Genomic DNA, 1,153,433 nt, shown 5'->3' on the forward strand with positions numbered 1-1,153,433 from the left:
TCTCAAGCCCTTATAGATTGTTCTTAAAGGGCCAGTAGCAGCATAATACAATACAACATGCCCAAATCAGTTATTTCAAGGGCCAAACCTCCCAGGGACCATAATCACAGGGCAAGAGGCTGGCAAGCAGTCCTCTCCAGGCACAAGTGGCGGGGCTGGTTCCGCCACATTGATGGTTGTTTTAATATTGTGAAGACCATAAAATGATAAAAGGAACAACAATAGTACTCAGTGTTTGAAAACTCCAGGAGTATAAGATAATATAAAATAGTACTCACATTTAATTGAGCAGGCAAACTGCTCAATGAATAGCGCTTGAGTGGTATAATTCCCACCTGGTATTCTTTAGAGTAGCCCCCACTGGAACAGAAAAAAAACAATGTCAGGCAGTAGAGACGTAACATTTAAAATAATAATAAAAGAGTAAAATGGCACACCCACGGAATAAAAGTAGCCAAAATACCTTTATCAACAATATTAAAAATATCCACAATGCTTTTCACCTTTTTATCAAGTGGAGATAAAAAGAAATGACCTTACAAACAACATTTTCTATACATACTCAATTGATTCAAATTTGGCGCCCAAATGACGTCACATCAAAATTGTTAACTTTCCTAGAATATAAATTTTAGCTTATTGAAAGAATCTTTATATTATTAGGAACTTTTTTTGAGAACAATGTAAAAGAAGGTTTAAAACGCTCAAAATTTCAGGGGCGGAGTCTGACTCTTGAGCTAACCAGACGTGCTTTGTAAGTGTCAGGACTTACGATTAGAATCCTCTCCGACTCCGTTCTGACACTTCCGGTATGCGGAACAAGTCTCCGCCCCCTTCTCTGACGCGGCTCTCTCAAGCCCTTATAGAGAAACCGCGCCAGTTTCAAATCGCTTGGTGAATGTATTAGGTTACTTCCGCATTCATATCGCCGGCTAAAGCTTCTTACTTCTGACTACTGTGTACCGAACACCTGGACTGTAAAACGGATTCCCTGCCTTCTCCAATCCTCTGATCATCGGACTGTTACTGGTTTCTCCTATTCTCTTCAAACCTCAAGACCCGAACTGTTAAAGGTTTACTCTCATCTGGCTACAAGCAAACAGCCTGAAGACAACTACTCTCATCAAACCGTAAGTATTCCTTTATACATATTTATCAGAGTTGCTTTCTTAAGGAAGTCTCACATGTTAACTAAACAATTCAAATTCAACTATTCAATTGCTCTCCTTCAATTATTATTTACTTACGATTACAACTTCACTATCAATCATTAAAGCTACAGTATTGTGATAACAGAAAGAACTTTGTTTTATGTACCACCTGGTTAAATATTAGGAAAACATAAACTCTGCAGTTGTGTTCCACATCTCATCTAATTGTAGCATAACAGTACGAGCTCCTGCCATCGGTGCTGATTCCCCAGGGGTATCTCAGGTTACCGAGCTGGGAGCGGCAAGGTGAGGTGCTACCTACTTGGAGGGCAACCCATTGAATCTTTTGAGACCTCTCTCAGGACCCCCAGCCACCGGGACCCGCGGCGGCAGTTTGTGGCCTACTAATGCTTGAGTTGGAAAAGTTCTTCCACTCACTCCACTCACCCTGTAGCACAGCACAACAAATCTCCTATCTGCCCCCTTCTGGACTGGTGGGGGTTATCCCGGTACCCACTGGACTGATCTGCCAAACTGCTCCGACTCCAAACGCCTACCGTCTGACCAGCAGCAGCCAGCCTTCACAAGATGGCAGATGTCAATGCCTCAGAGGTGCAGGGCCGAGAGTGGATCCATGGCAATTAGCCGAACCACATTGAACAATCCATCCTACGGCTGAGCAGGTTAGGGCATAGCCGCGAGAGCAGCAGCGGCTATGCCCTAACCTGCTCAGGGAAAAGAGCGGTGGTGTACAAGGGAGCCTCTGTCGGGCGCAAATCTTACCCTAAAGCCTGCATCTTGCAACATTGGATGGACCAGACGAAGGGCCACCCGGAACAAAACCTTACGATGCAAAACATACCAGCGGAAGAAGGCAAACGTCATCGGCTGAATTCGCATGCGCAGCAATAGCCGCACACGCATTCAGTCAGTCCATAGGAAAGCATTCTCAATGCTTTCCTATGGACGCTGGTGTCTTCTCACTGTGACAATCACAGTGAGAAGGGCCGAAGCGCCTCTAGCGGCTGTCAGTGAGACAGCCACTAGAGGCTGGATTAACCCATATGTAAACATAGCAGTTACAGCAGGCAGGGTTAACCTTAGATGAACCTGGCACCCAGACCACTTAATTAAGCTGAAGTGGTCTGGGTGCCTATAGTGGTCCTTTAACCCCTTAAGGACACATGACATGTGTGACATGTCATGATTCCCTTTTATTCCAGAAGTTTGGTCCTTAAGGGGTTAAGGTGCAATTTGCAATTTACAGCCCACTTGATGTTACTTCTATCTAAGGTAACAGTTTGTTTGGTCATACTGCTACATTGGCACCAGGGCCGTCTATAATATGAATAGGACCCTGGGCAAAGCATTTTCTTGGGCCCCCTAGGCCCTGCCCCTCCCCCCCCCAATTACGCCCAACCCCCAATCACACTGACAGACCTTCTGACACATACACACACAGACAGATATATTAAAACATTCGCAGATACATACTGACACACATACACTGACACACAAATATATACTTATATACATTCAGACATACTGACACACACACATACATACATACAAACACACACAGACACATACACTGACAGATATACTGAAACACACACAGACACACACAGACATTCTGACACACACACAGGGATACTGACACACACAGACATACTGACACACACAGGCATACCAACATACACACAGACAGGCATGTTGACACACACACACAAACACACACGGACATACACACAGACATACTGACATACACACACACACAAACATACTGACACACACACAGACATACTGACACACACACACACAAACATACTGACATACACACACACATACACACAAACATTCTGACACACACACACAGACATACTGACATACACACACACACTGACACACACACACACACACTGACACACACACACACAGACATAATGACACACACACACAGACATACTGACATACACACGCACTGACACACACACATACATACTGACACACACACACAGACACACACACTGACATACACACACACACAGACATAATGACACACACACACAGACATACTGACACACACACACACACAGACATACTGACATACACACACAGACATACTGACACACACAGACATACTGACACACACACACACAGACATACTGACATACACACACAGACATACTGACACACACACACAAACATACTGACATACACACAAACATACTGACACACACAGACATACTACTGACACACACACACATTTAGCCACCCTCCAGGTTCTTACCTTTTTCTGGAGGGTGGTTTCCCTGGGGTCCAGTGGCAGGCTGAGGCAGATGGAAGTTCTCCTCTGGAACTCCCCTCCTCCTGCCTTTCTCCTCCCGCGCGGCTATTAACTCCGGTGGGAGGAAGTGACGCGCGGCACTCACTTCCTCCCAGCCGGTACAGGAAGGGGCCCGGTTGCGCTGTTTAAGCGTCACAGCGCCCGACCGGGACCCTGCTCTCACATGCTTACCGGGTGGCCCTTAGTGCATGGGCCACCCGGGGGGCCTCCTTAGTTGGCGGGCCTGTTTAAATCGCGGGGCCCACGGGGCAGCTACTCTGTGCCCCCCAGGAGCAACTGGGCCCGGGGCAGCTGCCCCGTTTGCCCCGCGCTAAAGACGGCCCTGATTGGCACCATTTGTTTCCCATTGTTTCTAATTCGATCCGGTTTACCTATAGTAGTGGTACTAATTTATAGGATTTTTTTCCCTTTCTATTATAACCAAATTAGGTTCACTTTAATTATATATAGAACAACTTTATTAGGTTTCCCAACTCTAATTCCTATTATTCTCAGCTCATATCCTATTTAGTACACCACAGAGTCTCCCCCTACTGCTACTATGCAGAGTCTCTGATTGTCGCTCTTTTTAATGGGTTTATGTTATATGTTTTTTGTCTCAGAATATTAAATAAAATCTAATTGTAGATATCGTATTGAAGTATATTAGTTGTATATTCCTCAAGGGATCCTTTTTCTGTCCATTGGTCATTTATGTATTTCTCTGTTTATGAAATAAAACACAACACGTTTCAGCTATTCGGTGTCATGATCTTGTGCAGGTCAGGGATGAGACTGAAACTGGGGTTAACTTCGGGGTCTTTGTTATCTTAGACATTATAGTAAGAACAGGATATCCTATAATTGTAGTTATAGGAAAGAGAGATAGTAAACAGAACAGAATAATTTGAAATTACAGGGAAGTAAATAGGCTGTGAAAAGAAGGATTTAGACAACAAGCCCAAAGTGGAAAAAAGGTAAACCTATAAAAGAAGTTATAGGTACGATAATGGAAAATAAACCTATAAGAGAGAATATAGGTACAATATAGAGGGATAATAGGAAACAGAATTTAGACAATATGCCCCAGAACAGGATATAAAGCAACAACTAAACGGAACTAGACAGAAATATAAGGAATACTCAAATAGGGTTGTAGTTTTTCAGTCTCTTTGGATAAGAGGTTATATAGTAGTAGCAGGTCTTTTATGATGGATGCAAATATAGTTAGGAATATTAGTAAATTCGATGTAGGAGTAACATAGATAGCCACAAAGTAAATTAAAGTCCAGTATAGATTTAAGCAAGTTGGATGTCCAGCAGGAATTTAGGGTGTTCAGGTTGGTTTGCTGCAGGTTTGTAGATAAGGCAAGAATGTAGAGTTTTACAGGCAAGCTTGGAGCAGGTTGGTGACTAAAGCAGGTTATGAAGCCAATAAGGAAAGTCAGTGGCGCCTCTAGGTTTCATTTTTAGGGGGGGGCACATGGTGGGCCAGGGACAAAAGTAGGGGGGCACATTTAACCCCGCCCTCACCGCAGTTTGACCCCGCCCCTGCCACATGTTAAGCCCCGTCCCCGACACAATGTGTTGTTTTTTGTTTTATAATCCCTGGTGGATAATTCATTATTTTCCACCAAGGATTATTAAAAAACAAACACATTTCCCTTGATACAGTCCATACACACACACACAGACTGCTGAGTCCTTACACACACACAGAGACAGACTGCTGACCATACACACACACACACACAGACTGCTGAGTCCATACACACATACAGACTGCTGAGTCCATACACACACACACAGACTGCTGAGTCCATACACACACAGACTGCTGAGTCCATACACACACAGACTGCTGAGTCCATACACACATACAGACTGCTGAATTCATACACACACACTGCTGAGTCAATACACACAGACAGACTGCTGAGTACATACACACACAGACTGCTGAGTCCATACACACACACACAGACTGCTGAGTCCATACACACTGCTGAGTCCATACACACTGCTGAGTCCACACACACTGCTGAGTCCATACACACTGCTGAGTCCATACACACTGCTGAGTCCATACACACTGCTGAGTCCATACATACTGCTGAGTTCATACACACACACAGACTGCTGAGTTCACACACACATACAGACTGCTGAGTCCATACACACATACAGACTGCTGAGTCCATACACACATACAGACTGCTGAGTCCACACACACACAGACTGCTGAGTCCACACACACACAAACTGCTGAGTCCATACACAGACACAGACTGCTGAGTCCATAAACACACTGTAACGGACCGTTTCGCTCATCAGAGGATAAAAAACGTTTTTACGATATTCCCCTTCCAGCTAGACAAGCAGCTATTGTAAGCACCATCCTCCCGAACTGCAAACTACACAAATCTTCCAACCCCCGAACTGCACACACTTGAATTCCCCAATCTCCCGAACTGCAAACACACGAACACTGGAATAGCTGAACAGGAAAAGCATACAATCCGCTTACACTCCTGGCAATCAGCATACAATCCAATTCCCCCAAGAATGAGACGACACTTCAGCTTGAGGGTTAAAACAGGAACTACCTGTACTGGCACATACAGCCTCTTTTATTCACAATCCACAAAACATAGTACTGCCCACAGGGTTTTGCAGAACAACCAATAAACACATTACAACACATACAATGCAAGTACAGCAGCCAATCAGACACAATGGGACAATAGAAACACACCCAGCCTATTCCTCCCCTCTGCTTAGGAGATAATTGAGTCAATTACTGTATCTACTCAATTATCTCCAAGCTGAAAAGTTACACTTTTTATAAATTTTTATAACTTTCTGAGTTAACATTGTAATGTACATACATAAAACTTATATTATTTTAACCAGTATAACTTGGGGACAAACATATCCAAAATTCACTTGAATAGGTTAAGGGGTTTAACAGTTAGGTCGAAGTCCTTTGTTTTCACTTGCAAGCATGGCTTTTCCTGCTCAGACCAGTTCCCACTGGTCTGGCAGTGTCCCTGGGACAACACCCTGCTGGAGAACAATGGATCCGGGGGAGGGGAAGAGGAAGTGTCCAAAAAGTTTCAGTAAGTCCATTTACTGTGCTTAAAGGGCCAGTAGCCGCACAATAAAATACAATATGCCCAAATACTGTATTTGAAGGGCCAAATCTCCCAGGGGCCATAGTCAGCAGGCAGGAGGCGGGCAAGCAGCCCCCTCCAAGGACACGTGGCGAGGTCGGTTTCGCCACACACACACTGCTGAGTCCATACACACACACATACAGACTGCTGAGTCCATACACAGACACAGACGTCTTAGTCCATACATACACACACACACACACACACACACACCCAGACTGCTGAGTCCATACAAGCATACACAATGCTGAGTCCATACACACACACATACAGATTGCTGAGTCCATACACACACACACACACACACAGACTGCTGAGTCCATACACACACACAGACTGCTAAGTCCATACACACACACTGCTGAGTCCATATACACACACAGACTGCTGAGTCCATACACACATACAGACTGCTGAGTCCATACACACACACACAGACTGCTGAGTCCATACACACACACACAGACTGCTGAGTCCATAAACACACTGTAACGGACCGTTTCGCTCATCAGAGGATGAAAAAACCGTTTTTACGATATTCCCCTTCCAGTCCATACACACACACTGCTGAGTCCATACACACACACATACAGACTGCTGAGTCCATAAACACACACACATACATACACACACACACACACAGACTGCTGAGTCCATACACACACACATACAGACTGCGGAGTCCATACACACACACAGACTGCTGAGTCCGTACACACACACACGCTGCTGAGCCAATACACACACACACACACACACAGACTGCTGTGTCCATACACACATACAGACTGCTGAATCCATACACACACTGCTGAGTCCATACACACACACAAACACACATACAGACTGCTGAATCCATACACACACAAGCTTCCTCACTAGCAGACAGACAGACACAGACACACACACACAAGCACATTAAGCCTACCTGTCACTGGAGCCTGTTGCTGGTGGTCAGGCAGCCATCTTCCATCCTTTCCAGCAGCAGCATGGGCAGGGCTTATGTGCGGGGGCAGGGCCTGTGCCGGGGAAGCTGCTGGGTGCTGAAAACACCCAGCACTGTTCCAGCTGCTCTGCCCTGCATTCCCTCAGGCTGTAACACACTGTTACAGCCCGAGGGAATATAATTTAATAACATGGCCAGCAAGTTGCTGGCCTTTGGGGGGGAAGGGGGGGCACAGCATGATTTAGGGGGGGCCATGGCCCCCTCTGGCCCACCCTAGCGACGCCACTGAGGAAAGTCCACAGGTTATAACACAGGAGCCAGGATATGAAGTCTTTCAGGCAATCGTCAACTTCAATGTCAAGGCCATGAGTTGAGTTGGGCGTTACCTTTTGTAGGAACCCAATTAGTCCAGGCAGGTGAGAATGATCAGTGTGAGTGTTCAAACTAGAGGCAAGAGAGGCCACTAGTGGTCAAACAAAAGTCTTGCTTGTCAGCACAGGATCCTGACATTCGGCCTTTCTCAGGTGTAGATTCTTGCTATCCATATTCCCACTATTTAAACCCAATTTTTTGGCACCAAACAACTGACTGACTCCTCCTTCCTCCTTTCCCAGATGAATCGTCAGTTTTCTGTCGAACGCCTCGAGGACGCCGGACGCTATGTGCCCGCCCCTTTTTATGACATGGCGCACGCATGCCAAAACCAAGCTAGAGGCATTACGGAAGGTGGGGGTTTACAAACGTCCTCTTACGTTTTGGGGGCGTGACTACATTGATCACGCCCCCAATCATATAAAAGCTCAATTAACCAAAGGTTCAGTGCCCTGTTCTGGTTCCTAGGCTAGTGTCGCTAGAGTGCGTTATATTCAGGTTCGTTATATTCAGGTTCGTATTAGAGTGCGTTATATTCAGGTTCTGTGACTTGGCTTATTCTCTGACTTCTGGTTCCCTTGACTCGGCTCTGGTTTTTCATATTTGGTACTTCTGGTTCCCTCTGACTAGGCCTGTCTTTGACTATTCTTATCTTTTAGCCCGGCCATTCTCATGACCGGTATTATAGTTGATGGGTTTATTATTCTGTGTGTTGAATCACCTATTCCTGACAATTAGAGTTATCGGGATCATCCTCATGATTGAATCTTTCTTGAATATTTTCAGCCCGTTGATCTCTCCTTTCACAGATATCCAAAAGCCAGATGTTGAGAAACAATTTGGGGAAGTACAAGGGAGATCTAGAAAATAGTTACTAGCATATAAACAAAAAGCTAATAAACCCCCTGTGAACAAGTTACTTTTGTGTGTGATTTTAATTCTCAGAGTAAACTTTTGAAAAATATTTTAAACATACATTGGCACATACTGAAACAAATTGAGGAACTAAACCAATACATAGGCCCTAAACCAAAGGTAGTGTATAGGGGAGCGAAAAACCTCAAACAAACCCTAACTAAAAGTTGTATTGTATATAATGTGGAAAGTAGGAATACACTTGAAGACAAATTAAAGGGTTTTTATAATTGTGGCCAGTGTATGGCATGCAAGGTAACCACTGTTAAGAATAAATGTACCAATAATTTTATCTCTAATGTCACCAATAAAAGTTACAATGTTAATTATTTTATCACATGTAACACTCAGAATGTTATTTATATTTTAACATGCGACTGTGGGTTACATTATGTAGGCAGGACTATTGGACCCCTTAAAGTAAGGATTGGGGAACATGTTAGGAGCATCAAGAATAAAATGGTAAATCATTCAGTTCCAGCTCATTTTTCCAGTTCCATAACAGTGATCCCAAATCCCTCCACATTTTAGGAATACAGAGTGTAAAAATATCATGGAGGGATCACTTAAAAAAGATAAATAAATCAGAAATTAATTGGATTTTCGAACTTGAAACTTTGTCCCCTATGGGACTTAAAGGACCGCTATAGTGCCAGGAAAACTAACTTGTTTTCCTGGCACTGTAGTGTTAATAGGTCCCCCCTACCCTCATGGCCCCCCTCCCGCCAGGCTGAAGGGAGAGGAAGGGGTTAAATCACTTACCTTTCCCCAGCGCCGGGCTCCCTCGGCGCTGGGGACTCTCCTCCTCCTTCCGACGTCATCGGCTGAATGCGCATGTGTGGCAAGAGCCGCGCGCACATTCAGTCAGTCCATAGGAAAACATTCTCAATGTTTTCCTATAGACGCTGGCGTCTTCTCACTGTAAAAATCACAGTGAGAAGCGCGGAAGCGCCTCTAGCGGCTGTCAATGAGACAGCCACTAAAGGCTGAATTAACCTATATGTAAACATAGCAGTTTCTCTTACAGCAGGCAGGGTTAACCCTAGATGGACCTGGCACCCAGACCACTTCATTGAGCTGAAGTGGTCTGGGTGCCTATAGTGGTCCTTTAATATAGACTTTGAGCTATATAATTTTATATAATGTCCCATTTTTAAGGGACTTTTATAGGGTATTACAATGTATTATAAATATAATGTAACCCTGACATACTTTTAAGGATGTTTTTATATCTTGATTTGTACTTTTTTTTAATCTTATTTTAATCTATTGTATTACTGTTCTTTTGTTTCCCATGCTTTATTAGGTATTTTGGACTATTTGTCATATTTTAAAATGGCCGCCGGAGTACTTCTGGTTGCCGGACCAACTAATAAATGATGGAACTACTTTTACTGCATAATGGCACCTACCACTACAGAACGGAAATGACAAACACAAAATGGCCACCAAACTGTTTCCGGCGGAAGAGGAATACTGCAACATAGAGGACTTATGGGTATACCAAGATGGCGACAGGAAACTGCCGATCCTTCTGGGAAAGGAGGAAGGAGTAGTCAGTAAATCACCATCTTTTGGCACCAAAAATTTGGGTTTAAATAGTGGGAATATGGATATCAAGAATCTACACCTGAAGAAGGCCAAATAGCCGAAACGCGTTGTGTTCTATTTCATTCCACAGCATCTTGCCTACTTACATGTAAGGTTTTTTATGCTTCTTGTTTTAATAAGTGTATACTTGGTTCTAATCTGATTCCCTCTGTTTTTACTACAACCTGGGAGGACCAAGGAAGCCACTGCAAGGCATTGATACCACTCTACGCTGTTATACCTGAGCCAGTTATATACAGGCTCGGAAATTGTGAGTGGTACTTATGGAGATTTAGATATACTTTATTTATAGCTAGATTGTATTGCCCTATGTGATCTTTTATTTCTTGCAGCACTACTGGAAAGGAGTTTTACATGGTATTTATGAATTTTAGATATTACCAAATTACTCTCTTTATCCACTTGTGCATGCTTCACTAGTGCGCTGTCCACTTTTTTTTCTGTGTGTTCTTAGTGCCTGCAAGAGGTATACACTAGCCTCAGTCTTAAGTGGAAACTGCACATTGCCTACAGACCTCAAAGTTCAGGGAAAGTTAAGCGAATGAACCGAACACTGAAGCCACACCTGGCTAAAATGTGACAGGAAACAAACCTGAAGTAGGATGCTTTGCTCCCCATTGCCCTGTTCCGGAACAGGAGCACCTCCACAAAACTCACTGGCCTTTCCTCTTTTGAAACCACGTATGGCCGACCACCACCTTAAAAGGGACCTCTACCAAATAGGAGGAGAGATTACACGTCAACAAGTAATACAGTTGGGCAAAACGATGGTGAAAATAGTCCAATGGCCATGAAAATTGCTGAGATCAATCCATGGATCCACCACTCCAGTCTGCCTCTGCTCCATGGAAAGTAACTTCTGCTGATCCCGACAACCCTCTGAAACTCCGCTTTAAGAGAGTGAAAATATCTGCTGGAGAAAATTCCAACAAGTAGGTGTATTGATGGCCATAATAATCCCTGACCACCTGCCATCAATGGAAAGCCAAGGTCCCCAAAGCAGGCCTTCTGAAATCAGACCGAACCAGAAGTACTCCTTGCCCTGCAGCCCTCACATCCGGAAGCTGAGGCACCAACGCAAGATCGAAGCTTCTTCAGGATCATCTGCTCATCTTAAGTTTATGGTGATATTAACATTGATTGAATATATGACCTGAGCCCACCTGTACTGAGGTGGCATGGGAAAGAACTTATATGTTAATGTGCTGAAAGAATAGGAATTACATAGAAGGTGGTGTAACTATTGCTCCTACTGGAGTTGTGTGGGTTGGGCCACCTATAAATCAGATACCCTAACTGCGAGTCTGCAGACAATGCCGGCCACATCTAGTTGTGGTCCAAGGACCTGTAACCCCTTGAACCTTGCACTGTTTAATCCCCTGGTATTCATGCACAAGTGGGGCATCTTTCATGGTCTGCAGATATATGCTTCTGGTACAGACCCAGGAACCATACTTGTGGCGGCCAACCCGAGAGAGGAGGGGTATCCACTGCCAGAGATGTCCTTTTTCTCCTAGTGTGGGTAGTGCTGTAGTATTCCCAAGTTGATCCCCAGGCAGGCAATAGAGCCAGTATAGCTGTACAGCTCTTATAAGAGCTAGTGGTTATAGCAGGTCTAGCTGTTCCCTACAATCACAAGACGAGGCTGCGTGCAAGGGGTGCTCCCACCTGGACCTGATGGAAGACTGTAGTACAAAGTTACAGACAAATTACATCATTGTTAAAATACATGACACTCCCATACATATCATACAATCCCTCCCCTCTAACTCCATTATCTCCAGGCGAAAAAGAACACAATTTTACAGGCAACCCAAAAGTACCCCAAAAACTCACATAAACCCCACAAACAGAATATCCCCTGATAGCCCCAATATTGGTGAGCAACATCTCCAAAGATCACCCATATCGGTTTAGGGGTTCAGGATTTTCATGGAAGTCATATTTCTGACCGCACACGAGGCTCCTGCCCAAAATAGTTCCATAGATTCAGGCTTTGTGGTCGGTCTCTTTCAGGAACTTCAAACACAACAGTTCGTGGAAAAACTAGTCGTGTGCCCCTCGTTCGGGAGTTTGGTTTCACCGAACGTCGTTCCAGAGGCTTGAACCGAACATACTTGTGGCTGGAAGTCACAGCGGTGTTCGTGCCATCGAGTGGCCAATTTTAGTTCCACGCACGTGGAGTTAAGATGGCCCAGGCGACCCCTTAGAATGTTATTGATTTTGTGGTTTTCGCAAGTGTGGAAGGGGTCAGCCAGGTTAATGAGGGGCACACGACTGCACTGGGTGGTCGATCCATTCGGCGAATTGTTCAGTTCACAAATTAAGTTCTCAATTTTGTTCGGTTGAGTTCGGATCAATTAAATGAAACAGTGATTCAGGCACAGGGAATCTGTCACAATACTGTATTTGAATATTGAAACTGAAGTCGTAAATAGTGAGACACACTAGGTTTTTCAATCCTTTTAGACCTGCTGGTACTACAGCATGGTGAGGAGGGAGGTTTATTACCCCGTCCCAATAATTAATGGTTGCTAAAAACCTCCATAATCGGGAATGTGTGCATAGGCAGATCTGGTCCAGAATTTAAAACCTTTGTAGATACTCTCACGTGTATTAGGGCAGCAAGCATACAATTCCTCTAATGGGACCACCTCCTGGAGGTCCGCAGCCAATGTCCCTGAATCAATCCCCAGCCCCTTTGGAAACTACTCATATCTGAAGGATGTATGGACCAATCTGTCTGCAGGGTCCACCTGGAAAGCACCCAATAGTATATATTGGATCTGTGGCCTTAAAGCCCACTCTGAACTCCCCAGTGATTGGCCTGGAGTCTGTGTAGTGGGAACCCTGAAACTTTCCTTTTTCCTAATCCCCCTCAGGAAGGGCGACAAACAAGGACCCCCAATATATATAGTTCCTAAGGGAATGAATAGGTAAATGGAAAGATACTATATAGTCCATCTGTTCTAGCCTTGTATGAGCCCTACAGGACTCATTGTGTTAGGATGCTTGTCAGTCACCTGTATCCAGGTTCTGAAGCATCAAAAGGGGGAATGTGATAGAGGCTACAGTATGCCCCAGAAACATCTGGAACTTATGTGGTTAAATTGCTGTACAAACATTCAGGATCAGGGCGCATGTGTAGGAATGATAGGAATGCTTAAAGGGACACTATAGTCACCAGAACAACTACAGCTTATTAAATTTGTTCTGGTGAGTAGAATCATTACCTTCAGGCTTTTGGCTGTAAACACTGCTTGTTTCAGAGAAAAAGCAGTGTTTACATTACAGCCTAGTGATAACTTCACTGGCTAGAGATCCTTCCTGGGTCATGGCTGCCTAAAATGCATCCAGTGCCGCCTCTCTCTGCATGCAGACACTGAACTTTCCTCATAGAGATTCATTAATTCAATTCATCTCTATGAGGAGATGCTGATTGGCCAGGGCTTTGTTTGAATTGTGCTGGCTCTGCCCCTGATCTGCCTCTTTGTCAGTCTCAGACAATCCTATGGGGAAGAATTGATATTGGATCAGGCTACCACTTTTCCTGATGTCAGCAGGCAGCAGGCAGGTCTAAAGGAAACAGGGACTAAGTAAGTAGCTGCAGTCTTAAATACAAGTAAGATTTTTGGCTAGATGGTGGTTTTTACCCTATAGGGTCAGGAATACATGTTTGTGTTCCTGACCCTATAGTGCTCCTTTAATACGTAATATGTAGTTAATTAATTTTGAGATAAGTATAGGCTTGCTAATAGGTTATTAATTGCTGCAGTCTGGGTATAACCATTGTATTTCCTCTACGTATGAACTGCATCATCTGTGATATAAAAGCTTTGTTAACTCGTGACTCATGGCTCAGTTCTTTGAAGACGCTAGTCTGCCTGAGACTCTGCAGCTGCAGAATAAATGGTTTGTTTTTCCTATGACCTGTGTCCAGAGTGAGTCTGTGTTACCTGATACCAAGAACATCTGCTACAATCATATGCTTGTGATGTGCAACTTCAGTTGAGAGTGGAAGAGTAAGTTATACCATGCCTTCCAACCACCTTGATTCTGTGGAGTCAGTCCCGATTTTATGTCCTGCCTTACTGTCCATGCTCATGCCAATGTATGGCTCTAGGATCCTGCAGGGAGCACTGAAATAGAGCTCCCTGCAGGGCCTGTCCTCAATGGGTCAGCCAAAGTGATTGACGGGCAGCTTGGTGTGTATTCACTATTGGGCGAAGCCAGTTATAATTCTTTACTCCCCTTCCACAGGTGTCCTGATTCTGGGGCTACTTCTGTTGGAAAGTGAGTTATACTGTGAAAATAAAATTGGTAAGCTAGTGTGGGCAACCGATATGTGTGTGCAGTATGTGAGTGGAATTACAGAGCTCGCAGTAATGTGCAATGTGTACCTAGATTTTACAGAGCCGCTAGTAATGTGCAGTGTGTACTGGGATTTTACAGAGCCGCCAGTAATATGCAGTGTGTGAGTGAAATTACAGAGCCCCCAGTAATGTGCAGTGTGTAAGTGGAATTACAGAGCCCCCAGTAGTGTGCAGTTTGTGAGTGGAATTACAGAGCCCTCAGTAATGTGCAGTGTGTAAGTGCAGCGGCGTACCTAGAGCATTTGGCACCCGGGGCGGGTCCTATTTTTGGCACCTCCCCCCCCCCCCCACCTTTCCCCCCTCAACTTTAAATGTAAAAAACAACCAAACATGTTTTAATGTATTTAGCACTGAGCAGTGTTTGTGTGTGAATGTATGCATGTTTTTGTATGGAGTATGAGTGAGTGAATGTAGGGGTGTGTGTGTTTGTATGTAGTGTTGGTGTTTGAATGCAAGCATGCATTTTTGTGTTGTGTGGTATTTGAAAGCAGTGATGTGGTTATATATAATGGTATGGTTTGTATGTAGTGTTGACGTTGAAATGCATGAGTGTATTTGTGTGTAGTGTTGGCGAGATTTTGAGATGTCTGCACATATACACATACACGGACATACACACATGCAGATACATATACACACACGCAGAAACACTGTGCTCTGACAACACATTTGCATATAATTCACATTAGCCACCCAGATTTCTTGTTGTGGGCTGGCTGACACCTCTTAACTTTGATCATTGTTTAGCAGATAACTTCCCTATTTGCTATCCTTATGTGAGCTTGCCACAAATAAGGGAACTATCTGCTAAACAGCACCCTCATTTGGTATCTTTAAATATGGAAATCTCGCATACGGGCACCAATTCAGGGAATTATCTACTAAACAGCTAAAGGATCAAAATTAAAAACGCCCTTTTCTTATTTTCAGTTGTTTAGTAGATAAATCCCTTATTTGTTATCCTTATATTAGATTGCAATATTTAAGGACACCAAATAAGGGAGCTATCTACTAAACACATACACAGAGATACACAGATATACACAAACACAATCACAGACCCACACACATACAATCACAGACACACAATCATTACATACATACACACATTTAATAAATAAGAGGTCCACCCAGCCTCCCTACCTTGCTCTAGAAGGGCTGGAGTGGATCCTCAGTCCCTGGTGGTCAGTGGTTGCTGCTGGGATCTCTGTGCTCTTCCTGCACAGGCCCCTCGTATGCCCTGTAATGACGCTGAGGCCGCGATGACACCATATCCCGGCTGCCGTCTCCCTGCAGGGCGAAGACCGTCAGACACAGTCAGATGCACACAGTCCCACACACAGTCACTCACACACAGTTACAGGCAGACAGTCAAACACACAGTCACAGGCAGACAGTCACACACACGCGCATGCAATCACAGGCAGATAGTCACACATACACACACAGTCACAGACAGTCACACACACACACAATCCCAGGCAGACAGTCACACATACACACAGCCACAGACAGTCACACACAATCACAAGCAAACAGTCACACACACACACCATCACAGGTAGACAATCACACATACATACACACACAGTCACAGACAGTCACACACACACACACACCATCACAGGCAGACAGTCGCACACACAGTCACAGACAGTCACCAAATAAGGGAGCTATCTACTAAACACATACACAGAGATACACACAATCAAACACATAATCACAGATATACACAAACAATCATAGGCAGACAGTCACACATACACACAGTCACAGACAGTCACACACACACACACACACACACACACACACACACGCAGAGTCACTCAGACAATCACAGGCAGACAGTCACTCACACAGTCACAGACAGTCACATACAGCACACACACAGTCACACAATCACACACAGTCACACAGGCAATCACAGGCAGACATTCAGACACACACAGGCAATCACACACACACACAAAGACAGTCATAATCACAGTTACACACAGCACACACGCTATCACTTACAGTAAGCTTGGGCTGGAGGAGGAGTGGATTCAGTCCCTCTGGCTCCTGTGCTGTAGTTGGGGAAGCAGGGACTCCTTCCTGCTTCCCCTCTGTGTGCAGCAGTAAGAGGCTGCATTTAGCTCCGCCCCCACATCTGGCTTGGCTCTGCCCCCACGGCCGTTCTAGCTCCGCCCCAACTCGCCGTGCAGCCAGATCTCCAGCTCCTGCTCCCAGCCCCTGCGTGTGAGCTGTGTCGGCTGCCCGGCGCCCCTGCTGCTATGGCAACCGGTGCAGTCACACAGCTCACTGACCCCAAAGCCTGGCCAGCCCTGGTGGCACCCCCTGCCTGATGGCACCCGGGGCGGACCGCCCCCCCTCCACCCCCCCCTTAGTACGCCACTGCGTAAGTGGAATTACAGAGCCGCCAGTAATGTGCAGTGTGTACTGGGATTTTACAGAGCCGCCAGTAATATGTAGTGTGTGAGTCGAATTACAGAGCCCTCAGTAATGTGCAGTGTGTAAGTGGAATTACAGAGCCGCCAGTAATGTGCAGGGTGTACTGGGATTTTACAGAGCCACCAGTAATATGCAGTGTGTGAGTGGAATTACAGAGATGCCAGTAGTGTGCAGTGTGTGAGTGGAATTACAGAGCCGCCAGTAGTGTGCAGTGTGTGAGTGGAATTACAGAGCCCTCAGTAATGTGCAGTGTGTGAGTGGAATTACAGAGCCGCCAGTAACGTGCAGTGTGTAAGTGGAATTACAGAGCCGCCAGTAATGTGCAGGGTGTACTGGGATTTTACAGAGCCACCAGTAATATGCAGTGTGTGAGTGGAATTACAGAGATGCCAGTAGTGTGCAGTGTGTGAGTGGAATTACAGAGCCGCCAGTAGTGTGCAGTGTGTGAGTGGAATTACAGAGCCCTCAGTAATGTGCAGTGTGTGAGTGGAATTACAGAGCCGCCAGTAACGTGCAGTGTGTAAGTGGAATTACAGAGCCGCCAGTAACGCGCAGTGTGTAAGTGGAATTACAGAGCCACCAGTAACGCGCAGTGTGTGAGTGGAATTACAGAGCCGCCAGTAACGTGCAGTGTGTAAGTGGAATTACAGAGCCACCAGTAACGAGCAGTGTGTGAGTGGAATTGCAGAGCCGCCAGGAATGTGTACTGGGATTTTACAGAGCCCTACTAATGTACAGGTTTTCCTGATAGAATACAAAGCCCCCAGTGAAATGCAGGTTTTACTGAGAGATTACAGAACTCCTACTCATGTACAGTGCATATTGAGGGGGGAGGTATAAAACAGACTGGTGAAGAGTAAGAGAGTACAAATATAATGGTATGAAAGAGAACAGATGAAAAAAAAGGAAAATGAAACCGACATTCTTCAATTATTACATTACACATATATATTAATCACACATACATAGACCAAGCATATATTACACCTAAAACTAAATATGCATGTATATGTATCACACACAAATACATTCTCACTAGTAGAACTTTGCACATTACATACATATATCTCAGGGTGTGATATACAGGGTTATATACTAATATACACTAATCAGACAATTGTAGAAAATTGAAATCCAAATTGCAAAAAGGAGTCAAGCTAAATTTCTCCAAATCAGCTATTGTTGCTTTAATTTTTCCATTTAATTTTCAGTTCACTATTTTCTGTACTATATTGAATACAACCCATTTGTATATAGGAGGAAGGGTGAATAAACTTGGTTAGACTGAAGGTAGAAAAACAACAATAAAGACATTGTGTGCAGAGGCTTAGTATAGGACTTATCTATCCAGTGTGCAGATGCGAATGTAATTATGGAGTTATATATGCCCACAATTGGGCACTTAGGTATAGTTTTAGATATGTGTGCAACATCCTGTTATAGAAACATTCTAAGCACCATAACCACTACAGGAGTGTTCCTTCGATACTCGTGTAATTAGGCCAATCAAAACTTTCAGCCCCAGACCCATGAGGCCCTTAAACCGGCACCAGGCAGATGCTTCTAATAAAATGCCCTAAATAAGATGTTACTAGGTAAACAATTATATTTTGCTATATATGATTTTATGTACATTTGCTAGTCATTTATACGGGATGTGAAAAAGCAGTATCTCTTTAACTGTGTGACTTTCTCTCCATGCCAGGACTACGCTCTGAATAAAAATCCTTAGTCAGCCGATAGCTGCATTGCGCTTTAGGTATAATATGGCAGACGAAGAGTCAAACTTGCTGAGATATTCTTTAATGTTTCTTGCCAAGTATAAATCACTTAACAACAATGGAGTTGGCAAATATCGGATTTTGGATTATAGAATGCAGCCTATCAGGTAGAAAAATAGCTCCAGGTTACTGTGGGCATTGATAAATATACACTCATTCTACTTTGCGAGAAACAATAGCCTTTCAGATAAAAGGTAGAGCTAAAAAAACAGCCCACAATGACCTATAAAATGTTACCAGAGGCATTCAATTTCGTTGACCTTCTTTTGTCCAAAATATCAAACACCATAAGTGTTCTAACAACGAATTCTAAGAACTACAATGTATCAATGCAATTTATACAGTCCCAAAAGAATAAGGCATATTTTCATCCAATATAAATCAGTACAGCGATTTGGCATGTACTTTAAAAAAGCTTACTTAGCATATGCCAATACGGTTATAGAGACGATAATATAATTTTAACAATATGCAAAAGAAAATTTCTTCAATTGTGATCATTATCTGAAACTACTCACCTTCTCCTTATAAATAACCAAAAAGTCAACATCTCTTTTCTTCTCAATTCTCCTTCACCCTTTGTAACATCAAGTCCCCTACTTGAAGAATATAGGACAATAAGTACAATCAAGCCTAAAGATAAACATTTTCTTAATAAATGTAAAGTTTATATATCCCGTCACAAACTGTTTTAACATATAGAGCATTAAACATTAGCTATAGATTGTGCTAGCACTATTGCTAGGAAATGTATAGATTTTCAGTAAATCTTAAAGGGTGAACAATATAGGAGGTGGTTTTTCGATGGAGCATATCTATAATGGTGTGGCACATTAGTGTAATGTGGCGGACCGACTGGGTACCTCCACCAATTCACGCTTCCTAGTAATCACCGAGTACCATAAGCACTGCACATGGACACCATAAGCTGATAGGAGATTGAGGAGGGACAAAGCAGTTAGTTTAAACTGGTCTGGCAGTGTCCCTGGGACAATTCCCTGCTGGGGAAAAATTAGGACAGGAAAAAGGGGGAGGGGGATAGGCACATGCAAACAATACATTCAACATACTCCTCCTCTGTGCCTGAGAGATACTTGAGTTAGGAACTGTACAAACTCAATTATATCCAGGTACAGAAAAACACACTATTTCACAACACCTCAAAAGTACCGACAAAATCCATGGAAATCCTTCAAGAGCATCCTCAGATAGCAGCAGTGGCATAGCAAGGAAGAGGCGGCAGGGGGGAGGGGGGGGCGGTCTGCCCCAGATGTCTCTTTTTGGGGGGTGGCAAGATCCCTGCTGACTCCTATACTAACTCCCACCCTCTGAGTGAGACATGGCAGCAATTCTACTCAGCTTGCAAGGTCTCCTCCGTGCGGTGCAGTGAGTGAGGAGAAGAGGAGCGGCAGGAGGCATGGGAAGTGAGGTCCCTTCCTGTGCTTTCCTGTCCTGTGAGTGAGGAAGAAGAGCAGCCTGGCAGAGACATCAGGTAAGCTCTTCCCAGACCCCTCCTCAGTGCACAGATTCCCTCTCCCCCTGTCTCCCTGACAGCCCCTCTCTCCCCTGTCTCCCTGCACAGCTCCCCTCTCCCCCTGCCTCCCCTGCACAGATCCCCTCTTCCCTTCCCTCCCTGGCAGTCCCCATCCCTCCCTCACCTGTACAGATCCCCTCTACCCCTCCCTCCCTGACACCCCCCTTCTCCCCGTCTCCCTGCACAGCTCCCCTCTACCCTTTCTCCCTGACAGCTCCCTCTCCCTCTGTCTCATTGTCCTCTACCCCTCCCTCTCCTGAGAGCTCCCATCTCCCCCTGTCTCCCTGACAGTCCCCTCTACCCCTCCCCTGCCTCCCTAACAGCGCCCCTCTCCTCCTCTCTCCCGGCACCGCTCCCCTCTCCCCCTGTCTACTCCTCCCTCCCCTGCCTCCCTAACAGCGCCCCTCTCCTCCTCTCTCCCGGCACAGCTCCCCTCTCCCCCTGTCTACCCCTCCCTCCCCTGCCTCCCTAACAGCGCCCCTCTCCTCCTCTCTCCCGGCACATCTCCCCTCTCCCCCTGTCTACCCCTCCCTCCCCTGCCTCCCTGACAGCCCCCCTCTCCCCCTGCCTCCCCCCCACCAAAAAATAAAAGTATATTTTTTTAAAAGGTGCATATAAAATTAGAGTAATTAGATACAATAAGAGTGTTTCTTTTCACACCAATAAAAAGTTAAATTAGAGATGTTTACACTTTGTCTGATACCGGTGTTCTATCAAAAAACCCTACCCCGTGAAAATTCCCTACCCTCGTGACCATCATCCAATGGAGGAGGAGGGTGTGCGCCGCCGCGCAGGCGCACAACAACTAGGCTAGGTAGGGATTTTTCACGGGGTAGGGGAAATTAACGACACAGTGCGCACGTGCGGCAAAGTACTCCCGTTGGCGGTACAGCGCGCGTGCGCACTAGTGGCAAGGGAGCTTCACAAACCGCGCGTGCGCAGTATAGGGGTAGGGAATTTTGATGGCTATTAGCCCTGTGAGATCTCCTTACCCCTATACTGCGCATGCGCGAACTCTGATCGTCGGATTAAAGCCTCTCCCTGCTCCCAACACTCTCAGCCATCCAAGATTGAGGGTGAAGTATGGTGGGACGGTGGGTGTTTATGTGCATTATATTGGGGGGTCTGCGCAGAATTGGGGGGGTATGTGCAGAATTGGGGGGTCTGTACAGTATGGGGGGGTCTGTGCAGTATTGGGGGGGTCTGTACAGTATGGGGGAGCCTGCGCAGTATAATAGGGGGTCTGCGCAGTATTGGGGGGGTCTGTACAGTATGGGGGAGTCTGCGCAGTATAATAGGGGGGCTGCACAGTATGGGGGGGTCTGTACAGTATGGGGGAGTCTGCGCAGTACAGAGTGTTGGGAGTAGGGAGAGGCTTTAATCCGATGATCAGAGTTCGCGCATGCGCAGTATAGGGGTAGGGAGATCTCACAGGGCTAATAGCCATCAAAATTCCCTACCCCTATACTGCGCACGCGCGGTTTGTGAAGCTCCCTTGCCACTAGTGCACACGCGCGCTGTACCGCCGATGGGAGTACTTTGCCGCGCGTGCGCACTGTGGTGTTAATTTCCCCTACCCCGTGAAAAATCCCTACCTAGCCTAGTTGTTGTGCGCCTGCGCGGCGGCGCACACCCTCCTCCTCCATTGGATGAGGGTCACTTCCGGTGCGGCCGCGTCACCGGAAGTGACGAGGGTAGGGAATTTTCACGGGGTAGGGTTTTTTGATAGAACACCGGCAAAGTTTATATGTATGTGTAAAAGCCCTATACAGGGTTAAATGTGAAAGGGTTTATAAAATACTCCTTCCTGTCTCGCTGGAGATTCTTGGCTGATATCAGCATATCTAATGGCTAGTGTAGGAACTCACTATTGAGGCTTGCCTTGACGTTGCAGGTGAGCTTATATATTCAAATGGTCATTAGAATAAAACTAAAGAGCCTCCATTTTGTTTAAATGTACATGGGGATTTAGGCCAGAGCGCAGGTAACGTTCGCTTTGTTTTTACTATGTACCGTATTTATCGGCGTATAACACGCACCGGCGTATAACACGCACCTCATTTTTAGAAAGAAATTCCAGGAAATTTCCCTCCCTCCCATAGTATCCCCCCCCCCTCATCCCATAGTATTCCCCCCTCATCCCATAGTGTTCCCCCCTTTCCATAGTATTCCCCCCCTCCCATAGTATTCCCCCCCTCCCCTCCCATAGTATTCCCCCCCTCCCCTCCCATAGTATTCTCCCCCCCTCCCCTCCCATAGTATTCTCCCCCCTCCCCTCCCATAGTATTCTCCCCCCCTCCCCTCCCATAGTATTCTCCCCCCCTCCCCTCCCATAGTATTCTCCCCCCTCCCCTCCCATAGTATTCTCCCCCCTCCCCTCCCATAGTATTCTCCCCCCCACCCCTCCCATAGTATTCTCCCCCCTCCCCTCCCATAGTATTCTCCCCCCTCCTCTCCCATAGTATTCTCCCCCTCCCCTCCCATAGTACTCTCCCCCTCCCCTCCCATAGTATTCTCCCCCCTCCCCTCCCATAGTACTCTCCCCCTCCCCTCCCATAGTATTCTCCCCCCTCCCCTCCCATAGTATTCTCCCCCCCTCCCCTCCCATAGTATTCTCCCCCCCTCCCCTCCCATAGTATTCTCCCCCTCCCCTCCCATAGTATTCTCCCCCTCCCCTCCCATAGTATTCTCCCCCCTTCCCTCCCATAGTGTACTTCCCCCCCTCCCCTCTCCTCCCATAGTGTACTTCTCCCCTCCCCTCCCCTCCCATAGTGTACTTCCCCCTCCCCTCCCCTCCCATAGTGTACTTTCCCCCCCTCCCCTCCCATAGTGTACTTCCCCCCCCCTCCCCTCCCATAGTTTACTCCCCCCCCCCTCCCCTCCCATAGTGTACTTCCCCCCCCCCTCCCCTCCCATAGTGTACTTCCCCTCCCATAATTACTTACCTGTCCTGAAGCGTGGGCCGGCTTCACAGCTTGCACCGCGGTACAGGAACTTTAATTTCATGTTCCGGTTTCCGGCGGGACTGAAAGGAAGTGTGCACACTATTGTGCACACTTCCTTTCAGTCCCGCCGGAAACCGGAACATGAAATTAAAGTTCCTGTACCGCGGTGCAAGCTGTGAAGCCGGCCCACGCTTCAGGACAGGTAAGTAATTATGGGATATCGGCGTATAACACGCACCCACGATTTTTCCCCTATTTTCAGGGGAAAAAGGTGCGTGTTATACGCCGATAAATACGGTATTTTAAGCTGTTGGATACTAAGCTACTGCTGCTGTAAGTGCGGTGCTTTATCTTTGTGTTTGTATAAAAAGTTAAATATACTGAAGCGCTTCAGTAACAGTAAGTGGCAAACTCAGGGGCAGCCCTGGGCGGCAAAAGCTCTAGCTACAACACTGTAGGATAGCCATGATCTGAGTGACCATCATATCCAAAAATCACTCAGATCAGTTCAGTGATTCGGATTTTTCATGGAAGTCAACTTTTAACATGTTTTTTACATGGTCCATAGTCTTTGGGCAGAAGGCTAGCCAGCAGGCCCCTTCAAGAACACATGGCAGAGGCATCTTTGCCACATGTAACACCCACAAACTTGGGATGATGGTCACATCTATGTTACTAGAAAGAAAGTAAATGCTCAATTAACATTTCCTAATGTATTGAAATGTATTACATAGTTACATAGCTGAAAAGAGACTTGTGTCCATCAAGTTCAGCCTTCCTCGCATTTGTTTTTTGCTGTTGATCCAAAAGAAGGCCAAAAATAACACAGTTATAACTTCCAATTTTGCAACAAACTAGGAAAAAAAATCCATCTTGACCCCAGAATGGCAGTCAGATTTATCCTTGGATATGAATTATCTCTATAAAAAAATTATACCATCACTGCTTTAAAAATGGTTTCAGTACAAGAGACTGTCATGTCAGGTCCACTTTAAATAGATATTGGTAGCTCAAAAAGGCATGTTTCAGAAAATATAACTCTTCCAAAAAATTAACCCTTTCAATTAGAAGCTATATTATACTGTAACATATTACATTTGTGGAGGGGAAAAGCATGTTTACATAAATAGCACAGGTGAAAGTTATCAGGTGTGTGCAAATATGAAAGTTATCAGGTGTGTGCATAGATTGCTGTTCGAAAAAACAGACATGTGTGACATGTCATGATTCCCTTTTATTCCAGAAGTTTGGTCCTTAAGGGGTTAAAAGATTAACTGATTTTTTTTTTTTTTTATAATCCTATCATCTAGTTTAAAGGAACACTATAGTGATAGGAATACAAACATTTAAAGGACCACTCTAGGCACCCAGACCACTTCAGCTTAATGAAGTGGTCTGGGTGCCAGGTCCAGCTAGGGTTAACCCATTTTTTTTATAAACATAGCAGTTTCAGAGAAACTGCTATGTTTATAAATGGGTTAAGCCTTCCCCCAAAGCCTCTAGCGGCTGTCTCATTGACAGCTGCTAGAGGCGCTTGCGTGATTCTCACTGTGAAAATAACAGTGAGAGCACGCAAGCATCCATAGGAAAGCATTGATAATGCTTTCCTATGAGACCGGCTGAATGCACGCGCAGCTCTTGCCGCGTGTGCGCATTCAGCTGACGGGGCGGAACGGAGGAGGATCGGAGGCAGAGAGCTCCCGGCCCAGCGCTGGAAAAAGGTACGTTTTACCCCTTTTCCCCTTTCCAGAGCCGGGCAGGAGGGGGACCCTGAGGGTGCGGGCAAGTATGTTTTCCTGGCACTATAGTGGTCCTTTAATTCTGTTATTATAGCTGTGAAAACCTAGTTTAGGAGCCAAGTCCTCTTGTCAGCTAAGTTAAAGGTGATTTTGCTCACCTTTACTCCAGCGGTCTCCTCTAGACTGCCCCCGTTCCGCCTCCTTGACTGAATCTATCACTACATTATTTTTACTTATTACTGCTCTTTTTTACGAGTTTGTTAGAGAATTGAAAAGCCCTTCAAACTGTTTTTTTTTTTTGGGGGGGGGGGTTGCCTTTTGGGGGGGTTGGTTCTTTGGATAGCTAGAAAACCGATGTGAGAAAGTCTGACCTTGATGGGCACATGTCTCTTATCAGCCTATGTAACAGCGTAACTCCAGAAAAGTACTTAACAGGAATAGTTATTGATACTGTTGATTATCACCTTTCCTTATTTGCTAATGACATAGTACCCACTCCTAGCGATCCGGTTCATTTCATCCAGTTCTTTTAAACAATTCACACCGGCTGCCTGTCAATTCAGTGGAAAACACTTTTAAAACTGAAATCTTTATCAGCCTGCTATAAAGCTCTTGTTGAAGCCTTGCCAAATAAACCCTTTGCTTTCATGAAACAGTGGGAGTGGAAAGTTAAATTTAATGACAGAGACTGGAATAAATCTATAAATAAACTGCAAGTTTCAACTAGATGCTATAATCATGTGGTGGCTTATCATAAATTAGTTTATCAGTACCTAACTCCTAGTCGTTAACATAAAATCTACAAGTCTGTTCCTTACCCTTGCTTGAGAAGCAGAGTGCAGGATGGTACTTTATCAGGGTCGGCGCTTCCTATAAGGCAAACTAGGCAGTCGCCTAGGGCACCATATAGGAGGGGGCACCCTGCACCCCCATTGCCGGCCCTTTAAATGCTGCAGCCGCCTGAGCGCTCTATAGAGAGCGCTCAGACGGCTGCCGCACTGCCTCACCTCCCCTTCCTGTAGCGTGGCTGAGCTCCTCTCCGGTCCGCGGTCCCGGCCAGACTGACAGGAAGTGCACACTCAGTGTGCACTTCCTGTCAGTCCGGCCGGGTACAGGAAACAGAAACTCCTGTACCGCGGACCGGAGAGGAGCTCGGCCACGCTACAGGAAGGGGAGGGGAGAAAAAGAGATTACAGGGGGGGGGGGAGAAGAAGAGATTACAAGGAGGGGGGAGAAGAAGAGATTACAGGGAGGGAGGGGGGAGAAGAAGAGGAGATTACAGGAAGGGAGGGGGAGAAGAAGAGAAGATTACAGGGAGGGGGGAGAAGAAGAGAAGATTACAGGTGGGAGAAAAAGAGAACAAGGGGTTTAGAAGAGGAGAACAAGAGGAGAAGGGGAGGAGAACACGGGGGGAGAAGAAGAGGAGAACGGGGTGGGGCAGAGGAGAGCACTTAGGGGAGACGAGAGACCACTAATGGAAAGTCGGGGAGAAAAGAAGACCACTAAGGGAGGTGGGGGGGAGAGTAGAGACCACTAAGGGACAGGGAGGAGAGGAGAAACCACTAAGGGGCAGGGGAGATCGCTTTACAGATGTGAAGTAAGGTTCAGGGTACATTTATTGGGACACGTGGTTTTTGCATGTCTGAGAAGCCTGTAGTGCACCGAATGACCGGTAGGGGTCAGTGTCTAGGTGAAAATGCAGTGGTTCATTGGTTTGTACATAAAATGCAATAATTTTGAGATGCCTGTAGTACACCGAATGACCGGTAGGGGTCAGTGTCTAGGTGAAAATGCAGTGGTTCATTGGTTTGTACATAAAATGCAAAAATGTCTGAGAAGCCTGTAGTACACTGAATGACGGGTAGGGGTTAGTGTGTAGGTGAAAATGCAGTGGTTTATTGGTTAGTACATGAAATGCAAAAACGTCTAAGAAGCCGTACGTTTAAGAAGTAGTACACCGAATGACCGATAGGGGACAGTGTGTAGGTGAAAAATGCAGTGGTTCGTTGATTTGTACATGAAAATGTGATAATGTCTAAGAAGCCTGTAGTACACCAAAAGACTGGTAGGGGTCAGTGTGTAGGTGAAAAATTGTATTTCGTTTGTAGTTTTAACCGAACAGCTTTTAACCCAACAGCTTTTAACCAAAACAGCTTTAAACAACAGATTTTTACATGAACAGCTAGGTGAGTATAAGGTAACGAAATAGCCGTGCAAAACGATAGGAAAACCGTAAAGTGAGGACTCGTGCTGTGCTGAATGCCATGGAAACTAATCCTGGCGCGACAGGTGGGTCAACTTACGGTTTGAGAGTCCCTGAGACACCAAATGCGATGCTGACCGGAGAGAAAGCCACTGGATTAACGGAAAGCCCTGCTGCAGGATTCCTGGACACAGCTTGGAGTAGGAGACCTCATGGAGCAAAGGTGAAACCAAAATGGCGTCTTCTATGACCTGGAAGTGGATCTCATGCGAATGCTGACCTTAAACAGTCTATTCGTCTGACCAACAAAGATAAGTAGGGAAAGGGGGGGAGTCCCTTTTATAGGTCTATAGCCCCTCCCACAACTTCAGGCCATGCCTTCCATTATATATATATATATATATATATATATATATATATATATATATATATATGTGTGTGTGTGTATGTATATACACACACACAACCACAGATATACACACAGAGACATACATCTATTGTGTGTGTATATAAATGTGTATGTTTTTAGTAGATAGCTCACACCCCTTGGGTGACTAGAGGTACCCAGGCCCCTAGTCATTCCCTCCCACCAAAAAAAAAAAACGAATAAAGCCCTACCTACCCCCCCCCCCCCCCCCACTCTAAAAATAGTGAGAGGGGAACAAGAAAACTAAATACATGTAAATTAAAAATAACTTACCATTTGATGTCTTCTTTTTTCAGCCCTAAAAAAGACCAAATAAAAATTCATACCCATCGAAACAATTAAAAAAAAAAAAAACTGACACTAAAAAAGTAACCCATCTTCACCTAGCGAGGGCAAAGCCCAGACTGAGCTCCGCAGGGTGGTTAAAGGCTTACAAAGCCTTCCCACGCCCTGCAATTTGACTTGATTCCAAGCCAACCAATCAGAGTGCTCTGACAGGTAAATGAAGAGACTGACAGGTAAGTCTCTACATTCACCTGTCACAGCACTCTGATTGGTTGGCTAAATATTTAGATATGGAATACAATTTAATATGAATAAAATCTAAAAGAGTGTGAGAATGTAATAAATGTTATTTTTCAAATTCTGCATGACATTTTAACTGTGAATGTCATAATACTGTTTTTATATCTTTTACTGCAATTAAACACACATATTTAAATTCAGTGATGTCTCACAAGTACAACAATAACCACAATCTACATGTTTTATGGGGTTTTGGAAAGTTAAAGTGTCAATATAGGTCTTGCCCATTTCAGTTTTTACTAATTAAAAATAGCTAGATTGGTTTGCTGGGCCTATGTTGCCTTTGAGACAGTGTAGCAAGCCAGGAATAAAAATTAACCCCATCATGGCGTATCATTTGCAATAGTAGACAACTCAGGGTATTCAAAATGGGGTACGTTCGGTCTTTTTTAGTAGCTAATTAGTCACAAACCCTGGCCAAACTTAGTGATCATATTTGTTTTTTACATTTCTCACACAAAAACTGTACTTTGACTGATGATATAATTGTGATTACACTATTTACTGCTCTAAAATACTCATATTTATGTGCAGCATTGCCTAACAATAGGGTCTTGGAAAATTACATTGTCAAATATAGGGCTTGCAAATCAATTTATCTGGACTTTGTCAGGAAGGGGTTAATAAAGAGGTAAGCATTGTCTAACAAGTACAGCAGCACTCCCAATTTACAGGTTTTATGGGGTCTTGGGAAATTACATTGTCAAATATAGGGATTGCACATCGAATTCTCTGGAATTTGAGAAGGGGTTAATAAAGAGGTAAGAATGTGTTTACATTGTTCACTTTGTTAACATTTACACATTTGGTTGTTCTGAAAAAGCCTATTCCCAAGGTTCTTCCTTTAATTTGCAGATGTAGACTAATTCCTTTTGGATTTGGAATGCAATCCAGGAGACTACTACATATGAAATTACATTTCTGTTACTTGATTTGTATGTATTTGAATTGTTTAAATTATTTATTTATAAAATCTCTATCCCCTTATATTTTTTTACATGTTAAGGATTGATATGTAATTATTTGAAAAATCTAAATATTTAATGAAAAAAATATTGTATTATTGTTTACAAAGAAAATTGTGTTTCTCCCACAGCATTTTTTTGTTTGCATTTTGCACAATGACTACACGTACTGTCAATTTAGTAATAAAAGGAAAATGTTTATTGGAATACTCACCCATCATCGTTAATGCTAATTTTCTATTAATCATACAAACTGAAACATAACTAAGCAATTTAAAAAAAAAAATGTATAAACTGAACACTTATAAACTTTAAAATGAAACAAAAAACCATAGTTAATTGCAGCCAATTGGAGTTTGACATCAGGTTCGTGTAACTGACAAGACTTTGGACTTCCAAACCTCATTTTCTGGCATTAAAGTAGCCCTACCTATATTCTGTACTGAATAGGGTGCTCTGGATGTCGGGCGTGGTAGCGTCCATCTCAAGCTCTGCCCCCCCAAATTATACTAACGTGCGCGTGAATGTTCTGGGGTCAGAGGTCACCCTCTGACCAATCAGAGCCTAGAGAGGGATATTTAAATCCCTAATTCACCCCAGTACCTTGCCCTGTCATGGTTTCCTGTTCCTGGTTTCCTGAGAGTGCGTTTATCTGTGTGATTCTGATTTCCTGGTATACTGATCTTGGCTTTTTCCTGGTTATTCCGAATTCTGGTTCCCCTGACTTGGCTTGTTAAACGGTATTTGCGTATTTCTGGCTTCCTTGACCTCGGCTTTCCCTTTGACCATTCTCTGTCTCTAGCGTATTAGTCCGGCCATGTTAAGGTCCAGTTTACGCTCTGTCCTTTTATTTCCTTTCCTTTTATATGTATATGTTTACAAAGTTTCTGCGTGCTGGACCACACTAACAGTCATGACATGGGCGGGAGAAGTGGCCGATCTCCCTGTTTTGCATGGCCCTCATCCTTGCAGAGTAATATGTTTACTCATAGGCACTCCACATTTAATCGTTTTTAACCCAATCATCCAGTGCTTTTGACTCGCATTGTACTTTTATAAACGTGGCCCTGCACTGTTTCTTTTCTTTTCATATTTTAATATAAAATGAGGCATTCAAATTCCCTGTGTGATATGCTACACTGTACATTATGTGACCCTACCCTAATATCAATATGTTACACGTCCAGTGCAAAACTTCTATATGTTTATGATTTCATATCACGAATGTTCAAACGTGATTTTCCACTGTTCCTCAATAAAAAAATGTGATTTAAAAAATTGGAAAAATAGCTGAAAGTCGGGGGGGTGAAAGAAAACACTTTTACAAATGCACTTAAACACACACCCCCACACAGTAGAGGATATAATGTAAAGAGGGCACTGGTGCAAGAAATGTTTTTGGGCCAAATGGTAGATCCTCATCTGTTGTACAATTCCCACAATGCTATGCCAGATGGAGGTCTACCATTTGGCCATCTTTGCAGGGTTTTAATTGTGAACAATGTTTGTGCATTTGAATGTAAGCATGTTTGCAGAGGTGTGTTTGTATGTCAAGTTGGCTTTTAAATGCAGGTGTACATGTGTAGTAAATGAATGAGGGGGTGTTTGTATATAATTTGGGTATTTTAATACAGGGTTGTGTCTGCATGCAATGTTTGTGTTTGCAGGGGTGTGTTTGCATGTTGTGTTGGTGTTTGATTGCTTGAATGTATGCATATACACACACATACTAGGGATCAACCGATTATTATTGGCCGATATTCCTGTTTTTTGTAAATATCGATATATGCCTTTAATATTTCCGATAATGAGGTGGTCAAGTGCGCAACCAATATGTCCTCTCTCCTAGTCTCACGATTCACAAGGACCTGGCCATCAAAACGCTCCCGCCGGTTAATGCAGCAACGCTCCGTGCGTCAAATCCAGGCGTGCAAATCGCGAGACTAAGAGAGCTTTTTGAGAAGCCCCCTTAAGGTGCTCCCGTCACTGTATTGTGCCCAGCAATTGTGAGAGGTGGGGGATTACTCCCTTTCAACATCTGCCTGTCTGTAGTCTGTCTGTAAAGGAGTGCTCACTGGAGGATCGAGAAGACACAGCAGATGAAGCCATGATAGCTAGCTGCGAAAGGTAGTAATGACACAAGCTAGAAGTTGTTAAGCATGCTAATAATGTAATATGCCCTTAGGTTACAGGATTTTACCACTGTCAGGATCGGGACAGGGATCCAACACGCAGAGTACAAACAGGTACAGAGTACGTATACCGGACCTTAGAATGGCCGGACTAACGTAAGTAGTGGTAAAGAATGGTCTAGAGACAAGCCGAGGTCGAGGGAACGAGAGAGCAGGTAAACGAGAGACAAGCCGAGTCAAAGGGTAATAGAGGTAAACGAGGTAGAACAGACAAGCCGGGTCAAAACCAAAGAAACTAACAGAATACAAGAGCACTGAGTGACTAGACAAGCTTGAACCACGACAGGGCAATGAACAAACGTAGAAAGCCCTCTTTTATACCCTGATTCTAAACAGGTAATCACGCCCCCGACGAATCCTCATTCGTGCTTGGGGCTTGATTGACAGATCGGGTTGGGTTGTCGTCATGACGTCGGCTACTGAACGCCGCGTCATAAAAGGAAGTGGATCCCTCGCGGCCGGCGTGTAAACGACCGAGGGAACCGCGAGGAACGAGTGATTCAAACCTTTTGCGAGGAAGAACGTCCAAGTGTCTAACCTCCACAGAGGTAGAGACAGCAGGTACCCTGACAGTACCCCCCCCCCCCCCTCAGAAACGCCCACCGGGCGGAAGGAACCGGGACGAGATGGAAAACGGGAGTGAAAAGCCCTGCGGAGGCGAGGCGCATGCACATCCTCCTGAGGTATCCAGGACCTCTCCTCAGGACCATATCCCTTCCAATCAACCAGATATTGTAACTTCCCCCGGGAGATACGAGAATCGATGATGGAATTGATTTCATACTCCTCTTGTCCCTCAACCTGAACAGAGCGAGGAGAGGATGCCGTGGAGGAAAACTTGTTACATATTAGGGGTTTTAACAAGGAAACATGAAAGGAGTTAGGAATGCGTAAGGCAGATGGAAGAGCCAGACGATACGCAACAGGGTTAATTCGAGTCAGGACCCTGTAAGGTCCAATGTAACGAGGAGCGAATTTCATAGAAGGAACCTTCAAGCGAATGTTTTTGGTACTCAACCATACCCTGTCCCCTGGAACAAAGACTGGAGCCGCCCTTCTATGTTTATCAGCGTGTTTCTTGAACAACATGGAATTATGCAGAAGAATTTGTCGAGTCTGATCCCACAACTTCCTCAGATTGGCAACATGAACATCAACCGACGGTACTCCTTGGGAAGGAGAAACCGAGGGAAGAATGGAGGGATGAAAGCCATAATTCATGAAAAAGGGGCTAGAACGAGTAGAATCACAAACGAGATTGTTGTGTGCGAACTCTGCCCAAGGAATCAGACCAACCGCAACGCAAATATTGTTCGATCTTTTGATTAGTGCGTTCAGCAGCTCCGTTAGACTGAGGATGATAGGCAGAAGAGAAATTCAATTTGATACCCATTTGAGAGCAGAATGACTTCCAAAAACGGGAAACAAATTGGGAACCTCTATCAGAAACGATTTCGGAAGGTATCCCATGTAAACGAAATATCTCTTTAGCGAATATCTCAGCCAATTCAGGGGAAGATGGAAGTTTAGGTAAGGGCACGAAATGAACCATCTTAGTAAACCTGTCAACCACCGTGAGAATCACAGTCTGTTTTTTAGAAACAGGTAAATCGACAATGAAGTCCATAGCCAAACAGGTCCATGGTTTCTCGGGAATTTCCAAGGGATGCAAAAGCCCACAAGGAAGCGTCTGAGGTCGTTTTTTTTTGTTTTTTTTTTGTGAATTAAGTTTTATTCAGATTTTCAAGAATAAATTTGCAAACAACAATAAAAGTAAACGTCTCAAGTGTGGTTCGGTGAAACACGCAGGTTTCCAACAAATGGCAGATACAAGTTATGGAGCACAATGTTAGCGAATCTGAAGTGTCGGTATAATAAAGCAGGGAAACGCTCAGGTTTCCAGGTCGAAACATGTGTAGTTAAGCTTTCAATGGCATACCTGAAGTCTGCTGTATCCTGGTCCGGCTGCGTGGCCCGCAGGTCCACCCGGGAAGGGGGGTGGGGGGGGGGGGGGGAGGGATGGGAGAAAAAATTGGGGGGGGGGATTCCTCAGCGTTTGAGAGAGCGTCCTCCCTGCCCTATAGGTTTGTGTGGTCCTTCGTCTCTGTCAGGGCTAGAATTGTCGTGTTAACTTCTGTCAGTGGTAGCTTCATGTGTGACGTGCGCTGTCTTTTCGGTCATTCCTTGTCACCCCTACCCATTGTCTCGGGTCATGTTCCCATTGGTGTCTACTCAGTCTGTGATAAGTGTCTGGAAGTCGGGTTTCGTCGTGGTCAGTATCCAGTGTGTCCAGGTCGTCATATACGACTGTTCCCTCCCCTCTGCGTGTGAGGTGAGTTCCTCTAGCGCCCTGAGCTCTTCCATGCGCTTAAACCAGGCCGACACAGGTGGTGGGGTCTTTTGTTTCCAGTATAGGGGAATGAGGCTCTTGGCTGTGTTTAAAATCCTGATCGTTAGGGATTTTTTGTAAGCTGAGCTACGGGTGGAGGTGTGGTGTAGGAGGAAGGCTGCTGGGTCTAAGTGGGGGGGAGTATCAGAAAATTTGGTGATGATCGTGTGGATCGCTGCCCAGTAGGGTCTTATCAAGGGGCATGTCTACCAGATATGGAAGAGAGTGCCTAGGGCTTTCTCACATCTCCAACAGTTGTTGGTGGCGGTTGGATCGTAGGAGTGGGTGACCAATGGCGTGCGGTACCAGCGAGACAGTACTTTATAGGCCGTTTCTTGTGTGCTACTGGATGTTGAACAGTGAAGGGACAGGGTACAGATCTTTTCCCATTGGGCTGGCAAGAGTGTAATTCCCAGGTCGGTTTCCCATTTACTCATGAAGCTCGGTGGGGGAAGTCTCCTTGCGTCCATGAGGAGGTTGTAAAGAGTGGACAGTCCCCTGGCCAGTGGGCTTGGGTCATGGCAGAGCCTTTCAAAGTCCGTGAGCGTCCTGTGAGCATGGATGTCTTTGGTGATTGTTAGTAGGTAGGCGGATAGTTGTTTGTACCTGAACTGTACCATGAACGTCGGTCTCTCTACGGGCATCAGGGACTCAAGAGTCCGTATCGTGCCATTGGTGGTAGCGTGGCAGAGTCTAGGTAGCGAGTTTCCTAACATTTGTTGGAACGGGCCTGCGTCCAGTCCAGGTGGGAAGGCGTCATTATGTGTCAGGGGTAAGAGTGGTGAAATGGGCGTGGTGAGGGAGGAGGGTGTCCCCACTTTATGCCAAACCATTAAGGTCGCTCTAATTAGCGGGTGTGGGTTAGCCAGCTGTCTGCCCTGGTGGTGGTCTAGCCACGGTAGGAGCCCTATTGGTCTTGATAATTGGTCTGACTCTATTTCTTTCCATAACTTGTGGACCTCCGATTTGGACCATTCCATCACCCTCTGGAGATGGGTTGCTTTGTAATAGACCTGGAAGTCTGGGAGGGCCAGGCCGCCCTTCCGTTTTGGTAAAGTGAGAGTGTCGTGTTTGACCCGTGCCTGTAGGTTGTGCCATGTGAATCTGAGTGCCATGGAGCGCAGTGTTGAGAAGTATGCCTCAGGTATGTGGATTGGTAGTGTCTGGAACAAGTAGAGCAGCCTGGGTAGAATGTTCATTTTTAACACTCCAATGCGTCCAAACCAGGAGAGACGGACTTTGGTCCATTCCTCCAGGTCTCTGCGCATTGTGGTTAGGAGGGGTTGAAAATTAGCGGTGTATATTTGTGACAGGTCTCTTGGTATGGAGGTGCCTAAGTATCTTATAGTAGTGTCAGACCATTGGAATGGGAGCGTGTGTTTCAGGGCTTCAACTCTATTGGGAGGGATCGAGACATTCAGAACCGAAGATTTGGCGAGGTTAACCTTGAAATTCGATAATTGGCCGTAGAGCTGGAACTCTGCCATGATTGCTGGCATTGATGTTTCAGGCCGGGTGACATAAAACAGCAGGTCATCTACAAAGGCAGCCACTACGTGTCTCGTCCGTCCTATTTGTATCCCACTTATGGCTTGGTTGTCCCGGACAGAGTTAAGAAAGGGCTCCAGCGCCAGTACAAACAGCAATGGGGACAAGGGGCATCCCTGTCTTGTGCCGTTCCGGATGGGGAACGGGTTTGTGAACAACCCGTTCACGCATACCCTTGCTGTGGGTTTAGAGTACAGTGCTCGTATCCAGCTCATCATGTGCGGGCCCAGACCTATCGCTTCCAATACCGCCAGCATGTAGCCCCAATCTATGCGGTCGAAGGCCTTCTCCGCGTCCGTGGAGAGCAAGAGGAGGCCTTCCCGACCGTCTTGTGCCCTGTGGATGAGATCTAGTGTCCTGATAGTGTTGTCTCTTGCTTCTCTCTGGGGCGTGAACCCTGCCTGGTCCCTATGTATGAGATCAGGGAGGTAGTTTTGTAGTCTGCGGGCCAGTATTTTTGTGAAGAGTTTAAGGTCACAATTTAGTAGGGAGATAGGTCTGTAGCTTGCACAGAGTTCCGGGTTTTTACCTTCCTTTGGGATTAGGGAGATGTTGGCCTCTAGAGTCTGCGTAGGTAGGCTGGCTCCGTCACGTAAGGTGTTAAGGGCAGTCAGGAGATGTGGGGATAATACGTCGGCAAATTTTTTATAGTATCTAGAGGGGAGACCGTCAGGGCCCGGGCATTTGCCCAATTTCGACTCTTTTATGGCCCAGGCTAGCTCGCGAGGTGTGATCGGTTCGTCAAGTGCATTCGTAGCTTCCCTGGGAAGTCGGTTATGTATGCGTGTGTGTAGGTATTGTCTAGTCTCTGGTGAGGCGTCACCTTGGCGCGGTGGTTCCCTGTCGGGGTGTATGGCATAAAGCTCCGCATAGTATTCCCGTATAGCCTCCGCCATGTCTCCCGGGAGTTGTTTCAGTCGTCCGTCTTTGTCTCGAATTTTAGGTATGTAGGATTCTGCTCTCTTTTTGGCAATCATACGGGCCAGCAAGGTCCCGCATTTGTTGGCGTGTGTGTGAAAGAAGGCTTTGGTGCGCAGGTGTGCCCTTTGGTGGTAGGCATTCATGATGGATGCCAGTTCCCTGCGTAGTGTCAGTAGCTTGGCACCATCGCTCTGGAGCCGTGTAAGTTTGTGTCTGGCTTCCACCACCTGTATCTCCGTGATTATGGTCTCCAGTCTGGCAGCCTTTGCTTTTTTCATGGCTGCGCTTTTAGCTATGAAGTAGCCTCGTATAACGCATTTGTGGGCCTCCCACACGCAGAGGGGTGTCACATCTGGGGTAACATTGTCAGTGAAGTATTGAGTAAGTGTGGTTCGGGATTCCGTGGTTACTGTTAGGTCGTTAAGTAGGGCTTCGTTCAGTCGCCAGTTGCTGCACGTCGGCTTATAGAGGGGAGACGTCAGCGTCATGGTGAGTGGTGCGTGGTCTGACCATGTCGCGGTTCCGATCGTCACAGACTTAACATCTGTCAGGTAGTAGTGTTGTAGGAAAAAGTAGTCCAGTCTGGAGTACGTCTTGTTCGGATTAGAATAAAAGGTGAAGTCTCTGTCGTCAGGGTGTGTCGCTCTCCAACAGTCGGTCAGGCGTTGGTCTCTAAGGGTTTTGTTGATAGTAGTCAACACATGTCTGGGTATCGTCGAGGTGCCCGTAGAGGTGTCTAGGCTCGGTTGTAGGGCCACATTAAGGTCTCCTCCCATGATCAGACAACCCTCCGTAAAGGCCATGATGGCTTTCAGTGATTTAGTTATAAAGCGGTGTTGCGCGGTGTTAGGAGCATACAGGTTTGCTAGCGTGTACGTACGGTCAGCTATCGTTCCCTTAATGCATATATACCTTCCCCAGTCATCTTTCAGGGTAGCTGTGGGAGTGAAATGTAGGGATTTATGAAGGAGGATGGCCGTGCCTTTGGATTTCCCTAAGGGGTTGTTGCTGAGATAGCATTGGGCGAACCTTTTGTCAGTCATTCTAGGTGTCAGACCTTCCTTGAAATGCGTCTCCTGTATGAATACTATGTGGGCTCTTTGGCTGTGAAAGTGGCGGAGCGCTTGTGATCGTTTCTCGGGTTGGTTAAGGCCCTTGGCATTAATAGAGATAATGTTGATGTCTGCTCTGGCTAGCGGTTTCGGGGTCTGCATGCCGGAGTTCCTGTGGACCACTCCGGGAGGGGTGGTGTGGGCAGATAAGTGGTGGGCCTACGGGTTGCAGTACTACTCCGGTGTTGGGTGGGTTCAGGGGAGGAGCGTGTCGGAGGTACAGGGAAAGGGTGTTACCTGGACGGGTGGTCCTCGATGAGGCCCCTTCTCGAGTCCCCACGCGGGCACCGCAGCCGGACCTTGAGTGCCTAGGAGTAGGTACAGAGACAAAATAAAATAAACACTATGTAAACAATAAGTAAACAATAAACAATTGACAACAATATACAAAGTAATGGCTCGGGTGTAGGCCGAGGTGGAGTCGTCCCGTCCGTACTAGCGGTGCGGTCGAGTCCCCTTGCCTTTCTTCCAGACACCCCGACCAGGTGGGAACGTGGCCTACTGGTTACTAAATGCCTCTCGGATATACCCGGTCCCTCTCCGGGGTCCCGGTTCAGAGAGGTGAGAGGAAAGGATAAAAAAGAGAAAGGAAACGAGGTGTTTCCCCGTGGGGTCATCTATAGCGGTGACAACGAAAAAAGAAAAACTCCCACGTGGAAGGCCTCTCCGACTACCCCCTACCCGCCCCGCCCAAAAAATATACTCTAGCCCCTAGGTTATCCGTGATCTTGTGAGTGGGGTATCTTAAAGATTATGTGTGTCGTATGGACCAGGCTTCGAGCCTTGTGAGTCGTGAGTGTGTGTGTGTGTGCATCATGGCGTGTCAGGTTGTGTGGCGTGTCGTGATGTGGCCTTGAGCTCTAGCGGCAGGCGTGTGTGTGGTGGCTGTGACCCCTTCCTGCCTACCCTTCCTCATGGTATATACCCATCTACTTCAATAAAGGGGGAGGTTGGGCCCTCCGAAAAAGACCCTATATCTCCGTTACTGGTAGTCACAAAATGTCGGTGGCACCGAGTCTCCACGTCTCTGCGGCTCGTGGTTGGTGGTGTAGCAATGTCAATCCCTCCATGGCAGCGCAGCTGGTGAAAAGGATGTTCCCCATCCGAGTGGTAGTCGGGGCACAGCGTGAGCCGCAGAGTCGTCAAATCCCCCGTTTCAGCCCCCCACCCCAAAGTGAAACAAGAGAGGGAGTCCGGCAGTTCAGTGTGGTGTGTGGGATACCTTATGGGAAGCTCCCCAGCGGGTCATAGTTCATAGGCAGGTACTTCAAACTGTGGGACTCAGAGTCTCTCGGGGGCCGCGGAACTCAACGAGTGTTGCCGGCTGGTCGCGCCGTCTCCATTCTGGATCTGGTTCTTCTTTGTGGCAGCGGGTCGTCTCGTGCCGGCCTCGGCGGGCCAACGTAGAAGTCTAGCGGGTCCGGCCAAGGCATGTTTAAGGGTGGTAGCTGGAGCTCGGTAGTGAGATCTTGCAGGTCCTGTTGGTTGCGTACCGGCATGGGGCCGTTAGGAGTGTGAGCAATTAGGCCGGTCGGGAAAGTCCATCGGTATCTCACCTTCTGAGCCGTCAGGGCTCGAGTGAGGGGTTTCAGGGCCCTGCGGTAGCCCAATGTGGCCGGGCAAAGATCAGGAAATATCTGGATAGGGCGATCCTCATGGGTGATGGATCCCGCATTGCGAGCCGCCTGTAGTATGTCTTCTTTGAGGGAGAAGATAGTTAAGCAGCATATTACATCTCTTGGCGGCGCTCCTTCAGGGCCTCTGGGTCTTAGTGCCCTGTGTGCACGGACAAAGTCAATCGGCGTGTCCGTAGGACGGCCTAGAAGGTCGTTAAATAAGATGGTAAGTGTGTCAGTGAGCCGGGTTGAGGGTTCTTCGCCTTCAGGTAGGCCTCGGATCCGCAGGTTATTTCTGCGGCCCCTGTTGTCGAGATCTTCTACATGGCGCGCCATGGCTTGCAAGTGGGTAGTGTGGCTGTGAAGCGTGGACTCTGTGGTGGTGTGGGCCACAGTGAGGTTGTCCTGTTCCTCTTCCAGCCGCGCCATGCGGTCCGCCATACCCTGCATGTCTGCTCTCATTAGTTGAAGGTCGGCCCGGATCGAGGCATGGAGGGCTGATGTGGCTTGGGTCAGGTCAGCTCTGGTAGGCAGTGCTCTCAGCAGGGCCATCCAGTCTGTCGGCGGGTGTTCTGTGGGTTCTCCACTCGCGTCACCGGCCTGGGAGTTCGGGCTCATGGATGAGGCCTCCGAGTACAGGAAGGCCTCAGCGGAGGCCTGGGATGATGGGTCCGGCTGTGTGGTCATATATTGCCTGACCGATGCCTGGATTGCAGGTGGGCGGGTGGCCGCCGGTTTGGGGGTACCCCCAGCCTTAGTGTGTTTCCCCATATTTGCGTTTGGGGCAGCTTTCTAGCGATTTGCAGGGCGAGTACGGAGGAGCTCAGAGATTAGGCAGCCATTCCGCTCCGCTGCTAGGCCACGCCCCCCTCGTCTGAGGTCGTTTAGTCTTCATACAGACCTCACATGCTTCGACGAAATCCCTAATATCTTTACGTAAGGTGGGCCACCAGAAATCTTTGGCTATTAAGGAGCATGTCTTACGAATGCCAGGATGCCCAGCCACCTTATTATTGTGAAAGCATTGTAGCAGTTCTAGTTGGAGTTCAGCAGGAACAAAATACAGTGACTCAGGACTCTGTCTAGGAGCCAGATGTTGTAACTTCATAATCTCGGCAAGCAACGGAGAATGAATCCTGAGGCTAGTGTTGGCGATAATATTGCACTTGGGAACTATAGAAGAGAAAACCGTCTCAGATATAGTAGAAGGTTCATGTTGGCGAGACAAAGCATCGGCCTTAGAGTTCTTAGAACCAGGTCTATAAGTGAGCACGTAATTGAAATGGGTGAGGAACAAGGACCAACGAGCTTGTCTGGCGGATAAGCGCTTGGCCTCCCCAATATAAGACAAGTTCTTGTGATCCGTCAGAATAGTAACAGGATGCAAGGTCCCCTCCAATAAATGTCTCCACTCCTTTAAGGCCATAATAACAGCTAGTAGTTCCCTGTCACCAATATCATATCTGCTTTCAGTCCCAGATAGTTTCTTGGAAAAAAAAACACACGGATGTAATGGTTTATCCACGCCTAACCTTTGAGACAAGATGGCACCTATACCTGTCTCTGAGGCGTCTACCTCGAGTAGGAAAGGTAAAGTTGTATCGGGGTGAACTAAAATTGGTGCAGAAGCAAAAAGTTCCTTAAGTGTCTTGAAGGCAACGAGAGCTTCAGTAGACCAAGTCTTAGTGTCAGCCCCTTGTCTGGTCATATTGGTAATAGGAGCAATAATGGAAGAGTATCCTTTAATGAAGCGCCTATAATAATTGGAGAATCCAATAAACCTCTGAATGGCCTTGAGACCCCTAGGTAATGGCCAATCTAAAATAGACTGGAGTTTATCCGGGTCCATTTTAAAGCCTTCCCCAGAAATCACGTAACCAAGAAAGTTTATCTGAGATTGATCAAAACTACATTTCTCCAATTTGCAGTACAATCCATGTTGTAGAAGTTTGCGCAATACCCTTCTGACTTGTCTGTGGTGGGTCTCAATTTCTCTAGAGTGTATTAGTATATCATCTAAATATACAATAACACAATCCTGTTGAAATTCCCTAAGAACTTCATTGATCAGATCCTGAAATACTGCCGGTGCATTACTGTCATGCCTTAATTATAATATCCCCTTACTTCCTGGTTCCACGGAGCTTAGCCACACCTCTTTATGACCCGGTCTCCCTATTTAATCTGACCGCACCAGCTGATCGACGCTGGATTAATGAGCTACGTTCCGTACTCACGAACCGGCTGCAACATCGTTGTGAAAGCCTGCTGTTACCGGACCGGACTGGAAGACTTCAAGTTCCCTTCACCTTTCCTCATCCACGGCTAAAGCTGAACTCTATCCATGCAGGATAAACCGCCTCTGAGGAAATCTCGGGAACCAGTGTTCTATGTGCCGGAAGCTAAGTAAAACCTCTGTGATAAGCGTTGCATCTCAAAGCTGTTATTTCCTGTCTCCAAAGTCCTTCGTTAAAGCCAACCCGTTACAGCTAACTTCAACTCATACTTGTCTCAGTTAGCTGCATCTATCTTACTTCAGTTAAAGTCTATGGAACAGCTATTGTAACTTCTTATCACCTAATTAATTAATACTACTAAAGGACTCTTGCTGCTTCAGTTACCGTTTACTACTTAAAGCTACAGTGCATATAATTGTGGACTTCAGTTATCGTTTACTACTTAAAGCTACAGTGCATATAATTGTGGACTTCAGTTATCGTTTACTACTTAAAGCTACAGTGCATATAATTGTGGACTTCAGTTATCGTTTACTACTTAAAACTACAGTGCATATAATTGTGGACTTCAGTTATCGTTTACTACTTAAAGCTACAGTACCTGTAAATTGGAATTAAAGTCAATACCATTTACTTTCTTTAATAAATATTCAAACTATAAGAAATCTGCAGTTGTGTTCCTTCATAACAAATGTTTAGACGTGACAATTACAGAGCCCAAAAGGCATTACCGTGTACTCATAGTGCCCATATCGAGTATTGAACGCTGTTTTCCACTCGTCTCCCTGCTGAATTCTCATTCTCCCACAGAGGATTGGCCCATCTCAGAGCCTTATCAATGAGGAGTGTGATAATGAATCCAACCTTTGCCCTATCTGTAGGGTAAGAGCGAGGTTGTAATTCAAAATGAATACCAATTTGGTTTAAGAAACCACGGCACTTCTCCGGAGAACCACCATAACGTACAGGAAGTGTAATACGGGAAGAAGCACCTACAGTGGCTACTTCTAGACCTGAACTTACAGGAGAGATGGACGTAGCTCGCATCTCCTCCGGTGGATTACTAGATCGAGATAATAAAGCTTGCAGCGCTAGAGCCATCTGGTCCATTCTGTGATCCATGGCATCAAATCTAGAATCGGAAGGACCAACCTGAGTGTTTGTACCTGCAGGATCCATGGCCCTGTCGTAATGTCAGGATCGGGACAGGGATCCAACACGCAGAGTACAAACAGGTACAGAGTACGTATACCGGACCTTAGAATGGCCGGACTAACGTAAGTAGTGGTAAAGAATGGTCTAGAGACAAGCCGAGGTCGAGGGAACGAGAGAGCAGGTAAACGAGAGACAAGCCGAGTCAAAGGGTAATAGAGGTAAACGAGGTAGAACAGACAAGCCGGGTCAAAACCAAAGAAACTAACAGAATACAAGAGCACTGAGTGACTAGACAAGCTTGAACCACGACAGGGCAATGAACAAACGTAGAAAGCCCTCTTTTATACCCTGATTCTAAACAGGTAATCACGCCCCCGACGAATCCTCATTCGTGCTTGGGGCTTGATTGACAGATCGGGTTGGGTTGTCGTCATGACGTCGGCTACTGAACGCCGCGTCATAAAAGGAAGTGGATCCCTCGCGGCCGGCGTGTAAACGACCGAGGGAACCGCGAGGAACGAGTGATTCAACCCTTTTGCGAGGAAGAACGTCCAAGTGTCTCACCTCCACAGAGGTAGAGACAGCAGGTACCCTGACAACCACACAGTAGATGATAAAAGCTCACAAGATATAAAAAGGTTATGACTCACTTTAAAAGCCTTCAAGCTATTTGAGACAAAAAAAGCCCTCACAAAACAAACTAGACCACCAGACACAGATAGTATTAACTGTTTAATTTTTTTTAAATGGTAAATGTGCAGAATATCGGTATCGTTAAGTTATCGGCTATCGGCCTGAAAGTTCACAGATTATCAGTATCGGCTCTAAAAAATCGGTCGATCCCAAACACATACACTGCCACATACATACATACGTACACAGATAAATATACACATTTACACATACACAGATACACACACATATAAACACATTCAGGGGGGGCAGAGCAAGAAGCCATACTGAGAGGACGCACATGCCTCGAGCTCCGATAAATAAAAATGCTTAACTAAGACCAAAAACGGAGGATGCCTACCCTTGGAGGCATCCTGTTCCCCAGAGGGCATGGGGCGACGTAGCAAAAAGCCTAAGCCAAACAGACCCCCTACCACCGCAGATATCGGTGATCTCTTGCGAAAGCCTCAACACTCCCAAAGGCCCGCAATGGCGCCGCAGATGGAGAGCCGATACAACTCGTCCAGCGAGGTGTCTGTGTCTGAAGAGGGTGACTACGTTGAACAGGCTATGAGCAGACCGACCCACTCACCTGCAAAGCATCCGATCACGGAGGAGACACTGAGGGACATGCTTGGTGAGCTGCGCCGCAATATTGCAGCTGACATCGGCAAGTTCCGCGAAGAGATTAGCAGTGTATCAGCCTAACTGCAAAAAACAGAGCTTAACACTGCCGCACAGGAGACCCGACTTGGGGTAGTGGAGCAGCAACTCCTTGCCCTGCAAAAGGTCCAAAGACAACACCAAGACAGCATGGCAGCGCTGGAAGATAAAAGGCGCTGCAAGAACATTAAAGTTCGAGGCCTACCTGATGCAGTGGAGACCAATAAACTACCACACCTATTTCAGCACACTCTTTACAGCCAGACAGGCCAAAGGGATGTCCCTAGATAGCTGGTACCGGATCTCCAGGCAACCGACAGGTACCACATAAAGGGGGGGGGGAGGATGTAATCATCCGGTTACAGCAAGGCTGAGACCATTTAACCGCCGTGCGTAATAAGTCCCCTTTACACTTTGAGGGCTATTCCCTAACCTTCTACCCCGATCTATCAAAAGCCACCAGGGACTGGAGACGGTCCCTGAGACCCCTAACTAAGGAGTTCCTTGCACACAACATACCCTACAGATGGGCACACCCAGAAGCCTGATCATACCCAAAGATACTGGGAACATCAAAGTGCATGAAGCAGCAGAGATCCCCGCCGTAATGCAGATGCTCGAGCTGGACAAGCAAGTATCTGAGCAAACCGCGCATACCAACGCAACGAGCTCCACAGTCTGGAATCCCGCTACAGTGCGCCCATTCGTACCAGTGGCCCAGAGAGGAGAAGCAGCATCCACATCGGTGCCCTGAACTCTTTGCAACCAAGGCGGCCTGATGCTGTCAAGTTTTGTAAAGTTTTGTTTATTATTTCTGAAACCTCCATGAGTACCGTTATAAATTTATAGTTTTGTCTTTATTACATATGGCATAAGAAATGTACCTCTTAAGACAATTCACCACATACTGCTCCAGGTTTTCTTCCCCCCCCCCTCCATTTACCATCAGATCTACTGATATTACCACCCCATTAGCATACAAAGGGGGTGCAAGCCTATTTCACCTGCTATAAGTCCCCTGGACCCTATTCCACTCTTCTGTATTAGAGGCATCTCATGCACCCTGCCCTGCATGTATACAAAGAATACCCATCTGGCGACCCTTAGACAGGAGTTGCATGCTAGCCGCCCACCGGTAATAGCAACGTAATACACAAAAAAATGTATTGATGCCTACAACTGTTTACCTGTATTGAATGAACAACTTATACTAGCTGTTGTGGCTCTGCAAGCCTATCTGTAACGTTTTTTGCACTACAAAAATAAAGAATTATAAAAAAAAAAACACTACATTGGTCATAAAATGTGTTCCAATAGTTCCAGGCGTTCGACGACCAGGTACTGCTGCCTGCGTTCAGGAGACAAAATGGCCACCATGCACTTGACCACCCAGGGAAAGCACTCAAGCGAAGGTGTCAAGTTGTTAATTTGTGGTTAAGAGCCAGGGGAGGTTGGTGTTCGCTGTGGCATAACAAGGGGACCACACATCACTCATTCGGGAGATGAAACAGGGGCTAAGGACAACCGAACACAAGGGAATGGAGTCTGCTACAGCCACCTTTTAAAAATGGAAAAAATTGCCAGTGATTTTTTTTTTGCAAATATATGGCATAGTGTCTATGATTAACCACAAGACAATTTAAGGCAGTAGGCTAGGGTCCAGGTGTAGGGGCCATGAAGGTACTTGGCTGGTCTTGACCCAATTCACCATCCCTATACTAAGAGTGAAGGGGAGGGGGTAATTTATATATAGCCCTCTTGTATCTTAATCATTTTCTAGATACAAGGTACCTGCAATATCAAAAAAGCATAATATTATAATAAGGTATGGGATACATGTGCTATTAAAAGTCAATCCACTATTCATAAGAATCTGTAAATAAGGTATCTTGATTTAAAAAAAAAAATAAAATATTCTACTAAATCTTACGTTTAATTTCCTGAAGAACAAGACTTGAATGGTATACCATTCCTTTAGGGGATAATAGGCATGCACCACACGTTCAGAAATGCACAATCGAGTACAGGTTGGGGATTGCCTTTTGTGAAAAGAAATTTCGTCCGGGTACCTTCCACTGCGGTGTCCCAATAGCCACAATTTTTTTGAACGCCTCAGACTCCACCAGCTTGTATGGTAAAAGCTGGCGGGCTAATAGTTCAGACAAGCCAGCTGTCAGACGCTGGGCAAGGGGTGACTTTCTGACATTGGCTTCTTACGCTCAAACATGTCCTTGACAGACACCTGACTGTGGGCAGTTGAGCGGGAACTGCTCAAGACGAGAGACGGAGTGGCGGATGGTTGAGAGGGGGCAAGGAGGACAGCAGTGGTTGACGTGGCTGAAGATGCTGGACCAGGAGGAGGATGGCGGATTTGAGTTTGTGTGCTGCTTGTACTCATGTGTTGATCCCATAGGCGTTTGTGATGTGCGATCATGTGCCTACGCAAAGCAGTTGTTCCTAGGTGGGTGTTGGACTTCCCACGACTCAGTTTGTTTTGGTACAGGTTGCAAATGGCATCGCTGTTGTCAGAGGCAGACACACAAAAAAAATGCCACACTGCTGAGCTCTGCAATGACGGCATTCTGGTGGTGGACACAGCATGCGTTGATTGGCGTGCTGTCGGGCTGACCCCGGGTGCCGATGCATGCTGTCTGACTGTGCCACTAGCTCCTTGAGACAACCTCCCCCTGCTTCCAACTCGTCTCCTCTTCCTCTCTGTCTCCCCATCTGAACTTTCGCCCTGTTCTTCTTCTTGCCCAGCGGGCACCCACGTGACATCCATGGACGCATCGTCATCATCAACCGCTTCACTTGTATCTGACAACGCAGCAAGCAGCGGGTATAACATCATCATCATCAGAGCCGGTGCTAGGATTTTTAGTTACACAGGCGAAGATGCATTTTGGCGCCCTCAACCCTCATTTAAAAAAAAAATGCATCTTCACCTGTGTGTCTTTCCTCCCAAGCCACAGGCACACAGGCATAATTTTTCAGTCACACAGTCAAAGTCATACAGGTACACTGTCATACAAAGACAGCAATAATCATACAGAGACATACAGACACATACAGTCAGAGACATACAAGCAGAGACATACATGCATACAGAGACATGCAGGCATATAAAGAAATACATGCATACAGAGGCATACCGTCATACAGACACATACAGACAGACAGGCATACAGAAACATACATACAAAGACATTCAGGCACATACATACAGACATACAGGCATAAAGAAACATACATACAGAGACATACAGGCATGCAGACACATACATACATACATACAGGCATACAAAGACATACACACATACAGATACATGCATGCATACAGAGACATAACGTCATACAGACACATACATACATACAGAGGCATACCGTCATACAGACACATACATACATACAGAAACATGCATACAAAGACATACAGGCATACAGAGACACACAGACACACACATACGTACATACAGAGACATAAAGGCAGTTACATACATGCATACAGAGACATATATACAGACATTCAGAGACAAACATACATCCAGTTACATACATGCATACAGAGACATACAGAAACATACGTACAAGACATACAGGCATACGGACACATACATACATACATACAGAGGCATACCGTCATACAGATACATACATACAGACAGGCATACAGAAAAATACATACTCACACACACACAAACTCACAGACACATACTCGAACACACACACACTGACAGACACACATACTCACATGCGCACACACACACTGACACACTCACACACACCGACAGACACACTCACTCACACACAAACTCATAGACACACTTACACACACACTGACAGACACACATACTGACAGACACACACACACACTCACTCACACACACACACACTGACAGACACACACAAACTCACAGACACACATACACACTGACATACACACTCACACACACCGACAGACACACTCACTCACACACAAACTCATAGACACACTTACACACACTGACAGACACACACACTGACAGACACACACACACTCACTCACACACATACACACTGACATACACACTCACACTCACATGCACACACACAGTAATTAATAAAGTAATTAATAATAAATTACATTTAAATGTCCCACCCAGCCTCCCTACCTGGAGTGCTGGCGTGGGTCTCTCATTGGTGGTCCAGTGAGGCTGCTGGGAGGCGTGCGGCTGAAGTTGATTAGGAGGGAGCTCTCTGATCTCTCTGACCGGCTCCCTCGCAGGCTGTTTTCTGATGCCGTGGGAGCCGGAATATGACGTCATATTCCGGCTCCCGCGGCATCAGCAAAAGGCGCGCGAGGGAGCCGGTCAGAGAGATCAGAGAGCTCTCTCGCCGCCTCCTAATCAACTTCAGCCGTACGCCTCCCAGCAGCTCCGGGGATCTAGGAGGTGACCAGGCAGGAGCGAGCACTTCCCTCCTGCCGGTCACTGGAATTTTGCGCCCCCAGAGCCGGTGTGCCCTAAGGCGGCTGCCTGTGCCGCCTTATGGACGCGCCGGCCCTGATCATCATCACACCGTACGTCCATGTGTGTAATGCTGCCTGACTGAGACATATCCCTGTTATCTACATCCTCTGGCAATAATGGTTGCGCATCACTCATTTCTTCAAACGGATGTGTAAATAACTCCTCTGACAGATAAAGTGAAGCGGCTGTGGTGCTAGTGTTGGTGGTGGCGGCAGGCGGGTGAGTGGTATCTTGAGAGGTGCCCGAAGCTAAGCTGAAGGAGGATGGTGCGTCAAGGTTCCGAGCGGAAGCTGTAGAAGATTGGGTGTCCTGTGTTAGCCAGTCAACTATGTCCTCAGAACTTTTCAAGTTCAGGGTACGTGGCCTCTGAAAATTAGGCATTATTCTAGAGCAAAAGGGAATCACAGCACCACAACCACAACGATTAGTGGTACTATGCGTGCAAGCTACTGTGAGACCAGATATGAGTGGCAGAGTACACGCTGTAGGCCTGACACACCCGCTTGAAGACAAGTAACTGATATTCAATCTATAACAGTGAAAAAAGTTTTTTGGTTTTAAATGCCTGCTATTGTGACACCAGATATGAGTGGCAATGTGCACTTGCAGAGGTTGACAGAGTACACACTGTAGACCTGACACACCCGCTTGAAGACAACTAACTGCTATTCAATCTATAACAGTGAAAAAAGTTTTTTGGTTTTAAATGCACGCTATTGTGACACCAGATATGAGTGGCAATGTGCACTTGCAGAGGTTGGCAGAGTACACGCTGTAGGCCTGACACCCGCTTGCAGACAACTAACTGCTATTCAATCTATAACAGTGAAAAAAGTTTTTGGGTTTTAAATGCACGCTATTGTGACACCAGATATGAGTGGCATTGTGCACTTGCAGAGGTTGGCAGAGTACACGCTGTAGGCCTGACACCCGCTTGCAGACAACTAACTGCTATTCAATCTATAACAGTGAAAAAAGTTTTTTGGTTTTAAATGCACGTTATTGTGACACCAGATATGAGTGGCAATGTGCACTTGCAGAGGTTGGCAGAGTACACGCTGTAGGCATGACACCCGCTTGAAGACAACTAACCGCTATTCAATCTATAACAGTGAGAAAAGTTTTTGGGTTTTAAATGCACGCTATTGTGACACCAGATATGAGTGGCAATGTGCACTTGCAGAGGTTGGCAGAGAACACGCTGTAGGCCTGACACACCCGCTTGAAGACAATTAACTGCTATTCAATATATAACAGTGAAAAAAGTTTTTTGGTTTTAAATGCACGCTATTGTGACACCAGATATGAGTGGCAATGTGCACTTGCAGAGGTTGGCAAAGTACACGCTGTAGGCCTGACACCCGCTTGCAGACAAGTAACTGCTATTCAATCTATAACAGTGAAAAAAGTTTTTGGGTTTTAAATGCACGCTATTGTGACACCAGATTTGAGTGGCAATGTGCACTTGCAGAGGTTGGCAGAGTACACGCTGTAGGCCTTACACACCTGCTTGAAGACAACTAACTGCTATTCAATCTATAACAGTGAAAAAGGTTTTTTGGTTTTAAATGCACGCTATTGTGACACCAGATATGAGTGGCAATGTGCACTTGCAGAGGTTGGCAGAGTACACGCTGTAGGCCTGACACCCGCTTGCAGACAACTAACTGCTATTCAATCTATAACAGTGAAAAAAGTTTTTGGTTTTTAAATGCACGCTATTGTGACACCAGATATGAGTGGCATTGTGCACTTGCAGAGGTTGGCAGAGTACACGCTGTAGGCCTGACACCCGCTTGCAGACAATTAACTGCTATTCAATATATAACAGTGAAAAAAGTTTTTTGGTTTTAAATGCACGCTATTGTGACACCAGATATGAGTGGCAATGTGCACTTGCAGAGGTTGGCAAAGTACACGCTGTAGGCCTGACACCCGCTTGCAGACAAGTAACTGCTATTCAATCTATAACAGTGAAAAAAGTTTTTTGGTTTTAAATGCACGCTATTGTGACACCAGATTTGAGTGGCAATGTGCACTTGCAGAGGTTGGCAGAGTACACGCTGTAGGCCTTACACACCTGCTTGAAGACAACTAACTGCTATTCAATCTATAACAGTGAAAAAGGTTTTTTGGTTTTAAATGCACGCTATTGTGACACCAGATATGAGTGGCAATGTGCACTTGCAGAGGTTGGCAGAGTACACGCTGTAGGCCTGACACCCGCTTGCAGACAACTAACTGCTATTCAATCTATAACAGTGAAAAAAGTTTTTGGTTTTTAAATGCACGCTATTGTGACACCAGATATGAGTGGCATTGTGCACTTGCAGAGGTTGGCAGAGTACACGCTGTAGGCCTGACACCCGCTTGCAGACAACTAACTGCTATTCAATCTATAACAGTGAAAAAAGTTTTTGGTTTTTAAATGCACGCTATTGTGACACCAGATATGAGTGGCACTGTGCATTTGCAGAGGTTGGCAGAGTACACGCTGTAGGCCTGACACCCGCTTGTAGACAAGTAACTGCTATTCAATCTATAACAGTGAAAAAAGTTTTTTGGTTTTAAATGCACGCTATTGTGACACCAGATATGAGTGGCAATGTGCACTTGCAGAGGTTGGCAGAGTACACGCTGTAGGCCTGACACACCCGCTTGAAGACAAGTAACTGCTATTCAATCTATAACAGTGAAAAAAGTTTTTTGGTTTTAAATGCACGCTATTGTGACACCAGGTATGAGTGGCAATGTGCACTTGCAGAGGTTGGCAGAGTACACGCTGTAGGCCTGACACACCCGCTTGCAGACAAGTAACTGCTATTCAATCTATAACAGTGAAAAAAAAGTTTTGGGGTTTTTAAATGCACGCTATTGTGCCTCAAGATATGAGTGGCACTGTGCACTGGCAGAGTACACGCTGTTGGCCTGACACACAGACGCTTGCAGACAACTAACTGCTATTCAATCTATAACAGTGAAAAAAGTGTTTTTGTTTTTAAATGCACGCTATTGTGACACCAGATATGAGTGGCACTGTGCACTGGCAGAGGTTGGCAGAGTACACGCTGTAGGCCTGACACACATGCTTGCAGACAACTAACTGCTATTCAATCTATTACAGTGAAATGTTTTTTTAAATGCAAGCTATTGTGACACCAGATATGAGTGGTGGCACTGGGCAAGTGGGCACAGTATCCACTGTGAGCCTGACACAGAAGCTGGCAGGCAGGCAGGCAACTGCAATTAGATTACACACAAAAAAAAGCAGACTGATGTTCTAGCCCTAAAAAGGGTGCTTTTTGGGGTGCTGTCCTTACAGCAGAGATCAGATGAGCCCTTTAGGACTGTAGTGGACACTGAATACACTAGCCTAGCTATACATTTCCCTATCAAATGAGCAGCAGCTACACTTTCCCTCCTCTATCTAAGAATACAGCTTCAGAATAAATCTAAAATGGATGCTGTACAGGAGTTGGGAGGGTATGGCAGGGAGGGTCTGCTGCTGATTGGCTGAAATGTGTCTGCTGACTGTGAGGCACAGGGTCAAAGTTTAGTCAATGATGACGAATAGGGGCGGATCGAACCGCGCATGTGTTCGCCCGCCGTGGCAAACGCGAACACGCTATGTTCGCCAGGAACTATTCGCCAGCGAACAGTTCGGTACATCACTATTGATAACGTGCAAGCTACACCCTAAACATGACAGCCATCTTTCACAACAATGTACTGCTATATACTCATACCCTCAGTGCAACTAGCCATGATACACGCATGTTCAGCCTAGCATGCTCAAATATAGCACACTTCTGTCTAAAAAAAATAAGAATGCAGCTTCCGAATGAATCTAAAATGGATGCTGTCCAGGAGGTGGGAGGGTCTGGGAGGGAGGGTCTGCTGCTGATTGGCTGGAATGTGTCTGCTGACTGTGAGGTACAGGGTCAAAGTTTACTCAACGATGACGAATAGGGGGCGGACCGAACATCGCATATGTTCGCCCGCTGTGGCGAACGCGAACAAGCTATGTTCGCCAGGAACTATTCGCCAGCGAACTATTCGGGACATCTCTATCTATTGTACTTTCCCTTACGGTCATTTTTCACCAGGCTCATTACAGACCATTAGCACAATTTTAAAAAACCTCTGTTCCTTAAAAGTCCTTATATACTGGTTCCTTACACTTAGTCTGCATATGTTTTTAGGTTTGTTACTGTATCAAGTAAAAAGGTTTACCAGTTCTATTTTCCCTCGAGGCCTCATTCAGCCTCCACAGTCTCATTTCAGCCTCCCCACCTCCCAAAGTGAGTTCTAAACTTCAAACAGGCCAGATCTGTGTTTCCTCACTGCGATTATAACATCAATCACAAAAACCTACGCCACCTTGCTTCTACTTATAATTTTCTTCAAGCAAAGCTCCAAGAAGAGGTTCCTAGTATCCCGCATTTCGGTAATGGGTAAGAAGGTTTACCCTTTTACATTTTCCCTTGAGGCCTCATTCAGCCTCCATGATCTCATACAGCCCCCCACCTCCCAAAGTGGGTTCTAAACTTCAAAACAAACCTGGTCTAAGATTCCTCACAAATGTCAACAACAATCTCATTATTATAATCCACCGTATTACTACCATATTTAACGGTACATGTTTTTGTCATTCAGTTCTACATATCATTACTTAGACCTGCGTCATTACCGCAGCTCGCCAAGTCCTACGCCATCGGCAACATACAGGCTACCTGGTTCCCTGCATTACAGTATCAGGTATTGGTAATCTTACTCACTACGGTTACGTTTCTTCTTAAGGCCTCACTTTGCCTTAGTTTTATTCAAAAATATTCACATTTGTGGGAACACAGGGGCTTGTCTCTAATTTACGGACCTACGTTCAGGTCCCTCAGCTTACCCAAGTTCTTACGTTACAGTATCTCTGATACACACCTACCCATACGTTCAACATTTTTACACTCATTATACTTGTGGGCCCTAGGCCCACTAGAATCTTTTTCCCCTAAGGTTTCCCGGACTGGGCTCGTTCCCTGCAGAAGCAAGACTATATTGTAATCTTCCTGCGCATTGCCCAAAGAAAGAGGACAAACACTCAAGGTTAAGTATCTACGTAGGTTATATCACACCATTCTAAGAGACAAGCCCCATCAGGCTAGAGAACTGGCATTGAGGGTTAGGCGCTGGCCTTAGCTATCCTAAGTAATACTACGGTCCCGCGAGGTCTACACCCCCACCTCATACACGGAGGTTCAGCCCCACGACCAAATCATAGTTAGCTACCTCGCTCGCCCTTCTTTAGGGCTACAGTTAGGGCTTACCAAGTCATGGCCACACGTATTGAATCTCTTACAGTCACCAAGAGGCCGACACCCTGCCACCACGTTCATGTGGCCACAAAATTCCATTGGCCCAAATCATAGGTAGAGCCTCTCTCCACCACTTGTCACTGGGAGGGCCTCACCTGTCACTTGGTTCTAGAATTTTTTTTTTCGCTTCGGCACTAGCTAGCAGGCCAGTTCTCCAAAGGTCTCATCCACACCTCTAAGACACATTACTTATCCCAATAATCGGTCTGCTGTTGGACAAAATACCCAGCACACCAGTCAGGCCTGGGTCTCCAAAGAAATCCCTCACCCCTTCTACCCTCAGTTACCAGGGATACTGCTACATTCCAAAAATGTCAGCAGAGCTCAATAATAGGGGTATCCCATCTCCAGCCACTACCAGTAATGCAGGACTACACATGCTCACGACGGCTAAGGCCAACGTCCTCAGGCTCGGCTCTAGTTCACAAGGGCCATCAGCTTACTCCTCAGATTCCAATCAGGAGACCCCGGTCGCTATCCCGGCCAGCCTCCAAATGATCAACAGGCTGATAAGTGGAATCGGCTGTAGCCACACCAGATGTCTCATTAAGCCCGGCAGGCCCTCACCTGGCGATCTCGGTCATACAGTCTGACTTACCCCTCATTTCCCACCCCGTCCCCCACCATCCACTATCACTACTCCATACGTCTCACTGGCCCACTCTGTTCCAATCACACAGGCCTTATCACCATTCCCACAGGTACATTCATATGCCCCATCCTATTATGACCCCATTGACCCTCTTACGGTGGACCACCTTCTGTCCACAGCAATCACACGCTGGTTTCACGATCGCCTCTTTTCCGGTCCTCACACTTCTCATCTTGCTGTACCATTCCCATCGAGGTAGCCATTCACAATACTCTTTAATACGTCTGATCTCTACTTCCATTCCCAGCATCAAAACTCCTCATTCCCGTTAAGGAGTTCTCACTGCACTACGCAAATCGACCATGCCATACAAGCTATCACTTCAGCAAGTAGTAAGGCTTGGTTGAGCAAGTCAGACTTATCCAGCGCCTTTAACCCCTTAAGGACACATGTCATGTGTGACATGTCATGGTTCCCCTTTTATTACAGAAGTTTGGTCCTTAAGGTGTTAATCTACTACCTATTCACCACAATGGCACCTTGTCTACGTTTGGCTCTAGGAGCAGCCCTAAGTATTCAACATCTTCGCACAAAATCTCTGCTGGCCGCTCCTAAAAATATTCAGGTCATCCACTATCTGGATGAATTTTTTGTTGATTTAGCAGGTTCACAAACACCTAACAGTGTTCACACCACCACAGCCTCCTTTTCACAACACTCGGGGTCCCTCTCTCCCCAGGCAACCTCGGGTCAGGGATGCCTGGCCCACTGTGATGGATGCCTTGCCGGCCTTTAGAGAGACTTCTACTTTGTCAGAGATCTACCCCAACGTGGCGGCCACCCTCACATGGGGTCATCTTTGGACCGGCAAGGCAGTTAAATGCTGCTCTGACAACTCCGCAGCCTGCGATTTCATTAGCAAGGGCGGTCATACTCGCCGCCACTGTGGCTGATTCACAGGCTGATTTGGCAGATACCAACCCCTCAGTTCTTTCTAGTCTACGTTTTTATTCCTGGTGTTCACTTCACAACTGATCACACTTTGCACGCTCTCAATTTAAGGTTTTCTTTCAGGCACTCCCTATGATCCACTACATACCATCCAAGATAACACGCAGTTTCACGACTACTCTATCACTCACGCCAGGGCCTTGTATATTGTACATGTCACAATTAGAGTTCGCTTGAATCAAGACTTTTGCAGTTACAATATGTTTTTTCCTCTTTCTCCAAACCTACAAATCAAGCATCTTACTTAAACCTCCTATGCTGTCACACCGCTTTATGTCTCCAAGGTCAACGACACAGTCCTAATACACTACTCCACGTCTAAACCTTCCATTAAGGTGGAGATACATCATGGCTTCCTTCGCTCGTCTTTCTGTCACAAAGCGCTGCATCAGCAGCTTCAAGCTCTTACACTCCAGTCTACATCACTAAGTGATGGGGCCACAGATAATCCTCAGCGCAGTTACATATATACCTCAATCAGAGTAAAAGCTCCTTACAAGCTTTCAGTACCCACACTGTATTTATCTTGCATAAAGTGTGTTTTCTTTGAATCCTCTTTTTGCCCTCTTTCACAGGCCTACTCGTACGTTGGTTTCCGCACACCTCAACCAACTTTGCTTCTCCTTCTACATTCCATTACGTATTAGATAAATTCCGAGCACAAGTTGGAAGGCCATTGGCCTGAATTTGTGGGAGGAGTTATGATCCTATATAAACCTTACCCCCCCTACTTACCTTTGTCGTGCAAGCTGTTTGTCCCCACCCACCTACACCCATCTATATTAACAATTCACCTTTGTGGGCCCTCTTTTACAGGCCTACTCGTACGTTGGTTTCAGCACACCTCAACCAACTTTGCTTCTCCTTCTACATTCCATTACCTATTAGATAAATTCCGAGCACACACACATATACATACATACATATATATATATATATATATATATATATATACACATATATACATACACATACACATACACACACACACACACACACACACACATATATATATATATATATATATATATATATATACACACACATACACACAAAAATTTGTTTCAGTCCCTCTAGGGAACTTTCATCAAGAAATCACAGGACACACTTAAAAGGACACTACACACACCATAAAAGCACTTTAGCTTCATGAAATGCTGCAAAGAGTGTGAAGTTACAAGTATTTAGAATTAGAAACTTAAAAGGACATTGCAGTCACTTTAGCTTGCTAATGTGCTTTACATATTAACCCCTTAAGGACGGCGGGCATTCTGACCTTAAGGAGCCGAGCCTAAACGACGGTGGGCTGCATAGAATGTCCCCGCCGTCCACCCCACTTACACGATCGGCATTGCTCCCAGTCTGGGGGTACAGCCTGAGAGCCCAGACAGTCCCCCTTCAGCAAATTAGCTCTGAAAGGGCGGTCACAATAGGCGTCCATAGTGCTGCCTGCAAGGGGGACTTCCTGGGCTGTTAGGCAATCTCCCTGCTGCTGCAAATAAAATAAATATATATATATATATATATATATATATATATACATATACATATATATATATATATATATATATATATACACACAAAAATAAATAGAAGATTAGAAGACAAGTTTTTTCACAGGTTTGTGAATGACGCGGGGTTGGTGGACGTCTGGAGGGCACGTCACCCAAGCACCATCGATTATACTTTCTATTCGGCACCACATGACATGAATAGGATAGATCTATTCCTGGCAAATGAAAGATGCCTGACCTGCGTCCTGGGCTCAGAGATTACTCCTCTCCCCCCCGCCCCACCTCGGCCTCGTCCCCTTCCTTCTTACTTTTGCTCCTCATCCCTTTTTTGTATATCTCCACTCTCTCCCCATATCGCCTGGGGAAAACTGATAACACTCAGATGACTAAAACCAAACTCGATAACCCTGCTCTGGGGATAAGTCGATATCGCCACCAAACCCCTAGACTACATTGTAGGTTCATATGGTTGGGTCGTTACAAAGATATAGGCAACAAGCAGAGAACTTTGCTGGGTTTAAGGACAGATGGGAGGTCTGCCAACTTTAGCGTCAAACGACACTGAGGAATGGCAGGAGTAGGGGGAATCAAAGATTAAACTGGGCTCCTAAAGATTGTCTAGAGCCATAGGTGCGAGGTATACATACTCTTTTACTTCTGTTTCTCTTGTGTTATTAAAAACTAAAAACCAACATTGACTAGAGATTGATAGCTAGACATAAGTATAGGCAAGCCTGTGATAATATTAATATTGTTTAATGATAACCACCAATTGTTAACATTTACATTGTACCAAACTATATGGTTAAATACGTTGAGCATGTCAGTTCATTATGTCAATGCTAAATAAAGAATACAAAAAATAAAAAGTATAACACTAAAGTATAGCAGAGTAATGTGCCAGCAATTTAAACTTTTCAAAGCATGATCAGATCAGCAAAAACAAAACAAAAATTGTATAACGCAGGTTATTCAGTCATGTACATGAAATTTGCAAAACAATGGCCTGCAGGATCCAATTAACACCAGTTAACAGCTGATGAATGACATAATTGTCTCTCCTCATCATCCACTCAAATGCTAATGTTAATTGTTCTCAATTTGCTTCTAATCAGAAGTACACACCCCAAATGACACATACTAAGCAAATTGTGTGTGTTTTATTTATTTATAAACAAGTACTTCAAAGTTATTCAATAGAGGGAACTCATTTTATTTGTAGGGGCCTGCAATTCTCATTAATATGATGGAGATTTGTATGGAAAGTGTTGTTGATGATGAAACACTTTGAGTGGGTTATAATCATCGACAAACAACTATGAAATATTTAAGCATTTAGCTGTTAATTGAAGGGAAATGTGCTTTATAGTGTCGGGGACAGGTTTAGTCCTAATGGATGTTATAATTTGCTTGCCTGTCAGATCCACTAGTCATTTCATTATAAAAGCCAGGTATCCAGATGAACACTGCAAATCTAACATATAAATTGGATTAGCAGCCGTGACAGCAAAAAGCACAACTTTGCAATGTCTATATGCTGTCTGACTATGCATTGTATAACCCCAGCAAGTAATTATGTCTGACAACACTGGAAAATGTAGTAGCTACTGATCGATAGGTAGAAGATCTGTTTGTCAGTGGGGATGCGGCACTGATCTCCTTTAACCCCTTAGTGACCAGACCGTTTTTCAATTTTCTTACCGTTAAGGACCAGGGCTCTTTCTACATTTCTGCGGTGTTTGTGTTTATCTTCTTACTCATTTACTGTACCCACACATATTATATACTGTTTTTCACGCCATTAAATAGTCTTTCTAAAGATACCATTATTTTCATCATATTATATAATTTACTATTAAAAAAAAAAATATGACATTTTTTTTTTTTATAACACACTTTTTCTAACTTTGATCCCCAAAATCTGTTACTCATCTACAACTTCCAAAAAACACCCATGCTAAATAGTTTCTACATTTTGTCCTGAGTTTAGAAATACCCAATGTGACGAGACCAATCTCGCCACATTGCATTGGAGGAGCCTGGTTGCCCGCCTGCTGCCTTTGGAATATGGACCGGCAGTTAAAGGGTTAATTTTACTGTACAGAAAGATTTATTTCCTTTCTGCACAGCCATTCGGTAGATGCTATCTACCGAACAAACAGACGTTTTTCAGCCTCCCCAGAGCCATGGGGAGCCGGCAGGCGCCGTTAATTGGCCACCCAGAAGCTGGAGTGTGCCCTCCATTTACCTCCCTGAAGCTGCAGTTAACCGCAGCTTAATTGATTGTTACTGGGTGGCCGCGGTTACACTTAGCGGCCGCTAGATGGCGGTGTTCTGGAGCTCCCTGGGCAGCCATCGCTTTTCTGCCCGGCTTCCATGCACCAAAACCGGACACTTTTACGTACAGGCACCGCTGAACCTCCAGCCCCTGGTTCTAATTCGTACTGATTTAACGAATGCATGTAAATTCGGTATTTTATGTTGGAGGAATGTTTTAACCCTGATAGCTATGCCATGGAGCATATTAGTGTAATTAAAGACTTTGGCTCCATGGCAATTAAACTGTATTCGTGTGGTCTGAGTGCCATTCACCTAATAATGTGCACTCAGACCTGAGCTATCTGGGGATATGTTACATGTATATATTTACTGTACCATTTTTCCCATTATGTATTTTAAAGTAATAGTCTGTCTTTGTGTCGCCCTGTGTGTAATGGAGTTTTGCCTTTGTCCTGGGAGATAATTGAATTACTTCTCAATTATCTCCAGGGCAGAGGGGAGGAAGCCAAGATGCATTGTGGGGATGTTTTCCTGCTGTATGTCTGTAATTGGTACTTGTCTGTCCGTTGTTACAGTCTTCCATCTGGTCCCCTAGGGGAGTGTCCACCAGGTGGGAGACCTGCATAAATACAGGGGCAGGTAGCCCTCAATAAACAGACCACTGCTTGACCCTCAACACGGAGCCTTGTCTCGTTCTTGGGGGGATTCACTGTATGCTGATAGAGACTGATTGCCAGGAGTGTAAGCCGCTTGGGAGCTTTTCCTGTTCGTCTGCTAGCAGCTATTCGTGAGGTTCCAGTTCGGGAGTTTGGAGTGCTACCTTATTCCCTTGTATGCAGTTCGGGAGTTTGGTGCATTCACTTATATCCAGTTCGTGAGTTTTGGTGTTCTGCAGTAGCTGTGCCTGTCTCTCAGAAAGGGGCATATCGCCTAAACGGATTTTAACCCCTTGTCTGCTGAAACGGTCCGTAACACCCAATGTTAAAGGACCACTATAGTGCCAAGAAAACAAACTTGTTTTCCTGGCTCTATAGGGTCTTTGGGTCCCACTCCCACTGGGCTAAAGGGGAGGAAGGGGTTAAATTCTTACCTTTCTCCAGACCCGGGCTCCCTCTGCGCTGGGGACTCTCCACCCTCTTCCGACGTCATCCGCCGAATGCGCATGCGCGCATTCAATCAGTCCATAGGAAAGCATTACTCAATGCTTTTCTATAGACGTTGGCGTCTTCTCCCTGTGAAAATCACAGTGAGAAGCACGGAAGCGCCTCTAGCAGCTGTCAATGAGACAGCCACTAGAGGCTGGATTAACCCTAATGTAAACATAGCAGTTTCTCTGAAACTGCTATGTTTACAGCTGCAGGGTTAACCCTAAATGGACCTGGCACCCAGACCACTTCATTGAGCAGAAGTGGTCTGGGTGCCTATAGTGGTCCTTTAACGTGTTCTTAGCATTTTTTGGAAAGTTATAGGGCTCTAAGTACAAGTAGCACTTTGCTATTTCCAAACCGTTTTTTTCCAAAATTAACGAAAGGTACATTGTAACACTGATATCTGTCCGGAATCCATGAATAACCATTCACATTTATACAGATTTTAAAAGAAGACACCCTAAGTAAGATATTAAACCTGGGGTATTTGACTCTTTTCATGCAACCATTTTACCACCAATCTATGCCAAATTTAAAAAAGAATTATAATAATTGGTTATTTTTTTGACACACATAGCAATTTAAGAATACATGTACTGAGAACTTTAACCCCTTAAGGACACAGCTTCAGAAGCTTGTCTTACGCTTAATGACACAAGCAATTTTTGCATTTTCTTGCTGTTTGCGTTCAACTGCAATTTGCATCTCTCTTATTTATTGCACCGACACATATTATATACTGTTTTTTAAAGGACAGAAAGGGCTTTAATTTGATGTAACATATATATAAATGCTTGTTTATTATATAAAAATACAGAAAAAATTGTGTTTTTTTTTACAGTTTTTGCAATAATAATGTGTGCATAATTAGTGCAGGTTAAGGAAAGTAATTAAAATAAATTAATTTAGTTGTTCTGATTTACAGAATATATAATATGTCTGGGATTTTAAGTTTTTTTTGGTAGTTACAGGTCACAGTAAAATAAACTTTTTTTTTTTCAATTTATGTTTTTATTGGTGTTTTATGTACGACATCGAGAAACATATTATATAGTGTGAATATAGTAATATAAAATGAAAATGCAACAATATATATATAAAATGCAGTAGTACAGTCGACAACATTTGAACAAGCATTGAATAAAATGACTAAGTGCTGTTCCTGGGTATTGGGGTCAGTCTCTTAATAACGGCGCCTTGTGGCCTGTCTGGTTTGCGGTTGGGTCGCCTGGAGTTCTCCGTCTCTGCTGTTGGTTCTGTGGGTAGTGGGGTACCTGGATGTTGCGGCTTCCCCACATCAATGAGCTTCAAAAAGCCGTCTGGGTCTCCCTTTGATGTAAGTGTGTTGCTTTCTCCGTTAATATCTGTGATTAGGGATCCGTCCATACCCCAGCAGTACTTGATAGCGGCTTCTCTCAGTTTTCGGGCTATGGGTGCCAACTTTCTTTTTTCCGTTAAAGCCGAGAATGGTGTATCTGGGAATATCGCCACTCTGTGTCCTGCATGTAGCACCGTTCCCAGCTCCCTGGATCGGGTCAGTATGGCGGCTTTTGCGGAGATGTCACGTGTGACTATTATGATGTCTCTGGGTGCCTCTTTGGGTGCCGCCGCTGATTTGCGCACCCTAAATATTGCAGTGATCAGAGTGCCGGTCGGAGCAGAGTTAATGCCCATGGTTGCTATGAGGTCTTGGGTGTAGGTCAGGAGCTGCGCATCATTTACCGTCTCAGGTACACCTCTAAGGCGCAGGTTTTTTATCCTGTGCCTTGCCTCCAAGGTGGTCACTGTGCGTTTTAGGTCTTGTACCTGGGTTGTAAGATCCTTTTGAGCCTGTTCCATAGCGCAGATTTTGTTGTTACTGGATGCCTCTCTGTGTTCCAGGCCTTGGACCGCACGGCACACATCTACCACTTCCGTTTGGACCCTTTGGAGGTCATCTCTCCATATTTGCCGCATTTCTACCAGCAGCCTCCTGATATCCCCCTTTGTGGCTGGGGTCCCGTCGTCCCCGGAGTCTGGCGTTGTGGATCGCCCTTCCGATCGGGGTGAGGAGATTTCCTCCTCCTCAGCTGAGGATTCTGAGGTACAGCAGGCCGCAGGCGCCATCTTGGTTCTCTGGGGGGGAGTAAATGCTTGCCGTATATCAGGTTGTCTTGGTGTAGGCATGCCCTGAGACTTCTTGTGCTTCTTCCCCATATTCTCTCTGTGGGGGGGATATCTTTTCCAGCTGGATTTGTATTTAATTTCTCTCGTTTTTTGCCGTTTTGTCTATATTCCGAGCGGAGCCCTGCATGAAGACATCCGCTCGGTTTAGTCGCTGGCCACGCCCCCTAAAATAAACTTTTAATGTGGAGCAATTTTAGAATTTGGTATGTTTGTCTTGTAAGCTTAATAGCCATAAAAGAAAACAAAATAGCCACACAAAAGTATATATTTATATAAAGTAGACATCACAGGCTACTTACCTAAGGTTGTTTTGACACTTTCTACGAAGCCATTTCACTGACAATCTCTGCTAAATATTGGAGTAAAATTGTGTTTTTTGGCACACAAACTTATAACAAAGAAATTCTCATGTGTATTTTGTAAAGTTGGTGTGTGCTATTCCTGCACAAAACTTTATTTTGTGTTCAGCTACATCTGCTGAGTACAACAATACCCCCATTGTATGTCTTTGCCACTATTTCGTGAAGCTGCAGTGCCATATAGGAGACCTGTCCTTTTTAGTATTTACAGTAGAATTTTGAGAGACGGATTTAAATGGCCTGTGCTTCAATTTGGGGTATTAAAGCAGTTTGACTGTTCAAAAAACCCCACAAGGCCTACCATTTGTAAAAGTAGACACTCCAGGGTATCTCATATGGTGTATATTGTGCCTTAACATGCCCCCATTTTTTCACCAATATATGCCAAAGTATGTGGTAAAAAATAATTTTGGGCATTTTTTACATACGGATTACATTTTTGCTGGGCATTTTGTATATTTCATATGTCCCAAATTATGCTCAGATAAGTCTTCTGCAGGGTCGGACTGGCCCACCTGGATACCGGGAAATTTTCCAGTGGGCCGCGGCACCTGGGGGCTGCGCTGAGCATGTATGTGCCATCGGGAGGCCGGTCCGGTGGCACACACTCTGAGGGGGCCAGCCACATTCCACGCTGGAGCCGCCAGACCGGGTGGCAGCCTCACCGGTGTGGCGGCACTCCTGTCACTAATGCTGGGGGCTGAAGGAGGAGGGAGGAGCATGTCTCTCTACCATGCTCCCTCGCGGTTCCCACAATTCCCAGCACAGGAACCGCGAGGGAGCATTGTAGAGAGACATGCTCCTCCCTCCTCCTTCAGCCCCCAGCGAGTCAGCATTAGTGACAGCGACAGGAGTGCCGCCGGACTGGTGAGGCTGCCACCTGGTCCGGCGGCTCCAGCGTGGAATGCGGCCGGCCCCACTCACTACTCGCTGGTAAATGGGAGGGGAAGACGGTAATAAAGAGTCACAAGGGGAGGGGGGAATAAAACAGAGGTGCACAGGGAAAGGATGGGGGAAAGAGACAGGGGGGGAGAGTGAGACACAGAGGGAGAAAAAGGGGGAATAGAGAGATGGTGGAGGTAGGAAAAAGAGACAGAGGGGGAGAGAGAGGAAGGGGGAGAGAGAGACAGAGGTGAAGAGAAATGTGGGGGAGAGAGAGACAGAGGGGAAGAGAGATGTGGGGGGGAGAGAGAGACAGAGGGGAAGAGAGATGTGGGGGGGAGAGAGAGACAGAGGGGAAGAGAGATGTGGGGGAAAGAGAGACAGAGGGGAAGAGAGATGTGGGGGAGAGAGAGACACAGGGAAAGGGGGGGAAGAGACAGAGGGAAAGAGAGATGTGGGGGAGAGAGAGACACAGGGAAAGGGGGGAGAAAGAGACAGAGGGGAAGAGAGAGACAGAGGGAGAAAGGAGAGAGACACACAAGGGGAGTGGGAGAAAGAGGCAGAGGGGGAAGAGAGAGACTGGGAAGGAGAGGGGAGACACCCCCCTCCACCCACGAGGCTCTCCCCTGCCAGCAGATCTTCCTCCCCATTCCACATGCACCGTGCAGGCAGCCAGCAGGGGAGGGAGGAAGAGAGGACCCGGGAGCTCAGCCTGCAGCTCCTCTGCGTCCTTCTCGCACGAGCACAGAGCGTTGCCGCGGTTACCACGGCAATAGAGATGTCCCGAATAGTTCGCTGGCGAATAGTTCCTGGCGAACATAGCTTGTTCGCGTTCGCCACGGTGGGCGAACATATGCGATGTTCGGTCCGCCCCCTATTCGTCATCATTGAGTAAACTTTGACCCTGTACCTCACAGTCACCAGACACATTCCAGCCAATCAGCAGCAGACCCTCCCTCCCAAACCCTCCCACCTCCTGGACAGCATCCATTTTAGATTCATTCGGAAGCTGCATTCAGAAGTGTGTTATATTTGAGCATGCTAGGCTGAACATGCGTATATCATGGCTAGTTGCACTGAGGGTATGAGTATATAGCAGTACATTGTTGTGAAAGATGGCTGTCATGTTTAGGGTGTAGCTTGCACATTATCAACTGTGTATTTATATCAGCAGCTCCACCACTAGTTATAAATCAAGTGTGAGTCGCCCCATGAGATGAGACTAGTGAATAACATAATACATGAACGGTTAAGGTAAAGGCATGTAAGGAACTACAACAATAAACTCTTGAGGAGGTGAAATAATGACATGTTTAAACGCTTGCTACTTTACGATTAGTTAATGTGCAGAGAGCAGTTCATGTGATCAAAGGCATGGTGTGGAGGATCGGCTATAGTGGGACATGCTTGGCATGCTGCTGTTTACTGCTTGTGCTCATCCGATCCCTACTGGGCGCCAGGTGCAGACCCTGGGAGTCCCTGATACCTGGAACAACAAAGGCAAGTCTCTGGCTGAGTGCCGGGTTCGCGGCTTGAGGTGGTGGAAGCTTGTTTTGTCGGGTGGTCGAATCTGTCCCGGTGGTGCTTCACGTCCAGTGCGGGATTGTGGTGGCTTAAGATGGAGGCGAGTGCTTGACGTGGGGCAGGCTCTGCATTTCTGTTTGTGCCTCCGGTCCCGTCTTCGACGCCTTTTGCGTTGGTGGATTTTAATGGGGACTGCTTCGCTTAGCTGTGGTGGAGCTTGTTGGGGCTGTGGTGGAGCTTGTTGGGGCTTCCTGCTTGTTATTTGCTTCCAAAATTGATTAAAGAGTCTGTCCAGCTTAGACTCAATATCCTGCCATGCTTTGCTGGTACCAGGAGGACACGTGGCTGCCGCCATATTGAGAGAGTCACAGATGAGTATGTCGGCCTTGGCGGCTGTGCTCTGTGCGTCCATTAGCTCCAGACAGCCTCTCAGGGGTGGACTGGGATAACCCCCACCGGTCCGAGGGGGGGGTAACGGAGCTCCTGCCGGGAAGTAGCTGCTCCTGGGCATCCCAGGATTGGGAGATCGGCCACCTCTCCCGCCTGGTGAGCACCAGGCCACACTTGCCACGCGGAGGTACGTAAGACTCTGTCGAGTTGCTGACCACTATTAAGCATGTCGGTCAGGTAGGAGCAACATTGCTGGGTCATCCCCTTCTGGAGTGAAATTCGCTTGTTGATAGCTGCTTAAAGTGAGATATTAAGGGAGCTCACATGAAGTGCGTCTTTCCTCCATGACAGCTAGGCCCCTCCCCCCGGAAGCTGCATTCTTAGTGAGAGGAGGGACAGTGTAGCTGCTGCTGATTTAATAGGGAAATTGATAGCTAGGCTAGTGTATTCAGTGTCCACTACAGTCCTGAAGGACTCATCTGATCTCTGCTGTAAGGACAGCACCCCAAACAGCCCTTTTTAGGGCTAGAACATCAGTCTGCTTTTTTTTTTTGCTGTGTAATCTAATTGCAGTTGCCTGCCTGCCAGCGTGTGTGTCAGGCTCATAGCGTATACTGTGCCCACTTGCCCAGTGCCACCACTAATATCTGGTGTCACAATAGCTTGCACTTAAAAAACAAAAAACTTTTTTGACTGTAATATAATAGCAGTCAGTTTCCTTCACACGTGTGCGTTTCAGGGCCTGCCAGGGCACAGTGTCACACCAGTGCAACTCATATCTGGTGTAACAATAGTGTACATTTAAACAAAAAAACTAGAAATTTGACTGTGAAATAATAGCAGTCAGTTTCCTTCATACGTGTGCGTTTCAGGGCCTGCCAGGGCACAGTGTCACACCAGTTCAACTCATATCTGGTGTAACAATAGTGTACATTTAAACAAAAAAACTAGAAATTTGACTGTGAAATAATAGCAGTCAGTTTCCTTCATACGTGTGCGTTTCAAGGCCTGCCAGGGCACAGTGTCACACCAGTGCAACTCATATCTGGTGTAACAGTAGTGTACATTTAAAAAATAAAAAAAACTTTTTTTTTTTTTTTAATTCTTTATTTTATTTTGTGCAGGGAGTAACAAACCGTTTGTCAATGCCACAACAGCATATTCAAAAGCTATAGACACAGTAGTTGTACAGTTGTGACAAGAATTTCAGCACATTTTTTAAATGTTAAGTTTTAAACACGTTATTTGCAGTAGATTAAACATGCAGTAAGTAGTGAGGTCGTAACAGCGTTTTGAACAAAAGATAACAGTGCGATAAGTTGAGCTTTATACTTTAAGAGGCCTCAATACGAGAAACTATGTTAATTTGCCAGGCATCTAGCATTGTACATGTTGGGGTTCACGGTGGGTAGGGTGCCTGTCAAGCTATGCTGACTAGCTAGGTGAGCATATACAGTAAAGCTGTGTTGCTTTAATAGGTGGTTATTTGAGCGGGACCGCAGTGTCGAGATGGACAGGACCTCGGTGGCTAGCTCCCTGTAGCTGTGTCTATTCCATTCTCACATTACTTTTTATGCAAAAAATGCCAAATTATAAAATAATACAAGATAAAAATAACAATACAAATGTTGACTGTGAAATAATAGCAGTCAGTTTCCTTCACGTGTGTGCGTTTCAGGGCCTGCCAGGGCACAGTGTCACACCAGTGCAACTCATATCTGGTGTAACAGTAGTGTACATTAAAAAAAAAACTAGAAATTTGACTGTGAAATAATAGCAGACAGTTTCCTTCACACGTGTGCGTTTCAGGGCCTGTCAGGCCTACAGCGTCTACTCTGCCAACTTCTGCCAGTGCACAGTGCCACTCATATCTGTTGTCACAGTAGCTTGCACGCATAGTACCACTAATGGAAAAAAAAATGACAGACAGAGGCAGGCCACCCCGCAGGGGCCGTTGTGGTCGTGGTGCTGTGATTCCCTTTGGCCCTAGAATAATGCCAAGTGTTCAGAGGCCACGTACCCTGAACTCGAAAAGTTCTGAGGACATAGTTGACTGGCTAACACAGGACACCCAATCTTCTACAGCTTCCGCTCGGAACCTTGATGCACCATCCTCCTCCAGCTTAGCTTCAGGCACCTCTCAAGTTACCACTCGCCCGCCTGCCGCCACCACCAATACTAGCACCACAGCCGCTATACTTGGTATGTCAGAGGAGCTATTTACACATCAGTTGGAAGAAATTAGTGATGTGCAACCATTATTGCCAGAGGATGTAGATAACAGGGATATGTCTCAGTCAGGCAGCATTACACACATGGATGTACGGTGTGATGATGATGATGTTGTACCCGCTGCTGCTTCCTTTGCTGAGTTGTAAGATACAAGTGAAGCGGTTGATGATGACGATGCGTCCATGGATGTCACGTGGGTGCCCGCTCGGCAAGAAGAAGAACAGGGCGAAAGTTCAGATGGGGAGACAGAGAGGAGGAGGAGACGAGTTGGAAGCAGGGGGAGGTTGTCTCAAGGAGCTAGTGGCACAGTCAGACAGCATGCATCGGCACCCGGGATCAGCCAGACAGCACGCCAATCAACGCATGCTGTTGCCACCACCAGAATGCCGTCATTGCAGAGCTCAGCAGTGTGGAATTTTTTTTGTGTGTCTGCCTCTGACAACAGCGATGCCATTTGCAACCTGTGCCAAAAGAGTCGTGGGAAGTCCAACACCCACCTAGGTACAACTGCTTTGCGAAGGCACATGATCGCACATCACAAACACCTATGGGATCAACACATGAGTACAAGCAGCACACAAACTCAAATCCGCCATCCTCCTCCTGGTCCAGCATCTTCAGCCACGTCAACCACTGCTGTCCTCCTTGCCCCCTCTCAACCATCCGCCACTCCGTCTCTCGTCTTGAGCAGTTCCTGCTCATCTGCCCACAGTCAGGTGTCTATAAGGACATGTTTGAGCGTAAGAAGCCAATGTCACAAAGTTACCCCCTTGCCCGGCATCTGACAGCTGGCTTGTCTGAACTCTTAGCCCGCCAGCTTTTACCATACAAGCTGGTGGAGTCTGAGGCGTTCCAAAAATTTATAGCTATTGGGACACCGCAGTGGAAGGAACCCGGCCGAAATTTCTTTGCACAAAAGGCAATCCCCAACCTGTACTCGATTGGAAAAGGAAGTAATGGCATGTCTGGCACACAGTGTTGGGGCAAGGGTCCATCTGACCACTGATACCTGGTCTGCAAAGCATGGTCAGGGCAGGTATATCACCTACACTGCGCATTGGGTAAACCTGCTGATGGCTGCCAAGCATGGAATGCGTGGCTCTGCAGAGGAGTTGGTGACACCGCCACAAATTGCAGGCAGGCCTGCTACCACCTCCTCTACTCCTCCTACTCCATTCTCTTCCATAACCTCCTCGGTTGAGTCCTCTTCTGCTGCTGCCTCTTGCTCCACATCAACGGCATCCCCCCAGCTCCCCAGGTACTATTCCACATCCCGGATACGGCAGTGTCACGCCGTCTTGGGGTTGACTGAAAGCAGAGAGTCACACCGGACAAGCACTCCTGTCCGCCCTGAACGCACAGGTGGATCAGTGGCTGACTCCGCACCAACTGGAGATCGGCAAAGTGGTTTGTGACAATGGAAGAAATTTGTTGGCGGCATTGAATTTGGGCAAGTTGACACATGTGCCGTGCATGGCACATGTGTGTAGTCTGATCGTACAACGCTTTGTGCATAAGTACCCAGGCTTACAGGATGTCCTGAAGCAGGCCAGGAAGGTGTGTGGCCATTTCAGGCGTTCCTACGCGGCCATGGTGCACTTTTCAGATATCCAGCAGCGAAACAACATGCCAGTGAGGCGCTTGATTTACGACAGCCCGACACGTTGGAATTCAACACTCCTAATGTTCGACCGCCTGCTCCAGCAAGAAAAAGCCGTTAGCGACTATTTGTATGACCGGGGTGCTAGGACAGCCTCTGCGGAGCTGGGAATTTTTTTGCCACATTACTGGACGCTCCTGCGCAATGCCTGTAGGCTCATGCGTCCTTTTGAGGAGGTGACAAACCTAGTCAGTCGCACCGAAGGCACCATCAGCGACATCATACCATTTGTTTTCTTCCTGGAGCGTGCCCTGTGAAGAGTGCTGGATCAGGCCGTAGGAGAGGAAGAGGAAGAGGAAGAGGAAGAGTTGTGGTCACCATCACCACCAGAAACAGCCTTATCAGCATCGCTTGCTGGACCTGCGGCAACGCTGGAAGAGTATTGTGAGGAAGAGGAGTCAGAGGAGGAATGTGGCTTTGAGGAGGAGGAGGAAGACCAACCACAACAGGCATCCCAGGGTGCTCGTTGTCACCTATCTGGTACCCGTGGTGTTGTACGTGGCTGGGGGGAACAACATACCTTCAGTGAGATCAATGAGGACGAGGAACAGGACATGAGTAGCTTGGCATCCAACCTTGTGCAAATGGGGTCTTTCATGCTGTCGTGCCTGTTGAGGGACCCTTGTATAAAAAGGCTGAAGGAGAACGACCTGTACTGGGTGTCCACGCTACTAGACCCCCGGTATAAGCAGAAAGTGCCTGAAATGTTACCGAATTACCGCAAGTCGGAAAGGATGCAGCAGTTCCAAAATAAATTTAAAAGTATGCTTTACACAGCGTATAAGGGTGATGTCACAGCACAACGGGAATCTAACAGGGGAAGAAGTGAAAGTAATCCTCCTCCTCCCACGACCATGCCGGCAAGGACAGGACGCTTTACAGACGAGTTGTTGATGGAGGACATGCAGAGCTTTTTAAGTCCTACGCATCGCCACAGCCTTTCGGAGTCCACCCTCAGAGAACGACTCGACCGACAGGTAGCAGACTACCTCGCCTTAACTGCAGATATCGACACTCTGAGGTGCGATGAACCCCTTGACTACTGGGTGTGCAGGCTTGACCTGTGGCCTGAGCTATCCCAATTTGCGATAGAACTTCTGGCCTGCCCCGCTTCAAGTGTCCTGTCAGAAAGGACCTTCAGTGCAGCAGGAGGTATTGTCACTGAGAAGAGAAGTCGCCTAGGTCAAAAAAGTTTAGATTACCTCACCTTTATTAAGATAAATGAGGGATGGATCCCGAAGGGACTGACAGTGGGCGATGCATTCGACTAAAAAAGACGTGATGAGGGGGACGTAACAGGGATTAAACTGATAAGAATAGTACTACCTAATGCACCACTCCTATCTGGTGGCACATAAGATTGCACGCGCAGTGCCCCAAATTTGAAGTAGGAGGACCGATCAAGCATCTTTTTCCATCTCCCGGTTCCTAAAATCGATGTCATATACACGTTCCCTGATAGGGGACGTAACAGGGATTAAACTGATAAGAATAGTACTACTTAACACACCACTCCTATCTGGTGGCACATTAGATTACACGCGCAGTGCCCAAAATTTAAAGTAGGAGGACCAACCAAGCATCTTTTTCCATCTCCAGGTTCCTAAAATCGATACCATATACACGTCCCCTGATAGGGGACGTAAGGGGGATTAAACTAATAAGAATAGTACTACTTAACACACCACTCCTATCTGGTGGCACATTAGATTACACGCGCAGTGAGTGTCTTGAGAAAGTCCCGTGGGCGGGACGAAACGTGTAGACGTGTCTGCACTTTGCTACTGGACCCACTTGGCATCCTTTGACTGCCTTCGAGTGCCGTTTTTAATTTAATTTTTTATTTTTATTTCTATTTTTTTGTGTCTTTGATTTTTTGGTGAGTGAGGGAGTAGAGGACATTCGGATACCTCTCAGCTGTTCCACCTAACTGTACCGCGGTCTTTTGTGAAGATTCCGACCGCGGTATATGTTTCCAGCTCGTGTGCGATCTACCAGCCGTATCTGTGGGTGGTCTGCCTTAATTACACTGCGGTCTTTTTTGAAGATCCCGACCGCGGTGCATATCATCGGTTTTGACGGATCCCTTTTGGAGTAGGTCGGAGACTTGCTGCACAGAATTTCCACCCTCCTTTACATATTTTATATTTTTATTTTTTCTCTCTTCAAATATCGATCTCCATTTACATATACCTCGGTGGGGGGCCCACACCGAGGCAGGTACTATTATTATTGTTTTTTATAATTTTTTTGTGTTTTTTTGTGTTTTACATATATTTTTTGTGATTTCTTTTTTTCATTTATACTGTGTCACTTTTTAGGCAGCGGTGTTGATACTCTTTTTTACCATGTATTTGTTAATACATGGTTTATTGGTATACCCTTTATAATAGTAGGTTCCTATAGTTATACCTATAATATACAGTTCATTGGTACATCATTTACATTAGTGGGTTCATGTATTCACTGTGATTTTTATCTTTATTTATTTAGTGTTTTGTTTTGAATTATCTTAACTAGATTTATTGTATATGAGTTTTACCTCAATAAATACAGCTTATATATTTTCTTAATATCTATTTCTGAGCGCACATACTTTTTTATCTTTTGAGCTATCACTCAATTTTAGTCGCTTGTGAACGTATGTAGCTGCCAGTTTTTATTATTTGATATTCATTACACCTTGTATTTACTTTTCTACACGCGCAGTGCCCCAAATTTGAAGTAGGAGGACCAACCAAGCATCTTTTTCCATCTCCCGGCTCCTAAAATCAATGCCATATACAAGTCCCCTGATAGGGGACGTAACAGGGATTAAACTGATAAGAATAGTACTACTTAACACACCACTCCTATCTGGTGGCACATTAGATTGCACGCGCAGTGCCCCAAATTTGAAGTAGGAGGACCGACAAAGCATCTTTTTCCATCTCCCGGTTCCTAAAATCGATGCCATATACACGTCCTCTGATAGGGGACGTAACAGGGATTAAACTGATAGGAATAGTACTACTTAACACACCTTATAATAACGCAGAGAGAGGCAACGCAGAGAGAGGTGTCTGAAGAAGGGAAGTCAGAGGAGGAAGGTGGCTTTGAGAAGGTGGAAGACCAAACACAGCAGGCGTCCCAGTGGGCTTGTTGTCACCTTTCGGGGACCCTTGGTGTTGTACGTGGCTGGGTGGAGGAAGAGACCTTCAATGACATCAGTGAGGACAAGGAACGGGACATGCTATCTTGGTATCCAACCTTGTGCAAATGGGGAGTTTGCGGTTGTGCAAATGGACTGTTTGCGGTTGTTTGCGGTGCGTTAAACAGGGAGTTTGGTCTGTCACTGTGAAGCGGGCGTAACCCTTACACTACCTGATCGATACAACATCATACCTGATGTTTTAAAGCACGTTATGCCCTTTATGATTTATGCCCTTTATGGATTAAAACCAGACTCTGCATCAACTATGTAATTTTCCATGGGAGTTTTGCCATGGATCCCCCTCCGGCATGCCACAGTCCAGGTGTTAGTCCCCTTGAAACAACTTTTCCATCACTATTGTGGCCAGAAAGAGTCCCTGTGGGTTTTAAAATTCGCCTGCCTATTGAAGTCTATGGTGGTTCGCCCGGTTCGCCCGTTCGCGAACATTTGCGGAAATTCGCGTTCGCCGTTCGCTATTCGCGAACGAAAAATGTTATGTTCGCGACATCTCTAACAATAGACTAAGTCTCAGTAGGGTATGATAATGCCTGGAGGTGTACTTTATAACTTAACTTATAAGAGAAAGTGGACAAACTGTGCCTTTAAGAAGATTTACCCTGTAAAAGATAGGTGTCCCATAATTATATGTTCGCGACATCTCTACACGGCAATGCTCCGGCTCTCACGAGAGTGAACTCTAGCCCTGGAGCTATGGGCTAGAGTTCACTCTCACCAATGCGACCATCATGAATTCCTGGTGGTCGCAGTGTTGAGAGTGAACTCTAGCCCCATAGACACACTGCCCCCACACACACACCATACACATTCACACACTGCCCCCCATACACACACTGCCCCCACACACACACTGTCCCCACACACACCCCATACACATTCACACATTGCCCCATACACACACACACTGCCTCCACATACACACCATACACATTTACACACTGCCCCATGCACACATTGCCCCCCACACACATACACAGCCCCCCATACACACACACACACATTCATAGCCCCCCATACACACATTTCCCCACACACCCTACGCATTCACACACTACACCCCCCACACACACATACACTGAACCTTTCACACACACTGCACCCCTCACACATTGCACCACTGCTCCTGTACCCTACTACAGCCCCATATCCCAGTTGTCAAACTGTTCTTAAACGGTTTGACTACTTACTCTGTGAGGGGGTCCCGGCACTCCTTGCACCAGAACCACTACACAGAGCAGTGGTTGTTTCTTTAAATAATCTACAAGTGCCCCTCCCGGGATCAGGCTTTGGCTCCTCCACTGGTATATGACATGTATATTAATGTGTATTAGTTATATATATATATATATATATATATATATATATATATATACATATATATATATATATATTTATGCCTATTATATTTACACATATATTAATGTACATTTATATATGCATAATACACAGAGAAATGTCATTAATATGTACCATATGAGCAGATATTGGTGCCTACTCCAGCACAATAACATATTTAAAGTGAAGAGCACACCCACAGGACTTCAAAATAAACAAGATAACGTACATTTTTTACAGTTGTGCCCTACATACATTTACCATTTCAGTCCCATTACCAGGGGCGGACTGACAGGTCGGGCAGATCGGTCACTGACCGAGGGCCCGAGTCAGTCAGGGGGCCCGGCAGCACAGTCATGCTTCTGCTGTGGAGATCAGAGATCTTCACAGCAGAAGGAAGTTATGCAAAAACAAATCCAGTGAAAGGTTGTCTGCCCCCACTGCTCCTGGAGGAAGAAAACCATCGGATTGGTACAGGTAAGCAGGCCCATGCACACACTGCATACACTGCCCACCCACACACACACACACACACTGCCCCCCATATATACACACACTGCCCCCCATATATACACACACACTGCCCCCCCCATATATACACACACTGTGCACCCATGTTCTATATGAAGCCAGCCAATGTAATTTATCCCCATCAAACCAGGGCCGGCGTGTCCATAAGGCGGCACAGGCGGCCGCCTTAGGGCGCACCGGCTCCGGGGGCGCAAGATTTCAGTGACCGGCAGGAGGGAAGCTCTCCCTCCTGCCGGCCACCATCTCCGCCCCCGGTGCTGCGTGCGGCAGTGCTGCGATCTGGCGCTGCGAGGGAGCTCTAACCTTTCTGCTCTGCTCCCTCGCGCGCTGTCTAGTGATGCCGCGGGAGCCGGAATATGACGTCATATTCCGGCTCCCGCGGCATCAGCAGACAGCCCACGAGGGAGCAGAGCAGAGAGGTTAGAGCTCCCTCGCAGCGCCTGATCGCAGCACTGCTGCACGCCGCCCAGCAGCCCCACTGGACCCCAGGGAATGATCCACACCAGCTCTCCAGGTAGGGAGGCTGGGTGGATATTATTTATTTATTAAAATAATTTGTGAATGTATGTGATGTGTCTGTGTGTGAGAGTGTCTGTGTGTGAGAGTGTCTGTGTGTGTGAGTGTCTGTGTGTGTGAGTGTCTGTGTTAGAGTGTCTGTGTGTCTGTGAGTATGTGAGTGTCTGTGTGTGTGAGTGTCTGTGTTAGAGTGTCTGTGTTAGAGTGTCTGTGTGTCTGTGAGTGTGTGAGTGTCTGTGTGTGTGTCTGTGAGTATGTGTCTCTGTGTGAGAGTGTCTGTGTGTCTGTGAGTGTGTGTCTCTGTGTGTGTGCGTGAGTGAGTGTATGTGTTACTGTGAGTGACTGTGTGTCTGTGAGTGACTGTGTGTGAGTGTGTGCGTGAGTGAGTGTATGTATGTCTGTGAGTGTGTGCGTGAGTGTATGTGTGTCTGTGAGTGACTGTGAGCGAGTGTATGTGTCTGTGAGTGTGTGTGAGTGAGTGTATGTGTGTCTGTGAGTGACTGTGAGTGTGTGCGTGAGTGAGTGTATGTGTGTCTGAGTGATTGTATGAGTGTTGCATGTGAGTGTGTCAGTGTATGTGTGTCTGTCAGTGTGTGTTTGTGAGTGTCTGTCAAATCAGTGAGAGTATCTTTGTCATTGAGTCTGTGTGTGACTATCAGTGTGTCTGTCAATGAGTGTCAATCAGTGTGTGTGTGTCAGATCAGTGAGTCTCTGTGTTTGTCATTGAGTGTGTGTGACTGTCATTAGAACACTAAGGGACAGGGAAGGGAGGGGACCAATAATGGACGGGGAGAGGGGCTGGTTAAGAGGCACATAGGTGAAGATGTTATTTTTGAATGGGGGGGGGGGGGGCGGAAAAATACATCTTCGCCTAGGTACCCAAAAATCCTTGCACCGGCCCTGCATCAAACCATTTATTTTTGAAAAGTAGACAACCCAGGGTATTCAATATGGGGTATGTCAAGTCTTTTTTAGTAGCCACGTAGTCACAAACACTGGCCAAAGTTAGCATTTATATTTGTTTGTGTGTTTAAAATGCAAAAAACAATTATGAATGCTAACGTTGACCAGTGCTTGTGACCAAGTGGCTACTAAAAAAGACAGAAAATACCCAATTTGCAATACCTTGGGTTGTCTTCTTTTGCAAATGGTATGCCATCATTGGGGTAATTCTCAATCCTGGGATACCTACGCTCTCAAAGGCACCATAACAAATCTGGCAAATTTCTATGGAAAAAACGGTCTTTATTTTGACCCTGTAACGTTCAAAAACACTATAAAACCTGTACATGGGGTACTGTAATATTTGGGAGACTTCGCTAAACACAAATATTTGTTTTTTTAAAACAGTAAAACGTATCACAACAATGATATTATCAGTGAAAGTGCAGTTTGTGTGTGAAAAATGCAAGAAACATCACTTTCACTGGCAATGTCATCGCTGTGATGTGTCTTACTGTTTTAAAACACTAATATTTGTGTTCAGCAAATTCTACCAAGTAAAACAGTAACCCCCATGCACAGGTTTTAGGGTGTCTTGAAAAGTTACAGGGTTAAATATAGTGCTAGCAACTTAAATTCTCTGGACTTTCTCCAGACAGCCAGACGCGGTCGCCCCAGAAGTGCCCAACCTGGGTACTTTGTGGTCCGGGGCCAGCTTTTTCTCCTCTGAGCCACTATTCAGCTCATGTATCAGCTTAAAGTCAGATCTTGCCTTGTCTCCAGCACTAGGGGGTTGGACTTTTCCTGTGACTGCTTCAGTATCTCAGTCCACCTGAAGCAGATGCCTAATCAGCCAGGTATAAAAGACTGCCTCTCTCTGAGGGCAGTGTCTGTTCATTGACTCCGGTTTCTGTGTCTGTGAAACAGGGTTCTCCATTCGGCTCCTGACCTTGGCTTTTTCTTATCGTGTGTCCTGACCTCTGGCATCCTCTGACTTTGGCTTACCTTTGTTTATCCTGACTTCTGGCACCCTCTGACAATTCTCCTGCTTGTGTCCTTGTACTTGTCGCCTGTACTGCGACTTGGAGCAATATCCTGCACAGCCCCTGTGCACAGACTCCCAGGCCAGGTGAATTCTTACCTGGCCACCTTGTCCTGTGTTTATTTGCAAGGGTGAGCATATATCTCTGCATACCGGACTCCACATCAGGTAAGATCCTGACACTTTCGGCCTGGGTTGTCAGGCCGGTCCCCCAAATTGCACTCAATAAAATTACTTAATTATGTAAAAATATTACATAAATATGCACATAGAATTTAAATATATATATATATATATACATATTTATATATTTGAAGTGTATGTGTATATTTATGTAATTGTGTATATGGACATTGGTATATGGTATATTTCATATTTTTATTTATTTTTATATACATATTTCATTCTAAGTGTATTTTGATATAAATATATATTACTCTCAAAATACAGTTAGAATATATATATATATTTTTTTTTTATTTTTTTTTTTTAATAATATATGTATACAATATATATAGTTATTATATATATATATATATATATATATATATATATATACGATACCAGTAGAGAGCACTCAGGAGTCTTTCAAGGTAAATTTAATCTGTTGCTTTATTGAGCAATTATAAATTCACACAACGTTCCAGTCGACATTTAAGTCTGTAAAATACTTTTTTCAAGACAATTGTGTATGTGAGAGGGATACCTTTATATACAAAAAACGCAGTGATCCTATTTGGAGGTGAACAGGTGAAATGTAACCACGGATCAGAGTGATGTCATTAATGACGTAAACATGTTTGAATTACGTAATAAATTGAAGTTAACCCTAAGCCTTTTTACAGGTGAAATGCGTCAAGTGGATTTTTATAGACTTTATACATAGTACTTTTATCCTTTTAATTTATTTCTGTTAAATAAATTATCCTTATCCATTTATTATACTTGGATTTTGTTTTCTACTTCCTGGTTACCATCTTGTTCCTTGGTGGGGACCATACCACCTATGCTATACAGACTAGAGCAAGTTCTGCTCTAGCAAATGTGAGTACGGTATTTTACTATTTAATTTATATATATTACCAGTATATACTGCACCATTTGGATTTCTTTGTCTCTTCACATATTATCTACCTGAGGCTGTCAATATCTGCATATCCTTAGACGGGGATTGTTCCGTCCACGCGTACTAACAGCTGAGCTCTAAGTTAGCTCTGGGAAATGTGAGTGTGGATTATTCTTAGTATCCATTCACGTACCCACTATACTTGACTTACTGCACTATTATTTCTTCATGTTTTATTTTTTAAGGTCAATTGTATAGAGACCACCACTACTACCATTGTGTACGTATATATTTATATATTTTCTCAAATCTAGGGCGCGGTTTCCTTCCTTCCTTTTTTCGTTTACACTATTTTGTTACAAGGTTAGGGTTCCTTGTATCGGTTACTGCTGCCTAACTACTATAAACTATATAGTGAGCACCTAATCTATCCACGTTTACATATATATATATATATATATATATATATATATATATATATATATATATATATGTGTGTGTGTGTAATTTGACTCGAAGTGTATTTTTATATTATATATACGTGTGCAATTTGACTCGAAGTGTGTTTTTATATTAATATATGTATATATTAATAAAAAATACACTTAGTATGACATTATATTTTATTATTATTATTTTATTTATTTATTTTACTTTTTTTATTATTATTTTTTAGTTTATTAACTTTTATTAACTTTTTTACTTTTTTCACCAGCAGGGGACTGCCTGCCAGTTCAGGCAGCCCTCCTGCTGGCAGCACTGTGGACACCTATTGCGGCCATGGCTGAGCCCAGACAGTCTCCTCTAAGAAGAAGACTGATCGCCTGCGGGGGAACGGTGGTGATCGGTAAGTACATGGGGAGGGAGAGAGAGGGAGGGAGTGTAAGGGTTAAATGTTTTTTTTTTGGGGGGGGGGTTTAATTGTATTTACTTATTTATTTTACTGAGTGTCTCAACCCCTTGAGGCACTCAGTACAGGCAGAGCATTGGAAGCCTGCCTGAAGGCTTCCGATGTTCTGTCTCACTGCCGGACTCCACGTGGAGCAACCCGAAAGTGATAGCTCCTGGGGGAACGATCACCCGGTGTTCTCCGGCGGCCTGGCAGTGAGGGGGTATTGCAGCTTTCAGCAGCTCTAATGGTATTGCAGCTTCCAGCAGCACTAATGGTATGGATGTCGAGGCATTGCTGGAAGAGATCATGATCGCTTCCAGCGCTCTAATTCCATGTGGACGTATCAGGTATGTCCGCGGTCCTTACGGACCATTTTTTGTCGGACGTACCTGAAAAGTCCGTGGTCGCGATGGGGTTAAAGGAACTAGAGGTGGATTTAACGTTAGGATCACAACTGTGCATTACTTAGTTTAGAATCTTTTCTCACCCAGTTCGATTCAGGATCCCCACTTAACAAGTTAAAGGAACACCATGGTCTTGGGAATACAGACCTGAATTCCTATTGCTATAGTGTCCCTGTCCCTATCTAGTTTAGTGCAATATGCCCCCCCCCCCCCTCCCCCCTCCCACCATGAAAGTTATGAAAATTAAGGTTATAATAAACTTTTTCCAGAACCGAGACTTCCACAGCGCTGCACCCCTCTCCACCTTCAGCAAAGTCATTGCCGAGGCATGGCCTCCTCCAGCATTGGGGACCTGGTGTGCATGTGCAGTGAGCATCCAAGCTTCCACATATGAAAGTATTGAATGTAATCCTTTCCTATGAGCTTCTGCTTCACAGTGCAGTGGAAGTGCCTCTACTGACATACTAACCGCCACTAGAGGTGGATTAAAAAGAAAAAAAAATGCAATGTTTTACATTGCAGGGTTAAAATGGCAGGTCTACTAAACCACACAATTATTCAACCTCTATTGAAAATCAGGTTTACTGTTAAAATTGACAGACTTTCTCCAGTTTTAAAACTATTCAACCCCTTCATGGCAAGCACCTTTTGGTACTTAGTAGAGCATCATTTTGCTGTTATTACTTGCCGCAAATGAGATGCATAGCAACACACCAGCTTCTGGCAGCGTTCCTGAGGAATCTTAGCCTATTGCTCATAAGCAATGGCCTCCTTCTTCAAATTCCTCCAGAGATTTTCTATGGGGTTCAAGTCAGATGACTGTGATGGCCACCGTAGAATTTTCTAGGATTTCTGCAACCAAACTTCGGTGAAATTTGATGTTAGAAACATAAAATGTTATGGCAGATAAGAACCATTCAGCCCATCTAGTCTGCCCAATTTTCTAAATACTTTCATTAGTCCCTGGCCTTACCTTAAATCTAGGATAGCCTTATGCCTATCCCATGCATGCTTAAACCCTTCACTGTGTTAACCTCTACCACCTTAGCTGGAAGGTTATTCCATGCATCCACTACCCTCTCAGTAAAGTAATAGTTCATGATATTATTTTTAAACCTTTGCCCATCTAATTTAAGACTATGTCCTCTTGTTGTGGTAGTTTTTCTTATTTAAATATAGTCTTCTCCTTTACTGTGTTGATTCCTGTTGCGGGCCGGGGGTAACCCATCCAGGGCCGGCGCGTCCATAAGGCGGCACAGGCGGCCGCCTTAGGGCGCACCGGCTCTGGGGGCGCAAAATTCCAGTGACCGGCAGGAGGGAAGTGCTCCCTCCTGCCTGGTCACCTCCTGGATCCCCGGAGCGGCGCGGCGTGCGGCTGAAGTGAATTAGGAGGCGGCGAGGGAGCTCTGATCTCTCTGACCGGCTCCCTCGCAGGCTGTTTTCTGATGCCGCGGGAGCCGGAATATGACGTCATATTCCGGCTCCCGCGGCATCAGAAAACAGCCTGCGAGGGAGCCAGTCCGAGAGATCAGAGCTCCCTCGCCGCCTCCTAATTCACTTCAGCCGCACGCCTCCCAGCAGCCCCACTGGACCGCCAATGAGAGACCCACGCCAGCTCTCCAGGTAGGGAGGCTGGGTGGGAAATTTACATTTAATTTAGATGATTAATTACTGTGTGTGTATGTGTGTGTGCATGTGAGTGTGAGTGTGTATGTGTGTCTGTGAGTTTGTGTGTGTGTGTGTCTGTCAGTGTGTGTGAGTGTGTGTGTGTGTGTGTGTGTGTGTGTGTGTGTCTGTCAGTGTGTGTGTGTGTGTGTATGTGTGTGCCTGTCAGTGTGTGTGTGTGAGTGAGTGTGTGTGTGTCTGTCAGTGTGTGTGTGTGCATGTGAGTGTGTGTGTTCGAGTATGTGTCTGTGAGTTTGTGTGTGTGTGAGTATGTATTTTTCTGTATGCCTGTCTGTATATATGTATATGTATGACGGTATGCTTCTGTATGTATGTATGTGTCTGTATGTCTTGTACGTATGTTTCTGTATGTCTCTGTATGCATGTATGTAACTGGATGTATGTTTGTCTCTGAATGTCTGTATATATGTCTCTGTATGCATGTATGTAACTGTATGCCTTTATGTCTCTGTATGTACGTATGTGTGTCTGTGTGTCTCTGTATGCCTGTATGTCTTTGTATGCATGTTTCTGTATGTATGTATGTGTCTGTATGACGGTATGCCTCTGTACGTATGTGTGTGTCTGTATGACGGTATGCCTCTGTATGTATGTATGTGTCTGTCTGACGGTATGCCTCTGTATGTATGTATGTGTCTGTATGCCTGTCTATATGTATGTGTCTGTATGACGTTATGTCTCTGTATGCATGCATGTATCTGTATGTGTGTATGTCTTTGTATGCCTGTATGTATGTATGTGTCTGCATGCCTGTATGTCTCTGTATGTATGTTTCTTTATGCCTGTATGTCTGTATGTATGTTTCTTTATGCCTGTATGTCTGTATGTATGTGCCTGAATGTCTTTGTATGTATGTTTCTGTATGCCTGTCTGTATGTATGTGTCTGTATGACGGTATGCCTCTGTATGCATGTATGTCTTTATATGCCTGCATGTCTCTGTATGCATGTATATCTCTGCTTGTATGTCTCTGACTGTATGTGTCTATATGTCTCTGTATGATTATTTCTGTCTTTGTATGACAGTGTACCTGTATGACTTTGACTGTGTGACTGAAAAATGATGCCTGTGTGCCTGTGGCTTGGGAGGAAAGACACACAGGTGAAGATGCATTTTTTTTTTTTTTAATGAGGTTTGGGGGCGCCAAAATGCATCTTCGCCTGTGTAACTAAAAATCCTAGCACCGGCCCTGAACCCATCTGGTTACTTCAGCTAATGTAGAATGAAAAGAACCATCTTCCCCCGGTAACTGGATGACACACAGTTCCAGGGGTTCAACAAAAACTTTATAGACCACACTCGGCTTTATACTTTCCCCATGCAAGGAGTGGTAAACACACAATGACAATGTCCCTTCCCTGGGTCCTCCCCCTCCCGGGGATCACACAACAGAACCGGAACCTCAATCCCTTTGTCCCGAGTTCCCGCCACCCTTCCTCAGGTTTTCCCCCCTCCGGTGACCAGGGGTCTTCAACTCATGAGCCTCTGTACCTGGGAGTCAAAGCGCGGGAAAGCTTCCCTCCTCTGTGACTCCCAGCCACAGAAAGTCTGCCAAACCGGTATTGTACCTAAGGAATGTCCCCACCAATCTCACAGAACTTCTAGAATGGTACTTGGCATGAACAGCCTCCATTCGCAGGATCCCTGGGGTGAAACCTCGGGACACGAATGCTCCCTCTGGCCACCGCTCATCTATGCAAACAGCGATCACCCAAGGAAGCACTCATTAATTACTTACCTTGAGGTTCACACTTATGTTGCAAGTTGCCAACATTCTAATTGATTGGTGTGAACATTCCAATGGGTACTGGGGTTGGCCTCATTCGGGAACTGAACAAGACGAGAAGCAATCTGCGAATGCTCCCCCTGGATGGCGTTTGTCTAACGAACAGGTCACAACCCAGGGTAGGCACGTGCCGAGGCTTCCCTTGCAGTTTGCGGTTTTCACACCTCGTTAGCGAGGTGTGAACGTTTTAACTAAATATTCTAAATGTGATCTTGGGGTGGTCCCCGTTCGGGAGACGAAAGGAACCCGTTTGTATGAGCTCTCTCGAATTGGGAGCAGGTAAAACCTACAGATTCACAAATACATGGGGGAAACATAGGCAATCACATAAAGACAATTTACGGACAATTCAACGGTCCCGCCACAATTCCCTTTATGTATCATATCCGCCCTGTCTCGTCTTTCCTCCAAGCTATACATGTTAAGATCCTTTAACCTTTCCTTGTAAGTTTTATCCGGTAAATTCCATGAATCAGTTTAGTAGTCCTTCTCTGAACTTTCTCCAAAGCATCAATATCCTTCTGGAGATATGGTCTCCAGTACTGCATACAATACTGCATTGGATGGGCCTACAAATTGCAGGCACCAGTGCTGACATCTCATACTTAACTTAAACAACATCAAGGACGGAGTAGTTATGCCTTGGAAGGAGATCGAGGGAGCTTAAGCTGGCAGCTCCCTGAAAACATTGACATGGATGAACCCAACAACGAGACGAAGTATCTTGCAACACCACTGGTGAAAGCCAGCCTGGCAGTATGGCACAGAACAGCCTCACGGAATGGTCTCTCATCCTCTCCCGTCCCCTCTCTGCCTAATCGCGAAAAACCCAGACTTCACATCGGGTAAGGACCCTTGGGCATTCGCTTGCCTCACACCACTGACACACATTCACATTAGACACATGATAAAGGACAGCAAAATCAGACCCCTCAGTGACTTCCTTGACAGCCCACACACGACCTTCCTACATAGACTGAAATATGAACAGATCCGACAGTTCCTGATAAATTTACCACAGCACCCTGACCTTAACAGGATTTTGACCCCGTTTGAGAGCCTGGAACCTATACCTATACTCTTTACTCCTGCGCAATAGGAACCTCCCACCACCTTCTTACATGGGAAGACAAGTGACATTTTCACAGAACAACAATGGATCAAAATATACGACTTTACGCACCACTGCGCATTGGCAAGTAAAACACAAGAGACGGCATGTAAAGTTTTCACCCTATGGTATAGAACGCTGCAAATCCTGCAGAAAATGATCACAGCCCTAAGCAACAGGTGCTGGCGATGCCACACGGGGTGGGCACATTCCTACACATATGGTGGGAAAGCTCAAAGGTGGTCCCCTACTGGCAAATGATCAGTAGAGTGCTACAAAAGATCTCTGACAACCCACCCCCCTTCATACCTACCGCATACCTCCTATACCACACCACAACCCCGACAGCCAAATATAAGAAATCCCTGACTATACGGATACTGAATAAAGCTAAACATATTGGAAGACAGACACACCCCCTCCATTAACAACCTGGTTTGAGAGAATGGAGGAACTCAAAGACTTGACGTTCTCAGCACAGGGCCGCTCACAAACATACTTAGACATATGGACACATTGGCTAGTAGCAGCATACCGCTCAGATTTCCGAAGCATGCTGACATATAGCCGACAGGGGGATGACACAGGGAGTGGGGAGGAAGATACTCCAGGCATTGACCCAGACGTAGAAGGGAACCTCGGGTTGCTGGCTCATCCAAGATGATGGCCGATGCTCCTCCACTCTGGCCCACGCCTACACCATCACATACTTGGGATTGCGGGGGGGAGGTGAGAACGTGGGCACACAAAATAACTAACCAGGCAGCAATCCCGCGGCTACAGTGCCAGGGGGCACGCTTATGGTTGGGAGGCTGGACATAGGAGCCACATCACTAACTCAAGCCACATTGATTCCCGTAAACAGTATTCCTTTTACAAGATACCATAGGATATACCATGACACTAAACATAATACCTAAACATAGGTTGCTATGCTTTGATTCTACATATATGCTGGTTTGTAACCTTCATGACATTTATGATGTACAGTATACATTGTTCTTCCTGAACTGCTTGACTTGCCTCTCGAAGCCCTACGTCTCTAGCTGGTTGAAGTATGTTTGCATGCCATGGACTTGCGAGTCCTACCTCTTTACTGCAACTTAAAACATAACGATAAGTTCAAAGAAAATATTAATAAAAATGAAATGTACTAAATATATATATAAATAAAAGATCAAAAAGCGATGCACTCTGTGGTCTTTAGAAGAAATCACTGGTATTTAGTATCCAATACAATTACATAAATCCGATCGACGTTTCGACCTCTTCAGGTCTTCCTCAAGCTATTTATATATGTTTGCATGCATATGTTTGCATGCCATGGACTTGCGAGTCCTACCTCTTTACTGCAACTTAAAACATAACGATAAGTTCAAAGAAAATATTAATAAAAATGAAATTTACAAAATATATATATATAAATAAAAGATGAAAAAGAGATGCACTCTCTGGTCATTAGAAGAAATCACTGGTATTTAGTATCCAATACAATTACATAAATCCGATCGACGTTTCGACCTCTTCAGGTCTTCCTCAAGCTATTTATATATACATTTGCTCGCATCTCAACCCCACACACAATATAGACCCTATACATCCCTCACACACTGCATGCATGTACATACACAGCGCCCCTACTCACACACTGCCCTCCTACACACACTGCACCCCTACACACACTGAACTCCTCATACACTTCACCTCATACACTGCACTCCTCCCTAATGAACCTCTACACACACACTGCACCCCTGCTGACAATACACCCTCCATACACTGCAACCCCACACACTGCACCACTATGCATACTTTACCACTCACACACACCGCACACTCTACATCCCCTGTACACATACTGCACCACATACACACACACACTACACATCGCCTATACACAGTCTGGATCTTCTACACACACTAGATTGCCTTTAGACACACACTGCAACACATAGACAGAGTACATTCCTGACATACATATTACATGCCCTATACACACACACACACTAGATCCCCTGTATGCAAACACTCACACTACATTCCTTAAACACACTCTCTCTACAGCCCCTACAAACACTACATCACCTACACATACATTAGAGCACCTATGCGCACAAACACTTGCTGCATCCCCTATACGCACACTATGTCCCCAATACACACAAATGCACTACAGCACCTATACACACCCACACACTCTCTACAGCCTCTAGCCACACATATTATACCACAAACTAAACACAACTGAAACCGAAACCCAAAAAACCCACACGACAATCAGCTCACTCTAATGGAGAATCCAGAGACAAGTCACAAGCAAACACAATGCAAGCAGGTCATTAAATTTGCTTGCACTCTGCATAACAAATGCAGGGCTTTATCCCATGTGAGAGCTCTTTAGCAGGACTCTGCACATGGGCTGCCCTGGAAGAGCACTGAAGCAACATGCTCACTTGAGGGGGCCATCCTTGTCATTGGTGATAACACAAACCCCCCTCTGTGCCCGCCCCATTGCCACTGGGCAGCTGTGATTTAAAAAATGCCCAGGCCAAATTTTTTACCCAGTCTAGCTCCCAGTACATCCCTGGGTTATTGCTTGAGCTGTTTCTCTTAATGGTTTGCCAATTCTCATGCAGACTGCATGTCTGTAAGTTTAGCTCTATGTATAAAGAAATATACCCCAATCGTACAGAGTTGGCCACAATTCAGAGTATGAAATTAAGTACATGTTAGTAGTTCAATTTTTTGGTTGCAGGTACATATTCTAACTGAGTACTGGGTGATTCATCATGGCTAATTTCACAAAGGAAAAAGTAAAAATAGAGGAATTTTATTTTCGAAACCGAGACAACTGTTCCCAAATAATCTTGGAATCAATTCAAGAAATTCCCAGATTATTTGGCCATCACGTTCGTCCGACCTTTTGGCTCCAGATTACATGCTGTGGGGATATCAGAAGGATTAGGTTTACATGAACAAATCACAGCTGAGCAGCTCAAGTAGAATATCCGTGCAGAAATTTAAGCGCTAGAGCCTCAAACATTAATGTTGTGAACAATGCAACGGAAAGAGCCCGACTTTGTGAGGCAGGAAATTAAGTTTATCTAAAAGATGGCAATTTCTGTACCTAGGCAAACAAATCTCTATACATTAAGAAGTCATTATATGTAATATCATTTAAATTGGTTCATTAATAAATAAGTTATTGACTCCTCAAACCCTACTCTAGTTTTGGCCCACTGTGTAGTTGTGAGTAAATGAGTAATACATTAATTTTATGTACTGGGTTTTTTGCTGGAAACCCTGTGTGCTAAACCATATTTTCTGCAGTATTTTTTTTTTTTAATTACCATGTGATAAAGGGATTATTGTGATGCATCAGATGAATTCATTTATACCTTATGTGCATCCTTTAACATTTACTCCTCATTAAATATGCAGTTGAAAACATTTAATTGAATGTTAAAATAAATGACCAATTACAGGATGTCAATCAATAAAACAGAAAATGTGTTATTTTGCCAGTTGGAACACTGACATGATGTTTTCCAATAAAAATGTTCCAAGTTTCTGACCTAAGAAATTGTGAATAAGACTGTCTCGTCTCCCTCCATCCATCATAGATTATACCATCTCCGGTACCACTAAGCAGATCCTTGTTGGCTTATAAAAAACCTTGCTTATTTTCATTAAAAATACATTGAATTTCCAGTCTCAGGCTTAGCTTTGCCTGCAGTCCGTTATCTACAAATACAATATGACACATCTCCATATGAAAAGACCTGCTATCTCACTGTGCTAAATTTCACACCTCACACTAGCCTGACTCTGACAGCACATGAATAACCTGAGCAACCTCCACAGGCATCTCAGCAATGCTGGTTTGGTTATTTAAACACAATAAAATAATGTTCTTGGAATGAAGAGTATGGCTCCAAGTGATGAGAGTAACATTTTGAGCTTAGCAGGCTAGTGTGCAAATTAACACAAGACAGCTCAACTAATATTTACAAAAGTAAATGGAATTGGAGCAAGACCCAAACTGTAGAACCTTACATATATTTTGCAATGTCCAGCAGTAAAATGGGACTATCACGTAAAATTAAAAAAAAAAAACCTTTGGCCTTGCTCTTTGAATAAGAGCAGCTAAGTGGTGTCTGAGTATTGTATGTTTGTTGGGAAGTCTTGTGTATGTTACAGAGAGAATATGTGGTGACTGAGGGTTTGAATGGAGAAGGCTGAGTATACCTGTATATTGTTGTTGAGAGTTATGTGTGGTGACTGACTGTGGTGTGTGGAGAAGGCCGAGTGTAATGTGGGAGGAGAGTGTGGCTGAATGTTGCATAGTTTTTGTATGTGTGTGTGTGTTCTGCTTTCTATCCTTAGAGTAATCCACCTAATGTATATTCTAATTATCATACTAATTAGTTATATTTATGTTGCATGTTATGTTAGTCTAACATTACCTGCTGCCTGTCTGTAGACACACGTCAGAAGGAAGCAGAAGGGAAGGCTGTCCTGGTAGTTGCACTTATTTCCTTCTCCTCCCACTACTAAACACCAGGGAAAGACCCTCATTGTCTCTGACCATTCTCTATACTCTCCGTACGTTAGTCCGGCCATTCTAAGGTCCGGTATACGTATCCTGTACCTGTTTGTACTCTGCGTGTTGGATCCCTGTCCCGATCCTGACAATTTGTTCCTATTCAAATACATATTGAGGTGTGGATGTCTAATGGGTTAAAAAGAACAGATGGTGTTTGCTATTCTGTGCCATGAGGACTTCATGTATTTATATACTTTATGTCTCCAGGTATTAAGTGGAGGGTACTCATCTACTCATTGAGGTGGGTTCCCCATAAATAGATGTTTCACTGAGTGGAGGCACTGTGTCAAAACAAGATGTCCCGATCTCCCAACTATAAGGGAGGCTCAGGATCCCTGTCAGTGACAGAAGGTGTAACTGCTGCTAACTATGGCCTGTTTGCCCTGTTGCCAGGAGCAGGGCAAAAAAGGCTTACATAGTATTTCTGTATATCTGAAACTCCCTGTCCTCTCTCTATTTGGGGAGCCAGCTGGTACTAGGGACAACCTGCATTCCCTCCATTTATAACTCTTTATAAATGGAGGAAGTGACGGGTGTCCCAAATAGAGAGAGGACAGGGAGTTTCAGATATACACAAATGCAACATAGTTACAGCAATAGCTTATACAAATAGCTGTTATTCAATATTCAAAAAAGACTGGAACTCGACTGCAGGTTCAACTCTTTATTAAGTCACTAAAGATGATAATTCAAGAAACTAAAGCAGGTTGGTAGTAGAATTTGAATAATGAATATCTGTATCTTTAAGATTTCTTCTTAAAATACAATGTCACCTTAAAGGGACACTATAGTCACCCACACCACTTCAGCTCTATGAACATGAAACAAAATGGAAAATTGAGAAATGTTGAATGAATACAATTTCTTGCACAAGTAAATAGTCTGCTGCTAAAACTCATCTACTCATTGGGGTGGGTTCCCCATAAATAGAAGTTTCACTGAGTGGAGGCACTGTGTCAGAACAAGATGTCCCGATTCAAGACTAGATCCTCAAAATATGCTCATTCACAGTCCTGGCAGGAGATTAGTTCGCTACTAAAGACATGTTTTAAAATAAACAACCATACAAATCAGATTTTTTTCACTTGTAAATAACTCAACCAAGTCACACAAAACATTAATCCAAATAGTCAATTTTATGGTAAATTGAAAATATACATGAGTTCATCAGTAGGTATGCAGGAATCAACAACACAAACGTATCATTAACTGACAGTATGACACACAAAATTTGTTGACATGTTAATCTCTCCACAAAGTTAATTTGCATTTATAAAATGGAGTAAAATATTAATCTTAGGAATAATTCATAAGCTTTGTGACAGTAAAAAGGTTATATGAAGATAATATTTTGAACTTGTACTAATTATGGACTCTCTACTTTATTTCATAACACAAGCTGATGTTAGGTATCAAGTTTGACAAATATAGTATAAGCGTATGCAGAAACAATTTTAATAAACCAGTAAACCAGGGGTCTCAAACTCTTGTATTTACAAAAGTGAGTCTCATCGAGACAAACAACAGAGTCAGCAACTTTTTTGATGTCATGGGGGTCATGCTTCGTCATAAACATGTGGTAGATGTATGCTTCGCTTGTCGTGAACCAGGTGGATGGGAAGAAGTTGTGGCATGATCCTGTGAATCACAAGAGAGGAGGGAGAAAGAGGTGAAACAGAGCAGTAGTAGTAAGAGAAAGTGTACCAAAAAATGGTACAATCAATAAGTTGTCAAAGCGTTAGTGTAGCGAAATTTCAAACTGTAAGAACATGACACGTTAATGTTATGTGTGAACATAAGAGCAAAAATATTACTACTGACAATTAACAAATCAAAAATATGCAGTGTCTCACTCGTAACTAGGCAATTAGTGAAAATAAAAATAAAAAACACAATAAAGGGGTTTGGAATTAAGAGCTGTAAAAAATAGGTGACACCTACGTTGTATCATGTAGACCAAGCATGTCAAACTCGCAGCCCACAATGGACATCTTTGCGGCCCGGCGAGCCGCGAGTACATGCTTGGTGTTAAATCAGTGTAGGCACCTGCTTTTCTCCACATTGCAGGTGCCTACTCTGCTAAAATTTACCCGGGGAGGAGGGCCAGCGAGGGAGCTCAGTGTTCCTGCTCCTCACTATTCCCTCACGCACGCCAACGTCATATTCCGGCACCCGGCATCACTAAACTACGCGCGAGGGAGCAGAAAGAAGATCTCCTCTGGACTCCAGGGAGAGGCTCTACATCAGGTCCCAAAGGTAGGGAGAAATAAAGAAAATGATGTGTGTGCAAGAGTGTGTGAATGTGTGTGTGTGTGTGTCTGTCACTTTGTGTGTGTGTGTCAGTGAGTGTCTGTGTGTCTGTCAGTGAGTGTGTCTGTCTTTGTGTCGGTCTGTGAGTGTGTGTGGCTGTCTGTGTCTGTGAGTGAGTGAGTGAGTGAGTGAGTGTGAGTCTGTCAGTGAGTGAGTCTGTGTGTGTGTGTGTATGTGTGTGTCTGTCAGCAGGTGTGTCTGTCAGTGAGTGTGTGTGTGTGGGTGTGTCTGTCAGTGAGTGTGTGTGTTGGTCAGTGTTGCGATGGCCACGGCTGGACAGTGGAGTACCTGGAGGTGCATGGAGGCATGCAACGCCACGTCACATGCCTACGTGACAGACATGCTCCACCTTCACAGGAAGGTGCTGGGATTTAGTAGAGGGGGAGGACTGTGGTTTAGTATATGGGGGGACTCAATGTATCCATCCTGGTAAAATATTTTATAAATAAGTGCAGAACATATAGGCAAGAATGGGTCTTTCCATTTAACGTACAGAACACATCTAACTAAATGGCAAAACGTTCTATTCTAGTGTTTACACAAGCACCAAAGAAAAAAACTGTTATTTGCAATCAATTGCAATCACTTAAGTGGGAGTTCTCTGAAAAATAAAGTGTGTATAAATGTAAAATATAAGATTTGTCATATTCTTAAACCTTTAAAGCAATATCTACGATTTCAAAACTACTATTTCTTTCTGCTTTTAATGTATTAAACATGAGCTCACGCATGCTATTGTAGTGTTAAATAACACACAAAAGTAGTCAGCGGATCACAGTGGAATCTGTAAGTACTAAAGTATATAGCAGAAGTGTAGATATAACTACATGACTTGTCTACAAAGTCCTTAATATAGCCCTCTGATTAAGTCCCTTGCCAAATACATTATTTTTGCATCAGGATCCCCTAGTCACAGCCCCCGGCAATGTACCTCGACCTCTAGTTATTGTGTGAAGTCATCGTGTAAAGCTCATATATCAAACAAACTGCATGCATTTCTTGATTTAAACCCAGGGGTTTTAAGACATGCACTCTAATGATAGAAATTTTTCTTCACCATTGAAATATTCCCCATGATTTAGGCATGAAGATATCTAGGCTTACACCAGAATAGCACATACACAGGATTCCCAGCTGACATGTAGACACACAATTGATGGGAACATGCTTTGACATTTTTTTTCTTTTGGGGAATCGAATGCTTTTTTTTATGAACACGTAAAAAATATTTAATGAAGTTAACTGTACAGTTCTGCTACTGTGTTCTGCTTTTCCTATATTTGAAAACCAAAATGAATTGGTTCGATACGAATGGCGATGTTTAACAGTACCACAAATTAAAATCAACAAAACTGTAGACAAAAGTAATATAATAATCTGTGTTTATACTGTATATTATACTTTACATTATCTGATTTATTAAATATATATATATATATATATATATAGTTATCCTATCTTTATTTTAATCTGTGGTTTCCAACAGCAAGTAAGAACTTGACTCGTACACAGTGGAAAAAATTGGTTCGGCCTAATCACTTCATTAATCTCATTCGGATAGTTTCATAGTCTTCCATGTGGCTGCTTGAATCATCCAAATATTGTCCATACAAAATGTTCAGAAAAATTATTCGGCCAAACTAAGAGGGTACACGAATGGGCTAATCAGTGTACCGCAAATTCTGTACATACATTTTTCTGTACACTAAAAAGTGCATTTTTGCCTATTTGGTTTAAAGATCACTAAGAATAAGTAACCAAAAGAGGAGGAGCAGTAAAAACAAATATACATCTATATTTATGTATTATACCATTATTAAATATGAATGTGTAAATACAGATTTTTTATTTTATTTATTTTAATACTACTTTTCCCCCTCTATTTGTGACTTTTACTTGATTTCCCATAGGAAAACATTGGAAGACTAGTGTGCATGCAAGGCAAGATACCATGGCGAGCCAATCAGATGTTTTATTCTACTCTTTCGTAGAAGTTCCTTAAGGGGTTATCGGTATGAGAGGCAGGTTAACCCTGAAAAGAAAACATTACTTTTACTGCAGAATTGTAATGTTTTCAGCTGTAGGGTTAAAATAAGGTCACATTGAGATGAAGTGGTCTGGGTGCCTATAGTGTTTGTGTAATTAAAATTATGCCTTCACTGAAAAAATGGTAAGCAAGATGAGCAGTCCAGGTTCAGTCCAAATGCAGAGTGCAAAATGTGGTTTAAAGTAAATTAATTCCTTTTGTTTGGTTGCAATTACCATCAATATCAGAGGAAAATAATATACATATTACTGTTTCTATTACTCATATAAGTTTCATAGAAATATAAAGATCCCATAGGGCCTTACACAGGTTAGTAGTTTGGGATCCCACTTCATTCTTTAACCTGGCCCTGAACGGCCTTTTAAGTTCACATTATGGTTCATCCTGGTCTTGTAGTCTGTATCTGAAATTCTCTGAGCAGTTACTTGTATAAAGCTATACCTGTGCAATCTAATATACACTCATCAGATATGAACTGATAAACCAGGATGCTCAAAGGGTAGCAAGCTCAGCACATTTCAAATGCTGTGGACTACAACTTCCATCAGGTTCACCAAGCAGTTTTTGTATTGAGTGTATGAGTCCTTAATAATATACAATTCTTATTATTGTTGGCAAGCAAATTAAGCATATTAAGAATTATATGGATTTTTGTTAAATAGTTGCTTATATGTCCCATTAGTAAGTGAGGAGTTAAGGGATTCTCTGCTCTGGTGCACTTGTCTATGTTCCGGGAAATTTCCCTTAACATAGACGAACGCACCAGAGCAGGGAATCCCTCTACTCTATGTTCTGGCAAATTTTCCCGAACATAGATTTAAGGAATTCCCTGCTCTGGTGCGCATGTCTATGTTCAGGGAAATTTCCCTGAACATAGACGAACACACAAGAGCAGGGAATCCCTCTAATCTATGCTCGGGAAAATGTCCCTGAACATATATTAGAGGGATTCCCTGCTCTGTTGCGTTCATCTATGTTCAGGGGCGGACTGACTGGTCGGGCAGATCGGTCATGGACCGAGGGCCCGAGTCAGTCAGGGGCCCGGCAGCAAAGCCATGCTTTTGCTGTGGAGATCAGAGATCTCCACAGCAGAAGGAAGTTAAAGAAAGTGCTGTAAGAAGGTTGCAGGGGCCCATAATGAGTCGAAGGGCCCCTGCAACCCATCAACCCTCTGCAAATACCTCCCCCCCATCATTCAGTGTGAAACCTGGCAGAATTCCTTGTTCTCACTGCCAGGTCTCCTCTCTCTCTCTCTCTCCCTGCTCAGTGCTCCGTGTGAGGATGGGAGGGGGGGCAGGAAGTGACATCACACCCTGCTTCCCTCTCACACGGAGCACTCACAGCATGGATGGAGGGTGAGAAGAGGAGCCTGTCTGCCCCACTGCTGCTGGAGGAAGATGGAGGGAGAAAACATCAGATTGACAGGTAAGCAGGCCCATACACACACTGCCCCCACACACACACACACTGCCCCCCCACACGCACAGCCCCCCCCACACACACACACTGCCCCCCCACATGCACAGCCCCCCCACACACACACTGCCCCCCACACACACACTGCCCCCCACATGCACTGCCCCCCACACACACACTGCCCCCCCCACACACACTGCCCCACCCCGCACACACACTGCCCCCCATACACACACTGCCCCCCATACACACACTGCCCCCCCACACACACTGCCCCCCCACACACAGTGCCCCCATACACACACTGCCGCCCCCACACACACACTGCCCCATACACATACTGCCCCCATACACACACTGCCCCCCACACACTGCCCCACACACACACTGCCCCCCACACACACACTGCCCCCACACACACACTGCCCCCCACACACACACTGCCCCCCCACACACACACGCCCCCCCATACACACACTGCCCCCCCATACACACACTGCCCCCCCATACACACACTGCCCCCCCACACACACACTGCCCCCACACACACTGCCCCCCATACACACACTGCCCCCATATACATAGTTACATAGTTACATAGTTACATAGCTGAAAAGAGACTTGCGTCCATCAAGTTCAGCCTTCCTCACATATGTTTTTTGCTGTTGATCCAAAAGAAGGCAAAAAAAAACCCAGTTTGAAGCACTTCCAATTTTGCAACAAGCTAGGAAAAAAATTCCTTCTTGACTCCAGAATGGCAGTCAGATTTATCCTTGGATCAAGCAGTTATTACCCTACATTGAAAGATTATATCCTTGAATATTCTGTTTTTGCAAGTATGCATCTAGTAGCTGTTTGAACATCTGTATGGACTCTGCTAAAACCACTTCTTCAGGCAGAGAATTCCACATCCTGATTGTTCTTACAGTAAAAAAAAACCTTTCCTTTGCCTTAGATGAAATCTTCTTTCTTCTAGTCTAAACGCATGACCTCGTGTCCTATGTAAAGTCCGGTTTGTGAATAGATTTCCACACAATGGTTTGTATTGGCCTCGAATATATTTGTATAATGTTATCATATCCCCTCTCAGGCGACGTTTTTCTAAACTAAATAGGTTTAAATTTGTTAACCTTTCTTCATAGCTGATATGTTCCATTCCTTTTATTAATTTTGTAGCCCGCCTCTGCACTTTTTCTAGTGCCATAATATCCTTCTTTAGAACAGGTGCCCAAAATTGCACAGCATATTCAATGTGTGGTCTTACCAGTGATTTATAAAGAGGCAAAATGATATTCTCGTCCCGAGAATGAATGCCCTTTTTCATGCATGACAATACCCTACTGGCCTTGGCTACTGCTGATTGACATTGCACATTGTTGCATAGTTTGTTGTCTATAACAATTCCCAAGTCCTTTTCGTGGGTTGTTATCCCTAATTCGCTTCCATTAAGGGTATACGTTGCTTGTGTATTCTTTATGCCAAAGTGCATAACTTTGCATTTTTCAACATTAAATTTCATCTGCCATTTAAGTGCCCAGTCCTCCAGTCTATCTAAATCCCTCTGCAGCAAAGTAATATCTTGCTCACATTGTATTATTTTACAAAGTGTTGTGTCATCTGCAAACACTGAAACATGACTTTCAATGCTGTCTTCAAGATCATTTATAAACATGTTAAATAGAAGGGGTCCCAGAACAGACCCCTGAGGGACACCACTTGCCACCTCTGTCCAGCTTGAAAATTTACCATTAACGACAACTCTTTGTACTCTGTTTTTAAGCCAATGTTCTACCCAAGAACAAGCATTTTCATCTAGACCGATTTCCTTGAGTTTGAACACGAATTTTCTGTGTGGAACTGTATCAAATGCCTTGGCAAAGTCCAAATAGATCACATCCACTGCAACACCCTGATCTATACTTCTACTTACTTCTTCGTAGAATGCAATCAAGTTAGTTTGACACGACCTGTGCTTCATAAAACCGTGCTGATTTTTTGCTGATAACCATGTTCTTCTCAGTATACACACACTGCCCACCCATATACTGCCCAACCATAAACATACACTGCCCAACCATATATATACACTGCCCAACCATATACATACACTGCCCACCCATATATACACACTGCCCACCCATATACATACACTGCCCACCCATATACATACACACTGCCCACCTATATATACATACACTGCCCACACACACACACATATATATATATACACACACACTGCACACATTGCCCCCACACACATACACTGCACACCCATATATACACACCCTGCCCCACCCATATATATACACTGCCCACCCATATATACATTGCCCACCCATATACACACACACACTGCACACACTGCCCCCCACCCATATATACGCACACACTGCCCACCCATATATACGCATACACTGCCCACCCATATATACACGCGCACACACTGCCCACCCATATATATACACACACACTGCAGACACTGCCCACCCATAGATATACACACACACACTACATACACTGCCCACCAATACACACACACACACACACACACTACATACACTGCCCACCGATAGATACACACAGACTGCATACACTGCCCACCCATAGATACACACACACACACTACATACACTGCCCACCGATAGATACACACAGACTGCATACACTGCCCACCCATAGATACACACACACACTGCATACACTGCCCACACATATACACACACTGCACACACTGCCCACCCATATATACACATACACTGCCCAACCATATATACACACACACACTGCCCACCCATATACACACACACACTGCATACACTGCTAAACCCATAAATATACACACACAGACACTGCCCACCCATAGATACACACACTGCATACACTGCCCACCCATAGATACACACACACACACACTGCATACAATGCCCACCCATAGATACACACACACTGCATACACTGCCCACACACACACACACACTACATACACTGCCCACCCATAGATAGATACACACACACACACACACACTGCATACACTGCCCACCCATATACACACACTGCATACACTGCCCACCCATATATGCATACACACACACTGCACACACTGCCCACCTACATATACACACATGATGCACACACTGCCCACCCATAGATACACACACACACTGCATACACTGCCCACCCATAGATACACACACTGCACACATTGCCCACCCATATATGCACACACACTGCCCACCTATATATACACACACACACACTGCATACACTGCCCACCCATATATATATATATATATATATATATATATATACACACACTACACACACTGCCCCCCCACACACACACTGCCCACCCATATATAAACATACACTGCCCACCCATATACACACACACACTGCCCACCCATATATTCACACACTGCCCACCCATATATACACATGCACTGCCCCCCCCATACACACACTGCCCCCACACACACCATACACACACACGGCCCGCCCACAAATACACTGCCCCCACACACACCATACACATACATACATTGCCCCCACACACTGGCCTCCCCATACACACATTGCCCCACACACACATACACTGCCCCCACACCATACACATTCACACACTACCCCTCATACACACATTGCCCCACATACACATACACTGCCAAAACACACACACACCCTACACATTCACTCACTACACCCCCCCCCCACACACACACACTGAACCTTTCACACACACTGCACCACTCACACACACCACTGCTCCTATGCCCTACTACAGCCTCATGTCCCAGTAGACACAAGGTAAGTTGTCAAACTGTTCTCAAACGGTTTGACTACTTACTTTAAAATTATTTTTAACATTTACTTAGTCCTTAAAGGACCAGTATAGGCACCCAGACCACTTCAGCTCAATGAAGTGGTCTGGGTGCCAGGTCCCTCTAGTTTTAACCCTGCAGCTGAAAACATAGCAGTTTCAGAGAGGGTTTCACTAAGGGTTAATCCAGGTTCTAGTGGCGGTCTCACTGACAGCCGCTAGAGGCGCTTCCGCGATTCTCACTGTGAAAATCACAGCGAGAAGACAAGCTGGACGTCCATAGGAAAGCATTTAGTAATGCTTTCCTATGGGCGGTTTGAATGCGTGCGCGGCTCTTGCTGCGAATGCGCATTCGAATCTGACGTCGGCAGAGGAAGGAGAATTCCCCAGAGCCGAGGGAGCCCGGTGCAGGAGAAAGGTAAGTGGCTAAAGGGGTTTTAACCCCTTCAGCCCAGCGCTGGGGGGGACATAATGACCCTATAGTGCCAGAAAAACGAGTTTGTTTTCCTGGCACTATAGTGCTCCTTTAATATTTTGTCTTCGAAGGGCCCTGGATCTCATTTTGTCCGGGGGCCCAGAAGGCTGTCAGTCCACCCCTGTCTATGTTCGAGGAAATTTCCTCTAACAAGACGAACGCAGCAGAGCAGAGAATCCCTCTAATTCCCACGACGGCTTGCACTTACCACCTCAATGGATGCTTATACTCTTTTGGCCTGATCTTGACCACCCATATGATTCTGAGTAGTTATTTAGTAGTAGTTATTTTTATTGTTTTATATTATTTGATTCTTTTTTGTCACATTTTTGCTAACTATCTTATGATTCACTTTTGTTTATTTTATTTCCGTTTATGACATTGAATATTTGTTAGTAAGATAATGAAACATAATGTAGCTTGTAACAAGATTGTTCATATGGTTACAATTTGGCTTCATGCAGAGGAGATGTAATTATAAAAATTGATACAAGTGTTTTAGCTCAAAGTAACATGGCTAGATTTTTTTTTAAACTCGGTGTTATTTAATATCCTTGCTTCTCCACTTATAACGAGTTAGCATGGTGAGAAGTGCCCCAAGATTATATATGTATCTCCCATATCTATCTATATATATATATATATATATATATATATATATATATATATATATATGTGTGTGTGTGTGTGTGTGTGTGTGTCTTATCTGCACTCATGTCGCTTTAACCCCTGTATCACAACTCAACTCTGAATTCCTTGTTTAGTCTTGCTCAGAAATGCTTTAGACTTGAGAAAGGGAGGTTCTCCCGAGAGCTTGTCATTAAAACGTTCAGTTAGTCCAAAAAAAAAGATATCACAAGATACGAATTGTATCTGTTTTTTACACACATATATATATGACCTACTGTCCCCCCGGCCCCCACTCCTGAGCGGTGGGTGGGGGCCCTAAAAAAACAATAAGGGGGGACCTACTGTCCCCCCCCAACCTCCACCCCTGAGCGGTGGGTGGGGGCCCTAAATAAAGAGAGGGAGGACCTACTGTCCTCCCCCCGGCCCCCAGCCCTAAGCAGTGGGTGGGGGCCCTAGATAATAATAGTGGGGGGGACCTACCCCACCCCCCGGCCCCCACCCCTTAGCGGTGGGTGGGGGCCCTAAAAAAACAATAAGGGGGGACCTACTGTCCCCCCTGGCCCCCACCCCTGAGTGGTGGGTGGGGGCCCTAAAAAAACAATAAGGGGGTAACCTACTGTCCCCCCCAGCCCCCACCCCTGAGCGGTGGGTGGGGGCCCTAGATAATAATGGTGGGGGGGACCTACCGTCCTCCCCCCCGACCCCACCCCAGAGCGGTGGGTGGGGGCACTAAATGAAAATCCCCCCCAATCAAGGTGACTAGGGGTCCCAAGCCCCTAGTCACCCCCCCCACCCAAATACAACCTATCCCCTACCTACCCCCCTCACCCTAAAAATTGTGAGGGGGGAATAAAATAACTAACCTGTAAAACAAAATGAAACTTACCATTCAACGTCTTCTTTTTTCTAAAATCTTAATTTTTCAGCCCCAAAAAAGGCCAAATAAAAAGCCATCATACCCGACGAACTTAAAATAAAATAAAAAACCTGAGCACAAAAAAAAAACCAGACGAAAAAGAAAAAACCCGAGCGCAAAAAAATAATCCATCTTCACCCATAGAGGCAGGGGAGGGCTGGCAGCCTCAGGCCTGGGGGGCAAATCCAGTCAAGTGGCCCATTGCACCCCTGAATTAGCTCACCATCCATGGCCACCTTTTTCTGGTTTTATAATGGATATTGATATTATGCTAATTAGTAGCTCTTTGCCATACCCACTCCTTTGCGGCTCCGACTTTCAATGTTGTTAGAGCGCAGGCTGAGAATCTCTGAGCCTGTGCCCTGACTCACTAACTGAGCACCGGAACCACAAGGGATATGATCTGACTGCACCTACTGCTGGTGCGCACCAATGGACCACCAGGGAATCGTTTAAATTAAATATGCTGGTGTCCAAAACTTGTGAGCTGTGTTGACCGCCGGGCGCCTCTGTTGTTATTGCGCCCTACATGACCCCACAGCTTGCATACCTCAAAGGCTGGCCTTGCTGACAGACACACTGGCCCTCACTCTCAATAACATACACACACAAACCCTGACAAACACTCACTGACAGGCAGACACATACACACACACACTGACAGGCAGACACACACACACACACACATTCACTGACAGACACTTACTTGACAGACACACTTGCTGACACACACACACTGACAGACACCAGTGCCATCTTAACAACATTATGGGTCCCCGGGCAAAGCAGTGCACTGGGGCCCTGCCTACACAACTTACAGGAATAAAAATTTAAATTATAGATACAACGAAGATTATATTTAGAAGTACCTCCAACAAATGCAATGCATACATTCAATACATACACACAGACTGCCGAATGCAGTCACACACCGACTGCTGAATGCATACACACGACGACTGATGAATACACGCATACAGACTGACGAATAGACACACACACACACACACACACAGAGACTGCTGAGTACACATAGAGAGTGCTGAATACATACACAGTCCGCTGAATACAAACATACACAAACATACACACAGACGGCTGAATACATACACAGACGGCTGAATACACACACACAACAGTGAGGGGTGCAGTGTATGTGTTTGTGTGTATGGGTGCGGTGTGTGTGGGGTGCTGTGTGTGTGTGGAATGCTATGTGAGTGTGGGGTTCTGTGTGTGTGTGTGGAGTGCTATGTGAGTGGGGTGCTGTGTGTGTGTGTGTGTGTGTGTGTGGAGTGCTATGTGAGTGGGGTGCTGCGTGTGTGTGGAGTGCTATATGTGTGTTGGGTGCTGTGTGTGTGTTTGAGGGGTGCAGGTAGCAAATGTTTTTTGTTTTTTAATACTACTATACGTTAAATAAAATCTATATGTCCCCCCCACCCTTCTTCTTACCTTTGGTGAAAGAGGCTGGGACACAGCCAGCCCTGGTGGTCCAGTTGTGAATTCTGTACAGCCTGCAGCTTGTCCGGCTGCAGGCTATCTCCTGTCCTACTGCACGCAGAATGCTGTGTGGAGCATTGCAATGGTAATGCGCTGCAACGCTCCACACAGCCTGCTTGCGGGAGGAACGATCTGCCTTACAGGTCGGCCTCTCCTGCAGCCCTGGGTCCTAGGCAGCTACCTCTCTCCCCGATTGAATTGAGATCTCCCTCATCGGCACAAGGCCAGAAAACAAGGCCACCTCTCCGTTGGCTGGCAGGGGAGATCAAAGGATCTCCCCTGTCGGCCGGGCATGCTGGGCAGCGCGGTAGGGCCCCATGCGGAAAGACATCCCTGACAGTCACACACAAACACTTCCAGACACACACACACTTCCAGACACACACTTCCACACACACACACACTTCCAGACACACACACACACACTTCCAGACACACACACACACACTTCCAGACACACACACACACTTCCAGACACACACATACACACACACGCACACTTCCAGACACACACACACACTTCCAGACACACACGCACACACTTACACACACACACACTTCCAGACACACACGCACATACTTACACACACACACACTTCCAGACACACACGCACACACTTACACACACACACACACACACACTTCCAGACACACACGCACACACACTTCCAGACACACACACACACTTCCAGACACACACACACACACACACACACACACTTACACTTCCTGACACACACACTTCCAGACACACACACACACTTACACTTCCTGACACACACACTTCCAGACACACACACACACACACTTACACTTCCTGACACACACACACTTACACACACACACACACACACACACTTCCAGACACACACACACGCACACACACACGCACACACACTCAGACACACACACACACACACTTCCTGACACACACACACACTTACAGACACACACACACTTACAGACACACACACACACACCCTTACTTTCAGACACACACACACAAATTTATTTTATTTCTTGTTGCTCCTACCTTTAGGAGTGCTCTGGGTCCTTTCCCCGGGGTCCAGTGACTTCCTCCGTGATATTCCTGCTCCTCTCTGCTTCCTCGCGCAGTTTAGTGATGCGGGGCCGGAATGACGTCATATTCCGACTCCCGACATCAACAGAGAGGGCGCGCGAGGGAGCAGGAAGATCATCCACAGAGCTCCCTCGCCGCTGCATGCCTTCTTCCTCACCCGGCCGGTATATTGCTGCAGAGTAGGCACCTGCCATCTGAGACAAGCAGGTGCCTACTCTGCCTTGCTACTGGGGCACCGTAAGTGGCCAGCTGGCCACCTGCTGGGCTCCTTGTGACAGGCTATCAGCCTGCTCTGCGCGGCACCCCCTCCTCCTGGCGCCCAGGACCGGCCCTACAGTGGCCATTTTTCTAATTATTTAGGGCGGCCTGGGGGGCAATTGCCTCCCTGCCCCCCGGCCCAGCCCGCCCCTGCATAGAGGGCTCCGCCCAGACTGAGCTATGCAGGGCGGGGGAAGGCTTATAAAGCCTTGTCCCGCCCTGCAATTAGGCTAAGAACACTTTGATTGGTGGGTTTAAGCCAATCAGAGTGCTCTTTGTCATTTTACACAGCGTGGGAAAGTTCTTTGGAAATATCCCACGCTGTGTAAAATGACACAGAGCACTGTGATTGGATGACTTGAAAACCATCCAATCCCAGTGCTCTGTGTCATTTTACAACGCGTGGGAAAGTTCTTTGGAATTTTCCCACGCTGTTTAAAATGACATAGAGCACTGTGTTTGGATGGATTTCAAGCCACCCAATCAGAGTGCTTTGTGTCATTTTACACAGCGTGGGAAAGTTCTTTGGAATTTTCCCACACTGTGTAAAATGACAAAGAGCACTCTGATTGGCTTAAACCAGCCATTGTATAACAATTGTATAACAATGAAGCAAAGAAACAAAGTATATACACTAAAAAAATACACGTATACTGTGATAGCTCCAGGTGAACTTCACAACCACCTGTGGAAATATACAGCAAATAGACAAAAGTGGAAACCACCCAGAATACGTATAATAGATAGAATACAAAAAGACAACCTGATATAGGTCAAATTTCCTTGATTGGAATCTGTGTGAAAATTGAAATAACTTTCATAGCGTAAAAAAGTAAATATAAGTAGTGATTAAAGTGAGATTAGAAATGCACTCACAAACAAACGATCATTCAGGCCTTTCACCCTCTCAGGGGTAGTGTGATGAGTAAAGATATCCTCCGACACGATATATGTAAATGTAAAAAAATGCAATATAGTGAAGTATGTTTAGAAATATATAAATTCACATTTATTCATTGCACTTACAAAATAGCAGCATAAAAAGGCATCTCTCCATAAACATATGGAACTCCTGGTGATGACAATCGAGTATCCACAATCCAGAGTCAGGAAGAAGATACAGCATTCAAATAAATAAAAATAAATAAAAACAATATAAGTACATAAGAAGTTCTGTAATATAATTGTATAACAATGTTTGGTATTTGGTGAATATTCCCCTATATATTCCCCTGTATAACAATGTTTGGCATTTAGTGAATATTCCCCTATATAACAATGTTTGGAATTTAGTGAATATTCCCCTATGTAACAATGTTTGGCATTTAGTGAATATTCCGCTATATAACAATGTTTGGTATTTAGTGAATATTCCCCTATATAACAATGTTTGGTATTTAGTGAATATTCCTCTGTATAACAATGTTTGGTATTTAGTGAATATTCCCCTGTATAACAATGTGGTATTTAGTGAATATTCCCCTGTATAACAATGTTTGGCATTTAGTGAATATTCCCCTATATAACAATGTTTGGCATTTAGTGAATATTCCCCTGTATAACAATGTGGTATTTAGTGAATATCCCCCTGTATAACAATGTGGTATTTAGTGAATATTCCCCTGTATAACAATGCTTGGCATTTTGTGAATATTCCCCTGTATAACAATGTGGTATTTAGTGAATATCCCCCTGTATAACAATGTGGTATTTAGTGAATATTCCCCTGTATAACAATGTTTGGCATTTAGTGAATATTCCCCTATATAACAATGTTTGGCATTTAGTGAATATTCCCCTGTATAACAATGTTTGGCATTTAGTGAATATCCCCCTATATAACAATGTTTGGCATTTAGTGAATATTCCCCTATAGAACAATGTTTGGCATTTAGTGAATATTCCCCTGTATAACAATGTTTTGGCGGCTCTCTAATTAGGTGAGTTAGGCAGCCTTCTCAACCCTCTGGAGCCTCATGGCTGCCTAACTAGCCTTAGGGCAGACTGATCCCTCAGGTACCTCCCACACCAGTGGTGGAACTAACAAAGTACAAGAGATTTTTTTGGACCCTTTTCTAGCGCATTGGTGGCCAAAACGTAGATACCCATCTGTCCTTCAACTCCCACAATGCTATGTCAGCTGGGGATCTACCATTTGGCCATTCTTACAGAGTTTCATTTGTGAACAATGTTTGTGCATTTGAATGTAAGCATGTGTTTGTATGGACTATATGTGTGTGCATGTAGTGTTTAATTGTACGGTGAGGGAAAAAAGTATTTGATTGTTGATTTTGAACGTGTGTCCACTGAAAAAGAAATGACCAGTCTATAATTTTAGTGGTAGGAGTATTTTAACAGTGAGAGACAGAATAACAAAAAAAAAAATTCTGAGAAACGCATGTCAAAAAAGTTATAAATTGATTTGCATGTCAGTGAAATACGTTTTTGACCCCTTCGACTTAGTACTTGGTGGCAAACCATTGTTGGCAATCACAGAGGTCAAACGTTTCTTGTAGTTGGCCACCAGGTTTGCACACATCTCAGATGGGATTTTGTCCTATTTCTCTTTGCAGATCCTCTCCAAGTCATTAAGGTTTCGAGGCTGATGTTTGGCAATTTGAACCTTCAGCTCCCTCCACAGATCTTCTATGGGATTACGGTCTGGAAACTGGCTAGGCCACTCCGGGAGCTTAATATGCTTCTTCTTGAGCCACTCCTTTGTTGCCTTGGCTGTGTGTTTTGGGTCATTGTCATGGTAGAATACCAATCCACAACCCATTTTCAATGCCCTGGCTGAGGGATGGAGGTTCTCACCCAAGATTTAACGGTACATCGTCCCTTTGATGCGGTACAGTTGTCCTCTCCCCTTAGCAGAAAAACACCCCCAAAGCATAATGTTTCCACCTCCATGTTGGGGATGGTGTTCTTGGGGTCACAGGCAGCATTCCTCCTCGTCCAAACACGACGAGTTGAGTTGATGCCAAAGAGCTTGATTTTGGTCTCATCTGACTACAACACTTTCACCCAGTTCTCCTCTGAATCATTCAGATGTTGATTGGCAAACTTCAGATGGGCCTGTACATGTGCTTTCTTGAGCAGGGGTATCTTGCAGGCGTTGCAGGATTTCAGTCCTTCACGGCAAAGTGTGTTTCCAATTGTTTTCTTGGTGACTATGGTCCCAGCTGCCTTGAGATCATTAACAAGATCCTCCCGTGTAGTTCTGGGCTGATTCCTCACTGTTCTCATCATCACTGAAACTCCACGATGTAAGATATTGCATGGAGCACCAGACTGAGGGAGACTGACAGTTATTTTGTGTTTCTTTCATTGCAAATAATCGCACCAACTGTTGTCACCTTCTCACCATGCTGCATGGCAATGGTCTTGTAGCCCATTCCAGCCTTGTGTAGGTCTACAATTGTGTCCCTGACATCCTTGGAAAGCTCTTTGGTCTTGGCCGTGGTGGAATCTGATTGATTGATTGATTGCTTCTGTAGAAAGGTGTCTTTTATATAGGTAAGAAGCTGAGATCAGGAGCACTCCCATTAAGAGAGTACCAGTATAAAAGAGACCTGGGAGCCAGAAATCTTGCTGATTGATAGGGGATCAAATACTTATTTCACTCATTGACATACAAATCAATTTATAACTTTTTTTACATGCGTTTTTCTGGATTTATTTTTTTTTTGTTTGTTATTCTGTCTCACTGTTAAAATACACCTACCATTAAAATTATATACTGATCATTTCTTTGTCAGTGGACCAACATTCAAAATCAGCAGGGGACCAAATACTTTTTTCCCTCACTGTATTTGTTCATGCATTACTATGTGTGTCTATGGCTGCAATGTGAGGGTGGAATGGAACAGGCAATGCTAAGGTAAAGTGGGAATATATATCATACACACAGCAACAATACAGAAACACATATACAGAACATATAGGATAGTGTATATGTAAAAGGATTATAGAATATGTGGGGAATTGTCTATGCCACTGTCTTATTATTTGTACTTTATTATTTGGTAAATGATTTTTAAAAGCTTTTTTGCTCAAACAAAATTGTTTGGTTAATATGCCCTTCACAGCAGTACTTATGTATACACTCCTGCCAGGCTATGCAACCATACCCCATAATTTTGTATAAATGAATAGCATATTTACAAATTAAAATGTTTTATTGCAAATTAATTTAGTTTGCAAATTATGCCTCAACTACAGTCAGAGAGCCGCGACACTGCAAACCTCTGAATGATGAATAAAGAGACTAGCTCTCTGTATCCAGTGCTGCAAGCATGCACTTCAATATATGTACAGCTCCTTATACAAACACATTGCAACCCCTATTTTTTCCCCACTATAGGTGTTAGTTTGGGGCATCATGTTTGAGTTTCGTCTAAGGCCTCACAAAGCCTAGAAACGCCAGTGATTGTATAGTGGTATGGGGAAATGGCATCAGAACATCACAGCAGTAGTTTTAAAATAATGTCCAAAAAGGATGCAGTGATTAAATCTGAGATAATAATGGGAAACATGCTCGATGTTGAAATGTGGAAAGGAAGAAATAATGATAGTTCAGCTTGTTAAGGCTCCAGCTGCAGTTTTTGAAGAGCCAGTTCAAGCCTCAGTATCACAGGTTTTATTTCCATCAGGTTCTGTGTTGTCCTGTTAGGAAAAAATAATAGTAGGTATTCAACAGGACACACTAAAAACTTGATGTTATAATAATTAAATTGAGTATTGAACAGCGTTAATTTTGGCGGCAAATTTTTATTTTGTTTTAGTCATAGTCTTTTGACTTAAAAACAATTTTAGTTTTAGTCGTATTTTAGTCATCTGAATTGCTTTAGTTTCAATCTAGTTTTAGTTGACTAAATTTCCAGTAGATTTTAGTCGCTAAATGTCCAGTAGATTTTAGTCAAGACGACTAAAATCTAATGGGTTTAGTTAAAGCCTCTATCTGTCTCTTTACCCCTTCCCTAGCCCATTTGTGTCTTTTTGTGTTCTCCTAGCCCCTCTAGGTGTTTTTCTCCCAAGCCCTGGTCTGTCTCTGTTTCCCCTTCCACAGCCCCTCTGTGCAGTGTTAATTTTGGCGGCAAATTTCAATTTCATTTTAGTCATAATCTTTTGACTAAAATGCCATTTTAGTTTTAGTTGTATTTTAGTAATCTGAATTGTTTTAGTCTAGTTTTAGTTGATTAAATCTCAATTATTTTAGCTGACTAAATCTCCAGTAGATTTTAGCTGAATAAATCTCCAGCAGATTTTTGTTGACACAACTGAAATCTAATGGGTTTTGTTAAAGCCTCTAGCTGCCTCTTTACCCCTACCCCAACCCCTCTGTGTCTCTTTATTTCTTTGTGTCCTCCTAGCCCCTCTAGGTATCTCTCTTCCAAGCCCTGGTCTCTCTCTTTTGCCCCTTCCACAGCCCCCCTGTGCACTGTTAATTTTTGGTGGCAAATTTCAATTTAATTTTAGTCATAGTCTTTTGACTAAAATGCCATTTTAGTTTTAGTGGTATTGTAGTCATCTGAATTGTTTTAGTATTAGTTGTATTTTAGTCAACTAAATCTCAAAACTTTTAGTTAACTAAAATTGGTAGTCGACAAAATTAACAATGTATTGCAGAGTATGAAATGTGGAGATTGGGGCAATCTAGATTTAACAATGTTAATCTATTTTCTGGATATTGAATTCCTTTTTTTTAGTTTACCCTGTTATTCTTAAAGGGAAACTCCAGTGCCAGGAAAATGATCCGTTTTCCTGGCACTGGAGGGTCCCTCTCCCTCCCACCCACCAATCCCCGGTTACTGAAGGGGTGAAAACCCCTTCAGTCACTTACCTGAGGCAGCGGCGATGTCCCTCGCCGCTGTCTCCTCCTCCGCGCCGCTCCTCCTACTGGCTACGTCGGCCGGCGGGCGAGACTGATCCCGCCCACTGGCCGAGGAGACCTAATGTGCATGTGCGGCAATTCCGCGCATGCACATTAGGTCTCCCCATAGGAAAGCATTGAAAATGAATTTCAATGCTTTCCTATGGGGATTTGAGCGACGCTGGAGGTCCTCACACAGCGTGAGGATGTCCAGCGATGCTCTAGCACAGGTTTCCTGTGCTATGGACCTGGAAGAGACCTCTAGTGGCTGTCTGGTAGACAGCCACTAGAGGTGGAGTTAACCCTGCAAGGTAATTATTGCAGTTTATAAAAAACTGCAATAATTACACTTACAGGGTTAGGAGTAGTGGGAGTTGGCACCCAGACCACTCCAATGAGCAGAAGTGGTCTGGGTGCCTACAGTGTCCCTTTAACTACACTAGTATTCTAACTTCAGCTAAGTCTGAAAGCATCAAAATTCGTAATAACAGCTGACTAAAACATGGACCAAAGCACAAGCTGTCTCAGAACTGCACTTCATTAAATTCAAGAATATCAATTAAAGTCCTGAGCCCAAAGCTAAAGTAAAGTTGTACTAATATCATTAAAACATCTTTTCACATTCCACATGAAAACTATCAAATACCGTGATATAAATGGGAATAAAAATAAGGTGTGTTCATTAAAATCTGAGTTTATTTACTAAACTAAATTTGACAAGGGCATTTAAAGTTTCATGACTGAGTAATTTCATGCTGACTATTATGACATATAATTTGCAATTCTCCTTGTCAATTTTCCATAGTTCCTTGTTGTAAGGATAATCCCAAGGACATGGTGGTAAATATATACAATAATATACATATTAAAAAAGAAATCCGATACCGGTAATTCAAAGAGTTAGTTGTAGTAAGGCGAGAGTGTGCCAATAGGGATATGGAAAGAGTTAAACGATTTTTATTTTCTTCTTACATCTCAGCAACTATTTAATAACAATGTCGCCATTTGCAGTTATGTTTAGTAGTTTGTGTTAGTTTTAATTCATGTTTACTGAGGAAATTCTGAACAAGAGGTCCACAAAGAAAAACCTGCCTTACGGATAAATGCAATTTCAAAACTCTTATACATTAATTTAGTAGGTGGCATAACTAGCCACATTGCTGTTGAATTCAGTTGTGCTCGGAAGGCAGTTTAAAGATCTGTACTATTTAATAACTTCTGAGCTCAGTCGTTGGATTTGTTTCTGTAGTGTACTGCAAATGCAACACTTTGTCTCTGTGTGCAGTCACAATATGTACAAATAATAAACAAAAGACTTGCTGAAGTCTATGAGACCATATCATAAGAGAGTCCCGGTCAGGTCTCTCACACCGAGAAAGCTAATTTGGCCCTTCGATGCTAAATAAGTAAATAAATAATAGCAGTGTCTTGTATAAAGGACTTGTATGGGCCCTAACTTGTGAAATTATTATAAGAGGGCCCATTAGACTAGGCATCTCCTGGGTCCTTATTGGTTGTCATGTAAAAATGGCCACAGAAAACTTAACACTTACTGAGCCTATTATGGGGCCCAATGCCTTTGTAAACAGGGTACATGAGACTGACTCTCAACACCACAGACCATGTGGGAATGCAAGAGAAGAGGTCATTCGTACAAAATTACAGTGGAAAGCAATACACAAGTATATAAAAAGCGAGATTACATAAGGCACATGGTTCAAAAAGCCATTGGTAGTGTGCATCCATAGCTGCATGCAAAAGCATTTGCAAGCTATAATCTGTACTGTGGGCAAGACAGTTAGCATTAATTCACACAAGAATAGGATGCATATGATACATAATACATCAGAAACCATAGCGCGAGCAGTTGTTGTCCATCATCAAATGAGGCTGTATGCAATCCAGACATGGCCCACTCTCCAAGATGTTTTTGGTTCCCACATGGGGATTTTCAATAGAAGAAAAAAAAGCAAAGAAAAAAAATGGAGAAAAAAGCAAACATGAAAGAGAGGAAAAGAAAAAGGTTACTGCGGAACAAAAGTCGGAGTAACGTCCAGAATCCTGTCAAACCCAACCAGAAGCCCTCCCCCACAACGCTGTCCAACTTCCCTCTGTCAAAGGTCTGTCAGCTATTATCCATTCATCTGACCGTCGCTATTATCGCTAGAGAAGGCCTCCCATTTTTCCCACACTTTGGTGAAGTTCTTCATTGTTCCCCTCACTTGGGCAGTCAATTTGTCCATTAAATAAGTGTCTTTACATTTTACAAGCACCACGGCCAAGTTTTAAAAGCACTTCGGATTGTAGTCAAGTGCCCTTCCTGGCTGCCAGTGTCATTTTATTGAGTAATTTTTGTTCAGTATCTGTCCACCCCTCAAACAGTTTGGACAGTAAGAACACCCATGGGTCTGGAGTCACCTCTTTTTGAAATACGTTTGTCAGTAGCTCGGCAGCCGTTTCCCAAAATGTTTGTACCTGGTGGCACTCCAACCATATGCCCATAGGTGCTCTTCAGTCCACTGATCATTTGGGTATAGAACCAAACAACAATGGAATATGGGTGTCTATAATCACTCACAAGACACTCAAATAATATCACAAATGGTATAAAAATACAGGGTGTGCAATAAAATCACCAACACACAGTGAGATATACTTAGTACAGGAAAAAAACATAATGGTACATCTCTGGTTAATCTGTAAAACAGAAAAGCTCCCATGCAAAAAAATAACAGAGGTAATGGGTCACTCACATTTCCCAAAGCCACATATAACAGGCTCTGGCTGTGTTGGCTTGTTGATGATAAAACTGATTTTGGTGTCAAATCCCAATCCTGTAATTCCTTCATTCAAAAAGTACCCACTTGAGGTATAATAAATCTGATTTACTCAGAAATCATGTGCAAAATACAAGAAAAATTGCAGCAACAAACAGAAAATCAAAGTTCACATCAAAGATATATCACAACGCTTTTCAACCTTGCGGTCTTGACCATTCCTGAACAAATGGATGATCAGCAAATTGAATTTTTAACTAAAGCAATAGATTTTATATTAAAAAATATTTTTTTCTGGTTTGAAAACAAATATTATCTTCAGATTTTAGGTACAGCCATGAGGACCAGATTTGCCCCAAGTTATGCGAACCTCTTTATGTCTTTTTGGGAGGAAAAGTCTATCTTCTCTAGAGAAGACATTGGGGCAAGTCTGGTCCTTTATAAGCGTTATATAGACAACATTTTTATTATATGGAAAGGAAGTAGGGAGTCTTTAGAACAATTTATTATTTCTCTTAATCAGAACTTTTATAATATTAATTTATCTTATGAAATTAGTAGAGATCAGATTACTTTTTTAGACCTCCTAATTTCTATAGACAATAATGTTATTAAGAGTAAAACTTTTTTTAAACTGTTGATGTCAACAGCTTCATAGATTTAAAAAGTTGTCATTTTAGGCCGTGGCTAAGCAATATACCTAAGGGTCAGTTTTTAAGGATGAACAGAAATTGTACTGAAGAACATGAGTTTTTTTAAACAGGCAGATATTATAAAAAGAAAATGTATTGAAAAAGGGTACATAAAGGAAAATTTGGAAAAAAATTGAGAAGGAAATTGCAGAGAAGGAGAGACAAGTACGTCTAAAATATAAAACCAAGGATAATTTAGAAATTAGAAACGGAAAGGAAGGAGAAGAAAATATTCCTCTTATTTTCAATTTTAGTTCTAATAATTTTGCATTACAAAAGGTGATTACAAAACATTGGTACGTGCTTAAAGAAGACCCTTATGTACTTCAGGGTCTAAATTTATTTTTAGAGGAGCGAATAATTTTAAACAAATTTTAACTAGGAGTTTTTTAGATAATGAAAAAGTGGAAAAAGATGGTAACTTCCTAAAAGCAAGTAAAGGGTTCCACTATTGTGGTACATGCAGAGGATGCTCTTTTAGGTCTAACAAAAACAAGAAAATTGCACAATTTTTATCCCGTGTGACTAAAAGGGAATATCAGATAAAGTCCTTTATGACCTGCTCAAGTAAAGAGGTTATTTATATGATAGTTTGCCCATGTGGATTTCAATATATTGGCAAGACCACACGTACTCTAAAAACTAGAATTAGGGAGCATATATATAATATTCAACGCAAATTTGTTAATCACAGTGTATCTAATCATTTTTTAGGGGTCCATAATGGGGATCCAAAAGGTATAGAATTCATGGGCATAGACCAGATCAAAGTCCATTGGAGAGGAGGGAATAAGGATCATATTTTAGGTTTAGCAGAGATGAAGTGGATGTTTGAACTTGATACTATGACACCACGTGGACTTAATGTTGACTTTGAAATTTATAAATATGTATGAAGGACTTTTTAAAATAATTTTCTGCTTTTTTCCTCCCTTTTTAATTTTATTTTTAGATATATAATTTTATATACATTTTTTATATACTATGGAATGATTTTATAATACCATATTTGTATTATTTTCTAATTTTATGATTATAATCGTTTTAGTATTTATTGCCTAAATCCTAAATGCCTATACCTCTTTCATTATTAATTCAACGTTTCTTCTTAATATTTATACCAAAAAGTTTTAGGATGGTATCTATATTTATTATAATATTTTTTCTCTCTTCTAATATTTCTATTGATTTGTTTAAGAATTGCATTTTTAAATTAATTTTGCTCATTATTACAAACTGACAATTATTGTTAATTAATTTTGAAGTAGGAATGTATGCACCTTTTTTAACAGGATTTTAATTTTATTATGAACCTGTTGGTATTATTTTCGATTTAAGTAGCAAGTTTCTAGCCTTGGTAACTTTTATATGTGCAGACTTTTTCTCATGACGTTTCTGATAAGTCCTAACACAAACTTGAATCGGAAATGATGATAGACATCGGGACGTGATGACGCAGGACGCGTCCCGACGCCAAACCCGGAAGTGAAGAGCCGAGAATGTGGCGAAAAGGGCGCGAAGAACGGACTTAAAAGACAGCATGCCAGGATCACAAGCATCACCTCCGATGAGGGCATATTGCCGAAACGCGTCAGGTGCTTTTGGACTTTCTATTTAAAGGGACTTTCTTTTATATTTTGTATTTTAATTTATTTCCTGTTATTGGATCAATAAAGTTTGTTGTAACCCCCTGAACCTGCGTTCTCTGGCCGTACACTGGATACAATCTTGGAAAGGACCCAGCTGAAGTCCAAATAGTGATTGATTCAAGGCATGCAGTCTGAGACAGCTTTTTAAGTGGCTCTAGTTTGTGAGTGAGACCAGTATAGAGTCTTAAGTTTTAATATCAACGTTATTACCCTGTTTTTTCTATTTGTGTTTATTTTCAGACTCTGACTTTGTCTGGGTAATATAATTTTCATTTATTTGAGTGCTCTCACTATTTTTGTTTTATATTGACACTTGTATTTATTTAGTGGTTTCTGTGGCTCCTCTAAGGGGATTGTAGCACCATCACTTTCTTTTAGGAATTTCTCACCATTGTATTGTATTTTATTCCTGAACAAATGTTTGCAGTGTGGCAGGGTGCACCACCCTGTTGAAAGAGGCCAATGCCTTCAGGGAACCCCATTACTATGAAAAGGTGTATGTGGTCTGCAACAATTTGAAGGTAGGTTGTGCATATCAAAGTAGCATCCACATGAACGCCAGAATCCAAGGTTTCCCAGCAGAATGTTGCCCAGAGCATAATACTGTCTCTGCCAGCCTGCCTTCTTCCCACAGAGCATCCAGCTGCCATCTCTTCCCCAGGTAATCGAGGCACACGCCAAATCTAAAAAAATTTGATTCATTAGACCATTACTTCCATTACTTCATGGTCCAGGCATTCATACTTCCATTGAATTTGCTTTCGGCAATGGACAGGGGTCATCATGGCACTCTGACAGGTTTGCACCTATGCAGCCCCATACACAGCAAACTGCAATGCACTATGTTCTGAAACCTTTATATTTATTTATTTATATTTATTTATAAAATATATTTCCAGGAAGGATACATTGAGATTTCTTTCATTTTCAAGTATGTCCCGGGTCCACAAAACATTGAATTGATACAATATGGTACAATAAAATACAAAAACAATATTTATACACAATATATTATTGTACATAGAACAGGTAAGAAATATATAATCAACCATGACGGATGCCTTCTGTTTTGAGATATGTAGAAAGGGATCTCATAAAGTATTTTAGGCCTGGGGAAGGTTTGAAAGTGTGTGGGTGCTCTACAGGAGAAGGAGGCAGTGGCGGATCCAGGGGGGGGGCAACGGGGCAATTGCCCCCCCCGAGATTCTCCCCTGCCGGCTAATGCAGGGCTGACATTGCCCAAGTGCCAGCCCTGCATTGTGCCTGCAAACCGGGGAGGGAGATCAGTGATCTCCCTCCCCGGTCCGCAGGCACATTACTGACAGCCGACCGGAAGGGGAGGGAGAGAGGACCCGGGAGCTGTTACCAGCAGCTCCTCCGGGTCCTCCTCTCGCGAGATTTGGAGCGTTGCCGCGGTTACCACGGCAACATTCCAAATCTCGCGAGAGTGAACTCTAGCCCTGGAGCGCGGGCAAGAGTTCACTCCTACCACTGGGACCACCAATGAACCCCACTGGACCACCAGGGAACGAAAGATGTCCCCCCTCCTCCCAGTAAAGGTAAGAAGGGAGGGGGGACATAAAGTATATATTAATTTTTAATTAAATGTAAAAAAAAAAAAACACACACATTAAAAAAAAAGCCCCCCCCCATCCTTCTTCTACACACACATTGCCCCTGCCCCCCATACACACACACACATTGCCCCTGCCCCATACACACACACACACCCACATTGCCCCTGCCCCCCATACACACACACACACACATTGCCCCTGCCCCCCATACACACACACACACACACATTGCCCCTGCCCCATACACACACACACCCACATTGCCCCTGCCCCCCATACACACACACACACACACATTGCCCCTGCCCCCCATACACACACACACACACATTGCCCCTGCCCCCCATACACACACACACACACACACACATTGCCCCTGTCCCCCATACACACACACATTGCCCCTGTCCCCCATACACACACACATTGCCCCTGCCCCCCCATACACACACACACAGCCCCTGCCCCCCATACACACACACACACATTGCCCCTGCCCCCCATACACACACACACACACATTGCCCCTGCCCCCATACACACACACACATTTCCCCTGCCCCCCATACACACACACACATTGCCCCTGCCCCCCATACACACACACACATTGCCCCTGCCCCCCATACACACACACACATTGCCCCTGCCCCCCATACACACACACACATTGCCCCTGCCCCCCATACACACACACACACACATTGCCCCTGCCCCCCATACACACACACATTGCCCCTGTCCCCCATACACACACACACATTGCCCCTGCCCCCCATACACACACACACATTGCCCCTGCCCCCCATACACACACACACATTGCCCCTGCCCCCCATAAACACACTGCCCCCCATACACACACTGCCCCCCATAAACACACTGCCCCCACACACATACATTGTCACACACACACACACTGCACCCCTGACATATACTGCCGCCCTCACGTACACACTGCAACCTTCACACACACACACTGCTAATACACTGTCCCCCACACACACACACACTGCACCACTCACACATTGCACCACTCACACATACCACTGCTCCTCTGCCCTACTACAGCCCCATTTCCCAGAGGACCTCAGGTAAGTTGTCAAACAGTTCTTAAACAGTTTGACTACTTACTCTGGGAGGGGGTCTTGGCATTATTGGCACTATAACCACTACACTGAGCTGTAGTGGTTATTGTGTCTGCATTATTTATTTAAATAATCTACAAGTGCCCCTCCCGAGATCAGGCTCTGGATCCGCCACTGGAAGGAGGATCGAGCCGCGTGATGAAAATTGCATTATTTACATACTGCTACCCCTAGACCAGGGCAGGCGCAACCGTTAGGCAAACTAGACATTCGCCTAAGGCATCGGCCTGCTGGGGGCGCCCTCTGGGATATTTCCTGGTGGACTCCGTCTGTCTTAGGGCTGCAGCGCAGGCAGAGAGCTCAGGGGAAAGTGCTCCATCGCTGCCCGCCCGCCTGACTGCCTGCACGTCCGGACGCCTTCCTGCCCAGCAGCCCCACTGGACCCCAGGTGAGAAATCCACCCAGCTATCCCAAACGTAGGGAGGCTGGGTGGATTTAAATTTAAAAAATAATAATATTAATAATAATTGTGAGTGTGGGGAAGTGTGTGTGTCAGTGAATGTGAGTGTGTGCGTCAGTGAATTTGAGTGAGTGAGTGTGTGTGTCAGTGAGTGTGTGTCTGTCAGTGAATGTGTGTGTGTGTCGGTCAGTGAGTGCGTGCGTGCGTGTGTCAGTGAGAGTGTGCGTCTGTCAGTGAGTGTGTGTCCGAGTAAGTGTATGTCTGTCTATCAGTGTTTCAAATCAGTGAGTGTGTGTATGTCATTGTTTGTCAGTTTATATGAGAGTGTGTGTCTGTCAATGAGTGTATGCATCTATCAGTGAGTGTGTGCGTCTGTCAGTGAGTGAGCATCTGTCAGTCAAAGTGCGGCCTTGACAGGAAGGGGTGGGGAAAATTTAAATTGGGGGGGTGCCCGAGCACCGTCCTGCCAAGGGCAGCACAAATCCTAAATACACCAGTGTGTGTGTGTGTGTGTGTCTGTCTGTGTGTGTCTGTCAATGAGTGTCTGTCTGTGTGTGTGTGTGTGTGTGTGTGTGTGTTTATCTATGTCAGTGAGTGTCTGTGTGTCAGTGAGTGTGTGAGTGTTTGACCGTCAGTGTGTGTGTGCCTGTCAGTAAGTGTCTGAATGTGTGTGTGTCTGTCAGTGAGTGAGTGTATGTATGTCAGTGAATGTCTCTCTTTTTGTGTGTGTCTGTCAGTTAGTTTATGTATGTCAGTGAATTTCTGCCTGTGTGTGTGTCTGTCAGTGAGTGTATGTCTTTCAGTGAGTGTGTGTGTATGTCTGTCAGTCTGTCAGTGTATGTGTGTGTATCTGTCAGTGAGTGAGTGTATGTGTGTCAATGAGTGTATGTCCCTCAGTGACTGTATGTGTGTTAGTGAGTGTATGTCTGTCAGTGAGTGAGTGTGTGTGTGTGTCTGTCAGTGAGTGTGTGTGTCTGCCAGTGTGTGTCTGTCAGTGAGTAAGTGAAATGAGGGGGCGGCAAAATTGAACTAGGGCGGCAGAAATCCTTGTACCGGCCCTGCCCAGGACAAGCCCTAAATTATGGTTATATGCACCCTAATTTTGGGAAGTCTGCTAAGGTTTAATTTATGCTCCTTTAAGCTCAGATATAAAAATGCGACTATACAACTCACATACTGTATGGAATTTCTAAGTTCAAGAACCATCTGGGGCTTGGGTCCAAAGGTGTAGAGGTCATTAACTCCTACATTAACTCCTATGTCTAAGGACCGAGTGGTCCGAAATATATAAGGAAGATTTTTCTTTGGCTTTTGTTTTCCCCTATTTGTTTATGCACCTTGTGAAATAAGCCTTTTTTCTTTTGTATTCGGAGAGCTTGAGCTTCAATGTGATCCCGCCATGCTGTTTAACTAGGAGAGGGATGAGCAGCAAAGTTCTGTTCTCCAGCATCCCCTCCCAATAGTCATCTGGTGGCACAACCAACTGCTAAGTAGTCTGAGAGAGCACTATACTACTTTTCAGAACAGACAGCTGTGTTGAAAGCAGTTGCCTTAAGTAAAATTACTAATATTTTTTTTTTTTTTTTTTTTAACTGTCCTCTCCACCAACTATAGACATTCAGTGTTGAAGAGTCATACATCCTCCACACTGTCTATGTTGTATGATGCAGGGGAAATATAGAAAATAATTACACATTATGTTATTATTTATTTATCCATGTCCCATTATACATATATGATGTACATTATAGTGTCTTTCTAGTAAAGCTAATGCTTTTTTCAAGGCTAGACAATTAATTGTATTTTATTTTTGCAGGTTAAGAAAAAATTCATGGCATTTAAAAAAAAAATAGAAATACTATTCATTATAAAGCATCTTTTTTTTCTTGATTGTTATAGCTCTCCTAAAAGTAACTTTTGGTTTCTCTGGTAATAAGCAATGTAAGACTAAATCTCGATTCAATACCAACTAGTATCTATTTATATTTTATTTCAGAAAAACCTTTCTTTGGCTATTGAACTTCACAATAATAGCTAGTTCTCTATTATTCGACATTTGGCTTTTTTTCTATTCCATTAATGCTTTTATGTTAACATTATCAACCTACCTCATTGCTTTGTTCGAAATACATTGGTCATCATACCACTTAGGTATAGATACTATTTAAAAAAAAAAGGAAACAAAAGCTGTTTTGAACAATTACAATTGATGCTGCAAAAATGTGACAATTGACAGCAATAACAAAATACAATCAAAAGACTGAAATACAATGACATCTACTAACAAATCACTGTAGTAAGGAAATTAATACATACATGTCACATTAAGCTGCAAAGAAAAAAACTTTCCTTTAACTATGAAATAAAAAGAACTACTTTTATAAAGGAAACAATAATAATACTTTTTAGTAAGGAAACAAGGATAATTGGAAGCACTCACATGGTGCAGAGCTACGTCCAGGCTCTGCATAATTGGATTTGTGTGTATCTTCAAAGGGTCTTCTGCCCAATCCACAGGTGTTTCAGAGAAATAGCAGGTAACGAGGACTCACAGCGTATCACTATTGTAAAATGTATATTTAAAAGGAATAGGTTTACTTAAAAAAAGAGGTGAGATACATATGAGAAACCTATTGCATCCAATATGAATCATGAATACTATTCACGGCTTCCTTGAGATAATCTTCCTTTTATCTCTTGAATCCAAATCTAATTCCCCTGTAAAGTATATAAAAAGATTAATGCACTACAAAAATAAAGATTCAATTTTTTTCACATTAGAGAAACTTGGGTCGGGGGGAGGAGGTTTAAAATGTCCCTCTTTTGTCACTAAAATAGAAGTAAGGAAGGATGAGAATTAGAAGATGGTGAAAAATCCAACAAAATGAAAAGGAGAAAAAAGGATTTTCAAGAATTCACAATTTAACAGATACTGGCAGAAGCAATTGCATGCATACCAAATAAAGGATAACAATACGAATATTTAAATCTTTCAGTATCTCTTTTTCAGGCACCTATTCCTTCTCCACTACATCTTTGTTTGGGAAATGCAAAATACTGTTCTCGCGCTACATTCCAAATGTAAAAGGACACTTTCAGCACCAAACCAACTTTATCTAATGAGGCCTCAAGAGAATAAACCGTTCTTGAATGGTTTTACCCCAAAGTTGCCTCTAACAACTCCCCTCCTTGGTGGCATCCAGATTCAGGAGTGCCGCGGGGCAGGGGCGCAAATTAATTGGCTGGGAAGGGTTAGCTAGCACTCTCAGCTGATCAGTGACTCCACATTCACAAAGCTGGCTTGCAAAGAAACATGCCTCTGGGTCCTCCTGGCAGTATAACAACTTCATTTAGATTAAGTTGGTTTGGTGACTGGAATGTCCCTTTAACAATTGATTAATTTGGATTTCAATATTGCTGTTATACTGATGACACACTCATCTTTTCCTGACATGCCGCCCTTTTTGTATAACTCACTGAAATCTCTTTCTTGAAGGCGTCTTGTATTAAGGGGCACTCTGAAACCAATGCAACTGAAGTGTATGTGAAAAAGAAAGAGTTTGCAGCTTTCTGTAATGTAAGAAAGCTGCAAACTCTTTTCCCCTTAATCACAGCTCCTTTTTTTGCAAAATGTGTTCCAGATTGGCTTCCATTTCAGTGTATATAGGCCTGTCGTGATTGGGCCACCACAAACCATTTTCTTATCTTTTGCATTATATTATTATATTAAATTGTATTTGTCTATTAGGACATCTATTTTAAGAGGATGAGAAATGTCAGTACAGGATCTATTTTGTCTTGTGGCGCAACATCCCCTCTACATGTCTATTTTAATCTTCTCTCTTCACCAACTATCATATTCCTTACTCTTACTGACAAAAAGTACTTCCCTGGACTGAAAGGAAGAGAAGACATGACTGCTGCCCAGAAGTAAGGGGGTTGGCAAAAAGTAATAACATTGTTACAAAGTTGGAGGGAAATAAAAAGAAGGAGCAGGGGAGGGGACTCACCAGTCATCCAGAAGGAGTGTAATGGACCATGACTCATCCCTGTGTTTTTTGGTGAGATGGTTGTTTGTTTTTTTGGTGTCTGTTCGTGGTTCTGGTTTTGTTTTCTCGTTGTCACAGCTCTAGGTGTGCTACTGGCCAGCAAAATAAAAAGTGAGGTGAAATGATGAGTTGGCTTTGGGAGTCGCAGCCTGCCGAGGGCTGATGGCAGTAGACCGGCTGATACGAACTCTGGACAAGTAGGTGGGATCTGTCTGTTTGGGGGAAGTTACCTAACAGCTGACAGTTGGATGGAATGCTGGTCCGTCAAAAAGCTGGAAAAGCTTATAAAACTGTGGCCATTGCCCTTACCCATAATTCTGGTCCCATGTGTTTTTGTTGGGGGCAACTGAGTGTGGGGAATGGTCAGCAGTCATATGGGAACTAGTCATACAGAGAACATTGTAGGAGAGAGTTAAATCATTTTGCTTATGTTGTCCTAGCCACACCTTCTCTGTCTGAGATTCTCACAGCCTCCCTTCCAAAGAAAGATTAATTATTTTAACTTCCCTTATTACACAGTGTTTTTAATTAACAGAGCATGAGGTACAAACTTCTAAAGTAAACATGCTGTGTTGTAAAGATTAATTAATTCATTTATTTATTACATGGACGCTGTGTGAGATATGGAAGGTGTGGCAAATTAAGGGATTTCGTTTCTAAATGGCAAAAAACAGAGCAGTGAGAAGAATGCATGGGCATTATTTATACACCAAAACCAAATAATTAAAGGACCACTCTAGGCACCCAGACCACTTCAGCTTAATGAAGTGGTCTGGGTGCCAGGTCCTTCTAGGGTTAACCCATTTTTTCATAAACATAGCAGTCTCAGAGAAACTGCTATGTTTGTGAATGGCTTAAGCCTTCCCCTATTTCCTCTAGTGGCTGTCTCATTGACAGCCGCTAGAGGCGCTTGCGTGATTCTCACTGTGAAAATCACAGTGAGAGCACGCAAGCGTCCATAGGAAAGCATTGATAATGCTTTCCTATGTGACCGGCTGAATGCACGCGCAGCTCTTGCCGCACATGTGCATTCAGCCGACGGGGAGGAGAAGAGGAGGATCGGAGGAGGAGAGCTCTCCACCCACCGCTGGAAAAAGGTAAGTTTTAAACACTTTCCCCTTTCCAGAGCCGGGCGGGAGGGGGACCCTGAGGGTGGGGGCACCCTCAGGGCACTCTAGTGCCAGGAAAACGAGTATGTTTTCCTGGCACTAGAGTGGTCCTTTAAGCTAAAGTTGCTTTAGAGCAGGGGTTCCCAATTATGTTTTCCTGTGGAACCCTTTAACATAGTGTACCAACATCGTGGAACCCCACCCCCACCCCCAAAAAAAATGGCACCATTTTAATTAAGTGTAATGTTTTCTTTTTTTCCGCAAATTATTTTTTTTTGGTATACATACAACTATTTATACAGATAGTAAAAAGATTGTAGTACTTAGGAGCAGGTGTGCTTTTGTGTTTATATGTAATGTTTGCATTTGTGTGTAGGGGTGTGATTGGATGTAGTTTGGGCTTTTAAATGCATGTTTGTGGTATTGGTGTTTGAGTGAAGGGTGTGTTTGTATATCATTTTGGAGTTTGAATTCAGGGGTGTTTTTGTGTGTAATGTTGGTGTTTGCATGTTGTGTAGCTGTTTGATTGCTGGGTTGTATGCACATACACTGCCACATACATACTTACACAGATCACAGGCGTGCGCACGGGGAGTGCCGGGTGTGCCTGGGCACATCCTAATCCCCGCGGCACGCCTATGGATTAAGTCCTGCAGGAACGGAGTTCCTGCACTTTTTTTTTTTTAATTCTTTATTTTTGTTGTGCAGATATAGACATATAACATTTTCTTCCCATGCCACAACAGCATTAGAAAGGTGAGTGTAGACAATTGGTCAATATGGCATACGGATTAACAGCACATTATTTTTTGATAATATTAGGCTAAGTCCAGAGGAGTCGTGTCGCTAGGAGCATTTCTAGGAGGTTTAAACTAGATTAGAAAATTACCGCTGTAGTGTTAAGTATGGTGGGCACTTAGGGTACAGTCCTATTGGTATTGCGGCTTGGTCAGCTAAAAGATAAATTGTGCTGTCTAGGTGAGAGTGTGGATGGTTAGGCCTAGGTACAGGCTGTGCCCTGTGTGTTGTGTTATCTGAGGGGTCTAATGTTAAGTGTCCTCCGATATGGTTCCTGTCTATGTGTCTGAGTTTCAAGTCGGGAGTCAGGTCGTGCAGGTCGGTGTGAGTGGATGACTAAGTGCGCCTTCGCTGTGGGTGGGGGGCCTAGGTAGGCTATAGCTCCAGGGGAGGTTCTCGTTTAAGCAAGTTCGCTTTCGCGATTATGGGTGTCCCAGACTGTGGCAGCGTGAGTCGTCCCATTAGCGCGAAAACATAAAGTCATAACATATAACACTCGTGAGTTATAAAGCCATAAGTGGCAAAAGCATGTCAAATAACGTAGACTGCAAGGCAGCCCGGAACATAACGGGAGTGATGGAAACAGGAGAAAAAAAAAATAATCAGTAGCGGAAGATAAGCAGGAGAGTGTCCCGGTCATGGTGAGATCCTATCAGGGAGCCCCAGAGGGCCTCATGTGGGTGCCGCCGCCGACATCTCAGCCGTGGGTCTTCGTGGGATGAACGGTGTGACCCTACTCGGGTCCCAGGCGTGTGTGGGTCTGTTATTGGGTTGCGGTTGTGGCTGTGACAGGTAGTCCTGTGAGAGTCCCAGGTCTCGTAGGAGCGCGGTTGCATCGCTCAGGCTCTGGATAGAGTAAACAGTCTCCCCGTGTGTTGCTTGGAGCATGCGAGGTGAGCGCCAGCAGTATCCGATGTTGCGTTGGCGGAGCAATAGGGTAAGGGGTCTGAGTGACCGTCTCCAGGCCATGGTGCTGCCCGACAAGTCGCTGTAGAATTCTAGTGCCATGTTTTCGAACCTGTAGTTCGGCTTGCCCCTGAGTGCCTTTAGTATTGCCGTCTTATCCGCTCCATTGCGGAATTGAATGATCAGGTCTCTCGTGGCGGTTGAAGGGGCTTTGGCCGGCTTAGGGATTCGGAAGAGACCGTCCAGAGGGGTGGCTTTGGCTTGTTTTGGCGGCAGTAAGTCCCCCATCATCCTCCTGATTAAATACGGCACCTCCGTTTCGGGGACCGTATCGGGTACCCCCCTTATTTTCAAATTATTAAATAATAACAACAAAGTACTAAAGATGTGCCATTCATTTTTGACTACTCAGGCAATGAAAAGGCCTTAAAAAAGATTCTAAACAAGTATTGGTTCATCCTATCTGAAGACCCCCAAATGCAAGGTATCATTGGAACAAAACCACATATTATCTATAGAGGTGTTCCAAGTATTAAATCAAAATTAGGGAAAAGTAGCTTTAATATACTAAGCGGGAAAAGAGAGAATCATTTCTTAAACAATGATGAGGGCTTCTTTAAATGTGGCTATTGTTTGGCATGCAGGAGTAAAGGAACTCATAAAGAAACAAAAAATAATTTTATTGGTGGTAAAACAGGAAAAGAGTATGAAATAAAACACCGAATCACTTGCCATACAAAAAATTGTATTTCCTGGCTAATCATGGCAGCATTTAACATATGGGTTTAGCTCCTCCCTCTAACCCTCAGGACAGGAAACACAATCAATCAAACAATTAAGCCTACCTTCCCCTACTATATTAGGTACCCCAGTATCCTCCACACCTCAGTCTTTTCCTGTCCTCCTAGCCCTAGGACAGTTTGTGTATATTTTTTTTTTTTTTTTTTTCTCTCAGTTTATCTGAAATATTTTTTTTTTTGCTCACCTGACCATGTTTGATATGGTCTTGTCCCTGTGGAGGTCAGCCTCCCTCCTCAGGAAGCCCAGGCACATGTAGCCCAATCTCCATGGAGTTGGGAACCCCTGGGAGCCTGGGTGGTTAGTTCCACAGGCTGTGGGAATCCTCTGGCGTCCTGTGTGTGCTTCAGACCTCGATCAGACGATCAGCATAACGGTAAGACGCTCGCGCATGCGCAATGCGTCCGCCCGGACTCAGAGTGAAATTTGCCCATGTCCAAAATGGCGGTTCCGCGATCTCGCGACCAAGTGCGCATGTGCGATCCTTTAAAGGTGCAGAGCGGGAAATTTGAAATGGCGGTTTTCAGACTTAAAAACGCTCGTTTTCAGTTCCCTTTACAGATACAGTGCTCTAGTAGACTGTTCTTAAAACTCTGCAGGTAAGTGAATTACTTTTCTTTTAAAATCTTCATAATATTGGGCTGGGAATACATTACCTTTTTTTTAATGTTCTTAGCCCTACAGTCAGTATGGATCCATCATCCCCTTCTGCAAAATCAACGAGATCTGCTATAGGTCATAGGTGAGCAATGTTTTTTATGTTTTTCTTCAAGTTACAAAAAGAGTGCATAGAGGGTACAGTCTTATGACTTCTGTTTCTTACAGCCCTCGTGACCGGTCCTGTCCCAGATCCCCATCGAGGAGAAGGGAAAAACCGGCAGCCTGCCCGGGATGTGGAGCAAGGCCTATGGATAACTGCAGGCTCTGCAGAAGATGCTTAGCCATGGTCGCAGGTGAATCTGATCTCCAGAAGTCACCGCAAGCCTCTACCTCCTCAGCAAAGGATATTGCGTATTGGATCAAGCAAGCAGTGGTAGAGGGAATTGCTGAATCTCACAAGAATAAGAGATCAAGAGGTGAGACCTTCGGCATGGATTCAGATCAGTCTGAAGACGAATACAGACAACCTTCAGCGTACCAGGATTTAGAGCCAATCTCTTCCAGCGAAGAGGAGTATATGGAACAACCATGCTCCTTGGACTCCAAAGCTATGGAGCATTTGATTATGGCTGTTAGACGTACATTAGATTTGCCGGAAGAGGCCAAAGAATGTTCGGCTTCTGACAGACATTTTGGAGATTTGCATAAGAAAAAACCTTCCTTCCCAGTTCACAGCTCGATTAAAGACCTGATGAGGAACGAGTGGCAAATTCCTAGTAAAAGGATTACTAGTCAGGGAAGGCTTTCAAAGTTATACCCGATCAAAGAGGAGGATTCCAGATTGTGGACTACGGTACCTAAAGTGGATGCTCCTATCATTAAGGTTGCTAAAAGATCTACGCTTCCGATTGATAGCAATGCTTCCCTTAAGGAGCCCATGGATAAAAGGATAGATGCTGATTTATCTAAAGCCTTCATGACAGCAGGCTTGGGTTGCCACCCGGCCGTATCCATCTCTGCTTTGTCTAGAGCCATGCGTTCCTGGTTGCTTGACTTGGAGGATGACATCGATAAAGGTGTTAGTAGACGTCAGATGGCAGAATCCTTAAGGGATATCAAACTCGCCAGTGACTGGCTTTTGGAATCCTCCACTGACCTTATTAGAATTCTTTCGAAGGTTATGGCCCATGCAGTCACCGCTAGACGGGCGCTTTGGCTAAGGTCCTGGGGGGCAGACCTTTCTTCTAAGAATAATCTATGCTCACTTCCCTTTATGGGAGAAGTGCTTTTTGGGAAACCGCTGGATGAAGCTATTAAGAAAGCAGCGGAGGTTAAGCAGGTCATGCTGCCTCAAGATAGACGTCCTAAGAGACCTCATCTGGACCGCAGACCTTTTAGGGATCAAGGCTACTTTAGAGAAAGTAAGACCTACAGACCAGGCAGGGAATTCTCTAGGCATTCCAATTGGAAGAGCGGACAGAATGTAAAATCCTCTAGGGGCAAGACGCAGACTTCTTCCTTTCGCCCCAACAAGCAGTTCTGAAGGTGGCTTACTCCAGGTTCCTCGAGTGGGAGCACGTCTTTCATTCTTTCAGAGGGCCTGGGAAATCATTCCAGATGCTTGGGTCAGATCCATTATCAGCAGAGGTTATCATCTGGAATTCGAAGATTATCCGCCTCCACCAAGGTTTGTTCGCACAAGGCTTCCTGCCAACATCCAAAAAAGAGAGATTCTGAGTCTCTATGTCTACAATCTTCTTATGGAAAAGGCCATCGTACCTGTACCCATAGGAGAAAGATTCCAGGGTTATTATTCTCCCCTGTTTTTGGTCAAGAAACCGGAAGGAAAATGGAGACCTATTCTAGACCTCCACCAGCTCAACCTTTACCTCAGAGTCAGAAGATTTCGCATGGAATCCATTCGCTCCATCATCCCTGTTGTTCATCACCAAGATTGGATGATATCAGTAGATCTCAGGGATGCCTATTTTCATGTCCCTATCACGATCGCCCATCAAAAGTTTCTCAGGTTTTGTGTCCGGAACGAACATTTTCAATTTCAGGCCCTTCCTTTTGGTATAAGCACGGCCCCAAGGACCTTCTCGAAGGTTCTGGTCACCATCATTGCCTTGCTCAGAAAAGAAGGTGTAGCGGTGTTTCACTACCTGGACGACATCCTGGTAGTGGCCCCGGACCTGGGAATAATATTTCAACACAGACAACTAGTCCTCGACACTCTATCTCATTTCGGTTGGCTCATCAACTACGAGAAGAGTCACTTGCATCCTTCAAGAGAACTAATATTCCTGGGAGCGAATTTCAATACAGACACGGCAATCGTATCTCTCGCGCACGACAGAAAGATCGTACTTCAAGATCGGATAAGAGACTTCAGACTGAAGACTTCGGCCTCGGCAAGAGAGTTTATGAGACTCCTGGGGACTCTCTCCTCCACGATAGAGCTTGTCAGGTGGGCACAGTGGAACCTTCGCCCTCTTCAACAATTTTTTCTGAGAAATTTCAGGACCAGCTCGAGGGACTGGGAGTCGCTGATTCACATTCCTTCGGCTCTGAAACAGAAGCTCCTTTGGTGGATGTCGTGGGAACACATCTCCCGAGGATTCCCCTTACGAGAAATAGACTGGGTGGTCATTACGACGGATGCCAGTCTGACAGGTTGGGGGGCACATTTAGGCAATCGATTTTTTCAAGAAAAATGGCCACCGAAAACTCAATGCTTGCCTTCCAACATCAGAGAACTAAGAGCTACTTTCCTGGCTCTTCTTCATTTTCAACAGCTCATCAGGCATCGCTGGGTCAAGTTGAGAGTGGACAACAAAGCAGCTGCTGCCTACATAAACCATCAAGGCGGAACAAGGAGTGTAGCCCTGATGAGAGAGATCGTTCCCATTATGACCTGGGCTCAGAATCATGTGGAGGGCCTGTGTGCCACCTATCTTCCAGGGAAGGAGAATGTATTAGCGGATTTCCTCAGCAGACACCTGATAGAAGCTTCAGAATGGCAACTTTCCAAGAGGATCTTCACCCAGTTGGTCCAGAAGTGGGGTCTTCCCCAAGTAGACCTCATGGCAACCTATCGGAATGCGCAGGTTCCATGCTTTGTGTCAAGAAGATACCATCCAATGGCAGTTGCTCAGGATGCTCTATCCATCAGTTGGGTGTTCAATCTAGCTTATGTCTTCCCTCCGATTCCGCTCATACACGCTGTTCTGAGAAAGATCTCCAAAGAACATTGCAAGGTGATAGCTGTTCTTCCCTTCTGGCCTCGTCGTCCTTGGTTTCCCCTGTTGCAGAGACTATCGATGGACCTGCCTTGGGAACTTCCGATATCAGAAGACCTGCTGATTCAGGGTCCAGTGTTTCATCCGGAGCCTCACAAATTCAGGCTCCATGCATGGCTATTGAGAGGAAGTCTCTAGTTGAACATGGCCTTTCGGTCCAGGTTATCTCAACACTATTACGTTCCAGGAATTCTTCTACTTCTTCTACTTACCATAAGGTATGGGAAGCCTTTGCACGATGGTGTAATTCCACGGTTCAAGATTTAAGTTCCCCTTCCGTGTCTCAGGTTCTGGGTTTCCTTCAAGCAGGCCTGGAGAGAGGCCTTCAACTTAACACGCTTAAAGTGCACTGCTCGGCTCTTTCAGCTCTTTCTGGTGTTCGTTGGGCTTTAAATCCTATGGTGATTCGTTTCTTCAAAGCTGTCATTAGGATTAGACCTCCTATCAAGGGATTCTCGGCTCCTTGGAATCTGCCTCTGGTTCTGCAGGCCTTGACGGAACATCCCTTCGAACCTATCGATGAGGTCCCTATGCAGGTTCTTTCTCTAAAGACCCTGTTGTTACTGGCCTTGGTATCTGCTAGGAGAATGTCAGATATCAGAGCACTGTCTTCTGAACAACCGTTCACTACCTTCTTTGATGATAGAGTTGTGCTACGCCCTAGACCTGAGTTCCTTCCTAAGGTTGTTACTTCCTTCCACCTGAATCAAGAGATTGTCCTGCCGGGGTATTTTCAGGATCCATCATCTCCTGAAGAAGTAAGATGCCATACACTAGACCTGAGGAGGTGTCTTTCCACGTATATTGGACGTTCAGCTAATTGGAGAAAGTCTCCCCAATTGTTTGTGATTCCTTGGGGTTCTCGTAAAGGTGAAGCAGCCTCTGTCGCTACCCTTCGTTCCTGGACCGTTCAGGCTATTTCTAGAGCTTACAGGTCGAAACAGGTTCCGGTTCCCAAGGACATCAAAGCTCATTCCACAAGGTCCATTGCTACTTCATGGGCTGCAGAGTCAGGGGTTTCTGCAGAGAGCATTTGTAAAGCTGCCAATTGGTCGTCTTTGAAGACCTTTGTACGTCACTACAGAGTGGATGTCTCTTCTCATTCTGATTCGGAGTTTGGCCTTTCGGTCTTGAACTCTTATAAGCCTTAAGTGGATATTAAACAATTTTTGTAGCATGACTTACCCTCCCTGAGTGGTTATTGCTTTGGGAATCCCATATGTTAAATGCTGCCATGATTAGCCAGGAATAGAGAAAATTTATTTATACTTACCGTAATTTTCTTTTCCTGGCTATTATTCATGGCAGCATTTGGTCTCCCGCCCTCTCTTGGTTTATTTGTCTTGTTACTGGACTGAGGTGTGGAGGATACTGGGGTACCTAATATAGTAGGGGAAGGTAGGCTTAATTGTTTGATTGATTGTGTTTCCTGTCCTGAGGGTTAGAGGGAGGAGCTAAACCCATATGTTAAATGCTGCCATGAATAATAGCCAGGAAAAGAAAATTACGGTAAGTATAAATAAATTTTCTCTATTACTTACTAACATGCCTCTGTAATGTTCAGTATGTGGGTAAGACAACTAGACAAATAGATATGAGTGGAAGAGCATATACGGAATATCAGCCTCTATATCATAAGGGCTTTAACCCCTTAAGGACACATGACATGTGTGACATGTCATGATTCCATTTTATTCCCGAAGTTTGGTCCTTAAGGGGTTAAAGAGCATACCCTGTCCTCACATTTCCTTAAAGAACATCAAGGAGATCCTAAACTATTGACCTTTTTATGGATTAAAAAAATACAAAAAGATTGGAGAGGGGGGATTTTAATAAGCTGCTAGCACAACAAGAAATTAGGTGGATTTTCACACTTAAAACATTATACCCCACCGGATTAAATAGCGACTTTGAGCTATGCCACTTTTTATGATTTACCCCTTTAAGAAAAAGACTTTATATAGATCTGTCTTTCTGAATATATTTGCTTATTGGCTTATGGATTGAGTAAGCATAACATTCTATACTGAGATTTTTACCCTATTTTGTGGTTATATTATACTTACTAGATACACATATTAATACTCTAGCGCAACATCTTTTTCTGGATATTATAGTGCCTGTAGACCTACTGTTTTCAGCTTCCAGGAAGGAGTCTTTTAACCCATTCAGCCAACAGTGGAACTTCCGCCGGTGCTGCACAATCTGGGTCTGCAAGCTTGGGGGACATTGGATGGTCCTTACTCTGATCAGGAGCTTGATCAGGTACCACAGCCTTTTAATAGTGCACCAGACCAGGTGCCCTTGTTCAAGCTAGGAGGTAATTAGGTCACTTTCACGTGACTTTTAAATGTAAAGTAAATATAAAGTGTCAGGAATACAAACATATATTACTAGCACTATAGTCATAAAGTGGCAGTTTAGGTGACAGGCCCACTCCCTCAGTTAAAATGTGATTTGACTTGCCTTTTCTCCTCACCGTGCTGGTCTCGCCAAGCCTGGTCCCGCCGGACTCTGCCTTCATGACTGAGATCATCAATCTTGTTGGGCATTGGGTGGCTATTGAGCAAACACTGTGCTGCGCCAATCAGCATCTCCTCATAGAGATGAATCAATTCATCTCTATGAGGAAAGTTCAGTGTCCCCATGTAGAGGGTGGAGGCGCAGAATGTCTGCACCCCCACCCACACAGTTACAGGCAGACAGTCACACACACCATTACAGGCATTCAGTCACACACAGTCACAGGCATACAATCGCACACAGTTACAGACAGACAGTCACACACATAGTCAGAGACAGACAACCACACAGATAGTTACAGGCAGTCACACACAGTCACAGCCAGACAGTGACCATGAAGACAATCACATATACAGTCACACACACAGTTACAGGCAGACTGTCACACACACAGTTAGAGGCAGACAGTCACACACACACAGTTACAGGCAGACAGTTTCACACACACACACACACACACACAGTTACAGGCAGACAGTCACACACACACACATACACACAGTATCAGGCAGACAGTCGCACACACACACACAGACAGTTACAGGCAGACAGTAACACACAAACAACAGTTACAGGCAGACAGTCAGACACACACAAACAGTTACAGGCAGACAGTCGCACACACACACACACACACAGTTACAGGCAGACAGTCATGCACACACAGTTACAGGCAGACAGTCTCACACACTCTCTCTCTCTCTTACTTACACACAGAATGGGCTGGAGGAGGAGTACATTCACTGAAGTCTGTTAGTTGGGGAAGTAGGGACTCCTTGCTTCCCCTCCATGTACAGCAGTAACACCAGCTGGTAAGGGCCTCTTTAACTCTTCCCCTGCTGCTGGTTTTGCTCCGCCCCTGCCACCGAATTGGCTCTGCCCCCACATTCCTTCCATGTGGCCGGCTTTAAAGTGGCTGCATTGTTGGTCCCTGCATGTGTGAGTTGTGTCGGCAGCCCAGCTGCCATTGGGTCCAGTGCGGCCATACAGTTCACACATCCCTGGCCCTTTGGAGATGGGGGAGTGGTGGTCTGAGTGACTGCCACTAGGGATGTTACTAGGCATCAGTGTGAACACTGCCTTTTCTCTGAAAAGTCAAAGTTTACATTGAAAAGTCTCCAGGGACAGACTATACTCACCAGAACAGCTACAATATGCTGTAGTGGTTCTAGTTAATATACTGTCCCTTTAAGGTAAAAATAGCTGAACTGGAAAAATTTTATTTGTACCTTGAATTCACATTGAATTCTAAGTTTAGTGAATAACGCTTTGTGTAGGAGGTTTGGAAAAATCTATTCTTTATACCTTTACGTAGCTATAAATAGACAATTTTTAAGAATTGTATGCACATTTGTTTTTTAATCCAGTAATATTGTACATCCATGTGGAAAATACCAGCCCTCTATAAAAAATAATCTGTCTGAAAAATAGAGAAGCGGTGGAATTTCATCTTAGAAAAAAAAAAAACACATTTCACTTTTTAGTTAAATCGAGCAGTAAATGATGCCGATATTTTACTTAATGTCACGTGTATGTTTTTTGAAAGAATATGTGTGGAGGTTCATCACATAAGGGTAAAACACTTTGTTAGTGATGCTCTCTCAGTCTGCTCTATTCAGATTGTATCGGTATGGCTGCATGTGACATTATGGCTATCTGGCGCCATCTTGTGCTGTACAACAATGGCTTCATATTAACTGATACCACTGCATGCATAAATATATAACACGGGATCACAGAATGCTCGTACAGAGGCAACAAGCACGATCACAAACAAAAAAACACATCAAGATTTAAGGACATTGATTTAGACAGGACCCCCCTCTCTCGGTAGATAATGGCAAATCTTTATTGTCTTATTTTAAGTGAAAATCATGTTTCTTCTTGCATCCACAAGCTGTCAATATCCTGAATATTAGCTATTATATTTTAGCACCGGACATAGTACTATAAATATATTCTAAAACAAATTGACACATTAAACAGTGCTAATGGCACTCTTGGAACCAAAACCACTGTAACAGCTTGTAGCTGTGTGGTGCTTAGAGTGTTCCTTTTTGCACCAGTTACCTACTCCACTGACAGCCAGATGTGATCTCTACTGAGCTAGCCTGACAGTCCTGGGCTTAGCTCATTGACTGAGAGGGATCAGTTGATGCTCTCAGCCAATAAGCTTGCCCAGCATGGCTGCGCGTAGCTCAGGTGTTTCTAGCTCTCAATTTAGGAAGCTCGGTATACCCCATGTAAGTTGTCAAGCCATAAGTAAAATATTTAGCTGTGTGGCTAAAGAGGCAAGCTGTGTCCCTGTGAGGGCCCCCTACACCATTGCCTCCTGTCTCCTCCATACAGAAATGTTTGCCTTCTCCGTGGTTGATTGTCTGAGGGTTTTGGCTATTGGTCTCAGCCTGTCTCTGGCTAGTAATCGTACATATTTTTACTGGGTTAGCAGAGTGTAGTTAGGTAAAGGCTGCCATCCAAATTTGAATCATTTTGGTTCTAGGAGTGCACTTTTTAACTCTTAACGTTACACTTAATCACCTAGCAACCTGTACTGATTTTTAACCCAGTTTACGTGTTGTAAAGTCAAGTACTCTGCAGTGAGTGAGTTTATAACTGACTTGTGACTAGACAGTACAGATATTTGTTTAACTAGGTTGTTTACAAAAAGTCAGTTGCAAAGTTACTACCATTCAACTTTTAGTGAAAAGGTGCCACCATTTTGGAGAGGAGAACAGTGTCAATTATATAATAGTTGTAAGCAACACATTAAACTACAGCATATATATATATTTTTATTTATTTATTACAAAACTGGAAGTGACAAGGGTAATGAAGCATGAGGGGGGGTAAGGCATTTAAAATTCTCTGCCACAGTAGAGACTTTGAAGTTAACTTGAAAGTGAATATTGATTTTAATGTTGACTTCAAGGTTTAATACAAAGTTCAATGCTGGCATTAAAGTCCACTTGGCCAAAAACCAATGTACTCCCTCTAGTCTACTGCGGAATGTAAATTGTTGCTGGAGAAGGAGATATGCTCAAAGCAATGCACGTTCAACTTTTTAGCAAGACTAGACTTTTTTATTTATCAGGTTTTGCCCATTAACTCTCTTTACTCCATCACTTAAACAATACAAACACACAAATATTGGTCTTATTGTGTTAACCAAATGAAAGAGTTAATGATAAACAGTTAAGATAAACATTGGACTATGGGCTAACACAAGAAATACAGAATGACATGTATATTTATTTTAAATTTATATTTTATTTTTTTGAATGTTAGGTTCAGCAACAGTTAGCATTAAAATAATGTTCATACATATAGGGATTATTTGTTAATTTTAGTAAAGTAACAAACTATATACCTTCCCTAGTCTTTTAAATGGGCACTGGGATTGGGAATGTATAGATAGTGCATTAAAAATAAGCAAAACCAAGCTAAAGCCATTAAAGATATATATAAAAAAAAATACTTCTAATATCCCTTGTTCAAATCCCTACACATTACTCTAGACTTTTGTGTAGAGCAGAAGTATATGTTATGTGTGACCTCTCCTCCCCGTCCAATGTCAGCTCCCCCGTCCGACGTCACTGGAGCCGAATGCCCATGCCGCGCATTTGCCGCGCGCGCATTCAAAGTGTCCAAAGGAAAGCATTTCTCAATGCTTTCCTGTGGACGCTCTGCGCAATGGAGGCAAAATTCACCAACAGCGTCGCAGATGCGCCTCTTGTGGCTGTCCAGAAGACAGCCACTAGAGGCTGAATTAACCCCAAATGTAAACATAGCAGTTTCTCTGAAACTGTTATGTTTACTTGTAAAGGGTTAAAACCTGAGGGACCTGGCACCCAGACCACTTAATTGAGCTGAAGTGGTCTGGGTGACTATAGTGTCCCTTTAATAATCAAGTTATTGAATTTGTCTTCTCCTGGTTATTTTTATAGTGAGTATTAGAGATGGGAGCGGCACCCAGGTATGTAGTCAAACTGTTCTAGAATGATATGTCTCCTTACAAACAGGGCACTCCTTGCACCACAACCACTACAGCAATTTGAAGTGGCTATGGTACTTGGACTGTTCTTTTCACCCCTAAACACTAAACAGTAACCCTACACTACCCTCACACTAACCTCTATACTACCTGTGAAGAAAATGGACTTTTATTTTTTTTTGACATTTTGAAATTTTCTTCTGTATTCGTTTGTTTCCTCCATTCACTGTATGGATATTGGATATTAGTTTGGTAGTTTGAAACTACCGAATACCGACCACCCTCGTGGCTCATTAAGTTCAAAAGAACCGTCGAATAAGTGCTCCCTGGGCACGAGGGGAGTCAGCGGGACTTGGTCGTCGAGTGTCTAAAACTAAAATCGGACACTCGACCTCACGAACCACCACTGAAACTGCAGAACGCCGGCTTCTCTTACTTACCGAACAGCCAGAAGAGCGGCATTTGGTAGTTATATTCGTACAGACAAGGGGAACAATCGCTCCTATGAGCCAGGAGGATCTATTCGGTATTTTGTTCGTTTTTTGCCTTTTTCTTAATTGACCGACCGCACACGCTGAATTCGTGAAAACTGTTTTGGGCAGGAGCCTCGTGTGTGGTCGGTAAAACATTACTTCCACACTTGTTAAGAACCCCTGAACGGATCTGGGTGAAATTTGGATATGTTTGTCCCCCAGATCGGGGCTATCAGGGGATATGTAATTTGTGGGGATACCTTGTGGGGAAATGGGTGTTCTAACTTTTGGGGAAATTGTGTGCCCTCTGCCTGGAGATAATTGATTTATTCCTTAACTTATCTCAATATCTCCCAGGCAGAGGGAAGGCGTGTATTACTGCAAAACTGTATAATGATTGATCAATGTATTTGTTTGCTGTGGGAAGTCCTCTTGCAGGAGGATTTCTCATAAAAGCCAGTGTGTTTTCAATAAAGATCATTCCTGTTACACCCTTCATGAAATCTAGGCTCATGTTTGGGGAATATTCTATTTGCTGGGGAGAATCGTCTTGGAAGCTGCACTCATCTATACTATTCTTCTACTCCCTGCTGCAGCTATAATCACTTATGCTCAGCTGTTGGGAAAGGAATAGAAGACTGCAGTACCATAACCACTGCAGGTCTTAACACTACCCTAAAATTCAAACTAACCCTAACCTAAACATGATATAAAATATACATAATAGTAAAGTGTATTAGATGAAAATAATATCTCCGGGTCCTGAAGAGAATTAGAAAGTATTCGTCATTTGGTGTCTCAAGAAACACCTCGATGGCAATACACAATTCACAATTACAGACTGTATGCAGACATTGCATGCATATACTTGTAGTCATAATACATACATTCATTGACACATGGAGGCATTCACTTGATGTATGCCAGTCAGGAAAATAGGGGATATAAAAGTGAACCGCTAACAAAAGGTACAGTTGGAGCGATGTAAAAGGAGTATTATTGAATGTTAGAGGGACCGGGCTTAACACTTACAGTACAGAACATAAATAGGAAATAATAGAACTAACAAGAGAACCACTAAGCCAGATACATTAACCAAGGACAAAACTAAATCATGAGATACAAAAATCATAGACAGGACTAGCCAGGTCATCTGTACCAGTAGGACAAAAAACAGACCAGGAGCTAAGCCAATGTCAAATTTTTTTTCTTCCAAAAACAATTCCAAGGTGAATTGAGTTTAAATAGGATTAGGTTCCAATGTCATAATCCTGCATTAGTCAAGCATGTGCATTGTGTCGGAATTTAGAAAAACAAATTATAAAATACCCTAAAGTTATAGCAATATCATTTTAAGAGAGATTCTAAAAGGGACCGGTGCTAGAATAACACAGCTAAAGATACAAGGCACGTCCAGAACGACGCAAGCAGGACAACATTGTTGCTAGAGTGTGATTTATGGTAAGTGATTTAAGTGGAAGGGCCATTTCTTCTGTAATGGAAGCTTGACACTTTTGCATTCGCATCACAGACTAAATTTACCTGTGGTAATATAGGTGACAAAACTTTTTTTAAATGAATTATACACAATCTTTCATTCATTTAGTATATTTAAAAAAAATGTATCAAGTGTTTTAATGAAGGCATTGGGAGAGAGTCTGGATGAGTAGTAGGCACTAGAGAATTCTGGCTCTACATACTTTACTTCCCAAAGTATTTATCCTCTATGCTAACTGGTACTAATCCCAGTGAATCCAGAATCACTTGCTTCTCAAAGACTCCAGCAGTCCAAGCCTGGTGACTCTTACACTTGTTATTATGTGAGACTTATCCTTTGAAATTCCTAAATGTTTTCTGTCAGACTTGCACAGTGTACAGTAATATATAAAAATCCATCTGCTCACAGACACTTATCACTAAGCCCTAATAATCTCCCTTACAAATTCGGATATGTTGGTATATCTGTCCTCTGCCCTCCTTGGGAGCCATCCAATCTCAGCCAATCTCTTAAATGGATATTTCTTCAACTACTGAATTTATCATAGTATAGGATTTAGACCCCTCTTCCCACCATATTAAGATTGCATGAGCACTTGAGCAGGGACGTCAATCCCTCCAGCCAAGGCACTATTGGGGATGTGCAACCAGTTCCTCTTTAAAGGGAAAGGCCAAGAATTGGAGCGCACATGAGCCTCTTAATGTTATGTAGATCAGTAAGTAAGATGTAGATATTTCTCCAAATTAGATGATCCAGAGTTGGGTAAGGGATCTAGCGTGTATCTGGAGGGGTGATGCAGTGTGAGGAGTGCTGTGTGTGTGTAAGAGGGGTGCAGTGTGTGTGTAAGAGGGGTGCTGTGTGTGTGTGGGTGTTCTTATCTGCCATCATATTCTATGTTTCTAATATTCTTTGTCTGTTAACTCACTGAGGGTTATTTTATATATTACATATATATATGTGTGTGTGTGTGTTTGTGAGTGTGCTGTGTGTGTAATGGTGCTGTGTGTGTAATGGTGCTGTGTGTGTGCTGTGTGTGTCTGAGGATGCTGTGTGTGCCTAAGGGTGCTGTGTGTGTGTGTGAGGGTGTTGTGTGTATGTGTGCTGTGTGTATGTGTGCTGTGTGTGTGTGTGTGTGTGTGCGCATCTGAGGGTGCTATGTGTGTAATAGTGCTGTGTGTGTGAGGGTGCTGTGTGTATCTGAGGGTACTGTGTGTGTGTGTGAGGGTGCTGTGTGTGTTTGAGAGTACTGTGTGTGTTTGAGGGTGCTGTGTGTGTGAGGGTGCTGTTAGTGTGAGTGTGGTGTGTGTGTGTGTGTGTGTGTGTGTATATGTTTTTATGTCAATCTTTCTTTATTGAAGCAAGCATTGAAATGGGTACAGAATAAAGAAGAAGGGACATACAGTATGTTTACAGGCTGGGAACATGCTAACAAGTTGTCACAGCTCCTTTGAGCGATAGCTTCTTTTTTTTTTTTTTTTTTTTTTTTTGTGTCAATCATATTTTATCGGTAAGGTTTCACCGGTAACAAAAACAGCAATTTCACATAAGTCACACGGAAATGTAGATTGATCCTTTTACAACATAATAACAGTTAAACTTTTGAGGTGCCGAAATAGGATGCCGATTTCTGGGAAGCTTAGGTAACAGAATTGGCTTTGGCCAGAACACTCGTTTGCTTCCCCCTGGGTTTGCTTGGGTTTATTCGGGCGACTCTGTGGTCGGCAGTTCCCATTCCCAGATCCCCACTTATTAACAACAGATTTCTAGTGTTTCCATTTCGGGGTTAACTCCTTACTACCCCAGAACCTACGTCGTGTCAGGGTATGTGTACTCTTTGTGTGCACGGGTGGTCCAAACGGGACCAGATTCCGTTGCTGTGTGTAGTTATTGGAACAGTGTGTCCCCTGGGCGTCTTACTTATGGTTTGAGCAGCCCCATGTGTTACCCTGCTCGGTGGAGTGTCCTTTCAGGGGTATCGGTCATGTCTGGTGGGCCATGGCTGTCCATGGGTTTGTGTCTAGGTGGTGGCCTACTATCACGTCTATGTCCGTCTGGCTAGCTTCCCTTGACTTCTAGGTCCCCTCAAAGAGGTTTTGTTCCGTATCATGTCGTGTGGTCCGGATCTCGGTTTTGAACACCTAGGTGCGAATAAAGTTACCTGTCCGTCAGAGTGAAGTACAGTCAGTTAGGGGGCCAGATTCCTCTGGCGTCTAGTAGTATGAAAGGTCCGTCACGTTAAGGGTTGGTGGAGGGGAAGAGGGGGGAGGGGGCGAGCATAGTCGGTACAGGGGGGAGAAAAGAAGGGGGGGGGGAAGTCTAGAACCCGGGTGAGGTCTCCTCCGGCTATTTAGCTACTTTATTTCCTTAGCGCTGGGTATAGTCCGACCAAACTGCGCAGTTCGGGTAGCCATTCCGGCTCTCTGCCTATCCCGGGGATTTTACGCGATTCCCCTGGAGATGTAAAGTCGCCAGGGGTACCATTGCAATGCGCACTTATCTGAGCGTCCCTGCAGAGAGGCTGTCAGTATCTCCATATCATAGACGCTCTCCACCTTGTCCACCCATTGTCTAAACGAGGGTGTCGTTGTGCGTTTCCAATGTAGGGGAATCAATGCTTTCGCTGCATTCAACAGATGTATGGTGAGAGAGTGTTTATATTTCTGCGTGGGTATGGGAGTGTGATGTAGAAGCATTGTCATGGGTTGTAGAGGGATGGGATCGCCTGTGACTTCTCTAATTTTCGTGTTTATCATCTGCCAGTATGTTACTATGCGTGGACAAGACCACCAGATGTGCAGATTCGTTCCCAGGGCCGTGCCGCACCTCCAGCAGTCACCCGCACCAGCTCCACCGAAGTGCCTAAGGGTGTCCGGAGTCCGATACCAGTGCGATAATAGCTTATATCCAGTCTCTTGGATCTTTGAGCTGATCGAGCACTTGTGGGTTAAGCGGACTATTTTGTCCCATTCCTGGTCCGAGAGTTGTGTACCTGTCTCTCTTTCCCACTTGCTCTTGTATCCCAGTGGGTAGGAGTCTTGGGCCTCTCTCAGAGAGTCGCACATGCGCGACACCCCATGGTCTATGTGACCTCTTTTTGTGCATATTTTTTCAAAATCCGTCAGTTGCCTATGAAGGTGGTCCTTTCCAGCTAAGCTGGTGACATACGATTGCACCTGGTGGTACCGAAAGATGTCTAATTGTGTGGGCCGTGTGTCTCCGAGCAGGTCCTCAAGGGGACGGAGTCGCCCCCTCGAGCACCACTGATCTAGGTATATCCAGTTCGCCTGATGAAAGTTCCGCAGTGCCGTCGGGTGGAGTCCCCCTGCTAGATTTGGGTTGCATGCGATCGGGGTCAACGGGTTCGGTGATGTAGTGAGCCGATGGGTGTAACGAACCTTGCACCAGACATTGAGCGTCGCGTCTATCATGGGGTTGCCCGTCCGCAGTTCTGCGAACGTGGTGCCCCCCAACCACAGTCTCGAGGGGATTGTACCTCCTGTTTGCTGCAGTTCCATAGCCACCCAGCGCTTTGGGCTGTGTGTATATGTTTGGAGGGATTGTGTGTGGGGGGACAGATTTAAATATATTAAATATGTACTTTTAATAACAAAAAACTTTATATCCCCTCCTTTTTGCCTTTTGACTGGGGGGCTAGAGTTATGGACATATGGACTTTTAAGTCAGAGACTGGTAGTTATATTTATTCCTTTTTTATTGTTTCTATATTGTATTCAATAAAATATATATATACTTCTACCAAATGGATTCCTGTGGTAAAAAGAAGGGAGTGTAACCCTTAAACTACACTAAGCCGTTTTACTGAGCCAGTTTAAAGGCTCCACTCTTGTGAGTATAACAGCTCTATTTATTTGTTGCTATATATCCAAACGGAACATCACTATATTTTGTGTATCCATTTTCCCGAGATACCAAGGGAGCCTATATATCTATCCAATTGGAAAAGGGGAGGGGTCACCCTAAACAGACTCTCAAGTGCTTCATACCAGAGCTAGGTTTTCATAGCTCTGGAATCTGTGAGTGTTCCCTTGTTATTATTAATATCACATTCAAAAGTGTTTAATAGTTTGCACTATGTACACTTTATTTTTGTCTTAAAGGTACCACTACAACAGAATATACATCTCTGTATAGAAAAGAGTTAAGTGTTTATTTAAGTGTATCACTGGTATTGCATGTGGTGTACCACAATTATAAATAAGCGCTCCACTGTTCCATTGTATATTGGGTGGTTTGGAGATTTACACATTCAGTGTGGTAGCAGCTATAATTGTTAGATTTTATTCCATTTATGAAATAACTTTTCTCTAGAAGTTTATTTTGAGCTATACGTTTCTTACGCATCTATATCTATATACAATTGCTCAGTATGCCCGATGGCGAGTCCGGGCCTGCACACAGGCGAAAAATTCATTTTGTTTTGATTAGTTAATTTTAGGATTTAGAATTTGGAAATTATCGATTTGGACGAACTGAATTTCTTCTAAAAATGTTGTTACTTTCCATTTTTCCTATGGGAATGAATGAAGGTGGCAATCACAAAGTTAGACAGCTCCAATTTAGGGAGTTATCTGTTGTCTGTTGCATCGTTAAAAGATCAACATTCAGAATAGTCCTTTTCTTAATTTTGATTTTTTAGCTGTTTAGTAGATAACCTTATTCATTATGCTTAAAGATACCAATTACCAAATAAAGGAGTTATCTGCTAAACAACAGCCTAATTTAGTATCTTTAAATATCAATCCCACATAAGGATACAAGGTTAGGGAGTTATCTGTTAAACTGATGAAAGAGCAAAATTAAGAAAAGGCCTTTCATCAGTTTAACAGATAACTCCCTACTTTGGTATTTGTATCCTTAATTTTGACAATCCCAAGTAAGGATTACAAATTAGGGAGCTATCTACTAAACATCTCAAAGTCTTTTTTCTTAATTTTGCTCTTTCCTTTGTTTAGTAGATAACTGCCTAATTTGATACCCTTTATTATAGCAATTCCACGTAAGGATAACTAATTAGGTAGCTGTCTACTAAATAGATGAAAGAGCTAAAATTAAGAAAAGTAATGATCTTACTTTTGTTCTTTCAGTTTTTTAGCAGATAAGTCCTTAGTTTGTTAAATTTAGTTATGGCAATTCCATGTAGTTAATTGCACATATTTCAAAAATGCCACTAGAAATTCTAATTTAAGTAGAACCGCAAATTGTGTTTTATTTGATTTTTTTGGAAGAAGCTTGGGAACAACATAAGAGTCTAAGTACAAATTATATGATATATAATTGGCTGCTACAAATTTTTTTTATATTTCTTATTTAAACGTTCCACCCACCAGGAACAGTCACTGTACAGACAAACTCAGCTCGAGACAGTTACAGCCTAAAAGATTACAAAACAAACAAACTGTAGGAACATTTAAGCTGGTTCCCACGGTTATTGCTGCATTTTTAGAATTCCCTGGTAATTTTGTTTTAAACACCTTTTTAAAAATTGTTAAACAGTTACAAAGTTTAAGCAGTTCATTAAAAGATACAAAAGAGCATCGTGTCCTTATTTTCAACATCGATAATACACTGGTATAAAATATTGTGAAAACATCCTAATTAATCACAGAAAGCGATGCTCACGATGGACTGGTCATCTTCTGGAAAGGAGAAAAACAAAACCAGTTCACTGGTGTACCATGCTGCAATCTAAAATCATTTCAAAAGTCAATGTTGAAAATTTATAAAAAGAACGATAAAAAAATGGGGACCATACAGCAAAAGAGAAAAAAAAAACTGTCACTTCCCAGGGCTTTGAATATTCTGCTTTCTCAGCAGACATATTTAACAAATGTGTGCTTGTGAGATGTGAAAAATAAAATTAAATGTAGAAATCCATTCCTCTTTTTTTTTAAACTCTTTCTTTATGTATTTTATTTGGACTCAAGTAATAATAATGAAGAAGCAGATCATAAGAGTAGTGATGTACCGAACTGTCCGCCGGCGGACAGTTCCCGGCGAAATTAGCTTGTTCGCTTTCGCCGCGGCGGGCGGACACATGCGCAGTTCGATCCGCCCCCTATTCGTCATCATTGGGCAAACTTTGACCCTGTGCCTCTCGGTCAGCAGACACATTACAGCCAATCAGCAGCACTCCCTCCCTTCCACACCCTCCAACCTCCCTCCCAGCATCCATTTTCGATTCATTCGGAAGATGCATGCTTAGTGAGAGGAGGGAAAGTTTAGCTGCTGCTGATTACATAGGGAAATTGATAGCTAGGCTAGGGTATTCAGTGTCCACTACAATCCTGAAGGACTCATCTGATCTCTGCTGTAAGGACAGCACCCCAAAAAGCCCTTTTTAGGGCTAGAACATCAGGCTGCTTTTTTTTTTTTTTTTTCCTGTGTAATGTAATTGCAGGTGCCTGCCTGCCAGCCTGTGTGTCAGGCTCACAGCATATACTGTGCCCACTTGCCCAGTGCCACCACTCATATCTGTTTTAACAATCGGTTAAGCTTTAGATTTAAAATAAATATTTTTTTTTCACTGTAATAGAAGAGCAGTTAGTTGTCTGCAAGCATCTGGGTGTCAGGCCTACTTCAGCGTGTGCCCTGCACAACCCTGCCAGCATGCTTTGACAGTTGCCAATCATATCTGCTGTCTCTTTAGCGTGCTTTTACAAAGAAAAAAGGTTTCCAGTGTAAGCTAATAGCAGCCAGTCAGTGTCCTTCAAGCGGCTCTGTCAGGCCTTCCTTCAGCGTGTGCCCTGCACAACCCTGCCAGCGTACTTTGACAGTTGCCAATCATATCTGGTGTCTCTATAGCGTGCTTTTACAAAGAAAAAAGGTTTCCAGTGTAAGCTAATAGCAGCCAGTCAGTGTCCTTCAAGCGGCTCTGTCAGGCCTTCCTTCAGCGTGTGCCCTGCACAACCCTGCCAGCGTGCTTTGACAGTTGCCAATCATATCTGGTGTCTCTTTAGCGTGCTTTTACAAAGAAAAAAGGTTTCCAGTGTAAGCTAATAGCAGCCAGTCAGTGTCCTTCAAGCGGCTCTGTCAGGCCTTCCTTCAGCGTGTGCCCTGCACAACCCTGCCAGCGTACTTTGACAGTTGCCACTCATATCTGGTGTCTCTAAAGAGTACTGTATTGTTATTTGTCGTCACTACCTTCCCGCGTCGGGAAGATTTCTTGCACAGGGCGCCCAAAGGCCTAAGGCTGGCCCTGTGCATGGGTCAGTGGCTCTGCACCAGACTTCCCTCCAATTGATCAAAGTTAAAGGATTTCAAGTGGACTGATTACAATCACAGGGCCTCTAAAGAGTCCTGTATTGTTATTTGTCGTCACTACCTTCCCGCGTCGGGAGTGGGTCATTTGCGCCCCTGCTGCCTTCCTTGCATGTGGTAGCTGTTTGTCAGGGATTTTTTCGATCCATATCTGCCAAGTGACCCTATGTAGGGGGAACAGTCCCTATTCTGCTCTGTGTCAGTGTGTATCATGGTCTCTGTGGACAAGGAACAGTCTGTATTCTGCTCTGTGTCAGTGTGTATCAGGGGTTTTGAGGACAGGTGTCAATCCATATCTGCCAAGTGACCCTATGTAGGGGGAACAGTCTCTATTCTGCTCTGTGTCAGTGTGTATCAGGGATCATTAGGACAGGTGTCAATCCATATCTGCCAAGTGACCCTATGTAGGAGGAACAGTCTCTATTCTGCTCTGTGTCAGTGTGTATCAGGGATCATTAGGACAGGTGTCAATCCATATCTGCCAAGTGACCCTATGTAGGAGGAACAGTCTCTATTCTGCTCTGTGTCAGTGTGTATCAGGGATCATTAGGACAGGTGTCAATCCATATCTGCCAAGTGACCCTATGTAGGAGGAACAGTCCCTATTCTGCTCTGTGTCAGTGTGTATCAGGGATCATTAGGACAGGTGTCAATCCATATCTGCCAAGTGACCCTATGTAGGGGGAACAGTCCCTATTCTGCTATGTGTCAGTGTGTATCAGGGATCATTAGGATAGGTGTCAATCCATATCTGCCAAGTGACCCTATGTAGGGGGAACAGTCTCTATTCTGCTCTGTGTCAGTGTGTATCAGGGATCATTAGGATAGGTGTCAATCCATATCTGCCAAGTGACCCTATGTAGGGGGAACAGTCCCTATTCTGCTCTGTGTCAGTGTGTATCATGGTCTCTGTGGACAAGGAACAGTCTCTATTCTGCTCTGTGTCAGTGTGTATCAGGGGTTTTGAGGACAGGTGTCAATCCATATCTGCCAAGTGACCCTATGTAGGGGGAACAGTCTCTATTCTGCTCTGTGTCAGTGTGTATCAGGGATCATTAGGATAGGTGTCAATCCATATCTGCCAAGTGACCCTATGTAGGGGGAACAGTCTCTATTCTGCTCTGTGTCAGTGTGTATCAGGGCTGGGCTTTGAGGACAGGTGTCAATGTTAGGTGATGTCTGCCCTTTATGGATTAAAAGCAGACTCTGCATCAACTGTGCAATTTTCCATGGGAGTTTTGCCATGGATCCCCCTCTGGCATGCCACAGTCCAGGTGTTAGTCCCCTTGAAACAACTTTTCCATCACTATTGTGGCCAGAAAGAGTCCCTGTTGTTTTTAAAATTCGCCTGCCCATTGAAGTCAATGGCGGTTCGCGCGGTTCGCCAGATCGCGAACATTTGCGGAAGTTCGCGTTCGCCGTTCGCGAACCGAAAATTCCGGGTTCGCGACAACACTACATAAGAGCTACAAAATAGAAGTTCGGTTAGAGACATATGGTAAAAAGTAAATGAGTACAGTAAGTTGTAGAAAAGTATTCAAATAACCCAGTGTAGAATTTACATAGAGTTGCAGTATACTACGTGGAGTTATGTTCAAGAGAGGCCTCTACACGGTAGGTTAAATGAGTCATAAAATAATAATTAACGTCTGGAACAAGACATAAACTGAAAAGTAAAAAAAACTAACATTAATCAGAGTATCAGAGTGCCAACCATAACATTTCTTTCAATAGCCGTCAGAGCATATCAAAATTTATATGCAGTCCCGTTTAAGTCGGAGAGGAGCAAGAGAGGATTATGTACCTTGTGTCCTCTGCCAGATGGGTTCAGCTGTACGTCCCATGACCACAGCAGGTCCCGAGAGGCGTAAGGAAAAATTGTGGGTGGGGCCCATGTGAGCCATGGCTAAATGTACTAAAGAGGGTCATCTTGTGAGTGTAGGGTTTTTGTGCCTTACTTCATGAATTTCATTCCTCTTTATCCTGCATCTGGGCACCTCCATATTAGCTCATTGTTAATCATTGTTATATGCTCTGTCATTTGCACCTCACAATCAGGTAAGCCTACCGAGAAGATAAATAAAACAATGGTGGGGATGTATAAAAAAATGCATATTTCGAAAGGTAGTGCAAGGGAAGAAGTCACCAATGCAATGCACTTGCTGGTTCCACTGGTTTCCATGGCAGCCACCCTACTTTTAGTACTTTAGGCTGCTTTTTCTACAGCACTTACAATACATAACCCAGGATACATAAGCCAAAAAATAGACTTCTAATTTTTAGCATAAATAGACAATAGACTATAGCTTCAGAATCTAAGTCCCTGTCAGTCTATATTTATATATGTCCATGAGTGGTTATCTGGCTTTGCATATCTTCCTGAGTTGTGTTTCAAAGCTGTTGTATACAGCAAACACAGACTGAAAGGAATCCATGTTTAAAATGGAGTGAGGCAAAAATGTGATTTTTTTTGTTGTTGATCTAATTTGTATATATATATATATGTTAGTAGTAACCTCACTGCAAATTTTGAGATTTCTGTGGGAAAAGCAAGTCTTTTGGTTTGACTGGTGTGCAGATCTATGTTTACCAATGTATTGACTATATACATAGATAGATTATATTAATATGATATATTAATATCTAATAATATATTAGACATACAAGGACTTAAATTCTGAAACAATATATATATATAATCTTCACAAAGAGTGAATCATGAAAATTAGCACATATATATATATACCCTGTTAAAACGGAACAAATAAATCATATAAAAAGGCAAACAAACACAAATGCAGCACAAAAAATGGCATGCAGAATGTATAACATACGTAAGGGATTTATATACAAAATGTGGTGCAAAGGTGTTGCAGTGTTAATAGCTTCTGTTACAAAATGTGTGAAAAACTACATTACAGTTATGTAGAAAAGTGATGGAAATATCACTTTTTTTTGCCTTTCAGGCTTTTTGAAACCCAAGGAAATTACATAGTTACAAAATGAAAACAAGAAGTACTTACCATAAGAATAGTCACACAATAGTTGATTTAGTTTGCATTCTCCTTTGTTCAAACTCAAAGGAAAACTATATAAAAGACATACGATCCATTTTAGATATAGACAATTGGTAAAATATTCAACAGGTATCATTATTCTCCACACTCATAAGAGGAATTTTTTTTTTCAGATTTGAAAAAGGAACGGACATCTCTTTATCAGAAGAATTACACGGGGGGTTTATTCACTGAACTCTAAATTGTAGTGGATTGAAAACCAAATTCAAAAATGTAGTTACCAATAGACAATTTGTAAACATTCTAACTATGCCTTTAGCGATTTGGTTTTTAATTCATTAAAAATTAAGTATTGTGTGATTTATACATGACAGAAGATCGGACCTGTCCTTTGATTTTAGTAGCCCAACCATGAAACAAGTGCCCCTTTTAATAATCTAGACAAGATTAGGAAGAAATTATCTAGAGTGAAAGTTGTCAGTAAGGACTTTATTGAAATGTGAATTTTAAAAATTATATGTATCTTTCTTTCAATCCCCTTATGCATTAATAATTTTGTTTTAGATTATCATAGGACCCTCCAAGAATATGACTTGATGGGCTTATATTTACCTCGAGGATAACAATTCTAAAAAAAAAAATTATAAACTTTCAGGTCTCCTAACATTGGGAGTGCCCTAAAATGTCAGTAATAGTGGGGTAGAGAAGAAGGAAGATCATTGGCTTACTGATCGCTTCAACTTTCTTACTGTCACTTACCCTCATTCACACAATCTAGCCACAAATGCAGCCACATACCTATATTTGCAATGGGTCTTGACCGGCTTTTGGGCCCCTACTGGCTCCTAACCTCTTACTGGAGCATGGACAAGCAAAAGCTACACAGGGTTACAGTCTCTACTTGAGCCACAGACTCCCTAAGACGCCCAGTGAGTCTGAGCCTCTAACTCTAAGGAAGTTAATCTTTTTAATGAAAAAAGGAGATAGGGTCGCACTCAATCACATCAATTTAAACACAGGGTGCTACTGGGCAAGGGTCAGCAAAAAATAATAATTGGACAGAAAAAGCCCAGTCTCCTAAAATGCATATAAGTGGCTGGGAGGCTGGGAGACTTCCAGTCTCCTGACCTCTAAAACACTTTTGGGTATCTGGTTGATGCCCAATCTACTGGTCCCGGAGGGGCTTAACCCTTTAAAATGGGCTAGGAGATGTCCAATCTCCTGGCTTCAATGGGTTAACTTCTATTTGTGGGTTACGGGCTAGAGTACCCAAGCAGCTAGGAGATACACAGCTAGGAGGTAACGTCTTCTCCATTTACCCTTCTCACCCTGATATTTAATAGTAAGGGAGGCAGCTATCTGTCTGTAAATTTGGTCCAACCACTTTATTTCTGATAAAACCTATAGAAAATGCTGTCACTAGGACCATTTTGATAATTCACTCCATGGGTGAAAGAGTTAACACCATAAAGGGTCCCAAAATACCCCAATAATTAAAACAAAGGTATTTACCTTATTAACAGTATTTTTTTATATATTGCATTCATATTATTTGATTAAATTATTATTATATTAATTACCATTTGCCTTCTAGCTGCTTGCAGGTGACCAAATAGTGTGGATATCTGTAATTTGTATGCAAAAAGCAGGTGTATTAATTTAGCATATTCACCTTCTACCCAGGGCCGGATTAACATAGGGGCTGATTGAGCTGCAGCTCCAGGCCCAGGCCCATGGAATAGGCCCATTTAAAAAATATATATATATTTTTTTTAACTTTTTTTTTTTTTTTACACACTACTTTTAGGTTTGCCACCTGACTGGTATTTTATTTGAGGCTGCCTGGCCGTGACGGTATTACAGTAATACCGGCAATACAAATGCAAATATCTTTCTCAATATAAAAGGAGATTACTCTGCAATACCAGCACCAGCCAGTAGGGGTCACTGTGTATGGAGAGAGGCAGGGATTGGAAGTTACAGCATCTCCCTGCCTCTCTCTACTAACTGATCCACGGGTGAGCAGCTACACATCACAGAGAGTCCAGACAGCAGCTCCCAGCCTGCAGAGACAGACTACAGCTCAGGTATGTGAAGGATGGGGGAAGGCAGCAAGGAGACATGGACACGCTGAGACACTAGGGGACACTGGGAGACGTGTGGACACTGAGACACTTGGGGACACTGTGAAACATGGGGGCACTGAGATACTAGGGGACACTGTGAGACATGGGGACACTGTGAGACATAGGGAGACACATTGGGAGACTTGGAGACACTAGGGACACAGTGTCTCGATGTCTCCCAGTGTCCCCCATCCAGTGTCCCTAGTGTCTCAGTGTCCCTGTGTCCCCTAGTCTCCCAGTTTCCCCTAGTCTCCCCATGTCTCTATGCCTTTAGTGTCCCAATGTCTCTGTGCCCTTAGTGTCCCCATGTCTCCCAGTGTCCTCAAATGTCTCAGTGTCCCCATGTCTATGTCCATAAGTGCTCCCATGTCTCCCAGTGTCTGTGTCCCCATGCCTCCCAGCCAGTGTCCCTAGTGTCTGTGTCCTCATGTATCCCAGTGTCCCTTAGTCTTGCAGTGTCTGTGTTCCCATGTCTTTGTGTCCCTAGTGTCTTAGTTTCCCAAAATGTCTGCGTCCCCATGTCTCTGTGTCTGTGTGTCTGTGACCCCATTTCTCTGTGTCCCCAAATGTCTGTGTCCTCTTGTCTCCCAGTGTCTCCATGTCTCCCAGTGTCCCCATGTCTGTATCTACAAGTGCCCCATGTCTCTCAGTGTCTCAGTGTCCCCAAGTGTCTGTGTCCCCAAGTGTCTCAGTGTTCCCATGTCTCACTGTGTCCCCATGTCTCACTGTGTCCCTAGTGTCTTAGTTTCCCAAAATGTCTGTGTCCCCATGTCTCACAGTGTCTGTGTCCCCATGTCTCTGTGTCTGTGTGTCTGTGACCCCATTTCTCTGTGTCCCTAAATGTCTGTGTCCTCGTGTCTCCTAGTGTCCCCATGTCTGTATCTACAAGTGACCCATGTCTCTCAGTGTGTCAGTGTCCCCAAGTGTCTGTGTCCCCAAGTGTCTCAGTGTTGCCATGTCTCACTGTGTCCCCATGTCTCTGAGTGTCCCCTAGTATCCTAGTGACAGTGGACACAGTGAGACATGGGGACACTGGGAGAAATGGGGACACAGACACTGGGAGACTAGGGAACTAGGCGACATGGGGACACTGACACTGTGATACATAGGGAAAATGATGCAGGCTGGCCTTCCAATTCTTTGGACAGACATGCCTCCTTTATGGGCATGTTCGCCCCTTTTGGCAGTTCTGTTCACGTGATTCGCGTCAGTGGCCCACCCTTTTACCCCACCCCTTGACTTCCTACTGGACACTGCTGTTAGGTTGTATGGATTTACTTGAAAGATGAAAGCATACATTAGAGACGGATTAGAACAGAGTATGTGTTTTCTAACAGCTGCATCCTTTGAGTTTCCCTCCAACACCAACTCCATCAGATACATGACGCTTGAGAGGTATGACTGTTTGTGTTTTTGGTCGATAAGATTCTGTATTTAGGCCCACTAGGCCCTGCTTCTACCCAATTGGTTCAGAGTGAGCTGTCTGAAATTCAGTGTATGAAAAACATGCAAATCCTATATTTAATAGAAGTAGGAATTGCTGATTTTAAAGCAGACACCGGATGGTCAGGGCTGGTTTACATGTCTGGTGCCTGTAGGAACAAAATTCTAAGGCGTACTTGCGCCCTAACCCAGAAAAGGCAGATAAGGCTGATTAAAGCATACATTTATATTTGAGAAATGCATCAGTTTAAATGCATGTATGCATATATTTATGCTTGCAATATATTGTGTTTAAATCTGTGCAACTGTGTAAAAGCATGCAGGGTTAAAAATACTGTTAGAAGTGGTTAGGGAACAGGGGGTTTAAGGTTAGAGAGGGGTTTATGTCAGATTTAGATTACATATGGTCAGAGGTGGCTCTCTAAATAGGTGCTTTAGGCCGTCTAAGGCCTCGCGCTGGCTGGGGCATCGCGGGCGCCTAAACCACCTTAGGGCAGACTGTGCCAGTAACCCCCTCACTATCACCCCATCCTAGTATACCCCTTCCCTGCCAGTAAACCCCTCACTATCACCCCCTCCCAGTATACCCCCTAATTCACACCATTACCCACTCCTTCCCAGTAGCCCCTGCACTATCACCCCCTCCCAGTAACCCCCTCACTATCATCCCCTCCCAGAATACTCCCTACTTCACACCATTACCCCCTCCCTCCCAGTAACCCCTTCACTATCACCCTCCTCCCAGTAACCCCCTCACTACCACCCCCTCCCAGTATACCCCCTACTTCACACCATTACCCCTCCTTCCCATTAACCCCTTTACTATCACCCCCTCCCAGTAACCCCTCACTATAACCCCCTCCCAATATACCCCCTACTTCCCACCATTACCCCCTCCTTCCCAGTAACTCCTTCACTATCACCCCCCTCCCAGAATACCTCCTCCCTCACACCATTACCCACTCCCTCCCAGTATAGCCCCTTACTATCACCCCCCTTTCAGTATACCCCCTCCCTCCCAGTAACTCAATCACTATCACCCTCCTCCCAGTATACCACCTCCCTCCCAGTATCCCCCCACTATCACCCCCTCCTAGTATACCACCTGACCTCCCTCACACTATCATCCCCTTCCAGTACCCCTCACCCTCACACCAAGGTCCCCCCTCCCAGTACCCCCCCTCCCTCACACTATCACCCCACTCCCTCCCAGTGAACCCCCTCCCTCAGACTATCAACCCCTCCATCCCAATATTCCCCACTTAGTATTCCCCTTCTCCATCACAGTATTCCCCCTCACAGTATTCCTCCTCCAGCACAGTATCCCCCTTCACTCATAGTATCACCCCTCCCTCACAATATCACCCCTCCCTCACAATATCACCCCTCCCTCACAATATCACCCCTCCCTCACAATATCACCCCTCCCTCACAATATCACCCCTCCCTCACAATATCACCCCTCTATCACAGTATTACCCCCTCCATCATAGTATTATCCTCTCCTTCACAGCATTACCCCCTCCCTCACACTATCACCCCTTCTCTTCCAGTATCCCCCCTCCCTCACAGAATCCCCCTGCACCATGACCCTGCTTCCTCACAGTATTACCCCCTTCCCTCACAGTATTACCCGCCTTCCTCACAGTATCTCCCCTCCCTCACAGTATCACCCCCTCCCCCACACTATTGCCCCACTGTCCCTCATACTATCGCCCCACTGTCCCTCACACTATTGCCCCACTGTCCCTCACACTATTGCCCCACTGTCCCTCATACTTTCACCCCACTGTCCCACACACTATCACCCCACTGTCCTACATTAACACCCAGCACTCCCAAGCAACCAAGTCCTGCAAAATCTTCTGAGCAGAGACTGGGCCCCTTAAAACAGCATTAACACCCAGCACTCCCAAGCAACCAAGTCCTGCAAAATCTTCTGAGCAGGGACTGGGCCCCTTAAAACAGCATTAACACCCAGCACTCCCAAGCAACCAAGTCCTGCAAAATCTTCTGAGCAGAGACTGGGCCCCTTAAAACAGCATTAACACCCAGCACTCCCAAGCAACCAAGTCCTGCAAAATCTTCTGAGCAGAGACTGGGCCCCTTAAAACAGCATTAACACCCAGCACTCCCAAGCAACCAAGTCCTGCAAAATCTTCTGAGCAGAGACTGGGCCCCTTAAAACAGCATTAACACCCAGCACTCCCAAGCAACCAAGTCCTGCAAAATCTTCTGAGCAGAGACTGGGCCCCTTAAAACAGCATTAACACCCAGCACTCCCAAGCAACCAAGTCCTGCAAAATCTTCTGAGCAGAGACTGGGCCCATTAAAACAGCATTAACACCCAGCACTCCCAAGCAACCAAGTCCTGCAAAATCTTCTGAGCAGAGACTGGGCCCCTTAAAACAGCATTAACACCCAGCACTCCCAAGCAACCAAGTCCTGCAAAATCTTCTGAGCAGAGACTGGGCCCCTTAAAACAGCATTAACACCCAGCACTCCCAAGCAACCAAGTCCTGCAAAATCTTCTGAGCAGAGACTGGGCCCCTTAAAACAGCATTAACACCCAGCACTCCCAAGCAACCAAGTCCTGCAAAATCTTCTGAGCAGAGGTATCATCTCTGGAAGATCTACTCAAGAATACCTGTATTCCTGTTTCCTTTAAACTCTTATTTTAAAATTTGTGTTCTATTCCATCTCCCTCCCTATACTATCACTACTTAATTGATAACTATATCTCCCATCCTGATCTTCTGTTTTTGTTTTTCTTAAAGCTGGTATGATCATGTCATTTTATGTTCATTCCCTAAGACTCGTTGTTAATTGTTTGTTTAGCTAGTGTTACTACTCTCACTGATAATCTAGTAAATTTATGTTCATGGTTTATGACTTTCACCTATCTGATCCTTCCTATCTTTTTATCCCAAATGTTCTCTCCTTTTAGTTTTTCATCTCTAATTAATTACCTCAATAGCCCCATGTCTCCCCACCCATAATAGTGTGTTTTGTTTCTTTTTTTTTCTAACCTCAGACCTTATATTTCAGACTGGGCCCCTTAAAACAGCATTAACTCCCAAGCAACCAAGTCCTGCAAAATCTTCTGAGCAGAGGTATCATCTCTGGAAGATTGCCCACCCCACCCCATGGTCAACAACTTACTTATAGATAGTGCACATCAGCTGGTTTCCTTAACACACCAATCAAGTTACCAAACCTCTCCTCACCTTTATTCATTTAACACACTGCATACTTACACTGGTTTAAACACTCATTGATATGTGTGTGTGTTTGTATATATGATCTACATATCTATATAATACACATTTTCTTTAATGTTCTCCCTTCTATTTTTCACTTTAACACTAACGTCTCTGATCACTAAAATATCCCTATCCTTTCACTCACCTGTCCCTGGCAACACAATCCTCATTACTTCCACCTTACTCCCCTCCCCTCTCTATTCATCCCATGCACTCTACACATACCTTTCCAGCCTATCTCCACCAACTCCTCCCAAATCCTTTACATACATACCCTCCTACAAAACGTTCAAATCCTACTCCCACCTTCACTTCCTTTCTATCCTTCTGCTCCTAGCAGCTGGTGATGTATCTCCAAACCCCGGTCCCCTCTCAACAAACACAGCACATACTAACCCAAGGACCCACACTAATCTCATACCCATCTCATGTTACTCTAGATCCTCCTTCAATACTGCCCTCTGGAACGCACGCTCTGTTTGCAATATAACTAAATCCACTGCTGTCCATGACTTCTTTATCTCTCGTTCAATAGATTTACTAGCCTTAACAGAAACCTAGCTCTCCCCCTCTGACACTGCCACCCCTGCATCTTTGTCATTCGGTGGTCTCCAACTTACCCACAACCCAAGAAACTCTGAATGTAAAGGTGGTGGTGTTGGGTTTCTCCTCTCCCCTCACTGCTCTTTTAAACCTCTTCCCACCCCCCCTTCCCTCTCTTTCCCGTCATTTGAAATACACTCAATTCGCCTTTTCAAACCCTTCTCCGCTAACATTGCTGTTATTTACCGTCCCCCTGGTTCCCCTCTTCTCTTCCTTGACCACTTTGCTGCCTGGCTACCCTATTTCCTCTCTTCTAACATTCCATCCCTAATTCTCGGGGACTTCAATATTCCTATAAACCCACCTTTGACCTCTGCAGCCACTAAACTACTTTCAATGACTTCCTCCCTCGGGCTATCACAGTGGGCAAATTCTCCCACCCATGTAGCTGGCAATACCCTTGACCTAATCTTCACTTATGCATGTACAGTAACTAATATCTGCAACACTCCATATCCACTCTCTGATCACCACCTCTTATCATTTGCTCTTGCATACCCCCTCATCCAACAACCTCAGCCTAACCCCCCTCAACTCAGGAGGGACCTTAATTCTCTGGATCTCAAACAGTTGTCAGCTGACATTGATTCACAACTGCTGTCCATCTCTTCCCTCTCCTGTCCTTCACTGGCCATCTCCATATATAACTCTACTCTTACATCTGCCTTGAACACTGCAGCGCCACTCCAAACAAGCACCTCAAGGTGGACCCGCCCCCAACCATGGCATACTAAATCAACGCGCTACCTGCAAAGATGCTCCCGTTGTGCTGAACGCTCCTGGAGGAAGTCTCGTACCCAATCAGACTTTCTCCATTATAGATTCATATTGTGTTCATACAGTGCAGCCCTTGCCCTTACCAAACAGTCCTATTTTTCCTCTCTCATTAGTTCATGTTCCCGCAACCCCAGGCGTCTCTTTGACACCTTTAATTCTCTTCTTCGCCCTGCTGTGGCCACCCCCAAAACTAACCTTACTTCTGATAACTTTGCATGTTACTTCACTGACAAGATTGAACAGCTAAGGAAATAATTCTCCCCTCCTTGCCTTTCTCTTTCTCAATCACACATAGATCATGCCTTTCCTACCCTTCAGACATTCTCCCCAGCTACTGACCAAGAGGTGGCTGCTCTTCTTTGCTCCTCTCGCCCCACCACTTGCCCGCTCGATCCTGTCCCATCTCACCTTATCAGATCTCTCTCCACTTGTCTCGTGCCTTCTCTAACACACATCTTCAACTGCTCGCTCTCTTCTGGCATTGTCCCTGCTGACCTTAAACATGCCACTGTAGTACCTATACTAAAAAAACCATCCCTCGACTCATCCACCCTCTCTAACTACCGTCCCATATCCCTGCTCCCTTTTTCCTCAAAGCTTCTGGAAAGGCTTGTCTTTACCCGTGTGTCTCATTTCCTCAATTCCAACTCTCTCCTTGACCCCCTTCAATCTGGCTTCCGCCCTCTCCACTCTACAGAGACTGCCCTTATCAAAGTCACTAACGACCTAATCGCAGCTAAATCCAAAGGCCACTACTCCATACTAATTCTTCTTGACCTCTCAGCGGCCTTTGACACCGTTGATCATGCTCTCCTTCTTCAAACTCTTCAATCGCTTGGTCTCTGTGACTCTGTCCTCTCGTGGTTTTCCTCTTATCTCTCCCAACGCTCATTCAGTGTCTCCTTTTCTAATGATACCTCCTCCCCTCGCCCTGTCTCGGTTGGAGTCCCCCAAGGCTCTGTCCTTGGTCCCCTTCTATTTTCTCTTTATACTGCCTCTCTTGGCAAACTTATCACCTCTTTTGGATTCCACTACCACCTGTACGCTGATGACACCCAGCTATATCTCTCCTCCCCGGACCTCTCCCCTGCCATCCTGCAACATGTCACTGCTTGCCTTTCTTCCATCTCTGACTGGATGTCCTCCCGCTTTCTGAAACTCAATCTCTCAAAAACTGAGCTCCTTGTCTTTCCTCCTCCTAATACTGATCCTCCTCTTTCACTCTCCCTTCAAGTTTGTGGTACCAACATCAGTCCATCTTTGCAAGCACGCTGTCTTGGCGTCATACTTGTCTTTGGTCTCACCTTTGAGCCTCACATCCAGCATGTTGCCAAATCCTGTAGATTCCATCTTAAAAACATAGCCCGCATCCGCCCCTTTCTTGCACCAGATACTACCAAGGAGCTTGTCCATGCTCTGGTAATTTCCCGCATGGATTACTGTAACCCTCTCCTGATTGGTCTTCCTAAAAGCCGTACTACACCCCTACAGTCCGTAATGAACGCTGCTGCTAGACTGATTTTCCTCTCTAGTCGTTTCTCTCACACCTCACCCCTCTGCCAGTCCTTACATTGGCTTCCTGTATGCTATAGGAGTCAATTCAAGGTACTAACTCACACCTATAAAGCACTGAACAACTCTAGCCCCTCTTATATCTCCTCACAGATCCATAGGTATGTCCCTTCTCGGTCTCTCCGCTCTGCCCGTGACCACCTCCTGTCCGTTGTCCGCACTCGTACGGCCAACTCGCGCTTGCAGGACTTCTCGCGGGCGGCTCCCTTCCTATGGAATAGCCTGCCTACCGCCATCAGACTCTCCCCTAGTCTTGCATCTTTTAAGAAGTGCCTTAAAACCCATCTCTTTAGGAAAGCATATGGCCTCCAAGACTAACCCTTACCTCACATACCTCTCTCTTGCCCTCTCCTAAAGGGCAGTCCACCTTATTTGATTGCAAATTCCTGTCCTAATGTGTTTTACATCCCCCTCCTATAGAATGTAAGCTCGATCGAGCAGGGTCCTCTTCAACCTATTGTTCCTGTAAGTTTATTTGTAATTGTCCTATTTATAGTTAAATCCCTTCTCATAATATTGTAAAGCGCTACGGAATCTGTTGGCGCTATATAAATTGCAATAATAATAATAATACACAGTATCACCCCACTGTCCCTCACAGGATCGACCTCTCCACACAGGATCACCCACCCACACAGGATCACCCCATTATATCCCGTTAGGGGCCAGGTCGCCTCTGCTGCATATATATATATATATATATATATATATATATATGTATACACAAATATAGGGAACAAGAGGCAAGCACTCACGGTCTTTTTGGTTTCTTTAAAACGATATTCCTTTATTTCATTGTTTAAAACTTGATCGACGTTTCAGCCATCATGCATGGCTTTCATCAGGATCTCTTACAGCTCAAAAGTTATTTTGAGCTGTAAGAGATCCCGATGAAAGCCATGCATGATGGCTGAAACGTCGATCAAGTTTTAAACAATGAAATTGTTCCCTATATTTGTGTATATTATGGCATTGGCTTAACAGCACCAGGCAAAAATTCACATTGAAGTGTGTGTGCAAGGAGATAACAGGACTATGTATATGTGTGTATATGTGTATATATATATATGTTCTTGATAAAGACCCTGAGGGGTCGAAACGTCGAAACAGATGAGTTAATCCTTTTTGTATCAATAAATACATGATTGAAAAGTCCTTTTGGAGTGCTCCACTTTATCGCTTGATATATATATATATATATATATATATATATATATATATATATGTGTGTGTATATATATGTGTATATATATATGCAGCAGAGGCGACCTGGCCCCTAACGGGATATAATGGGGTGATCCTGTGTGGGTGGGTGATCCTGTGTGCAGAGGGTGATCCTGTGAGGGACAGTAGGGTGATACTGTGTGGGACAGTGGGGTGAAAGTATGAGGGACAGTGGGGCAATAGTGTGAGGGACAGTGGGGCAATAGTATGAGGGACAGTGGGGCAATAGTGTGGGGGAGGGGGTGATACTGTGAGGGAGGGGATATACTGTGAAGAAGGCGCGTAATACTGTTAGGGAAGGGGGTAATACTGTGAGGGAGCAGGGTCATGGTGTGTAGGGGAGATACTCTGAGGGAGGGAGATACTGGAAGAGAAGGGGTGATAGTGTGATAGTGTGCTGTGTATATATATATATATATATGTGTGTGTGTGTGAGGGAAGGGGGTAATACTGTGAGGGAGCAGGGTCATGGTGTGTAGGGGGGATACTGTGAGGGAGGGGGGATACTGGAAGCGCAGAGGTGATAGTGTGATAGTCTGCTGTATATATATATATATATATATATATATATATATATATATATACAGGTGTGAGCTGCAGACCATCTGACTGGAGCTCACGAGAACTATATCATGAACTATATCAGTCGAAGGAACTGCAGACCGGAGGATAAGCCCACTGGACCACCAAGGAATAAAGAAAAATAGGTATGTAAGCCTCCCCACAGCCTGCCACCACTGTGCCCCCTCCACCATGCCCCATACCACTGTGCCCCCACCAGTCTGCCCCCCATAAACCTGTGCCCCCATATCCCTGTGCCCCCCACATCCTTCCCCTGTGCCCCCCACACCCTGCCCCAAAACTGTGTGCCCCCACGCTCTGCCCATACTACTGTGCCCCCACACCCTGCTCCCCACAGCCTTCCTTCACACTGCCCCTTCCACCCACGTGGTCACCTTCCTACACAGAGGGTGTGTGTGCGTGGGGATGACAGAGTGTGGGTGGGGGGATGTGACAGGGTATGTCCGTGGGGATGACAGGGTGAGGGTGGGGGTGACAGGGTGGGGTGGAGGAGTGGCTGTGACTGAAGGTGCGGGGGTGGAGGGGCTGTGACAGAGGGTGTGGAGGAGCAGTGACGGGGGTAGATGGGCAGTTACAGGGGGGTGGAGGGGCAGTGACAGTGGGAAGGGGTTGGAGGGGCAGTGACATGGGGTAAGGGGTTGGAGGAGCAGTGACATGGGGTAGGGGGTGGAGGGGCAGTGACAGAAGGTAGGGGGTGGAGGGGCAGTGACAGAAGGTAGGGGGAGGAGGAGCAGTGACAGAAGGTAGGGGATGGAGGAGCAGTGACAGAAGGTGGAGGGGCAGTGACAGAAGGTAGGGGTGGAGGGGCAGTGACAGGGGGTAGGGGGGCAGTGACAGGGATTAGGGGGTAGAGGGACAGTGACATGGAGTAGGGGGTGGAGGGGCAGTGATGGGAGTAGAGATGCAGTGACAAGGGTTAGTAGGGGTTGAGGGGCAGTAACAGGGGTTAGGGGGTAGAGGGGCAATGCCAGGGGGTAGAGGGGTGGAGGGGCAGTGACAAGGGGTAGGGGGAATGGAGGGGCAGTGACAGGGGTTAGGGGTGGTAGAGGGGCAGTGACAGGGTTTAGGGATGGTAGAGGTGAAGTGACGGGGAAGGAGGTGGAGGGGTAGTGACGCTGGATAAAGCAGTGCAGCACGGAGGTGTGATTAGGGTGTGCCCAGGCACACGCCTATGCATACACTACACAAACTGCATACACTACACATACAATGCATTAACTAGACACACTGCATCCACCACACAAACACTGCATACACCACACAAACTGCATACACTACACAGACACTACATGTACTATACACACAAAGTATTCAATACACACACTGCATACAATAGACACTACATCCATGACACACATACACTCTGCATCCACTACACGCACACACACATTCACTACAGACACTGTATCCACTACTACACAAATAGACATTGCATTCACTACACACACTGCATAATATAATGGATGTTGGCGTGCTTTGGTTCGGCGCAGGGGGCAGAGGCAACATTTAATCCTTAGATCCAGGCAGCACAATGTCTTGAGCCGGCCCTGCCCGCTCCACACAGGGTCACCCCACACACACTCACAGGATCACCCCTCACACACAAACAGTCACCCCCTCACACACACAGTATCATCCCCCTCACACACACTGTCATCCTCCCTTATACACACTGTCATGCCCCCACACACTGTCATCCCCCACAATGTGGTGTCACTATACTCTCAAACACTGTCAACCTCCCCTCACACCATCACATACCCACACATTGTAACCCATCACCACACTGTCATCCAGTGCAGCTTAAAACCACCTTAGTGTAATGTCACTTTATACACTGTGCATAAAGACAAAAAAAGGTTATATTTTTACCTTTTTGCTAAGTATTCACAAATGGGTCCTATTTTCAGTAATAGCATTTAACTGTGGACCCTGTATACAGTGAATATAAAACATAGTATAGTGTGTACTGTTGTAACAAAATAGAATTTAGTGAGAAAATGACACACTCATTTTCAGAGCCAAATAAGTTATTTTTCAATAAAACTTTTTGTTAAGGTCTGCATAAAGTTCCTAGCGCCCCTGAAAATAAATCTAGGTTTCCATCCAATGTGCTTTAGAATATCGTGATCATGCGTTAAAATACGTGATAATTTTCTTCAAATATATTTTTTTCCTTATATTTCAGAAGTTGAGATCTATCTAATTCCAAAACTTGATTTATTCCTTGCTGTAAGTTGTCCTCAGAATACCCCATTTGTTTAAATTGTTCCTTCAAAACATTTGCCTGAATAATAAAATCTGACTGTTCAGAACAATTCCTACGTATTCTTAAAAACTGGCCTTTAGGGATATTTCTCAGCCAAGGTTGGTAATGGCAGCTATCTGTTTCAATGTAGCTGTTTACATCTACCTGTTTAAAATATGTATGTGTGTTCACTATATTGTTAAAAATATATATCTCCAAATCCAAAAAATTAATATTAGTTTTGCTAATATCTTTAATCTATTTTATTCCCAATGTATTAGAGTTTAAAAATCCAAAAAAATGTTCAAATTGTTGTATAGATCCCCTCCAGATTAAAAAAAAGATATATATCATCTATGTACCTATTATAGAGGACCAAGCTCGCGTTATATTAATAAATAAACTGCTTCTCCCAATATGCCATGAACAGGTTGGCATAACTTGGCGCGAACTTGGTCCCCATAGCGGTACCTCTGACTTGAAGATAAATATCTCACTTGAACCAAAAATAATTATTATTTAAAATCATCTTAATACCCTCCACAATAAAAGTAACCTGTGGATCTAAAAATAATAGAGATTCTACTAAAAAGTGGTTTAGAGCTTCAAATCCCTTAGCGTGATCTATTATAGTGTATAAGCTTGTAGCGTCACAGGTGACCAAATAAAAATCCTCCTCCAATTTAAAACCTTGTAACATATTTAGAAGACGCATAGAGTCCTGTAAAAACGATGGCCATGTCTTAACTGAAGGCTGAATCAATATACTGGGACAAGAGAGATAAAATGGAGTTGATCCCGGACACTATGGGTCATCACTGAGGATGAATTGGTTCTTTGGGAAGTTTTGGTAGAGTGTAAATCACTTGTTTAAAAACTTTCATATTATTTGATTTTTTTAAAAGTGGGGAAAAAACTAGATTTTTTTTTCTTCAGGTTAGTATGTTTAAAATCGTCTGCACCTTGTTCTGAAGTATTCAAGGATACTATTTCTATTTCTCTTTCACAATTTTCCTCTCTATTAAAAAATTATAATATCTCTGTATGCTTCAAATTTATTGACAGGGCAGCTAGCAGCAAACTTAAATCCTTTTGTTAAAACCTTTAATTGAGTGGGGGATAATTCCTTCTATGAAAGATTAAAACATTTTATATAATTATTTACTTTTTCCTTTTCTCTCAGAATGTTTGTTCCTCCTCTAGTTCCTCGTCTAATTTTCTTGGTCTTTTCCTTGGTGTTTCTTGTGCAGATGGGGTTTTTCCCCATCTTGAGCCTAAAAAAAAGTCTTCCCCTTTATCACTTTTAAGACATTTAAATCAATTTTTCAGTGGGATTGAAAGGGACGATGTTCTTGTTCTCCCTTCTTATCCCATTCCCAATTATTTTCTCTTTCTTTTTTTCTATATTTTTTTCGTGCATCGTATTTTCAATGGGGTTTAGCATTTCTATATTCCTTTTGCCTATTTTCTTGAATGGCTGGAATATATCTTGTCCTTTGTGATAGGGGTTCTATATTACTTCTTCTATTTTGATTCTTCTGAATTTCTGGTTTGTGGAGAGATCTATACTTTGGAACATCCTTCTGTTCCCGATATATATTTCCTTTGGGAATTCTTCTTTTTTTTTTTTTTTTTTTTTTTTTTGAGGTTTTCCTCTTTTTTATTATAAGCCTTGGACAATGAAATTAAGGAGAAAGTTTTAACAAACATCGAACCTTATGTAATTTTACCCAAAAGATTCTGAATAGTTTACAGCGGAACCAGATTAAATTTTTTTCTTGCAAACATCTAGCCCCTTCTAGTTGTATGTAGATAAACTACACAATACTGAAACTTTAAAGAAAGGCATAGAATTTGTCAAACTGCCATGAATTGCAAAGAACAAGGTCTCCATTGAAGTAATAGGAAAATGTGGGAAAATCATTAAAAGTTCTTCACTGACACAATTTTATCACAAAATAATTGTTGTGGGAAAGCTATGATAATTTGCATAAAAAGCCTTGTCTGTGCCATGTCAAGGTAGGAGGTAAGAGCATAGTTTTATGCTCGATTATATTGATAAATAGGCAATGTTTCATGTTAATGTTAATGTGATTTAAAAGTGCTTTTATTTTATTTTTTTTAACTCTTTTTATTATTAATTTTTGATTTATTTTTTTACAGAAAAAAAGTATATAAAAACATTTTATACAGACATGTAGACAAAACAACAACAACATTCACCCCCCCCCCCCTCTCGAGAGCTCAACATATTTCCAATTTCTTTTACTTTTTTTTTTCAAATGGTAATCATATTACCTTTACATTTGTAGTAATTTTTTTTCCCAAGTTACCCATAGTCTCAAATTATCATCCAGGGCCCTGCAGTGGTCCTTCTCCATTTTGATTTGATAAATCAACTGACTTACTATCAATTTGATACTGAAGACAGTGTTTCCCTTCCAGTTTCTTGCAATTATTATTTTACATGCTATTAAACATTGAATAATTAAAAATTGGTTTATTTTATTTAATTTTGGCCATTGATAGTGTAATAGCATTGTTTCTGGTTTTAGAGATATTTCAACACCGCAAAGCGTATGGATGACAAATTGAGCCCACTGCCATACCACAATCACTAGTCTACAAGACCACCACATATGAATGTAGTCGCCTTTTTCCTCTCTGCACCTCCAACAGTTTACGTCCTTATGTGTGTCAAATTTAGCTATTTTAGTTGGCGTCATATACCATTGATGTATTAACTTAAAGTGTGTTTCTGTCAGTATAAAGGAATGTACATTTTTATTAATTTTCTGTATAGTTGATAACCATTCATTTACTTCTACATTTATTTTTAGTTCCCTGTTCAGTTTTTTAATAGCATTGGGAAGGACTAAATCCTCCATTGAATCCAACGTTCTTACACATCTCGAGAACATCTGCTTTGTTCTGTTCTGATGTATAATTGGTTTTAAAATATCATACAGCTTGCCGTCTTTTACTATCTCTACTTTCTCCAAAAAATGTTTAACTCTAAGGTAGGTGTATACTTCTTTGGTGGAAAACTTAAACTCTTCTATCAGTATTTTATAGGGTTTGATTTTTCCATCCTTAATCAGTTCTTTTATTGTATTTATTCCCTTTTCCTTCCACGTTTTTAAGGAGATATTCTCTATATTTGCTTCTATTGTGTCTATTCTTTGGAAATCAAATATTTTGTTGGTTATGTCCATTTTTTTCCTTATTTTTTGCCAAACTGGCATAATTTGGCCTAGGATATATGATCTAAAAAAATCACATTTTTTATTTTTCCAGATTAAATTTTGGGAATCACTTAAGTGGCTAGATTCTAGTTCAGACCACCACCATATTTCCTCTTTATTTTGGGCTATCTGAGTAGTTAAGACGTGCATTATGATCCCTGCTTCATAATATTTTCTTATGTTTGGATATCCCATACCTCCCTTCTTTAGTCCTTTTGATAATACTCCATTTTTAATTCTGGGTTTTTTCCCTTGCCATACAAAATTGGAGAAGGAAGTATTAATCATTGTCAGCCATTCATTTGGGATGCTCAAAGGGAGCATTCTAAAGATATAAATCCATTTTGGCAAGACATATGATTTCAGAATATTTATTCTCCCACCCCAAGATACCTCTATTTTCCTCCATTCTTTTAAATTTTTATTTGTTTCTTTTAGAAGGTCCATAAAGTTAATTTGCATAATATTTTTGAGATTTTTGCATATTTTAATACCTAAATATGGAAACGTTTTGGCTCTGGTAAAATTATAAGTTTTTTGATAAAAATCTATTTCTTGGCTTGACATATTGTTATATATAGCTATTGATTTTGTTTTATTTAATTTATAGTTTGATACTGAACTGTACATTTCAATTTCAGTCATTACATTTACTATTGATGTTGCAGGCTTATTTAAAAAAAGAATAGTATCGTCTGCGTAAAGAGAAATTTTCAATTCTTTCTGTCTTGCTGTAAATCCCTTAATGTTTTCATTATTTCTAATTCTATTGGCTAGAACCTCTAAAGTTATTATGAACAATAAGGGAGACAATGGGCAACCTTGTCTGGTTCCGTTGTTTAGTTTGAACCAATCTGCACATATGCCGGGGCCTATTGTTCTAGCCATTGGGTCTTTATATAGCGCGAGAATTGCATTAAGCAGCCATCCCTGAATGCCTATTTCTTCTAAAGAAAGCTTCATAAAGTCCCAGCTGACCCTGTCAAAAGCTTTTTCAGCATCTAGAGACAGGATCAGCATGGGACTTTTTTTACACTTTGATATGTCTAATGCATCTATCAGACGTCTAATGTTGTTATTTGACATTCTGTCAGGGACAAACCCTGTTTGGTCGGGATGGATTATTTGGTTAATTACTTCTTTTAATCTTTTAGCTAGAATAGAAGAGAATATCTTAACGTCTACATTAATCAATGATATTGGTCGATAACTCTGAACTTTTGTTGGGTCCTTGCCTGGTTTCAGTATAGGTAAAATATTTGCTTTAAGCATTTCTTCTGGAAAACTACCCTTTTTAGCTGCAGTATTGAAAGTATTTTTTAAATGGCCTGTTAATTGAGTTTTCATTACTTTGTAGAATTTGTTTCCAAATCCATCTGGGCCTGGCGTTTTATAGGTTTCTAATCTATCTATTGTTGTATTAATTTCTTCTTCCGTAATTTCTTTATTTAAATTTTTTACTTGTGTTTCTGTTATTTTATTCAATTTTGCTGATTTAATGTATTTTTTTATTTTTTCTGAAGAGGTGAATGTTGATTGACTATATAAATTTGCATAGTACTGATTAAATGCTTTCCCTATCTGATCTGGTAGAAGGGAGATAGTGTCATTTGTTATTATTTTATCAACCTTATTAGATATATTTTTTTTTTTCAGCATATTCGACATAATTTTATCGGCTCTGTTGGCTTTATGATAGTATTTAATTTTAAGTTTATGCATATTTATTCTTATTTTTTCGTAAGTTTTTTCCTGAATCTCAGCTTTGATCTTATTTATTTTTAGCTGATTCTCCTTACTTGGGTTTACGTTGTTTATTTTATTTAAGTTATATAGATCAATATATAGATTTTGTGCACTTACTCCTTTTTTTTTTTGCTTTAGTTTATTAAGCATTATGCAATGTCCCCTTATTACTGCTTTAAATGTACACCATAGAGTGTCGTTCTCCACTTGTCCATTATTGTTTTCTTCAAAATAGCAGATGGTCATTTTGTTTATATGATCTTTATATTCCTTGTCATCTAGTATGGATTCGTCTAACCTCCAAGTTATGTTCTTACTACCTTTAAGTCTATTACTCTTTAGTTCTAGGCATACACTATTGTGGTCTGACCATATTACTGCTTTGTTTTCTATTTTATATGTTCTTTCTATCAGTTTTAAATCTCCGAAAACAAAATCTATTCGAGAATATGAATCATGTGGCCAGGAATAAAATGTAAACTCTTTCTCTGTGGGGTTATTGAGCCTCCATATGTCGAATAGACCTTCTTTTTTCATCAGGTTGTTAAAATTCCTTGCATTTTTCAGTACTTGTTTCTCCCAAATATTATTTTTTTTTTCAGAAAACTTGTCTAATAAAGGGTCTTGTATACTATTAAAGTCTCCTGCGTATATCTTTAGTCCCACTGCTACTTTCTCAGCCTTGTGTAATACTTTTCTCAATAAGCTTATGGGGTTTTTATTGGGCAAATATACATTAATTAAAGTAAAAAGTTCGTCCTCTATTGTCGCTACTAAAATAATAAATCTCCCCTCTAAGTCTGTTTCTACATACTTTATGTTTATTTTTAAATCTTTTGAAAAGAGTATTGCTACTCCTCCTTTTTTTCCCTCCTCTCTAGATGAACAGACTTTTAGGGGAAAAGATCTACCATTCCATCTTTTTTCATCCTGTTTACGCCAGTGTGTTTCTTGTATCATAGCAATGTGGACCTGTTCCTTTTTTAGGTATTCTTGAAAAGCTTGTCTTTTTTGGGGGATATTTAAGCCTTGAATATTTAACGTAATTATTTTAACCATTTTCTAAAAAAGTTTTTTCTTTAGTTATTCTAATGAGCTCTCGTAACCAATACAAAAATTTGACATTACAGTACATAACTGAAATACCTACAAGTATCTTCATAACTTGGAGTGTATTTCCATTCATTCCAAAGACTCTAAAAAGAGTCAAAAAACACTTTACTGAGTGGATCTTAGTATCCACTATTAACCTTATCCAGGTTTCAGCAGGGGAGGCTGTTTCCCGAGCTTGGAGGAACTGTAGAGCTTTCCTTTTTCTACCTTCCTCTATCTTCCCTTCTCACACTCATTTCCCTCTGCTCTGTGAAGTATTGTTTTTGCTCTGCTCTCCTCCCTCTCTTCAAAACGAGAGATAGAGGTAGGAGGCCGAGAGAGGGGAAGAGACAAGCGAGAGAGAGAGAGAGGAGAAGAAGAAAAAAAAAAAAAAAAAAAATTTCTGGTTTGTGGAGAGATCTATACTTTGGAACATCCTTCTGTTCCCGATATATATTTCCTTTGGGAATTCTTCTAATCCTATTATTTGCATAATTATCTACATCGCTTTCATATTTTCTCTTTTTACTTTGTATAATAGAATTTTGAATTAAAAAAAAAATTCTACTTTTCCTGATAATGTCTCAAAATCTTTTGTCCCAATAAATGGTTCTAACCAAGTCTGTATTTCTTTTATCATTGATAAAGTGAGTTTAATGTTTTTGAACCTATCTGTAGTGGGTGCCACCATAATCTTCTGGCGCTTTAGCTACTAGGAGCAATCTCATTGCTGAACCCTAGCGCATGCAAAATAGATCTAATTTCCCTGGGACAGGACACTGCTTGAAGGCAGTAACTCCACCCAGAGTCAAGCAGTGTCAGGCATAGGATAAATACTGAGACAAAGTAGTCTATCTTTTGAATTGGTTGCATTTCCATCTACACCCAACACAGTCAATATGAGTGTTTCATAAAGAATTTATTTTTATGAAATGCTCATTTTATAGGGGTGGGGGAGAGGTGACAGTGCTGCTTTAAGTGGCTGCATTAATATTTATTATTTTTCAAATAAATATTAGTAAATTTATTTAAATTCTAGTGACAAAAACTTATCAGTGTAATTTGACCCAACATGCAGGCAGTTGTGCTGTGTCTGTAATTATTATGAGTAAAGGAGTTCATTATTTCCGTGTAGTTGGGTTTCTTGAGAAATAAAATTGCTGAGAGCTTAACCTGGGAGCATGCACACATCTTGGAGGTATGGGAACCAAATGATGTGGATATATATAGATTTTTAATAAAATATTGTTAGATTCAAATTTATTGTATTAATTATCACAGCTATCAACAAAGACTGCTAGCCAACCAGCAATCAGATCACTCAACATGGACATATTCCCACTTCTTCATATTATCAAGGGATATGTTGATGGGATCTGCATTAAGTTGTTACCTAGGTTCTAGCAATATATATTATGCTCACAGTCTGGAAAGTATGGAGACACACTCAGCATTGGTGGTTTGTAGCTGTCAAAAGTTTAAGAATCCTAAGTAATATGTGCCAACATTAAAGGGACACTACAGTCACCATAACAACTTCATCTAAGTGAAGTTGTTATGGTGCCAAGATGGCTCCAGCTGCACTCAGACCTTAAGGGGTAAAAACAATCGTTTTACCCCAAAGTGTGTCTCCCTGGGGCATCTTAGCACCATAGCAACTTGATTTAGATGAAGTTGTTATAGTGATCAGAGTGTCCTTTTGACATTCACATAAAAAAGGACTTAATAATTTATAATCCTGACCTTTGGTCGTCAAGATATATGTATATACAAAGAGAGAGATAGAAAGAAAGTGATTATAAAGACAAGATAATGGAGTCATTTATTTAATAAAAAAAATTCATGAAAATAGCACGCAATAAGGAATCTTTATCAGATAACTGGTCTACAGCTTAATTTTATCACCATTATTACACCTGAAAAGCATGTATATGTGCATTTATAATAATTTCCACTAGATGGCAATCGTGTCTAGGACACTAGCAACATGATGTATGCTCTTGCTTATATATGTAGTTTTCTACTGTTGATCACTTTACAAGAGTTAATGTTTGCTAGACTTGTGCATTCAGAATCAGATAAACTGCTATTTGGATGAAATTTGATAGAGAGGATTGTCTGACTAATGAACCAAATCGCCAATGACCAAATCATACAAGTGGCGAATAGCATGATGGACACAATTCTTCCATGCAATTAGGTTATTCATTGAATCGGAACGCCAATTATTTCACAGTCAAATTTCTATTTTTTTTTATTTTTTAATGTACACTACTGTTACACCTGATATGAGTTGCACTGGTGTGACACTGTGCCCTGGGAGGTCCTGAAACGCACACGTGTGAAGGAAACTGACTGCTATTATATTACAGTCAAAAAAGTTTGTTTGTTTTTGAATGCAAGCTATTGTGCCCCCAAAACGTTTGTGTGTGGGGGTGCTGGAATGACGTGGGCCAATGGGAGCCTGAATCAACTTTTGGCTCCCACTGCCCCTTTAAGAGTGAGCTCGTGACTCGAGCCGTGCTCCTAGTGCCAGGCGGGCCACGTGACCGATCACTGCGGTCAGTGCACGTGGCTAAGTCAGAAGAGGAGATCAAGCCGCATGCGGCTCGTGTGGAGGCAGGAGTGATCCAGCCACGTGTGGCTCAAGCTTAGGAGCCAGGTCAGTCCCAGGATAAGGTAAATACAGCCACAACCACTTATCCCAATCACACACCTTTCCTAACATCCTATCCCATTAAAAGCATATTACCGCGTATTTAATAAAACAGATAGACCCCCTACTTCATCCAGGTTACCGATCGATGGTTCGATATTCTGAGCCCGCTCTGATTTACTGTACACGACTATTCGATATTCCCACACATTTTATAAAGAATTTTATGTTTGTTTGAGACCACCTTAAAAATATTGGATATCGCTAAAAATCATGATCACTATATACTTTCTCTACAAACCTCTAAAACGAACCAAACTACTCATCCATCCGCTATACCACTTTATCCCACCTAGAACTAGTGCCCAATTAAAATACTTGACTCTTACTTACCCACACTCAGTCATGCCACACACATTTCACCACTACTCTCACTGAATCCCTCTGACTACGGCTAAATTCATCTTCTACATCAGAACATTACTCCTAAGATTGGGTTGTATCCATGTCTCAGGTCTTTCATTTAGAATAGGGGCAGCTTCGGTCTCCTTCAACACTGACACTCCAGTGCATATTATTAAAAGATTGGGCAGATGGAAATCCTCAGTCTACAACCGATATATTCCTCATCCCGAGAAAGAAATGAGGAAAGCTTTTAAAAGTTTGGCTTTGTAAATTTGATGCAATAAGTGTGTTTTTCTTTAATACCTTTTCACCCTCTTTGCATGAACCCGATTTACATATATTACTAATATGTTTCTGAACATATATATTATATTATTCACTCACTCACTCACTTACTCTCTGGGCCGGCCTAAGACATCATGCTGCCTAGGTCCAACGATAAATTACTATGGGGGATAATGTATAATAAACACAGGTTACTGGCTATGGGGGGGATAATGTATAATAAACACAGGTTACTGGCTATGGGAGGGATAATGTATAATAAACACAGGTTACTGGCTATGGGGGGATAATATATAATAAACACAGGTTACTGGCTATGGGAGGGATAATGTATAATAAAAGCAGGTTACTGGCTATTGGGGGACAATGTATAATAAACACAGGTTACTGGCTATGGGAGGATAATGTATAATAAACACAGGTTACTGGCTATGGGGAGGATAATGTATAATAAACACAGGTTACTGGCTATGGGAGGATAATGTATAATAAACACAGGTTACTGGCTATGGGGGATAATGTATAATAAACACAGGTTAGTGGCTATGGGGGGATAATGTATAATAAACACAGGTTACTGGCTATGGGGAGGATAATGTATAATAAACACAGGTTACTGGCTATGGGGAGGATAATGTATAATAAACACAGGTTATTGGCTATGGGGGGATAATGTATAATAAACACAGGTTACTGGCTATGGGGGGGATAATGTATAATAAACACAGGTTATTGGCTATGGGGGGATAATGTATAATAAACACAGGTTACTGGCTATGGGGGGATAATGTATAATAAACACAGGTTACTGGTTGTGGGGGGATAATGTATAATAAACACAGGTTACTGGCTATGGGGGAGATAATGCATAATAAGCACAGGTTACTGGCTATGGGGGGATAATGTATAATAAACACAGGTTACTGGCTATGTGGGGATAATGTATAATAAACACAGGTTACTGGCTATGGGGAGGATAATGTATAATAAGCACAAACACAAACACAAAAAAAAAGAATACAAAAAAAAAGAATGCAGCTTCAGAATTAATCTAAATTGTATGCTGTCTAGGAGGTGGGAGGGTCTGGGAGGGAGGGTCTGCTGCTGATTGACTGGAATGTGTCTGCTGACTGTGAGGTACAGGGTCAAAGTTTACTCAATGATGGCGAATAGGGGGCGGACCGAACATCGCATATGTTCGCCATCCGTGGCTAACGCGAACACGCTATGTTCGCCAGGAACTATTCGCCGGCGAACTGTTCGGGACATCACTAATGCTAATATAACAGTTAAACAGAACAGTGTAATTATTCTTGTGATCAAAAAAAGTTAGGAATTACATTTAGTAAAGGTCAAAGGACAAAAGAACTTTTGAACAGCAAATGACAAAATAATGATGCTGATAAAAAGAGTACATTACAAACCATAATGACATCAAACAGAAAAGTAAAACCAAGTTTTGCCTTAACCCACACGACTACTGACATGTGAAATGATGGCTTGAGGTCTGCATGACACTTGTTCCTGCCTGATGGAAAATTATTAACATGGGTTGAAAAACGGTCTGTTAACACTTTCACCATCAACATAATTGATCCAAAAGTTCATGTTATAAAATTTTCTAGTTGTGGCCCAAAATAGAGAAAACAAATCTAAATATTCACTATATAATCAGTGTGCTAATAAGGTCTGTGTTAACTATTATAGTCCTGTTTATCCTGATATAAAAAAAATGTATACAGGAAACAAAATCGATTATTTTGATGAATCTAGAACTCTATGGAGAGAATCCAATATCTTTGTTATTGTTACTATGAAAAACTCAACTGCAATAGGTAAAATTAATTTTTACCAAGTCTTAAAGGACGAATTCTAGACCCAACTGTGGATCCACATACATTGATAATGCACAAATTCCAGTTCTGCAATACCATTGCAACTTTTGAGAGAGTGGTCCCTGGGTGCTGTCGAGAGCCTCTTCTTCTGTCAAACGACTCCCAAACTGTGATGTCTACTGAGTGCAGCGATCATATTGTTAGGAGTGCCAATTTAATGTTATATACCCTCTGAAACACATTTGTAAGCAAAGGCAGCTTCTTTAGCTACTCTTTAACTAGGAGACAAAACGTGGCTGAATGCCCTGACCACAAAATCAGTGTGGCAGATTAAGATTTAACCTTTATTTGTCAATGTTTAAAAGGGAGGGATGCATATTCTAAAACAGTGCTTCCCAAACTTTTTAGGTTCAAGGCGCCCTTAATATTTCAATATTTCCAAGTCAAAACAAATTTCTAGAATGTGTATATTTACAGCGCTGCAGCATATACTGGGCCCCTGTTGAGCAGAAATGTTTCCCGGCCAGGGGCGAATACAGAGCCTAATCTTGGGAGGAGCACTGGTAGGTTATTTAAAGAAACAATCCAGGCACAATAACCACTACAGCACTCTGTAGTGGTTATGGTGCCAAGAGTGCCGTGGTGCCCTCCCAGGGTAAGTAGTCAAACTTTTTTAAGAACAGTTTGACAACTTACCTGGGATCTGCCGGCATAGGTGCTGTAGTAGGGGATAGCGTCTGTAGTGTGTGTGAGGGGTGCAATGTGTGTGGGGTGAAGTGTGTGTTTGTGTGTAAGGGGTACAGTGTGTGTGTGAGGGGTGCAGTGTGTACGGGAGTTCATTGTGGTTGTGATGGGTGCAGCGTGTGTGTGTGATGGGTGCAGCGTGTGTGTGTGTGAGGGGTGCATAGTGTGTGCGTGAGGGGTGCAGTATTTGTGTGGGAGGCAGTGTGTGTGAAGGGTACACTGTGAATGGGGGGCAGTGTGGGTGAGGTGTACAGTGTATGTGTGTGGGGTAGCCAGTGTGTGAGGGGGTATAGTGTGTGTGTATGGTGGGGGCAATGTGTGTGTATGGGTGGAGTTATTGTTGGCAGTGGGGGTAGGTATGTTCATATATATGTTCATTTCCCCCCCCCCCTTCTTGCCTTTGCCCGGGAGGGGGTACAGTACTAAATCCTGGTGGTCCGGTGAGGAAGCCCTGGTGGTCCATGTGGCGAGAGTGAACTCTAGCCTGCAGCCCCTGAATAGAAATATTTACAGGCAGTGAGAAGGATGAAAATAAGATAACATTTGAACCATAGTATTTACATTTATGGATAAGGATGAAATGAAAATAAAACAAAATAAAGTATGTACACTGAAGTCAAGAATGTAATATTGTAGGTGAGACCGAATCCAAACTTTGTTCTGAAGCTGCAATGGTTCTGAATCTCCAGTAAATGATGACTTAGCACAGGATATTTGACAGTGTAACCAGAACAGTCAGGCAGTGCATATATATCAAAAGCACTCACAATTCTGAACGTTACTCATAACTTCTAAAGAGCATCACTATATCTGAACGCTGTCTGTACCCGAAAAAGGGGAAACCTTAACTAAATAGTGCTCTAAGATTGACCCAATATCCCTAAGTCGGTACTAAAGTGAATTTTGTATTGTGCCTTTGAGGGCACCAGTGCTTGGAATACAAGCAGAAACTAACTATCGCTAGGTTAGCATTATGATACGATCTAATGATACATGGACCGATATAGCTATTGAGAAGGAGGATCCTTCCTTCTACAGATAAAAATAACGCTAGTAAGAGCAGAATCAATGTGTCCATAAGCATGAGTTGAGCCCCGACGTGCGTTTCGTCGGTTGGGCAGCTCATCAGCTCTTTATATGGTGGTTCTATTACACAAGTTTATTTGCTACTCACTTTATCTTTGAATATACATCCTCCCTTTTTAAACATTGACAAATAAAGGTTAAGTCTTAATCTGACACACTGATTTCTGCATTCAGCCACATCTTGTCACCTAGATAAATGAGTTCACGGCCTTCTGCCCTTTGACCCTTGATGCATCTTCTCCTACTCTTCTTCCTATAATATTTTTTATAACTAATATCTTCCATTCCCTTTATTAATTTAGAACCCTCCTTTGCACTGCCTCCACATACATAATTTCATTTTTGAAAGGTGAAAGCAGATGTATTCTTTAGACTTTTACATAACACGATACATGTATAAATAAAATATCGTAAAAGTGTACAAAAAGTCCAACATCACAATTTGTGGCATGGTAGAACAGTTTGCTATTCTCACAATTGTCAAGGAAACTGCCTTATATACCTTGTTTTGTCTCTCACATAGTTAATATAACCTTAATACAAAGCAAACATAGTTTGAACATGACTCACGTATGAATCACAGTCATCTAACAGTTGAGGTTATGGGCACTGTTGAGGTCTATATTAGCTCACTGACCACATGGGTTCAATTGCACATTATTAAAAAACATTGCATTTACAAACTATATCTACAGAAAATAAATGTTAACCCAGAATGAAGACTGATTGAAAGGCTTATACATTTTATTCACTTAATGAATTTAAAGCGGATTTGTCAATTCCATGCTAGTTAAGTGAGAAATATTTACCAATTCTACAACATTTAGTGTTCTAGTTTACATTTTGTATAGAAGTGTTGATTTCAATTAATAATTTGCTTAATAAAAAAAAAAAAAAAAAAAAAACCTTTGTTGTAGCTAAAAATAATGATGCCCATTACAACACTCAAAGACAAGGTATATTTTCACACATATTGTCTCCTAAACATATCTCTTTACACCGCATTTATATAAAGACCATTTATTTATTATGTTTTCACTATATCTATTTGAACTGACACAAGATAAAAGCAACATAACATAACATAGGTATAAAATTATTTTTATAATTGCTATTATTCTAGGCATCGGATTTCATACATGAATTCATACATTTTCGTAACTGTGGGCATAAGAGTGCTTGCCGAATTAAGAAATTCTTGCAATTTGATTATTTTAGCCGTAAATCTCAGTTTCTTTGATATTTTTTTTTAATTCTTTATTTTTAAATAACATTTGCATGTAAAGACTCAGTATTATCAATAAAACATGGGTCAAAATTTAGTGAAGCAGAAAGGTGCCAGAACAAAACTGCACATTTTTATCTTATATATCTAGAACCATTCAAAATACTAGCTCAGTTTTTAAGTAATATGAATAAAAGAAATAAAAAGGAGAGGGCTTTAACTGCTTTACCTAGTTTTAACGACTAGTACATCCAAGTCACAATACGCATTTTGCTAACAAACATGATACCAGCTTGATTTTATTGTTGTATGTTATTGCTAAGCAGTTAAAACCTTACTTAGTTAATCCTGACAGTTCGTCACCTGTGATGTACAAACCACTAATGCTACTATATGAACCACCTACATTATCTTGACTAATTCATGTTTATTCTACAAAACGGTTCGGTTTACGCGTTTTTACTAATCTACCTAGCACGCAATGAAACCGTTCAGTCACAAAGACATCCTTCACCTAGCCAGCCAAGTGTTATGTACCCCAAATATAAAATTTTGTGCTGTATTCTCAAGATGCATAATATTATTTCTAACTGTTCTCAACGTCATCCTACATGTATCTCTGTATGTTCTACAGATCCTCGCGTCTGCTGTTGTGGCAACACAGGACGTATTGTATTCTTAAGCACGACCAAAAATAAAGAATTAAAAAAAAAAAAAAGGAGAGGGTTTGGTCTAAAAGTACTGCAATAATGGGGTATATTTAAAATGATAATCAGGTAGTGACTTTGTAAGGTCCCTGCTCACACAGCAAACCCCACAGCGAAAGTGTGCCAAAGTTTGTGGTCTCACATAAGTGACCAAGTGGAGGTAATAAAGTCATATAAGTGCTGGAGCTCAGTTAGTGTTTAGACTATGGGTAGTGTGCTCCATATTTCTGGAGCAGAAGGGGGGGGGCTACAGTATACCTAATCAGAGCGACTGGCAGATTGTAGCTTAATTTGTCTATTATTGAAGCAAAAAAGGAATAGCAACAATAAAAATATTTTTTTTTTAATGAAATTAAGTAAAATAAAGAGATATACAAAATCAACATTATAGCAAGGTATGTGGGATAAGCCTTTGATGGATCTGTCTCCTCATGAGGAGCTGCGGTATCATGCTTTCTTCAGCCGGTGACACATCCCAGGAGTGACTTAGCCCTGCCAGGGTAATGTTGAGTTGAGTGAGGCTCCGCGCTGGTTGAATGGCGGCGGACAGATTTAACATGGTGAGACTGTCCGTTTTTGTTAGACATCAACGTTAGGGACCCCCTCTGTAGGGGATACTGGCTGATCATGGGGCCTTTGTGATCTGTGCAAAAGATCTTCCCCAGCCTAAAGTGGATAGGCACTGGCTGAAGAGAGCATGATACTGTAAGAAGAGAAGTCACATTTCTTCAATAGGGCGTTTTGCCTCATGAGGCCTCCAAAACTGCTGTTTTATCCCATAACAGAGGATAGCGGACCAGGACATCTTGTGCGGTATCGGCTGTAGCCATAGCTGATTTAGGCAGCCCAAAGCAGTGGTCGATTTGTATGTCTTTGGTTTGGTGTTGGGGTAGGAGAGTGGCCTCTATGCGCCTTCCAAAGTGTGGCAGTTTTTGCCTGTCGATTGTGTCGGCTATGCCCCAGATTTTTATGTTGTTGCACCTCTGCGCATTATCGAGGGCGTACATTCTGGCCTGAATGGCCTGATGGAAGGCCTGTAGTTGGTTCATCTTCTCTGAGGCATCTGTTTGCCTGTGAGTTATAGAAGAGATGTATCCTCCATCACCTGGACTGGTAGTCACCGTCATAATTTCTTCTCTTATAACTAACAGATCTGCATTGAACAGTGCTCTGATGTTTTTCAATTGGACCTTAAAGTCACCCTTGTTAACTGGAGCTGTGCGGTCTTTCTCTGGTAGCGGAGTGCTAAGCCCTCCATGTTGGGGATGCGATCAGGAGCATTCAGAAGTTTGTCCTCTGAGGAGTAACGGCTTAAGCCATGATTGTAGAAGGTCCCTGATATCGTGGGAATCCTCCCCTGCTAATGCTTTAAGCTTCTTAGCCCTTTTCTCCATGTCGTCCCCTGGCTCCGGTATCAGATTCTGGGGGAAACCAGTGTCTGGGTAAGTGTAAGTTGCGGTTTATTCCAGCAGAGCCGCAGGAGCTCTGTCCCTCTTTCTTTGCTAATTTACTACTGAATAAACAGTGAGAATATTCTGCTCAGTCTGGTACCTTCAGCAAATGCAATACTGCACAGCCACAGACTGCTGAACACATTCACACACACCGACTGCTAAATACACACACTGATTGCTGAGTACACACGCACACAGACTGCTGAGTACACACACAAACTGCTGAGTAGACACACAAACAGACTGCTGAACACAAACACAGTGCACTGAATACATACACACAGACTGCTGAATACACACAGGCTTCTGGAACACACACAGACTGCTGAATACATACAGACTGCTGAATACACACACAGATACTGCTAAATGCACACACAGATACAGCTAAATACACACAGGCTGCTAAATACATACACACACACTGCTGAATACACTCACATAGACTGCTAAATACACATATACTGCCTAGTACTCACAGACAGACTGCTGAGTACACACATACTGACTGCTAAATACACACACAGACACTGCTAAATACACATGGGCTGCTGAATACACACAGGCTGCTGAATACACACACATGCTGCAGAATACAAACACAGACTGCTAAATACATACATATTGCTGAATACACCCAGACTGCTAAATAAACCCAGACTGCAGTGATGTTGCAGTGTATGTGTGTAGGGGTGCTGTGTGTGTGAGGGGTGGTGTGTGTGTGCTGTGTATAAGTGGTGCTGTGTGTGCAAGGGGTGCTGTGTGTCGGGGTGAGGGTGCTGTGTGCGAAGGGTGTTGTGTGTGGATGAGCGATGCTGTGTGTGACTGAGAGAAGAGTGCTGTGTGTGAGAGAGGGTGCTGCATGTGTGTGAGGGGTGCTGTGTGTTTGTGTTTGTGTGAAGGGTGCTGTGTGTGTGAGGGTACAGGGTGTTGTGTGGAGTTGGGGGTTGCTGTGTGCATGGGGTGCTGTGTGTAAGGGGTGCTGTGTGTGTGAGGGGTGTTCTGTGTGTGTAAGTGGTGTTGTGTGTGTGTGAGGAGTGCAGTGTGTGTGTGAGGGGTGCTGTTTGTGTGTATGAGGGCGCTGTGTGTGAGGGGTGTTGTGTGTGAGGAGTGCTGAGTGTATTGGGGTGCTGTGTGTGAGTGTTAGGGAAGCAGGGAGCAAATGTTATATTAATTTTTTTTAAGTAATAATAAATATCCATATAGAAAATCTTTGCCCCCCACCCTTCTTCTTACCTTTGGGGAAGGTGGGGGGTACACTGCCAACCCTGGTGGTCCGGTGGTGATCTATAGCCTGCTGTCACGTTCTGTTACAGTCTGCAAATTATCACTAGCCATGGCTTCTGGTATCCAGTACTCTTTTTATAATTCTTGTTTAGTTTTTCTTGGTTTTTTTGGTTATCTGTTCCATGTCTTGTTTTCTTAATGTTGGGTTCATTCCATTATTCCATTCCTAGAATTGCCAGTCTCCTGGATTCCTTTAAATGTTTGTTTTCTGTTGCCACACCCGTTCCTTTGCCATTTATCCTTTTTGTTTCAGTGTGTTTCTGCTACCAGTGGTCTCATTCTTCTGTTCATTTCCTTGCAAGTACATACTGTGTTTTTTTATTATTGTACTTTTAGTCATGCATAACTAGGCAGTTAGAACCCACCATACATACATCTGCATACATCTTGGCCATTAATGTATGTCTAAATCTCCAATGTTTATTACATATATAGTACTTGGTTATTTCTCTTCTTGTTTTGCCTTGTATATCTTGTCTTGTTTTATTTAGTCTTGAATTCCCAGTACATGTACAGTCCTGTCCTGTTCTTGTTTCCCTCATGTCTTGTGTACATGTTTTGGGTTCTGCTTTCTGTCCTGCTCTGGTTTTGGGTTCTTCTAGTCTTGTCTTGTTATCTTGTTTGGTGCCTATTCTAGTTTTGCCTTGATTCTAGTACTGGATACACATCTGTATAATATCAAGCTCCTGGGATCCGCAGTAGCTGCATCAGGGCCCTGGTGTGTGGCCGCACAAACCATGGTGCTCAACACTAGGGGGCATGTGGTAACCCTGCACCAGATCCTGATTGTTAATTTTTACACTGTAACTCCTACCATCATCAGGCATACAGGGGTCCCGGTCTCTGGACCACCACCCGTGACACCTGATGCTCCTCTGCCTGCAGGATGTCTTCACTTCCACGAGCAAAATGCAGCATGCTCGCGGGAGGAGCAATCCTCCTCCCAGATCGCTCCTCCCTGCCTCCCAGGTCCCTCCTGCCCTCTCTCTCCCACTAACTAAGGTCCTTTGGACCGGTGAGGGAGATCTTTGATCTCCCCACTGGCCCCAGAGAGCCCACGGGAAGAAAATGAGAAATGTTGTTTTGGCTCACCAGAATTTTGCCATCAAAAACTTATTCAGGAACTGGGAGCAAAAATGGGCCAATCAGAGTGCTGCAAAATATATACATAATATAATGTTATGTATATATGTTGCTGTCCATCAATAGGAGCATTTTATGCCATTTAGTTCACAGATCAAGTGAGAAAAAGCAATCAATAGAGGGAAAAACAGGAGAAGTATAATGAAAATATATATTTATACTATAATATAAATATATATAGATGGTTTTGAAACCACTCCTCCTTTTTCCAAGTGAGCCTACTGCTTACTTCTCAATTGATCTGTGAATAAAACCAACATTTAGCGACTGTCCTATAGATGTCAATCATCTTTTTTCCCAAAAATCCTCTTTTTTTTGGAACCATGCGCATAATCAGAATCATGAACTGAAACGGGCATGCTTGGCGATTTTCCATTTTAGCGATTCAGTTTTTTACTGAGATACATGCCGTTACGAACATTTTCTTTTAATGCATTTACACAGCAGCGTAGGACACGTTACACTGCTGTGAAAATGCTATGGATGCTAAAGGGTGGATGTAGCGGAGTAGAGGTCTGATCCAAGATAGCTCCGCTGGTAGGCAGGAACAGCAATCCAAGACAGGTATCAAACGGGTAGCGTAGTTACAATCCCTTCCCTCCAAGAACTAGACGACACATAGCTTGGAGGTCAACTGTCAGCTTTATTCACACAATTTCTTTTATGGCTTTTTCCCATGCAAGGGAGGTAACTCAAAACAACCAATCACCTCACAATCACCTCCCCTCCCTCTCCTCCCCTTAGATTAGCAGGTAAATTAATTAGTGGGAACCGAGTTTTCCCCAGTTTCTGAATGTCCCCTAAATACGGGGGGTACGATGATAAATGAGGGGTCCCCTGGTAGGTCTGCTCTGGGTGAGTAACATATTCAAATTTCACCCAGATCAGACCAGGGGTTCGGGAGTTACAGATATTTAAAGATTTGACCGACTGCAGGGACACAGTAGCCGAAAACAGCTCCATAGATTCTGGCCCTGTAGTCGGTCTACTTCACTGAATAGAAAGTGCCGAACAGCTCAGCCATCCGACCCCAATCTTTGGTTCGGATGAATCCCCTAGACTGGGGAATGCAAACTACCGAACGGCGGGCCGTTCGGCAGTTTGGATCATACGGTTTGGCGATCCTGGAGGTCTGAGCGGTGTCTGGGTAGTCGAGCGTCCGATTTTAGTTCCAGACGCTCGACGACCAAACACCGCTGTTCGGCAGTTAAGATGGCCGCCGCCACGTGGAGATTAGGCGAACGGCGGCCACCCACGGACCCAATAACGATATGTGCAACATTGTTTCTTTCTGAACAGGAGACACACGACCACAGCAGGGTGGTCTGGCATTCGGTATTTTTAATCGGTTCTCGAACCGGGTAAGTATATCGGGCTCGGGGACCGATTACATTAACATGCTGGTACAACATACATTATATGCATAGACATATAGAGCTAAGGACAACTACATTGTAAATAAGAGTCTCTGGTGGCTGCTTCTGCCACAATGCTCCCCCAGAACCAAGCCAGCATACACAGTCTGATCCCAACGGATCGGCTTGGGGATGTCTGGAGGAGTACCCACAGATCACTTGTCTAGTTCCGTTTGTCGGGATAACCCGTCAGCATTTCCATTGAGCTTCCCCGGGCGATATTGGATATTGAAATCAAAGGGCTGAAGCGCTAAGCTCCAGCGCAGCAGTCTGGCATTGTCTCCTGACACCCGGTTCAGCCAGACCAACGGGTTGTGATCTGTGAGCAGGGAGAATGTTTGTCCATACAAATAGGGCTGTAGTTTCTTGAGGGCCCACACCACGGCAAGGCATTCCTTTTCGATGGCGGCGTAGCTTACTTCTCTGGGTAAAAGTTTTCGGCTGAGGTAAGCTACTGGGTGTTCACCGCCATCGGCTCCGATCTGGCTCAGTACTGCTCCCAATCCGAACATTGAAGCGTCTGTATGGACGAGAAAGCGTTTAGTCGGATCGGGAGCAGCCAACACAGGGGCATTAACAAGGGCATTTTTTAGGAGTTGGAAGGCCTGTTCACACTCTGGGGCCCATACTACTAATTTGGGAAGGTTCTTGCGGGTTAAGTCGGTAAGGGGCTTGGCTAGGGCGCTGTAGTTAGGTACAAACTTTCGGTAATATCCTGCCGTCCCCAAAAAGGCTAGTACCTGGGTTTTAGTGCGGGGGGTTGGCCATTTAGCTACGGCCTCTATTTTGGCTGGTTCGGGTTTTTGGTGGCCGCTGCCTACTCGGTGTCCGAGGTATTGGACCTCGGCCATCCCTATATGGCATTTACTGGGCTTGAGGGTCAGTCCGGCTTCCCGGATGCGGTCTAGTACTGCTCCGATATGGTCTAGATGATCGGCCCAGGAGTAACTAAAGATGGCTATGTCGTCTAGATAGGCGCAAGCGTACTCCTGAAACCCGTCCAATAGTCGGTCCACCATCCTCTGGAAGGTGGCCGGGGCGTTCTTCATCCCAAATGGCATGACCCGGAATTGGTACAGGCCAAATGGGGTGACGAAGGCCGACTTGGGAATAGCGTCCTCGGCTAGAGGAATTTGCCAATATCCTTTACAAAGATCAATTGTGGTTAAGTATTTCCCCCTAGCCATTTTGTCTAATAGCTCGTCTATCCGGGGCATGGGATAGGCATCGGATATGGTTTTATCATTGAGCCTTCGGTAATCTACACAGAAGCGGGTAGTTCCATCCCGCTTCGGCACGAGTACTACGGGGGATGCCCAGGGGCTATCTGAATGCTCAATTACCCCTAACTGCAACATTTCCTTCAGTTCCTTGTACATGTTCCCCCTCACCGCTTCGGGAATGCGGTAGGGCGGTTGACGGAGTGGGATCGGATCTAGGGTTTCTACTCGATGGGTAGCTAACGGGGTATATCCCGGGAGGTTGGAAAAAGTGGCTCCTTTTTCCCTAATTAAACTTTGGGCCTGAGCTTTTTCCTGGGGATTCAAGCGGTCTCCTAGTTGTACGGCTGCGAGATCCTCTTGTAGCGTTCCTCGGGCCAGCATGTCAGGGAGGGGTAGGTTATCTGTGTCCTCTGCAGCCGAGGCGCAGATGGCGGATACTTCCTCTGTGCGCTCGTGGTAGGGCTTCAGCATGTTCACATGGAACATGCGTCTGTCCCCGGTCCCGGCGCAGGGGCCGATTATATAGGTGGTATCGCAGACCTGCTCTACCACCTTGAATGGGCCCCGCCAGGAAGCCTGCAGCTTGTCAGTAGGGACGGGGCGTAGGACTAGTACTTTCTGGCCGACCTGAAAGCTGCGGTCCCTGGCTCCCTTATCATACCATTGGCGCTGGCGTGTCTGGGCCGCCTGGAGGTTGTTGCGCACAGCCCGGGTCAATTCCTCCAGGCGGTTCCGAAACTCCAACACATAGGGTACGATAGGGGTGCCGTCAATGGTCGTTCCCCCCTCCCAGTGTTCCCTTATTAGGTCTAGGGGTCCCCTTACCCTCCTTCCGTACAACAGTTCGAAGGGAGAGAACCCAGTGGACTCTTGGGGCACCTCTCGGTAGGCGAACAGGAGATGGGGTAAGAACCGCTCCCAGTTCTTCTGGGTGGCTACGAACGTGCGGATCATTTGTTTTAAGGTCCCATTAAACCGTTCGCAGAGGCCATTGGACTGGGGGTGGTATGGGGAATTAAGGATAGCTCGGACCCCGCATACTTTCCAAAGCTGTTGCGTGACCTCGGCCGTGAATTGGGTACCCTGATCCGAAATGATCTCCCGGGGGATCCCCATACGGGTAAATATACGCATGAGGGCGTCTACGATGGTCTCTGCGTGTACATTCGTCAGGGCTACTGCTTCGGGGTATCTAGTGGCATAGTCTACCACGGTCAATATGTATTTCTTGCCAGACGGGCTTTTTTGTCTCAGCGGTCCGATAATGTCTACCGCTACCCGGCTAAAGGGTTCTTCAATGATGGGCAGGGTGTGTAGTTTGGCCTTGTATCGGTCCCCCCGTTTTCCCACTCTCTGACAGGTATCACAGGTATTACAGTACTGCTTAATATCCTGTGATATCCCTGGCCAGAAGAAGTTCTGTAGCAGCCGATGTTTGGTTCGGCTGATCCCTAGGTGTCCGGACATGGGAATGTCGTGGGCGATCCGCATTAACTCTTGTCGATACTTTCGAGGCACAATTAACTGTTTAATGGGTACAGGAATTGACCCGGCTACTACCTTTTCTGCATACCGGTATAATAACCCCTTATCCCAAGCATATCTCTCCCCCTCTCTGCCAGTCTGGTTTTTATCTATCCTGTCCTTGTAAACCTGTAGGGACGGGTCCAGGGCGACCTCGCTACCAAATTCTAATGGGGCAGCCCAGGGTAATCCAGTGTGATCAGGGGGGTTCGTGCTTACCTGAGCCTCAGAGTCAAGGTGGGGTGCCGTGGTGCGAGCCTGTTGACGGGTGATGACCGGGTAAGCTTCCTGTGGAGGAGGCCGGGTAACAAAAGCGGAAGTTAGCTCCCCCAAATCGTTCCCCAAAATCACATCGGCAGGTAGATCCTGCATCATCCCCACTTCAATTTGTCCTGCCCCCGCTCCCCAGTCCAAATGTAGTTTAGCAGTGGGTACCTTGTAGATAGCTCCCCCTGCCACTCGAACTGCAATACAGTCTCCAGTGAGATGGTTCGGGGCCACTAAATGGTTCCGTACCAGAGTGATGGTGGCCCCAGAATCTCTTAACCCCTCCAGCCGCTTGCCCTCCACATGGACCACTTGCCGGTGGCCCTGGCGTTGTCTGAGGCCGCCTGGACCGGGTTTACCTCATGGAGGGTGCCCAAGGGTTCTTCTATTTGGGTAGAGGTGAAAGGTTGAGCCCAGGTCCTGCCCTGATAGCAGTGTACTGCGGCTCGGGGGGTGGTTGGTGGTCGTTGAGGGGTCCAGGCCGGTCTGGCCCGGTTTTGGGGACAGTCTCGTTGCATGTGACCCAGCTGGTTACATGCATGGCACCGGATAGATGCCCGGTTGTTGTACCGGGGGGGTTGGGACTGGTAGGTCCCCCCTGGTCGGGGCGGATTTACTGGGGTAAGCTGGGGAACAGCTGGCGTAGATTGCGCTCTACTGGATAAATGCTGTTCCCGCCGGGAGTCCTGATGCTCATCTGCTAGTTGAGCGGCCTCGTGCAGAGTACGGGGCTTACGGTCTCTTACCCAGATCTGTAGCTGTGGAGACAAACGTTCGTAGAACTGTTCCAGCATCATCAACTGCTGGATCTCTTGGGCCGTGACGGCTTTGGCTGCCTCCAGCCACCCGTTAGCTGCCCGTTGTAGGCGGTGTGCAAATTCTGCATGTGAGTCTTTTCCTGATTTGGGTAAGTTCCGGAACTGTGTTCGGTATGCTTCAGGTGTAATGGCATACCGTGCGAGCAAGGTTTGTTTTACCTTCTGATAGTCTCGGATATCCTCTGCCGGCATAGCTCGGTAGGCATCTGCTGCGCGGCCGGATAAGTTACCCGCTAGCACTCGTACTCGTTCTTCAGTGCTAATGGCATGCAGCTGGCACAAAAGTTCAAAGTTCTGTAAATAGCCATCAATGTCCCCCTCGGTATCATTAAATGCTTTGAATACCTGGTACGGTATTTTAGCTTTCGCTGGCGGGGTGGGGGCAGACGTTGCGCTTCCCTGCGCTGATCGCTGCATAAAGAGGGCCTGTACATCGTTGTACACCTGGTCTGCTTTCTGCGCTGCCATGGCTGGTGAGAATAGAGCCATCCTGGCCCTATATTCCCTGGTAAACTCAGTTTCTTCCCCCTCCCTTGGAGGTGCTGCAGCAGCTGCGACTCTGTCTCCTTCCATGAGTTCTGCGATTAGGATAGCCTTTGTTTTGTTGCTTGCTATCCTCCCTCTCGCTTCCAGTAACTCTTTTAGCGTGTCCCGTTTCAAGAGGGTATAATCTGTTTCCATTCAGTCCTTTTTAATTCCTGCTGAATGCCTCTTGCTGTGTAGTACGATCCCGTCGCTTGCCACCAATTGTAGCGGAGTAGAGGTCTGATCCAAGATAGCTCCGCTGGTAGGCAGGAACAGCAATCCAAGACAGGTATCAAATGGGTAGCGTAGTTACAATCCCTTCCCTCCAAGAACTAGACGACACATAGCTTGGAGGTCAACTGTCAGCTTTATTCACACAATTTCTTTTATGGCTTTTTCCCATGCAAGGGAGGTAACTCAAAACAACCAATCACCTCACAATCACCTCCCCTCCCTCTCCTCCCCTTAGATTAGCAGGTAAATTAATTAGTGGGAACCGAGTTTTCCCCAGTTTCTGAATGTCCCCTAAATACGGGGGGTACGATGATAAATGAGGGGTCCCCTGGTAGGTCTGCTCTGGGTGAGTAACATATTCAAATTTCACCCAGATCAGACCAGGGGTTCGGGAGTTACAGATATTTAAAGATTTGACCGACTGCAGGGACACAGTAGCCGAAAACAGCTCCATAGATTCTGGCCCTGTAGTCGGTCTACTTCACTGAATAGAAAGTGCCGAACAGCTCAGCCATCCGACCCCAATCTTTGGTTCGGATGAATCCCCTAGACTGGGGAATGCAAACTACCGAACGGCGGGCCGTTCGGCAGTTTGGATCATACGGTTTGGCGATCCTGGAGGTCTGAGCGGTGTCTGGGTAGTCGAGCGTCCGATTTTAGTTCCAGACGCTCGACGACCAAACACCGCTGTTCGGCAGTTAAGATGGCCGCCGCCACGTGGAGATTAGGCGAACGGCGGCCACCCACGGACCCAATAACGATATGTGCAACATTGTTTCTTTCTGAACAGGAGACACACGACCACAGCAGGGTGGTCTGGCATTCGGTATTTTTAATCGGTTCTCGAACCGGGTAAGTATATCGGGCTCGGGGACCGATTACATTAACATGCTGGTACAACATACATTATATGCATAGACATATAGAGCTAAGGACAACTACATTGTAAATAAGAGTCTCTGGTGGCTGCTTCTGCCACAGTGGAAGAAGGTAAGTGGACTCTCCAGTAAATAAATAAACCAGATAAATTATAATATCATTTTTTTGTAATTCTTTATTTTTGCTGTGCAGGGTTGGTACAAGAAAGTATTTCCGACTGTTGAGAAACATAAATCATAAAAAAACATGTCATTAAAAAGCATAACAGTAGAGCTCAGATTGCACATTTTGTATAAAGTTTTCAAGCTAGAAAAACGCAGTGCTAGTGCTGGTTTTAACAGTGTAATAGACTGAGTTAGATTGAGTAGAGTAGTAGCATACTAATGCTAACAGGAGAGTAAGAAAAAAATAAAAAAAAATAAAACAAAATGCCACTGAGAGTGAAAACATAAGAGAAAATACAATTCTATATTGAGTTTGGTAAAACCTTTGCCCGGTGCCTTCACCCTCTGCCACATATGGGCAGAGGGCCAAGCAAGTAGTGGAGCCAATGCTTTGCATTGATTCCATCTCTCCCGACAGAAGGATCACAGACCCGCAATGGATACCCCCGCGAGCATGTGGTCGACGTGGTATTGCCTGCTTTACAAGGGCCCCCGTCTGGAGCAGGGACAGTGAGCTGGAACCAGCTCAGGTGTCGGGGGAAAGCGCCTGCATGATGGGCACGGCGGAGTCATTACTCAAACTGAGACAGAACTTCCAACAGATCTTGTCAAATATAGCTTCAAAGACAGTAGGTCCCCCTCATTGTTATGTAGGGCCCCCACCCACCGAGCAGGGGTGGGGGCTAGTGGGGAGGACAGTAGGTTCCCCTGTCATTCTTATTTAGGGCCCCAGCCACCGCGCAGGGGTGGGGGCCAGGGGGAAGACAGTAGGTCCCACCCCCCTCATTGTTATTTAGGGCCCCCACCCACCACGCAGGGGTGGGGGCCAGGAGGGAGGACAGTAGGTTCCCTCCCCTCATTGTTATTTAGGGCCCCCATCTGCCGCTCAGGGGTGAGGGCCGGGGGTGAGGACAGTTTGTCCCCCCCCCCTCATTGTTATTTAAGGCCCCCACCCGCTGCTCAGGGGAGGGGGCCGGGGGGAGGACAATAGGTGGGAACAGGGAGCAAAGCTATTTGCATTTTACTGCATTGACTATCAAAGGGGCGCTCACACAGTTTGTCGTTGCATTTTATTCTTAACCAGTCATTGTCTTGGGGCCCCAGGCCAGCTCGGGGCCCAAGCAATTGCTTGGTTTGCTTTCCTTGTCGCAACGGGCCTGCACACGAGTCAAACGCTTTTTGATTGGCTGCCCTGCAGCTTTTCAAAACGCGCCAATAAAACACCGAACTCGAAAGCGAACTGTTACTTAAATGTCCGGGTTCGGGGTCAAAAAATCATAATGTTCCGTACAAGCCCGAACTTTACAGTTCGGGTTCGCTCAACTCTAAACAGGACTTGTTGTCTGCTTGAAAGCCAATGGGGTGTAACCAGATTAATTTATAAAAGTGCCCTTTTTGCAAAATGAAATAAAGAGGACATGCTCTTCACACATAAAGCTTTTCAGCAAGCTAAAGTGCTTTAGGGGTTTGGTGTGTTCCTTTAACCTCTGTGGTTGGGAAAATATTTGAAAGGCTGTTAAGAGATAATATTAACAAATTAATTTTGAACAAACCTATCATTAGCAGGGATCAACATTGTTTTATGAAAGACAGGTCAAACCAAACTAACTTAATTGCGTTCCATGAAGACGGTAGCAGAAATATAGATCAGGGCAGGGGCGGGCTGGGCCAGGGGGCAGGGAGGCAATTGCCCCCCAGGCCGCCCGAAATTATTTTAGGACCGGCCGCGGCGGGCCGGCCCTTTAAATGCTGCAGCCGCCGAGCGCTCTGTAAAGAGCGCTCAGACGGCTGCAGCAGCTTCTCCCCTCCCTCCCCTCCCCTGTAGCGGGGCCGAGCCGGTCTCCGGTCCGCGGTCCCGGCCGGAGTGATGGGAAGGTGCACACTGAGCGCGGAACAGGAGTTTCTGTTTCCTGTACCCGGCCGGACTGACAGGAAGGTGCACACTGAGCACCTTCCTATCACTCCGGCCGGGACCGCGGACAGGAGTGCAGCTCGGCCACCTACAGGGGAGGGGGTAAGAAGAAGGGGGGGGGGAGGAGAGTAAAAAGAGGGGAGGGGGGGAGAGTAAGAAGAGGGGAGGGGGGAGAGTAAGAAGAGGGGAGGGGGGAGAGTAAGAAGAGGGGAGGGGGAGAGTAAGAAGAGGGGAGGGGGGGAGAGTAAAAAGAGGGGAGGGGGGAGAGTAAAAAGAGGGGAGGGGGGGAGAGTAAGAAGAGGGGAGGGGGAGAGTAAGAAGAGGGGAGGGGGGAGAGTAAAAAGAGGGGAAGGGGGAGAGTAAAAAGAGGGGAGGGGGGGAGAGTAAGAAGAGGGGGGGAGAGTAAGAAGAGGGGAGGGGGGGAGAGTAAGAAGAGGGGAGGGGGGAGAGTAAGAAAAGGGGAGGGGGAGAGTAAGAAGAGGGGATGGGGAGAGTAAAAAGAGGGGAGGGGGGAGAGTAAGAAGAGGGGAGGGGGGGAGAGTAAGAAGAGGGGAGGGGGGGAGTAAGAAGAGGGAAGGGGGGAGTAAGAAGAGGGGAGGGGGGGAGAGTAAGAAGAGGGGAGGGGGGAGAGTAAAAAGAGGGGAGGGGGAGAGTAAAAAGAGGGGGGAGAGTATGAAGAGGGGAGGGGGGAGAGTAAGAAGAGGGGAGGGGGGAGAGTAAGAAGAGGGGAGGGGGGAGTAAGAAGAGGGAAGGGGGGAGTAAGAAGAGGGGAGGGGGGGAGAGTAAGAAGAGGGGAGGGGGGAGAGTAAAAAGAGGGGAGGGGGAGAGTAAAAAGAGGGGGGAGAGTATGAAGAGGGGAGGGGGGAGAGTAAGAAGAGGGGAGGGGGGAGAGTAAAAAGAGGGGAGGGGGAGAGTAAAAAGAGGGGAGGGGGAGAGTAAGAGAAGGGGGAAGTAAGAAGGAGGGGAGATAAGAAAAAGAGGGGGGTAAGAAGAAGAAGGGGGAAAGAAGAAGAGGGGGAGTAAGAAGAAGAAGGGGGTAAGAAGAAGAAGGGGGGGTAAGAAGAAGGAAGGGGTAAGAAAAAGAAGGAGGGGGTAAGAAGAAGTAGGAGGGTTAAGAAGAAGAAGGGGGGTAAGAAGAAGGGGGGAGTAATAAGAAGAACAAGGGGGGGAGTAAGAAGAACACAGGGAGGAGGGGGGTAAGAAGAACACAGGGGGGGTGAGAACACACAGAGGGAGGAGTGAGAAGAACACAGGGAGGGTGGAGGGGGGATGAGAAGAGCACAGGGAGGGTGGGTGAGTGTGAGAAGAGGCCGCTAGGGGAGGTATGGGGGAGAGGAGAGACCACTAAGGGGCAGGGGAGAGCTCTAAGGGACAGAAGGGACAGCTCTATAGGACAGGGGGCAAGACAGGGAGCTCTTTAACACTACGCGCACACACACACACACACAATGCATCCCTATACATACACAGAAACACACAATGCACCCCTATACATACACAGAAACACACAATGCACCCCTATACATACACAGAAACACACAATGCATCCCTATACATACACAGAAACAGAACATGCTTCACTTACACACAGAGAAACACACAATGCATCCATTACACACACACACAATGCAACCCTTACACACAAAGACAATGCATCATTTGCACACATACACAGAAACATACAATGCAAACCCTTACACACACATGCAAACACACACACTGTTTTTCTTACATACACACAGAAACACAATGCATCTCTTACACTCAATGCACACACATACAGACACACACCTTGCATCCCTTATGCATACAAACACAGATTCACACAATGCATCCCTCACACACAACCAGAAACACATAATACATCCCTTATACACAAATACACACTGCTTCCACTACACACAAACACACTGCATCACCTGCACAAACTGGTATCCATATACACTACATACCATAAGCACACATATGAGATCACATAACACATCCCCTACACACTCCACTCCCTGTGAGCGAGCTCATGGGTGGGTGGAACATATAAGTGGACTTATGAGTGGGCCTTATGGGCATACTCACCGTCAGGCACTGGGGCCCAGACCTTGAGCTGTGTAAGAGGCCCCCAAAAAATGGAGCTGCTTCCAATTCTCCCAGAACGTTGAATGTTGTGACCATAGTTGCAAACAGCCTCCAGAGGTCCTGTTCTACACCAGACGAGTGGAGCCAAACTGCAGCCCATCATCATCCTCATCTAATTGTAAGTAGGCAATCTAGTATATTATTAGTGACACTAATCTATAATTTACCTCACATTAAAGGGACACTATAGCTTAATGAAGTGGTTCTGGTGTCTAAAGCTGGTCCCTGCAGGCTTTTTAATGTAAACACACACTGTGTGCAGCACTGGCGTTAGTTCATATGGCAGATCATATGGGTGGGGCATTGTGATGTCACATGGGGGGGCGGCAAATGTATATTTTGTCTAGGGCGGCAAAAATCCTTGCACCGGCTCTGATCCTGGGCAGGTGCACCAGTCTACTGGTGACCCACAGGAGGGGAGTGCACTGATTGCACTGCACTCTCCTCCTGCCCAGACCCGTCTTGACCGCAGTGCAAGTGCCCTCTGCCCCTAATTTACAGTGGCTCACACTCACAACAAGCAGTGCCTAGAGCCCTTTGCAGAGACGGAAACAAAGAGGTTCTGCGGCAGCTGGCCGTCCTGCAAGCATTACATTAAACAGCTGTTCCCCAGCAGCCACAGGTGGCGTTGTGCTGGGAGACTGTGATTACTCTTCACTTCCTCCCAGCCTACAGAGAGGAGGAGGCATGATTTAATCTTGAATAAATCCTCTAAGCAAACCTTTATAAATTTGGGGGGATCAGCTCTGTTTCCACAGTTTATTGGTGTTTACTCTGATGTCTGTATTAATATTGAGGGATGTCTAAGGAGTAACGTCAGTGTGTGTCAGCAGGGCCAGCCGTTAGGGTGGGCAAGCTGTGCGGTCACGCAGGGTGCCATGACAACAGAGGCGCCCGGCGGCCAACACAGCTCACAAGTTGGGTACACCAGCATATTTAATTTAAACGATTCGCTGGTGGTCCACTGGTGCGCACCAGCAGTAGGTGCAGTCAGATCAAATCCTCTCCCTCGTGGTTCCGGCGCTCAGTTAGTGAGTCAGAGCACAGGCTCAGAGATTCTCAGCCTGTGCTCTGACAACATTGAAAGTCAGAGCCGTGAAGGAGCGGGTATGGCAAAGAGCTACTGATTAGCATAACATCAATAACATCCGTTATAAAACCAGAAAAAGGTGGGCATGGATGGTGAACTGATTTGGTGGCGCAATGGGCCACTTGACTGGTTTTGCCCCCCAGGCCTAAGGCTGCCAGCCCTCCCCTGGATCAGGGTGATCCAGTAGATGTGACCCACCTGTATTTTGCTAAAGCATTTGATCCACACAAAACTAGTAAAACTGAAATCTTTTAGATTAGACAAAAAATCATGTTCTTGGATAGAACATTGACTTAAAGATTGTAGAGAGTAGTTGAAATGTATAATTTATAAAATGGAAAACAGTGGTAAATGGAGTGCCTCAGGGTCCATTTCTCCTTACTCCATTTATATATGATCTTGAAGTGGACATTAAAAGTCATTTGTCTGTGTTTGCAGAACTATATAAGAAAATACAGGCTATACATGTCAATTTCTCTACAGAGGGATTTGGATAAATTGGGGAATTGGGCAGGCAAGTTGCAGATGAGAGTCAGTACAGATAAATGTAAAGTCATGCATTTTGGAATAAGGAACCCACAAGTCACTTATACATTAAATGGAATAGAGTGAGAGATAACATTAAATGAAACGGACTTGTGAACAATGTTAGATCACAAATTAGGCAACAGCATGCAATGTCGGTCTGCAGTTGCAAACGTTAGTAAAGTTTTTTTGTGTATGAAAAAAGATTTTGATTCTCGTGACCCAAATATAATTTTACCTTTTTACAAATCAATAGTACGGCCCCACCTGGAATATGTGGTGCTATATTGGGCACCAGTTTTAAAGAACTATTGCAGAACAAGAAAAAATGCAGAGGCGAGTTACAAAACTAGTAGGGGGGAGGGAAAACAATTATAAGGAAATGCTAGAAAAAAAAAGGTGCATCTGAGGGGATATGATACACTATACAAATACATACAGGGTCAGTACAAACCACTATGTGCTAAACTGTTCATTAGCAAGAATATACAACAGACGAGACTGGAAGAAAGGCGTTTTCGCTTACAGCAGAGGAGAGGGTTCTTTACAGACAGAACAATAAAGATGTGGAATTATCTATCTAAAGAAGTTATGTTGTCAGATTCTATAGATCATTTTTTTGAAAAAGGCTTTGATGCATTTTTGCATAGACAGAATATTCAAGGATATAACTGATATGTAAACTGGTTGTTGATCCAACAAAAATCAAATTGCCATTATGGAGTCAAGAAGGTATTTTTTCTTGCTGTTTGTGGTATAATTGGAAATGGCTACAACCGGACGAGTGGGGTTGCCTTCTTTTGGATGAGCATAAAAGAATGGTCTGCACATTAAAAACTGGATGGACTTTGGTATTTGTTCAACCTAGACAACCATGTTACTAGATGGATTAAACAAACTGTGACTATGGCTGACATTTATATTACTAAATTTGGAGTACACTACCCCACAGGAGCCATATCTACTAAAACCTTTCTAGAATGTTTTTTTATTTTTATTTTTTTCATGTCATTTCTAAAGCTGCAGCCAGGTCATCAGACTACTTTTTAAATATATATCATAAAGCTGATAGTCTATGCTTGTATTATAATTTGTTCTTTTTAACATACATATATGAGCCTCCAGTCTGCCATAAAGTTCTAAATTTTTCAAACATCTAAATTTTATAAAAGGCAGTAGGCAAATATTATTCCACTCTAGTAATCCTGCCACTATGTAAAGTCCGGTTTGTGAATAGATTTCCACACAATGGTTTGTATTGGCCCCAAATATATTTGTATAATGTTATCATATCCCCTCTCAGGCGACGTTTTTCTAAACTAAAGAGGTTTAAATTTGTTAACCTTTCTTCATAGATGATATGTTCCATTCCTTTTAATAATTTTGTAGCTCGCCTCTGCACTTTTTCTAGTGCCATAATATCCTTCTTTAGAACAGGTGCCCAAAATTGCACAGCATATTCAATATGTGGTCTTACCAGTGATTTATAAAGAGAAAAAATTATATTCTCGTTCCGAGAATGAATGCCTTTTTTCATGCATGACAATACCCTACTGGCCTTGGCCACTGCTGATTGACATTGCACATTGTTGCATAGTTTGTTGTCTATAACAATTCCCAAGTCCTTTTCGTGTGTTGTTATCCCTAATTCGCTTCCATTAAGGGTATACGTTGCTTGTGTATTCTTTACGCCGAAGTGCATAACTTTGCATTTTTCAACATTAAATTTCATCTGCCATTTGAGTGCCCAGTCCCCCATTCTATCTAAATCCCTCTGCAGCAAAGTAATATCTTGCTCACATATATACCCCATGTGCTTTTGTTTTTTGGAGTTTATTTCAAAGGACAATATATTATGATCACTATTTCCCAAGTGCTCACCTACTTGAATGTTGGTCAAAAGAGCACATTAGCATCTTTGTAAGCACTACTCTTTTATCTTCTATCTATCCAGGGCCGCGCCACCTGTAAGGCGACCTAGGCAGCTGCCTAGGGTGCAACTTACCAGGGGGCGCCGGATCCCTGTCCCCGCTGCGCCTCCTCCTGCTGCGCCGCCTGAGCGCTTTAACAAGCCCCAGGCGGCGCAGCACTGCTGCATGGAGGGCGGCCGGGTTTATGACCGGCAGGAGGGAAGCACAGAGCGCTCCCTCCTGCCGGTCTCTCCATGTAGCGTGGCCGGGCGGCGCGGGACGCGGGACAGGAACCTTTGTTTCCTGTACCCGGCCACCGGCGGAATGACAGGAAGTGCTCACTCAGTGAGCATTTCCTGTCATTCCGCCGGCGGCCGGGTACAGGAAACAAAGGTTCCTGTCCCACGTTCCGCGCCGCCCGGCCACGCTACATGGGCAGGAGGGGAGGGTAAGGACCACTAAGGGGGGGGGGGGGGGGTTTAAGGACCACTGGGGGGGATTAAGGACCACTAAGGGGTGGGAGGGGGGGTTTAAGGACCACTAAGGGGGGGAGGGGGGTTTAAGGACCACTAAGGGGGAGGGGGGGTTTAAGGACCACTAAGGGGGGGAGGGGGGTATAAGGACCACTAAGGGAGGGGGGGTATAAGGACCACTAAGGGAGGGGGGGTATAAGGACCACTAGGGGAGGGGGGGTATAAGGACCACTAGGGGAGGGGGGAGGTATAAGGACCACTAGGGGAGGGGGGAGGTATAAGGACCACTAGGGGAGGGGGGTATAAGGACCACTAGGGGAGGGATGGGGGGTATAAGGACCACTAGGGGAGGGATGGGGGGTATAAGGACCACTAGGGGAGGCATGGGGGGATAAGGACCACTAGGGGAGGGATGGGGGGATAAGGACCACTATGGGAGGGGGGGATAAGGAGCACTATGGGACGGGGGGGGGGCTAAAAAATGGAGCTGCTTCCTGTTCGTTAATTGTTGTGAGCACTGTTAAAAACAGTCTCCAGAGAGCCTCTTCTACACCAGACCTGTGGAGCCAGACTGAGCCCATCATCAGCCTCTTGTCCTCATCTGGTGGTAAGTAGGCAATCCAATATATTATTAGTGGCACTAATCTCTAATTTACCTCACATTAAATGGATACTATAGTCACCAGAAGCACTACAGCATAATGTAGTGGTTCTGGTGTCTATAGCCTGTGCCTGTAGGCTTTTTAATGTAAACACACTGTCTTTTCAGATAAGACACTTTGTGAAGACTGGCGTTGGCCCATATGGCAGAGCATATGGGCGGGGCATTGTGATGTCACATGGTGGGCTGGACATATGGGGGGGGCGGCAAAAAATTTTTTGCCTAGGGCGTCAAAAATCCTTGCACCGGCCCTGTATCTATCTATATTTTTTGTTAACTTTTTTTGCTGTTGTGAGTAGTGAATAGAGTTGAGCGAACCCGAACTGAAAAGTTCAAGTTCGTAACGAACATTAGGATTTTTGGACCCCGGACCCGAACACGGACATATCACTGTATGTTCGGGTTGGAGTTCGGAGTTCGGCGATTTAATGACGCGTTTTGAAAGGCTGCAGGGCAGCCAATCAACAAGAGTTTGACTCGTGTGCCCTTAGAAGCCATCACAGCCATGCCTACTAATGGCCAGTGCAGCAAGTGACTCTATAGAAGCAGGTCACTTAGTATTAGTAAATTATGCCCCTACTCGCTAAACCGCGAGTAGGGACGTGTCTATTAAACAGTGAGCAGCCTGAGCGGCGGTTGGGGGCCCTAAATACCAATAAGGAAGGGGGGACCTATGGTCCCCCCCCGGCCCCCCAGTCCTGAGCGGTGGGTGGGGGCCCTAAATAACAATAAGGAGGGGGGACCTACTGTTTACTAGACACGTCCCTACTCGCGTTATAGTGTGGCTGAAAGACCAATTTAGCCTTTTGGTAGATACCGTGGGAATTAGGGAGTTATCTACTAAGCGGCTGCTTATTTTATGTTATTTTAAGTTATTTCCCTATCCACATTTGTTCACAGGGCACTTGTCCTACTCTTACTCCCATTTTACTTCCTTTTGCAGCCCTCTAGCCCTTTCCAGGAGTTTTTTAGAGCCATTTTTGTGGCCAAAAGTTCGGGTCCCCATTGACTTCAAAGTTCAAAGTTTGTCCGAACCCGCCGGAACCGAACATCCAGGTGTCCACTCAACTCTAGTAGTGAATAAAGACATATGCATAATGTTTACTTCCTATTTGTAATAAAATGTATATATTCCTGCACCAAGTAGGCTAGAAAAAATCTTAAAATATAGCTAAAATTACTAAACACAAATTTTGCGTTTCAGCAAATAAGTTATGCATCTTACATTCATAGCAATTTCTGCAAAACGTATAGTTCCATTAGTTCATTATTTACAGTTAATTTCCTGTTGACAAAAAAAAATCAAAAAAAAAATTACAGTGCTCGTACAATATACCGCATGATTTGGGAGATTTGTCAAAGTGACACCAACACATTTCTGTCTAAATTTCAGTTAATATTTATCACAATTTATAAATTTCTGTCGTGTTTTTCATCTGTTTTTTATTTTGTACCCATTCCACTATATTTGACACAATTTTTTTCAGCGGTGCAATATATGTATCAATCTAAAGAGTTAATTTCAGTATAGTATAATAAGCCTATATACTGTGCATAATTATTTTATTTTTGCTTGAAATCATTCCTGGTGTATATAAATGGTTGTATAAATGGTAAAAGGTAAATGTACTTTCCATAAAAATCAGCTTTTTTGATATTGCAAGTATATGCATTGGTAATACCCCAAATAATATGACTACAACCCAAGAAATAATAGATTTGGATTCATGGGGAAAAAAACAGTCACATTATATTCAAAACAGAATCAGAACCAAAATAATAGTATAAAGACATTCGATGTGATCAGGGCCGGATTAACATAGGGGCTGATGGAGCTGCAACTCCAGGCCCATCCTCATGGAATAGACCCATTGATTAAAAAAAATAAAAAAAATAAAAAATATATATATATATATATATTTATTTATTTATTTATTTGTGTATTTACACATTACTCTTAGGGTTGCCACCTGGCCGGTATTTCTTCAGTATATGAGGCTGCCTAGCCAGTGCCGGTATTACAGTATTACCGGCAATACAAATGTCAGTCTCAGTATAAATAGAGATTATTCTACAATACCAGCGCCAGCCAGTAGGGGTCGCTGTGTGTGTGGAGAGAGGCAGGGATAAGAAGTTATAGCATCTCCCTCCCTGCCTCTTTCTACTCACTAATCCGCAGGGGAGCAGCTCTGCACAGAGAGTCCAGACAGCAGCTTCCAGCCTACAGCTCGGGTAAGTGAGGGATGGGGGAAAGGCTGCAGGGAGACATGAGGACACAGACACTAGGGGAAATTGGGAGGCACTAGGGGACACTGGGAGGCACTAGGGGACACTGCAAGACCTGGGGACACTGAGACACTAGGAGTAACTGTGAGATATGGGGATACAGACACAGACACTAGACACTGAGACAATAGGGGACACTGAGACACTAGGGGGCACTGGGAGACCTGGGGACACTGAGACACTAGGGGAAACTGTGAGACATGGGGACAGTGAGAGACTTGGAGACACAGACATTGGGGCACTGGGGGACATGGGGACCCTGAGACACTAGGGAAACAGTGGTCCCATGTCTCCCAGTGGCTCTAGTCTCTCAGTGTCCTTATGTCTCCCAGCCAGTGTCCCTAGTGTCTCGGTTTCCCCATATCTCCCAGCCAGTGTCCCTAGTGTCTCAATGTCCCCATTTCTCCCAGTGTCCTTGGTGTCTCTCAGTGTTTCTAGTCTCAGAGTCCCCTTGTCTCATAGAGTCCCCTAGTCTCCCAGAGTCCCCAAGTGTCTGTGTCCCAATGTCTCCCAAAGTCCCCAAGTGTCTGTGTCCCCATGTCTCCCAGAGTCCTCAGGTGTCTTACTGTCCCCAGGTCTCCCATGTCCTCTAGTGGGACAGTGTCTCCATGTCTCTGTGTCCTAGTGACATGGTGACACAGACACTAAGGGACACTGGGAGACATGGGGACACAAACACTAGTGGACACTGGGAGACATGGGGACACAAACGCTAGAGGACACTGGGAGAAATGGGGACACATGGTGGCACTGGGTGGCTTTGAGACCTGGGAGACTCCCAGTGTCCCCATGTCTCCCAGCCAGTGTCCCGAGTGTCTCAGTGTACCCATGTCTCCCATTGTCCCTGGTGTCTCTCAGTGTCCATAGTGTGCCATTGCCCCTAGTGTCTCAGTGTTTCCTAGTCTCCCAGAGTCACCTAGTCTCCCAGTGTCCACATGTCTCCCAGTGTCTCAGTGTTCCCTAGTAGAAAAGAAAAAACCTCAGGCACTCACTGTGATAGATTTAAGCAGGCTTATTGGACACCGCAATGTTTCAAGCTGTACCCAGATCTTTATCAAGTCTCTGGTGTCCCGTATGTATCACAGTGTCTCAGTGTCTACCAGTGTCCCCCTGTGTCTCAAAGTCACCCAGTGTAACCATGTCTCCCCCAGTGACTGTGTCCCCAGGTCTCTCAGTGTCCCCATGTCTCACAGTGTCCTTATGTCTCTGTGTGTCCTAGTGACATGGGGACACAGACACTAAGGGACACTGGGAGACATGGGGACACTGAGACACTAGGGGACACTGGGAGACATGGGGCACTGAGACACCATGATACATAGGGGACACTAGAGCCCTGGGGACACAGACACTAGGGGACACTGAGAAACAGGGAGATTAGGGGACTGGGAGACTAGGGCATACTGGGTGACATGGACACACTGGGAGACTAGGGGACACTGGGAGACATGAGGACACTGAGACACTGGGTGACATGGGGACACTGTGATACATAGGGACACTAATACACTGGGAGACTGAGACAGGGAGACACTGGGAGCAATCCATATATACAGTACAATCAAACTGTACGTAGTTTTTTGGTGATTTTACAGAATTATCTCTTATGTCACTCTTTGTGGTTTACATAATGTGATGTCACGCATACTAAATGTATATGCAAATTAGTAAGGCCGATATTTTTTTTTTCAAGAAAGGTGGCAACCCTAACTACTTTTCGTATACTCTTGCTTAAGTATGGAAATTTAAGAGGGATGTAGAGGAACAAAACTTGTGTGGACTGGCTGACAGTGAAATTAGTTTAGGTAATGCGGACTTTGGTCTCTCTAACACTATGGCATGTTCCCTTTCTTCTACACTCACTACATATACATTTTCTCTGTCATGCATTCATGCCAGGCTGTCCTTCAAATTTTTTGGGCAGACATGCCCTCTTTTTGGGTATGTTTGTCCCTTTCGGCAGTTCTGGTTACGTGATTCGCGTCAGTGGCCCACCCCTTTACCCTGTCCATAGACTTCCTGCTTCACTGGACACTGCTGTTAGGGGGTATGGATTTACTTGAAAGGTGAAAGAGTGAGATTAGCATAGGGTATGTGTTTTCTCATAGCTGCATCCTATGAGTTTACCTCCAGCACCTTCTCCATCAGATACATGATGCTTGGGAGGTATGACTGTTTTAGTGTTTTTGGTCGATAAAATTCTGTAATTAGGTCCCATCATAATTGTCAACACCAGGCCCATTGGGTTCTTAATCTAGCCCTGGATGTGATCAGACATAAAGAAAGTAGTAAAGACACCAAGGAACCACAGGATTAGTACTAAGGTCTCAAGGGAAGCATGAGTCAAAGGAAGAATCAGCATACCGTGTTCCAGGGAATCAAACTAAGTAGACTTATAGAGGTATGCCATAAGACTTACCTAATGGTTTCCAACCCTGAACTCATGGTGCACCGGTGGTTAATGCTTGGTTAGGCTTGGTCAGTAACCATAGTATATTTGAAGAGGATTGAGAAAAGTCTAAATCCGGGTGGTTGGTGTTTTCAAGACTGGCTGGGAAACCAGTGCTCTAAATTCTTCGCTCTCTGTGAAATAAAAAAATCTAGGCAGATTGTTTAGTCCTTTCATTCCCATTCAGGTGGGTTCAATAATGAAATGCAAACAGAGGTTGAACTAAAAAAAAAAAGGTTTCTTTTGTGACATTGTTACATACCTAGGTATGTTTTTTATGTAGATGTTTTCTGTTTCTTTAACAAATGGTGACCCTAAGAAGCTTACAAGTTGTAAACGTTTGTAACAAAATGGAAGACAAATGCTTTCCAAAGCATTCCTAGGAACTTACTGAAATTCTTTTGTCTGTCTAACCCTGTCCAACCAGTTTGTCCAGAATACATTTAAAAATAACCAGTACTGTCAACAAAGATGTTTGCCTGTAATGTGTAGTATTAAGATTCAAAAAAATATTTTGTGCTCATCATAATTGCCAACGTATGTGCTCATTTATCGTTACATGTATTCAGTAAATATATAAATAACCACAGCAGAGGTATATCACTCTTAGAGAAATACAGTACATTTCTCTGCTATTGTTTATTGTGTAATTCTGCAGAAATACAGAAGTAACATAACCACAGCAGTGCGATACAAAACCGCGCTCATTGGCTGAGATCGCATAGCTGGAGCTCTTAGCCAATGAGAGCAGCCCTGCATGATACCGGGTAGTTTATTGGAAAAGATAACTGCATTCTCCAGAAGGTGCACAGCGGAACCCCGGTAACATGTAAAATCGTTATAAAATATGGCATCAGTTTCTGAGAACCAAGTCTCATAGTAATAAGTATGTCCTCTAAAAAAAGGTGTGTGTGACTGCAAGGATTTTATAAAATCCAACAGATTTTCATTCGTGATAATCATAAAGAAGAGGCAACTGGCAGCATTGAAAGGAATAAATAAATTACAAAGAAAATAAAAAAAAGTTAATTTCTTTCTTTATAACTTTACATGGTTTGTGAAGGCCTTATCATTGTCAGGAGAAAGTATAGAGTGGAAAAGTTACGTTTATTCTGTATGACAGGAATGTGTATGTTACAATTCTAAGAGTGCTTTGTTTGATTTGTCATAGTAACATTGCTGGATTCATTTCATGGCTTTATTTATGTCTTCAACTTATAATGCGTAATCTCTTGACTGGTATGTTGTAAAACCTGTATTGCAGTTTTGGGTGTGAGAAAACATATTTTCTATCTGAATAAGCCTTGGGCTTTAGCTTCATTACTCAAATTCTTTGTTAACTTGTAGATTACTCAAGTAGATGTTAATTTACAGGATTAGAGAATTGACGTTTTTTTTTTGTTTGTTTTTTTAAAAACAGAGGTTAAATTAATGTATTATACAAAATACAGATTAAGGAACAAAGCACAAACAAAATATATACTGTGGTAAACTCACCAGTAGGTCACAGTACCCTAAATACTAATTTTAACATGGGAGATAAATATGCTGATTACAATACTTACGGTTTAAACGGCTTCCAGGGGACTCTCCACAATGTTAAGCTTACCTGTGGTCACCTCAAAAGGGGACTCAATACTGAAGGGCGGGGTGCTAAACCCAAAAGGAATCTTGTCTGAATTCCAAGAATAAAAAGGGAATTAGAGGCACACCCGGAACATGTAAGTTTCAGCAATATATATATATATATATATATATATATACAAAGTAGATATATATATATATATATATATATATATACAAAGTAGATAAGCAAGGCACTCCTCCTGAATTTATAAACAAAAATCAAAAACTGCCTAGGTGCAATCCCGCGTCCCAAATATACAATAATAAATAAAGGGAGCACACTAGGACTTTTAAATAGTGGGAAAAAAAAGGTCTTTACTGTATCAAATCATAATACAAATCCTGTGTAAAAGAATCGACGTTTCGACCCTCCTGGGGTCTTTATCAAGATCATGATCGTGATAAAGACCCCAGGAGGGTCGAAACGTCGATTCTTTTACACAGGATTTGTATTATGATTTGATACAGTAAAGACCTTTTTTCCACTATTTAAAAGTCCTAGTGTGCTCCCTTTATTTATTATTGTATATACAGTTTTTTTTTTTGTTTGATTTGAAATTTTTGCTCCAGAATTCTCTTGGAACATCAACAGAAAAAATGGTTTATTGTGCAAGTAGTATCTTATTCGATTCCCAAGCATATATAATACATATTTTTTTAGTTAAGTTCTGTATGTAATATCTTGAATTGGATTGTCACTATACAAGTTGGGACATCAGTGTGGTGTTAGCTGCCAATGGCATTTTTAGACTCTTTTGGGAGTTGTTCTTTGTTAGAACACTTTTCACTTGTTCCACTTTTTCACTTTGCTTAAAGGGAAACTCCAGTGCCAGAAAAACGATCCGTTTTTCTGGCACTGGAGGGTCCCTCTCCCTCCCACCCACCAATCCCCGGTTACTGAAGGGGTAAAAACCCCTTCAGTCACTTACCTGGGACAACGGCGATGTCCCTCGCCGCTGTCTCCGCCTCCGCGACGCTCCTCCTAGTGCTTACGTCGGCCGGTGGGCGAGACTAATCTCGCTCACCGGCCGAGGAGACCTAATGCGCATGCGCGGAAATGCCGCGCATGCGCATTACGTCTCCCCATAGGAAAGCATTGAAAAATCATTTCAATGCTTTCCTATGGGGTTTTGAGCGACGCTGGAGGTCCTCACACAGCGTGAGGACGTCCAGCGACGCTCTAGCACAGGAAACCTGTGCTAGAAACAAGGAAGTGACCTCTAGTGGCTGTCTAATAGACAGCCACTAGAGGTGGAGTTAACCCTGCAATGTAAATATTGCAGTTTATGAAAAACTGCAATAATTACAGTTGCAGGGTTAAGGGTAGTGGGAGTTGGCACCCAGACCACTCCAATGAGCAGAAGTGGTCTGGGTGCCTGGAGTGTCCCTTTAAGTTTATTAGCTTTCCACTTTGTTGTTCACTCTTTGGGATGGCTTTGATAGGGTCTCATCTCTTTTGATGTAGCCACAGACCCATAGTTTTACACATTTACAGTACAGGTGCAGTCTGGTCACCAGCAACATCACATATCAGCTCACTCTGGTCAATACATTATTCACTCAGTCCACATTCACATACAGTTAGTCTCTCACACAGATTGAGATACAATTTCGCATCTTGTACACTTCATATGGCACACAGTATGCCACACTCTGCATTTATATCTTTTCACATTGTAGTACATCTTGGAGCTATTTCCTTGTTTCTCTAAAATTGCCATATATATGCCTCCATTATAGGTTTTAATATACATTAGAGTATCTAATTCAGCTATTAGAACAACATTTGTATCCTCCATGCATGTTTTTATATTACTCTTCGATCCACTGCACCACAGTTCACGATATTCAGCCGTTTCTAAGCAACTGATATTGGTTGCGATCACATGACTTTAGATCACATGGTGGGTCCGTAACTAGGCAACCGTTAGAGTTGCGATCACATGACATGACGTCATCACGCACGTTCAGACGCGATTTTTTGGCGCCGGTCACAGGGGCAGGTCGGAGTAATGGGTTTCACACGGTGATAGGGTAAGATGATCTTTACACATGCTATATATTGTTTATTTTTGCAATGATTTGGCATCTTGATAAAGACCGCTTGACGGTCGAAACGTTGATTTGTTTGCCTAGCATCTGAATACACAGCTTTTCAAAAAACCAGTGAGTGCTCTCATTTCTTTTGATTTTTTATATATATATATATATATATATATATATAATAGGATATTCCTTGTTTTGGTCTGTTTTTGTCTTGAAGTGCACAACCAGTTTTTATGTATTGGACAAAGTTAATTGGGGTCAGACAATAGTCAAAGTTGTTACTATACATTAATTTGCTGGAAAAAAAAAAGTGAATTTGAGTACATCCAGAATATACACTTGTCATCAGTAGTGCTCCTGTAAATATCTAGATATATACAAAATACAGAACAGCACACACACAAAAATACAGGTTTAAATTTTACAAGGATACTGGAGTTCAAGCAGTAAGTATTGCAGTTAGCATGTTTATCTCCCATAGTAAAATTAGTGTAGGAAGCACAGACACTGGGGTATTGTGACCAGTGATGTATTTACCGCGAGGCTGACAAGGCACGTTCCAGGGGGTGACAAAAAATGCCACCCCCAAATGTTCCGGCAAATACCTTGTTACACATATACAGAGAAGTGGAAACCACCCAAAATACGTTTGAATATATATATATAAAATAGAATGACCTGTGTTTAGGTAGACTCTCCAAGCATATGCTCTGTGTAAACAAATCAAATAGCTAACATAGCGTAAAATAGTATATTGTAAGGATGTGAATAAATGTAATATAAATGCACTCACAAACGGATGAGAGAATCAGGCCTTTCACCCACTCAGGGGTACTGTGATGAAAATGAGATGTAATATCTTCCAACCAAATATGTAAGATAAAAAAATCAAATATAGTGAAGCACGTAATAAAATAATATATAGCACATTTATTGGTCGCACTTACACTTAAGTAGTATAAAAACAGCGTGTCTCCAAATAATTATGGACTTCTCGGTGATGTTATTCCAAAGTATCCACAATAGGAGTCTAGGAGCAGCGATTAGGGTACAGCAGAACATAAAATAAACAATCATAAATAAAAAAAGTTCACAAGGAATAAATCCAACGCGTTTCGTCCGGTGAGATGCTGGACTTCTTCAGGGATGTCTCTGGGTTCGTCCTTGTGAGTTTATATAGCTTGTATAATCTCCAATTCATCCGGACAGCTGATGACTCCGCGTGCGTTCCAATTGTGGAACGCAAAAAGGCGCCGAATGTCCGGAATTCTTGATTAGTAGTTCCGGGTATAAGGACGCATGCGCGTAACACGCGCATGCGTAAACAAAGAGTACCGCAACCTGAGAGGGACACAAAACATATGGCGAAAACGCCTGAATGTCTGCTAATCGAAAAAGTTAAGTTAGTGTGATAACACCAGAACCACCAATGTATATTTAGGGGACATGTATATAAAAAATATTTTATGGATGGAAGAAATACGAAACGGGGCTACAAGGTAGCTAAATATAAAATAAATAAAGTAGAGATAGTATAAAGTAAACTACCTGATCCATTATACATATAGTGTTCTGATGTATCATACCAAAAAAATATGTATTGTATAGCCATATATAGCCATTTATTAAGAAGAAAATACCAAGAAATTTTATACAAGAAATACCTTGTTAGCCTTGTTTTATGGGGATGGCCACCTTTGGGCCCCCTGCCGCGGGCAGCTAGTTGTGTTCTGGAATATGACGTTAGTCAAAAGATCACAGCTCCTTCACCATGATACATAGTGCACATGCCTGCCTGCCTGCCCACCTGCTCCACTGGACCCCAGGTATATAATCCACCCAGCTATTCCAAAAGTGGATTTGAATTTTTTTTAAAAATAACAATAATTTGTGAGTGTTGGGGGAAAGTGTGTGTGTGTGTGTGTGTGTGTGTGTGTGTGTGTGTGTAAACTACAGTATACACAGTATACACAAAATACAGTATTCATTGCACCCAACACTACATCACAGTCAGTGGTGTGTTTTTGAATTGTGCTGCCCTAAGCATGACTGTACTCAAGCACCCCCTAATTTAAATTTGTCCCACCCCTTCCTGCCACGCCACACCACTTCCTGTTCAAGATTAACACACATTTTGAGTAACAGACACACACTGACACAACCACTCACTGACAGGCACATATTCTCAGATATTCCCAGCGTCCATAGGAAAGCATGCGACCGGCTGAATGCGCGCGCGGCTCCTGCAGCGCATGCGCATTCAGCCGATGACGTCGCGAGGAAGGAGGAGAGGAGAAGGAAAGCTCCCCGTCCGGTGCTGGAAAGGTAAGTGTTTAACCTCTTCCTCTCTCCAGAGCCTGGCGGGAGGGGGTCCCTGAGGGTGGGGGCACCCTCAGGGCACTTTAGTGCCAGGAAAACTAGTATGTTTTCCTGGCACTATAGTGGTCCTTTAAGTGTGTGTGTGAGAGTGTTTGTCAGTGATTGTGTGTGTCTGTCAGTGTGTGTGTGTGTCTGTCAGTGAATGTGTGTGTTTGTGTGTATATCTGTCAGTGTGTCTGTGAGTGTGTTTAAGACATACACACACATGCACACACACACACACACACTGACAGACACAAACTGACACACCCACTCACTGACAGGCACACACTCTCAGATACTCTCAGATACTCTGACATACACACACTCACTGATTTGACACAATCTTACAGACACACACTGACAAACACTCACTGATAGACACACATTGACATACACACACAATCACTCACAGACACACTGTGGCATACATACACACTAGCTCACTCACAGACACACACATTCACTGATACACACACACTCACTCAAACACTGACAGACATACACACACACTCACTGACAGACACACATACACACTCACTGACAGAGAAACACTTACACGGACCGACACACACACTCACTGACAGACATATACACACACATTCACTGACAGACATACACACACAAATGCACACACACACATGCACACACACACACTGTTAGTGTGTGTGTCTGTCAGTGATTGTGTATGTGTGTCTGTCAGTGAATGAATGTATCTGTCTGTCTGTCAATGAATGTGTGTGTATAACAGCCAGTGTGTCTGAGTGTGTGTGTGTGTGTGTGTGTGTGGGTCTGTCAGTGAATGTGTGTATGGGTATGTCAATAATTGTGTCTGTCTGTCAGTGAGTTTGTGTGTGTCTGTCAGTGAATATGTGTGTATGTCAGTGAGTGTGTGTGTCTGTCAGTGAATGTGTGAGTATATCTGTCAGTTTGTCTGTGAGTGAGTGTGTTGTCAGTGAATGTCTGAGTGTGTTTGTCAGTGTGTGTGTCTGTAAGTGAGTGTTTGTCAGTGAGTATATGTAGGTGTATGTGTGTGTCTGTCAGTGAGTGTGTGTGTCTGTCTTTTAGTGAATGTGTGTGTGTTTGTGTGTATATCTGTCAGTGTGTCTCTGAGTGAGTGTGTCTGTGTGTGTGTGTGTGTGTGTGTGTGTGTGTCTGTAAGTGTTTCTCTGTCAGCGAGTGTGTGTGTGTGTGTCTGTCAGTGAGTGTATGTGTCTGTCTGTCAGTGAATGTGTTCGTACATGTCTGTCAGTGTCTATGAGTGAGTGAGTGTGTGTGTCGGTCAGTGTCTCTGTGAGTAAGTGTTTTTCTGTCAGTGAGTGTGTGTCTGTCAGTGAATGTGTGTGTCTGTGAGTGAGTGTGTGTGTATTTCAATGTGTGTCTGTCAGTGAGTGTGTGTGTGTGTGCGTCTGTCAGTTTTTGTCTGAGATATTGTCGTGAGCGGCAGGTGGGGACCCTAAATACCAATAAGGGGGGGACCTATTGTCCTCACCCCGGCCCCCACCCCTGAGTGGCAGGTGGGGGCCCTAAATTAGAATAAGGGGGTAACCTATTGTCCTCCCCCCAGCCCCCACCCCTGAGTGGCGGATGGGGGCCCAAATTAAAGTGTCCCCCCACAAGGTGACTAGGGATCCACAAACCCCTAGTCACCCCCCTCCCAAAAAAAAACCCAGATGCTGAAAAAGTAATCCATCTTCACCCATTGAAGGCCCCCTGCAATTAGGCTCAGAGGGACCCCTAGTCACCTGTGGGGTTACATTTTTATTTAGGGCCCCCACCCACCGCACGGGGTGGGCTGGGAGGGAGGACAATAGGTTCCCCCCTATTTTACTTTAGGGCCCCAACCCGCCGCTCAGGGGTGGGGGCTGGGGGGAGGACAATAGGTACCCTCCTTATTCTACTTTAGGGCCCCCACCCTCTGCTCAGGAGTGGGGGCCGGGGGGAGGATAATATGTCTCCCTCCCCTTATTCTGATTTAGGGCCCCCACCCGCTGCTCAGGGCTGGGGGGACACGATAGGTTCCCCCATTGTCATCCAGGGCTCCCATGTTTTTTTTTATTTTAATGGTGGCGGAGGGTGTTGTAAATTAAATAAATATATGTGTCATTAAGGTTTAGAATAACTCTTTAAAGTGGCACTGTCGAACTTACCTTTCCCCACTCGCTTACTCTTCTCTTCCTCTCTCAGGATCTGTTCTTCTATTCTTCCTATCTGATATAGTTTTCTTTAAAACATGAGAAAGTAGGGAGTATTTTGTCTTATGTAATTTCCTAAGCTTGACCAGCTGTGACCCAAAGAGGAGCTTAAGTTCGCTCCATTTCCTGAGGTCAAATAAACTTTTCCACAATACTCATCTCTCCTCCATGCTCTAGTGTTGCTTCATTCGTCGTTCGAATGGCCGTTCGCCGGCGAAACTACCAAATTTTATTCTAACCTAATGAGTATATATTGTCCATTCGTGTTAGGACGAAATTCGGTACCTTTGTTTGGAATTTCATTTGAATTAAAGAAATTCTGATCCTAGCCGTGCTGCGGCTGCATCTTGCAGTTGCTTAGTAGATAGCTCCCTAATTCCCATGGTATTTCAGCCAAATTTACTAATACTTAGTAAAGATTACTTAGTATTAGTATATAAGGTAGTTTAAAATCTCCCTTCTGCCCCTCCTCGCTATACCGTGAATTGGGGAATGTCTACTAAACAGTGAGCAGCCAGTGGCAAAAAACAAAAAAAAGACCCCGCACTCTATGCATTATGTCCCCCTGACCCCTACTCGTGCACCGTGTGTGGGGGCCACTAAACTATACAGGGGACCTCCCTCGGCCCCCACCCATAAGCGGCAGGTTACAAGAGGGGGGGGACCTACCTCCTCCCCCCTGACCCACCCATGAGCGGCGGGTGGTAGCCCTAAATAACAATGTCACCTATTGTCATTTAGGGCCCCCACCCGCTGCTCATGGGTGGGGGTCACAGGGTGACAATAGGTCCTCCTCCCTACTGTCACTATGGCCCCCACGTCACTATGGAGAGGGCATCATATCTAGCAACAAGGGTGGCATTGTTTAGGTCCATAAATGCCACATGCGGACATGGGGTCCCATATGGAGAGAAAAAGCAGTGTTTTACATTACTGGCTAGTTACACCCCTAGGTGCAGTCACTCAGACAGCCATTAGAGGTGCTTACGGTGCAGTGCTCATGTGCATGGAGGCGCTGAATGTTCCCCATAGAGATGCATTGATTCAATGCGTCTCTATGAGGAGGTGATGATTGGCGCAGCATAGAATTTTATTGTCCTATGGGAAAGTATTTGATTAGCTGAGATCATCAAGACTGCCATGGAGGCGGGGTCAGTTGCCGTAAGACCAGCGCAGCATGGAAAAAAAGGAAAGTAAACTCATTTCCTGTGCGATTTAAGGGTGGATGGAAACCTAAAGAGCTATTTTAACATTATACTGTCAGGAATACATGTTTGAACTCCTGACACTATAGCGCTCCTTTAACTGGACTGAACTTCCACTAAGAATACTAAGCGCAAGCCAGAAACAGTGGTCATGGAATGTGTTAACAATCTGCTTAACTGGACTTTGCTGGATTAGTTTCTTGACCAACAATAATTGCTTCATCCAGACCTCTATTTTACTTGACAAAGAAAAAAAATAGACAGCAGCCAGAACTGGCAGGGACATTAAAGATCTATCTGCTTGTCCCTGTGCCTACTCACCTTCTTGGTTGAGCATTGTGGTTTACACCTCTTTCAGGTTCAAATCACTTTAAGAGCTTCCTCAAAGTCCCCTGGAGCTTCTCAGAGCACCACAGCAAGCTCTCTTCATTGAATGAGCACTGGATCATGAAGAAGCAACAATACTTGCTTCAATCAGAACTGCATTTCACTTGACAAATAATAAGAAACAATTGAATATAGGACCGGTTCATTGTTATCTTCAAATTGAGATCAGTCAACGTAGCACAACACAGTTATACTCATATAACCTTAAATTTGGATTGACAAAGGTTAGACATGAACATGGTCTTGATCACACCCAGGGCCGCCATCAGGGCATGACAACCATAACGGTTGTCATGGGCCCGGCGGTCCTGGTGGGCCCGGACTACTCTGGCAGTCCGAGCCCCACATTCATTATGTGCACACATATATAGCGATTGTCGCTATATATCTGTGCACTGAGGGCCCCCTGCTACCTGTAAATTGTGGAGGGGGGCCCAGCAGCACACTCTGTCTTCCTTTCCAGTGCCTCTCTGTAACTTTCCTGCGGCCGCCAGAGTGTTGCCACAGGTTACCATGGCAACGCTCCGCACAGCACGCAGGCCAGTCTCGCAAGACTTAGTCAGAGAGGAGCTGGAAAGGAAGACAGTGTGTGCTGCTGCCCCTCCCCCCCCCCCCCCTCTCTGCAATGTACCACAGCTGGCCCCCTCCACCATGCCACTGGGCCACCAGGGAATACAGTCTTCCCCTCCCTGGCACGGTAAGAAGCAGGGAGGGGGGAATAAAATGTAAATATACACAAATAAATGTAAATAAAAATACTCCCCTCCCCCCTATTTTACACACACTGCATCCTTACAAGCACACACTCTGCACTGCAAACACTCACAATACATTAACTAAACACACTCTGCACTACACACACTCACACTACATTCACTAAACACACTCTGCACTACACACACACACTACATGCACTAAACACTCTGCACTACACTCACACACACTATATTCACTAAACACTCTGCACTACACTCACACACACTATATTAACTAAACACTCTGCACTACACTCACACACACTATATTCACTAAACACTCTGCACTACACTCACACACACTACATTCACTAAACACACTTTGCCAGGGGCGTATTAGCCGCGAGGCAAACAAGGCATTTGCCTTGGGCGGCATTTTCCAGGGGGCGGCAAAAAAAGCTGCCCCCAAATGCCCAAGGCAAATGTCTTGTTAGCCTTGCGGCTAACAAGACATGCTGGGCTGCTGCTGGGCGGTCGGGCGGCGCTGCTAGGCTGTTTGCTGGGCGGGCGGCGAGGGAGCACTTCCTCTGAGCTGTCTGCTCAGCTCCCTCGCACGCCGCAGAGTGAGGCTGGGAGCCGGAATATGACGTCATATTACGGCTCCGCCTCCCAGCCTCATTGTGCGGCGCGCGAGGGAGCTGAGCAGACAGCTCAGAGGAAGTGCTCCCTCGCCGCCCGCCCAGCAGACAGCCTAGCAGCGCCGTCCGACCGCCCAGCAGCCACTGGACCACCAGGGAAAAAAGATGACCCCCCCCCCCCAGCATTCCCAAAGGTAAGGAGGCTGGGGGGGGTTAAAGTAAAAAAAAAAAAGTGTTAATGTGAGTGAGTGTGAGTGTCTGTTAGTGAGTGTGTGTGTGAGTGTCTGTTAGTGAGTGTGAGTGTGCGAGTGTCTGTTAGTGAGTGTGAGTGTGTGTGTGTCTGTTAGTGAGTGTGAGTGTGTGTGTGTCAGTGAGTGTGAGTGTGTGTGTGTCTGTTAGTGAGTGTGTGTGTGTCTATTAGTGAGTGTGTGTGTGTGTCTGTTAGTGTGTGTGTGTGTCTGTTAGTGTGTGCGTGTGTGCGTGTGTGTCTGTTAGTGAGTGTGTGTGTGTGTGTGTGTGTGTGTCTGTTAGTGTGGGTGTCTGTGTCTGTTAGTGTGTGTCTGTTAGTGTGTGTCTGTTAGTGTGTGTGTGTCTGTTAGTGTGTTTGCCTGTGAGTGTGTGTGTGTGTGTGTCTGACTGTGTGTGTCTGTTAGTGTGTGTGTTTGCCTGTGAGTGTGTGTGTATGTTAGTGAGTGTGTGTGTCTGCTAGTTTGTGTCTGCTAGTGAGTGAGTGTGTGTCTGTTAGTGTGTGTCTGTTAGTGTGTGTCTGTTAGTGTGTGTCTGTTAGTGAGTGTCTGTTAGTGAGTGTGTTTGTCTTTTACTGAGTGTGAGTTTGTCTGTTAGTGTGTGTGTTTCTGTTAGCGAGTGTGTGTTTCTGTTAGCTAGTGTATGCATATCTGTCAGTGAATGTGTGTGTGTGTATTTAGAATGCGGGGTAAAGGTTGGGTGGGGGTGGCGCGCGGGGGGGGGGGCACCTGAGTTTTGTTCTGCCTAGGGCAGCACAAAACCAGGATACACCACTGCACTCTGCACTACACACACTACAGTCACTATATACACGCATGCATACAAACATTGCATACATTACACAAAATGTACGATTTGAATCCACTATACACACTGCATCCATGACACACATACTGCATCCATGACACACATACCGCAGCCACTACACGCATTCTACATCCACTATACACACTACATCCACTATACACACACACACTTCATCCTTGTGGGCGGACTCGGGGCTGGCCCCGGGGGCCCAGATCTTGAGCTGTGTCAGAGGCCCTAAAATTTCTGATAGCAGCCCTGATCACACCTACAGATACATACATAAATTCATACTATATTTGAAGCAGGACCTGACTAAATCTAGGCAGCAGCCTTGAACATGCTGTGATCAATATACACAAGCCAATGCCTTGTAAGCTACAGAAACTACTCAACAAATGGAACAGAAAAAGGACACTTGTACAAGTGCAGAAGCACCTTTAATTTCTAGCAGAATTATATGTAGCCATGTGCTCTTGCATGACACTAAATACTATGGCTTGAAACATCCCACAAGCATCTAACAAAGCAAAAAACATTACAAGAAATACATCTCTAACAAAAGCAAGAAACATTACAATTGTCAAGTGAATACTAATGGGTTAAAATGGGTTAGGGATACGAATACCCAGGAGATCCAAACATGTGTAGCTGATGACACACCAACTGTGAGATCAAGGCACCATGAATGAAGGTAAAGGCAAGACTTCTGGAGACACATTGCAAAGTGGTAACAAGTCAACAGGAGTTTTTTTTAATAGTTAATGCATTTCAAATACAGGAGATTTATATATTTTACCATTCCTGTGCAGTTCCTCAAATTTAATATCTATATTATAAAAATGACAATTTTTATTCTGAGGCAATACGGAGGAATAAAAAGAAATATAAATCTATGTCCTGGTGCTGGAACCAAAATGCATTTTCAGTGAAGATACAAATAAAATGAAATAGAATTCTCTCTCAGCAGATTTCTTATACCAAATTGCTTTATTATATTATGTTGAGTATGTGTGTTTACCTCAAACAGATAATTATACATTTGCCATTTGCAGATCTAACATGGTTTAAATGATTTCCATTGCTATTTTCCGATCATCTAGAGCCAATATTCTCAAAAGCTCATAAAATATAGGTGTGACACAAAAATATAATAAGGAACAAGAAATATGATGGTGCAAATTAATTTGTCATTTGATTCTGATGTAACCTTAATGGTGTGACAAACAAGTGTGAAAAGTGACTCTTTTTCAATGGTTTGAGGGAAAAACAGAAACGTGTTAAGATTAGACTTAGAGATTCCTCTCATTTTGAACTGCAGTTTATCCAAATTTGGGCCAATAGGCTGATCAGTGGAATATATGCATACTCCGAGATGGAATGTAGGGTCGCCGAATAACAAGTTAAAAGAGATGCACAATGGCTTAGCATGTAGTTTTGATACAGGATTTAGGATTCCACCCACTGAACAAGAGTGAAGCAGTAAAATAAATCTATATTTATATATTATATAATATATAAATATAGATCTTTGTACTGCTCCTCCTGTTTTCCCTCTATTGCTTACTCTCTCTCATTAGATCTGTGATACAAATAACAGGAAACGCTCCTATTAATGTACTGCAAAATATATACAAAATATTTATATCATGCATATATTCTGCAGTACACTGGCCCATTTTCACACTCTTTTGGCTCATCTGATTAGTTTCCTAAATATGTTATCTGTTCCTAAAATTCTGCCAAGCCAACCGACATATGGCAAAAACCCAGCCATTCCGAAACATTTATTATTTTTGAAAAAATGGTACAGCCGAAATAAACTTTCTCACAGTGAACGAGTTTAATTAAAATACAAATACAATCAAACTTTATTACTACATGATATTACAAACATTGTTGCCTTATATATTTCTATAATCATCACGTATTCATTATAATGTAATCCAATCTGAATGGAAGACATATAGGACCAAATGAAGTTAAATATTTATATTATTTTATTCACTTTGATTTCATGTTTAATTTGTCTCATGTCATTGTGAAGTAGGAAGTCAGATCTGTGGCATGGTGTCATTCCTTGCTGAATGTGTATACATTTTGACCAGACTAACCAAATCAAAGTTGGCTAGTCACTAAAGATATATCATCTTAGTGACCACTTTCCCGTGAGCAGCCAACATGAAGGTTCCTTTCCTCCAGATTACATAGTTAAAATTAAGTGGTAAGAAAATAGCTAAAGTTTAATCAGTAGTCATGCTTTTTGGATTTAACAAGCAGCACTTTACTCATAGGTATGAGTAAAATACTTTTTTTCCCTGGTATGTGAGAGCAGGAATGACTGTTGAAAAGCCAAGGAGTCAATGCGTTTCATAGTGTTTTCTTTGCAGAAGATAAAACTGCTTGTATCTTCAAAAGTCACACTACATTACACCCCAAACTAGAACCATTTTTTTTTTTTTAAATCTTTGCCCATATCAAAGAAGCAAATACTATAAAAGAACTACATATTTGTAGTAGCTCTGACTACTTTATACTAATGTGAAGATCCAGATTAATCAGCATAGTCAGCATAAATGGACATCTAGTGCCCAGGCTAAGAAAGGGGCCTGTGGCCCAATGCCTGTGACCGAACTGCAGGTCTAACTTTGAGGGTGGGGGTGTGGCGGAACCAACTTTGCCACTGTGAACTGGAGAAGTCTTGTTGCTAGCCTCCTGCCCTGCAACTATGGCCCTGGGGTGAATTAACCCTGTAAGAAGTGTATTTGGGCACAATGGATTTTTGTATGCTGTTCCTGGCCCTTTAAATACTTGGGAGCAGTGTTACAACTTTTAAACTGGCACTTCGAATGCAGCCGAAGTCGTCGAAGTGCCGAAGTCCTCGAAGTGGCCGCCATTCGACAAACGAACAAGTGGCGGCGGCCATTTTAACTTATTCGAACGTGGTCAGCGGTGTGTGCAGCCAAATCTATGGAACTGTTTGCGGCTACCCAAATGCACAAACACCGCTGACCCGTACCTTCTTCGACACTGCGGCTGGAGACTAAGTCCCGTTCGAAGATTCGAACGCTCGTTCGAATGGGACTTAGTCGTTTTCTCGGTGTAAAATAGACCGACCGCACAGCCCAAATTCATGGAACTGTTTTGGGCATGAAAATCTGCGTGCGGTCGGTCAAAAGTGACTTATACTTATCTCCCGAACGGCTGGATGGATTCGTATGATTTTTGGGTATGTTTGTATTTGGAATGTGCTGATTAATAATATGTAACATTGGATTAATATTAAAATTGGATGTATGGTTTTAGAGTTATGAAAGTTGGGTAAAATGTATGTTTAAATTGTACGGATAATTGGGTTTCCTCTCAGGCTAAGGGGAGGGAATCTGTGGGATGTAACCATTGTGTGATTGGATAATGTATAATTGTTTGTGGGCAGGGGAGAATTGCATAAAAGCAGAGTGTGTGTAATTAAACCTGAGTTCTACTTTACCCTCAATTTGGAGTGCCGTCTCTTATTGGAGGAATCTGCTACAAGGGATTGCTATGCTTGTCATATTCCCTTGCTACATCCCTGTTAAGCTCTTGTAAGCGCTGGTTCCTGTTTTGCTCTCTGGAGGAGTCTACGGTGGTTATGGTGTCTGCTGCAGTGCTTGGAGGCCTCAGGAAGCGCTAGGAGCATCCTTCAACGGAGGTACCCAGTCGGGGTGCCAGGTGATCCGTTACAGGGGGGACTTCCTGATTAAGGAGGGAGATCAAAAGATCTCTCTGATAGGCCCTGTGCTTCCTCACCTGTTCAATGGAGCAATGTGGTTTGCACCTCTGTTGGGTTCAGATCACTTGAATAGCTACCTTGTAGTCGCCCAGTGTTTCTCAATGATTACAAGAATTTCAGTCAGAGCTCTCAGTCATTGACTGAGTGCCAAACAGTGAGGAAGCTCTTCAAATTATCTTTACCCAATATTGGTACAGAACCCAACACTCCCCTACCAGAGCCCCAGGAAACATGATCCCTAGCTCACCCTCCATCACACCACCCAGCCCAAAATGTCCTACACTGGACTACCAGGCATAACAGTCAAATGTTAAGCAGATATTAAACACAGACAACTCTCAGGCACATTCAAAACGTAGACACTCAACCAGCACACATAGGCTTTCCCCACCCAACACAGCTTTCAACATCCTCCACATGCGAAACCCCTAGCTACTGCACACACTCTCATACACACAAAACTCCCCCACAGGCATATAACAGAACACTCACAGAACAGAGCCCATGGCTCTAGCAATGGGCCCCAATCTGGTATCCTGCCTAGGGCCCTCTGCAAACTTAATTTACCTCTGCTACCAGAAGTCTGGTTTAGAACATCATATGATATTTAGGAAATGCCTCCAATAAAGACACCCCTATTGTTTAAAAATCTCTCTAAAGAAAAACTCTATAGTAATGTTTGCCCTAATCAATTCAAGTCATACAGTATAATGTTTTGATACGCTGGTAAGAAGACTTCTCCCATCAAATTATTACTCCCCCCTGAACTTAAAGGAACACTATAGTCATCAGAACAACTACAGCTTATTGAATTTGTTCTGGTGAGTAGAATCATTACCTTCAGACTTTTTGCTGTAAACACTGTCTTTTCAGAGAAAATGCAGTGTTTACATTACAGCCTAGTGATAACTTCACTGGCCACTCCTCAGATAGCTGTTAGAGATCCTTCCTGGGTCATGGCTGTCTAAAATGCATCCAAAATTTCAGTATCTCCTCCCACTGCATGCAGACACTGAACTTTCCTCATAGAGATTTATTGATTCAATTCATCTCTATGAGGAGATACTGATTGGCCAGGACTGTGTTTGAATTGTGCTGTCTCTGCCCCATATCTGCCTTTTTGTCAGTCTCAGACAATCCTATGGGGAAGCATTGTGATTGGATAAGGGTGCCACTTCTGCTGACAAAGGGAAAAAAACAGCAGCTTCAGGCTTGAATACAAGTAATATTTTACTATATTTAGGGAGGCAAGAGGGGACCAGGGTGGCTATATGGTGGTTTTAACCCTCCAGGGTCAGGAATACATGTTTGTGTTCCTGACCCTATACTGCTCCTTTAAATGATATGTACAAGGAAATTGTATTTAGTGGCCAGATTAGATTGAAATTCATTAAATATTCATTAATACGTTGTAGTTACTTGTTCATTACAGTTAAATTAAAATAAAATATTAATTTAGCATTATATGACTTTTCAGGCTAAGTTTATTTTTAGTGGTTTTGAGAGTTTTCATTGCTAGATTTATTAATAACTTTCCCAAGATGCAGCATTAGAGAGTGTTGAAAATAATTGATGATACATGCCTGATACATTTCAAAGTGCACCTGCATTATTATAGCTGCAGGAATACAAACCTTGACATATTTGTCACAGCAGCAATAACTGTATCTTTCCAACAGCTGCTTTACTGAAGAGCCTAAGATAAAATCGTTCTACATTCAATTTTTCTTTGTATTTCTTCATAAAAGCCCTGTAAGTCATGTGATTTCATTCTTTCTACCATTGCTCAGTTATGTAATGTAACAATTGATTTACACGGAGAGTGAGCGATGAGAGTATGAGGGTTGAAGGTGAATGTTCTTTCCCTATGGCCTGTGGTTGTTTGACATGCTCATGACTCAAACCTTTGCAATGCATCCCAGCTGCAACAAGATTACAGGTAGATTAACACATTTAAAGAGGAACTGTCACTAAGGAAGAGAAGACACATTTTAATAACTAAATAAAAGTTAGAAATTAGTCAAGATTTTATGTTAGTTTGATTTCCATTTATTTAAAAGCAACCAATCATAGTTTGGGGTCCATTATGAATGTCCCCATGTTTCACTGATTGTTAAAGGGACACTCCAGGAACCAAGACCACTTGTGGAGTGATCTCGGTGCCAACTCCCACCTTGCAGGGTTAAAGGACCACTATAGTGCCAGGAAAACATACTCGTTTTCCTGGCTCTATAGGGTCCTTGGGTCCCCCTCACCCTCTGGGCCCCCCTCCCGCCAGGCTCTAGGGTGAGGAAGGGTTTAATCCCTTACCTTTTTCCCAGCGCCGGGCTCCCTCGGCGCTGGGGACTCTCCTCCTCCTTTCCCGTCATCGGCTGAATGCGCATGCGCGGCATGAGTCACACGTGTATTCAGCCAGTCAATAGGAAAGAATTCTTAATGCTTTCCTATGGACGCTGGTGTCTTCTCACTGTGATTTTCACAGTGAGGAGCGCGGAAGCGGCTCTAGCGGCTGTCAATGAGACAGCCACTAGAGGCTGGATTAACCCATTTGTAAAAATAGCAGTTTCTCTGAAACTGCTATGTTTACAGCAGAAAGGGTTCATCCTAGATGGACCTGGCACCCAGACCACTTCATTAAGCTGAAGTGGTCTGGGTACCTATAGTGGTCCTTTAAGTCCTCCTCTAGTGGCTGTCTATCGGAATCCCCATAGGAAAGCATTGAATAATGTTTTCCTATGGTGAGGTCTAATGCGCGCATGGCCATTGTCACACATGTGTATTAGGTCTCCCCCGCCGGCTGACGTCGGCGGTGCAGGAGCATGGGTGGAGCCTGACATCGGCGCTGTATTCAGGTAAGTCACTAAAGGGGTTTTAACTAAGATGTTTGCACACAGCCCTCTTGTCTCTTGTGGCAGACAATATAATGATGGTATACTCTGTGAACTTGCTAACCTACTTACCACACCTAGCTGCACACCTTCCCCAGTAAATGTTTCAATGGTATTTACTGTTGTGAGCAAAAGAGGAATAATTTCCAACAAAAAATTATGACAAGAACTCCGTAAAGAAACAGGTTTCCCATTTTCAGTTATTTTTTGAGCTTTTGTATAGATCTTCCAACAATTGGTTAAAATAAATCAATTCACCTTTATTGTGGACTATCCCAGGGTGCAACTGGCCTGAGGTTTGCCAATCCTCACAATGTGATTTGCAAAAAAGTAATGATGGTCCAGGCACTCAAGTTCAATCCAGTGGGCAGATTTATTGGAGCAAAATCGAACGAACATTTCGGCCCATAACAGGGCCTTTGTCAAACTAACCACAATTGTTTTGATATCCTTTGTAAAGGATAATCAATTCAACAATTAACACTGTGTATATCAAGACATAGATAATCAATCACATTTATCACATGTTAATAATGCATACCAATAGAGCATACAAATTGTAAAAAAAAAAACATCAAGAGCACAAGTGTCACATACATTATCTTCCAGCAATTATAGCAATTAAAAATTTGTTGTAAAAAATGAAATACAGATCTAAAATAAAAATAGTGATGTAGAGAGGAGCCTAACAGCCGGCACAGACAGTCACATGATCCTGCAGCTCTGAGCTGCTAAAACCCAAAAAAACTGGACACTTACCTTTGCTGGCTTGCTCTGGGGAAGCCATCTGGATAGCCTGGTTACCATGGGGTGCAAATAAAAAAAACAAAAAAACAGGACAGACCAAGCCTGACTATTACCGATCTGTGGAGACAGGCACATAGCGCGAAGATGGCCGCCCTATCTGGAGGCTTCTCAGACTCCTGTGATGAGCTGTCCTACAAAGCAGATGATGAACCTTTACTTGCACCTGTAAAGCCACCACAGGCCTCGATGGCACCAGACTCCTCCTCGGTGACTACCTCGGTTCTGAAGGAGCTCCTGGAAAACCTGCAGAAAAACATACTTACGGATATGGCCATGATCCACAGAGGTTTGCAGGGACTGACAGGCCGCATTGATGTACTGGAGGGAGCTTCCAATAGAGGCACACAGCAAATAGGGTCACTCCAGCAACCTGTACATGACCTACGGCAATAGAATTAACTATATGAACGCCGCTTTGCAGCACAGGAGGATAGAGGATAACAGACGTAGGAACAACATGAAGGTTAGAAGGGTTCCTGGGGGTGTCCCAGAAGCGGAACTTCCACACTTAATGAGGAGACTGTTGCTGGCCTTGTTACTGCCACCACAGGCCAGGTCAGTGATCTTGGATGGACTCTTCTGTGTCCCAAAACCAGCTATGGCTCCAGCCACAGCCTCAAGGGACCTGGTGGTCCATTTCCAGAACATGAAAGATAAATCAGGGGACTTGGCTGCCCTTTGGGGATGTGCCCTTATCAATTCGAGAACATGACTTTGGCATTCTATGCGGACCTGTCGGGCCTTACCTAAGCCTGGTGGAGATCACTCAGGCCACTTACCTCCCTCTTACAGCAGCACAACGTTCAATACCGCTGGCGCCTGTCTCATACACTAGTTACCCATAGAGACACAACATACCCCCTCCAAGACCTTCACGGTGCCAAGGCACTTTCACAAGTCCTAGGAATTCCGCCGGACTCTTTGACACAAGGAGGCCCTACTAAAGTTTCTAAACCTCCACACACCTGGGACCCAGCAAGGATTACCCTGTTTGTTCCACAACAGTCTGCACCGGACTCATATGCTGCCACTACCACCTGAAACTCAGAAGGGGACTATGATATGCAAACCACTGGGCACCTCCCTTGGTGTTGTGTCTTGTTTTGCAAATTCTAATTCGCTGCAGTTTTATTTTTCTCTTATTCTTATTATTTTTGTTGTTGTTCATTATTAGTCCACTCTCTAAGATAGCTGTCACCTCTGTTCCGGGAACAGACCAACTGGTATTAGAACCTAAATTCCCCCTCCTGCCTCAGAGCTCTGCTAACGAGAAGCATGCGCACATGTAAGACTAGAGAGGCGGTAAACTCTTCTTTATAAATATAGCTTACACAGCTTACTAGCCACGATCCTAACCCAGACTTAGCGATCTTATCTCTCACATTTTGTTACGTTGCTTTGTTTATTTTTACTCATTGATAGTAAAGCTTAGTAGTTTCCACAACCCAACACAATCTAAGCATCGACCACACACGATGCTGACACAATGACCCCGCACGCTGCTAACACGCTGACCACACATGTCGCTGTCACACGATGCTGTCACTAAGCATAAGCTGCGTACGCCATACTACGCTTGAGCCTAATTCGGCATGATATACATTGGATTGGCTGAAATAAGCAAGGGGGCATGGCCCAATGCCATTTTGGCCAATCAGCACCTCCTAATAGAGATGCATTGAATCAATGCATCTCTATGAGGAAAACTCTGCATCCCCATGCAGAGCGTGGAGGTGCTGAAAGGCACTGCTGCCTACTGTGCAGCACTGAGCCAGGAAGCACCTCCAGTGGCCATCTGATGAGTGGCCACTTGGAGGTGTCCCTAGGGGAAATGTAAACACTAGCCGAAATGTCACATGGACAGAAATCATACCCCTAAAACTAGGTCGGCCAAACCAAATGTTTCCATTGTGCCCAAGTCAATTGAGCATGATCTATACATCAAAATCACTTCATTAAAGTTGTAATCACAGTTTAGCTATTTTAGCCTGAATCTTTCGTGAATCTTGTTTTCAATTTCTTCATTTTTGGTGAATAATCCTATTGTTATTTATATTTTCTGCTACAATATTGGTTCAAAATAGCCATGTGTAACAATCCCTCTGCTTCTCTGACTGGAGCACAGGAAACAAATATTCATATGCAAATTATTCAATAATATTACTCTTTTAAATACTTTAATTCAGGATATGTTTAAAACTAAACAAAATAATAGAGTGAGTTAATTTAATTGCTTTGTTTATTTTTTGTGTAGCAATTTGCAGCATTGTGTTACCGAAGTGAGACGGAAATGTATTTTTTCTATAAAATTACTTTACAAAATATGTATTTCCCTTTCTATATTTTTTTTTTAGTTCACATACTGTATGCACTTTGAAGAGAGTTCCTCAAAGAAGCAACAGTATATCAGAAAATTATTAATTTTCACTTTTATCTCACCTGTGCTTACACATAATTAAGAGACCTAGGCACAAGAGAGAACTAGACTTAGAAATTGTATAACTCAGCAAATATCCAATATGTGGATTATGGACTACAGGGCTTCTCACAGAGGTGGAGTGGTTAAAGGAACACTATAGTGTTAGGAATACAAAACTGTGTTATAATTTCCCTCTTCTTTGCACCCCCCATGGCAATTAAAGAGTTAAAACCCCTTTAAAGACTTACTCCGTCTCCGCCTCCTCTTAGGGGATCATAATGAGCTATGAGAACCGCATGCCAGCCTGTTACCCTGTGACTATGGCCCCTGTGATAAAACTTGGTTTAAATCACAGTTCGTGCCTTTTTGAATTTTTATGGCCACAGTTCGTAATTTCGAAGTGGAACTTAAAACTTCAAAACAGTGGAAGTGGCCGTCACTTGACATTAGAACACGTGGTGGCGGCCATCTTGTTTGCATGGACCAAAACCGCGAATAGACTTCAGGGAGACTTAGCCGCGAATGCCCTGGAACTATTTTCGGCATGAAAACCTTGTGCCGAATTGCCATGGTCCCAAAGTTCCGAAATTACCGAATTTCCAAAGTGTCGAAGTGCCGAAGTTCCGAAGTGTCAAAGTGCCGAATTGCCGAAGTCCCGAATTTCGGAATGCCGAACCGAAACGAAAGTTTTTCCCATGCACATGCCTACCGGACAGTCCTCCAGCGGCACTTAGCCGCGATTCTATGGAACTGTTTTGGGCATGGGATCATGCATGCGCCTGGGTAAAACTATGACTTCCATAAAATTTCTGAACCCCTGGTCTGATCTGGGTGATTTTTGGATATGTTGTTCACCCAGATCAGGGCTATCAGGGAATATGTTATATTTTGGGGTACTTATTGGACTTTGTAAAAATGTGTGTTTTTTTCTGCCTGGGGATAATTAGTTAATGCATTATCTGCCTTAATTATATCACAGGCAGAGGCGAGTGCAGTGGCGTACACATGACACATGGGGCCCCGGTGCAAAAATTGATCCGTGGGATCCTCCACCCCCCCCTCGCGCGGTATGTACGCCAGTGCATGCAGATGCACACACACTTAAAGGACCACTACAGACACCCAGATCACATCAGCTCAATGAAGTGGTCTGGGTGTCAGGTCCCTCTAGTTTTAACCCTGCAGCTGAAAGCATAGCAGTTTCAGAGAAACGGTTATGTTTCACTGAGGGTTAATTCAGCCTCTAGTGGCTGTCTCACTGACAGCCGCTAGAGGCGCTTCCGCCATTTTAAGACACTGAACGTCCATAGGAAAGCATTGAGTAATGCTTTCCTATGGGCGGTTTGAATGCGTGCGCGGCTCTTGCCGTGCATGCGCATTCGGAGCTGAGAGGTGGAGGGATCCCCAGCGCCATGGGAGTCCGGCGCTGGAGAAAGGTAAGTGCTGAAGACACACACACACACTCTCACGAACAAATGCATACACACTAGCTAACAGACACACACATTTACTGACAGAGACACACTCAGCGGCAGACATACATACACACTCACTGACAAACACACACTCACTAACAGACATCAAACAGACTCACTAACACACACACAAACACACTCAGTAACAGACACACACAGTAACACATTCACTGACACTCACTAGCAGACACACACTCACACTAACACTCACACTAACACACTCACACTCACACTAACACTCACACACACACACTAACACTCACACACACACACTAACACTCACACACACACACACTAACACTCACACACACACACTAACACACACACACACTAACACTCACACACACACTAACACTCACACACACACTAACACTCACACACACACTAACACTCACACACACACTCACACACACACTCACACACACACACACACACTCACTCACACTAACACTCACACTCACTCACACACACTAACACTCACACTCACTCACACACACTAACACTCACACTCACTCACACTAACACTCACACTCACACACACACACACACTAACACTCACACTCACACTCACTCACACTCACACACACTAACACACACTAACACTCACACTCACTCACACACACTAACACTCACACACACTAACACTCACACACACTTACACATGTTTTTTTTTTAAAATTTAATCCCCCCAGCCTCCCTAACTTTTGGAGTGCTGAGGGGATTCCCTGGGGTCCAGTGGTGCTGCTGGACTCCTGGGGGGCCGGTCACCCGGCGGGCAGTCAGGCTGGCCAGTGCGCGAGGGAGCACTCTCCCCTGAGTGCTTCCTCTTCAGCTCCCTCGCGCGCCGCGTACTGATACTGGCGCCGGAAGATGACATCATCTTCCGGCTCCAGTATCATTGCGGTGCGCGAGGGAGCTGAAGAGGAAGCACTCAGGGGAGAGTGCTCCCTCGCGCACCGGCCAGCGTGACTGCCCGCCGGGTGTAAGCAGGGCCAGCCTCGGGGGGGCCTGAGGTGGCCGGCTCCTGGGGCCCCCAGGAGAAGAGGCTGGCCCAATGCGTACATACCGGGTCGCAGGGGCGGCCGGGCCCCCTGGTGGGCCGGGCCCGGTCGCAGCCGCGACCCCTGCGACCCTGGTATGTACGCCACTGGGCGAGTGATTGTGTACTGTATGTGGGAGTGTCATTCATTGTCACATTGTTTTTATTGGCTTGTACACTTTGTGTCCCTGTGCCCAACAAGGTCCACCTGTGCGTCACCTTTGTTGGGAAACTTGCATAAAAGGCCAGTGTGCCTCCATTAAAATTGAGCTCCTGTTTAAACCTCAACACGTAGCCTCGTCTCATGATTGAAGAGGAACTGCTTTTTTCACACTGGGGATTGCTATACTCTTTATACTCCCCTGGGTTCTGATCACTAGCTCTTCTAAGAGCTGTTTCTGCTACGCTCTCTGGAGTAGGAGAGGTCTTTCCCACACGGTCCTGGATGTCAGAGGTTGGTCCAGGGTGGAAGGAAGACGGCGAGATTCCAGTTAAGCTACGGCGGTTGTGGAGTCTCCGGTGCTTGTGGTGTCTGGTGCGGTGCTTATGGTGCTCGGCGTCAGCTAGGAAGCATCTGTTGGCGGATGTACCCAGTCGGGGTGCTAGGTGATCCGTCACACCCTATATCAAACTGGAAGCCAATGTAGGGACTGACAGAGGGGGGAGGTGTGGGGGAACAGGAAAATGAGCCTCACCGCCGCATTCATTATAGATTGCAGCGGTGCAAGCTTGGAGCACGTCCTGAGGACGTCCAGAGTGAAACAGCAGGAAGCACCTCTAGAGGCTGTCTGGTAGACAGCCACTAGAGGCAGTCTTTACCCTGCAATTTAAACATTGCAGTTTATTTGATACTGCAATGTTTTACACTGCAGGATTTAGGGGATAGGGACAATGAGACGAATTGGTCTGAGTGCCTATAGGGTACCTTTAAAAATGGTTACCATATTGTTTGTAGTAAAATAAGTAAAGTAAACGTTTGTAAAGTAAAAAAAAATGACTTTACAAAATATGTATATCCCTTCCTTTATCTGTGTTTTATTTTTTCCCCAAACTGTATGCACTTTGAAGAGAGTTCAAAGCAGCAGTATGTCCAAAAATTATTAGTTTTCACTTTTCTCTCATCTGTGCTTACTCATAATTAAGAGACCTAGGTACAAAGAGAGAACTAGACTTAGCAATTTTATTACTCAGCAAATATCAAATATGTGTGAAAGGATTATGTACTAAAGGCCTTCTCACAGAGGTGGAGTGGTTAAAGGAACACTATACTGTTAGGAATACAAAACTGTGTTCCTAATATTATGATGTCCCTTTGTCCCTCTCCTTTGCACCCCCCATGGCAATTAAAGAGTTAAAACCCCTTTAAAGGCTTACTCCACCTTCTTCCAAGGGGGAACATAAGGCACGAATCGCGAATCGCAATGGGAAAGTATTAAATTAATGCTTTCCAATTGGGGGATTTGAATATGCTGGATGTTCTCATGCACAGCGTGGGGACGTCCAGCGTGAAACAGCAGGAAGCACCTCTAGTGACTAGAGGCAGTCTTAACCCGGCTATATAAACATTGCAGTTTATCTGATACGGCAATGTTTTAGACTGCAGAGTTTCGGGGACAGGGACAATGAAGTGATTTGTGTGCCTATATTGAACCTTTAAAAATGGTTATCATATCGTTTATAGTATAATGAATGTGTATGTATGTGTATGTATAATGAATGTGTTTGCTAGACTGTACAGTACGTGGGGCTGTAGCAATTTATTTATTATGTTTCTTGTTCTCTCTGTTTGTTGTTTGCTTTCATCTCATAGTTGCATTTACCAAGAAGGATTAATTTCCTGCATCCTTTTAAATTCTTCTGAAATTCGTTCAAGTAGCATAATAAATAATATATGCATTGCATTTTTCAAATCCCCAATAACGTTTTACTTACAGGGTTATTCACTAAATTGAGAATTGTTGAGAATCCAAGGTGAACTCTATGGGAATTAAAAATGTAAGGCCAATATGAGTGAATTGCTTCCAGTTTGGCTATTTTGGCTTTACATTTGAAATTTACTTTAAATTCATTTTGAATTCTTAAAAAAACTTTTTACACATACCCATTTCCATCTCCAATGCTCCCTGGCATTGGGTTGTGCTCTTTTTCCGCCTATCTTAGCCCATAGGGGGTTCTTAATGTGCATGGCCTGCATTAGGCCTTCCCCATAGGAAAGCATCGCCTCAGTGTTTTCTTATGGGGATTTTCAATATGCTGAATGTGGATGCTGTTTCACAGAGTCAAACTTTATGAGTTTTCTGAAAGCCAGTCGTAACCCTTTAATGTAACTGCAGTGCTTCACATTGCAGGGTTAAAAGAACAGGGACATTGCAGCCAAAACACTTCAATGAGATTAAGTGGTCAGGGTGCCTATAACATTCCTTAAATCCTCATTTCAGTGAATATCCCTGTAAGAGTTCCTAACTAAAGTGTGAATTATAGAGACATCAAAGTGAATTTAAAACTTTAGGCTAAAGTGGTCAAATTAGAAACATTCTCCAAATTAGTATGTTTTCAATTCGTCTCTTTTGGACAAAATGTTTAAATTGACTTTGAATTCCCGACAAGTCATTATAAGTGGATATCTCTGTAAATGTAAGCATTGCTGATACATAGTCAATGACCTCCTTAATACTGGAGGTGTCAGCTGTCACCAGGAGGGGACCTACAATGAAATGAATCATATACCACCATCTATTTGGGTTAATCATAAATTTGAACCACAGCAATCAGCGGGAACAGTGATGGTCATTTTTTTTTGATCACAAAATTGGCCTTTTTGGAGATCTCCCAAAATGTCTACATGCTGTCTATATTGAAATTATTCCTTGCTCCTCTGTTTTGCTATATATGGCAATTAATACAGCACTTAATATGGTACTTTATTTTATAGGACATATTTGAAAACCCAGGACATACTTGAAAATGAGAGAAATCTCAATGTATCTTTCCTAGTAAAATATTTTATAAATACATTTTTCTTTTCAAAAGTGCCAGAAAACACTAATAAAACACGGGACCATCTTTTAGGTGTTGTTAATTAAAGTAAACAAACATTAATTGACTTAACAACCTGACACACATTATACATGTATTGTATAAATCACCCACTGTACAGCGCTGCAAAACCTGTTGGCGCTTCATCAATAATAATATAGTACCATCAAAGTCTGAGTTTGTATGAATTTTAGTTACTCTGTAACTCGGGTGTAATGATTTGACATTGCTGCGGAATTCGTTGGCGATTTATGAATAATAATAATAATAATAATACTGAACCATCAAAGTTTGAGTTTATATAAATCTACAGACTCTGTAACTCAGGTGTAAGCATTGTGTTTTTACAAAGTACAGATAAAGTCCCTGCTTTATGGCACCTTATCTCCTATCCTATATGTTTACTCAGCAGCTGCTGCCCTGAATCTCCCAGTTACAAGTCTCACAATAACACAGTGATACTGGGCAGTGTGAATGCCGGCTTCTATGGTTGTACATCACGCTTCAGTCCTCCCGGAGAAAGAGCAGGAGAAGGAGGAGGAGGTGGGGATGAATAAGAAGTGGGAGGAGGGCTGAGACCATCTGTGTCATGTGCTCTACTATTCATGTGTTTACAGTAGGAGATTTCCCCTGCCGGTCTATTACCTGGATTACAGTAATCACCTGGATGACGTATCACTGTAGTTTCAGCAGCATCAGAGCCAACAAGCTGAAACAGACAGAGGGAGGAAGATCAAGGGGCAGACGGCCCGGAAGCCCCTGGAATATCACAGCTCGCGGGTTCGCATCCCCACAGCAGCTTCCACCTTGCAGCATTAGAATACTGGATCTGAAGTGGTGATGGTATTGAACAGTAAGGAAGATCCAATAGTTTATACTGATATAACCGGTCCGCCTGCAATTAAGTGTTTAATCTAAGGACAACGCAGGCAGGAGGATATTTATGGTGCTAATGACAAGGATTTCATTAATTAAGGTGGGGATTGGGACCCCACCAGGGACCCCCCACGTGTAATGTACAACCCCCGGCGCTGCTGTCAAGGTACCACTGAAACAGGGTCGTGTGACACAGGGGCAGCTCAGATGACAAGTCCTAAGAAACTCATCCCATCTCCTCCAGCAGATCTGCAGACTTGTTGAACGCCTATTGCAACTTCCAGTCTCCTTGGAATTCTGAATAATTATCCATGGAATGCTTTGTATTCACTTAGAGGATATTTTATGTCTTGCCCCTCAATGGCTGGTGGACCTTAAAACCTGTTTTGAATATTATTATTAATAGTATTATTTGTTCTGTTTCGTCCTCACTGCACATACAACATTATTATTTTTTTTATATCTATGTTACACCCTAAACAAAGCACTTTTTTCGGAAACTTTATGGGGGAGATCACCAATTTTGGAGATGCTAAGGAAGGAGTTACCTTTGCCACAGGGCTGGGAAGAAGCCAGGGATGTTGATGGGAAAATCTACTACATCGATCATGCAAGTAAAACCACCAGCTGGATAGACCCCAGGGACAGGTAGGAGAAAATACCACTGTGTTTTTTTTATTTTTTTATTTAGGACTATTCTATCCTTTATAGGTTATATTGATTCACTGAAAAATGTGTCAACCTGCTATTGATCTCTGTTACTTTATTTCATGGTAAGTTCAATTGCTGACAACACTGCTGTTCGTTGGCTTTTTACTTCATTTAGTACATTTAGTACTAGGCCCCTATCAACAATAACAGCTGTCACAGGTGCCTCATTTTATTTTTGTTCCTTTGATATTAGAAATGTTTTAAATAGTTTATTTTCTTATTTTTATTGGTGTTCTCGATATATATATATATATATATATATATATATATATATATATCTTTTTTTTCTTATTTATTATTTATTATTATTATTATTATTATTATTATTATTATTAATAATAATAATATTAAATAAAATGTAAATGTTTGTTTCCTTGCAAGATTAATAACATGGCTTTATTTTTATGTTTGATTTCTTCTCTTCATATTTATTTGTTATTACTCTTATTAGAAAACAATTATTAGTAATCATGACATTCCTAATTATCTGTCTGTCATACATTGGTCCACCTATTCAATGTGTGGGTGTTATGGTAACATTAACCTATTTCATGATAAAAGTACTACTCAGCCACTTGGCAAGAAGAGGTTAATTAATTTAATTAATAGTTTGGCACAAGACAACTCTATTTGATCTGTCAACAGTGTTATTTTGCTGTTGTAATACAGAAATAATTGGAAAATGTAGTAGTAGCATGCAACCATGTTGAGAGACATATATATGTATGTATATATATATATATATATATATATATATATATATATATATATATAAATTCTCCACGTATAGAATAAGGGCAACAGTAGAAGTTTGCATATGGTCTTCTGTGGCCTGTTCATTCAGTAAGTGTTAAGTTGTATTTTCTTTACCCTAGTATAAATAATGGTAGCCTTCTGATGGAGATATTAGCAGCTAGATATTTATTACTTTAATTTAGTGTACAATGAAATTATTTGTGTAGCCAAATTGCATATATTCATTTCTTTGGTTAAAAATTAAGCATCAGCAGATATTTTAAATATTATTCTCGTTATTAATTATGTTGTTTTTTGTTTTTTTTTCATACTGTTAATCGGTGCTAAAATTGTACTTAATTTATCTTTACTGAACATAAATGTATATGCAATTAATTTGAAGTTGTCGTGGTTTGTTGGCTAAACATTGAATTTTAATGAAGTGCAAATTATACTGCAAATTTAGCTCAAATATGGAAATATTCTTCAACTTAGCTATAGTTAAAGCTGGGCTATTTTAGCATTTTTTTTTTGTTTAACTACAGTTCAGTGTTTATTGAATAAATCCTTTTTTGACCAAATGTTTCTCAAACTGAAGTTTGGTTGTGGTTGTTATAGCCACAGAACAGGTGGATTTATACCACCTGCTGTGTTTTTTTTTTTTTTTTTTTCAAATATTGATCCTACAGCAAAACATGGTGGTTTAGTTTAGTGAAATCCACCTAGTTCTCTATCAAAGATTTGCCTAAGAAAACTCTCACCCCAATAGTTTTTAGTGTCATGTATGTTTTCTCAACATCATTTTCAGAGTTATTCACCTCAGTGAGAATTGAAAGTGAATTTCAAATTTAAATCCAAAATAGCCAATCTGGAAAAATTATCTAAGTCAGCTATGCTTTCAGTTCAACTACTCAGACCTTAAAATGTAAATTCAATAGCCTTGTATATTTATCTTTTCTAATAAATAATAAAACTAATAATAAAACAGTTTACCAGCAAAAATTGAGGGCTTACACGGTTTTTCTTTTCTTCTTGTAATGCACACATTTGTAGCGCCCCTGTCTTCCCAAATCTTCTGAAATTGACTATAATAACTATAATGATGGTTTCCAGCAACATCTGAGTGGTCTGATAAATCCCACAGAACCTGTTTTTATTTAATTACATTTGTTTGGTCACCGTCACATCAGCCATAAATACAGTGGCAGTATACAACTACATAATATGTAACGATAAACCCCATCAAGGTTATTTACTAAATTGAGAATTCAAAGTAAATTTCAAATTTAAGGTCTACTCCGAAGAGCACTATTACTCTTCTTCAACTCCACCCCTCCTCCTGGCCATCCTGGGCAGTTTCGGACAGCTAATCCCACCTGACACCAGTCCACGCTGCACACCCACGCAATCACAAATCTGCCTTGAGGTATTCACCCCTCATATTTAGAGTTCACCCACTGAACTTTGTTTCTGTCTAATAATGTTAAAAAACAATATCTTTCAATAAAAAAGGTTGTCAAAAAAAGTTTTTTTTTAATTTAAGGTCAAAATTGAAAAATTCTGTAGATTTTACTACTTTAGCCTTAGCCTTTAATTTAAATTCACGTTGAATTCTCACTTCTCACTTCAAATAGACAGCAAAGCAGATCAATGGACAGGCATACATTAGTTATATGAAGTAAACTATTTTTTCAGTTAAGGGTGAAGAAAAATGCACTATTTGGGGAGTACAAAGTTGTAGAAAACAGTATACTATAAGGCTACATTAAAGGCTTACCTGGCCGTCCACTCAGTCCCTCCCCCCTACCGCAGTCTAATTAAAGAGGTGGGTGTTACACTTCTGTAACACCCACTTCTTTTCTGCCCGCTCCCCTCTGTTCTTTTTTGAATTGCCCTGCTTGGGGACACTTTCTCATGCAGGGCTAAGCTCCTCCATATTTTCTCACATGCACTATAGTGAAACCTAGTAATAGCATTGCTACACACAGATTTGTATACACAAATACTAACAGCAATAATGCACAAGCACTATTATTATTATTATTTTATTATTTATATAGCGCCAGCAAATTCCGTAGCGCTGTACAATAGGTGGACTAAAAGACACGTCATTGTAACCAGACAAATGGACACGCAGGAACAGAGGTGTTGAGGGCCCTGCTCAATGAGCTTACACACTATCAACCCTTTCCCCTGGCAACAGTAGATTTCTTTATTTCATACTTTCTCATACTGGATACACGTAACATGAGAAGAATTTAAGTTTATAAACTGACACAATTACTGTAAAAACCCATATAAAATGTACTACATAAACTGCTTCATAATAAGATACAGAAGGAAACATTTGCATCTGAATTTTTTATTGAAAACAGAAGTACATTTTATGAGCTTCACTTAGTAATCCCATTTGATCACCTTACATGAACCTCAGTGTAATTTTTCGGTTTATACCAGTTGCTGAAAGGTTGGTAGTGACCTCTATTATTAATATAGTAATTTTTTATAATTATTATTTTGCACACAAAAAAAAAAATCACAATTTTCATTGAGATTTCATGGTGTTGTATATTGAATTGTATAAATCTTTTTTTAAACTCTCAGGGATTTTGTTTGTAAAAAGGGGAAAATTAGAAATGTGTGGAGTTTAATACTGTCCCAAAGTCCAGATGAAAAAGGTTTTTATGCCCAACAAACCACGGGACTTGGAGTCTTACACACAAATAATGTTGTGGCAGTAACATCCTCAAATTAATAAATCTATTATTAAAGTAGTATTGTAAGTTTGTTAGGGATGCTGCAAGAACTCACACATGCTAGGTTGTAGTTAGTTAAACTTGGTGTTTTTTTTTTTATTAATTGCTTTTATTTATTTTTTATGAATAGTTTTGCTCAAAAATATTACACATTTGACTCCTCCCTTGCACCTTGCAGTGTTTTCCTTTTTGGGCCAATAACATATGTCAACAAATGCTGATTTATTATCCTGCATAGAAGGGGTTTTGGGTAATTGTAGTTCACATAAAGCACGATATGAACATCTTACACACATTCACTGAAGGAGATACAATTCCTCAAGATTTTGCAAATATAGACATTTCAAATGTTAGTATCTTTTTATTCTTTAACACACTTGGATTTTTGCATTAAATACAGTATCTCTATAATGCATTAAAAAGGGTGTGTTAGCACAGCTTGTCCAATAACTGCAATGATTTACTAAAATGGCTGCAGCTATTACACTGCAACCCCCCTCCACTAACTCAAAGGAGGAATTTAACACCCATGCCCTACCCAAAGTCAACTTGTGCATGCTGAGTGACTGCTCGACATGCACTTCCCTCCTTTCTGCAGTGAACAGCTGAAATTGGCTGAGAGTGCAGAACCTATGTTTTTGTTAAACCACTCTCAAAATGGCTTAGCAAAGAACCTGGTGATGGAGGCCAAAGAGTTTTGAAAATATAACCCCCGTATTGAGATGTGTCACTTTAAGGGTCCTTTGAAGAAAATAACAGTGAAAACATTAATTATAAAGGAAAGAGTAATATGATTAGCTTGTTTTATTGCTTGTGCTGTATTTTTTTTTGTTTTTTTTATGTATATTTTTTTTTCAAGAAAGCTGGTAGTGAGAGCATAAAATGAATAAAGTGAAATAGTAATCAAGTATTTAGATTAAAACAAAATATATTGTAACGTAAAAATGTCTGATAGAATGTTTTTCCAATCAGCAAAGATTTACTAACGACTCCTGTACCAATGAAATTAGACAATTGACCCACAATCCAATATTTTAGAGTGCATAGATAACTCACAAAAGAAAATGTATCTGAAATCAATACATTTTTTGGTGTGTTTATTGGTTAGCAGATATACTTGCTCAATGCTGACAAACTGTTTTTATCGACAGCAAGTATGTATTTCAGTTTGCTTATTTTCTATGTTGTTTAACTAACATTAATCATCTTTTATCAAATCTGCATGTGGTAGCTTATTAGTCTCATTAGTAAATAGTTTCAAATAGAATGGTTATGTTATGTATTCACTAGTTATAAGAAATATTGTTTAACAAGCTTTGGGTGTGAATGGTCAAATACTTTTCCTGTAACACTACTGGAGGCCATTTCTTTGTAGGCAGTATAAAGACTACATACAGAGCAAACAAATACCACCATTGTGTGAATGCAGCAGGTAAACAATACAGTTTTGCCCTCTTCAGAGTAAACTACTGATTATGTGTGGACATGCAGGTTATATGATTCTGAGCTGACAGGGCCAATCTGGCAGGACAGACTTGATTTGGGACTAAGGCCCCACTATCAGTATGGCAAGGTGGGTACGTGGGCATTTGCCCACCAGGCCACTAGTAAAGAGATATGTGTGGGCTGTTGCAATACTGCACAATACAAAATATATTTTATATCTATATTATTTTATTATATTGTATCCTTCTTATTGCAGCATTCATATATATAAATGAGTTTTTCTATTATTATGTATTGTAAAAAATTTCACAGTTAATTAAACTTAAGCTGAATAAATCTCGATAGTGATGATGCTTATGTCATTTAACTCTTTGTTACATTTAAGCCAAATAGGAAACAAACCTTTTAGTATGAAAGTGCAATATGCCCACAAGCCAAATCTATCAGTGACATATTTAGTATACCGTTGCACCTAGAAGGATATCAGCCATACTTCACTAATGATTCATATTCAAAAGTGGAAGAATCTTCTAGAAGAGTTGTCCTTGAAAGCAGAGTCCTAGCCTCATAACCACTAGAGCTCACTGTAGTTCTTATGGTGCAGGACTGTCTTGGTTCCGTCCCATGGTAAGTAGTCAGAATGTTTAGGTACAGTTTGACAACTTACCTGAGTGCCAGTGGATGTGTGGCCACAAGCTTTGCGTCCAATTTTCTCCTTTAAGAAAGTCTGCTTAGCTCTGCAGAGCTAAGCAGTGCCATGCATGACCACAGTCATTGGCTGAGAGCTGGTGGCCAGGCTTTACTCTGCATTGACATTCGGCTTGTCATACAGTAGAAGACTTGTTGCAATTCAGTTACTCGGAGGACCCTGGTAAGTTGTCAGACTGTAGTAAAACAGTTTGGCAACTTAATGTGGGATGGCACCAGAGCACTCCTGACACTGTTATCACTACAACGGGCTGTAGAGGCAATGGTGGTTAGAGTGTTTCTTTAATGACTGTTCCTAAAGCAATGTCAATGTGTCCCCAGGGATTAGGACACGCATAATGTGTATTACAACATTTCTTTGTGCAATGGAGCTTATTTTTTCACAATTAAACAAGTTTTATGGATGTGTTTTTTGTAGAATTCATTAGGGTTACAATGGACGAATTGGTCACTGGTCTATTTTTTTTTTTATGTGAAGAATGGATCACCACACCAGGCTAATGCCATGTACATCATTTGGGAAAAAAAGTTAAGAATTACTGAAAGTATATTTGCTTGTCATTCTTATTCAAGAGTGCCCAAGTGCCCTTATGTAGTGTACTAGTATGATATGCTCATGAAAAAATTATGTAATGTCAAAAATTACCCAAAAACATGTTTGAGATTCTCGCAAGTGGGCATCATTAATTGTTTATTGTCATTATACAAGATATTGTATTATACTTAATTAAATATATAGAGAAATTACCGGTACTACCATTTAAACTCCAGATACCAGCATATACATACATGTTATCTTAAATGGTTCAAAGGCTCTTTTACTTTAGCTGCACTCCTTTGTTTCACAATTAAAAAAAAAATTATCCTCCTATAATTCCCTGCTTTACAAGTGTAAAACAGACAGTTGTCCCTTTAAAATCCATTAGAATTAGAATTGATATCTCAACCATTACCTGTTTTATCTGTATATCGCAGTAAAATTATTAGAACCTGGAGAAGTACTGCAAGAGAATTATGAGCAGAAATAATCTTTTAAATTAATTATTCTATCATGCTTCATAACGAATGTAAATTCATCATTGTGCGAGTCCTCTTTTAATGGGGCGATTTAGTAAAAAGCTGCAACTGAAAAAAATTGCTGTTAAAATGAACGGTGTGAACAAAACTTATACATACAAATATTCCTATTCGATTTTCTATTATTTGTTCTTTTGACCCAAAGATCAATAAAGTATACATCATAGCAATATATCACATGCTCGAAATAGAGTGTTATTGAGACACTTTAGCATTTATTTTAAAATGGTCAGTCAAAGTTTTCTAATTTGTAAATATATTTGCATAGTAAATTTCTTTATTTTTTTATTTATAAAATATTTTACCAGGAAAGATACAGTGAGATTTCTCTCGTTTTCAAGTATGTCCTGGGAAGTATGTCCTAGAGCAACTCAAAATTTGTTTTGGTAATTACACCAAAATGAATAAAAAAAGTAATTAGTTCTTATTGCCTAATTTTATGTTTGTAAATTCTACAGGCCTCCCAATATGTTCTGATGTTCTGTTTTGTAACATATTTGCTTTACAGAACAAAAGGCAGAATATTACTAAGGTTCAAAATATCGTCCAATTTAGTGAAACCTCAGCAATTTGTCCCTATAATGTGCAATATTTTGGACATTTTCAAATCAAATAGCTGCTTAGTGAATAAGCCTCATATTTTTCTGAAATTCATACAATTGCATTTAAAAAAATATACACCCTGTCTAATCGTGTAACTCATCTTTCCTGTTCAGCAACATAGAACAACACCTAGAGAAGCGACATTATTATATACAAAATTGTGCTATACCCACTAATGCCTAACTACTGTCATGCTATGTTGAAAAATGCTTACCTTAGTTGTTGTGGCATTGTAAGCCAGATGTGAATTTTCTATGCACAAATAAAATAAAGAATTAAAAAAAAAAAAAATATATACACCGACAAACTTAAAAAGCGTGAAAGGCTGAGAATTCGAAGGGATTTTTATATTTTAGGCCAGAGTAGCTGAATTGGAAAAAATCTCCAAGTTAACTATGTTTTGTGGTTCAGCTATTTTGGTCTCAAGTTTAAAATAGATTTTGAATCACTTTTGAATTCCAGACAACTCACACATTAGTGAATAACTCTGTCTGGGTTAGCTCCTGAATGGTCAAACTAATTAATTTTACTGAAAATGAACTGAGAAAAGCTGAATGTTGAAATAGTCAAGAACGCTATATGCTGCAAGCACAGTTGTCTGTAGTTTTTTATCTTTGTGGCCTGCTGCCCCAGGAATGCATGAGCCTGATAAATGGTTAACTAGGTTGTTTTCTTTTTATGACCCAGATGAATGATTAGTCCAGCCTTTACAGAAGGATTTGTGCATTCCAGGCATAGCCTGCTGTGGTATGTGTTCTGCTTTGACCACAGATTTCTGTCTGCTGGGGGTATAGAATAAAATGTATTGCTTCTCCCAAATGCAGCAAATGCAATAAGTCATTTTTTTTCCTGCTGATTCACAGGAATTGTAGAAATGGGTTAAACTTTCCTTTCATATAAACTTTCCTATATTTGAATGAAGTTACAATTTAGAGCATACGCAAGTCATTTGTGTTCATTTCCGTGTCTATCAGATTATCCATAAACTCTGGTATGTGCTCTGCGGTGGCATTGCAATAGGGACTAAAAAAGGTGCAGTTGTGAAGAATCCCCATAAGATTCCTACAAGCTCTTTGCTTGCCTATGTTCTACCGCTCAAGAATGTTTTGATTTGGGCCTACTCTTTCACTTTTCTCTTATTATCTAGTGAAGGTGAGACATCAAATAGTTACATAGGCTGAAAAGAGACGGGAGTCCATCAAGTTCAGCCTTTCGCACATCTGCCTTTGCTGTTGATCCAAACGAAGACAAAAAACAGTTTGAAGCACTTTCCAATTTTGCAACAAACTATGAACAAATTCCTTCTTGACCCCAGAATGGCAGTCAAGAAGCTGTTGCCCCACAAAATAAAAATGATATCCCTGATTATGTTTTTGTAAGTATGCATCCAGTTGCTTTTTAAACATGTGTGCAGACTCTGGTAAAACCAGGCAGAAAATTTCACATCCTTATTGTTCTTACTGTAAAAAAAACAAAAACCTTTATTTTGCCTTAAAGTAAATCTGCTTTTTTTCCCAAGTCTAAACGTGTGACCTCATGTCCTATGTAAAGACCTGTTAATTAATATATTTCCAGACAATGAGTTGCATTGGTCATGAATGTATTTGTTTGATTCAATCATATCCCCTCTTAGGCACCATTTTTCTTAACTAACATTTAAATTTGTTTACCTTTCTTCCATAACTAAAATGTTCCACTCCTTTAATAATTTTGTAGCCTGCAACTGCACTTTTTATAGCGCCTTAATCTCCTTTTTTAGAAGAGATGCCAAAACAGAACCCTGAGGGACACCACTTACCACTTTTGTCCATCTAGAATTTACCATTAATGACAAACCTCTGTACACTATCTTTAAGCCAGTGTTCTACCCAAGAATAAGAGTGATCATCTAGACCAGGGGTTCCCAACCCAGTCCTCAGGTAACCCCCACCAGTCCAGGATTTAGGGATTACCCTGTTGTGTCTAAAGGTTTTTTTTCTTCTTCTAAAAACACCTTAGACACAATTGGGTAATCCCTAAATCCTGGACTGTTAGGACTGGGTTGGGAACCACTGATTTAGGCCAACTTCTTTTAGTTTAAACACTAACCTATTGTGCGGAACCGTATCAAATGCCTTGGCAAAATACAAATAGATCACATCACTGCAACATCCTGAGCTATACTTCTACCTACTTCTTCATAGAATGCAACTAAGTTTGTTTGACATGACCTATATTTCATAAAACCTGCTGATTTTTAACAATGTTCTTCCCAATGAATTCCTGAATATTGTCCTTCAGTTACCCTTCAAATACTTTCTCAGCCACAAAAGTTTAAGTTCACATGAAATAATTTTGAGCCCATTTTGAATATAGAACCCACATCTGCATTCCTCTTATTTAGGATGAAATCATAAATAAGTTAACAAAAAGTAAAAAAAAATTCAAAGTCCTTGATCTCACCTGTGAGAAGATGGTAAAAAAAAAGACGTAATAAGGTCAGGAATTACCCTAGGTGAGTTCTTGTTTTCTCTTCCAATTCTCCTTATTTGAGTGGGAAAAAAAACCAGTGATATTAGTGGACACATGAAAGATGAAACAGTCTCTTCCTGCTGTTTGATCAGCTACCTGTCTTTAAATTTTCTCTATATGAAATAAACAAGTAAATAAATAGTCATGTTGAGCTAGAGGGTCTCTAAGCGTTATGGGAATTGCTGTAATTCGGAGTCAGGGTTCGACTGAGAAAAGGGAAGAAAGGAAAGTCAATTTAGAGAGAAAATAACTATATGAGATACTGTTTAGAGGAGCATTTATATAAAGCACTTTATGGAGGCCTTAGCATTATATAGTATTTGGTTTAGTAGTAAATTTTCCACATGATGAATAAAAAAAAAACTTTAAAAAGCCCAGTCCAAAGAGTTGTGGCATTTCAGTGCATCGGCATTGAAAAACAGCATGTTAGTCTTCTATCATATAATGATGCTGTGACCGTAACATGTGGAGAGGAACACAGCATGCACATAGGTAGATAATATAAAATATGTGGGGGTGGGGGTTTTCTTTTTATTCATTTTTTAATTTAGTTACGGGCCAGAAAAGTTTATTTTAAAATTATATAGGGCAGACATGTGAGTATACATGCAGAACTGTTGACTAATCTTTGTATTAAGAGGAAAATAGTGTGCTTCTCTTAGATTTTGTTTAATGTAACCCAGTATGCAATATTGATTCTAAAATAAACTTTGCTTGACTGGTATCAATGCTGAAGGTGACTTTGCACATTCATGCTGAGTTGTGTGGATGAATTGGTCCAGTCAGCAACAGCCAATAAGCAACAGCAGCAGCTTTCAGACTGCGGAGGAACACTGACGGCCTAGCCAATCAGCAACCACCAGAAGGCTGAATGAGTAATGTGGCAGTCTTAACAATTAGCAGTAGCAGCCATAAGGCATTCACTTGTGATCAATGTTACTGCAATGAAACAGCCCAAGCAGGGTCATTGCTAGGTTCCAGAAACACCTGAAAAATACATTTTAATAAACCCCACTAATATCCAGCTGCACCCTCCACCAACTATAGCGATCAGTGTTTAAAGAACCCCACACCCAGGGGTCAACCCCCAACGCCTATAATTCCAGGCCATTTATTTCCATATATAAAAAAATCTCTTTCTGCGGGTAGCTGTGAGCGACTGCAGAACACTAGAACACAAACATAAGTCCTGCGCTCAGACTCCCACTACTTCTGGGCGGCAGCAGTGACCATTGAACACATGAACCCCAACACACACAATAAAAACCAAAGAAACCAGTAACCTCGCAGTACCCCATTTCTCTATGCATATTTAGACAAATGGAGGTTTTACACGTACACAAGAACAGCCTGCATATTTCATACTGAAGCAAAGAGAATGTTTAAACTTCAAAACCTTATCTCATACATGCCTAGCCCCCCATATGAAGTGTATTTAAAAAAAATATATGTTTAGTAAAAGGACATTTAAATTTTATAAATCCCCAGCATATTCATCAGTGCCTTACAATGGGTAATGGAAATATATATGTAATTGTGAATAAACAAATATGTACTTCAGGATAAAGAAATAATGACGTCTATGAACATACAGGGAAGGGAAGTGTAATATAATTACACACAAATCTGACAGATAAGAGTTCGATTTATCCAGTAGGAAATATTGATTTCCAGCATTTATTTATATTACATCATGTTCTGAGTTTTCACAAATTGATTGAATGGTGATACTCCTTTAAAGCAAAAGGGTATGCAATGTTATAGTTATTATATTAACACATGGATTAGCAAGAGTGAAATGACTATTGTTCCTCTAACATTTCGTAATTCTCTCATCTATTGTTAAAGTTCCCCCATTTATAATTTTGTTAAGCACTTGCAGAATATGTTGGTGCTATATAAATAATTATGCAACACTTCAATTGCAGAATTTTATCTGTTTTATAATGTCAGTAAGAATAGTTGTGAATTCCATTGCAGGGAGTCAGACAATAAAATGATTTGTGAGCACATACCTTTAAAGGAAGGTCTTACAGTTCACAAAAGGCTGGTTTGACCCACTCACAACAGGACTTGCAAACCTGAAGTTTGAACAATAACTTAGTCGAAGATTTGATTGCCAGAAAGGTTATCACAGCCTTTCTTGTAGCGAAGGTCAGTAAAATATTTACCACTCAGTGTAAGTAAGACATGTGATAATGAGGGGATGTGGTGAGATGAATGGAGAATGATCCCTCGGTTATGACCATAGCTTACTGTTTTCAGCAAAATTGAGAAAAAAGAAAATAATTCATGACTTATTTTCGTCACAAAGCTTTTAGCATAATATTTCAACAAGGATGTGCAAAATAAATACATGAATATTGAAAAACCTCAAATATATAGTAAATATATTATTTGGTACAATAATAGTGCCTGTTGGATCAATAAAACATTGCTCTGGATTTTGTTTTGATGTTTTGAGAAAGTGAGAAAAGGTGTGTTTTTTTTGTGAGGAAGTCTGAGGTCAAGTTGCTAAACAGGCAATGAAAATCTATAACACATTCTTTATTTTCAAATCTTAAATATTTCTCTATAAAGGAGAAACATTTACCTTCATACTTTTTTATATTTATCAGAAAAAATTACGCTGGTTTTACCCCACGATTTGGGGGTAAAAAACTGCTTACATCCTATATGTTGAATGTATATATGTAGTGGATATCAAAGATCTCCCTCACACAGTCAGTACAGGCTTCTTATGCAGGAGAGAGAGCCCAGGAGATTTTCAGTCTGCAACTCTCCTTGGTGCAGACTGAGAGTATTCCTCCCCTGATCCCTGGCCCATAAGACTATTTCCACATAATAAAGCTCCAATACTACATGGTGTGGGGCTTGTAAGACGAGTCTGCACCGAGCAGAGGTGAAGGTTAAAGGATCACTATAGTGTCAGGAAAACAAACTCGTTTTCCTGACACTATATAACCATTAGGTCCCTCCCACCCTCAGGGCCCCCCTCCCTTGGTGCTAAAGGGGTTAAAATCCCTTCAGTTACTTACTTTAATCCAGCGCTGGGCTCCCTCGGCACTGGTGACCTCTCCTCCCACTCCGGCGTGAGCTCCCGAGTGGAGCGAAATCCGCATGCGCGGCCAGAGCCACGCGCACATTAAAAACGCCTATAGGACGATCTGCACGCTGAATGTGATTTTCGCATTCAGCGTCGCAAAAGCACCTCTAGCGCCTGTCAGGAAGACAGCCATTAGAGGCTGGAATAACCCTGCAATGTAAACATAGCAGTTTCTCTGAAAATGCTATGTTTACATCTGAACGGTTAGAACCTGTGGGACCTGGCACCCAGACCATTTCATTGAGTGGTCCTTTAAAGTCACAAGGTTTCCTTGGCGAAAGGTATGATGCAGGTAGGGGTAATAATAATAAAAAAATGTAAAAGTGCCCATTTTCCCAAAGAACACACCCCGTATCCCACCCCACAAATTCACACACACACACAGCATTCACTATACGCACACACAAATCCCTTACACACATATTGCATCCCCAACATTTTGTAAATTCAGAACTGAGTAGGAGAAATAACTTGTGACGATAGTCACCATCACCTGGACCTTCAGACAGACTATTTATATAGGTTGCAGGTCTTTTCTTATGTTTTAGTCACCCTGTACCCATTATAGGTGCAGGGTGTGTGTAATGTTATTGTTTAGTGTTAAATGTTAGTGTGCTCTCCCGTATTGCTAATGCTTGCAATCAACTAGGTCGATTGGGCTGTAGAGCACCACCTGTTCATTGCAAGGATCTAGCAACCACTGTATGCACTACCTGAATAGCAAGGATTGCTAATTTTCATATTTTGGTAGATTTGCATATTGCTATTTCTGCAAGCAGGAGAGATGTTTTGTGTTAATTATTGTCTTTCCCACCCCTTTATAAATATGTTATTATGTTATTATAAGTTCCTGTATGTTGTCTAATGTGATTTGAGTGTTTGTATTTTTATTGAGTTGTCCCAGTAAGCTTAATGTTATCATCATATGGGTTAGTCCCAAGAAAAACAATGCTTTGGATGTCAGTTCCTTTTGGAACCTTTGTCCTGGGTGGATTTCAGTGACAGAGTCTTCGGACCTGTTTGCTGGTTGCAGGATCCCTTCAGCTCTGGAATAAAGTAAGAGAGACAGGCCTGAGAGCTTTTTAAAGACAAGAGCTATAACATTGCAGGCAGATGTGGATACCTGCCAGGAAGAAGGGCTGCAGTGGAAGAGGCCGAGGGCACTAAAGCTGCCTGGAAGCAGGGTTGCAGTGTATGAGGCAGATGGGACGATACCTACCTGGAAGGAGAGCTGCAGTCTGGTTGGGTGTAAAAGCTCCAGAATGCCCCCAGTCAAACTTTTCGCGACTGGGGCTGAAGTGTTCCAGGGTCCCTGCAAGTGGCTAGGAAGCAGACTGGGCAGAGGTACTCGGTCGGGCTAGGAAGCAGACTGGGCGGAGGTACTCCCATACAAAGTACACACTCACCAGCATCTGCCAGGATCTCACTGGCTGGTGTTGTGACAGCTCTTACGATCCCTTGTTTCACCATTCTTATCCCTCCCATATTCTTATTTTATCTTTCCCCAGCATGTACCTTATACACCTTCTTAAGATTTACCCTGATGATATATTGCTGTGAGCAGGTGGGTGTCTGCCTTTATCGGCACTAGCCTATTTTTACAATTCTGCTTAAAGTATAAAGGGGGCTTCCGATAGCTCCAAACCTGGGGCCCTTCAAATACTAGTACTAAACCAACTGCACACTATATTAGGCTTGCCTACACAAAGCATCCACTATACAAGTATATAGTTATAGGGTTAGTCTCTGCATACGTAGGCCCACATTGAGTCAGTCACAGTACTGTGCCTGTTCTGCTTCCTCTCCCTCTATCCCTGTACACCAGGAGGAAGTAAGTTTAACAGCTTCCTCTCAGCACAATGGGGGTATAGCACAACCAAGTTGCCAGGTGTGCAGAACATGTCTCAGGGCCTGGTTTTGCCAGACAGTTTTCACACACTGCATTCACTACACACACACACACACACATGGGCGTAGGAACCGGGGGGGATAGGGGGGACGCATCCCCCCCAGCAAATCATGCGCGGGGGGGACAGGTAATGGGGAAATCCCCCCCAGCTCCGCCGGCCCCCCCTTTTGCTGCAGCCGCCCGAGCGCTCTGTAGAGAGCCTCAGGCGGCTGCAGCTCTGCCCGGGCTGGTGCGTCAATGAGGGCGCACCGCCCGGGCGCAGCCAGAGGAGAGGGCTGACAGGAGGGAAGCGCTCAGCCTCCCTCCTGTCACTCCCTCAATGTAGCGTGGCCGAGCCCTGTATAGTCCGCCGGTACAGGGAGAATCTGTCTCCTGTAACCCGGCCGGACTAACAGGAAGTGAACACTGAGTGTGCACTTCCTGTTAGTCCGCCGGATACAGGAAACAAAAGCTCCCTGTACCCGCGGACAGTACACAGCTCGGCCACGCTACAGCACAGGTAGGGAGGGGGGGAAGAAAGAAACAAGGAGGGGGGATAAAGAAACAGGGAGGGAGGGGGGGAAATAGAGAAACAGGGAGGGAGGGGGAGAAACAGGGAGGGGGGATAAAGAAACAGGGATGGGGGGATAAAGAAACAGGGAGGGAGGGGGGAGAAAGAAACAGGGAGGGAGGGGGGAGAAAGAAACAGGGAGGGAGGGGAGGGAGGGGGGGGAGAAAGAAACAGGGAGGGGGTGGAGAAAGAAACAGGGAGGGGGTGGAGAAAGAAACAGGGAGGGAGGGAGGGGGGAGAAAGAAACAGGGAGGGAGGGAGGGGGGGAGAAAGAAACAGGGAGGGAGGGGGGAGAAAGAAACAGGGAGGGAGGGAGGGGGGGAGAAAGAAACAGGGAGGGAGGGAGGGGGGGAGAAAGAAACAGGGAGGGAGGGAGGGGGGGAAAGAAACAGGGAGGGAGGGAGGGGGGGGAGAAAGAAACAGGGAGGGAGGGAGGGGGGGGAGAAAGAAACAGGGAGGGAGGGAGGGGGGGAGAAAGAAACAGGGAGGGAGGGAGGGGGGGAGAAAGAAACAGGGAGGGAGGGGGGGGGAGAAAGAAACAGGGAGGGAGGGGGGGGGGAGAAAGAAACAGGGAGGGAGGGGGGGAAAGAAACAGGGAGGGAGGGGGGAGAAAGAAACAGGGAGGGAGGGGGGGAGAAAGAAACAGGGAGGGGGGGGAGAAAGAAACGGGGAGGGAGGGGGGGAGAAAGAAACAGGGAGGGAGGGGGGGAGAAAGAAACAGGGAGGGGGGGGAGAAAGAAACAGGGAGGGAGGGGGGGAGAAAGAAACAGGGAGGGGGGGGAGAAAGAAACAGGGAGGGAGGGGGGGGAGAAAGAAACAGGGAGGGAGGGGGGGGAGAAAGAAACAGGGAGGGAGGGGGGAGAAAGAAACAGGGAGGGAGGGGGGAGAAAGAAACAGGGAGGGAGGGGGGGGAGAAAGAAACAGGGAGGGAGGGGGGGGAGAAAGAAACAGGGAGGGAGGGGGGGAGAAAGAAACAGGGAGGGAGGGGGGAGAAAGAAACAGGGAGGGAGGGGGGAGAAAGAAACAGGGAGGGAGGGGGGAGAAAGAAACAGGGAGGGAGGGGGGAGAAAGAAACAGGGAGGGAGGGGGGGGAGAAAGAAACAGGGAGGGAGGGGGGAGAAAGAAACAGGGAGGGAGGGGGGGAGAAAGAAACAGGGAGGGAGGGGGGGAGAAAGAAACAGGGAGGGAGGGGGGGAGAAAGAAACAGGGAGGGAGGGGGGGGGGAGAAAGAAACAGGGAGGGAGGGGGGAGAAAGAAACAGGGAGGGAGGGGGGAGAAAGAAGGAGGGAGGGGGGGAGAAAGAAACAGGGAGGGAGGGGGGGAGAAAGAAACAGGGAGGGAGGGGGGGAGAAAGAAACAGGGAGGGAGGGGGGAGAAAGAAACAGGGAGGGAGGGGGGGAGAAAGAAACAGGGAGGGAGGGGGGGAGAAAGAAACAGGGAGGGATGGGGGAGAAAGAAACAGGGAGGGAGGGGGGATAAAGAAACAGGGAGGGAGGGAGGGGGGGAAAGAAACAGGGAGGGGGGAGAAAGAAACAGGGAGGGAGAGGGGGAAAAAGAAACAGGGAGGGAGGGGGGAGAAAGAAACAGGGAGGGAGTAGGGGGGAGAAAGAAACAGGGAGGGGGAGAAAGAAACAGGGAGGGGGGAGAAAGAAACAGGGAGGGGGAGAAAGAAACAGGGAGGGAGGGGGGAGAAAGAAACAGGGAGGGAGGGGGGGAAGAAACAGGGAGGGGGAGAAAGAAACAGGGAGGGAGGGGGGAGAAAGAAACAGGGAGGGAGGGGGGGAAGAAACAGGGAGGGAGGGGGGAAGAAACAGGGAGGGGGGAAAGAAACAGGGAGGGAGGGGTGGGAGAAAGAAACAGGGAGGGAGGGGGGAGAAAGAAACAGGGAGGGAGGGGGGAGAAAGAAACAGGGAGGGAGGGGGGAGAAAGAAACAGGGAGCGAGGGGGGAGAAAGAAACAGGGAGGGAGAAAGAAACAGGGAGGGAGTAGGGGGGGAGAAAGAAACAGGGAGGGAGTAGGGGGGAGAAAGAAACAGGGAGGGAGGGGGGAGAAAGAAACAGGGAGGGAGGGGGGAGAAAAAAACAGGGAGGGAGGGGGGAGAAAGAAACAGGGAGGGGGGGAGAAAAAAACAGGGAGGGAGGGGGCAGAAACAGGGAGGGGGGAAACAGGGAGGGAGGGGGGGAAACAGGGAGGGAGGGGGGGAAACAGGGAGGGGGGAGAAAGTGAGTGACAAGGGGGGGACGGAGGTAGAGAGGGGGAGAAAGAGTGACAAGGGAGGGGGAGAGAGAGTGACAAGGGAGGGGGAGAGAGAGTGACAAGGGAGGGGGAGAAAGAGAGTGACAAGGGAGGGGGAGAAAGAGAGTGACAAGGGAGGGAGGGAGGGGAAGAAAGAGAGTGACGAGGGAGAGAGATTGACATCCATCACACACACACACACACACAATCACACAATCATGCAATCCTTACACACACAGAAACACACAATGCATTCCTTACACACACTCAATGCACCCCGTACACACACTCAATGCACCCCTTACAGACGCACACACTGCATCCCGTACATACACAGAATCACACCTTGCAGCCCTTACACATACAAACACAGATTCACACAATGCATTCCTTACACACATATCAGGACATCCCCTACACACTCCACCCCTTGTGAACAAACTCATTGGTGGAACGTGAAGGTGGACCCTGGGACCCAGACCTTGAGCTGTGTAAAGGGCCCCCAAAAAATGGAGCTGATTCCCGTTCTCACAGAACATTGATTTTTGGGACCACAGTTACAAACAGCCTCCAGAGAGCCTGTTCTACACCAGACCAGTGGAGCCAGACTGCAGCTAGAGCCCATCATCATCCTCATCTGGTTGTAAGTAGGAAATCTAGCATATTATTCGTGGCTCTAATCTCTAATTTACCTCACATTAAAGAAACACTATAGTCCCCAGAAGCACTGCAGCTTAATGTAGTGGTTCTGGTGTCTATAGCCTGTCCCTGCAGGCCGTTTAATGTAAACACAGCGGCACCCCAGCACTGGCGTTAGTTAACATGGCAGAAAAATAATTGGAAATGGTTAGGGGGGCTACTAATAAGGATAGGGGGAGAGGGGTAGGTAGAAAAATAATTGGAAGGGTTTAGGGGGGGCTACTAATATGGATGGGAGGAGGGGGGAGGTAGAAAAATTATTGGAAGGGGTTAGGGGAGTACTAATATGAATGGAAGAGGTAGGGTGGGTTATAATATGCATGGAAGGGGTTAGAGGGGGTACTAATATGCATGGAAGTGGTTAGGGGGGTACTAATATGCATGGAAGGGGTAGGGGGTTAATATGCGTGGAAGGGGTAGGTGGGGTTCTTTTGTGCATGGAAGGGGTATGGGTGGTTCTAATATTCATGGGAAGGGTAGGGGTGGTTCTAATCAGGAGGATCCCGGCGCTGTATCCGGGTAAGTAAAACCCCTTCCTTGTATACAAATAAGATAAATTGGCGCAAGATTCAACCTAATAGACAAAAAAAATATATTAAAATATTATATATGATATTATATACCAATACAATAAAATAAGCAGCACCAGCAATGTACCCTGGTAAAAAGGTACCACGTAATACAGAAAAGAGAAAAGTGCTAGTGCGCTGAGAAATTTATATAGAGACACCTATAAAATCATCCAGTGACTCTCCAAATGTAAAATAGTGTTTAAAACAGAGACCCAAAAGACAAATATGTGCACCCAAATCACTGACACACATATACTTATAGCCTTATAGCCTGTCAATGTTGGTGGCTGGGTCCTTGTAGTGACCCTTTAATGTTATTATTTAATCATTTATATAGCGACTGCAAATTCCGTAGCGCTGTACAATGGGATAAACAACTCCTAGTTTACGGAATAAGAATATACCCGGCGAGTAAAAATGCTATCCCCCCCAGATTTCTTTGGGTTCCTACGCCCATGACACACACACACACTGAATCCACTATACATACACTGCATCCCTTACACATAAACACACACACACACTGCATTCACTACACACACATACACTGCACCCACCATACACACACTGTATCCCTTACACACACATTACATACACTATATGCATATACACTGCATCCACTATACACGCATTGCATCCACTATATACACACACTGTACATCCACTCACAACACAGTCCACATTCACAGCTTACTGTAATTATGGTATTGGTTGTTTTGGTTTCTTTTTTTTTAACTATATAGGTGTGTCTTATATTCTAAAAAATACGGAAGAACCTTCCAAAAAACATCACACTACTCCACCTGCCACTTACAATCTTCCTAGCGATTGTATATCATTACTGTCTGTGCAAAATTATGGTTTTAATTATGATTTTTTGGGGTTGCTGGACTTTCTTCTCTACAACATTGTGGGGTTTCTATGTATTTAGGTTTCATTTTTGGAGGATAAATGAATTGGAGAGTTTGGCTTGGAGAGAGGGGGGTCAGGTTCATGACATAGAGTAAAGCAGAACTACAAAAAAAAAAAGACGCTTTTTTGACAGGTCTCAGGCATTTGAAGGAAATATATGGAGTTGGTTTAAACTGGTTAAATACTGCAAACAGCAATAGTTACTTTTTTCTATTTTGTTGTGTACAATGATGGCAAAAAACAAAGGAATAGTCTACCTCTTGCTCGTAATCTCGTAATACAGATTCTGACTGGGATAGAGCAGGGTTCGCGTCAACATGCCTCTCTAGTAGTAGTGATTATGGTGTCAAACCAGACAGTCAGTTGACAATAATTAGTGGATCTCTTGGCTTCCAAAACAGCACTCAAATTTGTGAAGCCAGGGCTGATGAAAAAGTATGGGATGGCAAACACAATAGCCACTAAAACATGCTGTAGTGATTATGGTGCTTAGAGTTTCCATTTACGAAAATATTTGAAGATGAAAACATCACCTTGAAATACATAGCATAGTGTATATTGTAAGCTGCTGCAGCTGAAACATTTAACATGAAATCTAGTAGATATATATCCTCATATTGACTAGAAGGCAGTTTATTAAAAGCAAGCTGGCGTAGTTTTACAGTCTGTTCACGGTTTCAGATTGTTGATGAAGCCTTCCCCCAGTCTCATTAAAATGATACCATGCTGTGCGATATACAGTGAACAAGAGTTTAACAGTATAACAGATTTTCTATCTATATACCAACAACACACAGAATATTTTAGGATAGCAAAGGCTCTTACTATGCTTGCGTGTGTGTGTGCATATATCTGTTGTATCGGTCTGTTCTTATTGTGTTTGTCTTTTTTTTGTGTGGAATTTGTTGGCGCTTTATAAATGCCAGTAATAATAATAATTATATATATATATATATATATATATATATATATATATATATATATATATATATATATATATATATATATATATATATATATATAGTAATAGAGTGTTTGTTGGTGTTTCCTTGACATTTGTTTTTTGTGAGTCTTAAAGGAAGGATTCAACATGCTTTTTTATGTAAATAATGCATTCAAATATATGTTTATATAAAATTTGAAGTTTCTGTATTTGCAGTAAAACTTCAGACTGTTCAGCTTCTACAGTGAGCTGGAACCAAGCCAGTGAGTTACTTACTATACTACTGCTCATGTTATGTCATGATATCACTTAGAGCAGGATTTTTCAAGCAAAAATTAAATACCGTAACCAAACTGAACCTACACATACAAGTCTAGGTGTCTGAAATGGTTTTAAGCTCATTTTCCAATATCCATTCATAGTTACTGCAACACATGCGGATCGGCAGGAAATCACTGTGTTTTAAATAAACCTAATTTTCGTTTCCAAAAGCCCTTATGATTGTGGCAGACATGCAAATTAGCTTTAAAGGGATACTCCAGACCCCGAAGCACTTTAGCTGGCTGAAGAGCTTTATGTGTGAAGAGTGTGTCCGCTTTTTGCATTTTACAAAAAAGGTGGAGATTGTAATAGAAATTGGATATAAATTACTATTGTTGCACCTCTCTTTCAATCAGATAATTGTTCTTGTTACTTCCTGGTTTGGTTAGTTCAGTAGAGCTAAACTCAAGAGGTAGCAATTGAGCTGCATTGGAAAGTCTGTGATTGGACAGCCAAAAAAGTCTGGGCAGTGTTAGCAGGGTAGGGATAGCAAAGACTGTAGACAAGAGGCCTCTGCAATCTATGTTAGATCTGAGGATACTCAGTATTTAATAAATGTATACATTAAGCAATTAAATCACCTTTAATTGGCCTCTTAAAGTGGTATCCTAAACACTATAATTTTACAATAGCATATGTATGGACCTTTTATTTGTTCCTAGTGCTCATGAAATAATGCTCTCTGCTTTGTTTGCCCTTAGTGTGCGGCCTGCTTGATTGACAGAGAGCTTGGCATGCATTCACATGAGGCTGACCTGCCAATTCTTGAGGTGAAATCATAGTAGGTCAGTGACTGGAATCGAGGCACTGGTCTGATCCTTCTATCCTGCTCATATGCCATTGGTGCATATGTGTAAATAACTTGTAGTGGAAGTAAAGTCATAGGAGCGAACCATAGATTGTAGGTTTAGCGTTAAAGCGAGCATGTTGCTTAAGTAGTGTGGAAGCTTTATGAACTAGACAGGACGGCAGTAGGGTCTGTCTGGATTTATATACAAGTGAGTTTTGATCACAATGACTGGCAATTAAAGGAACTGTTAAGTATACCTGTAAAAATACCTCAAATCTAGCTGTTACACCATTCTTTGCTGCAGCTCCACTCCACCAGAAGATGATCAAAACTGATGAGCTCCTGACTAACAGAATGCCTTTGCAGGGCACATTGCTTTCTGCTTTGCGCTAATGGCTTTCTGATTGACAGTTGGTAGGATGCAATTTAACTCCTTTATAAAGTGTGAAAGAGGGGACATTCTGCTGAAGGAGTTTAGGGTGTTCTGCAAGGTAAAATTGAATAATCTAAGAAAAGTTCCACTCTGGCTCTTTCCTCTGCAAAAGTAAATTACTTCAACACCCTCATAAGCACACTGTCCTGCCAACCCAAATGCCTATTTCACACTTTTAATGCTCTCCTTCGCTCTGTTGCTCCCCCTCCTCTTACCACCCTGTCTGCCTCAAACTTTCCAACTCACTTCACTGAGAAGATCTCTAACCTCTCTCCCTCCCCTTCCAATACATCACCCTACCCTACTCACTCCACTGTTCTATGCTCATTCGCACCTACTAAAACGTAAGAGGTTTCTGCTCTGCAAAGGTCCTCCTGCCCTACCACCTTTCCAGTCGATCCTATTCCCTCATATCTCATCCGCACTCTGTCTCCCTCTCTTGCTCTTCCTCTCACTAAAATTTTCAATCTCTTCCTGTCCTCTGGCACATTTCCTTCACTCTTCAAGTATGCAACCATAAAGGCAAAAGCCCAGCCTTGACCCCAACTCCCCATCCAACTACCGCCCTATATCGCTACTGCCGTTTGCCTCCAAGATTCTTGAGTATGCAAGATTGACAGACTTCCTCGAATCCAACTTTCCGCTTGAGTCGCTTCAGTCTGGATTGCGCGCTCGTCACTCTGGTGAAACAGCTGTGACCAAAGTATCCAACGATTTAAATGCTGCTAAATCTCACGGCCATTACTCTATCCTAATTCTCCTTGATCTTTCTGCTGCCTTTGACACTGTTGATCATCAACAGCTTCTTCTCATTCTTTGTAATCTCTGTCTACGAAATACTGCTCTCTCCTGGTGCTCCTCCTTCCTCTCCCAGTGCTTTTTCGGTGTTTCTCTCTCTGGCTGTGCCTCTTCTCCCCAACCCCTCTTTATTGGCATTCCGCAAGGTTCTGTCCTTAGTCCCCTACTGTTCTCCATCTATACTGTAAACTCATCAGCTCCTTTGGCTTCCATTATTATTTATATGCAGATGACACACAAATCTACCTGTCCTCTCCTGATCTCTCTCGGCCCATCTTGACTCGTGTCTCTTACTGTCTCTCCGCAATTTACAACTGGATGGCTGCTCACTTCCTTAAACTCAACCTGTCCAAAACAGAACTTCTGGTGTTTCCCCCACTCAAGTATTGCTACTTCCATGTCTGCCTCCAAGTCAATGGCGCCACCATCACCTCTACCTCACAGGCCTGCTGCCTAGGTGTTCTCTTTGACTCTGACCTCTCCTTCACTACTCATGTCCAGTCGATCTCCAAATCCTGCCGCTTCCATCTCAAAAACATAGCTCATCCGCCCCTATTTAACACCAAACACGGCTAAGGTGCTGGTCCATGCAGTTGTTCTTTCATGCCTTGACTACTGCAATTCCCTTCTCAGTGGCCTTACATGTTCCCAGATTGCACCGCTACAATCTATAATAAATGCAGCGGCAAAGCTCATTTTCCTGTCCGCCCGCACCTCCCACACCTCCCCCTCTGTCAGTCCCTACATTGGCTTCCAGTTAGATAATGGGCTCCATTTAAGATTCTGGTGCTTGTTTACAAGTCCCTACATAATGCTGCTCCAACCTACCTATCCTCCCTAATACACTAATGTCCCGTTGAGGTCCCTGCGCACTGCTGAAGACCTACGTCTATCCTCTGTCCATACTCCCACATCTTATGCTCGCCTCCAAGACTGCTCGAGGGTTGCACCTTTTCTGTGGAACTCCCTTCCCTTCTCTGTTAGACTTTCACCCAGTCTCCACTCCTTTGTAAAATCTTTGAAAACACACTTCTTCAGGAAAGAATATCATTTAAACTGTTAGCAGGTTTTTATTCATCCCTCCCCCCTCCATAACTCCTCTCGTGCAACTGTAAAAAATAACCTAATACTTTTCTAGCAACCTATTTCATTACCCCTAGATATACCTTTTGTGTCACTATACCCCACTCCCTCTAGCATGTAAGCTCATTAATAAGGGCCCCTCAACCCCTCTGTTCCTGTGCATCCATTTGTCTGGTTACAATTACATGTCTATTAGTCCTCCCATTGTACAGCGCTATGGAATTTGCTGGCGCTATATAAATAATAAAATAATAATAAAAAAAATATATATTCTATCCCATATTTCAAGTAATATTTAATTTTTAATTTAAAGGAATGCTATAGTGTCAGGAATACAAATGTATATTCTTGACACTATAGGTCTAAATAGCTGTTTAGGTAACCCTCCCCCCCCCCCCCCCCCCCCCGGTTAAAAATGAGATTTTCTCACCTGTTTCCTGAGCCATGCAAATCCTTGCGCTTCTGGCCCCGCCACCCGCTCCGCATGATCTGAGATCATCAAACTTGATGAAAGCATTAGGAGGCAATCGCGCATGTAAAACACCATGCTGCGTCAATCATCTCCTGTGAATGTCAGTGCTGCACTCAGGAAGCACCTCAAGTGGCCATCTGAGTGACTGCCACTGGGGGTGTCCCTAGGCAGTAATATAAACACTGCATTTTCTTTGACAAGACAGTTTTTACATTAAAAGCCTGCAGGTACATACTCACCAGAACAACTATATAAAGCTGTAGTTGTTCTGGTGATTATAGTGTCCCTTTAAAAAAATTAAACACTCAGTAGGAAAGGGGTTAACATAGCACAGGTTGTACACCAGCGATATCATTATGCAGCATCAGGTGATTTAATAAGAAATGGCGGGAGGAGAGGGGGAGAGTCCAGCCCCACAGTCCCTCCTACACATTCATTCCAGATCAATACAATTTTTTAAACAAATAAACCTGCCCTTTACATTGTCTGTTTGCCATGACTTCATAATGTTCACAATATCACATTCCTTTTAGACTAAAAACAACATAAGCTATTTTTTTCTTCCTCATAATTTTAGAGAACTGACTGAACCACATACCTTTAGAGAATATTTACTACCTAGAATTAGGGCATTAAAAATATCTTTGTAAATGTGTGATTAAAGAACCACCTAAAGTACCCAGAATATTTCTCAATAAAGTGGTGTAGTGGTCCTGTGCTTTTAACCCTCTTATGTAAAACATTTCCGGTTTGTAAAATGTTTACCTTAAAGGGTTAAACAAGCTTCTAGTGGCTACAGACACCATAGTTGCTTCCATCTCCATAACCAAGTCAAATTCGTTCACGCTGATAGCAGCATTTGATTGGAGGGGCACAGCGTTTTGCAGTGCGTGTTGTCTCCAATCCAATGCTTCTTTGTGGGTAGCATTGGATTGGACGACATCTCAAGTGAGATCAGCATGCTTGCTGACATCACCGGAGGCGGAGATGAAGTCCCAGCACTGGAAATAAGACTATTAATTATTTTTTTAGAATCAATTTTACAGGGCAAAGGGGGACAGAGGGATCAGTGCGATTAGGAAGTTTATAGTCCCAAAATAATAGTACCCTCAACCCACAGTTTATATTTATTTTATTTAAAAAAACACTTCAGCTATAAGACAGTCCCTTTAAAGTGTATCTTGTGTGAAGACTGTTCTCATTTTATTTCTGTTCATCTTGCACGTTTTTTCATCTTTCAGGTTTATTAAAGAGGAACTGTTGCTTCCCGGGGTTTTTAATACTTTGTTTACTTCTCCTCTATGTTTAACAAATATCAATTTGTAATGTGTTAGGAACAAAATGAAATGTAATTAACCCTGCACCTCCCTCTCCATTATTGTTATAAGCTCCGTCCTTGGCACCTGGCAGTCAGCATAGAGAAAGTATACAGACAGGGCCGGTGCAAGGATTTTTGCCGCCCTAGGCAAAAAATTTTTTGCCGCCCCCCCATATGTCCAGCCCACCATGTGACATCACAATGCCCCGCCCATATGCTCTGCCATATGGGCCAACGCCAGTCTTCACAAAGTGTCTTATCTGAAAAGACAGTGTGTTTACATTAGAAAGCCTACAGGCACAGGCTATAGACACCAGAATCACTACATTATGCTGTAGTGCTTCTGGTGACTATAGTATCCATTTAATGTGAGGTAAATTAGAGATTAGTGCCACTAATAATATATTGGATTTCCTACTTACCACCAGATGAGGACAAGAGGCTGATGATGGGCTCAGTCTGGCTCCACAGGTCTGGTGTAGAAGAGGCTCTCTGGAGACTGTTTTTAACAGTGCTCACAACAATTAACGAACAGGAAGCAGCTCCATTTTTAGGGCCCCTTACACAGCTCAAGGTCTGGGCCCCCAGGGGGCATACGCCTACAATGCCCACCCATAAATCCACCTACATGGCCCATCCATGAGTTGGGGATGTTTTATGTGTGCAATTTGTGTAAGGGATGTAGTGTGTTTATAGGGGATGTAGTGTGTGTTTGCGTGTAAGGAATGCATTGTATGTTTCTGTGTGTGTGTGTGTAAGGGGTGCAAGGTTTGTTTCTGTGTATGTAATTGAATGCAGTGTGTGTCTGTAAGGGGTGCATTAATTATGTAAGAGAACGTAAGGGATGAATTGTGTGTTTCGGGTGTGTCTGTGTGTGAGTAGGAATGCATTGTATGTTTCTGTGTGTGTGTGGGGGGATGCATTGTGTATGTGTGTAGTGTAAAAGAGAGGGTTTGTGGGGTAGGATAGGGACTGAGATGGGAACAGCTTTCTTTTAAAAAAAAAAAAAAAATTCATAGTGCTCTCCCCTCAATTATTGATTTCCCCTTCCCTTCTGTCCCTCCGTGTTCTCCCCTTCTGTCACTTAGTGCTCTCCCTTGGCCCCCTGTCCCTCTGCAGTCCCCCTTGGTGGTCTTCTCACTCCCCCCTCCCCCCTTAGTGGTCCTCCCTCTCCCAAACCCCTTAGTGGTCCTCCCTCTCCCAAACCCCTTAGTAGACATTCCCCTACTCCCCCCACCCCCTTAGTGGTAATCACCCTCCTCCCCTCTCCTTAGTAGTCCTCCCTCCTTACCCCCCTTTGGTGGTCCTTCCCCCCATTAGTGGTCCTTATCCCCCCTCCCCTAGTGGTCCTTATCCCCCCCCAACCTCCCATAGTGGTTCTTATCCCCCCTCCCTCCCTCCCCTAGTGGTCCTTATCCCCCCTCCCCTAGTGGTCCTTATCCCCCCTCCCCTAGTGGTCCTTATCCCCCCCTCCCCTAGTGGTCCTTATCCCCCCTCCCCTAGTGGTCCTTATCCCCCCCAACCTCCCTTAGTGGTCCTTATACCCCCCCTCCCTTAGTGGTCCTTATACCCCCCTCCCTTAGTGGTCCTTATACCCCCCCTTAGTGGTCCTTATACCCCCCCTCCCTTAGTGGTCCTTATACCCCCTCCCTCCCTTAGTGGTCCTTATACCCCCCCCTCCCTTAGTGGTCCTTATACCCCCCTCCCTTAGTGGTCCTTATACCCCCCCTTAGTGGTCCTTATACCCCCCCCTCCCTTAGTGGTCCTTATACCCCCTCCCTCCCTTAGTGGTCCTTATACCCCCTCCCTCCCTTAGTGGTCCTTATACCACCCCCCCCCCTTTAGTGGTCCTTATACCCCCCCCCTCTCCCTTAGTGGTCCTTATACCCCCCCTCCTCTCCCTTAGTGGTCCTTAAACCCCCTCCCCCTTAGTGGTCCTTAACCCCCCCTCCCTTAGTGGTCCTTATACCCCCCCCTCCTCTCCCTTAGTGGTCCTTAACCCCCCCCCCCTTAGTGGTCCTTAACCCCCCCCCTCTCCCTTAGTGGTCCTTAACCCCCCCCCTCCCTTAGTGGTCCTTAACCCCCCCCCTCCCTTAGTGGTCCTTAACCCCCCCTTCCCCCCCTTAGTGGTCCTTACCCTTCCCTCCTGCCCATGTAGCGTGGTCGGGCGGCGCGGAACGCGAGACAGGAACCTTTGTTTCCTGTACCCGGCCACCGGCGGAATGACAGGAAATGCTCACTGAGTGAGCACTTCCTGTCATTCCGCCGGCGGCCGGGTACAGGAAACAAAGGTTCCTGTCTCGCGTTCCGCGCCGCCCGGCCACGCTACATGGAGAGACCGGCAGGAGGGAGCGCTCTGCGCTTCCCTCCTGCCGGTCATAAACCCGGCCGCCCTCCAGGCAGCAGTGCTGCGCCGCCTGGGGCTTGCTAAAGCGCTCAGGCGGCGCAGCATGAGGAGCCACAGCGGGGACAGGGATCCGGCGCCCCCTGGTAAGTTGCGCCCTAGGCGGCTGCCTAGGTCGCCTTACAGGTGGCGCCGGCCCTGTATACAGAAAAGTGCAGAAATGAAATCCATAAAAATTAACGAAGCAGCTTTAATGCCAAAATGATATTGGGTTTTCTGCGCAAATATTTTCATTCATCTGCGCCTTAAATATCCTGTTAGTGCCATTCTTAACAGTTTGATCCCGAGCATATTTTAGATGTTTTAAATTGTGCTGTGGGTGTTTAATAATGAGACACAAGACTGTGCCTCTTTTTGTGTCATATTTTGTGACAATTAAGCAACTTTCACATTCTTACTTTTTGTTTACGGACTAAAATATCCTTTAGATTGAGAATGTGTCTGTTTATTCCTAGTAATACTAGTAATTTGTCTCATTTTGTGAATGTAGTCACTGGTAAAAAATCATCAGGCAAACTAGGAGCAAACAATTTCAAAGAGAAATAAAAAGTGGTGAAACTACAGATTGAAATTAAACATTCACACAAAACTAGTGAAAAGTTTTTCAAACATAACCTTTTGGCTTTTCATTTGTAATGGCTTTGCCTTGCATGAATTGGATTCTGATATCATTTTCTAAATCTTTAATATAAATGTAAAATACAGGTGGTCCTCACTTTATGACCTACCTGTTTTACGACGGCTCGCACTTACGACCAGCTCTCTAGCGTGGGGATTCAAGGGATTCCCCCCGTTAGAGAGCTGGTCTATGTTCGTGGAATTTTCCCCGAACATAGATTAGAGGGATTCCCTGCTCTGGTGCGTATGTCTAGGTTCGGGGAAACTTCCCCAAACATAGACAAGCACTGGTGCGCATGCTCTGTAGCGCATCCTCACTTACAGACCAATTCGTTTTACGACCGGGTCGTAAGAACGGAGCCCGTATAGTAAGTGAGGAGTAGCTGTAAGTTCCTGTAACACAAAGCATCTCATGACAGACGCTTAACAGGAGTAATAGGTGATATCTAATGGTGACAGAGAATTGATAGTTCTCCTTTAAAGGGACACTTCAGGCACCCTAAATGCTTTATCTCATTTAAGTAGTTATAGTGTCTAGAATCCGATGCCTGAGCAGCAATGATTGGCGATATTTTGATAATTAATAGACTTAATGTAAGCAGAATAGATGCACTTAATTTATATTAGTCAGCATCAATGCATCCAACTAGAGTTACCAGAGCCGCCGTGTTTTCTGGACAAACATAAATTATTCATGTTGATGCGATACTAGAGCATTGCTGTCCAGCAGTATGTAAAATTTCTAAGCAACAGGATTTCTCATTGATTGCTTAGAAATTTTCACATTCTTAAAGGAACACTCCACACACATTATTATTATGCTCAATATTATAAAGAGGGAAATTTAACTGTAAGTATAAGACAATTACAAAATTACAGGAACAATAGGCTGATGAGGACTCTGCTCAAACGAGCTTACAATCTAGCTGATGTGCTTCATGTGTGAGGATCCTGTCCTCTTAAATATAGGTTTTAAAAGTGTATATTTTTACTTTGATAAGTAACTTCAGAAATATTCAGACAGCCAATGAAGTTTCCTTCCTGTTTTCGACAGCGCACCTTTCTTCTCTAACGTAAAAGTTTGTCTGTCACCGCATGTAAGTGCACTGACGCACAATGCCCACTTTAGTCCTCTGTTCATGGACCCCCTAGCTTTGAGCCTCAAGAACTTGGCTTAAACCTACTCATGCGCGCTTGCAGCTCAAAATTGCAGGCTTCACAGACTGGGGAAAAAGGGGAGGGCTTGTATAGACCAGACAGAAGATGGGCAATGTGTACACTTTGTTTTAGATATAGACCCAGTGAAAAAAGTACACATGTGTTCATTGGGGCTTTAGCTACTAAATTGTAAAAAAAACACATTTTTTTCGACTGGAGTGTTCCTTTAAAACCCTAAGCCATAAAACATATTATCTATATTTGGATTTCTGCACAAAACAGTGAGATGTGTCATTGTGAAGTTAATAAACAAAATTAAATTATTGACAAGCATTATGCAAAGTTATGCTGATCGCACTTAGATCGCAGTAGAAACGTCAATTTGTCTAGCTAATGAGATTTTTCATTTCACATTCATTTCCCTTTAAGTTTTAGTTTAATAAAAGAACATTACAAGCTACATAGCAGTGCTCTGTCGTCGTTATGGTGCCTGGCGTACCCTAGCACCCATCAGGAGAAGGATACGAGCATGATTACTTATTTAAAAATTATTTATTGTAATTTAATACAGTGTCACAATTCAGACTCTTTCCATTATATATCAGTTCAGTGTGTAGTAATATTTACATGGGTCTTTACTTTAGTTGATGGATTGCGTTCCTGGTAATTCCCTATTAGGTTAAAGAGATTTGTTTAATTTGTTTAGTTTGTGTGCATTTAGCACTGGGAGATAACTTACAGAAATTATGCCAATAGTGCAATTTAAAGTTAGACGCATCTGGTGAGAACACAGCAGTTCTAAGAAATTAGAGAATTTAGATGACCTGACCGAGGCTAGGGGTTACTTAAAGGCTATTTTCTTTCACTTACAAATCCTTTAATAATTGATACTAGAGTGATATTCAGTTACTTGCATACTATCTTCTTCTTTTTGTTTAACTCATGCACTGCAACTAAGAGCTTTTTCCACTATTACAACTCTGCTGTTAAAGGATCACTATAGTGTCAGGAAAACAAACCCGTTTTCCTGACACTATGTCATCCTTGGGGGACCCTCACCCTCAGGGTACCTGTCCCGTGGCTCTGAAGGGGTTAAAACCCCTTAAGCAGTTTACCTTAATCCAGCGCCCGGCTCCCTAGGCACTGGTGACCTCTCCTCCCCCGCCGACGTCAGCTCCCCAGTGGAGCGGAATGCGCATTCTAACAGTCTAACATTTCTCAATGCTTTCCTATGGACGTTCTGCACGCTGGATGCGAATTTCACATCCAGCGTCGCAGAAACGCCTCTAGAGGCTGTCAGGAAGACAGCCACTAGAGGTTGCATTAACCCTGCAATGTAAACACAGAAGATTCTCTGAAACTGCTATGTTTACATGTGAGGGGTTAAAACCTGAGGGACCTGGCACCCAGACCACTTCATTGAGATGAAGTAGTCTGGGTGACTATAGTGTCCCTTTAGGAGAAACAATGTGTACTAGGAATTCACTGGAAAGATGTGTGTAAGCTTGCTACAGAGTGTTTAATGCATTAATGTCTAAATGCGCCCAGTCCGGATTAGCAAGAATAAACTGATACCATGCAGACATTGTTCTGAAGATTTATCAGTGTCTAGAGTTTTGGAATACAGCCTCCAAATGACAGAGATGCACAGAGATGGATGTTTGAAATCTGTATGGAGTATTTAAAATATGCATCCAAATAATACTAACAGAGTGTTTAACCAGGAAAGGTACATTCAGATTACTCTGGTTTCCAAGTTCGTCCTGGAGATGTTACTTTTGCTCAACAGCCAAGGGATGTTACTATGCTCAAATGCAGTGTTAATTAAACAGAAGTGACAGATTTCTGCTTGCCAGTTTCATTCAGCCAAATTTGATGAAATTGAATTAGCAAGCAGACAGCTGACAGTTCCAATACAAAGCAACATTACAAAAAGCTGTACTGGACTGCAGAACAAGGCACATTGTTAATCATAAGGAAGTGACTACCTTGAAACTGTGTGCAGGGTACTCACGTTTTGTAAGTATCTGTAAAGGTTACTTTGACAGGACATTTTACACAAATGACTCCAATCCTTAAAGCGGCACTCCGGTAACCATAACAACTTTATCTAAATTAAGTTATGGTGCGAGGAGGTCCCCAGGTGCACTTTTACCGTAAGGGAAGAACGGTTTAACTCCATAGTGAGTCTCAGTCGATCCTCAGGTCCCCCAGGCAGCATCTGTCTTCTGAATCTTAGTTTCAGGAGGCGCCACAGCGGTCAGTGGACGCTCTCAGGCAATCAGTGACTCCCCATTGATAAAACTGACTTGAAAAGAAACACATTTTCAGCCCACCGCTCTCAGCCAATCAGCAGCGCCCCTACCCAATGACACTCCGCACTTCCTAAAACCGAGATTCAGAAGCGGGATGCCACCTGGGGGACATGAGGATCAGCACTGTAAGCTCACTTTGGGGTTACCCCTTAAGGTAGGTGTGCACCCGGGGCCTCCTAGCACCATAACAACTTAAATTATATGAATCATTAAATAGTCAAATACAACACTGTCTTTTCTAACAAAGTTGCCAATTAACTAAAAACCTCCATTTGTTTAAAAATACATAGGGATGTGGAAAGAGCGCAGGTAACTTTTTTTCTTTGGTTTTTACTATATGTATTTTGGCTGATGTGTACTATGGTCATTGCTACCGCCCAGGAGTAATGGGAGTTGGAGCGCAGGACTAGTTTCTTTGTAATTAAATAAATATATATATATATATGATTACTCAATTTTTTTGACAAAAATACTCTTTTTAAAAATAGTTTTTAGTATTGCAGCAAGTTATCTGGAGAGGAGCTTGTTCAAGTGTAATCCTCAAATGATACACCAGTATAAAAAAACTGGGAAATTTACGGTCTAAATAGCTGAACCTGAAAAATTCTAGTCATCTAAGCTTCCAATTTGGCTAGTTTGGCTTTAGTGAATAAACATGGAAGGTTACAATGCATTCAATGCTTTATTTTAAATATAAATAAAAAAAAACTCATGGCAGTTCCCTGCAGAATCCAAATCAGAATTCATATTATTTTGTAATGTTTATTTCTGCTGCTAGTGACCAGGGGCGGACTGACCGGTCGGGCACTTCGGACATGGTCCGAGGGCCCGGCCGGGAGGGGGGCCTGCCATCAGGGGGCCCGGCCGCCCCTTTAAATGCTGCAGCCGCCTGAGCGCTCTCTTAAGAGCCTCAGGCGGCTGCAGCTTCTCGCCTCCCCTCCCCTGTAGCTGTGCGGTCCGCGGTGCCCGGCCGGAGTGATAGGAAGGTGCTCAGTGTGCACCTTCCTGTCAGTCCGGCCGGGTACAGGAAACAGAAACTTCTGTTCCGCGCGGAACAGGAGTTTCTGTTTCCTGTACCCGGCCGGACTGACAGGAAGGTGCACACTCAGTGTGCACCTTCCTATCACTCCGGCCGGGCACCGCGGACCGCACAGCAGCTCGGCCACGCTACAGGGGAGGGGGTCAAAAGAGAGTGGGGGAGGGGGGATGTTAAAAAGAGAGTGGGAGGGGGGGTTAAAAAGAGAGTGGGGGGGTTAAAAAGAGAGTGGGAGGGGGGGTTTAAAAAGAGAGTGGGAGGGGGTGTTAAAAAGAGAGTGGGAGGGGGGGTTAAAAAGAGAGTGGGGGGGGTTAAAAAGAGAGTGGGAGGGGGGGTTAAAAAGAGAGTGGGAGGGGGAGTTAAAAAGAGAGTGGGAGGGGGGGTTTAAAAAGAGAGTGGGAGGGGGGGTTAAAAAGAGAGTGGGAGGGGGGGTTAAAAAGAGAGTGGGAGGGGGGGTTAAAAAGAGAGTGGGAGGGGGGGTTAAAAAGAGAGTGGGAGGGGGGGTTAAAAAGAGAGTGGGGGGGTAAAAAGAGAGTGGGAGGGGGGTAAAAAGAGAGTGGGAGGGGGTAAAAAGAGAGAGGGGGGGTAAAAAGAGAGAGAGGGGGGTAAAAATAGAGAGGGAGGGGTAAGAAGAGAGGGTGGGTAAGAAGAGAGGGAGGGGGGTAAAAAGAGAGGGAGGGGGAGTAAGAAGAGAGGGAGGGGGAGTAAGAAGAGGGGGGAGTAAGAAGAGTAGGGAGGGGGGTAAGAAGAGAGGGGGGAGTAAGAAGGGGGTAAGAAGAGGGGGAGGGGGGGAGTAAGAAGAGGGGGAGGGGGGAGTAAAAAGAGGAAGGGGGGAGTAAGAAGAGTGGGGAGCGGGGTAAGAAGAGGGGGAGCGGGGTAAGAAGAGGGGGAGGGGGGGTAAGAAGAGAGGGGGTAAGAAGAGGGGGAGGGGGGGTAAGAAGAGGGAGGAGTTAGAAGAGGTGGGAGTAAGAAGAGGGGGAGGGGGAGAGTAAGAAGGGGGTAAGAAGAGAGTGAGTAAGAAGAGGGTGGGAGTAAGAGGGGGAGGGGGGTAAGAAGAGGGGGAGGGGGGAGTAAGAGGAGGGCAATTGCCCCCTCCCCTGTCCGCAGGCACCGTGCGGGCAGCCGGCAGGGGAGGGAGGAAGAGAGGACCCGGGAGCTCAGCCTGCAGCTCCTCTGGGTCCTTCTTGCGCGAGCACAGATCGTTGCCGCGGTTACCACGGCAACGTTACGGCTCTTGCGAGAGTAAACTCTAGCCCTGGAGCTACGGGCTAGAGTTCACTCTCAACACTGTGAGCGGTGGTGAGAGTGAACTCTAGCCCCATAAACACACTGCCCCCACACACCATACACATTCACACACTGCCCCCCATACACACACACACTGCCCCCACACACACCATACACATTTACACACATTGCCTCACACATACACATACACTGCCCACCCATACACACACAGCCCCCCATACTAACATTGCCACACACATACACAGCCCCCTCATACACACATTGCCCCACACACCCTACACATTCACACACTACACCCACTCACACACACTGAACCTTTCACACACACTGCACCCCTTACACATTGCACCACTGCTCCTATACCCTACTACAGCCTCATATCCCAGCAGACCCCAGGTAAGTTGTCAAACTGTTCTTAAACGGTTTGACTACTTACTCTAGGAGGGGGGCCCGGCCCTCCTGGCACCATAACGACTACACAGAGCAGTAGTGGTTATTGTGCATGGATTATTTCTTTAAATAATCTACAAGTGCCCCAGTAGCCAGCAAGCCAGCCAGCCCGCCGGCCAGCCAGCCAGCCAGCCCACAGGCTGGTCAGTAGCCAGCCAGCCCACAGGTCACCAGTTAGGCTTACAGCCAGCAAGCCCACAGCCTGCCAACCGCAGCCAGCAAGCCACAGCCTGTCAGCCAGCAAGCCACAGCCTGCCAGCCAGCAAGCCACAGCCAGCAAACCACAGCCTGGCAGCCGCAGCCAGCAAGCCCACAGCCTGCCAGCCGCAGCCAGCAAGCCCACAGCCTGCCGGCAGTAGCCAGCAAGCCCACAGCCTGCCAGCCGCAGCCAGTAAGCCCACAGCCTTCCAGCAAGCCCACAGACTGCCAGCCAGCAACAGTAATTAAGGTAAGAGGAGCCAACTTGGCCTAGGTATCAGCGAGCTATGTTGTGTTGCTATATTGTGAATAGGAACCAGAGTGTTGGAGACCCCCCTCCAGGCCCCATTAGACTCCATTGTAGTCTCTAATGGGACCTGGATGAAATTCTTTCTAACACACTTTCTAAAGGACACTGAGATAGCCTCTGCTAGAATGCCCCCCCCCCCCCCCTCCATGGCCCATTAGCCCTCAATTGTAGTCTCTACTGGGGCCTGGAGGCGACTGTTTCCAGCAGGGACACTGAGATGGCCTCTGTTAGAAAGACCCACTTCCAAGCCTATTAGACTCCATTGTAGTCTCTAATAGGGCCTGGAGGGGATTCTTTCTAACTCACTCTCTAAAGGACACTGAGATAGCCTCTGCTAGAAAGACCCCCCTCCATGGCCCATTAGCCCTCAATTGTAGTCTCTACTGGAGCCTTGAAGGGATTATTGCACTTTGTTCCTTGTGTCTAAAGATTGTGTAGGGTGTGGCTCGAGGCGGTGCATGGAGGCGGGACATGGGTGGCGCTTGCTGCGGAGTATAGGTGGGGCCTGTAAGGGGGACCTTGATTTATTTTGCCCGTGGGCCCTGAGGGTTCTCAGTCCGCCCCTGCTAGTGACATAACTTTTATCACGGACCACCGTGACCTCTTAATTCAAACTGTGCAAGGTGTTACAGGATAATAACCGAATAACAGAGCAATGAATGACAAAAGATTTCCGCAGCAAGGGTTTCAGTTCTGTATTGCTTCTCCTCCAGGGAAAATAGGCATGACATTTCAGATTTTTCCAGCTCATATTTAATAGCCGCATGTCTTGCAGGCCCATTGGCTTTTACTGATATATTGTAGGCTCTGCAGATTAAGATGTGTTCAGTGATTCTTAGTTAAATGAGTTGTTTAATATAATAATTGCTGGTAACAATAAATTAGTACTTAATGGAAATCTCTCTGGAGGGTTTAATATTTTTTATGATTATTACGTTATAGAGTTACCTTGATTTTCTAGACAGCTGCAAATTCTCTTTTAGCTGCCAGGTTGACAACGATTAGAGGAGCTTCCACAGGTATAACTGAGTTAAACTTGGGTTATAGCTCAAATGACTCTACTAGAGAGCTGTTGATTGGTGTGCCACGGATTGCCATTGCCAAGCACGTGCACTAGCCTTTAAATGCTTCCTTATGGAGAAGCATAGGATTATCTGAGATTATCAATCTCTCAATTTTGAAGCCACAGGATGTAAGGTAGGTAAATCTTACCATTTAAACCCCTGCAAGGATGGGGTAAACACCTATGTATGTAGAGGAACACTATATTGTTACAAATACATATGTTATAGTGTTCACTGAAATCACTGCTTAGATCCCTTAGAATCCACCTTAATTCATTAATTGATTTTCTATGACCTTTTACAAATTCCACATACTACTTACTGGCAGCTTCAAGTGGATTTTTTTTGGTGCGTATTTTTTCAGTTTTGCATTGTATATAGACAAACCAAATTTTTGGTGTAGAGCAATTGAGCCACGATTGTTGTAAAATATAACTTATTAAAATATAATTGCTGGAGATAAGATACACCTGAAAGAAGGAACAGGAAAAAAAGGGTGTGCATGGGAATGATAGATATGAAAATTGGGTGTGCATAAAGAGTATGGCCCCCAAATGTGAGTTTTCTGGCAGGAAGTTAGATCATGAATTAGAGTTACTCAAGTTTGGGGGTGGGGTTTGGCTATGGGAACTATCAATATAGTATAGCTATGACTTCACATATAAATTATAATATTATAGCCAAACCGGATGCTTTACTGGACAAGGGGCAGATTTATTCCTTTTCCTGTTTAAAAAAATAATGAAGATTTATCTTAATGATTATGTGGCATATGTCATGTATATGTGCATAGAGCTTTAAAATTACCTAGGCATCTTATCCCTGTTACACCACTAGGCCTCAATTTAATAAGCATTTCAAATGATTCAATACTATTAGAAAAACGTTCCATATTTTTTTTTTTTTTTAAAGAAGTCACAATTAAATTATCTGGGAATTTGTATAGATAAATCATTTGGAAAGTTTGTCTAACAGTATTATTGAATCATTTGGAAGCTTAATAAACCAAGGCCTACATCCTTAAACCCTTTAAATGATTAATTATTTCCTTGAGTCAAGAAGTGAGCATTTAACACCACTAGAACATAATAGACAGTAGGTAGGTCACATTCATAAAACTATACCTTCCATTCAATTTACTGTTGGGTTGAGCAAGCTTAACCCTGAGTCTATATCTCTTCTTTTGTTATTTCTATATATTTTTTGAAATATTTTTTACTTGACTTGGTAAGGACCCTGAAGATCTTCATGACCCACTTTTTAGTGTAACCAAAATGTGGCATATGGTGTTTTTATTGAAGGACCATCTGGATACTAGTTACAATCCGACTATGATGGGATCAGAGCTTGAATTGAAAGACACAAACCTTTTTGGATTTGAAAAACAGCCCAGTCAGCATTAGGCTTTAATTTGAATTAGAAACTTATTCAAACACATTGCTCCATATTTTATTCATGGTAATTACCATTTTTTTGGGAGGAATAAATATACATATATTTTTTTTTTTTTACAGAATATTTTATGCCAGATAACAATGAAACATATATTGTTTAAACCAGGGATCTCTAACTCTGGCTCCCAGTTGTTGGTGGCCTACCAAATTCTTTGAATGCAATACATGGCCAGAGAATCATGGGAGTGGTAGTTGAGAAACATCTAGGGAGTTGAGTTTTAGATTCCTGGTTTTAAATTGATCTGTTTGAATATCTTCTAATCTCATACCCCATTAGCGTGAAAGGAAAGTAAGCGGGCCTGTCCGAAGAATTGGCAAGTCAGTCTGGCGTATATGCACACCAGGCTGCCTGCCAATCGGACAGAGCTTCAGCACTCTATGCATGGCCCTACTGCCTTGTGCATGGCATTAGCACATCTAATGATGCACTTGAGCAACATTTTATTGGGACAGTTCCCTAGTGTCCCCAAAAGTGGTAATCAGGGAACAAAGTTAATGCAGGACAGCACCCTAGAATAGGGTCCTCCCAACCATCCGTTATCAGGTCTGTAACCAGGACAATTACAGACCTCACAACCATTTGAAATCAGGCCTGTAATCAGGGCGCTAACAGGCCTGATTTCAGATGGTTGAGAGGCCTGTAATTGTCCTAGTCCAGTCTATCTGTCTGTAGATGTATACCCACAACATAGAACAAGCCCTGCTCCCCTGTCTGCTAAAATATATCACCTTGGACATGTATTCATCTTAATTTGGACTTAGCTGAGATAGGCATACTTCCTGATGTTTTATGACAGTTGCATTCAGGTGAATTGATTTCTAAGGTTAAACTGAAACTGTCACTTCACACCGTATGACATATCTACTAACATGATGGCACTTAGGAGGAAGGCACGTATACGTGTCCTTCTTCTCTCAATGCTGCCGTCTACTTCTTCAACCTTTTCTTTAGCTCTTGGCAGCTTCATTTGCCAGAAGTTGCATTACTATTGTATTAATTTGTGCACATGCACAACAGTATAAAACAAGGGGTTATGGCCTAATATCTGCAAGGCGACTGAATCCACTCCACCAATAGTGGGACAAGACACCTCTTCCCACCAGCTGTTGCAAACACATAGAAAGATGTGGGAGATGAAAACAGTACAGTCCCATTTTATGATTTGTCGGATATAATTTCTATCACAGTTTTAGTTTTTTATGAAGATTTTATATTTACGAACATAATCAAAGTGATTGCAATGCTTTAAATTACCAATTGTCAAATTTCTTTATACACTTCACTCTATTTGATTCCACTTAAAGGGACACTATAAGCACCATCACAACTACAGCTGTCTACAGCATTTGATCAATATTATTAATGTAATTATAATGGATACACTTGAAAAAGCATAAATATCATCGTTATAGTATGCTAGCAAAATGCTAGCAAATCTAGAACTACTAAAATAGTAGTTATGGTTCCTGGAGTGTTCTTCCAAATAAATGTATAATCAATCCTAAAGCAAATGAATGTATTACAGGAATAGCAAAGGGGGGATGCAGAGTGGGACATTGTCACTATGGACTTCCCTTTTATCTCTGGCATCCAGGGCAGACTAAGAGCTGTGACTCTGTCCGATATTGGCAACGGATGAGGAGTAATATGTGATTCTGTTGCATTAAAAAATTGAACCTGTTGGTAAGGACTGATCTAGAGACATTCTCCAATTCAACTCTTTTCAAATTGGCTCTGTTGGTCGAGATATTGCAATTCCCTTCTTAATTTACCTCTTTTTAGTGAATAAACCCCTTAAAATTCTAGCCTACCCATATAGAGCATATATTTTGGTATTTAATTGAAAGGGTCCATCGACACCTTATTTTTTATTATTATTGGTATTGTTATTATAAACAAAATTCCAGGCAAGGAAACAACAATCTGTCGTTAGTAAGTAAGGAAGTATGGGTTATAACTGCAGTTCCCAAACTGTATGCCACAGCGCCCTGGTGTGCAGCGACGAGCACCCAGGGTTGCCGTGGAATGTTTCCCCGGTGCTATGATTATAGCACCGGGGAAACATTACTACTGAACAGGGGCAGGGTCAGGTGCCGCTGTCCTTTAAGACCGCGACTGGATCCCTGTAATGTTGGCCGGCTGGGAGGAAATGACAGCCTGTCACTTCCTCCCAGCATCCTGCAGGGAGGCAGCGTGGGAAAAGGCAGCTGCATTGTGAGGGGAGAGGAGCACAAAGAGCCCCAGACCCCTCACTCCCACCAGCAGCAGGACTCCAGGCCACTGTCCTGGCACATAAGGTAAGCTGACAGGAGGGTGGCACATTTGAATGTGTGTGAGTATGAGTTTGTGTGTGAATGTGTGTGAGTGTGTGTATGAGTTTGAGTGTGTGTGTGTTTGTGAGTATGAATGTGTGTATGTGTGAGTGAGTATAAGTGTGTGTGTGTGTCAGGGTGATTGTGAGTGTGTGTGTGTATATATATATATATATATATATATATACATGTCAGTGTGCTTCTGTGTCTGCACACACATCTGAGAATGTGTGCCTGTGTGTCAGGGTGTGTTTTTATGTCAGTGTTTGTATCTCTGACATGGTGTGGGCCATTATCAATGTTTGTGTGTGACAGGGTGCATGTGTATATGTCAGTGTGTATCTATGTGTGTGTATGTGTCTGTGTGTATGTATATGTGTGTATGTGTCGGTGTCTATATGAATTTGTGTGTATTTGTCGGTGTAATGCATCTGTGTGTTAATGTGCATGAATATCTGTGTAAGTATGTATGTACGTGGTAGTGTAAATGCATACATCCAAGCAGTCACACACCAGCACCACATACAAGCACACTCCGGCAATCTAACTCAAATATTACATACACACACCCCTGCATTGAAACTTAAAAAATAAATATATAAACACACCCCTTCACTCAAACACAAATACTTCATACAAATGTACATCCGCATTTAAAAGTGAACATTACATTCAGACACACCCCTGCAATCAGATGCAAACATTAAATACAAACACACCCCCTGTATTAAAACACAATAACTATATACAAGCACCCCTTCAAACACAAACACTGTACATTACACTATAGCGCCAGTAAATGCCGCAGCGCTGTACAGATATGCAACCTAGAAATTTTGACTTGTTGTGCCCTGAACCCAAAAAGTTTGGGAACCACTAGGTTATAAGGTACAAATAAAGGCTCGGCTATGGGCGCTTTCTTAATCTTGCTACACCTCTAAATTATATATGTACTGCTTTAAAGGGAAACTCCAGTGCCAGGAAAACGATCCGTTTTCCTGGCACTGGAGGTTCCCTCTCCCTCCCACCCCCCAATCCCCAGTTGCTGAAGGGGTGAAAACCCCTTCAGTGACTTACCAGAGGCAGCGACATGTCCCACGTAGCTGCTTCCTCCTCCCCCGCCGCTCCTCCTTCTCCTTACGACGGCCGGTGGGCGAGACTGATCCCGCCCACCGGCCGAGGAGACCTAATGCGCATGCACGGCCCATAGGAAAGCATTGAAAAGGAATTTCAATGCTTCCCTATGGGGAATAGAGCGACGCTATAGAGCAGGAAGTTCCCTCTAGTGGCTGCCTAATAGACAGCCACTAGGGGAGGACTTAACCCTGCAAGGTAATTATTGCAGTTTAAAAAAAACTGCAATAATTACACTTGCAGGGTTAAGGGTAGTGGGAGTTGGCACCCAGACCACTCCAATGGGCAGAAGTGGTCTGGGTGCCTGGAGTGTCCCTTTAAGAATTATTCTCACGTAATTTGAATTTCTGACATTAAATTATGGTTAATTTGAATTCTACAGGACCTGAAATGAGTCCAACATCACTGAATTTTCCATGTGCTTAATGCCCATTTCTAAATATAAGATTTTGTAAAAAGCACACTAGAAAGTTGAATACTATTGCATGTAATTTATACACAGCTTGTTCTGATGAGTTAGTCATACCTCCTAACACTGGGAAGTATGGAATCTTGACAGGTGGATGGACCTTCAGGAAATTGAGACTGTTAGTAGCCCAGCATTGTTCTGTGGCCTAATACACATATATGCGATCATCTACTTTTACATTTGATCAGATATAGCTTTTATGGTAAGATAAGATATATATTTCAACTAATAGCCGTATTAGTCCAGTGATGCAGATGAAAAACAAATTATCGTAGTATTTAGTAACACTGTACCTTTATTATTTGACTAACCGAATTTGAGAATGATAACCTAGATCTCCCAAATTTCATAATTGTGTTAGTCAAATAATATGTACATACATATCTTGTAAAAGGCCCAGGTTGGGCTGAAACATTATTCAAGGCCGTAAACTGCATATTTTTGTATTAAATTGGTACTATGTGTACATCAATCTTTTAAGCATTTTTTTTGTGTGCATATAGCACTGGTAAGCACCTAGACAGAATTCTGGTATTATTTCTGTCGCTATATATATATATTGGGAAATCCGACCAAACAACTGATGGGCCGCTATGGCCATGGGCAGATGCTGACATTTAGAGAGAGAAGGGGCTCAAAGATTTCCCTCACCGGTCAGCCCATACCAATGGCGTTGGAGGAAAGTAGTCAGATATTGAATCTCCGGCGAATGCAGAGTAGACCAATATCCCTGCCCTGACTTCTGTATAAGAACATTGCTTGGGTCACCACTGCAACGCTCTCATATTTATCATGGCACAGGCAGGAAGTAGCTGACTGCACCTGCTGGATGTCCAGACAAGGTCCAGACAACGTGCCCTTCCCATTAGACCACCAGTGTACAGCATACCCTCTCCTGGCCCAAGGTAAGACACAGGGACTAGAGAATGAATTTTTGGTCTTTTGAAATTAAATTAAATTTTACTATCCCATTTCTACTGAACCCCACTAAACATTGGCCCCTATAGCGCCCTAATAATGACCATTAACTGCTATAACACTTCAAAACTAAGACTGCTAAATCTAACCTAAAAGTGTCATGTCACATAAAGAGGTACATATAGAGTAAAGCATGTATTGGGGTTAATTAAGAGTTCATCTTTATGTATTTCAAGAGATTCTTCCTTTATCAAGTCACAGCATTTGATGGAGACAGATACAAAAATAGATATATAAATCTATATTTGTATTTTTGTTTCATCTAGGGAAATAATGCATTTTCCGTTCTGGTTACAGTGAACGCATTAAGGGAATTCATTCTCATTGCTGTGTGAAAGTTGCTGTAATCAGCACTTTGGGGAGTATTTGATTCAAAGGGAAGAATTACATATATGAATAATTTGTACAACAAACAATGAATGCCAAATAAAACCAGAAGTACCGTATTGATTCACATCAGCCACAGCCAATAACATTGTCATATAGGTTAGGAAGAAAACAATAGTGCTTCTAATTTTGTATAGAGTGCTTTTCCAAATATCTATGCATGCGTGTGGTTGTTCCCTCTGTTACAGACTCTTAGAATATATAATGTCGTAAAATTCATTATTAGGGCCTGTAGCAAGCAGAAGTTCATCCTGACAAAGGAAGGTTATTTGCTCATAAAATATGTTAAACAAGGTTCTTCTTTAGTTGATTCTGCATTGTGCACATTATATAGCATAGAACAAAAATAGGATAAAAATCTATATAAAAACAAAACTTAATAGTATTTAAATATAAAGTATATGTGACAGTTTAGGTGTTCTTGGACATTTTAATATTCTGAAGAAATCCACACTAGCACCCTCATATTTTCTATTCTAAAATCAAAATTTAAAAAGTTGATATTGGCATTTAGCAACTATTGCAAACGAAAGCAACAGTGCACTTCAGCCTTTTTTTTTAATTTTACTTGATGAAGGGAGTACTCCAAAAAGCTGATCATGGGGGGGCGGGGCCTGGCTACTAACCTAAACGGACGCATTCAGAGTGTGCTCCGTATGAAAATCTTCAAAAGTGCCTAAGTTTCGAATTTTATCTCATCAAAATCGGATACCTGAAGACTGGAAAAAAGCTGACTTCATCTCCGCAACACCAGGCAACTTTTTGGACGCAAACCAAGCAACATGGCCTCGATGCACAACTGCGGCCTACATAGGGGGGCTAGCGTAGAGGAAGCGGCCGATCTTCCTGCTGGCCACCCTGCTGTTAAACGTGAACGCAGCAGGGTTTCCCGTTTCCCCCCCTTGCCGGCGGGGGTTATCCCGGCTCCAGCACCCACACCATACTCCCAACCACCCACTGTCCCAAAGACCCAGCAAACGTTCATGAGGGACGAATCGGCGGGAGCCAAGATGGCAGGCGCAAGTCCTAACAACACGCCACAAGGCCCGAGGGAAGAGACCCCCACAAAGCTGGATGCAATATTCATGGAATTCTGGCGCAAGCTTGAAGAGAGGCAACGGAGGGCCAGCAGGCAAGACTACTCCTCTCCGACGGCTGATTCAAAGCGGCAAAACAAGCTTGCACCGTGAGCCCATAGACAGGTAATCTCCATACAGTGACCACACGCCACTGGGGTCTCCCGTCCCTCGACTGCCGCACAATCACTGACTCACACTAAGAAACGAAGAACAGCCTGTAATACAGCTGTAACGGTCCCACATCGAGGCAGCCGTGGGAGCAGAACCACTACAGCACAGCCGACTCACATAAAGTGCCACATCCAGCTGCAGCCCAATAGGCGAATCATCATAATAATGCTGAAAGCAAAGAGGTCGGCTGGATGCCGCCGACTCGTACTGGCTGCATCCCACCGCCATCAGCACAACACGCACCCCTTGAGAGTTCCTGTACAACACAAGGCAAAACACCAAAAAGGAGGGTCGCTGTCCCAGGCTATGATCAATGCCACACCACAAGCTTGCACTCACCTGAGCTCACCAGGGACAGACGAAGCCTTACACCTCCCCTGCCTGACTGGACATTTCACTAAACGGGACTGTGTAGACTCACTGAGGGGCATCGGTTAGCGGTAAATACAGGGCCTTGCTCTGCCACAGACCTCTCGCCACGCTAGACCACACACAGCAGCACCTAAATTAGCTAGCTTAGCTCGACATCAAACACACATGGCTGAGCAGTAACCCAGTGCCAATAGTACGCTCCATTGTTTTATAGTGTTTTTACCTTGTTTTTCTGTTAATCACACGGCGTAGCACCAATAGAATTCTCCCTCTAACACAGTTAGCCAAGGCTGTCTAATAGGTGACAGGGGCCAGTGGCATACTATCACATGCCCTCTCAGGTGTGGATCCATAGTTCAACATGTTTAATCAAACCCATAGAATCGTGCACTCTCCTCATAGGCTATGATACTATTTAGATATATGTTCCTAGAACGACGATTGCTGCCAACAAGGCATCTCAAACCTGTGAAAAACTAGCCTACAATACTCTCTACTATTATACTAACCTTTTTTATGTGAAGCCTGTTTCTCATTTTATTCATAATCAGTTTGGATATAACTCTGTGTCAAGCGTTAATAACCCCCAAAAAATGTTTTCCACTGCCTAATTAATGCAAATCTATGTTTGACTCTGCAGCTCTAGCTGTTGTGGCAGGGCGCGCTATATGTGTTTTTCCATGCACGAATAAAATAAAGAATTAAAAAAAAAAAAGCAAATCTGTCAGATACAATCTTTATGGCATATTTAATGGCCGCCAAGACCATGGCAGGGTTTCAAGTAACTATAACTCACCTTTCACCCAGTGGAGCAGTTACCCTCGTGGGTCTGCAAATTATGCAAAAACCCCAGACAGTGACAGAGCCACTTTAACGTCATTAAAGGACCACTATAGGCACCCAGACCACTTCAGCTCAATGAAGCGATCTGGGTGCCAGGTCCACCTAGTTTTAACCCTGCAGCTGAAAACATAGCAGTTTCACCTGAAAACACTGCAGGGTGTCTGTGTCTATATAAATTTGTGTGTATTTGTCGGTGTATTTATATGCATCTGTGTGTTAATCCAGCCTCTAGTGGCTGTCTCCCTGACAGCCACTAGAGGCGCTTCTGCGATTTACAATGAGTAAATCACACTTATTTGATGCTGGACATCCTCATAGTGTCCAGTGTCAAATAAGATCCCCATAGGAAAGTATTGACTAATGCTTTCCTATGGCCGGGTTTGAATGCGCGCATCTCTGGCAGCTCATGCACGTTCGGCTCCACTGGGGGGGCTGATGTCGATGGAGAAGGAGAGGTCAACAATGCAGAGAGAGTCTGGCACTAGATTAAGGTAAGCAAATAAATGGTTATTTAACCATTTATTCGCTGCGGAACCGGGCCCTAGTCACCGTTAAGGTGATTAGGGCTCTACAGCGTTAGGAATACATATTTGTATTCCTAACGCTTTAGTGTTCCTGTCAGTTATTTTAAAGCACCATCTGTGGGTGTTCCTGAATTAACCCCTTCTCTTTCCATACCACTTTGTCTGCTCTGAAAGGCTGGCAGAACATCATGAGATGGGACATTTGTAGTTCACAAAGATATATGTAGGCTCCGAAATCAGCAAACATCTGCTGACATTTCAATTAGTATTTGGATAGCGAAAAGGATTACGATATGCGCCCTAACCAACCACTACACCTTATTGGCTGCCCCCCCTTCTTCCTTGTTTATCAAACTGTTTTGGAGTGATTTATAAAATAAAAAAAAAGGATCTTACAGCACACTCAGATTCCTAACAGTCCCGGATTTGCTGTGACAGTCCCATATTTTGCGAAAAAACTGGTCACCGGACTTGCCGTATTTCACATTCCAACTAGGGCATTTAAAGGGATGCCCTATCTGCACCAACCCCTCCTAAATTGAATACGTGAGAACGCTTATGCATTGTGGGCAGTGGTTATGGTGCTTTAAGTGTTCCTTTAGGTGAGTGCAACACCCACAAAAGCTACCTTGTACTTGCTGTTTCATTTGCTGGTGCACATTGATTGCATTTATACCCAGCTAAAAGTGAGAAGTACAGTCTTTTGAATAACGCTTGTATACAGCTTTTATTTACTCACCTGTTCCAGGCTCGATTGTTCATCCTCTCTAATGACACATATCACAAATGTTTGTCTTTCTGCAATAGTAAATAATAATCTTTATATATGTGACAGCACTGCATGAAATAGGTATATAATTAACTATATTTTATATTACCTTGATATAAAGAAAGAAATGGTAGAGATTTAACCTGAGAGATATATCATTTTTTACAATTTCTTCTGTTCGTTACATAACAATGTAAAACATATAAATAGGAAAGTAACATATTAAATTGGTTTTACAAATTACATATACTGAAATATGAAGGCGTTAAACATGTCTAAACCAGAGGAATTCAAATTCACTTTGAATTCCCACCAATTCTCACTAAACACTCTTAATGTACCCTTGTGGCTAATGGTTTACTGATGTTTTGTTGATGTCTGGAGTGTCCTTTTAACAATAGCTGCCCTTGTGTAGAATTCCTGTTTCAGAACACCTTAAAGGGTAACTGTTACTTCCCAGAAATAAAATAAAGTATCTCTTGACTAAAGGTTAAACACCTAAAGCACTTTAGCTTGCTGAAGTGCTTTATGTGTGAAGACTATGTCCTAATTTTTCATTTTACCCAAAGTACAGATTTCAATGGAGTCAGACAGCCTGGTTTCAGTCAGGCAGTTCTGTTACTTCCTGGTTTGCTTAGCTCAGCGGAGTTAAACTCAGGAGGCAAGCAATTTTATGTCAAGACACGGAGGCTCATATTGCTGTCTTTACTGTCCACCAATAGCAGCAAAGAACACAAATAGAAAAAATAGAACATATACAGTGAGACACCAGCCAATCCCCATCCAAGTCCCAGTATAACAGCAAGCACCACCGCTTCCGCTTTCTTTGCTGCTCCACAGTCAAGATAAGTACCAAAATGTTTAATCTTAGCATTATCTGTCTTTAATTGCTTTGTATATGCTTTGGTTATTTCATAGTTGCTTCTATCTTGTTATTCTACGTTATTGTAGTACTTTATATGGTTAATGTTATTTACCTTTGAGCCCAGGGTTCCAAATCATCCTTTGGGGTTTTCTTGCATGTGTTTCTCCCCTCTCTTTTGACTTTGCCTAGTTGCTCCTGTCCCTTGGGTGGTCCCTTGGGGTTTGCCTCCTTTTTTCGTCTTTATTTTTTTTAATCCTCCCTTGTTTTCTCTATCTTTCTTGGGTCTCCCCCTTCTTCCAGGCTGCTTGGCGCCATTTTGCACCTGTTTTTCACGTCTTCTGTATGGCTGTTTCACGACAGACTTGGGCCTTTCGTCTGAATTTCCCGCAAATTCGTGCCGTTCGGGAGTTTGGCTGTGAATGGTATTGTTCAGCAATTTTGCCGCAAACGATCTCGTTCTACTACTTTTTCCACGAATGGTTTCTTTTTTTGGAAGTTTTTTGCCACAAATGACCGTTCACTAGTTTGTTCAATTAATTTGTCCTGTTCGCCGAGTTTCGGTTTGCAAATTGGACGTGTTCACGGGATTTTTTTTACGCGAGTCACGTGGGACTGGCGGCGGCCATTTTCTGATTTTAACCGTCCTACCGGCTCTGTCTTTGCCTTGTGTCTACCCTGTCTGCTGGTCTGGGCCCTGGTGAGCTCCTCTCTCTTCTTCTCTGGTGTGACTAGTTTGGGTGATTAACCCCTAGTTTGGGTGTTTAACTTTTTGTCATGAAATAGTAAAATCATGTAATTACCCAGAGCACCTGTCTTGCAAAGACTTTTTATTGAGCTTCATTGTGAAGTCTGTGATTGGACAGCCACAGAACTTCTGGGAGGGGTTAGAAGAGGAAGTCTTACAAAACTGCAGACAAGAGATCTTCACTTTTTGCAAACTGCTTTTAAATCTACCCCCAATTTAAAAAAAAATCATAAATAAATGCATGCATATATTTGTTTTGGGTATATCTACTAATTAACAAAAGTTATAGATGATTTTATTTAATGGTGACAATTCCCTTTTAATGTAGTTTAAAAGTGATGTCTCAGCACATCATAACAGTAGTAGTTAATAATCACAAGTTGCAGCTGCTGAACACCATCATATCTATATGAGGACACAGCAATTGTCATACTGCCACAGAGTCCTTTTTGATTTTAAAAGGGATCAACGTATAATTGTGTGTGATTCCACTCTAAGAAATGATCCTTCCATGTATTTTTTATTTTTTAATGTCTGCATTGAATAAAACTGAAGGGCGAGAGTCTGTCTACACCAGAGGGAAAGATTATTATTTCAGAATTTTATAAATCAATACAAGTGTAAGTCAATAACAATGTGTCAAAATGCATATTTTTCCTATACATCTTCTTTAGATTTCAGAGTGAAAATGGAAAGCCTTGCACTATTGTCATAATGTCAGGCTAAACAATGTTGCTGATTTGACAGTTTTATTTGCTGATCTGTGACCCTTCTTTAGTAAAGGGAATGGGAATCTAAGCCAGTGTAGTTTGTTTGCACAATGGTTATCTAACCATGCAACTGAGGTGTAAAAGAGAGAAATGTTTATATTACACGGTATTCACCAGTCTGATGGTTATTCCATTTTGTGGGGTTTAAGGGAAATAAGCGAACAGGAAAACAAAATCCTGGACAAAATGTATCATAATGTATAAAATTCAATATTAAACCTAAATCTGGTACAAATATGCTTTCAGTTTAACTCAATAGGAACTTGATGTGATCTTAGTTAAAGTCAATGGGTACTGTGACTTGGTGCTTTTTGAATAACCGATTAGTAATGATATCAAATGCACCATTTTAAAAGAAGCACTATAGTCACCAGAACAACTACAGCCTAATGTAGTTGTTCTGGTGAGTATAATAGCTCCCTTCAGGCATTTTCATGCAAACGCTGCCTTTTCATGCAAACACTGTCCCCTAGGGACACCTCCAAGTGGCCACTCCTCAGATGGTCACTGCATGTGCTTCCAGGGGCAGTGCTGCACAGTAGGCAGCACTGCCGTTCAGCATCTCGATGCTCTGCATGGAGACGCAGAATTTTCCTCATAGAGATGCATTGAATCAGGAGTTGCTAATTGGCTAAACCGGCATTTGCCCCCTCTCACCCCTCCCATCCCGCCTCTTTGCCGGTTTCAGACAATCCAATGCTATGAGAAAGCATTTGATTGGCTAAAAATCGGCCGTTCTGATGATGTCACCAAGAAGGCGGATCTGGGGTGGGGCCAGCATTGGCAGACCCGCGCAGAGCTGGAAATAAGGTGAGTTTTCACCTTTTCTACCGGGTTTAAGGGGGGGGGGGCAAGCCACCTAAATGGTGGCTTAAACAGTATAGGGTCAGGAATACCTGTTGGTGTTCCTGACCCTATAGTGATCCTTTAACCCCTTAAGGATACATGACATGTGTGACATGTCACGATTCCCTTTTATTCCAGTAGTTTGTTCCTTAAGGGGTTAAGCCAGCGGTTTTCAACCCAGTCCTCAAGTACCCCCTACCAGTCCAGGATTTAGGGACTATACAATTGTGTCTAAGTTGTTTTTAGAAAAAAAAAATTAAAATAAAAAACACTTCAGACACAACAGGGTGATCACTAAATCCTGGACTGGTAGGGGATACTTGAGGACTGGGTTGGGAACCCCTGCTTTAAGCTAATGCTGTGCTTGATCGGTACAGATGCATGAAAGGCGCTGCATGTACTATGACATCCAATAACATGCACAGAGAGTTTAGTTTGAGATCTAGTGATATGTTGTGTGACAACAGTGGGACATGGGCAAATCAAAGCACAAACACTATGTTTCTTATTCTCAAGCCAGCTATGATATTAGAATTATGATCTGCAGACATACACAGCATTGAATGACAGGAGGAGAAGTCACTGTGATATCACATGCTGCAGGCTTTTTCATTTTGAACACAAAGAATGATAAATTGGCATAGCAATGGATCAACACTGTGGGATTTTATTGGCACTCCAGGCATGGCAGCAGCCCTCGATATGGTAATAATGATTGTACCATATAAAGTTTCCAGGAAGAACCTTTACAGTAGCCTTCTGTGAGATATCCATTAAGAGATGGTGGCTTTGAAACTTTCCTGGACTCTTTGTTTGTGTAGGAGTTATTATTGTGTTCAGCACTATGTGTTTGATTTAGAATTTTTTTTTAGCACTTTGGCCTTTTTCATAGATCTAGCCACTATTTCAAATATATTTTGAGCCATTCAGGAATTCACACTTCAATGAAAATAGAACCCGTTGAAAGAAAGGACATTAGTGTGCATTCAATCTAATTATTATTTTCCTATTTATCATTCCAAATGTCAGAATTAAGCTTGAACAGCTGTGAATATCCCACTCTGATGCCTGCTGCTAGTGTTTTGTATGTATATAAATATATTCTTTTTTTTCTTCTTTTAATGGTTTGAGCAATAGCTACCTACTTTCTTTGTAAATATTTAACTGCTTCAGTGTTACTTAGTACTTTATGCAAAAGGCCAAACATGTCATCCGAATAAACATGTCATCCTATAACCATGACCACTTCTAAAAGCAGAAGTGGTCATGGTGGCTGGAGTTACCCTTTAAAGAGGTTGCAGAAACTAAAGTGAAAATTCTGCACTTGATGGCATTGAGTCTTTCAGCCTTGTATCTACATGTAACCAAGTAGCTATTAATGGCTTGTGTTGTCATAACAATCTGGTCCCTATATACCAAACTCAGACATGGAATGCCATGCTAATTTAGCATTCAGAGGGCTCAATGGGGTTGTTGGTGGCAAATTTAGAACAATCCATGCAGTCACAGGGGATTTAAGTGCCATATTGTGACAATAGACATAGACATGGATTGTTATTGTGATATAGGCTTAAAGAGGAACTTTCTCTTCTCTAAAAGTGTAAACAGTATTGACATGCTCACTGGAGTGTGTAATGCAGCAAAGCCAAGTAAAGAAAACTTCCCTGCAGCTGTAGGAGTGGCTCACCCTTATGGGTGCATACTATTTCTCTGCTTCCATAATGCTGTATGAGCACCATAGGGGTTAGATTCATGTTCATATTATTATTGGAAAAATTGTATTATTTCTGTGGCAAGTACATAAGAGGAGATAGAACTTAAACTTTCCATTTTGGATTGATGCTGGTCGGGAACACAAGGAGGTGGTCACTTATTGTTCCATAGGTGCACCTTATCTCCACCTCTAGGCCAGGCTTGGTAATCCACAGGGTATATATCTAATGAGTCTGAAATGTGCTTGTGCTTGTACTTGCTTGGGGGCCAGAATCTAATTCTGAGTGAGTCAACATTTTTCTTACCAGAGAGCCCCTGGGCAGAAGTTTTACTTTGAAAACCTCAGTAAGTGATTAGGACTTCTATTATTTTATCCCTTTTGTTTTTATCCATTGTTGGTTTAACTAATTTGATTGTCATCTATATTTTTGTATACACTGTGACCATTTTTTTGCTCATAATAAATATTCCTTTATTAAGTTCTACCTTTGTCTGGTAAAGAATCACGTTATCTGAAGAGACTAATTAGTGTTTTGCAATTGCTTAACTAAGTTGTATGCTAAGTTGTATTTGGTTGTATGCTAAGTTGTATTTGGTGGGTTTTTAATATTAATTTACCCGGGGGACCAAGGCACCCCATTTCTAAATTGTCTAATATTTATATTATTATGGTTAAGTGTGGGTGGTGTTAAGGGGGATTTTTCTCATTAATTCCGGTCTAGTGCAGACTAATAGTGAACTTTAACCCTTTTACCACCACAACTACGTCACACACATTCTTGAAGTAGGGTGCATCCATGACAATGTATATAGAGTTACATACTTTTCGTGAGATCAAGATAATCAATGGGTATAACATGCACTATTGTGCTGCAAGTGCGGAGGTTGAAAGAGTGTATAATATACAAGTCCATATGGGAAAATCACTATTTTTGAAGGCATTCCTTTCTGTTTCTGCTGCTGTGCTATACCACTTCCTTACATTTACTATCTGCCAGCAGGAACTCCCAGGGTGCCAGCCTCTAATAGAAGCACTAAATAATTGTTAACCACGTATCTCCCAAGGCATGTATACACGAGTTAACTAGACATGTGCAATTCGTTTCGGTCCGAATGTGAATTCAGACGAATTTTGGGCAATTCGGACATTCGGGTACTTCCGAATGTCCGCATAGATGAATTGCCGAATTGTCAAAGTTCCGAAATTACAGAATTTCCAAAGTGCCGAAGTTCCGAAGTGCTGAAGTGCCGAAGTTGCCGAAGTGTCGAAGTTCCGAAGCACAGTATTTCCTAAGAACTAATATACTTACCCAGTGGAAGAATGAAGAATGTTACACTGTATACAATTTTAAATAAAAAGTATACAAACATAGCTAGGATTCAGCTGTAAGCATTTGCAACACTTACAACAATCAAGTAACATACATTCATATCAAATGTAAGTTACTTAGCCAGTCAATTTAATGACAGGAATGAATAAGTAGATAACTCCCTAATTCCCACGGTATTAGGGAGCTAGCTACTTAAAGATTGCTCACTGTTTAATAGACATGCCCCTACTCGCGGTATAGCAAGTATGGGCAAAATTTACTAATACTAATAGTAATTTTTAGTGAGTATTAGTAAATTTGGCTGAAAGACCAATTTAGGTCTTTCAGCCTTTTGGTAGATAACTCCCTAATACCATGGGAATTAGGGAGTTATCTACTAAGCGGCTGCAAGAGAAGTCCCAAAATTCCAAAATGTCGAAGTGCCGAAGTTCCAAAGTGCCGAATTGCTGTAGTCCCGAATTGCAGAAGTCCCAAATTTCGGAATGCCGAACCGAACCGAAAATTTTCCCCATGCACATGTCTAGAGTTAACATTTGTTATCCACCATTAGGTTTAGCTTGTAACACTCCATATACCTTCCTTTTGTTCTAGTTCCAGAAATTGTGTACATTTAGCGCTTTGTGTTATTACAGATATTTATGTTATATACAAATTTCAATACATTTTAGAAAAATGTATACCTTTCTGTTCAATGTGCAGTCCAGGGACGTATCTTACACGAGGCAAACAAGGCATCTGCCTTGGGTGGCACTCTGCAGGCCGCCCCCAAATGCCCAGGCAGATCCCTTGCTTGCCTCATGTCCTGGGGGGGCTTAAGAGCTGGCCACTTTTGAGCCCCCCCCCCCAGGCGGGCAGCGGGGGTGCATACTCACCTGAGCTCTTCCTGCTCAGCTCCCTTTGCGCCGCTTAATGAAGCCGGGAGCCGGAATATGACTTGAGACCAGCTCCCTGCATCACTAAGCAGCACGCGAGGGAGCTGAGCAGGAAAATTAAAGCTCCCTCGCCGCCAATTCAGCCTGTCCACCCCCTGCCTGCCCGACCAGCAGCCACACGAGACCACAGGTAAGCAATCCACTCCAGCTCTCCCAGGGAGGCTGGGCGGATTTAAAATAAAATGAAATAATAATAATTAATAATAATTACAATAATAATTAGTAAATGTTGGGGGAAATGTATGTGTTTGTGTGTGTCTGTGAGTGAATGTGTGTGTGTCTGTGAGTGGATGTGTGTGTGTCTGTGAGTTAATGTGTGTGTGTGTCTGTAAGTGTGTGTGTCTGTAAGTGTCTGTGTGTCGGTCTGTCAGTGAGAGTGTGCGTCTGTCAGTGAGAGTGAGTCTATCAGTGTGTCCCCGAGTAATAGTGTGTGTCTGTCTATCAGCTTGACAAAGAACGTGTAGGTCGAAACGTTGCGATGGAGTGGGTTCAATAAAATTGCCTGATTTGTACCTTGGAGTGCCTCGACTTTTCTAGTTTGTCTATCAGTGTGTCAAATCAGTGAGTGTGTGTGTATGTCATTGTTTGTCAGTGTATATGAGAGTGTGTCTGTCAATGAGTGTATGCATCTGTCAGTGAGTGTGCGTCTGTCAGTCAAAGAGCGGCCTTGACAAATTTTAATTGGGGGTGGAGGGGTGCCTGAGCACTGTCCTGCCTAGGGCAGCACAAATCCTAAATACACCACTGGTGCAGTCTACGCTACCCTAATTCAAATGATTGTTTATTGGTATCACAACCCTTTAGTGGGACGTTATAAAACTTTGGGAAATGATCTAAAACTTCTTTGCCAGGTTGTGGGAATTGTAGTCCACCAGAAGCCGTGTTGCTGTAGATTTTGTGTTGGTGCTATATCTTATTAATTACGATAATGAATCCAGAATGCAAGCTTTAACATACAAAAAGGATATTGATATAATTTTGATGTGTATACTTTTAAGAACCAGCTATACAAAATCTGGATACATTTTCCCAGTTCTAGAAGGGACGCTCTAAACACCAAAACCACTTCATCTTAATGAAGTAGTTTTAGTGAAGACATGCTGTTCTGATGTGATGTGTGCCAATGTAAAACATTGTCCTTTTGGAGAAATAGCAATGTTTACATTGAACTATAACTACATCTCTAGTAGTTGTCTGAGTTACAACCTTTAAAAATATTTCCCATACCTGCAGCCTGATGCCAGAAACTGCAAATTCTTCTCATAGAGAAACATGGGATTCATTGAATAACTATGAAAAGCATCTGAGAAGCATTGGATTGGACTAGGAATAAAGTCACTGGTATTGTCTGGAGACTTTTTATTTGTGATCTTGAATCTTTACCTCTTTGTCTTGACTTTTAAGAAGTTACATTCCATATGTATAGTGGTCTCTGTGAAGGAGAACGTTTTAAATTTTTTTAGAGCAGTTTTTTTGTGTCTGATAGAAAAGATAAAGCTTGAGGCCTTTTTTTAAAATGCAATAAAAGAGAGTTAAGTAAACCTCTGGGGCAATATGTTTGACGATTGACACTTTCTATATGTAAATGGTTAAGGTGGTTTTAGCAAACCATAAGGTTTATGGCTGAACCTGACCTTTCTAAAAGCAATCTTTAACATTATAAACCATTTACAATGTGATTTGCTGTAATTTATAGGCTCCTGAACATATCTTCTGTCAGAACCTAATGACATGAACAGATAACTGAGTGTTGCTTTTTGAAGGCAGTATTTCTTCTTTGGCATACCTGTAGTGAATCACTTTGCATTGACCTACATTTTTTACCTAGTGCTTCAAAGAGTAGATTCCTTATCTTGCCTTTTATGCTTCTCCTTAGTCAAGACCCTGAATTATTTATGAGGTTTTGAATTTATGTCAAAACAAAAGAGAAAAGTATGAATATTAATTATCTTTTCCAGTCTCCAGTTTTGTTTTGTTTTGTTTTTTTCAAAAAAGAAATATATTGAAATACATTTTTGTTCAAGTACGATAGGCTCAGTCAAACAGTTGTAGCCTTTTCTTTGGTAGAAGAATATGATCCGCACTACCTCTAGAATGTAAACTCGTTTGAGCAGGGCCCTCAATAGCCTCTGTTCCTGTGTGTCCAACTTGTCTTGTTACAAACAGGGGTCAAGTCCTGGGGAAAAAAGTGTGGGAACCCCCCCCCCCCAAAAAAAACCCCCACTCGTATGCATATATAAACGCGTGCACACACATACACTCACAGACACACACATGCACTCAGACACTCACAGACACACATACTCAGACACTCACACAGTGGTGTATTTTAATTTTGTGCTGCCCTAAGCATGACTATACCTGAGCACCCCCTAATCTAAATTTACCACCCCTTCCTGTCAAGGGCGCACCGCTTCCTGATTAAGAACCCACCCCATCCTCTTTAGACTCCACCTTTTCCTGCTCCTTTTAAAGAAATACTATAGTGCCAGGAAAACAAAGCTGTTTTCCTGGCACTATAATCCCCTATAGTGCCCCCCCCCCCCCTCCCTCATGTCCTCCCCTCCCCCACTCGACACTGATGGGGTTAAAATCCTATGGGTATTTAGCAGATGCTGGATGTCCTCATGCACAGGTTGAGGACGTCCAGCATCAGTTAGGCGACTTTTGGTCACCTAACCACCCGAAAGTCCCTCAAGTGGCTGTCTGGTAGACAGCCACTAGAGGTGGAGTTACCCCTCAAGGTAATTATTGCAGTTTCTGAGAAACCGCAATAATTACACTTGCAGGTTTAAGGGGACTGGGACACTGCACCCAGACCACTTCAATGAGCTGAAGTTGCCTGGGTGCCTATAGTGTCCCTCTAAGCACACTCTCTGACAGACACCCACACTGGCAGATACACACTGACAGTAACACACACACTCAGTGACAAACACACAGACGTCACTGATTTGACACACACACACATTCACTGACACACACTCATTCATTGACACACACAAACACACTGACAGACACACACTAATAGTCACACACACACTAAATTACAAACAGACTCTCACCGATTTGACAGACACTTACAAACATACACTAACAGAAGCACATACACGCAAACATGTGCATACACTAACAGAAGCACATACACTCATACGCACACACACGTGCATACACTAACAGAAGCACATACACGCAAACATGCATACAGTAACAGAAGCACATACACTCATACACACACACGTACATATGCTAACACACGTAAATACACTCATACATACACACTCTGACACAAACACACACATACACTAACAGACATGAACTAACATACACACACATACATAGACTAACAGACATACACACATAAACTAACAGACATAAACTAACAGACATGCACACACACTAACAGACATACACACACACATACACTAGCAGACATACACACACATACATACACATACACTAACAGACATACACACATACACTAACAGACATACACACACACATACACTAGCAGACATACACACATACATGCACATACACTAACAGACATACACACACATACATAGACTAACAGACATACATATACAAATTATTAAAATTAACATTGCCCACCCACCCAGCCTCCCTACCTTTTAGGAAAGCTGGCATGGATGGGTCCCTGGGGTCCAGTGGGGCTGCAGTGAGGCGGGCTGCTCTCTCCCTGTCATGGGGGGGGGCACCTGATTGCCCCCCCGGCGGGCTGCTCTCTCCCTGTCACACGCGGCGAGGGAGCTGTGTCCTCTCTGCTCCCTCTCGCCGCGTGGGTTGTCTTCTGATGCAGGGAGCCGGAATATGACGTCATATTCCGTCTCCCTGCATCAGAAAACGGCGCGCGGCGAGAGGGAGCAGAGAGGACACAGCTCCCTCGCCGCGTGTGACAGGGAGAGAGCAGCCCGCCGGGGGGGCAATCAGGTGCCCCCCCCCCCCAATGACAGGGAGAGAGCAGCCCGCATTTTTTGCCGCCCCTGAGTGCCTGCAGGGGGAACGGCGTTCCTCCTGTGAAAAAAGTGCAGGAACGCCGTTCCCACGCGTTCCTGCAGGACTCGAGCCCTGGTTACAAATACTTGTCTGTTAGTCCACCCATTGTACAGCGCTGCAGAATTTGTTGGCTTTATAAATAATAATAGGTAATGCTGAGCTTTCATGTTCATACCTATAATAATAAGATTGCAAAAATAATAAAAGAGGTATGCAAGTACACCAAGGTGACTATGCCTCCTCTGCCTGGAGATAATGGTAGAACGACATGTTAAATCAAAAGTGAGTAAAAAAAATAAGGTGCCGGGGGAGGAGCCTAACCTCAAGCCGGAGCGGTCGCCATCTCCCAACGCTCCGTTCCCAACACGGAAAAACTGCCGATTCTCGGGGGATTCACCCCACATTGGAGCATAGAAACACCGGCTCTACCAGAGGAGCCCACCAAGAGGCGTCCTATGCCATTCCTACAAGCCGCCAAACCGAAACGCCAGAAGCGGAGACCTGGGGCCTACAGACCGCACACAGGCCTAGACCTGTCGACGCTGCTTCACGGCCTTGAACCCCTTGCCGACTCAGACTCTGAAGCTTTCCTGCCCACCACGCCACCTACCCAGACACCGACTATGGGGCGTCGGACGCAGAGGCAGAACCCAGAGGCACCCACGGGGTCCAGCTCCAACGGCAGCCACTGACAAAAATGGCGACAAGGGAGCCTGAAGTCGAGCAGGCCATAACGGATGGGATACAGCCTGACCCGGCCCCTTACCAGGTACTTCACCCTGCAGGGGACACAGAGGGATCAGCCGCGGTCACACAACGCGACTTCCGTAACCTGGTCGCAGAGATAAAAGGCCTATTAGCAGCCGATGTGGCAGGGATAAAGACCTACCTACAAGCGGTAAACAGGGTGGCAGTGTCAGAGGGCGACATCACCGACCTCCGTAGGGATCTGTCTGCCCTATCGGACACTGTTTCCAACATGTACGCGACTCAACAAGCCCTGGCACTCCACTTCACAGCACTGGATGATAGGTCAAGACGCAATCATCTTAAAATTCGGGGCATACCAGACCCAATCACGCCCGACGAACTCCCACATTATCTCCGGAGGCTGGTGGCCTCGGTGCTCCCACCAAGCCAGGCAAAGAAGTTTTCCCTAGACGGAACCTACCGCCTGCCGTTACCGAGCAACGCACGTTTGCCAGGGACAAGAGATGTCATAGTCCGCTGTTCAACCGCGCAAGATAAGCAAAGCCTGCTGACAGCACTACGAGGAAAGACACCGCTAGCATTTGAAGGCTCCACACTCTCCTTGAATCAAGACCTTACCAGGTCAACTCTGCAGTGGAGAAGATCTCTGAATCCTGTTACCAGCCAGCTGCGAACAGCCGGGATGGAATATCACTGGAGATCACCTAGGTTCCTTGTGGTATCTCACGAAGGGACGGTACATAAAATATCTACTCCGGCAGAAGCACCACAATTCCTGCGGAAACTGGGCTTAATGGCACCGAAGACAACCCCTGCTCAACGATCAAACATTCAGGCACGGGACCCACAGAGCACTGATCCCTCCACCTCAAGGAGGCCTCAGACCCCCTCATCGGGGACTTGAATATAGAGGACAATGACAATCACGAAGATGTAGTCTGAACTCTTTGTGATTAGTGCCACAGCGCACACAGTCTGTCTCCCATGTTTTTCTAGCAAGTTTTATTGGACTATAGTTTGACCAGAAATAGCTCCATTGGCCACCCCAGTCCAGAACGCTCAAAGGAGCCTAAACACCCCCCCACCCATAGTGAGAAGCTCCGGCTCCCCGAGGCTAGAGTGCCCACCCGTATGGTGGGGCGCACTCCCACACTAAAATATCCCCCGCTCTCCCCCCCGCTGCCCCCTAGGGGCACATTTAGAAGGCTGCTGAACCACTCATTGGATCCTTAGTCACAAAACCGTAGACACGGACTATGCCGCTGCTCTCCCTAAGCTATATTACTCTCATGTCAAAATGTCAATGTATGGTTGTTGTTTATTACTCTTTTCACCCAATTGTCTTTTCATGGCATATGTTGTCTCATGTAACGTATTATGCACCCTACCCCTCTTTTATTTTTGTATCCAACCAAACGCTGACATAACAAAAAGAAAACCTTCAATAAAAATTGATTGACAAAAAAAAAAAAAATAAGGTGCCCAGTGAAAAAGTGAACACCCAGAGCTTCAAACTCCCCTATCTGATTTTTCTTATATGGACATAGGAATTAACCCTATATGGTTATGACTACACAGACCTGGTGTGTTTCATAGCTTGCAATTCTCTAGTTACATATTGCTATATACCTTTTTTTTATTATTTTTGTTCTCTTTTTAGCTATATATGCTCTATATAATCTTCAACTGACTTTTTTGTGTACTTGCATACCTCTTTTCTTATTTTTGAAACGTTGGGGCTAGTGGGTTAAGCCCTTAGAGAGAACCCTGGAATCTCTAATTGATGCTCTGTTAGTTTGGACCACTGAGACATAACCTATTTATGGTCTGTCACAGTTGATCCACACTGATTATTTTCCCTACCTATAATAATACTAATAATAGGTAATGTTGAGCTCTCATTATATTTGATGGGATATCGTAAATTAGCAGGAATATTAAATATCCTGCTACTTTACGATATCCAATCAAATATAACGGTGCAAATTCCAGAAAATTACAGTTCACCTTAAAGGTGAACTGTAATTTTCTGGAATTTGCATAGTTGAATAAAACGTTGAAAATCACTGGTGTTAAAGTGGCATGGTCACCCCAGTGGTGCTGTACAACTCTCAGAAAGCGACATTAACTGCAATGTAACAGTTTCATGTACAGAGATTCTAAGGTTTCCTATGTCTGGAAGAATTTCTTGATATACCCTTAACAGACTTGTACTTGAGACATTTCTTCTCTCCGTTTATATAACTTATTCGTTGGGGAGGTAATCCATTCCTTGATAATCATGTGCAAAGGAGGAAGAGATCTCCAAAACAATATTCTTAAAATTACTGAACAAAGGAACAGGATTTCACCACTAGGAAAGATTGGTTGCAAAGGGTACATTGATACCTTTCCTGTTGTCTTTACCGGAGGAGCACCGTTTGTTCCTCCCACGTTTGAACACAATAATCTTGTTTCTGTGCTTTCAGTAGTTATTCAAGAAAAGGGAACATTTAAAACAGACATCTATTTGAGATACCTACAACAAAGCATTCTTGTTTTACTGTGCAGGGAATCCTCTGGACACTGTACATATAAATGTTTTACTTTTAAATGTCCGTTAATTAAATGAAATATTTACCAATAAGTGTTATTTTGTGGAATTTATAGGAGCAAAATTTTTATTTATTTTAATACAATGATAATATGTTTGGCGAGAAGGTTCCACACAATGTAAAAAAAAAACAGACTTGCGATATTAAATAAATAGATTAATGAATATGTCACCCATCTAAAAGTCCCAAAATATATAGAAACCTTCCATAAATAGTCACTTTCTATTTGTTTGAATGGCATAAAAGATAAATAAAAGTTAACTGTAGACCGAGCTTTTTTAATTCAGTACAGTTGTTATGTATTTGATTTTGTTCTTAACGTACATGCACAGCAACAGTATACATTCAAATCAATTTAATGAGCACAGGCACATGTACAGCAGTACTGAATGTATGTTCAAGTATGGTAGCTTAGTACACTGAAACTCTATGGTTGCAAATGTGCTTTATTTTTACCTCCTACACTTCACAACTACCTCCTACACTTCAATAGTGTTTACTGGGTTAAGGGAATAAGGGAATGCCAGTTCCACTTTAAATTGCATAAAAGTTAACAGTTCATGGTTATTGGGGTTTTTTTATTGTTGTTTTTTTTTTGTTCTTCAAAATACTGAAAACTCATCATTTTGATTTCTTTGAATGTTAAAAATTCCAATTTTTGGTCAACGCTCAAATCATTAACATGGTTTAATCTCGTATTTAATCACCCTATTTAATGTGGTTAATTAACATATGAAATAAAGAAAGCGACATATTTCCAGCTTATCTGCTGTTCTAGACGGCTTTCTGAATCAGAATGATTGAGTTAGTTGCAGTGGTGAATCCGTTTTGGAAGCTCCCATTTAATTCAGCTTCTATTCATGCTTGATTAAGGCTCAGGCATTTCATTACAGAGAGTGTGTCAGGACCTGTCAGGGAAGTTGCTGGGAGACCTCTTGAAGCCGTTACTATGAGATAATGCAAGCTTCCCAGCCAGTGTACGGCTACACAATGAGCTAGTGATGGTGACGATGGTGATACAGATAATATGTGTAAAGAAAGCGAATAGCATTTCCCACATTCTATCATTTCTCATTGCTCCTCTTAAAGGGGCAGTACTGACTTAAAATCTCTTGTATGTAATGTGCCATAAAACCAGCGCAATGATTTACCGTGTTTGTTTAAACTCGTTCATTGAAAAAATTAATAATTTTCATTCCTCACCAGTATGCTGTGAATGATGATTGTACAGCTCTGTGGAAGCATGTCTACAACAAAAACAAATATGAGAACTCTGAGAACAGACAAAAGCTATAGAAACTCAGTAGCTTGCCCTTCAGTAAATCCCTACTCAGGTCTCAAAATAGTTTTTGCTCACTTGTGCCGTTACAGAGTGAACATATTCTGAAGCTGAGCAGACTGATCTCATCTGTAAGCACAGTCCAAAACCTACATACTAGCAAGTATGCATGAGAGATACAACAACCCTAGACAATCGTTTTGGCCTTCTTTGGGCCTCGTCAATAAGGTGTAGCAGAAAACCCTCTAGGCACGGGGAGCACAGGGTCCACGTCTGGATTACCCTTTTAACTTGTGGAGAGCCAAGTTTATGCATTGCAACAAAAACAAAGAATTTGAGAACTCTGAGAACTGACAAAAACATCTCTACACCCTTATAATTACTGAACAGAAATATTAATCTCACATGCATGCATACCATGTTTTATACAGAATATATTAGGCAGCCATTCATTAATGCTTTGTGAAAGGCTCACTGGCCACATGGCATTTGAGTTGTATTTCAGTTGGGCATTACTACCAAAATATGCTGACTTCTAGATTAGTAAAAAATACACGTAAGCACAACTTTTCTGCCGCACAGAAGGACATGCAGGTATAAAAGTCGAATCCAGCCGCTTTTTATGACATTAGTCTCCAAATGATGTATATTTTAAACAGGATAACACATCTTAGTTTGGGTACTTTCTTGAGTCTTCTCAATACAAGGTTCCCCATTGATTGCATCAGACTGTGCATCAAACGCCTGTGAGTTGGTAGATAATTAGAAAGTTTGGAGAATTAAAGGACCACTATAGTGCCAGGAAAACAAACTCGTTTTCCTGGCACTATAGTGCCCTGAGGGTGCCCCCACCCTCAGGGTCCTACTCCCGTGGCGCTGAGGGGGGAGGAAGGGGTTAATCCCTTACTTTTTTTTCCAGCGCCGGGTTCCCTCGGCGCTGGGACTCTCCTCCCTCTTCAGATGTCCGTGGCTGAATGCGCATGCGCGGCAAGAGCCACATGCGCATTCTCAATGCTTTCCTATGGATGCTGGCGTCTTCTCACTGTGAAAATCACAGTGAGAAGCGCCTCTAGCGGCTGTCAATAAGACAGCCACTAGAGGCTGGATTAACCCATTTGTAAACATAGCAGTTTCTCTGAAACTGCTATGTTTACAGCAAAAATGGTTAAACCTAGCTGGACCTGGTACCCAGACCACTTCATTAAGCTGAAGTGGTCTGGGTGCCTATAGTGGTCCTTTAAAGTAATTATCAGGGTCAGACAGGTCTGTTTGGTTACAGGGAGCATTCCTGGTAGACTGGGGCAGCGTGGTAGGCAGTGGTTATCTAAATATGTAATAGAGGGCCCAGCCATCAAAGGGAAACATGTGGAGTTAGGGTGGAAAGAAGTAATTTTCCATCTTCCCAACTTACATTTTTGGTAGCCACAAAGGAGCAAGACGTTCTGTGCCATGAAACAGCTTCAGAGCTAGAGGCCTTGCAGAGATGAGCGATGAGAGTGATCTGCTAGAGTCCCTTGATGAGGATGACTGCCCCACAGAAGGCCACATAAATTTCTGTGAACTCTAAAGCAATCGAGATCAGGCTGGCTAGTATTCAAGATTTATTCTGTAACCATTCGCTTTATCATGTGTATAGCCTTGTACATTCTACAGTGAAGCCAAGCTGACCTTTCCCTCTAACAGTAGTCCAGGCCCTGTTTGATTGAGATCCTTTTGAAATGTGGAGCTAGTTCACTAAAGCTTGCTAGCCTTTACTTGCAAACCAGAAGTATCAGAAAAAAACTGTGTTGATACAAATGTTTCTTAATTAGTCATTGCATAATAGTTCTAGTTTACTGTTACTGTATCCTATCCTATATTATAATACTATAATATTTTAATAACACAGTTACATATAAAACAATGACAATTTACTAATTATAAAACTATAATATTTCTATTGTTTTGCTCTTAGTACTTGTATGTTCTTGGGATGTCTTTTTTATTGTATATTTGACTTACTGTTGTTTATTGGTTTGTATAATTGATACAGGAGGAGTGTGGATACTTCTGAATAAATAAAAGAAAAACAAGTGTAGTAGACCTATGTAGACACTGCTTTTTATGTTTAACATTCTTAATTTTATGCTTTACTTTTTGTCTCCGCCATGGACTATATGTATTGTATTTTTGAATACTTAATTTTTACAAAGCAATAATAAAACAGAAGTGTTTAATAGTATGTAACATGGTCTATTGATCATACTTGGCAAAATTATACATTTTGCAGGCCCTGGAATTAGCACTTCATTGTCATACCTCTGTGTCTTCCTGCAGCCCCATACATTTTAATAACAGGATAATCTATTTAAAAATCAATCCTGTCCCCTCTCGTCCACAATTGCCTACTCTATTTCTGCAGGTTACATAAAAGAGGGTTTCTCCAGCAGTGGTGTATTTTGGATTTGCGCTGCCCTAGGCAGGACGAAACTCGGCACCACCTCCACCCTAAATTTGCATTTGCCCCACCCCTTTCTGTCAAGGCCAAATGCACTTTGACTGACAGACACTTTCTCACTGATGCATGCACTGACATACACTCACTGAAAAATATAGTCATTGGCATACACACTGTTGAACCAACACATACTTTCACTGACACACCCACTCACTAACAGGAACACAGTCTCAGATACACTGACATACAATGACATACACTCTCACTGATTTGACAAATTGACAGACACACACTATTACTTAGACACACACTGGCAGACGCACACACTCATTGACTGACACATACACTCACTGATTTGACACACACTATTACTCACACTCACTGACAGATACACGCACTCACTGACAGACACACGCACTCACTGATGTGATGATGTGACACACTGTTACTCATACACACACTGACGACTCACACACACACTCATTGACCAACACACACTCACTGATTTGACACACACTATTACTCAGACACACTGACTGACTCACACACACTCATTGACACACATACACACACACAAACACACACTCACTCACAGACACACTCACATGCATTAACTGACAGACACACACAGTCATACACATTTCCCCCAATACTCATAAATTATTATTATTTTTCAATTTGAATTTAAATCCACCCAGCCTACCTGGGAGAGCTGGAGAGAGAGCATTACTTACCTGGGGTCCAGTGGGTCTGCTGGGCTGGCTCTTGGGGATGCAGGTGTGCGTGCAGGCAGGGGTGGACAGGCATAGTAGGCGGCAAGGGAGCTCTGATCTTCCTAATGACATCATATTCATGAGGCTAACAAGGCATTTGGGGGCTGGCTTTTTTTCCCCCGACCCCTTCAAAGTGCCCCCAAGACAAATGCCTTGTTAGCCTCGCGGTGCATACACCACTGATCTCCAGGTCATTAACCCAAATGTTTCTATGAACAACAGTGATGACCAGCACCTTCCTAGGTATCTATACCATTCGGGGTCAATCTGTAATTTCAAACTAATCCCAGAGTGCCAGACAGTTGGAGGCCCTTTTAAAGCCTTGCAGTACCTGAACATGATTTGAATTAAAGTGACTAGAGAGAAATTATACAAAAATTAGTAATATTCCCTCCTTCATGGGGACCACAAACCCTTTTTAAAGCATTGGTTTTCTTCACAAAGTTTCTGGTGCCTCAATAAAGATTGTGGCCAAGGCAGACATTGATTTTGAGTTAAAGTGGCACTGTCACTCCCTATGCAAATTGAGTATTTCATAAAGATAGAATCATTGAAATTCCAGCTTATTTAAAAGATATACTGAGACAAAGAAGTCTCAGTATTTTCCTACGCTTGGCACTTCTAGACACTGGGTGAAACTAATGCTATCAGGAAGTGGCAATCCCCCAGCTGTCACCAGTGACGACTGCAGGGAACTGGCTCTATCTATGGAGGATCCTGCGGCCTTGCACTAACAATATGAAAGGAAGCAAGATGAATTGTTAGTGTAGGACCCACGTAAAAGGTTTGCCTTGACATGGCAGGTGGGCTTACACCTTGAGTGAAACAATAAACCTCCATTTGTCTAAATATACATAGAGATTTGGGGTAGTGCGCAAGTAAAATTATGTATTTCCCAATCAAAAAGTAATCTAGTTCCATTCCTTCTGGTGTGTTTGCTACACAGTAATGCTGAGAGATGTACTTTGGATGTAATAAATTGACTTTTCCAGCTTACTAGCTAGATAATCAGGCAGTTTTCCAATGCTTAATGTGCTGCACTAACTGAGGCAATCAGTCCTTGCCTTATCTTTGCACAGGAAAGTGTTTGTATGTTAGACAGCCAATTAAGTGTAAATAACACTGATGGGGTTTATTGGCTCCAAGGAATGTAACAGGTTGCTCTGGTATCCTAGATACATCAAGGGTGAAAATGTAAATACGTGCATGGACATACATTCTTAGCAAGAGGAGACAGAAATGAACTGCATGTGGTTGATTTTCTTTAAAAAAAAACAACAGGTTTATCTTGATGGGATGCAGAGACACTTACAATATTACTGATCATATACTAGTGATCAAATACGTTAAATTGTATTGTACTGCTATTATTTGAATTATAATTGGTACATGTTTTCAGTTGTAAAGTGATGTACAAGAGTACCATGCCACTTTGTAATTTAGGTTTTAATCTAAATATTGATTCTTTTAATAAGAAGAGATTTTGAAAGAATGTGTTCTATACAATATAACTATATTATAAGCATATGTTTAACCATTAAAGGGACAAAATAGGCATCCAGACCACTTCAGCTCATTGACGTTTTCTGGGTGTAATATTCCTTTCCTACTTTGCACTGCATTCTAAATCTTTGCAGTTTTCGAGAAACTGCAATGATTGCATTTCAGGACTAAGACTGCCTCTAGTGGCAGTTCCTGACTTTTGGTCACCTAACTGACGCTGGATGTCTGAATGAGGACATCCAGCATCAGTTAAATCCCCATAGGAAAGCATTGAAGCAATGCTTTCTTATGGCGAGAACCTAATGCGCTTGCGGTGTTTGCCGTGCACATGCATTAGCACCTTCCTGTTAAGGCAGTGCTCAGACCCCCCGCCAAAGGAGATCGGCACTGACTTTGGGCGGGGGGGGGAGGACTTTTTTTATCCTTACACTTTAGTATCTTTTTAACTCAAGGAGAGTAATGTCTCTGTGCAATAGAGGGCAAAAGAGTAGTTATTGTATCAATACAAAAATGTGGGAATACATTTGTGGATCTCAAAAGGGGTTTATTCACTTAACAGTAAACAAGTAACAGTGAGCTTTGGAAATATGCCCAGTGTGGCCATACCTTGCAACAAATATTGGCAAGAGATGCAAGAAGAAAGAATTCCTCAATGTTTCACATGGGTCCTCAATAACAGTTATTGGCTTGCTAATGTAAGCATTAATAAATCTATGAAGCATGGATGAAAATGAGTGTTTTAAATTGATATGCAGAACTATGATGATATTAACAAGGGCTGGCTTGAGTGGCTTATATGTGTAGATAGCCTCCCTGTCCACCCATGTGCAACACAGTCACACTGCTCTTTTCTGGGATCTTTATTATTATTTTTGTTGGGTGTCTGACATTGTAGGACGAGGATTTTAAATCAGGACAGCAGGATCTATATAGATGACTTTAAATCATTAAACAGTGCTTGTTGCTAGTTAAAGTGAGCCTATCATGACAGGTATAAGTTTGCAGTGTTCTAATCATCTGGCTTGACTCACGTTATACAATTAAATGTTTCTTACCTTAATAATATTCAAAGCTCATATTTCAACTTATTTAAATTACCTGTGTTGAGAGCGTCAATCTTGAAGAACCTGAGCGCTTTACCGCGCATGTGCGCGGAATGCGCGTTCGCGAGCTGAGCTGTCTGACTGACAGCTCAGCTCGCTTTCTAAAATTATCAATAAGGGGGGGGACCTACTGTCCCCCCCCGGCCCCCACCCCTGTGCGGCGGGTGGGGGCCCTAAAATTATCAATGAGGGGGGGGACCTACTGCCCCCCCCGGCCCCCACCCCTGAGCGGCGGGTGGGGGCCCTAAAATTATCAATAAGGGGGGGGACCTACTGTCCCCCCCCCGGCCCCCACCCCTGTGCGGCGGGTGGGGGCCCTAAAATTATCAATGAGGGGGGGACCTACTGTCCCCCCCCGGCCCCCACCCCTGAGCGGCGGGTGGGGGCCCTACAATTATCAATAAGGGGGGGGACCTACTGTCCCCCCCCGGCCCCCACCCCTGTGCGGCGGGTGGGGGCCCTAAAATTATCAATGAGGGGGGGGACCTACTGTCCCCCCCCCCGGCCCCCACCCCTAAGCGGCGGGTGGGGGCCCTACAATTATCAATAAGGGGGGGACCTACTGTCCCCCCCCCGGCCCCCACCCCTGTGCGGCGGGTGGGGGCCCTAAAATTATCAATGAGGGGGGGGACCTACTGTCCCCCCCCCCGGCCCCCACCCCTGAGCGGCGGGTGGGGGCCCTAAAATGATCAATAAGGGGGGGGACCTATTGTCCCCCCCCGGCCCCCACCCCTGAGCGGTGGGTGGGGGCCCTAAATACAAAGGGGGGGGGACCCTAGTTAACCCCCCCCCCCCCCAAAAAAAAAATATCTCCCTACCTACCCCCCTCACCCTAAAAATAATGAGGGGGGACCATTAACTAAAAACCTGTAAAAAAGAAAAAATGAGATAAAATCAACTTACCATTCGATGTTTTCTTTCTTCTAAAATCTTCTTTCTTCAGCCCCAAAAAAGGCCAAATAAAAATCCATAATAACCGACGCAATTAAAAAAAAAAAAAAAAAAACCGAGCGCAAAAAAAAATAATCCATCTTCACCCATGGAGGGCTCCGCGCAGACTGAGCTCCGCAGGGTGGGGAAGGCTTATAAAGCCTTGCCCCGCCCTGCAATTAGGCTAAGAACACTCTGATTGGTGGGTTTGAGCCAATCAGAGTGCTCTTTGTCATTTTACAAGCGTGGGAAAGTTCTTTGGAATTTTCCCACGCTTGTAAAATGACACAGAGCACTGTGATTGGATGGATTTCAAGCCATCCAATCACAGTGCTCTGTGTCATTTTACAAGCGTGGGAAAGTTCTTTGGAATTTTCCCACGCTTGTAAAATGACACAGAGCACTGTGATTGGATGGATTTCAAGCCATCCAATCACAGTGCTCTTTGTCATTTTACAAGCGTGGGAAAGTTCTTTGGAATTTCCCCACGCTTGTAAAATGACACAGAGCACTGTGATTGGATGGGTTTCAAGCCATCCAATCACAGTGCTCTGTGTCATTTTACAAGCGTGGGAAAATTCCAAAGAACTTTCCCACGCTTGTAAAATGACACAGAGCACTGTGATTGGATGGCTTGAAATCCATCCAATCACAGTGCTCTGTGTCATTTTACAAGCGTGGGAAAATTCCAAAGAACTTTCCCACGCTTGTAAAATGACAAAGAGCACTCTGATTGGTTTAAACCCACCAATCAGAGTGTTCTTAGCCTAATTGCAGGGCGGGGCAAGGCTTTATAAGCCTTCCCCACCCTGCGGAGCTCAGTCTGCGCGGAGCCCTCCATGGGTGAAGATGGATTATTTTTTTTGCGCTCGGTTTTTTATTTTTTTTATTTATTTTTTTTTAATTGCGTCGGTTATTATGGATTTTTATTTGGCCTTTTTTGGGCTGAAGAAAGAAGATTTTAGAAGAAAGAAAACATCGAATGGTAAGTTTTTTTTTATCTCTTTTTATTTTTTATTTTTTTTACAGGTTTTTAGTTAATGTTCCCCCCCTCATTATTTTTAGGGTGAGGGGGGTAGGTAGGGAGATAATTTTTTTTGGGGGGGGGAGGGTTAACTAGGGTCCCCCCCCCTTTGTTATTAGGGCCCCCACCCACCGCTCAGGGGTGGGGGCCGGGGGGGACAGTAGGTCCCCCCCTTATTGATCATTTTAGGGCCCCCACCCGCCGCACAGGGGTGGGGGCCGGGGGGGGACAGTAGGTCCCCCCCTTATTGATAATTTTAGGGCCCCCACCCGCCGCTCAGGGGTGGGGGCCGGGGGGGACAGTAGGTCCCCCCCTTATTGATCATTTTAGGGCTCCCACCCGCCGCACAGGGGTGGGGGCCGGGGGGGGACAGTAGGTCCCCCCCCTTATTGATAATTTTAGGGCCCCCACCCGCCGCTCAGGGGTGGGGGCCGGGGGGGACAGTAGGTCCCCCCCTTATTGATCATTTTAGGGCCCCCACCCGCCGCACAGGGGTGGGGGCCGGGGGGGGGGACAGTAGGTCCCCCCCCTTATTGATAATTTTAGGGCCCCCAACCGCCGCACAGCGGTGGGGGCCGGGGGGGGGGAAGGAGAGTAGGTCCCCCCCCCCCCTTCAACCACTATTGTGGACAGTAATCGTCCCTGTGGGTTCGGGCTTCAGCTGTCAGCTGAAGCCACGCCCACAGCAGTGCTGACAGGCTGTCAGCACACAAAGCGCGTTCACAGTGCTTTGTGTGCTGATAGCCCGTCTGATGCATTCACCCAGAATGCATCGGACGGGAGGCCTTTTTAGGGCCTCTGAACTCGGAAGTCCCTCTGGTGGCCGTCTGATTGACTGCAACAAGAGGTGTTCCAAGCTTCCAATGTAAACACTGCATTTTCTCAGAAAATACAGTGCTTACAAGAAAAAGGCTCCGGGTAGCTGTAGCACTCACCTGAACAACCTCATTAAGCTGGAGTTGTTCAGGTGACTATAGTGTCCCTTTAAAGGGACTCTCCACTGCAGGTCCCATCTCCCTCCCATCCCCCATCCCAAGTTGCTGAAGGTGTTAAAACCCCTTCAGTGACTTACCTGTATCCAGAGCCGATGTCCCTCGGCGCTGGGTCAGGGTCCGCCTACGCTCCTCCCCCCTAAAGACCTAATGACCTAACGTGCATTAGACTTCCCCATAGGAAAGCATTAAATAATGCTTTCACTGCTTTCCTATGGGGATTTCAGCGACGCTGGAGGTCCTCACATAGCGTGAGGACGTCCAGCGACGTTATAGCACACGGAAGTGTCCTCTAGTGGCTCTCTAGTAGACAGCCACTAGAGGAGGACTTAACCATTCAAGGTAAATATTGCAGTTTAGGAAAAGGGTTAAGGGTAGTGGGAGTTGGCACCCAGACCACTCCAATGGGCAGAAGTGGTCTGGGTGCCTGGAGTGTCCCTTTAAGTCTTCCATTGATGTAGTCGTTCCAAGCACTAACCACTTCAGCTCATGTTCAGTATGGTTTGATGACTTACCTGTGCCCCACAGGGCCCCACGTCCTCTTTTCTATCTAATGTCCCCTCTTTTCAAGGAGTTCCATGTTGTTGGTGTGCCGATAGTGTATTACAGAGCTCCACAGCAATCATTATTGTGGTTTTGTAACTTAAAACTGCAAATAATGCTTCAAAATCTACCTTTGCAAATAAGATACATTGTATTTTTCTAAATTACACTTTAGTTGCATACATTGTCATCGGTAAGTCTCGTAAAATTTCAAAAGCCATGCCCCTGGCCACACCCCTACTCACACCCCTAAAATGAAAGTGTCCCTCTTTGTCTATTTGAAGTGTTGTGAAGGTATGTTTGTTAATTTTCCACAATTCCAAGTTTAGTAAATACATTTTCACACAGGACTGCTAGATTGTTAGGCATACACCATTAATAACGCTGCATAATTTATACTTTAATTAATATGGCTGATTCTTAGAATAGAAACAACAGTCTAATTAATCACGTTATGCATTTATTCATTGTGAATCCCCTCCTGCAAACTCTTTTATCACACAATATTTCAGCCACATTCATGGTATCACTGGAGCAAAACCACTTGGCCATGAGCCGTCCTGCTCTGTTAGTTCTAGTTGCTAAACAAACCTCGCTATGCTTCGCTCAGCTGTGTAAATCTGCTCAGATCTTCACATTCTTCTATATGAATAACAAGCACTCAGCACTGAATTCATTTTTCCCCTCAATGACCTCTGGACCCATAGTGCTCACAATCTAATTTTAGATCTTAAAGGGGAACTGTCACTTCTGGAAAATACACCACTGAATAAAACATTGAAAGTCACCTATAACTTGAGTTAACCATGCTGCATGCAGTGTTTCATTGTGTTTTAAAGATACAGTGGAACCTCGGAATTCGAACTTAATCCATTCCAGAAGGTTGTTCGAGTTCCGATTCGTTCGAGTACCGAATCAACATTTCCCATAGGAATTAATGGAAATGTGATTAATCCATTCCAGACCCCCAAAATTACAGCATTAATAGATATGTTTAGAAAATGTACTATGCATTATGTAACAGAACAGCCCTGAATTCTAGCTGTGTCTTCATAGAACTTTTTTTAAGTTTCAAAAATGTTATTTATCCTTAACCTTTTTAAAATGGGATCAGAACCCCAGCCCTGCCATCAGACCCCTAGCCCTGCCATCACCCGGGATCAGACCCTTAGCCCTGCCATCACCCAGGATCAGCCCTGCCAGCACCCAAATTCAGAGCCCCCAGCCCTGCCAGCACCCGGGATCAGAGCTTCCAGCCTTGCCAGTACCTGGGATCAGACCCGCATGTGGGGCTAAGCAATGCGGTATTGAAAAGGTTAATGGTTTACCAACGAGATTACCATAGAGGTGAATGCCGCATGATATGTTCGGGTACCGAGGATTGTTCGCGTACCGAGACTTTTTTTCGCAAAACTTTAGTTCGACTTCCGAATTGTTCGTGAACAGGAACGTTCGACTTCCGAGGTTCCACTGTATATATATATAATAGGATATGAAGATCTCTTATACCAGTGTATATAAGTATTGATTATTTCATTTATCCTAGTGAATAGACTTGATGCAATACATAAGAACGCTGGTTTTGATGCACTTAAACTGCATAAGTGTAACACTATTTGTGGGGGGGGGAGTTTGGGGTGTTTAAGCACATATGCTAATGTTGAGTCTTTGCTGCTGATTTATCTTTTTGCACTACTTACCTAGCACTTTAGAAAGAACCAACTTGCACTTTATTGGGATTTATTGTTTTAAATATATGTTGAAAATGTAGCCATTTATTTAACAACAAAGTATGGCAATTATCATGGAAATCCATGGTGGCAATCAAATTCAATTTGTGGCTTTTTATGACACACTTCAGAACATGACACTGATGCATTTCTCCATTATTTCTGTTTCTCCTCACATTATGCTTCTTGTATGCAAAGAGCAGCATTTATAATTATGTAGGCCTCTCAACAGTCACGATTTCAGCATCCTGTTCTGCTTTAGTTTCTTAACGTGTCCTGCATCTGGGGACACCATGGATCTGTCCCTGAGCAGCACGAACATTAGATGTTTTTTGCTATGCTGCTGGCACTAGGACCATGCAGAGAATGCTTCAGTAGGATGTGGACCAGTCACGCAGCCTGTCAGTGGGTGTCCCTGCCTCTTTTCCAATTATGCTCACAGATTAAGGGCAACACTGGTGATGCCCCCTGAGGCCCCACCCACCCCGATTATTGGGTGGTAGGACTTACAGCATACCAAGATATGGAGGTGTTCAGTCCCGGCAAAGATGTAAATATAGAATGTACCATTTTCTACATTTAATTTATTTTTTTACACCTTGCAAATGCAATTTTGTTAAATATACGGTAGGTTAAACTTAATTTTAAAAGTCCTGGGATGGAACAATTTAATTATGCCCTACACCCACAGGCTACTGCTAGTAAAAGTAGTAGGTATCCCGCACAATTTATTTTGTTTGTACATTAAATTTTACAGTTTAACCTCGCAAGGCAGAGGTTATAAAACCCAGATTTATAAAATGTTATAGATAAATACAGATATTTTTGGAAGTGTAATGTCAACCAATTTTAAAGCACAGTGGCACTTGTTGGTATTTGAGAAATATATCATATTTATACACCTTGTGAATGCATCGCGTGACATTCTATCTAATTAATACGTTACAGTTTAAGGTAGTAATTGAGAGGTGAACAACTTTCGGCACTGCTGATGTTGTGGACTACATGTCCCATGATGCTCTTACAGCCATAATACTGACAAAGCATTAGAGAAGATGTAGTCCAAAACATCTGGAGTGCCAAAGGTTACCTATACCTGTAGTAGATGAAAAATTCCTTTATACCAAGTGTTCTACATTCCCGGGAAACAGGAACCCTAATGTAAACCTGGATTTAAATAAAAGTAGTAGGGGATGCTATTGTCACTTTTCTAATAAATTAAACTGGAATACTGGCATATTTTTTTTAAAGCTGGCATGTTCTAGTTTTTCTTGTAGATGTCATAGTTATTCTGAGAGGTCATGTCTATTCTGAGAAATCATTTTTAAAAAGTATGTTTTGGTTGAAAATCATATCCCTGGTTGTTAAAAAAAAATCCCTTTCATGTAACAAGTAAGGGTTTATTTCTTTAATGTTCTCAGAGTTAGAATGCCTGTTGGTAAGGGGGAATCAGTGGCATCATTAGCTGTATTGGATAGAATTTATTTGTGCCCCAAGCAACGGAAAATCATTTTCTTTTCCACTTTCAAAGTGTTTCAGTTAAAAAGCAGTATACTTCTTTTGAAGATTTCAGTTCTAAAGATGACCAGAAGTTTTATTTTTCATGCTGTGAATTGAGTTCTATAATCGTTATGTCCTAGTTGTTAAAATGCCACAAGCTGATTAAACAAAAGGGTATGAGTACATCTCCTGAGGATTAAATTGGATGTTTATCCAAACTAAACTTATCAGGTGTGCAGAAAATGCTTTCCTTAGAAAATATCTATCTTTTGTGGTTCACTGGCTTTGCATCTTTTCCTACGTTTGCTGTTGTATACAGCAAACACAGACTCAAAGGAATCCATGTTTAAAATGGAATGAGGAAAAATGTGATTCTTTGTTAAACTAATTTGCATATGCCCACCCAGAATCCTTTGCGGTAGTAACATCACTGCAAATTTGTGATTTCTGTGGGAAAAGCAAGTTGAATGGCTTGACTGGTGTGTAAATTTTTGTTTAACATTGTATAACTATCCACAGACTTCAGGTGGAAGGTCTTTTCAATCACAATTTTTTCCCCACCATAACCTTTTTGGGTTTTGCTTCTTATATATACATATATAGATCCTAAAAGCACAGTGTGGGAACCAAAAAAACAATATGCATGTATGTTACTATGGTAAATGCATAGATTTAAATCCTTAGTACACAAAAAAAACATGCTTTTTTAAAGGAACATTTTAAACATATAATCACTACAGTATGGTGTAGGGGTTATGGTACCACAAGTGCCCTGCAGTCCCTCCATGTAAATAGTCAAACCATTCTAGAACTTCTAACCTTGGCTCCACTGGGCACCACTCTCTGCTACCTCTCAGGAAGAGCCATAAGCTCCTACTTAGGAAATTCTGCTAGCTTTCCTGTGTTAAGCCATTCAGTGCAAAGCTAACTCATTTATTGAGGATGTCAACTAATTGCTCTCAGTCAATGAACTAAGCCCTGCACAGCCGGTGGAGGTGGGGAGTGGCGCTTAAATGGCTTGACTACTTACGATGAGGGATGCATCAGGGCACTTGTGGAACCAAAACCACTTCAGCATGCACTAGAATTTGTAGGATGAAATGGGTAATAGTGAAATATATGAATTAAACAAAAGTACACCCCCGTCTATCTATGTGTGTATCAGTGTGTCTATCTATGTGCATTTGTGTCAGTGTGTATTTGTTTTAGTATGTACGTGTATATGTCAGTATGCTGTGTATATCTTTGGGTGTGTTAGTATATGTGTGTGATTGTCCGTATGAGTATCTGTGTCAATATATGTGTGCATGTGTGTCGATGTGTATATGTATTTGTGTGTGGCAATTTAGTGTATATGCCTATGCATTCCAGCATTCAAGCACCAACACTACACAGAAATATACCCCTGCATTCAAACACCAACAGTGCACACAAATGCATGCCTGCAATCAAACGCCAACACTATAAACAAACACAACACTGCATTCAAGACATGTTTTAGGTGACAGTTTTCATTTGAAAACACCATCTTAGAGGAGGAAGACAAATTTGCAAGTACTACAAATCTTTTAAGCTTCACAATTGCTGTATATTTGGCCAGCACACTGTATGGATTCAGGGAAGGTGATCTTAATACACACATTTTTAAAGTGACCTGTATAAGTATCTGTTGCTCTTTAAGTAACTACAGTGGCAACTTCTGAAAATTGCAAATAATTCTGGTGCATTTTAACTAACCAAAGCAAAGGTTATTAGCTATAGAAGATAGATAGAGTGACAGAGGTCATGAGGCATTGGGTTTAATTACACATGGAAAGTTGTGTTTTTTTTTTATCTCCAGTTTTTATCTTTTTAATCTGTGAGAGAAAATGCAAGATCAGTTCAAAACATATTTTTAGGTTATGAAAAAATATGTATTTGCAGATTTCCACAAAATGGTTTCCTTTGTGCTAATTCACAGTATCTCATATGTATTTCAATATGATAAACACCAACACTAAGAATAATGCTTTCATCGGTTCAAATAAACAAGAGAAATTGTCAAGTTTAGGTTTTTAAATCCAATACAAAAAGTAGCAATTACCTGTGTTTATTTATGAAACAATAGCCTTATGGAAATACGTTGCCAGGGTAATGTTGTTTTACTGGGTTAGTTATACTTGTTAGAAAAACTTTAGCAAGACTCATAGGATTACACTTTACTTGTTTAAGACAAAGTGGGAATTAGATCAATTAGCGTTCAATTTGTTTTTTTGCATTTTTCACACACACACACCAAATACTAAAAAAGACTGGACATACCCCATTTGTAATACCTTGTGTTGTCTACTTTTGCAAATGGTATGCCACCGTGGGGGTAATTCTCATTCCTGGGCTACCATATGCTCTTAAAAGCAACATAACCAGTTTGGCAAATTTCAATGTGAAAAAACTGAAAAATTTAATGTGCTATATTTGACCCTGTAACTTTCCAAAACACCATAAAACCTGTACATTGGGGGTACTGATTTACTTGTGAGACATCGCTGAATACAAATATGTGTATTTTATTGCAGTAACAGCTAACAGTATTGTGACATTCAGAGTTAAAATGCCATGCAGAACTAAACATATTTCTAATTTTTTTTATATTTTATTCATATTAAATTATGTTTAATATACAAATATTTGATGTGACATAAAAGCTCTGTTTCTCCTAAACAAAATGATATATAATAAGTGTGGGTGCACATAATGTGAAAGAGGCGAATTATGCCTGAACAGACACAGCGCAAATTCAAGTTTTTGTTTACGTTTTGTTTTGAACACAACTTGTACAACTGCCTCAGTCCTTAAGGGGTTAAAAAACACGGTTGTAAATTTAAATCAATCTGAATTCTTAACAAGCATTTTGAAAAATGTGTATTTTTAGGTTTGAAGCTCATTTAGGCAAGGCCCTTTATATCCGTTGTGCTTATATATCAAACATGTTTTGTTAGAATTAAATTATTGTATTGTTTACCTATTGTACAGCACTGCTGAATATGTTGGTGCTATAACAAGAATTGCAATTGTAAATTCCTGCCATATAGAGCTTGGTGGAGGAATGTCAAAGACACTTATTGGGATAGCCAATTGGGATAGCCTTGCTTGTCTGAGAGCAAAACATTTGAATGATTCATTTATGGGGAACTTTCTTGGGGAATTTCTGCATAGAAGTGAGACATGCGTGCCCTCAAATTAGTTCAGTGCATGAGTCCATTCACTCATACACTCTGTAAATAAAATTTTCCTCACCCAAGAATGGCCTCTATTTATCCACCACAGTCTTGTTTCACCTGCACTACAATGAGCTTTCTGGTTTCTGTAGTGACTTGGCATATGTATTCTTGACCCTGTCTTCTTCTGATTCCTAAGATTATTCGTATTTCTAGTTCCCTGATTTTAGTTAACTTCACTTTACAAAATTAGTTACCAGATGTCTGGCAATCATTTTTTGCATATTGGCAGGTGCTAAAGTCTTCAACATCTTCTTACTTATATGTGCACTTTGTGATTAAAGGGACACTATAGTCACCCAGACCACTTCAGCTCAATGAAGTGGTCTGGGTGCCAGGTCCCCTAGGTTTTAACCCTTCACATGTAAACATAGCAGTTTCAGAGAAACTACTATGTTTACATTGCAGGGTTAATCCACCCTCTAGTGGCTGTCTTGCTGACAGCCGCTAGAGGCGCTTCTGCGACTCTGGAAGCAAAATTCGCATCCAGCGTGCAGAACGTCCATAGGAAAGCATTGAGAAATGGGGGCCCTGAGAGTGGGGGGGGGGGGGGGGGGCTCCTAACGATGCTATAGTGTCCGGAAAATGAATTTGTTTTCCTGACACTATAGTGATCATTTAAGTAGTCCCTGTGCTAAATTTTCATGGCATTCTAGCAGTGGTGATGGAATGTGATAATTCAAACTACTATTACAGTGAATATTTTTGTAAAAACTAACATGTTAGTGACTTCACAAATGCATACCTCCCAACTCCAGCAGTCCAAGACCTGGGATCATTTGAAAATCTTTTTCTACAATTTTAAATATCCAGATAACGTATACATAGTTGTCGGGGATTGTCTAATTTATTGAGTCATCTCCATACACACAGAGGAAGATCTACAGTCTGATCTTGGGACACTGCAGGATTGTTTGGTGGTGGCATTTTTCTTTTTCTTCCATGGTTTAATCATGTTTACTCCCTCCTATTATTTTCTGATCTCCCAATGATGTTATCTCTTTTGTAAATTGAGCTATTTCCTCTTCTCTTTATGTACTTTTACCTCTTCCCCTGTCTACCCCAGATACTAGTCCAGGAATAGGCAACCTTCGGCACCCCAGATGTTTTGGAATACACCTCCCATGATGCTTTCCTAGCCATGGGCGTAGGAACCGGGGGGGATGGGGGGGACGCATCCCCCCCAGCAAATCATGCGGGGGGGACAGGTATGGGGAAATCCCCCCCAGCTCCGCCGGCCCCCCTGATGCTGCAGCCGCCCGAGCGCTCTGTAGAGAGCCTCAGGCGGCTGCAGCTTTGCCCGGGCTGGTGCGTCCATGAGGGCGCACCGCCCGGGCGCAGCATGAAGAGAGGAGCTGACAGGAGGGAAGCTCCCTCCTGTCACTCCCTCAATGTAGCGTGGCCGAGCGCTGTATAGTCCGCCGGTACAGGGAGCATCTGTCTCCTGTACCCGGCCGGACTAACAGGAAGTGCACACTGAGTGTGCACTTCCTGTTAGTCCGCCGGGTACAGGAAACAAAAGCTCCCTGTACCGCGGACCATACAGAGCTCGGCCATGCTACATCATAGGTAGGGGAGGGGGGAAGAAAGAAACAGGGAGGGAGGGGGGAAGAAAGAAACAGGGAGGGAGGGGGGAAGAAAGAAACAGGGAGGGAGGGGAAATAAAGAAACAGGGAGGGAGGGGAAATAAAGAAACAGGGAGGGAGGGAGGGGAAATAAAGAAACAGGGAGGGAGGGAGGGAGGGGAGAAAGAAACAGGGAGGGAGGGAGGGAGGGGAGAAAGAAACAGGGAGGGAGGGGAGAAAGAAACAGGGAGGGGGAAAGAAACAGGGAGGGGGGAAAGAAACAGGGAGGGGGGAGAAAGAAACAGGGGGGGAGAAAGAAACAGGGAGGGGGGGGAGAAAGAAACAGGAAGGGGGGGAGAAAGAAACAGGGAGGGAGGGGGGAGAAAGAAACAGGGAGGGAGGGGGGAGAAAGAAACAGGGAGGGAGGGGGGGAGAAAGAAACAGGGAGGGAGGGGGGGAGAAAGAAACAGGGAGGAGGGGGGAGAAAGAAACAGGGAGGGAGGGGGGGAGAAAGAAACAGGGAGGGAGGGGGGGAGAAAGAAACAGGGAGGGAGGGGGGGAGAAAGAAACAGGGAGGGGGGGAGAAAGAAACAGGGAGGGGGGAGAAAGAAACAGGGAGGGCGGGGGGAGAAAGAAACAGGGAGGGGGGGGGAGAAAGAAACAGGGAGGGAGGGGGGGAGAAAGAAACAGGGAGGGAGGGGGGGGGAGAAAGAAACAGGGAGGGAGGGGGGGAGAAAGAAACAGGGAGGGGGGAGAAAGAAACAGGGAGGGAGGGGGAGAAAGAAACAGGGAGGGAGGGGGAGAAAGAAACAGGGAGGGAGGGGGGAGAAAGAAACAGGGAGGGAGGGGGGAGAAAGAAACAGGGAGGGAGGGGGGAGAAAGAAACAGGGAGGGGGGGGGAGAAAGAAACAAGGAGGGAGGGGGAGAAAGAAACAGGGAGGGATGGGGGGAGAAAGAAACAGGGCGGGATGGGGGGAGAAAGAAACAGGGAGGGAGGGGGAGAAAGAAACAGAGAGGGAGGGGGAGAAAGAAACTGACAGAGGGGAGGGAGGGGAAGAAAGAAACTGACAGGGGGAGGGAGGGGAAGAAAGAAACTGACAGGGGGAGGGAGGGGAAGAAAGAAACTGACAGGGGGAGGGAGGGGACAAAATAAACTGACAGGGGGGAGGGGGGACAAAATAAACTGACAGGGGGAGGGGGGACAAAATAAACTGACAGGGGGAGGGGGGGACAAAATAAAATGACAGGGGGAGGGGGGACAAAATAAACTGACAGGGGGGAAGAATGGCAAGGGAGGGAGGGGGAGAAAAAAGAGTGAGGAGGGAGGAAGGGAGGGGGAGAAAGAGTGACAAGGGAGGGAGGGAGGGGGAGAAAGAGTGACGAGGGGGAGAAAGAGAGTGACAAGGGAGGGAGAAAGAGAGTGACAAAGGAGGGAGGGGGAGAAAGGGAGTGACAAGGGAGGGAGAAAGAGAGTGACAAAGGAGGGAGCGGGAGAAAGGGAGTGACAAAGGTGGGAGAAAGAGAGTGACCAGGGAGGGAGGGGGAGAAAGTGAGTGACAAGGGGGGGCGGAGGGGGGGAAAGAGAGTGACATGGGAGGGAGGGAGGGAGGAAGGGGGAGAAAAAGTTACAAGGGAGGGGGAGAAAGAGTGACAAGGGAGGGAGGGAGGGAGGGAGGGGGAGAAAGAGAGTGACGAGGGAGGGAGGGGGAGAAAGAGAGTGACAAGGGAGGGAGAGAGATTGACATCCACCACACACACACACAATCACACAATCATACCACCCTTACACACACAGAAACACACAATTCATTCTTACACACACTCAATGCACCCCGTGCACACACACACACACACAATCACACAATCATGCAACCTTACACACACAGAAACACACAATGCATTCCTTACACACACTCAATGCACCCCGTACACACACTCAATGCACCCCTTACAGACGCACACACTGCATCCCGTACATACACAGAATCACACCTTGCAGCCCTTACACATACAAACACAGATTCACACAATGCATTCCTTACACATATATCAGGACATCCCCTACACACTCCACCCCCTGTGAACAAACTCATTGATGGAACATGAAGGTGGACCCTGGGATCCAGACCTTGAGCTGTGTAAAGGGCCCCCAAAAAATGGAGCTGCTTCCCGTTCTCACAGAACATTGATTTTTGTGACCACAATTACAAACAGCCTCCAGAGAGCCTGTTCTACACCAGACCAGTGGAGCCAGACTGCAGCTAGAGCCCATCATCATCCTCATCTGGTTGTAAGTAAGCAATCTAGCATATTATTCGTTGCACTTATCTCTAATTAACCTCACATTAAAGAAACACTATAGTCCCCAGAAGCACTGCAGCTTAATGTAGTGGTTCTGGTGTCTATAGCCTGTCCCTGCAGGCCTTTTAATGTAAACACGTCGGCACTCCAGCACTGGCGTTAGTTAACATGGCAGAAAAATTATTGGAAAGGGTTAGGGGGGCTACTAATAAGGATAGGGGAGAGGGGTAGGTAGAAAAATAATTGGAAGGGTTTAGGGGGGCTACTAATATGGATGGGAGGAGGGGGGAGGTAGAAAAATTATTGGAAGGGGTTAGGGGAGTACTAATATGAATGGAAGAGGTAGGGTGGGTTCTAATATGCATGGAAGGGGTTAGGGGGGTACTAATATGCATGGAAGGGGTAGGGGGTTAATATGCGTGGAAGGGGTAGGTGGGGTTCTTTTGTGCATGGAAGGGTTAGGGGTGGTTCTAATATTCATGGGAAGGGTAGGGGTGGTTCTAATCAGGAGGATCCCGGCACTGTATCCGGGTAAGTAAAACCCCTTCCCTGTAGTGACCCTTTAATGTTATTATTTAATCATTTATATAGCGACTGCAAATTCCGTAGCGCTGTACAATGGGATAAACAACTCCTAGTTTACGGAATAAGAATATACCCGGCGAGTAAAAATGCTATCCCCCCCAGATTTTTTTGGGTTCCTACGCCCATGTTCCTAGCATTATTAGTGTAAGAGTACTATGGGGGATGTAGTCCACAACATCTGGAGTGCCGAAGGTTGCTTATCCCTGTTAACTAGTCATAAATAGGTGATCAGAGTGCTGGGCGTTGAGTGCCTCGGGACACACATTTTTTCCTCACCACACTTCTTGACCAAGAACTGGATGGCACCAACCTCAGCTTAATGGCACTATAAACATTACATTGGCATATAGTAGTTTTGGTACCCATATTGCTTCTTTAACCCCTTAAAGACACATGACGTGTGACATGTCACGATTCCCTTTTATTCCAGAAGTTTGGTCCTTAAGGGGTTAATGGTCATGAAGCAGATCAATCAGAAAATAAACCACAACTACCATGTTTATCTTGAATGTCTAAAATACACTAGAATGTCTATGGTGGTCCATTGATGTAAAGGTGGGCTTTCATGTAGAATGTAGAATTTGGTATGACCAATTCCAATTATTTTTACTTGAGATGAGAGATCTCAAAAAAGGTTGAAAGATTTCAATTGTTGCATATTTCAGTTCTGCAGGGTTACTATGGTTACATATTATACATCTGAGTCCATTCATGCTTAGTAATGAATAATTCCACATTATAGAGACGTGTAAAGTAAATGCAGTTATAGGTCTTTTTGTGTAGCATCTTCTATTTCAATGTGTTTACACTAGGCTTCTTTCTATCAGTGGCGCCCCCTAACCCGTGGTTTTTTAGACACACACACACTAACAGACACACATGCACACACACATACACTAACAGACACACACACACTAACAGACACACACACACTAACAGACACACACACACACACTAACAGACACACACACACACACTAACAGACACATACACACACTAACAGACACATACACACACTAACAGACACACACACACTAACAGACATACATACACACTCTAACAGACATGCACACTAACAGACACACACACTAAGAGACATACATACACACACACTAACAGACACACACACACACTAACAGACACACACACACACATACACTAACAGACACACACACACACACTAACAGACACACACACACACACTAACAGACAGATACACACACTAACACACACACACACACACACTAACAGACACACACACACTAACAGACACACACACACTAACAGACACACACACACACTAACAGACACATACACACACTAACAGACATACATACACACACTAACAGACACGCACACTAACAGACACACACACTAACATTTTAAAAAAATAATAAAATATGGTGAAAAATTAAAAAAAAAAACATGTTTTTGGACTTTTACTTGAAAAATCTTTTACTTATCTACAAAAGCTAATGAAAAAAACTGCTAAATAGATTAAAAATTTTGTCCCGAGTTTAAAAACACCCAGTGTTTACATGCTTTATTGCTTTTTTTGCAAGTTATAGGCCTATAAATACAAGTAGGAAATTGCTGTTTCAATATATATATATTTTAAATGTATCAATAGTGACCTTGTAACACCGTTATCTGTCATAAATCCCCGAAACACACCTAACATGTACATATTTTTTTAAAGTAGACAACCCAGGGTATTCAAAATTGGGTATGTCCAGTTTTTTTTAGTAGCCACTTAGTCACAAACACTGGCCAAAGTTAGCATTTATATTTGTTTGTGTGTTAAAAATGCAAGAAACGCTAACTTTGGCCGGTGTTTGTGACTAAGTGGCTACTAAAAAAGGCTGAACATACCCCATTTGCAATACCTTGGGTTGTCTTCTTTTGCAAATGGTATGCCATCATGGGGCTAATTCTCATTCCTTGGCTACCATACGCTCTCAAAGGCAACCTAACCAATCCGACAAATTTCAATAAAAAAAAAAGTAAAATCAAGCCTTATATTTGACCCTGTAACTTTCACAAACACTATAAAACCTCTACATGTGGGGTACTGTTATACTCAGGAGACTTCGCTGAACACAAATATTAGTGTATCAGAACAGTAAAATGTATCACAGCAATAATATCCTCAGTGAAAGTGCTGTTTGTGTGTGAAAAATGCAAAAAACTTCACTTTCACTGACAATATCATCGCTGTGATATGTTTTACTGTTTTGAAACACTAATATTTGTGTTCAGCGAAGTCTCCCGAGTAAAACAGTACCCCCATGTACAGGTTTTAGGGTGTCATAGAAAGTTACAGGGTTAAACATAGTGCTAGCAAATTAAATTATCTGGACTTTCGGCCTGGGTTGGCAGGCAGGTCCCTCAAATTGCAATCATTAAAATTACTTAATTAGGTAAAAATATTACATAAATACACATGTAGAATTTTAATATATATACATATTTATATATTTGACGTCTACGTGTATATTTATGAAATTATTTATGTAATTATGTATATGGACATATGTATATTTCGTATTGTTTTTATTTATTTATTTATACATAGATATATATATCATTACATTCTAAGTATATTTTGATATAAATATATATATATATCAAAATACTGTTAGAATAAAATTGCATATATAAATATTTTTTTATAATTATTAAAAATTATTTTTATTTTTGTTATTTCTTTTTATTAACATATTATTTGTATTTTATAATAATATATATATACCATATATATAGCAATTATATATATTGTATATATTCGTGTGTAATTTAAATATAAGTGTATTTTTATATTAATATACGTATATATAAATATAAAAATACACTTAATATGACATTATATATATGATACATATACATATATTATATATAGATATAATACATGTATATATATCATATATATATATATATACACATATTATCTATTTTTTTTACACTGATTTTACACTGGTTTTTTTTAACTTTATTTTTTTGATTTTTCACTTGCAGGGAGACTGCCTGTCAGCACAGACAGTCCCCCTGCAGGCAGATACACAGACACCTATTGCGGTCATGTGATCGAGTGATCACATGGCCGTGGGGTCCTGATCTGCCGAGGGGGGACTGCCCGGGCAGACAGGCAACCCCCCTGGACCGGGTGGAGCACTGATCGCCGCCATGGGACCGACGGCGATCAGGTAAGTAGCCCCAGACCGTTATGACGGTTCAGGACCGTCAGCGGTCCAAACGCACGTTTTACCGCTGACGGTCCTGAACCGTCAGCGGTCCTGAAAGGGTTAAAGGCAGTGGCGTACACACAATCCAGGGGGCCCCGGTGCAAAACTGATCCATGGGGCCTCCCATAGCCCCCCCAGACACACACAGACAGACACACATACACACACACACATACAGACACACACAGATACAGACACATACATAGACACACACACATACATACATACAGACACACACATACACTAACACACACACATGCAAAATATTTTAGTCATCCTCCTATTACCTACCTTTTAGGTGCTGGAGGGTGACTTCCCTGGGGTCCAGTGGTGGCTCAGGTTGATGGGAGTCAGAGTTGCCACTCTGACTCCTTGTCCTTGCTCCTGCGCGGCTCCTGGTGGTTGCTGGGAGGAGTGACCGGGGCAGTCATTTCCTCCCAGCGTCTGACATCATCGCTGTTACCGGGCCCACTCTGATGATGATATTAATTTGCATCGGGTGGCCCTAACAGCATGGGCCACCCGATGGACCCCTTCACCTGCGGCCCCGGCAATTATACTGCACGGCCGGATGACGGGCCCAGTCGTAGCTGCAACCGCAGTATGTACGCCGCTGTTTAAAGGAATGCTAGAGCATTAGGAATATAAACATGTCTTTATTACACTATAGTTTTAATCTGTCTATAGTAGTTTTTAATTCCCAACTCATTCCCACAACCCTATGAGATTACTTACCCTTCAGTCCTCGCTGCCCCGGTCTCCATTAATATTATTATTATTTATACAGTGCCAGCAAATTCTGAAGTGCTGTGCAATGGGTGGACTAACAGACACTTAACTGTAACCAGACAAATGGACACACAGGAACAGCGGGGTTGAGGGCCCTGCTCAATGAGCTTACATGCTAGAGGGAGTGGGGCATAGTGACACAAGAGGTACCATCCTGCTGGCACGCCCCACGCCTCATTGGCTGAGATCATCCAGATTGATGATCTCAGCCAATCCAATTCTTTCCCATAGGAAAGCATTGGGAGGCTATTGCACATGCACTGCAACATTCAGCTCTGTGACAGATGCCTCTATGAAGTGGTTGAGGTGCCTATAGTGTCCCTTTAAATGTATGCACAGGATTAAGCCCATGTAAATAGTGATGGAAAGACACCTGCTACTTTGCTTACAGTCAGTCAACCATAGCACTAGTCTTTTCAGATCGGGCACATACATAAATACTTAGGCAACACTCCAATAGCTTTATGTCCTCTCAATATATATTTTTAATTGTTTTGCAATGTAACATTTAAATGGGCTGAACTAGAAAGTTTGAAATGTATTTAAACATGTTGCCGAAGAAAATAAATGGCAGTCCAGATGATATTAATCTATATTTCTAACTCTAATTTGCCAGCATTGTGTAATAATTAGGTTGATTGTGGAATTTGAGTTATGTTAAAAATGCATGTGAATTATTTCTGACCACAGGGAACAGTACGTTTGTTCAGGGGCGAACGAATGAACAACACATTCTATTCCTTTGATGGTATTTGTTTGTCTACAAACCCAATGTAAACATGCAGATACTGCTTGATCCTTGTGAGAATTAAACTTTAAATTCATTGCTTGTAAGCTGCAGTAAAATCTCACGTGTACATAATAACATTAATCTTTTCATCACATGACCTCATAATGATACTATACAATTAGGGTTTGTTAGAGGACATTCAGTTCCCACTGACAGGACTGATACCACCTTCCAAGTGTTTGCCAGTAGCCCAAAAACAAAAATAAAAATAAACGGTGGTACAAACTGTGTTATTCACTATAGTAAGAATTGCCAGGAAGTCAAAGTGAATTTAAAGTGAACATAGATTCAAGGCGAAATTACTTGTAAACTTCCAGTTTGACTACTGTGGCTTGAAGGGACACTGTAGTCACCAGAACAACAGTTTATTGTATTTGTTCTGGTGAGTATATGCATTCCCTTCAGGCTTTTTTGCAGTAAGCACTGTCTTTTTAACAGAAAAAGCAGTGTTACATTGCAGCCTAGGGAAGGGATACACCCACTGGCCACACCTCAGATTGCTACTAGAAGTGCTTCCTGGGGCAGTGCTGCACTCCTTAACCCTTTTGAAACGCCAATGCTTTCCTATGTGAAAGCATTGTGATTGGCTCAGATCACCACTTCTAATGATGTCAGCCGAGCAGGCAGATCAGGGGCAGCAGCAGACTGAAATAAAGGTAAGATTTTACTATAAAGGGAAACCAGGGGGGCTAGATTGTGTTTTTTACACTATAGGGTCAGGATTACATGTTAGTATTCCTGGCGCTATAGTGTTCTTTTAACCCCTTAAGGACCAAACTTCTGGAATAAAAGGGAATCATGACATGTCACACATGTCATGTGTCCTTAAGGGGTTAAATATGAAATTCACTTTGACATCTTACTTTGGTGCATAATCCTGAAAGTGTTACTACTTAATGAATATGTACAATATTTCTAAAATATATGTAGTTTTTCTATTGCAAAGAAATAACACCAGTGCTCCCTGCATCAGCTACCCTCAGTGGCCTGCCCTTAGAAGATTCACACCAGGCTGATTTGCCAGAAATTGAGCCGGTTCCATGTTCCGTGTATTCGGACGCTGGAGTTGTGTGGTATAAAATAAGAGAGCGGGGCAAATTATCCTAATTCACGATTTTGGTCGAAACTATTTCACTTCCCTGTCAGTTTCTAGCAATTCCACATTTGGTGAATAACTCTGTCAGGGTTATTTACTAAAATGAGAGTACAAAGCGAATTCCAAATTTAAGGCCTACGTGGGTGAACTGAAATCATAGCCAACTTGAAAATATTTCCATCTTGGCTACTTTGACCTTAAATTTGAAATTCTCTTTGAATTTTCACGTTAGTAAATAATAGGTAACTTCAGCAGTTCTGTATTAACAGGCACCCTTACATTTACTTTTAGTTCAACTTCTCTATTAGCACAATTATTCATTAAACTAAGAATTCAAAATGACTACAAAGTGAAGTTCAAATTTGAGGCCAAAGTAAGCATAGCTGAATGTTTTCAAATTGGCTATTATAACCTTGAATTTGTAATTCATTTTGAATTATCACTTAGTAAAAAAACAAAACCCTGAAAATCTTTTTTATAAATAAACATGCGGCTCCATCTTGATTTGGTCCTCATCAGCTTGATGAAAGACAACAGATTAAAGGACCACTATAGGCACCCAGACCACTTTAGCTCAATGAAGTGGTCTGGGGGCCAGGTCCATCTAGGGTTATCTCTGCCTGCTGTAAACATAGCAGTTTCAGAGAAACTGTATGTTTACTTTAGGGTTAATCCAGCCTCTAGTGGCTGTCTCATTGAGGCGCTTCCGCGCTTTTTGAGAATGCTTTCCTATAGACTGGCTGAATGCACGCGCGGCTCGTGCCGCGCATGCGCATTCAGCTGATGACGGGAAAGGAGGAGGAGAGTCCCCAGTGCCAAGGGAGCCCAGCGCTGGAAAAAAAGGTAAGGGATTAACCCATTCCTCACCCTAGAGCCCGGCGGGAGGGGGGCCCTGAGGGTGAGGGGGACCCAAGGACCCTATAGAGCCAGGAAAACGAGTTTGTTTTCCTGGCACTATAGTGGTCCTTTAACATAGCATTACCAATTACTGACTAATATACAAGGTTATTTTCTAAAGTAAGATTTTGGGGGAAATTCAAAGTAAATATATTTAAGGCCAAGTTGACATTGAATATTATTCCTTTTTGGCTATACATTTCTTCAACTATGTGTATTTGCACTTTGTAACAATCTCAGCCTCAGAAGAACACATAGTATATAAATCACAAATGTACTCGCAAAGAATGATGTGTGGGTATTTTTTTTATCAACTATTCACTGAAGCTAAATAATAACTTGCAAAGTAATACTTTTAGAACAATCCTGTTCTCTCCATCATGATATGACATCACAAATAAATGGGGATCCTTCTGAAATTAGACCACATGATGCTTCTTCTGTCTGTATGTAACATAGTGCCCCAGAGGGACACATTTAAATAGCTTGATTAACAAAGAAATGGTAATGTGAGCCACGTCTAGAGAGACATGATTGGATTCTGTTATTTTCCCTCAGTTGCTGCTTAGTTTATATGTGTAGATAGATAGTACATAGTAATTTGTTTGTTGGGTAAATCTTTGTCTTGACATCTTTGGTATGATTCACTTAAGGTTTCTGCCCTAATGAAATGAAGAATTGTAGCGATGTGTCTTGCTTTAAGTAACATGTATCACTGAGAAAGCACATGTTTCTTGAATGAAATTCTATCTAACCTAATTAAACCTTTTGTTCTCTTGTCCAGGATGTTACAATTGGAAAGGTCATCTAGTGTTAAGCCAGTTCGATATGAAATAGTCTGGCTCCTGTCAGGGCAGACAGGAGAATGTGATCCGGTTTGAGTGCGGGTCATTTTTTTTTTTTTCATTGTATAACGAATGAATGAATTAATTCATGCTTTTTGTAACCCCTTCACTACCAATTCCTAAAATTGTTTTAAAAAAACTAAAAAAGTTTTAAACAAACACATAGCATAAAATGTATTTGAAACATAAAATGCATAGCTACCACGTAAACCTAGGCCCAGTGAGCAGGGACCAATACATTCTAATTATGTACATTTACACAATTTAAAGTTTGAAAATATTTATTCTACTTATTATTACTATTTACTTTAGTTATAAAGTGCCAACGCATTCTGTAGTGCGGTACATGGGAGAGAATGGATGCAAGTACAATACGTCGGAGGCAAAATTACAAAATGTACAAAATATAATAAAAAATACAAAATTTAGCAAAAAGTGGGAGCTTAAAATCTAGATGATAGGAGAGGTGAGGAACAGGAGTTGAGGCTTTTAATAAAATTGAGCCCTGGGTCTTATCTCCATGATCAATGGTCACACAAGACAATAGTTTCATGCACATCAATTCTATTCTGGCTTCTGAAGTAAAATCATGCTATATATTCATGCACACACTACTTCATTTTAGAGTATATACTAAAGAGGACTCTGATCCTGGTACCACTGTGATAATTGAAAGATTGGTGCGCGAAATCAAACTTGACAAGTTGCAGAGAGAGAGATGTCCACAACTTCGGGACAGTCTCTATAGAATATTGCAGAGCCCACATTTACCTCCTGCCAGCCAAGGTTATTGGCGAAGGGATTGTGTCTAGGTGCAAACCTTCTGTTTCTCAAGTCTCAAGTCAGAAAACTGAACAGTGAGACTGTGGGACATGGTCTCTAAAGCAGTTGATTTATTAGGATAAAGTTGTTTTAGTGCTTATAGTACCCCTTAAATCTGACCACATGACTTATTGATGTAAGGTTATGACCCAGAAACCTATTGACCCAAGGTCTCTGAATGCCCTTGATCAGATCTTTACATGCTTCTTAAGAAAGATCTGAGTTTATATTGTTGCTACACGTACAACACCAGCTCTTACCAAGCATACTTTCTCATCACTATGAAAAAAGGTAGAATTTGTGAGAAACCTCATTCACTATGGACACCCAGAATGGTCCTTCCAAGATTGACTGTAGGCATGAAGAGCTTCTCCTACAAATCAAAAGTGTCCATCGGTCAACAAACTCTAGCGGAGATTGCAAACGCCAACTACTTGCTGTAAGGAATACTGCCTTAACTGCATGCTGCCGAATCCTGCTTGCATCATGCTACCTAATGGAATTGGAATGACTTGGCAAGCCAGTCGAACTGTATGCTTCATCTATGCAGACCTCATGGGTGGTTGGCTGGAACCCAAACTCCCCAGTTAATTTTTGCACCGCTCCATGAGACTTAGCATAGTATATGAATCCCTATGGTATTTTTGCATCACTCCAAAAGACTTGACAAATAAATCTACTGTGCGTACTACTAGTTTCTCTACTATTGAAGATTGGTTAAAGAGAAACTATCACGTGGACTGTATGAGATGTGATCTTCTAGGCTTGGTTTCTAACTACAGAGCAATGTTACATAGACCTGTTTTTAGAAACAAACACTGTCCTATTTTGCGGTGGGAATATTTTGTCCTGATTCGTGTCTGACTTAATTTGTCCTCCTTGGATCAAACCGGCTTTTTCCCCATATGCCATTTTTTTTAAATATGTATTGAGCCTCTCAATACATATTTGAATATGGAAGCGTACATGCACATGACAAAGTTAATTGAGGATGATGACTTGTGATTACAATAACAGTGTGTTTTGGTTGCAAACTACCTGCCAGAAGTATAAACATATATTTGAATAGGTGTAATACACAACCCTTCATGTGAGTTTTGTACTGTTTTTATTTGATACAGTATATAGATGTTTAATAAACACCACGCTTAGCATGATTTCATCTTTTAGATGTAATATGACAAAATTAACTTATGCCTCCACACCAATATAAGAAGGTATCTTGTCAGAACATGCAGACACTCATAAATTTGACTGCAATTTTAGAGTCTTATGCAATTGATTGCAATGGATGATGATAACATGAAATAATTGAGGCATTATTCTAATTATTTTTTTTACTATTAGCGTTTATATAGTGTCAACATATTCCGCAGTGCTTTACAATTATACACTGGGGTCATTTAAAGGAAAACTAATACAAACTAATACAAACATGTATTCCTAACACTGTCATTTTGGACTAGCTATTTAGGTCTCAAGGCCTCTCAGAATGTAGAATTTTTTTATATAAGCAGGTAGGTAATCACAAGGTATTTTCTCCAGGTGGTCTCCCCACGGCTGGTCCCCCCTTCATGGCTGAAATCATCATTCTTGACTATCTCAGCCAATCCAATGTTTTCCCATCGAAAAGCATTTGGAGGATATTGAATCAATGCATCTCTATGGGGAGCTTGACTGCCACTAGAGGTGTTACTAGGCAGCAATGTAGACATTGCCTATTCTTTGAAAAGGCAGTGTTTTCATTTCTGAACCTGCATTGATATGCTAGAGACACCAAAACCACTACATTATAGTGTTTGTTTAACAACAAATAATTTACAGATAAAGCACTTTCTGGATTAGCGAGAACTAGCAAATGCTGCAAATCCTGGAAACTTGCAGCAAATATGTGATCTTAAAGTGACTGTCGCATGACAATATCACTTCTGAAATACACATTTTTATGAAATACACATTTTTATGAAATACACATATTTTATGTGTTTGTCTATGTATGATCTGTTAAGGTAAAGATTAAGATAAGTATATCTCCATCTTCAGCCCTGAGCAGACATACATTAAGTTGGGAAGGCATGTTTGGGGGTCTCTGCTAAATATGTCAAGGTAACAGATTGGATTTAAAATGTATTCTTTTTTTGCTGACTGTGATTGGCTTTTCAGGTTTTTGAGTGAATCTCTAATATTTTTGCGCACCGCCGTCCTCTTATAGTATTGTGCAAAGATTACACAAAATGAAATGCATTTGAGCTCATCTTGTGAAGAAATATGTTTTTTATTAGTAAAATATTTCTGGCACTTTTACAATACTGCATTTTGGAGGTTGCCTGTTGGTCAGCATTTGACAAATATTCTGCTATCATATGAAAAGAATCTGTTGTTTATGTATTTGTCTGTGTATACATATTAAACATTGGATTCACTTCACAGACTGGTATAGAATACAATGTGTTTTTATCTATATAATTATTGCTCGTTCTGAAGATTGATGCTTTTGTTTTTTTTCTTTCTTTCTTGTAATTTCACATTTGCAAGCGTGGCAAAAATTTGTATAAACATTTGGCTGATTAATCACCAACGTTGTTCCCATCATAGAGACATTTTGATTGCTTAACCATGTAGTTAGTGTTTACTTAAAGAAACACTATGGGCACCATAACAATTTCATCAGAATGAAGATGTACTGGTGCGAGGAGGTCCCTGCCACAGGCTTACCTCAGGGGTTAAACCATTAATGAATGGTTAACTACAAATGGATAACCCATTAATGAATGGTTTAACTCCAAATTCTTTAGTCAGGCACTCCTGTTTGAGTTTAAGGCTTCAATCAGGAAGCGATTGGACGCTGCAGGTAGGCTAAGAACATCAGTTCACAGGTCAGGTACATCTGGTTTTCACTACGTTTTGTGAATGGAGATCTACCACTGAGAGTGTCAGTTGGCGTTACTTTCAGTCCAATAAATACCTCTTTGGTACTGGTTAAAATCTAAAAAAATAAAATTAAAAAAAGTAAGAAACGACAAGTAGTTAAACTTGAGTTAGATGTCTGTTTGAGCTCAATCTACATTACATTTCATGAGGATATCGTTTTGGAACTGATGTGGCAGGGAGTGGCTACATAATGAGATTTAACATGTACTATTCCATTGGCAAAGCAATCATGCAATGTTCAGTGGGCAAGTCCAACACTTAGTAGTCTGCTGCAAATTCCTATCAACTAACTTGGTCCCATGCCTACCAACATTCTTAAACTGGAACTCTGCAGTCAAACCCTGTACTTTTAAGAGGTAGAGATCACAGCAATATCCCACTTTCCAAATAAAGAATGGGACACACCTTAGCCTATCTACCCTAGCAAGTTTATTGCGTATATTTTAATAAAATCCTTTTGTACCTGGGTCTAAAAGATGGTCCTCACCATGACTCTCTCAGTGGATTTTTTTGTGAAGCTATGTTGACAAATTACCATGGAAATAGCAAGTAGATCACACAAATTTCTGCCAGATTGTCAAGCTTGTAAGAATGCAAATAAATGTTTAATGCTGTGGGGGTGGAGACGTACATGAAAAGCACTCCTCTATAATGTTACATTTATCATTGCATTAGATAGCTTAGTTAATTAATCACAGCTGTTCCTTGGGATCATTGAAGCAATTAATTATTTCAACTTATTTCACTCCTTGTAATGCTGTAATTAAATGTGATTGCAGATACATTGAAGCCAGTTCAGGAGGGGGTGGCACCAGTGTCGGGATGTGACATTCTTTCCAAAGTACTTGTACACCAACATGAAGGGCAAAACATGCAGACAGCGGTCCATGGATACCCACAGAGCAAGATTACTCGTAAGGCGCCAGGTTCAGACAAGGCGCTGCCTGAGCTGGCAATAAGATCAAAGGAGCCAGCACTTGTAGTCATTGACTTACCACTGGGACTGTGAGAGAGAGCATTAAAAGAGATATGTACCCAATAGAGGTTCATACCACAATTTTTCCCCACCAGACTACCAGGGATCCTGCTACCCAGCATGATCTCCACTTAGCCACTGGGTATATAACCTTCCCTCCTGTTGTTAAGCTTCTTGTACTTATGGAAGGGTCCAGGGCATGTATTAATAAACTAGCACAGAGAAAGTGGAACACCAGTGGAAAAAATGGAGGGACAGGGGCTCATAATTGTGACTGCCCTGCTAGATTTAGGAGAGGTGGCAGGAATGCAGACATACAGAGCATGATATTTTATTACCACAGTATTTAAAGTGGCTCTGTCATGGCCTGACCCTTGTTTGCTCCCTGCTCCACCAACTCTGCTAGTGTCCCTCTAATGTGTCTATTATAATATTGACTCCCTTAATCACCATTAGTTTCACTATCTTCAATTTACTGGCAGTAATGTACTGTCTGTGCCATTGTCTGCCCATAGTATGCAACGAGATCGAAATCCCATGCATAGAAATTAAGAAAGCAGAGATTGCGAGAATAAGGGGGATAAACTGAATATACTCAAAGGTGAGTATTATGAGACAATAATTCTTGGCAAAGGAAGTGGAGCTTCCTTAAGCTTCATCCTTTGTCAAGTTTGTCAAGTGCAGGAAAAATGAACAAGACAAAGTAGTCGTCTTTTGGTTTTTTAAACAGAAATAAATCCGAATAGAACAGATTGGGATAGAGGTATAAAAAGGGGAAACAATTGAAAAAAGGTACGCTTGGGGTGACAGAGAGGTTTTAGGATCATTGTAGAAACTGAGCTAGCAGAGTTAACATACACACATGCATTCCTTCATCTGTGTGTTTATGTATGTATAAAGTGTCTATTTAAGAAGTTGTAACATGTTTTGTTTTAAAATTGCTTTAAATGTTAACTCCTGTACGTTTGCTTCGTAAGCAATTCTTAACATTCATTGATTTTGCTCCCATACTGTACATGTACATATTTTAACATTGTGATTAATTATATAGAGTGACAGTGTATCTGTCTGTGCGTTGGTGTATATGTGTATTTCATTTTTACAGAACCTAAAAAAATTTTAATTGATGGTCCATAAAATGGACCTAGTATATATTTATTTTCTCGACAAGATTTCGAAGTCCGTAATATTATCATGTCTAATTAAACAAAGTCAAAGCATAGGTTCAGCAAGCAAAATGTATACCAATTAATAAATGTGAATCTTTTTTTTGTGTGTCTCTGATTAAGACTTACAAAGTGTACTTCACAAACTAGACCAAGCTGTCTAACATATTAGACATTTATTTCCATTCCATCTGTTCTAATGAGTTGGAATACTCACGTTGAAACATTAAAGGAACAGCGATGCATATATTACAATGTTCCCTATTTATGAATGGGCAAGGCTGTTGCTGTGTTTTAAAAAATATCTCACCAAAAGTGAAATTTTTGATGTAGAATATTTATTTCCCGCACGCTTGATATTTTATGTTGCACTTGTGATTTCCTTGATATCAGCAAAGTTTATGTAAAGCCGCAATGAAATGGGTTTGTGTAAGACTTTCCTGATACCACTGTCAGAGCAGTGGTCTTCAGTATGGTTTTATCCTCCCTCTTCCTGTAGAAGTGGAAAGTAAAGTATCATTGGGTAGACTGATGTAATTCGAATGAAGAATAAAGAGGAATTGTGAAAACCTTAATGGGAATGTATAATGAAAGTGGAACTGGCCAAGAGAATTGAGAGGGAACAATAGAGCCCACTACCTACCAGGAGAATAAAGAAATGCTACTAAACCTAAAAGCTACTAGGCAAAACAAAAATCCAGAACGTATTGTTATCGCAGACATTTATAGAGCCCAAACAAACAACACAGCTTGGGGTGAAATGGGTGCTCAAATAAATCAAATAAATGAATAGTGACAAACACGTTTATTTGTTCAAACTGTTAAATACGTTTTTAAAAGCCCCCATTAACCCCCATCTTGAAAAAAACACGTTGCAATTTTGGATTAAGGAAATAGAAAAAATTTAAAAGTAGGCTACAAAACTTAACAAGGGAAATGGAAAATGTAAGTTGTGAAGATAGGATAGCTAGAAAAAAATAATATAGGCGTGTAAATGTACACTACAAATTGTAGTGTATAGAATTGCAAAATTTAGACCAAAATAGCTGATTTAGAAACATTTCTATCTCAGCTGTAGTCACAGATTGGCAGATTTGGCATTGCAATGGTTTAGCAATTTGAAATATAAATGTAAAATACAAATACAAAATGAGTTACAATGTTAATGAATAGAATACAATAAAGATTGTAGGAGAGAACATTAAAGATATTTTTAGAGGACTACACACTAGGTCTGTAAGGGTGAGGTAATATAGGCCAGAAATATAACTGAAGAGTTTGAGGTGTATTTGCAAACAGCTGGCAAGTGAAAACCATTTAAGTGAGTAATGAGGGGTGCCCTTGTAAATGGAGCTAATATGTTATTAGGGATGTGGTTGTTCAGATCTGAGGTAGTATGTGATTTTCATATACAGCAAAATATATGAACAAACAGGAGCTTTCCTAGGTGACCTGGGGCTACAGAGTTCAATTACATATTTTCAGGAGACTTGGGACTAAAAATAAAACTGTACTAGAATTGCACCCACAGCTTTTCTGGAGCCAAATTGAAGAAGTAGCTCTCATATATAATTTGAGAGATTGTTTTCTTTTATCCTTTATCATTATGTTTTATTATGTTTTGCTTTTTTTTTTTTTGTTATCTAAAATTTTGCTTTTTTTTCTTACTAGGTATACGAAGCCATTAACCTTTGCTGACTGTATTGGCGATGAGCTGCCACTGGGATGGGAAGAGGCTTATGACCCACAAGTTGGGGTTTACTACATTGACCACAACAGTCGTAAGTAATAAACCATAGTTTAAATCTCTGTAAGTGTATATAATGCTAAATATGGCTATGTAAACAAACTATTAAAACCACCAAAGACCATCGCCTAATAGGCACAGAGTGATCACACCATTAGATGCCATTGCTGGACTCGGGGCATGAAACTCATATGACCGCACAACAGAGCTCTGTACATAGGTATCCCTGACTAGGCTGCTTGGTATGCATGCATGCCAGAGTAATTATTTCAGATTGACCGACCCCACTCAGGGCCGGTGCTAGGATTTTTAGTTACACAGGCGAAGATGCATTTTGGCGCCCCCAACCCTCATTTAAAAAAAAAAAAATGCATCTTCACCAGTGTGTCTTTACCTCCCAAGCCACAGGCACACAGGCATCATTTTTCAGTCACACAGTCAAAGTCATACAGGTACACTGTCATACAAAGACAGCAATAATCATACAGAGACATACAGACATATACAGTCAGAGACATACAAACAGAGATATACATGCATACAGAGACATGCAGGCATATAAAGACATACATGCATACAGAGGCATACCGTCATACAGACACATACATACAGAAACATACATACAAAGACATTCAGGCACATACATACAGACATACAGGCATAAAGAAACATACATACAGAGACATACAGGCATGCAGACACATACATACATACATACATACAGGCATACAAAGACATACACACATACAGATACATAACGTCATACAGACACATACATATAGACAGGCATACAGACACATACATACATACAGAGGCATACCGTCATACAGACACATACATACAGAGGCATACCGTCATACAGACACATACATACATACAGAAACATGCATACAAAGACATACAGGCATACAGAGACACACAGACACACACATACGTACATACAGAGACATAAAGGCATACAGTTACATACATGCATACAGAGACATATATACAGACATTCAGAGACAAACATACATCCAGTTACATACATGTATACAGAGACATACAGAAACATACGTACAAGACATACAGGCATACGGACACATACATACATACAGAGGCATACCGTCATACAGATACATACATACAGACAGGCATACAGAAAAATACATACTCACACACACACAAACTCACAGACACATACTCGAACACACACACACTGACAGACACACATACTTACATGCGCACAAACACACTGACATACACACTCACACACACCGACAGACACACTCACTCACACACAAACTCATAGACACACTTACACACACACTGACAGACACACATACTCACATGCACACACACACTGACAGACACACACACACTCACTCACACACACACACTGACAGACACACACAAACTCACAGACACACATACACACTCACACTCACATGCACACACAGTAATTAATAATCTAAATTAAATTTAAATGTCCCACCCAGCCTCCCTACCTGGAGAGCTGGCATGGGTCTCTCATTGGTGGTCCAGTGGGGCTGCTGGGAGGCGTTAGGCTGAACTGAATTAGGAGGCGGCGAGGGAGCTCTGATCTCTCTGACCGGCTCCCTCGCAGGCTGTTTTCTGATGCCGAGGGAGCCGGAATATGACGTCATATTCCGGCTCCCGCGGCATCAGCAAAAGGCGCGCGAGGGAGCCGGTCAGAGAGATCAGAGCTCCCTCGCCGCCTCCTAATTCAGTTCAGCCGCACGCCGCGCCGCTCCGGGGATCCAGGAGGTGACCAGGCAGACAGGAGGGAGCACTTCCCTCCTGCCGGTCACTGGAATTTTGCGCCCCCAGAGCTGGTGCGCCCTAAGGCGGCCGCCTGTGCCGCCTAATGGACGCGCCGGCCCTGGGAGCACTATAGGGTCAGGAACACAAACATGTATTCCTGACTGACCCTATAGTGTTAAAACCACTATCTACCCCCTTGGCCCCCTTTGCCTCCCTAAAGATAGTAACATCTTGTATTCAAGTCTGAAGCTGCTGCCTCTCAGGGGCAGAGCCAGTACAATTCAAACACAGCCCTGGCCAATCAGCATCTCCTCATAGAGATGAATTGAATCAATGAATCTCTATGAGGAAAGTTCAGTGTCTGCATGCAGAGGGAGGATATACTGAATGTTTGCATGCATTTTAGGCAGCCATGACCCAGGAAGGATCTCTAACAGCTATCTGAGGAGTTGCCAGTGAAGTTATCACTAGGCTGTAATGTAAATACTGCATTTTCTCTGAAAAGACAGTGTTTACAGCAAAAAGCCTGAAGGTAATGATTCTACTCACCAGAACACATTCAATAAGCTGTAGTTGTTCTGGTGACTATAGTGTCCCTTTAAGTAGAGAGCTCTGTGACATTGTTGCAGTCTAAGTTGTTAAACAGAGAACACTTTTATGAAATGGCTTCTGGGGCCTAGTGTAAGAGCTCAGCTTTCAATTAACCAAATTTTTATCAGGATTACTGTATGATTCGAAGATGGCATCTGCTTTCCTCTGACAAACTAAACAACAGAATATCTATTCTATCATCTGAAAGATGAGGGCTTCTGTTGCTTTAGCAACAGGTTTCAGGAAGTGAATACTTCCTAGCAGATTAATTTTGAGCATCTAACTAAAGTGAGCATTCTAATCATGGCTGGCCTCCACTTAGTAATGGTTTGACAAAAGCACAATGGCACCCAAAGACTTACTGCACAATAAGCACTGCAGTAAGCTACAGTTGTTAAAGTGCTAGAAGTGTCAATGTAAACTTGTTAACCTAATATTTGGTATGTGTAAAAATTATCTCAACACTTCTATATGAGATTGGTTATTTTGAACTTTGCAAAGCTTGTTTGGGCAGCACCCTCTCCATTAAATTGTTGTTTTGTTTACCTATTGTAGTGTGCTGTAGAATGTGTTGGCACTATGTAAATATTTGTAATTAACTGTAAAATTTATAAGCAGCAGTGATAGGGTGACAACTAACACCTCACCTTTTCGTCCACTTCGAAATCCTAGATTCACTGGGTGAAGGCGTGTTCTTATTATTGTGCATAACTGCACAAATGTGCAGTTTTAGACCAAAGTTGTCATGACAATCTACTTGTCCTGACAGACAAAATTGTTTCAGATTGGATCTCCTGACTAGAGCCCTGGACAATGACAAGATTATTCAACAAACTTCAAATTTTCATGAATTAAATCCAAATGAAAAATGTAAACAAAAATAGATGATCAGGAAAAACCTTTTAAACACAGCTACTTACGGTCTTTTGCCTCAGTTTTTCCATTAAGATTTAATTTGTAAAAAATTTGGTTAGGTGAAAAACCAGGACTGTTTCACCCTCTGAAACTACCCCCATAATCTGTTTGTGTGTGTGGTGAATGTGTGTGATGTGTGCATACGTGTGTGCATGCAGGCTGTGTGTGCTGACTGTGTGTAATGTGTGTGTCACATGTGTGCGTGATGTTTGCTATCTGTGTGTAAAAGGTGTATGTGATTGCTGACTGTGTTTCATGTTTGTGTGCGTGATGTTTGCTATCTGTGTGCAGGGCCACCATCAGGGGGTGAGAACCATGACAGCTGCACCAGGGCCCACACACTGATGGTGCCCATCGGGTGGCCCAAGAATTTAGGGACACCCGATGGACCCTATATATTCTGGATTTTTCTTTTTAAAGGTCACGCTATTACACGGCCACATGACTGACCGGTATAGCAGTGGTGAATCTCCCTTGTGATCCAGTGGGGGTTGAATCACGGTGATTGTGTGGTTTGACCACGGTGATCACTCCTTCGCATACCCAGTGTTCAATCAGAGTACATGCTCTGAACACTGGCAGCTGCACTCTGATTTTTTAGTCAGCACTGGACTTTAAGGGAGCTATTACTTTGATATGCACCTGTGGTTGGACCTGAGTTGCAGACAATGTGCGCCTTGTCCCGGTGCAAACCCTTGTAGCAGCTCTGCCACTTACTTGAAAAAGGACTAAAGGCGCGAAAAATCCAGGGTGGCAGCAATGTTCATTTTGGCGGCAAATTTCAATTTAGTTTTAGTTATAGTCTTTTGATTAAAAAGCTGTTTTCGTTTTAGTCGTATTTTAGTCATCTGAATTGTTTTAGTTTTAGTCGACTATATCTAAAATTTTAGTCCGCTAAAATTTAAATACAATTGTTAGTCAACAAAATTAACACTGGGTGGCAGGTGATAAGAATTCCCCATCTCTAAAAGAGAATATAAATATTCTGGAGTCAGTGTTTAAGAATACCTTCATTTCTGCAGGTATTTCTGCATTTTCATACCCAACAAATAAAAAGATATGGAATGAAGACAAAGAAAAATGGATAATGTATGTAATGCTTTTACCATTTTGTTAAAATTAATTTACTACTTTTGTAATAATACATTATCAATATTTTTATATCTTTTTACAACTGTTAACTGTGGTTAAATAAGTCCGACAGTGCTTCTACATGTACACTAATAAATAGGACTAGTTTGCAAACAGATTTAGTTTGTTCTAAAATAAATATTGCAAAAGCCTGTTGCTGAGTTGCAGGGCAGTAGAGTGTAAAATGTTTTGATTTATTTACCGTGCCTTCTATAATCACGTTCTATGTTGGCTGAAGAACAAGGATTTTTTTCCTAGGACCTGTCACGAAAATTGATGTTGGTCTTCTTTGTAAAAAAATTTCAACAATGACAATCCACTGTACAGCCAACACTACAAGATAAATGCATATGGTGTTCTGCATAACTTGAAAAATGAAAATGGCAGAAATAGTTTTTTAAAGAAAATAGTTTTTACTTTAAAATTCAAGCCATAAAAAAGCATGCCAAAAAAGCAGGCCCCCAGATAATTCTACATAAATTTGTGCTGTCATCATTTTCACATTACAAATGTTTAAAATGCCTGGTGCCAAGTAGTTTTTCTTACAGGGTTCCTCCAAACACCATGACCACTTCAGTGATTTGAAGGGTCATGGTGGTAGGAGTCTCTTTCTGCTAGTTACACCCTGGGCACAAGTGGTTTAGGCAGCCCAGAGGCAATTCTGTGCATATTTCACATCTGTGGTCAGCATGCTGGCAAAAGACATAATAATCTTCTCCCTTGAACACAGAGCGCCTGCAAGAGGAAGATCGCTTTCCACTCAGTCCCACTGCGTGCTCTCTCTTGCCTCTCTTGCTTTAATCGCATTCGTTTTTCTTTCAGGAAATGTAAATTCCCTTACTCCCTCCAAAAATCTCTCCCCTCTCTCTTTCCCCTCCCCTTGCTGACTCAAAGCTTGCGCATGTGCTCTGAGCTGGCAAAACAGTCCAGTAATAAAAAGCAATGGGTGAAAAAGGGTTGGAGTAACTTTTAAATAAAAAATAAAAATATATAGGTAACCGCTGACTCCCAATCCCATTTTGCATAATCAAGGTGTTCGGAGTACCCTTTCCTTTAATGTTCACAGTTGGAATCTGCTAATTAGAGATTCAGATTGGTTACTGACATCAAATGCTCTCTGTACAATCTGTAACTGTCACTGAGAGTTTAAAAAAAATTAATTGACGTAATTCCAACATGACCACTTCTACATTTAATAACTGTCAGATTTTTATGTTGCACTTTCAACCAAACATCTGGTTGGATGAAAATATAATTTTCTTTAGAATATTACTTTAAAATGACACTTTCCCTGCTTTTATTTTTACATAAATCAATCTAAAGGGTTGGTGTTGGCAATATAATTACTACATCACCCTGAAGTCCCCTGGTGTGTTACCATGGTAAATGGTGAATCAATTTTTGGGGTCATGGGTCCATCATGCACCTCCAATCAGTTCTCCGTTTTGAATATGTCTAAAGCAGAAGTTCTCCTTCCACAACTGATATGTGATTCCCCCCTATTTGAATGAAATTCATAGTCTGATCTGATGTTCTCACCCAATGAATTCCATCTAACACTACAGGTGGAATTGATGTCACTAATGAGTGATTGAGAGGCTCTTCTGTTACCGTTTGTCCACGTATAAAGGAACTTTCGAGGTCTGGTGGTGGCTTAGGCTGATGGGAGTGAGCATGCAGCGGCAGCTCACTACAGAGGCCCTTTCCTCTGCCTCCATGTTGCTTTGTTCTTCTATGCTCCTGCCTTAATGCTGCTGCCTCCTCCCTCCACTTTTCCCAGGCAGGCAGCTCTCTGTGAAGCAAGGAGGAAGTGACTGTCACTTCCTCCGTGCGGGCTGATATCACAGGGGCCCAGTTGGCTGTTAAACAACCGGGCCCCTGTTTAATGAGTAGTATGGGCGCGTCAAATGACCGGGCCCCTGTTTAATGAGTAGTATGGGTGCGTCAAATGACCGGGCCCCTGTTTAATGAGTAGTATGGGCGCATTAGGGGGTGCAAATCATACACAACATAATGGAAATCACACACTGAGGCTATTGTGTATGATCTGCGGGTGTCAGGGAGCCGCATTCAACATGCGTGAGTCTCCCAGATGTCTGTATACTTGAAATGTGCAGTATATATATATATATATATATATATATATGGGACCGGACGATTATCGGTTTGGCCGATATTATCGTCCGATATTCGGTATTTTCGGCATCGGCCAATAGAAATACCAATATTGCCGATGATACATACCAGGACCGCCGGGCCTATTACAAGCCCGGCGGTCCATGAGCCCGGCGGTCCTGGGGGGGCCCGCAGCAAGCTCTTCCCAGCAGCTCCCTTCAGCTCCCCTTTGTAAATCGGAGCGATGCCACAGATTACCATGGCAATGCTCCGCACGGCACGCAGGCCGCGAGATTTACACAGGGAGCTGAAGGGAGCTGCTTGGAAGGTAAATAAGCGCTTGCTGCGGGCCCCCTCTGTACTTTCCCTGCTATATTCCCCCTCACCCCCACCCCGGCCAGGTAACAAGCAGGGAGGCGGGGGACTAAATAAAATTTTAATTAAATATTTTTTTTAATTAAATTTAAAAAATGCACCCTCCCCCCAAATTACATACCTACAGAAACAAACACACTGCATTATATACACAGCATTAGATAGATACACTACACAAACACACTGTGTATATAATGCATTATATTCACACACTACATTATAAGTTTATGAACCCCCAAGGCAGGCGGCTGTGAGCACATCAGAGCCAGTGAGGGATCTGTAATCCTCCTGCTCTGCTCCCTCGTGAGCCATCTACTATATGACATCATACTCTGGCTCCCTGCATTGGTAGACATCCTGCAAGGGGGCAGAGCAGGAGGATTACAGATCCCTCGCCGCCTCTGATGTGCTCACAGCCACCCGCCTTACAGCAGCTCCACTGGAACCCACGTACAGATCCACTCCAGCTCTCCCAAAGGTCGGGAAGTTGGGTAGACAAATGAAAATAATATTAGTAATTTGTGAGTGTGTGTATGTGCGACTGCCAGTGAACGTGGCAGTGTGTGTGTATGTCTGTCAGTGAATGTGTGTCTGTCATTTAATTTGTATGTGTCTTCACATCAGTGAGAGTCTGTGTGCCTGTCAGTGAGCTTATCTGTTTCTGTCAGTGAATGCGTTTGTTTGTTTGTTTGCTCTCCCAGAGGTTTTACCTTGTATGGTTAAAACTAAAAGGCAATTGCATTAAGACCACTTAATTGAGATGTACTGGCATTTAGATGTCATTTGAACACCTCCTTGGCTCAACATTCACCCTTAATTATGCAATATGTTGAGATCCTACAAACATACACTAATTATTGTTCTACGGTCACAGTAAATAACAAGGCACTTTGACACACATTCCCAAAGGGCTGTGTAACATCAAACACAAGAAAAAAGAATCTAAAAAAGAGAGGGAAAATGCATGCATCTCTTCTACGGTGTCCAGACTGGCATTAGGGCATCAGGCTCAAAATCAATGCCAGACATCCCTTCTAGGCGCAAGCTCATACCAGATATCCTTTCTAGGAGCAAACTGGGCACTCTTACAACACAGTATTTACCTTGTAAAGGTATTGTTAATAGAATTTATTTTCCTATTTCTTTTTCAATAATTGCCTGGTTGAATACTGACCCAATTTACGTTCACCCTTTTTCTTTATTAGCTACATTTTCCACACCTACTTAAAGCACTTTTCCATATCCACTTAATTTCATCTCCCACCATTACAAGTTGTCACACTCATATTCTCATCGTCTCCCTTTGCAATATCCCCTTCCATCCAACTTGGCTGCGTTCATGGACTCCTTAAGTTATTCATGTGATCAGTTCCACCTGCTAGAAAACATTGGGCATCAATCACCTTAGTGTGAAACATATACTGCATAATCAAGAATTTGTGATATCCTACAGGCAGACATGAAATACCATTCTAGAGGCTCCTTAGTACCGGTGGCAGCTCTCATGGCATAGATTTGCTGTCACTGCTGTATAGGACTGGGCAGACTGCCTGGTACCCCGACTGGGTACCTCAGCCAATCGCACTTCCTAGTAGTTGCTGAGTACCATAAGCACCGCACACCATAAGCTCTGTAGGCCCCCTTAGCTGCCGCAGCTTGGCTGGGATCTTGCCGTCACTTCTCACCCTGGATCAACACCTGGATCCAGCTCCCAGTGGGAAGACCTCTCATGGATCCAGGGCCGGCGCTTCATATAGGCGACTTGCATGCAGCAGCCGTCCATGAGGGCAAACAGGCCCGGGGGTGCAAGATAGGAGGGATTAGCAGGATGGAAGCGCACAGGAGCATCTGTTTCCTGTACCCGACCTCTCCTCCAACAGAGTATAGCAGTGATTATAGCAGTATAGCTAATGCAGGGAGTAGTCATCTGTTTTATTCAGGGCCACACACACACGACCTTTGATGCACAAGCCCATGCAAGGGGTTTCTCACACAAATCACAGGGTAATCCCCCTCATCCAGACAAACGATTCCATCAAACACTGCTCTTCTAGGATATACAGAATCGAATGCAGGAGATGATGGAAGTCCAGCGGTATTCAGGAGTTTCAGTTTCAGATTTTAGTTCCGTGAACTCAACGACCAAACACCGCTGCCTGTGTTCATGTGAACAAGATGGCCGCCACCTCGTGGTCGTTCATACGATTTGAAGCCACCCAGAGGAACAATTAGAGCACTGAGGTGTCAATAGGGTTTAATAAGGTCCCGAGTGGTCCATAGTTCGTGTGTCTGTTCGGTTCCCAAAGAGTATAGGGAAATGGCACGAACAAAGTCTTTTAAAACGGGTTTTTGCAGGGCCCATAGTCTTTGGGCAGGAGGCTAGCCAGCAGGCCCCTCCAGGAACATGTGGCAGAGGCATTGCCTCAAGGACTAATGTGACATTTGGTGAGTGCTTGCATATTTGAAAAAAGGTTGTCTTGCATTAATTGAGCTTATTTTGGTTGCAAATACCATTAAGGGCACTGTATTTCTGGAGTATTTTACTGGGTTTACAAACGTGGTTTAAAAGAATAATCCTGCCCCTTAAAACCAGTCAATTAAAAAAGAAATAAAAACAGTTGGAAAACAAAACATCCATGAGAAACATTTTAATTTCTGAGGATTATTAAAAGGAACATTGGCATTTTGTTAATAAAAACTGTATTTAGATTGTTAAAGTGGCTAATTTATCTGACATTCTGTGTAAACAAAAACAAAATATGGAAATGTATTATAATCTGATCTTACATTGTAGTAAAAAGCTTCATGCCTCGGCATTGCCTTTTCACAAAGATGCCTATCTCCATGTGAATTATTTAGAGCTGCCCTTTTCTCCCAACTGTGACAGCTCTTTTCTAAATATTTAAGGAAAGTGAAAAGAGATGCAGATTCGATTCCTGTGCATTGTTGTATGCAGCCGATGTTAAATAATTAGTAGATTTAAGCCGGGGATCAGGTTTGTTTTTGTGCAATCATGTGTGTGGACCTCTTAGTATTCTGTATTGGTAGCATGAATATTATATAATATTAGCATGATTAGTATATAACTATATTAGTTAATATTTAGTATGTAATATAATATATATAGACTTGGTACCATATAACCACATAGTCATAAGGATTGAAATTCCATACAAACTTGTATTTCTTTAGAATCACAGTCCTTTTTACTAATAGGTCTGGCAACCAAACAACTTAAATAAAGCAAACAAAACAAAACAAAACAAAAGCCCTGCTCGTCGGAGCACTAACTAACATTTGCAACTAACTATAGTTGGGCGGCTTGCCCGCTTACAACAAGACATAAAAATTGAAGCACAGACCTTTTAAAAAACTTGGCTTTTTCTCAGCAGGCTCTTTTTGGGAGTAATGCAGTGTCACTCAGTGCTTGTCCTTCTCACTCTGGATCTGTGACAGTGAAATTTTATAGCAGCCTTGTGCAGCTCATTGGTGACAGGTGAGGAACTACCTTGGTGATCTAGAACTCCTGGACTAAATTTCCCACCTGCTGTGCTGCTCGTCAACTGTGGAGTGGAGCATTGGCCCTATCTTCACTCCAAATGCTCCACCCCAGGAGTCCATGTTAAATTACAGAATCTTCATGGCTAAAACAGAACATTCTTCGTGGGGCTATTAGACCATATATGGCATTGCAGTACTTTTGTTAAAATATAGATTCCATCAACAACAATGCCCTGCACTCATTCATAAAAACATGATTATCTCACACCTCCTGGGTGGTATATATTTATTCCTCATTCTCATGTACTCTTCTAGAGGCCTGTGAGTCTGAGGGTTCTGCACAGTATACAGGGAGTGCAGAATTATTAGGCAAGTTGTATTTTTGAGGATTAATTTTATTATTGAACAACAACCATGTTCTCAATGAACCCAAAAAACTCATTAATATCAAAGCTGAATATTTTTGGAAGTAGTTTTTAGTTTGTTTTTAGTTTTAACTATTTTAGGGGGATATCTGTGTGTGCAGGTGACTATTACTGTGCATAATTATTAGGCAACTTAACAAAAAACAAATATATACCCATTTCAATTATTTATTTTTACCAGTGAAGCCAATATAACATCTCAACATTCACAAATATACATTTCTGACATTCAAAAACAAAACAAAAACAAATCAGTGACCAATATAGCCACCTTTCTTTGCAAGGACACTCAAAAGCCTGCCATCCATGGATTCTGTCAGTGTTTTGATCTGTTCACCATCAACATTGCGTGCAGAAGCAACCACAGCCTCCCAGACACTGTTCAGAGAGGTGTACTGTTTTCCCTCCTTGTAAATCTCACATTTGATGATGGACCACAGGTTCTCAATGGGGTTCAGATCAGGTGAACAAGGAGGCCATGTCATTAGATTTTCTTCTTTTATACCCTTTCTTGCCAGCCACGCTGTGGAGTACTTGGACGCGTGTGATGGAGCATTGTCCTGCATGAAAATCATGTTTTTCTTGAAGGATGCAGACTTCTTCCTGTACCACTGCTTGAAGAAGGTGTCTTCCAGAAACTGGCAGTAGGACTGGGAGTTGAGCTTGACTCCATCCTCAACCCGAAAAGGCCCCACAAGCTCATCTTTGATGATACCAGCCCAAACCAGTACTCCACCTCCACCTTGCTGGCGTCTGAGTCGGACTGGAGCTCTCTGCCCTTTACCAATCCAGCCACGGGCCCATCCATCTGGCCCATCAAGACTCACTCTCATTTCATCAGTCCATAAAACCTTAGAAAAATCAGTCTTGAGATATTTCTTGGCCCAGTCTTGACGTTTCAACTTGTGTGTCTTGTTCAGTGGTGGTCGTCTTTCAGCCTTTCTTACCTTGGCCATGTCTCTGAGTATTGCACACCTTGTGCTTTTGGGCACTCCAGTGATGTTGCAGCTCTGAAATATGGCCAAACTGGTGGCAAGTGGCATCTTGGCAGCTGCACGCTTGACTTTTCTCAGTTCATGGGCAGTTATTTTGCGCCTTGGTTTTTCCACACGCTTCTTGCGACCCTGTTGACTATTTTGAATGAAACGCTTGATTGTTCGATGATCACGCTTCAGAAGCTTTGCAATTTTAAGAGTGCTGCATCCCTCTGCAAGATATCTCACTATTTTTGACTTTTCTGAGCCTGTCAAGTCCTTCTTTTGACCCATTGTGCCAAAGGAAAGGAAGTTGCCTAATAATTATGCACACCTGATATAGGGTGTTGATGTCATTAGACCACACCCCTTCTTATTACAGAGATGCACATCACCTAATATGCTTAATTGGTAGTAGGCTTTCGAGCCTATACAGCTTGGAGTAAGACAACATGCATAAAGAGGATGATGTGGTCAAAATACTCATTTGCCTAATAATTCTGCACTCCCTGTATTACCTGTTCCTAGAACTGCAATCTTCTGGACATTGAATCTGTTGAAGCCATGCAGTGCCCCGAGTGTTCCTATGACAACTGGGACTACTACTGCCTTCACTCTTCATATTATTTCTTTATTTTCTTTCAGTCTTTGGTATTTGTCAACCTTCTCATGTTCCTGCTTCCTGATGTTATAGCCACTTCCAAATTAACTGCCACCGCAGTCTTCTGTTTCTTGTTTACCACCACAATGTCAGGTTGTTTTGCCAGTACCACAGGCAGATAGTGGATGTGGCTCAGAATATATATATATATGACAGCCTATATCTACTCTCCTCCAAGCTTTCTCCTGACATTCTGCCCACGTTACCACACTCAACTTTTGGATCTCAGGCTTCCCAGCATAGGATGGCGTTCCGGGATCGGTGGAAATGTATGGATTTGAGTTTGTGAGTAGGGAGCCTGACCCATGGTCAACCACCCATGGATCCAGGGCCTAGGGCGACCCCTTACATAGTTACATAGCTGAAAAGAGACTTGTGTCCATCAAGTTCAGTCTTTCTCACATATGTTTTTGCGGTTGATCCAAAAGAAGGCAAAAATCCTAGTCTGAAGCGCTTCCAATTTTGCAACAAACTAGAAAAAAAAATCCTTTTTGACCCCAAAATAGCACTCAGATGTCTCCTTGGATCAAGCAGCTATTACCCCACTAATTAGAAATTATATCCCTGTATGTTATGTTTTTGCAAGTATTTATCCAATTGCAGTTTAAACATCTGTATAGACTCTGTCAAAACCACCTCTTCAGGCAGAGAATCCCATATCCTTATTGCTCTTACTGTAAAAAAAACTTTTCTTTGCCTTAGATGAAATCTTCTTTCTTCCAGCCTAAATGTGTGACCTCGTGTCCTATGTATAGCCCTGTTTATGAATAGATTTCCAGATAAAGGTTTGTATTGGCCCCGAATATATTTGTATAATGTTATCATATCCCCTCTCAAGCGCCATTTTTCCAAACTAAAGAGATTTAAATTTTTAAACCTTTCTTTGTAACTAAAATGCTCCATTCCTTTTATCAATTTTGTAGCTCGTCTCTGCACTTTTTCTAGTGTCATGATATCTTTCTTCAGAACAGGTGCCCAAAATTGCACAGCATATTCAAGGTGTGGTCTTACCAGCGATTTATAATGAGGCAAAATTATATTTTCATCCCAAGAATGTATGCCCCTATTTATACCTGACAAAAAAATACTGGCCTTAGCAACTGCAGATTGACATGGCATATTGCTGTTTAATTTGTTGTCTACAACAATTCCCAAATCCTTTTCGTGTGTGGTTATCCCTAATTCACTACCATTCAGGGTGTAAATTGCTTGTGCATTCTTAACCCCGAAGTGCATAACTTTGCATTTCTCTATGTTAAATTTCATCTGCCATTTTAGTGCCCAGTCCCCCAATCTATCCAAATCCCTCTGCAGCAAAGCAATATCCTGCTCACATTTTATTACTTTACAAAGTTTTTTTGTGTGTCATCTGCAACACTGATACATGGCTTCCAATGCCTATTTCAAGATCATTTATAAATATGTTAAATAAAAGCGGTCCCAAAACAGAACCCTGAGGGACACCACTTACCACTTGTGTCCAGCCTAAACATGTACCATTAATGACAACTCGTTGTACTCTATCCTGAAGCCAATGTTCTACCCAACAACACGAATATTCATCTAGACCAATTTCTTTTAGTTTGAAGACTAACCTATTGTGAGGAACCGTATCAAATGCCTTGGCAAAATCCAAGTAGATCACATCCTCTGCAAGACCCTGATCTATACTTCTACTTACGTCTTCGTAGAATGCAATTCGGTTAGTTTGACATGACCTATGTTTCATAAAACCCTGAGCTGAAGCCGCCTGAGCGCTCTAGAGAGAGCGGCTGCAGCACTGGCCAGACCGGCGCGTCCATAAGGGCGCACTGGCCCTGGGGCGCAAGATAGGAGGGAACAGCAGGAGCCAGTCCCTCAGTGTAGCATGGCCGAGCTCCGGTCCAGTCCGCGGCACAGGAGCATCCGTTTCCTGTAACCGGCGGGACTGACAGTAAGTGCTCCGGTACAGGAAACAGAAACTCCTGAACCGCAGACTGGATCGGAGCTTGGCCACGCTACACAGGGTAGGAGAGGGGGTGTTAGACCACAGAGGGATTAGGAGTGGGGGAGAGACCACCATGGGAGGGGTGCCAGGGTGGGGGGTAGAGGAGAGGGGGGGTGGGTGAGGAGAGTCCACTAATGGAGGGAGTGGGGGGTGAGGAGAGATCACTAAGGGAGGGAGGAGGGGGGGTGAGGGTGGTTTTATGTATTCTATATTCCCCACTGGATACAATATAATTGATATAATTGTACCAAGCGACATTTAAGTCCTTGATGTTATATTTTAGGCGGTATGTACAGTTGCTGTATCAATCAAGGTACAAGTACGCTTATTCATCAGTGGGCTTTAGTAGTTTTCTATATTTCTGCCCTCTTTTTTCAAGCCTACCCTGTTTGTCATGTTTTTTCTGTGTATAGATCTTTTAGCGCCATTTTTCACTTGTTTTTTTCTGTGTATAGCTACCCTGTTCATCTGTTTTTACATACCACAGCCAACTACCTACTACTGGTATAGCTCAAACCGTATTGTATGCCATTGTCTTTTGACCCAGACCACAAATGGCATCGGATTTGTTGAGGTTGTCAATTCTGATGATCTCAGCCAAGTAGGCAGTTTGGGGCTGGGCCAGCACCGGTAGAAGCGCATGCCAGTTAAAGTTGAGTTTTTACACAATAATGGGGTGCACAGAGGGGAACATGGGGGCTAAATAGTATTTTTAACACTATAGGTTTAAGAATACATCTTTCTTTTCCTGACCATATAGTGTTTCTTTGGCCCTTCTCCTGACTCCTTTACATTATATTTTCCCTCTAGTCATCACCAAATGCTTCTAGGTCCCCGTTTCCCCTTTTTTTTACTGCTTTATTTCTTCTTCAGATTTATGCCCTAGGTGCTGCCATCTTAGTGTTCCTATATGACATTTACCACTTTCATCGGCCCACACTAGCTCACGTTGTGAAATTCCCACACATACCCACTTATAGACTTGGGCATTACTTTTGTCTGAATTTTGGACCACGATTTCAGCTAGTTGTCCATTTGTCCGAAAAACATTTTTATAAATTGAAACTATCTTGTCAGGCTCTAATTGATGTATTTATTTTAACAATGATATAACTCAGTTGTTCCCAAACTGTGTGCCGCTGTGCCCTGGGGCGCCGCAACGTGCACACAAGGGTGCCGCGGAATGTTTCCCCGGTGCTAGGATTATAGCAGACAGTGTATATATATATATATATATATATATATATATAGGAGACAGTGCGGGAGGAAGAGGAGGCAGCCGCAGCGTGAGGGAAAAGGAGCATGAAAAGCTCCAGACCCCTCACTCCCACAGCAGCAGGACTCCAAGCCACCCTCCTGGCACATAAGGTAAGCTAACAGGAGGGTGGCTGGATATATTTAAAAAATCACTTGTGTATGAGTATGTGTGTGAGTATGTGTGTGAGTATCCTATTCCCCTCCTATTATGTGTGATTAAAGTTCAATTGGCATACTGGCTTTAGATGCTTTAAGAAGGCATATCTCCCAACATTGTGATGTAGGACAAGGAGCAGGTGGAGAAATCGGGGAAATGCAAGTACACAATGCCTACTAAAAAAGAGGGGGCCTTCCAAACAAAGGGCTAATCAGCAGCAGTGCTTGCTAAAATACCTCCCAAGTGACAGGGACAGTCTCTATTATGGGCCCAAATCCCTCTCTCCTTCTTTTCTATCCTAATGCCCTCTTTTCTAGAAGTTCCATATGGTTGGTGTATCTGAGTGTGTAACAGATTTCCACAGCAATGCTCACAGTAGTCAATCTCTGTAAATAAATTACATTATTTTTTTCTAAATTACGTTTTGGTGCATAAATTGCCATTGGTAAGTCAACTACAACATCTCAGAATAGAACAAAATTAGGAAAATGGAAAAATAAAAAGGAACTAATTACTTACCAGTACATTAATTTGTCGCATTTGCATCCAACCATTCGGAATATTTCTTACTGAAGTTTAAAAAAGCTATGAATGGAACTCCAGCTCATCTGCACAGCATCTTGTTTTGGAATAGTTTATTTCAGAAAAAATATTTGCATTATAAAGTTTACATTTTCATGGTATCTGTATTACTGCATATGCATTAAATGTTCATGTTTGTTTTCAGAAACCACACAGATAGAGGACCCAAGGGTGCAATGGCGTGGAGAACAGGAGCGCATGTTGAAGGACTATCTGGTGCTTGCCCAGGATGCTCTGGTTGCACAGAAAGAGATATACCAAGTCAAGCAACAGCGGCTTGAATTAGCTCAGCAGGAATACAGGCAACTAAATGATGTTTGGAAACATAAATTAGGATCCCAGACCAGCCGTGAGTATTAATGTTCAAAATGCTGTGAATGATTTACATAGACATTAAGCTATTGTTGAATTACACGATTGTTTCTGTAGTTTGCTTACAAAATGACAACCCATTTTAGATATGATGAATAGATTTTACAAAAATAATTACTATTCATTAAATCACTCAGTCAGTGTAGGATCTAAATGGCCACATAGTACCTCTTTAAGTTATACGTTTCCTGTTACGTTATGTCTCAGTCGAGGACCTTTCTTTGCCTTGGTGTTTATAAGGAAATTTTAGGACCTGAGGCCATGGCCAAAATGGGTACCTCTAGGGCATGTAAAGCTCCACTTCTACGTGTAGTCTTTTTAGGAATTTTTCGGATTCGGATTTTCTTGAACTACTTTATAAAGATCACCAAAACTCTGCTGCTTCTTATTGAACCAGGATACACATAAACACAATGGATCACTTATCTGAAGCCCCACACTTAAACCAGTATGTGGCCACCACCAAGACTTTGAGAGAGGAAAGGTTTAGCTAGTCCTGATCTAGTGCAGCCTAACAGATTTGCCCATTTGCCCGTTTGAGTGAAGATGTTGGGAGCATCAGTTCAGGAGTAGCTGGACTGCAGAAAGCTGTTCCTTCTAACAGCCGTGGGAACAGCCCCTCTAGTACAGGTGGGGTTGAGAGGGTAAGGAAGTCTAGACAGGTCACAAAGAGTACAAATGACTCATGGTAATATTAAATGTATGCTTACTAATGCAAGGAGCCTATATAACAAAATGGGGGAACTAGAGGCAATAGCATACACTAAACAATACGATATAATAGGCATAACAGAAACATGGTGGGATGAGACACATGACTGGGCAGTTAACTTAAATGGGTACACGTTATTTAGGAAGGATAGGAAAAACAAGAAGGGTGGTGGGGTATGTTTGTATGTCAACCATGAGTTAAAGTCAAATCTTAGGCATGTGGAGTGTGACGAGGAAAATGTGGAAGCTTTATGGGTAGATATCTGCTTGGGGCAAACAAATGGAAATACTTTATTGGTTGGGATATGTTATAAACCACCAAATGTAAATATTAATGAGGAAGAACTGCTGTTAGAGCAAATTGGTAAAGCTGCAAATCGGGGTAACACGTTAATTATTGGAGATGTTAATTACCCGGACATAAATTGGGATAGAGGGACTAGTACTTCAGCAAAGGGAATCCGGTTTTTGAATGTGTTAAATGACACCTTTATGTCACAACTGGTACAAGCACCAACTAGAAAGGATGCTTGTCTGGATCTCGTTATAACAAACAATGTTAATCTTTTGACCAACATTCAAGTAAGGGAGCGTTTGAGAAATAGTGATCACAATATGGTCACTTTTGAAATAAACTCAAAAAAGCAAAAGCACGTGGGGTATATTAAAACGTATAATTTAAAAAAAGCCAATTTTAATAAGATTAGGGCAGCTCTACAACATATTGACTGGCATAAACTCCTTAGTGATAAAAAGGATAAATGGAAACTATTCAAACAAATATTAGAAAGGTACATTTCACAGTATGTACCATTGGGTAATAAATATAAAAGAAACAAATTAAAACCAATGTGGCTTAGTAAAGAAGTAAAACAAGAGATTAAAAATAAGAAAAGGTCTTTTAAAGCATTTAAATCGGACAAATCAGAGGCATCCAATATAAGATATAAGGAAGCCAATAATACTTGCAAAAAGGCAATTAAAGTGGCTAAACTAGAAAATGAGAAATGGATAGCCAAAGAATGCAAAAACAACCCCAAACTTTTTTTCAAGTACATTAATTCTAAAAAAACAAAAAATGAAAGTGTAGGTACACTGAAAACAGAGATGGGTCTGTTAGTCAATAAAGACCAGGAAAAGGCAGAAATTTTAAATAACTTTTTTTCTTCAGTATTTATTCATGAGGATCCTATGGCAAGAGATATGCAAATTATTGCTGCAGCAAACTTGCAGATAACTTGTGATTGGATAACTCGAGACAAGGTGCTACAGCTATTAAAGAAAATTAATGTAAATAAAGCTCCGGGCCCTGATGGTATCCACCCACGATTACTTAAGGAGCTAAGTGGGGAAATAAGTGAACCTCTGTATTTAATTTTTCAAGATTATTTTGTTTCAGGTATTGTACCGGAGGATTGGAGGAAGGCAGATGTTGTTCCTATATTTAAAAAGGGTTCAAAATCCTTGCCTGGAAATTATAGACCTGTGAGCTTAACTTCTGTGACTGGGAAATTATTTGAACGGCTATTAAGGGATAATATTCAGGAATTCATTGGGAAGAACTGTGTTATTAGCAATAATCAGCATGGTTTTATGAAACATAGGTCATGTCAAACTAACCTAATTGCATTCTATGAAGAAGTAAGTAGAAATATAGATCAGGGTGTTGCAGTGGATGTAATCTACTTGGATTTTGCCAAGGCAGTTGATACGGTTCCTCACAATAGGTTAGTCTTCAAACTAAAATAAATTGGTCTAGATGAATATTCTTGTTCTTGGGTAGAACATTGGCTTAAGGATAGAGTACAACGAGTTGTCATAAATGGTAAATTTTCAAGCTGGACAAAAGTGGTAAGTGGTGTCCCTCAGGGTTCTGTTTTGGGACCGCTTCTATTTAACATATTTATAAATGATCTTGAAATGGGCATTGAAAGCCATGTATCAGTGTTTGCAGATGACACAAAACTTTGTAAAGTAATAAAATGTGAGCAAGATATTGCCTTGCTGCAGAGGGATTTGGATAGATTGGGGGACTGGGCACTAAAATGGCAGATGAAATTTAACGTAGAAAAATGCAAAGTTATGCACTTCGGGGTTAAGAATGCGCAAGCAATTTATACCCTAAATGGTAGTGAACTAGGGATAACCACACACGAGAAGGATTTGGGAATTGTTAGAGACAATAAATTAGGTAGCAATATGCAATGTCAATCTGCCGTTGCTAAGGCCAGTAAGGTTTTGTTATATATAAATAGGGGCATAAATTCTCGAGATGAAAATATAATTTTGCCTCTTTATAAATCGCTGGTAAGACCACACCTTGAATATGCTGTGCAATTTTGGGCACCTGTTCTAAAGAAAGATATCATGGCACTAGAAAAAGTGCAGAGACGAGCTGCAAAATTGATAAAAGGAATGGAGCATTTTAGTTATGAAGAAAGGTTAAAAATTTTAAATCTCTTTAGTTTGGAAAAACGGCGCCTGAGAGGGGATATGATAACATTATACAAATATATTCGGGGCCAGTACAAACCATTATATGGAAATCTATTCATAAACAGGGCTATACATAGGACACGAGGTCACACATTTAGGCTTGAAGAAAGGAGATTTCATCTAAGACAAAGAAAAGTTTTTTTTACAGTAAGAGCAATAAGGATATGGAATTCTTTGCCTGAAGAGGTGGTTTTGTCAGAGTCTATACAGATGTTTAAACTGCAATTGGATAAATACTTGCAAAAACATAACATACAGGGATATAAATTCTAATTAGTGGGGTAATAGCTGCTTGATCCAAGGAGACATCTGACTGCTATTTTAGGGTTGTAACGGATCCACTGGCACCCCGACTGGGTACCTCCGTTGAAAGATGCTCCTAGCGCTTCCAGAGGACTCCAAGCACTCCACCAGACACCATAAGCACCGCAGGCTGCAGCTATCTCCCTTCAGAACGAAGCAGGAACAAGCTCTTACAAGAGCTCAGTGATTATAGCAAGGGAATATGCCTAGCATAGCAATCCCTTGTAGCAGATTCCCCCAATAAGAGACAGGACTCAAGTTGAGGGTAAAAATAGAACTCTCTGGCTGCTAGCTTGCAGCCCTTTTTATTAGGTGCTCCCATGAAGGGGAGGGACACACACAGTAAAGTACATTAACCAATCACACAATAGTTACATCCCACACATAGCCCTCCCCTCTACCTGTAAACTAATTATCTGTACACACAGGAAAATACAATTATCATAGGTAGGGAAAATACAGTTTTTACACAACATTCATAACTCCCAAAATATACATCACATTCGCATAAAAATACATATTCACAATCAATCCATTCGGGGGAACAACATACTCAAAAATCATACGAATTGGACCAGGGGTTCAAAAGTTAGTACAAATGTGCATTTGACCTTCTGGAAGCATGGTTTTTCCAGCTCAAACTAGTTCCACAGAATCCTCTATCCTGGAGACAATGGAGAAGCTGATTTAATTATATCCAGGGACAAACACAGCCTCCATTAAGCACATGTTACCAGCAACCACCAAAAGACATAAAAATACATAACTCCTGTTATACTAAACAGAACCCCCACATTCAACCCATCCCCAGATGGCTTGGATCTGAGCGCTCAACATATCCAAACAGCGCTCAGATGCCACCAACACAGTTCAAACGCCATGGGGTTTAAGTTTCGTATGGGCTGATGAGAGGGCCCATAATCCTGGGGCAGCCCAATAACCCACAGTATGCCCAAATACCGTGCATAAAGGGCCAAATCGCCCAGGGACTGTAGTCACAGGGTAAGAGGCGGGCAAGCAGCCCCCTCCAAAACACAGTGGCGAAGTGGCTTTCGCTACAAGGGTCAAGAAGGATTTTTTTCCTAGTTTGTTGCAAAATTGGAAGCGCTTCAGACTGGGTTTTTTGCCTTCTTTTGGATCAACAGCAAAAGCATATGTGAGGAAGGCTGAACTTGATGGACGCAAGTCTCTTTTCAGCTATGTAACTATGTAATTATATGTCTCTGGGTGTCTTAGGTTGCCCCACAATTGACACATTACAAGCAAACAAACTCAATTTTGACAGCATGTAAAACAAATTGTAAGATCTTCCACCCTCAACACTCTTCATTGATATAGCATATTACCAATAGCAATACAGCCAATTTGTGTGCAGTATCACTAACCATGTGACCTTACAATCAACCAATGGGAGCACAAAGTGTGTGCAAGGCAGGTGCTATGGGCAATTTCCTAACGCTTGAGTTTAGCTTTAGCTCTACTGGCTAAACAAATCAGGAAGTAACAGGATCTGTACTCTGATTGACAGTCACAGGGTGTAAGAAGGTTAATTTATAAAAGTGCTAATTACTTTTAAAATCTGCACTTTGTAAAATGAAGTGCTTTAGATGTCTGAAGTATTCCTTTAAACAAAAGACAGGAAAAAAGTTTAAAGACGGCTTGCCCAAAACCTCCTTGCTACTAACCTATGCCTCAAAACCCTGTTTGTTCATAGTGTTCATTCAATGCACTCATTCAAGTTAATTTCTACTAATACTCTGTTGCACGATGCAACACCTATCATCCTCAACCATTCTTGTCATTCTGACACATTCAGTTGATACCTTGATAAAATAAAATAAAAAATTAAGGTTAACCTTTACCAAAGAATACATTTTTTTTATGTACGTATATTAAGGTAAATCCCTAGAATGTATGCACCAGGTATGCATGTCTCCCAGCTTGTCAAGAGCTGCATTGTGACTTATAGGTATTTCCCACCCCTTACTTCCTGTTTCTATGACCCTTATCTGCACGTTGCGTTTTTTTGCTTCTTTTTTTTTTAAATTAGGTTTGATAAATACCTTTTATTTTATTGTACTCCTTCAATCTAACTGCTGAAATCTGTCATTTAGGAATTAAATCACTTTGTGAGATCTGATTGAAAATGAAATAATTTTTTTTTTCATGTTGACTGTGAGTCACAGCCATAGAGGCTAAAGCTACATAAACAGAAATAAAAGTGATTTGACTCCTACATGGCAGAACATTGATCTGTACAATAAAAGTGAGATTCATTAAGAAAGTTGTTTTGGTGCTTAGAGTATCCCTTTAATTGACGTGGTGCATATATTGTAATACAAGTATGTTATTATGCTTTTTTTTTTCTTTTAGTGGTCTCAGGTTCCTCATCAAGCAAGTATGATCCTGACATTCTTAAAGCTGAAATTGCAACAACAAAAGCCAGGGTATGTTTAAATTTCTTTGGGATTTTTTTTTTTGTACTTTTATCATTTAATGCTGGGAGAGGTAGACAGAATTGCACTGTTTGTGGAAAACATATTGCACTAAAATTGTAAGCATAAAATTATATCTATTTGGGGGTGGGGCCTAACTGCTGAGCTGTTCAGACCTGTTTTGAGAGAGCCCTGAGAAAATGGAATTGAAAGTTGCATTGACTTATTTACTGTACACATCAACTTTCCTTCGACTGCAAAGATCAAGCACCATTGTGAGCTCCAATTTAGACACTTTTGAAACAGTTCCAATCACACTTGGTGGACCTTGACCTTGAGTAGTCTACTCAGCTTGGACAAGAGGGAGGTGGCCGATCCCTCTTCTCGTAGATTCCTTGCCATTAATAGAGGCCATTAGAGCAGGGGTTCCCAACCCAGTCCCTAAGTACCCACTACCAGTCCAGGATTTAGGGATTACCCTGTTGTGTCTAAAGTTTTTTAAATCCTGGACTGTTAGGGGGTACTTGAGGACCGGTGTTGGGAACCACTGCATTAGAGTCTACATTCTCCTCCACCGTGAGCGTTTTGCTGACACACATTGCTACTGTTGTTGCCCTATTGCACAACTTAATAAGCGCACTGAAGAAGTGGCGTCTCCTCCAGTGTGGCGGAAACCAAATACTCACTTGACTCCAGTGGACAGCTGGCCCATATTCTGTCCAGATTGGTCGAAGTATTTGCTGATTTCTCGGATCGACCACCAAATGCACACCCATGCACCACAACAGCGAATCCTTACCTTTCCTGTGAATCTGGTACCAGGGGTTCCTCTCAAGAACTCAATGAAGCTGGCCTCTTCAACGCAGAAGACCTCGGAAACCGTCACCACTGTTCCATGTGTGAGCGGAATACTCATGTCGTTACCACCTGGGGCCCAGTGTGTTGAGTATTTTTTTTTATGCAGCAGCATCCACCACAGCTCATGAGTCTCACCCAACACACTTGTCTATATAGACAAATACTTTCACCTGGGCCTATGGTTATTATTGTGCGGGACAGTATTTTGACTTTGGAGGGACTTGGTTAACCATGGAACTGTGCCAGGGATTTCATATTGGGCACATCACCACTTGTTTCTATAGCTTTGGGCCAAGGTATGTTTAAATTTGCAGATATGCTTATGCTTCATGTTGTTATATATTATGTTCTGTGCTCTAATGAATCAATAACGACCTATTTTCTTTATTATAAAGAACTATTATTTATAAAATAATTAAAATGTGGAGTGTGTTACGCTGACATAATAACATATAACACATAACTGCAAGCAAATGTATAGATTTTCATTAAAAAAAAAACTATATAAATGCATGGCTGGTGGCATAACACACTATGACAAGAACTGAGTGACAGGAGAGACCAGGAGAACTCTACCATAGCTGCTGTGATTATTCTTATTGTAAACACATCCCATGCTTTGCTAGAGGAATATAATATTGGAAGAACAGACATCACTCTGGCATGACTGCCATGTGGGACATGCACCCTGCTTGAGGAAGTGTTCAAAAATAGGATAGTGAAGAATACAGGTAGGAGTGTAACGAGTGAGATTAATACCGATGAGCCCGGCAAGATGGCTGTGGTGACACTGGAGAAAAGGTAAGTAGTTAATTAATAACCCATAAAGGAATGAAATATAGAATTTATCACTAGAATAAGGATATATTTATTGCTTAAGGGGGTGTTGACAATGAAAGTTAATCTGTAATGACAGATTTATTTTTAATGTTAATGCTATTTTTATCACATAACCAACATATGAAATACATATTAAGCCTCTAAGCTTGTAACGCTTGTTGATTTAAGGATCAACAAAACTAAAACATAGTAGACAGCTTTAAATAAATTATATAAATTGTTGTAATGTCAACTGAAACCAGTTATGCTGAAACAGATAATTCAGTAACTATGTATCATAGAATTGGAATGTTGGTTAGATTTGCTGGATGTTGTTCACCTAATAAATCAGTATTTTATTTATATAATTCAGTTTTTAGATACACAGGGTATTTTCTGTCATGGTTCCCTGTTTCGAAAACGTACGATGCACGCATAGATTTACAGTTTACACTATGGCTTGCTGATCTCAGCTGTTAATTTAGTTGCATGTGGAGACTGCAAGTTTTATGATTCCTGTCATGACAGGTTAAACTTAGCAGGGAGCAACTCTTAAATGTATACATATTGTCAGGGACCAGGAACCAGACAGAGACGGAACTAGATGCAAACACACCTTTATTGATAAATAACAAATAAATAACAAAAGCAAAGTCCAGGAATCAAGCAGGGGTCAGTCACCAGAGCGGGTAGTCAGACAAGCCAGGGATCAGGAGCACGGAGAGCAGCGGAGTCAGGAACAAGGCCAGAGTCAGGAACCAGGAACAAACAGGAAACACAGGAACAAGGAGACTTCTGGGAAACAGGAAACCACGCAAGGGCAAGGAGGTTCTGGGCTTAGCTGCTTAAATAGGCAGAACTGATTAGCAGCAGGGTTGATTACTACTCATAGGTGAGTAACCGTGGCAACAAGCAGAAGGAGCTCATAGTAATTGCAGCTGAAAACTCAATCACTGAAACAGAAAGGGTTGCTATTTAAAACAGCAAAGAAACCCTGACAGTACCTCCCCCTCAACGACTCCCCCCATCTCTGCTGGTGGGTCCAGGCTTCATGGGGAAGCGGGCGTGATAGGAACGAAGGAGGGATGGTGCATGGACATCAGAGGCTGGAACCCAGGAGCGTTCCTCTAGACCGTATCCTTTCCAGTGCACCAAGTATTGGATCTGTCCTCTGAAGACCCGTGAGTCAATGATGCTGCGTATTTCATATTCCTCATGATTGTCAATCAGAACAGGACGTGGACGTGGCACTGAGGTGGTGTAGCGATTACAAACCAACGGTTTCAAGAGGGAAACATGGAAAACATTTGAGATGCGCATGTTAGCAGGAAGGACAAGTGCGTAAGCTACAGGGTTAACCCTTCGAAGTATACAAAATGGCCCAACGTATCGGGGTGCCAGTTTTTGTGAGGGAACACGGAGGCGTAGGTTACGGGAAGACAGCCAGACCCTCTCTCCGACCTGATAGGTAGGTGCAGGAAGGCGTCTGCGGTCGGCCTGGAGTTTGTAGTTCTGCATTGCGCGTTGCAAAGAATTCTGAACCTGCACCCAAGTGGAACGGAGTTCCCTGAGATGTTCCTCCAATGCCGGTATCCCCTGTGGCAAGAACGTATCAGGCAACATGGACGGTTGAAACCCATAGTTTGCCAAGAATGGGGATAGCCGGGAGGAGGCATTAATCACACTATTGTGGGCAAACTCCGCCCAGGGTAGCAGATCAGACCAGTTGTTCTGGTGGTCAGAAATGTAGCAACGCAGAAACTGTTCCAGTGTTTGGTTAGCTCGTTCCGCTGCACCATTGGATTGCGGGTGGTAGGCCGAGGAGAAGGAAAGCTGAATTCCCATTTGCGTACAAAAAGCTCTCCAAAATCTGGACACGAACTGGCTACCCCTATCTGAGACTATCACTTTGGGTAACCCATGCAAACGAAAGACCTCACGAGCAAAAATTGTTGCAAGTTCCTGGGAAGTTGGTAGTTTTTTCAAGGGAATGCAATGCGACATCTTCGCGAATCGGTCAACAACCATGAGAACGACTGTATTGCCATGGGAGACCGGAAGATCTACGATAAAATCCATGGACAAGTGGGTCCAGGGTCGTTCACCATTAGGTATGGTTTGCAGGAGACCGTCGTGGGGTTTTATTTTGAGCGCACACAGGACAGGCAGCTACAAAAGCGGTGACATCCGAACGGAGACTAGGCCACCAAAATTGCCGGGAGACGGACCATATTAACTGGTTTTTGCCTGGATGTCCAGCTGCTTTGGGGTCATGGTATGTACTCAATAGTTTCATACAGAGGTTAATAGGTACAAAACAACTGCCATTAGGTTTCTCTGGAGGAGCATTACTTTGTGCAGCCAGAATCTCCTCGCCTAGGGGTGAGGTGAGGTTAGTACGGATGGTTGCCAGTATATGGTCCGGAGGAATCACAGGAGTAGGGGTTATCTCCTCTCTAGATGGAGGGGAGAACTGTCGAGACAAGGCATCAGCCCGAATGTTTTTAGTACCGGGCAAGTAAGAAACCACATAATTGAATCTTGATAGGAAGAGAGCCCATCTAGCTTGCCGGGGGGAAAGCCGCTTAGCTTCGGAAAGATATGTAAGATTCTTGTGGTCTGTGAGGATGAGGATTGGCACTGAAGTACCCTCAAGAAGGTGCCTCCATTCTTTGAGAGCCAAAATTATGGCTAGAAGTTCTCAATCACCAATCTGGTAATTGCATTCCGCCGGGTTCAATTTCCTCGAGAAATACCCGCATGGATGCCTGGAGCTCTCAGGGTTAGGACGTTGAGACAGGAGGGTGCCTACTCCTGTCTCAGACGCATCGACTTCAAGAATGAATGGTAGGGTTAGGGTGTGCCAGTATAGGAGCAGCAGCAAAGGTGACTTTGAGAGACTCAAAGGCAGTAATGGCTTCTTGTGACCAATGCTGTGGATCAGCATCTCTCCTGGTCATGTCCGTGAGAGGTTTAACCAAGATAGAAAAGTTGCGTATGAACTTCCGATAATAATTGGCCAAGCCCAGAAAACGTTGTATAGAGCGAAGACCCGTAGGTCGAGGCCATTTTAGTACAGCCGAAAGTTTCTCAGGATCCATAGAGAATCCAGCATCTGAGATAACATATCCCAAGAATGTGACCTGTTTGCAGTTAAACTCACATTTTTCCAATTTGCAGAACAGATTATTTTCTCTAAGTCTCTGTAGAACACGAGAAACGTCTGCGTGATGGTTCTTGAGAGATGTGGAATGGATAAGAATATCATCAAGATAAACCACCACACATTGCTGCAGCATATCTCGCAGGACGTCATTTATAAATTCCTGGAAAACCGCTGGAGCGTTGCAAAGACCAAAGGGCATTACTAGGTATTCGTAATGGCCGCTCCTGGTGTTAAATGCGGTTTTCCATTCGTGGTCCTCTTTTATCCGGACGAGATTATATGCCCCTCTCAGATCAAGTTTGGTGAAGACCGTTGCTCCCTTGAGGCGGTCAAATAACTCCGTGATTAATGGAATGGGGTAGGCATTCTTAATAGCAAAAGGGTAATAAGCGCTCTCTTCTCAAGGGTGAGCAGCAGTTCACCAACAAGGTTTTCCCTCTACCTTGTGATAAATGGACAGATAAAATAGAAGGGTGAACAGCGCTAAAGATCAGAAATTGTACATACGTTTAGTAGAAATACTGGCCAGCGGAGTAACTTAAAAAAAAGGAGAAACAAAGATACAAATAATGGTACAGTATGTATGAACGATATAATTCCACAAGAACAAAGGTGTTATATTCACACTCACACTTTGAGGAGCTATATCAGTTCGGTGTTGAGAGCTTGGACGGAATAATCCCCGTCTATGGATTTCTTGAGGTTCCGGATCGTTGGTGAGTTTATAGGTGTAAGTATTCGTTATATGAAAAACAAGAGTAAAATACGCCACATGGTCTAGTACGTAAATATAAAATATTGTAGTAAGAGTAGATGATCCTACTTACATATACTAGAGCAACGACCTGCTCTAGTTTGGAGAATTTCAGGTGGAATAATCCCCACCTCGGGATATAGTGGACCCAGGTATAGCACCAAAGCAGTATTAAATAGGAAGGAGGACAAAAAAAATGACTGGATGGTTTAAAAATGATATATACTTTAATATAATAAGAAAAAAGTGAATAATACACTATAAAACCAGTCCTGTATAAAAGTCCAAAATTCTTCCTCACTTGACGCGTTTCGCCGAAGCTTTCTCAAAAGTGAATGCTTGCTGCTTGGGGTGCTTGAGATTATATACCTTCTCTGATGATGAAAATCGATTCTGCTGTGCATATTTCCTCATTTCCTGTTTTCAGCAAGATGGCATAGACAGGAAGTTCTCCGGACGCCATCTTGGATGTGGGCAATTTATGGGAAAGTTCAAAAATAGGAATCAAAGGTATACAATAACATAATAACACATTGGATCAGATAGCAACTTGAATAATTACAGATATGGGCACACATAGGGTATATGATAGTGGAAATCGATTCTATTATGTGTATTTCCTCATTTCCGGGTTCCAGCAAGATAGCATAGACAGGAAGTTCTCCGGACGCCATCTTGGATGTGGGCAATTTGTGGGAAAATTAAAAAATAGAGATCAGAGGTGTACCATAACATAATGACATATCGGATCAGCTAATAACTTAAACAATTACAGAAATGGATACACATAGAGCATATAAGTGATATAAAAGATATAATAATAAATTACTTAATAGTGTCATAAACGAAACTATTCAGGCATTCTTAATAGTAATGCGATTGAGACCCCTATAGTCGATACAGAGTCTCAACTCGCCATCTTTTTTTTTTTACAAAGAAAAAGCCGGCCCCGGCAGGAGAAGATGACTTCCGAATAAAACCTTTAGACAGTGCATCGGTAACATACTCCTCCATGGCTCGATTCTCTGCTACAGACAGTGGGTAAATCCGGCCACGGGGAGGATTGGCACCAGGTTGGAGTTCGATACCACAGTCATACGGACGGTGTGGTGGCAGAACGCTGGCTTGACCTGTGTCGAATACATCTTGGAATTCTTGGTACTCAGCGGGTAAGGAAGAGGCAGAACATGCGCCCAAAACTTTGACCGGTTTCTGGAGACAGGAAAATGTGCATTGCTGGGACCATGATAATATCTCAGCTTTGCGCCAATCAATTGTGGGGTTATGCTTCTGTAACCAAGGGTGTCCAAAAACAACCTGGTAATATGGAGAGGAAATGACCTGGAATTGGATCGTCTCATGATGAAGAGCCCCTACAGCCAGAGATATGGGCACGGTTTCTTGGGTCACGTGGGTTGGCTGTATTGGTCTGCCATCGATGGCTTCGAAGGCTAGTGGAAAGTTGCGAGACTGTAAGGGTATAGAGTGCTTTGATGCAAATGCACAATCTATAAACAAGCCTGCGGCCCCAGAATCAAGAAATGCCCGGGTTTTAATGGATGAATCAGGCCAGGAGAGGATAATAGGCACTAATGGTTTGCGCACACATATCTCTGGGTCTGCAGAAAGACCACCCAAGATCTGCCCCTGACAGTATCTTGGGTGCGGGCCCTTTGCCAGACGAATCGGGCAAAACTTTAACACGTGACCGTGGTGTCCGCAGTATAGGCACAGACCCTCCCTCCTCCTAAAGGCTCTCTCCTCGACCGAGAGGCGTGAGAAGCCTAACCGCCTTGGCTCCACACAGACAGAGGACTCAGGACCAGGAGGCATGAGAGGTGAGGGAGGTGAGGGTGGGCAAGAAAAGCTCGGTGCCAAATCTACAAGAGGCCTCCGCAGGCGCTCCCTGGATGAGGATCTCTCTCGGAGTCTGATGTCAATGAGGGTGACAAATGATATCAGTTCCTCGAGATCTTTAGGTAATTCTCTGGCTGCAATCTCATTTTTAAACACATCGGAGAGACCCTGTGCAAAGGCAGCCACGAGAGTCTCGTTGTTCCAGCCACCTTCTGCTGCCATGGTACGGAATTCACTGGCATACTCGACAATAGTTTTTGTGCCCTGAGCATTAGACATGAGTAGTTCGGCAGTAGGGGTGGAGCGAGCTGGAATATCAAAAACCCTTTTGAAGGATGCAACAAATTCAGGGTAATTGTAAATAATAGGCTTATCTGCCTCCCAGAGAGGTTTTGCCCAGGCTAGGGCCTTTTCAGACAGCAAAGAAATCATGAAGTGAACTTTGTCACTGTCTGTAGGAAATGCCTGGGGCAGGATTTCAAGGTATCCTTTAACCTGATTTATAAATTCTCTGCACTGAGCTGGGTTGCCCCCAAAATACTGAGGGAGCGGGACAGACCCAGTCATTTCTCTAGCCGCTACAGGTTTGGAGGCTACAACCGGTGCTAGAACAGGAAGTGAGGCAGAGGCGGCCGCAATCGCAGGCTGGCCGGGTACTGGATCCAGATGGGCATACTGGTCCAAATGGTGGTTCTGCTGGTCCCACCGGGTAAATAGGTTAGGTATAGGTGTCTTGCCTGTACCATCTGTATTCATGGCCCTTGCGTAATGTCAGGGACCAGGAACCAGACAGAGACGGAACTAGATGCAAACACACCTTTATTGATAAATAACAAATAAATAACAAAAGCAAAGTCCAGGAATCAAGCAGGGGTCAGTCACGAGAGCGGGTAGTCAGACAAGCCAGGGATCAGGAGCACGGAGAGCAGCGGAGTCAGGAACCAGGAACAAACAGGAAACACAGGAACAAGGAGACTTCTGGGAAACAGGAAACCATGCAAGGGCAAGGAGGTTCTGGGCTTAGCTGCTTAAATAGGCAGAACTGATTAGCAGCAGGGTTGATTACTACTCACAGGTGAGTAACCGTGGCAACAAGTAGAAGGAGCTCATAGTAATTGCAGCTGAAACCTCAATCACTGAAACAGAAAGGGTTGCTGTTTAAAACAGCAAAGAAACCCTGACACATATACATTTAATTATTAAAAAATATATATATTCTGTTGCATACATTGCTGTTGAGTTGATATTTAATTCCTCTCCTGTATGCCTGAATGAAGACCCATGTTGTTGTTGGTGTTGTTATTATTATTATTATTATGTTATTATTTATATAGCGCCAACAAATTCCGCAGCACTTTACAATGGGTGGAGGAACAAACATGTAGTTGTAACCAGACAAGTTGGACACACAGGAACAGAGGGGTTGAGATCCCTGCTCAATGAGCTTACATCCTAGAGGGGGTGGGGTAAAGTGACAAAAAAGGCAAGGATAGCATTAGACTAATGACAGTCTAGCAGAGAGTTGGACTCAAGGAAGTATGTCAATCTCGCATACACAACTCTTTCAAGGTTCTTAGACGCAAAAGGCAGTAGCGAGATAGGACTGTAGTTGGGTGGGGAGTTAGGGTCAAGGTTGGGCTTCTTTAGAATTGGGGTTACAGTTGCATGTTTGAAGGGTGATGGAAATATGCCAGAGGAGAGAGAGAGAGATTGAGAATTTTAGTGAGAGGTATAGAAAGAGAAAAAGAAAGAATACGGATGAAATGCGAGGGAATTGGATCTAGTGAGCAGGTGGTGGGGCAGGAGGACTGGAGCAGAGCAGAAACGTCTTCCGCTGTAGCAGGTGTGAATGAACATAGAACAGAAGAGGGAGTGAGGTTAGGGGAAGTATTGTAAGGGGAAGAAGAAAGATGAGAGATCTCTTCCCTGATAGTAGAGATCTTGTCAGTGAAGTGAGTTGCAAAGTCTGAGGCGGTCAAGTTAGTAGGTGGAGGAGGAACAATAGGGCAAAGAAGAGAGTTAAATGTGTGAAATAGTCGTTTGGGTTCACTGGAGAGTGTGCTTATGAGGGTATTGAAGTAATTTACTTTTGCAGAGGAAAGAGCCAAGCTGTATGAGTGCAGCATAAATTTATAGTGGATGAAGTCAGACGCACAGTGAGGCTTTCTCCAACAGCGTTCAGCAGTACTGGAGTATTTTTGGAGGTATCAAGTCAGCTTGGTGTGCCTAGGTTGTTGCTGCGTTTAAATGTAGGAGGTGCCATGATGTCTAGTTGAGAGGAGAGGGTGGAATTGTAGAAGGAGGTTGCAGAGCTAGGACAGATGAGGTTTGAGATAGGTAAAAGGAGAGTTTGGAGATTAGTGGAGAAATGCTCTAGGTCAAGACATTGGAGGTTTCTGTGAGATTGATGTTCAGACAGTGGTGTCAATTGGGTCTTGGGTGTGCCGATGTCAAAAGTGAGAAGATGGTGGTCAGATAGAGGAAAATAAATATTGGAGAGATCAGAGGCAGTACAGAGATTGGTGAAGGCGAGATCTCATCCTAGACCCCATGCATACAAAACCCATTCACATCTCCTGTCAGAAGGAGATCGATTGCGGCTAGGAGTGAGAGAGTCAAAAAATTAGTACAAGGCATGAGATGAGCAGACAGGGGTATATGTTAAAGTGGTTGGGGGGAGAGGAGATACTTTTATACTGAGGGAGAAGGAGGAAATAAAGAGGAGGTGAAGACAGATCATCGCTAAACTGGGAAAAACGTAAATTGGAAATAACTGGAATATCAAGAGCAGGTGAAGGTAGGGTAAATATTAGGTTTTATGGGTTAAAAAAGTGCAGGAGTGTACTAATATGGGGCAGTGTGTACACCTGTTATTTTTAAATTTTGAGTGTGACAGACAATCTATAAATGTAATAATGAGCATGGGGTGAGGTAGTGAAGGGACGGTGGGTATCAGACTTTCTTACAGCAGTATTGGGGTTTGATAGTTTTGAAATCAGACTGTTGAATGTGAGGGTCAGATTGGCTTGCAATAAAGCTGAGGGATGGGGATATGTATCTAAACACAGAGATTAAGGGATGGTTATTCAAATAAAAACAAACATCAATAAAAGAAGGGAGGGGTCAGAGGTCAGTCAGAAATCAGAGGGGAAATAGAGGAATGCATATAGGTGAATAAAACAATTACATACAGGGCTAGCAAAACTACACTTTAGCATGACAGACAAGATATAAAGGCAAGAAAACATACAATGCACACAGGATATATAAAATAAAATAAATGTACTGGGTGGTTAAATTAAATATAAATGATGCTGTGCACGATAGAGTCTTAGTGTGGTCTTCCAGAAGGCTACCTTTGCTTATTGCAGACGATCAGCTGATGGAGCACAGACTTTCTTACAGCAGTATTGGGGCTTGATAGCTTTGAAATCAAGCTGTATAACACCTACCCCCCGTTCCCACTTTTTTCCCCCTCTCTGATGTGATTAGCCCTACCTTGGAACACTTCCTTAAAGGGTTCCTTACTGCAGGCATCTCATTGAAGTTGTCTTGATGCAGTGTCCCAGTCCCCTTTAGTCCTGCAATGTAAAACATTGCAGATTTAAGAAACGCTCTGCATGAGAACATCCAGCGTCAGTAAAATCACCATAGGAAAGCACTGATTGCGCTCGCCGCGCATGCGCATTAGTGCCCCCCATTGAATTATCTTAGAGGAGGCCGAGCACTGGAATCGGGTGAGCAAATAAAGGTGTGTTTTTTTTAATCCTTTCTGAGCTGGGGAGTTGGGGGGGTGCACAAGGTAGGGGGTGACCAGAGGGCACTATAGTGTTAGGAATACAGCTTTGAATTCCTAACATTATAGAATCCCTTTAACCCCTTAAGGACACACGACATGTGTGACATGTCATTATTCCCTTTTATTCCAGAAGTTTGGTCCTTAACCCCTTAAGGACAGACGACGGATATATTCCGTCATGATTCCCTTTTATTCCAGAAGTTGTGTCATTAAGGGGTTAAGGGGTTAAACTAGGCAATCCACTCATATAATGCGGACCACTATCGTGCCAGGAAAACATACTCGTTTTCCTTGCACTATTGTGCCCTGAGGGTGTCCCCACCCTCAGGGTTCCCCTACCGCTGGGCTGGATGCCAAGTAAGGGGTTAAACACTCACCTTTCTCCAGCGCCGGGCTCCCTCGATGTTAGAGAATCTCCTCCCTCTTCTTCCGTCATCGGCTGAATGCGCATGCGCGGCAAGAGCCGCGTGCGCATTCAGCCAGTCTCATAGGAAAGCATTCTAAATGCTTTCCTATGCACGCTGGCGTCTTCTCACTGTGAAAATCAATGAGACCGCCACTAGAGGCTGGATTAACCTTAAAGTAAACATAGCAGTTTCAACCCTTTCTCAGAAAGGGTTGATCCTAAGCTGAAGTGGTCTGCGTGCCTATAGTGGTCCTTTAATTGCCAGTACATCAGCATCACAATGGACTAACATCATGATAGATTTTGATTGAAGCCAAACGCCTTAAGTGTTGCACTTTAGAGACATGTGCACCTTGTGACAAGTTACAATCATTTTGGAGTGTTAATAAACATCCCCTTTGCACTATGTGTCTTCTTATTTCTTTTGTGTCCCACCTCCTTTTAAGAAAGTTACAATCATTTTGGGGTTTTAATAAACATCCCCTTTGCACTATGTGTCTTCTTATTTCTTTTGTGTCCCACCTCCTTTTAAGAATAGATAGAGTGAAAAGTAAACAAAGGAACGTGACCAACTCTATTTGTCACTGCACTTTTACAAACGCAAACATCGATATATGTTTTTGTTCGCTCTATTCCATGTGAGTTTAACTTACTGTATATAGTTGTCCACATGTTAGATACATATATACTAGTTACACTATATCATTTTTGTCTTATTCTCTTTCTTTTTTCCTTCAATTTGAACCTCATTTAAGTGCATATTTTATTAATTTGTTAGTGAAGGTTATTTGATTATTTTACTTGATGGGGATTTTGTGTTACATATTAATGATTTTTAACACATACATCTATAAAAGCTTAGCAACAAAATTGTAGTGCTTTTTATAGGCAATTATCACTATCGATAAAATTAATGTTGTTTTGTTTGTTTATGTAAATATATATATATATTTTATCATTTTAAAGGAAATTCCTCACCATAACCTCTCCCCACCAAAATAGATAGCTTTATAAAATGTCAGGTCATTTATAAATGGGTTGTTTGTTCCCCTTTATAGAATGTTACATTGTGTTAAATATTGGCTATTTTATGATTTTTCAGGTTAACAAACTGAAGAGAGAAGTTGTTTATATGAGAGAAGAATTGCAATACAAAGAAAATGGCTACCAGACACTGAAACAGTAAGTTTAACGGAGTTTAATTGTCCAAGTTCTGAACAAAAAAAAAAAACCTAGAATTTTAGCTATATTTCTGTTCAACCATAATTTACCTCTTTTAAATTAAGTGCACTCACACTTATTATATATAATTTTGTTCAGGAGAAATAGTGCTTTCATGTCACATCAAATATTTATATATGAAACATAATTTAATATTAATAAAATCTAAAAAAAATGGAGAAATTAAGAAATGTTCTATTTTCCAAGTTCTCCGGGGTGGTTTAACTGTGAATGAGTCATAATACTGTTAGCTTTTATTGCAATAAAATACACATATTTGTATGCTGTGATGTCCCATGAGGACAACAATGTACAGGTATACCTGCATCTCTCTACTCACTGAACCGCCGGAGAGCAGCTACGCAGCACAGAAAGTCCAGACAGCAGCTCCCAGCCTAAAGCTCAGGGAAATGAGGGATGGGGTAAAGGATGCAGGGAGACATGGGGGGGACACTGAGACACTAGACACTAGACACACTGTGAGACATGGGACACAGGGAGACCTCTGGGGACGCTGAGACACTTGGGAACACTTGGAAAAACGGGGACACAGACACACATGGGGACACTGAGACAAGGGGACACAGCCACACATGGGGACACTGAGACACTAGGGGACACTGAGACCTGTGAACACTGAGACACTAGGGGACGCTGGGAGACATGGAGACACAGACACTTGGGGACACTGGGAGACATGGGGACACTGAGATATTAGGGACACAATGTCCCCAAGTGTCTCAGTGTCCCTAGTGTCTGTGTCCCCATGTCTCTCAGTGTCCCTAGTGTCTGTGTGCCCATGTCTCTGTGTCCCCATGTCTCTGTGTCCCCATGACTCTCAGTGTCCCCATGTCTCCCAGTGTCTGTGTCCCCATGTCTCCCAGTGTCCCCAAGTGTCTCAGCGTCCCCATGTCTCTCAGTGTCCCCTGTAAAAGATATCTGTAAAAGATTTGTTTTTTACAATATCGAAATTTGAAAAGCTGCATTCCTGGCACTATAGCTCACTCTGCCTTTGCCCCACCCCCCTACATCCACAGTGAGTTAATAGTTAAAAACCCTTTATTTACTTACCTGATCGAGGAGACTGCCACGCGCACATTAGGCCTACCCCATAGGAAAACATTAAATCAATGTTTTCCTATGGGGAAATAGCTGAGGCTGGATGTCTTCATGCAGAGCATGAGGCCATCCAACATCAGTTAGCAGACCAAAAGTCCGGTAAACTAGAGGCTGTCTTTGTGCTGCAATCTAAACATTTCTGTTTCTTTAAAACTGCAGTGTTTTACATTGCAGCAAGTAGTGCAATAAGGACACTTTACCCAGACCACTTTAATGAGCTAAAGTAGTCTGGGTGCCTATAGTGTTCCTTTAAGTGATACCCCCTACTTTTGTAACATGTGCATTTTTGATGTTATCTATATATATTTAATATCACATTAAGGGTTTATATGCTCCCTTTCTATAGATGCACTCATTTATATACTATTAATGATTTTTAATACATTCATTGTATGTATACATTTGGATGATAATCCATCTTTTTTGAAGTATCGATACTATTTAGATTAATATGGAGCATTTCCTATGTTATATCATATGTAACTGCTATTTTTAGCAAAAGCTTGATCATATGTGGGATCGAGTCCTGACACCTTCTTGCCTGTTTTAATCTGTACCTGCCAAAGGGGAGTGCCGCATCTTGGCATCAGCACCATGCTATTACCAACTTAGAGTCGGTTTTTGGATCGCTCTATACTAGGCTAGCAAGTTTATTTTGGATGGTATTTTACAAGATATTGTGAATACTACATTATTATTTATCTGTATCTCTCCTCCCCCTACTCTCATTAAAGAAATTACAAGAAGAGATGTGTGTCGTACCTTAAAGGATCCCTATAGTGTCAGGAAAACAAACCTGTTTTCCTGACACTATGTCATCCTTGGGTGACCCTCACCCTCAGGTTCCCCCTCCCTTGGCGCTGAAGGGGTTAAAACCCCTTCAGCAGCTTACCTTTATCCAGCACCGGGCTCCCTCGGTGCTGGTGACCTCTTTCCCCCCCCGCTGATGTCAGCTCTTTCTCAATGCTTTCCTATGGACGTTCTGCACGCTGGATGCGAATTTTGCATCCAGCGTCGAAGAAGCACCTCTAGCAGCTGTCAGGAAGACAGCCACTAGAGGTTGGATTAACCCTGCAATGTAAACATAGCAGTTTCTCTGAAATTGCTATGTTTACATGTGAAGGGTTGTGGGGATATTTATGGGATGATAATATTAAACAGTTGAGAATTGCCCACTATTTCAATTCTCTTAGATCTTAGAGATCGTTATTATGTAAGTGAAATGTATTCCATACAAATAAAATCACAATTTGTTATAAAAATAGATATAATTTATTGTGACAAATAAAATAATAATAATATTAGGCAGCATGCATTATAATAATCAGTGAATATTTAGTATAACATAAGTATGCAATGCAATGGCTAAACACATTCCAATGACTAACAGCATCAACTGTCAAGACTTACAATATTTATGAGGGTACTTCACAGACAGAAAGCTAAACTTCCAGCGAAAAGCCATAAAACCTTGGCTAACAGTTAGATCAACTGAGTAACCCTTTCAATGCTGGCTAGATCCTCCTAGGCATATAATATCCTATTCTCATGTAATTTTCAATTAAAATAACATTCAAACCAGCTCATTAATCATTTCCTGGAACCATCTAATAAGAATAATCTACCAGATTCTATAAACCGAATTTTAATTTGCCTAAAAATATATCTTATCTTAATTAGAGCAAATCAATACACCTGGATAAAAACAGCGGTATGCTAACACAAAATAATATCATAATAATATATAATTAATCTTAATTCCACGTGCAGAATGGAATGTTTATAACTATATATTCTTTAGTTAACTAAGATTTCTAAATATTAAAATCTGACCATGATTTATCCAGTCATATATCATGCTATTAGATTTTTAATTAATTTAGATTACTTAAATAAAACCAGCATAATTACCCGTTAAGTAGATATTCTCAGCAGATGAGTAGGTAGTCCCAGAGTGAATATCTGTCCTGGATCTCTCTGAATGTCCGAATCTGAAAGGCCAACTCTTCCCTCTCTTCCCTTTGTCCTAACTTTTTAAAGGGAAAGATTCTCTGTACGTCATCAGTTGGTATAACCAATAGGATACTGAAGGTGTGGTCAATCTGCAGATCGCAATTTAGGTATTTGGTCCATAGAGGGTGCAATTGCCTAATTAAACTTTCCTATCCAGGAAAGAGTTAACTTTTCCTGATGACGATTTTGATGTCATTTGGCTTATCTAAAATGACTACCATAACTTAAATTTGCTGTCAGTTCAAAGCGTTTGCCTCAGTCTTTGTGGCTACGACTTTGATCGTAATTTCTAAAATTGACATGTCTAAACTCAATTTCACCCCTTACTTACAATGGGGCCTTGTAAAATTTAGAAAGTAAAATTAATTACTTAGTCTTCTCTGTCACTAGTGTCTGTGTTTAGAATTATTTCTATTCTATTAACATTTAAACAGAGCATTCCATCCCCCTGCTTCATTGCTTATCACTTGGCTTGTTTTTATAATGCATTCCTTAGCTCAGGCTAGTGGCTAATGTTACAGAAAGCAAGAAAATTTTATGTATCTTTGTTAGCCTGAAATCCAGAATGGAGTCCGCTCTGTTCTGAGTGACTCTGGCAATATACACTTTTAATTTCTATTTTAACACAAAATGTCTGCCAATATAAATATCCTGACAGGGTTAAAACCTGAGGAACCTGGCACCCAGACCACTTCATTGAGCTGAAGTGGTCTGGGTGACTATAGTGTCCCTTTAATGCACAAAGGTGCTAGAGTTTAGAGCTGACCAAAAGGGGCTCGAACACATGCAAGAGTAACACCTCGCTTTCCTTAGCACTAATTGCTTCTATTTGTTTACACAAATATTGTGTTTTGTTTGTACAATATTGGACTATAATATAAAAATATTTGTATATTTGCAACTATATACAGTTATGGTGTCAAAGGGGTAAGTGCACTTACATTTTAATGCCACTCTTCATAATATGTTGTGGTTTTTTTTTTGCTTATGTTTTTGTTTTGTTTTTTCTTTTGTGACTGAACTGATACATCCAGAATACCAGAAGCAGCCTTATGTAGCATTGACTATTACATTAGGCCTTTAGAACAAAAGAAAATTAATCAGCAACAGGAATATTTTGTCAAGATGCAAGAATCTGACATTTCTGCAGAGATCAAGCTGTGAAGAGGGATTAACGAGGCTCTTTTTGATCTTGTCTTGATTAACATTTTATGCTCAAAACAACTTTGTTGCGCTAACAAGCCTTTCAGTTTTGCCTAATAGAAATTCTGGAGTTGTTCCTGTATAAATACTTTTTGAATAACTCGTCATATAATATTTCAGGGTTATTTCCCAGGTGGATCTAAGAAGAATGTTGTCTACTGTTCTCGTACTGTTGCTAAACCTGTTTTACAGCTATGCTAAGCTTTTCTCCCAGCCCAGCTTTTTTTGCTCTAAGAATACAAGATGAAATGGTGCAATTGCAGTATTAGGGGTTTAGACCTTAAAACAAAAAGGCTGTATAACAAAGTTTGACATTGCCAGTATTGAGTAAAATTATACATCTTCTCAAAAGAACATTTATGTTATGCACATCATCATTCATTCACCTAATTAAGGAGACACTCCACTGCTCAAATACAAAACAATGATTTAAATAAATCACAGTTTAGTATATATACTCTTAAAGAAAAAAATCTATGCATTTATGAATGCATCTACTTATGGTCGAGTATATCTAAAAATAAATTGCAAAAGCTGCATGTCTTGTCTGCAACCTTTGCATGATCTGGCTGTCCAATCAGAGGCTTCCGTATAAAGTTCCGCGAGAGGTCTTTGCAAGGCAGGTGCTCTGGGCAATTGCTGCCTCTTGAATTTAGCTCAACTGAGATAAACAAACAGGAAGTAACAAGACCTTTCGTCTGATTGGCAGCCAGAGGGGTGTAACAAGGTTAATTGCTAAAGTTGCCTGTTTCTGCACTTGTTGTAAAATGAAAAAAAGAGCAAGCAAAAGTGCATTTGGAGTGCCCCTTTATGTTATTATTTTGACATTTTTTTGTCCCATAAACCAATATTCATTATAACAATTGCATTGTATTTATTTTTCTGTTAAATGTCTGTAACTGCTACACTAGTGATGCATCAACACTGTGGCTTTCCATGGGTTAATACAGTTTCATGCCGACTTTATTGCTCTGCCCTTGGTTAGATAACCACAAATATGCATGTCTTTGTGAGGAATACATTTAACAGCAAGGTATGATATAGTGAAGGCTAGATTATCTCTACGTTATCTGAGAAGAATTTTCATTTTAAAAAAATACATAGATCTCGAATTACTTTAATTTTTTACACCATTACTTAATCTTTTGTCATATAGCTGTATTTAGATTTAAAGGAACGTTACCAAAACAGCTTTAGCTTAATTAAGCAGCTTTGGTGTAAAGATTATGCCCCTGCAGTCTCACTGCTCAATTCTCAGCAATTTAGGATTTAAATGACTTTGTTTATGCAGCCTTAGTCATACCTCCCTGCGTGTAGGTGGGCCAGAACTTCTGGTACCGAACTCAACCCCCTAATCTTATCCCTGTTACCACCAATGGTGTACTGATCCCTGGTGCAGCCTTGACTCACTGGTCTCCTTTTAAGCTAGGGACCAACTTGGAGTCGCCTCCAACCGACCATCCACATTATTGGGAAGCTCATTTGTGACTCTTTTGGGTCTATGATTCCTCTAGCTGGAGTGCCGATGACCAGTGGACATTGGGATACAGTTCCCTTTGCAGCCTGGTCTCGAAGCTACGGATTCCGCTTTCCTCGCCTACGCACCCATCTACAAATGCTGGAGCACTCTGAGGTTGGGATCGGCGCTACCATAAGCAGTGATGGCATGTACTCTCCACTTCGGCAAACTCGTTGGAATAGGCTGAATATCTAAAGTGGTTTACCCTCTCCATTACTTAGTGGGCAGCTGCTTTATGTGGTAGGCTTTCTTTTTTAAGCTTTATGTTTTATATTGAAACACTTACCACTTTGCAGTTAGTACCCAGTGACACTATTTTTATTTCTTTTTTCATATGTTTACACTCAGAAGCAGATAGCAGTTACCATACTCACTCGGTACCAGTACAATAGTCAAGTTCTAAGCTAATACGATCTTATTCATTCTTACTTAGACACACTATTTTTGGTTGTATCACTTACCATCATATGTTTATTAGCATGTTTTCAGTCAACAGTATAGGTATCCACTAAGCAATTACTCCATAGCCTAATACTCATGCCTATATGTTTCTCCTGACCATGTAATGATATGTCAATCGTTGATTACTATCTTGGTTTATTAGAAAAATTTGACAGTTTTATCGCTTTGGTTTATCACAAAATATGTCTATTGTTTTATGATGCACTTTGTGCATTCTGCTGTCTTGAAACGTCATTGCACAACAACAACAAAATTTGTAGTGCGCGAAAAAATATATTGTGGGGGTCATTAATTTGTGTATTCTAGAATGTAATTAGAATTTTAAAAATGTGCAAAAGAAACCAAATAGCGCATACTTATTATGTACTGTGCAGCTGCAAAAAAGAGACCATTAAATCTCTTTATGATGAATTTTACAGTGCATCATTTCTTACTAATGTTACACATATACAGATATATACTATTGCTACTGAAGAGTGGGATAGCAGATAAGGTGAATGATGATTGTGCAATTTCCTCAAAATAGCCACATTGGAAAACTTGTCCAGCTCAGCTATCACTGTCTTGGCCAAAACGATCATGCCATTTTAAACCAAATATAACTTTAACCCCTTAAGGACCAAACTTCTGGAATAAAAGGGAATCATGACATGTCACACACGTCATGTGTCCTTAAGGGGTTAATGGTTAAGCCTTATAGATTGTGATGAAACCCAGTCTGTTGTAAACCTCAAGTTTTATCTATAAACTAGAAATACTACTGATACCGGAGAAACTGACGGAAGCCAAGCACAGAGAGATGGACACAGGTTTCTTCAGGAAGGAAGAGATTCTTTATTGGATCACCGATCGGGACTCAGAGGGACTAGCGTCACCAAAATACAGCAAAGTCTGAGCCCCGGACAATAGTGCAGGCTCCTTATATAGGCATATAACTCCTCCCATATTAAGCTCCACCCGCACATTCCCTTGACCAATCAACACAAATAAGAATTAACTTCCTGTTTGACCGCATGGCTTGTCCAGCACAATGGAGGAGGGGGAATACTATATCCTGTATTCTTGCACATGCTCCGTACACTACTGATCGTATCTTGCCTCGTGCAACCAACTGATCGATACGTCAGCATATGCACGTACACATGCCACGTGGTAATCTCGGCCTACTAAATTTATTTTTACCGAGATTCCACCACATTCCCCCCTTTGATGCCTCTTGATATTTTACAATTACTTGAGGCATCACATAACCTTAGTTTTGCTTACACCGCAAGTTACCTTGAACCAGACCAGACTTATCTTATGATGTGAATCTTCAACATTCATCTTCTTGCATTGGTTCTCCCTGATCTAAAGCCTTATACTTATATATCGCCATTATCTGTGCAGCAGCCTTCCTCTCTGCTATACTTCCTATCAGGCTTTGCACAGACCTAACTACTAAGGGTATAAGACACGGCAGGAGTAGACACAACAGTAAAATCAGTAGGACTCCACCTACCACTGCCTTAAGCCCTCCAAACCATTCATACCAGCTACCAAACCAACTACTTGGATTGTACCCTTTCCATACCTGAGTAGGCACATGCGCTAGTTTAACCATATGGCTAGTAAGCTCAGCTATTGCTTGCCCTTCGTCGTCTATTTGAAGACAGCAATTGCTTAGGTTAAACTTCCCACATACACCTCCCTCTACTGCCAAAAGGTAATCCAAGGCTAATCTATTTTGGTAGACTGCTGTCCTCATCCTGGTGTTATGCTTCGCTAGAAGATTGAGCGCTTGTGATGTCTCATTAGTGATAATCTCAACCACCGCCTGTAATCTTATAATACGGTTGAGCATATAAATAGGGGTTCTATAACCAAAGGTACCATCCTCAGCCCACGTGGCTGGTCCATAATAGTCTATGATACGCTGGGGAGGCCATTCATTATCTTCCCAGGTGCCTATCTCTATGGGTCCCCTTTTCTTCCTATGATTCACATCATACACTTTAACACCTAAAGTCTCACCTGTTTCAATCGGTAACAAGAAGAAGGATGGTTTGAGCATACCCAACACACATGCCCCTTCCCAGTCCTGTGGCAGCTCCGAATAGGCTTTCTTACCACAGATCCAGTACAAATTTGCTGGGGCTCTCCAGGTAGATGTGATGGATAGATCAAACCACACATCCTTTAAATTGGCATATCTAGCAAACGGGTTAGATGGTTCTGAGACATTTGAAGCCGACCACCAAGTTGTATTCTTTGTATCATCATCATAAGCTTTTTGCCCTAGACAAGTTAATTCTCCTACAGAAGTATTATACATTATTCCTTTCCTTGCTATGCAAACATAACCTATGATGGAGGTCTTTAATCTCCACTCAGATTTACCTCTAACACTCATATGATAATCGGCTTGTGTAGATATTAGTTGGTCAACTGCCTCAGAACCGGACATTACCTCCTTTGCTTCCCAAGGCCATTGGTCTCCCATGTTAGTACCTCCACACACATAGCAGTTGGTAACATTAAGACTACCGGCAATACTTTCAGCTAGGTCGATGAACAGGTTCTTAGCGTTATGGGGGATCTTATTATCTATGCTCATCTCTTCATAAAAGGAATGATATACTTGATGAGTCTGGGAGGATACCGTATCAGTCTCTATCCCTATAAACAATAATGTCCCAGGATCTAAACCCGTCCCGTATATCTGAAACCCAAATAAATTGCCATACTTATCTAAGAACTTGTCGGGGTTATTAATAAGTATATGGACTGGGTTACATTCCATAGACTTACAATATGGGCTAGTCGGCAACTTAGTCACTATCATGTCTTTGTCTACTGTCTGTCCCCAAGTCGCCCACCCCACACAAGACCAATATGGGCAAAAGTTATAGTCTTTATTTGGGCATCTAGGACTCACATATTTATTTTTGCTACTGGGACAAATGTATTTATCGTTAGACCCATACGTCCTCTCCCATCTAAGATCCCCACATACATTCCACGGCTTTCTACCACTCGATATCGCTTTACACGCATCAAATAGCAGAACACCCGAAGAATGTACGGATTCTAACACCGTCTTATTAATTAGGGTCCCCTGAGGATCTCCATTCCTGAGAGTCAACCAAATTGTACGAGGTTGATACTCCGGACTGAAGCACTTAGGTTCTCCTACTCCTAAATGGCATACACTATATTCTATATTTAAGTATCTACATCTCGATACATCTCCTTTACACTCGTATTGTGAATGCCAGATTAGGGTTTGGGAAATATGGTTACCTGTTCTCGTAGTCTTAATGCATACCTCACAGCTAGGAGTGTCGGTACCTCTACCTTCCTGAATATAAAAACACATGTAAATAAACACAATCAAAAGCACATCTTTCGCCGTCATCCTCAGTCTTCGTCCGTGCGATGGAACCTCAGCTTCCAGGATGTGAGGGCTGCAGGGAATGGAGTTCTGCTCGTCTTCACAGGTGTCCCTTCGGGACTTTCCTGGCTTATACACTATGTGATGGTAAGAGGACAGGCTTTATTATGGCCTTCTCACTTACACCTGTAACAATAAAATTTGTAATCCACAATAATTCCTCGTTACTCCGACTGAGTAGTGCGTTTCAACCGGATCTTGCAGGGATTCTCTGGATCTGCTGTAACTTGCCAAGAATCGACTGCTGCTGGTTTAACCCTGGAGTGATGTATCCACGGAGTCACTTCTGCTACTTTTATTGCTGATGGGGTAGACAAAAGAACAACATAAGGACCTCTCCACTTGGGCCCTAACGGTACATTATTCCACTCTTTAATCCACACTTGGTCTCCTGGATGATAATTATGAACAGGGGGATAAATATTCACAGGTAATCTATCTTGTACCCATTTCTGTACCTCCTCCATAGTCTTACCCAACTCTACAACCTGCTGCCGGGTAATTCCTTCTCCCAACTGACTCAAGTCCCCCCTTAAGTTACCAAGTACGGGAGGTGGTCGCCCATACATAATTTCAAAAGGAGAGAGGCCCATCCTTCTGGTAGGGGTACTGCGGATTCGCAATAGAGCTATAGGTAAGAGAACGTTCCACTTAAGTTGGGTTTCCTGACACATTTTAGCCAACTGGTTCTTAATAGTTCTATTCATTCTCTCTACCTTACCAGAACTCTGGGGTCTATATGCAGTATGAAGCCTCCACTTTATACCAAGCATATGAGTCAGTTGTTGTAGGCACTGGTGAACAAAAGCTGGACCATTGTCCGATCCTATAGAACAGGGTAGTCCATATCGGGGTATTATTTCTCGTAGCAGAAATCTCACAACTTCTCCTGCTTTCTCTGTACGAGTAGGACATGCTTCTACCCAGCCTGAATAGGTGCACACAATTACCAGCAGGTAACGATGTCCACCCGATTTTGGCATCACTGTAAAGTCTATTTGTAGATCGGACATGGGGAGTCCCCCCATAAACTGGACTCCTGGTGGCTTTACTGGTCCTTGTCTTGCATTATTCTTAGCACACGTCACACATCTGCGTACAATGGCCTGAGTCAAGTTGGACAATCTTGGTATGTAGAAATGTTTCCTGAGAGATTCTTCAGTACTGTCTCTCCCAGAATGTGTCCCGTTGTGATAATTTTGGACAATTTCTACCGCTAGCGATGCTGGTATAACTATTCTTCCATCTTCTAGCTGATACCACTTGTTCTCCAGATACTTTCCCGGTTCAGTCTTTAACCACTCCTCTTCTTGAGTTGTATAAACTGGAGTCCATTGAGACAGTGGGGTTGGTATTAGAGCAGCTATATGCCCCACATACTCCTGTCTTCCTGATTCAGCAGCACGCTTAGCTGCACTATCTGCCATCCGATTTCCCTTGGTTACATCACCATCTCCTCTCAGATGCGCTCGACAATGTATAATACCGACTTCTTTCGGCTCCCACACTGCTTCCAATAGTTGTAGGATTTCAGCTGCGTATTTGATTTCTTTGCCTTCTGAATTCAGTAGTCCTCTTTCTTTATACAAAGCTCCGTGGGCATGAGTGGTTAAAAACGCATACTTAGAGTCCGTATAGATATTTACTCTTAAACCTTCAGCCAATTGTAACGCTCGTGTTAGTGCTACTAATTCTGCCTTTTGTGCTGATGTTCCTTTCGCCAGTGGCTGAGCTTCTATCACCTTGTCTATTGTTGTCACTGCATATCCTGCATAGCGGATCCCTTCTTTTACATAACTACTGCCGTCGGTATAATATTGAACATCGGGGTTCTGGATGGGAAAATCACGAAGATCTGGTCTACTTGAGAATACTTCATCCATTACTTCCAAACAATCATGTTGACTTTCAGTAGGTTGTGGCAAAAGGGTAGCTGGATTTAAGGTGTTTACAGTCTCTAAATGCACTCTTGGGTTTTCACACAACATTGCTTGATACTTGGTCATACGGCTGTTACTAAACCAATGATTTCCTTTGTAATCCAACAACGTCTGTACTGCATGTGGGACTCGTACATAAAGTTCTTGACCCAGAGTGAGTTTATCGGCTTCAGCTACTAGCAGGGCGGCTGCAGCTACGGCTCTTAGACAAGGTGGAAGTCCGCTGGCCACTGCATCCAGTTGCTTAGACATATAGGCAACAGGTCTTTGCCATGATCCCAAGTACTGTGTCAATACTCCCACAGCCATTCTTCTTTGCTCGTGTACATATAAGTAGAATGGTCGTGTGTGATCAGATAGACCTAATGCTGGGGCACTCATCAAAGCCTTCTTCACATCTTCAAATGCCGTTTGCTGTTCTTGGGTCCATAAGAAGGGGTCGTGCTCTGTACCTTTGATAGCTGCGTACAGAGGTTTTGCTAGTATCGCATAGCTGGGAATCCATATCCTACAGAAGCCTGCTGCCCCCAAGAATTCTCGCACTTGTCTTCTATTCTTGGGTATTGGTATTTGGCAGACAGCTTCTTTTCTCTCTGGCCCCATAATCCTTTGACCTTCAGAGATATGGAATCCCAGATACTTGACAGTTGGCAAACACAACTGAGCCTTCTTTCTAGACACCTTGTATCCTGCCTTCCAGAGAATGTGTAGTAGATCGTGCGTTGCTTGCTGACAGATTTCTTTTGTAACTGCTGCTATCAACAAGTCATCTACATATTGTAACAAGACACACTCTCCTGGGATGGACTCGAAATCCAGTAGATCTTGACTTAGGGCTGAGCCAAATAGGGTAGGTGAATTTTTAAACCCTTGGGGCAGTCTTGTCCAAGTCATTTGGCGTTTTGAGCCCGTTACAGCGTTCTCCCATTGGAAAGCGAAAATACATTGACTTTCTGCGGCAATTCGGAGGCAAAAGAAGGCATCTTTGAGATCTAAGACTGTGAAGTAAGTAGCCCCGCCCGGAATTAAAGCAAGCAGGTTATATGGATTGGGTACAACTGGATGTATACTAACAACCGCATCATTGACTGCTCTTAAGTCCTGTACAGGTCGATACTCATCTGTACCGGGCTTTTGAACAGGCAGCAATGGGGTGTTCCAGGGGGAAGTACAGAATTTTAGGATACCATACCGTATGAACTTATCCAGATAGGATTGGATGTTCTTCTTAGCCTTCTGTGGGATGTGGTATTGTCTTAGGCTCACTGGATAAACCCCAAGTTTCAGTTCAATTTTTATAGGTGGAATATTGCGGGCCAGTCCTGGTGGGTTGTTCTCTGCCCAAACTCCTGGTATGTTAAACAATGTCTCATCACTCCTAGGGTTTTGGCTAGTCAACACTGTATAAAGTCGCCACTCTTCTTCCTTTGGTACGGATAAAGTCATAATACCTGAAGGTCCATTAAACTTTAAAGATGTTGTTCCATTTGGTAGGAACGTAATCTGCGCTTGTAATTTGGATAGCATATCACGTCCCAGCAATTGGACTGGACATTCAGGCATATAAAGGAATTGGTGTTTTACTACGTGGCCTCCCAATGTACAGAGTCGACTTTTAAGAACCGGTCTTTCAGCACTTCTTCCAGTTGCTCCTATCACAGTAATAGTCCTTCCAGATGGAGGAGCAACTAGATTAGTCACCACTGAATGTTCAGCACCAGTGTCGATCATGAATGCACTCCTTTTCCCCCCTATTGATACATCGACCATAGGCTCCGCTCGACCAAGGGGGATGGAGCCCGGTCGGTATCAATAGTCCTCCATGACCGTGTCAGCCAATCCTACGAAGTCCCTACCTTCTCTATCGCGGGACCTTTGCGCTGCTGGAATATACCTGTCTTCCCTAACACTTCCTCTGTTCCCATTACTCCCTCTATAACCATTACTCCCTCCGGGGCCTCCTCTACCTCTCGCTCTGCCTCTAAAGTTTCCGTAACCTGACCTAGGTCTGTCTCTCTCAGACTGTTCTCTTCGCGGACACTCATTTCTCCAATGCCCTTCTTCCCTACAGTAAGCGCACTGATTTTTACCTAGAGGTTCCTCATTCCATCTACTATCGCCTCTATCTGGGCCCCGTCTATCTACGCCTGCGATCGCTACCGCTAGCATATCAGCCTTTTTACGCATCTTGCGCTCTTCCTCTTTCTTGCTTTCTGTATCCCTGTTCATGTAAACCTTATTTGCTACCTCCATTAGTTGGGTGATGGACATACCTGCAAACCCTTCTAACTTTTGTAGCTTGCGCTTAATATCTCCGTAAGCTTGGCTGACAAAGGCGGAGTTAACCATTCGGGAATTATCTGCGTCTTCCGGATTAAAGGGGGTGTACAAGCGGTACGCCTCCAATAATCGGTCATAAAAGACACTGGGCGCTTCATCGCTTTTCTGAATCACCTCAACTGTCTTCGACATGTTAATGGCTTTCTTTCCTCCTGCTTTCATGCCAGCAATTATAGCGTCTCTATAGGCTCTGAGTTGAACCATATCAGCACCATTTACGTTCCAATCGGGATCGGTATTGGGATAGTGTGTTGCGGCCCATGCTGCTGGATTAGCTTGGTTCAAAGCACGGGCTCTATCTTCTAATGCTTTAATGGCTGCTTGATTTATTCTTGTCCTTTCCTCATTGTTAAATAAAGTCATTAGTAACTGCTGGCAATCAGCCCATGTCGGATTATGCGTCTGTACTATTGAGGTGAACAGATCAGTCATGGCTTGTGGTTTCTCAGTATACGAGGAATTATGGGTCTTCCAGTTTAAAAGGTCGGTAGTGGTAAATGGGACATATACGAAGACAGGGTCAGCGTGTGCCATTTGACCTGCGGCATCGATATAAGCTGACCCGGGATTTAGGCGAAGAGGCATCTGATAGTGCTTTAATTGTTGGGCACCAGTCAACTGTCGGGTTTGGATGGGGCTACGTAGGGAAGCGTCAGTCATGGGTTCCGGTCGGGGAGAGATAGGGTATGGGGATGTGGGAGGTTGGTTTTGGGAAAAGGTGGTAAATAGAACACTTCGAGCCGAGCTAGATGAAGCTTGACCGGAAGTCTGAAGTGGCGCCAAATCAGGATATTCGTTTCTAATGGGGGTGGGTTCTGGTTCCGGAAGGGGAGATTTAGTACGAGGGGGGGTGGATCCTGTACTGGAGGAGGAAGCGGAAGTGGATGAGGGTAATGAGGGGAGGGGTGCAGGGCTTCCTGCGTTTGCGTCACTTCCTCTTAACGGAAAGTAAGGGGGCGGCAAAGGGATCTCGGACTCAGGGGGCGTGTCCAAAATGGGCCTAACACCAATCCTAGTGGACGAACAAGTCCTAGCTACCATGAGGCGACACTGCTCCTCGTGGCATGTCTGGAGCCATTTTGGCGAGTCATTTACGGCCTGTCTCCAACAGTCAATATAAGGAAACTGGCCGTAAAGTTCAGGCCTACCTGATACAGCCACGTGTAAGCGCTGTACCAGAGTTGGATCCAAACTGCCACGTGGCGGCCATGCCGCAACCAAAGTAGGCCACTCCCTAGTGCACAAAGTAACTAAACGCACAGAAGACATCTTAACCCCAAAATCACAGGTTTTGAATCCCTTTTTAAAATTCTTAACCATACATCCTAAGGGATCCGGAATCGTTGACTGCGACGCACCCATATTTAACAATGGAACGTCGTCGACAACGATTACTATACACGCGTACTATTCAACAGTCACACCCGTTTCCTTTGGCAACAGCACCACGTGGTACGGTTACCAAGTGAAACGTACACAATAACACAATAAACACTCAGGGAATTCCCGTACACACACAGCTGCTACACCAGTCACTATATAATCAATATTATGCCCTTTGGCGTAACTATACAGTCACCCACGCTATAATTCTCTATATACGAATTACCCGTCTATAACACACCCCAGTAACATCGTCTTTTACAAATAGCGGTTACAGTACGGTTAGCATAGGTCAAAGCACAAGTTAAGGTCACAATACAATTATTAGTGGTTATGGTGTTAAAACATGCAATTGACGACAATGATTAGTACTTATTATACAATGTCAGTAAATATACAGGGTTATGGTACCGTGCACTATAATACAGCAACACACTATTAACACTCTCGCTAGACGGCTGAGCTCGCGCTATCTAACAAGATATACACTTTACTAAAACAATCGTTAACACATTTACAATTCCCAACTAAACTATTGGCCAGTACCTTGAATGGACTACCTAAAACTATATACACCCGTTTTGGTTAGCCACACTGCCCAATCACCACATATATAGCGAGCTAGAGAACCGAATTTACACAGACGCCTCTTAGTCGCACTATACAACGAGCTAGAGGACCGAATTTACACAGACGCCTCTTAGTCGTACTATCAAAAGTCTAGTGGGTTCCAAATTTACACGCCTTCCCACTTAGCCCAGATAGGATGAGAACTAGCGAACCGGATTTACACAGACGCCGCTTAGTCTCCCGGTCCCTCCGACCTAGCGAACAAAATATACACCCTAGAACGCTAGTCTAGACAAGACACCGGTGTCCGGCTAGGGCTATTTTACACCAGAGCGCCCCGCCTGACTAACCAAATCAAACGGTCTGACTAAAGAGCGTTCGATCGAGCGGTGCGCCTTCGCTCCTTCCCTCCGACAGAGGGGGCAGATACAGATTCAAAAACCCCTTTGGGCCTACCGCACAATCGGTATACCCCTAGCGGGTCCTGCCGTCTAAAACAGCAGTTGTCTTACCTCCTCGTTCCTGAACCTGAGTTCACACTCATCGACGGGGACACCCCAGCACTTCTCACGTAGAGGCCGATGATCTCCTGGACAACAGACCAGTGGCGCCGAGACGAAGGGAGGTCCACGCAGAAGTTCAGGGGTGCAGCCGTAGAGAACGTGGGCAAAGATAGACCGTCTCACGCCTCTGCCTCTCAGCTACCGTTGAACGATGAGCTTCCCGGCCAATGCACCAAATGATACCGGAGAAACTGACGGAAGCCAAGCACAGAGAGATGGACACAGGTTTCTTCAGGAAGGAAGAGATTCTTTATTGGATCACCGATCGGGACTCAGAGGGACTAGCGTCACCAAAATACAGCAAAGTCTGAGCCCCGGACAATAGTGCAGGCTCCTTATATAGGCATATAACTCCTCCCATATTAAGCTCCACCCGCACATTCCCTTGAGCAATCAACACAAATAAGAATTAACTTCCTGTTTGACCGCATGGCTTGTCCAGCACAATGGAGGAGGGGGAATACTATATCCTGTATTCTTGCACATGCTCCGTACACTACTGATCGTATCTTGCCTCGTGCAACCAACTGATCGATACGTCAGCATATGCACGTACACATGCCACGTGGTAATCTCGGCCTACTAAATTTATTTTTACCGAGATTCCACCACACTACAGATATTTGACAGTTAAAGGACAAAATACTTATTTTCAGCTGTTGATAATGATACTAGAGCTATCAAAGCTGTTGTTTTCTTAAACACCAAAAAAGCTGTTACAAGAAACCTTATTTTTATGTATATATGAAATCAGCATTTACATGCATGAAAACATAATGGTAGAAGAAGGAAATGCTAATTTTATTGAGAGAAACAGATTAACCTATTTCTGACTGCATCGTTTAAACCTTTATTACATTACTCAAGAGGGTGATTACGTTGCTTGTTTAATAAATGTTGTCTATACAAATGCTAAATTCTTTAGGATGTTTGTAAATAAAATGTAGATGAGTCTTTGTTTAAACCTGTGCAGCCCACAAGTATGCTTTTAATAAAAAGCTATTTTATTTTAAAACAAATTGTTCAAGTCATACTTATATTATGGACAGTGGAAGCCATATTGGAAGAGTAGCCATATTGTTGAAAAAGGAAACTCATACTAAGGAAGTGCATTGTCAAATCATTGTTGTGGCTTAACATTATTTTGTAAATTGACCTATATTTTATTTTTACAGGATAGATATGAAAATGTCAGGAAACCATATTGGCTTCAAACTAGACGAAGCTCAAGCCATCTTAAATGAAATGAAAGCCATCAAAAAAGCCATCAGTTCTGGAGAGAGAGAAAAGCAGGATCTAATTCAGGTACGTTGCGTGGGTGTAATTCATGGAAAGCAATAATTTTACGTAAACACCATTTTATTTGTTTGTTAACAGGAAATGCATATTTGCAACTACATCTTTTAGTAGAACCTATTCTTAGAGTGGGGATACTTTCCCTACTCTCAGTTTTTGGGTTTAAGTTGCTGGGGTATATGGACTATTGCTGTGTGGACTCTGACAATATTGCACTAGTTATACATACCTCCCAACATGTCAAGTAAACTAAAAGGAACACTTTAGTTGTAGGCGTGTGAGTGGGGGATGGCCAAGGGTGGGGCTGTTCTGAGAAATTGTAGGAGGCTTACTAATAACAATTGATACAACTAAAATTAAATTTAAAACAAGATCAAAGTATGATTTATATACACACAGAGATTTTTAAATACATTTATTGTAGTTTTAAAACGCATTACTGTGAGTATTATTGATGTGGAGCTCTGTTATACAAGTAGAGACACACCAACAACATGGAGCTCCTAGAAAAGATGGACATCAGGATAGAGTAATTTAGGCCCCATATAGGGACTGTCCCTCTTACACAGTGACACTAGGGAGGTATGCTAGTGCTATGCAATCGGTTTCTCTGTAAGATCTGCTTGGCAAGATCTATGACATTCATGTTCATTATAATCAGGTGTCATTTTTAGTGACAGGTGAAGTACCGTTTAATTTAAATACATAACCCTGGATTCAATAATAGCTTTGGCATTCCTTTATATATTGTTTAAAATTATTGTGCAAATCTGGAAGTATGTACAGGTATTATTAAAAATAAGAAATTTTTTTTTAGTAAAAAATATACCTTTGCATCTTCCGAAATGAATAGCTACTAATGTTATTGTCCCCTTAAGGATGAAAAATAGAGTTAACTTTGCTGGGAATTGAATCTGTGACTTTTTTAGATTGGAAATCCTGATTTATATCACCAGACAATTGTTGTTGTAACTGTTAGTCTCAAGGCTGTCACTTATAATGTAAAAAATATTATATTGGTCTTAAATTCACCTTATATACATTTGCACCCTAACAAATTTTAATAAATACATTATACAATATTTGATGTTTTTTTACAGTTGTTTTATTTTATAAGGTTCTTGGTTCAGCTAATATTGTAAATCACAGTCACAACTTTATCTTGAGTTTCAAGTTTAATAAATACCTTATTATGGTTTGTTTGGTTGTTTTTTTTTTTTACAAAAAATGATATTATTTGTCTTTATCAGAATCTCATCTTTGAGAAGTTGGCAGACGAGAAACCAAAAGTAAACATCAAACACACTAGTAATTGTTCAAACATCCTCCGTCACATTTCATCATGGAACTAACATGATTTTCTTAGAATAACAGTAGACCAATGGTCGGTTCATGATTGACTGACAGTCAACTGACTGAGCAAGTTGTCGGTCAACAAGACTATTTGATGTCCCCCTTTAGCTTCATAAATACCTATACATTGAAATGAGTGTAATATTCCTTTAGCTTGCAGATCTTTATATGCAGGAAGTATTTTATTAAAAACATAAAACAGGAAACTGATGACCGAGCAATGTTATGTGTAAATTAATGTTCATTCAATCAATATAATGGAAATATAGGAATAGTTATCACTACAATGAAAAAAAAAATAGAAAAGTTACCCTTTATAGTTTCATGGTGTCTCTTTGAGATAAATAATTCCCCTTTTATAATATATTATTATATTGAAATGTTGACCTTCCACTAACAGGTAATAAATAATATGATGAATAATATGATTGAGGGAACTCAAATATATGCTAATTTCCTGGAAGATGTATTACAGGAAATGTACAGTTATCCTGTCATCAACTCAATGACGGATTGACTTCAGAATTGTAGCAATTGTCAGAATGCCGATATAGTACAAGGAATCCATGGACAAATTACTTTTATCCACCTTTTCTTTTTTTCTATATCATAATAAAGAGCACATATATTTATCTTTTTACAAACTATAGGAGAACGTTCATTAAAAGTATGTTCTTAGATAAACTTGTATGACATAATGTGTTTGGACTTCTCCAAGAGAACTGTACCAATCATCTGCAATCCACTAACTTTTTAAAAATAATAAAATATTTTATATTATGGCTTACCACAATCAGTGATGAATGTTTAGGACACCGAAAGAGGCATCAGTGAGTGATGCACTTGCTACCTGGCCCATCTGCTGTATACATGCAATGAACACGTTAACGGTGCTATACAATGCACAGAGTTCACTGCAAACTAACTTGCATGCAGATCTTATGATATGTGCACTTGCTCTTTAATGCTTTACCAATATTTGGTGATTTTACACTTCCGTTCCCAACAGGAACAATTATGCAGAATCTAGGACTATTTAGAAACTCTGTATATTATATCAAGTCATTATGTTTGCAAATGCCTTTCTTTAATATAAATGTAAAAACAAACATTTTTTTTAAAGACATATTAGTATATATATTTATGTTGAACAATAAAACAATTTACTTGTGTAATAATGTACCATGCTAAATTATTAAATTATATTATTCAGAATTTTCTGCAATCTACATTGTATGCCCCTTTCAACAATATGAATCATATCAAGTCTTGTTGAAACAAGGCACACTTCCAGTTGTTTACAGTAATTATACAACAAACATTGCACATGTAAACAAAAATGACAAATGAGTGCGATGCACTTTGTCAAATCAGTCAAATTGCTTCGAGAAATTGTAAGGCTGTATATTTGGAGAAGTGATTATATAGGGTATACACAAGTAAAATGAAAATGTGGGAATTATATTGTGGTCTTCCTTGTACATCAACTCACAAAGACTATTTTTACTTTATAAATATAAATAAATGCTTCATTCAGCCCTGCCATCTGTCATTTGCAGCAGGCGAGAGAACAAGAATAATGTCAATATTAAACAAATCCGTTAAACTACTAATGTCATTGAAATATCTGTCGGAAGATCAGTGGTCTGTAAAAATAAATCCTGGAGTGTTGCAGAAACGAATAATTTTTGGTTTTAAATATTTTACTATTTTCTAGTTTAGGGACCCAGAACGCCAGTTCAAACTTCGGCCGTTTGTTCTCTTATATTTTATATAAAAATAATGTTACTTATAAATACTTATATGCTTGCATAGATGTATTGTTAGGACAATTTAAACTTCCAGTAAACACCTTACATAAGTTTTTTTTTGTGTATCGTGTAATATGATGTCATACCGTTGTAATCAAAGTTGTTCAACCGCCATTGAAAATCAGGTTTATATTTAAAATGTACAGACTTTCAGCTGTTTGCAATGAACAAATCAAACAAAAGCAATTGAAAAAGCTCAACAAATGCTTCAAGTGGTTTCCCTAAAATAACTGAAAATGCAACTTATAAAGATTTCTCCCATCTTTAACCAGCCCTGTTTTTTTTAGATGGTTAGGTGCTTTCAAGTAAACTTTATCAAACAGCTATCAATGAGGGGGGTTGGCTGCAGAACTGAAACATATTACAGAATTGAAGAAACACAAATTTTATAACCATATTTTTTACTTACTACCATCCCCTCTAGAAAAAAAGAATGTTTCTAAAGAATTGCAAATATATTTTTTTCTACACATAAAAACTGGTCAGAGCCACTGGTCAAAAGTAATGATGCTATCTTGTTTCTTTTTCAGAGTCTTGCAAGATTAAAAAATGGCTTCTGTGTTGCAACGGGATCTCAGTCAGACCTTTGGGCTAGCAATACATCTTTGGAAAGTTCCAGTACGTCTCTGCCCAGGCAGTATCTCAATGTTAGCTCACAGACTGATGTTTCAGGAAATGTAAGTTTATCACTGTTTATGAAGAATCAGTTTGATACAGAATTAAATAATATGTGCTAAAAAAAATTTTTAATATGTACAAAACATGGTTAATACACTGCTCAAAAAAATAAAGGGAACACAAAAATAACACATCCTAGATCTGAATGAATTATATATTCTTCTGAAATGCTTTGTTCTTTACATAGTTGAATGTGCTGGCAACAAAATCACACAAAAATAAAAAAATGGAAATTAATTTTTTTAAACCCATGTAGGTCTGGATTTGGAGTCACACTCAAAATTAAAGTGGAAAAACACACTACAGGCTGATCCAACTTTGATGTAATGTCCTTAAAACAAGTCAAAATTAGGCTCAGTTGTGTGTGTGGCCTCCACGTGCCTGTATGACCTCCATACAACGCCTGTGCATGCTCCTGATGAGGTGGTGGATGGTCTCCTGAGGGATCTCCTCCCAGACCTGGACTAAAGCATCTGCCAACTCCTGGACAGTCTGTGGTGCAACGTGACGTTGGTGGATGGAGCGAGACATGATGTCCCAGATGTGCTCAATTGGGTTCAGGTCTGGGGAACGGGCGGGCCAGTCCATAGCATAAAATGCCAAACGTCCTGCACGGTGTTGGGCTGTAAGCACAACCCCCACCTGTGGACGTCGGGCCCTCATACCACCCTCATGGAGTCTGTTTCTGACTGTTTGAGAAGACACATGCACATTTGTGGCCTGCTGGAGGTCATTTTGCAGGGCTCTGGCAGTGCTCCTCCTGTTCCTCCTTGCACAAAGGCAGAGGTAGCGGTCCTGCTGCTGGGTTGTTGCCCTCCTACGGCCTCCTCCACGTCTCCTGATGTACTGGCTTGTCTCCTTGTAGCACCTCCATGCTCTGGACACTACGCTGACAGACACAGCAAACCTTCTTGCCACAGCTCGCATTGATGTGCCATCCTGGATGAGCTGCACTACCTGAGACACTTGTGTGGGTTGTAGACTCCGCCTCATGCTACCACAAGAGTGAAAGCACCACCAGCATTCAAAAGTGACCAAAACATCAGCCAGGAAGCATAGGAACTGAGAAGTGGTCTGTGGTCACCACCTGCAGAACCACTCCTTTATTGGGGGTGTCTTGCTAATTGCCTATAATTTCCACCTGTTGTCTATCCCATTTGCACAACAGCATGTGAAATTGATTGTCACTCAGTGTTGCTTCCTAAGTGGATAATTTGATTTCACAGAAGTGTGATTGGCTTGGAGTTACATTGTGTTGTTTAAGTGTTCCCTTTATTTTTTTGAGCAGTGTATATTCAGTACCTTTACTCAAGATTCACCCAGTATAGTCTGGACTATTCACTAAACTCAGTTGTAGCAAACTAAAAAATTTATGTTAGTAAAATGGTTTTGGTAATATGTATTTCCTTATTAAAATGAAAGGACTTTTCTCAAATTACATCAAGTTCTGCTTATGATACACAGTTCACCTTTCATACCTATTTCTTAATCCAAGGCACAGTCTGTTCAGGGTTAAGGGAAACCTGAAAAAATGGAGGAGATTTCTCAAAATGTTGGATGCTGAAAAGTGGTGCAAAGGTGTAACAGCAGAGGCGTCACCAATGGAATCTCTTTGCTGGTTCCACTGATACCCCATTTTTGAGAACATAACACTTTGAGAAATCTTCCTCAAAGTCTTGAAACCAGAGTTATTATTTTATTTTAGTAATAATTGTTGGATTTTTACTTGAAAATTGAAAGTTATGCTAGCTTTAGTGTACTAATAATCTTAATTGTAATAATGACAGGAGGCGAGTATTTTGCATATCTCTCTTTACTAACTCCATACAGCAGTAAAGAAACACATAGAAAAATAACCAATCACAGGAGAGCAGGATGTACACAAGGCAATGTGACCTTATCATTTCCTCTTTCATAAAGCGACAACAAGCAGAAGTAAATATATAGCAAACAATAAAACTAATAATAACTCAAAGTTCCCATGTGCGAAGGAGCAAACTTCCAAAGAATTCTATTCGAACAACGAAAAAGAGTTCAGGGTTGAGACAAATCCGAAGGATAAAATCTCCAATAGTTTTACATGAACTGCCAATTATCTTCAAAGACGAATCATACTGAAAAGAGAATGTGTGACAGGTTTAGACATAGTCACAAACATATAACTCCAATTAACGTACCACCTAACATCCCATTGGAGAATATAGTAACTGATCTGATAACTGAGTAATTGTAATGAGAACTCTAATGAGGATTCCATATTAATGGAAGTACGAACATATCATATAAGCACCAATCTGAGAGGCAAACCTACCGTAGCGCCTGATATCTGCAAAGCAAATGAATAGAAAGGGTGGGCAGCGAAGCAGGGGGGGAAAATACTCGCCTCCTGTCATTATTAAAATTAAGATTATTAGTACACTAAAGCTAGCATAATCTTCAATTTTACCACATGACAGGAGGCTTCGTATTTAACATTTTTAACGCTGAGAAAAGAGTATAGAACTAAATAAGAGTCCTGCAATGTGCAGAGAGACCCAGTATTCAGCGTTGTGTGGAGGTCTTCCCCGTTGAGCGCCCACATATACACCATCTAACGGGAAATTATACAAGACCAAGTCTGACCGTTTGTCAGCAGGATGTTTAGTCCCATAGAGTGAAAGGAGAACGACCTCCACAACTCATAAGCTGGAGATGTATGACATTGGGTAGTTGTAATCCTAGAGGATCCTAGTCCCTGCAGTTCCGTCTCCATCCTCACATAAGGAATCAAGGTGCAGGACCGAACCAGACAGGCTGGGAATGTCCAGATGTAGGGGTAGGGTCGTCGCATCCCTGGGTTCCCAGATTCCCAAGAGGTCCCCGGCAGCCTGCGATCGTCCGCTGACCTGCCAAGAAACCCCCAAAGCGGGTCCAGGTCCCCAGGTAGCCGACCCTCCTGGGATAGAAGATGTGAGTACCCTACGGCTCTGTGAGGAATTGTTTGCCATGAATGTAGCAGGAGAAGATCCTCGCCTGCTCGAGAATTACTGTAGACCTTGTAAGCATGAGAAGCATAAGTCCTTCGGGGAGGTCAGGTCGGACTGAGCGCGATCACCATCGTGCCTCGACTTATACTGTGACGAGTGGTAATATCCAAATCAGTCGGCCCCTATGAGATGTGTCTCCCCTGGGAGACGGGTTGATCTTTTGTGAAGAAGACGGGGATCGAAGGAGCCTACATGTTGTCTGATAAACGTGAGTTGGTCCATCCTGGTGGATGTGAAACCTGACCGCCTAATCTGTGGTTACCTGCAGTAGGGTGCAGCCGATCTAGTACTTCGTTATCAATCCATGTATTGTGAAGTATAGGACCAAGAAGTCTAGGTGTACAACGTACAGGGTCACAGTGGTGCCGCGGAGAGTCGTACGAATATTCCCAAGTTGTGGAATAGTCTACGAATCCTCTGAGCGAATAGTCTTCTACAAGAGGTTCCAGCTGGTTCTCGGATGAACGTGGGTGTTGACGAGTTTTCAGTTCCCTGGAGTGATCTGAATGAGGTTCTCCCGGAAGAGAGTGTCTCGTCTTCCCAGCCTGTATTCATTACTTCTTTCGGTAGTTTATCAGTGCCCACCAGGCTCCGAGCTACTGGATCTGGAAGGAGAGGATGTCCCCTGAAAACTGGGTACGGTGGTCGAGCGGGAAGCAAGAAGACCGTCCTGACGTGTGTTTAGGTCCTGAAGGCAAGTCGGTTGACTACGTGAAAGTGGTCTTCCCCAGGATTGAGTGCCTTTCACCTAGATGTGGTGAAATCCCCTGTGGATGTAATAGGAGGTATATTGATGGTATCTGTGTGTACCGTGTTCTCTGTCCGCTTATCTGGAGCACCATTGGTAAAAGAGCTAGCGGTAGCGGATCTCGGGTCAGATGTCCCGAAGTGGTCGACGACCGGCTCTGTTACCAACCGGTTCCAAAGAATCCCTTGTAAAGGTAATCGCATAACACCTCCTTCCTAGGGGTTTGGGCCCTTATGAAAGCCGTGGGACCCTTGCGTGTCTAATAAGTTCCCTTCGGAACTTTGTGCCTTGTGCCTGGGGTTCCGACTATCTTGGCGCCCAGTACCGCCAACCATCCGTCAGTGCGGAGGAGTGCTGCTATGGGCATCCTATGGGAGAGGCCAACACAGGGGTTTCCTGCGAGGAGCAGAAACAGTTTTTTGAGTCCATATACCCAAGTTGTATGCCTGTTCCTGGACGATGTTTGGCGGCGTCCAGCATCGCCCATGGTAAGGTCGTGAATCCTGAAAGACCTCCTCCGTCGGTCACTATAGTCGTCTGAGCCGTTCTGACCGGCATGGAAGGGCTTGGGTTTGTCCGACCGTCAGCGTATATGGACATTCTAAGCAAGAGGATGCAAAGCCATGAGTGCATATCGTTGTCAAGTAGGTTTATCGTAGTAAGGGATACCCCTGTGTAAGGAACAAACCAGTATTCAGGCACAGGATGCAGGGCAAACAGATCAGTCTACTATGACAGTAGGCAGTGTTCACGGAAACCCTTGCGGGTCTATTCCGAATCATGGCCAAATAAAACAGACTGGGGCTCACCCAGTACATAGAGGTTGCCATAGCATTGCCTCCGCTCAGCAGCACTGTGCAGCGCATGTATAGTGGGGGCTCACCCCGGGTGCACAGGGTATGAACCCTTAACAGGGTATGAACCCTTATGCTGGCCATCGCCCTGATAGAGAGTGTCAGTCACCTCTTCCATTATTAAATTCACCTCAAGGGGAATCTATATCGTTAAGTAGGCGGCTCGGAACTACTGTTCAGCGGTTGTAACCGCATGCCTCTGTTAGGCATTTTAGTGCAGTGCACGCCTAGCCGGGCCCGTGGGCCTTTAACTGCAGGCCACAGAATAGGTACAGGGCATAAACCCGTACCGTATCATGATTCATTATCAATGGAGGTATTCCTTCAGCTGTAGGTAGAGGCTGTTGCCGTAAGACTTCCTTCGGTCGGTTAGTGTGACTCGCCTATCGTAGGGGTTTCACCCCAGGAGCACTGGGTCTAAACCTGTAAGTGCTGGTCCCAGATCCGAAGTTTGGATTTTCAATCCTCGAGCTCGCTCTTGAGAGGGGTAGGAGTAGAAGCAGCAGTGCTGTAGGGGGCTCACCCTGGTTGCACAGGGTATGAACCCATCAGTGCTGGCCATCAGCCTGATAGTGTCCTACAGCTCTATCAATAATTAATGCACCGCCATGGGGGATATTCTTCGCTGAAGTTTGCGACTCTGTCCCCTTTTTTGCCGAATAGATTGGCTTATACCTAGTCAGAGATCACCTCAGGTGCGCGGGGTATGTACCCGTCCAGCGTGAGTCGCGGCCAAATAAAACAGACCGGATGAGAGCACAATCCGTTTCATTGTGTGCAATGCACCATGCAAACCTCAGCAGGGTGTAGTAGTGTGCAATTTATTGTGTGCAATTTATTGTCTCAAAGTATCAAAACAGCCCCAGCAGGGTGTGTAATATGCAGTAGTGTGCACGTATTGTGTGCAATTTATTGTCTCAAAGTACCAATACAACCCCAGCAGGTTGTGTGATATGGGGTACCCCAGCAGGGTATCTGTTGTAGTGTAAATAATGCCAGTGGACCCCAGCAGGGTCTGTATAAATGACAGTAAGGTGTAATAACCCTGGCAGGGTATTCTGTATCTGTCACTTAGTGTTGTCAAATTGTCCCAGCAGCGCAAACCACAATATTGGGATTTGTATAACTGGGCCTCACCCAGGATCACAGAGGTGGCCACAGGGCGACCTCCAAAAAGCAGCACGGTAATAGGGGCAGCACCCCAGGCAGGCAAAGGGTAATAAGCCCTTAAAGGACCACTCTAGTGCCAGGAAAGCATACTCGTTTTCCTGGCACTAGAGTGCCCTGAGGGTGCCCCCACCCTCAGGGTCCCCCTCCCGCCCGGCTCTGGAAAGGGGAAAAAGGTTAAAACTTACCTTTTTCTAGCGCTGGGCGGGGGCTCTCCTACTCCTCTCCGCCTCCGTTCCTCCCCGTCGGCTGAATGCGCACGTGCGGCAAGAGCTGAGCGCGCATTCAGCCGGTCGCATAGGAAAGCATTCATAATGCTTTCCTATGGACGCTTGCGTGCTCTCACTGTGATTTTCACAGTGAGAATCACGCAAGCGCCTCTAGCGGCTGTCAGTGAGACAGCCACTAGAGGAAAAAGGGGAAGGCTTAACTAATTGATAAACATAGCAGTTTCTCTGAAACTGCTATGTTTATAAAAAAATTAGTTAACCCTAGCTGGACCTGGCACCCATACCACTTCATTAAGCTGAAGTGGTCTGGGTGCCTAGAGTGGTCCTTTAAGTGCCTAATATGGCAGTAATGAGACAAAAGTGACTGACCTCTGAGGGATAATAGAATATAACAGTAGCTCTAAGCTCCGTCGTGTTCTGACAGGTAGTCTTAAGTGATAGGGGTCATCCCTTTGAGCATCCATTACCAGACATAGAGTCTTGCTGTATATTCCTGAACCCTGATCCAGGTGATATCCCTTCAAATCTCCCATCACTGATATGTATTTATACAGTACCATCTTGATACTCCGTGTCCAAGGGTGCTATCCCTTTAAGGAATTCATAGGTGATATCCCTTTAAGGATTTGGTATCCCTTTTAAGTAGTTTCAGAGTGGTATCCTTTTAAGGAGTTCCCTCTAAGGGTCCAAGAATTGTATCTTTAAGGAATTTGAGGGTGCTATCCCTTTAAGGGATTTTTTGGGGGTGATATCCCTTAAAGGTTCCAGTACCTCGAACCACTATACATGAGTACGACTCAAATCTGTAAATAATAGGCCAGTTAGAATACTTACCTTTGCCTGGATTCGAACTTGGGACCCTGGGGTCCAACGTCTGTGTTAGAGAATCATGAGCCACGAGAGCAGCAAGGCTAACTGACAGCCCAGGTATATGTTACTCTCGAGCACCGAAATCGTGGTGGGCGAGAGTAGCAAAACGGCCACCCATAATCTCGCGAGACGCAAGATTAAAGATGGCCGCCAAGGGTAAAAGAGGGGGAACATGGTCCCTGGACTCTCGGTAGACGTGGGATCATAGATGGTCGCCGCGTCATGCTTGGTCGCCCCACAGACTACCCTGCACCAAGGTAGTGGATGTTGGAAAGTATCCAGCACATTACCGGGTGCACGGTATGGGGCAGCCTGAGAGAGCGAGGGCAGTAAGTCCGGCCGTCCCCCTGAGGGTTGTAGGAGGAAGGGGTCAAACGGATAGGCCGGAAGAAGGGGTTAATGCCTGGGAGACAGTGGGAGACAACGGGAACCGCGGGAGGGAAGGGGTTAAGCCCCAGCCAGACCCAGAATCCCCATGAGACCCTGGGGGGAAGGAGGAAAGCAGGGAAAGATGGTCCCCAGATGCTCCAGGTATAGAAGGCCAGGAAAATCACCAGAAAAGTCATGATACATATGGTATAAAGTACATCTACCATAACTATACATAAAACCTATAAAGTCAATAATAAAATTTACAACTAACACCTATTAAATCCATGTTATAAAATACATATGACATCTATTAAATACATATAAAGTACATATAATACTTATCAAAACAAAGGATGAAATGCCTATAAAACTGATAAATTACAAGTGATATTAATCACAACTAAAGGTTATGAAATAAGGATAACATTAAATCTACATAATATCTATGAAATAACATAGAAAAAAACACAGCTGCACATAGTATAGAAGCACAGCAAGAACATACAACAAAGTATATAAAAATATATAATACAGAAACAACCTCAAAGAGGCACTGTAAACATAAAGTAATGGAGGAGAGTAATACTCTGACCTGTCTGCTTGATGGAGCAGTAAAGAAAGAGGAAATGATAAGGTCACATTGCCTTGTGTACATCCTGCTCTCATGTGATTGGTTCTTTTTTCTATGTGTTTCTTTACTGCTGTATGGAGTTAGTAAAGAGAGATATGCAAAATACGAAGCCTCCTGTCATGTGGTAAAATTATAACTTTGAGGGTATTAATATTAGGATACAACTGATATGATTGAAAGTTTAAATTCTCCGGCTCTCTTCTTGAGAGACAAGTACCATTTTATATCATTGTAGACTCAACTCATCTGAAATTGTCAGGCCTTTCATCAGCAGTTCTGTAAATGTATTACTTTAATCAGAATCTCAACTTTATTAGCTCTCCCTGAAATTCTCCACATTTCTGTCATTCTCTAAATCATTACCCACCTAGTCTTGGCACGCTGAAATGTTGTGTTTGACACATACTTCACAAATACAAATAATTTTGCTCATATTTGGACACAGAAAAAGTTTAAAATTATTTCTAAAATATTTCTGGAGATGCCACAGTTTTGTTGAAGTGAGGAGATCTTTGAATATCGGCTGTAAAAATGCCGCACTAGTGTGTGACACAAATTCCTTTTCAGGATTCCTATCATTACATTAATTTAACCTCCCATATTTCCCACTTGCTCTCAGAGTACAACACAGCTACCTACGTTATTTGATGTCATTAACATGCAGTCCTTTTTGGATTTAAAGGAACACTATAGTGTTAGAAATACAAAAATATATATACACTATACCAGTGGTTACCAAACTAGTCCTCAAGGCACCCCTGCCAGTCCAGGATTTGGAGATTAAACAGCTGTGTCTAATATGTTTTTTTTTCTTTTTCTAAAAACACCTTACATATAGCTGGCTAATCCCTAAATCCTGAACTGGTAGGGGTACCTTGAAGACTGGTTTGGGAAACACTGCACTATACTCTATAGTGTCCCGCTGTCCCTCTCCAGCGATTCAGCTGTATGAATAATAATAGAAATCCTATAATATAAGAAAAATAATAGAAACGCTGTAGAATCTCTAGATTAACTGAATCCATGCCTTTCTATGGGACATTTCAAGACACTGGACATCCTCATGCATGAGTTAAGCTTTGTGAGAGACCAGTAAGTGCCTCTTGTGGCTGTCTGGGAGACAGCGACTAGAGGCAACCATAACCTTTTACATTACAGAGTTAAGGGGACAGGGACAGTGCACCCAAATCACTTTAATGAGATGAAGTAGTCTGGGTTCCTATAGTGTCCCTTTAATTATTCCTCAATTCTTGATCAAAAACAAACAAATGGGGGCTGTCATATACTACATTACATATTTTATTAATGTAATTGTGTATAAAATATAGCTTGGGTACAAGTGAGTATGACTGAAACAAACAAAGGGTGAAATAAATCTAAAGTAAGTTATGTATTCTTTATCTTCAGTTATGGGAAGTAATCTCTCCTTATAGACTTGATTTTCTTTCCTCCGGTAGACGTATCATTGCAAGCATCATATAAGTAATAGAATGGGCTTTAATAAAAAAAATGCTGAAGTTAGCAGGGTGTCAATTTCTCATGAGTGAAGATATCTCTTGGTGTAAGAAAGTGCTACAGAAATAACATTAAATTATTGAACAAACTAATAGACATATTGTAAGAATTTGCCATTCTCATCCAATTCCATTGTGTTGACAGCTTGCTGTGATCGGTAGTAACCACTTGGCTGAGAAGGTCAGATTACGACTTCGTTATGAAGAAGCAAAGAGAAGGTAATTGCTATTTTTGCAGCTATTTGTGTTGTTAGATGACACACATAGAGTTTTCCATAAACAGCTCTTCAGGTTGCACTTTAAGGCACAAATGTGTTTCTGGAAATTGTTATCATGTTGTGATCAAAATAGTTCAAACAATTAGCTCAAACATGGTCTGGACAAGTCCTGCTTTCTGTACTTTTAGACAAATAGTCCAGTGAAACCACTGATATCATACATAAAATCATGAATTTGAGTTTCTGTGTTTTATAATTTTGAAAAGAAACAATAAAACACTGACCAAATACAAACGTTCACAAGTGCACCTTCCCAACCATGACATATGCCATATACCAATATATTAAAGCTCTAAAACATTCCTTTAAAACACTTTAAACAATTTGAAAACATTATTATTAAATACACAATATTTGTAATTATCACTTTTCAGAAGTTTCTCATGGCTACTTCCAGCATCTAAGATATTCTCCAATAAAAGAATAAGAGGCTAACTTGAATTGTAGGTCATTAGATGTTGTAGACCAGCTTGTGGGAAACCAAGCTGTAGAACATCTCAACATGTGCTCTTTTGAGAGGTTTAGTCACTGTCTATGTTTATAGCAGTGGTTCCCAAACCAATCCTCATGGTCCACCAACAGTCCAGATTATGTTAGTATCTCAAGTGGAATAAAAAAGGTAAATACATAAATCCTGGATTGTTGGTGGGCCATGAGGACTAATTTGGGAACCACAGTTCTTCAGTTTCTCAGGAAGAAGCCCAATGATGCTGAGACAGTTGGGCTGAGCATTATGTGAGCTGAAGTTCTAGAGTTCAAAACCAAGTAAAGAGGTACTGCCACTGGTTTTATACAGTTGATGCAGCTCTCCTTTCTACACAAAAAAGCAACATTTAATTTTCAGTATAATTTTGTGTATTCAGTAACAGTATGCTCTTGGTTAATGTTGTAAAGAGCGTGCCTAATTGTTTAGTGAGCGGCAATATGATACAGACATTAGCTAACTACCTCTTTGATTATTAAAAACCACAGAATGATTTATGGGTGATCCAATTCTGAAGAAAACATCCTGTGATCATTCAGAAAACACATAAATGATATCATAGATAAAGTCTCCTTAGATTGAACCTTGCTTCAGTCATCTCACTATCTAATGTGAGACTATGCGTAATGCAGCTATAGTGTCTAGTCTGCATGTTACAAAGCTCTAGATGTACTCCTACACATACACAGCCTTATCTGTCAAACTGTAAGAGAAAAGAGAATTCTCAATCTCTTATAGACATAAGTACTGTTATAAAGGTATGAATTTTCCGTTCCTCCTTCCACCAGATATTTTGTGGTGTAAAATTGCCGCAGTCTGGTGTACCATGTTTGAACACAATCAGCAATCTTGCAATATTGCTTTAATGCGGGTTTTGTTTTTGTAGTAGGATTGTTAGGTGTATAATTTTTGGTCACTTTGTCTCATTAAACGTACTTTCATAAACGGCCTGTGCGTCACTTTATGTAAAACTTCTGACGACATTAGTATTATTATAAAAATCAGTTTGCCTCTATATAACTTCACCGTGTGCCTTTTTTACATGAATATTCATTTGTTTATCCTGTACTTACCTTTCGGCTGCTCAGTCATCATTCTGAACCTGCTGGTACGTAAATTTCCATCAAAGTAGTGACCTAAAACGCAAACTGGACAAAAATGATATAAGGCAACCTGGGGCTTACAGAGTATTTACTAAAGTCAGAATCTGTCAGGACTTCATAGTGAATTTAAAATTTAAGGCCAAAATAACCAAACTGTAAAAATCCTCCAAATCAACTGTTCTTCTATATCAACTAATTTAATCTTAGATTTGAAATTCACTTGAATTCCGTCCGTCAGTTCTCACTTTAGTGAATAATCTTGTGAGTGTTCTGACTGTCTGATTGACAGTTCTGGTGTGCTGTCATTTAGTGTTGTAGTGTTTTACAAATCACTGCCGCTATAAGCCACTCTCAGAAATGAAAGCGGGCTAAGGGAACTCTAAGCACCAAGCTTTGCAATAATGTTAAGTGGTTATTGTGCTTTAACTGACCGTTTTAGTATCTATAGTTTTGTTTTGGTTTTCAGTTTCCGTGCGTTTTATTCAATGTAAAATGTATGGTTTATCTCCAACTGATTCATTACAATATTAGTTTAAACAATTACTGATCTTGTAATGGAAGAACCTAACAAAGATATGCGTGCATTAGCAATGAATGACGGGTAACTGCTTAGCACAAGCTTTCTTTCTTTCCATTGCCTTGAATGTAATTCCTTATGCATATCTTATTTATAGGATCGCCAATATTAAAATACAGCTGTCTAAATTAGACAGCGAAGCCTGGCCGGGGGTTCTTGATTCGGAACGGGATCGGCTTATCTTAATAAATGAGAAAGAAGAACTCTTGAAGGAAATGCGATTCATCAGTCCGAGAAAGTGGAGCCAGCCTGACGTTGAAAGACTTGAAACAGAGAAAAAACGACTGGAGGAAGATTTACAAACTGCGAGAGACTGCCAGAGTAAAGCACTTACAGAGAGGTAAAGAAAAACAGACAAAACAGCATATTCTGTTACTTGATAGTGTTAGGCATGTTTTATAATCTATATCGGTTTACTCATTCAAACATTCTTATAATATAAACATGTATAGCCATTGCAAGTCTGTGACCATAAACTAGCTAAAATCTGCATATTTTGTTTCTTCAAATTTGTGCAATCTGGCTGGTGTTTATAGCATCCAGTATTCTTTTTCAGTAAAAAAAAAAGAGAAATGTATTGCATTCATATTATAATGTGGTATAATATTATTATTGTCATAATATTGGAAATATTTCTATTCCATTCAGGTTATTATTATTATTATTATTATTGCCATTTATATAGCGCCAACAGATTCCGTAGCGCTTTACAATATTATGAGAGGGGATTTAACTATAAATAGGACAGTTACAAATAAACTTACAGGAACAATAGGTTGAAGATGACCCTGATCAAAAGAGCTTACATTCTATAGGAGGTGGGGTGTAAAACATATTAGGACAGGAATTTGCAATCAAATAAGGTGGGCTGCCCTTTAGGAGAGGGCAAGAGACAGGTATGTGAGGTAGGGGTTAGTCTTGGAGGCCATAAGCTTTCCTAAAGAGAAGTCCTGCAAGCGCGAGTTGGCTGTACGGGTGCGGACAACGGACAGGAGGTGGTCACGGGCAGAGCGGACAGACCGAGAAGGGACATACCTATGGATCTTTGAGGAGATATAAGAGGGGCTAGAGTTGTTCAGTGCTTTATAGGTGTGAGTTAGTACCTTGAATTGACTCCTATAGCATACAGGAAGCCAATGTAAGGACTGGCAGAGGGGTGAGGTGTGAGAGAAACGACTAGAGAGGAAAATCAGTCTAGCAGCAGCGTTCATTACAGACTGTAGGGGTGCAGTACGGCTTTTGGGAAGACCAATCAGGAGAGGGTTACAATAATCCATGCGGGAAATTACTAGAGCATGGACAAGCTCCTTGGTAGTATCTGGTGCAAGAAAGGGGTGGATGCTATGTTTTTAAGATGGAATCTACAGGATTTGGCAACATGCTGGATGTGAAGCTCAAAGGCGAGACCAGAGTCAAGTATGACGCCAAGACAGCGCGCTTGCAAGGATGGACTGATGTGGGTACCACAAACTTGAAGGGAGAGCGAAAGAGGAGGATCAGTATTAGGAGGAGGAAAGACAAAGAGCTCAGTTTTAGAGAGATTGAGTTTCAGAAAGTGGGAGGACATCCAGTCAGAGATGGAAGAAAGGCAAGCAGTGACACGTTGCAGGACGGCAGGGGAGAGGTCCGGGGAGGAGAGATATAGCTGGGTGTCATCAGCGTACAGGTGGTAGCGGAATCCAAAAGAGATAATAAGTTTGCCAAGAGAGGCAGTATAAAGAGAAAATAGAAGGGGACCAAGGACAGAGCCTTGGGGGACTCCAACTGAGACAGGATGAGGGGAGAAGGTATCATTAGAAAAAGAGACACTGAATGAGCGTTGGGAGAGATAAGAGGAAAACCACGAGAGGACAGAGTCACAGAGACCAAGCGATTGAAGAGTTTGAAGAAGGAGAGCATGATCAACGGTGTCAAAGGCCGCTGAGAGGTCAAGAAGATTTAGTATGGAGTAGTGGCCTTTGGATTTAGCTGCGATTAGGTCGTTAGTAACTTTGATAAGGGCAGTCTCTGTAGAGTGGAGAGGGCGGAAGCCAGATTGAAGGGGGTCAAGGATAGAGCTGGAATTGAGGAAATGAGACAAGTCTTTCCAGAAGCTTTGAGGAAAAAGGGAGCAGGGATATGGGACGGTAGTTAGAGGGGGTGGACGGGTCGAGGGATGTTTTTTTTAGTATAGGTACTACAGTGGCATGTTTAAGGTCAGCAGGGACGATGCCAGAAGAGAGAGAGCAGTTGAAGATGTGTGTTAAAGAAGGCACGAGACAAGTGGAGAGAGATCTGATAAGGTGAGATGGGACAGGATCGAGTGGGCAAGTGGTGGGGCGAGAGGAGCAAAGAAGTAACATGTTATCAGCAGTAAGGTTAGTTTGGGGGGTGGCCACAGCAGGGCGAAGAAGAGAATTAAAGGTGTCAAAGAGACGCCTGGGGTTGCGGGAACATGAACTAATGAGAGAGGAAAAGTAGGACTGTTTGGCAAGGGCAAGGGCTGCACTGTATGAACACAATATGAATGTATAATGGAGAAAGTCTGACTGGGTGTGAGACTTCCTCCAGGAGCGTTCAGCACAACGGGAGCATCTTTGCAGGTAGCGTGTTGATTTAGTATGCCACGGTTTGGGGCGGGTGCTCCTCGAGGTGCTTGTTTGGAATGGCGCTGCAGCGTTCAAGGCAGATGTAAGAGTAGAGTTATATGTGGAGATGGCCAGTGAAGGACAGGAGAGGGAAGAGATGGACAGCAGTTGTGAAACCTGAGTTGAGGGGGGTTAGGCTGAGGTTGTTGGGTGAGGGGGTACGTGAGAGAAAATGATAAGAGGTGGTGATCAGAGAGTGGAAATGGAGTGTTGCAGATATTAGATAATGTACATGCATAAGTGAAGATTAGGTCAAGGGTATTGCCAGCTACATGGGTGGGAGAATTTGCCCACTGCGATAGCCCGAGGGAGGAGGTAATTGAAAGTAGTTTAGTGGCTGCAGAGGTCAAAGGTGGGTTAATAGGAATATTGAAGTCCCCGAGAATTAGGGATGGAATGTTAGAAGAGAGGAAATAGGGTAGCCAGGCAGCAAAGTGGTCAAGGAAGAGAAGAGGGGAACCAGGGGGACGATAAATAACAGCAATGTTAACAGAGAAGGGTTTGAAAAGGCGAATTGGTTAAATAATGCTCATGAAGAAAACCACTGTCTCAAATTTGTTCCACACATACTTGGTGAAAACTTTTCTTTAGTTGTGGCACTCGTGTATTTATAGCAGCATCTCTTAGGGTAGCCAAATGTGCCAAATGTTTCTGGGCCCAAACTGTGCTAATTGTAATACTGTGTTTATGGTGAACTTTTCTCGCGTGTCCCCAGAAGTGGAACCCCAAAAGCAAGCACAAACAGCCTATCCTACCAAATTCAGAATTGTGACTATATGTGCTGCATGCCATACAAAATTTAAATCAGCCACAGCTATGTTACAAGGAGTAGGCATATACCTATGCCTATATAACTTTTTTTTGAAGATCACAAATGCATACATCCCAATATTAGGAGGTTTGAACTGGGGACATGGATTGGACAGCTCTACTTTCATCAAAAATGGGAAGTCTTGCCAGGGAGTTATCTGGAATGCCAAAAGATTTAACAGCACCTGTTAGGCCTTTTATCATGTTGATGCAGGTAGGTTCTTGGGTGTTCCGCATATGGGGACAGCAGGGAACGTTCCATAGCAAACATAGCATGATCGCATCAAAAGATGCACTCAGGCTGCTCTGAAGGCACTATGACCATGAAACACATCATTGTGGGAGAACTGGATAAGTGGTGACATAAACTGTAATTTCGTTTATGGTACACAGGTATCTGTCCTACTTGGAGTGTGCCTTTAAGAGATAATTTGATGTTCCAGGTCAAATGCTATGTTACAGTTCAGAAATAATTATTCTTTCTGATGAGTCTACTGTTTATTGTCTTCTCTAACAAAAGAACAAAATAACTTTCCCCAAGATACTTCTGCTTTGTAGAATTAAACATCAAAAGAGTCTGGAAAAGGTAAATTACAGGAAAGCAAACATATATCCCTGTTGTGGTTTCATAACTACTGGACCATATTATCAGTGATTAAAGGAAGTAGGTACTCATCCTATAGAATCTGAAGAATTTGACAGGTATATAAACTATACATAGATTACTTTTTTCCAATTTTCCAGAAGTCAGGAAATTATTATGTAAACACAAGGCCAAGTATTTTGCCTTGATGCACACCAGACCTTCAAAGATAGACATATAGATTAGAAATGGCATAGCACAAGGCAGTACCAGTCTCGTCTGGCAGACTGCTCTACTCTTGGAGGGTGTAGGTCATGAAAGGTGTTCAAAATAAGTGAATGTGATCTGTCTTAAGGGTATATTCACTAAGCAGAGACAGGGTTATACACTAGAGGACAAATTGTTGTGAAATCAACTTGGCCTGAAATTTTCATTATCACTATCAGAGTTATTTTCTAAAATGAGAATAGATATAAATGTCTTCCAATTTGTTTGTTTTTTACCTTAAATTTGAAATCCACTACGTTAGGTAAACTTTTAGTTTGGATACTCTGGCATTAAATTGAATTCACTTCGGATTATCTCTTTAGTGAATAACCCTGTATGAATTCTCTTTGAATCCCTGACAATTTACCCCTTAGTTAATAACCCCGCAAATTGTGACGAGTTAACAACCCAGTTGCAAAACCTAACTAGAATTGCTGACTCAACAGTTTTGTACTTTCGCTGAATTGAAGATCTTTTTCTGTATATCTCCATTTGAATGATGTTTCCCCTTCAACGGATTGTAAGCGCACTTGAACAGTGCTCTCATGTCTCATGATCATGTCAAATTGCCTTGTTGAATCTACGTTTGCATATCGTCCACTGGTAGAGTTCTGCAGAAAGCTTTGGTGCTTTACAATAATAATACTAACAGAGCACCATCAACTAATATCATTATTAAAGTAAGGCATACAAACTCCAATTTTGATACTTTTTTTTTTTTTATCAATGTCTTTTTTTTTTTTACATCTTCTATCATAAGTAAGACTAGATCACTGGCCAGATATAAGCAGGTATAATGATATTCAATAACAGTGGTTCATAGAGGCAAGAGAAACCCAGGAAACTGTCTTCAACAATCATAGCACAAGCGTATCAGTAGACAAGCTTGCACTATGTTTAGGGCACTAGCACTGAAACAGTGCTCCCTGCAGGGTCAGCCCTCAGTGGGATGGACCTGCTAGCAATTTGGTGGACGCATGGGCCATCGCATCACTGGTCCATTCCCTTCACTCCCATCAGGGTCCCGACTCTGGGATGGCTGATGTTGGGAGGTATGTTGAAAGGGTATTGTAAGCATAATCATAACCATTACAGTATGCAACAGTATTATTTATTGGCACCATCTTCTGGTAATTCCTCTAGAAAGTAAGATGGTTTGAGCAGGGCCCTCAACCCCATTTGTTCCTGTGCGTGCAAATATTTTATGTTAATCCATCCATTGTACAGCACTGAGGACTTTATAAGTTAAAATAATAGTAATAATAATCAAATGGTTTGACACAAACTGAGGAACCACCAGGTACCGGCAGCTTGTTCACTCACTATCCATATTGTTTATGTGTTAGATACACTGCTCCATCACACATTTTATTTCTGTCTGTATTTGGCTTGCATTCAGGGCTGGATTTACAGAACCACTTGTAAACCTGTTCTATTTTCACCCCCTACTTGCTCCTTTCTTCTCTTCCCCCTTCAATCAATGTTCTGCTCTTCTGTCCTCCTGCTTCACAGAGTCCTCACCGCACTCCCCATCTGTCACTTATTCTCCAATGCTCACTTGTACTCCAGTCACAACCTGCAGACGGAGGTACAGGAGGTTGCATGGAGTTATGATGCTGACGCCATCTTCATGCTGTCCTGCAATTTGTATGCCTGTAGGAAAGAGAGGACCTTCCGCTGCGGGTGTCAGATGAGAAGGTTAATGAGCTATTCTCCTTCACACACAAGCACTTCTGCTATACCACCAACGATACAGGGTTTCACTGGTGCCCTCCTCTCATTGGTGCAGCCCCAAGGCCTTGGCAGCCCTGCCTGCATTCATACTTACCTTTTAAGATCCTGAAGCTGGACTGTTTAGATTAGCTGACTGCAGCTTCAGACAGTCCACTCCCTCACCAGGAAAATTCTTTCCATTCGGCCCATCTAGTCTGCCCAATTTTTAAATACTCTCATTAGTCCCTGGCCTTATCTTATAGTTAGGATAGCCTTATGCCTATCCCACGCATGCTTAAACTCCTTTACTGTGTTAACCTCTTCAGCTGGAAGGCTATTCCATGCATCCACTACCCTCTCAGTAAAGTAATACTTCCTGGTTTTATTTTTAAACATTTGCCCCTCTAATTTAAGACTCTTGTTGTGGTAGTTTTTCTTCATTGTGGACTGAGGGTTCTGATGTTGTTTTATAAATCGCTGCAGATTAAGTACTTTATCCGCCAGCCACAGTCCCACTTATCAATCACAATACATGTAACTGCTGTATAAACTGATAGCTTCCATACTGCAGTTTCAGTGTTCAGCAGTTTACAGAGCGACTAACCATGAATGCGTCACTATTATTATATCTAAATTGTGCGCAACATATGAATAGCATTTTCAAAAGTCAATTTCACAGCTCCCAGGATTGTATTATGGCTGCAGCAATTTCTTTAAATGCTAAATAGTTATGGTGCTCATAGTTTCAATTTCCCTTCTAACGTTAACTCATCTGAGATCATAAACCCAAAGTTCTTTTATCTGTTGTTCTCATGGCTTCTGTAATACAGTTTACCTCCTAAGTGCTTTATGTAGTGCAGATGTGCCATAATCTGATCCATTTGCCTAAATTATTTGTCATTTAGCTAGTTTTCATGTTTGTCTAAACATCAGATCTCTGTGCTTTCAGCATAACGAAAGTCACTATATGAGGTCACTTAGTGTTCTAATTTTGGACCTTATTTCTCTAATCTCGTTGTTTACATTACATCCGTATTTTGAATTCATACTTCTCATTTCGTTTGTTTCCTACAGTGAGTGCATCTTCATAATTGTATTCTACAATTATTTACACATGAATGGTGTTAGCTTGCTATCCCTTTTATCTTTATTTTAGTTTCTTTCTCCAAATCAGCCTTATCATTTACCGTGTAATTATGAAATGTAAACCCCAGTCGGTGGTTCTTCTAGGCAGTAAAACAATACTTTTGTTTCAGAGTATAGATAGGTTATCTTTTGGAACACACATTGCATGCATCTGTCCAACACTGAACAGGATCTCATTTTGTTCTTCTGTGTAGCACTCTTTAAATCTGCTTTGGGTCCTTTGTTGTTTAAAGTGCTATATTTCATGTTGGACATTATCTCTATATCCCGTGTGTTCACATCAAGCACAATGCCAGACATAATGACTTTGGCTCCTTTCCATATCAATTCGAGATATTTTTCACCTTCTTGACAATAGGTGAAACCTGTGGATATGATGTAACAATTAAACAGGCTATTTAGCTACAAATTACAGAGAGTAACACAAAGATCCTGCCTGATTATAGAGGCACATTAAAAAAAGGCTTATTCTAGATTTTTGGAAACCCTACTTAAAATACATTTAAAAAGTAAAGTATCACATGGTCCTTTTACCTATTTAAATATTTATTTTCTGTGTTTTTTCTCATCAAGCTGTATAATGAGCTATTTAATGTCAGAGCTACCGGTATTTTTTTTTCCACGCTGGTGATATCAGACACCATGTATACCCAATAGGGCTTGAGACAAATTTAGCAAACAGTATTAAACAGTATTAAAAGAAAGGAGCATTTCAGCAAGGTGGGGAGTCTCAAACATGTAATTCAATTTAAAGTGATTTATTTAAAGGCACACTATGGTCACCAGAACAACTACAGCGTATTGTATTTGTTCTGGTAAGTATAATCATTTCCTTTAGGCCTTTTGCAGCAAATACTGTCTTTTCAGAGAAAATGCAGCGTTTACATTACAGCCTAGGGATACCTCCACTGGCCATTCCTCAGATGGCTACTAGAGGTTCTTCCTTGGGCAGTGCTGCACAGTGTGGAGACACTAAACTTTCATCATAGAGATGCATTGATTTAATGTGTCTCTATGAGAAGATGCTGATTGGCAAGGGCTGTGTTTGGCTTGTGCTGGTTCTGCCCATGATCTGCCTCCTTGACAGTCTCCGACAATCCTACAGGAAAGCATTGTGATTGGCTTTTGATCAACACTTCTGATGATGTCAGCCAAGCAGGCAGATCAGTGGCAGAGCCAGCAACAGACTGGAATAAAGTAATAATTTTACTATATTTTTATTGGGGCTCAGATGGTGCTTTTAACCCCTTAAGGACACAACTTCTGGAATAAAAGGGAATCATGACAGAATATTTCCGTCATGTGTCCTTAAGGGGTTAACATTATAGGGTCAGAAATACATGTTTGTTTTCCTGACCCTATAGTGTTCCTTTAAGCAATAGTATGTATTTTTACTGTCAGTATATCTTTTTAGTTATATTTAATTGCTTTAGGAGGCATTAGTTACATTTTGAAGGGCCAACAGTGCCACAATCTTGCTGTCTGTTGGGTTACACTATTGTAACCCACATCCTACCTACCTCCTGCCCATTCTTACACTAGTAGCCCATATGGTAACATTTCATCCACGAAGGGTGCACCAAACCTCAGGATTTGTACATTCTGATTTTAAAAGTAGAGAGTCCACAGGTACAACAGGGTAGGTATTTCAAACAGTATTTATGAGAAAAATGGAACACAGAAATAAAAATACAACGTTTCGGCTCAAAACCTTAGTCTTCAATAAAAATACAATGTCTCAGCTCAAAACCTGAGTCATCAATAAACGTTTCGGCTCAAAATATTAGTCATACGTGACTAGGGCTTTGCGACAAAACATTGTAACATTGTATTTTATTTTTGTGTCCCTGTTTTTAGTACATCCTGGTTAAAGGACCGCTCTAGTGCCAGGAAAACATACTCGTTTTCCTGGCACTAGAGTACCCTGAGGGTGCCCCCACCCTCAGGGACCCCCTCCCGCCGGGCTCTGGAGAGAGGAAGGGGTTAAACTTACCTCTTTTTCCAGCGCCGGGCGGGGAGCTTTCCTCCTCCTCTCCATCTTGATCGCGACGTCATCGGCTGAATGCGCATGTGCGGCAGGAGCCGCGCTCGCATTCAGCCGGTCGCATAGGAAAGCATTTACAATGCTTTCCTATGGACGCTTGCGTGCTCTCACTGTGATTTTCACAGTGAGAAGCACGCAAGCGCCTCTAGCGGCTGTCAATGAGACAGCCACTAGAGGATTTAGAGGCTGGATTAACCCTCATTATAAACATAGCAGTTTCTCTGAAACTGCTATGTTTATTAAAAAAAGGGTTAATCCTAGAGGTACCTGGCACCCAGACCACTTCATTAAGCTGAAGTCGTCTGGGTGCCTAGAGTGGTCCTTTAAAGTACCTACCCTGTTGAACCTGTAGACCAGGCTTCCCCAAACTCCGGCCCTCCAGATGTTGCTGAACTACAACTCCCATGATTCTCAGCCTATCTATTTCATTCTTAGAATCATGGGAGTTGTAGTTCAGCAACATCTGGAGGGCCGGAGTTTGAGGAAGCCTGCTGTAGACTCTCTAATCTTGACTACTAACTTGGAGATAGCAGTCCTTCAAACCACAGTGTAATGATGGACATTGGTTTGCTATTTCCCTAAAATGCCACACCACACTACTATTGTATATTTTAACTTTATTATCACCAAATGACACCTATCAATGCATTGAGTAAACTTTTGTCCAAGAGTACACAATTGTTTTGATTTCATGATTGATTGCTGATTGAAACAGAGATAAAGACCATGTAAGTTTATTTTTCTTTGACAAGAGTATCTAAATATATATATTCACCTTTTTAGGTTGAAGATGACCAGTAAAAGGAATCAGTTGGTCAGAGAACTGGAGGAGACAGCGAGGTTAATTGCAACTCTGCACACTCAACTAAAGAGGTATGTTTGTTATGGAAGTACAGTTTGCTGAATATTATTCTGGAACTGCACCGTGCATTGTATAATCTGTTGTGAATGTATCACAATATTCAACTACAATACTCTAACACAGCATTTCCCAATTGGTGTTCACAAATGGGGTTCCGCCAAAATTTCGGGAAACAAAATCTCCACTGCGATAATTGAGGCGGGCTGCGAGGGAGCTGAGCAGGGTAGAGTGCTCCTTCGCCGTCTGCCTCAATTATTGCGGTGCGCACATCAGTGATGCCAGAGACGGAATATGACGTCACTCCGGCTCCGGCATCACTAAGAGGCGCACGAGGGAGCTGAGCAGGAAGATAACTACTCCTTCGCCGCCCGCATGCCACCCACTCAGCCCAGCAGCCCCACTGGACTCCAGGGACTGCACGCCAGCCGCTCAGCCCAGCAGCCCCACTGTACCCCAGGGACTGCACGCCAGCCGCTCAGCCCAGCAGCCCCACTGGGCCCCAGGGGAATGGAGACTCCATGCCAGCACTACCAAAGGTAGGGAGGCTGGTTGGAGTGAAATAAAAAAAAAAATTGTGTGTGTGTCTGTTAAGGAGTTTGTATGTGCGTTTGTCAGTGAGAGCGTATGTGTGTGTATGTGTTTGTCAGTGACAATGTATGTGTGCTTGTCAGTGAGAGTGTATATGTGTTTGTATGTGTGTCTGTCAAAGAGTATGTGTGTTTGTCAGTGAGAGTGTATGTGTGTCTGTCAAAGAGTGTGTGTGTGTCAGTGTATGTGTATGTGTCACTGTGTATCTGAGTGTGTGTGTGTGTGTGTGTATGTCAGTATGTGTGTATTGGTGTGTGTGTGTGTGTGTGTGTGTATGCCAGTGTATATCAGTGTGTTTGTATGTGTCTATGTGTGTATCTGAGTGTGTCATTGTGTGTATGTGTCAATGTGTGTATGTGCCAGTGTGTGTATCTGTGGGTCAAGATGTGTGTATGTGTCACAGTGTGCATCTGAGTTTGTGTATCTGTGTGTCAGGGTGTGTGTTTCTGTATGTCAGTGTGTGTATCTGTGTGCCAGATACACACACACGCCCACAGATACACACACACACAGATACACATATTGGCACATACAAACACAGATACATACACCTTGACACACAACGGCACATACAAACACAGGTACACACAATTTGACACATAGATACACACACCTTTACACACAGATACATTCACACACAGATACACACTGTTTTTTAAGGTGTGTGTATATGTATGCTACTATGTGCCAGTGTGTGTGTATCTGTGTGTCTTATTCATACACACTGATACACAGATACACACACTGGGACATACAAACACAGATACACTCACCTCGATACACAGACACACATCGGAACATACAAACACAGATACACACACTTTGACACACAGATACATACACACACACTGACACATGACCCATGGGGCCCATGGGGCGTACACATGACCCATGACCCATGGACACATGACCCATGGGGCGTACACATGACCCATGGGGCTCCGGTGCGAAAATTGATCCGTGCCCTCCCCCCCCCCCCCCCCCCGCTTACTCTGGCGGGCCGGGTCCGCAACACATTGCGGCGGGCACCTAGTCGCAGGGCTGCGACCGCGGTATGTACGCCAGTGCATGCAGATGCACACACACTTAAAGGACCACTGAAGTGGTCTGGGTGTCAGGTCCCTCTAGTTTTAACCCTGCGGCTGAAAACATAGCAGTTTCAGAGAAACTGCTATGTTTCACTGAGGGTTAATCCAGCCTCTAGTGGCTGTCTCACTGACAACCGCTAGAGGCGCTTCCGCGATTCTAAGACACTGAACGTCCATAGAAAAGCATTGAGTAATGCTTTCCTGTGGGCGGTTTGAATGCGTGTGCGGCTCGGAGCTGAGAGGCGGAGGGATCCCCTGCGCCAAGGGAGTCCGGCGCTGGAGAAAGGTAAGTGCTGAAGACACACACACACACACTCTCATGAACAGACGCATACACACTAGCTGTGACACAGACACACACATTTACTGACAGAGACACACTCAGCGACAGACATACATACACACTCACTTACAAAACATACACTCTCACTGACAAACACACACTCACTAACAGACATCAAACAGACTCACTAACACACACACAAACACACTCAGTAACAGACACACACAGTAACACACTCACTGACACTCACTAGCAGACACACACTCAACAGACACACTCACTCACTGACACTAGCAGACACACACACTCTAACACACACACTAACACACACACAAACACACTCAGTAACAGACACACACAGTAACACACTCACTGACACTCACTAGCAGACACACACTCAACAGACACACTCACTCACTGACACTCACTAGCAGACACAAACACTCGAACACACACACTCACACGTCATCTTCCGGCTCCAGTATCAGTGCGGTGCGTGAGGGAGCTGAAGAGGAAGCACTTAGGGGAGAGTGCTCCCTTGCGCGCCCACAGGACCAGCCGTGGGGTGACAGCAGGGCCAGCCGAGGGGGGCCCTGAGGTGGCCGGCTCCAGGGCCCCCCAGGAGAAGAGGCTGGCCCAGTGGCTACATACCGGGTCGCAGGAGTGGCGACCCTGGTATGTACACCACTGACTGTGTGTCAAGGTGTGTGTATCTGTTTGTCAATGTGTGTATCTGTTTGCCACTATGTGCCAGTGGGTGTGTGTATCTGTGTGTCAGATTCATACACACACACAGATACACATTGACACACACCATGACACACAGACACACACCTGCACATACAAAAAACGGCGCAATTTTTTTACAATTTCTTTTTACCGGTGGGGTGAAGGGGGGGTTCCAAGATGTTGATATACTATGTCAAAGGGTTCCATGGGAAAAATTAATTGTCAACCCTTGCTCTAACACCATCCATGTTTCTTCCACAATAGATGAAAAGCCATTACATAATTGTAGCCAGATTAAATATATTCATATTTAATATGTTCATATTCAAATATATTATGGTTTTGCAGTTGACATTTTTCAAATGTTAACTTTATTAATGCAGAAATGATTTGCACCTGTACAAATGCATTGTGTGACCCTTTTTATGCATTGTAAATAGCCATTTACAATACATTTATACAATTAAATGCAAATCAGAGCAGCCATGCCAAATCCAACTGTTTGTTACCTTTTTGTTCGCTCTGTATGTAAAACTTTTGCTTTTTCATTGACATTAACATAGTTTTGTTTTTTTTTATTTAAAAGGACACTGTAGGCACGATAACTGCTTCATCTCATGGAAGTGGTTATAGTGTCTGTAGTCCCCTGTAGTCTTCAATTCAGCAATAAACTGTTAAAATGTTCACCATTAAACTGTTTAATGTTTTAATGCTAAACAAGAGTCTCCAGAAGCCGATCCCATCTGTTCTGCTTGTGCTAATGAGAAAGCAGTCCAGTAGTGGCGTGGCTATGGGAAGTCAGTGACCCTTAGTAAGTGTTAGACTGCAAAAATGATTTAACACTTCATCTCATGGAAGTGGTTAACTGCTTCATCTCATGGAAGTGGTTATAGTGTCTGTAGTCCCCTGTAGTCTTCAATTCAGCAATAAACTGTTAAAATGTTCACCATTAAACTGTTTAATGTTTTAATGCTAAACAAGAGTCTCCAGAAGCCGATCCCATCTGTTCTGCTTGTGCTAATGAGAAAGCAGTCCAGTAGTGGCGTGGCTATGGGAAGTCAGTGACCCTTAGTAAGTGTTAGACTGCAAAAATGATTTAACACTGAATAGAGGGACGGTGTCAGGGGCAGGTAGGTACTAATTTAATTAGATTAAATGTTTATAGTGCCTAACGTGTCCCTTTAATTTGACTACTAATATTTATTTTCCTTTACTATTGCTCCCTATTAGTTTTCAATACAAACGAACATCAAATTTGTAGGTAGTTTTTTTTTTTTATATAAATTAACAAAATAAGTATTTTTCGCAATAATGACAAAAAGAAACTAAAATCAATCACAATTTAAAATGTTCCATTTGATCTTCTCAGCCTATCCGCCAGCACGCAGTCTCTTTCATCAGGCAGCAGTCCAGGATCACTGGCATCCAGTCGAGGATCTCTAGTTACATCCAGCCAGGACTCCTCAACATCTACCAGCTACACTGATCTCTACCACGAACAACTGGAACAGTTAGACTCAGAATACCAGAACAAAGTAGACTTTTTGCTTCAGGAAGGAGCAGTTGGTTATAGGCCATCAGGGTGTATCACCACCATTCATGAAAACGAGGTGGTTAAATCTCAAAGAATTGACTCATCAAACCGCATCCAGGCTTTGAGATCCTTATCTGGTACACCTAAATCCATGACATCATTGTCCCCAAGGTCATCACTGTCGTCTCCCTCTCCTCCTTGCTCCCCTCTTGTAACAGACCCATTTTTAACTGGAGATGTGTTCCTCAGCAACACTGACTTTGATGATATTGACCTTAACATGCATTTTTCTGAACTTGGCTTAGCTGGTGGAAAGAGCTACCCATTCGAATCTGAAAACAAACCCGCAGGACAAGGTAAATTCATAGCATTACGCTGATACAATATTTGACTGCCCATATATGTTTCCTTTTAGTTATTAATTAAATCAATTGATATGATTTAAGTCAAAAATAACATACTAATTATTTTCTGTTTTGGTTTATCATAACTTTGTTCTAACTTATCAAAGTTAGAAATAACCCTCTATAGCAGGTGGATAAAAACATTTGCTATAATCTCAATTTACGGCATCATGTTTATGTACAGTCCTTCACTTCAGAGCTCACTCCACGTCAGAGCCTGTTGATAGATGGTGTTGGAAAATAAAGATATAGTAATAGCTTATCAGTTTTAACATTATAAATGTACATCAAATTTCTATATTTCTCATTTTTCTGTTGGATCTCTTTATGATGTAGAAAAAATAGTGAGGCAGTATGTGGGAATTGTGCAGGGCAATTTCTAGCTCAGCTCAGAGGCTGCATCTCTTAAAGGGACACTGTAGGCACTGTAACTGCTTCATCGCATTGAGTGTTTGGAGTCCCCTAGTACCATCCTACATTTAGTGTTAAACCATTTTAATGTTTTAATGCTATATGAGAGTTCTCAGCAGCTCATCCCCCTGTGCAATGGGTGGCTGTGATTGGATGAAAGTGTCAGCTGACTGTTTTCAGCCTATCACAGCACCCATTCAAGTAAAAATTGGTATGGCAAGAAGAAAGTGTATAATCTCTACCTTAGCCACACCTCAAATGGCGGCAAATCTATGGGAATCCAGGGACCCTGACTGACTGACTGCAGGGACAGTGACAGGGGACACCAGGCACTATAACCAAGTCAATGAGATTATTATAGTGCCTACAGTGTCCCTTTTAAGCATATACAGATCTGTACAGAGATATATGATGTCACACCTTGCAACACAGTATACATTGTGTGAGTCAGACCAATCACAGTGTGAGTTTCAGGCCATTTGTTTGCACCACTATGTCTTAAGTCACCAACCTACCTCTAGTTATGATGTTGCCCCTTGCTCACAAACTATGCTCATTTTCTTTTTATAGTAAAGATTATTCAGCATTTATCACATGAACCTCATTCATTGCTCAGCTAGATCAGCAATATTGACCTCATCGAGCTTATTCGCTGATAATTTCCAGAGATCGATACCTAAGCATTGATCCACGTAGAAAGATGATTTTTTTTGTGCTTATTTAGCAAATTAGCATGATATAAAAGTAATAAAGTGTGCAATGTTAAATATATTGTTTTAATTGTATTTTGCAATAGGATTAAACTGCCTTGGCGTGACCGGTCTGAAAGCAACGGGTGTATCAGCAGCCGTGTCAGATGAATCAGTAGCTGGAGACAGTGGAGTCTATGAGCCAACAACACAAAGGTATCATAAAATAGTAACTAGCATTAAATGCTCATGGCCTCTGTTTGTTAGTGCTTTACTGATCAATACAGGTATAAATACAGTTCACGCTCATACCTAAGCCATATTTCTTCCTCCATAACCATATGCTTTCCTTAAACCACTCTAGCCCATTAGAGTTACTTCCATCCTCTTCCCTCTGGGTTTAATCTTTGTTCCCTTATTATTATAGACCAGGGGTGCCCAAAAGGTAGATCCCCAGAAGTTTTAAAACTACAACTTCCGTGATGCTTTGTCACTCTAAAGGCATCATGGGAGTTGTAGTTCTACAACATCTGGGGATCTGTAGGATATGTAAGGATGTGGAATTCTCTGCCTGAAGATGTGGTTTTATTAGAGTCCATACATATGTTCAAACAGCAACTAGTTACATACTTGCAAAAACAGAATATTCAAGGATATCATTTTTCAATGTAGGGTAATAGCTTCTTGGTCCAAGGATAAATCTGACTGCCATTCTGGGGTCAAGACGGATTTTTTTTCCTAGTTTTTTTTCCTAGTTTGTTGCAAAATTAGATGTGTTTTCTTTTGGATCAACAGCAAAATACACATGTGAGGAACGCTGAACTTGATGGACCCAAGTCTCTTTTCAGCTATATAACCATGTAACCTTTTGGGCATCCCTGTTATAGACTGTCTACATGTTTCTAACCACCCTTTCACAAAGCACAATCCTTTCTAACCTTCCTGACGAGCCTTGAACAACATATGACAGTCTGTCTGCCCTATTTTTACAAATCTGCAGCCCCTTTTCAACTTCTTTAAGGCAAGCACAATTTTGGGTAATCTACACTCGCCCCACTTAATAGGAGAACAAGAATTGTGTAAATATTTCTTTACTTGCTTGTGTATTCTGTACACATTCTTTGTTAAAGTACATAGGGAAAACAACGTAGAGAGTATGCTCTGTTCAAAGAAGCAACAGTATGTGCAAGGAAGCCATGTTTGTGTAGTCTGTCTTTGCTGTGATGAATCTCTGCTAACCCACTCCTAACGCCATACAAAGTTGCATAGGCAAATGCAGACATTTGTGTCTGTTATAGACCAACTGCTGAAAAGGGTCCGGGCTTCAGGTGCCTGGAGAGCCCCATTTTGTTTTTCAAACTGCATGAAAACTGTTTGACAAAAAGCTGAAGATATGGAGGCCTATGGCATTTTCCTTGATACAATGAACTAAACTATAGTGGTTATTCTGCCCCTATAGCCTTTGAAAGCTAAAAATGCTGGAAACTCATTTAAAACTATTTTCATTCTTGTTTTATCTGTCAAACAAGGTTTTGGTTTCCTTTTTTCATATGTTGGTAGCACTGTGGAATTTCTTGCAATTTCTTTTTAAGAGTAATGTTTCCACTTTTGTTTATGATTTTAGACTATTGCTGGAAAATCCAGAAGATGATGTTGAAGATTCGGAGGCTGTTGGTACAGCTAAAGTTAAAATTGGGATGAAGTAAGGATAACATCAATGGCACTAGCAGTTTACATGTCTTTTTTATTTACTAATGCTTAATATTTAATGTATATTTTATTCTGATATCATAAGGACAGGCATTGATAAAATATTGCCTGATGGTGTGGCTGTGTGTCTTCAGAATAATGAAAAGTTTGCTAAGAGCTTTAGTCTGGGTTCTTTGCCTTGACAGTGTCCAATATATGAACATGAAATCCTTTTAGATTTAGACCTGTTGTTGTATAAGAGGGAAATAATGATTTGCATTATACTTTGCAGGTTAGGGAGTTTCACAGATATTGAAAATGTGTGTTTGCATTATATCTGTAGAACATGACAAGGCCACGTAGGTATTCAATACTGTAAGTTATGTTGGCTTGTTAAAAGCCAGCATTTCAAGGATAACACAGTAAAAAGGATAGCATGCTATTCAAATTAGTATCTACATGAACAGATATTAAACACAATATCACTGAAAGGAAAGTATGAATCCATTTGAGATCCCATTCCTTAAAGGGACACTCCAAGAACCATACGATTGTTAGTTCATTACAGTGGTTACTGAGTTGGCAACCTAGGAAGATGCCTTTTTTTTTCTATTCAGTGTCCAGAGCCTGGACATTTTCACTTAGAGGTTATTTGGAGAAACACTGCCTCCCCGTTTTGCTATTCAAGTAAGAGCGTACACTAGCTGCCTATGCCATGCAAGTCAGCCTCCTTAAATATATTGCTGCATGTCTTGCAGTCTCCCGCAAGGAATCTAGGCACCTGCACATTTAATAGAAAATAAAGAATGTAGCAACAAGTTCCATGACTTGTTTGTTGGGGTGATTTCCTAGCACCATAGCCACTTGAAAATCTATTGTGGGTATTAATTGGGATGCAAATGGAAGGACATGTTTATTCTAGGGGGCATGGCTAAAAGTGGGGGCCTGGAGTATTGCAATTCCAGGACTGTAACTGAAAAATAAATTTAGAAATAGGCCGTTATGTTTTAAATACAGATTATTGTGAGGTTCATTGTTGTAAATCTCTTTTATACACTCAAATAAAACAATATTACCGACGTTCCTTTAAAAACGGGACAGATGTATTTAGGTACAATATAGGGACTGCTATTCCAAAAGAGAGACACTTGGGAGGTGTGAGCGGGTATTCCTGTCTTTCCACAGTATTATGGATATAGCATGATTAAATAATTAAGTTAGGTGGAAGTAAAAACATGGCTCTTGCCTTCCCCTTTATCGAGTGTCCTCTTCTCCCTAATTCCATTACCACGAGTTTTCTTCCCCTCTCCTTTCTCTATCACCTCTTCTCAAAATGCATATAGTCTACAGAAACTGCAGCATTATAAGTTTTCTTTGCAATGAACTAACTGTCTCGTTATTTAATTGACCCATAAGCAAATAAATATAACTGAGAATTGTCTATGGGTTTGAGCTATTGTGACTGGACTCTATGGTCCTTTTGCATTTTGCCTGTCAATTCTCTGAAACAAAAATGAAAAAGTCAACATGAACATGACAAAAAATATTGACTTGGGATGTCACAAAATAAATAAATGAAATAAGTAAAGGGAGTGCTGTCCAACGGCCGTAAATCTTGAAGTTATCCTGCTTCCTGGGTGTGTGTATAATGTTTTTTTGCCACAACCAATAATCACGAGAAGCCACCACATAAAAATACAAAGCATGTGACTCAGTATGGTCTCGTGTAAACATAATTGAGGCTTAGAAACAAACACTGAATGCCATGCTAATTCTCCCACAGGTGAAACCTAGGCCCTAAAGGTCTTCTGAAGGAAACATTTAATGATACAGTGTAAAGAGCTACACGCACACCTCTTTACTGTACTTTGCACTTGGAAAAAATGTTTTGTTCACTACATTCTCCACACGTATTTAATGTATACAATTTCTATATTTGGTTGCTACAACACCATTGCTGTGAAATATATCTGCCGAGGTGTATAAATTTATTTTATAACCTGGAAAAATGAACGAATATGTAACGCACAGAAATTACAGTGGCAACTTTATTTATACATTAAAGGTAATAAAACAGCAAATACGTATGGGGAATATTTTATGGTATTCCTTTCATTTGGATGTTAATTCACTAACATGGTTATTATTTACTTAAGTGGGAATTTAAAGTGAATTTTAAATGTAAGGTTAAAATGTCCAAGTTGGAAAAAAATTTCTAAACCTGCTATGCTTTCTGTTTATCTTCTCTGGCCTTAAATTTGAATTTCAGTTTGAATGCTCAATTCAGTAAATAACTCTGTAAATAATTCACAAAAACTATGAAAAATGGATTTGAAGCTTTTGAGCTATTTTGGTTTTATTTTTCCTGAAACCTTTTTATTATTTTCCCACAATTCACTAGTTTGTGAATGCATTCCTTAGGCTTGTATACAGCATGATAAAAGTCCTCAATAGTCAATTAGTCAATATAAATACTGTGAACAACTGTTAACTATTTGCAGCTTCGGAAGGCTGATGCATGGCGATGCAGGTTGTTCTCTGTACCTGTTAATTGCAGATCTGTGGCTGATACTTTTATTTGAATGTTTAATGCGCTTTCTTCATTATTTCAGGTATGATGAGAAAAACAAGCAGTTTGCAGTATTCATTGTACAGCTGGATAACACGGCCGCTTTGTCGCTACAGCCCGACCAGAAAGTGTAAGTATAAGCAAATGTTTGACAAATGTCGATGATGTTAAGTGGCACTTTTGCTTGCTCAACATGGCTGCTTGTGGACACTTTGTCCATGTTCTTACTGGACAAACCAAATGTACTCATACTTATGCATCCCCCCCTATTAAACGTGGCCACAGAAAGTTAATACTATAACTGGGTAGAAAGACCTAAAGGGCTATGGACACCGCAACATTCTCATCTCTTAGTTTTCTAAGAAGAAGAGGATCTTGAGGCACAAATTGCTTAGTTCTTCGGTATGAACTAGTTGAGCCTAACTTAATTCTTTTGATTTTATAACACAGCGGTCTCAGTAATTCCAAATCTGAGGCCTACAAAGGAGCTGAAAGAGAAGGGAGGAAATTATGTCCTGCTGCTCCTGTAGACCACAGGATTGAAGTCTACCATCGTAAAGATGTTAGGGACACACCAGGCCCATTTTTAAAATAAATTATGTGTTTTGCATGACAAAAGTACATGCACAAATAATGGAGTTAGAGTAAAAAAAGATACTCATATTTGAAGTTCTTGCATTTGCAATATGTCCCAGACTTTGCAGCCTTTGCTGTGAAATTAGATTATAGTGCACCGTGTATCATCACATAGGGAAGAGAAATGAGAAGATTAAGTTATACTGATGAATGATCTTAAGCTCTAGGTATAAAGGTTGTTTGGGAATTTGATTATAAGTAAGTAGTGTTAATTACTCATACCATAGATGTTGCATGCTATATTTTATTAATATTTTGCTCCTTGTGGAAACCTTAAATTGACATGATTTAAACCCATCATAAAAAAGTAGGGATTTCTGGTAGGACGTATTAATTGGAAAAGCTTTAATAAGGAACTCAGGTTTTCTCAAATCAGTGTAAAGTCTAAATCAATGTGAAATATTAAAGAAGACCTCCGTACTGTGGGAACCTGAGAATCTCCCCAATCACCATAGTTAGGAATTAAAACCGGAGACATGGGATAAAACCCTGTGGGCTACCAAGTGTGAGCTTATAGCATCTATTCTGAATATAATGTTACACTTTATATTCCTCTGTAATCTGGCCTTCTGACATCTAATTAACAATAACAGATGAAAGATGTGACATTGATGTCTGTGTTTGCACAGTCTGTAAATTGGGTGTCATGTGGGTGCTGTTCTGTAGTATAGGTTCTGTAATACCTGCACTCATCATACAGTATGAGTGTGTGGTATATTGTAGGTGTTGTTATTGGTGTGGTTACTTAATGCCATGCAGGTACCATGTGGGCTGTTGATGTGTAATGGGTGTCATGTAGCTGGTATATATACTAAAGGTAGGGCTGGATCTGAATATCTAATTGAAGCAGTGCCATGTATTCATTATCTTTTATTGCAGAAATACTCTGTAGACACAGTCTCATCCTTATCATGTATACACATTTGTTAATTATACCCTGCTTTTAAAATAGTCTTATTCTTGGATAAATACATACCCTAAATGGCCACGACTACATTGATGTTGTGGCTCATTGACAAATAACCTGACTGCCTTTTAGAACAGCGAGAACCTGATAAGTGACAAAAGTTATACACTTTAAAATGCAAAAAGGGCTTTGTAGGAACTAGATTCTCTCTAGAATGGGAGACAGTACTAACATGAACAAATGCAGATATTTATATTATTGCAGTATGAATAGAAAACATATGCAGTGTTCTTATTCTGTGGTTTAAGTCTAAATGGTAATGCCAAGTTTATATTTGTTCACAGGTACGTTCGTGTTGCAATCCTTCCTTGTTCTGAAAGCACAAGCTGCTTGTTCCGGACAAGATCCATGGAGCAATCCGAAAGTCTAACCTATAACGAAATGTTCTTGGTGTCGGTAACTCATGCAGCGTTACATCAGAAGACCCTGAGAATAGACCTGTGCACAGTGCGATCTAATCATCGGGAGGAATGCTTGGTAATAGATATTCTTAGTTTATGTTACCTCAACTAATTTAATTGTATTCTGTTTTTTATGAAACATTTTTGCAAAATACAGAGAAAATAGGTTTGTATTAAAGAGACACACCAAGTGTGTGAAAATTTAGAGAGATTAATGAAATACAATACTCATGTTTCAGAGGAGCATGTAGACTGTGCTCCTATGATTATAATATGTATTCTTCGGGGCTCAAAATTTAAACTTTCCCTTTAGCCTTTGGCAAATAAAAATGCAGTCCTAGTGATTAGAAATTCAAACCTGGTGAGTGTGTAATGAACCATACAGGCTTGCAATGGTGACTAACTTTTAGGCCTGTTGAGTATTGTAGTTCCTGAAATTGTGAACCCTTTGTTCTTAGATTGTCTAGCACTGTGCTGAAATGCAATAATAAACTAGTTTATGGATTTATTTGTTCTGCTCGCCAAGTTACCAAATGGATCTCTGACAGCAATTATTCTACCTTCTTAATTACAATTACTTCAGAGGACATTCTCGGCTGCCAGGGTGCAAAATGGATCACATTAACAGTGATGCACACGATCACGCTCTTTGTTTTTTCCTTTGCATAATACCAAATATAATAAACAAACACACAAAAAAGGACAGAAAATATGTGTGCCTTAACATTTTCTTGTGCTTTAAGGGAACACTCTAAATATGCACCAAAACCACCACCACTTAATTTAGTGGTGTTGGAGCAAGCGACTGTCCCTGCAATCTCAGAAAACTAATACCTAATGCCACCTCCAGTGGCTGTCACACAGCCACTCGCAGGGCCCCCTGGTGGCCTTGGTCCTTCAAAGATTACAGAACCAACTTCAGCATCTTAACACTCAGCTCAGAGACGCTGAACATTCCGCTTAAAGATGCATTTAGTTAATGTATCTCTGTGAGGAGAAGCTGATTGGCTCAAAGTCGCGATTGCTGACCAATGTGCCAGGGGAAATAAGGTAAGCTCATCGTATTTGCTTTCTGCTGTGGGTTTGGGGTTTGAGGGTTAAATAGGTTACATAACACTTGTTCCTTTAATTTGTGCTTTGCCTCAGAGGTCCAGGGAAGAAGTAAGCTATAAGATTTCAATTTTCCAGATTTTCAGCAGTGAGCTCCAATGAAAACATGTAATCTCTCATAGGTTTTAAAAAGAGGATGAACAGAGACATATGCATGTTGGCCGTAGACTGCTTCTCATTCATGGAAAAAAATAGAATGAGAACTTCTTTATTAATGCTGTTGTGCATCTATCATTAACTCCTGTTGCAAATAATGCCAACAAAAGACAAATGGAGTTAAATCAAATGAACACAGTCATGATGGACTGACTCAGTAAAATGTAATCTTAGAGTAAGCGTATAATATGTCATAATAATTATAATGCACTGAATTACATTCCCCTTCCACTTAAAAGAAAAAATGTCTTTATCTTATAATAGTGTCGCTGAATTTGAAGAGTGCCAGCCTTGGACATACACTAAATGGAACTATTACACTTTATCAAGTATTAATTGTATATTTTAAAATAGTGGTCATTAATAGACAGATCTCTAGGTTTTTTAGGATTGAATGGACGTTTTTTTCTAAATGATCAGTTAAACATATGGTATCCATAGGCAGATGTATAATATGTTTTGTTTTAATTGTACTTTTTTTTTTTTATATAATTGGATTTTAAATATAAAGTTGGGTACCCTTGTTGCTATGGCTGCGGCTAGATGTCTGTTCTAGTTTGACAAATTTTGTTCAAAGCAGAAGGACTGCATTACTTAACTTGAAGATCTTTATTAATGATTAATGAATTTCTCTGGCAGGATTAGTTTGAACTTGGATTAAAAACTGACAGCAGATTTTTTTATATCTAAGTACTTTTATGTTTTAGTTTGTCATGTTACTTTTTTTGGTAATGTTAAGAATAATTAAATGTGATAAAAACAGTTTAAAGATGATTTATTTTTTTGTTTGTATTATTCTTTTTTTCCATTTTATAAAAGGGTTATATGTTCTAAAAGTTAGGTTATCATTAGTATTATTAAAAGCCAGTAAATAAGACTAACACTCTTATCCACCGGTAGCAAATACAGTCAGGTCCATAAATATTGGGACATTGACACAATTCCAATCTTTTTGGCTCTATACACCAACACAATGGGTTTGAAATGAAACAAACAAGATTAGCTTTAACTGCAGACTTTCAGCTTTAATTTGAGGGCATTTACATCCAAATCAGGTGAACGCTGTAGGAATTACAACAGTTTGTATATGTGCCTCCCACTTTTTAAGGGACCAAAAGTAATTGGACAGATTAACAGTCATAAATCAAACTTTCTGTTACGGTTACCCCCAGGCTAGCTGAAGGCTGGACCGCTTGGATATCCTGGATCCAGAGTGTGGAGAGAGAGAAGCGCTATTCCGGTCGGCAGACCACCAGAGTCATGTGAATACAAAGCAATCCCACTAGCTCTAGTATAGCTAGGTTACCCTGGTTCCCACAAAACAAGTCGAGGCTGCGATTTGAAGGTCAAACACAAACTGGCTTTAATGGCACAGGGTTAGCGGTATTTATGCAAAAGTCCAGGTCCAGGGACAGCCCCCTCTGGACCTGATGGGATACAGGGACAATACATACAGTTGACCAATGACAATACACTGCAACTTGGAGATAATGATTCCAACGGTTATGGCAATGTAATTATCTCCAAGTGCCCAGAATCCCACGTGCATTTACCACATGTAAAAACAGAATAAAATATATATTTATAACACTTTACAAACTACCCCTTGTATTCTACCATTCGTTAGATAGCTCGGGTCTGAGCGCATCAGATATACGAATAGCGCTCAGACCTTACGAACGGTATGGCTAGTCTCTGAGATATAAGTCTTTTCGTGTCTCGTTGTCCCGAACACGAAATGGCGGCCATCTTTTCTGCTTGTGAATAGGCGAGCGGGTATCGGTTCCAAAACTCCTGGAACTAAACACGGATAGCCAGCTGCACGAGTACCGCTGTCTTGCTGGTTGTCCTAGCCCTTCGGGAACCGAACGTTGACCGCCCTGAAGGGACCAATTAGCCTCCTCAGCAACCTCAGTGTTCTAATTACGGGCACACGCCGGGGAGTAGGTGGTCCTCGTTCGGGAGTTTGGATACGGGGAAAATGGTCGACGAACGAGGCCACCCTGAGATAGTCAATTAAGGTTTGTGGTTAACCGCAAACCGCAACCTCCCGGTGGTCGTCCGTTCGGTTGTTTCCAAGGTCAACAGGGTTAAGTGGCGGCACACGCCAGGAGCCGGGTGGTCCAAGTTCGTATGCACGAATTTATAATCCAAGGGGTTCGTGTAAATGGGTAAACGTAATAGAAATACCGAAGGAACCGTCCTCGGTATTTTAACATAGGGTAATCCAATATGCGTCTGTGGAGTGTCTGTAACACTTTCACTTTTTAATACATGGTTGCAAATCCTTTGCTGTCAATTACAGCCTGAAGTCTGGAACGCATAGACATCACCACACAACGGGTTTCATCCCTGGTGATGCTCTGCCAGGCCTCTACTGCAACTGTTTTCAGGTCCTGCTTGTTCTTGGGGCATTTTCCCTTCAGTTTTGTCTTCATCAAGTGAAATGCATGCTCAATCGGATTCAGGTCAGGTGATTGACTTGGCCATTGCATAACATCCACTTCTTTTGCAGTATGCTTCAGGTCATTGTCCATCTGCACTGTGAAGCGCTGTCCAATGAGTTCTGAAGCATTTGGCTGAATATGAGCAGATAATATTGCCCGAAACACTTCAGAATTCATCCTGCTGCTTTTGTCAGCAGTCACATCATCAATAAATACAAGAAAACCAGTTCCATTGGCAGCCATACATGCCCACGCCATGACACTACCACCACCATGCTTCACTGATGAGGTGGTATGCTTGGGATCATGAGCAGTTCCTTTCCTTCTCCATACTCTTCTCTTCCTATCACTCTGGTACAAGTTGATATTGGTCTCATCTGTCCATAGGATGTTGTTCCAGAACTGTGAAGGCTTTTTTAGATGTTGTTTGTCAAACTCTAATCTGGCCTTCCTGTTTTTGAGGCTCACCAATGGTTTACATCTTGTGGTGAACCCTCTGTATTCACTCTGGGGAAGTATTCTCTTGATTGTTGACTTTGACAACATACACCTACCTCCTGGAGAGTGTTCTTGATCTGGCCAACTGTTGTGAAGGGTGTTTTCTTCACCAGGGAAAGAATTCTTCGGTCATCCACCACAGTTGTTTTCCGTGGTCTTCCGGGTCTTTTGGTGTTGCTGAGCTCACCGGTGCATTCTTTCTTTTTAAGGATGTTCCAAACCGTTGATTTGGCCACACCTAATGTTTTTGCTATCTCTCTGATGGATTTGTTTTGTTTTTTTCAGCCTATTGATGGCTTGCTTCACTGATAGTGACAGCTCTTTGGATCTCATATTGAGAGTTGACAGCAACAGATTCCAAATGCAAATAGCACACTTGAAATGAACTCTGGACCATTTATCTGCTCCTTGTAATTCGGATAATGAGGGAATAACACACACCTGGGCATGGAACATCTGAGCAGCCTATTGTCCCATTAATTTTGGTCCCTTGAAAAGTGGGAGGCACATATACAAACTGTTGTAATTCCTACACCATTCACCTGATTTGGATGTAAATACCCTCAAATTAAAGCTGAAAGTCTGCAGTTAAAGCACATCAAACCCATTGTGTTGGTGTATAGAGCCAAAAAGATTAGAATTGTGTCGATGTCCCAATATTTATGGACCTGACTGTACCTACTGTGCCTTTTTAAAATATAAATAAGTCACCCTTTTTTATTATTATTTCTAACTTTGTAGTTTGGGGAATCTGGACAGCATTCCTAAAAACATTTGAGAAGGGCTTGGAAAAAATTATTGTACATTTAAAGATAATTAGTAAAAATAAGTATGGTTCTCTATATGTATTTATAGGTCTCTATATATTTATTTATATTCTGTATGTATACAGTGTGTGAAAGAAAACAGTGTGGGTTTCAGGCAACCTTAAAGGGACTCTGTCAAGATAAAAATAAAACAGACGTGTTTATTAGTGATTACTGTTCATGTTAGTCAAAATGTAGACATCTATTTTACTTCCTGCAAGTCATGACAAATGTATGTTCAGTTGCAAGTGTGCTTGTCCTGCAGCAGAAAAAAAAACAGCCAAATAGTGTAATTGAAAATGGCTAAGAATGGCTATTATATGCCATCATGGGCATCCTTAAATTAAATGCCATCATTGAATTAAAGGAAAACACAAGCACCATAAATACCATTACATCTCACTGTAGTTTTTATGTTGCCAGGTGTGCCCTGCCCGCTTGCACCACACACATTGTAGAGAGTCAAATCATTTTTGAATGGTTTGACTTCCTACATAGAAACATAGAATGTGACGGCAGATAAGAACCATTCGGCCCATCTAGTCTGCCCAATATTCTAAATACTTTCATTAGTCCCTGGCCTTATCTTATAGTTAGGATAGCCTTATGCCTATCCCACGCATGCTTAGACTCCTTAACTGTGTTAACCTCCACCACTTCAGCTGGAAGGCTATTCCATGCATCCACTACCCTTTCAGTAAAGTATTTTTAAACCTTTCCCCCTCTAATTTAAGACCTATGTCCTCTTGTTGTGGTAGTTTTTCTTCTTTTAAATATAGTCTCCTTCTTTACCGTGTTGATTCCCTTTCTGTATTTAAATGTTTCTATCATATCCCCCCTGTCTTGTCTTTCCTCCAAGCCATACATGTTAAGTTCCTTTAACATTTCCTTGTAGGTTTTATCCTGCAGTCCATGACCTTGGGGTCCAGTTAGTATCTCCTCATAGAAATGCACTGAATCAATGCATGTATACTGTGAGCATTCAGCCTCTCCATGCAGAACTTGAAGATGAATGTTGGTCTTGCAATCTATGCAGGACCGAACCCAGGAAGTTCCTCTAGTGGCAGTCTGTGTGACAGCCACTAGAGATGGCATTAGGCAGCAGTGTAAACACTGCCTTTTTTACGCTGCCTAATCTGCAGGGACAGGTTATTTGCCCTATAACCACTACATTAAGCTGTAGTGGTTCTGGTGCCTGTAGTGTCCCTTTAAAGTCCTGAGCAAAGAGCTGCAATGCAAGGCTTTATCTTTCGAGAGTGTCAGCGGATTATTCTCAGTCAATAAGCTTTGCATGTCATAGTTCAGGAGAGCTAACAGAAGCTTCTACTGGGGAACGTCTAGCTATTTTAAAATTGCAATTGAATCTTTACAAAGGGGGGTTCCAGGGCACATCTGGAATTATGACCACTACTAATATTCAGGCAACTGAAAATTATGTCTCGTACAAGTGCACAGAGTGCTTGCATGAGGCAACATTGAATTACACTCTGTGGCGGTGTAATATGGATCTGTATCTATAACTGTATTACCATTAACCTACTCCAATCACCCAAAGTGATTTTGGCTGGAAAAGGTCTGTGGAGTTTGTAGTCCAGAGTTGAAGGTCACAATTTGACTAACGCTAATACATTATTTTTCTTAATAGCTTTTTAATTTGAACCAATAATTCTACTTTTTTTTTTCTTGCAGGGGGGAGCGCAAGTCAGTTTAGCTGATATCTGTAGATCTGGAGAAAAGGAAGTCCACTGGTACAATCTCTTGAACTATCACAACCTGAAGAAGAAAAATAAAAAAGATAAGCAGAGTAACAGTGATCCAGAAGAAAAATACACTGGGAACACAGTAAGAAACCGAATATGTTACAAACTAGCTACTAGCTACCAAAAAGTATATCGCTTAATGTCATAGTTAGCAAGTGCTACCCTCTAGTGGCTATTTATTGCAAGTGCGTCTTTTAAAATAGTCAATGAGAGTTCTAAAGTATGAGTTCAACATCAGAAATCACCTATATATATATACTGCTGTAAGGAGTTTGGTATTCGGCAATGCATATTAGATGACAACTTAAAGGCTGGGTAACATATCTCATATCCATCAGCCTGTTACATAATGGTAATAATGAGATTAATCTAATATTTAGCGTCTTACTGATAACTGGGTGTATCTAGTCTTTTGACTCACCATTTATTTTTCAATGTATTGTATTTAACTGCAATTCAAGTTAGACAGTATGACAAAGCACTCGATGTCGATTTACCAAGAACATTTTGATACATTATATAATGTATAAAAAAAATTTGATCAATTTTAAAAGGACACTCTAATTAACAAAATCACTATATCTTAATGTATTAGTTTTGGTCCTTATATGCGTCCCCTTTTCGCTGGCACGGAAAACACAATTTTTCTAAAACAGAGAGACAGAGCCACTAGAAGCACTTCCTTCTTAAAGGTACACTCCCACTCTATAACAATTTAATCTCAATGAGGTTATAAGCAGCAGTAGCTCTGTGCAGTCTTGCATTTAGGGGTTAAACTGTGTTCCAAAGGTTTAACCTCTGAACTTTTTTCTCTCTGCTCAACTGGTGTGCCTACACATTTATTCTCTCTGGCCTCTGTAATGATTAGGAAGGATGCCAGCCAGTCAGTTATATGCTGAGAGTATCACTGGCAATCCATTTAAAGTAATAGTATGACTAGAGGTAGGAATAGAGGAGGCAGAGCTGTTGGATGCGGGGGTAACCAGTTTAAGGTAAGCCCAAAGATAAGACAATGTTATCACAGATATGCTATTGCAGCTTTTCTGCCTGGACAGTAGACTGACCATTTAACAGATACTTGTCCAATCTTTATGAGTTTGGCACTCTAAAAATCACCCAATACATGTATTTTTTTTTATCATAGTTTGTAGCTATAATAAACTCAGAAATGTTTATTTTAAACATTGACCTACTGATGGGCTCAGCATATCTCACTATTACCGGAGACCTGAAACTTATTTTTAACTTGTGCATTTTAATGTAAGCCTTTTGAAGCTAAGGCCAACCAGGTGTACTATTATGCCAAATGGAAATGTCAACAACCATTAACAAAATGGTGGGCTTTCAAAATGCTTTTCTTATTTTTTTCCCCACAAAAAAAGTATAAAATGAGCACAATTAAATCTAATTGGAACACTAATGGGTCCTTAGGGGTAGCCCAAACAAACAAGGCTTGAATCCATATCTATTTTTTCACTCTACGCCTTAAACAATACTCTGTTGGCACAGACTGAACACATCTTCCTCTACAACAACCTGTGGACTCCGTGTTATATTGAGGAATATAGAGGGCCTTAATTTCCCTGTGAAATTGATACCGGAGAAACTGACGGAAGCGAAGCACAGAGAGATGGACACAGGTTTCTTCGGGAAGGAAGAGATTCTTTATTGGATCACCGATCGGGACTCAGAGGGACTAACGTCACCAAAATACAACAAGTTCTGAGCCCCGGACAATAGTGCAGGCTCCTTATATAGGCACATAACTCCTCCCATATTAAGCTCCACCCACACATTCTCTTGACCAATCAATACAAATAAGAATTAACTTCCTGCTTGACCGCATGGCTTGTCCAGCACAATGGAGGAGGGGAATACTACATCCTGTATTCTTGCACATGCTCCGTACACTACTGATCGTATCTTGCCTCGTGCAACCAACTGATCGATACGTCAGCATATGCACGTACACATGCCACGTGGTAATCTCGGCCTACTAAATTTATTTTTACCGAGATTCCACCACATTTACTTGAGGCATCACTTAACCTTGGTTTGCATACACCGCAAGTTACCTTGAACTAGACCAGACTTATCTTATGATGTGAATCTTCAACACTCATCTTCCTGCATTGGTTCTCCCTGATCTAGAGCCTCATATTTATAAATTGCCATTATCTGTGCAGCAGCCTTCCTCTCTGCTATATTTTCTATCAGGCTTTGCACAGACCCAACTACTAAGGGTATAAGACACGGCAGGAGTAGACACAACATTAAAATCAGCAGGACTCCACCTACCACTGCCTTAAGCCCTCCAAACCACTCATACCAGCTACCAAACCAACTGCTTGGATTATACCCTTTCCATACCTGAGTAGGCACATGCGCTAGTTTAACCATATGGCTAGTAAGCTCAGCTATTGCTTGTCCTTCGTCATCTATTTGAAGACAGCAATTGCTCAGGTTAAACTTCCCACATACACCTCCCTCTACTGCCAAAAGGTAATCCAAGGCTAATCTATTTTGGTAGACTGCTGTCCTCATCCTGGTATTATGCTTCGCTAGAAGATTGAGCGCTTGTGAGGTCTCGTTAGTAATAATCTCAACCACCGCCTGTAATCTTATAATACGGTTGAGCATATAAATAGGGGTTCTATAACCAAAGGTACCATCTTCTGCCCACGTGGCTGGCCCATAATAATCTATAATACGCTGGGGAGGCCATTCATTATCTTCCCAGGCGCCTATCTCTATGGGTCCCCTTTTCTTCCTATGATTCACATCATACACTTTAACACCTAAAGTCTCACCTGTTTCAATAGGTAACAAGAAGAAGGATGGTTTGAGCATACCCAACACACATGCCCCTTCCCAGTCCTGTGGCAACTCCGAATAGGCTTTCTTACCACAGATCCAGTACAAATTTGCTGGGGCTCTCCAGGTAGATGTGATGGATAAATCAAACCACACATCCTTTAAATTGGCGTATCTAGCAAACGGGTTAGATGGTTCTGAGACATTTGAAGCCGACCACCAAGTTGTATTCTTTGTATCATCATCATAAGCTTTTTGCCCTAGACAAGTTAATTCTCCTACAGAAGTATTATACATCATTCCTTTCCTTGCTATGCAAACATAACCTATGATGGAGGTCTTTAATCTCCACTCAGATTTACCTCTAACACTCATATGATAATCGGCTTGTGTAGATATTAATTGGTCAACTGCCTCAGAACCGGACATTACCTCCTTTGCTTCCCAAGGCCATTGGTCTCCCATGTTAGTACCTCCACACACATAGCAGTTGGTAACATTAAGACTACCGGCAATACTTTCGGCTAAATCAATGAACAGGTTTTTAGCATTATGGGGGATCTTATTATCTATACTCATCTCTTCATAAAAGGAATGGTATACTTGATGAGTCTGGGAGGATACCGTATCAGTCTCTATCCCTATAAACAATACTGTCCCAGGATCTAAACCCGTCCCATATATTTGAAACCCAAATAAATTGCCATACTTGTCTAAGAACTTATCGGGGTTATTTATAAGTATATGGACTGGATTGCATTCCATAGACTTACAATATGGGCTGGTAGGCAACTTAGTCACTATCATGTCTTTGTCTACTGTCTGTCCCCAAGTTGCCCACCCCACACAAGACCAATATGGGCAAAAGTTATAATCTCTATTTGGGCATCTAGGACTCACATATTTATTTTTACTACTGGGACAAATATATTTATCATTAGACCCATACGTCCTCTCCCATCTAAGATCCCCACATACATTCCACGGCTTTCTACCACTTGATATCGCTTTACACGCATCAAATAGCAGAACACCCGAAGAATGTACGGATTCTAACACCGTCTTATTAATTAGGGTCCCCTGAGGATCTCCATTCCTGAGAGTCAACCAAATTGTACGAGGTTGATACTCCGGACTGAAGCACTTAGGTTCTCCTACTCCTAAATGGCACACACTATATTCTATATTAAGGTATCTACATCTTGATACATCTCCTTTACACTCGTATTGTGAATGCCAAATTAGGGTTTGGGAAATATGGTTACCTGTTCTTGTAGTCTTAATGCATACCTCACAGCTAGGAGTGTCGGTACCTCTACCTTCCTGAATATAAAAATACACATAAATAAACATTATCAAGAACACATCTTTCGCCGTCATCCTCAGTCTTCGTCCGTGCGAAGGCACCTCAGCTTCCAGGATGTAAGGGCTGCAGGGAATGGAGTTCTGCTCGTCTTCACAGGAGTCCCTTCGAGACTTTCCCTGGCTTATATACTATACGTCGGTGGGCGGACAGGCTTTATTATGGCCTTCTCACTCACGCACCAAATCCCTGAAACAATAAAATTTTGTAATCCACACAAATTCCTCGTTACTCCGACTGAGTCGTGCGTTTTAACCGGATCTTGCAGGGATTCTCTGGATCTGCTGTAACTTGCCAAGAATCGACTGCTGCTGGTTTAACCCTGGAGTGATGTATCCACGGAGTCACTTCGGCTACTTTTATCGCTGTAGGGGTAGACAAAAGAACAACATAAGGACCTCTCCATTTGGGCCCTAACGGTACATTATTCCACTCTTTAATCCACACTTGGTCTCCTGGATGGTAACTATGAACTGGGGGATAAATATTCACAGGTAATCTATCTTGTACCCATTTCTGTACCTCCTCCATAGTCTTACCCAACTCTACAACCTGCTGCCGGGTAATTCCTTCTCCCAACTGACTCAAGTCCCCCCTTAAGTTACCAAGTACAAGAGGTGGTCGCCCATACATGATTTAAAAAGGAGAGAGGCCCATCCTTCTGGTAGGGGTACTGCGGATTCGCAATAAAGCTATGGGTAAGAGAACGTTCCACTTAAGTTGGGTTTCCTGACACATTTTAGCCAACTGATTCTTAATAGTTCTATTCATTCTCTCTACCTTACCAGAACTCTGGGGTCTATATGCCGTATGAAGCCTCCACTTTATACCAAGCATATGAGTCAGTTGTTGTAGGCACTGATGAACAAAAGCTGGACCATTGTCCGATCCTATAGAGCAGGGTAGTCCATATCGGGGTATTATTTCTCGTAGCAGGAATCTCACAACTTCTCCTGCTTTCTCTGTACGAGTAGGACATGCTTCTACCCAGCCTGAATAGGTGCACACAATTACCAACAGGTAACGATGTCCACCCGATTTAGGCATCACTGTAAAGTCAATTTGTAAATCGGACATGGGGAGTCCTCCCATAAACTGGACTCCTGGTGGCTTTACTGGTCCTTGTCTTGCATTATTTTTAGCACACGTTACACATCTTCGTACAATGGCCTGAGTCAAGTTGGACAATCTTGGTATGTAGAAATGTTTTCTGAGAGATTCTTCTGTGCTGTCTCTCCCAGAATGTGTCCCGTTGTGATAATTTTGGACAATTTCTACCGCTAGTGATGCTGGAATGACTATTCTTCCATCTTCTAGCTGATACCATTTGTTCTCCAAATACTTTCCAGGTTCAGTCTTTAACCACTCCTCTTCTTGAGCTGTATAAACTGGAGTCCATTGAGACAGCGGAGTTGGTATAAGAGCAGCTATATGCCCCACATACTCCTGTCTTCCTGATTCAGCGGCACGCTTAGCTGCACTATCTGCCATCCGATTTCCTTTGGTTACATCACCATCTCCTCTCAGATGCGCTCGACAATGTATGATACCGACTTCTTTCGGCTCCCACACTGCTTCCAATAGTTGTAGGATTTCAGCTGCATACTTGATTTCTTTGACTTCTGAATTCAATAGTCCTCTTTCTTTATACAAAGCTCCGTGGGCATGAGTGGTTAAAAACGCATACTTGGAGTCCGTGTAGATGTTCACTCTTAAACCTTCAGCCAATTGTAACGCTTGTGTCAGTGCTATCAATTCTGCCTTTTGTGCTGATGTTCCTTTCGCCAGTGGCCGAGCTTCTATCACCTTGTCTATTGTTGTTACTGCATATCCTGCATAGCGGATCCCTTCTTTCACATAACTACTGCCGTCGGTATAATATTGAGCATCAGGGTTCTGGATGGGAAAATCACGAAGATCTGGTCTACTTGAGAATACTTCATCCATTACTTCCAAACAATCATGTTGACTTTCAGTAGGTTGTGGCAAAAGGGTAGCTGGATATAAGGTGTTTACAGTCTCTAAATGCACTCTTGGGTTTTCACACAACATTGCTTGATACTTGGTCATACGGCTGTTACTAAACCAATGATTTCCTTTGTAATCCAACAACGTCTGTACTGCATGTGGGACTCTACAGCTACGGCTCTTAGACAAGGTGGAAGTCCGCTGGCCACTGCATCCAGTTGCTTAGACATGTAGGCAACAGGTCTTTGCCATGATCCCAAGTACTGTGTCAATACTCCCACAGCCATTCTTCTTTGCTCATGTACATACAGGTAGAATGGTCGTGTGTGATCAGGTAGACCTAATGCTGGGGCACTCATCAAAGCCTTCTTCACATCTTCAAATGCCGTTTGCTGTTCTTGAGTCCATAAGAAGGGGTCGTGCTCTGTACCTTTGATAGCTGCGTACAGAGGTTTTGCCAGTATCGCGTAGCTGGGAATCCATATCCTACAGAAGCCTGCTGCCCCCAAGAATTCTCGCACTTGTCTTCTATTCTTGGGTATCGGTATTTGGCACACAGCTTCTTTTCTCTCTGGCCCCATAATTCTTTGACCTTCAGAGATATGGAATCCCAGATATTTGACAGTTGGCAAACACAACTGAGCCTTTTTCCTAGACACCTTGTATCCTGCCTTCCAGAGAATGTGTAGTAGATCGTGCGTTGCTTGCTGACATATTTCCTTTGTAACTGCTGCTATCAACAAGTCATCTACATACTGTAACAATACACACTCTCCTGGGATGGACTCGAAATCCAGTAGATCTTGACTTAGAGCTGAACCAAATAGGGTAGGTGAATTTTTAAACCCTTGGGGCAGTCTTGTCCAGGTCATTTGGCATTTTGAGCCCGTTACAGCGTTCTCCCATTGGAAAGCGAAAATACATTGACTTTCTGCGGCAATTCGGAGGCAAAAGAAGGCATCTTTGAGGTCTAAGACTGTAAAGTAAGTAGCCCCGCCCGGAATTAAAGCAAGCAGGTTATATGAATTGGGTACAACTGGATGTATACTAACAACCGCATCATTGACTGCTCTCAAGTCCTGCACAGGTCGATACTCATCTGTACCGGGCTTTTGAACAGGCAGCAATGGGGTGCTCCAGGGGGAAGTACAGAATTTTAGGATACCATACCGTATGAACTTATCCAGATAAGATTGTATGTTCTTCTTAGCCTTCTGCGGGATGTGATATTGTCTTAGGCTTACTGGATAAACCCCAAGTTTTAGTTCAATTTTAATAGGTGGAATATTGCGGGCCAGTCCTGGTGGGTTGTTCTCTGCCCAAACTCCTGGTATGTTGAATAAGGACTCATCACTCCTAGGGTTTTGGCTAGTCAACGCTGTATAAAGTCGCCACTCTTCTTCCTTTGGTACGGATAATGTCATAATACCTGAAGGTCCATTAAACTTTAAGGATGTTGTTCCATTTGGTAGGAACGTAATCTGCGCTTGTAACTTAGATAGCATATCACGTCCCAGCAATTGGACTGGACATTCAGGCATATAAAGGAATTGATGTTTTACTACGTGGCCTCCCAATGTACAGAGTCGACTTTTAAGAACCGGTTTTTCAGCACTTCTTCCAGTTGCTCCTATTACAGTAATAGTCCTTCCAGATGGAGGAGCAACTAGATTAGTCACCACTGAATGTTCAGCACCAGTGTCGATCATGAACGCACTCCTTTTTCCCCCTATTGATACATCGACCATAGGCTCCGCTCGACCAAGGGGGATGGAGCCCGGTCGGTATCAATAGTCCTCCATGACCGTGTCAGCCAATCCTACAAAGTCCCTACCTTCTCTATCGCGGGACCTTTGCGCTGCTGGGAAATACCTATCTTCCCTAACACTTCCTCTGTTCCCATTGCTCCCTCTATTACCATTGCTCCCTCCGGGGCCTCCTCTACCTCTCGCTCTGCCTCTAAAGTTTCCATAACCTGTCCTAGGTCTGTCTCTCTCACACTGTTCTCTTCGAGGACACTCATTTCTCCAATGCCCTTCTTCCCTACAGTATGCGCACTGATTTCTACTTAGAGGTTCCTCATTCCACTTACTATCGCCTCTATCTGGGCCCCGTCTATCTACGCCTGCGATCGCTACCGCTAACATATCTGCCTTTCTACGCATCTTGCGCTCTTCCTCTTTCTTACTTTCTGTTTCCCTGTTCATATACACCTTATTTGCTACCTCCATTAGTTGGGTGATAGACATACCTGCAAACCCTTCTAACTTCTGTAGCTTACGCTTAATATCTCCGTAAGCTTGGCTGACAAAGGCGGAGTTCACCATTCGGGAATTATCTGCGTCTTCCGGATTAAAGGGGGTATACAAGCGGTATGCCTCCAATAATCGGTCATAAAAGACACTGGGCGCTTCATCACTTTTCTGAATCACCCCAACTGTCTTCGACATATTAATGGCTTTCTTTCCTCCGGCTTTCATGCCAGCAATTATAGCGTCTCTATAGGCTCTGAGTTGAACCATATCAGCACCATTTACATTCCAGTCGGGATCGGTGTTAGGATAATGTGTTGCGGCCCATGCTGATGGATTGGCTTGATTCAAAGTACGGGCTTTATCCTCTAGCGCTTTAATGGCCGCTTGATTTATTCTTGTCCTTTCCTCATTGTTAAACAAAGTCATTAATAACTGCTGGCAATCAGCCCATGTCGGGTTATGTGTCTGTACTATTGAGGTGAACAGATCGGTCATAGCTTGTGGTTTCTCAGTATACGAGGAATTGTGGGTCTTCCAATTCAAGAGATCGGTTGTCGTGAACGGGACATATACGAAGACTGGGTCAGCATGTGCCATTTGACCTGCGGCATCGATATAGGCTGACCCGGGATTCAGACGAAGAGGCATCTGATAATGTTTTAATTGTTGGGTACCAGTCAGTTGTCGGGTTAGTATGGGGCTACGTGGAGGGGCATCAGTTAGAGGTTCCGGTCGGGGGTAATAAAACATGAGGATGTGGGAGCTTGGTTTTGGGAAAAGGTAGTAAATAAAACACTTCGAGCCGAGCTAGAAGAAGCTTGACCGGAAGTCTGAAGTGGCGCCAAATCAGGATATTCGGATCTAATGGGGGTTGGCTCTGGTTCCGGAAGGGGAGATTTAGTACGAGAGGGGGTGGATTCTGTACTGGAGGAGGAAGCGGAAGTGGATGAGGGCAATGAGGGAAGGGGTGCAGGACTTCCTGCATTTGCGTCACTTCCTCTTAACGGAAAGTAAGGGGGCGGCAAAGGGATCTCGGACTCAGGGGGCGTGTCCAAAATGGGCCTAACACCAGTCCTAGTGGACAAACAAGTCCTAGCCACCATGAGGCGACATTGCTCCTCGTGGCATGTCTGAATCCATTTTGGCGAGTCATTTACGGCCTGTCTCCAACAATCAATATAAGGAAACTGCCCGTAAAGTTCAGGCCTACCCGATACAGCCACGTGTAAGCGCTGTACCAGAGTTGGATCCAAACTGCCACGTGGCGGCCATGCCGCAACCAAAGTAGGCCACTCCCTAGTACACAAAGTGACCAAACGTACAGGAGACATTTTAACCCCAAAATCACAAGTTTTGAATCCCTTTTTAAAATTCTTCACCATACAACCTAAGGCAGTGCTCCCCAACCTTTTTATCGCCGCGGACCGGTAAACATTTGATAATTTTTCCGTGGCCCGCTTGTTTTGATTTAATAAGACAAAAAAAAAACCAGTCACATATATTAAAAAAACACACAGACACATACATAGTCAGAAAATCACAAACACAGTCACATAAAGACAGACTCAAAATTGTGTGTATGTGTGTGTGAGCGGTGCAGTGTGTATGTGAGGGTGGCAGTGTGTGTGAGAGTTGCAGTGTGTGTGTGTTTGGGGCGGTGTGTCTATGGGGGGCAGTGTTTGCGGGGCAGTGTGTGTAGTGTGTGTATGGGGCAGTGTGTGTAGTGTGTGTATGGGGCAGTGTTTGTGGGGCAGTGTGTGTAGTGTGTGTATGGGGCAGTGTTTGCAGTGTGTGTATGGGGCAGTGTTTGGGGGCAGTGTGTGTAGTGTGTGTATGGGGCAGTGTGTGTATGGGGGAGTGTTTGTGGGGCAGTGTGTGTATGGGGGCAGTGTGTGTAGTGTGTGTATGGGGGAGTGTTTGTGGGGCAGTGTGTGTAGTGTTTGTGGGGCAGTGTGTGTAGTGTGTGTGTGGGGCAGTGTGTGTATGGGGCAGTGTTTGTGGGGCAGTGTGTGTATGGGGGCGGTGTGTCTATGGGGGGCAGTGTTTGCGGGGCAGTGTGTGTAGTGTGTGTATGGGGCAGTGTGTGTAGTGTGTGTATGGGGCAGTGTTTGTGGGGCAGTGTGTGTAGCGTGTGTATGGGGGCAGTGTTTGCAGTGTGTGTATGGGGCAGTGTTTGGGGGCAGTGTGTGTAGTGTGTGTATGGGGCAGTGTGTGTATGGGGGAGTGTTTGTGGGGCAGTGTGTGTATGGGGGCAGTGTGTGTAGTGTGTGTAGTGTGTGTATGGGGGAGTGTTTGTGGGGCAGTGTGTGTAGTGTTTGTGGGGCAGTGTGTGTAGTGTGTGTGTGGGGCAGTGTGTGTATGGGGCAGTGTTTGTGGGGCAGTGTGTGTATAGGGCAGTGTTTGTGGGGCAGTGTGTGTATGGGGGCAGTGTGTGTATGGGGAGTAAGGAGGGTAGGGAGGCTTTTTTTTTATTTATTTAATTAAAAATAATATATTGATGTCCCCCCTCCCTTCTTACCTTTACTGGGAGGAGGGGGGACATTTCTTAGTCCCTGGTGGTCCGGTGGGGATTCCCTGGTGGTCCGGTGGTGGTGAGGTGAACTCTAGCCCAGTTACAGGGCTAGAGTTCACTCTCGCGAGATTTGGAGCGTTGCCGTGGTTACCGCGGCAACGCTCCAAATCTCGCGAGAGGAGGACCCGGAGGAGCTGCAGGTAAGAGCTCCCGGGTCCTCTCTCACTCCCTCCCCTGCCGGCTGTCAGCAATGTGCCTGCAGACCGGGGAGGGAGATCTCTGATCTCCCCTCCGGTCCGCAGGCACATTGCAGGGCTGGCACTTGGCAATGCCAGCCCTGCATTAGCCGGCAGGCTCGCACACCCCTGGGCGGCCCGGTACCGTTTGATCCACGGACCGGTACCGGTCCGCGGCCCGGGGGTTGGGGAACACTGACCTAAGGGATCCGGAATCGTTGACTGCGACGCGCCCATACTTATCAATGGAACGTCGTTGACAACGAATACTATGCACGCGTACTATTCAACAGTCACACCCGTTTCCTCTGGCAACAGCACCACGTGGTACAGTTACCAAGTGAAACGTACACAATAACACAATAAACACTCAGGGAATTCCCGTACACACACAGCTGTTACACCAGTCACTAGATAATCAATATTATGCCCTTTGGCGAAACTATACCGTCACCCACGCTATAATTCTCTATATACGAATTACCCGTCTATAACACACCCCAGTAACATCGTCTTTTACAAATAGCGGTTACAGTACGGTTAGCATAGGTCAAAGCACAATTTAAGGTCACAATACAATTATTAGTGGTTATGGTGTTAAACATGCAATAGACGACAATGATTAGTACTTATATACAGTGTCAGTAAATATACAGGGTTATGGTACCGTGCACTATAATACAGCAACACACTATTAACACTCTCGCTAGACGGCTGAGCTCGCGCCATCTAACAAGATATACACTTTACTAAACAATCTTTATCACATTTACAATTCCCAACTAAACTATTGGCCAGTACCTTGAATAGACTACCAAAAACTATCTACATACGTTTTGGTTAGCCACACTGCCCAAGCACACACATATAGCGAGCTAGAGGACCGAATTTACAAAGACGCCTCTTAGTCGATTACTATCAAAAATCTAGTGGGTTCCAAATTTACACGCCATCCCACTTAGCAAAGATAGGTTGAGAGCTAGCGAACCGAATTTACACAGACGCCGCTCAGTCTCCCGGTCCCTCCGACCTAGCGAACAAAATATACACCCTAGAACGCTAGTCTAGACAAGACACCGGTGTCCGGCTAGGGCTATTTACACCAGAGCCCCGCCTGACTAACAAAATCAAACGGTCTGACTAAAGAGCGTTCGATCGAGCGGTGCGCCTTCGCTCCTTCCCTCCGACAGAGGGGGCAGATTCCATACACAATTCAAACCCCTGATGGGCCTACCGCACAATCGGTATACCCCTAGTGGGTCTGCCGTCTAAAACAGCAGTTGTCTTACCTCCTCGTTCCTGAACCTGAGTTCACACTCATCGACGGGGACACCCCAGCACTTCTCACGTAGAGGCCGATGATCTCCTGGACAACAGACCAGTGGCGCCGAGACGAAGGGAGGTCCACGCAGAAGTTCAGGGGTGCAGCCGTAGAGAACGTGGGCAAAGATAGACCGTCTCACGCCTCTGCCTCTCAGCTACCGTTGAACGATGAGCTTCCCGGCCAATGCACCAAATGATACCGGAGAAACTGACGGAAGCGAAGCACAGAGAGATGGACACAGGTTTCTTCAGGAAGGAAGAGATTCTTTATTGGATCACCGATCGGGACTCAGAGGGACTAACGTCACCAAAATACAACAAGTTCTGAGCCCCGGACAATAGTGCAGGCTCCTTATATAGGCACATAACTCCTCCCATAATAAGCTCCACCCGCACATTCTCTTGACCAATCAATACAAATAAGAATTAACTTCCTGCTTGACCGCATGGCTTGTCCAGCACAATGGAGGAGGGGAATACTACATCCTGTATTCTTGCACATGCTCCGTACACTACTGATCGTATCTTGCCTCGTGCAACCAACTGATCGATACGTCAGCATATGCACGTACACATGCCACGTGGTAATCTCGGCCTACTAAATTTATTTTTACCGAGATTCCACCACAAAATCTAATATAATTTTTTAAAAAAGTACCTCGCAACATCATTAGCTCCTATTATGGTAAATATACTGGTTTGGTTGATTGGAAAGTACTCTTTCTTAATTTAACTTCTGAAATACCAGGATAAATTGTGGAACACAAACCAAGAAAGTTGTGATTGGTGGTGATTGAAAGCCTCTTCCACCTGAATTCAGTGGATCCTCAGTACATTGTTCAACACATATCTGCACACACGATAAATTGCAGTAATCTTCATTGCTGAGTTTAGAAGTAAAGGCTAAACAAATAAAAGGTTTTGGACCCATTTTCCGCAAGAGTGTTGTGTTTGACACACGCTGTAATGCATCGATGTCAAGAGGTTGTCTGAAAGCCAATCTTCAGACTAATTATATATGCTCTTTCTACAGGACTCTGTGAGTGCACTTTTAGAACAGACTGCTGTTGAACTAGAAGCTGTAGAAAAGCAGTTTGAAGAAATTGGATTGGTTGAAGTGGAAGAAGATACCTGGTGAGTGACTAAATTGTTGATGTTGTTAAAGTGAGTTATAATATTTCCTGACGGCTGACTAACATGTGAACACTGTTTGGAATTTTATCATTAATTTGAGCCAGATAGTGTTTCATTAAAAAGTGTGAATCTTATTGTTTTGTTTTTTTTCTTAATATTTTACCGTCTTCATCCTCTGATTTACTCTGTAACATCTCTCTTGTCTGTCTTGCTTTATTTCCCTTGCTTCTTTTTCTGTCTCTCTCCTTTTTTTTTTTTTCACAAATTAAGCTAATTAATTTGGTCATGGAATTTAGCCTGCTAATTAATATATTGCATGTTAAACAAAGCGTTTAATGATTGATAATTGATATAATCAGTGGCTATATGGTTGCTATCTAGGATTATAATGGAGGTATTTTAGAAACACTAAATTAGATGTCACTCGTTGACTTGCTGGTGCTAAATAAAAGATCAAATTAGGTCCCTCAGTGTTATTCAGGGTCTAAATAACGAGCATTTTCAGCTAAAGGTACACGACTTTGGGGAGAAAAGTTAAGATACAGTTGGGGGAATTAAATATTTTAAATAGAGGCTAAGGTTGACGGCCGGGCTCCCTTATAATTTAATTGTGGTTTAGACATTGAGCATTGCCAACTAGCAAGTAGGAAGTGAGACACACAATCTGCACTTGAAGAGTGATAGCAAAAGCATAATTTGCATTGGCAAAAGCACATTTTGAGAAAACACTGCAAACACGGTACAGTTCATGTGTAGGGCAAAGAAAGCACTGCAAGTGGAACATCTCTGATATAATACAGCCCGAACATCATTTATTGACTGTCATGCATAGCAAAGTGTGAAATCAGACATTATATACCTTACCTGAAGACCACAATTCAATTAGCTCACAGTGCTGTAACGTAACTGAAAGTACTGTAGCCATACTACAAAAGACGAATAATAAATTAAATCAAACAACTTTTAGAAGTATCCTAGCGGTGAATACACCTGTTTCTATAGACATTGACAATGTCTATGCATGCATTTACATACGTTTTTGAAATGTATGTATAAATCTTTATTAAAACATTTCGATAGTGAGGACTGAATCATATTTATTTATTTCCTGTAGCATCAATTTTATACTTTGTAAACATATGTCTAAGCAGTGTATATAATGTTTGCGTGCGTGTTTGTGTGCGCGCACACTAATAAATGCAACCTGAGTTTTGTTTCCTGGCATTTAAAAGGGAATTTTTTAAATTGTGTAACTGCACCATCTGCTGGTTAATAAAATAACTACAGCATTGGCCACATTTTCATTGAGCTGTTAAAATTTGTATTTGCTTCCCCTTTCCTCTATAAAAATAGGCCTGAGGAGCTAAACCCTGGCCATGATGAAGAAGGTGGCAGTGAAAATGAAGAAGACAATGAAAACCCACAATGTGAAGCAGAAGACACAGCACAGTCAGACCCAGAGTTAGCTCCAGTGAAGGTGAGCGTACAGTTAATATACTTAAATAGTAAAACCTTTCTAGAATGGGTTTGACTACGTTCATAAATCTCCAGTAATGTTCCCATAATAGATCATACGATGAGGCAGGCAGGGAGTAACCTAATCTACACAGATAGTCTGTATGTATTCAACTGCAGATGACAACATTCTGAGTCACACACAAGGCACTCGCTCGATGCAAAAAGTTGTTCTACCCTAAAATAAATCCTTTCACTTCCCTGAAATAACACTATAAAAGGTGACTTTTTCTCAAATTCTTTGCATCTCGACCCACTCTGATCCTCTAACTAATTATAACATGTATTTCCAGTGTTGACTGGTGACATTTCAAGTAGGTGGGGCACCAGACAGGACATGGGGATCTGACTCGCCCCCTATTTTTCTTGTAATCATTAATAGGAAAATGTCTATATGGCTGCTCTACCTCCATAATATGTGGACGATCCCATAAATAAGAAAAAAAAACATATAGCCATATTATTTAGCAAAAACAAAATGATATGTGTATTATATTTGTAGATATATATATATATATATATATATATATTTATATATATATATATATATATAAAATTGAAAATAGCCCTGTCGTCCCATATAACAGAGAAGGGAGCCAGCTGGCCTTGATCTGTTTTACCTTACACTCATGGCGGCAGGCAAGGCTGTGACTTGAGGTGCCTGCCGCCATTCTGCTGGCTCCCTTGCTGCCTGATTGTAGGGCTTATTAGGGCAGGCGGCACTTCATACATTGGGTGCCTGCCTCAATAAGATCGGTCAGGGATCACGCCAGGGGAGTGCACAGAGCGGCAAGAGGCTGTGTGTCACACAGCTCCCTCCATCACTGTGCTAGCAGCCCACTGTCCTGTGTAAGAGGCTGCCAGTGGCTGCTAGCTACATTTTCAGAAGGGAGAGTGCCAGCCGACCATGCTCACTTCTAATTTGCAATAATGGCAGCAGTCACTGCCGTCATATAAAGTGCCTGCCGCCATTATTGCAAATTAGAAGTGAGCATGGTCGGCTGGCACTCTCCCTTCTGAAAATGTAGCTAGCAGCCACTGCCAGCCTCTTACACAGGACAGTGGGCTGCTAGCACAGTGATGGAGGGAGCTGTGTGACACAGGGTAACACATAAAATGACATTTACAGTGATTATTATTCACACACACTGACATTGATAACCATTCACGCACATTGAAACCTGCACTGACCAACCAGTGGCTTGTTTCCATGCTTGTCACAGTCATTTAACGCAAAGTCTGAAATCTCCAAAATGGCTAACATAGACTTTCAGACAGTGCATGATAACAGACCCCCCAAAGAGAGTATAGTAACATAGGCCTGCATTTAGTAGAAAATACCAAACTCCAGCAGACAGTGAGTAATAACATATTGCACGTGGACGAAAATTGGAGAAATACTTTGATTTACCAGACACTTTATATTGATTCTAGAACTGTTATTTTTGTCACTTTTCACTGATGCTGATCTAACATTCTTTACAATGCCTTCTCTAGGTGGATAAGGAGACAAACACTGATGGTCTTGCACAGCCCTCTACTGTTGTACGTCCAAAAGACAAGCGTGCAGCCAACCCAATGCAGGCACCATTCCTACGAGGCAGTACTATAATACGCTCTAAAACTTTCTCACCAGGACCACAAAGCCAGTACATCTGCCGGGTAAGAAAACCATTCTTCTGTCTTATCTCAGTAACATTAAAAATAGAAAATGAATCCAGGCACTCCAAATGAATTCCAAGAGAAAGGCAATTTATTGGAACCAGCAGCTACAAAGCATTGGTTCCAATAAATATCCTTTCTCTTGGAATTCAATTGGAGTGCCTGGATTCATTTTCTATTTTTACTATTACATTTGGTCCATTTTGGTACTGGGACATATCCAGTGAAGCACCCTGGATTCCTGGCAAGGGGTGGAGTGCAGTTCCATCATTTTTTTTACATTTATCTCAGTAACATGACATAATCGTAATTGTCTTTCAAAACATGGCTTATCCTCTTGCAACCAAAACAGGTGCAAATGAATAAATGAATAAAACCAACAAAATAACATAAATAAAAATAACTTCAATAAGGAATGGATTGTCTGGAATTTCAAGTGAATTCAAACGAATTTCAAATTTTAGACCAAAATAACTCATCTGAAAACATAGCTGACTGGTCATGGTTTTAAGCCTTACAGGATATTGACTATCCTGGTATTTGCAGAGATTTGTACAGATAATTTCAAATTCCAGGACAAAATAGCTCACCCGAAAACATTAGCCGAGGTGGAAGTTTTTTTTCTGATTTCCATTTATTGGCCAAAATTTTTACAAATATTCATAGTTCTTTGAAGGCACACCTTGGCATCCAGATACTTCCTGTCCCATGATGCTCTGCCATTGTAGTGTTTGACAAACACCTGTGCATTGTGATACTACAAGGGAAAGACATGCAGAACAAGCTTGTACCATTTAATTTATAGCTACAAGTCAGAATTACAAAAATTACGAGAAAATAATGACTGCTCATTTTACATTCAATGGATTTCTGTGAGAATTACAAAAAAACACAAGACTGCTCATTTTACATTCAGTGGATGTCTGTGAAGTCCTCATGATAAGGTTGAAGGGTCACCATGAGCACCAAAACCCCTTCAGCTTACTGTCCCTACAGATGTACTTGAGTTTTGGGTAGGAAGATCATTTCAATCCAGGTTGTGCATGTAGCCTCATACACAACTTCAAATGAGCTAGGAGGAGAGAGATCCAACCTGAGCCATGGACTGCACCTCATTATTTCTAATCAGTGAACCGGGCTAAGTGTAAACTGACAGAATAACTATCCCCAAAAAGCAGGTCCACTCACTACTTGATGAATGGAACTGCTCTGTAAACAAATAATTTAGTCCCACAAACCTCTGCTGGAATATGAAACTCCTGATTGAAGGTCTTTCCTAGGTTAGGAAGGGGTCTGAATGCAGATGGACTTAACAGTGCATCCAAGGAAACTTTACCATTAAGGAGCTATTTTATTTGTTTAATTTCATTTTTTTGCATTGTTTTAAAGCATTATCTTTATAATACATTGCAAAAAGGAGGTTATTTCCCACCGATACCTTCCCATTAACATTAAAGCTGATAATATACATAGAGCGGGAGAGATGATCAAAATATGGATACAAGGTAGTAAATACAATAATTGCAGAATATAATGGCATCTATAAACCAGAGATCAGATAGTGAATGCACTAACCGTAATAAAATAATGCTCCCTCTGGGTTCTAAAGAAACTATAAACCATAAATCACAAGACTGAAAGCAGACTGGTCTATGGGAGTCCTTATTTTCACTTATTTAACATCCACTATTTTTTTTTTAATAATAGATGATTTAAATATGTAAGTAGATTAGTATAGAATACAAATAGTTCCAGTTTACGTAAAAATTACTTCAATATTTAAAAACATTTAAAAACATTTTTTGACTTTCACAATAGATGAATATAGTATATAGATAAATATTCACAGCTATTGTTTTTTTCTGACTGCCATACTATCCATTATATAGTATTATATAAATTGATTCATGTAGAATATAGAATAATGAGCTATCTGATTTATACACCAGATTTTTTCACTTTTCCCAAAAATTGCTTTTCTAGTTGAACCGCAGTGACAGCGACAGCTCAACACTATCTAAAAAGCTGCCTTTTGTCCGGAACTCTATGGAGAGGCGAAGTATGAGAGGGAAGCGGGTAAGATCATTTGTAACAAAACAAGCACCTAATCTGAATGATCTGGCAAACAGGCAGTCTATTGACACATCTTAATACATTCATATATGTATGACCTTAAACGTATATGATCAAGGGACACAATTTTGCTGTGAATATAAGATTTCTATTTTCAAGACTTTCGTGATTCTATACATTGATGCAAGGAGGTCACAAATTTACATGTGGAAACCTAACGTGCATAATGTATCTAAAAGCTGACTCCACTGCTTGTTGAGTAGACAGTCTGTTTTATCTTCCTTAGAGGGAACATTTATGAATGCAACGTGCAGCACCCAGTTCCAGAACAATTAACACAGAAGATATTATTTTGTTAGAAGTAGACCACTATGGGATTTTAGACAGAATCTGGATATCCATTAGTTTAGTGATTCTTCATGCATATCCACCCTCCAGGCAATGTCTAATAAATAATTCATCACGCTGAGTTTTAAAACTTTATTATAGAATAGAAAACAGTATCAGGCTCCGGTCTGCATATTTATTAATGTTCATGTAGTTAAGACAAGATTCTCCTCTCTTTTGCACGGCACAGGAAGAAAAGTATTAAAAAGGATATGAGGTGGGTATAGAACAAGGGCAGTATGTTGGCAGTGATTCAATGCTATTACAAGTAGTTATACTGTGTGTGATGCTGAAAGAATATAGTTTGGTTTTAGATCTTTCAGTCCCTGTGGTCTGTGAATGACAATAGGTTGGGCTTTACTTCCTCTATGATGTATTGTGATTGGAGGAAAGTCTCTGGTGAGACAGGAAGTATTTTATAATTGATTTATATTTCATTTGTTAAAGAACAAATTGCTACTAGAAATTGTTATCTACTTGGACTTAATTGGAGAAAGCCCCAGTCTGCCCTTGTTTAACGTAAACCAAATTACATTAGTGCATATTAGAAATAAATAGAGTAACAACATTAATACTCTAGTCTACAAGGTGTTGCTTATAGTGATCATTCCACTATGTTACTCTCTCCTTTGTCTGGTTTGCAGGCTGCAGGATGTCACAAGTTTAATGTATAATAGACTATGGGTGCTCAGTTCCATGGGGTAATCGGCATTAAAATTCTAGTCCGACATATGATGAGCAAATATACATATTTGAGGTTATGTGTAAAAAAACAATTCTATGAAAAAGTGCTAAAATTTTAATAATAATCAGGAACTTTCCATTTCTATGTTGTGTCAAATACTCCTTGCTTAAAATATTGGTCCTAAACAAAGCATCAGTAGCAAAATAAAGATCGTATTGGAGATTTACTCTGACAATGTAGTCAGAATAAAAGAAAAGGAACTTTTTTCACATTTTAACTTTAAAAAAATAATTGATCGTAAATATAAAAGCAGATTTTATTGAATATTTTCGACTAATTTGTGGTCAAATTGAGTTACTATTCCTTAGAATATTGTTCCAGAAAAGGCATCAGTAGAGATCTTATTGGGGATTCACTTTGACAATACAGTCAAAGTGACAGAAAATGAACTTTTTTCACAATCTGTCATCGTAAACCTAAAAACAATCCAATTTTATTGGCTATTTTGAAATAATTTGTAGCACAATGGAGTTACTATGGATGGCCTAGTAGAAAAATCAAGTGGGATGCTATCAACAGGCAGGTCTGTTTTAGTATCCCATATTGTACAGATAGTTACATTGCAGTTTTGAACTAAGTGTGTACAAGGACTACTATCTGATGCAGCATTTCCTGATCTTCCCAAGATTAGTGGGAGTTACACTCCTTGACGGCAGCTGCCACCAACTTAATTCAGCCATATACCAAACACTAAAACAGTGGGTGTTGTCGTCTCCAGGGCCCCTCAGTGGCGTTATTGTTGTAATACAAGGTTCACCATTATGTATTCACATAATTTCTGATATTGATCAATATTTCTGATTTGATCATTTTTCTAAGTATTCGATCTAGAACAAAGCTTTTACTTTGACTTTCTTGCCCCATATTTCTGATCCTTATCATATATTCCAAGTAAACGATAGCTTCACTGTGCTCTCAGATTAGCAAATCAAACCATTTAACTGCTTGCACTAAACAGTCATTCACAAGCAATTCTCGATTGTTTCAGCCGTCCATAAAGTACCCTGGCACAGAGCGTTTAATTCGCACATCACTAGACTTGGAATTAGATCTGCAGGCTTCAAGGACGTGGCATAATCAGCTAACTCAAGAGATTTCTGTACTAAGAGACCTCAAAGAACAGTTAGAGCAAGCAAAACGTCAAGGTGAAAATGAGCTGCCTCAGCGGTTGAAAGATGATGACAGATTTAAGCTTCTGCTCAGACAAGTGGAGAAACAGGTAAGCTATCGAACCTCTCTTAATTTCCTCCCTTTGCGTTTTTGACAGACAGGAACTTACAAGCAACATTCAGGGCAATATCAATTGCTGCTCGGTTTCACTTATCTCTTTATGGGTTGCTAAAGAGTATCACATTGATGTAACTTTTTGGAGTACTTCACTTTATTACATCGTAAACTTCATTGCTCTTGATAAAACATGACATTTTTCATGTGTTAAAGCTGCTGTATTCACTATTTTAAAGGATTTTAACAATTGTCTAAAACACGCAGCAGTGAGCGTTATAAAGGAGCAATGGAGAACGACTGACAACACATTAATCCATCAGTGGGAGACACAAATATGTTGCCACCATTTTAAAGACAGCATCTGAGTTTTGCCCATAAATGTAACTCCCACTAGCATACCTGTCAACAATAGAGACCAACATGCAGGTGCTGAGTCTAACCGTCAAAGAGGGCAGTCCACCCATCAGTGCCCAGTCTTTTGCCAGAAGACTTCAAAATGCCAGACAGATTCCCATCACCTATAAATGCTGGGACAGTAAAAATGCGAGACTGTCCAAACAAATTCGGGACTGTTTGTACCTATGCACTAATCTCAGGCAACAATATAGAAACATTAAATACATAAAGGGATTCAATAACGTAAAGAAGGAGATCGTATTTAAAAGAAGAAAAACTACCACAACAAGAGCACATAGTCTTAAATTAGAGGGGCAATGGTTTAAAAATAATACCAGGAAGTATTACTTTACTAAGAGGGTAGTGGACACATGGAATAGCCTTCCAACTAAAGTAGTAGATGTTAACACAATGAGGGAGTTTCAGCATCTGTGGGATAGGCATAAGGCATAGGGCTATCCTAGAATAAGGTAAGGCTAGGGACTAATGAAGGTTTAGAAAATTGGGCATACTAGATGGTCCGAATGGTTCATATCTGCCATCACATTCTGACAACTAATTACACTACCTAAGCATAATACACTACACATTTACTCCTACATTACCCATACACACTCCACAACACTACAAATAAGTGTGGTTGTGCCCAAGCTAGATGCCAAAATGTTTTAGAACTTCAACTTTGTTTGATGCTTTCCCATTGTTAATGTTTGCAAAGCATCACGGGAGCTGTAGTTCTACAACACCTGTGCATATAACTTTTGGGAACCCTTTTTATAGACACTCCTATCATAATACCAAAAAAGGATGTAGCTAGAATTCTAGAACGTGTACCCTGTTTTTATATATGTATTGAAAATATAGACAGCTTTGTCAATAAATGCACATGACGTTTCATAAAAGACTTAATTTGTTCCAATACAATCTGAAATAACCAAGGTTACTAACGCCTAAGAATTAAATTTTACATCCCAGGTGCAAAAAATTGAACAGAAATATGAGATGCAAGCAGATAAAATGATGAGAGCGGCAGCTAAGGATGTTCATAGGCTCCGGGGACAGAGCTGCAAAGAGCCATTGGAAGTGCAGTCGTTCAGGTGAGCCTAACTTGGATCTTTCTGAAACAAGTGTTCTACTTTCTCTTCTGTCTTATGTCTTATGGACCATGCATTATTATGTGATGTAAAATAATTTACACATTTAAATGTTGTATACATTGTGTTTTATTCAGTTAAGAGGTATATAATGGCTTATACAAGCATATATAGGGCTATCACGTTTCGGGTTTCTCACTACAGCTAGAATTGTGCACGGCCGAAATGATTCTGGTTTCACCTATGTGGTTTTTTTATCCATGCAAACATTTCAGGAAAAACAATTGGGATAAACCTAAATGGCGAGTAAATGCAACCAATCATTGTACTGTAAAATATATATATATGTAATATTTTAAATTTTTGCACCATTTGGTTTACAGCTTACATTTTATATCATTATTTATATTTATTCCATATATAATGAATAAATATAGATTTTTTTTTACTGCTCCTCTTTTTTTGTCTCTGATACAGTGCCACGAGGCATACTCCCCCCTTTGCACACGTGCACACTCACTCAGTGTCAGACACACACACACACACTGGGACACACATATACTCACTGACAGACATACATACACTAGCTGACAGACATACACTGACACACACTAACGCATTCACTAACAGACACACTTACACACTCACTAACAGACACACACTTACACACTCACTAACAGACACACACTAACACACTCACTAACAGACACACACTAACACTCAATAATACACTCACTAACAGACACACACTAACACTCACTAACAGACACACACACTCCTAATTTTTTTACTACCTTTGGGCATGCTGGAGTAAATTCTTCCCTGGGGTCCAGCTGGGCGCTTCAGCAGGCAGACTCATATTGGAGGCAGCGAGGGAGCTCTGATTCTACTGCTCAGCTCCTTCGGGCGCCTCTTAGTAATGCCGGGATTGGAGTGACGTCATATTCCAGCTCCGGCATCACTGCAGGGCGCGCAAGGGAGCTGAGCAGGAAGAGCTCAGGGGAGAGTGCTCCCTCGCTACCCGCCTTCTACATTAGCGAATGCCAGCCTCAGGGGGCCCTCAGGTTGCCAGCCAGTCAGCTCTTGGGCCCCCCAGGACAAGAGGCTGGCAAGGCAAATGCCTTGTCAGCCTCGTGCTAGATACAGCACTGGGCTGTTCCCTAGCCATCAATCATCTTTTTTCCATCAATCATCTTTTTATTACCTCCAACAGTACTCTGAATCACAAAACATGCAAAATGGCTCATCCATTTTGTTACTTCGTCTGTATGACTATTCGGAATTTGGGATTTCAAACAAATCGCCAATGATCCAAAATTCAAATGAAACACAATTAATTTGAAACCAAATGTATTTCCTCTTTCGTCTTTATTCCACCAAAATAATCAGTTGATATGTTAATTTATTTTTTCTTACAAAGTAACTCAGAAATAGTCAACACATTGGTGTTAACTGACTGGCAGCATTAGAAAAATAGATATAATGATAACCCAGGGCGTTTGATTTTATTGTTCTTCTACGATAACATACCTTTTATTAAAAACTGCTAAAACAGTTATCATAATTTTTTTAATAAAATGGTCTTTAAAACAGCTTCATTTAATAGTTAAAGCTAATTCAGTGCTTCTCAAAGTCGTGGCGCTGGTCCATGAACATTCACTTAATTTCCTTCAGCAAGTCCCAAACTATGTGCACGGCAAACACAGCAAACTGATCTCCTCCCTAAAGGAGGCTCCAAATTCCACTTTGAGTCCCAATGCCATTCCTATTGACCAACTGGTGAGAGCAAACAATTACTTATAGAAATATGGACACAAAACGGTGTGGTTATAGTTGGCGCTTATTATAATTAATATAGTGTAATTCTTAGCTGCTACAAGCACTCTGTGGGTACTCCCAATATCCCACTTTAAGACAAAAAACACCAGGAAAAACAGATAGCTTGAGGTCTGGTTGGTGTTTCCACCTTCCAAGCCTCTAGCCTGAGTGCAGGGCTATACAGATCTTAAAAGTAGGTGTATACAACTCACCCCTCTCAATTTTAAGGGGTTAAAGTTGTCTACCTTAAAGACACGGAAGCCTGGAAGTTTAGAGCCTAAAATCTAAAAAGGCTCTAAAAAATGTGAGTAATTTTAATCTCACAAAAATAATTAACCACTGATTATATACAATACTGCACAATTATTCTGCATATATTTTTTTGTTTTTTATGTATACCCCTTAAACAAGAAATTTGAGAGGGGTGAGTTGTATACACCTACTTTTAAGATCTGTATAGCGCTGCACTTAGGCTAGAGGCTTGGAAGGTGGAAACACCAACCAGACCTCAAGCTATCTGTTTTTCCAAACAATTACTTATGATCGTATGTTGATGCTACCTAATTATTTATCAAGTCACTACCTGTCACTTGCTCCCCTTATTATACCAAGTTCCCCTTATTATACCAAATAGTCTACCATGTTCCCTACTGGGGCTTCATGTCTCTATTTAATAATATTAAATGGTAAAATCAAACTATAAAAATAAATAAAAATAAAAATTAATCAAATAAAAAAAATCAGAAAGGAAGGAAAATAATTCTTCAAAATAAGTCTAAAGGGGGATTATCACATAAATAACACTCTGTAAAGGTAAATGGAGGTGTGACTAGAGTGCATAAACAAAACAATCTAGCTCCTAAATGGCAAAGAATTGAGCAATGAGACCGCAGGGGCTTGATATATACACCAAAACTGCTTCATTAAGCTAAAGTTGTTTTGATGACTATAGTGTCTCTTTAAGAGTGGCATGCATGGTGCTCACTGATCGAAAAACTTTACTTCAGGTATGATTAAAAATATTTACAGGATCTTGGAGTGTGAGATCGCAGCTGCCTCACACTACTTCTTACATTCCCCTTGGTGTTCCAGTCTTCCCCAAATAGCTCAGTACAGGAGCCAGTAAGTCCACTGGAGCTATCGGCATAGAGGAGTGCTTGGGATTCGGCATCCGTTTCACGGCTATAGGTACTTAAACTCCGGTACCACATTACGCGTTTCATTAAGAAAGTGCTTCACTTCATTAGGTCCTTTTACTGTCGTATATTGTGCACACTCTTATATACTCATGTAGCAACAATTGAAAATAATTGGCACACTTAGTATACATTACTCAAATTACTACAATGGCATGTTGGAACCTAATATTATAATTTGAGCTCTGTAATGACAATGTTTGCAGTGAGCTTATTTTAATTCCATAAACCAGTTCATACCAATAGTGGATCAAATGTGACCACATAATGGCAAAAGAAAACCTCTGTGCAAGACCAGACATGAAGAACAGAGAGAGTCGGGGACTAACCTTAGAATCCAAAGAACTTCCTCTTTCCACCACCATGAACTGGCTCCCACAATGGTTCGCAACACCACAATATGCTAAAGCTTGTTTTATTCTCCGTTACCGTTATGTTACCATTTATTTCCTATTTTGACATGTGCCTTTCTAACATAAGACACTGAGATATCCAAGATTATGTAGCTGCTGGGTAAATGCGATTGGTGGCTAGTCTTAACCTAACAAGCCTTACTAATTGATTTACTATTCCCCCCCTCCTCACCGGTATACATGTTGTAAGCTTCCGAGTACTAGCATGGCTACCAGGAGGGAAAAGTACCCCTTGATGACCATTGCTAAACCCGTAAATCCCCCACAAACTTGCATGAAAGCCCACAAGAGGTTAACAGTTTGAGCCCTAGCTAGTTGTCACCACCTTGGTGCTCTATTAATTTATCGCCTTTACCGTTCAATAATTTTATCATTCTCAAAAACACAAAACACCTCATTTAGCATGTCTTTATAAACCTGATGCCTTCCAAGATTGTACTTATATGTGTACTTATTGTTGTGCATAACCATGCTGAGTGAAGGAAAAAATTACAATAAAAAAAATACAAATCTTTCTTCATAAAACAACTACTTAAACAAATTACAAATCTCTGTTCCCTCAAACCGAGTGATTTAATGAATCAACAAGTTCATATTTTGTGATTTCCAAGTGCTTAAAGCAACATGTTTGTGCACTGAACCCCAAATTATATCTAACTAGAAATCATTTAAGCTAAAATCCCCAACTCAATTCGACATTCTGATTTTAATTTGCTTCAAATGTGGATTTAGTAAATAATCCTGTTTCCCTCTCATTCATGTTAGTTTAGACCTAACATAATTCTCTTTTCCTTCAAGTTTCTCCACTGAACGCTGCATGTGTATAATTTAATATAAGGATATTACACTTTACATTTTTCATGGACCAATCAAGATATGCTTCCCCTTTAACTAAATGGCCTACACGTCTCCATCTGACATGTTAACAATAATACAAAGTCGCTTTAATGCCTCACTAACTTTTCAGTTGGATTTTATTTATTCAATCATCTATAATTGGCCTGCATTTTCATGGTGCCAAATCAGTGCCTTGGACAGCACTGAAAGAGAAACAGCAGTGTATATTTAAATTTAAATGTAAGTCATTCTTTATGGGTCAATAAAGCTTTTTATCACTTGACTAAAAGTGTTGGAGCCAATGAGTCATGTCATCAACAAAAATTTTATTTGGATACTTATATGCCCTGAACAGTCGTATGTTTTCCTTTAAACATTGACGTTTAACCCCTTTATCACAAGGTGATGTGTCATGACTTCCTCATTTACCCATGGTCCTTCAGGGGTTGAGACATCTTTCTTATTATCTAGTTTGTAAATTGGCTTTCCCTTGCTGTACAGGCCTTGCCAAATGGCATAATGGCCTTTTGGCATGATCTGCATTAAGCAAATCAATTTTAATTCAGCAAGTATTATGTTAACCAACAGTGCATGAAGAGCTGCTTTAAATTCTCAACAGGTTAAGGTATCTTTAATAATATATTTCCAACTAGGGAGCTGATTGTGCAATAAAAAAAAAAAAAAAAAAAGGTAATGTCTTGTATTTTCTTTATTCAGCATAAATTGAGTAAGTTCTAAAGCATACAAAATGAGAAAGTAGCCAAGGGACTTTATTCATCATGTGCTGGTAAAGCTATGATTAACTGAATTTTTGATGATTCTCATCACCCTTGTTTACTGGTTAATTTCTGTACAGGGAGAGCCCAAATGCACAATACGATAAATGCAATCTACCTGTTAAAATGGTGCCAACGCAGCCTACCTGAAATAAATTACAAAAAGGTTTATATTTTATATTAGGGGATCTAATAAATGCCACGCTCTTGTCCTTCACTATGTGAAACCTAGATGGAGGATGGAAACATCAGACAGGGCCTGCAATGATTCCTGATAACGAGGGCTACATTGTGCATGTTCTCCCCACTACATGTAAAATGATGGAAGGTGGGATGGAATATGCTGAGTGAGTGTTTCTTTTTGCTATGCTTTGTTAATGAGAGTGTAGTACTAACAGGATAATTAAATATACAATGGGCTAAAAGTTACACTAGAACAGGGGAGACCAAAGGGTAGATCCCCAAATGATTTACAACTACACCTCCCATGATGCTTTGCGTGTCTTTAGAATGATAAAGCATTATGGAACCTGTAGTTTTAAATCATCTTGGGATCTACCTTTTGGTCACCCCTCCCCTAGACCATACATCCAATAAGTGCCCCTCTCCAAAAATCTAAATTAGCCAATGATTCTTCAAGCTTTCTAATGTCGTGTATACCCTCATCTACAAAAAACAGTGCCCCGTAAAATGCAAAACCACTATTACATTTTAAAGGACTATATTTTCCTGCTTAAGCATTTTGAATACAACATAAGAATCCACTTAAATACCACTAGCATTCTTTTTCATCGTGAGAATCTAACTCTAGTGTGCAAACACTATGCCAACACACAGAGCAGGATTAGCAATAAGGTGACCCTAGGTAGCTGCTTTGGGCCGAGCTGTTAGAAGAGCTGTGAAGTCATTGATCTGTTTGACCCTATTAACCACCGCCATGTAAAGAATGAAGGGCGAACTGGTAACCTGCCTGTTGCCCCGTGCGATTTTAATCATTCAAATGCCAACACAGAATGCTTTGTTAGCATCAGCTCTCTAGAATCCTGCTGCCAGGGGTTGAGCAGGGTATCTTGTCCTATATAAGCACACACTCTCATAGTTTTCAGCTGTTTAGTGACAAAAGTGGTTCAAAAGCTACAAAACTAATACAACAGTTAAAAAAAAAAAAATTTTTTTTTAAAAAGAGATAAAATACAATATCTGACAACCGTACTGTGCATAATTTTTTTTTATGTATTGTAGCAAAATTCTAAGCAAACCTTACAAATGAACTCATTTTTTTTATTTTCTAGGGAGAAGATGGCGTTTTTCACCCGACCGAGAATAAACATCCCGACTCTCACTGCAGATTATGTTTAATTATCACCATAAAGTATTTTGTTTCTGTTCTGAGCGCCACTGCAAAAAAAAAAAAAAAAACAACACAGTCGGAAGCAGTTGAAGTTAAAAGTTGTGGTGTTATGAAGGTACAGAGTTCATTATCAATGCTGGAAAGATCACCTGTGCGATTCTTTCAACATTGTCAGAGATCCATCCACTGTATTTTTCGTTTGTATTTTATTTTTATATTTTATTCTTGTCTTTCATTACTGCAAAACCAGCATTAACTTTTCAAGTTTGTATAGCTTGTACATTTAGGGTCAAATTTCAAGAAGAAAACAAATGTTTTGAGATCATGTGTTATTCTATTGGCAAATTCAAATTTTTGTACAGAAATGCATTAGAGAGGTTTTACTGCAATAAAAATTTTTTTAAAAAGAAAACCTCAGTTTTAAAAAATTATAAGACTAAATAAATTGTGCGTTATACAGAAATAAAATTACAGTTCATTTTCCTACTACAAGACCTATTCATTCTATATACTACACAAGAACAATAATACAGTTTCCACAAATAATAGTATAAGGCTCTAAGTATTTTGTAAAAAAAAGTTCAGAAGAATTGTTCTAGATAATAAAGTGGTGTATAACATTTTCATAACATGGTAAGCTATTGTGTATTTTTAGATGTACTTTAGTACATCGTGGGACTGATAACAAGCTACAATATGAATAAAATCTAATCAAGATTTATAACTTAAGTTGGTCAATACCAACACTATTGGTATATCAAAAACTCAAGGTCAAAATCAGCTTTTATAATAAAATCTTGCTTTACGTTCATTCTGTCCTGTCCTATCTGCAAGAGTAAAACAAATTATTATTAGACTTGTGCATACATTAGTTTAAACTACTATGTCCATCAAAATCTTTTTTTTATTCACCCTGCTTGTCTATTGCTTGTGAATGAATTGGATTCTTCTAATGACAAAGTGGACGTTCTGCATTAGGAAGAGAAGTGCAGAGAGAAGGGCAGCAGATAATTTGAGGACGCCGGTTTAAGTGAAACCCCTGAAACGGTTTGACCTTCCGCTTTGCAATAAATATAGCTCAGGTCATCATTATCATCTGCATGGTGCACAGACTGCCTTCAGCAAAACATTTTCCACCATGAAGTTGCACATTGCGTTTAGAATTATAATTCAATGAAAATCCGCCCACGCCCTTTCTGAAAACTATGAACCCTTTTACAATATATGGACAAAGATCAAATAATCTGAAATGTGTACACTTACACCTGTGGAGACACCACACAATACCCACCGCCACTTCAAAGAATGCCAGTTTGGGACTATATGACAGATATATTATTATTTGATATAGTTGCCAGTTGCCTCAAAGTTAAGTGACGCCCCTCCTTCTGTCATCTGAAATTTCTGTCTCCTGCTTGCTTAAGTGCTTTGGGTGTTAACTGCATGTCCCTGCAGGCTTATTTTATAAAAGTAAGATGAATTAGGTACATTGTTCTTACTCTAAATTGTATTTTAGTTATTATTATCACCTAAAATCTCCCAGAAGAGCCCTGCCTCTGGAGACACGCCTAAAATGAGTTTCCTTCTTTGTCCAGTTGAAATGTTGGGAGGTGAGTCATATGAGCATTCATACTGACAGAGATTTTTTGGAAAAAAACAGGCCACTGTGGATGGATATGTTCCAAAAATATCACCAACGGTGGTTCCATAATTGTTATATTCGGGATATATCATTTACATGATGCATGATTTACATGAAGGGAAAAACCAACAATATTTCCCACTGCTCTTACCTGACTCCTATCTACCATAGAATATAAAAATAAACATTACTAAGGTAGGTGTAGATTATTTTCACACAATCTGAAGAGGATTTTTTTTCAGTAACATGTTTATCAGATCATTTTCAAGAAATAAAAGGACACCTCTTCCAAATCTCACATGAAAACAGAAAAGGCAATTGGAATACATTCAGGAGAGCGTCAAGCATGCGTTTACCTAAGGGAACAACTGTGAATTATTTCTCACGGTTCCCAGGAATGTGTAGGAGGAGAGGCCCATAAAAACTACATGGCATCAAATCATTTTTAGATGCAAACACTTTGCAAGCAATTGTTGACTCTTAAAGGGACACACCCACCCCATAACAACTTAAAAGGGATACTATAGTCACCAGAACAACTACAGCTTATTGAATTTGTTCTGGTGAGTAGAATCATTACCTTTTTTTCTGTAAACATTTACTTTTCTGTCAATTTTCAGAGAAAATGCAGTGTTTACATTACAGCCTAGTGATAACTTCACTGGCCAGTCCTCAGATGGCTGTTAGAGATCCTTCCTGGGTCATGGCTGCCTAAAATGCATCCAAACATTCAGTGTCTCCTCCCTCTGCATGCAGACACTGAACTTTCCTCGTAGAGATTCATTGATTCAATTCATCTCTATGAGGAGATGCTGCTTGGCCAGGGCTGTGTTTGAATCATGCTGGCTCTGCCCCTGATCTGCCTCTTTGTCAGTCTCAGCCAATCCTATGATGATGTCAGCAGACTGCTAGTTTTTCTGAGGCAAACAGCATGCAGATCTACAGCTTCAGGCTTGAATACAGTAAGATTTTGCTATATTTATGGAGGCATGAGGGGCCGGGGGGGGGGGGGGGGGGGGCTAGATGGTGGTGTTTCGCTCAGGCTAGCTGCAGGCTAGAGGTCACTCTCACCGTCAGGGATTGGAAGCACTGTCCCCCCTCCCAGGCCACAGGTAAGAAGGGAGGGTGGATATAATCTATATTTATTTTCAATAAAAAAACATTAATATACATTATCTTTAATCTGCCCCCCCTACCCTCTCACGCAAATTCCTTACACTGTGACACACTGCACCACACACAAACACACTACCCCAATATATACACTGCCCCCCATACACACACTGACATCCCATACGTACACACTACACCCCATACACACTGCCCCCATACACACACACTACACCCCGATGCACCCCCATACATGCAACTCTCACACACACACTGCCCCATACACACACACACACACACACACACACACACTGCACCCGCATACACACACACTGCACCACACACAAACACACTACCCCCAATATATACACTGCCCCCCATACACACGCTGCCATCCCATACGCACACACTACACCCCATACACACTGCCCCCACACACTGCACCCCTCACACACACACTACACCCCTAACACACACACACACATTGCCCCCTCACACACAATGTACCCTTCGCACACACACGTCACCCCTCACACACACACACACACTATTGCCCCTATCCTGGCAGACCCCAGGTAAGTTGTCAAACTGTTTTTTAAACGGTTGACTTCCTAGTCTGTGAGAGGGCAATGGCACTCCTGGCACCATAACTACTACACAGAGCTAAAGTGGTTATTGTGCCTGGATTGTTTCTTTAAATATTGTGCCAGTGCCCCTCTCGAGATTAGGTTCTGGATCCATCCCTGGTTCTAGTGTGCTGTGTGTATCAGTGAGCTTGTGTGTGGTGAGCTTGTTGTGTGTGTGACAGTGAGCTTTCTGTAGTGAGTTATGAATATTGAACTTGTCCTTGTACATGTATGTTTGTGGACACACATTTTATGTGTGTCCACATTTTATGTATACTTAAAGGGATCCTATAGTGCCAGGAAAACAAGCCAGTTTTCCTGGCACTGTAGGCTTTTGGAGAGACCCCCTCCCTCGGTGCTGAAGGGGTTAAAACCCCTTCAGCCACTTACCTTAATCCAGCGCCGGGCTCCCTATGCGCTGGTGACCTCTCCTCCCCGCCGACGTCAGCACCAGATGGGGATTACTCAATGCTTTCCTATGGGGATCTTATTTGACGCTAGACTCCATGAGGACGTCCAGTATCAGATAAGTGCAATTTACTCTGTGTAAATCACAGAAGCGTCCTGTAGTGGCTGTCAGGGAGACCGCCACTAGAGGCGGGATTAACCCTGCAGTGTAACATAGCAATTTCTCTGAAATTGCACCTAAAAAAATGTTTGCTGCAGGAATATAATTACCCTTTGTATTATTCACTATTTGAGTGGCATTCTACACCCCCTGAGATTTATATATACATGTCTATTTACCTTTTTTTTTATCATACATGCTTTTCAGCTCTTTATTTAAGTTCTCTCTGTGGTTGTTGGCATGGTGTATACTACCATGCATATGTGAACATTGATTCAATTGAGTTGCTATTTCAGGGGCTAATGTTCACACAGTGGGTGTGTTAACTGGACCCGCTCACACTATATAACAAGTTTTGAGTTATTCCTTTTACTTGTATTCCTTTCACTTTTGGTCTCGCTATTTAAAGGTTTAAAAAAAAAAAAAAAAAGCAATGACTACACAAGTTATACTTTCATCAATTAGTCCCTCAGGCTTTCTGCTCACTCAGCACACAGGCTTGGTTAGGAATTCATGTAAAGTATGTCTGACTCTAGGATGTCCTTAGTTGGCCCTAGGTTGTGTTTTGGCTACTTGTGCCAACAGGTAGCCGTCCCCTGCTCTGATTTGGATGATTTTTGGATATGTTGTTCACCCCGATCAGGGCTATCAGGGGATGTGACTATGGGGATATTTTGTGTGTTTGGGGTACTTTTGGCACTTTTTTGAAATGTGTTTTTTTCTGCCTGGAGATAATTGAGTTGATACAGTAACTCAATTATCTCCCAAGCAGAGGGGAGGGATTGTTTGCCTTGTGTGGGACTGGCGTGCCTTACATTGCAAATGTGTTGTTATTGGTTTGGAAGTTTGTATCCCTGTGCCCAACAAGGTCCACCTGGGTGTCGCCCTTGTTGGGAAACTTGCATAAAAGGCCAGTGTGCCTCCATTAAAATGGTATTCCAGCTTACACTCCAAAACTGTGTCGTCCTGTTATTGGAGGGAAAGAAGATTTACTCCTGTGTCTGCTGTTCCAGCTTGCAGGGGATTCAACGAGGAAAGTCCTTGTAAGGACTAGAGCTAATTCCCCATTCGGCTTCAGGAAGGAGCGGTTCCAGGGCCCCAGTCAAGCCACGGCGACTGAGGGCAAGAGTGCTGAGGTTTTGTCCCCTGTTCCTGCTACGCTGTCTGGACTAGGAGAGATCTACCCACTGGAAGCTGGATCCTGGTCTTAGGTCCAGGGTGTGTGGAGGATGGCGAGACCCCAACCAAGCTGTGGCTGTTAGTGGGGTCTACTGTGGTAATGGTGTTCCAGTGTAGTGATTATGGAACTCGCAAGTACTAGGAAGTAGCGATAGGCGGAGGTACCCGGTCGAGATGCCAGGCGGTACACCAGGTCCTCTGTTTAAGAGTATCTGTATAAAGCATGAGTGCAATTAGTCCAATTCCTGAGATTGACCCAGGGCCGGCGCGTCCATAAGGCGGCACAGGCGGCCGCAAAAATCCGAATCCCCTGCCTCTAGCTGGAGACTCGGATTTTTAATCTCACCTCTCTCCCTGCGGCCAGCACACAGGAGCCTGGCAGTGAAGTCAGCCGTCCTCCTCTGATGATGTCAGAAGGGGGCGGGACTTCTACTGCTTCCAGACTCCCCAGCGGTCCTGACTATCTGCAGCAGCTCCAGCCTGTCCCAGCCGACCACCAGGGATAAGGTTCTCCCTCCTGGCCCAAGGTAAGCCCCTGGGAGGGGAAGGGGAATAACTTTTAGTATGTTTACTTTTATTTAATTTTTTTAAATCAAAACGTTTTTTTGTGTTTTTTTTGCAGCCCCTCTCTACTGCCCCCACTATACTATCCCTGCCCCCACTATACTACCCCTGCCCCCACTATACTACCCCTGCCCCCACTATACTGCCCCTGCCCCCACCATACTGCCCCTGCCCCACTATACTGCCCCTGCCCCACTATACTACCCCTGCCCCCACCATACTACCCCTGCCCCCACCATACTACCCCTGCCCCCCCTATGCTACCCCTGCCCCCACCATACTACCCCTGCCCCCACCATACTACCCCTGCCCCCACCATACTGCCCCTGCCCCCACCATACTGCCCCTGCCCCACCATACTGCCCCTGCCCCCACCATACTACCCCTGCCCTCACTATACACTATACTGCCCCCACCATACTGCACCCCCACCATACTGCCCCTGCCCCCTCTATAGCCCCTGCCCCACCATACTACCCCTGCCCCCTCTATAGCCCCTGCCCCACCATACTGCCCCTGCCCCCTCTATAGCCCCTGCCCCACCATACTACCTCTGCCCCCTCTACAGCCCCTGCCCCACCATACTACCCCTGCCCCTTAACAGCCCCTCTTTAGCCTCTGTCCCCACCATACTGCCCCATGTGCCCCTCTCCAGCACTTCTACTTCCCTCTATAGCCCCTGCCCCCACCATTCTGCCCATGCCCCCTCTACGTCCCTCTATAGCGCCTGCCCCCACCATACTGCCCCATGTGTCCCTCTACAGCACCTCTATAGCCCCTGCCCCACCATACTGACCCTGTCCTCCTCTACTAACCCATGTGCCACTCTACAGCACCTCTATTTCCCTCCATAACCCCTGCCCCACCATACTGCCCCTCTACAGTCCCTCTATTTCCATCTACAGCCCCTGCCCTGTCTACAGCCCCTCTATTTCCCTCTAAAGCCTCTACCCCACCATACTGCCCATGCGCCCCCTATACAGCCCATGCCCCCCCTCTACAGCCCCTGTCCCCACTATACTGCCCATGTCCCCCTCTATTGCTTCTGTGACCCCCTCTTTATCTCCTGTGCCTCCTCTATTTCCCTCTACAGACCCTGCCCCCTGCCTCTGCCCCCCTTTCACACGCCTCTACTGCCTCTGTCTCCCCCCTCTACTTCCCCTACCCCCTATACAGCCCCTGTTCCCCCCGTCCCCCTCTCTACTTCCCATTTACCCCCACCATACTGTTCCTGTGACACTGCTTTATTGCCGCAGTGTCCCTCATTACAGCCTGTGCCCACACCATTCTGCCCCTGTGTCCCCCTCTACTTCCCTTTTCCAACCACATTGCCCATTTGCTCCCACCACAGCCCCTATACTCCCTTCTACAGCCCCTAACTCCCTTACTTCACATCCCTTCCACTCCCTTGTACAGCCCCTATTCCCTTACTACAGTCCTTACCCCCACTACAGACCCTCTCCCCCAATTGCTGCCCATATCCCCCACACTACAGCCCCTGTTCCCACTTGCAGCCATCAACCTACTTCAGTCCCTAACCCCCTACTACAGCCCCAATTCCCCACTACATTTACTAAGCCCCCAATTACAGCCCCTAACTCTTAACTACAGCCCCTGTCCCCCTACTACAGCCCCTAACTACTCAATTACAGCCCCTAACTCTCAACTACAGCCCCTGTCCCCCTGTCCGTGGGGGGGGGGGGGGGCGCAAAATTCACCTTCGCCTGTGTAGCCAAAAATCTTTGCACCGGCCCTGGATTGGGTTAAAAATATTAGATAATTACGAGCAGAGTTAACGACCAGACGTGTCTGTGCAGAGCTCCTGCTGCATAGACCGAGAAAACAGCCAAAAAGCCACGAAAAAGAGCAGAAATAGTGCTAATACGCAACCCATACCTCCAACATAAAGATGGGACGCAAGCACCGCAAATTAGCCTACACAGAGGACCTCCATCAGACAGATATCCGCAGGTCTTTCGATGGGCCGCGGCCTCAGGCCAGACCAAGATGGCCCCCAGCAGATCACGAGGCTCAAGTACCTCAGACAACTCAGAGGGGGAGGAAGACGCGGTGGCCCCGCAGACAAACAGCAGCAAACACCAGAAGGTGGACTCAGACACTGACACATCCCCATCCACCAAAGGGGACATTAAATGTCTGCTTCTGGACCTGCGGACGGTGTGGAAAGCCAACCTTGCAGGGATACAAACAGAGATCGGCACCCTGACTCACCGCCTGGATGAGGTTGAATCCCAAGAGTGTGAACGAGATGGCCGACTAGCTGAGACCCAAACACAAGTGACCACCATGTCTCTACAGATTGAGAGACTCTCAAAAACGATTGCCTCCTTGGAAGCCAGGCACCGTAGAAGGAATATCAGACTCCGAGGAATACCGGAGTCCGTGAACCAAGATGCCCTGATGGACTTTGCCACTAAGGTGGCTGGAACACTAGGGGTATGGGCAGAAAAGGGAGAGCAGCCTTTGATATCAGTGTTTCGGGTCCGAAAGGCCCCCACTGCCCCTGCGGACGCTCCACGAGCCGCCATTGTGATTACACGGGACATCTCCATCAAGACAGCCCTCCTATCTCGCTCCAGAAACCAGGCTGCTGTGACCGTGGAGAATCACCAAATAAAACTATTTGACGACTTACCTTTTACGGTTCTGGCAGAAAGGCGCAGATTCCAACCGATCACCAGGGCCCTGAGAGATCACGGCATCCGATACAGATGGGGAGCGTCTGGAACACTGGTGCTGGCCCTTTCGGCGGGAGAAGACCCAACTAGGCTCCTCAACACGCTGGGGCTGCCTGCAATAACACTGCACCCTAGGAGTACAGCGGATCCCAGCCAGACCGGAGCACCCTCAAGCAGCACCCAGGACCCTCCATAGACGGACAGCAAAGGACTGTTCAGGCCACCCACTATGTGGTATTAAAACCATTGAACAAAAGTTAGAACTGCATTGACACTCAAGAATACATGTTCACAGTACATTAATGCAAAGACGACATAAATGTATATAGTCAGCTGGGTATTTATGGCAATGTTGTTGTGATATTAGTGGTAATGTTTATTCTTTCACCATTTGCTGGGTACCTCGTCAGAGACGTCGCGACCTACTATCGCCATCTGAATCAGTTGCTACAATCAATGTAATCAATGTTAAATCCATTCACCCCTTTGCCCCCACACGCCAAAATGTAACAGCCTAGCATTGGGAAGCCTTTTACATAGATTGAACTGCTAACGCTGAGTTATACTGCATGTTTGGGGGGGGCATAAAAGTAAATGTATCCTCGAGCCTAGCTAACTCAGCTTACCGCGCTCGACAAATACAACCCAGGGGTACCTAGATGAACGCTAAGTCTCAGTGGCACAGCCAAATACCACAATATGTGGCCCTAGCGCATGCAAACTGAACATACTTATTGGCGCTGATACTAAAAATTGTATATCATTAATCCCAACCGCACTCACTAAGAGTCAATAGAAATAAAGTGGCACTAGTGCTTAATATACAGAGCTACCCTGTTTAATTGACGTGGCAAGGGCAGAGTTATCTTATCATATGACTTTGTCTACTATATCTTAGATGTTAACTCTTACGTAATTCCTCGCTGAAATGTCTGTACAAGCAAAATTGTCTCACCTAGTACGCCTTACTCACACGCAGACTGTGCTAGTGAACCACATGCCATGCCACTATCCTAATGAGCCAAAGTCGATCTGCCTGGGAGTACTCACACGGCAATGTCAGCCAGCCTGGCACTTGTAACCAACAAAGACGAAATCAGATATCAGGACACCTGAGCTGAATAGCAAGATACCCAAAGTCTCTAAAATAGCCTACATATGAGCCCTTTGAGACTGTCTCTCCTGTTTATCTTATGTTATTTAGCACCTGCATAGTTCTAATGGCAAAGTTTATGTTTATTTTTATTTTTTTATTTAATCTACTATTACTGACCATTCGTATACATTCTGTTCACAAAAATGTGCAACTATATCTTGTCATAATGATGTTGGACTTAACGTGCCTGTACCTGCTATCGTGGCACTACAGGCTTGTTTGCACTACCTTATTGCACGAAAAATAAAGAATATATATAAAATGAAAAAAAAAAACCAAAAAAACTCTTTGGTTGCTTTTGCAGTATGCTTTGGGTCAAAAATATATATATTAGATAATTACATATTTGGATAAAAAAAAAATAATATTAGGACGTAGAGAATTTATAATGATTAATTGTTTTCCTTTTGCTATCTTGCATTAATGAAAAATGAGGAGAAGGAGTAATTTCAACTTCAAAATAGTGATTTATCCAAAAATAGAAATTCCGAGCAACTGATTACTCATTCACCCGTTACAACCTGACAAGACAGTCTGTAGTGTCAGTGACTGTCCTTCAGTGTGGGAAAAACAATGACCTATCAGCTTCTCCAAACTAAATCTGCGAAGCATGCAGGCATTGCAAGAGTTAGGCAGGCAGGGCAAAACCACCAATGAAAGCCATTTGGAAAAAAGGGGAGCTGCAGCTGTAGGAGAAATGTAATTTTATTTTTTATGATTCACTGACAGATTTTAGAATACTTTTACGACAACGTTGAAGGGCGAGATGAGTAGGTAATTGGATCTCAGTTGATGATTGCGGCCCAAGTATCAAAGTGAAGAGCAGGTTAACCCAACTTGGGGAGACTGACCTTGATAAAAACTTTTTGTTCCATCAGTTGTGGGGACCTTTGTGAGTGTTGGGGATTTAGAATGTTCCCTGTAAACAGAAAACACTCACTCACTTTGGGCAGTGGTCGGTGGACCTCACAAATAGCCATTGTGCAACCAAACAGAGAGCAAGATACACACTCTTCTTCTCATTCCATTAGCAAAGAGGGTCATGAGTAGGAGGAAACGCACAATCACACAGGTAAGCAAAATGTCTAAATTGAAGTCTAACCACGTGGTGACATCCTTTCAATTACTCTTTTCTATTGCTCCTGCTGAGTTGGCTAACCTTCACACTACAGTGGAAATGCGCAGCAATTGTTTTGTCAATGATCAAGTATGGTTTGCACCTTTGAATTAGCTTTGTGAATTGCACCCTTCTCTACACAAATGTGGGATGTGTGCAGAAAAGCGCATACCTACACAAGGATTTTTGCCACCCTAGGCCAAAAAAAAATGTGCAGCCCCATTCACTACACAGTGGTCCTGTAGGTTTAACTCAACAAGATAAAACATTGCCTTACCTTGAAGGGTTAAACATGCCTCTAGTAGCTGTCACACTGACAGCCACTAGAGGCACCTTCACTGTTGGAAGTGCATAGAGCTTGCCACTTATGTGCATCAGGTCCCCAATGCTCCTGTATGAGGAACATTGGATTGGACCAGTGTTGTCCCATCAGTGACATTAAGCGGGGTAAGGAGGCAAGTAGTGCAGAGGGAGTCTTGGTGCTTGAAAAACGTAAATAAAAGTAAATCCCCCCTTCCTTTTTCTTTTAAAAAAAAATAATAATTTTTTGGTGGGGGGGTGTTTCAATCTAAGTAGGGACAAATACACTACAGGTACACAGGTTTATATTCCTAACACTATAGTGTTTTTTAAAACTATAGATTTTTTAAAATAAAATGGTCCTTTCTGGTAACCACTGATACATACATACACACCCTCACGCAGTGGCGTACATATAGGGGTCGCAGGAGTTGCGCGGCGAACCGCCGGGGCCGCCGTTCAAGGGGTCCATTGGGTGGCCCATGCTGTTAGGGCCACCCAATGGGTATGGATTTTCAGGGGGCCCGGTCAGCGCTGCGGCACTTTAACATCGCGACCGGGCCACCTGTGATGACATCACACGCTGGGATGAAGTGACTGCCCCGGTCACTCCTCCCAGCATACACAGAGCCCGTGTGGGAGGAAGCAGAGGAGGGAGTCAGAGTGGGAACTCTGACCCCCATGAACCTGAGCCACAACTGGACACCAGGGAAACTCAGCCTCTTGCACCTAAAAGGTAGGCAAAGGTGACAAACATTTTGCATATGTGTGTGTGTTTGTTTGTGTATGTGTCTGTCTGTCTGTGTATGTGTGTGTCTGTATGTGTGTGTGCCTGTCTGTTTGTATGTATGTATGTGTCTTGTGTGTGTGTCGGTCTGTATGTATGTGTCTGTGTGTGTGTATGTATGTGTGTGTGTCTGTCTGTCTGTGTGTATGTATGTGTTTGTATGTATCTGTCTGTCTGTATGTGTCTATGTATCTGTGTGTATGTATGTGTTTCTGAATGTATGTGTTTGTGTCTGTCGGGGGGGAAGCTGAAGGGGGGGATTGAAGGGGGACCCCATGGATCAGTTTCGCACCAGGGCCCCATGGATTGTGTGTATCCCACTGCCCTCGCGCACGCACTCATTCACACTCAATAGTCCACACAATCACAATTAGTGACCAATGCACACACACACACACATTCACTGATTCATGCACAGGAACACACACTGGTTCAAGCAGACATAAAATTACTTGTGTTGATTGACACACACACATACACACACACACACACTGTCCCCAGCAGACACACACTGTCCCCAGAAGACGGACACACACTGTCCCCAGCAGACACACAGTGTGTCCCTAGCAGACATACACACTGTCCCCAGCACACACACACACACTCTCCCTAGCAGACACACTCTGTCCCCAGGAGACACACACACACACCATCCCTAGCAGACACACACACACTGTCCCTAGCAGACACACACACACACACACACTGTCCCCAACAGACACACACTGTCCCTAGCAGACACACACACACACTGTCCCTAGCAGATACGCACACACCCAAGCAGACACACACACTCATACACTGTCCCTAGCAGGCACAAACACACACTGTTCCTAGCAGACACACACCACCTGAAGCAGGCAGACACACATTCTTTAAAACACACACTATGAAATGGCCATCTTACCTTAATTTCATATTGGCTCTCCATGTGTCACAGGCTTCCGCCTTGCTGCCTCGCTCTCAGTGCTGCCTACAGTACAGGGTAAGGGGCGGGAGCGATCGGGCAATGCGCCCTTGCGCTGCCGTCTTTTTAACGGGTGGGGGTTGCGTGCGGAGGTTGATGCCACCGGGCGCTAGTCTGCATCTATGTAAGTGCTCACTACAGCCCGGTGGCATGACCTTTGGCACACTATACAGAATTTGTCCCTCATAGAGGGACTAGCATTAGAGCTACTGCCCACGCCCCCCTTGAGCAGCGCCCTACGTGGCTGCATAGTTAGCCTATAGGGAGCGCCAGCCCTGTACACAGGAACCTTCCTGCAGAACTTTGACCATGTTAACAGCTCCATGTCCACAAACCAATAATGCAGATTGGTACCTGCTTGCTCTCCCAAACAATTTGACATCATTTGTCTGATTGCCTGCAAGATGTTTTCTGACTTTTCGTGTTTTTCATCCAACATTTCAGTATGTTGCAGGAGAGATTGACAGCCCTACTGCCCTACAGATCCACTCCCAACCTGCCAATGGACCTCCTCTACTTCCATCACCATGTCCAGGCACTGTGGACAGCCACCAGTGTGCCGTCAAGGAGAGAAAGGCATGCAGGCCACTAGGAGCATTCTATAAATCTGTTGTGACGTGCACCAGCTGACCTACTTTTTTAGCCAGCTGCTAATTTAATACACAGGAATGGTACAACAATGGCACTACATTTTGCTGAAAGTGAATCGCAACAGAACTGGACCTATAACAGCTGCTTAAAGCTCTCTATATTGAGAATGTAAGCACAGTAATTAGACAGGTGATTTTGTTTGTCTACTGTTTTAACATGTCTCTGCGCATGAAATTCAACAAAATGTTTAAGAATGGGTTGGCAGATACGTCCCTGGGATGATGTGGACTGATGATCAGTCTGTCCCTTTAGCTTAAAGGACCACTATAGTCACCCAGACCACTTCAGCTCAATGAAGTGGACTGGGTGCCAGGTCCCCCAGGTTTTAACCCTACAGATGTAAACATAGCAGTTTAAGAGAAACTGCTATGTTTACATTGCAGGGTTAATCCAGCCTCTAGTGGCTGTCTTCCTGACAGTCGCTAGAGGCGCTTCCCCGACGCTCAATGCAAAAATAGCAGTGAGCATGCAGAACGTCCATAGGAAAGCATAGAGAAATGCTTTCCTATGGGCATTTTTAATGCGCGTGGCTCTGGCCGCGCATGCACATTTGGCTCCACTCGGGAGCCGACGGCGGAGGGGAAGGAGAAGGGAACCAGCACCGGGATAAAGTTAAGTGGCTGAAGGGGTTTTAACCCCTTCAGCCCAGCAGGTGGGGGGCCCTGAGGGTGGGGGGAACCTAAGGATTATATAGTGCCCGGAAAAGTTTGTTTTCCTGACACTATAGTGGTCCTTTAATGACATTAGGCTGAATATTCCCCCAGCTCTGCCTAACGGTGGTAGTAGTGATGCACAAATCATTCTGCCTGCAAGGGGAAATTAGCTCACCCCTCTCACCCTGTGGACGCTCCTTCCTGCCTCTCTGTTACACTTTTGTTTTTAAAAAAAACCCTCCCTCCACCTTCCTTCCCATCCCTCACTGGCCCAGAGTGTGCACATGTGCTCTGATCCGGCAAAATGTTCCAATCACAAGTTTCTCTATAAGAAGCCTGTGATTGGACCATACATGGCCCCAGTGACGTCAGGTGGGGGAGCGGAAGAGTAGCACTAGGAACTACGACTGGAACTGGATTTCAGGTAAGTAAAACTTATTTTTTGCAGGTTTTACTACAATATAAGAGCGGGGATCTTATCCACAGTGCCCAATAGGGCACATTACACCAGTCTCTCCTCTCAAAAGTGTTATAATAGCCCTTTAATTAAGAACACTTTATTATTTATTATTGCCATTTATATAGCGCCAACAGATTCCGTAGCGCTTTACAATATTATGAGAGGGGATTTAACTATAAATAGGACAATTACAAATAAACTTACAGGAACAATATGTTGAAGAGGACCCTGCTCAATCGAGCTTACATTCTATAGGAGGTGGGGTGTAAAACATATTAGGACAGGAATCTCTAGCTGGCTTTATGTTTATAGATTGTTGCATAAATATGAACTTCCAATATGGTAGTAATGATTTATTTTCCCTCTCCCAAGTTATATATAAATTATACACACAATATATTTATTTTGTCAAAAGCATGTTTTAATGAGGTTTCTAATAAAAGTTACGTTTTAATACAGCTTCCTTCGGCTCCTGTTTTGCTAGGTAGAGGGATGTGATAACAAGGAATCCAAGGTATCACAAACAAATATCACAAATGACAACACTTCAAAACATTAAGCCAAGGCTGTGTGAAGAATCCACCCCAATCAGTTTATGTCTTATTTCTTTATTTCCTTTATTATTCAGATCATATGTTTATCTTGGGGTAATTTGAAATATATAAGCTTGATTGCAGATAATGTTGCCAGATGGTAGAGGTTAACAGGAATCTTCTCAATGGCAAACCATCTGGAGTAAAGACAGAAGGCAAGTTGTCAGTGAGTTCTGAAATAGTAATAACTTGCTTCGAACATTAGCATACAAGGGTAAAGTAATTCCATCATATGTCGAAATCTGTCCCCTATTCATTTCTCTATTGTTAACAGGTGTGCATTACATCTGGGTTAATGTGATTTTATCTAGATGGGTTCCTAAACAATAACATCTTTGTATGCCAAAAGATAGCAAAAAAACAAACAAAATATAAAAATAGCAACATAAATATGTCTGAAGATGTTCATTCACTAGTACCGTGTTTTTTTTAACAAGGATGGCATGATCACTTTAAAATAACCATACCCAATCTGAATTCTGGTTTAAAGGGACACTATAGTCACCTGAACAACTTTAGCATAATGAAGCAGTTTTGGTGTATAGAACATGCCCCTGCAGCCTCACTGCTCAATCCTCTGCCATTTAGGAGTTAAATCCCTTTGTTTATGAACCCTAGTCACACCTCCCTGCATGTGACTTGCACAGCCTTCCATATACACTTCCTGTAAAGAGAGCCCTATTTAGGCTTTCTTTATTGCAAGTTCTGTTTAATTAAGATTTTCTTATCCCCTGCTATGTTAATAGATTGCTAGACCCTGCAAGAGCCTCCCGTATGTGATTAAAGTTCAATTTAGAGATTGAGATACAATTATTTAAGGTAAATTACATCTGTTTGAAAGTCAAACCAGTTTTTTTTTTCATGCAGGCTCTGTCAATCATAGCCAGGGGAGGTGTGGCTAGGGCTGCATAAAAATAAACAAAGTGATTTAACTCCTAAATGACAGTGAATTGAGCAGTGAAATTGCAGGGGAATGATCTATACCAGTGGTAGTCAACCTTTTTCTACCTACCGCCCACTAATGCATCTTTTTGGTTGAAAAAATTTCCTTACCGCCCACCAGTTTTCGCGCAAATGCGGAATATTTTTAAGAAAGGAGGGTGTTTAAAAAAAAATGTACGTACATTTATCTTTTTATTTCTACTTAATGCAGGTTTATAAGGTTTTTAACTTTATAAAGTTTAATGAGAAAACAATAAAGTAAATTGAAATTACCTTTACTAGTGATTAATGAGATCCTTGAGGTTGATGCTGCGAGACTAAATATTTGAAATCTGGTTCGATTTTCGTAAGGAACAAACCAAGGTCTCTTTCAGTGATATTCAGACGACTTCTCTGTTTGCGCATAATATGATTTCTCATTTGTGCGTCAGCTCATCTCCTCTCCCTCCTCAATTCCCCTCCCCACCTTTTTTTTCCCCCTTTTTTCTATTTTTTAACCGTCCTTATAGCAATGCCCAGTAGGAAGGCTGAGCTAGGTAGCCCACTTACTATAGTCCACTATAACAGACAGACACACATACGACACACATACAAGACACACACAAGACACACACACACAAGACACATACAGACACACAGACAGGCACACATACACACAGGACACACATACATACACACATAAAGACACAGACAGGCACACATACACACACACACAAGACACATACATACAAACAGACAGGCACACATACAAACAGACACACATAAGACATACATAGACACACATACAATGACACATACAAAGACAAGACACACATACATACAGACAGACACACACACACATATACAGACAGACACATACACACACACATATATATACAGACAGACACATACACACACAAGACACACATACAGACACACATACGACACACACACAGACATACAAGACATACACACAGACACAGATACAGACACACAAGACACACATACATACACACACAGGCAGGCACACATACACAAGACACATACATACAAACAGACAGGCACACATACAAACAGACACACACAGACATGCAGACACACACATAAGACATACATGGACACACACACATGCAGACACACACACACACACACATAGACAGACACATACACACACACAAGACATACATACAAAGACACATACAGACAGACACACAAACACACAAGACATACCTACAAAGACACACACACACAAACATTATATTTAAGTCACCCTCCTGTTTCCTACCTTTAAGGTGCAGGAGGGTGACTTTCCCTGGGGTCCAGTGGTGGCTCAGGTGGATGGGAGTCAGAGTTCCCACTCTGACTCCCTGGTGTTCCTCCCGCGCGGCTCTCAGTTTTAGCTGGGAGGAGTGACCGGGGAATCACTTCCTCCCAGCTCTGTGATGTCATCACAGGGGGCCCGGTCACGCTGTTAAAGTGCCCAGCGCTGACCGGGCTCCCTTACAATCCGCATCCATCGGGTGGCCCTGACAGCATGGGCCACCCGTTGGACAATTTGGAAGGCGGCCCCGCACCCGCCCGCCCGATCAACCTGGAAATCCCTACCGCCCACCTGGAATCCTGAAACGCCCACTAGTGGGCGGTAGGGACCAGGTTGACGAACCATGATCTATACACTAAAACTGCTTTATTTAGCTAAAGTAATTAAGGTGACTATAGTATTCCTTTAAACATTGTAACAAATAATGAAATGAATATTTTATTCAGTACTAGCAATGTACTCATCAAATATATATAAAAACTTTATTTCTTTCTTTTCTAATATCTGTGAAATAGATTTTACCCCATTATAGTTCATTTTTTATATCTAAATAGTTATTCCTATGTTTTAGATTCTGTATGTATTATATATATGTTTTTACATTTGCCCCATCCCCTCTTACTATATATACATATTGTCCACCATCATATCCCACCCCTTTGCCCTTAAATAAGATGGCCGACTCACATTCACACCCCACTTTGTTATTTATTTATTTCCCATTTTCGGCCGTTTTCAGACCGCCCCTTCTGATCACGTCCTGAAACTCGGACAGACCCACATCCCTTATCCCGCCCAGCGGCACCCACGCTATTTTCCGCCTTCTGATCGCGTCCTACATATCGGACGTGATCAGTACTACATTCCCCATCATGCCCAGTGACGCACACGGCACTTTGCTGACCCCGCCCGCCCTATTGGTTAAAAATGGCCGCGACCTCGCGACCTCTCACCCGAATATGCACTGCCCTATCTATCCCTTTCCTCCCTCACATCATAGTCAATATTTTTACATCCCTCACAGGTTCCATATGGGTTTACAACAACCCCATGTAATTAAAATATAAAAACGAGCACTATTTACTGTTTATATATGTTCTCCTCTTTTTTAATGTGTAATTAAAAGTCATGTGACTGCGGTCACATGGTAATGACGTCATTTTGGCGCCAATCTTTGAAATGCATGCCATTTAGCTGCCTATAAAATGTGAATAGCCAGGATTATTTGCTCTACACTTGATAAAACCTACTTTTTGGCGAAACGCGTTGTGTATTTTATATTACTCTGTTTTAAATTAAATTATTTTATGACTACCACTTGCCTATGGTCAGTACACTTACTTTATATGTTGCTGTTTTATCCTGGCTGATTTTTACAATTTTTAAAGATCCAGTACTGCAATAGAAATCCTTGGTGGGGATTATTCCACCTACGCCTGGTTCATAGAGCAGTGTGGCTGCTCTGAACACTGTAAGTACGTTTCATTTTATTTTCTACTGTCATTTTATATATGGAAAACACTATGGGCCCTCTTTTGTGATTTTATTTTCATAAGACCGGTGTTCTGTCAGATTGCTATACCTTGTCAGATTGGTATACCGGAAGTGACGCGGCCGCACCGGAAGCGACGTTCGGACGGGGGGGGGGGGGGGGGGGTGCGCCGCCACGCAAGCGCACAACAACTGGGTAGGCAATTTTAACAGCGAGCAGGGGAAATTAACGCCACAGTGCGCACGCGCGTCATAGTACTCCCGTACAGCGAGCGTGCGCACTACAGGGCAGGGAGCACTTCACCGCGTGCGCAGTATAGGGGTAGGGAAATTTGATGGCCATTTCTCCTGTTAAATCTCCCTACCCCTATACTGCGCATGCGCGGACCCAATAGACCGCGCGTGCGCAATGTGGGGTAGGGAAATTTCACAGGAGAAATGGCCATCAAATTTCCCTACCCCCTATACTGCGCACGCGCGGGGGGTGAAGTGCTCCCTGCTCCCAACACCCTCAGCCATCCGAGGGGGGGTACATTCTATTGTGGGGGGTCTCTAGATTATATTGGGGGGGTCTGTACATGATATTGTGGGGGGTCTGTACATTATATTGGGGGGTCTGTATATTATATACCTCCTCAATATAATATACAGACCCCCCAATATAATGTACAGTAGATTATATTGTGGGGGTCTGTACACTATATACCCCCCCCCAATCTAATCTAGAGACCCCCCACAATATAATGTACCCCCCTCGGATTGCTGAGGGTGTTGGGAGCAGGGAGCACTTCACCCCCCGCGCGTGCACAGTATAGGGGTAGGGAAATTTGATGGCCATTTTTCCTGTGAAATTTCCCTACCCCACATTGCGCACGCACGATCTATTGGGTCTATATATACGCACGGTCTATATAGTATCTGTATAAGGACTAAATTACATCTGATTGAAAGTGAAACCAGTTTTTTTTTTTTTTTTCATGCAGGCGGTGTCAATCATAGCCAGGGGAGGTGTGGCTAGGGCTGCATAAACAGAAACAAAGTGATTTCACTCCTAAATGGCAGTGAATTGAGCAGTGAAATTGCAGGGGAATGATCTATACACTAAAACGGATTCATTAAGTTAAAGTTGTTTAGGTGACTATAGTGTCCCTTTACATGTAACATTTTAAATCTTTTTCATATAATTAAATGTGTAACATTGTACTTGAATGAGCTCCACCAGGACATACATGGAAATGAGAGAAATCTCAATGTATCCTTCCCTTTGTGGAATGTTCGTAATAACAATAAGCCGAAAGGGATGTCAGGTATATTAAATTATAACAAGTTTACTGTACGAAATTATACAGAAATATCAAGAGATTCAAATAGGTTAGTGGTTACACCTCGGGATACCAATTAATGTCAGTGACTGGCAGTGTGAACACAGAGCCTGAGAGACACAGCTCAGCTGGCAGGTGCCCTATTCTTCCAGGAGTCGCACAGCATCGCGGTAGCTGACCAGCTGCTGAGGAGGACCACCCCAGACCTACCGACACATATTAACCGGCTGGAGCACTATGGTTATAACCGGGGCTTTGCGGGTCACCCAGCAAACCGCAACGGCCTCTCCTGCTCGCACTTCCGGTAACCCCTCATAGCCACGTGCTGGCAGTATTTCCGGTTCCGGTCCTTTCGCCGGTTGTGCAGTGTGTGCAGAGCATGGAGGGGTCGCTAGCTCAGTATGAGGAGAGGCTGCGGCAGCAGGTCAGACAGCCCGAGCGTCCCACGGATACAGGGACTGGGGCCATACCTCTACCTAGTGCGTGGACTGCGCTTCCCATCATCCTCAGCCAGCCTTTGGGATGGCTGAGCGTCACAGGAAGCGTAGTCCACAAACCGTTATAGAGTGCCAACAACAAAGGGTAGCTGTCACCAGTAAGGAGACACAATAAACCCACTGCTGTCAGGAAGATATATGGGGGGGTGTTCATCATTGAGAATTTAGGTCAGGGGTCCTCAAACTCCGGCCCTCCAAATGTTGCTGAACTACAACTCCCATGATTCTTTGAATTACATCGATTGCCAGAGAATCATGGGAGTTGTAGTTCAGCAACTTGTAATTGTAGTTTTTGCAAGAGCTGGCTATTTTGTAGAATACACTTTGCCTGACACTAGTCTACAATATGACATTTTTAACTACATAACATAGTATTTCTTATTAGGGTTTTTTGTTTTCTTTGTGATGCACAAGAAGTTTAATTTTATATACTCATTTCCTGCTTTAAATAAAATTTACACTAAAACAAGAAACTTGGGTGCCTTCTTATTTGTTTTTATGAAACACAATTTGACAATCCGATAACAATATCTGGGCACAAACAACCGGATTAAAGAAAAATAAATAACAGCTGGAGTAGTTTTTCCAAACTGGATATTTTAGATTAAAGTTTGCAATTTGGTTGTCATTTCGATGCTATTTATTGTTTAGTAAATGAAAACAAAGGTTTAGGTATTTTTGTCACTTGACTTCTGTTTAATTTTTCATAACTAATCCCTAGAATGGTGTCGAGCATATGACTGTAATGCTCTTTAATGCTACAGGCAGTGTTTTCTGATGCAATTCTATGGATTGATTCCACTTTTAGTTTCACATGTACTTGACTTTTGTCTAAGTTTTTTTGTCCTGTGCTGCATTTTATTGCTCGCTGTAGAAAGTTTCTGTTTTCTTAGAGGCTTGGCCAAAAGAAATGAAAGATATCGTGTTAGTTCTAGGAAAAGGTGTTGCTCAATAATAAACAATTCTACTGGTCCCCGTTATTGGAAGAGGTGTTGCTCAATAATATGCATATTTTTGCAGAACACATATTGCACTGTAACTTGTAAGTTTATTATTTTCCTTGTCTGTCTTTTTAGGAAACTGAGATCAAATCTCTGGTTGCGGAGATAGAAATCTTGAAAAACTCTGGGTTTGTTGGAGAGACACCAAGCTTAGAGGTTCTAAGGGAAGAGAACACCAAGCTAAAGTATCGTCTGAACATTCTTCGTAAAGTGAGTAATGGTCATGCATGACTGAAAAAATAAAGTTAAATAAGTACAGGGATATATTATATAAACCATTTGGAAAACATGTAGTCTTCATATTTACTGTGGGTTAGTGTACAGTATTTGACATCTGAGATAAAAGTATGTAAACAGTCTCATTTTATGTAGAAATAGATAAGGTCTGATAAATATCATCAGAGGTCTGAGTAAGCTGGAACTCTATTAAAGGGACTCCGCAAGCTTGAAGTGGTCTTGATTGTTTTTTAATTATTAAGAATAAAATGCAAATAAACAGACTTCAAATTTCCTTTGTCTGGGGCTTATTTACAGCACATTTTTCTTTCTATGTTGTTTCTGATCTCTCTTTTTAGATAGATACGTTTGAGTTCTTTCTTACATAAGTGGTTCTGTTACCCAACTTAATTTTAGAAATCAAGACATTATGAACACCGTATTTACTCCGCACTAACACACAATATACAGTACATGCAGTGAAGTGGCACAAAGACAAGTCTAAAATTATTTGCCATCATAAATGCCTGTGCAAAGGATTTTTTTTTTATTAGTGGTTGTAATGGATGCCAGTACTCCAGCCTCGTGCTAGAGATCTTGCTGTACGCTTTCTTTCCATACCAGCTCATCTTCTGCAGAAAAAGGGCCATACTCCAGGGCCAAGGCGCCTTGTGGTCTCCTTTGGAACTCCTTCTCATATGGGGACACGTCCCGTGGGCTAGCTCGCTCCATCTCCCGAGTTCCTCTTTAGACAGGGATGCTGCTGGACCCTTCACTGCGCTTCTTGGTTTGGGATATTCATTTGGGAGAAAAATCCTGCCACCAATGTATATACTTCTTTTTTTCTGGTCTTTTTTTCTGGTGATATCACATATAGACCTCTTTATCTCCAGAGTGATAACTAGCCTTACTAACAGGGTTATTCACTACAGTGGGAATTCAACTGATGGTAGATCCTTTTATTACTTGGATCTGTCGGCCTGTGTTGCTAGTTAACCCCTGGAGTGCTGCAAATAAAATAATTCTTAGCACACTTAGGAGCAAAGCCCTCTGCGTACCATGCACTCACTTTGAAAATGAAAGGCGAGACAGCAGAAGGGGAGGGAGAGCTACATATTGATAATGAAATTATGCAGCAAGGCACATTCTACACTTTTAAAGATTGAATTTTCACTCACACATAGTGAGTGGGAATTGTCAGCCCTGTGGACACTGTAAACTTGTATTGAGGTAACCAGATCTAAATGCAATAGAGCACATTTGGGATTAAGTGGACTAGAAGACTTGTAACGTGAATGTGCAGCTGATAAATCTGCAGCAACTGCATGATGCTTTCTTTTCCATGTGGGCTAGAATTTCTAACGGTTGTATTCAGCATCTTGTTCAATCTATACCAATGAGAATTCAGGCAGTTCTGGGGTTCTTATCCAGTGTAAGAAAGGTGTACCTAATAAAGTGGCCACTGAGTGTATCTATATAAACACTGTATGGCAGAGTGCATATGCTTCACCCCCCAAAACCACTGGGTTTGACTTCTTACTTGTTGTCTGTCAGGTGCAGAAGTCAGACCATTAGTCAACCACATATTGACTGCTTACATTGTGGTGGGTGTCAGGGCAATAACTAAATAACTAAAGTGAGCTGTAGTGGTTATAATGCTTGGAGTGTTTCTTTAAAGGGTAGGGATAGAGATGACATTTTATTGCTCCTAGATTACAGTAAATAAAAAAAGGATGCATGATGCAAGTTGAGATCTGGCTGTTGCAACACTCCACTCTTGTAATGAGGTCAAAATGTAGGTCTGGAATGCTGACTTATGTGTCCTTTGTGGCCTATGTGAATCTTTTTTTTTTTTTTTTTTAAAGAAACACTATACTGTTAGGAATGCAAACATGGATTTCAAATGGTGTAGTTTTCTACTCACTGTGTAGACTATCGTCTCCTCCTGTAAGCATTAAAAAAGTAGATTTGGTGACTTTATTTCTCTCGGCAGACCGGAATCCGTGCTGCCTCCTTTTCTGAGATCTCTGCCAATCCAATGCGTCCTTATAGAAAGGGAGAGGGACTAGTGCCCATGTCAGCATCTCCTCATAGCAGTGTATCGAGTCAAAGCTTTTTATTGCAGTTTTTGAGATGTTTACATTGCAGGGCTAAGACTGTCTCTAGTGACTTTTTTTCCTGGGATTTGACACTGTGAAACAACGCTGGGCGTCCTCACACCCTGCATGAGGGCTTCCAACATCAGAGAAAACCCCATAGGAAAGCATAGAGTCATTGCTTTTCTATGGGGAGGGCCTTATGCTCGTGCAGCGCTCTCTGCACATGCGCATTAGGTCCAGACAAGGCAGACTTAAATGCTGGAATTGGATAAATGAATAAAGTGTATTTTTTTTTTTTTTTTTTTACCCTTTATGTGCCAAGGAGGGGACCAGAGGTCACTTTGTATTCCTAACACTATACATTCTCTTCAATGAATCAGCTTTGGTATATAGACCATGTCCCTGCAGTCACATTGCTCAATTCTTTACCATTTAGGAGTTAAGTCACTTTGTTTATACAGCACTAGTCACACCTCCCTGCATGTGACTAGCCCAGCCTTCCTAAACACTTCCTAAAAAAGAACCTAGATATTTAAGTTCCTGTGTTGTGCAGTCTCTTTAATCCAGAATTTCTTATCTTCTACTCTTTTAATAGCCCCCTTGACCTTCCGGGAGTCTCCTGTGTGTGATTAAAGTTCAATTTACAGAGCAGGAGATAAAAAGTTAACATCTGATTGCAAATGAAACCATTTTTTTCAGGCAGGCTGTGTCAGTGAAAGGCAGTGGAGGTGTGGCTAGGAATTGATTGTGAGTTGCAGCAACTGTAGGAACTTTTTCCTTTCTTTTTTTGCATTTAATTCAGCATATATTTTAATGCATTAAAAAGTATAGTCAATTTCTCATGTTGTGTTCCTTTAAAATGAAGAGAAATAAAATGCTCAAAATAAAAATGGTAGCTTTTCAGAAATCTGTGCTCCTTCAAGTAGCGGACAGTTATGCCAGCTCTTTCCTAGATTTTTAATGATATTTCTTACATATTCCCTCGTGTATGTGGAGCAATATACATGCTGCCATTGTAAAGAATACCATGTAGACATTACAAAAGATTGTACAATTCATCATTTAAGGTTTTTTCCATATAGACACAGTAACAGAGCGTACATAAACATCAAGACGGAATTTGGCCAGAGCATAAATAGTAGATAGTTACTCTCATGGATGAACTATTGGGTAGGCATAAGAACTGGAGAGTGTTGAATGTTGGGAGGTAGATTGTGAAAATGCTGCATTGATTAACTATTTTTTGTCACCTGCAGCGTTTATGAAATGCAGAGAACAACACTGTGTCTTGCACCACATATCCTCCTATATAAAGTATAATGAATATAGCACAAAACTAGTTGAGAAGAGTGTCTTAATAGGGGGATCTACAAACTGGTAATGAATAGGACCACACAAATAATGAGATTACAGTGTTCACGATACAAAGTAAACAAACTAGGAACTGACAATTGTTGATAAAGTGTAAGATGTCTGAGCTGGCTTCATTTGCAACATGCCAACCAGATCACTGTTAACTGTATATCTGTATTGACTTGCTGCTGTTAATTTAGGATGAACTCAAAGTATACAACTTGTATTCGGTGGGTTATTTAATTAAGATTATTTGATCCTTTCTCGTTCTAGTAATGAAGGGGTCGGCAAATTAGAGTCCCTGGCACTTCCTTGTTGCAGTGGTGCACAGGGGCATGCTATTTAGCAGCAGTATTGTCAATAGCCTTTTATAACTTATGAGGAACACTCCAAACGTAGTTAGGTTATTTCTTTTTTTGTTTTTGTGGATATAGAATAATTGTGTACACACATTTGCTCTTCATTTTTTTTTCAGAGTCTTCACGAAGAAAAAAGTAAGTCATCAACAAGCATGATCAACATCAATGCCCATCTTCAGGATGTCTTTGGCGTTGCCATCAGAACCGCTTATCCTGATTTGGAAAATGCCCCCCTGGCTGTCACACCAAGCCAACAAGGAAAATTCGGGGATTATCAGTGCAATAGTGCAATGGCAATTACACAGGTAACTTAAATCTGTTTCACCAATGTGATTATGAATATTTTAAATTCCTAGATACATGTCACAATTGTCCAGATAATGTGTTGAGCACTAATCTATAAAAGAACAACAGGGCTTTTTTAGTGCTATTATTTCCAGTAGTCTTATTTTCCATATCATTATTTTTCTTCAGTTTCTAATTAAATTGTTCAGATCACATTTAAAAAAAATAATTTAAAAAAAGTATATTTAAGATGAGTAGGTAGGCTGCTAAGACTGAAAGTTTAATCTCCATGAAGTGGTTATGGTGCATATATTCTGTCCCGTCAGTCTTTTGGCTGTCATTTTATTTTGTTTTGGGGTTGTTGTTGCTAATATTCTCCCAATATGAGTATACACAGCCCTGTTAAAGCTCTCGAAGCAACATAATTATTACAGCACAGTAGAGTGATTATGGTGCCAGTAGTCACTTATCTAATATTTTAGGCCCCTATGTTTGTTCATACTCCCTAATTAGCATACCAAATTTAGACATTATTTACTGGACGAGACTTGTCAGCTAATATTCTTTTATTTTGTTTTTATTTTTTTTAATTTCCTCTTTTTTACGTGAATAGATATAGCAAGGACAATTGCAAAATATCCAAAATTGATCAAGGTACAGAGAAATGTCCATCAAAGGTACACAGAATAAACCGCACTTTTTTGGGGAAGAGTGCTAATAAAACACAGTGCTAAAAGAGTAAAAGCAGGAATGCACTGATATAAATCAAAGCCTATGCACTTGTTGCTAGGGTAACAGGAGTAAATTATATATAGTAAAGCTGATACACTGGGGTTGTGCACTGGCACTTAAGCATGTGGGTTAAGAGGGTCTGTGTGTTTGAGATTATGTGTCTCTCTCGGCTGTGGAGAGCCCTCACTGTGGTTTGTGAAACCGTGTGAGAGTATGTTTTTGCCTATCTAGCTATGGTGAGCTGCAGGGATTTTTATGTGTGAAACAGCTTAAAAACTAAAGAGAAAACAGCGTTAAACTAAAAAACACATAACATAGTATTGAATAAAGTACAAAGGCATAATAGGATGCCTGAGTCAAATAGGTGATTCACGTTAGTACCCCTCTCTCTTTTCCACCCCTGGGGACGAAGGGCCGTATCCTTTCCGGGTCCCTGGAAGGTGAGGCTGGGGAGGTTGCTGGTTGCCTGGATTGTGGGGGAATCCCCAGTGCTTGGAGGAAGGGCTCCGCTTTGTCTAATGAGGACAGTCTCAGTATGGTGCCCACTTTGTTGACTGTTAGGGCTCTGGGAATTGTCCATCTTTAATCGATGCCGGCTTCACGTAGCTGGTGTGTCACTGGGCCCATTGACCGACGCCACAATAAGGTGTTACGTGTCAGATCTTGATAGGAGATTTGGGATGATTCAAAGGTAATTGGAGTTTTTCCTCGAACTGCTGCTAGGATACGATTTTTGTCCGATAGGGATTGGCAACAGATAATGACATCTTGAGAGGCTGTGGTTGGTACCTGTCTGGGCTTTTTGATTTAAAAGAATCAGTCGAATGCAATTTTCTTCGCCTGACTGAGCGGGAGAAGTGTGTTAGTGAGGCGGCGGAGGTAGTGGGGCAGTTCGGTCGTGCTGATTGAGTCAGGGATACCCCTTAGCTTAAGATTGGTGCGTCTGTTACACTCTTCAGCCAGATCTACTCTAGTTGTCAAGGTAGAGTGGGATTTCAGTAGCAGTTGGACCGTTTCCTTTAAGCCTGTTACCTCCTGTCTCATGTCTAGGATGTCCTCCCCAGAGGCTTGTGTGCGAGCTGTCAGTGCTTGCATTTCGGTGCACAGTAGGTCTATATCCGATGCATGCTTCTGCCTCATCTCCTGCAGCAGGTCAGCAATGTCCTGCTTGGTGGCAGGGGCCAGCTTTTCCTTTCCCCCAAGTTTGGCTATAGGAGGTCGGGGTGTGTGAGGTTCCTTTAGGTCCTCCATTATGTCCGCGGTCTGGCGAGGCTGCAGAGCGCTGTAGCAAGGCACTTATGTCCTGGGTGTCTTTATGGGCACCCGGTTGCGGTCTTTGGGATCTCCTGCCCATGTTGTCGGCCTCATTAGAGAGAGGGTCTGTTCAGAGGCTGGGGTGTACCGAGTCCATACTGATGCGGACCGCCCGGTGTAGAAGTCGAGGTAGGCCCCAGATCTCCGTCGGGTTTTCTTGCCCGCTTGCGGTAACAGAAGCAGCATCGGTAATTAGCCTGCACTTAAAGGTTACCTAGGGTGGTGGTTTCTCACTAGGATAGCTCTGTAGGACCGCTGATTAGAGTGGGTTAGGTGCCAGTTTGCAGGAGCTCTAAAAGTTGTCAGCCATTCCGATCAGACGCATGGCTCCGCCCCCCTTAACTATTACTAGACTTGGAGTTAAGGGGTATCTGTAGAGACACTAAGGGACCATCCCCTTGTGTCCGGGCCCCCATCAATCCAAATGGATACATTTGGCTCTATCTTCTCTTATATTCCTGCCACAGAAATAATAATTGCATCTATGCATTAGTTATTATTTTTCCATTCCATAGATATGTCACATACTTTACTCATGACCCAATATAACGGACATCACAATCACTTCTCATGTGGTTACTTTATGCCATTAATGTTTGGGCTTGTTTAGAAGATGTTGTTTGTCCCATTCTAAAATGAGGCTTCCTTATTATTCTGTGGGTACATATTAATGTTTCTTTTGGATATGATACTTGAACACAAGGCATTAACATTTCAAAGAAATCCCCTCGTCAATTAAAAGGTACAGGCCAAGTGGCTGAAGCCAGACATCAGGCTTTTCAAGCGTAGAATCTCACACCTTGCAGAGCCTTGATTAATTCACATCCATATGGTAAACTCCTTTTCACATTCCTATGCCATTCACACTACCCCTTCTGTCATCTGACCTCTGTGGGGGTCCCAGCTACAAAAGATGTAATCCCTTTTGACCTCCATTCAATTAAATTAACCCCTTTTGGCATTAACAATACCATCTCTGCCAGGCAGGCAGGTCCTTAATGCACTACACAAATTACATTAAAGGACAATATTCCATAGTGCAATAATAAATTATGCACCCTTGCCGGGACAACGCGGCTTCTGCAAGGAGTCTTAACCACTCCCAAAAGGCTTCACGATGTAGTTGAATGCCATCAATAGGCCCCATCTAGGCATCATAGAGTCATGGTAGGTGCCTGCAATGAGTCCTGTCAGATTTACGGTGTGCACAGGTCAGTCCCAACTTCCCAAGGTTAAAGATGTAGCTTAGGGTGCTGGGATTTCCCTCACTGGTGGAGGGGGTGGATCAAGGTATCTCACCAGGGCATTCTTAGTAGATTGTGGGTAGAAGGATCGTCCACTTCCCTCACTCCCGTGTAGCTTGGTAGGCCTCAGCTAGGCTGCAGGCTTGCTCTAGTAAGATGCTGACCAGATGAAGTGGTGTCAAAAGCACAGATTAGTAGCCCCAGGATTGCAGTATAACAGCAGGGTCATCAGGAGTCACATTCTTGGAACAAAAAATCAGCTTATGAGGTTATAGTGTGATAAGTCTCCAGGAGCTCATGCTGGATGCGACAACTCGCCATGCCCTTTCCCTCCATCAGCTGATGAATGAAAACAATACTCCATCTTTAAAACAGCCTGGCCTTTACTGTACTGTTAAGAACAATACTATATTATGTAGTGTATTCACTTATTACAGATTGTATCCACAATTTACATTTCTGTATTTCTTAAAGGTCTTTGAGTTGTGATTGATCAAGTGTAATTTTCATGTTTACTATTTGTTTTATTTCAGCTGTTAAAAGCTAAGGACATAAAAGTAAGCCCAAGAGAGATTGCTGATAACATTGTTAAAAATGTTCCCAGCAATGACTTGATTGAGAAAATGGAGATCGCTGGCCCAGGTAAGTAATTTGTTTCTGGAGCATTATTTGCTTTGAAATGTACTTAAATAAACACTCTAGTGATTATGGTGCCAGGACTGCCCTGGTGCCTTCCCAAATGATTTGCATATGGTTTTCCAACTTTCATGTGGTCCACTGGGCGCCGGTGACCTCCTCTTGTGCTGCCAGAAGCTCCCTGCATTGAGCTAGGCCTGCTCAGCTGACACTCTCAGCCAGTGAGCTGACCTATCACCATAACTTCTTTATCAGGCTGTATTTGCTGGTATTTCGTTATACAGTGTACACAAAGTCACAGAAACTTTGCCTATTTTGAAACAACTATTCTATATTACAAAATTCATGTGTGCGTGTACCAGTTCTCTGTAGAAATGAAAGTACAGATGTAGCTGCACAATTTATACAGCTCTTTTAATTTGTATACTTGCTGCAATATATGTATATTTGTCTGAAGAAGACAACTGAGACACCTAACTTTTCCTCCGGATTAAGATCTACATATTTTTTTAAGAACCCAGAAAGTGACTGAAATTTCTTTCCAGTTTTTGTCATTGTAATGTTTTCAGTGGAGCATTTGTGCATTGCCCATATTATCCTGCAATTCAGCACGCACAAGAAATTGCATTCATTTAAAAAAAAAAAAAAAAAATACTCTGCAAATAGCTCATGGCTGCTTTAATCGACATTTGTGACCTCAAAAATACTCATTCCTAGTGAGATATGAAACAAGTTTTAGAATTTATAAATTTTACACAACTCACATTAAATACAGTAACTTACTGTGTGGTATTATGGAGGAGTGAGCTTTTATGTTTACTTGGAGTGTCCTGTAAATTTTTTTAACACAATGCAAACTGTAAAAATCTCTTTCAGGCGTATTCACTAAAGTGAGAATTGTCTGCAATTTAAAGTGAATTCAGAATAGATTTCAAATTTATGCCCAAAATAGTCAAACTGTAAACATTATCCAAGTCAGCTATGCTCTCATTGCTGCTTCTAAAATGTACCTAAAATATGAAATTCATTTAGAATTTATGACTATTCTCACTTTTCTGAATAGGCCTGTTTATGTTTTGCCTGTCAACAAAAGCCTTAAATGATCTTTTTTGTTCTTCTTCTAAAGGCTTCATCAATGTTCATTTGCGAAAAGATTTCATATCAAAACAATTGACCAAGCTGCTGGTGAATGGAGTCCAGCCTCCTGTAATTGGAGAAAAGAAAAGGGTAATCATTTAAAAGACTACAAATATTTGTCTACTGTTGTTGTTAAGATATACTTTGACACACTCTTTTAATATAGTTACATTAATTTTATTTTATTAAGCTGAAAGAAGATGGGATGCTTTGGTGACTAGGACAATGTCTGCTTCATTTGAAATTGATAGAACCTCAGTTGATTCCTTCTTTTACCTTTGCCACGTGAAAATGACTCACTGGGCATCAAGGAGAGGAGAGTGCATATTGTTCCCCAAGAATCTGCTAAAAAATAGCTGTTTCTATTGAAGTAGGAAAAGGTTATTTTTTTTATTTCCTCCTGAGATTCTGCTATTGTCACTGTATCACCACCTGTTTCACTTTTCTTCAAAGAACGATTTCTTTCTTCCCTTTACTTTCACTCTCTCATTATGTAAGGTTTATTTCATTTTTTCTTTACTTTCGGTATTTTCTATTTCTCTTTTCACTTCACCTCCTTTTTTTTGTCTCTCTTTTTGTTTGTTTCAACTTCCTTAGAGCACACAAGCGCAGGTTCCCTTAGCTATGCATTCTCAATTGTTTTCCAAGACAGTTGTGAGGCCTGTAGTCCTATATCATGAGCATGCTAATGCAGCACTGTCACCCTCAGAATTAGCAAAGACCCCCCAACGGTCGCATTGCCCGGTTGGAGAGGCAGAGCAAGGTGAGTTCTGCTTACCTAAACCTGTCCATTGTGGGCCCTGCTATCTTCCAGCAGGTCCTCTCTAGCCGATGTCTCTGCTGTACAATGCAAAATCCCTGTAGACGGCTGGAAGATTGACATTTCATGATGGCTGTAGAGTCAGGAGAGTCAGAAAGTTTTTAGCTATAAATAGAAAGACGAGTAGGAAAGAGGAAGAGAAGAGGAAGCGATTGGGAAAAGGTAAGTGCCATTTTAACCCTTTAATACCGGAGGGCGTACTATTAGGCCCTATTTTAAGCGGCTCTAAAAGCCGCCGGGCGTAATAGTGCGCCCTCCGGTCTTTTGTTACTTACCCGGTGGGATCGCCAGCGATCGTGGTTGGGAGGACTCCCAGGGAGCCCCCCCGCAGCACGTCCATCCTCCTTCAGCCCCCCCGGGCCATGTGAGGTCCTTGCGAGGACCTCACAATCACATGGCCGGGTTAGCTGGCTGCTGCATTGCCAGCAGGGGGACTAACTGTAATGACCGGTAGTCCCCCTGCTGGCTGGAAATAAAATTAAATGAATAAGTGTAAAAAAAATCAAATAATATACTTAGATCATATATATTATATATATATATATATATATATATATATATATATATATATATATACACACATATACATACACACACATACACTGTCTAGGTGTATTTTACTATTAATATATATATAATTATATATATATATATATATTAATATCAAATTACACGTAGAATGATACTGATTAAATATATATATATATATAATTATTGTTATATATATTTATATATAATATAAAAAAATATGTAAATACGTTACAAAATAAAATTAAAAATATATAGATGTGTGTTATTTCGTTCTAACTATTGTGATATTAATATATATATATATTTATATCAAAATACACGGGGTGTAACAAAGGGTTACTTATAAACGTGCAGATTCTGTTTACATCACCACTGTTAAAAATGTACAAAGAGGACACAGTCTTTACACATAAGGTGTTTATGCATTTGTAGTGTTCCTTTGTTGTGGTTTGTACTTTTTATTTTTAAGTTGCTTCCCAAAGCATAAGCTAACTTTGCTTATTTCAGGTCATTGTGGACTTTTCTTCCCCAAATATTGCCAAAGAAATGCATGTAGGACACCTACGTTCCACAATCATCGGTGACAGTGTATGTCGTCTGTTTGAGTTTGTGGGCCATGATGTGCTGAGGTGAGTTTTCTGTAGTTTGAAATTCCTGTCTTAGTGCTACTCACGCCCAGAACAATTGCTGATGTTAAATCAGCTTTGTCCCTTTTAAAGTAATGTTGTTGTTTTTTTTTAATTTATCCATATTTTTTCTTTTTTTTTTTTTAGAAATTCACCTTAGTTTTTTTTAGTTATACATCTGAAAAGTTAGAGTCTACATTTTTCTTATAGGGAGCGTGAGCTTTGGGGAACAAAATATTTTGCAGATTTTCCTCACTTATCCCATTCTAAAGTCCTTTATTACTGGCTACTACAACTGCATACAGGTGCAAAAGGCCACAATTTTGTTTCTGTTTCTTAAGCTGCAGTCTTTGTGGAAATAATTGATTCTGTGCACAGATACCGGTGAAACATCCTAATCACAGCCTCCTACCAAGCATGCATTGTGTGATTCGCTAAGTTGTAGGTGAACAGTGAGACACAGATTTGATTTAATTCTGTGTTTGTAGTAATGGCTGTCACATTTCTAATTTCTGCAGCGAGAATTAAACAGCTAGCGCCTAATTCACACTGCAGTGACTACTGTTTGTCTGAGAAAGTTGGTTTATGCAGAGCTAAAGGATGAAAAATGTAATGTCATGGGATTTCCATCAAAAGTAGGGCATTTAAAAGTATCTTCTTAAAAAAAAAAATGTTGACCTTTTTTGTATAATTTTTAACATGCTAAACATACTTGTTTTAGAATTCTATCAGTCATTTGTCAGTTGTGTGTGCTCATGAAATAAATGCGCAGTGTCTGCACTCATGTGTATAGCATACAAAATCTCACTATCACCTATATTTGTTTTTTTGATGTATAAATTTTATATTTTGATAAGTTTGTTTTTTTCTTACCCTGTTATGTGTGACTAGAGTGCAAGACTGCTAAATGTAGCAGGTACAATTGGAAGTTTCAAAAGCAAACATGTACATTTTTAAAGTTTATTTTATTTATTTATTTTAATAGGTTAAACCATTTAGGTGATTGGGGTACTCAATTTGGTATGCTGATTGCTCACCTTCAAGATCAATTCCCAGATTATATAACTGTCTCTCCACCAATCGGAGATCTTCAGTCATTCTATAAGGTATAGTATATGCTGTGGCATTATAAATAAACCATAATATTTATATTATTATATATGTTATTGTATGTCAAATCTCAGATTTTGGCCCATTTATAAATCTTATTTATTTTTTGTATGGTAGCCAGAAGTATTCACTGTTTTATTACAAAGGGTGCAAAGTGTTAAAGGAACACTATAGGGTCAGGAACATCAACATATACTCCTTACCCTATAGTGTTAAAAACCCACTCTAGCCTCTCTCCCCCTAAATATAGTAACATCTTACCTTTATTCCAGTCTGCTGTTGCTGGCTCTGCCCCTGGTATGCCTGCTTGACAGGCTCAAATCATCACTTCTGATGTCAATCACAATGTTTTTCCCATAGTTCGAAACTGTCATGGAGGCAGATTAAGGGCAGAGCCAGCACAAGTCAAACACAGCCCTGGCCAACCAGCATCTCCTCATAGTGATGCATTTAATCAATACAGCTCTATGAGGGAAGTTCAAAAGGCTTGCATGTTGCAGAGGGTGGAGACACTGAATGTCAGTGCCCCAGGAAGCACCTATAGTAACCATCTGAGGAGTGGCCAGTGGAGGTATCCCTAGGCTGTAATGTAAACACAGCCTTTTCTCTTAAATGGAGAAAGAATATACTAACCAGAACAAATACAATAAGCTGTAGTTGTTCTAGTGACTATAGTGTCCAGAAACTAAATATAAATTGTTTGGCTCAAAATGGTTAATAACACAGATTGTGCTATTATGGTGTGTGGTATCCCACCATATGGTTTGATGATACCTGTAGCCAACACCTAACTCCCTACTTTCACAGCCAGGCTCCTTCAGATGGAAGTTACAGTCCTCACGATATTTATTAAGCACATTCCTAAGTTCATGTGCCTTAACCTTTAAAGGGACACTAAAGAATCATAACAACTTCAGCGTAATGAAGGGGCTTTGTTTTGTATATATTTTAGATTTTTTATATTCTGCTTAGTTAATAGTTTGCTAGAGCCTACAACAGAATCCTATTTGTGATTGAAGTTCAATTGACAGCACAGAAGTTAAGAATTTCTAAAGTAAACCCTCTGTGCTGTAAGATTGGATAAAAAATGAAACTTTTCTTAATGGATTCTGTGTGAATCAGTGTGGCTAGGGCTGTTTAAACAAACAAAATAAACTTCTAAATGGCAGAGAATTGAGAAGTGAAACCGCAGGGGCATGATAAATACACCAGAACTGCTTCAGCTAAAGTTGTTTCGGTGCTTAGAGTGTTAATACAGGATACTGCCTGTTCTTCCCAGTCAGAGTTTGTTTATATGCTAGATAAAATAATGTTAGTAATACTTGATCTGTCTGGCATTTCTGTTTTCTCATGCATTTCATTTTGCTTATGTAGGAATCGAAGAAGAGATTTGACGAAGACGAGGAATTTAAAAAACGGGCCTACCAGTGTGTGGTGCTACTGCAGAGCAAAAGTCCCGACATAATTAAAGCCTGGAACCTGATCTGTGATGTGTCCCGACAAGGTAAACATAGGAAGTTATGGATATTTTAAGGCTTGTTTAGGATCAAAAGTAGCACAATGAAAATATGCTACCTGACAAAAATGGAAGGTCTCTGTGAACATTGACAATTAAATGAGTATACAAGGTTAACTCAACAGCCAGTGCCCTTTCCCAGCAAGTAGAGTACCACGTGGTAGACCAAGTCTGGCTGAGAAAAGCTGTTTAAACCCTATCACAGTGCAGTGATGGCTAGCAGGATACAAGGAAGTAGTAGCAGATGGTTCTTTATGATCATTGAAGGGGGAAGTACACAACTTTTGACTGTTTCCAGCAAGGTTAACTAGAACTAGAACATATTCAACAGAACAAAAATGTGCATGGATCCCAAAGAAAGCATTGCTTTTCTAGTGTTCTAGAACACATTGCTTATTTCTCATAAGACATAAACCAGGTTTTGCTCTCATAGTAAAGGGGCAGCCTGAGTGCTATAACAACCCACTGTTGTCATGGTAACTTGGCCCATCAGCACAAGCAGTGTGATTGCATGTTGTTAATGCCACCTGGGCTGAGGAGAGGGCAGTGCTAATTACTTTAAATTGGTGAAAGTTTGAGAATTTGTGTTTGGGAATTTGTATTGTAGAGATTCTGTTTCACAAAGTTATGGTGACTAAAGGTCGAGTGTTTCCATTGTGCCATTCAAATACATAGAGATTATATATAGAGTCGTTTGCAGTTTTATTTTTATTACAGACACCTTTCATAGTTTCAAATGAAATACAAAATACTTCTTTTTTTTTTTTCTTCTCACTTCAAGAGTTTCAGAAAATATATGACTGCCTGGACATTAGCATCATTGCCAGAGGAGAATCGTTTTACCAGGACAGGATGGTTGGGGTTGTGAGGGAGCTTGAAGAAAAAGGTACTCTATCCTTTTTTCAGCCCTGTAATGTGACTTAGTTAATTAAATATTTTGAAAACTCTCTGTATTCCTTGCTTCTGGTGCTCTTTTTATATGGAATTATTGTCAATTTTGTCTAGCACCATCCAGTAAACCAGTGGTAACTGCATGTTCATTTATCACTTTGACCACTAAATACAGTGATCAATATATGTATATATGCATGTACAAACGTACGTACACATGCCCGCACCACTTTAAGTCATAGTATGCTCACCAGGGGTTAATTTCTACTTGCCAGGGCTACATTTTTACTCTGGCGAGTAGAATGTATTATTATTTACATATTTAGTCCACTCCACATCTCACTTTAACCCCATATAATGTGCCTTAACCATTTTTTCATCAATGTTTGTGGTGAGGGGGGAAAAATTTAATTTTTACTTACATGTTACATTTTTGCTGAGTATTTCTTACACTTGATGTACCACTGTCATAAAATCCCCCAAATTATGCTCAAGAACATCTTCTGAGTAAAACAATATGCCCAATGTATGATCTTGACACTATTTTGTGAAGTTACAGTGCTGTAAAAGAGACGTGACAAGTTCAGGTTTTTAAGTGTACATTTTCATGGAGGGTTTTGATGTGTCCGTGTCAGTGTCCCACTTTGGAGAACTTGAGCAGGCTACATATTCCAGCTACACCATAAAGCTTACCATTTCTTAACCCCTTAAGGACCAAACTTCTGGAATAAAAGGGAATCATGACATGTCACGCACGTCATGTGTCCTTAAGGGGTTAAAGAAGACAAAAAGGCATATTTTGAACCTCAGCGTGGGATCATTTTCCCGCTAGCTTGTACCAAGTGTAGTAGCAATAAGCCTTTTTTTCTGCCTTTTTGACACACAATGTGAGTTTGCACAGTATATCTTGCAAACCTTATGTGTGCTACGACTGTATAATACTACATATATTGCTCAGCTATGTCGTCTGAGCACAGCAATACCCCGTATGTACTTTTGCCGGGTATATGTGGATGTTGAGACGCAGCCATTCAGTTTTTTTCTAACTTTGTAGTTTTACGCTGTGTCCATGTTTCATTTCAGGGTAGTTTAGCTGGTTGGTTATTAAAACTTCCCCACAAACACATACTATTTATTAAAGAAAACACCCCGGAATATTTTGAACTTTAGCGTGCCATAATTTTTTCGTTAGTTTGTTCCAGGTGTAGTGGTAATGAGCATTTTTTATGTATTTTATTTTACTTTTTAAAACTTTCTTGAAACTTTTTTTACACTTTTAAAATTTCTATAAACTTTTTTTTTTTTTTTTACCATTAACCCCTACCTAGCAGTAAGCAGCACACAGTAAACTAACGGTAAATTCCCCAATTTCCCATAACTCCCACCCCAGCTAGAAAAATGTATAATTTTTAAATATTTAAAAAAATTAATTGAACCCCTGAGGGTTAAAAAAAAAAAGAAAAACAGATCACAATATAATACTGTGATCTGTATTTTGATCACTGTAGGCAGTGATCAACTGGCAGAGAAGGGATTATTTTTTATTAGGACTAGGTAAGGAGGTGGGACTTTTTTTACTTTTTTAAACGTTATTAAAACACTTTTATAAACTTTTTTTTTTTTTTTTAAAGCCGTTTTAAAAACCTTTTTTAATGTTAACCCCTAGCTAGCCTAACACCAAATTCCCCAATTTCCCATTAACTTCCACCCACCCAGGCTAGCTAAATATATAATTTTAAAGTATTTAAATTAATGAATAAAATAAATTTAACCCCAGAGGGTTAAAAAAAACAAAAAAACAGATCACAGTAAAATGTAGTCCCTGCCAATTGAGCATTGCAGTCAGTGATCAATTGGCAGGGAAGGGGTTAATTTTATTAAAGCAGGGGAAAGGAGGGACACCATGTCAGATCGATCACAGCTGCAGGGACAGCTCAATTAAGAGAACCTACTGAAGGGATTGTATTGTTGCTGGCACAGAACCATGTAAGAACACAGACTTATTGTACTTTACCTGACTGACTATTGTTACTTCTTCTTTTGAATAATCCAATAAATAAAGATTGTCAAAAAATAAATTAAAAATGGAGGTATACTCACAAGTGCAGAGCAAATAGGATATTGCTCAATATATGTAGGCGTAGGTGTTAGAGAGAGTAAAAGGAATTATATTATCAAATAAAATAGAATGAAAGGATAGGCTTGGAGGCTCCAATAGCATAAATGAGCTATCTTTATTGGAGATAAAAAAAAAAAATTGTAACATAAAACAGCTTTAAAAAAAAAAACACTAATGCGTTTCTCCTGCAAAGAGGCTTTATCAGAGTGTTCAAAAATGTAGTCCCTGCCAATTGATCATTGCAGTCAGTGATCAATTGGCAGGGAAGGGTTTAATTTTATTAAAGCAGTGAAAGGGGGGACACCATGTCAGATCAATCACAGCTGCAGGGACAGCGTGATCGGGTGCTCCCCGTCTGCCTCGAATACCGACGCAGAACGGAGGAGCGTTAACCCCGCGATTGCGGCGATCTGGTGTTAATTTTAGCGCATGACGGACCTGGTCCATCATCCAGCGTTAAGTGCTTCCCCAGCATGACGGACCCGGTCCGTCATCCGGCATTAAGGGGTTAAAGCCAACAATTTTTTTGTGTCAGTATATGATCAGACATTATATGAGCCTAGGTATAGGTCAGGAAAGGGTACAGGGAAGCAGCGCCTTCTAGTTGTCCTCAAACTCGTATGATGGTGAGTCAGAATGTAAAATCTGAAGACAGAAAACAGAATATGGTGTAGTACATTCTATAGGTGGTGAGGTAAAATAAGAAAAATGACACTTACAATTTTCTGGAGCTTATGTTCAGCTCCAGATATATGCGCTTAGGCGCATATCCATATCCTGTGTAGCATGGGTGGTTTCCTCTCCACCAAGGGTTTTATTATTTTTTGTTTTAAATAAAACTATTTTTTTAACCTTACCTGGACATTCATGATTTTATTTGGAGGAGCCACACTTTCTAACTCCTTGGTGGGGAGGAAACCACCTATGCTACACAGGATTGAGCAAAACTCTTGGCACTTGGCACCCTTCTTGGCACTTGGCACCCTTCTGTCAAGCTACCTGTTGCTATGCCCCCAAGGGGGTATATGCCTTATCCCCACAGGAGAGTAGAATCATGGAAGAGTACCCCCAAGATTCTTTAATTAAAGGCCACATACGTAAGTCATTCTTGCCTGCTGGATATCGGATATTTTGTATCCAAAAAAGATGGAGAATTACGCCCATGCATTGATTACAGGGCATTAAACAAGATCACCATAAAAAATGCCTATCCTATTCCCCTTATCTCTGAATTGTTTGACAGATTCCAGGGTGCTAAGATGTTTACTAAACTTGACCTTAGAAGTGCACACAATTTGGTAAGAATCAAGGAAGATCATGAGTGGAAAACGGCATTTAACAGTAGAAGTGGGCACTATGAGTACCTTGTCATGCCCTTCGGTTTATGCAATGCTCCGGCCGGGACTTTATTAATGATGTGCTCAGAGACTATATTTATTCTTTTGTTCTAGTATACCTGGATGATATCTCCTTATTTATTCCCCCGACCTCCAGACTCATCATAAACATGTCAAACAAGTACTGCTTTGCTTGAAAATGGGCTTTATTGCAAACTTGAAAAATGTATCTTTGACCAGATGGAGGTACAGTTTTTGGGGTATAATATTTCAGCCTCTGGTTTCCAAATGGATCCTCGTAAACGAGAGGCTGTTCTACACTGGCCATTACCTAATGGGTTAAAAGCCATCCAAAGCTTTATTGGTTTTGCTAATTATTACAGGAGATTCATCAAAGGATTCTCTTCTGTGATAGCCCCCATCACCAATATGACACGTAAGGGGGCTTGTTGTACTATATGGTCTAAGGAAGCTAGGGAGGCTTTTGAACTTCTTAAAAACATTTTTGCTTCTGCTGACATATTGGTGCATCCTGACACTAGCAAATCCTTCATATTGGAGGTTGATGCCTCCAAAACAGGGGTAGGGACTGCTCTTTCTCAGAGGGAGAGTCAGGATACCCCTTTACATCCTTGCGTGTACTTATCTGGAAAGTTGTCTCCAGCAGAGCGTAACTACGATATTGGTAACAGAGAATTGTTGGCCATTATACTAGCGCTTAAAGAATGGCGACATCTTTTAGAGAGTTCCAAGGATCCCCTTCTGATCATAACGTATCACAAGAATCTAGCATATATTGGTGATGCCAAACGATTGTCTTCTAGAAAGGCTAGGTGGTCTTTGTTCTTGTCCCGCTTTAACTTTATTATCACGTACAAACCTGGTCCCAAAAACTTGAAAGCCGACGCCTTATCTAGGCAATTTGACATTGAATCAGACCTAGAACAAGAGATGTCCCCTATTGTTCCTACTGAGTGTATCATTGCATACGCTGTTCTTTCCTTATCGTCCCCTCTGCTTTGTGCTATCATGGCTGGTCAATCCCAGACACCTTGCAATAAACCTCTAGATAAATTGTTTATTCCGTTGCATAAAAGAGAAGAGGTGCTGAAGGTATTCCACAACAATGTGATTGCAACAATGTTTATTCCACAACAATGTTTCTCATGCAGAAGCACTGGATTGTAATCACCCAAGAGCAAACTGGATACCAAGCAGCCATATGTGGGGGGAGGATCAATATCATAAGTAAGCATGCTATCTTCGCATACACCACAGGCCTTCAATTACAGACATGCTCAGGGTGTGCATTTCTTGCCAGCGGGTTGTGCAGTCTTACCACCTCTGGCAGAAAAATGCAAATCTCTTTTGGCAGTGTTTCAAGACAAATCATAACACATATAGAGTCTATGCCACAACCACCTTAAAAAGCAGAGAGTGTTAAGGTGCTTAGAATAACCATTTACGTTATCATAATATAGTACATATGATAGTTCTTTTAATCTTTTACTCACTGTTTTTTTTTTTTTATATATTTTTATAGGCTTTGTTGAAATAGATGAAGGCAGAAAGATCGTATTTGTCCCTGGCTTTTCTGTTCCTTTAACCATTCAGAAATCTGATGGAGGATTTACCTATGATACATCTGACCTAGCTGCCATAAAGCAGAGACTGAATGAGGAGAAAGCAGATATTATCATCTATGTGGTAGACAGTGGGCAGGTACTCTTTATGTATATAAATTTATAGCATTTTGTCGTTTTTAAGGGATGCTGTAGGTAGGCACTATAATCTATTTCATCTCAATGAATTGGTTACAGTGCCTGGAGTCCTCTAGCATGGCCTCTCCAATATGTCAGTTTCGAACAGTTTTAATTAAGGGTTCTTGGCCACACACAGCATGGCCCCCTCTGGAGGTATGGTTAAGCAGAGATTAAACACTTCCTTCAAGCCATACCAGCAATGTGTGCTGTGCTAGCCTGAAAGCTGCATAAGTAGCACAGATGGGATGGGCTATTGGGGTCTCTTGTTTAGCATTCAAAACTAGGGATCAACCAATATAAATTTTTTTAGAGCCGATACCGATAATCTGTTAACGTTCAGGCCGATAGCCGATAACTTACCGATATTCTGTACATTTACCATTTTGAAAAAATAAACTATTTCTACACAAATCTACTGTTAACTGAACATGTTTATAATTTATTTTTTTATTAAGGTAAATGCACAAAATATACATGCCAGTCAGAAATTGTTATGTTTTCAAGAATATATGTGTGTGTAGTGGATGCAGTGAGAGTATTTGATTAGTCAATGCAGTGTGTGTTTGTGTAGTTTGTTTGTGTGTATATAATGAATGCAGAGTGTGTGTGAGTGTGGTGAATGCAGTGAGTGTTTGTGTAGTGTGTCTATATAATGAATGCACAGTGTGTGTGTTTGTACAGTGAATGTGCTGTGTGTAATGTGCGTAAAGTGAATGCAGTGTGTGTATAGTGAATGCAGTGTGTTTGTGTAGTGTGTGTATATAATGAATGTAGTGTGTTTGTGTAGTGTGTCTATAATGAATGCAGTGTGTGTTTGTGTAGTGTGTGTTTTTGTATAGTGAATGCAGTGTGTTTGTGTATGTGTAGGTATGTAACGTGTGTAAAATGGGGGGGGGGCATAATTTTTATATTTCTTTATTTTTGTAGTGCATAGGTAGGTAGACAAGCAGGTAGAGACATGACAGTAGTTATTGCGATAGGATAAGCTGATGGTACATTATAGGTCATGGTAAGAGACTTGCACTTTTTTTGGTTATTCAAGAGTATAACAATGCAGGATAAACATATTGTAAAGAAATCACAAGTGAAATCTACATGTCAGCTATAAGATATGGTAAGTTTGGTACTGCGACTGTTTAACATACTGACAGAAGAATGGGAGGTCATGTAGGAGCATGTTTAAGTGGGACATTTTCTATCGCGTGTGTTATACAGAGACGATGGGGCATTTTTATTTTTATTTAACATTTTTTTAAAAATATTACATTTTTATTCCCCCCTCCTTGCTTCTTACTTGGCCAGGGAAGGGGGATATGGCATTCCCTGGTGGTCCGGTGGCATGGACTGTGCAGTGGGGGGCCCACAGCAAGCTCTTGCTTACCTTCCCAGCAACTCCCTTCAGCTCCCCTGTCTAACTCTCGCAGCCTGTGTGCCTTGCGGAGTATTGCCACTTGTAGCAGCTCTCGAAGCTATGGAGAAGCGGTGTGTGGTCTCCTGGAACCATAGGGGGGGAGGGGGCTAGAATAATGCACCTTTTCACAATATTCTAATTTACTGAGATTGTGGATAAGTATAATTATTGACAACACATTGAACTACTTTCTGTCTTTCTCTTCTGTAACTTTTTTTGCACTCGCAACGCAAATAATAAGGGAGGGACACAGCCAACTACCAAAAATATAAATTACAGAATCATTCAGTACTAGTGTAGTGGATGCACAGTTATCTTTTATTTATGGACCAAAGGGAAAGTAACATTAGTCTTGAATTTTTATTAAGCTAGAAGTTGTCACATACTTTGTTACTATTCATAATGGTCACTAGGTGGTGCTGTTATACTGTAGGCTTCATGTGGAAAGGCCTACTCAACTATGTTAATAAAACATGATCGAATATAGTGGCGTTTTTGTGTTTGTTTGTTTTTTAATTGTTGTAGCTGTCTAATCTATTCTATATCCTTGCAATTGTTTGTGCTCTTTGCTAATCTATTTTTTAAGCTTCATAAGTATTCCTGGATAACCAAAACATTTGGAGAGCTGAGTCTCTAACAGGCAGACACAATCACAAAAATATCAAAGTGACGGTTTATTTGTTGTCTTACATGTGCTTAGATATTACATTCTGTGTATGGCCCTGAAAGATAGCTAGTTCTTTTAAATTGTAAGTGATTATCCCACTATAGTATAGTTAAAGGAACACTATAGTCACCTAAATTACTTTAGCTAAATAAAGCAGTTTTAGTGTACAGATCATTCCCCTGCAATTTCACTGTCATTTAGGAGTAAAATCACGTTGTTTCTGTTTATGCAGCCCTAGCCACACCTCCCCTGGCTATGATTGACAGAGCCTGCATGAAAACAAAAACTGGTTTCACTTTCAAACAGATGTAATTTACCTTAAATAATTGTATCTCAATCTCTAAATTGAACTTTAATCACATACAGGAGGCTCTTGCAGGGTCTAGCAAGCTATTAACATAGCAGGGGATAAGAAAATCTTAATTAAACAGCACTTGCAATAAAGAAAGCCTAAATAGGGCTCTCTTTACAGGAAGTGTTTACGGAAGGCTGTGCAAGTCGCATGCTGGGAGGTGTGACTAGGGTTCATAAACAAAGGGATAAATGGCAGAGGATTGAGCAGTGAAGCTGCAGGGGCATGTTCTATACACCAAAACTGCTTTATTAAGCTAAAGTTTTTCAGGTGACTATAGTGTCCCTTTAAAGTGTCTGCGGTCTCCTGGGGCCATCCTTCCATTCATCCACTCTGTCCTTTTTTCGTCTGTTAAGGAAATATTAACGTAAACAGCAATGGGTGGCTGTGATTAAGAGTGTTAGCCGAATGCTTTCAGCTTATCACAGCACCCTTTGTTGGTAAGGCTAGAAGGAATTGTGTAATATCTACCTCCAGTAGAGGCCAGGCTGTGGGTGGCTGGGGACCCCAATTTAGTGCTTGAAAATGGTTTAACACAAAATATAGAGACAGGGCCAGAGGACTTCAAGTCAATGAGATGAAGCAGTTGCAGTGCCTAAAGTGTCCCTTTAATCTTCTGTGCATTGCTTTGCAACACAATTACAGAATACTGCAGAATATTGTAAATAAATAAAAATAGGGCTCATCTTTTAATTGTTTTCTGTTTTCTAGGGCATACATTTGCAGACAATATTTGCAGCAGGTCATATGATTGGATGGTATGATCCAAAAGTTACGCGAGTGGAACACGCTGGCTTTGGTGTTGTCCTTGGAGAAGACAAGTAAATATTAGCCTAGTACCTACTCTGCTAGAGTAATTAAGACAATTATTAAGGAAGTACTATGGAAAAATATTTTAAGCACAAAGATTAAACATATAGTTTCAAAGTGTTGTCTCGTAATTCCTTAACGCAGATCAGTCACTTTTTGTGGTCTCTGCAAATTTTTGGAATATGTAAAGACCCCTGAAACTGTCAAATCTGAAGTGGGTCTGGAAGCTGTGGGACGCAAGGAAGGAGAGTTTTAATTACCCCAGGCTCTCCATCACAGCTACCACCATCTTCATGCTCCTGTCATCTTTGGCTCCTAGTGCTTCAGTTGCCAGAATTCACTTCAATGCTGTACTCTCGTGCATGCAAGAACCACAACATCTTCCATAAACAGAGTCTGAGTCCCACATCTGTCATTTGTGATGGCTGCTTGGATTTGTAAACTTTTGCAAGACTCACACTTTATCATAAGACAAAGGAGCCTTACTTTGTCTTATGGTATATTTGGATTGCTTTGGAATTTCAGTGAAATTCAGTACTTTGATCCTCACCCAGTGATGTCTTCTGAATCCTTTGAGATCACATGAATTAAAGGCACACTGGCCTTAATTTCTAGTATAAACTTCTGTAGTGCTGCTTTCACATAAAGCAGCATCCTATTTATTTCCAAAATTAGGGCAATTGTTCACATGCGTGTAAGTAAGGTGTTTTCCATTAGCTTAGGTCTACTTCAAAATTGTCCAGGAAAACGACAAAAAAAACAAAAGGCACCATTGAATAAAGATATATTGTAATGTTAACAATAATGCCAGCATATTGACAGAAAATGTGCTATAAAACAAATTCTATTGGATACAAGTAAAATTGGGAAAAAAGAAAGTGAGATACAAATAAATAATTTAGAATTTCAACAGTAATAATAGAAATGAAAAAAATGGAACCCTTAGTTTAGAGGACTGAATAAATATTGCCTTGAAAATGTCCATAGATAATGACACAAGGAGATAACATACCTTTATAACAAAGTAAAGTGCACTATTATTGTGACCCACTTGCCAGTAAATATCTAATCGGTTCCTCAATTGTTCTCTGATTGTCATCTCTGTAGAAAAGCTTTGTAAGTTTAAACTTGGTAAACACCTCATTGGCTGTATAAAGGAGCACCATAACTACTACAGCTCATTGTAGAGTTTATTGGTACCCTCCTCTGTTTTAGTCAAATTCCACCAACCTTCTACTCAATAATGTAGAAGTCACTGTGGCTACAGAGGAAGTAGGCTGTGGGTACAGAGGAGAGCCTTGAGATTTGTCAAAATTCTCCAAATGATTTGAAAATAAACTGCAGGGCTGCTCCCTAATGACTCATAGCACCATAACCACTACAATGTGCTGTTGTGGTTATGATGCTTTGAATGCCCCTTTAAATATACATAATATACATTTATTTAAGAAAACGCAGTTTAAATAGTAATGTGTATTGTCTTCTAAAACATCTTTGCCAGTCTGTGGTATCTGGATATCAGTATAGTAGTTTAAGATTGCAGTCTATATGTAGCAAAGAAAGTCTCACATTCACATTTGAAACAAATTAAATAATGTGTACTTTTAGAAAGACCCGGAAAATGTTTATATAACTTGTACAGAATAAAACCAAAATTTTTAGCGTTATTAAGAGGCGAAGTTCCTTTGGGACAATAAAGCCTATAATAAAGTAGTTAAAACACTATATTTTATGAAAATGTACAATAATGTTACGGGCACAGAGTGATACCAATGCCAAGACTGTGCTATGTGGGATAGGCTATTCACGTACAATGTCGACATCATCGTATTTATATTTTTAGGAAGAAATTTAAGACTCGATCAGGTGACACAGTGCGGTTAGTGGACTTACTAGAAGAAGGTCTGAAGCGCTCCATGGACAAGCTAAAGGACAAGGAAAGAGATAAGGTGAAGTGTTCTCTTACAGCACAATCTGTAATTTTAATGAGATATTTTAGTACTGTCACATAGTGACACTGACTTCAAAGTGCTCCACTTTATATCAAAGACAGGTTCAACTTTTGAATAGACCCATGTGCCTGTTGTTAGATGTAAGAAGTCTTATATTGTGGTTTGGGAGTTTTCTTATCTCCTAAACACTCGGCCTCACTTCTATTCATCGTACTGAATGCATGAAAAGCAGCCTATTTGCAGCCCATTTCCATGATAGAGAGTAAACAACTGAAGCCTTGTTATATGTTCAGTATATTATACAGGCAAACGAAATAAAAAAAGGCAAAGGACCGTTGTGAAACATCACTACAAATAGTCAGAAGCACAAATGAAAATATACATGCCAGTAACAAATAACAAAGGGTTGATGAAGAGATACCATCAACGATTTCTCTACTGTGTGTTTACTGTGCTCAAAGTTTTTGACATCATCATCACATTTCTTGATACTACATAAATGTCATTAGTCCTTTCATAGACTGATTTGCACCAAAATATCCATCCCCAGCAGAGAAGGATTATGAGAACATTGGGCAGGTTATTTGTTTGGGGCACCCTCCTTCATTGTTCACATAGGGCTTGTGAATGGGGCCGGGCATATTCATTGGGCCTGGGGACCCTCTCTATACTCTGGGCTCTAGGTGGCTGCCTAAAGTCACATTATGGTGACATTATCCTGTTTGCTCCACAGAAATTGTAAAAGGCACAACATCTGCTATGATATAATTTCAATATATTTTGCTAATGGTTTTCACATTTCGGAGTAGTTAATCAATTGTGAGCACATTCAAATTATTTGTAGGAGGTGCTGCTTTTTGGACACATTTACATTTGGGTGTGATCACAATGAACTTTAAAGAAACACTATAGCTTTAGGAATACAAATATGTATGCAATAGGTATTTCTAACGTTGCAGTGCCCTAGTCACCATTTAGCTGACCAGGCCAGTGCTGCCAGGGTTAAAAGAGGTGATTATTTTACTGGATAGGCTGTCTTCTTATTCTTTGTTTTTTCTACTGTAAATAATTAGATTTGATCACATTTAACTGATGCATACCATTTATAGCTTTCATCAATATGTTAACCCAATCTATGCAAGACCAAATGTCATTTTTATAAAAATATCAACACAACGTGATAAAAACATTAAAACTAATATATATCATAAAACAATGCAAAAAGGGTACCAAAACCCGCTTAACCCTCCCTACCCCATCCCACCATAATCCTTCTTCCCCTTTTTATAATATTCATATAAATTATTTTCTTTATCCCCCCCCCAAAAAAGGTTAATTGTCGTATATAAATACATATTATATTGTTACAATTATATTGCTGTGTTCATTCTTGTGTATGCTATTTATGTTAACTGATATGTTAGGGAGCTGAGCTTCGTCGTTTGCATGCCTTTTATTGTGTGTTCTGCATTGTGGGTTGGTTTCCATGCCAGCTCATTTAAATTTTTTTCTGACCTCCAGAACGGATTAATTGTTTTTCAATGCATTCCTATGGGAAACCGTGTTTCGGTTTACAAACTTTTCGCAATAAGAAACGTCCCGGAGAATGCATTAAATTCATAAACCAAGATCTCACTGAATATGAGGTTTCCCTACCCTGTTTAAGAGAGCTATTGGAGTGAATATCTCCATATATTGCAGAGTGGGCACTTTGAAGCATTATACAATATAAAATATATATGATTTGTTTAAGTTTCTATGCACTTACAACTTACCTGCTCTTTGCATTGAAGGTTCTGACTCCAGAGGAACTAAAAGCTGCACAGACATCAGTTGCCTTTGGGTGCATCAAGTATGCTGACCTATCCCACAACCGAATGAATGACTACATCTTCTCATTCGACAAGATGTTGGATGATCGTGGGAACACAGCTGCCTACCTTCTCTATGCATTTACCAGAATAAGGTATGCACTTATAACTATCCTAAACAAGACCAGTGCAAGTAACCAGTGGTTTTCAACCAGTGTACCTCAAGCCCCCTCAAAGTGTGACATGAACAAATTGACTTCTGGGCTGTAGTAATGCAATCCTTACCTGTGTGGGCTTTTTTATAAGTATAATTGAGATTTCTATTTTAGAAAACTTAGCACTAGCAAGTCAGCTTAACTAGAAGTAGACACACCTATCAAGTAAGGCTGCAATAAGATGTAACACAAGTTGCTGATAAAAACAAGAAAACAAAATGTGTACCATTGCAAATGTTCTCTGAGATCGCATTATTTCACAAAAATCCAAGGCACACTGATATGTATCTGTTGCATTAGAAGATTCAACCACAATTTACGTGATTCCATGCAGCCTTTAACTGGATGTACTTTAACCCCTTAAGGACACATGACATGTGTGACATGTCATAATTCCCTTTTATTCCAGAAGTTTGGTCCTAAGGGGTTAAAGGTGTGTGATATTCAAGAACACGGACATAATAGACTCAAGTCCATCAAGTTTAGTCTTTTTACCTTTCCAAAAACACACAGTTACTGATACAAACTTAGGATTACACATTATTTTATAGTGTTCTTATAGTTGTGAGTCTATTTGAGCAGACATGAGTTATACCACCATGTTCACCACCCCTTTAAGGAGAGCTCAACAACTGGGACCATGCATGTTGCAGAGAATGAAATACAGGGTTAGGGTCTATCATTGTGTTTCTTACTTTCTATGGTAAGAAAATAAGGGTAAAACATGGGATTAAAAAATATTAGAAAACGGCTTTCTCATTTTCTGTCTCTCGGACACGTGAATTTCCACCCACTTGCAAATATTTAGAAACGAAGGGAAAAAACTCCCACAAAATATTAGATGAGAGATAAAATGAATGTGGTCCAGTTTTACCACACTAGGCACACACTGATACTTCGAAAATAACTGTATGTAATAGTCACATAGACACCAACATTCTAAATCTGCACAAGTATATCAGTAGAAACAAAATCGGTCAGAGGTTATGGTGTTTATTGTATCCACCTCTCCAAGGTTAAAATCAATGCCCAGATGCACTTATACCAAATTTTAGCTTTAATTACAAATATTATAAAAAAAAGAAAAGAAATCGACAGTGTAAAACCGTGAAACATATTTGTCAACTGTGAAGGGACATTTACATGATTGCATCCGTATTAGTATGTAAAAACAATATTTCTGATTTTGTAGAAAGGATATGTACTAATCACTTTAAATCTTGGTAGTATTTACCAGTTGGTGTCTGACAGCAGTTTATTTGTCTATCAAGCTCAGAATAAGAACATAGCTTTTGTAAAGTCAGTTTATTACTGTAAAAACATAAAGAGAAATTGTAAGCACCAAACTCACATCATACTGTGATGGTATTGGTGCGTAGGTGTAAAACTTTGCCATTTCATAAAACTGCTTTATTTATATTTGGCCAAACATTACGTGTCTAGTAGCTGTCAGACAGCCACTAGAGCCCCTTCCTTTAGTAAGATCTTTAATTTTCCATGGTATTCTTTTTGGCCGTCCTCACGCACAGCATTGGATTCAGTGCTCCGCTATGAGAACTACTTGATTGTTGTTGCTTGGAATTTGCCGCATATGCACTGTAGGCCCACATTGCTTCTCTCTGTGCGAAAGATTGCAGATTTAACCTTGGACAAACAGAAGATATTGTGTCAAAATAAGTGTTTAATGGCTATTTTGTTTGTGTTTCTAAACTAATATTTCTTTTTAACATTGGTGTTCGTTTAGGATAACGCCATAAAATCTGTTAAATTTTGGTAACATTGCAATTCTCATGCAGATCTAGAATGCTCAAGTGCCTGTTAAGGTTCAGAATATTTTGAAAACTTGTCATGTCAAGAAACAATATTTCACAATAATTCATACTGTACTACATATTATACAAACAATATAATTAAAACATAGTTTTGTAAATAAGGAAAAAATTAAATACTTATGTTTTTTTTTTTTTTCAAGGTCAATTGCAAGATTGGCAGAGATCAGTGATGAGGCTCTGCGTGCTGCTTCTCAGAATACAGAGATCACTTTGGAGCACGAGAAGGAATGGAAGCTTGGCAAATGTATCCTGAGATTCCCAGAGATACTGCAGAAGATCTTGGATGACCTCCTTCTCCACACACTGTGTGACTACCTGTACGAACTGGCCACTACTTTCACCGAGTTCTATGATAACTGCTACTGTGTTGAAAAAGACAGACAAACTGGTAAGTTCTTTTGAACTCTGACGTTCACTTGATATAGAATTTTCAGAAATAGCCAAAAAGTTCCAAAAGTAGCTGGTATGGTCAATTTTACTTTATGTAACACATCTAGGTAAGCTCCTATGCACTACACCTGGTCTCATCAAATAGTTTGCCTATGTATTATGGTAATATTTTTTTTTGTTTATTGCTTTTCTGTAATGGGGGAAACATTTATGGATTGCTTTTATTCAGTGTATATGTTGGACTACCAGTTTAAAACAAAGACTTTTGTTTGGGCATACCCATGTAATGTATTCTAAGCATGTTGGCTTGTTTCCCGACCGTTGTTTCGGAAAGTATCACCCCCAGTGTGCACACTTCAGTTTAGATGCTGATCCTGAAAGCTAACACCAAAAGTAAATCTAAACCAGATAAATTGCTAAGGCAAACCTAAAACCACAGCATGTCAAGTAAAAATAAACAAGCTTTTATTGGCAGTACACTAATCAAACTCCCTGATGGTAATTAAAATATAATCATACTACTATACTACAACACTGTTCAACCTCTGCCACATTGAGATGTAAAAAGCACAGTACACACAGTGATGGCACAAAGTAGAATCCAAATGCAGAACACAAAGAGCAGCCAGAGAGGATTTATCTCCTACCTACACAACTTATATGAGCAGTTGGGGGAGATCTTCTCTGCATCTGCTCCCCATTTTTTTCAAGCCCTGATGCAAGTGGGAAATCCAGGCTGGAATCAGTCAATTTTTTTTAATGAGTCGTATAGATAATGCAACTAAATATATTTAAAGGGACACTATAGTCACCAGAACAACTACAGCTTATTGTATTTGATCTGGTAAGTAGAACCATTCCCTTCAGGCTTTTTGCAGCAAACACTGTCTTTTCCGAGAAAATGCAGTGTTTACATTACAGTCTAGTGATAACTTCACTGGCCACTCCTCAGATGGCTGCTAGAGGTGCTTCCTGGGGCAGTGCTGCACAGTGTGACCTCTGCATGGAGACACTGAACTTTTCTCATAGAAATGCATCTGTGCTGGCTCTGCCCCTGATCTGCCTCCTTGACAGTCTCAGCCAATTTTATTGACTCAGACCACCACTTCTAATGATTTCAGCAGACAAGAGACCGAGCCAGCAGCTGCAGACCTTATGACAAGTAAGATTTTACTATAGTTAGGGAGGCATGGGGGGAGGGGGTGTCAGGATGTCTATATGGTGGTTTTAACACAATAGGGTCAGGAATACAGGTTTGTGTTTTTGACCCTACAGTGTTCCTTTAAAAAGGTTGTTTTTTCTTTTTTTGTAAAGTTTTGTTGTTTTGTTTTCCAGGTCAGATAGTTAAAGTGAATATGGCCAGAATGCTTCTGTGTGATGCAACTGCTGCAATCATGGCGAAAGGATTTGACATACTTGGAATTAAACCTGTACAGAGGATGTAATATTTGTGCCATTTTCTCCGTCCGTCATATGCAAAGAAACCATACAATCATCTACTTTTCTAAAGAGTCAAACAAAATGAAAATAAAATTATTTGATCAAATCTGTTTCACGCTTTCATTTTACAGATGCAAAAAAATAGTTTAGATCAATGTAGAAACTGCTCATTATTTTTTCTCCATGCTTTTGGCAGTCCCGTGTTTTCTGTTTGTGATGAGAGAAATCCATTTTCTTGTTGTAAATAACATGCATAATGTATTTTTCTGCAGGTTGAAATGCCCCTTTAATACACTGCTGTACTGACTTCTTTAGGTACAGGTGGCCCATGTGTGTCCTGTATTGGCAGGTTGATAGTTAAAAACATGCTTTTACTTTAATTACATGAGCTAATTAACGGACATTTATACGTTGCCATAGAAAAGGAACATTGTTTTCCCATTATTTTACACTTCAAGACCATGGAAGGAAATGCTTGCCTTAAAAACGATTTTCTGAACAAACAATGATTGCAGGGGAAACTCACATGACATAATACCCCGTTTCCACACTGAATTCTTTTACATAATTCTGAATGTTAAGATAGGAATCAAACTGTCACCATTTGTCATAAGAGGACCAAAGCTCATTTTAAAGTTGTAGAGGACACACAGCTCTTATCCTTGATGGGAGGGGAGAGGAGTAGAATGAGTACTCAATACTGTCAATATGTTGTTTCATCACTGATTCAGTAAACTAGAACGCCCAAGATGTTTAAAGCAATGCAGTACTGAATTCTTGACTTTTTTTGAATATTGCTACAGTAATTACAGATTAACCATGAAAAACACAGGAAATGGCCATGAGCATATAAAAATTACATTACAATAACCCGCTCAAACGGCTTATGTGCGGCATTAAATAAACACGGTTTACCTATTTGGGACTAACCAGTTTACAGTCAGTGAAATTGCAAACAACTCACTGTTAACATGAAAGCCATGTCTTTTGATGTGGTCAAGCTGGGTTGGATGGTTACCACTGCAGACATACAGTAGTCCCCAAAGAATCCAACCTTCCAATTTGAGTTTAGGGCCGGATCCCCAAGGACGGAATAGCACACCCGCCCGCCGTTCTGAAGGGGTTAAATAGATAGTGTCCGGATCACAACAACTTTGTCTGACACACAGATGGTATAGTAATGTTTCTTATGCCTGGTGGTAAGGATGGATGAAAAGCAGAAGACCCATACTGCCCCTATTCCAATAACCTCTGTGCAGCTGGGAGTTAAACAGAAACAACCATGAACATTTACTCATCATGTAGGCCTAGTGCGTGTGTGCATCGCTGTGATATTGCAGAAGGAAAAGCCTGACCCAACACTGAGGGACTTTGGCGCTGTAATCAGGTAAGTCAAAGAGAAATGTTTTTAACCCTTTGTTGATTGAGGGGGAGGGGCATAGATGCTATAATGTTCCTTTAAAACCGTGTTCAGTGCTTATGTAGCCTCATCTTAATGTCTGGCTATTTCAAAAGGTGTTATTTTTGGAAGGAGTAAGATTTAAAAAGGTTAAGGGACCATAGTCAAACTTTTTATATTAAAACAATGAATTGTTGAATTAAAATACAGCCAAGCTTTTCCACAAGTGGTGCCAGCAACAAGACACATTTAGAAGAGAAAGCCATCAATACAGAGGTATTCATAACTTATTTTACACATCGCCTCTGGGGTTAAAGATACTGTGGTCTGTAACGCACATCCTTCTCAGCCAGGAAATGGTGTCTATAGGGACATGGGCTCACAAAATGCAATTGCATTATCAGTTTTCTTGACGGACACTAAATAAATCTCTAAAAACAAGCTTTGTTATACCTACCCACAGTGTGTAGTTGGATTGTGGTGTGGTATGGTATGGTATGGTATGGGTGCAAAACAACATTTAGCCATAATATTGTCAGTGAACCACCTTCAATGTTACCAAACCCTATCCTAAAGACAAAGCAACTGCCCAGGATGTAGGCAAGTCTTAATTTTGTTACAATTGAAATACTTACAAAACCATTTGCCTCAAGGACTAGAATAGGAAGCAAAATAAGTTGTGAATTTTCAAGAATATATAAAATTTTGGGAACTAAAAACGTAAAGAGAAAAAAAAATATAAACATGGTGGGCAAGGAGATTCTTTTTAAACGGACACTATAGTCACCAGAACAACTACATCTTATTGAATTTGTTCTGGTGAGTAGAATCATTACCAGGCTTTTTTTTTTTTTTTTTTTTTTTTTGAGAAAATGCAGTGTTTACATTACAGCCTAGTAGTAATGTCCCGAACAGTTCGCCAGGGACCATTCGCCGGCGAACATAGCTCGGTCCGCCCCCTATTAGTCATGGAGGTGGGAGGCTCTGGGAGGGTAAGTAAGATACAAGTAAGATTTTGCTATATTTATGGAGGCATGAGGGGCCCAGGGAAGCTGGATGATGGTATTAACCCTACAGGGTCAGAAATACATGTTTGTGTTCCTGACCCTATAGTGTTCCTTTAAGTCAAAATATTTGGTCTAAAATGTAAATTCCCATTTTGTGATCACTGACATGCTTGAGTTTTCACTAATCTCTTGTAGTAAGCAGAAAAAAATATTTTTATTTTTGAGGAAGTACAGAGAATTGTATATAAAAAAAAAAAAGGTTAACGACTAACATTTTAAGGGAAACTGAATTAGGAGGTTAACAAAGTTTTAGGAGTTTCAAAGAGCTCCACAGCAATTACTACAGTGATAGTGTGCAACTAATTTGTGTTTAGAGACAAATTATTAGCACTCTGCTATACCCATTTACTCTGGTTTAACCCCTTAAGGACACATGACATGTCAGGATTCCCTTTTATTCCAGAAGTTTGGTCGTTAAGGTGTTAAAGAAATAGCCAAGCTCCAAAAATTATTCACATACAAGATCTTGCACCAGTTGATCGGTCTCCGTTTTTTAATAATAATAATAATATTTTAAAAAAAGCACAAGTAGCAAATAATTGTTTTCAAAGTGCTGTACCATTTATTTGATGTACATTGTCTGTTACATTGCAGTGAGAATTTCCACCATATGTTGAACTGTACAAGATTTTTATTGCAAAGCTACATAAAAATGATAAATATATGCATTTAGCTATTGGTGAGAAAATATATAATTAAACTAAGATTAACATTTTACAGTGCAAAATATACAATTTTAAAAAATTTATATAAAAATATATATATATATGCCATTTCCTTTTTGTAACAATTATTCATACTAGTAAAATACAGAATTCACGCTAAAACAAAAAAAAAAAAAAAAACACATACAGCTAGCTAGTGCCACGCACGTGTCTTTATTATTAGGATGGTTTGAGTAAGAGAAACGAGGTTGGTCCAGCACCCCATGTACTCTGTTACATTCCTGTACTCGTAGCACGAAGTCCTAGAACAGTGATGGTCAATGTTGGTACCCCAAATGTTTTAGCTTCATTTCCTATGACACTCAGTCAGCATGAATGGCAATACAAATTTGGCTCACAAACACATGAGAATGCAAAACCAGCCATCACTTTTTTTTTTCTTCTTGTTTTGCATTTAAAAACCAACTTCATATACTAACAAATGTGAAGTGTGCATATAAGAGATGCTCTTTTAACACTGATAAAACAGCTATGTACATTGTAAAAGATGCACTTTATTTTAAATTAAAAATGATTTTGCATAAATGCTGCACTGGCAGTTTTAGTTACTGAGAAAGGCACATCTATTCTGAAATGCTCACACCCCCTTTAGGAATGCTGAACGCATCACACCCACCATATCTTCAGGATTTCTTTTTAAGTAAAGTAGATTGAACGTATACAACATGAAATGATTTACTTTCATATAAAAAATATATATATATATACGAACATGGGCTATTGTGGAAAAACAAGAGTCTGGTTTTAATCGCTCTAAACTTTCATTTATACATTGGTTCTAGCCAGATATATTTAACTATACAAGTCTTTGGTTTCACGCTTCTGTACACAGCCGCCATCCTTAAGGAGACAGAAGCATACTTCACGTGCGGTGTGGTTTGCATCATCATAAAAGGGTTTATTGAACTTTGATACCTCCCAGACGGTAGCCTTGTGATTATTATGTGGGTAATAGGTCCTCTTGAAATGAAATTTGCTTTTGCCTCTTACAGTGATAGCCTCTGCAGTGGATGCTGGGACATCGAACTGTTCCCAGAATGGGTACCCTATGTTGCACATGCTGGTAAGAGGCACTTCAAGGATGAAGCAACGGTCTCCATTATTCATATTTAAAAAAATAAATTAAAAAAAGGGACTATGCAAAGCTCCAGTTTTAAGATTTCAACCTATTTTGTCTATGCATTATCTTCAAAACTGAATGTATGCGGTGTCATTTATTTAATCAGGCTGTTGCAAGAAGCATATTGCATATTTTTTTCCCACTTACGTTAACCTACGTTACGTTTATTACGACTTCTCAACTTGCCAGTGATTAAGCATAATTAAGGCTTAAATGGACCAATATTAAACTCTGATTATGAAGAGGCAGAAAACATTTAAATATGCAAATAAAAATGTCATTTTTTTTGGATCACTGTGCTATACTTGCATTTCCTGTTTAAAGGCACAATGCTTCAAACGGGAAATTACTTGAAATGTATTTAATAGCTAGACTTCTTTAAACAATGATAATGTTGGTAAGGATGCAATGAATTTATTGTTTTTACAAAGAGCTGTCATGTATCAATTAATTTATAGAAGATTTAAAGGCATATCCCTATCACTTACTGCAATCTTTCAAAATACTTTCAAGTCTCTTACTATTAAAACCAACTTGGCACAACGTTACCACTGCTAGAAGACATGGGCAATATTGTGCTTTATATACACAATTCAATATATATATTTCTTTCTATTTACTGAAAGGCTCAGGACACCTGCTCAACCTTCTATTCCAAGAAGTAAAGGGCGGGGGGGGGCACGTTATAAATAAATTATTTGATACAGTGAAAGTACTATACATTATACATTTTCTCTTGCAATATTGACATTTTTACATAAAGTTTATTTTTTGCTATGTATAATTGATTCAAGTACCTTTTCTTTCAACAAAAACATAAAAATACATATGTATATATGCTAAAAGATTTCCAAGGTGTACATGCAATTTATACCAAGATCATTTGACAGTAGAATATAAAACAGTTCTTGCCCAGCATAACGGTACTCCAATTTTTTTTTGTCTTGCTCCAAAACTTCAAAAAGTGCATGTTTCCTTGGCATTGCATGGACAGGACTACTCATATTATGGTTTACCAGATCTCTTTTTGTTAAAGGAGTCTTTTATTCTCATTATCTCTGCTGCACACAGATGGCCAAATACCCTGTTGTACCATTCAGTTGAATGCCCTCTGCAAAAAAATGTAAATAAAAAAAAACTGAGCATGTACTTTAGACATAGTTATAACATCGTAAAATAGTTTTTAAAAAAAACAAAAACACAACCACAACAAAAAACACACAAGACATCGATACAGTTCAATCAAAACACATGACACCATGGAGAACATATGACATAACATTTACAAACAGATCTGTTACTAACATTTGGGGTAACAGAATGTTCGTGCTCATAGTACAGATTACCAATTTAATGATCGTTATTCAGTCTACATAGTAAAGGGTAGACATGGCACGGGCAGCATGAGCTGTAGCCAACTCACTAGGATAGGCCATAATGGATGTATCTTGTGTGTAGAAAGAACCTCTTTGGTTCTTCATATCTGGATTGTTTTTACAAAAATGAGGAACAATCGGATAAGCTAAATGGAAAAAAATAATAATTCTAGAGTGGCTTTAGTAAACTACAACCCATCTGTATTGGGAATCACTCTTTCACTGGCCTTGGGTGTGCAGTTTACATTTTACAGCCAATCTGAAGATATGGATAAACATAAACCCTCATTGCAGAGAGGTTTAAGGGGAGATGCTCAATTACCAAATTAAAACAATATGATGGCTAGGATTGGCAAACAGGTTTAAGACACGTCCAAGTCTAGGAGGAGCTTCGTGCAGAAGCAGCAAATCTTTGGTATTTCCAGTAAACAGGTAAGTGTTTTTTTATTTTTACATCCCTACATTAATTGAGGTTAGAATAGAAGTGTGCCCTTCCGTGTAAATACAGACATTAATGAAGATCATACCTTGTGTCCATTCTGCAGACATGAGTCAATTTGCTCTTCTGAGTTCCAATGTTCTCTATGAGATGCTGGCACAAGACAACATGTCCCAGTATTCCACTGGGTGGAACATCTTCACAGTCAATTGATGTAGCAGCTAAGATGCAGGTACCACTTTGAGGGTCAGTCCTCCATGTTCTATAGAATAGAAGATTGAAAAATCTAAATATCACTTATTCATGTGTTAGGGGAGATAGATATAGATATATAATTATCTCTCTATATATATATATATATATATATATATATATATATATATATAGATATATCTATATATAGCTGGCAGCATTTTCATGCAACCACCAACTTTTGTTAAAGGGGCTAAACCAAGCACCATGACCACCTCAATGATTTCAAGTGGTCATGGTGCAGGGAGTCTGTGCGTGTAGTGTTTGACTGAAAAACGCTGCACGTAAAGTGTTAAAGCACTCTTTGTACCTCCAGCAGTGTCAGAACTGGAATTACAGGATGACTAATGTCCGTTCTATACATAATTGCTGTCTATCATGAGGGAGATCTTGGCCTTTTTAGGTTTTGCATTTTAAGGGGACGGACATGCCAGCCAAGGTTATTCCATCCAAAAACATTGTATTATTAAACACTGTATTTGGTTGGGGTAACCCTGTAAGTGGTGATGGGCAATATATGAAAAGTATTTATGAATAAAGTTTAGAAAATTGTGTAAAATAGCCCTTCATAAAGTGGTCCCTTCTGCCACATGCTAGGTTGTTAAGGAGGAGTGGACATACAAGGTCAGACCATGGATTACCTTAAAATCACATATTCTCTGGATGGCAATGGGGACATGCTTTCTGTTGAATAGTGATACATTTCGGTATCTTCATCTAGTGTTTCTATAATCTTGGACTGTTGAAGATTTGGATCCCACGTGTGTTGCTCTCTCAAAATGTGCTGTAACACCATCTGGGGTGTGCCTTCTATTTCAGTGGAGACTTTCCACAGCCTGAGAGGATATTCATTATTTTCTACCTATAACAAAATAGACAGAATCATTACTTACAGCCCTGAGCACAATAGATGCAAAACTCAAAATCAATATATTCCCTTTGTTTTAATCACTATATTATAAAGTGGTCTTGATATTGTCTACGGTATGTTAAAAGCCAAACATTCACCTGTAGTCAAAATGCCCCTTGACCTGGTATAGAAGATACATTTTAATACATTCTGGTATTGTCCATCATTCTCTTAAATCTCAAGAGTGTTGGACCTTTAAAAACATAACTCAGACTAAGGCAATAGGAGAAATAATCTCTAGACCAGATACAAAACAAAAGTACACTGGATGCCATTTTGCATGCAATACCAACCTTTTTATAAGCTAGGTCCACATGTTCAAAGCCAGAACACGCTACCCAACTTCGGAATTTATCCTTGGCATCTCGAAGAAGGTTCTGCATGGAATTCTCCAAGGAGATGAGAGTGTTGCAATGAGCTGCCAATGAGGTGGTTGATGTGCTTATAGCAACATGAGAAATGCTGCTTTGGGGTTGAGAAAACTTTGGACACAGGTCACGACAATATTCAGGGAGCTAAAGGACAATGAAAACAGAAAAAAATATTAAAATGTTGCAGAGTCAGAACACAAAGCAAATCTACTATGCCATATTGCTTCTTAACAATTAAGTAAACTACAATTTAAAAAATTAGAACATTGCAAGGAAACAAAGTTTGTGACGGTAGCGTTTACATGATTACAAAGGAGAACAGAAACATTGATTTATACAAAGTTGTGGCACATTGAAATTTCCTTTCAAAATTCAGGTCAAAAACCACAAAATTATGCAAAAAAAAAATACACCAAAAAACATTCCAAATCAGTTCTACTGGAGATTCTCTCTCTTGGCTTAAAGTTTGAAACGCGAACAGAAATAACTAAAAATAAACACTGAACGGAAATAAGCAATTTGCACTGCAAACAATGTGTGTAATGCGTGTTTGAACTAAGAGTGAATCAGTTTGTTGCTATGTAAGCATACACAATAATTCTATTACTCTTTAAAATAGTCTATTTCTACCACTTGGCTTTTTTCTTTCAATATATAGATTGGGTGTGGGGTATTTACCCCCTAAGAATCTCAAGAATATCAGAGGATGCATCCTTTGTCTGTTCTCCCCAAGATATCTGAATCCCTCATTTTTTATTCCAAGAAGCTTGCAATTAAGAACAAGCGCCAACAAATCCTTAACTTTTTTCCTGTATCTGGATATGGGATCAATTGGATTTTCACATATTTATTAGTTTTTTCAGGCTGTCTGGGAGAATACGTTGACATGTTTAGAACAGTGATCTAATCAGGTTTATGTATCACAACTCTGAAAATGTATTTCTTTTTCAGTTTACAAAGTACACAGCTTTGCGTCATTACTAAAACAAAAAAACACTATAATATAAGCAAGTATTTAACAATGATGTATTGGTAAAAATGGCATAAACATTAGGGAAAAGTGAAAATTACAAAAAAGTAATATATATATATATATATATATATATATATATATATATATATATATATATATATATATATATATATACACACACACACACACACACACACACACAACTGATTACCAGTACACAATTGTATTAAAGATAAGCAGAAACCATGTTTTGTTTTTGTTTTGCTTTTGTTTTGTTTTTTTAAAGGAAAACTCAAAGTAAGAAGAAAGGAAAAAATGCTTCTACGAGAAGTATTGGGAACACAGGGCATATGCATGGCGATCACTGATCTCTACCAAACTGATGCTTCTTATTGAATTTCTTTAGAAGAAGCAATGTATGCATAGTACGTACTTCTGCTGTGTGTGATGACAAACGTGAAAACATTCAATTTTCAAGCTCTCAAAAAGCACAAAGTTTGCACGTACAGGCAGTAAATGCAACCTTAAGCTCCCAAAATGAAATGCTTTTGGAAGAAATCTACACTTTAATGATATTAACCAACAATTTATATTTACTTGGTTAATTATAATTTTTACCGTGTGCGAAATACATTTTACATCCTCTGTTTCATTGACATGCAATGGACTGCGTAACACCTTAGATTACCTGAAATAGCTTGTTGCACTCTGCAATCATGTGAGCCAAACCCTGAGTTGCTGCCAAATTCTCACTTAAGTCTTTTTGGTCTGGTTTTCCAAGACTGTATTTCCTCTGGCTTGACCTAGACAGGAACAGGTGAAAACATTAAAGTTTATAGATTGCCATCAATGCTAGACATATTAAAGGAATATTTTAGAATCCAGCATCACTTGTAAATACCAGCATTACATGCTCCCCTCATTAACCAGCTGCACAGCAGGTCTTTAAATATGTAAACCTCTAAATTCCTTAAATAGCTTTATACCTAACCTACATCTGTTCCTGTTTCACTAAGAGCAGAGGTAGATGCTTATTTGTGCTTTTCCAGCACAATATTCTATGATTTTCCTGGTCAGGAAATTCAAATAGGTCCTTTTAAAAGTACTTCCAATTTTAAGTTCTACTCTACGAAATAGGCCTTAAATGTAACCGGCCTGGAGAGCCCATGGTACACTCAACAGGGGCGAATTTCTACTCTCCTATGGAGAGTGGACATTTTAAGGCCCTGCTTTAAAAATAGCTCTAGAATGCAGCAGCAGACTCCCCTTTTGCCAAATTCTAAAGAGAGGGGTAGTTTAGCTTTTTTAATAATCTTGCAGAGGATGTTAATCTACAGAGAAAAAAAAAAATATTCAGAGTTCTTTGGATTGATGCAGCATAACATCTGAAATAAAATGATGTTCTTATAATATACCTGAAATATAATGTCTAAGATTTTAACGCAATGTTTTTACTTTATGTGCGGCTAGGTGAAAAGAGATTTATTTCTCCCAGCCATTAAAAAGGTTTGATTTCCTTCAACTAAACACATTTTGTTTGGGGTTTGTAAACGTATACAGGTTCATTGGCTGATGTCCAGAGAAGCCCTTAATTGACTAGTTCTCATTGATTCAAATGATAAAAGTACCAATCTTCTCTAATACACCATGGACAAAGACTGTTGTGAATGTACAACCCATTTATAATCAACAGTAGTTTAAGGGATAAAGCCCATAAGGGGAACAATTCTTCTAATTTAGTGGCGTTTCCAGACTGTGTGAACGAATCTTTGCCATTTTCTATACCTCTTATCCGACAGAATCATATAGAAAACAAAATCTGAATGCATGTGTTTTGTCATTTCTCGTTTTGATTATTCTGAAAGAATGGTTTCTTTTGAAACCTAAAACAAAAAATGTCCTATAGGACATGATTACAACACATTTCCTGTGTTATCTAAAAACAGCTCTACTGGACAACTTTGTACAAAGCAGCGGTTGATAAGGCTTTAATCCTTCCAGCCAAGACCTTACAGATTATTGTTCTTTGAAGTTTAAATCCCAAAGTAAAACATTAACATCTATAGGTCTGCCAAAGCAGTTCAAAGTAGTCTTTTTAGGAAAAGAAATAAAGAGTAGATTTAAGAAGCCTGTAGGAGAAAAACAAACCAAAACAAAGCACTCATAGTTTCATGTAAAAAGAGTGCTTGATTACTTGAATGAGAATATGGAGTTAATCCTATTTAATGACTTCCTATCAAACTAGTTATCACATATAGTACATACTAATATGCAGAGCAGTGTAAGGAGATCTGAAGACTTGTTTCAACAAAAGTCTTGATTAGAAAGAAATCTTCTATAGATCTTTCTCAAAACAATTTTGCACAAATGTGACACTTTGAATTCTCAGCTTGATTACGGCAGCATCTATCCATGACTCCAAGATGAAGGACAAACGAAGGACAAACCCCTCCTAAATTACAACTGCAAGCTAGGTGGGAAAATCTAAGCTGGACAATAAACTGCTTGAAAATCTATTAATGCACTCATCCTGCATAGATCAGGAGGAACGGAGCTAATTAAACGTCCGTAAATGATTAAAAGCATATTCGTTCTTCAACAGTACTGTGATGTAATGCATGCTTTCACTTTTGTTTAAAATTATCTAGAGTGGCACCACCATTCTACCCGTTTCAAGGCTTGAGTTACACGTTTGCGATTTGTTTCTTATTTCTGTGTCTAATGTGTTTTTCACCCACTTTCCTTATTAATTAAAAACAAACAAGGGATAATGGTTTAGAAAGATAAAATGTCCAACAGACCTTATCGTTTCAGATTTCAGACACCACAATCACTACTGCCCAGTTTACTGGTTATGGTGCCATGAGTAAGGGTGCCAATGCAAGGTTTTCTGTCAAATTATTTGACAATTGCCTGCTCTCAAGGACATCTAAGACCTGACCTCTCAATTTACTATTGTGGTCGAAGGATGAACAGATTCACACTACACTTACAGAATGAGAACTATTCACACCATGAAATAAGAACGTACAGGAGACTTTGTCCATGCCAGAATTATGATAAAGCCTTTTTGGAGTCACCAAACCGACACAGGGAGCCTGTATGTTATTCACATAAGCGTTGAAGGTTAACAGTAAAATGGTTGTTTAAATTCAGTGGAACTAAATCTTATCCCTCTACTTGGTGCTAGGAATCCCCCAGTTTCTGTCAAACTACTTGAAAATAGTTTCCAAAATATTGGAGGGACTTTAGCTCTAGTCTTCCAATACCACAACATCAGCAAAAAGCTGTAGTTTTTGTGTTATCCAGGTTACCCCTTTAAGTCTGATTCTTCTAGTGAACATATGGAAACCGTGGTATCTCTCTCACAGTTCCTACAGAGATCTGTACACATAGATCAATTAAACACACACCTAGAAGAAGATGAAGAACTCTCTCTCCGAAGTGTGTTCAGATGAAACAGACTGGGGGCCAAACACACAGCAATGTTGGTGGGCGTCATTTGATTTTCAGACACACAGGCAACCACATCTCGGAGGAAACACAAGAGGATCCGAAGGGCTTCCCGACTTTCGTCTGGAAGAAGTAGAATGGCAGCCTGAACAGCACAAAAATGCTGATCCTTTGGTAAATCTACAAGAGAAACAAAGATAATACAGATTGCATGGGTTTCTAAATTAGTTTAACCCCTTAAGGACAGATGACGGATATATTCAGTCATGATTCCCTTTTATTCCAGAAGTTGTGTCCTTAAGGGGTTAAGTAAAATAAACCAGTATTCTGACTTTTAATCATGCCTCCTTTTGTAGCATACATTAATGGGAAAATGCCCAATTGGCTGAAAACCCATACATTAAATAAAACTTAAAATGGAAAAATAAAAATAAAATAAAAAGAACATCGAACAGAAATGCCTCACTGTGGTTATGTCTGACCAATGTTTCTGTGCAGGCAAATAATGAACATTGAAAATTGAAAAACACATGGAGAGTAAATTTTATATTCTATAAAAGTCCTTCAGCAGATGTACACTTCTGTTCTCATTTGTGGTTTCATTCATGAATTTTTGATGATGTTAAGGAGTTCCTTCACGGGTATGGTAGCTGTATGGACACACTCACAGCTCTTCTTCAGCTCCCTATGGGGCATCCACATTTTAGCATCACCAGTGATACAAGTAGCATCACTTGAATGCTCCCGCAGGCTTGTCCACCTGCTGTCCCAATTTCATATCTCCCAATTTAGGGAGGGATGAGCAAGGACAAACAGACACAGAAATGATAAAGGAGAGGGAAATGCACCAATGAGAATTAGGACAGTGAACAAAATCATGATTTGCTTCACTGATCCCAGGAATTAAAGAAAAAGGTGAATAAATGATGAATTCCTTAAGAAGAGCGAAGGAGAAGTCCTTAATATTACTTACATTGATAGATGTGCAGGAAAGATTCACACATCTTGTTTGTGAATATTGGTTCAGGCAAATCCCGGAAATACTGCTTCACCATGTCTGCCACGTCAAACGCAGACTGTCCATCGTAATTCACAAAGCTGGAATCCAACTCGTTCATCTCACGCAGGGACTGTATCCTTGATTTCACACCAGATTTTCTAAAAAGGCCAACCTATTCAAAAACAATTAACAGGAAGTTAGACTTCCCAAGCACATTATTTTGCATATTTAACTTTTTTATATCTTAAAAGTAATATTTTCACTGGTTTACTATTTTTATACATTTATAAACTCAGTTTAGAGATCAGTGTTAAAATGGCAGTAAAATGCAGTACAAGGAAAAGAGAATCAAATTATTCTCGTCTTCTCTGACCATCTCAAAGGGTTCTCTGCAGCTTTGCTCATTGAAATGCTTCCCAAACATGTGATTCATCACTTCCTGTTGAAATCCAATCAGGAAGGGAAAAAAAAGCAACAGAACTTTATGGATGCATAAAACAACACTCCGGAATGCTGGCTTGAAATCCACCCCACAACCACATTAAAAAACAAAAGGGTTCCGTAATATAACAAAATATAGTTCCAAGTATGCCGAAACTTGAAGAGCATCAGGGGCAATGAGTCGGAGGAGATCAGGGAAACAGGGAAGCAAAGCATCTGTGCAACACATCAGGAGATGAACAGGGATACAAAAGGTACAATACTGTGAAAAGGCCTAAATGTCATCTTGTTGTAATCGTTCTTTACAGAGAATATATAAAATAAATAAATAAATAAATGCGGCGTTGGCGCAACCCTGCAATTCTTTAAAAATTACAAAGCAATAAATATACCTGATCCAGAAAGTGTATCCGTAAATACTCCATGGCCTGGAGGATGCTTTTGGGAAGTGGATGGCCTGTTTTCTGAACGTTCAGCAGGAATGGGACGCCAAATACATTTTTATCCTTGTAGTCTGGAGCTCTAATTTTACGGATAAACTTTGGTACTGTCCTAGAAATAAAAATGTAATATTGGTGAGGGATGTTCTAACCTAAAGAATTCCAAGATTCAGTACAGTTATTGCACAGCTTTTCCAGATGTATTCGACTTTAAGTAGCTTTTTCATAAATTAGAATCAAGTCAAGATTTATTTCTATCAAAAGGCTCATTTGTATTCAAACAAACTCAGCATAACCTATATTATATATATATTTTTTTTTTTTTTTTTTTTTAATAACTGAAAATACACAAAAAATATTAAATTATTCTGTTGATGTAGTAATATACATCATTAATAAAGATAAGTAGTACCCTTTATCTATATAATGTATTTTAAACTAAATGGGGAACATTGAGCACAATAGACTCCTGCATTAGGATGAACCAGGGCACTACTATGCTCCTCCACCTTTAAATATTTGCTCTACTTTAAAAAACATAACCCATTGTACAGCGCTACGGAATTTGTTGGCGCTATATAAATAATAATAGTAATAATAACACTTTGATAACCCCCTGAGAAAAACACAAAGTTTTGTCACGTATAATTAAAACCCTTGTTCTTATGGATCACTTGGTCTTTAACTGAAAGTCACAATGTAATGTTTAGTACTAAAATGAATACAGGCATAAATAACCTTTCAAATAAAATTAAATTAAAAATAAAAACCACAGCACTTGGATGACTGGCGGGGAAATTTAAATGGACTCAAAATTGGGGATGCAATACTAGTTTTGAAAGCACTGCTTTAAACCATAATATGGATTGTAAAGAGAATACTGTGCAGAATTTTTTTTTTAGAAAAAAATATATATAAATATATATATATACACACACACACACACACACACACACAAATACACAAATTGATTTGCTAGCCCCTCTGCTAGTGGACCCGAGAATGACGAATACAAAATATCGACACAAAATATCACCCAGAGGCCCCGAAGTCCGAGGGCTCTGCGCAGTATCTCAACTGTTCCAAAAACTGCACTCTTCTGGACACATGGAATCTGCTGAAGCCATGCTTGCCACTTGGGGGTTAAAGCTGACCAACCAAGTATTCCAGAACCAGAAGGACAATCCCACCACCTGTTCCATCCTGACTCACTGGAATGCCAGATAAGCACAAAAACATTGGCAGCAAGTTCAAGTTGATAAAAATCAAGCAATGTGAAGATGGTGTTAAATTGGTCATTTGCAGAATATTCCATTCTATAACTGATACAACAGAGAGGTGAAAAACTGAATGATCTTACGTCCTTCTGAATTGGTTACCTTTAATCATAGTACAATAGTCAAACTGTGCCTGTTCTAGTTGGCTAAGGTATTAAACAAACCAAAGGCAAACAAGATAAAAGGGGCTCCACAGCGCAAAGCCAATCTTGTATCGTATCAGCAGGTCAGTGCCGACAAAACACAGGGAGAAAATATGGATATTGTAGGTACACATGTAATTCACCTTTATAATAGCTTTGAGCAGAATGTAGAATATAAAATATATATATATATATATATATATATATATATATATATATATATATATATATATATATATATATATATATATATATATATATATATATATATATATATATATATATATATATATATATATATATATATATACACACACACACACACACACACAATTTTTTTTTTAATCCAATAAAGTCCAAATACTCACCAGTTCCAGCCCTGCTTGCTAGACGGGGAGTATTTATCCATCAACGCTGTTAACTTGAGCAAAGCCAGTTTTTGAATCCGGTTCAGGTGGGCTGCTGACTGGCTATCAACTTGTAATAATGGGTTCTCGGGTTCTGGACTGTGTCTGCAGGGTAAAGCATTAAGAGTGATCAACATGTCTTAAAGTGTTCCTTCGTACATGCAGTGCAATTTCCTAGGAGACCGAATTCATGTTTAACACAGACCCCAGCTGTAAAATACAGTCAAGTATGCAGTGTAATAATACATTACCTAAAGCCTTGTTATAAAATATGAAAAGGCTTTTTAACAGTGTCAGCTTAGCACAGAAAACCATAGATAAATCACTACGTTTCTGCTGCTTTTGAGACTTAAAAGACTTAATTCCGTAAAAGACGACAAACAGATTGGTTGCTTTTTGTGCCGTTAAGTCCCACTGCTGTCAATGGGAATTAATGGGAGTAAAACTGCCAGGTCAGCTCTTTTCCTTATATAGAATAAAGCCCTTCAGAAGTTAGAGGGTCGGGTCAAAATTAAAAATTAGAACAGTTTTAACCGGCTTTGTACAATAGGATTTATTATGTTCTACTTGAATTCAGTTGGCTTGCTTTTAACAACACAAGCATGAAAACCTGACACTGTACAGCAAATATGCTGAAACCTGTAATAACGTTACTGAAGAAACAAACCAGAAAATACCAATTCTATACTAGAGAGATTACATAACTGCACGTTATCGGGAAATATTATTGAGAGATTTTGGCGGCTTTAGGAGACTGAGATGGGCATTATTTAATGGACACTTTAATCTTTATGTATAAAATAAATAAAACAATTATTAAGTCAGCAATCTAATCTTCGTGCAGCGGTCTGCCTGAGATTGATAGGAGTTTGAAGTCAAGGCAGCAGCTACTCTTTAGGATTCTTGTTCGATTTGCAAACATGATCTGTATGTTAATATAAATTGTCAAATATATTTGGAACATTTGCGCTCTTGAGGAGCTCTGCATTTCAGGGTTTGATATTTTTTGGTTTACATTACATAAATCGTTTTTAAAAAAAGCGGCACTTTCAAGAACATGCATACTTGATAAGGGTGCTGCTGGGACACTGTGGACGTTAAACACTAAGCTTTAAACCCAGTGTGAAGTTAAGACACACAACCTGCATAAAATAATGGGGATTCACAGTTGCAGTATATGATCATTCACAGAATAAAAACTTGCCACTTTTTACAAGATACCCCCTTTTTTGAAAGGTTCTACTCTATACCAGCTGACTACTCCTATTAGATTGTAGCTTATTTAAAATGTACATTTTCTATATCCTATCATATTCAAGTGTAACAAGTTAAACTACAGAGATTCTCAAAAAGATGTTTCTATCATGGCTTAATACATCTCAGTAAAAAAATAAATCAATGAAAAAGTGCATCAAATATAGGATAAAGATCAACACAACTTAAATTATAAATAGTAAATCCTTACATAAAGCAATATTTAAAATGTCTCTTTTTACAAGCATAATGAATACACAACCAAAAAGTACAATTACTTTGCCTTTGAAAACAATTCATATCACGCGCTAGGATATATTACTTTTTGTGACTAAGGACTAACCTGCTGCAATCTGTTAAAGATGACCCCATCTCAGAAACCGTCATATAGGGCAAAATGGAAGAGTCACTGTCCGTACAAGGTTTGCAACTATCCGAGTCATTGATGGATTTCGATTTGCCATGTATATGTTCGTTTACCTCAAGGTGGATTGTTTTGGGGGAAGATGGACAAGGGGAGGCAGAGTCATTAGCAAAATCAGAATCTCCATCATCTGAGAACTTTTCAGACCATTCACTGACCAGTTTGCGAAGTCCATTAACATGCTCCATTACATTGTCTAGTTCGGAGAATACATCGTCATCTCCTGGGGATTCAAGCTTGTTGAGGTGGAAAGGAAGATTTGGCACGTTATCATAAATGCTTAGTCGATTGTTAACAAGGGAAAGTGGACTTGGAGGAGTTTCGGTGTCTTTGGAGCTACTAGATCTCATCCTGTTCCTATTGCAACCATGAAAGCTTCCAGTCCTCCAATTTACAGAAGTATTATCTATAGGTGTCAATATAGTATTTGTAAGTGCTTTGGGAAATGTACCAGGTTTATGGCCCTGTGGTATCTGGAAAACTTGATTTTCATGCAAGTGCTGCTCATTTCTGAAATTTTGCTCAGATATATCACTCCATAGGGGGAATTTAGTAAGATCAAAGTCTTCTGCATACATGCCACCTCTTTTCATGTGACTTCTCACTCTTATAACAGGACTTGGGGTGCTCACAGTGCTGCTATTTTCAGATGGACTACTGCTGCTGCATGTCTGAGAAGAACATGAAAGTCCCTCTTTACTTTGAGCATCAGCTAGATCTGAAATGTTGACACAGTTTAGGTTCCGTAATTTATCGTCATCAAGTCCATCTAGCAAAACAGGACCACTGATACTAGGTCTCTCTTTTGGAAACGCATTTCTTTTTACAGTAGAGCTTCTTAAGCGTAGCTTTTCCATTTTCCTCAGCAGACTTTTACCTCTTTTATTAGGTGGCTTTTCAAGCAACCTTTCCTCTGTGATGATATTTAGTGTATCACTAGGAGATGGGGAACAACGAAATGTTGAATCTGGAGAGATGAGTTTAGTTGAAGATGAACACCTTGAAGAACTTCTGCTGGTCTCCAAGTCTTCATAAGTCTTGAGGAAGCCATCACTCTCAGCACTGCTAGAGCTGTGTAATGAAGATGCATCATTCCTCTCCCCAAGATCTGATAAATCATCTTTTGGGCTCTTACTACATGGACTACTTGGCAAGGACAGAGTTGAAGTTTCCTCAGGTTGAAAACAATCTAAATTCTCCAGTCGGGACCACCTTTGACTTTGTCTCTGATAGGACCATTTGTTGCTTATGGCACAAGGTTCATCTTCTTCAGAGTCACTCTAAAAACAAAGATGCGGTGAACATTACCAATAATTTTGGAAAAAAGATAATATTTTTTTAAAAAGGCTAAATAAAACAAGAGTATACAAGCATAAAACAATACAACACGGTGCAGTGATAAATGATCACTTTGATTAGGGGAGATCTACGGTAGATTTCATCACAGCCCCTACGATTTAAATATTTACAATTTAAAGCAAGACTTCAGTGATTACATACCTGTTTTCTGTTACGACTAATTTCAACTTTCATAGTGGCACATTTGTTCAAGGTATTCAAACGCCTGAATGAATAGGAATCGTAAAAATGTCAATATTAATTTTAAAACATTTGACATTACAAAACAAAACATAGCCAAATACTAAACATAGGAGAATAAATGCAATTCTAGAATGAGAAAATAAAATGTAAAAAAAAATTTCTGTCCCATTTTTTTTTGTTCTCATTACCCACAATGAATGCAAGTTAATTTTTATTATAACTGAGAATATTTATACAAAGAAATCTGTCCTCTTGCATATTTGTAGAGGTTTGGAACTACTTGCCCGATATACAGTCTAAAATTCAGAATAGATTTTAATAGTACCATGTTTCATATGTAGTGGTATTTGTATCTGCACCAACACATCTGCACTTAAATTGCTATCCCTGCAATGCAATTTAGAACCTGTATGCCAAATGTAGGCCTTTTTGACGCCATAATTAAATTGTGTGCGACATAGTCTATTTGTATTTGAATAAAAACAGACTGGTTTAACCCCTTAAGGACACATGACATGTGTGACATGTCATGATTCCCTTTTATTCCAGAAGTTTGGTCCTTAAGGGGTTAAAGAAACCAAATAGTTTTTTTGAGAGAGTTTTACTCCAATGTATTAGGACAAAGAAAATGTTCAAACACCTTAAACTTGCAAACACTGACATACATCTATAAACACACAAACACCAAAATAAATAAACAATGGGGGGGAGGAATCCATAGATGATTAAATAACATATACCTACACACCTGTACAATGATTCCATCGCATCTCGATCCAGGAATTCATGATCATTTTTCACAATTTCTATGTCAATTGGAAATAGCATATCTAAAAAATTAAAAACAAAATACATGAACATTTTATTTAAAATCTTTATCTGCAATGTTATGGTAGCCATTAAGTATTGATAGGATTTCCAATATAATTAGTGCTAACTAGTGTCACATAATTAATACATTTATCAACACCATATGAAAACCTTCAGGCAACTTCAATAAAAAAAAAGAAAAAAAAAAAAGGATAAAAGAGGGTTTAAGTGCCAAGTGATGTGTTTCTGCAATTAAACAGATTGTACTAGCAGTAATTTACACTCAAGTCTCACTATGCCAGCTTGGCCAATAAGATCATACACCAAGATTAATAGAACTCTTCTGCAGTTATACAGCGAAATGATGCATGCTGGGAGACCCAGACAAATAGCGTTTTTGTATCAGGGATGACATTTTGTACTTGCCTTCATAAAGCTGTGCATATTGCGGAAAACCAGCAGCTCTCAGCCAATCACAGGCCTCCTTGGCTTCAATTTCTAGTGGGAAAGAAATGCAGTTATATTTCAGCACAAAACACTAGTTAAAATGAAAGATAAAAACTTGAGCGTTCCCATAGCATCATTTCATGGCATTCTTGCTCACATTAATTCCTATATACCAACAGCTAAATACTTATACTGTTATACAGCCATACAAAGTAACAGTCTGACTCCCAACTCTTATCACACCATTGTATGGGTTCATATTTTTTTTTTTTTTAAAGTTTGCCTACATTGCAGTGTACTGAACCAGATCGTCAGAACAGAATAAGCTAGTAAATTATATACATACATATACACATATCTCACACACACACACACACACACACGCTGAGTTTTGGTTCAAAGCTGTTCCAAGGAATCCATGTTTAAAATGGAATGAGGCAAAAATGTGATTCTTTGTTAAATTCATTTGCATATGCCTACCCAGAACCCTTTGCGGTTGTAACATCACTGCAGATTTGTGATTTCTGTGGGAAAAGCAAGTCTTATGGCTTGACTTGTGTGCAGATCTGTGTTTAACAATGTATTGACCATCCATTGACTTCAGATGGAAGGGTTTTCTTCCCCCCCCCCCCCCCCCCCGATTTTAGGTTGGATGTTGTAAGCTAATTGAAAAGTATTCAGTAATGTTCAAATAAATGTTTGCTTCAGAAACCCATAAGAGGAAAAAAAAATATGAGAAAACTATTTACAAGATTTATAGAAGTATTTATTAACATACCAACGAAGTCCAAAGCAGTGCACAGTTGGAACTGCATTAAACAGAATAGAAAATTTAGAGCCTTCAACATTTGGAAGGGGTATTGATATGGATGTGTTTTTTCTTCTTTTCGTCAGAGATTTCTCTCTAGCCAAATATCACATCACTCTGGAGCTTGTGCTTTGGCCAACAGATGTTTAGAATTAACTGCTCATTTTGTGGCAATTAATAAAACTCTAGAGCCAACACTTTAACATTCCCACAGGAGCGGGGTCACAGCCTAACCTTCCCAAATTACAGAACACTCACCAGATGCCTTAAAAATGTAAACACGTTTAGTAGGTTTTAGAGGCAGAGAACATCACTAAACATCTAATAGGTGCAACACAAGTTTGTCTTTTTGGTTTAGTGGGGCCCAAAAGAGAGAGGGGGGAGGGAGCAAGAGGAATGAGAACAGACTTTAAAATGTTGGTGACATCACTGTTCTCTGTCAACTGGGAATTCACTGCAGATGTCAGCTGTGTATGTTAGAGAAGCTACATCAAGATATGGAACATTAAAATAAGAAGAAAAAAAATTAAGTGTCACGTAAATACAATTCTAATGCTCAAGTATGCTAGTGATGTCAGAGTTCACAATCCAGAGGAGATTGATTTTGCTAAGGGCCTACTGTGCCTCTTGATTCTGCTACTAACGGTTTTAGTTTGTGCCTATGGCACTTTATTACACTGTGAGAGGCCCAAGCAACTCTCTGGTAATGGAAGTAGGGACCTGTAAAGTCACAATGGTTTAACTCCTAGCAGTGGGGTAGGGCACTCCTGGCATCAAAACCACTGCTGCTCACTATAGTGGTTATGGTTCTTGGTGTGTTCCTATAGCGTTCTGAATAGAAAAGTCTGTATTCTTAACACTATAGCGTTCTCCTCTGCACTTAGTTTTTCCACAACCTATTAAAAAAAATTTTATTACTCACCATCTATTCCAGCACAGAGATCCAATAACTACACCCACCTGATCTGCTACCACATCACCACAAAATGCGCTTGCGTGTGAGTTGTGAATCTAGTGGCTGCCAGGCAGACAGCCATTATTTAACCATGCAATGTAGACCTTACCATAACCACTAAATAGCAAGGTTTTACATTGCAGGGTTACAATTAAAGGATCGCTGCAGCCAGATAAATTCACTGAGATGAGGTGCCTTCAAATACACCAAACCAGGGTTTTTGTGACATGGGTTCAATTGAAAATAAACCCGAATTAGAGAATTTTTCCACTACAGATATTTTGGCCGATATTTTGTATTTCAGATTTTAAAATCAGCACAATTCACAGTTTAGTTTAGTAAATAAAGCTAAAATGTGTGCAACTGACCAAGTGTGTGTGGACAGACAACAAAATTCCACTTTGATGCCAACATTTCCGTTTTTCTTTTCACAGTTTACTGTAATACACTGTATTTCACACTTGGGTAACATATTGCAAAGATTTAAGGTGGAAAACCCTGATGAGTACATTTGAACAGAATGTCTACACATTCAAAAATTCCACATGCAACTTTGAAATAACATTCACAATCCCAAAATAGACAAATCTTTAAAGACAAGATTACTATCCATCATATGCATTTAATTTATGTATTTTTAAAATTTTAGACACCCTAGGCAATATAACCACTAGAAGCAGGTGTTAAATTGCTTAGAATTCCTGGGCACGGACTCAGTTTTTTGTCAAAATTAAATAAAGATAGATAGATTTTTTTTTATTTAACAGTTTGTCCACTAACCTGGGTCGCCGCCAGCCTCCAGGGATCCTCTCCTGATAGCTTCTGCCCTAGCCATTGAAAGCAATTCTCAGCATAGGAATATGCACAGAATTTTAGCCAGCCGCTTGCCAATGACACTCCTGTGATGAAGCCGGAGTAGGTAAACCTCTGGCAGCAGAGGGGTTAAACTTTGTATGTGCAGCATTTCAAAGTGAAATGCCGCACATACACAGTGTCCAGGCACAATGACCACTTCAAATCACTTAAGTGATTGTGGTGCTGGGAGAAATCCTATAAAAGCAATTTGAAGTGGTCATGGTGGTAGCTGTCTGTATGTGCAGTGTTTCTGCTTGAAAGTGTGCACACCCAGAGATACCTGCACTTGTTTTGCAACCCCGGCACAAATGACTTTGGGAGCCAAGAACGATGTTCCTGAATGCCATAGGTCAATCTGTACAAATATATTGTCAGCATGTTGGCAACAAACATAATTAGCTTCTCCCTTGCAGACAACGCGCCTACAAGGGGAAGCTTGCGCTTCCAACCATCGATAGCTTAGATTGCTTTCATATACATACACATGTATCCCATTCCTCCCCTGCTCAGAGCGTGCACATGCGCACTGGCCCGACTTCTATGAGAAGACTTTGATTGGACCGTGTGAGGCCCTTATTGAAAGACGAAGCAGTGGAGATAAGTACCGGGAGCTATGCCTTCACTTGATTACAGACCAGTTTTAAAGTATTTTTGCACCTTTTGGGAGGTGGAGGGGGGAGGGAGGAAGGGGGGCAAGCAAAGAATTCCTAATATAGCATTATAAATAAATAGAGGTTTTTAAAAAGGGTTACAGTAATCCTTTAATGTTAATGTCATCGGACCAGAAGAGCCATCCAGTTTGCCACAAAAAAAAAAAATTCATTATTCTGAAAGCAGGTTTCTTTCTCAATATGTAAATTATGCATACCCGATACTCTGGGAAAAGGTAATTATTTAAAGATCGTCCAATGTTCTGTTCCCATAGGGTATAAGAAGAAATATCATTGTTGATCGTCATTTTAATGATTCTTAGAATTTGAAGGCTGTACCCATTGCTATTCTAAAATAAACCACACCAATTAGCATGGAATCTATCGTGAATGTTTGAAAATGTGAATTAGAACATTTTTTTTTTAGCATTGTGAATGACATTCTTTTCTTGGTTTGAACAAGTCTAGGTTCTTAAGAGATATTATGGTTTTCATAATCATAACATTATCCAAAAGTTCCAGGAAGAAGATGTGAGAAACCTACACTTACAAGCAGTTAGTAATTTATATTTTGTTTTGCACAATGCCGGGAAAAGTAATAAATAACATAAATGACACACGCGATACACAAGCTATTTCTGATTTAACCTTATTTACTTGTAGATTGAATAATATGGCTTGTTTTGCGGCATTGCCGTGTTTTTATTTTTATGATTATTAGTTTTCCTAATTAAAGAAATAAGTCAAAGTTAGCATAATTCAGAGTGAGGGAGATCAGCAGTGGGGATGTTAGTAGACGGAATCATTGAGTTACAGATTGTTTTATTGCAGTCTTCATCAAAATGGAGAATGGATGTTGCCAAGTCATATGTACTCCAAGTACAAATAGATGATTGAGTAATTCGGAAAATCCTCATTTATTTAAAAACAAGAGAAGGCATTGATGGCTTAGTGGGAGGTTTACATTTTTAAAGGCAGTGCTACTTCCTTCCTAGATACATAATATCATCATAACAAAATCTTAAAAAAAAAAAAAAAAAAAAAACAAACAACAACATTGTACTGATACCCAAGTCAGCTTGTTATGGTTTATTTTAAAGAGATATTATAGGCATTGAAACAAGTTTGTAGTAGACTATATTTCCTATAATGCTTTTACAGTCATAATACTGGCAAATTGATCAAGGGAGATGTAGTCCACAACAAAATTATATAACTCAAGATCCATAGGTCTAATCAGTGACTGGTGTCACACTCACACTGTACAATTACAGACAAGTTGCAAACATGTGCATTGCCAATAAGTCTAGAGATAATGAGGCATTGGGATCTCTGCCATTCGCACACCAAAGAAGCATTGGCTGAATGAGAAATTTGGTATGGTATACATGCAGTACTAGCCTGCATTAGAATCCAGCATCAATAAGCATTCAATAACGCTTTTTCATTTTCGGACAGCAATATACCTTTTGATCACCCGGCGAACAGAGCCCCATGCACCTTACAACCCTGATACCAAATTTAGAACGTTTAGTCAGAACGTTCACACTTGGCTAACTAGTTGTGAAAACCACAGACTTCCGAGTATGAACTTCCAGACCACCCCGGCATTTGGAATGTTTACTTAGAATGTTCACACCTTACTAGAGAGGTGTGAAAATCGCAGACTGCAAGGGAACGAACGGCGCGTGCTTCCCCTAGGTAGCCGCCTGTTCGTATCACCGAACGCCCAGCAGGGGCAGCATTCGGCTCCTGAACCAGCCCGCGTGCACCGTCTTCGATCCCGGTGTCAGGGATCATCCTACCTGCTCCTAACGGAGCTATAATCACTTGCCACGCTCAAGCCTGGGAGCTACGAGGCTAGGCTCATGCCTACCCAGGCGAACGCTCTCTCCAGCTTCTCGCGGTCACTGCCCGCCTTCCTGATTTCGCCGTCGGATGAGCCGCGCACGGCTAGAACAGAGGACCCCGGCCGGCCCCTGGAGAGGGTAAGTACCGCTACAGTAACTAAATGTAGGGCCTACAAAATATACAGCCATGTTGTTCTTCTTACATCTTGTCTCTCGAGCGCCTCACAGATCCTTTTTGGTATTTTCTTAGTATATGGTAAATGAGACCTCTGTTTTAACACAAGTGATTTTAGAATTGTCTTCAGCGACTACTAAACATTTTTACTACTAAATAGTAGAGGATCCCGCCTCCTTGTGTGTACTTTCTGCTTCACAAACTAAACACTATTTTGAATCTCTGCTGATCTATGACAGGAATTCTGTCCAACAAATTACTCTTCAGGCCAATGGTGCACTAAAGGAAATTATGTCAAGACCACACAGTTCAATTTTTTTTTTTTTTTTTTTTTCCCCAAAGTCAACTCATTTAAAAGTTTACAAGTGCCCCAAAACAATTGCCTAAATGCGCTCATTGCATGTTCAGTAGCTTCCATAAACACATTTCTGATTTACTACTTCCTAGAATGATGGTAAAAAGCCTGACTAAATCTAAGCTTTCATTTTGACCAAACTCATGTTTGGACATACTTGAAAATGAGAGAAATCTCAATGTATCTTTCCTGGTAAAATATTTTATAAATAAATAAATGATATAACTGTATTCAGGACAAAATAATAACAGGGAAAAAAAAATGTAATTTAAAAAAGTGTGATATGGTTCAAACGGTTTTTAGTCAATACCCTTATAACAGTGGTTGGCAACCTTCGGCACTTCCTGATACTTTGCCAACATTATGGGAGACGTAGTCCACAACATCTGGAGTGCCAAAGGTGGCCAACCTCTGCTCTATTAATATACACAACCTCTCAGTCAATATTCTGTTGATATTGCCAATATATTTGATGTAAGATCAAGAAACAAAAAAAAAACCACAATAATGAGTTGTTTTGAAAATCAAAACATACACACTTAAATAAAAGCAAGAGAGAGTGTATGCCTAATCAGATTAATAGTTTCAGTGAGTGATTTGAATGCCTACACAATCAACACTTTTTCTCAACAAAGGAGACCTTCTTCACTCTGTTTAGGCTGTAGACTAAAGGATGTTTTTATAGTCCGATGGTGTAGTGATAAGGGAGCAGATTGTTTGTTGGGTGGGGGGCAACCAACCATTTCCTAGAAAATTCAAGTCCAAAGATCTGTTGAAAAGTTGGCAGGAACCATGAGAGTGTTCACAGTCCTACGTGCAGGTTTTGCCATTCTTATCTTAACATCTGTCAAAGTTAAGTGAGGGGAAAAGGCTTTTCCAACGAGGCGTGTGCTCGAAATGCTATATAGGCACGTCTAATAGTTGAAAATATGAAAGCATCTGCTCACTTGGTAAGATAGGATGCCGTGTTGATTAAAGGCATTTAATCATTTTATTTTGCATTTTTATTGGAGCGCAAAAAAGTTCACAAATTTTAGTGGAGTGTTCCAATATATGTTTTTCGTAACAGACTCAATGTTCAATGGTCATGAAATTATCACTTCTCACTTTTTAGAAGTTTATTACATTTAATGAGACATTTCTTGAGGAAATGTCACTATCTGGCTACGCAGCTATGTTGGGTCAGATTCTACAGTTATTCAGACCAACTGCTGCAAGTTCACACATAGCTGCACATGATTGTAAAGGGGAGAGAAAAGGCATGGACGATTGCCATTACTTTTATCACTTACTGGAGCAGAGTAGCCTCAACCTTGGTGTCCGGTGGCTAAAGGGAGCCACAGGAGATGCGTTTGGGCCGGTTCTAAACACAGCTCGCTTTGTAGTAATATCACAGGGTGCAGACATTGCCACCTCCCCTGGAGCCAGGAGTTTTATTTATTTATTTTTAGCTCCACTGAGCTAAAACAGTCATGTAGGGCTCGTTCAATGGCTGAAAATGTCAACTAGGCACGGTCAGCCAATGAGGTGCCTTCTCCCTGCATCCGGTCGCTGAACTTCCGGATGCAGGGAGAGGCACCTAACCAACCGCAGGCAAGTTGCAAAACTATTCCTGAACGATTTGCCATGTTACGCTAAGAGTGTCCAGGCCCTTCTGGCACCATAGCTACTACACACTGCATTAGGTTTGGTTCTTGGATTGTCCCTTTAACGCATAGGATTTAAAGTGTATTTTAAAGGGACACTATAGTCACCTGAACAACTACAGCTTAATGTATTTGTTCAGGTGACATTTATAGCTCCCTGCAGGCAATCTAATGTAAACACTGTATTTTCAGAGAAAATACAGTGTTTACATTGATTGATAGGAATACCTCCAGTGGCCGTCACTCAGACGGCCACTAGAGGGACTTCCTATCATGCAGGGCCCTAAAAAGGCCCTGTACACGTCAGACGTATTAAGATACGTCTGACGTGTGCAGGAGAGAGAAGGCACTGTGTGCGTGCCTTCTCTCTCCAGCCTGTCAGAGAGGAGAGGGGGCGGGCAAAAAACACGAGCTGAGCTGTCAGTCAGCTCAGCTCGCGGCCACGCACACCGCGCGCATGCGTGGTAGTGCGCTCAGGACTTCAGAGGGCGGCATGAATGCCGCCCTCTGAAGTCTGTGCGGCGAAGTCCTATTGGGCCCCGCGATTTTGTGATTTAGACGAAAAAGGGGGCGCGGCATGGCTGGGAGCTCGGCGCTGGAACGGAGGTTAGTTTGTAATATAAAGCATCGAAAATGATTTTTATATTTGAAAGTACATATAAAAGCAAGAAGGAAGGCTGGGGGACCTGTCTTTCTTGCTTTTAAATGTAGACTATAGAGTCCCTTTAAGCTTGCTTTTGTGTACCTTTTAATTAAAGACTTTATCCTCTTTTGTTTATTCATACCAATATCTTTTCATTTAGTCCCAGATAGTCATTGCTCCACCTTTTGAAATTATGTTACATTACCTTTAAAAAGTATTAATCTCCATCATTCAGTTAAACAGATCATTTGAGGCATCCTTTGACCAGTTTCCCTTTAAACCATATTTCCTTTGATACATCAGCTAGCATGCTGTTTGTGCTTGGCAGCTGTATGTTCCAGTTGCCAAGATGTGAAACAATCTGAGCATCTGTGTTATTGGCTAGCTTGATGACAAGCCCTTAGTGTTTCATGATTGGATCTGGCTGTAACATTACAGCCTCCAGCTGCATCATGAAACCCGAACTGCAAAGCATGTGCAAACACCCTCTCTAGTGTAAAAAAAGAAAACAAATACATTTGTGCAATTCACTCCGGAAATTGATAGTGAAGCACCGATTAACTAAAAAGTTTCACATGGAACTGTCAAGCTTCTTGTTCGAACAAAAAAATAAAAATAGAATATTAACAACAACCAAGAACTAGAAGACTCAAGTACAGAAATCACACAAATGGATCTGACATTTTGGAAAAAATTGAATAGATCAAATGTAGTTTATGGATTAAACCTTTATCAAACAAATGGAAATATAGAACAAGATGCTGTATTTATGATCTAATCTTACAAATGTGATGTCGCAGAGTGTTCACAAACATTGTCGAGTTATCACAACACCACATGCATTATAAGGCGCAGACTACAGGTAAAAAAAAAATATATATATATATATATATATATATATATATATATATATATATATATATATATATAAATAAATATAATCACACACACACACACACACACACACACACACACACACACACACTGTGCAAAACAGTAAATAGAAGCCATAGTATACCCTCATGGACGGATTTCCAGTACTCAGGACTAGGGTCACACGTAAGTGTAAATTTTGAGCTGTGATAATGGGATATGCCAAGCTTCTTGTGTTGGTTATAGTTCCAGTGAGTTTCCCTGTTCCAGTTTTTTTGCTGCCTTCTGTCACTTGTAATAAAATAAATTTAAAAAAACGCAGCCATTTGAAAAAAAAATCATCATTAAAATCCAGCACAGACATTACAGGCCAGAGTAATCATACTCTGTGTGCATACTATGCGACTTCAAACTACTACAGACAGGTTCAGTCACTGCTTATTAGGCTTACAATTATCGGGGCTCAACATTTTCATTAGCTCCCCCCACCATAGTGAAGTGAAAACTAAACTCCGAGGGGAGGGGAAAGGGGGACTCAGTGAGGGAGCCAATCAGCAGGACAGGTAGTAGGGGCCCTGAATGCTCCAGGACTCTACACATTACCACATATTGACACACAGTGCAGACATGGGTAACGTCACACACACAGTGTCATATTTACTGCATAAGCACCCAGGCAAGTGGTGAAGGCCTTGTTCAAACTAACCTACAAAATTCACAATAGCAAACATGCATTTTCATGATTGGTCTATAATGGAGAGGCAAGGAAATCAGCAATGCCCAGTTGTTTCTTCATTTGGGGCATGTAAAAAACACAATAGCCGGTTTTGGAGAGAGCTCACCATAGAAACTGAAGCGGTCAAAATGTACCTTTTGATAAAGTAAGAAAAACGGATATGGCTTATAAAGCACTGACAAATTCTGCAGCGCTGTACAATGGGTGGACAAACCGACAAGTATTTGTAACAAGCCAAGTTGGACATACAGGAACAGAGGGCGTTTGGGGTTCTGCAAAAAACGAGTTTATATTCAAAAAGGTAGTGGGGTAAAGGTACACAAGTAGTAAGGGCAGGATGTATTTCGTGTATGGGAAAAAGTAGGTTACTAGAACAGTTTACAATGAAGGCTTCTTTTTTTGGATGACAGTTGCAGGTGAGGAAGCAGGGTGTGCTGTGGGAAAGCAATTAACTGTTTAACTGATACGCTTTCCTGAAGAATGAAGCTTTTAATGAAATTTTGAAGGAATGGAGACTGGGTAAGAGTAGGAGCAGTTACACAGGAACAGTGCAGCCCCAGATAACTCCTGAAGGTGAGCATCAGAGGCGAGAACACGAGCAGAGGATATGGCCAATAATTTCAAAGTTTACCATACCATTCCTTTACATACTTTAGATAATTTTATATTTCAAAATACATTTTGTCAACACAGATCTAATGTTTATGGCAATTACACACCAACACAACTAAAAGACTTTTCCTTCACAGATTTCTTCAATGTAAAACCATGGGATATGGACAAAATCAGAGGCTCCAATCCATTACCTATTAACGGTTACAAGTAGGTATCTGGCTAAAGAGTGGTTACAAGTAGGAAACACTTGGATCCAGGGTAGTCACCATTGCCCACATGGTCCCTATGTGAGCATCAATCGAAGCAGCCTTTACATGTCAACTTTAACAATTTCCAGGAGATTCTATCCACATGGTTCAATACATGAATCCACATCAATTACATTATTTAAAAAAAAAAAATGGCAATTCCCAATTCCTGAAGCTTGGTCAGTCATAGCACATGTCCTGAATCCAATAGCTGACTGCAAGTAGCATAGTGATAGAAAGGAAAAAAAACCTACCAAAATGTTAAACAAAGAAGGACATTTTAATTTTAGGTGTGTTTTTTGCCTTGGCATTGCTCACCTCCTCAGTGATTATCCAATCCAGAGCAGGTCGTAGAGGAGCACAGGGGAACCAATGCACATGAATGGCAAGTGTGCATTCAAACTTCATATTTCCTGCCACTATAGGTGGTCTTAACCCTGCAATCTAAAATTGCTGTTTCTCAAAACATTACATTATTTTACAATGAAAGATTAAAAAAAAAAAAAAAAAAAAAATTAAAGGGGGACATGGACCATGCATGCACATTTCATTGAGATGAAACAGTGCCAAGGTACCAAAATAAACAAGCTTTTAAATACACTGCAATATCATGAATCCTAATGGATACATGAAGTTACAACACACATTAGGCCTGAGGTTTCTGCAGCACAATGGTTAAAAAAAATGGTTTTGGCATGAAAGTCAAAATAAATACAACATGAATGGATTTCCAGGTTCCATTTCAGAACTCTCTGCCTCTAGGGAGAACGCAAAACTCTGGGAACGTTCTATCCATCAACAGTTGTCTTACGTCCCCATAGAAACCGCTTGGAGGAAAGTCAGTTACTAGTAAGAACAGACGTCTTTGTTGCCTTGATTAAATGTTATCCAATGAATAATACTATAAAAAAAACCACAAGCACACTGAAAATACAAACAGTTTCAATCTGATGTATACTTCAAAAGCAGTTCAGCGCTAAAGATTATAAAGCGGCTGTAGTTCCCAGGATCTCAGAGGCTGTGTACGTCATCATGTAGGTCTGTTAAACAACTCTGAAACAGCCTATAGATAACTGAAGAGAGTTTCCTGCCTTCTCATTAGGGCTTTTAAAAGCTGGTAATGAAAACTTAGCTCTGCATAAATTTCTAATTAAAAGCAGTTATAAAAATACATTTTTAAAAACCGACAAAACAAAAAACAGACACATAAGAAAAGGCAACCAACCCTCAGTTCTTTAAAATACAGTTTTATAAAGTAAAAACGGAGTAGAATAAATCTGCTAGTATCTCCATGAACACACGTGCTGGATGTTCTGCAATCTCCGTATTAATCCTTGCTTGTTGTCCTGACACTCTCCTTTTCACTCGGGGAGCTTGCGTCAATACTATTGTGTTTCATGCATTGACCCAGGCTAAGCTCCTATTAAAACCATGCAGTCTGTCAATCAGGGTTGCCAGTTTCCACAGGGGATTTCAACTGCAGCTCATTTGTGTACCGGAAACCATGGTTTCCTGCAATTCACCTCAATGAAAGGTGCTGTCCCTCACACCCTTTCGTTTTCACATCCATCCTGTGCAAATGTCTCCATGGCAGTGAATTGTTCTGGAGAGGTCTGTTTGATTGCTGAACAAGACACATTCCATTCACTGGGATTGTAAAAGTCATTGTTGCCATGCTGGTGGCTATTTATATAGCCAATTTTGGAGCCAAATGACCGCAGACGTCAGATGGAGTGTTACTGATGTATGCACCATTTAGAACTTTACTACTGGATTGCTTTTAATACAACTACACCAATATCTATTTTTAAAAGGAACACTCCAAGTACCATAACCACTATACCAATCTCCTAATGTAAGTAGTCAAACTGTTTTAGGAGTAGTCCAACTTCTTATCTGAGGTCCGCTTGCCATGGTTAACTGCATTCACTATAGCCTACAGTGAGCCCGAGCTTTTTGTTTGAGCAAGCCCAGTGTAGCAGGACTGAATTCACTGGCCAAGAGTGATCAGCTGACACACTCAGCCAATGATATAACCCTGCTTTGTGTTATACAGGTGGTCCTCGTTTTGCGTACTACCTGTTTTACGACAGCTTGCACTTACGACCAGCTCTCTCGCAGGGTGGTGAGGTGTCCTTTAAAAATTTTTTTTTTTTTTTTTTTAAAGGAGGGATTCCCTGCTCTGGTGCGTTCGTCTATGTTCGGGGACACACCCACTCAAGGCTCCCCTATTAAAAAAAATAAACAAAGCTAGATTTCTAACAAAGTCTTACTTTACCTTGAGAAAACATGAAAGTTTATAACAAAGTGAACCTTAACAGTAGAAAAGTAATTGCATTGGATGCTGCCATCACATGCAATTTGGAACTTTAACCAGCTGTCAATACTGAAGATTGAAAATAGTAAAGTAATTTCATGATTGACACCTCTGCAATGAACAATAGTCCGATCATGAGGCTAAGTTTAAACTTACATTTTTATGAGAGTACGATTTTACTGTAGTATGTATATCCATTGTTGTGGGCTTCAGGGATCCCAAACTCTAGATCTCCTACACCTCTCTTGAATGCAACAGATGGCCAAAGACTCATGGGAGCTGTTCAGATACTTTTGGGGTGACAGAAATTGAGCTGCCTGGTTTACAGTACAAACACATCAACATTGGAGCACATTGGGGAAATCCTGAATGAGGAGTAAACAATGGCTAGTTTGGGAACAACCCCTTCGCCTAGGTGTTATGCACACCTACCTGCCCTGTTAAATATACATTTAACAGCATACAAAAACAAAACAAACAAAAAACAAATATATAAAATAAATAGGCAAATTAAAAAAAGAAAAAACAGATCTAAAAAGATACATTTAGTTTACAGGTAATATGGACCATACAATACCATTGGGGTCTTTAATATGTAGATGTGTGTCTTAAGCAAATAAAGATCATGTACGAAGAACATTTTTTTTTTTTAAATGACCCACTCATTATCTCTCTCCAGTACCAAACCCTTAATCTTAGAACGCTTCAGGTAAGCTACATATTGCGATCAGAAGTATAAAGCACCTCTAGGCTTTAAGAAATTCCCAGTAAATTTCAAAACAAGAGTACAATCATAAGCATAGCATTTAAAGGGACACTATAGTCACCAGTGCAACTACATGTATTCCTGACCCTGTAGTGTTAACATGACCATCTAGCCCCCCTGGGCCCCTCATGCCTCCATTAATATAGTAAAAACCTTACTGTATTCAAGCCAGCAGCGGTAAATCTGCATGCTGTTAGACTCAGGAAAAACAAGCAGTCTGCTGACATGTGATAGTCTGATCCAATCACAGTGCTTCCCCATAGGATTGGCTAAGACTGACAAGGAGGCAGATCAGGGGCAGAGCCAGCATGATTCAAACACAGCCCTGGCCAATCAGCATCTCCTCATAGAGATGATTTGAATCAATGAATCTCTACAAGGAAAGTTCAGTGTCTGCATGCAGTGGGAGGAGATACTGAATCACAGGATGCATATTATGCCTCCATCAACTCCAAAGTCTCTCTGAGTGCAACTAGAGGTGTTCCTAGCTTTCAATGTAAACACTGTATTTTCTCAGAAAATACAGTGTTCACATGAGAAAGGCTGCAGGGAGCTATAGTTCTCACCTGAACAACCTCATTAAGCTGAAGTTGTTCAGGTGACTATAGTGTCCCTTTAAGAGTTACTCCAAGCACCATGGCCACTTTAGTGATTTGACGTGGTCATGGTGCATGGAGTCTATATGTGCAGCCTTTCACTTTGAAACACTGCATCATTAGAGATTAATTCCTGATCTAGTAACCAGAGTCCACCTCCGGTAGCATCATACAGCTTGGAACTAGAGAGTCGCACTTGCGAATGTAAATTCTGTGCACAGAATATCAGTCTTAAAGTAAAGCTCTCAGTCAATGAAGGTCAACTCTGCAGAAGCCAAAAGCATGTTACCAGACAAAAAAAAGGGAGTATTGGAGCCCAATGGAGACCTAGGTAAAAAGGCAACTTGTTGCCAAAATGTTTTTTCCCCTTAGCAGGGTACCCCTGGCTTTAGTGGTCATGATATTTGGTGTTGTCCCTTCCTAAGATTTTGAATATGATAAAAAAAAAAAATTCTGTTTAGCAATTATACAATTGTGAAATGTTAAAAATAAAATTTTACATTCTGTAGTGTTATGAATGCAAGCAGACGTGTAACTGTATGTACATGTACACGTATGTGATCTCAGAAAAGCCAATGCTTCCCATAGGAAATCAATGTGAGTCCATTGCATATGCGTGGAAAGATGCCACACTGCGCCAATCAGCATCACCTAAAAGATGCATAGACTCAATGCCTCTATGTGGAGTTTTCAGTATCTCCATGCAGAGACGCTGAATAAGAAGCACCTCTGGTGGCCATCTGAGTGACTGCCACTAGTGATATTACTAAGCAGCAATGTAAACATGGTATTTTCTCTGAAAAGCCTGCAGGGGACAGGTTGTAGAAACCAGAACCACTACATGAAGATGATGTAGTGGTTCTGGTAAAGATAGTCCCCCTTTAAATGCAGCTTTCAACATATTTTTATCCAGCAAAGGGGTGCCTTCATCTAGGCTCCTTGTCAATCATTCTTTAATGTTCTGTACTTTGCACCAGAGTCAGCATACAGAAAGCGCACAGAGCAGTTAAAGAATGTGCATAATTCCATACTGGTTTGGCTGTGTCTGGACTGAACCGGATTGTGAAGACATTTACTAAATCTTTAATATAAAATTTAAAAATAAAAAAACTGTGCATTAAATAAAAATATTAAGTTGCTGGCAATTTTCAATGTGTTATTCAGTGGTGTTTTTCCCTGTGAAGTGATGGTTTTCCTCTAAATGAAAATGTAAATAGTGCACTGTAGTGGTTACAGTGTTTGGGGTGATGCTTTACGTCTAGACTTAAAGTAATACACTAATCCTCTAAAGTAAAAAGCCATCTATCCATCATAAGGCCTATGGATCATCAACGAATACATGCCATGTGGACCTCCAGTGGGAAGCAGGCAAGCAAGATTAAAACAGTCATTAAAATAATGAGAAATTGTTCTCAATAAACTCCAAGATAACTACCTCATGGATAAACTAACATCCATAGTCAAAAACACGGCCAAAATGTTTGGAACGGTGTGGGATCTTTGGGAGCAATATATAGAGGAAACAGAAGATAGCCTATGGAGGAGCCCGAGGGGAGGGGGAAGGGGAGAGTACCGGGGGATACCACACAGGTCGTCGTCCCTGCGCCATTGGAATCACATGGACCCAAGGGTCAAAGAGCGGATCAACTGGAATCAGAGCTCGCTGATGCATGGGGCGATGGTTCAGGCAGAGAGACTTAAAAAGTGCACTGTTGCATACAGAGCGAGAACCAAGCCATGAAGCGCCCACTCGGGTGACCACAGCCGCATACACAACAGCCAACGCAACCATATGTTTTGTTACATTTATTTTAAAAAATAAATAAATAAAAACTCTGGCAAACACGAGGTCGCACACATAGACCGCAAAGGTTACTCCAGGATGTCAACATGTAAAATCCCTTACTGTATTACATACATTCTTATGTATTGGACAAACTATTATGCAAACAATGTCAAATCTGTAAACGTGCTTTAACGGTCAGAGCAAAAAAAAAAATAAGAAAAGAAATTGATTTCCTTTAAAAATAAATTTGTCAAATAAAAATGTTTTCAGATGCCTTAAAATGGCTCTTAAAATTTGGTTTCTTTGAAGAGAGAAATATCTTCAAACACTGGCTCCTTCCTTATATTAACGAGCTGGGGGTGTGTGTGTGTATTTAGTTAGCATAATTATGCAAGGAATGTGTTGACAGAGTTCAACACAGGGCAAAAGCCCTCCGCCTTCCTATGTGGTGCCAATAAAGAAGTGTCAACTTCACAAACATGGATTAAGTTTTATAAATAAAATGCCAACATGTTGAAGTATCGTATGGTGCATGAATGAAATACAAATATTTTTCACAACAAGTTTGGTAAATGGAAACAAGTTGTGACACAGATTCAGGTTAAGCACTCATGATATAAGCTGCTTTTAGCACTTACGTGGGCTCTTATTTTGAATAGACACCCAAAGGTAACATCACTAATTTGTTTACAGCAGGTGACGCAGAGAGCTAAAAGGTTGATATACTTACCTGAAGCTCTCCATCAATGGATGCAGTCGTTTTTCCCCCCTCTTTAGTACCAGGTGCTTCATCAACCAGGTTGCCTACATCACTGATGTACTGTTGCGCAAGCATGAGTGTACAATACAGGCATCTATAGAGGACCACAACATACTCCACAGCCCAACTCTCGCCTTGTGTGAATAGAGGTCCACTGCTCATAACCATCCTTAGCGACAGCTTAGTGTTGACAGAAGTAACTTCACCTTTAGTCAGTTTTTGCCTACAAAGACAGTCGCTAATTTGCCCTATAATATCTTGATTGAGCCGGTATTTCATTTCTCACAATTACACACCGTCACATACATAAAGACACGCTCACAGTTATTGAAACTGGTGTTTCGGCTTAAAATCCCTATAATTCATAGCAATTCTTTGCAGGACAAAGGCATCAAAACATACGATTGCACTTTACAACAGTTCTCACTTGGTGAAAGTTGGTTTAAAGGGGGACTTAAACCATGCTAACTGCTACAACTCGTTATGGTGCAAGGCTTACGTGCAGTCTGCAATTTTGTTTTGGCAAAATATTTTCAAGCAATTCAACAAAAACCAAAGCCCTGGTGGATCTCAAAGAACTGTCCCTCTGCGGTGGGCAATGTTTTTGATTTGCACCTAATCCTTTCAAATTTGGACATTAATAAGGTTGTGAGCGCTGAGCTCAGCCACTCCCAGTCATAAAAAATGTTTTAATCCACACATAACCACTGGTATATAACTATTACCATCCATATATCCCTTATCTTATTTCGATGCTCTAATTAAACAACACCAAGTAAAATCTCTTTACACATGGCCATACAGCCAACTTTAGAATGATGTGATCATAGCATCCACATAACTGAATGGCTATAAAAATCAATGGGAACAAGTCTGTCAACACAACCTACATTGGCTTTCATTTGATACAAAATGTTTTTCTGTGCTGTGGAAGGTATTTGCAGTGAATTCATATAAATACAAAGAAAGAAAGAAAATGGATTGCTTACTTTAAGCTTGTGTGTGTATAATGTTCCACTACTAAACAATGCTTGTCTACTCTCCATTTATTAGTTCAAGGTGGAGGCAAACCATTTTAATGCAGTATTCATTGGCTAAAACAAGGCTAAACTAGCTGAGCTAGAAGTTGAAGAGTGATACCCCAGGCAACCCACATGTTCCCTGTGCATGGGTGACATTATACCCGACAACATCCTTATGGACTCTGAACATACTTTGCCTAATAGCAGCCATTCATTAAAAACCTTTTTTCGCCAGACCTCCATGTGATCCTTGGTGATTTTTAGGATGCTGAATTCACACCTAGGCCACAACCCCTATCATTCTTAGCTGCCCCATCGAAACAGATCTGACAGCTGAGGACACAAACCGTGTTACAAATAAAGTCAGCTTAGAACAATATTTATTAATAGGTATGGACTATAAATGCACAACTTTAAAAAGGCACTATTTGTAAGATTTCCGTAGAAAGTCATATAGTATAAATGTTTTAGTTAGGAGCACTTTGTCGCACACTGATATCAAAATGGTTAATCAAACTATTTTAGGTACGATGTGATATTGAACTCAATTTCTGTACTAAATCAGATTACCATTTGATCTAGATACACTCCTCCAAAGCAGAGGGCGTGAGCAGATCTGTAAGATCACCGTACAAAACCAAATTGCACGCCTTTTGGAAATGAAAAGGTTAAACGAATTATGTTTTAGCCCCACATGCTGCAACAAGGATCACATCTAAAAAGGTTTAAAAGAAGACTCACAGTTCACAACTGTGCCAGGAAAAAGAAAAAATGTATGGTATGTGTGTCAGCTTAGTGAAAAAGGAGAAATTCCACTATCTATGAATTGGGTCAGTTGTACAGATTTTAGGGATGGGGGGTTATTAATTCATCAAATAAACGTTAGCCTTTTGGTTAGCAAAATAACAAACATTTACTTTTCAATAAATATTACGTTATACACCACCACAGCTTTCTGTGTAAACCCCCCCTTCCAGAACGAGTGATGCAATTGGCATCTGCATGAATTGTGAAAAGCCCCAAGCACTGAATAGGTCTAATGTCTTTATCAGGTTTTATGACCTCAGGCAAAATTCACACCCTGGACCTCAGGCACAAAAATTCCACATATTCTGGGCAATGAGTCAGTCAGTGTGCCGTGAAGGGGGGGAAAAGATTGTGCTTTAAAAAAAATGTTTTTTTTTAATTAAGTTTAGAATACAGAAAAGAATATCCATATTATATTGAGAGTTCTTTATTAGGGACACAATTGGAACATGTTATAAACGTAAAGCAATCACCAAGGAAACTAGAAGAATGTTCCTATTGACTCACTTAGTAATTTTATTATAAAATAATTTTAAAAAGCTCTAATTAATTCTAAATCTATTAGAGGATGAAGGATTAAAGATCTGTAATATTTAGGAGTAAGCCAGTGCCATAATTTTATAGTATCCTCCGACCCCTATATTTCAAGTCACCAATTTATAAAATACATGAACTATCATGACGTGCATGGCTGTAAAAAGACAGGATCAGAAATACATTTTAATTACTAAACAAGTATAGCTAAGACAGTCCCTGTTGGGTCACTACAGGAAATGTGGGGAACAAAATAATTCAAATAATTGCAGCTGGGCAAATCCTTGATCTAGGAAACATTTAACAGAGTCACAGAGGTTTGTTTAACCACTGGAAAAGATTCTGATCCTTCACCCCAAGTCAAACAGATGGCTCCTTTGTAAATTATTTAACTAAGCCTAGGCTTCTATAAGCAAACTTAACCAAAAGCTGTAGAAAAAGCTTAGTGCAGCAAACTAAAATATGATGTTTAACAGTATTAGAGTCTGGAAGGGAATATACAGTTTGGCTGCTATACACAGATCATCACTTCATTAACACAATCTGTCTCCATCCCTGACTATAATAACCTTCAACTCCACATGATAAGTTTAATTATGGGGAAAACCATCCAAGTTATCACTTAAGAGAAATGCACTCTGGGCACTAGAACCATCAAAACCTGTACATCTTTAGAACAATATCGACATTTGCCCCATGATGTAAGTGGGGGGGGGGGGGGGGGGGGGGGGGGGGGGGGGGGGGAAGAGATTAAAAAAAAAAAAAATGACAATCCACACATGATGATTACCAAACAGAACAAGAATTCAGTATCACGCAACTACAATCCTTTTTGTATAAATTTCTAATGGCTTTAAAAAAATTAAAAATTAAAAAAAATTTTAAAAAAAGAAAGAAAAACTTTATATACACAATTATTCATCTATATTATAGGTCAGATAGAAAATACCCACATTCACCCAATGATCTACAAGGTAATGGAAGTTTATGGAAATTGTATTATTATTTTTTTTTTTTTTAATCCAGCCAACCTCTGAATACAGTATTTTTTATTCTTTTTAAAGTTTCTGAATACAGCATTTTTATCTCACCTACCCTCAGCTGCCATGGCATAGCCCTGCAGCAGGAATATAAAACACTGAAATGAGAAAAGAAGGCTGATTCACTCACGTGTTACTATCATTTTGCTCAATCCTCAATCCCCAGTAAAACCATAAAGAAGAAAGATGTTTCAAACAAGATCCTCACTGGTATCCATATAATCCAGAGGAGAGGGCTCTACTCAGATGACAGGGCTCCTCAATCCCTTTGTTTCAGAGCAGCTTTCATTCATTAGCAGCGTCTGCTCCCCTTCATACTGAACATCTGTGTCTCCAGCAGATCCTATGACAGCAGCTCCACTCCAGCGCAGCATTCAACACACTGAACTCCAGCTGAACACTGCTGGGGCAAAACTCTAGCGTGGGCGGTACCAAATGCACAGAGAAAGGAGGGGAGGTCTGTTCAACAAAACCCCTGTGCTCTATCACATGCCTGTCTGAAACGACTTTATAAAGAGGCATACACAATGTACAGAATAATTAGGTGATTACAATTTGAGAAAACAATAAGTATCGTGGTTCTTCCTGTTAAGTACAATGATTATAAAGTCTTAACGCCCCCCCCCCCCCATGAGGTAATAGTCTAGCCCAAAGATATCATGGATTAATAGAGAGACCCAAGTTAGTAATGATAAGGCTGTGCTCTAGTTTAAAGATAGCACCTGACACTATGGGGCTCTGTTTATTCTGCTTTACACAAAAGAAATGATCATTTACAGCAGATCTGAAATGAAACAACAACTGATAAGGTCAGAGAATAGTGAACAGCTTTAGAGAGAAAAAAAAGGCCTTTAATTATTTTATAGCCCACTGATTGGAATTACTATTATCTATTACTAGTGTGTTTGTATGAATATTTCAGGAGTGTTCCACAGATCCTATCTGCAATATTTAATAAGCATAGATAAGGATTGAAGTGAACAGTTTCTGTGACTATACTGATTGCTGGGGTGTGCTCATCTGTGACAGATAGTTCAATAAAAGCATCAAATTCATGCAAACCATTAAGGATCATTGAAGGATACACAGGGCTTACCCTAATCTAAAAACAGAATAAAAAAAGGAAGAAGGGCTGCGTCAAGCTGAATAAATAATAAATAGTCCAAATAATAATGATATAGTAAAAGTCCAACCTAAAAAGTGTCCTCTCTGTCGTCCTAAGGTACAGGAACAGGGTCTTCAGGTATAATATATAAAAAATAAAAAGAGAGAGAACAACCGATAGTGCAGAAGGTATGTATCAAATGGAGTTAAATTCGAATAATAGTAGCAAACTCCCAATTTATTAGAGCTTCTGTCCAGCTCTAGGGTAAAGTGCGCACAGCGGTATAATCCCCGCTTATGGGATATGTGGTGACCGTCAGTTCTTCAGTGGTATTCAGAAACTAAAAAAAAACAGAAACAAGCCAAATAGTGCTCTCTGTATGGGTGTATATTGTAGGTAGAAATAAAATCGTACATACAAGTACAGAGCAGTCCAACTGCTCTTTGGTGTCAGCGCTGGTGGAATAATCCCCACCTAAGGATTTCTTTGACTGCCAGGAACTTGCAGAAGTGGTATTAAAATCAGGATATGCCAGGGGTAAATAGTAAAAAATAATTGGAACTATCAAGTAACCAAAAAACTTTAATATTTATTATGCAAAATTATATATCCATTTATTTTTTTTATTGATATTCTTACTCTAATCTAAACTTCACTTTTTGTACAGTGAATATAAAGCCCCATAAATACTATTAAAAGGGAACAATCACTTGACATGGAATCCACACCATTGAATAAAACACAGAAAATAAATCATATATAGCTTGTGTACATTTTCTTCGAGAGATGCTGCTCCATTTGTTTTCAAATGTATATGAAAATTGTAGCACATGACATCATTGTCCATTTCAGACAAGGCAGACATTGAAAAATGAGTAGGAGATATATTAACATATCCATACCCCCCTTCTCTGCATGTTTTCTCTATGTTGATTGCCATGTGCAAAGAACAGTTTATAACAAGAATGGGCACAGAGCTAATGTGGGGATGCTCAGTGATAGGATAAGGATTATTGATTTGTGATTTTAATTTTATTTTTCACACCTCACAAATAAATATGTATTAAATTAAGGGACAAGTAAACGTGTTAGAAGTCATGGGAAGAGACAGACTCCCTTTAACTCAGCAGGCATCCTTTACTCTGGTCCTTGGGCAGCCAAATGTAGATCTACAGCTTGTTTAATTGCACTTCCTTAGGGTTGGCACAATATCAGGTGTAGCTCGCCAACAGCTGGAGGTATTCCAGAGGCGTTCCTCGGTTACATGGCACCTGGGGCAGCATTGTATACTGGCACCCATGAACAGTAGGATTATTTTTGTGTTTCACCAACCCCCTTTAGTTAGGGAAATTACACACACTCACAATCATATATAGACATGTACATAGATATTTATATTCTTACATTCATATACACATACACACAGACTCATACACAAACACACATTCATATATGCATGCAGACTCATATGAACAAACCCACATTCATCTACACACACATACTAATATACACACACAAATTCATAAGCACACACTTTCACATCTATTTATACACACACAGTTTCAAACACACACATATTCATATACATAAATACCCCTTCATATACATACACAAACTGAAGAACTTACACACACACACAGTCATACACACACAGACTAATTTACACATTTATACACACACACACTGAATTTTTGATGTATTTAATTTGTTTTTATTGTATGGGTTTGACAATGAGGTCCACCCAGCCTCCTTTTTCTTATCTTAAAATAGTGAGCTGGAGTAGGACCTCATCCAGGGGTTTGCTGCTGAGATCAGTCTCTGTACCAATTATCCAGTTCCCTTCTGCTCTGTACTGATGCCAAGGTTGAGATGACATCACATCCCAGCTCCAGCATCAGCACAAGTGAGCTGAAAAAACAGTTTGAAGAACTGCCCTCTCTTCTCCCACTATCTAGCCATGCAGAAGAGCCGGAGAGCAGGTACGTGCCAAGCAGCACTCCCACCAGCCACTCCCTGTTAGTACACTTCTTGGATCTACCATTAACTTCCCAAGCATCTGGACAATTGTAACACAGAATAGTCACGGTCAGAGCAAAGGTGCTATTAATACTATATATACTATTCTGTGCTGTCATGGCTTTAAGAATAATGGAAAGGTGACCCTACACTACGCATGTTTGTGGAAACACATACAAGGACCAACAAGTTCATCACTGTATCGTTTATGCCCTAAACACAAAGTTGTGGTAAATTGCAATCAGAATTTGCAAAAATTTTGGTCAGAAAAGCCTACTTGAGAATACATGTTTTTTTTCAACAATTTGTAAAGTTTCGTTTTCAATATATGTTTTAAACATACCCTTACAGCTGGCATTTCAGGGTTTGTTGGTGAAAAATGAATGATTGTCATGTAAAAACAAGGGATACTCTAGGCACCATAACTACTTCAACACACTGTTTGTGGTGCTAGGAGTCCCTGGGCACTATTTACTGGTAATGTGCCGAACCATTTTTAAATGGCTCGACACTTACCTGGCAATAGCAGGTGTCTGTAGAGCTTTCGTTATGAAATGATATGAAAAATTTGACATTCATACATGTGCATTATAATCCTAATTGAGGACCACCACCAGGAGGGTACTTTCCAGTATTTGGGTGAAAAAGGTCCTTTCTCCCAGGTGCCCCTTTGCTATGCAGCCAGGCCTAGTAACTCTTTTCTGTATAGATTTGCTTATGAAATTAACCTAGTCATTAAAGTTTTGCATATAGAGAACTAGCAATAAAACTTCAAAATCACAGCAGATGCTTTGATGTGGTATCTCTGCATAAACTATTAATGATTTATCCAGAAATAATCAGCCCACCACACGCCAGACACAATGCAGATAAACATGTATTCTTTTCATAGCATCAAAGTTTTGTAACAACACACAGCCCTATCATGCTTTACTTCATTCATCTGTAAGAAGCCATTTATCAATTTCCATCAAGTCTAAAATACCAGGATGACACCCTAACTGCAAATGATGTTGACTTCTGACAGAGAGAAAGGGTCTGCAAGTGCAATGATAATGTCTGATGATAATGATATTATCTGCAAACTAGTTACTGTAAGCTGACTTCCTAAGAGCACAGGGCAGAACGATCCAGCTGTGTCCAGTCCAGGGGCAGTTGCTATCTTCTATCTTGTCCTGAGGCACAGACAGATAAGGAGATTGAGTTGTCTGTGGTAATGACAAAAAGTGTTTCTTCCAAATCCAGAGTCTACAAATTAGCCACAGAGTGCTTTCAAGTTACAAGATGTTCATTTTGTCTCCATTAAAAACATGTCTCTGCTTTTCCCTCATGGCATCCCCGCTGGATTCTCCATAGAGTGCTAGCACTTGCTCAGTTGGAACCAGGGCCGGACTGGGGATACAAAGCAGCCCTGGAAAAAAATGTTATGCCAGCCCTATAAGCCACTGCGCCATATATTGTCGCATGTAATATGTAAGGCTATGTCTTGCCATGACACATGATTGAGTGATATATATATATATATATATATATATTGCTTTTTCTAATATAAAATATTGGTCCTTTCAGAGTAAAACGTTTAATTATACAGTAAGCAAATACCAAAACCAATGCAAGGTAACTGACAAGAAGAATACGAAGTAATAAATATCAAAAACCGGGCTGCATCACATACAGAAGAGCGACTTAATCATAATTGAAAATACAAAATGGTATGTGAGCGCTCCAAATATAGAAAAAAATAATGACCACTAAAGCACTGTACCCCAATCAATATATCAACAGAAACAAAACTGGATCTGGTAGCAACACAGGGTTAATATAAATTAATAAGTAAATTACATTAATAATGTGGTTATATGTCAAATGTATAAAACATTATTTATTAAACATAGAGACAATATAGTAACATCAAATCAATATTGCAACAATGAAATGTATAAACCAGCAACTAAAATATCCAGAGCGGATGTTTGAAAAATAGTAGACACAGTGTGGGGCCGCCTTACACTGGTGAAATGGCAACTGGAAAAAAAAAAAAAAATTGCACATATAAAATAATAAAGAATATATAGTAAATAAAAAATGATAAAAAAAAAATCCCCAGGCTCCTACACTATCCCTGTCGGGGGGAGCTCGTAAACCGTCCAAACTACCGGGTCTGGGCTAAGGGGGTTGCAATGGGAATAACCCAGAGTAAAATATATATATATATATATAAATACTCTGGGGATCAGCCAGAGCAACTTACCCTGTTCGCCCGACCTTCGAGTGAGGTGATGGGAGCACACCAACCCCTGGACACGAGATGTGGATGGATTAACGATCCAATCACGACAGCTACCACAAATCACTACCGGACCGTAAATGAAGGACCGGAAAGGAGGTACAGCACAGAGTAACGGTTAGAAGACTGTCTACGCGTTTCGTCCTTACTGGAGGACTTTCTCAAGACTTTCTCAAGACCTATTTACTATATATTTTTTATTATTTTATATGTGCACAAAATTATTATTATTTTTTTCCAGTGGCCATTTCACCAGTGTAAGGGGGCCCCACACTGTGTCTACTATTTTTCAAACATCTGCTCTGGACATTTTTGTTGCTGGTTTATACATTTTATTGTTGCAATATTGATTTGATGTTACTATATTGTCTCTATGTTTAATAAATAATGTTTTATACATTTGACATAAAACCACATTATTAATGTAATTTACTTATTAATTTATATTATACAGTAAGCATACTCACATGCAGACACAGACAATCTCACTGACATCTCAATGACACACACAAGCTCATTGATACACAGCCTCATAGACAAACAATCTCACTGATATACATCAGCTCATTGACATAAAAACACAAGCTCACTCACTAGCAGACGCACACACACAGCTTAATGTAGTGGTACTGGTGTCTATAGCATGTCCCTACAGGCTTTTCAACGTAAACAGAGAAAAGGCAGTGTTTACATTGCTTCAAAGTGACACCGCTAGTGACAGTCACTCAGACGGTCACTAGAGGTGCTTCCTGGGTCAGTGCACCTACATTCAGGGCCTCCACAATTTGTAGGTGCTGAACGTTCCCCATAGAGATACATTGATTCAATACATACAGGCAGGCACACCATGACACAGACAGACAGACAAGCACACACCATAACAGACAGAGAAACTCACACTGACACACATTACTACTACCTGCCAGGGGGTCGTGCAGTGCAGACGGCTGTGCTGGAGGCTGCTGGGGCACCCGCGCTGGCAGTCGCTGGGGGAGGTCTGCTGGCGGCCGCTGGGGGAGGTCTTCTGGCGGCCAGTGGGGGAGGTCTTCTGGTGTCTGCCCGGCCCCAGGTGCCAACGGCCCACCGGGAAATTTCCCGGTATCCCGGTTGGCCAGTCCGGCCCTGGTTGGAACGATGACACTTACTGAGTCATGCACAGAGAAGAGATTGTACTGTATCAAGGAGTGGCTAAGATGAAGGTAAATGGAGCTTTGTATAAAGAGCATTTGTGTGGAAAAGTTCTAAAAGTGAATTAATTACAATGTAAACCAATGGGATGACCCTGACATTTCGCAATTTTATAGAACTATACTAAATAAATGGGCTTTATAGATAACTCAGATCAGAGGAGGGCCACCAATTATCGGTGGGAACAATTGCAATAAAGTGTCTGGTTTTTAAATCACTCATTCTATGCAGGAGTGTTGGCAGGTATGCAATGCTATCAAATATTTTAAAAAAAGTCCGGGGAGTCCTAACAATGGGTGGGGGAAGCAATTGTCCCATAGGCAACTAACTTACAAGACTTGTAGGTTACAGCCTCACACTGCCATTCGTCTGCTGATTAAAAGCCACACGAGTTACATTACAATGCCTTTCAGCAACGTATTGAAGAAGTCAGGTAGCACTAGGGATAGCCCAGCACAGTGTGGGTTTGTGCTTTATCTGGTGGTGGTGGTGCAATTTCAACTTTTTTCCAGGCTTGGACTGTCCACAATGATACTTTTTGAGAGACTGTACCTGGAGTTGACTTGGTTGCCAGACTATGGTGAGCATGCATCTACGGACTCCATGGAGTCAGTGGTGGCACTAGACTTTTCAAGGCCTTAGGCGAAACTCAAACATGAGGCCCCCATTAACACCCATAATGGAAAAATAGGGGTTGCATTGTTTGTGTATAAGGAGCTGTAGTTATTTTGAAGGACAGGGCTTGGCTTTCAGTGCTGGATACAGAAAGCCAGTCTCTATATTCATCGTTCAACGGCCTCTGACTGTAGTTATTGCATAATTTAAAAATAAAATCAATTTGCAATCATAATTACAGGTATGGTTGCATAGCCAGGAAAAGATGCTGTTGCAGACTACGTACAAAACTTTATGGCAATGGTGTTCCCTGATGGCAGTAACCCCTTTCAACAGGATAAAGCACCCTGCCACACTGCAAAACATGTTCAGGAATGGTTTGAGGAACATGACAGAGTTAAATGTGTTGCCTCCAAATTCCTCAAGGCAAGGAGAAGGGAGTGTGACAGGATTAAAGGGGGTTAGTTTGACAGGGTAAGTGTGGCAGGGTGAGAGGAGTGAGTGTGACCAGATTGGGAGCGAGTGTGACAGGAGTAGAGGCATTAATGTCATATGGTGAGTGTGTCAGGGCTGGGGAGAACGTGACAGGGTTGGGGTCAGTGTGGCAAAGTTCGATTAGAGAGTGTGACAGAGCAAGGGGAGGTGAGTGTGACAGGATTTAAGGAGGGTTAATGTGACAGTGTGAGTGTGGCAGGGTTGGGTTGAATGTGGCACAGTTGAAGGAGTGAGTGTGACACAATTGTAAGGGGTAAATGTGACAGGGTGAGTGTGGCAGGGTTGGGTTGAATGTGGCACAGTTGAAGAAGGGAGTCTGACAGGGTGAGGGGAGGTGAGTATGACAGGATTAGGGTGGTTTATGTGAGATCTAACAATCTTTTGTCTCCACAGACCAAAGGTTGCCAGCCATCCCGAAACATACATTTGCAATTCTGTTAATGTACGTGAAGACACAAAAGGGGAGATTTATCAAAGTAGTCTGAAAAATTTGTTTCAGAAAATGTTGTTACAGCCTATCGATTTATTACAGTGTTCTGAAAATTATCTAAAAGGTTTTGGCAGAAACAAATGGGGAAAACAAATATTGTACATTCAAAAACACTTAAAGTGTAAACGAAGCAACATATGAAAAATCCAGGCAGATTATATACATTGTGACTGAAACTCTAAAAAAGATGGAAAACTCCCCATTATATAGACATTATGATTATATAATATACACATGCCCTTAAAACCTCAGCTTCTAGGTCTGTCACAGAGTCATATTTCTTTAAAGGAACACCCTGGACACCATAATAACACCATCAAAATCACGTTATGGTTCCAGGAGGTCCCTGACGACGGCTTACTTTTAGGGGTTAAACCGTTCTCGAACAGTTTAATCCCAAAGTCTGTGTTCCAGTGCCATATCTCTCTGCCCTAGCGTTTTCTCAAAATCAGAATAAATGCCTTATTCAAGCAAGTTTTATAAATAGGGGGTCACATATTGGCTGAGAGCATCAGCTGACCGCTCTCAGCCAAGCGGCTCCGCTGCTGACCAATGCTGCAATGGCTTTCTGGTCCTGGGGGGCCTTATTTTAATGTTATTTCCTTGTTCACAAAATTATTTTTTTGTTTTGCTGCAAGTTATGGCAGCCACTGCATACTATTTTTAGTATTCTATTTTCTATCTATCTCTTTCTATCACACATATAAGGGTGGCCACCCTCGCTGTCAGTTGTTTCCATCTCAGTCCTCAGGCACTCTAACAGTTGAGCATTTAGGAATTTCCGAATTCTGTTCAGAATACTGCACAACCTGAATAATTGGTGTACCTTGAGGGCTGACTTTTGAACCATTGCTCTTAATTGCAACCACATCATGTTCTATATAAAACAAAGTCTGTACATTAAAGCATGAATGGACTGAAAATTAGTACTTACTTTTCTTAATTTCACACTTTTTTTTTTTTTAGATTTTATTCATTATATTAAATTATGTTACATATATAAATATTTGATGAGAAATAAGAGACCTATTTCTCCTGAACCAAATGATCTATAATAAGTGTGGATGCATTTAATATGAAAGATGTAAGTTATGGCTGAACACACATATAGCGCAAATTCCAGTTTTTTGTTTTTGTTTGGTTAGAACTTGTACAATCGCCTCCGTCCTTAAGGGGTTAAAAAGTTCTGAGCGAGCACATACAGGTAGTTATTGAGGACTCGTATGTGTAATGTGTACATGTCGCACACACCATACACAAATTGAACAGCTAAGAAGCTAAGTGGAAGCACTCCGCTCTAATCAGCATTATAACAAGTTCAGTTAGACAAGGAGAGTGCTCTTCTTGCACCATAGGTAATTAGAGTGTTTGGAGTACCTTTTAATCATACTGTGTACATTACAACTAAACACCTGTGGCCAATGTCATAGATAAACACAGATGGAAAACATGGGGAAACTTATGGAGATGACCCTTCTCTACCACTTCTGTCTGCTTTCCCCTTGTCTAACTACCACGCCCCATTAGTCTTGTGACTTATATGAAATATGCGCATGTCTTGTGCTACAGCAGGGAGATATGATGATGATGTCATAAGCCTGCACACTCCCATCATTCATGGCACTATATGGACAATGTTGTGTGCAGGGCTTGCACCCCCCTCTCACCACCACCCCCCCCCCCCCCCCCCCACTACCACCTAGATATTCAGCCCATGAGCCTCTATGGAATTATTTTTAATTGGCTACTTGGACCATGTTTCACCATGGCATTGAGGGAATTTCCCTGCCTCTGGCCATTCCCCCCCTGTAGTGATCTGAATAGCCAATTAATTTAAATAAGGCAATCGTCTAGCCTTTCTAGGAAATATATATATATATATATATATATATATATATATATATATATATAGTTGGAAAAAAGTGAAGCCATAATTATATAAAAAATATATATATATTTATTAATAGCATTTATATAGTGCCAAAATATTCTGCAGAGCTTTACAGTTATAAAATGTGGATATCTGACAAGTAATTCACATATAGAATATAACAGAGATAAGAGGTGAAAAAGACCCTACTCAAACGAGCTAACAATATATGAGACTAGACACAAGAGGAGGGAAGGAGGGATCAATGGATAAGATTCCTATGTCGAAATGAGACAGTAAATATGGCGTGTGGAAGGATTGAAGGATAGAGTGAGCTGGGCTATGGAAAACGAGGGGACTATAATTGCAATGAAAGCAGTGTTACCTATGAAGATATTAGGATGCTCTAAGGTGTGTTTTCAGTAACATCGACATCCAGTCAGTGATGGAAGAGAGGCATTTGAATGTAAACAGAAGTATATACTCTTTCTATAAAAGACAGCCTTTAAGTGGAATACCGTAATTAAAATTGATTGGGCTTAATCCCAGACGACTCTTATTATGCTCATTAACTATTCTGCGTTTTAAGAAGCGTCCTGTGGTTTTCAAATTTAGAATCAAACACTACTGTGTTTATTTATATAGCCTGTGCATATACCTTTCATGTTTTATAAAGAAAAACAAACACTCTAGAGAAATTCTCACCGAAGACATTCAAATTATTCACTATAGCGAGAATTTATAGTGAATTTCAAATTTAAAGTCAACATTGCCGTACCTGAAAAATCTATAGATCAACTATGCTTTCAATTTGGATACTCTGGCCTATTGTCACTTTAGGAAATCAGGCTGGCGCTATGTTCAGCGTATTAGGTCCCAGCAGCGAGCAATGAAATAGTGCTCCCTGCACGGTCTGCCCTTAGCCTGCATGATTGGCTAGCAGTTTTGCGTGCCAGGCTGGCCTGTCAATTCCATGGGTGGGCTTTCAGTGTGGGCCTGCTCCCTTTTGCAGAGCCAGGGACATGAATTGCATCATTGAACTGCAACTTTTTTAACCCTCCCACCATACTCCTGCGAAGTTGGGATGTATAGTAAATAACCCTAATTGTTAAAGAGTACAGACTTCCCCTTTAATAAGGGTGTATTTATAAAACATTCATGCTGCAGGACAATGAACAAGGTTATTTGATAAGGTGAGAATTCAAAGTGAATTGATAGTGAATTAAAAATTTGATGCCAAGGTAACCGAACTGAAAGCATAGTTAACACTTTGAATTCTCACTTTTGTGAGTAATCCTGATTCCTGTAACATACCACCCAATGGGAAGTGGGTAAAGTGTGCAGGCCAGTGATGCCCAGAAAGGGGATGGGCAGTGGCACAACTGGCATGACAAATGTCCACCAGGCTGCTTGCCATTCCACTGAGGGCAGTGCCCCCCCTGAAAATTGTACAAGCACGTCTAATGATACACTCACGCTATGCTTATACGCAACAGTGGTGGGACACCAGCAAACTAAGTTGTGATGGCAGGACAGCACCTGAAAATGGGGTCTGTCCTGCCGAAATATGATTGTAATGTCCCGTAGCGTGTCGGTCCTATTTCTTTAAATTGAGGTGTGCATGTTATACTGCATTTGCTCTGTATCGTTGTATTTGTGCGTATATGAGCTATTATATTGTATATGTCCATTAATAGTGTATCATGTATAATACCTATGAATTTGGGCTGTGTATGGGGGCTGCTTGTGGAATTGTGTGTGGATGGATATGTCACATTGTGTATTTGATAGTGTGTGTATGTGTGGGGCTGTTTGGGGTATTGCATCTGAGAGGCTGCATGTGGGGTTGTGTGCATGTATGTGGATTGTTGGTGGTGTTGTGTTTGTGCGGACTGTGTGTGTGTGTTTGTATTATTTGTATGAGGGGAGGGTTATTCTGCAGCTCTGAGGCTTCCCTGGGTTTTAGTGGGGACCAGGCTGGCCAGGTACCGCTCAAGGACAGAAGCTGCAACAGCAAGCTGTGTGCTGCTCTACTCCTGTGTGGATTCCCATTCACAAGTGCTGGGAGGAAGTGATCTGAGATCACTTTCTCTATGTGCTGCAATGCATAAATGGAGGATTGTCCTTCACCACCTTTTCGTATTAGCAGATATCTGAAGTTTAATTGGGACTCCTGACAGGCCAGAGCCTCTTTGGCTCTTGCAGCCTTGAGTGCCGTGCAAAGGCACCTCGAGTGCCGTGCATGGCACTAGTGCCGTAGGTTGCCTACCCCTGGCCTAAGCCAAAATCTAGTTGCCCTGTTCATACCCACAATATAACGTATTAAGTTGTTGCTTGTTAAAATAGACATAATGGAGGATCATTTAGTTATGAAGAGCAATTATTTGCAAAGGTTTACGTGGAACAATCAGTGTGAACATTCCATTATATTCAATAGGGTTTGCTCCAATTTTAGAACATTGTGAATATTTTAATTTTTAATAGAAAAACCTTCTTTGCTACAATAATTGAAAATTCTAATTTATATTTTATTCTGGCAATAGTGCTATAGAAAATTAATCATGGGATATCTCTACTTTTTGGTAATTTGAAAAATCCTATACTTTGCATATTCTTTAAGATATCCTGGTGCCACATTGCTGTGCCTTGTTTTATATTTTACGAATGTCAATAACATGAGCATGGCGTGTTTCAACACACACAGGGTTATATGAAGAGCTTTGTGAAAAGGAGTGTCAGAACAGAGTGTTCTGCTTCTTGAATTGAATGACATCAGGTTTATAAAGAGGTTGACAGGTAAATAGAGCTATGTCTGTCTGTATAACTGAACTGAGGAGAAGAAAAATACACCGTACTAAAAAAGTATTTGGCACATACCCACAGAACAGAGATGGCTAACTTTGGAATGTTATGTTTCTGAACCCAATTTCCCAGGATGTTCAGTGAATTGTAAGTCTGAAGGGAAATCATGGGAAATGTAGTTGTTCAACAACATTTAGAATGTGAAGGTTAGCACTGCTTTAAGGGCTCTGTTATAAGAAGAGTTTACTCATCATTACTAAAGGAACATTCCAATTACTGTCACCAGGGCCGGACTGGGAGAAAAATTCATCCTGGGCATTTTTTTATCACAGCGGCCCACTAAGAAGGGGGCGGGGCAGAGAGGGTGTGTTTCGTCATCACCAATGACAAACACGCCCCTTCTCAAAGTGAGCATGTTGGTTCAATGCTCTTCCAGGGCAGACCATGCGCAGGGCTCTGCTTAAGAGCTCTAGCATGAAAAAAAAGCCCTGTATTTGTTCTGCACAGTGCAAGCAAATTTAATAACATGCTTGCACTGTGTTTCCTTGCAACTTGTCTCTGGTGTCTCTATAAATGGATACCAGGAGACAAAAGAGCCAGGAAAGAGTATTGTGCATGTGTTTGGAGCCTGCTTGTGGGATTGCGTGTGTGTAGAGTGAGCTGATTGTGGTGTGGTATTGTGTAATAAGGTCGGTTTTAGTCGTGTTGTGTTTTTGGTGTAATGTAATGCATATGTGGCTAAGGGCTGTAGAGAATGTGTGTATAGGGGATGTAGTAAGTGTGTGCATACAGGCTATAGTGTGTGTGTGTGTGTGTATAGGTGATGTAGTGTTTGTAGGGGTTGTAGAGAGTGTGTGTTTAGGGGTGTAGTATGTGTATGTTTACAAGGAATCTAGTGTGTGTATAAGGGATCCAGAGTCTGCATGTTAGGAATGTAGTGTATGTGTGTAGGTGGTGCAGTGTGTGTGTTTGTATACAGGAGTCTAGTGTGTGTTTGAAGGACCCAGAATGTGTAGGAGATCTAGTGAGTGTGTGTATATAATGGATTCAGAGTGTATAAAGGGATCTAGTGTGTATATGATCCAGAGTTGGGTAAGGGATCTAGTGTGTGTCTGGAATGTACTGTGTTTAGGAGTGCAGTATGTGTGTGAGGGGTGCTGTAGTGTATACATATATATATATATATATATATATATATATATATACTATGAATATGATTGGAAGTATTGTGTGTGTGTGTGTTTGGTGCAGTGTGTTGGGGTTCTGTGTGTATGTGTGAGGGGTGCAGTGGGTGTCTGTGAGGGGTGTAGTGTGTATGTGAAGGGTGCAGTATGTGTGTGTGATGGATGCCGTGTTTGAGGGGTGCTGTGTGTGATGTGTGGGTGCTGTGTGTAAGGGTGCTGTGAGTGAGGGTGCTGTGGGTGTGATTTGTGTGTAAGGGGGGCTGTGTGTGATGTGTGTAAGGGTGCTGTGTGTGTGATTTGTGTGTAAGGGGGGCTGTGTGTGATGTGTGTAAGGGTGCTGTGTGTGTGATTTGTGTGTGAGGGTGCTGTGGGTGATGTGTGTTAGGGTGCTGTGTGTGAGGGTGCTGTGTGCTGTGGGTGATGTGTGTAAAGGTGCTGTGTGTGAGGGTGCTGTGTGTGTGATTTGTGTGTGAGGGTGCTGTGTGTGATTTGTGTGATAGTGCTGAGTGCTGTGTGTGATGTGTGAGAGTGCTGAGTGTGAATGTTAGAATGGATTGTGTGTTTGGGGGGGGGAGGTTGGAAATAAAATTTAAAAAATAAGCAGGCATTATATCCCCTCCCTTCTTACCTTTAGCCTGGGAGGGGGGGACCGGCACAGTGGTACCTGGGAGAGAGAGTGAGAGGGCTGTGGGGGGGGGGGGGGGGGCGGCGACCAGCACTCTCACACCATCCCTGGTGGGCCTAGTGGTGAGTGAACTCTAGCCTGCTGGCTAGAGTTCACTCTCGCAAGATCGTGGCTCCGGATCTCGCGAGAGGAACCCGGCGGAGCTCTATCTTGCAGCTCCACCGGGTTCCTCTCGCGAGATCCTCCTCTTTCTCTCTTCCCAGCCCCATGTCCATTCAAGTGGGCCAGTAAGGGAGAGCTTTGATCTCCCCACCGGCCCGTCGTGGCAAACAGCGGGGCCGGCGCTAGGATAGTGCCGGCACTGCATAGACCGGCACGGGATATCCTGTAACCTCCCCTGCTGGCCTTGGTCCATGGCCACCGCGGCCCACCTGGCATTTGCCCGGTGTGCCCGATGGCCAGTCCGGGCCTAACTGTCACTACTACATAACTATGTAGTGGTTATGATGTCAGGAATGCACAGTAAGTAGTCAAATACTTTAGTTCAGTTTAACAAGTTACCTGGGTCTTGCTGGGCACCTGTGCCTCTCTCGAGGAGAAGCTTATTTTATAGAGCTAAGCAGGGTCTCGCAAATAATGCTCTCATTGGCTGAAAATGAGCATGGCCTGTATCATTTGTGCTGTATGCTACAGACATTCAACAGTTCCTGCATTAGAAGACTGGAAGATGCACCGGCGACCATATTGCCTCTATTAAGCTGGCAAACCATTAAAAACAATTGCATGACTTACAGTGGGAGAAACGCCAGGGTACTCCTGGTCACATAACCACTACAGTGAGCTGGTCCTTGACTACTGTATCTGGTGGCCATCTCATTTTAGCAAGTGTTCTGGGATCTATTGGTCCAAAGGACTGTGCTGCTTTTTATATTTGATACATTTGTGAGCTTCGCTGAGCAGTTTGATACACTTGTAAATGTTATGTGTAAAACATTCGGGTGCTAGAGATTAGGAACAATAGATTGTTTTATTAACAGCTAGTGCGGATTGTCATTCACTAAATAGCCCAGGAATTTGCCCTGATTTAAATTTCACTTTCTAATCCAGCCTACAACGATTTATCCCTTTTCCAGACTACTACCATTTAATACATTTATTGATTCTGCTTTCAACATGGAAATCTGTTCTCAAAACTGAAGGGTCTAGAATGTTTTACTTATGGTATGAGTCTGCACAGAAAATGGATACCCTAAGGGAGCTTGTTTAGTAGCTTCTTTGTTACGACTTTGGCTGTGACAATGCTTGAACTAACCACATGCTAGTGTCGCAGTGCATTTGATTTTTTATTGTTTTTGTTGTGCAGATAAGTACATCAATGCCTGTAGTGCCACAACAGCAGTAACAGGCACAATCATATTCAACATAATAAAACATTGGTGTGGCATGAGTAAACTTGGCACATTTTTGTTATTTAGTAATTCAAGAAGTAGCATAACGTTAGAGACAACATTAAACAGGTTACGATCCAAAGAAAAAAACCAAAAACATTTATACATGAAAACAGGAGAAGCTAAACCATGCTGAAGTAGCCCAGCGTCAGGGCCAGATTAAGAGCCCAGTGGGCCTGGTGCTGACAATTATGATGGGCCTAATTACAAAATCTTATTGACCAAAAACACTAAAACCGTCCTACCTCCTAAGCGTCATGTATCTGATGGAGATGGTGCTGTTGGGAAACTCATAGGATGCAGCTATGAGAAAACACATGCCCTATGCTAATCTCATGCTTTCATCTTTCAAGTAAATCCATTCCCCCTTAACAGCAGTGTCTAGTAAAGTAGGAAGTCTATGGATGCGGTAAAAGGGTGGGCCACTGACACGAATCACATAACCAGAACTTCCTAAAGGGCGAACATACACAAAAAGGGGGCATGTCTGTGTCCCCGTGTCTCCCAGTCCCTTAGTGTCTATGTCACTAGGACACTAGGGGACATTAAGAGACATTGGGACACTGAGATACTAGGGAACACAGAGACCTGGGGACACTGAGACTCTTGGGGACACTGGGAGACATGGGGACACTGGGTGACTGAGACACAAGGGGACACTGGGAGACATGGGGCACTGAGACACTGTGTTACATAGGGGACACTGTGATATGTAGGGGACCCTGGAGACTTGATAAAGACCTGAGTACAGGTCAAAACGTTGCGCTGTCCAATAAACCTGCTTAAATCTATCACAGTGAGTGCCTGAGATTTTTTTCTTTTATACTACGGGACACTGAGACAATTGGGAGCACTGTGAGACATGAGGACACTGGGAGACAAGGGGATTCTGAGAGACTAGGGGACACTGAGACACTAAGGACACAGACACTACAGACACTGAGGGACACATGGGGCACTGAGACACTATGATACATAGGGGACACTCTGATACATAGGGGACACTCTGATACATAGGGGACACTGGAGACTTGATAAAGACCTGGGTACAGGTCGAAACGCTGCGGTGTCCAATAAACCTGCTTAAATCTATCACAGTGAGTGCCTGAGATTTTTTCTTTTATATTAGGGGACACTGAGACACTAGGAGACATGGGGACACTGGGAGATTAGGGGACTTTGGGAGAGTAGGAAACACTGAGACACTAGGGACACTGACACACTATGGAGAATGAGAGACACCAGGGACATTGGGAGACATGGGGATAATAAGATACTAGGGACACCGACTGGGAGACATGGGGACACTGTGAGTGCCCCATGTCTCCCAGGTCTCAAAGTCGCCAAGTGTCCCCATGTCTCCCTGTATCCCCCAGTATCTCCATGTCTCTCAGTGTCCCTATGTCACCCAGTGTCCCCTAGTGTTTGTATCCCCATGTCTCCCAGTGTCCCTTAGAGTCTGTGTCCCCATGTCTCCCAGTGTCCCAATGTCACTTGGACACTAAGGGACACTTAGAGACATGGGGACACTGAGACAGTAGGTGCACTTGCTGGGAGACATGGGGACACAGACTAGGGGCCACTGGGAGAAATAGGACCACTGTGTCCCTAGTGTCTCAGGGTCCCCATGTTCCCCAGTGTCCATATGTCTCCCAGTGTCCCAATGTCTCAGCGTCCCCAAGTCTCTCACCGTCCCCGTATCTCGCAGACTCAGAGTTGCTGTCTGGCCTCTCAGTGCAGAACTGCTCCCCCGCGGATCAGTGAGTAGAGAGAGGCAGGGAGGGAGACGCTGTAACTTCTTATCCCTGCCTCTTTCCACACAAACAGCGACCCCTACTGGCCGGCGCTGGTATTGCAAAATAATCTCTGTTTATACTGAGAATGACATTTGTATTGCCGGTATTACTGCAATACCGGCACCGGCTAGGCAGCCTCAAATACCTGAGAAATACTTCTGGGAAATATCTGGCAACCCTAAGAAATACATGAGAAATACCTGGCAACCCTAAGCTCCATCAGCCCCTATGTTAATCCGGCCCTGCCTAGCGTTATCGATTTCTTGCGGTCTAACAGAGAGTGTATGCACGCTGCACAGAAGTTAGGCTAGTTAGAGTGAGAAGCCTCTCTATGTGTAGGACATGTTGAGAGATAATAAAATAAAAGTGAACAAGCTTAAATCATGTAGCTAGTGTCTAATAAGCAAATACCACTGGGTCACCCGCACCTAACATTACTAACAGTAAGACATGAGAGGGCAAATAGGCAGGATAGTTGATGCCAGGGCTCATGTTAAAAAATATATAAAAAAATAAGAAAGTGCGTTAAACATGCTCATGAGATCCTGGGTCGCATCCTCAAAAACTTGGGCATCCACTGATGTAGCAAGTGGTCGGTGTCTGGTAAGCAAGATGTCCCCCATACAGAGATTCTTCACCCTACTCCCTGTCTGGGCACACTGCTTGGAGATAGCTGTTAAGTCCATTAGAGGGACCCATTGTGGCCCATGTGTGAGGTACACCTCGGCTTCCAGCCCCTGTCCAAGTCTGTGATTCATGTAGCGGGGCAGTGTTCTGAGGGGGTGGCACGTTGGGAGCCAGGTGAGTGCTGCCTACAGCCTCAGGCCGGTATGGAGGCCGACATCTTCGAACGGACCCAGTAGCCCTAGTGGCCCACTCCCTCCCGGATCGGGAGTGGTGGGGGGTTCCGACGGTTTGCCGCCGCCCGCGTCAGGGGGCCAATGCATTTGATTTTACATTTCATTTATATGAACACTTTACGCTCTAAGGCCAAAATAATTTATTTTAATGGTTAAGGTGCATGGATCTGTTAATGCAATGCCATAAATTCTAATAATTTGTGTTCTTTTTCTTTACTTCTCTGTTCACCAAATTACATCTCTACCACCTTATATCAATTTATGGAATCAAGGATTCCATTCCACCAAGACGTTATTCCCTACCCATCTTAGAGAGCCAATCTCAAATGTGCTCCGAGCAGCTAGACTGTCAGATAAGTGACTCTCTGTTTGATTGTACTTAGTCATGTGTTGGCACTGGCTGCACAACTCCTACAAGTTCAAGAAGCTGATTTGACCGGTTCAAGCAGGCAGTGCATGTCAATGCTGTGCCAGTATTAGAACATCTGAATAAGGAAGCAGTGCTTATTCAAATTACATAAGATTATATGGGGTGGAGCTTAGTTTGTGGAATTAAAGGAACACTATAGGGTCAAGAACACAAACATGTATTCCTGACCCTATAGTGTTAGGATCTATCCCCCCTGGCAGCCCCTTGCTCCCTAAATATAGTAAAATCTTGCCTTTATTCTTGTCTGCTGGTGCTGGCTCTGCCTTCTTGGCTGACATCATCAGAAGTGATGGCCTCAGCCAATCACAATGCTTCCCCATAGGTTGAGATTTTTAACTCTGATGATTTCATCCAAGGAGGCAGGCCAGGGTAGGAGCCAAACACCACCCTGGTCAATCAGCATCTCCTCATAGAGATGCACTGAATCAATGCATATCTATGAGGAAAGTTCATTGTCTCCATGCAGAGGGTGGAGACACTGAATGTCAGTGCTGCACTGCCATAGGAGCCACCCTTTGATGAGTGGCCACTGGAGGTGTCCCTAGGCTGTAATGTAAACACTGCCTATTACTATTGCAAAAAGACTGTAGGGACTAACTATACTCACCAGAACAACTACATTAAGCTCTGGTTGTCCTGGAGACTATAGTGTACCTTTAATAAAAAATAATAACATAATTAAATCATGGGTTTGAGTTATGGAGCTTTAAACATGCGTTTGAAAAGGCCACAATGAGTTTTAATCTCCTATTTTGCAAGATTACCTGTAATAGAACCCTATGTTAGATACATATTTTTTATATCAGTTCTTTTCCCATAATTTTATCGTACAACAAAAAGATCATAAAGCATGGAATAATGATGTACACATACTCTATATGTATAACCAAGCCTTAAACAATAAATTCCATGTCAAGAATTCCGTGGGTCAGCAGAACTCATTTTCTAGTGGGACTTCAGCAAACCAGTTTTTGGCAGAGGAACTTTGAACAGATGTTTTGACTGTTTTATTGGCTAAATTAACATAAATAATAAGCTAGGTTCTTGTTTTATCTTCTATATTACTTGTTCTGTGTCAAATCCAGCCGTTACACATTTACTGATTTGCAACAGCTTTTGCAATTTTTCACAGTAATAAGAATACATGTAGCAATTTATCCAAAATAAAGAAATGTATGGAGATATGTTAAAAAAAATACCCGAAATGTATAAAGCACTGCAGTTTCATTTGATAACAGTACAGATTTTATTAAAAATTGGTTCATTTGAGGGGCCTGACTGCAGAGCTGAGTGGAAGCAAACCTCAGCAGCTCCTACTGCAGATAGCACTTAAAACAGATTTTCACTGCCCAAACTGTATTTTTACACAATACACGCAATACTCACCCGGCAAGAATCTGAGGCCTACAAGCATGGAGGGCACGGGAGAGACGGCGCTCTCCCGTGGCCCAGACATCCAGAGTCTATGCACAGGAGCCCTCATCCCCCCCCCCCCGGACCGGCAGGGGTCATCCTGGTCTACTTCAGGAAAGTGAGCACTCACCCCCAGAGAGCTCCGGGGTGCAAATCTGATGAAAGGGAGACACTAAGCCAGACCAAGATGGCCGACGGCCCTTTTCCCCGCACAGAGCAGCTACCACCCAGCAACTGGGCAGCGGCCTTCAACGCCATATGCAGGCAGTTTTTGCACTATAGTATCCCTTTAAACTATTTGGCACTATAGTATCCCTCATTTTCCCAGATATCCCATTAAGGTTTTATTGTTTTATTTTAATAGAGGATTAAGGGTTACTGTGTAAGTAATGCAATTAAGGTGAAATAAATTGCCTACAAATCCAGTAAATGCTAATGCAAGATAGAGAGAAATTGGAAAGCACCTTTTATTCTATTGTATACTAAAGCATTGTAACTACATCTATCCCAAAGTCAAAACAAAATGTGGGACTTTCACCATCCTGCTTTTTCAAAAGAGAAACCACTTGGGACCAAAAGCTCTGATTATTCAGATGACTGCTATATTAAACAGGGCATCAGCAGAAGAACGAAGGCAGACAGAGAGGCCTATCCTAAAACGGTTTGACTATTTAAAATGGAGGGGGTGCTGTAGTGGTTATGGTGCTTGGAGTGTTCCTTTAAGAGGAATGACTCCCCAGGCAACCTCCTCGGTTGGTCTCCCTTCCCTGGGGTGGATGATAGACTCATGTGAAAAACAGAAACCGTTGCAAAAGGTTTGTTTCAGGAGATATACATAACATCCATAACAAGGTTCTGCTGGCTTGAGTTGGTCGTAGCAACAAATAAGGGATACCTAAGGCTTGCATTGGGCTAAAATCTCTGGGGTTATTATTACATTGTATATATATTCACAGTCGCTGTGTGTGGTTAGAATTGTACCGCTATTTTCCATATTTGGGAAACACATACCTATTTTGACCACATATTGGGGGGGAGAAGAGTTGTGATGGTGACTATATTTTCTCTTGTAAGTGTACAAGATTCTTTTGAATTACTGTTGTTTTTTTCTACTCTTCATCATGGAGATTGAGTCATTATACAACATATGATATAGTTTCTACACAGCTGCATTAGACTAGTTTCTTCCATTTCTTGTCATTCGGGAGCACAAACAAGCCAGATATTAAGTATATGCGAACACAGCCAAAGGTGTTATTTTAACTAAACACTACTTGCAAACTTTAAACTGGGACACACTTGAAAACCTTTCCAGTTTGTGTTCCAAAATGTTTGCAAGTAGCAGTACATAGTCTGCTGGTGTTAGAAGGTTTAAAGTGTGCCAAGAAAACCCTGTCCACACCATTATGCCAGTTTTCTACCACTTTTTAGTTGGGAAAAGTGAAGGGAAATTTCATATTGCATTGCATTAGCTAAATATTGGTGCGTACTCAAATATGAAAATGGGGGCAAAAAAGAAAAGGATTTAATCATTTGTGCTAAAAAACATGAAGAACTGTGAGCTAACTTAAACAAAACCAAAGTGGTTATGGTGCTTATTTCTCCCTTTAAAGGAACACTCCAAGCACCATAACCACTACAGCATGCTGTAGTGATTATGGTACCAGGAGTGCCATGCCACACCACATAGTTTTAACCCTGCAGCTGAAAACATAGTTTCCATAGAAACTGCTATGTTTACATTGCAGGGTTAGTTCAGCCTCTAGTGGCTGTCTCCCTAACAGCCACTAGAGGCCGCTTCCGCGATTCTCAGTGAGAAAATCGCACTGAAATGACGCTGGACGTCCTCACGGAGTCCAGCGTCATTTCAGATCCCCATAGGAAAGCATGGGCGGATTTAAATGCGCACCTCTAGCCGCGCATACGCATTCGGCTCCACTCGGGAGCCAGCGCTGAAGGAGCCCGGAACTGGATTAATATAAGTGGCTGAAAGGGTTTTAACTCCTTCTGCCGAGCGGTAGGGGAGCCCCGAGGAAAGGGGGGGTCCTATTAATACTATAGTGCCAGGAAATGGGTTTGTTTTCCTGGCACTAAAGGATCCCTTTAATACCATTTATACATTTTAATGCGAGAGTTGAGCAGATGTACATACTTACCCAATAACCGATCTAATACAAATCCCTGTGCAGAGATGTATAGCAGACAATGTAGGCATTTTGGGTACTTCCTGGGAATCTTGACCCCCCATCGGGGAACCTAATCTTTGTGTCGCAAATTCTCTAGCTATTGATGGAATGGTAAAATTGTATGTTCCTAAGGAGGTTCTCATCCTGTGGGGCAAGAAAGGACATATACTGCTCCCGAATAAATCATCCTTGAACTGCTCATGGTGCTCACAGTTAGTACGTGCACAGTTTGATTGAAAAATTATATCATATTAGTTTTTATATTTTATGTAAAAACATATGTATACACTGTACATAAAAAAAAATATATATATATTTATTTATTTTCTTTTATCTTAAGTATTATGGATGTATATATTATTATTGTTATTTCCCCCCATATTGTAATCTATATTAAAACATTTTTTTTATCATTTCTGTAACTTGTTATGTCTTTTAAAACGGGTAGTATACCAATGTTGGGGTATTGGGAACGTATAGGAGGTATCATGAATTATAATACCAATGGAGGCTAGAGGTACCTATCAGGAATAATAATCAAAAAATAAAAAATAGTTTATTGAAAATATATATATATGTTAACCCCTTAAGGACCAAACTTCTGGAATAAAAGGGAATCATGACGTGTCACACACGTCATGTGTCCTTAAGGGGTTAAAAATTGACGAACAACTTGGCAATCACCCAGAGTGTCACACACTAACTAAATATAGTGGAAAAAAACTAAAATAAATAGAATGATTAAATGAAAGAGGGCTTTGATACAAAGTCTGCAAGCAGCAGGCTCAATAAATTGGCATATGTGATAAGATGTAACGATTTATCAGTACGTGTTGCCAATATTTAGCACTATCTGTTCGATGTATATATAGACTGGCAGTGAGTCAAGGGAATTATTATGCGACTTATCATATTCAGCTAACTATTAGTTTCTACAGTCCATTCTTTCAGTATATCTCACTAGTGGGGTTGGATTTAGGTGCCCTCGAAGGCACGGGGAGGCTATCCACGGATAGCTTATTTAGCAATTTCGGCTTTTACTATTTCTTTTCTCATTCCTATTAATCTATCCCTATTCCTCCCCCTGCTATTCTGTGAACGTTCAGTACACTAGGTTTTTTTTTTCATGCCTGTGTTTTGCCAGCAACTTTCTTAGCTCTATATCTAGTTCATATCCAGATCTCTGGCTATCGACTTGAATTTACATTTCTACAGAGAGACTACAATACCAAGGCACACTATCCAGTATCATTATAATTGTATGGGGTAATGTGACAGCCTTATATTGTTCTGTGTTTTACAGAAATGTATTGCCAGTCTATATATATATAACGAACGTACAGCATAAATAATTGGCAACACGTATTGACGAATTGTCTCTATATATATATCTAACCCTATTGGAGACTCACTGCCAGTCTATACATACAGCGAACAGACAGTGCTAAATATTGGCAACACGTACTGATGAATTGTTACATCTTATCACGTATGCCAAATTATCGAGCCTGCAGTTTGCAGACTTTGTATCAAGCCTTATATTGCTTTGCGTTTCACTGAGACTCACTGCCAGTCTATATATACAGCGAACAGATAGTGCTAAATATTGGCAACACGTACTGATAAATCGTTACATCTTATCACATATGCCAATTTATTGAGCCTGCTGCTTGCAGACTTTGTATCAAGGCGCTCTGTTTACGCAGGCATTTTCCTTAACATTTATACACACAGGTTTTTTCTATATCTTCCACACCTTTCAAGGCATCTTATCCTCCCCCCCAATACTTTATGGTTATCATTCTTATTTGTGTGAAGCACAGACGTGTGCTCCACAGACAATTAATTTGGAGTGCAACTTTAGAACTCCTGAATCTCTAGTTATCAAGCCCTCTTTCATTTAATCATTCTATTTATTTTAGTTTTTTTCCACTATATTTAGTGTGTGACACTCTGGGTGATTGCCAAGTTGTTCGGCAATTTTTAACATATATATATTTTTTCAATAAACTCTTTTTTATTTTTTGATTATTATTCCTGATTGGTACCTCTAGCCTCCATTGGTATTATAATTCATGATACCTCCTATACGTTCCCAATACCCCAACATTGGTATACTACCCATTCTTCTCTCTTCTTTATTCCACTAAGTGTTACCCCCTTCCCTTTCAGTATACCAGAGGGAGCTGTACCCAATTTGTTTTTTCGTCTTTTAAAACTCAATAAAAATTATTTGAAGGAAAAATATTGCATATAAAAAGTGAAATAACTATGCTGTTGGAGATGTAACACCAACTCTAGCAGAATCATTAATGCTCATTCCAGGCTGGCTAATGTTCATGGTAATATGTGTATATTAATTACAAACAAGGGAGGGATCCGCACTCTCATCACTTGTAGACCTCGGTGCACTGTACCTAGGGCTGGCAGAGCCCAATTCCATGTAGTGAAAACTATGTAGTCCAGGCACTCAGTGTCTTTATAAAGCAGCAACGTTTCAATCCCCAATGGGATCTTTGTCAAGCTTGACCAAGATCCCATTGGGGACCAAAACCATGCTGTTTTTGCAGTGTTTTTCCAATAAATCTGCTGCTTTATAAAGACCCTGAGTGCCTGGACTACATCGCTTTCACAATATGTGTATATTAGACATCTGTTGTCAGCACACATACAATACTGGCGACAGACGTATAATGGCAGCACAGATACCCCTCCATTCCGCCCACGTTCTCTCCTCAGCAGGTCCTATAGGGGACATCATGCCCTATCCTATACATTTATGTGCTCTTGACTTGAGGAAATGTGAAGAAATTTGGGTAAAAATTGCCAAACATTTTGCCTGTTGTTTACAATTTTCTCATCAATTTTCCACAATTGCCAGTTTACTGAATAGCCCCCTGGATTTCATTTCAGTTATATAATCTACTACTGCATTTGTGACTGTAGTTTGGAGTGGATCCTCTCTTTTTTAGTCTCCCATGTGCATTTGATTTGTCCCATGTGTTGGTTTTTGACAGAACAGGAAGCAGTTCAGAATTTGTGCTAAATATTAGCACATCACCAAATACATTTAATTTTAAATTCCATTAAATGGGTTTTTGTATTCCATAACTTTTCCTTGTTTTTTTTTTAATTTATAATTAATAGTAAAATTCTGTTTTCCATGTATGGAATTAAGCACAAATGTTATATATTTCATTTTAAATTAAGAATGGGGTCTATTTTAGCCAAATCCATAGGCTGCCATCTAAATCAATTCACCAACATTCGTGTTAATAATCTAGTCATAGAATGGTGACAATGGGGAAAAGTTGCCAGAATCTCTGTAGACTTCACTGTGTGTGGCCTCTAGAAGTGATTTCATCCCATTGACAAGGTCAGTCATTCAGTTCAGTAAAACTGGGTGAAAGAAGAACTTAGAACCAGATGTTTCCTCTAAGAATCTCTTTCCTGGGTAAATAAATTAGCACAACAAAAAAATACTTTCCATTGCTTTGAGATTCGTTTTCGCGTTTGAATTCCTTACTGTAAAAGGAAAAGTATTGACTTTATCCGAGATGCACATATTTTTCGCCACTTGTTTTCTGTACATTGTAAACAATGTATATTACGTGATGTGCTATAGGAATTCTAAACAAAGAAACAGTTCAACTGTTCTGTTTTCTTTAGTGTCCTCCTAAAATAAAATAATAAAATATAATTTCATATTATAATGATTTTTATATTATTTATGTTCTATAGTTCAATTTCTTTTGGCATGCCAGCAAAATTGCACTGCAGTGGTTATGGTGCCAGCAGTGTCCAGGCATCCTCACAAGGTAAGTAGTCAAACTGTTTGCAAATAGTGGGGTCCTTTGGGCACTTGTCACCTCCTCCTGTAGAGCTAGAAGCTAGCTGCTCTGAGCGCTCAACTGATGCTCCCTTCCAATGACCTGGCCCTTCAGTGCAGGGCTTAGCTCACGGGACCTATCTGAGCCTCTGCGTGCTAAGTTGTCAAACTGTATGCAAAATTTGACTACATACTATGGGAGGACGACAGGGTGCTTCTGGCACCATAACCACTACATCATGTTTTAATGGTGTAATGGTTATGGGGCTTGGAGTGTTACTTTTAATGGAAGTTCTGTTTCCACGAATATGACTAGTGGTAAAGTCAAAGATCTTACACTTCTATATTTCAACTGAAGTAACTTAAAGTACCCCACTGCATACTATATAAAAAGCCAGAGAGACCAGGAAGGCAGTAAAATGAAAGAGGAGCATACAGCTGGAGATTTATGTTTAAAAACAGACTTTGACCCTGTTCAGCAATGGTTTAATAAGTAGCAGAACAGGAAGTTAAATAAAGGGACAGGATGGAAGAGTTACATAAACAGCCCTGCAAACTCAGTTATAATAAGTCCAGGTGTAGGAAGTTAGAACACACTGCAGATCGTAGCATCTTGTAAACTTAATATTATAACTAAATGCACATAGTGTGAAACAAGACAGGCAGTGAATGGAGGGTGGAATCTCCATATTTTTACATAAAACAACATGCTCTATTTAAGCTCATCACTCTTTGAGCAGAGCTCATTGTATCTGTCAACATGTATCTTAAATGTAATTTACTTGCCATTGTGCATCCCTACTGCGTAACTGCCAAAATAATTTGGCGCTATATGAATAACAATAATTAATAATACGGCTTTAAAGGACCACTATAGTGCCAGAAAAACATACTCGTCACCTTCAAGGACCCCCTCCCGCCGGGCTCTAGGGTGAGGAAGGGGTTAATCCCTTAACTTTTTTCCAGCGTCGGGCTTCCTTCGGCACTGGCGACTCTCTCCTTCTCCTTTCCCGCGCATTCAGCCAGCCTCATAGGAAAGCATTCTCAATGCTTTCCTATGGACACTGGTGTCTTCTCACTGTGAAAATCAATGAGACAGCCACTAGAGGCTGAATTAACCCATTTGTAAACATAGCAGTTTCTCTGAAACACCGGGGCCCCATGGGTCATGTGTACGCCACTGTTATTTATTATTATCATTCAGTCGGCTTTCAATCACTGTAAAATCCATCCTAAAGGAAACTACTATAAAATCTTATTATTACAGATATTAAATTATTACAATGTAGTTTTTTGTAACAAATACATATACGCCGTAAGTTAATAACTCATTTCAGTGCATATCCATGCTTATTCTGGCTGAGTCGCAATTGTTACATGGCCCTTGTGGGAAGCTACACTTAATTACTTATAATATTCACAATTCTAGTACATTTATGCTGATGTATAGACTAAATTCAGATGTAATTTAAGGGAAAATTGTGACCGCAGATAATATCTGTGTTGGCTATTCAATAGTTATGGTCCTGCAAACTTTGCAGTACTGATGTTCAGCATTAAGACACCGAATGTTCCACATAGTGATGCACTGAGCTAATGAGGAGATACTGAATGCCGCACGTGAGGAGTAGCTCCCCCAATGCTTCCCTGTGGGGAAGAACTTGATTGGCTGAGATTATCACAAATGATCTCAGTTGGGACGGGAAAATGGCATTGGCAAAACTGCAGCACAATTGGATAGAAGGTAAATACAACTTTTTTTTTTACTTTTAAGGGGGGACAGAAATCTAAACAGTTAAGAAAACACTAACGTTAGAAATATATGGTTTAAATTTCATGAAATCATTGTTTATTAAGACATCCCTGCCAAACAATATTATCAAGTAACACTGAACCTGTTGATTTCCCTTTGAGGTCCTAAGAGATCCTAGCTGCATTTATAAAGTGACACAACGCAAACAGCAAAAATGGTGGAGAGTTCCTACAACTTATCTATACTTCTGTCTAGGTGCTGCTTCAGGGTATAGGCTTCAATCATTTGAATGACAGGTAGTGCTATAAATTCCAACAGATGAGTCTTAAGTAAAAAAAATAAATGTAAAAAATACATAAATCATGATGGGGATAGGGAAAATATATATTTTGGTGATGAAACTAATCTAAGGATTGTCTATTTCCATAAACTCTTCTCTCACAAACGCTTCACTATAACAATTTGATGATGTCAAAAAGAGATGTAATATCACGGAAGGCCTATCAGTATCTTCTAATTCCCCACTGCATTAGAACCTGTTCCTCAGCCCTATACCTAAAACCTAGTCATTTTTTTTTTTTTACAACCCTGGCTAGGTTGGAAACACGGTTGTCTCAGACGAATGGAAAACAAATTGTTACCATTAGTTTCAATCACAGCCTGGACCTGAAATCCTATTACACAGCAGGAGACAGAACTAGACATTCTTGATATAAAATAAATGGTATTCACCTACCCCTACATTGAAGGCTGGCGCATCGTCATCAGCTAAAGACACCAGCAGCCATGCTCTGTAGGGACAGCAGTGAAGAGGAAACCAAGCCTGCAACACACTCCATAACCCAAAGTGCATGGCAGAAAATTAGACAAGTAGTTGCCTGCAGGGTATCTCTGGGTTCCTTAGGGATTTATGCTGCCTACTATACACCCTGAATCAATTATTATTTGCCAATTTTATCTTTATTAGTTTCTGTTAATATTATTTCTTGCCAGAGTTACTAGCCTGTTTTAGTTCCACTTAGACCGGTCTGACGCTTCATACATAGAAGTTTTATAAAGCTTAGCTACAGGGGAGACAATAATCAGAAGGGGGGGAATGAAGGATTACATATCAGAGAGGTAGAATGCGACCCCTTATCTAATTCCCCTTAACGATCTGTTACCAACCATAACCACTTCATGGAACTAGTGTACAGATGAAGCCCAATCAGGACCTTATGGATAATCGACCAGTCCATACACCCAACATAGTGCTGCGCAGAGATCTTACACATAGAAGTTAAAGGATGAATGTAGTGATACCCTGATAGATGTCCCAAAACGGGTGCAAAATATCATGCAGGTAGTCCGGGAGCTGCAGAGAGTCTGTTATAGCAGATATGTTATCAGAGGAACACACAGAGAAGTCAGATATACCTGTTTTATGTCAAGTTTAGAAATATTTTCAAGCCAGTAATGGTTTATATGAGCTTGTTCATATTAATACCTTGTGGATTCTATGACACTGCAGACTCCAAATAAATATATATATATATATATTTTTTTTTTTTTTTTAAATAGCATATTCACTCACTGGTGCCACAACAAATAATATAGAAAACAAAATACAAATAGTATACTGTTTGTCCCGGGTAAATTTGAGGCTATTGAAATTTTATTCCATGCACTTCTGATAACTGTTGGAGAGGGATATAGAGAAAAAAGTACAATGGATCACGTGGACCAAGTAGCCCAAACCTTTGGCTAAAGATCATGCACTTGGGGTTCCACTATATACCTCAGGTAGCTTTGTTTTAATTTTTTCCATGACCTATCTCAAAAATCCCCAAATATTGATGCAACATATCTCCATCTCTCTGCTAATTTTGTATGTCAATTACTTGTTAAGAGTCACTACATCATGCCGTAGTGGCTATGGTACTTTAAGGGTAGATGCTTAGTAAGGCAGTTAGATCATACATGTTTTGCTATGCTCGATATCTACACTACCAGACTCTAGGTATTTCAGCTGCACTCTTTCATTCAACTTGGTGTGAAACTTTCACTAATCTCAAACATGTAAATCTTGGTTCTGCTCAAGATTAAGGACACCCTTAGTGCACTGGGGTGAACCGTGCATTATTTCCTGTTTATTTCAGTGAACAAATACATGGGTGACACTTCCTATTGTCGGCTTTGAACTTCATGAGCTTAACCCCTTAAGGACACATGACATGTGTGACATGTCATGATTCCCTTTTATTCCAGAAGTTTGGTCCTTAAGGGGTTAAGTATTTATTTTTTGCCTTTATTACTATGTATCATGTATCAGCTCAATATATCAAACCGTTGTATTTTTATAGTTTTATAAAACATACTGTATTATTTAAATTATATATTACTTATGTATGTATTTCAAGCAACTACAAAAAAAATTATTTAGAGAAACTAAAACAATAAAGAACAAATAATTTGAAACCCACAGAAATAAGGCATGTTCTTGGTATATAATTGTTTCCAGTGTTTATAGCTGGGGTTATTGCCTTGCAGACAGGAAAACAATGTAGCCTGACCATGGAATGCCGTAGACTTGTCAGATTTAAGACTACTTGCTTTAGGCAACTTTGTATCTGATTTATGTCACCTACACCAGGTTAAGTAAGAATGCTATGATTATCAAAGGAATTATTTACTTTCTAAGACCCAGCATGGGCGGCCAGTTAGTTCCTTCATTATTATGACATAATAATGTCTTAATAAAGTGAATACCGTACATTTAAAATATATATATATATTTTTTTGCTTTCACAAAGCTTGTAATAATGTGCATATTTATTTTCTATAAGTAAGACGTACAATTAAACGTAATCTAAAAACAAAATAAAATTTCCTTCGATCTGGTTTATTCACTAAATGGTGAATTCTGAAAAGTAATCGATGAAATGTACAACACTTAGATGAAGAAAGCTGAACCGGTAACATGCGACAAAACAGCTATGTTTTAAATTTGATATTAAATTTGAAATTCACTTTGAATTACTGACAGTTTACCATTCAATAAAGAGAAACTTTCTTTAGTTACATGGAAAGATTCCATGCTATAGACATGTCTAAGAACAAATAGATGTGTGGGAAATACAAAAAACAAAGGGGGGGGAAAAAAATAGAAGAGAAAAGAATACATCTAAAATAGAAACAGCTGAATGTAAGAAAACATGATATAAGGCTGCATTGAGCTGTTGGATTTGCTAAACTCTAATTGTCCTTCACCTCTGGTGACCTGCTATTCATCTAGATATGTTTGACTGGTCAGCAAGGTTATGGGTCCTAGTCTGGATGTAATTAGAATGAGTAACAGGGAATCTTCATGATGACACTTGTTTGATATCTTTGTTGGTATTGACTTCTAAGTGGTATCAACATACCTAATCTGTCTGTTGAAATGTGTTCATAGCTTGACCTCTTCAAGGGAGGTTTAAGAAGTGAGACATCTATGTAAAAAAAAAATCCAAAACAGTTAATTACACATGATCAATATGGATGTGTTTTTCAGATAAACTGATAAAGGAATAGAGAACATCATTTTATTAAAGGAGCACTATAGTGTCAGGAAAACAAACTAATGTTCCTGGCACTATAAGGTTATTAGGTCCCCTCCCCCCTCACGCTGGGCTGAAGGGGTTAAAACCCCTTCAGTCACTTACCTTAATCCAGCGCCGGGCTCCATCGGCGCTGGGGACATCTCCTCCCCCTTCCGACGTCCGCTCCTGAGTGGAGTCGAATACGCATGCGTGGCCAGAGCTTTCCTATGGACGTCCGTGTGTCCTCAATGCGATTTTCTCATTAAGGATTGCGGAAGCGGCCTCTAGTGGCTGTCAGAGAGACAACCACTAGAGGCTGGGTTAACCCTCAATGTAAGCATAGGCATTTCTCTGGTGTTTTTTCCCATGCTGTGCTACGTGTGCAAAATACAGGAGCTGGAAGCCGGCCTATCGGGGTGAGCTCTTAAATCAAGCATTCATCTTAGTTGGTGGCTCAACCACGCCCCCTATTCAGTGTCTTTTGTTAATCTACTGAAAAGTTAAAGTTAATACAACAGTACAAAGCATCTTAACAGGGATTAATAGTTAAACACTAACACCATAGGAGGACAGTGAGGTTCACAAGCTGGTGACCGCAAGTCAACTGTAGTAGTAAAAAAAGAAAGGGAATACAACACTCTTACTGAGATCCCCTGTGCTACCAGACCTGGGGCTGGTTACCCCCACTGTAATAGTTGAACAAAGTTGTGGTCCAGGCACTCAAGGGTCAATTATGCAGCAGATTTATTTTGAAAGAGTGCAAGCTTGAGAAAGATCACTTGGAGATCGAAACGTTGCACTTTTTTCAAATAAATCTGCTGCATAATGGACCCTTGAGTGGCTGGACCACAACTTTGTTCATCTGTAGTAGTAAAGGCATTGTAATAGTAAGCAGAAGAAAGATGTTGTGGGTAAATGTTGCTCTAACAAGGTCACTCAAACATTAATACCTAATCAAGGTGAGCATTCTACCCATGGAGTCCATACCTTATAGAATGCCGGGGAAGTATGGTGTACCAGATGAGCACTGCATTATATTCTTATTTCTAATAGTGACAGCAGGGGGGAAGGAGTGACATGTATCCAACATTCTGCAGGTACTATGTGAGCTGCAGGTGTAAGTTTAAACAATTATTTTCATAAACTCTAAGAGACTGAATGGGTTTCGAAAGGGGTCTAATGGAAAGGGTTGTAAGAGTACGGACTCACATAAACGATGGATCGATGCTCAAAAAGGGGTCAGATGAAGGCAAGCTAACCACTTGTGACCGGACACCCCATTTGGCCACATATTCTACCGCACAGGTCAGATGGAGTAAGCCTCATTTTGTGGAGTGTAATGAAAATTACCAGTGGTGAATAGTACGGTTAAAATCTACAGTTCAACTGGTCTGTTTACCAGTCTGTGTCAAACTAGGACTGGAATTTTTTTTGTTATTCTGTCTCTTACTGTTAAAATACAACTACCATTAAAATTATAGGCAGATAATTTCTTTGTCAGTGGAAAAGCGTTCAAAATCGGCAGGGGATCAAATACTTTTTTCCTCACTGTATATGGTCGTCATGCCTCGCAGATGTCTTAAAAAAAAAAAACCCCGAAAAACAAAATCAAATTCCATTTGGATTTTCGAATATTTATCATCTTGCTTTGTGAAACATCTGGATGACACTTGGCAGTGTGAAGTAGTTGAATAACCATAGCTGAGAGGTAAAATACTCGTAGTCACTTGGACGAAGTTATGACTAATGCAACCCCCTGCTTATCCCTGCTCATGTCATATTCTTGCTATTATTTAAGAATGTATTTATAGGTGCTTTGGGGAATGTATGTGTAATTTAGTTATGTATATATATTTTTTATAACAATCTCGATTGGTGTTTTTCCTTTTTTTCAATCATTATCCCCCACCCATTTTGGGAGTTGTTTGTTTGTTTAGTCCAGGTGGATATAATAACAGAACACATGTCACCGAATATGAACAAGTTGCCCAGGTTGAAATTAAATGTGAATTCTTAAGTAACTTAGTTGCACCGGAGTTAAAAGAGAGGTTAGCTACATTATAGATCTGACATATTTTATCTCTCTGTTGGAGGTTTTTGCTCACTTGTGCTATTACTGAGGGAACCTGTTGAATATAAGAGTGATCGATCCTCAATGGTATTCTAGCACCATTCCAACATTCTATTAAAATTATACAAAAACCGATGACCAATCATATCAAGATTTCTGAAACGTGTCAATGTAATTAATCTCCAGGCCAGTGAGCAAGGGGTCTAGACTATCATTTATACTTCAGGAGAATGTGCAAAAAAGCTGATACATTACCTTCACCTAAAAAGAGTTTCGAATTAGGTCTCAAATCACTTGTTCCTTATCCAAGGTTAATGCATATGTTAACCACTTAACCACTGTGCCTAGAGGGATATAATTCACTGATGAGGGCTTTCAACCCCGAATAAAAAACATGTTTCTTGTACTAAGTGGATTTGCCTTCTATTTCTGATATGGACTGTTATTATTGCTTTGAATATATCATGTGCAAGTAGTGCAGTTTCTGTTTGTAATGTACAATTGAACTGAAACTTGTTTGAGACCTAGATTGAACTAATCATGGGGTAAGCACAATAGATTGTAAAGAGAGGTTAAAGGAACACTAGTGTTAGTAATACAAAGTTTAAAAATGTTCTACCGCATGCAGGGTAACCTGGAACAGTATGGTAGGAGATGGGGTAGCTGGGAAGATGTGTAGCTATAACTGCAAGCCAGATACAAAGCCCGTGTTGCCTTGCCCCTAAAAAAAAAAAAAAAAAAAAAAGCGACCCACCCGTGATTGGTAATACAAATCATACAGAGAGGGTCCTTGCTTTGCATGTGTACGATGGCATGCAATGTCGTATATGCGCACGGTTTCTTATACTATGCTGTTAATATTGTGTTTTAAAAACTAATAAAAACGATATATATTAATAAAAAAAGAAAGACAAACGTGTATTCCTAAAACGATAGTGTCCCTCTGCCCCCATTCCCCTTGTACCTTCACCCCTCTCCCATGGCTATTAAAGGGTCAAAAAACATTTAAAACACTTGCCTTATTCCAGAAGAGCACTGGCTTTGTTTCTGCCTCCTCCAACATCAATCAATGCTGGTGGAAGAGGATAGTGGCGCCCGCGAGGGACAGGTTCAGGTGAGTAAAACTCACGTTTGCTTGCTCCCCAACCTGGCCACTGGAACCCCAGTGGTGATGTCATGCATTTGAAACTCATAAAAAAAGCAATAGACTTAAAAAAAAGCAATAGAAGCTGGAGGAGTGGAGAGATTAGGCCACATAAATGTTTACACAAGACTATATATATATATATATAGCACTTTATGTTTGCAATTTTAAAAGCTTTTGAACATTGTATTCAATATTTTCCATCCATAACTCACCTTCTTTTATCTTCATGTTCGGCCAATACACTCAGCAATTTGCAGATGCCACTTGTTGTCAGCTAATCTATAAATTTGGTTTTACTGTCTTTTTTATTTTTCCCCTCTGCTTCCAAAAATGTTCTTTTTAAGTTACTTATCTTACGTTTAATGTGTCACCGGCTTGTACAAATCACTCTTTATAGGATTCCTTCACATCTGTTTTAGTCATAATAGAGCTGGCCTCTCTTTGGTCAGGTGAAGATGAATGGTAAAAAACAGGTATGTACAACATCTGTACTGATTATTCTGTGATTGACTGTGGAAAATTCTCAAAGGTTTTGTGTGGAGCTACACCAACTAGTGAAATTCTTGCAAAGTTTAGTTTGCAGAAGAACAATTCACAAACACCTCTTCAAATGAACATCACACAAAGATATCAGGTGCAACCAAATTTTTTTTTAATTCTTTATTTAATCGTGCATGTAAAGTACAAATATGCAAGCAATGCCCCAACAGTTATCGCTAGCTTAATGTTCAACATTTAGTGCACAGTTGTCGGCATCTGTTAACATAGCACATTTTATGGTTTATAAATACATTATACAAGACAGTATGAAGAAAAATCAACTAGTGAGCCCCTTGCGGTGTGTTAAAAGTGTGAGTCAGCTTGGTAAGATCCATGATGGGGTTCTACCTCATTCCCCTATGTGTGGAGTACGTTAGAGGTGGTTACCCAGAAGGAGGGGGGGGGATTGGTGAGCAATAGTGGTTACTAGGCGGTGTAGTATGTGTAGCAGCCTATTCTGAGTGCCAGTGTTATGCATTTGCAGGATTTGTTTGAGCAACTGCTTGGGTGGTCACATACAGGCTGTTAGGCTTGACAAGTCAATTAAGGATACAAATATAAGAACCAATAACTTATTTACATTTAACATAAAGCATTTTTAAAACTTTTAAAAGTAAAGCATTTTTTTTATTTTTTTTTATTTATTTTTTTATTTTTTTCAACTGTGGTGGGCACAGTGCAAAATAATAGCGGAAATACAAAGTCCTCTTGGGTGGTTCAGCCTTTGTTTACTCAGGTTGGTGGTTTGTTGGAAGAGGCCCGCTGTTTCCCTCTTGGGGTAAATTCTGGAATGGTAGCTGGGTTTAGCCTGGACAGTCCCATTCCCGTCGGCAGTGAGGCACACCAAACACCCGTTGATTTCAGGTGCGCTTCTAATTCCTGGTATCCCTGTGCTCTGAGGGTAGTTCCGTTATGCGTGAATAGGACCACTCGCGGTGTTCCCCATCTGTAGGGAATTTCGTTGGCACGGAGGTGTTGCAGGAGGGGTTGTAGAGACTTCCGCCATGTGAGGGTACTCCTGGTTAGGTCTGGGAAGACTGTGATGGAGGAGCCCTCGAACGGTATAGGAGTTTTCCCTCGCAAAGCTGCTAGAAGTGTGGCTTTGTCCGAGAGGGTCTGGAATCTGAGGATTAAATCGGTCGTTGCCGTTGCCGGCGCTCTAGTTGGCTTTGGTAGCCGGAACAGACCATCTAGTCTTAGGGCTTTCGCCTGCTTTGGTGGGAGCAAGCCTCCGATTAAACGGCGTATGTAGTGGGGTAAGTCAGTGATGTCAACCGAGTCAGGGATCCCCCTGACTTTTAAGTTATAGCGCCGTCTCTGATCCTCAATGGCGTCCAGCCTATCCGTCGTGGTTAGTTGCTGCTGTGCCAGATCTGCTACCTGCTGTTCCACCTTGCTGATTCTAGCTTCATGGTTAGTCGAGCAGGTTTCTAAGTGTGAGATTTTCAATGCGGCCCCTTCAATAGCCTCTTTATAGCAGGCCATGTCAGTTGCTAGGTCTTTGCGGAGTTCCGCCAGCATCATTTTGAGTTGGTCTGCAGTGACCGGGTCCCCAGTTCTCTGCGGTACCATTTTGCGGTCTGGCAAGGGCCCAGAGGGTGTTCCATCCAGGAGGTCTGATGTGAACTCCTCCGAGGAGTAGGAGGTGAGGTCGTCGGCCAGCGCCATCTTTGACCACGCTGCCTTCTGCGAGTTCCTCAACATGTCTCCTATATCCCTTGGGAGCTTCTGTCCGCTTTTTTTGCTTGCGACCCATAGTGTGACTGCCAGCTGTATAGCAGTTTGTGGGGTCTTTGGGCTCCGGGATCCACCATAAAAAGCCTTAGGTAGGTAAGAGCCGGAGCTCCGAGATATGCGACCGCTCCGTTGCGCTGCTGACTCCGCCCCCCCGCAACCAAATTTTTTAGCCAAACTGCGTTAACAGTTTATCGATATTTTATCAGAAAACCAATTTATTAGCCAGCAGAAAAAGTGCGTGCCTTGTATAGCATTATGTGAATACACAAGTGCACTTGTTGTCTGCTAATTCAAATTAAAGGAACACTATAGTGTCAAGAATACAAACATGTATTCCTGACACTATTGCCCCTCCCTGGCTCCAGTTAAAAAGTCTTGACCCACCCTTTGCTTAGTTAACTTGATGATTCCAGCCAATCCAATGCTTCCCCAAAAGAAAGCATTGAAACATTGAAACTGTTCATGCACTGCAAAACACTGTTCTGAATCAATCAGCATCTTGAATAAATGCATATCTATGAGGAACATTAAGTGCCTCCATGCAGAGTGTGTAGACGCTGAATGTAATTGCTGCACGTTGTGCAGCACTTACCCAGGGAGCACCTCTAGTTGCCATCTGAGTGACTGCCACTCGAGGTGTCCTTAGGCAGTAATGTAAGCACTGTATTTTCTCTGAAAATGCAGTGTTTACATTGAAAAGCCTGCAGGGACAGGTAGTAGACACCAGAAGAACTACATTAAGCTGTAGTTCTGTTGACTAGTCCCTTTAAAGGAACACCCAAGTATTGTAACTACTATAGCCCACTATAGTAGTAATAACTGTACAGGTTATATTGGAATGGCACTAGAGCACTCCTGTCACTATAACCACTACAGTAGATTGTAGTGGTTATGGTGGTTAGCATGTTCCTTTAAAGTTGAAATGTGCACATTTGTCTGTAATCAGACTACGATTGCATTTAATTGCTTAAAGTGGTCTTGTTATATATTTCAGGTCTTCAGTAAAATGTTGACAGCATTAATGCCAGATAGTTGGGCTCTGAAAATGTGTTTAGAGCAATATGTATATATACATATATATATATATATATATATATATATATATATATATATATATATATATATATATAATATATATATTGTAGGGCCTTCACATATTGTAGCACGCAGGAGAATGTCCCAGCTTTCCTTACTGGCTAAGTGTTGCTTCTAATTTGTTGGTCTTTCCACATATGGGCTATAAAATACTGTGACTTTATGCACCTGCACTTTACCATTTTGATAACTCTTAGTCTGAACCCCCTTGGACATTTTTAATGCTTTACACCCATCAAGGTTATCCACTAATGTGAGTACTCAAAATTAATTCAAACATGGTTATTGAAAGTGAATTTTTTTAATTTAAGGTCAAAGAAGTCAAACTAGAAACATTTTCTAAGTCAACTATGCTTTTGTATTCAAGTCTGCAGCTGCTGACTCTGCCCCGTCTGCCTGTTTCCTCATAGAGATTCATTGATTCAATTCATATCTATGAGGAGATGCTGATTGACCAGGGCTGTGTTTGAACTGTGTTGGCTCTGCCCCTGATCTGCCTCTTTGTCAGTCTCAGCCAATCATATGGGAAGCATTATGATTGGATCAGGCTACCACTTCTGATGATGGCAGCATGCAGTGGGCAGGTCAAAAGGAAACAGGTACAAAGTAAGCAGCTCCAGACTTGAATACGTAAGATTACGTAATAGTAAGATTTTACTATATTTAGAGAGGCATGAGGGGACCAGGGTGGCTAGATGGTGGTTTTAGCCCTACAGGGTCAGGAATACACGTTTGTGTTCCTGGCCCTATAGTGCTCCTTTACATAACCCCGAATTTCAAATGGAGAGGCCAACGTATTGAAACTGGAAGCATAGCTGTCTTAGAGAAGTTTTACAATTTGGCTACTTTTGACCTTGAATGTGAAATTCACTTTGATTTAATTTTAGTAAATAATCCTACATTGATGAATTCCAAATAGTTGGTTTTGGCAGAAATATTGAATAGAGTATGCTGCATAAATAATTTTTGATTCCACATGCCACTGTCAGATGATAATTTATGTTATATCGTTCAGTCGCCTGTACCTTAGCATTGTTTGACACTTCGCTTACTGAAATGATTGTGATAGAGGAATCAGTAGACACTGGATACTTTTTATAAGGTCTATTCTCTCTGATATGAATTGGCCAGGGTTGGTGCAAGGATTTTTGGCTACACAGGCGAAGATGCAATTTGCCACCCACCCCCCTTAAAAAATGCATCTTCCCCTGGATGTCTCATAACCCCCATTTTCAATTTCTTACCCTCTTTAGCATATTTTATCCCCCTTTACTATGTTTTCAATGTGTCTTCACCTGTGTGTCTCTTACATTCCATAGCCCCTTTGTGTCTCTTTCTTCCCTCAGCCCCTTTGTGTGTCTCTTTCTTTCCCCCAGACCCATTCTGTGGCTCCCTCCCCTCAGACCATTTTGTGTGCCCCTAACTAACAATATATTTTTTAAAGTTATAAATTATTAAAATTCAGCTAGTTTTTGGGGGGCGGGGCCTGACTGCAGAGCTGAGAGGAAGCTCCTCCTGAGTACAATGATTACTGTAGAATTGAACTACTCTAATGACAATTCAGCGAAGCAGAAAGATCATCAAATGAGGGGTGACTTCAAGCAGCATAAAATGATATCACCAGAGCAGCAGTGGGGGCAACCCTCGCCCAACAGGAGACTGAGGCCTACAAGCAGGGCAGGCGCAGGAGAGGCGGCTGCTCTCCTGCTGCCAAAACAGCATGGATCTCTGCGCCTGGGCCCTCGTTCCCCCCCCTTTGGACCGGTGGAGGTCATCCCGGTCTGCCTTTTGGAGGAGAGCACTCACCGACAACCGACTCCTGGGCACATATCAGATAGGTGGAAGCCACGAAGCCGAACCAAGATGACCAACGGCACCACTTCCAACACGATGCCATCCACACCCAGCGACTGGGCAGCAGCTTTCCAAGCACGATTTGACGCTGTATGCCAGCGATTCTGGGAACGCTTGGAGAACAGGCGCCAGCCACCAGCCCCAACACAGGTCTGCTTTATGACCAGAGCAACACAGGCACAACAGCCAGCCAAGAAGCTGTCCTCAGTATGGCTAAGGACCGAGGCGCAGCCGAAGGGGCACCGACCGGGCAAAGCATCCAACGGAGCTACCTACTCTCACCATGATGGCCCATCGGGGACTAGAGCCACCCGGGGGAAAACCCCCAATCACCACCCACACCTGCAAAGGAGAGCGCGACGCCAGCAGAAATATGCAGCCCCACGCAGCCCCACATCGGGGTAGGACTCAGCCCCAGTAAAGAGTCAAGTCCGTGGTCAAGGCTCACAGAAAGTCCCCGAGCAGGAGGGGTGCTTCACCGGCACTGCGCTGCGAAGCTCAAGCAGAGGCACAGGATATCAGGGCGCAGCTGAAGGGGCACGCCGTCATCCTTTCCAGGCACGCCAACAAGACCTCCAGAGTGGGCATTGGCTGAAACGACATGGACTGTATCGTTATGTGGCCCACAGCTTTTCACCCGGCTCTCACAGTGAGGACTCTCTCCACCTACTAGAGGCAACAAATGATGACTAGCTTAATGTGTGTATTTATGGTGTTTTAGATGCTGAACTAATGTAGACAAGTTAAGTCTCCTTTGATAACTGAAACGTACATGTGGCCTATAATGTTTTGCAGATCAGTCGCTTGACATGGTGCTGACACAAAATATGATTATTATAATTAGCCTGTGCCTTAAATAGCAGCCAAGAAGACCTACCTAGATAGCACTCATACATTTTACAGCCTAACCCTAAGAACCCCATTCCAGACACGCCTGGTCTGGAAGACTCGGGCTAACACACCCTTAAGCGTAGAGATATACCTATGTCCAGGTTCAGCATGTGTAAGGTTCTAATATGTACTAGATGTTTAAATATTACCAAGTTTTATATTACTTATAGGAGGCTATGTCAAACCACGTTTAAACAAATCTCATTAACAAATTCTTGATTGACACACCTATATTTAAGTTTAAGCAAAGTTCAGAATGTTTGTTGTATGCACTCGTGTTTCTCACAATATTAACCCCTTAACGCCGTTACGGCGTTCTATGCCGTCGCGGCTTTAAAGGGCTTTAAAGCCGTTGCGGCGGCATAGAACGCCGTAACGGCTGAAGCCCCCAGGAGGTAAGCTATACTTACCTCCGCCGCGATCCTCTTCTGGGGGTCTGCCTGAGAGCCCAGGCAGCCCCCCTCCGGCAAATGAGGCCCCCGGGGGCCATGTGATCACTCTCAAAGAGCGATCACATGGCCCCCTATAGCTGGCTATGGATCTGCCAGCAGGGGGACTGTCTAAAATATTAGACAGTCCCCCTGCTGGTAGGTAGTGTAAAAAAAAAATTAAATACACATGTTAAAATAAAATACAAGTATTTATATATATATAATATATGTATATATATTATATATATAATATATATACATATTATATATATGTAACGTCATACGTAATGTATTTTAATACTAATATTAGTATATATATTAGTATTAAAATACACTTAGAATGACGTTACATATATAATATGTATATATATATTATATATATAATAGATCTACATATATATATTATATATATATACGTATAATTACAATAATAAATAAATAAAATAATAAAATATTGAAACAAAATTTAAAATAAATTATATATTCATATGTAATTTCATTCTAACTGTATTTTGTTATTAATATATATATATTGGAAACAGAATACACTTAGAATGACATTCTATATATATATCTATCTATATATAAAATACAAATAACCGCAAATATATATAGATAGATAAATACATATAATTACATGAAAGATTACATTAGTATACACGTAGAATTTAAATACCTATAAATGCATATATATTAAAATTCTATGTGTATATTTAAGTAATTTTTTAACATAATTATGTCATTTAATTAATTAAAATTTGATTGACATGCCTGACAACACAGGGAGAAAGTGCAGAGAATTTAATTCGCAAGCACTATATTTGACCCTGTAACTCTCCAAGACACCATAAAACCTGTATATAGGGGGTACTGTTTTACTCGGGATACTTCGCTGAACTCAAATATTAGTGTTTCAAACTGGTAAATTGTATTACAACGATGATATTTTAAGTAAAAGTGACGTTTTTTGCATTTTTTACAAACAAACGGCACTTTTATGGACTATATTATTGTTGTAATATGTTTTACTGTTTTAAAACACTAATATTTGTGTTTAGTGAAGTCTCCCAAGAATAACAGTACCCCCCATGTACAGGTTTTATGGTGTTTTGGAAAGTTAGGGAGTCACATATAAGGCTCGCATTTCATTTTTTTGACATTGAAATTTGCCAGATTGGTTATGTTGCCTTTGAGACCGTATGGTAGCCCAGGAATAAGAATTACCCCCATGATGGCATACCATTTGCAAAAGTAGACAACCCAAGGTATTGCAAATGGGGTATGTCCAGTCATTTTTAGTAGCCACTTAGTCACAAACACTGGCCAAATATTAGTTTTTTGCTTTTTTCACACAGAAACAAATATGAACGCTAACTTTGGCCAGTGTTTGTGACTAAGTGGCTACTAAAAAAGACTAAACATACCCCACGTTCAATACCTTGGGTTGTCTACTTTTTCAAATGGTATGCCATTATGGGGGTAATTCTCATTCCTGGGCTACCACACCGTCTCAAAGGTAACATTACTAATCTGGCAAATTTCAATTTGAAAATGGAACGTTCTATATTTGACCCTGTAACTTTCCAAAACACCATAAAACCTGTTAATGGGGGGTACTGTTGTACTCGTGAGACATCGCTGATTACAAATATGTGCATTTTGTTGCAGTAAAACCTAACAGTATTATGACATTTACAGCTAAAATGTGAGGCGGAACTACAAATTAAAAAAAATAATTCTAATTTCTTACAGTTTTTTTTTATTTTATTCATAATAAATTGTTTCATATATAAATATTTTATATGAAATGAAAGCCCTGTTTCTCCTGAACAAAATGATATATAATAAGTGTGGGTGCATTTAATATGAAAGAGGTGAATTACGGTTGAACAGACATATAGCGCAAATTCCAGTTTTTGTTTACGTTTTGTTTTGATCAGAACGTGCACTATTGACTCCGTCCTGAAGGGGTTTAAAAAAAAAAAAAAAGTGCAAGTAACACTTATTATGGAGCCAGAGAATTGCCGTTGGGGTACCTCAGGCGTGTATGTAATTACTTTATGCACTGCAAAAAAAAAAATTTAAAAAAATAAATTAAAAAAAATTCAGCTAGTTTTTAAAATACAGTACTTTAATGCTGAAGAAGTATAATCTGTGTATTTGGTTTTGGTGTCAGGTGCGCAAATGGTATGTCCTAGTTTAGTAGAGAGTGTTATGTCATAGAAAGATCTGTCACATGGATTAATTTGGAGTGGAAAATAACTCCAGTGAGTTGTATTTTAAAGTAGTGCATGTTTAAATGTGCTGCAACAACATAACTAAATCTCATTTGTGTGATCACTCTGTGTATATGTGCAGTGAGATGGGGGATAGGGGCTGAGAGAAGGGACAGGGGCTGAGGTGAGGGGGGACTGGAGGTGCGGTAAGGGGGGGGGCAGGGGCTGAGATGAAGGGATAAGGGTTGTGGTAGGGGGGGCACATGGGCTGAGGTGAGGGAGGCAGGAGCTACGGTAGAGGGGGCAGTAAATGTGGTGGGGTGACAGGAACTGTGTTGAGGGGGTAAGGGCTCTAGTGGTGGGCACAGGGGTTGAGAGAGGGGACAGGGGCTGTGGTGGGGTGCACAGGAGCTGAGAGAGGGGTCAGGGCTGAGATGGGGGGACAGGAGCTGTGGTGAAGGGGCCCAGCTTATGATGCTATCAGGAGGAGGGAGCGTGGTTCCACTGCTCTCCTCCCAGACTGCACAGTGATCCGCTGGGGAGTCTGGGAGAAGAGCAGTGGAAGTCACGCCACCTTCTCCAGACATCATCAGGAGGGGCCAGCCGCCTTCCCTGGCTGCAGGGAGAGTGAGGTAATGTGAAAAATCCAAGTCCCCAGCCAGAGGCAGGGGATTCAGTTTTTGCGCCCCCCCTGCTTTGGCGCCCTAAGGCGTCCCGCCTGTGCCGCGTTATGGACGCGCCGGCCCTGGACTTGGTCTATACTGAACTGACTATTTGTTAACCCTTTTTAGCCTTGCCTCTTGGTAACCCCATCCCATTAGCTGTTTCCAATTAGTGGCCTTGTGCACATTTTCCACTTAAAAGTATACCCTGCTTTAAACTTCAATAAATCACATAACCCTTAAATCATAAATGGTGAATTGTTGTTACATTGCACAGAAAAAGTCTGCAGAGTGAGAATTGTCAGTAATTGAAAGTGAATTCAAACTAAATTTAAAATGTCAAGGAATACAAATGTGTATTCCTGATACTATAGTTGTTATAACACTATTTAGGCTCTGCCCCCCCTTTAAAAGGTGAGGTTATTACTTTTTCCACACACTGTGCTGATTTCGTGGCTTGTTCCACCTCACTCTGCCTCATTGGCTGAGCTCATAGAATTTGACAATAAAAACCACTTTGCTGTGCCAATCAGAATCTCCCCATAGATATGCGCATTGAATCAATGCATCTCTGTGGGGAGTGTCCTGTTTCTCCATGAAGAGCGTGAAGACGCTGAACGTCAGTGCTGCATACTGCGCAGCACCGACCCAGGAAGCACCTCTAGTGGCCGTCTCAGTGACCGCCAATAGAGGCATTATTAGGCAGTAATTTAAACACTGCTTTTTCTATGAAAAGGCAGGGTTTACATAAAAAAGACAACAGGACATGCTATAGACACCAGAATAACTGCATTAAACTATAGTTGTTCTAGTGCTCTAATGACTATAGTGTTCCTTTAATGATAGCTTAACTAGTAGGGAAGCTGACTGGAACATTTTCTAGTTTGGTTATTGTGCCCTTAAATGTTTAATTCAATATGAATTCCTGGCAATTCTTATGTTAGTGAATAATACTGCAAGTGTTAAGGATAGCCAGCTGTTTTCTGAACACACATTTGAGGATTGAAAAACAAATGTATTTATTTTTTAATTTGAATTTTTATTAATTTTTTTCCATTTTTAAAAAAAGGGGTGCAGAAAAAAAAGGGGGAAGGGTTACAGTCCACAATGATTTAGAGATATCAAACTTAATTCCAATATTAATGAATAACACATAGATCTGAAAACCCATTACTTGTAAATGAATAAGAGCTCTAAGTCACTTATGCAGTAGAGGTATAAGTATTATAAAATTTTGACTACAAAGGCATATAGGGAATAATCTTATATTATCAGATTTTCCCTACCAAATTTTTAACTAAGGATTACTACCTTGTAAAAATAATCAATAGTATAAACGAAAGTCTTGCTTTCCTCTCTACTGTTACTTCGTTTATTGAACGTTATAGTAATAAGTATTGGTCTACATGAGGACATCCCAATAATCTTCCCTGATACTAAAACAGGAAAGAGGGAAAGAAAAGGGGAAAGAAGACAGAAAAGAAAGAGGGAGAAAAGAAAAATTTATTACATTTTTCCCTATTTCACTGTTCTATGTTCTTGTAGATGTCGATAGTTTAGAATGATTATGGGGTGATTGTTAGTATGTAACTCCGCCATCTATCAGCTACAACCGGACTCAGTCTCCCTTTCTTTGTCTGATTCCACATAATGAGTTCGTAATATACTGTTGAAGTCATTAAAGTCCTAACTTCTTGTAAAGAAGGCAGCTGAGAGGATTTCCAATTCTTAGCGATTAAAATGGATACTATAGATAGAATTAGAAAAATCAATTTCCGTGTAGACTTGGATATATTATCTGGAAAAGCTTTAAGTATCGCCTTTGGCGTGTGTTCTAACTTACATGCTGTAATCTCTTGAATCATCTCTTGTAATATCTTTCCACAAATTGTTTACTTTATCGCATGTCCACCATATACATGCAGCATAGTTCCCTTGTGTAGGTGACATCTCCATTTTCCGTTTTTGTTGAGGGAGCCAAAACATAGAAGGGAGGTTAGAGGTTCCACAACAGTAGCTTTCTATTGCAACCCACTGAGGAATATATGTTTGCCAGTTTGTACTTACTACGTATATTACTTAGGATTGCTGAATAATATATTTTCAGGTTCGGGAATCCCATACCTCCATCTTTCACTTGTTTCATTAATAGACTTTTAGAGACTCGAGGGTGTTTCCCACCCCAGCTAAAACGTAATAATATCGCCTGCAGAGCTGAAATGTATGTCTGCGGAATCTTAATCTGTAGGGACCTGAACAGGTAAAGAATTTTTGGTAAAATTTGCATCTTCACTGCCGCTATTTTTCCTACCCAACATAGTAACATATTTCCCCAAGATTTTAATAGTTTTTCCGTGTCTTTGAATAATTCTGTATAATTTGCAGAGAATAATTATTTTTCATTTTTTGTAAATCTAATTCCAAGATACATGAGATGATCTTCCGTCCAATCAAAGTGATGAAGTGATTTAAGTTTTTCTTCCAACGATTTAGATATATTGAAGCACATTTCTTGTGTTTTTGTAATATTACGTTTATAAAAGGAGAGTTGACCATATAAGTGTAGTTCTTTATATAGACTAGGTAGGGTAATATGTGGTTGGGTAATCGTTAGTAAAATATCATCAGCAAAGATGTTAAGCTTATATTCTTCTGGTCCCACCCGAACTCCGTGTATATTTTTGTATTGTCGTATGGATAAAGCCATAGGCTCTAAGGCCAAAACATACAACATGGGAGATAAGGGACAGCCCTGCTTTGTCCCGTTGGTGATCTTGAAAGGTTTTGATCCAAAGCCCAAGTTCAATACTGTTGCTGTGGGGTTACTATAAAGGGCCTTAACCACTGAAAGGAATGCAGGTGGGAATCCATATGCAATCAAAGTTTCCTGAAGGAAGTGCCAGTTCAGGTGATCGAAAGCCTTCTCGGCGTCTAAATATAAACTAATGCTTTCTTGTTTAGATGATTTTCAAATACTATAGATATCTAACACTTTCCTTGTATTGTCTGTCCCTTGTCTAACTGATACAAATCCCACCTGATCTGTATGAATTAGAGTTGGTAAAATAGACTTGAGCCTTTCTGCATACATTTTTGCATATATTTTAGCATCTATATTCAATAACGATATAGGTCTAAAATTTTGACATACCGTAGGGGATTTCCCTGGTTTTGGGATAGTAATGATTTGTGCTGAAAAAAATTCAGTCGGGAAAGTACCTTTTTTGGTTCCTTCGTTAGAACATTTAGTAAGAAATGTAGCCAATAAGTATTTAAATGTAGTATAATACCGATCAGTGAATCCATCAGGACCTGGTGCTTTTCATTTGGGCATTTCATCTATAAATGTTATACTTCTTCCGTGGTAATGGGTACTGTAAGCTGTGTTGATTGATGTTCTTGTATCTTGATCAAGTCCAATTTATCTAGGTACTGTCGTATAGCAACTTGGTCTGGTTTCGATGTATTCTTCTGATCTTTCAAATTATATAACATACTATAATAGCTTGCGAATTCATCACAAATCTGAATAGGTTGGTATATCTTTTGTCCAGACTTAGACAAAAGGAATGGAATTCTAGATTGAGCTTGCTTATTACGTAGTCTCTGCGATAGTAATTGCGTTGCTTTATTGCCCATAGAGTACGCTGTAGCCTTCAGTTTCCCCAATGCAATGCTAGCTAGACGTAAATGAATTTTGTTAATATCATTTTGCGTTGGTTATATATGCTCTTGCAACTGTGGGGATGGTTTTATCTGATTTTGTCTATGCAGGTCCTGAAGCGTTTTAAGAAGATTCAGCAAGGCAGTTTGGGTAGATTTTTTAAGATATGCCTCTCTACTTATTAGGAGTCCTCGAATTACAGGTTTGTGCGCTAACCATAATGTCGTAGGGTTAATATCCTCAGAGTTACTAGTAATGAAATATTGGTGCAGTTCTTGTAGGATTTTGTCTCTGAATTCCGGATCATTTAGTAACTGTTCATTTAACCTCCAGGGACTTTTCTTTGTGTACCTATATTGATCTGTTAATGTAAGTATTAAAGGATTATGGTCCGATTTCGTAGATGATCCGATTTTGCAGGACTTAATCTGTGTTAAATGTGAGCTATGCATTAGAAAACCATCTATACGAGAATATGTTTTATGAACTTGCGAATAATGTGTAAATTCTTTGGAATTAGGGTGCAGAGTTCTCCAAATATCATAAAAGCCATGATATATCAATATTTTATTTTAGATGTTACGGCTAAACGAATTTTTTTATTTTTATTTTTTTTTAAAGCAAACAACAACAGAAACCTAACAAACTATGAAATAGAATTATAACCAAGTTTACACATTAATTATAGGAATTATTATTCATTGAATAACCTACACTAGTTACATGGTATAATATAAGTGTTGTCAGTAATTTGTAGGCTGAATATTATCATGACAATACTCTGTAAAACAAGCCGTGGATTAAATACTACAAGCTATTTTATGATCTCATACAATAGTTTTTTTGATAGGGGAATTTATAATATGTGAAAGTGACACATTTTCTGTAACACTTTAGGGGAATTTTAACTAGCACCAAACAAACATTTAATTTTAAATTGTCAAACCATCTTTTTAAAGGGAAACTCCAGTGCAAGGAAAACAATCCGTTTTCCTGGCACTGCAGGTCCCCTCTCCCTCCCACCCCCCAATCCCTGTTGCTGAAGGAGTGAAAACCCCTTCAGTAACTTACCCGAGGCAGCAACGATGTCCCACGTCGCTGCTTCTTCCTCCGCGCCGCTCCTCCCTATGATTGCGTCGGCCGGTGGGCGAGACTGATCCCGCCAACCGGCCGGGGTGACCTAATGCGCATGCACGGCAATGCCGCGCATGCGCATTAGCACTATCCCATAGGAAAGCATTGAAAATGCATTTCAATGCTTTCCTATGGGGAAATGAGCGATGTTGGAGGTCCTCACACAGCGTGAGGACGTCCAGCAACGCTCCAGCACAGGTTTCCTGTGCTAGAAACCAGGAAGTGCCCTCTAGTGGCTGTCTAGTAGACAGCCACTAGATGTGGAGTTAACCCTGCAAGGTAATTATTGCAGTTTATAAAAAACTGCAAAAATTACACTTGCAGGGTTAAGAGTAGTGGGAGTTGGCACCCAGACTACTCCAATGGGCAGAAGTGGTCTGGGTGCCTGGAGTGTCCCTTTAAGTATAAGTAGGAACAAGATTCATAAGTAGCTATGGCCACAGGTAAGATTATTAGTTGGAGGGGCCTAACAAATGCATGTGCAATATATATGCACTCTGAAAGGTTTTGCTGTGTTATTCTATAAAGAACAGATTGAAGCGGAATCCCATAATAACATTTCCAATCAGTCTGTTACTATTCATTTAATAGGGACTTGGATGAAACGAAATTCATAAACTGGGTGAAATTCCTGCAAAAATGTGTGGGAATGTTTTTGTGCAATTCTACTCTGCAAATACACTTAGACTTTTTCTTTTTATATTGAACATATCCGGACAAAAAAAACAAACCTTCTTTACTTCAAATTGGTAATCTGTTTTTCTCCTTGGATCTTTGTCAATTATTATGAAAGGGACACTCCGCTGTCCAAATAAAATCAATCACTATTTTGAAGATATGCCTCCAGTGAAACATGCATTTAATTATGCATTTTTTTAAATTTAGGGTAAATCTTAAAACAGCTTGCATTACCTGTAGATCTCTGAAGCTTTTTGCAAGCACTTACCTTTTTGATCCTTCATTGCATATCCCTATTGGGGTGACCACCTCGGTCCCAGCATTCCTACTGATTGGTGGTTCACTCCTCATGTAATCTCTCTTGTGATGTTAGTATACCTAGTTGACAATGCTTTTGTCTTTCCTCTATCCTGACTCCCACTTATATTTGTCCTTTCTATAAAATGTGCCCCATTTCTGACACCTTCTGTATTATCACTGTCATTTTTCATGTGTTCTCTCAACAAAGAAATGTCAAGTCAAGATTGTTTGTGTAACATGGCACAACAAAAATAAAGAATATAAAAAAAAATGTATGAGGACTGTTTTTTTTTGTTTAAGAGGCAGTCTAAGTACTTTAACAACTAAAGCTTCCATTGCCAAGAGCCCATAGGTTCCATTCAGTGGCGTACATATAGGGGTCGCCCGTCACTCTGAGGGCCCGGCCGCCCTGCGGACCCCTGCAACCAAGTACCAGCCGCCATGTTTTGAGGCCCTGGCCCACGTGCAAACTGCTGGGGCCGCACGTTCAAGGGGCCCATCGGGTGGCCCATGCTGTTAGGGCCACCTAATGGGTATGGATTTTCAGGGGGCCCAGACAGCGCTGCGGCGCTTTAACAGCGCGACCGGGCCCCCTGTGATGAGATCACTGCTGGGAGAGCCAGCTATCAGAGAGCCGCGCGGGAGGAAGGAGAGGGAGTCAGAGTGGGAACTCTGACTCTCATCAACCTTTGCCACCACTGGACCCCCAGGGAAAGTCACCCTCTTGTACCTAAAAGGTAGGAAACAGGAGGGTGACTTAAACATTTTGAATATGTGTGTGTTTGTTTGTATGTATGTGTGTGTGTGTGTCTGTGTGTGTATGTATGTGTGTGTATGTGCATGTTTGTGTGTCTGTCTGTATGCATGTGTGCCTGTCTGTTTGTATGTATGCCTTTGTATGTATGTGTGTTGTGTGTGTCTGTGTGTATGTATGTGTCTTTGTATGTATGTGTCTGTATTTGTCTATGCGTGTGTGTCTCTATGCATGTATGTGTCTGTATGTATGTGTCTGTATGTATGTGTGTCTATATGTATGTGTGTATGTATGTATGTGCCAGAGCACTTCTAACACCATAACCACCATGGCAGGCTTTAGTAGTTATTGTGCTTGGAGTGTTCCTTGAATACACAAAAATATGTGAGGTTAAGAGACAATGGACATGTAGTCGTCGCTGTGCACTTTAGTCCCTTAGTTTTGCTTTGCATTGTGGTAGGCTTGTCCACAGAAAACCCTATCATTAGACCATGAGTAGGCAAGCTTCAGCAAACCAGATGTTGTCGACTACATGTCCCATAATGCTATTCAGTCATAATGCTGGCAAAGCCTTAGGGGAGATGTAGTCCACAACATCCAGAGTGACAAGGGCTGCCTACCCCTCATTAGACTATAAAGACCGCCTAGATGTGATCAATATTTACTACTGAATGTAATTTAGTTACAGTACTACATTTCTGTTGTTATTTTACAGACACAACACATGCTACTAACTCCTAGCATTTATGTGTTTCATGAAATAGATCTAAAATGTGGTCTATAGTGGAGCAAACTCAATTTTCATTATTGATTCAGTGTTAATGTTCAGAAAGATTTACTGAATCTGTATTTATTCCAAATAATGGGCCTGCTTTAAAATGTATAGATAAGCTTTCCAATAGATTTAATATTGTATAAAACATTTAAATATTTTGCAATTTTTTTAAATTGTGATTTTTTTGTTACATTTGTATATATTTTTGTATTTAAAAATATTAAATCAGTTGACAAGCTCATCCAAAAACATGAAATCAGTGCCTATATTTACTAATCTGTATAGACTATTAATTATTGTTATGTTAATCTTTGTGTACCTTGTTCTTAATGTATCTTCTAATGATTGGCTGTTTCATTATATATTCTATTCATTTTTAATAGCACTCTGTAAAAAGTTATAGAATTCTAGACAATAACACATATGGGCTTTGAGTTAATATTATTGGATACACTTTCAAATTGAAAAATGTAATATTATGAAAAATATTTTATTTTGCAATATTGTTTAATATGTTTTAATATACTGATATATATATATATATATATATATTTAATATTCTGATATGTTGAAAATCATTTTTAGAGCTTACCCAACAATATTAAATAGAGGCCACGATAAGCACTTAAATTAAAAATGTTGTTTTCAATTTTGTCACCTATAGGGATTTGCAGGCAATCCTGACGAAAATGTGGAAATTATTTCATTTTCATTTATATTTATTTTTAATTAAACTGCTAACAAAAATCGCAAAGAGTTTTCTTTTCTTACTGAGCAAAAGATATTTTAGACAAGCAGCTTTCTAATAAACAGAGTCACGGCTTATTAAAAAGAACCCTTTGCATTTTTTAGCTTCCATGTCATTGGAAAAGTTCCCATGTAAACTTGTTACCATGAGAGATCCCACAGATGGTTTTTCTATATATTTTTTTAAATACACCCACATGTGAAGGGAGGAAACTCAGGATGTAATTTCAAAACCTAAAACGCCCCCTTAGCCGTGATCTTAGCTAAAATGTATTTGGCAGATTATTCATTTATTTTTTACATTTTTTTTTAAAATCAGGAAGACATTATTTTCTCGACTGTAAAAGAGTAATTGTGATCTTTTTAGCCGTGTCCATAAAACAACAAATGGCCGGTGGACATGACATCATTCTTGTTACCAGATTGGAATTAATTTTTCTTGGCCTGAGTTTTATTTAATATCTGTTTGATTCATTTGATTCCTTGGAGAACATGTTCTGTTTTTACTCTAATAGTCAGATTTTTCACAACAAATGTATGGAGGAGAAATTTCTTCCTTCTTGAAAGCAATCTAAAAAGATATTTTCATAAATCAAGTAAAACAAGGTCACTAAAGGCATTTTTTATGCATTGTCTTTTGGGAACTAAAACATACAGAATGTACTGATAGATCTTGTGTAAGATAATGCTTCCTCTGCAATTAGTATTGTTATGTGAAATGAGTGATTTGCAGTGGTCATTGCCTACCTCCCAACTTGGGTCCACGGGAAGTCTAAAAAGAGGCGGGGCCATGAGGGAGCCACGTAACTAGCAACACCCACAATGGGTGATTGGCCCAGAAAAGGGGAGGGCTCTTACAAAAATGAGGCTGGCTCGCCCACTAACAATCTGCCTGGCCGGCCCACAGCTATCAGGACCTGCATGGTCCTAGTGCCAATTGCACAGCACAAGCGAATGATAGAAACACCCATCATATCATTTTTACACTGGATTCTAATTAAGCAAAAAAAAGAAAAAAAAGTTTATTTAAAGGAACACTAAAGTGTCAGGAATACAAATGTACTGTTTAGGTCTCCAGCCCCTCACTCAGCTGAGATTAAAGGTAATTTTACTAACCTTTTATTCCTTGTCACGCAGGTCTCGTCGCAGCTGGCCCTGCCTCCATGGCTGAGATTATCAATCTTAATGATCTCAGCCAATCCAATGCTTTCCAGAGGCTCTTGCACATGCCAAACAGCATCCCCTCATAAAGAGTGTGAGAGAATGTGCAGCACCTCCATGCGAAGGGTGGAGACACTCAACACTAATTCTGATAGGAAGCGCCTCTAGTGGCCATCTGAGTGACTGCGACCAGAGTTGTAACTAACCAGCAATGCAAACACTACCTTTTCTCTCTGTGTTTACAGTGTTCAGGCTGTAGACACCAACAGACACCTGAACCACCACATTAGTGTGCCTTTAATTTAAAAGCTGTAAAATGCAAGTCATGCAGATATAGCAGCTAATTTGAGTGGCGGATTGTGGCAAGAGCTGTACATGGCCCACAATGCTTCTACATGAGAAGCATTGGATTGTGGCATGATGATTGTACAGCGCTACGTAATTTGCTGGCGCTATATAAATAATAATAATGATGTCAAAAGGGGTGGAGTGCCGAACCCCATGTATGCTGTATTATCCACGATACTTACAAAAAAAAAAAAACTCTGCCAGACAGTGTGTGACCCCTTTGTGATTGATGGCTTTCAAATGTAACAACATCACTGTATGTAATGCCTACTAACCATCCAATCTTTCTTTCTGTAAACCAACCCATGCAAACAGTTAGTAATTTGGCTTCTGCGTAAGCCCTCTTTATTGATATATTACCTGTCTGACAGTGCAAAAAAAAAGAATAATAAAAAAAAAGGGGGGGGTGGAGTGCTGCTATGGGCCTGCTGACGGCGCTGGAAGTAAGGTAAGTAGATGATTTAATTAAAAAAAAATACTGATTAGTAAAGGGGTTGCATGAGTAATGCAAAATACATTAGAGGAATTACTTTTAAAAAAATGCATTTAATTACACAGTACAATGTTCCTTTAAGGTAGCATGGCTTCTTTTTTGCTTTCCCTATATGGTCTGTAGGTGCCCTTGAACATAAAATAAAATAGTAAAATTTTCCCCCTTTTTACGCCTCAGCAAAAGTAACAGTGCAGAATACCTGAGATTCTTATTTCTGTTCCTTGGCATTGCATGGCCTAAAATGGATCCAAAGGTTTATTTAATTTATGCGTTTAAAATGAGGAGGCTTTACTTCTCATATTAACTTTGCAGCAGAGCATGCACTGGTAGATTAAGTCACTCACTTTTTACTGATCTGTTTTTTTCCAAAAAACAGCTGACATTGAAAATCCCATGTTGTATGTAACTGAACTACAGTTTTACGAAAAATGCATCTACATTCTCCAAGTATTAAAGTGGTACTGCCACAAATAACTTTTACTTTTTCATCATGTAACAATTAAAACCTATGCTTTGTGTCGACAATCTGTTGATCAGTTTTATTGATCAAATAACAGATTTCCAACTATCCTGGGCTTCCTGCAGCTACATTGGGAATTCTGCAATCTGCTTAATCAGACATTTTCTATCTTTGTACAGTGCAAAGCTTGGATGGAATCAGATTAAAGGGTTACCCTAAGCACCATGATTACTTCAGGGATTTGTAGTGGTCATGGTGCCTGGAGTCTGTAAGCGCTGTGCTGTATTTCAGTTTGACAGTTAACAGAGTTTATCCTCTCTGCTGTCAGAGATGTAACATACAATGCATAGAATTGACTATTGACTCAGTCTATTGACTGAGAGCGGTCAGCTGACAGTCTCAGTCAATGAATGGCCAGATGGGTCAACTCCCAACTTCAGCAAGTATGCAGAAGACATATGTCCTTACTGGCCACAGGATGACCCTTGGTAACTGTCGGGGAACAAGTTAAGAGAAAAGACTGTTGCAAAATTAATTTCCCCATTACTGGGGAAACAGAGTAAGGGTATTCCTGGCATCATGACCACCACAAGGGGGAGAATTGTCAGATAACTCACAAATTACTTCAGATTCTGGGCTGTACTGGACAAGGAAAAAGGTCCTGACATATGGACACCGCCCTTGATCTGGTGTGTGTTTTTCATTTTTTTGGTGATTTGTTTCTTTTACGACTTTCCTGGGGCCATTAATGAGTACAAGGTAAGTAAATAAGGTTAGATGCTTGGATATCAATAAATTTGCTGCACAGACCTTAATGCTAGTGGAGCATCGTTCACATGTTTCTGCACAGACTCACAACCAGTACATGACCCATAACCACTACCCATATATATCATCCCTCCAGTTGTGTCTCTGCCCCATCCCCTAAAATATTTGTACTTCTTGCCCCCAGTCACTTATGTGTCTCTTCATCCTCATATCCCTCACATCTCTCTTTAATTTCCCAATTCTCATGTGTCTCTCCAGTGGCTGTAGGCATAATACAATGTAGGCTATGTGGCTACTGTTCCCACTAAAGTGTGCGTGTGCATAATAAAATTATGTGCTCACAGGCTGTGGCAGGCCTGTGCTCCCTTCCACATGCCACGTGCTCGTGAATTTAGGCCACGCTAACGCAAAAAGTATATCTCATAGGATAATTGCCAGAACAGAGCTTCACTGAATGCCTAAGGTAGCAGACTCATAGCAACATGTCGATAAAGCGTTGTTAGACGTGAAACGCGTTCACCCCTTAGGGGGTCTTTCCATCCAGCTTATCAGCATTTTGCCTGGTCTTTTCCCTTCTCTCTCTCTCTCCCTCTCTCTCAATGATACAGGTACTGGTGGCTAGGTTTTTTTGTAATCTGTGCCATTTTTATATTATTGGATATACCGGAGTTAGCTGTACAACTATATATAGGTCTATGAGATGATTTTGTCTGTTAGATGTTGCTTTATATACTATTTTTGAGCAATAAACCTGTCCTTTTATGGTCACTTCTGATATTGAATGGGACAGTTGTTTGTTTGGTATCCTGAGATATAAATAGCCTAATTGCAATGGAAAGACCCAGCAAAGAAAGACACCATTACTCGATGCAGTCCCACCTGGCTGCACAACACTCATGGATGGTATAGACAGAGCATCTGGCATCACCCGAAGCAGACCACCCCTGCCTTAGTACACCACTGGAACCTCTACTACTACCTTGGTTATCACTTATATAGTACACATGATGTTGTAGCAAAACTGGGTCACTATATATAAGTGCATATCTGTGTGCTTTTGTAAAGCATACGTCCCAACATTCTAGACAGAAAAAATTGTGACAGGCGGAGGCCTGAGGGGGCTTTACCAGTGATGTGACTCCTCCCACTGACCATCAGTGCGCAGCTTTCAGGAGCATGCAAGGACCACTCCTGAAATGACACTTGCAAGGTCCTAGCTGCGTTTCTATTGATGCACTTGTGCTGTGAGGACAGTTCTCTGATGTTCCCAGATGCAGGACACCAGGGAACTGAAGTGGGATGGAGGGAGAAGACCCTGAAATCAGGACTGTCCGATCAAAAGTGAGACTGTTGAGAGGCCTGTAAAAGCACAGAGAGTGAGAGGACCCTCAACACATTTTATTAGGGGATTGCATTAATGTTGCTTATATGATCGCACTTCCTGGCTCTGAGTTACACAAAAACCTGCTAGATGTGTTATATGACTAATTTCAATTTGTATAGGTATACCTATAGTTACATGGCAATAAGGGAATAGGGGTTTAAAAAAACAGTCTAAACTTTCACAAAGCTCATGCTGCAGATGTAAAAGAAGGCATCTCCCAAACCAAACAACACATTTGAATGATTTCATATTGTACAGCAAAATGGGAAAACAAATATTTGACTTCAAAGTGGCAACCAGGTTTCCCCTTAGATCAAAAAGCTGAATTAATCAAAATTTAAAAAAAACTTCTCACATTTTCATTATGCTTTGATATAAGCAGTCATAGGGAATAAACAAAATAGTTTTAACGGACATTATAGTCACCAGAACAACTACAGCTTATTGTATTTTTTCTGGTGGGTAGAATCATTCCCTTCAGGCTTTTTGCTGTAAACACTGTATTTTCAGAGAAAATGCAGTTTTACATCACAGCCTAAGGATAACTCCACTGGCCACTCCTCAGATGGCTGCTAAAGCTGCTTCCTTGGGCAGTGCTGCACAGTGAGCAGCACTGCCATTTAGTGTCTCCTCCCTCTACATGCAGACACTGAACTTTCCTTATAGAGATGCATTGATTCAATTCTTCTCTATGAGGAGATGCTGATTGGCCAGGGCTGTGCTTGACTTGTGCTGGCTCTGCCCCTGATCTGCCTCCTTGACCTTATCAGTCAATCCTATGTGGAAGCATTGTGATTGGCTCAGACCACCACTTCTGACAGAGGCAGTTCACGGGGAACAGGGGCAGAGCCAGGAGCTGCAGACTTGAACGCAAGTAAAATTTTACTATATTTGGGGAGGCAAGATGGGGCCAGAGGGGTTAGATGGTGGTTTTAACACTATAGGGTCAGGAAGACATGTTTGTGTTCCTGACCCTATAGTGCACCATTAATTATTCATTTAAGTGTAGGTATGTTGGCAAGTGGTGTTAATAGGTTTGATTTAACAATTCAAGTTCAAAAATCAGGTAGTTATCCAGCAAATTCATTTGACATGATAACATGTATCCCATCAAAACAAGCTTGGATAGTGTGCCAGAATGTCCACCTGTTAGGTTTAGGTAAACCCATAGGAGCTAGGGTTGCAGCAGAGTCGTTTCATCTGAAAAATCATTCCATTTGGTGTACAGTACTGTAGTTGCACTGGCTCTCAAACATTGCATTGTTCTCTAACAGTTATTTGATTCATGAAGTTAAGTCCACCAAAAAAAGGGAATGGCACCATCATCTAAAGGGGTCATCCTGCACAGTGTTATAGTTCCAACTCACTAATAGTGGCCTTGAACACTCTTTAGCCAACTCATAAATCACTTCCTCGTATCCTAAGAGATTTGAAACGCACAGGATGTGGTAGAGACATGCTATGTATGCACACTATTATTACATATATACACATTCACAACCACAAACACATAAATAAATATTCACGAGAAATGACGCTTCTGCGTCAGTTGTATGATTGCCTTCCAGAAATGACACTTTTGTCATTTGTGCCAGCCGATGCGCTTACCAGAAATTACGCAAATTTTGCCTCATTTGCGTCATTTCAGACAGACTGCCTTATATGCTTGCTTGCGTCATTTTAATAATTGTCACTCTTTAAATTACATGTTTTTTATAGTTTATTTCTATCCTTAGTCACAGAATACATTTTTGACGGAAGAATACACGCACAACTGATACAGGCTTATATGGGATCAAGCACTGACATCTTAACCCTGTATTACCTTGGGATCGGTGCCCTTTCATGGTTCTAGGCACATAAAGCGTGTTATTTTCGTATTTCATTGATTTTCCTGCTTTCAACCCGGCTTAGTCCTTTTGCCATTCATTTTTGTTCTTCTAGTATCCCTAATCTACGGTAGCTGGTCTTGACCTTTATTTTGTTTTTGCATTCATCCTGATCAGCCTTTGTCCCTTTTTAGGATTCCTAGCCTTGGAGTTAGCATATAAGGTAGGCTACTTCCTATTTCTACTCTTCGCGTTAGGCCTGGCCACTCTAAGGTCCCGTAATACTCCTTTCTATTGCTCCCACTCTGCATTTTGCAAAGTGTTGACTAATATCATTCCTGATATATATACAATACACACAGATACATACTAATCACTAACGTTATAAGGTCTATAGCATAAATGTCTGTAGCTTTCAACAAGGTAGAGGAAACATATTGCACTGTAGCTACTCTGCGGCTATCTCATATCATCAGTAAGTTCCTGCATTTTTCCAGCATACACTGGTGCTGCAAAACTCCTATCCCAAAAGTGCTCTAATGGAATAAAGGAAAACATCAATCACTATATTCACTACAGCGCATCGGAGTGGTTATGGTGCCAGGAGTGCTCTGGCACCCACCCATTGCAAGCACTCGATTTTTGAATGATTTCACTTACTACCCAGAGACCGCCTGGGCTGCTCACTGCCTTCACTACCAATACCTGTGAGTCGGAAGTTCTTAAAGAACTCTCCTAAGCTAAGCCTGCAATGCAGATTAGTTTAGGAGGTTCCTGGATACTATGCACTATCCATTGCATGATCAGCACCTTTCCCAGTTGCTATGGTAGAATCCTGACTCATTTCAATGGTTTGGCAAGTCGAACTCCTGCTAGTGCATCCAGACTCTTTGAATCAGTTATAACAGCACAAACTAATCCTCCCCCTCCTGATTATTTTCTATCTGAATTAGTACTTGCACACATCTTACATCTACTTTTGATAATATTGTTGGCATAGTGCAGTATGTTCACAGAGATCATTCATTTCATTCGATTTGATGCAAAACAGAAACATAGAATTTGACATAAGATACGAGCCAACTGGCCCATCTACTCTCCCCACTTCCTAAAATTCTTTATGCTCCTGGATTTGATTTTCTTCTGAGTACAGCTGTGTATTTATCCTGGTAAAAGACAGTAATGTCAGTTTGTGGATGTATGTATAATATACACTTACGCAAAACTGACTATCAGATTTGTAAAAAAAAGTATGTTATTACTTAATTGTGCACCAAAAGAGGACCAGCACACGGCCGCATAATGCATGCTATTGATCTTTCAAAAGCTGTCTTAGAAACACACACAAGTTAATTTGCCTATTGTGTACAATTCCGTACGATCCTAGATTTATTTATTCTGGATAAAATTCCCCCATCAAATACACTGGGCAATGCCAATGCAATGCATTTCTTTTCTTGATTGTGGACGTTGAGAGCTTCTGGTAAGCCCCCTTTTCTGACCACTGTGCATCATCTGTTGGGCAATCCCACCCCTACCCAAACTCATACTTCCCAATGTTGAATGGTAATTTAAAAGAAAAAAGAAAAAGAAAAAAATATATATACTAGTTAATAACAATGCAAATATACCAAGTAAAACACATATAAGTGCCACCCAAAGTGTTGCATAAAATCTTTATAAATTCTATTGAGTATATAGACTCATTTGGTTTAATGAGTAGGAATAGAACAATATCTACAAGCTTTTCAGGACAGGAAAAAAAACATTAACATTGTTTGGAGATAAATTGATAGCTTGACTGCTCTCATAAAAAAGAAATATTACCATATTTACTAAAAGCGCAGATGTTAGGAGATTAAGGGAATACGTAATGAAAACATATGGCAATATTTAATAAAATATGCTCAGGAGAGTCTCTATTGATTATACTTATTTGTTAGAGCAGAATCGCAATAGTAAATTACTGCTGTTAAGAAAACTTATTCTTATGAAATCATAAAACTAGAAAACTATATTATATATATAACATGTAAATACGACAGAGACTGTTGTCCCGATAGGAAACATCCTTAAACAACTGGAAGTATATCAGTAAAAGTTCACTGGAGTATTTAACCCTTTGATTGAACAATGAAAGTAATACATTTATATTTCTTTTGTTTTCAAGTATGTTCTGGGTAAGAGAAACATTACCCAAAATTAGAATACTCATTTTATTAAACGTGGAAGATGAAATGGTAAATTGAACCTGGGAGGACTGAGGTTTGAGGAGTTAACATTGAGCTATCGCATAGGTCTGTATAGGTCCTATTCACCTACTGGGATGCAGGTGGACAAAAAAGAGAGTAGGATGCCCAGGCCACAGTGCAAGGTTCGGGTCCACCAAATGTCATGTCCGCTCATCAACAGGGCGGGGCAGCCCTCTAAGAGGGGGGGGGGGGCAGGCTTATGCCTGTCCCTCAAGACAGATCAAGAACGGAGCACTGTCCTCGTGTCCAGTCTCTTCTTGCATCTTTAAATTTGCCTGGCAGATTTCATAATGCAGTACAGGTCCTCAGGGCAAAGGAATACACCTGCAAATTCGGGACTGTTGGCATGCATGTCAAGTTGGTACAGATAGGTAATGTTTGCATTGAGTTATTAAAGGGACACTATAGTCAACAGATCAACTACAGCTTATTGAATTTGTTCTGGTGAGCAGAATCATTCCCTTCAAGCTTTTTGCTGTAAACGCTGTCTTTTCAGAGAAAATGCAGTATTTACATTACAACCAAGTGATAACTTCACTGGCCACTCATTAGATGGCTGTTAGAGATCCTTCCTGGGTCATGACTGCCTAAAAGCTTCTTTTTCTGATGCAAACAGCATGCAGAGCTACAGCTTTAGGCTTGAATACAAGTAAGATTTTGCAATGTTTATGGAGGCATGAGGGGCAAGGGGGGTAGATGGTGGTTTTAACATTATACGGTCAGGAATACATATTTGTGTTCCTGACCATATAGTGACCGGAATACATATTTGTGTTCCTGACCATATAGTGTTCCTTTAAATATTTTTAAGCAGATTGTTTAGAACTGAACTCAAACTTGGTGCTTAGACCAAGTGTTATGTTCCACATCAAGAGTTGTGAGAGTATTTTCTTTTTATGTATGGCACAGTTTGTACTGGTTTGTGGTGTGAAAGACACAGCAAAGGATTTTCCAGTGCTGGAGTTAGTTATAAGGAAATGATGTCTAAACAAAGGCTTGGGGAGTTGTCTCAGTGAAGCAGAAGCCAGTACTTGGCCAAAGACCCAAGAATTACATGTGTTTTTGGTCCTGAACTACTGTAGGTGTGAAGTTAATCTTCAGGTTTCAATAACATTTTAGAAAAAAATCAGTGGCTGTTACTTTTTCCAGGAGATAAATGAATTTTAAATTTAAGATTTAAGTATCCAGACATAAAACATATCTATTCAAGAGAGTATCTGAACCATGGGGCGGTACATTATGTATGGAGAGACAGCAGGGCTACTTGTCAAACCTGCCAGGATATGTTGGCTGCAGAGAATGAATGGTTTAATTTTTTTTAAAACAATTACCTACCAAAGACACCTTCAAAACGAAAAAGAAAGAAAAGAACATACATTTTGAGTAACTAAGCTTTTAAACTGTAATCCTAATGTATACAAAACATCTTTAGTTTCCACAACAAAGGCAGTGATGCTCTTGGAATACAGTTTCAGAAACCACAACCACTTATGTTAGTTCATGCATGATTCTGTATTTGTGTTCAATTAATTAATTTGACACTTATTTAATCAGTTAAAGGACCACTATAGGCACCGAGACCACTTCAGCTACGTTTACACTGCAGGGTAATCCAGCCTCTAGTTGCTGTCTCCATAAGAGCAACTAGAGGCGCTTCCACGATTTACACTGCGTAAATCACACTTATTTGACGCTGGACGTCCTCACAGACCTTCTGTGTCAAAAAAAGATACCCATAGGAAAGCACTGTGTATATTTTGCATTGAGTAATGCTTTCCTACGGGCGTGTTTGAATGCACGCTCGCCTCTGGCCGTGCATGCGCATTCCGCTCCAGACGGAACCGGACGTCAGCAGGGGAGGAGAGGTCACCAGCGCTGAGGGAGCCTGGCGCTGGATTAAGATAAGTGGCTGAAGGGTTTTAACCCCTTCAGCGCCGAGGTAAGGGGGCCCCGAGGGAGGGGGGCACTCCAAGAGCCTATAGTGCCAGAAAAACTGGTTTGTTTTCCCTGGCACTACAGGATCCCTTTAACCCCTTAAGGACCAAACTTCTGGAATAAAAGGGAATCATGACGTGTCACACACGTCATGTGTCCTTAAGGGGTTAAGAGAATATGTGGTGATGTCAGCACAGTTCCATGGCAAGCTAAGATGAGCTCTTGGAATAGCAGATTCTGCGTATGCACAGATATGTGAAACCAATGCACGAGCATAAATAGACTTTGCCATTCATAAGTATTAATCAAACTTAGACCTTTCCACATTTTGTATGGTCGCAACATAGAATTAAATTGCCTTTTATGAGTATATTTACCATTTGATTTATGTACCACTGTGGAAGATAAAGGGTTACTCCAGGCACCATGACCACTTCAGTAATTTGAAGTGATCATTATATGGAGATAAGCGTTTCACTTTGAATGTGATTAAACCCTCTGCTGTCGGAGGTGTTAAAGGGGAATCATTAGCCAGGGACAAGAGTTCCATGCTGGATAATGTCAATTCTCATTGACTGGCTGAAAGCAGGATTGGCATCCATTGATTGACTGAGCCCAGCAGGACGCAGATAAGAGGGAAAACCTTTACAAAAAGGTCTACCCCCCCCCATCAGTTTCGAACAGGGCCAGGATACCCCTACCAGTGGCCTGTGGTGGTTATGATGGTTGGAGTTACCATTTAAAAATAAATATACACACATACTTTGCTGCTATAAAACCCTTACTGCAACAAAATTAATTGTATTACATGACAGGAGGCTTCATATTTTGCATTACCGTATATACTCGAGTATAAGCCGACCCGAATATAAGCCGAGGCCCCTAATTTTACCCAAAAAAACTGGGAAAACTTATTGACTCGAGTATAAGACTAGGGTGGGAAATGCAGCAGCTGCTGGTAAATTTCTAAATAAAATTAGATCCTTAAAAAATTATATTAATTGAATATTTATTTACAGTGTGTGTATATAATGAATGCAGTGTGTGTATGAGAATGCAGTGTGTATGAGAATGCAGTGTGTGTGTATGAGAAAAAAAAAAAACATATCTATTCAGCTATTTTGACCCTAAATATGTTATATTTATGTAGTTTTTATTGGTTTTTCATAGCAGAACAATAGAAACACAGTGACATACATGCAATGTTATACAATAGTACACACGATCTCCTCGTATGGTCGTATGCTAATATGGCTCTCTTTGAGTTTAAATGTGGCTAAATCAGGAGTGTGTGAGTTGGCCATTCTTCTCATACGTAACTCTTAGTGAGCTGAGATACCTCTCATCATTGAGGGGTACCCTTGCCTTACCTCCTCTGTCTCTTGTCTTCGTTAGGCTATCGGGGTTACCCCGTTGTGTGCATCATCTGGTCAGTATTTCATCCTACTGGTAGCGTCTGGGTCAGTACAGTCGTTGGTACACCCCACTTGGTTGTGTAGTCTTACATTCGGTGTGTCTTTTCGGTGTGTTGTGTCCTAGGACGTGCGGAATATGTACGTTAGGTCGTTGTGTGCGGGCACCTACTGTCACTTATGTTGTTATAATGTGTCTAAAGTAGATAGCCTTCTGGTACTCCCGGCTTATTGTCTGGGCCGGATAGATTTTCGCTGGGTACTCCATCCAGAGTTAACTAGTACTCTTGCTACTTTATCCGAGGTAGAGTTACCTATTACGTGTTTTCTAAGTGAAGGGGTGTTCGTAGCGACCCAGGCTGGTCTGTTGCCTGCCGTTATTCTTTCATACCCCGTTTGTGTCGGTAGCCCTGTTCCGTATCCCGTTCGCCTCCCCGGTGCCCCCAGGTCCTTTTTTAATGGACCTGCTCCGCTGCTTTGGGGCGGGTGTCTAAGTATATGGGCTATGGGGTTCGGGTTCTCTGAGGGTGCTGATCAACAGCTCTGTGTTGGCAGCTAGCTCCTCCGTGAGTTAATGTGTGCCCCCGTTGTACCATCCATTCGTCAACCTTGTGCCCCCCCTCCCATCACCCCCCCCCCCCATTGGTAGCGTATGTTTGGGGTTTGGGTATCTTCGTCAGTGCATCTGGGGTTCAGGCCATGTTGCGTGGTCTTGGGTGTCCGTGTGTTAGGTGGCCCTCGACCCTAAATAAGAACTTCACTTTGAATTCCTAAAATTTACATTGTAGTGAATAATCCTATTAGTAATATAATGTTAATGCTTTTTATGTCATTCTTTCAGCCACAGGCTTTCTAACACAGGATAGCCCCAAGCACAAAGGTTCCCCTAACCCTTAGAATTAATTTGAACATCAAGCACTTTTGCAACAATATAAATACGATTAAATTTACATAGGCTTTTTAGTGTTTTTTGTTTTTAAACATTGTTGAAGTAGCATCACATTTTAGGCAGCAACATCGCTTATATGCATTTCATAGGTTGAGTTTTGCTCTGTTCAAAACACTCTTGAGTTTTTGCTTCTTTTTGCAATTTAACTACCAAGTCCCACAACAGTCCAAATTTCAAGGTCAAAGTCCAGATTTTGGGGTTCTGTCTCACTGGACTAATTCTTTGGGATAAGTGTGGGACATTTTCCCTCGCGTCGCATGAGAAATCATAGCATGGGATCACCTATAAAAGGGCTCTCCCTTGCTAGGTGTACTCATTCTGCAGTGAGCCCTACATTGGTGAAGATGGATTTTTTTTTTTGTTGCAGTTCGAATTTTATTTTTAAGGCTTTTTTTGTTTTAGGTATTCTCTTTAGGTATTCTGAAATTTTATTTGGCCTTTTTGGGGGTAGAAGAACAGAAGAATTAGAAAAAGAAGACTTCAAATGGTAAATATATATATATATATGGTTTATCATGAGCCATTGATAAATCTCCGATTCCAGTCCTGTAAATTGGTTCAGAAGCGGAAATCACAGATTTTCCAAGCTCATCCGATCAAAGGTTACAGGATCGGTTGGAATGACTGAATTGTTACTGCATTTGGCTTTAGCAAATATGAGAATTGCTAATGCGGTTGAAATGAGTTAGATTTCACAGGATTTGTCCAATCTAAAAAAAAATCCGGTGATTAGCGAATAACCCCGACACTATAACAGAAATTTATAAAATTATATTTACAGCAACGGACAATGCTGCAAAGTTTGAGAATTCACAGATCTGCAAAGAAATAACAGAAATGACATCATTGTAAGTAGCCATCACACTTGTCTAAAAAAAAAATCCAGGCATACTTGTTTTGACGGAACCCAAACATCCTTTGGATTACAAAAAAAAAGGATTTATTATGAGGGGGAAGACGGGAAAATCTGAAAAGATATTCAACACATAGAATACACTTAGAAGTAGTAAATGTTTTCTATATTTTTCTTATCAGTATTTTGGCATAATGGTAACAACCGTGTAGGAGAATTCAATCAAGACAGACCAAGAAAACCTACAACTCTGGGAATAGATAATATACAATTTCAGAGAGACCTAAAAAGGATAGAATGGCAAGTCACTTCTGTGAGATTACTTACAGAAGATCTTCTTAAAATATAAAATGTTTTTTTATCAAATGTGTTTATATCCAAATAAATGTTATCACACATATCAGTTAATATGACAGATTGGTGTCTTCCATTTGGTAACTCTACTAGACTTCCAGGAATACTATCTGTGCATGCCTAGATAAGATCCTTTAAATCTAGAATGTTTGATGTCTTCAAAGCAAGCTTCTGTGTTTGATTCTTTGAGATGAGAAAGCAAAAATAAATAATTAGGCATTTTTTGTATTCTGTTCTTCTTTCCCATGCTTAACACTTTAAAGACAAAGGCTTTTTAGAGACGTGACGGGTTTTGACAAAAGATTTTTTGGAGTTGTTCCCCATGCTATCATTCCACCACAAATTCACCCTTTCTGTTTAAGTGCACCCATACATATTATATAATTTTTCAAGGAAAATAGGTATTTCTTTTGATACACAACACAATATTAAGTATGAATAAAATAATAAAAATAAATAGAAATAAAACGAAACATTTCTCTCCTCAGTTTTACATTTAATAATTTCCACACAAAAAGAGCAACTAAAAAAATTAATGCAAAATATATTCACAAGGAGTGAATTATGGTTTTAAAGCTAAAACCTAGCAAATGTGGCATGCGAAAGTAACAGAATCCGAAACCCCTACACATAAGTATATGTTTGTAGAAAGTACTCCAGGCTATTTAACTCACTCTTAATTTAACTATTTTATTTTTAAAAAAATGTTTCTAAATCTGTTTTTTCACATAAGTTTCATTTTGGAGAAAATCACAGACCACTTCTATAGTACCACAACTGCAAAGACCCCCTATTTGTACTCTGCTACTATTCACAAATACATATTTATACATTTGCCCCAAATCCCACTTCTTAATTCTACCTCAGAGGGATTCCCTCTGTCAATGTCAACAGGACCGGTGCAAGGATTTTTGGCTACACGGGCAAAGATGCATTTTTTTGGGAGGGTGAAGGGGGCAGCAAAATGCATCTTTGCCTGTGTATCTCATAACCTCTGTTTTGCATTTCTCACCCCCCCTTCAGTGTTTCATATACCCTCTTGAATGTCTTACCCCTTTTACCCCTTTGTGTGTGTACCACCCCATTTAGTGTATTACATCCCTCATTTAGTGTGTCTTGCACCCCTTGTGTATCTCTCACTTCCCCACCAGCCCCTTTTCGTGCTTCAGTGTGGGGGATAGGGGCATAATTGTGTAGGATAGGGACTTTATTATTATTATTTATAAAGTGCCAACAAATTCTGTAGTGCTATACAAGGGCTTTAGTGGGGATGGATAAAAACATAGAATGTGACTGCAGATAAGATCCATTCGACCCATCTATTCTGCCCAATTTTCTAAATACTTTTATTAGTCCCTGGCCTTATCTCTAATCTAGGATAGTCTTATGCCTACCTTTAAGTCATCTGAAATAATCAACCCTAAATCCCTTTCCTCAGATGTTGATATTAGGACTGTATCAAATATTCTGTACTCTGCCCTTGGGTTTTTACGCCCACAATGCATTATCTTGTACTTATCCACATTAAATGTCAATTGCTACAGCTCTGACCATTTTACTAGTTTGCCATCTTGCTTATCCCACCTGGAATGTCAACCCTGTTGCAAACCTTTGTATCATCAGCAAAAAGACATACCTTACCATCAAAACCTTCTGCAATATCACTAATAAAAATATTAAAGAGAATGGGTCCAAGTACAGATCCCTGAGGTACCCCACTGGTGACAAGACCATGCTTTGAATATACTTCATTGACTACAACCCTCTGTTGCCTGTCACTCAGCCACTGCCTTACCCATTCAACAATATTGGAATCCAAACGTAAATAGTGCAGTTTATTGATAAGAATTCTATAGGCGACAATGTAAAAAGCCTTACTGAAATCTAGGTAAGCAATGTCCACTGCACCACCCTGATTTATTGTTTTAGCTACCCAATCAAAAAAATCAATAAGAGGGGGGCGGGGCCTGACTGTCATGGAGGAGAGACGTGCTTTGCTTGAGCTCCTCTCCTCCACGAGCCAAAGCTGCGGTATTAACCCTCATCCAACCTCAGTGGGAATGGAATAAGCGACATATACGACCCCGGACTCACCAGGGACCCACTGCAGGGCGATAAAGGGTGTAAGAGGCGAACCGGCGGCACAGCTCTATCCATGCGGCCTGTCGTGCACCGGACGGGGGAGGCGGCCGATCCCCCGAGCCGGGACCGCTCGATGGCGACCAGCACCAAACTGAAGCTCCGTTACCCCCCCCCTTGGACCGGTGGGGGTGATCCCGGTCCACCCCTCGGAGGATGCCCTGAGATGGTGGAAGCTGAAGGCAAAGCCATATCAACTCCTGGAAACTCCAGCGACATGCCCAAAATGGCGACCGCTGCGGGTGCCCCCAGCAAACATGAAGCCAAACATGAGATCCTGTCCAGACTAGACCGCATTCTCACAGATTTCTGGCGCAAGCTAGAAAACAGAAAATGCCAACCACCTCTGAACGATCCAGGCGACCACTCACCGCACAAGCCAACTCTAAACACCCAGCGGAAGTTCGCAGCCGCGACAAGGCATCGAGCCCTAACATGGCGGCGGGGCGGGAAACGGACCTTGCTGGGACGCACAGCTGCTCCTCCACAAAAGAATAAATACATACCTCGGAGTCGCCCAACACGACCCTCGGCTGCAATAGCGGCAATAACTTCAACCTGGCGGAGAATCAAACAACAGGCGCCCCTCACGCACAAGACAGCTACAGCTCAGACACGCAAATCCAAGCGGAGCAGAAGCAGACCGCGCAAATTGAAGATCTTGAGGGGAACCCCAAGCTGGATGGGAGCTCGAGCCCGGCACCAACAACCCTGGACACCTCGCATACAGCCTGCCTCGGTGTTACAGGACTGTGCATTACCCATTGAGGGAATAGGCTGAACAAGAAGCTGGGACTGAGCGGAGAGGTGACTCTGTCCACGTTAAGCACCACAATATGAGCAATGATTTTCTTTAACTTTCATTTAAATGTTTAGCATTTAGTTAACCTCCTTCATAATGTAGAAATAAGATGGTAAACCAGATCAGTGGCTCCTCATGTAACACTGCTACGTCTAGCGACATTTTACTATGCCTTCACCCACATGCCTAGCTAGCCTTTTTGACTCAAGACAAACGTATATTCCAGCTTAGACATGTGGAACTAGCCTGCTACAACTCATTATTAATTTTCAGTTTAGTTTATTCTCACCTAATGTGGCACATTTACGGCTATATTAACTACAACCCACGTGTAGTCATACTCTAGGATAGAAATTGATAGTTCAATTCCATGTTGTATTGTCCTAGCCTGACAGCTACTTTCATTGTGACCACTAGGTGAAGCCTATCTACTAGCCAAGCTATTGTTTCCCTCTGTTTCTCTGAAACTTGAAGACCCAATCCTGTTTATTTTCATGTTTTAAAAAAAAGTGCTATGTTCTCCTAAACTGCCATGTGATTAAATGTGAATACGAACCTGGTTGCACCAGCTGTTGTGGCAGTGCAAAATCATATGTAACATATGCACAAACAAAATAAAGAATTTATAAAAAAAAAAAAAAAAAAAAATCAATAAGATTAGTTTGATATGACCTCTCTGAAGGAAGTAAACCCATGTTGTCTCTCATCTTGAAATCCAAATTCTGGTTCTTGCTCTCAAATCTCTACATAATGCTGCTCCCATCTATCTATCCTCCCTTATACACAAGTATGTCCCGTCTAGGCCCTTACGATCTGCTGAAGACTTACTCCCACCTCTGATGCTCGCCTTCAAGATTTTTCAAAGGGCTGTACCGATCCTGTGGAACTCGCTTCCCTCCTCCGTTAGATGCTCACCCAGTCTCCACTCCTTCAAAAAATCGTTAAAAACCCACTTCTTCATAAAAGCGTATCAATTAAACTGTTAATAGCTCCTGACTGATTCCTCTTCTGCAACTGTCACTAGTCCAATACTATCCTTACCTATTTGTGTCATTTTACCCCACTCCCTCTAGCATGTAAGCTCATTGAGCAGGGCCCTCAACACTTCTGTTCCTGTGTGTCCAACTTGTCTGGTTACAACTACATGTCTGTTCGTCCACCCATTGTAAAGCGCTGCGGAATTTGATGGCGCTATATAAATATCATAATAATAATAATAAGTGTGCGCAGCCTATTGCATTAGGGTGTGCACCCTAAAGCACAAACACACACGCCGTGTATACACATATACGCATACATATATATACATGCACATATATATGTATGCACATACATGCACATATATAGATACAAATACACTCTTGCATACATATATACACAGACCTGCACTCATATAAATATCAATACAAACAAACATTTTAAAAAAACTTATTCAAACTTTCATGTACACCCCCATTTCATTTCCCCCCCCCACTACTGACTCACTGAGAGGAAAGGGGGTGAAATTTTTATCATGGAATCACTATTAGTACTAGACAAAGAGCACTTGGAGAAAGTAACGTCATCGTGTGTGACCTCACTTCCACGCAGCGCTAGGAGCGGAGGGAGAGAGGGAAGGTAGCCGCTCGCACATCTCCACCAGCAAATAGGGGCCCACGGTGCTGGCATATTGGGGAAGCCAGCGGGCCTCTCTTCACAAATATGGGGCCCAGCTCATTCCGGGACATTACATTGTCCCGGAATGAAGATGCCTTGGACCCGGGACAGACCCACAAAATGCGGGACTGTCCCGGGCGATCCAGGGCCAGGAGTGGATCCAGAACCTAATCTCGGGAGGGGCACTGGTAGATTATTTAAAGAAATAATCCAAGCACAATAACCACAGCTCTCTGTAGTGGTTATGGTGCCAGGAGTGCCATGGTGCCCTCCCAGGGAATAGGGACAGTAGTAGGGAATAGGGGCAGTAGTGTCTGTGAGGGAGTGCAGTGTGTGTGTGTGTGTGTGTGTGTGTGAGGGGTGCAGTGTGTGTATAGGGGTGCCTTGTGTGTGTGAGGGGTGCAGTATGTGTATGGGGGCAGGAGGGGTGTAGTGTGTGTGTGTGTATGGCTGGGAGTATGTGTGTGTATGTGGGCAAAGTGTGTGAGGGGCGCAGTGTGTGTGTATTGGGGCCAGTGTGTTTGTGTATGTATTGGGGGCAGTGCTGTGTGTGTATTGGGGCAGTGTGTGTTTATTGGGGTGCAGTTTGTTTGTGTATATTGGGGAGCAGTGTGTGTTTGTGTATTGGGGCAGTGTGTGCGTGTGTGTATTGGGGCAATGTGTGTTTATTGGCGGGCAGTGTGTGTGTATTGGGGGACAGTGTGTGTGTATTTAGGGAAGGTGTGTGTGTATTGAGGGCAGTATGTGTGTGTGTGTGTGTGTTTAGGGAGGGGGTGTGTGTGTATTGGAAGGCAGTGTGTGTGTATACCGGTGCAGTGTGTGTATTGGGTGCAGTATGTATGTATTGGTGGACAGTGCTGTGTGTGTATTGGGGACAGTGTGTGTGAGGGCTGCAGTGTGTGTGTTTGTATTGGGGTAGTGGTGTGTGTGTATTGGGGCAGTGTGTGTGTGAGTATTGGGGGGCAGTGTTGTGTGTGTATTGGGGCAGTATGTGTGTGTATTGGGAGCAGTGTATGTGTGAGTATTGGGTGCAGTGTATGTGTGAGTATTGGGTGCAGTGTTGTGTGTGTATTGGGGGGCAGTGTGTGTGTGAGGGGTGCAGTGTGTGTGAGGGGTGCAGTGTGTGTATTGGGGGCAGTATGTGTGTGTGTGTGTAGCGGAGCTCGCTGTACTCGTGGCTGGGTACCTCCGCCAAGGACCGCTATCTAACTGGAACAGGGGGCAAACCACAGCACTTCTGCCCACAGTCGCCGTGGCTTGACCGGGACCCTGGAAACGCTCCTTCCTGGAGGCACATGGGGAATTAGCTCTAGACACCCCCAGGCACTGGACGACACTCAGGCCTGGGAACTCTAGTCCTTACAAGGACTTTCCCCATTGAATCCCCTGCAAGCAGACACGGGAGTAAATCTTCTTTCCCTCCAATAACAGGACGACACACAGTTTTGGAGTGTAAGCTGGAATAGCCTTTTAATGGGGCACACTGGCCTTATATGCAAGTTTCCCAACAAGGGCGACACCCAGGTGGACCTTGTTGGGCACAGGGACACAAAGTGAACAAACCAATAAAAACAGAGTCATATAGTGAGACACTCCCATACACAAACAATAGAATCCTTCCTCTGTGCTTGGGAGATAATTGAATAGGGAACTGTACTAATCTAACCTAATTATCTCCAAGCACAGAAAAAAAAAACAAGTTTATGAAACCTCAAAAAGTACCTTAAAAACACACAAAACCCCATAATCTGATCTGGGTGAACCCCAATCTGGGTGAACAACATATCCAAAAATCACCCAAATCGATTCAGGGGTTCAGGAATTTCCTGGGAGTCATAGTTTTGACCGACCGCAAGCATGGCCCCATGCCCAAAACAGTTCCAGGGAAATCAGTGCTAACAGTCGGTCAAGTTCGGTAGTCTTTTACAGGTTTCCCTGCAGGGCCCATAGCCTGGGCAGTAGGCTGGCAAGCAGGCTCCTCCAGAAACTTGTGGCAAACTCAGGTAAAAAGGGGAGTTTGCCACAGTGTGTATTGAGGGCAGTGTGTGTATTGGGGCAGTGTGTGTAATGGGGGCAGTGTGTGTGTGTTTAGGGAGGATGTGTGTGCATTGGAGGCAGTGTGTGTGTGTTGAGGACAGTGTGTGTGTTGGGGGCAGTGTCTGTGTATATATTGGGGAGCAGGGTGTGTGTGTGTATATTGGAGGGTAGTGTGTGTGTATATTGGGGAGCAGTCTGTGTGTGTGTATTGGAGGGCAGTTTGTGTGTGGGGAGTTATTGGGAGTTGGGGGGGCAGATAAATAAATATATACTTTTTTTTTTTAAATTAAAATAAATAATGTTTATATCCCCCCATCCCTTCTTACCTTTGCTGAGGGAGGGGGGTATTTCCTGCAATTTCCTGGTGGTCTGGTGGAGATTCCCTGGTGGTTCTAGTGGTGAGAGTGAACACTAGCCTGCAGCTGCTGAGGCTAGAGTTCACTTTTGCGAGAACCGGAGCATTGCCGTGGTAACCACGGCAACGCTGTGTGCTTGCGAGAGCAGCAGGCTGAGCTCCCGGGTCCTCTTTCCCTCCCTTGCCAGCTGCCAGTAAAGTCCCTGCGGATCGGTGAGGGAGATCACTGATCTCCCCTACGGTCCTTGAAGGCACACAGCAGGGCTGGCAGGGTAGAGCAAGGTACTGTGATTTCTTTTTTTTTTTATAGCGCCTTTCTCCCAGTGGGACTCCAAGCACTTTTCAGCGCACGCTCTCGGAATTAACCAAATCGGCAGCTGAATAATAATAGATGTTATTAGAACCCATTCCTCTGTAACATGTAACAAATATCTCAAGTCTTGAGAAAGGAACATGTTTAGGTCTGAAAAGTTGACGATGCACAAAAAAGTTTATTTTTTATTTTTTTCAACTTAAAAAAGTCCTACAAGTGCCCACTTCTTTGGTATAATTGTTATATATAATGTATACAGTTAAACACACATAAATACATACATACATATAAGATGCATAGATTCTGGCTCTTCAACAGATAAATATCCAGGCTTGGATTCAACAAGGACAGAGTTGAATCTTGATGCAGTGCAGAATTTCCTGTACTGAAACCTAATTTCTAAGGGGCATATTACTTTGAAAGAGTTATTTATTTGTCTCAGGTTTGGAATGATTGTACAAACAAGCCAGGCTGTATTTTGTCAATGCACAGAGAGAAATGTTTTAGAACTTTTAGAAAAAGAACAGGACACATTACATATTTATTTTTTCTGATTAAAAATAATAGAGAGCATGATATAAATGTTTAGCAATAATTATTTTATACTATTTATTACATGATGTTAACATATTTTAGAGGGCAGCTTCTTGGCCGCTTAAAGAATAGAGTTAACTTATGTGTAAGATCCATTGGCGGACATCATCTTTTGCGGCAAACCGCCGGGGCCGCCGTCCAAGGGGTCTATCGGGTGGCTCACCCGATGGATATGGATTGTCAGGGCGACCGGGCCCCCTGACAATCCATATCATCACACAGAGCTGGGAGGAAGTGACCGCACGTCACTCCTCCCAGCTAACACACAGACCGTGCGGGAGGAAGGAGGAGGGAGTCAGAGTGGGAACTCTGACTCCCATTCACCTGAGCCACCACTGGACCCCAGGGAAAGTCACCCTCCTGCACCTAAAAGGTAGGAAACAGGAGGGTGACATAAACATTTTGTGTGTGTGTGTTGTATGTGTGTATGTGTCTGTATGCGTGTCTGTCTGTATGTGTGTGTGTCTGCCTGTATGTATGTGTGCCTGTGTGTATGTGTGTGTGTCTGCCTGTATGTGTGTGTGTGCTTGTCTGTTTGTGTGTATGTATGTGCATCTTGTGTGTGTGTGTCTATCTGTATGTATGTATGTGTGCCTGGCTATATGTATGTATGCCTATCTGTATGTGTCTGCCTGTGTGTATGTGTGCCTGTCTGTATATATATATCTTTGTATGGATGTGTGTCTTGTGTGTGTGTGTCTGTCTGTATTCGTTTGTCTGTATGTGTGTGTGTGTCTGTTTGTATGTATGTGTCTGTGTCTGTATGTATATATGTGTGCCTGTCTGTTTGTATGTGTGTCTCTGTGTATGTGTCTGTATGTATCTGTCTGTATGTGTCTATGTGTGTGTGTGTCTCTATGTATGTATGTGTGTGTGAGTGTCTGTCGGGAGGGGGATGGAGGGAGTTGGGGGAATAGGGAGGGGGGTGGGCCCACAGATCAGTTTCGCACCGGGGCCCCATGGATTGTGTGTACGCCACTGGTGAGATCCCTCAATTTTATTAACAGCAGAAAGTATTGCTAGGTATGACAGAGGAAACTATAAGGCACCCAGACTACTTCAGTCCCTTAACCCCACAATTTTAATGATTGATAAATAATTACACTGCAGGATTAAATCCATCTCTAGAGGGGACGTCTTTTGGTCACCTAAGTGACGCTTGACGTCTTCAACCCTAGCATGAGGGCTTCCAGCTTATAGGAATGCCTTATACAATGCTTTCCTATGGGGGAAGTCCTAATGCAAACGCTGCCCTTGTCGCGTATGCACATTAGGTCCCCTGAGCCGGCTGATGGTGGAGGAGGACATCAGCAGAGTCTCAACCTGCGCCAAGGGACATTTGAGCTGTGATCAGGTAAATGATAAAAGGGTTTTAACCTCTTCAGCACCTCGGGGTGGGTAGAGCCACTAGGGAGTGGGGCATTATAGGGAGCTATAGTGCTAGGAAAACATCTTTGTTTTCCTAGCACTGCAGTTTCCATTGAAATTAAACAGTATTGAAATGCAGTAAAAATAAACAAAACTATTTTCTTTTTTAATCTAAGCATATCTAGATGTAACACTATTTATAAATGCATGTTAACGAGATTAATGTTATCGAGATCGCTTTTTAAAATAGCTTTGAGCAACATTGATATATACCAGTTCTATATGTTGTTTTCTCTTAATCACTAGCAGTAAGTACACATGACTTAGGGACGTGGTTTGTTCCTTTGAGGTTAGCAAACCAAGCATGCACATTATCAAACAGTGCAAGCCTGACATGTACCGTAATCGCAAATATTCTGATAGCCACCATGAACACTGCAATTCTAATGTGATTTTATATTGCATTTTATAGCTCCAAAATAAATATAAGTATATCATACAAATGTTTTTAAAGTCATTAGATATACAGCAACAAAATAAAGAAAATCTCCACTATAATTTTCAAACATGTAAAATAACCCCTTGACCAATGAAGGCTGGTGATGGCGAACCATCAACCACCCCCACTGTCTGGGACTTGTAATGGTGATTGCAAAGCCATGTTGGTTGTTGAGCCAGATAGTCTGACTAGTGTAAAACTGTTACAGAACAATAAGCAAACTATTGGAGGGAAAACTATTGTGCCCACCTCTGCATCAAGAACTCTTTATATGCATGTGATGAGATGATATAAGCTAAGTATCGCAACTGCTTCTTCTGTGTCTAGAATTAGATTTAGTAAGCAATCTGGAATCCATGATTTGTCTTTTACTTAGTTTTATTTAAGGGACACTCCACAGCCCAAATAGGCAAAACAAAATTAAATCACTGTTCTTAAAAGAGCTTGCAAAAGTTGTAGTTCATATGGAATGCAGCCTATCCAAGCGCTCTCCTCTTTTTCCCCAGAAGAGACTAAAATCCTCTTCAGGGGGAACTAGCCTATCAGAGAAGCTTCTGAAGCTCTCCCTCCGAGCGTGCACACGCATTACACAGCGTTGTGGTCTGAACAGTAGCAAAGTATAGATTTATTTATTTTTATTTTTTTAAACAATCTTAGTTTACCCTCCAGGTTCATATATCATCATAACTCAATAAAATGAAATTTCATGAAAGCATGGGTCTCATCTTGGCATTAACATGCAGTAATAAATTAAGACCATAACATCTAAAAAAAGTACTTGGCCAGACTTGTATCATTTCAATAATTTCAGCAATAAGTGTAGAAAAATAAATTATAGTAATATTCAGATTTTTGTATAAAAGTGCTGTGCCAGTTATTTTCAATGGATTGTACCAGAATTCCGTAATGATTATGTAATTTTGTACAAGATATTGAACAACAGTAATTTTGCACAATATCATATTTCCAGAAGACAGGCTCACATCTAATTAAAAATAAAAAAATAATTATAAACTAATAGAATATGATTAACTTCTCACCCTATGATAATGTTATGCTGATCAGTTTTACCCTCTTGTAATGTGTAGGTTGTGGTTACGATTACACAGATGATGTGAGGCATGTAGCAGACTGCTGTGAAATGTTGTTTTGTGTCAAACAACATTACAATGTTGTCACTGTTCTCACTTTAATGAGAAGAGTTTGTCTGGATACCTCGTTCATCTTACCAGGTTCTCTCCCCTGGTATATGGAAAATCTGCTGTTACGAAAATCCTGATCAACTTGCTCTGTCTTCAACCTAAATATGTGTATGTAGATCATTGGCATGAACTGCATATCTAATTTCTTGCGTTCCAGTTCCTTTTTTAAGCACCAGTGGTTATGGTGCCTATAACAAAGCTACAGTACTCTGGCTGAGTACCTTCACTGAAAGTTCCCTCTGGCTGGGAAATACAGGGCTGAAGTGATATAGCCCTTCCCCCAAACACCAGACAACAGTCGGTGAAGGGTAATATACACACACTTTATTTTCATGAAGAACACTGTCACAATAGGGTGTCTTCAACTGGGACAATAGGTTTCCTCCCTGGCACTACTGTGTATGTCGGATAACTATTAGCTAGGACTGATTTTATGAATTTCCAGAAATCAGGGGCCATACAATAATACTTTAAAAACAAAATATTTCCATAATATATTAACAAATTGTACATTCTCAGATATGTCTTAATCCCACAGGCAAGATATCCAAAAAGTGACTGGATCGGATGTATACAGCCTGAAAAATCGCCAAATTAAGTTTAGCCGGACTGTGGCTGTTTATCAATAAAGCATGGAGTTCCAGGTTTAGAGCCTGTCTCTGAAAAATGATTTCCCTGCCTTTGGAGAAGGAGGCTCCCCCTGGCTCTCAGTGAAGATCAATGGTTCTTCCTATTCCCCATCTCCCCTTCAAATAGCAGCTTTCTTGGGAAACTGTATTACTGAGTAGGGACAATATAGGGAGTGCAGAATTATTAGGCAAATGAGTATTTTGACCACATCATCCTCTTTATGCATGTTGTCTTACTCCAAGCTGTATAGGCTCGAAAGCCTACTACCAATTAAGCATATTAGGTGATGTGCATCTCTGTAATGAGAAGGGGTGTGGTCTAATGACATCAACACCCTATATCAGGTGTGCATAATTATTAGGCAACTTCCTTTCCTTTGGCAAAATGGGTCAAAAGAAGGACTTGACAGGCTCAGAAAAGTCAAAAATAGTGAGATATCTTGCAGAGGGATGCAGCACTCTTAAAATTGCAAAGCTTCTGAAGCGTGATCATCGAACAATCAAGCGTTTCATTCAAAATAGTCAACAGGGTCGCAAGAAGCGTGTGGAAAAACCAAGGCGCAAAATAACTGCCCGTGAACTGAGAAAAGTCAAGCGTGCAGCTGCCAAGATGCCACTTGCCACCAGTTTGGCCATATTTCAGAGCTGCAGCATCACTGGAGTGCCCAAAAGCACAAGGTGTGCAATACTCAGAGACATGGCCAAGGTAAGAAAGGCTGAAAGACGACCACCACTGAACAAGACACACAAGCTGAAACGTCAAGACTGGGCCAAGAAATATCTCAAGACTGATTTTTCTAAGGTTTTATGGACTGATGAAATGAGAGTGAGTCTTGATGGGCCAGATGGATGGGCCCGTGGCTGGATTGGTAAAGGGCAGAGAGCTCCAGTCCGACTCAGACGCCAGCAACGTGGAGGTGGAGTACTGGTTTGGGCTGGTATCATCAAAGATGAGCTTGTGGGGCCTTTTCGGGTTGAGGATGGAGTCAAGCTCAACTCCCAGTCCTACTGCCAGTTTCTGGAAGACACCTTCTTCAAGCAGTGGTACAGGAAGAAGTCTGCATCCTTCAAGAAAAACATGATTTTCATGCAGGACAATGCTCCATCACACGCGTCCAAGTACTCCACAGCGTGGCTGGCAAGAAAGGGTATAAAAGAAGAAAATCTAATGACATGGCCTCCTTGTTCACCTGATCTGAACCCCATTGAGAACCTGTGGTCCATCATCAAATGTGAGATTTAACAGGGGGGAAAACAGTACACCTCTCTGAACAGTGTCTGGGAGGCTGTGGTTGCTGCTGCACGCAATGTTGATGGTGAACAGATCAAAACACTGACAGAATCCATGGATGGCAGGCTTTTGAGTGTCCTTGCAAAGAAAGGTGGCTATATTCGTCACTGATTTGTTTTTGTTTTGTTTTTGAATGTCAGAAATGTATATTTGTGAATGTTGAGATGTTATATTGGTTTCACTGGTAAAAATAAATAATTGAAATGTGTATATATTTGTTTTTTGTTAAGTTGCCTAATAATTATGCACAGTAATAGTCACCTGCACACACAGATATCCCCCTAAAATAGCTAAAACTAAAAACAAACTAAAAACTACTTCCAAAAATATTCAGCTTTGATATTAATGAGTTTTTTGGGTTCATTGAGAACATGGTTGTTGTTCAATAATAAAATTAATCCTCAAAAATACAACTTGCCTAATAATTCTGCACTCCCTGTAGTTGCATCCAGCAGCCACCTCGCAATAGGCTGATTTAGAGTTCTAGGAGGTTAGCGCTTTGTCCCGCTGGGTGAGTCCTGGCCCAAAGAGCAGTCCCTGGGATGAAAAATGAGAGCTGCATGGGAATGGATGAAACAGGGAAGAGCCAGGGAGACTGATTAGGCTCCTTTAGGTAGAGTTAGATTTTGAGTCCTACATTAGATAGTAGCATGAACGGAGCAGGCTACCCCTTAACCATTATAGCAGCAGATACAGCCTGTTCCCCACGGGTCAGCTTGGGGATGTCTGGGCTGGTCCCGTTCACTTTTACACTATAGTCTAGAAAGCTAACCTGTTAGCATTGCCTTCTGCTTTCCGAGGCAGTAGTGGATCGTAAAGTCATAGAGTTGGAGCACCTAACACCACCACAAGAGTGTGGCATTGTGACCTGCCACCAGGTTCAGTCACACTAATGCGCTGTGATCCGGGAGCAGAGAGAATTGTTAAACCATAATAGTATGGCTGAACTTTCATTAATACCCAATCCACTCCTTTCCATGGAACCACTAACTGCTTAGTTAGGGATCCTGCTGTAATTTTCTTTGACACCTGTTTCTCGCGAAAGTGAACTCTCCAGGGATTGCAGGAAATACCCCCCTCCATCAGCAAAGGCATGAAGGAAAGAGGGATATAAAATTATTTATTTAAATAAATAAAAAAACAAAAACGTATATATTTATTTATCTGCCTCCCAACCCCCAATAACTCCTATACACACACACTACACCCCTCCTGCCCCATACACATACTGCACCCCTCACACACACACTGCATTCCACACACACAACACTGCCCCTATTCTCTACAACTGTCCCTATACCCTGGGAGGGCACCATGGCACTCCTAGCACCATAACCACTACAGAGAGTGGTAGTGGTTATTGTGCTGGATTGTTTCTTTAAATAAACTGCCAGTGCCCCTCCCGAGATTAGGTTCTGGATCCGCCCCTGCATTAGAGGGAGTTAGATTCTGAGTTCTGCACCTGTTAGTAGCATGAATGGAGGAGGTAGATATAAAAACAAAAACAAAACAGATTGTGCCAAATGTTGGTGTAGAGATGTTAAACAACACTAATAATAAAAAGTAGTAAAATAGTATTTACAGAATAGTCCCAAATTCGATTGATAGAATTCTTAATAGGGTAGGTGAAGTATAGCAGGTATTGTTGTGTGTACAACAGCTCATGCGTATTCAGTGATATGAAATGACAAAGATGGCAAAATAGTGTAATATTGGATATGACTGAGGTAAGTAATAAGGTAACAGATAATGCACTACACTGATAGCTTTTTCCATCCCCTTATTCTTTACCTCAGTTACATAGTTACATAGCTGAAAAGAGACTTGCGTCCATCAAGTTCAGCCTTCCTCACATATGTTTTTTGCTGTTGATCCAAAAGAAGGCAAAAAAAAAAAAAAAAAACAGTTTGAAGCACTTCCAATTTTGCAACAAGCTAGGAAAAAAATCCTTCTTGACCCCAGAATGGCAGTCAGATTTATCCTTGGATCAAGCAGTTATTACCCTACATTGAAAGATTATATCCTTGAATATTCTGTTTTTGCAAGTATGCATCTAGTAGCTGTTTGAACATCTGTATGGACTCTGATAAAACCACTTCTGTAGGCAGAGAATTCCACATCCTTATTGTTCTTACAATATTAACTTTCTTTAGTTGCTGCAGCACCTTGTCTTGAGTTAACCAATTACAACTATTCTGCAAGTTTTTAGTAGCAGTCATTTGCACATCTTTTGCCATGGGTTCTTCCTTAATATATACAGAGGAGAAATAGTTATTTCAAATTCCTGCCTTTTCCTGGTCTTCATTAACTAACACCCCCATTTCAGTTTTTAGTGTACCTTCACTTTTTCCTTTATATCTTTTATAGGATGCATCTGATTTGTCTGATTTAAATGCTTTAAATGCCCTTTTCTTATTTTTAATCTCTTGTTTTACTTCTCTATTAAACCACATTGGTTTCAATTTGTTTCTTTTATATTTATTACCCAATGGTACATCCTGAGAAATGTACCCTTCTAATATTTGTTGGAAGATGTTCCATTTATCCTCAGTGTTCTTTTCACTAAAGAGTTTATGCCAGTCAATATATTGTAAAGCTGCCCTTAACGTATAGAAGTTGGCCTTTTTAAGATTATATGTTTTAGTATACCCCATGTGCTTTTGTTTTTTTGAGTTTATTTCAAAGGACATTATATTGTGATCACCATTTCCCAAGTGCTCACCTACTTGAATGTTGGTCAAAAGATCAATGTTGTTTGTTAAAACCAGGTCGAAACAATCGTCCTTTCTAGTTGGTGCTTGTACAAGTTGTGACATGAAGGTGTCATTTAACAAGTTTAAAAACTTAATTCCCTTTGCTGAACTTCTAGTCCCTCCAGGGCCGCCATCAGAAAGCACAAGGTCAAAGCACAAGGTCTGGGCCCCCTCCCCCCTCCCTTCCGGGCCCGCCCACGCCCTACCTGGCCCGCTGACAATGATGCAGGACTGAATGTGGTGTGTATAGTGGAAGTGAATTAGAATGTGTGTAATGGATGTAGTGTTTGTGTGTATTAGATACCGTTTGTGCAGTGAATGCAGAGTGTGTGTTTGTGTAGCGGATGCAGTGTGTATAGTGAACGCAGAGTGTGTTTGTGTGAGGGAAGTAGTGTGTGTACAGTGATGTAGTGTGTGTTTGAGTAGTGGATGTAGTGTTTGTATGTACTAGATGAACTGTGTTTAGTGGATGCAGTGTCTGTAGTGGATGTAGTGTGTGTATTAGACGCAGTGTCTGTGTATAGTGAATGCAGAGTGTTTCAGTGTGTGGTGGATGTAGTGTGTGTACTGTGAATACAGGATGTTTGTGTAGTGGATGCTGTGTGTACAGTTAATGCAGAGTGTATGTTAGTGTAGTGAATGCAGAGTGTGTGTCAGTATAGTGAATGCAGAGTGTGTGTTAGTGTGTAATGAATGCAGAGTGTGTGTTAGTGTGTAATGAATGCAGAGTGTGTGTTAGTGTGTAGCGAATGCAGAGTGTGTGTTAGTGTGTAGCGGATGCAGAGTGTGTTAGTGTAGTGGATGCAGAGTGTGTGTGTTAGCGTAGTGAAAGCAGAATGTGTTAATGTGTAGTGAATGCAGAGAGTGTGTTAGTGTGTAGCAGATGCAGAGTGTGTGTTAGTGTAATGTGTAGTGGATGCCGAGTGTGTGTTAGTGTAGTGAATGCAGAGTGTGTTAATGTGTAGCGAATGCAGAATGTGTGTCAGTGTAGTGGATGCAGTGAGTGTGTTAGTGTGTAGTGTATGCAGAGTGTATGTTGTATTAGTGTATGCAGTGTGTGTATTGTATTAGTGTATGTCGTGTATGTGGTGTGTTAGTGTATGCAGTGTGTGTGTTAGTGTATTCAGTGTGTGTTAGTGTATGCAGTGTGTGTGTGTTAATGTATGCAGTGTGTGTGTGTGTTAATGTATGCAGTGTGTGTGTTAGTGTATGCAGTGTGTGTGTGTTGTGTTAGTGTATGCAGTGTGTGTTAGTGTATGCAGTGTGTGTGTTATGTTAGTGTATGCAGTGTGTGTGTTAGTGTATGCAGTGTGTGTGTTGTGTTAGTGTATGCAGTGTGTATTGTATTAGTGTATGCAGTGTGTGTGGTGTGTTAGTGTATGCAGTGTGTGTGTTAGTGTATTCAGTGTGTGTTAGTGTATACAGTGTGTGTGTGTTAATGTATGCAGTGTGTGTGTGTGTTAATGTATGCAGTGTGTGTGTTAGTGTATGCAGTGTGTGTGGTGTGTTAGTGTATGCAGTGTGTGTGGTGTGTTAGTGTATGCAGTGTGTGTGTTAGTGTATGCAGTGTGTGTGTTATGTTAGTGTATGCAGTGTGTGTGTTAGTGTATGCAGTGTGTGTGTTAGTGTATGCAGTGTGTGTTAGTGTATGCAGTGTGTGTGTTGTGTTAGTGTATGCAGTGTGTGTGGTGTGTGGTGTGTGGTGTGTTAGTGTATGCAGTGTGTGTTAGTGTATGCAGTGTGTGTTAGTGTATGCAGTGTGTGTGTTGTGTTAGTGTATGCAGTGTGTGTGGTGTGTTAGTGTATGCAGTGTGTGTCTTAGTGTATGCAGTGTATGTGTAAATGTGCAATCTGGGGGGGGGGGGGCGGAGGGGCATTTTCCCATGAATTTTATATTAAATTAATTAAATGTTATTCCCCCCTCCCTGCTTACCTGTGTCCAGGGAGGGGGGAGATTCCATGATCCCTGGCGGCCCTGAGTCCCTCTGTCCGGGTAATTAAAATCTCCAATAATTAAAGTGTTACCCAGATTTGCAGCTTTCTCAATTTGCTCAAACAGCTGTTGTTCCTCGTCAATATTAACATTAGGTCGTTTATAACATATCCCAACCAATACTTGATTTCCCTTCTTTTGCCCCAAGCAAATATTTACCCATAAAGCTTCCACATTTTCCTCATACCATTCCACTTGCTTAAGATTTGGCTTTAACTCATGGTTGACATACAAACATACCCCACCACCCTTCTTGTTTTTCCTATCCTTCCTAAATAACATGTACCCCTTTAAGTTAACTGCCCAGTCATGTGTCTCCTCCCACCATGTTTCAGTTATGCCTATTATGTCATATTGTTTAGTGTATGCTATTGCCTCTTGTTCCCCCATTTTGTTATTTAGTCTCCTTGCATTAGTAAGCATACATTTAATATCATGAGTCACTGGTACTTTTTGTGAATTATCAACATTACATACCTTCTCTGTTCTGAGCTTGCCGCTCCCCCCGTCTCCACCCCCCTTATACTGAGCTAAAGCCCATCTCCTTTCTGTCCTATCTCCATTTTGTAGATTGCTATGACCCTTTCCCCCCCCCCCCACTACTAGTTTAAAATCTCCTCCAGCCTTCTAGCCATCCTTGTCATTGGTACCAATATGGACCATGACCGCTGGGTCGTCCCCAGCCCCTCCCAATAATCCATCCACTCTGTCAGCAACATGCTGGACCCGAGCACCCGGGAGACAGCAAACTGTCCGGTTGAGCCGATCAGAGCGGCAGATTGCCCTATCTACTCTCCTAATGATAAAGTCCCCTACCACCACAACCTGTCTAGCCTTCCTTACATATTGATCCCCACCCATACTAGAGGGGCTGTTCCCTCGGCTGTTAGAAGTAACAGCTTCCTCTAATACTCCTGAGCTGATGCTCCCAACATCTTCACTCAAACGGGCAAATCATATACAATACTAGACAGGGAACAGTGGAACAAGTTGGGACAGCAGAACAGATCCCTGAATTGGGACTGTAGAGAGAACTGGTCTCCTGGGAAATATCCAAGTGGGCCAGTCAAGGTCTACATAGTAGTGAAGTAGAGGACAGTCCAAGCAAAAACCTACACTGGTGGCCACGCAAAGGCCCTTGTACAATTCGTGCCTACTGCCTCACTCTTGCAGCACTCTATTAACAGACATCCCATTGCACTTATTGCTCCTTTTTAACTTAGCAGAACACTGATGCTCTGCTGGTTGCCATGAGTCAGTTGCCCCCTGCCGCTCCTTGCCAGCCCTTTCAAAACCTTGCCACAATAAAATTCTGTTAGTCTTATAAAAAAACATTTTACAAGGTTGACTATTATTCTTCTGCAATGTTAATCATATTAAGCATGTCATTTTTTTTTTTTTTTTTAGATAAGATATAAATACCCCAAATAAACTATATAAAATGTCAGTGAAAGCAGTTTAAATTTAGATAAATATTGTGTAAATTATTAAACTGATATTTCCATTAATGGCTGCAAGAAACTAACAAATATAAAAAAGAAAGGCATTTTCCCACATTAATGTATAGGAAGCCATGACATCAGTAATGAGATTTACAGGTTTTTTATGTCAGCGATGTAGCAATAAATGCAGATTGTAAAATGCTTTCACTAGAGAATCCTTTCATGCCTTCCCCATTTACAAGGCTCCTAGTTTCTTCCAAGCAATGAGCTTTCTTCCATCACATTTTGCAGGTTAGTCGTAACTACCATCTGTCCCTACTGAGGAGAAGATACTTTTCTGTGTGTGTGGGAGGGGGGATATATAACTTATAGATCTCCAGTTCTAAACTACAATCCTCATCACTTTCACTAAGCCTTGTGTATTGTTCTACATTTCCAGTTCTTATATTCTTATAAAGTTTATATGGCGCCCATATTCTTTTTGTTCAATCCTAGTTATATGTACTGTTAGTATAAGGACATTATTGATTCCTGTGAAGTTAGGCTAAGTGTTCCTTTATGAATATTCCATTATTCTCTTGCTAGTGAGAGGCCCTGTTAGGACAGGACCAAGCTTTCTCTGTGGCCTTCTCTCAAGCATACTTAATTAGAATCGGTTTTGTGATGTGACAATACTTGATGGAAGGTCTGATTAGATTTACTATAAAAATGGCATCGGTAAACTGGTCAAACCATCCTAAAGTTTCTCATTGCTGTAAATTAAGGCACTAATAAAACTTTTTGGTTACGAAGATACAATTAGAAAACAGTATCATGCGCAAAAATGTGCAGTATGCCCTGTTAATAAAAGTTACTACTTTACCATAAACAGTACTGAGAAGATAAATACTGCTTCAGTTTTGTTTGGCAAAAGTAGTGGGGTTTATCAAAGTGTCCTATTCTACAAAGTGGTCAAAATGATGGTAGGGTAATCACCATGGAAACCAGTGGACCCAGCAGGCATATTCCATTGATGACTTCTCCCTTTCTCCATTTTTGTACCACTTTTTAGAACATAACACTAATAAAATCTCCCTTGATAATCATAAAAAATGCATAGATAACATGTAACCTAATTCTAGCAGGACTATAGGACCCTGAAAAACTGAAATGCATCTTTGACGTAAAATGTATCACCTTTTTTTTTTATTATTTTTAAATATGTGCAAATCTTTTACCCATTCTTTTTTTAAAATGAATTTAACATGATAAATAGTAAGTTATGTAACATTTACGTGCATAAAGCAATACTTCTCATATGAGTCGTTTAAGAAATGAAAACGTTTAATAGAAGCTGCAAACACTACCAGTAATGAGCACAATCCACCTTCTTAACCCCTAACACCCAGTCCTTCTCCATACTGCTGCTCATTCTCCTTTCCTCTAATTACTTACCCATCAGAGCAATGCTCTATATTCTCCTCCTCTCCTTCTCTCTCTTCTCCCTCAGGATCAAAATATCCCCTTCCACCCACTTCCCTCAACACACTCACATTTACATTAATCCCTCTTTGCAACCCTCTTCTCTCATCTCAAGCCCTGCACTCATTTCTCTATTCTCTCTCTCCTGCTCTAACCCAATCTCACCCTAGTCGCCGCCCATATAAAACCCATTCACACCTCCTGTCACTATCTCTCCTCCTACTTCTGGCAGCTGGGGACTTCTCTCCCAACCCAGGGCCCCTCATCTCATCTCCTTACACTAAAATAACCAGAAACCATGCAAACCTCCTCCAAATACCCTGCAGTTTATCCTCCTCCACCAAAATTCAGTGGGCACTCTGGAACGCTCGCTCTATTTGTAGTAATATCAAATCTACAGCTATACATGACCTCATCATCTCTAACTCACTCACAATACTGGCACTCACTGAAACCTGGCTGTCCCCATCCGATACAGCTACTCCTGCTTCTTTATGTTTTGGTGGCCTACAGTTCTCTCATATTCCCAGACTCGACTGTAAAGGAGGTGGTGTAGGCATCCTTCTGACCCCTCAATGTACCTTTCAACCTATCCTCCCTGCCCCTACCCTATCCTTTAATTCCTTTGAAGTTCACACTGTACGCCTTTTTAAGCCCACTCCTTTAAGAATTGCCATCATCTATCGCCCCCCCACCCCCCCCCCCCGGTCACCCTAAACTATTTATTAAACACTTTTCCTCCTGGTTACCACACTTTCTTTCCTCTAGCACTCCCTCCCTCATACTTGGGGACTTCAATATCCCTATCAACAAGCTCAACTGCCCTGATGCCTCCCGTCTGCTCTCTGTAACCTCCTCCTTTGGACTCACACAGATTTCTACCTCAGCAACTCACACCGCAGGAAACACTCTTGACCTCATCTTCACCAATCTCTGTACCACCTCTGATCTCTCCACTGTTCCATTTCCTTTGTCTGACCACCATCTGCTAACATTTAACATCTGCATACCCCATACCAAAATGTCACCACTATCAACTCTCCAACCTTGCAGAAACCTCAAGTCCCTCCATCTCCAGCACGTCTCCACCAAACTCCAAACACTCCTTTTACCCATCTCAAATCTCAACTGCCCTAATTCTGCAACCACATTCTACAACTCCACTCTCTCCTCTCAACTTGACATCATGGCACCTCCTACAGTTAAACGCAGCAAGCGCCCCCAATTACAACCCTGGCACACCAAGCTGCCCGGTTACCTCCAAAAATGTTCCAGAACTGCTGAACGCTGCTGGAGAAAGTCTCACTTTGCATCTGACTTTGTCCACTATAAATTTATGCTGCGCTCCTACAGCATGGTCCTTTCCTCTGCAAAAGTAAACTACTTCAACACCCTCATAAGCACACTGTCCCATCAACCCAAACACCTGTTTCACACTTTTGATGCCCTTCGTCGCCCTGTGACTCCCCCTCCTTCCACCACCTTGTCCGCCACAAACTTCGCATCTCATTTCACTGAGAAGATCTCGACAATCAGGAACGAAATCTCTAATCTCTCTCCTACCCCTATCAATACAACACCCAACCCCACTCCCCCTGCCATCCTATGCTCATTTGCACCTGCTACAGCACAAGAGGTTTCTGCTCTGCTCCTGTCCTCCCGCCCCACCACCTGCTCCCTCGATCCTATTCCCTCGCATCTCATCCGCACTTTGTCTCCCTCTATTGCTCTACCTCTCGCTAACATCTTCAATCTCTCCCTTTCCTCTGGCACATTTCCCTCACCCTTCAAACATGCAACTGTAACCCCGATTCTGAAAAAGCCCAACCTTGATCCTAACTCCCCATCCAACTACCGCCCTATCTCGCTACTGCCATTTGCCTCCAAGATCCTCGAGAGAGTTGTGTACGCCAGATTGACAGACTTTCTCGAATCCAACTCTCTGCTTGACTCCCTTCAGTCTGGATTCCGCGCTGGTCACTCTGTCGAAACTGCTGTGACCAAAGTATCCAACAACTTAATTGCTGCTAAATCTCGCAGCCAATACTCTATCCTAATCCTCCTTGATCTTTCTGCCGCCTTTGACACTGTTGATCATCAACAGCTTCTTCACATTCTCTGTAACTTTGGTCTACGGGATACCGCTTTATCCTGGTGCTCCTCCTACCTCTCCCATCGCTCTTTCAGTGTTTCTTTCTCTGACACTGCCTCTTCTCCCCAACCCCTCTCTGTCGGCGTTCCCCAAGGTTCTGTCCTCGGCCCCCTACTGTTCTCTTTCTATACTGCCTCCCTTGGTAAACTCATCGGCTCCTTTGGCTTCCAATATCATTTATATGCAGATGACACACAAATCTACCTGTCCTCCCCTGATCTCTCTCCACCCATCAACTCCTAAGTCCCTCTGGTTCACTGGTGACTGCAACTGGAGGTGTTCCTAGCTTTCAATGTAAACACTGTATTTTCTCAGGGAGCTATAGTTCTCACCTGAACAACCTCATTAAGCTGAAGTTCAGGTGACTATAGTGTCCCTTTAAGTATGAATATACAGTTGAATTTGAACAATTTTTTAAAATCTAATAAATGCTCATTATGTAAGAACAGCAGAAGAACAGAATATGAATATTAATAGCAATTAAAAAATCCAGATTGGCAACAAAATTGATTTCAGATTAAAAATAGCTTGAACACCGTAGAAAGGTATAAAAATCCAAATGGTGTTAGAATAGGCGACTAAGTAAGTAAGGTCATATAGCAGTTCAATATATTTACCTTAAAATAATTTATTAACAAATTGATCAGTAGTTAGATTCCAATTAGATTCCTAGAATACCTATTGTGCATGATCATCTCTAAAAAAAACATTGTAATTTAAATATTGAGTCTAAAACTATCAAAATGTATCATAATCAGCAGCTACCTAAAGTCACATATCTACTAGTGCAGAGGTAGTAAACCTTTTAATACCCACCACCCACTTTTGTATCTTTGTTAATGATAAAATCTTCTTACCGCCAACCAGTGCCACAGTAACTAATTTTGTGATTTCATTTTTTTAGAAAGGAGTTTTTTTTTTTTTTTTTAAATGTTCTTAAATGCATCTATTTTTTTGTCCTTTTTTTTCTATTTTCTATTGTACTTTTTTTTCTATGTATGTCTATGAGGTGCTGTGTGTGTGTTAAGGGTGCTGAGTGTGTGTGAGAGGGGTGCAGTTGGTGTATGAGGGGTGCTGTGCGTGTGTGTATCGGTGCAGTGCGGCTGTGATGGGGGCAATGTGTGTGTGAGTGGGCAGTGTGTAGGGCATAGGGTCTATGCTGTGTGTAGATGGGTGAGATGTGGAAATCTATCTAAATGTCTCCCTCTCCCTTTTTCTTACCTTTTACCAGTGAGGGTGGACATAACGCTGCAAGTCCTGGTTGTCCAGTGGTGGCATGTTCACTTTAGACTGCAATGCCTCTGGCTGCAGGCTGACTCTCCTGTCCTACTGCGAGCACAGCACGGTATCGGAGCATTGTCATGGTAACACGTGGCATTGCTTCAACCAACCTGCTCGCGGGAGGAACACACAGCCTAACAGGCCCTTCCCTCCCTCTGCTGGAACTAAGTGGCTTACAGCAAAGCTGGTTCTGCATGGACTGGCAGGGATGATGAATGGATCTCTCCTGCCGGCCTGGGTACACAGCCATCAAGGCCCACTGGGCATTTTCTGCAGAACCCATTAACCGCTCACCTGAAATCCCAAACCGCCCACTAGTGGGCACTAGGGACCAGGTTGACTACCCCTGTACTAGTGGCTTCAATCCTGACTACAAATGTGCATTTGTTTTCATTTTACATATATTTTGATAGCTGTATTTTAAGTTTACTTCATGTTAATTAATATGTTTTATTATCAGAGGATGAGAGTGAGCTATGTGCTCCCTGGTTTTCTTCTGCATCTTCGAAATTATAGGGCAAGAAAAAGAGAACTATATAATTTTTGCAGTAAAGTGCTGTAACATTTCTTCCTACATACACGTGATATTTGTAATTTGTTCAACTGGCTGAAAATGACAGGTATTTGAGTCTACTGCACAGTGAGTGCAGCTACCATCTAAACTACAGTGAGGGGAAAAAATATTTGATCCCCTGCTGATTTTGAATGTTCGTCCACTGACAAAGAAATTATTAGTCTACACTTTAATGGTAGGTGTATTTTAATAGCACTTCGGAAATTTGGCACTTCAGCACTTTTTTGCATTCAGAACGAAACTAATTGCACATGTCTAGGTGTAACATTTTCATCCTCACCTTGCATTATCTGCAGTAATTACCTCCCTGACAATAACAGAAGTGCCGCTCAGCGGCCATGCCTCAATGTACCTGACTCCTGCGACATGTTGGTGGACGCCGGCATCTGCAGATCCACGACAATTTCTAGCCCCACGTCCGCCCACGGTAGTGACGACGTTGGCGTGCGTGTGCCGTGTCACGCGGGAGACGTGCATGCACGTTCTGGGGTCAAAAGCCGATTTTGACCAATCAGATCTGAAAAAGGGCTTATTTAAACACATTTTTAACTTCTTCTCATTGCCCTGTCGTGGTTTCCCTTAGGAGGTTATACGAGAGAGTGTTCCTGAGCATTTATTTCTGGTCTTTGGCTTTCCCTCTTCGTTGTGTCTCCTTCTTTGTCCCTGATCTCGGCAAGTTTACTGACTATTCTCTGGTAAGTTAAGTCCAGCCATTCTAAGGCCCGGTAAGACGTTACCTTTAGTCCCAGTATCCTAATAGTAGGTAAACATGAGAATTTGAACCGAATCCAAATGTAAGGGGGAACATGCCTGTGGGGTAGAGGTTATGATAACTCCATTGACCTTAAGGGAAACAGGGATAGTTGTAGCCTTAGAGGGAGGAAATATAAGGAGTTTGGTCTTGGAAAGGTCGAGTTTTCTAAATTGTGAATCCATCCTGTAGGAAATTATTGAGCCTTGAGGAACTCAAGCCGAGAGAGAGAGAAAGAGACACTGAAAGAGCGATTAGAAAGGTATGAAGGGGGGGCAGGGCCTGACAGCCAAGATGGCTAGACGCGTTTGTCACAAGCTCCTGCTAAACTACACTAAACTACCTGAAACACTAAGGCAAACCGGGAGAAAACCCTAGGCAACCAGAGGGTCACTCTAAACATCCCCGACTACTCCCTAAGCCTGGATCTGGGTGACCCGATAGCAGCACGCAGCGCAACGACTAAACTACCTGAAACACTAAGGCAAACCGGGAGAAAACCCTAGGCAACCAGAGGGTCACTCTAAACACCCCCGACTACTCCCTAAGCCTGGATCTGGGTGACCCGATAGCAGCACGCAGCGCAACAGCCTGCGGCCTATCACGGTCGACGACCTGGGTGTTGGGGGAGGCGGCCGATCCCCGACCCCGGGCTCTAAGCGGCCACAAGACTCTGCACAGCCCTGTCCCCCCCCCCCCCCCCACCCCTGGACCGGCGGGGGATATCCCGGTCCCTACAGGGTGCGACCTCATCTCAGCAGGGCCAACAAGTCGGTGCAAAAACCCTGGAGCCGCATGGCCTCCAAAGATGGCGGATGACAAGCACCCCTCATGAGCACATACAAATCCAAGGAGTGATCGGGAGGTTGAGCCCATCGAGACCTCCTTTGAAAAGTTCTCGGCCAAGCATTCTGGCTCCACCTGAAACTCCGGGCACACCGGCTACCCACTCATGCGAAACCGACAAAGAAAGCGGCGGTACTGCCATACAGGCGCAAGGCCTGCTCCACACGGAAGCCAGCCCGACGCCCACAAGCCCAGAGAAGCCCCCGGCTAACCGGAGCCCGAACCCGACGACACTCAAGAACACCTCTCCAAGTGCCAAAGCCCAACCCAGCCTCACAGCAAAAGCAGGAATCTCCCAAGCAACACCGCTCTCGAAGAGACCCTGCTGGAAACCAGGAGCGATCGGCACCACAGCTCAAGAGGGGTCACCCACACTCCCATGCCTCACACCCGCAAAAGGGCTTACCTCTAGGGGCACCATGGAGGCCTCACGACCAGGCACACACGAAGCTCCACACTCAGCCCCGACATCGGGCCATCGACACCCCCGAGCAGGTCACCCCCAAGATGGACAGGTCTGAACACCCGGTGGGCGTAGGCTGAAGGGGATGAGGCGCTTACGGTGATGGGCTCCAGTCTATACGTTAGGCACCCTCAGTGACATTATTACCGCTGACAACAACCTACAGCCCAGATACCTACCTCGCAACGTGTCCCTGCTGAACTGTGACCAACATACCATATTGTGCATCGCGCCAACCTGGCTGCTAGTAGATACACTTAACAAGCTTAATGAGGGACTAGCTGTCTATAGTAGCATATAATATCATGCCTTATATATCTTTACATGCCAGAATATGAATAGAGATGAGCATTGTGCAGTCCCATGGCATTATTTACCATAACTTTACACAACATGCATACACCCACGCCTTGGGACAGTCAAGCAGGATACTACATAGCAGCCTGTATCATACCTGGTCAACACATACCATGTCCCTGAAACACGAAAACATGATTGCACAATATACTGACACCCACGTAGTTAATACAAAATTGTTAAGCATTAACCGTTATCACTTATTATAAATACTTTTACGCTGCAAGCATAATCGCCTACTTAAGCTGGTTAAAATTATAAAAATGTGCAAATACTCATGCCACTACCTAATGTTTATTAACCCTGCAATACGCTGGTGTGGCGTCTGTTGATATCTTGTACCCTCCTGCACAACAAAAATAAAGAATAAAAAAAAAAAAGAAAAAAGAAAGCTATGAAGGGAATCAGAAAAGAGCGGTGTCACCGAGGCCAAGGTTGCAAATAAAGAGGAGGAAAAGCGGGTGGTCAACAATGTAAAAATCTGCAGAAAGTTCATGAATAAGTACTGAGTAATAGCCTTTGGATTTATTTGTCACTATGTCATTAGTCACCTTGTTCAGAGCAGTCTCCATTGAAAATTGGGAGCAGAAGCCAGACTCTAGTGCCGGAGTAGCAAACTTCGGCACTTGAGATGTTGTGCGCTACATCTTCCATAATGCGCTTACAGTCATAATGCTGGCAAAGCACCAAAGGAGATGTAGTCCACACAACATTTGGGCTGTGAACGGTTGTCTACCCCTGCTCTTGCGGGTTGAGTATGGAGTTTGAGTTCAGCATGTCTGTATATCGATTAAAAGCGCTTGGAGGCAAAGGGAGGGAGAGAGATGGCTAAGCAAACCATCTGGGTCAAGAGAAGGCTTCTTTAACATGGGTGTGATCAGTGCATGTTTGAAAAATGAGGTTGCAGATGAGACTGAGTAGCGTGTGAGTATTCGGTGCAAAATATTAGGATACAGCTTTGTTACAGTGTCATAGAACCAACACGACATATTGAACCTGAAGTTTTAAATAAGCAATTTGCATTGAAACTGTTTTGGAAGATCCTTATGAATATGAATTGTAGTCAGTCAGTTTTATTCATTAAAGGTAGCTGGCATAATAAATTATAAACTCCAATGTTGTCTTTGAATTAAAGAGGCACACTAAACATCTTAACCGCTACAGCAGGACTATAACAGGAGTACCTTACACCTCCTGCCCACAGATATCATTGAAGCAGAATTTCCTTCCGGTATAGCAATATCAGTTTTGTCCAACTTTTGATGGATTTTATTGGTTTAGGAGTGTCTCAACAAGGACAGATTTGATATCACTAATCTCGAAACAGGAACTTTTGCTTTAGTGATATCTGTGAAGAGGGGCTAGACAATGGGCATTGTGTCTTAAATAGTGGGATAGCGCCAGGGGACCCCTGGTACCATAACCACTAAAACACACTCAGGGAGTCCCTTTTAAAAACTAAACTACATAAATGACTGCCTAAGCATTTTTCCCTTAAAAAAAGTTATTTAAATGAAGCTTTGTTCTCTTTTTAATTCCTTAATAAAACGATTTTAAGAAAGGATTAGATTTTGGCAAGACAAAAATATCTCTTTACAATCAATTCATTGAGAAACAGAAAATCCAAATGTTCTAAAGAAACACGAGATAGAGGGAACGTATCCTCATTTAAAAAAAAATAATAATAATAAAATCTATTCATAATTACACCGAGCAATGTGTTTTGCAATAATCCAGGTCATACAAGTGTCACTGTACATAATATTCTTTGTGCAATACGTCTCTGTGTTCTTAAAATTAAACACTGTATGAAAGAAAACCTCACCTGGTTTTGAGAACTGAATTAATGGACATAGAAACAATAAGGAATTAAAATACCACTTAAGTTACCCAGCCCACTACATCTCATTTTTTTTACTGTAATGTAAAATGCTGCAATACTTATCTACGAGGAGCATGTGATTGGACACCGGTGAGAGAGCTGGATGATGTTGCCTCAGCGCTGGAGTAAAGATAAGCAAATAGGTGTAACGACCGCTAGTGTGGTCCTGCACGCAGAACTATGTAACATCTACATAGACAGAGCAGAAAAAGAACGTAACGAGGTCCTTAGAATGGCGGGACTAATACGTTAAAGACAGAGAATGGTCAAGGGATAGCCGAGGTCAAGGAAGCCAGAAATACACAATATCGTTAAACAAGCCAAGTCAGGGAAACTAGAAATCAGAATAGTCAGGAATAGGCCAAAATACTGGGAATATCAAAAACAGGACAAGAAAACGCACTCTCGGGAACCAGGAACGGAAACTATAACAGGGAAATGATCTAGGGAACTTTAGGGATTTAAGTATCCCTCCTTTTGCTGTGATTGGTCAGAGGGTGACGTCTGACCCCAGAACGTGCGTGTGCACCCCTACCCCCCCCCACACACAGCACCCCTACCCCCCCCACACACAGCACCCCTACCCCCCCACACACATCACCCCTACCCCCCACACACAGCACCCCTACCCCCCCACACACATCACCCCTACCCCCCCACACACAGCACCCCTACCCCCCCCACACACAGCACCCCTACCCCCCCACACTCACAGCACCCCTACCCCCCACACTCACAGCACCCTTTCCCCCCCCACACACAGCACCCTTTCCCCCCCACACACAGCACCCTTTCCCCCCACACACACAGCACCCTTTCCCCCAAACACACACAGCACCCTTTCCCCCAAACACACACAGCACCCTTTCCCCCAAACACACACAGCACCCTTTCCCCCAAACACACACAGCACCCTTTCCCCCAAACACACACAGCACCCTTTCCCCCAAACACACACAGCACCCTTTCCCCCAAACACACACAGCACCCTACCCCCCACACACACACAGCACCCTACCCCCCACACACAGCACCCTACCCCCCACACACAGCACCCTACCCCCACACACAGCACCCTACCCCCCCACACACAGCACCCTACCCCCCCACACACAGCACCCCACCCCCCCACACACAGCACCCCAACCCCCCACACACAGCACCCCACCCCACATTACACACAGACACATACACTGCACCCCTCAATGCAGTATATGTGTGTGTGTTCAGCAGTCTTTATGTATTCAGCAGTGTGTGTGTGTGTGTGTGTGTGTGTGTATTCAGCAGACTGCGTGCGTCTATTCAGCAGACTGCGTGCGTGTATTCAGCAGACTGCGTACTCAGCAGTGTGCGTGTATTTAGCGGACTGTGTGTGTATTTAGCAGTCTGTCTGTGTCTCGGTGTGTGTATGTATTAAGCAGTTGGTGTGTGAATGTGTTCAGCAGTCTGTGTGTATGTATTGCATTTGTTGGAGATACTAATATAAGCTTAATTTATATCATTATTTAAAATGTTTATAATTTAACTCTCTGTTGTGTTCTTCTTTTAAAACAAAAGTTGTTAACTGTACGAGTAGTTTTTTTCTAAACGTAAACCTCAGTATTCAGGTTTAATTGCCATGTTGGCACTTTGAGGGAAAAAAAGTTGGCATGTATTGCGGTTTGGGCACTCTGGCTCAAAAAGCTTCGCCATCACTGTTATAAATGCTTATAACGGGAGTGGTATACAGGAAAATGTTTTTTAATAACAAAAAGAACAATAAACATAAACACTATCAGTCAAACTTTTGAAAATATACCGGCAACTATTGCTTGATTTTGGTGCCAGTTGCTGGTCTTATCATGTCCACTACATTTGTAATTCTGCGATGATATATTCTGATCAGTTATAAAGGTGCCCGAGTCCTTGCAGGTTCTGGTGATGCTGGCAAAATGCCAGTTTATGATGCTTCCTTTTACCCTTTATAAATCACCCAGCTTTTTCTAGTCACATCCTACTGTGGCTTCTCAATGTGATGAAAACCTCTCTCCGCTGTATTAAAGGATACTAACGACTTTTTTTTTTCTTTTGAGTTTTGGGCAGACGTTACAAGGTACCCCAAGCATTTTGGCACTCACTATCTCGAACTATAAAAAATAAATAAAAATCATATATATTCATATATATATACACATTCATATTCACATGTAGTTACATTTATGTACACACACATGGACACATATACACAGACACACATTAAAATACATACACAAATGGCAGATGAAATTTAATGTTGAAAAGTGCAAAGTTATGCACTTCGGCGTAAAGAATACACAAGCAACGTATACCCTTAATGGAAGTGAATTAGGGATAACAACACACGAAAAGGACTTGGGAATTGTTATAGACAACAAACTATGCAACAATGTGCAATGTCAATCAGCAGTGGCCAAGGCCAGTAAGGTATTGTCATGCATGAAAAAGGGCATTCATTCTCGGGACGAGAATATCATTTTGCCTCTCTATAAATCACTGGTAAGACCACATATTGAATATGCTGTGCAATTTTGGGCACCTGTTCTAAAGAAGGATATCATGGCACTAGAAAAAGTGCAGAGGCGGGCTACAAAATTAATAAAAGGAATGGAACATATCAGCTATGAAGAAAGGTTAACAAATTTAAACCTATTTAGTTTAGAAAAACGTCGCCTGAGAGGGGATATGATAACATTATACAAATATATTCGGGGCCAATACAAACCATTGTGTGGAAATCTATTCACAAACCGGACTTTACATAGGACACGAGGCCATGCGTTTAGACTGGAAGAAAGAAGATTTCGTCTAAGGCAAAGGAAATGTTTTTTTACTGTAAGAACAATCAGGATGTGGAATTCTCTGCCTGAAGAAGTGGTTTTATCAGAGTCCATACAGATGTTCAAACAGCTACTAGATGCATACTTGCAAAGACAGAATATTCAAGGATATAATCTTTCAATGTAGGGTAATAACTGCTTGATTCAAGGATAAATCTGACTGCCATTCTGGGGTCAAGAAGGATTTTTTTGTCCTAGCTTGTTGCAAAATTGTGCTTCAAACTGGGGTTTTTTGTTTTTTTTTTGGTTTTTTTTTGCCTTTTGGATCAACAGCAAAAAACAGGTGTGAGGAAGGCTGAACTTGATGGACGCAAGTCTCTTTTCAGCTATCTAACTATGTAACTATGTAACTATGTAATACACAAACACACAGACTCATACACATTCATGTACGCATACAGACTTTCATAGAATATCCTGGCTTGATTAGTATATAATACATATAGGTTTAGGTTGTGTAATATGTACGTTATTGGGAAGACAATTTTAGGTTGTATAATATGTACGTTATTGGGATGACGATTTTCTACTGTATCTGGAGGGGAAAATCACATAACTTTTTCAGTTCCACTAATACTGAATAGCACACAATTGCCCAATCCTGTAAAATAATGTTAGCAAAGCAGGTATGCAAGGGTACATGTAAAAACACAAGTTAAATACCAATGGTCCTTTAACTTTTAATTGGTTAGAGAAGGGCTTTAAGAATGAACAGATTAATCCATGTACGGGGAGCCAAGTACTAACAACTCTGAAAACCCCCTCTGTTTGTCATGACTTTGGGTGTGCCATGCACTCAATTATTTAAATAAGATAATAAAAACCTTTCTTAGTACATCCCCCAACACTTTGTAATGGATTGCCATCTATGATGTAAACTATGAATAATTAACTACAGAAGCAATAGCAGTTTGATGCTTTCTCTGAATCAAAAAACAATCATACTGCTGGTTTTTGGATACGTTCTATCTACTAAAGTGCCGTCTGGTTCTAATGAAGAATTCTCTTTAATGTGTTCATAGTAACTAAATGTTTGCATGGCAACTAAATAAACACTGAACAGTTAACTTTTGAGGGCAGACATATTCATCTTCTTGATGCTCTCTTTGATGTTATGTTTGAGTGTTCATGGCAGGCTCATTTATTCTAAAAGATTAGAAAAACAATAAATAATAAACAACTACACAAATGTAAACTCAAGAGTGATTTAAGAATTTTTTTATATGACTTATCAGGACAAAAATATATTTAACTGAAAAATATATGCAGATATCGTGTTAGAGGAAAAGTCTTGCAGCCCTTGTTGTGGAACGTTTCACTGAACTCAATTCTTCTATCATTTATTCAATCCAATTAATCTACTTTTGGGCTCAAATATCACAGATCATCAGCCATTATTTAAGCTCACAATCAATGATGGGCTACCAGCAAAGACCAAAATTATCTACCTGGACTCCTTTTAGACGTTTACATAAAGCATGGATCCTCAAACTCCGGCCCCCCAGATGTTGCTGAACTACAACTCCCATGATTCTTTGAATTACATAGATAGCCAGAGAATCATGAGAGTTGTAGTTCAGCAACATCTGGGGGGCCAGGGTTTGAGGACCCATGACATAAAGCCTTGTAGTACAGGGTCAGCTCATTGGCTTAAAGCATTAGTTGATTGCTCTCAATCCAAGAACTAAGCCTAGGTCCACCAGCCTTAGCTTAGACAGAGAGCTTCTAAAATAGTTTGACTCCTGCCAATGAGAGGGCACCAGGGCACTTTCTTTAAATAGGTGTATTTCTCTTATTTCAAATGTGTTAATCACTCAGTATAATAATTTAGCGGTGGGTAGAGAAACAAGTCCTTTTCTTAGCTGGTCCTGGATCTGAATTCCCTTATCATGAAGTGGCAGTGCCACTTGTGACTTCTCCCTGGTGGCATTTAATTATATTGTGACACTAGGTTAAAGAAAAACAAGGTAAACATGTGTACCTAAAACTCTCCCTCCTCATGCCATCAACTTTTACTTTTCAGCTCCAGGTGGATCAAGTTACTTGTTTTCATACAGTCTTTACTCCTATGTGTGCATAAAAGTACGAAACTAGAAAGCTGTAGGAGAACATGCAAGACTGAAATCATTCCTATATTTTTTTTGCACATGCACAATAAGATGGAAATCAGATGAGTAGATGTCTGTTCAAAACAGATGTCTTACGTGATGGAAAGTGAGTAATGGCAAAATATGACTCGCAAAACTCAATTTTTTTTTGTTTGGTGTCTTTTGGATCGACCATATAGAGGGCTATATTTTAAAAGTTGGACTTGCGTCAGGATTCTGTGTAGATGGCGCTCAGAATGCAACACTAATCTTGTTAGAATCAAACAATATGAAGTACTGATAAGGATAAGGCAAAATGCAACGTTAAAGATAGTCAAAGATAGCAATGGGTTAGCTCAGGCAGCACAGGTTCATAGATGGTGTGAAAGCTCCTGGTCCTTGGAACGATGCCCCAAGGCGAGAGGAGCGGTTGAATCACTATGTGTCAAAGGTTTTGATGCCCACCAGCCACGTTCCACATTTTTATATATATATATATATATATATATATATATATATAATTACAATGTATAATATATGTTCTTCACAGTCAGAGAGAAGCATTTTACATGTAAAATATATTTTCTTCTTCGTTCGAATGGCCACAAGAAACTCACAGAAAATTATATAATTGGTTTGAATATTGCCCCAAATGTGTTCATTTGAGATCATAAAGCTTATCAACTCATTCCAACAGAAATTGTATACAATCTCGAGCCAAGAACAATTGTAAAGAAATTATAGCTTGTAGCGGTTAACACACGTTAACATGAGTCGTAAGAAAAACATATTCTTCAAGTGAATCACAAAACATATTGGGCCACATTTACACTGAGTCATTAGATGAGATAAAATGCTTGGCTGGCAGTATAGTATGCATTGCATTACTATCTAAATCATCATGAGGCTTACTGCCAGAAATATTGTTAAACGACATCTACCCTCTTGAACCAACACAAAATTGCCAAGTGGGTAGAGTTATTTATAAAAAATTCAAGGAATTACACATTCATTTTATTATTTATTGAACAAGTAAATAGAAAAGGCATGTGGGTTATTGATGGATTCCTATCAGTGAACAATAAATTATATGGGCTTAGATATCCTTTTTGAAAATGAACTTAACTAACTATTCATACACTTACAAAGCATCCTCAAAGGCTTGCTAATTACTCAATAGAGAAGGCCTTTTATATCAAAGGAACACTTGTTCTTCTCATAAAGAGCTAATGATTCTTTATAAAGCATTTGCTTGGCGGAGCATGGCCATTAACATGCATGGACCGTAGACATTGGATTGGACCTGAGATCATTAAACATGATAATATCGGAGAATGGGGAGCAACTCAAATGGCTTACCCCCTTCCAACCTAAATGGCAGTCCAGACCCAAAATAGAGTCGGCATTCACTGCACAGTGCATTCAGCAACCCTAGATGATTGCTTCAGCCTTCTAGACCATGGGTCCTCAAACTCCGGCCCCCCCAGATGTTGCTGAACTACAACTCCCATGATTCTTTGAATTACATAGATAGCCAGAGAATAATGGGAGTTGTAGTTCAGCAACATCTGGTGGGCCAGAGTTTGAGGACCAATGTTCTAGACCTTGTCGGTTAGCAAGGTGTATAGATTACCCTTTAACCTTAGGGAGAGCAAACAAACTAAAACGGCTCACAATAGAATACTGAGAATGTCCCCATTCAGTTCTGAAGCAGGTTTTAGCTCATCTTGTGCCAATACAGAGAGAACTTCAACAATTTGCATTCAGACTAATCCCACACAAAAGTCAATCCAGTTTTGAAAGGCATGTAGGCTCTCTCTGCATGAGAGATACAGCGCAGACGATCCTATAAGCCCTGTTAGGACTCATCTGTAAGCTAGAACTGATACCCCTTTGGGCATAGTAAGCAAGGGGTCCACTTCTGAAGGAGACTGTCCCGCTGCTGTGTTATAGGTACGTTTTATGACCTTCTTTTCTTCTTTTTTAAGTATATGATATGATTTTATAGATGAAATCAAATCAATATAATGTGTCAGTCAAACGTAAGCTGCATTTTTATTAAAAGGTATAACCATTACAGCTTGCTGTTTTTGAATGGTTTGACCAGTGTCACGACAGTGACCCCTTCACACACCGTGAAACCCACAGGAAGACGTTTACCGGACCTTAGAGTGGCCGGACTAGCGTCTGAGAATAGTTAAAGGAATAGCCAGAGGTCAAGGGATTACGGAAGACGGGCACACGATTATCCAAGCCAAGTAACGGGAAACCAGAAAACAGAATAGTCGGAGAGATAGCCAAGGGTCAAATACCAAGAAGGACAAGTAGTAATAAATAGCACTAGGGGACTTTAAACAAGAACCACACTAGGGCATCTGACAAGTGTCACGATAGCCCTTTTATAGTGTGGGTTCTTCGACTTTAACTTTAAAGCCACGCCCCCAAAAGGTCCGGGAGCGTGGCCACGTTTGAATTTTGGCGGCACTTTCTTTCTGACGTCGGCACGCATGCGCCGCGTCATAAAGGTGGGCGTGTTCCGAGCGGCCGGCGTCAGAAGGACTGAGCCGCCTCCTGGAAGTATGGGTGGAGATCGCCGCACTGCGCGGGACCGGCGGGGAAAGGTATGCGCTTGTTACAACCAGTCCCCACCTCCACTACAGAAATTTACAGAATTTATTAAGCAGGAACTTCTGTTGGCACTCCCGAGCTGCACAGCTTAGCTTATTGACAGAATGATCAGTAGAGTGAAGCATAGTAGATGTGGGGGCATAAATAAAAATCCAAATATTTGTCCCTATTCTCCAATGGCCCTGGGTTATAAGGTTCTCTTACCATTTTAGTCTCATTTGCCTCTTACATAGGCTATTATCTTTTTAGGAGTTAATTGGCACTCTGTTAAGTACCGCTTGTATTGTTCATGCCTTATTTTAAGTTATGCATTGGTTAACAGAATGGGCTTCTAAAAACATCAACCTCCCTGATGTACAGAGATAACTTTGATTATGTGCAATATTATTATTCCTATATTAATATTCCTTTAAATATTTCTGTTTTAGATTGTACATTTCTGCCACAGGCATTGAGGTAGAGAAAGCACAACTAGCAATTGCATGAGTATCCATATGACCAACAATGGTTAGTGGGGCATCCCAGATCCTTTGCTGTGGGGAAGGGGGTGCAGAACATTACCCTGTCTGGAGCCCAGGTGGGCTATTGAAAAGCCCCCAATGTAAATTTGCCACAGTTCTATTGCTAGCCCTGAGTTCTGTTTGCATCACTGGCTAGAAAGGAAAATAAGTTTCACTGAAGTTCAAGAACTCTGAAGTAGCATGCCAGAGCTTCAGCAATAAGAGGTATTATTCTGCAGGTGTCATGTCACCAGTGGCCTGTGTTAAAGCAACCCCAGGCACTTCCTATTCTGACTTCTCCAATGCAGGGCAGACCTCACAGCACCATTGAATGAAGTCTAGGGCTGCATAAACAGAAACAAAAGTGATTTCACTCTTAAATGGCAGAGAATGGAGTAGTGAGACGGCAGAGGCATAATTTATACACTAAAATTGCTTAATTAAAGGGATACTACAGGCACCCAAACCACTTCGGTTCATTGATGTGGTCTGGGCACAGTGTCCCTATTGCAGGTAGTGCTGCAATGTTCCAGAGAAACTGCAATGTTTACATTACAGCACTAAATCAGCCTCCAGTTTTCCCAGATCTTCCTGGATCCTAACAGATCTTTGGGCTAGTAACGGACGAATGCTGGATGTCAATGCTTTCATATAGGAAAGCATTGACAAAAGTGATTTAACTCCTAAATGGCAGTGAATTGAGCAGTGAAACTTCAGAGGCATGATCTATACACAGAAATGACTTCATTAAGCAAAAGTTGTTTTGGTGACTATAGTGTCCCTCTAAATTAAAATACCTACTAGATTGTGATTTTGAAAAAAAAATATTTTGGCCTTAGAGTGTCCCATTAACATGTTTCCAATGTTTGGTCTGCTCTGCTGCTGCCGCTTGTTCCGCCTTCAAAGACATCAGCATGCCTTATAGAGAATCACTGGATTGAAAATATGTATACACAGCTAAATGGTGCACACTTTAAATCAAATGCTCCTATCAGCAGTATTTGATTTCAAGACCAAGTTTCACTTGGTTCTGGAGGAGGAAGCGCCTCTAGTGGCTACCAAGAAGACAGCCATTAGAGGTGTATTTAACACTGAAATGTTTTTTTAGAAACTGCAGTGTTTACATTGCATGGTAAACTTCTCTTTTAGTGACTGTCCGTACTGACTGAAGGACCTTTGGCGCTGGAGCAAAAAAAGGATTAATGAAAAATAGGAGGAAAGGATTAATAAAATGTGGGGTAAGGAAATCACAGGGAGTGGTAATGAAATTAAAGATTAATGAAATGTGTTAAATAAAAATGAGAAGAATGGGTTAATTAGGGCTCAAACTTTCAAGCAGAGCACTTAAACATCTATTTAAATGCCTGTAGCTCCATTCACTTTGAGTGCTGCATACAGCATATCTAATAGTCGGGGGCTCTAAAAAGGGCCCAGCTGACAGAGTAGAGTGCCATGCATCTTTTGATACATTGGTCTCCTGGTGTGAGTTCGGATTTAGGAATCAGACCGTTTTGCTTTGGTCTCCATATATTGGACCTTGCAATGCCCCTGAAACACCCACAATATCTAGTTTGCACTTACAATTGGATTGCTGCAAAACATTTGCTATACATATACCTTGACAGAAACACCCTTAGGTTACGAAAAATATATAAATAAATAAAATGATTATTGGATAGCACCTTTTAAATTTTTAAAAACATAACTGGACAACAAAGGCAGTTTATAGCTAATAAAACATTGAAGAATCAAAGGTCAGTGTTACAACGTATTACACAGTTCATACTCATAGTCTCAGGAAATGTTCAAGCAACTTTATCACAAAGATGGAAACAGTAGCCAACATTTGGCTATTGCCTCCCTTACCAAATCCAATGTAATTGTATACTTAAAAACAATTGTTTAAGTGGCTAAACAGCTCAACTGGATTTTAAAAGATTATACATAATAACCTTGTTTGACTATCTTTGGCTTTGAGTGGATTTCATGTTACATTGTTCAAATGACTCAAAGTGTTTGGTATTTTAGGGAAATAAAGAATGTCAAAAAAAGAATACTTAGAAAGGGTCAATATTCAGCCTACCTTGAGATACCATTTATTACCCCTATCAAATATCACCCAACATAAAGACTTTTCATGAACTTTTCCATGAACCAAAATTGCATCCACAAATAGATGTGTTAAGAACCATCTAAAATACATATGTGTTGATGTGTATTTTTAGATACATGGTTTGTATCTTTAATTTTTGCAGTGATTGGTTATAATAAAGTGATGTACTGGTCGCTTCTATTTAATGTTTTTCTCATAATTGTATTGCCATTCAGTATCTTCCAAGCACTGATTCCTCGTAGTCAAATAAGCTAAATATTTTATTTTGCAAATATTTTATATTGTTCCTCCATATAATGGTTACAATTAACTACTTATTTTTTTTTTTATCACATAGGAATGATTTCATGCACTTTCTTGGTGAATTTGAATTCCTAGTAACTGGGGTAAAATTGGATATGAAACTGTGTATGGTTTTTGTGTGCATGTCACTTTCCCTATGGCGATGCACAGACTCAGTGAATTTTACGATTCAGGTATTGGTAAGTTTATTGATTCACAGCTTTTATATACATGGTTTTGTCAAGTTATTTCACATCTTGAGAAAGACCCGGGAGGTCGAAAAATAAATTTTTGTTTGCCAAACATATATATGGATAAAAAGACAAAATATCATATTTACAAAACATATCATTGTGTATGTCTAACTTGAAGTTAAACAATGTGCTAAAAGATTAAAAATTTTCGAATATATTTGCGCAGTTCCGAAATTACAAATTTGCTATTTGAGTAGCAAGTGACGACAAGCGCTAGATGAAAAAAGTAACAATTGCCTCCCATGTGCCTTAGCTTGAAGAGAACTGACATTTAGAAAATATTTTTTTTCAAGATGCATTGGGTTAAGATGTTCTGGAGATGTCACCAGAACCATAAAATGTGCTACGAGCTTTGCTCCTTTCTACGTACTGTTTCTTTAAAATGTCAGTTACTTAGGTGGATTCTTTTTAGACTGTGCTTCATACGTAAGTTTCCGTTTCCCAGATTCTCAGTAGTCATCTGAACGAAGATATGAAAAATAATTTTCTTGGAATGGTCAGAACTTCACAGTGACTTTTAAAGCTGGACTGCCACTGACTGTTTATATTTCCATGTTTCCCATTTCCTCTGTAGAAATTGCTTTGTAGTCACAGAGTATCACCCAATGCTACATGCCCTGGTGATACAGCTGAACATCTGTTCGTAGTTGCGTTCTTGCTTCTTACCCATGTGACATAGTTAAAGTATTCATTGTTTTAAACGTTTCTGGCATATTTTGCTAGGTTTATTACATAAAATATCTTGTTTCTGCTCTTGACTTTTAATTCACAAATCCAAAGACATTTTTTTAAATGTTTTTTTTTATCTGTTGTCATTTTTAATGGTATATTTGAAAACAATACTTTTCAGGGAGCGTAAATCTATCTTGCAAAATTTAGACACATAATGGTGGGAGACGTCTTGAAAAATAGTATATAAGAACATATGTACAATAAAACTATGACATGCAGTAAAATTATAAAACTGTAAAGTAAAATCAGAAAAATGGTCAACATGTACCCATGTTTTTCAAAGCCTCTATAGAAGATATACAGATATATTGATATAAGAAGATGAAGAAATAAACAAACAAAACAAACACCAGAACAAACAACAAAGTTATTGGTGGGGTTCTGTCTCACACATTTTACACAAAATTACAATCTCATGGCCAATCCTAGATCTCATTATTATGAAGAAAGGTAGATTTCGTTGTATTTCAGGATGTTAACAGATCCCTGAATTTTGTGTGTCTTTATAAATGGACAGGAAGAGGTCCTTATATTATGGGAATGGAATAGCAATGGAATAGCAAGTCATTCCTGGCATACATTACGCTCCATCCCATTATACAAGCTGCCATGAAATGAAGGGACGTAGCAGGAGCAATGTGCAGATCAATCTAGGCTTCTTGTTACTAGGGGTGTTCTATTGCTTACCATAACATGGTTTAAAGACCATTAAAAATTTAAATTTGTGTGAATTCTTTTAATGTTTCTATATCATACATTATATTTTACCCTCTAGATTGTAAACTCATTTGAGCAGTGCCCTCATCAACCTATTGTTAATGTAACAATTTGCAATTGTCTTATTTATAACATTGATCATAATATTGTAAAGCTCCACGGATTATATTGGCGCTTTATAAATTCTAATAATATCTGTACCAATGTCCAATTCAGTTTTCTTATTTATTTTCTCTGTCCCTGTTATAAAACCATGCAGGATAAGAATGAATAATGGAAATACCCGATTGCTTAACCGGATTAGAGTACAGTATGAAAAGTGGCTTAATTACTCCTCACTTACTCCTAAATAAAGACATCATTGTTTTTACCACAGAGAAAAGTTGCTTTAATTACAGGAAACTGCTTAAAGCTTTAAGCAGAGTTTATTGATACTATTGTTATTTGTATACATATCTTTAAAACTACAATTCTCTAATACTCTCTGGAGAACTTATCTAAAGTAAATTCCATTCCCCAATTAATGTCCCATTCATTATAACTACTACTCCATTAGCAGACTCCTATTTTTGTGATAGCGTGATAAGATTATGTTGTAAGTCTCTACTTTCTAAATCTTTAAAGGATCACTATAGTGCCAGGAAAACATACTCGTTTTCCTGGCACTATAGTGCCCTGAGGGTGCCCCCACCCTCAGAGTCCCCCTCCCGCCGGACTCTGGAGAGAGGACAGGGGTTAAACACTTACCTTTCTCCAGCGCCGGGCGGGGAGCTTTCCTCCTCCTCTCCTTCTTCCTCGCGACGTCATCGGCTGAATGCGCATGCGCGGCAGAAGCCGCGCGCGCATTCAGCCAGTCTCATAGGAAAGCATTTACAATGCTTTCCTATGGACGCTGGCGTCTTCTCACTGTGATTTTTACAGTGAGAAGCACGCAAGCGCCTCTAGCGGCTGTCAATGAGACAGCCACTAGAGGCTCTAGAGGCTGGAGTAACCCTCAGTATGAACATAGAACTGCTATGTTTATAAAAAAAAAGGGTTAACCCTAGCTGGACCAGGCACCCAGACCACTTCATTAAGCTGAAGTGGTCTGGGTGCCTATAGTGGTCCTTTAATATTCAACAGTTTGAGAACATATTCTTGAGATGTATCTGCTTTTCCACCTAATTGTACCTTTTATAAATATCCCTATCTTCTATTATAGTAGGGAATTTCTGTAAAAGCCACTATGAATATAGAATTGGGTTGAGGTCTCACTTGTTAGTTTTGTGTTAATATCTTTATTAATTAATCAGCAGCCAAGCTGAATTTAAAGGAACACTATAGGGTCATGAACACAAACCTGTATTCCTGACCCTATAGTGTTAAAACCACCATCTAGCCAGTGTGTACAGCAAAAGCCTGAAGGGAATGATTCACCAAAACAAATACAATAAGCTCTAGTTGTTCTGGTAACTATAGTGTCCCATTAAGTTTTTTTTCCAAGTTAGCTATTGGTCTAAATTTTGAAATGCATTGTTTAATTCTCGTTGGTTCACTATTTGGTGAATAAAACAATCTGCATATTATACCCACTTAAAGGAACACTATAGTCACCTAAATTACTTTAGCTAAATAAAGCAGTTTTAGTGTATAGATCATTCCCCTGCAATTTCACTGCTCAATTCACTGTCATTTAGGAGTTAAATCACTTTGTTTATGTTTATGCAGCCCTAGCCACACCTCCCCTGGCTATGATTGACAGAGCCTGCATGAAAAAAAAAACTGGTTTCACTTTCACTTTAGCAGGGGATAAGAAAATCTTAATTAAACAGAACTTGCAATAAAGAGAGCCTAAATAGGGCTCTCTTTACAGGAAGTGTTTATGGAAGGCTGTGCAAGTCACATGCAGGGAGGTGTGACTAGGGTTCATAAACAAAGGGATTTAACTCCTAAATGGCAGAGGATTGAGCAGTGAGGCTGCAGGGGCATGTTCTATACACCAAAACAGCTTCATTAAGCTAAAGTTGTTCAGGTGACTATAGTGTCCCTTTAACGTTAGGTCACAGCTATGCATTATCTTTAAAAATAAGGTATGGTACTAGATAATTCAAAGTTAGTCAACAGAAACTGTTGACTCACCAAGGTTTAGTGACATCAATTCAATTGGAACATTTTGTATATATCCTTATTTATTCTATTGATTCAAAAGAAGGGTTACAACCCCTATTGACACAAATTTATCATTTTGGTCCTACCGCTCCCTACCCCTAGGATGTAGGGAGTACACAAGTTCTACATGACCTGCCCTGGTTCCATGAATTTGCTCACCAATTAATTATCTGCATTTCTGAGTTATTGAGCAAACCATAGTACTGAATGGGCTATGGATTTGAGGTAGGTACATCAATACCTTGCCATTATAAATTTATCACACAACATAATGACCTTTATTAATTAATTAATATATGTCAAGATTGGGGTAACGCCTACACACAGGAAGAAGGATTTTAGCCAAAATACAAGGAAGAACAGGATACGTATACCGGTCCTTCGAGTGGCCGGTCTTAACGTATGCCTAAAAAGGCAAGAAATCGTAGTAATAAAGGATGCCTATGTCAAGGAATACAGAAGGACACAAGAACGAGAAAACAAGCCAAGGTCAAAGGGATACAGAGAGTCAGAAAAGTCAAATGCAAAACCAGGTCAGCAACAGGAAAAACAAAATAATAATAAGCACACTCACAGGATAATGACACATTGCCACGACAAGGCAATGTTTCCCAGAAAGGGGGGAAACTTATATAGGGCTAGAAAGGATACTATTGCACACCATCATCACCCTGCACCAGGACACACAAAGGAGTGTGACCAAGTCCAACAAGTATGCCATCAATAAAAGGTGAGTATAAAGTGTAACACCCACAGGGTCCTGTTATTTAAAAGTCTGTGCTGTGGCAAGTTTTCAATCATACCCACCTTCATGTGATCCCTTCACTGCATGTGGACTCTTCTACGTCCTTATCACAGCATCCTCTGTACCACTTTTGGACAACACAAGCCTCCAAGCAGTAAAGTGTCCCATTATATCCCAGGGCTCGGCCTAGAAGTGGGATGACAGAAGATGCTTGGAGTGGTTTGGCGCATTGGCAGGGACTTGGTCATGACATGTCCTGCTAAGGAGGTGTAATATTTCACCAGTGAGGACCCTTGGTCCCAGGTGGGAGAGGGAGGTGATGATAAATGTTTATAATACTGACTAGCAGTTCCTTATTGATTCCCGAGTATTCAGACCTTTGGTTTGCCTTTATGACGCTGAACCCTTGCATTCTGGATTAATCCCTTTCTTTGGTCTGGCCTTGCTTTGGATGGCTCTGTCTAATTATATGCTCTTTTGCCTTGTGCTTTTTGCTTTCACTGCATTTGTAAGCCCTATTCCAAAACATGCACATTGGTACCGAGAGTTTTTTCATCACATTGACATTAATATTAAAACACTAGGTATAATAACTAGGTATAATAGCTAATTATATCGGAGTTACTAACAAAAACATAGTCCAGACCAGTCTCTGATACCAAGCTTTTCAGGGAAGCCTTGATATGTTGCGTGAGTAATTTTAAAAACTCTAGCACATTCCATAACTATTATTGGGACATGTTTCTAACTTGCTAATGATTCATTTTAAACACAGAAATCCGAGACAAGCGAAAATTGTTAGTGAAGTCACTGATTTACAGCTTGTTAGTGTAAATCAGACAATCAAAATCATTATGGAATGCTCACACAATTTTTCGCAGGCTAATCGGCCCTTTACTCCACTCTATCACAGCTTCACGGCCTGCAAACTATTGCCATTCATGTCTTAAAAGTTAAACCCAACAGGCTAAAAATAACTCCGTGAATATGCAAGTGACATACTTTTAATTCTTCTGAGTTCTCTGGTGCGATGGAACAAAAGTTGATGAAAATATGTACTATAAATATATAGTATGTGAATTTGGGACTGCAACATTAAAAAGCACTGGGTTTCCCATTACAAGACATGTAGCTCAATCTGTGATCATATCTCAATGAGCACATGGCTTTATCAACATTTTCCAAATAATTTACCAATAAATTGTAGAATACATTATATATTTTTGCTATGAGTATAGTAAAATGTTTTTTGTTTTTTTTTTAAATAAATGTAGCTATAAGTTGTTGTTCTTTTTTCAAAATATCTCAGTTGATAATGTTAAAGTGACTGTCATCAGACTGTGTTATTGTACCTGTTCAGATATTGCTAACGTCCCTTCAGAACGGTGCAAATTAAAGTGTGACAGACTATATTATATAGGTGCAGAGACAACCAACCATTACAGCACGGAGAAATGTTGGAAAAAAACATTGAATTACTTTTATAGAGTTCAAAACAAAGTTGAGAAGTTTCAAAGATACTGAGGAATACTGTGCTAGATTAAACTAAGACAGAGTATTAATAGGTAGTAACATGCCTCCTAGATTTAAAATGAGATACAACTCTAATATTATTTGTTCTAATTGTGGCCAAAGGGGACACCATTATTTAAAATGTCATATATTCAAAATGAAGGCCAGGCACCATGGTGTACCGTATATACTCGAGTAAAAGCCGAGTTTTTCAGCACATTTTTTGTGCTGAAAAACCCCAACTTGGCTTATACTCGAGTCACTGTCTGTATTATGGCAATTTACATTGCCATAATACAGACTGGGGGCTGGCAGCGAGCGCTTACCTCTCCTGCAGCTCCTGTCAGCTCCCTCCTCCTCCGCGCCGGTCCGTTCAGCACCTCGGTCAGCTCCCAGTGTAAGTCTCGCGAGAGCCGCGGGGTTATAGTGCGGCTCTCGCAGGACTTACAGTGTGAGCTGACAGAAGAGCTGAACGGACCGGCGGGGAGGAGGAGGGAGCTGACAGGAGCTGCAGGAGAGGTAAGTAAACTCTGCCAGACCCCCTCCCCCCCACTGAACTGCCAATGCCACTGGACCCCCAGGGAGTGAGAGCCCCCCTCCCTGCCATGTATCAAGCAGGGAGGGGTGACGAAAAAAAATAATAATAATAAAATAATATTAAAAAAAAAATAAAAAAATAATAATAATGGAAAAAATAAATAATATAACAAAAATATCAATTCACTGTCATTTAGGAGTTAACCCCTTCAGGACCGGCCTGTTTTTGCGATGTTTGTACGTTAAGGACCAGAGCAGTTTTAACACTTTTGTGGTGTTTGTGTTTAGCTGTAATTTTCCGCTCTCTCATTTACGGTTCCCATACAAGTTATATACTGTTTTTTTCACGACAAGAAGGGCTTTCTTTACATACCAGTATATATATTATGTCATATATTGTATTTAAAAAAAATAATAAAATATGGTGAAAAAAAAAACAAAAAACATGTTTTTGGACTTTTACTTGAAAAATCTTTTACTTATCTACAAAAGCTAATGAAAAAAACTGCTAAATAGATTCAAAATTTTGTCCCGAGTTTAAAAACACCCAGTGTTTACATGCTTTATTGCTTTTTTTTGCAAGTTATAGGCCTATAAATACAAGTAGGAAATTGCTGTTTCAATATATATATATTTTAAATGTATCAATAGTGACATTGTTACACCGTTATCTGTCATAAATCCCCGAAACACACCTAACATGTACATATTTTTTAAAGTAGACAACCCAGGGTATTCAAAATGGGGTATGTCCAGTCTTTTTTAGTAGCCACCTAGTCACAAACACTGGCCAAAGTTAGCATCTATATTTGTTTGTGTGTTAAAAATGCAAAAAACGCTAACTTTGGTGTTTGTGACTAAGTGGCTACTAAAAAAAGCTGAACATACCCCATTTGCAATACCTTGGGTTGTCTTCTTTTGCAAATGGTATGCCATCATGGGGCTAATTCTCATTCCTTGGCTACCATACGCTCTCAAAGGCAACCTAACCAATCTGACAAATTTCAATAAAAAAAAAAAAAATCAAGCCTTATATTTGACCCTGTAACTTTCACAAACACTATAAAACCTCTACATGTGGGGTACTGTTATACTCCGGAGACTTCGCTGAACACAAATATTAGTGTATCAGAACAGTAAAATATATCACAGCAATAATATCCTCAGTGAAAGAGCTGTTTGTGTGTGAAAAATGCAAAAAACTTCACTTTCACTGACAATATCATCGCTGTGATATGTTTTACTGTTTTGAAACACTAATATTTGTGTTCAGCGAAGTCTCCCGAGTAAAACAGTACCCCCATGTACAGGATTTAGGGTGTCATAGAAAGTTACAGGGTTAAACACAGTGCTAGCAAATTAAATTATCTGGACTTTTGGCCTGGGTTGGCAGGCAGGTCCCTCAAATTGCAATCATTAAAATTACTTAATTAGGTAAAAATATTACATAAATATGCACGTAGAATTTTAATATATATACATATTTATATATTTGACGTCTACGTGTATATTTATGAAATTATTTATGTAATTATGTATGTGGACATATGTATATTTCGTATTATTTTTATTTATTTATTTATACATAGATATATATATATCATTACATTCTAAGTGTATTTTGATATAAATATATATATATCAATATCAAAATACTGTTAGAATAAAACTGAATATATATATATATAATTTTTTTTTAATTATTAAAAATTATTTTTATTTTTTGTTATTTATTTTTATTAACATATTATTTGTATTTTATAATAATATATATATACCATATATATATAGTTATTATATATATATTGTATATATTCGTGTGTAATTTAAATATAAGTGTATTTTTATAATTATATACGTATATATAAATATAAAAATACACTTAGTGTGACATTATATATATGATATATATACCTGTATTATATATAGGTATATATAGATATAATACATGTATATATAGCATATATATATATACACATATTATTATTTTTTTTACACTGATTGTTTTTTTTTTACACTTTATTTTTGATTTTACAGATGCAGGGAGACTGCCTGTCAGCACAGACAGTCCCCCTGCAGGCAGATACACAGACCCCTATTGCGGTCATGTGATCGAGTGATCACATGGCCGTGGGGTCCTGATCTGCCGAGGGGGGACTGCCCGGGCAGACAGGCAACCCCCCTGGACCGGGAGGAGAGCTGATCGCCGCCGTGGGACCGACGGCGATCAGGTAAGTAGCCCAAAACCGTTATGACGGTTCAGGACCGTCAGCGGTCCAAACGCACGTTTTACCGCTGACGGTCCTGAACCGTCAGCGGTCCTTAAGGGGTTAAATCACTTTGTTTCTGTTTATGCAGCCCTAGCCACGCCTCCCCTGGCTATGATTGACAGTCTGCATGAAAAAAAAAACTGGTTTCACTTTCAAACAGATGTAATTTACCTTAAATAATTGTATCTCAATCTCTAAATTGAGCTTTAATCACATACATGAGGCTCTTGCAGGGTCTAGCAAGCTCTTAACATAGCAGGGGATAAGAAAATCTTAATTAAACAGAACTTGCAATAAAGAAAGCCTAAATAGGGCTCTCTTTACAGGAAGTGTTTATGGAAGGCTGTGCAAGTCCCATGCAGGGAGGTGTGACTAGGGTTCCTAAACAAAGGGATTTAACTCCTAAATGGCAGAGGATTGAGCAGTGAGGCTGCAGGGGCATGTTCTATACACCAAAACTGCTTCATTAAGCTAAAGTTGTTCAGGTGACTATAGTGTCCCTTTAACTTTAAACAAGGCTGGAATGAACTAATTTGTAAGTAATTTGTAAAAGCAGCACTAAATTCACAATTCAGAAATACAATAGACTTTACTACATAAAAAATGTTGTTGAAAATAATTATAGCTGTCATGGATGTTATGATTTTTCAAACTTATCATGAAGTTCTAGGTTACTTTAATTATGATGACCTTGCAAAGCTACAGTGTAGTGGAAGGAATGAAGATTAAAGGTAAAATTGATAGGTCTAACCTTAACTTTGAAGTTTGCACTCAAGAAAAATTTGTTCAGAGTATAAACAAATAACCCGACCTTAGAGCCTCAACAGCGCTATAACAGGTGCAGACTGATTTAGCAGGACCCCTAAAACCACAAGCTAAAGGGATTCAAATATGCTATGGAATTCACGGATGACTACTCAAGATAAGCGTTCTCTTGAAAAAGAAGAAGGATGCATTTTTAACCACTGGAAGGTTGCTGGCACAGCCCTATGTGGAAACACAAAGTGAATAAGAACTGACAGTTTTGAGTTTTCAGTCAAGACTAAATAAACAAGGTATAAGACATGATACCTCGGGACCTTACCCCATCGAAATGGAACGGCTGAGAGACATTTGAGAACACTATTTGAAAAGATGTTGGTGTAACATATTCTTCCTCACCTTGCGGTCAGCGGCCATGCATCTGCATGTCTGACACTTGCGGCATGTTAATGGATGCCGGCCGCTGCGGATCCACAACAAAATATACCCCCACGTCCGCTCACGTGACTGACGTCGGCGCGAGCGCACGTTTTGGGGTAAAAGACCGGTTTCGGCCAATCAGAAGATTTGAACAGGTACTTAAATCTCATTACACCTGGCACTCATTGCCCTGTCGTGGTTTCCCTAGTGGTTGTCCGAAAGCGCATTATTGGTTCTGGTTATTCTGGTTATTTGACTTTGGCATTGATCTTGACTTCCCTGTTTTCTGGCATCCCTATCCTCTGGCTTTCCTTTATCGTTGTGTCCCTTTCTGTGTCCCCTGACCTTGGCTATTCCTGACTATTCTTTGGTACGTTAGTCCGGCCATTCTAAGGCCCGGTAATACTTTACCTACTTTACCTTTATCTTCATGTGAAGCAGCACTTTTTTTTTTTTTTTTACAGTAACTGTTAATGCCCTGAAATTTTCTTGTTCCTACCGATGTGAAATATAGGTTTGACAGGTGAACCATGTGGCTGAACCTGCTCTAGCCCTTATGACTAACTGGTGGAGGACTCCAAAACATCACTTTCTCTAAAGGAGCTGATTACACCCAGAGGGATAACTAGAAACTGCTGGGCCCTGGTGCACAAATTGCCCCCCCCCCCATGTGTTTCATCCCCCCCAGCTCCTCCATGTGCTTTATTCTCCCAGCCCCTCCATGTGTCTCTTCCCCCAGACCCTTCATAAGTCACATTCCCCACCCTTATCCTCTCCATGTGTCACCTTTACCTTAGCCCCTCCATGTGTCCCATTCCTTACCCCAGCCCCTCCATGTGTCTCATCCCTCCCCCCAGCCCCTCCAGGTGTCTTATTCTCCACCCCCAGCCCTTCCATGTATCTCTTCCCCCCCCCCCCCCACTCCGAGCCCCTCCATGTGTTTCATTTCCCACCCATTCCACAGCCAGGGCCGGACTGGCCCACCGGGATACCGGGAAATTTCCCGGTGGGCCGCGGCATCTGGGGGCTGCGCTGGTATGTGCCACCGGGTGGCCGGTCCGGTGGCACAGTCAGAGGGGGGCCGGCGGCCGCGTTCCAGGCTGGAGCCGCCGGGCCGGATGGCAGCCTCGCCGGTCCGGCGGCACTGTTAATGCTGAGGGCTGAAGGGGGAGGGAGCATATCTCTACCATCCTCCCTCGCGGTTCCCACAATCCCCAGCACGGATGCTGCTGGGGATTGTGGGAACCGCGAGGGAGCATGGTAGAGATATGCTCCCTCCCCCTTCAGCCCTCAGCATTAACAGTGCCGCCGGACCGGCGAGGCTGCCATCCGGCCCGGCGGCTCCAGCCTGGAATGCAGCCGGCCCCCTGACTCCTCTCAGGTGAGAGACAGACAGAGAGAGAGAGAGAGACAGAGGGGGGGAGTGAATAGAGAGACAGAGGGGGGGAGTGAATAGAGAGAGAGGAGGGTGGAGTGAATAGAGAGAGGGGGGGAGTGAATAGAGAGAGAGAGACAGGGGGGTGAATAGAGAGAGACAGGGGGGTGAATAGAGAGAGAGACAGGGGGGGTGAATAGAGAGAGAGACAGAGGGGGGTGAATAGAGAGAGAGACAGAGGGGGGTGAATAGAGAGAGAGACAGGGGGGTGAATAGAGAGAGAGACAGGGGGGTGAATAGAGAGAGAGACAGGGGGGTGAATAGAGAGAGAGAGACAGAGGGGGGTGAATAGAGAGAGACAGAGGGGGGGGGGTGAATAGAGAGAGAGACAGGGGGTGAATAGAGAGAGAGAGACAGAGGGGGGTGAATAGAGAGAGAGAGACAGAAGGGGGGGGTGAATAGAGAGAGAGACAGAGGGGGGTGAATAGAGAGAGAGACAGAGGGGGGTGAATAGAGAGAGAGACAGAGGGGGTGAATAGAGAGAGAGACAGAGGGGGGTAAATAGAGAGAGGAAGACAGAGAGGGGGTAAATAGAGAGAGAGACAGAGAGGGGGTGAATAGAGAGAGAGACAGAGAGGGGGGTGAATAAAGAGAGAGACAGAGAGGGGGGTGAATAGAGAGAGAGACAGAGGGGGGTGAATAGAGAGAGAGACAGGGGGGGTGAATAGAGAGAGAGACGGGGGGGTGAATAGAGAGAGAGAGACAGAGGGGGTGAATAGAGAGAGACAGGGGGGGTGAATAGAGAGAGAGACGGGGGTGAATAGAGAGAGAGAGACAGAGGGGGGTGAATAGAGAGAGAGAGACAGAGGGGGGTGAATAGAGAGAGACACAGAGGGGGGGTGAATAGAGAGAGAGACAGAGGGGGTGAATAGAGAGAGAGACAGAGGGGGTGAATAGAGAGAGAGAGACAGAGGGGGGTGAATAGAGAGAGAGACAGAGGGGGTGAATAGAGAGAGAGACAGAGGGGGGGTGAATAGAGAGAGAGACAGAGGGGGGTGAATAGAGAGAGAGACAGAGGGGTGGTGAATAGAGAGAGAGAGACAGAGGGGGGTGAATAGAGAGAGAGAGAGGGGGTGAATAGAGAGAGAGAGACGGGGTGGTGAATAGAGAGAGAGACGGGGTGGTGAATAGAGAGAGAGACAGAGGGGGTGAATAGAGAGAGAGACAGGGGGTGAATATAGAGAGAGACAGGGGGTGAATAGAGAGAGAGAGACAGGGGTGAATAGCGAGAGAGAGACAGGGGGGTGAATAGAGAGAGACAGAGGGGGGGTGAATAGAGAGAGAGAGAGACAGAGGGGGGGTGAATAGAGAGAGAGAGAGACAGATGGGGGTGAATAGAGAGAGAGAGAGACAGAGGGGGGTTAATAGAGAGAGAGACAGAGGGGGGTTAATAGAGAGAGAGAGGGGGGATGAATAGAGAGAGAGAGACAGAGGGGGGGTTAATAGAGAGAGAGACAGAGGGGGGGTTAATAGAGAGAGAGAGAGAGAAGGGGGATGAATAGAGAGAGAGATACAGAGGGGGGGTGAAGAGAGAGAGAGAGAGAGAGAGAGACAGGGGGGTGAATAGAGAGAGAGACAGAGGGGGGTGAATAGAGAGAGAGAGAGAGACAGAGGGGGAGGGAGAGTGCCACGGGGAAAGGAGGGAGAAAGAGACAGGGGGGGAGAGTGAGACACAAGGGGAGAAAGAGGGGTGAATAGAGAGAGACAGAGGGGGAGGGAGAGTGCCACAGGGAAAGGGGGAGAAAGAGACAGAGGGGGGAGAGTGAGACACAAGGGGAGAAAGAGGGGTGAATAGAGAGAGACAGAGGGGGAGGGAGCGTGCCACAGGGAAAGGAGGGAGAAAGAGACAGAGGGGGGAGAGTGAGACACAAGGGGAGAAAGAGGGGTGAATAGAGAGAGACAGTGCCACAGGGAAAGGGGGGAGAAAGAGACAGATGGGGGAGAGTGAGACACAGGGGGAGAAAGAGGGGTGAATAGAGAGAGACAGAGGGTGAGGGAGAGTGCCACTGGGAAACTCTAGCCCTGGAGCTACGGGCTAGAGTTCACTCTCACCACTGCGTCCACCAGGGATTCCTGGTGGTCCAAGTGGTGAGAGTGAACTCTAGCCGCATACAAACACTGCCCACACACACACCATACACATTCACACACTGCCCCCCCATACACACACACAGACCCCCATACACACATTGCCCTACACACACAGCCACCCATACACACATTGCCCCACGCACCCTACACACTGAACCTTTCACACACATTGCACCACTGCTCCTATACCCTACTACAGCCCCATATCCCAGCAGACCCCAGGTAAGTTGTCAACCTGTACTTAAACGGTTTGACTACTTACTCTGGGAGCGGGTCCCGGCACTCCTGGCACCATACCCACTAAACAGAGCAGTAGTGGTTATTGTGCATGGATTATTTCTTTAAATAATCTATAGGTGCCCCTCCTGAGATCAGGCTCTGGATCCGCCACTGATTTTATATATATATATATATATATATCTATATATATTATATATATATATATATATATATATAACTATGCCTATTATATTTACACATATATTAATGTACATTTATATATGCATAATACACTAAGAAATGTCATTGATATGTACAATATGTAATAAGCAGATATTGGCCCAGTCTTGTTGCTAGGTACATACTCCAGCGCAATAACATATTTAAAGTGAAGAGTGCACCCACAGGACCTCAAAATAAACAAGATAACGTAATTTTTTTACAGTTGTGCCCTACATACATTCACCATTTCAGTCCCATTACCAAGCTTTCCTTAATATGTCATGGTAGTTGGACTGAAACATTGGTTATATGCAAAGGCACGTCTGCTTAAAATAAATCTGCACTCTTTTTTTTTAAGCCTATATGTGCTTTTTTTCACGTTGGAGTAATAATTTTAATTTTAGGTTATCTTTTCTAACTCTGTATCTGCACACTATGCTGGCGCGACGCATTATGGGGCTGGTAAATAATTTTTTTCCAGGGCTGCTTTTAATTCCCAGTCCGGCCCTGTCCACAGCTCATGCACAAACCAATATAGTGCTACATTGGCAAAGGCACTGCATAATTCCTACCTGTTGCCACCCTCTGAAGTATGCCAATAGAACTGCCAAAGCACCTCCCACTATTTTAATCTCATGAAGAATGTTGTAAGGCTGCAGCCTGCAATTCCTATAATCTATTCATATTTGGCATACTTTTTTCAGATCTACTGTAATAAAAGTTTATTAGCTAAAAGTGGTACATCCCTTTCAATTTTACATTTTCACCATAGCCTACATAAACTTAGTACATTCAACTCCAGCCCATTCATGAGCAAGCTGCCACTTTATTTGTATTTTATGAAAATGTTAGATTGGTATAAATGAGGAGTATGGTAAGAACATTGAATGATATATGTTTGTAGCATGAAGGACATAATTCCTTTGCCAATCCTGCTATTGTTCTGCCTTAAATTTATTTTCTTTCTGTCTGCGTTAGCACCATTCTTTATCAGACACCATGCTACCTAGAGGAATGTAAACTATGTAGTCTATACTCCCCACACCTGTTTATTGATTGCATTACAGTATCTCTAAATTCCGATTAGAGATCCCACTACTTTATCCAATTATCCAGTTTAAGATTGCTTTTGGCACTTGCTTGCCTTTGACCTGACTCTAATCCAGAGTTGATAGTTTAGGATTATATTTTTTTTATCTATAAGTAATACTGGACTAGTATATTTCCTACGAAATGGGCAATTGAATGCAGAAAAAAAACCTAAATCCCATTTGTTAAATCCTACTAGGGTAATTTAAAAGGTTCATACCATGCACATGATGATTTATGTTCTTTTTAAAAAGCATTCAATTCTGCCTATACATTGTGTAAGCAAATTTGCTAGCAAATGTACAGATTGGGAGGAAATAGGTTTTCCAATTGTCAATCTAATCTTTCGACATAGACTCTATGATGCAGAATTGACTAAGAAGGGAGAGAAAAAAGGACCTCCAAGACATGGTCCTTCTGCTCTCCAAGCATGGCAACAACAGCACATGTGTTGTGGTTGCTATGATGACTACCTGGTTGATGCTTTCTAGGAAGTATAGGAATGGACTGACGGATGTCAGTACATACATACACAAAATAAGGATACACACTATATCAAGCAACCAATATATATCACTTATGTCCTAATGTGTTTTACACCCCACCTCCTATAGAATGTAAGCTCGATCGAGCAGGGTCCTCTTCAACCTATTGTTCCTGTAAGTTTATTTGTAATTGTCCTATTTATAGTTAAATCCCCTCTCATAATATTGTAAAGCGCTACGGAATCTGTTGGCGCTATATAAATTGCAATAATAAATAAATAATAAATACAAAATAAATCGTTTATTGAATTTTTTTTTTTTTTTTTTTAAAGTCACTATTTCCCCCGACGTTTCAGCACCTGACAGGCTGGCTTTCTCAAGGGTGTCTGTATTCTCACATACCTGTGCCTGCTTATATCACCCAATCGCAGCTAATGGCCATCGGCCATCACTTACGGTATCGAGACCAACATAACGTAAAAATAAGAAACCCCAAGTATGCCCTCATTTAAATTAATAAAGAACAACTTTAATTCTGTAAAAAATACCTTAATCCTCTGCAGGCGAATATACTCCACCTCACGCATGTGCACTGCCTGTTCCATTGAAGGATAGACGCCATCTTACTTACTGGACTTGCCCCTAATATCCAGACCGTACGCACTGTGTGTGCATGCACGGAACTGCCGATCACAGTCGGACAGATGCTTAACTGCTCAGAGCAAACTCCAGCTAAGTGGTCATAATTAGCATAAAGGGAAAACCCCCGACAGAACGCACATGCGTTTAAAGCTTAATAGGGACATAAGGAGAATCATATAAAAATCATTAACAATTAATGGGAATGCCTTATTAGGTTTGCACCTGATGGATTAATAACAAAGGTTTATCCTTCATGCGATTTTGACATTACATTACAGTAAGATCCACGAAGCTCAGAAAATTGCATTAAATTACACTAAATACATCATGCATCTCTGTGACGTATTTTAAATGTGATGAGAGGTTCACAAAAAGAATACTCCAGCGTACATTTATTTATAATGCTGGAGTGATGAATTGTCACTGTAGATTTATGGCCCCTCCCCTTTCCACCAAAAAAATAGAGGTTACTTGGTTCTAACCCAGGGGTTCTCAATCCAGTCCTCAAGGACCCCCTACCAGTCCAGGATTTAGGGATTACCTGGGTGTGTTTAGAAAAAAATAAAAAATACAAAAATAAACACCTTAGATTCTAAGGTTTTTTTTTCCCATTTTCTAAACACCTTAGACACACCCAGGTAATCCCTAAATCCTGGACTGGTAGGGGGTCCTTGAGGACTGGGTTGAGAACCCCTGCGTCACTCTAACCCAATCTATCTAATGCAGTGTTTTGTGGCTCATTACTTCCATAGGGCATTCAGGAGGAGAGACTTGTATATATTTTACAGGGTTATATATACACAGGGTTATTCACTAAAGTACGAATTCAATGTGAACTGGAAGTGAATTTCAAATTTAAGGCCACGGTAGTTGAACTGAAAGAATCGTTCCAGTTTGTCAATTTTTACCTTAAATTTGAAATGTATTTTCAGTTCACTACAAATTCTCATTTTAGTAAATAACCCTGTTAAAGAACGGTTACATTCCAAGTGAGTTGTGCAATCCATGATATAAATACTAAATTATGCACCTGAAATATTTTCCTTTGCAGAAATGGGAAAAGATAACTTGTGAGTAGAGCAGTTCTTGGAATTGGGGCACATAATTCTGGAAAAGGTTAAAGTCATAAGTCATATGCATATGGTTCAATGTACTGTAGTAGAAATTTTCTAGCGGCACATGCGCCTCAATTGTGCAATCCGGTTTTAATTCATCACAAATCAATATTAAGTGAATAAATGGCAAAATAATTAGCAATACAGAGCTGTAGGCTCAAACAGACACTATTCGTACACCATTTTGGCAAACAAGGTTCAGGCTTCAAGCATAGGTCCAGAGGTTGGTTCAAGTGTGCAAAAATACTTTCCCAAAAGGTCAACACCTGCACATATGTCCACCGCATGTAAAAATATAAGCATTTACACCAACAACCCATAAAGCACATGGGAGAGAGACCTTGGTAGATGTGGCTAAGACTCACAGGATCCAGGTACCATCTCAACATAATTTTTTTTAATAGCCATTTGTATACCCATGTGAATTCAAAGGGAGTCAAAGGCGATTCCTCAGAAGTATCACTGCAATTGTAATAATCCATAATGGCGCTAGGGTTTTCTGCTTCTTCAACAAGCATAACAAATTTCTCTTCCATGAAGCTATAAGTCAGGTTTTGTACAAAATTCGGAATGTCACCAGATGTTGTCAATGAACAAGAGAACCACCATGTTACATGTTCAATTTCATTCAAACATTTCCGATGGAATAAAGGATTACCTACTAGTGATGTCATCAAGGCGTTGTGAATTGTTAAAGCCATCTCTCAGGGCATGCTTACGCCAGAGACTATAGGAATGTGCTGAACATGGTGGTTCAAAGTAGTTCCGAGTGGTGCAGCTATGTACCAAGGTCTACAAAATTAATTTTCAATCTCAACACATTTCAACACACAGATGACACAGGCAATTTCATTGGCAGAACGAGTTGAGCTCATCTGTAATAAAGTATTAAGGCCTTGATTTAATATTATTGGATAAGTTCCCCAAATGATTTAATATTCCTAGATACATTTTTTTAATTATTTAATATTATGAAAAAATTTTTTTTAAGGGGGCGGGGCTTGGAGGCCATGCCGAATGGTCGCAGGTTGCATGAGCTCCTGCTTAAAATCGAGTGACACTCAAAAGGCGACCTAAAGCTCCACAAAGACCACCAAAAGCAAGGGGACAATGGGATGCACAAATTGGTACCTGTCAAGCGAAGCTCCCATCGATACGCACCCGACACCCCAGCGAGGCCTACCAGCATGGCGGGCGCAAGAGAGACGGCCGCTCTCCTGCCACCAACGACGGTGAGAACCTCGACACAGAGCCCTCGTTCCCCCCCTATGGTCCGTCGGGGGTTATCACGGACCACCCTCTTACAATTCCAAGCGACAAATCCGTGCCCAAACAGGGACGAAAGGGCCCAGCTAAGATGGCGGCGCAGGCACAGCGCGGGAAGAAACACTCCCCTCCCAGGCCACCCAAGCACACAACGGAGTTCTTCAACAGGCTCCGTTCATACCTGTGGGAGAAGCTGAAGGCCAGGAGACGGCCATTCAGACTGGCGGTGAAAGCGCTGGCAGCGTGGATCCGCCCCGCGACTCGCCGCTGCCTGCAGTGGAAACCCCCACGTGGCTCCAGCCTGGCATCCCGACAGGCCCATACACGCACCTTTAAAATCGAGAATGGAGCCCGCAAGAGTACCCGACCTGCATACCAACAGGCGATCTTCGCAACAACTATCACGCAAAGCGCAACCCGACGCAGAAGAACAAGCAGAGCCGACAGCGAAAAAGATTACACTGCGGAGCCGCCCAACGGGTGCAGTCCGGGTCGGAGGGCTCTCCTGAAAGACAGAGCCCCATCAAGGTACCCACCTTTCCAGCCAAATCGGAGCCTCATGAAGGTACCAGCTGAGCCCAACAGTCAAATAGTGAGACTCTTATGGCAGAACGTAATCTGGCCCCAACGGGGAATTGGCTGATCCTACAGATATGCAGAGGACTCTCCCACCCCTGGCAAGTAATCCCAAGGGCACCGGCAACAGACTTGAATGCTTCTTCAAGAGCATACTATTACTATTTTTATTTTTTAAGTTTACTTTATATGCAGACCCTTTAACACACATTACCCATGATAAAACAGTTTGTATTGATACCCAGAATGTGTAGCGGAGTTACCCCACTCTGTAGGTCTCTTGGTAATGTACCTGTTGTACGTTGATATATCACATCGGCACCATTGCCGTAGGGACCCCCACTCGTTCTGTTTAGGTTTATATATGTTTGTAATATACTTGCTATAGGGGTGGAGCCAGGGGACTTCATCTTTTATTTTTCTGTTCGTTTAGCATCTGTTATGGTAACTGTCACTTACCCAATAGCAGTCTACTTACCCTACGAGAAGATTAACATGAGCTTGTTACTATTATCTTTAATGCCAACTTCCTGCTATCTCACTAGTCTCTCACCACTCATTAATTATCCTTCCAAGACAGTCATGTGAGTCAGGCTGGGGTACACTCCTTAGGAGCAGACTCTGGGGAGAGAAGCTACACTTCTTTCTTTGCTTGTGATGCTCTCGGTCCCAATGGTTTTAGACCACATGACACTAACAAGCAAAATATACAGTACCAGTTAGTTCTCCAAGGTGCAGAAGTTTGGGCGCAGGAATTAGACCACAAACCAGTTCAAACGCTGCAATGGAACAACTGTACTGCTGACACCACCAACGAATTTGATTGTTTTGTTTACCCTTTTCAACACTATGGGTCTGTATATCCCTATGCATATTGTCTTAACGCATTTATCAAAAGTAAAAACTATTTTCTTATTATACTTTATGCTTGCTAAGCGATAATCATAGTTAAAAACGCGCAGTTAATCAATTATATGCATCTCATAACTAGATCTGTTTTAAGCATGTCTAGCTTAGCATGTTTTATCACAAAAACGTTGTTTAAGAGCTTGCTATCTTCATATAATATAAAAAATGTGCCGTCTAAAATGCCACACTGTACAATGTTATGGAATTGCTTGTAGATGCTGTTGTGGCTCTACACACTTTTTGTCAATCTATGCACAAGAAAACTAAAGAATTTAAAAAAAAAAAAATTTTTTTAAAAATAGTTTGATATTTTGTTTTATGTATGTTTTGCAGAGGCGGACTAAGGGGGGGCGGTCCGCCCCGGGTGCCACCTGGTAGGGGGGTGCAATGACCCAGGTCTGAGGGTGAATGGGGGCTGTGTGAGCTGCGCCCCATGGCAGCTTGGGTGTCACACAGCTAACACGGAGACCAGCAAGCTTAACTGGCCGCATGGGAGGGAGAAGGGGCGGAGCTACGTCTATTTAGGGGCGGGGCTTAACACAGCCCTTACAAGCTGCTGTAACTGCTGCACATGGAGGTGCAGCAAGAAGTAATCCCTGCCTCTCCACTTAACAGGCTCCAGCCAGGGAAGGACTTTAGGGAATGCACTCCTCCAGCCCACACTGTCTGTAAGCAAGAGTGTGTGTCTGTGTGTGTGACTGTCTGCCTGACCCTGTAACTGTGTGTGTCTGTCACTGTCTGCCTGACCCTGTAACTGTGTGTGTGTCTGTAACTGTTTGCCTGTAATGGTGTGTGTGTCTGTAACTGTTTGCCTGTAACTGTGTGTGTGTCTGTAACTGTTTGCCTGTAACTGTGTGTGTGTGTGTGTGTGTGTGTGTGCCTGTAACTGTCTGCCTGTAACTGTGTGTGTGTGCGACTGTCTGCCTGTAAATGTGTGTGTGAATGTCTGTTTGTAACTGTGTGTGTGTGTGACTGTCTGTCTGTAACTGTGTGACTGTCTGTCTTGTGTGTGTGTCTGTAACTGTGTGTGTGTATAACTGTCTGCCTGTAATAGTGTGTGTGTGTAACGGTCTGCCTGTAACTGTGTGTGTGTGTGTGTGTGTGTGTGTGCGTAACTGTCTACCTGTAACTGTGTGTGTATGTAACGGTCTGCCTGTAACTGTGTGTGTGTGTGTGTGTGTGTGTGGCTGTAACTATGTGTATGACTGTCTGCCTGTGACTGTATGCCTGTAACAGTGTGCGTGACTGTGTGTAACTGCTTGTAACTGACTGTGTGTGTGTGTGTGTTTGTGTGTGTGTATATAACTGTCTGCCTGTAAATATGTGTGTGTGTGTGTGCTAAACTGTCTACCTGTAACTGTGTGTGTGTGTATGTAACGGTCTGTCTGTAACTGTGTATGTGTGCATAACTGTCTACCTGTAACTGTGTGTGTGTGTGTGGCTGTAACTATGTTTATGACTGTCTGCCTGTGACTGTATATGTGACTTTCTGCCTTTAACAGTGTGCGTGACTGTGTGTAACTGCTTGTAACTGACTGTGTGTGTGTAGCTCTCTACCTGTAACTGTGGGTATGACTGCCTGTGACTATATGTGTGACTGTCTGCATGTGACTGTGTGCGTGTGACTGTCTGCTTGTACCTGTGTGTGAGGGAGTGCAGGGATTTTGTAGAAGGGGCAGGGGTTTGAAAAGGTTTACAAATTTGTTCAATACATTTTTTTTAAAAAATGTAAAAAAAAAAGATCACCTTTTAAAAATGTAGTAGGGATTTTTTTTGGAGAGGGGGGGCGGGGGGGTGCCAAACCCAGGACCCGCCCCGGGTGCCACATGCTCTAGGTACGCCCCTGATGTTTTGATATATGATATATGTTTTGGTATTTTAATATGTTAAAAAAATTATTAGAAAAGTTTATCCAGAAATATTAAATCTAGGCCTAAGTCTGGTAATATTAAACCACCATCAAGTTTTCACCAATTAAGAGATTTCCCTGAAATTCTTGTTTTATTTTCCAACCAAATAAACCTAAAGATGTGTGTTTCTGAAGATTGACCATATTTTGATTTACTGGCAGTGCTCTAAAAAGCAAAGTATCTTTGACAGTGACATCATTTTAATTGAGTACACCAGGGTTATTCCGAAAAACACATGCAAAAGGCTTGATGTAAACAGCAAATAAAAGAGGTGATAAAGAATGCTCGGTCTTGTGCAATTCCATATTGGTATAGCAGGTCATAAGACCCACATAGTGAATACCTGAGCTATTGAACACAAACAGAGACTCTCAATTGCAACAATAAACTTATCAGGTATTACATCTTCTCTTAGGAGTTTCCACAGAACCTCCCAATCCACCCTATCGAATGCCTTCTTGGCATGCAAACCGAAAAGCATCAATGGTATTTTTTCACTATGTAAAATATCCATTACGTTTATCATCATTCATATTACACCAGGAGCTTCTCGAGTAATAATGAATCCTACCTGGTTCAGGCTGTTAATTGAAGGAAGTAAAGGAGCCAGTCTATTTGCCAAAATGTTTGCAAAAATCATCAGGTCTAAATTGATTACACAGGTCTGTAATTCTGACAACTCGTTTTGTCTTTGCCTTCTTTCGACAGTACAATTATTCTGGCTTCTAGCATCTCCTTAGGGAATCTTCCACCATGCAGACCATGGTTAAATAGCCTCTGTAAGTGAGGAATCAACTGATGAGGACATTTCTTATAAACATTTGCTGAGAATCCATCAGGACCTGTGGTCTTGTTGTGCTTTACATTTTTTAAAACATAAAATATTTCATTAGTGCTTAAATCTTCCATTAAAAATTACACATTTGAATTATTGACCTTCTTCATACAAGCCACGGCCAGAAGTTTATGGATACACCTCAAGGGGTTCATCCATTTACGATCCACCATCTTCCCATCATAAAGTGATGTGTAGTAGTCTGCAAATTTCTCAGAAATACTCATTGGGTCCACCACATGAACCTGACCATCAATTATTCTTGATATATGCCTACAGTCATGATCTTTCCTGAGTTTATTGGCCCGCAAGCTATGTGATTTATTTGCTTTTTCAAAATAGAGTTGGACTCATCTATTCAGACTACTCGTAACGGTTTCAGAAGATAATTTATTTATCTCATCACATCCCACTGATATTACACGCCTTATTGATTCATCTCTCATTTGATGGTGTTTCAGAGTTAATTATTTCAGTTGCAAATTAAGCCTAACTAAAGTATCTAAAGCATAGATTTTACTACATCTAAGAGAGCAGCAAATTAAAGTACCTCTAATAAATGTCTTAAAACCAACCCAGGTGATTCTCTCTGAGCTTGAGGGCAAGGTATTTTTCTCAAAGTAAAGATTAATATCTCTCTAAATCTTGTTGCACACAGTTAAGTCATTTAACAGACTATCATCTAGACGCCAAGTTATCTATGTTGCAATAAGATATATCCATCAATTAGATCCATCAGATTACCAGGGAGTGGTCAGACCAAGACATGACTCCAATCTCCCGAGAGTCCATGTTTAAAGTTTCTTTAGGTAAGAAAAACATGGTTAATACACAAATACAAGTTACATGGACTTGTGTAAAGGTGAAACGCATCTGACCAGAAAAAAAGTCTCCAGGGATCACACTTTAATAAAACATATTAAACTATCTTAATTAATGTGCAATGATCAGATAGCACCGGAAGGTGATAGGTCCCAAAGATGATTCAAGTCTGCCCTCAGTGGGCTGGCCTTACATGAGCGACAGGCAGCCTGTTGTGGAGGTATGTTGCAAGGTATGTAAAACGATAGAACTTAGATAATAAAAGTACAACTATGGTCCTGAGATTTTAACTAAATAAACAGAAAGATAATTTTGGGATTGTTTTGTTTTAATAAGAGTAAGGTTTGCTGAGATTCTTGGCTGTTGCCTCCAGTTCTATTTAAAGGAAGCACTCACACAAAACAAAGTTCTGAATAGGTATCAAGAAGTTCAGATAAAAGATGCAAACGCCAGACATTGTGAGCATTTCTTCTTTATCCACATTTATACATGGGAATGTGAAAGTTTGACTTTTAACTGCGTTATAGAGATTTAAAAAACAACAACAAAAAACAGTGCAAAAGAATACTGAGAATATACAACAGCACAAGTAACTTGCCCTTCGGGGGATCACTGCTCAGATCTCAAGATGGTTTTAGCTCACATTGACCATTACAAAGAAAACCTAGGCAAATTGAATTTCAGACTGATCCCACACAAAAGAGAAGCTGCCTCTCTGCAAAAGAGATGCAGCATCACCAGACTATTGTTTCAGCCTTGTTAAGCCTCGTCAGTGAGGTATAGCCGATACCCATCTAGGCACCATGATTGTGATGTAATTCCAGTAAAATACAAGTTTAGCAGGCTAAGATTGCCACAAGGCATATGTATGTATATGTGTTTGTAGTATCAGTTAGTTAATTACACGTAGCTAAGATACTGTTATCACTGTACTGACCAGGTGCAGGAATGTAAGAACTGGAATTACGCGTCCCTCTCCTTTGTATCAGATGAGCCACGTGGTTAGACCGGATGGATGAGTTTAGACTCTATTTATTAAATAGGTTAAGGGTATGTGTGGGTGTAGTTAATTGTGGGAGGAGCTACAGTGCTATATAAGGAATGTACTCTATGTATTCAGTACTCAGACTTTGCTGTATTTTGGTGACGCTAGTCCCTCTGAGTCCCGATCGGTGATCCAATAAAGAATCTCTTCCTTCCTGAAGAAACCTGTGTCCATCTCTCTGTGCTTGGCTTCCGTCAGTTTCTCCGGTATCATTTGGTGCATTGGCCGGGAAGCTCATCGTTCAACGGTAGCTGAGAGGCAGAGGCGTGAGACGGTCTATCTTTGCCCACGTTCTCTACGGCTGCACCCCTGAACTTCTGCGTGGACCTCCCTTCGTCTCGGCGCCACTGGTCTGTTGTCCAGGAGATCATCGGCCTCTACGTGAGAAGTGCTGGGGTGTCCCCGTCGATGAGTGTGAACTCAGGTTCAGGAACGAGGAGGTAAGACAACTGCTGTTTTAGACGGCAGGACCCACTAGGGGTATACCGATTGTGCGGTAGGCCCAAAGGGGTTTTGAATCTGTGTATCTGCCCCCTCTGTCGGAGGGAAGGAGCGAAGGCGCACCGCTCGATCGAACGCTCTTTAGTCAGACCGTTTGATTTGGTTAGTCAGGCGGGGTCCTGGTGTAAATAGCCCTAGCCGGACACCGGTGTCTTGTCTAGACTAGCGTTCTAGGGTGTATATTACGTTCGCTAGGTCGGAGGGACCGGGAGACTAAGCGGCGCCTGTGTAAATTCGGTTCGCTAGTTCTCATCCTATCTGGGCTAAGTGGGAAGGCGTGTAAATTTGGAACCCACTAGACTTTTGATAGTGCGACTAAGAGGCGCCTGTGTAAATTCGGTTCTCTAGCTCGCTATATATGTGGTGATTGGGCAGTGTGGCTAACCAAAACGGGTGTATATAGTTTTAGGTAGTCCATTCAAGGTACTGGCCAATAGTTTAGTTGGGAATTGTAAATGTGTTAACGATTGTTTTAGTAAAGTGTATATCTTGTTAGATAGCGCGAGCTCAGCCGTCTAGCGAGAGTGTTAATAGTGTGTTGCTGTATTATAGTGCACGGTACCATAACCCTGTATATTTACTGACATTATATAATAAGTACTAATCATTGTCGTCCATTGCATGTTTAACACCATAACCACTAATAATTTTATTGTGACCTTAACTTGTGCTTTGACCTATGCTAACCGTACTGTAACCGCTATTTGTAAAAGACGATGTTACTGGGGTGTGTTATAGACGGGTAATTCGTATATAGAGAATTATAGCGTGGGTGACTGTATAGTTACGCCAAAGGGCATAATATTGATTATATAGTGACTGGTGTAACAGCTGTGTGTGTACGGGAATTCCCTGAGTGGTTATTGTTATTGTGTACGTTTCACTTGGTAACCGTACCACGTGGTGCTGTTGCCAGAGGAAACGGGTGTGACTGTTGAATAGTACGCGTGTATAGTATTCGTTGTCGACGACGTTCCATTGTTAAGTATGGGTGCGTCGCAGTCAACGATTCCGGATCCCTTAGGATGTATGGTTAAGAATTTTAAAAAGGGATTCAAAGTTTGTGATTTTGGGGTAAAGATGTCTCCTGTACGTTTGGTCACTTTGTGTACTAGGGAGTGGCCTACTTTGGTTGCGGCATGGCCGCCACGTGGCAGTTTGGATCCAACTCTGGTACAGCGCTTACACGTGGCTGTATCGGGTAGGCCTGAACTTTACGGCCAGTTTCCTTATATTGACTGTTGGAGACAGGCCGTAAATGACTCGCCAAAATGGCTCCAGACATGCCACGAGGAGCAGTGTCGCCTCATGGTAGCTAGGACTTGCTCGTCCACTAGGACTGGTGTTAGGCCCATTTTGGACACGCCCCCTGAGTCCGAGATCCCTTTGCCGCCCCCTTACTTTCCGTTAAGAAGAAGTGACGCAAACGCAGGAAGTCCTGCACCCCTCCCCTCATTACCCTCATCCACTTCCGCTTCCTCCTCCAGTACAGGATCCACCCCCCCTCGTACTAAATCTCCCCTTCCGGAACCAGAATCCACCCCCATTAGAAACGAATATCCTGATTTGGCGCCACTTCAGACTTCCGGTCAAGCTTCATCTAGCTCGGCTCGAAGTGTTTTATTTACGACCTTTTCCCAAAACCGACCTCCCACATCCCCATACCCTATCCCTCCCCGACCGGAACCCATGACTGACGCCTCTCTACGTAGCCCCATCCAAACCCGACAGTTGACTGGTGCCCAACAATTAAAGCACTATCAGATGCCTCTTCGTCTGAATCCCGGGTCAGCTTATATCGATGCCGCAGGTCAAATGGCACACGCTGACCCAGTCTTCGTATATGTCCCATTTACCACAACCGATCTTTTAAACTGGAAGACCCATAATTCCTCGTATACTGAGAAACCACAAGCTATGACTGATCTGTTCACCTCAATAGTACAGACGCATAATCCGACATGGGCTGATTGCCAGCAGTTACTAATGACTTTATTTAACAATGAGGAAAGGACAAGAATAAATCAAGCAGCCATTAAAGCATTAGAGGATAGAGCCCGTGCTTTGAACCAAGCCAATCCAGCAGCATGGGCCGCGACACACTATCCCAACACCGATCCCGATTGGAACGTAAATGGTGCTGATATGGTTCAACTCAGAGCCTATAGAGACGCTATAATTGCTGGCATGAAAGCCGGAGGAAAGAAAGCCATTAACATGTCGAAGACAGTTGAGGTGATCCAGAAAAGCGATGAAGCGCCCAGTGTCTTTTATGACCGATTATTGGAGGCATACCGCTTGTATACCCCCTTTAATCCGGAAGACGCAGACAATTCCCGAATGGTTAACTCCGCCTTTGTCAGCCAAGCATACGGAGATATTAAGCGCAAGCTACAAAAGTTAGAAGGGTTTGCAGGTATGTCCATCACCCAACTAATGGAGGTAGCAAATAAGGTCTATATGAACAGGGATACAGAAAGTAAGAAAGAGGAAGAGCGCAAGATGCGTAAAAAGGCTGATATGCTAGCGGTAGCGATCGCAGGCGTAGATAAACGGGGCCCAGATAGAGGCAATAATAGATGGAGTAGGGAGCCTTTGAGTAGGGATCAATGCGCGTATTGCAAGGAAGAAGGGCATTGGAGGAACGAATGTCCGCAAAGAGAGCAGTACGAGAGAGACCAACCCAGGGCAGGCTACGGAAACTTTAGAGGTAGAGCGAGAGGTAGAGGAGGCCCCGGAGGGAGTAATGGTTATAGAGGGAGTAATGGGAACAGAGGAAGTGTTAGGGAAGACAGGTATATTCCAGCAGCGCAAAGGTCCCGCGATAGAGAAGGTAGGGACTTTGTAGGATTGGCTGACACTGTCATGGAGGACTATTGATACCGACCGGGCTCCATCCCCCTTGGTCGAGCGGAGCCTATGGTCGATGTATCAATAGGGGGGAAAAGGAGTGCGTTCATGATCGACACTGGTGCTGAACATTCAGTGGTGACTAATCTAGTTGCTCCTCCATCTGGAAGGACTATTACTGTGATAGGAGCAACTGGAAGAAGTGCTGAAAAACCGGTTCTTAAAAGTCGACTCTGTACATTGGGAGGCCACGTAGTAAAACACCAATTCCTTTATATGCCTGAATGTCCAGTCCAATTGCTGGGACGTGATATGCTATCAAAATTACAAGCGCAGATTACGTTCCTACCAAATGGAACAACATCCTTAAAGTTTAATGGACCTTCAGGTATTATGACTTTATCCGTACCAAAGGAAGAAGAGTGGCGACTTTATACAGTGTTGACTAGCCAAAACCCTAGGAGTGATGAGACATTGTTTAACATACCAGGAGTTTGGGCAGAGAACAACCCACCAGGACTGGCCCGCAATATTCCACCAATAAAAATTGAACTGAAACATGGGGTTTATCCAGTGAGCCTAAGACAATATCACATTCCGCAGAAGGCTAAGAAGAACATCCAATCCTATCTGGATAAGTTCATACGGTATGGTATCCTAAAATTCTGTACTTCCCCCTGGAACACCCCATTGCTGCCTGTTCAAAAGCCCGGTACAGATGAGTATCGACCTGTACAGGACTTAAGAGCAGTCAATGATGCGGTTGTTAGCATACATCCAGTTGTACCCAATCCATATAACCTGCTTGCTTTAATTCCGGGCGGGGCTACTTACTTCACAGTCTTAGATCTCAAAGATGCCTTCTTTTGCCTCCGAATTGCCGCAGAAAGCCAATGTATTTTCGCTTTCCAATGGGAGAACGCTGTAACGGGCTCAAAACGCCAAATGACTTGGACAAGACTGCCCCAAGGGTTTAAAAATTCACCTACCCTATTTGGTTCAGCTCTAAGTCAAGATCTACTGGATTTCGAGTCTATCCCAGGAGAATGTGTATTGTTACAATATGTAGATGACTTGTTGATAGCAGCAGTTACAAAAGAAAAATGTCAGCAAGCAACGCACGATCTACTACATATTCTCTGGAAGGCAGGATACAAGGTGTCCAGGAAGAAGGCTCAGTTGTGTTTGCCAACTGTCAAGTATCTGGGATTCCATATCTCTGAAGGTCAAAGGATTATGGGGCCAGAGAGAAAAGAAGCTGTCTGCCAAATACCAATACCCAAGAATAGAAGACAAGTGCGAGAATTCTTGGGGGCAGCAGGCTTCTGTAGGATATGGATTCCCAGCTATGCGATACTGGCAAAACCTCTGTACGCAGCCATCAAAGGTACAGAGCACGACCCCTTCTTATGGACCCAAGAACAGCAAACGGCATTTGAAGATGTGAAGAAGGCTTTGATGAGTGCCCCAGCATTAGGTCTACCTGATCACACACGACCATTCTACTTATATGTACACGAGCAAAGAAGAATGGCTGTGGGAGTATTGACACAGTACTTGGGATCATGGCAAAGACCTGTTGCCTACATGTCTAAGCAACTGGATGCAGTGGCCAGCGGACTTCCACCTTGTCTAAGAGCCGTAGCTGCAGCCGCCCTGCTAGTAGCTGAAGCCGATAAACTCACTCTGGGTCAAGAACTTTATGTACGAGTCCCACATGCAGTACAGACGTTGTTGGATTACAAAGGAAATCATTGGTTTAGTAACAGCCGTATGACCAAGTATCAAGCAATGTTGTGTGAAAACCCAAGAGTGCATTTAGAGACTGTAAACACCTTAAATCCAGCTACCCTTTTGCCGCAACCTACTGAAAGTCAACATGATTGTTTGGAAGTAATGGATGAAGTATTTTCAAGTAGACCAGATCTTCGTGATTTTCCCATCCAGAACCCCGATGTTCAATATTACACCGACGGCAGTAGTTATGTGAAAGAAGGGATCCGCTATGCAGGATATGCAGTGACAACAATAGACAAGGTGATAGAAGCTCGGCCACTGGCGAAAGGAACATCAGCACAAAAGGCAGAATTAATAGCACTAACACGAGCGTTACAATTGGCTGAAGGTTTAAGAGTAAATATCTATACGGACTCTAAGTATGCGTTTTTAACCACTCATGCCCACGGAGCTTTGTATAAAGAAAGAGGACTACTGAATTCAGAAGGCAAAGAAATCAAGTACGCAGCTGAAATCCTACAACTATTGGAAGCAGTGTGGGAGCCGAAAGAAGTCGGTATCATACATTGTCGAGCGCATCTGAGAGGAGATGGTGATGTAACCAAGGGAAATCGGATGGCAGATAGTGCAGCTAAGCGTGCTGCTGAATCAGGAAGACAGGAGTATGTGGGGCATATAGCTGCTCTTATACCAACTCCACTGTCCCAATGGACTCCAGTTTATACAGCTCAAGAAGAGGAGTGGTTAAAGACTGAACCGGGAAAGTATTTGGAGAACAAGTGGTATCAGCTAGAAGATGGAAGAATAGTCATACCAGCATCACTAGCGGTAGAAATTGTCCAAAATTATCACAACGGGACACATTCTGGGAGAGACAGTACTGAAGAATCTCTCAGGAAACATTTCTACATACCAAGATTGTCCAACTTGACTCAGGCCATTGTACGCAGATGTGTAACGTGTGCTAAGAATAATGCAAGACAAGGACCAGTAAAGCCACCAGGAGTCCAGTTTATGGGGGGACTCCCCATGTCCGATCTACAAATAGACTTTACAGTAATGCCTAAATCGGGTGGACATCGTTACCTGTTGGTAATTGTGTGCACCTATTCAGGCTGGGTAGAAGCATGTCCTACTCGTACAGAGAAAGCAGGAGAAGTTGTAAGATTCCTGCTACGAGAAATAATACCCCGATATGGACTACCCTGTTCTATAGGATCGGACAATGGTCCAGCTTTTGTTCATCAGTGCCTACAACAACTGACTCATATGCTTGGTATAAAGTGGAGGCTTCATACTGCATATAGACCCCAGAGTTCTGGTAAGGTAGAGAGAATGAATAGAACTATAAAGAACCAGTTGGCTAAAATGTGTCAGGAAACCCAACTTAAGTGGAACGTTCTCTTACCCATAGCTTTATTGCGAATCCGCAGTACCCCTACCAGAAGGATGGGCCTCTCTCCTTTTGAAATCATGTATGGGCGACCACCTCCCGTACTTGGTAACTTAAGGGGGGACTTGAGTCAGTTGGGAGAAGGAATTACCCGGCAGCAGGTTGTAGAGTTGGGTAAGACTATGGAGGAGGTACAGAAATGGGTACAAGATAGATTACCTGTGAATATTTATCCCCCTGTTCATAGTTATCATCCAGGAGACCAAGTGTGGATTAAAGAGTGGAATAATGTACCGTTAGGGCCCAAGTGGAGAGGTCCTTATGTTGTTCTTTTGTCTACCCCTACAGCGATAAAAGTAGCCGAAGTAACTCCGTGGATACATCACTCCAGGGTTAAACCAGCAGCAGTCGATTCTTGGCAAATTACAGCAGATCCAGAGAATCCCTGCAAGATCCGGTTGAAACGCACTACTCAGTCGGAGTAACGAGGAATTATTGTGGATTACAAATTTTATTGTTACAGGTGTGAGTGAGAAGGCCATAATAAAGCCTGTCCGCTTACCAACACATAGTGTATAAGCCAGGAAAGTCTCGAAGGGACACCTGTGAAGACGAGCAGAACTCCATTCCCTGCAGCCCTCACATCCTGGAAGCTGAGGTTCCATCGCACGGACGAAGACTGAGGATGACGGCGAAAGATGTGCTTTTGATTGTGTTTATTTATATGTGTTTTTATATTCAGGAAGGTAGAGGTACCGACACTCCTAGCTGTGAGGTATGCATTAAGACTACGAGAACAGGTAACCATATTTCCCAAACCCTAATTTGGCATTCACAATACGAATGTAAAGGAGAGGTATCAAGATGTAGATACCTAAATATAGACTATAGTGTGTGCCATTTAGGAGTAGGAGAACCTAAGTGCTTCAGTCCAGAGTATCAACCTCGTACAATTTGGTTGACTCTCAGGAATGGAGATCCTCAGGGGACCCTAATTAATAAGACGGTGTTAGAATCCGTACATTCTTCGGGTGTTCTGCTATTTGATGCATGTAAGGCGATATCAAGTGGTAGAAAACCGTGGAATGTATGTGGGGATCTTAGATGGGAGAGGACGTATGGGTCTAATGATAAATATATTTGTCCCAGTAGTAAAAATAAATATGTGAGTCCTAGATGCCCAAATAAAGACTATAACTTTTGTCCATATTGGTCTTGTGTGGGGTGGGCGACTTGGGGACAGACAGTAGATAAAGACATGATAGTGACTAAGTTGCCGACTAGCCCTTATTGTAAGTCTATGGAATGCAACCCAGTCCATATACTTATTAATAACCCCGACAAGTTCCTAGATAAGTATGGAAATTTATTTGGGTTTCAGATATACGGGACGGGTTTAGATCCTGGGACATTATTGTTTATAGGAATAGAGACTGATACGGTATCCTCCCAGACTCATCAAGTATACCATTCCTTTTATGAAGAGATGAGTATAGATAATAAGATCCCCCATAACGCTAAAAACCTGTTCATTGACCTAGCTGAAAGTATTGCCGGTAGTCTTAATGTTACCAACTGCTATGTGTGTGGAGGTACTAACATGGGAGACCAATGGCCTTGGGAAGCAAAGGAGGTAATGTCCGGTTCTGAGGCAGTTGACCAACTAATATCTACACAAGCCGATTATCATTTGAGTGTTAGAGGTAAATCTGAGTGGAGATTAAAGACCTCCATCATAGGTTATGTTTGCATAGCAAGGAAAGGAATAATGTATAATACTTCTGTAGGAGAATTAACTTGTCTAGGGCAAAAAGCTTATGATGATGATACTAAAAATACAACTTGGTGGTCGGCTTCAAATGTCTCAGAACCATCTAACCCGTTTGCTAGATATGCCAGTTTAAAGGATGTGTGGTTTGATTTATCCATCACATCTACCTGGAGAGCCCCAGCAAATTTGTACTGGATCTGTGGTAAGAAAGCCTATTCGGAGTTGCCACAGGACTGGGAAGGGGCATGTGTGTTGGGTATGCTCAAACCATCCTTCTTCTTGTTACCGATTGAAACAGGTGAGACTTTAGGTGTTAAAGTGTATGATGTGAATCATAGGAAGAAAAGGGGACCCTTAGAGATAGGCACCTGGGAAGATAATGAATGGCCTCCCCAGCGTATCATAGATTATTATGGGCCAGCCACGTGGGCAGAAGATGGTACCTTTGGTTATAGAACCCCAATTTATATGCTCAACCGTATTATAAGATTACAGGCGGTGGTTGAGATTATTACTAATGAGACCTCACAAGCACTCAATCTTCTAGCGAAGCATAATACCAGGATGAGGACAGCAGTGTACCAAAATAGATTAGCCTTGGATTACCTTTTGGCAGTAGAGGGAGGTGTATGTGGGAAGTTTAACCTGAGCAATTGCTGTCTTCAAATAGATGACGAAGGGCAAGCAATAGCTGAGCTTACTAGCCATATGGTTAAACTAGTGCATGTGCCTACTCAGGTATGGAAAGGGTACAATCCAAGTAGTTGGTTTGGTAGCTGGTATGAGTGGTTTGGAGGGCTTAAGGCAGTGGTAGGTGGAGTCCTACTGATTTTACTGTTGTGTCTACTCCTACCGTGTCTTATACCCTTAGTAGTTAGGTCTGTGCAAAGCCTGATAGGAAGTATAGCAGAGAGGAAGGCTGCTGCACAGATAATGGCGATATATAAGTATAAGGCTCTAGATCAAGGAGAACCAATGCAGGAAGATGAGTGTTAAAAGATTCACATCATAAGATAAGTCTGGTCTGGTTCATGGTAACCTGAGGTATATGCAAACCAAGGTTAAGTGATGCCTCAAGTAATTGTGAAATATCAGAGGCATCAAAGGGGGGAATGTGATGTAATTCCAGTAAAATACAAGTTTAGCAGGCTAAGATTGCCACAAGGCATATGTATGTATATGTGTTTGTAGTATCAGTTAGTTAATTACACGTAGCTAAGATACTGTTATCACTGTACTGACCAGGTGCAGGAATGTAAGAACTGGAATTACGCGTCCCTCTCCTTTGTATCAGATGAGCCACGTGGTTAGACCGGATGGATGAGTTTAGACTCTATTTATTAAATAGGTTAAGGGTATGTGTGGGTGTAGTTAATTGTGGGAGGAGCTACAGTGCTATATAAGGAATGTACTCTATGTATTCAGTACTCAGACTTTGCTGTATTTTGGTGACGCTAGTCCCTCTGAGTCCCGATCGGTGATCCAATAAAGAATCTCTTCCTTCCTGAAGAAACCTGTGTCCATCTCTCTGTGCTTGGCTTCCGTCAGTTTCTCCGGTATCATGATCAAGAGGTCCACGTCTGGACTGCATTTTGGATCTAGACCACACTTTTGGGTGGGTTCAGTCTGATATGTAAATGGCCTAGGTTATCTTTGTAAGATGAGCTAAAAAAGCTTGAAATCGAGACGAAAAGCAAGCTACTTACGCTATTGTCCGTTCTCAGTATTCTCTTGCACATTGCTTTATAGAGATATACCTAATTTCAAGACAAAAATTTTGGAGGGACAATTTTTTTTTAGAATGTATTATTCCTTTAATAAGATTATGTCCAAGCAAGTCCCTAGTGGTTTATAAAACAACATATTTTTATCCTTTGCACACTCATATTACTACAGAATGCTGAATGAAGAATGTATTTTATTATTACTGGATTTGAATTCAGATATGTGCTTGTGAACACCAGAGTTCACTTTTACCTCACAATCTATATCGCCACCTCTGCACAGACACCTACCAGAATGTGTGTTCCGCATGGCTGACTACTAGCTCTTCCCTCTAACAGTACTACTCTTAGTCCCATTTCACTTTAATGGTACAGTTGTTATTATAGTTACATACTGTAGTTACATAGTTACATAGCTGAAAAGAGACTTGCGTCCATCAAGTTCAGCCTTCCTCACATATGTTTTTTGCTGTTGATCCAAAACAAGTAAAGTTAAGTTTGAAATGATTGGCTTAGGAACCTATATATATATATATATATATATATATATATATATATATATATATATATATATATATATATATATATATATAACATTATTATGCTACATCAACTGTAGGATGCTTTAGTTGTATTTCACAGCTACTCGGTTTTATTTTTAGTTGTTATTGTGCGATGTATCTAGTGCTGATCGTCTACAACCTTTTAATTTATATCAGTAAGGACTTCTGCACTTGCCATTAACATGTAATGACTAACTCCCCCCAATATGTCTCATCCAGTGTGTATCAAGAAAAAGGGCAATGAATAAATCAGATTTGCCCTGTCGACCCACTATCAGAATTGGCTTACTCCAGTTCCCAAGCTCCATGTGCAGTGCATGGTGGGTGAAAAAACATAATGGATAGGCTTACACATACATGTAGGTGTCACTGTCACTATAAAGACTGCCACATGAATACTTAATCACGCTAGTTTTCTATGCCACTCCTAGTGTTCAAAAGTATTACAGTGCCAGGGCAATGTCCAGCCTAGCAAAAAAAAAAAAGGATAAACGGAGGGCTTACCATGTACAGGGCAGTTTGCACAGAGCAGGCACATGCAACCATGAGGTTGTGCTACCAGAGAAGGATGGAGACCAACAGATGGACAGAGGACACAATATTCAGGACTGCCCCGCAAAAAAGCAAGGTGGTTGGAGGGTATTGATATAGGAGGTTTGTGATCTTGTATGTGAAGCTTTTCCATTAGATTCGTGGTACTGGAGACTTGGGAATTACAATTTAATAAAGTATTAGATTATAGTAAAACTTTTTATTCAACCACTTTTTGACTCATGATATTAGTGCCTTAGTGTTTTTTTTTTTTTTTTATTCTTTACTTTTGCGGTGCAGATGAAACGTTGTGATGCCACAATAACTCAAACAAGCATAGCAAAAACAGACAGTAAAATATATGGCATTCAAAGTAGCTGCACAATTTGATATTAGTAATAGTAACTGTTAGCCACACCGAACATTTATGCAAGGTATGTGTGGCATTGCTTGAGAGGCTTTACTTCTACAACTAGATTAAGTAAACATATGAATATTTTTAAGGAATATTGCTGTTTAGCAGCTAGTAGTAAGATAGAATATAAAACCACTGGCCCTAAATCAGGGGTAATAAGAAGCTAGTGTCAAAGGACGTACAAAATACACACAAGGCACTGTTTAGAGAACTAGGGTGATGCTATCATCATAAGGAGTGATCGCCAGGCTGAGTCACCCAATGCCACATACAGGCTTTAAACGAGAGTCCAGCTCCACTCCAGGCTTATTTTTCACAAGGAGACTGCAGTGCCCCAGTTGCACATTCCCTCAGTCCCAAACTATGAAGAGGACCAGTGCCCTAAGTCCATGGGCCTCCCACTTTCTCATGGGGAGATCCAGAGCCTGCAGGTTTGCTGGTAGACGGATGACCCACCGGGTGTATGGACGGCTGCCAGGAGATATCTCCAAGCGGGCCCTCAGCCCAGATGAAGGAAGCAGAGCTTGCAGCGAGGGACTTCTGAGCCAAGGGAGAGATAGGTATGATTTTCGTAGCCAGAATCTCTGCCAAATGGTATCGAATCTGGCATTACAGTTGTCCCTCCACTTATGGCCCTCCAAGTCTTCGTTACAGAGGTGAGCTTCATGGCAGCCATCATAGTTGGGCCTCAACCCACTTATCCGCTGTAAACTGCAAGACCTTGCGGAGCAGGCAATAAGATTCAGCCAGTGGGGACTGGGATATCGCCAACCGGTCCAAAGGAGGGACGGGGGGGGGGGGGGGGAACAGGGCACAAGAGTAGGTTTGCAGGACAACTGGGCAGAGGATCAGCCGCCTTCCTCGCCTCAGGCACGTCCGCAGGCCGTCAGGGCATCAAACGAGGACCAGGACAGCTGGAACATAGCAGGAACAGGTCAGTCTTTCGACTATATAGTCCCCAGAGTAGTAACATAGTTTAGAAGTCAATTAACAGGCTAAATCATCGATTTTCTCCAAGGAGCCACAGTCTCATGCGACTACCTCGGTCAGCTGGCAGGCCCCGCCCCTGTGCCTTAGTTTTTTAATCATAAACATAAGGAAACATTTATTTCCAAATGTTTTACATAACTTAAAATGCCAATATTAATGTCAAATCTGATCCAGTTTTATACCTGAAAGGTTAGGCCGTTGATGTACCCACTGTGTAGCACAGTCAAAATATATCCAGCAAGCTCCAAAAGGATACATTAAAAAAAAAAAAAAAAAAAAACTAATTTTTTTTTTTTTTTTTAAATACAATAATTATAGTAATGCGCTCACTATAAAGGAAAGCAAGTAGAGTTTGGCAATAATTTTCCTGTAAGTACTAATCTGAAATAGAGCCTCTTAAAAGGTTTGAAATTCTTGAAAGTGGCGCTGTTGATATCGTCTATTAATTCAACATACTTGTCTACAGAATGCAGTGAACTTGTATGGAATTTGCTTGATGTCTGTCTTGTTATATTTGAATAATCTTTGTAGTCCGAAAAAATGCATTTCAGATACTGCAAACACATATTACCCATGATACTCAAAGCTGGGTTTCTGAACATTCTTGTCATTACACGAGAAAGATAATTGTGTTGTAATATTGAAGTTCAGTAAAAATGTTTAACTTGAAGTATCATTAAACATTGCACAAGGAGAAGCTCATAAAATTTCAAAATAACAAATAAAACTCTTACTGTATTTTTATTTAAAAAAAAAAAAAGAATTAAAAAAATGTAGTAAAATATATTTTAAAAAAATAATGTTATTTTCAAATTAAAGGGGCACTCTAAGCCATGAAGCCAGTACATGCCGTTTGTGGTGGTTATGGTGCTTGCTATTACAGGATAATTTAAGTGTTGAATATGTAGCTGGTTCATTAAAAATGAGCTACATCAAGCATTGTGACATCATTACACAAGGCTGTTCACCTGGCATATATGCTTTTTTTTTTCAATTCTTTATTTTTGTGTGCATAAAGAGTACAAACTGCATATATGCTTTTAATGCAATCTTTCTGCGACATATTTGAAACAATACTCATATTTCCTGGTGCCCCCCCCCCACACCCCCCCCCCCCCGTCTGGGTTCGCAGCGCTGGGCAAACGGCTCTTAAGCTGGCCCACCCCAGCGCCGGGCCGATCCTCCAGGCACCCGACAGTAAGGGGGGGGGCCAAAGGAGCCCTGTCACAGGGGGCCCAGTAGGTGGCCATCTGGCCACCTCATGACGCCCCTGAAGCAGTGCTAGGTAAGGCAGAGCAGGCACCTGCTTACTTTGATGGCAGGTGTGCTCTGCCAACAAATGCCAGTGACCGGAGGAGAGGGGGACGAAGAAGGCAGGCGACGAGAGAGGCAGCTTCTCACTCCTCCCTTGCGTGCCCTCTGTAATGCCGGAAGCCGGAATATGATGTCATTCCGGCCCCCGGCCCCCGGCCCCCGGCATACTAAACAGCACACTGGAAGAGTGAGAAGCTGCCCTACACTGGATCCCTGGGAGGTAGGGAGGCTGGATGTCTGAGTCTGTGTGTCAGTGAGTGTGTGAGTGTTTGACTGTCAGTGAGTGTGTGTGTGTTTATGTGTCTGTCAGTAAGTGCCTTTGTCTGTGTGTGCGTGTGTGTGTGTCAGTGAGTGTCTGCCTGTGTGTGTGTGCGTGTGTGTGTGTGTGTGTCTGTCAGTAAGTGAATGTATGTATGTCAGTGAGTGTCTGTCAGTGAGTGTGTGTCTGTCAGTGAGTGTTTGCCTGTTTGTGTGTGTATGTGTGTTTGTCAGTGAGTGTCTGCCTGTTTGTGTGTGTGTCTGTCAGTAAGTGTGTGTATGTATGTCAGTGAGTGTGTGTGTGTCTGTTAGTGAGTGTTTGACTGTCAGTGTGTGTGTGTCTGTCAGTGAGTGTATGCCTGTGTGTGTGTGTGTGTGTGTGTGTGTGTCAGTCAGTGAGTGTCGGTCTGTTTGTCTGTCATTGAGTGTATGTGTGTCTGTCAGTGAGAGTCTTTTTATGTGTGTGTGTGTGTGTGTGTTTGTCAGTGAGTGTCTGCCTGTGTGTGTGTCTGTCAGTGAGTGTATTTGTGTGTGTATTTGTGTCTGTCAGTGAGTGTTTGACTGTCAGTATCTGCCTGTGTGTCTGTCTGTCTGTCAGTGAGTGAATGTATATCAGTGAGTGCCTATTTGTGTGTCTGTCAGTGAGTGAGTGTATGTTTGTTAGTGAGTTTCTGTGTGTGTCAGTGAGTGTGTGCCTGTCAGTGAGCATGTGTGTCTGCCAGTGTGTGTCTGTCAGTGAGTGAGTGACATGAGGGGGCGGCAAAATGGATCTGTAGGCAGAACTCTGCCTACTGGAAAATACAGCCCTGCTCTGTCTATATGCCTACCTACAATGAATTGCCTAGATAAGAGTATACTGTGTAAGAACGGTTATATAAATAAAAAGAATAAAAGTATGTAGAGAGGGCATTTTGAAAGTATATAGAAGCATTTGCACATTGCTTCTGTGCAATGGTGCAGCCCCGCAGACATGAGAATCATGAAACAAATTGAAACTTCATCTGCTTATCTATAAACCCCAACACCAGCATTTTACTTCGCCCTTAGCTATCCAGTATATTTATGTACACTATGGCTTTTAACCTTTAACATGTCATGCCAATGACGTCCATAATACACAGAGCAGTATACTCAATTAACACATTCCTTCCAAAATTAAAGAGCCATTTTTTATTTTTTACAGTAAATTGGCTGCTACTGATTACAATTAGCAAGCTCACATGGGTCCTGATACAGTAAAGCATGTTTGCCAGAATGTATGCACGTGCAAATACCTGTGCAACTTAAGATGCTAAATGTTCTTAAGTACACTGACAGCACATGAGGAACTGAAAATGCTCAGGTTCCGGAACATCAATTAGGAGGATATAAATTTGTAGGTGGCAGGTATGCAGTCCATGGCTGCAGCCAAGTCAGGATAATCTATGGGCTGAAAGGAATGTCTTTCAATTTGCTATGTTAGACCCCTTATGAAAGAGAAAGACAAAAGTGAATACCTTGGCATTTCACCAGTGGAGAGAACAAACTGCTAGCAAAGGTAACACAGTTCACATAACTAAAATGGAAACGTTTTGAAAAAAATGTAGACTACAGAAATATACATTTTAATCTTCATAAAAAATAAACAAAAATGTGTACGTACATGTCTAAATACACAACAGAGAAAATATTGAAATGAAATTGGGATTTACCAAATTTATCAGGAATTTACCAGAGACTTGACAACTTTAGACCAAACCAACCAAATAATAAAAAAAAAAAATCTATTTTCTTTTTGAAATTCCCTGGTTACTTTCTGCCAATTTACTATTTAGTGAATAACACTGAATGTGGGTGAAAATATTACCTGTAACAAAACTTCATACAGCAAGACTGCAGAAAATATGTAGACAGTTCTAGGTAGATTATGGAGTATTCACTAGTAATCAAATGCAAGCATCACAGTCCATATAGAGTAATTACGGAATCTGCTGGGTATGAAAATAGCATATTATGTAATAATCAAACAAAGAATCTCACAAATACTTCGAAGTATTTAATCTGTATAATCCAGAGGTAGTGAACTTTTCAATGCCGCTTACTTATGTATCTTTTTTGATGGTAAAATTTCCTTACCGCCCACCGATACCGCATTAACTGAATTCTTTTTTTTTTAAAGGAGGTTTAAATTTTTTTTTTTTTTAAAAATGTACTTACAGTTTTCTTTTGATTTCTACTTTATGCATGTCTATACATACATAATTCCAATTTAATATATTTAAAATGCTTTTTCTATTTTCTATTTTCCCTTTTATTTTCTATTTTGCTTTTTCTATTTTCTATTTTCCCTTTTATTACAAACACCAACAACTCTGAATTGGGACATTTATATTAAGTGTCACCATTAAAAGTTGCCCTTTTCTATTTTTTCCTTTTGTTTAAATTTTAACTTTTATTTTCTGTTTTTATATAAATTTATTCCTTTTCCATTTTTTTTCTATACTTTTCCTTTCTTCTTATCTTTTCTCCTTCCTTATTGCAATCACCAGTAAGAAGGGTGAACTAGGTAGCTCACTTTATTATTAGCCAACAACAAAAAATTGTAGCAGTACTTACCCGGTCCTCGTGCCGGCGGGGTCCTCCGCTCGCCTCCAGGCAGTCTGATCGGGCACGTGGCCCGTACAGTATTAAGAACACTACTCGCACTGCAAACATGTTCTTAAAGGGGAAATAGGAGCCTAATATTGCGGTAGGCTCCCATAGGCCCACGTTACTCCACTACTCCCATTCACGCATGTTTTGGGGCTCAGTCATGACGGGGACCAATGAAATGAAACACAGGATTATTTAAAGTTACCTGGCCCTAGAAACTGTGCCCTATTGTGGTTTCTGTTCCAAGTACCCTTTCATGCATTCCTTGAGTTATTGTATACTGGTATTGACTTTGGCTGTGTTTCCTGACTCTGAGTTTCTCTTTAAACCTTGCCTGTCTTGTTTGCCCATCCGATTATAATACGACTTTAGCTAGTTCGCCTTTTCACTGTCTCTCTGTTAACCAGACCTCGACTTGTATTTCGACTACGCTTTACTCTGGCTAACGTTAGTCCGGCAACTCTAAGACCTTGTAAGACGTTCAGATTTCCTTTGTCCATTCCTTGCTATCCTAAACTTTGCGTGTTAGGGTTATACTTTTTTTCTTTTCCTTCTTTCTTTTATTTTATGTGAAAGGGACACTATAGTCATCAGAACAACTACAGCTTAATGTAGTTGTTCAGGTGAGTATAATAGCTCCCTTCAGGCATATTCATGTAAACACTGCCTTTTCAAACTCCCCCAAACAGGATTGTGAACCCGGAAGGGCAGGAAGACCGCGCGTGACATAAGCACGCTGCATCACCGTGGTGAGTAATGTGGTAACTAAGAGACCGTTGCTATAAACAGCCTAAACCAGAGTGAAGAGAAAAGACAAAAGATTTGCCTTCCGAAATGGAGGATAATCAAGGGACTGATGAAGCGTTTCTAAAAGTGTGGAAACAAACTAAGTGAAACTGGTGCTGGACAAGTGAATCTAAAAGTGCCAGTGTATAAGTGAAAGAACGTCAAAAACTGTGTCAGAAAGCTTCATATGTGCCCCAAATAAGAATGGAACAAGAACTTAAAGTTCAAAAAAGAAACAGAGTGTCCTATAAGAACACAAAATAATATAAATGCAAATATACAATATATCACTATAAATTATTATTTACACTATGTTATAACTATGCATACTTTTAGATGTCAGAGCTGGGTTAAATACATTATAACTATAATCACCAAAAGACAATAAAAGATTTAGGCTTAACAGGTGTTTCAACCCTCTAACACCTGTTAAGCCTAAAGCTTTTATTGTCTTTTGGTGATTATTTATGTGTGGTGGGATATAAGGAGTACCCACAGAGTGTATACAGCAGCTACAACTTATTTTCAAACTTACACGTTAAAACTATACAGCGCTGTTACCGGAAAACCCCGTAGAAGCCACACATAGAGAGATGGACACAAGTCTATTCAGGAAGTAACAGGTCTTTTATTTACACACCGATCGGGTCTCAGATGAACTCCTGGTCCAAAAATGTCTGAGAGACAGAACATATGGGGACAAAGCTTTTGTTAATAGCATATCCACTCCCATACAGTATAACCCCTCCTATATTCCTCAGACCAATCAGCAAACAGGATATTTAGGATCACCTTATATGGGCAGACCACATGGTTCATCTGAGACAAAGGAATGTGCTCTCCATTTCTGCACATGCTCAGTACACTGATGACTCATCCAACTGTTTGTAATCAGATACTAATTAGCATATGCCATGTGGAGATTTCGTCCTACAAAATTTTGACCATGTTACAATCCTACTACAGCGCCATCAATTCCACACCCTTTGTGTGTATATATCCAACATTATAACTATAGCTGTCAGAGCTGGGTTAAATACATTATAACTAACTCAAGTCCAGGAGTGCACCTTTATTGATGATTCTATATATACACCGCATAGATTAATTAATATCTATTTTTGGTTCAATGTGACTGGGAAGAGTGCCAAACTTATGACTTCATATCCTGGCCCCAGTCTCCTGATTGACGCGAGGGGGAGAAGAGCAGAGACATCACAGCTCCCTCGCCGCCGTCCCTCTATTCGCGCAACCAGCCACCCGCCTCCACGAACACTCAGCTAGCTGCCCGCATCCACGACCCCCGCAGCATGCCACCTTCCCCAAAATCCTCCAGCTTGCCGCCTTGGAGTCAAGGGGCTCGCATATGCAAGGCGCCAAGGCAAAATGTGGACTTTGGAAGAAGGAATTTGTTGAGCCCTGCAGCAAGATAATGTACCCCTTATGTAGTTATAAATGTGTCCTGAAGTTTTATTATTGCAAAATGTCCATGTATAGATGTCCGTCTCTCTTCATTTACTGTAGTAATGTTGAACACAAATTCATGGCTTTAAGCACAGAACATCTTGCCTGGTACATTTGTGTTCTTTTGTCAATAACTGTAGTTTGTAATGAATGAATTAAATAAATCATTAAGCATTCTGGGGATATGCCCAGTTACTCTGGAATGTATGGCTCTATTTAAAATCATTTGAAACAACAATGGAAGCTAAACTAACAGAGAATTAGAGATTAACCTAGCCTTGTTGAAGGTATTGTCTAAATTTTAATAAAGACAGGAAGTGGATATTTGCTTTACCTTTCTTTACTGAAACCTCCCTGCAGCAAAGAAAAAAAACAAAAAAACAACCAATAAGAAACAAGAGGTATGCATTAAAATCGTAAAAGTCCCTTCCTACATTCTCTTTTTTTTTAAGGTGTTGAAAAGGTAGAAAGCGTTTAAAGAAACAACAAATTCAAACAGAAGCAAAAAGTCTTAACAAAGGAAGCGGAGTTCCTCAAACTATAAGAAAACAGAAAGTATTTGAAAGTATGAGAGCAAGTACCATAAAAAACATGCAATACAAAATACAGAAAAACCATAGTGAAACAAATTTATAATAAACTACGATCAGAACAAGGACAGGAAATCATCACAAAAATATGCAAAAATGAAACATAAAAGGCACACAAGAGTAAAAAAAAACATACAAACCTAAGAGATAAACATTGCACAAAATAAAGTTTCAAAAGAATGACAAAACAAACGATCAGAATAAAAAGGGAAGAAAATATTTGCCTCCTTTCTTTATTAACATTAAGAATATACCTTCACCAAGACTAGGTTAATCTTTGATTTTAACAGCTTCATATGGCTCACAGACACCTCAACTTTTCCCCTACGCACCGGATACACCGGGATACATAGAAGATAAAGCAAGGAGAACTTAGAGACATGTTTTAGCGCACAGAGTCATTAGATGAGCACACTGTTGCAGCAGCCTGTGCCCTTTTGGGGCCTGACTCTCAATAGCCACCTACCTGGACACATGATCTATAGATACGGAACAACACGGCATAAGAAGCGGTCGCGTAAATGCGAATGTCTCAAACAGTAAACACAACATGACAGGAGACACGACAGGGGTATAAAGCTATAAGTGCTTACATCAAACCTTTTAGGGATGTACCAAGCACACCTTTATGTAGTTCACCTGTGGCACATACAAGCATACTGGGCGAAACTGTCTATGTACCTGTTATACTCTATTTTATATCTTATACTGAATGGTTAATACGCTATATTGTAACTCGCCCAGACCTGAACCTGGGGCACGGAAATGCTACCCTCAATGTGTATGAAAATGATGTAACTGTATTTGACCTTTTCAAAATAACCGAATAAAAAGCTGAATATTAAAAAAAAAACAAAAAAAAAAAACTGCTACATATGTGCTGCGGTACCAGAGCACAGGAAGCATGGGACACAAAAAAACAAAACCTGTGGTTGCCATGTATGTGCGAACACAGTGAGCCACGCACAACTTCAGAGAAGCAGGAAAATATGGATAAACAGAGTTCCAAACAAACTTTGTCTGTGAGTTGCAGGGTTTGGTCGTAAGATGTCGACCGATGAAGGTGTGCTCTCTTCAGAATTCCACATTGCACTGTAATGACTCAAGAGGCAGACGATTGTCTATAGCACTTGCCTTACAAATACTTTTTTAAGCTGCAATAGAGAAAATTTAGATGTCTGTGACTAGACGTGTGATGGGGAAGAAGCAGAGGGCTTGAAAAAGCTGCTAATAAAGGATGTTAAACTATTGCAAGGCAAGAGATATAAGCCAGAAGAAAACATGAAAAACAAATTACACACATTTTGTTTGGTGGTTTTTATACTAAATGTTTCATTTATTTCCATAATGGAAAAAATAAATACCTTTCATATTAACCCAGAAGATATTTGTTGTTTTATTGGCCACACACAGCTTTTATGCAAAACCCCCATAACCTGGGATGGATCACAAAAAACATACAAGGTCACCTCCCAGGATCCTGCCCCCTCTCTTGGTCCAAGGGGGGGAAGGACTCTGTTCCATTTGTCCCCGAAGCCAGCCACTAAACCCACAGGGTTTTCCACACCAACCACCAGGGGTCTTCTTCCCAAGAGCCTCTGTGCCTGGTAATCTAGGTGCGGGAAAAAAGGGACCGTCCCTTTGTCTCCCAGGCACAGAAAAGCCCGCCCGCGGAAAAAGAGCTGGTCTCTTTGTCCCTCAGGCTCACAAGAGCCCGCCCAACTCGCCAGTGCCCCATATGTGCCCACACCAATCTCAGGGACCCTTGCCTCGGTCCATCGATCGACTAGTCTCTGTTCGCAAGGTCCTGGTGTGAAACCCAGTCAAAGGAAGCGTCTCTGTTTGGGGTATGAATTCTCCCCCTGGACGTTGTTTGTCTATACGAACGGCGGCCACCCAGGGAAGCACTCATTAATTACTTCCCTTGCGGTGTCACACCTATGTTGCGAGTGTGAACGTTCTGATTAATTGGTGTGAACGTTCTAAAGGGACACCGGGGAGGTCTTCGTTTGGGAAACGAACGATGCGGGAAACAATCCACAAATGCTTCCCCTGGTGGCGTTCGCTTATACAAACGGTGCCCACCTAGGGAAGCACTCATTGTTTCCTTTGCGGTTCGTGGTTTTGACACTTAGGTTGCGAGGTGGAAACATTCTAACCTAACATTTTAAATGAAGAATTGGGGTGGTCCCTGTTCAGGAGGCGAATGAAATCCCTTTGTGGAAACGCTCCCGAACAGAGAGCGGGCCAAGCACACGAAAATACAGAGGGAATACTTGAAAAGAACAAGGCAATTCACGGTCCGGCAGCGGTTCCGCCACAACACTGTTCAAGCATAAAGCACATCAGCAAGTTAAAGTGCTTTATGGGTCTTGAGTGATCCTTTAACAGATCACTCTTCAGTCAACAAGTGTGGCCTTGAACAGCTGGGATTAGCTAATTTGCAGAGTTTCTGATAGCAGGGGAAGTGTTGACTGGCAGCTGGCAGAACCCAAACATATTGTCAAATAACCGTAGTGGTTATAGTGCATGGAGGATCCATTTATTATAAACCATATTTATAATTCAACTGAAGAAAATGCATAAATAAAAACCCACACATTCACATAAATAAATAATGTAGCAGGAAATGCTCCGTTTGTAAACATGAATGCCAGTAAATATGTTTTAAAGAAAATTAGAAATATTACGAACTGTTATACACCGTAAAAAATATACCCAATGAATAGATATAGTAAACAAATAATAGGATTTGCAAGTTCTTATATTTCTCATTACAAGTTCTCCTGTCATATTTCACTGTGTCCAAACCATTGGAATGTGGGTTGGCTCCAATTTCCTTTTCGTGGTTTAAAGGAAGCTTCATTGAGTTATTTGCTTTTGTGTATAAATATCGTGCTATCGTGTTTGTGGTGTGTGTAGGACGGGGATCATCCAAAAAAGCTAACAAGCTTTTCCACTTATACCGATTAATGCAAAAGTTGCTGTGCAACAGTTGATCCTCAAAAGGTTTAAGGAATATTCTTTCCCTAACTGACAGAAATGTATAACTGTAAGATGAATTAAAACAGAAATACATCTTTAAAAACAAATTTTAAAAATCTTTTGCTGGCATGTTGTTTCATAAATTCATCTTTGTAAGGATGAAGTCATCAGACATCTAGGTACAGGGTTGACATCTGCTCTCCACAGTGACCTTTCACAAAGGATGAAGGGGTAAGTGCCAACCCAAGTCCAGGCAAGTTAACCCCTACATTTTACGACTGTTCTCAAAAGGACTTCCCATTTTGCTATCTGCCACTCCATTTCGGTGCTGCAGATGACCCAGAAAGATGGCACACAGTAACTTTTCAAGCCAAGGGTTTGTACACCTTCTACCACCACAACACCATGCCTCCACAACTTCATGTGTTTAAATATTCTCCTAACCTATATTAGATATCCACACTATGGTGCAATACAAAGCTACCTGGAAGCTGTTAGCTTTTAGGACGTCTTTTCTTTGCGATCCTTATTTTTAATAAGATTACCTAATAAGGTTATTTACATTTTTTTTTATTTGGTTAACCCCTCAAACCCCCTGTTTTATACAGCCTCAGCATCTGCTAAATTACGATTAGTTTGTACTTATTGTCTAGTTCCTTTTTGGGTTCGGCCAAAAACATTTCTCCCTCTTGTAGGGAGTTATTTCAGGTTTCTTTCTATTTAGTAATGCCTCTGAACTGTCCTGGTTTTGGTTTCCTGTCCCACAGTCCTGGGTTTGCTCTCTGGTTTCACCAAGACTACAGAAAGCACAGAACATTATCAATATAACTAGAAATCACTAGGCCCCAGTGCGAAAATTGCCCTGCCCCCTCTCCCCCATGTGTCTCATCCCCCCCCCCCCCCACAGCACCTCCGCACGTCTCATTCCCTTCCCCATAGCCCCTCCATGCGTCTCATTCTTCTCTAGCCCCTCCATTTGTCTCATTCCTCCTTAGTACCTACATGTGTCTCACATCCTCCCAGCCACTCCATGCATCTCATTTCCCCCCAGCCCCTACATATGTGTAATTCCCTCCCCCAGCCCTCTATGTGTGTCAGTCCCTCCCCCATATTCCCTCCATATGTGTCATTCCCCTCCCCCCCAGCACCATCATGTGTGTCATTACCATCCCCCTACGTCCAATTTGTGTCATTACTAATACCCCAGCCGCTCCATGTGTGTCATTTCCAACACCCTCCCACCAGCCCTTCCATGTGTTTCATTCCCAGCAACCTCCCACCAGCCTTTCCATGTGTGTCATTCCCAGCTTCTCCATGTGGTGTGTCATTCTCCCCCCTCCTGTATCTGCTCACCGCCGTGCTACCCGGTTTGACAGGATGTTGCTCTCTCACTGAGCACTTCTTGTCTGACCGCTCGGCCACACTACACACAGGGCAGGAGGGGAGCAACATAGCACAACTCTTCCCTGGACCCTAGAAGGTATGCGGGCAGCCCACAGTTGCAGAGGTCGCGGCTGCGGCTGGGCCCCTGTGACTGATGTTGGTACGCCACTGCCTACACAGCATTTACAAAACACATTACTGTGGAGCTCTGTTATACACTCAGACACATCAACATTATGAAGCTTTTATAAAAGAGGGACATTAGGATAGAATGAGGGACAAAGGGATTTGAGCTCAAAATATGGACTGTTGAATTGAATTGACACACACATACACTTCTATTAACATATGCTGAATTCTTAATGATCCTTGCAAAAACTATATATTTTGCCACATACAAGGTAAATTGTTTTCATCTTTTGAATTTGTTTTAGTATATTGAAAAAAGGATCAATTCTACTATGTTTTACCCAACTTTGCTCTTACAGTAGTACAGCAGCTGCTTTATCACAGTTTGCTTCCAGTATATACACCCTCCTGTATCGTTATCGCACAGCAATAATTCTGCTAAGGTGTGTCTCTGTAGATCTCTGCGCATTAGATAATACATCAAAATAAAAACGGTCCAACATTCTTCTAAATTATGAAACATTGTTTTTAGTGCAGGGTAGTCAACCTTTTAATACCTACAGCCCACTTTTGTATCTTTGTTGATGGTAACATTTTCTTACCGCCCACCAGTGCATCAGTAACTGATTTTATTGTGGAAGTGCAATATTTTTTTAAAAAAATTATTTTATTTATAAAGGAGGTTTTTAAAAAAAAAAAAAAAAAATGTACTTAAATGCATCCATTTTTTTGTCCTTTTTTCTTTTCTTTTCTTTTCTATTTTTTTCTATGTATGTCTATAAGGTGCTCTTGTTATGGATGGAAATTAATGTTAGTGAAATGTCTATTTTCTTAAAATGGCTGCTAGAGCACCCCCTCCCATCCTGTGTTCATTAACTGCTCAAAATGGCTGCTAGCACCCCTCCCATCGTGTATGTAAAGAATGTAAAGCACAGCACTGTATCAGAGCATTGTTATGGAACACGTGGCAACACTCCAACCAACCTGCTCGCCGGAGGAACACACAGCAACCCAGGCCCTTCCCTCCCTCTGCTGGAACTAAGTGCCAGCGGACCGGTGAGGGAGATCTTTGATCTCCTCACCAGCCCGAGAGGGCTTACAACAAGTCTGGCTCTGCATGGACCGGCAGGGATGATGAATGGATCTCTCCTGCTGGTGTTGGTCCACAGCCATCAAGGCCCAATGAACATTTTCTGCAGAACCCACCACCACCCACCTTAAATCCTAAACCGCCTACTAGTGGGCAGTAAGGACCAGGTTGACTACCCCTGATTTAGTGTGTAACAATACAATACAAGTACAATCATGTCCAGAATTGTGATTTCTGCTATGCATTAAATAAAATGACGCTTCATATTTTTGAAGAGTGTTGGAGTGATTTTTATTTGGATTTAATTACTGGTGCGGTGATACCAGACATTTTTACAGTACCTTATTTTAGTAAGTGCTTATCCATTTTATATTGAATGAGGTCATACATACCATGATATTTCCTTTTGCAGTATATTTTTCACACCACAGTTATGTGGTGCACTATTTCCATTACTACATTTTAGGGTATTCAGAAGACATACTATAATACATTGGTAATGTTATTCACTACACTCAGAGTTGTTGTGAATTGCAATCCAAATGGCAACATGTAAATTATAATAGTTAATCTGAAAACAAACCTAATCTCTGCTATAGTCAAAGCTTGGCTATTTTATTTCTTTTTACAATCTTTATTTAAACAGATTTTTTTTATAGGTTACAATGAAGGAACAAAAAAGTATCAAATGAAAAATCAAGTACAGATAAATCGGTAAAGGGGTAAAAAAAAAAAACAGTAAATTTGGTGCATGCCACAAGAAAGATACATGGCATAGAGGAAGCAAACGACGTCACATGGCACACTTCTTCCAACAACTAGGTAAAGGCAACCATCGACAGTAGAGAAAATAAACAAACATTGGGCCAAAAATGATATCACTGGATCTCCCTGAAAGTGTAACATCCAATATAACACTAAATAGAACATTAGATGAGCCACTATGAGGTAGAAACAAGGCTATTGGTAACTGAAATTTATATCTAGATTTCATTTCACTATATTTGTTGGTCAGATTTCTATCCCATCACTAAGAAAAAATGTTGAGCACAAAAAGAGGTATGATGGTTAGGAAGATCTATCCACCACTATACTTGGAGTTCATAGATGTCATTAGTAACCACCCCCGTTATATACTTTCTACAGACAGTCTGTTACTGTTGGGTCTGGTGGTCTAGAGAGACTACTCCATTGTATAGCATACTTTGGAAGGTAATGATCCAGGACCGGTGGACTGGCTAGAAAACGGGTAATCTTGCCCAAAAGACGCCAGCCAGCAGATTGACAGCCTTTCTAACGGGCCTCACACCAGGCTGCCCATTCTCAGAGAATTGTTGAAGCATTCTGAAGCACTCACAGGCGGGACGCAAACCTATCTGTTGATAAACCCATGCTCCCCATGCTTCGCCAATTCTGGAACATCAGGGAACTAAACCAGGAGAGCAGTACAGGAACCCAAAATCCCTGAACAGCACTCATAGAGCACAGAACAGTTAATACATTGATTGTTTTTCAAGTATGCATGCATGGGGGAGGAGGTGTATAAAGCAAAACATAATCTACTTTAAATTTAGACATCTCTATTTATTTAGCCTATGGCCATTTGTGCAATGTCACCCCCAACCACATTGCAGCAAGCACTCAACCTTAACATTCATTTAGAAATATTTTAATTAACACATATTTCACATTTTCTTTAAACCTCAAAATGTCTGGAGACCACAAACATTGCTTGTTGGTGTTACTAGGATTCTTACTGAATCTATGTACTGATTGACGTTTGTAGCCATTTTTGTGTTTTCTTTCTTGGAATATTGGGTTATTTTAATGCTAACATTTGAACATCATTGTAGAACATTCTATTTAATATCCAACCTTTAGCCAAGATAAAATGACCTAACCTTAGCCACAAGGAAATTGCAGAATGCTGGCCGAATTTATCACACAAAACCCATTTTGCAACAGAAAGTCACTATTTGAATGATAGCATATCAACCCCCAAGTAAAGGATAAAATTAGCTGGGGCTTTCCAGTAAGTGAAGGCAAAGATAACCATCTTTTATCATAAATATCCCAAACTTTGCGATACATGTTTTCCCAAACTGTGAACGTTTCTTTTATATTTTTCTTCAATAGATGCAAGTTATCTGACAAACAGAAATCTAACTACTGTATCCACTTCTGTGTTTAATCAGTTTAACAAACATTATATTTTAAAATAGCAAACAACAGGAACAAACTACACTGAACAAAATTATAAAATGCAGCACTTTTGTTTTTGCCCCCATTTATTGTGGCCAACCTAAGGCACACCTGTGCAATAATCATGCTGTCTAATCAGCATCTTGATATGCCACACCTGTGAGGTGGATGGATTATCTCGGCAAAGGAGAAGTGCTCACTAACCCCTTAACGCCGTTATGGCGTACCATGCCGTCACGCATTAAATGGGCTTTAAAGCCGTTGCGACGGCATGGTACGCCGTAACGGCTTAAGCCCCCAAGAAGAGAGGTGTACTTACCTCCGCCGCGATCCTCTTCTGGGGGGCTGCCTGAGAGCCCAGGCAGCCCCCTTCCGGCAAATGAGGCCCCCGGGGGCCATGTGATCGCTCTCAAAGAGCGATCACATGGCCCCCTATAGCTGGCTGTGGATCTGCCAGCAGGGGGACTGTCTGAAAAATCAGACAGTCCCCCTGCTGGTAGGAGGTGTAAAAAAAAAAAATTAGACATGTGTAAAAATAAAATAAATATATGTATATATATATATATATATATATATATAATATGTATATATATTATATATATAATATATATACATATTATATATATGTAACGTCATACAAAGTGTATTTTAATATTAATATAAGTACATATATTAATATTAAAATACACTTAGAATGACGTTACATATATATAATATGTATATATATTATATATATAATAGATGTACATATATATATTATATATAAATACGTATAATTAAAATAATAAATAAATAAAATAATAAAATAAATAAAATATTGAAACAAAATTTAATATAAATTATATATGCATATGTAATTTCATTTTAACTGTATTTTGTTATTAATATATATATATCGGTAACAAAATACACTTAGAATGACATTCTATATATATCTATCTATATATAAAATACAAATAACCGCAAATATATATATATATAGATAAATACATATAATTACATAAAAGATTACATTAGTATACGCGTAGAATTTAAATACCTATAAATGCATATATATTAAAATTCTACGTGTATATTTAAATAATCTTTTAACGGAATTATGTGATTTGATTAATTAAAATTTGATTGACATGCCTGACAACACAGGGAGAAAGTGCAGAGAATTTAATTCGCAAGCACTATATTTGACCCTGTAACTCTCCAAGACACCATAAAACCTGTACATAGGGGGTACTGTTTTACTCGGGAGACTTCGCTGAACTCAAATATTAGTGTTTCAAACTGGTAAATTGTATTACAACGATGATATTTTAAGTAAAAGTGACGTTTTTCGCATTTTTTACAAGCGAACTGCACTTTTATGGTCTATATTATTGTTGTAATATGTTTTACTGTTTTAAAACACTAATATTTGTGTTTAGTGAAGTCTCCCGAGAATAACAGTACCCCCCATGTACAGGTTTTATGGTGTTTTGGAAAGTTAGAGAGTCACATATAAGGCTTGCATTTCATTTTTTTCACATTGAAATTTGCCAGATTGGTTATGTTGCCTTTGAGAGCGTATGGTAGCCCAGGAATGAGAATTACCCCCATGATGGCATACCATTAGCAAAAGTAGACAACCCGAGGTATTGCAAGTGGGGTATGTCCAGTCTTTCTTAGTAGCCACTTAGTCACAAACACTGGCCAAATATTCGTTTTTTGCTTTTTTCACACAAAAACAAATATGAACGCTAACTTTGGCCAGTGTTTGTGACTAAGTGGCTACTAAAAAAGACTAAACATACCCCACTTTCAATACCTTGGCTTGTCTACTTTTTCAAATGCTATGCCATTATGGGGCTAATGCTCATTCCTGGGCTACCACACCGTCTCAAAGGTAACATTACTAATCTGGAAAATTTCAATTTGAAAATGGAATGTTCTATATTTGACCCTGTAACTTTCCAAAACAACATAAACCCTGTTAATGGGGGGTACTGTTGTACTCGTGAGACATTGCTGATTACAAATCTGTGCATTTTTTTGCAGTAAAACCTAGAAGTGTTATGACATTCACAGTTAAAATGTCAGACGGAAATGCAAATTTTTTAAAAAAATCTAATTTTCTCACATTTTTTTAAATTTTATTCATAATAAATTATGTTCCATATATGAATAGTTAATGATAGATTAAAGCCCTGTTTCTCCTGAACAAAATGATATATAATAAGTGTGGGTGCATATAATTTGAAAGAGGGGAACTACGGGTGAACAGACATATAGCGCAAATTCCAGTTTTTGTTTACGTTTTGTTTTGATCAGAACGTGCACTATTGACTCCGTCCTGAAGGGGCTAACACAGATTTAGACAGATTTAGACAGATTTGTGAACAATATTTGAGAGAAATTTGCCTTTTGTGTACCTAGAAAAAGTCTTTGACATCAGCTCATGAAAAATGGGGGCAAAAACAAAAGTGTCGCGCTTAAAGCAGGCCCATCAACCAATATGCTACTAACATATCTCATTGGAAATGTATCTCCCAACTTGCTCACACCCCCCAAAAGAAAGCTGTTCCCAATAAACAAACACAAATTTCTCCTATTACCATTATGCAACCCCACACTATTGGTATAATTATTTGTATATCACAGAATATATGCTCTACCTAAGCTCTTATATTCACCTGTTATATGTCGTACTTTACGCAAATGTTGCATTTAAAATGTAGCCGAATGAATCGAGATGAAAAATGTTCTCACTGCTATGCTACAATACAAAATTATTTAAAAACAAAAAAAACAAAAAACTGCACAGCTTAAATGGTGTCTCCAAGCACCATTACCACTTCAGTGATTCAAAGTGGTGATGGTGCTTGGAGTCTGTATGCGCAGCCTTTTAGTATGAAACTCTGCACACAAGAGATATTTAATGTTGCTGCCAGACATGAAACTCCACCTCCGGCACTTTGATTAGTATATCATTAGCCAGCCTGAAACAAGAGTGGCTAATGTCCAATCTATGCATAGAATATGCATAGAATGTCATTCATTGGCTGAAAGAGCTCAGACGTTGCCCTTAAGGCAATGAAAAAACAGCAAGATTGCCATCTGGCTTCTGCAGCACGGATATGATTAAGATGCCATCATCGGACCTTTGATGCCCTCCGGGACCCAGGTAAGAAGCAAACAGTTTGCAAAGTGCTGCAATGTGTCTGGAGTTTGTCATATTAATGACAGTTTGTAAAAGTGCCAATTCCCATAGAAATCTGTAATTTTATAAAACTTTGCAGAAATGCCTCCACAGCTGTCAAACAACCAGGGAGGTTTTCTTCCACTGGTGCACACTTCCCCCATCCCAATAATCTGTACAACATTGAGAAGCATAGGGGATTTAAAACTACATGTGTGTGTACATGGCTCCATCAGTGGGACTTGATAACAAAATGTAATCATAAACAAAAAAATGTTTTGGCACATTTGGAAAAGAAATTACCATATGGCATATGCACTCCATAAAAGTATAATGTAATAGAGTGCTGGATCCTGAAAAATGCAAAAGCAGTTATTTAAAAAATGCAAACCATGCAAATTCTTGGCATGACCAGTTTTATAATATTGTGCAATATGGTGTAATATCTCCAATGTAGAGATAATCTAAATTAATACAGTAAAAGTAGCCAGGTGTTCTAATCCAAACAACATAACTCAACATATCCTTTATTTTACAAGTTATTTTCTTGTGACATATGTTACGTCTGTAAGCCAACTAAGAAATGTTAACCATGAGGGGAAAAAATAAAAAGTAGTAAATAGTAATACTACAAACATAGATACTAAATTACTTTTTACAAATACCCTATGGTAGACAAGACTGTAAATAATGAATGCAAAAGGTAAGGGTTGTAAGAGAGCAGTGGAGTTTTCAGTATTCATATTTAGGGGGTGGGGACAATAAGCAGAGTTATGATTAGTGGTGCACAAGTCGGTTGTGGTGTGCCGAAACAGACATTCGAGTAAGCCTATAAAAAGAGGGCTCACCAAGTTAAAGGGCTTGAAAAAGGGAGTGGTGGGTGGGATGAACCAGACAGTCTCAGCCAAGAGGAAGGGGCAACCTGTGTATATGTAGTAATATCCTCTCCCACAACTACAGGCTCCGCCTTTCCATTTGTGATTGGGGACAATTAGGCTCGACAAATCCCAGGCGTAGAAATTTTGAGCTGGCATCTAGGATTTGTCAGCCCTTTGCTAACGCATGTCATTACAGAGAGCGCACAGGGGAGCAGAGAGAAATTGCAGGAAGATTAGAGAGGAGCCCCACTGGATGCCAGGGAAAGATCTACTCGGCTCTCCCAAATGTAGGGAGGCTGTGTGGATTTTAATTAAAATAAAACTAGTGTGGGAATGTGTGGGGAAATGTGTGTCTGTCAGTGTGTGTGTGTGTGTGTGTGTATGTGTGTGAGTGTTTGTGTATGTCTCTTAGTCAGAGAGTGTGTGTCTGTCAGAATGTGTGTGTGCCTGTCAGTGTGTATCTCAGTCAGAGATTGTGTGCCTGTCAGTGAGTGTCTGTTTAGGTACCTGCCTCCTCTGGTTGAATGAGAAAGGCGTTTTTACAAACCTTTTTTTTCGATTCCATGCCAGTTTTGTCGTGGCTGGACCCGATTATCAATGACAAGACAAGCTCACTGACACACACACAAGCTCACTACAGACAAGCTCACTGATACACACACAAGCTCACTACAGATAAGCTAACACATGCTCACTAAGACATGCTCACTACAGAAAAACTCACTAACACACATGCTCACTACAGACAAGCTCACTTACACACACACACAAGCTCACTCACTAGCAGGCACATACACATACAAGATCACTCTGTCATGCTAAGTATTAGAAGCCTACCTGGCACTGGAGGCTGTGACTGTGGGAGAACTGGGAGGCCTTTTTCAGGCCTCTTCCTGCAGCAAGGTCCTCTGCTAGAAAGTGAGGGCAGAGCTTCAATGTGGGGGGACAGGGCTTGGGTACGGGGAGGCGAACTTCCATGCAGGAGCAGAGCTTGTGTGCCGGGTAAGGGTGGAGCACGGAAGGTGGGGTAGCGCAAGGTCTCTAACATCCACCAGCTATGTGATGTCGTCATGGAGGAGTGGACTCCAGTGGCAACCTGTGAAGCTCTGGTGAACTCCATGCCCATGAGGGTTAAGGCAGTGCTGGAAAATAATGTTAGCCACACAAAATATTGACACTTTGGGCCCAATTTGGACATTTCCACTTAGAGGTTTACTCACTTGTGTTGTCAACGGTTTAGACATTAATGGCTGTGTATTGAGTTATTTTGAGGGGACAGCAAATTTACACTGTTATACAGGCTGTACACTTACTACTTTACATTGTAGCAGAGTGTCATTTCTTCAGTGTTGTCACATGAGAAGATATAAAATATTTACAAAAATGTGAGGGGTGTACTCACTTTTGTGAGATACTGTATACATAATATTTATAATAAACAATATCAAGAACCTACCATGGCAAAGATTATGTCTAATCCCGGATCTAGACTCTGCAATTGAATCGTTCTTGCGTGTTTGGAATTTGCATGCCGCTCTGCATAGAGTGCAAATAAAAGAGATACACTGCACTGGGTTACAGCTGACCTCATTCAAATGTACCAGTTTAGAGATTTACTTTTGTCAAAGTTCAAGTCCATGAAGTCCATGAAGGCCCCATATTTCAATCAAAAATTTGAATAACATACAAACCCCAAGAAACTTTTGGAAAATCATAAGTAGCATACAAATCCCCACAGTTCACTCCCAACCCTCCACTGTCAAAATGGACAATCAAACCCTGCAACACCCCCTCGATGTAGCAAATTCATTTAATCATTATTTTGTTGGACGTGCTACCACCCTGATTGCTAAGATAACAAATGACACTTGTTTTCAGACCACAAATGCAGATCAGGCCCTGCTAAATCTGCAAAATTCTCCTATATAGAAATAAAATGTTAGACCTGTCCCTGTTAGTGTCATTAATAAACATCTTAATAATTTAAAAATGAAAAACCAGTGTGGACCAGATCAAATCCCAGCAATGTTGCTGAAGCTCAGTGCACGGCAATTGCTAAACCTGTCACTACAATTATCAATGAATCCTTGGTGTTTGGATACATACCCAAACTTTGGAAGACTGCAAATGTTGTACCTATCCATAAAAGTGGTGACAATACTTTGGTATCCAACTATCGATATCACTGCTCCTTGTATTGTCCAAAATCTTGGGAAAATGCGTCCACACACAATTATGTGAATATTACCAACAAACTATCTGACCCTTGATCAATCAGGCATTCATCCAAATCACTAAACTTTGACTGCCCTCTTATAAAGTTTGCAATGACATGGAACAAGGAGACTTAACTGGAGCTATTTTCCTTGATTTTGCCAAGGCCTTTGACACAGTAGACCATGCCATTCTTTTGCAAAAACTCAGGTATTGGTGATCCCTTAACCTGGTTTCGATCATATGTATCAGACCGATTGCAATATGTGGTGTTCCCCAAGGGCTCCATACTTGGCCCCCTGCTATTCACATTATTTATAAATGATCTGCCTAATGTCTGCAAATCCTCAACTGTATAAATCCTGTACACATGTATGCAGACGACACTGTAATCTACGCTAGTAAAACCCAATCGACCGCAGCTTGAGGCCTTGCTCCAAGACCAATTAAGAGAGGTAGAAAAGTGGATAGCAGTTAAACTTTTTCTAAACACTGACAAAACGGTTACAATAATCTTTGGAACTGTACCTAAATTACGTAAACTACAAAATCAACAACTGTGTATCAGAACAAATTCAAAGAGCACACTGACAGCAGTCTGCTCTTTTAAATATCTAGGTATGCTTCTAGAACCCAACCTATCCTTTGGCCTTCACATTGAAAAAATCTCTTCAAAACTTTACCAAAAACTAAGTGCCCTGTACAGGAACAAATCTTGCCTAAGCCCTACAGTAAGGAAACATATAATGCAACAAATGCTAATACCAGTCATTGATTATGGGGATGTAGTGTATGCACCTGTATCACAAACAAGAGAAATCTCAATGTATCCTTCCTGGCAAAATATTTTATAAATAAATAAATATTTAAAGATTTTGCTTTAGACTTGTGTATGACGTGATTGTTCGGTTCTTCCGAACAAAATTTTCTGTATTTGTAAATTTGTTTGGGGCGCTCGATGCTCAACAATATGACTATTATGATATTCTGTCATGAATACAGATTTGTCCAAACCAAGCATCTTGGCCATATGAGAGTTAATTGTGTGGCTGCTGGCTGTGCTTGCTAGCAAGCTACCACATTAAAATTCAATACAGCCCAGCCCAGTCTGCGGCCGCAGAGCTCACACATGGCTGGCCGGGATAAAAAATAAAGAAATTTGCGGCGGGGGCAGGGCTTACCGTGCGGCGGGGCTAAAATGCCGTCTAACTGCTGCATGGGACAACCAGAATCCAGGAGCTGCACTGCCTGTCTGCCTCCACAAGGAACAGAGGTAACTATGTGATTGTCTGCTTGTGGCTGTCTGCCTGTGTGTGTGTCACTGTCTGTGTGTGACCGTCTATGTGTGTGTGACTGTCTATGTGTGTGTGACTGTCTATGTGTGTGTGACTGTCTGCCTGTGTGTGTGTCTGTGTGTGTGTGTGTGACTGTGTGTGTGTCTGTGTGTGTGTGTGTGACTGTGTGTGTGTGTGACTGTCTGTGTGTGTGTGTGTCTGTGTGTGTGTGTGTGTGTGTGTGACTGTCTGTGTGTGTGTGTCTGCCTGTGTGTGTGGCTGTCTGCCAGTGTGTGTGTCACTGTCTGTGTGTGTGTGTGTGACTGTCTGTGTGTGTGTGTGTGACTGTGTGTGTGTGTGACTGTGTGTGGCTGTCTGCCTGTGTGTTTGTGTGTGGCTGTCTGTGTGTGACTGCCTGTCTTTGTGTGTGGCTGTCTGCCTGTGTGTGTTTGTGTGTGTGTGTGTGGCTGTCTGCCTGTGTGTGTGTGTGACTGCCTATGTGTGACTGTCTTGGTAGACTAGATGGGCCGAATGGTTCTTATCTGCCCTCACATTCTATGTCTGTGTGTGTGTGTGTTTGTGTGTGGCTGCCTGCGTGTGTTTGACTGTCTGCCTGTGTTTGTGTGTGACAGGGTGTGTGGGAAGGGGGAAGGAGGGGGGAGAGGAGGAGGGAGGGGGGACGGGAAGGGGGGGCTCTGTGAAGATTTTTCGCACAGGGCGCCCAAAGGCCTAAGGCCGGACCTGAATGCGGGTGGTGTTGCGTAAGGAATATACCATGAGGATGGGTATGGGACCTGTATTACATGGGGGTGGGGGAGCTGACACAGGTGGTCATCAGGTGGGGCCACTATCCACTCTAGTGCCCCCAATTGCCAGCAGGTGGGGGCTGTTAAATAAAAGCATCCTGGAGTCACCTGTAAACACCTGTGGTCAGCAGTAGGGGTTACAAATTATTATAAATATCATCAAGAATGGCTATAATTTAATAATAGGGGTGCTAATGTCCCTTTCAATCTCCACCAGCTGACCATTTTTGTGATAAGGGGGATGGGGTGAACTTTGCTTTGTGCATCCCCCAAGTAGAAAATTATTCTACCTAACCCCTTTACCCTGATAACAGTGAGGTGGGAGGTCAATAAAGGGTGCCGATATAAAACAGCACACCTTTACATTGGTGTCTTCTTTCTTCTCCAATCCTCAATTTTTTTTATTTTTAATAGTCATATTGGTTATCATATTGAATTCATGGGGGGCTTGGGGAGACATTAGGTTTTTCAATATAAGAGACCATCTTCCTGCAAGGGAAAGTTCTATATGTCCGCTGACAGAGTGATGTGTGCACGGACGATGGACGTATATTATGCACTGAATTGACAGCTGCCAAAGTCACATGTGCCCCAGCACACAAATGCCAATTGGAGTAACCTTTTAAGAGTGGAAGAAGGAAGGTGAGCTGGTAGCCGTGTATTGGCATGGTGGAGAAAAGAGTGGAGACTGAATTCCTAAATTGGTTATTCTTGTCAGTAAAGTCACATGCAAAAATCACTAGCTGTGCGGTTAGTTAATGGCGAGGTTGTAGTGTGGAGAAGGGAGCTAAAAGTGTGCAAAAGGCATTTGGGATTATGAGAATTGGTGCAGATGAGAGAGGTAAAATATTCATGCTTGATAAGGGATCGGGCCAAAGTTTAGGAACGTAGCAGGGGCAGGCCATGTAAGAAGTCAGGTGTGGTGCAAGACTTTCTCCAACAACAGTTGGCAGTACTGGAACATCATTAGAGACAGTGGGTAAGCTTGTCAGCTTGGGTTAAAGGCATGGCTGGCTCTTACAGTAAGCTTTAATTGGTGCAGCCATGTCTAGAGAGATAGGCAGGAAAGACCTGTAGTATGAGGTAGCTTGAGATAAGATGATGGCAGAAGTTATGTGTCACTCCAGCTGCAACTCCCACTGTGATTATTCCATGTATGCATTTGCAAATGTACATATGGTGTGTATGGCTCAGTAAATTTGTGTTTATGTTGCATGTGTACATGCTTGTGTGGATGCATGCCTTTTATGTAAGTGAGTGGGTGTGCAGGGGTCTGAAAAGCACAGAGTCTAATTCTGGCATCATTTCGCTGTTATCCCAGAGCCCTCTGTAATATTGAGGGAGAAATAACACCTCCATTTATACCATTAGTGTCAGTGGCATTTTACATCACCCTATGTGGAGTTAATTACACAGTACAGTGTAAGGGCAATTCTGTAAGTGTTAGATTTTAATACAGTGGGGTCAGGACTTATACAGCATGGTTAATACAGCAGGTGGAAAGTTTATAAACATAGGTTCATGTAATATTATGAATTCAATCAAAGATTTGGTTTCACAATGAAATTTATAGATTCAGTGGCTAAACCAGCGCACTAGGGGGCCACCACTGTGCCACCGCTAGGTGAGCTCCGCCACTGAGTCTGCAAAACTGTTTCTGCCTGGTAATTAGCCCCCTGGACAGTGAGGGCCCACTACCAGGGACCGGGGTCCACAGCGCAATGGGGGGCCAGCCCGGATGGGCACTGTCTGGAATTTAAGAGCTTGACTCTGTGTCAGTGTGTATCTTTTTATCAATGTGTGTATCTGAGTGTGTATCTTTGTGTCAGTGTTTGTATCCTAGTATGTTTATATGTGTGTCACTTTATGTGCCAGTGTGTGCAAACACACCCCTGCATACTCCAAAATGATATACAAACACAACCTTTCATTCAAACACCAATACTACACACAATTGACAACCACATTTAAAAACCAACACTACATTCAAAACACAGCAATGCATTTAAATGCAAACACTACACACAAGTACACCGCTGCATTCCAATGTCAACAGTATATGCAAATACACCCCCACATGCACACACATAATCTATACAAAAGCATGCTTACATTCAAACACACTGCTCACAAGTACAACCCTGCAAGGATAGGCAAATGATAGATCCCAAGCTGGCATAGCATTGTGGGAGTTGTATGACAGATGGTGGATCTATTTTTTTTTTTGCCGCTCTTGAGCTAGAGGAGGCCCAATTTTTTACCCAATCAAGGTTGACCATGGGAGATAGCTACTAGAAATCTCTCATACAGGCTGAAATGATACAAAAAGGGACACTTTATAGTGATTGTCTTTGGTTTCCCCCAGTAGCAGAGCATTAGTGGAAAAAAAAACCTGTATAAAGACTGTAAAAAAGACACCTTAAAATTGGGGCTGGGCTGTGAAAGAAAATTAGATCCTCTTTTTGGCTACAGTTATTATTAAAGTAATAACTTTAGAATCAAAACAAGATATATATAAATGTGGTGATACATTCTTTAAAGCTAAATAAGCCATGACTAAAAAAAAATATCATATGGCCCTTTAATGAAAATTTCAAGTACACCTAATTAAAGCTCAACAAGCTAAAAGATATAGTGTACATTTTATTTGTATTGTAGCACTTCCACTAGCCACAGATGAACAGAAACTTGTACTCTGCCAACTCACTCAATGATCATGTAATATTCAATTATCTGGAGCGGCGATAGATGACCATTCCAAATTCTGAGTAAGGTAAAAACTATTTTGCCTCTAAAGATATAAACTTGTGGGAGTAGCTATATCTGGCGCCTTAGAGAACCATGGAGGCAAAAAACCCTGGCAGTACTTCAAATCACCACTTAAATAAATTGCTTGTGTCACAACAGCTTAAAATCCAACGATTGATACATACACATTCATATAAATAGGAGTAGTTTGAACAGAGTTTTTCAAATACAGCATTCAAAGGGTCAGAGACAAGGCAGGTTTTCTTCATAACCTTGTGTAGTACTATGCAATGACATACCTCTTAAAAACCCAGAAAAAATAGATGTAAAAGATACACCCCAATAAAAAAAAATACATGTGTTTAATTAGGCATTTTTCATTGGGCCTATATCTAAAAATAGCTTGCAAATGCTGCATATCTTTTGTCTTCAGCCTTTGCAAGCCCTCCCCTTCTATTCTAGCCCAGACATTCTGTGGCTGCCAATCACAAACTTCCCAATGCTGGTCAATGTGAAGTCCTTGGCTTTGAGCAATATATAGGACTGGTCTATTTTTTCGCTCTTAACACATACAGGGCCCAAAATTTCCACTCGCTACTGGACATTGGCCAACATTTTAGCAACCGACATATTGTGCTCCTCCCCTGCACAGCATGCTAGCAACAGACATATTGAGCTCCTCCCCTGCACAGCATGCTAGCAACAGACATACTGAGCTCCTCCCCTGCACGGCATGCTTGCAACATACATACTGAGCTCCTCCCCTGCACAGCATGCTAGCAACAGACATACTGAGCTCCTCCCCTGCACGGCATGCTTGCAACATACATACTGAGCTCCTCCCCTGCACAGCATGCTAGCAACATACATATTGAGCTCCTCCCCTGCACAGCATGCTAGCAACAGACATATTGAGCTCCTCCCCTGCACAGCATGCTAGCAACAGACATACTGAGCTCCTCCCCTGCACGGCATGCTTGCAACATACATACTGAGCTCCTCCCCTGCACAGCATGCCAGCAACAGACATTCTTAGATCCTCCCCTGCACAGCATGTTTGCAACAGACATATTGAGTTCCTCCCCTGCACAGAATGCCAGCAACAGACATTCAGAGCTCCTCCCCTGCACAGCATGTTTGCAACAGGCATACCGAGTTCCTCCCCAGCCCAGCATGCTAGCAACAGACATATTGAGTTCCTCCCCTGCAAGGGAGCGCTTGTCTCTCTGCCTCCCTCCCTCCTACATTAAGTGCTGTCCTCCCTGCATCCCTATACCAATGCTCACTATTTTGTTCTCCACACACTCTCCCTCCCTTTGCCTTTCATAAGCAAAAACAAAAAAAAAAAACCACATACACCAAATAAATCTTTGATATATAATATATTTACAAGATTTAAAGTTTTAATAATAGGAAAACAAGTTTAAACAAGCATTTACTGTTTCACATATAGGGGAAATGGTCCATAACCAGTATTACAATGCAGTATTATATTGGCAAGATAAAAGAAATAAGCCACAGGTTCAGATTGTACTTTCGAATTGTACCATTATTTCCTGCCACACCGGAATCTCGAAAAGAAATATGAGTTTTATGTTTAAACTCAGGTGATGCTAAAAACAGCTTAGAACACAAGAACACATGAAACTTCTGTGCAGTTTTCCTCTTTTGGCTCTAGTTAACTTTTTTATTGCCAAGGTCACAGCTGTTCACGTGGGTTTGATCGGATGGTTATAAAGTCTATGTCATTTCATGGTTCTTGTTTGGATTGAACATAAATTACTCTTTAATATAGACAAAACACAGATTTTTCCTTTCTACTTTACGATTACTGTTGAACAAATTACAGATTGTGTAAAAGATGAATGAACACAATAAATATAGTTTATAATTTCAATAAATATATCAGAATGGATTCCAAACAAGCAAAGGAATTAATAAAAAAAAAAAAGTAAATAAAGTTCACAGGATTGTGATTGTACCGATTTACAGTCGATGAAAAAATACTCTGTGCTAATTGGTAGCATTGCTCAAAGAAAAAAAAGAAGAGAGTTTTTCAATAATTGGGGTCAAATACTATTGCATTTAAAGAGCCTTCCCTAAACTGTGATTGATTGATTGATTAGTTGGTTGGTTGACTGTCATCTAGGCATCCAATCAATGTGCATCCCTAACAAGTCACCCCCCCACAAGACTTGCCTGGTGATGTCATTTATCTTATTTTAAAAATATGCATATACCACTTCAAATTTTTAATAGAAAGGGAGAGTATAGAAAGTAAATAATGCATTTTTGGGGGGTTAGGGAGGGTAAGGATTTTCTTTATTCTATTGTGAATTTGTGATCTGTGTGAGTAGGATTGAATATTTCTCCCACATCTGTAGTTACCTGTCTGAATCTTTTTTTTTTTTTTTTTTTATTAATTAGGGTTTGCATTCTATTGCCCACATGTAGACATGGTCATATCAATATTCAGGGTCATGCAGGTCACTCATTAATATGCATATTATATTTGGTCTGAGCCAAGTTATTATTGTTAGACTTTAAGTTTTATTATAATTTATATATAAACCAGTGACATAGAAGAGAAGGGAGAGGATCAGAAGGGGTATTATAAATTCAGGGTATATTTTATAACCCTACAATAAAGAGAATTCAGGCACTGAATACATACATAACAGTTAGCCTGCCAATGAAGAAGTACACCAAGAAATAGGTTTTCAATGTAAAATAATAACTTGGCTGTTGGGCAACTGCAAAAACATTATATTAATGCTCCATACGGTACATATATATAATATTAAGCTTTTACAGTGGAAGTATTTGCAATACACTTTTTTTTTAACATATAGCTCAATAAACTACATAGCACTACCTTGGGCTAGTACACCCCTTCTGAATTCAAATTATTTTTGTAAAACTGTTTAACTTTTCACAACTAGACCAAGTCAGGCTTTGGTGCTGTACACTAAAATAAAATGTAGTTCTATACATATAGTTCTAAGCAGGGGTGCCCAGAAGGTAGATCCCCAGTTGTTTTAAAATTACAGCTTTGCCATTCTAAAAGCATTCTAAAGGCATGAAAAGCATCATGGGAGTTGTAGTTCTACAACATCTGGGGATCTACCTATTGGACACCCCTGTTCTAGAGTATAGTGGTTATAATGTAGCCCATGGATCAGCGCAGCTAAGAGGAATAGGCCTTGACAGAGCCAGGAGGTAGGCATAGCAGCCACAGGAAGTTAGTGACAGCTAGCATGCTGGGTAGGGTAGAGCCATAAGGGGAGTATTTACACCAGCTATTATATGAAGTGGCCATTTTAACTGAACCTAAGCTTACCTGTCAGTTGCCCCTCCCACCCTCCCTGTATTTGGTCAGGTTAGTTGATTTCCCGTTTTTTCACAGCAGCGGGGAATGGCCTGGTTAAATCGGAGGGTAGATGGAGGAGAAAGTGGGTATCCTGAGGTTTAGTGTGGATTGGGCAGTGTTGCACGTGGTTGGTAGGTTCGAGCCCGTCGGTGGCTCCAAACCTGAGGGTGTGGTGGTGTCTTGGTATACCCTACACTGGAACTGGTGGGTAGCAGTGTCTTGGTACACCCCTACAATGGATATGGTGGGTAGCGGTGTCTTGGTACACCCCTACAATCGATATGGTGGGTAGCGGTGTCTCGGTACACCCCTACAATTTAACCTGGTGGAAATGTGGTCATATTGGACGGCCAGTTTCTGTATTAACATGTTTTTTAGATTGTTATTATTGTGGGGTCATTGCTAGGGGTATGTTATGTATATGGGGGGATGTTAACTTTAATAAGATTTGTTGGCAATGACCCCATTTGTTATTCCTTAATTCTTTTATTAATAATTTAATAAAGCTGTGGACTAATTATTTCCAACAGTATAACCTGTGTCCGTGTTTTAATGGGGGTTTGGGTAAGGTTAGCGCATATGCCGGCAAATCCGCCTGTGCGCCTGTCATGCTTTATAGAAGTAGACAGGGAGGTGACTGTATTCCTTTAGCTGAGAACTTCTCTATTGATCAATCAGACTCTAAATTAGTAATTACATTACATAAACAGCCTAGCTTTTAGAGGTTTTGTTTGTCTGAAAACAAACATCTGCAGTCTCACGGAAAATATTGTGTGAGAGAAATGTGTCCATTTGGCCATTACAATATTTTACTCCCTACAAAACATATTTCTCTTTTAATAAACATTGACCATTTGCCAGATTGACAATGATTGTTTCATGTCCGTTCTAATATGGGAATTAAAATAGCTTAATATGAACATGATAACATTTAGATTAATGTCACAGAATTAGGAAAAAACACTTACATAAATCACTTATCAATCATATCATTCATGTTTCCTTACAACCGAAGGAGGTCACATAGACAATCAAGTAGAGGAAAATAGAATGATAACCTGTAAAAGGATAATGAGCATGCAGATATTTTTTCCAGTTAGCTCATTATCCTTTAGCTAAAATTTTATGAGTGTAAACAATATGTTATCTATTCCCGCAAAACGGCACAGCAGATTTCCTAAAGGCGTGTGCTGCATATACAAGACAGGGTAGTGCAATGCGTCTGCCAAGCAGATGATAAAAGCCATGAACTTGCAATGGACAACGCGCCCTTTTGACACAATTTCCTTCAACTCTGACATTGAAATTAGTTCAGATATTCATCGGAACTACATAAATTATACAAAACTATTTATCTATATTTGGTGCATTACAGTTATTACAATTTCAAAGAGCCAAACATGAACAAAGTGCAAGACGAACTTTGGATGAACATTTGATATGTATGATTCTCAGAACATGGTAGAAGACAACAGTGTATATGTGGCTTTGACCAATATAAGCCAACTCAACACCCAAAAATCAAGAAAAACAATGATATTAAAGGTGCACTCCAAGCACAATAACCACTATAGCATGTTGCCACTAGGATTGCCTGGTTATATCATTAATCCAAGAAGGAGGTTGGAAGGAAAACAACAGTGTACATGGTTCTGATCACTACTAGCCTACCACATTAAAAGAACACTCCAAACATGCTGTGTGATTATAGTTCCAGAAGCACCCTGGCACCCCCACCCACATGAAAATAGTAAAATTGTTAATAATCTTTCTTCTTCCTGGATTCTCCAGTTGGGATCTTCAGCTAGATCTCCTGAGCTAAGGGCACAGTATAGGGCCAACTCATTGGCTCAGTGCATCAGATGATCACAGCAGGCTTTCAAACCCATCAGCACCAGCAAATGGCAATCCCATCAGTTTTGGCTTGATCATAGAATGTTTCCACTGATGTCATCATCTGCATGGCCAAAAATGTAGGTCCCCAATACATGCATGGCCATTGTACAAAATTTGAGAAGAAAATAACAGGTGAAGTGAATACATTAGTGTTACAATGGTACTAGTCAAGGGGTGGGATATGTTAGGCAGCAAGTGTACAGTCATTTCTTCAATTTTATGTGTTGGAAGTCTGAAAAATTGTCAAACGAAAAGATCAGAGTGACTTTGACAAAGGCCAAATAGTGATGGTTACATGACTGGGTCAGAGCATCTCCAAAACAGCAAATCTTGTGGGGTGTTTCCAGTATTCCAAAAGTGGTGCAAGGAAGGACAACCAGTGAACGGACACTTCAACAAAACACCACCCCTGCCTAGTTGCCCCTTTGTTTGTTTTCATTTAGAAGCAGTGTGCATTCACCCCTTTGGATTTAACCAGTTAACCGGCATCAGGATGATGGGTGCCCAAGGCTCACGGATGCACATGGGGAGCAAAGTCTAGCCCATCTGGTCCTATCAAACAGAAGAGTGTCACGGTTCTCCCAGTGCCATCCAGACAGCCAGGCGTGGCCCCATAGGTGACAAACAGGGGATTTAAACCTGGGTCCGTCGATGTCCTGGTCCTGCAATCCTGCCTCTGAGCCAAAGCAGGATCCTATTCTCTTAGAGTGGTTTTAGCCCTGTTATTCCTTGCCTTGTCTGCAACACTAGGGGGCTGGACTTTACCTGTGGCTGCTCCTGTCACTCTAAGTTCACCTGAGGAAGATTGTGGATTTAGCTAGGTATGTAACACGGTCTCTGCCTGAAGGCATGGTCAGTAGATTGATTCTAGTTGACGTATTTGGTTCCTGTTATTTTGTTTCCTGATCATGTATTCTCCAGACTGCCCCCAGCTGATCTCCTTGTTTATTCTGACCTCTGGCATCATCTGACTTTGGCTACACTTCGACTATCCTTCTGCTTGTACCCTTGCCTGCACTGCGTATTGCAGCTTTGTTCCTGTCTAAGACCCCGTGCACAGATTAAAAGCCCAGGTAGCTTCTTAGCTGGTTACCGTGGGCTGTGTTTATCTGCAAGGGTGAGCATACATCTCTGCACTTCGGACTCCCACTTCCAGGTAAGATCCTGACAAAGTATAGAACAACCAGAAACATTTGGGATACGGCTGAGAAATCTAAAATAAAAAAACATAAATATATACATAATGTAAATAAGTAAGTGAAATGCACTCACAAGATTAGACGAGAAATAGCGCTCTAGGGTGCCTCCCCTGGTAGTAGTGGGGGGCTATTATCTTCCTCCAGTTGCTCCAAAAGAATGGATGGAAAACAGGACTCCCAGGATGGTGGAAAAAATTTAAAACGGCTTTATTAAGGATGAATCTTCACCCAGCAATAAAAAGAAAATATGAACTTAAAATGAGGTCAATTTTTCACTTGTATACACTATTCACTTAGTGGTGATATAGGAATATATATATTTTTCTTTTTTCAAGATCCTGACAAAGAGCTGCTGTAGCTGCTTAATGGTGCCATGACAGAAAAGTGCCAGAATACACAGTGCATCACAGTTTGCTGCATAACCACAGACCAGTCAGACTTCCCATGATGGGGATATGAGCATCAGAACTGGACCATGGAGCAATGGCGGAAGATTGCCTGGTCTGATGAATCATATTTTCTTTTAGATCAGGTGGGTGGCTGGGTGCATGTGCATTATTTACCTGAGGAAATGATGGTCGCAGGATGCACTATGGGAATAAGGCAGGCCGGCTGAGGCAGTGTTATCCTTTGGGCAATGTTCTGCTGAGAAACCTTGGGTCCTGGTATTCATGGGGATGTTACTTTTACATGTACCATCTACCTAGAGATTGTTGCAGACCACATACACCTCTTCATAGCAGTGGCCACTTTCAGCAGGATTATGCACCCTGCCACACTGCAAACATTGGTCAGGAATGGTTTGAGGAACAGGACAGAGTTCAAGGTGTTGCCTTGGCCTCCAAATTCCATAGATCTCAATCCGATTGAGTATCTGTGGCATGTGGTGGAAAAACAAATCTGATTTATGGAGGCACCACCTCTCACCTTGCAGGATCTGCTGTTTGGGTGCCAGACAACACAGAACATGTTCAGAGATCTTGTGGAGTCATTGACATAACAGAGCGGTTTGGGAAGAACGTGGTAGACTTACACAGTATTAGGCATGTGGTTTTTATGTTGTGGCTGATCTGTATATCTACTCCCTTATAAATAAGTGGTTTACTTTTAAGGATCAAAGAAACAATTCATAAATAAAGGCTAACAAGTTGCTAATAGATGTTCAACATTCAAAATGATAATAGCCAGAAGCCTTAAACTCCCCCTCCCTGCATTGGTCTTTGGTCTTTAACATTAATAAACTGATATGTTAAGCAATTTGTAGGCCTATGAACTGCCTTAGAATTATGGTGAAACTGTGAAGCTTCCTTTTGCCTCAGATAAGGAACAAAACTATTTAGGTTCAAATTCAGTTAATAATTTAGAGTAGCACTAAAATGTCTAGGAAACAACTTTCGGTTGCTATATTAATAGAAATAGTATATTTTTAGTACAATGTTTACTGGCATTAAAAGTGGGTTTTTTTTGTCAATATTTGATAGGAAGCATACAATTTTTTAAAGCGGTCTTGTTGACATGAATGTCAACTTTTTGTCAAATTCACTTTTTGCATATGTTAGTTTCTAAATTGTGCTCTTTCCATGTCCTCACAACAATGGCTCCGTAAGCAACTGAATAATCCTATATGCTAAGCCACCCCCCCCCCCATTTGCCCCCAGAGTGCGCAAAGCAAGCACTCTCAGCTTGCAACCTGGACAGCCCTGCCCAGCTATGACACGCATACCCACCCGAGCATACCTGACTTAGGTCCCACGCACAATACACCCAAACCTAGAGGTGCCTTAGTTCCCACAGAGGGACATACCCCGACACCAAGCATACAGGCACTTACAGCTAGACAGATGCAACCTCCCTTGCCATATTAGAGTCAAAGCGCTATAGAAAGGGCAATAAAGGGTTACCCAGGCCCAAAAATTTAAAACCAGGTAGTCCTCACCCATGTGTAACAATTGTTATTGAGCGTAATGGTTTATGTCTTGAAATAAGAGTATAACACGTGATATTGTTTTATTGTGCTGTACCCACAAAAATAAAGAATATAAAAAAAAAAAAATACATAAATAACATATCTTTCAGAATGTGCTTTGCCTGAAGAGGTCAGATTTCCCTGTGGAATCTGATAATTGGGAGCACACACGCATAGCACAATCCAAACATTACCTCAAGTATTGTCATCATGTCCCTGATTTCTGTCCAATCTACAGCCAAAAGTGCATAATATGATGAGAATACAATATTTACATTATTGCATTTTACACTTGAAAACATAAAAAAAATAATACATATATATATATATAATGTGTTATACACAAATACCTTTACCTATATGAAATAAAAGACTTCACCCAATGAAGTAAATATAAATATACACCATTATATATGCGCCTTTCCCAAGCATTTTTATGAACAGGGAGCTACTGATTGGCTTAGAGCATCAGTGCCCCTGCCTGTCTGCGACTTTCTTTAGAAGAATTTCTAAAAGGAGATTTGGACAGGGACAAATAGAGCCTGTGCAGCAGAGCAGCAAACGGTTGTGAACGGTTTAGCTCCTGAAGGTAAGGAATCGACAGGAATCTCTGGGTACCATAACAACTTATTTGGTAATGTTGTTATGGTACCATGAAAATCTGCAGATAAAACTGTGGAGCCTTGATTTAAGATACAATTGTTCACTGCATCTCCTCCAGCTATTTCATACAGTGGTAACAAAGTGCAAATTCTTATGAGGATGCAGCAAAGATGTAGCCTAAAAACAATAATGGCAACATACATAGGGTAATCTTGCAAAAAAAAAATAATTCTTCTTAAAATGGTGTATATTGCAAGTAGAGATTCTGGCGTATCTAACCTCTAGGGGTGTTATCCGCTAAGACGTGTCATTCATGTGCTTCGTATCCACCCAAAAAAATAATAATTTTTTTGAGGAAAGAAAGTCCCTTTAACCCCTTAAGGACACATGACATGTCTGACACGTCATGATTCCCTTTTATTCCAGAAGTTTGGTCCTTAAGGGGTTAAGGAGACATGCATCACTTTGAGACAACTGTCTCATTCAAAAGCTTTAGCTGCAGGTGGAAGAAAGGACGCAAATATGATTTTTTTTTTTCTTCAAATTTGCTCGCTGCTTCTTTTTCATGCTTTCCATACCAACTCCAGGTGAGACACAGATCTAATCACTGTCCTATCCCTAGGAATGCTGGAAAAATGCATTTGGCATGCCTGACCCATTTACACATGTGAAGCTGGAAGATCTATTCACGTTGCAACATCCTGATAGGGGGAGAAGGAAGGGAATCTGATCAGTGTGATTCATGCAGATCAGGCTCCAGTTTCAGGTTACATTCTCCTGCTGCTACACAATGATAATGATGCCCTGTTTCTGTGATTAGTGGAATGGTCTGAAACGGCTGGGTAGGTAACTGAAGAAACTATAATGCAATCTGACCAACTTCGTAGTAAGTTTGTAAACAGCTATTCCATACTTTTAATGGTTTTTATTGCGTTGTTTTGGTATATATGTATATTTAAAGTGTTTACTTGCTAATTAATTTTTTTTAAGTGATACATGTTCCTTTAAGCTAGGAGCAGTGGCAATCCCATGGCATTTTGAATTTGCCATTAGCAAATGTGCAGAGGATTTCCAGACAGGAATTAGATTTTTTCATACAAAAACTACATGTCAGTTTTGCATACATTATCAATTTTAACTATTAATAAACTCATGGGAGCAGAATATAAATCAGCTCCTATTGATATCAATTATATCAGGAGAAAAATATAACATAATTGAAGCAGTAAAATGTTCAGAAATGGGCAAAAATATAAAACTAGCTTAGAGATGCTTATAGTCAGATTGAAAATGCTCACATTAAATATAAAATGGACAGAGAGGGTCTCGGGTAATAAATGTAGCTCCAAATATTTTCCAATACCAAATTGGTTTGAATCCCAGTATTTAAAAAAAAAAAAAAAAAAAAAAAAAAGCTATAACAATTGCTCTATATGTAATAACTATCCCGCATGTCTATATTTATGGCCAGACACCTCCTAACAATATGTATTATATGTGTCTAAATATGACTCTATTAGACACCGGACACACATTGTATTGAATTGTAGTAAACTGAAAATTGAATAGAATATAAAAAAATTTAAAAGTGGTGACTATCTATGCTGTAAATATATGGTGTCCCTTGCCATTTAATAATTTAAAACTATTACCATATATACTCGAGTATAAGCCGACCCGAATATAAGCCGAGGCCCCTAATTTTACCCCAAAAAACTGGGAAAACTTATTGACTCGAGTATAAGACTATGGTGGGAAATGCAGCAGCTACTGGTAAATTTCTAAATAAAATTAGATCCTAAAAAAATTATATTAATTGAATATTTATTTACAGTGTGTGTATATAATGAATGCAGTGTGTGTGTATGAGTACAGTGTGTGTGTATGAGTGCAGTGTGTGTGTATGAGTGCAGTGTGTGTGTATGAATGCAGTGTGTGTATGAATGCAGTGTGTGTGTATGAATGCAGTGTGTGTGTATGAATGCAGTGTGTGTGTATGAATGCAGTGTGTGTATGAGTGCAGTGTGTGTGTGTGTATGAATGCATTGTGTGTGTATGAATGCAGTGTGTGTGTATGAGTGCAGTGTGTGTGTATGAGTGCAGTGTGTGTGTATGAGTGCAGTGTGTGTATGAATGCAGTGTGTGTGTATGAATGCAGTGTGTGTGTATGAATGCAGTGTGTGCATGAGTGCAGTGTGTGTGTGTGTGTGAATGCAGTGTGTGTGTGTGTATGAGTGCAGTGTATGTGTATGAATGCAGTGTGTGTGTATGAGTGCAGTGTGTGTGTATGAATGCAGTGTGTGTGTATGAGTGCAGTGTGTGTGCATGAGTGCAGTGTGTGTGCATGAGTGCAGTGTGTGTGTGTGATGCAGAGTGTGATGCAGAGCCTTGGTGGGGGGTGGGCATTTTTATTATTTTTTTATGATTATTTTAATATTAATTGTTTTTTTGTTATATAATTTTTTTGTAATTATTATTATTTTTTTTATTTTTTTATATTATTATTTTATTATAATTTTTATTTGTTTCCGCCCCCCCTCCCTGCTTGATACATGGCAGGGAGGGGGGCTCTCACTCCCTGGTGGTCCAGTGGATGGGCACTGTGTAGGATGGGGGCTGGCAGAGCTGTTACTTACCTCTCCTGCAGCTCCTGTCAGTTCCCTCCTCCTCCGCGCCGGTCTGTTCAGCACCTCTGTCAGCTTACACTGTAAGTCTCGCGAGAGCCGCACTATGACCCCGCGGCTCTCGCGAGACTTACACTGGGAGCTGACAGAGGTGCTGAACGGACCGGCGCGGAGGAGGAGGGAGCTGACAGGAGCTGCAGGAGAGGTAAGCGCTCGCTGCCAGACCCATTACCTGTATTATGGCAATGTAAATTGCCATAATACAGACAGTGACTCGAGTATAAGCCGAGTTGGGGTTTTTCAGCACAAAAAATGTGCTGAAAACCCGGCTTATACTCGAGTATATACGGTATATGGAGAAATTAGTAAAGTAAACTGTCTCTGTTCCCATTAAATATGTCTATTTCCTATGGTGTACAAATGATCAGGAAATAACTAGTTAAAAACAGACATAACATTCTGTTGGTTTCCTTTTGACTTCAAAAACCCATAAAATTCCATAACTAACTGTTCCAATATGTACACTTTATTTTTGTCTTCCAGATAACGCCCTTTCGCAAGTTAATTGCAGGGCCCTTGTTTACACGGAATATGTTTAGTAGGATTATTCTGAAGACGCTTCCTGATAAATTAAAAATATGCAGCTATTGTACGGAAAATGCGGTCACATAACTCAAATAAATGGAAAGATCAAAATAAAGGAAATTGTATTTATAACTCTGATGAAAAGTAATGCTACGACCGTGGCCAGAAATATGAAAACTTACATAAATAAATTAGCAAGATTGAATGGGTGTTATTACAATACAAATGGTTTATCCCAAGTCCTGTATATCCTGCAGATATGGATGTTGCACCCCTCATGGGAAGACCAAGAGTTTATTATGACATGTTCACGTCAAACTGCGGATTCTTATTACATGTAAATATAACTGGTGCTCCATATAACTCGTGCTTGGTCATTTTTTTTTTTTTTGTCAATCTTTATTTATTGAGGGTGAGATACACCATGCAGTGTTATCATATACATGAGATAAGCACCCAATTTTTACAAAATGGAAAACACGCATACAATGTGACTAGTGTGTGGAGCCTAAGAACAGTCAATCAAGAATTGCCTTAGCAATTATAAAGTTGCAAAATCTATGCACATATAGTAGCAATACACATTAAAGGCTCATGAGTAACATGTAAACAAAAGTAGTGCGTAAATTAATAGGACTCTGCATGTAAAGACAGAATACACCTAGGAGTGCATAGTAGAAAAAAAGGAGTAAGACATTATGGAATTTTATGTGAAAAGGGACACATATGGCAAATTAAAGTCTGTTCTAAACGTTTATCAGACACCCTTAGCATTCTAATCCATTGACTAAATCTGGATATGAAGGCCTGAGCCCTGCACATACAATTATGAAGAGGAGTCCCCTGCCTAGTGACTATGCTGAATAATCGGAGATGACTACCAACTGGTCCCCAGGCTTGGGCATGAGCAGGTACACAATTTAAGGCAGTGTGGAACAAGCCAAATGCTTGGGTCTGTCCCGTTTATAACCAAGGTTATAGGAAGAAAGCAGCTCCATTCTCTGACGAGGTCTTCTCCAGCAGCTGTATCCATTTCTGGTGTGACGGTAATGTACATGGAACAGTCCATAATAGCTTGTTGCCTGGGGAATAATAGAAGCTTCTTCCGGGTCAAGCAACATGAGGGCCCTTAGGTGCCTTTGGCCCAAGTCAGGTATTACCTTCCTTGCATCCCATCTCCATGTCTTTGCTCCTTACCTGCTCTGGTCAGCTGGATGTACCAATACTAGTGTCCCGTCGGATCTTCAACTCCTTCCAAAATGCAGAGCAGAGGATTCCAAATTCATACAGGAAACTGCAAAGCTGTTGAGGCCTACCATGTGCCTTGGAATTTGCCATCTGATCCACACCTCTAGCTCAGATATCTTGGGACAAAGAGAAAATAACAAGTACACACACAAATGTCGATAGACTCCTAATCGAGGAACACCAGTTATATGTGCTGGGATAACTCTCTTCGATAGGATAAGTGAGGAACGGGGTTTCTCGCTGGGGTGTCTGGTTCCAGAGAAACTGTAGGGTGGACAGATTGACCTCCTCACTTCCACCCATATCTTCTAGTAAACCACATGTTTGTTCAGGAAGAAGTTCACGATAAGTGCCTCCAAAATACTTGCTTGTGAGCTTGCAGGTTTGCAGAGGAACAATAATTTTTACAGAACCTGCAACCTGAAAGGCCTTTAAAAGGCATAATCTTTAGCTTCTCTCTCATAGCTCACGCAATGTGAGACTGATCAGCACGGCAGTCAGGACCTGCCACCACATAATAGTGGGTAATAATAATGAATTAATAAAAAAAAATAAAAAAACAATACTGGCTGCCACCCCACTAAATATAGGCAACTTTGTGGATATAATATTTAAACAAATATAGGGGGCGCCAGAATATATAAAACACAAGTATGTATTAGACACAAAGTATCATAAGCATGTGCTGATATTTAAAAAGATGTGACAGATTATGGAGCTAACAATTCAACGAGTAAAGAGCAGGAGAAAATGATAGGAGAAAAATCACATTAAACCATACAATGCACCAATGTCCTAGTAAGCATGAATGTATCATGCTGATATCTGCTATAGAATCCCTTTATATAGTAGTCCAGTCTGGTATAAGAAATCTAAGCAACGGTCTAAGCAATCCAGGGACACCGTGCTTAATTCTCAAGGTAAACACACGCTCTCCAGAATAAGGGATAATAGTTTGTGGACTATAATAAATATAGATGCTCGTCTCCACACTGTAATAGACATAATAGCCACAGCTTAAACATAGAAACATAGAATGTGACGGCAGATAAGAACCATGTGGCCCATCTAGTCTGCCCAATTTTCTAAATACTTTCATTAGTCCCTGGCCTTATCTTGTAGCAAGGATAGACTTATGCCTATCCCACACATACCACTTCAGCTGGAGGGCTATTCCATGCATCCACTACCCTCTCAGTAAAGTAATACTTCCTGATATTTTTAAACCTTTGTCCCTCTAATTTAAGACTATGTCCTCTTGTTGTGGTAGTTGTTCTTCTTTTAAATATAGTATCCTCTCTTACTGTGTTGATTCCTTTTATGTAATTAAATGTTTCTATCATATCCCCCATGTCTCGTCTTTCCTCCAAGCTATACGTGTTAAGTTCCTTTAACCTTTCCTCTTTCTACTGATAATACCTCTCCCTATACAACCAAGCATTCTGCTAGCATTTCCTGCTCATTTCCAGCTTAATAATAAATCTGCTGCAAACTTGGTCTGGAAGCTAAATATATGCATTTTGTTTCACTTGGAAACTTTGTCAAGAGAGGCATATCTTGAACAACATGCTTAGGTGATGCATAGGTCCACTGATAAAGCACAGTTCAGATATGCAGCGATTGGTAAAACACCTAGTTTTCTCTGCCCATGTCTATTTTTTACTTTGAAGCAAGTGGTATCTGCACACTCCGTGCACAACTTGGGCTGAGCTACATACCATGCACCACCTTGGCTCTAGAAGAAAATCACCAATTCTAATGGTTCAAGATGTGAATTTGTTACCTACTCTCAGGACATTCTCTAGTACAATGGCTTCTACTTAAAAATGGGATTTGAGCAGGTCCCACTAGACAGTTGGAACAGACAAATCATATTTATCGACACAACAAGAAGTAAAGGCTGCTTTTATACTGGAAATTAAGGCTATATCTCTCTCTCTATATATATATATTTATACATTAATGGTAATTATTTTACATTTGAAGACATTTGGAGAAAAGATCCAAGAGTCCAAGTGATTTTACACGTGGAGAAAAGATAATTTTCTAGTTAAAGAATAGATAACCAAGTTAATGCTATGAATATAATTAGGATTATTGACAAAACAAGAACGGTTAAGATTCACTGCTAGTAAGTAGTGATGGTAGTGAACAGGACTACTAGAACATAGCTGTAGAAGAGTGAAGGAAGAAATGTGAGAATTTGGTATTTAAAACATAAGACAGAATGCATAAAATGTAACTTCTTTTTAAATGATTGATGTAGGATTATAAAGCCATTTTGCATTGCAAAAAATATATAAAATATTTCCTAACTGGGGGGGCGGAGCCTGACCGCCATGCCGGACAGTCGCACGGGGTAAGAGCTCCTGGCGGGCAAGCGAAACAGTGGACAAAAACGGCGACTATATAGCCCAAAGACGTCCCAAAGTGTGCTACCCAGACCGGGGGTACACGGAGGTCCCGGGGGATACCCTTTGGGAGCCTGTCCGGGCATTCTGAGCGGGAAGAATAATCTGAGGCCTGCAGGGACGGGAGCCGGAGAGAGGCGGCCGCTCTCTCCGACACCGCACACTCCAGCAATCACAGCTAACCCCCCCCCCCCTTGGACCGGTGGGGGTCATCCCGGTCCCCGTGAGACAAGCGGATAACCGCGGATAGCAATCGAGCTGTACTTTACATATATCAACGGACGAAAGGCTGTCGGAACGCATCCAAGATGGCTGCCCGTCAACAGCCACAGAGAGAAACCACGAACAACAACCTGAAGCCTGCCTCCATAGAGACCCTTGATCGGCTCTGCTCGGCCTTCTATGAGTTGTTGTGCAAGCGGGGTATGCCCTGCCATCAAGCGGCCCGGAAAGTGGCCTCCTGGATCCGCCCGACGACCCGCCGAAGCTACTACGGTGCCCCACAGCAGATATTTCAGGCGGGCGTCCGTCAGAATGACCGCAGGCGAACACGCAGGCGGGAAACAGACCACGCAGACCCGAGCACAGGTACCTCCACAACAGGTGACCAAACTAACGGACAATCCCAGGGCTCCAGCAGTACAATAAAGCGCAGCACCTCAAACACGGGTCCACTACGGAGACTCCGGAGCGCACAGAAGGCACTACCCAGCGGCAGTCAAACACTGACGGCAGACAAGCGCATCCACAGCCCTGCTGGACCACCAGCCCACCACCAGATATGCCAAGCGGCACCTAAGACCGCCACGGTCATGTCTGATAACCACCCCAGAAAAGCACCTCCAACGTCGCATCCGGACGCAGCACTGTTTCACGTCTGGGAGACAGGTACTTTCCGGCATGATACCTACCCACTGCCCAGCGAACTCCGATCACCGCATAGACAAGGCATTGGATGAACGGGTAAGAAGCCACGGACTGTCTCCTGGCACAGGCACAGACGGCACCGCTGCCCTGGTCTATCCTAACGGACACCCGATGAGTTCAACTATCCCCCACCTGCAGGCACCATGAGAAAGCCGACTAGGGGAGGCGGCTGACTTTCGGCAACAACTGGGGGCTGGCCTGCTACCCCATCACTCTATTCATACAGACTTTAGGTGGTGCACTTCTCTGATCTTACGGTTTGAGAAAGGCATACAACATTGAACTCTTAAGTGCTCTGCATTGTTTTTTCATTTTCAATTGGTTTGCACTTCTTACAATATTATTTTCACAATCTGATGCTTGTAGCTGTGAAATATTGCTGATGATATTGCTGTGTAATAGAGCTATTTTCCTCTCCTGTATCCCATTAAGCGAGTATTGTCTGTTCTTCCTATCATTAGCACAGGTGGACCAAACATATTTTAAAAAAATAAGCGACTAATATCTAACAGATTCAGAATATGTTTTTGAAGCGATATATCTTGCTCCAGCCTGTATGTTATTCTAGAAAAGGCTCTAGCCTGCTCACATAACTAGCGAAGTAAACTTGTAATAATTGAGCAATTTTTTATTTGCCACTACATGTATATTGTTCTACACGGTGGTCATCACCAACTTAGTCTGAATGTCATTATATGTTTTGATAGCTTTATGATATTGAGCGAGATTAATCTTAATATACACGCATTTACCATGATTGTATTATAGCTTGTTATCTTCAAAAAAAAAAAAAACTGCGCTGTTTAACCTGTCACGATTTGTACAGTATACGAAACTGCTTGCAGCAGCTGTCGTGGCGCTGCACGCCTACTGTCATTTCATGCGCAAATAAAATAAAGAATTTAAAATAAAAATAAAAAAATAAAAAAAATATTTCCTAACTTTCTGAAAATTCTGTAATGTCATACACCTTAGTGCTAAATCACTCCTTCCATTATCTCCCACATTTAAAGTAAAACTCTCCGATATTTTTGTACCAGTTTTTTTTCAGGAAGGAAATGACCAAAGTGGGAAAACTGTATTTGAATTATTTAAAACTGGGAAAAGTTTTATTATGCAACTGGGAAAAGAACACTTGTGAAATTGAGATTTCTTCCCTGAAATGGCCTTAACAATCAATGAGGAATGAGCAAATAATAAATGTGTTTTTTTTTCTTAACAAGATAGTGATCTTGTTAACACATCGCTAGCAGATCACAGGTTAAAATGGGAAATTAATCCAGCCAGTTTGCTTACTCTTAAAATAGTATATAGTCAGGAAAGGGTGGAGGAAACTCCTCTTGATAAGTCTTCCTGAGCTGTACAGAACCAACAAAGTACTTTAGCCGATGGGGCAATGACCTTGAGAGAAAAAACGGAACTGATAAAGATTCAGAGTCTTGCTAAACAACTTTCTGAGTAGCATTGCGTGACTGCTTTCTCAAGATTCCATTGTGCAGAGTGCCTGCCATCAGATTACAGTTATAGCCCTAAGAGCCAACGACCTGCTCATCAATACTTTAATTAAATGGTGTAATTGGTGATGCCCACTTAGAAGGCCCCCTCCCATCCCAATTCCAGCCAGGCCAAATTTAAAGCTTGCATACTAAATGTTCCACTGAAGTATGACCTGGATTCCTGGACAAATTCACATGTGCTAGTGAGGACAAAACGTCTTTACCTTAGATCAGGTGGCTGTTCCATTTCTGATATTCCTGTTTTTTAAATGAAATTTGTTTATTTTTCATTTTAAATTGTTTCAGCATGCACTGGTCATTGACCTGGAAAATAATGCCGATCTGATAATAATAATAATAATAATAATAATATTTAAACCTTTTTCCCTCTAATTTAAGACTACCGTATATACTCGAGTATAAGCCGACCCGAATATAAGCCGAGGCCCCTAATTTTATCCCAAAAAACTGGGAAAACGTATTGACTCGAGTATAAGACTAGGGTGGGAAATGCAGCAGCTACTGGTAAATTTCTAAATAAAATTAGATCCTAAAAAAAATATATTAATTGAATATTTATTTACAGTGTGTGTATAATGAATGCAGTGTGTGCGTATGTGTGTGTGTATGAGTGCAGCGTGTGTGTATGAGTGCAGTGTGTGTGTGCATGAATGCAGTGTGTGTGTGCATGAATGCAGTGTGTGTGTGCATGAATGCAGTGTGTGAATGCAGTGTGTGCAGGGCCGGTGCAAGGATATTTGCCTCCGTAGGCAAAACATTTTTTGCCGCCCCCTCCCCCCCCCATATGTCCTGACTTCCCCTCCTCCTCCCTCAGTGGTCCTTACCTCCCCACCCCCGTGTTCCTTCACTCCCCCCCAGTGGTCCTGACTCACCCCTCCCCTAGTGGTCCTTACCCTCCCCTCCCCTAGTGGTCCTTACTTCACCCTCCCCTCCCCTAGTGGTCCTTACTTCCCCCTCCCCTCCCATAGTGGTCCTTATCCCACCCCCTCCCTCTCATAGTGGTCCTTATCCCCCTTCTCCCTCCCATAGTGTTCCTTATCCCCCCCATCCCTCCCATAGTGGTCCATATACCCCCCCCTCCCTCCCATAATGGTCCTTATACCCCCCCTCCCTCCCATAGTGGTCCTTATCCCACCCCCTCCCATAGTGGTCCTTATACCCCCCCTCCCTCCCATAGTGGTCCTTATCCCCCCCTCCCTCCCATAGTGGTCCTTATACCCCCCTCCCTCCCATAGTGGTCCTTATCCCCCCCTCCCTCCCATAGTGGTCCTTATCCCCCCCCTCCCTCCCATAGTGGTCCTTATCCCCCCTCCCTCCCATAGTGGTCCTTATACCCCCCTCCCTCCCATAGTGGTCCTTATCCCCCCCTCCCTCCCATAGTGGTCCTTATCCCCCCCCTCCCTCCCATAGTGGTCCTTACCCCCCCCCTCCCATAGTGGTCCTTACCCCCCCCCCTCCCTCCCATAGTGGTCCTTATACCCCCCCTCCCTCCCATAGCGGTCCTTATACCCCCCTCCCTCCCATAGTGGTCCTTAACCCACCCCCTCCCTCCCATAGTGGTCATTATACCCCCCCCCCCCTCCCATAGTGGTCCTTATACCCCTTTTTTTTATTATTATTATTTTTTTTATTATTATTTTATTTATATTTTTTTTTTCGTCCCCCCTCCCTGCTTGATATATGGCAGGGAGGGGGGCTCTCCTTCCCTGGTGGTCCAGCATTGGTAGTTCAGTGGGGGGGAGAGGGGGGCTGGCAGAGCTGTACTTACCTTTCCTGCAGCTCCTGTCAGCTCTCTCCTCCTCCGCGCGGTCTGTGCAGCTCCCTCTGTCAGCTCCCAGTGTAAGTCTCGCGAGAGCCGCGGCTCTCGCGAGACTTACACTGGGAGCTGACCGAGGTGCTGAACGGACGGCGCGGAGGAGGAGAGAGCTGACAGGAGCTGCAGGAAAGGTAAGTACAGCTCTGCCAGCCCCCCTCTCCCCCCAGTCTGTATTATGGCAATGCAAATTGCCATAATACAGACTCTGACTCGAGTATAAGCCGAGTTGGGGTTTTTCAGCCCAAAAAATGGGCTGAAAAACTCGGCTTATACTCGAGTATATACGGTATGTCCTCTTGTTGTGGTAGATTATCTTCTTTTAAATATAGTCTCCTCATTTACTGTGTTGATTCCCTTTATGTATTTAAATGTTTCTATCATATCCCCCCATCTTGACTTTCATCCAAGCTATACATGTTAAGATCCTTTAACCTTTCCTTGTAAGTTTTATCCTGCAATCCATGAACCAGTTTACATACAGAAAGACACACACACACACACACACACACACACACACAGACACATACATACAGACCGGCACACACACAGACAAGCACAGACATATATACAAACAGACAGGCACACATACAGACACATACATAGAGACAGGCACACATACACACACGCAAACACATACAGACAGACACATACAGACAGGCATACATACACATACATACAAACAGACAAGCACACACATACATACAAGCAGACACACACACAGACACACACACATACAAACAGGCACACATACATGCAGACAGACACATACAGACACACACACATACAAACAGGCACACATAGGCAGACACACACACACAGACACATACACATACACACAGACACACACACACAAAATGTTTAAGTTACCCCCCTGTTTCCTACCTTTTAGGTGCAGGAGGGTGACTTTCCCTGGGGTCCAGTGGTGGCTCAGATGGATGGGAGTCAGAGTTCCCACTCTGACTCCCTCTGCTTCCACCCGCGCGGCTCTCTGTATGCTGGGAGGAGTGACGTGCGGTCACTTCCTCCCAGCTCTGTGTGATCCCATCACAGGGGGTCCGGTCGTGCTGTGAAAGCACCCAGCACTGACCGGGCCCCCTGACAATCCATATCCATCGGGTGACCCTGACAGCATGGGCCACCCGATGGACCCATTGGAGGGCGGCCCCAGCTGTTTGCCGCGCAGGCCACGTCAGGGGCTTTAGTTCCCCCAGCAATGCCTATGTCCTGCACAGCCATGGTTTTGCAAGAAATGTAGGAAGTTTGTGTTTATTTTTTATTTTTCTGCCTATATGTGTATTGAAAATATTAGGTCAAATATTAGTGTCATTTTAAACATCAGTAACCTAAACATTTAGATGTATCCCCTGGGCTTAAAGGGACACTATAGGCACCCAGACCACTTCAGCTCATTGAAGTGGTCAGGGTGCACTACCCCAGGTCCATTAAACCTGCAAAGCTAATTATTGCAGTTTTTAAGAAACTGCAATAATTAGCTTGTTGGGTTTTCTCCACTTCTAGTGGCTGTCTACCAGGTGATGCCTGATACTGGACGTCCTCACGCTATGCATGGGGATTTGCAGCATCACCTAAAACCCCATAGGAAAGCATAATGCATAATTTCCTATGGGGAAATCCTAATGCAAGCGAGGCCATTATCGTGCATGCGCATTTGGTCTCCCCCACTGGCTGACATCAGCTGGGGAGGAGCAAAGGAGGAACCGAGCCAGTGCCAAGGGACATCGGCGCTGGACTGAGGTAAGTGACAGAAAGGGTTTTTAATCCCTTCTGCACTGTGGGGATGGGGGCACAAGGGGGGGAGAGGGGAAAACTATAGTGCATGGAAAACAACTTTGTTTTCCTGGCACTATAGTTTCCCTTTAAGACAACAAATTCAGTACAGAGGAAAACAGCGGTTGGCATTATTTTATTAGTCGCCACAAATCTATAATGATCCCACTGATATGAGAGGGATTTACTGGTACTTATTACTCTATTACATATGCGTATGGAAATTGCTTTGTCTCCTAAGTGTCTCCATTAACTGAACCAAGATCTATTTATGACGCTCTGTTTCCAGAGACATTAATGACCTTTTTGCTTGCTTTATTTTTATTTGGCATGATTGATACAATAAGGGAAATTTCCCTGATGTAATACCGAGATCTTTTTTAAAAAAATCTGATTAAGAACTGCGGGAAGTACTTGACAGTCTTGTCTTCCTGTCTGTGACAAATATGGAGATTGGAATGTCACTCCCTTTTCGGCACCATATACTAAATATACACATTTTCTGTGCTATACAAATCAAAAAAATTAAAACTGCTTTTTGCTAAATAAATAAATAAATAAACAAATAAAATAAAATACAAATCTCATGCTATCCTATGGATGTTCTAATTAGCTGCAAAGTAAGAGAAAAATAATAATAGTAAGTACAAGTAGTATTTGGGGAAATATTTTGTTTATATTTGCCTATTCCCTTTACAGAAACAATAATAGAAAGTACAATGTCACTTTTGAAAGCTAATAAATACAAATATGCCTTGCTTGGTGCACCAGGAGGAAGGCTTCTAATGCCGAAACGTGTCGTGCTCATTCAGACAATATTTTTATGGTTTGTGCCAATACTTTATTGTGTGGATTCTTCATTAAATATTTTGACTATACATCTACCTGAAGGAGCCAGCATTATTCTGTGATTGTGGAAAGTGGTTAAAGGGTTAAGGAGACAAGAAGTACACACTATTAACCAATGCCTTCACAGCCAGAGCCTGCTATACTTGGCTCTGTATATTGTGAGTGACTAATTGTATCTGAAAGTATTTATGTGTTATTATATAGCTACACTATGAGAGTTTCTCTGCGTGTTCTCCAAATTTGCTAAAAACTCCAGATACTGGTTCCTCCTAATTGCAGGAGAGTATACATATAAGTATTACAGTACACAGGGGAGATATTGCTTTACCTATTTTGTCTTTTTTGAGTACACATGACGAAAATATTCCGTCATGATTCCCTTTTATTCCAGCAGTTGTGTCCTTAAAGGGTTAAAGGTATTGGATTAGCTGCACATACCCCCATTAGTAATGATACCGGAGAAACTGACGGAAGCCAAGCACAGAGAGATGGACACAGGTTTCTTCAGGAAGGAAGAGATTCTTTATTGGATCACCGATCGGGACTCAGAGGGACTAGCGTCACCAAAATACAGCAAAGTCTGAGTACTGAATACATAGAGTACATTCCTTATATAGCACTGTAGCTCCTCCCACAATTAACTACACCCACACATACCCTTAACCTATTTAATAAATAGAGTCTAAACTCATCCATCCGGTCTAACCACGTGGCTCATCTGATACAAAGGAGAGGGACGCGTAATTCCAGTTCTTACATTCCTGCACCTGGTCAGTACAGTGATAACAGTATCTTAGCTACGTGTTATTAACTAACTGATACTACAAACACATATACATACATATGCCTTGTGGCAATCTTAGCCTGCTAAACTTGTATTTTACTGGAATTACATCACATTCCCCCCTTTGATGCCTCTGATATTTCACAATTACTTGAGGCATCACTTAACCTTGGTTTGCATATACCTCAGGTTACCATGAACCAGACCAGACTTATCTTATGATGTGAATCTTTTAACACTCATCTTCCTGCATTGGTTCTCCTTGATCTAGAGCCTTATACTTATATATCGCCATTATCTGTGCAGCAGCCTTCCTCTCTGCTATACTTCCTATCAGGCTTTGCACAGACCTAACTACTAAGGGTATAAGACACGGTAGGAGTAGACACAACAGTAAAATCAGTAGGACTCCACCTACCACTGCCTTAAGCCCTCCAAACCACTCATACCAGCTACCAAACCAACTACTTGGATTGTACCCTTTCCATACCTGAGTAGGCACATGCACTAGTTTAACCATATGGCTAGTAAGCTCAGCTATTGCTTGCCCTTCGTCATCTATTTGAAGACAGCAATTGCTCAGGTTAAACTTCCCACATACACCTCCCTCTACTGCCAAAAGGTAATCCAAGGCTAATCTATTTTGGTACACTGCTGTCCTCATCCTGGTATTATGCTTCGCTAGAAGATTGAGTGCTTGTGAGGTCTCATTAGTAATAATCTCAACCACCGCCTGTAATCTTATAATACGGTTGAGCATATAAATTGGGGTTCTATAACCAAAGGTACCATCTTCTGCCCACGTGGCTGGCCCATAATAATCTATGATACGCTGGGGAGGCCATTCATTATCTTCCCAGGTGCCTATCTCTAAGGGTCCCCTTTTCTTCCTATGATTCACATCATACACTTTAACACCTAAAGTCTCACCTGTTTCAATCGGTAACAAGAAGAAGGATGGTTTGAGCATACCCAACACACATGCCCCTTCCCAGTCCTGTGGCAACTCCGAATAGGCTTTCTTACCACAGATCCAGTACAAATTTGCTGGGGCTCTCCAGGTAGATGTGATGGATAAATCAAACCACACATCCTTTAAACTGGCATATCTAGCAAACGGGTTAGATGGTTCTGAGACATTTGAAGCCGACCACCAAGTTGTATTCTTTGTATCATCATCATAAGCTTTTTGCCCTAGACAAGTTAATTCTCCTACAGAAGTATTATACATTATTCCTTTCCTTGCTATGCAAACATAACCTATGATGGAGGTCTTTAATCTCCACTCAGATTTACCTCTAACACTCAAATGATAATCGGCTTGTGTAGATATTAGTTGGTCAACTGCCTCAGAACCGGACATTACCTCCTTTGCTTCCCAAGGCCATTGGTCTCCCATGTTAGTACCTCCACACACATAGCAGTTGGTAACATTAAGACTACTGGCAATACTTTCAGCTAGGTCAATGAACAGGTTTTTAGCGTTATGGGGGATCTTATTATCTATACTCATCTCTTCATAAAAGGAATGGTATACTTGATGAGTCTGGGAGGATACCGTATCAGTCTCTATTCCTATAAACAATAATGTCCCAGGATCTAAACCCGTCCCGTATATCTGAAACCCAAATAAATTTCCATACTTATCTAGGAACTTGTCGGGGTTATTAATAAGTATATGGACTGGGTTGCATTCCATAGACTTACAATAAGGGCTAGTCGGCAACTTAGTCACTATCATGTCTTTATCTACTGTCTGTCCCCAAGTCGCCCACCCCACACAAGACCAATATGGACAAAAGTTATAGTCTTTATTTGGGCATCTAGGACTCACATATTTATTTTTACTACTGGGACAAATATATTTATCATTAGACCCATACGTCCTCTCCCATCTAAGATCCCCACATACATTCCACGGTTTTCTACCACTTGATATCGCCTTACATGCATCAAATAGCAGAACACCCGAAGAATGTACGGATTCTAACACCGTCTTATTAATTAGGGTCCCCTGAGGATCTCCATTCCTGAGAGTCAACCAAATTGTACGAGGTTGATACTCTGGACTGAAGCACTTAGGTTCTCCTACTCCTAAATGGCACACACTATAGTCTATATTTAGGTATCTACATCTTGATACCTCTCCTTTACATTCGTATTGTGAATGCCAAATTAGGGTTTGGGAAATATGGTTACCTGTTCTCGTAGTCTTAATGCATACCTCACAGCTAGGAGTGTCGGTACCTCTACCTTCCTGAATATAAAAACACATATAAATAAACACAATCAAAAGCACATCTTTCGCCGTCATCCTCAGTCTTCGTCCGTGCGATGGAACCTCAGCTTCCAGGATGTGAGGGCTGCAGGGAATGGAGTTCTGCTCGTCTTCACAGGTGTCCCTTCGAGACTTTCCTGGCTTATACACTATGTGTTGGTAAGCGGACAGGCTTTATTATGGCCTTCTCACTCACACCTGTAACAATAAAATTTGTAATCCACAATAATTCCTCGTTACTCCGACTGAGTAGTGCGTTTCAACCGGATCTTGCAGGGATTCTCTGGATCTACTGTAATTTGCCAAGAATCGACTGCTGCTGGTTTAACCCTGGAGTGATGTATCCACGGAGTTACTTCGGCTACTTTTATCGCTGTAGGGGTAGACAAAAGAACAACATAAGGACCTCTCCACTTGGGCCCTAACGGTACATTATTCCACTCTTTAATCCACACTTGGTCTCCTGGATGATAACTATGAACAGGGGGATAAATATTCACAGGTAATCTATCTTGTACCCATTTCTGTACCTCCTCCATAGTCTTACCCAACTCTACAACCTGCTGCCGGGTAATTCCTTCTCCCAACTGACTCAAGTCCCCCCTTAAGTTACCAAGTACGGGAGGTGGTCGCCCATACATGATTTCAAAAGGAGAGAGGCCCATCCTTCTGGTAGGGGTACTGCGGATTCGCAATAAAGCTATGGGTAAGAGAACGTTCCACTTAAGTTGGGTTTCCTGACACATTTTAGCCAACTGGTTCTTTATAGTTCTATTCATTCTCTCTACCTTACCAGAACTCTGGGGTCTATATGCAGTATGAAGCCTCCACTTTATACCAAGCATATGAGTCAGTTGTTGTAGGCACTGATGAACAAAAGCTGGACCATTGTCCGATCCTATAGAACAGGGTAGTCCATATCGGGGTATTATTTCTCGTAGCAGGAATCTCACAACTTCTCCTGCTTTCTCTGTACGAGTAGGACATGCTTCTACCCAGCCTGAATAGGTGCACACAATTACCAACAGGTAACGATGTCCACCCGATTTAGGCATTACTGTAAAGTCTATTTGTAGATCGGACATGGGGAGTCCCCCCATAAACTGAACTCCTGGTGGCTTTACTGGTCCTTGTCTTGCATTATTCTTAGCACACGTTACACATCTGCGTACAATGGCCTGAGTCAAGTTGGACAATCTTGGTATGTAGAAATGTTTCCTGAGAGATTCTTCAGTACTGTCTCTCCCAGAATGTGTCCCGTTGTGATAATTTTGGACAATTTCTACCGCTAGTGATGCTGGTATGACTATTCTTCCATCTTCTAGCTGATACCACTTGTTCTCCAAATACTTTCCCGGTTCAGTCTTTAACCACTCCTCTTCTTGAGCTGTATAAACTGGAGTCCATTGGGACAGTGGAGTTGGTATAAGAGCAGCTATATGCCCCACATACTCCTGTCTTCCTGATTCAGCAGCACGCTTAGCTGCACTATCTGCCATCCGATTTCCCTTGGTTACATCACCATCTCCTCTCAGATGCGCTCGACAATGTATGATACCGACTTCTTTCGGCTCCCACACTGCTTCCAATAGTTGTAGGATTTCAGCTGCGTACTTGATTTCTTTGCCTTCTGAATTCAGTAGTCCTCTTTCTTTATACAAAGCTCCGTGGGCATGAGTGGTTAAAAACGCATACTTAGAGTCCGTATAGATATTTACTCTTAAACCTTCAGCCAATTGTAACGCTCGTGTTAGTGCTATTAATTCTGCCTTTTGTGCTGATGTTCCTTTCGCCAGTGGCCGAGCTTCTATCACCTTGTCTATTGTTGTCACTGCATATCCTGCATAGCGGATCCCTTCTTTCACATAACTACTGCCGTCGGTGTAATATTGAACATCGGGGTTCTGGATGGGAAAATCACGAAGATCTGGTCTACTTGAAAATACTTCATCCATTACTTCCAAACAATCATGTTGACTTTCAGTAGGTTGCGGCAAAAGGGTAGCTGGATTTAAGGTGTTTACAGTCTCTAAATGCACTCTTGGGTTTTCACACAACATTGCTTGATACTTGGTCATACGGCTGTTACTAAACCAATGATTTCCTTTGTAATCCAACAACGTCTGTACTGCATGTGGGACTCGTACATAAAGTTCTTGACCCAGAGTGAGTTTATCGGCTTCAGCTACTAGCAGGGCGGCTGCAGCTACGGCTCTTAGACAAGGTGGAAGTCCGCTGGCCACTGCATCCAGTTGCTTAGACATGTAGGCAACAGGTCTTTGCCATGATCCCAAGTACTGTGTCAATACTCCCACAGCCATTCTTCTTTGCTCGTGTACATATAAGTAGAATGGTCGTGTGTGATCAGGTAGACCTAATGCTGGGGCACTCATCAAAGCCTTCTTCACATCTTCAAATGCCGTTTGCTGTTCTTGGGTCCATAAGAAGGGGTCGTGCTCTGTACCTTTGATGGCTGTGTACAGAGGTTTTGCCAGTATCGCATAGCTGGGAATCCATATCCTACAGAAGCCTGCTGCCCCCAAGAATTCTCGCACTTGTCTTCTATTCTTGGGTATTGGTATTTGGCAGACAGCTTCTTTTCTCTCTGGCCCCATAATCCTTTGACCTTCAGAGATATGGAATCCCAGATACTTGACAGTTGGCAAACACAACTGAGCCTTCTTCCTGGACACCTTGTATCCTGCCTTCCAGAGAATATGTAGTAGATCGTGCGTTGCTTGCTGACATTTTTCTTTTGTAACTGCTGCTATCAACAAGTCATCTACATATTGTAACAATACACATTCTCCTGGGATAGACTCGAAATCCAGTAGATCTTGACTTAGAGCTGAACCAAATAGGGTAGGTGAATTTTTAAACCCTTGGGGCAGTCTTGTCCAAGTCATTTGGCGTTTTGAGCCCGTTACAGCGTTCTCCCATTGGAAAGCGAAAATACATTGGCTTTCTGCGGCAATTCGGAGGCAAAAGAAGGCATCTTTGAGATCTAAGACTGTGAAGTAAGTAGCCCCGCCCGGAATTAAAGCAAGCAGGTTATATGGATTGGGTACAACTGGATGTATGCTAACAACCGCATCATTGACTGCTCTTAAGTCCTGTACAGGTCGATACTCATCTGTACCGGGCTTTTGAACAGGCAGCAATGGGGTGTTCCAGGGGGAAGTACAGAATTTTAGGATACCATACCGTATGAACTTATCCAGATAGGATTGGATGTTCTTCTTAGCCTTCTGCGGAATGTGATATTGTCTTAGGCTCACTGGATAAACCCCATGTTTCAGTTCAATTTTTATTGGTGGAATATTGCGGGCCAGTCCTGGTGGGTTGTTCTCTGCCCAAACTCCTGGTATGTTAAACAATGTCTCATCACTCCTAGGGTTTTGGCTAGTCAACACTGTATAAAGTCGCCACTCTTCTTCCTTTGGTACGGATAAAGTCATAATACCTGAAGGTCCATTAAACTTTAAGGATGTTGTTCCATTTGGTAGGAACGTAATCTGCGCTTGTAATTTTGATAGCATATCACGTCCCAGCAATTGGACTGGACATTCAGGCATATAAAGGAATTGGTGTTTTACTACGTGGCCTCCCAATGTACAGAGTCGACTTTTAAGAACCGGTTTTTCAGCACTTCTTCCAGTTGCTCCTATCACAGTAATAGTCCTTCCAGATGGAGGAGCAACTAGATTAGTCACCACTGAATGTTCAGCACCAGTGTCGATCATGAACGCACTCCTTTTCCCCCCTATTGATACATCGACCATAGGCTCCGCTCGACCAAGGGGGATGGAGCCCGGTCGGTATCAATAGTCCTCCATGACAGTGTCAGCCAATCCTACAAAGTCCCTACCTTCTCTATCGCGGGACCTTTGCGCTGCTGGAATATACCTGTCTTCCCTAACACTTCCTCTGTTCCCATTACTCCCTCTATAACCATTACTCCCTCCGGGGCCTCCTCTACCTCTCGCTCTACCTCTAAAGTTTCCGTAGCCTGCCCTGGGTTGGTCTCTCTCGTACTGCTCTCTTTGCGGACATTCGTTCCTCCAATGCCCTTCTTCCTTGCAATACGCGCATTGATCCCTACTCAAAGGCTCCCTACTCCATCTATTATTGCCTCTATCTGGGCCCCGTTTATCTACGCCTGCGATCGCTACCGCTAGCATATCAGCCTTTTTACGCATCTTGCGCTCTTCCTCTTTCTTACTTTCTGTATCCCTGTTCATATAGACCTTATTTGCTACCTCCATTAGTTGGGTGATTGACATACCTGCAAACCCTTCTAGCTTTTGTAGCTTGCGCTTAATATCTCCGTATGCTTGGCTGACAAAGGCGGAGTTAACCATTCGGGAATTGTCTGCGTCTTCCGGATTAAAGGGGGTATACAAGCGGTATGCCTCCAATAATCGGTCATAAAAGACACTGGGCGCTTCATCGCTTTTCTGAATCACCTCAACTGTCTTTGACATATTAATAGCCTTCTTTCCTCCGGCTTTCATGCCAGCAATTATAGCGTCTCTATAGGCTCTGAGTTGAACCATATCAGCACCATTTACGTTCCAATCGGGATCGGTGTTGGGATAGTGTGTCGCGGCCCATGCTGCTGGATTGGCTTGGTTCAAAGCACGGGCTCTATCCTCTAATGCTTTAATGGCTGCTTGATTTATTCTTGTCCTTTCCTCATTGTTAAATAAAGTCATTAGTAACTGCTGGCAATCAGCCCATGTCGGATTATGCGTCTGTACTATTGAGGTGAACAGATCAGTCATAGCTTGTGGTTTCTCAGTATACGAGGAATTATGGGTCTTCCAGTTTAAAAGATCGGTTGTGGTAAATGGGACATATACGAAGACTGGGTCAGCGTGTGCCATTTGACCTGCGGCATCGATATAAGCTGACCCGGGATTCAGACGAAGAGGCATCTGATAGTGCTTTAATTGTTGGGCACCAGTCAACTGTCGGGTTTGGATGGGGCTACGTAGAGAGGCGTCAGTCATGGGTTCCGGTCGGGGAGAGATAGGGTATGGGGATGTGGGAGGTCGGTTTTGGGAAAAGGTCGTAAATAAAACACTTCGAGCCGAGCTAGATGAAGCTTGACCGGAAGTCTGAAGTGGCGCCAAATCAGGATATTCGTTTCTAATGGGGGTGGATTCTGGTTCCGGAAGGGGAGATTTAGTACGAGGGGGGGTGGATCCTGTACTGGAGGAGGAAGCGGAAGTGGATGAGGGTAATGAGGGGAGGGGTGCAGGACTTCCTGCGTTTGCGTCACTTCTTCTTAACGGAAAGTAAGGGGGCGGCAAAGGGATCTCGGACTCAGGGGGCGTGTCCAAAATGGGCCTAACACCAGTCCTAGTGGACGAGCAAGTCCTAGCTACCATGAGGCGACACTGCTCCTCGTGGCATGTCTGGAGCCATTTTGGCGAGTCATTTACGGCCTGTCTCCAACAGTCAATATAAGGAAACTGGCCGTAAAGTTCAGGCCTACCCGATACAGCCACGTGTAAGCGCTGTACCAGAGTTGGATCCAAACTGCCACGTGGCGGCCATGCCGCAACCAAAGTAGGCCACTCCCTAGTACACAAAGTGACCAAACGTACAGGAGACATCTTTACCCCAAAATCACAAACTTTGAATCCCTTTTTAAAATTCTTAACCATACATCCTAAGGGATCCGGAATCGTTGACTGCGACGCACCCATACTTAACAATGGAACGTCGTCGACAACGAATACTATACACGCGTACTATTCAACAGTCACACCCGTTTCCTCTGGCAACAGCACCACGTGGTACGGTTACCAAGTGAAACGTACACAATAACAATAAACACTCAGGGAATTCCCGTACACACACAGCTGTTACACCAGTCACTATATAATCAATATTATGCCCTTTGGCGTAACTATACAGTCACCCACGCTATAATTCTCTATATACGAATTACCCGTCTATAACACACCCCAGTAACATCGTCTTTTACAAATAGCGGTTACAGTACGGTTAGCATAGGTCAAAGCACAAGTTAAGGTCACAATACAATTATTAGTGGTTATGGTGTTAAACATGCAATGGACGACAATGATTAGTACTTATTATATAATGTCAGTAAATATACAGGGTTATGGTACCGTGCACTATAATACAGCAACACACTATTAACACTCTCGCTAGACGGCTGAGCTCGCGCTATCTAACAAGATATACACTTTACTAAAACAATCGTTAACACATTTACAATTCCCAACTAAACTATTGGCCAGTACCTTGAATGGACTACCTAAAACTATATACACCCGTTTTGGTTAGCCACACTGCCCAATCACCACATATATAGCGAGCTAGAGAACCGAATTTACACAGGCGCCTCTTAGTCGCACTATCAAAAGTCTAGTGGGTTCCAAATTTACACGCCTTCCCACTTAGCCCAGATAGGATGAGAACTAGCGAACCGAATTTACACAGGCGCCGCTTAGTCTCCCGGTCCCTCCGACCTAGCGAACGTAATATACACCCTAGAACGCTAGTCTAGACAAGACACCGGTGTCCGGCTAGGGCTATTTACACCAGGACCCCGCCTGACTAACCAAATCAAACGGTCTGACTAAAGAGCGTTCGATCGAGCGGTGCGCCTTCGCTCCTTCCCTCCGACAGAGGGGGCAGATACACAGATTCAAAACCCCTTTGGGCCTACCGCACAATCGGTATACCCCTAGTGGGTCCTGCCGTCTAAAACAGCAGTTGTCTTACCTCCTCGTTCCTGAACCTGAGTTCACACTCATCGACGGGGACACCCCAGCACTTCTCACGTAGAGGCCGATGATCTCCTGGACAACAGACCAGTGGCGCCGAGACGAAGGGAGGTCCACGCAGAAGTTCAGGGGTGCAGCCGTAGAGAACGTGGGCAAAGATAGACCGTCTCACGCCTCTGCCTCTCAGCTACCGTTGAACGATGAGCTTCCCGGCCAATGCACCAAATGATACCGGAGAAACTGACGGAAGCCAAGCACAGAGAGATGGACACAGGTTTCTTCAGGAAGGAAGAGATTCTTTATTGGATCACCGATCGGGACTCAGAGGGACTAGCGTCACCAAAATACAGCAAAGTCTGAGTACTGAATACATAGAGTACATTCCTTATATAGCACTGTAGCTCCTCCCACAATTAACTACACCCACACATACCCTTAACCTATTTAATAAATAGAGTCTAAACTCATCCATCCGGTCTAACCACGTGGCTCATCTGATACAAAGGAGAGGGACGCGTAATTCCAGTTCTTACATTCCTGCACCTGGTCAGTACAGTGATAACAGTATCTTAGCTACGTGTTATTAACTAACTGATACTACAAACACATATACATACATATGCCTTGTGGCAATCTTAGCCTGCTAAACTTGTATTTTACTGGAATTACATCACAGTAACACTAAGACATCCACATTCACTTTTTGGTGTTTATCTATAGTTTTTCATGAATAGGAATGTCTATAAAGCACGGCTACCTGCAAAATACGTGTACGATTCCATAATTATAATGATTCCAAAGTAGATCTCAAATCCCACCTCTGTGGCAGGTGTGAGCGAGTGGCTTCTCTGGAAGCTCGTATTGCAGATCTGGCAAAGCAAATTGCAATATTGAGACAGTCGGACTATCTTGAAAGGGTTGTTTAGTATGTGCCTCTAGTGGAGTGGGAGGAACTAAGACAGCTGGGTAAAAGGCAAATAGCTGGGTTACAGTTACATGTGGTAATGGAGGTTGGGGGTGGAGTGAGAGGAAAGGTTTAGCTGGTCTTGATTTTGTGAAGCCTGATAGATTTGCTCGTTTGAGTATTAGGTTGGGAGCATCTGCTCAGGAGTAGCTGTACTGGAGAAAGATGTTCCTTCTAACATCCGAAGGAACATGATGGAAAAAAAAACATGACTGGGCAGTTAACTTAAATGGTTACACATTATTTGGAAAGGATAAAAAAAAATAAGAAAGGGAGTGGAGCATATCAATAATGAGTTAAAGTAAAATATCAAGCAAATGGAAGGTGACAAGGAAAATGTGGAAGCTTTATGGATTTATCTGCTTGGGGAAAAAGAAGGAAAATCAAATATTGGTTGGGATATGGAATAAACCATCTAATGCTGACATTGACGAGGAAGAACAGCAATTTGGGAAAGCTGCACATCTGGGTAACACGCTAATTATGGGAGATTTTAATTACCCAGGCATACATTGGATTGCTTCTTATAACAAACAATGTTGATCTTTTGACAAACATTCAAGAAGAGTAGTAGTGACCAAAATATGGTGTTTTTTTTTTAAATAAACACAAGAAAACAAATGCACTTGCATTGGGTATACTAAAGCATAATTTAAAAAAGGCCAATTTCAATAAGATAAGGGCAGCTTTACAACTCATTGACTGGGATAAACACTTCTACTGTACACTTCTCAATATGTACCATTGGGTAATAAACATAAAAGAAACATATTAAAACCAATGTGGCTTAGTGGAAAGGGACGCCAATACATTAAAAATAAGAATATGGCATTTAAAGCATTTAGATCATACATTTCAGAGGCATGCTATGCATGCAAAAAGGTGATAAGGTGGGCTAAACTAGAAAATAAGAATGTGATAGCTAAAGAGAGCAAAACCAACCACAAAAAAAATGTTTGTTTTTTTATTTCCCATTTTTGTTGTGCAAAAGAGAGTACATACAAGCTGGACATGACAACAGCAAAGACAGACAATATAGAATAAACTGTAGTATGGCACAGTATGGTAAGACTGCATAAACTTTTTTATATTGTAATCAGGTTATGCAAGAAGTGTATATAGGTGAGGAGAGATAGCAGGTGAGCCATGACTTACTGGCAGTTTGCTGAAAAGGATAGAGTAGACTGAGTTCAAGAGTATTGATGCAGTGCTAGGAATTGTCAGGATTATAGTTGATCCAGCATGCAGAATAGTATCACACCTAGGACTAAGGATAACGTCTAACCGGACCTTAGAATGGCCGGACTTAATGTATCGCAGAATAGTCAAAATACTTGCCAAGGTCCAGGGCCGTCTTTAAGGAGGGGCAAAAGGGGCAGCTGCCCCAGGCCCAGTTACTCCTAGGGGCCCTAAGGCAGCTGCCCCATGGGCCCCCTGCAGCACCTGAGGTAATCAGGGGCCACAGCCCTTTAATACTGCTCTGGACCAGGTCCCTGTAATATGTGGGTTGGCTGAATACATACTCACAGCTAGCCCCCTCACACACTGCCCTGTGATCCCTTTTCTTCTCTGTGGCATGCTGGGAGGAAGTGAGGTCAGATCACTTCCTCCTCGGTGATGCTGGGGGGGAGGCACACACCACAGGAGGAGAATACTAGCATTGTGGGGGAGAGGCACTGAGAAAGCTGATGGCAGACTCCCATCAGCCTGGGCCAGCAAGCTCTCACTGGACACCGGGGAAGCCACCCCACTGTACCCGAAAGGTAAGGAGACAGGAGGGTGGCTAAATATGTTTTGTTTTTTGTTTTGCTTATTTCTGATATCACTTCAAGTGTTGGTGTTTGTAATGTAACACACAGGGAATAAGTACATGTTAAAAATCTTAGAAGAACCTGACAGTTCCCTATTAAATATAAATTTAAAAAGTATTTATTTTAACATATTATTGCATCAAGTGTTATCAAAGGCTGTACACCATTTCCAAATGTCACTTTTGCCAAATTCTGGACCAGGGTATGTAAGTTGAGACATTATATTGGCCAAGGTTGCTGGGAGTTGCTGTCCAAAGAGCTTTTAGAAGGCAGAGATTAAAATATGTAAATGTACACATATGTGTGTGTGTGTGTGTGTGTGTGTGTGTGTGTGTGTATCTGGCTGTGTTTATGTCCTTGTATGTATCTGGCTGTGTTTGTGTCAGTGTGTGTATCTGGCTGTGTTTGTCTGTGTGTCAGTGTTTCTGTGTGTATGTATACCTGTGTACTTGTGTGTCAGTATGTATGTGTACTTGTGTGTCAGTGTGTATGTGTACATGTGTGTGTGTGTGTGTGTGTGTATGTATGTGTCAGTGTGTATAAGTGTGCATCTGAGTGTGTGGTAATGCATACATCCCAGCATTTTAATGCCAACACAAATACACTCCTACATTCCATCTCTAGCACTGTACACATATACACCCCTGCATTTATACCTTTATGTATGTGTGTATCTGAGTGTATGTATACATACCTGTGTCAGTGTGTGTGTGTGTACCTCTGTGTGTGGATGTGCCAGTGTGTATGTGTATCAAAGTGCTTGTATCTGTTTGTCAAAGGGTGTGTATCTGAGTGTGTGTGTGTGTGTGTGTGTGTGTGTGTATGTGCCAGTATGTGTCAAGGTGTGAGCATGTGTCAGTGTGCTTATGTGTGTATCTACATATTAATGTGTATGTGTTTTAGAAATCACACAACATGCAAACAGACCCCTGCAAACACAAACATTACATACAAACACACCAGTTTGCTGAAACACCAATACTACACACAAATGTACAAATGTATTTAAAACACAACACTACATCCAAACACCCCCCTGCATGCAAATACAAACATTACATACAAACACATTCCTGTATTAAAACGCTAAAATTATGTACAAACACCAACTCGACACACAAAAGTACACCTGCATTTAAAAAGCCAACACTACAGACAATCACACATCCCTGCATTCAAACGCAAACACTACACACAAGTACACCACTGCATTCCAATGGTAACAGTACATTTAAATACACCCCTACATGCTGACATTCAATTGCATAAACACTGCTAAAAAATACAACCCTGCAAGGATGGTAGATCCCCAGCTGGCATAGCATCGCAGGAGTTGTATGACAGATGGGGATCTATATTTTCTTTAATCTTGTGCTACAGGGCAGGCCTGAATTTTTTTATTTTTTTTGGCACTCTCTACATTAGTTTCTCCTCTAGGTTGGGGTGGAGGGAGTGATTGCATGCCCGGGGGGCCCAAGCAGATGCTTGCCCAGGGTCCAATCAATATTAAAGACGGCCCTGCCAAGGTCATAGAATGGCCAGAACTCAAGGATACTAGAAATCAGGAAGTCAAATGAAGCCAAAGTCAAATACCAAAAAAACGCAATTAGGAACACACTCTCAGATAACCAGCTAGAGGAAACCGAGACAGGGCACTGACAAAAATCATCTTTGATGTGAGCAAAGTAAGTTTCTTATAAAAGTCTGATCCGCAGCGGCCAGCATTCCTAAGAACATTGCACCCTCCGGGGACCGGAACGGAGGGAGAGCGGGTAGCTGCCCGCTGAGCCCAGGGTAAGTTTGAAACATCTCTGACGGCGTGGCTGCTATGTTTGAGAGCAGCCACGCCGGCAGAGATGTCGGGAGCCGTGACAGGAATAAAGAGCAAGAAACAAAAACAGAAACTTGTGGATTTTACAAAGCATAACTTGTGCACTGTCATGAAATGAATACGTAATACTATTGCAGGCTTAATATAGCATGAGGATAATGCCACTGGGTTAAAAACATATAATAAACAAACTAGGTCTCTGCATTTCAGATATGTAAAATTGTAACTTGAAGTAGGGTAGTCTGCCCAGATTGGTCAGTCGATGCCAGTAGGCCAGGTTGGGTAGAATATGTCAATGCCGGAATTTTTTCCTTCTCCCCTAGCCTTCACCCTTTGTTATATAAGTGTGCAGATCTGAAATAATAACAGTGGAGACAGACCCTGGCACTAGATCTGCTCTACACCTCCTGCCGAGGCTTTAATAGGTGCCAATGCCTTGTCCAGTAATCCTCTCTGTCTTGGCAGGAGGTTCGTAAGCCTGTGGAGGTTGTAAGGGAACAGGGCGATGATGCAGTCGTTGGGAGCCACATGACTGAAGTAGACTGCCTCTCCCAACAGGTCAGTAGGCCACAGGACCAAATGGTTAGATTGAGAGCCATAGTGAGGGTTTTTAGGTCTAACAATGACGGCTCTGGTGAGTGACGAGTTTGCTGGTCGCTTAGCACCGTTTCCAGGATTGGTGTAGACAGTGTAACCCATCTAGGAGCTCTTTTGTGTGGGAGCTACTCGTGACACGTCCAGCTATCTTGGTGGTCAGGCCCCACCCCCAACCACAAAAATATTTTAAGTACATAAATACTAAAGAACAAAAACTGAAAGTGTAGGTACACTGAAATTAGAGATGGGTGTGTTCGTTAAAGAAGACCAAGAGAAGGCAGACATTTTAAATAACTATTTCTCCTCAGTATATGTTAAGTAGTAACCTATGGCAAGAGATAAACAATGCCCCAGGGCGTGACGGTATTCACCCATGAGTACTTAAAGGGACACTATAGTCACCTGAACAACTTCAGCTTAATGAGGTTGTTCAGATGAGAACTATAGCTCCCTGCAGCCTTTCTCGTGTAAACACTGTATGTTCTGAGAAAATATAGTGTTTACATTGAAAGCTAGGAACACCTCCAGTTGCAGTCACTCAGAGTGAACCAGAGGGACTTCGGAGTTGATGGAGGCATAATATGCCTCCATCCACTCAGATCTGCTGTCAGCAGAGCACAGGGCAGCACTGTGCACAGCATCCTGTGATTCAGTATCTCCTCCCGCTGCATGCAGACACTGAACTTTCCTCATAGAGAAAAGCTTGCGGCAAATAAGTCACTGGCAATGGGTCATATTGACACACCTAAAATCAATAATTAAGAGGTGTGTCCCAATACTTTTGTCCATATTGGAGGATTTTGCAGTCTTAATTCTAATTTTCATGGCACAGAAAACACCATATATGTGAAGATATATAAAGATCAGTGGGCGGGTGGCTTAAGGAAAAACCATATACAAAGTGAGCTTTTATTGCTTAGCAAAAGTATCATTAGATTTATTTACATATTTAGTGGTAAAGAAAAATAAAATTACCTGCCTGTACATCACATACACACTGATTTTTCATGCAACCTGCAATGCAATCTTTTGCAGTTATCCAAGAATGGATAGTGTGAATATCACAGTATTAAGTACCTAAACAAGCAAAACATTTTAAGCAATGCTGGCAGTTTGACAATGCTAATACACAGGGCCGGCCTTAGGGGTGTGCGAGCTGTGCGGCCGCACAGGGCGCCATGGAGCAGGGGGCGCCGTGGATTTAAAAAAAAAAAAAAAAAAAAAAAAATTTTTTTTACATTTGCAGCGGGGGCGGAGCTTACCGTGAGGCGGGGGCGGAGCTAAAAGCGCCGGAAAACTGCTGCAGGGGAAGCAGGAAGGAGTCCCTGCTTCCCCACCAAACAGTCACCAGGAGCTGCACTGCCTCCACAATGAACTCCACAGGTAACTGTGGGATTGTCAGGTGAGTTTGACTCTCTGCCTGTGTTTATTACTGTCTGTGTGTGTATGACTGTCTGCCTGTGTGTGTCTGTGTGTATGACTGTCTGCCTGTGTGTGTCTGTGTGTATGACTGTCTGCCTCTGTGTGTGTCTGTCTGTATTACTGTCTGCCTCTGTGTGTGTCTGTGTGTATTACTGTCTGTGTGTGTATGACTGTAGCGGAGAGCCGATCTTGCACAGCTATTCTCCACTAGAGATCCCAGTGAGGCTCAGGAACAAGGTGATGATCAGTCCACAGGCAAGGTTTCTAGCAGGTAGAGTAATACAGCAATATCCCCATCGCAATCCCAATAACTGGACGACACACAGTTTCAGGAGTAGAACTGACAAGCCACAAGCCGGCATACACAGTCTGATCCAACACGGATCGGCTTGGGGATGTCCGGGGGCTCACGGATCATTTCTCTAAGTCAGTTTGTCTTGACAACCCGTCAGCATTTCCATTCTGCTTACCCGGCCGGTACTGGATATTAAAGTCAAAAGGCTGTAGCGCCAAACTCCAGCGCAGCAGCCTGGCGTTGTCCCCAGCCACCCGGTTCAGCCAGACTAACGGGTTGTGATCCGTGAGCAAGGAAAAGGGCTGTCCATATAAATAGGGCTGCAGTTTCTTTAGGGCCCACACCACAGCCAGGCACTCCTTTTCGATGGCGGCGTAGCTTACTTCTCGAGGTAACAGTTTGCGACTGATGTAAGCCACTGGATGTTCGCCGCCATCGGCCCCGACTTGACTCAGTACTGCCCCCAATCCAAACATAGAAGCGTCTGTGTGAACAAGAAAACGTTTAGTTGGATTGGGAGCTGCCAAGACAGGGGCATTTATCAGTGCATTTTTCAATTGTTGGAATGCCTGCTCACACTCCGGGGTCCAGTTTACTTGGCGGGGAAGGTTCTTACGGGTCAGGTCAGTGAGGGGTTTGGCCAGGGCGCTATAATTGGGAACGAACTTCCTGTAATACCCTGCTGTCCCTAGAAACGCTAAAACCTGGGTCTTAGTCCTAGGGGTGGGCCACTGGGCTACAGCCTCTACTTTGGCGGGTTCGGGTTTTTGTTTACCGCACCCTACTCTATGTCCCAGGTACTGTACCTCAGCCATTCCGATACTACACTTGGCCGGCTTCAAGGTCAAACCTGCTTCCCTTATCCTATCTAGCACAGCTCTTATGTGAGCTAAATGTTCCTGCCACGTATTGCTAAAAATGGCAATATCGTCCAGGTAGGCACAGGTATAGTCCTGCAATCCATCCAGGAGTCGATCCACCATCCTTTGGAAGGTGGCTGGGGCGTTTTTCATCCCAAATGGCATGACTTTAAACTGGTACAAGCCAAATGGGGTGACAAAGGCCGACTTCGGGATGGCGTCTGGGGCCAGGGGGATTTGCCAATACCCTTTACACAAGTCAATAGTGGTGAGGTATTGGCCCCTGGCCATTCTGTCCAGTAACTCGTCTATCCGGGGCATCGGATAGGCGTCGGATACAGTCTTCTCGTTCAATCTCCTATAGTCCACGCAGAAGCGGGTCGTACCGTCTCGCTTTGGTACGAGGACTACAGGAGATGCCCAAGGACTGTCTGAGGGTTCAATCACCCCCAGTTGGAGCATTTCGTCGATCTCCTTACGTATGTTTGCCCGTACCGCTTCTGGGATGCGGTATGGCGTCTGGCGCATGGGTAGTTGCCCTGGGGTCTCGACCCGGTGAGTTGCCAGAGGCGTGTATCCAGGTACATTAGAGAACGTGTCGCGTTTCTCTTCTAATAGTTGCTGTACCTCGATCCGCTCCTGTGGGCTCAGCCGATCTCCCAGCGCAACCTCCCCTAAATCCCCGGACAACTGCCCATCCCCCAGCAAATCGGGGAGGGGTAAGCTGTCAAACTCTTCTGTGTTAGGGGCACAGATGGCGGTTACCTCCTCAGTACGCTCGTGGTAGGGCTTCAGCATGTTCACATGGAGCATGCGTCGCCCCCCAGTCCCTGTGCAGGGGCCGATAATATAGGTGGTGTCACATCTTTGCTCCACCACCTTATATGGGCCCTGCCAAGCGGCCTGTAACTTATCATGTCGGACGGGTTTTAAAATTAGTACTTTCTGCCCGACCTGAAAGCTACGGTCCCTGGCCCCCCGGTCATACCATGTGCGCTGGCGGGTCTGGGCCTCCTGAAGGTTTTCCCTTACCGTCTTGGTCAGCGCCTCTAGGCGGTCCCGAAAGGCCAACACATATGGTATGATGGGGGTGCCATCTGTGCTCCGGTCTCCCTCCCAATGCTCTCTAATAAGATCTAATGGTCCTCGGACCCTCCTCCCAAACAATAATTCAAACGGGGAGAACCCTGTGGATTCCTGCGGCACCTCCCGGTATGCGAATAGGAGGTGCGGCAGGAATCGTTCCCAGTCCTTGTGGGTCTCTGCGAAGGTTCGGAGCATCTGCTTCAAGGTACCATTGAATCGTTCGCAGAGCCCGTTCGTCTGGGGGTGGTAAGGGGCACTGATAATAGGCTTAATGCCACAGATCCTCCAGAGGTGTTGGGTGAATTCTGCGGTAAACTGGGTACCCTGATCCGAGATAATCTCCCTGGGTAATCCCATCCGGGAGAATATCCGCATGAGGGCATCCGCGACCGTTTCAGCGTGGATGTTGGTCAGAGCCACTGCCTCTGGATACCTGGTGGCATAATCTACTACCGTTAAAATATACCTTTTTCCTGACGGGCTAGCTTTATTGAGGAGGCCTATCAGGTCCACCGCTATTCGGCTAAAAGGTTCCTCTATTATGGGTAAGGGGTGAAGTTTAGCTTTCCTGCGATCTCCCCTTTTCCCCACCCTCTGGCAGGTATCGCAGGTCGTGCAATACCTGCGTACTTCTTGGCTAATCCCTGGCCAGAAGAAACTCTGGGTTAGTCTGTACCTGGTGCGACTAACCCCTAGATGTCCGGATAGCGGAATATCATGCGCTATCCGGAGTAATTCAGCCCGGTACCGCTGCGGTACCACTAATTGTCTCCTCGCTATCGGGTCTGACCCCGTAATCTGCTTGCTTGTTTCCCTGTACAAAAGTTGTTTATCCCAGATAAACCTCTCTCCCTCCGCCCCGGGGAGACCCGTGACAACCTTGTCCCTATACACCTGAAGCGTGGGGTCTGTTGCAACTTCAGCTACAAATTCATTAGGGGGGGCCCAGGGGACACATTCTAGAGGGGGGGTAGGGTTGCTTACCTGGACCTCCGGCAGTGTGTTGTGGTCCTGGATGCGGGCCTGTTGTCGGGTGACTACAGGGTTGACCTCCCCTGTGGTGGGCGACTGGGGCTCAAAAGCAGAAGTGAGCCTCCCCAGATCGTTCCCCAATAAAACCTCCGCCGGTAAATGCGGCATCAACCCCACCTCCACTTCCCCTGCCCCCTCTCCCCAATGTAAATGTACCCTTGCTGTAGGTAGCCGGTACACTGCTCCCCCAGCTACCCGGACGGCAACAGTTTTGTTCAGTTTTGCCTGATCTGAAATCAGGTGGCTTTGTACCAAAGTGATGGTGGCTCCCGAATCTCGTAACCCCCGGACTGCTGTACCATTCAGATATACGGTCTGTCGATGGTGCCGTAGATTGTCCACATTGGCCTGGACAGGATCTGCCTCGTGCAGTACCTCCCATTGTTCCACAGTGGTAATGGGGACTGCGGAACCATACGGGGTGGCAACTAGGTCCTGGTAGTGGTGGGCTGCGGCCGCCCTGGGTGGAGGTGGGCCTGGACGAATCCAGGTGGAACGGTCCCGCAGCTGTGGGCATTCCCTTTTATAATGTCCCCACTTCTGGCAGTGATGACAGGGGCCAGCGGTGGGTTGTCGGAACCGGGGCTGTGCAGCGGGTGGTGGTGGTGGTGGTCTCGGTGGAGCTGGGGTGTAGGTGGTTCCCCCGAATGTTTTAAGGGTTGCTTTTGGAGCTGCAGGTTTTTGTGGCCTGCGTGCATCCAGGTAGTCATCCGCCTTTCTAGCAGCCTCGGTGAGGGAAGTAGGGTTTCTGTCCCTTACCCATTCCTGGACCTCACTGGGTACTCCCTCATAGAACTGCTCCATCAGCAACATCTGTATTACGTCCTCCATAGAACGTGCCTTGCTAGCTTGCACCCACCCGAGTGCTGCCCCCTGTAATCGGCATGCCCACTCTGCGTGCGAGTCCTTCTCTGCTTTCTTTAGATCCCGGAATCTCCGCCGGTATGCCTCGGGTGTTATAGCATACCTGGCGAGTATAATTTCTTTTACTTTACTGTAATTCCTTATTTCGTCATTAGGTACAGTCCGATATGCCTCTGCTGCCCTCCCGGTTAACCTTCCGGCCAAAATAGGTACCCAGTCCTCTGTGTTGATTTTATGCAGTGCGCACAGTCTCTCAAAGTCTTGCAGGAAAGCGTCTATATCTTCCTCTGCCTCCACATATGTTTTAAAAGCCTGGTATGGTATTTTAGGCTTACCTTCCTGTGGCACACTACTTGCAGAGCTTTGTTCTGGAACGGTTGTCGCCTGTGTCCTTAGGACGAATTCTTGTACTTCGGACATTGTCCTGGTAATAACTTCTGCTGGGGGGTTTTCCCCATAAAGGGATAGCCTGAACTGAACCTGCCTCTGGAATTCCGATCCTTGTGGTGTTCCTCCCGGCTCCCTCTGTGCCGGAGCTGAATCGCCCTCCATTCTGTACTCTGCCATGAGTTCTGTAACCAGTACCGCTTTCTTCTTATTGCTGGCTTGTATACCCCTTGCCTCTAGGAGGTCCTTTAGCGTGGAGCGTTTTAGCGCAGAAAAATCAATCTCCATCCGTACTCCATTTACGCTTGTTCCTCTGTGAGTTTGGATCCCAGCGCTGCCAACCAATGTAGCGGAGAGCCGATCTTGCACAGCTATTCTCCACTAGAGATCCCAGTGAGGCTCAGGAACAAGGTGATGATCAGTCCACAGGCAAGGTTTCTAGCAGGTAGAGTAATACAGCAATATCCCCATCGCAATCCCAATAACTGGACGACACACAGTTTCAGGAGTAGAACTGACAAGCTTTATTTTACAGTTCCTTATAAAGCCCTCTCCCATGCAAGGGAGGAGGTTCTATCACTTAAGACATTATCCAATCTACAAGCAGTAACCTCCCACAGATCTCCTCCCCTCCTCTAGCATCATAGTCCCCTTATCATATACATAGTTTTCCCCGAGTTTTGGATGTACCCTAAATACTTGGGGTACATCCACAAATCTAATATCCCCAGATAGCTCTATTCTGGAGGACCAACATACTTTAAAATCAGCCCATTCGGATAAAGCGTTCGGGAGTTATGGGACTTTGAAGTTTGGACCGACCGCAGAGGTAAAGTATCCGAAAACAGTTCCATGCATTCTGGCCCTGCGGTCGGTCACAAACAGGCGCATACAAACGGGTGAAATATTGCTGTTAAGTGGCCTGACGGGGATTCGGATGAATCCCCTAGTTCGTGGGGTTCTTTCTACCGAACGGCGGGCCGTTCGGTAGTTTCCCCACGAAGTATTAGGAGTCTGGAGGTCTCAGCGGTGGTTGCCTAGTCAAGTGTCCGATTTCGGTTCCAGACACTCGACGGCAAAACACCGCTGTTCGGCAGTCCAAGATGGCCGCCGCCACGTGTTCGCATCCCGAATGGCGGCCACCCAGAGGACAAAGACCACACTGCACGAATAGGTAATTACCCGTTTGCAACATTGTTGCAAACGGTAATTGAAGGCACACTTTACACAGGGTGGTCTGGTTGTTCGGTAGTTTCATTCCCTTGTTTTATTTGAATGATTCTACCGAACAACTAGAGGAATACAGTTCTTTACATACATTCAACTGTCAATATAACCGGATACCATGATTTCTATACATGTTCACACACATTAAACCAGCAATATGACCAAATACAATTATTCTCATACATGTTGTGGGACAGCCCGGTACCAATCCGCTACAATAACTGACTGTCTGCCTGTGTGTGTGTGACTGTCTGCCTGTGTGTGTGTGTGACTGTCTGCCTGTGTGTGTGTGTGACTGTCTGCCTGTGTGTGTGTGTGACTGTCTGCCTGTGTGTGTGTATATGACTGTCTGCCACTGTGTGTCTGTGTGTGTATATGACTGTCTGCCACTGTGTGTCTGTGTGTGTATATGACTGTCTGCCACTGTGTGTCTGTGTGTATTACTGTCTGCCTCTGTGTGTGTGTCTGTGTGTATGACTGCCTCTGTGTGTATGGCTGTCTGCCTCTGTGTGTATGGCTGTCTGCCTGTGTGGGTCTGTGTGTATGACTGTCTGCGTGTTTGTCTGTGTGTATGACTGTCTGCGTGTGTGTGTGTGTATGACTGTGTGTGTCTGTGTGTATTACTGTCTGCCTCTGTGTGTGTCTGTGTCTATTACTGTCTGTGTCTATTACTGTCTGTGTCTGTGTGTATGACTGACTGTCTGCCTTTGTGTGTGTGTGTGTGTGTGTGTGTGTATGACTGTCTTCCTGTGTGTGTGTATGGCCGTCTGACTCTGTGTGTGTGTGTGTGTGTGTGTGTGTGTCACATACAACCAATACACGCATATCACACACTGTTAATACACCCATTACAAATATCACACATAGCATACATATCACACACAGTCATCACACCTACTATCACATACACAGACAACACAAACATTACAGCATACATGGATGACAGGGGGGGAGGGGGGGGGCGCTGTGAAGATTTTTCGCACAGGGCGTCAAAATGCCTAAGGCCGGCCCTGCTTATACATTTACTGGCTTAGTAACCTGGTCGCTCCACTCGGAGTTCGTCGACCATGTAGGCAGCCACTATCAACTTTGGTACCTCCTGCATCCTCTACCTCAGACTACCCACACCTCGAACTGGGGTATAATTTTCACTAGCCGGCCTTGCTGCACGCATTGCACAGGAGGGGCAAGGTCTCACAGACGTCCAAAAATCTGGTAATGCTTTTTTCCCCTGCACTCTTCCTAGCAACAATAGAGGGACACAATGCGGAGAAAAGGGAGGGAAACGTCAATACTAATAATTAAAAGGACATAACACATTTTTGATCAAACACATTTAAAAAAAAAATAAAATAAATTTAATAAGCCCAGCAGCCGTGAAGAACGAATTTTGAGTAGAGCGATCTAATACATTTAATTACATTGCATATTTATTACTTTTCATGAATAAAAGTCACAGTTTAAGGTGCTGAAACAAAAAGCAAACGAATATGCATCCTTTAGGGAACACTAAGCAGTTGTTGAGTCACGGAGGTGGCATTTGCAGTAGTGGAAATGGTGTGCAGCATCATGTGGACCACAGCACCGCCAAGAATGTGGTGACTACTTATATTGGGGGAAGGGGGCGGGATGCCAGGGCACTGCTTGCACCAAAAGCACTACAGCGAGCTGTGGTGGTTATGGTGCTTGAAGTGTTTTTTGTTTTTTTTAAATATACCATACAGGTCAAATGGGTTTAAAAATACCATACAAGCCAAAACCCTTCATATTATACCATACAAGTAAAATATATGATGCCATAAAATAATATTACATGTGTTTGAAATATTCACACAATAAGCCACTTCCTATATACATAACAATTTTATCGAGTATGAAAGAACTCTTAACTTCTGACACTTGGCATGCTTCTATGTAAGACAGATCAAACAGAAGATCAATTTCAAAAGCTAAGTTGAATCAAACAGAAAAAGACACTAATGTGTGAGAAGGTATTCCACACATGCTTGCAATACTTCAATTTCACATAACTAATATTTGTTAACTTTATAAACTGTTTACTGTTGTTATGAGATTACATCAAGGTATAACATTCCAAGCAATGACCAAAAGAGCCAAGTATTTTTTGAGTGTTTAATTATTAAATAGAGGCAGCAGTGCTAAGCTGTGTCAGAAGATAAAGAAATCTTTTTATTACATATTTTGTATGAATACTTTATAATAAGGAATGTAATGTTTATCTGTTTTGGCTAAACACATTTTATAGAACTTGGTTAAAAGTATAAAAACGCAAAAGGATGTTAAAGGGACACTACAGACACAATAACAACTTCATAGCAATAAAGTTGTTATGGTGAAAGGGGGTCCAAGGCGCTGGCTTATTTAAGGGGTTAAACCATTAACAGATGTTTTAACCCCATCAGCACTTCTATTCCAGTCCAGGCTTTAGTTAGACATCAGTCACATAATGAAATTAGTAAGATATGTCCCTGATTGAAGCCTCGGACTAGAACAAAAGTTCAGGGGCAGAGGTGGAGTCACCAATTCAAAACTTTGGGTAAGCCGGTGCTCGTGACCTTATCCTTAAACATGAATAGAGGTACACATCATAAGTATATTTTATGATACATGAACACAAATTTTAATGAGTAGACAAGGTAGGGAATGTATAAACGGTAATTTTATTCAATGTTCTAAAATCACAAAGCTATCCAAAATGTATCACAAACTTAAAGGGGCTTATTGTAGTGGTTGCATGCCACTGATGCCATTCCCACTCCAGTTCTGTGTCAAACTGTATGTCTTTAAGTGGTTTGCCACAAATAAACTGAGTGTACTGTGGGGGCCTATTGCCCAGCCCTCACTCAGCATATTGCTATTGTGGAAGTTATACTTTCACATTAGCAATAACAGTTGTGCCTATATCTGGATGGCATTTATTGGCTGACCATATCAGCTGATATCCAAACATGGACAAAATTGGATACTTTTAATGCATATGTGTAATAGCAATATACCAACTGTCATGCTCCCCGGGGGACCTCACCTGTCCCTGGGTTCCCGTCATGAATAGGACCCTGGGCAAAGCATTTTCTTGGGCCCCATGGGCCCTGCCCTTTCCACCCCCCCCCCCCCCAATTACACCCATCCCCCAATCACACTTTTCACCTAAATGCAGGAGGAAAACTAAAGTAGAGAGTTTCAAAACATATTTATACAGCCATATACACTGACAGACATACTGACACATACACACACACAGACAGGCATAATGACACATTCGCACATACATACTGACACACACAGACATACTGACACACACTGACACACTAAAATATACTGGTAGACATATTGACACACATTCAGGAATACTGAAACACACAGACACACATACATACATACAGACACACACACACAGATATATACTAACAGAAATACTATAACAAACTCACACACAGACAGACATACTGACACACAGACAGCCATACTGACACACACAGACATACTGAAACACATACACACACAGACATGCTGACACACAGGCATACTGACATACACACACACAGACATACACACACACAGACATACACACACACAGACATACTGACACACACACACATGGACATACTGACATACACACAGACATACTGACACACATGCTACATTTAGCCACCCTCCAGGTTCTTACCTTTCTCTGGAGGGTGGTTTCCCTGGGGTCCAGTGGCAGGCTGAAACAGTTGGGAGTTATCTTCTGGAACGCTCCTCCTCCCTGCCTTTCTCCTTCCGCCAGGCTCTGATCTCCGGTGGGAGGAAGTGACGCGCAGCACTCACTTCCTCCCAACTGGCTGCCGAATAGTAAGGGGCCCGGTCACGCAGTTTAAGCGCCACATCGCCCAACCGGGCCCTTGCCGACACATGTCCACCAGGTGGCTTTTAGTGCATGGGCGACCCGGGGGGGCCTCCTTAGTGTGTGGGCAGGTGCGGCTCTGTGCAGCCGCACCGCCTGGTCCATGGGGGCTGTGCAAATCGTGGGGCCCATGCGGCAGCTGCTCTGGGGACCACCAGGAGCAACTGGGCCCGGGGCAGCTGCCCCGTTTGCCCTGTGTTAAAGATAGCCGTGGTTCCCGTTTCATCCAGGAGGTTGAGCCATGATGGTCGTGGCTTTTGCAGCTGCAGCTGCCTCTCCAATTCTATATGTTTCCCAGTTGATTCATGTCAGTAGGACCATGTAGATGCTAATCACCCTATTAGGGTAAAGAGTAGGTAGGTTTGTTTAATTTAAGGGGGTGGCTAGAGGCTTGGGAAACCAACCAGTGTGATCTCACTGATATTTCATAGCGTGAGAATTTATCCAACATTTCCACCCCTTGTAGAATTATATTGGAACCTCCACCTACCACCAATCGGTGGGGGTCATAAGGTCCACCCTGTTTAGCAAATAGCCCCCACATGTGTTCATTAGGATGTCCCCCCACCTTATTTTTTTTATTATTAAAAGCCCAAAAGCTCTAGACGGATGGGTGCACAAGGGGGCACCATGTCCCACGCCCCACAAAAGTTCCACAACGGATGCACTATCCTGACAGAGCATTCTTACACATAGTATTCTAATTCCCATGGTGCTTGGCTAGCCTCAAAACACAAGGGCAGATGCAGGAAAAGATAAGAACTAAACATATGGACAACAAGGGGGCACATAAATATAAGGGAAAGCAGGCCAGGACTGGCAATCGGGCAAACTGGGCCGCGATGGCCAGTGGCCGATGCCGGCAGGGAAGATCATAGGATTTCCCCTGCTAGCCCATGCAGGCACTATCAGAGCGCCTTCCCTGCTGCGTGCCACGACTAGCGGGTGGGGATATCAAAGATTCCCCTTCAACTGTCCAAAGGCATTTTGCTGTGGCCGCCGGCAAGCGAGGAAGGAGGGAGAACCCGGGAGCTCCATCTTACAGCTCTGCCGGGTTCATCCTCTCGCGAGGTCAGAGCGTTGCCTAGGTTATCTTGCAGCAAGGCGCCCCCCCCTCCCTAAAAAGGGAGGGAGGGGGGGACATAGTGTATATTTTAATAACATTTAAAAAAACAAACATATATTATTTTAATCTGTCCCCTCCCTCTTATACACAATATCTCCCAACACACATGCTGCACCCGACATACACACACTGCACCCCCAAATACACACACTGCACCCCTCTCTCACACACATACACTGAACCACTCCCACACACTGCAACCCACATACACACACACTGATCCCCTCCCACACCCATTGCACCCCCCACACACACATTGTACCCCTCACACACTGCAACCAACACGCTGCACCACACACTACACTCCTCACACACACTGAACCCCCCCACACACACTACACCCCTCATACACACACACGCAATGCACCCCCCACACACATACACACACACACACACACAAACATACACTGCATCCCTCACACTCTTGACCACCTACACAACTCTAAGAAGGGAGGAGGGACATAAAGTGTATATTTATTAAGTAAAAAAACAAAAACATTATTTTAATCTGCCCACTCCCTCCTATACATAACACCTCCCAACACACACACTCCACCCCACATACACACAATTCAGTGTGTATTTGGGCCAGCCTGTGGGATTGACAGGCAGCCTGGTGTGCATTCCCACCTACTTTCCATGATCGCATCACTGGACTGTCCACTTTACCAACACTACCCGGTAACCCAATTCTTGGGCTGTCAGAGTTGATTGGTATGAAGCTGTACTCGTTATTCTTAGGGTGTCTCTTTAATTTTGAGTAAGGACTAGATTTTACATCAAATGTACATATGTAAGAAGATTATCTGTATATAAAAATATATAGATTTAGAGATAAGCACTATTAATCATTAGGTGAGCATGAACCAAACTGACTTACTAATTGGAAAATATTAATAAGGGAGAAATAATTCAATTAAATCAGCCCTTTCCCGTATATCTGGGCTTCTTGTGCAATGTATTGCATTTATAGAAGAACATATCATATATAAATTAATATATATTAAACGGCATAAATCTAGTACTCAAGAACAAAGCATCATGTACAGTGCTCATTTTAGCAACTGTACAGTAAACATAAAGCTCTGTTCTCGAAGGTCATTTTATTAAAACAAATTAGGATTTGTTTATTTCAGTTTTGATGAAAGTTTGCATGTAAATCTGAAAAGTTGACTAAAATAGATGAAGTTTTTAATTTTGCTAAAAACAAATCTTCCTCTTCTTTATGTTTAATATATTGTTTATTGTTCATAGCAGAAACCATGCAATAAACATAATGGAGTTTGAATAAACACAATGAAAAGAGCTGAGATATAAATATAAATATGTCACTATTAGTGAGCAGAATTATACATTTGAAAAAGAGACCTCTATGGCCATTAGTACAGCTAACAACACGTGGAAATAACTATGAGTTAGTTATCTGAGATTTAAGCAAATGTAAATAGCCTTGATAACTGTGCAGTGCTTACCATTCATAACAAAAACAAACAAATAATAAAAACAAAAACACGCACAAAATAAACTTTTTAAACTAAACAGAGCCAGATGAAAGGGTCTAGCACAGTGGCATTGCATAACTAGATAATATGACCACAAGGTGGCACTGGTACTCAGATGTTTTGTTAACATTATCATTAAAGGACCACTATAGAGCCAGGAAAACAAACTAGTTTTCCTGGCACTATAAGGTTTTTAGGTCCCCCCCACCCTCAGGGTGCCAATCTCGCTGGGCTCTAGGGGGCTGAAGGGGTTAATCCCTTACCATTCTCCAGCGCTGGGCTCCCTCGGCGCTGGGAATATCTCCTCTCTCTTTTGACGTCAGCGCAGTTAAACTAATTTGCATATGCCCACCCACCCAGAATCCTTTGCAGTCGTAACATCACTGCAGATTTGTGATTTCTGTGTGAAAAGCAAATCTTATGGCTTGACTGGTGTGCAGATTTTTGTTTAACATTGTATTAACATACATACACACATATATATATATATATATATATATATATATACACACACACACACACACACACACACAAACAACCACACACACAAATTTAGAGAGCTATTGCATAATTAAAATGATACTATGAATACCAATAGAATTTTAGCAAAAAGTAAAAGTAGATGTGTCACCAATAGAATGTACTTGCTGGTTTCCATGAGGTCTGTCCAATGTTTTGTACTTTAGACCACTTATTAGAACTTTGACAAATCTTGCACAATACGTTTAGTATTTATTGATTAAATGCTTTATTGATTAAATGCTCTGTAACGCACTGTTATCTGGATTCCTTCAAAGAGCTAACCTGGGTGCATTGCAGTCAGTGGCGGATCCGGGGGGAAGGTGGGGCAACGGGGCAATTGCCCCCGCCCCGTCCCCCCAAGATTCTCCCCTGCCGGCTAATGCAGGGCTGGCATTGTCCAGGTGCCAGCCCTGCAATGTGCCTGCGGACCAGGGAGGGAGTTCTCCCTCCCCGGTCCGCAGGCACATTGCTGACAGCCGACAGGGGAGGGAGAGAGAGAGGACCCGGGTTTCTTACCTGCAGCTCCTCTGGGTCCTACTCCCGCGAGCATGGAGCGTTGCCGCGGTTACCGCGGCAACGCTCCAAATCTTGCGAGAGTGAACTCTAGCCCTGGAGCGTGGGCTAGAGTTCACTCCTACCTCTGGAACCACCAGGGATTCCCCACCGGACCACCAGGGATCCAGAAATGTCCCCCCTCCTCCCAGTAAAGGTAAGAAGGGAGGGGGGACATGAAGTATATTTATTTTATTAATTAAAAATTTTTTATTAAAAAGCCTCCCTACCCTCCTTCCCCCCCATACAAACACTGCCCCCCATACACACACTGTCCCACAAACACTTCCCCCCATACACACACTGCCCCCATACACACACTACACACACTGCCCCACAAACACTGCCCCCACATACACACACTGCCCCACAAACACTGCCCCCCATACATACACTGCCCCACAAACACTGCCCCCCACACACACACTACACACACTGCCCCACAAACACTGCCCCAATACACACACTGCTCCCCATACATACACTACCCCACAAACACTGCCCCCATACACACACTGCACACCCATACACACACTGCCCCACAAACACTGCCCCCATACACACACTACACACTCTGTCCCCCATAGACACACTGCCTCACAAACACTGCACACCCATACACACTGCCCCACAAACACACACTGCACACCCATACACACACTGCCCCCATACACACACTACACACACTGCACACCCATACACACACAGCCCCACAAACACTGCCCCCCAAACACTGCACTCCATACACACACTGTCCCAAACACACACACTGCAACTCTCACACACACACACACTGGCCCACACATACACTGCCCCCTAACACACACACACTGCAACCCTGACATAAACTGCTGCCCTCACGCACTCTCACACACACACTTCACCGCTCACACACACACACACTGCACCTTTCACACACACACTTCACCTCTAACACATACCACTGCTCCTATGCCCTATATCCCAGCAGACCCCAGGTAAGTTGTCAAACTGTTCTTAAACAGTTTGACTACTTACTCTGGGATGGGATCCTGGCACTACTGGCACCATAACTACTACACTGAGCTGTAGTGGTTATTGTGTCTGGATTAATCTACAAGTGTCCCTCCTGAGATCAGGCTCTGGATCCGCCACTGATTGCAGTCCATGCACTGTCTGACATACAGTAGGAGTTTAGTTTAGAGCTCTGCAGAGTAATGCAGCAATGGCAATATGATCCTAATGTAGTTTTCTTTCCACATCTGGAAATGCATGTTATTAGAGACTAAGCTTTACGCCAGTTAACCTTCTTAGGTACAGTGTTAATCCGGTTTGCATTTCTGTCCACTATTGTGTATTACCGTTTGCAACATGACATTGGTGAAATATGCTGCAACTATATATTATGCAGACCATATAAGAAGAGAAGGAAATGTGGTATTTTATTGGATCTCTATATAAAAGTTGCTGTTATGAAGACATATAATATGTCCACTGATCTTTGGCAGGGATTCAGTTTGCAGAAGCAATAGGCCTTTCATTACTCCAGATCTGATATATACGGACTCTGATAGTGCTGAAGTAATGGTTATAGAAAATAATAGTTTCATTCTAACTGGCTCCAGAACAAACACGTGTTGTTGAGATGTAAAGAAGAAATGACAGACTGGCTGTTGAGAAGCCCCTGTAGAAAATGCCCACCTTCCCTCCTCCCTCCCCGAAATAAAGACATTTTTAGGGTTATTTATAAAATATTTTACCAGGAGAGAGACATTGAGATTTCTCTAGTTTTCATGTATGTCCTGGGTCATCTGGCTGCATATTGGACCATTTAGACTGCAAATCTGGACATTGTTTATGATGTTCAACAATGTCTGGATTTTGTAAATTAGGCTTGAATTTGGAGCAAATGCTGCAATGTAAGGATTAATTTTGTGCTGGATGGCTACCCCTTGCTACATTAAAAAAAGTTTGTAAAAATAAATTAAGACATAAAAAAAACCTATGGGTCAATAAGATACCCATATTACTATAACTGATGATTTTTTTATAGAAAAAAATAAAAATCAAATAAAAATCAAATGGGGGCATCCTTATACCCAAAACCTTCCACAACCATTTATATAGAAATAACAAATTAGAACAGGTGTCATATGTAGCACAGAGTCTCTATAAAAGCGTTAGCACAATGGCATTGCCCCAGCATTAGTAGGATGGATACAGTTTGATGACTACATGGCTATTCAGTGCAGATGAAGGGCCTTGGGTCAAAAGAAGCAGGACTTCTGGACAAATGTGTTGTTGCGTTGTGTAGTTGCTATCTTAAAAGGAGTTTATGCAATAGTTAGGTTGATTAAAAATGGATTAGAAAAACAACACAAAAACAAAACAAAAACTCGAGTGCATAAACAATAAATCCAGAAGATCATTTAAAAAAAAAAAAAAAAAACATTTATAATTTCAATACAAGGCTGAAGATCTATTTTCCAGCAAAATGTCCCCAGCATACACACAATTGGCATGCAAACAAATCAATGGATATAGCAGTGATCATGTTAGTGAAGAACCAATGATATCAGAGGCAGATCATTGATGGGAAAAGGATATGGTTAGTCTAGAATGATGAATGGAGAAGAGCAGAGTGTGGTGATGGACTGAAGCAGACTAGACAACCACAATTCTTTGCAACAGATTTTAGAACATCTAAGCATTCGGTAAAAGCAGAACTGTGAATTTGTAGTGATCTGAGATTGCATATGTCTGTAATTACTTAATCTAATGGATGGGTAAGAATGTTAAAGACAACAAAAAAAAAAAAAACAATGGAAAATTTGTAAAAAACCAACCACCCAAACAAAAAAATTAGTCACAGTCCATTTGTTTCTGCAGTACAATCTTGAAAAAAGCAGAGACAAAGTATTTAGGTTTTAGACAATGCTGAATTTCTTACTGTGATGTCATATAGTTCCAGAGTACAGTATGATTTACCATAGACTGTATGTACGATGTCCACAACATTTCTACCATGATTTAACTCTTTTCTCCACAGCAGGGCTTCCCAAACTTTTATGGGCCGAGACCCACTTTTCAAAATGGTAATTTTTCGAGACCCACTTGCTTTTAATGCGTATTTTAAAAAGTGAACACCATAGCAATCCGCTTCAGAGGCATACAATTGGCACACCATGGCAAACCGCTTTAGAGGCATACAATTGGCACACCATGGCAATCCGCTTCAGAGACATACAATTGGCACACCATGGCAATCCGCTTCAGAGACATACAATTGGCACACCATGGCAATCCGCTTCAGAGACATACAATTGGCACACCATGGCAATCCGCTTCAGAGACATACAATTGGCACACCATGGCAATCCGCTTCAGAGACATACAATTGGCACACCATGGCAATCCGCTTTAGATGCATACAATTGGCACACCATGGCAATCCGCTTTAGATGCATACAATTGGCATACCATTGCAATCAGTTTTAGATGCATAAAACTGGTACATCATGGAAATCAGTTTTAGAGGCATACAATTGGAACATCATGACAGCTTTAAATACATAAACTTGGCACACCATGGCAATCAGCTTTAGATGCATAAACCTGGCATATCATGGCAATCACTTTTAGATGCATAAACGTGGCACATCATGGCAATCAGTTTCAGAAGCATACAATTGGCACACCATGGCAATCCGCTTCAGAGACATACAATTGGCACACCATGGCAATCCGCTTCAGAGACATACAATTGGCACACCATGGCAATCCGCTTCAGAGACATACAATTGGCACACCATGGCAATCCGCTTCAGAGACATACAATTGGCACACCATGGCAAACCGCTTTAGATGCATACAATTGGCAAACTATAGCAATCCGCTTTAGATGCATACAATTGACACACCAATGCAATCCGCTTTAGATGCATAAACTTGGCATATCATGGCAATCACTTTTAGATGCATAAACTTGGTACATCATGGCAATCAGCTTCAGAAGCATACAATTGGCACACCGTGGAAATCCGCTTTAGATGCATACAATTGGCACACCATGGCAATCCGCTTAAGATGCATACAATTGGCATACCATTGCAATCAGTTTTAGATGCATAAAATTGGAACATCATGACAGCTTTAAATACATAAACTTGGCACACCATGGCAATCAGCTTTAGATGCATAAAATTGGCATATCATGGCAATCACTTTTAGATGCATAAACTTGGCACATCATGGCAATCAGCTTCAGAAGCATTCAATTGGCACACCATGGAAAACAGTCAGATGCATACCATTGGCACACCATGGCAATCAGCTTTAGATGCATACACTTGGCATATCATGGCAATCACTTTTAGATGCATAAACTTGGCATATCATGGCAATCACTTTTAGATGCATAAACTTGGCACATCATGGCAATCAGCTTCAGAAGCATACAATTGGCATACCATTGCAATCACTTTTAGATGCATAAAAGTGGTACATCATGGCAATCAGTTATAGAGGCATACAATTGGAACATCATGACAGCTTCAAATACATAAACTTGGCACACCATGGCAATCAGCTTTAGATGCATAAACTTGGCATATCATGGCAATCACTTTTAGATGCATAAACTTGGCACATCATGGCAATCAGCTTCAGAAGCATACAATTGGCACACCGTGGAAATCCGCTTTAGATGCATACAATTGGCACACCATGGCAATCCGCTTTAGATGCATACAATTGGCATACCATTGCAATCAGTTTTAGATGCATAAAACTGGTACATCATGGAAATCAGTTTTAGAGGCATACAATTGGAACATCATGACAGCTTTAAATACATAAACTTGGCACACCATGGCAATCAGCTTTAGATGCATAAACCTGGCATATCATGGCAATCACTTTTAGATGCATAAACTTGGCACATCATGGCAATCAGCTTCAGAAGCATACAATTGGCACACCGTGGAAATCCGCTTTAGATGCATACAATTGGCACACCATGGCAATCCGCTTCAGAGACATACAATTGGCACACCATGGCAAACCGCTTTAGATGCATACAATTGGCAAACTATAGCAATCCGCTTTAGATGCATACAATTGACACACCAATGCAATCCGCTTTAGATGCATAAACTTGGCATATCATGGCAATCACTTTTAGATGCATAAACTTGGTACATCATGGCAATCAGCTTCAGAAGCATACAATTGGCACACCGTGGAAATCCGCTTTAGATGCATACAATTGGCACACCATGGCAATCCGCTTAAGATGCATACAATTGGCATACCATTGCAATCAGTTTTAGATGCATAAAATTGGAACATCATGACAGCTTTAAATACATAAACTTGGCACACCATGGCAATCAGCTTTAGATGCATAAAATTGGCATATCATGGCAATCACTTTTAGATGCATAAACTTGGCACATCATGGCAATCAGCTTCAGAAGCATTCAATTGGCACACCATGGAAAACAGTCAGATGCATACCATTGGCACACCATGGCAATCAGCTTTAGATGCATACACTTGGCATATCATGGCAATCACTTTTAGATGCATAAACTTGGCATATCATGGCAATCACTTTTAGATGCATAAACTTGGCACATCATGGCAATCAGCTTCAGAAGCATACAATTGGCATACCATTGCAATCACTTTTAGATGCATAAAAGTGGTACATCATGGCAATCAGTTATAGAGGCATACAATTGGAACATCATGACAGCTTCAAATACATAAACTTGGCACACCATGGCAATCAGCTTTAGATGCATAAACTTGGCATATCATGGCAATCACTTTTAGATGCATAAACTTGGCACATCATGGCAATCAGCTTCAGAAGCATACAATTGGCACACCGTGGAAATCCGCTTTAGATGCATACAATTGGCACACCATGGCAATCCGCTTTAGATGCATACAATTGGCATACCATTGCAATCAGTTTTAGATGCATAAAACTGGTACATCATGGAAATCAGTTTTAGAGGCATACAATTGGAACATCATGACAGCTTTAAATACATAAACTTGGCACACCATGGCAATCAGCTTTAGATGCATAAACCTGGCATATCATGGCAATCACTTTTAGATGCATAAACGTGGCACATCATGGCAATCAGTTTCAGAAGCATACAATTGGCACACCATGGCAATCCGCTTCAGAGACATACAATTGGCACACCATGGCAATCCGCTTCAGAGACATACAATTGGCACACCATGGCAATCCGCTTCAGAGACATACAATTGGCACACCATGGCAATCCGCTTCAGAGACATACAATTGGCACACCATGGCAAACCGCTTTAGATGCATACAATTGGCAAACTATAGCAATCCGCTTTAGATGCATACAATTGACACACCAATGCAATCCGCTTTAGATGCATAAACTTGGCATATCATGGCAATCACTTTTAGATGCATAAACTTGGTACATCATGGCAATCAGCTTCAGAAGCATACAATTGGCACACCGTGGAAATCCGCTTTAGATGCATACAATTGGCACACCATGGCAATCCGCTTAAGATGCATACAATTGGCATACCATTGCAATCAGTTTTAGATGCATAAAATTGGAACATCATGACAGCTTTAAATACATAAACTTGGCACACCATGGCAATCAGCTTTAGATGCATAAAATTGGCATATCATGGCAATCACTTTTAGATGCATAAACTTGGCACATCATGGCAATCAGCTTCAGAAGCATTCAATTGGCACACCATGGAAAACAGTCAGATGCATACCATTGGCACACCATGGCAATCAGCTTTAGATGCATACACTTGGCATATCATGGCAATCACTTTTAGATGCATAAACTTGGCATATCATGGCAATCACTTTTAGATGCATAAACTTGGCACATCATGGCAATCAGCTTCAGAAGCATACAATTGGCATACCATTGCAATCACTTTTAGATGCATAAAAGTGGTACATCATGGCAATCAGTTATAGAGGCATACAATTGGAACATCATGACAGCTTCAAATACATAAACTTGGCACACCATGGCAATCAGCTTTAGATGCATAAACTTGGCATATCATGGCAATCACTTTTAGATGCATAAACTTGGCACATCATGGCAATCAGCTTCAGAAGCATACAATTGGCACACCGTGGAAATCCGCTTTAGATGCATACAATTGGCACACCATGGCAATCCGCTTTAGATGCATACAATTGGCATACCATTGCAATCAGTTTTAGATGCATAAAACTGGTACATCATGGAAATCAGTTTTAGAGGCATACAATTGGAACATCATGACAGCTTTAAATACATAAACTTGGCACACCATGGCAATCAGCTTTAGATGCATAAACCTGGCATATCATGGCAATCACTTTTAGATGCATAAACGTGGCACATCATGGCAATCAGTTTCAGAAGCATTCAATTGGCACACCATTGCAAACAGTCAGATGCATAAAATTGGCACACCATGGCAATCAGCTTTAGATGCATAAAATTGGCATAACATGGCAGTTTTAGAGGCATAATTTTGATATATCATGGCAGTTTTAGAGGCAGAAACTTTACACATCATGGCAATCAGTTTTAGAGACATACAACTGCTTACTCACAAACTCAGAATCAGAAATTTTGTTGTCCTGCTCTTTCATCCAGGCACCTCACGTTGATTATCCTAGTGGTGGAACTAATGTAGAGAGGACCGTGGTGCAAGTATGTTTTCTGGGCCCCCATCTAGTGAAAGTGTGGCCAAAAGGTAGATCTCCATCTGTCGGAGAACTTCAACAATAATATGCCAGATGGAGATCTACCATTTGCACATCATTGCAGGGTTATATTTGTGAGCAGTGTTTGAATGTAAGCATGTTTTTGTATTAAGTATATGTGTGCATGTATGAGTGTATTTGTATGTACTGTTGCTATTGGAATGTAGTGGTGTACTTGTTTGTAATGTTTGCATCTGAATGCAGGGGTGTTTGTATATGTAGTGTAGGACTTTAAATGCAGGTGTGCTTTTTGTGTGTAGTGTTAGTGTTTGAATGAAGGGGTGTTTGTAGATCATTTTAGTGTTTTAATGCAGGGGTGTATTTGTATGTAATGTTTGCGTTTGATTGCAGTGTGTGTGTGTGTGTGTGTAGTGGATGCAGTCTGTGTATATTGTGTTTATAAAATATACATATACACAATGTGTGTTTCAATGTAAGCATGGTTTTTGTATGGAGTATGTGTGCAGTATATACACACGTAGACACACAAATACACACATTGACACAGCGATACACACAATGACACTTAGTTTCCCACACACAGATACACAGACACTCATGTACACAGATACACACAGACACACAAATACACACACACACTGACACAAAAGGACACGCAGAGACAGGAGGTGAGGGTGACAGTGTGGGAGGGAGTGTGTGTACTGGTAACAGTGTGGGGGGCAGTGTGAGAAAGGGTTACAGTGGGTGGGCAGGGGGAGAAAGGGTTACAGTGTGGGGGGGGCAGGGGGAGAAAAGGCGACAGTGGGGGGGCAGGGGGAGAAAAGGTTACAGTGTGGGGAGAGGGGCAGGGATTACAGTGGGGGGGTAGGCAGAGAAGGGGTTACAGTGGGGGGAGGGGGGCAGGGAGAGAAGGGGTTACAGTGGGGGTAGGCAGAGAATGGGTTACAGTGGGGGAGGGGGCAGGGAGAGAAGGGGTTACAGTGGGTAGGGTAGGCAGAGAAGGGGTTACAGTGGGTAGGGTAGGCAGAGAAGGGGTTACAGTGGAGGGGTAGGCAGAGAAGGGGTTACAGTGGGGAGGGTAGGCAGAGAAGGGGTTAGAGTGGGGGGTAGGCAGAGAAGGGGTTAGAGTGGGGGGTAGGCAGAGAAGGGGTTAGAGTGGGGGAGGGCAGGCAGAGAAGGGGTTACAGTGGGGGGAGGGCAGGCAGAGAAGGGGTTACAGTGGGGGAGGGCAGGCAGAGAAGGGGTTACAGTGGGGGAGGGCAGGCAGAGTAGGCGTTACAGTGGGGGAGGGGGCAGGCAGAGAAGGGGTTACAGTGGGGGGAGGGGGGCAGGCAGAGAAGGGGTTACAGTGGGGGGAGGGGGGCAGGCAGAGAAGGGGTTACAGTGGGGGGGAGGAGGGCAGGCAGAGAAGGGGTTACAGTGGGGGCAGGCAGCGAAGGGGTTACAGTGGGGGGAGGGGGGCAGGCAGAGAAGGGGTTACGGGGGGAGGGGGGCAGACAGAGAAGGGGTTACAGGGGGAGGAGGGGGCAGAGAAGGGGTTACCGTGGGTGGGGGGTAGACAGAGAAGGGGTTACATTGGGGTGGGGGGGGCATTGTTTGGGCTCTGTGCCCTACCTTCTTTAAACATCCCTGGTGGTCCAGTGTCTCCCTGGTGGTCCGGTGGGTTACCTCTCCGGTCTGCAGCTCCGCCGGCTGCAGAGCTGCAGACAGTGTAATAAAAGTCTCGCGAGCTCCCTGAGTGTTGCCATGGTAACGCTCTGGGAGCTCGCGAGACTTCTATCACACGGTCTTCAGCTCTGCACCCGGCGGAGCTGCAGACCGGAGCTGCTGGCAGACTGACTGGAGGCAGCCCGGCGGCATACTGGGCAAGCCACCGGGCTCCCTCCTGGTGTCAGTCTGCATGCCTGACTGCCCGGCGGCCCTGAATGTGTGGGTCAGCGCGACCCACTGGGGATCGCCCTGCGACCCACCAGTGGGTCGCGACCCACACTTTGGGAACCGCTGCTCCACAGGTTTGGCATGTTGAGAAAAACACCTCAATGTTTTAGTTTAGACAGAGCCTTTGAATGTCATCTGGTCCTTTGGAGGTGTGGGTCACTCCTGCTCCAGGATCCTCTGTGGGATTTTAACATAACTTTGCAGTAATGCATTACTTTCGTGTTGCAGCAATTACTTGCTTCATGTTACGTCTCCAGTACTATAATGTCCAGGATAGATGAACTTAGTAGCAGCAGCTGACAATAGGAATGGGATCAGTCTGCACAAATACACATGCGGTATTCTAGACAGAGCACATTTGTCATAGCCCCAACATTTGGATTATATTTGATTGTATCGGGGGTTGTACATAGAGGGCACTGCCAGTGGTGCAACTTGAGCTGATCGCACCGACAGACAACCTAAAGACCAGCCTTAAAAATATTATGCTCTTGTGCTATCCTCCAGTGTGAACAAAACCAGGACGCAGAGGCGGCTCTCTAATTAGGCCTAAATCGCCTGAGGGCAGACTGACATGTCGGGTTCTCGGTCTATGACCGAGGACCCGACACAGGAGGGGGCCCGGCGGCTTGCCCGGTATGCCGCCGGGTGCGAGGCCCCTCCTGTCAGGTCGCCCGGGGAGAGAGCCAGCCTCAGTCTGCAGCTCCGCCGGGTGTGAGCTGCAGACTGAGGTCTCGCGATCTCCAGCCAATCAGAGCGTTGCCGCGGGTTACCACGGCGGGTTCAGTCACTTACCTGGGACAGCGGCGATGTCCCTCGCCGCTGTCTCCGCCTCCGCGACGCTCCTCCTGGTGATTACGTCGGCCGGTGGGCGAGAATAATCTCGCCCACCGGCCGAGAAGACCTAATGCGCATGCGCGGAAATGCCGCGCATGCGCATTACGTCTCCCCATAGGAAAGCATTGAAAAATCATTTCAATGCTTTCCTATGGGGAATAGAGCGACGCTGGAGGTCCTCACACAGCGTGAGGACGTCCAGCGACGCTCTAGCACAGGAAACCTGTGCTAGAAACTAGGAAGTGACCTCTAGTGGCTGCCACTAGACAGCCACTAGAGGTGGAGTTAACCCTGCAATGTAATTATTGCAGTTTATGAAAAACTGCAATAATTACACTTGCAAGGTTAAGGGTAGTGGGAGTTGGCACCCAGACCACTCCAATGAGCAGAAGTGGTCTGGGTGCCTACAGTGTCCCTTTAAACCTTTGTAAACCCAATAGGCACCATTTTAGGACTCCCATCTCTAGAAGGTTGTTGTGGGCAACGAATAGCTTTATGCAAATTTTTCAATTAATTTTTTTTTTATTTTGCACAAGCAACTTGTCCTCCAGTTGTTTGCAACTATATATATTTAAGAAATAAAACACCATGTATTCTAGAAAATAAAACATACTGAAAGTTTAAAATCCTGTGTTACTAGCCACCACTGCAAACATTATCTGGCCAAAAAACTGTGAGAATGGACAGGGCAGCAGCATGTGTAGCCACAGTGTCCCCAAATGATTTGTACAGCTTTTCTACCATGCAGGTAGTTAGAGACTACACTATGCAAAAATCAAGTAACTTGAGAGAAAACACAAGGGGGTATTTCTCATCAGTTATTTGATTTCTGCAGATAACTGTCCACTCATGCTCAATTAATGTTCCCCATTTCACGCAACACTGAAGATCCTTTATGGGAGGGCAGGGGTGGGTCATTGGCATTTTTGTCAAGGCTGAATGTCCACTAACCAATGACTAGTGGGCGAGTGAGAATTTTAAGTCCCGATTAAAATATTAATATCCTAGGATGTGTGTGTGCAAACATATACAGTTCACAATAATCAGGATGTGTGCGCAAATATATATAGTTCAGAACGATCATTACAATTTTGAAAATTTTGCAAAAAATAATAAAATTGCACAAAATTTGTCTAGCGTACATTTGAGCTTACACTTGACATTGGGCGCGCTAACATACATTTGAGCTACCATAAAATATTTCTTTAATATTTTAACTTTTTGCTTTAGGCATGGGGATATTTTTTTTTGGAGAGATTATTGTTGAGTCCAGGTGCCACCTAGTGTTAGTATTGTACAGTGCGCTCTGCTGCAGATTACTATATTATAACTATGCATTTAAAAAATGTAGTGAATTAGCAATGTTTTAAACTGAAAAGGAGTCACCAGGCTGGAATTAAACCATGTTAATGCATTATATAAATAATGTATATATGTAGAGAAAAAGAGGGACATCGCTGTACAATTTGCAAACAAACATTAAAAGCACGTAGCGTAATATAGTCACGTTATTGAAAGAGGACACACTGGTTAATTGCACTCACAAGATATGAATCTTACGTGCCTCCCCTGATGGCAATGGAGGGCTAGAAGGACCTCCTCACTCTCACAGTTCACTAGATCCAGGAGCAGAGAGAAGTCAGGAATCCAAGTTTATATAAAACCATTTATTATGGATAACGTATAGTAAAAATTGTAAATAAAACAATGGCAAATAGGTCCAGGTACAATGCGTTTCGTTCTTTAAAGAACTTTCTCATGGACCACCAGGGTTTTCAAAACTGTATTTGATTGTTGTTTTATCACCCATGGGTATGTACTGCTGTGGATGGTGCGTAAATTGTAACAATGTGATTGTGGGGGACCATTTTTGTCATCCCCATACTGACAGAAGATTTTCCATCCGTGAATATTATAACTGCTAATCGGAGGCTGTGGCTTATCTCCTCAAAAGCTTGTTGCCTGGCCTATGTGGGTAAGACCATACGGGTATTTACCATCCGAATACACGAGCATAAAATTAGTCTCCGCACACAAAAACTTTAATATCCAGTGGCCAGACATTTTGTAGAAAAGGGCCATGTGATTTCCCAGTTACAATATATGATCATTGAAAAGTTCCGTGGTGGTTCTCGAGATCTCCAACTATGACAATATTCTGGATGTATGAACTGCAGACTTGTTTTCCCAAGGGACTAAATGAGGATATAGACCTGTCACCACTATTAGGAGTGTAATGTTTTTGCATCATGCTTCAGCCTGTGTTTTGTTATTTTTGTATTAACTTTTAGACTTTACCAGTTTTGTTTTTAGATTGGTAGTTGTGGTACTTCGAAGTAAGGAAATTATATACGTGATACGTGATGTTTAGCATGGTGGAACTTCACGGCTTTACAAAAAAGGCTTTTATATTAAATAAAATAAAAATTAAATGGGGGCATCCTTATACCCCAACCCTGCCCCACCCATAAACAGATGCACATAAAAAAATTAGAACAGGGGGGGCGGAGCCTGACCACGGAGCAGTCCAGACGTGTGCCGCATGAGCTCCTGTGTCTGGCATACTAAACTCGACAGCAAAACGAGCCAAAAGCCTACCAGGCTGCAGAATCTTACCCGACCTAATCCTGACATGCCGGCGGTTCCGGGGATACCTCTCGCGGGCCTCTCCTCCGCTGGCAAACCGGACTCGGGGCTTTGCGGCCTACCGGTCACTGGGCCGAGGAGAGACGGCCGCTCTCCTACGGCTCTAACCGGAGGTGACACACGACTAAAGGGGTCCCCTCCCCCCCGGACCGGCGGGGGTTATCCCGGTCCTACCTGGCAAGCACCCGGGCGGCAGACACCTGCCACAATGAAAGACAGGCTGACTCAGACCAGCAGCAGCTACGCTCTCCTGGGCTGCCCAAGATGGCGGACATACTCACCTCACACACAGCAGCGGACCACGTGGAGCGAACACTCCAGGGCATCGACGAGATATTTGCCCGATTCTGGGCCAAGCTGGAGAGGCGAATGCAACCCACACAGCGACCCAGACAAAGGGACACCCAGAGAGGCCTAAGCCCAAACGCTGAAGGCTATCAAACAGGCACAAAACCTACCCAGCAATCTACCAAGCCCAAGACCAGCCCACGCAAACCGAGGGTCAGAGGGGCGCTTACCCAGCAGAGACCACCAAGTGGGCGGAAAAAACCCCGCCGCAAGAAACAAGCACGCAACAGGACCCTCCACCGCCTGCGTAGAAAACAGGACTTGGACACTCTGGGTCATGGGGCCTGGAGCCCGAAGTTGCCAGCCCTTGAACCGACCCGAAGCCAACGAAAGGGTGAGTGCTGCCCAAAACGCACCTTGACCCTGGAGAAGTCAAACGCCCGCAGCAGGAGCATACCGGACATGGGTGTCGGTTAAGCCAACACTGGACTGATTACCTGTGGGGGGTAGCCACCGGCCGCACTAAAGGCCTTACAGCGCACATGGACTCGGTGCTCTCCCCCACGTTGCCTCTGGAGCGCTGTGCGGTATGCCAGTCATCGTTTATTGCCTAGCCTATATGTGTTTTAACGCTTAGTCAGCCACATTGCAGCCTTAGGCATCTCCACATGTACTGATGCAGCCTCAAATTATGTGTCTAGACCCACTGCTTAGCCTGGGTACTATGCCCTTCACCTGCCTTTCATGACTAAAACCCTAGCAAATGTATTCTGGTATTGCTAAACTGCATAACTGTATTTTGATAACATATCTGGTACAGTCTGATAGAGATCGATGTGTATATATATGACGAAATGCATCCTCATAGTTTGTTCACTCATTAGGATGATGTACCAACTCAGCATGCCACTAACTGCAGCCAGTCATGTTAATCCACTTCTTGTAACAACGACTTTTGCTAGTATGTATCGCTTTAACTAACAACCTGATCGAATCTATATTGCTTGAGAAAGATATAAATAATCATTTACGATCGCTATTGAGTCTAGATAGATTTGAATACCCTAAGAATCTACGTTTTAATCTCACTCTATAATAGCGATAACAAGCATGTACCTACTCTTGTCTTTGTAACTTTAAAAATTGTGCATGTTTTCTCACTGCCTTACTGATTACAAGCTGTGTATTTTGTCTTCTGTCACAAGCTGTTGGGGCGTGACAAGTTGTATGTAAATTATTTGCACTTCAAAAATAAAGAATTAAAAAAAAAAAAAATTAGAACAGGGGGGCGTGGCTAGCTGAGCTACTGAGCGGTCGTGCTTTCGCAGAGCTCCCACTCTATAGAAAGAAAAAACAAACTTTTTGCCTAAACCACGACGACTTCGAACATCCGGAAACCTCCCCTGAGAGAGATGGGGCGAAAAAAATAGAAAAATCACCCATGCGGAGGGTGCCAGCCACTCCGATATTCGCCTGTCCTTTAACAGGCCATCCTCACAGGCCAGACCAAGCATGGCGCTCGGAGATCCACGTGGCTCCAGCGACTCTGAGCCATCGCAAGATGAGGAGAGAGCCCAAGCACCCCAGGCCTATGGCAGACTATGGGGAGGAGGGGATGAAGACTATGGGGGAGGGGGATGAAGACTATGGGAGAGAGGAGAAGACTATGGGAGGGGGGGAGAACACTATGGGAGGGGGGGAGAACACTATGGGACAGGGGAGAAAAAAATATTAAGAACAAACTGTGCCATAGTAAGAAACACTATGGGACAGTTTGTTCAGAATAAATGTTTTTTTTTGGGGGGGCGGTTTCTTCCTCTAAAAACTAGGTGCGTTTTATGGTGTGGTGCATCTTATGTAGCGAAAAATACAGTAGGTCGCTAAATGAGGACCACCTGTATAGGAATATTTCCATATTTCTTAGTTAAAATGAAGTGGCGGCACCCGTGCTTATTAACCTGCATGCGTGCGTATTTATGATTTTTGTGTTTAGGTGTAGGATGTGAATCCCACTCGGCTAAATATGCACTGATTCAACTGGGTAACATAGTTACATAGCTGAAAAGAAACATGTGTCCATCAAGTTCAGCCTTCCTCATATCTGTTTTTTTACTATTGATCTGAAAGAAGGCCAAAAAAAACAGTTTGAAGCACTTCCAATTCCTTCTTGACCCCAGAATGGCAGTCAGATTTATCCTTGGATTAAGAAGCCTTTGCCCTACAGTTGAAAAATTATATCATTACATTGGTTACATGCAGTTATCGCATCATGTGCGCAGAGAGCTTATTTGAAGCTGTATTCCTATTTTTATTTTTGCCCTTATTCTTGCGATCCAAGCTAGGACGTCATGTCTATGTCCTTTTTGAATCTTACGTTGATTGCCATCACCTGTACCACTGTTATATATACAGGATGGGAGGTGTTTTTTTTATTTTTTATGCTGTTCCACTTTTCTTGATGCTTTAAATGTTAGCATTGTCGTTTCACATGTTAAAAATCGCAAGATGAGGAGAGAGCCCAAGCACCCCAGGCCTATGGCAGAGTGTATCAGAGAACGGATTCCGACTCTGACAAATCCCCCTCCACTAAAGGGGACATCAAAAACCTCCTCCGAGACCTGAGGGAGGTATGGAAATCGGACCGCGAAGTACTACAAGCACTCGGAATCAAGGAAGACGGCGAAACACCAACCTTTGTCACAGCTTTCAGAGTCCGAAAGGCTCCTACAGCACCTGAAGATGCACCACGGGACATCATAGCTGTGACCAAAGACATTAATGCGAAATCCTCCATCATGGCCCGGGCCAGGCAACGACCAAGCCTTCTGATAGCTAACTGCAGGATCTCTATATATGATGACCTGCCCTTTGCAGTCCTCCTAGACCGGCGCAGGTTTGCACCCGTAACCCAGATCCTGCGAGACCGGGGGAATCAGGTACCGGGGGGCTGTCGGGAACCTTGGTGGTGTCGCTGGGGGATTCCATACACACGCTGACGGCCTCCAAAGACCATACAGAGTTTATACAGAGCCTCCCGTTACCGGACCCGCACACCGTAGCACAGCAAGCGATGACAACCCTGAGGGCAGGGGACCTTGACCCTAAACAGAAACGCGGACCTAGGCAAACTGGAGAGGCACTACACCAGGGGCGACAAGACCCCCCCCCATAAGACTCAGCGGAATGACAGGAGGTACCGGCTGGTACCCTTAATGGGCCACCCAGTGCCTACAGATGGTCTCACTGCCCATACGTAATCACCCCACACAAAGCACCAAGACTGCCTTGCTTTCATTCCCATTGAGCCAGATAAGACCAGGGACTCTGCTACTGAACTATGGTTTCGTTTTACCAGACTTATTTTTATTAGAACTGGTTTATAACCTAGGCCAACACTAACAGGGACGCGAGCGGCCCCCCCAGGAGATACACGGTAGCGAGTAACCCTCAGACATACCCTCCAACTAGGCATGCCACCATGCGACACAGGACGCTACAAATTGATATAGTGGGAGACAGTAGATGCCTCAGCCACGTCACAGTGCGTACAAAACGCACCGAGAGTTAAAAATCATGGCACCTAATAGGCGACATACACACACACGATTATTAACTAGCAGCCCTACCCACCACATTAGCCTGAAGGGGTCGTCGCCCCGATAGAAATGCCCAGGCGTTAGACTTTTCCCACATATAGAGGCGTCTCTCGCAGCTGGACCCCAGCAGAGTAAGGGGGCACCATGCGGCTCTAGACACCGCACACACGCAGCTGTGACCCTCAAGTTTCTGCACAGCGGCTAGCCTCACCTATGCCACTAATCTTAAACACCCACGTCCTTAAAAAGAGACGTAAAAGTGGGTAAATATGGCTCCATGCCTTGACCCCACACATCAGGGGCACACCAGACTAGCAACAGAAAACACAAAGACATAACAAGGGCGCCCATAGAATACCCAACCGACCAGCCGCGCTCTCCATATGAGAGCCGAAAAGGTACAATCTGCCTAAACTATCCGCGGCCCACCTAAGACCCAGGATAAATGAATCAATAAACCAGGGGCTGGACGCACACGAGGGGTATATGTTGCATGATGTTACATTGTTTCTTTTTCTTTTACATTTTCCCACATTAACAATACTTTACTTTAGATGCTAAAAATGACTAATCCATATGACTGAAAGGTAATCCTTATGCATACCCATTCTGACGCGGTACTGGAACTTCAATTTCAGGTTCCGGTTTCCGGCGGGACTGAAAGGAAGTGCGCACTCAGTGTGACCACTTCCTTTCAGTCCCGCCGGAAACCGGAACCTGAAATTGAAGTTCCAGTGCCGCAGTGCGCGCTGTAAGGCCAGCCCACGCTACAAGACAGGTAAGTAATTATGGGACAAGGGGAGGGGGACAGTATGGGAGAGGAGAGAACACTATGCAAGAGGAGAGAACACTATGGGGAGGGGGGGTGAAGACTATGGGGAGGGGGGATGAAGACTATGGGGAGGGGGGATGAAGACTATGGGGAGGGGGGGATGAAGACTATGGGGAGAGGGGGGATAAAGACTATGGGGGGGATGAAGACTATGGGGAGGGGGGATATTTAGACTATGGGAAGGGGGAGATGAAGACTATGGGGAGGGGGATGAAGACTATGGGGGGAGGGGGAGAAGTCTACGGGGAGAGGGGGAGAAGACTACGGGAAGAGGGGGGAGAAGACTATGGGGAGGGGGGGATGAAGACTATGGGGGAGGGGGATGAAGACTATGGGGGGGATGAAGACTATGGGAGAGAGGAGAAGACGACTATGGGGAGGAGGGGATGAAGACTATGGGGGAGGGGGATGAAGACTATGGGAGAGAGGAGAAGACTATGGGAGGGGGGGAGAACACTATGGGACAGGGGAGAAAAAAATATTAAGAACAAACTGTGCCATAGTAAGAAACACTATGGGACAGTTTGTTCAGAATAAATGTTTTTTTGGGGGGGGGCGGTTTCTTCCTCTAAAAACTAGGTGTGTTTTATGGTGTGGTGCATCTTATGTAGCGAAAAATACGGTAGGTCGCTAAATGAGGACCACCTGTATAGGAATATTTCCATATTTCTTAGTTAAAATGAAGTGGCGGCACCCGTGCTTATTAACCTGCATGCGTGCGTATTTATGATTTTTGTGTTTAGGTGTAGGATGTGAATCCCACTCGGCTAAATATGCACTGATTCAACTGGGTAACATAGTTACATAGCTGAAAAGAAACATGTGTCCATCAAGTTCAGCCTTCCTCATATCTGTTTTTTTACTATTGATCTGAAAGAAGGCCAAAAAAAAAAGTTTGAAGCACTTCCAATTCCTTCTTGACCCCAGAATGGCAGTCAGATTTATCCTTGGATTAAGAAGCCTTTGCCCTACAGTTGAAAAATTATATCATTACATTGGTTACATGCAGTTATCGCATCATGTGCGCAGAGAGCTTATTTGAAGCTGTATTCCTATTTTTATTTTTGCCCTTATTCTTGCGATCCAATCTATGACGTCATGTCTATGTCCTTTTTGAATCTTACGTTGATTGCCATCAGCTGTACCACTGTTATATATACAGGATGGGAGGTGTTTTTTTTTTTTTTTTTTTTATGCTGTTCCACTTTTCTTGATGCTTTAAATGTTAGCATTGTCGTTTCACATGTTAAAAACAGAAAAGCGTGCTAGGCGCTTCACAAAAAATAAATCAAATAGTGAGCAAAATTTATAAACAGAGAAACTGATATAAAATTATTTCCCTAACACTCTAAACATAGCAAATAAATACAAAAAATTATCAGTATATACACAAATCCCAACGATAAAAAAAGTGTATAAAATATAAAACCATACACGAAATGTAGGTACTAAGATAATAAAAAATACCTAAAATGAAATAAAAAGAAGCAGTATAGTGTGAACTGCAAAAAACAGAAAGTGCTTAAGTACTACTACCACTCACATGGCCCAGAGCCATACCTGGCTCTGTATCAAAGGCTAAAGGGTGCCAATACTGGCTACAAGATCCACTTGACAGATACAATTTAGAATATGTAATATAAGTGAAGAGGGCGGGGCTCGACCGCCATGCAGTGAGGACGCACAGTGATATAAGTTCCTCAGTAGTTTTCTCTACAAACTTAAACAAAGTTTCAAGCAAAGAAGAAAATGATCCTCCGAAATGAACACAATAAAGAAAAAGTGAGTATTTAGCAAACCAAAGAGGGGGGGGGGAAGAGACACCAAAGCAAGTCTCTCATTTTCAACTCCCTACTTGGGGCTAATACATTAGGAGCAACCCATGGACACTAAAGTATCATGAACTAAAATATAACTTTTAATAAAAAGCTTAAAAAGTATATCCTAAGTATAAACGTGAGAGAAAATTGTAAATAAAATGCTAAATATGATAAAGCTGTGATCCGCAGCCCATCAATTCATAACAGGAGAGGTAATATAGCCTCGAGTCTAAAACCCCACTAGGGTGAATTAAACTAGGAGTGGAATTGACAAAGAATTACTAAATGGAGATTTCATTGCTGCTGAGAGACATAATGTCTTAACCTCCCATATATATGCATAGCACAAATGCCCAATTAGAAAACCACCCCGAAGTAAACTTCCCCACTGCTGCACACAAAAAATCCCTGCAGCTAAGAGAAAGCTAGAGAATAACAGCTACCTGTCTGCTGGAGCTCGTGGTACAACTAAAGACTAAGTGGAGAGACCGGTGAAAAGGATCGATATACAAGCAGTTACTAGCTAGATATGGAGTTTTACTTAAGGGACAGACAGATAGACCTTCTATGGATCGCTCCAGCTCTATTACTAGCTTCAGTTCAGACCTACTAAGTTGTACTTGCTATTTATCTAGCCTTGACCGTTAGAATGTTCAGCTATTAGGAGTTAACGTTTTACTTACCAGACAGTGAGGGTTCTGACATCGGTGTATATCGATCCTTTTCACCGGTCTCTCCACTTGGTCTTTAGTTGTACCACGAGCTCCAGCAGACAGGTAGCTGTTATTCTCTAGCTTTCTCTTAGCTGCAGGGATTTTTTGTGTGCAGCAGTGGGGAAGTTTACTTCGGGGTGGTTTTCTAATTGGGCATTTGTGCTATGCATATATATGGGAGGTTAAGACATTATGTCTCTCAGCAGCAATGAAATCTCCATTTAGTAATTCTTTGTCAATTCCACTCCTAGTTTAATTCACCCTAGTGGGGTTTTAGACTCGAGGCTATATTACCTCTCCTGTTATGAATTGATGGGCTGCGGATCACAGCTTTATCATATTTAGCATTTTATTTACAATTTTCTCTCACGTTTATACTTAGGATATACTTTTTAAGCTTTTTATTAAAAGTTATATTTTAGTTCATGATACTTTAGTGTCCATGGGTTGCTCCTAATGTATTAGCCCCAAGTAGGGAGTTGAAAATGAGAGACTTGCTTTGGTGTCTCTTCCCCCCTCTTTGGTTTGCTAAATACTCACTTTCTCTTTATTGTGTTCATAAAGATTCCCACACAGCACAACTGTAGAAAAAAACAAAACAATACCTTGCATGTAATTGGTTTGGACATATGGGTCTCCCTTGCAAGTTACGGTAAGTCATAATATTAAGTAGGGTAAATGCTCTCACTAACAATATATCATCAGGATTTAAACAGTCCTATGGATTTTCCATACTGAACTATACAAGAACTTCTGAGAACTCAACACTATCAAACCTCAATAACCTAATTGAGAGGATCTGCACTACATCAGTCAGTTGCCAGGTGCGGGATCCTAAAAGCAGTAAATTGGGGCCGCATATGAGACATACAACAATAACTCAGGGTTAAAACAGATTTATTGTGCTTTTTTAGTGTAATGGGAAACACAGAAGTTGTTTTTGCTGTACACAGTGCATTCTCTTATTCTAAAAACATTCTGGACACTAAGGGCTGGATCCTCTTACCATAGAGAACATTATTGAGTCACAGTTCTCCTACTGACGTCTATGAGAAAATTGCTTGACAACTAGCAGAGAAAAACGTCTCTCTGCTAATAGTTTCCAGCCATAAATATTTATCAGTGCTGTTTTCCTACCCATGATTCCCCCAGGTACAAACCTATACTCATTCGGACGTATGCATCAAAGTAAGCAATGGGTCAATCAACTATTGTTTTGTTTAGTACTATGCTTTATGCATCTTTTAATTAAATAATTCCATATATTTTTGTACGTCATATTGTATAGTTTTTGCATCCCTAATACTTCCTTCTAGCTAGTAACTGCACCTGCATACTGATTTCAAAAGGTATATTATTTCTGGCTATATACCCTACAACATCCAATAACAATTGTACTTTTCATTAGGAAGAATAGTATAGATTTGTGGGATAGGCCGAACCTTTGAGCTGATCTCCTCTCTCATGAGTTCCTAGTTTGAGAAAAACTGGAGATGTGTACAGAGAGCTCTGAAATATGCTAGTCAGTTGTTCCCCTACACAGTGTGATGACATATAGGCAATTTCACAAATTCATAATAAGTGAGTTATTATGGCATCTCCAGGCATGGTTTCAGAAATATGTGTATAGTGAGACCCAGTGTAAAGGAGGAGTGTTTGTCATTGCTAGGGCAGGGGTGGGTAACGTGTAAGCCCACCTGTTTATTAATTCAAGTCAGACTCCCCTATATAAAGGGTGTTGGTATATTTGGTAGTCTGAACCCTGACGGTCACCAGCTACGGAATTATTCATTTTGAATAAAAATTATTAGGGTCGGAGTAATCCTTTAAGAAGCAATTTGGTGTCTATTCCATGTTCTAACTTTGAATTTTGTAGGAACTATCCAGGAGCAATCTTTGTTTAATACGAAAAGTACAGATATCTGTTTTACAACATACATTGGAAATATCAATTTCCTTTCAATAAAGACACATGAGAAAACATTTTATTCTTTAGCTACAAGGTCAGAATCTATTTCATTTTTATTAATACCATCTTTGCTGAGTTTCAGTGATGACAAGGTTTCTCAATAGTGCCCATTAAGCAGAGGTCAAGAAAGACAACCTAAGAGCAATAAACAGATCACTAATGGGAATTAATGTTACACAATGCAGGATCACAAGGGTCGTAACAGAAATAAAAAACAGGGCAGTAATGTGGCAGTGCTTTCAGTGTGACTCAGCATAGTTTATACTCTTTAGCATAAAGTGTTCACTAGTTTTCAACATTGTAAGGTTTTGTTTCATTAACATGTTAAAGGGCACATTCCCCACTTTCCTACAACGGTTTGAGTGTATTTTTTACACAGCAATACTTGTTCATGCAATGGTTAAAAAAGGTGAAGCTATTCTATTTCTTGCAGATACAGGTGTTCATTTAAAAAGAAACCGATATACAGCTTCTATGCTCAACTTGGGAGAATGAAAGTATGGCACAATTGGTAAATAATAATATACACACACCTTTTCACAACATTTTGCACCTTTGGCCTCCACATTCTGAAGGGTAGCATATTTTCACCTTCACCCCCACTATTGGTGATTTATAATTTTAAAAACAAATCTATGATTCATCAAGAAAAGGGGAATAAGCCTTAAAACACCAATACATGTTGCTTATTACATATGAGTGCATTAAAGGACCACTATAGGCACCCAGACCACTTCAGCTTAATGAAGTGGCCTGGGTGCCAGGTCCACCTAGGATTAACCCTTTCTGCTGAAACTGCTAGGTTTACTTTAGGGTTAATCCAGCCTCTAGTGGCTGTCTCACTGACAGCCACTAGAGGCGCTTCCACGCTTCTCACTGTGAAGATGAGACTGGCTGAATGCGCGCGCGGCTCTTACCGCGCATGCGCATTCAGCCGATGACGGAAGAAGAGGGAGGAGAGTCTCCAGCACCGAGGGAGCCCGGCGCTGGCGAAAGGTAAGTGTTTAACCCCCTTCCTCTCCATCTACCACTGCGTGGTCCTTTAATACACTGAACAAAATTGTAAACGCAACACTTTTGGTTTTCTCCCAACTGAACTCACAGACAGCATGATTATTGCAAAGGTTTGCCTTAGGCTTGCCACAATAAAAGGTCACTCTAAAATGTGCAGTTTTACTGTATTGGGGATGTCCAGGGGGGTCCGAAAACCATTCAGTATCTGGTGTGACCACCATCTGCCTCAAGCAGTGCAACATATCTCCTTTGCATAGAGTTGATCAGGTTGTTGATTGTGGCCTGTGGAATGTTGGTCCACTCCTCTTCAATGGCTGTGCGAGGTTGCTGGATATTGGCAGAACCTGGAACACGCCGACGTATACGCCGATCCAGAGCATCCCAAACATGCTCAATGGGCGACATATCCAGGGGATATACTGGCCATGCAAGAACTGGGATGTTTTCAGCTTCCAGGAATTGTGTACAGGTCCTTGCAACATGGGGCTGTGCATTATCATGCTGCAACATGAGGTGATGGTCGTGGATGAATGGCAGAACAATGGGCCTCAGGATCACGTCACTGTATCTCGATGTATTCAAAATGCCATCAATAAAATGCACCTGTATTTGTTGCCCATAACATACACCTGCCCATACCATAACCCCACCGCCACTCGATCCACAACGTTGACATCAGCAAACCGCTCACCCACATGACGCCATACACGCTGTCTGCCATGGTACAGTTGGATAAAAAGCGACTGAACTATGCTCTTTATATAGATATAGAGGGATTAAATAGAGTACATAAAGGCAATGGGTGACCAACCAGGGTTTGGCGGGGGGGAATGGTGGTGAGGTGTTTTTTTTTTGTTTGTTTTGTTTTTCTTGGATGTTGTTTAGTTAAGGAAATTAAAAAATTTAAATTAATTGATTCTGCAACAAATTAAATGGAGTATATTACAATTGTAAGATAGATGAGAAAAAGATAAACCAGAAAAGAAGGCATTCATTTTTCTTTTTCTTTTTTTATATAATAGAAATATAATATGAATATAAATGATTACAATGTTAATGAACAATACAAAGGCAATGTTATAATGTAATGATTACAATATTAATGAATGATATAAAAGGTAGTGTTATAATACAATGGGGAAAATTTTTTATTCAACTGTGTTGTAATGCGTGTTAATACTCTTTTTTGGAACTAATAAAAACTATAATTGAAAAAAGAAAAAAAAAAAACACACATGGTGCATACACACAAACACACACAGACTGCCGAATACACACAGACTGCTGAATGCAAACAGACTGCTGAATGCAAACAGACTGCTGAATACACACACAACTAACTGCTGAATACATACATACACACAGACTGCTGAATACATACATACACACAGACTGCTGAATATACACACAGACTGCCGAATACACATAGAGAGCCTGCTGAATACACACAGGCTACTTTATATATACACACTCAAACAGACTGCTGAATACAGTCACAGACTGCTGAACACATTCACACACAGGCTGCTGAATACACACAGGCTGCTGAATACACACACACACATAGTGCATACACACAAACACACACAGACTGCTGAATACATACACTGCTGAACTCACATAGAGAGACGGCTGAATACACACAGCCTACTTTATATACACACACCGCTAGGTAGACACAGCCAGACTGCTGAATGCGCACACACACACACAGTGCATACACACAGTACACTGAATACATACGCAAAAACACGCACACAGAGAGACTGCTGAATAAACACAGGTTGCTGAATACACACAGACTGCTGAATACACACACAGACTGCTGAATACACACACGCTACTTTATACACACACCTACACACACAGAGTGCTGAATACACACACACACAGCCTGCATAATACACAGTGTATGTGTTTTTGTTTAGGGGTGGTGTGTGTGTGGGGGGGTGTTGTGTGTGAGCGGTGCAGTGTGTGTGAGAGGTTCAGTGTGTGTGTGTGTGGGGGGTGCAGTTTGTGATGGGTGCTGTGTTTGAGGGGTGGTGTGTGTGTGTGTGTGATGAGTGCTAAGTGTGTCAGAGGTGCTGAGTGTGTGTCAGAGGTGATGTGTGTAGTGTGTGTGCGTGAGGGGTGCAGTGTATGTGGGGTGCTTAATGTGTGCGAGGGGTGCTGAGTGCGTCAGAGTTGATGTGTGTATGTGAGAGAGGTGCAGTGTGTGTGTGTGTGTGGTGCTGTGTGTGAGGGGTGCAGTGTGTGACAGCTGCTGTGTGTATGCTGGGGTGCTTTGTGTCAGGGGTGCTGTGCCCTGGTGGTGGGGAGTTGTCACAAACTCACTACAGACAAGCTCACTGACACACACACACACAAGCTCACTACAGACAAGCACACACACAAGCTTTCTCACAAACAGGCACATACACACACACACACACACACAAGGCTGAGTATATCGAGCCTACCTGTCACTGGAGGCTGTTGCTGAGAGGTCAGGAAGCCAATTTCTGCAGCAAGGTCTCCTGTTAAACGAGGGGGCGGAGCTTGATGGTGGGAGGCGGAGCTTGTCTGTACAGGTGGAGCTTACAATGTGGGGGCGGGGCCTGCATCAACGAGGAAGAGCAGGAGCCTGTGTGCAGGGGAAGCTGCTGGAAAATCAGAAGGGAGTCTGATAGTGCTCCCTCCAGCCCCCAGCAGCCCCATGCACCTCTCTATTGCCCCAAGTATCTCCCAGCAACTCTTTCATGAATTCCCTTGGACTGTAACAGGCTGTTACAGTCCAAGGTAAAATAATAAAAGCACATGGCCCTGCAAGTTGCCGGGACTGTCCCGGAAACGTAAATTGACTGGGACTGACGCCAGCTTGCCGGGCTGTCCCGACAAAAACGGGACAGTTGGCAACAGGTGGGCGGCGGCCGGGCCGAAGAAAGCACTATTCAAAAACTGCAGCAGCTTTTTATAACACTCGATGTTAAGTGTAGGACAATCCAGGCAAATAATCAAACAAGCACAAAAACATGTTTTAAAGATACACCTTTAAAGGAAAAGTGAGGGAGCAAAGATTTATTTTTTTTAATTTCAATTGAATAAAAATTTTAATATTTAGGCTTAACGGTGAAACAGTGTGTGTTGGAGAATATTTTTCACAGCAGTTCTAGTTTATTAAGCTGAAATCCAAATGGCAAAATTTAGTCTCATCGTACAGTGAATTCAAAGTGAATTTCAAATTTAAGCTAAAATAGCCAAACTAAAAGCATAGTTGACAGGTTATTTTGTCTGAAATTCCCTTTGAATTCTCACTTTAGTGAATAACTCTGCCTTTATATTTTCACATCTGCTGTTAATAGTAAATAGAACCTGTTCCTTTAAATACAACTCACAAGTATAAACATAATATTTAGTAGAATACACCAAAAATATGCAGCCCATGAAGTGTATGATAACTATAACACTATCGCTTCTGTTTTGGATGCAGACTTTAACTGAACTCATAAACTACAGTTAAATGCTTGGAATAAGCCATCCACAGTAAAGATGAAATTATCCAGATGAAAATTACTGAAATGCTTCTTATTACAGCAATGTGTAGATCTGCCTTGGCAGATTTGCATAAACAAGCTAACTGCTTTGCTGTTCACTAATCCTTTTTAAGGTCACACATTTGGAGGGGTATTTTAGAAAACTGTATTCCTAATTTCCTATGTATCTTAATTATGCCCTTAAAGTCATTACGCTATGCATTTATTAAAATATGTTTTACTTACAAGTATCTGGGGGAAAATCTGATTCTGTGCGGGTTGGATTTACAAGTCAGGTGCCACTGTTTTTGCGATGTTTGTACGTTAAGGACCAGAGCAGTTTTAACACTTTTGTGGTGTTTGTGTTTAGCTGTAATTTTCTCCTCGCTCATTTACGGTTCCCATACAAGTTATATATTGTTGTTTTTTTCAGGACAAGAAGGGCTTTCTTTACATACCAGTATTTGTATTATGTCATATATTGTATTTAAAAAAAAAAAAGAAATATGGTGAAAAATTGAAAAAAAAACAGGTTTTTGGACTTTAACTTGAAAAATATTTTACTTATCTACAAAAGCTAATTAAAAAAACTGCTAAATAGATTCAAAATTTTGTCCCGAGTTTAAAAACACCCAGTGTTTACATGCTTTATTGCTTTTTTTTTGCAAGTTATAGTCCTATAAATACAAGTAGGAAATTGCTGTTTTAATATATATATATATTTTAAATTTATCACCGTTATCTGTCATAAATCCCCGAAACACACCTCACATGTACATATTTTTTTTAAAGTAGACAACCCAGGTAGTGATGTCGCTGATGGTTTTTTATTTGGCCTTTTTGGGGGCTGAAAAAAGAAGATTTTAGAAGAAAGAAAACATCCAATGGTAAGTTTTTTTTCTTTTTCTTTACAGGTTCTTAATTAAAGGTCCCCCCTCATTTTTTATTTATTTTTTTAATTCTTTATTTTGTCGTGCACAAAAGATACAAAGAGGCAAGCAATGCCACAACAGCTATTGCCAGCTTTTTAGGACAACATGTAAAAAACAAGTGTTTGGCATATCTGATCATTGCACATTTTATGTTATAAAGTAGTTTCAACAACGATTAAACCAACGTGTCTATTGTAAGGTAAGGCAGACAAAGTCCTGTTTCAGATTAACTGACTGATGTATTGAGGTGCTAGTGTCACCTGCTTAATCAACTAAGGCATACCATATTTGTGTGATTTAAAAATAAAAAGGAAAATCACTAAGCTTTACATTGCTATCATATCAAGAACATGCTAGGTCTTCTATGCCTAATAGCTAATAAAAAGAGAAATATATCATGCTAACAAGACATGTCTGGCTATCATTGCACAACGCTAAGCTAGTGAAACATGCTTATGCAGGGTATGTCAGTGGACGAGTAAGTATTCTTGGGATTACAACATTTACTTAGCAGGTAGCATCTAGAACGTTGTACATATTTAAGCATATTGCATAAAAGCACGATCAGGCCTGTTGCTTAGACAAACATTGAAATGAGGTAAAGCAGAGTTGAACTAAAGTAGGGTTTTCATAACATGCTAGCAGCCTTGTTGTATACAGTAAGGCTACAGTAAGAGCAGGAGGTTTGGTCCTGCAGGACCATAGGGGCTCTCAGGTATGGGCCGTCGTCGGCGTGGCCTGGGTGAGACTTTTTGGGATAAATGTCTTGGAGGTAGCTGGGTTCCATTCATGGGTTTTAGTAGTTGTACGGGGTTGTCGTAGAGAGTCTTGTGGTAGGCCCCAGGTCGTTAAGTGTGTTCTCGCTTCCTGCAGGTCAGTTATTAAGTATGTGGTGTCTCCCTGGATCACCTGGAGCTTGTGGGGTGGACGCCACTGGTATTTGATGTTGTTTGCGCGGAGCAGAGTGGTGAGGGGCTTGAGGGTTGCACGCCATGCCATCGTTCCTCTGGATATGTCCGCATAAAATGACAGGGACATATCTTCGAAGGTGTATGGTGTTGCACCTCTGATGGCAGCCATAAGTGCCTCTTTATCCTGTCGTTTTTGGAACCTAATTATTGTGTCTCTGGGCGCTGCTAAAGGGGCCGTCGTGGGTTTAGGTATTCTAAATAAGCCATCTATGCTCATACCTTTGGCCTGCTTCTGAGGGAGTATTTGGCTTACCAGGTGTCGTATGAGATGAGGTAGTTCTGTGTCCGGGGTTGATTCAGCTATGCCTCTGATCTTTAAATTTTGAGCGCGCCTTGAGTCCTCCAGTGCAGCCATTTTATGTTCCATCATCCGGTGCTGTTGTTGTAATGATTGTAATTCCTGCTGGTGCATGGTCAGTTGTCATGTGTGGTTGCGGGAATCTTGTTCTGATACCGGAGAAACTGACGGAAGAGAAGCACAGAGAGATGGACACAGGTTTCTTCAGGAAGGAAGAGATTCTTTATTGGATCACCGATCGGGACTCAGAGGGACTAGCGTCACCAAAATACAGCAAGTTCTGAGCCCCGGACAATAGTGCAGGCTCCTTATATAGGCACATAACTCCTCCCATATTAAGCTCCACCCGCACATTCTCTTGACCAATCAATACAAATAAGAATTAACTTCCTGCTTGACCGCATGGCCTGTCCAGCACAATGGAGGAGGGGAATACTACATCCTGTATTCTTGCACATGCTCCGTACACTACTGATCGTATCTTGCCTCGTGCAACCAACTGATCGATACGTCAGCATATGCACGTACACATGCCACGTGGTAATCTCGGCCTACTAAATTTATTTTTACCGAGATTCCACCACATTCCCCCCTTTGATGCCTCTTGATATTTTACAATTACTTGAGGCATCACTTAACCTTAGTTTGCATACACCGCAAGTTACCTTGAACCAGACCAGACTTATCTTATGATGTGAATCTTCAACATTCATCTTCCTGCATTGGTTCTCCCTGATCTAGAGCCTCATATTTATAGATTGCCATTATCTGTGCAGCAGCCTTCCTCTCTGCTATATTTTCTATCAGACTTTGCACAGACCTAACTACTAAGGGTATAAGACACGGTAGGAGTAGACACAACATTAAAATCAGTAGGACTCCACCTACCACTGCCTTAAGCCCTCCAAACCACTCATACCAGCTACCAAACCAACTACTTGGATTGTACCCTTTCCATACCTGAGTAGGCACATGCGCTAGTTTAACCATATGGCTAGTAAGCTCAGCTATTGATTGCCCTTCGTCATCTATTTGAAGACAGCAATTGCTCAGGTTAAACTTCCCACATACACCTCCCTCTACTGCCAAAAGGTAATCCAAGGCTAATCTATTTTGGTAGACTGCTGTCCTCATCCTGGTATTATGCTTCGCTAGAAGATTGAGCGCTTGTGATGTCTCGTTAGTAATAATCTCAACCACCGCCTGTAATCTTATAATACGGTTGAGCATATAAATAGGGGTTCTATAACCAAAGGTACCATCTTCTGCCCACGTGGCTGGCCCATAATAATCTATAATACGCTGGGGAGGCCATTCATCATCTTCCCAGGCGCCTATCTCTATGGGTCCCCTTTTCTTCCTATGATTCACATCATACACTTTAACACCTAAAGTCTCACCTGTTTCAATAGGTAACAAGAAGAAGGATGGTTTGAGCATACCCAACACACATGCCCCTTCCCAGTCCTGTGGCAACTCCGAATAGGCTCTCTTACCACAGATCCAGTACAAATTTGCTGGGGCTCTCCAAGTAGATGTGATGGATAGATCAAACCACACATCCTTTAAATTGGCGTATCTAGCAAACGGGTTAGATGGTTCTGAGACATTTGAAGCCGACCACCAAGTTGTATTCTTTGTATCATCATCATAAGCTTTTTGCCCTAGACAAGTTAATTCTCCTACAGAAGTATTATACATTATTCCTTTCCTTGCTATGCAAACATAACCTATGATGGAGGTCTTTAATCTCCACTCAGATTTACCTCTAACACTCATATGATAATCGGCTTGTGTAGATATTAATTGGTCAACTGCCTCAGAACCGGACATTACCTCCTTTGCTTCCCAAGGCCATTGGTCTCCCATGTTAGTACCTCCACACACATAGCAGTTGGTAACATTAAGACTACCGGCAATACTTTCAGCTAAATCAATGAACAGGTTTTTAGCATTATGGGGGATCTTATTATCTATGCTCATCTCTTCATAAAAGGAATGGTATACTTGATGAGTCTGGGAGGATACCGTATCAGTCTCTATTCCTATAAACAATACTGTCCCAGGATCAAAACCCGTCCCATATATTTGAAACCCAAATAAATTACCATACTTGTCTAAGAACTTGTCGGGGTTATTTATAAGTATATGGACTGGATTGCATTCCATAGACTTACAATATGGGCTGGTAGGCAACTTAGTCACTATCATGTCCTTGTCTACTGTCTGTCCCCAAGTTGCCCACCCCACACAAGACCAATATGGGCAAAAGTTATACTCTCTATTTGGGCATCTGGGACTCACATATTTATTTTTACTACTGGGACAAATATATTTATCGTTAGACCCATATGTCCTCTCCCATCTAAGATCCCCACATACATTCCACGGCTTTCTACCACTTGATATCGCCTTACACGCATCAAATAGCAGAACACTCGAAGAATGTACGGATTCTAACACCGTCTTATTAATTAGGGTCCCCTGAGGATCTCCATTCCTGAGAGTCAACCAAATTGTACGAGGTTGATACTCTGGACTGAAGCACTTAGGTTCTCCTACTCCTAAATGGCACACACTATATTCTATATTAAGGTATCTACATCTTGATACATCTCCTTTACACTCGTATTGTGAATGCCAAATTAGGGTTTGGGAAATATGATTACCTGTTCTCGTAGTCTTAATGCATACCTCACAGCTAGGAGTGTCGGTACCTCTACCTTCCTGAATATAAAAACACACATAAATAAACACTATCAAAAACACATCTTTCGTCGTCATCCTCAGTCTTCGTCCGTGCGAAGGCACCTCAGCTTCCAGGATGTAAGGGCTGCAGGGAATGGAGTTCTGCTCGTCTTCACAGGAGTCCCTTCGAGACTTTCCCTGGCTTATACACTATATGTTGGTGAGCGGACAGGCTTTATTATGGCCGTCTAAACACTCACTTCACCAAATCCCTGTAACAATAAAATTTATAATCCACAAGGTTCCTCGTTACTCCGACTGAGTCGTGCGTTTTAAGCGGATCTTGCAGGGATTCTCTGGATCTGCTGTAACTTGCCAAGAATCGACTGCTGCTGGTTTAACCCTGGAGTGATGTATCCACGGAGTCACTTCGGCTACTTTTATCGCTGTAGGGGTAGACAAGAGAACAACATAAGGACCTCTCCACTTGGGCCCTAACGGTACATTATTCCACTCTTTAATCCACACTTGGTCTCCTGGATGGTAACTATGAACAGGGGGATAAATATTCACAGGTAATCTATCTTGTACCCATTTCTGTACCTCCTCCATAGTCTTACCCAACTCTACAACCTGCTGCCGGGTAATTCCTTCTCCCAACTGACTCAAATCCCCCCTTAAGTTACCAAGTACGGGAGGTGGTCGCCCATACATGATTTCAAAAGGAGAGAGGCCCATCCTTCTGGTAGGGGTACTGCGGATTCGCAATAGAGCTATGGGTAAGAGAACGTTCCACTTAAGTTGGGTTTCCTGACACATTTTAGCCAACTGGTTCTTAATAGTTCTATTCATTCTCTCTACCTTACCAGAACTCTGGGGTCTATATGCCGTATGAAGCCTCCACTTTATACCAAGCATATGAGTCAGTTGCTGTAGGCACTGGTGAACAAAAGCTGGACCATTGTCCGATCCTATAGAGCAGGGTAGTCCATATCGGGGTATTATTTCTCGTAACAGGAATCTCACAACTTCTCCTGCTTTCTCAGTACGAGTAGGACATGCTTCTACCCAGCCTGAGTAGGTACACACAACTACCAGCAGGTAACGATGTCCACCCGACTTAGGCATCACTGTAAAGTCAATTTGTAAATCGGACATGGGGAGTCCCCCCATAAACTGGACTCCTGGTGGCTTTACTGGTCCTTGTCTTGCATTATTTTTAGCACACGTTACACATCTTCGTACAATGGCCTGAGTCAAGTTGGACAATCTTGGTATGTAGAAATGTTTTCTGAGAGATTCTTCTGTGCTGTCTCTCCCAGAATGTGTCCCGTTGTGATAGTTTTGGACAATTTCTACCGCTAGTGATGCTGGAATGACTATTCTTCCATCTTCTAACTGATACCATTTGTTCTCCAAATACTTTCCAGGTTCAGTCTTTAACCACTCCTCTTCTTGAGCTGTATAAACTGGAGTCCATTGAGACAGTGGAGTTGGTATTAGAGCAGCTATATGCCCTACATACTCCTGTCTTCCTGATTCAGCAGCACGCTTAGCTATACTGTCTGCCATCCGATTTCCCTTGGTTACATCACCATCTCCTCTCAGATGCGCTTGACAATGTATGATACCGACTTCTTTCGGCTCCCACACTGCTTCCAATAGTTGTAGGATTTCAGCTGCATACTTTATTTCTTTGCCTTCTGAATTCAATAGTCCTCTTTCTTTATACAAAGCTCCGTGGGCATGAGTGGTTAAAAACGCATATTTGGAGTCCGTGTAGATGTTCACTCTTAAACCTTCAGCCAATTGTAACGCTCGTGTCAGTGCTATCAATTCTGCTTTTTGTGCTGATGTTCCTTTCGCTAGTGGCCGAGCTTCTATCACCTTGTCTATTGTTGTTACTGCATATCCTGCATAGCGGATCCCTTCTTTCACATAACTACTGCCGTCGGTGTAATATTGAACATCGGGGTTCTGGATGGGAAAATCACGAAGATCTGGTCTACTTGAAAATACTTCATCCATTACTTCCAAACAATCATGTTGACTTTCAGTAGGTTGTGGCAAAAGGGTAGCTGGATTTAAGGTGTTTACAGTCTCTAAATGCACTCTTGGGTTTTCACACAACATTGCTTGATACTTGGTCATACGGCTATTACTAAACCAATGATTTCCTTTGTAATCCAACAACGTCTGTACTGCATGTGGGACTCGTACATAAAGTTCTTGACCCAGAGTGAGTTTATCGGCTTCAGCTACTAGCAGGGCGGCTGCAGCTACGGCTCTTAGACAAGGTGGAAGTCCGCTGGCCACTGCATCCAGTTGCTTAGACATATAGGCAACAGGTCTTTGCCATGATCCCAAGTACTGTGTCAATACTCCCACAGCCATTCTTCTTTGCTCATGTACGTACAGGTAGAATGGTCGTGTGTGATCAGGTAGACCTAATGCTGGGGCACTCATCAAAGCCTTCTTCACATCTTCAAATGCCGTTTGCTGTTCTTGAGTCCATAAGAAGGGGTCGTGCTCTGTACCTTTGATAGCTGCATACAGAGGTTTTGCCAGTATCGCGTAGCTGGGAATCCATATCCTACAGAAGCCTGCTGCCCCCAAGAATTCTCGCACTTGTCTTCTATTCTTGGGTATCGGTATTTGGCACACAGCTTCTTTTCTCTCTGGCCCCATAATTCTTTGACCTTCAGAGATATGGAATCCCAGATATTTGACAGTTGGCAAACACAACTGAGCCTTCTTTCTAGACACCTTGTATCCTGCCTTCCAGAGAATATGTAGTAGATCGTGCGTTGCTTGCTGACATATTTCCTTTGTAACTGCTGCTATCAACAAGTCATCTACATACTGTAACAATACACACTCTCCTGGGATGGACTCGAAATCCAGTAGATCTTGACTTAGAGCTGAACCAAATAGGGTAGGTGAATTTTTAAACCCTTGGGGCAGTCTTGTCCAGGTCATTTGGCGTTTTGAGCCCGTTACAGCGTTTTCCCATTGGAAAGCGAAGATGCATTGACTTTCTGCGGCAATTCGGAGGCAAAAGAAGGCATCTTTGATGGGGGCGTGGCTAGCTGAGCTACGGAACGGTCGCACATTTACAGAGCTCCCGCTCTAGAGACAAAAAAGAGATAAAAATTCGACCATCTGAACCACGAAACGGCTTAAACCCAGACATTTACAGCTCTTGGAATACCCCCCAAAGAGTCATGGGGAAGAAACACAGAAAGCTGGCCCATGCGGAGGGACAGAGTCACCCAGACATCCGACTCTCCTTCAACAGGCCATCGCAGCAAGCCCGGCCAAATATGGCGCCTACGGAGCCACGCGGCTCTAGCGACTCCGAGCTGTCGCTGGAAGACGAGACAGCACAAGCGCCTCGAACACACAGCGGTGTATACCAGCGGGCTGATTCGGACTCCGACAGGTCCCCATCAACCAAAGGGGACATAAAAAACCTCCTGCGGGACTTGCGAGAGGTCTGGAAGGCGGACCTGGCTGGGGTACAAGAGGAGATAGGAGGCCTAAACCGCCGCATGGGAGTGATTGAAGCCGGAGAAGAGGACAGGGGAAAGAGGCTGGACGACACCGACTCCCGGGTCAAAGCCCTCACCCAACAGGTGCAACACCTATCGAGAGCAGTGACCTCTCTAGAAGCAAGGCACCGAAGAAAGAACTTCAGGATCCGCGGTGCCCCAGAGTCAGTAGGCCAGGAAGCCCTGCTCAACTTTGCCCATGAAGTCCTGCAAGCACTTGGAGTCCAGGTAGGCGGCGAGCGGCCACCACTGGTATCGGCCTTCCGGGTCCGGAAAGCGCCTACAGCACCCGCAGATGCACCTCGGGACATTATCGTTGTCACAAGAGACACCTCAATAAAAACGGCTGTTATGGCACGATCCAGACAACTATCAAATATAGTAATTGCAAACGCCAAGTTATTGATTTTTGATGACTTACCCTTCGCAGTGCTCCTTGAACGGCGCAAGTTTGCTCACATCACCAGGATTTTACGAGACCAAGGTATCAAGTACCGGTGGGGGTTGTCGGGGACATTGGTGGTGCAGAGAGGAGAAGCGATACACACACTGTCGCCCTCCGAGGACCACACAGGGTTTCTAGAGAAACTTAATATACTGGGGCCGACCCCCTCGGAGCAGCAAACGGCAGAGGCCCGGACGGCCATGAACCCTACCACGAGAGGGAAACGCGGAACCAAGCCCACCGGAGACACACAGCTCATGGGGCGGCTGGATCCCCCATAGGAACCCCTGCTTTAACTGTGCCACGGCTAAGCCACCACCCAAGATGGGTACACCGGGACTACCGCATGAACTCACCACCAGAACTGTGTGCCCAAAAGGCATTACTCTACTCACAATCTTTGCTCAATAGTATATATGCCATATTGTCTTGTAAATATTTTATTTTATTTTATTTTTTACTTTTTTTTTTATTTTTTTTTATTTTTTCTCTTCTATGTCTAACCTTTAGTTAATCGCATCCTCAGATTCAGCTGCAGACCGCAGGTCACCGGGGTCGCGGAGACACCCAGTATTACTCTCACATACCGCCACGCGGGTAAGGCAGGTTGGAAAGCCGCAACAGGGGGGTCTCATGGCGGCCGACACTAACAAAACCATAGGCTTCAGCAGCACCACCGCAGACACAAACAGACCCCATTTTAAGAGCCAACTTACACCACTTGCGACGTCTACACGTGTGGTAGTATCCCAAACACAATCAGCACCCCACAACGCATCAGACGAAAACCCACACAGGGAGCTCACAAGCTAATGGGTCGGTCCTACAAGACTGTCCGGGAGAGCGCAAGGGGGCCCCGTGGTGACCGTTTTATAATATTGTTTTTACTCTACGTTAGGTTACCCAGAGTTATTTTCTGTTTAATTTGATATATTACCCACGAGACACAATAGGCTTACTGAACACTTACCTCAGACTTGCTATCTGGGAGGTGGCGACTGGGTTAACCAAGCACCCAGATAATACGCCCTATAGAGCTGCATTGCAGTAAACCAGCTCAGGATCTTGCTGGTAATGTGTTAGGTAAGGTTCAGGCCTTTAACCATGGTGGACAACAATCAGGGGAGCATAGCTGGCCTACATGTCCCTCCTCCATTACTTCTGCAGGTTCATATTCACTAGACCTGACGATCATTATGCAGGAATCTCTTGGATCATTCTGATTGAAAATGTGCATTGGACCCTAGGTGGAGCCAGCAAACCCTCATGTTTAGCTTATGTCCCCGATTCAGTTATTATTTTAATGGCAAATTATATAAACTGTGTTTTACTCATCATAGCAAATGTTTCATGATTACTGATATAACTCTTTTCGTACTTCCATACTTTTATAACCTGTCTCATAACAAAATGTGCAATTGTATACCGTCATAACCTTGTTTGATTACACCATCCCGCCTGTGTCTGCTGTCGTAGCACCACGGGACTGTTTGTTAAATCTATTGCACCAAAATAAAGAATTTAAAAAAAAAAAAAAAAAAAAGAAGGCATCTTTGAGGTCTAAGACTGTAAAGCCCCGCCCGGAATTAAAGCAAGCAGGTTATATGGATTGGGCACGACTGGATGTATACTAACAACCGCATCATTGACTGCTCTCAAGTCCTGCACAGGTCGATACTCATCTGTACCGGGCTTTTGAACAGGCAGCAATGGGGTGTTCCAGGGGGAAGTACAGAATTTTAGGATACCATACCGTATGAACTTATCCAGATAAGATTGGATGTTCTTCTTAGCCTTCTGCGGGATGTGATATTGTCTTAGGCTCACTGGATAAACCCCAAGTTTTAGTTCAATTTTAATAGGTGGAATATTGCGGGCCAGTCCTGGTGGGTTGTTCTCTGCCCAAACTCCTGGTATGTTGAATAAGGATTCATCACTCCTAGGGTTTTGGATAGTCAACGCTGTATAAAGTCGCCACTCTTCTTCCTTTGGTACGGATAAAGTCATAATACCTGAAGGTCCATTAAACTTTAAAGATGTTGTTCCATTTGGTAGGAACGTAATCTGCGCTTGTAATTTAGATAGCATATCACGTCCCAGCAATTGGACTGGACATTCAGGCATATAAAGGAATTGATGTTTTACTACGTGGCCTCCCAATGTACAGAGTCGACTTTTAAGAACCGGTTTTTCAGCACTTCTTCCAGTTGCTCCTATCACAGTAATAGTCCTTCCAGATGGAGGAGCAACTAGATTAGTCACCACCGAATGTTCAGCACCTGTCGATCATGAACGCACTCCTTTTTCCCCCTATTGATACATCGACCATAGGCTCCGCTCGACCAAGGGGGATGGAGCCCGGTCGGTATCAATAGTCCTCCATGACCGTGTCAGCCAATCCTACAAAGTCCCTGCCTTCTCTATCGCGGGACCTTTGCGCTGCTGGGAAATACCTATCTTCCCTAACACTTCCTCTGTTCCCATTGCTCCCTCTATTACCATTACTCCCTCCGGGGCCTCCTCTACCTCTCGCTCTGCCTCTAAAGTTTCCGTATCCTGCCCTGGGTTGGTCTCTCTCGTACTGCTCTCTTCGCGGACACTCGTTCCTCCAATGCCCTTCTTCCTTGCAATACGCGCACTGATTCCTACTCAAAGGCTCCCTATTCCATCTACTATCGCCTCTATCTGGGCCCCGTCTATCTACGCCTGCGATCGCTACAGCTAACATATCAGCCTTTTTACGCATCTTGCGCTCTTCCTCTTTCTTACTTTCTGTTTCCCTATTCATATACACTTTATTCGCTACCTCCATTAGTTGGGTGATAGACATTCCTGCAAACCCTTCTAACTTTTGTAGCTTGCGCTTAATATCTCCGTAAGCTTGGCTGACAAAGGCGGAGTTCACCATTCGGGAATTATCTGCGTCTTCCGGATTAAAGGGGGTATACAAGCGGTATGCCTCCAATAATCGGTCATAAAAGACACTGGGCGCTTCATCACTTTTCTGAATCACCTCAACTGTCTTCGACATATTAATGGCTTTCTTTCCTCCGGCTTTCATGCCAGCAATTATAGCGTCTCTATAGGCTCTGAGTTGAACCATATCAGCACCATTTACATTCCAATCGGGATCGGTGTTGGGATAATGTGTTGCGGCCCATGCTGATGGATTGGCTTGGTTCAAAGTACGGGCTTTATCCTCTAGCGCTTTAATGGCCGCTTGATTTATTCTTGTCCTTTCCTCATTGTTAAACAAAGTCATTAATAACTGCTGGCAATCAGCCCATGTCGGGTTATGTGTCTGTACTATTGAGGTGAACAGATCAGTCATAGCTTGTGGTTTCTCAGTATACGAGGAATTGTGGGTCTTCCAATTTAAGAGATCGGTTGTTGTGAATGGGACATATACAAAGACTGGGTCAGCATGTGCCATTTGACCTGCGGCATCGATATAGGCTGACCCGGGATTCAGACGAAGAGGCATCTGATAGTGCTTTAATTGTTGGGTACCGGTCAGTTGTCGGGTTTGTATGGGGCTACGTAGAGGGGCGTCAGTTATGGGTTCCAGTCGGGGAGAGATAGGGTATGAGGATGTGGGAGCTTGGTTTTGGGAAAAGGTAGTAAATAAAACACTTCGGGTCGAGCTAGAAGAAGCTTGACCGGAAGTCTGAAGTGGCGCCAAATCAGGATATTCAGACCTAATGGGGGTTGGCTCTGATTCCGGAAGGGGAGATTTAGTACGAGAGGGGGTGGATTCTGTACTGGAGGAGGAAGCGGAAGTGGATGAGGGCAATGAGGGAAGGGTTGCAGGACTTCCTGCATTTGCGTCACTTCCTCTTAAAGGAAAGTAAGGGGGCGGCAAAGGGATCTCGGACTCAGGGGGCGTGTCCAAAATGGGCCTAACACCAGTCCTAGTGGACAAACAAGTTCTAGCCACCATGAGGCGACATTGCTCCTCGTGGCATGTCTGAATCCATTTTGGCGAGTCATTTACGGCCTGTCTCCAACAATCAATATAAGGAAACTGGCCGTAAAGTTCAGGCCTACCCGATACAGCCACGTGTAAGCGCTGTACCAGAGTTGGATCCAAACTGCCATGTGGCGGCCATGCCGCAACCAAAGTAGGCCACTCCCTAGTACACAAAGTGACCAAACGTACAGGAGACATTTTAACCCCAAAATCACAGGTTTTAAATCCCTTTTTAAAATTCTTCACCATACAACCTAAGGGATCCGGAATCGTTGACTGCGACGCACCCATACTTAACAATGGAACGTCGTCGACAACTAATACTATACACGCGTACTATTCAACAGTCACACCCGTTTCCTCTGGCAACAGCACCACGTGGTACGGTTACCAAGTGAAACGTATACAATAACACAATAAACACTCAGGGAATTCCCGTACACACACAGCTGTTACACCAGTCACTAGATAATCAATATTATGCCCTTTGGCGAAACTATAGTCACCCACGCTATAATTCTCTATATACGAATTACCCGTCTATAACACACCCCAGTAACATCGTCTTTTACAAATAGCGGTTACAGTACGGTTAGCATAGGTCAAAGCACAAGTTAAGGTCACAATACAATTATTAGTGGTTATGGTGTTAAACATGCAATGGACGACAATTATTAGTACTTATATACAGTGTCAGTAAATATACAAGGTTATGGTACCGTGCACTATAATACAGCAACACACTATTAACACTCTCGCTAGACGGCTGAGCTCGCGCTATCTAACAAGATATACACTTTACTAAACAATCTTTATCACATTTACAATTCCCAACTAAACTATTGGCCAGTACCTTGAATGGACTACCTAAAACTATATACACCCGTTTTGGTTAGCCACACTGCCCAAGCACCACATATAGCGAGCTAGAGGACCGAATTTACACAGGCGCCTCTTAGTCGATTACTATCAAAAGTCTAGTGGGTTCCAAATTTACACGCCTTCCCACTTAGCCAAGATAGGTTGAGAGCTAGCGAACCGAATTTACACAGGCGCCGCTTAGTCTCCCGGTCCCTCCGACCTAGCGAACGTAATATACACCCTAGAACGCTAGTCTAGACAAGACACCGGTGTCCGGCTAGGGCTATTTACACAGGACCCCGCCTGACTAACCAAATCAAACGGTCTGACTAAAGAGCGTTCGATTGAGCGGTGCGCCTTCGCTCCTTCCCTCCGACAGAGGGGGCAGATTCCATACACAAATAACCCCTTATGGGCCTACCGCACAATCGGTATACCCCTAGTGGGTCTGCCGTCTAGAACAGCAGTTGTCTTACCTCCTCGTTCCTGAACCTGAGTTCACACTCATCGACGGGGACACCCCAGCACTTCTTACGTAGAGGCCGATGATCTCCTGGACAACAGACCAGTGGCGCCGAGACGAAGGGAGGTCCACGCAGAAGTTCAGGGGTGCAGCCGTAGAGAACGTGGGCAAAGATAGACCGTCTCACGCCTCTGCCTCTCAGCTACCGTTGAACGATGAGCTTCCCGGCCAATGCACCAAATGATACCGGAGAAACTGACGGAAGCGAAGCACAGAGAGATGGACACAGGTTTCTTCAGGAAGGAAGAGATTCTTTATTGGATCACCGATCGGGACTCAGAGGGACTAGCGTCACCAAAATACAGCAAGTTCTGAGCCCCGGACAATAGTGCAGGCTCCTTATATAGGCACATAACTCCTCCCATATTAAGCTCCACCCGCACATTCTCTTGACCAATCAATACAAATAAGAATTAACTTCCTGCTTGACCGCATGGCCTGTCCAGCACAATGGAGGAGGGGAATACTACATCCTGTATTCTTGCACATGCTCCGTACACTACTGATCGTATCTTGCCTCGTGCAACCAACTGATCGATACGTCAGCATATGCACGTACACATGCCACGTGGTAATCTCGGCCTACTAAATTTATTTTTACCGAGATTCCACCACAGTTCCACTGTGCCCATGCGATCCGACAGCCGTAATTAGAGCCGTCAATAGCCGTACAGCTTGCCCAATTGTGTTACTACTTCACCCTCTTTGTGTCTCCCTGTTCTAGCTTCCGTCAATCCCTCCCCCTCACTGGCATAGAAGAAGCACAACTGCCACGCCTGCACTCTAGCTTCTATGAGAAGCATTTAATTGGACAGCCAAGTGAATGGGGATCAGACTGTAAGGAGAACTTGGACTGGTGGCAAGTTGTTACCCTAAATTAAAAAAAGAAAGCTTCTGAAAGGGTTACTCAAAATAAGTGTGCTAATAACGTTTTTTGGCATAACTGTTTGGCATTTTCCATCTTTTCTATTACAGGTGGTCCTCGTTTTGCAACCTGTTTTATGACGGCTCGCACTTACGACTTAGCTCTCTCGCGGGGTGGTAAGTGCGAGCCGTCGTGGGGATTAGAGAGATTCCCTGTTCTGCTGCATTTGTCTATGTTTGGGTAAATTTCCCCAAACACACGCAAGCGCACCAGAGCAGGGAATACTTTAACTCCTCACTTACCGACCAATATGTTCTACGACCGGGTCGTAGGAGCAGAACCCGGTCGGTAAGTGAGGAGTAGCTGTATTGCCTAAAATGTTTAAATTCATTTGAATTCACTTTTCCTAAATTACCCTGTGTTTAAATAAAATGATGAAAACCATAGGCATGCGCAGCCTTTTGCATTAGGGTGTGCAGCCTAAAGCACAAACACACATGCCGCATGTTTTTATATATATATATATATATATATATATATATATATATATATATATATATATATATATATATATATAAATAAATAAAGAGAATATCTTGGCACTCTCTTTAGCAGTATTATTTATATACCTGCCTGGGTGCAATCCACAATGGGTTCCATATATAGCCAAATAGAAGATACAGGATGCACTCACAGGACTTGATGAAAAACTTCTATTTTATTTAATTCAGGTGCAGACCAAAAAAAACGAAGTTTCAACCCCTGAAGGTCTTTTTCAACCTATATATATATATATATATATATATATATATATATATATATATATATATACACACACCTACACACACACACACACACACACACACACGGCTGTGTGTGTGTGAGGGTGCTGTGTGTGTTTAAGGGTGATGTGTGTGGGGTGCTGTTAGTGTGTGTGTGTGTGTGTAAGGGTGCTGTGTGTGTGTGTGTGTGAGGGCGCTGTGTGAGTGTTTGTGAGGGTGGTGTGTGTGTGTGTAAGGGTGCTTTGTGTGTGTGTAAGGGCACTGTGTGTGAGGGAGCTGTTTGTGTGAGGGTGCTGTGTGTGGAGGGGAGGGGGCTGTTAGTGTGTGTGCCTTGTATAAGGGTGCTGTGTGCATATGTGTGTGTGTGAGAGTGCTGTTAGTGTGTGTGCGTGGGTGTGTGTATGTGTACGGGTGCTGTGTGTGTGCATGTGTAAAGGTGATGTGTGTAAGGGTGCTGTGTGTGTAAGGGTGATGTAGGTGTGTGTGTGGGTGCATGTGTGAGGGTGTTAGCGTGTGTGTGTGTAAGAGTGTTGTATGTGTAAGGGTGCTGTGTGTGTGAGGGTGCTGTTAGCGTGTTTGTGTGTGTGTGTGTGTGTGTGTGTGTGTATATATAAGGGTGCTATATGTGTGAGGGTGCTATATGTGTGAGGGTGCTGTGTGTGTGTGTGTGTGTGTGTGTGTATTTATTTGGAGGGGCTGTGGGGGTGGTGGGGACCGTTTAGGAAATGCCCCCTTCCCTTCTTTCCTTTTTGTAGGGAGGGGGGACCGTGCTGCTGCCATCCCTGGTGGTCCAGTGTTGAGTGAACTCTAGCCTGCAGGTCTAGAGTTCAGTCTTGCGAGATCTGAGCATTGCCGCAGCAACTCTCCAACCTCACAAGAGGAACCCAGCGGAGCTGCCGGCTAGATCTCCCTGGGTCCTCTCCTTCCTCTCTTCCTGCCTGATCTTTGATCTCCCTCACCGGCCCATGGAGGCATATAGCGCTGCGGGGATTAGGGTGTGCACGCCCCGGCACACCCCGTGCGCACGCCTATGATGAAAACACTCAATTGAAAGAACAGTTTAACCCCTTAAGGACCAAACTTCTGGAATAAAAGGGAATCATGACATGTCACACATGTCATGTGTCCTTAAGGGGTTAAATTGCATCACATTAAAAAGCAATCTGCACTTCTTTAGTTGTAAAATTATTACTAGCAGCTGGCCATATGTATATAGCCAAGAACCAATATTAGACTACCCTTGTACTCTTTGTAGGTTTGTGCTCAAGTATGTTTGTAACAAATGCAAAAGTCAACTATGACTGCACATTTTCACCCCCAACCCCCAAAGCCACAGTAAAAAATAATTCTTAAAAACATCAAAGACATTCCTTCATACCTTTCTTGTTTCATTCAATTATCTCCTGTGAAGGTCAAACCTCAAATATTTTTTTTTTTTTATCAAAATGAGTGCCACAGAAGTGGCCATATGCATTAAAGATATTTAAAGAGACATATGGTTTTGGAATACGAATAGAAGCAACATTTGAATGATTTATGTTTGACAACATGCTGGGTCACTTATGATGGTACCATTTTACACTGGTAGCATTATTTTAAATTATGTCCAGCTTTAAAAAGTTTGCTATATGAAGAAATGTTAGCGGAATGCTCGCTTTATGAGAGGAAGAGGCCAACATATAAGTATTATCGCTGACCACATCAAAGGCAATGTCAAAACATTTCTAAAGTTTTAGATTGGAAGCACACCAATGCTATTTATATAGACGGGTTTGGAGATTGCATTTCATCCGCTGGTAATTGTGCTGCTGTCTGCAAATAAATTTATCCTGTGTATACTGTAAGCTATGTTATTGTAGCAACCAAAACTAATTGTTATTATTTATTATTGGCATTTATAAAGCGCCACGTATTCCGCAGTGCTGTACAAGTAGAGGAGCATTACCGTAAGCTAAGCTCTTTAATACAACATGCTTAGCTTAGTTTAGCTTACAATCTTAAGGATATAATAGAGATTTGGGACAAGAGGTAGCAGGGGAATTTGGGAGTGATGGCTAATTATTAATTATTATTATTGCCATTTATATAGTGCCAACAGATTCTGTAGCGCTTTACAATATTATGAGAGGGGGATTTAACTATAAATAGGTTGAAGAGGACCCTGCTCCAACCTATCGTTCCTGTAATTTTCCTATCATTCCTGTAAGTTTTCCTGTAATTGTCCTATTTATAGTTAAATCCCCCCTCTCATAATAGTGTAAAGCGCTACGGAATCAGTTGGCGCTATATAAATGGCAATAATAATAATTAGCCATCACTTCTAAATTCCCCTGCTACCTCTTGTCTCAAATCTCTATTATAACCTTAAGATTGTAAGCTAAGCATGTTGTATTAAAGAGCTTCAATGGCTAGGCCTCAACTTACGGTCAGGCCCCTCTCTACATTTTGCATTTGTGGATGTTAACGGAGTGTAGAAGCTACTAGAATAAGGAGGTAATTGAGAATGATCTCCAACAGATGGAAGAGCATTCTATAAATCTGGTAGGAACCTGGGTGGGTGGAAATGTTCTTAATGAAAATGGAGAGATTCAGTATTGCTTGATACAGGGTGTGTGAAGTGAGGCCTAGGGAACATGGATGGAGATGAAACAGTTATGGGAAGGATGGAGAGAGCAAACATCTGTTGTATGATTCTGACCATAATGATGTAAATCACAGATGACATACCGACCAAACCTTATAGATGAGGAGTAGACAACCTTTGGCATTTCAGATGTTTTGGACTACATCTCCCTTAATACTCTTACAGCCATAATGCTGGCAAAGCATCAAGGGAGATGTAGTACACTTCAAGAGTGCTAAAGGTTGCCTACCCCTGACAATATAGACATACATCAAAATCTTGCTCCTCCCTCTTCCTGCTCTCTTCACTGATGTGCCCTGCCCAGGGACCCTTCCCCAATCAAATCACACCTTATCCATGATGCAGACATGCTGGCTTCATTGCCAGTGTCTGAATGAAGTTCCCATACTCCCTAGCCAACGCTAGTAGCATTGGCTTGGGAGTTTATATAGCAACCATACCACATGTGGCATGGTTGCTATGCATGTAGAGCAGACGAACCACCTGTGGGATGCTCCTTCTGCTCTCCCCATTAATCAATACTTCAGCATATAAAAAGGATTGATAGCTAGGAGAAACACTGAATTTTTAAATAGTTTTTTCTCCCAATCTATACATTTGATAGCAAAACTGCTAGCACAATTTATAGATAAAATATGATGCTCTTTAAAAAAAAAAGCGCAAAAGTAGTTTTGGCCACAACAGGTTCCGTTTAAACTTTTCGAAAATAGTTTTAGACTGAATGGACACCATCTGTCTTCGATAAAATTTAAACGGAACCGGTCATGGGACACCAGACACCATAACCACTTTAATGAGATGAAGTGGTTGTAGTAAATACAGTGCACCTTTAAGAAAGAGAAGTTTCATGTAACCACTAAATACCTTGTATTTAATTTATTTATAAGAATAATATGTGGCGAGCAGGTTTCCTGACGCCCAGTGTGAAGCATTGGCAGGGCACTAGGACCATGAAGAGATCATGTCAGCAGTGCTCCATACAAAGTTTTCCCTAAAAGGAGTTGGCCTGAGAGGCTACCAGTCAGCTGGCCCACAAATGTCCTGGGCGGACCATCATGTCTCCCCACTTTTGGATCTACTCAATTTTATTGTTTCCTGTAGATACACACACAAAAAAATGAGTCTTTAACTCATGTAGAAAACAAAAGCCCTGTTGTCCCTTTAAATTCAATAAATATGAAAGTATGTATGTTTCATTATTTGAGGTTAACAGAAAACATCTCTCTGTTACTGAATAGGTTAAGAAATTCTGTTTTGCATTGGTTACAATACATCATATACTGTGTTTACTGTAATCACTTGAACCTCCAAGCTGAATGTAATAAGTGGATGTATGATGAAATCAGTATTGAAAATAAATATTACTCTAATAAACAAATATTCTTAGTGTGTTTACAGGAACGAAGAGCAACAGCTGTTTCATTGTATTTAGAAATGCCATAAAAAGATGGTTGATCATTTTTTACTCGCAGGAGTTTAAACACCAGTTACAGTTTTTTTTTTCCAAAACTTTGATATTTGGTCTAAGTTGGTCCATTTACTGTAACTCATTGTTTTTCAACTAGAGCGCAGCTTTATTTGATTATTGTTTTTTTTCCCAAGTGTAAGATAAAAACTGGGTTGCTCGGGTAACATTTTTTCATTTAATCTTATACTCTTATCTCTTTTTAGATTACAAAATCATGATGATTCATCTTGCTCTGCATCATTTTTAAAGTAAACACAGCATTTTGGACTCCTAGGCAGAGATCTTCGTTCCTTTTGTCTGAGTGTGTCTGTGTTTCGTACGGTCTTCGCGCTCTCCCTTCTGTTAGTGTACCCATTGTACAGCACAATGACATTAACGTAATAGTAATATAATCATAAGCATATCAATGATGTATATTGAAAATATAAGCAGAACTTGTTTCTTGGCAATAAGAAGACAATTTATCAGTCTTTCAAGTCTCTGGACATTGGTTGTCTTTTATGCCAATATCTCTATCTCTCTAAATTGAATATGACAGTCTTGGACAAACATGGATCAGGCTGATTTGAGAAAGAGATGAATTTGTGCTCAAGTGACCCATTCAGGCACTGCAGAGCACAGACATTTTTGGAAAGGAAAGATAAGATGATAATTCACCATTGTTGGTGAAAGAATTTAGAAAGGAACTGGTGGGTATATTCATTACATTTGTCTAAGGCAGATGTTACTGAATTTGAGGAAGATTTCATCTCATTGACACTGAAAGGCAACCCTGGAAGGATTTCACACAGACCCTGTACTCCGCTTCTGATCCTGTTAATGAGTTAAATAGAGGAGTTTTTGCAGTAAGCACATTTGTAATTCTACACTGCTCTGCAGGTTGTAGCTTTTATGTTTACAACCCTGCTGGTGGAGAAAACTGGGAGGAATTTGTCTGTTTAACTTTTAATACCAGGGAAAAGTGTTAAATAAGCTAAAACATTTTTTTTATTTGTTTTATTGTTAATTTGTTTATCAAACAGATTTTTCTAGCTAAGATATCTGAAATCGGTTTCTCAACAATAGGCTATCTTAGAAAGGTTATTAAAATATACTTGTCTTTAGAGTTATGTGACGGACCGCCTGTCACCCCGACTGGGTACCTCCATCAATCGCTGCTTCCTAGTAATCTTTGAGTACCATAAGCACCGCATTGGACACCATAACCACTGTAAACCCCACAAACTGCTGCAGCTCGGTTAGGGTCTCGCTGTCCTCCACCCACCCAAGGACCAGGATCCAGCTTCCTGTGAGTAGACCTCTCCTAGTACAGAGAGCAAAGCAGGCTGCTCTTACAAGAGCAAGCGTTGTGATACAAGGGTGATAGTGATTATAGCAATCCCCAAAGTGAATATTCTCCAATCCCCCAAACATGAGCCTAGACTTCATGAGGAGTAAAACAAATCTCTTTAATGGCAGCTACATCTGGCCTTATATGTAGGTCCCCATGCAAGGGGCGCTCCCCCCTGGACCTGAGAGTAGACTACAGTAAATACATACACATGATTACATTGGCTCTCAGGTCCAGGACACTCCCATACAAAACAGATCAATCCCTGCCCTGCGCTTGGGAGATAATGGAGTCAAGCACTGCATTAAATTCAATTATCTCCAGGCACAGAAACATACATGTGACGGACCCTCCGTCAATCGATGCTCCTAGTGCTTACCAAGGACCATCCGCACTGCACCAGACACAATACGCACCGCAGTCCCCAGGTCCAGCGTTATAGCTTGGCTGGGAACTCGCCGTCCTCTACCCACCCTGGACCTACAACAAGGCTACAGGTTCCAGTGGGTGAACCTCTCCTCCAAGAGAGAGTAGCAGGAACAAGCTCTTAAAAAGAACTTTGTGATTATAATCCCTGGGGAGTATAGTGATATAGTAATCGCCAGGGTATATGCAGCCTTTCCCCCCACACATGAGACGAGGTTCTATGTTGAGGGTAAAACAGGAACTCAGCAGATCTGAGGGTTTATTGTCTTTTATACGGTTTTCCCCACAAGGTTACCACCCAGGTGGACCTTGTGGAGCACAGGACACAAAGTCACAAAGCCAATCCGAACAGTATTGTACAGTTAGACACTCCCAGATAATGTACACAAACCCTCCCCTCTGCCTGTGATACAATTAATAAAGACAATGGACTAACTCAATTAACTCTGAGCAGAAAAAAACATACATTTTTACAAAACCCCCAAAATACCTTCAAAAACAAATAAAAACTGTCAATGGGACTTTTGATAGGCGAAAAGCTGTAAACTGACACTTTCAGCCAATCACAGCTGCGAACTCCTGCTCAGGCTAATACTTCCTAATTTGCCAAAGCAGCACTGAGGGAGTAGGCTGCTGGGGACTCGTGTTTATGTTTAGTATAGAAACATTCAAAATTGTTTAACCCCTTCAGGACGGAGTCAATAGTGCACGTTCTGATCAAAACAAAACGTAAACAAAAACTGGAATTTGCGCTATATGTCTGTTCAACCGTAATTCACCTCTTTCATATTAAATGCACCCACACTTATTATATATCATTTTGTTCAGGAGAAACAGGGCTTTCATTTCATATAAAATATTTATATATGAAACAATTTATTATGAATAAAATAAAAAAAAAACTGTAAGAAATTAGAATTTATTTTTTTAATTTGTAGTTCCACCTCACATTTTAGCTGTAAATACAGGGCCGGATTAACATAGGGGCTGATGGAGCTGCAGCTCCAGGCCCAGGCCCATGGAATAGGCCCATTGTAAAAAAAAAAAAAAAAAAAAATGTTTTACTTTTTTTTTTTTTACAGACTACTCTTAGGTTTACCACCTGACTGGTATTTTAAGGCACAACTGGTATTAGAGGCTGCCTGGCCATGACGGTACTGCAGTAATACCGGCAATAAAAATGCAAATATTTTTCTACGTATAAACGGAGATTACTCTGCAATACCAGCACCGGCCAGTAGGGGTCACTGTGTGTGGAGAGAGGCAGGGATAGGAAGTTACAGCATCTCCCTGCCTCTCTCCTCTCACTGATCTGCGAGAGTCCAGACAGCAGCTCCCAGCCTGCAGAGACAGACTACAGCTTAGGTATGTGAAGGATGGGGGGAAAGGCAGCAGGGAGACATGTGGACACATGTCTCTCACTGTCCCCATGTTTCCCAGCCAGTGTCTCACTGTCCCCATGTCTCCCAGCCAGTGTCTCACTGTCCCCATGTCTCCCAGCCAGTGTCTCACTGTCCCCATGTCTCCCAGCCAGTGTCTCACTGTCCCCATGTCTCCCAGCCAGTGTCTCACTGTCCCCATGTCTCCCAGCCAGTGTCTCACTGTCCCCGTGTCCCCATGTCTCTGTGTCCCCATGTCTATGTCCACAAGTGCCCCATGTATCCCAGTGTCCCCAAGTGTCTGTGTCCCCATGCCTCCCAGCCAGTGTCTGTTCAGTGTCTTTCAGTGTGTCTCAGCGTCCCCATGTCTCCGCGTCCCCATGTCTCCGCGTCCCCATGTCTCCGCGTCCCCATGTCTCCGCGTCCCCATGTCTCCGCGTCCCCATGTCTCCGCGTCCCCATGTCTCCGCGTCCCCATGTCTCCGCGTCCCCATGTCTCCGCGTCCCCATGTCTCCGCGTCCCCATGTCTCCGCGTCCCCATGTCTCCGCGTCCCCTTGTCTCCGCGTCCCCTTGTCTCCGCGTCCCCTTGTCTCCGCGTCCCCTTGTCTCCGCGTCCCCTTGTCTCCGTGTCCCCTTGTCTCTGTGTCCCCATGTCTCTCAATGTCCCCATGTCTCCCAGTGTCCCCATGTCTCCCAGTGTCCCCATGACTCCCAGCCACTGTCCCCATGTCTCCCAGTGTCCCTATGTTTCCCAGCCAGTGTCCATAGTGTCTCAGTGTTCCCATGTCTCCCAGTGTCTGTGTCCCCATGTCTCTATGTCCTTAGTGTCCCCATGTCTCCCAGTGTCCCCAAATGTCTGTGTCCCCATGTCTATGTCCACAAGTGTCCCATGTCTCCCAGTGTCCCCATGTCTCTGTGTTCCCATGTCTGTGTCCCCATGACTCCCAGCTATTGTCTGTGTCCCCATGTCTCCCAGTGTCCCTATGTCTCCCAGCCAGTGTCCCTAGTGTCTGTGTCCCCATGTCTCCCAGTGTCTGTGTCCCCATGTCTCTGTGTCCTTAGTGTCCCCAAATATCTCAATGTCCTCATGCCTCCCAGTGTCCCCATGTCTATGTCCACAAGTGCCCCATGTCTCTCAGTGTCCCCATGACTCCCAGCTAGTGTCTGTGTCCCCATGTCTCTGTGTCCCCATGACTCCCAGCTATTGTCTGTGCCCCATGTCTCCCAGTGTCCCTATGTCTCCCAGCCAGTGTCCCTAGTGTCTGTGTCCCCATGTCTCCCAGTGTCTGTGTCCCCATGTCTCCCAGTGTCTGTGTCCCCATGTCTCTGTGTCCTTAGTGTCCCCAAATATCTCAATGTCCTCATGCCTCCCAGTGTCCCCATGTCTATGTCCACAAGTGCCCCATGTCTCTCAGTGTCCCCAAGTGTCTGTGTCCCCATGCCTCCCAGGCATTGTCCATGGTGTCTGTGTCCCCATGTCTCCAAGTGTCTGTGTCCCTAGTGTCTGTCTCCTCATTTCTCCCAGTGTCCCCAAATGTCTGTGTCCTCATGTCTCCCAGTGTCCCCATGTCTGTATTCACAAGTGCCCCCATGTCTCCCAGTGCCCCCATGTCTCTCAGTGTTCCCGGGTCTCTCATTGTCCCCATGTCTCTGTGTCCCCTAGTATCTTAGTGACACAGGACACACTGAGACATGGGGACACTGGGAGACTAGGGGACTGGGCGACATGGGGACATTGACACTGTGATACATAGGGACACTGATGCCAGGCTGGCCTTCCAATTCTTTGGACAGACATGCCCCCTTTCTGGGAATGTTTGCCCCTTTTGGCAGTTCTGGCCACGTGATTCGCGTCAGTGGTGCACCCTTTTACCCTGTTATTGGGTATGGATTTACTTGAAAGATGAAAGCATTAATTAGATAAAGAGATTAGCATAGAGTATGTGTTTTCTTATAGCTGCATCCTTTGAGTTTCCCTCCAACACCAACTCCATCAGATACATGACTCTTGGGAGGTATGACTGTTTTAGTGTTTTTGGTCGATAAGTTTCTGTAATTAGGCCCCATCATAATTGTCAGCACCAGGCCCACTGGGCTCTTAATCTGGCCCTGTGTAAATATCATAATACTGTTAGGTTTTACTGCAACAAAATGCACATATTTGTAATCAGCGATGTCTCACGAGTACAACAGTACCCCCCATTAACAGGTTTTATGGTGTTTTGGAAAGTTACAGGGTCAAATATAGAACGTTCCATTTTCAAATTGAAATTTGCCAGATTAGTAATGTTACCTTTGAGACGGTGTGGTAGCCCAGGAATGAGAATTACCCCCATAATGGCATACCATTTGAAAAAGTAGACAACCCAAGGTATTGAACGTGGGGTATGTTTAGTCTTTTTTAGTAGCCACTTAGTCACAAACACTGGCCAAAGTTAGCGTTCATATTTGTTTCTGTGTGAAAAAAGCAAAAAACTAATATTTGGCCAGTGTTTGTGACTAAGTGGCTACTAAAAATGACTGGACATACCCCATTTGCAATACCTCGGGTTGTCTACTTTTGCAAATGGTATGCCATCATGGGGGTAATTCTTATTCCTGGGCTACCATACGGTCTCAAAGGCAACATAACCAATCTGGCAAATTTCAATGTCAAAAAAATGAAACGCGAGCCTTATATGTGACTCTCTAACTTTCCAAAACACCATAAAACCTGTACATGGGAGGTACTGTTATTCTTGGGAGACTTCACTAAACACAAATATTAGTGTTTTAAAACAGTAAAACATATTACAACAATAATATAGTCCATAAAAGTGCCGTTTGTTTGTAAAAAATGCAAAAAACGTCACTTTTACTTAAAATATCATCGTTGTAATACAATTTACCAGTTTGAAACACTAATATTTGAGTTCAGCGAAGTCTCCCAAGTAAAACAGTACCCCCTATATACAGGTTTTATGGTGTCTTGGAGAGTTACAGGGTCAAATATAGTGCTTGCGAATTAAATTCTCTGCACTTTCTCCCTGTGTTGTCAGGCATGTCAATCAAATTTTAATTAATTAAATGACATAATTATGTTAAAAAATTACTTAAATATACACGTAGAATTTTTATATATATGCATTTATAGGTATTTAAATTCTACGTGTATACTAATGTAATCTTTCATGTAATTATATGTATTTATCTATCTATATATATTTGCGGTTATTTGTATTTTATATATAGATAGATATATATAGAATGTCATTCTAAGTGTATTCTGTTTCCAATATATATATATTAATAACAAAATACAGTTAGAATGAAATTACATATGAATATATAATTTATTTTAAATTTTGTTTCAATATTTTAATTTATTTTATTATTTTATTTATTTATTATTGTAATTATACGTATATATATATAATATATATGTAGATCTATTATATATATAATATATATATACATATTATATATGTAACGTCATTCTAAGTGTATTTTAATACTAATATATATACTAATATTAATATTAAAATACATTACGTATGACGTTACATATATATAATATGTATATATATTATATATATATATAATATATATACATATATTATATATATATATAAATACTTGTATTTTATTTTAACATGTGTATTTAATTTTTTTTTTACACTACCTACCAGCAGGGGGACTCTCTAATATTTTAGACAGTCCCCCTGCTGGCAGATCCATAGCCAGCTATAGGGGGCCATGTGATCGCTCTTTGAGAGCGATCACATGGCCCCCGGGGGCCTCATTTGCCGAAGGGGGGCTGCCTGGGCTCTCAGGCAGACCCCCAGAAGAGGATCGCGACGGAGGTAAGTATAGCTTACCTCCTGGGGGCTTCAGCCGTTACGGCGTTCTATGCCGCCGCAACGGCTTTAAAGCCCTTTAAAGCCGCGACGGCATAGAACGCCGTAACGGCGTTAAGGGGTTAATGCTGAATGAAATGTTGGCAACAGGGGACTCCAAACACTAGAACTAGAATAATTAGATGTAGCAGATACAGTGCATACCGTGTCCCTTTAATTCTCTCCTAACTAGCGTTGGGATCTTTTAATTTGCACCTGCATAAACTGGGCTTTAATTAGTATATAGCATTGTAATAGCATATCCTGGCACAGTCTGTGGACATTCGTGTGCAGTGGTATGGGTCAGAATATGTAAAACATAAAACGTACATTCAACTATTGCATATAAATATTTCTGCAGGAATATCAGAACCTAAGAGGTGGAAAGGGACTATGTACAAACCAGCTTTGGCAATAGTTTTTTCTATTAGTCATGCCAATAAACTACAGATTTATTGTAGAGTCTAATATTGTGTAGCTTAATAAAATTGGGAAATTATAGGAACTGCTGATTGTATGTATTTCAAAGGGATGGTACACAATCTATGCATCAGCAAGTTACACGATATCTTTAAGTCATTTACTACATCTGTTGCACATTAAGAATTGCCCACTAAAGTTTAACATTTTAGCTGGGGAGAACACTTGGAATGATTTCTACTGTGCTATGTTCTTGGAACTGTGAGTAATAATAAACACGGATGAAGAACCTGAACAATGCATATGTTTTTGATGTAATACAGAGAAATAGGCCTGAGAACGTATTAGAGCAGGTTTCTCTCGGATATAGTCCAGATGTGTACTTTGTAATGTGAAAGTGGTGGTTTTAAATAAAACATGAAACATACCACGAATAGACACAAATGTGCATATATGGCCTTTGACTTTATTAAAAATTAATTAGATCAGATCAGGATTCATGGCCCTTGGAAACCAGAGAGCAATTACCTAATCATTTAAAGTTACTCCTCCATACCTAATCTTTGCCACTTATGCCATGTGTCCTCAATGTTTGCAAAATGTGATTGATCAGGGGATCCTAATGAATCCAGGCAATCTGTTTGTTCCTTCAATTATACCAGTGCTCACACCAAAGTACAAACTTGACTTTTCCCTAAAGAACTTCAGCCTTGACAGGAGAGGATACCTTTGTTACCAATAGGATATATACACTTCTTATAGTCAGGAACTATTAAAAACATGGTCTCAAGTGTAAAACAGGCAACATGCTACTAATAGAATTGAAGATTATACTAGCTTTAGTGTACTAATAATCTTAATTTTAGTAATGACAGGAGGCGAATATTTGCATATCTTTCTTTACTGAAAACTCCAGCAGCATAGAAACAGTAACAACCAATCAGAGAAAAGATATGGTGCCCATAAAAGGCCCTGTCTATGACATCACTTCCTCTTTCTTTGAAGCGAATGATAACCACAACAAACATAAACATAGTCCGTTAACAGTTCAACAAACGTAGTAGAGAAATAACTCCGACAAATCCATGGTGAAACGGTATGGAAGATGAGACTTTGTCCCGTAGAGAAGACGTTCGTGCTGAAAGAAAAGAAAAAGGTGAAAGGTTTCTGGAGTGGTAACATGTCCATATACAGTAAACATTACGAAAACCTGCAAGATGTTCCAGAGGATATTTAGACTGTGAATCTATCAATACTTAAATAAACTTGCTAGCAAAGACATGTGATAAGGAGAAAGCATATAGTGCAATGAGTAAGACCAGGAATTCAAATATACAGTACTAAACATATACACTCCTAAGTGGTAATACAATCATAACATGCATGTCTTCCTGAACACTGAAACACAATCTGTATAGTACAACTCACCTGGGCGGGATCCAAAGGGTGGGAAATATTCGCCTCCTGTCATTACTAAAATTAAGATTATTAGTACACTAAAGCTAGTATAATCTTCAATTTTACCACATGACAGGAGGCTTCATATTTGCATTTTTAAAGCTTGAATTGACCAATGTGAAGGAAGCATGATATATTTGCCGAAAAGAGAACGTTCTAAACGTACTCTCTCGCGCTCAGTCCACGCAGCGAATAATGTCGGCTAGGGAAGCATCGGCCGAACAGGTTTGCGAGGCCGCCGTTCCTCTGACCGAGTGGCTCCGAAACAAGGTTCGACGCCTGTTAGAGACAAAAAACAGAGTTCGAATGGGGTAGCGATATTGGTGTACCCTATTAGCGTTCTGACCACGCATAGTGTGGCGTCTGACACAAAGCATGGGTATGACCCTGAAGACGAAATCCGACTTAGTTTGTCTCGACCTGGTAAGGTAATCCCGTCTGGCGTGGTGGAGAAACCATCCATATCGCAGGCCCCAACGTCCGCCACCGTCTAAATGAGGCGAGGTCTAATAAGAGGACTAGTTTGGCTGAAAGTTGCTTCAGTGACAAACAAAGATTGTCCAGACATTCCCGAAGGAATCTCAGCACCACATCCACCTGCCAGAGGCGTGAATAGTGGGTGCCGGGGTCTCGGCAATTCGGCACCCCGTAGTAGTCGACAAACCAGTGTCTCTTGATCCACTGGTCTGCCCTGTACCGGAACGTACGCCGCCAATATGGCGGATCTGATCACGTTGAGGGGTCGATATGACCGACCCAACGAGACCAGGTGTGACAGAAAGTTGAGGATCAGTGGGCCAGGTGCGGCAAAGGGATCAGTATCCCCCCAATCATTCCAGGCCGACCAGGCAAAATATAGCCTTCCCTGGTGTCGGGAGCCTATGAGTCCCATAGGTCTTAGTTGATGCAATAGGTCGTGAACTGACCAGGAGCCCCTGAAACCGTCCAGGCAACTAGTGCCAGTCGTCCTTCTATGACAAGGGAGTGGGCTTCCCCTCGAGGTCCCGTCAGAAGTAGAGGGAAGGTAGGGAGTAGTAGAGGGTCTTCGCGAGACATCTCCGGGCGATCCGGGAAATCACGGTTGGCCCTGCCCGAGGGTGCCATGAGCAGGAGCGATATCTTGTGGGTGTGTGTGTATCGAAACACCCTTGCTATTGTGGAGAATGGTTGGGTCACGTTAGCAGGGGTTCATCCATCGTCCCGTGTCCGAAGGAAGAGTCAAAGATCGTTTTGCCAATCCAAGTTGTATGTGAAGTAATCACCCTCGAAATTCCATCCTCACTTCCGCCGACAGAGGGATCCAGTGGTCGTATGAGTGATCGGCGTGTACGTAACTCACCATCAGTCGTTGCATGGCCCTGTAGTGTAGTGGGCCAGGGAATATCGCATGTATGGAGGAGGAGAGGAGGGGAGGGATCCCACAATCCAGCGAGTATCCTGAGAGGAGACGCATCCAACCTTAGAGCGTGTCCAACAGTTATCTTCATAGAGGCGCTCTTTGCCGTAGACGGACGCGGAATGTAGTCCTCCAAGCCGATGTCGAAACCGAGGGACTGGCCCGATGCAGATGGAGAAGCGGTCTTTGTCTGTGTACAACAAAAAAAAAACCCATGGAGTCCCGAAAGTGAATGACAAATTCGTCCGCAAACGTAGCCTGGTTTCTTAAAGCATCAGCAAGTCTTCCAGGTATACGAGGCATCGCATGCTCAAATTTACGGATGTGTGTCCTCACTGGTCACAATAGCTTCGCGAGCACCACGGAGTCGTAAACTGCTGTGTTTGTCCTCGCCATTGGAATCGGAAGGAGACTTCGGCAGTCCAGGGCAAGGGCACTGACCGGCGCGTCCTTGAGGTCCAGATGTGTAAACCAGGCTTTATCGCTTAGGAGGTCTTGTAGAAGACGAGTTTCCTCCATCCTGAAGCATTGTATACCATGTAGGAGTTCCGTTGATGTAGTCTCCTGGCTTCATCTTGACCGAGGGAAATTTGTTGAGGAAGCCTTCCCTTCCAGTGCATGTTGAATTGCGCCCCTCCTGAAAAGGGGGTAATGGGGGTGAAGGGGCGACCTGAACGGCTGTGATAAAAACTCTATGACATAGCCTTGTACTGTCTAGTGTAGTAGATGGAAGAAGTATGAGGACTGTGTATACGATCTGGAACCTGTCGCCCAGCAGCGGCTGATGGCTCGGTTCCGCTACCGACCAGTCCTCCCAGAAACACCTTTCCCCGTAGGGGTGTGGAAGACTCGTTTTAGCGAGGTCCGGGTTAATTTAGCGTGGTGAGTAAATTCACGTGTTCCTTGAGTATTGCAATGAACACTACGTTCGAATAGTAGGCCATGTGCTTTAGTGTGTTGTTGATGCGGCCCAGTACAGATTTGCGTCTGTCGGCGTATAGTGCGTCCTTTACGTTGCCCAGGAGACATATCGAGCATTGAGCCCATTCTTTTGAGGAGGTAGGGTTGAGTTGTGTACCCTGTGGTACTCTGACTTGAGGCGTGCGCATCCTTCCATCCCTCGAGGGTTGTGCAGCCAATAGTGTTCGTTCTTCGGCTACTCTGGTTTAGTGCCGACTACTGTTATCTCCGCCTCAGTCACCGTCACAGAGTAAGGTTTCCCTAACGTACTTCGAGGAAGTGTGGGGAAGGTCTTGCCGTTCCATTTCCTCAGACGGTGAGCTGTCTCATCTACCATGTCCAACGTACGTGGTGGGTAATAGTCTTCTTTGTCGGAAGATTGTGGTGGACGGGGTTTGGATTCCCGGTGTTCCGCCTATTTGGTCTGTTCGATGGGCGTCTTGCCCTTGACCTTAGTGGCAGGGGGACTGGGGCCCTTCTCTTGCCGTTTTGACTTGAAGGCTTGTGGGCCTGAGGCCTCCATCAAGCGGTGTGGGGTAGAGTTCATAACAGAAACTTCTCCACTGAGGCCGTTACTGCGGCGTTTATCATTGTCTAGAAACGTGTGAACGTTGAGAGTGTCCACCATAACTCGATCCCGTCCTGTTGGGAGATAGCGGTCGTCAGTGGGAGTAGTGTGTGGGGGTCATCACGTAGGGGTGTTAGGCTCCTGGTAGAACTGGGGATCACCCAGGTAGAACGGTTTGGATTGCCTGCTTTAGTTTGTCTGAGAGTATGAATACTCGTGTCAAGTGTAGAGGGGTCACCTTTATAAGTTTAATTTGGCTACTGAGAGCCGCGGTGCAGGCGTGACTGGCTGGTAGAGGTGTTGGTCTGGTTAGCCGGGTTCACCACAAAAGTACGCCAGAGCTGTATGCACGTTTTTTAACTATAGTGGCCTATTATATATATAGGTGCGTGGGGCCTGTCTCCATAAGGTCTGCAGCCACAGGACCCATGTCTATTAGGCTGGTTTCATCCCAGGTGGCGTGCCATGGTAACCCAGAGGACACCCACATCATAATTATTGGCACCTTACAAACATTGCATGCTTATCTGGGGGTCATCCCAGGTGGTGTGCCATGAAAAATTACCCAGAGGACACCCACGTTCAATATGTACCTAGGCACAGTAAGTATACATCTATGTATACCTGTGAAGGGTACACCGCAATACAGTCAGTTTCCTTAGTGATCCAGCTGTCAATCCACATCCGGCATGGTACTGTTGCCTTAACGTAAAACTGACCGGCAGTGTTTAAACATCCATACGTGTCTGTAGTAATCAGTGGTAAAGTTGAGGCGTAGGCCTCCGTGCGTATGATCGGGGTTCACCCCGGGTGGTGTGCCGTGGTAAACCAGAGGACACCCACATCAAAGGTACTGGTCTGGCCGTGACCTTGCATGCATATCTGGGGGGTCACCCCAGGTGGTGTGCCATGAAAAAATACCCAGAGGACACCCACATACATTTGCACCAACAGGTACAGTAATACAATATGACCCTCTGCAGGGTACAATAATATAGTATGCCCTTTGTAGGGTACAGTAACACAGTATGCCCTTTGAAGGGTGCAGTGATACAGTTGATCTTGTTATAGGTACAGTATATGTTTGTATAACAACTGTGATATTGTATGGCTTCACAATAATATATAGATTGTGTGCATGCTCAACATATAATCGTCCAGTGTAAGGCACTCTGTGAGGAATATCCATGAGAATAAAAAATAATAATTGCATCAATCAACGAATGTGCCCAGAGCGGGGGACCCCTGAAGGGGTTAATCCAGATGTATCTCCTTTAATGCCTGCATGTAATTATTTGTTTGGTAAAATCTTTTACCAAAAAAGAGGACATTCAATATATTCTGGTTTCCAAGTGCAGACTGGGGGATGTTATTTATACCCAATTTAATATGATGCATCAATAAAATTAAGGACTGAGTCAGCCCTGCTGGGAATTGAACCTGTGAGCACCAAGAGATGAGTATTCTACTGATGAAGCATCAGCCCACTGAGCTGTCTCACTATACTTCAGACACTTTTGGCAGGCACTGTGGCAAAATACATCGAGAGAATACATGGAGGAAAAACTGAAAAACCAGCTTGCACTCTCCCATTGTTCACTGGGAGAGCATACACTTGTGGAGCCCGGCGGTCGGGTGAGTTCCCGATCCGCCGAGCGAGCAGGGAAGGCGGCCGTCGGGTATCTCGCGAGCCGCGAGATCCAAGATGGCCGCCGCCCGCATGTGAGGGTGCGTCGCGGATAGCGGATCGCGTTCACGCGGCGCAAAGGGTAAAAGCAACACAAACGCTGACCCCAGCCTCCCTCCACCCGTCCCCATATAGTCCCCTGTGTAAAAGAAAAGGGGGGCCGGTCCGCGAGGCGAGCGCGACACGGGTAGTCGTTGCGCCCGCGGATACCAGGCAATAAGGTGGAAATAAAGAGGGGGAAAAAACAGAGGGATACAGAGAAGGGACAGGAATAAGGGGGGCCAAGGTAGCAGGTGTTAGCAAAAAATAGAGCAATATATAGTGGTATGTACAATCAGAAAAACAGTGTAAATTAAGAATCTACCAGAGAGGTAAAATACTCTGACCTGATGTATGGCTGGAGCAGCAAAGAAAGAGGAAGTGATGTCATAGACAGGGCCTTTTATGGGCACCATATCTTTTCTCTGATTGGTTGTTACTGTTTCTATGCTGCTGGAGTTTTCAGTAAAGAAAGATATGCAAATATGAAGCCTCCTGTCATGTGGTAAAATTCAGACAACCGCACAATGTTATATTTGATGACTAATAGGTGGGTGTAGAATGCAACATAACAATGAATGGAGAGAGGTATTAGTTAAAGGGACACTATAGTCACCTGAACAACTTTAGCATAATGAAGCAGTTTTGGTGTATAGAACATGCCCCTGCAGCCTCACTGCTCAATCCTCTGCCATTTAGGAGTTAAATCCCTTTGTTTATAAACCCTAGTCACACCTCCCTGCATGTGACTTGCACAGCCTTCCATAAACACTTCCTGTAAAGAGAGCCCTATTTAGGCTTTCTTTATTGCCAAGTTCTGTTTAATTAAGATTTTCTTATCCCCTGGTATGTTAAAAGTTTGCTAGACCCTGCAAGAGCCTCCTGTATGTGATTAAAGTTCAATTTAGAGATTGAGATACAATTATTTAAAGGGACACTCAAGGCACCCAGACCACTTCTGCTCATTGGAGTGGTCTGGGTGCCAACTCCCACTACTCTTAACCCTGCAAGTGTAATTATTGCAGGTTTTATAAACTGCAATAATTACCTTGCAGGGTTAACTCCACCTCTAGTGGCTGTCTACTAGACAGCCACTAGAGGTCACTTCCTCACACATAGCACAGATTATCTGTGCTAGAGCGTCGCTGGACATCCTCACGCTGTGTGAGGACCTCCAGCGTCGCTCATTTCCTCATAGGAAAGCATTGAACATCTTTTTCAATGCTTTCCTATGGGGAGCGCTAATGCGCATGCACGGCATTGCTGCGCATGCGCATTAGGTCTACTCAGCCTGTGGGCGGGATCAGTCTCGCCCACCGGCCGACGGAGACAGTAGGAGGAGCGGCGCAGAGGAGGAGACATCGTCGCTGCCTCAGGTAAGTGACTGAAGGGGTTTTCACCCCTTCAGTATCCGGGGATTGGGGGGTGGGAGGGAGAAGGTACCTCCAGTGCCAGGAAAACGGATTGTTTTCCTGGCACTGGAGTTTTCCTTTAAGGTAAATTACATCTGTTTGAAAGTGAAACCAGTTTTTTTTGTTCATGCAGGCTCTGTCATCATAGCCAGGGGAGGTGTGGCTAGGGCTGCATAAACAGAAACAAAGTGATTTAACTCCTAAATGACAGTGAATTAAGCAGTGAAATTGCATGGGAATGATCTATACACTAAAACTGCTTTATTTAGCTAAAGTAATTAAGGTGACTATGATGTTCCTTTAAGTGCAGTTTTGCACTTGTTGCGCATCATCTTAAAGTATTAAGTAGAATCCAAAGAGAGGTCTACTTTGTTCATTGGTTATAGCATACATATTGTGCTGCGTTAATCGAATTCTACTAATATGGTGCTTGAAACAAGTCAAGACACTTTAGATCATGGGTCGTCAACCTGGTCCCTACCGCCCACTAGTGGGCGTTTCAGGATTCCAGGTGGGCGGTAGGGATTTCGGCGGCTAAATCCTCTGTTTGAGAGAGTGTGTGGCTGGGCTGGTGTGGCTGGGGCTGGGCTGACAGCCCTAATGATCATTCTGATTAATCCTCCCCTCGGACTGTGCCAGCCTGTCAGTCCGAGGGGAGGAAGGAGGGAGGAGCTGGGGGCTGGTGTGGCTGCCAGTGGCCGCAGGGAGACCTCTGTCTCCCTGCACAGTCTGAAACCATTTCAGCCGCATGCCCCGCCCCCAAACAGAAGCTCCGCCCCCCACACGTTTCTGGAGAGCTGCCACCGGACCAAGAGGAAACTAAAAGGTATTTACCTTTTTACAGCCCCCTTCCCACCATTCAAACACCCCCTACCCACTATAGAGCCCCCCTACCCACTATAGAGCCCCCCTACCCACTATAGAGCCCCCCTACCCACTATAGAGCCCCCCTACCCACTATACAGCCCCCCTACCCACTATACAGCCCCCTACCCACTATAGAGCTCCCCTACCCACTATAGAGCTCCCCTGCCCACTATAAAGCTCTCCTACCCACTATAGAGCTCCCCTACCCACTATAAAGCTCTCCTACCCACTATAAAGCTCTCCTACCCACCTCACAGCTTCCCTACCCACCTCACAGCTTCCCTACCCACCTCACAGCTGCCCTACCCACCTCACAGCTGCCCTACCCACCTCACAGCTGCCCTACCCACTATAGAGCCCCCCTACCCACTATAGAGCCCCCCTACCCAATATACTGCCCCCCACCCACTATACTGCCCCCTACCCACTATACTGCCCCCTTACCCACCTCACAGCCCCCCTAACCACTATACAGCCCCCCTACCCACTATAGAGCCCCCCTACCCACTATAGAGCTCCCCTACCCACTATAGAGCTCCCCTACCCACTATAGAGCCCCCCTACCCACCTCACAGCCCCCCTACCCACTATACTGCCCCCCCTACCCACTATACTGCCCCCTAACCACTATACAGCCCCCCTAACCACTATCCCTACCCACTATAGAGCTCCCTTACCCACCATAGAGCTCTCTTACCCACTATACAGCTCCCCTACCCACTATACTGCCCCTCTACCCACCTCACAGCCCCCCTACCCACCTCACTGACCCCTACCCACCTCACTGCCCCCCTACCCACCTCCCTGCCCCCCTACCCACCTCCCTGCCCCCCTACCCACCTCCCTGCCCCCCTACCCACCTCACTGCCCCCCTACCCACCTCACTGCCCCCCTACCCACCTCACTGCCCCCCTACCCACCTCACTGCCCCCCTACCCACCTCACTGCCCCCCTACCCACCTCACTGCCCCCCTACCCACGTCACTGCCCCCCTACCCATGTCACTGCCCCCATACCCATGTCACTACCGCCCTACCCATGTCACTGCCCCCCTACCCATGTCACTGCCCCCTACCCACTATAGAGCTCCCCTACCCACTATAGAGCTCCCCTACCCACTATAGAGCTCCCCTACCCACTATAGAGCTCCCCTACCCACTACACTGCCCCCCTACCCACCTCACTGCCCCCCTACCCACTATAGAGCCCTTTACCCACTATAGAGCCCTTTACCCACTGTACAGCCCCCCTACCCACTGTACAGCCCCCCTACCCACTGTACAGCCCCCCTACCCACTGTACAGCCCCCCTACCCACTGTACAGCCCCCCTACCCACTGTACAGCCCCCCTACCCACTGTACAGCCCCCCTACCCACTGTACAGCCCCCCTACCCACTGTACAGCCCCCCTACCCACCGTACAGCCCCCTACCCACCGTACAGCCCCCCTACCCACCTCACTGCCCCCCTACCCACTATACAGCCCCCCTACCCACTATACAGCCCCCCTACCCACTATACAGCCCCCCTACCCACCTCACAGCTCCTACCCACTATAGAGCCCCCCTACCCACCTCACAGCTCCCCTACCCACCTCACAGCTCCCCTACCCACCTCACAGCTCCCCTACCCACCTCACATCCCCCTACCCACCTCACATCCCCTACCCACTATAGAGCCCACCCCTACCCACTATAGAGCCCCCCTACCCACCTCACAGCTCCCCTACCCACCTCACAGCTCCCCTACCCACCTCACCGCTCCCCTACCCACCATACAGCCCCCCTACCCCTTACAGCCCCCTACCCACTATAGAGCCCCACTACCCACTATAGAGCCCCCCTACCCACCTCACAGCTCCCCTACCCACCTCACAGCTCCCCTACCCACTATACTTCCCCTCTACTCACTATACAGCCCCCCTATGCACCTCACAGTCCACCTACCCACCTCACAGTCCCCATACCCACCTTACAGCCCCTCTACCCACTATACGGCTCCCCCTACCCACCATACAGCCCCCCTACCCAGCTTACAGAACACCTACTCACCTTACGAAAATTGAACCAGATAATATTTAGTCTCGCAGCATCTACCTCAAGGACCTCATTAATCACTAGTAAAAGTCATTTCAATTTACTTTATTGTTTTCTCATTAATCTTTATAAAGTTAAAAACATTATAAACATGGATTAAGTAGAAATAAAAAGATAAATGTACGAACATTTATTTTATTTTTAAAAATATTCCGCACTTGCGCGAAAACTGGTGGGCGGTAAGGAAATTTTTCCATCAAGAAAGATGCATTAGTGGGCGGTAGGTAGAAAAAGGTTGACTACCACTGCTTTAGATAGATAAACAACATATTGATGTGCAACTTCTATCAACAGTCCTACTCAAAGTCATGACTATCCCAGAAAACATATGGCTCATATCGCTGTGTCAACTGGAACTGCTGTTCATATATTTCTTGCAGCAAAATCTTTCATGACACAAAATGAAAACAAACTTGTATCATCAAACAATTCATTAATTGCAAAGCAGCTGGGGTTATTTACATGTATTGAAGCCTGTGTAATAAGTTATCCATTTGTAAAACATACCAAGTACAGCAGAAAAGTTTTATTGCTTGCCGTTCACCTCTTTATATGCAGGATATTCAAGTAGCACATTGTGTTAATATCTCTTACCGTAACAGTCACAGCTGCCAGTGGTTCTTGAACTGATTAAAAGTAATACCACTTTTGAGCAAATTATTTTCTTTGCTACTAAGTTTGAATCAGAGGTCTGCATTGCACGCCTCAATCGTGTTTTGTTTGAGACATGTATTGTGTACTAGGTAATGCACTACAAATGTGCTTTGGCCACAACTTAAAGAATCACTATAGGGTCAGGAACACAAACATGTAAATTGACATTTAAACCATGGAAAAAATTCCTGATCCTATAGTGTTAAAACCACCATGTAGCCCCATAGGCCCCTCATGCCTCCATAAATATAGCAAAATCTTACTGTATTCAAGCCAGAAGCTGTAACTCTGCATGCTGTTTGTCTCAGAAAAACAAGCAGTCTGCTGACATCATCAGAAGTGGTGGCCTGATCCAATCACAGTGCTTCCCCATAGGATTGGCTGAGACTGACAAAGAGGCAGATTAGGGGCAGAGCCAGCATGATTCAAACACAGCCCTGGCCAATCAACATCTCCTCATAGAGATTAATTGAATCAATCTATCTCTATGAGGAAAGTTCAGTGTCTGCATGCCGAGGCGGGAGACACTGAATGTTTGGATGCATTTTAGGCAGCCATGATCCAGGAATGATCTCTAACAGCCATCTGAGGAGTGGCCAGTGAAGTTATCACTAGGCTGTAATGTAAACACTGCATTTTCTCTGAAACGACAGTGTTTACAGCAAAAAGCCTGAAGGTAATGATTCTACACACCAGAACAAATACAATAAGCTCTAGTTGTTCTGGTGACTATAGTGTCCCTTTAACCCTTTATAGTACCATATATATATGACAAGATCTCATCCTTTACTTAAAAATACAATCAACTCTGAGCCTGACCGCCATACTGACTGGTCGCATGCAAGAGCAGCTCTGGAATCTTACTTTAGGGGGGGGGGCGAGTTTTGTCCTGCCTAGGGAAGCACAAAACCATGATACACCACTGCCTCCAGTGGCAGACAGACTGCCTAATCCCTGAGTGTGCAATTGGTTGAGAGCTCATTAGATTTTAGCAGTTTTGGTCGCTTAGCGCTTACCAGTTCTTCATATGTGTGCTACCTCTATATGCTGATTTACCAATCACTTTACAATCACTTTTTCCATTTATTATTTGTCAAGCCTATACAAATGCAGAACCTCTGACATTGCATATATATTCTCTGTTGCTTATTATCGCCTGCATTGAGTCTCGTGCATATGTGTCTGTACTTGCAATTTGTTTTGTGTCTATATCCTGTCCCTGCAAGCTTTTCAATGTAAACACTGCCTTTTCAGAGCAATGTTTACATTGCTGCCTAGTAACACCTCTAGTGACAGTCACTCAAACGGCTACTAGAGGTGATTCCTAGTCCAGTTCAGAGTCTCCACTCTATACAAAGAAGTGCTGAATGTTCCCCATAGAGATGCATTGATTCAAGGCATCTCTATGAGGAGATGCTGAATATCGCATGTGCAATAGCCTCTCAATGCTTTCCTATTGGAAAGCATTGGCTTTGCTGAGATCATCAAGATTAATTATTTCAGCCATGGAGGCGGAGACAGCGGCAGTAAGACTGGCACAGCGTCAGAAATAAGTTAAGTTAAACTCTTTTCCCATGAGATCGGAGGAGTGGGAGGGGCTGAAGTGACATCATATCCTGGATCCCGGCATCTCTGCAGGGCACGAAAAGGAGCAGAGCAAGGAGAGTATGAATATAACATCTCCCTCCCTCGTTGCCCGCATTCCTCCTCAGCAGGCCGCCTCCATGCCCCCTCGACGGGTCGCCTCCGCTGAATGGGCAGTCAAATCCCAGGGACCAAGGGAAAATTCCTAGACGCCATGGCGTCCTGGCGCCTGAGATTTCCCAACCCCTGAACTACAAAGTTACAAATTATCTTTGGAAGCAACATCAGCAACATAACTGCATGCTGGGAGCTTCATGAAAAAGGGTTTCCATGGCCGAGCAGCTGTACACAAGCCACACATTAACATGTGCAACAAGCATGGTTGGTAGTGTATATTTAGGGGGTATAGAGTTTGTGTACGGGGTGTATATAAGTAAAGGGTGTGTGTATAAGGGCTGTGTGTGTGTGTGTAAGTGCAGGGGGCGTAGTGTGTGTATTTAAAGGGGTATAGAGTGTGCATAGTGTGTGTAGGGGGTGTATATAAGGGGTATAGAGAGTGTGTAAGTGCAGAGAGTGTAGTGTGTCAATAGGGGCAGGATGGCAGGGGCTGTAGTCGGTTAATAGGGGGTAATGGGGTTAATAGTGGTAATATGGTGGCTTGATTAATTTAATCATTAAAATATATATATTGCACTCCCGTACCTCTTATTATCTTGCTGGGGTCGAGGGGAGCATGCTGATCCAGTGGGCTGGTTATTTGGTCTGTACCTCTGCAGGGAACAGACCATGCTTCTCCCTCTCGCGAGCGCCAGTATTACCAAGCGTTGCCGCTGGTTACCATGGCAACGCTCTGATAATATCAGAGCTCGTGAGAGGGAGACAGGTAGGCTGCCCGGCACACACTGATTCACAAATCTTTCCTTCGGCCCGTGAAGGAACAGTGGTCCCTCTTAGGGCCGGCAGGAGAGATCCTGTGATTGCCCAGTTTGCCTGATGGCCGGTCTGGGCCTGGTAGCCACACAGTGCTTTCCTACGGATAAGCAGTGGATGGGCTAAGTGCTGGCTGCACAGAGAGCAGTGCAACGACAGGATAAAGGTAAGTAGAAACCCTTTTGAATACTGGGCATCCTGAAAAAATTTTTATAAAAAAAAAAAAAAAAGAATACATTTAATAAATCACTATCCTTGTATTATTGCATGATTGTCTACCTTAAAGGAAACCGATTTGATCCTCATGAATAACTGATGGGAGCACTTGTTTGATTCTCCCTGCCAGAATAGATGCGTATAATTTTACATCTGCGTTAATCAGAGAGATCAGGCAATAATTGGCTAGTTTAGTAGGGGATTTATCCTGCTTTAATATCGGCAGAATATTTTGTTAAATGGGGGATAATGATTTTTCCAAAATATTTATAAAATGCATTAGAGAAACCATCTGGACCTGGTGCTTTATTATTATCTAATCTACGAATCACATTACTAACCTCTTCTTGGCTAACTTCTCTATTCAGAGATTTCAATTGATCTTTTGAAATTTTTGATATTAAATAATTATTTAGATAGTTTGTAATTAAATCCTCTGGGATTTCAGCTGCTGAATTTTTACTGGTTTGGAAAAAGTCTCATCTCCTTTAATTATTTTATCAATTTTTTAAAAAAAAATTAGTTTTTTCAGTTTATTCGACAGCAATCAATCTAAATGTAATTTAAAACAAAAAAATATATATATTTTTTAAAATTCTTTATTTTATCGTGCTTAAGTTATCAGTGCAAGCTTGTCTAGCCACAATAGCATCTATAAGCTTAGTAGTAACAATTATAAATGATTTTCATTATGGCATAGCAAGTGATAGCACAGTTTTTAGTTTTATGAGAGAACAGTTTAAAGAAACATGTTAGTTAACGTAGAAGTACTTGATCATGCAGTAGATCACTTCTAAAGTAATAACATATATATCAACTTGCACAATACATGCTGGTTTTCAAGTGTTAATAATAGCGTGTTAGAGGCGTCACACATTGTACACAAGACAGACTAACTAACAGTAAGAATATACTTATGAATATGCCCTATATAATCTAGGCCTGTATGTTGTACGGTTAAAGTTAGGCTAATGTTTATAGGCATAACCGGCATGCAGTGTGTGAAGGCTACGCGTTAATAGCAAGATGTCAGTTATGTATATTAATAATAATATGCATGTGAAAGGTGGACCTTTGCGTATGAGTAAAAAAAGGAGGAGTTAAGGGCTGCGCTATTGTACAGAAAGCAGTACCATAAGATAGAAACCAATTGATTGAAGTGTATAATCAGCAAATGATAAAACCTGGGTATAATAGTCTCTATTACAATTGAATAAAAATAATGCATAAAACCGAGTCCATCCAGATGTTCAGTAAAAATCAAATGATAAAAAATGTTGAATAAAATCAATAAAAAAACAAAGTCTCACTGATATATGGATAGGGTATGTGTACAATCCTCAGGAGTTGTTCCGTCCGGGTTGTAGATAATCCGTATATATGTAGATAAAAGAAAACACAAAAAACTGCCAATGGTGAAATATTGTAGCTCCAAGAGTGAAAATAAGTAAAAAGGAGATTTGTTCACTCACATTTGATGGAGCTAGGGCCAGCTCTGGGGTGAAGGGCACTTAGTGGTATGATCTCCACTAAAGGATGTACTGGGAGGGTAGGTCCATCCGTCCGTCCGGCTTGGGTTCCGTCGTATTCCACAAGGTATAAGAAACAGCAAATAGTGCTCTCAGTAAGAACAATAAATAAAATAAAATAAAATATAATATACTCACAAGAGTAGAGCAGAAAATACTGCTCTATTGCCACAGCGCTTGTGGAATTATCCCCACCTATGGATTTCTTACAGGATACATTAAGAATAAAAATAAAAAAATGCAAGGAATAATAATAGTAAAAGTGTATGTAAAATACAATAAAATAAGTAAAAGATTGGTCCTATAAAAAAGGTAACCAAAAATTACTTTTATTGTTATAAAATACACAATTTAAAACCATTAACGCGTTTCACCTATAAGGCTTTATCAAAACTGGTATGAGTACAGAGACTGCTAAAGATCTGGCTTTCCACCGTGACAAAAGTATGCGTGGTGTCAGATTTTTAATACCAATGGCTTACATGAGGGGCACGGTAGGTTTAATAGGTGAGTTGAGAGTGAAAGTGGTGGTAATAGTGAGCTGTATCGTCCACCAGAGATTTTTATTGTGGTAAGCCTATTGGGTATGACGTGGTGCATGCTGAAGTTATATAGCTAGTGCATAAATGCTCGATGGAACCGACTGGCTGGTGTCATTAAATATAACTAGCTGTCCAGATGTGTGAGCATAGGCCCACGAGGGTAACAGAAATAAAAAAAATAAAAAAAATACACAAGTTCCGTATTCTGCATAATTGTGAGGAAACTTAAAGTTACAGGAATGCCTAGACTCTCAGGTTGTCGGGAGGTATGCACAGTGCTGTACAGTTCTTTATGCAAGTCCTACAAGATCTGTCCAGCTTCAAGTGGTGACCTTGGCATATGGGTCTGTGGGTGTTCTCCGGGGCACGAACTCCGGGGCATCGGCAGAGTATCCTCCTTGTGGGCGTGTTTGGCCTGCCGGTCGTGTCGACGGAGCCAGTGAGTCCATGGGGAGGCCAAGTAAACCCAGCGTCCAAGTGGCCTCTTGTATGTCGTGGATAATATGCCTGTTACCTCCCGCTTCTATAGTGAGAGTGCGACCCGGTCCCCAGCGGTACCGGATTTGATGGAGGTGCAGGAGCGCTGTGAATAAGCTCATGTGTCTCCTCTACGCCAGCGTCCCACCCTCAAAGGGATATGTAGGCTGACCTTTAACAATATCTAGGACTGCTTTTTTGTCCCCGAGTGACTGAAATTGGAGAATCAGGTCCCCTGTTGCGGCTGGTGGGGCCTTTGCTGGTCGTGGTATGCAGAATATTCCTTTCAGGACGGTTGCTTTTGCTGCCTTTGGGGTTAATAACGCTGTGAGTAATTTCCTGATAAAATGTGTAAGTTCAGCCTCTGGGACGGTGTCGACAACCCCCTGTAGCTTTATATTGATCCGTCGGTTCTTATCTTCGTCGGCGGCGAGTTGTTGCTCGTGTTGCCGGGCTTTTTGTTGCAGGTCTCGGATCGCTGCCTGGTTCGTGTGGCCGGTGGCTTCCACTGCTCCCAGCCTGTTGGCAATGCCTTTAATGTCCCCTCTGAGCAGGGCCACATCATCCGCAATTTTCTTATGATGGTCGGCCATGAGGGCCCCGATTGCCTCCATGGTGTCAGTGTTGGCGACGGGGTCGGCATGGACAGCATAGGCTCTTCCCAGTCTTCGTCCGACGACCAGTCAGTGAAATCCGAGCAGCTGCCGTGCAGAGACGCCATTTTGTTTCCTGCAGCATCGTGTGCCTGCCACCATAATTCCCCGATATCCATGCCCTAGCGGGGCTTGTTGGGTTTCGCCTTTTTATTTTTCCTGCCCATTGCGCCTGTGGGGTCTCGGGGTCGTCACAGGGGAAGTTTGGCGTGAGCTTAAATGCTGATATTAATGTTTGTTTCACTTGTTGGTCCGGAGCTCCACGGCCATGCGACCGTCTGCTTCTATTCAGCGATCCTGCTTGTTTTACTAGATTTCTATCTCTGGTCTGCCCGGAGCTCACAAACTTATCCCAGACAGGGTCTGCCACACAATTAAAATCTTCCACGATGAACAAGTTTCCTTTACGGATTGGATCTATCAATTTGAGGACTTTTTCTAGTAGTCTTGTAGATGCCTTATTTGGTATATAAACATTAACTAGCGTATAATCTAGCCCGTTCATTTGCCCTATTAAAATAATAAATCTCCCTTCCTGATCTAACTTTTTATATTGACACTGAAATTGCACTTCTTTGGAAAAAAATATTGCTACTCCGCATTTCTTTTATTTTTCTTTTCAAGCTGAATAAACTATAGGTAATTTATTGAATTTCCATAATTGCCTATGCTCTTGAACCCAATGCTTCTCCTGCACAAAACCTACTTGTGATTTTTCTCTCACTAAGGTATTGTACAGGAAGCTCCTTTAACCAGGAGAATTAAGACCCTGGGCATTTATCGAGATTACCCTAAGCATTACTCCATATAACCCCTAATAAGCACCACAGCCTTGACGTCTTAAAAAGCAACAACCAACAAACACAATAATAAGACAATACATACTTCCTATCACACCTAACATATCTCTTGAAGACCTACTCTTTAAATAAGTTTTTAGTTTTAATGTTCTTTTATCATTTTTTACAAGATTTTTTTTTTTATTTTCCTTTAAATCTATATACTCGGAGTACCAAAACAACCTGCATACAGATTATGCCCCTGCAGTCTCACCACTCAATTATCTGCCATTTTAGAATTAGCAATAAAGCAGCACTGTCCCAGTCTGGGGACTTTGCAAAAGACCCCTGACGATGACATTGCCACTAGGGTTCCGGCAGGAAACTATGCGTTTAAACTGCAGGTCCTCTTCTCCTCCTGACCCTTTGGCATCAGGAGACGACATCACTGTTGCACTTTCGCTCATGCAAAAGGTCTATGGAGGATCCCACAAGATTGACTCCATAAACAGAGTCAATTCTCTGCAGCCATCACTGGTGACGGCTGACGGACTGACACTTCATAAAGTTTTTAAAATAATCATTTTGCGAGGGGGGAGAGGTGACATTATCACTTTAAATCCCTTTGTTGATACAGCCTTAGCCACAACTTCCCTGGTTATAGTGAAAATAAAAAGGTGTTTCTTTCTACATTTAAATTTCCTTTTTCACACCTAAAAATACATAATTTGTTAAATATAGGTATAAGTAAAAAAATATATATATTTAAAAAACCCTAGGAACTAACAGCTCTTCTATAAGAATGGCAGGTGTAACAGTACAAAGTAACATAAAGGTATACCCTAGCATTACATTCTTCCCATGCCCAAGCTTTCCTATGTTTATATTATGTATACATATATACACATACACACACACACACACACACACAGAGTCAGTCTTTTTTTAACTGTCTAATAAACTGTTACACTAATAAGGCCCTTTTCATGTCAGTGAAAACACAAGCACAACAATGAATACAACTCTTATATTTATGTTATTAGTAGATATACAGTTATTTATGGATGCCTAAAGAAACTCCAATATGGAATTCCATTATTCTGGTACATTGTTTGCTTATGAGTTTTTTTGTTTTTGTGTTAGCTATTCCATCTTTAAAATAAGTTTAGGTGGAAGTGCTCCGAGAGATCACTAGGAGTATTACACATGGGGAGGTTTTCTCTAATTTCTCTCTACCTTTAACACAGATGTAAGCTCACATCAGGCAGATTTACTATGTTCTATTTATTTATTTGAGAAGGAAGAGGAGGCTAAGCACAAACTTATATAGAAAGCAATCCACAATACTTTTAGTGCTACACAGAGCCAACATCAGTTAGACAGCTGGTAAGGACATTTTTAGATGCATGGAGTAGGTAAAGACCATATAGCTTATGGTGCTGTCCCTTCTCCTACAGCCAAATACTCTGTTCTTGCAGGGCATGCTTAGTGGATGCTAGGATGATCATGAGATCATCCTTGTGAAATCCCAAACAATACAGTGTAAAACATGATTTGCACATAACGATAACAAGTAGATCAAATAATGAATACAAAAACTATCAGAGGTTTGCCAGCAGGGATACATGGAGGTTTTACTTGTTCTCACACATGCTGGGGTAGCACAATAAATTTAAAAACTAGTTGCATGTTTATATAGATGTTAGAACATGTTAAAAAACAAAACAAAACATTTTTAAAAAAAGTTAAAGGGTCACAAAACAGCTTCAGCTTACAGGTACGGTTATGGTGTTATAAGGACCGTGATCTCTCAATTGCCAACGCTCATTATGAGTTTTATTTTTTTTAAAAAAGTTTTACTTGAAGCAGGTATCTCCATCCCCTGAATGTCAGCCAATCACTCCATTTGTCCACCTGATTAGATGGATCCGAAATGCCCAAGTTGTGTGTGCAGTGTGCACATGCCACTCTCTCAACTTGAACTAACCTCTCTTTCTGTCTCTGAGAGAGCCAAGCCCAAGCCCAATAGCTGAACATAGTCATCTTCACTAAACTGCGAACTGGGTTTTGTGTAAATCAATGGAAGCCGCTTAGTTTGCAAAGTGGTTTCACGGATCCTATTTGATAAGTGAGAATGCTTGTGAGGAATAAACTTCTTCTCTCATAAACCCTTGATGTACAGACGACTATGAAAGATGTCTTAATTGGTGAGACTCTTAGTCTAGGAAATGTGCTTTGTCTATATCTGCAAGGAGATTCTCCTTGAATTAATTACTCCTCCACTAGCAATGTGAGATATATATATATATATATAAAATTATTGGAAATGACCGCACTCCAAGGACTTGATGATAGTAAAAATAAAATATAACTTATTCTATATCATTTAAAAATATCGACGTTTCAGCCCCAATAAATGGGCTTTCATCAGGATGGCACTAAACGTTTTAGTTTTAGCTCCTGACGGATTCCTCTTCTGCAACTGTCACTAGTCTAATACTATCCTTACCTTTTTGTGTCATTTTACCCCATTCCCTCTAGCATGTAAGCTCATTGAGCAGGGCCCTCAACCCCTCTGTTCTTGTGTGTCTAACTTGTCTGGTTACAACTACATGTCTGTTAGTCCACCTATTGTAAAGCGCTGCGGAATTTGATGACACTATATAAAGGACATAATAATAATAATGATATGAAGTCTCTTAACTGGTGACCATTTCTATACACAGGGCTGAAATCATGATTTTTTTAGATCCTATACCTACAGAATTGTTTTGCCAGTTTCTTTATATTGGATGGTAAACTGCCATCACTTTGTATGAAGGCAAAGACCATGTTTCAATGGAGTCAGGTCTGTGAATCACCCTTGAGACAAGGATGACGACAAACTCTAGTGATTCTTTCTCAATTATACAGTTGTACAGATATCGTGGGAAAGTTTATAGTTCTGCATGCCACACCATTTCAAAAAAAGCACTTCCCAATCCATAACCACAGATTTCCAGAAAATGGCTTGTGTTTGCACGGCTGTTTATTGTTAACAAACATGTGTTACTTGACACTACTTCCAAATAGAAATAAAATAAAGCCTCTTAATCTTCTTATTGAAAACAGATTCCCAGGGTGCATTCCTATTTATTTGTACAGATAATTAAAACATGCAAAATTGTAAATCTTCTGTTTAGCAGGATCCAAAGAGACATTTATAAGGGATCTCTAAGATAAATAAACACAAAACAATATGTAAATCACTTGCAATGCAATTACATAAGATTGCCAGGAATTATAAGCGTATATGTTAACACACTTGACTGATGGAATCCATGTTTAAAATGGAATGAGGCAAAAATGTGATTCTTTGTTAAATTCATTCTTTGTTAAATTCATTTGCATATGCCCACCCAGAATCCTTTGCGCTAGTAACATCACTGCAGATTTGTGAATTCTGTGGGAAAAGCAAGTTTTATGGCTTGGCTGGTGTGCAGATTTTTGTTTAACATTGTATTAACTATCCACAGACTTCAGGTGGAAGGGCTTTTCAATAACAATTCCCCCCCCCCACCCCCCCCCCCCACCGGAGGAACCGTAGTCATATAGCCAACTCTTATTTTAAAAAGTGGCAAGTAATAATTTGTACATTGCCATTATTGTATGTACAGGTAGTTATTCATGTCATGTAAACATTAATGTATAATGCAAAAAGAAAAAAGTCTACCAAACTAAGATTTATTATTTTAACATGGCCACTTTTGATTGTTATGTTTTTTTTATATAGAAATACAATAAAAAATATTTAAACAAAAAAAAAAAAACAATTTCACCCCACCATAACACACATATCATAATATATATAGCTAACACACGCATGGGAGGAAGCACTGGGGAGTGAGAGGAGGAGAAAGAGCCAGACCCACATCAGCCCCAGCCAGTAGAGTCCACCCTCCTGCAGCCAAAATGTAAGAAATAGGAGGGTGGATACAAAAAGTGTGTCAGTGTGTATGTATCTATGAGTACCTGATAGTTTGTGTGTATCTGTCAGTGTGTGTGTGTGTGTATCTGTATCTGTGTGTCAGTTTGTCCCTGAGTGTATGTGTGTATTTGTGTGTGTTTATTTGTATCTGGGTTTCCGTGTGCACCTGAGTATGTGTGTATCTATCAGTGTGTGTATGTATCTTGGTGTGAGTGTATATTTTTGTTATTGTTTTTTTTTTGCACAGGCCTGTAGCCCTTTGTTTTATTATATTTGATTATTTATAGCAGTGCTGCAGCTTTTATGTTCATGGTTTTCTAGTGACTGTGTATTTGATTTTTATGTATACTTTTTGTCCACAATCCCTTAGTTGATATGCCTCATTTGTTAAATTTTATTTGGGCTCTATTTAACTGTTTTGATCAGATTGTTACTGTTTGTTTTATGTAACTTTTTCTAGTTGACTGCTTTTTGATCTTTACATGCAGACTGCAACAATTATCAGTGTCCATGTGGTGTACCTTTTTTTTTTTATCTTGCACAGCCTGTCTAATATTGTATTATGTGCATGGCCCATTTTCTGTCCCTTGCATTTATTATTTAAAAGTGTTTTTTTTTTTTTTTTTTTTAATTGCTGCAACACTCACACTATCTTTGTTTTAAGAGATTCTCAACTAAAGTTAATTTTATTTGGTGTGAAGCTGCCCATAGACTTGATTATTTTATTGTTTCTCTACTTTTTAAACCATATATTTTGGTTTTATGTGTATCTGTGTCTATATCTGTATTTATCTGTGTCAGTGTGCACATGAGTGTATGTGTATCTGTATTTATCTATCAATGTGTGTTTGTATCTGAGTGTCAGTATGCATGTGAGTGTATGTGTGTCTGTATTTGCATGTATGTAAATGTGTGTCTGTATATTTTCTATGTGTGTATGTGTATCAGAGTGTCACTGTATGCATCTGAGTGTGTGTGTGTGTGTGTGTGTGTGTCTCTGTCTGTCTGTCTGTCTGTATGTATAGGTGTGTCAGTTTTCACCTGAGTGTGTATTTCTGTGTGTGTGTCTGTTTGTATCTTGGTGTCACTGTGTGTCTGTATATTTGCATGTATGTCAGTGTCTGTATCTCATATGTATGTGCGTGTATCTGTATGTGTGTGTGTGTCAGTGTGCATGTTTGTCAATGTGTGTTTCTGTGTGTGTAACTGTGTCTATGTATTTGCACGTATGTCAGTGTTTGTATCTGTATGTGTGTGTGTATACACGACACAGAAATGCACGCCTGCATTCAAACACCAACATTCACATAAACACATACTCCATACAAAAACATGCTTACATTCAAACACACATACACTGCTGAGTGCTAAAAAAGAAAAAAAGCCCAGCAAAATGGGCAAACTGTAGATCCCCAGGTAGCAAAGCGTTTTGGGACTTGTACAACAGATGCAGATCTACATTTTGGCCACTTTACACACACTGTGCATGTACTACGCACACAGACTCTGCATTCACGCTACACACTCTGCATCCTTGTGGGCGGACTCGTGGGTGGGCTCTAGAGGCCCAGACCTTGAGCTTTGTCAGGGGCCCCAAAATTTCTGATGGCAGCCCTGCTCAAGTCCAAACTGCAGTGGAGAGATGCTTTTTTCAATGTTCCTATAAATGTTAGCATAGTGATACTATGCAGTGTGCGCATGCATAGCGATAGTTTAGGATTAGTGAAAAATGCTTTTGATGGTGTGTTAGGGCTATACTATAGATTGTGTGAGCCGAAACTCATACAACGCAGCCATCCCTATAAATCCTTCAGGGATAGGCATCCTTTGGCACTCCAGATGTTGTAGACTACATTTCCTATCATCTTGCCAGCAGTATGGGAACTGTAGTCCATAACATCTGGAGTGCTGAAGGTTGCCTATCCCTGTTGGGAATTCAAACTATAACAAAATGTGAAAAGTGTATAAGAGAAGAAATTATTCATTTTAACTATGCTTGATCGTTACAGTTGTATTTTGGCAATTACTTTTTTGTTTTTATTTTTTTACTATATTAATGTAGAAATTTGTTTCGATGGCCTTTGATATTGGAAAGCTGCATCTGTTACAGATGTTACAACACTGTTTTATGGTATTCTTTTGATGAGCATGTTAGCAGTAGTGAGCACTTGGCTCCCTCTAACACACATGCTTAGCATCTGCTTAAAATCTAGGTCATATTTCAATGACAGATAACATGTTCCTCGTTTAATTTGTTTACATGTATATAGTGCTTCCTTTTTTGCTTATGTAAAAGAATGTAATAAGTATTTCTGGGTGCCCCATAAGTTAGACATTCATAATAGACAGAATATATTTTTTATCACTTCAATCTACAGTTTGCGTGTTACACAGCACTAATCAAGTTTAAGAAATCTGATAACAGCGTGAAAATATTTCTCTATGCCAAACCATAAAATGAGTAGCTCTTATGTCAGAAAACAACTAATCTCTCTCTAATAGCATTCATATAGAAAATTTATCAGGGACTAAAAGCACTCGCAGCACCATAAAAACTATAGATCATTACAGTAGTTATGGTGCCATGAGTTTATAGATATTTCTCCCTGATTTTCTGTCAAACTTAATTAGGAGTGTTTTGATGATTAATAAAAACAATATATACATAAATAATAAATGGGATACTCCCTAGCACCCACAGTCTGTGCTCCTTTTCCGTTGCACTGATATACTGGAAACTAAGTGAGAAATTACAGATCACAATATGTGCACTCACATTTTTTTTTTTTTAAAGGTTAGAATGATTGAGAATAAAAAAACCAAACAGGGTGGAATATATACGATCATAGCCATTATAATGAGGTGTAGTGGTGAAAGCGCACCCAAACATATCCAAATTAATTGACTGAATTGCGTTGATGGCGCGAGAAGAGCAATCTAGGGAAAATCCAACTGCACTATTGAATGAGGGAGTAATTGGCCACCAGCTTCATGAATGTGAAAATATATGTATAAAAAAAAAAAAATGCTTGCACTCCTGGAGTATAGTATAGTATAAATGCCCGGTGTTGGTCAGGCACAAGATATTTAAAAAACAAGAAATTGCTGCACTCTTAGGCCTTTTATAGGATATAATAAAATAGAACTTTTAATTTACGTAATTAAAAAATTAATAAATCATTGACGTTTCAGCCCAATATGAGGGCTTTCATCAGGATGGCAGATAAAAGCCCTCATTTTGGGCTGAAACGTCGATGATTTATTCATTTTTTAATTATGTAAATTTAAAGTTCTATTTTATCATATCCTATGAAAAGCCTAAGAGTGCGGTAATATTTATAGCATTGCTTTCGTTATTTGAATTACCATACATTCATATTACTATAATATGCAGTTCTGCAAACTCAAAACAATGTTGACAGAGTTATGTTAAAGTGCAGGACAGGAAAGGTCCATTGCTACCTAAGCTTAAATTGTGGCCCTAACTACCTTTAAAAAAATAAAAATAAATCGTGTTTTATTATGACAAGAACAATACCAGATTCAAGTCCTTTTCATCTTGTTGATAGGGATGTTCTATATTACACAGTGTTTATGTCAGTGCGTTAATATGTTCAGCTGGGATAAAAGGATCATAGGTCATGGCATCACAATGATGGATAGCTCCTCCCATTCCAAATTAAACAGAAACCTAATTAAAATAAAAGGTATAAGTACTCCCAACAATTTTGTACTATAGGGGATAGGAACATATAAACTGGGGGAAGGTGGACAGGAGGGAATACCTTTATTATAATTAGGTTCCTGTCTAATTGGGGACAGGAGGAGTCAGGGGTGGACTGACAGTCTTCTGGGCCCCCGGACAAAATTAGGTCCAGGGCCCTTCGAAGACAAAATATTAAAGTAGCACTATAATATTAGAGTAGAGCCGGGCTCCCTCGGCTCTGGGGAATTCTCCTTCCTCTGCCGACGTCAGATTCGAATGCGCATTCGCGGCAAGAGCCGCGCACGCATTCAAACCGCCCATAGGAAAGCATTACTAAATGCTTTCCTATGGACGTCCAGCTTGTCTTCTCGCTGTGATTTTCACAGTGAGAATCGCGGAAGCGCCTCTAACGAACTGTCAGTGAGACCGCCACTAGAAGCTGGATTAACCCTTAGTGAAACATAGCAGTTTCACTGAAACTACTATGTTTTCAGCTGCAGGGTTAAAACTAGAGGAACCTGGCACCCAGACCACTTCATTGAGCTGAAGTGGTCTGGGTGCCTATAGTGGTCCTTTAAGGACTAAGTAAATGTTAAAAAGAATTTTAAAGTAAGTAGTCAAACCGTGTGAGAACAGTTGGACAACTTACCTGGGGTCTGCTGGGACATGAGGCTGTAGTAGGGCATAGGAGCAGTGGTGTGTGTGAGTGGTGCAGTGTGTGTGAAAGGTTCAGTGTGTGTGTGTGTGTGGGGGGGGGTGTAGTGAGTGAATGTGTAGGGTGTGTGTGTGTTTTGGCAGTGTATGTGTGTATGGGGGGCAGTGTGTGAATGTGTATGGTGTGGGGGCAGTGTGTGTATGGGGAGGGCAGTGTGTGGGGTCAGTGTATGTGTGGGCTGGCCGTGTGTGTGTATGGTGTATATATAGGTGGGCAGTGTGTGTGTGTGTGTGTATATATGGGTGGGCAGTGTATGTGTATATATGGGTGGGCAGTGTATGTGTATATATGGGTGGGCAGTGTATGTGTATATATGGGTGGACAGTGTATGTGTATATATGGGTGGGCAGTGTATGTGTATATATGGGTGGACAATGTGTGTGTATATATGGGTGGACAATGTGTGTGTATATATGGGTGGGCAATGTGTGTGTATATATGGGTGGGCAGTGTATGTGCATATATGGGTGGGTAGTGTATGCAGTGTGTGTATATGTGTGGGCAGCGTATGCAGTCGGTGTGTATATAACGGTGGGCAGTGTATGTAGTGTGTGTGTATATATATTGGTGGGCAGTGTATGTAGTGTGTGTATATCAATGGGTGGGCAGTGTATGTGTGTGTGTGTGTGTGTATATGGTTGGGCAGTGTGTGTGTATATGGGTGGGCAGTGTATGTGTATATATGGGTGGGCAGTGTATGTGTATATATGGGTGGGCAATGTGTGTGTATATATGGGTGGGCAGTGTGTGTGTATATATGGGTGGGGAGTGTATGCAGTGTGTGTATATGTGTGGGCAGCGTATGCAGTGTGTGTATATGTGTGGGCAGCGTATGCAGTCGGTGTGTATATAACGGTGGGCAGTGTATGTAGTGTGTGTGTATATATATTGGTGGGCAGTGTATGTAGTGTGTGTATATCAATGGGTGGGCAGCGTATGCAGTCGGTGTGTATATAACGGTGGGCAGTGTATGTAGTGTGTGTGTATATATATTGGTGGGCAGTGTATGTAGTGTGTGTATATCAATGGGTGGGCAGTGTCTGCAGTGTGTGTGTGTATATATATGGGTGGGCAGTGTGTGCGTGTATATATGAGTGTGCAGTGTATGCGTATATATGGGTGGGCAGTGTGTGTATGTATATATATATATATGTATGTGGGCAGTGTATGTATATGGATGGGCAGTGTATATATATATATATATATATATATATATATATATATGGGTGGGCAGTGTATATATAGGTGGGCAGTGTATATATATATATATGGGTGGGCAGTGTATATATATATATGGGTGGGCAGTGTATATATATATGGGTGGGCAGTGTATATGTATATGGGTGGGCAGTGTATGTACATGGGTGGGCAGTATATATGTATATATGGGTGGGCAGTGTGTGTATATGGGTGGGCAGTGTGTGTATATGGGTGGGCAGTGTGTGTATATGGGTGGGCAGTGTGTGTGTATATGGGTGGGCAGTGTATGTGTATGGGTGGGCAGTGTATGTGTATGGGTGGGCAGTGTATGTGTATGGGTGGGCAGTGTATGTGTATGTGGGGGCAGTGTATGTGTATGTGGGGGCAGTGTGAGTATGTGGGGGCAGTGTGAGTATGTGGGGGCAGTGTGAGTATGTGGGGGCAGTGTGAGTATGTGGGGGCAGTGTGTGTATGTGGGGGCAGTGTGTATATATGGTTGGGCAGTGTATGTGTATGGGTGGGCAGTATATGTATATGGGTGGGCAGTATATGTATGGGGGGGCAGTGTGTGTATGGGGGGGCAGTGTGTGTATGGGGGGCAGTGTGTGTATGGGGGGCAGTGTGTGTATGGGGGGGCAGTGTGTGTATATGGGGGGGCAGTGTGTGTATGGGGGGCAGTGTGTGTATGGGGGGGGCAGTGTGTGTATGGGGGGGGCAGTGTGTGTATGTATGTGGGGGGGCAGTGTGTGTATGGGGGGCAGTGTGTGCATGGGGGGGCAGTGTGTGCATGGGGGGGGCAGTGTGTGCATGGGGGGGGGCAGTGTGTGCATGGGGGGGGGGCAGTGTGTGCATGGGGGGGGGGCAGTGTGTGTATGGGGGGGGGGGGGGCAGTGTGGGCCTGCTTACCTGTAAAATCTGATGTTTTCTCCCTCCATCTCCTGAAGCAGCACTTGTCAGGCCAGGCTCCTCTTCTCACCCTCCATCCATGCTGTGAGTGCTCCGTGTGAGAGGGAAGCAGCGGGTGATGTCACTTCCTGCCCCCCTCCCATCCTCACACGGAGCACTGAGCAGGCAGAGAGAGATAGAGGAGACCTGGCAGTGAGAGGGCCAGGTCTCTCACTGAATGATGGGGGGAGGTATTAGCAAATTGATGGGTTTCAGGGGCCCTTCGACTCATTATGGGCCCCCTGCAACCTTCTTACAGCACTTTCTTTAACTTCCTTCTACTGTGGAGATCTTTGATCTCCACAGCAGAAGCATGGCTGTGCTCCCGGGCCCCTGACTGACTCGGGCCCTCGGTCAGTGACCGATCTGCCCGACCTATCAGTCCGCCCCTGGGAGGAGTTACCCATTGTTGTGCTGCCATGGATATAGCCAGGAAACACACACACACATAATATTATGTGTATATTACACATACATACATATATTATATACACAAACACACACATAATTACATAGAGTTTATATTTGTAATAATACATTTAGATTCAAGTTGAGTTAAAAATAACGAAATAAAACGTCACTTTATGAAGATTCAAAATGACCAAAAAAAGAAAAATACAAATAATATATAGATATTATACAGATATGCAAAAAGCATGATCTCTCTCTCTTTACTTCATTCCTGGTAGAATAATTGCTGAAAGCGTTCAAAAAAAAAAAAATATTACACATCGATCATATACAGAATTCCAAAAGAGAAAAAGTCAGGAATTTTTTAGATATGTTTCTCATTATAAATTTGTGTTTACCAATTCCATGAGAAACCTAAAAAGTGGTTGAAATCATTATACTATTATGGAATAACCAGAGGGAAAGCAATCTTGCTGTCTCTTGGGACAGACCGGAGGAAAGAGAAGGGGAGGGGAATAAAAAGCAGCACGTGTGGCCAGCACAAGAATTAATACATATTCTAGTGTTCTGTCATAAAGTGATGGGAGACACATCTGTAACATCTTTATAAAATACTAATTTACATAAAAAAAAAAAAAAAGGTACAGCTAAAAAAAAAAAAAAGAAAAGTAACAGCACATCATAAAATAAACAAATGCAGCTTGTCACTTCATATCTCCGAACATAGGGGGGTATGCAAAGCAGGATGTGGATGTGGGAGTCTAAAGGGGGCAGGTCAACGACACAACCTCTGTCAAGGGCACTGTCTAAAAGGGGGAAGGGGCATATCAACAGGCTGACAGCCAACCACAGAACAGACCCATAATGGGCAGACTACGCACAAAGTGCTGTTACAGTATATTACTCATGCTCTTAGTGCCATTAGCAGAGAGTAGACACTTCTAATTATGTGCCCATGCTACACGAGAAACAATTCCCTGATGTCCCCAAAAGTGGGACACTGTTCCAACAGACTCCGGACAGCTGGCAGGCCTGTACCTTTATGCATGCCTCTCAACATGGATATGAATGTAGGACAGTGTGTTATGAGGTGGTGTGGCAATTACACTATAAGGGGAGAGCTGTCTACGAAAGGAGTGGTGCAGTCCAAAAAATGGCCCCCTCAAGGAAACCACTTCAAAAAGCACTTCTAAATCTTTCACACAATGGTGTATTTTGGATTTGTGCTGCCCTAGGCAGGACAGTGGTCGGACACCCCTTCACCCCATTTTTACATTTTCCCCACCCAATCCTATCAAGGCCGCACTTTGACTGACAGGCACTTTCTTACTGATGCATTCACGGACATACACTCACTAAAAAATACAGTCATTGGCACACATACTGTTTAACCAACACACACTTTCACTGATGGACAGACAGGCAGGCAGACACACTTTCATATACACTGACAATGACACACACACACACACACACTTACACACTCTGACAGACACACACTATTACTCAGACACACACTCACTGACAGATGCATACACTCACTGACAGACACACTGAAAAACAATGACATACACACACACACTCACTGATTTGACACACTCTGACAGACACACACTATTACTCAGACACACTTATTGACTAACACATACACACACACTTCCCCCAAAACTCACAAATTATTATTTTTATTTTTTTTTTAATTGAAATCCACCCAGCCTTCCTTTGAGAGCTGGAGTGGATTACTCTGTGGTCCAGTGGGGCTGCTGTGCAGGCAGGCAGAGTAGGCAGCGAGGGAGCTCTAATCTTCTTGCTGAGCTCCCTCGCGCACCGCTTAGTGATGTCGGGAGCCGGAGTGCTCCGGCTCCCGGCTTCATTAGAGCGGCGCGCGATTTGGTACCCTTATGTGAAATTGTCCTAAATAGGGCGCTGCTTAGTAAATCACACTGTCATTTACCCATACATGGACAGAGTCACAAACATGGTTATTAACCCATAAATGAACAGTAATTTGCTCACACGTGCACACTGTGAAAAGCCATTTACACATAAATGCACACAGTCCAGCCCAGGCGTGCACAATTATTTGCCCATACACGCACACAGTCAAATGCCATATACCTATGTGTGCAGTGTAGCTAATTTGGTGTGCTGAGCAGAGCAATCTCACATAAGGGTGTCAAACTATGAAAGCCATCTGCTAAACAGCACAACATATGTCCACATTTCTGAAAATTCTTACACAAATTTCAGTTAATTCCAAATTAGTAAAACTAAATTTGGACTAAACTAATTTTGGAATTACCAAAATAAAACCGAATCAAATTGTTTCCCCCTGCACTTATCTATCCTTTAATACTTTAGGTGAAACATACAAAACACATTTTTTCCATAGTCTGTACGACCACCCACAATGAATTTCCATGAAAACCCAGATGAAAAGAGATATCGTGGCATCTGCAAAACTGGAGACCGTCTCCCAAAAATTGGATGAATGGGGGTTGTTCCAGACCTGAATTAACCGAGGGCGAATATATGAAATATATAGTTTTCTTCTATCCCATTTCTCAAATATCTTTCTTTCGGATGCAGATTAGTGGGTGAAGGTACGTTCTTGTTTCAGGATTATTTACTATACTCAAAATTGTAGCAAATTATAATAAATAACAAACCTGAGACAAAAATAGCTCCAACTCAGCGCTGGTAACAGCCTACAATTTAGATTTTATTTGCCAACATTCAGATTAGTAAATATCACAATTATTGTATTTATTGACTCACAAAACGGATTTATAAATTAATACTGGTACTAAACCGATTCTAACGGCCCACAGTAGCTTGAAGGCAGGTAACCCTTAATGGGACACTATAGTCACCTGAACAACTTTAGCTTAACCCCTTAAGGACCAAACTTCTGGAATAAAAGGGGATCATGACGTGTCACACATGTCATGTGTCCTTAAGGGGTTAATGAAGCAGTTTTGGTGTATAGAACATGCCCCTGCAGCCTCACTGCTCAATCCTCTGCCAATTAGGAGTTAAATCCCTTTGTTTATGAACCCTAGTCACACCTCCCTGCATGTGACTTGCACAGCCTTCCATAAACACTTCCTGTAAAGAGAGCCCTATTTAGGCTTTCTTTATTGCAAGTTCTATTTGATTAAGATTGTCTTATCCCCTGCTATGTTAATAGCTTGCAAGATCTCCTGTATGTGATTAAAGTTCAATTTAGAGATTGAGATACAATTATTTAAAGGTAAATTACATCTGTTTGAGAGTTTTTTCATGCAGGCTCTGTCAATCATAGCCAGGGGAGGTGTGGCTAGGGCTGCATAAACAGAAACAAAGTGATTTAACTCCTAAATGACTGAATTGAGCAGTGAAATTGCAGGGGAATGATCTATACACTAAAACTGCTTTATTTAGCTAAAGTAATTTAGGTGACTATAGGGTTCCTTTAACCTTAAGCCACCCAAACTGTAACTATGCTGCTCTACTTTATTTTATTTTGATGCAGCAAAGTCTCATCACTGTGCACAAACGAGATATTTACAAAAGTGTGCATTTTCTATTTTCTACTTTCAAAGTAAATTTCTAATTTTCCCACACATTTCTACATTTGGCCACAATAACTGTACCGAAAACAAGGACGATAAAGAAAATTATTCCAACATTGTTATTTTGGCTTAATCGCAAAATAAATTCATGTTTGCAGGCTGTATAGAAATCCACTGTTTTTGCCCACCGACAGCAAAAACAGTCAGTGGGCAATGAGTTAAAATATTAAATCAAAAGTTTAATAATTTTAATAGAAAATATATAACATTGTAAATGCATTTTATAGCATCCACTTTTATGGTTTCATTGTTGGGATATTATATAGTCCTCTACAAGTTTGTTATGTAAATGGTGCTAAGGAAAATTTCTGCAATGCATTAGCTTGTATTAGAATTGACCACAATCAGCCTGAAGATTCAGTTCAACATTCCATTGAACTAAATTTGTACCATTTGGAGAAGAAAGAGCGAGCGAGTGTGTGGTATTCCAAATGTGGCTATTTAATTCAAATGCTTGCAATTTGTCTAAATCTTAATACTTTTGTAGTATTTATAATATGTGGTATATTATTTTGTCGGAATAATGCTATTTTGTTCCTTGGTGAATAATAGAAAACGTCTGATAAACAGTTTTTTTTTGCATGTTTATTATTTCACGTACCTACCTTGTTATGGTTATCTGTTTCCCACTATGTAATTATATACATGTGCTGATTCTAGAGTTGCTGTTCTAATCTGTAATATGATACACATTAGCCTTAATGTAAACACACAACATAAACATCACAGACATGTGGTTTCTCACATAAACCAAAGCCATTCTTCGAAAGGGGAACTATTCTGTGTCGGTCTCTAATTTCCACCACGTTTTTGGCAATTAGTTACAATCTTAAATGGGGATCATATCTATATTAACAATAATTACCAAATTCAAAATTAAAATCCCAATTACAAAACTAAGCATGAGCTGATCTTGGGGGGGGGGGGGGGGGGGAACCAAAACAATATTTTAGCCTTGATTTTGACTTTTAGTTTAGTGCCCTGAAAGTAGAACGTTTAACAGGTTTATTTACTAAGTTTTAATTCACTGGAATTCAGAGTGAATTTCAAATGAAAGGCTTTACCAGATAAATTGTTCCAGTCAGCTATGCTTAAAGTTTGGCTATTTCGAGTCTAAAATGTTAAATCACTTTGAAGTCCTGCTATTCGCACTTAGTAGATAACTTGAAAAAAGTAAAGGGATAATGGGCTGACTTACCAATAAGTGCCTCTTCAATAAGTCAAATAATAAAGGCTGGTTCATATTTTACACTGGTAATAACCCAACCATAGCATAAGATCATTGACATGTTACATGAATTTTGGAATCAGGATGACCATATCCATCGTGTTTTCCTTTAAAAATATCACTTTACATGGCTGGGTGGGCAGTACATGAAAAGTGGTGGGATCAGGTCTGGACCAGTGGACCGCAATAACCATGGGCCGAGGCCGGCGGGTAAGATCAAAGTATCTCCCCTGCCAACCCATGCAGGGCGGCGGGCGCTATGCCAGGTTCATCTTCTCGCAAGGTCGGCGCATTGCCAAGGTTACCGTGGCATAACTCCGATCTCGCAAGAGTGAACTCTAACCTTACTCGCTGCAGGCTAGAGTTCACTCACCACTAGGACCACCAGGGATTGCAGCTCCCTAGGCAGATGTAATAAGGGAGGGGAAACAAAGTAGGTCACATACACATAATATATCCCCTATATGCACACACTGCATTTTTCACATGCACCCTCAATCCCCTTTTGCACACACTAGATCCCCTGTAAGCAAACACACAATGCGCATTGGGCCTATCGTGTATGTGTGTAGGGGTTTTAAACAGTGGCATTTAGGAAACGTAGTGTGTTTGCTTACAGAGGATCTAGTGTGTACAAAGGGGATTGAGAGGAGACACCAGAGACAGGTCACAAGCAAACACAGCGCAAGCATGTTAATACATTTGCTTGCGCTGTGCAAAATACAGAGCTTTTTTCTCATATGAGAGCTCTTCAGCAGAGCGCTTCACATTGAACCAACATGCTCACTTTGAAAGGGGGTGTGTTTGTCATTGGTGATGACAAAACAAACTCTCTCTGGCCCAGCCCCCTTCTCAGTGGGCCACTGTAATGCAAAAGTGCATGGGCCAATTTTTTTTCTCAGCCCTGATGTGAGTAATGTAATTTGCTGGAAATGAGCAATTAAATCAATCAATGTAGGTCTTCAGGATTCTTATTTGATTTTGCTCCTGCAGCATATGGAAGCTACATACAATATCCATATACTGTGTATTTGCATAAATAGTCATTGGAGTCCAGTCAGTGATTAAACGACCGGCGGTTTATCCAGTGCAAGTGGACCAGGGCCCCAGAGGGTTTGGGGATTTTCCGCTACTATTTGGAGGGAGAAGAAGCCAGTAGTTGCTGCCGAACAAGAGAGAGGAAGACAGGGCCACACAGGAAAGATCATTTGGAGCCTTGGTGCACTGCAGCCTGCATGGGGCTCTCGAGGCAGATAAGGAGCCAGAGTGGAGATTTTGCCATCCATGTGTAGTGTACCATGAGCTGGCTGGCATCATGGGTGAGGTGAACGGTTACTCGCCAGTGCCAGCCCACTGCCAGGTTACTGAAGTGGGGTGGAAAGGACGGGATTAAGGATTGGGGCCTTGACAGGAGGCAATAGGGGGCCCAGGAAGAGAAGCAGAGGCAGTATCTGGCAGAGACTACTACTGCCAGATTGTGTGAATGACAGTCAACTCATTCATGATTTCTACTACTGGGGAAACAGACTTCACCTAGAGCCATTCTGCACATTAGATCAGTCTCTCCAGTCTCCAACCAACCACAGCCAGATCCCACTGGACCCCAAGGAAGTCACCTCCCTGAACCATAAAAGTATGGAAACCGGAAGCTAAAACATGTAGATTAGAACTGTGTGAGTATCTGTGTGCATCATTCCCTACAAAAGCCAGCACTACACACAAATACACCACTGCATTCAAATGTCAAAACTACACATAAATGCATCTCTACAAACACCAAGACGACACACTAGCACCCCTCTGCATTTTACTTCAAAGACTATACACAGAAACAACCATGTAGTCAAATGCCAAGACTACTCGCAAACACACCCCTGCAGTCAAATACCAACACAACACAACACACAAATACACCACTCCATTCAGATGGCTACAGTACAAACACCCAATTGTACCCAAACACCAACACTACTCACAGATATAGCCCTGCATGCTTGCATTCAAACACTGCTCACAAATACAACCTTGCAAAATAGGCAAATGGTAGATCCCTAGCTGGCAAAGTATCAAAGAGTTGTTCAACAGTTAAATATCTTTGTGCCACTATTGTGCTAGTGGAGCCCCAAAATAATTTCTTGCACGCACCATGGCCCTGTCATTGATTCTGCTATCAAATCCAGTAAAACAGACAGTCATAAATGGAATGCCAACTACTGGGTACCTTACAGAGTTCAGAGTTAAACATAATGCCAATATTCTTTAATTGCTTGAAGATAATCATCATCTCATATTGTAGCCCCAAGGAGCCAAAGCGCAGCTTAGCGGAGGAGGGCCTTGACAGGGGTTAGGAGGCGGGCTTAGGAGGAGCCGGCCAGGACTGGGTGGTTGTGGGTAATAGGGCTGGTCTACTTAAATAGGCAGCCATTTTAGGCAGAGCACATTTAATTTCTTACCTAGCCGAGTTTGTGTGCACCCTGGTGTTCACTGCTTTTCTGGGTGAGGTTTTCCCCTTTTTGTCTCCTCTGCAGGGCCATGGAAGACGTGGAGAGGTTGCTGGCTGGAATCCGGACGGCGGCGCTGCGACAGGACGCGGGCTGGGTTCGGGCCCAACTGGACCAGATCCTGACGGCGGCGGCGGAGAGGGATGGCGGCGGAGAGAGGCCACAACGGGCCAGGAGGCCCCCACGGCGTCTGAGTCCTGGATCGGGACTGGAGGATGGAGGTGTCGGCGGAATGGAGGCCGCGGGCGGAAGCGGCACGTACAGCAGGCCCGCGGACGCCGTGGTTGAGGCCCCGCCTCCCGCGGCGCGGGCCTAGGCGAGGTGCTTCCCGGCGGGTGGCGGCTGCGGAGGCTGGCGGTGCGCACCCCGGACCGGGTAGGGTGGCACCCGGCGTGCGGCTGAAGAACGGCCCTCCCCAGGGCCTGGCCCGTCTGGGATGCAGCCCGGGAGGGCACCCACTACACTGGAGGCCGGGAAGGACAGGGCCCAGGGCAGGACGGCCCGGAGAGGGCCCCTGGCGAGCCGGAAGCAGCAGGCAAGTGCTGGGGATCCTCAAGGGGCCCCCCATGATGTGGCTGGCATTAAGGGTACTCGGGGGAAGGACAGGGCCCAGGCTGTAGGGGACAAGGGGGGTCGGGCTTCCCTTAAGAGACTGGTAGTGGGGGGATGGGGGGCCGGTTAGCCGAGGGCAGAAGGTGGCAGGGGGTGGCCGGAGAAGGGGAGGTAGGAGAGGAAGGCAGGCAGAGGGCTCTTCCCCCTGGTAGGTCAGGGGGTTTGTCTAGGAGGGCTGGACAGGGGGTAGTGGGGGTTCGGGGGGGGAAACGTAGGGGCAGTTTTTCAGGGCGCAGTGGGGGTAGTTCAGGGGCTGAGAGGGGGTCGGCCCAGTGTTAGGTCGGGTTCCGGGTCTAGCAGTGGGAGTCCCTCCCCAGTTAGGTGCGCTAGGGCCGGTAGGCATTTCGAGAGGCGGCGACGTCGATCTTCATCTAGTGGGTCCGCGGGAGGTAGGGGGGGGTCCCCCAGGCATGGTCGACGGGGGCAGGTTTTAGGTGGTGTCGGTAGGAGTCGTAGCCCGCGGGGTGTGGCCCCTGGGAAGCAGCGACAGGACAGCGGGTGCCGGGAGGCCTTGGTGGTCGGCAGGCGCTCCCTGGGTCGGGACGGGAGGGCTGCTGGGGAACAGTGCACCCTGCCCAGGACTTCTTCTCCTCGTTTCAGGTCACGGAGCCGCTCTTCATCAGTGTTCAGGAGGCACCGGGTGAGCTCCCCGGTTGGCGGGACTTCAGTGGACGTTGCCATTCGTGGAAGCACAGCAGTTCCCATCGCAGCCCCGAGCGCTTCCGGTTCTGGGGGCTTGGCCGGTGAGTCCAACGGATCATTGCACTCAGACACACTAATACAAACACTACAATCACTGCTCCACTCATTGGGGGCGGGGGGTGATTCAGGGGTGAGCGTTGGGCAGGTGTGGGCACAGGGGGTAGCGGCTAGTGGGCCTGGGGCGGGGCCCCCGGCGGCGCCGGCACACAGTGTAGAGGCAGGGGCCGCACCCGGCCCTGGAGATGCTGGGAACGAGCGGGCGGAACTGACTGGGGGGGTGTCGGATGCGGCAAGGCAGCACGCATACGTCTCGTTTGCCGGCCCGCTCGGGGTCCACCTTAAACAGGAGGTGAAAGACAAGATCTGGAAGGGGGAGTACTTAGAGATCTTCTCTCTCCTTCCCTTGGAGGAATTTATTGACCTCAAGGAGGAAGATAAAAAAGATGAGAAGAAGGAGGAAGAGGAGAAGCGGAAGAAGTATCGCAAGATACCGAAATCCTTTGGGAACTGGTTAAGGGCGTTTTGCGTCTTGGCCAGCGTGATAGGGGAAAAGTCACCGGGCGTCTGCTCTTCCCTATTCTGCTACTTGGACGGGATTTGGGAGGCATACCGCACCTATGGCGGGCTGGCATGGTGGCGGTATGACTAGCAGTTCCGACAGCGGTTGGCGGCTAATCCGGGTATGAGGTGGGACCAGATGGACCTGCCTCTCTGGATGAAGCTGATGATGGCGCAGAAGGCGCAGCACTTTCAGCATGCGGCTGGCGCGAAAGGACAGTCCGCCTCGTCGGCCGCCTCGCAAAAGGGACTCTGCTGGCTGTTCAATGAAGGCCAATACAAATGGGGTGCTTCCTGCCGATTTAAGCATGAATGCTCCGGCTGCGGGGGGGCACATGGGCTGCAGCGCTGCTTCAAGAAAGGTAAGTCCGGGGGATCGGGAGCCGGGTCCGCGGTTGGCGGTGGTGGGGCTTCCGCTGCCCAGGGGACTAACCCCAGTGAGGCTAGACGCGATGGAGCCATGGCTAAGCCGCTACGGTAATAGGGCGGACGCCGAGCTCCTCAGGGCCGGGTTCGGGCAGGGTTTCTATATCCCGTTCCAGGCTAGAGAGAGCATGGGGCACCCGCGCAACCTGAAATCGGTGGCGGAATTTCCAGGGGTGGTGCGGGACAAGCTGGGTAAGGAAGTTATGTTGGGTAGGATGGCTGGGCCGTTTCCGGTACCGCCGATGGAGGGCCTTCGGGTCTCCCCTCTTGGTGTGGTCCCTAAGAAGGAGCCCGGGAAGTTTCGTCTCATTCACCACCTGTCGTACCCTAAGGGCGGGTCAGTTAACGATGACATTGATAAGGAGCTGTGCTCGGTCTCTTATGCATCATTCGACCAGGCGGTCGAGCTGGTGAAGAAGGCTGGGCGTGGGGCTCTTATGGCAAAGGTTGACATTGAAGCGGCTTTTCGGCTGCTCCCTGTCCACCCGGCGTGTCATCACCTGCTGGGGTGTTTTTTCGAAGGGGGCTACTATGTGGATTTGTGCCTCCCCATGGGATGCTCCATTTCTTGCTCCTATTTCGAAAAGTTTAGTTCTTTTCTTGAATGGGTGGTGCGGGTTGAGGCCGGGGACAGGGCGGTGGTACATTACTTGGATGATTTTTTCTGTGTGGGGCCGGCTGGCTCCCCGGCTTGCCTGCACCTGCTGAGGACCATCGAATGGGTGGCTGGCCGATTTGGGGTGCCGCTAGCGGCGGAGAAGACGGAGGGCCCGACCGGGTGCCTTAGCTTCTTGGGTTTGGAGATCGATTCTGGGGGAATGCCGTCTGCCGCTGTCCAAATTGGAGGCGCTACGGTCCAAAGTGGGTGAGGTGCGGCAGGCGCGTAAGGTGACGCTCCGGCAACTGCAGTCGTTGATCGGGATGCTCAACTTCGCCTGCCGGGTGATCCCTATGGGTAGGGTGTTTAGCCGCAGCTTGTCAGCGGCTACGGCTGGGGCCCGGTCTCCACACCATTTCATACGAGTATCCTCGTCCATGCGGGCTGACTTGGGCGTGTGGGACACCTTCTTGAGGGATTTCAACGGGACGGTGTTCTTCCGACGGGAAGGCGTGTCGACAGCCGAGCTAGAGCTGTTTACTGACGCGTCGGGCAGCGTGGGGTTTGGGGCCTACTTCGGCGGGCAATGGTGCGCAGAAAAGTGGCCGGTGGCGTGGGGGCAGAGCCCCCTCATGCGTAACTTGGCCTTTCTGGAGCTGTTCCCGTTGGTGGTGGCGTTGGCCTTGTGGGGGGCTAGCTTGCGGGACCGGAAAGTGGTCTTCTTCTCGGACAACATGTCCGTGGTGCATGCGGTTAACAACCTGTCCGCAGCGTCTAGGCCAGCGGTGGCGTTGTTGCGGCGATTTGTCTTGCTGTGCATGTCCCTTAATGTGGTCTTTCGCGCGCGACATGTACCAGGGTACCTGAACGAGGTGGCTGATGCTTTGTCTCGTTTTCAGTGGTCCAGGTTCCGGACGGTGGCCCCGGAGGCGCTGGACGTGGGCCTGGCGTGCCCGGACGAGATGTGGCAGTTAGGAGCGTCATGCTTGGAGGTCTTGTGAAGGCGTCGCTCGCACCGGCCACCTGGGCCGCCTACAGTAAGGTCTGGGGTGCATGGGAGCGTTCCTGGGACGGGCTGGGGAGGCGAGCGTCAGGGGAGCCGCCGCTGGACGCCTTCCTGTGGTTCATCTTCCATTTGTTGGCAAGCGGTGCGTCTCCGGCGGTAGTGGACAGGACCATGGCGGCAATGGCCTTTTGGTTTAAGCTCCGTGGGGGGGAGGACCTTACAAAAACTTTTGTTATACGGCAGGCTCTTAAGGGCTACCGAAGGGGACGTAGGGCGCCGGACACTAGGCGCCCGGTGTCGGTACTGGGGGGTCTGATTCGGGCCTTGCCTGACATCTGCTTCAATGGGTTTGAAGTGGCTCTGTTTACGGCGGCATTCCTCCTGGCCTTTTTCGGGGCCTTCAGGATTGGTGAGTTGGTGAGTGCCTCACGGTCTGCTTCAGGGGGCATACAGGCAGCGGGGGTTCGCGTACTTGAGGGAAAGTTGGTGGTGCACCTGGCCAGGTCTAAAACTGACGTGAAAGGGGCAGGCAGGGACGTGACCCTGGGCTCCCTGCCGGGTTCGGCCTTGTGTCCAGTGGCTGCGGTGGTGCACTACTTGGAGCGGAGGCCGATAGTGGACGGGTCGTTCTTGGTGCATGCGGACGGCTCGTCGCTATCCCGCTTCCAATTCACTAAAGTTTTCCGGAAGGGCTTGGTACGACTGGGGTTGAGTGCAAGCGCCTACGGCACCCACTCATTTCGCATCGGAGCAGCCACAGAAGCTGCGCGCCTGGGACTGGGGGACGACCTGGTCAAGAGGATTGGGAGATGGGAGTCTGTCAGGTTTCGCTCTTATGTTCGTTTAGGCTTATTGGAGTGCTAGCTAGGGCGCTAGTGGGGGGAGTGGGCACTCTGTTGGGCCCGGGGGGTATTTATACTGTTCCTTTTCCTCCTTCCCCAGGTCGTGTTGCTTGGATCGTGGGCCATTCCTTCGTCTTCTCGGCCGCCAGGAGGGCTGCAGCTCGAGCGAAAGGCCAGCAGCTGGGCTTTCCAAAGGACCAGTTGACAATACAATGGCTTGGGTACAGGGGATATTGCTGGAGGGATATATGCGGGGTGGTGTTGCGGAAGGTGGCAAGCGGGGTAAGGCCCGACATGTTGGTACTACATGCGGGGGGCAACGACTTGGGCCTCATTCCGCAGCGGAGGCTAGTGAAGTGGATGAAGCAGGACCTTAACAGGCTGGTTGATCTGCTTCCCGGGGTCATGTTGGTATGGTCGGAAATGGTCCCGCGGCTGCGCTGGAGGCACGCCCGGGACTACGCGGCTTTGGATAGATGCAGGGGCAAAGTTAATAGTTTGATGGCTAGCTTTGTGAGGAAGTTGGGGGGAGTTGTGGTGAGACACGTGGAACTGGAAGGTGGTTTGCCAGGGTACTATCGCCCGGACGGCGTTCACCTGTCAGCGGTGGGCTGGGACCTGCTGAACCTGGGGCTGCAGGAGGGGATGCAAAAGGCACTCTTTCTCCGGGGTGGGGGAGCTCAGACAGCTTAAGGGGTCAAGGTCTGAGCCCGTGGCGGGTTAGGGAGCCGAGGAGGAGGAAATAGGCTCCCATGAGGAACATCACGGACATGGAAATTGTGGTCACTGGTGGTTGGTAGGTTTCGAGTCCTGGAGGTGGCTCAGAACCTGGTGGGGTAGGGGTATCCGGGTATACCCCTACCGTGGTTATTTATGGTTGGCACTTAAATGGTTATGTTGGAATAAGGTTGAAAATTGTTAAAGATATATTTATGTGTTGGTATGTTGGGGGTCATTGCCCGTTATATTAAAAGAAGGATGCGGTTGCGAGGGCGGAGTATGGGGGCAATGACCCATATTTATATGTTAAATTATTATTATTATATTTATGATTGTTATTATTGATGATAACTTATTATTATTAAACAAATGGTTAGAATGGTTAATAAAAGCTGTGGACAATTTTACCCATATACCCTAGTGTCAGTGTCTTATTGGGTTAGGGATGTGGGGTTTTTGTCCTAGGTTACGACTGCCCATATGGCGACTATACACCTGTCATGTAGCCCCAAGGAGCCAAAGCGCAGCTTAGCGGAGGAGGGCCTTGACAGGGGTTAGGAGGCGGGCTTAGGAGGAGCCGGCCAGGACTGGGTGGTTGTGGGTAATAGGGCTGGTCTACTTAAATAGGCAGCCATTTTAGGCAGAGCACATTTAATTTCTTACCTAGCCGAGTTTGTCCCGCCCACCCTCCCTTGGGTTTTTTAAGATCACTAATGGTTTCCCGTTTTGTCACAGCGGCGGGTTAGGGAGCCGAGGAGGAGGAAATAGGCTCCCATGAGGAACGTCACGGACATGGAAATTGTGGTCACTGGTGGTTGGTAGGTTTCGAGTCCTGGAGGTGGCTCAGAACCTGGTGGGGTAGGGGTATCCGGGTATACCCCTACCGTGGTTATTTATGGTTGGCACTTAAATGGTTATGTTGGAATAAGGTTGAAAATTGTTAAAGATATATTTATGTGTTGGTATGTTGGGGGTCATTGCCCGTTATATTAAAAGAAGGATGCGGTTGCGAGGGCGGAGTATGGGGGCAATGACCCATATTTATATGTTAAATTATTATCATTATATTTATGATTGTTATTATTGATGATAACTTATTATTATTAAACAAATGGTTATAATGGTTAATAAAAGCTGTGGACAATTTTACCCATATACCCTAGTGTCAGTGTCTTATTGGGTTAGGGATGTGGGGTTTTTGTCCTAGGTTACGACTGCCCATATGGCGACTATACACCTGTCATGGGATAAACACATAGGTAAGACACTAGCCCATTCAAATCATTGTAATAGATTTCACCTGCAACACAGACAAATCTTACCCACTACATCAGCCAATGGGCTGCTATTTCCTCTAAAAAACAACAAAAAACATCTATGTGCTATAAGTCACAGATTGAATTTAGTAACACTAAAACCTCCCAGGTGGGTTACTTTTCAGACTCCACCCTGCAGACTATGGTGAAGGTGATTCTAATTTACCCATTCTTCTCAAGAGAGCTGTACCCTGATTCTCAGACTTGCCTATCAGGTTTTCCTAGACATATATGGCTTCCTGATTTATGAAACGTGCCACCATGTAGTATATAGAATGGAAATCAATTCATCAGTTGAAAATGAATCCCAAATAAATTGGCTTGATTTGTTAATGATCTTCACTTCTGCAGTTAATTGCTACATACTACAGCTGAGGGCAAATATTGTACACATTACAAGGCAGCACTTTTCCTGTGCTTCCCAACAGCACGACATAGTGATAGTTCCAATAAAAGAGCGTTGATCTGGGAACTGAATTCATAGATTTTCATGCCATCGATACTATCACAGACAGTTTTCTTATTGTCACTCCAATTAAAATAATCTTGTAATTCGAAACACTACTAAATCGAGTCATTGGAATTTATTTAAAAAAAAAAAAAAGTTCATAACAGGAACTAACACAATATTATCAGTATACACAACATAGCCACCTAGGATGACTGCCTGTCATAGTCAGCTATGTGATATAATAATAAAAAAAATGAAATTAAAAAAAAAAGTGCACTGCAAAGCTAATATGACATCTATAGCGTGCTTCTATTGTATGCAAACCAAATTAAAGGGACAGCGTGCCACCAGGACAACCCTAGAACGAAACAGTGTAATTTGCCAATTGGTACGTACATGGCGTTCTCGTAAAACGATTACTACAACCAAGTGCATTAATAACAGTACATCTAACCTGATAACCTCCTCTCTCTCGCACTCTTCCAGAAGACATCCCATGCTTTGCTAGTTGAAACCTTGAGGTGTTCACTTAAGGACCTCTTCAGACGAGCTTTCCCTGGATATGCCATCTCTGTTGTAAAATCCACAGTCACTTTATCCCATTAAAATCCAGCAGTTTATAGATCCCAGTGCAATCACCAGTACTTAGAATAGTATCATACACAGAGTGATCCTTCACAGTGCAATCTCCTGTGTAACACACCCCTCTCTCTCGTTCTCAGAAAACCTCCACTCAAAACGGTTTGGGGTCAAGCCAGGCTGGAAAGGAAATAACAGCCCACTTGGGTCCCCCCCGCTTTGTAGCATAACACAGCACTGCCTCTACCCTGACAACTTCTATAAACATAATGATTTCTCTTCCAATCTTAGTGGTAAATAGGGTATAATGCATCCAGCCACAATGGCATTAAAGACAACATGAACATTCTTTGCCTAACTTCTCCTTTTCTATTAAGTTTCTTCTCAACTTCCTTCATTCTACGTTTACATGCCAGTATATTTTCTATATAGTAAATGCTTAAAATTAAAACTGTGCTTTAGGGGTTAACTGCAGCCCCCTTACTCCTCTGTCCCCATTCATAAACATGTCAATTGATAAAAAAATATCTGCATTTTTATGAATTCATTTGGGAACATGCCCTAGCTGTAAAACTGACAACCACAGAGGATCCTGGTTCTGTTCACTCCAGGGTGGATAGAAATCGACTATTTAACCCCTTAAGGACACATGACATGTGTGACATGTCATGATTCCCTTTTATTCAAGAAGTTTGGTCCTTAAGGGGTTAAATGGACACTGTAGGCACCCAGACAACTTCAGCTCATTGAGGTGGTCTGGGTGCAAACTCCCATCACCCTTAACCCTGTAGTGGTAATTATTGCAGTTTTTATAAACTGCAATAATTACCTCTGAGGGTTAACTCCTTCCTTTTCCGGAATAAAAACAGACTTTTGGTCTGTTATCTGATGTTGGACGTCCTCGTGCTCTGCATGAGGACCTCCAGCGTCAGATTTCCCCATAGGAAAGCATTGGATAATGCTTTCTTATGGGGAGATCCTAATGAGAGTGCGGTCATTGCCTCGCATGCGCATTAGGTCTTCCCCACTGGTGGATGTCGGTGGGGGAAGAGCATGGGCGGCGCTGGACCCAGGTAAGTGACTGAATGGGTTATTAACCCCTTCAGCGCTGTGGGAGGGGCCCTTGACAGAGGGAAAAACTATAGTGCCAGGAAAACGTGTTTGTTTTCCTGGCACTATAGTTTCCCTTTAATAATAATAATTTAAAAAACAAAAAAAAGCAATTGAAGGAAAATGAATAATAGAATCTTTTTTTTTTTTTATACAGTCCCAGGGGAAGCTAGCAACACTACACCTCTGCCCGGGAACTGGTGAGTACCCTCCCCTTTTTCCCATCTTAATGTCCCCCATGTGCCACAATGTATCCCCTTATGACCCAACCCCTTATCCCTGCCAGCAGTCATGTCCTCCCTTCCTTAAGATTTCCAGGGAGGTACTATAGTGACAAACATGTATACTTTTCACTATAGCTGTGCAAGCATAGTTCAAGTGGTCAGCCCACCTGTCAGCAAAGTAAAAGGAGGGTTTACGGACCTTTATTCCAGTGCTGCGTAGGTCTCCTCGCAGCTGGCTCTGCCCCGCCTCCTTGGCTGACAACATAAAAGTTGATGATCTTAGCCAATCCAATGCTTTCCCATAGGAAAACATTGGGAGGTTATTGCGCATGCACAGTAAAACGCTGCACATTGTGCCCCACTGACGCAGAAAGCACCTCTAGTGGCCATCTGAGGAACTGTCACTAGAGGTGTTACTAGGCAGAAATGTTTTGAGGCAGTGTTTACATTAAAATACCTGCAAGGACAGGCTGTAGACAGGGACGTATTAGCCGCGAGGCAAACAAGGCCGCCCCCAAATGCCCAGGGCAAATGTCTTGTTAGCCTTGCGGCTAACTAACAATCCGGGCGGGCCAATGGGCTGGCTGCTGGGCATCATATTCCGGCTCCCAGCATCACTCTGCGCGCGCAAGGGAGCTGAGCAGACAGCTCAGGGGAAAGTGCTCCCTCGCCAGCGCCCCCCGTCCAGCAGCCAGCCCGCCCGCCCAGCAGTCACTGGACCCCCAGGGAAAGGAAGAACCCCCCCCCCCCCCCCAGCATGCCTAGGGCAGCACAAAACCAGGATACACCACAGGCTATAGATACCAGAACCACTACATTAAGATAGTAGTTGTTGTGGTGATTATATTGTCCCTTTAATCCCATTGGTTTTCTACAAATGTACACACGATGAATGGCTTACCTTAAGGGGTTACTCCGAGAACCATGCAAAGTGGTCATGGTGCATGTAGTCTGTATGTGCAGCTTTTCAATTCGTCTGCACATACTCCATTTCCAGTAATGACATTTGTATGTCATGAGCCAACCCAGAACAAGAGTTCCAAGCTGACTAATGTTAATTCTGCAAATATTCTTTGCACATTTGCTCATTCATTGGCTCAGGTGAAGCCCTCAGCCAATGACCAGTGGGATCACATCTTGCTTCTGCAGAATATCATCCAGCTTCTGACGAGGCTTGACGCCCAGCGGAAACCCAGGTAAGAAGACAAACCCCTGCAGTTTAAGGTTTTTGTTTTTCACAATATTTTGTTTAACCACTTGAGTTATCAAACACTGATGTTTACGTACATACATGAATATGTATTTTATTATTTTAGTTAAATAAAGCAAATGTAAACGGTTTTCCAAATCTGAGAGATTAAACTGGAGATGATTTACTTTGCAATAATTTATTTAATCAATATTGCTGTATTATCACTGTATTTATATTGGTATATAACAAAGTCTGTTCTGACTGTTAAACTAATCTGAAACGTTGTACCACTCTGCAAATGCACTGCCAGAAAAGCCATCCTCTGGTACTATCATGGTGCTGTTTTCCCAATAATCAGAGGTGTACTTACCCTGGTCACAAGGGCTCAAAGTCACCAGCATACCTTCATACGGCCAGCGGTTGCCATCTTACCGACAGGAGGGGAGCATTGTGCTGCTCCCCTCTTGCCGCTCTCTGTGTGTAGCGTGGCTGAGCACTGCGGTCTGAAAGGAAGTGCTCACTTAGAGTCCGAAGGTACAGAAGTGGTGGAGTGAGAGAAGGAAAGAGAGAAATGGAGGGCGGTTAGGGAGTATGTGGCAAACTGAGCCTCGTCACGTGTTCTTGGAGGGGCCTGCTGGCCAGCCTCTTACTAAAAGACTGTGGGCCCTTTAAAAAAACTATGTGAACAGACTTGGTTCGTGGGATTTTATATTTGGTTCAGGAACCGAACAGTCGCCTGAACCGGAGACCACCCTGGAGCCTTTTATCTACTTTGTAACACTTTTCAATGCAGTGTTCTAAGTGTTTGTCTGGGTGGCCGCATTTCCTATGGACAACCACAAGGTGACGGCCATCTTGTTCGCAGGAAAACAGGCAGCGGTGTTTGGTAGTCAAGTTCATGGAACTATTTTCGGACACTGAAACTTCCGAACACCACTGGACTTGCAGCATCGCCTGCGTTCGATTCTACAACACTTAGAAAGGCGCTGTTCGGTGGAAACATTCCCACGAACAAGGGGATCAAGCTCCAGGGTAAGAGTATTGACTCTGTTCAGTAGTTTGTTTGTTTTTAAACTACCAAACTACACCGACCGCAAGCCCTAATTCTCTGGAACGGTCGGTGAAAAAAAACACCTGCACTGATCTGGGTGATTTTTGGATGTGTTGGTCACCCAGATCAGGGCTATCAGGGGATGTAACATTTGTGGGGATTTTGGGTGTTTTAAGGTATTTTGGGGGTTTTGTAAAAATCTATGTTTTCTGTGCCTGGAGATAATGGAGTTTAATACAGTGCTGACTCAATTATCTCCCAGGCATAGAGAAGGGATTGATCTATTTTGTATGGGAGTATTCTGGACCTGAGAGCCAATGTAATTGTCTATATGTCTTTACTGTAGTCTACTCTCAGGTCCAGTGGGGAGTACCCCTTGCATGGGGACCTGCATATAAGGCCTGTTGTGGCTGCCATTAAACAGATTAGTTTTACCCTTCATGAAGTCTAGGCTCACGTTTGGGGGATTGGAGAGCTATATTCACTCTGGGGATTGCTATAATCACTGTACTCCCTTGGATCACAATGAATGCTCTTGTAAGAGCAGCCTGCTTCGCTCTCTGGACTAGGCGAGGTCTACCCACTGGAAGCTGGATCTTGTTCTTGGATATCCAGGGTGGGTGGAGGACAGCGAGACACCAACCAAGCTGCGGCGGTTTGTGGTGTTTACGGTGGTTATGGTGTCTGGTGCAGTGCTTATGGTACTCAAGGATTACTAGGAAGCAGTGATTGACGGAGTTACCCAGTCGGGATGTCAGGCGGTCTGTCACAGAGTAAATGAGAGAAATGGAGGGTAGAGAATGAGGAAAATGTAGGGGCTGGTGGGGAGAGGGAATGAGACAAATGGAGGGGCTGGGGGTAATTAGACACATGTGGGAGCTGGGGGGCAGGGAATAAGACACATGAAGGGGTGGGGGGGCAGCAATGAGACACATGGAGGAGCTGGCGGAATGAGACACGTGAAAGGGCTGAGGGGAGGGGTAGGGAATGAGACACATGGGGGGAAATTAAACAAATAAAGGGGCCCAGAGCAATTTTTGCACCGGGGCGTGTTGGTTCTAATTACACCTCTGCCCATAATAAAGTAATTGAATATCAATTTACCTTAAGACAATTCCACCCTACAAGAGCAATAAGAAGGGGTAAAATAACATATTTTAGTACATCAGATATTTAGAGCCAACTAATGCCTACTAGCCTTAGTAAAATGCACCCAAGGAAATGGTGGCACCACATGTAATATTTTTGTAATTTAAAGTGACACTATAGTCACCTGAACAACTACAGCTTAATGTAGTTGTTCAGGTATGATCTATAGCTCCCTGCAGGCAATCTAATGTAAACACTGCATTTTCAGAGAAAATACAGTGTTTACATTGATTGATAGGAATACCTCCAGTGGCCAGGGGCGGACTGACCGGTCGGGCACTTCGGACATGGTCCGAGGGCCCGGCCGGGAGGGGGGCCCGCCATCAGGGGGCCCGGCCGCCCCTTTAAATGCTGCAGCCGCCTGAGCGCTCTCTAAAGAGCCTCAGGCGGCTGCAGCTTCTCACCTCCCCTCCCCTGTAGCGTGGCCGAGCTGCTCTGTGGTCAGCCGTGCCCGGCCGGAGTGATAGGAAGGTGCACACTGAGTGTGCACCTTCCTGTCAGTCCGGCCGGGTACAGGAAACAGAAACTCCTGTTCCGCGCAGAACAGGAGTTTCTGTTTCCTGTACCCGGCCGGACTGACAGGAAGGTGCACACTCAGTGTGCACCTTCCTATCACTCCGGCTGGGCACCGCGGACCGCAGAGCAGCTCGGCCATGCTACAGGGGAGGGGGTAAGAACAGAGAGGGAGGGAGGGAGAGAGGGAGGGGGGGTGTAAGAACAGAGAGGGGGGTGTAAGAACAGAGAGGGGGGTGTAAGAACAGAGAGGGAGGGGGGTGTAAGAACAGAGAGGGAGTGGGGGGTAAGAACAGAGAGGGAGGGGTAAGAACAGAGAGGGAGGGAGGGAGGGGTAAGAACAGAGAGGGAGGGGTAAGAACAGAGAGGGAGGGAGGGGTAAGAACCGTAGAGGGAGGGAGGGAGGGGAGAGGGTAAGAACAGAGAGGGAGGGAGGGGGGGTAAGAACAGAGAGGGAGGGGGGAGCTAAGAACAGAGAGGGAGGGGGTAAGAACAGAGAGGGAGGGAGGGAGGGGGGGTAAGAACAGAGAGGGAGGGGGGGAGGTAAGAACAGAGAGGGAGGGGGGAGGTAAGAACAGAGAGGGAGGGGGGTAAGAACAGAGAGGGAGGGGGGGTGTAAGAACAGAGAGGGAGGGAGGGAGGGGGGTGTAAGAACAGAGAGGGAGGGAGGGAGGGGGGTGTAAGAACAGAGAGGGAGGGAGGGGGGAAGTAAGAACAGAGAGGGAGGGAGGGGGAGGTAAGAACAGAGAGGGAGGGAGGGGGAGGTAAGAACAGAGAGGGAGGGAGGGGGGAGGTAAGAACAGAGAGGGAGGGGGTAAGAACAGAGAGGGAGGAGGGGGAGGTAAGAACAGAGAGGGAGGGTGGATAAGAACAGAGAGGGAGGGGGTGAGGGGGTGTAAGAACAGAGAGGGAGGGAGGGGGGGTGTAAGAACAGAGAGGGAGGGAGGGAGGGGGGTGTAAGAACAGAGAGGGAGGGAGGGAGGGGGGTGTAAGAACAGAGAGGGAGGGAGGGGGGAAGTAAGAACAGAGAGGGAGGGAGGGGGAGGTAAGAACAGAGAGGGAGGGAGGGGGAGGTAAGAACAGAGAGGGAGGGAGGGGGGAGGTAAGAACAGAGAGGGAGGGGGTAAGAACAGAGAGGGAGGAGGGGGGAGGTAAGAACAGAGAGGGAGGGTGGATAAGAACAGAGAGGGAGGGGGTGAGGGGGTGTAAGAACAGAGAGGGAGGGAGGGGGGGTCAGAACAGAGAGGGAGGAAGGGGTCAGAACAGAGAGGGAGGGAGGTAGGGGGGTCAGAACAGAGAGGGAGGGAGGGGGGAGGTAAGAACAGAGAGGGAGAGAGGGAGGGGGTAAGAACAGAGAGGGAGAGAGGGAGGGGGTAAGAACAGAGAGGGGGGGTAAGAACAGAGAGGGGGTAAGAACAGAGGGGGGTAAGAACAGAGAGGGAGGGGGGTAAGAACAGAGAGGGAGGGAGGGGGGTAAGAACAGAGAGGGAGGGAGGGGGGGTAAGAACAGAGAGGGAGGGAGGGGGGTAAGAACAGAGAGGGAGGGAGGGGGGTAAGAACAGAGAGGGAGGGAGGGGGGGAGGTAAGAACAGAGAGGGGGTGGTAAGAACAGAGAGGGAGGGGGGGTGGTAAGAACAGAGAGGGAGGGGGGTAAGAACAGAGAGGGAGAGGGGGTGGTAAGAACAGAGAGGGAGGGGGGTAAGAACAGAGAGGGAGGGAGGGGGGGTAAGAACAGAGAGGGAGGGGGTAAGAACAGAGAGGGAGGGAGGGGGTTAAGAACAGAGAGGGAGGGAGGGGGTAAGAACAGCGAGGGAGGGAGGGAGGTAAGAACAGAGAGGGAGGGAGGGGGTAAGAACAGAGAGGGAGGGAGGGAGGTAAGAACAGAGAGGGAGAGAGGAAGGGGGTAAGAAGAGAGAGAGGGGGAGTAAGAAGAGAGAGGGGGGTAAGAAGAGAGGACGGGGTAAGAAGAGAGGAGGGGGGGTAAGAAGAGAGGAGGGGGTAAGAAGAGAGGAGGGGGTGAGTAAGAAGAGAGGGGGGAGTAAGAAGGGAGTAAGAAGAGGGAGAGGGGGGAGTAAGAAAGGAGGGGGGAGTAAAAAGAGGAAGGGGGAGTAAGAAGAGGGGGAGGGGGGAGTAAGAAGAGGGGGAGGGAAGAGTAAGAAGAGGGGGAGGGGGGTAAGAAGAGGGGGAGGGGGGTAAGAAGAGGGGGGAGTAAGAGGAGGGGGAGTGAGTAAGAAGAGGGGGGAGTAAGAAGAAGGGGGTAAGAAGAGGGGGAGGGGGTGTAAGAGTAACAGTAGCCAGCCAACCAGCCCACAGGCTGGCCAGTAGCCAGCCAGCCAGCCCACAGGCCAGCCAGTAGCCAGCCAGCCAGCCCACAGGCCGGCCAGTAGCCAGCCAGCCAGCCCACAGGCCGGCCAGTAGCCAGCCAGCCCACAGGCCGGCCAGTAGCCAGCCAGCCAGCCCACAGGCCGGCCAGTAGCCAGCCAGCCCACAGGCCGGCCAGTAGCCAGCCAGCCAGCCCACAGGCCGGCCAGTAGCCAGCCAGCCAGCCCACAGGCCACCAGTTAGGCTTACAGCCAGCAAGCCCACAGCCAGCAAGCCACAGCCTGCCAGCCAGCAAGCCACAGCCAGCAAGCTGCAGCCAGCAAGCCGCAGCCAGCAAGCCGCAGCCTGCCAGCCGCAGCCAGCAAGCCAACAGCCTGCCAGCCGCAGCCAGCAAGCCAACAGCCTGCCAGCCGCAGCCAGCAAGCCAACAGCCTGCCGGCCGCAGCCAGCAAGCCAACAGCCTGCCGGCCGCAGCCAGCAAGCCCACAGCCTGCCGGCCGCAGCCAGCAAGCCCACAGCCTGCCGGCCGCAGCCAGCAAGCCCACAGCCTGCCGGCCGCAGCCAGCAAGCCCACAGCCTGCCGGCCGCAGCCAGCAAGCCCACAGCCTGCCGGCCGCAGCCAGCAAGCCCACAGCCTGCCGGCCGCAGCCAGCAAGCCCACAGCCTGCCGGCCGCAGCCAGCAAGCCCACAGCCTGCCGGCCGCAGCCAGCAAGCCCACAGCCTGCCGGCCGCAGCCAGCAAGCCCACAGCCTGCCGGCCGCAGCCAGCAAGCCCACAGCCTGCCGGCCGCAGCCAGCAAGCCCACAGCCTGCCGGCCGCAGCCAGCAAGCCCACAGCCTGCCGGCCGCAGCCAGCAAGCCCACAGCCTGCCGGCCGCAGCCAGCAAGCCCACAGCCTGCCGGCAGTAGCCAGCAATCCCACAGCCTGCCAGCAAGCCCACAGCCTGCCAGCCGCAGCCAGTAAGCCCACAGCCTTCCAGCAAGCCCACAGACTGCCAGCCAGCAACAGTAATTAAGGTAAGAGGAGCCAACTTGGCCTAGGTATCAGCGAGCTATGTTGTGTTGCTATATTGTGAATAGGAACCAGAGTGTTGGAGAGACCCCCCTCCAGGCCCCATTAGACTCCATTGTAGTCTCTAATGGGACCTGGAGGAAATTCTTTCTAACACACTCTCTAAAGGAGATAGCCTCTGCTAGAATGCTCCCCACCTCCATGGCCCATTAGCCCACAATTGTAGTCTCTACTGGGGCCTGGAGGCGACTGTTTCCAGCAGGGACACTGAGATGGCCTCTGTTAGAAAGACCCCCTTCCAAGCCTATTAGACTCCATTGTAGTCTCTAATAGGGCCTGGAGGGGATTCTTTCTAACACACTCTCTAAAGGACACTGAGATAGCCTCTGATAGAAAGACCCCCCTCCATGGCCCATTAGCCCTCAATTGTAGTCTCTACTAGTCTCTCCGTGTGGAGGCTGAGTCCGTATGTGTAGTGTATAACAGGTTGGCTGTCGTGTGAGGGTAAGCAACGTTTGTTGCAGAGAGTGTAGGTCTCATTCCCGCTACTATCTGACATGCAGTGGTTGAATGGCTGTGCCCAGGGCCGGACTGGCCCACCAAGGGAGGTGAGTGAGTGTTCACAGAGTGGTACTAAGATAGGTTATGGAGTGCCCACAGAATACAGACCACATTCTTGAGGTACCCGCTCAGTTTCCTTGATAGCACTCTGGGCTCATCTCCCTTAACCCCTTAAGGACCAAACTTCTGGAATAAAAGGGAATCATGACATGTCACACACGTCATGTGTCCTTAAGGGGTTAAAGGCACTCAGGGAAAACACTCCTCTTCTGATGCCATTCTGGGATTACACTCCTTTTCTGACACCACTCTGGTGGATTTCCCTCTCCTAATGCAACTCATGTGTGGCATCAAGCAAGTGGGGCCCACCTCACAACGCCATCAGGGAATCAGTGCCCACCCCACAGTGCCATTAGGAGGGTACCCACAGCAGAGTGCCCTCATCATAAAGTTCCTACAGGAAACAAATGAGGGTTGCCATCAGAATAGGGTTGCCAACCCCAGGATGCCTCCAGAACAGGGATACTTATTACCCCAGGGTGTCATCAGGAGATGAGTGCCCACAGTCTGGCACCAATGAAGGCACTTTGTGGGCACCCTTCAGCATTCTGGGCTCATGTCCATTGAATGTAATGGTAATGGTGTGGGCATCGCTCCCCTTAACTCTGGGGTGATTACCTCTCTCCTGATGTCACTCTGGGTGGAATCAAAGAAGTGGTGTCCACCCTAGAATGGCCACCCCAGAGTGTTATCGGAGGAGGTTTGTGCAAAGGCACATTAAGATATCAAGGAAGGCAGAGCAACTGATTTCCACTGTCACTGCTCTGGGTATTTGGCATCTGCTAATGCCTGGAGGATCACTCCAGAAACTAGTAGACACAATGTACTGCTCCCTGCATAATACCTCCAATCCCATGGAGGGGAGGCCTCCAGTAGAGATAGCAGTGATACACACGTATGAAAGGGGGGATTTGCACAGCTGAAAATAAAATACACCCCTACCTAAAAAAAAAAAATAAAAAAAAAAAGGAAAATTCAAGTGTTAGCGACCACTAAGCCAGGCTCGCACTACTGTCAGTCACATTCCGCGCAAGTGAATGCTTTTTTCCCCTCAAAATTACATCTCTGCAATTCATTTCCAGCTCTGTATCCCAGCCTCTTAGTGGTGTAATAAATCAAAGCTCCTGAATAGAGGCAATCATGCATATCTCTATTCCAATAAATTCCTTCTTAAAGGGAATTAGGCAGTGGCGGAACTGGAACAGCCACCGGGGCAGTCAGTGTGGCTACACCACGCCGCAAGCTTAAAGTCCCCATCAGGTAACCCATGCACTTAGAGCCACCTGATGGACATCTCTGATCAGGGGCCCGGTCAGGGGACATGGCTATTTAACAGTGCCCCCGCTCTGCTTGGTCTGTGTAAAGCCGTGGTGCTGGGAGGAATTGAGTACAAGTCACTTTCTCCCAGCTTACCAACGAGCTGCACAGGAGAGAGGGGAGGACCAGAGAGGAGGGAGAGCTTGGACTGGGATCCAATCACGCTCAGCCAGATGCCACTAGACCCCAGGGAAGCCATCCTTCTGCACCAAAAAGGTCTAGAAGCAGGGGGGTGGCTAGATTTTTTTGAATGATCTTTGTATATGTGTCTATATGTTATCTGTGTGTGCATGTGTTATATATGTGTATGTGTTATATGTGTGTGTATATGTGATATTTGAGTGTGTTATGCATTTGTGTGTATCTGACAATGTGTGCATATGTGTTATCCGTGTGTGTATGTGTTATATGTGTGTCAGTGTGTTTACATGTGTGCATGTGTCAGTATGTATTTATGTTTGCCCTAGAATTTATTCTACAGACAGCCAACCAATCACAGGGAAGGGGGGGCATGCATAACTTTAATCATTGTATAGAGGGAGACACAGATTTGTTTGGCTGTTTTTCTATACATATGCAAAGCCTGTTTATTTTTTTCTAAAGATTGTACAATTATTACCCCCTGCAAGAAGAAAACATAGTAGGCCTTCTCATTATACTAGTTTATTTTTTGGGGTGGGGCAGAACTGTCCAAAAAAGGGTCCAATAGTACAAGTACATCACTGTTAAAGCCCTCTTGCACGTTTAAACATGATTTCAGTTCAAATCTTAGCTTTATCTTTTAAGAAAGAGGCATGACATATTAACTGAAATCAGATACAAGTACAGCAGCACACATAGGAAGTAAAAAAAAAATACATTGGTCTTTAGTGTATTTATTAACTGTAATTTAAAAAATCTGTCTTAATAATTTGCACCAAAAAAAGTAGATTATTTTATTTAGGCTCAGGCAGTGGTGTATTTAGGATTTGTGCTGCCATGGGCAGGACGGTGCTCGCCAACCCCTCCCCCTTCCCCAATTAACATTTTCCCCACCCCTTCCTGTCAAGGCCGCACTTTGACTGACAGACGCACACTCACTGACAGACGCACACTCATATACACTGACAAACAGTGACATACACACACACACTGACAGACGCACACTCACTGACAGACGCACACTCTCGTATACACTGACAAACAATGACATACACACTATTACTTGGACACACTGACAGACGCACGCACTCACTGACCGACACACATACATTTACAGACACACACACACATACACACTTAGACACATACACATTTCTCCCAACAGTCACACCAAAAAACAAACCAATTCATCAGTTTTGTTACAGGTGACGAATTTCGTATGACATCTGCCATTGGATGCCACACGGACTTTGTAGTTTATCTGCTGCAGTGTCCGTGTGGCAAACAATACGTAGGCCATACAAAGAGAGCTTTCAAAGTTCGGGTTTTAGAACATAAAGGTAATATTCAGAGGAACTTGAGGACACACTCAGTCCCAGTTCACTGCAATTAATGCCCCCTATTTTCTTTTAGGGACTTTTTTTAGGGACATATTTCTATTTGAATTCACTTTGAATCAAGATGAACCTTTATGATGAAAATATGTATGTGTGGCTATATACATCCACTTATTTATACATTTTATAGAGAACATATTATTAATTTAATATGAATAATTACACCAGTAATTCGGTATCGCTGGTCACTTATATAAAGAGATAAATTCATTTTTTTTTTTTGTAAATCTGTTTTATTTGTGTCAGCAAAGTCGAGGCAAAATAGGACTCGCAGGTACCAAGAGATCTACAATAGCATGGGCACCATGACGTGTGGGTATGCTCTCGGGCTCGCAGGCCCACAATATTGCCGGACACGCAGGTCCCTTATAATTTCTTGAGTTACAGCTATGGTTTTTGAATTCACCAATTCTTCCTGTTTACCAAGGCGTTAACCTGATCATAGGCGTTGGGGTGGGAGACTTTCCAGTCTCTATTCAGTCCCTCTGTTGCTGTTTATGTGTCAGAGTAATTCAGTCAGTTGTTGGTGTTTGTCTGTTTATGGTAGTGTTAGTATGTGTGGGCCTGATTTCTCATGTTGTCGCGTGCCCGCAGTCCTATCAGAAGATGTCATGTCTGTTCCATCTGCAGTAGAGTTATGTTGTCTCGTTTTTGATTTGTAGTTTATTTGCTATTATGTCTGTGGTCGTTCAACATGTGTTTCTTATGTGTGTTGCTTCTTTGTGTGCTCCATGGTTGCTATGTTTGTTATGTGTCCTCCATTGTGGAGTTTGTGTCTCTCTGTTCTGTTCGTGATTCACATCAGCTTCTAGTGTAAGTGTCTCCCTGTTCTCCTCATTCCTTCATATTATATGTGTGCGGAGGTCTTCCCTCCTTGAGGATCAGAAGGGGGGATAAAGGGGGGGGCGAAGGGGGGTGGGGAGGAAGGGAGGGTGTCCATCTCTCCCCGTGGCACGTCCTAGCCCCCTCCTGTGCTCATTCCGGCTCTCCCGGTTTTGGTGCACTCTTACTGTGTCATGTCTTAAGCGATGTACAGTATCCAGGGTGTCCATAATTCTGTGTGTTTTTCCTCCCTGCCCATTGTTTCAGCTATTTTGGCTTCTGCCCTTCTTATGTCTTCTACTTTATTCTTCCATTGTTCTATTGTGGGTATATGTTCTTCCCTCCAGTGCAGTGGGATTAGGGATTTAGCCGCATTTAGCAGGTGTCTCAGGATTGACTTTTTGTAAGAGGGTATGGGTCGGTCCGTGTGGTGTATGAGGGCCGCTCCCATTATAAATTCACATTTTAATTATTATTATATTGAGAGAGGAAAGGTCTCTTAAGCAACTCACTCTTCACGGAAATAGTATTGATATATCAAAGCTAAATTAGAAGATAGTTTGCACTGTTTGTTCTGTTTTCTTTTGCAGTTAGTCAGTCGTTTATATATTGTGTCACTATGTGGGAGTAATCTTCATTTTTTTTTTTAGCAGATCCGTAATAGGTCTTTCACTCATGCTTCATGTTTTAGATAGTGCATATTATTCAGTCACCACCAGGGGTCGCACATTGCTCCCCTAGTACCATCGGTGGAATGCACGGCCATATTGATTCCTATCATAAACCACAGATGGAACGCACGGAAGTGCCGAGGTCAATACATTTCCAGTTTTGATGCCCGCACACCTGCCGGGAAAGATGAAGCTTAAAGACCCACAGGTGAAACAACTAATCGGATCTCAAAGGAAAACACAAGCCCACGGTTCCACCAATGAACTTAGGGATTAGGCCTATTTAAGAGTACTTGAGGGAGGGAGGGTTAGGCTACTTTTATTCTTGTATGTCATTTTGCATGCTACTGTTATACACATTGATTTAAAAGAAGGTCTCATACCAAGGGGCTTGCGTATTGAATAAACACCTGCATTTGGTTCTGATAATGAGTTGTTTTTGCAAGAATGGAAGAAATTCTGTCCAATTGCTCTTTTCAGTTAATACAACTCATTATTAAACACTCTAAAAAGGTTAAAGAAAAATTGGAAGATGAATTAAGTGTGTTAGAATCTAACTCTCCTATAGATCAAGATAGCATTGAATTTAAGGAGAGAAAGGATATCATCCAAAAAAATGGGCAAGTATTGGATGAAAAGATGGCTGAAACTAAAAGTAAAAAATACAGAAGGGATAAAGAGGATAAAATTAACAATACCTTCACAAATGCTAATAGACTTCTTCATAAAAAGACCCACTCACGAACCTATATACGAAAGAGAAATACCTCAAAAACCCTTTTACGAAAAAATAGAAATCGTATTCCATCTTTTAAAAATGTCAGATAACACATATTTCTAACAACATAGTGACTTTAGACATACTAACAAACCCCTAACAAGGAAAATTGTTACCCTAGACATTCTAGAAGAAGCCCCTTAGGGGATGAGAGAATGAAAAAATATTATGCTCAAGTAGCAGGCACCAAACCTGACACATATGGAACCAACAGTAGGTATAATGAGAGGGTAACAAATTTTCACGGGAGACCCAGTGGGCCAAAAGAAAAGACTGTTACCAATTATTTTCATCCCAGGGGCCAAACATGGGAACATCACAAAAGATTTCCCCCTCTATATCTGGACTCCCCCCAGAAAAGAATAAGGGTGGAGGATTAAAAGACAATCCTTTGATACCAGCAACTTTGGATACAAGAGAGCTTCATATATCTTTAATTTAAAGGTAATACCTCTGTCAGACAAGGAAATTGATTCATTATCGAAAGGGTTAACGTTTTGCCCTAACAAAATAGCCAACGAATTTGATCTCTATATAGACCTTAAAAAATACATTAGGTCGGTGACCATAAAAAGGCATTTTCTTCTCCATCCCTCTTCTCCAGGGGTTGTGAATACAGATGATAAGATGATAACAAATCATTAACGCAAAAGTTCAAACCTAAATCTAATTTTTTTCCCATACAAAGTAGGGGACCTTTCTTAGAAACTTTTGAATGCATGGTTGACCAAGAATTCCAGGCCTTCTCCAAAGGAAATAGAAATACACATTTTCATAATCTTACTAAAAAGGAGGAATTGTGCCTTAAAAATCTAATAGAGAGGAAGGATATAACTATCAAGGAAGCAGGCAAAGGAGGAGGGATTGTATTAATGACAACAGATTATTATTTACAGGAGTCTTTAAACATTTTGGGTGAAACCTTCTCACTTTAAAAAATGAGCCCACGGGGGGCGGAGCCGAGCAACTGACTAGACACACTCTACACAAGCTCCTGCAGTGCAGGCCCAAACTTAGCGGATAACCCGAGACCAAATGCTGCGATCCACTCAAGCACCAGCCCATGGGCAAGAGAAAGCAGCCACGGTCATGCCGATACCACATGTAACGCCCGACCCGACCGGGAAACCCGTCAGCAAGCTGAGGCCTAGTGGAGGCACGGGGGATGGACGGCCGCCTTCCCGCCAGATGCCACCCGCAATGCACGAGTGCAAACCACGCACCCCCCCCATGGACCGGTGGGGGATATCCCGGTCCTCGCCAGGTGGATTGCCCCGAACCCCGCACCCAACGACAGGCAAAAAGACCTACACAAGCGAGAGGGAGATGGGTGCACCTAAGATGGCGGATCAAGCAGACACAATAGTGTCTCACAAACGACGACAACGCCCTGGTATGGCAGATACCGGGAACCAAGCAAGAGACCCCATTATTGTAATCTTCGAACGCTTCTGGGCCAAATTGCAGGCATGTTTACAGCCTGAAAAGCCTCGCCGACACCCTACCACGAGGGCTGGAGTCGAAGGTATGCGGAAGAATGGGGGTCCTCCTCAGGGCCACTCTAAGACCCACGCTACCAAATCACACACCCGTGGCCCTCCCGGGCTGAGAGCAGTAAGGGGCGCGCCCCAGAGGTGCCGGCCACACTGGCGGAGTACAACTAAGCGACTACCCAAGCGACCTGGCAAGACTCCCCGCACCACCCCGAAGGGGCTGAACCTGGGTCACGATGGCTCCCAGACTCACGGCCGACTAGCATCAGCTCTCGCACAGCTCCGGGGCCGGAGAGGATTCCCGACTCTGAACCGCTGCGGCACTACCCAGCCGAGGCGTAATTCAGGTAGAAGACCTACACCCGAACACGTTGCATCCCAACACAGCTCATCTGCTCTAGAAGCCTACCGACCATGCTGTTGCAGGTACGTGACCTGCGGTGGGCAAATTCAAGACACTGTCAAGGGACAGCCTGCCCAATTGTGGCAGCGCCTGCTTTGCTGCACGAGAGCAGGGGAGAGGCACGCCATCAAGGAGGCTGGAGATAGCGGAGACGGGACTTACCTGACACAAGGCATAGGCTGACGGACCCACAAAACGTGCCTGCTGTGTGGCCACTTACCCAGCATAATGTCTGCACCACATATGGGACTTTAAAGGAATGTATGCTGTAGCACATTTTCTACTGCCCAGTGGCATTTCCTAGCTGTTTGCCTCACCAGTTCTAGTTTAGCCTGTTTCTCCTACTGTTCATACCTGTTAGAACTAAATTTTAGATGTCACTTAATAACACAAAGCTTATAGCCTACTATTTACAATTACACATGATACAGTATGTAACCTAGCAATGTCTTAACAAGCGTAGTGGCTGAAACTACAGCTTAGAGCAACGTGACCTCTATCAGTCTTAATGCCCCACTGTGATATACTCTGTCGCAAAGTTAACGAGAACCACCAAAAGATTATCCAAACCAAATGCGCAGTGTTATTGGATATAATGGTTATGCTAAAGTTATTATATTATAAAAATTGTGCCGTTTAACCCAATGCTCCTATTGTTACACGTGAATATTCGCTCAAGGATTGCTCTTGGGGCACCACGAGCTTGTCTGTCATTATGTCATTGCACAACAAAAATAAAGAATAAAAAAAAAAAAAAAAAATGATCCCACAATCCAGCTTAATTCACAATTAAAAATAATAGAGAAAGCTAAAGACCAGAATATCATTTCACAATGGAATTATAATTTTCTATTACAAAAATATCCAACTATTCCTATTTTTAACGTCTGCTGGTCGCCCAATTATTAGAAGGGTCGATTCAATAACTGCAAATTTATCAGCTTTTGCTGACTCCTATTTAAAAAAATACAGTCAGGTCCATAACTATTAGTACATCGACACAATTCTAATCTTTTTGGCTCTATACACCACCACAATGGATTTGAAATGAAATGAGCAAGATGTGCTTTAACTGCAGACTTTCAGCTTTAATTTGAGGGTATTTACATCCAAATCAGGTGAACGGTGTAGGAATTACAACAGTTTGTATATGTGCCTACCACTTTTCAAGGGACCATAAGTAAAGGGACAATTGGCTGCTCAGCTGTTCCATGGCCAGGTGTGTGTTATTCCCTCTTTATCCCATTTACAAGGAGCAGATAAAAGTGTTAATTTCCAGTGTTCAATGAAAGTCTTCATTTCCAGAGTTAATTTCAAGTGTGCTATTTGCATTTGGAATCTGTTGCTGTCAACTCTCAATATGAGATCCAAAGAGCTGTCACTATCAGTGAAGCAAGCCATCATTAGGCTGAAAAAACAAAACAAACCCATCAGAGAGATAGCAAAAACATTAGGTGTGGCCAAATCAACTGTTTGGAACATCCTTAAAAAGAAAGAACGCACCGGTGAGCTCAGCAACACCAAAAGACCACGGAAAACAACTGTGATGGATGACTGAAGAATTCTTTCCCTGGTGAAGAAAACACTCTTCACAACAGTTGGCCAGATCAAGAACACTCTCCAGGAGGTAGGTGTATGTGTGTCAAAGTCAACAATCAAGAGAAGACTTCACCAGAGTGAATACAGAGGGTTCACCACAAGATGTAAACCATTGGTGAGCCTCAAAAACAGGAAGGCCAGATTAGAGTTTGCCAAACATCTAAAAAAGCCTTCACAGTTCTGGAACAACATCCTATGGACAGATGAGACCAAGATCAACTTATACCAGAGTGATGGGAAGAGAAGAGTATGGAGAAGGAAAGGAACTGTTCATGATCCAAAGCATACCACCTCATCAGTGAAGCATGGTGGTGGTAGTGTCATGGTGTGGGCATGTATGGCTGCCAATGGAACTGGTTCTCTTGTACTTATTGATGATGTGACTGCTGACAAAAGCAGCAGGAGGAATTCTGAAGTGTTTCGGGCAATATTATCTGCTCATATTCAGACAATTGCTTCAGAACTCATTGGATGGCGCTTTACAGTGCAGATGGACAATGACCTGAAGCATACTGCAAAAGCAACCAAAGAGTTTAAGGGAAAAAAGTGGAATGTTATGCAATTCACTTGATGAAGACAAAACTGAAGGGAAAATGCCCCAAGAACAAGCAGGAACTGAAGACAGTTGCAGTAGAGGCCTGGCAGAGCATCACCAGGGATGAAACCCAGCGTCTGGTGATGTCTATGCATTCCAGACTTCAGGCTGTAATTGACTGCAAAGGATTTGCAATCAAGTATTAAAAAGTGAAAGTTTGGGGGCGTGGCTTGACCGGGAACCAAGCTGGACGTGTTTGTCTAGCGCTCCTCACCGACCCCTATGCCAAAAGCTAACTTTAGCCATCACACCGGCGATATACCCACACCACCTCGCTGACCAATGACAACGGACAAACGTACACCCAGAAAGCAGCCCAAAAAAACTCACCGAAACTCCGGCCACGGTAAAAGATCTTTTCGCGGCCTCCCGCCATTCCCGCCAGGACTCCCAAGATGGTGCCGAGCACGGCCTGAGAACTGATACCTCACCGACAGACGAAGAACAACCCCAGATGAGGCACTCACCCACACAGGAGACGGCACACATACTGGCCGAAATGGTGGCGATGAAGAAATTGAGCGGAGCTCCAAGGCAGTTATGGCGGAGATACACTCATTGGGGGCGCGGACCTCAGAGTTAGAGCAACGCATCGAGGCCACAGTGGCAGCACATAACTCGGCCTCTGGCCACATCAATGCACTCACCACACGCCTGGAGGCATCAGAGGCCGCCCTGGAAGATCTGGCGAATCGCTCACGCCGCAATAATGTACGCATCAGGGGCCTTCCTGAACGGGCAGATGAGGGCCCACTTGACTTGCATCCACGGTGCTTACCATTCTCCAACCCCTCCTCCCAGACATCCCAGACGAACACTGGCATATTGACAGGGCGCAAAGGGCCCTGCGCACCAGAAGGGAAGACAACATGCGGCCTAGGGATATTATAGTACGCTTCCTTCACTACCAGACGAAAGAAGCCGTTCTCAAGAAGGCAAGAGACAACCCAATCACCCATAACGGCGCAGCGATCTCCCTTTTCCAGGATCTAGCTCCCATTACACTCCAGCGCAGACGTAAGTCGCGACCAGTCACAGACCTGCTGAGAGCAAACGCAGTGAAATACGCGTGGGGTCACCCTTTCAAGTTAATGGTATTCAAGCAGGGTAGACCCCACATCCTCCTGCCGGGAGTAAATCCTGCACCGTTCCTTCGAGACCTGGGCATAGCACCCCCCAACAACCTCAGCCTTCCTACAGCTACACTCCCAGCACTCCGACCCCTACCACGGGATTGGTACCTGGCCGCGGAGTAGGACGCACCGCCACCGCCATCACTGTTGGATTCGCCCATTGCCTGCACTATCTTACCACTCCCCATCCCGACCCAGCGGAGACCCACGGCACACAACGGCAGTTGTTCAGGAGAGGACCCTTCACACTAGGACGCTCATCGAGGCCCGCCACAAAGCCGCGCAGGGACCATCTGCGATCCTCCCACCACCCATGCTTTGCACCGCCATTACCCACACGGTACCTGAGAAGGACGGACTGTTGGAGCTGACCACCGAGCGCTGCTCAGCAGCGGACTTTGCCTGGACAGCGGCAGAACCATCCCGCTAAAAACTTTCAGCACGACCATCATCACCTCCTGCCAAATGAACAGTAATGTAATGTATATCCAGCACACACAAACGAGTCACCTAGCTTACAGGTAGCACACACCCCACACAGCCTCCCATAGGAACCTATTCACCACGAACACAGACAGGGAGTACTACAGAGAGGTTGGACAGTCAGTACCACACACACAATCCTTCCCCCCCCCAAAAAAAACAAAAAAAAACCTGCATTAAATAACAAAAAAAAAAACACGAAACACTCCACCCATCTGAGCTCCACCTGTCACACTAGAGCCACCCAAAGCACACACAGAAAAAAGGGGAAAAACAAAAAAAGAAAAGGGAAAAAAAAATAAATAAAAATAAATAAATATATAAATTAAACAATATATAAAAAAAAAACAAAAAACAACTAAATAAAACAAATTAATTAAAATAAAAAACGGCGCAGCAGCCGACACCCGCATCCCAATAGACACCACAACCACTATAGGGACGCCCACACGGTACTCTAGCCTACGCCGGCAAGCCGGGCTATACCTACGCCCACAAGGCCGCTGCTTAAGCAAGGCCATATATTACCTGATCAAGCAACACTGTAGACCAGATACAGGGATAGGAGGGACGCTAAACTCATTACGCAAACAACCTGATGAGGCTGTAGAGACACTGTTGATAATGTCTTACTGTATGTGTCTGTGTTATATGCAATACGACATGTGAATTGACGACCGTGGAGGAAGCTCAGCGACGTCCCCCCCCCCTCACACACGTTTCTCCAAGAGACCCACCTACCAAAATCCGCCCAGGTCTCTCTCCGCGACCATACCTACCGAGTAGCAGCGGAGGCACGAGCCTTCCGAAAACGGAACGGGGTGACCATCCTCGTCCATAAAAGATGCCCCTTACACATCACCAGTGTACTAACCGATCCGGACGGTAGATATATCATAGCGACAGGCCAAATCTACTCACAAACCATACATTTGATCAATATTTACGCCCCTAACACCCCCTCCCCACAGTTCTGGAACCAACTGTCAGACTCAGTCCTAGCCTTGCCTACTGGAGCTATCATACTTGGGGGGGACCTAAATGCAACTCCCTCCCCAGCAGTCGACAGAAGCTCACGACCGGGTCAAATTAGATCCCACGGCATGGGCGCCCAAGATAAACAATTACATAATTTTATTTGCACAACGGGTCTCATAGACGCGTGGAGAGTCCAACACCCTAGCCAAAAAGACTACACCTACTATTCCCCCCCCCATGACACCTACTCCCGTATCGATATCTTTCTGACCAACCAAATAGGATTCACGAAAACCCAGAAAACGGAAATAGGTTCCATTACCTGGTCCGACCACGCGGACATAGCAATATACTTAGACGGCCTATATCACCCCACCCCATGGACATGGAGGCTCAACACCTCCCTACTAAACGACCCACAGATATACAAAAACAACTACATACATACTTTACAGAAAACCTGACACCAGATGTACCGATGACAGTAGTATGGGCAGCCCACAAAGCAGTAATCCGCGGCCACCTCATTAAAATAGCGACACACAAGAAGAAAATCAAAACCCAAAAACTCAACCAATTGTTAAACACCCTCCGCACAGGGGAACAGCGCCACAAAATAGACCCGAACCCACAAACACTACAACACCTACAAGACTCCCACCTGTCCCTCAGGCAACTGCTACTGGACGACACAGCACGCACGCTGACATGGACTAAACGGACATTTTATGACAAATCAAATAAAATGGACACCTTCCTGGCCCGCACCTTACGCCCCAGAACACAACGTCCCCACATTACATCCATACGAGGCCCAGACGGCTCCTTGAAGTCCACACCGACAGAGATAGCACAGGTCTTCACCTCCTTCTACAAAAATCTATACAACCACACCCCTCTAGGCGGCACGCCGCATACGACCACCTGTAAGAAAACATTAGAATTCCTAACGCACCTTAACCTTCCCAAACTTCACACTGCAGCCATAGAGGAACTCTCCGCCCCAATAAACAAGGACACAATCAACCAGGCCATCTCCTCTCTGAAAAGCCACAAAGCCCCGGGCCCAGATGGCTACGAAGGTAGCTATTACAAAACCTTCCGAGTGGATTTGATACCACACATGGAAACTCTGTTCCGTGAGTTAATGGAGGGGACCCCACCTACTCAAGACATGACCCAAGCACACATCATATTGCTACCGAAGCCAGACAAAGACCACTCCCAACCTGAGGCATACCGACCTATCTCGCTCATAAACCATGACAGTAAAATTCTAGCCAAAATATTAGCGACGCGACTCAACCCACACCTCACCCGCCTCGTTCACGCTGACCAAGTGGGGTTCGTGCCCGGCAGACAGCTTTTTGAAAATACACGACAAAACATTGACATAATCTGGACGCTCACTACAACCAAAACACCAGCAGTAGCCCTATCCCTCGACGCTGAGAAAGCGTTCGACAGGGTGAACTAGCCTTACATGTTTACGCTACTGGAACACTTACACATCCCTCCCCCCTACATCACAGCAGTACGTGCACTATACACGAACGTGACAGCGCAAATAAAATTGACAGGGTCGAACAGCCCACAATTCCGTATACACAACGGTACTCGACAAGGCTGCCCTCTCTCCCCTTTGCTCTTTGTCTTAACTCTTGAACCCCTCCTACAGGCGATCAGGGAACACCCCGACATAACAGGGGCGAGAATAGCAGACCAGGAATTCATAGTTTCCGGTTATGCGGACGACGTCCTCCTCACCTTGACCGACCCCCTCAACTCCTTAAACGCGCTAATGCCCCTCTTGCAGAGCTACAGCACTATTTCGGGCTACAAGGTCAACATGGAGAAATCCAGTGCCCTCCCAATCCTCCTTACACAACGCGAGATCACCCGAATTACCTCGGAGTACCACATCCGAGTATTCCAATCCTATCTCGCCTATCTCGGCATTAAACTATCAGCAGATCATGCAGCACTCCACAACTTAAATTATACCCCCCAAATCGCGAAACTTATAGCGGATATGGAGACCTGGGCGGACAAACCAATCTCATGGATCGGGAGGATCCATTCAGTCAAAATGAATGTCCTACCCCGCATCCTTTTCCTGTTCCAGGCCTTGCCCCTCCCCATTACAAAGCATGACCTAAAGCCGCTACAGCGGACTATTGACCGCTTCATTTGGCACAACAAGAGACATAGGGTAGCCCGCAACATCCTGTACCGCCCCAAAGCAAGAGGCGGCCTGGGCCTTCCACATTTACATTTCTATTACCTAGCGGCCCAACTGACGCAAATTGCAATGTGGCACACCCCCCCGAGACCAGGAGATGGGTAGACCTGGAATCTCTGATTATGCAATCGGATCTTCCACAGTTCTACATTTGGACCCCGAAAGAGCATAGAGCGCTCCTGCGGACCGACTGCCCAGCCATCACAAACTCAATCCACATTTGGGACAAGTACGCAATAAAATATGACCTAACAGCAACATCATCCCCCCTCACCCCCATATATTGAAATAGGGCATTCACCCCAGGCATGAGGCCTAAAGATTTTAAAGGCCTAGAAAGGGCGGACCTACAACGAATCTATCAACTATACATAGGGAACGAGGTCGTCCGGTTCTCGGATCTGCAAATGAGAACGACTTTAACCCCGGCAGATTTTTTTAGATACCTACAAATTCGAAATTACGCTACCAAGAGTCGGTCAAATCAGCGGCTAAAACCAAACCAACTTTCTTTGAAAATATATGTTTAGCCGAGCGCTACCGCAGGGGCATGATATCCCTCCTCTACTCCCACCTCTGCTCCACCACACGGGAATGGGGTACCCTTCAGTACACTGACAGGTGGGAAACCGATCTAGGGGAAACCCTAGAGGGCATAGACTGGCAGGACATCTGGGAGACAAATACCAAAACCTCCATCTGCGTCACGATGCAGGAGCAGTCATTCAAAACAATGTTCAGGTGGTATACCACCCCGGTTCAGTTATACCACATGAAAAAAACACCCACAGACCACTGCTGGCGTAACTGCGGAGAGAAGGGGATGTATGCCCACATGTGGTGGCACTGTCCCAAAATCCAGACTTACTGGAAAACCATCCAAACCCTATCCACCCAGGTCCTGGCCAGACCTATCGCCCTCAACCCATGGACCTTCCTATTGGCCAGACCCCAAGAAGATTGGCCTAAACCAAGCCAACAATTACTTAACAAAATAGCATTAGCAGCCAGGAGAGCTGTGGCCCAAACATGGCTACAACCCGACACCCCATCGGTCACGACAGTGATAAATAAGATCAAAGAACACTACCTCATGGAGAAGCTAACAGCCCAAGTGCGGGGTACCACCAAAGCCTTCACTAAGACCTGCGAGCCATGGGAAACATATAGCGACCGTTAAGAACAGGGAAATTGGAGTGAAGAGTAGTTACTCACAACAGACTGATTTACACCCCCCCCCCCCCTTACCACGACCACCATAGTTGAGTCGAGACGACCGGTGTCCCGGCCCGTGTACTCTATTGTTATTGTGTTAATTATGTTCTTCTGTTCTTCTCTTAATCTCTTAATTTCTCTTTAATATAAGACAATTTCTCTTTAATATAAGACAATGGTTAACCGTAGCAATGCCATGCCTCACTTGAATAACCAACCATGTACTGTAACATGAATGTAAATGGATACTATCTATTGAAACTCATTAGGATCTTGCACGAGCCACAACACTACGCATTGTCTACAATATACCATTGCAAAAATAAAGAATAAAAAAATAAAAAAAAAGTGAAAGTTTGATTTATGACTGTTAATCTGTCCCATTACTTTTGGTCCCTTAAAAAGTGGGAGGCACATATACAAACTGTTGTAAATTCTACACCGTTCACCTGATTTGGATGTCAATACCCTCAAATTAAAGCTGAAAGTCTGCAGTTAAAGCACATCTTGTTTGTTTAATTAATCAAACCCATTGTGTTGGTGTATAGAACCAAAAAAGATTAGAATTGTGTCGATGTCCCAATATTTATGGACCTTTTTTTGTGGTTTTGTCATGACTGGAGGGAAAACCTGGTGCTCTGTCTGAGACATAGTTACATAGCTGAAAAGAGACTTGCGTCCATCAAGTTCAGCCTTCCTCACATACCGTATGTTCTTGCTGTTGATCCAAAAGAAGGCAAAAAACCTAGTCTGAAGCGCTTCCAATTTTGCCACAAACTAGGAAAAAATTCATTCTTGACCCCAAAATAGCAGTCAGATGTCTCCTTGGATCAAGCAGCTATTACCCCACTAATTAGAAATTATATCCCTGTATGTTATGTTTTTGTATTTATCCAATTGCAGTTTAAACATCTGTAGTGACTGACAAAACCACCTCTTCAGGCAGAGAATTCCATATCCTTATTGCTCTTACTGTAAAAAAAACTTTTCTTTGCCTTAGATGAAATCTTCTTTCTTTCTTTCAGCCTAAATGTGTGACCTCGTGTCCTATGTATAGCCCTGTTTATGAATAGATTTCCAGATAAAGGTTTGTATTGGCCCCGAATATATTTGTATAATGTTATCATATCCCCTCGCAGGCGCCGTTTTTCCAAACTAAACAGATTGAATTTTTTTAACCTTTCTTCATAACTAAAATGCTCCATTCCTTTTATCAATTTTGTAGCTCGTCTCTGGACTTTTTCTAGTGCGATGATATCTTTCTTTAGAACAGGCGTCCAAAATTGCACAGCATATTCAAGGTGTGGTCTTACCAGCGATTTATAAAGAGACAAAATTATATTTTCATCCCGATAATTTATGCCCCTATTTATACATGACAAAACCTTACTGGCCTTAGCAACTGCAGATTGACATTGCTGCCTAATTTGTTGTCTATAACAATTCCCAAATCCTTCTCGTGTGTGGTTATCCCTAATTCACTACCATTTAGTGTGTAAGTGGCTTGTGCATTCTTAACCCCGAAGTGCATAACTTTGCATTTCTCTACGTTAAATTTCATCTGCCATTTTAGTGCCCAGTCCCCCAATCTATCCAAAGCAATATCCTGCTCACATTTTTTTTTTTTGGTCAATCTTTCTTTTATTGAGGCACAAGTTAAATGGGGTACAGAATAAAGAAGAGGGGATGCACAGTATTTGTACAGAGTGGGATCGCTTTAACACAGTAGTACATCTCCATCGAATGACAGCCTTGTTTTATATTTTATATTAAGCAAGCTTCTCAATATGATAATGGCACGCATAAAGTAACAATTATAAAGGTAGCTTCAACTAAACGATTGTTTCATCAAGAATTAAGCTCACAATTTAAGGCATCACAGGATGTAAAATAAATGCAGGCATAAGACAGGTTACGATAATGACCTCGCTAGATAAGTGTCAGCCTGTCAACGAGTTATTAAGGCAGATCTGAGTCTATGTAACGTGAGGTGCAAGCTATACTATGTGCGAACAGACAAGAAACACATAATGCCCAGGAGGGCTGGGTTAGCACAGTCATAACCTTACAACCATTTACAAACTAGCTAAATCCCTGCAGTATTCGCTCATATGGTAGTTAAACTATTGTACGATAGGTTCAACTCAGCTGGTCTAGCAGTATGGTATCTATAAGGTTGAGAACACATGAACATATTTAACATATTTAATTCGCTTGAAACATATCTGCAGTGTTCCGTGGCGGGGGCCTGCTCAAACTGCGCTTAACTTAAAACATGTGTGTGTGTTGCGACAAGTAAGGTGTACAAAGGTGTAATACCACTTGGCCCAGAAGAAATGTCCTGGTGTACACTTCATGTAGAGCCGTTTTGCTAGTGAGGAACACTCTATATTGTCCACCAAGATTCCATGACCGGTAGTGAGGTTGTGGGCGTGCAGGCCATCTATCAGCCGATACCCCTGCTGGGCAGATCGGATCCATGAGCCGGGCGAGCTAGCGATAGACCGGTGAGCCGTTGGTGCAAGGAGGGGGCGATCCAGCCCCAGGCCGGAATGAAGGCAAGCACCTGCTGTCCACAGACTCGTGCTCTCATAAACGAGGCCGGGTCTACCCTCTGTTGGGCGCCATGGGGAGCTCGGGTGTTCTGCCGTCGCCTGCGACGGTCGGGCTTCCGGCGGTGTGGTCGGTGCCGTGGAGGTATTCTCCGGGGGGCCTTCAACCCAGGAAGGATTGTAGGGCGGGCTGTGGTTTTAGCCGTCCTCGTCCCTCCTTACCGTTCCCACCGGAACAGGTGATTCCCATCTGCAGCATAGCGTCAGTCGCTTCCAGAGCCTCCGAAAGAGCCTGTCCAGTCTTTCAGCGTATTGCTCCTCCGTGTAGTGTCTTTGGCTGCTTTGATGGTCTGGCTCGGGCTGCTGCCACTGAGTCGCGGCCGCCATCTTGAGTGGCCCACTTGCCGCGTTGTTCAGGCTGCGGGGTAAAGCAGAGGCTTGTGATATCATCTGCCCTGATTTGGTGGGGACCGGGATGACCCCCGCCGGTCCAAAGGGGGGGGAACGGGGGCCTAAGTCAAAGTCGTAGCTTAAGATAGCCGCAGGAGAGCGGCCGTCTCCCCTGCGGTCCGTTTGTCCCAGAAATTGGTAAGCCTTGCTGCTCAGCTGGTTAACCTCCGCCGTCCGGTATGCTGTTCCAGGCTCAGCGGGTCGCCGTGAGGGCTCCGATTATGCCCCTTGCCACCGGAGCGTTCAGCATGTGCGTCCGGCCATCTTGACGGTCAGGCCCCGCCCCCCTTGCTCACATTTTATTACTTTATCTGTCATCTGCAAACACTGATACATGGTTTTCAATGACTATTTCAAGATCATTTATAAATATGTTAATGTCACGGTTCTCACTGCGACATCCAGACTGCCAGACGAGGTCGCCCCAGAAGTACCCAATGAGGGATTTGAACCTAGGTTCTCTGCAGTGCTGGGGCTGTTTTGCATCTGAGCCACCATACAGCTCAGGAAATATCCAGAAGTCTACTCTTGCCTTGTATCCAGCACTGGGGGCTGGATGTTATCTGAGATTGATCCTGTCACTCATGGTTCACCTGTGGCTAATCACTGATTAGCCAGGTATAAGACACTGCCTATCCCTGAGGGCAGTGTCAGTTCATTGACTGGTTCAAGTATTGCTGTTTTTTGTTCTCCTGTTGATTCCTGACCCTGGCTTGTTATTTCGTGTACCCTGACTTCTGGCATCCTCTTACCTCGCCTCTCTACTGGTTTATCCTGATTTCTGGCACCCACTGACCTTTGGCTTACCAACGACGATTCTCCTGTTTATGTCCGTATCTGCACTGCGACTTGGAGCATCATCCAGCACAGCCCCCGTGCACCGACTCACAGGCCAGGTGAATTCTTACCTGACTACCTTGGCCTGTGTTTACTTGCAAAGGTGAGCACATATATCTGCGCTACAGACTCCAACTCAGGTAAGCCCTGACAGAATGAACTGACCATTATGGAGTCCGCAGAGATATATAAACTGCTCACCTCCCTTGCTCAGCAAGTGTCCAGCCTGACCCAGACTGTTTCAGAGCTGCAGCAAGAAGTTCCATTTCTTAAAGGCACGGTACGCCCAACCCAAGAACCTGATCATCCAGAGCAGTTTGTTGTGATGCCTGGAAGATTTGATGGTTCCCGTTCCTCATTTACAACATTCAGGATGGATTGTGAGCTCCTGTTTGCCCTTAAGCCCAGGACCTATTACAGCGACTTTGTCAAGATCTGGTCTGCTATTAATTTACTTTCTGGACGGATTAAGGAGTGGGCATAACAGAAGCTGCAGGAGAAAAGCACTGTCTTGGAAAGCTGGGAGTCGTTCATGATGGCAATGGACTCTCAGTGCGTTGCCTCCAGTAAAGCAACTCCAAAGTCTGCTCCAGGACCCCGCACATCTCGGGTACCCAGAGAAAAAGATGACTCCATCCTGTTCCAGTACAAACCCACCTTCAGCGACCGGCCTTGTCAGCCTGAATGTACCCAAGTAGGCTGTGAAATTCCTTTGGACAGGGAGGAACCCATGGAGATTGGATTTACCCGAACCAGGTTGCCTCCTAAGGAAAGAGACCGTAGGAGAGTCCATGGCCTGTCTTTGTACTGTGGCGAAAGAGGGCATTTCATCTCTCTCTGCCCAACTCGTCCACCTAGGCCAAAAACTCTATTGGGTACCCTACGGACTTATCCTGTCATCCCGGCAAGACAGCCTGGAAACTGCCAGCCCTGTCCCCGTTCTGTGACACAAAAGGGTACCCAAACTACTACAGTCAATGTTACCAGTGTGTCAGGATCGGGACAGGGATCCAACACGCAGAGTACAAAGAGTGGAATAGTACGTATACCGGGCCTTAGAATGGCCGGACTAACGTACCGAGAGTAATAGAGAATAGTCAGAGACAAGCCGAGGTCGAGGGAACGAGAAGACAGATAAGCGAGGGACAAGCCGGGTCAATGGATAACAGAGAAGCAGGAAAGTACAACAAGCCGAGTCAAAACCAAATAGAGCAAACGAGAATACCAGAGCACTGAGTGACTAGACAAGCTAGAACCACGACAGGGCAATGAGCTGAAGGAAGAAGTAAGCTTAAATACCCTGGCTCCGGATGGTAAGCACGCCTCTGACAAGTACCGATTGGATATCGGACACTTGAGTGACAGGTCGCTCGTGATAGCGTCATGACGTCACGTATTGAGCGTCCTGCTAGAAAAGGACGTGGATTCCTCGCGGCCGGTGTTTAAGTGACTGGATGAACCGCGAGGAACGGAGGAGGCAGCTCGCCTGGACGGATAAACCACCAAGTCTCTACCTCCCTTAGAGGTAGAGGCCTCAGGTACCCTGACAGTACCCCCCCTCTCAGATACGCCCACCGGGCGGAAGGAACCGGGGCGAGATGGGAAGCGGAGGTGAAATGCTCTGCGAAGGCGAGAAGCATGAACGTCCTCCTGAGGTACCCAACTCCTCTCCTCAGGACCATATCCCCTCCAGTTGACCAGATATTGCAATTTTCCCCTCGAAATTCTGGAATCAATGATGGAGCTGACCTCGTACTCCTCCCGACCCTCCACCTGAACAGGACGAGGTGAGGAAACCTTAGAGGAGAATTTGTTGCAAATAAGAGGTTTCAACAAGGAGACATGAAATGAGTTAGGAATGCGTAAGGCAGGTGGCAGAGCCAAGCGATACGCAACCGGATTGATACGAGTGAGAACCCTGTAAGGGCCTATGTAGCGAGGAGCAAATTTCATAGATGGAACTTTTAGGCGAACATTCTTAGTACTCAACCATACCCTATCCCCAGGGACAAAAACAGGAGCCGCTCTTCTATGCTTGTCAGCGTGTTTCTTGAACAACGAGGAACTATGTAACAGAATTTGCCGAGTCTGATCCCATAATTTCTTCAGGTTGGCGACATGATCATCAACCGACGGTATCCCCTGAGAAGTGGAAACCGAAGGAAAAATCGAAGGATGAAAGCCATAGTTCATGAAGAAAGGGCTAGAGCGAGTTGAATCGCAAACAAGGTTATTGTGTGCGAACTCCGCCCAAGGAATCAGACCGACCCAATCGTCCTGGTGTTCGGAAACAAAGCAACGCAGATATTGTTCGATCTTTTGGTTGGTACGTTCAGCAGCTCCGTTAGACTGAGGGTGATAGGCAGAGGAAAAGTTCAATTTGATGCCCATTTGAGAACAAAAGGATCTCCAGAAACGTGAGACAAATTGAGAGCCTCTATCAGAAACAATCTCCGAAGGAATCCCATGTAGACGAAAAACCTCTCTCGCAAAAATCTCCGCCAATTCAGGAGAAGTCGGAAGTTTAGGTAATGGCACGAAATGAGCCATCTTAGTAAATCTATCCACCACCGTGAGAATAACAGTCTGTCTCTTGGAAGCAGGCAAATCAACGATAAAGTCTATGGACAAGCAGGACCAAGGTCTCTCAGGAATGTCCAAGGGGTGTAACAGGCCACATGGAGAAGCATGAGGTAGTTTAGTCTTGGCACAAGTTTCACAAGCTGCGACGAACTCCTCAATATCTTTTCGAAGTGAAGGCCACCAGAAATCCTTGGATATCAGAGAGTATGTCTTGCGAATACCAGGATGACCAGCTACTTTACTTTCGTGAAAACATTGTAAGAGCTCCAGTTGAAGTTCAGGAGGAACAAAGTTTCTTCCCTCAGGAGTGTTTCCGGGAGCTAGATGTTGCGACTTCAAGATCTGGTCAAGTAGCGGGGAATGAATTTTGAGACTGGTATTAGCAATAATATTGCATTTGGGTACAATGGAGGACATAAGTGGGTCAACTGAAGCAGAGGGCTCATATTGGCGAGATAGCGCATCGGCTTTAGAATTCTTTGACCCAGGTCTGTAAGTCAGAACGTAATTGAAATGGGTAAGAAACAACGACCAACGAGCCTGCCTGGAGGACAAACGCTTGGCCTCTCCGATATAAGACAAATTTTTGTGGTCAGTTAGAATGGTAACAGGATGTAATGTACCCTCCAATAAATGTCTCCACTCTTTCAAAGCCTTGATAACCGCTAGTAATTCTCTGTCACCAATGTCATATCTGCTTTCAGTACCGGTCAATTTTTTAGAGAAAAATCCACATGGATGTAATGGTTTATCAACACCCAACCTTTGAGATAGGACAGCACCTAAACCAGTCTCCGATGCGTCTACCTCAAGTAGAAAAGGCAGAGAAGTGTCGGGGTGAACTAAAATTGGAGCGGAAGCGAAAAGCTCCTTGAGAGTTTTGAACGCAAGGAGAGCTTCAGTAGTCCAATTCTTAGTATCAGCCCCCTGTTTGGTCATATTAGTGATAGGTGCGATAATGGAAGAATAGCCCTTAATAAAGCGCCTATAATAATTAGAAAAACCAATAAATCTCTGTACGGCTTTAAGACCTTTGGGTAAAGGCCACTCTAGAATGGATTGGAGCTTATCCGGATCCATCTTAAATCCCTCCCCAGAGATCACATAGCCGAGAAAGGTTACCTGGGTTTGATCAAAGCTACATTTCTCCAACTTGCAGTACAAGCCATGCTGGAGAAGCTTGTGCAAAACCCTCCTGACTTGCTTGTGATGAGTCTCAATCTCACTAGAATGAATGAGTATATCATCTAGGTATACAATGACGCAATCTTGCTGAAATTCCCTAAGAACCTCATTTATCAGATCCTGGAATACAGCTGGCGCATTGCATAACCCAAAAGGCATAACAGTATATTCATAGTGACCATATCGAGTATTGAATGCCGTCATCCACTCATGTCCCTGCTGGATTCTCACCAAGTTATATGCCCCTCTGAGGTCTAACTTGGTGAAAATTGTAGAGCCCTTCAAACGATCGAAGAGTTCGGTGATCAAGGGAATCGGGTAGGCATTTTTAATGGTTATCTTATTTAGGCCTCGATAGTCAATACAAGGTCTCAAAGAACCATCCTTCTTTTTAACAAAAAAAAATCCAGCCCCGGCAGGGGAGGAGGACCTCCTAATGAATCCCTTGTCTAAATTTTCGTGAATATACTCCTCTAGAACTGAGTTCTCTTTCGTAGATAACGGGTATACATGACCTCTGGGCGGCATGGTACCAGGAAGTAAATTAATTTTGCAATCAAAGGACCTGTGTGGGGGTAAGGTATCGGCTTTCTTTTTGTCAAATACAGCCTTTAAATCTAGATACTGAGACGGAATTTGTATCTCTGTAGGATTGTCAGAGTTAGTCGATGTGTTGGTCAAGCCGAGAGGTAAGACCTTCCGCAAGCATTTCTCTTGACAATTCTGTCCCCACGAAACTATCTCCCCTGACTCCCAATTAATAATAGGGTTATGCCTCCTCAACCAGGAGTACCCCAGAACTATGGGAATAGACGGAGAAGAAATGAGCAGTAAGGATATGTCCTCTCTATGTAGGATGCCAACAGTTAAGTTAATCGGTATGGTCTCATGGAAAATAACAGGCTCAAGTAACGGTCTACCATCGATGGCCTCAACAGCCAGTGGTGTCTCTTTTAACTGGGATGGAATAGCATGCTTGGCAGCAAAACCCTGATCTATAAAGCTCTCAGCAGCTCCAGAATCGATTAGTGCCATAGTCTTAACTACTCCCTTCTCCCACTTTAACCCCTTAAGGACCAAACTTCTGGAATAAAAGGGAATCATGACGTGTCACACACGTCGTGTGTCCTTAAGGGGTTAAAGAAACGGGTAACAGAAGCCTGAGCTCTTTGTAGTTGTGAATAGAGGACAAAGTAGAAACACCCAAGGCCTGTCCTCTAGAGGAACTTAGGTGCGAGCGTTTCCCGAACGATTGGGACAATTTAGGCGTAAATGACCTCTGACTCCACAATACATACATAAACCCTCCCTTCTCCTGTACTGTCTCTCCCTCTCTGTGAGATGAGTACTGCCTATCTGCATAGGTTCAGGAATACGTAAGTCCTCGAACTCAGAATTTTGAAAGGTAGGCGCTAGTTTAAAGGAGGGTCTACGGGTCCTATCTCGAGTGTTCTGCCTCTCTCTTAAGCGTTCATCAATACGAGATATAAAAGAGATTAAATCCTCCAAATTTTCAGGGAGTTCTCTAGTAGCGACCTCGTCAAGAATTACATCTGATAACCCATTCAGAAACACATCTATATAAGCCTGTTCGTTCCACTTAACTTCTGCCGCCAAGGACCTGAACTCTAGTGCATAATCCACAAGTGTTTGATTGTCCTGTCTAAGGCGCAACAGTAATCTAGCTGCATTGACCTTTCTACCAGGAGGGTCAAAAGTTCTTCTAAACGCAGCTACAAAGGCATTATAATTATAGACTAGTGGATTATCATTCTCCCATAAAGGATTGGCCCATCTCAAAGCTTTTTCAATGAGTAAAGTAATAACAAATCCAACCTTCGCTCTATCTGTAGGATAAGAGCGGGGTTGTAATTCGAAATGGATGCTAATCTGGTTCAGAAAGCCACGACACCTCTCCGGTGACCCGCCATAACGTACTGGTGGGGTAATACGGGAAGAAGCACCTACAGTGGCTACCTCTAGACCTGAGACTGCAGGAGAAATAGACGGAGTACGTGTCTCCTCAGGTGGATTACTAGCACGAGACAAAAGTGCCTGTAGTGCCAAAGCCATCTGATCCATCCTATGCTCCATGGCGTCAAACCTGGGATCCGAAGAACCAAGCTGACTGTTTGTACCTGCAGGATCCATTGGCCCTGTCGTAATGTCAGGATCGGGACAGGGATCCAACACGCAGAGTACAAAGAGTGGAATAGTACGTATACCGGGCCTTAGAATGGCCGGACTAACGTACCGAGAGTAATAGAGAATAGTCAGAGACAAGCCGAGGTCGAGGGAACGAGAAGACAGATAAGCGAGGGACAAGCCGGGTCAATGGATAACAGAGAAGCAGGAAAGTACAACAAGCCGAGTCAAAACCAAATAGAGCAAACGAGAATACCAGAGCACTGAGTGACTAGACAAGCTAGAACCACGACAGGGCAATGAGCTGAAGGAAGAAGTAAGCTTAAATACCCTGGCTCCGGATGGTAAGCACGCCTCTGACAAGTACCGATTGGATATCGGACACTTGAGTGACAGGTCGCTCGTGATAGCGTCATGACGTCACGTATTGAGCGTCCTGCTAGAAAAGGACGTGGATTCCTCGCGGCCGGTGTTTAAGTGACTGGATGAACCGCGAGGAACGGAGGAGGCAGCTCGCCTGGACGGATAAACCACCAAGTCTCTACCTCCCTTAGAGGTAGAGGCCTCAGGTACCCTGACACAGTGTCCCTCAAGAACCTGCAACCAGTACCCCTGAGGAATCTCCACCTCCTGCTCCAGAAACATCTGTACCTCTTCCTGAGAACACGTCTGTTCAAGCAAGCACCATCAACACTTCATGCCTTGCCAAAAAAGTTCTGCCACCAGACTGCACGCATGCCTCAAATGGCACAGTTGTATGCAAACAGGATCTCAAAGTATTCGAAAAAGCATTGAAAGCTGCGAATGCCTCCCCTGTGAGAACTACTAGAGCAAAGGCTACGGTATGTGCTGTGTTTCCCTCTAATCTGGAAGAAGGCCGTACGTATGGCATGGATGCCTATGGAAGAACGTACCTCCTGCCAGATGATGTATTCAATCTCTCAGAGGAGGAAGGTAATTCTGATCTGGAAGGAAATGATGAGCAACCAATTCACATCTGGAGGGCGTTCTTGAAGGGGGGATACTGTCACGGTCCTCACCGCGACATCCAGACTGCCAGACGAGGTCGCCCCAGAAGTACCCAATGAGGGATTTGAACCTGGGTTCTCTGCAGTGCTGGGGCTGCTGTTTTGCATCTGAGCCACCATACAGCTCAGGAAATATCCAGAAGTCTACTCTTGCCTTGTATCCAGCACTGGGGGCTGGACGTTATCTGAGACTGCTCCTGTCACTCATGGTTCACCTGTGGCTGATCATTGATTAGCCAGGTATAAGACACTGCCTCTTCCTGAGGGCAGTGTCAGTTCATTGACTCTGGTTCAAGTATTGGTGTTTTGTGTTCTCCTGTTGATTCCTGACCTTGGCTTGTTATTTTGTGTACCCTGACTTCTGGCATCCTCTGACCTCGGCTCTCTACTGGTTTATCCTGATTTCTGGCACCCACTGACCTTTGGCTTACCAACGACGATTCTCCTATTTATGTCCGTATCTGCATTTATTGACATTCATTTTCTTTAATAGCTGTAGCACCTTGTCTCGAGTTATCTAATCACAAGTTATTTGCAAGCTTTTTTCAGCAATCATCTGCATATCTCTTGCCATAGGATCCTCATTAATATATACTGAAGACAAATAGTTATTTAAAATTTCTGCTTTTTCCTGGTTTTCATTAGCTAATAAACCCAACTCTGTTTCCAGTGTACCTACACTTTTATTTTATGTTTTTTTTTTAGAATTGATGTACTTGAAAACAAATTTGGGGTTGGTTTTGCATTCTTTAGCTATCAATTTCTCATTTTCTAGTTTAGCCACTTTAATTGCCTTTTTGCAAGCGTTATTGGCTTCCTTATATCTTAAATAGGATGCCTCTTATTTGTCTGATTTAAATGCCACTTTTTTTTTTTAATTCTTTATTTTTGTTGTGCATGATATAACAATAGGCTTGTTCAGCCACAATAGCAATCACAAGCCGCCGTACCGTGATATGAGTGTACAGAACAGTTTTAGTTGTATAGGAGAAAACATAACACATTAGATAAACATTTCTGGCATGGGAGTGTCGGCACATTTTTATATTTTACTTTAAGAATTAGTTATTCTAAAAGATGAAACAATCTAGTCACAAGATAGTTACAGGAGAAAGTTTTCTAACCCTACTGAGTGCGGCCTAGTTCCGCTTGTCCGGTGTGTGGGTCCTGGTAGGGTCACCTTACTAGTCATGTTAGTCATGTTGGTCATGGTATGGTTCTACCAAATCTGGTTTATGCTAACGCCACTAAAAATATTAATAAAATAACAGAAGTCTGCAGGTACAGACAGGTGCAGGTATACGGTTTACAGCGCTGCTCTTGGTACGCTATCACAAGAGTTTCATGGATGTTCGGGGGTAATTGAGCGGTAACCTAAAGACTCAGTGTATATACACTATAGAACTACGTAAGTGTAACCTAATGTGTAACGTACAGTACATACTATTGCGAGATACTGCCTACGTTGCATGGTCCTGATTCTGAGCTCCTTGGTTTCCATGTAAGGCCTCTCCACACGTATAGTGGTCCGCCTTTAAGGGCCTGTTGGGTTGGTAAATGTGTGCCTGTGTCGACCCTAGGGTCAGAGCATCGAGAGGGGTATGTGGGGATCCCGTGGGAGTCTCCATCCTACATGCATATGGTGGCTACGTAGTGTGAAGTGTGATTCGGGGCAATCCCCTAAGCATGTAGCCCAGGTGTCGGGGACTTGTGTGGACGTAATGTATGTCCATGCGGGCCTCTCGTGGTTGGGCCTAGAGTCGTCGTGGCCTGGGGATGCGTGTGCGTCCGCCGTCTAAACGGCACGGGCGGTCCTACTGGCTGTGGGGGTCAGGTGTGACCGATAGTGTCGTGCTGCTCTAGTGTCGCCCTCACGGAGCGGGAACCTCCATAGATGGTAAGCCCCCAGGACGCGTCCCCAAGACACACAATCTCACCTAAAACTATATACAAAATTAAAAGCCAACTGAAAACGATAAAGAAAAAGAAAAGCAATGCAATGGTATGAGTGGCCAGTGAGGCCTGGCAGTCCCCTGGAAGCACTCAGGTGGTGGCTACAGTCTGTGCAGCGCGGGTGGGTCCACCCGGAACTAAGGGTTCGGATGTAGCCAGATTCCATCTGTGACTTGTAGGTTGCGTGCTGTCGCCGCATGGTGACTGCCGGTAAGCCCAAGGCGGAGAGGTGGGCCTCCGCCTCCTGTAAGTCCGCTATGAGGTATGTGGTGTCTCCGTGGTGCACTTGAAGCTGGTGCGGTGAGCGCCATCTATATTTGACGTCGCGCTCGCGGAGCAAGGTGGTAAAAGGCCTAAGAGTAGAGCGCCAGGCCATAGTCCCCTTAGAGAAGTCCGAGTAAAATGATAAAGTCATGTCCTTGAAGATGATCGGTGCGGTGCTTCTACTTGCGGCCATTACTGCGTCTTTGTCCAGTCGCTTCTGGAATCTGATGATCAAATCCCTGGTTGCTGCTGATGGGGCCGTTGGTGGTTTAGGGATCCTAAACATGCTGTCAAGGCCTACTCCTTTGGCCTGCTTTGGTGGCAGTATCGTACTCACCAGGCGCCGCACAAGGTGGGGAAGTTCAGAGTCTGTCGCCTCTGACCTTAAGGTTCTGGGCGCGTCGTGAGTCCTCCATTGCAGCCATGGCCTGCTCCACTTTCGCGTGTTGCTGGTGCAGTAGTTTCATCTCCTGTTGGAGTGCGGCCACTTGCCCAGTGTGCGTGTGGGAGTTTCGCTCCACGGTTTCCATGCGGTCCGTGAGGCCCTTTATGTCTCTCCGCATGCCTGCCACGTCCTCCTGGATATTCTGGCGGAGCTCTGCCAGCAGCTCCCTCATTTCAGCTTTTGTGACCGGGGCTGTGTCAAGTTGCGTGGCAGGCTTCGGGTTAGGCTTTTCCGATGCCCGCATCGTGGGCGGATAGAGCTCTTCTGGCTCAGAGAGCAGTTCATCCGAGTCCTCGAAGCCCTCCATGTAGGCGGCCATGTCAGGCTCTTGTGCGCCATGCGCTCGCCGCCACAGGTCTCCTATGCTGGTGCCCGGCCGGGGCGGATCGGGCTTGGGCTTCTTGCTCTTCCTGCCCATGTCTGCTTCCTACGTGGGTAGCTAGCGTGCTTTTTGGGGGGTGATTTTTCAAGATTTTTGGGTCTTTTATTTATTTATTTTTTAATTCTTTATTTATTTCAAGGTAGAACAGTACAACAAAAGTGTGATACTTCAATACATTTTTTAAAGCATTGTTACATTGTGTATCCCGCATTCCCATCAATCTATTAAGAGCCATGGATTAACACATCCATGACTGTTACTGTATCAATGTATTCTGCAATGTGTACCATAGACAGGATCAAGCTGAGTACCTGTTCTCCCTGGTATTTTAATTTATAATATAAAATGAGAAACAAATATAACATAAAGATGTAACAGTACCATACAGGCAAAGCTTTGGTCGATAGATCATGCCTCATCATGTCCAAGTATCAAAAATGCGTATCTAATATATCGGTATCTTAATCGCTTAAAAAACTATATCTATTTGCGTTATTGAGCATAGGCCCATATCTTTTCGAAATACAAGTCGGTTGCATTTTGTATGGCTCTATTGTTACATTTGCCAATATATCTTACGATAAGAATAGATATAGTGAAAGAAAAGAGAGAGGGGTAAGTAAGGGTTTTGAGGTAGAGGCAAGCAGGAGAGGGGGTAAAGGAGGGAACTGCAGGGGGGAAAGATGGAGGGGGCCTCATAGCAGCCCCCACTCCATCGGTTCAACCCTGTCCTGGGAAGTCTACGTTGTGTGTGAATCAGGCACTCGCTGCGCTGGCCATCCAACTTTTTCGAATTTTGTCGTCGTGCCTCTAACCCGGGACGTAAGGTCATCCATGAGATAATTATCCTTAATCTTCTGGATTACCACCGCCAATTCCGGAGCCTCACTCCTCAGCCACACCTGTGCCAAGGCTCTCCTAGCGGCTAGGGTGACTTTATGTAATAAAGTCTGTTCCGCTCTTGTCCACTTATCCATAGATCTAGATAGCAAGAACACCCATGGGTCTAGTGGGATCTCTCTCTCAAAGATATCTCGCAATAGCTGCGCAATTTGCCGCCAAAAGACTTGCGCTATTGGGCATTCCCACCACATGTGAACATATGAGCCTTTGAGGCCGCACCCTCGCCAGCATAGGTCTGTAGTGGTTCGGTTCATACGGCTCAGCTTAACCGGCGTAACATACCAGCGAAATAACATCTTATATGATTGTTCCTGCAGCGAGACACACATAGAGGACTGCGCGGCTGCCTCCCAAATTTCCTGCCACTCTATTCCTTCCAGCGTCTCACCCAAATCTGCCTCCCATTGGTCTATATATGTCAGTCCTCCCCATTCTAAAGTGGTATTGCACAGCTGCGAGTAAAATAGGGAAATCAGTCTGCTCGGAAACTGTTCCTTCGCACACATTCTTTCGAAAAACGTCATCTGTGTTACAGCGACTTGTTTAACCCGAGTGTCTTGAGCATAAGCTCTAATCTGGAGGTACCGAAAAAAATCAAAGGGACGCATAGGTGATTTGTTTCGCAGTTCCTCAAACTTGACAAACGACCCCCCCTCGTACAGCTGGTGTAATCTCTGTAACCCTGCCCGTTCTATACCTCTAAAATCTCGGGCCATCATCCCTGGAAGGAAAGCCTTGTTCCTCAACAGAGGGGTCATTGGGGAGGGGGAGGATGCCAGTCCGTACTTAGGGGCGGCCATATCCCATATCCTCAAGGAGTTGAGAATCGCTGGGCATGGTACTTCGATATTTGGCCTGTGCTCCCTAGGGGTCCACATAAGGAACTGAGGCATATCCAACCCCAGAAGGGACGCTTCCAGATCTACCCATCTCCTTTCCTCCGGTGGAGAGTGCCACAATGCCACCTGGGCTAGTTGGGCTGCCTCATAATAAAAATAGAGGTGTGGGAGACCAAGGCCACCCCTGTCCTTAGCTCGGTAAAGAATATTACGGGAGACTCTGTGTTTCTTATTCTGCCAAATAAATTTGCCTATCGTTTGTTGAAGTGGACCCAAGTCAGATCTGGTTACTCTAATTGGGAGTGCCTGAAACAAGAACAGTAGTCTAGGGAGTACATTCATTTTCACGGAATGAATCCTCCCCATCCAAGATATTGCTTTATCTGTCCATTGCTCCATGTCCGTCATCAACGTCTTTATCAGTGGCGTATAATTCTGATGAAATAAGTGAGTCGGATTTGCCGTCAATTGTATGCCTAGATACTTTATGTGCTCATTTGCTATTCGTATGTTATACGTTGTCCCAATGTAAGTGATGTCCCGATCTAGCATACCTAAAGGCAACACGCTGGATTTGTCCATATTAACCCTGTATCCCGCCAATTCGCCAACGTTCTTCAATACATCCGTCAGCGCCGCCATAGACGCTCTCGGCTCGGTCAGAGTCAGCAATACGTCATCGGCGAACGCCGATACTACATACCTATGTCCTCCGACGTCCACTCCTTTAATGCCCAGGGTCTTGCATATTGCCTGAAGGAGTGGTTCTAACGATAAGGCGAACAACAAGGGGGACAGCGGACAGCCCTGCCTAGTGCCGTTACTCAGCTCGAATGTATGAATCTGTGCTCCCGCGATGCGAATGCGCGCCCTGACGCTGGTATACATAGCCCGTACCGCCGTCGTAAACTGGGGTGGAAAGCCGAAATGATCCATTATTGCAAATAGATAAGGCCATTTAACCCTGTCGAACGCCTTTTCGGCGTCTAACGACAGTAACATCGTCGGTATTTTTCTTGTGGTTTGTCTCCAAATGAGATCTACATTGCGTCTGGTATGCTCAAAAAGTTGTCTATTTGGAATAAATCCCACTTGGTCTGGATGTACTAATCTAGACAGCATCGGGTTTATCCTGGCGGCTAGAATTTTCGCAAGTATTTTGGAATCGTGGTTTATAAGGGAGATCGGGCGAAAGTTTTCTGGGAGCGTCAGATCCCGTCCCGGTTTTGGTAACAAGACAATATCCGCCAGTGACATGTCCCTATCGGGGGTACCTCCATCTATCAATTCATTGAACCAAGCTTCCATATGCGGCACTAATTCTTCCCTAAAGGTTTTATAATAGGAGCCATCGAAACCGTCCGGTCCCGGTGCCTTGTTACTCTTCAATGCAGAGATCGCTGCATCTACTTCCTCTGCTGAGATCGGTCTCTTCAAGCCCGCCCTCTCTGCTCCACTTAGTTTTGGCAAGTCCAGCCCATCAAGGAAGGTGCAGAGGTTCTCGCTATCATTTCGCATTCCGGTTGGGTCTGTCGAGGAATGATTGTACAGTTTAGTGAAAAATGCTGTGAATACCTTCGCTATATTCGTAGGATCAGTATGGTGTTGACCCGAGGCATCCTTGATCTTAGTGATTTGGGTTCTATGCTGACGTGGTCTGAGCGATCTCGCCAATAGGGTGTCCATCTTGTTCGCTTTTTCAAAGAAAGTCCGTTTAGACCCTATAATTGCCTGTGCCGTGTTGTCAAGCAGCGTTTCTTTTACTGAGGTCCTCAATGCCTGAACCGCTTGTAAGTTGGCGGGCGTAGCGTCCGTCTTATGTCGCTGTTCCGCCTTACGTAAAGTGTCCAACAGGGATGATAAAAATAGGGCCTTACGTTTCTTCTTCAACGTAGCTTCGCGAATCAAGATGCCTCTGATAACTGTTTTATGAGCCGACCACACCGTCACCCTCGACAGACCCGATCCGGCTTCTCTAGCAAAGTAATCAGTTATTTCCTTCTGCACCGACTCCACGATCGCATGATCACGGAGCAGAGACGTATTCAGTTTCCAGGACCACGGGGACGCCACGCTCAGTTTATCTAATGTTAAGGAGACGTCCGCGTGATCCGACCAAGTGATGGAGCCCACCGACGACTCCGATACCTTGGGGACCAAGGATGGACTAATCAAAAACCGATCAATTCTCGAATAAGTGTCATGAGGTGCTGAGTAGAATGTATAATCGTTATCATCCGGGTGGTGCGCCCTCCAGACATCGACGAGGCCCGTAGCTTGCATAAAAATATGTAACAATTTGTCCTGCCCGCCCCGTCTATGCGACCTGGGGAGACCCTTAGCAGGTCCCCTATCTCTCGCCGGGCATGGAACCGCATTGAAGTCGCCCCCTACTATTACCATTCCATGCGGCAATGTGTTGATTATCTGGGTTAACTCCTCCCAAAACTCTTTAGACGGGCCGTTCGGACCGTAAAGATTTAGTATATGTATGCTGTGGGAAAATACCGTCCCTGATAAAAGCACAAAGCGACCTCCCGGGTCTATGTGCACCTTTGAAACATTGAGCGGGCATCTGTGGTGTATCAAAATAGCTACCCCATTCCTCTTATTGAGGGCCCTAGACTCATATGTAGTGCGGTATGTATGGTTCCTAAGCACAAACTTTGCCGTCGCCTGGATGTGTGTCTCCTGCAGGAATGCTACATCAGGATTTAATCGTTTGAGCTCCCTAAACATGAGGCGTAGTTTTTTGGGTGCATTAAGGCCTTTAACATTCAATGATAGTAACTTCAACGACATGGGACCGTCTTATGGGTTGCGCAACAATTAGGTGGAATGTTAAGCATGTGCTGTAAAGTGATCTCGTTTACCTTTTTCGTGGATAGATGGAGTACTGTGAGCCAGCGCTTCCTAGTCCGTTTAAAGCCCTTGGGGTCAAGTAATCTACGTCGGGCTTTCCCCCAACTGCCTCCTCGTAACCGTCCGTACCGTCAGATCTCCTCCGCTCCCCCCCGAGGGGTAGAATGTAAGGGATGGATAGAGTAAAGGGATGGGTAAACAGGAAAGTGTAGAATAGAAATAGAAGGAAAAAGAAAAACATATAATACAAATATTGCCTGGTCTTACCTATAGCCAGGTCCAAACGGGGTATACGTCCCATCTCCCCCGGGTTGTATATACAATCTCCGGAGCAGCGGGGACGCAGACCAACCTACAAAGGTACCTCCAGGGTACCCACATAGTTACAAAACGCAACATATTATACATATAAGTGAAAACAACGACGGATATAACCGCAACCACCGGCACATGAACTATGCGGCTATGAGGAGCTAAGTCCCCTGCATACATTGAACCAATATAAGCCCACCCTCTGGGGAACTCCCTCACCCCTCCTGTGGCTCACCCCATCGCAAGTTTGGGGTGTGCTCGGTCCCCCTCATGGCCCCCTGCTGTCTAGAGGGGAAGTAACCCCACCCCGTGGCCAAATGGGGGCTATAAACATAAGAAACCCACCCATAAGGCCCCACATCCCTTTTGGGTTCCCACCTAAAAGTCGGCAGCGCTGCGGGCATAAGTAACCAGAGTGCTAAGTGTGGCCAAGCGAAAGGGGAAAGGGGGGGTACTATGGGGACAGGGGCGGACGGGAGGGGGAAAGAAACCAAAAGATTACAGAAAATCATCCAGGGGGTTAAACCCATAAGACCCTCCCCCACCCCCGCATATTACCAACATCATCACAGTCTCAATTCGGGTAGTCAAATGTTTCGGTGGCTTTCTCCGTTGAGATGGAAAATTCGCTACCTTTGCCCGAAACCCACCTGAATACAGTCCCCCCCCTACGCCCGACCCCCATGTGTAGCCATCAGGCTACAGGCCTCTCCATCCCCTGCCCGCCTCCCAAACGCAAGCTTTCCAGAATGTGGTCCCCCCCTCCCGACCCCCACTCGCAAACAGTCACAATGCAGACCCCCCCACCTCGGCAGCGGGCCACATCCCATCAAGTGGGGGAAAACATACCCCAAAAAGAGCCCCCATATGCCTGCCGTGGATTGGGGACCAAGAACATATATATGAGAGCCGGGCTCCCGAGGCCTCTCCCCGCCGCCCAAACAACAAGGTATCCCAATCCGCCACCCTAGGGCCCGACCTTTATGTCACCCAAAAATGAAAAGTAACCCTCCCAAGCAGCGCCTATAATTCCCCCACACCTTCTTCCAGTGACTCCAAGGAGGCCTCCCGCCCGGTTCATCATTCGTCAGCAGAGATCCACTCACGAGGAAGGGGTCTCAGCTCCTCCGACAGTGGGGTAGACACCTCCAACTCCACAGGCTCCTGCACTCCCAGCTTCCGCAGAAATGTTGTCGGGTCGCCGTCCAGATGCAGGACTTTGGTGCGGCCCTCCTTAAATGCTAGTAGGCGGAAAGGGTATCCCCAGGCATACCTGATCTGATGTTTCTGTAGCATAGTGGTGATCGGTCGCCATGCTCTCCGTTGTTGCAAGGTAGTCAGGGTTAAATCCTGAAACAGGGACAATTCCGCGCCCTTGTAGTGGATAGGGCCATGTCTACCGCGTCTCATGAGGGCTTCTTTCGTAGGAAAATGCAGGAATTTGATAATGACATCCCTGGGGGGTTGGTTCTCTGAACCGCCTCGCCCGGAGCGCTCTGTGGGCTCTCTCAATGTGCCACTGATGATCAGGCACCTCGGGCATAAGCGGCTTAAATATAGCGGTGACTACTGCAATCAGGGAGCCTTCCCCCTCCAGCTCTGGGAGGCCCCTTAAACGAATATTGTTCCTGCGCGACCTGTTACCCAGGTCGTCCAGGGCAGCTTCGGCCAACGCCAGCCTAGTGGTCAGGTGGTTGATCTGGGCCACGGCTGCGTTGTGGGAGACCGTTGTGGCCTCCTGCCGCTGCTCAAGTGCCGCAGTTCTGGCACCCACAGCCTGAATTTCCCGCTTCACTTCGTCAGTGTTTCTAACTATTTCTGTGGCTAGGTATGACCTTACCTCCGCCAGCGTTTCCAGTATTTGAGCGGCAGTGGCTTCAGATGGAACGCGAGCTGGTGTAGTCCCCGGGCTAGGTGGTGTGCGTGTGACCGTCGGGCTCTCCCGTCCGCCATCTTGGGTGCTCAGCCTCGTGGCGCGGGAGGCCGTGAACAGGTCGGACACCGTTGCGCCCTGTTCCACTAACTTTTTCTGCTGTTTCTTAGGGGCTCTCTTATCCATGGCCGCTCCCCGGTATTTTCTCTGCTAGTGTGCAGTTTGTTCGTGCTGTAGTAAGCTGTTGGTCTGGTGTTCCGTGCGGAGCTTCAGCCGAACACGTCCAGCTTGCTCCGTCTGCAGACCACGCCCCCAAGATTTTTGGGTCTTTTAGGCTGATTTCACCGGGAGCCCTCTGAGGATGCGACCTGTTGGTTCTGTAGCTGGCTCCGCCCCCCTAAATGCCACTTTCTTATTTTTAATAAGCCATATTGGTTTTAATTTGTTTCTTTTATATTTATTACCCAATGGTACATACTGAGAAATGTACCTTTCTAATATTTGTTTGAATAGATTCCATTTATCCTCCGTTTTTTTTTTTTTTTATCACTAAGGAGTTTATGCCAGTCAACATGTTGTAGAGCTGACCTAATCTTATTGAAATTGGCTTTTTAAAAATTACATGTTTTAGTATACCCCACTTGCTTTTGCTTTTTTGAGTTTATTTCAAAATTTACCATATTGTGATCACTATTTGCCAAATGTTCCCCTACTTGAATGTTGGTTAAAAGATCAACATTGTTTGTTATGACAAATTCCAGACAAGCATCCTTTCTCGTTGGTGCTTGTACCAGTTGTGACATAAAGGTGTCATTTAACACATTCAAAAACCGCATTCCCCTTGCTGAAGTACTAGTCCCTCTATCCCAATTTATGTCTGGGTAATTAAAATCTCCAATAATTAACGTGTTACCTCGATTTGCAGCTTTCTCAATTTGCTCTAACAGCTGTTCTTCCTCAATATTTACATTAGGTGGTTTATAACATCCCAACCAATAATTGATTTCCCTTTGTTTGCCCCAAGTAGATATCCATAAAGCCTCCACGTTTTCCTCGTCACACTCCACATGCCTAAGATTTGACTTTAACTCATGGCTGACATATAAACATACCCCACCACCCTTCTTGTTTTTCCTATCCTTCCTAAATAACGTGTACCCATTTAAATTAACTGCCCAGTCATGTGTCTCATCCCACCATGTTTCTGTTATGCCTATTTTATATTGTTTAGTGTATGCTATTGCCTCTAGTTTCCCCATTTTGTTATATAAGCTCATTGCATTAGTAAGCATACATTTAATATTATCATGAGTCTTTTGTACTTTTTGTGAATTATCAATATTACATACCTCCTCTGTTCTGAGCCTTCCTCTCCCCTCATCTCCACCCCCTTTGTTCTGAGCTAAAGCCCATTTCCTTTCCATCCTATCTCCATTTTCTATATTGCTTTGACCCTCCTTCCCTACCACTAGTTTTAAATCTCCTCCAACCTTCTAGCCATCCTATCCCCCAGTACAGCAGACCGTCTTCCGTTTAGGTGTAATCCATCACGACTATACAGGTTGTACCCAAGCGCAAAATTGGCCCAGTGCTCTAAAAACCCCAAACCCTCTTTCCTGCACCAAGACTTTAACCACGCATTGACCGCTCTAATCTCCTGCTGCCTTCCTGCTGTAGCGTGCGGCACAGATAATATTTCTGAAAAAATTACCTTGGAGGTCCTTTTCTTTAGCTTCATTCCTAGTTCCCTGAACTCATTCTTTAGGACCTTCCATTTTGCTCTGACTTTGTCATTGGTACCAATATGGACCATGACAGCTGGGTCATCTCTAGCCCCTCCCAATAATCCCTCCACTCTGTCGGCAACATGCCGGACCCGAGCACGCAGGAGACAGCAAACTGTCCGGTTGAGTCGATCAGAGTGGCCGAATACTCAATCTACTCTCTTAATAATAGAGCACCCTACCACCACAACCTGTCTAGACTTCCTTACCCTCTCAACCCCACCTGTACTAGAGGGGCTGTTCCCACGGCTGTTAGCAGGAACAGCTACTCCTGAGCTGATGCTCCCAACATCTTCACTCAAACGGGCAAATCTGTTAGGCTGCATGAGATCAGGACTAGCTAAACCTTTTCTCTTCCCTCCCACCTGCTTCCTCGCCCCACTGTCACCCAGCTACGTGCCTGTTCCCCATCTGTCTTATCTCCTCCCTCTCCACTACCTGTCCCCACTAGACTCCTCTCAAGATTGACAATCTCCCTCGGTGTTACAATTTGCCTCTCCAGACCTCTAACCTTGCCTCTTCCAAAAATGCCATTCGCTCACACCCATCACAGAGGTATGGACCCTGGACAGAATAATCCAGGCATGCGGCATGATGTGCACTGAGTTAAACTCACAATCTTGCTAGCACTTATCCCCAGTTACAAAAAACACAAGTGAGCAAAAACAATATTTACCCTCTTGGTTTAACCCCTTAAGGACTGAGTCAAATGTACACGTTGTGAACAAAACAAAACCTGGCATTTGCGCTATATGTCTGTCCAACCATAATTCACCTCTTTCATATTAAATGCACCCACCCTTATTATATATCATTTTATTCAGGGGAAACAGGGCTTTCATTTAATATCAAATATTTAGCTATGAAACATAATTTAATATGAAAAAAATGGGATAAAATAAGAAATTGGTTTTTTTTAGTTCTACATGACATTTTAACTGTCAATGTCATAATACTGTTTGCTGAATACAAATATGTGTATTTCATTGCAGTAAAAGCAAAGTCTCACGTGTAAAACAGTACCCCCTATGTACAGGTTTTATGATGTTTTGGGAAGTTACAGGGTCAAATATAACATGTTACATTTGAAATTGAAATTCGCCAGATTGGTTACGTTGCCTTTAAGACTGTATAGTAGCCCAGGAATTAAATTTACACCCATAATGGCATACCATTTGCAATAGTAGACAACCCAAGATATTGCAGATGGGGTATGTCCAGTCTTTTTTAGTAGCCATTTGGTCACAAACACTGGCCAAAATTAGCGTTAGTATTTGTTTGTGTGTGAAAAATGCAAAAAAAAGCCAATTTTGGCCAGTGTTTCTGACTAAGTGGCTACTAAAAAAGACTGGACATACCCCATTTGCAATACCTTGGGTTGTCTACTATTGCAAATGGTATGCCATCATAGGGGTAATTTTCATTCTTGGACTACCATAGGGTCTCAAAGGCAATGTAACCAATCTGGCGAATTTTAATGTGAAAAAAATGAAACAAGCCTTATATTTGACGCTGTAACTTTTAAAAACACCATAAAACCTGTACATGAGGGGTACTGTTGTACTCGGGAGCAGGGGCGTATTATCCGCAAGGCAAACAAGGCATTTGCCTTGGGCGGCATTTTCCAGGGGGCGGCAAAAAACGCCGCCCCCAAATGCCCAAGGCAAATGTCTTGTTAGCCTTGCGGCTAACAGACATGCTGGGCTGGTTGCTGGGCGGGCAGGCAGGCTGGGTGGCCGGCGAGGGAGCTCTTCCCCTGAGCTCTCTGCTCAGCTCCCTCGCGCGCCGCCCGCAGAGTGAGACTGGGAGCCGGAATATGACGTCATATTCCGGCTCCGCCTCCCAGCCTCACTCTGCGGGCAGCGCGCGAGGGAGCTGAGCAGAGAGCTCAGGGGAAGAGCTCCCTCGCCGGCCACCCAGCCTGCCCTCCAGTGCCGCCCTGCAGCCACTGGACCACCAGGGAATGGGAGAACCCCCCCACCCCCAGCATTCCCAAAGGTAAGGAGACTGGGGGGGAAGTAAAAAAAAAAAAAAAGGGTTAATGTGTGTGTGTGTGTGTGTGTGTCTGACTGTGTGTGTCTGATAGTGTGTGTGTCTGTTAGTGTGTGTGTGTGTGTGTCTGTTAGTGTGTGTGTGTCTCACTGTGTGTGTCTGTTAGTGCGTGTGTGTCCGACTGTGTGTGTTTGTTAGTGTGTGTGTCCGACTGTGTGTGTTTGTTAGTGTGTGTGTGTGTCCGACTGTGTGTGTCTGACTGTGTGTGTCTGTTAGCTAGTGTATCCGTATCTGTCAGTGAATGTGTGTGTATTTAGAAGGCGGGGGAAGGGTTGGGTGGGGGTGGCACGCGCGCGCGGGGGGGGGGGGTGTCTGAGTTTTGTCCTGCCTAGGGCAGCACAAAACCAAGATACACCACTGCTCGGGAGACTTCGCTGAACACAAATATTTGTGTTTCAAAACAGTAAAAAGTGTCACAGCAATAATATCGTCCGTGTAAGTGCTGTTTGTGCGTGAGAAATGCAAAAAACGTCACTTTTACTGGCGATATCATCGTTGTAATACATTTTACTGTAATATTTGTGTTCAGCGAAGTCTCCTGAGTAAAACAGTAGCCCCCATGTACAGGTTTTATGGTGTCTTGGAAAGTTATAGGGTTAAATATAGTGCTAGCAAATTAAATTCCCTTTACTTTCGGCATGGGTTGTCAGCCAGGTCCCGCTAATTGTAATTAATTAACATAGAATGTGACGGCAGATAAGAACCATTCGGCCCATCTAGTCTGCCCAGTTTTCTAAATACTTTCATTAGTCCCTGGCCTTATCTTATAGTTAGGATAGCCTTATGCCTATCCCACGCATGCTTAAACTCCTTTACTGTGTTAACCTCTACCACTTCAGCTGGAAGGCTATTCCATGCATCCACTACCCTCTCAGTAAAGTAATACTTCCTGATATTATTTTTAAACCTTTGTCCCTCTAATTTAAGACTATGTCCTCTTGTTGTGGTAGTTTTTCTTCTTTTAAATATAGTCTCCTCCTTTACTGTGTTGATTCCCTTTATGTATTTAAATGTTTCTATCATATCCCCCCTGTCTCGTCTTTCCTCCATGCTATACATGTTAAGATCCTTTAACCTTTCCTGGTAAGTTTTATCCTGCAATCCATGAACCAGTTTAATAGCCCTTCTTTGAACTCTCTCTAAGGTATCAATATCCTTCTGAAGATAGGGTCTCCAGTACTGTGTACAGTACTCCAAGTGAGGTCTCACCAGTGTTCTGTACAATGGCATGAGCACTTCCCTCTTTCTACTGCTAATACCTCTCCCTATACAACCAAGCATTCTGCTAGCATTTCCTGCTGCTCTATTACATTGTCTGCCTACCTTTAAGTCCTCAGAAATAATCACCCCTAAATCCCTTTCCTCAGATGTTGAGGTTAGGACTCTATCAAATATTCTGTACTCTGCCCTTGGGTTTTTACGTCCAAGATGCATTATCTTGCACTTATCCACATTAAATGTCAGTTGCCACAACTCTGACCATTTTTCTAGTTTACCTAAATCATTTTCCATTTGGCTTATCCCTCCTGGAACATCAACCCTGTTACATATCTTAGTATCATCCGCAAAAAGACACACCTTACCATCAAGACCTTCTGCAATATCACTAATAAAAATATTAAAGAGAATGGGTCCAAGTACAGATCCCTGAGGTACCCCACTGGTGACAAGCCCAAGCTTCGAATATACTCCATTGACAACAACCCTCTGTTGCCTGTCACTCAGCCACTGCCTTACCCATTCAACAATATTGGAATCCAAACTCAAAGATTGTAGTTTGTTGATAAGCCTTCTATGTGCAACAGTGTCAAAAGCCTTACTGAAATCGAGGTAAGCAATGTCTACTGCACCACCCTGATCTATAATTTTAGTTACCCAATCAAAAAAATCAATAAGATTAGTTTGGCATGATCTCCCTGAAGTAAACCCATGTTGTCTCTGATCTTGAAATCCATGTGTTTTTAGATGTTCAACAATCCTATCCTTTAACATGGTTTCCATCACTTTCCCCACTACTGAAGTTAGGCTTACTGGCCTATAGTTGCCCGACTCCTCCCTATTACCTTTCTTGTGAATGGGCACAACATTTGCTAACTTCCAATCTTCTGGGACTACTCCTGTTATCAATGATTGGTTAAATAAATCTGTTAATGGTTTTGCTAGTACACCACTAAGCTCTTTTAATAGCTTTGGGTGTATTCCATCAGGTCCCATTGACTTATTTGTCTTTACTTTTGACAGTTGAAATAGAACCTCTTCCTCTGTAAACTCACGTGTAATAAATGACTCATTTATCCTTTTTCTTAACTGAGGTCCCTTTCCTTCATTTTCATCTGTAAATACCGAACAAAAATATTCATTGAGGCAGTCAGCTAGACCTTTATCCTCATCTACATACCTTCCTTCTTTTGTTTTTAATCTAACTAATCCTTGTTTTACTTTTCTTTTCTCATTTATGTATCTAAAAAAGGTTTTGTCCCCCTTTTTTACTGACTGTGCTATTTTCTCTTCTGTGTGTGATTTGGAAGCTCTTATAACTTGCTTAGCCTCTTTCTGCCTAATCTTATAGGTCATTCTGTCTTCCTCACTCTGGGTTTTTTTATAATTACTAAATGCTAACTTTTTGTTTTTTACTATTTTGGCTACATCTGTGGAGTACCACAGTGGTTTCTTGAATTTTTTGCTTTTACTGACAAGCCTAATGCAATTTTCTGTTGCGTTCAGTAGTGCAACTTTTAAATAATCCCATTTCTTTTGGACTCCATTTAAATTGCTCCAGTCTGATAATGACTCCTTTACACATATTCTAATTTTGGAAAAGTCTGTTTTTCTAAAGTCTAAAACTTTTGTTTTTGTGTGGTGTGACTCGGTCACTGTTCTTATATTAAACCACACTGACTGATGATCACTGGATCCTAAACTTTCACCTACAGTAATATCTGATACCAAATCTCCATTTGTTAACACTAAATCTAGTATGGCCTCTTTACGAGTTGGCTCCTCAACGACTTGTTTTAGAGACAATCCCAGTAGGGAGTTTAGAATATGTGTGCTCCTGGCACAAGTAGCTATTTTTGTTTTCCAATTTACATCAGGAAGATTAAAGTCACCCATGATGATAACTTCCCCCTTCATTGTCATTTTAGCTATTTCTTCAACTAGTAGATTATCTAACTCTTCAATTTGTCCTGGGGGCCTATAAATCACACCTACACGAGTTACTGTGTGATTACCAAATTCTAACGTAACCCAAACTGACTCTATGTTCGCCTCACTAACCTTTATTAGGCTAGATTTTATGCTATTCTTTACATACAGGGCCACCCCTCCCCCTTTCTTGCCTTCCCTGTCTTTTCTATATAAAGAGTACCCTGGTATTGCTATGTCCCAGTCATTTTTCTCATTATACCATGTCTCAGTAACAGCGACTAAATCTACACTATCAGTTGCCATTATTGCCACAAGTTCATGGATCTTATTCCCTAAACTTATTCCCTAAACTGCAATTAAGATACCTAATTATGTAAAAATATTACATAAATATATATGTAGAATTAATAGATGTGTGTATGTGTGTATGTATATATATATACACACACACACACACACACACACACACACACGATACCAGTAGAGAGCACTCTACTGGTATCGTATACAATTTGGTTGGAGACAGCACCGGAGCATTAAAAGACCGGGAGCATTGAGTGCTGGGACGTGTGTGTGTGTGTATATATATATATATATATATATATATATATATATATATATATAGTGATATACGTGTATAGAGATATATATTTTGTTCTATGTGTATTTTGGGATATATATATATATATATATAAATATCACAATACAGTTAGAACGAAATAACATACTATATATTTAATTGTTTTAAGTTTTTTTTTACGTATTTACATATTTTTTTATATTATATTAATTTATATATATATATATATATATATATATACACACACAATAATTATATATATTTAATCAGTATCAGTCTACGTGTAATTTGATATATATATAAAGGCTTGGCCTGTAGTTGTGGGAGGGGCTTGGTTTCCCTATAAAAGGGCTACCAATCCACTCTCACATTACCGCCAATGGTCTGGCGAGTCAGAAACGTTACTTCCGGTTCTGACCGCCATCTTGGATTTCCCCTTACCTGTTCATCGTGGTCTCCGGGTCCGGTGCCCTCCTGAGTGGTCCAGGTTCTCCAGTTCTTTTGCCGCCGCCGCCGTCCGCACAGCTTTCCGGTACTCACTGCCGCCAAAATAACCGTAAGTTGGGCCCGCCGTAAAGCAAACCGCTTCACATTCACGGCTTACACGGCGGAGCCCCTATTCACTTTAGCCGCATCCGGAACTATCTTCGCGGCAATCACTCCGCCGCTAAGCAAAATAATCCCTATCTTTAAAACGATTTAAACAATCACTGCATTCGTTAATATACTTAAAATTATACTACTAAACGAAACGGTTTTATGTATAAATTAATCACACTATTTAAATCCACTTTTTTACTCACTATTTATACACGATCCTGCATCCACTTCTTAGGTGGAATCTCGCCCCCTACCGGTCTATAACGATATTACACCTAATAAAAAAAAAATAAAAAAAAATTATGTTACATTTAATTAGATTCCTGATTTCTGATATCTTCCAACAGGTTTTCTGACCAGAATTCATATTAATATTTGGGAACCCTGAGATCGGTATCATTTATATACGTTATAGGTTGGTAACATTGTCATATGACCCATGTTAAATGACCGTATAAACATATGATATTAGTTAAAATATAATTTACTCTCCTAGGTTTAGTCATTGGAACGGTAGCTTTTACAAGCAAGAAACCGGTTTCTCTCGCTTATATCTCCTCCGCAGTTATCGGGTAGGTTCGGGTTCTAAGGTCCACGATCTGGCCTAAACCACTACCCCAGATTCAGATATTTATATATCATCTTATACCCACAGGTTAACCTACCGACAAAATCACAGATTCTCTTCAATTGAGAGGCAAGCCTGACTCACTTTTAAGGTACTACGCCAGATCCCACTATTTCCAAAATATTATTTGAGGGGTACTGGTCCCAGGTTAGGTGGGCCAATTAGATAAATATTTTCTGGTCTTAATCCATAGGCTAGTGGTCCCGCGAGGCCAACATCCCTAACCTCACACTCGGAGGTGATACGTCCCTCGGGCCAAATCATAGCTAGCCGCCTCGCATCAATGTAAAGAGAGGGCCTCACCTGTCACTCCCAATCTTTCTTATGCTTTAAATGACACCGAGAGGCCAACACCCCGCCACAACGTTCGGTGGCCTCAAAACGTCCCCTCGGGCCCACTCATAGATAGTGCCTCTCAAGCCGCTTGGCAACTAGGGGTAGGGGTAGGGTTAGCTGTAGGGTTAGGATTAGTGTAGGGTTAGGTTAAGGTAAGGTTAATGCTGTTTTAGTGTTAAAGATAGTGTATGGTTGACGTTAACGGTAGGCGTACGGTCACGTTCAAAAAAGCTTAATTGTCACGTTCAAAAAAGCTTAATTGTTTCACCGCTTGGTATTTTGTTAGCCCACCAGTACCCACCCACAAAACAATTCATACGACTGACTATATATATTTATAATTTTAGTTATGTCACTAACGCCAGATATTCCTGAAGAACTGTCACTACCTAGCACACCCGCTAGGCCTGCCACCCCTGGTCCAAGTACAGACGTGAATAGCCCGGCATCCCTTAGATCGTGGACCATACCACGTCTTACAGCTGAACTAAGAAGACGCTGCATCCCTTTCCCAGCTACAGCTAGAAAGGCGGAGTTGTATAGGCTACTGAACACTACCACTGACAACTCCGAGGCAGGGGAAGGCCCTAGCGGGTCTCAAGTACCAGCATTTCATACAATGATGACGTCCCTTATGTCATCCATGGGGAAAATCCCCGACAGGCTGGACAAATTGGAGGCCGGTAGTGCTACTCACTCCACTACAAATACAACGGTCACCACTCAGCCTCTTGCTGATACCTTACCCGGTAATACCCCACCAGCCACGGCTGACATAGAATCTATTGATCCCTCACACATGGTCCCAGCTCACCTTAAAAAAGACATTCTGGAAGGCAAGGACGTTAACCTAGCTTCATTGCTTATTGCCTCCCAGGATGTCCTTGAGAACAGGACCTTTGCTTGTGGGGACATTTCTGTAGTCCTTAAGGCTAGGGACCCTCGCCTGAACAAAAAATTGAATATACCAGAATTTGTGTTAGGTTTTGGCATCTATAGGGACGTATATTGCACCGTATACCCAGGGAAAAGAGCCGAGCTAGATGCGTACATGCACAAGTTGGTGGATTTGGGGCACAAATACGGTGGTACAGCGTTTTACGATTACCACCGTTCCTTCTCTGCAAAGGTAGCCGCAGCTCTGGCTCAGTTCAATTTAAGCATTAAGTGGAAAAAGTTGGACACTGAGCTATTCTGTAGGCAGGCCTCAAGCCCCCAACTTGTGCAGTATGCTCATCAGCAACCCACAGCACTAATTTCTGCCCTAATACAGCTGAGGTAGAACAAAACCAAGCAACTACTAACCCCTCAAGGTCATATAAAGGTTTGAAAGACAAATTAGGAAGAGATATTGTCTTCTTAGGGAAATCCCAAGTATGCAACAATTTTAATGCTGGCAATTGTGGGTTTAGTTCGTGTAGACTAATGCATGTCTGTTCACATTGTTTTAGGGCTCATTCCAAGACAATGTGCCCAAATAAAGCTTTTCCTAAACCCTATCTCACATGCGTGAACCTCAGCTTATTCACTGATTTACTACATCTACACCCATCACAACATTTTAGTGACTACCTCATAACAGGTCTATCGGAGGGTTTTCACACAGGGTTGATACATTTACCTACAGGCACATTGGAATGTGACAACTTACTTTCCACACGAGATGACCCACAGCTGGTACATAAACTTATCACAATTGAGGTGGACCAAGGGTTTTTGCTGGGTCCTTTCCACTCACCACCTTTTACTTCTTGGAGAACCAATCCCATTGGGATTGTCACGGGGAAAAACTCACTTAAACCCAGGCTAATCATTGATTTATCTGCACCACATTCCTCTACAGTCCCCAGCTTAAATTCCCTCATACCATCGGAAGAGTTTTCACTGCATTACGCCACTATCGACCATGCCATTGGGGCGATCATTAAAGCAGGCACAGGGGCATGGTTAAGTAAAACGGATGTAGTGAACGCCTTCAAATTACTTCCTATGCACCCTACACTTTGGCACCTTCACGGCATTAAATGGGAAGGGTTATACTATTTTTTCACTCGCCTCACTTTTGGCTCTAAAAGCAGCCCGCGTATTTTCGACACATTTGCAGAGGCCTTATGTTGGTTGTTACTCAATGTATGCAAATGTCCCTCAGTGATTCACTATTTAGACGATTTCCTCACAATTGAGAACAACACACTTCCACCCACAAGTTTAAGACACATGTTGGCATTATTCGAGTCACTTTCTATCCCAGTCTCCCCACATAAGACCCTGGGGCCTGACACTCAGATGCAATTTCTGGGGATACAACTAGACACAGTACACATGCAGGCTAGCCTCCCTCATGAGAAAATTGAGCGTATCCTGGCAAGCATTGACCATTACCTACAGCAAGGTTGTTGCACAAAAAAAGATCTACAATCATTGCTGGGATCGCTTAATTTTGCAATGAGAATCATTCCTCAGGGGAGATCATTTATTTCACATTTGCTGTCACTATTTCCACAATTTACCTCAGACACATCTTACATTTCATTAGACAACCACGCAACATCCGATTTGCGCATGTGGAGAATTTTCCTCACTTCTTGGAACGGGCGTGCCATGTTTATACCACCTCACTCAGACACTTCACCTACACTATGGACAGACGCTGCAGCAAACACAGGTTTCGCAGCCATATGGGGAGACCAATGGCTTGGGGGGCCGTGGCCAACTGAGGTGAAAGCTCTCACAAAATTCACAGAGACCTCAGCTTTATTTGAGTTGTACCCCATCGTGGCAGCAGCCGTTACCTGGGGCCACCAGTGGTCCGGTCACACGGTCTGGTGCTATTCTGACAATATGGCTACTTGCCATATTGTCAATAAAGGCCGGTCATCATCACTGGTAATTATGAGGCTCTTGAGACGACTCACATGGGTAGCAGCCACTTGTCAATTCTTTCTAACATGTATTCACGTTCCAGGGTGCACAAACATCAGTGCTGATCACTTGTCTCGATTTCGTTTTCAGGAATTCTTCACGACACTGCCCACCGCTTCCAGACTGGCAACACCAGCCCCACTTTTCACAGACATGATAATGGATTAAAAGCTTTGTTAAATCACGCACGTCACATTTCTCACCTTGCACTTTCTGTAAATACAAGAAACACTTACGACAGAGCATTTCACATATTCAGGAAATGTATCACTGATTTTCACATTCACGACATGTTTACGATAGAAGCAATTTTGGGTTTCACTTCTTTTTGCCACATCAACCTAAAACTATCATTCAACACTATTAAATTATACCTCACGGGAATTCAACACCACATGCTTATTCAACAACCCAAAGCCACTAGTTTCTTGTCATCATATCAAATCAAGACAGTTCTTAGAGGCATAAAAAAATTAGACACACATGTCCCAGCAAAACGACTACCTATAGATAACCGTATATTTCATGCACTAATCAACTTGTTAGATTCCTCCCCGTTTGAGCCCAGGACAAACACGGTCATAAAGACAGCCATATATCTAGCTTTTTATGGATTCCTCCGTCCCAACGAATTCACAACCAGGACTATTACGACCACTGATTACTTAAGAACCATGGACTTAGAGAAACATAACGACCATTACCTACTCATACTCAAACACTCAAAAACCAGCACCATGGGTCATACCGTTACGATCCCTTTGTACCCTACTCATAACAAATGGTGCCCGGTACAAAATGTTGACAATTATCTGCAATCACTCCACAAACAACCATTACAACCTTTGCTAGAACTGTACGGTAACGTTCTAACTACAGCAAGGTTTATGCTCTATGTAAGATTGCTGTTGACTAGACTCGGCTTGAACCCTAGTCAATTTTCAGGTCATTCTTTCCGAATCGAGGCAGCATCCACAGCCTCTGCTAACCACATACCTCCACACATCATCAAAACAATGGGACGCTGGAAATCTTCCGCTTATACTCTCTATATATCCAATCCTGTTAAAGAATTAAGACTAGCTTTTTGTGACTTATCTAAATAAAGTTTGGTCAACGTATTATGTCTTATGGTATTTATTTTTGCCCACTTTTTACAGGCCTACTGCTCTGTCGGTTTCGGCACACCACAACCGACTAATTCCAACTAATTGGTATTTATGTTATTATATGTTATTATATGTTATGATCTCATATACGGCTATATGGCCACGACCACAAATATATATATACCGTATATACTCGAGTATAAGCCGAGTTTTTCAGCCCATTTTTTGGGCTGAAAAACCCCAACTCGGCTTATACTCGAGTCAGAGTCTGTATTATGGCAATTTGCATTGCCATAATACAGACTGGGGGGAGAGGGGGGCTGGCAGAGCTGTACTTACCTCTCCTGCAGCTCCTGTCAGCTCTCTCCTCCTCTGCGCCGTCCGGTCAGCACCTCGGTCAGCTCCCAGTGTAAATCTCGCGAGAGCTCTCGCGAGATTTACACTGGGAGCTGACCGAGGTGCTGACCGGACGGCGCAGAGGAGGAGAGAGCTGACAGGAGCTGCAGGAGAGGTAAGTACAGCTCTGCCAGCCCCACTCTCCCCCCCCACTGAACTGCCACTGGACCACCAGGGAAGGAGAGCCCCCCTCCCTGCCATATATCAAGCAGGGAGGGGGGACGGAAAAAAAAAATATAAATAAAATAAGAAAAAATAATAATAATAAAAAAAAAATTAATAATAAGAAAAAAAAGGGGTATAAGGACCACTATGGGAGGGGGGGGGGTATAAGGACCACTATGGGAGGGAGGGGGTGGGTTAAGGACCACTATGGGAGGGAGGGGGGTATAAGGACCGCTATGGGAGGGAGGGGGGGTATAAGGACCACTATGGGAGGGAGGGGGGGATAAGGACCACTATGGGAGGGAGGGGGGTATAAGGACCGCTATGGGAGGGAGGGGGGGGTATAAGGACCACTATGGGAGGGAGGAGGGGGATAAGGACCACTATGGGAGGGGGGGGATAAGGACCACTATGGGAGGGAGGGGGGGGATAAGGACCACTATGGGAGGGAGGGGGGTATAAGGACCACTAGGGGAGGGGAGGGGGGGGATAAGGACCACTATGGGAGGGAGGGGGGGTATAAGGACCACTATGGGAGGGAGGGGGGGGATAAGGACCACTATTGGAGGGAGGGGGGGATAAGGACCACTATGGGAGGGAGGGGGGTATAAGGACCACTAGGGGAGGGGAGGGTAAGGACCACTAGGGGAGGGGTGAGTCAGGACCACTGGGGGGGGGAGTGAAGGAACACGGGGGTGGGGAGGTAAGGACCACTGAGGGAGGAGGAGGGGAAGTCAGGACATATGGGGGGGGAGGGGGCGGCAAAAATTTTTTTGCCTACGGCGGCAAATATCCTTGCACCGGCCCTGCACACACTGCATTCACACACTGCATTCATGCACACACACACTGCATTCATGCACACACACACTGCATTCATGCACACACACACTGCATTCATGCACACACACACTGCACTCATACACACACGCTGCACTCATACACGCACACATACGCACACACTGCATTCATTATACACACACTGTAAATAAATATTCAATTAATATATTTTTTTTAGGATCTAATTTTATTTAGAAATTTACCAGTAGCTGCTGCATTTCCCACCCTAGTCTTATACTCGAGTCAATAAGTTTTCCCAGTATTTTGGGATAAAATTAGGGGCCTCGGCTTATATTCGAGTCGGCTTATACTCGAGTATATACGGTATATGTTTTACAATTATTTAATTAGATTTTATTTCCAGCCAGCACGGGGACTAACTCATCACATGGGGGGGGGGCCTTCAGGACATCGGATGTGCCGCGGGGGGCTCCCTGGGAGTCCCCCCAACCGCGATCACCGGCGGGTAAGTAAAAAAAAATCGGTACTATTACGCCCTACGGCGTTTAGAGACGCTTAGATTAGGGCGTAATAGTACGCCCTCCGGTTTTAAGGGGTTAAACTCCTGTTGTTTTAACTCCTACTTAAAAGAAACTACTTTCAAGCAAACTCCAGTGAGCAAGCTCTGTGAGTCAGTAGTGGGTTTATATTGGCAATACAAATCCCACACAGGTGGAAATTAAGAAACACTCCCTCTAGTTAGCTCAGCAGCAGCAGCACCCACAAGGAGGGGAATAGAAACAAGAGAGGAAAAAAAAAAAAAAAAAGAGGGAAAACTTTTAAAATAACACCAGCAAGGAGAAACTATAGAAGAAAAAAAAAAGGGACAAAGTTTAAATATATCCAGCAAAGAGAAAAAAAAAAAAAAAAATTATATATAAATACCAACAAATCTTGCACTCCACCCAAAATAAAGAAATATAATGCCCGGTGCTTAATCCAAACATAGAGATATAAAAAAAGTGAAGATGGAAAGCACTCCAAGGACTTCGTTAAAATTTAACCTTTATTCGATTTCCAAAATAAAACGGTCAACGTTTCAGCTTGATATACTCAAGCTTTCCTCAGGACACCTATATATATATATATAGAAAAGATATGAATTGGGCACTCACCCTTAGAAGACTATAGCAAATTCCTGCCTTTGGTGCTACCGGCGTCCAAGGTATATAATCAAAGAAAAAATCAGAGCACTCCAAAAGGACTTCTTATTCAGTGTTTACTGTGACAAACGGTTACATCAAATCATCAAATCGACGTTTCGACCCCTTAGGGTCTTTTTCAAGATCAAATAATGTGTGTGAAAACAAAGTTTAAATAGCAAAACATTAATGAGCAACTCACCAATCTCGTGTGTGCGGCTACTCGAACCCGGAAGTGTTGCAACCCCTCACGTGACTCCTAAGACGTCCGTGCGTGCGCACGTCATGGTTGCTAAGAGATGGAGTATCGGGGGGGCGGGGCCTGAACGCAGAGCTGGGCAGACGCACGCAAGCACAGCTCCTGCTCTGTACAAGCTTTAACCTGACGAAACGACACAAATAAGCCCAGAACAGCGAACAAATGAGCTACCAACGGGTATTGGAAGTTAAACTGAGCAGTTTGATACCACACACAAAGCAATCCAAGCCGGTTTGCCAGGATTCGCATCTGAGGCCTAAGACGGACTGCAGCCGGATCGCTGGGAGAGGCGGCCGCTCTCCCGGCGCGGGGTTGGCACCGCAAAGCAGCTCTCCTGTTCCCCTGCTGCCCCCCCCTATGGACCGGCGGGGGATATCCCGGTCCTCACAGGTGACTCAGACTTACCCACCACAGGGAAATCTGCAGTCCGGCGGTAAAACACGCATGGCGTCCAAGATGGCCGCCGAGCCATGTCCTGCACAAGCCACAGAGGACCTAGAGCTCCAGCAATGGAGGCAGAATTTCGAAGCCCGGTTTAACCAACTATGCAGGGCCTTCTGGAAGCGACTACATTGCAAACCCTCCTACCGAACCCCGCATGAAAAGCAGGGGCACGCACCTGATGCTACATGCCGTATCCGCCCCGAAATCGGGACCAACACAGAGGTATACCCGCTTCGCCGCCCAACCACCCAGAGGGCTCCCCGCAAGCCGCACGACTCTAAAACCCAGGTACATGCTGGGCAGGGCCGGGGCATATGGCCTCCCACAAAGCGAAGCAACTTAAAGCTGAGGACAAAGGTGAACTGGAGAAAAGCAGCCGGACACAGCCAAGTCCAGAGCTCCCACTACAGACCTACCTGTGACCCTTCAGAGCAAGCACGAGCCACAAGGAGAGACCCTAACGACCAACCACTCAAAAGGGACACTCGCCAAGCATCCAAACCCTCTAGAGAAGAAAAGAACAGGAGAAGAACCCGGCCTTCCCCGCATGTGCGCCCTCACCTGACAGTCGCCCGAGACTGTACATGCAGAGCCTTCAACGAACAGAGCAGAGGTAACAGCACAGGGGCCCTGATAGAGCGTGGCTGGCGGAGTGGCCGACTAGGAATTGCAAGACCATGGCACCCACAATGGGCAACCCGGCAGAAACCTCAAAGCCTGGGCCCTGACACCGACAGCACCGTGAATAGCCTCTTGCAGCACAATAGAGGCATCGGCTGAAATCGGGAAGACTGGCTTCTAGGGAGTCGCTGAAACAATGGTTACGGGACTCAGTACAGTACCTATTCTCTACTCGTAAGAACCTTGTTGCAGATAACGCTATATATTAGCAGCTTAACATAATGCCACATAAGTCTACACTCCAGGTTGTTTAACAGCCTATTAGTAAACCTCTTAATAATTGTGTCAATAAGCTTTTTTGGAAATCTTCCCTTGCTCTACAGGAAGTATCCTGTCAGGTCTGCTAGAAACCTATTCTCAATACCAGTGATATCATGTTCCTGCATGCTCTAACCTCTGTCTTAGCTTGCCCACACATAGAAAAATAATAATAATACTGTTTACCTGCCTAGCAAGCACCATTAGCGTAGAAATACCTAAGCCTACGTGAATGTATATATATGTATATGTAATTGTTAAACGTACATGTTGTCTAGCAAGTACTACACACGTAGAATATTCTCTTACACAACACCCAGACGGTCAGAAAAGCTAATATCTTATAGAATATGTCTATCCACTGTCTTTACTTCTTCTTAACAAAAACTTAAAAACTGTGCTGTCTATGTATATGCCACTTATGTTAAAGATGCCTGTTACCACACTGCTTACAACTGCTATTGTGGCTATGTAAGCCTATTGTTATACCATGCACAACGGAAAATAAAGAATTAAAAAAAAAAAAAAAGAGATGGAGTATCAACTCCGTGAAAATGACTGTGTGGTTGCTAAGCAATGGAGTGTAAACTCCGTGGGTGAACAGTGAGTGTGCCGGAAAACCCGTGCATAGAGACATATAGTTCAGAAGAATTACGAGATCCCAAAAGGAGATCATAAAGTGTTGTATAAAAACAAATGAATATGAAAACATATTCAGACGGAGGATTTCTGGTATGTTAAAAGATGTCATATCTGGCCAGATGCCGAAAAAAGATCTAACTGTGACCAAGTGATACTAATGTGTGTGTGATAACGTGAACATAAAAGAACCAAAAAAATATATGAACGGTATACGGCAAAAAGCCTCAGGAACATACCACTGATGTGGAATTATTAAAAATCTTTATTGTACTTGTATTGAATTATTGTACTAACTCCATTTTAACCTTATATTGTGACAATCCTCCATTTTGTCCTCCTAACCTGACTTCTTCAAATCCTCCATTTTGTCCTCATGACTTAACTTGTTCATTTTAAAACTACCTTACGTGACTGAATTTCCCAACCCAATTAGTATAGTAGACAAAGACTGTATTTCCTGCAAAGACACAGGAGTTGCTGACTACTCCCTAAACTTGTAAGATAGTATAGTTTGAAGGCCACGAGAACACAGTAGTAATGAAATGTTCTATTCATAAGAGACCTTGCACCTGGACATGAGGCCTGATATCACTGACCGTGTAAAATGACGCTCAAGACCCCCTTATCCCCACCCGTGTCCAGAACAATCCCACCTCTGGTGGGTGGGCACGGGACTAACCTCTTAATTTTTTGAACCAATAAGTAAGACACTAACCCCGACACTTAACAATTAATCCAATTGATGATGTTTATTTGCCGATATTCTAATAATCAATGATGACGCAAAATGCCTCTTAAAAGGGCCTGCGCGCCCGCTTTTTCTTCACTTGCCAATAAACTTTCTCGAAGTTATTTTAACCTGAACCTTGTGTGTCAGACTTAATTACTTCAGCGTATATACGCAATTCAATTTTATTAATTTGGACAGGAACAGATAGACATTTAAACATTTTGGTTTACTTTTAAAAAGTACCATAACAACTTGGCGCCCAACGTGGGGCATCGGGCTATGTCCGGCCGGTGAGCCGTCCTAAGGAAGACAAGGGTGGACGGAGGAATCCAGGGGGAAGGAAAGGAGATTGATCACCTCCAGGTACACGGTAGAGACTTCTGCAGAGCCACCGGTATGTTCCGGCCCCTTTGATTGACCCGTCCACGTGTCTGTGACTGCTTCCCGGGAGGACATCAAAGACAGGTAATATCTTGCCCGGTGTCTCGTTACTCACTTGTTTACCTGCATTTTAGTCTATCTGTTGCCTGGGTGTGTTTGAATTGTTTGCCTGTTTCCCCATTTTGAGATAAAGGGGGGTGGACCTGCAGGGGATTTGCCTGGGGTTCTCTGTTTTGCTTGTTTTTCCCTTTTTGGGATAAAGGGGGGTGGACCTGAGGGGACTTGCCTGGGTCTTCAGTTTGTCTGTCTATCTGTTTGTATTTTACCCCTTTTTGGGATAAAGGGGGGTGGACCTGTGGATGCGTTCCTGGGGGTCTTCTGTTGCCTGTTTTACTCCTTTTAGGAACCACGGTGCTGTGGTTGTAGGGAAAAAGGGGGGTTGACCTGTGGATGCGTTCCTGGGGGTCTTCTTTGCCTGTTTACCTCTTTTAGGAGCCTCGTGGCTGTGGCTGTAAGGAAAAAGGGGATTGTTGGAACTGTGGATTTTGTGTAGACTCATAATTTCCTGTGATCCTTCTTGTGTCACTTTGAGAGCCTAGCTAGCTTCTTTGTGCACGTGGTAACCCGCAGCTTCAAGTGTGAAGGCTGAGGGAATTCCAGTTTTCTTTTGGTAACCACAACCCCGAGCGCTGGGGCTGGTGGAATTCCAGTTTTCTGTTTATTTGTGGTAGGGGACTTAGTCTTGTGGCAGGGGACTCTGTTTCCTGGGGGGATTCAAGTAGGCATTGCTTGTTTTCCGCATCACGTGGTAGTGAAACTTATAAAGTGGGTTTTATAGGAGCACTACGGGAGTGAGGATAGAGGTGGCCACATTCTTGTGGGCTACTGTGCAGAGGGAGGCTGACGGAACTCGGACCGGTGTCAGTTGTTTTCCGTGGCCGCTGGTAGTGAGACTTACGAAAGTCGTTCTCCGAGCGGAGACACTACGGGGTTGAGGGAGGTGACTTTGGAGTAAGCACACGAGTAAAGGAAAGGGATTATTGTCGATTTCATTTGAACTGTGATGCATGCACTGTATTTCAATTGTATTGTTGTCTTGTTTGTCTAATTAGGAGTCTCATGCACTCCTGTGTCTGTCTCTAAGGATTTTCCTTGCCTTTCATCTTTTCTACACTTCCTATATTATTATACTATCCACTCCTATTTCTCTTAAAAGAGAAGTGATTGGTCACACACTTCTCACCTCGCTCCAATCCGTGTCTACCACCCCGGGTAGGCGGATTCAGTGACTAGTCTACGTTTTGGGAAGACGCACCAGAGAAAGTCCCACGGTTCTCAGGTGGCAGTCGAGCATTGTAGACGTTCTTGTTCAATTTTCCTTCTCTCTCCCTATATCTAGGACGCTGGTATAGGGGGAAAGGGATTATGGGGCAGGATTTAAGCAAGCCCAGTAAGGGCTGGTTAGCATGTGATTTAGTTGAGGACAGAGAGGGCGAGGAGATGATTAAAGGTGTTGAAAAGATCGCAAAAGTATGTAAAATTGCTGTACCAACAGGTGGAAGATTGCAACCAGAAAGTTGGCGTAGGTTACTGACAGAAAAGAAAGGCAAGCTTACAGATAATGGTTTATTAAAGACTGCTGAAGCATGGTACAGAGTAGCGAAGGCTATTCAGCTAGAAGGTTGGGTTGAGGAAGAAATAAATCACAAAGGTGTGAAATTGTTTGTGTATCATAATAATTGTGTTACTGGGGTTTACCCTCAGCCAGCGCCCCAAAATGGCGCCCAGGGAATGTCTATCCCCAAGGTTCAGTCAGCAATAGGTGATAGCCAGCTGACTATGTTCCCCACTCCCAATCCTCCTAACGCCCATCCCATCACCTCCCCTGTCTGCCCGGTCCTGAATTCTGATGGATCTTTCTTTTCCCCTTCCCCGTCTCTAACATTCCCATCATCCTCATCCATCCCTACGCTACCTGCTGTACCTCCTCCTAACATCTCATCTGCCATTCCTTCCCTACATTCTCTCTCCGTTAATGATCCCCTCCCCTCTTCATCCGCCCAGCTAACCACCTCCTCCACCCTTGCCCCGGCTCCTCCCTCTACACCCACCTCTACCAATCCCTCTCCATCCCCTCCCATCTCCACCCCAGTCCAATACCCCACCTCCTTCCCCTCCCCAGCCTGGCCCTACCCCTTCCCATATCCCATGGCCCTGCCCTATCCCCGGTATCCACTACCCCTTCCCCAAGCCACTCCCCAGGTTCCGGTCATGCCCAGTCCGGCACAGTCTGCCCCGGATGTGCCCACATCCAACATGGCCGCCACTTCTTCCCTTAATCCTAATGCAGTACCTTTTCCGGCCACCAATATGGCGGCCCACAGTACAGCCCTGATGCCGGTAATTCCCGGTGACTACCTATCCCCAGGTTATGACTCGCTAGCCACCCCTGCATCTGGGACCCCCGCTCATCCTCCGGTCCTGTCACCTCACCCGGGCCCTGCACGCAAGAGAGCCCAGATCATAGAATTGGATGAGGAAGAGGAGGATGGGCTATCCCAGGACTCATTGGAGGCTGCAGGAGCCGCTGCAGGAGCCTCAGCTCATCGTTCTATTGATGATCCCTTTGGACACAAGGGTCGGGGAGAACGGACCCCTCCTAAGTATGTTGCTTTTAACCCCACTCAAGCTAGTGCATTAATGAAATCGCTCCCTGACCCAGAAAAACAGCCTATGCCTTTTTACCGAGGGATAGTTCAAATTCAAAAGACTTATTCCGCCGCATGGCGTGATTTACTGAGCATTTGTGCTATTAAAGCAGGGGATGCATATTGGCCGAGCATGGCCCGTCACCTCAGTACAGATCTGCTTTCCAGTGATGTTGATTACCCCTCCGGGGTAACCTTTTGCACCCAATTAAGAGAATGGGCTAAGGACAAACTTGCAGATCAGGCTGTTGGCCTTACTGATGTTATTCAAGATAAAGGAGAATCAGTGGAAAGGTTTCATGCAAGACTGTATCAAATGTTTACAGATTTGGGATTTGATCTTACTGACAAAATTTATTCACAAATGCTGTCAGGTGCGTTTGTCCAAGGTGTTAAAGACTCTATACGCAAGGGAATCATTGCTGCACGCCCTGAATATAAGGTTGTTCCCCTGGATACCCTGCTTTTAGTTGCTAGAGGTTTGGAATCTGTTCAGACCCCAAGAAGACCCACTTCAGCTCCTCTCATGGTATCCCGCTCCACTCCAGTCCCAAGAGGTACCAGACCGGAGGAGGGGGGACATTGCTTTAATTGTGGAGCAAAAGGGCACTTTAGAAGTGACTGTCCAGAACCAAAAAAGGAGCAAAGGGAACCCAGAAAGCCACCCAAGCCTGCCCCGGCTCCCAAAGCCACCAAACAGGTTCCAATAGTTGAGGAACCCGATGACTAGGAGATTGGCAAGCCTGTGTCCGTAACCCCTGTCATGGCAGTGTCTACAGGGGATAAGGGGGGGCCACTTGCCACAGTGACTTTACCCATTGAAGGCCACCCTACCACATTTCTAGTTGACACAGGTGCAGCCCGTAGTGTTCTGCGAGAACAAGACCTGCCAGACCCATCCTTCCTGTCCAATATTGATGTCTCTTGTGTTGGAGTGGATGGCCAGCCAAGACATAGCCCTTTAACAACTCCACTACGAGTTGGCTCTAGCCTGCTTGCTCGCTTTGTGGTATCCTCCACATGCCCAATTAACCTGTTAGGTGCTGATGTACTCTCACGCCTGCAAGCATCCATCACCTTCACCCCAGACGGGCAGGTAGAAATGTTTACACCTCTATCTGTATCAGACACCTCAGCCCTGTGCTCCTTGCCTCTGATGCTGCATTTAGAAAAGCCCCGTGAGGAAGCAGCAGAATTAAGGTCCAATTTCCCAGAGGAATTAAAAACACAGGTGCCCGCCAAGTTATGGTCCTCAGGCCCAGAGGACATAGGTCACCTAAATGTTCCCCCTGTGGTGGTAAAGCTTATTCCAGGAGCTAAGTTACCAAGAAAGCCACAATATCCATTAAAACCAGCACAGTCTGCTGCCATTTCTATCCACATCAAGGCACTCTTAGAGAAGGGTGCCCTGGTAAAATGTAAATCTGAATGCAACACCCCATTATTTCCTGTGAAAAAGAAAACTCCAAAAGGTGAGCCAGAGAAGTACAGGATGGTCCAGGATCTCCGTGCTGTTAATGAAGCTACCGTCCTGGACACCCCTCTTGTACCAAATCCTCATACTCTGCTCTCTGGGGTCCCACCATCTGCAAAATTTTTCACAGTCATTGACCTGGCCAATGCCTTTTTCAGTGTCCCACTGGACCCATCCTGTCAATACCTGTTTGCTTTCACTCATGAGATGCAACAGTATACCTGGACTGTCATGCCCCAAGGGGCACAAAATTCTCCAAGTCAATTTGCAAAGGCCATGAGTACCATCCTTGACCCATGGCAAGCTGAGCACCCAGAAGTTGTCTTGCTCCAGTATGTGGATGATCTACTGCTCTGTGGAGACGATATTCCCACTACTGAAAGGTGTTCAATTAGTCTTCTTTCCTATTTGGCAGAACAAGGATGCAAAGCTTCACTCATCAAGCTGCAATTCTGCCAATCTTCAGTGATTTTCCTTGGACATTGCCTATCCCAAGGCACCAGACACCTTACTCGGGACCGGGTAAGAGCTGTACTAGACATTCCACCTCCAAGGACTTCAAAGTCTCTCCATGCCTTCCTAGGCCTCATTTCCTACTGCAGAGCATGGATCCCAGAAGCCTCTCTGCTTATGCAACCTCTCTATGATGCACTTAAGTCTGACCTATTCTGTCTGACCAATGAAGCTCTGGACAATTTCAATGCTCTCAAACGTGCCATTGCTTCTGCTCCTGCCTTGGGCCTACCTGACTATACCAAACCTTTCAAATTATTTGTCTCTGAAAGACAAGGCCATGCAACAGGAGTTCTCACCCAAACTAATGACTTGAGAGGCCGCCAGAGGCCTATTGGATATTTCTCATGTCAACTGGACATTGTGGCCAGAGGGACCCCTTCCTGCCTCAGGGCCGTTTTTGCTGCAAGAGAGCTCATAGAAAGAACCTCAGACCTGGTCCTTGGCCACCCTCTGGTTGTTTTGGCCCCTCATGACATTTCTGCCATCATCAACCAAGTCCAGCTCAAGCACGTGTCTCCAGCCAGACACCTGCGCCTACAGTGTCATCTTCTTTTGCCTGACAACATTTCCATCCAGAGATGTCAAGTGCTTAATCCATCCACTCTTCTTCCACTCCCTGAGGGGGGTATCTACTATGGATTCATCACGGATGAGACCTACATTTACCTGCTCTGCGGGTGTATCAAGAAGATCATGCACCCACATTTGACATTTCAAGAAAATGGGAATCCTCTCTGTGAAGGCCCAGATTACGCCTTCTGTACCATGTGGTACAAACCAAACATTTCTCCCGAACCTTGCTATGAAGATGAGCTTTACCACTGGACTGATGTGAAGCTCACTGCTCAAGACTTCTATTGTGATTCTGAAGGCAATAGCATGGTCTTGGTCCAGCTACCTCAACAACTTAACTACCTTTACCGCCATTGGGATACCGCTATCCCACATATTCCTGTTACCAAGTTGAAGACAAGGTCATGGAATGATCTTGGGCCCATGGCAAAACTATGGGCCACCATGAATGAAGAACAGCTACAGGAAAATGGTATTGCCAAATACCCAACAACTGACCTTCTAGAAGCATGGCCACGCCATTTCCTGGAAAAGGAATTTCAAGATCTGGTCATAAAGAATGATTATGACCCAGAAACACCTCATGACTGTTTCGAACAGATGAAAATGGAAACAGTGCACTTACCAACTGTGCATGAGAATCCATTACCAGATCCGGATTTTACCCTGTTTGTGGACGGTTCAAGATATGCTGATGAAGAAGGAAGATACCATACAGGATATGCCGTAACCACAACAGATGAAGTTATCAAATCATCATCTTTACCACCAGCAATGTCTGCGCAAGAAGCTGAATTACAGGCTCTGACTTCAGCATGCAAAATTTCCGAAGGAAAACGTGCCAACATCTATACAGATTCAAGATATGCTCTGGGTGTGGCACATGACTTCGGCCTAATTTGGAAGACAAGAGGATTCCTTACCACCGCCGGTACACCAGTCAAACACAGCACTGCAATCAAGGAGCTAATGGATGCCCTCCTACTCCCCAAAGAAGTGGCCGTTTTGAAAGTCAAGGCCCATGGGAAATTGGATACAGATGAAGCAAAGGGCAACCACTTAGCTGATCAGGCTGCTAAGCTAGCGGCCAGGGATCTACAGGAAGTGGACGAAGAAGTGTCCGGACAAGAAGAAGAAGAAGTTCCTATTTTTGCTCTGCAAACTCTTCCTACTGATTTGCGAATTTTGCAAGAACAGCAAGCTGCAGTCACTCCTGAAGAAATCCAGAAATGGAAAAAGAAAGGAGCTGTCCATAAGGACGGAATATATTACAACAACTTCAAATTTTGTCTTCCCAGAAAATTATATCCAGCAGTGCACATGGGCCTGCACACCTGTCGAAAGAATTGATGGCCGCCCTCATACAGAAGTATTATGAAGCACCTGGAATCACAACATTGATCAATAGCTTCTGCAAGGCCTGTGTCATTTGTGCAAAATGCAATCCAGGAAAACCAATCAAGGTGCCTGCAAAACACCTGGCGAAGCCCATGTACCCCTTTCAGAGAATTCAAATTGACCACATCCAAATGCCCAAGAGTGGGCCCCATGAATATGCACTAGTTATAGTGGACATGTTCTCAGGCTGTCCAGAAGCCTACCCAGTGGCCAATATCACTGCAAAAACAACCGCAAAGCGCCTACTTACAGATATTGTATGTAGATTCGGACTCCCAGAAGTCATTGAGAGTGATCAAGGCCCAGCCTTTACAGCAACAGTGACTAAAGAAATTTGGACTGCTCTAGGGGTGACTCTAGCCTTCCACACCCCTTACCACCCACAAAGTAGTGGTAAAGTGGAGCGCATGAATGGCACTTTAAAAACCAGAATGTTAAAAATGTCACAAGAAACAAAGATGCCCTGGCCAGAAAGCCTACCAATAGCTTTATTTAGTGTTAGGCACACACCTAGAGGGAAACATTCACTGTCCCCATATGAGGTTCTATTTGGGACAGCACCCAGACTAGGTTGTTATTATCCGCAGCAGTTGCAGCTCCAATCAGATGTTTTAGTAGACTATGTAACTGAACTTGCAAGTGTTTTAAACAAAATACATGCCCAAGTTTTCTCTTCAATTCCAGATCCCGAATTGGATACAGGTACCCATAACCTGCTCCCCGGAGATTGGGTTCTGGTCAAGAAGTTTGTGCGGAAAAGTACCCTGGAACCAAGATTTGACGGTCCATTCCAAGTTCTCCTGATTACCGCAACCTCCGTCAAACTGGCCGGCAGGCCAAATTGGATCCACGCTTCCCACTGCAAGAAATCTCCTGCCCCAGAGGAAGCGAATACCGCACAAACATGTATCTCTGGTACACCTTCTCCCTAATTAGCCTTATAAAGGCCCAGCAAGTAGCCATTACCAAAGATATTAGTGGGTACACCTTCTGGTATAATTCATCGTGCACCCAGGTGGCTACTTATACCTTTGACTACTGTGATATTGTAGAATGCCCATTTCCCACACCACAAATCCAGAGCATCTATAGAGATATCCCTCATTCGAAAGACCCATATGTTTGTGTAGTTGACAAGCAATGGGGGTACAATTGTGACCACTGGGGGGCGGCGGGATGGAATGCCGGGCCTGCCTGGGGTTACAAACCAAAAAGTGCCGTATCTAAAGTAGACGATCATGGTAGATCCCTTCTCCAGAGAATGACTTTGAGAAAGCCTGGGGGGGGGGGTACACCAATTAAATTAATCCTTAACATTGAGCATCCAAGCCCCACGGATGCAGACCAGTATGTGATGGGAATGTATTGGAAAAAGGGTTCCTACCGTAAATTAGGGCATTTCTACCTCAAAGATATGTGCAACTCTTCTGAGTGGCAAGGGGCCACCCATATGGTCCCTAACCCATTAAAACCTCATATCCAGACCTTTCAAGACATGATGGCCATTGCTAGCCCCACCTTTGAAGATACCATGGCCGCTGAAACAGGTTTTAATGATGTAAATCTATGGTTAGAATGGATGAAATATAATGCTAATAAGCATAATAAGACCGCATGCTATGTGTGTGGCGGTGCCCGGCCTCACCTGGGTACTGTGCCTTTAATCCTACCAGTAGATATAGAAGAATGTGTTTTAAGCCTTTTTGCCTATCACTATAATTTTAACAGGTCAATATGTATTGCATGGACAAAAGAGTATCCTCTCCTAACCCAGGATGTCAAACCCCCAGATGGTATTACCGTGTATGAAGGTAATTACACTTGTTATGCTAATTACGATGGAATGGGTAAATTCTTGGGTAACTTCTCTAAGGGGTATTGTGCTACCTACAGAAATGTCTCTATGGACTTGTTGCAGTTTCACACCAGGTCATTAGGGGATATTTACTGGTTGTGTGGGGATTTACAGCTAAGATCCAGAATGGACAAGCAGTGGTGGGGGGAGTGTACTCTGGCTAAAGCCATTATGCCTATACATATCATCTCTGACACACACCTCGTCACCCATGGGTCCAAACACACTAAGGTTAAGCGTGACGCCCCAGTGAAAGGAAGTTTTGATCCTCATGTGTATATTGATGCCATTGGAGTACCTAGGGGGTGCTGTCAGGATCGGGACAGGGATCCAACACGCAGAGTACTAACAGTAGAAAGGTACGTATACCGGGCCTTAGAATGGCCGGACTAACGTACAGAGAATAGTCAGAGACAAGCCGAGGTCGAGGGAACGAGAAGACAGGTAAGCGAGAGACAAGCCGGGTCAGAGGGATAACAGAGATAAGCAGAATAGTACAACAAGCCGGGTCAGAACCAAAGAGAATACTGGAATACGAGAGCACTGAGTGACTAGACAAGCTAGAACCACGACAGGGCAATGAGCTGACGAGTGAAGCAAGCTTAAATACCCTGAGTCCGAAGAGTAGACACGCCTCAGCTGAGTGCTGATAGGATAAAGCCAATAGAGTGGCAGGTCGCTCGGGATAGCGTCAAGACGTCACGTATCGAGCGTCCTGTTAGAAAAGGAAGCGGATCCCTTGCGGCCAGCGTTAGAATGACTGGATGGACCGCGAGGAACGAGAGACATGGCGTGTCTAGACGGATAAACAACTAAGTCTCTACCCTTTTCAAGGGTAGAGACCTCAGGTACCCTGACAGTACCCCCCCTCTCAGATACGCCCACCGGGCGGAAGGAACCGGGACGAGATGGGAAGCGGGAGTGAAACGCCCTGCGGAGACGAGGAGCATGGACGTCCTCCTGAGGTACCCAACTCCTCTCCTCAGGACCATATCCCTTCCAGTTGACCAGATACTGTACTTTTCCCCGAGACAATCGGGAATTGATAATGGAGTTGACCTCGTACTCCTCCTGACCGTCCACCTGAACAGAACGAGGTGAGGAAACCGCAGAGGAGAATCTGTTGCAAATCAATGGTTTCAGCAACGACACGTGAAAGGAGTTGGGAATGCGTAAGGCCGACGGCAGAGCTAGGCGATACGCAACCGGGTTGATACGAGACAAAACCCTGTAAGGACCTATGTACCGAGGCGCAAATTTCATGGAGGGAACTTTTAAACGAATGTTCTTAGTACTCAGCCATACTCTATCCCCAGGGATAAAAACTGGAGCCGCCCTTCTGTGTTTATCAGCGTGTTTTTTGAACAACATAGAATTATGCAGGAGAATCTGACGAGTCTGATCCCACAACTTCTTCAGATTGGCGACATGATCATCAACCGCCGGTATTCCTTGGGAAGAAGAGACCGAAGGAAAAACGGAGGGATGAAAGCCATAATTCATGAAGAAGGGGCTGGAACGAGTAGAATCACAAACGAGATTATTGTGTGAGAACTCTGCCCAAGGAATCAAACCGACCCAATCATCCTGGTGTTCGGAAACAAAGCAGCGCAGATATTGTTCAATCTTTTGATTAGTACGCTCAGCGGCTCCGTTAGACTGAGGGTGATATGCAGAGGAAAAGTTCAATTTGATGCCTAATTGAGAACAGAAGGATCTCCAGAATCGTGAGACAAATTGAGAGCCTCTATCAGAAACGATTTCAGAAGGTATCCCATGTAAGCGAAAAACTTCTCTTGCAAAAATCTCCGCCAATTCAGGAGACGAGGGGAGTTTAGGCAACGGTACAAAATGAGCCATCTTAGTGAATCTATCCACCACCGTGAGAATAACAGTCTGTCTCTTGGAGGCAGGTAAATCCACAATGAAGTCCATGGCCAAACAGGACCATGGTTTCTCAGGAATGTTCAAGGGGAGCAACAAACCACAGGGAGATGCGTGAGGCTGTTTAGTCCTGGTACAAGTCTCGCAAGCCCCGACGAACTCTTCAATATCCTTTCGCAAGGAAGGCCACCAGAAATCCCTGGAGATCAGGGAATAAGTCTTGCGAATGCCAGGATGACCAGCCACCTTGCTTTCGTGGAAGCACTGTAAGAGCTCCAGTTGGAGTTCAGGAGGAACAAATCTTCTTCCTTCAGGAGTCTTTCCAGGTGCTAGATGCTGTAAGTTCAAGATCTGGGCAAGCAGCGGAGAATGGACTTTGAGAGTTGTGTTTGCAATAATGTTGCATTGGGGTACAATAGAGGACAGAACCGGTTCAGAAGAAGCCAAAGGTTCATATTGGCGAGATAGCGCATCGGCTTTAGAATTCTTTGAACCAGGCCTATAAGTAAGAACGTAGTTGAAATGGGTGAGGAATAACGACCAACGAGCTTGCCTGGAAGACAATCGTTTGGCCTCTCCAATATAGGACAAGTTCTTGTGATCCGTTAAAATAGTAACAGGATGTAATGTCCCTTCCAATAAATGTCTCCATTCTTTCAAAGCTTTGATAACAGCTAGTAGTTCTCTGTCCCCAATGTCATATCTGCTCTCCGCACCAGACAATTTTTTAGAAAAGAATCCACATGGATGTAATGGTTTATCCACACCTAGCCTTTGGGATAGGATAGCACCTACGCCAGTCTCTGAGGCGTCTACCTCAAGTAGGAAAGGAAGAGTGGTATTAGGGTGCACCAAAATTGGGGCGGAAGCAAAACGCTCCTTGAGAGTTTTAAAAGCAAGGAGAGCTTCCGTAGACCAATTCTTAGTATCAACCCCCTGTTTGGTCATATTGGTGATGGGCGCAATAATAGAAGAATAACCCTTAATAAAGCGCCTATAGTAATTGGAGAACCCAATAAATCTCTGAACGGCCTTGAGACCCTTAGGTAGAGGCCAATCCAGAATGGACTGGAGCTTATCCGGGTCCATCTTGAATCCCTCCCCAGAGATCACATAACCGAGGAAATTTACTTGGGTTTGATCGAAACTACATTTCTCCAATTTGCAGTATAGCCCATGTTGAAGAAGTTTGTGCAAAACCCTTCTGACCTGATCGTGGTGAGTCTCAATCTCTCTAGAATGTATAAGTATATCGTCCAGGTATACAATAACACACTCCTGCTGAAATTCCCTAAGAACCTCATTAATCAGATCCTGGAATACAGCCGGTGCATTACATAACCCAAAAGGCATAACTGTATATTCATAATGACCATAGCGAGTATTGAACGCCGTCATCCACTCGTGTCCCTGCTGGACTCTCACCAAGTTATATGCCCCTCTGAGATCTAACTTGGTGAAAATGGTAGAACCCTTTAAACGATCAAAGAGTTCGGTAATCAAAGGAATGGGATAAGCATTCCTAATGGTTATCTTGTTCAAACCTCGATAATCAATACAAGGCCTAAGAGAACCATCCTTCTTTTTAACAAAAAAAAATCCAGCCCCGGCAGGGGAGGAGGATCTCCTAATGAATCCCTTGTCTAAATTCTCGTGAATATACTCCTCTAGAACTGCATTCTCCTTAGTAGATAACGGGTATACATGACCCCTGGGAGGCATGGTACCAGGGAGTAGGTTAATCTTGCAATCAAAGGATCTGTGTGGAGGTAAGGTATCGGCTCTCTTTTTATCAAATACTGCCTTTAAATCCAGGTACTGAGGCGGTATTTGTATCTCTGTAGGATTAGAGGAGCTAGCCGACGTGTTTGCCAGGCAAAGAGGCGAGACCCTCCGTAAACACTTCTCTTGGCAATTCTGACCCCATGAAACTATCTCCCCTAATTCCCAATTAATGATAGGGTTATGTCTTTTTAACCAGGAGTACCCCAGGACTATGGGAATAGAAGGAGAGGAAATGATCAACAGGGATAGATCTTCCTCATGCAAGATGCCAACAGTTAAATTCACAGGTATGGTCTCACGGAAAATAACAGGCTCAAGTAACGGTCTACCATCTATGGCCTCAACGGCCAGGGGCGTCTCCCTTAACTGGGATGGGATAGTATGCTTGTTAACAAAAACTTGGTCGATAAAGCTCTCAGCGGCTCCAGAATCGATCAAAGCCATGGTTTTTACTACTCCCCTCTCCCAAGTCAAAGAGACGGGTAACAGAAGCCTGTGATCTTTATAATTGTGAACAGAGGACAAAATAGATACACCCAAGGCCTGTCCTCTAGAGAAACTTAGGTGCGAGCGTTTCCCGAACGATTGGGACAATTTAGACGTAAATGACCTCTGACACCACAGTACATACATAAACCCTCCCTTCTCCTGTACTGTCTCTCCTCCTCTGTGAGGTGAGTATTACCTATCTGCATAGGCTCAGGGAAACGTGAAGTCTCGAACTCAGAATTTCGAAATTCAGGAGCTAGTTTAAAGGAGGGTCTACGAGTACTATCTCGAGTGTTCTGCCTCTCTCTTAAGCGTTCATCAATGCGAGAGATAAAAGAAATTAAATCCTCCAAACCTTCAGGAAGCTCTCTAGTAGCGACCTCGTCAAGGATTACATCTGATAGCCCATTTAAAAATACATCTATATAAGCCTGTTCGTTCCACTTAATTTCTGCCGCCAAGGATCTGAACTCTAGTGCATAATCCACAAGTGTTCGATTTTCCTGTCTAAGGCGCAACAGTAATCTAGCTGCATTGACCTTCCTACCAGGGGGGTCAAAAGTTCTTTTAAAAGCAGCTACAAAGGCATTATAGTTATAGACTAACGGGTTATCATTCTCCCATAAAGGATTAGCCCATCTCAAAGCCTTCTCAATGAGTAACGTAACAATAAATCCAACCTTCGCTCTATCTGTAGGATAGGAGCGGGGTTGTAATTCGAAATGGATGCTGATCTGGTTCAAAAAACCACGACACTTCTCAGGAGAACCGCCATAACGTACTGGTGGAGTAATACGAGAAGAAGCACCTACAGTAGCTACTTCTAGACCTGAACTTACAGGAGAGATCGAAGGAGTACGTATCTCGTCTGGTGGGTTACTAGCACGAGACAAAAGCGCCTGTAGTGCTAGGGCCATCTGATCCATCCTGTGTTCCATGGCGTCAAACCTGGGGTCGGAAGAACCAAGCTGACTGTTAGTACCTGCAGGATCCATTGGCCCTGTCGTAATGTCAGGATCGGGACAGGGATCCAACACGCAGAGTACTAACAGTAGAAAGGTACGTATACCGGGCCTTAGAATGGCCGGACTAACGTACAGAGAATAGTCAGAGACAAGCCGAGGTCGAGGGAACGAGAAGACAGGTAAGCGAGAGACAAGCCGGGTCAGAGGGATAACAGAGATAAGCAGAATAGTACAACAAGCCGGGTCAGAACCAAAGAGAATACTGGAATACGAGAGCACTGAGTGACTAGACAAGCTAGAACCACGACAGGGCAATGAGCTGACGAGTGAAGCAAGCTTAAATACCCTGAGTCCGAAGAGTAGACACGCCTCAGCTGAGTGCTGATAGGATAAAGCCAATAGAGTGGCAGGTCGCTCGGGATAGCGTCAAGACGTCACGTATCGAGCGTCCTGTTAGAAAAGGAAGCGGATCCCTTGCGGCCAGCGTTAGAATGACTGGATGGACCGCGAGGAACGAGAGACATGGCGTGTCTAGACGGATAAACAACTAAGTCTCTACCCTTTTCAAGGGTAGAGACCTCAGGTACCCTGACAGGTGCCCAATGAGTTTAAAGCAAGGGATGAAGTTGCTGCAGGATTTGAATCAATTTTTACCATAGTTACCGCAAACAAGAATTTAAATTGGATAAATTACATTTATTATAATCAACAGCGTTTTGTTAATTATACCAGAGACGCCCTCCAGGGGTTGGCCGAACAGCTGCAGGCCACATCCCAAATGGCTTTCCAGAATAGAATGGCCCTAGATATGATCTTAGCCGAAAAAGGAGGGGTTTGTAAAATTTTGCCCGACACCATGACATGTTGTACCTATATCCCAGAAAACACAGGCCCTAATGGTAAAGTTACATTAGCCATAGAGAAATTAAATGACCTGTCTGAAGAGTTAAAAAGGAATTCTGGGATAAAAGATCCTTGGGAAAGATGGTTTGGTTGGATGACAGGATGGCAAAAGGCTTTAATGCATATTGGTATGGCTATACTAATTTTCCTTTTTATCTTTGCTCTTCTCTTTTGTTGTATCCTCCCATGTCTGAGAAAATCCTTCATGAAGACTGTTGACCAAGCGGCACCAACTTTCACCCATCTCGAAGTTGATGACCAAGAATTCCAAGACATCAACTCACCCTGTCTGCCGCTGCAAACTATCCCTTTTGTTGATAAAGTGCAGGAATTCTAGGAAGGGACTAGCTTAGGGACAGCATCTGTCAGTGAATGGTAAAGGCCCCGTGTGGAGAAGTGGTGGGTTAGCTGCCATGGGACACCCATGGGTGTGAAGTGTTCGAGAGCCATACTGACGGATGAGTTAGCCTATTAGGATCAGCTCTAGGGACAGACTTGCACTTTGCATTAACACCTAGCTTGCGGCCACGGGGTTTCTGTGCCTTTGGGTTAACACGTCTTCTGATACTAACAAATAAAGTTTTATCTCTTAGAATCTAACATTTCATAGGGGGGACTGATGTGGGATTATTAAAAATCTTTATTGTACTTGTATTGAATTATTGTACTAACTCCATTTTAACCTTATATTGTGACAATCCTCCATTTTGTCCTCCTAACCTGACTTCTTCAAATCCTCCATTTTGTCCTCATGACTTAACTTGTTCATTTTAAAACTACCTTACGTGACTGAATTTCCCAACCCAATTAGTATAGTAGACAAAGACTGTATTTCCTGCAAAGACACAGGAGTTGCTGACTACTCCCTAAACTTGTAAGATAGTATAGTTTGAAGGCCACGAGAACACAGTAGTAATGAAATGTTCTATTCATAAGAGACCTTGCACCTGGACATGAGGCCTGATATCACTGACCGTGTAAAATGACGCTCAAGACCCCCTTATCCCCACCCGTGTCCAGAACAATCCCACCTCTGGTGGGTGGGCACGGGACTAACCTCTTAATTTTTTTAACCAATAAGTAAGACACTAACCCCGACACTTAACAATTAATCCAATTGATGATGTTTATTTGCCGATATTCTAATAATCAATGATGACGCAAAATGCCTCTTAAAATGGCCTGCGCGCCCGCTTTTTCTTCACTTGCCAATAAACTTTCTCAAAGTTATTTTAACCTGAACCTTGTGTGTCAGACTTAATTACTTCAGCGTATATACGCAATTCAATTTTATTAATTTGGACAGGAACAGATAGACATTTAAACATTTTGGTTTACTTTTAAAAAGTACCATAACACCACTAACGCTGATCGTAATCAGTGACATAAATGTAAACATTAGGATATCAAGAAAATTTAAAGCTGTATGTTATACAATATTATCGACTAAGGTCAATGATGATAGGTAACTGTGAAAACGAGGTTAAATATCAATATCTGAAAGACAGAATATGGCTACCAAATTACACTCATAAAAACATAGTGAATGAGATATATTCATATAGTCCCTTTGGGGTGACAGTGTCTAAACGGTGTATCCAGTAAGTTTCTCGTTGTAATAATGATTTCGATCTGTCACCTCCTCTGGGACTGGGTGGTACATGGTCAATGGCCATAAATTTAAGGGTAGGAAGTCTATGATTCAGTTGGAGGAAATGTTTGGCGACGGGTTTATCGGATTTTTGATCCCTGAAGGCAGTAGTAATAGTGGATCTATGGCCTCGGATCCTTTCACGGAGGGTCAGGTCCGTTTTTCCAACATAAGACAGACCACACGGACAGGTGATTAGATATATTACATGGTCAGTCATGCATGAGATGTAGTGAGTGATGGAAATTCGAGTGCCACTATGTGGGTGGACAAATGAGCTGCCCGTATTCATGTGGCTGCAGGTAACGCATCCACTGCAGCGATAACAGCCTTTCTTGATGGGTCCTGTCGGTTTCTGGTAACATCTAATGGGATCACTTTTGACCAATAGATCTCTCAGGTTCTTATTTCTCCTTAAACTAATGTTAGGTTTTTTGGAGAAAATTGGTGGTAAATTTTTGTCAGAGCCTAAGATGCCCCAATATTTGTGAATGGCTTTTTGGATTTGTGGGGTACCAGTGTGAAGAGTGAGTGGTAAGTACATCTTGGTTGTAGTAGGTATATTTCCAGCAGTCTCCATGTGTTCCCTTGTCATGTGTCTTTTGGCTTTATCCAATGCTCTATCGAGGACTACATGGCTGTAACCTCTGGCCAGAAATCTCACGGTCATCTCTTGCAGTTGGTGTGCTTGGTTCGTGAGATCGCTATTGTATCTCAACACCCGCATGTACTGGGATATTGGGAGTGACTCTTTCAACTTTGATGGATGATAGCTATTGAAATGGAGTAACGTGTTCCTCGCGGTCTCCTTGCGATAAAGAGTGTAGCCCAATTTACCAGTCTCAATGTCTTTGTATACAGAGATGTCCAAAAATTGGATAATCTGGGTATTCACAGTGAGTGTCAATTTCACTGGAAGTTCTGAGGAATTAATTTCATTGATCATCTGTTCCAAATTGTCAATGGTTCCCGTCCAAATTAAAAAAATATCATCCACAAATCGATGGTATACAAGTATCTGTTGATGGTATTTCTCCAGAATGTGTTGAGTTTCGAAAAGGAACATGTAGGCATTGGCATATGATGGTGCCATTGCTGCTCCCATTGAAGTACCCATCAGTTGTAAATAAAAATGGTCTTCGAACTTAAAGTAATTGCAAGTGAGAGCTATATGTAAGAGCTCCATAAGGAATTCAATGGGAGGACCATTGTATTTGGAAGAGTTGGAGAGGATCTGTCGTAATGCTTGAACGCCTTCGCTGTGAGGTATTATAGTATAAAGATTTTTGACATCTAATGTGACCAATAGATGTTGTGCTTCCACTGTAGTTACCTTGTTGATGTTATTCAGGAAATCACTGGTGTCTCGTAGACAGGTTGGGAGATCTGTGACTGAGGTATTGATGTAATGGTCGATATATTTAGCGATAGGTTCAAGTAGGCTATCTCGAGCCGAAACTATCGGTCTCCCTGGTGGATTCAGTGGGTCTTTATGAATTTTAGGTAAGGTGTATAGAACAGGATGTTTGGGATATTCAACGTGTAGAAATTTGGCCAAATTTAGATTGATAAAGCCCATCTGTATTCCAGTGTTGATGGTGGTTTGTATTCTGTTCTGAAAGTTCTTCACCGGGTTGTATGTTAATTTCTGGTACGTAGTTATATCCGAAAGTTGATTATATATCTCATCTCTGTATTTGGCATATGACATCACTACAATGGCTCCCCCTTTGTCCGCGGGGCGGATGATAATATCAGGGTCTGATGTGAGATCTTGAAGGGCTTTCTTTTCAGAGCTGGTTAGGTTCTGTCGGTTATCAGTGGGGTTTTTAAATGCTAGTTCAGATTCTTTCTTCACTGATTGCATGAAGGTCTTGATGGATGTATTAGCGGTTTTGATATCACCCTTGTATTTCACTTTAAAGGGTTGTTGGGTGGTAGTGGTAGTTGTGGTGATTTCTGGTATCGTGGGACTATCTTTCCATCTTTCATAGTTTGACAAAGTGCGTTGAATTTTGTAAAATTCAATATCAACTTGTAGCGGAGCTGGTTTGGAAACAGGTACAAAAGTCAGTCCTTTTGAAAGGACTGCTAAACGGTGTTCTGTTAGATTCTTCGATGATAAATTAAATACAAGCTTCATCTCTTCCTCAGCGGTGGTTTTCCCTTTAGTCCAGTACTTCGAGTGTCCCTTCTGTCCCCTCCTGGTGATTGGGTTATTTTTCTTCCTTGATACAGAGTATTTGATGTTCCTGGGGATTCGTGTGGTCGAATACCAGTCTCTAAAAAAGGACGTTTATCCTGTGTGGTACTTTCCTCTTGATTGTCAGTATCTGATGCCGATTCTCCAGAGCTGATGTCAATAGTTTGAAAGGTGGGTTTTTTAATGCGATATCGGTATCTGGGGACAGGTTCTCTATTAGGTGTTTGGTTGCCACTAAGCCATCCATATACACGATGGCTCGTGTAGTCGTAATTGACTTTATCTAATTTCTGTCTCTTGAAGCAGATGAGTTCGTTTTTATACTTATTTATATCATCCTGTAATTTGAGCATATGTTCTGTTGCTGCAGAAGAATGTAAAAGCTCCACATTAGTATTTTCAACCTCTTGAATGGTTTGTTTCACACCTATGAGTTCCTTCCCCACTTCCTCCACCACTATCACCATCCAATCTAACGAGCATTTGTTGGCAATGTTCATCCATTTGCGGCAAAAGTCAGGGTTTTGTCTCCCAATGGTTGGGGAGTTCCTCACCCTGAATCCTCGAGGGATCCGCTTTGCTCTATGTAATCAGATATGAAAATGCCGTGTAAATCAAGGTCGACTTCCCTCCTTCTCAATTTAATAAGGTCATTGTATAGATCCTTAATGGTAGTAGAGTGTGAAAGATCTTTAGCTGTTTTGGACCATAGGATGGCCTGAGCCTGATCTTCAGATATTGAAAGGGTTTCTGCGGAATCAGCGAATACCCCAGCTTTAGTTAAGAAATCATCCATGTTAACAGTCTTGAGGGTGTATCTAAACGCACTGTTTAGCGAGTTGTACAAATAATACAGAATCAGATATTGGGGGTGCCCAAATTTCTTTTGGGATCTCGTTCTTCTGAACTATATGTCTCTATGGACGGGTTTTCCGGCACACTCACTGTTCACCCACGGAGTTTACACTCCATTGCTTAGCAACCACACAGTCATTTTCACGGAGTTGATACTCCATCTCTTAGCAACCATGACGTGCGCACGCACGGACGTCTTAGGAGTCACGTGAGGGGTTCCAACACTTCCGGGTTCGAGTAGCCGCACACACGAGATTGGTGAGTTGCTCATTAATGTTTTGCTATTTAAACTTTGTTTTCACACACATTATTTGATCTTGAAAAAGACCCTAAGGGGTCGAAACGTCGATTTGATGATTTGATGTAACCGTTTGTCACAGTAAACACTGAATAAGAAGTCCTTTTGGAGTGCTCTGATTTTTTCTTTGATTATATATATATATATATATATATGAAAAAAGTTACAAAAAATTAAAATAAATCTAAACAGCAAGGAGAAAAATTAAAATAAAAAGGGTAAATGTTTAACAAAAAAATATAAAATACAAATATTTAAACCTGCTTTTTTCCCCCCATTTGTTATTAAGTAATGCCAACCGTATTAACTAATACCAAGCATGATGATGATGTTATTATTTGAAGAGGGCTTTTGTTAATTTTTCTGGATTTTGTTAACTTTCTTAATCACAACAATATAATTTGAAATTCACTCCCATCTGGAATAAATATGAAATGAATTTTCTTGATCTGACCCTATTCGGTGACTAGATGTTACTTCAAGCCAACTGATGGCAACAGATATGTTCATCATGCCAGTTGCCATCATCGTCTTTGGCTGAAGGGCATAGCCAAAGGGTGTAATGAATCATATCCAACACGCAGAGTGTAAATCACCAGAACCAAAAAGGTGGATAGATAAAGCCCCTATACAGAGGCGGCTCACTAATTAGGCGGTTTAGGCGGCCGCCTAAGGCCTCGCGCTGTGTGGGGCCTCGCGGCCGCCTAAACCGCCATAGGGCAGACTGACATGTCGGGTCCTTGAGGACCCAACACAGGAGGGGGCCCGGCGGCTTCCCCTGTATGCCGCCGGGTGCGAGGCCCCTCCTGTCAGTCTGACCGGGAGAGCCAGCCTTCAGTCTGCAGCTCCGCCGGGTGTGAGCTGCAGACTGAAGTGTCTCGCGATCTCTAGCCAATCAGAGCGTTGCCGTGGGTTACCCTATGACTGAAGATCGCGAGACCTTCACCATGTGGTCTGCAGCTCTGCATCCGGCAAAGCTGCAGATCGCAGAGCCCACTGGACCAGGGAGTCTGACTGCCACCACTGGACCACCAGGGAGTCTGCCACCACTGGACCACCAGGGAAAAAGGTACCTGCCACCCCACCTGTCACCCTGCCACCCACCCTGTCACCCCATCTGCCACCCTGCCACCCCACCTGTCACCCCCCTCACCCAGTCACCCCATCTGTCACCATGCCACCCCACCTGTCACCCTATCTGTCACCCCCTCACCCTGTCACCCCCTCACCCTGCCACCCCACCTGTCACGCCCTCACCCTGTCACCCCATCTGCCACCCCCTCACCCTGTCACCCCATCTGTCACCCCATCTGCAACCCCCTCACCCAGTCACCCCATCTGTCACCCTGCCACCCCACCAGTCACCCCATCTGTCACCCTGCCACCCCATCTGTCACCCTGTCACCCCATCTGCCACCCCCCTCACCCTGTCACCCCACCCTGCCACCCCCTCACCCAGTCACCCCATCTGTCACCATGCCAGCCCACCTGTCACCCCATCTGCCACCCCACCTGTCACCCCCTCACCCTGTCACCCCATTTGCCACCCTGCCACCACCCTCACCCAGTCACCCCATCTGTCACCCTGCCACCCCACCTGTCACCCCCTCTCACCATGCCACCCCACTGTCACCTCCTCTCACCATGTCACCCCTCTTACTCTGTCACCCACCCTGTGACCCCCCACTGTCACGCCCCTTACGCTGTCACCTCATCCTGTCACCCCCCTCACCCTGTCACACCCCTCACCCTGCAACCACCCCACCTGTCACCCCCTCACCCTGTCGCCTCCCTCACCCTGTCACCCCACCTGTCACCCCTCTCACCCTGCCACCCCACCTATCACCCAGCAAACCCATCTGTCACCCCACCTGTCACCCCCTCTCACCCTGCCACCCCACCTGTCACCTTCCTCACCCATTCTCACCATGCCACCCCACCTGTCACCTCCCTCTCACCCCCTCTCACCTTGTCACCCCCTCACCCTGTTACCTCCACCTCACATTGTCAGCCCCTAACACTATGTCATCCCCTCTCACCCTGTCACTCCACCTCACATTGTCAGCCCCTAACACTATGTCATCCCCTCTCACCATGTCACTCCACCTCAAATTGTCAGCCCCTAACACTGTCACCCCCTCTCACCATGTCACCCCACCTCACATTATGTCACCCCACCACACACTGTCACCCCACATCACACTGTCAGCCCTTAACACTATGGCACCCCACCTCACATTCTGTCAGCCCCTCACACTCTGTCACCCCCTCACACTCTGTCACCCCATCACACTCTGTCACCCCATCACACTCTGTCACCCCCCTTTCACTCTGTCACCCCCCTCTCACACTAATGTCACCTCCCTCTTACTCTGTCACCCCCTACACAATGTCACCCTCCCTCTCACACACTAGGTCTCTCACCTCTCACATTATGCCACCCCTTCACACTGTCACCCCCCCTACACAATGTCACCCTCCCTCTCACACTAGGTATCCCCCTCACACACTAGGTCACCCTCCTGTCACCCCCTCTTACTCTGTCACCCACCCTGTGCCCCCCCACACTGTCACCCACCCGTACTCTGTCACCTCACCCTGTCGCTCCCCACACACTGTCACCCCACCTCACACTTTCACCCCTCACACTAAGTCACCCACCCTCTTATTCTGTCACCCACACTCTTACTCCCCCCTCTTACTCTGTTACCCACCTTCACTATGTCACCCTCCCTCTCACTCTGTCAACCCCTCTCACTCTGTCACACCCCTTTACTAATGTAACCCTCTCACACTGTCACCACCCTCATACTCTGTCACCACCCCTCACACTATGTCATTTCCCCCACACACTCTGTCACCACTCTAGAGGCACACTGACACCCCTCCATACACACGAGCACCACTCTCTGCACTCGGGCACCTCCCTTCATTCTCACTGTCAACCCTCAACACTCTGGCACCCACCTCCATACACTTTGGCACCCTCCTGCTCTTTTACACTCACCCTGCCACAGTTACCCCTTTACTCACCCTGTCACCCCCTGAAGGCAATAATTATACACACTGTCATAAAATAGCTCCGCCATAAACTCAGTGCCAAAGGCCACAGGCAGTACACAAACATACACATGCTCAGAGAAACATACATACATATACAAGGATACTCACTGCCAGACACACATTCTCAGGCACACAGAGGTAGACAATGCAACAATGTATACATAGACTAGCTCTCTATATCCAGTGCTGCAAGCTCCCTCTTCAATATATCTACAGCTTCTTATACACACAAATCAACTGCTATTTTTTTCAATAATGGTGTTAGTGGGGGCCTCATGTATGAGTCTCGCCTAAGGCCTCACCAAGTCTAGAGCCGCCACTGCCCCTATACCGGTCCTTAGAATTGCCAGGCTGAAAGGAGCTAGAGGAGTCAGAGACAAGCCGAGGTCAAAGGAAAATAGAAGTAATTACTTTACAAGTAATTTACATACAGAATATAACTAATTAGAGACAAAGGTGAAAAGGGCCGTGCTCAAACAAGCTTTTTATCTTGTAATCTATGTTTCTGTGCATAAGTATGTGTCTGTGGTGCATATACTTGATAAGTTAAGGGCAGCTAAATACATGACGGCTGACTCCTTCGATCATTAAATTCCGTTACTCTTCCATTCTCAATAAGTAACGCAACACCATGTTAAGTGGGTAAGGGTGTGGCGAAACCAACCTCGCCACTGGGCCCTGGAGAAGCCTGTTTGCTAGCCTCCTACCTACTGACTATGGCCCCTGGGTTATTTGGGGCATATTGTACTGTATATTGCTGCTACTGGCCCTTTTAACAGCATCTATGGACATATTGGGACTTTTGGGACTACTGTCCCTTTAAGATTGTGAAGCATATTCAAGTGTAATGCCTGTAATATTATATATGTATTTATAGATGTGTTAAGTTTATCCTGGGTGATTTGTATGCAGCATTCTGATTGTTCGGTAGAATCACTCCATTCAGTATATTGAGTGAAACTACCGAACAACCAGACCACCCAGGAATGAGTGTGCCTCCAATTACCGTTTGCAACAATGTTGCAAACAGGTAATTGGCAATCAGTGCAGTGTGGTCTTTGTCCTCTGGGTGGCCGCCATTCGGGAAACAAACACGTGGCGGCGGCCATCTTAAACTACCGAACAGCGGTGTTTTGCCGTCGAGTGTCTGGAACTAAAATCGGACACTTGACTAGGCAAACACCGCTGAGACCTCCATACTTCCAGAAATTCGTATGGAAACTACCGAATGACCCGCCGTTCGGTAGAAAGAGCCCCATAAACAAGGGAATTCATTCAAACCCTCTCCAGGCTCTATAACACAGGCAATTCGCCTGTTTTCATTCCCTTGTTTGTGACCGACCGCAGGGCCAAAATGCATGGAACTGTTTTCGGATACTTTACCCATGCGGTCGGTCAAATCTTTGGAACCCCATATCTCACGAACCATTCATCCGAATTACTTGAATTTTGAATATGTTGTCCCCCTGAATAAGGGCTATCCAGCGATGCTGGATTTAAAGGTGTACCCCCGGGTTTTGGGGTACATCCAGAACTTGGCTGAAAAAGTGTACCGGATAATTGAGTTTAATGTTATCTGAGGGGAGGGGATGTGTGGGCTGAACCATGTATGTGATTGGTTATTTTATGCCTCCCCCTGGGTGTGGCCTGTATGTGGATTAGTGTAATAAAAGCCAGGCTGGATGAGCCAGTCCAGAGTTCCTGTTTTACCCTCAAAGTGATGTGTCGTCTCATTATTGGGGGGGGAAGGATTTATTGCATGCTGTTCCAGTTGACTGCTAGGAGTACAAGCCTATTCGTATGGTTCCTATTCAATGGTCTACAGCATTCATATGCTTGGGAGAATTTAAAAGGTTTCTCGGATTCGGTGATTATGGTGTCTGCCAGAGTGCTTGGAGTCCTCAGGAAGCGCTAGGAGCATCCATTAACGGAGGTACCAAGTCGGGGTGCCAGGCGTTCCGTTACATTGGTGGCAGCGGTGGGATGGCGTCCTAGTGCGAGGTAAAGCAGCTCGGAGACACAGTGCGTTTGGATTTACAATTGAGGGCAACGCTAGCAGTCGTGCAGCGCCCCTGGGAGCAGACAAGTATGGAAGGTTCTGGCTCTGGAGATGATTGGCTGGCCGAGGTGAGGCAGCGAGTGGCTGAGTATGGGGATGATATACCCATGGAGACACGCCGGGTGATCTGGAACCAGGTCATGGCCGAGCGAAACACAAGGCTGGACCAAGAATTCCGGTTGGCAAAAGAGAGGAAGTATGCTCAGCAGCAGGAGCGTTACAGCAGCCGGGTAGAGGCTGCATCCGAGGAGGTTAGCCGTCTTTCCCTGAGGCGGCGGGAGGAACCCGAAGTGGGGGTCCTCATAGACTGGTCCTGTGAGGAACCACAACAGGCAGGTAGAGATGGGACCAAGGTCACTCCACCGGGATGCTGGGCAGCCGGCCCAGATCCCCAGCAGCAACCAGAGTTGCCAGGTGGGGAAGCAGGTGGCCCTTACTCACAAATGTTGAGGGGCCTCACGGATTGGTCCTGGGAAGACCCACCAATGGCAGGTGGAGATGGGACTGCGGTCTCTCTACCGGCCCTACAGGGATGCTGGGCAGTCGGCCCAGATCCCCAGCGGCAGTGTGCGTTACAGGGAGCTGAAGGTGCCGTTCTGGCTCCCCAGCGGCAGTCTACGGTGCAGGGAGAGGAGCCTGTTATCCCCTCTCCCCAGCGGTTGAAGGTGTGTAAGGGAGAGGAGTTTGTTATTCCCTCTCCCCAGCGGCAGCACAGCTCACCAAGGGGAGACAGTAAGCCCCTCACCAGCGCAGATGGGACCGTGGTCTCTGCGCCCTGCCTACAGGGAGTACAGAGGGTCAGCCCTGCTCCCCAGCGGCTGAAAGTGTGTAAGGGAGAGGAGTTTGTTACCCCCTCTCCCCAGCAGCAGCTTAGCACACCAAGGGGAGACAGTAAGCCCCACACCAGCGCAGATGGGACCGTGGTCTCTGCGCCCAAGCTACAGGGAGCTGAAGGGGCCGTCCTCCCTCCCCAGCGGCAGTGTGATTTGTTGGGAATTGGGAGCCCAGTCTCCATTCCCCAGCGGCAGGCTGAGTTACAGGGGGCAGAGGTAGTTGGTCCTACCCCCCAGCAGCAGAGTGATATGCCGGGAAGGCAGTGTGAAGTGCAGGGAGAGGAGAGCAGCGTCCTCCCTCCCCAGCGGAAGGCTGAGTTACAGGGGGCAGAGGTAGTTGGTCCTACCCCCCAGCAGCAGCGTGATTTTTTGGGAATAGAGAGCCCAGTCTCTATTCCCCAGCAGCAGGACACTGAATTGGGAGGAGAGACAGTCGGTCTCCCTCCACAAAGACTGAAAGTAGGCATGGGAGAGGAGATTGTTACCTCCTCTCCCCAGCGGCAGATCATCAATGGGCAGAGTGTTCTAATGGGAGAGGAGATTGTTACCACCTCTCCCCAGCGGCAGATCATCAATGGGCAGAGTGTTCTAATGGGAGAGGAGCTGGTTACCACCTCTCCCCAGCGGCAGCTTAATGTACCAGGGGGAGACTGTAAGCCCCACACCTGTGCAGATGGGACCGTGGTCTCTGCACTTCCAGCACAGGGGGTAGGGACGGTCGGTCCTGCCCCCCCACAACAGGGCTGTTTAGCCAAAGGGGAGACAGTCGGTCTCCAGCAACCAGGCTCCAACCAGACTACTCCTGTAGTAGTGCTGGCACCAGGGCAGAGTACCGCTGGTCTCTGCCCACTCAGCAACCCACCAAAACAGCCTACCAGTCCCCCACACAGCCGGGGTGAGGCACCTGGACCTGGACAAGTTTTTCCATTACTCAGGTGTAGTAACCATTTATTGTGGGTGGGCTGTACTGCTGTTTCTGTTTTGTGGGTGGGCTGCTGGACTAACAAGGGCACTGACCGGCAAGAGGTCAGGTACCCTGTTAGTCTGTTTGGAAAAGGGGAGAAATGTGGCGAAACCAACCTCGCCACTGGGCCCTGGAGAAGCCTGTTTGCTAGCCTCCTACCTACTGACTATGGCCCCTGGGTTATTTGGGGCATATTGTACTGTATATTGCTGCTACTGGCCCTTTTAACAGCATCTATGGACATATTGGGACTTTTGGGACTACTGTCCCTTTAAGATTGTGAAGCATATTCAAGTGTAATGCCTGTAATATTATATATGTATTTATAGATGTGTTAAGTTTATCCTGGGTGATTTGTATGCAGCATTCTGATTGTTCGGTAGAATCACTCCATTCAGTATATTGAGTGAAACTACCGAACAACCAGACCACCCAGGAATGAGTGTGCCTCCAATTACCGTTTGCAACAATGTTGCAAACAGGTAATTGGCAATCAGTGCAGTGTGGTCTTTGTCCTCTGGGTGGCCGCCATTCGGGAAACAAACACGTGGCGGCGGCCATCTTAAACTACCGAACAGCGGTGTTTTGCCGTCGAGTGTCTGGAACTAAAATCGGACACTTGACTAGGCAAACACCGCTGAGACCTCCATACTTCCAGAAATTCGTATGGAAACTACCGAATGACCCGCCGTTCGGTAGAAAGAGCCCCATAAACAAGGGAATTCATTCAAACCCTCTCCAGGCTCTATAACACAGGCAATTCGCCTGTTTTCATTCCCTTGTTTGTGACCGACCGCAGGGCCAAAATGCATGGAACTGTTTTCGGATACTTTACCCATGCGGTCGGTCAAATCTTTGGAACCCCATATCTCACGAACCATTCATCCGAATTACTTGAATTTTGAATATGTTGTCCCCCTGAATAAGGGCTATCCAGCGATGCTGGATTTAAAGGTGTACCCCCGGGTTTTGGGGTACATCCAGAACTTGGCTGAAAAAGTGTACCGGATAATTGAGTTTAATGTTATCTGAGGGGAGGGGATGTGTGGGCTGAACCATGTATGTGATTGGTTATTTTATGCCTCCCCCTGGGTGTGGCCTGTATGTGGATTAGTGTAATAAAAGCCAGGCTGGATGAGCCAGTCCAGAGTTCCTGTTTTACCCTCAAAGTGATGTGTCGTCTCATTATTGGGGGGGGAAGGATTTATTGCATGCTGTTCCAGTTGACTGCTAGGAGTACAAGCCTATTCGTATGGTTCCTATTCAATGGTCTACAGCATTCATATGCTTGGGAGAATTTAAAAGGTTTCTCGGATTCGGTGATTATGGTGTCTGCCAGAGTGCTTGGAGTCCTCAGGAAGCGCTAGGAGCATCCATTAACGGAGGTACCAAGTCGGGGTGCCAGGCGTTCCGTTACAAAGGGCATAACCAAATACTGTCAGCGGCTGGTTTTACCCAGCAGACAGGTACACTTTAAACTTCTTCCAGAGCCTCTTCAGCCTGTCCTTCGTCATCAACCAAATTCAGGCTGCGACTCCCCAAACCCGTCCGGGCATTATTAATTTACCAAACTTGCTGGCGCAGGAAACCCGCCACCGCAGATCCCCACCCCTACTAGAGGGAGCCAGCGCCTGTGTAATTATTGATTGTAACCCCATATTAAATGTATCCAAACCGACAGGAGTAAGATGTAGCAAATCAGTACGCATAAAATTCTGGTTATCTCCTTCTAGTTCAACATGAGGAATCACCAATGCACCAAAGCATTGTACGAATCATGATATTGTCATGTTGAAGCGACATCCACCTCACTATATACTATTTTTGCGTTGCGCGCTCTTGACCCAGGTAATTGCCACCAGCGTGAATCAGCAGTATAACTGGTTCCATCACATATCGCCGAAGCGATCACTCCAGATAACATTGCTGCCAGCGCAACCCCCTGATCCCACACCACCTAACATGACCAAGTGATGAGTAATCCCAAGATCCTGGTCATACGACCTCTGGTCTACCTGACAAGCTGCCCAATAAATAAAAGAATGGCCAAGGATCCAAACATATAGAGAATATCTAGCAATAAAGAAATCAACCGAACATTAACCATACCCAGGCACCTATAAAAGCACCTTTTAAAGGCCGAACATACAATTGAAAACCTGCTCGTTTCCCATCGACCCAGCAGCCAAATGGAAGAGTCTGACAGACCTAACCTGCTTGCCTGCAAAATCAGACCGATTCGGAATGAATGAGTTGAATAACCACCAGCATCCACTCCTAAGGAGTGCAATACAGTATCATCCACTCCTAACGAGCGCTGCACCAACATAAACACTCTAGTGAATGGATAAGAACCTATATGCATGCACTGGAACGAATCTCCAAATTATGGTCGCTCCAATCCTAATCACTCTACCACTACCCGTTTGACCAAATTAGAAATTCCACTTCTTTTTTAAACTAAAGAACCTCCTTCCTAAAACGGGGGGTGACTGAGCCTTGGAACTCCACCAACCTGCCAACCTATAGAGTTGCATAAAAACACACAGAAAAGAATTGCCTCCAATGGGGAAACATAAATAGCAGGCAGGATCTCACCTATGTCTCCCAGCAAGTGCACAAATACAGGATGCCTAACGACTGCCATCTGTTTACATCTCCAACAGTGCAATACCCGCTGAACCACACATGCTTCTTCTCACATGAAGTGCATTAAGATTGAAAAAAGCTGACATACCCTGTACCACTGACACAGATGTCCCTCAATGCCACAAGTCAGAAAGAAAGGCTAAGTGGATAACAACCTACTTTCTGATAACAACCAAATTGATCCCAAACCGTCAGGTATGCTGCCTAAGACTTAGAAGACAGGGACATCTCAATCAAGTTGGTCAAGTTCTGAAACTGAGATTCCAGAAGCATTCAGGGCTCTCCACGAGCCTCTGCCTCTGGAGTCACCACCTGAAATTCATCCTACTGGAAGCGAGAAAGAGAGCTGGCAATACATTAGACACACCTGGCACCCAAAGCAAATATTAAATTCCAAGCAATGCATAACCAACCATCGCAAGAAGGCCCATCCCGGAAGAGAACTCAAAGATAACTGGTTAACATGAACCGCAGTAATGTTATCTGTAAGGAAAAGAACCTGCTTCTTTGCCAAAGCCTAGACCCAGAGCTTGACCGACACTACAATCGGGAATAGCACCAAAAAGGAATCTGACCATGCCAATGGCCCACACATCATAGCCCTCAAGGAAAAAAAACCCAGCCAAAACCAACCGAACCGCAGCCTCCGTGAACAGCTCAAAGGCCAAGTTAGACACCGTTTAACTGCGCCAAAATGTCTGACCATTGTAACCCACGAGGAACAAAACTCCAAACTCCAAAAAGGTAAAAGTTTAAAAAGGTAGATAAATACCTACCACAACCACGGAAAGTCAGTAACTGAAAGCACGCCCCATGGGCATGACTTACAACCAAAATTCAAATGGCCCTGTAGGGATTGCAGAATTCAAATAGCCCAATTGGAAGCCCCTCAAACCTGATCTACTAGAGATGACAACCTGAAGCTTGGTCTCCGGCAAGTGAAAAACTTCATTAGCCAACTGTATCTAAATCCCCAGGAACAAATAATCGTATTAGGGCCTTCCATTTTCTCCTCAGCCTCTGGAACCCCAAAATCTGTCATAACCCTATGAAAGTGGAACAACGAGTCCATACAAACCTGAGAACACGTCTAGGGCAGAACAAATGGACAAACCGCTACACTGTGAGGAATTAGCCAGACCGACAAACAAGAAGTCGTTGAAATAGTGAAGGAGGGAAGAACAGCCCGAAACCCGTGCCACGATTCATTCCAACAAGGAACTGAAAACTTTGAAATAAAAACAAGAAATCAAACAAACCAGGAGAAGGCACATGTTGAAGAAAAATCACCCTGAAACTGACACTCCAACAGATGCAAACAATCTGGGTGAACTGTCAGCAACCGAAAAGCCGACTGGATATTGCACATCCTGCTCCGCGAACCTAGTCCAAAGCCCGATCGAAAGAAGTGTATCGCACCCAACAGTCCTCCTTTGAAATCTCATCGTGAACCGAGGACCCCAACGGGTAAGAAAAATGTCAGCCATCCACCCCCGCCCCCCCTCCTTAGCCCGAACCGAGTACAGGTTAGGGGCAATGACGCCTCCCCCAACGGGGTAAACGGGAACGCCTGGGATAGAGTGTGAGTCTTTCAGCCCTCATTGTGTCCTCCCCCCATGGAACGTCATCCTTGAACGACGACCTCGGGAGGGGTTTTCACCTCTTAAAACAACAGACAGCTGGGTGAGCCCCATCACAGTAGGAGCACTCATACTTAAACCTACAACTGCTGTATCCTCTGCAGTGGCTCTCGTTAAAGAGCCAAAAGATGCCCTTCTTGTGACCTGCCGGCGCTCCTCCGGCCAACGGAAAGTAATGCCGGTGGACGACAGGGATTAATGAGAAGCAACCACAGGTTTCCATCTTGCACACCGAAATTCAGGTTTGGCCTAACCACCATATTTTTTTTAAGAAATATATATATATTTTTAAACTGCTGGCCTTATTTAAACCAGCATTGCCCCCCGTTCACCTTAAAAGCCCCCGAAATCAAGTCCAAATACAAAAAACAGCGACGGGGCCTTTTCTGGAAACCTAGCTGATGATGCTAGCATAGGTAACAAATCCTTGCAACCAATTCCCAAAGGTATGGGGGAGCTGCTTACCTTATTCGCCCTCAGCTGCATCACACTGCCGCGGTCTATCCGACGACTCCTTGTCAAAAGGGACCAAGGAGAGTAGGTCAACATACTCACCATTAAGTATCTTTTCTCGCACTTCCAAAGACACAAGTAAACCCAGGGGAGCAATGTCACAGACAGGTCCCACTAAAGTACTCACCTCACCTGTACCTGAAGGGGGAGCCCCAGAGGGGAGCGCTGAGCCCTGTGTGTCGCCCGCTGCCCCAGCAGTCCCCGCAGGTGCCAATGGGCAAAGCACTAAATGTAGCAATTGCACCAATTCTCCTTGACCCTCCCCCACTAGCCCTGAGTCCCACCTAACTCGGTCCTTCTTGCTGTGAGGGTGCTGCAGTCTGCCTGCCTGCTGTTCCGCCAGGCTCACACCCCAGGGAGTTCTGGTCCATACATGCTGGGCATGTGGAGGGGAATCCTGCGTCCCTCCCTGGTGCTCCGTGGCCTCCGGTCCAGAAGCCAGCGAGATCCTCCACCGGCCCATTACCATCCGCTGGCCTGCCCCACTGGCCTGCCCCACTTGTTAAAAATCCACATTTTATTTTAACATCTTTAAAAAAACGATTTGATAGTTTTTTTAAATATGTTAAAATAAAATTTGGATTTTTAACAAGTGAGTGCTCCTGCCTTTCTGGAGATAGAGATATCGAGATATTTCAGCTAGGAGTAGGCATTATAAATTTGTCCTAACATGTTTGAGGTTTACAGATCCTAACCCAACCCATAAAACAGAATGAGATGATTAACCTGTGCCATGTCAGAAGGTGTGAAAAGTTCTTGCCCCAATGACACTGAACTGAGCTGCTCTGGGCGAGAATAGAACTTTGCATTTCTTGTTCCCTCTCTGACAAAAGAAGCGTGGGAATGTCTGTACTTGCGAGGCACCTTTACGTACACTCACGGGCATGTCCGTACTCGCGAATGAGTGAGTGCTCCTGCCTTTTTGGATGGATATTTAACACTAGCCATGGCATGCTAGCACCCGGATTTTTTGGAATACTTTAAGCGTGAGTGCAGGATTATATATATATATATATTTTTTTTTATACTGCTTTTACCCCTTTTGGGACATACTACACCATCAGTTATTTTTATCTATTTCATAAGAATTACAAAGACACATGTATACCACCCTGAATAACGCACCCATTACCAAAGACTGTACCCCCTTCCACAAAGTAACACATGGCATTGGATTCATCTACCAAATCGCTACGAAATCTGTTGGCGCTATATAAATGGCAATGATAATAATAATAATAATAATACCATTCAGACTATATACCCTGGACTTTTAAGTTCATTTATTTTTTACTTTATATTCTCTGTTTATTTTGCCTGTTATATGCTTTTATTTATCTTATTTGGTTTTTAGTGGTGCTTCCTTTCCCTATTTATTTGTATCATTATACAGCACGCATAAGGTTCGCAAAATATACTGTGCAAACTCACTTTGTGTGTCAAAAAGGCAGAAATAATGATTTTTACCACAATACTTGGTACAAGCTAGCGGAAAAATGATCCCATGCTAAGGTTCAAAATAAGCTTTTTCGAAATACCCTGGGATGTCTTCATTAAAAAATGGTATGCCTTTGGGGGTGGGGCCGGGCGGCCACGCCAGCAGGCTGCATATCACAAGGGCTCCCCGAGGAATCAAAAGAACTCAGGGTATATACCCGGCTTATACTGATCCGGGGGTCCATGGCAAGAAGCCCAGGAGTGTCCCGGTGTAGCTGGGGCATCAGAAGCAGGGTGGCTCTAGGTCCTGGTGAGAGACTCTGGGGCTCGCAGATTGAGGCCTACCCGGGAAGTGGGGCGGACGGCCGCTGCCTCGCTCTCCGCTCCGACAGCGACTATCATTTGCCTGGCGCCCTCCTGGTCCCGTTACCCCCCCCTGTTTGCCGGGGGGGTCATCCCGGCCCTCACCGGGCAGCACGAAGCCGTGAGAGAAAGGCTACCACGCGGCCTCATCAAAATGGTCGCCGACCACACTGCAACTTTGCTGAATCGGTAATCTCTTTGAGACACACACAATCTGAAATGTAATCACAGGAGGTTCTTAAGGGCTCTTGAGCCCCCACAAATCCACACTGGCACATGCATGCTGACAGGCAAAAACCACCACAGCCAGCACTTCTTCCACATACTCGAGTCAAAGCGGCAATACCCGAAGCGCACACCGAGCCACATCTGACTGAGCAAGCCCCAACCACGATCAGAGCTGGAAGAAGAAATGGAAAGCAACCACAACCAGGGCCGGACTGGGGATACAAAGCAGCCCTGGAAAAAAAAAATCTATGCCAGCCCCATAAGTCATTGCGCCATATATTGTCGCAATATATATATATATATATATATATATATATATATATATATTTATATATATATATATATTGCTTTTTCTAATATAATATATTGGTCCTTTCAGAGTAAAACATTTAATTATACAGTAAGCATACTCACATGCAGACACAGACAATCTCACTGACACACACAAGCTCATTGATACACAGCCTCATAGACAAGCAATTTCACTAATATACATAAAGCTCATTGACATAAAAACACAAGCTCACTCACTAGCAGGCACACACACACACACACATACACATGCAAGCAAGCTCACTAGCAGGCGCACACACACACAGCTTAATGTAGTGGTTCTGGTGTCTATAGCCTGTCCCTGCAGGCTTTTGAATGTAAACACTGACTTTGCAGAGAAAAGGCAGTGTTTACATTACTTCCTAGTGACACCTCTAGTGACAGACACTCAGACGGTCACTAGAGGCGCTTCCTGTGTCAGTGCGGATTGGCTGAGATCATCAAGCTTGATGATCTCAGTCATAGAGGCAGAGACCAGCACGACGTTGGGAAAAAAAAAAAAAAGTGAGTAAAACACTATTTTTAAAAACACACACAGACACCACGACTGACACACACACACACCACGACTGACACACACACACACACCATGACAGACAAAGACACACACACACACCATGACAGACACACACCATGATACAGACACACCGTGACACAGACAGACACACAGCATGACACATACAGACACACACACAGCGTAACACAGACAGACAGACACACAGCATGACACAGACAGACACACAGCATGACACAGACAGACACACAGCATGACACAAACAGACACACACACACTGCATGACACAGACAGACACACAGCATGACACAGACACACACACACACCACATGACACAGACAGACACACACACACACACCGCATGACACAGACACACACACAGCATGACACAGACAGACACACACCATGACAGACACACACACACACCATGACAGACACACACACACACACCATGACAGACACACACCATGATACAGACACAGCATGACACAGACAGACACACAGCATGATACAGACACACACACACCGCATGACACAGACACACAAACAGCATGACACAGACAGACACACACCATGACAGACATACACATACACCATGACAGACACACACCATGATACAGACACAGCATGACACAGACAGACACACAGCATGACACAGACATAAACACAGCATGATACAGACACACACAGCATGACACAGACACACACACACAGCATGACGCAGACACACACACACAGCATGACGCAGACACACACAGCATGACAAACACACACACACAGCATGACGCAGACACACACACACACAGCATGACGCAGACACACACAGCATGACACAGACAGACAGACACACACACACACACACAGCATGATACAGACACACACACACACAGCATGACACAGACACATACACACACACCATGACAGACAGACACAAACACACACAGCATGACACACACACACACTTCCACTGACATACATATTTTTTAGTACCTGTGGGCAGTGGCGTACCTAGAGCATTGGGCACCCGGGGCGGACCCTGAGTGTGGCACCCCCCCCCCCCATAATAAAAATGTAAGAAAACACCCACATATTTTGTCAATGTTTTCAATAATATTTATTGCACAAATTTGTAAACTGCTTGTAAAATTTGTAAAATGCGCCAGTTTTGTATAAGGGGGAAGACCAGTGCTTTTGTAGAAAGGGGCTGGTGAGAACCTTCTAGAAAACTCCTGCCCTGCCCCTTTCTACAAAGCCCCTTGTCTCGCCCTTCATATAAAAACCCTGCACCCCGATCACATAAATTTCAGACACTCCCTACACATAAAAACCCTGCACCCCGATCGCATAAATTTCATTCACTCCCTACACATAAAAATCCTGCACACCCCCTTAATAAAAAACCCTGCACACCCCCTTAATAAAAAACAAAAACGTGCACAACCCCTCTTAATAACAAAAAACCTGCACACCCCCTTATAAAAACCCTGCACACCCCCTTAACAAAAAACAAAAATCTGCAGTGCACATCCTCCCTTAATAAATAGAATACTGCAACCCCCTTAATCAAAAAAACCCTGCACCCCCATTATGTAAACCTCCCCCTTTAATTCTTTAATCCACAGCCCCCTTTAATTAATCCACACACCCCTTAATTAATACACCCCCCTTAATAAATCCTCACCCCCCCTTAATTAATACACCCCCCTTAATTAATCCTCACTCCCCCTTAATTAATCCTCACTCCCCCTTAATTAATCAACACACCCCTTAATTAATACACCCCCCTTAATTATTACACCCCCTTAATTAATCCTCACTCCCCCTTAATACACCCCCCTTAATTAATCCACACCCCCCTTAATTAATCCACACCCCCTTAATTAATACATCCCCCTTAATTAATCCACTCACCCCTTAATTAATCCACTCACCCCTTAATTAATCCTCACTCCCCCTTAATACACCCCCCTTAATTAATAGACCCCCGTTAATTAACCCACACCCCCATTAATACACCCCCTTAATTAATACATCCCCCTTAAAGGACCACTCTAGGCACCCAGACGACTTCAGCTTAATGAGGTGGTCTGGGTGCCAGGTCCTTCTAGGGTTAACCCATTTTTTCATAAACATAGCAGTTTCAGAGAAACTGCTATGTTTGTGAATGGGTTAAGCCTTCCCCCTATGTCCTCTAGTGGCTGTCTCATTGACAGCCGCTAGAGGCGCTTGCGTGCTTCTCACTGTGATTTTCACAGTGAGAGCACGCCAGCGTCCATAGGAAAGCATTGAGAATGCTTTCCTATGTGACCGGCTGAATGCGCGCGCAGCTCTTGCCCGCGTGCGCATTCAGCCGACGGGGAGGAGAAGAGGCGGATCGGAGGAGGAGAGCAGGAGGAGATCTCTCCGCCCAGCGCTGGAAAAAGGTAAGATTTAACCCCTTTCCCCTTTCCAGAGCCGGGCGGGAGTGGGTCCCTGAGGGTGGGGGCACCCTCAGGGCACTCTAGTGCCAGGAAAACGAGTATGTTTTCCTGGCACTAGAGTGGTCCTTTAATTAATCCACTCACCCCTTAATTAATCCTCACTCCCCCTTAATACACCACACTTAATTAATACTCACTCCCCCCTTAATTAATACACCCCCCTTAATTAATCCACACACCCCTTAATTAATACACCCCTTTAATACAACCCCCTTAATTAATCCACACCCCCCTTAATTAATACTCACTCCCGCCTTAATTAATCAATACACCCCCCTTAATTAATACACCCCCTTAATTAATACACCCCCCTAATTAATACACCCCCCTTAATTAATACTCACTCCCCCCTTAATTAATACACCCCCCTTAATTAATCCACACACCCCTTAATTAATACACCCCTTTAATACAACCCCCTTAATTAATCCACACCCCCCTTAATTAATACTCACTCCCGCCTTAATTAATCAATACACCCCCCTTAATTAATACACCCCCTTAATTAATACACCCCCCTAATTAATACACCCCCCTTAATTAATACTCACTCCCCCCTTAATTAATACACCCCCATTAATTAATACTCACTCCCCCTTAATTAATACACCCACTTAATGAATACACCCCCCTTAATTAACACACCCTTAATTAATACACCCCCTTAATTAATACTCACTCCCCCCTTAATTAATCCACACCCCCCTTAATTAATACACCCCCCTTAATTAATACTCACTCCCCCCTTAATTAATCCACACCCCCCTTAATTAATACACCCCCTTAATTAACACACCTTAATTAACACACCTTAATTAACACCCCCCCCTTAATTAATACACCCCCTTAATTAATACACCCCCTTAATTAATACACCCCCTTAATTAATACACCCCCCTTAATTAATACTCACTCCCCCCTTAATTAATACACCCCCTTAATTAATACACCCCCCTTAATTAATACTCACTCCCCCTTAATTAATACACCCACTTAATGAATACACCCCCCTTAATTAACACACCCTTAATTAATACACCCCCTTAATTAATACTCACTCCCCCCTTAATTAATCCACACCCCCCTTAATTAATACTCACTCCCCCCTTAATTAATACACCCCCCTTAATTAATCCACACCCCCCTTAATTAATACACCCCCCTTAATTAATACACCCCCCTTAATTAATACTCACTCCCCCCTTAATTAATACACCCCCCTTAATTAATACTCACTCCCCCCTTAATTAATAAACCCCCTTAATTAATACACCCCCCTTAATTAATACTCACTCCCCCCTTAATTAATACACCCTCCTTAATTAATACACCCCCCTTAATTAATACTCACTCCACCCTTAATTAATACACCCCCCTTAATTAATACACCCCCCCTTAATTAATACACCCCCCCCCCCCTTAATTAAACCTCCCTCCCCTTTAATTCTTTAATTAATCCATTATCCACCCCCCCTTTAATTAATTTAGCCCCATCACATAAAATGACTACTTACATTTTATTGAAGTAGTACGCCACTGCCTGTGGGTGGGCAGACTGGTAGCTGTGCTGGCGGCTGCAGGAAGAACTTGAAAGGCGGCCGCAGGGGAAGCTTTTCATGAGGCCGGGAGCAGGCTCTTCTGGGGGAGCAGGCTGTTCTGTCTCTGCTCCCCCTCCCTCGCGCGCAGCTTAATGAGACCGGAGCCGGAATATGACGTCATATTCCGGCACCGGTCTCTTTCTAACGCGCGAGGGAGGGGGAGCAGAGACAGAACAGCCTGCTCCCCCAGAAGAGCCTGCTCCCGGCCTCATGAAAAGCTTCCCCTGCGGCCGCCTTTCAAGTTCTCCCTGCGGCCGCAGGTCACCCCGGCCCCAGTTGCCGACGGCCCACCGGGAAATTTCCCGGTATCCCGGTGGGCCAGTCCGGCCCTGACCACAACCACTGACCGCACGGTGCTACAGCCCTCGACTGCACACCAAGGCTTACAAGGCACGGCACTCAAACATGCCCATCAACTTGGAAGCTATGGCGGGACTATAGGATCTCGTAGGGTAATCTCCAAGAACTCTCCCCACACCTAGGCATGGACTATGGCCACGCTTTACGTTCAGATGGAGCTGGTGGTGACCCCAGCCGTTCAAGATATGAAGCATAATGTACAGTATGCGTTGACTAACATACACAACCTCTGCATATAACCTTGTATATAGTTATTTTTTACTTAAGTTTAATGCGGACTGAGGGAGATAGCGAAATGTGTGATGCTCTGCCTGGTGGCACCCTGCTTTAATGCTAAGCTGGAAACCGAAATATAACTGCATACTCTTTAGTTTGCACTGTGTAATCTATCATAACGTTAACTAATGTCTTACGAATCAACCTTAAGCTACTGTTACTAATCAACAAATAATTCACAATGGCAGACGTAGTTACCCAGCTTGTATTTTGCTTGTATTATTAACCAAAAAAAAAATTGTGCGTTTTCTCTGATGCTGTTCAGCAGTTAGTGAATAAGTGCTTGTAAACATTGTTTTTAAATGCTGTTGTGGCATTACTGCTATACGAATGTTAAACCATGCACAGCAAAAATAAATAATAAAAAAAAATAAAAAATGGTATGCCTTTATGGTGTAGTTGTAAAATGTAGCCTGCTCAAGTGCGCCAAAGTGGGACAAGGACGCATCAAAACCCTCCATGAAAATTCATACTTAAAAACCTGAACTTGTCACGTCTCTTTTACAGCACTGTAACTTCACAAAATCGTGTCTAGGTCATACATTGGACATATTGTTTTACTCAGAAGATGTAACTGAGCATAATTTGGGGATTTTTATGAGAGTGGTACATATCAAGTGTAAGAAATGTTCAGCAAAAATGCAACATATATGTAAAAATGCCATCCCCTCACCACAAACATTGACATAAATTGGTGAAAAAATGGTGACAAGTTAAGGCACAATATACACCATATAAGTTACCCTGGGGTGTCTGCTTTATCAAGTGAAAGCCCTTTGTGGGGTTATTGGAACAGTCACACTGCTATAATACCCTAAAATGAGACATTGGCCCGTCAAAAGTGCCAAAGGCATACAATGAGGGTATCGCTATACTCAGCCGATGTAGCTGAACACAATATGGGGTTCTGGGCAGGAATAGCACACACCAGCTTTACGAAACACACATTACAACCTTGTTATATGTGTATATGCCAAAATAAAGAAAAAACACAATTTTACTCCAATATTTAGCAGAGATTGGTGATGAAATGGCTACCTAAAAAGTGTCAAACTAACCTTAGGTAAATAGCCTGTGATGTCTACTTTATATAAATATATACTTTTGTGTGGCATTTTTTTTTTGTCAATCTTGTTTTTTATTTCAGTTTTGAAAATTAACATTGATATTGATAACAAGCTCAACAGGAAATCATAGTATTCTGAAGCTGTGTCCTTAAGGGGTTAAAAGTGGGATACACCAGAAGTCTGGTAATTTTTCCCAGAATCCCATGCTTTCAACTGTAAAACCAACTGTATTCTGGTTGCTATGCCAACCCCTCAGGGAAGCAGTTATGCTCCCCCCTCTCTATTCGCTCCAGGGTTTGGCCTTTACTGTATATGGGAAGGGGATCAGGCTTTGCATGCCCAAGAGCGCCAAAAACTCTAAATACACTGCTGGTAAAGAGGAGGCTGTACATGAGGAAGAAGGAATGAGGTGAGTGAGTGAGTGAGTGTTATGTTGGGGAAAAAACACACTCCATGAGCATCAGACTGTAAAGGAACAATTACTGTGGCCTGCACTTGCTGGAAGTACACACTGATTGCAAACTCATATGCTAATTATAATAATGAATCATGTTTATTCAGAGAGAGTCTCTACTAAATGCACATCCAATTCAATTCCTAATCAGTACTGATACCAGTACAGTTTTTTTATATGGCGAGGTGGACTGTGGGATGTGACAGACGAATTACATCATTCTCTACATAGGGACTTTACATTTCTTTCTCATTTTTACTGTTCATTTTTTTCTGTCCTTTGATATTTTATATTGTATAGTGTTTTCCTTATTTGTACCTTTGTTTTGTGATGATGAAAAAATGGTTCCACTTGTTTTATATTTTAAAAATTCTATATGAGTATTGTACATGTATATTATATTTTAGAAATACAAAAAAAAAACTTCAATTGACATCATATTTTGATTTGTATTAAACCTACATAAATTACATTTATACATTTACAATAATATTAAACAGAAAGTAATTTGTATTCAGAGCAAAATTTTATATATATATAAATATTTTGCTTTTACGTTAAAAGTAAAGGGAATGGGGTATGACATAAAATGAATTACATGTCTTGCATTGTATGTTTGTAATAACAATTACAGTACCCTTTGGCATCCCATGCCCCAATAACTGAGTGTCAATGGGTTATCTAGGCCCTTTCCGGCAATAAATAACAATAGGAATCCATTCACTGAACAGTGATTTGGGACACAGTGACAATCAATTTGAATAAGTCGAAGATATTTATTCCAATAAGGCTATTTTGGACAACACATCACATATCAAATTATCCCAACTTGCTCCTAAGTGAATATCCCCCCCCCCATAATTATTAATTATTAATTAGTAAGTTAGTAGTTTGTTATTTTTCTTGCCTGCATGCCTTTTGCCAAATACAGGCATTAAGAAAAATGACTCATCATGTAAATAATAATCGTAGAAGTGGACTTTTTTAAACTTAGTATATGAAAATCTTCTCCTGCAGAGCAGTATGTTATCATTCCATTATAATAGATATCTGGCACCGGCATGAAGTGTTTAATGTAAAGGTAAAGATTTCATCAGTACTAAGAATGATCCATAGTTATCCTTTCCTAATTGCATGTTTATTCTAGCAATGATGCTGCGGCCTAATTGCATTAGTCACATTGCTCTTGGCCTGTCTCAGGGGCATTTATGTTCCCATGAGTCTCCCAGTGGGAAAAGTATAGACTTTGATTAACGTTATGGTGAGGGAAAATCCCACACTGCATAGATGAGAGCTGTGTATTCTCTGTAACCAACCAATTCTGTGTGATACAGGATAGAAAGGCAAGGACCCCTAATTGAATAGTATCTTTAATACTATGCATTTATGGTGTAGTCGTAAAATGTAGCCTGCTCAAGTGCGCCAAAGTGGGACAAGGACGCATCAAAACCCTCCATGAAAATTCATACTTAAAAACCTGAACTTGTCACGTCTCTTTTACAGCACTGTAACTTCACAAAATCGTGTCTAGGTCATACATTGGACATATTGTTTTACTCAGAAGATGTAACTGAGCATAATTTGGGGATTTTTATGAGAGTGGTACATATCAAGTGTAAGAAATGTTCAGCAAAAATGCAACATATATGTAAAAATGCCATCCCGTCACCACAAACATTGACATAAATTGGTGAAAAAATGGTGACAAGTTAAGGCACAATATACACCATATAAGTTACCCTGGGGTGTCTGCTTTATCAAGTGAAAGCCCTTTGTGGGGTTATTGGAACAGTCACACTGCTATAATACCCTAAAATGAGACATTGGCCCGTCAAAAGTGCCAAAGGCATACAATGAGGGTATCGCTATACTCAGCCGATGTAGCTGAACACAATATGGGGTTCTGGGCAGGAATAGCACACACCAGCTTTACGAAACACACATTACAACCTTGTTATATGTGTATATGCCAAAATAAAGAAAAAACACAATTTTACTCCAATATTTAGCAGAGATTGGTGATGAAATGGCTACCTAAAAAGTGTCAAACTAACCTTAGGTAAATAGCCTGTGATGTCTACTTTATATAAATATATACTTTTGTGTGGCATTTTATTTTGTCAATCTTGTTTTTTATTTCAGTTTTGAAAATTAACATTGATATTGATAACAAGCTCAACAGGAAATCATAGTATTCTGAAGCTGTGTCCTTAAGGGGTTAAAAGTGGGATACACCAGTAGTCTGGTAATTTTTCCCAGAATCCCATGCTTTCAACTGTAAAACCAACTGTATTCTGGTTGCTATGCCAACCCCTCAGGGAAGCAGTTATGCTCCCCCCTCTCTATTCGCTCCGGGGTTTGGCCTTTACTGTATATGGGAAGGGGATCAGGCTTTGCATGCCCAAGAGCGCCAAAAACTCTAAATACACTGCTGGTAAAGAGGAGGCTGTACATGAGGAAGAAGGAATGAGGTGAGTGAGTGAGTGAGTGTTATGTTGGGGAAAAACACACTCCATGAGCATCAGACTGTAAAGGAACAATTACTGTGGCCTGCACTTGCTGGAAGTACACACTGATTGCAAACTCATATGCTAATTATAATAATGAATCATGTTTATTCAGAGAGAGTCTCTACTAAATGCACATCCAATTCAATTCCTAATCAGTACTGATACCAGTACAGTTTTTTTATATGGCGAGGTGGACTGTGGGATGTGACAGACAGAATTACATCATTCTCTACATAGGGACTTATTACTACATTTTTTTTAAAATTTTTACTGTTCATTTTTTTCTGTCCTTTGATATTTTATATTGTATATATAGTGTTTTCCTTATTTGTACCTTTGTTTTGTGATGATGAAAAAATGGTTCCACTTGTTTTATATTTTAAAAATTCTATATGAGTATTGTACATGTATATTATCTTTTAGAAATACAAAAAAAAACTTCAAATGACATCATATTTTGATTTGTATTAAACCTACATAAATTATATTTATACATTTACAATAATATTAAACAGAAAGTAATTTGTATTCAGAGCAAAATTTTATATATATATAAATATTTTGCTTTTACGTTAAAAGTAAAGGGAATGGGGTATGACATAAAATTAATTACATGTCTTGCATTGTATGTTTGTAATAACAATTACAGTACCCTTTGGCATCCCATGCCCCAATAACTGAGTGTCAATGGGTTATCTAGGCCCTTTCCGGCAATAAATAACAATAGGAATCCATTCACTGAACAGTGATTTGGGACACAGTGACAATCAATTTGAATAAGTCGAATATATTTATTCCAATAAGGCTATTTTGGACAACACATCACATATCAAATTATCCCAACTTGCTCCTAAGTGAATATCCCCCCCCCATAATTATTAATTATTAATTAGTAAGTTAGTAGTTTGTTATTTTTCTTGCCTGCATGCCTTTTGCCAAATACAGGCATTAAGAAAAATGACTCATCATGTAAATAATAATCGTAGAAGTGGACTTTTTTAAACTTAGTATATGAAAATCTTCTCCTGCAGAGCAGTATGTTATCATTCCATTATAATAGATATCTGGCACCGGCATGAAGTGTTTAAAGGACCACTCTAGTGCCAGGAAAACATACTCGTTTTCCTGGCACTAGAGTGCCCTGAGGGTGCCCCCACCCTCAGGGACCCCCTCCCGCCCGGCTCTGGAAAGGGGAAAGGGGTTAAATCTTACCTTTTTCCAGCGCTGGGCGGAGAGCTCTCCTGCTGCTCTCCTCCGATCCGCCTCTTCTCCTCCCCGTCGGCTGAATGCGCACGCGCGGCAAGAGCTGCGCGCGCATTCAGCCGGTCACATAGGAAAGCATTCATAATGCTTTCCTATGGACGCTGGCGTGCTCTCACTGTGAAAATCACAGTGAGAAGCACGCAAGCGCCTCTAGCGGCTGTCAGTGAGACAGCCACTAGAGGAAATAGGGGAAGGCTTAACCCATTCACAAACATAGCAGTTTCTCTGAAACTGCTATGTTTATGAAAAATGGGTTAACCCTAGAAGGACCTGGCACCCAGACCACCTCATTAAGCTGAAGTGGTCTGGGTGCCTAGAGTGGTCCTTTAATGTAAATGTAAAGATTTCATCAGTACTAACAATGATCCATAGTTATCCTTTCCTAATTGCATGTTTATTCTAGCAATGATGCTGCGGCCTAATTGCATTAGTCACATTGCTCTTGGCCTGTCTCAGGGGCATTTATGTTCCCATGAGACTCCCAGTGGGAAAAGTATAGACTTTGATTAACGTTATGGTGAGGGAAAATCCCACACTGTATAGATGAGAGCTGTGTATTCTCTGTAACCAACCAATTCTGTGTGATACAGGATAGAAAGGCAAGGACCCCTAATTGAATAGTATCTTTAATAGTTTATTATAAAAAAGTGGTTAAAAACTCTTACTTAGTAAGTGGTGGATCTGGCCGATGAAGCTACCCACATAAAAGCATGTATACATCAATAGAAAAAGCCACAGTCACTACCGGGTTTCGAACGTCCCGATCACGTGATGACTTCTGGGTCTACGTGACGCGTTTCGCCCGCCTTCTATGTCTATTTAAAGCGGCACTGTCATGCCGAATTTACCTTTCCTCAATCTCTTCCTCTTCTCCCCCTCTCTCAGGATCTGTTATTCTTTTCTTCCTGTCTTCTTTAGTTTTCTTTAAAATCATAAGACAAAGTAGGGACTCTTTGCATTATGGAGGATTCCTCCGCTTGACCAGCTCTGACCAGCGGAGGATCAAAGTGTGCTTCATTTCCGCTGGTCAGAGCAATTTTCCCATGATCCCTAGCTTTCCTCCCTGTTCCCACAATGCTTCCTGTCAGTATTGCCGAACGTCCTGTCACTTAGACAGAACGCCGGCAAAACTGCCGAATTGCATCCTAACAGAATGAGCACTGTTTCTCCATTGGTGTTAGGATGCAATTTGGTACTTTGTTCGGATCGGAATTTCATTCTAATGAATGAAACTCTGATCCTATTCATTGCCGCGGCTGCAACTTGCAGCCGCTTTGTAGATAATTCCCTAATTCCCACGGTATCAGGGAGCTATCTACTAAAAGGCTGAAAGACCTGAATTGGTCTTTCAGCCAAATGTACTAATACTAAGTAAAGATTACTTAGTATTAGTAAATAATATGCCCCTACTCACTATACCGCGAGTAGGGGCATGTCTAGTAAGCAGTGAGCAGCCTGTGGCTGCTCACTGTAAAAAAAAACAAAAAAAACCTAATAACCCCCCCCCCCCCCTGTGCGGGGGTTAAAGATGGGGGGGACCTACTGTCCTCCCCCCTGGCCCCCACCCCTGCGCGGTGGGTGGGGGCCCTAATAAAATAATAAGGGGGGGACCTACTGTCCTCCCCCCTGGCCCCCACCCCTGCGCGGTGGGTGGGGGCCCTAATAAAATGATAAGGGAGGGGGACCTACTGTCCTCCCCCCCAGGCCCCCAGAGTTGGTATTTTCCCTCTCAAGTGGAGCCTTGCAAACCCAGAGCCAGGGGTGATAGGGCTCTGGTCCATGTGAGTTATTTTCCCTCACTCCCTATACCTTACAATATATTTAGATAATCTGCAGTGCACTATATTATTTTTTGTTTATTTGCAGATTTTATTAATGACACAGAGGCTCCTATTATGCTCTCTTTCTTACTTTATTCCTCAGCAGCAAAGAGAAATATAACTGAAAGAGAAAAAATGTAAAATATGAACAATATATAATAGATACAACCATATCTGCCTAGTAACAGGGCAGCCAATCAGTCTCTAGGAACAGTCCATAAGTCTCTATCCATGTACTTCAACTTCCTCTTTCTTTGCTGCTGTCCTCAGACCAGCTAAGTATAATTCTCTCTCCTGTATATTGTGTATTTTGCTGTTATCAGGATTGTTTTTTTCCTGTTATAACATATTGATTATTTGCTGATTTCTATTGCAGATGCTCTGTGTACTAGCGCACTCTTTTGGTAATATTGTCTATATCTGTGTATACTTGTTTGTGTCACTGGGGTAAAGTGCAGCTTTACTGAGTATTAGCATATTTTCTTAGCGCTTACTGTTTATTGGATTTTATTGATCAACGTTATGCCTGACTCAAAATAAGTGTTGGATCTACCATAATACTTTAGAATAATAATCTCACCTGCATGATTCTTTGCCATAAAAGTGATCTATGTTATACATATGTGTATGTATATAAGTATATAATATACAAACTGCTAGCTATTTATTTTACTGCTTTATGAAGATTTAACAGAATCTACCAGTTATATCAACCATACAATTATTTCATAAAAATTAATAGGGAAAAATGAATGACCAGTTCACTTTCTTACAGTCTGTGGCCAACAAACATACACGTCTCAGTCTGTCCCACTCAGTTTACTGGAAGTTACACTCCTGAGCAGCAGCTACTGCCATTTTAATTCAGCAAATTCCTGAACAGAATTACCAATTGCAGCTATTATGCGACTATATTTCCCATTTAAAGTAATTGAATTATGCTGAGCTTGCTAGATATTGCTTATCTTCAATACTAATGGGTATTGAGTTGCATGGGCATTCTCAGTGAATTAGCCATTCATTATTTGGTACTTCTAAGAAAAGAAAGTTAGCAATGACCTCTCAGTCTTTCTTAAAACATGTGAAGTTGAAATGTTAAGGTGTAATGGAACCCTGCAGAGCCTTAAAGGGAAACTATAGTGCCAGGAAAACAAAGTTTGCTCGCATTAGGACTTTCACCATAGGAAAGTAATGTATATGGGGTTTGGGTGACGCTGGATGTCCTCCTGTATAGCGTGACATCCAGCGTCAGTGAAGCAACCAAGAGTCACCTAACAATCCAGAAGTCCCTGTAGTGGCTCTCTGGTAGACAGTAACTAGAGGTTGAGTTAAGCCTAGCAAGTAATTATTGCAGTTTATACTGCATCCAGACCACTTCAATGAGCCAAAGTGGTCTGGGTGCCTATAGAATCCCTTTAAAGAAAGTGATTAATGTCTGGATCCAAAGATAGGGAACATGCACCCTATTCCTGTGGCAACACGGTGGCAAGTGGTGCCACTTATCCTGGAAAGAGGTATTTTAGGATACTGCAGCTATGAATGGAAGTCAAGCTTTGAACATGATTCTTTGCTGTAATAGAGGACTATTTTGGTCAAATTTTTAAAGGGTGAGACTAGTTCCATGTGAGCAGAGGCAATCAGAGGACATTGAATTGTGGAGGCTAATTATGTTAGAGGGAAGAAGATTTTTTTTTTAAATTAGATTTATCCAAGATAAGGGATTGCATTTAAAAACAAGCATCTAGTTAACTGTTTCAGTCCACATACAATACCTTTTTGTAAAATGCATTCTTCCCACATGATATCAGCCCTTTTTGGTTCACAATAGTCTTAGATGCCAATAAGGACTTACCCCTTAATTTCTTTCAAATTATTTTTTTTTTATTTTGAAAATGATTACCGTATTTTTCGCTCCATAAGACGCACTTTTTCCCCCCTCAAAAGTGAGGGGAAATGTCTGTGCGTCTTATGGAGCGAATGTGAAGGTTTACTTACCTGTATTGTAGCGTGGGGGCTGTCAGAGATGTTACTTACCTCTCCTGCAGCTCCTGTCAGCTCTCTTCTCCTCCGCGCCGTCCGTTCAGCACCTCGGTTAGCTCCCAGTGTAAGGACAGGTAAGTAACATCTCTGACAGCCCCCGTCTCCCCCCCACTGAACTGCCAATGCTGGACCACCAGGGAAGGAGAGCCCCGCTCCCTGCCATGTGTCAAGCAGGGAGGGGGGACGAAAAAAATAAAATAATAATAATAATAATAAAATAAAAATAATAATACTTCAATTTAATAATAATAAAATAAAAATAATAATAATTCAATTTAATAATAATAAAAAAAAATATTAAAATAAATAAAAATAGAATTGCCCATCCCCCACGGCTCTGCAACACACACACACACACACACACTGCACTCATACACACACACACACTGCATTCATACACACACTGCACTCATACACACACACTGCATTCATACAGACACTGCACTCATACAGACGCTGCACTCATACAGACGCTGCACTCATACACACGCTGCACTCATACACACACTGCACTCATACACACACACACTGCACTCATACACACACACTGCACTCATACACACACCCTGTAACTTTCTAAAACAACATAAACCCTGTTAATGGGGGGTACTGTTGTACTCGTGACACATCGCGGATTACAAATATGTGCATTTTTTCGCAGTAAAACCTAACAGTATTATGACATTCATAGTTAAAATGTCAGACGGAAAAGCAAATTTAAAAAAAATAAAAATCTTATTTTCTCACATTTAAAAAATTTTTTTTATTCATAATAAATTATGTTCCATATATGAATAGTTAATGATAAATTAAAGCCCTGTTTCTCCTGAACAAAATGATATATAATAAGTGTGGGTGCATATAATTTGAAAGAGGGGAACTACGGGTGAACAGACATATAGCGCAAATTCTAGTTTTTGTTTACGTTTTGTTTTGATCAGAACGTGCACTATTGACTCCGCCCTGAAGGGGTTAAATTAATCATCATTTATACGAGAAAACACAATATGATGTTGTCAGCCTGAATAGTGATATCATACCACAACTTCACCATCAATATTGTATAAATGGCACATTCTAGCATTATATGTAGTTCAAAATAAATTAGAGAACCTTAGATGGAGGCTAAAATAACAGATTTTTTAAAAATCTTCAATTTAGCTGTAAACACAGCTTGGTAATTTTTGTTTGTTTTTCACTTTACTATAAATACAAGTTTAGTGAATAAACAACTCACCCTCCAAGACAAATAAATACTTTTTTTCCCCCCAGTGTATCTATAGTTAAATTAAAAGTAAAATAAACAGGGTTATTCAGTGGTCTGTACATTTTTGAGAATTAACCCCTTCAGGACGGAGTCAATAGTACACGTTCTGATCAAAACAAAACGTAAACAAAAACTGGGATTTGCGCTATATGTCTGTTCATCCGTAGCTCCCCTCTTTCATATTATATGCACCCACACTTATTATATATCATTTTGTTCAGGAGAAACAGGGCTTTAATTTATCATTAACTATTCATATATGGAACATAATTCATTATGAATAAAATGTAAAAAAAATGTGAGAAAATAAGATTTTTTTAAAAATTTGTATTTCCGTCTGACATTTAAGCTGTGAATGTCATAATACTGTTAGGTTTTACTGCACAAAAATGCACATATTTGTAATCAGCGATGTCTCACTAGTACAACAGTATGCCCCATTAACAGGTTTTATGATGTTTTGGAAAGTTACAGGGTCAAATAGAACGTTCCATTTTCAAATAGAAATTTGCCAGATTGGTAATGTTACCTTTGAGACGGTGTGGTAGCCCAGCAATGAGAATTACCCCATAATGGCATACCATTTGAAAAAGTAGACAACCAAAGGTATTGAAAGTGGGGTATGTTTAGTCTTTTTTAGTAGCCACTTAGTCACAAACACTGGCCAAAGTTAGCGTTCATATTTGTTTTTGTGTTAAAAAAGCAAAAAACGAATATTTGGCCAGTGTTTGTGACTAAGTGGCTACTAAGAAAGACTGGACATACCCCACTTGCCATACCTTGGGTTGTCTACTTTTGCAAATGGTATGCCATCATGGGGGTAATTCTCATTCCTGGGCTACCATACGCTCTCAAAGGCAACATAACCAATCTGGCAAATTTCAATGTCAAAAAAATTAAATGCAAGCCTTATATGTGACTCTCTAACTTTCCAAAACACCATCAAACCTGTACATGGGGGGTACTGTTATTCTCGGGAGACTTCATTAAACACAAATATTAGTGTTTTAAAACAGTAAAACATATTACAACAATAATATAGTCCATAAAAGTGCCGTTCGTTTGTAAAAAATGCAAAAAACTTCACTTTTACTTAAAATATCATCGTTGTAATACATTTTACCAATTTGAAACACTAATATTTGAGTTCAGCGAAGTCTCCCGAGTAAAACAGTACCCCCCCATGTACAGGTTTTATGTTGTCTTGGAGAGTTACAGGGTCAAATATAGTGCTTGCGAATTAAACTCTCTGCACTTTCTCCCTGTGTTGTCAGGTATGTCAATCAAATTTTAATTAATCAAATCACCTAATTATGTTAAAAGATTACTTAAATATACACATAGAATTTTAATATATATGCATTTATAGGTATTTAAATTCTACGTGTATACTAATGTAATCTTTTATGTAATTATATGTAATTATATATATATATATATATATATTTATTTGCGGTTATTTGCATTTTATATATATAGATAGATATATATAGAATGTGTATATATCTATTATATATATATATATATAATATATGTATATTATATATATGTAACGTCATTCTAAGTGTATTTTAATATATGTACTTATATTAGTATTAAATACAAACTGCAAATGTCCCGCACTCAATGTACCGGTCTTGTGCTTGCCTCGGTGCTGCCTCAGCCTTCAATATATACAAATGGAAAGAGTGCACTCGATCCATTTGTATATATTAGTATTAAAATACACTATGTATGACGTTAAATATATATGATATATATATATATATATATATATATTTTAATTCTACACGTCTAATATATATTTTTTTTACAGATCCCACCAGCAGGGGGACTGTCTGATATTTTAGACAGTCCCCCTGCTGGCAGATCCACAGCCAGCTATAGGGGGCCATGTGATCGCTCTTTGAGAGCGATCACATGGCGCCCGCGGGCCTGATTTGCCGTGGGGGGGCTGCCTGGGCTGTGATGCAGTCCTCCCGAAGCGGAGCACCGGTAAGGTAAGTATACCAGGCGCTCCAGGGCTCAAAGCCGTTACGGAGTTCTATGCCGTCGCAACGGCTTTAAAGCGTGACGGCATAGAACGTCGTAACGGCGTTAAGGGGTTAAGAATATAATAGAATATATCTTGTGACCTTTATGGGCAAAGCAACACAGTCCTCAAGGGTAACAGGCATAGAACAACAGTCTTTTATGCAAAAATGGTGTGGTTTATTTACATCGTGCACAAAAATCCATGCAGCAATCAATTTGTTCAAAACTGCAGCAAAACAGAAAGGAAAATCTGCAAACAAAATCCTAGCTCAAATTCGAGCACTAACTAAACATAAAGTAATGTCCCTTACTAAACCAGGGTAATAAACTACACAAATCAACAAAATAAACATTGGTTTCACCAACCTTTAGCACTTTGTTTGGTGCTGCTCTGCACAGACCTGCTCTCTCTGCAGGTCAGATTGTATCTCTCACCTTTCAGGCCCTGGGGAGTCAGCACAGCTAAACGGACAAGGGCACATGTATGAGTGTGGGGATGGTGCTAGTAATTGGCTATATGTGTTTAGGGGAGTGGTTATGGGTTTGTAGTGGGGCAGGGATCATCTTACCTCAGTGCCTTTTGGGATTCTGGCCAGCAAACATCTCCCCTGCCTCTGCGCTCCTGTTTGTCCTGGGCCTGGTGACTTTTCCTGCTTGAGGGATGGCTGTGGATTCACTCCTGCTGCCCTCAGAGCTGCTGCTGCCCTGGATGATGGCAGGCACCTTCAGGAGCCAGGTGCTCCCCTCCAACTTGTGGCCGCCGGTGTGGGTTCACCCTCCGCGGTCAGACCCCCCCGGGGCCTCCCACGCGGCTTCAGCCCTGATCCCCCCCTTCGGGCCCGGTATGGGAGCTGGAGCCCAGGCCCCAGGCACTACCAGGCCACGTGTCAGCTCCATCTGCTCCGCCTGCATCATCTGCCACCCCCCGCCCGTGGACAGCGGGCCAGGGGGGCCAGAAGACCTGCTGAGCATCCTGGGGGGTCTGGGAGGTCTTTCCAGCCCCCACGTGGTCGGCGCACGGCGGATCCAGAGCCTGGCCGGTGGTGGTGAGTGGGCCCCTCAGGGCCACGTGGGGCACGGCTGTGCTGCTGCTGGGGGGTTGAAGGGGGTCCTCCCCGGGCTCTGATGGCTCCTCTGGGGATGAGGGTCGGCCGGGGGTCCCCCTCTCCTCCCCCGGGTTCTGTCCACAATTACTCCCTCCCCCCCCCCCCCTGGGGTGCCATCCCTGGTCCCCTCTCCCTCTGGAGTCCCCCCCCCTGCCTTGGTGTTTACCTCCTCCCCCCCCCCCCCTGTTGCTGCTGGTCTGTGTCCCTCTCCTCTCTCTGTGCTCTCTCTCTCTGTCTCCCTCCCTCCTCCCCCCCTGTTCCTGCTGTGCTGGGTGTTCCTCCTCTCTCTAAGCCCTCTCCTGGCTCTCTCTGTCTCCCCCTGTCCCTTCTGTCCCTATTCTTGGTCCCTATGTCCCCCCCTGGGTACTCACCTCGGCTGCCCTCCTCTGCGGGGTGTGAGCTCCTCTCCACGGCTCTTCACACAGGATCTGGCTGCAGTTCCTGGGACCGTCCAGCAGATGGCGCCTGGTGCTGCTGCAAGGCTGAGCAGTGCTGAAAATGAAATTAACTCTGTCCTGCCTGGATCATCTTAATTTCCTTTGCCGCGGGAGGTTCCTCGGGCATCGGCTGGTGAGTTTACTAATGTTTCTTCTTTTCACTCCGGGGGTTCCTTGCTGGGGGTTTTTCTGTCAGGGCTTAGGGGTTTTTCTTGATCGGTCAAAAAAAAAAAATAATAATATATAAATGAAAGAAATGTAAAAATAAATAAATAAAGGGAGCAGGGTGCGCAAGCAGGTAGGGTCCCCCCCATTAGATGGTCAGCTTTGGTTAGTGTGGTCCCAGGCGCTGCAGCCACAGGGTGTTTTGACTGTTTCTAGGGTCACGGGGTTACCCTCTCCCGGAGTGGGCAGGCATGCTGGCACCCCTGCTATGGCGTCGGGTGCTACAGCACCTGCTGTTGCTGGGGGGTCCCTAAGTGACCCCCCGGGTGTTGCTGCCATTTCGTGTGAGTTCACCTATGTATTGGTCAGGGCCCTTGGGCTTGCACCTTCAACAGGAGATTCGTGAAAAACTTTGGAGGGGAGACTTTGTTGAGATTTTTCCCTCCTTCCCATGGAGGAGGCTCCTCCTTTAATGGAAAAGGACGGGTAGGAATCCAAAAAAAAAAAAAAATAGATAAGGAGAAATGCCAGTACCGGAAGATCCCTAAAACTTGTGCGAATTGGATTTGCATGTTTGCAATCCTGGCCAGTGTAATTGGGGAAAGGGCTCCGCATTATTCTGCTACCAGGATACCATTTGAAACGCTTGTCGTACCTATGGCGGTCTGGGGTGGTGGTAATATGACGAGCAGTTCCTTCAACGGTTGGCAGTGCGCACCTCAATTTCGTGGGAACAGATTGACGTTGTCCTCTGGCTCTCCACTGTGACCTGCCCGGCCACACAGCAGGGTGGGTTCTCGTCCTTTCTCAGGGGGGCGATGGGGAGGGTCCTACTCCTCACCTGCCGCGAATCAGAGGCCGGGCTGTTGTTGAAATTCAACGACAGTCACTGCAAATGGGGGGCATCTTACCGTTTCCAGCACGAATGTTCCACTTGTGGGGGAGCCCATCCCGCCTCCCACTGCTTCAAGCAGGGTAAAGTTGGCGAAATAGGGGATTTGGGGTCAGAGGGCGATGGCGCCAGGGGTCATGTGCGCGATACGCCCTTGGCTCACCAGTTTATAGGAATTGTCGGGCGGCTGGCATCCTACTGGATGGGTTGAGCATGGGTTTTGGACAAATACCGTCTAAATCGCCATTTATCGAACCCCCGAGTGTGGGGGGGGGGGGGGTTTGGTGAATGACGACATCTCTTGGGAACTCTGCCGGGTATCTTATGCATCCTTTGACGTGGCGGTTGACATGTTCAGGGCCATGGGCCCTGGGGCCTTGTTGGCCAAGGCTGATGTGGATTCGGCCTTCCTGCTACTATCGGTGCACCCGGAATGTCACCATCTTCTGGGCTGTGTTTTGTGGGCATGTATTACATGGATATGTGCCTCCCTGTGGGTAGTTCCATATTCTGTTGTTACTTTGCATGCTTCAGCATGTTCTTGGACTGGGTGGTGAGGGAGGAGACTGGGGTAGACTCCTTGCTACACTACCTCGCTGATTTCATTTGTGTGGGTCCTGCCAATTCGACAGCCTGTGCGCTGCTGCAACGGGTTTTGGGTGAGGTGTTCCATTAGTTTGGGATCCCGTTGGCACACAGCGAGAGGGTGGGCCCGGTCACTTGTCTCAGCTTTCTGGGAATTGAGATTGACCCTTTGGCGGGGGACTGCCGCTTGCCTTTGAATGTGATTCAAGGCTGGCGGCGCGAGGGGGGCCTTGGCCATGGGGCGGCACGAGATTCAGCTGCACTGCCTGCAGTCGCACCTGGGTGAGCTGAATTTTGCCTGTCGGATCATGCCCGTGGGGCGGGTCTTTAACCGGCGTCTGGCTGCGGCGACAGCTGGGTTCTCCGGGCCTCGCCATTTCATTCGACTCAGTCGGTCGCTGCGGGAGATTTTGGCGGTTTGGGACTTTTTCGTAGCTGCATATCATGGCCGGTCCTCCTGGCGAAGGCCCGAGGTTTCTAACGCCAACCTCCACCTATTTACGGACGCGGCTGGCGCGGTGGGGTTTGGGGCCATTCTTGGCTCACAAAGAATGTGGCCTTTTTGGAGCGTTTCCCCATTTTGGTGGTGGGGGAGGTCTGGCGGTCACATTTTAAGGATCTAAGGGTAGTGTTTCAATGTGACAATTTAGGGGTTGTTCAAGCCATTACTCGGCTCACAGCCTCCTTCCCCCCAGTGGTTCACTTGCTTAAGGGGCAATCACCTCACAGACGGATCTGGAGGGGACACCTTGCTGGCGGACTCAAGGTCGCTCAGTCTGGCAGAGTGACGAAATGGGTCCGTGGATCAGTTTCCACTGCCACCTGGACGTTATGCCCCTGCGGGCCGTGCATGTTGGGGTATTGGTGATTCCTAGTAGGCCATGCGGTGGTGGGGTATTGTTTGCCACCATTCGGCGCCCTGTGGGTCATATAACTATAGGTATTTGACAATCCAGGTTGGATGTTTTTCGGGAAAGGGCGGTTCGGCTGTTGCACTTTTCCTTTGTAGAGAACTGTGAGCTGCGCCCAGTATGCGCGGGCCCTCTTTTGGGTTATGCGGATGGGATTTTTCTTTCACATTCCCAATTTTTTGGGTCTTTCGCTCAAGTCTGATGGTTCTGGGGATTGTCGGCAAGGAATCTTGTGGCATTCCTTTCGGTTTAGCGCTGCCTTGGAGGCTTTTAGGATGGGTATGTCAGCGCACGTGGCGCACAGAACCGGGAGGGGGTATGGTGAGATGTCTCGGTGAAGTAATGCTGGTTTTGTGGAATTTGTTCAATCCTTGGGGGGAGGTGAGCTATTGGGTTGTGCGCCTTCTGGAGCTGAGGTTCGTTGGTTTGGTACCAGAGGTATGAAATGTGTTCGGCTCCTCCCAGAGCATGTTCAGCTGTCCCACCTGTCCCTAATGTTCGGGTTATCCACCTGGCGGGTATTGAGCTTGGGACGATACCAAGGTGGTGTTTGGCGTCTGCCCCTAAAAGGTTATTGGTGCGTGTTTTAGTTGTTTCGTGATGCGTGGTGTTGGGTTCACTGTATGACCCTGTGTGTTAAGTTATATATGTTAAGTTATGGTTATTTATGTTTAACGTTTTGGTTTCAGAAATGAAGAGAGATTATGGTTATAGAGATTATTATAATAAGTTCTGGATGTGTTATACAGGACTTGTCGTATGTTATAACATCAGCAGTTAAAAAAAAAAAAAAGAATAATAATAAATAATAATAATAAATAAAAATAAGGTCATTTCCCGTATCTTTTGGCAGCGGGCCCATAATCAGTGCATGGTACGCTGCTGTATGAAGCAAAATTGGAGGGCCTTTCGAGGTGTTTGAAGGTAAGGGGATTTTGGTTTGCCACAGGGTGTTTTCACGCATGTGGCAGCTACTGTGTTTCTGGGTGATGAAGGTCAGGCTAGACCTTTTTTCGTCATGCCATGCAGGAAGTGGTGGAACAGGCCTGGTTGGTTTTGGTGGGGCTCCCCGCTGATTTTAGGTTTAAAACAGCGGGGTTTGTGGCGGGGAGCGTGTCCTTGCCAACAGGGTTGGGGACCAGATGGAATGTCAGGAGATGGACATGGTGGGTCTCAACCTCCCCTGCTCTGTAAGGTAAACTTTTAAGTTACCGAATAGGACGTGCCCACCGAGCAAAAAGCCGGCTGGTGGTAGAGCATTTAAGATGATGGGAATTTTTGGTTTGGACGAGGGGGGAGGCGAGACACCAGTGGGTAAAGTTTTGGTGCATAGGCACCTGGTTAAGTTCGTTGGCAAGGACGGTTATTTAAGTTGGAGGCTGTAGGGCAATACGTGTAATTTATATGTTAATTATGGTATGTTTATATATATATTTATATGTTTATTTATATTTGAATTAAAGAAAAAGAATAAAGTTCAGATGAGTCCTACAGTTGTAAGTTTAATAAATGCTGTGGCCTGTTTCATCCAATATTCGTTGTTTGTCATTATTGGGGGGAGAATTGGGGTAGTCTCCTTACTCTTAGTCGCACCACATTCCCCGCTACGTACATACATGCTCTGAGACCTGCTAATTAAAGCCTCAGCAGTTGCTAATTGGGCAGGTGAATGAGTACAGACTATGGAGGATTCTGGGTCCTAGATACCTTCCTTCTATTACCCTCCCATAGACTCTGTCAGAATATATTTTTAATTTTATTTGTAGTTCAAATGGCCCGTATGGAATCAAATAATTTTGCGCCATTCTGAATGGTGTCATTCAGGCTTTAGAAAAATATTAGTGTCTTACCAATAATGCTTGAAATAAATAATATTTTAAATAAATTCATAAAAAAATAAAATAAGTCATACATTTTGTGTGAGTTTTATTGATATATCACAAACAAGGTGTTGAGTTACTGTCACATTTCTTATAATTATATTTTTTTCCCATAAATAATATTTTAAATAAATTCATAAAAAAAAAATAAGTCATACATTTTGTGTGAGTTTTATTGATATATCACAAACAAGGTGTTGAGTTACTGTCACATTTCTTATAATTATATTTTTTTCCCATCTTCCAATTAAACCTTAAGGGACACTATAGTCACCTGAACAACTTCAGCTTAATGAGGTTGTTCAGGTAAGTGCTACAGCTCCCTGCAGCCTTTTTCTTGTAAGCTCTGTATTTTCTGAGAAAATGCAGTGTTTACATTGGAAGCTTGGAACACCTCTTGTTGCAGTCAGACGGCCACCAGAGGGACTTCCGAGTTCAGAGGCCCTAAAAAGGCTTCATTCACGTCTGACGTATTCACGCATGGGTGAATACTTCAGACGTGCTATCAGCACACAAAGCACTGTGTACGAGCTTTGTCTGCTGAGGCTGTCAGCACTGCTGTGGGAGTGGCTTGAGCTGACAGCTGAAGACCGAAGAGGAGGAGGAGGAGAGGATTCAAACAGTAAGTAAATGTATTTAGTGAGTGTGGGTGGGTGACTGAGAGTGAGTGGGTGAGGATGGATGGATAATGGGAGTGGATGATATGGATGATGGGAGTGGATGGATGATATGGATGATGGGAGTGGATGGATTTGGATGATGGGAGTGGATGGATGATATGGATGATGGGAGTGGATGGATTTGGGGGTGGATTTGGATGATGGGAGTGGATGATGGGAGTAGATGGATTTATTTGGATGATGGGAGTGGATGGATGATGGGAGTGGATGGATGATGATGGTGGTGGATGGGTGATGGGAGTGGATGGATGATGGGAGTGTATGTATTTGGATGATGGGAGTGGATGGATGATGGGAGTGGATGTATTTGGATGATGGGAGTGGATGGATGATGGGAGTGGATGGATGATGGGAGTGGATGGATGATGGGAGTGGATGTATTTGGATGATGGGAGTGGATGTATTTGGATGATGGGAGTGGATGGATGATGGGAGTGGATGTATTTGGATGATGGGAGTGGATGTATTTGGATGATGGGAGTGGATGGATGATGGGAGTGGATGGTTGATGGGAGTGGATGGATTTGGATGATGGGAGTGGATGTATTTGGATGATGGGAGTGGATGGATTTTGATGATGGGAGTGGATGTATTTGGATGATGGGAGTGGATGGATGATGGGAGTGGATGTATTTGGATGATGGGAGTGGATGGATGATGGGAGTGGGTGGATGATGGGAGTGGATGGATGATGGGAGTGGATGTATTTGGATGATGGGAGTGGATGGATGATGGGAGTGGATGTATTTGGAAGATGGGAGTGGATGGATGATGGGAGTGGATGTATTTGGATGATGGGAGTGGATGGATGATGGGATTGGATGGATTTGGATGATGGGAGTGGATGGATGATGGGAGTGGATGTATTTGGATGATGGGAGTGGATGGATGATGGGAGTGGATGTATTTGGATGATGGGAGTGGATGGATGATGGGAGTGGATGTATTTGGATGATGGGAGTGGATGGATGATGGGAGTGGATGTATTTGGATGATGGGAGTGGATGGATGATGGGAGTGGATGTATTTGGATGATGGGAGTGGATGGATGATGGGAGTGGATGTATTTGGATGATGGGAGTGGATGGATGATGGGAGTGGATGGATGATGGGAGTGGATGTATTTGGATGATGGGAGTGGATGGATGATGGGAGTGGATGTATTTGGATGATGGGAGTGGATGGATGATGGGAGTGGATGTATTTGGATGATGGGAGTGGATGGATGATGGGAGTGGATGGTTGATGGGAGTGGATGGATTTGGATGATGGGAGTGGATGTATTTGGATGATGGGAGTGGATGGATGATGGGAGTGGATGGTTGATGGGAGTGGATGGATTTGGATGATGGGAGTGGATGTATTTGGTTGATGGGAGTGGATGGATTTGGATGATGGGAGTGGATGTATTTGGATGAAGGGAGTGGATGGATGATGGGAGTGGATGTATTTGGATGATGGGAGTGGATGGATGATGGGAGTGGGTGGATGATGGGAGTGGATGGATGATGGGAGTGGATGTATTTGGATGATGGGAGTGGATGGATGATGGGAGTGGATGTATTTGGAAGATGGGAGTGGATGGATGATGGGGGTGGATGTATTTGGATGATGGGAGTGGATGGATGATGGGATTGGATGGATTTGGATGATGGGAGTGGATGGATGATAGGAGTGGATGTATTTGGATGATGGGAGTGGATGGATGATGGGAGTGGATGTATTTTGATGATGGGAGTGGATGTATGATGGGAGTGGATGTATTTGGATGATGGGAGTGGATGGATGATGGGAGTGGATGTATTTGGATGATGGGAGTGGATGGATGATGGGAGTGGATGTATTTGGATGATGGGAGTGGATGGATGATGGGAGTGGATGTATTTGGATGATGGGAGTGGATGGATGATGGGAGTGGATGGATGATGGGAGTGGATGTATTTGGATGATGGGAGTGGATGGATGATGGGAGTGGATGTATTTGGATGATGGGAGTGGATGGATGATGGGAGTGGATGTATTTGGATGATGGGAGTGGATGGATGATGGGAGTGGATGGTTGATGGGAGTGGATGGATTTGGATGATGGGAGTGGATGTATTTGGATGATGGAAGTGGATGGATGATGGGAGTGGATGTATTTGGATGAAGGGAGTGGATGGATGATGGGAGTGGATGTATTTGGATGATGGGAGTGGATGGATGATGGGAGTGGGTGGATGATGGGAGTGGGTGGATGATGGGAGTGGATGGATGATGGGAGTGGATGTATTTGGATGATGGGAGTGGATGGATGATGGGAGTGGATGTATTTGGAAGATGGGAGTGGATGGATGATGGGGGTGGATGTATTTGGATGATGGGAGTGGATGGATGATGGGATTGGATGGATTTGGATGATGGGAGTGGATGGATGATAGGAGTGGATGTATTTGGATGATGGGAGTGGATGGATGATGGGAGTGGATGTATTTGGATGATGGGAGTGGATGGATGATGGGAGTGGATGTATTTGGATGATGGGAGTGGATGGATGATGGGAGTGGATGGATTTGGATGATGGGTGTGGATGGATGATGGGAGTGGATGGATTTGGATTATGGGAGTGGATGGATGATGGGAGTGGATGTATTTGGATGATGGGGTGGATGTATTTGGATGATAGGAGTGGATGGATGATGGGAGTGGATGTATTTGGATGATGGGAGTGGATGGATGATGGGAGTGGATGTATTTGGATGATGGGAGTGGATGGATGTATTTGGATGATGGGAGTGGATGGATGATGGGAGTGGATGGATGATGGGAGTGGATGTATTTGGATGATGGGGTGGATGTATTTGCATGATGGGAGTGGATGGATGATATGGATGATGGGAGTGGATGGATTTGGGGATGGATTTGGATGATGGGAATGGATGGATGATATGGATGATGGGAGTGGATGGATTTGGATGATGGGAGTGGATGGATGATATGGATGATGGGAGTGGATGGATTTGGGGATGTATATGGATGAAAGGAATAGATAGAAATAGATAGATATGGATAGATAGATAGAAAGAATTAGATAGAAAGAATTAGATAGATAGAAAGGAATAGATAGAAAGATATAAATAATTAGATAGAAAGAGATAGATAGAAAGAATTAGATAGAAAGAATTAGAAATATATATATAGATATATAGAAAGAATTAGATAGATATAGATAGAAAGAATTAGATAGATAGAAATAGATAGATATAGATAGATACAAAGAATTAGATAGATATAGATAGATAGAAAGAATTAGATAGATAGAAATAGATAGAGAGAATTAGGTAGATAGAAAGGAATAGATAGATAGAAATAGATAGATAGATAGATAGACATAGATAGATAGAAAGAATTAGATAGATAGAAAGGAATAGATAGATAGAAAGGAATAGATAGATAGAAAGAATTAGATAGAAAGAGATAGATAGAAAGAAATAGATAGATATAGATAGATAGAAAAGAATAGATAGAAAGAAAGAAATAACTAGAGAGATAGAAAGAAATAGAAAGAATTCGATAGAAAGATAGATAGATATAGATAGATAGAAAGATATAGATAGAAAGAATTAGATAGATAGAAAGAATTAGATAGAAACAGCTAGATATAGATAGATATAAAGAATTAGATAGATATAGATAGATAGAAAGAATTAGATAGAAAGGAATAGATAGAAATATATAGATTGAAAGAATTAGATAGATAGAAATAGATAGAGAGAATTAGGTAGATAGAAAGGAATAGATAGAAATAGATAGATAGAAATAGATAGAAAGAATTAGATAGATAGAAAGAATTAGATAGAAAGAGATACATAGAAAGAAATAGATAGATATAGATAGATAGAAAGGAATAGTTAGAAAGAAAGAAATAGATAGAAATAAATAGATAGAAAGAGATAGATAGAGAGAATTAGGTAGATAGAAAGGAATAGATAGAAATAGATAGATAGATGGAAAGAATTAGATAGAAAGAATTAGATTGAAAGAATTAGATAGATAGAAATAGATAGATATAGATAGATAGAAAGAATTAGATAGAAATAGATAGATATAGATAGAAATAATTAGATAGATATAAATATATAGATATAGATAGATAGAATTAGATAGAAAGGAATAAATAGAAATAGATAGATAGATAGAAATAGATAGATATAGATAGACAGAAATAGATAGATAGAAATAGATAGATAGAAAGAATTAGATAGAATTAATTAGATAGATAGCAATAGATAGATATAGATAGATAGAAAGAATTAGATAGAAATAGATAGATAGAAAGGAATAGAAAGATAAAAAGAAATAGATAGAAATAGAAAGAATTAGAAAGAGATAGATAGAAAGATATAGATAGATAGAAAGGAATAGATAGAAAGAAAGAAATAGAAAGAAAGAAATAGATAGAAATAAATAGATAGAAATAATTAGATAGAAAGAGATAGATAGAAAGAGATAGATAGAAATAATTAGATAGAAAGAAATAGATAGAAATAATTAGATAGATAGAAAGAATTAGGTAGAGATAGATAGAAAGAATTAGGTAGATAGAAAGGAATAGATAGAAATAGATAGAAAGAATTAGATAGAAATAGATATAGATAAATATAAAGAAGTAGAAAAAGAGTGTGTATGTGTTTAACAATATTTATTTAAAGTGTGTGTGTATGTTTAACAATATGTGTGTGTTTGTATGCAAACACTATATATAGAGAAATCTCTATATATAGTGTTTGCATGCAAAGTTTGGAGTAGGAGGGGGGTGGGCACACAGCGAGCTGAGCTGTCGCTCTGCTCAGCTCGCGAATGCGCATTCCGCGCACATGCGCGGTAAAGCGCTGAGTGTCTTCATAGGGCGGCAGTCTATGAAGAACGCGATTGGTGCAGCGCGAAGCCAATCTCGATGGCGCTTCTCTCAGAGAAGCGTCCTATTGGGCCCCGCGATTTCGTCATTTTGACGAAAAAGGGGGCGCGGCATGTCTGGGAGCTCGGCGCTGGAACGGAGGTAAGTTTTTAATATAAAAAAGCCTCGAAAATATATATATATTTTTTTTCAGAATTACATATAAAAGCAAGAAGGAAGGCTGGGGGACCTGTCTTTCTTGCTTTTATATGTAGACTATAGAGTCCCTTTATTTAAGGATCACTAACGTGTCTCCCAGGCCTTTTCATTTCAATAAAGTAGTCCCTAGGAGCAGTGGTCCTTTAATTTTACCCCTGTAATGTAAACATTGCAGTTTTTTAGAAAAGGGTTATGTCTACCTCTAGTGCTGTCATACTACACGTGACATGGACATCAGGTCCCAGGTCTATGAGGCATAGTCCTTTATCAGGACAAGAAGCATTGATAAAGGACTATGCCTACAACTTTGTAACACAGGTGCAATAATTTTTTAGCCCCCATCCTATCACAAGGATGGCCAAAAGGAAGATTCACATCTGTCTTACAACTTCGACAATGCTTTGCCAGCTGAGGAACATTTTCTCATCCTTGCAGGGTTGTATTTAGCATTACGCAGTTGTTTTGTGTTTTGGATGTAAGCATGTGTTTGTATGGACTATGTATACGAGTGTGAATGTAGGGGTGAATTTGTGTGTAGTGTTGTGTGTTTTCATGTACTGACACTACTGTTGTAGCAGTTTAGTAAAATATACACAGATGCACAGATACACACGCTGACTCACATGCTACACATTGTGGCAGGGTCAGATTGGAGCGCTCTCTATATCCAGCATGATTGGGTTAATTAGTGGAAGTCAGCCTTTTCAGGTGAATGTAATTAACCTGCAATAGTGGTTTAAAAGGTCAGCCCATGTAGGCTTAGTTTAGAGAGTCTAACAGCTGGGAGAGAGGATGCAGTTAGGCCTGAGACCCTAAGACTCTAAACAATTTAAAGTGCTGTGTTTAAATTGTTTAAAACTGGGAACTGGATTAGCTGGCCAGTTGGATAGTTAGGAATACTGCTGTTTAGTAAGTCTCCAAGTTGGAGTATGATTTATTTTCTTTTTGTTTTATTTATTTCTGTGAAGCACAGCATTGTATAACCTGTGGAAAGTGCAAATAAACTGCAGTACTATTTTATCCTAAAGCTTGCATTTGAAGTTTGTTATCAAGAACCTGGCCACCCTGCCACAAAGCATACAGATGCACAGTTACACACACTGACACCCATGCAAATACACACACACTAACATACATACAGATACACAGACTGACACACATGCAGATAAAGAGACACACAGGATTACACACAGATGCACAGAATGGCACATTCAGATACACAGATACAAACAAACACACATACAGGCACAGAGTTAGATGCACAGATACACACACACACACACACACACACACACACTTACCGATACATATACAAACACTGACACACATACAGACACACAGATAGATACACAGATACACACATGCAAAATGTAATTTTTTTTTTAGGTACCATACTATTTCCTACCTTTAAGGAGCAGGAGGGCTCCTCTCATTATATCTTGCGTGGCGCTAACTTCCTTTCAGCGCTGACATCTTCACAGGGGCCCGGTCACGCTGTTGATGGCCCAAAGCACTGACCGGGCCCCTGAAGACACATTGCTATTTGGTGGCTCTTACTGAATGGGCCACATGATGGGCCCCCTCAGCTGGCGGCCCTGTTGTAGTCGCATTGGCTGCACCGAGGGTAGTTCCACAACTGCTTGAAATACCTAAACTGGCCAAAGGTTTGTTGAGTGTCACCTATGACTGCATGTTAAAAATATGGCTAAGACAAAAAGGATTGGGGGCACACATGAAACATGCATTCTGCCGGAATGGTGCTGCCGTAGTGACCAAAATTCATACATGATACAAATTAAATTATGACGCACACATACAAATACACTAATAATCTTATCAGGCTACTTATACTTTTTACACTTACACTTTTTAGCGTATTAAGCATTAGCACTATTTAATTTGTCTCCCACATTTGGAATTAGTGTAAGACCCACCGATATTGGGGTACAGTGAAGTAGTGGTGGGCTTAACACAATATGGCCATATGGTAGAACTGATTCCCCATATTTGTTTTATTAGGCAATTTTAAGTAGCCTGATAAGATTATTAGTGTATTTTAATGTGCGTGCAGTATCATGATCAATGGATTCATCCGCACATAGAAATATTTTTAATGGTATTTACCGTCCTGACAGGAATAGTTGTGCCCATCTGCAACCATGCACCCGGATACCTGATAAACCCAGCATGTCTAGGGATGCCGGCCGCTGCGGATCTATGCCACTTTATACAAAAAATTCATGCATACAGGCACTCTATCCGTATATGGTGCAAAGTATCAAGGTGGCCCAAAAGCCTCCTAATAGTCAAAAATTTCAATAATTGATACTGCACTCAAAAAAATAAGAATATAAAGTTGCATTTAATGGATAATTAATTTGATTTAAAGTTATATATAATAATCAATAGTTGATTTCATAGATATACAATCAAATATATACAAAAAATATACATACATTGTACAAGGATTATAAACAATGTTCTTGAGTGATTAAATCCCATAGAAGCCAGTGTGATTTCATGTGCAAAAAAAGAAAGATCATGACAAGAGCTGACTCATAGATAAGCATTAAGCAAATGATTCTGTAGTATCATTAGAGAATTCCATATGTACAATATTTGACAGAATATTGGTAGGGAATGTATACCGTATTGACACAATGTGTACACTTAAGAAAATGGAAAAATAGAAAAAATAGGAAAAATAGAAAAAATATATACAAAAACTGAAAAAAAGAAAAAATATTTGAAGAAAAAATATATGAAGAAAAAAATGTATATACAGTCCAGTGTGCACACTCTATTGTATTCTGGGTGGATCTCACCAATTTATCCTGTAGAGGAAATTTCTGATTCCCAATGGAGCCTCCACGTGGTAACTGTCCAAAAGATGGTCCAAGTGATTCTTTCTTATATAAAGGGAAGCTCCACGTCCATATCCTGGTCAAATATCCGTGAAAAGTGCTGGCTCTTGTAATGTCGGACGGGCTGCGCGCTCGGAACTTTCCTGTTCCTTCAATGGCCCTGTGCGAATAAAATAGTGTTAAATATCCGTATTTATATGCAGTCCTGCGCGACCGCTTGTTAATGCGGGTCGCGCCCGAATTACGTCATGCCGTTCCCAACGTCATTGACGTATTGCTAAATACAATAACATATATGGAGGCAGGAAAAAGGATCTATATAAAGGATAAACACTGAAGTATAAACAAACTGTTTGTAAAAACAATAGTACATGAAATATCCTACAGATTTCTGTAGGTGATACAGATGGATGTTGTGGGAAATGATCCCCTGTATTTTCTCTGATATGTCAGAGGTGCAGAGAATCTGAGAGATTAAATATCAAGATGTTACCATAGAAGAATAATTTTTCAAGACAAACATACCCAAAGGGAAAATAAATAAATAAATAAAGAATATTAAGTATTCCCATAACCCATCCTTTCTAATTCAGCGTCCTATCTTGTTAAAACATGACTGTCGTCGTTAGTGATCAATTAGTGTGTTCAAAAAGGATGGTGTTTGCAACAGATAACCAGGGGTGAGTACCCCAGTACGCCCAAGATCAGACTCATATAACAAAGAAAGTGGAGGCATACTCACCAGCAGTGTAATGTGTGAAAGATGCCCAGGAGTTCTCTTAGGTTGGACCCCGCTGTTGTTCGGGTTACGGACCAAATGTTGGTCAACTTCCTTGATAATTTATTAAAGGGGTAGCAGAGATGGGTGTACCAAGAATGGACCAAATAATCCACTGTAAATATAAAGTAAAAAAGTTACTATTTAAGACAATTATTAAGTGAGAGAATGGTCATAGGGGACAAATTAAAGTACTCCCTAGATGAATATCTACATCTCCCGTGGTTACATTTATAGAAAATGTTTTAAGTCATAATCCTCGTTTAAACCATCCGGGTGTAGAGTTTCCAACGTGCTGATCCACTTTGTCTCTTTTCGTAAGAGTGCCTTTTGCCTATTTCCCCCTCTCCGTAGGGTTTTTTTTTTTTTTTTTAGTAGTCATGCTTATTCCGTAGATTTATATAGCCGCTCTGCACATTGTTAGAAGCAGTAACTGATAACAAAATTAAGTTTATGCAAGGAATAAGTGTTTGCTCAGTCTAGCAGTAAGGTGTTAGTAGATTCAAGACGGTTCAAAAGTATATAAGCATAACTGAGTGCTTAATGCACCCTCATCTCTTTTAGCCACTCTTTTTTTTACTAGCAAACAGATAGGGTAGTTGCATGGTTTATATGCTCAGATTGTGTAGGTAAACTTAGGTGTGATAAGTGTTAACTAGCACCCCACGTGGCTGTTTAACAAAGTGTGTGTATGCCTAGCACAGTTAGAATATTATAGTGATGTGCAGGTGTATAGAGTGTGCCTATTGTGTGTGGCTTTTAGGGTGTGCAGGTATAGTACTGCTAAGGATGTGGGCCCCTGGGTTGCCCCAATGTGTCATGGAGTGTGTGTAGGTAGGATCAGTTTACTAAGACCTTGATTATGGTGTGACATGCAATCAGATCAGGTTAAATTAGCATCATCATCAACACTGGTATGGGAGTGCAGCACAAGAGGACATGTCCTTATGATTGCAGGTGCCGCGCCCGGGGTAGTGGGGCGGTATCAGCCGATGCCTCGGCTCAGTGCTCTGGGATAGTCCCTGGATGACGGTAAGCAGGTATGGCTCTCCCGTTGGACTCGGGGGTCTGCCTCTGGGTAGGGAAGGAGCGTGATGGGTGCCTTCCAGGCTGCCCCAGCAGCACCCGGTCCCCGCGTGGAGCGGGATGTTGAGTCTGGAGGGTCTGCGCCGCTTGCTTTAGTGGTATGCCAGATTTTGCAGGGTCCCTGTTGCGGTGTGATGTCGCCGTCGGCTGAGTCTTTCGCGCTGGTTTGCGGCCCTTCTGATTGGCGCGTCTTTTTCGGCGCCATTTTTGGGCTCTGGCTGTTGGAGGGAGCGTGCGTCCGTGTTGGGAACCTGCCGGCCCTTCCGTGGGAGTTTGGGTAGCAGGTTTGTGTGTTTGAGCTTGTTGCTCCCTGAGCGCTATATTCTCCCAGAACTCTGCAAATAGATTATCTAGCTTAGTGAGGAGGTCGGGCTTCTCTGCAGGTCGGGTGCGCGTGGCGGCAGCCATTTTGCTTGAGTTCACTTCTTCCCGCTGTTGATGGAGCTCCATCATTGGGGCCTTATTAGGCTGGTATTCTTTCAAGATTTTACCTGGATAACCCCCACCGGTCGGGGGGGGGGGGGGAGTTGGAGGGTCTGGGTATTGGCGCAGCTGCCCTTCCGATGCAGGGCCGGGGAGAGCGGCCGCCTCCCCCCAGTCCCCTCACCTCTAGACCCCGTCTAGCCATCTCAGGCTCCCGATCTCCGAGGAGCGCATAGAGGGTATCAGGCTTGTTAGCAGGTCGCACTTATCTCAGTCAGTGCTTCCCGGTTTGGTTTCCAGCTCAGGATTTGCGGTTATCGGTAGTAATATAGCTCATTAGACGGGAGCCCAGCTTGCATGCGACTGCTCGGCTCGCCGGCTTGGCCCCGCCCCCCCTCTCCGTAGGGGTTTGATACTATCAATTACTTGAAAACGTAGTTGATTGACATTGTGGCCCTGTTGTAAAAAATGTCTTGGTACTGGTTTCTCAGATATCCCTTTCTGTAGGGCTGCTCTTATATCCCTCTTGTGTTCTCCAATGCGCTCTTTGACCGGTCTAATTGTCTCTCCAACGTAGAGTAACCCACATGGACATTTCAAAATGTAGACCACATAGTCAGAGTTGCATGTGTAATAGTCGAATATTTTATATGACTTACCTGATCGTGGGTGAAAATAACACTCACCCCTGATTATACTGTTGCAATGTATACAGTTCAAGCATGGGTGGGTGCCCTTCTTTGGTTCAGAAAAAAATCTTTTTTTTTTTTTTATTACTTCCTATGTCCGTATGTACAAGTTTATCCCTTAAGTTCTGTGCTCTTTGATAGGAAAATAGAGGTGGATTCCTAAACCCATCTGGTAAATTAACATCCCCCTCAAAGATGTTCCAATGTTTCAATATAATTTTCTTAATGTCATAGCTATAGGGTGTGAATGGTGAAATAAAAGGTATTCTCTCTCTCGTACCTCTCGTATTGATAGGGTTCAGTGTTTGTTCCCTATCCATGTTTGAGACCGTCTCTTTATGTCGTTCTACTTAGTCAACTGGGTAGCCTCTGTGTATAAATTTATTACACATAAACTCCATCCCTGGATTAACTTGCTCTTCCTATGAGATTATTCTTTTTACCCTCAAAAGTTGACTAAATGGCAGACCGTCCTTTAAATGTTGTGGGTGGTAACTGGTATATTCCAAGAGATTATTTCTGTCAGTGGGCTTGGTGTAAATGTTCGTGTGTAGTTTGCCCCCAATAAGGTGTACTTGGGTATCAAGGAATGGAATGGTCTCCCTATCGCACGTCATGGTGAATTTGATGTTTGGGTCTAGGGAGTTCAGTTGGTCAAAAAAGACATCCAACTGAGACCTCGTACCCCCCCAACATCTGAAAATATCATCTATAAATCTCCTCCACGCGAGACATTTTTCAAAAAGTGTCGTGGTATATATGCGTGTTTCCTCCAGTTTGTTCATATAGATGTTTGCATATGTGGGAGCCACGTTGGAACCCATTGCGCTCCCTTTGATTTGTGTATAAAATGTATCTTCGAAGAGGAAATAATTCTCCGTCAAGACAAACCGCAATAGGTCCAATATATATGACTTGGTGTCTAAATGTGCGTCTAAAATCGGATCCTGGTCCAATGTCCACTCAATTGCTTCAAGTCCACCTGAATGATCTATGGCTGTATATAATGATTGGACATCTAAAGTAACTAGCCAAGTTTCTGTTGTTTGTTCAAGAGTGAGGGTATTGATCAATTTCAAAAAATCATTAGTGTCTTTAATATAAGATTTTTGTTTCGGCACATATTTGATCAGAAATTTATCCAGAATCACGGCTGGTGGTTGAATAATGGAATCAGTACCACTAACTATGGGTCTGCCTGGTGGGGCTTGTAAATTTTTGTGGATCTTAGGGAGAATATAAAATACAGGAGTGGTTGGATATTTTTTGCACATGTATTTATATTCTCCCTCTGTAATTATGCCCCTCTCAAGGGCTTCTTTATTTAGTCCTTGTAAGGTTGTCTGTAGCCTATAGATAGGATTCCCATTTATCAATTGGTAGCTCGACGTATCATTCAGTTGGGATCTAATTTCTCTTACATAATAATCTCGATCCATTATCACCAATGCCCCGCCCTTATCGGCCAGTTTGATGATTATTGAGTTATCTTGCCCAAGTATGTTCAGGACCTGCCATTCTTTTTTGGTAAAATTGGGCCTATGTGGAAAATTTTTGCCCTTTCTTTGTTTCTTTTTTCTTAATTTCTTAATGTCCCTTCTTACCAAATTAGAAAAAATGTCAATGGATTGATTAAAGGTACTGGGTGTAAATGTGCTATTAGGTTTCAAACCTGTATCAAGTCATAGAGGTGGGTCACTCATTACGGGTGTCAGATGATGCGTTTCTGCTTGTGTGTTCTCCTGTCCCTGGATACTACTCTGGACTGTAGGGGTCACAGTGCTGCTCTCCATAGTTGTCGCTGATCTCATGCCCATGTGTTCCCTGCCTGAATCTGGAGTAAAAAAATGTGCTTTAAGTTTAAGTTGTCTTAGAAACTTGTATAGGGAAACATCATATTCATACCATTGTGGTGTGGGAGTAGGGACAAAAGAGAGACCTTTACTAAGTACCTTCTCTTCTTGTATTGTCAATGGCCTCCCTGATAAATTGTATATTAGTTTCTCCTCCTGGTCACTGGTGGCCTCCCTTTCCTTCTGTCCTGTGATCCTCTTGTGGTAACCCCCCCTCCTGACTGGTCTCTGTGATCTGTTGTGTTCTCTAAAAAAGTAGCTCCAAACGAGGAAGATTTGATTGTATATCTATGAAATCAACTATTGATTATTATATATAACTTTAAATCAAATTAATTATCCATTAAATGCAACTTTATATTCTTATTTTTTTGAGTGCAGTATCAATTATTGAAATTTTTGACTATTAGGAGGCTTTTGGGCCACCTTGATACTTTGCACCATATACGGATAAAAGAGTGCCTGTATGCATGCATTTTTTGTATATAAGAGGCCCTATTTACAGTGCACCACTATCCGGATTACCTACAAATTAAAATCTTAAAAAAATATTTTAAAGACAAAGGATCAAAACATTTTTCATATAATAAATCTAAAATCTCTTCTTCTCTACAAATAAAGTGATAACTTATCCTATGCATATATGCAACCTTTGCATATACAGATGGGGATATCAGTCGGATCACTTCTGCATTAAAAGGTACCAGAGATTTTTTAACGACTGATAATGAGAGAAATATAGCCTTTAGACTTGAGAAAGAATTGAAAAAGAAAACAAGCTGGGAGTTACATGTAAACACTTTGACTCCTGTCAGCCCCTCTCCTCATGCTGCGCCCGGGCGGTGCGCCCTCATGGACGCACCAGCCCGGGCAAAGCTGCAGCTGCCTGAGGCTCTCTGCAGAGCGCTCGGGCAGCTGCAGCATTAGGGGGGCCGGCGCTCCTGGGGGCGCCCCTTCCCAGGGGGCGCCCTAGGCGGCTGCCTAGTCCGCCTAACAGGTAGTGCCGGCCCTGCTGACCGGACCCCTGTTTAGCGATACCCATCGGGTAGCCCTAAATGCAATTTTCTTCTAATTGACAAACACCTGCTCAGTGTATAAAAGCAAAACTTGCTGCTTCTTTCACCTTGCTAAAGTCTAGTCAACCTAGTGGAAAATACACCACTGTTTATAACTCCATCAAGTGTATTTCTGCAGAGGGAATACACTACTTTGCAAACAGTTTAAGTTGTCCCCTAAAAGCAGTTTGATGTAACTCGCTTCAAAATCTCAATACCTGCACTACAATCTGATAGTTTAAGATAAAAACTTTACTGAAACAAATGTATTTTGTTTTCTCACTTACTAAAGAACCAGCTGGTAATGAGACCTAGATGGTTATTCACAAGTTTGTGATTTTTCAATTCAAAGCAAATTTCCAATTATAGGCCAAAACAACTGAACTGACAGGACAGCTGGCTTGGGGAATTTTCCAATTTAGTTATTTACCGTATATACTCGAGTATAAGCCGAGTTTTTCAGCCCATTTTTTGGGCTGAAAAACCCCAACTCGGCTTATACTCGAGTCAGAGTCTGTATTATGGCAATTTGCATTGCCATAATACAGACCGGGGGAGAGGGGGGCTGTCAGAGCTGTACTTACCTGTTCTGCAGCTCCTGTCAGCTCTCTCCTCCTCCGCGCCGTCCGTTCAGCACCTCGGTCAGCTCCCAGTGTAAATCTCGCGAGAGCCGCGGCTCTCGCGAGACTTACAGTGTGAGCTGATAGAAGGAGCTGCACGGACGGCGCAGAGGAGGAGAGAGCTGACAGGAGCTGCAGAACAGGTAAGTACAGCTCTGCCAGCCCCCCTCTCCCCCCCACTGAACTGCCACTGGACCACCAGGGAAGGAGAGCCCCCCTCCCTGCCATATATCAAGCAGGGAGGGGGGACGAAAAAAAAATAAAATAAGAAATAATAATAAAAAAAAAATAATAATAATAAAAAAAATAATAAAAAAAGGGGGTATAAGGACCACTGTGGGAGGGGGGGGGGTATAAGGACCACTATGGGAGGGAGGGGGTGGGATAAGGACCACTATGGGAGGGAGGGGGGTATAAGGACCGCTATGGGAGGGAGGGGGGGATAAGGACCACTATTGGAGGGAGGGGGTGGGATAAGGACCACTATGGGAGGGAGGGGGGTATAAGGACCGCTATGGGAGGGAGGGGGGGGGATAAGGACCGCTATGGGAGGGAGGGGGGGGATAAGGACCACTATGGGAGGGAGGGGGGGATAAGGACCACTATGGGAGGGAGGGGGGGATAAGGACCACTATGGGAGGGAGGGGGGGGATAAGGACCACTATGGGAGGGAGGGGGGGATAAGGACCACTATGGGAGGGAGGGGGGGGATAAGGACCACTATACCACTATGGAAGGGAGGGGGGGATAAGGACCACTATCGGAGGCAGGGGGGTGGGATAAGGACCACTATGGGAGGGAGGGGGGGAGAAAAGGAACACTATGGGAGGGAGGGGGGGATAAGGACCACTATGGGAGGAAGGGAGGGGGGGGATAAGGACCACTATGGGAGGGAGGGGGATAAGGACCACTATGGGAGGGAGGGGGGGGATAAGGACCACTAGGGGAGGGGAGGGGGAAGTAAGGACCACTAGGGGAGGGGAGGGGGAAGTAAGGACCACTAGGGGAGGGGTGAGTCAGGACCACTGGGGGAGGGGGGTGAAGGAACACGGGGGTGGGGAGGTAAGGACCACTGAGGGAGGAGGAGGGGAGGTTAGGACATATGGGGGGGGCAAATATCCTTGCACCGGCCCTGCACACACTGCATTCATACACTGCATTCATACACACACTGCACTCATACACACACACTGCACTCACACACACACACATTCATACACACACACTGCACTCATACACACGCTGCACTCATACACACACGCTGCACTCATACACACACGCTGCACTCATACGCACACACTGCATTCATTATACACACACTGTAAATAAATATTCAATTAATATATTTTTTTTAGGATCTAATTTTATTTAGAAATTTACCAGTAGCTGCTGCATTTCCCACCCTAGTCTTATACTCGAGTCAATAAGTTTTCCCAGTTTTTTGGGGAAAAATTAGGGGCCTCGGCTTATATTCGGGTCGGCTTATACTCGAGTATATACGGTAGGTCTATAATTTTAAATTCACTTTCAATTAAAGTGAACCTGTCATAACAGGTTCACTTTAACACAAATTAACTAAAAATGCATTAAACACATCATATATCACTGAGATTTTGTTCTCCATAACTCTGATGTCTTAAATTCAATATTGTAACTGTAAATGCAGGTTGTTAAGATGTGCTAAATCAGCCAGGAATATAATCTTGCCAAGTTATTTTATATTAGTTCTGAGAAATTATGACTCTTTTCACTGGTGAAAATCTTGATTGTCTCTGGGATCTGTTCAATATTTTGCTGCGACTGAGCCAACAGCTTTTTTTATACAGAAGGTTATCTGTATATGAACTCTCTAGTTCCGTAAGTAAGGACCTGAACTGTCTGCGGGTTAATGCAGAGCGGCTGACCAGTGTTTTCATCACAAAGTTCAAGGATGAATATGAGATTTTGCACACAACTTCTCTTGATAAATTATGCAATGGAAGTTCAGTACAGTCCGACCAATGCGTTCTTGGATAAGTTTTACAAATCGTTTGTTTTTTCCAGCCATGACAGGGGCACCATCTGTAGTAATACAGACTATTTTATTGATATCTATGCTCCATTTTCAAAATAATCTGCAAATGCAGAAATAATGTCATAGAAACATGGAAACATAGAATGTGACGGCAGATAACCATCCGACCAATCTAGTATGGTCAATTTTCTAAATACTTTCATTACTCCCTGGCCTTATCTTATTCTAGGATAGCCTTATGCCTATCCCACATGCTTAAACTCCTTCACTGTGTTAACCTCTACTATTCAGCTGGAAGGCTACTCCATGCACTACTACCCTCTCTATAAAGTAATACTTCCTGAAATTAGTTTTAAACCTTTGCCCCTCCAATTTAAGACTCTCTTGTTGTGCTAGTTTTTCTTCTTTTAAATATACTCTCCTTTTGTTTTTTTGAGTGATTTGAGGCAACACAATTCTTCATTAATGCAATCATTTTTGCTGTATTGTTACTATCATTTATATAGCGCCAACAGATTCCTTAACGCTTAGTAGTGAGCAACTACTGCAAGGCAAGCCATGTCATTCCCATCATCCACAGTGACTAAAGACAATAGCATATTTTAAACTTCTTCTCTGCATGTCTTGTATTTTGTCCGACATTTCGGTCACTTGTCTTTGTATTGCAGATACTGGTATATCTTTTATCGGAGATAATATTGTATCTCTGTTAGGCAAATCACCCAATAAAACTAAAGCACTATTTATAAGGCTTTTTTAATATACAGTATTCACCATCTGTAAAAGGTTTCCCTTTGCTTGCTACACGCCAAGCTATTTTTTATCATTACATTCAGTAGCTTTACTCCAATTACTTGGCTGAATATATGTGTTTTTTTTTTTACATTCTTTATTTATTTGTGCTTGGTATAGCATGTTAACAAAAACATGTTAAAAACATTGTTAACAAACAATGACTTTGCAGTAACATAAATGTTTTAGATAATAAGCACATTTTCATTTGATATACAAGTTGGGTGACATACCCGGGGTTGACATTATTGTGGTAGGCATGTTGAAGTGTGTTATGTTCCCCTGGGATACTCCAAGTGTGGAATTGGTGAGCATGTGTTACAGGCTAGGTCAGGTGTGAGGTTCTGGATGCCTATGTATACTCACCAGTGGAGCTTTTGTGGGTTCCAGGTGGGTTAGTGTGACAAGTGTGTAGGGTGCTCCTATTTGTGATGTACTCTGTGTGGCATCTCATTTGTCCCCTCTAACCCTGGGGATGGCGGTGGTGGGCGGAGTGGCCTGTTATCTAGCCCTTGTGGAGGGCTATCTGGTAGTCTCATGAGTGTGGGGGCCCCAACATTGCATTTGCCTTAGAAGAGAGATTGAATTTGTCAAAAGATGTATATACGGTGTGACATGAACAAATGGAGAGTCACAAGAGAACTGTTCGGAGGGGGGGAGTAGGCACAGGAGTATGCGGTCGTGGTGACACCCCTCCTCCCATAATAGCTGGGTATTCAGTGTAGTAGTTACCACCGTGCCCAGCCTTTCGCCCCCGGTATCATTCCTTGTGTAGGGTCAGGTGGTTAATGCCGATGATTCACCCGGTGGCTGATCGTGAGTGGAGTGGTCCTCTGGCTCCCAGTCCTCTGGTTGGCTTGCGGTCACGGAAGTGTGGTGTGGGTTTTGGAGACCCAGTGCCTTCATGAAAGGGGCCGCTCTGGTTGGGGATGTGAGATGATGTGCAGTTCTGTTATGATGAAGAAAGGGGAGTTAAGGGCTGCGCTATTGATCAAGGAATAATACCATAAAGTGGAAACCAATTGGTTGAAGTATATAAACAGCAAGTGATAAAACCTGGGTATAATAGTCTCTTTTACAATTATATAAAAATATTGTCCATCCAGATATTCAGTAAAAATGATAAAAAAAATATTGAATAAAATCAATAAAAACAGTCTCACTGATATATGGATAGGGTATGTGTACAATCCTCAGGAGTTGCTCCGTCCAGGTTGTAGATAATCCATATATGTGAAGATAAAAGAAAGCACAGAAAACTGCCAATAGTGAAATATTGTAGCTCCAAGGATAAAAATAAGTAAAAAGAAGGATTGTACACTCACATTTGATGGAGCTAGGGCCAGCTCTGGGATGAAGGGCACTTAGTGGTATAATCCTCACTAGAGGATATGCTGGAAGGGTAGGTCCGTCCGTCCAGCTTGGGTTCCGTCGTATTCCACAAGGTATAAGAAACAGCAAATAGTGCTCTCAGTAACAACAATAAAATAAATAAAATAAAATAAAATATACTCACAAGAGTAGAGCACAAAATACTGCTCTGTTGCCACAGCGCTGGTGGAATTATCCCCACCTTTGGATTTCTTGAAACAGGATACCATGAGAATAAAATAATAAAAAAATAAAAAATGCCAGGAATAATAATAGTGTATATGGGATACAATAAAATAAGTAAAAGATTGGTCCTATAAAAAAGGTACCGTATATACTCGAGTATAAGCCGAGTTTTTTAGCACATTTTTTGTGCTAAAAAACCCCAACTCGGCTTATACTCAAGTCAGAGTCTGTATTACGGCAATTTGCATTGCCATAATACAGACTGGGGGGGAGGGGTGCTGGCAGAGCTGTACTTACCTCTCCTGCAGCTCCTGTCAGCTCTCTCCTCCTCCGCGCCGTCCGTTCAGCACCTCGGTCAGCTCCCAGCGGCTCTCGCGAGACTTACAGTGTGAGCTGACAGAGGGAGCTGACCGGACGGCGCGGAGGAGGAGAGAGCTGACAGGAGCTGCAGGAGAGGTAAGTACAGCTCTGCCAGCACCCCTCTCCCCCCCACTGAACTACCAATGCTGGACCACCAGGGAAGGAGCCCCCCTCCCTGCCATGTAGCAAGCAGGGAGGGGGGACAAAAAAATAATAATTAGTAATAATAAAAAAATAATAATAAATACATAATAATACAATAATAATAATAATAATAATTAAATTAAATGAATAAAAATAATAATAAAAAAAATTTAAATAATAAAAAAAAATGCCCACCCCCCCAGCAAGGCTCTGCAACACACACACACACACACTACACTCATACACACAGACTGCATTCATACACACACGCTGCACTCATACACACACGCTGCACTCACACACACGCTGCACTCACACACTCACACTGCATTCATACACTCACACTGCATTCATACACTCACACTGCACTCATACACACACGCTGCATTCATACACACACGCTGCATTTATACACACACGCTGCATTCATACACACACGCTGCACTCATACACACACGCTGCACTCATACACACACTGCATTCATACACTCACACTGCATTCATACACACACTGCATTCATACACACACGCTGCATTCATACACACACGCTGCATTCATACACACACGCTGCATTCATACACACGCTGCACTCATACACACACTGCATTCATACATACACACTGCATTCATACACACACACTGCATTCATTATACACACACTGTAAATAAATATTCAATTAATATATTTTTTTTAGGATCTAATTTTATTTAGAAATTTACCAGTAGCTGCTGCATTTCTCACCCTAGTCTTATACTCGAGTCAATAAGTTTTCCCAGTTTTTTGGGGTAAAATTAGGGGCCTCGGCTTATATTCGGGTCGGCTTATACTCGAGTATATACGGTAACCAAAAATAACTTTAATTGTTATAAAATACACAATTTAAAACCATTTATGCGTTTCATCTTTAAGGCTTTATCAAAAATGGTAATAGGGGACTAGCAGTGCACCCGTGTTCCCCACTTGTAGATTATGCCAGCTTTGCGCAGTGCTGTTGTCACAGGCTCGAAGGTCTTTCGCCTTAGCAGTGTGGCTCTGGTTACGTCCTGGAAGAAGGAGAGCTGGGTGCCTTCAAAGGCCAGTGGCGTTTTGCCTTTTATGGCAGTCATTATGTGTATCTTGTCTGATATTGTCACCAGGCGCAGGATAACATCCCTGGGTGTACTGGGCGGTATGCGTGCGGAGCTCGTCACTCGGTAGATCCCGTCCAGCGCTATTTTTTTTGGCGGCTGCCTGGGGTAACAGCGTTGTGAGCAGCCGCCGGATATAATGCGGCAGCTCCTCAGTCGTGACTGTGGCTGGGATGCCCCGGATTTTAATATGCGTCCGGCATTGTTTATCCTCCAGCGACATGATTTTGGCGTGCTAGCACATGTTGCTCTTCCGGCCCATGATGCGTATTGCTCGAGGAGGCCTCCACTAAGGTAGGCCTCCAGGCCTTGGATTGGTGTTGCGCGGTAGGACACAGGTTTGCGCCTTTGCTGAAGCTGCTGGAAGAAAGGCATAAATCGGTACAGTGTGGGACATCGGTCAGTGCTGTGTGCCTGTTTGGGCTCGATGGGGCTTAGTTTGGGGGATTTGCAGCGGATGATTCCTGGTTTCGATGGAGCAAGGTTAGATGGCGTCTGTACAGGATGGCTGCCAGGCTCCACCCCCCTATATTTGGTTTTTATATCCATAAAATGCTCTTTTAATGGTTTCCATTTTGTCCTCCATTTTACATAGTTACATAGCTGAAAAGAGACTTGCGTCCATCAAGTTTAGCCTTCCTCACATATGTTTTGCTGTTGTTCCAAAAGAAAGCAAAAAACCCAGTCTGAAGCACTTCCAATTGTTCCTTCTTGACCCCAAAATAGCAGTCAAATGTCTCCTCGGATCAAGCAGCTATTACCCCACTAAATAGAAATGATATCCCTGTATGTTATGTTTTTGCAAGTATTTATCCAATTGCAGTTTAAACATCGGTATGGACTCTGATAAAACCACCTCTTCAGGCAGAGAATTCCATATCCTTATAGTTTTTACTGTAAAAAAAACTTTTCGTTGCATTAAAAAAAAATTGAGTTTCCTTCAGCCTAAATGCATGACCTTGTGTCCTATGTATAGCCCTGTTTATGAATAGATTTCCAGAATATGGTTTGTACTGGCCCCGAATATATTTGTATAATGTTATCATATCCCCTCTGAGGCGCCGTTTCTCAAAACTAAAGAGATTAACATTTTTTAACCTTTCTTCATAACTAAAATGCTCCATTACTTTTATCAATGTTTTAGCTCGTCTTTGCACTTCTTCTAGTGCCATGATATCCTTCTTTAGAACAGGTGCCCAAAATTGCACAGCATATTCAAGGTGTGGACTAAGGCAATTGCAATATACGCTTCTTTACAGAGTTTATCATATCAGACCTTTGACTTATCCAAGATCACTTTGGCAATAAGAGAATATGACCCTTTCCAACCTACAGGATACACATGCATTATCTAGCAAAGAAATCTTTACATACCTTCGATTAAAGCACATCTTAGAGGCGGGACAGACTAGTCAATGCAGATGTACATATTTTCCTCAACCTCGATAAATTGTGTATGGACTTTTCAGGTCTTGCTAAGCCTTTGTCTTTGTGTTATAAAAGGATGTTGGAGATTGGTAAACCTGACACATTGGGATATATGGTACAATGGGAGAGGGAGCTCAACTGTCATATTAAACCGAGCAGTTGGTAAGCTGCGATGAGGATGATGAAAAAAGTTATACTCATGAAGAAGTTTACAAGCTCTGGATGAGGTGGTACCTTCCACCTCAACGTTTAGCCCATAATCTACGCTGGAGCACAACCAATAGGCTGGCACTGCTGCCAACATGTAGGGACTTTGGGCCACATTTTATGGCACTGCCCTTTATTAACAGATTTTTGGAAACAAATACATACATTAATTAAAGATAAAAAAGGCCATTTGGAGGGGGGGTGGCCTAACCACAGAAGTGGACAGTCGCATGGCCTCTGAGCTCCGGCTAAACTACAGACAAAACCCTAAATATAGAGGGGACCCACGACCAAAAAACCCCCAAGAAACCCCCACTGTTTACCCCATGGGCAAGAAAAACAAAAAACTAAAGCCCGACCGACCCCGCCAGGGGCACAGCATCGGAGACCTCTGGCAGCAGGCACATGGCGCCCAGGAAAGTAATATGGCGTCCCTCCACGGAGGATGCTCTGACTTCTCCGACGGGGCATCGGAGGAGGAAGAGGGAGGCCTCACACCAGCAATGGTGCGGCAGCCGGCAGAACGGGTGGCACCCCCGCACCGGACACCCGACAACGGCCCGGTGACGCTAACAGCTATCAGGGAGATCATGGCGGACTTCCAACTGAAAATCTCGGCGGATGTGGCCTTGATTCGGGAGGATCTGCGAGGCCTGACGGGCCGCCTCGGTGAGTTAGAACACAAAACCCAAGACCACACACAACAAATTAAAGAGCTGACAAACGGTGGAAGAGCTCACTCAACGGAGCACTGCCTATGAAGGCAGATTTGACGCCCTAGAAGACAAGCAGAGGCAGAAGAACATTAAACTAAGAGGAGTCACCGAGACAGTTCCACCTGAGGAACTCCCACACTTTGCTAGACGACTCCTAACAGCTATACTCATACCGAAGCAGGCTGAGGCAATGCCTCTGGAAGGCATTTTCCGACTTCCAAAACCAGCCAAGGCACCACCCGCAGCCCCAGGCGACTTAGTGATGCAATTCCAGAGTCTCAGGGACAAGGCAGCTGTGATGACAGCCATCAGAGGGCAATCACCATACAACTTTGAAGGGATGTCCATAACCTTCTTCGCGGATCTCTCCGGGGGAACCCTCGCCTGGCGACGGTCACTCCGACCTCTCACCTCCCTCCTACGCAAGAAGACTATCAGCTACCGCTGGAGCCAGGCTCGTACGCTGCTGATCCAACGCGGAGAAACCACCATCAGCATACGAGACCTGCCAGACGCAACACACCGCCTGCAGGCACTGGGCTTGCCCCCAGACTCGCCGGGCCCGACAAACCCTCATGGCTGGGACCCCGTGGCCACCAGTGACTTTATACCCAGGGACACCGCTTCAGCCTACCGAGCTGGGGCCACGAGCTGAACCCACAAAGGGCCATTCCCAGAGGGTCGGGTTGACTCCCTGACGACACCCAGAGACACTGCCGTATCTCCACACCCACCCAACGTTGCCAATACATCCCCGTGCCAACTAGGCCACTCACATACAGACCAGATGACCTATGCCCATACCCGACTGGGGCAGCCGACCACCCTCACCTGTACAATCCGTCCACCCCCGACCAGTACGCCCTGAAGGTAGGCTCAGACTAGGCCACCCATAAACCAACAGTGACCGGCGGACCACAGCCACCAGAGGATAGGGACCACAATGTTGAAAAATGCAAAGTTATGCACTTCGGCGTAAAGAATACACAAGCAACGTATACCCTTAATGGAAGCGAATTAGGGATAACAACACACGAAAAGGACTTGGGAATTGTTATAGACAACAAACTATGCAACAATATGCAATGTCAATAAAGCAGTGGCCAAGGCCAATAAGGTATTGTCATGCATTTACATTGCCATAATACAGACAAGGGGCTGTGTAGGAGGGGGGCTGTCAGAGAGCATTTACTTACCTCTCCTGCAGCTCCTGTCAGCTCCCTTCTCCTCCGCGCCGGTCTGGTCAGCTCCCTCTGCAAGTCCCAGTGTAAGTCTCACGAGAGCCGCGGGGTCAGAGCGTGGCAACGCTCCGCGTGGCCGCGAGACTTACACTGTGAGCTGACAGTGGAGCTGACCGGACCGGCGTGGAGGAGAAGGGAGCTGACAGGAGCTGCAGGAGAGGTAAGTAAACGCTTCCCGCCAGCCCCCTCCTACACAGTGCACACCACCGGACCACCAGGGAGTGGAAAATAAATAACATAAAAAATTAAATATATATATATATAAAAAAATATATAATAATAATAATATATAAAAATATTACTAATAAAACAAACAAAAAAATTTATATTAAAATAATAATAATTAAAAAAAATAATAATAATGCCCACCCCCCACCAAGACACTGGGTGACTTTGAGAAATGAAGGGACACTGGGAGACTAGGGGATTCTGAGAGACTAGGGGACACTGAGACACTACGGACAACCACTGGGAGACCAGGGACACTGGGAGACATGGGGCACTGAGACACTCTGATACATAGGGGACACTGTGAGTGCCTGAGATTTTTTTCTTTTATACTAGGGGACACTGAGGCACTTGGGGGCACTGTGAGAAATGTGGACACTGGGAGACTAGGGATTCTGAGAGACATGGGGACACTGAGACACTGCGGACACTGAGACACTACGGACAACCACTGGGAGACACCAGGGACACATCGGGGACACTGTGATACATAGGGGACACTGGAGACTTGATAAAGACCTGGGTACAGGTGGAAACGTTGCGGTGTCCAATAAACCTGCTTAAATCTATCACAGTGAGTGCCTGAGATTTTTTTCTTTTATACTAGGGGACACAGACACTAGGAGACATGGTGACACTGGGAGACATTGGGAGACATGGGGACTTTGGGAGACTAGGAAACACTGAGACACTAGGGACAGTGGCACACTACGGACATTGAGAGACATGGTGATACTGAGATACTAGGGACACTGGCTGGGAGACATGGGGGCACTGAGAGTGCCCCATATCTCACAAGTCTCAAAGTCGCCCAGTGTCTCCTGTCTCCCTGTGTCCCCCAGTGTTTCCATGTCTCTCAGTGTCCCCTAGTGTCTCAGTGTCCACATATCGCCCAGTGTCCCCTAGTGTTTGTATCCCCATGTCTCCCAGTGTCCCTTAGAGTCTGTGTCCCCATGTCTCCCAGTGTCCTGATGTCACTAGGGGATACTTAGATACATTGGGACACTGTGAGACTTGGGGACACAGAGACTAGGGCACTCTGGGAGACTAGGGGCACAGACACTAGGGACACTGAGAGACACCAGGCACACTGGAGATACTGAGAAACACCAGGGACACTGGGAGACACGGGGACACTGAGACACTAGGGACACTGGCTGGGAGACATGGGGACACTGAAAGACTAGGGGCCACTGGGATACATGGGGCCACTGTGTCCTTAGTGTCTCAGGTCCTCATGTTCCCTAGTGTCCCTATGTCTCTCAGTGTCCCAATGTCTCAGCATCCCCAAGTCTCTCACCGATCCCATATCTCGCAGACCGGAAACTGCTGTCTGGACTCTCTGTGCAGAGCTGCTCCCCTGCGGATCAGTGAGTAGAGAGAGGCAGGGAGGGAGATGCTGTAACTTCTTATCCCTGCCTCTCTCCACACAAACAGCGTCCTATACTGGCCGGTGCTGGTATTGCAAAATAATCTCTGTTTATACTAAGACAGACATTTGTATTGCCGGTATTACTGCAATACCGGCTAGGCAGCCTCAAATACCTGAGAAATACTTCTGAGAAATACCTGGCAACCATAAGAAATACATGAGAAATACCTGTCAACCGTAAGAGTAGTGTGTATAAAAAAAAAAATAAAAAAAAAAATATATATATATATATATTTTTTTTTTTTAAATCAATGGGCCTATTTCATGGGCCTGGGCCTGGAGCTGCAGCTCCATCAGCCCCTATGTTAATCCGGCCCTGCCAATGGTATTCACCAGTTTCAAAAAGACACCGGTTACAAAATGTGCAGTCTTAATAATAGTAAATATACAAATATATATATATATATATATATATATATATATATATATAAATATGTGAACTCTTTAACACCCTGATGGCCATTTTCTCTTTAAGAGATAAGCTTAGCTCCTTTTGATATCTGTGTCTTCCATAATATAATAAAGGTTTGTAGAAGACACATCTAGGTGTATTTATCAATGACGTCCGTTTATTGAAGTGTGAAACCTCTTTTTTTATTTTTAGCTCTATTGGTAGTCAAATTGTTAATATATATATTCATGTGATATAGTGTACTATGTTTATTCTATTATTTGCAGTGCTTAGAGAGTGACTAAGGCTTAACTAGAATCCTTAATCATAATAAATAAATACAAATAATAATATAATCATATACATTCGTTAGCACATATGTGTGCATATCTACACATATGTATTAATACAAATTTACCCATTAGTGACTATTTCCTCTTTAAGGCTGAAATATGTTCTCATTTTAATGTTCCCTGATATCTATACCTTCTAATTTGTCACGTCATGGACGTGCTCCCTGACATATGGATGATCTTAACGATAGGATGGATTCATATCTTGAGGCTTTGCAGACTATACTCTCTTGTACAGCTTGTTTGCAACCTGAAGAGCAATCTCCACCACCTGTTGTTATGCCTGAATCAGATACATAATAACAGAGTGCTTCGACTTCTGCAGATTTGCCAGTGATGTAGCTAAAAGGGTCTCGGCTGAGGATCCAGATGCAATCGCCACCATCTTGTGAGCCATGCAGTGTCCCAGCACACAGGAACAGTAGGTGTGAGATGTAGCAGTGGATAATCTCCTGGGACCGGGATAAGCCCCACCAGTCCAAAGGGAGGAGGGAGAGTGAAAAAGTCTGTCGACTTTAGCAGGATTATGCACCAGGAGAGCAGCCATCTTTCTGGCGCCTGAGTCGCTTGAAAGTCGCAAAAAGTAAGAGGCTGACAATCCAGACAAGAGAAGTTCCGATTCTGGTGTTGGTTGGTTGGCCGAGGTCCCCACTGTGCAGTACATGGTGGCGGTGAGATCTGCTAACTGACTGAAAAAATTACTTAAATATAGCATGGAGCCCAGGAGGTCATTCAACATGTGTCCACTCAGGTAGCCAGTCAGGCTCCGTTCCCCCTGTTATGCATACTTGATAAAGAGGCCAATGATATTTATGTTGGCTGCTATTGATGGGTTAGATAATTAAGGCTATTCTGAAACCATGGGCACTTAGCCTCTCGCTCACTAATTTACGTTTTTCCGGTTTTTTTCAGAAGTGTTAAAATGTAGTATTACTTATCCTGATGGAAGTCCAGTGATTAAACTGAAACATTGATATATTCTGCTTGAGTAACCAAAAAAGAAGCCTTTTAGGCATAATAAGTACCGTATAAGTACCGTATAAGCCGACCTGAATATAAGCCAAGGCCCTTAATTTTACCCCCAAAAACTGGGAAAACTTATTGACTCGAGTTTAAGACTAGGGTGGGAAATGCAGCAGCTACTGGTAAATTTCTAAATAAAATTAGATCTTAAAAAAATTATATTAATTGAATATTTATTTACAGTGTGTGTATATAATGAATAGTGTGTGTGTATGAGTGCAGTGTGTGTATATGAGTGCAGTGTGTGTGTATGAATGCAGTGTGTGTGTATGAGTGCAGTGTGTGTGTATGAGTGCAGTGTGTGTGTATGAATGGTATGAAGAGCTGAGATTTGAGGGCGAGGCGTGCCAAACTGGGGAGGGCCATCTCATGCCCCTGTCAGTATTTACTGGTTGTCATACATGGGGAAGAACGCTTATTCAAACGACACTGGGATAAACTGCTAGGTAAAATCTTTAGTGATGCCCGGTGGGACAAAGTGCTTGTATTGCAACATAAAAGCTTGCTTAGCATCAAATACCAAGAAGTAAATTATAAGTTTGTATCCTCATTTTATCATTTACCACCAGCAAACACAGGATATTTCCTGCGGTCCCATCTGAATTTTGGAGGTGTAAATGCAGAGAGCGGACAGTGAGACTCCGCGCCGGTCCGGTCAGCTCCCCTGTCAGTTCCCAGTGTAAGTCTCGCGAGAGCCGCAGGGTCATAGCGCGGCCGCGAGACTTACACTGGAGGAGAAGGGAGCTGACCGGACCGGCGCGGAGGAGAAGGGAGCTGACAGGAGCTGCAGGAGAGGTAAGTAAACGCTCTCTGCCAGCCCCCAACAGCCCCTTGTCTGTATTATGGCAATGTAAGTTGCCATAATACAGACATTGACTCGAATATAAGTCGTTATACTCGAGTATATATACGGTAGTCCATTTAGTTTGTTTCTTTGTTGAATTGCATACATCTGGCTGAAGTTTTGGAAAAATGTTATGACCGCGCAATCCTGCACTGCCTTTGTACATACATCGACAGCATCGGACTGCCGCTGCTGTCCACTGCTCCTCTTCCTGCTTTTGCAGCACTCATGCCAGCATCATAAAAGGCCACCTTGTAGAAACCCCTGTGCCCTCTTGTGGTTACTAGGGTCCCAATAGTACATTTATAGTGTATATTCTTCGATTATTTGGTTTACTCATTTGGCTATTCCTAACTATTCTGATTTCTGGCTTCCCTGACCTTTTTCGGTACCCCATTTGTCTGATTTCTGACTTTGGCATTGAGTCTTAGAATTACAGGTCCAGGACTCTGGCAAGTTACAATTGCACATATATGAACTGAACAAAATAGCAAAACCTTTAACAGTATATCCCACACACTTTCCATCTAAATGCACATTATTCAACGCACCATGTTAGCACAAGATCAGTCTACACTTCTAAGTACTCTCTATTCTTTAACTAACCCACATTCATCGGAAGAATACTGTGTTGCAGCAGAAGCCTTATAATGGAAAATATGGTTTGTTTTTATACAAACGTCCACAGCTGCAGTGACCACATGCATTAAAAGAATGTGGCATGTTAAAAATAATTTTAAGTGGAATGACTTTCTCGAATTGTCATTGACACTTTGCACTGTTTTTACACAATTAGAGAAGCTTGGCTACAGTATTTAATATTGTTTTTCTTTGTACTATTGCAAAAATTCAAAGTAAGGTCTTGGCTTTCTAAAGAGATCAAGGCCACACAAGAAGGATCATTTAAATGTCTAACATTAAACTGGTCACTTTCAGGGAAAGCAAACATTAATATCCTGCGGTTATGTTCATCTGTGAGTATCTAAAGCATGCATGTTTGCAGCTGTACTCTCTAGAAATTCCAAACCTCACAAGGAAATAAAAGTACAATTCTTCAGAAAATAAAACAGTGTAGTTTAACCAAGAGATGGGAAAATGCATATTTATTATATTTGAATGATCAGTGGCATACTAAGGGGAGTGGGGGGGGGGGGGGGGGAGGGGGGCGGTCCACCCCGGGTGCCATCAGGTAGGGGGGTGCCACCAGGGCTGGCCAGGCTTGGGGTTCTGTGAGCTGTGTGGCTGCACCGGGCAGCCAACACAGCTCACACACGCAGGGGCTGGGAGCAGGAGCAGGAAACCTGCACGGAGATTTGGGGGCAGAGCCAGATTGGCCGTATTGACGGGGCCAAATCAGATATGGGGGCGGAGCTAAATGCAGCCTCTTACTGCTCACACAGAGGGGAAGCAGGAAGGAGTCCCTGCTTCCCCAACTCCAACACAGCTGGGACTGAATCCACTCCTCCTCCAGCCCAAGCTTACTGAAAGTGAGAGAGTGTGTGCTGTGTGTAACTGTGATTGTGACTGTCTTTGACTGTGTGTGTGACTGTCTGCCTGTGATTGTCAGTGTGACTCTGTGTGTGTGTGATTGTCTGCCAGTGTATGTGTGTGTGTGTGGCTGTCTGCCTGTGATTGCTTGTGTGTGTGTGAGTGACTGTGTGCCAGTGTGTGTGTGTGTGTGACCGTCTGCCTGTAATTGCTTGTGTGTGTGTGAGTGAGTGACTGTCTGTGACTGTGTGTGTGTGTGTGACTATCTGTGGCTGTATGTGTGTGTGTCACTGTGTGTGTGTGACTGCCTGTGATTGTGGGTGTGGGCGTGTGAGTGACTGTCTGTGACTGTGTGTGTGTGTGTGACTGTCTGACTGTGATTGTGTGTGTGTGACTGTGTTGTGTGTATTTGTGACTGTCTGCCTGTGTGACTGTCTGCCTGTGACTGCGTGTTTAACTGTCTGCCTGTAACTGTTTGTGAGTGACTGTGTGTGGGACTGTGTGCATCTGACTGTGTCTGACAGTCTTCACCGTGCAGTGAGCCGGCTGCCGGGATATGATGTCATCACGGCCTCAGCGTCATCACAGGGCGTGCGATGGACCTGTGCAGGAAGAGCACAGAGTTCCCAGCAGCAACCACTGACCACCAGGGACTGAGGATCCACTCCAGCCCATCTAGAGCAAGGTAGGGAGGCTGAGTGGACCTCTTAATTATTAAATGGGTGTATTTATGTAATGTTTGTGTGTGTATGTGATTGTGTGTTTGTGATTGTATGTGTGTGGGTCAGTGATTGTGTTTGTGTATATTTGTGATAATGTGTGTGATTATGTGTATCTCTGTGTATGTGTTTAGTAGATAGCTCCCTTATTTGGTGTCCTTAAATATTGCAATCCCAAATAAGGATAACAGATAAGGGATTTATCTACTAAACAACTAAAAAAAAGAAAAGGGCTTTTTTAAAATCTTGATCCTTTAGCTGTTTAGTAGAAAATTCCCTGAATTGATGCCCATATGTGAGATTTACGTATTTAAAGATACCAAATGAGGGTGCTGTTTAGCATATAGCACCTTATTTGGTGTCCTTAAATATGGCAATCCCACATAAGGATAGCAAATAGGGGAGTTATCTGATAAACAAAGATTGAAATTAAGAGGTGTCTGCCAGCCCACAACAAGAAATCTGGGTGGCTAGTGTGAATTATATGCAAATGGGGGGGGGGGGGGGGCATAATTGTAATGACATCCATGCTTGGCCCCTTTTTGACAGTGTCATGAAGGGGAGGAGCATAGTTATTTCCACATAAAGCCAGGGTGAATAGCGTTTTCACACCTATGGTGTCAGGAATACATGTTTGTATTCCTGACACTATAGTGTTCCTTTAACCCCTTAAGACCGCAGGACGTACCATGCCGTCCTTATTTGGGCGGCTCTAAACGCCGCAGGACGGCATGGTACGTCCTGGGCGGTCTTCAGCCCCACGTGGCCGGCGGCACATGGCCGCTGCAGATCGCGGTCGGGGGGCATGCCTGGCCCCCCAGGCAGCCCCCCTGTGCCCGGGGACCGCGGTCTGCAGCTTCCGATCGCAGTGACAGGCTGTCACTGCGATCGGTATTTACCATGTGTCAGCCGATTTTAAAATCGGCTGACACATGGAGCCGGCCGCGTTTTCACTGTGCAGATCGCGGTCGGGGGACATGCCTGGCCCCCCAGGCAGTCCCCCTGCGGTCAGTGACCGCGATCTGCAGAGTCTGATCGCAGGGAGAGGCTGTCTCTGCGATCTGAATGCAGAGACAGCCTCTCCCTGCGATCTGATCGCAGTGACAGCTTGTCACTGCGATCAGAGTTACTATGTGTCAGCCTATTGGCTGACCCATAGTAACTCCAATCAGGATCCCCCTGCAGATCGCGATGGGGGGCATGCCTGGCCACCCAGGCACTCCCCCTGTGGCCAATTACCGCGATCTGCAGGAGGTGATCACAGTGACAGCCTGTCACTGTGATCACTGATCCTGTGTGTCAGCCAGTGATGTAAAATCACTGTCTGACACTGTCTCTGCCCCTCTCCTCCCCTATTAACCCCTTAAAGTAAAAAACAATAAAAATTAAAGTTAAAAATAAAATACACTTACATCATTTATATATATATTATATATATGATCTATATATAATATATATATATATATATATACGCACACATTTACACATACACTAAGTGTATTTTAATATTTATATATATATATATAATATATATATAATTATATATATATATATTAATATCAAAATACACGTAGAAGGATATTGATTAAATATATACATAATTATAATTATATATATATATATATATTATAATAAAAAATATGTAAATACGTAAAAAAAAAAAATTAAAAAAAAAAATTAAAAATATATATGTGTGTAATTTCGTTCTAACTGTATTTTGATATTAATATATATATATATATATATATATATATATATATCAAAATACACGTAGAACAAAATAATATATATATGTATATACCCAAGTATATACGTATACATCACTATATGTATAACTATATATAAATAAAAAATAATAGTAAAAAAATTATATACATATATATACATATATATATACACACACACGTGTATATATAATAATTTTACATATATATTTATGTAATAATTTTACATAATTAGGTCCTTTTATTAATTACAATTTGCAGGACCTGCCTAACAACCCAGGCCGAAAGTATAGGGAATTTAATTTGCTAGCACTATATTTAACCCTATAACTTTCCAAGACACTATAAAACCTGTACATGGGGGGTACTGTTTTACTCGGGAGACATCGCTGAATACAAATATTTGTGTTTCAAAACCGTAAAATTTATTACAACAATGATATCGTCAGGGAAAGTGAAATTTATTGCATTTTTCGCACACAAACGGCACTTACACTGACGATATTTTTGCTGTCATACTTTTTACTGTTTTGAAACACAAATATTTGTGTTCAGCAAAGTCTCCTGAGTATAACAGTACCCCTCATGTACAGGTTTTATGGTGTTTTCAAAAGTTACAGAGTCAAATATAAGGCTTGCGTTTCAGTTTTTTCATAATGAAATTCGCCAGATTGGTTACATTGGCTTTGAGACCGTATAGTAGCCCAGAAATAAGAATTACCTCCATAATGGCATACCATTTGCAAAAGTAGACAACCCAAGGTATTGCAAATGGGGTAATGTTCAGTCTTTTTTAGTAGCCACTTAGTCACAAACACTGGCCAAAATTGGCTTTCAAATTAGTTTTTTGCATTTTTCACACACAAACAAATATTAACGTTAACTTTGGCTAGTGTTTGTGACCAAGTGGCTACTAAAAAAGACTGGACATACCCCATTTGCAATACCTTGGGTTGTCTACTTTTGCAAATGGTATGCCATCATGGGGGTAATTTTCATTCCTGGGCTACCATACAGTCTCAAAGGCAACGTAACCAAACTGGCAAATTTCAATGTGAAAAAACTGAAAAGTGTAACATGCTATATTTGACCCTGTAACTTCCCAAAACACCATAAAACCTGTACATAGGGGGTACTGTTTTACACGTGAGACATCGCTGAATACAAATATGTGTATTTTATTGCAGTAAAAGCAAACAGTATTATGACATTCACAGTTAGAATGTCACATAGAACTAAGAAAATTTAAAAAAAATCATATTTTCTCTCATTTTTTTATATTTTATTCATATTACGTTATGTTCCATACCTAAATATTTGATGTTAAATGAAAGCCCTGTTTCCCCTGAACAAAATGATATATAATAAGTGTGGGTGCATTTAATATGAAAGAGGTAAATTATTGTTGAACAGACATATAGTCAAAATCTGTGGTTTGTTTACATTTTTTTTGGTTCACAACTTGTACATTTGGCTGCGGTCTTAAGGGGTTAAGCAAATTAAAGGAACATTCTGGTCACCATAACAACTTCATCTAAATTAAAATGCTATGATGACAGGAGGCCTTTGGGTTCTCCCTTTCCTTTAAAGGGTTAAACCGCTCTCAAATGGTTTAACCCCAAAGGCTTCCTCCAGCACCAGATCTCCAGGTCGCTCAGTGGTATTCGGTTTCTGAAACGGAGTGTCAGGAAGTGTAGATTGACGTCAGGCATGGGTGCCGCTGATTGGCTAGAGTGGTCAGCTGACACTCTAAGCCAATCGCTCATACATTTTTTAAAGTTTTTATGAATGGGGAGCTACTGAGCTTTAAGTGCCAGCTGACCGTTGTAGCCAATCAGCGGCACCCCTACCTAGCGGCCCTCTGTGTTTCCTGACACTCAGTAAATAAAAGTGAACACATTAAAGGGACACTATAGTCACCCAGACCACGTCAGCTCAATGAAGTGGGCTGGGTGCCAGGTCCCTCTAGGGTTAACCCTGCCTGCTGTAAACATAGCAGTTTCATTTGGGGTTAAGCCAGCCTCTAGTGGCTGTCTTCCGGACAGCCAGTAGAGGCGCATCTGTGATGCTGGAGGCATATTATGCCTCCATCACGCAGAGGGTCCATAGCAAAGCATTGAAAAATGCTTTCCTATGGACACTTTGAATGCGCGCGCGGCACTGCCGTGCATGCGCATTGCGCTCCGCTGACGTCAGACGGGGGAGCTGACAACTGCGAGGGAGGAGAGGTACCCACACCCAGAGTGGGTGTGGACAGCACATTCTAATATTGTTGCTGTGAACTCCTTTTTCCAGCCATGTAAAAGTGATTTTAAAGGGTTACTCCAACCACCATGACCACTTCTGTTTTTTAAGTTGTCATGGTTTTAGGAGTCAGGATGTGCAGTGTTATAGCTTGAACAGTGTACATCCATAGATAGTCCCTTGCTCTCTGCTAAATGGCAGAACTCTATTCTCTCCTCCAGCTCTGCTTCACTCGACCTTGTTTGGTTGCTACCTAATGCCCTGGTGTATTTTATGCCTCACCTCTATAGACTGTAAGCTCGTTTGAGCAGGGCCCTCTTCAACCTATTGTTTCTGTAAGTTTTTTAATTGTCTAATTTATTGTTAAATCTCCCCCTCTAGTATTGTATAGTGCTACAGATTTTTCTGGCGCTATATAAATACCAGTAATAATAATTATGTTACAGGGGCTAGTTGCACTGCTAGCCCACGTGACTAGAACTCTGTCGTCAGCTCGTATTGAACACTTCCAATAGGTGTAACAGATTCTCCTCAGTTAATTTTTTAATTCCCCACTCTCCCTCCTTTTCATTTCTCCCTCCCCCTCCCCATGCTGGCTTGTGCATATGTGCCCTGAACAGGTAAAATGGTCCAATCAAAAACTTCCCAAATGAGAAGCCTTTTATTGGATATTGGTGTGTACCATAACATCAGGAGGTAGTTGGATTAAGATAAATAAACTTCATTTTAAAATGCTCTTTGTAGGGGAGGACAAAGCATAATGCAAATAGAACATTGTGCTATTAACTATGAAAAAGGGTTGGAGAAACCCTTTATCGTATCATTAAATATCTAGAAATATACCCTTGGCATGCTTATCCACAAATATCCCAGGATATGAATACTTTGGTGCTGTGGGCCTTAAGGCCATCTTCGCCCAAGTTGGTGGCCCCATCTAATAGGAGTTCTACCAAAGCAGAAGAGCAGACATAAAAGGGATTGCTGCTTCACAGGGTAGGGGCAGACTACATACCTATTTTTTCTGATTGAGGAGGACATGCTATCCGTCCAAGAAATATATAAAAGCCATATTGCAGGACATTCAACATATCTTTGCCTTGATTATGGGCATTACTTTGGTGGGCACATACATGACAGATTAGGGTACTTCTCATAAGCTTGCTAAGCAGGACTACGGTATTTGTGACGCTTTTGGATTTACCAGGATTTCTGCAATGATTACTGCAGAAAACGTTTCCTGGTCATTTAACACATATCTTCCCTGGCAACCAATCAGCCAATCAGGTTTTGGATCTCCTCATAGAGGAGGTGTCTTTATAGGTATTTCTGTGCCGGGGTTGGGTGGCGGCTTGGTGTGCATACACTGTAAGAATTTGCTTTAGTTTATGTACTCATTTCAACATACGGTAAAAGTAGCTAGCATTACATTCATATACATTCCATGTTTCTCAAGGCATCCCCTTCTCTCCCCATCCCTGCAATTCCTTTTGTATTCCTCGCCCCCCCCCCCCCACTACATATTTGTGCAACAAGAAGGGCTCACGTACCGACAGAGGGCTGATATCCTCACCACGACATGGTCGGATCACAGCGCGGTGCAAGTACACATGAGATCGCCACTGTTCCGACCGGCAAGAACCACGTGGAGGCTAAACAACTCCCTGCTGATAGATCCGGCAATACAAACGCAGGTGGCTGAGCACCTCACGCAGTATTTCGCGGAGAATGCCACAGAAGGAGTATCGGACATGACGGTGTGGGAAGCTCATAAAAGCGTCATCAGGGGTCACCTCATCAGAATTGCCACCCGAAGAAAGAAGGAAGCTAGCCACCAGATCATAGTCCTCACACAGAAAATCAGCGAACTAGAATCGACCCACAAACGCGACCAACAGGAACAAACCTACAGAGACCTACTATCCACCAGACGACAACTGGCTGACCTCCTTGAACACAGACATGCCAGAACAATACAACGCTCACGAGCATTCTTCTACAGGCATGCAAATAAAGGAGGCAGACTCCTTGCAAGGATGCTGAGAGACACACAACGTAGGGCGCAAGTCCACACCATCCGAACGGCACAAGGTGGCACAACACAGTTTCCGAAGGAAATCGCAGATGAATTTGAGAGATTCTACACGACGCTGTACAACACGCATGACGGGAACAACGGGCGCTCCCCGAACAGGAGGCGGGCAGCCGCAACTGAATACCTGACCAACTTACAACTACCTACCATTGCGCCGGCCGACGCAGAGGAATTGGACGCGCCTATCACTGAGGAAGAAGTACGACGAGCACTAAAAACTGCAAAATGGAGCAAAGCCTCAGGACCAGACGGCTTCCCGGTGGAATACCTCAAGAAATTTGGACATATACTGCTACCGTACCTGACCAAGGCACTCAATAGCATAAGAGACGGACACACCTTCCACAGGGAGGCACTGGCAGCTATCATCACAGTGATTCCCAAACCCGGAAAAAACACCGAACACATAGGCAACTATCGCCCCTTAACGCGGACGTCAAACTTTTCTCCAAGATCTTGGCACTGAGACTACAAACCCAGATGTCGCGATTAGTACACCCAGACCAGACAGGCTTCATACCAGGGCGGGAGGCAAGAGACTGCACTCTGAGACTGTTTGCCATCCAACATCTGGCCACACGCAAGGCATCGCAACTGCTGCTCCTCTCCACGGATGCGGAGAAAGCTTTTGATAGGGTGGACTGGGTCTTTATGTTGGAAACGCTACGTGCCACAGGTATGGGCATGGGTATGCTCACCTGGATCGCTGCGCTCTACAGCAGTCCGACCGCCAGAGTCAGGGTGATTGGTGCACTTACAGATGGATTCAACATCAAAAACGGCACGAGGCAGGGATGCCCAGTCTCGCCCCTGATATTCGCCCTCACCCTGGAACCTCTACTGGAAAACATCAGACGAAACGAGAGGATAACGGGACTAAGACATAATGCACAGGAACACAAAGTAGCCGCATACGCGGGCGATATGATGTTCTTCCTCGACAACCCACTAGACTCAATACCACCTCTTTTGGAAGAATTCGAAACCTATGGCCGGTTATCCGGACTGAAACTCAACCTGGCCAAATGCGAACTCTTCAACGTCACGGTTCCGGATAACGACTGCGAGCAACTGAGGCGACAGTTCCCGTTCCACTGGTGCAAGGACAGGATGAGATACCTAGGACTATGGATAACACACACAACCAAAGACATCTACACTCATAACCATGCCCCGCTCCTAACACACATCACGGAGGACCTCAGACGATGGAACTACCCGCACATATCTTGGATTGGACGAATAGCGGTCTTAAAGATGCATATCTTACCACGGATATTATATATCCTACACACGACACCGCAAACCATTCCCCACACATTCTTTACGACGCTCAAGACAGCATTCATACAATATGTCTGGAAGGGGGAAAGGGCAAGGATCAGCTACGACAAACTGTGCCTTCCAAGGAGCTGGGGCGGGCTTGCCCTACCCGACATCAAAAGATACCATCAGGCAACTGTCTTACAGAGACTTAAAGAACTTCATGTCGACACACCACACAAACGATGGGTCCAGCTGTGGAGGGACACAGCAGACAAAAACCTGCATACCCTGATTTGGAACAATGATAGAGACGCCCGAACGCTCCTCAGGGACGACTCACCCCTCACGCACACCCTGACACACTGGTCCGCAATGAGGAAAGAACAGCAGATCTCACCTAAGCCCAGCCCCCTGATACCCATCACATACAACCCAAACCTGGGGGATAGCCTTCCACCAACAGCCTGGCCAGCCAAAGACCGGGAAGGATATATACCGATTCACGCAGTCTTGAACAATACGGGAGTACGACCGTTGAGGGAAATCGCGGGAACAGAAACGCCCACACTAATTCATCAATTCCACTACCTCCAACTACAGCACTACTATCACAACCTGCCCCGAAGGAACAAGATACACAGAGAACTAACATGGTACGAGAACTTCTGCACACAAACGCCTGAATCGGAAGGCCGGGTGTCCGCTCTGTACCAGAACCTGCAGACATCCCACCACACTGCCAACAACCTATACAAAAGACAATGGGAGGACTGGATGGAGGAGACCTTCACGGACGAACAATGGGGAAAAATATTAACCCTACAACACAAAAGTGCCTCCAGCACCCAGTACCAGGAGGTAAATTATAAGCTCCTGTCACACTGGTATCGCACTCCATCCCTGATCACCCGATACAACCCGACAATACCAAACAACTGCTGGAGATGCGGGGAGGACCCCGGCACCCTAAAACACATCTGGTGGGATTGTATGAAAATAAAACCTTACTAGGAGAACGTACAACGGGAGATAAAACGAATACTTGACGAACCCTCAGACTTGACGATGGCAGCCGCTCTCCTGCATCACACAGAACGACCAATTCCCGCCTACCGGAGATCGATACTGAGGCACTTACTAAACGCGGCCAAGTCCCTGATCCCTCTACACTCGAAACAGGAACACCCACCCACGATAGAAGAATGGACACGCAGGGTGGAAGACATCAGGATAGCAGAGGCAAAAATAGCAGAATCCCAAGGGAAACATGACAAACATGTGGAAAGGTGGACGCCGTGGATATTACACGGCACGTAAGTACAGGAAGCCGATGAGAAGCACCGAGACGAGAGACGGGGCGATCATCGGGGGGGGGGGGGGCGCGCCCGGGCGCACTCAGGAGGAAGGTAGATAACCTCCCCTTCCCGTCTTTCCCCATCCCCACCCCTACCGTAGTAATGACCAGGTGACCAGGAAATGTGGGCGTTTTGCACGTGTCATCTGTGGGACCGGGGCATTCTGCCCTCAATTTATTTCTGGTAGCCTTGTCTAGGGGCTTACGCACTCTAGAGGCGATGTATCTCGCCACATGTTCCGAGGGACACCATTCCGCTGAACGCGGGTGTCTAAATTACTCATGATCAAACATCTAAAATCCTGGAGTCGTCACCAGACCCCAACAGACTTACCTGTGCCCCTGACCGCGTCACGGGAAAGGTGCCGAAGGAGGAGGTAAAGTCCTCACCTAATGCACTGTCCGAATCTGATTCGGACTGACCCTCTAAATCGTCCTTATCGGACTCATTAATTTCCTCCTCAATGTCGCTGAGTTCTGACTCAGACGAATCCAGTTGGGCTCTCACCCGCTTCGACAGTGTAGCCAATTTTGCCCGGCTAGTGGCTCTTTTGCGCGGTGGTGGTTGTGCGCCATCTGAGACAGACGTGAGGCTGTCACTCAAATTAGTTTTGGAGGATTGTTTGGTCTTAGCTCTAGCTTTGTGACCTTGGGGGACAGTTGGTACCCTAGTTGCAGTTGATGTGTCAGTCTGCTGCGCAGATTGGTGGGCCTGCAAGATGGCCTGTGTAATACTGTGTGACAGAGACGTCGACACATCGCCCATAGCCTGGGATATTGCTTGTGAAACCGAGGTGTCGAATAGCGCCTGCATGTCCGCAGTAGCGGAAAAATCAGGATCACACTATACTAGTATATATGTCCAGGGCCAGATTTACATGTCAGGGCCTGTAGGCTCAAAAACAAAGTCACCCCCTGCTCTGCAACCCCAAAATAAGGCATATAAAGTTATAAAGTTAGTATATAAAGTTAGTATAATGAAATTATTAACTGGACATTGCAATACTTACAACATCTAAAAACATATTCATATTTAATGTAAGGCCCTGGGGAGTCAGCACAGCTAAACGGACAAGGGCACATGTATGAGTGTGGGGATGGTGCTAGTGATTGGTTGTATATGTTTAGGGGAGTGGTTATGGTTTTGTAGTGGGGCAGGGATCATCTTACTAAAAAATGGTCAGAGTTGTGGCAACTGACATTTAATGTGGATAAGTGCAAGATAATGCATCTTGGATGTAAAAACCCCTAGGGTAGAGTACAGAATATTTAATATTTAATTAAGAGTCCTAAACTCAACATCTGAGGAAAGGGATTTAGGGGTGATTATTTCAGATAACTTAAAGGTAGGCAGACAATGTAATAGAGCAGCAGGAAATGCTAGCAGAATGCTTGGTTGTATAGGGAGAGGTATTAGCAGTAGAAAGCGCTCATGCCATTGTACAGAACACTGGTGAGACCTCATTGTATTGTACTGAGTATTGTACGCAGTACTGGAGACCGTATCTCCAGAAGGATATTGATACTTTAGAGAGAGTTCAGAGAAGGGCTACTAAACTGGTTCATGTATTGCAGGATAAAACTTACAAGGAAAGGTTAAAGGAACTTAAGATTGGAGCTTGGAGGAAAAACGAGAAAGGGGGATATGATAAAAACATTTAAATACATAAAGGGAGTCAACACAGTAAAGGAGGAGACTATATTTAAAAGAAGAAAAACTACCACAACAAGAGGACATAGTTTTAAATTAGAGGGGCAAAGGTTTAAAAATAATATCAGGAAGTATTACTTTACTGAGAGGGTACTGGATGCATGGAATAGCCTTCCAGCTGAAGTGGTAGAGGTTAACACAGTAAAGGAGTTTAAGCATGCGTGGGATAGGCATAAGGCTATCCTAACTATAAGGTAAGGCCAGGGAATAATGAAAGCATTTAGAAAATTGGGCAGATTAGAGGGCCGATTGGTTCTTATCTGCCATCACATTCTATGTTTCTATGTTTTATTTCAAACAAAAGTAACAGCCATTAGGACTAGATTTGCCCCAAGTTATGCAAACCTTTTTATGTCCTACTTGGAAGAACTACATTTTTTTTTCCAGAGAGGACATGGGGCAAATCTGGTCCTATAAACGTTACATAGACAACATTTGTATCATCTCGAGAGGAAATTAAGAATCCCTACTTCATTTTATTTATAGCCTAAATATGAATGACTGGAATATCGAATTAACTCATGAGATTAGTCCCTACAGCATAAATTTTTTAGATCTGTGAATTTATGTTGAAGAAAAACAAGATTAAAAGTAAAACCTATAAAATATATGAAGAAATAGAAAAAGAACCAAGGGATATACTATTAAAATATAAAACTAAAGGACAAAAAGATGAAGGTAAAGAAATTCCTTTGATTTTTAATTATTGTTCTAATAATTTTAATATATGAAAAATCATTCAAAAGAACTGGCGTATTTTAGAGGAAGATCAGGATATTCAGAATTTTGTGGGAGAAAAACCCAAAATTATTTTTAGAGGGGCCAACAATTTTAGACATATTTTGACTAACAGTTTATTAGACAAAGAAGTTGATAATAGGGTTCCACTATTGTAGAAACTGTAGAGGGTGCACCTTAAGGCAAAACAAAAGTAGAAATGTTAAAAAAAAAATGTACCTCATTTGGGAACCAAAAACAATATACTTTTAAATCCTTCATGACATGTAACTCTAAGAATGATATATACATGTTAACATGTATACCCCCAATGGCGCCGTCCACACCTGGTGCCAAAGCAGATCCTCCAACTACTCCTTAAAACCCTGAAGGTGGAGCATTTTGACGTCATGTGCACCTCCAGGTCCTCCACTGTCCAGCCGTTGCCATCACACTGACACACACACACACACACACACACACACTGACATACACACACCCACTGACAGACATACACACACCCACTGACAGACATACACACACTCTCTCTGACAGACACTCACTCTCTCTGACAGACACTCACTCTCTCTGACAGACACTCACTGACAGACACACACTGATAGACACACACTCACTTTCTGACAGACACACACACTCACTAACTCACTGACAGACACACACTGACAGACATACACACACTAACTCACTGACAGACACACACACTCTCTCTGACACACACACACACTCACTGACAGACACACACACTGACTGACAGACACACACACTCACTGACAGACACACACACTCACTGACAGACACTCACTCATACACTTACACATTCTTGCACACACTCACATCATTTTATTTATTGTTCCCTATCTTTGGGAGCTGGTGTAAGGGATCCAGTGGGGATCTTCTCTCGGGAGGCATTCTACCTGCTCCTCACTGCTCCCTCACGCACGCAGTTTAGTGATGCCAGGTGACTGAATTACGTCATATTCCGGCACCTGGCATCAAAGTTTATTGAAAAAGGATATGACTCCAATTTATTACAAAAAGTATGTGAAGAAATAGAAAAAGAATCAAGGGATATACTCTTAAAATATAAAACTAAAGGACAAAAAGATGAAAATAAAGAAATTCCTTTGATTTTTAATTATTGTTCTAATAATTGTAATCTGCAACAAAATCATTCAAAAGAACTGGAATATTTTAGAGGAAGATCGGGATATTCAGAATTTTGTGGGAGAAAAACCCCAAATAATTTTTAGAGGGGCCAACAATTTTAGACATATTTTAATTAATAGTTTTTTAGACCAAGAAGTTGATAATAGGGTTCAAAATTATTTTCTTAAAGGAGAAACTGGTTTCCACTATTGTAGAAACTGTAGAGGGTGCACCTTAAGGCAAAACAAAAGTAGAAATGTTAAAAAAAAAATGTACCTAATTTAGGAACCAAAAAGAATACACTATTAAATCCTTCATGACATGCAACTCTAAGAATGCTAAATACATGTTAACATGTCCATGTGGTTTCCAGGACATAGGCAAAACATCAAGGTCTCTAAAGACGCATTAGGGAACATATTTATAGCATCATTTGGAAATTTTACCAACATAGCGTATCTAAACATTTTTTAGAGGCCCATAATGGTGATGCTAGTGGACTGGATTTCATGGGCATAGAAGGCATTAAAACACATTGCAGGGGACGGGACATTGGAAGTCTCCTTAGTAATTCTGAAATTAAATTGATTTTTAACGTTGACACTACTATTTCACAGCTTAAATGCAGATTTGGAAATTAACTCCTGTATATGAAATATTTTTATGATGATTTTAAGAAAAATAAGTATTTTGAGTGTCTTACCCTATTTTATTCTCTTTTATCTTTTTATGTAGGTTTTAAAGTTACCTTTGCTAAGATATTTAGGTTTTTAAAATTTTTCTCTTCTTTCCCCATTTTTTTCCTGTATTTAGGATATTGTCTTTGGCAGGGCTTGACAAATTTGCTTTGCATCTAGGAGCCAGCAAAAAAAGTTAGGACCCAATTTTTTCAATGTCAAAAATGCAATTCTTAAAGGGACACTATAGTCACCAGAACCACTACAGCTTAATACATACATATAGTTACATAGCTGAAAAGAGACTTGCGTCCATCAAGTTCAGCCTTCCTCACATTAGTTTTTTGCTGTTGATCAAAAAGAAGGCACAGTACACAGCACCTACGTTTAGCATCTCCACGCTCTGCATGGAGGTGCTGAAGGCTTCCCATAGAGATTAATTCATTCAATTCATCTCTATGAGGAGATGCTGATTAGTGCAGCATGGCGTTTTGCTACACATGCACAATAGCCTCCCAGTGCTTTCCTATGGGAAAGTATTGGATTGGCTGAGATCATTAAGATTGATGATTGCAGTCATGGAGGCAGGGCCAGCTGCGGCGAGAGCATCATATTCTGGCATCATTGGAGGGTGCGCTAGGGAGCAGAGCAGGGAGGGGGAGTCTCCCGCACGTTCGCACACCGTACGCTCTCCCTAAGCAGGATGACAGACTGCACGCCTGCACTCTCCATCGGCTCATAAAGAGCGGGGCATGTGGTCGGCCTTCACTCATAGGCAGCCGACCACCTTAGGGGCTGAATGGGCAAACAAATACCTGGTGCCCGAAATAAAACCCTAGTCGTCATGGCGACTGGCGTCTGGGATTTGTCGAGCCCTGGTCTTGGGTGAACAAGTTGTCTTTTTAAAAAAAAAAAAAATAATAATTTTGGGATTGAATTGATGCTACTTTATTCAATATTCGGTATTTGATGCAATATATATATTATTATGCTTTTTAATTAACATTGTCCGTATTCAAGTTGCTAATGGACTTCAATAAAATGACAATTTGATAACGGCCTATATTATAAAGGTATTGGCATTCGGGAAAAGTTGAAATACAGAATAGTCTTAGGTGCTTCACACTTCAGGGTCAACGTCATCATGCCAATATCGTCATGGCTCAAGAATGCACAAGGACGTAAGAGCCAGACACAGGATAAGGACGAAACGGAAGTATACACCGGAATGACGTGAACCAATTAGGAAAAGAGCGCCAAATTTACGATTTAGAATAGATCTATGAAGGATAACAGAACATAACCACTTCCGAGAATGGCTGGCAGCCGAAGCTCGTCAAGTGGCAAGTGACAAGGGGACTTTTCTTTGTTTTAATAGACTATGATTTAATTTTATTTGTTTGTTCAATTAAGCCGTTTTTTATCACTCATAACCTGCATCCTGGATTTTACGTGGTGGAGTACCGGAATACCAAGTGGGAACAACAATATACAGATACAAACAAGATCCACTATATCCTCAGTTTTAAGCTTCTAGTCTGAGCCAGTTATTTTAAGTGGCTCAGAACCATGTGAGTTGGACCAGTAGAGTGTTTTTACTTTTAATTGTATTATACTGTATAACTCTATGGTCTTTCTTTTTATTGTACACAGCATTATTTGTGGTAACTGTTATTTGTTACTTATGGTGGTAACTGTTATTTGTTACTTATGTTCACCAGGCCTATTCTAGCTTCAGTACCTATATGTATTATTATTATTATTATTATTTTATTATTTATATAGCGCCATCAGACTCCGTAGCGCTGTACAATGGGTGGACTAACAGACATGTAATTGTATCAGACAACAAGAACAGAGGGGTGGAGTGCCCTGCTCCATGAGCTTACATTCTAGAGGGAGTGGGTACAGTGACACAAAGGTTAAAAGTAGGGGTACGAAGTAGGTTGTTAGAAAAGTATTAATTGAGGGCTTAGTAGGTAATTTTTGACAGTTGCAGGGGAGGAGTCATGGAGGGTGGGGGATGAAAACCTGCTAACAGTTTAATTGATATGCTTTCTTGAAGAAGTGAGTTTTCAATGATTTTGTGAATGAGTGGAGACTGGGTGAAATTCTTACAGAGAAGGGAAGGGAGTTCCACAGAAGAGGTGCAGCCCTGGAAAAGTCTTGGAGGCGAGCGTTAGAGGTGGGAGTACGGACAGAGGATATACGTAGGTCTTTCGCAGAGCGTAGGGGCCTCGACGGGACATACTTGTGTATTAGGGAGGATAGGTAGGTTGGAGCAGCATTATTTTAAATTGAGCCCTATTTCTAACTGGAAGCCAATGCAGGGACTGTATCCTTTATGTCTGCCATCTGGGTATTCAGTAGGCATGTGCATGGGGAAAATATTCGGCTCAGTTCGGCATTCCGAAATTCGGGACTTCGTCAATTCGGCACTTCGGAATTCCGGCATTTCGGGACTTCTCTTGCAGCCGCTTGGTAGATAACTCCCTAATTCCCACGGTATTAGGGAGTTATCTACCAAAAGGCTGAAAGACCTAAATTGGTCTTTCAGTCAAATTTACTAATACTAAGTAAAAATTACTTAGTATTAGTAAATTTTGCCCCTACTCGCTATACCGCGAGTAGGGGCATGTCTATTAAACAGTGAGCAGCCTGTGGCTGCTCACTGTTATAAAAAAAAAAAAAAAGAAGGGTCCTTCCCCCTGGCCCCCACCCCTGAGCGGTGGGTGGTGGCCCTAAACATGAATAAGGGGGGGACCTAATGTCCCCCCCCTTGCCCCCACCCCTGAGCGGTGGGTGGGGGCCCTAAATACAAATTGGGGGGTGGACCGAATGTCCTCCCCCTGCCCCCCACCCCTGAGCGGTGGGTGGGGACCCTAAACAGGGGGGGGGGGCTAATGTCCTCCCCTGTGGCCCCCACCACTGAGCGGTGGGTGGGGGCCCTAAACAAGAATAAGGTGGGTGACCTAATGTCCTCCCCTCTGGCCCCCACCCCAGAGCGGTGGGTAGGGGCATTAAATACAAATTGGGGGGACACCTAATGTCCTCCCCTTTGGCCCACACCCCTGAGCGGTGGGTAGGGGCCCTAAATATAAATTGGGGGTGGGGCCTAATTGTAACGGCACCCCCAGGCATAAAGGGGTTAAACCGCCGTTTAGTAGATTTTCCCCTTCCAGAGATACAGGCACAGCTACTGCAGAACACCAAACTCCCCAACTGGATACAAGGGAATGCACCAAACTCCCGAACTGCATACAAGGGAATAAGGTAGCACTCCAAACTCCCGAACTGGAACCTCACGAATAGCTGCTAGCAGACTAACAGGAAAAGCTCCCAAGCGGCTTACACTCCTGGCAATCAGTCTCTAACAGCATACAGTAAATCCCCCCAAAGACGAGACAGAGCTCCGTGTTGAGGGTCAAGCAGTCGTCTGTTTTAATTAACACTCAACGACTTTTATGCAAGTCCCCATGCATGGGGACATCCCACAGGGAGGGACAACATGTAACCAATCCCGTACAGTAAAACATAAAACACACCCAGCACAAACACATAAAATCCTCCCCTTTGCCACAATGGGTTAATGTAATTTATCACAGACAGGAAAAATACAGTTTTTACAGCATATTCATAACTTCTAAAATATACATCTTATTCACATAAAAATTATATATTCACAATCAATCCATTCAGGGGAACAACATATCAAAAAAATGGCATGAATCAGACCAGGGGTTCAGAAGTTAGTAAAGTATATTTTGGGGCCTGGCTGGCAGCATGGCTATCTGGCCCAAACCGGTTTTACAGAGCCCTCTATCCTGGAGACAATGGGGAAAATAATCAAATTATATCCAGGGATAGAGGCAGACTCCATTGAGCACATGTTACCAGTAAAACACAAAAGGATACAAAAATACATAACTCCTATCATACTGAATTGAGCGGGCCAAATCTCCCAGGGTCCATAGTCACAGGGCAAGAGGCGGGCAACCAGGCTCCTCCAATGCAACATGGCGAGATTGGTCTCGTCACACTAATGTCCTCCCCCCTGGCCCCCGCCCCTGAGTGGCGGGTGGGGGCCCTAAATACAAATTGGGGGGGGGGACCTATTGTCCTCCCCCCTGACCCCCACCCCTGAGCGGTGGGTTGGGGCTCTAAACTTGAATAAGGGGATTAAGTAACCAGAGAGTTATAAGTCAAATTACACAGCGTGGGAAAATTCCAAAGAACTTTCCCACGCTGTGTAAAATGACACAGAGCACTCTGATTGGTGGATTTCAAGCTAACAATCAGAGTGCTGTGACATGTAAATGTAGAGACTTACCTGTCAGTCTCTTCATTTACCTATCAGAGCACTCTGCTTGGATGGCTTAAACCCACCAATCAGAGTGCTGAGCCTAATTGCAGGACGGGCCAAGGCTTTATAAGCCTTCCCCCGCCCTGCAGAGCTCAGTCTGCGCGGAGCCCTCGCCGGGTGAAGATGGATTATTCTTTTTGCGCTTGGGGTTTATTGGGTCGGTTATTATGAATTTTTATTTGGCTTTTTGGGATGCTGAAAAAAGATTTTAGAAGAAAGAAAACATCAAATGGTAAGTTTTATTTTATTTTTACAGGTACTTAGTTAAAGGTCCCCCCCTCATTATTTTTAGGGTGAGGGGGGCAGGTAGGGGTTCATTTTTTTTGGGAGGGGGTGACTAGGGGTTTGCAGACCCCATGTCACCTGGGGGGGTTACATTTGTATTTAGGGCCCCCACCCACCGCTCAGGGGTGGGGGCCAGGGGAGAGGACAATAGGTCCCCTCGTTATTCTAGTTTACGGCCCCCACCCACCGCTCAGCGGTGGGGGCCAGGGAGGAGGACATTAGGCCCTCCCCCTTATTCTAGTTTAGGGCCCCCACCCACCGCTCAGGGGTGGGGGCCAGAGGGGAGGACATTAGGTCCCCCTTCCTTATTCTAGTTTAGGGCCCCCACCCACCGCTCAGGGGTGGGGGTCAGGGGGAGGACATTAGGTCCCCCCCAATTTGTATTTAGGGCCCCCACCCACCGCTTAGGGGTGGGGGCCGGGAGGGGGGCCACAGGCTGCTCACTGTTTAATAGACATGCCCCTACTCGCGATATAGCGAGTAGGGGCATAATTTACTAATACTAAGTAATCTTTACTTAGTATTAGTAAATTTGGCTGAAAGACCAATTCAGGTCTTTCAGCCTTTTAGTAGATAGCTCCCTAATACTGTGGAAATTAGGAAGTTATCTACTTATTCATGCCTGTCATTACATGACTGGCTCAGTAACTTACATTTTATGAGAGGGACTGTGGTCTCAGCATGGGTATCGGTGGTTTAGGAATACTTTGAGTGCGGGAGAGGTGTGAGGGCGGCTGAGTCTCCCTTTTGTCCCGGGTTCCGTGTGGGGTCTGCGTCTTGGAACCACAAACTTGGGTGCTGCTGGAGGCCAAGTTTTTCCCTGCAAGGGCGCTTCGGATAGCCCTGGTGTTCCGTCGGTTAGGCTTCCGGCGATGTGGCTGACGCTGAGGAATAAGTCTCCTGATGACCCTCGGCCCGGGTGGGCAGTCGGTAGTCGACGTGGGCGCTAAGGGGTTTGTAGAGCCCTTAGGAGTCCCATTCCACTTCTGTTTCCTCGGCCCACATGTATCCCCGTTTTGTATATGGGGTGTTGCGAAGAGTCGATCCAGTTTGTCCATAAATTGCTGGAATATCAGATCCAGGCTTGAGGGTTGCATGGGTACAGGGACCACAAGGCCCGGAGCGTCCGCCATACTGCTGGGCCCGGAGCGTCCGGGACTCCAGCCCGAGTGAGCAGGTGCCGTCTGTGCAGCCATATGTGTCGCTTCGGTGGGGACCGGGATAACCCCCGCCGGCCCATAGGGGGGGGAACGGGGATTCCAGCTTCGCCTTGCCGTGTGTTTCAGCAGTGGGAGAGCGGCCGCCTCCCCCACCGCCGCCATGCTTGTAGGCCGCAAACCTGCTTGGGTCGGGTCTGGGACATAGAACCACTTGCGTGGTGTCCACTTGTCGGTCTCGATGTCCCCCATCGTTTGGGAGCCCCAAGACATTGGTTTACCGCCTCTGTGCGTCGGCTTTAGGTGAGTCGATAAGCGGGAGCTGCAAAGACATGCGTCTGCTCCCTTCAGTAGTCAGGCCCCGCCCCCCTATTTTAAATTTTTTTATCATTCTTTATTTTGTAAGATTTTGTTGTAGGGGGGAAGGGGTACAGAAGAGAAGTGGGGGATCAACGTTTATCATACAACTTTCATCATATAAGCATGAGGTGGTAATTTATCATATAATAGGCATTAAACAGCGGCATGATGGTGTACATAGCAGGTCTCATGGTAGCATTGAGCAATTCAATAAAGCATACATTTTTGCTGTGGTCTACGGGTTCATACAATATGTAGTGTAGGTCGTGCGAAAGGCATTTCTCGTTGTGTGTAGCATTCCTGTAGTACAGGTAGCCTGCTGGGTGGGGTAGGTGTTAGAAAGCCGCCTCTTGTCTCGGTTTCAGCGGTTTCTGAGTTTGTTTGCGTTGTATTGGTCAAGTTAAGTCTTGGCAAGCCGAACCCTATGTTCGGAAGTGGTTGGGGGATTTGCGGGCAGCAGGGAGGCACAGTCTTGGGGTCCCTGGTAGGTAGGTCTGTTTGAGGTCTAAGGGGTGGGGGGTCGTTTTCAAGTAGTAGGTGCGTAAAGTGGTCAAGGGGTATGTCAGGTAGTCTTGTCCTGTGTGTGCGAGTTACCCTGGGGTCTCGTCCTTGATAATCGCTTCCTTGGGATGTCTCTGGGTTTTGACCGTTTGGGTGTTGCGCATCAATGTGATGTCCCTTGGGAGTGTTACTTGTTTGTTTGGAGTCTGTCCAGACCGGTTTGGTGCTCTGGTTAGTATCGGGGGCGTCTCAGTCGGGCTGGCACTGCTCCGGGTTGTGTGGGTTGGGTGGTGTCTGAATTGTGGAATAGTGGTCCTGGGTGTTGGGCGTTTGGGTAGTCTTGTTGAGGCAGTCCGTCTCATAATCGACCATTGTAGGTCCTGGGGGACAGTCGTGAATGTTGTGTCGTGTAGTTGGCCTTTCCAGTGAGGGGGGGGGTCTCTATCTGAGTGGGTCAGCATGTTGGCGGTGGGTCCTTTGTTTTGGGGTGTGTTGTGAAGGAGGTGTGGTTGCAGGTTAGTGGGGTAAGGGTGTTGCAGGTGTAGAGGAGGGTAGGCGTGGGGATCGAGGGGGGGGGGGGGGGGGAAGGGAAGCTCCGGCTCCTCGTGATCGTCTTGGTTTGGTTGGGCGGGCGGCCTGGCTCCCGCATTGTCGCCAGCTGGGTCCGCCAGGACGTCAGCATCTCCCTCTATTGTCAGGTGTTGTGCAGCCCCCGCGTTTGTTGCAGTGGAGGCGAGCCATTGGAGCCAGTGGTACCACGCTTTGTGGTATCTTTGTATGCGTCCCGTTGCGGAGTGGATTAGTTCTTCTATGCGCCTGATGTCCTCCACTCTGGTCATCCACTCTCTGATTGTCGGAGCCGTGCGTTGTTTCCAGTGTCCCGGGATGAGACTACGGGCTGCATTCAGTAAGTGTGGGATCGCCGTCTTTTTAAAGCTGTTGATGGGGATCGTCGTTAGTTGGAGTAGGTATGTTTCGGGCGTAGGTTGCAGGTTTGCATCTGTTATGGTTATGAGTATTTTGTGGACCTCCGTCCAGAAGGGCTGGATGAGGGGGCAGGACCACCATATATGGAAGAGGGACCCTAGTTCCCTCCCGCATCTCCAGCATTCCGGTTCATTTGTGGCTATCATCATATTTAGCTTTTCTGGCGTCCTGTACCAGTGCGAGAGCATCTTATATCCTGTTTCTTGGAATTTGGTGGAGATGGAGGCTTTGTGTGTGAGTGTGAACACCGTTGACCATTGTTCCGCTGAGAGCGTGTGTCCCAGGTCCCTTTCCCAGTACTTGGTGAAGTAAGGGGGGGGTGCGTTGGTGGGGGTGTTGGTTTGCATGCGGTATAGTATCGAGATTGCGTGTGGGGGGGAGGATTTGTGCAGATGGTCTCAAATACGGAGGGTGTTCTCGATGCCGAATCTAGAGTCGGTATGCTTCTCAGGAACCTCGTGAGTTGATGGTATCGGAAGCGTAGTAGCGTGGTGTGTGGGGTATTCGGGACCAGGGTATCCAGGGGCGTTATCGTGCCTTGGTTGTAGACGTCTTTCAGTCTGCAGGGGGTCGGCAGGCCCAGGGCAGGCATGTAGAGGGGGTCCAATGCTGGGGTAAATTTCGGGTTATGTGATATGGGGCACAGTGGTGATAGTCCCGGGGCTAAGTCCGCCCGGTGCGCCAGTCTCCTCCAGACTGCCATTGTGGCTTTTATGGTTGGGTGTTTTCTTGGTAGCTCTCCAGCCATGGTTTTCGGCAGCCAGGGGAGCAGTGTTAGGGGTATTTGTGAGAAGCTGGCCTCTATGGATATCCATAGTTTGTCTTTTGGGCCATGTGTCCATTCGATCAGTCGCTGGAGGTGTACAGCCTGCCTGTATTTTGCTATGTCGGGTAATCCCAGGCCGCCTTGCAGTTTGGGTTTGGTAAGGGTGGCGAAGTTTGGTCTCGCCTTTTTACGGGCCCAGACGTATTCCGTCAGAGTTTTACGGGTTTGTGACAGGAAGGTTTTGGGGATCTGGATTGGTAGGGTGTGTAGGAGGTACAGGAGTCGCGGGAGTATATTCATTTTAAGGACACTGATCCTTCCTAGCCACGTAATGTGTGGGAGCTGCCAGGAGTCGAGGTCCTTCTGTATCCGTTCAAGGAGGGGCGGGAAGTTGATACGGTAGATGTTCGATAAGTCTGCCGACAGCCAGATCCCTAGGTATTTGATCATTTCCTTGCACCAGTGGAAGGGGAATTCTGTTTGCAGCACGGTTGCCAGTGCTGGGGGGCAGTTAACGTTGAGAATTTCAGATTTTGTGTAATTTATTTTTAGGTTGGACAGGGTGCCGTATACGTCAAATTGGTGCATGAGCTCCCTGAGGGAGGTTGCCGGGTTGGTGATTGTGAACAGGAGGTCGTCTGCGTAGGCGGAGACTTTGCTGGCTCCCCAGCTGCCTCCAGTTCCTGTTATGTGGGGTTGGGCTTGTATTGCATTGAGGAACGGTTCCAGGCTTATGACAAACAGTAGGGGCGATAGGGGGCATCCCTGTCTGGTGCTGTTCCTGATCTCAAATGGGTCAGAGAGAATCCCGTTGACTTGTACTCGGGCCGCCGGGTCGGCGTGTAGGGTCAGGATTCGTGCCATCATATGGGGTCCCATTCCCAGGCGTTCTAGGGTGTATCTTAGGAAGGACCAATTGACCCTGTCGAACGCCTTCTCCGCGTCGGTCGAGACCAGCAGGGCGGGGGAGATTCCTCTCCGGGCCGCGTGGAGAAGGTTGAGTGCCTTGGTTGTGTTGTCCCTGGCCTCCCGGCCCTCCACAAAGCCCACCTGATCAGGGTGGATGAGATTCGGCAGTAGGGGCTGTAGGCGCAGGGACAGTATTTTGGCAAACAGTTTGAGGTCGGCGTTCAACAGGGAGATCGGTCTGTAGCTGGCGCATGAGGAGGGGTCTTTTCCTTCTTTTGGGAGTACCATGACGTGTGCTAGGAGCATGTTGGGGTCCAGCGAACCTCCGCATTGTGTTGCGTTAAAGAGAGTAAGTAGGTGTGGGGCGAGTCTATCTGCAAACATTTTGTAGTACTTCGCCGTGTATTAATCTGGTCCGGGGCTCTTTCCTTGTTTGGCTAGTTTGATGGCTCTGCTTCGGTTATATCTTCTTCAAGTGCAGATATGTCCTGGGGTGTCATTGTGTTAGTGATATTCTGTTCAATGTACGATTTTTGCCGTGTTCTGAATGCCTCCTCTCCTTCTTGTGCACGTACGTCGTTCGAGGGTAGACAGTATAATGAGGCGTAATATTGCCTGAAGCCCTCTGCTATGGCCTTCGGTGTCTGTAGCGTGGTCCCTGCCATGGATATCTTTGGTACATAGCTCTTCTGCCTCCGGGCCCTCAGTGCCCTGGCGAGCAATTTGCCGCTTTTGTTTCCGTATTCATAGAATGTCTTTTTCGTGAGTTGGAATTGGAATTGTATTTTTGACGTTAGACAGGAGTTACGTTTCGCTCTGGTCTCTAGGAGTTGCTTATAAGTTTCGTCCCGGAGGTCTTGTTTGTGGAGCGTTTCGAGTTGCGCCAATTGAGTGGAGAGGTGCGCAATTTCTTATGTGCGCTGTTTTTTCAGGCGTGTGCCGTGTTTAATGAGTATCCCTCGGATTACGCATTTATGCGCTTCCCAGATGGCCGTTGGTGTGCTGTCTGTTGTCTTGTTGGTGAGAAAGAAGTGGCCTAGGGTGTTTTTAATTTCCGTTTGTATCAGCGGGTCTTCTAAGAGTGATTCGTTGAGTTTCCATGTCCATTGTGATCGGAAAGGTCTTGGGTTTTCTATGGTGAGTATCACAGGTGCGTGATCTTACCAGGTCATGGGGGCGATACAGGGTGAACGCAGTATATCTAAGGCTCTGTGCTGGGTTATATATAAAATATTTTACATTTATTTTTACACGTTTAATTTTTTTTTTTTACTTTCCCACCAGCAGGGGGACTGTGATATTTCAAACAGTCCCCCTGCTGGCAGATCCATAGCCAGCTATAGGGGGCCATGTGATCGCTCTTTGAGAGCGATCACATGGCCCCCGGGGGCCTCATTTGCCGGAGGGGGTCTGCCTGGGCTGTCAGGCAGCCCCCCAGAAGAGGATCGCGGCGGAGGTGAGTACACCTCTCCTCCAGGGGCTTAAAGCCGTTACGACGTTCCGCAACGGCTTTAAACCCCATTTAATTCGGGACGGCATGGTACGTCGTAACGGCGTTAAGGGGTTAATCCACCAATCAGAGTTATGAGTCAAATTACACAGCTTGGGGAAAATTCCAAAGAACTTTCCCACGCTGTGTAAAATGACACAGCACTCAGATTGGTGGATTTCAAGCTAACAATCAGAGTGCTGTGACATGTAAATGTAGAGACTTACCTGTCAGTCTCTTCATTTACCTGTCAGAGCACTCTGATTGAATGGCTTAAACCCACCAATCAGAGTGCTCTGAGCCTAATTGCAGGGCGGGGCTAGGCTTTATAAGCCTTCCCTCGCCTTGCAGAGTTCAATATGTGTGGAGCCCTCCATGGGTGAAGAAGGATAATTTTTTTTTAAGTGCGTCGGTTATTATGGCTTTTTATTTGCCCTTTTTGGGGGCTTAAAAAATAAGATTTTAGAAGAAAGAAAACATCAAATGGTAAGTTTAATTTTATTTAATTTTTTACAGGTACTTAGTTAAATGGTTCCCCCTCATTATTTTGAGGGTGAGGGGGTAGGTAGGGGTTAATTTTTGGGGGGATGGGGTGACTAGGGGTTTGGGGACCCCTAGTCACCTTGGGGAGGAGGGGTAAATTTTTTTATTAAGGGCACCCACCCGCCGCTCAGGGGTGGGGGCCAGGGGGAGGACATTAGGTCCCCCGCTAATTAGTATTTAGGGCCCCCACCCACCTCTCAGGGGTGGGGGCCAGAGGAGAGGACATTAGGTTCCCCCCTAATTAGTATTGAGGGCCCCCACCCACCGCTCAGGGGTGGAGGCCAGGGGGGAGGACATAAGGTCCCCCCCTCATTCTAATTTAGGGCCCCCACCCACCTCTCAGGGGTGGGGGCCAGGGGGTTGACATTAGGTCCCCCCCTCATTCTAATTTAGGGCCCCCACCCACCACTTAGGGGTGGGGGACGGGGGGGGGCAATAGGTGCCCCCTTTATTCTAATTTAGGGCCCCCACCTGCCGCTCAGGGGTGGGGGCCGGTAGGGGGCAATAGCGTCGCGGGTGGGGGGACCCTTTTTTTTTTTTTTTTTACCAGTGAGCAGCCACAGGCTGCTCAATTTTTACTAGACATGCCCCTACAGCCACAGGCTGCTCACTTTTTACTAGACATGCCCCTACTCGCGGTATAGCGAGTAGGGGCATAATTTACTAATACCAAGTAATCTTTACTTAGTATTAGTAAATTTGGCTGAAAGACCAATTGAGGTCTTTCAGCCTTTTGGTAGATAACTCTCTAATACCGTGGGAAGTTCCGGAGTTGCCGAAATGTCGAAGTGCCGAATTTCGGAATGCCAAACCGAAAATTTTTCCAATGCACATGCCTACTGACGATATCATCGTTGTGATGTGTTTTACTGTTTTTAAACGCTAATATTTGTGTTCAGCGAAGTCTCCTGAGTATAACAGTATCCCCCATGTACAGGTTTTATGGTGTCTAGAAAGTTACAGGAGATAGATATAGATATAGTATCAAATTAAAATATAAATTAGAATATACAATGTCGTTAAATATATAATTTAAAGCTGTATCACTAGTATACAGAATTTTGATACATTTGACATGTAAGTTAACCAGCAGTCAAGACACAGGTATAACTTCCCAAATTCTCGAAAATGAAGATGCAATATATATATATATATATATATATATATATATATATATATATATATATAGTGTCGGCGAATGTGTTCCTATGAGTTAATCTCAGAGATATCGAAAAAAACAAACATTCTATACAATAGGAAAACCTAATTCATACTCCATAAGTCTCATATAAAACATAAAATGAGCAATAACAATAAAAAATGATGGAAAAGATAATAGTCACTAGGGAGAATAGGCAGAATCTGTATCCATATCAGTGTCGAACCCCATGGTTTGCTGGTTGTACCTTAAAAATTAAGGAAATAAAAAATTGTGTATCACTTGTAACAAACCACCTCTTTTACAGGTAGGATTTTGTCACAGATCTTGCAGTAAACACAGCCTTCTAGGGTATACAAAGTCCAGGACACATTCCTTTTTTATTTGATAGAAAAAAACATCTGCTTTAAATAATAATAAACAAAACAAAATTCCTTGCTCTTACTTGAGCTCTTACTAGACAGAAATCACTATCTGTAATTGGGTGGCTTTCCCACTTACCAATTTTCAAAAAAAACAAAATAGCTTTGCAATAAACACAATAGTTGTTCTCTCTCCTAGCTGGCTTTTTCTCCCTCACCCTGCACAGGCTAATCTCTTCTTTTAAAGGCCTGTCTGCTAATTGACCAGCTACAGGTGAGTGCCACTTAGTTAATTCTGAAGCTAAATCAAAATTCTGGTCAGTACACAGCAACTAGTGCTGTTGGAGCATTGGCCCACCCTGCTCTCCAAATGCTCCGCCTATGTCTATGGTGTTTTTAGAAAAAAAAGAAAAAACACCTTAGACAAAACTGGGTAATCCTTAAATCCTGGACTGGTAGGTGTGCCTTGAGGACTGGGTTGGGAAACACTGTTGTAGAGCATCCGCAATGTATATTGCAAACTTTAGCCGCTCTCCCTGGGGCATTTAACTAAAAATTATCTCGCTGCTGTTTAACAAATCAGGCCTGATATATCTTCCATCAAGCACTATTCCACTTTTTCGCTCACACACTGTATGTTTAATGCCCTTGTACATAAAAGCCCCCAAATCAGAAACTCTTACAGGATAAAAATGTGGTACTTATATCTAAGGACCACTTTCTCAGCTTGGTAAGCAGTATCTTAAGTCCAAGTATACTGTAGAGAAAACCGATCCTCCAGAGGAAGAATTTAAATATATATGTATATATATGTATATATATGTGTGTGTATGTATATATATATATATATATATATATATATATACCGTGTATATACTCGAGTATAAGTCGAGTTTTTCAGCTAATTTTTTGTGCTGAAAAACCCCAACTCGACTTATACTTGAGTCACTGTCTGTATTATGACAACTTACATTGCCATAATACAGACAAGGACCGCCGGGCTCATTACAAGCCCGGCGGTCCTGTTGGGGGCTGGCAGAGAGCGGTATCTTACTTTTCCAGCAGCTCCTGTCAGCTCCCTTCTCTCTCCTCCGGTCCGGTCAGCTCTCTTCTCCTCCACTGCAAGTCTCGTGAGAGCCGCGGCGTCAGAGCGTTGCCACGGGTTACCGTGGCAACGCTCCGCGGGGCACTCACAGCACGAGACTTGCAGTGGAGGAGAAGGGAGCTGACCGGAACGGAGGAGAAGGGACCTGACTGGAGCTGCAGGAAAGGTAAGTAACAGCTCGCTGCCAGCCCCCCTTCTACACAGCCCATCCACTGAACCACCAGGGAATGAGAGCCCCCCTCCCTGGCCAGCTAACAAGCAGGGAGGGGCGACGAAAAAAAAATAAATCAAAATTTAAATAATAATATAATAAATGTAATAATATTAAAATAAAAAATATTAATAATATTAAAAAAACAACAAAATGTAATATTATAATAAAAGAAAAAGTTAATATTAAAAAAATAAAACCGAGGTTACACACTCTGCAACATATACACACACACACACACACTGCATTCATACACACACTGCATTCTTTCACACACACACTGCATTATATACACACACACCCTGCATTCATACACACACACACTGCATTCATACACTCACACTGCATTCATACACACACTGCATTTATGCACACACACACTGCATTATACACACACACTGCATTCATACACACACACACACTGCATTATATACACACACTGCATTCATACACACACACTGCATTCATTATATACACACACACTGCATTAATTATATACACACACACTACACAAACACTCTGCATTCATTATATACACACACTGTGAATAAATATTCAATTAATATAATTTTATTGGGGTCTACCGTATATACTCGAGTATAAGTCGAGACCCCTAATTTTACCCCCAAAACTGGGAAAACGTATTGACTCAAGTATAAGACTAGGGTGGGAAATGCAGCAGCTACTGGTAAATTTCTAAATAAAATTAGATCACCAAAACATTATATTAATTGAATATTTATTTACAGTGTGTGTATATAATGAATGCAGTGTGTGTGTATGAGTGCAGTGTGTGTGTATGAGTGCAGTGTGTGTATGAATGCAGTGTGTGTGTGTATGAGTGCAGTGTGTGTGTATGAATGCAGTGTGTGTGTATGAATGCAGTGTATGTGTATGAATGCAGTGTGTGTGTATGAGTTCAGTGTGTGTGTGTGTGTATGAATGCAGTGTGTGTGTATGAGTGCAGTGTGTGTGTGTATGAGTGCAGTGTGAATGTGTGCAGTGTGTGTGTGTATGAGTGCAGTGTGTGTATAAGTGCAGTGTGTGTGTGTGTGTGTGTGTGTGTGTGATGCAGAGCCTTGGTGGGGGGTGGGCATTTTTATTATTTTTTTTGTCCATAACATTATTATTATTATTTTAATATTTTTTTTTAATATTATTTTATTATTTTTTTATATTATTATTATTTTTTCAATTTGACAATTTTTATTTTCTTAAGCAATGGGGGGGTAGGGGAAATGTGGTACAGAAGGAAAGAAGGAGGGGGATGGGGTTTCAAAGTGTCACAATAAACATTCTGGTACATCAATATAATTTGTGTTTGTCGCCCATAGGCCTTGACTTGTTATACATAGGTGGTTAATGTTCAGAAATACAATTCACATTAATACAATTCACAGTACCCGATTTTAAATTGAGTAATTTTTTTTACCACTCTTGTGTCAAGCGCATCTGGGTGTTGTGCTGTGCTGTGATGCTGTGAGGGGGATAGGCAGCCCTATCTCTTGTACCTGATTTATGCTAGGTAAGGGGATATTGGGTAGGTAAGGCGTAACTTATATACAAGTGGGTGTTTATATGTGAGTAGCTAGTTACAAATATGTCATCATTCGACCTTTGTATAGTAGCTGGGTGTTCTTATTTGGTGGTTATTCCCTCATTTGGAATTCTTCCAATAGGGTTTATACTACGTGGGGCGGGTTTTTGTTTCCTCAATGGGCTTAGGTTCGTGCTATTTGTTTAGAATATTGTCTCGGTAGGATCGGCACCTCTAGGTATCGTGCTCGTCCCTGTACTTTCCCTGGTGGGACCTTCTACTTGCGTGTCTATGCCGTTCAATAGCTATGGGTCTGCGTGTGGTCATTTCTTGTTGTTTCAATTTTAACCTCTGTGATTTACTGTTAGCCAGTATTGTTCCCATATTTGTCCTGCTTCTATCGTAGCCCCCGACTCCCTATTTTGTCTAGCGGCCATTAGTTCATACTCCCAGTTGGTCTGGATTTGTTGACTTAGCTCGCGGGACGTGGGCGTAGTCGTCGTTTTCCAAGCCCTGGCTATCAGGGTAGCTGCCGCTACTATGGTGTGGAAGAGGAGTTTAGAGTGGACTTTAGTTAGGTTGTCTGGCCATATGTATAGGAGGCATATCTCTGGGGTTAAGTCAATCTTTATTGGTAAGATATAGGTAAGGATTTCGCTCACTTTATCCCAATATGGTCGGATGAGTTCACATGACCACCATATATGGTAAAAGGATCCCTTGTCCGAATGGCAACGCCAGCATTGTTGGGAGGTGCCTGGGAACATTTTTGCTAGTCTTGTTGGAACTAAATACCATCTATATTGTAATTTACGGATCTGTTCGAAGTGAGCTATGCATTTTGTGTTTCCTTTGTGAGCCGTGTATGCCTTGCTCCATTGTGTAGTTGTAAAGGAGCGTCCTAGGTCTGCATGCCACGCTTGGGCATATGTTTCGTTGGGTGCTATCGTAGTGTCTATTAACGTTGTATATATTATTGAAAAAGCTTTTCTATGTGTCGTGCCCCTGAGGCACCAAGAATCAAATCTGGAGAGAGTAGGCACCCGGAGGCATTCAGTAGTTATTTGCAATATGGACTTGAGTTGGAGGTAGGAGAAGATTGCCCTATTGGGAAGGTGAAATTGAGATTGCAGGTCTGGAAATGTTCTAAGTTTAGTACCTTCATATAGATCCTGTACGTGAGTGCATCCTGCCCTTACCCATATGTTGTAGTCAAACGTCTGGTTTCTTAAGTATATACTGTACATTGGTGTGGCTAATGCCGTCTCTATGGGGCCACTGAGATGTTGGTCTCTGCCTTTTTGGTACCCAAAATAAATGATGTAACCCGGCTTTACAGGCCCAGTATGATTCAATGGCCACCCATTGTGGTGTGTTGCATCGTGTGTGGGTGTTTGCTATAGTATGTAGGATTGCGGCTTTGTAATATAACTTTATGTCCGGAAGGTTCATTCCTCCTTTCGCAATTGGGGTCTTAAGTGTGTTTATTGCAACCCTGGGTTTTTTGTTCGCCCATACAAATGTCGTGAAAGCTTTTTGGATGTCTCTCAGGTAGTTTTTGGGTAACGGGATTTGAAGCGTGCGGAAGAGGTACTGGAGTTTGGGGAGTAGCGACATTTTAAATGCCGCCATCCGCCCGCACCAGGATACAAAGTCTCCGTTCCAAGTTTGGAGTGTCTGTACTATCTCCTGATACAATTTCACATAGTTATATTTATGTAGGAGGTGCGTTTCCCTTGCTAGTCTGATCCCCAAGAAGGTTAAGTGAACATCTCTCCAATCAAAATCGAAGGACTCCTTAAGGGTCTGCAACAAGGGCCCAGGGAGGTTCAATCCCATCGCCTGTGTCTTGGTCAAGTTTAATTTGTAATAGGATACCTTATTGTAATCGTGAATGCATTGTAGTAGGTTCGGGAGTGATATTTGGGGTTGCGCTAGGGTCAATAGAATGTCGTCCGCGAATAGATTTAAAGTGTATGTTTTGTCGCCTGCCTTTATGCCATGTATGGATGGATTCGCTCGTATCACTGAAGCTAGGGGTTCTAGCGCTAGGACATAGAGCAAGGGCGACAGAGGGCACCCTTGTCTAGTTCCATTTGTGATTTGAAATCTGTCCGAGACAAATCCTGAGTTAAGGACCCGCGCAGTTGGGGCAGAGTATAGAGCCCTGACCACTGAGATGAAGCCTCCGGGGAACCCAAACTTGTGGAGGGTTGCTTCCAGGAACCCCCACCCCAGCCGGTCAAAAGCCTTTTCTGCATCGAGGGAGAGCAGCAGCCCTTCCCCTTTAGATGTTTTGAGGCTTTGCATGATACTAAGGACCTTCCTGGTGTTATCTGCCCCCTGCCTCCCCATCACAAATTGTCAGGATCGGGACAGGGATCCAACACGCAGAGTACAAAGAGTAGAGAGATACGTATACCGGACCTTAGAATGGCCGGACTTAACGTAAGAACTACGTATAGAATGGTCAGAGACAAGCCGAGGTCGAGGGAACGAGAAGACAGGTAAGCGAGAGACAAGCCGAGGTCAAAGGATAACAGAGAAGCAGGAGAGTAATAACAAAGCCGGGTCAGAACCAAAAGACAATCAGGATACAAGAGCACTGTGTGACTAGACTGGCTAGAACCACGACAGGGCAATGAGCAAATGCGGAAAGCTCCATTGAATACCCTGGCTCTAGAGAGTAATCACGCCTCCGACGAGTCCTGATTCGTGTTCCGGACTTGAGTGGCAGGTCGGACTGGATTAGCATCATGACGTCGGCTATTGAGCGTCGCGTCATAAAAGGAAGTAGCTCCCTCGCGGCCGGCGTGTAAACGACCGAGGGAACCGCGAGGAACGGGAGAAACAGACCTTCTGGAAGGAGAAACGTCTAAGTCTCTACCCCTCTCAGAGGTAGAGACTACAGGTACCCTGACACAAATCCCACTTGATCATCGTGGATGATGTGGGGGAGCATTGGTCTCAGTCTCAGTGCATAGAGTTTAGCTAGCAGTTTTGCGTCTGTGTTAAGGAGTGAAATAGGCCTAAAATGTTGTGGGCAATTTGGCGGTTTCCCTGGTTTGGGGAGGGTAATGATATGTGCTAACTGTATTTCCCCAGGGAGAGATTCCTCCCTTATTGCTTTGTTAAATACTGCTGCTAGTTGAGGTGCTAGGATCTCCTGGAACTTGTCATAGTATGAATTGGCGAAGCCGTCTGGACCTGGGGCTTTGCTTTTCGGCAATGTCTTTATTGTGGCTATGACTTCTTCAGGGGTGACAGGCATGGCCAACAGATCTTGTTGGTGGATCGTCAGGGCGGGTAGGTCCAGTTTGTTTAAGTATGTCGCTATGTCCGAGTCCGTGGCTGTATATGTGGCTGGGTCAAGTTTAAGGTTGTAAAGGTCTGAGTAATATTTCGCGAACTCGTTACTTATGTCAATCGGAGTCATTACTTTTCCCCCTCCTTTAGTGTTTAAGTATGCAATTTTCTGTGCCTGTTGTCGTTTTTTTAATCTTAGGGCTAGCAGTTTCCCCGCTCTGTTCCCCTGGGTGTAGTGAGTGGCCTTAAGCCTCCTCAGGTGGTACCCTATTTTGGTGAGCGCTTGTTGGCGAATTTGCGATTTTACGCCGGATATTTGCTCACTCAGAATGGGAGATGGGTGAATTTGGTTTTGGGCTGTTAGTGTGTAAAGTTCCTTCTGCCACTGTAGTAGTTGGGTGTGCGACTTCCTCTTGAGGTAAGACGCCCGTTGTATAAGGATACCCCTTGCTACCGCTTTATGTGCTTGCCAGATCGTGTGGTGTGGGAGTGCGGGGTTTGCGTTTTCTATGAAATATTGGCGTAGTGCAGTGGTCACCTCCTCTGTGAACTCTTGGTTCATCAGGAGGGTGTCGTTTAACCGCCAAGGGCTCTTGTGTTTGAAATCGTAGATGTCTTTAAGGATAAGTTCTACTGGGGCATGGTCTGACCATACTATTTGACCCACTTTACAGTCCACTACCTGATCCAGTGCCGCCCCCTCCATTAAAAACCCATCAATCCTTGAGTAGGTGTTGTGGACCATCGAGTGGTGTGTGTAGGCCCTATCCTCCGGATGGGAGACCCTCCATACATCATAGTAATGATGGAGCATTAATAACCTTGTTAGGGTTTGGCATTGTCGTCTGAGTGGTTTGTATCTAGGGCTTTTGTTGGAGAGGGTCGTGTCCATGACAGGGTTTAGAACATGGTTTAGGTCTCCACCTATTATGGTCATACCTTGTTGTATACCTGAGATTTTGTTTATTATCATGTGGAGGAAATTCCTTTGGTTCGTGTTAGGTGTGTAGATATTTACGATCGTGTAGAGAGCATTGTTTATGCGTCCCACTATAATGACGTACCTGCCCTCTTTGTCAGTGTCCCCTAGTATCAGTTCAAAGGCCACCTTTCGGCTTATGAGAGTAGAGGCCCCTTTAGATTTTGTTTGAGAGGTGGAGTGATATTGATACGGGTGGCTGTCCGTCAGTATGCGGGGGTGATTTGTCCCTCTAAAGTGGGTCTCTTGTAGGCATATTATGTCGGCATCGGTTTTCCGTATGTCTCTACTTAGTAGATGCCTCTGTACTGGGAGATTCAAACCCCTTACGTTGTGGCTATAGAACTTTATGGTGTCATATGTGGGAAGTACCTGTATATTACCAGTTGACCTTTATTTTTTGGGAAGGCCTGCCTCTCCCAGCTCGTTCGAGCGAGGCAGTTCTCCTCCCTGGAATCCCACAATAGCATAGCGATGGACCTTAAGTTCCCCTCACCGGGGCCTATCCCCCGTGCAGGGGTCCCCTCGAGTGCATCATAGGACGTGATGACTAGTGTGGAAGGTCGACCCACTGAGCCCTTAAGTGTTGGAAGGAGGGGGGGGGGGAAGGGGCGTGTAACTGGGGGAGAACATAGTATATAACAACATAAAAAACTTGAAAACATACAGTTATATATTCACAGTTGCCAAAAAATATGGCTCGGCACCTGTTACAGGTGCCGTGGGGGTCGGAGCAAAGCCCGGTTGGTTTAGCTTCCGCGAGGTCGGCCCTCGCAAAAACGGTAGTTATTTAGTCTAATGACCTTAAGGTATATAAACTATTGATCCGCTTAAGCTAATCTATGGGTTGTGGCTCTCGTAAGAGCGTATTCTGTCGTCACACTTTGTCACACTTTGTTACCGTCACAGATACACACAATACACACATTACACACAATGCCCCTCCATCTTCCCCTCCTGTGTGTATCTATAAGGCAATTAAATAGTCAATAGGTATTAAAGTACGGGTGTTTGCATCATTATCTATCTAACTAACTAACTTTTCTCCTCATCATTCCCGTTTGTAAGGCTAGTTCCAGAGCCTCTAGTTCGTTTTAAATGTGTGTGCTATCAGTGCACTGGTCTTTATTCTTAAGTGTGCGGAAATTATACATTACATTGTTCTTGTTCTTGCGACCCAGGTAAGTCTGTGGTTATGACTCAGTTCATATCTCAGCAGCTATTTACGGGTTTTCTTCCATGTATGAGGTAGTCTCGCCGTTGCTTGGGCCTCCGGTTGTTGTGCTGGTGGGTTAAATCCCCATGCTTTTAGCGTTTGCAGTCCTTCTTCTGGTGTGCCAATGGCGCTGAGGGTCCCATTTCTATGGATCAGCAATTTGGTCGGGTATCCCCACCTGTATGCAATGTTGTTGCTTCTGAGCATTTCGGTGATGGTATTGAATGATTTCCTCTTCTTGAGTGTCATTGCCGATATGTCTGCGAAGACTTTGATTTTTTGGTAGGTAGCTGGTAAGTCTTTTTGCGTGCGGCTAGCTTTCATGATCGCCTCTTTGGCGTGGTAGTAATGCATTTTAAGGACCACGTCTCTGGGCATGTCTGCGGGTAGGTAGTGTGGTTTCGCCACTCTGTGGATTCTGTCCATGAGCAGGACATCTGTCGGTAGGTCTGGGACCAGGAGGCGGAAAAGTTCGGTGGCATATGCCGGTAAGTCTTGTGGGCTTATATTCTCTGGAATGTTCCGCAGACGCAGATTACTCCGGCGTGCCCTATCTTCTAGGTCTGCCAATTTAGCCTTATACTCATTCATTCGGTCCCAGGCCTCCTCCACTTTAGTTGCAAGGCGGTTATGGGCCTCCACGTGTTCCGTCATATTGGATTCCAACTCAGATGTGCGCATACCCAGCGACTTGATGTCCATGCGGAGCTCTGTAAATGACCTCTGCAGCGTGTCCTGTAGCTTTGTGGCCATACTGTCAAACATCGCCTGCAGGCTTTCTGAGGATCAGGCCTGTTGGGTCCGGTGCTGTCCCTTGATCTCTGTCCGCTTCGGCGCCATCTTGAGATTCTTCCAGCAGCGGTGCTCCCCTTGTCTGGCCTTGTTTCGTCCCGAAAAAATTCAGCTTATCCTGCTTTTCGGACGCTCTCTTTCCTTTTTGGTGGGACATGGTCAGGTAAGCCCGTTGGTGCTGTTTTCCTGGGTGTTTGGGTCTTAATTTCTGTGCGAGGGCCTAAATTTTCACGGAGCAAGCCTTACATGCGACCGCTCGCGTTCCGTTCCAGGCCACGCCCCCCATATTATTATTATAATATTTTTTTTAAATATAATTTTAATTATTATTTTATATTTTTATTCGTCCTCCCTCCCTGTTTGTTAGCTGGCCAGGGAGGGGGGCTCTCACTCCCTGGTGGTCCAGTGGTGTGCACTGTGTAGGAGGGGGCTAGCAGAGAGCGTTTACTTACCTTTCCTGCAGCTCCTGTGAGCTCCCTTCTCTCACCTCCGGTCCGGTCAGCTCCCTCTGCAAGTCTCGCGGTGTGAGTGCCACGCGGAGCTCTGACCCCGCGGCTCTCGCGAGACTTGCAGAGGGAGCTGACCGGACCGGAGGTGAGAGAAGGGAGCTGACAGGAGCTGCAGGAAAGGTAAGTAACAGCTCTCTGCCAGCCCCCAACAGCCCCTTGTCTGTATTATGGCAATGTAAGTTGCCATAATACAGACACTCACTCGAGTATAAGACGAGTGGGGGTTTTTCAGCACAAAAATGTGCTGAAAAACTCGTCTAATACTCGAGTATATACGGTAATTTTATTTAGAAATTTACCAGTAGCGGCTGCATTTCCCACCCTAGTCTTATACTCGAGTCAATAAGTTTTCCCAGTTTTTGGGGGTAAAATTAGGGGTCTCGACTTATATTCGGGTCGACTTATACTCGAGTATATACGGTATGTATATATGTAATTTTTTTATTTTTTTATTTATATATAGCTATATATATATAGCTATATATATATATATATATATATATATATATATATATATAGAGAGAGAGAGAGAGAGATAGATATATAGATACATATATGTATTTATAATGTCATTCTAAATGTATTTTGAATTTAACATATATGTATATTAATATCAAAATACAGTTAGAACAAATTAAAACTGGTATAATTTTTTTAAAATGTATTTATTATTTTTTTATCTTTTATTTTCATTTTTTAAAATGTATTTATTGATTATTTTTATTTTTTATATATAATTATAATATAATTTAAGTGTAATAAATACACTTTTATTAATGGTTTATGTATGTGCGTATAAAAGTATTTAGATCATATATAATATATATATAAATATATATATATGATCCAAGTAATTTTATTTACTTTATTAAACTTTTTTATTAAGTTGTATTAACTTTCTAAACTTTTTTACCTGCAGGCCCCCTGCAGGCACTGCATAAGCCGGGTATTCCGGCCATGTGATCTCAAGGACCCACTATGGAGCAAAAAGGAGCAGTATGGAGCGAAAGGAGGAGAAAGTAGCAGAAGGGAGCAGAAAGGAGAGAACGGTAAAGAACCAGAAGGGAGTAGTAAGGAGCAAAAAGGAGAAAAAGGTAAAGGAACAGAAAGGTTAGGGAGCAATAGCAGAAAGTAACAGAAGAAGGAGAGAAGACAGACTCAGAAGGAAAAGACTGTGTCAGGAGAAATAGAAGAGTGTTTCAGAAGAAGGAGAAGACTGTGTTAAAATGAGATTGGAGCAAGAAGGACAACTTGGAAGACAAGTGAAGTGATCCCACCACATTGTCCTAGACACCTCATCGTGAGGCTTTGGTACCTGGGCCTGATCCTCTCATCTCCCCAGGTAAAAAACAAACAAACAAACAAAAAAAAAACTATCAGTGTTAATGTATTCACTTATTTTACATAGTTGAGATGCAGACATATTGGACATTTTAAAGGAACACCATAGCAACTTAGGATCTAAATTAGGTTGCCATGTGCCAGTAGGCCCCTGAGTGCTCTATTGCCTTAAGGGGTGAAAATGTTTTTTATCACCCTCCATTGCTCGATCTTCAGGTTCATCAGCAGGATCCAGCTTATGAAACTGAAGTTCAGGAAGTGCAGAGTGCTGCCAGTTAGGGGTGCCGCTGATTGGCTAGAGCGTTCAGCTGGTACTCTAATCCAATCAGTAGCTCCCCACTGATAAAAAAGTAAAACATTTTAATAAATGGCTTTATGAATTTACTTAGAGCATCAGCTGACGCGCTCTAGCAAATTAGCGGCAGCTGTGCCTGGCATCCATCTGTGCTTCCAGAAACTCAGTTTCAGAAGCCGAATGCCGCTGGGCAACCTGGAGGCCTGGTACTTAAGGCAACCTCTGTGGGTTTAACCATTTGAGAATGGTTACCTTAAGGGAAAGACAGTGCACAGAGGCCTCTTGGCCTCTGTGCACTTAGATGAAGTTGTTATGATGACCAGAATGTTCCTTTATTTTGCTTAAGGAAACACTATAGTATCAGGATTACATACATGTGTTCCTCACACTATAGTTTCAAAGACTCTGTTTAAATGTCCTGCCCTCTTAATTTAAAAAAAAAAAAAAATGCTTAAGTTGTGTGGTTTCTATATTTTGAGTACCTTGTGTTACAGACATGCACTCTCTGAGATAACGGTCTCATTCAAAATCTTTAGCTTTGAATAAGACTGTTTGCCGTGCTCGGCATGCTGACAAAAGCAGGTAAATATATATTTTTTCTCAAATGAGGTGTCATTTGAGTCATTGACACTTGTAAGTAATTTTTTTTTTTCCCCATTTAGTTTTGTTTTGTACTGATTTGTGCTTTGTGTTTTTTCATTTGCCCTGATGGTTGTGTTAAACACTTGGCAATTCATAGAGCACTTTGTTGATATATTTTGTTTGCATTATATTTTAAGCACTTTACATTTGAGCATGAAAACAAACTTGCAGTGTCAAGTCTTATACAATTAATAGTGTGAATAGTAAATAAAGTGCTCTGCTTATAATTTCATAATATTACCAAAATAAGCCCTATCACCCATGGCTCCGGGTTTGAAAAGCTCTACTGGAGAGGGAAGTATCCCATGCTGTATAAGCAGGATCTAGATAGTGTTCCCAGTTGGTAGATGGTTCTATGTAACATAGGACACAGAGATGCAGAAACCCCTAATTGAATAGCATATTTAACAGTTTTATTGTAAAAGAAGGTTTAAAACTCTTACTTTGCAATTGGTGGGTATGCCAGCAAAACTACTCTGTCCTTTGTTACATAGTACCATCTACCAACTTGGAACATACCATCTAGATCCTGTTTATACAATGTAGGATACTTCCCTCTCCAGTGGAGCTGTTGAAACCCAGAGCTAGGGCTGATAGGGCTCTGGTAAGTTTTCCCCTTTACCCCATATTGTACATTATTCTATTCAGATAGACTGCGCTATATGTTGTCTTTTGTAATTCATAGATCATTCTTGCCATCAGTCCAAGCGCGCTTATTTTGGTTATATTGTTTTTATTTGTGTATACATTTTGTATCACTGTGGTACAGTGCTGCTAGACTGCTTCATCATCGTACGTTTATGCTGTGTATGTTAATCAAATTGTTTTTGTTGTTCTTGTTGTTTTATAATTACCAGATTTTACTAATTTCATGACGTAAAGTCATGATTTTATAAAGGACATGGAGGCGAATATTATGCTTATCTCCTTATTTATTATACCTCAGCAGCAAAGAGAAGGTATAAGACATTCATAGAAAAACAAAAACAAACTAGAAACAGGTTCTCAAAGGGTTAACACAACATTATACCCTTCACCAATGGGAACAGTCCACATATCCATAACCACCCATGTGACATTAACTCTCCCTCTTTCTTTGGTCATGCGAAGCTTAAGCACTATAAAACTTGAGTAGAACAACTGGAACAACATATCCGGTGTGTCGAACTCTACCATTTGAACTGAACTGTTTAACTTATCCGCGTGAACTGTCAGGATAACTGGTCATCCAAGACGTCGACTGTTGCGCATCAAGCTGAAATGGGATAGAGAAAAGAAATGGTAAAATGTGGTCTAGAGACTATTTGTCACAGTGATGGTGGCTGATTCATACTATACGCGTTATTGTCTACAGACTAAATTACATGCTGTAGGTGCTACTGTATGTAATATATCTCTATCATACATAATCACATTGAATCTAGACAAAAACCCAACGATGATTCTGAATTCTAAGACTTACCGGGTGGGAATTAAACTCTTTTCTTTTAGCTGGTAGAAAATGAGATACCTACCGGGTGGGCTAATATTCGCCTCCGTGTCCTTTATAAAATCATGACTTTACGTCATGTAGTAAGTAAAATCTGGTAATTATATTAAAGGACACGGAGGCTCATACAGGGCCAGATTAAGAGCCCAGAGGGCCTGGAGCTGACAATTATGATGGGCCTAATTACAGAATCTTATCGACCAAAAACACTAAAACATACCTCCCAAGCGTCATGTATCTGATGGAGATGGCGTTGGAGGGAAACTCAAAGGATGCAGCTATATGAAAACACATACTCTATGCCAATCTCTCTCTAATTTATGCTTTCATCTTTTAAGTAAATCCAGAAGCCCTAACAGCAGTGTCCAGTGAAGCAGGAAGTCAAAGGGAAGGGTAAAAGACTGTGCCACTGACGCAAATCACGTGACCAGACCTGCCAAAAGGGGTGAACATGCCCAAAAAGGGGGCATGTCTGTCTAAAGAATTGGAAGACCAGCCTGGCATGAATGCTGTCCAACTAAGGGCATACTATGCAGGCAGCACCCAGAGCTTGACATAAATGCATCAAATGATGCGCCTACCCCACGCTTTCTAAGGACTGTCCCCTAGCACTAACATGTCCACTTGTCTCCTTATCATCTTACTAGCAGGCAGACGTTCCTGGTATATAGTCTGGGACAGAGTAAAGGTGTATATAGTGAGTGTATAAGAAAGAGGACATGTCACAGTGTTAGAGAAACCAAAGTCTGCATTACGTAATTACCTAATTTTATTGTCAGCCAGTCCACACAAGTTTTGTTGCCATACATCCCTCTTAAACAAACTTAAAGGGACACTATAGTCACCAAAACAACTACAGATTATTGTATTTGTTCTGGTAAGTAAAATCATTCCCTTTAGGCTTTTTGCAGTAAACAATGTCTTTTCAGAGAAAATAACTCCACTGGCCACTCCTTAGATGGCGGCTAGAGGTGCTTCCTGGGGCAGTACTGCCTAGTGTGCAGCACTGCCATTCAGTGTCTCCACCCTCTGCATGCAGACACTGAACTTTCCTCATTGAGAGGCATTGATTCAATTTATCTTTATGAGGAGATGCTGATTGGCCAGGGCTATGTTTGACTAGTGCTGGCTCTGCCCCTGATCTGCCTAGTTGACAGTCTCAGCCAATCCTACAGGGAAGCATTGCAATTTGCTCAAACCACCACTTCTGATGATGTCAGCAGACAGAGTCAGTTCAGAGGCAGAGCCAGCAGCTGCAGACTACAGAATACAAGTAAGATTTTACTATATTTAAGGAGGCAAGAAGGGGCCACGGGCGCTAGATGGTGGTTTTTACATTATAGGGTCAGAAATACATGATTGTGTTCCTGACCCTATAGTGTTCCTTTAAGCAAGAGTATGTGAAGAGTAGTTAGGTTTTCCACCTTTCTTGGAAAAAAAATACCAGCCTTAATCATTTGTATAATTAATTAGTTATGCGTGACATCACATGATGTAAATCACAAGGATTGACAAAAGAGAAAATTCTGTAAAATCACCAACAAACTACTCACAGTTTGATTCTGCTGTATAGAGGAATTGCTCCCAGTGTCTCCCTGTCTCCGAGTCTCTCAAGTCACCCAGTGTCTCAGTGTCCCCATGTAGCCCAGTCCCCTAGTCTCCCAGTGTCTGTGTCCCTATTTCTCCCATTGTCCCCATGTCTCAGTGTGTCACTAGGATACTAGGGGACACAGTGAGACATGGGGACACAGAGACCTGGGGACACATGGGGGCACATGTGAATACAGACATGGGGACACTGAAAAATTTGGGGAAATTAAGACACTAGGGACACTGAGAGACATGGGAACACAGACACTGGGAGACTAGGGGATACTGAGGCACTATAGACACTGGCTGGGAGACAGACACTTGGGGACACTAGGAGACATGGGGACACTTGTGGACATAGACATGGGAGACATGGGGACACTGGAAGACATGTGGACACTGAGAGACATGGGGACACAGACACTGGGAGATTTGTGGACACTGGGAGACATGGGGACACCGATGACACTGGATGGGAGACATGGGGACACTGGGAGACATAGGGACTCTGAGTCAATAGGGACACAGAGATATGGGGACACAGACACTGGGAGACTAGGGGAAACTGAGAGCCATGAGGACACTGGCTGGGGGACATGGGGACACTGTGTTCCTAGAATCTCTGTGTCCCAATGTCTCAGCTTCTCCCAATGTCCCTATGTCTCACTCTGTCCCCATGTGTCTCAGCGTCCCCATGTCTCACAGTGCCCCCTAGTGTCTCAGTGTCACCATGTTTTCCAGTGTCCTCTAGTGTCTCAGTGTCCCCATGTCTCCCTGCAGCCTTTCACCCTATCCCTCACTTACCTGAGCTGTAGAGCTGCTGTCTGGACTCTGTTCTGTGTAGCTGCTCCCCCACGGATCAGTGAGTAGTAGAGAGAGGCAGGGATAGGCTGTAACTTCCTATCCCTGCCTCTCTCCACACACAGTGACCCCTACTGGCCGGTGCTGGTATTGCAGAGTAATGTCCGTTTATACTAAGAAAATTACCTGCATTTGTATTGCCGGTATTACTGCAATACTGGCTGTGCCAGGCAGCCTCAAATACCGGCTGTGCCATTAAAATACCAGCCAGGTGGGGGGACGTGGCCTACAGAGCGAGCAAGCAGACGTGTCTCCCCTGAGCTCCGTAAGGGCCCGGGAGAATAATCGACAAAAGAGCCGCGAAAACAGTGATCCAGAAGATAAAAACGATACCCCCCACACATAGTGACTATGGGGCGCAAACATAAAAGAACTCACCAACAAGAAGCTCCCCGGCAGCAAGATATTCGGCTTTCCTTCGAGAGGCCGCCGGCACAGCGCCTGCCCAAAATGGCGCCGGAGGAGCAGGGGACGACGGAGCCATCAGAGGCCTCCCAGGAGGAGGAAGACCCGACGAGCTCGCCATGCTCCAGAGCGGAGTCTAGCCTGTCTGAGGCCGAGGAGGATGAGACACCCTCCACAAAAGGAGACATCAGGAGGCTACTGACCGACCTCAGGAAGGAGGACCTACAGGCAGCCCAGGCTGAAATAGGGATGATCCGTCACAGGGTGCAGGAAATGGAGGACAGAGAGGCATCCAAAGCTCAACACATACAATCCACAGACAGCAGACTGGAAAGCCTCTCCTCCCAGGTACAACAACTGACCCAAGCAGTGACCACTCTAGAAACACGCCACAGACAAAAAAATCTGCGTCTCAGAGGCGTCTCAGAACAGATACCTGATGAGATGATACTTACCTTTGTAAGAGACCTAACAAACACTACGGACATCACAGACACCCCTGCGCAACATACCATAAGCTCAGCATTCAGAGTGAGGAAGTCTGCTGCGGCTCCAAGCAACGCGCCTAGAGATATAATAGCCGTAACCAGCAGAGATATCTCAGTAAAAGCAGAGATTATGAAACGATCCAGGGAAGGGGGACCGGTACAACACAAGGGCCAAGTGGTCTCAATATATGCGGATATACCGTTCTCTGCTCTAGCGGAAAGGAGGAAGCTGGCCTCAACCGCCAGGCAACTAAGAGAATACTCCATAAGGTATCGCTGGGGGCAGGGGGGATCCCTGGTAGTGACCAGTGGAGACGCAACTACAACACTGACGTCGGCAGAAGATCCTGAGCTCCTGCTGCAGAAACTTGGGCTCCCACCTCGTACACGAACACCCGCTGAAGAGACACAAGTAGAGTCACCCAAAAGAAACCGAGAGCCCACAACCAGCGGCACTCCTGAATCCCGACAAAGATTGCTCTCACCGGCCAAACAGACATAACCCACAATGAAGGGCAAGGACACCAGCTCAAGCAAACCGCGACATGTAGACGGACAATTCAAAGTTCAGAGACTCACATACCAGAAACCCTGCGGGCTCAACACAAAGAGCTACTGAAGCCTGCTGAACCTTCCCAGGCGCCGGGGCTCATATCACTCAGGCACAGCATGCTCAGAAATATCGACAGATGTATGCTCAGACACAGAACTATTGCCACCAAGTTTTCCTGTATTTAGGATATTTCCAGACTCCCATCACCCATTCATATTGTTATTATTGTGCATACCTATGCCTCACGTAACTTCACAATGCCTTGTAAATTGTTCTTTATGACGTATACAGTCAAATGTGCCACTACATCAGTGCTCAATTACCTTACTCATAATATGGTAAAGATGTTTAATGCAAAAAATTTCAATAAAATTCAAATTGAAAAAAATACCAGCCAGGTGGCAAACCTAAGAGTAGTGTGTAAAAAAAAAATAAAAAAAAAAAAAAGGAAAAAAAAAAAATATATATATATTTTTTTAACCCCTTAAGGACCGGACTGTTTTTGCGATGTTGTACATTTGCGACCAGGCATCTTTTTACACTTTTGTGGTGTTTGTGTTAAGCTGTAATTTTCCGCTCTCTCATTTACTGTTCCCATACAAATTATATATTGTTTTTTTCAGGACAAAAGGGGATTTCTTTACATACCGTTATTTATATAATCATGTGATTTCATTGAAAAAAAAAAAGAAAAAATATGATGACAAATTGGAAAAAATACACGTTTTTTGACTTTTATGTGAAAAATCTTTTACTCATCTACAAAAGCGAATGAAAAAAACTGCTAAATAGATTCAAAATTTTGTCCTGAGTTTAAAAATACCCAGTGTTTACATGCTTTTTGCTATTTTTTTGCATGTTATAGGGCTATAAGTACAAGTAGGATATTGCGGTTTCAAAACATACATTTTTAAAATCTATCAATAGTGACATTGTAACACTATTATCTGTCATAAATCGCTAAATAACACCCCACATGTACATATTTTTTTAAAAGTAGACAACCCAGGGTATTCAATATGGAGTATGTCCAGACTTTTTTAGTAGCCACTTAGTCGCAAACACTGGCCAAAGTTAGCGTTCATATTTGTTTGTGTGTGAAAAAAGTAAAAAACTAAATTGAACGCTAATTTTGGCCAGTGTTTGTGACTAAGTGGTTACTAAAAAAGACTGGACATATCCCATTTGCAATACCTTGGGTTGTCTTGTTTTGCAAATGGTATGCCATCATGGGGGTAATTCTCATTCCTGGGCTACCATACGCTCTCAAAGGCAACGTAACCAACCTGGCCGTTTTCAATGTAAAAATATTTGACCCATATTTTTGACCCTGTAACTTTCAAAAGCTATAAAACCTGTACATGGGGGGGTCCTGTTCTACTCAGGAGACTTTGCTGAACACAAATATTAGTGTTTCAAAACTGGAAAATGTATCACAACAATTATATCATCAGTAAAAGTGCTGTTTGTGTGTGAAAAATGCAAACAAAGTCACTTTCACTGACAATATCATCGCTGTGATATGTTTTACTGTTTTGAATCACTAATATTTGTGTTCAGTGAAGTCTCCCGAGTAAAACAGTACCCACCATGTACAGGTTTTAGGGTGTCGTAGAACGTTACAGGGTAAAATACAGTGATAGCAAATTAGATTCTCTGGACTTTCGGCCTGGGTTGGCAGGCAGGTCCCTTAAATTGCAATCAATAAAATAACTTAATTATGTAAAATTATTACATAAATACGCACGTAGAATTTAAATATATATGCATATTTATATATTTGAAGTCTACGTGTATATTTATATAATTATTTATGTAATTTTGTATATGGACATATGACTAGTTCGCATTCTTTTTATTTATTTATATATACATAGATATATATACAATTTCATTCTAAGTGTATTTTGATATAAATATATATATATTAATATCAAAATACAGTTCTAATAAAATTTCGTATAGATATCTATGTATATATAAATAAATAAATTTACATTTTTATTATTATTTTTTATTTCATTTAAATTACTTATTATTTGTATTTTATAATAATATATATATACACAATATACCGTATATACTCGAGTATAAGCCGAGTTTTTCAGCCCATTTTTTGGGCTGAAAAACCCCAACTCGGCTTATACTCGAGTCAGGGTCTGTATTATGGCAATTTGCATTGCCATAATACAGACTGGGGGGGAGAGGGGGGCTGGCAGAGCTGTACTTACCTTTCCTGCAGCTCCTGTCAGCTCTCTCCTCCTCCGCGCCGTCCGTTCAGCACCTCGGTCAGCTCCCAGTGTAAGTCTCGCGAGAGCCGCGGCTCTCGCGAGATTTACACTGGGAGCTGACAGAAGAGCAGAACGGACGGCGCAGAGGAGGAGAGAGCTGACAGGAGCTGACGGACAGGTAAGTTACAGCTCTGCCAGCCCCCCTCTCCCCCCCACTGAACTGCCACTGGACCACCAGGGAAGGAGAGCCCCCCTCCCTGCCATATATCAAGCAGGGAGGGGGGACGAAAAAAAATAAATAAATAAAATAAGAAATAAAATAATAAAAAAAAAAATTAATAAAAAAAAAAGGGGTATAAGGACCACTATGGGAGGGGGGGGGGGGGTATAAGGACCACTATGGGAGGGAGGGGGTGGGTTAAGGACCACTATGGGAGGGAGGGGGGTATAAGGACCGCTATGGGAGGGAGGGGGGGTATAAGGACCACTATGGGAGGGAGGGGGGGATAAGGACCACTATGGGAGGGAGGGGGGGGATAAGGACCACTATGGGAGGGAGGGGGGGTATAAGGACCACTATGGGAGGGAGGGGGGGTATAAGGACCACTATGGGAGGGAGGGGGTATAAGGACCACTATGGGAGGGAGGGGGGTATAAGGACCACTATGGGAGGGAGGGGGAGATAAGGACCACTATGGGAGGGAGGGAGGGGGGATAAGGACCACTATTGGAGGGAGGGGGGTATAAGGACCACTATGGGAGGGAGGGGGGGTATAAGGACCACTATGGGAGGGAGGGGGGGTATAAGGACCACTATGGGAGGGGGTGGGATAAGGACCACTATGGGAGGGAGGGGGGGTATAAGGACCATTATGGGAGGGAGGGGGGGGGGGTATATGGACCACTATGGGAGGGATGGGGGGGGGATAAGGAACACTATGGGAGGGAGAAGGGGGATAAGGACCACTATGAGAGGGAGGGGGTGGGATAAGGACCACTATGGGAGGGGAGGGGGAAGTAAGGACCACTAGGGGAGGGGAGTGTAAGGACCACTAGGGGAGGGGTGAGTCAGGACCACTGGGGGGGGAGTGAAGGAACACGGGGGTGGGGAGGTAATGACCACTGAGGGAGGAGGAGGGGAAGTCAGGACATATGGGGGGGGAGGGGGCGGCAAAAATGTTTTTGCCTACGGCGGCAAATATCCTTGCACCGGCCCTGCACACACTGCATTCACACACTGCATTCATGCACACACACACTGCATTCATGCACACACACACACACACTGCACTCATGCACACACACACTGCACTCATGCACACACACACTGCACTCATACACACACATACGCACACACTGCATTCATTATACACACACTGTAAATAAATATTCAATTAATATATTTTTTTTAGGATCTAATTTTATTTAGAAATTTACCAGTAGCTGCTGCATTTCCCACCCTAGTCTTATACTCGAGTCAATAAGTTTTCCCAGTTTTTTGGGATAAAATTAGGGGCCTCGGCTTATATTCGGGTCGGCTTATACTCGAGTATATACAGTATATATATATATATATATATATATATATACATGTGCATCTATATATTTAAATGTTAAAAATATATATACCGTAATGTCATTCGACAAACTACAAGGCGGGAGGTATGTGGGGATTGACACCCCAAACCCGGACACAAAGCGGGATTAAATACATACAAATGACACGAATTCGTAGAATATCTATGCTTGTATATATTCCAATTGGAATCATTACAAAAAAAAAAAAGAAACCGAAACACACGCTCAGTTGCTAGAAAAATACTGTTATCCCCGAGTTTTTTAAAGTAGACAACCCAGGGTATTCAATATGGGGTATGTCCAGTCTTTTTTAGTAGCCACTTAGTCACAAAAACTGGCCAAAGTTAGCGTTCATATTTGTTTGTGTGTGAAAAAAGTAAAAAAACTAAATTGAATGCTAAATTTAGCCAGTATTTGTGACTAAGTGGCTACTAAAAAAGACTGGACTTACCCCCTTTGCAATACCTTGGGTTGTCTTCTTTTGCAAATGGTATGCCACCATGGGGGTAATTTTCATTCCTGGGCTACCATACGCTCTCAAAGGCAACATAACCAACCTGGCAATTTTCAATGTAAAAATATTTGACCCTGTAATTTTCAAAAACGCTATAAAACCTGTACATGGGGGGTACTGTTATACTTGGGAGACTTTGCTGAACACAAATATTAGTGTTTCGAAACAGTTAAACGTATCACAACAATTATATCATCAGTAAAAGTGCTGTTTGTGTGTGAAAAATGCAAAAAAAGTAACTTTCACTAACAACATCATTGCTATGATATGTTATATTGTGAGTAAAACAGCACCCCCCATGTACAGATTTTAGGGTCACAGAAAGTTACAGGGTTAAATACAGTGCTAGCAAATTAAATTCTCTTGACTTTTGGGCTGCGTTGTCAGGCAGGTCCCTCAAATTGCAATCAATAAAATTACTTAATTATGTAAAAATATTACATAAATACGCACGTAGAATTTAAATATATATGCATATTTATATATTTGAAGTCTACGTGTATATTTATATAATTATTTATGTAATTTTGTATATGGACATGTATATTTCATATTACTTTTATTTATTTATATATACATATATATATATATATATATATATATATATATATATACATACAATTTTATTCTAAGTGTATTTAGATATAAATATATATAAATGAATATTAAAATACAGTTAGAATAAAATTCCATGTAGATATATAATTTCTTTTATTATTTTTAAGTTTTTTTATTTTTTAAAATTTACAATATATATAGTTATTATACCTATTATATATATGATGCCTGATCCTGATGAAAGTCCCTGTTGGACTGAAACGTCAATCTTATTTTTAATGGATTATCAATAAACTTTATGTTTTAATTTTAAAAGTCAGAGAGTGCTGATCACTATCTACATATATTTCAATTTTCCTGGATTTTAAGCACCCGGCAAACAGTCTACCAAGCATGACTGCAATGACTTTCTATATTTTGTTATACATATATACGTTTGTAATTTAATTATAAGTGTATTTTTTATATGAATATATGCATATATTAATATAAAAATACACTTAGTATGACATTATATATATGATATGTAGACATATATTATATAGAAATTATATAACACAAATATATATAAGCTCTCACTACTCCGGCCTCTCCTACCAAACATCCCGGAAGATCAGTGACATATTGAGAGGGCGCATAGAGCGGTGAAAAACCAGAGGGCTGAAGCCAACACCCCAAGGGACGTGATCATTAACTTCCTGCATTACAGAACGAAGGAAGCTCTGATGAAGAGAGGCAGGGATGGGCCCATCTGGCACGACGGAGCCCTGATTTCCCTCTACCAGGACTTGGCCCCCTCAACGCTACAAAGGAGGAGGGATTGGCGGCCCATCACTGGGGCTCTGCGGGGCGCAGGTCTGAAGTACGCCTGTGGCTTCCCCTTCAAGTTAATGGTGTTCCGGGATGGCAGAGCCCACATATTGATGCCAGGTGGGGACCCGAAGCGCCTGTTCCAGGGCCTGGGACTACAACCACCCCCAGACCTACCTAACTTGACGATGTGTCCAGAGGAGCTTCCACATCTTCCGGCAGAGTGGCGTGGAGTGGGACCCAGGAGCCAGCGCTGATCCCTAGCGGTATCGTACTTCAAGTCTGATCTTCAGGCCTATACTATACTTCCCTTTTTTGCTTTTTCCCCCGTGGGCGGCTGTGCATCTGGATGTCTGTGGGGCGGGGGGCTTGGGCATGGTTTCTCGGCAGGGCATGTTACGCCCGGGTGTAATCAATGTGCCGGCAGTCCAACTCCTAATGGCGGCCGAGAGGGACTCTCCTAAAATGGGGCTTTTATAATCATTAGTTGCACTGTTTGGGCGGGGGCTGTGGGGGTCTCTGGTTTTAGGCACTGTTTTTCTTTTTCGTTTTTCTCCCCGAGAGGGTACCTTCCTGTGTTTTGTGCTCCCGTTCTCAATTTGTTCTCCTTTGCCTCACTTTTTCATTGCGCATTGGGGTAGTGGCCCCTTGAAGGCCCTTATTTTCCACCCAGTTATCCCATCAGTATGGCACAAGGGGTACAGCGACAGACGGCAGCTGATGCCCTATGGTATTGATATACCTACCCTCGGGACTGAGCCCCTGCCGCCTATTGCCCCCTTCGGAAAGGGCCTGGGATCGGGATGTACCTGCGACTCCCTGCTGTCCCGGCGCATCCTTCGCTCTTTACAGACAATAATATCCCGTTGTGGTACCTGTTAAATATTTTATGGGGATTGTGAGGTTATTAATATGTACTCGTTATTGTTAGTCGAGGATCGCGAGGCATATCACCCGTATGTCCTCTAGCCATGTGCGCGGTCTCTCCAAACACCACAAAAAAAAAAAAAACAGTATATATACAACAAAAAAAATGTAATAAAAAAACAAATAAAAAAAAACAAAAAAACATATAATTCAAATTAAAAACAAAAAATATACTAAAAAACTAAAAACGAAACCAACGTATCTATGCATTGCAGGGTTCATATTATAGGCGGGCGACCTCCTTACTTGGGCTTCCCAGCTGCCCACCCCTGGCCCCTCCATTTCGTATAAATCGCGAATCCCGGGTGTTATTAAACCAGCGGGGTTCCCCACGGGTGAGGTTGGGGGGGCTCGGGTGCAGCTTCCCATGGGCGACACACGGTCTGTAGGGTTGCCTCCTGTGCGGCCGCTTGCCCCCGACGGCCGGTCCGGGGACCGCTCCAAAAGGGGGCCGGCCGGGGGGGGCGACCGTCTGCTCGGGTGGGCAGTTCTCATAGAGGGTGGAGGAATAGACCTGCTTTGATTAGACAGTCGTAAGAGAATTGTGTGGGCAGTTGCGGGTGTTCTACTTTTGTTTTGTTCCCTACTTTGCCCATTGCCTTGTGGTTCTGGGTACAGATGGGTATTTTGGTAAATTGCCTGCAGCTATGTTGGCGTGCTCCCCCTTTATATGACCTGAGATAGCAAGTGTCGGGTAACGCACGTCGCAGGTCCAGAGGTGTTAGTACGCCCTTGGGGGGGGTCTAGATGAATCGGAATAGGGATTGTTACAAATCGCTATTTGTAACTGGCCCTTTAAATGGAAAATTGCCCTGCTTCCCTGGATTGTGGAGAAGCCTATTTGCCAGCCTCCTTCCTCATGACTATGGCCCCTGGAAGATTGTGCCCCTGAAAACTTATTCACTTTTATTGGGTGTGTATGGCCCTTTAAGAACCGTCTGGGGACATATTGTGACTTTGCTGAACAATACCCCTTTAAGACTATGTCCCCAGACCTGTAGAATAACTTGCCCCTGGCTCTCTCCTACTTGGTTCAGTAAATAGGGCTTACTGAACCAAGTACCACACAGTCGGACCACCCAGAAGTTAAAGTGTGCAGGCAATTTACCTCCCAGGCTGTGAGGTTACTGCAGGTTAATTGCACGTGGCGGCGGCCATCTTTGTTCATTCGAATGCGGTCAGCGCTGTATGCTAAAGATTCTGTGGAACTGAAATCGGCTACACATTTTACCGAACACCGCTGACCCTTACCTTCTCCTACACTTCGTTTTTCAGCTCCAGAGACTAAGTCCCGTTCGAAATGGGACTTAGTCGTTTTTCGGCATGAAATTGACCGACCGCACAGCCCAAATCTATGGAACTGTTTTGGGCAGGAAATTGTGCTTGCCGTCGGTCATAAAGGGACCTCCAGCTAACTTTTGATCCGCTGGAGGGATTTGGCTGATTTTTGGAAGAGTTTATGTTTGATGTATGCTGAGTTCAAATAATTTTTATGGAGATTGAATGTATGGTTTTAAAGTTACAGTGTATGTGTGAAAACTGTATTTATACTGTATGCTATAATTATGTTATATGTTTATCCGAGGGGAGGAGACGTGGGGGTGGTACCATGTATGTGATTGGTTAATTTCAACCTCCCCCTGGGAGTGTCCTGTGTGTACCTTTTTGTAATAAAAAGCAGGCTGGGTGTCCCAGTCCTCAGTTCTTCTTGACCCTTCAAAACGTAGCCTTGTCTCGTTATTGGAGGGAATTGCTGTATCACACTGGGGATTGCTATGCTCTGCATATTCCCCTGAGCTTAATCACTTAGCTCTTTTAAGAGCTTGTTCCGGATACGCTCTCCTGGAGGAGAGGTCTTCCCCACACGGTCCTGGAGGACAGAAGCCGATCCAGGGTGGAAGAAAGACGGCGCGGCTCCAGTTAAGCTACGGCGGTTGTGGAGTCTGCGGTGGTTGTGGTGTCCAGTGCGGTGCTTGTGGTCCTCGGCGCAAGCTAGGAAGCGTCCATCAACGGAGGGTACTCGGTCGGAGTACACGGAGCTCCGTTACAGGGATGTGTCGTACTTAAAGGTGGAAGGGGGGGTAGTTTTAAAGAAAAAGGTTGAGCTGTAAATTTCCCAGGGCGCAGGGGAAGCAGATGGTGCTGGAATGACTATTTACTTACACAGTTGCAAAATTTATAAAAATATATATATATACCGTATATACTCGAGTATAAGCCGAGTTTTTTAGCAAATTTTTTGTGCTAAAAAACCCCAACTCGGCTTATACTCGAGTCAATAGTCTGTATTATGGCAATTTACATTGCCATAATACAGACAGGGGCTGTGGGGGCTGTAAGAGAGTTTACTTACCTCTCCTGCAGCTCCTGTCAGCTCTCTCCTCCTCCGCGCCGTCCGTTCAGCACCTCGGTCAGCTCCCAGTGTAAGTCTCGCACGAGCCGCGGATCCTGCGAGACTTACACTGGGAGCTGACAGAGGGAGCTGCACGGACGGCGCGGAGGAGGAGAGAGCTGACAGGAGCTGCAGGAGAGGTAAGTAAACTCTCTTACAGCCCCCACAGCCCCCCACTGAACTGCCAATGCTGGACCACCAGGGAAGGAGAGCCCCCCTCCCTGCCATGTATCAAGCAGGGAGGGGGGACGAAAAAAAAAAAATTAGTAGTAATAAAAAAAAGAAAAATTTAATAATACAAAAATAATAAAAAATGTAATTAAATAAATAAAAATAATAAATAATTATAAAAAAAATATTAAAATAATAATAAAAAAAAATTGCCCATCCCCCACCAAGGCTCTGCAACACACACACGCACACACACGCCACTCATACACTCACGCTGCATTCATACACTCACGCTGCATTCATACACACACGCTGCACTCATACACACACGCTGCACTCATACACACACGCTGCACTCATACACACACGCTGCACTCATACACACACGCTGCACTCATACACTCACGCTGCATTCATACACTCACGCTGCATTCATACACACACACACTGCATTCATTATACACACACTGTAAATAAATATTCAATTAATATATTTTTTTTAGGATCTAATTTTATTTAGAAATTTACCAGTAGCTGCTGCATTTCTCACCCTAGTCTTATACTCGAGTCAATAAGTTTTCCCAGTTTTTTGGGGTAAAATTAGGGGCCTCGGCTTATATTCGGGTCGGCTTATACTCGAGTATATACGGTATATATATATATATATATATATATATATATATATATATATATATATATACATGTGCATCTATATATTTAAATGTTAAAAATATATATACCGTAATGTCATTCGACAAACTACAAGGCGGGAGGTATGTGGGGATTGACACCCCAAACCCGGACACAAAGCGGGATTAAATACATACAAATGACAAGAATTCGTAGAATATCTATGCTTGTATATATTCCAATTGGAATCATTACAAAAAAAAAAAAGAAACCGAAACACACGCTCAGTTGCTAGAAAAATACTGTTATCCCCGAGTTGGTGCTCCATATCACATGTTTTGGGGACAATGCTTCATGTCGCTCTTGTAAATAAGTGTTTTGATTTATATTGTGTGATGTACAACGTGGCTCCACGGAGTAGCAGAGGGTAGAGGAGCGAGCCCGGAGAAAGGGGGATGGAAACCTGGGGTAGAGTGGGTGGGCATTTCTTCGCCCCTTGCTGCACCCCTGAGGGGTGTTTACTAACGCTGGGTCTCCCGGATGGGATTAGAATTGCTGGAAGGGAGGGGAGGGGAGCCATTAGATCGAATATTACTATTGCATTGCCTGTTAAGATAAAGGTCCAAGTATCACATAATTAGCGCCTAGGTGGTGGAGCCCAGGACTCCATTGTTCCTCCCAACGTTGATCGTGGCAGGGAAATGGGATGACGTTCCCCATACCATTCTGGCATTTTATAAGACCAGAATTTCTGTGTGTCGGACTGCATCCGGACGCAGTTCTTTTCCTATACTTCGTTCTCTCTTTTCCCTTTCCTTTTTTCTCTTCACTCTTCTTCGGAGGGACGGCGGGGGCGGAGGTCTATCAACAGTTTTTCCATGGGGCCCTGTCGGAGGACGAGCTAAGACAAGGGGTGTCAGTTTTTTCTTTAGGGTCCTAACCATATGGAATGGTGGAGGTTAAGATAGTCTCTCTGAACGTAAAGGGCCTGAACTCCCCAAGGAAGCGCAGACTCCTTTTTAAAGAACTGAGAAGGATGAAATCGGACGTTGCGTTTATTCAAGAGACCCATTTGCCCAAACAGGCCAAGTTCGGATTGAAAGATCACGCGTTTGCCGGCTCCTATGAAGCCAGGTCACACCGCAAACGCAATGGGGTGGCGATTCTTCTCAGAAGTAGCTGCCCCTTCCGCGAAACATATTACGAAGCAGATACGGAGGGACGTTTCGTTATTGTCTCGGGCATCCTACACTCACATGTCATCCATCTAGTGAACATCTACGCACCGAATCAACCTAATCCGGGATTTTGGAAAGGGATCCAGGAGAAAATAGCTGGGCTCCCTCACAGAATGCTCTTCTTGGGAGGCAAATTTCAATGCAGCCCCGTGCCCTGCGGTAGATAGGAGTTCACGCACGGGCACTCCTAGGTCACAGGGTAGGGGTGGTCAGGATCGTCTACTTAAGGATTTCATAGCTGATGCAGGGCTTGTAGACGTATGGAGAGCTCATCATCCGGGGGTAAAAGACTACACTTTCTACTCGGCTCCCCACGGGACATACTCCAGGATAGATATCTTCATGACCAACGCGGCGGGCATGGCCCGAACAGTCGGATCACAAGTGGGCAACATATCTTGGTCGGACCACGCGGATATCTCTATCACGCTGGGCAACCTATGTGTCGCGTTGCCGTGGACGTGGAAATTGATCACATTCCTGCTTCAAGACCCGGAAATCCTGGAACAGACCAGGAAAGATCTCGTTGATTACTTTGAGATGAACGATATCCCCAATGTGAGCAGGATTACAGTTTGGGCGGACCATAAAGCGTTCATTAGAGGAACCTTAATTAAACTGGCCACCAGAAAAAAAGAAAATGAAGCACCAGCGACTGGAATCTTTACTGGGGGAACTTAGAACACTTGAGCATAAACACCAAACGGAGCCGTCGGCACGCATTGGAAGCAGCACGGAGGGACATCCGCACTTTACTGTTGGACGACAAGGCTAAAGACATGACCTGGGCGAAATTGAATTTTTTCGAAAAGACGAACAAAATGGACACCCTTTTAGCTAGAACGCTTAGGCCAAGGCAGGGAAGAACTCACATAACTGCGATCAAACACCCTGATGGCACGACAAGAACAAGACCAGCAGAGATTGCTAAGATTTTTGAAGATTTCTATGAAGGTTTATATAACCATACTCCAGATGGAAGCCCTCATGGGGTGCGCGAGGAAGAATATCATGCGTTACCTAGATAGGCTGGGGATGGCTAAACTGAGTGGAGAGGCAACACGTGCTCTGGCAGCAGCCATTACGGAAGAGGAAGTGGACAAAGCTATATCGAATCTGAAAGGCAACAAAGCGCCGGGGCCTGATGTTTTTGACGGCTCATATTACAAAATATTCAGAGAAGAACTCATACCACAACTGGTCCGCCTCTTTGATACCATACCGCAGGGCGGTCAATTTTAATCTGACATGTCGTTGGCGACTATAGTGCTTTTACCTAAGCCCGGGAAGGACCCTCTTTACCCAGAAAACTACAGGCCCATCTCGCTGATCAACCACGATCTGAAGATACTGGCGAAGATACAGGCCGAAAGACTGAACCCTTTGTTGGTTTCTCTCATTCACGCAGATCAGGTTGGGTTTATTCCAAGTAGACAATTGTTTGAAAATACCAGGAGGAATGTAGATCTTATATGGAAACGGGTACAATCAAAGACCCCTACGTTAGTGGTTTCCTTAGACGCCGAAAAGGCGTTCGATAGAGTCCGGTGGCAATTCCTCTTTCCTGTTCTGAAGTGCATGGGCTTCCCGGAGAAATACTTAACAACAACGAAGGCGATGTATAAAAACGTACGGGCACAGGTACAGATATCTGGAGCCCCATTACACCCGTTTCGGCTACACAACGGAACGAGACAGGGTTGCCCGCTCTCGCCCCTTCTTTTTGTCTTGGCATTGAAGCCCCTACTTCACGCAATACGTCAACATCCAAACATTGCAGGCGTCAGAGTGGGGGACAAAGACTTCAAAGTCTCAGCATATGCAGATGACGTTCTTTTAACCATCACGACCCCGCTGGAATCGATGGCGGCACTTCGGGACGTCATATTGGAATACGGTGGGCTATCCGGTTATAAGGCGAACATCCAAAAGTCCAGTGCGCTCCCGATATGCTTGCCTCGGGTTGACGCAGATCGGTTACAGGCGGTATACCAGCTCCGCATGGAAACAGACTCCCTGAAGTACCTAGGGATTAATATAACGGCAGGCCCAGAACGCTTATATGTAGCTAACTATGCCCCTATGCTCAGAGAGCTGATGGGAGATCTAGACAAATGGGCAGACAAACCCATCTCCTGGATCGGTAGGATAAATTCCATAAAAATGAACGTCCTCCCGCGCCTATTGTTCCTTTTCCAGGCGTTACCCGTCCGAGTCACGAAGACGCAACTGATCCCGCTGCAAAGGTCGATTGGAAATTTCATATGGCAGAACAAGAGACACAGAATCTCCAAACAGATATTGTATAGGCAAAAAGATAGAGGGGGCTTGGGCCTTCCGAACCTCCACTTCTATTACCTAGCGGCACAACTGACGCAGATAGCTATGTGGCATTCCACTCCGGGAAGAGAGGAGGTGGGTGGATATCGAATCTATGATGGTGGGGGTAGACGTCCCCCAGTTCACGATATGGATCCCCAAGGAACACAGACCGGAGATACGAATTACATGCCCAGCGATACTCAATTCGATTCGGATATGGGACAGGTGTAACACCAAATATAAGCTGGCGTCATCCCCTTCCCCTATGACCCCACTTCTTCGGAACAGAGAATTTACGCCTGGTATGACCCCTAGAGATTTCCGCAACATAGAACGGGCTGGATTGCAACGGGTGCATCAGCTGTATCATAATGGAGAGATTGTCCAATTCGCGGACCTTCAATCAGGTCACCACCTTACCCCGGCGGACTTCTTCAGGTACATCCAATTACGTGACTTCGCCAAAAAAACGCATATTTAAAAGGCGGCCTTGGGGACACGTACCTTTTACGAACGGATATGTTCTGATGGGGTACCCCCCAAGGGGCTGATTACACTCTTGTACGCTCATCTCAGCGAGGAAAATGGAGAATGGGGAAGATTAACGTACACGGATCAATGGGAGGCGGATCTTGGAGAGACTCTAGAGGGAATCGAATGGCGGGAGATATGGGAGGCTAATTCTAAGGTATCGATGTGTGTCACCCTCCAGGAGCATGCGTGGAAAACTATGTTTCGCTGGTATACTACCCTAATTAAATTACACAGGATGCACAAACTAGAGAATGACGATTGCTGGAGGGGCTGCGGAGCACGAGGGACAAAAATCCATATGTGGTGGGGGTGCTCAAAGTTACGCAGATTCTGGACATCCGTGGAAGATCTGTTGAAGCGGATATTTGATAGACCTTTGAGACTGGACCCTGGGATATACTTATTGAACAGATCTGTGGACGGATGGACTGCACGGGAACAAAAATTAGTACACAAGATTACTTTGTGCGCACGCCGTGCAATAGCGACAGCGTGGCTTACTCCAGAGGGCCCAGATTTCTCCGGGGTTATCTCCAGAATCAAAGAATGTAGAATTATGGATGACTTAACGTCAAGGGTAAGGGGGACTGCAGTGACGTTCCAAAAACTATGGGAACCATGGGACAATAGCATAACTGGCTCAAGTGACGATTGAAGGTGACACCATACGATTCAGGACCAAATACATAAGCCACCGCGGGATGAGACGTTACTCTCGACAGAACGATGGCAGACCTCCCGCCCTCCTCTCCTCTTTTATCTATGTCTTGACCATCCATCTCTTACTTCATTTCTTCTTTCTTTCCTTATTTCCTTTCTTTTCATTTTTTGTTTTTATACCATTTTCTCAGGCTAGATCATGCGATCGGAGGAACAAAGTAGCACAGTTAGGATCCTGATTAACGCATATGACGGCTACTTATTTTTACCTATTAGCCTGTACCTTTATCCACCATAAGCTTCCCCAACAAATGGAGAGTGCCAGAGCCAAAGATTCCACTCAGACAAACAAAGTTTGCGGGGACTGACGTTCTACCGCAATGCTCTGTAATTTCATTGGCCTCTTTAGTAACTTGTAAGTGTATGTATACTACTGTCAATTGAACTATGCTGACTATTCTAGTAGGGGGAATTGTTAAATCCGAAAAATACCTCAATGGATAGCGGGTACCAAGGATTAGAGTCAGAGTCGGGGCTCATATTGTTTTTCTTGTCGTACTGTATAATGTTTCCAAAATGATACTCAAACAGGCTTCTGCGCAAGCCCTAAAGATGATGTGAACTTGTTATATCCATTGAGTGAAAAATAAAGAATTAAAAAAAAAAAAAAGATACAAGAGTCGTGATATGAAGGAGCGGCCTTGAGGTATGATACGCATGGCAAAATTTTGTGATCCCAGCAGGGACTGTAGCTCTTTGCGGTTGCAAGTACCGAGCTGAAGGTAGCGGTTGATGTAGGTAAGAATGTTCTCTATCTTGTCGTGTGGTAGGCTTGCTTGCATTGTGGTTGAGTCTAATTGAATACCCAGGAAAGTGATAATCGTGTCTGGCCCCTCCGTTTTCTTAGGGTAGATTGGTACACCTAGTTTCTCAAATAGCTTGGTTGTAGCTTTGAGGCTACTAGGAGGGGAAGTATTTTCCTCAACCAGTAAGAAATCGTCCAGGTAATGTAATACCGTAGGGGATCTGGCTATGTTCAATAGTAACCAGCACAAAGCTTCGGCAAATGTGTCGAAAATAGCTGGGCTACTTTTGGACCCAAAAGTTAAGCGGGAGAAAAAATAGTAGTTCCCGGACCACTTAATGCCATGCAGGTGCCACAGTGTGGGGTGGATTGGCAGCAATTTAAAGGCATTAGTAATATCGGTCTTACTAAGCCAGGCTCCGGCCCCTGCTTGTATGATAGCTGTAATGGCATAATCTATGGTGGTGTATTGCAGGGAGAATTCCTCGGAGGGTATGAGGGAGTTAAGACTGGGGTTGGCCGATGAGTGTAGTGCCGACAAGTCAATGATGAGTCTCTGTTTAAGGGAAGATTTCCCTGTGACAATACCAATGGGGTTAGTGCGCCATTCTATGAATGGAGGAGCTTTGAAAGGCCCCAATACGAAACCCTCAGCCACTTGAGAGTGTCAACCGCTGTGGGGTTGTGTTGTGCGGATTGTAGATTAGGGCATTCCAGAGTCCCGGATGGTATGTGTAGAATACCCGTGTGGAAGCCTTCTGTTAAACCAGAGATAAGAAAGTTCACCAAGTGTTTAGACGGGTGATGTGACATAAATGCAGTAAATACCGGCATATTAATGGACGTTAGGTAAGGCTTGGAGTACATTTTATTTGGACACATGGTTTTTACATGTACCCTAAAACATTTTAAACAGATATGCAATAATCTGCAACCGCTATAATTACAAGACCCAACATTGAAATTATTACGTATCTGGGACTTGCCCAGAAACTTGATTGGGCGTTTCAGTTTGTCTCTTGACAATTTCTCTGGAACACCAGAGGAACTAGCTCCTTGCGTGGAGGCATGTTCGTCCGCCGTGTTGGGACAGAAATTTGTTGTATGGGCTGTAGAGGAACAGTATGCACAAGCCGGTGTTCTTAGACCTGCAAAGTGTCTGGAAAATATGACGGTATCAATCCTTCCCCAGTTGGATCTTGTTCCATACTGGGAGAAGGCTCCAGACACTTTTGCAGAAAAAGACCTATTGTAATCATAAAAGGCTGAACCACTATATTTGTTGCCCAGGTCTACCAGCTTGTGCATATAAAGATCAAACTCCTCTCTTCTATTTGGGATAGACCGCCCAGATGACATCCCGGTAAATACCAAAGGCCAGTACAAACTCAGGGATAGTCAGTTTTCTGTTTAGGCGGGCATCCCTAGATCTGACAACAACAGACACATCATCATAAGCATAAGTCTTATTTTCCACAATATCCTGGGAGGCAATCAGCACGGAAGCCAGGTGGACGTCTTTACCTTCCAGGATATCTCTTTTTATGTGCTCAGGGATCATATGAGCAGGGCTAACTTCCTGGTCATCCAGGGTGATGGTTGGAGCAACTAATAGCAAGTTGGCTGGTGCTTGTGAAGCAGCAGCGGGTGGCCCTGCTAGAGTAAGGGCCGTGGTGACCGACTCAAGTCTCTCCAGCCTGGAGTTGACCTTGCTCATGGACGCCATGAGTGAAGACAACATGGAATGTATGTCTCCTGGGTTGGACTGGCTAGGTCCTTCCCCGGCATCCATGTTGTTTGTTGAAGTGCGTAGCAGTTTGAAAAGTTCTGCTTTCCTTGCTGTAGCGGGTAGGGGATTTGCCGTCTCCTCAATTCCGTAGTTATACGAGGGATCGTCCAGGATCTGATCGGTGCTGGACTAGTTACCTCTCCTCCTTGTGTAGGAATGATAGCTCTAGCCGGAGTGCTAGGCAGGGAGAAATCCTCTACCCCTTCCTGAGACATACTACAAACAAAACAATTAATTAGTGTATGAAAACCACCAAATCGTACTGGCAGGCTAGCTAAGCCGGATGGCGAAACATTACACTTGTTTGGTGACAGGTGAGGCCCTACTAGTGGCTTGAGAGGCTCTATCTATGCGTTGGCGCGAGGGGATTTGAGGCCACCCGTCGTAGTGGCAGGAATTTTAGGCCTCTCGCTGACTGTAACACAGAAAAACAGGGAAAGGGAGTGACAGGCGAGGCGGCTAGCTAACGTGTGGCCCGATGGGTGTTTGCCTCTGAAACGTTGAGGCCGGGTGTTGGCCTCGCGGGACCATTAACTGATGGCAATTGCCAAGAAGGGGTAAATACCTATTGGGAAGCCTATGACCCTATTGCCAGTACTCTAACCTAGGGGGGGGGGGGGGGAGAAATGAAATGTATGGCAGAATACCATATGAGCAGGTGTACGTACCTGGTAGTATGAATATCTCACAGGAAAAAAACGTGTGGTGAAAATATATTTAAACCTGGACAGCCTGAAACGGGTAAAAGAGAGTAGTATATTGAGTGTGGACTGTGTGGGAATGAAATAGACTGTGTAGCCTGTACCAGCGATGTTTTTTATGGGCTTGCTGGCGTATTACTTGGTAAATGAAATGTAGTGATATACCATGGGAATATAAATGTGTTATCAGGGCAAAGTGATGCCGTGGCTTTAATGCACAATACTGTCTAAAACAGTGGGGAATGTATGATGGGTGTCAAGTAGAATAAGAGGATGGGGCGAGGGAGGTCGTGGCCTATGTTTAACCCCTTAAGGACCAAACTTCTGGAATAAAAGGGAATCATGACATGTCACACATGTCATGTGTCCTTAAGGGGTTAAACAGCATATATGTGTTATATAAAAACAAATGTGGCAGGGAAAAAACACAATGCTTTTAAAATTATGTAAAGTTATATATATATATATATATATATATATATAAATTACTGTACTGTAAAAGACGTATGATTGGTTGGATCAGTACGTGTGATTCAACCCGAGAATTCATTATTTGGAAAAGGAAAACTGTATCCTTATGTATGTGTCGTAGTTTAAAACACAGAAATGAGGCCTGTATTGTAGGCTGAACCAACTTGAATGAAATGGATAAGTATGGAAGACCCCTGAAAGCGTGGGAGTCAAAATGATCCATACAGATATGTTAGCTGGTTTTGTATGGACATTGATAGAATACTGATACCTTTAAACAGTAATGGAAATAATCTGTCTATTTAATCAAGCAAATCGTTAACCGAATGGTATATACATGAAATGATGAAATGTAATCCACGAAAGGATTTATGCGTAATGCATAGAAAGAAACCGAAACCCAATGTGAAGGGAAACAGAAGCTGGGACGAATAGTTTAAACGTATGAATTTTACGTGAACAGCAAGCGTGTTTAAGCATATCATGAATTAAGTGCCGAACGGCAAAACAACTGAAATGATAACTTGTTTCACTGTAGCAAGGGAACAGTTATATGCGAAATGATCACTTAACTAATATATGATTAGCCGAATAACCGTACAAAATGAAGCCGCGAACAGCTTGTTCAATTTGCGGCATAACAGGGAAAAAAATGTAAAGCGAGGACCCATGCTGTACCGTGCGCCGTGGGAACCGATCCTGGCGTGACAGGTAGGTCTAACTTATGGTTTAGGAGTCCCTGGGACGCGATCTACAACGATGACCGGGGTCAGAAGAAGCTGGACGGACGGAAAGGCCTGAAACAGGATTCCTGGACAAAGCTTGCCGCGGAAAAAACTTGTGGATACTGAAAACCAAAAGGCGTCTGACAGAACCCGTTGATCCTCATTCAACGCTGACCTCGAACGGTAAGGAGCAAGGTAAGAGGTGTGCCTTAAGAAGGCTAGGAGTGAATACCAAGCACCTCCCACGAATCCAGGCCAAATTGCCTTATATATATATACACAACAAAGTATAGAAATTCCTTGCACTCACGCTTAGGTAAAATGTTTGCCTGGTGCTTGAAATCCAAGAAAAATAGAGATAATTGTAGATAGTGATCAGCACTCTCGGTCTTTGAAGTTTAAAACATGAAGTTTATTAGTTATCCATTAAAAATATACGATCAACGTTTCAGTCCCGGCAGGGACTTTCATCAGGATCAGACATAATTATCTGTTTTAATTAACATTACATTTTTTTTTAATTTTTTTATTTTACACATGCAGGGAGACTGCCAGTCCACCTGCAGGCAGACACTTGGACACCTATTGTGGCCATGTGACCGCTCTGTTGAGCGATCACATGTCCGTGGGGGTCCTAACGCTGATCGATGCCGGGGGGGGGGGCGGCGATCGGTAAGTACATCACACCGTTATGACGGTTCAGGACTGTCACCGGTCCTCAAGGGAATTTTTCCGATGACAGTCCTGAACCGTCAGCGGTCACGAAGAGGTTAATGAAATTTAGCACACAGTTTTGCTATCTATGTCTCCTGTGTTGAATTGTATACAGAATACAATCAATTACAAATTTGACTGTGTTAAAAAGGATACAAAGCAGCATCAATAAAAAAAAGTATAGACAGATAGTCCCATTCTCAATAAATACACAGTATTACTGACTCGATTATTTTTTTTTTTTTATAATAGTGATGCAAAATATATACATGTTACCAAACATGTAGGCAAGTGCCCCTCCGGTAAGATAGATCACTACTACAAAATATTAAACATATAGATTCCCAACACGGCGGACGAAAAATATGGAAATCTGGAAAAAAGTTAATCCTCCCACCTTAGACCAAAACATCCAGAAGTCACACCTATAGAATGCACCTTTTACAAATTGAAAGGAAACTCTTTAATCCCATTTCCTCCAAATTCCTATACCCTTTTTCATCCCTATTTTTTTTTTTAAATCATTAACCATTTATTGAGAATACAGCACAATACAGTACATGAAACCAAAGCAGGGAAAAACGAAAGGCGATATATAGCAAAACATAGCAATATGATAGTGTGGAGTACTCATGGATTTTGCGTTGTGGAAAGAGTATCGGCAGATGCAATGGATTTTAGTAGCGTATTGAACTTTGGGAATTCCAAACTCATTTGGGGTGGGTGGGTGGGTGGGTGGGGGGGAGGGAGAAGGAGAGGGTGACAGAGACCCTTTAAAAAATTCCAAGACATAACCAAATTTCAAATTCAACCTTCAAATTTGAATTTCAATGTAACCCAACCCATAACTCGGTATTATGAAAGATGCAATCGATGAGCTAATTATGTGGCCGGCTTCAAGAGTATGTGTGGAATGCAGGTGGTTAGTACAAGGGAATCCATCACAACCGATAACATTTGACTAGCTTAGACTCATTCTTTTCCTGTGCTCCCCAGCCATATGCACCCCAATTACATCACTTCCCTGTCACATAACATCCCCAGAATATTTATCTTTTAAACAGTATACTCAGTATTATAATTGATACAATCGATGAGCTAATTCTGTGGCTGGCTTCAAGAATTTGCGGAGTATGTGTGGAATACAGGTGGTTAGTCCCAAGTTCGGGGATCCAGCCCAATCTTTTATGCTTTTCATTCTTACTCCGTGCTCCGAGTTATCGCAACAACATGATATAACTTTTCTACCACCAAAGCGCATGGAGTAGCGATATTGCTGTCCGCCCACATACCCTTTACATACCTGGCACACAAGACCGATGACACTGGGAGACTTCTCCTGGTCAAAAGCTAGATTGGTCAAAATACAATAACTCTAGCTAACGTATACCTCCCCAACAAACGCCAATGCAAGACCCTTAAAAGGCAACTCAAAGCCATAGAACTTTTTGTGGACGGTATACTGATCATTGGAGGGGACTTCAACCTCTCCATAGACTCACAAATGGACACTTCATCATGGGCTACAATGTACCAATCATCCGCCCCCAAACAAATTACATCCTTACTGGACCGGGCGCAACTTCATGACTGTTGGCGCACTGCCCACCTGTCTGCCAAAGACTTCTTTTTTTTTTTTACATTCTTTTTTTTGGGGGCGCTTTGTAAGGTGCACAACCTTCAGCAAGACATGTTATCAACATTGTAACAATGGTCATAACGTTGTAAACAGGAAATATCAGTAATACAGCACATTTTATAATATAAATATTACAGCACATAAAAGTTAGTCAGTCGACTTCACAAGGTAGGTTAGAGCCTGAGAATCTCTGGGTTATTGGGGGAAGGGGAGTCTAGTAATAACTAAGGCACATCTGCAGCGACCATATCTGCTGTCTTGTTACCAGTCTGCCTATATAGAGGAATGTTTTTTAATTTTTGTTTTGTAAAAAGCAGGAAATGTCAGCCGGTGTCATGCAGTGTCTACCATATGGGGATACTTCTGTTAGTTTAAAACAGGGCAGGTAGGTAGGGAGGGTGTACAACTCTTCAAAACCAGTATAGCTACAACTTACGGAGCCAGATTAATTTTTTGGAAACAATAAAACAAGATATCGTTTCAATGTTAACGGTTAGAAAGAGAAGTAAAGTAAGCTTGCATAGAGCACGTATGGTAGGTTGAGCAAGGTGGTGCGGTAGCTTTCCTCACGGTGGCGAGTCGGAGGATCCCCTTGCGGTCTCTCTCGGGACGAATGGAGTTATCCGGTCGACCGACCATGTGGACCTTTGAGGCATGGTGAAGGCACTCTCGGGCAGTCCCAGCTCCCGTAGTAAGTAGTGCGCTTCAGAGAGGCGAGTAAGTGAGTGGGTCTTGCCCACCTTTTCAACTGTAAGCTTGTGTATGCCCCATTTATATGGCACCTTGCTTTCCCGTAGGTGCTGGGTGAGTTGGCAGAGAGACTGCCTCCAGGCAATGGTATGGCGGCATACATCCCTGTAAAACGTCAGTTGGTGACCGTCAAATGCCGTGGTAGGGGAATCTCTGGTCGCCGCCAGAATAGCGCCTCTGTCTGAGTCCCAAACAAATTTGACAAGATTGTCTCTCAATGTCTCTGGAGGGGCTCTAGGGGCCTTAGGTAACCGAAAGCAATGGTCCATAATGACCTGTTTCGCCTGTTTTGGGGGAAGCAGTGTGGAAAGGAGCCGTCGGATAAAATGAGGCAGTTCTTCTGTAGTTATGGTCTCTGGGACCCCCCTGATTTCTTGCCTTAATCTTGTCTTCTATGTTAGCCAGACGGTTGAGCATGTCAGCATTGCTCTTTTGCAGTGAGTTGAGGGCAGCATCTGTGGCTGTTTGTGCCACTTTCGTTGTGTCTATGTCATCCTCTATGCTGACAAGCCTGTCAGTAACCACCTCTTCCCTCACCCCTGCCACATGTGCTTGGAACATGGCCCATACCTCACAGAGTATCTGCTTCAGTCGAGGGGGCAGTGTCTCCCCCCACAGGGGGCTCTTGGGTGACAGTAGATACCTCTGAATAGGTGGACAGGTTTTCCGGTAAACTCTCCTCATTAGAAGAGGCCGAGGTGGAGGCCGCCGCCGGCACCATCTTTGTTGGTGCGGGCCTTACAGGATGGCGCATGAACATGCCAATATCTCGGGTTCCTGGGCCCCCATCTGCCTGGAGTTTTTTAGAACGTTTTCACATCGGTAGTGGAGCAGGTAAGCCTTTAATCTGGGCACCGACTGCAGGTTTTTGAGGTTGGAAGTAGCTTTTTGCAGAGCTCCCACAGGGTGCGTCCAGCTAGTTAGGCAGCTGGCTCGGCCACCCAACTTCTCATTTTATTTGTTTCACTTATTCTAGACTGGACATGTTCTTCATTCCACATAGATTTCTTCCTCTGGTTCAGTCCAGCAGCTACAGCCCGGTCACATGGTCGGACCACACACCCCTGTCTCTTGCCGTACACATACCTACAATGCCTCAAAAACTATTCCAATTGAAGTTAAATTATCTTCTTTTAAATGACCCGACTGTCACCTCCCACATTGAAAACTCATTACAGAGCTACTTCACTACCAATACATCCCCCTCAATGCCTCCCTCAATAACGTGGGAAGTCCACAAATGTGTCCTCAGGGGGGAACTTATAGACCCTGCCCGTAGCTATACCCAAAGCCTTCTTTACCAAACTTCGGAGACTGTTCACCACCTTCATATGGGCACATAAACAACCATGAATTACCTACGAAACCCTCACCAGACACAGATCCAATCCCGTGGCAAACAACGACACCATCGACTCTGCTGCCCAACCACGCTACACATCCTACCATTTTACCTACACTTCAGGTGTGGGCACGCATACGGAAAGCCGCGGACCTGTCCCCTCAGCCGCCCCGCCTTTATCCCATCACACACAACCCTCGCCAGGCCTACACGTCAGGACCTACCAAGACCTCCAGAACGCGCCCGTCAAGCCATATCTTACATTGAGCAATATGGAAGGCCGTTTCATAAGACCCGTATCCAGTCTAACCAGATGGGCCACCCCTACCACCATGCAGGCCCTCAATTCTGCACAGGTAGTCCACTCCACACGCACCAATCCCATCCTCTACGGGGGTTCACGCACTCTCTCCAACTTTGAGATACACCATAAGACAAAACATTTCAAAACTAAACAACTCTTGACATTTTATAGACTCCTCTGGTCAGGCCCCACCACCACTCTACCCCTTCACAGATTCCTGGTCCAAAGATCTCAATGTTCAAATTACAACGCCCCAATGAAAGACTATTTTTACACAAACACACAAAACCTCTTGTTTTTCTTGTTTAGTTGTGGTTAGGTTAGGTGCTTTTGAGTGGATGATAAGTGGTTGGTTGCCTAGTATTTTATCTAACTGTGGGTCTCCTTTAAGGATATTCCAGTTTTTTTGTAGAATGTTTCGTATTTTATATGTTTGATGGTTAAACCTGGTGATGAACATAGGAATATCAGAATGAGTAGTGGGGATATTGGGTTTGGTTTCTAAAATTTGTGGACGTGATATTTCTGTAGTTTTGATTATAGCTTTATTCAGTATGTCTTCAGAGAAACCTTTAGCTTGGAATTGGGACTTAATTTCTTCTATTTGCTGAGTGCAAATATTAGGTTCTGAGCAGTTTGATTCGTCGAAATTGGCTATTTTATTTCATTACGTATATATTGTTACCATGACCATTTCAGATCCATATAATCTTCACTATATCTGATATAACTATTAATCAACTGTCATGATCATATATTATCTACTATAATTTTTAACCAGGGCCGGATTAAGAGCACACTGGGCCTGGTGCTGACAATTATGATGGGCCTAATTACGAAATCTAAACGACCAAAAACACTAAAACAGTCATTCCTCCCAAGCGTCATGTATCTGATGGAGATGGTGCTGGAGGTAAACTCATAGGATGCAGCTATAAGAAAAAACATACTCTCTGCTAATCTCTCTCTAATTTATGCTTTCATCTTTCAAGTAAATCCATAACCCCTAACAGCAGTGTCCAGTGAAGCAGGAAGTCAATGGGCGGGGTAAGAGGGTGGGCCAATGGTGCGAATCACGTGACCAGACCTGCCAAAAGGGGAGAACATGCCCAAAAAGGGGGCATGTCTGTCCAAAGAATTTGAAGGACAGCCTGGCATGAATGCATGTCAGGCTGCCCGCCAATCCTGCAGGCTGTCCAACTAAGGGCATACTATCCAGGCAGCACCCTGAGCTTGACATAAATGCATCTAATGATGCACTTACTCCATGCTTTCTAAGGACTGTCCCCTAGCACTAGCTGGTCCACTTGTCTCCTTATCTTCTTACTAGCAGGCAGAAGTTCCTGGTATATAGTATGAGACAGAGAAAAGGTGTATGTAGTGAGTGTAGAAGAAAGGGGACATGCCACAGTGTTAAAGAGACTAACGTCTGCATTACCTAAACTAATTTTATTGTCAGCCAGTCCACCCAAATTTTGTTCCCATACATCCCTCTTAAGCTTCCAAACTTAAAGGGACACTATAGTAACCAGAACAATAACAGCTTATTGTATTTGTTCTGGTAAGTAGAATCATTCCATTCAGGCCTTTTGCAGTAAACACTGTATTTTCAGAGAAAATAACTCCACTGGCCACTCCTTAGATGGCTGCTAGAGGTGCTTCCTGGGCCAGCACTGCCTAGTGTGCAGCACTGCCATTTAGTGTCTCTACCCTCTGCATGCAGACACTGAACTTTCCTCATAGAGATGCATTGATTCAATTTATCTTTATGAGGAGATGCTGATTGGCCAGGGCTATGTTGGACTTGTGCTGGCTCTGCCCCTGACCTGCCTAGTTGACAGTCTCAGCCAATCTCATGGGGAAGTATTGTAATTTGCTCAGACCACCACTTCTGATGATGTCAGCAGACAGTCAGTTCAGAGGCAGAGCCAGCAGCTGCAGACTTGAATACAAGTTATATTTTACTATACTTAGGGAGGCAAGAAGGGGCCAGGGTGGTGGTTTTAACATAATAGGGTCAGAAATACATGATTGTGTTCCTGACCCTATAGTGCTCATTTAAGCAAGAGTATGTATAGAGTAGTTAGGGTTGCCACCTTTCTTGGAAACAAATACCAGCCTTAATCATTTGTATAATCACAAGGAGTGACATCAGAGAAAATTCTGTAAAATCACCAACAAACTACTCACAGTTTGATTCTGCTGTATAGATGGATTGCTCCCAGTGTCTGTCTCGCAAGTCATCCAGTGTCTCAGTGTCCCCATGTCGCCCAGTCCCCTAGTTTCCCAGTGTCTCAGTGTCCCCATTTCTCCCAGTGTCCCAATGTCTCAGTGTGTCCCCATGTCACTAGGATACTGGGGACACAGTGAGACATGGGGACACTAAGACATATAAGGAAACAGGGAGAAATAGGGACACTGAGATACTAGGGACACAGGCACTGGGAGACATGGGGACACTGAAACATTTGGGGACACTAAGACACTAGGGACACAGAGACATGGGAACACAGACACTGGGAGACTAGTGGACACTGGGGACACTGGCTGGGAGACAGACACTTGGGGACACTGGGAGACATGGAGACAGTTGTGGACATAGACATGGGGACACTGGGACATATAGGGACACTAGGCACACTGAGACACTAGGAACACAGACACTGGGAGACATGGGGACACTGAAACATTTGGGGACACTAAGACACCAGGGACACTGAAACATTTGGGGACACTAAGACACTAGGGACACAGATACATGGGAATACAGACACTGGGAGACTTGGGGACACTGGGAGACATGGGTACAGTTGTGGACATAGACATGGGGACACTGGGACACATGGGGACACTAGGCACACTGAGAGACATGGGACACAGACACTGGGAGACTTGGGGACACTGAGACACTAGCGACACTGGATGGGGGAAATGGGAACACTGGGAGAAATCGGGACATCGTGTCTCCGTGTCCCAATGTCTTAGTGTCTCCCAATGTCCCTATGTCTCATAGCATCCCCATGTGTCTCAGCATCCCCATGTTTCCCAGTGTCCCCTAGTGTCTCAGTGTCCCCATGTTTTCCAGTGTCCCCAAGTGTCTCAGTGTCCTTATGTTTTCCAGTGTCCCCAAGTGTCTCAGTGTTTCCAGGTTTCCCAGTGTCTGTGTCCCCATGTGTCCCCTAGTGTCTGTGTCCCCTAGTGTCTCAGTGTCCACATGTGTCCCTGCTGCCTTTCCCCCCATCCCTCACTTACCTGAGCTGTTGAGCTGCTGTCTGGACTCTCTGTGCTGTGTAGCTGCTCCCCCACAGATCAGTGAGTAGTAAAGAGAGGCAGGGATATGCTGTAACTTCCTATATCTGCCTCTCTCCACACACAGTGACCCCTACTGGCCGGTGCTGGTATTGCAGAGTAATCTCCATTTATTTTGAGAAAAATACCTGCATTTGTATTACCGGTATTACTGCAATACCGGCACGGCCAGGCAGCTTCAAATACCGGCTGTGCAAGTAAAATACCAGTCAGATGGCAAACCTAGGAGTAGTGTGTAAAAAAAAACAAAAAAAAAACCACTTTTTTTTTCTTTTTTTAAATGGGCCTATTCCATGGGCCTGGGCCTGGAGCTGCAGCTCCATCAGCCCCTATGTTAATCCGGCCCTGTGTTTAACCCATTCTTCGTTCTCTGCTGTTTCCCACCGGTCTAGGATAATTAGCCATTCTATTGGGACTATCATAATGCTTATTACCAAATCACTTATCAAATATATTTATTACACCTTTTAAAATCATCATCTAAAATCATCATTTAATCATTGAAAGGTTAAGGTATTTTTTTTTTTTTTTTTAATTCTTTATTTTTGCAGTGCATATGGTGGTAACATTCAGGCACGTGGTACCCCAAAGGCAATCCGCATGCATATTTCAAAACAAAGAGTGATAACATGGAAAGCATTAGGGTATGGTAGTACAACGCACTATTTTTATATTTATGAACAGGCTTAAATCACGCTATTTGTAGATTGTTTTTGTTGAACATGCTAAACTAGGCAATTTTATGTATACGTTAGTAATCTATGAAACAGACGATTATATCTGCGTTAAACCCCAGCGATGCACATAAAAACGAAAAACAGTGGTCTAATATTTATGTTCGTGTCTACAAGCTGAGTTACATGCTAGTGGATTCGTTTTTGTAATCGCTTATGTAGTCGCTATGTGGTTGCATATGTAGCTTATCTCAACTATACTTGGTTAGGCTTAAGTAAGATTGTTCGATTACTTGTTGATCTGACAGGTATACTTAGGAATACCCTACATTTATGGATAACATTAGCTTGTCACAGTTGCTTAGAACATTTGCTCATACAAGTTACCTAGAACAGTAATAATAAAGCATAGTGGGGTATGCAGCTTGAGAGTGGGGTCGCGTGTGAAGACAGATTGATCTGCTGAGAGGGTGAGAAAGGGGCATCTGGTACCGTCCGTGTAAGCCCAAGGTAAGTCCCGTTTTGTCCCTCAGGATGGGGGTTGTCAGTGTAGAGTAGAAACTGCTAGCAGTCCTCTGCGACGGGACTCAGTTCCAGCAGCGCTTGCAGTGTGTGTAGCTTTACGGCTCCAAAGTCCCGTGCTTCCCGTTGGGGGATCCGGAACTCCCGATCTCGGGGTCCGCTACCCTTCCCACCGCTGTGTGAGTGGTTTCTCGCTGTTTGTGGGTTTGGATGGCTGCCTATTTTGGCTCCGATGTCGGATTTCTCCGGAGCCCATCCGCCATGCGACCGGTTTATTTTTTTAAACATTCAATATCCTATTTATAATCTTTTTTAACATTTAAATCATTTGAATCATGTTTAAAGTGTCTGCTTTCATACAAATTATTTAAGTATAAACAAACAAGTATGCAATGATCTATAAAACAATGACTGCCTTTGCTATTATTATACTTTCTACTTTTATTGTTTCAATTATTGTAATTGTTGTTTTTTTTTTTTTAATTCTTTTTTTTGGTATGCAGGTAGGTACAACAGTGCCTGTATCGCCACAACAGCGTCAGCAGGCTTGATTTTCATAGTCATATTAGAACAGTAATGTGGCATGTTGGGTATGCATACTTTTTAAAATAAAAAAAAAAAGTGACAATAACCAGGTTGGGTACTCCTGCGGGCTCCGTGCTGGAGTTTGAGGTTGTGTGTATTGTCCTGTCGGGAGGCTATGCTGGAGCCATGTGGGGGGTTCCACCGCAGGATCCACGCCGCCACCGCTTTCGCTGCCAGTCTGAAGGGTTGTCTCCTGGCCTTAAGCTTCTCCCACAGGTATGCACAGAGCCTGTTGAAAAACTCCGGAGGCGAGTGCTTCTTCCTGTGCTGTATCCGTGCTGCCATTTTAGCTGGGCCCTGACGTCCCCGTTTGGGCGAGGGTTTGTCACTTGGACTTAAAGGGAGGCTGTAGCCGGTGCACTGGTGCCGTGATAACCCCCAACGGCGGGGGGGGGGGGGGGAGGGGAACAGGAGCCCCGTTTTCCTCTTTGTGCTCCAGCAGTTCAGGCAGCAGGGAGACCGGCCGTATCTCCCCAGCCTCTCACGCGAATAGGCCCCAAAGAAGCTTCGGGTTTTGACAGCCAGTCCAGTGCTGAGATGCCGTAAAAGGTGTCTCCCGTGAGTATATAGTGACTCCAGCCGGGTCGGAGCTTGTTTTCTGGGGCGGAAAGTCGTTATTTTTGTTAGTTTGGTTTCTCTTTTCAGGAGCTCACTTCATATGCGACTTGTCTGCATGGCGGTCAGGCCCCGCCCCCATAATTGTATTTTTATTTTATTTTTCTTACAACTTCGAATGCTTTTTAAAAACTGCAACTAGTTAAATGTAAATCCATAGAGTTTTTTTTAATAATTGTACAACTGCTTATTGTAAAAATGAAAAAGACAATTAGTTATTCATTCAGGCAACCAAGGGGTTAGTAAGCCGAGAAGAATTTATCGGCTATTTAAACCCACTGCCATAGCCGGACAATATTCTCTGATGAAGTGAGATAAAGCTCACAAAACGCGTAAGGATTGAATTCAGGACTAAACTCCTTTTCAACACTAATCGCAAATCTTTACCGAGTTGCAATTGGAACGCATAGAGGGGAATCAGTGACACGCACGAGGCTCAAAGCAGTTACTCCATCATTCACCGGCCGGACTGAAGGACCCATGCTCCACAGACCCCATTTACAACAGCTTTTCCAAACACACTCGGGAGAAATTGTGAGTGCAATTTTAATATTACTATTTTTTGATTAAAAGCCTTTTTACATACAGAAAACACTATGGCATTCTGTTTTATCTTATTGTAGAACGGAGGCATCATCTATTACTTAGGATCTCATTCTATGATCTTTAAGTACATTACATGCAAACGCAGTGTACAATTTTACTACATACACCATGTAACGGACCGTTTTTCTCAAAAGGGGATAAAAATCGTTTAGGCGATAATCCCCTTTTTCCTAGACCAGCAGCTACAGCAATCACCAATCTCCCGAACTCCAAACTGTACGAATTCACCAACTCCCGAACTGCAAACACACGAACCCTGGAATCAGCCGAACAGGAAAAGCATACAATCCGCTTACACTCCTGGCAGTCAGCATACAATCCAATCCCCCAAAGAATGAGACGACACATCGCTTTGAGGGTTAAGCAGGAACTCTGGACTGGCACATCCAGCCTCGCTTTTATTACAATTGTACACATACAGGCCACACCCAGGGGGAGGCATAAAATAACCAATAGTATCACGGGTGCAACCCACACATCCCCTCCCCTTAGTGTGACACATAATCCCATTATTCATACAGTTTAAAATATACTTTTTACACAATATTTACAACTTCAAAAACATACATCACATTCACATAAAAATACATATCCACAATCAATCCATTGAGGGGAACAACATATTAAAAAATGGCATGGATCAGACCAGGGGTTCAAAAGTTAGTATAGTATCTTTTAAAACCCCTAGCTTTCCAGCTCAGACCGGTTTTACAGAGCCTTCTCTCCTGGAGAAGTAATCCAATTACCTCCCAGCACAGAGACAGACTCCATTGAGCACATGGGGACACAAAGACAGTAAAACACTTTAAAATACATAAATTCACCTTTTACACATAATACACAGACATTTCACATATCCCCAGATAGCTGGGATCTGAGCGCACAAAACTACCGAATAGCGCGCAGATCCTATTCACACAGTTCACTTGCCATGGAGCCGAAGTCTTTAACTACACGAATGGGCTCCATGGCATAGCTATCTGGGTTACATTCACATAAAGTCTGGTCCATAGTCCAAAGGCAAGAGGCGGGCAAGCAGCCCCCTCCAAGGACACGTGGCGAGGTCGGTTTCGCCACACTTCTCCCCTTTACCCCCCAGACTAACAGGGTATCTGACCTCCTGCTGGTCAGTGCCCTGGTTAGTCCAGCAACCCACCCACGAAGCACAAACAGCAGTACCTCCCACCCACAATAAATGTTTACTCCTCCTGGATAAAGTAGCAGCTTGTCCAGGTCCAGGTTCCTCACCACGGCTGTGCGGGGAGCTGGTAGACTGCCTTGGTGGGTTGCTGAGTGGGCAGAGACCAGCGGTAATCTGCCCTGGTGCCAGCGCTACCACTGAAGTAGCCTGATTGTAGCCTGGTTGTGGGAGGGGGAGACCGACCGTCTCCCCTCTGGGTACACAGCTCTGTGGTTGGGGGAGAGGACCGACCATCCTTACCCCTTGTGCTGCAAGTGCAGAGACTACGGTCCCATCTGCATCATTGGGGGGTGTAACATCTCCCCTTGGTGGGTTAGGCTGCCGCTGGAGAGAGGGTGCAACAAGTTCCTCTCTCTGCACTGTAAGCTGCCGCTGGGGAGAGGGGGTAACAGGCTCCTCTCCCTAACGCTCTCTCTGCTGGAGGGGAAAACCGACTGCCTCCCCTTCCAATACCTTGGCTTGCTGTTGGGACACAGGACAGACTGTCCCTATCCCCGGTGGTGCAGATGCAGAGACTACGGTCCCATCTACACCGTTGTGGAACTTAACATCTCCCCTTGATGGATTAGGCTGCCGCTGGAGAGAGGGTGTAACAAGCTCCTCTCTCTGGACTGTCAACTGCCGCTGGGGAGAGGGGTTAACAGGCTCCTCTCCCTGACACTCTCTCTGCTGGTGGAGAGGGGGACCAGCTGTCTCCCCTTTCATTATTTTGTCCTGCTGCTGGGGTGCGAGACTGATGGTCTCTGCTCCCTGCAGGACACACTGCCGCTGGGGAGGAAGGATTGCACCCTCAGCTCCCTGGGATACACACTGCCGCTGGGGAGGAAGGACGACACCTTCGGCTCCCTGGGTTACACACTGCCGCTGGGGAGGAAGGACGGCACCTTCTGCTCCCTGGAACACACACTGCCGCTGGGGAGGACTGACGACACCATCAGCTCCCTGGGGTACACACTGCCGCTGGGGAGGAAGGACGGCACCTTCATCTCCCTGGTATACACACTGCCGCTGGGGAGGAAGGACGGCACCTTCTGCTCCCTGGGACACACACTGCTGCTGGGGAGGAAGGACGACACCTTCGGCTCCCTGGGTTACACACTGCCGCTGGGGAGGAAGGACGGCACCTTCATCTCCCTGGGATACACACTGCCGCTGGGGAAGAAGGACGGCACCTTCTGCTCCCTGGGACACACACTGCCGCTGGGGAGGACGGACGACACCATCAGCTCCCTGGGATACACACTGCCGCTGGGGAGGAAGGACGACACCTTCGGCTCCCTGGGTTACACACTGCCGCTGGGGAGGAAGGACGGCACCTTCGGCTCCCTGGGTTACACACTGCCGCTGGGGAGGAAGGACGGCACCTTCGGCTCCCTGGGACACACACTGCCGTTGGGGAGGACGGACGACACCATCAGCTCCCTGGGATACACACTGCCGCTGGGGAGGAAGGACGACACCTTCGGCTCCCTGGGTTACACACTGCCGCTGGGGAGGAAGAACGGCACCTTCAGCTCCCTGGGACTTACTCTGCTGCTGGGGAGGAAGGACTGTACCTTCAGCTCCCTGGGATACACACTGCCACTGGGGATCCTCACAGGACCAGTCTAGGCGATCTGCTACCTCGGGTACCGCTAATTGCTGTTGGGAAGGAGGACCGGTTGTCTCTTCCCGGGCCTCATTGATGAGTTGCAGGTAAGCCCCCTCCAGGTTCCATTCCTTGGCGACCAAATACTGTAGGTCTGCCTCGAGGTCGATAGCGCTAGAGAGACCCAGCATGTCTTCTCGGTCGTAACACAGGTCCCAAAAACAAGAGTCGGTAGCTTTCCCAAAGTCCTCATCATCAATATTATCCCAAAATAGGCCAAGGCCAGTGTAATCTCCGCCTTCTGGGAACTCATACTCTGCCATCTCGGGGACACACCGAGCTGCGTACCATTGTATCGCCTGGTATGAGTCGTCGAGCGTCAGTTCTGCATATACTAGAATCTCGAGTCTAGTCACCCACTTTTCTTCGGTCTGTTTTCTCAGAAGGGGCATCCGCTCTGCCATTTGAGCCAGGATTCGCTGCCTTCTGCTGCGGCGCCAATCCCCTCGTGAATACTGTACTTCTTCTAGGGCTTCGTCCCACAATCTGGCTCTGGCCATCTCTCTGTACCTCAACATGTCCTCCTCTGAGACTGCTCCAGACCCCAGGCATACGTAACTGTACACTGTATCTTGAAGTTTCTCCTCCATTTTCCGAATTCCTTCGTAGATAGGGTCGCTGTACGGGTACTAGCGTTGCCCTCAATTTGTAATCCAGGAATTGATGTTGTCTGTAGCTGTCCCTCTGGTTGTAGGAACGATCCCGCCACTTGCCACCAATTGTAACGGACCGTTTTGCTCAAAAGGGGATAAAAATCGTTTAGGCGATAATCCCCTTTTTCCTAGACCAGCAGCTACAGCAATCACCAATCTCCCGAACTGCAAACTGTACGAATTCACCAACTCCCGAACTGCAAACACACGAACCCTGGAATCAGCCGAACAGGAAAAGCATACAATCCGCTTACACTCCTGGCAGTCAGCATACAATCCAATTCCCCCAAAGAATGAGACGACACATCGCTTTGAGGGTTAAGCAGGAACTCTGGACTGGCACATCCAGCCTCGCTTTTATTACAATTGTACACATACAGGCCACACCCAGGGGGAGGCATAAAATAACCAATAGTATCACGGGTGCAACCCACACATCCCCTCCCCTTAGTGTGACACATAATCCCATTACAGTTTAAAATATACTTTTTACACAATATTTACAACTTCAAAAACACACATCACATTCACATAAAAAAACATATCCACAATCAATCCATTGAGGGGAACAACATATTAAAAAATGGCATGGATCAGACCAGGGGTTCAAAAGTTAGTATAGTATCTTTTAAAACCCCTAGCTTTCCAGCTCAGACCGGTTTTACAGAGCCTTCTCTCCTGGAGAAGTAATCTAATTACCTCCCAGCACAGAGACAGACTCCATTGAGCACATGGGGACACAAAGACAGTAAAACACTTTAAAATACATAAATTCACCTTTTACACATAATACACAGATATTTCACATATCCCCAGATAGCTGGGATCTGAGCGCACAAAACTACCGAATAGCGCGCAGATCCTATTCACACAGTTCACTTGCCATGGAGCCGAAGTCTTTAACTACACGAATGGGCTCCATGGCATAGCTATCTGGGTTACATTCACATAAAGTCTGGTCCATAGTCCAAAGGCAAGAGGCGGGCAAGCAGCCCCCTCCAAGGACACGTGGCGAGGTCGGTTTCGCCACACACCACTCAAAGAAGAAAAATACAGTTTCTTGTACTATATTCAAATAGCTTGTTTAGCAGATGAATCCCAGTTAAATTCTGTAGCTGAGGATAACTGCTAGCAGCTAACATTGTAACCAACATTTCTAACAACAGTATCAAGCATAGACTGTATCATTGCTGCTAATACTGTGGACTTATTCAGTGATTCTTTTTTTTTTATTATTCTTTATTTAGGTCGTGACAGATACCAGAATACATTGTTTATACATTGTTTTTGCTTGCGCAGAAACCAACGTTGGCATGTGATGATTAGTGTTCATTTTTACAATGGTGAGGCTTAGCCAGCATTAGCATATTGTGGTCTCTTTGTTTAGCTTTGTGGTTGAAGACAGGCCTTACTTCTTGGCTAGGGGGTTAGCTGTATAGTGGTGTTGTTGGTCCACGGTTACCGTGTGCTGTGAACTTTTGGGCTTGTGGACTTGAACGTCTCTAGTCTTGAGATGTTTGGGACCTGGTTCCCGTGGTAGGTAGTTATTTGTCACAAGGGAAGGCACATACGGGCTTACGAAGAAAAAGGGGAAGGGGAGACATAGATGGCGGAGGAAGGGGTCGTTTTCATTTTAGAGATGGGTGGAATCTGCTGCCGGGGGGGGGGGGGGGGAGGGGAGGGAGGTGGCGTGTTGGTGCAGGTCCTTAGGAGTTAGTGTAATCTTCCCAAGGTTCCCACACCTTGAGGAAGTGTGAGTATGCATCCCATACCTGAGCTGTAAGCTTGTCCATAAGGTAGGCTTCCTTGATGTTGTGTATTACCTTGTCTATGTGTGGAGCATGTGTCTGATGGTGTTTTGCCCATTCTGTGTAGTTTAACCCGAATGGTGTACCATCTCATGAGCGTTTTGTAACACTGTTCTTGGTGGATGACGCTACCTCCCATATATCCTGCCATTCCCCGCTATCTAGTGTCTGTTGAAGTTCAGCTTCCCATTGCAATATGTAAGAGGGTGTCTGGGATTCTTTTATAGGTGCGCTTAGTTGTATATATAGGCTAGTGATGAGGCCGGCACGTGGCCCGTCAGCAGTGATTCTTTTTTAAGCATTGACTATTACAGTCAGATCATATATGGTGCAAATTTTGTGGAATTTTATTCAGTGACTCTTTATAAAGCATTGACAACTACAGTCAGATCATTTATGCTGCAAATTTTGTGGACTTCTACATAGTGACTTACTTGAATTTTATGTAATTTAATTTTATAGTTATTGAATGCATAAGTATTGATTTTTAATTATCTTTATCCACTCAATCTATCTATTTTATAGCTATTGATTGTATCAGTATTTCCACATATTTTTATCCACTCAACGTTCCATAAGATATTTATCTTATATAACTCCTGGATACCTATTAGAGTTTATCTAATATTCTATTTTCATTTGCACTAAAATGACATGTTTGAACGAAGAAATCACTGGTTTAAATCTGCTATTGAAAAATTTATGTGTGATGAACCCCATCCAAAGGAAGAATTAATTCTAAGTGATAATCTAGATGATATGATCCATCAACTAAAAAAATGACTCAGTAGAGAAATTAAAATCAAATGGGAAGTTTTATTCTGGAGAAATACCTTAAAGATAAAATAACGCCCAGAGGATTAAGGTTTACCAAATTTCCCACTTTCGATCTTGATAATGCAAGATTTATGGGAATTTGGACCGCTGCCCTTGAGTCTCTCAATCACTATGATCAATATTATTATTACTCAAAGAAAGGAAGATCTACAAGAATTAGAAATAACAATCAAGTTTTGTTACTGCAAGGCTAGGGTAAGTTGGTAAATTCATGGCAATGCAGAAATATATAAGGAAGGGACTTAAAACGAAGAGGAAAGAGAAAGGGGGAATTGAGGGATGAAGGGAGAAGAAGAAGAAGGAGGGAAAGAGAAAAGAAAAGGAAAGGTCCCTTAGAATTTATTACATATATTTGGTCTGAAAATTGCCAAACTATGATTGAACTGTAATAATTTTATACATACCCAATGTCATTTTATTCTTATTGTGTAAATGTTTAATGTTTAATCTATGTTTTCTTATCTGTTTGTAATAATGCATGTAAAAAAGAAAGAAAAGAAAAGGAAACGTTTCAATAAAGATTATATATTAAAAAAAAAGAAATAACAATCAAGAAGTTACAAACGCAATTAGAATCTTTTGTATGTACAAAAGATTTTGATATGTTATCAGAAAGAGTAAAAAAATAACCTGGATAAATTGGAAAATTCCATAATTGGAAATAGGAAAAAGAAGTATAAGAGAGACATGGAGGATTACTCCAATATAAGACTGAGGAAGATACCAGGAAAGAAAATGAGAGACCAAAGTAAAACAAGACCCCCATACAAATCAAGTAATGAAAGATATGAGGATAATAAATATGGAAATCGAAATAGAATTAACTCCAATTGTAACTATGCATCTAGAACCCCTCTTCAAATTCAGATTAAGAAAAAAAACCTATTCCAAATACTGTACATAGAGATTGGAAAATTCCACCAAAAGATAGACAGATTAAAGGAACACTATAGTCACCTAAATTACTTTAGCTAAATAAAGCAGTTTTAGTGTACAGATCATTCCCCTGCAATTTCACTGCTCAATTCACTGCCATTTAGGAGTTAAATCACTTTGTTTCTGTTTATGCAGCCCTAGCCACACCTCCCCTGGCTATGATTGACAGAGCCTGCATGAAAAAAAACTGGTTTCACTTTTAAAACAGTTGTAATTTACCTTAAATAATTGTATCTCAATCTCTAAATTGAACTTTAATCACATACAGGAGGCTCTTGCAGGGTCTAGCAAGCTATTAACATAGCAGGGTATAAGAAAATCTTAATTAAACAGAACTTGCAATAAAGAAAGCCTAAATAGGGCTCTCTTTGCAGGAAGTGTTTATGGAAGGCTGTGCAAGTCACATGCAAGGAGGTGTGACTAGGGTTCATAAACAAAGGGGTTTAACTCCTAAATGGCAAAGGATTGAGCAGTGAGGCTGCAGGGGCATGTTCTATACACCAAAACTGCTTCATTAAGCTAAAGTTGTTCAGGTGACTATAGTGTCCCTTTAAATCAAAATACATTAATCCAATAACTCCACCTAAACCTAGAAGGGAATTCCAGAGAACAAAGATATGAAAGACTGACAATAGATCTTTCCAAATTCCCCTTAAAAATAGGTTTCAGAGATTAAGAGCGAAAGAGGAGATTAAGTTTTTTTAGAACCAAGATGGAGGAGAAGGGAAGAGCAATACAAAACCCCTATAAAGAGATACAGAATGTCAGAAGAGGAACTAAAAGAAAGAGAAATAAACCAGGAAAGAATAAAAGTAACAATAATGAAATAAGGATTTTTAATTCATCTAGTAAAATACTATCCCCCACAAAAGTGAAAATGTTAACACAAGGTTTTAAATATGCCCCAAGCTGCTCAATTAATAAATTTGAAGTGTTCATTGATGTCAACAGGTTTACTAGAAAACTATGTCTAAAATCTTTTTTTAATAAGGATTATGTACCAGACCAAGATAGAGTGAAAAATACAATTAAGGAGCCAATAGATAACAGTGATAAAATTAAACAGACTAATTTGAACAAAAAAGAAAAATGAGCCTAATGAGATTAAATACTGGTAGATCATGCAAAAAAAAAATGGGGGGTAACCCCTAAATGGTTAATTATAAAAAAGAAAAAGAAAAGAACTACCAGTAGGTGTCTTAATAGTGTCAGTTGTCACAAATAGAAAGAATATAAAACTTAACTTTTAATAAATATTATGTAAAATAGTTTTAGAACGAAAAATAATAAATAATAAACGAAGACCGAGATATTCAGTGCATAATAGGTTGGTGAGTATTGCTAAAACAGCACAAAAAACAAAAAGAAGAAATAACAAAATAAATAATCAATAAACCTATTTCTAATTGTGGTATCCAAATGATCCGGACTAAGTGGTGAAAATATATAAATATATTTATATATATATATATATATATATATATATATATATATATATATATATATATATATATATATATTATATATTGATTGCACAATTGTACAATGCTGGAAGGCAATTGTCTTCACAGTTAGCTAGCTAGACTCTTCTGCAGAAATAAGAATGCTTCTTTTAGGCAGGATCTATGTAGATCGCCTAGTCACCTTAAAGTCTTTACAAAATTTTTCGGAACAAGAGTACTGTGGAAGGAGAGGAAAGAGTGTAACACGTGCCTATGGTAAGGTGTAGCAGGTAAATCTAACGTGCCTTCGTGGGCACCCCTTATCAAATGCCTGCTCTAACACTAGTCTCCCCCATAATAGAAGCAATAAAGCAAAGATGATAGAAAATAAATAAATAATGGTGTTAAGTGAATCGTGGACTATCACTCGGTCACAGGATGCCCATAAAGAGTAAGATAACTCGCAAAGTAACGGCAATGCTGGTTGAGAACATGAACATTGCCGAATAGGCGTCCTATACCCCTGATGCGCACGTTTCGCCCGGGTTGCTCATCAGAGGGGAACTAGAAGCCGGTGAGTATCAAATTTAAATATGTGAAGCTTGTACCTTATTGGTCAGGGGAAGTTTCATGTTGTCCAATAGGATGAGGGGAGGTGTGTCTCACTCCCCTGCCGGTTTTAACCCTGTCAGTACTGAGCTGAATTGTGACAGACATAAATATATAATACAAAAGTAGATGAATAAAAGTCTGATGGTTATGGCATGATATATAAGTATTATCAGATAGGTCAAATTTATTAGATAGATTTGGACCCTGCCGATCCATAAGTATTATCAGATAGGTCAAATTTATTAGATAGATTTGGTTCTTCAATAGATCACGTGAGTGTGGAGGTATTGGAGAGGTTTTGGAGCCATTTGCAGCAAGTTTTGGAGCCATTTGCAGCAAGTTGTGGAGCCTTTTTGGTGCATCTCAAGAGGTAGAAAGGTAGGGAGCTGAGCTTAGTTGTTTGCATGCCTCTTACTGTGTGTTCTGCATTGCGGGGTGATTTCCATGCCAGCTCATGTGCCGTGCATGCCTGTTACTGTGTGTTTTGCATTGTGGGGTTGTTTTCCATGCCAGCTCATGTGCTGTGCATGCCTGTTACTGTGTGTTTTGCATTGTGGGGTTGTTTTCCATGCCAGCTCATGTGCTGTGCATGCCTGTCACAGCTCATATGCTGTGCATGCCTGTTACTGTGTGTTTTGCATTGTGGGGTTGTTTTCCATGCCAGCTCATGTGCTGTGCATGCCTGTCACAGCTCATATGCTGTGCATGCATGTTACTGTGTGTTTTGCATTGTGGGGTTGCTTTCCATGCCAGCTCATGTGCTGTGCATGCCTGTCACAGCTCATATGCTATGCATGCCTATTACAGTACTGTACTGTGTGTTTTGCAATGTGGGGTTGTTTTCCATGCCAGCTCATGTGCTGTGCATGCCTGTTACAGCTCATGTGCTGTGCATGCCTGTTACAGCTCATGTGCTGTGCATGCCTTTTACTGTGGTTTCCATGCCAGCTCATGTGGGTGTAAAGCTTTTTTTTTTGCATACTTAGTGACGGTGGTGTCATGGCACCCAAGAAAGCAGCGGAAGCTGGGAAGAGGAAGAAGGAGATAATTCTGCTTGAGGACAAGAAAGAAATCATCAGGAAGCATGAAGGAGGAATGCGATTGACTGACCTTGCCAAAGAGTAGGGAAGGAGTGCATCCACAATCGGTACAATCCTAAAAATGAAAGAGAATATAACTGGGAGAGATGCAGCCAAGGGAGTCACCAGGGTCTCCAAGCAACGGCCACCTGTTCTGGAGGAGGTCGAGAAGTTGCTCCTGCTCTTGATTGAACAGAAGCAGCGTGCAGGGGACTCAGTGACCAAGGCGATCATCTGCGAAAAAGCCAAGGACTTGCACGCTGACCTCCTCAAACAACAGCCAGGAACGTCAGCAGATGCAGAAGGCTTCAAGGCCAGCAGGGGGTGGTTTGAAAGGTTCAAGACCAGATCTGGCATCCACAGTGTGGTCAGGCACGGAGAGGCTGCAAGTTCCAATGTTGCTGCAGCTAAGGAATTTGCTACTGAGTTCCTGGAGGTCATAGTTTCAGAGGGCTACCTTCCTCAGCAGGTCTTCAACTGCGACGAGACTGGACTCTTCTGGAAGAGGATGCCAAAGCGTACCTTCATCACAGAAGAGGAGACCTTATTGCCTGGCCACAAGCCGATCAAGGACCGTCTCACCCTCCTGTTCTGTGCCAGTGGGGACCTTAACTTCAAGCCCCTGTTTGTCTACCATTCAGAGAACCCAGGGCCTTCAAGAAACACACGGTGAACAAGGAGCAGTTGAGCATTTGGGGGCAGTCTAACCCAAAGGCTTGGGTCACACCATGCTTGTTGCTGAAGTGGGTCAATGCGGTTTTTAGTCCTGCTGTGAAGAAGTACCTTGTGGACAATAACCTGCCACTCAAGGCCATGCTGCTAATGGACCATGCTCCTGCCCATCCTCCAGGCCTCGAGGAAGACTTGCTGGAGGACTTTAATTTTATCAAGGTCATGTTCCTTCCGCCTAACACCACCCCACTACTCCAGCCAATGGACCAGCAGGTCATTTCCAAATTTAAAAAAACTCTAGGGAGCTTTTCCGGCGATGCTTTGAGATGACAGATCGCTCAAGCCTCACCCTCCATGAATTTTGGAGAGAGCATTTTGACATTGTGAGCTGTCTGCAGATTATCACCATTGCCTGGGCCTGGGTCAGACAGACAAACCTAAATTCTGCTTGGCGCAACTTGTGGCCAGACTGTGTTGTGAAGCCTGCCTCCAGTGCTTCTGCACCAGAGTCAGTGTTGGAGGAAATTGTTTCCTTGGGGAGGACCATGGGCCTGGAGGTGACTGAGGAGGATGTCTACGAGCTGGTGGAGGAACACGACCGTGACCTAACCACTGAGGAGCTGGTGGAATTGAGGATGGAGGTGATGGAGGAGCACATAGCATTTGAGGAGGAGGAGGAAATGAGTGAGGAACAGCTCTCTTCCACGGAACTCAAAGAGGCATGCCAAATGTGGGTAAACCTACAAACCTTTGTACAGCAGCACCACCCAGATAAGGCTCTAGCCCACAGACTTGTGAGCAGTTTTGACACAGACATCATGTCCCCTTTCCGAGGGATACTGAAAAGGCGCCAGAGGCAGCAGACAATGGAAAGGTTCCTACAAAAACAGCCTAGACATGAAGAAGAACCTGCTTGTGTTAGTGCTGCCCAATTGCCATTGTCCTCCTCATCTTCCAAAAAGTGTTAAAATTGTTTTGAAATTTTCCATATTTTCCCTGTTGATGTGTGATTTATGTACAGTTGAAGTGTACTGTTCCATGTTACCAACAGGCTGCCATGCTTTAAAAGTTGATGTGTGATGTTTTAAAACATAAAGATGGGGGCGTGGCCTGGATGAGCATGGTGCAGGACGCACGGTAAAGGAGCTCCGCACCCCAGGACGAAAAAATAAGCCTTAATCAGCACATACCTGGAGCGCAATGGTCCGGAACAAGAAGCTGTCGGTACCGGGGACGCAGCCAACAAACTCCCCGAGGCGGAATACTGACCCGATGGATGATTTCCTCACGACGCCGGCGGAGCTGAGGGACTCCCTCCCTGCAGACATGATGGCGCCGGCCTCTCCGGGATCGGAGAGCATGGGGGAATCCCTATCAGGAGGTGACTATGCAGGAGCTCTCTCACACATCAGAACAGATATCCCAGCAAATGATGTCTAAAGCAGGCAGGGGCACCGATATCCCAGCAAATGATGTCTAAAGCAGATATCCCAGCAAATGATGTCTAGAGCAGGCAGGGGCACCCTAGTTCAAGAACTGCACGCAGCCTTCAGAGAAGAAATGGTGGGCTTGCGCTCTGACCTTACTGTGTTGGAGCAGAGGGTGGAGGAAGTGGAGGCAGCGGCCCAAGACAGCGAGCAGCAGCACAGGGCGACAGAGATAGCGGTGACCAGACAGGGCAATATGCTTGATAGCGAACACGGTACCATTCGAATGTACGGGGCAATTGGCTGATCCCATGGGACGCTTTATCTTTATTAAAGGCTCCATCACAGGTACTACATACACACTAGCAAGCATATATGCCCCCAATACCAGACAGCATAGATTCCTCAAGAAAACGCTGCTTAAACTCGAACAATTCCGAGAAGGACTACTACTGGTAGCGGGAGACCTGAATGTCGCACTAGAACCGCGAGTGGAAACATCTAGGGGAGTTAGCTCCTTCCCACGACATAGTTTGCAAGACATCAAAGAGACCCTACGCGGGGCGGGCTTGGTGGACTGTTGGAGAGCTCTTCACCCGAGCGACAGGGATTATACCTACTACTCCACAGTCCACAAACGATACAGCAGACTGGACTATATCCTTATGGCCCAGGTATCCCTATCCCTGCTTGTGTCAGCCGAGATTAGACCACTTGGATGGTCTGACCACCATCCTATACTAATGATTATATACTCCCCTCTGCACAGACCCAGAGAACGCCATTGGAGGATGAATGAGTCGGTCCTAGCGGACGTCCCAACTGTCGTGGAGATCCGTTCGGTACTGACCTCATTCTTTGCCGAAAACGAAGACCAAGACATGCCAGCCCTGACTTTGTGGGAGGCACATAAGTGTGTAGTGCAGGGGCACCTCATTAAACTGTGCACCCAATGTAAGAAGGAGCAACGACGGCGCATGGAGCAGCTCACCAGACGAATCTCGGAACTAGAGGCGGCTCATAAGTCCACACAAACGGATAACGACTATGCAACTCTGCTGGAAGCCCAGAAGGCTCTTTGCGATATCCTACACCAAAAGCTCCAACATACTATCCGAAAGTCTCACCGATTTTTCTACGAATATTCCAATAAATGCGGCCGGCTCTTGGCACGCATGCTACAGAAGAAGAGACGGTTATGCAGCATCTCCAAACTTAAAACTAGGGAGCAGATGGTAACCCAACCCGGATCAAATTACTGAATCGTTCTGGGAATACTACCACGCCCTTTACAATCTGCCCACGGAGACCTCTCCTGATTCTATCCACCGCAGAGAGCGACGGATCATGGACTACCTCCAAGAACACGTTACTAAAACACTGAGCCGAGACACAGCAGAAGCACTAGAGGCTCCCATCTCGATAGAGGAGCTCCAGATGGCGTTGAAGGGCGCTAAACTTATTAAGGCTCCAGGCCCGGACGGACTACCCATCAAATACATAAAGGAATTCGGAGAGGTGCTGCTCCCCAAACTATTAACGGGCCTTAACTCTCTCCTAGAAGGGGGAACGTTCCTGAGAGACTCTCTCATGGCAACAATAGCAGTACTACCCAAGGAAGGCAAAAACCCGGCCAATTGCGCCAGTTATAGACCGATATAGTTACTGAACGCTGACCTGAAGCTCTTTACGAAGGTTCTGGCTACACGAGTATGTGGGGTCCTCCCGGAGTTGGTGGACTCGGATCAAGTGGGCTTTTTACCGGGAAGGGAAGCGAGAGACAATACCATCCGCGCCCTTAATGTCATCCACGTGGCCACAAGTAAGGACCAGAAGCTCGTATTGCTCTCCACCGATGCAGGAAAAGCGTTCGATAGGGTAGATTGGCGATATATGATGGCAACGCTACAGGTGATGGGTTTTGGCCCCCAAATGAGAACATGGATATCCTCATTATATACGATCCCTACGGCCAGAATACGGGTCAATGGAGCTCTATCCGCGCCAATCCACATACATAATGGTACGAGGCAAGGCTTCCCGCTCTCCCCTCTTCTGTTTGTCCTCTCCCTGGAACCATTCCTGGGGGCAGTCAGACGGGACGGAGGAATAGAGGGATTTGCACTGAAGGGGACGATCCATAAGGTGGCAGCCTATGCCGATTATATGCTATTCTTCCTCAGCTACCCCCTGGTCTCCCTGCCAAACTTGCTGAGAGCCTTTGCAGAATATGGGCGGATATCCAACATGAAACTGAACACGGAGAAATCAGAAGCTATGCCCCTCTCCATGGCAAAAACGAATGTGACACACATGGAATCCCAATTCACATTCTCGTGACTCACACTTTGATGAGCCGTTTAAAAGTAGGTTTAGGACTTATGTAGCTTTTATGTCACTTAAATGGGACATACGCATTTCTTTAACTCTTCAGGCAGGTTCTCCTTGAATCTCAATAATCGTCAAGTTTGGAGTCAGGAGCCAGGAGCCAGGAGTATCAGGATAAGTGATTTATTTAAAAAAAAAAAATAATAAAAAGCAATATTGCACAACGCGTTTCAACCAACTGTTAGTGGTCTTCCTCAGGTGCTCTTCTAGGTTACAATGAATATACTCCAGCTTATATAGGGGGTAGTATTGCAGGCTTAATTACTTAGTTTAAAACACCTGCATAGGTAATTACCTTATATGGTCCGGACCGGATGTGACCTGCCACCTCCAATATGGCTCCACATCCGGTTCGGAAACACACATTCATGGAGGGGCGGGGTTATACAATAAATGACCGAAAACATAAAAATACAATACTATAATTAATGTCCTCCCCCCATCATAGTCAACATACACGATATGGTTAGATCGTGTGTGACTATGGAGATGGGGCTATTTTGAGTCCGTTCCGGTATTCCGTCGCGTCACTTCCGGTGACGTATGTAGCAATGTAGCAATTAGCTATGCTAATTTATTTATGTCCTTCTTGGAACAATCTTTTGTTTTTCGGGGACGTGACTTTGGCGCAAACTTGGTCCTCTACAAGAGGTATATTGACGACATTTTTATTATATGGAAGGGGTCTGAGGATACTTTTCTTCAGTTTTTTGCATATCTTAATGATAATGATTGGGGAATCACACTCACTAAAAGTGTGAGTAAAAGCAGTATTGATTTTTTAGATCTTAACGTTTTTATTCAGGACCAAGTTTTAATGACCAAAATGTTTTTTTAAAAAGGTAGATGTCAACAGTTTTATTGAACTAGATAGTTGCCATCATCGCCCTTGGCTGAACAATATACCCAAAGGGCAGTTCCTCCGGATACGCAGGAACTGCACCAAAAAAGAGGATTACATTAGCCAGGCAACATCCCTTAAAAACCAATTGATGCAAAAAGGGTATGAAAATGACGACCTGCAGGAAAAAATAGATCAGGTTGGCAATATGGACAGGTCCCCTCTGCTACAATACAAAGGGAAAAATGATCTAGGTCAACAAAATAAACAGATCCCTTTGATTTTTAATTTCTCCAGTAACATTGGTGCCATTAAAAAAATTATCAACAAAAACTGGCACATTTTACAACATGAGGAGGATATTAAGCAATATATAGGCAATAAACCTAAATTCATATTTAGGTGTGCGAAAAACCTCAAACAAATGGTAACATCTAGTTTCATTAAAACAGAAGCGCCGAGGAATTTTTTAAGCAATTGGACGCAAGAACAGAAGGGTTTTTTCTACTGTGGATCTTGTAGAGCTTGCTGCAATACCCTAAGACTAAATAAAAAAGTAGAAAACTTTCATTCATCAGTGACTAAAAAAGAGTATCATATTAAAACTTTAATCACTTGTCATTCTACCTGTAATTTATCTCCTACAATGTAGTTGCGGATACCAATACGTGGGGAAAACGTCCCGCCAACTCAAGATAAGGATTAGCGAACACCTTAGGAATATTCAGAAAGGCTTTCCGAACCATAGTGTATCCAGACATTTTTTTACAACACCATGGTTCGGATCCCAGGTTTCTAAGCTTTTTCGCTATTGAAAAAGTGGTAGGACATTGGAGAGGTGGGGACATATCCAAAGCTCTTAGTTTAAAGGAATCCAAGTGGATCTTTGAATTACGTTCCCTGACCCCAAGAGGATTAAATATTGATTTTGAGATCAATAAGTTGTTATAACAGATGCAAATTGGGATAGTCCGCACTGGCGATAATTACCCTTTTTTACCCTTCTCCTCTTTTTGGTGGTCCTTTTTAGCCCCTTTCTTTTGTACTATTTTTATAAGTCTGGATTTTACATATTTGTAAAATATATTTATTATATGTCTCCTATATGGAGAGGTTTTTATTTTAGTTTTAGCGATTGAGATCAAGAATTTGCTGGACAACTGTTTTTTTATGGTTATTGTATTTTTATAGTATCTTGCACAGTTATTTTGCATTGGGTTCATGTAGCACTTTAACTTCATGCACTTTAAATTCAATGTATTTCACTTACTATCTATCTTAGTGATCTACATAAGAGATATATATATATATACATCTGTTTATGCTATTAAACTGTGCTTGATGAGGTAATTAATATGTATATTTATTTTTCCTATTTTATATGCAATGTTTGCCCTGTGGTACGAGTATTTACATATTGGGACTGTTTGCCCACTCTAAAGATGGCCACCTCGGCTTCAAGTTGAAATGAACATTCCTAGAACTTTATAAGAGGGAAGAGATTCTGCTGACTGACTTTCAGCGAAACCGGAAGTGACGCGACGGACGGACTCCATTGCTACATACGTCACCGGAAGTGACGCAACGGAATACCGGAACGGAGTCACAATACCCCCATCTCCATAGTCACACACGATCTAACCATATCGTGTATGTTGACTATGATGGGGGGAGGACATTAATTATAGTATTGTATTTTTATGTTTTCGGTCATTTATTGTATAACCCCGCCCCTCCATGAATGTGTGTTTCCGAACCGGATGTGGAGCCATATTGGAGGTGGCAGGTCACATCCGGTCCGGACCATATAAGGTAATTACCTATGCAGGTGTTTTAAACTAAGTAATTAAGCCTGCAATACTACCCCCTATATAAGCTGGAGTATATTCATTGTAACCTAGAAGAGCACCTGAGGAAGACCACTAACAGTTGGTTGAAACGCGTTGTGCAATATTGCTTTTTATTATTTATTTTTTTAAATAAATCACTTATCCTGATACTCCTGGCTCCTGACTCCAAACTTGACGATTATTGAGATTCAAGGGGAACCTGCCTGAAGAGTTAAAGAAATGCGTATGTCCCATTTAAGTGACATAAAAGCTACATAAGTCCTAAACCTACTTTTAAACGGCTCATCAAAGTGTGAGTGTTTTCATCTCAGAATTTCCCATTTTATTGTATATAATATACAGATTGCACTATGTCCTTCTCTGTGTTTATATTTTTTGCATAGGGAATTCTATAAGTGAATCTACTCATTGTATATAAGGAGGAGATACCTATTATTTGTCATATTTCAGGTAAAAACTCCCCTTGGTGTGTGTGTGCGCTTTTACCTTTCTTTGGTTGTACAGTATTCTCTTTAAGTATATATAGTGGTGATATACTTGGGTTTAGCTGCACCATTCACCTACTTGATCCTTTAGCGCCACCTCTATACTGTTTCTTGTTATGGTTTGGAAGGATGAACGCAATTAAGATGAACCTATTGCCGCGCGTCCTATACCTCTCCAAACCATACCGATAAATATACCCGCGACATTCTTCCGACACATGGATACAGCCATCTCCTGCTTTATCTGGCAGTCCTGAGCCCCCAGACTCAAACGAACGCTGCTACACCAACCGAAATCCCAAGGGGGAGTGGGACTTCCCTCCTTGCTGACCTACTATCGAGCAACGCACCTGCTCCGCATAGTGGACTGGCATGTCCCAAGGACGTGCAAGAAATGGATACTTATGGAGCGAGCTCAGACGGAAGGGAATATACCGGCGACAATATGGTTGAGTGGTCATCTGAGGAGCCCGCATACCCGGACTCACCCATTTATCGGGGCGACGCTGAGAACCTGGAACCTGATTAGCACCAAATTCTCCCTAACCACGACACCCGGACCGCTGACTCCACTCACCTATAACCCTGAAATCGCAGGAGGACTCACGCCGCGGGACATCGGGACATTCGGGACGACGGATCAGCCACACATGCGACAATGGTGCACAAATGATGAGCTGAAACCGCTAACGGGACTAATACAGGACAGAACCCCGATGGGCATAGAAAGACTACGCTACCTTCAGATTAAAGCTTACTACATGTCACACAATGGTAGGCGCCTGTTCCACAGACCACTCACACAGTTCGAGGAAATCTGCCAAGCTAGAACAAACATAGCCAGAGGCATCTCTATGATCTACGCACTACTCCAAGCTGCAGTCCGACCCGGGCCGGCAAGATATATGGCACGGTGGGAGGAAGCCACCGGCGTCCCTCTCACGGAACCACAGTGGATGAAAATCCATATACTAACACACCAAAGCGCAATGAGCTCCAAACAACAGGAACTTAATTACAAGCTACTGACTGGGTGGTACAGAACGCCCGAGAGGATACACAGAATGAATGCGGACGCACCCAACACCTGCTGGAGATGCGGAGAGGAGACTGGATCAGACATCCATATGTGGTGGACATGTAGAAAAATAGCCCCATTCTGAAGAAAAGTCCATGCCCAGATCAAAGCCATCCTAGACTCTGATCTCCAACTTCGACCGCTCCAGATGCTCCTCCACCACACGGAGAGGCCCATATCGAAATATAAAAAGACACTCACGAAACACCTTTTAAATGCAGCCAATTTACTGATCTCAATCAACTGGCAGACTACACGGACACCAACCATCCAACAATGGATGGGCAAGGTAGAGGACATACACGGGATGGAGACCCTCACAGCGACCATGAAAGGGACGGTAGACAAATACATGCAGACATGGTCCCCGTGGATGGATTTTCTCTCGCGCAACTGGACGTGAGGGTGCCGGACCCTGGTTGCGGCCGGGGGGGAGGCGCGGCGGGGACGGGGGAACCCGCGATTTTCTTTTATTTATTTTTTCTTCTCCTTTTCTCTCTTTCTCCTCTCTTCTGTGTCCACTCCCCCCCCCTCCTCTCTGCCCTTCTCCCCCTATATACGTTGAACCGGGTTGACGGAACCTGCACGGGAGAGAAGGCGGAGGGAAAAACCAAAGGCTTCTGAAACACAAAACAAACAAATTAGCGGTCAACCCAAAACACACTAACACCACAAGGGAGACCTATAGGCTGGTGATGGGAGGCAAAACGGATCCGATAGCCGACACAACCGATAAGACAAATCTGGAAGAAATACACAACCGAGAACGACAACCCACCCCTATCCCACGACAAGGGACTACCCTACAATATACGACGTGAGCATAGGGGAAGCATAAATGCACACTCCTGGGCCCCGAGAAACACGTAGTAACAAAAGATAACCCCATACTGCAGTAGCGCACAATAGGGCCACACAGAAGAGGGGCGGGTGACTAGCTATCAAGAATGTGGATTAGAAAGTCTCATAAAACAAGATACGACACTTACACAAAGCTACAATCATTTCTCAAAACCAGCGGTGCAGGAGAAAGTAGCAAGCCTCGAAGAAAATGATATTGAATAGCTACACAATGTAAAAATGGCATAGCAATAGCACTTCAACAATGCTAGCTAGACATGTCTAGAAATGTACTCATGAGAAGTTATTTGTTTCAATGTTTTACCATACCATTTTGACCAAATGGCTTTGCAACTGACAAACACAAGACCGTGTACGACTACTTAAATATGAAAATAAAAATAAAGATTGTCAAAATGGGAGGGGGGGAGGGAGGGAAAGAAAGGGGAAGAAAACTAACAGGGACGCAGGCTTTGATACATTACCGTAACCCAAGCGATCATTGTATGTTTCACCGATGTCTCTACCCTTGTTTAGTACGCATGTCTATAACCAATCTGCTTACCATATATGTACACTTTATTACTTGTAACCACTGTACTAAAACCTTTCAATAAAAATGAGATTGTCAAAAAAAAACAAAAAAAATACATAAAGATGGATGTTTGAAATGTTATTGATTGATTAGTCATGTCCCTGTACAGTATTTATTCCTTTAAAGTGCCCTTTATAAAGAGTTTGGAACAGATAAAATACTTTATTTGACTTTTTTCTCACCTCCGGAACGCATTAATTGGTTTTCAATGCATTCTTATGGGAAACCGTGTTTCGGTTTACGAATTTTTCGCAATACGAAACGTCCCAGAGAACGCATTAAATTCAAATTGTTATTGGCTGTCAATAGAAGGAACAAGTGAAATCAGTGTCAGCTAGTTATAGCTGATGTATTTTGAATCGCTTGTACCAGTCGATGGGTATTGTCCAATTTAGGTAAATTAAGCTAACCAAAGTATTTGTAAAAATTAATACGGTTCATACATGAACCACTGGTGCTGGAGTCCTGTATTGTTCTAAAGATGAGTTCAATAGCCAGTGTTAGAGTGACATAAAAGTGAGACTATATAAACAAAATTATTAATGGTTATTATTAGTGGAAGTAAGCGGGATCAGTGCCAGCTAATTATTGCACACTATAAGATGCATTGGGACCTATGATCGATACTGGGATCCCATACGCAAGATTTTCTCAGATAATTGGCCCATACTTACCCATGACAAGGACGTGGCAACTAGCCTTCCACAATTCCCCAGTATAACACCACGAAGAGCCAAGAATCTATGTGACTTACTAGTCCACAGTCACCTAGAAACTCCTCAACCACCTCAAACCTGGCTACAGACGTCAAAGGGGCTATATATGTGTGAACATTGTAAGGCCTGCAGGTATATCACGTCATCCAAAACTGTATTATGCACTAATACAAAAATGGAACACACAATAAAAGAATTTGTGAATTGCAGCACAACTAGGGTCATTTACATTATAACCTGTAGCTGCAAACTTCAATATGTGGGAAAAACCTATCAAGAATTCCGTAGGCGAGTTTTACAATACGTTAATTCTGTGACTAATCTTAACGTCTCTACACCGGTGGCCAATCGTGTGAGAAACTTTCATGATGCAAATCCCTCTAATCTCACCTTCCAAATTCTGGAACGTATCCATCTTAACTCCAGAAAAGGCAATTTCAATCTTGTCCTATTGAAAAAAGAATCAAGATGGATTCATCAATTTAAAACTCTGGCACCCAATGGACTTAATGAGGAGTTTAATTTTACCCCTTTTATTCATACTTAATTTATCCTTCTATGGTTGGACATAATACATTTGATCCATTTACAGGATCTGAACAATATTGCTCATGTAGATGTGTGTGTATGTGTGCATAAATATATATATACATATATACACGCAGTGCATAGTCTCTTTGTTCTCTTGATATATTTCATGAAGAGGACACCTATTCACTATCCTCACTTCTTAATCTAATAATTTGCAGTACAAGAGTCCTTCATTAGTGGGCCTTATTTCTGAATACTTAATCATACATACACACATGTATTATTATATATAGTATTATTATTTTTTGTCTTATAAATACATGAGTTAAGTATGAGTTCAGCACCAGTCGATACACGGCTTAATATCTCAGTGGGTTAACTGGTTAGACACTATAGTCTTACTATTTCCCACACTGATCTAGCAATAAACATTGTCTCTCCTCTTTACCTGCATTGAAGCTCATTGATGCGATTTAAAACACACCAGCAATAATTAGCTGGCACTGATCCCGCTTACTTCCACTAATAATAACCATTAATAATTTTGTTTATACAGTCTCACTTTTATGTCACTCTAACATTGGCTATTGAACTCATCTTTAGAACAATACAGGAGTCCAGCACCAGTGGTACTTGTATGAACCGTATTAATTTTTACAAATTCTTTGGTTAGCTTAATTTACCTAAATTGGACAATACCCATCGACTGGCACAAGCGATTCAAAATACACCAGCTATAACTAGCTGACACTGATTTCACTTGTTCCTTCTATTAACAGCCAATAACAATTTTTCGAACATGATAAGCTTCACTTTTTTGTTAGTGTAATCAATATTTTACGCAGACCAGCATATATATCCTTAACACAATACAGGAGTCCTACACCAGTGACTTACTCATTAACTTTGTTCAAGATCTATTGAAGAGCCAAATCTATCTAATAAATTTGACCTATCTGATAATACTTATGGATCGGCAGAGTCCAAATCTATCTAATAAATTTGACCTATCTGATAATACTTATATATCATGCCATAACCATCAGACTTTTATTCATCTACTTTTGTATTATATATTTATGTCTGTCACAATTCAGCTCAGTACTGACAGGGTTAAAACCGGCAGGGGAGTGAGACACACCTCCCCTCATCCTATTGGACAACATAAAAATTCCACTGACCAATAAGGTACAAGCTTCACATATTTAAATTTGATACTCACCGGCTTCTAGTTCCCCTCTGATGAGCAACCCGGGCGAAACGTGCGCATCAGGGGTATAGGACGCCTATTCGGCAATGTTCATGTTCTCAACCAGCATTGCCGTTACTTTGCGAGTTATCTTACTCTTTATGGGCATCCTGTGACTGAGTGATAGTCCATGATTCACTTAACATCATTATTTATTTATTTTCTATTATCTTTGCTTTATTGCTGCTATTATGGGGGAGACTTGTGTTAGAGCAGGCATTTGATAAGGGGTGCCCACGAAGGCACGTTAGATTTACCTGCTACACCTTACCATAGGCACGTGTTACACTCTTTCCTCTCCTTCCACAGTACTCTTGTTCCGAAAAATGTTGTAAAGACTTTAAGGTGACTAGGCGATCTACATAGATCCTGCCTAATAGAAGCATTCTTATTTTGCACACTAGTCTCTTTCTGCAGAAGAGTCTAGCTAGCTAACTGTGAAGACAATTGCCTTCCAGCATTGTACAATTGTGCAATCGATATATTTTTTTTCACCACTTAGTCCGGATCATTTGGATACCACAATTAGAAATAAGTTTATTGATTATTTATTTTCTTATTTCTTCTTTTTGTTTTTTGTGCTGTTTTAGCAATACTCACCAACCTATTATGGACTGAATATCTCGGTCTTCGTTTATTATTTCTTCTTTTTATCTTTCGTTCTAAAACTATTTTACATAATATTTATTAAAAGTTAAGTTTTATATTCTTTCTATTTTTGACAACTGACACTATTAAGACAACTACTGGTAGTTCTTTTCTTTTTCTTTTTTATAATTAAACAGACTAATTTTAAGAAAAAGTCTGTATTTAACCCCCAATACCTCAAATCACAAAGCATGCGAGCATTTGAAAAGACATGCTTGGATGAAATATACAAAATAAAACCCCTGTCAAAATATGACCTTTAACCCTTAAGGACCAAACTTCTGGAATAAAAGGGAATCATGACATGTCACACATGTCATGTGTCCTTAAGGGTTTAAAGAGAAAGAAACATTAAAAGATTTAAAACGGGACCCTTCGATTATAATTAAACCTGCTGACAAAGGGGGGGGGGGAGTAGTGATCTTAGACAAAGAAATGTATCTAAATTAAATTAGACGACAACTCCAAGCTATAACGACTTGTAAAAAGTTAAACAAAAATCCTACTATAGAAATAAAAATAAAATACAAGAATTTCTTACAAGAAGGCTTAAAAAAATGTGTGTTAAGGGGCGGGGCCGGGCCGCCGGGCCGACTGGAGGCCATCAGCTTGAGCTCCGGCTGTGAGCTCATGAAAACAGCACAAAATATGGCTACTGACCGCTTGAAAGACGAAGCCTCCGACACCAATGCACGGAGAATGGCCTAAGCTTTCACCCGCTACCCGCATGTCACTCCTCACCTGTCAGATGAGCGGAGACGGCCATCCCCGGCCTACCAACGGCTGAGAGCCCGACCGCATGCGCCCAATACCTGGGCCGCGGGGAAGCGCTGAGCCGAGGCACCCGGGCTGAAGCAGCCACAAGAGGGGAGAACTCCGACAAAGAGCAACTCCCGGCCCGGGGCACGGCCCTGTCCCCCCCCCGGCCGGTGGGGGTTATCCCGGCCACATGGCGGCCGCCCGCGCCGTGACGGGAGCTCCCGCCTCGGCAACGTGCTGGACGCCTATACTGGCAAAGGCTGCATACAGCACAGCCAGCCAGCAGATGTGGGAGCTGATAAGGTGGAAGCCGTCCACCTTCAAGAGGAATGAGGAATCCCTCCTCATGAAGAGCCAAGATGGCCGCTGCATGCAAAAGCTGCAGGGAGTTACCCGTGGTCTCCTGGGCCCTCTGGTGTGTCGGATCCCGCGGATGGACCCCCCCAGGTGGCAGAATGGTCGACGCGGAGCCGGCCCTATCCCCAGGATTTGGTGGTGGTCCAGGGAAAGATGCCCCCAACTTTGTGAGCCCTGTGTCATAGGGGTGAGCTGGACCCCCGGCGGACCGGTGGCCGGGGAGGCGAGCGCCGGCGACATGCATGAGACCGGAGAAGGGTGAGGCACCATGGGGCTGGAGCTCCGACGGGGAACTGCAGGAGCTGGGGAGGTGCAGGGGACAAGGGGCCGAGGACTTTTCAGGGGTGGGAGTCTGCCGGACTGCCGACATCCCTGAGTGCCCACAGCACCGCAGTGTTCCTGGTTGCACGGCCGGAGCAGGCCTGGAGGGGAAAAGAGGGGGACTGATGCACCGGGGGTGATAGAGAGACCTTGCGACGACAGACTGGCTTGGCCAGTAGAGGCACCCTTGGCATTAGCGTACCAGAGGCCACAGCAGAGAGCAGCCTGTGCAGCTCCAACCTACTTTGCCAGGCACTACTGGGCCACCTCCAGCGGAGAGACTCAATCATTGCAGATTTACGGGTCCACTTCACCTGAGCCCTGTCCCAAGCAAGGAATGAATAAAACAACAAAGGACAGATAAGGATGAAGGGACTGTTTTATGATTTGCCTAAGTAACTGTTCTATACGTAAATTTGGTTTTTACTTGCTTTGCCTATTCGATACAAGTTGGTCATTACTACGGTAGCTTAAAATACTAAAGGAATAAGTAGTTTATGCTATAATGCCCCAAGGGGCCAATGATTGCTGCTGTCTATTGCTGCATACATAATTCCTGCCAGCTACATGACAACCGAATAGCTTTGCTATACATTAAGCCAGGCTATCACAATGTGTCCTACATGTTTGTAGCTTTAACTGTACTGCTTATATTCTACCTGACCATGCACTGACTTATTTTAATAATGCATGACCTTTGCGATGCCTAAACTTGAACAGCCTATGTATACATAATATATGTGAATAAGTGCATACAATGACCCACACGCCTCTACGCAGGCAACCGCATGCTAGTCAGATGAAACCATAATAAGTTTGCCTCATGCCAACTACAATTTTAAAACGCACGCCTCAACGTAGGCGTCTAACCGCACCGACTGTACTACACTTGAAACTAATATACAGTTAATGCTTTTTCATACGCTGTCATACTAAGAACATATTGCCTCCCTTTTATCAGCACTATAGGCTTAGGTTATTTTCTGTTATGTAGTTAAATAACACGCCATACCATGATTCTTGGCGCACATGATTGCCTTCACTGACTATGTTATGCTATACAAGATATGATACATCTGCTTCTGCGTAAGCGACCAAATGTTTGCACCTTTATTTGCCGAAGTATATGCCCCTGCGTGGGCAACTACTAGCTTTACCACAAACCAGTTTGATATATGCGTTTATATTGTGAAATCAATAAAGATATATTCAAAAAAAAAAAAAAATGTGTGTTAAATAAAAATAAAAATGAATATTCCTTTCTTCAGATTGAACATCCTAAAATGCCTGTTATATATACTCTGCCCAAAATACATAACAGTTTAGAAAATCCACCGGCAGACCAGTAGTCTCTGGTATTGATTCTATTCTATCTATCACAGTTTATAGACTACTTCCTTCAGCCCTTAGTAAAATTATGCCCTTCATATCTCCAAGATTCTATGAGTCTTTTAAAAGTTTAAGAAAAACAGAAATGGGAAGAGGATTATTTATTAATCGCATGTGATGTTACTAGTTTGTACACCATTGTAGAACACTCCAAAGGAATGAAGGCAGTTGCCACTTTTTCTTGAACAATCTAAATAAGTTTTAGATGTACAGATTGATTTTATTATTAAAGGAATACAGATGATTTTAACCAATAACTACTTTTGGTTTGATGGCGATTTTTATCTTCAGACCCGAGGTACTACTATGGTGTAATGGTATCTATTAATTAATTACTTTACATCATAAAGAAAGCATATTTAGTGTAATGCTTTGGAGGCACCACCTAGGGGCAGTGAGTAGGAAGACATGTGCTTCTGGCAGTGACATCACAGGCCAGCCTACTTACACTGAATAAAAAGCAGATGTAGGAGAAACTCTGTCTCTTTGCCTGTACCTGACTGAACCTAAGATGTAGTACCAGCTCTGACTTAACCCCAGCCAAAGGGCTGGGGCCTTGTAAGTAATATGAATCCATTGTAACATTTAGCAATTGTAAAAGCCTTTTGTATAACATTTAGCAACCTTTTGTAAGTAATATGTTGTAGTTTTGTATTGTAGAATTATTGTGGTAAATTGACATTCTGCTTGCATCTGTTTATTTATTATAGTTATATTTAGTTTTGTATTGTATAATTATTGTGGTAAATTGACATTCTGCTAGCATCTGTTTATTTATTATAGTTATATTTAATATAGATTTAATATTACAAGGTTTTGGGTATTTCTATCCACATATTCGACCATAATACCATGATCTATAAAAATATTAATGTTGTTCCGTATTGCTTAATTATTATGTATTAAGAGATTAATATTCATATTTAAGTCACGACCACAACATATGGGGACCAGGTTTGCCCCCCGTTACGCCAATTTGTTTATGTCCCATTGGGAAAGATCATTCATCTATCAGGGACATAACTGGGGAGCAAACCTGGCCCTATATAAGCGATCCATAGATGATATTTTTATTATTTGGAAAGGATGCGAGGTAGATTTTAATTTATTTTTAACCATCTTAATTCCAATAATTGGGGTATCAGATTAACAAAAAACATTAGCTCAATCACTATCGATATTTTAGATCTTAATATTTTTATTTCTGAGCAACAGTTTAAAACTTGCACCTTTTTTAAACAAGTGGATGTGAACAGTTTTATTGAAACAAGCAGTTGCCATCAAGACCCATGTCTTCATAACATCCCTAAGGGTCAATTTTTACAAGTCATTAAAAAACAGTTCTTACAAAAAGGGTACCATGAAAATAACCTTCAAAAGGATATCGATAATATTAAGGACTTGAACAGATCGGAATTATTAAACTACAAAAAAAAGGATTAAAATAACCAAGCAAAACAAATTCCACTTATTTTCAATTACTCTAGTAACATTGGTGTATTAAAAATAATTATTAATAAGCACTGGCATATTTTAAAGCAAGAACATGAAATGTACGATTTTATAGGTGATAAAACCAAGTTTATTTTTAGAGGGGCAAAAAACTTTAGACAAATTTTAACGTCAAATTATGTAGAAAGAGAAAAGGAGAATAGTAGTTTTTTTAACTAACTGGTCAAAAACGCTAAAAGGTTTTCAGCACTGTGGCAATTGATATGCTTGTAAAAATGCCCATGTCATTAAGAAAAAGAAAGAATTTTACATCGAGTATAACTAATAAGGATTTTAATATCACTTCTTTTATTACATGCGAATATAATGTCATTTATTTGTTACAATACACATGTGCTTTACAGTATATAGGTAAGACCTCTAGACCTCTAAAAACAAGAATTAATGAACACATAAACATAAAAATTGGGTTCACAAGGGGGGCGGAGCTTAGCGCCGGAGCCGACTGTGCGCACTTTCCCGCGGCTCCGAGGAAAACCACGAATAACCGGCAAAATTTGGGGGTAACCCGCGACAAGCGGACCCACACACGACGCCCCACCGACTCCGGACAGGGGTAGCAACAGCCCCATGCCTTTCTTATACCCGAAAACGGGTCAGAAAGCCAGACGCACACCTCGGGCCTACCTGGGCTGCACAGCCATGCGAACCACCGCAAGGGAACTAGAGGCTGAGCTGGCTGAAATTTATTGCACTGATTGGCCACCCGACCATCTCCCAAAGCCCACAACAGACATGGGCCGCAAAACCCAGAAATCACAGCCGGGCCCCAGCAAGGAATCCCACGATATCGGGGAGATGCTGCAGCGTCCGAACTCCAAGATGGCGACCAGGCCAGAAGCTGGTGAGCACAGAACAGATCCCCGACCAGGTACAACTACCCTTGGGGACTCACCCAACCTGTCACCTGCCATGACACCCCTAGAGGCAATGGCAGACCAATACCCACAAGCTCCGGCCACCAAGCAGGATATAGCCAACCTCCTGCGGGAACTCAGACAAATGACAGCAGCAGACCTGGACGCAGTCTGCACCGAGATACAGGCGGTTAGTGCACGCACGCAGACTACAGAAACCGAGGTCCAAGACCTCAAGCGAGAGGTGCAAGAGGTGAAAGACCAAATGCACAACCTGCTGCACTCACACACTTCCCTGACACTGAGAGTAGATTTAGCGGAGGACCGCAAGCGACGTGCCAACATTAAACTTAGAGCGGTGCCAGACACCATAGATCAGGCAGAACTGCCACACTACCTCAGACGGCTTATGGACTCACTCCTACCACATTCGCAAGCCAAGAAAATTCAGATGGAAGTGTGCTATAGGATAAACATGTCACAACAGGCCCCCTCCAATGCCAGCCAAGACATAATTATACGCTACCAGTCTGTGGCGGACAGGAATCGCATCCTAGCAGCAGTATGGGGCAAAACTCCCCTGGACTTTGAAAATTCTAAACTAACGTTTTTTCAAGATCTCACCAGGAACACACTGCACTGGCGTAGGTCATTGGGTTCGATCACGAGCAGACTACGGGAACACCGAGTCGAATACCGGTGGACCCTACCGCGAGCACTCACAGCCAAAACGGCCGACGGAAGGGAGCTGAGACTCACCACTATAACTGACACGGCAGCGTTCCTACAAACTCTGGGACTAAACCCACACTCAGAGGCACCCACCGCCTCCCCCGACACCCGACCAGGGGACCCGAGCCAAGCGAGATCTTCCACGTCAGGAGGAAAAGAAAATTCGTGGGCAGCGAACGCAACCTAAACACCAGCCAAGCACATTTCTGCAACCGTTTACTTTGCTATTGTCCCCCTTTTTATAATTAAGAGAATGTTCTTACTCATGCCTCTACACGACACAAACCCACAATAGCCACGCTTACCCTGACAGTCGCAGCCGCAAAAGAGACCGGACTACCGAGCAGACCCCCCCCACTGTCCCCCGAGGTTAGGGGACACCATCGTACGAGTAGCACCGCAGGTACCTACCCTTGTGTCGACCCTCCTGACTCACACACACACGACCCACATGCGCAATATACTCCCGAGCCGAGACACTTCCTGACTAGACCGGACTATACACGGACCACAATCAACACCCGACCCCGAGGTACCACTTTCTTTATATATTCTTTATTTTTTCCTTTGCAGACAGCAGATACATATCATACAGAAAAGCAACATAACAGAACGGAAATACGGCATTTTGATTTGCAGCTATGTAATGGTATTCCGTGAAAACCTCTTCCGTGGTGACACACTGTACGAGTGTGTCACATTCCAATGTTCATGCTCGTACAATATGATGTTACCCATAATTTCCATTCATGCTAAAGCGATTTTAAGTATCTCTGTACTACTCGCAAAGTGTTTTTAGGGTTTTTTTTAATTTTGAAACAACAAAATATAACAAGGAACCATCATGGCTTAGTCACAATTCCATGCAACTAAGGGAGTTATGAATAATCGCATTTGCATCTCTAGCTGTACGGCAAGCCCCCCATAACCCTGGCAGTTGAAAGCATACCCTTATGCTGGTTATGTAGGATAGTTCGAAATATCGGAATTTCCAGAGAAGGAAAGAAAGTAAGTTTCCTCGAAGATTCGAGGAAAAAGAGATATGCAGTAAAAGAGAGGGGAGGAAAGAGGGAGGGGAAAAGAAAAAAGGAGGGAAGGCGGGTGGGAATGAGGCGAGTTATGGGAGGGAGGTCGGTCCGAGCAGCACCTCTATTCCCGTAGCGATACTAGGAGGAGGGGAGGGATCCCCCTCCACTAGCTACCTGTCCTAGGCATCTCTGTTAGCAGACGCTCTGCGACATGGGAGACGAGTGGGGCGGTGGGAGTCGAAACCCCCCGACTTCGTTAGTGTGGCGAGGTTCAACTCAAGTACGATCTTGTCTGATTGCATCTCAGTCATTGGCCCTGCTATTAACCCACGGATCCCAAATCTTTTCAAATTTCCTGGTAGTCCCCCTAACCTGAGCCGTCAGTTTATCCATCAAATAAGTGTCCTTTATTTTGTGTTTTGTGAATGCCATGGTAGGGGCGTCGCACTGTAGCCACGTTTGCGCTAAGGCTCGCCTTGCGGCAAGAGTTATTTTGTGGAGGAGGGTTTGTTCTGTTCGTGACCAATTCTCCAGGGATCTCGATAACAGGAACACCCATGGGTCTGGCTCTACTACCCTGTCAAATACATCTCCTAATACTGTCGCTATCTCCTTCCAATATGTCTGCGCTATCGGGCATTCCCACCACATATGAATATACGTACCCTTATGGCCGCATCCTCTCCAGCATTCGTCCGTCAGAACCTTTCCCATGCGGAAAATTGTCGCAGGGGTGGTGTACCATCGGAAAAGGGTCTTATACGATTGTTCCTGCAGGGTTACGCACACTGAAGAGGTCGCGGCTGCTTCCCATATTTCTTGCCACTCGGCTCCTTCCAACACTTCGTTTAAGTCCGCTTCCCATTGATCGGTGTATTTTATGATCCCCCATTCCGAGGTGTGCATACTCAGGTGCGCGTATATACAGGAGATGAGTCTTCTCGGAAACTGTTCCCTGGAGCATATCTTCTCGAAGAACGTAAAGGCCGCCTGTGCCGCTTGTTTGATCCTGACAGCTCGGGCATAATCCCGAAGTTGAATATAACGAAAGTAGTCAAAAGGCTTCAGCGGGGTCCTGCCGTTCAATTCCTCGAAGGAGACCATAGACTGGTTAACATATAAATGGTGCAGTCTCTGCAGTCCCGCGGTTTCCAAGCCTTTAAAGTCTCGGGCCTGCATTCCTGGAGGGAAATCTCTATTTCTCAAATACGGAGTCATCGGGGATAAGGCGGCAGTCAGATCATGTTTAAGGGCGATCGTGTCCCAGACCTTCAAGGAGGACTGAACCGCTTGGCACGGGACTCTGTCTAGGGGTCTAAATTCTTTTGGGGTCCATATGAGGAATTGGGGGAGATCCGGTCTAAACAAAGCTGATTCTAAGTCCACCCACCGCCTCTCGTCAGGGGGTGTGTGCCACAATGCTATCTGGGCTAATTGAGCCGCCACATAGTAATAATAAAGATTTGGCAGCCCCAGGCCCCCCCTCTCTTTCACCCTGTAAAGTATATTTCGCGACGTCCTATGTTTCCTGTTTTGCCAGATAAACCTACCGATTGCCTGTTGGAGCGGCCCCAAGCTGGATTTGGTCAAGTGTACCGGGAGGGCTTGAAAGAGGAAAAGTATCCGAGGCAAGATATTCATTTTTACTGAATGAATCCTCCCGATCCACGAAATCGGTTTATCTACCCATTCCTCCAAGTCCCGCATTAATTGTCTAGTTAGGGGCACATAGTTCTGTTGGTGTAGCTGGGAGGGATCGGCTGTCAGCCAGATGCCTAAGTATTTAATATGATCTTTCACCACTTGAACATTAAATGCCCTCCCGATGTGCGTGATCTCGGCATCGCTCATCCCTATGGGGAGCGCGTACGACTTGTGGAGATTAACCTTGTAACCGGCCACTATGCCGTAATCTGCCAATATCCTCCGCAGAGCTGTCATTGACTTCAGCGGAGCTGTCAATGACAGTAGTACGTCGTCGGCGAACCCCGAGATTACGTATTCCTGTCCCCGTATCGCGATGCCCCTGATCTCTGGGGTGGTGCGTATCTTTTGCATGAGAGGTTCCAATGACAGGACAAATAGCAACGGTGACAGGGGGCAGCCTTGTCTCGTGCCGTTGCTCAGCGGGAATGGGATCGACCTCGCACCCGTTATCCTAACCTGTGCCCTGACATTAGTGTATAAGGCTTGGATTGTCGTAATAAAACGATCCGGCATCCCGAATTGGCGCAGTGTTTCGAATAGGAACGGCCATTTGACTCTGTCAAACGCTTTTTCAGCGTCCAGTGATAGCATCAACGTTGGGATCTGTAGTCGAGCTTGTCTCTCTATAAGATCGATGTTTCGCCTCGTATTCTCGAACAACTGCCTCCCCGGTACGAAACCCACTTGGTCTGGATGGACCAGGCTAGCGAGAATCGGGTTCAGTCTGATCGCTAACACCTTCGCTAGGATCTTGGAATCATGGTTAATTAATGATATCGGGCGGAAATTCTCCGGGAGGGAATCATCCTTTCCCGGTTTTGGCAGTAGGACAATATTCGCAAGGGACATGTCTCGATCCGTGATCCCCCCGTCCTGGAGATCATTGAACCATGATTCGAGGTGGGGTACCAGTTCTTCCCGGAATGTCTTATAGTAGCTTCCGTCGAAGCCATCCGGACCAGGCGCCTTATTGCTCTTCAGAGTCGATATTGCCGCAACTATTTCCTCCGCCGATATCTGGCTACTAAGGGTGGTCGCATCGGCTTCGCTCAGTGTCGGGAGATGGATCCCCGATAGGAAACCACGGATCTCTTCCATTCGTTTTTGAGGTTCCGTGTCTTCACCTCTTGAGTGGTTGTATAGGTCAGAGTAAAATTCTGAGAATATTTTGGCGATATCATCGGGATCCGTCCGGTACGCTCCCGTAGCATCTTTAATCCTTGTAATATGCGTGTTCCGTGGGCGCGGCCTGAGGGATCTCGCCAACAAGGTGTCCATTTTATTGGCCTTCTCATAAAAGGACCGCCGAGACCACAAGACAGCTCTCGTGGTGTCATCCATAAGTAAGTCGCGTATACTGTGCCTCAACTCTTGTACTATGTCCAAGTTGGTCCGTGTGGGGTCTGACTTGTGTCTCTGTTCCGCCGTGAGGTACCACTTTCAAACGCCATCAATATACAAGTCACACGACTCCCACACCTACTGGACACACACACGAGAAAAAAAAAAGTAAGAGGCCTGAAAATGTTGTATGATTGTACAAATTCACGTTAAATGGTTTTTGCCTTATCACAACGTATTGAGTGAAAATGTCAACATTGTAAACTTCCCTCAATAAAACAAAGATTGACAAAAAATTGGGTTCACAAATCATAGTGTGTCCAATCACTTTTTAGAGAAACATAACTCAAATCCAAGAGAAATTGAGTTTACAGCAATTCAGAAAGTTCAAACCCATTGGAGAGGTGGAAATAATGCCTTTAACCTAAGTAAAAAAAGAAGCAAATTGGATATTTGAACTTCAAACTTTATGCCCTAAGGGGCTAAACATAGATTTTGAAATAGGACCGATACTGTAAAAATCTATTAAAAATGTAAAATTATTATTATTACTTTTTTCTCTTCCTATCACAATTTTTTGTAATTTGTAAGAATCTTTTAATAACCCTTATTTTTAGATTACCCTTATTTCCAATATTAATACTATTATCTTCTATTATTATTAATATTGCATTATCATATGTGTTACTTATCTTCTTTGATCATAATATGCTATTTTAGTATTGTTGTATTAATATATATGATGTTCATTGATTTTTCTGAAAACAGTAATGTTATTTATCATTTCTCATTTACATCCCTGCCCTTACTTTTTCCATTTCCCAATGTGGTGACCAAACGAACATTGTTCCTATGTGGAACCATTGACTCTGTGTCACGTATTCATCCGCTTATAGAAATGTGGTTAATGACATTTACTGTCCACACAGGAAAAGTTGTGCCGTGCAGCAACCTAATCCACAGAAGGGTTAATGCTGAGCAGCAATTATGCAAATGAAACCTGGTAACTGACTATGGGGTCAAAGGCCGGTTACAGCCTATCAGATCTAGAGGAGGGGTATTTAGGCCCAGTTCTCATCCTGCTCAGTGCCCTGTCGTGGTTTCCCTTGTGGTTGTCCGAGAGCACGTTCCTATTTATAGTTTTCTACCTGGTTTTTGACTTTGGCTTTGTTTATTGACTTCTCTATATTCTGGTATCCTGACTCCTGGCTTTCCTCATCGCTGCGTCCCTTTCTGTGTTCCCTGACCTCGGCTAGTATTTTTGACTATTCTTTGTACGTTAAATCCGGTCATTCTAAGGACCGGTAATACGTTACTTATTTGTCATCCGTGCTATACAGTTCTACGTGCTGGATCCAACCGTAATCCTGAAACTCTGCCTCCTTTTCGATAAGAACAGATGATGGACATTTAGAAGCACACATGTCCACGCCCGCCAGAACTGTGCGAGCGTAACCGGACGTAACTGTAAGTGACGATCATCCGTGATTAACTGCGATATGGTATTGACGTGAGGCCATCTTTGGAAGGTCAGATACACTTTCATAGTGAATAAAAGCTTGGCGGCCATGTTGGGTGAGGCGGAATCACCCAGAAAACCAGCCGGAAACACTCCATATATGGAAAAGAGGACGGCCGAGAGATATTCAGCTGTTAAAGGGAATCTCCAGTGCCAGGAAAACAATCAGTTCCCCCCAAACCCCAGTTGCTGAAGGGGTGAAAACCCCTTCAGTCACTTACCTGAGGCTGCGGCATGTCCCACGTCGCTGCCTGCTCCTCCCCCGCCGCTCCACCTTCTGCCTAGGTTGGCCGGTGGGACTGATCCCGCCCACCGGCCGAGGAGACCTAATGCATTAGCGCACCCATAGGAAAGCATAGGAAAGAGCAGGAAGTTCCCTCTAGTGGCTGTCTAATAGACAGCCACTAGGGGAGGACTTAACCCTGCAAGGTAATTATTGCAGTTTAAAAAAAACTGCAATAATTACACTTGCAGGGTTAAGGGTAGTGGGAGTTGGCACCCAGACCACTCCAATGGGCAGAAGTGTTCTGGGTGCCTACAGTGTCCCTTTAAGGGTTTGTAATTATACCTAGCTACGATGTATTATATATAAGAATGTCTGCTCATATGTTACAAGATATGCACTTGAGGAAGACCTATTGCACTAGGTTGAAACACGGTGTGCCTTTTTTATCCAATTTATTTTATATTGTTAAATAAAAAGTACTTAACTTTTATTTAATTGGTTACCTGGTTCCTGGGTTTAAACAGAGGACTTCTGACACCTTCTGACGGACCTGAGCCTATACCTTCATATCTACATCTGTTTGATGTACCTGCTGTCATAGTTTAGAGCCAACTCATAAAGGCTCTAAATATTGTGACTGTTCAAAGTTACTTACTATTTTATTTGTGTTAAGATATATTACCCTGTGTTGTTTTTTTATACCCACAGAACCTAGGGAACATTTACTTAATGCAAGAATATCATCCAATGTGTGCGCAATCACCATATCTCCATTTTTAGGTTTTGTATGTAAGTGTTATTCAGTGACTATACACTTTGGTGATTTTTGTATGCTGCACTAGGTTTACCTGTGATATTTCACTTATCTCTAGCGCCACCTTTTTCTTGTTTTTTTTGTCCTAAACTAAATCAATAAACCGATTGAGACATGAAAATAGATTTCAAGCTGCAAAGGTTTACTTTGTAGCTAACATAATTTTATGGCAAGACAGGAGGATTCATATTTGCTTATCTTTCTTTACTGAAACTCCAAACAGCAAAGAAGTAGTTAACAAAGGTTGTAAAAAATTCAACCAATCATAACACATAATAGAACAATATAGTGCCATCAGACTCCTCACACTTCCTCTTTCTTTGCTGCTTGCCTCCCAGGTGAGTCTATTCTAATTACCTTTTTTGATTGTTTGAAATTGGTTTATACAGCTTAATTTGATTTTTTCTATTTGTCAATACAATACACGGTATCTACTCTTTAATATTATCCCTATGTTACTGACACACTTCTCTTCAGGAAGCTTTTTCTTATTGCTGGTTTTCTTAATCTATATGCCTTTAATTGCCCTACACTAATGTTGCAAACACATCTTGATTGCCGGGCCGTTTTTCTTATAAAACGGCCCGCGGGATTTATGCCGATTTTTACTCAGACCGCATTTGTGCATACACGGACTCCATTTCCCAGGGAGACCGTTGTATGCTTTTGCACCCTTTTCCACCACCTTCCAGCCTTCGGTGGGGGCTCTGACGCGATCGTGACACCCCCTTTACTCGCGTCGGCTATTTTCTTTTCACTGGGTCGCCCGTTTTCATCTGGCTTCTAGTATTTTGTCTTCGGTTAGGAAGAAACCTGTGGGCACTTACTCTGCCTTACTGGAAGGTAAGTTTTCTCCTCAGTTTGGATTTTTTTTCTAGCAGAATAATTCTCCATTCACAATACTGATGCAAACATATTTCTCTATCTTTTGCGTTGCTGCAAAGACCAAAATACCTGCTCAGACTGGGTGACCCCCTTTCTCTTCTCATACTTCTATCTTGTGACTGAACCCATTTATTAAACCTATTTGTGTGGCTGACACCACCTTTGTTCACCCTGTGGGTGACTCCCACTTATTATTGAATATTTACTCTATACTTGTGGCTATCACCACCTGTGTTTATTCGGTGGCTGACCCCCACCTTATTATCTCATTATCAATTACTTCTAATGCACTAAGTGGTTAATCGCCACCTCTAGTTATTTAGGGTGACCCCCTTTATGAATTACAGTGTATGTTTTTTCTTCTACTTCAATCTGTATTTTTGGGTGACCCCTATTTTATGATTTACTGTGATATTACCTCACTAACTATATTGTGGGTGATCCCCACTGGTTTTGCTTTCGTGTGGGTGACCCCCACTATTCTTTTTTTTTTTATTCTCTTTTTATTGTTGAATTTATCACCATAATTACATTGTACAAAAAAGTATTTGAAAACATTCGTATTCATACACATAAACACATAGACAAAAAAGACGAAAACAAAAACAACCCACCCCCCCACGAGAGCTCTATATACTTCCAACTTCTGTTTCTTATTTCAAATGGTATCAATATTACATTTGTAGTAGTTTTTTTTCCCAGTTTGTCCATAGGCTCAAACTATCATTCAGAATCTTGCAGTGATCCTTCTCCATTTTAATTTGGTAAATCAACTGTATTGTTATTAATTTGATGTTAAATGCGGTATCTCCCTTCCAGTTCCTTGCTATTATTATTTTACAGGCTGTTAAACAATGAATAATTAAGAATTTATTTATTTTATTTAATTTTGGCCATTGATAGTGTAATAGCATTGTTTCAGGTTTTAGAAATATTTTGACACCACACAGTGTATGGATGATAAATTGAGCCCACTGCCATACAACAATCACTTGTTTACATGACCACCACATGTGGATATAATTTCCTTTTTCCTCTCTACACTTCCAACACTTTGTATCCATAGATGTATCAAATTTAGCTATTTTAGTTGGCGTCATATACCATTGATAAGCCAACTTGAAATGTGTTTCTATCAATACAAAGGAATGGACATATTTATTGTTTTTTTTTTTTGTAGAATAGATAACCATTCATTTAATTCTATATTTATTTTTAATTCAGTATTCCATTTTTTAACAGCACTGGGAAGGACTGAATCATCCATTGGGTCCAACATTCTGGCACATCTAGAGAACAGCTGCTTTGTTTTATTCTGATATAAGATTGATTTTAAAATATCATATATCTTACCCTCTTTTACTAACTCAACTTTCTCCAAAAAGTGTTTTACTCTGAGGTAGGTATATACATCTTTAGCAGAGAACTTAAACTCCTCTATCAGCGCTTTATAAGGTTTGATTTTACCATCTTTGGTCAGATCTTTTAAAGTACTTATTCCCTTTTCCTTCCATAATTTTAAAGAAATATTCTCCATGTTTAATTCTATTATATCTAAATTTTGAAAATCAAATTTTTTATTAACTAAGTCAATGTTTTTCCTTATTTTTTGCCATATTGGCGTAATCTGTCCTAAAATGTATGATCTGGATAAATTGCATTTTTTTATTTTCCAGACTAAGTCTAGGGGATCTCTTAATTGGCTAGATTCTAATTCTGACCACCACCATACTTCCTCTTTATTTTGTTTCATCTGACTAGCCATAACATGCATAATAATCCCTGCTTCGTAATATTTTCTTATGTTTGGATATCCTAAGCCTCCCTTCTTTATTCCTCTATAGTACTCCATTTTTAATTCTATTATTCTAGCTGAGTTGCCTCATCTATCAATTGCCAATTTAACTACCTACTGTAACGGCACCCCCAGGCATAAAAGGGGTTAACAGCCGTTTAGTAGATCTTCCCTTCCAGAGACACAGGCACAGCTACTGTAGACACCAATACAGCGAACCGGAGAAGCATATGAATGCCGTAAACAGCTGAACCGGAACCATGCGAATGCTGTAAACAGCTGAATAGGAAAAACCATATGAATAGGTTTACACTCCTAGCAGTCAAACTGGAACAGCATACAATAAATCCCCCCAAGAATGAGACAAGGCTTCGTTTTGAGGGTCAAGCAGGAACAGATAGACCTGTGGGTTTATTGTTCTTATATACACATTAGTACCACCCACAGGGTTTTGGAAAACAACCAATAAACACGTACAATACACTCAGACACTCCCACACAAAATCCTCCCCTCTGCCTGTGATACAATTACCTTACACAATGGGTAATGTGATTATCACAAGCAGAGAAATACAGTTTTTCCACATTATTCATAACTTTAAAAGTATGCATCACATTCACATAAAACTTCAGAATCAGCATACTCCAAATACAAACATTCGTCAATATCATACAAATTGCTCCAGTGGTTCAAAAGATAGATTGTAGTCCTTTGTGACCAAATGAAGCATGGCTTTTCTGCCCCAAACCAGTTCCACAGAGTCTTCTATCCTGGAGATAATTGGGAAGTAATCCAATTATCTCCAAGGACAGAGGCCAAACTCCATTAGCCACATGGTAGCAAAATACAGTAAAATACATAAAAATATACAACTGCAGCCATTGCATAAAACAGGTACATTCAACATATCCCCAGATAGCTTAGATCTGAGTGTACATTATTACTGAATGCCGCTCAGATCTCATACATACAGTTCAATTGCCATGGAGCCAAAGTCTTTCACATAGTCTTTCATTATACGAATGGGCTCCATGGCATAGCTATCTGGAGTATCACTATTCAAATAGGGCAAGTGCCGAAGGACTCGGCTATCATGTCTTTGCAGGGGAAAATCAAGTTTTTTAACATGGGGCCATAGTGTAGAGGCAACAGGCAGGCAACCAGGCTTCTCCAGTGCAATGTGGCGAGATTGGTCTCGTCACATCTCTCCCCTTTTCCAGACAGACTAACAGGGTATCTGACCTCCTGCCGGTCAGTGCCCTGGTTAGTCCAGCAGCCCACCCATGAAGCACCAACAGTAATACAGCCCACCCACAATAACTGGTTACTACACCTGGGTAGAGGAGAAACTTGTCCATGTCCAGGTGCCTCACCATGGCTGTGTGGAGGACTGGTAAGCTGACTTGGTGGGTTGCTGAGTGGGCAGAGACCAGCGGTACTCTTCCCTGGTGCCAGCACTACCACGGGCGTAGTCTGGTTGGAGCCTGGTTGCTGGAGGGGGAGACCGACTGTCTCCCCTTTAGATACACAGCTCTGCTGCTGAAGGGGGAGACCGACTGTCTCCCCTTTAGATACACAGCTCTGCTGCCGAAGGGGGAGACCGACTGTCTCCCCTTTGGCTAAACAGCCCTGTTGTTGGGGGACAGGACCAACCGTCTCTGCCCCCGGTAGCTCAGCCTGCCGCTGGGGAATGGTGACTGGGCTCCCAATTCCCTGCAGATCACACTGCCGTTGGGGAATGGAGACTGGACTCCCAATTCCCTGCATATCACACTGCCGCTGGGGAATGGAGACTGGACTCCCAATTCCCTGCATATCACACTGCCGCTGGGGAATGGAGACTGGGCTCCCTATTCCCTGCAGATCACACTGCCGCTGGGGAATGGAGACTGGGCTCCCAATTCCCAATAAATCACACTGCCGCTGGGGAATGAAGACTGGGCTCCCTATTCCCTGCAGATCACACTGCTGCTGGGGAATGGAGACTGGGCTCCCAATTCCCAATAAATCACACTGCCACTGGGGAATTTCGACTGGGCTCCCAATTCCCTGCATATCACACTGCCGCTGGGGAATGGAGACTGGGCTCCCTATTCCCTGCAGATCACACTGCCGCTGGGGAATGGAGACTGGGCTCCCAATTCCCAATAAATCACACTGCCGCTGGGGAATGGAGACTGGGCTCCCAATTCCCTGCATATCACACTGCCTCTGGGGAAAGGAGACACTGCTCTCTATTCCCTGCAAATCACACTGCCGCTGGGGATCTGAGCCAACCGCCCAGCATCCCTGTAGCTCACCCTGCCGCTGGGGAGGGAGGACGCTGCTCTCCTCTCCCTGCAAGGTACACTGCCGCTGGGGAGGGGAGACGATGCTCTCCACTCCCTGTACTTCACACTGCCGCTGGGGAAAGGAGACACGGCTCTCTATTCCCTGCAAATCAATCTGCCGCTGGGGATCTGGGCTGGCCGCCTAGCATCCCTGTAGGGCCGGTGGAGAGACCTCGGTCCCATCTCCACCTGCCGCCTGGGGTTCCTCCCAGTAAATCTCTACAATATCTGCCCAACTGAATGGGTCTGGATCTAGGTCTCCGCTTCCCTGCTGAGCCTTCTCACTGGAGTGGAACAGATTTTGGTAGCCCTGCTCCAGCTCCAGCTCTCGGGTCACTAGGTGGACCAGGTCTTGCTCAATCTCATGAAGGTCATACCAGTCATACCTGCTCTCCCTCCACTCAAAGAGATCATGGAACCGGGCTTGTGTAGCGCTCCCAAACTCAGGCTCTGCAAAAGTCTCCCATAACAAGCCAGGACCATCAAACTCATTGTCACGTCTAAACATTTGTTATGAAGGTACACAACTGCAGATTTCTTATAGTTTGAATATTTATTATAAAAAGTAAAAGGTATTGACTTTAATTCCAATTTACAGGTACTGTAGCGTTAAGTAATAAACGATAACTGAAGTCCACAATTATAGGCACTGTAGCTTTAAGTAGTAAACGATAACTGAAGTCCACAATTATATGCACTGTAGCTTTAAGTAGTAAACGATAACTGAAGTCCACAATTATATGCACTGTAGCTTTAAGTAGTAAACGATAACTGAAGTCCACAATTATATGCACTGTAGCTTTAAGTAGTAAACGATAACTGAAGTCCACAATTATATGCACTGTAGCTTTAAGTAGTAAACGATGACTGAAGCAGAAAGAGTCCTTTAGTAGTATTAATTAATTAGGTGATAAGAAGTTACAATAGCTGTTTCCATAGACTTAAACTGAAGTAAGACAGATGCAGCTAACTGAGACAAAGTATGAGTTGAAGTTAGCTGTAACGGGTTTGTTTTATCGAAGTACTTTGGAGACAGGAAATAACAGCTTTGAGATGCAACGCTTATCACAGAGGTTTTACTTAGCTTCCGGCACATAGAACACTGGTTCCCGAGATCTCCTCAGAGGCGGTTTATCCTGAATGGTGAGAGTTCAGCTTTAGTAAGTCTTCCAGTCCGGTCTGGTAACAGAGGGCTTTCACAACGATGTTGCAGCCGGTTCGTGAGTACGGAACGTAGTTCAATAATCCAGCCTCGATCAGCTGGTGCGGTCAGATTAAATAGGGAGACCGTGTCATAAAGAGGTGTGGCTAAGCTCCGTGGAACCAGGAAGTAAGAGGATATCATAATTAAGGCATGACACTCATCTCCCTCTGGCTTGTCATGCTCGGCTGTCCGGGGTAGGTACTGAGCTTCATACCACCAGAGTGCCTGGTAGGTATCCTCCAGCCACATATCCCGCCTTACCAGGTACTTCAGATCTTCTACCCACTCTTCCAGGGGCTGCTCTCCCAGGAAAGGCATCCGCAGGGCTAGTCGCTTCTGCTCTCGCTGCTCGTCCTTGGGGAGCCTCTCGTCCCGCAGATATTCCACAATACCCAGTGCCTGGAACCAGATGCCTTTGCGGACTGCATCTCGGTCATCCATGACACCCTCATCGTACTCCACTGCTGGTTCCATCCCGGTGCTGTCAGGGTCGCTGTACTGGGACATGCGTTGCCCTCAAATTGTAAAATCCACGGAATGGTGTCTCCTGTAGCTGTCCTTCTGGCTGTAGGAACGATACCACCGCTTGCCACCAATTGTAACGGCATCCACAGGCATAAAAGGGGTTAACAGCCCTTTAGTGCTACTGTAGACACCAATACAGCGAACCGGAGAAGCATATGAATTCCGTAAACAGCTGAACCGGAACCATGCGAATGCTGTAAACAGCTGAATAGGAAAATCCATATGAATAGGTTTACACTCCTAGCAGTCAAACTGGAACAGCATACAATAAATCCCCCCAAGAACGAGACAAGGCTCCGTGTTGAAGGTCAAGCAGGAACAGATAGAGCTGTGGGTTTATTGTTCTTATATACACATTAGTACCACCCACAGGGTTTTGGAAAACAAGCAATAACCACATACAATACACTCAGACACTCCCACACAAAATCCTCCCCAATCTCGCCACACCTACTATTACAGGTAATTGTGAATCTGTATTCCTTTTCATTTTATATTATTTTAAAAGTATAGACATTATGTCTGACCACCAAGAGCCTGCTATTTCCGCAGAACTATGGGCATGGCTTTTCTCCACTATTGCGGAGTCCATACCCAAGGCTTCAGCGGCCTTTCATGACCAAGCCTCTACTGAGGCTCACCCCCTGCACACCAACCCTCTAACTCAGAGGACTCCCACCTTTCTGACCAAAAAGGTGCCCAGCGCAAACGCCCCTGGAAAGGGGATAGCGCTACTGCAGGCAAGGGAAAAGCACCTGCAAAAATATTTAGGCCATCCCTGCCACGCACCATGCAAGATTCCACTGACCCTCTAGAGGGCTCTACCTCTCGACTAGCTGGCCATAGTTTAAATGATTATGATGCTATCTACTCTGATGAGGACCCCACGACGAATGTGCCCCAGGATTCCTCTACATCAGAGTTTGTTAAAGAGACTTTTATCAAAAATGCTCACGATACTAAGGGTGACCCCCCTATCTAAAGAGCCTTCTTCAGACTTCCTCCTGGATGCCTCAGGCCTACCATTCTTTAATCCCGTTCGTCACCCACGTTCTGCAGAATGGGCCCCTCCTGATCATATTGCCAGTTTTTGTAAAATGTGGCTACGCAAGCCCCTAGAGAAGGAAATTAGAAACAAACTTAGGGCTGAATGCCCAAGGCCAACTATCCCAGGCAAAGTTGCCTCTACTCCAGAATTTGACCCCATGCTAGTCACCTTCCTAACCAAGTCCGGCAACGACCCTCGTAAGGTTATTGAACAAGGGTTGAAAGCAACCCAAGACAAGCTCCTGGATATAGCAGGCCCTATATTACAGATTTTTATTTTAGTAGATGAGGCACTCACTAGCGGTGAATTTGACCCACACACTGTACGAGAATGGGCTCAGAGAGCTCTATGCCTACTTTCTACCAAAAGATGAAAGGCGGCACTTTATAAAATTGATGCCAAAGTAGTAGACTTAAGTGCCAAGGAATTGGGACCAGAAGACAATGGTCTTTAATTCAGTGACAGTTTTATGCGAGACCTGTCCAAGCATGTCTCTGTATTTGCCATGTTAAATAAAGCCCAGTACTCGCTACACAGGGTCTTTCGCTCCCAAACTCAACGTTTTTCCGGGAGAGCTGGTCGCTACAGGGACCGAGCTACCAGTAGAGCAGCCTTCACAGGCAACAGGCCTCGCCCCACAGACTATTGGTCCTCAGGACCGACTCGACCCTATCAACACCAGAGGATCTGTTCGAGGACGTGGTTCTGCCTCCCTGTGCAGACGCATTGCTTCAGGTAATGGACCTTACTTATTTAAAATATGTACTGATTGCAGGTCGATTAAAACTTTCTTTCCAACAGTGGAAACTACTTTCTCAGGATCACTGGATCCTTCATACAGTCAGGGGTTTCAGAATAGATTTCCTCACACACCCCATACAATGCTTTCCTCTGGCACCTCTATGGATGTCGGAAGTGGACGAACTAATCTTAAACTCAGAGTTACACAAACTCCTAGACAAAGGGGCTATCGAACAATCACCTTTCCCTTGCACTTTCCTCAGCAACATTTTTCTTGTGCGGAAAAAGATAGGAGACCACCGTCCTATTATCAATCTAAAAGATCTGAATCAATTTATCACATACAGTCATTTCAAGATGGAGCGTATCCATCTTTTCAGGGATCTACTTTGCATGGGAGACTGGTTCTCCAGATTCAACATTCCTTCCTTTCGGCTTTTGCTCTGCCCCTTGGTGTTTCATCAAGTTAATGAGACCGGTCATGGCTCTGCTCCGCTCTCAAGGAGTACGTTCCATCATATATCTAGACAACATCCCAAGACCAACATCTGTTTCGCAAACACACGTACATGACCTCTGTCCTCCTTCAAAACCTTGGTTTTGTCATAAATTTCCAGAAATCGGATCTGGAACCTTCTCAAATAGTTCAGTTTCTGGGATTTCAAATAGATTCCGTGCAGGGAACTTTACAACTGCCTTATCCCAAAAACAAAAACATAAAAAAGAGAAATTCAAAAATTACTTTCCACACAACGACCTCGATTACGCGACCTTGCACACATTCTTGGACTTTTGTCCGCATCAATCCAGGCTATATTCCCGGGGCCTTTACATTACAGAGCAATGCAATGATTGAAAACTTTCTACTTGCATCGCTCCACCTCTTATGACCAATTCATATCTCTGACAGACGAGGTCCTCATCGAACTCCACTGGTGACTTCGCAATATGGAAGCTTGGAATGGGAAAGCGATCTTCGGATCCCAACCAGACTTCATCCTGGAATCCGACGCCAGCCTTTTAGGTTGGGGTGCTACTTGTTCCAAGACTTCAACAGGGGATTTTTGGTCCCCTTCAGAGCAAGCACTCCACATAAATTGCCTCAAGCTCATTGCAGGATCCTTCGTGATCTGCAGCTCTGCGAAGGATGCATCCAATTGCTCCCTGGTATTACGGATGGACAATATCTCAGCAGTACGATATGTGAATCAACTAGGGGGATCCAAATCCAAATTGCTTTCCGATCTCACCAAGGATCTCTACCAATTCTGTCTGGACAGGAACCTGTTCATTCGAGCGGAATACCTCCCAGGACCCAACAACTTAGTCACGGACTGGTTTTCCCGTCATTGGAGAGATGCCATTCGGGTCCTCAGGAACCCAGCGGCCGATTACCATCCTCTCGCCCTACAGGGTCATCTTCAACTGGTAGCTTGGACAGTTTCAGGGGAGCTTGGCATGTCACGGGACTTTCACGCACAGCTCAAGCACTCTTATGGGACTCATGGGCCCCAGGAACCAGACAAATCTATCTCTCTGCATGGCGGATTTGGGTCAGCTGGTGTCTGGAAAAGGATATCGATCATGTTTCAACACCTCTTCCATCCATTTTACATTTTGTATCCTCTAGCTTTGATCAGGGCAAATCCTATCGATCGATTAATGTTTTGGTTGAATTTTTTACAACCTTTGTTAACTACTTCTTTGCTGCAGGGAGTTTCAGTAAAGAAAAATAAGCTAATATTCGCCTCCTGTCTTTAATAAAATGTAGATTATTTGTTCACTGTAAAGTAGAATAATTCCTAATTGTTATTACATTCACTTCCCCCATGAGAGGTACAATGCAAATATACAGTTACAATTCCTAAGAAGTGTGTTATTGTTACCCTTTAGGAAAGTCCTTCTATTTAGTACCTTCCATATTAAATTGATATGTATATGTTTTGAGGGTTATGCCAGGATATATCTGGTGATATCCAACTGTCTATTAATCCACTGTTGGCATATTATAGAAATACTAATTAAGAAGTGCCTTAAAACCCATCTCTTTAGGAAAGCTTATGGCCTCCAAGACTAACCCTTACCTCACATACCTGTCTCTTGCCCTCTCCTAAAGTGTCCTAATGTGTTTTACACCCCACCTCCTTTAGAATGTAAGCTCGTTTGAGCAGGGTCCTCTTCAACCTATTGTTCCTGTAAGTTTATTTGTAATTGTCCTATTTATAGTTAAATCCCCCTCTCATAATATTGTAAAGCGCTACGGAATCTGTTGGCGCTATATAAATGGCAATAATAAATACATAAATACTCATTCTCTTTATGAGATATAAGATTGGTCGTCTAGTAACCAAGGAGATTCCATTTATATGGTTTCATCTCACCTGTTGAGTGGACATGAAATGGTAACCACGTGTATATAACTGCTTAAGATTCATTAAGGCAGCACTGCTATATGTCAGTAAACCATGTGAGTGCTCTCTAGTAAGTGACTGAGAATTGACTATGTGGATTAAGTCCAAGGTTCATGCTTATGCATTAAATATTATATATACACATCATATTATCAAAGTCCAAATAGCTTTTTCTCAGTTTAGGGTCAAAAATTACTTTTTCACATTTTATTTTATCTTGTGTTTCTATTTATTTATTTAAATTGTGCAATCATTATTTATTTATTTTATTTTATCAGCCTATATTCTTGAACAGGAGATGAATATTCAAAGGCTTTGGTGCACTATGCTTATGATTGTAAGTAAGACATATATTTTTGTTTTAAATCTGTTTTTATTGAGGTCAACACAATAAGCAGTTTTCCCGCGCAGGGGATAAAGCGTAAACAATGCATTCGTTATGGAAAAACATGAGTAGTTATGCGTAAAGGTTTATCATAGCATGTCAAAGCCCTATAATGTAGTACACTTTTCATATGTATTTTATTTTATTTTTATTTTTTTCCCTGCATCGGCTGAGTTCAAGCTAACTAAGCATGTGGTAAAGCTTTCAGTATATGTAACCTTATATGGAATTAAGTAAACTTTGCCTTTCTATCGTAAGTTTAATATGGGTCAGAGGGTACATAACTAATTACAGCAGCGTATCAGAGAGCCTCTGGATACTATAGGGTACCAATATCGTATGTGCTTGCTAAAGCCACTTGTGACATCCTATGGACCATTTCAATATAAGTTGTGCCACTTGCCATATTTGCATTTGGTTTGCCAGTAAGTTGATTACAGTAGCTGACATGTAGCCTATGTCCGCTGAAGCCATGTAACGTGGAGAACATATTCAGGTTTGAGTCACGGTCCACACATTTACATAATCAACCTATACATTAGTGACTGTATGTAATTATGCAGCGAATGGGTGAGGGTGACGTGTTACCTTGTGGATTTATAGCCCAAGCGGTTAGGTACACAGACCTATCATATGATGTGTTCAAATAGCGCTTAGTCTATTGTGACTCCAACTTGGATATTAGGAATGCCTATAATGTAAGCATTAATAGTTAACGAACCCATAAAGAAATGTATTGTTGCTACAAAGAGATATTTGGAGGCAGTGTTGTTCAATTAAACTATCTAAGAGTATTAAAAAAGAAGGAGGCAAGGGTTTACATAATGCTTGCTGCCATTCTGAGAAGGGCTATGTATGCAATGATTTACGCCTCTAGACTGTAGCTCGTATAGGTAGTGCAGCATAAACAGCGTTCCCACGCCTATTACAATATATTAAGTAAGCATCATAAGGCTGTGATAGGTCATAGCCGTTTGTCTCTTAACTGCATCTAATGGATTTTGGCATAGGCCTGCAGCAACAATGAATGCAAAAGAGGTGAAAATCAATTGTAAGAACTATAACATCTTAAAACTAACACATGACCAGAGTATTCTGATATAACGTTTCCGTGCACTTAAAAGAAGGAAAATGCTATGTTACAACTGCGGTGTAGTATCCCAGGGCAGAGCTGCATATGGAGGTGCAGAAAAGGAGGTGCGCTTGTGTATTAATACATAATCTGTGTGCAAGTCTTGAGAGAGAAAAAAAAAAAAATTAGGCCAACACTAGTGCAGCATGTGTATAAAAATAAACGCAGCAACATATGAGGCTAGTGTCGTGGGGAAGTGATGGGTCCGGACTGGTTTGCAGCGGCACCTAGGAAATTATGGCGTTATGACGCAATATTGGAAATAATAAGAATCAGTACTAAAGATATCAACAAATATATGAGCATGGCAGATAATAACTTGTATGGCAGTCTAGTGGAGGCCTCACATGTCTCCGCTGCGGTACAGTCCACGGGTCTCCGAGCCTCCGCCCGCTCTCCCCACACCGGCCCCCGCCCATCGGCTGGGTCCTCCGCGGTGCCGTGGGCACTCAGGGGCAGAGATTGTCAACTAGACCCCACCACAAAGTCTGTGGTCCTCCCGCCCCTTGCACCTCCCCAGCATCACATTGTGCCCTATGCAGCAAGCACCCCCATGTCTCTCCCATTGCCTGCCTCACTCTTAAAGCTGGTACACAGTCCCCACAGCCACCGGTCTGCCGGTAGGTCCGTGCACTCCCGCCTCACAGGGCTCACGGCAGCGGGGACATTGGTCTCCGGGGACCCCCCTACCCAGAGATTAAGGGGAACTCACTGCTCTGGTCGGCGTGTGGGCAGTGCGGGGATTCCGCTCAGCGCTTGGTACCGTTTGGGCCTGCTCGAGCTGTCCATACCAGTCCTCCTTGGTATGTTCATTTGTGGCTCTGTATGAGCTGTAGTGCCCCGTCAAATAGTTGCTTATGCCCCTTTATTATTTAGTAGGGTGTATTCCTGGCAGTGTCCATAATTGCTAGCTGGCTGTTTGTTCTTGCAGCCATTGCTAGGATAGGCGGGCGGCATATGCCGAGCGTGGGGTCTCCCACCGCTGTGCGGGCCGCCACCTTGATGCCGGGATAACCCCCACCGGCCTAAGGGGGGGAGAGCGGGGCCGTGCCCCGAGCCGGGTTAGCGCCCCACAACTAGAGGCTTAGTTCATGTGGCTTCTCCTTGCACCGCAAAGTAAGTCTCCGCAGTGTCTGGTTGCACTCTGCAGGTGCACGAGGTCAGGCCTGTAGCGGAGTGCGGGCCGAAGACGGCCGTTTCTGCTCACCTGGTGCGTGTTGTGCCTCCTGTAGGGTATCGGACCGGAGCCGGTAACTCTCTCCATGCAGCGGTAGCGACGGTTCCGGCATTACAGCGGTCTGTGTCTGCGTTTTGGTCCCTTTTCATGAGCCTAGAGCTGGAGCCCATGCATATACGGCGTCCAGTCGGCTCGGCGGCCCGGCCCCGCCCGACATATATTTTTGGACATTATCAATTGCTAGCTGGCTGTTTGTTCTTGCAGCCATTATTATTAGTTTATAAAAAAAATGGTTAATTTTCAGCTGTAAATGCTGAACAAAAATATTCATTGAGGCAGTCTGCTAGACTTTTATCCTCTTCTGCATACCTTCCTTCTTTTGTTTTTAATCTAACTAATCCTTGTTTTACTTTCCTTTTCTCATTTATGTATCTAAAAATGTTTTATCCCCCTGTTCAAATGACTGGGCTAATATCTCTCCTCTGCCTAGTCTTATAGATCTTTCTGTCTTCAACCTGGCTTTTTTACAATTACTAAATGCTAACTTTTAGATTTTTACTGTTCTGGCCACTTCTTCGGAGTACCACAGTGGTTTCTTAATTTTTCTGCTCTTCCTGACAAGCCTAATGGAATTTTCTGTTGCTTTCAGTAGTGCAACATTTAAATAATCCCTTTTCTCCTGGACTCCATTTAAACTGCACCAGTCTGATAAGGACTCCTTTACGCATATTCTAATTTTAGAAAAGTCTGAAACTTTTGTTTTTGTGTGGTATGACTCTTTTCTTATATTAAACCACACTGATCACTAGATCCTAAACTTTCACCTACAATAATATCTGATACTAAATCTCCATTTGTTAACATTAAATCTAGTATGGCCTCCTTACGAGTTGGAAGTCAGGAGCAAAATATATGTTTCCCTCAGGTGTTTGTTCTTGAGCTAGGTATAGCCTCTGCTCTATATCGGTTATAAGGGGGGAATGAACCTTTATACCAGTGTTGGCTTCAATATTCTGCTTGGGAACAATTGAGGACATTTCCGTTACGGTAATTGCAGAAGGCTCATGTTGACATGACAAGGCATCTGCTTTAGAATTTTTGAGCCAGGTCTTTGGTAAGCATGTATTTAAACCGGAAGGAACAAGGACCAACGGGCTTGTCTGGCAGATAATCTTTTTGCCTCTCCTATATAAGACAGGTTCTTATGATCTGTTAAAATGGTAACCGGATGTGAGGTCCCTTCTAACAGATGTCTCCATTCTTTCAAAGCCATTATTACTGCCAAAAGCTCCCTATCTCCAATGTCATACCTTTTCTCTGTGTCGGATAATTTCTTTGAAAAGAATCCACACGGATATAAAGGTTTGTCGTAACTTTGTCTTTGAGACAAAACCGCCCCTATACCTGTTTTAGAAGCATTTACTTCAAGTAAAAAGAGTAATGTATTGTCGGGATGAACCAATATCAGGGCAGAAGCAAAAACGTTCTTAAGGGTTTCAAAAGCAGATAAAGCAGAGGGTGACCAAGTCTTGGTATTAGCACCTTTCCTTGTCATGTTTGTTATAGGCGCTACTATGGACGAAAAACCCATTAATGAAGTGCCTATAGTAGTTGGAAAACCCGACAAAGCATTGTATAGCTTTAAGTCACCTTGGTAAAGGCCATTGGAAAATGGATTCAAGCTAACAGGGTCCATCGTAAACCATCACTAGAGATGACATACCCTAGAAAACTTATTCGAGATTGGTCAAAAAGATACTGTTCCAGTTTGCAATACAACCCTTGTTGTAAAAGCCTTAACAATACTATTTTCACCTGCCTGTGATGTGTCTCTCTGTCCTTGGAATGGATTAAGATACACTATAATGCATTCATGCTGAAAATCCCTTACCACATTATTGATCAGGTCCTGGTGTCAGATCCCCTGCCCCTGCACCGCTCGCGGCGACCTTGCTTACCTCATCATAGCGAGCGGCGTCATCTGGTCCCTGTCTCAAGACTGGCAGTGTGTCTGACGCTGCACGCTCCAATCAGCTTCCTTATATATGTGCGGCACTTGGTCATGTGACCCGGCACACAGTGATGACCTCAGAGACCACAAGGGAGGGAAGAAACTCATCCCACGTGTTGTGGTTAACACTAATTGGAGATTAGCCAATCAGACACACCCTGTGTGTATATAAGCTAACCCCTCCCTTGCCTCAGTGCCCTGTTGTGGTCTTTGGTTTACCATTGAGCGTTGCACTTGTTATTTGGATTTCCTGGTTACTGATATTTGGCTTTGTCTCTCGTTATTCTGTCTCTCTATTTCCCTTGACCTCGGCTAGTGTTTTGACTATGCCTTTTTGCACAAGCTGACCATTCTAAGGATCGGTATTGCAATTTTCTTTAATCTGTCCTGTCTGCAAGTTACGGTTCCCTAGTGAATGTTACATTACAACAGGGCCAAATGGACCCAGCACACATCTCGCAGCAGTTAGCTGCTCAGAATTCCAAGCTGGAGGAGCAAGACCACCACTTGGATCAGTTTGCCCAGGCGTTACAGACTATTCTGCAGCGCACCGCTCACCTCCAACCAGGGGCACAACAAACTGATCCACCGGCTCCTGTTAGCATACCTGTACAAGAGGGTTACTCTCACTTGGTACACATGACACCACCCCAAATGTATAATGGTGATCCTGCCCATTGTCGTGGGTTTCTGAACCAGGTTTATTCGATGGTAATGAACCCACACTCCTTTCCTACTGACAGGTCAAAAATAGCTTTTGTCATTAACCATCTCTCTGGCAGTGCCTTGGCCTTGGCCTGGGCTAACCTGATATGGGAATCAGGTCCTAACATCACCTACACCAATTTCCTATAATCCTTTCGGAGAACATTTGACATGCCTGGTAGGATAGCTTCTGCTGGGAGTGCCTTATTATGCAAAAGACAAGGCTCCAGAACAGTGGTAGACTACGCAATAGAATTCCGTACTCTAATGGCGGAAGTGGCATGGAACAACGATTCTCTGGTAACAGCTTTTCAGGAAGGGTTAGCCGATTACCTACTCGATGAGATAGCCTCCAGAGATGTACCCACAGTATTAGATGATCTTATCGACTACTGCATTGTTATAGACAATCGCATTAGAGACAGATGCTCTCAGCGACAGTCTTATAGCTGGATGCATGTTCACCCCTTGCCAGTCTTGCCCTCTTCTCTGCCTGCTTTGCCTCCTTGTGGTCCACCACCAGAACCAATGCAAATAGGCACCACTGAAAAGGAGAAGCAATGCAGAAAGAGCGAGGGTCTATGCCTCTACTGCGGCAAAAAGGGACATGTAAGGACAACATGTCCTGACCTGCAGGGAAACGCCAGCACCTAAGACCCGAGGAGGGGTTGGTCTTGGGTGTTATGACATTATCCCCTCACGACAAAAACTCTAGACCGCTTCTCACGGTTACCCTCACCATCAACGGTGAGGCCATTCACACAAAGGCCCTACTGGACTCAGGTGCAGCTGGCAACTTCATACACCAGTCCTTTGCTGAGTCCCATGCCATGACCTTGGTACACAAGGCCTCACCTCTAGCCGTGGAAGCACTGGCAAGGCACTGATGAACCCTAAGGTGACTCACAAAACCCAGGAAGTACAACTCACCATAGGGCTCCTACACCGGGAAAGTATTACCTTTTATGTGCTGTGTTCCCCTTCATGTCCCATAGTTCTTGGGTTCCCATAGTTGATAAAACATAACCCTGTTATAGATTGGATCACTCCGGACATATTGTCCTGGGGTTCTTCCTGCCTTACTCAGTGTCTTTTACCTGTGCATCCCGTTTGTTCTCTTAACCTGCCCTCGGCCCCTTCTCTCTCTACCTCGGTGCCTCCTTAGTATGCTGATCTAGCCCAGGTGTTCGAGAAAAGAAAAGCCGAGAAACTCCCCCCTCATTGCCTTTATGATTGTGCGATTGATCTTCTGCCAGGGACTATGCCACCTAAAGGCCAGGTATATCCCCTCTCTGAGCATGAAAACAGGATCCCTGAAGAAAGGGTTTATCAGGCGATCCTCATGTCTGGCAGGTGCTGGCTTCTTCTTCGTATCGAAGAAAGAGGGGGATCTCAGACCATGTATAGACTATAGGGGTCTGAACAAGATCACGGTTCGGAACGTGTATCCTATTCCGCTTATCACGGAGCTTTTTGACCGCTTAAAAGGTTCCAAGTGGTTCACTAAACTGGATCGGGGGGGGGGGGGGGAGACGTATAACCTGGTTAGAATAAGAGAACCGCTTTCAACACTCGTAGCGGCCACTACGAATATTTAGTGATGCCCTTCGGCCTGTGTAACGCCCTTGCTGTCTATCATGACTTTATTATTGATGTCCTCCGAGATTACATGCACGTATGTGCTGTAGTGTATCTGGACGACATATTGGTATACTGCTGATCTAGACACCCACCATAAACATGTCAGATCAGTACTAAAGAAACTGTAGCGGAGGCCTGGTATTCCACAGGTTAACTCCACTAAAGATCCCAGTGAGGCTCAGGAACAAGTAGTAAAAACACCATGAAGCAATAATTCCAGCAAACAAAGTAATCCACAAATATCCCCATACAGATCCCAATGACTGGACGACACACAGCATCAGGAGCAGAACTGACTTTTAATCCACACAGTCTCCTTATAAAGCATTCTCCCATGCAAGGGAGGGATTCACAGTAATCAGTACAGTATCCAATAGTGTAACAGTTACCTCCCACACATCTCCTCCCCTCAGTATGACACTTAATCCCATTACACATACTGTAGTTTTCCCCGAGTTCTGAATGTACCCTAAAACAAGTAGTGACAATAATACTGTGGATACCCCCTGGTAGCCCTGATCTGGGTGACTAACATATCCAAAATTCACCCAGATCGGACCAGGGGTTCGAGAGTTAGGTGGAGGGTGTAATTTGACCGACCGCACACCAGGTGGTATCCGAAAAGGGTTCCATGTGTTTTGGCCCTGCGGTCGGTCTTCGTTCGGGAGGTAAAACACACATAAAATACTGCCATCCACAATTAACCTTGCATTCGAATGAATCCCCTTGTTCGGGAGTTATGGAGCCCTGGAGGTCTCAGCTGTGTTCAGGTAATTGAGTATCCGATTTGAGCTCCAGACACTCGACGACCAAACACCGCTGAGATTTTTGTGCGTAAAATGGCCGCCGCCACGTGTTCGTATACCGAACGGCGGCCACCCAGATACATCAATTAAGTACCGATTAACCTGCGGTTAGAGAAGTGTGAACGCTTAATAAGGTACACACTTCTCTCTGGGGTGGTCTATTGGTTCGGTAGTTTCCATTCGTATGGAGTACGGATGGAAACTACCGAACAGTCATACAAATTCTACATACATTTTAACCATACAAATAGAAAACAACACACAAATTGGAATATTACCACAGTCTTTTAGGACAGCCCTAGTACTATCCGCTACAGAAACTGCTAGAAAATGGTCTGTTTTGAAAGCTAGAGAAGTGCCCTGGGGAGGACTGACAGGTCGGGCAGATTGGTCATGGACCGAGGGCCCTAGTCAGTCAGGGGGCCCGGCAGCACAGCCATGCTTCTGCTGTGGAGATCAGAGATCTCCTCAGTCAGAAGGAAGGTTGCAGGGGCCCATAATGACTCTAAGGGCCCCTGCAACCCATCACTCCCAGCCATCATCACTGTAAATAATTCACCCCATTCAGTGAGAGACCTGGCAGCATTCCTGCTCTTACTGCCAGGTCTCCTGTCTCGCTACCTCCTCAGTGCTCCGTGTGAGGATGGGAGGCGGGGCAGGAAGTGACATCACCCCCCAGGATACTGTCTGCCCCACTGCTGCTGGAGGAAGATGGAGGGAGAAAAACATCACATTGTACAGGTAAGCAGGCCCATACACACACACACACTGCCCCACACACATACACTGCCCCCCATACACACTGCCCCACCCACACACTGCCCCCCATATACACACTGCCCCCCCACACATACACTGGATGTCAGTGTCTGTATGTATGAATGTGTGTGTGTGTATGTATGTATGTATGTATGTCGGTGTCTGTATGTATGTATGTATGTGTCTTTATGTCATCTTGCATGTGTGTCTGTATGTATGTTAGTATGTGTCTGTCTGTCACTATGTATGCCTGTGTGTATGTCTCAGTATGTGTGTGTCAGTATGTATGCCTGTATGCGTGAATGTCTGTTTCAGTATGTGTGTCTGTTAGTATGTATCTGTTTTCTTTTGTATCAGTGTGTGCGTTTGTGTCTGTGTGTGGACCCAGTGGGCGGTATTTGGAGGCGGCCCCAGGGGGCCCAGACCCTGAGCTGAGTTAGGGGCCCCAAAATTTCTGGTGGCGGCCCTGCTCCCAGCCATCATCACCCATTCAGTAAGAGACCTGGCAGCATTCCTGCTCTTACTGCCAGGTCTCTTGTCTCGCTACCTCCTCAGTGCTCTGTGTGAGGATGGGAGGCGGGGCAGGAAGTGACATCACCCCCTGCTTCCCTCTCACACGGAGCACACTTACAGCATGGATGGAGGGTGAGAAGAGGATCCTGTCTGCCCCACTGCTGCTGTGGGAAGATGTAGGGAGAAAAACATCACATTGTACAGGTAAGCAGGCCCATACAGTACCCCCCATGTACAGGTTTTATGGTGTTTTGGAAAGTTATAGAGTCACATATAAGGCTTGCATTTCATTTTTTTGACATTGAAATTTGCCAGAATGGTTATGTTGCCTTTGAGAGCGTATGGTAGCCCAGGAATGAGAATTACCACCATGATGGCATACCATTTGCAAAAGTAGACAACCCAAGGTATTGCAAGTGGGGTATGTCCATTCTTTCTTAGTAGCCACTTAGTCACAAACACTGGCCAAATATTAGTTTTTTGCTTTTTTCACACAAAAACAAATATGAACGCTAACTTTGGCCAGTGTTTGTGACTAAGTGGCTACTAAAAAAGACTAAACATACCCCACTTTCAATACCTTGGGTTGTCTACTTTTTCAAATGGTATGCCATTATGGGGGTAATTCTCATTCCTGGGCTACCACACCGTCTCAAAGGTAACATTACTAATCTTGCAAATTTCAATTTGAAAATGGAACGTTCTATATTTGACCCTGTAACTTTCCAAAACACCACAAAACCTGTTAATGGGGGGTACTGTTGTACTCGTGAGACATCGCTGATTACAAATATGTGCATTTTTTTGCAGTAAAACCTAACAGTATTATGACATTCACAGCTAAAATCAAAAATAAAGTCAGACGGAAATACAAATTGAAAAAAATATCTTATTTTCTCACATTTTTTTTTATTTTATTCATAATAAATTATGTTTCATATATGAATAGTTAATGATAAATTAAAGCCCTATTTCTCCTGAACTGTGAGTGCACTTAATGTGACAGCGGTGAATTAAAGGGAAACTCCAGTGCCAGAAAAACGATCCGTTTTTCTGGCACTGGAGGGACCCTCTCCCTCCCACCCCCCAATCCCCGGTTACTGAAGGGGTGAAAACCCCTTCAGTCACTTACCTGGGACAGCGGCGATGTCCCTCGCCGCTGCCTCCGCGACGCTCCTCCCAGTGATTGCGTCGGCCGGTGGGCGAGACTGATCTCGCCCGCCGGCCGAGGAGACCTAATGCGCATGCGCATTACGTCTCCCCATAGGAAAGCATTGAAAAATCATTTCAATGCTTTCCTATGGGGTTTTGAGCGACGCTGGAGGTCCTCACACAGCGTGAGGACGTCCAGCGACGCTCTAGCACAGGTTTCCTGTGCTAGAACCCAGGAAGTGACCTCTAGTGGCTGTCTAGTAGACAGCCACTAGAGGTGGAGTTAACCCTGCAATGTAATTATTGCAGTTTATAGAAAACTACAATAATTACAGTTGCAGGGTAAAGAGTAGTGGGAGTTGGCACCCAGACCACTCCAATGAGCAGAAGTGGTCTGGGTGCCTAGAGTGTCCATTTAAGGTTGAACAGAGATATAGCGCAAATTCCAGTTTTTGTTTACGTTTTGTTTTGATCAGAACGTGCACTATTGACCATGTCCTGAAGGGGTTAAATCAAATGCCTTACCAATTATCAACAGGAAATCAAACCTAATATACCGAAACGTGCGGATTGTTCCCGATCGGATTGCTATTACTTTCCACTTTGCTATTACATTCCACGTTTCACCGAATGGTTCACGGAATATCGTCGTTCTTGTGGCGAAATTGGTCCTATAGGAATGAATGGCAAAATGTTCAAAACTAGAGTGGGAGCTGGCAAAAGCTGAAAAATCAGGACATGATTTCTAAACTGCCACCACTCCCTCATTTTCAATCCCACCTACACAATTCTTATATCAAAATGTTCAGCTATCCCTGCTGCCACTAGAAATGTCTAAGCAGCTAAGCCATAGTGCTGATAGTTTTCACAATATGGTCATTTGTTTGCAACTCACGCCTTCCATTGACATTCATTGAATCTTCACTTTAGCCAACTCAAACTTGAAGGGCAATTTCTAAACTGCGACTGTGCCTTCATTTGTAAAACTTCAGAGACATACTATGCATCAAAATGTAGGTCTGGGTCTTCGCTGTAGGATGTACAGTTTTTAAAATATGACTGTTTGAAGATGTCAACCTGCCAAAATACTCTGACCTGTGCCAGGCTGCAGCAGCAAGTGATGTCATATACAGGGCCTTTTGTACACCTGCTAATGTTTTTATAAATGTATATTTTAATGTAACTGTGAAGCACTTTGGGCAATAAAACTGGTGGAGGCAAGAACACTTAACACAATTTC

At 43.0% G+C, this 1,153,433-nt stretch overlaps 3 protein-coding genes across 5 annotated transcripts; 2 read left to right on the forward strand and 1 right to left on the reverse strand.

Annotated features, from left to right (window-relative positions):
- The first annotated feature begins 229,125 nt into the window (after positions 1-229,125).
- Positions 229,126-456,642, forward strand: WWC1 (WW and C2 domain containing 1). Its single transcript, XM_063447439.1, has 23 exons — positions 229,126-230,069; positions 328,675-328,784; positions 345,331-345,534; positions 351,441-351,514; positions 364,264-364,343; positions 382,103-382,232; positions 385,918-386,064; positions 395,623-395,696; positions 398,017-398,259; positions 407,893-407,982; positions 412,029-412,549; positions 413,805-413,913; positions 415,322-415,399; positions 417,999-418,085; positions 419,843-420,035; positions 426,666-426,818; positions 440,241-440,341; positions 441,695-441,818; positions 443,354-443,518; positions 445,502-445,594; positions 447,712-447,942; positions 449,322-449,443; positions 455,773-456,642. Exons 1-23 carry the CDS (start codon positions 229,951-229,953, stop codon positions 455,837-455,839), a joined length of 3,315 nt encoding a protein of 1,104 aa, XP_063303509.1. The 5' UTR covers positions 229,126-229,950; the 3' UTR covers positions 455,840-456,642.
- Positions 456,643-476,297: 19,655 nt separating this feature from the next.
- On the forward strand, positions 476,298-508,530 carry RARS1 (arginyl-tRNA synthetase 1). The gene is made up of 15 exons (XM_063447435.1): positions 476,298-476,382; positions 477,532-477,666; positions 481,600-481,788; positions 485,592-485,700; positions 486,821-486,921; positions 488,690-488,811; positions 489,794-489,914; positions 491,293-491,422; positions 492,216-492,320; positions 497,325-497,503; positions 500,686-500,795; positions 502,628-502,733; positions 504,530-504,702; positions 506,735-506,982; positions 508,320-508,530. The coding sequence occupies exons 1-15, from the start codon at positions 476,338-476,340 to the stop codon at positions 508,427-508,429; spliced, it is 1,983 nt and encodes a 660-aa protein (XP_063303505.1). The 5' UTR covers positions 476,298-476,337; the 3' UTR covers positions 508,430-508,530.
- Positions 508,531-512,904: 4,374 nt separating this feature from the next.
- On the reverse strand, positions 512,905-869,170 carry LOC134602504 (rho GTPase-activating protein 7-like). 3 transcript variants are annotated; one of them, XM_063447440.1, is made up of 14 exons: positions 868,802-869,170; positions 528,674-528,745; positions 528,186-528,267; positions 527,396-527,459; positions 525,815-527,175; positions 524,179-524,322; positions 522,343-522,502; positions 521,483-521,681; positions 520,470-520,689; positions 517,745-517,859; positions 516,006-516,227; positions 515,444-515,664; positions 514,639-514,812; positions 512,905-513,846 (listed from the first exon to the last, which is right to left on the reverse strand). In XM_063447440.1, the coding sequence occupies exons 1-14, from the start codon at positions 868,914-868,916 to the stop codon at positions 513,741-513,743; spliced, it is 3,255 nt and encodes a 1,084-aa protein (XP_063303510.1). In that variant the 5' UTR covers positions 868,917-869,170; the 3' UTR covers positions 512,905-513,740. The 3 variants fall into 3 exon arrangements, with proteins under 3 accessions (XP_063303510.1, XP_063303512.1, XP_063303511.1); XM_063447442.1 differs by lacking the exon at positions 868,802-869,170 and adding an exon at positions 548,940-549,099; XM_063447441.1 differs by lacking the exon at positions 868,802-869,170 and adding an exon at positions 548,862-549,099.
- Between the last annotated feature and the right edge of the window lie 284,263 nt (positions 869,171-1,153,433).

Source organism: Pelobates fuscus, chromosome 3, assembly GCF_036172605.1.
Source record: "Pelobates fuscus isolate aPelFus1 chromosome 3, aPelFus1.pri, whole genome shotgun sequence".
In the NCBI taxonomy this organism is placed as follows: Eukaryota; Metazoa; Chordata; class Amphibia; order Anura; family Pelobatidae; genus Pelobates; species Pelobates fuscus.

What these genes read in the sequence shown, in the direction of transcription:
- WWC1 (XM_063447439.1), top strand. Translation starts at nt 229,951, where the DNA reads ATGCTAAGGAAGGAGTTACCTTTGCCACAGGGCTGGGAAGAAGCCAGG. An exon ending in TATGAGCCAACAACACAAAG is followed by an intron (nt 413,914 to 415,321) that starts GTATCATAAAAT and finishes TTATGATTTTAG; the next exon opens with ACTATTGCTGGAAAATCCAG. An exon ending in TTGGAAGTGCAGTCGTTCAG is followed by an intron (nt 449,444 to 455,772) that starts GTGAGCCTAACT and finishes TTTATTTTCTAG; the next exon opens with GGAGAAGATGGCGTTTTTCA.
- RARS1 (XM_063447435.1), top strand. Translation starts at nt 476,338, where the DNA reads ATGGAGGGGTCGCTAGCTCAGTATGAGGAGAGGCTGCGGCAGCAG. An exon ending in GTGGGCCATGATGTGCTGAG is followed by an intron (nt 488,812 to 489,793) that starts GTGAGTTTTCTG and finishes TTATTTTAATAG; the next exon opens with GTTAAACCATTTAGGTGATT. An exon ending in ATCTTCAGTCATTCTATAAG is followed by an intron (nt 489,915 to 491,292) that starts GTATAGTATATG and finishes TTGCTTATGTAG; the next exon opens with GAATCGAAGAAGAGATTTGA.
- LOC134602504 (XM_063447440.1), bottom strand. Translation starts at nt 868,916, where the DNA reads ATGGCATATCCAGGGAAAGCTCGTCTGAAGAGGTCCTTAAGTGAACAC. An exon ending in GAGAGAGAGGAGGTTATCAG is followed by an intron (nt 528,746 to 868,801) that starts GTTAGATGTACT and finishes CTTTCCCACTAG; the next exon opens with AAATTGAAGCCAAGGAGGCC. An exon ending in AGAGAATATGTGATTTTAAG is followed by an intron (nt 514,813 to 515,443) that starts GTAATCCATGGT and finishes TCTATTCTATAG; the next exon opens with AACATGGAGGACTGACCCTC.